Source organism: Ips typographus, linkage group LG5 (assembly GCF_016097725.1).
Source record: "Ips typographus isolate SLU linkage group LG5, UJ_Ityp_2.0, whole genome shotgun sequence".
NCBI classification, from domain to species: Eukaryota; Metazoa; Arthropoda; class Insecta; order Coleoptera; family Curculionidae; genus Ips; species Ips typographus.
The window spans coordinates 6,695,048-7,801,098 of record NC_138426.1 but is presented as its reverse complement, the minus strand read 5'-3'; the positions used below and the strand labels follow the sequence as shown (position 1 = coordinate 7,801,098).

General features: G+C 37.4%; 114 protein-coding genes, 24 long non-coding RNA genes, 8 other non-coding genes and 1 pseudogene across 275 annotated transcripts in view; 63 read left to right on the top strand and 84 right to left on the bottom strand.

Annotated features, from left to right (window-relative positions):
- The window catches only part of LOC145728889 (uncharacterized), an 18,612-nt gene extending 2,110 nt beyond the window's left edge, over nucleotides 1-16,502 (bottom strand). Inside the window, exons 1-22 of one of the 5 annotated variants that reach the window (XM_081979408.1) lie at nucleotides 15,214-16,502; nucleotides 14,396-14,652; nucleotides 14,040-14,347; nucleotides 13,624-13,770; nucleotides 13,528-13,572; nucleotides 9,353-10,193; nucleotides 9,040-9,299; nucleotides 8,796-8,986; nucleotides 8,036-8,193; nucleotides 7,802-7,980; nucleotides 7,614-7,751; nucleotides 7,387-7,562; nucleotides 6,116-6,307; nucleotides 5,830-6,065; nucleotides 5,606-5,776; nucleotides 5,380-5,551; nucleotides 3,540-3,855; nucleotides 3,393-3,486; nucleotides 433-477; nucleotides 329-382; nucleotides 135-264; nucleotides 1-86 (exon numbers count right to left, since the gene is read on the bottom strand). The exon at nucleotides 1-86 is cut by the window's left edge and continues 1,771 nt beyond it. In XM_081979408.1, the coding sequence (XP_081835534.1) occupies nucleotides 1-86; nucleotides 135-264; nucleotides 329-382; nucleotides 433-477; nucleotides 3,393-3,486; nucleotides 3,540-3,855; nucleotides 5,380-5,551; nucleotides 5,606-5,776; nucleotides 5,830-6,065; nucleotides 6,116-6,307; nucleotides 7,387-7,562; nucleotides 7,614-7,751; nucleotides 7,802-7,980; nucleotides 8,036-8,193; nucleotides 8,796-8,986; nucleotides 9,040-9,299; nucleotides 9,353-10,193; nucleotides 13,528-13,572; nucleotides 13,624-13,770; nucleotides 14,040-14,347; nucleotides 14,396-14,652; nucleotides 15,214-16,311 (5,294 nt within the window). In that variant the 5' untranslated portion in view covers nucleotides 16,312-16,502. Of the gene's footprint in view, nucleotides 87-134; nucleotides 265-328; nucleotides 383-432; nucleotides 478-551; nucleotides 722-781; nucleotides 1,006-3,392; nucleotides 3,487-3,539; nucleotides 3,856-5,379; nucleotides 5,552-5,605; nucleotides 5,777-5,829; nucleotides 6,066-6,115; nucleotides 6,308-7,386; nucleotides 7,563-7,613; nucleotides 7,752-7,801; nucleotides 7,981-8,035; nucleotides 8,194-8,795; nucleotides 8,987-9,039; nucleotides 9,300-9,352; nucleotides 10,194-13,527; nucleotides 13,573-13,623; nucleotides 13,771-14,039; nucleotides 14,348-14,395; nucleotides 14,653-15,213 lie in introns of those variants that run through there. The other 4 variants (XM_081979409.1, XM_081979411.1, XM_081979410.1 and 1 more) reach the window with 4 other exon arrangements.
- Nucleotides 16,503-16,791: 289 nt separating this feature from the next.
- On the top strand, nucleotides 16,792-21,823 carry Acsf3 (Acyl-CoA synthetase family member 3). The gene is made up of 10 exons (XM_081979431.1): nucleotides 16,792-17,238; nucleotides 17,297-17,455; nucleotides 17,563-17,744; nucleotides 17,801-18,099; nucleotides 18,154-18,313; nucleotides 20,520-20,608; nucleotides 20,663-20,803; nucleotides 20,855-20,952; nucleotides 21,010-21,385; nucleotides 21,442-21,823. Exons 1-10 carry the CDS (start codon nucleotides 17,049-17,051, stop codon nucleotides 21,521-21,523), a joined length of 1,776 nt encoding a protein of 591 aa, XP_081835557.1. The 5' UTR covers nucleotides 16,792-17,048; the 3' UTR covers nucleotides 21,524-21,823.
- LOC145728917 (uncharacterized) lies at nucleotides 18,173-19,204 on the bottom strand. The gene is made up of 2 exons (XR_014178187.1): nucleotides 19,093-19,204; nucleotides 18,173-18,433 (listed from the first exon to the last, which is right to left on the bottom strand). It is a non-coding gene; the product is annotated as an uncharacterized LOC145728917 (long non-coding RNA).
- Nucleotides 21,824-21,963: 140 nt separating the features above from the next.
- nahoda (DOMON-like domain-containing protein nahoda) lies at nucleotides 21,964-37,046 on the bottom strand. Of its 6 annotated transcripts, none has more exons than XM_081979415.1 (18): nucleotides 34,625-34,775; nucleotides 34,454-34,570; nucleotides 33,026-33,096; nucleotides 31,718-31,815; nucleotides 31,522-31,655; nucleotides 31,247-31,481; nucleotides 30,775-31,194; nucleotides 30,695-30,721; nucleotides 30,138-30,629; nucleotides 28,426-28,552; nucleotides 28,060-28,373; nucleotides 27,269-27,434; nucleotides 27,024-27,214; nucleotides 26,760-26,972; nucleotides 26,496-26,706; nucleotides 24,256-24,446; nucleotides 24,022-24,203; nucleotides 21,964-22,856 (listed from the first exon to the last, which is right to left on the bottom strand). In XM_081979415.1, exons 4-18 carry the CDS (start codon nucleotides 31,725-31,727, stop codon nucleotides 22,425-22,427), a joined length of 3,345 nt encoding a protein of 1,114 aa, XP_081835541.1. In that variant the 5' UTR covers nucleotides 31,728-31,815; nucleotides 33,026-33,096; nucleotides 34,454-34,570; nucleotides 34,625-34,775; the 3' UTR covers nucleotides 21,964-22,424. The 6 variants fall into 6 exon arrangements, with proteins under 6 accessions (XP_081835541.1, XP_081835539.1, XP_081835540.1 ...); XM_081979416.1 differs by lacking the exons at nucleotides 34,454-34,570; nucleotides 34,625-34,775 and adding exons at nucleotides 23,710-23,848; nucleotides 36,806-37,046 and having other exon boundaries at nucleotides 22,716-22,856; nucleotides 31,247-31,468; XM_081979413.1 differs by lacking the exons at nucleotides 34,454-34,570; nucleotides 34,625-34,775 and adding an exon at nucleotides 36,806-37,045 and having other exon boundaries at nucleotides 31,247-31,468.
- Nucleotides 34,893-45,423, top strand: LOC145728916 (U6 snRNA-associated Sm-like protein LSm6). Of its 2 annotated transcripts, XM_081979463.1 has the most exons (3): nucleotides 34,893-35,011; nucleotides 44,738-44,840; nucleotides 44,894-45,423. In XM_081979463.1, exons 2-3 carry the CDS (start codon nucleotides 44,750-44,752, stop codon nucleotides 45,040-45,042), a joined length of 240 nt encoding a protein of 79 aa, XP_081835589.1. In that variant the 5' UTR covers nucleotides 34,893-35,011; nucleotides 44,738-44,749; the 3' UTR covers nucleotides 45,043-45,423. The 2 variants fall into 2 exon arrangements, with proteins under 2 accessions (XP_081835589.1, XP_081835588.1); XM_081979462.1 differs by lacking the exon at nucleotides 34,893-35,011 and having other exon boundaries at nucleotides 44,645-44,840.
- On the bottom strand, nucleotides 37,872-40,705 carry LOC145728895 (exoglucanase B-like). The gene is made up of 9 exons (XM_081979430.1): nucleotides 40,459-40,705; nucleotides 40,246-40,365; nucleotides 39,909-40,191; nucleotides 39,199-39,393; nucleotides 38,944-39,143; nucleotides 38,617-38,891; nucleotides 38,406-38,563; nucleotides 38,171-38,350; nucleotides 37,872-38,116 (listed from the first exon to the last, which is right to left on the bottom strand). The coding sequence occupies exons 1-9, from the start codon at nucleotides 40,665-40,667 to the stop codon at nucleotides 37,889-37,891; spliced, it is 1,848 nt and encodes a 615-aa protein (XP_081835556.1). The 5' UTR covers nucleotides 40,668-40,705; the 3' UTR covers nucleotides 37,872-37,888.
- Nucleotides 40,831-43,340, top strand: LOC145728898 (O-acyltransferase like protein-like). The gene is made up of 8 exons (XM_081979432.1): nucleotides 40,831-41,827; nucleotides 41,876-42,048; nucleotides 42,104-42,266; nucleotides 42,323-42,516; nucleotides 42,566-42,707; nucleotides 42,752-42,923; nucleotides 42,975-43,117; nucleotides 43,166-43,340. Exons 1-8 carry the CDS (start codon nucleotides 41,324-41,326, stop codon nucleotides 43,298-43,300), a joined length of 1,626 nt encoding a protein of 541 aa, XP_081835558.1. The 5' UTR covers nucleotides 40,831-41,323; the 3' UTR covers nucleotides 43,301-43,340.
- On the bottom strand, nucleotides 45,192-72,251 carry LOC145728892 (protein lin-41-like). 2 transcript variants are annotated; one of them, XM_081979419.1, is made up of 7 exons: nucleotides 72,090-72,251; nucleotides 53,608-53,714; nucleotides 52,772-53,551; nucleotides 50,282-50,576; nucleotides 49,947-50,227; nucleotides 48,117-48,901; nucleotides 45,192-46,465 (listed from the first exon to the last, which is right to left on the bottom strand). In XM_081979419.1, exons 2-7 carry the CDS (start codon nucleotides 53,672-53,674, stop codon nucleotides 46,280-46,282), a joined length of 2,394 nt encoding a protein of 797 aa, XP_081835545.1. In that variant the 5' UTR covers nucleotides 53,675-53,714; nucleotides 72,090-72,251; the 3' UTR covers nucleotides 45,192-46,279. The 2 variants fall into 2 exon arrangements, with proteins under 2 accessions (XP_081835545.1, XP_081835547.1); XM_081979421.1 differs by lacking the exon at nucleotides 72,090-72,251 and adding an exon at nucleotides 54,764-55,096.
- On the top strand, nucleotides 46,570-70,585 carry LOC145728902 (uncharacterized). 4 transcript variants are annotated; one of them, XM_081979439.1, is made up of 8 exons: nucleotides 46,570-46,744; nucleotides 56,217-56,311; nucleotides 56,400-56,546; nucleotides 69,275-69,449; nucleotides 69,506-69,706; nucleotides 69,759-69,968; nucleotides 70,022-70,243; nucleotides 70,296-70,585. In XM_081979439.1, exons 4-8 carry the CDS (start codon nucleotides 69,276-69,278, stop codon nucleotides 70,470-70,472), a joined length of 984 nt encoding a protein of 327 aa, XP_081835565.1. In that variant the 5' UTR covers nucleotides 46,570-46,744; nucleotides 56,217-56,311; nucleotides 56,400-56,546; nucleotide 69,275; the 3' UTR covers nucleotides 70,473-70,585. The 4 variants fall into 4 exon arrangements, with proteins under 4 accessions (XP_081835565.1, XP_081835567.1, XP_081835566.1 ...); XM_081979440.1 differs by lacking the exon at nucleotides 46,570-46,744 and adding an exon at nucleotides 54,559-54,687; XM_081979441.1 differs by lacking the exons at nucleotides 56,217-56,311; nucleotides 56,400-56,546.
- A 504-nt stretch (nucleotides 72,252-72,755) lies between the features above and the next one.
- On the top strand, nucleotides 72,756-125,812 carry sona (sol narae metalloprotease). Of its 6 annotated transcripts, XM_081979423.1 has the most exons (20): nucleotides 72,756-72,990; nucleotides 73,653-73,741; nucleotides 73,960-74,134; nucleotides 74,211-74,382; nucleotides 74,433-74,559; nucleotides 96,751-96,824; nucleotides 107,996-108,059; nucleotides 111,229-111,557; nucleotides 116,266-116,358; nucleotides 120,080-120,326; nucleotides 120,377-120,633; nucleotides 121,600-121,742; nucleotides 122,111-122,166; nucleotides 122,785-122,911; nucleotides 122,973-123,137; nucleotides 123,196-123,322; nucleotides 123,379-123,483; nucleotides 123,540-123,646; nucleotides 123,834-124,175; nucleotides 125,071-125,812. In XM_081979423.1, the coding sequence occupies exons 6-19, from the start codon at nucleotides 96,759-96,761 to the stop codon at nucleotides 124,168-124,170; spliced, it is 2,223 nt and encodes a 740-aa protein (XP_081835549.1). In that variant the 5' UTR covers nucleotides 72,756-72,990; nucleotides 73,653-73,741; nucleotides 73,960-74,134; nucleotides 74,211-74,382; nucleotides 74,433-74,559; nucleotides 96,751-96,758; the 3' UTR covers nucleotides 124,171-124,175; nucleotides 125,071-125,812. The 6 variants fall into 6 exon arrangements, with proteins under 6 accessions (XP_081835549.1, XP_081835548.1, XP_081835550.1 ...); XM_081979422.1 differs by lacking the exons at nucleotides 72,756-72,990; nucleotides 73,653-73,741; nucleotides 73,960-74,134; nucleotides 74,211-74,382; nucleotides 74,433-74,559 and adding an exon at nucleotides 75,041-75,550; XM_081979424.1 differs by lacking the exons at nucleotides 72,756-72,990; nucleotides 73,653-73,741; nucleotides 73,960-74,134; ... (1 more) ...; nucleotides 74,433-74,559; nucleotides 122,111-122,166 and adding exons at nucleotides 75,041-75,550; nucleotides 121,858-121,910.
- Nucleotides 104,659-142,075, bottom strand: LOC145728910 (homologous-pairing protein 2 homolog). Of its 8 annotated transcripts, none has more exons than XM_081979452.1 (10): nucleotides 141,951-142,073; nucleotides 141,261-141,390; nucleotides 141,095-141,205; nucleotides 140,857-141,040; nucleotides 140,688-140,803; nucleotides 129,138-129,266; nucleotides 126,074-126,122; nucleotides 121,120-121,562; nucleotides 120,657-120,837; nucleotides 104,659-105,089 (listed from the first exon to the last, which is right to left on the bottom strand). In XM_081979452.1, exons 8-9 carry the CDS (start codon nucleotides 121,552-121,554, stop codon nucleotides 120,661-120,663), a joined length of 612 nt encoding a protein of 203 aa, XP_081835578.1. In that variant the 5' UTR covers nucleotides 121,555-121,562; nucleotides 126,074-126,122; nucleotides 129,138-129,266; nucleotides 140,688-140,803; nucleotides 140,857-141,040; nucleotides 141,095-141,205; nucleotides 141,261-141,390; nucleotides 141,951-142,073; the 3' UTR covers nucleotides 104,659-105,089; nucleotides 120,657-120,660. The 8 variants fall into 8 exon arrangements, with proteins under 8 accessions (XP_081835578.1, XP_081835575.1, XP_081835577.1 ...); XM_081979449.1 differs by lacking the exon at nucleotides 104,659-105,089 and adding an exon at nucleotides 113,034-113,215 and having other exon boundaries at nucleotides 141,951-142,075; XM_081979451.1 differs by lacking the exon at nucleotides 104,659-105,089 and adding an exon at nucleotides 113,034-113,215 and having other exon boundaries at nucleotides 140,699-140,803; nucleotides 141,951-142,070.
- Nucleotides 112,459-112,531, top strand: TRNAF-GAA (transfer RNA phenylalanine (anticodon GAA)). Its single transcript has one exon. It is a non-coding gene; the product is annotated as a tRNA-Phe (tRNA).
- Nucleotides 126,208-126,891, bottom strand: LOC145728914 (transmembrane protein 14C). Its single transcript, XM_081979461.1, has 2 exons — nucleotides 126,719-126,891; nucleotides 126,208-126,564 (listed from the first exon to the last, which is right to left on the bottom strand). Exons 1-2 carry the CDS (start codon nucleotides 126,792-126,794, stop codon nucleotides 126,314-126,316), a joined length of 327 nt encoding a protein of 108 aa, XP_081835587.1. The 5' UTR covers nucleotides 126,795-126,891; the 3' UTR covers nucleotides 126,208-126,313.
- On the top strand, nucleotides 127,390-128,791 carry Gclm (Glutamate-cysteine ligase modifier subunit). Its single transcript, XM_081979444.1, has 5 exons — nucleotides 127,390-127,722; nucleotides 127,775-127,982; nucleotides 128,035-128,203; nucleotides 128,256-128,392; nucleotides 128,452-128,791. The coding sequence occupies exons 1-5, from the start codon at nucleotides 127,615-127,617 to the stop codon at nucleotides 128,592-128,594; spliced, it is 765 nt and encodes a 254-aa protein (XP_081835570.1). The 5' UTR covers nucleotides 127,390-127,614; the 3' UTR covers nucleotides 128,595-128,791.
- A 10,379-nt stretch (nucleotides 142,076-152,454) lies between the features above and the next one.
- Sox15 (Sox box 15 transcription factor) lies at nucleotides 152,455-231,366 on the top strand. Its single transcript, XM_081979428.1, has 8 exons — nucleotides 152,455-152,703; nucleotides 173,983-174,228; nucleotides 174,292-174,515; nucleotides 225,378-225,594; nucleotides 225,658-225,937; nucleotides 226,180-226,335; nucleotides 227,487-227,664; nucleotides 227,728-231,366. Exons 1-8 carry the CDS (start codon nucleotides 152,663-152,665, stop codon nucleotides 228,375-228,377), a joined length of 1,992 nt encoding a protein of 663 aa, XP_081835554.1. The 5' UTR covers nucleotides 152,455-152,662; the 3' UTR covers nucleotides 228,378-231,366.
- Nucleotides 231,367-239,364: 7,998 nt separating this feature from the next.
- Nucleotides 239,365-241,104, bottom strand: LOC145729700 (uncharacterized). The gene is made up of 5 exons (XR_014178448.1): nucleotides 240,859-241,104; nucleotides 240,484-240,809; nucleotides 240,103-240,431; nucleotides 239,705-240,054; nucleotides 239,365-239,655 (listed from the first exon to the last, which is right to left on the bottom strand). It is a non-coding gene; the product is annotated as an uncharacterized LOC145729700 (long non-coding RNA).
- Nucleotides 239,946-241,214, top strand: LOC145729699 (uncharacterized). The gene is made up of 4 exons (XR_014178447.1): nucleotides 239,946-240,078; nucleotides 240,341-240,455; nucleotides 240,715-240,833; nucleotides 241,098-241,214. It is a non-coding gene; the product is annotated as an uncharacterized LOC145729699 (long non-coding RNA).
- Nucleotides 241,215-243,835: 2,621 nt separating this feature from the next.
- Nucleotides 243,836-251,811, bottom strand: LOC145729802 (uncharacterized). Its single transcript, XM_081980723.1, has 15 exons — nucleotides 251,651-251,811; nucleotides 251,442-251,511; nucleotides 251,270-251,386; nucleotides 251,053-251,211; nucleotides 250,786-251,000; nucleotides 250,617-250,732; nucleotides 250,455-250,562; nucleotides 250,302-250,401; nucleotides 249,458-249,529; nucleotides 245,782-245,863; nucleotides 245,624-245,730; nucleotides 245,433-245,574; nucleotides 245,284-245,383; nucleotides 244,094-244,260; nucleotides 243,836-244,041 (listed from the first exon to the last, which is right to left on the bottom strand). The coding sequence occupies exons 1-15, from the start codon at nucleotides 251,668-251,670 to the stop codon at nucleotides 243,892-243,894; spliced, it is 1,725 nt and encodes a 574-aa protein (XP_081836849.1). The 5' UTR covers nucleotides 251,671-251,811; the 3' UTR covers nucleotides 243,836-243,891.
- A 240-nt stretch (nucleotides 251,812-252,051) lies between these two features.
- On the bottom strand, nucleotides 252,052-264,755 carry LOC145729801 (uncharacterized). The gene is made up of 16 exons (XM_081980721.1): nucleotides 264,413-264,755; nucleotides 263,681-263,764; nucleotides 263,496-263,624; nucleotides 262,010-262,198; nucleotides 261,805-261,936; nucleotides 261,419-261,659; nucleotides 260,255-260,337; nucleotides 260,010-260,204; nucleotides 259,714-259,955; nucleotides 259,448-259,657; nucleotides 259,052-259,396; nucleotides 258,870-258,984; nucleotides 253,965-254,700; nucleotides 253,364-253,519; nucleotides 253,112-253,305; nucleotides 252,052-253,062 (listed from the first exon to the last, which is right to left on the bottom strand). The coding sequence occupies exons 1-16, from the start codon at nucleotides 264,575-264,577 to the stop codon at nucleotides 252,805-252,807; spliced, it is 3,474 nt and encodes a 1,157-aa protein (XP_081836847.1). The 5' UTR covers nucleotides 264,578-264,755; the 3' UTR covers nucleotides 252,052-252,804.
- LOC145729697 (uncharacterized) lies at nucleotides 255,436-257,274 on the bottom strand. Its single transcript, XM_081980557.1, has 5 exons — nucleotides 257,039-257,274; nucleotides 256,464-256,656; nucleotides 256,258-256,406; nucleotides 255,906-256,204; nucleotides 255,436-255,851 (listed from the first exon to the last, which is right to left on the bottom strand). Exons 1-5 carry the CDS (start codon nucleotides 257,097-257,099, stop codon nucleotides 255,705-255,707), a joined length of 849 nt encoding a protein of 282 aa, XP_081836683.1. The 5' UTR covers nucleotides 257,100-257,274; the 3' UTR covers nucleotides 255,436-255,704.
- Nucleotides 257,825-258,798, top strand: Polr3G (RNA polymerase III subunit G). Its single transcript, XM_081980558.1, has 3 exons — nucleotides 257,825-257,899; nucleotides 257,961-258,477; nucleotides 258,530-258,798. The coding sequence occupies exons 2-3, from the start codon at nucleotides 258,044-258,046 to the stop codon at nucleotides 258,738-258,740; spliced, it is 645 nt and encodes a 214-aa protein (XP_081836684.1). The 5' UTR covers nucleotides 257,825-257,899; nucleotides 257,961-258,043; the 3' UTR covers nucleotides 258,741-258,798.
- Nucleotides 264,756-265,313: 558 nt separating the features above from the next.
- On the bottom strand, nucleotides 265,314-311,526 carry LOC145729694 (zinc finger SWIM domain-containing protein 5-like). The gene is made up of 18 exons (XM_081980555.1): nucleotides 311,371-311,526; nucleotides 310,811-311,310; nucleotides 288,456-288,567; nucleotides 288,256-288,383; nucleotides 281,936-282,072; nucleotides 280,656-280,811; nucleotides 280,296-280,601; nucleotides 280,097-280,234; nucleotides 279,747-280,041; nucleotides 279,323-279,694; nucleotides 279,104-279,270; nucleotides 277,211-277,386; nucleotides 276,920-277,152; nucleotides 271,905-272,068; nucleotides 271,360-271,845; nucleotides 269,033-269,270; nucleotides 268,765-268,976; nucleotides 265,314-266,928 (listed from the first exon to the last, which is right to left on the bottom strand). Exons 1-18 carry the CDS (start codon nucleotides 311,409-311,411, stop codon nucleotides 266,872-266,874), a joined length of 3,918 nt encoding a protein of 1,305 aa, XP_081836681.1. The 5' UTR covers nucleotides 311,412-311,526; the 3' UTR covers nucleotides 265,314-266,871.
- LOC145729142 (uncharacterized) lies at nucleotides 274,554-275,356 on the top strand. Its single transcript, XR_014178281.1, has 2 exons — nucleotides 274,554-274,970; nucleotides 275,027-275,356. It is a non-coding gene; the product is annotated as an uncharacterized LOC145729142 (long non-coding RNA).
- On the bottom strand, nucleotides 275,840-276,878 carry LOC145729141 (uncharacterized). The gene is made up of 2 exons (XR_014178280.1): nucleotides 276,472-276,878; nucleotides 275,840-276,415 (listed from the first exon to the last, which is right to left on the bottom strand). It is a non-coding gene; the product is annotated as an uncharacterized LOC145729141 (long non-coding RNA).
- Nucleotides 282,258-287,350, bottom strand: Blm (Bloom syndrome helicase). Its single transcript, XM_081980556.1, has 6 exons — nucleotides 286,081-287,350; nucleotides 285,865-286,027; nucleotides 285,208-285,810; nucleotides 284,926-285,155; nucleotides 283,282-283,584; nucleotides 282,258-283,229 (listed from the first exon to the last, which is right to left on the bottom strand). Exons 1-6 carry the CDS (start codon nucleotides 287,085-287,087, stop codon nucleotides 282,326-282,328), a joined length of 3,210 nt encoding a protein of 1,069 aa, XP_081836682.1. The 5' UTR covers nucleotides 287,088-287,350; the 3' UTR covers nucleotides 282,258-282,325.
- A 2,490-nt stretch (nucleotides 311,527-314,016) lies between the features above and the next one.
- Nucleotides 314,017-316,270, top strand: Gbeta5 (guanine nucleotide-binding protein subunit beta-5). Its single transcript, XM_081980113.1, has 7 exons — nucleotides 314,017-314,233; nucleotides 314,288-314,424; nucleotides 314,479-314,597; nucleotides 315,316-315,586; nucleotides 315,641-315,781; nucleotides 315,838-315,934; nucleotides 315,987-316,270. The coding sequence occupies exons 1-7, from the start codon at nucleotides 314,119-314,121 to the stop codon at nucleotides 316,163-316,165; spliced, it is 1,059 nt and encodes a 352-aa protein (XP_081836239.1). The 5' UTR covers nucleotides 314,017-314,118; the 3' UTR covers nucleotides 316,166-316,270.
- A 23-nt stretch (nucleotides 316,271-316,293) lies between these two features.
- Nucleotides 316,294-327,163, bottom strand: LOC145729345 (uncharacterized). 2 transcript variants are annotated; one of them, XM_081980054.1, is made up of 12 exons: nucleotides 326,859-327,163; nucleotides 326,680-326,765; nucleotides 320,697-326,619; nucleotides 320,579-320,647; nucleotides 320,412-320,515; nucleotides 320,211-320,363; nucleotides 319,989-320,164; nucleotides 319,847-319,939; nucleotides 316,971-317,107; nucleotides 316,710-316,913; nucleotides 316,576-316,650; nucleotides 316,294-316,456 (listed from the first exon to the last, which is right to left on the bottom strand). In XM_081980054.1, exons 1-12 carry the CDS (start codon nucleotides 326,895-326,897, stop codon nucleotides 316,406-316,408), a joined length of 7,110 nt encoding a protein of 2,369 aa, XP_081836180.1. In that variant the 5' UTR covers nucleotides 326,898-327,163; the 3' UTR covers nucleotides 316,294-316,405. The 2 variants fall into 2 exon arrangements, with proteins under 2 accessions (XP_081836180.1, XP_081836182.1); XM_081980056.1 differs by having other exon boundaries at nucleotides 320,211-320,360.
- Nucleotides 327,164-327,383: 220 nt separating this feature from the next.
- LOC145729380 (uncharacterized) lies at nucleotides 327,384-328,955 on the top strand. 3 transcript variants are annotated; one of them, XM_081980116.1, is made up of 6 exons: nucleotides 327,384-327,516; nucleotides 327,646-327,824; nucleotides 327,948-328,157; nucleotides 328,206-328,351; nucleotides 328,404-328,616; nucleotides 328,671-328,955. In XM_081980116.1, exons 2-6 carry the CDS (start codon nucleotides 327,663-327,665, stop codon nucleotides 328,855-328,857), a joined length of 918 nt encoding a protein of 305 aa, XP_081836242.1. In that variant the 5' UTR covers nucleotides 327,384-327,516; nucleotides 327,646-327,662; the 3' UTR covers nucleotides 328,858-328,955. The 3 variants fall into 3 exon arrangements, with proteins under 3 accessions (XP_081836242.1, XP_081836240.1, XP_081836243.1); XM_081980114.1 differs by having other exon boundaries at nucleotides 327,387-327,516; nucleotides 327,643-327,824; XM_081980117.1 differs by having other exon boundaries at nucleotides 327,387-327,516; nucleotides 327,643-327,824; nucleotides 328,661-328,955.
- A 1-nt stretch (nucleotide 328,956) lies between these two features.
- Sac1 (phosphatidylinositol-3-phosphatase SAC1) lies at nucleotides 328,957-336,352 on the bottom strand. The gene is made up of 8 exons (XM_081980080.1): nucleotides 336,164-336,352; nucleotides 331,087-331,296; nucleotides 330,788-331,036; nucleotides 330,580-330,735; nucleotides 330,411-330,525; nucleotides 330,166-330,352; nucleotides 329,665-330,108; nucleotides 328,957-329,496 (listed from the first exon to the last, which is right to left on the bottom strand). The coding sequence occupies exons 1-8, from the start codon at nucleotides 336,196-336,198 to the stop codon at nucleotides 329,147-329,149; spliced, it is 1,746 nt and encodes a 581-aa protein (XP_081836206.1). The 5' UTR covers nucleotides 336,199-336,352; the 3' UTR covers nucleotides 328,957-329,146.
- Nucleotides 336,353-336,771: 419 nt separating this feature from the next.
- MrgBP (MRG/MORF4L binding protein) lies at nucleotides 336,772-337,838 on the top strand. Its single transcript, XM_081980122.1, has 3 exons — nucleotides 336,772-336,943; nucleotides 337,004-337,480; nucleotides 337,532-337,838. The coding sequence occupies exons 1-3, from the start codon at nucleotides 336,871-336,873 to the stop codon at nucleotides 337,621-337,623; spliced, it is 642 nt and encodes a 213-aa protein (XP_081836248.1). The 5' UTR covers nucleotides 336,772-336,870; the 3' UTR covers nucleotides 337,624-337,838.
- On the bottom strand, nucleotides 337,795-342,182 carry LOC145729362 (cysteine-rich protein 2-binding protein-like). 2 transcript variants are annotated; one of them, XM_081980084.1, is made up of 9 exons: nucleotides 341,848-342,182; nucleotides 341,507-341,802; nucleotides 341,263-341,453; nucleotides 341,155-341,213; nucleotides 340,947-341,104; nucleotides 340,761-340,896; nucleotides 338,307-338,464; nucleotides 338,069-338,250; nucleotides 337,795-338,013 (listed from the first exon to the last, which is right to left on the bottom strand). In XM_081980084.1, exons 1-9 carry the CDS (start codon nucleotides 342,072-342,074, stop codon nucleotides 338,005-338,007), a joined length of 1,416 nt encoding a protein of 471 aa, XP_081836210.1. In that variant the 5' UTR covers nucleotides 342,075-342,182; the 3' UTR covers nucleotides 337,795-338,004. The 2 variants fall into 2 exon arrangements, with proteins under 2 accessions (XP_081836210.1, XP_081836209.1); XM_081980083.1 differs by having other exon boundaries at nucleotides 337,795-338,018; nucleotides 341,848-342,181.
- A 63-nt stretch (nucleotides 342,183-342,245) lies between these two features.
- LOC145729366 (cytokine-like nuclear factor N-PAC) lies at nucleotides 342,246-344,454 on the bottom strand. 2 transcript variants are annotated; one of them, XM_081980088.1, is made up of 7 exons: nucleotides 344,340-344,454; nucleotides 343,932-343,995; nucleotides 343,657-343,872; nucleotides 343,180-343,604; nucleotides 342,925-343,128; nucleotides 342,573-342,873; nucleotides 342,246-342,523 (listed from the first exon to the last, which is right to left on the bottom strand). In XM_081980088.1, exons 2-7 carry the CDS (start codon nucleotides 343,984-343,986, stop codon nucleotides 342,303-342,305), a joined length of 1,422 nt encoding a protein of 473 aa, XP_081836214.1. In that variant the 5' UTR covers nucleotides 343,987-343,995; nucleotides 344,340-344,454; the 3' UTR covers nucleotides 342,246-342,302. The 2 variants fall into 2 exon arrangements, with proteins under 2 accessions (XP_081836214.1, XP_081836213.1); XM_081980087.1 differs by having other exon boundaries at nucleotides 344,288-344,447.
- LOC145729395 (uncharacterized) lies at nucleotides 344,166-344,798 on the top strand. The gene is made up of 3 exons (XR_014178343.1): nucleotides 344,166-344,295; nucleotides 344,356-344,412; nucleotides 344,477-344,798. It is a non-coding gene; the product is annotated as an uncharacterized LOC145729395 (long non-coding RNA).
- On the bottom strand, nucleotides 344,765-346,157 carry LOC145729374 (RAB6A-GEF complex partner protein 2). The gene is made up of 3 exons (XM_081980105.1): nucleotides 346,024-346,157; nucleotides 345,728-345,971; nucleotides 344,765-345,675 (listed from the first exon to the last, which is right to left on the bottom strand). The coding sequence occupies exons 1-3, from the start codon at nucleotides 346,126-346,128 to the stop codon at nucleotides 344,855-344,857; spliced, it is 1,170 nt and encodes a 389-aa protein (XP_081836231.1). The 5' UTR covers nucleotides 346,129-346,157; the 3' UTR covers nucleotides 344,765-344,854.
- Nucleotides 346,158-346,171: 14 nt separating this feature from the next.
- On the top strand, nucleotides 346,172-348,145 carry rasp (protein-cysteine N-palmitoyltransferase Rasp). Its single transcript, XM_081980086.1, has 6 exons — nucleotides 346,172-346,460; nucleotides 346,511-346,698; nucleotides 346,750-347,271; nucleotides 347,327-347,544; nucleotides 347,596-347,924; nucleotides 347,980-348,145. Exons 1-6 carry the CDS (start codon nucleotides 346,352-346,354, stop codon nucleotides 348,078-348,080), a joined length of 1,467 nt encoding a protein of 488 aa, XP_081836212.1. The 5' UTR covers nucleotides 346,172-346,351; the 3' UTR covers nucleotides 348,081-348,145.
- On the top strand, nucleotides 346,517-355,233 carry red (LysM peptidoglycan-binding domain-containing protein red). 4 transcript variants are annotated; one of them, XM_081980120.1, is made up of 5 exons: nucleotides 349,949-350,100; nucleotides 350,160-350,275; nucleotides 350,351-350,549; nucleotides 350,600-350,898; nucleotides 354,395-355,233. In XM_081980120.1, the coding sequence occupies exons 3-5, from the start codon at nucleotides 350,355-350,357 to the stop codon at nucleotides 354,597-354,599; spliced, it is 699 nt and encodes a 232-aa protein (XP_081836246.1). In that variant the 5' UTR covers nucleotides 349,949-350,100; nucleotides 350,160-350,275; nucleotides 350,351-350,354; the 3' UTR covers nucleotides 354,600-355,233. The 4 variants fall into 4 exon arrangements, with proteins under 4 accessions (XP_081836247.1, XP_081836246.1, XP_081836244.1 ...); XM_081980121.1 differs by lacking the exons at nucleotides 349,949-350,100; nucleotides 350,160-350,275 and adding an exon at nucleotides 346,517-346,613; XM_081980118.1 differs by lacking the exon at nucleotides 350,160-350,275 and having other exon boundaries at nucleotides 349,977-350,114.
- Nucleotides 348,092-349,531, bottom strand: LOC145729375 (uncharacterized). Of its 3 annotated transcripts, none has more exons than XM_081980108.1 (5): nucleotides 349,376-349,531; nucleotides 348,664-349,326; nucleotides 348,508-348,600; nucleotides 348,364-348,459; nucleotides 348,092-348,308 (listed from the first exon to the last, which is right to left on the bottom strand). In XM_081980108.1, exons 1-5 carry the CDS (start codon nucleotides 349,428-349,430, stop codon nucleotides 348,118-348,120), a joined length of 1,098 nt encoding a protein of 365 aa, XP_081836234.1. In that variant the 5' UTR covers nucleotides 349,431-349,531; the 3' UTR covers nucleotides 348,092-348,117. The 3 variants fall into 3 exon arrangements, with proteins under 3 accessions (XP_081836234.1, XP_081836233.1, XP_081836232.1); XM_081980107.1 differs by having other exon boundaries at nucleotides 348,508-348,605; nucleotides 348,666-349,326; XM_081980106.1 differs by having other exon boundaries at nucleotides 348,508-349,326; nucleotides 349,376-349,530.
- A 79-nt stretch (nucleotides 355,234-355,312) lies between the features above and the next one.
- On the bottom strand, nucleotides 355,313-357,227 carry IFT54 (intraflagellar transport 54). Its single transcript, XM_081980085.1, has 6 exons — nucleotides 356,867-357,227; nucleotides 356,281-356,811; nucleotides 356,059-356,231; nucleotides 355,868-356,003; nucleotides 355,624-355,819; nucleotides 355,313-355,571 (listed from the first exon to the last, which is right to left on the bottom strand). The coding sequence occupies exons 1-6, from the start codon at nucleotides 357,225-357,227 to the stop codon at nucleotides 355,421-355,423; spliced, it is 1,548 nt and encodes a 515-aa protein (XP_081836211.1). The 3' UTR covers nucleotides 355,313-355,420.
- Nucleotides 357,228-357,374: 147 nt separating this feature from the next.
- Nucleotides 357,375-367,324, top strand: LOC145729354 (uncharacterized). 2 transcript variants are annotated; one of them, XM_081980073.1, is made up of 13 exons: nucleotides 357,375-357,693; nucleotides 357,741-357,886; nucleotides 357,938-358,011; nucleotides 358,058-358,285; nucleotides 358,336-358,465; nucleotides 358,519-358,833; nucleotides 361,306-361,415; nucleotides 361,469-361,561; nucleotides 361,618-361,852; nucleotides 361,907-362,066; nucleotides 366,656-366,786; nucleotides 366,842-367,026; nucleotides 367,077-367,324. In XM_081980073.1, exons 1-13 carry the CDS (start codon nucleotides 357,521-357,523, stop codon nucleotides 367,275-367,277), a joined length of 2,181 nt encoding a protein of 726 aa, XP_081836199.1. In that variant the 5' UTR covers nucleotides 357,375-357,520; the 3' UTR covers nucleotides 367,278-367,324. The 2 variants fall into 2 exon arrangements, with proteins under 2 accessions (XP_081836199.1, XP_081836196.1); XM_081980070.1 differs by having other exon boundaries at nucleotides 357,932-358,011.
- On the bottom strand, nucleotides 367,321-368,398 carry RpL12 (ribosomal protein L12). The gene is made up of 5 exons (XM_081980126.1): nucleotides 368,236-368,398; nucleotides 368,076-368,149; nucleotides 367,829-368,009; nucleotides 367,660-367,767; nucleotides 367,321-367,452 (listed from the first exon to the last, which is right to left on the bottom strand). The coding sequence occupies exons 1-5, from the start codon at nucleotides 368,270-368,272 to the stop codon at nucleotides 367,355-367,357; spliced, it is 498 nt and encodes a 165-aa protein (XP_081836252.1). The 5' UTR covers nucleotides 368,273-368,398; the 3' UTR covers nucleotides 367,321-367,354.
- A 95-nt stretch (nucleotides 368,399-368,493) lies between these two features.
- Polr2E (DNA-directed RNA polymerases I, II, and III subunit Rpb5) lies at nucleotides 368,494-369,535 on the bottom strand. Its single transcript, XM_081980123.1, is given in 7 exon segments — nucleotides 368,494-368,596; nucleotides 368,658-368,739; nucleotides 368,790-368,953; nucleotides 369,006-369,104; nucleotides 369,106-369,181; nucleotides 369,240-369,328; nucleotides 369,393-369,535. Coding segments are annotated over 7 exon segments (633 nt in total). The 5' UTR covers nucleotides 369,450-369,535; the 3' UTR covers nucleotides 368,494-368,530.
- Nucleotides 369,536-370,054: 519 nt separating this feature from the next.
- glu (structural maintenance of chromosomes 4-like protein gluon) lies at nucleotides 370,055-393,145 on the bottom strand. The gene is made up of 15 exons (XM_081980057.1): nucleotides 392,987-393,145; nucleotides 392,602-392,878; nucleotides 392,357-392,548; nucleotides 392,124-392,300; nucleotides 391,842-391,946; nucleotides 391,134-391,321; nucleotides 390,224-391,083; nucleotides 384,292-384,980; nucleotides 383,974-384,242; nucleotides 371,539-371,717; nucleotides 371,345-371,484; nucleotides 371,084-371,248; nucleotides 370,783-371,030; nucleotides 370,255-370,676; nucleotides 370,055-370,200 (listed from the first exon to the last, which is right to left on the bottom strand). Exons 2-15 carry the CDS (start codon nucleotides 392,854-392,856, stop codon nucleotides 370,109-370,111), a joined length of 3,981 nt encoding a protein of 1,326 aa, XP_081836183.1. The 5' UTR covers nucleotides 392,857-392,878; nucleotides 392,987-393,145; the 3' UTR covers nucleotides 370,055-370,108.
- A 15-nt stretch (nucleotides 393,146-393,160) lies between these two features.
- Nucleotides 393,161-401,795, top strand: IntS8 (integrator complex subunit 8). 3 transcript variants are annotated; one of them, XM_081980061.1, is made up of 10 exons: nucleotides 393,161-393,238; nucleotides 393,418-394,665; nucleotides 397,391-397,637; nucleotides 397,693-397,875; nucleotides 397,932-398,147; nucleotides 398,202-398,444; nucleotides 400,777-401,005; nucleotides 401,061-401,179; nucleotides 401,238-401,444; nucleotides 401,495-401,795. In XM_081980061.1, the coding sequence occupies exons 2-10, from the start codon at nucleotides 393,457-393,459 to the stop codon at nucleotides 401,737-401,739; spliced, it is 2,898 nt and encodes a 965-aa protein (XP_081836187.1). In that variant the 5' UTR covers nucleotides 393,161-393,238; nucleotides 393,418-393,456; the 3' UTR covers nucleotides 401,740-401,795. The 3 variants fall into 3 exon arrangements, with proteins under 3 accessions (XP_081836187.1, XP_081836185.1, XP_081836186.1); XM_081980059.1 differs by having other exon boundaries at nucleotides 398,187-398,444; XM_081980060.1 differs by lacking the exon at nucleotides 393,161-393,238 and adding an exon at nucleotides 393,240-393,362 and having other exon boundaries at nucleotides 398,187-398,444.
- A 1,560-nt stretch (nucleotides 401,796-403,355) lies between these two features.
- Nucleotides 403,356-404,168, bottom strand: LOC145729800 (uncharacterized). Its single transcript, XM_081980720.1, has one exon. It carries the CDS (start codon nucleotides 404,166-404,168, stop codon nucleotides 403,356-403,358), a length of 813 nt encoding a protein of 270 aa, XP_081836846.1.
- A 1,700-nt stretch (nucleotides 404,169-405,868) lies between these two features.
- Nucleotides 405,869-418,556, bottom strand: Prp39 (pre-mRNA processing factor 39). Of its 3 annotated transcripts, none has more exons than XM_081980062.1 (15): nucleotides 418,282-418,556; nucleotides 417,908-418,044; nucleotides 417,744-417,854; nucleotides 417,412-417,690; nucleotides 417,221-417,358; nucleotides 416,874-417,170; nucleotides 416,670-416,795; nucleotides 413,001-413,104; nucleotides 412,697-412,943; nucleotides 410,740-410,931; nucleotides 407,133-407,297; nucleotides 406,700-407,077; nucleotides 406,354-406,646; nucleotides 406,139-406,305; nucleotides 405,869-406,084 (listed from the first exon to the last, which is right to left on the bottom strand). In XM_081980062.1, the coding sequence occupies exons 1-15, from the start codon at nucleotides 418,310-418,312 to the stop codon at nucleotides 405,987-405,989; spliced, it is 2,763 nt and encodes a 920-aa protein (XP_081836188.1). In that variant the 5' UTR covers nucleotides 418,313-418,556; the 3' UTR covers nucleotides 405,869-405,986. The 3 variants fall into 3 exon arrangements, with proteins under 3 accessions (XP_081836188.1, XP_081836191.1, XP_081836189.1); XM_081980065.1 differs by having other exon boundaries at nucleotides 406,139-406,296; XM_081980063.1 differs by having other exon boundaries at nucleotides 417,418-417,690.
- A 150-nt stretch (nucleotides 418,557-418,706) lies between these two features.
- YME1L (ATP-dependent zinc metalloprotease YME1L) lies at nucleotides 418,707-421,396 on the top strand. Its single transcript, XM_081980069.1, has 6 exons — nucleotides 418,707-418,871; nucleotides 418,933-420,261; nucleotides 420,361-420,521; nucleotides 420,573-420,759; nucleotides 420,813-420,975; nucleotides 421,023-421,396. Exons 1-6 carry the CDS (start codon nucleotides 418,845-418,847, stop codon nucleotides 421,343-421,345), a joined length of 2,190 nt encoding a protein of 729 aa, XP_081836195.1. The 5' UTR covers nucleotides 418,707-418,844; the 3' UTR covers nucleotides 421,346-421,396.
- Nucleotides 421,397-421,583: 187 nt separating this feature from the next.
- LOC145729394 (uncharacterized) lies at nucleotides 421,584-422,117 on the bottom strand. Its single transcript, XR_014178342.1, has 3 exons — nucleotides 421,979-422,117; nucleotides 421,804-421,917; nucleotides 421,584-421,722 (listed from the first exon to the last, which is right to left on the bottom strand). It is a non-coding gene; the product is annotated as an uncharacterized LOC145729394 (long non-coding RNA).
- An 8,556-nt stretch (nucleotides 422,118-430,673) lies between these two features.
- LOC145729367 (MTOR-associated protein MEAK7) lies at nucleotides 430,674-435,731 on the top strand. Of its 2 annotated transcripts, none has more exons than XM_081980091.1 (6): nucleotides 430,674-430,838; nucleotides 430,892-431,110; nucleotides 431,167-431,640; nucleotides 431,696-431,933; nucleotides 431,988-432,412; nucleotides 432,468-435,731. In XM_081980091.1, the coding sequence occupies exons 2-6, from the start codon at nucleotides 430,979-430,981 to the stop codon at nucleotides 432,570-432,572; spliced, it is 1,374 nt and encodes a 457-aa protein (XP_081836217.1). In that variant the 5' UTR covers nucleotides 430,674-430,838; nucleotides 430,892-430,978; the 3' UTR covers nucleotides 432,573-435,731. The 2 variants fall into 2 exon arrangements, with proteins under 2 accessions (XP_081836217.1, XP_081836216.1); XM_081980090.1 differs by having other exon boundaries at nucleotides 431,693-431,933.
- Nucleotides 435,732-435,822: 91 nt separating this feature from the next.
- LOC145729370 (peptidyl-prolyl cis-trans isomerase FKBP8-like) lies at nucleotides 435,823-437,596 on the bottom strand. Of its 2 annotated transcripts, none has more exons than XM_081980098.1 (6): nucleotides 437,443-437,596; nucleotides 437,090-437,387; nucleotides 436,664-437,039; nucleotides 436,513-436,609; nucleotides 436,031-436,462; nucleotides 435,823-435,978 (listed from the first exon to the last, which is right to left on the bottom strand). In XM_081980098.1, the coding sequence occupies exons 2-6, from the start codon at nucleotides 437,361-437,363 to the stop codon at nucleotides 435,898-435,900; spliced, it is 1,260 nt and encodes a 419-aa protein (XP_081836224.1). In that variant the 5' UTR covers nucleotides 437,364-437,387; nucleotides 437,443-437,596; the 3' UTR covers nucleotides 435,823-435,897. The 2 variants fall into 2 exon arrangements, with proteins under 2 accessions (XP_081836224.1, XP_081836225.1); XM_081980099.1 differs by having other exon boundaries at nucleotides 437,090-437,384; nucleotides 437,443-437,585.
- An 857-nt stretch (nucleotides 437,597-438,453) lies between these two features.
- E(Pc) (Enhancer of Polycomb) lies at nucleotides 438,454-454,321 on the top strand. Its single transcript, XM_081980068.1, has 11 exons — nucleotides 438,454-439,095; nucleotides 439,409-439,547; nucleotides 440,079-440,179; nucleotides 440,234-440,374; nucleotides 442,137-442,583; nucleotides 447,029-447,238; nucleotides 447,312-447,490; nucleotides 447,539-447,859; nucleotides 451,442-451,914; nucleotides 451,964-452,096; nucleotides 452,152-454,321. The coding sequence occupies exons 1-11, from the start codon at nucleotides 438,940-438,942 to the stop codon at nucleotides 452,303-452,305; spliced, it is 2,454 nt and encodes an 817-aa protein (XP_081836194.1). The 5' UTR covers nucleotides 438,454-438,939; the 3' UTR covers nucleotides 452,306-454,321.
- On the bottom strand, nucleotides 454,279-456,544 carry LOC145729372 (uncharacterized). 2 transcript variants are annotated; one of them, XM_081980100.1, is made up of 6 exons: nucleotides 456,410-456,544; nucleotides 455,651-456,355; nucleotides 455,542-455,599; nucleotides 455,365-455,487; nucleotides 455,157-455,309; nucleotides 454,279-454,423 (listed from the first exon to the last, which is right to left on the bottom strand). In XM_081980100.1, the coding sequence occupies exons 1-6, from the start codon at nucleotides 456,485-456,487 to the stop codon at nucleotides 454,344-454,346; spliced, it is 1,197 nt and encodes a 398-aa protein (XP_081836226.1). In that variant the 5' UTR covers nucleotides 456,488-456,544; the 3' UTR covers nucleotides 454,279-454,343. The 2 variants fall into 2 exon arrangements, with proteins under 2 accessions (XP_081836226.1, XP_081836227.1); XM_081980101.1 differs by having other exon boundaries at nucleotides 456,416-456,532.
- On the bottom strand, nucleotides 456,539-458,442 carry LOC145729378 (uncharacterized). Its single transcript, XM_081980112.1, has 3 exons — nucleotides 458,069-458,442; nucleotides 457,216-457,500; nucleotides 456,539-457,164 (listed from the first exon to the last, which is right to left on the bottom strand). Exons 1-3 carry the CDS (start codon nucleotides 458,367-458,369, stop codon nucleotides 456,623-456,625), a joined length of 1,128 nt encoding a protein of 375 aa, XP_081836238.1. The 5' UTR covers nucleotides 458,370-458,442; the 3' UTR covers nucleotides 456,539-456,622.
- ND-B14.5A (NADH dehydrogenase (ubiquinone) B14.5 A subunit) lies at nucleotides 457,580-458,023 on the top strand. Its single transcript, XM_081980129.1, has one exon. The coding sequence runs from the start codon at nucleotides 457,648-457,650 to the stop codon at nucleotides 457,954-457,956; it is 309 nt and encodes a 102-aa protein (XP_081836255.1). The 5' UTR covers nucleotides 457,580-457,647; the 3' UTR covers nucleotides 457,957-458,023.
- A 236-nt stretch (nucleotides 458,443-458,678) lies between the features above and the next one.
- Nucleotides 458,679-462,363, bottom strand: sip3 (septin interacting protein 3). Its single transcript, XM_081980081.1, has 9 exons — nucleotides 462,112-462,363; nucleotides 461,965-462,057; nucleotides 461,757-461,909; nucleotides 461,381-461,704; nucleotides 460,907-461,329; nucleotides 460,764-460,848; nucleotides 460,529-460,710; nucleotides 459,260-459,564; nucleotides 458,679-459,118 (listed from the first exon to the last, which is right to left on the bottom strand). Exons 1-9 carry the CDS (start codon nucleotides 462,238-462,240, stop codon nucleotides 459,076-459,078), a joined length of 1,737 nt encoding a protein of 578 aa, XP_081836207.1. The 5' UTR covers nucleotides 462,241-462,363; the 3' UTR covers nucleotides 458,679-459,075.
- On the top strand, nucleotides 460,175-469,920 carry LOC145729369 (serine/threonine-protein phosphatase 2A regulatory subunit B'' subunit gamma-like). Of its 4 annotated transcripts, XM_081980096.1 has the most exons (8): nucleotides 460,175-460,193; nucleotides 464,839-464,900; nucleotides 468,278-468,344; nucleotides 468,397-468,704; nucleotides 468,758-468,941; nucleotides 468,995-469,149; nucleotides 469,199-469,322; nucleotides 469,375-469,920. In XM_081980096.1, the coding sequence occupies exons 3-8, from the start codon at nucleotides 468,299-468,301 to the stop codon at nucleotides 469,881-469,883; spliced, it is 1,326 nt and encodes a 441-aa protein (XP_081836222.1). In that variant the 5' UTR covers nucleotides 460,175-460,193; nucleotides 464,839-464,900; nucleotides 468,278-468,298; the 3' UTR covers nucleotides 469,884-469,920. The 4 variants fall into 4 exon arrangements, with proteins under 4 accessions (XP_081836222.1, XP_081836223.1, XP_081836221.1 ...); XM_081980097.1 differs by lacking the exon at nucleotides 460,175-460,193 and having other exon boundaries at nucleotides 464,750-464,900; nucleotides 468,400-468,704; XM_081980095.1 differs by lacking the exon at nucleotides 460,175-460,193 and having other exon boundaries at nucleotides 464,751-464,900.
- LOC145729384 (speedy protein C-like) lies at nucleotides 462,542-463,548 on the bottom strand. The gene is made up of 3 exons (XM_081980124.1): nucleotides 463,405-463,548; nucleotides 463,203-463,347; nucleotides 462,542-463,150 (listed from the first exon to the last, which is right to left on the bottom strand). Exons 1-3 carry the CDS (start codon nucleotides 463,445-463,447, stop codon nucleotides 462,730-462,732), a joined length of 609 nt encoding a protein of 202 aa, XP_081836250.1. The 5' UTR covers nucleotides 463,448-463,548; the 3' UTR covers nucleotides 462,542-462,729.
- On the top strand, nucleotides 463,748-464,664 carry bcn92 (LYR motif-containing protein bcn92). The gene is made up of 3 exons (XM_081980130.1): nucleotides 463,748-464,080; nucleotides 464,131-464,251; nucleotides 464,338-464,664. Exons 1-3 carry the CDS (start codon nucleotides 464,001-464,003, stop codon nucleotides 464,404-464,406), a joined length of 270 nt encoding a protein of 89 aa, XP_081836256.1. The 5' UTR covers nucleotides 463,748-464,000; the 3' UTR covers nucleotides 464,407-464,664.
- Nucleotides 464,936-467,773, bottom strand: LOC145729358 (XK-related protein 8-like). The gene is made up of 8 exons (XM_081980079.1): nucleotides 467,507-467,773; nucleotides 467,119-467,331; nucleotides 466,846-467,060; nucleotides 466,556-466,791; nucleotides 466,244-466,502; nucleotides 465,893-466,189; nucleotides 465,359-465,839; nucleotides 464,936-465,301 (listed from the first exon to the last, which is right to left on the bottom strand). Exons 2-8 carry the CDS (start codon nucleotides 467,307-467,309, stop codon nucleotides 465,148-465,150), a joined length of 1,833 nt encoding a protein of 610 aa, XP_081836205.1. The 5' UTR covers nucleotides 467,310-467,331; nucleotides 467,507-467,773; the 3' UTR covers nucleotides 464,936-465,147.
- Nucleotides 469,921-473,836: 3,916 nt separating the features above from the next.
- On the top strand, nucleotides 473,837-498,691 carry fus (epithelial splicing regulatory protein fusilli). Of its 2 annotated transcripts, none has more exons than XM_081980074.1 (13): nucleotides 473,837-474,604; nucleotides 479,459-479,682; nucleotides 479,884-480,053; nucleotides 482,655-482,744; nucleotides 482,954-483,008; nucleotides 487,524-487,634; nucleotides 487,699-487,969; nucleotides 488,022-488,237; nucleotides 490,155-490,388; nucleotides 490,453-490,615; nucleotides 492,418-492,483; nucleotides 496,090-496,331; nucleotides 497,719-498,691. In XM_081980074.1, exons 1-13 carry the CDS (start codon nucleotides 474,455-474,457, stop codon nucleotides 497,830-497,832), a joined length of 2,106 nt encoding a protein of 701 aa, XP_081836200.1. In that variant the 5' UTR covers nucleotides 473,837-474,454; the 3' UTR covers nucleotides 497,833-498,691. The 2 variants fall into 2 exon arrangements, with proteins under 2 accessions (XP_081836200.1, XP_081836201.1); XM_081980075.1 differs by lacking the exon at nucleotides 473,837-474,604 and adding an exon at nucleotides 476,715-476,753.
- On the bottom strand, nucleotides 483,231-548,864 carry LOC145729393 (uncharacterized). Of its 5 annotated transcripts, none has more exons than XR_014178338.1 (5): nucleotides 548,032-548,864; nucleotides 547,724-547,903; nucleotides 547,533-547,675; nucleotides 500,196-500,338; nucleotides 483,231-483,470 (listed from the first exon to the last, which is right to left on the bottom strand). It is a non-coding gene; the product is annotated as an uncharacterized LOC145729393 (long non-coding RNA). The 5 variants fall into 5 exon arrangements; XR_014178337.1 differs by lacking the exon at nucleotides 483,231-483,470 and adding an exon at nucleotides 491,394-491,522; XR_014178339.1 differs by lacking the exon at nucleotides 483,231-483,470 and adding an exon at nucleotides 498,981-500,080.
- Nucleotides 522,331-550,278, top strand: LOC145729357 (protein phosphatase EYA4-like). 2 transcript variants are annotated; one of them, XM_081980076.1, is made up of 11 exons: nucleotides 522,331-522,675; nucleotides 525,672-525,718; nucleotides 546,786-546,934; nucleotides 546,988-547,174; nucleotides 547,544-547,689; nucleotides 547,747-547,886; nucleotides 547,941-548,106; nucleotides 548,901-548,993; nucleotides 549,047-549,297; nucleotides 549,350-549,567; nucleotides 549,620-550,278. In XM_081980076.1, the coding sequence occupies exons 1-11, from the start codon at nucleotides 522,595-522,597 to the stop codon at nucleotides 550,044-550,046; spliced, it is 1,905 nt and encodes a 634-aa protein (XP_081836202.1). In that variant the 5' UTR covers nucleotides 522,331-522,594; the 3' UTR covers nucleotides 550,047-550,278. The 2 variants fall into 2 exon arrangements, with proteins under 2 accessions (XP_081836202.1, XP_081836204.1); XM_081980078.1 differs by lacking the exons at nucleotides 546,786-546,934; nucleotides 546,988-547,174 and having other exon boundaries at nucleotides 522,334-522,675.
- A 303-nt stretch (nucleotides 550,279-550,581) lies between these two features.
- Nucleotides 550,582-551,327, bottom strand: Vps25 (vacuolar protein sorting 25). Its single transcript, XM_081980125.1, has 2 exons — nucleotides 550,946-551,327; nucleotides 550,582-550,894 (listed from the first exon to the last, which is right to left on the bottom strand). Exons 1-2 carry the CDS (start codon nucleotides 551,222-551,224, stop codon nucleotides 550,640-550,642), a joined length of 534 nt encoding a protein of 177 aa, XP_081836251.1. The 5' UTR covers nucleotides 551,225-551,327; the 3' UTR covers nucleotides 550,582-550,639.
- Nucleotides 551,328-551,484: 157 nt separating this feature from the next.
- Pcd (pterin-4a-carbinolamine dehydratase) lies at nucleotides 551,485-552,242 on the top strand. Its single transcript, XM_081980128.1, has 3 exons — nucleotides 551,485-551,765; nucleotides 551,819-551,941; nucleotides 551,999-552,242. The coding sequence occupies exons 1-3, from the start codon at nucleotides 551,622-551,624 to the stop codon at nucleotides 552,179-552,181; spliced, it is 450 nt and encodes a 149-aa protein (XP_081836254.1). The 5' UTR covers nucleotides 551,485-551,621; the 3' UTR covers nucleotides 552,182-552,242.
- On the bottom strand, nucleotides 552,235-554,401 carry Srr (Serine racemase). Of its 2 annotated transcripts, none has more exons than XM_081980092.1 (9): nucleotides 554,276-554,401; nucleotides 553,868-553,984; nucleotides 553,742-553,812; nucleotides 553,458-553,677; nucleotides 553,168-553,398; nucleotides 552,956-553,111; nucleotides 552,766-552,902; nucleotides 552,490-552,715; nucleotides 552,235-552,437 (listed from the first exon to the last, which is right to left on the bottom strand). In XM_081980092.1, the coding sequence occupies exons 1-9, from the start codon at nucleotides 554,321-554,323 to the stop codon at nucleotides 552,294-552,296; spliced, it is 1,350 nt and encodes a 449-aa protein (XP_081836218.1). In that variant the 5' UTR covers nucleotides 554,324-554,401; the 3' UTR covers nucleotides 552,235-552,293. The 2 variants fall into 2 exon arrangements, with proteins under 2 accessions (XP_081836218.1, XP_081836219.1); XM_081980093.1 differs by lacking the exon at nucleotides 554,276-554,401 and adding an exon at nucleotides 554,043-554,196.
- Nucleotides 554,402-554,715: 314 nt separating this feature from the next.
- Nucleotides 554,716-555,310, top strand: LOC145729388 (coiled-coil domain-containing protein 86). The gene is made up of 2 exons (XM_081980127.1): nucleotides 554,716-554,857; nucleotides 554,915-555,310. Exons 1-2 carry the CDS (start codon nucleotides 554,754-554,756, stop codon nucleotides 555,276-555,278), a joined length of 468 nt encoding a protein of 155 aa, XP_081836253.1. The 5' UTR covers nucleotides 554,716-554,753; the 3' UTR covers nucleotides 555,279-555,310.
- Nucleotides 555,263-558,135, bottom strand: Mccc2 (methylcrotonyl-CoA carboxylase subunit 2). Its single transcript, XM_081980082.1, has 8 exons — nucleotides 557,927-558,135; nucleotides 557,625-557,875; nucleotides 557,190-557,568; nucleotides 556,741-556,985; nucleotides 555,912-556,117; nucleotides 555,724-555,858; nucleotides 555,465-555,666; nucleotides 555,263-555,414 (listed from the first exon to the last, which is right to left on the bottom strand). Exons 1-8 carry the CDS (start codon nucleotides 558,038-558,040, stop codon nucleotides 555,297-555,299), a joined length of 1,650 nt encoding a protein of 549 aa, XP_081836208.1. The 5' UTR covers nucleotides 558,041-558,135; the 3' UTR covers nucleotides 555,263-555,296.
- Nucleotides 558,136-558,333: 198 nt separating this feature from the next.
- Nucleotides 558,334-559,348, top strand: LOC145729392 (cytochrome c oxidase subunit 7C, mitochondrial-like). 2 transcript variants are annotated; one of them, XM_081980131.1, is made up of 3 exons: nucleotides 558,334-558,524; nucleotides 558,579-558,709; nucleotides 559,105-559,198. In XM_081980131.1, exons 1-2 carry the CDS (start codon nucleotides 558,426-558,428, stop codon nucleotides 558,696-558,698), a joined length of 219 nt encoding a protein of 72 aa, XP_081836257.1. In that variant the 5' UTR covers nucleotides 558,334-558,425; the 3' UTR covers nucleotides 558,699-558,709; nucleotides 559,105-559,198. The 2 variants fall into 2 exon arrangements, with proteins under 2 accessions (XP_081836257.1, XP_081836258.1); XM_081980132.1 differs by lacking the exons at nucleotides 558,334-558,524; nucleotides 558,579-558,709 and adding exons at nucleotides 558,840-559,024; nucleotides 559,293-559,348 and having other exon boundaries at nucleotides 559,105-559,233.
- A 38-nt stretch (nucleotides 559,349-559,386) lies between these two features.
- On the bottom strand, nucleotides 559,387-564,258 carry LOC145729351 (uncharacterized). 3 transcript variants are annotated; one of them, XM_081980066.1, is made up of 16 exons: nucleotides 564,010-564,258; nucleotides 563,764-563,958; nucleotides 563,476-563,712; nucleotides 563,275-563,418; nucleotides 563,105-563,222; nucleotides 562,875-563,022; nucleotides 562,734-562,820; nucleotides 562,632-562,679; nucleotides 562,307-562,575; nucleotides 562,036-562,255; nucleotides 561,589-561,802; nucleotides 560,285-560,492; nucleotides 560,100-560,232; nucleotides 559,924-560,040; nucleotides 559,737-559,845; nucleotides 559,387-559,689 (listed from the first exon to the last, which is right to left on the bottom strand). In XM_081980066.1, exons 1-16 carry the CDS (start codon nucleotides 564,118-564,120, stop codon nucleotides 559,525-559,527), a joined length of 2,523 nt encoding a protein of 840 aa, XP_081836192.1. In that variant the 5' UTR covers nucleotides 564,121-564,258; the 3' UTR covers nucleotides 559,387-559,524. The 3 variants fall into 3 exon arrangements, 2 of the variants coding, with proteins under 2 accessions (XP_081836192.1, XP_081836193.1); XM_081980067.1 differs by having other exon boundaries at nucleotides 563,117-563,222; XR_014178335.1 differs by having other exon boundaries at nucleotides 559,658-559,689; nucleotides 559,920-560,040.
- Nucleotides 564,259-564,342: 84 nt separating this feature from the next.
- Mat89Ba (nucleolar protein 6 Mat89Ba) lies at nucleotides 564,343-568,502 on the top strand. Its single transcript, XM_081980058.1, has 10 exons — nucleotides 564,343-564,489; nucleotides 564,546-565,948; nucleotides 566,101-566,412; nucleotides 566,466-566,774; nucleotides 566,829-566,974; nucleotides 567,027-567,330; nucleotides 567,387-567,640; nucleotides 567,707-568,116; nucleotides 568,176-568,277; nucleotides 568,330-568,502. The coding sequence occupies exons 1-10, from the start codon at nucleotides 564,484-564,486 to the stop codon at nucleotides 568,447-568,449; spliced, it is 3,366 nt and encodes a 1,121-aa protein (XP_081836184.1). The 5' UTR covers nucleotides 564,343-564,483; the 3' UTR covers nucleotides 568,450-568,502.
- A 387-nt stretch (nucleotides 568,503-568,889) lies between these two features.
- Galphas (G protein alpha s subunit) lies at nucleotides 568,890-578,686 on the top strand. Of its 3 annotated transcripts, none has more exons than XM_081980109.1 (9): nucleotides 568,890-569,440; nucleotides 570,953-571,143; nucleotides 571,273-571,396; nucleotides 571,457-571,618; nucleotides 571,686-571,853; nucleotides 571,919-572,097; nucleotides 574,243-574,493; nucleotides 574,550-574,677; nucleotides 574,737-578,686. In XM_081980109.1, exons 3-9 carry the CDS (start codon nucleotides 571,292-571,294, stop codon nucleotides 574,881-574,883), a joined length of 1,140 nt encoding a protein of 379 aa, XP_081836235.1. In that variant the 5' UTR covers nucleotides 568,890-569,440; nucleotides 570,953-571,143; nucleotides 571,273-571,291; the 3' UTR covers nucleotides 574,884-578,686. The 3 variants fall into 3 exon arrangements, with proteins under 3 accessions (XP_081836235.1, XP_081836237.1, XP_081836236.1); XM_081980111.1 differs by having other exon boundaries at nucleotides 570,953-571,144; nucleotides 571,265-571,396; XM_081980110.1 differs by lacking the exon at nucleotides 568,890-569,440 and adding an exon at nucleotides 570,198-570,215.
- A 140-nt stretch (nucleotides 578,687-578,826) lies between these two features.
- Rga (CCR4-NOT transcription complex subunit regena) lies at nucleotides 578,827-584,206 on the top strand. Of its 2 annotated transcripts, none has more exons than XM_081980103.1 (5): nucleotides 578,827-579,311; nucleotides 580,203-580,413; nucleotides 580,470-580,692; nucleotides 582,838-583,231; nucleotides 583,574-584,206. In XM_081980103.1, exons 1-5 carry the CDS (start codon nucleotides 579,163-579,165, stop codon nucleotides 583,773-583,775), a joined length of 1,179 nt encoding a protein of 392 aa, XP_081836229.1. In that variant the 5' UTR covers nucleotides 578,827-579,162; the 3' UTR covers nucleotides 583,776-584,206. The 2 variants fall into 2 exon arrangements, with proteins under 2 accessions (XP_081836229.1, XP_081836230.1); XM_081980104.1 differs by lacking the exon at nucleotides 578,827-579,311 and adding an exon at nucleotides 579,533-579,662.
- A 2,937-nt stretch (nucleotides 584,207-587,143) lies between these two features.
- On the bottom strand, nucleotides 587,144-591,795 carry Mcm5 (Minichromosome maintenance 5). The gene is made up of 9 exons (XM_081980256.1): nucleotides 591,519-591,795; nucleotides 591,212-591,467; nucleotides 590,989-591,161; nucleotides 590,649-590,889; nucleotides 590,043-590,572; nucleotides 589,737-589,962; nucleotides 589,503-589,684; nucleotides 587,509-587,714; nucleotides 587,144-587,448 (listed from the first exon to the last, which is right to left on the bottom strand). Exons 1-9 carry the CDS (start codon nucleotides 591,680-591,682, stop codon nucleotides 587,219-587,221), a joined length of 2,208 nt encoding a protein of 735 aa, XP_081836382.1. The 5' UTR covers nucleotides 591,683-591,795; the 3' UTR covers nucleotides 587,144-587,218.
- Nucleotides 591,796-592,546: 751 nt separating this feature from the next.
- Pli (E3 ubiquitin-protein ligase pellino) lies at nucleotides 592,547-622,029 on the top strand. 3 transcript variants are annotated; one of them, XM_081980260.1, is made up of 9 exons: nucleotides 592,547-592,695; nucleotides 605,684-605,776; nucleotides 606,538-606,769; nucleotides 606,824-607,018; nucleotides 619,813-620,004; nucleotides 620,062-620,160; nucleotides 620,217-620,432; nucleotides 620,485-620,600; nucleotides 620,829-622,029. In XM_081980260.1, the coding sequence occupies exons 1-9, from the start codon at nucleotides 592,562-592,564 to the stop codon at nucleotides 620,953-620,955; spliced, it is 1,404 nt and encodes a 467-aa protein (XP_081836386.1). In that variant the 5' UTR covers nucleotides 592,547-592,561; the 3' UTR covers nucleotides 620,956-622,029. The 3 variants fall into 3 exon arrangements, with proteins under 3 accessions (XP_081836386.1, XP_081836387.1, XP_081836385.1); XM_081980261.1 differs by lacking the exon at nucleotides 592,547-592,695 and adding an exon at nucleotides 593,122-593,468; XM_081980259.1 differs by lacking the exon at nucleotides 592,547-592,695 and adding an exon at nucleotides 604,728-604,888.
- LOC145729474 (dnaJ protein homolog 1 pseudogene) lies at nucleotides 596,539-597,663 on the bottom strand (annotated as a pseudogene).
- On the bottom strand, nucleotides 599,744-599,816 carry TRNAK-CUU (transfer RNA lysine (anticodon CUU)). The gene has a single exon. It is a non-coding gene; the product is annotated as a tRNA-Lys (tRNA).
- TRNAK-CUU (transfer RNA lysine (anticodon CUU)) lies at nucleotides 599,995-600,067 on the bottom strand. Its single transcript has one exon. It is a non-coding gene; the product is annotated as a tRNA-Lys (tRNA).
- LOC145729470 (adenylate kinase 7-like) lies at nucleotides 601,731-603,191 on the bottom strand. Its single transcript, XM_081980263.1, has one exon. The coding sequence runs from the start codon at nucleotides 603,151-603,153 to the stop codon at nucleotides 601,855-601,857; it is 1,299 nt and encodes a 432-aa protein (XP_081836389.1). The 5' UTR covers nucleotides 603,154-603,191; the 3' UTR covers nucleotides 601,731-601,854.
- LOC145729475 (uncharacterized) lies at nucleotides 609,285-610,802 on the bottom strand. Its single transcript, XM_081980269.1, has 3 exons — nucleotides 610,261-610,802; nucleotides 610,018-610,191; nucleotides 609,285-609,915 (listed from the first exon to the last, which is right to left on the bottom strand). Exons 1-3 carry the CDS (start codon nucleotides 610,456-610,458, stop codon nucleotides 609,412-609,414), a joined length of 876 nt encoding a protein of 291 aa, XP_081836395.1. The 5' UTR covers nucleotides 610,459-610,802; the 3' UTR covers nucleotides 609,285-609,411.
- A 98-nt stretch (nucleotides 622,030-622,127) lies between the features above and the next one.
- Nucleotides 622,128-623,680, bottom strand: Pldn (biogenesis of lysosomal organelles complex 1 subunit pallidin). Its single transcript, XM_081980282.1, has 4 exons — nucleotides 623,521-623,680; nucleotides 622,608-622,736; nucleotides 622,380-622,554; nucleotides 622,128-622,332 (listed from the first exon to the last, which is right to left on the bottom strand). Exons 1-4 carry the CDS (start codon nucleotides 623,586-623,588, stop codon nucleotides 622,213-622,215), a joined length of 492 nt encoding a protein of 163 aa, XP_081836408.1. The 5' UTR covers nucleotides 623,589-623,680; the 3' UTR covers nucleotides 622,128-622,212.
- Nucleotides 623,681-623,794: 114 nt separating this feature from the next.
- On the bottom strand, nucleotides 623,795-624,461 carry LOC145729481 (protein YIPF3-like). Its single transcript, XM_081980277.1, has one exon. The coding sequence runs from the start codon at nucleotides 624,459-624,461 to the stop codon at nucleotides 623,853-623,855; it is 609 nt and encodes a 202-aa protein (XP_081836403.1). The 3' UTR covers nucleotides 623,795-623,852.
- Nucleotides 624,449-624,748, bottom strand: LOC145729489 (protein NCBP2AS2 homolog). Its single transcript, XM_081980288.1, has one exon. The coding sequence runs from the start codon at nucleotides 624,746-624,748 to the stop codon at nucleotides 624,488-624,490; it is 261 nt and encodes an 86-aa protein (XP_081836414.1). The 3' UTR covers nucleotides 624,449-624,487.
- Nucleotide 624,749: 1 nt separating this feature from the next.
- On the bottom strand, nucleotides 624,750-625,406 carry MED9 (mediator complex subunit 9). Its single transcript, XM_081980286.1, has 3 exons — nucleotides 625,212-625,406; nucleotides 624,983-625,088; nucleotides 624,750-624,925 (listed from the first exon to the last, which is right to left on the bottom strand). Exons 1-3 carry the CDS (start codon nucleotides 625,307-625,309, stop codon nucleotides 624,785-624,787), a joined length of 345 nt encoding a protein of 114 aa, XP_081836412.1. The 5' UTR covers nucleotides 625,310-625,406; the 3' UTR covers nucleotides 624,750-624,784.
- Nucleotides 625,407-625,752: 346 nt separating this feature from the next.
- Nucleotides 625,753-646,147, top strand: MTA1-like (metastasis associated 1-like). Of its 3 annotated transcripts, none has more exons than XM_081980252.1 (11): nucleotides 625,753-625,969; nucleotides 627,431-627,592; nucleotides 634,272-634,387; nucleotides 637,042-637,706; nucleotides 638,251-638,322; nucleotides 638,399-638,742; nucleotides 641,284-641,522; nucleotides 641,993-642,127; nucleotides 643,026-643,197; nucleotides 643,721-644,072; nucleotides 645,293-646,147. In XM_081980252.1, the coding sequence occupies exons 1-11, from the start codon at nucleotides 625,942-625,944 to the stop codon at nucleotides 645,402-645,404; spliced, it is 2,397 nt and encodes a 798-aa protein (XP_081836378.1). In that variant the 5' UTR covers nucleotides 625,753-625,941; the 3' UTR covers nucleotides 645,405-646,147. The 3 variants fall into 3 exon arrangements, with proteins under 3 accessions (XP_081836378.1, XP_081836379.1, XP_081836377.1); XM_081980253.1 differs by having other exon boundaries at nucleotides 638,396-638,742; nucleotides 641,308-641,522; XM_081980251.1 differs by having other exon boundaries at nucleotides 625,754-625,969; nucleotides 638,396-638,742.
- On the bottom strand, nucleotides 644,380-645,077 carry LOC145729494 (uncharacterized). The gene is made up of 3 exons (XR_014178379.1): nucleotides 644,970-645,077; nucleotides 644,597-644,907; nucleotides 644,380-644,535 (listed from the first exon to the last, which is right to left on the bottom strand). It is a non-coding gene; the product is annotated as an uncharacterized LOC145729494 (long non-coding RNA).
- Nucleotides 646,148-647,208: 1,061 nt separating the features above from the next.
- On the bottom strand, nucleotides 647,209-699,309 carry LOC145729490 (uncharacterized). 17 transcript variants are annotated; one of them, XR_014178370.1, is made up of 37 exons: nucleotides 696,707-699,309; nucleotides 696,363-696,482; nucleotides 687,509-696,287; nucleotides 687,179-687,455; nucleotides 685,566-685,799; nucleotides 685,039-685,511; nucleotides 684,626-684,986; nucleotides 683,961-684,569; nucleotides 683,568-683,905; nucleotides 683,262-683,518; nucleotides 683,047-683,206; nucleotides 682,698-682,991; nucleotides 682,337-682,638; nucleotides 681,933-682,278; nucleotides 681,762-681,877; nucleotides 681,135-681,703; nucleotides 680,398-681,077; nucleotides 680,081-680,339; nucleotides 679,396-680,024; nucleotides 679,227-679,335; nucleotides 678,905-679,169; nucleotides 678,712-678,848; nucleotides 677,803-678,656; nucleotides 677,416-677,742; nucleotides 676,925-677,358; nucleotides 676,433-676,867; nucleotides 675,950-676,375; nucleotides 675,351-675,890; nucleotides 674,913-675,284; nucleotides 674,609-674,729; nucleotides 671,604-671,760; nucleotides 654,367-654,442; nucleotides 654,210-654,309; nucleotides 654,117-654,144; nucleotides 654,050-654,080; nucleotides 653,471-653,589; nucleotides 647,209-648,594 (listed from the first exon to the last, which is right to left on the bottom strand). It is a non-coding gene; the product is annotated as an uncharacterized LOC145729490 (long non-coding RNA). The 17 variants fall into 17 exon arrangements; XR_014178369.1 differs by having other exon boundaries at nucleotides 696,363-699,309; XR_014178367.1 differs by having other exon boundaries at nucleotides 687,509-696,482.
- Nucleotides 648,556-673,371, top strand: Lgr1 (Leucine-rich repeat-containing G protein-coupled receptor 1). The gene is made up of 16 exons (XM_081980255.1): nucleotides 648,556-648,686; nucleotides 664,617-664,942; nucleotides 664,998-665,075; nucleotides 667,767-667,841; nucleotides 667,926-667,991; nucleotides 668,068-668,136; nucleotides 668,189-668,263; nucleotides 670,122-670,239; nucleotides 670,290-670,459; nucleotides 670,517-670,711; nucleotides 670,812-670,971; nucleotides 671,023-671,158; nucleotides 671,220-671,448; nucleotides 672,177-672,376; nucleotides 672,449-672,635; nucleotides 672,692-673,371. Exons 1-16 carry the CDS (start codon nucleotides 648,684-648,686, stop codon nucleotides 672,864-672,866), a joined length of 2,262 nt encoding a protein of 753 aa, XP_081836381.1. The 5' UTR covers nucleotides 648,556-648,683; the 3' UTR covers nucleotides 672,867-673,371.
- Nucleotides 654,461-660,117, top strand: LOC145729498 (uncharacterized). The gene is made up of 6 exons (XR_014178383.1): nucleotides 654,461-654,836; nucleotides 656,894-657,041; nucleotides 657,095-657,341; nucleotides 659,525-659,701; nucleotides 659,812-659,928; nucleotides 659,986-660,117. It is a non-coding gene; the product is annotated as an uncharacterized LOC145729498 (long non-coding RNA).
- On the top strand, nucleotides 673,449-674,392 carry LOC145729480 (uncharacterized). Its single transcript, XM_081980276.1, has 3 exons — nucleotides 673,449-673,962; nucleotides 674,019-674,170; nucleotides 674,227-674,392. The coding sequence occupies exons 1-3, from the start codon at nucleotides 673,533-673,535 to the stop codon at nucleotides 674,368-674,370; spliced, it is 726 nt and encodes a 241-aa protein (XP_081836402.1). The 5' UTR covers nucleotides 673,449-673,532; the 3' UTR covers nucleotides 674,371-674,392.
- Nucleotides 699,310-700,509: 1,200 nt separating the features above from the next.
- LOC145729492 (uncharacterized) lies at nucleotides 700,510-704,870 on the bottom strand. 2 transcript variants are annotated; one of them, XR_014178377.1, is made up of 7 exons: nucleotides 704,680-704,870; nucleotides 704,107-704,165; nucleotides 703,753-703,932; nucleotides 703,373-703,582; nucleotides 703,064-703,213; nucleotides 702,555-702,789; nucleotides 700,510-700,692 (listed from the first exon to the last, which is right to left on the bottom strand). It is a non-coding gene; the product is annotated as an uncharacterized LOC145729492 (long non-coding RNA). The 2 variants fall into 2 exon arrangements; XR_014178376.1 differs by having other exon boundaries at nucleotides 704,118-704,165.
- LOC145729486 (uncharacterized) lies at nucleotides 703,994-704,635 on the bottom strand. The gene has a single exon (XM_081980285.1). The coding sequence runs from the start codon at nucleotides 704,612-704,614 to the stop codon at nucleotides 704,267-704,269; it is 348 nt and encodes a 115-aa protein (XP_081836411.1). The 5' UTR covers nucleotides 704,615-704,635; the 3' UTR covers nucleotides 703,994-704,266.
- A 1,281-nt stretch (nucleotides 704,871-706,151) lies between the features above and the next one.
- Nucleotides 706,152-714,442, bottom strand: Coq6 (ubiquinone biosynthesis protein COQ6, mitochondrial). The gene is made up of 10 exons (XM_081980262.1): nucleotides 714,146-714,442; nucleotides 713,870-714,060; nucleotides 713,575-713,814; nucleotides 707,845-707,952; nucleotides 707,733-707,795; nucleotides 707,573-707,680; nucleotides 707,316-707,518; nucleotides 707,146-707,261; nucleotides 706,899-707,065; nucleotides 706,152-706,293 (listed from the first exon to the last, which is right to left on the bottom strand). The coding sequence occupies exons 1-10, from the start codon at nucleotides 714,303-714,305 to the stop codon at nucleotides 706,264-706,266; spliced, it is 1,386 nt and encodes a 461-aa protein (XP_081836388.1). The 5' UTR covers nucleotides 714,306-714,442; the 3' UTR covers nucleotides 706,152-706,263.
- pyx (transient receptor potential channel pyrexia) lies at nucleotides 708,216-713,546 on the top strand. 2 transcript variants are annotated; one of them, XM_081980244.1, is made up of 7 exons: nucleotides 708,216-708,370; nucleotides 708,811-709,012; nucleotides 709,068-709,243; nucleotides 709,302-709,548; nucleotides 709,600-709,915; nucleotides 709,970-710,267; nucleotides 712,105-713,546. In XM_081980244.1, exons 2-7 carry the CDS (start codon nucleotides 708,818-708,820, stop codon nucleotides 713,465-713,467), a joined length of 2,595 nt encoding a protein of 864 aa, XP_081836370.1. In that variant the 5' UTR covers nucleotides 708,216-708,370; nucleotides 708,811-708,817; the 3' UTR covers nucleotides 713,468-713,546. The 2 variants fall into 2 exon arrangements, with proteins under 2 accessions (XP_081836370.1, XP_081836372.1); XM_081980246.1 differs by lacking the exon at nucleotides 708,216-708,370 and having other exon boundaries at nucleotides 708,499-709,012.
- Nucleotides 714,443-715,056: 614 nt separating the features above from the next.
- Nucleotides 715,057-727,428, bottom strand: sas (stranded at second transmembrane protein). 2 transcript variants are annotated; one of them, XM_081980232.1, is made up of 17 exons: nucleotides 727,278-727,428; nucleotides 721,607-721,721; nucleotides 721,291-721,556; nucleotides 720,556-720,774; nucleotides 720,376-720,499; nucleotides 718,374-718,945; nucleotides 718,155-718,323; nucleotides 717,940-718,103; nucleotides 717,042-717,578; nucleotides 716,734-716,917; nucleotides 716,539-716,676; nucleotides 716,314-716,485; nucleotides 716,108-716,261; nucleotides 715,884-716,055; nucleotides 715,595-715,815; nucleotides 715,305-715,538; nucleotides 715,057-715,253 (listed from the first exon to the last, which is right to left on the bottom strand). In XM_081980232.1, the coding sequence occupies exons 1-17, from the start codon at nucleotides 727,426-727,428 to the stop codon at nucleotides 715,246-715,248; spliced, it is 3,600 nt and encodes a 1,199-aa protein (XP_081836358.1). In that variant the 3' UTR covers nucleotides 715,057-715,245. The 2 variants fall into 2 exon arrangements, with proteins under 2 accessions (XP_081836358.1, XP_081836359.1); XM_081980233.1 differs by lacking the exon at nucleotides 717,042-717,578.
- Nucleotides 727,322-759,181, top strand: LOC145729456 (uncharacterized). 5 transcript variants are annotated; one of them, XM_081980227.1, is made up of 21 exons: nucleotides 727,322-727,462; nucleotides 730,609-730,955; nucleotides 732,650-732,735; nucleotides 734,989-735,141; nucleotides 738,254-738,466; nucleotides 740,152-740,337; nucleotides 745,401-745,733; nucleotides 746,035-746,244; nucleotides 747,776-748,000; nucleotides 748,055-748,303; nucleotides 748,358-748,535; nucleotides 748,586-748,695; nucleotides 750,721-750,837; nucleotides 753,153-753,447; nucleotides 753,505-753,947; nucleotides 756,403-756,582; nucleotides 756,650-756,919; nucleotides 756,968-757,222; nucleotides 757,281-757,507; nucleotides 757,559-757,813; nucleotides 758,580-759,181. In XM_081980227.1, the coding sequence occupies exons 3-21, from the start codon at nucleotides 732,660-732,662 to the stop codon at nucleotides 758,706-758,708; spliced, it is 4,104 nt and encodes a 1,367-aa protein (XP_081836353.1). In that variant the 5' UTR covers nucleotides 727,322-727,462; nucleotides 730,609-730,955; nucleotides 732,650-732,659; the 3' UTR covers nucleotides 758,709-759,181. The 5 variants fall into 5 exon arrangements, with proteins under 5 accessions (XP_081836353.1, XP_081836356.1, XP_081836352.1 ...); XM_081980230.1 differs by having other exon boundaries at nucleotides 730,609-731,085; nucleotides 757,559-757,801; XM_081980226.1 differs by having other exon boundaries at nucleotides 730,609-731,085.
- On the bottom strand, nucleotides 730,749-732,293 carry LOC145729499 (uncharacterized). Of its 2 annotated transcripts, none has more exons than XR_014178384.1 (3): nucleotides 731,697-732,293; nucleotides 731,530-731,628; nucleotides 730,749-730,882 (listed from the first exon to the last, which is right to left on the bottom strand). It is a non-coding gene; the product is annotated as an uncharacterized LOC145729499 (long non-coding RNA). The 2 variants fall into 2 exon arrangements; XR_014178385.1 differs by lacking the exon at nucleotides 730,749-730,882 and adding an exon at nucleotides 731,084-731,475.
- On the bottom strand, nucleotides 750,967-753,117 carry LOC145729472 (uncharacterized). The gene is made up of 2 exons (XM_081980266.1): nucleotides 752,377-753,117; nucleotides 750,967-752,258 (listed from the first exon to the last, which is right to left on the bottom strand). The coding sequence occupies exons 1-2, from the start codon at nucleotides 752,815-752,817 to the stop codon at nucleotides 751,533-751,535; spliced, it is 1,167 nt and encodes a 388-aa protein (XP_081836392.1). The 5' UTR covers nucleotides 752,818-753,117; the 3' UTR covers nucleotides 750,967-751,532.
- Nucleotides 759,170-760,852, bottom strand: Sgf11 (SAGA associated factor 11kDa). 4 transcript variants are annotated; one of them, XM_081980270.1, is made up of 6 exons: nucleotides 760,694-760,852; nucleotides 760,148-760,619; nucleotides 759,915-760,094; nucleotides 759,802-759,861; nucleotides 759,590-759,748; nucleotides 759,170-759,288 (listed from the first exon to the last, which is right to left on the bottom strand). In XM_081980270.1, the coding sequence occupies exons 2-6, from the start codon at nucleotides 760,542-760,544 to the stop codon at nucleotides 759,233-759,235; spliced, it is 852 nt and encodes a 283-aa protein (XP_081836396.1). In that variant the 5' UTR covers nucleotides 760,545-760,619; nucleotides 760,694-760,852; the 3' UTR covers nucleotides 759,170-759,232. The 4 variants fall into 4 exon arrangements, with proteins under 4 accessions (XP_081836396.1, XP_081836398.1, XP_081836397.1 ...); XM_081980272.1 differs by having other exon boundaries at nucleotides 760,148-760,645; nucleotides 760,694-760,839; XM_081980271.1 differs by having other exon boundaries at nucleotides 760,148-760,635; nucleotides 760,694-760,828.
- Nucleotides 760,853-761,008: 156 nt separating this feature from the next.
- LOC145729485 (uncharacterized) lies at nucleotides 761,009-761,692 on the top strand. Of its 2 annotated transcripts, none has more exons than XM_081980283.1 (3): nucleotides 761,009-761,168; nucleotides 761,229-761,452; nucleotides 761,509-761,692. In XM_081980283.1, the coding sequence occupies exons 1-3, from the start codon at nucleotides 761,126-761,128 to the stop codon at nucleotides 761,614-761,616; spliced, it is 375 nt and encodes a 124-aa protein (XP_081836409.1). In that variant the 5' UTR covers nucleotides 761,009-761,125; the 3' UTR covers nucleotides 761,617-761,692. The 2 variants fall into 2 exon arrangements, 1 of the variants encoding a protein (XP_081836409.1); XR_014178358.1 differs by having other exon boundaries at nucleotides 761,013-761,168; nucleotides 761,216-761,452.
- On the bottom strand, nucleotides 761,622-762,713 carry LOC145729482 (uncharacterized). 4 transcript variants are annotated; one of them, XM_081980278.1, is made up of 4 exons: nucleotides 762,112-762,713; nucleotides 761,931-762,064; nucleotides 761,812-761,880; nucleotides 761,622-761,763 (listed from the first exon to the last, which is right to left on the bottom strand). In XM_081980278.1, exons 1-4 carry the CDS (start codon nucleotides 762,371-762,373, stop codon nucleotides 761,695-761,697), a joined length of 534 nt encoding a protein of 177 aa, XP_081836404.1. In that variant the 5' UTR covers nucleotides 762,374-762,713; the 3' UTR covers nucleotides 761,622-761,694. The 4 variants fall into 4 exon arrangements, with proteins under 4 accessions (XP_081836404.1, XP_081836405.1, XP_081836406.1 ...); XM_081980279.1 differs by having other exon boundaries at nucleotides 761,931-762,055; XM_081980280.1 differs by lacking the exon at nucleotides 761,812-761,880.
- A 177-nt stretch (nucleotides 762,714-762,890) lies between these two features.
- flfl (serine/threonine-protein phosphatase 4 regulatory subunit 3 flfl) lies at nucleotides 762,891-777,247 on the top strand. 4 transcript variants are annotated; one of them, XM_081980248.1, is made up of 11 exons: nucleotides 762,891-763,347; nucleotides 764,845-765,232; nucleotides 765,288-766,187; nucleotides 769,899-770,091; nucleotides 770,159-770,369; nucleotides 770,421-770,726; nucleotides 770,779-770,972; nucleotides 772,197-772,339; nucleotides 772,390-772,587; nucleotides 774,557-774,706; nucleotides 776,585-777,247. In XM_081980248.1, exons 2-10 carry the CDS (start codon nucleotides 764,900-764,902, stop codon nucleotides 774,656-774,658), a joined length of 2,580 nt encoding a protein of 859 aa, XP_081836374.1. In that variant the 5' UTR covers nucleotides 762,891-763,347; nucleotides 764,845-764,899; the 3' UTR covers nucleotides 774,659-774,706; nucleotides 776,585-777,247. The 4 variants fall into 4 exon arrangements, with proteins under 4 accessions (XP_081836374.1, XP_081836376.1, XP_081836375.1 ...); XM_081980250.1 differs by having other exon boundaries at nucleotides 772,191-772,339; nucleotides 772,396-772,587; XM_081980249.1 differs by having other exon boundaries at nucleotides 772,191-772,339; nucleotides 772,390-772,581.
- Nucleotides 777,248-777,966: 719 nt separating this feature from the next.
- LOC145729473 (cilia- and flagella-associated protein 36) lies at nucleotides 777,967-779,498 on the bottom strand. Its single transcript, XM_081980268.1, has 6 exons — nucleotides 779,151-779,498; nucleotides 779,036-779,100; nucleotides 778,884-778,985; nucleotides 778,591-778,832; nucleotides 778,332-778,536; nucleotides 777,967-778,281 (listed from the first exon to the last, which is right to left on the bottom strand). Exons 1-6 carry the CDS (start codon nucleotides 779,254-779,256, stop codon nucleotides 778,021-778,023), a joined length of 981 nt encoding a protein of 326 aa, XP_081836394.1. The 5' UTR covers nucleotides 779,257-779,498; the 3' UTR covers nucleotides 777,967-778,020.
- Nucleotides 779,499-779,741: 243 nt separating this feature from the next.
- Nucleotides 779,742-785,927, top strand: Hmu (adipocyte plasma membrane-associated protein hemomucin). 2 transcript variants are annotated; one of them, XM_081980258.1, is made up of 10 exons: nucleotides 779,742-780,052; nucleotides 780,108-780,271; nucleotides 780,329-780,487; nucleotides 780,543-780,711; nucleotides 781,269-781,429; nucleotides 781,482-781,729; nucleotides 781,785-782,012; nucleotides 782,066-782,143; nucleotides 782,231-782,431; nucleotides 785,279-785,927. In XM_081980258.1, exons 1-10 carry the CDS (start codon nucleotides 779,931-779,933, stop codon nucleotides 785,315-785,317), a joined length of 1,569 nt encoding a protein of 522 aa, XP_081836384.1. In that variant the 5' UTR covers nucleotides 779,742-779,930; the 3' UTR covers nucleotides 785,318-785,927. The 2 variants fall into 2 exon arrangements, with proteins under 2 accessions (XP_081836384.1, XP_081836383.1); XM_081980257.1 differs by having other exon boundaries at nucleotides 782,066-782,431.
- Nucleotides 785,928-787,805: 1,878 nt separating this feature from the next.
- On the bottom strand, nucleotides 787,806-800,048 carry LOC145729458 (atrial natriuretic peptide receptor 1). The gene is made up of 22 exons (XM_081980234.1): nucleotides 799,926-800,048; nucleotides 798,421-798,673; nucleotides 796,910-797,075; nucleotides 796,783-796,857; nucleotides 795,482-795,638; nucleotides 794,290-794,409; nucleotides 794,120-794,229; nucleotides 793,787-793,975; nucleotides 793,515-793,742; nucleotides 793,323-793,467; nucleotides 793,172-793,250; nucleotides 792,985-793,102; nucleotides 792,767-792,934; nucleotides 792,539-792,715; nucleotides 792,327-792,486; nucleotides 792,113-792,271; nucleotides 789,038-789,206; nucleotides 788,855-788,987; nucleotides 788,596-788,799; nucleotides 788,378-788,540; nucleotides 788,211-788,321; nucleotides 787,806-788,160 (listed from the first exon to the last, which is right to left on the bottom strand). Exons 2-22 carry the CDS (start codon nucleotides 798,663-798,665, stop codon nucleotides 787,937-787,939), a joined length of 3,300 nt encoding a protein of 1,099 aa, XP_081836360.1. The 5' UTR covers nucleotides 798,666-798,673; nucleotides 799,926-800,048; the 3' UTR covers nucleotides 787,806-787,936.
- TRNAT-AGU (transfer RNA threonine (anticodon AGU)) lies at nucleotides 789,401-789,474 on the top strand. The gene has a single exon. It is a non-coding gene; the product is annotated as a tRNA-Thr (tRNA).
- On the bottom strand, nucleotides 789,574-790,313 carry LOC145729488 (bublin coiled-coil protein). Its single transcript, XM_081980287.1, has 2 exons — nucleotides 790,127-790,313; nucleotides 789,574-790,073 (listed from the first exon to the last, which is right to left on the bottom strand). The coding sequence occupies exon 2, from the start codon at nucleotides 790,069-790,071 to the stop codon at nucleotides 789,772-789,774; it is 300 nt and encodes a 99-aa protein (XP_081836413.1). The 5' UTR covers nucleotides 790,072-790,073; nucleotides 790,127-790,313; the 3' UTR covers nucleotides 789,574-789,771.
- On the top strand, nucleotides 794,504-794,576 carry TRNAM-CAU (transfer RNA methionine (anticodon CAU)). Its single transcript has one exon. It is a non-coding gene; the product is annotated as a tRNA-Met (tRNA).
- TRNAL-CAA (transfer RNA leucine (anticodon CAA)) lies at nucleotides 794,870-794,985 on the top strand. Its single transcript has 2 exons — nucleotides 794,870-794,907; nucleotides 794,940-794,985. It is a non-coding gene; the product is annotated as a tRNA-Leu (tRNA).
- Nucleotides 795,252-795,333, bottom strand: TRNAS-GCU (transfer RNA serine (anticodon GCU)). The gene has a single exon. It is a non-coding gene; the product is annotated as a tRNA-Ser (tRNA).
- On the top strand, nucleotides 796,411-797,179 carry LOC145729501 (uncharacterized). Its single transcript, XR_014178386.1, has 2 exons — nucleotides 796,411-796,514; nucleotides 796,936-797,179. It is a non-coding gene; the product is annotated as an uncharacterized LOC145729501 (long non-coding RNA).
- On the top strand, nucleotides 798,295-812,140 carry LOC145729495 (uncharacterized). The gene is made up of 4 exons (XR_014178380.1): nucleotides 798,295-798,391; nucleotides 798,931-799,138; nucleotides 799,939-800,154; nucleotides 812,000-812,140. It is a non-coding gene; the product is annotated as an uncharacterized LOC145729495 (long non-coding RNA).
- Nucleotides 804,201-838,462, bottom strand: enc (R3H domain containing protein encore). Of its 9 annotated transcripts, none has more exons than XM_081980239.1 (19): nucleotides 838,121-838,462; nucleotides 822,673-822,869; nucleotides 818,365-818,582; nucleotides 818,164-818,310; nucleotides 817,892-818,109; nucleotides 817,700-817,841; nucleotides 813,848-814,048; nucleotides 813,637-813,787; nucleotides 813,369-813,497; nucleotides 813,149-813,302; nucleotides 812,878-813,083; nucleotides 812,520-812,678; nucleotides 812,333-812,461; nucleotides 812,015-812,170; nucleotides 808,993-809,413; nucleotides 808,745-808,942; nucleotides 808,422-808,690; nucleotides 805,723-805,858; nucleotides 804,201-805,659 (listed from the first exon to the last, which is right to left on the bottom strand). In XM_081980239.1, the coding sequence occupies exons 2-19, from the start codon at nucleotides 822,745-822,747 to the stop codon at nucleotides 805,508-805,510; spliced, it is 3,261 nt and encodes a 1,086-aa protein (XP_081836365.1). In that variant the 5' UTR covers nucleotides 822,748-822,869; nucleotides 838,121-838,462; the 3' UTR covers nucleotides 804,201-805,507. The 9 variants fall into 9 exon arrangements, with proteins under 9 accessions (XP_081836365.1, XP_081836366.1, XP_081836364.1 ...); XM_081980240.1 differs by having other exon boundaries at nucleotides 804,201-805,662; nucleotides 813,637-813,760; XM_081980238.1 differs by having other exon boundaries at nucleotides 804,201-805,662; nucleotides 822,673-822,863; nucleotides 838,117-838,461.
- Nucleotides 807,286-808,394, bottom strand: LOC145729496 (uncharacterized). The gene is made up of 2 exons (XR_014178381.1): nucleotides 808,059-808,394; nucleotides 807,286-807,354 (listed from the first exon to the last, which is right to left on the bottom strand). It is a non-coding gene; the product is annotated as an uncharacterized LOC145729496 (long non-coding RNA).
- Nucleotides 821,082-822,509, top strand: LOC145729502 (uncharacterized). Its single transcript, XR_014178387.1, has 2 exons — nucleotides 821,082-821,937; nucleotides 822,105-822,509. It is a non-coding gene; the product is annotated as an uncharacterized LOC145729502 (long non-coding RNA).
- On the top strand, nucleotides 827,859-829,691 carry LOC145729493 (uncharacterized). The gene is made up of 2 exons (XR_014178378.1): nucleotides 827,859-828,494; nucleotides 828,832-829,691. It is a non-coding gene; the product is annotated as an uncharacterized LOC145729493 (long non-coding RNA).
- A 143-nt stretch (nucleotides 838,463-838,605) lies between the features above and the next one.
- On the top strand, nucleotides 838,606-845,206 carry LOC145729479 (uncharacterized). Of its 2 annotated transcripts, none has more exons than XM_081980275.1 (6): nucleotides 838,606-839,813; nucleotides 839,866-840,153; nucleotides 840,347-840,492; nucleotides 840,549-842,218; nucleotides 844,638-844,821; nucleotides 844,875-845,206. In XM_081980275.1, exons 1-4 carry the CDS (start codon nucleotides 839,742-839,744, stop codon nucleotides 840,778-840,780), a joined length of 738 nt encoding a protein of 245 aa, XP_081836401.1. In that variant the 5' UTR covers nucleotides 838,606-839,741; the 3' UTR covers nucleotides 840,781-842,218; nucleotides 844,638-844,821; nucleotides 844,875-845,206. The 2 variants fall into 2 exon arrangements, with proteins under 2 accessions (XP_081836401.1, XP_081836400.1); XM_081980274.1 differs by having other exon boundaries at nucleotides 839,866-840,168.
- Nucleotides 841,959-844,213, bottom strand: LOC145729497 (uncharacterized). Its single transcript, XR_014178382.1, has 3 exons — nucleotides 844,082-844,213; nucleotides 843,901-844,014; nucleotides 841,959-842,110 (listed from the first exon to the last, which is right to left on the bottom strand). It is a non-coding gene; the product is annotated as an uncharacterized LOC145729497 (long non-coding RNA).
- Nucleotides 845,197-847,165, bottom strand: LOC145729471 (uncharacterized). 2 transcript variants are annotated; one of them, XM_081980265.1, is made up of 6 exons: nucleotides 847,007-847,165; nucleotides 846,728-846,945; nucleotides 846,596-846,691; nucleotides 845,669-846,287; nucleotides 845,560-845,611; nucleotides 845,197-845,503 (listed from the first exon to the last, which is right to left on the bottom strand). In XM_081980265.1, exons 1-6 carry the CDS (start codon nucleotides 847,077-847,079, stop codon nucleotides 845,359-845,361), a joined length of 1,203 nt encoding a protein of 400 aa, XP_081836391.1. In that variant the 5' UTR covers nucleotides 847,080-847,165; the 3' UTR covers nucleotides 845,197-845,358. The 2 variants fall into 2 exon arrangements, with proteins under 2 accessions (XP_081836391.1, XP_081836390.1); XM_081980264.1 differs by having other exon boundaries at nucleotides 846,596-846,945.
- Nucleotides 847,166-849,316: 2,151 nt separating this feature from the next.
- LOC145729524 (peritrophin-1-like) lies at nucleotides 849,317-850,328 on the bottom strand. Its single transcript, XM_081980317.1, has 4 exons — nucleotides 850,174-850,328; nucleotides 849,873-850,124; nucleotides 849,696-849,825; nucleotides 849,317-849,647 (listed from the first exon to the last, which is right to left on the bottom strand). The coding sequence occupies exons 1-4, from the start codon at nucleotides 850,229-850,231 to the stop codon at nucleotides 849,506-849,508; spliced, it is 582 nt and encodes a 193-aa protein (XP_081836443.1). The 5' UTR covers nucleotides 850,232-850,328; the 3' UTR covers nucleotides 849,317-849,505.
- A 688-nt stretch (nucleotides 850,329-851,016) lies between these two features.
- On the top strand, nucleotides 851,017-851,740 carry LOC145729528 (uncharacterized). Its single transcript, XR_014178395.1, has 2 exons — nucleotides 851,017-851,320; nucleotides 851,498-851,740. It is a non-coding gene; the product is annotated as an uncharacterized LOC145729528 (long non-coding RNA).
- A 112-nt stretch (nucleotides 851,741-851,852) lies between these two features.
- Nucleotides 851,853-853,855, bottom strand: LOC145729518 (cyclin-dependent kinase-like 1). Of its 2 annotated transcripts, none has more exons than XM_081980309.1 (7): nucleotides 853,549-853,855; nucleotides 853,125-853,314; nucleotides 852,790-853,075; nucleotides 852,632-852,739; nucleotides 852,350-852,579; nucleotides 852,165-852,299; nucleotides 851,853-852,111 (listed from the first exon to the last, which is right to left on the bottom strand). In XM_081980309.1, the coding sequence occupies exons 1-7, from the start codon at nucleotides 853,614-853,616 to the stop codon at nucleotides 851,989-851,991; spliced, it is 1,140 nt and encodes a 379-aa protein (XP_081836435.1). In that variant the 5' UTR covers nucleotides 853,617-853,855; the 3' UTR covers nucleotides 851,853-851,988. The 2 variants fall into 2 exon arrangements, with proteins under 2 accessions (XP_081836435.1, XP_081836436.1); XM_081980310.1 differs by having other exon boundaries at nucleotides 851,985-852,123.
- Nucleotides 853,856-853,996: 141 nt separating this feature from the next.
- LOC145729512 (uncharacterized) lies at nucleotides 853,997-868,444 on the bottom strand. The gene is made up of 12 exons (XM_081980300.1): nucleotides 868,307-868,444; nucleotides 864,165-864,366; nucleotides 862,139-862,409; nucleotides 859,192-859,304; nucleotides 858,935-859,113; nucleotides 858,716-858,855; nucleotides 858,500-858,662; nucleotides 858,290-858,446; nucleotides 855,979-857,702; nucleotides 855,624-855,923; nucleotides 854,853-855,202; nucleotides 853,997-854,804 (listed from the first exon to the last, which is right to left on the bottom strand). The coding sequence occupies exons 2-12, from the start codon at nucleotides 864,306-864,308 to the stop codon at nucleotides 854,533-854,535; spliced, it is 3,813 nt and encodes a 1,270-aa protein (XP_081836426.1). The 5' UTR covers nucleotides 864,309-864,366; nucleotides 868,307-868,444; the 3' UTR covers nucleotides 853,997-854,532.
- Nucleotides 859,209-875,787, top strand: Bili (FERM domain-containing protein 8 Bili). Of its 2 annotated transcripts, none has more exons than XM_081980307.1 (11): nucleotides 859,209-859,316; nucleotides 868,855-869,173; nucleotides 869,475-869,602; nucleotides 869,677-869,844; nucleotides 872,402-872,671; nucleotides 872,724-872,889; nucleotides 872,945-873,083; nucleotides 873,684-873,895; nucleotides 873,948-874,077; nucleotides 874,129-874,393; nucleotides 875,440-875,787. In XM_081980307.1, exons 2-11 carry the CDS (start codon nucleotides 869,022-869,024, stop codon nucleotides 875,583-875,585), a joined length of 1,776 nt encoding a protein of 591 aa, XP_081836433.1. In that variant the 5' UTR covers nucleotides 859,209-859,316; nucleotides 868,855-869,021; the 3' UTR covers nucleotides 875,586-875,787. The 2 variants fall into 2 exon arrangements, with proteins under 2 accessions (XP_081836433.1, XP_081836432.1); XM_081980306.1 differs by lacking the exon at nucleotides 859,209-859,316 and adding an exon at nucleotides 868,634-868,765 and having other exon boundaries at nucleotides 868,818-869,173.
- On the top strand, nucleotides 864,361-868,079 carry LOC145729521 (photoreceptor outer segment membrane glycoprotein 2-like). Of its 2 annotated transcripts, none has more exons than XM_081980314.1 (4): nucleotides 864,361-866,908; nucleotides 867,257-867,477; nucleotides 867,529-867,754; nucleotides 867,807-868,079. In XM_081980314.1, the coding sequence occupies exons 1-4, from the start codon at nucleotides 866,783-866,785 to the stop codon at nucleotides 867,975-867,977; spliced, it is 744 nt and encodes a 247-aa protein (XP_081836440.1). In that variant the 5' UTR covers nucleotides 864,361-866,782; the 3' UTR covers nucleotides 867,978-868,079. The 2 variants fall into 2 exon arrangements, with proteins under 2 accessions (XP_081836440.1, XP_081836439.1); XM_081980313.1 differs by having other exon boundaries at nucleotides 864,361-867,211.
- On the bottom strand, nucleotides 869,604-871,859 carry LOC145729520 (glucose-dependent insulinotropic receptor-like). Its single transcript, XM_081980312.1, has 4 exons — nucleotides 871,661-871,859; nucleotides 871,473-871,607; nucleotides 871,271-871,420; nucleotides 869,604-870,459 (listed from the first exon to the last, which is right to left on the bottom strand). Exons 1-4 carry the CDS (start codon nucleotides 871,857-871,859, stop codon nucleotides 869,855-869,857), a joined length of 1,089 nt encoding a protein of 362 aa, XP_081836438.1. The 3' UTR covers nucleotides 869,604-869,854.
- Nucleotides 875,711-944,559, bottom strand: lobo (coiled-coil domain-containing protein lost boys). The gene is made up of 13 exons (XM_081980304.1): nucleotides 944,051-944,559; nucleotides 943,873-943,998; nucleotides 878,276-878,397; nucleotides 877,995-878,226; nucleotides 877,541-877,943; nucleotides 877,232-877,489; nucleotides 877,043-877,178; nucleotides 876,902-876,992; nucleotides 876,663-876,850; nucleotides 876,481-876,616; nucleotides 876,129-876,434; nucleotides 875,913-876,076; nucleotides 875,711-875,861 (listed from the first exon to the last, which is right to left on the bottom strand). Exons 1-13 carry the CDS (start codon nucleotides 944,501-944,503, stop codon nucleotides 875,789-875,791), a joined length of 2,688 nt encoding a protein of 895 aa, XP_081836430.1. The 5' UTR covers nucleotides 944,504-944,559; the 3' UTR covers nucleotides 875,711-875,788.
- LOC145729522 (uncharacterized) lies at nucleotides 899,809-900,931 on the top strand. Its single transcript, XM_081980315.1, has one exon. The coding sequence runs from the start codon at nucleotides 899,984-899,986 to the stop codon at nucleotides 900,728-900,730; it is 747 nt and encodes a 248-aa protein (XP_081836441.1). The 5' UTR covers nucleotides 899,809-899,983; the 3' UTR covers nucleotides 900,731-900,931.
- LOC145729523 (uncharacterized) lies at nucleotides 912,555-913,764 on the top strand. Its single transcript, XM_081980316.1, has one exon. The coding sequence runs from the start codon at nucleotides 912,693-912,695 to the stop codon at nucleotides 913,377-913,379; it is 687 nt and encodes a 228-aa protein (XP_081836442.1). The 5' UTR covers nucleotides 912,555-912,692; the 3' UTR covers nucleotides 913,380-913,764.
- LOC145729517 (uncharacterized) lies at nucleotides 933,321-935,845 on the bottom strand. The gene has a single exon (XM_081980308.1). It carries the CDS (start codon nucleotides 935,427-935,429, stop codon nucleotides 934,056-934,058), a length of 1,374 nt encoding a protein of 457 aa, XP_081836434.1. The 5' UTR covers nucleotides 935,430-935,845; the 3' UTR covers nucleotides 933,321-934,055.
- Nucleotides 944,560-944,698: 139 nt separating the features above from the next.
- LOC145729515 (juvenile hormone esterase-like) lies at nucleotides 944,699-948,326 on the bottom strand. Its single transcript, XM_081980305.1, has 11 exons — nucleotides 947,044-948,326; nucleotides 946,760-946,990; nucleotides 946,582-946,707; nucleotides 946,375-946,525; nucleotides 946,135-946,320; nucleotides 945,884-946,080; nucleotides 945,649-945,823; nucleotides 945,424-945,596; nucleotides 945,238-945,373; nucleotides 945,060-945,186; nucleotides 944,699-945,002 (listed from the first exon to the last, which is right to left on the bottom strand). The coding sequence occupies exons 1-11, from the start codon at nucleotides 947,281-947,283 to the stop codon at nucleotides 944,816-944,818; spliced, it is 1,929 nt and encodes a 642-aa protein (XP_081836431.1). The 5' UTR covers nucleotides 947,284-948,326; the 3' UTR covers nucleotides 944,699-944,815.
- Nucleotides 948,327-949,634: 1,308 nt separating this feature from the next.
- cert (ceramide transfer protein) lies at nucleotides 949,635-960,564 on the top strand. Of its 3 annotated transcripts, XM_081980959.1 has the most exons (10): nucleotides 949,635-949,786; nucleotides 949,860-950,092; nucleotides 950,641-950,757; nucleotides 950,817-951,057; nucleotides 951,120-951,352; nucleotides 957,904-958,071; nucleotides 958,122-958,353; nucleotides 958,413-958,615; nucleotides 958,802-958,934; nucleotides 960,357-960,564. In XM_081980959.1, exons 2-10 carry the CDS (start codon nucleotides 949,886-949,888, stop codon nucleotides 960,482-960,484), a joined length of 1,662 nt encoding a protein of 553 aa, XP_081837085.1. In that variant the 5' UTR covers nucleotides 949,635-949,786; nucleotides 949,860-949,885; the 3' UTR covers nucleotides 960,485-960,564. The 3 variants fall into 3 exon arrangements, with proteins under 3 accessions (XP_081837085.1, XP_081837086.1, XP_081837087.1); XM_081980960.1 differs by lacking the exons at nucleotides 949,635-949,786; nucleotides 949,860-950,092; nucleotides 950,641-950,757; nucleotides 950,817-951,057; nucleotides 951,120-951,352 and adding an exon at nucleotides 951,575-951,719; XM_081980961.1 differs by lacking the exons at nucleotides 949,635-949,786; nucleotides 949,860-950,092; nucleotides 950,641-950,757; nucleotides 950,817-951,057; nucleotides 951,120-951,352 and adding an exon at nucleotides 954,197-954,353.
- On the top strand, nucleotides 954,597-957,825 carry LOC145729961 (uncharacterized). The gene is made up of 3 exons (XM_081980962.1): nucleotides 954,597-956,424; nucleotides 957,157-957,410; nucleotides 957,467-957,825. Exons 1-3 carry the CDS (start codon nucleotides 956,216-956,218, stop codon nucleotides 957,760-957,762), a joined length of 759 nt encoding a protein of 252 aa, XP_081837088.1. The 5' UTR covers nucleotides 954,597-956,215; the 3' UTR covers nucleotides 957,763-957,825.
- A 58-nt stretch (nucleotides 960,565-960,622) lies between the features above and the next one.
- On the bottom strand, nucleotides 960,623-961,319 carry LOC145729963 (uncharacterized). Its single transcript, XM_081980964.1, has 3 exons — nucleotides 961,166-961,319; nucleotides 961,001-961,080; nucleotides 960,623-960,884 (listed from the first exon to the last, which is right to left on the bottom strand). Exons 1-3 carry the CDS (start codon nucleotides 961,181-961,183, stop codon nucleotides 960,767-960,769), a joined length of 216 nt encoding a protein of 71 aa, XP_081837090.1. The 5' UTR covers nucleotides 961,184-961,319; the 3' UTR covers nucleotides 960,623-960,766.
- A 452-nt stretch (nucleotides 961,320-961,771) lies between these two features.
- Nucleotides 961,772-963,013, bottom strand: LOC145729962 (uncharacterized). The gene is made up of 2 exons (XM_081980963.1): nucleotides 962,499-963,013; nucleotides 961,772-962,137 (listed from the first exon to the last, which is right to left on the bottom strand). Exons 1-2 carry the CDS (start codon nucleotides 962,517-962,519, stop codon nucleotides 961,832-961,834), a joined length of 327 nt encoding a protein of 108 aa, XP_081837089.1. The 5' UTR covers nucleotides 962,520-963,013; the 3' UTR covers nucleotides 961,772-961,831.
- A 433-nt stretch (nucleotides 963,014-963,446) lies between these two features.
- LOC145730025 (U4 spliceosomal RNA) lies at nucleotides 963,447-963,587 on the bottom strand. The gene has a single exon (XR_014178509.1). It is a non-coding gene; the product is annotated as a U4 spliceosomal RNA (small nuclear RNA).
- Nucleotides 963,588-964,241: 654 nt separating this feature from the next.
- On the top strand, nucleotides 964,242-968,472 carry Dis3 (exosome complex exonuclease RRP44-like protein Dis3). Of its 2 annotated transcripts, none has more exons than XM_081980956.1 (2): nucleotides 964,242-964,461; nucleotides 965,500-968,472. In XM_081980956.1, exon 2 carries the CDS (start codon nucleotides 965,522-965,524, stop codon nucleotides 968,402-968,404), a length of 2,883 nt encoding a protein of 960 aa, XP_081837082.1. In that variant the 5' UTR covers nucleotides 964,242-964,461; nucleotides 965,500-965,521; the 3' UTR covers nucleotides 968,405-968,472. The 2 variants fall into 2 exon arrangements, with proteins under 2 accessions (XP_081837082.1, XP_081837083.1); XM_081980957.1 differs by having other exon boundaries at nucleotides 964,242-964,465.
- On the bottom strand, nucleotides 964,633-965,502 carry LOC145729964 (uncharacterized). The gene is made up of 2 exons (XR_014178489.1): nucleotides 964,779-965,502; nucleotides 964,633-964,713 (listed from the first exon to the last, which is right to left on the bottom strand). It is a non-coding gene; the product is annotated as an uncharacterized LOC145729964 (long non-coding RNA).
- Nucleotides 968,473-969,815: 1,343 nt separating the features above from the next.
- Rich (Guanine nucleotide exchange factor subunit Rich) lies at nucleotides 969,816-985,011 on the top strand. 3 transcript variants are annotated; one of them, XM_081980297.1, is made up of 24 exons: nucleotides 969,816-970,133; nucleotides 971,521-971,628; nucleotides 971,681-971,833; nucleotides 971,888-972,071; nucleotides 972,125-972,258; nucleotides 972,316-972,407; nucleotides 972,462-972,735; nucleotides 972,788-972,958; nucleotides 973,173-973,382; nucleotides 973,440-973,800; nucleotides 973,854-974,137; nucleotides 974,555-974,702; nucleotides 974,760-974,869; nucleotides 974,919-975,050; nucleotides 975,106-975,345; nucleotides 975,401-975,515; nucleotides 975,569-975,842; nucleotides 979,017-979,082; nucleotides 980,718-980,983; nucleotides 981,033-981,356; nucleotides 981,409-981,607; nucleotides 981,658-981,846; nucleotides 981,898-982,257; nucleotides 982,339-985,011. In XM_081980297.1, exons 1-23 carry the CDS (start codon nucleotides 969,993-969,995, stop codon nucleotides 982,247-982,249), a joined length of 4,527 nt encoding a protein of 1,508 aa, XP_081836423.1. In that variant the 5' UTR covers nucleotides 969,816-969,992; the 3' UTR covers nucleotides 982,250-982,257; nucleotides 982,339-985,011. The 3 variants fall into 3 exon arrangements, with proteins under 3 accessions (XP_081836423.1, XP_081836422.1, XP_081836425.1); XM_081980296.1 differs by having other exon boundaries at nucleotides 969,817-970,133; nucleotides 982,336-985,011; XM_081980299.1 differs by lacking the exon at nucleotides 979,017-979,082 and having other exon boundaries at nucleotides 969,817-970,133; nucleotides 982,336-985,011.
- Nucleotides 985,006-986,920, bottom strand: LOC145729526 (uncharacterized). 4 transcript variants are annotated; one of them, XM_081980322.1, is made up of 2 exons: nucleotides 986,770-986,920; nucleotides 985,006-985,354 (listed from the first exon to the last, which is right to left on the bottom strand). In XM_081980322.1, the coding sequence occupies exons 1-2, from the start codon at nucleotides 986,779-986,781 to the stop codon at nucleotides 985,100-985,102; spliced, it is 267 nt and encodes an 88-aa protein (XP_081836448.1). In that variant the 5' UTR covers nucleotides 986,782-986,920; the 3' UTR covers nucleotides 985,006-985,099. The 4 variants fall into 4 exon arrangements, with proteins under 4 accessions (XP_081836448.1, XP_081836445.1, XP_081836447.1 ...); XM_081980319.1 differs by lacking the exon at nucleotides 986,770-986,920 and adding an exon at nucleotides 986,314-986,669; XM_081980321.1 differs by lacking the exon at nucleotides 986,770-986,920 and adding an exon at nucleotides 985,905-986,253.
- Nucleotides 986,921-987,308: 388 nt separating this feature from the next.
- Nucleotides 987,309-988,057, top strand: LOC145729527 (uncharacterized). The gene is made up of 2 exons (XR_014178394.1): nucleotides 987,309-987,798; nucleotides 987,852-988,057. It is a non-coding gene; the product is annotated as an uncharacterized LOC145729527 (long non-coding RNA).
- LOC145729513 (putative 2-oxoadipate dehydrogenase complex component E1 homolog) lies at nucleotides 988,044-997,709 on the bottom strand. 3 transcript variants are annotated; one of them, XM_081980303.1, is made up of 18 exons: nucleotides 997,574-997,709; nucleotides 997,453-997,511; nucleotides 997,281-997,404; nucleotides 997,054-997,225; nucleotides 996,775-996,994; nucleotides 996,553-996,714; nucleotides 996,319-996,500; nucleotides 996,046-996,267; nucleotides 995,834-995,991; nucleotides 995,648-995,783; nucleotides 991,735-991,866; nucleotides 991,559-991,679; nucleotides 991,210-991,506; nucleotides 990,955-991,157; nucleotides 990,784-990,904; nucleotides 990,540-990,728; nucleotides 988,239-988,324; nucleotides 988,044-988,187 (listed from the first exon to the last, which is right to left on the bottom strand). In XM_081980303.1, the coding sequence occupies exons 4-18, from the start codon at nucleotides 997,129-997,131 to the stop codon at nucleotides 988,083-988,085; spliced, it is 2,412 nt and encodes an 803-aa protein (XP_081836429.1). In that variant the 5' UTR covers nucleotides 997,132-997,225; nucleotides 997,281-997,404; nucleotides 997,453-997,511; nucleotides 997,574-997,709; the 3' UTR covers nucleotides 988,044-988,082. The 3 variants fall into 3 exon arrangements, with proteins under 3 accessions (XP_081836429.1, XP_081836428.1, XP_081836427.1); XM_081980302.1 differs by having other exon boundaries at nucleotides 997,281-997,398; nucleotides 997,453-997,690; XM_081980301.1 differs by having other exon boundaries at nucleotides 997,453-997,689.
- Nucleotides 997,710-997,746: 37 nt separating this feature from the next.
- On the bottom strand, nucleotides 997,747-998,429 carry Acyp2 (Acylphosphatase 2). The gene is made up of 4 exons (XM_081980318.1): nucleotides 998,204-998,429; nucleotides 998,126-998,142; nucleotides 997,954-998,063; nucleotides 997,747-997,904 (listed from the first exon to the last, which is right to left on the bottom strand). Exons 1-4 carry the CDS (start codon nucleotides 998,412-998,414, stop codon nucleotides 997,790-997,792), a joined length of 453 nt encoding a protein of 150 aa, XP_081836444.1. The 5' UTR covers nucleotides 998,415-998,429; the 3' UTR covers nucleotides 997,747-997,789.
- Nucleotides 998,430-998,604: 175 nt separating this feature from the next.
- Nucleotides 998,605-1,009,097, top strand: LOC145729519 (cell growth regulator with RING finger domain protein 1-like). The gene is made up of 7 exons (XM_081980311.1): nucleotides 998,605-998,962; nucleotides 999,229-999,383; nucleotides 1,004,168-1,004,339; nucleotides 1,004,395-1,004,542; nucleotides 1,004,870-1,004,977; nucleotides 1,007,529-1,007,731; nucleotides 1,007,795-1,009,097. Exons 1-7 carry the CDS (start codon nucleotides 998,868-998,870, stop codon nucleotides 1,008,015-1,008,017), a joined length of 1,104 nt encoding a protein of 367 aa, XP_081836437.1. The 5' UTR covers nucleotides 998,605-998,867; the 3' UTR covers nucleotides 1,008,018-1,009,097.
- Nucleotides 1,009,098-1,014,594: 5,497 nt separating this feature from the next.
- LOC145729037 (beta-hexosaminidase subunit alpha-like) lies at nucleotides 1,014,595-1,032,594 on the bottom strand. Of its 2 annotated transcripts, XM_081979643.1 has the most exons (9): nucleotides 1,032,386-1,032,594; nucleotides 1,026,672-1,026,882; nucleotides 1,026,496-1,026,611; nucleotides 1,016,143-1,016,348; nucleotides 1,015,970-1,016,085; nucleotides 1,015,707-1,015,905; nucleotides 1,015,427-1,015,655; nucleotides 1,014,987-1,015,131; nucleotides 1,014,595-1,014,929 (listed from the first exon to the last, which is right to left on the bottom strand). In XM_081979643.1, the coding sequence occupies exons 1-9, from the start codon at nucleotides 1,032,557-1,032,559 to the stop codon at nucleotides 1,014,715-1,014,717; spliced, it is 1,611 nt and encodes a 536-aa protein (XP_081835769.1). In that variant the 5' UTR covers nucleotides 1,032,560-1,032,594; the 3' UTR covers nucleotides 1,014,595-1,014,714. The 2 variants fall into 2 exon arrangements, with proteins under 2 accessions (XP_081835769.1, XP_081835770.1); XM_081979644.1 differs by lacking the exons at nucleotides 1,026,496-1,026,611; nucleotides 1,026,672-1,026,882.
- Nucleotides 1,032,595-1,051,619: 19,025 nt separating this feature from the next.
- On the top strand, nucleotides 1,051,620-1,060,606 carry LOC145729023 (uncharacterized). Of its 3 annotated transcripts, XR_014178216.1 has the most exons (4): nucleotides 1,056,159-1,057,210; nucleotides 1,059,963-1,060,138; nucleotides 1,060,208-1,060,406; nucleotides 1,060,470-1,060,606. It is a non-coding gene; the product is annotated as an uncharacterized LOC145729023 (long non-coding RNA). The 3 variants fall into 3 exon arrangements; XR_014178215.1 differs by lacking the exons at nucleotides 1,056,159-1,057,210; nucleotides 1,060,470-1,060,606 and adding an exon at nucleotides 1,051,620-1,052,421 and having other exon boundaries at nucleotides 1,060,208-1,060,410; XR_014178214.1 differs by lacking the exon at nucleotides 1,060,470-1,060,606 and having other exon boundaries at nucleotides 1,056,162-1,057,210; nucleotides 1,060,208-1,060,410.
- LOC145729022 (beta-hexosaminidase subunit beta-like) lies at nucleotides 1,060,538-1,067,761 on the bottom strand. The gene is made up of 9 exons (XM_081979631.1): nucleotides 1,067,469-1,067,761; nucleotides 1,067,191-1,067,416; nucleotides 1,065,374-1,065,489; nucleotides 1,065,116-1,065,321; nucleotides 1,064,943-1,065,058; nucleotides 1,064,698-1,064,890; nucleotides 1,064,428-1,064,644; nucleotides 1,060,852-1,060,996; nucleotides 1,060,538-1,060,803 (listed from the first exon to the last, which is right to left on the bottom strand). Exons 1-9 carry the CDS (start codon nucleotides 1,067,634-1,067,636, stop codon nucleotides 1,060,589-1,060,591), a joined length of 1,602 nt encoding a protein of 533 aa, XP_081835757.1. The 5' UTR covers nucleotides 1,067,637-1,067,761; the 3' UTR covers nucleotides 1,060,538-1,060,588.
- A 6,081-nt stretch (nucleotides 1,067,762-1,073,842) lies between these two features.
- On the bottom strand, nucleotides 1,073,843-1,087,282 carry Pld (Phospholipase D). 5 transcript variants are annotated; one of them, XM_081979619.1, is made up of 18 exons: nucleotides 1,087,135-1,087,275; nucleotides 1,086,839-1,087,072; nucleotides 1,083,963-1,084,156; nucleotides 1,083,239-1,083,392; nucleotides 1,082,971-1,083,177; nucleotides 1,080,983-1,081,103; nucleotides 1,080,779-1,080,930; nucleotides 1,079,540-1,079,820; nucleotides 1,079,251-1,079,486; nucleotides 1,078,114-1,078,580; nucleotides 1,076,675-1,076,975; nucleotides 1,076,401-1,076,622; nucleotides 1,075,795-1,076,006; nucleotides 1,075,614-1,075,739; nucleotides 1,075,115-1,075,355; nucleotides 1,074,902-1,075,062; nucleotides 1,074,577-1,074,748; nucleotides 1,073,843-1,074,517 (listed from the first exon to the last, which is right to left on the bottom strand). In XM_081979619.1, the coding sequence occupies exons 3-18, from the start codon at nucleotides 1,084,117-1,084,119 to the stop codon at nucleotides 1,074,416-1,074,418; spliced, it is 3,312 nt and encodes a 1,103-aa protein (XP_081835745.1). In that variant the 5' UTR covers nucleotides 1,084,120-1,084,156; nucleotides 1,086,839-1,087,072; nucleotides 1,087,135-1,087,275; the 3' UTR covers nucleotides 1,073,843-1,074,415. The 5 variants fall into 5 exon arrangements, with proteins under 5 accessions (XP_081835745.1, XP_081835744.1, XP_081835743.1 ...); XM_081979618.1 differs by lacking the exon at nucleotides 1,086,839-1,087,072 and having other exon boundaries at nucleotides 1,087,135-1,087,282; XM_081979617.1 differs by lacking the exons at nucleotides 1,086,839-1,087,072; nucleotides 1,087,135-1,087,275 and adding an exon at nucleotides 1,087,073-1,087,107.
- A 10,176-nt stretch (nucleotides 1,087,283-1,097,458) lies between these two features.
- Nucleotides 1,097,459-1,098,464, bottom strand: LOC145729452 (uncharacterized). The gene is made up of 2 exons (XR_014178356.1): nucleotides 1,097,898-1,098,464; nucleotides 1,097,459-1,097,817 (listed from the first exon to the last, which is right to left on the bottom strand). It is a non-coding gene; the product is annotated as an uncharacterized LOC145729452 (long non-coding RNA).
- Between the last annotated feature and the right edge of the window lie 7,587 nt (nucleotides 1,098,465-1,106,051).

The following is a 1,106,051-nucleotide window of genomic DNA, read 5'->3' as shown; positions in this document are numbered from 1 at the left end:
ACTGCCTTTTGGGTTTTGGCTATTTGCGTGTCCAGGAAGGCTTGAATTGTCTTTTTCCTGTCATCGTTGATACTCAAACCCGCCTGCTTTAAAGTTAAAATTAAAAACAACCTTGAAAACAATTGAAATTTTACCGGTCTTATAATGGTGAGGGCGGGGCCAGCAACTTGATTGGTTGCGGGGCGCGGCCTACTAAGTCGTTTAATAACAATCGGTTTGAAGTCCTCTGCGGATGTGGTGCGTTGCTCCAAACTAGCGCACGCGCTAGAAAAGCACAAAAATCTATTTTTGCCTGGAAAATAGTGGGAGGAAAGGGTGGAAGGACTACCTTTTACGGACCAGAAGGTAACGAGGCGGACCGAGGAACTTCAAAGGGGTAAGGCTGGAAAAAAGGGTGTGATTGGTGGGAAAAAGAGAGGTTAAGAAACTTACCTAGGTTGTGGTAGTGAGTAGGTGTGGTCCGGGTGGGCGGCAACACTGTAAAACAATTACCCAATATAAAAAATGCAATCCACAATAATAATAAATACAGTGAAATAAAACCATTTCAATCAAATTATAACAATTTATTAGCTTAAATTAAGTTACGATCACTCTTCATCGTCTGAAGAATCATGAATCACTAAAGTGGTCAAAGCGGCCTCTTCCGGATGCTGTAAGCTTTCAGCTAAAATCGAGTTTACCTCCTCCAGATTAGTATCTGAAGTTGCATCGGTTCCACCTGTAAAAAAAGCACAATTGTACCTAAATTCAGTACAATTAAAAAAAAAAAAACACTCACTGGAACTTGGTATAACAATCGGTGCGTTAAGACGCACCGACGCACGAACCCTGCCCGTTTGGACAACCATTTTCCGGCTTGGCGCCATGTTGACGGCCGTTTTATTGCGCAGACTGACATTTGACAGTCGAGAAGGGCCAGGTCTGGGAAACTCTCCGGCCCGTTTTACCGCCCCCTCGTACAGTTGGTGTAAGTTCAAGCGCTGATTTCTCGCACGTAAAATCCTGAAAATCGGAAAAAACTTGAGTTATCCCAACATTGCAATGAAAATTCCAACATACCTTTATTATGTACAAACTACTTAATTATTATACAGTGTGGTCCAAATTGGTGATGCATGTATTGGGATCTCGAAAACGGTAAGAGCTACAGAGTCGGTTAAATGGGGAAAGTTTTAGAGAATTTTATTAATGAAACTTATTTCCGGTTTCCAAATTAAATTATCTTCCTCCGTTTTCCGGAAAATTGGGAAAACGTCAGAGGCTGCATTTTAAACACTCTTTAACAAAGCCAAAGGGAGTTTTGAAATTAAGACATTATTAAGGCATTTTTTTACGTAGAACACGATGACGTAATTAGAAAAAATGTATCGTCATTGGTTTCCGAGATATGGATGATAACTTCTTGCCGCCATCTTAAAGGCGGCCATAAAAATTTATAAAGTTATCATCCATATCTCGGAAACCAATGACGATAGATTTTTTCTAATAACGTCATCGTGTTCCACCTAAAAAAGTGCGGAGAAAGATAATTTAATTTGGACACCGAAAATAAGTTTCACATAAAATTCTCTAAAACTTTCCCCATTTAACCGACTCTGTAGCTCTTACCGTTTTCGAGATCCCAATACATGCATCACCAATTTGGACCACACTGTATAGCACCCACTATTCTGTACAAGTTCTAATTTGTACTGAGTAAATTGCAGGAAAATTCACAAAACCGTTGCAACGTGCATGTTTACTTTAAAAGGTAAATTTGGTTATCAAAAGCGTACCGAGAGCAAATCAAATACGACACAAGCCGGCAACTCCGCAAAAAGTTGACGTTTTTAATGTCACCTTTGTTTGTTTATTTCTTGCTAAATTATCTTTTAAAAACACGTGATATCTGTCACTAATGTCAAAATTTACCGAGAATCTGCAAGAATTACAGTTCAACACAGTTTTCGAAACGAGACGTGTTTCTCAGATTTATGACAGTGGTCACGTGACCGTCTAGCTAAATAGTGTTCTAGAATCGCGTGACAAGTGTCACTAACATCAACACTGTCAAACTGTGCTCAAAAGTTGCAAAAATCAGAGTTTAGAAACGTTTTCTTGCAGTATTCGATAAAAAACGTGTTTCTGAGATTTATGAGAGATATTTTGACAATTGTCACGTGACTGTCTAGCTAAATAGTGTTCTAGAGGCACGTCACAACTGTCACTAACATCAAAACTACCAAACTGCGCTGAAAAGTGGCAAAAAATCAGAGTTTAGAAAAGTTTTCTTGCAATATTTGCTATAAAAAGTGTTTCTAAGATTTATGACAGTTATTTTGACAGTTGCTAGGTGACTGTCTAGCTAAATAATGTTTTAGAATCACGTGACAAGTGTCACTAAAGTCAACACTGTCAAACCATGCTCCAAAGTTGCAAAAATCAGAGTTTAGAAAAGTTTTCTTGCAGTATTCGATCTAAAACGTGTTTCTGAGATTTATGAGAGTTATTTTGACAATTGTCACGTGACTGTCTAGCTAAATAGTGTTCTAAAAGCACGTGACAATTGTCACTGACGTCAAACTGCTCAAAAGTTGCAAAAAAGGCTAAAAATATGTCTTTCAAGTCAGTTTTCATGGTTTTCAGACTGATTTTAAGTCTCCAATCTTAAAAATTGACTTCAAACTCATAAAAATGTACTTTCTGGCTTAAAATTTGTTTTTTAAGTCACTTTTCAGACTCACTTTAAGTTTTCAGTCTTGAAAATTGGCATTAAACTCATAAAAACTCACTTTCAGGGTTAATTTTTTTTCAAATCAGTGTTTATGGTTTTTAGGCAAATTTTAATGGTTTAGCCTAGAAAATTTCCAGTCTTGCAGCACTTTTTGCTTTACCCTGTATATCCATGAAGCAACTACTTTGAGTCTAAAAGAATGTCCGGCTCTAATACACCAAAAAAAAAATAAAAATTCACCAAAACAAAAAAAAAACGGCCAAAGATACAGGCAGCATTCGTTTTCACGCTCCATAGAGTGAGTAGAGCTTTTTTGACGTCACAATGACGTAATTTGCCAATTGGTCCAATTATGGCTTTGCCAAATTACGTCATCGTGACGTCAAAAAAGCTCTACTCACTCTATGGAGCTTGAAAACAAATGCGGCCACAGATACAAAAATGTTCACACACTGTGTCAAGGCATCCGTGATGACGTAGCGTTGGATGCCTTGCCTCAAAAGACTTTTTATCAAAATTGTATGCTAGAAAAAGCGTTTCGGTGCGCAATTTAATTCTCCTCTTCTTATCAAGGGATTATATGTGGATTTTTAAGGATTGTATACTGTAAAATCACACAAAACTACCCTTAAAGTAACTACACTACTACTACATTTAGTACAACCAAGTGACTTACATCTGCGTGTTTACTCGTGCAGCAGGATTAAACACTCGATTGGACTGGTTTTGGGGGTTCAAAATGGCGGACCCTAGAATTGTTAGCGCGGGATCTGTAACAAAACCAGTTAAATTTGCTCGCCGCAACCAAAAAGCAAAAACCAACCGGTTTTCTTGTTAAACTCCTCCCAAGCAGCGTTCTTCTGCTGTTCGTCCAAGTCTTCTTCGGGGCGATTAGTCAACAACGCCTGGTGCTCGTGCCATTTGAACAACACCTGATGCTTCTGGATCAGTTTGGCCAAAATACAGTCTTCGGGTAGGTTGGGCACTGGCCGCGTCTTGTCTGCAGTGGGCCGTACCGAGTAGTACTCTTGGATGTCGGCCGAGTTGTAGTGACGCGTTATTTGGTGTTTGTCGACCACTCGATGCGCTATTGCCAGTTTGGTTACGCTTCTTTGGTACATTTTCTCCTCCATGGTGTCCTGTTGGATGATTTTGTTGTATTAAGTGGACTGGAGTGTTTGTCTACTGTTCTCGCGGTCTGAGTTTACATGCATTATTGACTTCATCCTTGTCTATTGTTCACTTTCAGAAAGGGTAAATATCTAAGTGAATGTCTTCCAAAAAAAAAACATTTACTGATTAGCGCCTCTATTTCAGTCATTGTCAGTTTGAAAACCATCGAAATTTATTTGATTTGTTTACTATTAATTCTTTTCCGTTTCTTTGTGTTGTTAATAATTTATAAAGTTTTCTATTTACCACACCACCACAGTGCTTTTAAGAGCTATTGTTTCTACGCTTTAAACATTCTGTAAGTACTTTCATAATATTATTATTAATATTTTTATTTTTTTTATGTCGGCTGTCACGATCTAACCAAAATTGGCACAATTACTAACCGGCTTTGGAAAAAAAGTGGGAGTGTCTATTATGATTTTTATTTAGCCATTTGGTTTTTCTTAAATTCGGAATTACTTACTATTACAGTATTTTTTTAGAAAATGCTTGGAAAAATTCTCTACAGACAAGCCCAGCAGTTAATTCTTAACCTTTGTGAATATTTTGAATTGGAAAAAACTAATGGAGGACCTTTAGAAGCTTTATCATCTGTTCAGAAGGTTGCAGCTGCTTTGAAAATTTCCCGCAAAACTGTTTATTCGATTCGGGAAAAGCAAGCAAGTGATCTTATGATTTCCTCACCTAGAAAACCTAAATCGAGACGTTATCGACGGGTCAAGACCACTCATTTATCTGAAAGCATTAAAATGGATGTTCGAAATACATTATATGATATGTACAACGATAGTATGTTAATAATAGTAAAATATATCTACTTTTGTAAGAAACATCTATTAACATTTCATTGTTTCCAAAGACTGAGATTTTTGGGTTGCATTATAGATTTTTTATAAAAATTTCTTCAAACATATTAATAATAAAGTCATAGAAAAAATAAAATAAGTTTAAAATGTTTTCCAGCGGGTTTAAAATAAAATTAGTGGATTTCAACCTGAAAATGAGATATGAGATACTACAGCATCACTCAGAATGTCTTATTAAATTTTTAATTTGTTGTATTTATTTTAGAGAAACATGTAACCATCCAGAACCTAAATCAAGAGCTTAAAGTTAAAGAAATACTACATATTGGTGATACATCTCTGTGAATTTTGGTAAATAAATTAGGTTTCAAATTTAGACGGAATTCTATGATCCAAACGGAGACTTCTCATAAATAAAAAATGTTATTTCGGTCAAGATATTTTTGATTTGCTTTGGTATAAGGTTGTTTTAGAGCAAATTTGCAGCCAAAGATCTCTACTTTCTGACTGACAATATACGCAAAATTTTAAACGTGACGAAGCTTTAGACACGCCCTTTTCTATAATATGAACACAACAGGTTTGTTGACGAAAACTTGATTTGATTCATATGATTATAAATGACGTAGCCTTCGTGACGCACGGGTAAACTCACTCCGCGAGAACAGTAAGTGGGTTTACCATAGCAATTAGCCTGTAAACGTAGACTGGTTTGTTCTGGCCGAACCTGAAGGATCTGAAAACGCTCTGAGTGTCGTAGGAAGGGTTCCAGCTGACGCTCATTATTACCACCCGATTGGCCGCGGTTAGGTTCAACCCCAAACCCCCTACTCTGGTGGACATTATGAAAACCCTGGCAAAACAATCACACTGCAAACAACCGTAATTTTTAGTACAATTAAAATACTTTATATCCCGTTCCTCAGGGTTGTTGAACCGGTCGCACATGTGCGTGCGCACTTCTGGACTTATAGTCCCGTCCATCCGGAAGTAGTCTCGTTTATTTTTGTACTGGAGTGTCTCAACTAGAAACTTCTCCAAATTGTCCATTTCGGCGTGCGATTGCGAGAATATCAACCTGCGCAACATTTCATTAATTCCTTTCCGTTAATTGAAGTTTTTACTACTGACGTTTTGTCGCCATTGGCTGCCGCCTCCTCCACAATCCCCAATGTCAAAAGTAGTTTACTACCAGCGGACAAGTGCTGCGCTCTATCCGCCGAAAGAAGGTTTTTGTACCAACCACCTTTAGTAATAATTTTCCCATCCAAATCGTCTTCCACGTCACCGATAACGTCCTGTTCCCTGATTCTAGATTTGCCGTTTTTCTCCGCCGTTGTTATCACATTGGGATGGGCACAAATATACTAAATTTAGTATAATCAAACTGTTACCACTGAAACTGAAAAAGACTTACTCGTAAAATTTGCACGTCTGCCAAAAAGTTCTTCCGGTTGATCGTTCCACTTTTAGTGTAAATCACCGGCCTTGAATTGGTGCTATCCAGGTATGTATTGTACAATTCCACTTGAAGATCGCTGAGTTTGACGAAAACAGCCTGGTCGATCAGTTTAGGCAGGTACTGCTTCAATTCAGTGTCTTCAACCCTCTGAAAGTCATGTGACATTAAATCTGTACCACCTAAAGGCCCGTCCAAAGGCTAGTGACAGTGACGTCACATTAAAACAAACTCATGTCTTAGAGTGATTTTTTGACTGTGCAGAGCGAATTTGACGTCAAGATGACGGTTTGTCAATGTATTGTTTAGTAAATTTCGCTCGGCACGTTTCATGGAGCGTCAAAACGAAGCAACACAAACAGTTGATACAAATAACACTTTATAGCTCTATGAGCTGGATTTTGATAATGCGCTCTATATGACAGCTGTAAATCCACTGTCTTAAATAGGACAATATGTCACAAATGTCAAATTTTCAACCATAAAACTGTAAATTGCACTTACAAAATATACTATTACAGCTCTATGAGTCAAATTTTGACAGTTCCAGTCTATGTGACAGCTGTCAAATATGATTTCAAATAATACTCCGTGTTGCATTTGTCAAAAATTTAAATGTATAAAGTAGCTTAAGTTGAATGTTTTGTCCAATCACTCCAAGTAGAACTTTATAGCTCTATGAGCGGAGTTTTGACAGATCCAAAATACGAAATAGCTGTCAAAACTAATTTAGACCGTGTCACAACTGTCAAAACCTCTATTATAGATGTATAAAGTAGCTGAAGTTGAATTTTGTCCAGATGAAACCAAAACAGTGGTTTGTAGCTATATGAGAGGGATTTTGACAGTTGCACTATATGTGATAGCTGTCAAAGCTCCTTTAGACCATGTGACAACTATCGAAACCACTATTATAGATGTATAGAGTAGCTGAAGTTGAATTTTGTCAGGTGAAAGCAAAACGGCACTTTATAGCTGTCAACAGACGTCAAAAAATCAAAATTAATAATTTACAACTGGCTGGTTTCACGCTCCATGGAGCGAATGTGACGACACAATGACGTAACTCCACGGAGCATAAAAACGAATGCGGCCAATGGCGTTGCAGACAGTGTCTGAATTTAAAAATTCGCAAATGACATACATCGAACCTCCATCCAGCTCGGTGCACAATAGAAAAGGACATTCATTACGTCACTGCCCTTAACGTTGAGATAAACCTTACTAACCTGTACTGTCCTGTTTAAAATCTTGTGAAGCACGTGAGTGCGTTTCTTCATAAACATTATATCTTCAGCTGTCGAATCTTCAAACTGTCCATTAACGATCGGATTAACAAAGTTGGTTTTGTACTCCTTTTCCGTTCCCAGTAGGTTGGGTTTCACAAAATTCACCATGTAATAGTCTGGAAAATACAATCAGTACTAGGGATGAGGGCTGGTACTAAACTACGTACATTCCAGCAGGTTGTTTTGCAGTGGGGTGCCAGTCAAAATAATGCGCCGTCTTGTGGACACTTTGTTTAAAGCTAGAGTCCTTTGCGACTGTTTGTTGCGCAGCAAGTGACCTTCGTCGCAAATTACCAAGTCAGGACCTAAAAAAATTGTATTGTACTTACAAACACACAAATTTAGGAAAACTCACCGGGGTCAATAAGAGCTTCCAAGATACTCTCTTTGTCGAACACCCCAGCGTCCGCCCATTTCTCCAATTTGTCCTCGTTTACCATAAGGCCGAAACACTCGTAACCCATGACCAACATCCCACCGCTCCTCCGCCATTTGTTCACAATACTAAACCGCATATTGGCCGCCCTTTTATCCCTAAAAAAACACACACAGTACAGTTCTGTAAGAACCAACCCTGGGAGTAACTCACTCGATCGAGTAGAACTTTACGCCAGATTCTTTTAATCCTTTAAAGGCCAGTTTGTACTCGTTTTTCCAGTTGGACACGGTGGACAACGGGCACACGACCAAAACATGTTTAGTTTTTGTTATAGGATTGGCAAACAAGGTTTGTATCAACGCTAAAGCCTGGAAATATACTGATTGATTTTGACCACCTGGCTTAATCAGTTTGTCAATGTTTTGCTAATATAACCGTTATCAGAACATTGGTAAACTGGGCCTTAAGTAGGTTAAGCACCGACATATTTCAAAAGCACCCCAGACTGTGATTTTTAGTCACAGTCTCAGCCTAGGTGGGACCTGACAAGTCAACACCGTTTGTTCGTATTATAGTGTTATTTGTCTTTAAAATAAATCACTTTAAACACTTACAAGACTGGTTTGATTTGACCGGAATCTTTAATGTTCTGTGTCTGTCCTAAATGCGGTAAATTCACATTTCTGTTTTCTAGACAATGTAGAAAGTTCTACCGCACTAATTTTACAGTTTTTTTTGGGTTTTATTGCCGAAAAAACACTTAAAAACAGGAAAACTTGACAAACCAAATAGGACGCAGAAGCCATTTTGAAAAACTGACAGACGGCAGAAACAATGACTCAAATGACAGTCGGCGCAGTTGCCAGATTGTGTTTTTAGGTTCAGAATGTTGCCAAATGTACAATTTTAAAAGTTTTCTTCTTAAACCAAGTACAAAGCTTGCAATGGGATGGTCTAAATTCAAACATACCTGCAATGTTTTGCCCAAACCCATGCAATGGGCTAAAATACAGCCGGAACCTTTGTAACCAGCCTGTAATTGTTTGACACTTTCGTAACATGAGTCCCACATAAATTGAATACCATCTCTTTGATGTGGTTTCAGTTTGATCGCTATTTTCGGGTGGACTTTGATTTGATTGGTATCTTTCACGTCCAAGACTATTTAATAAAAAATTACAGTACTAAATGGAAAACTCACTAATTGTACTTACTGAGAGGATGACAATCGTCCTCACTGAACTGACTAGCAAACGACAGTGACTGCGAGAAAACCTCCATCGCTTTGTCCTTCTCTTGTAACCGTTTGATACGTTCGCGTTCTTCGTTGTGCGCAGTTTGGGTGGCTTCGGACAAGTCCTCCTCCTCCATCAAAGCCCTGATGTTCCTCCTGCCTTTACTGGATTTTCCCACCTCCTCATCACTCAAAGTGATCACGTTTTGAGGCGTTTTCTCTTTCGGATAAACTGACACTCTGCAAAAGGAAAAATTGTACGAAATGTATCATTGGATTAGCGATTAGAGTACATTTCAAAGTCGCTATCGTCCGAATCGTCATCCACTTGGAACGTTTTCAATGGAGATTTGTTGACTATTTGGATGTCGCTGTCGTCGGATTCAGCGTCCAGATTAAAAGATTTCTTCTTGCGCTCGCGCTTTTCTGTTGGTTCGCTGTCCTCTGATTCGCTATTGCTGACGTCCATGTTGAGGAGGGGGTTACGTTTCCAGGTGGGGACGCTTTTGCGCACGCCTACAAAGTCTTCTTCATCACTAGAATCTAGCTCCACTTTCTTTTTGTTTTTCCCCGTGGAGGATTTGTCTGATTGGCTGGTGCTGCTTGAGGCTCCGCCCTCCGACCAATCATCCTCGTCCGAACTGTTTGTGATGTTGTCTAGAAGTGACGCGGCTAATCGGGAGGGCTTCTCGTCCACCGAAGGTGGAGGAGGTGTGTCAGACATGTCACACCCCAACGAATCAAGGTCTGTGTTTGAAAGTAGGGAACTTGTAGAGGAAGATCGGCGTGGTTTGCGGATTGTGTGACCACTGTTAAACTCAGAGAAGTGGGAAAAGTCTGCCTGTTCCACATCAACAAACAACTCCTTATCTAATCCAAATTCAGTCTTAATTTCCTGGGTGAGGACCGGCTGGACCTTCCGGTTTAACCCTCTCAGACTAAGCGACAAATCACTCTCTGACAACTCCGAGGAGCTGGAGCTACTCAAAAAATCATCGTCAGTGTCCAGCAAAGCCTCAAACGCGTCCCAAGTCTCTTTGTTGTGCACCTTAGGCCTGCCCCGAGCAGGTAGCTCCTCCTCTACAGTCTCCTCCCGAAGTATATCGAGCAGAGGTGACTCAGACTCTAACGACCCTAAAAGAAATTTGTGTTACAGGGTGTTCAAATAAGAGTGGCATTTTTGACAAAACGGTTAATCGTACACATTTTTATTTTATTTTTCAAAAAAGCCTTGAAATTGACGTTTTAACGCCATTTTGAAAGTTACGTTGCATAGTGAATACTGCCCATTTGGCTGCATTCGCCATTTTGCTTTATATTCTTCAAAATTGATTTTTTTTTTAAATTTAATTTTGACCACCGTGTAGCCCGTGAAATATTTTTCTCTATGAGAGAGTTATAGCAAATGCAAACAATTAAGGAGCTATCGCATGAAAAACCTTAACTTTACTCTCTTAATTTTGACAGCTCGTAATTCCGCCATTTTAACAGTTCTGACAACTGTGTAGCCCGTAAAACCTTCTTTAAATCCTTTGTTAGAGAGTTATAGAAAAAGCTAATAATTAAGGAGTTATTGCATTAAAAAGACAGTAAATTACTACTTAAGTTTGACAGCTCGTAATTCCGTCATTTTGACAGTTACAGAGATCTAGTTTTGACCAATGTATAGTCCGTAAAACCTTCCTTAAATCCCTTGTTAGAGAGTTATAGCAAAAGCTAATAATTAAGGAATTAGCGCATTAAAAACGATAAATTACTATCCTACATTCGACAGCTCCTAGTTCCGCCATTTTGACAGTTACCCAGGTCTAGTTTTGACCATTGTATAGTCCGTAAAACCTTCTTTAAATCCCTTGTTAGAGAGTTATAGCAAAAGCTAATAATTAAGGAGTTATTGCATGAAAAAGACGGTAAATTACTACTTAAGTTTGACAGCTCGTAATTCTGCCATTTTGACAGTTACAGAGATCTAGTTTTGACTACTGTATAGTCCGTAAAACCTTCTTTAAATCCCTTGTTAGAGAGTTATAGCAAAGGCTAATAATTAAGGAGTTATTGCATTAAAAAGACGGTAAATTACTACTTAAGTTTGACAGCTCGTAATTCCGCCATTTTGACAGTTACAGAGATCTAGTTTTAACCATTGTATAGTCCCTAACACCTTCTTTAAATCCTTGTTTAGAGAGTTATAGCAAAAGCTAATAACTAAGGAGTTAGCGCATAAAAACGGTAAATTACTACTTAAGTTTGACAGCTGGTAGGTCCGCCATTTTCACAGTTACAGAGATCTAGTTTTGACCAATGTATAGTCCGTAAAACCTTCTTTAAATCCCTTGTTAGAGAGTTATAGCAAAGGCTAATAATTAAGGAGTTATTGCATTAAAAAGACGGTAAATTACTACTTAAGTTTGACAGCTCGTAATTCCGCCATTTTGACAGTTACAGAGATCTAGTTTTGACCACTGTATAGTCCGTAAAACCTTCTTTAAATCCCTTGTTAGAGAGTTATAGCAAAGGCTAATAATTAAGGAGTTATTGCATTAAAAAGACGGTAAATTACTACTTAAGTTTGACAGCTCGTAATTCCGCCATTTTGACAGTTACAGAGATCTAGTTTTGACCACTGTATAGTCCGTAAAACCTTCTTTAAATCCCTTGTTAGAGAGTTAAAGCAAAAGCTAATAATTAAGGAGATATTGCATTAAAAAACTGTAAAATACTACTTAAGTTTGACAGCTCGTAATTCCGCCATTTTGACAGTTACAGAGATCTAGTTTTAACCATTGTATAGTCCCTAACACCTTCTTTAAATCCTTGTTTAGAGAGTTAAAGCAAAAGCTAATAATTAAGGAGTTAGCGCATAAAAAACGGTAAATTACTACTTAAGTTTGACAACTCGTAATTCTGCCATTTTGACAGTTACAGAGATTTAGTTTTGACCAATGTATAGTCCGTAAAACCTTCTTTAAATCCCTTGTTAGAGAGTTATAGCAAAAGCTAATAATTAAGGAGTTATTGCATTGAAAAGACGGTAAATTACTACTTAAGTTTGACAGCTCGTAATTCCGCCATTTTGACAGTTACAGAGATCTAGTTTTGACCACTGTATAGTCCGTAAAACCTTCTTTAAATCCCTTGTTAGAGAGTTATAGCAAAGGCTAATAATTAAGGAGTTATTGCATTAAAAAGACGGTAAATTACTACTTAAGTTTGACAGCTCGTAATTCCGCCATTTTGACAGTTACAGAGATCTAGTTTTGATCAATGTATAGTCCGAAAAACCTTCCTTAAATCCCTTGTTAGAGAGTTATAGCAAAAGCTAATAATTAAGGAGTTATTGCATTAAAATGACGGTAAATTACTACTTAACTTTGACAGCTCGTAATTCCGCCATTCTGACAGTTACAGAGATCTAGTTTTGACCAATGTATAGTCCGTAAAACCTTCTATAAATCCCTTGTTAGAGAGTTATAGCAAAAGCCAATAATTAAGGAGTTATTGCATTAAAAAGACGGTAAATTACTACTTAAGTTTGACAGCTCGTAATTCCGCCATTTTGACAGTTACAGAGATCTAGTTTTGATCAATGTATAGTCCGAAAAACCTTCCTTAAATCCCTTGTTAGAGAGTTATAGCAAAAGCTAATAATTAAGGAGTTATTGCATTAAAATGACGGTAAATTACTACTTAACTTTGACAGCTCGTAATTCCGCCATTCTGACAGTTACAGAGATCTAGTTTTGACCAATGTATAGTCCGTAAAACCTTCTATAAATCCCTTGTTAGAGAGTTATAGCAAAAGCCAATAATTAAGGAGTTATTGCATTAAAAAGACGGTAAATTACTACTTAAGTTTGACAGCTCGTAATTCGGCCATTTTGACAGTTACGGAATTCTAAGTTTGAGAAACCCGCGATATCCTCTTTAAACCCCTTAATAGAGAGTTACAGGATATTTCAGTAGTTAGGGAGTTATCTCAGGAAAAACGTTAAATTGCTATCAAGCTTCGACAGCACGTAATTTCGCCATTTTGACAGTTACGGAGATTTGGGTTTAACCCCTGTGAAGCCCCTTGAAATCCTTTTTAAACGCCTTAATGGAGAGTTAAAGCAAATTTGCAAAAACCTTAATTTTTTACATTTTTTTGTAGGCTCAGTCGAAAGGTGTTAGTTTGCCTTGTAACTCCTGAAGGAGGCCCTTAAGGGCAAAAACACTTTAATACAATCTTATAGAGGATAAATATTCCTATAACTTTCATTATTCACACTTTTTTGTAGCTCTTCAAATAACGGAGTTACGTTCCGTCGAAATAGAGTTAATTTAAAAACGACAGTTTGGTGCATCCTGACACTTTTTGCCTTGTAACTCCTGAAGGAGGCCCTTAAGAGCAAAAATACCTATAACTTTCATTATTTACACTTTTTTGGTAACTCTTCAAATAACAAACAAAAACTATGCTACAACAAACCTGCGAAAGATCCCGTAGTCGGGACCTCACTACCAGGCAAAACTTCTATAAAAGTTGTTGTAGTAACCATAACCAAATTTTCAAATAAAACATTACCGTTAGCCAGGGATCCTTCAAACTCCTTAATCAATTCAATCAGTGTTTCCCGATTGTTACTCAGGTCGTTTTGGCGTTCCAAAGCGCTTTGAATCAGCAGTTCCACAAGTTCATCGCGATCCTTGTCGTTCAGTTGGTATGAAGATTCTAGAAAATTGTACCAACTTTACCACAAATAAATCATACTGAGTGCAGGACAGTGAAAAAGGTAACCAAAAAAAGCTCTTTAAAAAAAAAAATTATATATTCAACCAAACAATAATTTGAGTGGAAGGTTTGGTAGTGGCACTCGGAGGTAGACAACCATCAACTAATGCAATAGCAGTCTGCAAAAGAGAAAACAAATTTCAGTTTGTTTTCACTTAGTTAATGTGAAGCCCCTCCATGTACCCCGCCAAACTTTAAAAAAAACTTACCAGAGTCTTCTTCAATTTCATTGTTGTTGTTAACACTGTCCTTTCTAAGGAGTGTGGATTCTTCCTTATTAAGCAAGTCCAACAAGTCGTCTCTTTCACTCGAGTTTAGGTTGAATTGAACTTTTGGTGGTTCCATTGAAACAAATTCCACATCACTATCATTAACCTCACTTGTCAGAGCCGCCAGGGCTTTTTTAACTGGTGGTGGTGTTTTGTTGAGTAAACTCAAAAGTTCATCACGACCAGTCGAGTCCAGATTGAATTGCGAGTTGAATTGGCTACCACTGGACTCACTTAACAGTCTAGGACTGTTTCGAGCAGTTTTAGTAGTGCTGGTTCAGGGTGAGGGTACTCACCGTTTGATTTGAGACTCTTTCAAAGACTCCAAGTCGCTTTCACTGCTGGGGCGCATCCTTTTGGACCCCTTCTTCTGCAGCACACTACAATCTTCTTCCAACTCAGAGTGGGAGCTCGGTAAGGGTTTAACAACGTCCCGTTTGAACGGTAAAACCACCTGACTTTCCGTATCCTCTGAGGGAGAGTCTGGAAGGGGCATCGATTTCCTCCGCTCTGGAACACCAACGGGAGGCTCCAAAGATGCGAAAATCGAATCCTAACAATGTTTAACCCGTTTACGAGGTGTTTTTCTCTGCATTTGTGGCGAAAAATTGTAAAAAAAGGCAGGAATTTTACATTAACTTTGAAACGCGCAAAAGAAAAAAATGGCGGCCGTCCATTCAAAATTTGGACGCGTCTGTCAAATGTCAGATGTCAAAACTTTTTATATGTCAACTGTCAAATGAGGTGGTTTTTAATTGTCATCAGTTAACCCCTTGAGCAAGTATATTAATTTTAATCAATTTTTGAACTTTGACAGATAGAATTTGACCTGGGAGATAATTATTATTAAATTAAAAAAAAAATAAAAATAAAAATAACCTGATTAACGTCCTACCCTTAAAGAACATACAGAAAGTGAATGAAGGCAAACAATTTTTTGAGCACTGATCAGCCACTTATTTAAAAGTAATTAATTTTAAAACTAATAATAATTAATAAAAAAACAGGAAAGAGGCCATTTTGAAACTACATTCCTACAAGGAGACACTGTGAACTGATCACAATTGTCATGTGACTTGTTCTCAAATAAATGTGAATTTTGGAATATACTAACCTCACTTTCATCACCCTTAGGGGCTGGAGAGGTGTGTCTCTCTTGAATCACAGCCCCATCTCCTTCTCTTTCAGTTGATTGTTTCTTCTTTTTCCTTCTGGGTTTTTGTACTGGCATTTCGTCGCTGCTACTTTCAGTCTCATCTACAATCTTTCTGCTGCGTCTTCCCCTGTATTTCTTGACACAAAACTGTTTAATAACTTTCAACAGTGCCAGGCGGTCTTCCTCTGACAGCTTCTTCTCGACCGGTTTCTCACAGTTGGGTGACACCTCCAGGGTTTTCAAAAAGTCCACTTTTTCCATCTGGCTTGGTCTGGATATGGCATTGCTCAGTTCTTCCAGCAGATGGTCCACTTCTTCCTCAGTTTTTGATAGGGCAGTGCAAACTTCATCCAGCAGATGGTTTATGGTTTGTTTAATTTCCAAGTCAACTGAATCATTGGTTTCTATGTTAAATATCTGGCTTTCTTGGGTTGTTTCTTCAGTGGGTTGAGAACAGTTAACTGGTCCACAATCTGTGGTTGTAACATTGCTATCATTGCACCCATTCAGAACAGTTTCCTGACTTAAAATTGAGTGGAGTGATTCTGAGCTTGAAGTTCTGGAGTAATTTGGTGGATTTTCTGCACTAACCTCTTGGCCGGTTATTAACTTTAAACCATGATCATAAGGAACAGTTCCCTGACTTGAGACTGACTGAGTTGATACCTGCTCCTCAGAATCAGAGCTTGTTAGTTTCAGTTCAGATTGCTCTAGCTCAGTTTGGGTAGTACCATCAACCTTCTCGCTTTTTTGATCACACTGCACACACATTTTTTCCTTTTTCTGCGTCAGCTCATGAAGGCTGACCAAAACGTCAGGCAACTCATCCTCAAGCTGATAAGTGAGTATTCGCTCCTCCAAAGTGTGAGCGTACATGGTGGCATACATCCTAAAGTTTAGGAGCATCGCGGCTAGTTTGCGGCAAAACCTTTTCACGTCCCCCGTTTGTTTTAAATGCCCAACGTTTTTGGCCACCTCCTGTTCCATTCGACGGGTTATGTAGCCCATATCGTCGCCTAAATGGTGGATGAGCGCCAAAAATTGGGGGTTATCCATGTTTCAGGTTAGATCACTTCGGATTGCTGAGAGTTACATGACCGCCAGGCTACAAAGTTTAACTAACCCCTTAATGCAGGTGGAAAGAGATGTTTTAATTCAAATAAACTAGAAACTTAAAAAACACAAATGAAACTTGTTGTGGAATTTCCAAACAACAAACACAAGTTTGGAACCATTTTGGAACTGACAGATTGACAGCAATGACAGCGCCACTGACAGCAGTCAGCCATTAGTCACGTCACGTGATCCATTTTGGGGCAGAAACAATTCAACACCAAAAAATAAATTTTAAATTGATTATTCATGTTGGTGAGTTTAATTCAGTTGAAAAGAGGTTAAAAGCAACTCACAATGCTTTGTGCGTACTGTTTGAGTTGCATAATAACATAAAAAATCACAGTGAGGTGATCCAGAGAGGTGATCCGAGTAAAAAACCTAGTCATCTGTCAGAACAAAAAACAACATAACCTCAAAAATGTATTTTTAATCCAACCAAAGTCCTTGAAATCTAATCCTCCAAATTTCACTTTTATCTTGATTTAAAGTCGTAAATTCTACGTTTTTTTACGCAGTTCATCGTCCCCCCTCGTTTCGTGTTGTTTACCGCGGTCTGGCGCCCGACAATATGACGTTCCATTGCATTTTTTCGGAACGCGTCAAAGTGCCTTAGTGGGGCCGTTCTCGTGACTGTTTTGAATAAATTAAAAGGACTAGACAGTGTTTGGGGTTGTACAATGGCGCAGCTGCTGCGTAAACCGTGTTTAGTGGGGTACATCAGCCAGAGATTCCAGCAAACCCAGGCTAAAGTAGCTAAGGTGAGTTTCAAGGAGCCCCACCAGCCTTTGGGCAGACTGGCTGTGGGGCCGGTGTTCAAGAACGCTCGACTGTTTCCTGATAAGGTCGCCATCAGGGATAGAATTGCTGGTATGTTGTTTTTTTGGTTTTGTCCCCGGGGGTTTTTTTGAATTTTGGTTTGCTTCAGCCTACACTTATGGGAATATTTTTATGAGCGCCCATGAATTGGCTAAGGAGATTAGTGCCTTGCTGGATGGTAAAGTTAATGAGAGGGTGTTGTTTTTATGCCCCAATGATGTGCACTATGTGATTACTTTATGGGCTATTTGGATGTCGGGACAAATAGGTAGGTTAAAAAAATTTGGGTGACGTCCAAGTGAACTTGACCCAGTCACATGAAACTGAAACCAATCACTTAACACTATGTCCTTCACTAAAAATAGACAATTTCAGCGGTACCAGTAAGCCATTTACACCCCAAAAGCTTGCTGCAATACTATGCTAGTGACTCCTCCTCAAAACTCTTCATCACAGTACCGAAATTCTCAGATTTAATGCAGCAAGTAGCCAGAAATTCCTCAACAAGATTGCACGTTTTAGATGACAAACTTAAACTAAATTGCACTCTAATGCAGGTCAGTGTTAAGTCAGCTAACACTTAAATTATATTCTACTTACATTCAAAATTCAGCCAAACAGCACAGCAGACTTGGAGGGGGGTAAAGAGGACTCTTTCTACAACCAATCAAACGCCATGATTCTCTACACTAGCGGCACCACAGCCAATCCGAAAGGAGTGGTTCTGTCCTACTCTAACCTGTCAGCGCAAGCGTCAAGTTTACTGGACGCGTGGAAATGGTCTTCCGATGACGTTTTGTTGCACACATTACCCTTACATCACGTGCACGGTATTGTAAATGCGTTATTGTGCCCTCTGTACGCGGGCGCTAAAACTATAATGCTGAAAAAGTTTAATGCCAACACGGTTTGGTGAGTGTCACTTTTAATTACTCAATAAAGAGTGAATGGAGGGTTTTGATGTAGGTCGTACCTTTTGGGAGTGAATTCCCGTCCCGACGATCGTAGAATCACGCTGTTTATGGGCGTGCCCACCATGTACTCGATGCTGGTCGAGGAGTACGACCGGGTGTTCAAAGAAGATCCCAAAATGGCGGAGTATATTCGAAACACCTTAAAAAATAAGGTTAGCGAATGTTTGGTTAGCCACCACCGTTTTTTTGTATTAAAAACGGTGACTGTTTTTTGTTTGGTAAATGTGACGTCACTAAAGAGGGAAATTCTCAGAAATTTTGACAGTTTTGAACTTTATACTATTTTTACGTCACGTGACAGCTGTCATAACAGACGAAACCCGTTCACCAGTGACCTCAAACTATGAAATTAGAAATAATTGCTAATTTGAGGTATTACACTTGAAGTTGTATTTACAGCTCCATGGAGCGAAATTTGACAGTTCTGACGTTACAGAGCACTTTTATTACGTCACGTGATAACTGTCATAATTATTGAAACTCCTTCACTAGTGACAGGAAAGTATAAAATGCCAAATGGATGTGTTTCTTTGAAGAATCTCACGGGAAGTTGTGTTTACAGCTGCATGAAGTCAAATTTGACAGTTCTGACGTTAAGGAACACTTTTATACTTTTCGTACGTCACGTGACAGCTGTCATAACTGTCGAAACTCGTTCACCAGGGACCTGAAACTATGAAATTAGAAATAATGGCTAATTTGATTAAATTTACTGGAAGTTGTGTTTAAAGCTTCATAAGGCCAAATTTGACAGTTCTGACGTTAAGTAACACTTTTATAATTTTCGTTCTTCACTTGACAGCTGTCATAACTGTCAGAACTCACTCTCCAGTGACTGGAAAGTATAAAGTGCCAAATAGACGTGTTTTTAGAAGAATTGCATTGTCGGTTGTGTTTACAGCTCCATTAAGCAAAATTTTACAGTTTTGACGTTAGAGAACACTTTTATACTATTTTTACGTCACGTGACAGCTGTCATAACAGACGAAACACGTTCACCAGTGACCTGAAACTATGAAATTAGAAATAATTGCTAATTTGAGGAATTTCACTGAAAATTGTATTTACAGCTCCATGGAGCGAAATTTGACAGTTCTGACGTTACAGAGCACTTTTATTACGTCACGTGATAACTGTCATAATTATCGAAACTCCTTCACTAGTGACAGGAAAGTATAAAATGCCAAATGAATGTGTTTCTTTGAAGAAATTCACCGGAAGTTGTGTTTACAGCTCCATGAAGTCAAATTTGACAGTTCTGACGTTAAGGAACACTTTTATACTTTTCGTACGTCACGTGACAACTGTCATAACTGTCGAAACCCGTTCACCAGGGACCTGAAACTATGAAATTAGAAATAATGGCTAATTTGATTAAATTTAATGGAAGTTGTGTTTACAGCTTCATAAGGCCAAATTTGACAGTTCTGACATTAAGGAATACTTTTATAATTTTCGTACTTCACTTGACAGCTGTCATAACTGTCAGAACTCACTCACCAGTGACTGAAAAGTATAAAGTGCCAAATAGACGTGTTTTTAGAAGAATTGCATTGTAAGTTGTGTTTACAGCTCAATGAAGCCAAATTTGACAGTTATGACGTTAAGGAGCACTTTTATATTTTTCTTAGGTCACGTGACAGCTGTCATAACTGTCAAAACTCACTCACCAGTGGCCTGAAAGTATAATTTGCCAAATAGATGTGTTTCTTTGAGTATATGCACTGTAAACTGTGTTTACAGCTCTATTAAGCTAAATTTGACAGTTAGGACCTTAAAAAGCACTTTAATACTTTTCCTTCGTCACGTGACAGCTGTCAAAACCCGTTCACGACTGATCTGAAATTTTGAAATTAAAAATAATTGCTTTTTGAGAAATTTCACTAAAAGTTGTGTTTACAGCTCCATTAAGCTAAATTTGACAGTTCTGACGTTAATGAGCACTTTTATACTTTGCTTAGGTCACGTGACAGCTGTCATAACTGTCAAAACTACTTTACCAGTGACGTGAAATTATGATATTAGAAATACTGGCTAATTTGAGTAATTTCATTGGAAGTTGTGTTTACAGCTCCATAGAGCCGAATTTGACAGTTGGAACCTTAAAAAACACTTTGATACTTACGTCAAATAACGTCACAACTGTCAAATTTAACTTCACAGAGTTACCGATAACAATTTACGACCATGTAGCACTGGCAGCTAAAGGTCGTTAAACTGAAGCGTAGTAGTAATAACAATTTCAGCGGGAATCATCGAAGAGACACGACTAATTGACATTTTCACGCCACTGTTTAATGATTTTTGACAGCTGTCACATGAGTAACATTTCGGAACTAACACTGTCATAATATACAGATTAGATTGATGGTGAGTGGCTCCGCCCCCTTACCGGAACCGGTATTCCGCCAATGGGAGGACATTTCCGGACATAAACTACTGGAGAGGTAAGAGAGTGTTTCCTTATTGGTCAAACTTGTTGGTTTCTAACCTCAACTTAGGTATGGAATGACCGAAACCGGAATGACTTTATCGAACAGCTACGACACGAATGGCCGCGAGCCTGGCTTTGTGGGGCTCCCGTTGCCTGGAGTCTCCGCCAAACTGGTTGAGGCCAATGAGGACGTCGTCTCCACTCCAAAGTGAGTTTCACTCAAATTGAGTTTTTTTTTGCTTAAATTGAGGGTTTTTAGAACGTTGGTTGAGTGTTCAAACGTTGAAGGGACTGTGGTGTACCAAAAAAACGGGCAACGCGAGTCTGATGGTAGCGACCCAGTGGGGGAGCTACTGGGTAGGTTTACCTCCTTCTCTCACTTAATAGCGTGTAAACACAGCCTGTTTTTGACAGTTAAAGGCCCAAACATATTCACGCAATACTATGAACGTCCCGACACGACCAAACAAAGTTTCACCGATGATGGCTGGTTCAAAACGGGCGATCTCTGCCAATATTCGGTGGAGAAAAAGAAATTCAAAATGCTGGGCCGTAAAAGCCAGGACATTATCAAAAGTGGGGGGTACAAGTTGAGCGCCTTGGAAATCGAATCTGTGATACTTGGCAGCCCTGCGGTCAAAGACTGCGCCATTGTGGGAGTTAGTGATGAGAAATGGGGCCAGCGCGTTGTTGCCATTGTTGTCAAGGCCCAACAGGAAAGCTCGGAGGACGAGTTGTTACAGTGGGCTGAAGCTAAGTTGCCCAAATATGCGGTTCCAAAAGAATGGAGGTGAGTCAGTTCAAGGATTCTGACAGTTATAACACAGAGTGGTTTTTTTTTGACAGGTTTGTTGATGAAATCCCTAAAAATGCAATGGGGAAAATCAACAAAAAGGACTTGGTTTATAAGGCATTTGGGCCCCAGTGAGCCCCCCTTTTTATGTGTTTTTTTTATCTTATTAAGACTGTGCGTTGTTTTGTTTGATCCTTGCTTTGACACGAGAGCCATTTGGTTGTACTGTTGACAGCTGTCAATATCACTAGGAATGTGCGGCAAGGATGAATCAATACAACTATGAATAAAAAAATAAGTATTTTTACCCTCATTATTAAAGCAACTTGTTTCTTGGTTTTGTATTGTGCGTTTTGTTTTGTTACGATTAGTTTTATGTGTTACAATGCAATTTTGAGGTTGTAAGGCGTTAACAAAAATATATTTTAATTTGGCCGTGTTGGTTTTTCTTTAAATCCTAAGCACACTTTGTGATTGGTCAAAAAAGCAGCAAATTAGCAAAAGTCGGAAAAGTGACAATTTTCGCATTTCTGACCGTCAAAACATCATCGAATGATCTCAAAAAACAATCACAGTAACATTATTGTTTGGTTTATTTTTTTTTTAAATAATCTACTGAACTGTACAAAACTAAAAGTAATGGTTAACAAGAGTTAAAGGCTTCGTTGAAGTGGTAATAAGTCAATTTCTACTCTAGTACATACCTAAGGTAATTATGTACATCTATATTTAAGGCACCATATTACATTATCTACGTAAGTATATAAAGATGCGTGACAAAATTCGTTTCTAGCTGTCAATGTCAACATTTGTATTAAGTGTTTCACTTGATTGGTGTATGTTGTACGTTCTCTCATCTGTTTGACTTATAAATCTATATTTGTATGATTTGTGGTTACCTTAAAGGTTGCGAACAATTAACTGTTATTGTTGACTTTGAAACTATCTCCAGATAACAAAGCAACAATTCTTAAATATTATATACAGAGGATCCCAAAAAAAAAAAACGACTAGACACAACACAACTAGCGCCATCTCACTGATCCCGTTTCTGGTTCTCGTTGTAGCCCACGTACACCCTCACCACCTCGCCGGAATATTTCCGTTGCGACGGCATAAAATAGAAATCGGCGGGCATTTGTCCACCTTTCGCCGCCCCCACCGTGTGTCGGTCGTATTGCGTGCGGGGCAGGGAGAACGTGCTACGATCGTGGGGCGGCAACGCGGCGCTGCGCGGTCTCTGCAAGCTCCTCGAGTCGCCTGGGGGCGGTTGCGGAGGCACGCTGGGCGGCCGGCCTTGCGGTCTGGGCGGATTGGAACGGGGCCGGCCTTGGGGCGGCGCCCTGCCGTTGCCGTTTTGCGGATGCTTCTTCACGACCACGTCATCGCCCCGAGAGTCGATCGAGTCGAAAGCGTAGTTTGTGTTGGCCGAGTAGTCTTTCCACGCAGAGTTTGGGATCAAGTGATCCTGAAAAGTGAGGTTACAGTTAGTAGGCGTGGTTTATTAATGACCTAACCTATAAAAAAGGGTTATTCAAATTTGACCCTCACCATTGGCTTCTCAGAAGCAATAAGAGATACCCATACTGACCGCCGCCATATTGGATTTAGATTTGTCAAGGTGGCCATTTTAACTAATTTAGACACTTTGCTGTAACTGCGGTCATTTTGTCACTGACCTTGAAATTAGGGCATTTTTGACAGTTTTCAAGGCACCCATAAAAAATAACATTTTGACAAGTGACACTTCACGTCACATTTCTACCATTAACCTACACTAATTAAGACAGTTATTTTCAAAATTCAAAATTTTTCCAAAAAAGTTCATACCCCCTTTAAAAATGTCAAAAATTTTGTTTTTTACTTTTCAAGGTCAACCAAAAGTTGTCTCTTTGAGGGGGATACATGATAAAAATGTCACTGCTAACTCAAACCGTTTTCGAGATATTCGCAAAAATGTCCGAAACAAGATAATCAACTTTGACGCCCTCTGGCAGCCAAACGGTGCATCTGGTATCAGCCACCTATGATCATATGATGTGTCTATGCGTAATGTTTGAAATAATCAAGTTATTCACGATTTTTTGCAAAAGTATAGTTTCCAAGATGCCATTGGTAAGGATCAAATTTGAATTACCCTGTATATACACAAGGAGGGAGTAATTGTAGTGATTTATATAAATATGGTGCATACAGAGCCTAAACGCCCTCTATGTAGTGCAGTGCGCGTGCGTTATATTCTGTCTAGTTTGAAACCTCCTTAACCAATGGGGATGGCCGTAATTAACATTAGCCACGCCCATCGGAGGTTTAAAACTCACCCCACTAGGATTAAACCGACTACCACATTCCCCTACTAGGTTGCCGAATGGCCCTGTTAAAATGGGCGGGGCGTTGAGCGGACGAACCCCAGTGGGGTTCGTAGAAGTAGGCCGGGTCCAATTGCACACTGTACACCCTCTGAAATTGTCCCAGAACCCCGAGTGTTTTATCCGCCATATTTTTTTTTCGTTTACCACAAAAAAAATACAAAAGCATCGCTACTCGACGTCTACAAACTCTACGACGTACGTGTAAACGAAAATACTTTCGCATTTCCTGGGGGGGGGGCGTGGCTCTCACAATGACGTTACCTTGTGACGGCTCGCGGTGCGCTTGCCCGAAGCTCTGTAGACCGTACAGCCGGCCTGCACTAGCGCCACCAACACTAAAGCTCCGATACAGCCCAATACAATGTACAGTTTCGTGGTGGGCATGTCGAAGAAACTCGAACTGACTGTCGAACTGCTCGAATCGGGGACCAAGTTTGACGTCACTACAATTAAAGACAGTTATAATATGGGTCGTACTAAAGTGGGACTACTTACAGCTTTGCGGTTCAAACACTAAATACTGCGGATCGACCTTTAAATTGCCGATACGTCCAGAGCCTACGCTGTCCTGCACCACTTTGTGTACCTGCTCGTCCGTGTCCTCGGGGCTGTTTAGGGCGCGACCTTTTTCCGCCGCCGCCTTGTCCAGTTGTAAATTCATCACCGCTATTATGTTGTTGTTTTCTCTGGAAAAGCCACATGAAATATACAGGGTGATCCCGAAACAATGTGGTACAAAATAGTATGGAACCCAAAATAAAGCGATTAAGCTGCAGGGGATTAATAAAGAATTTTGTAGACATTTTACTGATTAGTGGCGACATCTATACAGCGTATTTAAAACTTTTTGTATTGCCTAATACCACCTTACGTCACCTTATGATTGTCAGAAGCCTCTAGAAACATTTTAATGAGAGAAATTTTAACAGTCGTCACGTTCCTGACAGTTCTAAATACGTGTAGAGCAAACGGCCAAATGTCTGAACTGTCAAATTGATACTCGTTAACCTATAAATTGTAATTCAGTTGATTTTTTCTGATTTTCAAGCTATTAATCACTTTTTTGTTGTTTTATAGTTTAATGGGACACATTTTGACAGTAGTCACGTTCATGACAGTTCAAAATACGTGTAAAGCAAACAGATGAATGTCACAACTGTCAAATAAACCTATCAATCGCAATTCAGTCCATTTTTAAAGTAAGTAAAGTAAGTTTTTCTATTTTTATAGTTTTAAAGTTGCCAGTGGCCTCTAGAAATATTTTAAAATTTGCCAGAAGCCTCTAGAATCAGTTTATAATTGCCAGAGGCCTCTAGAAATGATTAGAAATTGCCAAATGCCTCTAGAAATATTTGAAACTTGCCAGAAGCCTCTAGAGTCAGTTTAAAATTGCCAGAGGCCTCTAGAAATGATTAGAAATTGCCAGATGCCTCTAGAAATATTTGAAACTTGCCAGAAGCCGCTAGAGTCAGTTTAAAATTGCCAGAGGCCTCTAGAAATGATTAGAAATTGCCAAATGCCTCTAGAAATATTTGAAACTTGCCAGAAGCCTCTAGAGTCAGTTTAAAATTGCCAGAGGCCTCTAGAAATGATTAGAAATTGCCAAATGCCTCTAGAAATATTTGAAACTTGCCAGAAGCCTCTAGAGTCAGTTTAAAATTGCCAGAGGCCCAATGAATAAAAAAAATGTAAACATAGCAGGAAGGAGCAATAGCAAACAAAGTGGGTGACAGAAACAAGGGGGACGGGGGGGAGTAATATGGCGGCCGTCAACTTCCGGTTGGCACTATCAGATCTAAATTTAATCTTGTCGACTGTACAACTTAATTTAAATTTGCAAAACTCAACTGTTAAAGAACCACAAACAAACAAAACAAACTAACACTATACTACAACAAATACAAACAACAAATTTTTGCGGGTTTGAAACTCCAAACTTTCAATGATTTTGCGTCAATTCAACTGCGCAGTAGGCGAATGCGCAATCAAAGATGGTGGACTTCCGTCCCCCTCGCTTAATGCACAAACGGGTTATAATTTGTATTATTGTTACCTCCTGATACTTGTTCTTTTTACTCATTGCACAGGCCTCTAGAAATGATTAGAAATTGCCAGATGCCTCCAGAAATATTTTAAACTTGCCAGAAGCCTCTAGAGTCAGTTTAAAATTGCCAGAGGCCTCTAGAAATGATTAGAAATTTCCAGATGCCTCTAGAGATATTTTAAACTTGCCAGAAGCCTCTAGAGTCAGTTTAAAATTGCCAGAGGCCTCTAGAAATGATTAGAAGTTGCCAGATGCCTCTAGAAATATTTGAAACTTGCCAAAAGCTTCTAGAGTCAGTTTAAAATTGCCAGAGGCCTCTAGAAATGATTAGAAATTGCCAGATGCCTCTAGAAATATTTTAAACTTGCCAGAAGCCTCTAGAGTCAGTCTAAAATTGCCAGAGGTCTCTAAATACCTTTGACATATACTAATAACCTCATACTAACGTACACCATTGTTTTTGTGACACCCTGTACATTTTTCGAATATTTGATGACCTGGAGTTAGCTAGGAAGCGGTGGTCACATGATCTAATTGTGTCACGTGACATGCGAGCACAAACAAATAAGTCGTGTGATGCCAAATGACGTCATAAATCGTGCATCGTTACCAGGCCAATTCAAGGTCAGTAATTTTAATAATTGACGTATGACTGCCGCCAAAAAATCTGAGGTTAACGTCGCCCACTTACGCTTGTAGGTCCTCCACCATAACCCGTCTGTATCCAGGCAAATCCTTGAAAATCGGCTCGATATTATTGGAAATCGAGTTGCTCAGGTCCTCGTACTCGATGGTACCCGCTTTCGGGGCCACGAAATTCTCCCCCAACTCGATCAGCTTCATTTTCACCATATAACCCAAACCGGGCGACTCTGTAGTGGTCTGGTACTCGTACACTTCATCTGAAACGACTTTATATTGCACTGAATTGCACACAGAAAAAACAGTTGAGTACCGTTGCCGCAGGAACGAATACAAATCCGTTCGGCGCTGACCACCGGTACCACTTCGTGTTTACGGATTTTCTTGTTGACGCTGTTGAAAGCGCCCCCTTTAACGGGGAACATCATGTACAAACACTGGTCGTTGGTGAAAGCCCAATCTTTAGGGTCGTTAGTGTTGCGTTTGCGCGAAAACGACAGTGTCGTCACTCCGTCAATTATACGACCTGTTGCAATTTATTAGTTGACATTGATGACGTTGTATGTGTATGACGTACCGCTCGTGTTGAAAATATTCTGGTTGGCGTCCAGGAACGGTTGCGTGTAGCCGGTAATCCACGTGTCCATTAGGAAAGGACGTCCGGTTTTGTCCACCCAACCCAAGATGGCGTCAGTCTGGGACATTTTCTCGTCGTTGGAGAAACCGATTCCGGTCCAAGTGTCCGTGTGACTGGTTGTTATCGTGAAGCTGTCAAAATTGTCGGTGAGCGTTTGATATACTAGAGGGAGCTGCAAAACTAACCGGATTTCGTCCTTTCTAGGGATTAGTTCCCATCTGGCAGAGTACTCGCACGTGTAATTGTCGGGGTTGCAGTCTTTTGGGATTTTCCATTCGCCGCCGCAGTCGGTGTTTTGCGCAGTGTCGCTAGTGGCGCCAGCACCGGCCGGCATTACGTCACGTTTCTCTTCTGTAAGTGAAATTTATAATGTCACTGATGTTACTAGGTTCATTTTCGCTAAGTACTACTTTGAGGTCTTAAGACAAAACCCATTAGAACAGCGAACTATTTCAAGCAAATTTGAACCACAATGACACTGGCCGTGTTGGTGGTTTTGACAGGTGGTCAGTAAGGTCTGACCTAACCTAAAACCAGTCTGTCATAGTCACGTGATGGCTGGCAATTTTGAAATGTCAGAAAAAAAGACGTTATTTCTTTATTGTCTATTTCTGTCTAACTCTCTATTGTTTACTCTTCTGGTCTTTTCTAACCAAGAAACTATAGTAGAAAACCAGAAAAATAAAGCAAAGAAGAAACGAGACGGCAAAAGTGAGAAGGAAAGAGAATGAGGACACAGAAAGAGAGAAGTTAGAGAAAGACTCTGCGCTCCACAATGGAGAAAGAAAGAGAGGAAGCAAACATATTATTTTAAAAATGAAATAACTCAGTTATTTGACATTCTCTCTATAGACTGTATATAGAGTGGCCGAAAACAGATTTTAAGGGCTTTAAGTGGATATCTTGAATTACCCTGTAACTGTCAAAATAGTCGGACACAAACTTTTTTGGTTCTCCCTGGTATAGTATCACTTACCATGGAAATTCATCGACAAAACCCCACGTTGAGCGCCGTGTCCGTGATACTTCAACTCGTCCGGTTTGTAAAAGTCCTTGACGGTGGCCTGCGCAGTCTCCACCCCGGATTTGGGCACGTGCACGTAGCGGCCGCGTTCCTGACCTTGGGCGTAGATCACGTGCATCAAACCGTCCTCGATCGAGTGATCGGACGGTTCGGTGGCGTGCAACTTTTTCCGGAACAGAATCGTGGTGACGCCGTCCTTTTCGAAACCGAGGGCGGCGGTGAGGTCGTTTTTTCCGCCCCAGAAGTTGTCCATGCGCGGCGTCGATCTGCCCGACAACAACAGTTAAATTTTCAGACATTTGAGAGTTGGACACTCACCGATCGCGTGTGTAGTAGTCGCCGATGCGACTGGCGGTCCCTCTAGCCGAACCGATCACAATGTCGGTACAGTCCATGGGATTGAAATCGTGCCGGGGAGTGTACGCGTCTAAATTGTCAGTGACGTCTGCAACACATTATTTTTTTCTGATCGAAGTGACATTTATTGATGACAGGACAACGGAATGACAGTTAAAAATGCGATTGTTAATTTGCTAATTGTCTATACATTATGATACAAAATTACAGTAAAGTACGGTTAGTATGCATGATGCATTTGTTATTATAATTAATGTTTAATTGTAAAATTGAGGTTTCCTATCAATGACAAAATGAACTACTAACTTCAGGATGGTCAAATTTGTACTGTCCCACAAGAAATGGCAGTAACGATCAACGTTACGTGATAGCCTACCGCCCTCTGTACAAGAAAGCCAAGAAGGTGCATGCCAAAAATTCCAATATGGCCGAAATAGTGGTTGACAGTTTGCATTTGTTTGTATTGTGGAAATTGAGTTTTTCGAGGATTAAATTAATTTTTAAGGTTTAAAGGCAAGACTTGGGATTACTTGCCAAAATAATTTTTGTTTGCTATTATATATTGTTGTTTATATGTTTATTTTTCTAGTGAAAGTGTAGTTTGTGTTCATTTTATTGTGTTATCACTATTGTTATTGTTCCTTCATTGTTCTATAATTTGTTGTTGGTTTTTTAACTTAAATTCTATTGCCTCTACAATATGCCGTCCACTTGTTGTTTGCCAAATTGTAAAAGCAATTTGGTGAAAGGCCCAAAAGTGTCCAAAAGACCCTGCTCGAACCCAATAGTGGTTGAAAGCTTTGAACTGGAATGATTTTACTCCAACACAATACTCAGTGGTAAGTACAATATACTTTCTCATTTAGTAAACTTATTGCCTCTTACATACATAGGTATGTGAGTTACATTTTGAGGCCGCCTGCATTTTGAGGGCAACAAAGGTTTACTCTGAAGAAACAGGACAGTTTTTAGAAGTTTCATTGGCACATTTACATTTTAAAAGAAAGGTCTTGGTAATAATATAAAACCCATTTACCAGTTTTGCTTACCTAGCTTCAAGGATTTCCAAATTTTCTTTAATTGAGCAGTTTTCACATTAGTTTGTTGTACTTTCCAGGACAAAGGGTTCTAACCAAACTTGCTTTGGCTGGACTTTATTGGGTATAAAAAGCCATATCTATACATATCTGGATCAGGAATGATGCATTCTTTGATTTTTCACTCACAACTTCTAATCAACTACACGAAAAAATTTAAAAAAACATATTTTCTACTGCATCTGCATAGGTTTGTGTACAAAACGAAAACCGCTAACGCCGCCATTAAAAGTGACATTCTAGGCTTTCTTGTACAGAGGGCGGTGGATAGCCCCATTCATTAGCTTTCTTTTCTTATTATTCTTATTATACGGTGCGTCTATACAGAATGTTTCAAATAAGCGAGTTAAAGAGCATTTTTTGAAAAACTGCACAAAAATTCACCTGAAAATGAATGGCACTGTCTGCGTGGACTAAAAATTCGTAAATAACGTACGTCAAATTCGCTCAGTTTACACGTAATAGAAAAGGACAGTTACTACGTCACTGCCACCAGTCCTGAGACGGATTTTATGTACATATTAGTGACAGGTGACAGCCACAACCCATCCATAACCTCAAAGTTATTTCCATTACCTGCACTAGTTCCCTTGCTTTTTGGTGCTGCTTCTAAACTAGGGTGCGTTTTTACACTAGGCTCAGGCTCTGAAGAAGGTTCAGGCTCTGAACTAGGTTCAGGTTCGGATTTGGGTTCTGAAGTGGGTTCAGGTTCTGAACTAGGTTCAGGCTCGGATTTGGGTTCAGGTTCAGAAGTTGGTTCAGGCTCGGATTTAGGTTCAGGCTCTGAACTAGGTTCAGGTTCGGATTTGGGTTCTGGTTCAGAAGTTGGTTCAGGCTCTGAACTAGGTTCAGGTTCGGATTTGGGTTCAGGCTCTGAACTAGGTTCAGGTTCGGACTTAGGTTCAGACTGTCCAAGTTTCCCATGTCTAAACGAGAAAAGGATTGTGGTAACTTCAGGATTTTCAGTTGATAATGGTTCAGGTTCAGAACTAGGTTCTGGTTCGGATTTGGGTTCGGGTTCCGGTTCTGACGTCGGCTCCCCCTCCTCGTCCTCGGTATCTTCAAGTTCTAAATTCAAAACCGTCACCATTAGGTTACCTCCTACCCCAGCTAACACACAACCATTCACCTACCTTCGTCAGTTTCGCGCCTGCTCCTCCCTAAAACAAACAACCTATCACACCCTAACCTCACTTAAAACTTGACAACTTACCGGTCTTTTTGCTGACTTGGAAACTGACGCTAGTCTCCACCTTATCCACATCGGAGAAGGCTGTAGGAGTTGACACAACAGCTGACCGTCTACTATAAGTACTCTTCCTAGGTTTTTCAGTGGTTGTTGTGGGTTCTGGTTCCGGGGAACTGTCCGGTTCAGGTTCAGGCTCGCTTTTTGGTTCCGGTTCCGTTTTAGGGGCTTTAGAAACTACTGGTCCTAGTTGAGGGAAGTTTTTACAGCTTTTGGTTAAGCCTAAAGGGCGCCAACCCAGCGCTGCGTAACTGGTCCCATTCACTACCAACACCGCTTCCAGCTCTTTCTGTTCTTTCAGGATTCTCCAGTACAACTTGAAGGTTTCTGACAGTTTCTTCACCGAGTACAAATCAAAATCAATTTCCGCAGACTTCACCGGTGACCCTGTAAGAAATTGTTAAACCACTCTGATACAACAAAAAAGAAGAGTAAATACGTTTGTTGCAACCAGGTCCAAACCACCCCAACTGGCAGTAGCACTGTTTGCGGGGGGCGGTGGTACCGTCAACGTCCACGCACACCCCTTGCGCCCCACAATCGCTATTCTCCAAACACTCATCCCTGAACTGGCACACTGAACCGTAGTAGAGCCGGTCACATTTGCATTTCCCCAGCAAATAACGTCCGTGACCGCCGCAGTTTTCCCGAAACTCCTTTCCTGCAACTCCTCCCTATTAAAAAATACAAACGTCCGACGCAAAAACCACTCACGTGACTTAATATCCACGTCGGCGCAGGACCAAAACTGGTAGCCGGCACCCCATTCCAACGCCTGCCTGAGCAATCGCAGAGTACAGTTGGAGCAGGTGAATTCGGTGGGCAGTTGCACCTGGTAACTTTGCGCCCTAAATTTCGTTAAAAATCCCCGATGATAACGCAACCACAAAACCGAAACGGGTCAACTCACGTGGCGTCATTCGAAACAAACTCGGAACCTTCAACGCGCGGTGTCAAATCCAGTACCGGACGTTCCAGTTCATCGAGCAGTTGAATTTTGAAACCACCCTGAAACGAATATTTGCTGAGGTTTTTGACAGCTGTCACTTGTCGAAATAAGTCACGTGACGTGCGCTAACAATACAGAAACGGGTTTTACTAGGATTATTTTTATCAAATTGGAGAAAGACAAGTGTGACCACTGACTAAAGCTAAATTCAACACTTCTGTCGATATTTCACAACAGTCACGTGATTTCAATGTGGTTTATTGCAGTCTGAGGTTGTTTAAGGAAAATATTCAGTACGACTCTGTATTTTAGGTTCAATTTACTGTCTTTACAGCAAATTTCAGAACCGTAACCCCTGAAATTGTGTTTTATTGCATTTTCAGTCACTTCCACATATTTCAATGTGTTTTTTTTTTGCAGTCTAAGGTTGTTTAAGGAAAATATTCAGTACGACTCTGTATTTTTGGTTCAATTTACTGTATTTACAGCAAATTTCAGAACCGTAACCCCTGAAATTGTGTTTTATTGCATTTTCAGTCACTTCCACATATTTCAATGTGTTTTTTTGCAGTCTGAGGTCGTTTAAGGAAAATATTCAGTACGACTCTGTATTTTAGGTTCAATTTACTGTCTTTACAGCAAATTTCAGAACCGTAACCCCTGAAATTGTGTTTTATTGCATTTTCAGCCACTTCCACATATTTCAATGTGTTTTTTTTTGCAGTCTGAGGTCGTTTAAGGAAAATATTCAGTACGACTCTGTATTTTAGGTTCAATTTACTGTCTTTACAGCAAATTTCAGAACCGTAACACCTGAAATTGTGTTTCATTACATTTTCAGCCACTTCGATACATTTCAATGTGGTTTTTTTGCAGTCTGAGGTTGTTTAAGGAAAATATTCAGTACGACTCTGTATTTTAGGTTCAATTTACTGTCTTTACATCAAATTTCAGAACCGTAACCCCTGAAATTGTGTTTCATTACATTTTCAGCCACTTCCATACATTTCAATGTGGTTTTTTGCACTCTGAGGTTGTTTAAGGAAAATATACAGTACGACCCTGGATTTTAGATTCATTTTACTGTCATCACACAGTCACGTGACAACAGTCCCTGGTATAAATCACATTATATGAGCTAAAATTCTAATTTGTTTATTACGTGCCGTTTACTACTGAATTGGTCTTGCGTAGAAGTTAATTGGACCGTAATTAGCCCAATCATCGTTACAGTGATTGCGTATGAAAAACGAATTGCTCGTTGCCTACCTTGTGGGGGTAACCCAAGTGCCAGGAAACGTTGAATTTGCTGCCGGACAGCAGGGACGTCTTTACATTGCCTGCAAAAACCAAAAATAGTAAATAAGTGGGTTTTAATTGTATATCCAGGTTAATGTTAGGCAATTAGGTTAATCGGGTGAATTTTATATCAAGTACGCGGTTGACATTGAGACCGATTGGGTAGCATTAAGGTTGTCCATCAAAATAACACAGGGATTTATTTAAGTCTGGTGTGCAGGATGGCCAACACACAAAACCTTGATAAAAACACAAAACAGGTTAATTATCAGAAGCGTGACGAATTAACGGCCCTGACACGAAGATTCTTCTTCATTTTTTTCCTGTAGAGTATCTCACGCTCGAGTATCTGTAATTATGTGATTTGCCAGTTTTTCTCTGAGTTAATACGGAAATCATTGTACAATCAATGTAATTGGCAAATCTTCACCACTTTCAAGGCCTTCTGGTGACGTCACTCACCCTCTTTGTTTAACTCAAGCCGTTACGTCATTTGGTGCGATTTAAAATGGCGTCTCTAATACCAGCGTCGACCCGGTTTGGCAGGTGTTTACCATCAAACCGGACCCTGATGAAGATTTGCGGTATTCGAGATTGCGTAAGCGCCATTTCGTGACTTGGTGACGTCATATACGAGTTGGAAAATTTTGCTTTGTTTTGACCGTACCGCAAACCAGACCTAGAACCGATCGATTTTAAAACAATTAAACTAAATTTGACTTTGGCAATGAATTATACAGTTAGAGTCAATTAGTGGTTGGTGATCCGTGTTAAGTACTTTTATTTGGCCAACTAGTGACGTGTATGTCACTGTCAAAAGCCCTTAACCAACAAATTGGACGTTAAACGTTCTCCTTGATTGAATTAAAGCACGTTGCGCTGGTAAATCACTTATACGAAAGGCGTTTCATAATTGAAACTGCAATCGACTTTCCAATTATATTATTACGCATTTAGCCGTCGATTTTCCGTTATAATTGCGTAATAACGCGCACACGACATTAATAATCGAGTGATTATTGCGGCAGGCAGGAAAATCTCGGTTTTTCTACCTGAAAATGGAGCAATTGAGCAACAAAGAACGCATTACGACACGCATTGTGTTGATCGGTCGGATTCGCATCGGGAACGGAATACGTTTGAAACTGAAAGGAAGATTGCAATCTCGGGGGGAGCCCAAACAGCCTGAAACAACGCTCATGAGAGCAATAGTGCTTCTCGTGACTAGTTAAACTGTAAAAGCCCTGAATATCAATGATGTAACATTCTGTAGTTTCACTGATTCTTGCGTTTGTTTAGTATTTCTATCCTGTTTTATCTAACTGTATTAAACCAGGGTTGCAATGCTGGTTGTACCCTTATTGACCAAGCTTGAAGCTTTCTTACACCAGTACTTACATGGTTTGGAAGAAAATTTGTATTGGCTAATAGGAACTTTTGTGCTTGTTCTTCATGCGGTTACATTTTGTGCCCTGTTTCTCGATAATCCTCTAATAAGTCCCTCTGTACTTTTAGCTACATTGAAAATGAATTATATTGATTGGTATTGATCGGCTAGGTTAAACTCACCGAGAAGTTATTTTACGCGTTTTGAGGCAGCTAGAAACAAAAAATACCTTAATAAGGCACTGCGATTCACTCTAAGTATCACAAATTCACCAAAACTGCTGTTAATTCACTCACAATTTGATATAAAAAAATACAAAACAATTAAAACAAAGTTTAAAAAAGTGGGGTTAGTGTTAGTAGATGTTAAATGACAGTGTGTGAACGTCAAACTTCACTACTGTCAAACTGCCTCAGGCCTCTGTCAGTCGTCATTATTTGTTTGTTGTTTATACTCGGTAAAATACTAGTTTTTGTGCGAAAAAACAGGTAAAAGTGGACGTTTTCAGTGTGGAAATGGTGAAAAAGACAATCCAGACTGCCCATTGCGTGACTATGCTCTTAAAAAAGGTAGGGTTGAACTTTTAATTTACTCACCAAAACCCATTTCCTAGCCAGGCTATATGCCATTAGGATTCTTTGAAGTTAATATACTCGTTTCGAGGCAGCTAGAGGCATAAATACTATAGCAAGGCATGAGATTCGCTCTAATTATCACAAATTAGCCCCAATTTAATACAACAAAAATAAAAAATTTAAAAAAAAGTGAGGTTACATGATAAACAACAGGCGAAGGGCAAGAAGGCCACTAATGTCAAAATTGTCAAACTGCATCTGTCATTCGGCAGTCGCCATTATTTATGTTTACTCATGGAGGTTATAAGTTATCAGTCAAAATACTAGTTTTTATGCGAAAAACACGCAAACCTGGATATTGTAGTAGTGAAATTGTTGAAAAATACAATCCAGAGAACCCAGTGCCCCATTAAGCTTCCAAAAAAAAGGTAGGATTAACTTTTTAAGTCACTAACCAAAATCTATTTACTACTACTAGTTTTTTTGTACTGTTTTTAGTTCTACAAGCAAAAATTAGCTCTTTTACACACAAAAAACTGATAAACATGGTTTGGCAAACATTTTTATTGTATCTCTTCCAGTAACTCTTCTTTTAAGTAGTGCAGTTGCTGTTACAGAAAACTGTATGATTACACAGTAATTATTCAACATTCTACCAAGATTCCTTCTGCTAGTGTAACTGTAAGAAACACACCATATGGACGATTAATTAATACTTCATTAACGGTTAGAAAATGCAGACATTCCGTTCATACTTGACGCGGCACCCGTTTCACTTCTGGGTGCCTCTCTTTCGGTACCTGAGGCTATTTGTAGTGTAATTAAATTAGGAGAAATCTCTTGTTTCAATACTATTGTTTAATTTAATTTGAACATGAGAGTAAAACCAAAATTTTCCAGTTAGTCCACAGAAAAAGTGTGCTGATGTCTTGGATTTACAATGCAAATGAGCCACAAGTGGTCATTCAAGGCAAATAGACTAGAAGGGCGCTGGAAGAACCGTTTTATGTGGTAACTGCGCATAATTTACTCACTGTTGTGTATGTCTTTGATTCTGGTATACAAACAGTAATCGAGTAACCACAAATCACCAGGTTTAATCATAACCCGAGATGTTCTACAATGTCAGAGCAAGGTTAATGATGTTGCCGTCTTAAGTTTGTGTTTTTAATTTGAGTCAAGGCAGTTAAACATGTTTTTGCTGATTTCTCAAAAACAGAGTTGAAACTTACAAGGTGGTTAGAACTTTTCTTTGGTCAAGTATACAATTTGGGAGGAAATCACCTAGTTTAGCTGTAAAAACGAAAAAATGTTCTAAAAGTGTTCACACTAAAAAACTATATTTTTTACATTTTTTTCTTAAAGTCCAGTCCTGGACTACTACAACCAGAACAACAGGTCCGGACTGTAAACGTATATGGTCAACTGTATGCATGACAGGTCCCTAACTGATTAAAATGCAACTTTATGGATTGCATACCTAAATAATCATTCAGTGGTAAAACCAATGTGGTAATTACTATTATTTTCACGTGACCCATTCAAGTAATTTTTTAAGGAATGCGATGTTGTCAGTTTTTGCATTCTGCCCAAGCACAATCATCTATTACGTCACGATTTCTACACTGTAAACACACAATGTTATCTCAAGTTTGCGGAAGTAATTATTATGAGAGAGAAAGTGCCCAAAACACACATGGCCGGTTTTCTAGTGACGTGACTTTAAAGGGACTTTAACAGTAACGGGATCGTAGTCACTGACCTTGGGTCAGTTAGTACTGTGTTTACCTTTGGGCATTCCACAGGGCGCTTTCGTTCTGGAACTATCCAAAAAATCCAGATCGTACTTCCTGGCGGGGGGGAAAACCAAAGCCACGTGACCCTCCCCATACCCGGCACAGTACCACAAAGTCAACAGCACAAACGGTACCACCGACATGACTCTAAACCGCGGCCATATTCCAAATAGAAACTTAAAGAAAAACGACACGAACGCAACGACCACCTTTCGCGTAGTACCACCTCGGCGGATTTCTCTCGAGTCTTGCGGAATACCAACGTAAGGGGGGAGAAGGTGCGCCCATGGTACCGCGGTACCATCTAAGCGCGCGGGGCGGAGGACGCGAGTCTGGAATGTGCACTAGGGGCGTAATCACTCGCATTCTTAAAAAGGTTCTCATCGAGATTAGAAGAATGTGGTACCTATAAAAGGTGGCGGGGAGTACCTGCAACGTACCGGTTCGGTCAGCAGGTGGTTCTGACCTAGTTTTTTTTTTCGGTTATTGTTTTGCTTTCGGAATTAACAAAAGGAGGAGTACACACTGAACGTGTGAAAATTGCTTCAATAAAGTCAACAAATGTGGCTGAAAGTAAAATCTACCAGTTTCTGGACAGTTATTTCAAATAGTGGCTATCTGAGAGTGTCTAACATCCAGACGGCGGTTCTGTAAGTTTTCCAGTATATCAAGCAAGGAATTAGTAAACTTCCTGCCTTGTACGTTATGAATGCGCGTTTTACACGGAGTGAAATCAGTATGCCGCCTGATGTGAATGTAAATCAGCTTTATTAACTTTTTAAAGCAGTTAATACGGAAAAACTTGAGCGTGACCGGCTGCCAAAACGGTTCACGCTTCCTGCACGTCATTTTAATTCAGTTCCGGCTTTTTTCTTGATTTTCTCCGTCTACGTTTAACGTCCTTGCCTTCGTTGCGATGAATTAAGCATCAAACAGTGGGCGCATTAACAATAGTTTGAAGGAGGTTTTTCTTACTTTGTGTAGGAATTAAAATTGCTCAAGAAACTTAGGAGTGGCAAAGAACTTTAAGCACACAAAACCATTGAACTGACACCAAATACATGGATGAGGAACTTTATTCAAACAACATGGAATAAGCACCTAAAGCTAAAGCCATATCGGCTTGCTCCCAGAATCTGTGATAGTCAACGACAGGGGCGGAGCCTCCATTCAGGTAAGCCTCAAGTTGGGACCAGTTTTCGTCCTGTTTGTACCACGATCTGATGTCCAGGAATGACTTGGAGCTGTCAATGTAGTCGCCGTTGGGATAAGTGCCAGTCCAACCGTCCACTGGAATGTACACCTGAAACATGTTTGCGGTTAGGTTGTGCTATTGGTTGGTTAGTTGGTGACGTGCTTTGGTGTTGACGTTTGAGAAAGCTGACAAATCAGTGCGCACGTACAATCCTTTAGAGTCTTTGTGATTGGCCCAAATAACGTCCAGTAATTTTTTGGCGGTTTCCTGGGCTGTGGTGTCCTGCGCCTTAGCTGCGTAGTAGGTTAGGGCTCTGGCTATCGAGCTGGCTACTCCAAAATACTGAAATGACGTTTTAAATGATACAACTTTCAGGTTAGGTTAAGGTTGGTTGTACCCTGGAGCCTTCTTCCAATATGGTAAGTTTGGTGTTTGTGGGTAGGCTTCCGCTCCAGGAAATCATCATCGGTACGCTGTAGTAAGTGTCCGTGATCGTCATGTGTTGGTACAACCATTGGAACCATTTTTCCAGTACCGTTTTTGAGGTTTCATCCCCTGAAATCACCTTTAATCAGCTGATGGAATAACTAAGTTGTTAGTGACCGTACCGGTGATGTAGTAGTACTGAGCCAGTCTGTCCATGGTCCACGTCCACATTCCAAACCAATCGCTGGTACCATCATCCATTCCAGGCTCGTTTTCATAGAATAACCCGTGGAAATTGTAGGATTGCACGTCACTGGGTGGTTCCCCATAAACGTTCTTCCAGGAATTGGTCACTCCCCCACCCATTGCCCCTTCAGGGGTTTGAATCCACTCGTACAGCTCCACCTGTCTTTCGAGTGAAGTTTGCCAGTCTTGCACAGCTGTGGCTCCTTTAGGTCTAAAAACTACTGGTTAACACGCACAACATTAGGTTATGAGTGAGCTATTACTTCAAGTTAGGGTCGTTGACCATAGCGTAAGCCGCCACAGGGTTCTGGTACCCGATAATCGTCTCGGAACTACCAGTACGCCAACTATAACCGTTTTCACTGTTAACACTCCCACCCCATCCGATAAACCAGGAAATCAGATAGTGCGCACTCTCTTTACCGGTGCCGGCAGCGCAATTTTGTCCAATGCAGTTTCCGGCCTGTTAGTCACATTAAGTTATATTAGGTTATGTTAAGGGAGAACACAACACAAACCGTTCTGTAGAGCACGTCGAAGAAGGAGTAGCGCAAAAAGTCTCCCAGCTTACTAATGGAGGACAAACTGGATTGAATGTCGCTCACTTTACCCTGGGCGGTCGCCCATTGTGACGCCCAATAGCCGGCTTGGATCAGACGGGAGTCGGCGTCGGGGGCGGCGTTGTAATGCCAGTTAGGCACACTACTCGTGTACTACAGAAAAAATTGAAAATTTCAAGTAAAACGTCTGTTTATAGAGCAGAAAGTGTAAAAATAAAATTGTCTAATTTATTAATAACGTTGTTTAAAGCCCTACATGTTGAAAATAAGCGAAAATACAGGGTTTTCTAGTTTTCAATAGAAACTTTATTCACTCCCACTTTCGTGACTCATCCAGCTTGCGTGGGTACGTTAGCCACGCCCGGTTACATAGTTCTGTCATTGGTGGTCAGGTTAGTTTAGTCGTTTTATCCAAATTTTTCGTGCGTAATGGAAGCTGTCCGTCAAGTTGAGGGAAAAAAACACTCAAAAATCAGTGTTTCAACGAATTTCGGTGAGTTACGGCTTTTTTAATGTAATCCACTCTGTCACACGGGACAATACTGTCAAATCAAACCACTTGACAGCCTGACAAATTTTCTAACCTAAAAATGTTTGTTTACTTGTTTACACACACAAAAGTGTCTTAAAGCATCAAATGGGGCTCTTGAATCAGTGTGGTTGCTTACCGAGAAACCAGTGGTGCCACCGTATTTGAAATTATCGCAAGCGGGGTAAGTGATTCCTTGCCAAACACTCCCAGAGCCCATATGCACGAAAGAGGGCCCGCCGGCCGAAGGGCCTGCCTCGCACTGACCCTGCACGTTCCCGAAACCAAAATTATCATCCACGTCCAGCAACCAATGCATTATGTACATTTTCTCTTCACCGTAAGCTGCTTTCAGCTCCTGGTAGATTGGGTCCACTCCAACAGTGAATTCAGAGTTTCCAACGGGGTAAGCGGGGTTGTATCTACATTAAGTTTGTCGCTAGTGTGAGTGGACTTAAATGGGGTAGAAATCTTACTTGTCAGAGTTGTATTGGGTTTCGGGGATCAAGTAGTTTTCCACCACGCTCCAGGCATTGTTGAAGGGTTGAAAATCACCGGAAATGCCCCCGTACATTGCGTGCAACCATACGTTGTAACTGTAAAAGCATTTTAGTGTAAACACTGGTTTTAGGCCTTCAAACCACTGACTGATAACACAGTTTTGACTCTCTGAGGGATTGAGTACTAACCTGACAGCTTCCGAGTCGGTTTCGTGGCCATGATCTACAGTCTCCACCAGCATATTCTCCACACTGTGATAGGGCACTCCCTCTTTCGAGTAGTAGCCATTGTTTAAGTCCACAATTTGGTTGTACAAAGTGAGGAAGCGTTCTTTGTACTCACCAGCCTCAATCATATAAATTGAGGCCAGTAGGAGGAGAATCAGTTTTGAAGACATCTCACCTCAGGGTTTCTGATTGTACTAGTTATTTTGAGTGTTTTGTTATTTCATTTTATTCATACTTGTCCTGTGGTCAAGTGTTTTCGTTTTGGGTCATATTATCTTTGTGAGTGGTTTAGGTGCAAGTGTTATATTGGCTAGTTGAATAATGTTTCTACATTTAAAGAATGTTTTTTTTTTCGGGTTTTTAAGTGTTTTGTGGTTGAAATTGTTTTTACGTTCTATCATTAAGTTGAGATTTTATTATCGCTAATCAAGGGTTTTTAACTTATTAATAGAATTTCTAGAGTCCAGTAAGTGGCAGAATGACGTTGTTCCATTTAGCGCCCTCTACATCCGTGAATCTAAGAAGCTTCCAATTTCAGTCAATTAAATATGATTTCTTATTCTTGTGTTGGGACATACACAAGATTGTGACAGCCTGCTAATTTAGTTGCATATAATTACTGTAATTAGTGGTTAGACTTAATAATAAATCATTAAACTACACTCCAAATAGTAACAAAGTACTATTTAAGCATCCTCCAAAAACCAATTTAAACAGTTTACAACTTTAAAGTTCGGTTCTGTGCTGCATTTCATCCCTGTTAACTGTCTTAAAAGTTAGTGTATTTGTTCACCCTGTACACATCCTTTAACCCAAACAGTCAAAAATGTACCAAATGGACAACTATACCGAGTGTCTCCCACCTAAAACTTACTGCGTCTACGACTTCAAAGCCCATACCAACTCCGCGACTTCTTTACTGCTCTTTGACAGAACGACCGCGAATCGCATGTATTGCGTCCCCGCTTTTGACAGTGCCGCCATTTACGGTCAACGTAGATTCTCCGAAGAGTTGAAAAGTAACTGGAGTGGTCACGTGGAGTTTGAATGCGAAACCATTCACGATTTTCGCAAATTCAATACGTTGTTGCTGGTAGTCGGTTTGGTTTATGTGGTGGCTACCATCCAGGCTACTAGAGGGCGCTGGGGTAGCGCGTTATCGTTGAGGAAAAACGTCCCAAAACTGTGGTTGGAGAACTTAAATCCCGATTTTCAGAGGCTTAAAGCGATTCAAGGTATTCGAGTGTTTAACACCGCTTTAGTGGTATTCTGGCACTCGCTTTTGAGTTTGTGCCGAAGTTACATCAACGAGGTTGAACAACTGGAAAAGGTTGTTTGTTAAAACAAGACTACAGCGGTACTACCAATTGAATTGCAGAATTTCAGTCACCAGCCAGTGCGTTTTTTGCTGTTTTTGGGCGGGTTTTCCGTGCAGACTTTCTTCCTTATTTCCACGTTGTTGCTGACCAATCAGGTGTACGAGTTGCGCGCCAAATATGGCCGCCTGTCGTTACGTCATTGCGCCATTTTAGTACTAAACAGATGGTGCAGGTAAGTTGTAAGCAAGCACTCAGTGTGACGTAACGTTCGGTGCTCTCCTGAACAGGTTTTTGGCTACAATTTTGTTGGCTCTGTCCCTAACCACGACTGGACTGTACGACGGTTCTCCCCACACGATCAAAACCCGTAATTTGTGTCTGGGGAACTGTCAAAAGTACTGGTGGTACACCCCAATGCAAATCAGCTTCCTACTGGATTTTAACCGAATTGTACTAAAAAAATGTTTACTGTTTAGGTGCTTTATAAAAATTGTGTTATTCTATAGTGTACGCCAGGGTTGTGGTACCTGTCAGTCGACTCATTGTACTACGTTCTAGCTTTGCTGGTACTTTTTGTAGTACTGCGGTGTAATTTGGATGCTTTCAAGGTGTTTATCGGTTTGGTTTTGGGTTCGGTTGTGGTATTTGGGGCTTATTTGTACTGGTACGAGTTGAAGTTTATGTACCAGCCTTATTTGGAGTAAGTAGTGGTTTTCTGAAGGGTTTTAGTACTATTCTGGTTGTTGTAGAGATTTTAAGTACATGATAGAGTCACGTGACATGAATTTAGTTTACTCCTCACCCATAGCCAGTTGGACTAGCAGTCTTTTGGGGGTTGTTTTAGGGTACTGGTACTACCACCATAAGCACCACCCTTGTGTTATCAGTCAGGTTGTTCCTTATTTTTTGAGTAGTTTTAATTGATTTGGTTGTAGAAGTGGCAGCTTTTAGGATGGACTCTTTTTGGTACCATACCTTTGGCTATGGTACATTTATCTACGTACCCCATTGAAGGTTTTGTAGGGGTTGTTATAGGTGCCCTCATAAAACCATTGTTTGTACTACCCTTAGGGATGGGTTTGTTAGGTTTTGCCTTCAACTACGGAGGTACTGATGGCAAAATTTAAATTACTATTGCAAGTTAAAAGCAAATTTCAGGCTGCTTAAAGCGATTCCTGGAAGCAAAATGGCTACTAACAGCCAGCAATGTGACCTACTGCACCTATTTATACCATTTTGTTGTGGTGTTTGCCAAAGGCTTGTTCACCAAAGACCTACTGGACTACCGGGCCGATCACATGGTAACCAGTAATTTAAAAACGGTTTGAAAATGTATGAGTTTATTGCAGTATTTTTGGGTGTTGTTCGATATGGCCGCCGCATTCGCTTTAGGCGCTTTGGCAACAGTGTTAGTGGAGTATCCAGCGTTGGCTTTGCAGAAAAAATTACTGCCCCAAATGGGGGGGCACAACAAAAAAGCCTGAACTGTAATAATATTTAATAAAAATATTTCATGTTGGAAAATGGCGTTTTAGTTTGTTAGAAGGTTAGTCATGTGACTAGGGCTAAATTTGACAGCGATTACGTGACTGACAATTCTGGAGCTTAAATTTGAAAACACATGGCCGGAAGACACCGTGACGTAACCAGAAAATACACACGTAACTGAAATATTTTGTGCCTTATAATTGAAAACAGTCATATGACCAGAAAAGTGGTCACGTGACTTAGGAAAAAATAATGTTATATTTGACTGTGATTGTGTGACTCTAAGAATTTGAATTTCAATTTACAGGCGGTCACGTGATTAAAAATTTGGAGGTTAAATTTGAAAACAGTCACGTGGCCGGAAGAAGCAGTGACTTAACCAGAAAATAGGCACGTAACTGAAAATTTTTCTGGGTTATAATAGAAAACAGTCATATGACCAGAAAAGTGGACATGTGACTTCTCGTCTGACAGTTAAATTTGACTGTGATTTGTGTGACTCTAAGAACTTGAATTTTAATTTACAGGCGGTCGCGTGCTGAAAATTGAAAGTTTTCAATATAAAACGGTCGCGTGATCAAGTCATGTGACAGTAAAAATTGATATTTCAATTTAGAAAGGGTCACGTGACTGAAAATTTGTAGTTTAAATTTTAAAATTGTCTCGTGACAAGTAGAAACAGTCACGTGACTCTAAAAATCAAAATTCGAATGTAGGACTGAAAATTTGGAGACGGTCATGCGACTGAGAATTTTAAGTTTCGGATTTAAAACGGTTAGGTCACCAGAAAACAGTCATGTGACGCTAAAAGTCGATATTTCAACTTAACGACGGTCACGTGATTGAAAAATAGTAATCTAAATTTCAAAACGTGTCACGTGACACTAAGAAGCAAAATTTCAATTTAGGTATGGTCACGTGACGCAAAAATCAAGGTTAGATTTGAAAGTGATTGTGTGACGCTAAATTTCAATTTAAAAACGGTCACGTGACTGACAATTTGTAGTTTAATTTTGAAAATAGTCACGTGACTGGTAAAAATCAGTCTCCTAACTTCGTGTGTGAAAATCAAGGTTAAATTTGAAAATGATCATGTGACGCCTGCATTTTACTATACAACAAAGATTCAAAATTCAAAGTCACGTCAGTGCTTCTGTTACTCTATTGGGCACGGTGCAATGAGTTTTGATAATGCCAAAAACTGGTAAAATTGGCATTTTTTGCAAAAAACTACGAACAATTTTCTTCGTTAACTTCGAAATTTTGTGTTTTACGAACCGGCAACGTTGCGTCTGTCCTAGACATTTGTCATTACTGAGAACTGTCAATAGTGTCACTGACTGTCACTCTGGCGTCCTTTTTGAAATCCTAACCTAAGTTTTAAGTCTTTTTGTGCAATTTTCTACCTTGTTAAACCATTGTTTCCTCATCAGTAAAGACCGAAAATGAGTCGCAAAGAAGCCCTATCGACGTTTATTCAACAAATCCACGCGAGACCGGTCGTGGTGAAGCTAAACAGCGGCGTCGATTATCGAGGTATGAGCCCCCCATCAAAACCATGCAAATTGCGTTTTTTACCGGTATTTTAGGTGTTTTGGCGTGCCTGGACGGTTACATGAACATCGCCCTCGAACAGACCGAGGAATACGTCAACGGTCAGCTGAAGAACAAATTTGGGGACGCTTTTATACGCGGCAACAACGTTTTGTATATCAGCACTCAAAAACGACGCTACTAAGCTTAAGGTACTAGTTTCTAGTTGTTTAAGGAAGGAACAGTTTTTTTTTTAATTTTTATTGAGTAAATACCTTATAATATAAAATATAATAATCAGTATGGTTATTATAAAACATGTAAAAAAAGTGTTTTCGATCAAGTCAAAAACTCTCATTGGTAGTACTAGTTACTACCATAGTATATAGGATGTCTAGAAAGTAAGAATTATAATCTACTACCAGTGGATAAAGTGTTTATGCTAATTATTGTAACAGGTTTGTTTATTGGGACATTTTCCTACCACAGAATTGTTATTGACAACTTTTACGTTAAGAACCACTGGTAAAAGTATATTCCCAACTTTCAACACAATCCTGCAGTAAAAATTAAAATTTTGATAAAGCTCGGATTTTTGATTAAAGCCCTTCAAACTTTGCCTACATTAGGCATCTTTAAATTAATTAAAGTGTATAATCACAATTTTCAGTTATTGCTTAGTTTTTAAACACATAACTAGTGAAGTTATTAAAAGTTTCAGAAACTTGGCGAGTTTCTGCTCAGCCTGCTAAAAAGTACCTAAACATCTATTAAAATACTGAGGAGGATAATCTAGTTGGTAACTACCAATATTAGAAGTATTCTAGTGGTTGACCAATTTATTGTTAAATACCACTGTCATTTGGCAGGTGATAATGTCCAAAAAAAACCATATGTGTCATATTACATGACAGATAACTATAGTATTTAAGGCAAATTGGTCAACCATGAGAATATAAGCATTGTAGGTGTGAAAAAACTAGATTATCTTACAATGTTACAACAAACTGGATTAATATAAGGTTTGTATAGTATAATCAGTCTTGAAAGCAGTCTTTGTGTATGAGAATTTGTACTCTGAATTCAGTCAAATACTCTCTGGTCAATCTAATTATACTAAACCGAAACAACAATAACTCAGACTTGATTATTCACTAAATAAAAGTAATTTTAATTCAAAATTTATAAATCGTTAAAACGTGAATAGTGTAAAAATTTAAGAATTTTAAGGTAACAATAATTATTGTATATCTCTCTACTTGTCCGTGTAATGTGTTTGAGAGTTCTACACGACTCACAAAAGTCAATTTAAAAAATATTGAGGACGTTTTCCTCACTTAACAAAGTACTAAATCCTCTAAAGGAGGAGCCTTTTTTTTTTTTTTTTCAATTTTTTTTCAATCTTTTAAACGAGCAATCTTTTTTTTTTTTTGAAACTTACTTTACCAAACTACAACGCGTTCAGAGCCAAAATCGACAACGTAGAGGTGGCCCTCCGAATCGATGCATACTCCCGCAGGCCTGTCAATTTCCCCGGGGAGCTGTGGCTCGATTGCAGTGTTATTCCTAGGCCTAGGAGCGGGGCGCATCCCCACAGTCCACATTAGTTCAGCCCTGTCGTTGAAAATCTGCAATAAATAACGAACATTTCAGTTTTCAGTTATTTGACGAGCCGGCAACGTTGCATTGCAGCGAGTTCTGTCAATTGTCGAAACTGCGCGTCATTACTGTCACCGCTTGACCACCTAACCTAACATTATAGTCGTGGTTTTTTTGTGCCTGTTTTGCGGAGAAAAACTGCTTTTGAGGTGCCAAAACTACTGAAAATGAGTCTTAAGGAAGTCCTGTCGTATTACATTCAACATATTGGCGCAGTAATGGCTTAAACAGCGGCTAGGACTATCCAGGTAGGAACCCCATTTCAATTCAATTTTACATGACCCTTCAATACGTTTTCCCCCACGATTTTAGGGGCTTTGAAGTTTAGACTGTGATATATATGTCTTTAAAGTGATAGGATAAGTTTTGACTGTGACATTTTGCACTTGGCTGGTAACAGTCAAATCACACAAGTGCCCTAAAATAGGTCAATGCCAACTGGTAGTAAAAAGGCGCTTTCTTTCAACCAATAATTACAAAGTCACAGAGGTCAGGTGACTTTTAGATCCCAAAAAGAAAAGGGATATTGCATATGACCCTAAGGGCTGTTACTTTCACTTCAGGATATTTTTATTCCAAAGAAAACTGCTATTATAGAAACCATGGAATCAGATGCTACTATTAGTTACTGGAAATTATCCTAAGAATAAATTTATCTGGAGGTGAGCCATTTGCACAGTTATCCTTTAAACTGAGTTAAAGTCAAGTGTGGCTCAGACTGTGCCTTGTTAATCACTCATTATGGCCGCATTCATTTTCAAGCTCCATAGATTGACCAATGGTCAAATTACGTCATTGTGACGCTCCATGGAACCTGAAAACAAATGCGGCCTACGTCACATTTTCACTTTTACTGTCACAGTCTGAACCATCCATTAAAGACATTCAGGCAATGAAATTTGGACTATTTGAAAATTATAAAATGTCAAGTAGTGTAGTGCATTTCTTGGAGGCACCACACTGTAAGAGTAGTCTTTACAGCTCTATGGAGCTAAATTTTTCAGTTCTGATGTTATGGAACACTTTTATACTTTAATTACGTCACGTAAATGGGTTCACCAGTGACTTGAGACTACAAAATTAGAAATAGTTTGCTGAAAGTTGTGTTTGAAGCTTCATTGAGTTAAATTTGACAGTTGGGAAGTTAGGGAACACATTAATACATTTCAAGTCAAAAGTGCCAGTGTCATAAAAGTGTAAAATATGTAATAGATGTGTTTCTTTAGGAAATTGCATTGTAAGTTGTGTTTTGAGCCAAATTTGTATGAATAAAGAGGTGGAGGTTTTAAAGGAAGTCGAGAGAAGAAAGATCACCTATCTGGGTCACAGAATGCAGGGTTCAAAATATTTGATAATCCAGGGGAAGATTGTGCTCAAAATGTCAATTGGAAGAAGAAGAATAATGCGAGAATGGTTAACTATTGAAAGCAGCGATTTCCAAGATCAGGATGATGAAGAAGCTACATAAACTAGGACAAGTTCAAAGTCAATCAGTTATCATAGTGCAACAAGGACAGTCATAGAAGACAAGTCAAATCTTGTTAGCTTCAGTTTTAACAAATTTGTGGTTAAGGTTAGTGTGTTTTTACATGGAAATGGTTAGAGTTTAGCAGAACTTACCTGGCAGCGACAGTTTTTAGAATCGGCCACCACAAACCATCCCCTATCATCGCAGACAATGCCTTGGGGACGATTGAAGCATCCTCTGGCATATCCTTCACGGCCTACGAGACGTGCGGCGCCGTTTTGGGGATTGATGATGACCAAGCGATGCATGTTGAAATCGGTTACCATAAGGTTACCCTTAGGATCGAAGGCGACGCCGCGCGGAGAGTCAAACAGTCGGGGTATTTTCGTTTTGTTGTTTTCCTCCCCGAACAAGCTAATAAAGACGCCGGTCCATTCAAACAATTGAACGCGCCGATTGCGCGTGTCGGACACCAAAATCTGGCCCTGTTTGTTGCAGGCCACGTCCCACGGATACATAAACTGGCCAATTTTCGATCCTTTCTCGCCAAAGGTGTGTAGAAACTGGCCGTAGCGATTGAACACTTGAATGCGATGGTTGTCTTTATCGCACACCACCATGTCGTCGTTGGGGCTAACTGCTACCGCGGAGGGCCGTTCCAATTGACCTTTACCCGAACCGCGAGTGCCAAACTCGATATAGAACTCCCCATTTGGGTTGAAAACTTGAATCCGGTTATTGCTTCTGTCCGCAACGACGAGTTGCCCGAAACGATTAAAGGCAATTCCCCATGGACGGCAAAACTGTCGCGGCCCATTTCCGCTGTTGCCGATCGTCATTTGCGGAAGTCTTCCGTAGTTTCTAATGGCCACTATCTGTCCACAGCCGTGGATGGGTCGCGATTTGGAAAAAGGCATTGAATCGATCGCAGGACCCACTGTAAACAAAAACTTTTATTAGATCTACCAAGAGATTCGTTTATTTTTGAAGAAAATGTCAAGAGAACTGTGTAACCAGTGAGGTGAAAGTATGAAATGTCGAATTACTGTGTTTCTTTGAGGAATTGCACTGCAAGTTGTGTGTACAGCTACATGGACTCAAATTTGACAGTTCTGACGTTAGGGAGCACTTTATACTTTACTTACATCACGTGACAGCTGTCAACTGTCAAAACCCGTTAACCAGTGACTTAAGACCACTAATTTGAACAATTTCACTGGAATTTCTGTTTAAAGCTCTATGTAACCAAATTTGAGAGTTGGGACATTAAGGAACACTTTAATACTACAGCTGTCAGAAACCGTTTCATCTCTACACCATTTACATATGTAATTTAGAAAGCATTAGTTGAATTTTAGAAACCATGTGATGGATTTTAGAAATATCACTTGTATTTCGGAATCGGTACATTCAATATTAGAATAATAACTTTGATTTTAGAAATTGCAAATTGTATTTTAGAACAGTTTCTTGAATTTCAGAAAAGATCAGTCGGATTTTTGACACGGTTATTTGTAATTTGGAAAATTAAAGTTGTATATCAGAAATCTTCATACTAACATTTGTGAAAGGTAATTGTGCTGTCATTGTTACAAAGTTATTAAAAGTTTTAGCAAATGAAGGGCTCTAGCTAGTTTGGATGTAAATTTTGTATTCATTGACAAAGTTATTCTTGTTGGCCTACATATAGAACAATTCGCTGATATTAAATTAAAAAAATGGACTAATAAACACATAGAAACATAATAAAATTCTGAAATTGAAATCACTTTTTTCAAAATACACGTGACAAATTCTGAAATTAAAATAACTATTCTAATATCCAACAGACCTTTTCTGAAATACAAGAGACTAATCTGAAATCCAACTCACGCTTTCTAAAATCAAATTTACGATACTGAAATACAATTTTTAAGTTCTGAGATGCAACTTATATTTTTTAAACTACCTGTGTGATCTACTCATAAGTGAGGTTAAATTACCTGGATATCTGAAGTACACCGATGGTACGTTGCAAAGCGCCACCGATCTATTGAGGGGAGGAGTTTGAAGTACGATTTCTCCAATATTAGAGAGAGTAAGTAGCAGCTCATCTGTAGGATTCTTAAATTCCATCGAGTCATTCTCCAAGGGAATCAAATTGAGGTGCATCTCTTTGATTTCGCCGATCGTTTTCGAAGCTACTTGGACGGCCAACATTTGTTGCTCGCGATTAGCATCGATAGTATTAGCGTTGGTCAATATAGCCAAAGTCTCGTTTAAACTAAAATTAAAATTTCAGTAAACACATTCGCACAGCTGAAAGGAGAAAACTCACTTTGAGTACGCTTCCTGAATGTTCTCCATTTGACGGTAGATGATCGAGGTTTTGACTTTGAGGTTTTGATTGATGGTGCACATGAGTTCAGTTTCTCGACCCTCCATTAATGCAATCAACTTCTTGAAAACGGTTTTGATTTTTACGGCTACTTCGAAGGCGCGATATTCGATTTGATCGGCCGCGTACTGCATCCTGTCCATACCGAAGCGCATTCTCAACGTCATCTGGTCCACTTCACCAATCATTTTTGCGATCAAGTCCCTAATGTTTGGTAACGGAGTCACGTGATGATCTGCAAAGTAAATCAATACGAGTTAGTTATTTCAGAAATTGATACTTTTTGAAATAATCACAATTAGGTGATTTTTCAACCCACAAAGATCTAGGATGGCGTTTCGTGAGTATTAATGGTAAAGTAGGCTGTGCATTAAAGCGTGCCGGGCAAATTTGACGTCACGATGACGTAATTTGACAGTTGGCCAATGCATTGTTTTGTTCAATTACGTCATCGTGACGTTAAATTTGCAACAAATGCACCGCCTACTTTGGTGCTATTTTCGCAAAACTGTTTTACGCGTATGTGTAGCATAGAAATCAGGGTTGGGCTGATTTAAATCACCTGATTTTTTTTAAATAAAAATCATGATTTAAATCAAAAATAATATTTTTTAAAATGAGCAGAAAAATCAAATTTCCTGATTTTACGCAATAAACAACCGATTTTTATACAACATTTTTTTATTTTTACCGATTTGGACCCAGACGTTCGGCAATCCTAGTATTTTTACTCACTTAAAATAATTGAGTGTTTTAAATGAAAAGCGAATACGTGTTTGTTTTATTTAGTATGATATTTAAATTTGTAACTACATGTAAAAAACCTACATTGGCATTGTATCCTGTACTCTGTACTTTCTTTTTAGAATACTATGATTGTCAGATAATTTGCAATGTTAGAAACAAAAGTTATGTAAGGGTTATTCACATTATTCCACAAAGAAGATTGTGGCCAAAATATGAGACTTTTAAAAAGTTTTACTTTTTTTGCTGAATGGGAAAATATTATTGCCACTTTTAAAATAATTTTTATTTTATACAGGGAGTCTTAAAATCTCTGAAAGTATAAAAGTTATGATTTTTAAATTAATCACCTTGTATATTATTGCATTTTTAGATTTTCCTTTTGATTATAAAAAAGTGTGGTTAAATGCATAGCACATCTATCGTACATTGTTTTCGCGTAAATGACAACCATACGTCAAAAATTTTCACTTAAAATCCCGTATAAAGTATTAAACTTATAAAACAAGGAAAATGACTTACACATTCCTATTTTAGTTTTTTCATTCAGTTTTAAATGTTATCTCTAAATAAAAAAACTTAAAAAAATATGTTGCAGCAACAAAACCATGTTCACAGTGATTTTAATTCTTCAGAAATTGGGTAAATATACGTGAAAGTAGATTTTAGAAAGTAGAAAATGAAGAATTAAAAAAAAATCAAAAAAATCATGATTTTTTTAAAAAAATCAGTGATTTTTGATTTTTTTAATCAAAATCAAAATTTGCCCAACCCTGATAGAAATTCATTTATTTGTGTTTATTTGAAAAAGTATACAATTTTCAAATAATACAAATTTATTACTACGGGGAATAAGATAAAATTATAAAAATTACATTTATAAAAACTTTTTAAAATTCATTTTTTGAGTCCAGTTTTTGACCACCCTGTATCATTTTTCTAGACGTTTTTTCTCATCCAGTGTTAGGAGCAATCTTGATAAACACGACAAAACACAAAAACCAAGAAAAAACGTTTTCTGGATGCGAAAATTACAATTATTGCTTTAAGTACTGCAAATGTCAAATTTCACATAAAATGGCAAATATCGAAGAAACGGATACAGATGGAATTTGTCGAAGAATCTAAAAATGCAAAAATATACAGGGTGTCCCATTTAAAGTAACCGGGTGGGTAACTACTTCCGGTTTTACACGAGCTGCCCTCATCGACTTGGGGGGGATAATACCAAACGTTCAGAATTATGGTCATTACGGGTTTTCTATTGGTTCGTGGTGTGGACCATTGGCGGTGTCCGCTGGTGGACTGAACCAGTGAGTAATGACTCATTACTTACAAGTTACAAAACTTGCGTAAGACCGGTCATGACATACGACTATAGAAACTAAAGCGGAGAACACAACAACTAAACGACTTTTAAGAACAATAAGAGGACATACGCTATTTGACTGGAAGAGAAATGAAGAAATATGTGAGATCCAAGATGGCTGGCAAAGATTGCGAAAGAGAAAAACCCAAATACATCAGTCTACAGTCTTCAGCATCCCAACTGCTCCTGGCTAACCATTGATGAAAACCCAAGACTTTTAACGTAAGAAAAAGAAGAAGACTCACTGGTAGGTGTTAGTATCTATACAAAACTAGTGAGTAATAAGCATATTATTTAACAGAGAAAAAAATACTTACTCGCATGATCTGTTGTGATGCAAGTGATACACACCGGCAACAGACATTGACTGCACTGCATCCAAAAAGCTTGTAAATGGGTGGGACATTGTAGCGGATCCAACGGAGCACCTTGGTTTTCTAAAGAGTCGCCGCGGGGTGACACGTGATCCGGATCCGATCTGGACAGACTGCTCGGCCCCGATGGAACCAGCTGAACAGACCGCTCAGACCCGTACGAAGATGACATGATGTTGTATAATAATTCTTGAACGGAGCTTTCCTGGCTGGAACCGGGTTCGGACATGCTGTGCGAATTTTCCCCGATCGAACGTCGTTCCGCTCCTACGGCCCTGGCGTGGGGCGGCAACTGTGGGACGGTCACCGGTTGCTCTGGCACGTTCCCGTTCATTTGTTCGTGAGCCACGTTACCTGCTGAAAATCTCACGGCAGCTGACGCCCACGATACAGGTGTCCAGTAGTACAACGAGTGTTTCGTAGTGTTTTTCGAGCGGACATGTAGCTGTTCGCATCGTTGGCACAGATACGAGTTGCAATCGTAGCATCTGGCTATAGCTTGGTTCATTTGTCGACAGGCGGTGCATTGGGCGATAAAATTACTGAGAACCATCTCCCTATTCAAGGAGGTAGTGGATGGAACCCGTACCGGGGGCAACGGTCCAGGCCCGGGGTTCACCCCGTTCGATCGTGGGGTACCATTGATCGCAAAAGGTCCCAGCGGCCGGATGGGATTGTTTAGGCTGTTGTCCGCCTCGTTGTTGTTGATCGGCGGTGGAAATTCTACGACAGATGACAGGTGAGCGTCTGAACTGTCAAAACGTTTACAAAGGACTTACCGGCATTGTTGTTGGGGTTCGGTTCGTTGTTAGGTGGGGGCTCGTTGATCATCTGTTGACTTGACATGATTTAAAAAATTGGAGTGGCTCGGAGTGACGTTCTAAAACTGAAACAAGTTAAACCATCAATTCAACTCAAACTGAGAGTCAGTCGGTTTTAAACAATTACTTGTCAAAAGTTACTTACCACTTTAAACCAAGTTCTAGTGGTTCACACTTGTGACAAAAAAGTCACAGTCTGAACCAACCTTTCACCTTGGTTTATGACGGATTGCACCAAAACGTATTTAAGGACACTCTAGCAACCATCTGAGTAGCGCTTAGAATGTCCTTAAAAATCATTTGCAACTTATTAAAGGTTTAGCTGTGCAAAACACTAAAAAATATAACCTTATAAATTGAAATTTATTAATACAATGCAAATAATCTTAGTTACTTCATTACAACTATATAAAATTACATATTTTTGCCTTATTAGTGTTTCCATTCTTCGTTTCCCTTTTTCTGTTATTGACCTTTTTGCGACAATTCTTTTTGTGAAAATAAGATTTTTGACCAATTTTCTAGATTAATTTTCAATTTTTTAAGTTTAGTAGTAAGTATTTAGGTTAAATTTATAATTGTAAACTAACTTTTCTAGTTTTTGGGTTAATTCTTAAAGTAATAATCTGAAAATCATCGTTAAAACTGCAAATTTGTCTTGCAAACAAAAAGTGGCTGCTAGCCTCTGTCGCCTCCAGGTATTTCGACTTCACTGCCCCCTCTACATTCTTGTTTCTCTCTCTCTCTCTCTCTCTTGTCATTACCTCTAACGTACTAGACAAAGATGGCCACTGGTGTATTTACAAGTGTCAAATGTCTATCTGTCAAACATATAACCTATAAATTTGTTTATGTCAGTGTTTAGTATTAGTTTAGTGTTTTTTTAATGAAAAACCTTGTTTTGTTGCGTAATTTCGGTTTAATTTAAGTTTGTTAATTGGTTTACTACGTTATAGAGGTAGGAAAATTGACGGTTTAGCTTTTGCAGTAACCTACGCAGTGTGGTACAACGTTAATTAAGAACATTCCCGGTGTAAGGTAGGTAACTGTATAAGTTGATTTAGTTGAACTGCGAAAATAGGTCAGAAAGTTGTATTTTTCCCTGAAAACTCACCTACTTGGTTTAGTGTCCCAGGACATACACACAAACACATGAATTTGGACGGTACAAAAACGATTTTCACAGAAACACAGTGCACTTGAATTTTAGTGACATTTTTTTTAGAGTCACGTCAGTGAAACTCTTAAGGTTAATCAGTTAGTTAAATGCTTCTGACCGGAACTATACAAAACCGGCAACAAGGTCCCTTTTGAACTGCAAAAACAACCCTTATTCAATATAAGTGAAAGTGAAAAGGCAGGTTGAAAAGAGATGAAAAACGACCCTGACCTACACAAACGAAGGGGGCGGATTGCAGTGGGGTAGGTGGAATGCAAGGGCCAATGTCAAGGGTTGGCAAAAAGGGCGCGCGCCCCTGACCGCGTCCAATTTCTTTTGAGAGGAGCATTTCCTGATTCCCGGCGTTGGTACGCTCATGGTGGTACCATTGGGACATAATAGATTGTAAAGCGTGCCTTATCTGCCCGGGAAACATGCCGAAATTGTCTGTTTTTAACACTTAATAATGTTGGTTTTTGGCTTAAGGGTTTCAATTTGGTTCCTTACGGGACTTTTTGGGCGTGGTAACAAAATGACGCTCTGAAGGTGGAAGAAACTGACAAGGTGAGAATACTTTGCCGCCATTTTCTAAAATGCACAAAAAACAACCAGCTTAACTGGTCATGTGATGACAAACTGTTGTTAAACTAGACAGTTGTTTTGAGGTAAATACACGGATCAGAAAACGGTGATGATTTGATGAATGATTTTTTAACTCATAAAGGTCTAAGATGGCGTTTTGTGACTATTAATGGTAAAGTAGGCTGTGCATTATATCATTTTGACGCTTCTGAACAAGTGTGCCGGGCAAATTCGACGTCACGATGACGTAATATGACAGTTGGCCAATGCGTTGTTTTGTTCAATTACGTCATCGTGACGTTTGATTTGCATCAAATGCACCGCCTACTTTGGTGCTATTCCGGCTGCTATCTGTAGCACAGAAATTCATTTTTGTTTATATTTGAAAAAGTATGCAATTTTCACATAAAACTAAATTTGCACGGGGAACAAGATAAAATTATAAAAATAGAGGTGTTCCGTTTGAAAAACTTGACTTTACAATCGACCTTGCTAAACACGAAAAAATACAAAAACCAAGGAAAAACAGTTTTCTGACATGCAAAAGTTTTTGGCCAAATTTTACATAAAAATGGTAAATATCTCAGAAACAAATACAAATAGGTATATGACTTATACATGAAATATGTCTGGAAATTGTCGTAGAATTCAAAAAATATACAGTGTGTTTTATTTAAAATAAGCGAGTAAGTGTCACCTTTGTGAAAATATTTTAGATTAACTGTATTGCCAAAATAGCAACTTAATTAAGACGAAATTATCTGTCACATTCAAAACTCTTGATTTTACACGCTCAATAATGTGGTTTAAATTTCGTTCTTTACAGAAAACGAAATGGCGCTCTGAAGATGAACGAAAGCCTAAGTGGTAATGTGATGACAAAATGACGCCCAAATTCACACTCTACACTGTTGTTTTAAGGTAAATATAACCAAAACCCAAAAAAATGGCGGATTACACCAACGTAATTAAGGCGAAATTAATAAGGTTTCAATTTGGTTCTTTACAGAACTTGAAGAAAACTTAATGGCGGTTTGAAGGTAAACAGACAGGATGAGTTGGCGCCATTTTGAACTACCTATTAGAAGTGTCCTAAACTACACACACAACAACAAGCCTAAGTGATAATGACAAAATGACGCTAGACAGTTTTAAGGTAAATATGGTCAAAAAAATGGTTGCACCAAAGTAATTAAGGCCAAACAGCTTTGCACCGATTTCCAAACAAAAACAGCAGAAAATTAAACTTTTTAAAGCGTTTCCCGAAGCGTAATCTAGCAATCAAGCTGACGCTGTTATCAGCCATTTTGCTTGCAAACGATTTAAGCAAAATGGACGCCACCCGGAAGAATGGCGTCAAACTGTTTACAAACAAAAGTGAAACGGTACTTTTTAAACGGTTCCTAGTAAACATTAAGAACTTTAGGTACGTTTTCAAAGTCAACCGAAGGGGATAATAAAGGGTGCGCGCCCTTGATCTATTGACAGTGACCGTGAATTTTCTGCGTATTGATTTCTATCATACTTGCATTCAATAGGGTTTGTCACTAGTTATTTAAAACCCCATTGGCCTGCAAGCGAACCGGATCTAAATCCAATCAATTTTTTTTATAAAAATCACAAAAACTTACCAATGAAAAATGCACTGGGCACGGAAAACTAACAAAAAAATAAAAGCGGTTAATCGGACTGTTTTCAGTGATTGACCGGGAGCCACTGAAGAGTTTCGCAAATTTTTGACGTACATTAAGGGACGCTGGCTATTTTGGCCACCCCCACCCCCTTAGCGGGGGCGCTGTTGCCACGTTTTGCTTTTCCGCGCTAAAATTCCGATTCCAAGTTCTGCCTATACAATCGTGTAGACTTGTAGAGTATAGAATTTCCTACAACTTTCGTTATTAATAAATAATGGAGCCACGCTGAGTCGGAAATGGAGTTTGGTCACTTTTTGCCTTGTAACTCCTTAAGGAGGCCCTAAAGGGTAATATCACCTTAATACAACCTTGTAGAGGATGAAATTTGCTACAACTTTAAGTTTGTACACTTTTTTGTAACTGTTGAAATAAACGGAGCTACGCCCAGTACAGGGTGTTCCTAGTTTGAAACATTATAATTGTAAATTTTGCTTGACAGTTTTATAAATATGTCAAGCATGTCAGTGTCAGTTGAAAAGTTTGACCACCAATCCTAGAAACACCCCTTTCACATTAGAACCACCCTGTATGTATATACATTGAATAAGTTGGATAGGTGGGAAAATTTAAAAATTATAACATAAACCAGTGGGCGGGACAAGGGTGGGGCAAAGTGACATGCGTCAGTCTGTCAAAAGTAACGTCACTTGGCAGTTGATCAGTAAAAGTGCTTCAATGTACTGGGTGGTTGTGGAACGTTTTTCGCGGGAAAAAAACTAAGTTTTCTCACTCTGTATCTTTTAGTAGAGAGTGTCCAGTCAAAAACTACGTCACTTACATTAGAAGTTCCTAAATTGTCCGCTAGATGGCGCGGTTGTATTTTTTGCGTTACTTTCCTAGTGGTACTATGAGAAATTTGGCAACCTTTACATTGAGCTTTGGCAATTTGGGGTAACAACCTTCGCTAGGTACAAAGGGCTGTAAAACTTTATTGCTACCCCGCAATAAACGCGACATTTCGTCAAAACTACAATTTGCATGGTTCTTGGTACCTTGACAATGGTCCGGCAATATTCTATTGTAATTTTTTGCAAATTTTCGAGCGAAAGGGACCTTTTAAGTAGGTCATTGGAAACAAAGAAAAGCGGTACTTGGGCAGTACACCTGGGTAAACTGAGCAAATAGTGAATCTTTTGTTCGGTGTTATCAGCGAAAACGGTTTGCTTTTTGCTAATCCTTTTGCTAGAATTTGCATGCTGTGTCAGTACCGGGAAATGAAGAAAAGAAATATTAATTTGGTACTAGTTCAGGCGTTAGAGGGGCAGTTCTATGAAAATTGTAATAAACTGTAACTAATTTGGTTATTTTCGTGGTACCACCAAGTAACTGCTTGTTGACCAGGTTTGTTGATTTTTTTTTAATCTCCTAGAAACGGTCACTCTATCCATGAAATTTTGACTGTAAGGTTATATGACACCCTGTACATTATTACGTCACTAGATTCAGCTTATCAAGGCCTACAATGTGCTGTCTAAAAAGTGTACAGTCCCTGAAATATACAGAGTGAAAGTTTCAACAGGAATTTGCACCAAAAGAAGTGTACTATTTGAAATGAGACATCTGTACATTATTACGTCATTAGATTCAGCTTTCCAAGGCCTACAATGTGCTGTACAAAAAATGTACAGTCCCTAACATATACAGAGTGAAAATTTCCACAGGAATTTGCACCAAACTGGTTGTTTGTGCTTTGAAAAGCCAGAAAGTGCACTATTTGAAATGGGACACTCTGTACGTTATTACGTCACTAGATTCAGCTTTTCAAGACCTACTATGTGCTGTACATAAAGTGTACAGTCCCTGAAATATACAGAGTGAGAGTTTCAACAGGAATTTGCTCCAAACTGAGTGTTTGTGCGTTGAAAAGCCAAAAAGAATTGAATTTCAAATGGAACACTCTGTACATTATTACGTCACTAGATTCAGCTTTTCAAAGCCTACTATGTGCTGTACATAAAGTGTACAGTCCCTGAAATATACAGGATAAAACTTTCAACTGAAAACTGTACCAAACTGGTTGTTTGTACCTTTAACAGCCAGAAAGTGCCCTATTTGAAATAGGACACTCTGTACATTATTACGTCACTAGATTCAGCTTTTCAAGGCTTACTATATGCTGTACAAAAAGTGTACAGTCCCTGAAATATACAGAGTGAAAGTTTCAACAGGAATTTGCACCAAACTGGTTGTTTGTGCTTTGAAAAGCCAAGAAGTGTACTATTTGAAATGGGACACTCTGTACATTATTACGTCACTAGATTCAGCTTTTCAAGACCTACTATGTGCTGTACAAAAGGTGTACAGTCCTTGAAATATACAGAGTGAGAGTTTCAACAGGAATTTGCACCAAACTGAGTGTTTGTGCGTTGAAAAGCCAAAAAGAATTGAATTTCAAATGGAACACTCTGTACATTATTACGTCACTAGATTCAGCTTTTCAAGACCTACAATGTGCTGTACAAAAAGTGTACAGTCCCTGAAATATACAGAGTGGAAGTTTTAACAGGAATTTGCACCAATCTGGTTGTTTGTGCGTTGAAAAGCCAAGAAGAATTGAATTTCAAATGGCACACTCTGTACATTATTACGTCACTAGATTCAGCTTTCCAAGGCCTACTTGGTGCTGTCTAAATAGTGTACAGTCCCTGAAATATACAGAGTGAAACTTTCAACTGAAAACTGTACCAAACTGGTTGTTTGTGCTTTGAAGAGCCAAGAAGAATTGAATTTGAAATGGGACACTCTGTACATTATTACGTCACTAGATTCAGCTTTCCAAGGCCTATTATGTGCTGTCTAAATAGTGTACAGTCCCTGAAATATACAGGATGAAACTTTCAACTGAAAACTGTACCAAACTGGTTGTTTGTACCTTTAACAGCCAGAAAGTGCCCTATTTGAAATGGGACACCCTGTACATTATTACGTCACTAGATTCAGCTTTTCAAGGCCTATTATGTGCTGTCTAAAAAGTCTACAGTCCCTGAAATATACAGAGTGAAACTTTCAACAGGAATTTGCACCAAACTGGTTGTTTGTGCGTTGAAAAGCCAAGAAGTGCACTATTTGAAATGGGACACTCTGTACATTATTACGTCACTAGATTCAGCTTTTCAAGGCCTACTATGTGCTGTACATAAAGTGTACAGTCCTTAAAATATACAGAGTGAAAATTTCAACAGGAATTTGCACCAAACTGGTTGGTTGTGCGTTCGAAAGCCAAAAAGTGCCCTATTTAAAGTGGAACACTCTGTATGTACCTTATTACGTCACTAAATTCAGCTTTCCAAGACCTACTATGTGCTGTACAAAAAGCGTCCAGTAGTTGTCAATATATACACGGTGAAAGTTTCTCTGAAAACATCGAGAATATTGTATACTTGCAGTACTGCCTGGCTACAACTAATTACTTCAACAGTACTAAAGTTCCCCGGTACTACTTTAGGTAAATAGAAAAAAAAATACCTGGTACCACCCTTTTTGCAAGCTCCTAAAAATCAATACTTATCGTGCAAGGTCACGGTACATGGTAACAGTTGCGTACCATAAGTTGGTACCAGAAAAATTCATAAAGCACGTCACGTTCGTGTACTTTTAGGTGCGAGAAAGAGAGTAATTTACCCTCGAATGGGGTGGTACTTTCGCCGACAAGAAGCGGCCCTTTTGTCCGTTGGAATTCTTCTCATTTACAGCCCGCTAATAAAGTACGGTACTTATGGTACTACCTGGCTTGTCGCGGGGTACATCAAAAAGGCGACGAGCCAATTCTCAGTGCCCGTCGGTTGTACCTTTGGCCATTGATTTTTTACAGGTGGTACCTGTAAAACTGTAATTATCAGGTACCACTGACTGACACAAATTTAAATACTGTTACTACATTCTATAAGGTTTTTTCCTTTAAAACTAGCGCACTTATTTGCACTTTTTATCTGGTACTACATTAAACAAGGTGGTACCATACCTACAAATTATTGAAAAGTAAGAGTGACACCCGGGGGGCAGAGCGCCCGCGAAAGTACCCCCCGCCGGTACCGCGGTGACTTTCTTGGGTACATCTGGTGCTGGTGGTTCGCGGTTCGCGAGTCGTACCACGACCGCGTGCCCAGCTCAATCCCTCCGTGCAGTTTTGTGGTTTTTTTTTGGTAGTACCACGACCAGACACAAGAGTAAGTTTTTTTTGATTAAATTTAAGGGTGACAGGAGAGTTTCGAGGGTGGTACCGGTCGTACTTTTTTCCCTTCTAAAAGCCTTGCTCAGTTTTGATTGCGCTTTAATGTGTGTTATTAAACTCAACAGTTTCCAGCTCTGATTATATCTTACAAGTACCTATTAGGTACTACCTTTCACTCATGAAAAACAGAAAAAAATGGCAGCAGCAAAAGCGAAAGCCATGCGATTTGATTAAATTTGAAATATTTTAAATTAATCGGAGCAGAAAGACGCATTTTGGCAATAATATCGCGGTTTTAGCTGGAAATCGACCCAAAACACTTCAGTAGGTTCGACAGTGTAGGAAATTTGGTTTGTCTTTGACTAAATGGTTATTTCAATTAGCACGCAGTGTACAACGGTAATTCAGAAAAACCATTTCAAACTGTCAAGAGTGTGTACTTAATTGAAGCAACTTCAGTGGGTGTGCAGTGTATAAAAGTTTTACATTCAAGCCTGATATTTTGATACTAAACCACTAAAGTCACTTCAAAGTGTCAGAAGTGTATAACAGCTAAATTAGTAACAAAAAGTGTCATTTCAACTGGTGTACGGTTTATATTTTGTATGATACACTGCTTGACATTTGAACTGTTCTAGAGTGTTTTCTGGTGCAATTTCTGGTCTGTCAATTGTCAGAACTGTCAAAAAAATTACACTGCTCAACAACTAAACTAAAGTGTTTTTTCACTCACAAATTGGTATACACTGTTGGTAGTCTGAAATAACAACGTAAACTGCTCACGTTATGAACTGCTTTTTCTGTACTAGCTAAAGTGTCAAAAATTAAATAAAAAGTTAAAATACACTGCTCGCTCTATGAATAGTTTTTTTACACTGTTCGTTATCTGGACTGTTAAAAAAATACACAAAAGTGCATACACACTGCTTAAAGTATGAACGATCTTATAAATGTAACCTGACAAAATAAAATGTTTTTTTTGTTCTTTTACACTGTTGTCAGACTGAAATGTTCGGGTAGATGGGAAAATTGTGAAAAACATTAAATTTAGGTTAAGTGGGAAATTTGAAATTTAGGTTAGGTTAGTTGGAAAGACGATAGAAAATATGCAGACAAAATTTGACTACTGGAAGACAATAAGAAGCTTCCCATTTTCAAAATATAAAAGGCTTCCAAACTTCAATTTGAACAAGTTCCTTCATTCAAATGCTTACAGTGTTGATATAACCACTCAGAGTCATAAAACTACCTTCCAGGTAGCATTTTTGACTACTCAAAGACAGAAAGAAGCTTTCAAGCTTCAATTTGACAATTTCTACTTCTTAAAATGATTCCAGTATTCATATGATTACTCAAAGTCTTTACGAAGGCTTTCAGGCAGCATTTTTGAATATTCAAACACAATAAGAAGCCTTCCGGTATTAATTTGACTACTGGAAGACAGTAAGAAGCTTCTTGTTTCCAGTAAAAGGCTTTCTAGCTTTAATTTGACAATTCTTACCTCTTAAAATGCTTACAGTATGATTATGACAACTCAGAATCTTTAGGAAGGCTTCCAAGCTGCAGTTTTGACTATTTAAAGACACAAAGAAGCCTCCCAGTATTAATTTAACTACTGGAACACAGTAAGAAGCTTCTTGTCTTTAATAAAAAGCTTTCAAGCGTCAATCTGACAATTTCTACCCATTAAAATGCTTACAGTATTCATATGATTACTCAAAGTCTTTAGGAAGGTTTTCTGACAGCATTTTTGAATATTCAAAGACAGAAAGAAGCTTTCCAGTATTAATTTGACTACTGGAAAACAATAAGAAGCTTCCTGTCTTTAGTAAAAGACTTTCAAGCTTAAATTTGACAATTTCTACCTCTTAAAATGATTCCAGTATTCATATGATTACTCAAAGTCTTTACGAAGGCTTTCAGGCAGCATTTTTGAATATTCAAACACAATAAGAAGCCTTCCGGTATTAATTTGACTACTGGAAGACAGTAAGAAGCTTCTTGTTTCCAGTAAAAGGCTTTCTATACATTAAAATGCTTACAGTATTCATATGATTACTCAAAGTCTTTAGGAAGATTTTCTGACAGCATTTTTGAATATTCAAAGACAAAAAGAAGCCTTTCGGTATGAATTTGACTACTGGAAGACTATAAGACGCTTCCTGCCTTTAATAAAAGACTTTCAAGCTTCATTTTGACAATTTCCCTGATTAAAATGCTTACAGTATTAATATAACCACTGAGAGTCATTAGAACACCTTCCAGGTAGCATTTTTGACTATTCAAAGACAGAAAGAAGCTTTCCAATATTAATTTGACTACTGGAAGACAATAAGAAGCTTCCTGTCTTTAATAAAAGGCTTCTAAGCTTCAATTTGACATTTTCTACCCATTAAAATGCTTACAGTATGACAACTGAGAGTGTTCAGGATGAGCATTTTTGACTATTGAAAACAGTAAGAAGCTTCCTGTCTTCCGCCAAAGCCTTCAAACTTCAATTTGACAGTCATCAGCAGTACAGCTGACTTGTTGAGTTGTAAATGTCAAAATTATGCTTCCTCACTTTTTTTTACAAACTTGACAACAAAGCTGACAAACTGTCATTTGTGTGATCTGTCAGACCATCATACTAATTAGCATTGGCTGCGTTCAGAACTGACACATTAGAAATCACGTGACACTGTAGCTGAAAAGGGTTTCTGCACACTGCTCAACTGTTGAAGTGTGCGATAACGACTGCTCATTAAATGAATAAGTGTTCTCAAATACAGGAACAAATCTTGATGTAAACTACTCGAACGTTGAAGTGAACTAACAATATGAAAGTGCCAATTTAGTGCGGAATGTACGGCTGATCTAGGGCAAACTGGTACTACAGAAACAATCAATCTGAATAAATGCATGGCAAAATCGTAAGAAACGACGTAAAATCAGATAGTTTTGCACGCGTTTTGGGTTAATAACCGAGAGGCGTTTTCTATGTACCAGAAACCGGAAAAAAAAAACCGAAAAGGAGAGTTGAATAACGCTCGTTAGCCGACTTATTGACCGGAGAATGCGCCTGTGGATTTTTTCGTGGGTACGGACGCAGGCGCGTGCGTCTTGCGCAATTAAAACAATCGGTTTATAGGAATGTGCATCACACTCGGTAATTGCGAAATTATCTGGTTTCATTCTAAACACCGAAAAAGTGAAATTCGTCCGAAAGCGAACGCTAAACAGCTGACGGACGCCCGTAAAATCGCAATTTCCATGTGTGAGCGTTTTAAGGTTATGTGATAGAAATTCACGAGGCGTTCAAGTGCGGCATGTTTCCGAGAAGGTGGCTCGTCATGCTTTCGTGCTCGTAGAAATTTCCATTGTTAACACTTCAAGTTGCACGCAGTGTATTTGATCAGTTGATTGATGATCACCCGGATGTACTCCAGACAATTCAGCCATTTTGTTTTTGCGGTGCTTTGACAGCTGTCATGTCGATTGTCAATTTTGGTTCTAACCTTAAAACTGAATTTTTGACAGCTGTTTGACGTTGACGTTATACTGATTGTAGTAAAACCGTTATTTTCAAAAATAACTCAACCAATTAAAAAATACAAATTTTGGAAAAATTGTCTCCTTAACCGACTGTGTCAAGTCTAAAAATCAAGGCTGTAACCTTAAAACTGAATTTTTGACAGCTGTTTGAAACTGACGTTTCACTGATACAGCCATTTTGAAAACTTACATACAAAATGCAATTACAATTTTCACCCTAACCTCAAAATTTCTATTGTAAGGTTATAATTTGGAAAGTTTCAACCTTTCTTTCACTGTACCCAAATTTGACAGGTGATAATAATCAACTTTAGACGTTTTTTGTAGACTTTTTGCAGTAAACGGTGTTGGTAACCGGTTTAATTATCGTCACAAATTTGACAGCTGTCATTTTACTAGGACGTCAAATTTTTTGCCACAAGATGGCTGCCAAGTATTGACTAGTATCCCCTTGAGGTTATGCAAAAGATTTTCTGTTTCAAAATTTTAATTAACTATCATGAAATTGGTTGTTTTGAGATTAAAATTTTTAAAGTTGGCTGAATTGACTGGTGGCCTTTCCACCCAACCTAACCTAAGTTTTCTCCTCAAATTGAAAGAAATAGAGAGCCGAATGAATAAAATTTCCACTTGCGGTAAAAGGAAAGTGGAGTCTGCATACTGCCCTAAAAGTTGTAGATTTCAGGTTAGAACCTTCAAACTTGGGACAGTTGACTAGCACCCCTTTGAGGTAATACTTTTTTCTTTTCCAGAACTTTTTCCTGTTAAATTGAGTGAAATATTGTAGTTTGAGTGTTAAAACGAGCTGAAAAAAATATTTACAGTTTTAAGGCCACAAATACAAAGTTTAGCGCAATTGACTAGTGGCCTTTTAAGGTTAGGTAGGACTTTAACCAAATCTGACAGCTGTCACTATGGAATGACACTCATTACAGCTGTCATTTTTAGATTGACAGAAAAGTGACACAAATGGCTACCAAAACGAGCTGAAATATTCAGAGTTAGTAATGACAGTTTTCAGGAAAAACTTTGAAAGTTTGTCGCAATTGACTAGTGGCGTTTAAAGGTTAGGTAGGACTTTAATCAAATCTGACAGCTGTCACTATGGAATGACACTCATTACAGCTGTCATTTTTTAGAATGACAGAAGAGTGACACAAATGGCTACCAAAACGAGCTGAAATATTCAAAGTTAGTAATGAAGGTTTTCAGGAAAAACTTTAAAAGTTTGGCGCAATTGACTAGTGGCGTTTAAAGGTTAGGTAGGACTTTAACCAAATCTGGCAGCTGTCACTATGGAATGACACTCATTACAGCTGTCATTTTTTAGAATGACAGAAGAGTGACACAAATGGCTACCAAAACGAGCTGAAATATTCAGAGTTAGTAATGACAGTTTTCAGGAAAAACTTTGAAAGTTTGGCGCAATTGACTAGTGGCGTTTAAAGGTTAGGTAGGACTTTAACCAAATCTGACAGCTGTCACTATGGAATGACACTCATTACTGCTGTCATTTTTTGTATAACAGAAGAGTGACATTGTCAAATCCAAAATGGCTACCAAAACGAGTTGAAATATTCAGAGTTAGCGATGACAGTTTTCAGGCAACAACTTAAGTTTGGCGCAATTGACTAGTGGCGTTTAAAGGTTAGGTAGGACTTTAACCAAATCTGACAGCTGTCACTATGGAATGACACTCATTACAGCTGTCATTTTTTAGAATGACAGAAGAGTGACAGAAATGGCTACCAAAACGAGCTGAAATATTCAAAGTTAGCGATGACAGTTTTCAGGCAACAACTTAAGTTTGGCGCAATTGACTAGTGGCGTTTAAAGGTTAGGTAGGACTTTAACCAAATCTGACAGCTGTCACTATGGAATGACACTCATTACTGCTGTCATTTTTTGTATAACAGAAGAGTGACATTGTCAAATCCAAAATGGCTACCAAAACGAGTTGAAATATTCAGAGTTAGCGATGACAGTTTTCAGGCAACAACTTAAGTTTGGCGCAATTGACTAGTGGCCTTTTAAGGTTAGGTTGATCTGTAAACAAATCTGACAGCTGTCACAATGGAATGACTCATTTTTAGAATGACATTGTCAAATCCAAAATGGCTATCAAACTTGATAGTTTTGACATTTAAATTTGACAGTAAAAATCCTTGATCTTCCTGGTTAACGGATGCTCCCTAGATGAGTCAGTCAATAACTAAGGTCACATTCTGACCGGATTCGAAAATGTTACAGCCGCACAATGCGTCGCTCAGACCTTGCTTTCTAGGCATCGTCGAAAATAGCGAGGTCGCTTGATGATAAATGCACGCCCAAAACGTCGGCCATACATATGACCGGTTGCATAACCTACGAACGAAAAAAAAAATGGAAAATAAATAAATCGTTGATTGGGGCCACTTTCGATGCCGAAAGAATTGGAGAAAGTGCTCGCAGGTGCTGATAAACTGGTCATTGTGTAATAAAGGATTTTTTCTCGGGCAATGTGACATTTCAACTGGTTATCTGTGTGTAATTTAAATTCAGTGATTAAAAAAGGTCACTTCAAACGTCGACCAGTTTAGGTGTGAAGCTGCAGATGCGTTTAAAACATTCCTTAAGTTGCACGTAATACGTAATCAAAGCGTAATAAATGATTGCATATGCGAGAATGACCATTCTTCTGCAACAACTTATCTAACTGGTGTTAGTTTCTTCCTCGTTCTTTTACTCTAACCTAATAACACACTTTACATATTAATTCAACCGGATTTACAGCTGAAACAATTCAAATTTTAGGTTAGAGTCGTGACTGTCACAGTTGTCTGTGGTTATGTCAAATTTGACAGCTGTCACTAGTCAACGACAAAAGGTCTGAATTAAATCTAGCGCAACACTGCTTTATAGCGTAACCGCGCCAAAACTTGACAGCTGTCACTTTACAATACCAAATGGATTTTTCTAAGTTGGCTGCTAAATGAAATTTTTTGCACTGTCTGGGGAAAATTATTAACTATTCCGACATTTGACAGCTGTCACTTTTAGTTGATCACACCGCGCAAACTTTTCATGGTGTGAGCAGTGTACGAAACCACTTATGACCCAAAGAGAGAGTGTACTTTCAATTTGCAGTCAGTCTAAAATTTTGATGGATTTTCTTTGTCACGTGACTGTTTGGCGGTTCTCGGTCACGCCACCCTTTTTCTTAATTTTTTTAATTTAATAATTTTTGCAGTTTTAGCTGAACAGTTTGATTATGAAAATGTCACATGTCAGACGATATAAACAATTTGGCAACGTTGCTAATCATATACAAGTTCTTTTACGAGAAATCAGTCAGTTTGGCAGCACTGAAAATATTTGACACTAAATTAGGAAAATGGTCAGTTTGGCAACGTTGCTGAAATGTACATACTGCTTTTTTATGATTTATTGTAAGAAAAGTGTCAATTTAGCAACATTACAAAAAATTGGTAATAAATTACGAAAATTAACAGTTTGGCAACATTGGCAAACTTTGGATATTAATTTGAAAAAATGGTCAGCTTGGCAACAATGCTGAAATGTAAATACTGCTTTTATAGGATTTGTTTTACTGAAAGTGTCAATTTGGCAACATTGCAAAAAGTTGGTACTAAATTACAAAAAGTTTGACAACATTAGTAAAATTTGCTTATTGAATTTAATAAATTGTCACATTGACAACGTTGCTGAAATGTAAATACTGCTTTTTTATGATTTATTGTAAGAAAAGTGTCAATTTAGCAACATTACAAAAAATTGGTAATAAATTACGAAAATTAACAGTTTGGCAACATTGGCAAACTTTGGATATTAATTTGAAAAAATGGTCAGCTTGGCAACATTGCTGAAATGTAAATACTGCTTTTATAGGATTTGTTTTACTGAAAGTGTCAATTTGGCAACATTGCAAAAAGTTTGACAACATTAGTAAAATTTGCTTATTGAATTTAATAAATTGTCACATTGACAACGTTGCTGAAATGTAAATACTGATTTTTTTTAGAAAAAGTGTTAATTTGGTAACATCGCAAAGCATTGGTACTAAATTACGAAAATTAATAGTTTGGCAACGTTGTCAAACTTGGGGCACTAAATTAGGAATCTGGTCAGTTTGGCAACGTTGCTGAAATGGTAAATTTTGATTTGTTTTAAAAAGGTGTCAATTTTGCAACACTGCAAAAGTCTGGTACTGAATTAGAAAAATTAACAGTTTGACAACGTCACTGAAATGTAAATATTAATTATTTTAGAAAAAATGTCAACAAAACATTGCAATGATTTAATATTAAATTAGAAAAATGATCAGTTTGGCAACGTTGCTAAAATATCAGTGATGGTAAGAAATTTTAGTAAAAATGCCAATTTCCAAGTCACGTGACAGTTTTTCCACATTTTCACTTCACATTTCGTTTCTGGCAATTTGAGTTTTTGTGTCAAATCAAGTGACATTTGACGTTTCTGTTCCAGAATGAAGTTCTATCTAGCCACGGCCCTAGTGGCGTTGTACATAACCTCAACAGCTACCGAACCGCAAGCAGTGACCGCAGGTCTCCCAGGTTACACCCAATTACGGGCCGAGCAAATTCGTTATTTGCAGCACAAAGGTTTCGGAGCCACCCAGAAAACGTTCCGCCCAACAACCGTAAGTTTTTGCACTGTTTTAAGCTAAGCGAGCTGGTTAAAGCGCCCACTTGCCAGGCCGCTTACGAAGAAGAAGAAGAATACGACGAACAGGACAACCTATCGCCCGAACAGTCGCAGGATAGGCAACCCACTTACGCGTATCCGACGGCAGCGCCCAAAACCGGTTACTACGCAGCTGTCACTCCTAAAGGTTACGCAAAACAGGAACCCAAGCCGCAAGCGCAGCAGTATCGGCGAGCTGGAGAGAAGATTTCTGTAAGTGTTACCATTGCAGAACTAGCCTGAATATAGTCGCACTTTATTGCAGCAATCCAACAACCGTTTAGAAGAAGAGGAAGAAGAAGAAAAGGAAGAGCCCGACAGACTAACGTTGCTATTGCCACAGTCAAAGTTTCAATGCGCAGGCAAAAAAACCGGTTACTACGCCGACGAGGATTTGGGCTGTGAAGTGTTTCACTATTGCCACGACAACGCCCGACACTCTTGGATTTGCCCCGCAGGGTTTACCTTCCACCAGGTTTGTTAACCCTCCAGTCCACATGGTGAAACTAACCCTCAGTTTTTTTCCAGATCCAACTGATTTGCATGCCACCTAGCGGCGACAACATCTGCGACAAGTCATCAGACTACCACTTTGTCAACGACTACCTCTACAAACCGGTCAATCTGGAAGAGTACCAACAACGACCAAACACCAGCTTAAGGTACTCTGACCGGTACTTCCCCGACTCGTACAGGCCAAGGTACGACGATGAAGACGAGGAAGCCCGACCGGTACACAGACAACATTCAGTAAGTGACACACTGTCAGTCAGCAGTCACTTGTCAAACGAGACATTTGCAGGTTAGGGTGTCGAATGCGCCGCGCTATCAGGCCGCTCCAGTACAGTCCACGACGTTTCGACCTCAATCGCAGCTCGGTCAGGTTTTTAGGTCGCCCGAAGAGATCAACATCAGTTTACAGCAGAGGAGACCTGCGCAGTACACCACAGCCAAATACGTGGACGCGTACGACCAATAATTTTGTTGTATACAATGTAAATAACTTATTTCGCTTCTAAGTTTGTAATTTAATAAGTTTTTCCAGTTTTTTTTTTCTATTTTTTAAAAAAAATTAATAAATTGTAAGTGTTGTGGAATTTGTTTCAGTCATCAGTTTGGGGTACGGCATTCGGCACAATGATATGAAGATTGAAGAGAAAAGTATTGTAAATTTCAAGAGGGTAGTTAACGCCAGAAATAAACAAAGAAGATTTGAATGTTTTATTGTCAAGAAAGAAATAAAAGAAGAAGAATTCTCTGCTACTTAACACTGTCAAGAATAAGATTATGCTTTTTTCCATGTAAGTAAAGCTTATATTTACTTTCAATCAATATCTGTCCTTACAGGAAATTACAGTACTAACGCACTGTTTTAAGCGGAAATTGAATTTAGCAAATTTTCAACGTTTAAACTAATTTTTAAAGTCACAGATTTTGACAAGTGTCAACTGGTCTTTACACTGTTGCAAGCTCAATATTGCATTAGGAACGTCACGTGACATGGCTTTTACAATTTCAGCTTTACAACTGTCTGTAAGTTTAATTTATCAAATTTTCAATGTCACGTGACCGATTTTGAGTTTTACAGTGTTGCATCACAAAATTTCTAGTTTTTAGCATTGGCAATTATCGAAAATTCCCTTATACAGTAATGATTTGATTCAATCGAATTTGGACCATAAAGTCCATACGTAAATCAATTTGGTGATTTAACTAAACTACGCCACTGACTTCAAACGATCCCAGTGTGTATATTTTTAAATTTTTATGCAAATAAGGTCTATTTTAGTTTGCTAATAAAATTCTGTTGTATGGCCAATTCCGTTATGATAGTTTTAGATGAATTTGTACCGTAACGACAATTTTTTTTTATGACGTCAACGATTTTTTATTAATTTACTTCCACCACGCCATTTGTAGTAGTAGTAGTACAGTTTTAGAAGAAAGCTCCTTCACCATAAAGTCAAGTTTCGATTTGATTATAAGAACTACTAAAAATAGCGGTCGCCAACTGTCAAGAAGATTGAGGGCGATCATTACGGAAAGTTTTAACTTTTTTTCCTGGCAGCCGTAAAAAGACTTGTAAACGCGGTTCGATGGCAAAAAGCAACCACCAACGTCGACTGACAAGCCAATAAAAACCCAATTAAACGTTTAATCGGGCGTTTTCGACCGAAAAAACCTCATTAATTCCGCTCGTAAATACGTCCCCCGATCGTTATTAAGCAGCGGTTATATAACAATTGTTAATAACATTGTGAGTCCGAGCAACGAAAACAACCAAATTTGCAAGTCAAAATAAGCTTTTAAACCCGAAAAAGAAAAAAATTACGACTCTCCTTAACCGACAATATATAGTTGGTATACAGGGTGATGCACACTGCAACCAGACTATGTTGGATCAGTTTGTCAACTTAAAGTTAAATTACCAAAAAGTAACCGTAAAAACACAAACCAGCGCACTCTGTATACTACCTCCCACTCTACCCAAATAATGAGGTTAAAGTTAATTGAACCACCCTGTATGTATACACACCAGCCTGCTCGGATATAATATGCAAATTTGACTGAGAAACCTGAAAACTAGAAGGCTTACCTGAATTTGCGGTTTAGTCTATAACGGTTTGGTTTTTAAGCAACCAACACTTAAAATATGTAAAAACACGACTACATACAGAAAAATAAGACGACACGAAAACACGGAACAGTACTGGCAGAAACTGCTAGTACCAAAACGGATTTTAAAGGGCAAAAAATGTGTAAATAATTTTTTGCGATTGCATACCTTCAAGTCCCTGTTCAGTATTTTAGTACCGAAGGGTACCGCCAGAGGACGATACCACCAAAAAATCGGTAAATCACCACAATGAAGGCGACGTTGCCGGTTTGCTCCTTTCATACGTAACACCGTACGACTGTGTAACGATTTCCTTTCACTCTTGCTCGCTTTGAAAACCGCAATTTTACGAGAAGAACAAGGGGAACCCAGTGCAATGAGTTATCCAATGAATAAAATGAATGTAAACATAGATATTTGTTCTTTTTACTTTCGATCGATGTGTCTTTATTTTGGTAACGTATCATGGCCAGTCCATGTTACAAGAACACCTCTAAGGTAAAATTTTTTGTGGCGCCACCTGTTGTCTGAAAGCAGCAGTGCAGCACTGAAGTTGTTTGTTTTAATGCGGAGGGTTATGACGTTTGTCCGTGTGTAACCGTTAAAAGTGCTTTTTTAAGTGTTTAAACGCTTTTAAAGTGTTTATTAGTGTTACAGAAGTGTTCTGTACTCGTTTAATTACAACTAGGACTTGTAGGCAAAGTTTTGACTGGACACTTCCCTAACTGGAATGAACCAAAAACTTGTTGTAATCCTGCTGCGGACTGGAAGGAACACTAGTGTCTTGATATGGGGCTGTGAAAGCCTGGAAAACACACAGGAACACCATATTAGACTGGAGATTCCTATTGTGCTGACGTCACCTTGGTTATTTTTGCAGGTTAGTGTACCTACTTTACCAATTTTTATAGATATGAGAGCCTTTGAGTCATTTACACAAGTGTTTTTATTTATTTTTTAATCTTACCTTTGGAAATTGTATTAGGACTTTCCAAACAAGCCGAAAACATTTGTTGTCTTCTTCCTTGTTTACAACTCAAATGTACCTAACAGACGGAGAGAAACATAATCCGTGACTCAGTGTACTGTCATTTTGCAGTTAATTGTCATTTGTCAATGATCAGTTTACTTGTTTACTAGTTTGTCAGTTTTGTATATGGTTTGTGCGGTAGTTTCGTGATTTTGGCTTTAAAAGTTGGTTTTTGCACGTAAAACTACACTCAACGTGGTTTATTCGTGTTGTAACGGCGTTTCCCAGCGTTGCTCCGCTTGTAAAACCCTGATTTGGATTCCTAGTCTCGCAGTACAGAGGCTAGTCCTTATTGCAACAATACTCCAGTAAAACTCTAGTAAATGTGTGCAAAATAACAGTGAAAGTGTTGTTCCGGTATCACATAAAGGTACAAAATAACGTTTATCCGGTAAATAAGTAAAATGTTTTTGGCTTGGCAGAGGATCGGCCATTTTGTGTTCTTAGTGCACTTCTACGCAAAATTCCAGGAACCATGTCGTCATAAACGTTTTTCCGTCCATTTATTCCAGATTTTGCTAATTAGAAGTCGGAATTTTGAATGTGGAGAATTGGAGAAAAATACAGTCGGCGTGACGTCATCACAACAACAAAAATCAAGGTGGGTGTCCATACTTTTTTCTTATAGTTGTCTCTCTTTTTTTACACCGCGATTGACATGTATTAGACAAAGAAACCCTCTGGAGGTGGGTTTAGGTCAAATGTCATTTGTCACTTCAACAAATTGATAAATGACAGTTGAAGGTGGTTGTTTTAATGGAGTGCAGTGTGGGTGCCGTTTATTTAGTTGTTTTTCCGTTAAAAAGTGCATTTTTGCAGGTTTTGTGGGTGGAAATTGATGGCTAGCTTGGGAGGTCATCCGAGTTCTAGGACACGTTTTTTCTGATGTTAAGTCCAGTCAACACTACAACTCCATAGACTTTCCAGATCCTCCCCCAGATTTGCCAGGGTTATGTTGAAAATGAAGCCCATTGCTCAAATAAGTCAAATACAGGTAAATAGCTAAAAAAAAACAACTGATTTTTATGGGTAATTTTAAAGTTTCTTTAACTTGGCCTCTGTGTTCATAGTCGGCCATTTTGTATCGTTTGAAAAGTGCATTTCTGCGCCAAATCGCTTCAGAAGCTGGTCATTTAAAAGGAAAATCCAGTTGTTGGGACGTCCCAGTAACACTACCAGACAACAGTGGTTTAGATCAAATGTCATCTGTCACTTGACAGTTCTGTTTCAGTTTGGTGCAGGGTAAGTGCCCTTTTTTTGTGATTTCTACGTTTTAAAGTGGGTTTCCACAGGTTTTCCGGACTTCAAGTGACTCCCAACGTTCTGGAGTAGAGTTTGAAACAGTCTGCTGGGTTCAAGGAAGTGTTTTGCCAGGACAGGACAATGTAACCTCGAGCACCACCCTAGTGGATTTTTGAGGTTGGTAACTGTTTAGTTTTCTGTACAAAACCGATTTTGAATGCTTTGTTAAGTCATTTTCCGCCACCGCTTTAAGCAAAGCTTAAGTGTAGTTTAGAGTGTGACTTTTGTCGCCTATACTGTCACAGCTTAATTTAAGCTTGAGTTAAATGAGACGAGGTTAAATGTCATTTATGTTGCCACACTTTATACTCTGTACCTTGAAATTTTTGCATTGTTGCTATATTTTTAAAAATTGTTTATAAACTGGCTAACAAAAGTCACCAAACAATAAATCTCCGGCTACTTAATGGACAACACATCAGAATTTGGGTGATAGACTTGGCAATGTTGCTTTCAGATTTATTGGTTTCGGTTGACAGTCTCTAGATTGAATGACAGATGAATGGGTTAATGAAAAATGGCGTCCGTGACCGGTCAGCGTTCCCCTTCTAAGCGATTTTACTTTCCCTCTCTGCGTGGTCGGGTCGCGTTTTTAGTAGCCGCGACCGTCGATCAGAGTTGGCTTGAGCGCAAAGCCGGCGCGCGCCAATTGTTTCCGAGCGTTGCCGATTTTTTCGCGTTTTTCCTTGGTTTTTGGCGTTTTTTTTCTTTCCCTTCTTCTCGACTTTGACAGCGCCGAATTATTCAGACAGTCGCGTCAGTACCGATTCGGGATCGGACCTGGACGCATGCACGGTCAGAGGTCCAGTTCGCTACCAAGTAACGTACCACCACCATTTTTTTAATTAAACAAAAATCCGGAAATTGTATTAAAACGTGTTTTTTTTTCGATTTAATTTATCGCGCGGAAAATAATGACATTTGAAGGCGGGTACGTTGACGTCGCTGGCAGTGTCGTTCAGGAGTTCAGTGTTTGATAAAGTGCATTTTTTTTTGCTTAGTTTCTCGCTGCTTTCGGGTTCGCAAAAGTTGTCACTAAAAAGTTACACTCACGTTTTTTGAGGATTTATTTTCTACTTTTATTTTGGCGCCACTTTCAAACACTTCGGTAAGTTGATCGCACTTTTGTCAAATATTTTTGTCTCTCTCAATCGCACAATGTGTCTGATGATGTTCAAAACGCGAAATTTGTATGCCTGAATTAGTTGTCTACGTATTTGTTTTATAAAAAAAATTCTTTTTAATGAAATCTGTGAGTGATCATTGATAATTTACTGAGAAAGTTTGACAAAAAAACCGGAGTGTCCTTAATATGCATTTAAAACACTTTTCCAGTGTTTTTAGTAAAATTGCATTACTTGTACATCTCAGTAAAAAAAATATAAACCGTTTGGCCCTAACCTTAAATATTGAAAATTTCACTGTTTAATTAAATATCTCGAAAACGATCAAATTTAGAGAGAAACTTTTCAGAACAAACACGGTCCAGACCGAGTAGCAGAATTAAAAAATAGTATCAGTATAGATGTGGCAACGCTGGAATCTACAGAAATTTTTTTAGATCTGTTGTTCCGTTAATTTTGATTTGATAGTGTTAGTTTAATTTAGCAAAGTTTTGGAATTTCTGGTGAATCATCAAAGTCAAAGCATTGACATATATCAATCACTTGTCGAACATTTCACACCGTTTTTTGATCATTTTAAATGTATTTTGTTTGCTCAATCGGAATTTTTTTGTTTATATTTCTCACTTAAAACACACATGGATTTTTGTAAAAACTGTTATGTAATTTTAAAGTTGCTACCTGTAAAGACAGGTGTCACAATTAGTCACGTGACTTTTAAAATGTAGTTGAAATAGTAAGGGACATGTCACGTGATAATGCAATTTTGAGCTTGCAACACTGTAAAGGCCAATTGTCACTTGGCAAACGAGGGGGTAGACCGCCGATAATTTTTTGTACACCAAAATGCCTTATTGGTTACAAAATACGTTGAAATGCTTATAAAATACCTCACAATGCTTAATTATTGCTCAAAATGCCTTAAAACTGCCTGAAATACCTTGAAATATCTCGAAATGCCTTTAAATTATTTAAACTGCCTCAGAATGCCTTCAAATGTTTACCTACACATTTGTGTCATAAATTCAGTTATAAAGCCCCTGGTATTGAGACAATGATGATAAACATTGCTGAAAAACACCTTTGAAATTTTTTTTTTTGATCACGTGGCAGTTTTTAGGTCAGATTAATTAAGTAGCATGTCTGCTTCTACAATTTGTCATAAGGATTGATGATTCAAGAAAAAAATTACTTCCTCAGGTTACCTGATTGCTTTTCCAAATTTTGAAGACCCAAAAGCTTAAAATTCATTTTGTTCAAACGTCACGTGACAGTTATTAGGTTAGGTTAGGTGACAACGTAAAAGTTTTTCCAAATTTTTGACATTTGATTTGGTTGTGGTTCAGGTGACTGTTTTTTCAAATTTTAACAAACAAAAATATTTTTTTACGGTTGTCTAGTTGACAGTGTAAAAAACAGTCACGTGACCTTCAAAACGCCGTGTAAATTTTGGAAAATTGATAAATAAAATTTAGACATTTGTATAAACTTAAATTGCAAAATACACGTTACGTGACTTGGATAATTCAATTTTTGAGCTTGCAACACTGTAAAGACTAGTTGACAGTGTCAAAAACAGTCACGTGACCTTCAAAACGCAGTTTAAACTTTGGAAAATTAATAAATAATCCTTGGACAGTTGTAAAAACTTAAATTGCAAAGTACACGTCACGTGACGTTGATAATGCAATTCTGAGCTTGCACCACTGTAAAGGCCAGTTGATATCTGTCAAAATTAATCACGTGACGGTTAAAATGTGGTTTAAACTTTAAAAACTTGGTAAATTAAATTTAAACTATTTTAGACAGTTGTAAAAGCTGAAATTGTAAGAGACACATCACTAAAACAGTTTTGGAGGAATATCTCCCTCAAATGACCTTTTAGTGCAAAATTAACCATGTGACCGTTAAAATGTGGTTTAAACTTTAAAAACTTGGTAAATTAAATTTAGACAATTTTAGACAGTTGTAAAAACTGAAATTGTAAGAGACACATCACGTGACTTTGATTATGCAATTTTAGAGCTTGCAACACTGTAAAGTCTTCAGTTGACACCTGTCAAAAACAGTCACGTGACCTTAAAAAATGTAATTGAAATGTTGAAAAATTGGTAAATTATTATAATAGTTTGTAATGAATATTGTTTCAACTTAATATCATGTAACAAAGATTTTACCATAATAATTACATGTGCGGCCGATTTTCTTATACTGATACACTTTATTGTCTACTGCTTGTTCTACTACAATGTATTCCTTAAAATATCGCAAAATTTCCTTTATTTAGGCTTTATTTCGCTCAAAATTCCATTCTATAAAATGCCTTATAAATACCTCAAAATGCTGGTAATACTGGCAAAGTGCCTCATAATACCTCGAGTGTGTACACCAAAATACTTCTGGGCGATCTACCCCTAGCTTGGCAAGATCCGTCACGTGACCAATAAAAACAGTTTTGAACTAAGAAAGTTTGCTAAATCAAGTTTGGTTGGCACTTGTTAAAACTGAAATTTGCTGGAGACACGTCACGTGATTTGGTATATGCAATTCTGAACTTGCAACACTGTAAAGGTCAGTTGACATCTGTCAAAAACAGACACGTGAGCTTCAGAATGTAGTTAGTCAAAAATAATTGTAAAAACTTAAATTGTAAGACGCGTGACTGATAAAAAATTGTGTGTCGAAAATTTGACAGGCGATTGACAATATGTCAAATTTTACATTAAATTCTGGCTATTTAAACTATGTTGTCAGATCAAACAAACGCCCTGTAAAACTACAAATTTTAAACATTTTTAACAAAATATAGACAAACCTGATGACAGTCCAAATAACGGTTAACACTTCATTAGGATTCAAACAAGCATCAATTTTATTGATTGTCTATAATACTGTAGAGCTAATAATCGTTCGCCTAAACACCTGTTTTTATAAACCGTTTTCGGGGACGATAAGTCGTAAAACCTCATCCATTTTATGGCTAATTCAGCTTTGAAAATAATATCTCGGACTTAAAATCAGCATACAGGTGGCCAGACGACAAGCAAAAAAAAAACCACAGATTACCTTGAGTGGATCCTATTTATATCAAAAAAAGGTACAAAATTGATTTTTTGTTGTTTTTTTGCATCTTGGTGATTTTCCATTTTGCTTGCGACTTTTACGTAAATTATTATCGGTTCGATTGGAGGGGAAAATTAAGAAAAGATGGCAACGCGCGCGCGTCTTTTGTCTCGAAAAAGGCGATTGAACCGCGTGTTTCCGCGAACCGATCAAATTCGACCGGGCCTGGATAACAAAAAACCAGTTTTCATCGATAAATTATTCATAAACAAGGTGTTTGATTTATCGGTTAGTTGATGAGGTTTTTGAAGTTTTTAATTCCCTTATGTGTGTTACGTGTAATGTTATTGCAACTTGACATGGTACAAGGTAGTTTTCTTCACGAAGAATTTATGGAAAACGCTTACAAACCGAAATAATGACAATTTTTCAGACTGTAAAACACTTTTTCCGCTTGAAAATGACATTCAAATCAGCGTTGCCAAAGCGATTTTGGCAACGTCGAAAACCCCAAGAAGCTTTTTGTTCGTGTGGTTGGACCACTTTGATGATGACGTTTGATTTTAGTCACCTGAGTCAAAACTCATTAAACGGTGTCGAGAAACTGTAGAATCTCAAATAGTCGCGTCTGTTGACCGTTATGACATTAAATGACAGTTCAAGACGTTTAAATTTAACAGTTACGACACTTCACAGCGTGGTTGATAGAGTCAGGTGACTAAAGAATAAGAATTAATATTCATTCAGCAATGAGATGAACCTATCAACTGCAAAACAGTTCAAATTTGACATTTGTGAGTCTAAGTGACACTCTAATATGTTTGTTACGTCACTTTACGGCTGTCAACTATCAAAACTCATTCAGAGGGCTATCGTACAACTGGAATGCGCAGATTAGTTGTTTATTTTTGTTGATAAGTTGCATTGCAAGTTGTATTTATAGCTCCACAGAGTTACATACAACAGACACTTTGATATGGTTTTTCCGTCATCTGACAGCTGTCAAAAATTGCGCAGCTGTGACGCAAAATTACCAATCCAAAACAGTTTTAGTCACACTGTGCGTTGTATTTATAGTTCTATGGAGCGAAATTTGACAGTTGTGACGTTAAGTATCAAAGTATTTTTTAACGTCAGAACTGACAAATTTGGCTCCATGAAGCTGTAAACGCAAGTTAAAGTTACAATGAAATTCTATAAAGAAACACATCTATTTGGCATTTTATTCCATGTCACTGATGAGTGACAGTTATGACAACTGTCACGTGACGCCAGTAACGTATTAAAGTGTTCCTTAACGTCAGAACTGTCAAATTTAGCTCCATGCAGCTGTAAACACAATTTACAATGCAATTTCTTAAAGAAACATATTTATTTGGAATTTTATACTTTCACGTCACTAGTGAGTGAGTTTTGACAGTTATGACAGCTGTCACGTGACGCGAGCAACGTATAAAAGTGTTCCTTCACCTTCAAACTGTAAAATTTGGTTCCCTGGAGCTGTAAACACAACTTACAGTGAAATTTCTTAAAGAAACACATTTATTTGGCATTTTATACTTTCAAGTCACTGGTGAATGAGTTTAGACAATTATGACAGCTGTCACGTGACGCCATCAAAAGTATTCCTTAAGGCCAGAACTGTCAAATTTGGCTCCAAACAGCTGTAAATACTATTTACAGTGCAATTCCTCAACTAAACACATTTATTTGGCATTTTATACTTTCACGCAACTGGTGAGTGGGTTTTGACAGTTATAACAGCTGTCACGTGACGCCATCAACGTATAAAAGTGTTCCTTAACGTTCCAACGGTCAAATTTGGCTCCATGGACCTGTAAACACAACTGACAGTGCAATTTCTTAAAGAAATACATTTATTTTGTATTTTATACTTTCACGTCACTGGTAAGTGAGTTTTGACAGTTATGGTAGCTGTCACGTGACGCCATCAAAGTATTCCTTAACGTCAGAACTGTCAAATTTAGCTCCATGCAGCTGTAAACACAACTTACAGTGCAATTTCTCAACGAAACACATTTATTTGGCATTTTATACTTTCACGTCACTGGTGAGTGAGTTTTGACAGTTACGACAGCTGTCACGTGACGCGAGCAACGTATAAAAGTGTTCCTTCACCTTCAAACTGTAAAATTTGGTTCCCTGGAGCTGTAAACACAACTTAAAGTGCAATTCCTCAAAGAATCACATTTATTTGGCATTTTATACTTTCAAGTCACTGGTGAGTAAGTTTTACATGTATGACAGCTGTCACGTGACGCCAGCAAAGTATTAAAATGTTCCTTAATGCCAGAACTGTCAAATTTAGCTACGTGTAGCTGTAAACACTGCTCACATTGCAATTCCTCAAAAAACACATTTATTTGGCATTTTATACTTTCAAGTCACTGGTGAGTGAGTTTTGACAGTTATGACAGCTGTCACGTGACGCCATCAAAGTGTTAAAGTATTCCTTAAGGCCAGAACTGTCAAATTTGGCTCCATACAGCTGTAAATACTATTTACAGTGCAATTCCTCAAAAAACACATTTATTTGGCATTTTATACTTTCAAGTCACTGGTGAGTGAGTTTTGACGGTTATGACAGCTGTCACGTGACGCCAGCAAAGTATTAAAATATTCCTTAATGTCAGAACTGTCAAATTTGGTTCCATTAAGCTGTAAACACAACTTGCAGTGCAATTCCTCAAAGAAACACATTTATTTTCTATTTTATACTTTCACGTCACTGGTGAGTGAGTTTTGACAATTATGACAGCTGTCACGTGACGCCATTAAAGTGTTAAAGTATTCCTTAAGGCCAAAACTGTCAAATTTGGCTCCATACAGCTGTAAATACTACTTACAGTGCAATTCCTCAAAGAAACACATTTCTTTGGCATTTCATACTTTCAAATCACTGGTGAGTAAGTTTTACATGTATGACAGCTGCCACGTGACGTCAGCAAAGTATTAAAATGTTCCTTAACGTCAAAACCGTTAAATTTGGCTCCATAGTGCAATTCCTCAAAGAAACACATTGGTGAATGAGTTTTGACAGTTATGATAGCTGTCACGTGACGTCAGTAAAGTACTAAATTGTTCCTTAATGTCAGAACTGTCAAATTTAGCTGCATGCAGCTGTAAACACAACTTACAGTGCAATTCCTCAAAGAAGCGCATCTATTTGGCATTTTATATTTTCACGTTACTGGTGAGTGAGTTTTGGCAGTTATGACAGCTGTCACGTGACGCGTGCAACATATTAAAGTATCCCTTAACGTTCAAACTGTTAAATTTGGCTCCATGGAGCTGTAAATAAAACTTACAGTGCAATTTTTAAAGAAACACATTTGTTTGGCATTTTATACTTTCACGTCACTGGTGAGTGAGTTTTGACAGTTATGACAGCTGTCACGTGACGTTAGTAAAGTACTAAAATGTTACTTAATGTCAGAACTGTCAAATTTAGCTGCATGCAGCTGTAAACACAACTTACAGTGCAATTCCACAAAAAACACATTTATTTGGCATTTTATATTTTCAAGTCACTGGTGAGTGAGTTTTGACAGTTATGACAGCTGTCACGTGACGCCATCAAAGTGTTAAAGTATTTCTGAAGGCCAGAAATGTCAAATTTGGCTCCATACAACTGTAAATGCTACTTACAGTGCAATTCCTCAAAGAAGCACATTTCTTTGGCATTTCATACTTTCAAATCACTGGTGAGTAAGTTTTACATGTTAGACAGCTGTCACGTGACGTCAGTAAAGTACTAAAATGTTCCTTAACGTCAAAACCGTTAAATTTGGCTCCATAGAGCAGTAAACACAACTTACATAACACTTCCTTAAATAGTTGGGATTTTATACTTTCACGTCACTGGTGAGTGAGTTTTGACAGTTTCTTAACGTCACTGCTGTCAAAGTAAAAATTCTTTAAATTTTCTTGGCATTTTCTCGGAAAAATTACATTTCTGAGAATAATCTCGTTGCAACATTGTAATTTTGATGCATTGCGCCATTTTAAAACCGTACCTTATTATCAAACGTGGCGGTACCGTTACACTAGGAACTACGTGAGGCCCGGTAAGAGAAAAAAAAAAAAATGAAAATCGTTCACGCTTTTTTCCACAACATTTAATAATTGTAAACGTTTCAACTGCTTTACCTTACGTAATCGATAGGGTCGTATCGCGGAGCGTCGCCATCTTAACGAGCGCTCGCGTAACGGTATTTTAGCGCGTTTACCGCCCGCGCGCGACCTATCCCCAATCTAACGACTCGTGAATAATGTAATATTTATGACAATGGCCGTCGGTAAATAAAGGGAATATTAAAAGACTTTGTAATTTACCAACGGTTGTTCTATTGTTGTTCGCGTTTACCGTTAGACGGGTGGGAGTGAGGAAAGTGGCGCTTTCCAACCCCGCCCTGAACGTGCATAGAAAAACAAAGACAAATCTCCGAAAAAGGTTTTTTTTCAACACTCTTACCGTTAACTATATTAACAAACAGTTGCGTAACGATTGATTGGGTGATGCGTAAACTGTCAAGGTTTTAGTAAAAAAACAAAGGTCAAAGATCGCGTTTTTGTCTTAAAAGCTTAACTAACATACAAAGAGATGTATTTTTGGTACAAAATGGTGAGTAAGACCAAATAAGATGCTAACAGTTAAACACAAAAATCACATTTTCAAATTGGAAAACAAAATGGCGGCAGTGCTTATTTGAACTGAAATAACATGGCGGTTGCTGGGTGGTGTTTAACAGAAAAACAACCAAAACTCTAGAGAATCCGAATTTTTAGAAGTTTTTTTTTTTGCAAATAATAAAGCAACCAACATTTGACATCTAACGTGAACGATGTATGCAAAAACACACGTCACACGTCATTTGACAGTTTTTGACAAAACAAGCTTTCTAAGTTTTTTTAAATAAATTAGGATAAATAGTTTATTAATATTTAGCGTCAAGTGGAGTAAATGTAAATGCTTTAAACTTTCCAAATGCTCCTAAAGTAGTTTAAAAATGCTTTTAAACACTATGGGCACTTCAAAAGAAGTCGAAATCCTTCCAAAACCGTCTAAAGGCTTCCAAATGCTCTTCCAACTAGTCTAGAAGCTTTCAAAATTACTGAGAACTGTCTAAGAGTTTCTAAATGTCTCTAAAGCATTCCAGAACTTGAATATGCTCTTTAAACTGTCCAAATGCTTCTCAAGTAGTTTAAAAATGCTTTTAAACAGTACGGGAAAAAGCAGTCGAAAGCTTTTAGAACAGTTTAAAGGCTTCCAAATGATCTTCAGCTAGTCTAAGGGCTCTCAAAAAATTTTAAAGCAGTTTAAGCGCTTCCATAAGTTTTCAAAAGCAATCCAAAACCTTCATTGCTTTTTAAACTCTCCAGAAACCTTCCAAATGCTTCTAAAACAGTCGAAGGCCTTCCAAAAGCTTTTAGAACAGTCTAGAAGCTTTTAAAAGTTTTCGTATAGTAGTTTAACAGCTTCTGAAAGTTTCTAGAACCACCTACAAGGTTTCAGACATCTTGAAAGCAGTCCAACACCTTCCAAATGCTCCTAAAGTAGTCTAAAAATGTTTTAAAACAGTACAGAAACTCCAAAATGCTTCTAAAGCAGTCGGAAGCCTTTCAAAACAGTCTAGAAGCTTTCAAAAGCTTTTAGAACACTGTGTAGGCTTCCAAATGCTCTTCCAACTAGTCTAGAAGCTTTCAAAACATTATAGAACCGTACATTTGGCAACTATGCTTTTTGTGTTTGGTAGGGTTGGAAAGAGGACAGAAAAAGCTACATTTTGAGTTTTTTTCAATCACTAAAATCCAAAAAATAACCGAGTTATGGCAAAACTGCACTTGTTGTGCCAAAAGGACTTAAGTGGAAGCTGCATTTTTTAGCACATTTGGCAACTATGCTTTTTGTGTTTGGTAGGGTTGGAAAGAGGGTAGAAAAAGCTACATTTTGAGTTTTTTTCGATCACTAAAATCCAAAAAATATCCGAGTTAGGGCAAAACTCCTCTTGTTGTGCCAAGAGAACGTAAGTGGAAGCTGCATTTTTTAGCACATTTGGCAACTATGCTTTTTGTGTTTGGTAGGGTTGGAAAGAGCGCAGAAAAAGCTACATTTTGAGTTTTTTTCAATCACTAAAATCCAAAAAATAACCGAGTTATGGCAAAACTCCTTTTGTTGTGCCAAAAGAACACAAGTGGAAGCTGCATTTTTTAGCACTTTAGGCACATTTGGCAACTATGCTTTTTGTGTTTGGTAGGGTTGGAAAGAGGACAGAAAAAGCTACATTTTGAGTTTTTTTCAAGCACTAAAATCCAAAAAATAACTGAGTTATGGCAAAACTCCTCTTGTTGTGCCAAAAGAACACAAGTGGAAACTGCATTTTTTAGCACTGTAGGTACATTTGGCAACTATGCTTTTTGTGTTTGGTAAGGTTGGAAAGAGGGCAGAAAAAGCTACATTTTGAGTTTTTTTCAATCAGTAAAATCCAAAAAATAACCGAATTATGGCAAAACTCCTCTTGTTGTGCCAAACGAACTTAAGTGGAAACTGCATTTTTTAGCACTTTAGGCACATTTGGCAACTATGCTTTTTGTGTTTGGTAGGGTTGGAAAGAGGGCAGAAAAAGCTACATTTTGAGTTTTTTTCAATCACTAAAATCCAAAAAATAACCGAGTTATGGCAAAACTCCTTTTGTTGTGCCAAAAGAACACAAGTGGAAGCTGCATTTTTTAGCACTTTAGGCACATTTGGCAATTATGCTTTTTGTGTTTGGTAGGGTTGGAAAGAGGACAGAAAAAGCTATATTTTGAGTTTTTTTCAATCACTAAAATCCAAAAAATAACCGAGTTATGGCAAAACTCCTCTTGTTGTGCCAAAAGAACACAAGTGGAAACTGCATTTTTTAGCACTGTAGGTACATTTGGCAACTATGCTTTTTGTGTTTGGTAGGGTTGGAAAGAGGACAGAAAAAGCTACATTTTGAGTTTTTTTCAAGCACTAAAATCCAAAAAATAACTGAGTTATGGCAAAACTCCTCTTGTTGTGCCAAAAGAACACAAGTGGAAACTGCATTTTTTAGCACTGTAGGTACATTTGGCAACTATGCTTTTTGTGTTTGGTAAGGTTGAAAAGAGGGCAGAAAAAGCTACATTTTGAGTTTTTTTCAATCAGTAAAATCCAAAAAATAACCGAGTTATGGCAAAACTCCTTTTGTTGTGCCAAAAGAACACAAGTGGAAGCTGCATTTTTTAGCACTTTAGGCACATTTGGCAACTATGCTTTTTGTGTTTGGTAGGGTTGGAAAGAGGACAGAAAAAGCTACATTTTGAGTTTTTTTCAAGCACTAAAATCCAAAAAATAACTGAGTTATGGCAAAACTCCTCTTGTTGTGCCAAAAGAACACAAGTGGAAACTGCATTTTTTAGCACTGTAGGTACATTTGGCAACTATGCTTTTTGTGTTTGGTAAGGTTGGAAAGAGGGCAGAAAAAGCTACATTTTGAGTTTTTTTCAATCAGTAAAATCCAAAAAATAACCGAATTATGGCAAAACTCCTCTTGTTGTGCCAAACGAACTTAAGTGGAAACTGCATTTTTTAGCACTTTAGGCACATTTGGCAACTATGCTTTTTGTGTTTGGTAGGGTTGGAAAGAGGGCAGAAAAAGCTACATTTTGAGTTTTTTTCAATCACTAAAATCCAAAAAATAACCGAGTTATGGCAAAACTCCTTTTGTTGTGCCAAAAGAACACAAGTGGAAGCTGCATTTTTTAGCACTTTAGGCACATTTGGCAATTATGCTTTTTGTGTTTGGTAGGGTTGGAAAGAGGACAGAAAAAGCTATATTTTGAGTTTTTTTCAATCACTAAAATCCAAAAAATAACCGAGTTATGGCAAAACTCCTCTTTTTGTGCCAAAAGAACACAAGTGGAAGCTGCATTTTTTAGCACTTTAGGCACATTTGGCAACTATGCTTTTTGTGTTTGGTAGGGTTGGAAAGAGGACAGAAAAAGCTACATTTTGAGTTTTTTCCAATCACTAAAATCCAAAAAATAACCGAGTTATGGCAAAACTCCTCTTGTTGTGCCAAAAGAACACAAGTGGAAGCTGCATTTTTTAGCACTTTAGGCACATTTGGCAACTATGCTTTTTGTGTTTGGTAGGGTTGGAAAGAGGACAGAAAAAGCTACATTTTGAGTTTTTTCCAATCACTAAAATCCAAAAAATAACCGAGTTATGGCAAAACTCCTCTTGTTGTGCCAAAAGAACACAAGTGGAAGCTGCATTTTTTAGCACTTTAGGCACATTTGGCAACTATGCTTTTTGTGTTTGGTAGGGTTGGAAAGAGGACAGAAAAAGCTACATTTTGAGTTTTTTTCAATCACTAAAATCCAAAAAATAACCGAGTTATGGCAAAACTCCTCTTGTTGTGCCAAAAGAACACAAGTGGAAGCTGCATTTTTTAACACATTTGGCAACTATGCTTTTTGTGTTTGGTAGGGTTGGAAAGAGGACAGAAAAAGCTACATTTTGAGTTTTTTCCAATCACTAAAATCCAAAAAATAACCGAGTTATGGCAAAACTCCTCTTGTTGTGCCAAAAGAACACAAGTGGAAGCTGCATTTTTTAGCACTTTAGGCACATTTGGCAACTATGCTTTTTGTGTTTGGTAGGGTTGGAAAGAGGACAGAAAAAGCTACATTTTGAGTTTTTTTCAATCACTAAAATCCAAAAAATAACCGAGTTATGGCAAAACTCCTCTTGTTGTGCCAAAAGAACACAAGTGGAAGCTGCATTTTTTAGCACTTTAGGCACATTTGGCAACTATGCTTTTTGTGTTTGGTAGGGTTGGAAAGAGGACAGAAAAAGCTACATTTTGAGTTTTTTTCAATCACTAAAATCCAAAAAATAACCGAGTTAGGGCAAAACTCCTCTTGTTGTGCCAAAAGAAAGTAAGTGGAAGCTGCATTTTTTAGAACTGTAGGTACATTTGGCAACTATGCTTTTTGTGTTTGGTAGGGTTGGAAAGAGGACAGAAAAAGCTACATTTTGAGTTTTTTTCAATCACTAAAATCCAAAAAATAACCGAGTTATGGCAAAACTCCTCTTGTTGTGCCAAAAGAACACAAGTGGAAGCTGCATTTTTTAGCACTTTAGGCACATTTGGCAACTATGCTTTTTGTGTTTGGTAGGGTTGGAAAGAGGACAGAAAAAGCTACATTTTGAGTTTTTTTCAATCACTAAAATCCAAAAAATAACCGAGTTATGGCAAAACTCCTCTTGTTGTGCCAAAAGAACACAAGTGGAAGCTGCATTTTTTAACACATTTGGCAACTATGCTTTTTGTGTTTGGTAGGGTTGGAAAGAGGACAGAAAAAGCTACATTTTGAGTTTTTTCCAATCACTAAAATCCAAAAAATAACCGAGTTATGGCAAAACTCCTCTTGTTGTGCCAAAAGAACACAAGTGGAAGCTGCATTTTTTAGCACTTTAGGCACATTTGGCAACTATGCTTTTTGTGTTTGGTAGGGTTGGAAAGAGGACAGAAAAAGCTACATTTTGAGTTTTTTTCAATCACTAAAATCCAAAAAATAACCGAGTTATGGCAAAACTCCTCTTGTTGTGCCAAAAGAACACAAGTGGAAGCTGCATTTTTTAGCACTTTAGGCACATTTGGCAACTATGCTTTTTGTGTTTGGTAGGGTTGGAAAGAGGACAGAAAAAGCTACATTTTGAGTTTTTTTCAATCACTAAAATCCAAAAAATAACCGAGTTAGGGCAAAACTCCTCTTGTTGTGCCAAAAGAAAGTAAGTGGAAGCTGCATTTTTTAGAACTGTAGGTACATTTGGCAACTATGCTTTTTGTGTTTGGTAGGGTTGGAAAGAGGACAGAAAAAGCTACATTTTGAGTTTTTTTCAATCACTAAAATCCAAAAAATAACCGAGTTATGGCAAAACTCCTCTTGTTGTGCCAAAAGAACACAAGTGGAAGCTGCATTTTTTAGCACTTTAGGCACATTTGGCAACTATGCTTTTTGTGTTTGGTAGGGTTGGAAAGAGGACAGAAAAAGCTACATTTTGAGTTTTTTTCAATCACTAAAATCCAAAAAATAACCGAGTTAGGGCAAAACTCCTCTTGTTGTGCCAAAAGAAAGTAAGTGGAAGCTGCATTTTTTAGAACTGTAGGTACATTTGGCAACTATGCTTTTTGTGTTTGGTAGGGTTGGAAAGAGGACAGAAAAAGCTACATTTTGAGTTTTTTTCAATCACTAAAATCCAAAAAATAACCGAGTTATGGCAAAACTCCTCTTGTTGTGCCAAAAGAACACAAGTGGAAGCTGCATTTTTTAGCACTTTAGGCACATTTGGCAACTATGCTTTTTGTGTTTGGTAAGGTTGGAAAGAGGGCAGAAAAAGCTACATTTTGAGTTTTTTTCAATCACTATTCTAGAACCGTCTAAGAGTTTCCAAATGGCTCTAAAGCATTCCAGAAGTTGTTCTGTGTTCTCTAAACTGTCCAAATACTCCTTAAGTAGTTCTAAAGATTTTTGAAAGTTTTCAAATTTCTTGAATCAAAAAAAATAAGAAATTTTGCTTCCTTGAAAGAGTTTTTTACACATTTTTATGCTTTTTTGGGAAAAATGATTTTGCTTTTAGTGCTTTTTAATCCGAACTCTACTCATTAGGATGTCAAATTTGGAAAAAACAAAACGTCACGTGATTGGTCAAAAAAAATCAGTTTTTGTCCAATAACAAACTTGTGATTTACGTCAATGCTGCACTATTAGAAAGTTGAAAATGTTCTGGTATTTTTAAGATGCTTGAGACGTGAAACTGAATGACATAAGCAATAGCAAAGCTGTAATCTTCTTCAGTGAAGCAGACTTGTCGCTTTGGTGACGGTTTACCAATCAGCAAATCAGAAGCAGGTCATTCGGTCACTGAGCAATTGCGTTTAGTTTTACGATATATAACATTATTATTACCGGACGATTTTTACCTAACCGAAACTGATTTGACCCGGTCAACCTTTCGACAATACTGACTGATTTCTTCGACGTCTTCGACGCGAAAACTGGAGCGTGATGGCGTTGCTCCATTTGAGGTTAACATCTCCGGTTAAATAACCTTTTGTGCGGAGATGCACGGATTGGTAATAATCAGGAGAAAAAACCGCGAACAAACCGCAACAACACTCTGTACTGCTCCTAGAGTGGCGTTGTTGCAAGTGACCTCTTTTTTCTCCTAAACTTGTACCAGAACTGAGTTTTTCTTCCGAGTTTCAAAATGTTCAACGAGCCGTCACCGACCGACATTTTTTGGCCGTACAAACCCCAAAAAGTCGTACCAGAACTGCTCCAAAACCTACACATTGCAGTTTCGTTTCGCTTTCAACGTTTTGCCCCAGTTAACCAGCGCGGGTTATTAAAAGCTGTCTTAAAAGTAAAATGACTCAAACTGGTTCGGCCTTCGGTTCTTGGTTCGTGCATTATCCGCCCGGCAATTTTCCCGTCCACTCGATTATCTAACGTTTTTCCCTCCCACTCCGCCACTGGTCGGTTGGCTACACGTTGCCAAATCGTCCGGCAAAGATTCGTCTTTGTTTGGCAACCGATCTGGTGTGGAAGAAAAAATCGATTTGCGTTGCCTTTTTATGCAATACCGTCCGGCTACGGCGAAAAACTTTCGCGATTCGCTACGTAACACATTTTCAGGTTAGTTTCCTCGTTTCGGCCCTAATCTCGTCACCCAGACATTGACCTGGGCCTGGTCAGGAGGCCGAGTACCCCGTTTCGTGCCAATTTCCCGTCTCTCAAACAGGGAACTCTCTGTTACGTGCCAATAACTCAACTACGATAAGATTTCCTTTCACTGGATCCTTGAACCGGTCATTCGCTGCTTTTTAATGTCACATTCGGTTTTATTATACAATGTCAATTGCACGTTATACTGTACCATACTGTACTAGCATTACAGCAGCGGCCATCTTATATTCTTAATTTGACAGTTCATAAAGTAGTCCAAACGGCCCATCTAGATTTAAATGAGTTCATGTAGAATCTAGAATATAACAGAATGTTTCATTTCAGTTTCTATTAAATATTGGTTCTGACGCCATTTTGCTTGTTGTTTGCACCGCCATCTTAAGTTTTACTTTTCAAATATTCGTTGATTAACTGCAATGTTCATTATCTGGCCATCTTTCTGCTAAAAACGACATTTTGAGTAAAATATTGTTTTGCTTAACCTTCTAACTCACCAGACGCCATTTTGATTTCCGTAAAACACTTTTAACCACAAAGTTTACAAATACTATGCTTTCATTTGAACAAAAATCAACTTTATACTTTATACGTCTATAAGGGAGATTCTGACAGTTGTGACACGGTCTAAATGAGGTTTGTCAACTGTCACATATACTGCATCTGTTGTTTTTCTGTCAAAATTTACCTCATAGAGCTATAAAGTGTCATTTGTATCCTTAGTGTGCTACCAATTGAACATGATTCAATTTACGCTCGTTTATACGTCTACAGGGTGGTCCAGTTTTAAATGTCAATAATTCACCAATCCATAGCCAATTAAAAAATAAGTTGACATTTATTATGTCATTTTCCTGAAAAGTGCTTCGTAAGGAAAATACAGTCCTTCAAATTTCTGTTTAAAAAAATCGTTTTTTTTTGTCATAACTGTCAGACCGTTGGAGCAATATTGATCAAATTTGGTACAAGCACTTTATTACACGTTATTACGGTCAAAGACCCAAAACTAACCCAACCCAACTTAAAAATTGTCTTGGAAACGGAAAATTTACTTAAAAAGTTTAAAAAATATTATTGTAGCCAGTTTTCATAGTTTCCAGACAAACTAAAAGACTATAGTTTTGAAAATTGAATTAGAAAAGATAAAAATTTCAGAACCTTAAAAATTGTGTTTGTAACCAGTTTTCATGCAAATCGAGAAACTTTAATACTAAAAATTGACTTGAAGATATAAAAACTACTTTTTCAAGAATTTGTTACTACAAATTCATACATTTAAACCTTAAAAATTGACTTGAACCCCAAAATGTGACTGAACTAATGAAAAGTGACATCAGAAGCTTAAAATTTGCATTTGAAGTAAGTTTTCATAATTTGAAGACAAATTTCAATATTTTAGTCTTGAAAATAGTCTTAGATGCAGGACATTGACATTAGATTCATGAAAATTGTCTTGAAAACGAACTTTTCGTGCTTTTTACGTTGCTTTTCATTTTCTTCGAATTCTGGACTATTTTAGTGCTTCAAAACTGCTTTCAGCTTGGAAAATCGAGTTTCAAGACTATCTTCACCAAGTTATTGACATAGCAAACTTAAAAAACAATTTTTACAATCTTCATAGACTTAAAATAGCATTCCAAGCTTTGTCACTATTAAATCGACTTCTAGACACTTCAGTGCTAAAAATTCGGGTATTTCTTAATAAACTAGACTGTTTTTAGTGTTTTAAAGCTGTTTTCAGTGCCTCAAATCGAGTTTCAAGACTATCTTTACAAAGTTTTTGACTTATCAGGCCTAAAAGCCAGTTTGTCCACTGACCATAGTCTTGAAAATGTTATTTCAAGCTTCTTCACTATTAAGTTGACTTCTACACTCATAGGTGCAATAAATTGTAGCATCTCTAAGAAATTCAGACTGTTTTTAATGCTTTTTAAGACTGAAAAATCTAGTTTAAGACTATTTCCAAAAGTCAAGTTTCTTCAGTAATAAAAGTAAAAAATTTTGGTACCAAATGCTACAATAATAGTCTTGAGAACTAATTTTTAGAAATAAAATAGTCCGAAAATTTAATTTACTTCTAGACTTGTTGTCCAGTCCAGAAAATTGAGTTGTACACCCATTAAAGTCTTGAAAATATACTTTTGGACTTTCTTTAGTCCTAGTAAAGTCCGTTCTAGCTTTAAAAGTAAACTTTTATACTATTTTTAGTAGTAAAAAATGAGTTTCATGCACAATACAATGTTTGTCTTGATTTCCGGACTTTTTTTAGTTCTTGAATGCCAGTTTCAGACACTCAACCAGGATGGCAGTCTGAGAAAGCGAATCATAAGACTATTCGTAGTAGTAAAAAAGTTTTTAGACTATTCAGTACAAATTTGGACTTTCACAAGTCTTGGATGTTCAGTTTTAAACTATAAAACGATTTTTTAAATTGAAATTTAGAGGACTGTATCTTCCTTAGGAAACGTTTTTCAGAAAAATTTTTTGATTGGCTATCAAATGGTGAATTATTGACACTTAAAACTGGACCACCCTGTATAATGAAAATGTTTCTTATTAGACCCTTTCAAAAATATGATTGCATTTGAAAATGTTGAATATCAAACATAAGTGGTTTCTAAAAATTGTTAAATTTCTGCGATTTTCCCATCTATCTAACATAATTAACTTTTAACATTGAAACTTAACCTCACCTTATTAAGTGACAATCATGACATTGACGTTTACAAAACTAACGCACTTTGGCAACATTGATGGGTTAGGTAGCAAACGCCACCTCTATTTAAGAAGAAGAGACGACCTTTAAGTGCGCAGAACGTGGCGTGACCTTAAAAAAATGTCATCGGACATATTATCGCGAGTACGCATCGGAATGGAAAGTTATTCAATCCGGGCACGTAAAGCGACTTTTACTTTCCGCTTCTGTGTGTGTTGACATAGGAAAGATGGTCGTGCACTTTTTACTTAATAACGTACTTTCCGTGTTTAGCTTATTTCAGTTGGTTCTAATAGCAACGAGGACAAATTTCTGTTTAAAATTTGGTGGCAAACGCCAGAACTAATCAGAAAAGAAGAGAAGCGGTGTTGTGTTTGCTAACAAGGCAATTACGTAGCAAATGCCACTTTTTTAAGAAACAAACTTAAGTTTTCAATTTGACCATTTGGCAACATTGTAGTTCTTCTTTGCTTTTTATCTTGGTGCTGCACAAGTTGAATTTACGTAGAACAGGAATTTTTGGTGTGCGGTTTCACCGTATTTCACTAATTAAAACATGGCCGACTGACATTTGACGCTTCGCGTAAACACAATAATTAATCATATAGAACGTTCAAAAAATGTCGACATAAAATCTCGGTTACGTTACGCCATTATAGGGGGAGTTCGTGACGCTAACCGAGCAAAAAAAAAAAAAAACACTTTTACCATATTAAATAATAATCAGAGAGGTTCGAATGCAATTTGCGGGGTTGCCAGTTCTCGTGCAGTTCGTTCTCATCATCGCTAATTTAATTTAATCTGCTTGCGTTAATTAAATAACAAACCGCGACTAATTTCGGTCGCGTTATGTAAATCGACGACGATCTTTTGCGCGAGAAAGTTGATTTGTCGTCGACCAGAGATTGCGCAACCTTAATGTAGGTTCTGGTCTCCTACAACTGACCCACATTACTGAACAATTGTTGCCCCCCTTTAGTTTAAATGGAAGCTAAGAAAAATAAAGGACGTGGCAACAGCGCACTTTGTTTTCATACGTCAATAAATGTCAGATATTGTTGATGTCAGAGAGTGCTATATCGAAAGTCGCAGTAAACGAGAATGACGTCACAGCAGACATTTTTCCACAAATCTGTCAGAAGCCTTTAAACGTCTGTCTATGTGGATTTGCCAGAAGTCTCTAGAGCCTTTAAATAGTAATAAAAACCTCTCAAAAGTTTTCAGAAGCCTCTAGAACCGCCTAAAATCTCCCAAAAGCTTCTAGAAGTGTTGCCACAAGCTTCTAGAACTTTTCCAAAGTTGCCAGACGTCTCTAAAACGTTCCAAGAGTTACTAAAGACCTCTAGAACCCTCCAAAAGATGTTAAAAGCCGCTAGAATCTTTCAAGAATTCCCAGAAGTCACTAGAAGTTCTCAAGAGTTCCCAGAAGCCTCTAAAAGGTGTTAGAAGCCGCTGGAACCTTTCAAGAGTTCTCAGAAGCCTCTAAAACGTTCTAAGAGTTACCAAAAGTTTCTAGAATCCTCCAAAAGGTGTCAAAAGCCGCTTGAACCTTTCAAGAGTTCTCAGAAGTCTCTAAAAGCTTTCAAAATTTGGCAGAAGTCTCTGCAACTGTCTTAAATTTTCAAGCAGTTTTAAAAGTTTCAAAAGCATCTAGAGAGCCTTTAAACACAACTGGAAACCTAATAAAAGTTGCCAGAAGCCTCTAAAACGTTCCAAGAGTTACCAAAAGCTTCTAGAACCCTCCAAAAAGTGTTAGAAGTCGCTAGAACTTTTCAAGAGTTCCAAGAAGCCTCTAAAACGTTCTAAGAGTTACCAAGAGCCTCCAAAAGGTGTCAGAAGCCGCTTTAACCTTTCAAGAGTTCCCAGAAGTCTCTAAAATTGACCAAAAGCCTCCAGAAGGTGTCAGAAACCGCTTGAACTTTCCAAGACTTCCCAGCAGCCTCTAAAACGTTCTAAAAGTGTCCAAAAGCCTCCAGAAGGTGTAAGAAGCCGCTTGAACCTTTCAAGAGTTCCTAGAAGCTTCTAAAAGTGACCAAAAGCCTCCAGAAGGTGTAAGAAGCCGCTTGAACCTTTCAAGAGTTCCCAGAAGTCTCTAAAAGCTTTCAAGAGTTCCTAGAAGCCTCTAAAATTGGCCAAAAGCCTCCAGAAGGTGTAAGAAGCCGCTTGAACCTTTCAAGAGTTCCCAGAAGTCTCGAAAAGCTTTCAAGAGTTCCTAGAAGCCTCTAAAATTGACCAAAAGCTTCCAGAAGGTGTCAGAAGCCGCTTGAACCTTTCAAGACTTCTCAGAAGCCTCTAAAACGTTCTAAAAGTGACCAAAAACCTCCAAAAGGTGTCAGAAACCGCTTGAACCTTTCAAGAGTTCTCAGAAGTTTCTAAAAGTTTCAAGAGTTCCCAGAAGCCTCTAAAATTGACCAAAAGCCTCCAGAAGGTGTCAGAAACCGCTTGAACCTTCCAAGACTTCTCAGAAGCTTCTAAAACGTTCTAAAAGTGACCAAAAGCCTCCAAAAGGCGTCAGAAGCCACTTAAACCCTTTCAAGCGTTCCCAGAAGTCTCTAAAAGTGTCCAAAAGCCTCCAGAAGGTGTAAGAAGCCGCTTGAACCTTCCAAGAGTTCTCAGAAGCCTCTAAAAGCTTTCAAGAGTTCCTAGAAGCCTCTAAAATTGACCAAAAGCCTCCAAAAGGTGTCAGAAGCCACTTGAACATTTTAAGAGTTGCTATAAGCCTCTAGAAGCAAAAGTTGATATTTTTTAAGCGTTTACAGGGTTGCCAAATTTTCGCAGCTTTCCTTGGCAACTTTCTAATAAAAAATGGTAAAATATGAGCTACCAGGACAGACGTGGCAACACTATGAAGACAATACAGAATGATTCCAAAAACAGGAACGGTTTTTCCGTTTGCCAAGGTAGCATTGGTGGCACATGTAATTTTACTCACCCTGTATAAACGTCGCAGTTGGTCGTTTGTCACTTGTGACGTCATCTCAATTTAGTTTGGTTTTTCGTATAGCTTAATCCAAGCTCAATCAAGTAAATTATAGACTCAAAATCGACTGTTTTTATCAATTGGAAACCACTAATTGTTTTTTTCCTGACCAAACATTTTGAGACTTTCTGGCTGCGACGTTTCGTAAATCCGATCAAGTCATCATCCGGAACCTGATTAGCGGGTTTCGAAGGATGTCATCATCACGCTAAAAGCACGTGACGCGTCCAATTTAGCATAAATATCCGAAATTTACCGTGGAATTTTATTAATGACGAGCCGGTTAAACAGAACAATAAACGAAAATCGTCGGGCCGTAAATCAGGCGATTTTATTGAACCTTTTTCGTCGTTTTAATTTGGCCCCGGGGCCGTACAGGTGACAAATCCGCCGAAAAAAAAAAAACAGCGCCGCCCATTAATTATTACGATTAGATACCTACGAAGGCGAGAATGTTAATTTCCGGCCCGGGGTCCAATTAAAGAAATTTGTCCTTTTGCGCGCGCCACGTTGCCAAACTGTCGCTCATTCAAATTAGGAACGGAAATTAGGCAAAATCCGCGTTGTGTGATTTTCCTGTTTTGCCAAATTGTTGCAATCGCACATAGTTGCCAGGTTTCACATTTTTTTTTTGTATTTTCTAGGGTTAACGATGGCCGGAGGGGTTGCGGTTCTCTCGTTGATTTTCGTGCTGGGATTAGGCGCAGCCGCTTTTGAGGTAAGTCACTAGAAACAAGTTTATTTAACCCTAAAATCGGATGATGTTTAATTATTGGTATGAGTTTTGGCACAATTGACTATTGTCTTTTTGTGGTTTCTTGTACTTTTCCACTTTGACTAAACATATCCATGCAGAACAGCAATCAAACAGTTAACAAAAAACAGCGTTGCCAACCCTTAAATTCTCCCAAAAACGTTTTAAAAAAGTTGTCAGATTTCACTAAAATTTTCCACAATTTTTGCTTTAATTCCACTTTATTATACTTTGTCCATTTGTCTCTAAACATTTTTAGAATAAGCCAAAAATTCAACCCATAAAACTATCAAATCCACTTATAATGATTTAGAACTGTATTTCTTGTGTTGTTGAGCATGTTTTATAGCTTATTTATAGCTTCATAAAGTGGTATTTGACAGTTTACTTCACATCACATGTGTCAAAAATCTTGCTCATGAAACTCTAACAAACATTCTAACAGACACTACTATTGTTTTGTCATTTACAGCTTCGTGGGGAAGATTTTGATAATTTTCAAGTTTATGACAGATGAAATATGCTTGAAATAAACAGATACACGTCACGACTGTCTAATTTCCACTCGTGAACCTATAAACAAGCGTTTAATATGATTTACAACTCAATTAACTGTAGAAAGGGCTTTTAAGCAGGTTTTGTGATTTTATAGCTTTATGGAGGGATGTTTGACAGTTACGATCACTGTGACAAATCCAAATTCCGCACAACTGGCAAAAACCAACTCATGAAACTATAAAATGCTTAACAATATGATTAACACGGATTGTATTGCGGTAGTTTTATAGCTTGATGGATTTACATAGAAAAATTTAAAAGTTTTTTCCAAATACCCAAAAGTGTGATTCGAATTTTCCCCAGACATGTCAACACTGACCAACACGCTGGAAAACAAAATGGTTACTTAACAAACACGTGCGGAAAGTGATTGACAGGTTAAATTAGTGCAGGAAAGTGCACTTTAATGCACGCGAGTGGGAAGACAAGGAAATTACTTTGAATTGCTTCACACTAAACTAAACAAAAAGGTGGATGGAGTGTACAGGGTGTCCCAAACTATAGATTACTCTAAACTGTATGTACAATGATTGAACGCACCGTCAATATTTCAGAGACATCAACAGTCAATCAGTCCACAAACTCGGTAACAAATAAGCAATTCGTGACACTGCAAACCTTCTGAAATGACAATTTGTAAACAACATATAACGATAATTCTCCAAACTGTTGACATTTTGCGGTTAAACTGCTCACCATCATGAAGTGTCGACATTGTGAAGTGTCGCGCATCTTTCGCCACTGTCCGATTAGATAACTGAAAAGTAAATCGTAGAATCCCCAACAAAACGATTAGTCAGTTTTTGAAATATCGACAATTTCGATTACCGTGACGTAACGACCGTAACCGTTTTGTGTCACAACAAGGAACTTTAATAACATTATCCACATTACAATGTAACTAACACCGTAACAATAAATAATAACAACATCTGAGGATATACACTGTGTGTGTTGCAGCCTTGAAATTTGATTATTTTTTTTTCGGCAACTTAATACAACAATTAACGAAAAAAAAATAAATTAATTTATTCCATCTGGTTATGGGAAGAACGAAGGGGGAAAAACTGTTTTGTGTTAGATTATCGATTCGTTTTGCTATAGGTAATATGATAATGGAGTTATTAAAATTCCGGATCGATTACGAGTTTTATAGTGTTTTATAGTGTAGAATTAAGCTTTTTTTATTGGTTTTTGTCTCGTTTAAATGTGATCACACAATCCGATATTACCTGGCAAAAATATCAATGTCAACTGGTTTTGCTTTGCTTAGACATTGAACTTGTCAGTTTAGGCCTTGATCCAGTGATGATTAGTCAGTTTTGAAACTGTTCAAAACCTCAAAAAATGATTACAGCATTGTTGCCAAGTTTGGTCACTTATTTTATCGAAGTTCAAGGAGATGAGAGAGTTTCTAAAAGAAAAATCAGACAATTGGTATATTGCAAAAATTATGTCAATATAACCGCCATTTTGAATCGTGTGAGTGACATCATTGTCGGTTATTTTGAATTTTACTTACCTCAGTCAATGAGTTCAGTAATTAGACATTGTCACCGTCATATTGAAAGGTACTTTTAGAGTTTATTTTTGTTCTGCCATTTTGAATATTTGACAGGTCGTTAGAACGGTTCGTTTTTCCGTCCGAACAAAGGCAGCCATTTTGCCCTTTTTCATCTCTCTTTATATTTTAAATTATCACACTTATCGTAACGGCCATTTTGAAAAATAGGGTCTTATATCATGATGTGTCATTCTGAATTTATTTTTTTTACTGTAAAACTTACTGTTCTGGTTGTATACACTAAAACAGCACAATGTCAGCCATTTTGATTTTGAAGCCCGCTGTAAACGATTGTTGTAACAATGTTCGCCATCTTGAATTTTGATATTTACTCTGTAACCTTAGCAGTTTCAGTTTATATGAGTCAAAATAACAAAGAACCTTAGCCGCCATCTTGAACCTGTTACAGAGTATTTGATACTGTCCACCATTTTGAATTTGTCCACATTTCTTTTGAGGCGCCATTTTGCTCACCGAGGCCATTTTGAATGAAATTTGAAAATTCTATTTCCACTGTCTGCCGCTATGTCAAAGACGGCCATATTGAATTTTAACGCCTTTGGGCGCCATCTTAACGAGCCTTTACTAAACGACAGTCTTTTACATTGTCAGCCATCTTGAACGATTCGTTTTTCCGTCCAAATTAAGGCAGCCATTTTGCCCGTTTTCATCTCTGTGTTTTATTCCTCAAGGCCGCCATTTTATATTTTAAATTATCACAGTTATCGTAACGACCATTTTGATGTTTCGGCCATTAACTGTCTTTTATCATGATCTGTCATTCTGAATTTAAATTTTTACTGTAAAACTTACTGTTCTGGTTGTAAAACAGCTCAAAATCAGCCATTTTTAGTGTGAAGCCCACTGTAAACGATTGTTGTAACAATGTCCGCCATCTTGAATTATGATATTTACTGCAGTTTCAGTTTTGTTGATTTCATAAAACAAAAAACAATCATCAGACAATATCAGTTAAAATAACAAAGAATCTTAGCCGCCATCTTGAACTTATTACAGACTATTTGGTACTGTCCGCCATTTTGAATATCTCCACATTTCTTTTGAGCCACCATTTTGAATGAAATTTGAAAATTCTATTCCTACTGTCTGCCGCTATATCAATGACCGCCATATTGAATTTTAACGGCTTTGGGCGCCATCTTATGACAGCCATCTTGAATTTCGAATTTGGTTCAACAAATTGTCTTTTTACGATGTTTTTAATTACTTCTTGACTTGGATGATGAATAATTGTAGATGCCATCTTGTTTAGGCCCGCCATCTTGATTTATTACCTAGCTTCATAGCAATCACAAAATGGCGGTTATTTTGCACTCTCTCCAAGTTTACGTCCGCCATTTTGAATCTTTTTACACTTTTTTGAGCAAACCGTTTTGTTCACCGAGGCCATTTTGAATTTCAATTATTTCAGTCACTGACTAGAACAAGTCATTTAAATCTTCAGGCGCCATTTTGATGACAATTTAAAACTTCCGCTTTATGAACGACCGCCATATTGAATTTTAATGTCTTTGGGCGCCATCTTGACCAGACTATTTAATGACACTCTCTTACATTGTCAGCATTCGTCAATTTTGACGCTAAATTCACCACTTTACTTTCCAAATCGGATTTTGGCGCCATTTTCAATTTCAACTATTTCAGTCACATCGTGTTTAGGTCCGCCATCTTGAATTTTACCGTGAAACTGACAGATTAAGTTCTTATATACAGAGTGTCCCAAAATTGACTTAAAACAACTTTGTTGTCCTTCTATCACGTGATGCTTTTGAATTTGACGACGTTTCGATTTTTGGCATTCATCATCGGGTGTGTTTCATCCAAAATACGATCCTGTCAATATTTTTTCTTAAAATTGTGCTTTTGTGAGTTTTAGAAAACGTTAGGTTGGGTTAGTTAAGTTTTTCTGTAATGATCAATTATTTTTAGTGGGTACGACCCTGAATTCTAAAACAGTAATGTTTTGACTATTTTGTATGGAAAACAGGGGCGTATCGACTTAAATTAATAATTATTGTGTCATTGATTTTGACCAAACCTGAAGGCAGCCATTTAGATTTGCTGTACTGTAATTTTGAATTAATTAAATTTTATAACGGTCACAAAATGGCGGTTGGTTTGAACTAGCAAGTTTACGTTAGCCATCTTGGATTAAATTCAAATACACTGGTCAACTTTTGAATTGGTGAATAGAAAACGCGATTCTAATCACGATTTGAAACAAAAGAGTAATTAGTAGATAATTTCGCAGTCGTTTTAATAGCGCGTAACAGAAACGATATACACACAACAAATTTCATAATGGCGTCTTGGGCGGATTGAGGAATGAGGAACTGTATCATTCTGCCATAAAGTTCGATTTACCTTCTTTCAGTGTTTTTTCTCGAATCAATTTGAAATTCATTAAATTTAAAACTGAAATTACGTTAATTAACTAGTAAAAGCGATTGCGTCACTGAAAACTGGTACGAACAATATTAAGTCGATCAACGAGTGCGCGTTTTCGAAGGAGGGAAACCGTGTCAAGGTTTCCGGTATTTTTTCTTACTTCAATTATAACCTGTCTGTCTGTTTTGTAACGCACTCGAGAACACGTTCAATTCGTCAGCAGTTTAGGGCTGTGCACCGCCTTTACTAAAGTTGTTACGCAAAGAGGACACTTCAGGAAGTGAGCAGTGTGTGTGAAGTACACGCTTATTAAACCATACACTGTGGGACTGCATAGTAAGTGGTCATTTCAAATTGCCTTCCTTAATTTGTTTTTCTAAGACTCGAATTCACTTCAACTGCTTTTTCTTGACCAATCACAAACCAAGAATAGTGCTATTGGTTAGGTTAGGTTAGGTTTTCAAATGGTTGTCCTTAAAATAGTAAAAAAAACAGGATTTTTGTCCTTTTTTTACTGGCTTTTTTACTATTTTACTAAGACTAAAGAGAGTCCAAAAGTCTATTTTCAGGAATTTAATTGGTGTACAACTTTTCTGAACTGAATCAAGTCTACAATTCAACTGAGCACTGAAAACATTCCAAATTAAGTTTTTGGACTAATCAGTCATCATTTACAATCGATTTTTTAGTCTTAAAGCACGTCGTCAGTCAAATTAAAAGTGAGGAAGCTTGAAATGACATTTTCAAGACTATGGACAGTGTCCAAACTGGCTTTCAGGCCTGATATGTCAAAAACTTTGTAAAGATAGTCTTGAAACTCAATTTTCCAAGCTTAAAGCACTAAAAATAGTCCAGAGTTGTAAGAATACGAAAAGCAAAGTAAAAAGAACTTTAAAAATTAGTTTTCAAGGCAATTTTCATCAACCTAGTCAATATCCGGTATTTAAAACTATTTTTTGAAGACTAAAATATTGAAATTTGTCTTCAAATTAGGAAAACATATTTCAAATGCAAATTTTAAGCTTCTAATGTCACTTTTAGTGTCCAAGTTAGTTTTGAAGGGGTAAAAGTGTAAACTTGTAGTAAAAAAATCTCGAAAAAGTAGTTTTTTATGTCTGCAAGTCAGTTTTCAATAGTAGTAAGTCTTTCAATTTGTCTGAAAAGTATAAAAACTCTTTACAAAGACATTTTAAGCTTCTTAAATCAATTTCCAGTTTTTAAAACATTTTTTATGTTTCTTAAGTAAATTTTTAGTTTCCAAGAAATTTTTTAAGCTCCTTAAGTCAATTTTTTGTTTCCAAGACTATTTTTAAGCTTCTTACATCAATTTTTCGTTTTCAAGACATTTTTGAAGCTTCTTAAGTCAATTTTTCGTTTTCAAGACATTTTTTAAGCTTCTTAAGTCAATTTTTACCGTTTCAAAGTAATTTTGGTTTCACTGGTTTCTAAGTCAAGTTTCAAGACTAAAGCCTTTTCAATTTGTCCGGAAACTATGAAAACTGGCTGCAAAGACAATTTTTAAGCTTCTTAAGTCAATTTTTTGTTTCCAAGACTATTTTTAAGCTTCTTACATCAATTTTTCGTTTTCAAAACATTTTACTAGTTTCTAAGTCAAGTTTCAAGACAACCGCCTTTCAATTTGTCCAGATACTATGAAAACTGGCTGCAAAAACATTTTTTAAGCTCCTTAAGTCAATTTTTCGTTTCCAAGGCAATTTTTAAGCTCCTTAAATCAATTTTCAGTTTTCAAGATAATTTTTAAGCTTCTTAAGTCAATTTTAACAGTTTCAAGGTCATTTTACGGGTTTCTAAGTCAAGTTTCAAGTCTAAATCCTTTCAATTCGTCCGGATAGGAGGAAAAATGGCTGCAAAGTCATTTGTTAAGTTTTTAAGTCAATTTTTTTCGTTTCCAAGACAATTTTACTAGTTTCTAAGTCAATTGTCAAGGCTAAAGCCTTTCAATTTGTCCGGAAACTATGAAAACTGGCTGCAAAGACAATTTTTAAGCTTCTTAAGTCAATTTTTTGTTTCCAAGACTATTTTTAAGCTTCTTACATCAATTTTTCGTTTTCAAAACATTTCTTAAGTCAATTTTTCGTTTCCAAGGCAATTTTTAAGCTCCTTAAATTAATTTTCATTTTTCAAGACAATTTTTAAGCTTTTTAAGTCAATTTTTACTGTTTCAAAGTAATTTTCCTGGTTTCTAAGTCAAGTTTCAAGACAAAAGCCTTTCAATTTGTCCAGAAACTATGAAAACTGGTTGCAAAGACATTTTTTAAGCTCCTTAAGTCAATTTTTCGTTTCCAAGGCAATTTTTAAGCTCCTTAAGTCAATTTTTCGTTTCCAAGGCAATTTTTAAGCTCCTTAAATCAATTTTCAGTTTTCAAGATAATTTTTAAGCTTCTTAAGTCAATTTTAACAGTTTCAAAGTCATTTTACGGGTTTCTAAGTCAAGTTTCAAGTCTAAATCCTTTCAATTCGTCCGGATAGGAGGAAAAATGGCTGTAAAGTCATTTGTTAAGTTTTTAAGTCAATTTTTTTCGTTTCCAAGACAATTTTACTAGTTTCTAAGTCAATTGTCAAGGCTAAAGCCTTTCAATTTGTCCAGAAACTATGAAAACTGGCTACAAAGATATTTTTTAAGCTTCTTAAGTAATTTTTTTGTTTTCAAGACATTTTTTAAGCTTCTTGAGTCAATTTTTCGTTTCCAAGACAATTTTTAAGCTCCTTAAATCAATTTTCAGTTTTCAAGATAATTTTTAAACTTCTTAAGTCAATTTTAACTGTTTCGAAGTCATTTTACTGGTTTATAAGTCAAGTTTCAAGACTAAAGCCTTTCAGTTTATCCGGAAACTATGAAAACTGGCTGCAAAGACATTTTTTAAGCTTCTTAAGTCAATTTTCCGTTTCCTAGACATTTTTTGGTTGGTCATGAAAAAGCAGGTAAGCTGTATTTTTTTGACCAATCACAAACTAGGAACTCGTGGACTGACCATTAGGGCCAAGCTAGAAATATTTCTTAGGTTAGAGGGTTAAGAGGGTGTTGTTGTGGCAACGTTGTACATACAGAGTTGGATAGGTTAAGGGCGGAGCTTTCGTCGTTATGGCAACGTCTATTGGCTGAAAATTTCACTACTAATCACGTGACTGTCGTGTGGTATAGGAAGAAATCCTTCTATTATTTATTGGTTAATAGTAGAATATTTCTGAAATTTGGTTGTGTACAGAAAAATGACCTCGGTCAGCAATTAAAGATTGGCAAATCTTAAAAGCTGTAACAATCGGCATTTATTGGGGTTATCTCGTCGAAAAATCACCAAACGAAACGTTTCTTTTGATGATTGTTTTGTCGCAGCCATCCGTTCACCTTTCGTCCTCACTAGCACCAAGATGGAGGTTCTTTGGATGGTGGCAAGGTCGCGCGCACCAAACAAGGTTCACTTCGTTATCGATAAAAATCGCTCCGCGATCAATTCAAGCTTCCTTCCTGTGCACAGGTGAATCTTTGCGGGATCAAAAGACGAGTCAAGGCGATTCCATTGTTGTTTCACTTGCGCGTGCACGTTTCCTTGCCGCTAGGTAAAATATGCAAAACAAACGGCTCCGGGAGGCAAATACTGGCGGTGTAAACGGCCTCGTCTGCCTGTACACTTTGTCCAAGACGAAACGCAAATATCCGATCATCGACAGCTAGGGGACTGTAAATAAACAAATCGATAAGGAAATTAATCAAAAAAACCCGAAATGTCAGAAGCAAGGGGTGGTTGGCCCCGCCCTCAACACTACAATAAGGGGCAGGGCCTAAAAAAAAAAAAAAAAACCACTTGGAATAGAGTAAATCCACGAAATTACGACCGTCTGCAGCTTTTACTGTCCGAAACACGTAAAACCCATATCGACACCTCGAATAAACCATTCATCAAAGGATTACAGAGTCCCATTAAGCTATAATAAATTATTAAGCGATAAATCACGTTTATTTTCCGTAAAAAAATGTTAATCGCCATGAGAGCCATCTTCAAGGTCCAAGATGAAATAATTCTTCTTAATGCGGAACCACTTCAGGTCAGTTCAACATGCGAGCAGTGTGCTCAGCGCTGCATTGCCACAGCAGCCACCCTCTTGTTGATTCCTCAGTTATTCTAGATTCTAGAAGACAGTTCGAATAATCAGATTCTAGGCCTTAGATTTAGTTTGGTCCCAAACGTAGCTTGAAAGCAAATTAGCACTGAAAATCAATTTTGATCTCTCTAAAACTGCTATGCTAATGTTTTTCGAGTTTCCAGTTATTCTAGATCCTAGAAGACCGTTTGAACAACTAGATTCTAGCCCTTAGATGTCTATTCTAGATTTAGTTGGATTCAAAATGTTAATTGCAAGAAAATTTGCACTGAAAATCATTCTGATTTCTCTAAAACTCTTAAGTTAATACTTTTCAAGTTTCAAGTCCTAGATGACTATTCTAGAATTAGTTAGGTCTAAAAGGTGGCTTAACAGCAATTTTACCATAAAAATTATTCAAGTTTATGCAAAAATGCTTAGCTAAATATGTTTATAGTTTCTAGTTACTCTAGATCGTGTAACTCGCGTTTTCTAAACCAAAATGGCCGTTTTGACAGTTTGAAATCCAATATGGCGGTTCTTAGTATAGTAGACCACAAAAATCAGTCATTTTGGCCAGAGTTTCAGTTGTCCATTAAATCGCAAATAACTCGCTTATTTGAAACATTCTGTACCTATATCATATGACCGTGGATAGCTAGTGAACGGGACTATCACGTGACGTTGAGTGGACAGCGCTTAGTGGCACCGTTTCAAACTTCCTCATTCTCCTGAATGAGGTCTCGTGCCTGTCATTCCCGCAATGACATTTCCCGTATAATAAATGGCGGACAAACTGATAAATTATTAACCGGTCACCGCAATAATAAAGCAATAAAAACGACTAAACGTGTTATTTATTGTTGATAATTACCTCGGGAGACTTAGTTGCGCGGAACGCTTATTATACTGTGGGACTGTGGGGTGTACCGGAGAATGTGTGATTTACTTATTGCTGGATTTACAAGTAAAAAACGTAATTTCGACCTTTACAAGTACGTTCAGAATGGAATGCGGGTTATTTCAATTTGTCGTCAGTTTATAAATGTAAACCACGCCTACCAAATTTTATTACTGAGGGTGCGAGTAGACGTTTTTCAAATGTTCTCTAAAGTCTAAATTTGCTAATTTTTAGTCAACTGCGGATTTGACATGAAGGGTCACATGTCAACTGTCACATAATTCAGTCAAAAACCATGCCTCTACGTCATAATTTACTAAAAGATTGACAAACACTGTTTGGCTAGCATTTTACGGACTTAACTAGTTTATGTTGCGTTTGGTTTTGAATGCGACAGAACGAGTAAAAGAAGTCTCAAGTTTTAAATGTCATCTGTCACATATGTCATAACTGTTTAAAATACTTGTCAAACCTTGTCTTGTCATATCTTTGACTAAATATTGTAAACCAGGGCTTGTTTTCCTGGTTTTCAAGGCTTTTACAACAAAACAATTTTGGAAGTAAATAAGGTTTATATTTGCTTGGCGTAAAACCCATTTAGAACAGTAAATCCCTTTAAAACACTGATTTGTGGCAAGCAAAAATCGACCTTGAACCAATTTGACCTTTAGACATTTTGACAATTATTAGAACGAAGACATGTGTTATTCTAGTTTAGATTAAAGCAAATTTTGGACTATCTCAAGATTGATTGTTTGTGTTAATAAGGCTCATTTTCGCTTGATGTTAAATTAATTTAGGACGACTTTTTCCATTAAAACACTAACTTGTTTCAAGCAAAAATCGACTTAATTGACATCAACTTAACCACTGCTGTATATCACTACTATTGAAAAAAGTTTTCAAATATATACTGAAATTCAGCCAATATGGGTATGACGTCAGAAACTGCGTTAGTCAGTGCCAAAGGTAAACGTCACTCAGTATTAAAATTGCATGAAAATCCAGTTGACCACAATGAATCTTTGATGTTTTGTTTCAAATTTGGTTTTTGGACATTTCTAGGAGATTTGACAAGTTTGGAATAAAAAAAAATTACATTTGCTGCTGTTTGACAACCTTGCCATTTTATCGGTTCTGTGACGTCATGCTAATTTTGTTTGATTTTCGGTGTAGTAACAATTTGACTTTAAGAGTTAGTCTGCAACCGTTCATACTCCAACACCAAAATTAACAAAAAATAGTAGATTCATACAAGATATTATTATATAGGGGCAAGTGTTAATAACTTTGGCAATAATGCACTGACGGTTACAAATAATTCCTTTTCCACCTACGTTACAGAGTTGAAGAGTCTCTAATTACGTCACGGGGGAATCGTGCCAGGCTCATTTTAACAGTTTATTTAAGTTAAATAGCACATTGTAAGGCATACAGTTATATTTTCAATCTTAACTTTCACTATGGTAGATGACTATTGTGTGTGAGTTGTGGGAGTGTACCAGTGGGGGGCGCACAAAACTGGTGCATTGACACTTTTTTGGTCTAAATTTGTAAAAACTTTCTGTTTGACTATTTTTAAATATTGTTTATTTCTTTCAGGTGCATAAACATATGACGTTGGAGGAGCTGCGCAGTACGTTCCACGTAGATAGCCATCATTTAGGTGAGTAGGTAGTTGACCAAGGCGGCGTGGAAAGTAAAAACCTAAATAAACGAGGAAACGAGCCTGTGGGGGGGGGGGGGCTTCGACAAAGCGTGAAACTGTTTTGCAACCGCTGGCCGAAAAAAAGAAAAAGGCAAAAAATCGGACGGGGCTCGATTTGCTTTCGTAGATTCGGACACGAAATGTCGAAACTGTCAGAGAGGTTTTATTATTAATCATTTTCTGCGCACCGATGCGGATCGATGCTTTACGATACTATCGAACGCTAATTCGACTCGTTTTTTCGGTCACACAAATCATGTCGAATTGACTTGTTATATCAAGCCACACCCACTTTGAACCAATATTTTTTTGGGTGATCTTGATCTGTATTAACACTTAAAAATGGAAAATTGTCAAAAATTCCAAGAGAAACGTTCATTAATTTGAAAAGTCACAAATCTGAGTTATTGCACTTTTTATGCACTCCCTGTATAGTAGCAGCACTGACGGACTGTAAAACTTCCAGGGACGAACATTTTTGCTCTCTTTCAATTTTTTCGTAACTTTCACCATTTTCGAGTAATTTAGGAAAAACTAGTTTGGTGCAGCAAATTTGTGATTTAAAACTTGAACACAGTTTGCAAGTACATTCAGGGACAAAATCGCCTGTAAAACCCACTTGGAGTGACCGAATCATGTTTTTAGGCACATTTTTGGAATCCTTATTAAATTTCCTATCTACGACACATAAGAAAACACTACAAAATCAGGTAAAATCAAGGAGAAAAATGGTCAAACTGTCAGAAAGGACAGTCATTTTATTAAGGCCATTATTACGTAACTTTTCTTTCATTTAACCAAATTTGTATCTCTACACCCACATACTTGACACGTGACAGCTGTCATAACTGCCAAAACTCAGTAGTGAAAAAAAAGTTAGGTTATGTAATACTTAGTCAGTTACAGCTCTCAGTCATCTGTCAATGCCAAATGGATGGAGTGACCACTCGTTTTCCACTAAACCGTACACGGGGAATTTATTTATGCCCCCTTTGAATCGCAATAACATAACCTCATTTGATTAGTTCCACAAAGCTCGTGTGAACATTCTAGCGAATATATCAAGACCGGTTGCAGTTACGTCACTGCAACCTTCGAGCAATCGCAACTTATTATGGGGACACTTCCTAATAATGGCAAAACACATTGTTTAGGGTTCTTTTTGGTGGTGACAAAATCCCCGGTAATCGGTGCCGTATCGAAACGCGCAATTGCGCCATCTGGTGCGCAGCCTAATGACAAACCGACGAAACGAGGATGCACATTCACACGCATAAACCTAATTTATAAATGTCAGATGTGGTTTGGGAGAATGCCCACACGAAATTTATTACGTAAGACACTTTAATTATTTATGGTTAATAGAGAGCAGTTGCGTCGTTTGTTTATGAGTTAACGCTTAAGCGGAAGCACTCTAATATTAAATTCGCTCGAGGTGGCAATGATCTATAGACAGGTACTTCCTGATCAATTTACTAGACTGCGATGGATGTAATGGATCCATTATTGTACCAGCTGGGACGTGTCCCATTGTATGCTAAATTGGGACGCCCGCGCATTTAATGGGTTGCAGTGTTATTATAGGTCAAGATAACCCAAAATTTAGTTGGAAAAATGTGGACCATTTTTGGAGGTTTAATGAAAGGATTACAGTCACCTGACAGCTAACCCTTCCTTATCCTGGACACACAGAAATAACAAATTTAACCTCACTCTTTGTCCACGTGATCCCATATTTTAGTTATCCCCTAACTCGTAGAAATCCAAACTGGCCTCGCACCGCTTAACAGTTTTCCATACAAATTAAAGGAATTTAATCTTTTGTCATTCATATTATAATGTGACTCGAATTACATTATGCGAACGCGTACGACCTATTCAAACCGCGAACGCTAATTATTATTGTCATTGCTACCGCTCCCAATCGAGTTGTAATTAAGTGTTTTGCGATGATCGATATTGAGTAATTAGAATGTGACAATCGAAGTGGAGTTTCGCACTTTTTTCAGTCGGAAAGTTGGGCGGCGCTGCCCAGTCTAAACAGCATAATCGAACGGAAAAACCAAAGTGAAGGTAAAAGGTGTAGTATAGTAAAATGTCGACCTAACACAACCGAGAAGTACCGTTAAGTAGTACCGGCTAATAAAACAATCGCCAACGTTGCCTGGGATAATAAATTCGCTAAGTAATTAAGTCGTTTGTGTAGTTATGGATCGTTTGACCTGTTATGTAACAATTCGATTAGATAATAATTGAAAAGGCATTTTTTCGCTCTGTCGCACCTCGAAGAAGTGTTTATTCAATAGATCAGTGGCACTCAAACCAGTAAGTCACTGTTTGTGATTGGTCAAAAAAAGCTGCTTTTCTTGACCACCCACTGTACTGGGATTTACGCAAATATCAAAATGCCCCCAGGTAATAATAAATTATAACATTTTTTTTTTAAAAAAACAACAAAGTGGGTCACGTGACAAAAAAACCAGTGAGGTTAAGTTCTTATACTTCGGGTCAATTTTTCTAATCTCCATTCAAAATGGCGACCTTAACCGATTGTACGGTTTTTCTTCAAGCATATATTTTAACACAGTGGGTCACGAAAACCTCGGATTGGTCAATCCGATTGACCCAAAAAACCAATTAAACAAAAGAAAATCGCCCATGGCCGTTTGACGGTCATTACCGCGGCAAAATTGCTCCCTCGAAAAAAAAAATGGCGCCGATATACGTGTTGTCATTGTGGAACCAAAAGTAGCAGAAATCGGTTGCGTAATCGACATTGGTACCGATACCCAGTACCACTTAGTACCTCATTAATGTCGGCAAAGCGGTGGTGTGAAATCGCTCCGGCAGGGGGCGCGGCATTTTTTTCTCTCTCGGGAACAGACAGGAAAAAATGACGGAAACATTATTGCAATTTACAGTTAAGCGTGTGTGTGTTAGATTTGTTTTGGATTGATTTTTTTGTTGTAATTAGGTTCGACACCTTTTAAGGCGGGTTCCGCTTGATTTAAGCGCTTGCTTCGCTGCACAGAAACCTGCTTAATGTTTTTCCCGTTTTTTTTTTATTTCAAAATTGAGAATCATATACCATTGGCACATCTAACCTAAAAAATGTCTCTTTTTACAGTACCGGAATATGAAATTGTCCCCATCCATCACGTGCGCAGGCGTAGCGTTGACGCGAGCTCGTCCAGCAAAACGAGCAACACGCTGGACCACGGCGCCTCCACCAAAAACTGGCAAGACAAACGGCCGAAACCGTGGAACGTCAAACCGACGGTACAATCTGACAACGTCGATTCGACCCGAAATCTGCGCCTGCGCGCCTTTGGCCAGCCCTTCAATCTCAGCCTGGTGCCGACAGAGGGCGTGTTCAAAAAGGGCAAACTGAAAGTGTTCACCGTCGAGCCGAACGCCACTGCTCAACATGGCGTCGAGTACGTGGAACATCCAGAGGTAAGTTGATTCAACTGTGCTTGTATTCCGTTTGGTGAAGACGTAGAAAAAAGTGTAAACGAGGAAAGTTGTAGGAAATGTTATTTTCTACAAAATTGTATCAAAGTGTTTTTGTCCATAAGGGCCTCCTTAAGGAGTTACAACGCAAAAAGTGACAGGATGCACCAAATTGCTTAATCAAAGTATTATGCAACTATGTTAGCAAAAAAGTTAAATTGGAATGACTGAATAGAATGAATTGAAAAATCATTGCTCCTAGAAACGCTATGGAAGTGCCAGAGGCCTCTGAATTAAAAAAAAAAAAATAGTAATTTGGCAACAGCGCTCATTGTTACCAGCTCAAGAAAACATCAAATTACCTTGATCAAATTACCTTGAGAGCAAAAACTTTAGGGTTAGTAAGCTTTAACACAATTTAGGGTTGTTGCAGTGAAACCACGTGATTAATTCTTGCTGAAACAGAGATAATCACAATATAGTTTGCTGCTTTTTCTTGACCAATCCCAAACTAGGAACAGTGTTGCAATTTACGCAAATGCTTCACCGATGTGGACTTTTTGCAGCTGTCAAAATGTCAGTGAATTGGTCACGTGTTTTCACTTATAAGTGAGCATCCGGTAAAAAGTTGGCAAAACAAAACTTGCCTCGCCTTTGTCACGACTTTGAGAGGTTAGGAAGTGCAAAAACCGGTCGAAACACGTTCACATCCTGATAGAAAGGCGTAATCCGATACAGGTATGCACAGGTGACGCACGAACTTGGAAAAAAAAAAACAACCGAAACTCTGTTGTTTTATTTTTTTTACAGTTCCGGCAACTTTTGACGTCACAACTGGAGTTTTTTAAACCGGTTGTCACTCAATAACCGACTTAAATGCGTCATGATCCGTTTGAATTGTATAGCCGAAATAGCTCAGTTGGGAGAGCGTTAGACTGAAGATCTAAAGGTCCCTGGTTCGATCCCTGGTTTCGGCAAAACTTTTTTTTTTATTTCAATTAATTTAACTAATTTGTCTTGTACATAACTGTTAAATAATTAACGGGAGCCCAACCCAATTTTTATTTTACGCAATATTTTGGCTTAACATTTCTATTGTTTATTGAAAGTTTAATCTTTAATCCGACCAGCAGGTTTTCAATTAAGATAACAAAGTAAAAGGAATTTGCGTATAAATCAAATTATTTAAACGATTAAGATCAAATTTTTTCTTGCTTGATTATTTCCGTACCCGGAAATCAAACTGTCACCGCTGATAAACCGATCAAATCCGGCAGTTTTCGGCGGTACCCACTGAACAGTACCATTTACCCAGTGCGCTTATACCGAAGGTGAAATTACCATTATAACATATTTGAGCCGTTATTACGTCACGGTTTTAGCGCGGACGCGAAACTTTCCTCTTTCACCGTCGTTATTATAGCTTCTGGTTACTTAACTCGTTAGTAAATCGACTGGTTCCGCTAATAAACGAATAAATAACTAGGAAAAATAACGTTTAATACGAATAGAAAATTTTTCGAATTCCATTATACCTAGAAACTATAAGTTTCAAAAGTATAGAAAGAATAAACAATTTTCTTAGGGAAACTTAAATTTTAATTCTAGTAAATCTTCCAGTGTAAACGTAGCAGTCACTGAAAAGCAATGTTGTGGAAAATCTGAAAAAAGTTAAAATGGTATTTGGTGTAAACATAGTGAAAATGTGTCAGGGGATGTGACGTAACTTGAGGGTTGGTAACAAAACAATTTTGTGGTGAAGTGGTCATGTGACCCATTATAGAATCGCGTCATATCCGTTTTGAGCACACTGACACATGTCATTTGCAAGGTTCATTTTTGTCGAAAGGCATTAAGTGAGAATGTTTACATCACTCATTCACGCAAATATGCTTGTTATTGCACACAGTAATTGGATCAACTTATTTTTAAGCTCCCTTAAGTTGAGATTTAAATGTGACAGTTCAAAACTAAATTTAAAAATACATTGGTGCCATCGTCTCTGATTCCATGTTCTCAGCATAGTGGGTAGCTTGTGCAAAAAAAGCTGCTTTTTTTTGACCAATCAGAAACTAGCAACCATGCTGAGATTTATGCAAAAACTGCACATGTGAACTTGAACCAATTTGTAACTGTTGGCAACAATGCAAGCACAACGTTCACGCGGTTTTGACATACGACAAGTGACGCAACGTTGCCATATTGTAAAAGCGTAATCGGCCCGAGTTTTACAACATCAGGAAGTGTGTATTTAAAGAGCAAACACCGTGCACATACGTATACAAACATTCAATGGGTGTTAAATCCGTTTGAAATTGCTTTTTTTTTTTTTTGGCTCGTTAATGTAAAGGGGGCGCGGTCCTTTTGTCCAAAACCGGAGCTGAAATGGACCGAAACGAAATCGATCCGGCACTTACATTAAGAAAAAAACACGGCAAGGAACAATGAGAAAAAATCTGAAATAAAGGAACCGGAATTTCTATAAAAATTATCATTTATCAATTAGCGGTAGCAACGAGTTGACATTTTGGCGATTACATAACAAAACAGTCTATTATCAAGTTTTTTCTATATTTGCGGACTGGTTTCAAGTGTAAAAAGTTAAAAACTTCCTTTGTTCTTTGTTGGGGTTCGAGTACTTTCTACGTATGTTTTCGTTGATGTTTATCAATCCTGTAACGCACCTGATTGAAATTACAATGAAATCGGTTCCGATTCGGTAACGGCAACCAGTAAAACATGACAACGCAACGCTGTCATGTTGCCTCTTAAAGTCGAGTTATTCCGGAATGCGTTTGTTGTTTATAGAAAGTGGAATTTAGGGCGCAATTTTGGTTTATCAGGAAACAATATGGCCTACTCGGTTGTAAATGTTAATTACTGATTATTAACAGTTACCGTTTCTTCCTGCTACGTTTAATTAAGCCGATTCCGCTATTAATGTTATAATTTCTATGATTGCTATTATTTCATAAATAATGCATGCAATATTGCAGTTTTTAACGGTAATTCCACTCGCTCTCTTAGTAGATTTGTCATTTTGTTTATGAACTTTTTACTATTTACTGAGAAAGAAAAAAAAATGCAAATGAAATAAATGTTAGTTTTTTTTTTGTTTCATTCACCTAAAACTATCAAATGCAAAAGGGTTGTTCCTTGTATTTACACCTCAATAAAGGCCAAAAACTTATATTTCTGTGTGGCTAAGTGACATTTTAATATGTTTATTACGTCACTTGACAGCTGTCAACTGTCAAAACTCATTCAGCACTAACATACAACTAGAATATGCACATTAGATAAATCGCAAAGCGTTCCTTAACACTAGAACTGACAAATTTAGTTCCATGGCGCCGTAAACATGATTTACAGTGCAATTACACAAAAAAAACATATTTATTTGGCACTTTATACTTTCAGGTCACTGGTGAGTGGGTCTTGACAGTTGTCACGTGACGCCAGCAAAGCATTGTTTCTTGACGTCCCAACTGTCAAATTTGGCTCCATCGAGCTTTAAACACAACTTCCAGTATGATTCCTCAAATTAGCAACTATTTCTAATTTTACGGTTTTATGTCGCTGCTAAACGGGTTTTGACAGTTAAGACAGCCATCACGTGACGTGACGTAAGAAATATATAAAAGTGTTCCGTCAGAACTGTCAAATTGAATTTCATAGAGCTGTATTTGCTTGGCATTTTGTAATTTTTAAATAGCCAACTCTCAAATTCTCTTATCTCTATTCTTTATAAAGTCATATTTCTTCTTTATAACACAAACCAACCAGAAGCCAGAGAATTATGGACTTTCATTGGTTGAATGTACACGTGACTACGTTTCTTGACTTTAAACCAATTGAACTAGTTGAAGACTCTCATTTTCGGTAAACACTGACGTCACTACTACTACCAACAAACTCTTAATAGACACGGTCATCATTGCAATCGTGACGAAAGTATCGAGAGTGAAAGTGGTACCGGTACCATCGGCGAGAATTACGCGGCATAATCAGCTGACTGAGAGTGGTACCAGCTTTGATTTGAACTGAAAAAACGCACACATTTGACCTGGATTCGTTTCCCTGTTGTTGTTCTTTAATTATTGTCAGATTTTGTATAGTACTTTTAAGGCAGGCGATTTGGTAATATGTTGCTGCCGACCCAATGACATTTGGAGGATTTTTAAATAATTTTTTTGTTGCGGAGGTTCGTTGGCGCAATACAACATAACCTAAAGGAAGATTCCCATCGGTGTTTCGTTATTTATCTATTATTTATTGTTTGTCCGTTTTTGAGATGCGATTTGTTTGACCTTTACGTCTGTTTTATTGCGTATAAACTTACGCGGTTTTGTAATTTGACCGGTTTTGGTGGCGATTGAAATCAAGAGAATGCAACACGTTACTGCATTTAACCCTCTTCAGGACGAACAGGACACTGCGTACATTTAGTTAGCAAACTTGTAGGTCAAATTGAGAGTGTAAACAATAGGTCTGCTTTATTATTGTTACGCAATTCCCAATACTAATAATAATGATAATAGAACCGTGGTTTTGGTTTTTTAGGTTGAGGTTAGTGGCTATAAAATGGACGTTGGTCATTCATGCATATTTTCGGTTGTTTCAACACTCTTTTTTCCTTGACAGCTAATGTGGAAGTAATCAAATTATTATATTGAAAACACACTAACAGAGTTATCTTTTTTTTTTTTAGACTGGTGTTGAAGAAGATATTGGAGAGTTATACCAGGACGAGAATAATCAGGCAGCCATTCTCATGAGAAACGAAGGAGGAGACGTAGTTTTGGTAAGTTGATTTATCATTTGAATGACACCTGCAGCCACTGCTGACGTCAGTCTTTAAAAAAATCGTTCTCAGAGGGTCTTTCACCGAGTTCTCTGAAGTCAAAGCAAAATATTTGTCGACGTTAATGTTCCGAGAAGGCTCGGCTCGCAGGTGTTAATTGAGCCCCAGTCTGCAAATTAAAACCTAATTCAAGTCAAACAAAACACGTTTAGAGAGAGAGAGAGATCAACAAACTGATACTTTAGAGGGCGTGGTTTGACCCTCCTGAAAGTCACATGTTGAAACTTAAGACCAAAAAAAAATGACTACAGGGTCCCTACTACCAGTTTTAAATGTCAATAATTCACCATTCGATAGCCCATCAAAAAAATAAGTTGACATACATATACAGTGTGACCCATTTAGAATGGAAACACCCCTATAAAATTTTAGGTTATTAACCGATTTCAATGATTTTTTTTTTGAAATAATTAGGAATGAAATGTCTATTATGGGAGAAAATTTTAAATATTTATTTCAGTTTTCAGGTCATATTACGAGACTTTTTCTTGATAGAAAATGGAGAATTTTTATTAGCGATTTTTTTATTGAAAAAATTACTACGCCACTGGATCTATAGTGCTTTCAAATAGCTGTGACCAAATTTTTTTTTAATTTTTTTTTTTGATTTTTTTTTAATTTTTTTTTTTTTGATTTTTTTTTTTTGATTTTTTTTTTTAGAAATTAATTTATTAATAAGTAATAATAAACAAGTAAATAGTAACACCATTTCTATGGCAACAGTTGATGCAGGGTGTTCTTTTGTGACCGTTAGCTTAGAGGATTTTTGAATTTTAATTTGTCATAACTTTGTTATTAATGAATGGATTTTCATGAAATTTTCAAAGGGATGATAAATTAATATAATGAAGGGTTTTATGTAGATGGCTTTAACACCCAGTAATTAGCATCAGTTTCAAGTCCTTGTACCAAAAGGGCAAAAAACAGGTCAACTTATTTTTTGAAGGAGAATCCACTTCTTGTTGATTTATTTTTATAAAATGAAATTTTACAATTTTTTGCTGCCCGGACATCCCTCTTTTCTTGGGTTTGAAAACGCAGTAACTCGGTTATCTCGTAAAAAAAATCGTCGGAATTTTGAATACAAATTTTACAGCAGATACATCATCTCTCTTTCTAAAAAACTGTAATATTTGTGAAATATACAGTCATCGTAGAAAATAGAGTGGGAAAATTAATCTCCCCGTATCTACGCCACTTAACAACTTTGACAAAAGGTCATTCAAATCACATAATGAGCATTCATTTATAAGTACTTGTTCAAAATTTTATAAAAATTGACTGACAGTTACAGCAAAAACGCGATTTTTTAAACTAAATTTTGGAAGACTGTATCTTCCTTAGGAAGCGTTTTGCAGCAAAATGACATAGTGTATGTCAACTTATTTTTTGATGGTACTATCGGATAGTGGATTATTGACATTTAAAACTGAACCACCCTGTATACACACTTTGTTTAACTTTCATACTGAACGTAATACTAAACACATAATGCTACTTTTCATACATAACGTTCAATTCAATGTTTCCGTCCATTGTGAAAGATGCATTACACAAACTAAGATGCGCAAATTGCATGAACGTGTCAACGATACTTTAAAATGAACTTTTGACATTTAATTTTAAGATTTATAATAGGCGCCGAAATTATCGAACATTTCTTATGTAACTGGCCTTTCTTCGCGATTTATGTGATTTAATTAACATTTACCATACATATTTGTCCTAGATTTACCATACTAAAAGCGCAAACTCGTCTATTAGGAGGTGTGCGCAAACTACCTAAAACACACCCCTCACAAACTTATCACAAATTTGTAGTTCAGTCGATATTATTGTGGTAGAAACCACAGGAATTAAAATCTTCTTGAGTATTGGCTTTGAGCAGCGTTGATTTGAATGTAATTTTCAAGCTTTTCAGTGTGCGAAAAAGACGTCACAAGTTTTACGATTTCGGTTGGAATAAGTTTAATTAGCACCTTAAGAGGCGCTGTCTGGTTTTAAAGTGCGATTTGACACGTCAAACTTGTCGGTCGTTCGTGGAAGTGTTTGGCTCAAACTGGTGAATCAAAGTGTTTTGCCTTTCAATGAATTGGCTCTTTGTAGTGGTCAAAACCCACTCGGAATGCAAATAAATACGTTCATTAACAGGAACATTTTTCACAAACATGTTTTCATGAAATATATTGTTAGGAACGTAGTCACGGATATTTGAGATTACGAGAAACGTGCAGTGGTGTTGCAAACAATTCAAACTTTTGGCAATTAGCTAATTCACTCTCCATTGGTAGTAAGTGCCAACTATTTCATTAAGAATAATTAACAGTGTCGGTTGCGACATAACCAATAACCAGAACAAACAACAATATTGAGGTTAGGAACCGAAACAATTAACGATCATAATTCACGTTCGAATCGAACGAATGAGAAATGCAAATCAGAGCGAAAGACACAGATTTTAATACTGCGGAAGCGAATTAATGGCGGCCGTGTAGATTCGTTTGGTTTTGGTCGAGTGGAACTTTATGGACGTCCCTTTCCCCAATCGTGGGGGATTATCGGGGTTATTATCTAACGCAAATACACGCGCCCCGGCCTGTTACCGCCGAGTGGCCTTGCTCGGTTTCGTATCTGTCATGTTTCGTCCGCACGATTTGTATTTTTTTACGTAACAACGTTATGTCACTGTCCTGAAGTTGGTTATATAGCAAACGCCAATATTTGTTACAGTTTTTGTCTCTAAAGTCTGCAAGATATGAGTAAAACGTGAAACCTCAATGAGAGATTCTATTTGTCAAAATCAATAACAAATCAGTGTCAGTTAAAGGCCTCGTTCGTTTTCACGTGACAATGGTAGTTTGACAGTTGGTCGAATTAAGGTTTTTTCGTATAACGTTATATATACATTTGCTCGGCTTCCTTCAAGGAGCGTCAAATAGTTCGGATGAAATTCTAGACATCAACAACAAAAATTTTAAAAAAATAATATTACTTCAATTTAGAGATTGATTTGCAATTTTGAATTTGTCATTTTGACGTTTTCAAAAATTAGAAAAAACTTTGGCTGACTGTTCTGATAGTAAACATTTTAATAACGTTGCACCTCAAATTCACTTCAAGTTCACATGTGCAGCATTTGGGCAAATGTTACTTTTCCTTGACCAATCACAGACTACTACATGTGGACTGGTATTTTTTTAAATAGTAAACTGACTGAATTTCCGTTTGCTACATACTTATGTTGCGCCACCCTGTCAACGATTTAACCGTATAGAGTTAGTGAATCAGTATCCCGTTGAACGCGATATTCCGCAACTGGTTGCGAACAGCATAAAACCATACTGAATCGGCGTTAATTGGGCAGAAATTCCCGCCGAAAAACTAAAACGATGCGGCCGACCGAGTCGCTTTTTGCCCAATAGTGAAATCTGACGATCGTAAGCGATTTGCGCCAAAACGGTTGCAAAAATGTTCGTAATAATAAGTTCGGAAAAATATGATTAAAAAGGCGTTCATTTCGAAATTGTAGGTTCATTCAGCGATACTTTTGCAAACTGGCAACGCTGTGTCGCGCGACGTAACGCAAATTTGCGGTTCTTTTCTTTTCAATGATTTTGCTTAAAAAAATGATTGAGTAACTATTAACTGTGTTTGGCAACAGGAAGGATCGATAGGATCACATCTGGTGATTAGGCCAATGCCGACACGTCTACGTTCGACTGTCAAAAATAACAAAAAACCTTCAGCCGATTTGGACGAGATGTTTTTAGACGACGATGGTGCTCTCAGCGGAGAAGTGGCTATTGACACTGGACTACCTATCAGAGAAAGTGAGGAAACGGCAACACCGCACCATCACATTGTTATACGCAAAAACAATCAACAAGAGGACACTATGAGTGATTATGGTGAGTGTTTTGTAACGTCAAATTCGAATCATTTAACAGTTGATTTACAGCTTTCATGGAACCGGACCATTTGGCAAAACGTTTCAAACGAAGCACTGGACACAACAGAAGTAAAAGGGAGGCGCCCTACACAATTTACCCGGAAATATTAGTGATCGTGGATTACGACGGGTACAGATTGCACGGAGGGGATAATTTGCAAATTAAACGCTACTTTATATCATTCTGGAATGGAGTAGATTTGCGGTACAAATCGCTGAAAGGACCCAAAATCAGAGTGTCAATTGCCGGAATCATTATCAGTAGAGTAAGTACAAATTGATTACTCACCCAACTAAATTAAAGTAAATCCGACGTCCTCATCAGTTTCTAAGCCCACTTCTTCGTAGAGTTGTTTCTTGGTTTTCGGGTAGTTTTCCAAAATGGCGTCTAGCATGTCCAAACACATGCGCTTGCGCTTCTTGTAAGTGGCTAAGCGTTTTTCGTACTCTTTTTGTACTTTCTTCTTCACCTGTATGATTATATATGATATCAAAATGTCAAAAATTACCCAAAATAATGGTTAAGCAGAATAAATCAAAATAGAAAATGATAGAGAGAACACTTTATAAATGAGTAGATGGTGGCGTAATTTGACATTTTCCATCTTTAGCTGATATTTCAGGACAGTTCTAAGAGAATAATGAAGTTTTGACAGTTGAAGCATATCAAATATTCGATTGTTCTCTCTTTTCAACTAATCAACTTCCAAGTCGGTGTTTAACAGTTATTTTCTAAGAAAAAAGCAACTTACATCTGGTGCAACTGGATCACGCCCTTCAAATTGTTTCACAGCCTCTTTAAGCCCCTTCAATGTATTTTGCAATTCAATTTTCTTTTCTAAAGCGTCAGGCAAAGACATTTGATCTTTGGTTTCGGCCAGTTTGGCTTCGATGGCCACTAGTTTGGTCCGGTCCTCTTGCATTTTGGAAGTTATGTCATTGATTTGTCGGTCCAAAGTCAAAACGTCCTCGTTAAGCTGTTTCGACGATGTTGCGTCGTTTTGGCATAGAAAATAAACTTTTTGTTTTCCGTAAGCTTTTTCGCGTAGTTTTTCCTGTTCGACTAGTTCGTTTATAGCTTTTTGGATGGCGGCTTTGCCAATGTCTTTAATAGCATTCTGGACGTCCGTGACAGAGTAGGGACGTTGGTGTTCGTTGAAAAAGGCCAAAATTTTATCGGTCGCCATTTTAATACCTGAAACAAATTTAAGCTGAATTAAGATGTATTTTAGGGTAGAGACGCAACGCCATATTTGGAGCGAAACAGGGTGGGAAGAGACGCCATTGATTCGGCGGCTGCGCTTACCGACATGGGCAAGTACTTATTCAGGGAACGACGACTTCCGGTCTACGATATTGCTGTAGCCATTACCAAGTAAGTGTTTTTTTCCACCCTTACCAGTACTTATTACCCCAAAAAAAGAATAAGCGTGTAGGTTTATATTTCAGTGAAATCTTAATTAGGGTTAAAAATTATTTTGTGAATTTAGATACGACATGTGCAGAAGACGCAAAGGAGGTCGGTGCACAAAGGGAACGGCCGGTAATTGTTATGCCTCCAATTTCTGTTATTTATTTATTATACTAATTAACCGAGGCGCAGGCGCAATTTGTACATATAGAGTAACTGCCGCTACCAGGGGGAGAGACATATAACCTCTACTAACCATTTTTTTTTGTTCTGTAAATTTTAAACAACACCAAACGTTCTACAGATTGCTGAACTCGTTTCCCTTTTTGCAGACTAGACATGTGTAGAAGAGCGTACGCTAACGACCAATGCAATCGCGGTACTGCAGGTACAATCTAAGACTTCCCCCCCCCCACTTCTACAAAAAATAGTCAAAGTTCTGTCGCACTGCTCACTCTCCTAATTTTCTATGTTTTTACGTTGTCTTCACTGTACTCTCCACTCGTATATTATCTTCTTGTAAGCAAGCACCTTCACCATTTTAGTACCGCTAATTCACTTTTAATTTTACTATGTACCAGTAGAACCGTAATTTGTTCATTTCAGTAGATAGTTGCACTTTTCCATTCTTTTTAGTATTTTCTATCTATACTGTTACTCCACTAGGAAAAAATAGATAAAAAAAAATATTTTCTTCTCCTAAACATTTAAGTATTTATTCAAGCATGAAAAAATAACGTATTAATACTTTCGGGTGATATAACTTAAAAAAAAACCAAAAACACTCAATCACAATCACCACAAGATGCCTATTAACACTAACCTAACCTAACAATACTTGGCTTTCGCTATACTGTAAACACATCCCTCTAACGAGCTTTTAACGCACTAACCACCGCCAAACCAACCATTAAACCAGGTGGGCGGCATCAAGGGCTTTCAGGGGTGAAGGGCCGACAATAAACTACTTAGTGCGTCCTCATCAGCCTCCTCGACCAAATTTTAGGGTTTGCATACGTCGGAGGCGCATGCGTAGTCAACAAGCGTTTAGAGAAAGTCAACTCGGTGGCCATTATCGAGGACACGGGAGGTTTCAGCGGAATCATCGTAGCTGCTCATGAAGTCGGACACTTGTGAGATGCCCCTGTTAATTTGTTTATATGTATTCTAATACGTGTTTGCGAACGGTTTTAGGTTAGGAGCGGTGCACGACGGTAGTCCACCTCCGTCGTATTTGGGTGGACCGGGAGCAGAGAAATGTCAGTGGACTGACGGATTCATCATGTCTGATTTGAGGCACACCGAAAGAGGATTCAGATGGTCGTCTTGCAGTATTGCCAGTTTTCATCACTTCCTCAAGTACTATAATATTTGAATGCATTCAAAAGAGCTGTTAAATTATCGTTGGTGTTTTTAGCGGAGATACGGCAACGTGTCTCTATAACGCACCTCACGAGGACGAGAACCTACCCCGGGTGCTTCCGGGCAAATTGCTCACATTGGACGCTCAATGTAGACGGGATAGAGGCACCAGCGCGTGTTTCGTAAGTTTCCTTTCATTGGATTGATGCAATTTAATAAATAAACGGTGCAATGACAGAAAGACGAGCGTGTGTGCGCGCAACTGTTCTGCTTCGACTCAGGAAGTGGTTATTGTGTAGCGTACCGACCAGCTGCTGAAGGCTCAACTTGTGGAGATGGTCAGGTGAGATAAGTTTTATGGAAACTTTAAGGTTTCTGGCTTATTTAAACGTGTTTCAGTACTGTTTGAATGGAAGATGCGTGGCCGAGCACGAGAACATCATTCCCGACTACTCCCAGAATCAACCAGCCTACGTCCGACCTAATGGACAGCCAGCTAGGCCTTTGTAAGTTTCGAATTTCACTGCTTTGACTACGTATAAGCATATCAAAATAGTTTGCACAGCTTCATGGAAAGTGCAGACAGATTCACGTCACAATGACGTAATTTTAACGTCAAATTCGGTCTGCACGCTCCATGGAGCATATCAACTCAAATACAGCCACGTTCTAGTACCTAATTGATTTACATAGGTTCGAAGAGAACGTCGAAGATAACGAGGTTAATGTAGCACCGTCGCAACAAATTCCAACCACCACACCTAAATCCGTCTCGACTTTTTCTCGTTGGGGTTGGTGGCTGACCACCTCCGCTCCCCTCTCTACTTCGCGTCTTCCTCTCTCCTCAAATCCACCCATCCCCACTCAGTCGCCCTACCTGGCCAAATATTATGAGTTCCTTAGCAGAACCACTCGAAGTCCCTACGATTTCCGGGACTACAGTCGGAACAATCACGTGAAGCGGTCGTACGACACTGCTGATTTTCGGGGGCACAGTAGCGCTCGCGACGAGATTTTGGCATTGCCATAGGGAGGGTAAGGACATGTCAGGGAGCCTATATTCATGAAACGAGCGAAGAGATCAAGAGAATGTGACAGGAACCTACAATGGTCAATCTGTTGTGTCACATTTTATCAATCCTTCTCTTGAGAATCCCATTTTCTGGGGAACAGAACTGTCAAGAGAAGTGTTGATAGAATGTGACAGCACAGATTGACAATGATAGGTCCCTGTCACCTTTCTTCCCTCGATTTACGAATAGGCTCCCAGAGGGCGTCAGTGTCGTATCATTTCGTCGACTTTTTTTGAAGTCTTTTCTATTCAACTCTATCATTTTCGTTGATCGATGAACAATCTCTTGATTATCGTATCATTCCATGACTTCTCTTTCTCGCTCAATCTGTCGTCTTCTTTCCAGTTTTTCTGTGCATGTTCCAGGTCAATCAGATAACTGAATTTTCTGTTGCTCATTCGTTGTTCCCTGTTTGCACAGACTGGCATGCAGAACAACAAATAACGCGACAGCCTATTTTGCTAATTGCGGTATTCTCTGTTGTTTATGTTTTATCAAACAACGAAAGTGCAACAAAATGTATAAATACAGCTCAACTCCTCATTCCATTTCACAGCTTCAACATTGGATTGTTTGACACAAGACAGTTGTTGTTGTGCAACATCTGTACTCAACTCTATGAGTTACAAATAGTTGTTTCCAAGTCTAGGAACCGCTACATAGATGGCGCATCATTCGATTTTACACCGATATATGATTATATGGTGTAAGGTTTTTTTTTTTCTGACAATCACTAGCCTAGGGAGGGCCTCCGGGTTCGTTGAACACATTAGTGAAGTTAAGATAGATTCCAGAAACAAAACCTTACACCATATTGAATTGTCTGATTTAACTATGATCTGTTTTTTAAATTTCAGCTGAAGAAACCAAAAATCCAAATCATCGCAATAAATTTTCCTTTTCAAATCAAGACTTGAGACAACTGAGTCGGAAGCGGGACGGTCCGAACGATCCGTCCCGACCCCCACCCCCCCAACCAACGGCGTCCCGTTCCCCCGTAAGGACGTTAAGTGATTGTGATTTAATTAGCTGTTTAAGACTTCTAAGACAAACTTGAGTTCGTTAAGAGCGCCCCCTATTGTAATTATTTCTAGGTTAAATTAGGTTGTTTTTTTTTTCGCGCGTCCCTACCACTCTTGTCCGACTGATTTTTTTTGTTTGATGTTTAATTTTGAGGCGTTTTTGTCTCGACCAGACTGTCGGCAAGACTCAATAGTAAAACGGAAATATGCCAGAAACTGCCAATATATCATAGACTAACCACTGTACAATATACGGGGTGGCAGTTTAAAGTGCCACCCTGTATACCACTCTCTCCCTACCACTACCTGTGCAATAATTATTACTAAACTTTTTACTGATAGTAAATTTGAAAAACTTCGATTATTATTTATTACTTTTGTTTCTAGATCGAATTTTAGGTTTCTTCTACTGTTTTTTTTAAGGAAGAAGATACCTGTGGATTTAGCTAAGTCGTACTTTGTAGGCGTTTGCTATTATTTATGCTAGACTTTTTAATTTTAAGCACCAATTTAATTTGAAATTCTTGTCGTTAAATACCTTTCAAATTGCAAATAAAGACAAATGATTTTGAGTTAACTGTAGTTTCTCTGAACACCAATTTGAGAATACTAATTTGTTGACTTGCATTAATAAAGGTTTTTTAAAAACAATTACACATTATTGATCTGATTTGTGTCAAAACAATATAAATAATCTGTGGAAGGATATTTGCCAAAAAACAAATAGAAAATACTAAATCTTTAACCAACTGAGACCCACTTACACTAAGAAAATGACTATACTTTTTCACATTTAACACTATTGTCAACCAAACTTAGTTGAAAAACTGAATCTTACCTTTTTTCCTTTACTGGTCAGAGTTCCTGACTGTTAAGAAGATCACCACCTGCAATATAATTAAAAATTATAAACAAAATACAAAATAGACATGATATTTGAAGAGTACAACAAGGCTGAACAAAAACATTCAATAACTACTTGATCTAGAATATATTAAAAATCACCAAAATACACATAAACAAAACCTAGAGTGATGTATACACCAGAGTAAAAACAACAGAACACGAAATGTTGCACTTAATATTTAGTGGGGCCATTCAGCAAAGCCCTAGCCCCAATTCTAGCTATAATTCCCAGGGACAAGAGTGTAACAACTCCAGCAGGCATAATTTTCCCAGAATTGTAAAACCGGTAACCCATTACACCTGCCAGGATCGAACTGGCCCCCAATTGCAGACCGTACTGCGACGGGTCCTGACTAGTTTGGTAGGCCCCAATAGCCAAGGCTGTACCAAAAATTAGACCAGCAGCCAATGAGGGAATGGAACCTGTAATAAGTTCACAATCAGACTGATAAATTACAAAACTGATAAGCTAAAAACGCTTTGTCATTTTTGGGGCTCTTACCTAATCAAAAAAATTGGATTTTTAGGTAAAATTGCTAAGTCACTTGGGGCTAATTTAAATATGCAATTTTCTTACCAGCTTTAGCGTATCCCATGGTTCCTCCAGCGGCCACGGCCCCGGCGTACAAGTAACCTATTATGTCGGCGGGCATTTTCACTTAAAAACACACACAAAAAAACACTGAGAAGAACACTAAATAACAATGTAAACAGTAAGTAAATTAGGTTAGGGTTTGTTGTTTGATGACGTCAACGCAAAATGGGTGCGTCTACAAATCCGGTTCCGACACTTTGGCGGAGACAAAAAAATTAACATTTCTAATAGTAATGAAATAGTCAATCAAAATTAGTGCATTAACAATAGCAGAGTTGAGATGACTTAACTCCGTAATTAATACTCACAAGATTTACAAAATATAACAAAAATTACTTATAGCATTGTTTATAGTAACACCATTGTTAACAATGTTTGTACTAACTAACGCTATCTACGACATCTGAGCACAACTACACAAAGCTTAATCGAAATCATTTTGTAAATTACAGATACCTGTAAATTCCTATTACGTTTAACTCCACAGACAATAGCTGGCACTGTATGTACCTAATAAATTATAATGGTTTCATGTCGACGTCTCTCACTCTCACACATGTGGACAAAGCAATAGAAAATAATTCGGAACACAGTCGCTTATAAAACAGAGAACACACCCTCGCCCGCATTGAAAACTGTCACTTGTCATCCGTCACTAGTTGATGTCAATCCCGGCTAATTTTTTCTAGTATTTATCAATAATAATAATTAAAAAAAAACTTGAAATTACAAGCTAGATTCTGCATGATCCAGCACATTTAGGACACTCTCAAGGTCCCCCAGATGAAGTAATATCAGATATTAGCAAGTGGTTTAATATTGCGCAAACAACGCAACAGTGTACAAGTGAGAATTGCGGTGAGTGTTTGAACAAAATTATGGGGTCCCAAGGAATTACCATTAATAGCAAAACCATCCTGAGCACCGGTAATATTATGTCCATCAACGACATTACCAAAAAACCCAGTCAAAACTCCACTCAAGAGGTGAGTGACTTTTTTTTTGCACCTTCCATCCTAATTGAGTTGTGAGTTACAGTTAATTGACGCTATTAAATATACTTTGAAAGAGTACACGAAAAATGGAAACGCCGTGGAGCAGGCTGATCACTACAAAGTGATTGCACGAAGTGAGGATGAAATTCAAACTAAAATCCAGGAGAACCGGTTGGAAGACTTGAAAGTAGGCCTTAAAGTTTTCCTAACCAGTGATAATGAAGTGCTGCTTAAAGAAGCCTTGGAAATTGGTTAGATTGCTAGCTTGGTTGTGTAGCAGTGATAATTTTGATTGAATTGCAGCTTTGCAGCAGCAATTAAAACTCCCAAGTGTGACTGATGTTATAGTATCCCTGAAAAAGGACTGCAATTTGGACGAGATTAAAAAAGTGTGGAAAACCTTGGAGGAGTATGTGGCACAAGGAGTGGTGGGCGAACTTGGAATTGCTGATATAGAAGAAGCTTTATTCAGGTAATCACCTTGTTTTGTTAAATGAACAAATTCTGAACCTGGAGTTTTAAAGGGAACTGTACGATTGGTCAACTGTCAAACCTGCAATAATTCAAATCAACTTAGCTACATGTTGTGTGGTTCCACCCACTTTACAAGCATTCTGCAAGGAAAACGACATCAAACTGTTCACTCACAGTGATTCAAGTGGTTAGTAATGCATGCACCTACTACAGTCACTGAAATGAATTAACAAAAACTTTTCACAGACATTCTGCCTGGACAGTCGATTGAGGAAATATTTGTCACCCCATTGGACCTGCTCTGGGCCGTCAGGTTTACCATTCACATTAAATGTCGTGGGGTGCTCACCACCAAAGGTTATTGTCTTTGTATCAGTCCCAACAGTTAAATGTACCAAAAAATCGAGGAAAATTAAAGGGCTGTGGAATTTGTTCCATAAATCGAATAATTTTGGCCTGTGATTATGGGTTACTTAATGTGTGTTTTCTTTTGGTATTTAGCTAGTGCCACCCTGAGTGCACCTGCATTTATTTTGTTATTAACTATTAAAAGTATTATTTGTTTAGTAAAGGGCCATTCCAGTTACACATGACTTTTAATTTCCTACCACCCCAAGTAGTAACTTAAAGCATCATCATTGTTGCCAATTGCTGTTTTTGATTGCAGTATACTCATTGTAAAGGAAGCCATTCAATATTTTGTAGCTTTTTACACGGTCCGCGCACCTTTCCTCATTAATATTTAACGACTTCGCCCTGATCGTTTATCTTAATTAAAGCGAATCTATTATACAACAACAAATTGTAATTTAATTATTTGCCTGATTTTCCCCTGGGCGATTAATTAATTGAATTTTAGTATTGATTGATAATAAATAGGTAAATTAATGTGACAAAACCATAAATTAAAGAAAAAAACAGTAAACACTCACCCTGGAATACTCTTGGTAACAAGGGTCCTGTTTCTGTCTCTCTCTACAGGTGAACGCTGAACAAGGACGGCTATAACCCAAGTCCTACTGTGGTAGATGGTCACTGCTTTACCCAAGAGTTAATTCTGCCTGAAATATGAAAAATTACTTTAAAATTTGCTGGAAATGCTGCAAAATGGCTTTAAAACAACAGTTTAACTAACCTAACACTTGAGTTCAGTTTCAAGTGCGATTTGCTCACAACCCTGACACTTTTTCCGCTTAAAAACTACAGAAAACCGATCAGTAAACTCTCAAATAACGGTTTTTAACACTTTTACTTCCTGAATTACAGCAAAAAGTGGAAAAAATTCAAATTTAATAACAATCCAACTGAACGCCGGCGGTCAGATGGAAACACGACCGACAGCTGACAACTTTGACAGAACTCTACTAGAGATGGGCTGGCTGGACAAATTAGTGATGGGCTTATCAAAACCCGCACGAACAGTGTTACACAGTTTAGACTTTTTTACTCGTTCTGTCACACTCAAAATCTAAATCAATTTTTTTTAACTAAAAACACTATAAATTAAGCTTAAATTCAATGGAGTTTCAGTCATTTGCATTAACGTATTTACGATTAGCTTAAGCTGTTTCGTGTGGACTGTGACATTTTGCTCCCGCAACTGTCACATTCAAATTAACCTAAAAACGTTAGTGAATACGGCCAAAAATATGTGCTCTTATTCAAATTACTTGCCACATTTACATGTAATTTAGCCACTTAGTTTGGTTGCTCCCTAATAACGTAGGAAAATATGAAAAAACCCACCTGTGAACCCTAGAGAAAGTAAACCAGCGCTGCCCAGCTTAAAACACGATTTTAACTAGTCCAACCACACTTTCAGGCGTGAAAAAAGCATTAAACACCTTCAAACATGTTTGAAAAATACAATTTTAACACTTTTACACCCTCAATTATCCTAAAAACAGAAAAAACACAACCTTGCTAAACGAATGTCACCACCTCAAAAAAAAAAGCCACTGACAGTTGACAACTTTGACAGCTCAAGTTCTATCTAACTAGGGATGAGCTTAGCGCATAGAGATGTGCTACCACTAGAGTGTTTACATTGGAGACAAATTAAAATTGATTTTAACTTTGATAATCAAAATTAACATGAGTAGCAAGCGTTAGGTAGCTAAAGCCAAACTAAGTACCGCAAATAGATAATACAAGTGCCTACTTGTAAATTCGTCTTGGGTTTAATAATCCATTTATGGGTGGTTTATGGTCAAGGATTGTGTAGCGAAGATTGACGGCCAGATTACCGCCCAACATGCCTCCGATTTATGGGTAGGCGGACCCAAACCAATACTGATTGATTTACGATTCAAAGCAAAATTTAACTTTCTTTTTATTGATCTGTCAAACTTGTCACTGTCTTAGAGGAATAAGCTGGCTACCAGAAAAGAGGATTTAAGTAGCGATGAAAGAGTGAGGGAGATAGAGACAAAGACGAAGAGGGGATTTATGCGAATCCGAGCGGGCCGCATGCAAATGCCGAGCGCGGAAATCAAAGTCGGCCGGTCGCTTTGTTTATTCGCTCGTTTGTTGCGGCACCGCGACATCGAGTGGCCTTTGGGAGGCCTTTTTTGTCCACCTGAAAAACTTTGGCGAACCGAACCGATAGAAAAACGGACGCCAGTGGCGTACTCAACTCCCCACAAGTTTTCCAAGCTTAAACGTTTCGCAGACAGTTCTGGCTGAATGTCAGCGCAGATCAATCAAAGTGACAGCTGACAGTCGAAAAATCATCAAGCTAGTGACAGCGCACAGTAGTGATGTGCTACGGCACTGCGTCCCCAATAGCCGAAGCATCGGCTACTGAGTTATTGGACGGTTGTGATTTAGGGCGACCAAGATCGGCGACCGACCGCGACTGTCACCATATAACCTCTGTTGCCCTTCTCCCCCCGTCCGCGCGCCCCCTTTTTTTTGTGCCCCCGCGCGCGGATCGAATATGCGACATGTCCCTTAAACTCGCGGCCGGTAGAAAAAAAGTGAGGTTATTTAGGTAGCCGACCGTGTACGTCAAACCGTTGTCGCGAGCGCCCCGGATTATTTAATGAGACGCTGCGCCGATACGGGCCGGAGTCCGATCACGAGTTCCGATCTTATCGACGGAGGCCCCAAATCGGTACAATTAAGAACATTAAAGGGCCCTGGATTGGTTTGTTGTTTTATTACACGAAAAGAAAAATGGCCGACTTTAAATGTCAAACATTGACTGACCAGCACTAGCGAATACTGCACGCGACGTACATAAACAAACAACGCCCTCGCAGTGTAACGGAACTAACGCAAAGTGACGTAGCCGCCATATTAGCATACCTAAGCAACGGTGAAATATCAGCATTGTTCTTGATTGTTCTGACGTTAAACGTTCCCCAGATAGCGATCGAGGCTAATTAAAAACAGCGCCATCTGGCCGCGCATTCACTCATAACGATGACGGCGGTGTGGAGAGGGTGGATGAGTCCAATTTTTTTTTTTGCCATCTATTGCGGCACAATCCACTTCTCAGGAGTGGTTCCTAAATAGGAAAACGCTCGTGCACGTAGGCAGAGCGGCGGAATAGATGGCGCTGTCAACGGCGGCCGGATATTTAATGATAGCGCGAAGCCCAAAGCCGCAAACCAGAGATTATCGGGCCTTTTGCTGCCTACCGCCTTCCAATTTTTTTTTCCACTTCTCCAGCAGTTTCCTCCCGTATTGGATACAAGAAACCGACCATATAGAGTCTTGTAAAAAAAGGAAAAATAAGTGAAAATAGCTAGAAACACCCTGTATGTTACGTAAACAGTGTTTAAAATGTAAACACATAATTGACATTAAACCGTCACTTTTAACTCTCAAAAAATACAAAAATTAACAATCATATGCACTGAATGACTGGTTGCATATTTGCGACTATTGTAGACAAGCCGCCACTTTAGACAGTGTCAGCGCCATCTACTCTACATTTGCCCAACTTCCAACTCCGTGAAAATGGGAGTAATTACAGCTTAAAATCAATGAAATGCTTTTTACAGACAATTTGAGTTGTTTTAGGTGTGATACGGCCAATTGCAACACGTTGAAACTGTTTTGTTTGGACTGTGACGTTTTGTACTGGAAACTGTCAAATTAAGCTAAAAACGTTGGTACAATTTATAAATATCCAGAAATATGTGTTCTCATTCATATTACTTGCCTAATAACGTAGGAAAACAAGAAAAATAATCCAGAAAAACCCACCTAAAGACACTACCACTACCACCAGTGCTGGCTCAATTTGAAACGTTATTTTAACCAGTCCAACGGCACTTTTCACAGGGAAAATGCATTAAACACCTTCAAATACGTTTAAAAAACACAATTTTAACACTTTTGCACTATTAACAGTCGTTTAAAACTGAACAAACACAACAAAATACCGGTACAGCAATCACTGATGGAAAAACCCCACTGACAGTTGACAACTTTGACAGCTCAATCTAACTAGAGATGGGCTTGTCGCGTAGGGATGTGCCAAAATAACGCTCCCCTACGAAATTACAATTGCGCCTTCAAAACCCAAAAAGTGTACTATTTCAAATGAGACACTCTGTATATTATTACGATTCATACGATTGGCTGAATGGGACACCGCAGAATAACGGATTGCGCACACTCTGGATTACAGGGTGACCCAAACATGTTGAACCTTCTGAAAAGTGTTTTTTGGAAGTGACGTCACTGAGTTCCATGTGTCAAAAGTCGATTAGAATAAAACTCTCTTTCAAATCCAATTTTAATAAATTATCATTAATCAAACACAATGTTAAGGCGAACACTGAATGACTGGTTGCATAGTTGTGAACTAGTTGAAAGCTTGGACTGTCAGCGCCATCTACAGTACATTTGTAGAAACTTCAAAACGAGTTGAGAGACTTGAACCAGGAATTTTTCCCACTCAACCACCCACCAAAAAAAAAATAAGAAAATCGAGCCGTTATCTGATCGACGCATCGAGGCCGGGATAATTACCAGCGCTCGGTGTGTATTTAAAAAAGTCCCCGACCGTCCGGCACTCCCCCTAGCGGATAATGTTTTCTCTAATAACTATAATCACGTGGGCAAATATGTAATCAATTTGCGGGGGTCGGGCCCTGCTTAAGACGCCCACGCGATTTATCGACCTTTTGAAGACGCTCCGGGTGGTGCAGGATGACGGTTCGGTACGAAACTGGGGAAAAGACGGTTCGTTCGGCGTTTCCTGGACGTGGAAGATCGAAACGTACGATAGCTCCAGGTTTTAAATTAAGCGTGAAACAGATTCGAGTCCGGAATCGGACGGTAGAGTGAAGATACTCCGGAAACTATTCTGCAATTCTAATCAGGCCGTAACGGTACAGATTTGTAGGTGTAATACCGATAGTTTTTACCATCTCGACACGGTAATAAGTATACGGAGTATTTTCAGATGACGAGATACCATCGAACCATTAAGAAAAAACACATTTTTTCTGTTGCTATAGTCTGTTCACAATCATTTTGCAACGACACTAACCTGAAATTTTCCCGTATTATACAATGACAAGAAATCTTAAGGCGTCAAGTCAAAAATGTCAAATGTCACTGATCGTGACGTAAATCTATAAAGTTTAGAGCGTGAAGACAGTTCTGTCGAAAATGTCAAAGTTGACAGAGTCCTAGCAGTATATGACACACGTCATTTACCACACAACTGTCAAATATTCCCTACACAGACCGTAGAAGTATAAAGTTTCAAGTCAAAAACTCTTGATTTCCATTAACGAAAAAGAAGATGCACTTTATAGTTTTACGGTGCGTATTTTGACAGTTGTGACGTCACTGTCCACGTGAGAAACGTCTTATACTAAGGCAACTGTCAAAAATGTCAAAACGTTGCTGATTCGAGACATAAATCTATAAAGTTTGGAGAGTGAAACAGGTTTTGTGTAGTACTAAACCCAGGACAGTTTGTATAGCCTTATGGTCGGTATTTTGACAGTTCTGGCGGAAATCTCAAAATTGACAGAGTCCTAACAGTATGTGACACACGTCATCTACCACACAACTCTCATATTTTCCTTAAACAGACCGTAGAAGTATAAAGTTCCAAGTCAAAAACTCTTGATTACCACTAACGAAAAATAAGATGCACTTTATAGTTTTACGGTGCGTATTTTGACAGTTGTGACGTCACTGTCCACGTGAGAAACGTCTTATACTAAGGCAAGTGTCAAAAATGTCAATCGTGGTTGATTCGTGACGTAAATTTATAAAGTTTAGCGAGTGAAACAGGTTTTGTGTAGTACTAAACCCAGGACAGTTTTTATAGCCTTATGGTCGGTATTTTGACAGTTCAGCCGGAAATGTCAAAGTTGACAGAGTCCTAACAGTATGTGACACACGTCATCTACCACACAACTGTCAAATATTCCCTACACAGACCGTAGAAGTATAAAGTTTCAAGTCAAAAACTCTTGATTTCCATTAACGAAAAAGAAGATGCACTTTATAGTTTTACGGTGCGTATTTTGACAGTTGTGACGTCACTGTCCACGTGAGAAACGTCTTATACTAAGGCAACTGTCAAAAATGTCAAAACATTGCTGATTCGAGACATAAATCTATAAAGTTTGGAGAGTGAAACAGGTTTTGTGTAGTACTAAACCCAGGACAGTTTGTATAGCCTTATGGTCGGTATTTTGACAGTTCTGGCGGAAATCTCAAAATTGACAGAGTCCTAACAGTATGTGACACACGTCATCTACCACACAACTCTCATATTTTCCTTAAACAGACCGTAGAAGTATAAAGTTCCAAGTCAAAAACTCTTGACTTCCACTAACGAAAAAGAAGATGCACTTTATAGTTTTACGGTGCGTATTTTAACAGTTGTGACGTCACTGTCCACGTGAGAAGTGTCTTAGTATGCTATGGCAACTGTCAAAACGTTGCTGATTCGTGACGTAAATCTATAAGGTTTAGAGAATGAAACAGGTTTTGTGTAGTACTAAACCCAGGACAGTTTTTATAGCCTTATGGTCGGTATTTTGACAGTTCAGACGGAAATGTCAAAGTTGACAGAGTCCTAGCAGTATGTGACACACGTCATCTACCACACAACTGTCAAATATTCCCTACACAGACCGTAAAAATATAAAGTTCCAAGTCAAAAACTCTTGACTTCCACTAATGAAATAGAAGATGCACTTTATAGTTTTACGGTGCGTATTTTGACAGTTGTGACGTCACTGTCCACGTGAGAAACGTCTTATACTAAGGCAACTGTCAAAAATGTCAAAACATTGCTGATTCGAGACATAAATCTATAAAGTTTGGAGAGTGAAACAGGTTTTGTGTAGTACTAAACCCAGGACAGTTTGTATAGCCTTATGGTCGGTATTTTGACAGTTCTGGCGGAAATCTCAAAATTGACAGAGTCCTAACAGTATGTGACACACGTCATCTACCACACAACTCTCATATTTTCCTTAAACAGACCGTAGAAGTATAAAGTTCCAAGTCAAAAACTCTTGACTTCCACTAACGAAAAAGAAGATGCACTTTATAGTTTTACGGTGCGTATTTTAACAGTTGTGACGTCCCTGTCCACGTGAGAAGTGTCTTAGATGCTATGGCAACTGTCAAAAATGTCAAAACGTTGCTGATTCGAGACGTAAATCTATAAAGTTTAGAGAGTGAAACAGGTTTTGTGTAGTACTAAACCCAGGACAGTTTTTATAGCCTTATGGTCGGTATTTTGACAGTTCAGACGGAAATGTCAAAGTTGACAGAGTCCTAGCAGTATGTGACACACGTCATCTACCACACAACTGTCAAATATTCCCTACACAGACCGTAAAAGTATAAAGTTCCAAGTAAAAACTCTTGACTTCCATTAACGAAAAAGAAGATGCACTTTATAGTTTTACGGTGCGTATTTTAACAGTTGTGACGTCACTGTCCACGTGAGAAGTGTCTTAGTATGCTATGGCAACTGTCAAAAATGTCAAAACGTTGCTGATTCGTGACGTAAATCTAAAAAAATCAAAACTTGAAACAGATTGAGTATGGCTTTTGTAGCTTTATGGTCGGTATTTTAGCGTCACTGTCCACGTGAGATTGATTTCCGGTTTTAGATTGGTTAGCATCAAACTTTAACCTCAAATATCTGGAAAACCAAAAACTCAATCTAGTGACATGCTCGAGTTACACTGTACCAGTGAGTGTGCGCAATCCATTGACTTAAAAATATACAGGATGTCAGCCATTTGAACCTAGCGACGCCATTTTCCAAAAATCGCGACTTTACCTTGCAAATCAACATAAAATGTGCAATATTTCATTCTAATGCCAAATTTACAGCAAAAACCTAATTGAGCCTAATAACAACACAGCAAACCGAGCATAACGACACACACACACATAGAGGACGAGCAGTTTTAGTTTGGTTCCCAACCCCGTCGACCTCACTTCCGCTGACCCGTGACGTCACTTCCGGTCCGAACAGGTTGTCGGCCTTCTCATGTTTATTCACTCTGTACACAAATGAAAATTAATTTTCGTATTGCCAGCGAGAGTGGCGACATCGTCAGCACAGTCGCTGAATTAAAAACAAACAAAATGGCGCCGAACTTTAAGTGCGTTTGTCGCTCTAAATGTCGCGCTAATCGTTTTCAAGTTAAGCCACGTGCCGATGCACACAAACAACATTTTTTTTTGTTTTATTAAATTGCCAGCCCTACTTTGTTCGGCAAGAGAGTGACAGTTGACAGGCACTAGGAATGTGCCGCTTTTCCGGTCACACCTAAATGAAATTAAGATTTTCTTGGCAAGCGTCAAAGTACAGTTGCACACGGTCTTAGGTTAGATGGTTAAATAGAAAACAGTTTCACCATTCATGGGAACCGAGTCACCGGATATTGCCGACACAATAAAAGCTGCCTATTTCTCATAAAAGTCAGTTGCGGCCATTATGTTTGTTATGTTTATCTCGATCCAGTTTGCGGTCGGCGAATTATTATACTTTTTCCTCGGCCCAACCATTGCAAGAACCGACGTGGCGTCAAACAGCCATTTTGTGGCACTAGGGACGTCGTATATGGTGAACAGTTTACCCTAATTTAGCCTATTTAGTACCCAAAAAATGTCTCCAATACTTATCTGTCAAAATCAAATTACAATCAACCAACTGACAAAAATGTGGCAAAATACTTTAACTCTCATTTGCACCGTCCTATTTTAAACCAAGCTTAAGTTAAGTGTGGTTCAGAATGTGTAGAATACAGTTCAAAAAAATCACAGTCTGGACCATGCTTAACTTAAGCTGGCGGTAAGTGACACAACAGTCTTGAAACAGCCAGTTTAAAAATTGTGACACATCTCTACCGATGGTATTGGCACATCTCTAGTTTTGACATTTCCGGTGACAATGTTGCCCTATTTATTATACTCTGGTGGATTTTGCGATTCAGTTCAATGAGGTGATGATCTGACCAGGACATTTCACATAAAAAAACCTCTAAAGAGGACTGAATTAAACGGTTTTTTTTGCTAATCACTCTATATATCTACAAACTGACAAAAATATTAAACCTTGATAGAGATGTAGCAAAACACTTTACAAGCAACAAGGGAGTCTCGAATCAGTAACACTTCTGACACATTTCTACCGAAACTATTGGCACATCCCTAGTTTGACATTTCCGGTGACAGTGTTGCGCTATTTAATAAACTCTCGTGGATTTGGTGATTCAGTTCAACAAAAAGAACATCTGAAGATGACTGAAATGCACGTGGATTACCTGAACGAACCTAGAGAAACCCGAAAAAGCTTCAAAACCGCTGAAATATTCTCCATTACTTAAAAAAAAACTGTCAACTAAAGCAATTTTAAAAGTTTTTTGTTATTTAAACACTCTGTATATCTACAAAGTGACAAACATTTAAAACCTTGACAATCAGTAACACTTCTGACACATTTCTAGTGAAGATATTGGCACATCCCTAGTGACATTTTCGGTGTTGCGCGATTCAGTTCAGTGAATTGATGATAACCAGGGGGTCTATTCTTGAAAGCAGAAAACGGAATTCTCAAGTGTTGATAGAATGTGACAGAAGAAGCTGACAATGGCGTGTTCCTGTCACATTCTACAGGTCTTTCTCTTGATAATTCCCTTCCCTCGTTTCAAGAATACGCACCCTGGACACTTCACGAAAAGAATCTCTAAAGATGGCTTGTTTGTGTTGTTAACGGACATTTGGTTATCTGGACTTGACTGGGCGGCCATTTTGTTCACGTAACGTCATAAAATCGTGTCGCGTTGGGCAAACTAGAGATGGGCATTACGCGCCCCAATAATCAAGATGAGCGGGGTAAACAACAATCGAAAGTCACGGTAGCACGGTGCTTAATCCCGAAAATCGAGCCGATTTCGAAACTACAACCGCAAAAAGTGACACCGTTCCGTGACACGCTCGTGTCGTTTCTAGGTAAAAACGATACTAATAAAATTTTTCACTGGTGAAACGTGTTTTTGGGCAAAACGATTATCCCGCAAGTGACAGTAACATATCGTTTCGATGTTACTTTCCTGTGACGATTGACAGATAAGCGGGGACACAAGTGTGTCGTTGGGACCCCTGACGCGTGACCGATGGGGCTGCGCCCCCTGGGAGCGACTTAGATCGATGGAACGCGATGCTAATTAATTTTCTTAAGGACCAACTTGAACTACCTGAGTGGCATGGGAAAACGTAAACACCAAAATTGGCTACAAAAACAACAAATTGACATTGTCTTGTTAGCTATTGTCATGATTATTATCATCCAGAAGATGAGATTTACTCAAATCTCCCTCACCTCCTAGTTGCATGATATATATGATCATAATCTAGTAAATAAAGAAAATTTAAATAAATAAGCTTGAATAAAAATTCTATAATAGGGATGTCAAGTTTAAGGTAAAAAACTAAACCTATCTAACTTACTTTCTACCTAAAAATCCTGCTTCTAAATATATCATTGAAACTACAAATATCTTTAATACAAAAAATTACAAACTACTTACAACTAATACTCTTCGTCAAAGAGTCCAAATTGTCCAAAATAAACCGTCAGTTGACCAATCTTCTTCTTTTCCGTTGAGGTGGATTTTTAACTGCAAAGGCTGTATCTCGGTAACAGCCGGGAGGCCTCCTCGGTTATCGATTTAACCACTTCTGGAATAGGTCCTCTATCACAATCTGCTGGTAGCACTCGGTATTACACTCAGTAACTTCCGTTCCGGAAGGAAACAGCTTTCTAAGATCCCCTGATCTTCAATAGTCTGATTTTTGCTCGAATTTTTTAGAAAACTCACTTTCCAGCTCTCATCAAAAGTCTCTCTTGACAATCAACAACCAAAAACAAAAAAACCATTTTTTCCCACCTTCTACCTCCACGTACCACCTTTTTCACCTCCTTTGAAGTTCATCAAGTAATACTGTTAATTCTCTTAATAACTACATACAATCCTACTAAAACTAACTATAATGGTAAACACTTGACATCCCTACAAAAATGTACCTTTTCTATAAATTAAATAAATACATTTTCTTTATTTTCTCGAAAAAAAAATCATCATCATGTTACACTTGTGACGTGATTGTAATTTTGTTTGATTTTCCTGGCCTGACCAAGTACAATCACATTTTCTCTTCAGGCTCCTGGTGGAACTTTCTCAAGCAATATATCAGATAGGCGGACACCCCATTTCCTAAAGTAATTAAGGTCTGGAGGAAGTGCACAGAGTGAAATTCGTTCAAATAGCGTTATCGAGGCGTAGACAAAGAAGCTCCCTGTTGGGCTAGGGCTACCAGCTTACCCCCAAAAACAAACATTTCTTTTTCTCTGTTGTTTTCTTAGGCGTGTTTTGTTGACTTTCTGTAAGATATCTTTAGCAGTTTTTGGGGAATTGTTGCGGCTTAATTGAAGACGAAACCAACAAACATTAAAGGAATAATAATCGAACAGGCGGTGACCTCATAAAAACGTGCATGGAAAGGCTTAGAATCGCAAATGAGCCTCCGACCTTCGTCTCGATAATTAAAACCGTGAATTTCCGATCGGTCGGTCTTCACGGTCAAAGGTCCGACGACGGTTTCCTGTGTGTTGTGGTGTAGTCAGTCCCTTCAACATTTTTTATAACGTGTGTGTTTACACTTATTTTTTCAGCCAACAACACAAAAGTGATAAAATCATTATTATTCCTTAAGTACCACGAAAACGGGCACCTGCCACCTGCAAGTCGGTTACTTTGTGGTTTCGATGTGTGGTCTTTGGAAAATCGACAATTCTCTATAATAATTTAAACCGTCGGGGGGCCCCTTTGTTGTGTTTTAACTAAACACACAATTAAAGGGAAAAGCTTAGTCAAAAACGCGTGCCTTGCATTACACGACCAATCAAAGGAGCCGACAAAACAATACAGAAAGGAAGAAACATTGTCAATTTGAGTGGGGACACTTACCTTACTAAAACCAGGACCCCTTCAATTCCCCAAATCCCAAATAAGTGTGAGGTTAAGTTCTAACTGGTTTATACGCCTATTATCCAGAAACACACCACTGAGGGACGATCAGTACACTGTAAATCAACTATTTTGAAGGATTTTTTGAATGAAAACTGTTAACACTTACGATTTGCCTGGCTTTCCAACTAACAACTTTGGCAAGTTTTCCAGTGTACACACAAAGTATTATTCACATTTCCACACTCTAATTTAACGACTTCACTTGGTTTTAAGTTTTTTTTTGGGGCCGGATGAACTGAACTGTCAAAAATCAGAATGATGACATTCCTTGACAGTTGGAGATACCTTACCTGTAAAAAACACAAATAATGACCCAATAATTGATTTTTTACTCACTTGATTACTGTATTAAAATGTGATATCATCGTTCGGCCTAGAATGTGGTAAAATCACGTGGTGCTGCTGTGCTTTTTGGTCTGTTTGATATGGTGAGAACAAAATACCGGTCTGGCAAACTACAAACACAAAACTAAGATTTTTCACTTAAAAACGCTATAAATGTAAACTAACCTTTAGTAAGCGGCCCAAAAATTAGACGTAAACCCCTTGGAAGTACAGCAAGACTGGAATCACGGGCACAGTTATCCACACCAAGCCTACTTTCAACTCGACTTTCGCGGACTCCGCAACACTTGCCAACCTACACAAAACGTTAATCACCATCTGCACGATATAAATTAACTGTTTTACACAGTTTACAAAGGAAAACTGTTAAAAAAAACTTAAAAAATCAGGCAATTTGGACCAACCGAACTTTCATCATAACATAACCCCGAAAATCTTGAACTGTCAAACGTTTGACAGTCGGGAGGTCGGTAGGGATGGGCTATGCTAGTAATGTGGTGCAATCAAGTTGTTGCTTTAAAAACTAGCTTTTGATGTATTTTTTTAATGTGAAAGAGTGTGTCACAAGCCGTTTTCTTTCAGGTTGTGATTTCGGATCCAAACGCGTTATGATTCAAAAGTCACGTGACCTCTACCTTATTTTATAATTATGATGTCACGTGATTTTTAGATCAGAACGCTTTTGGAGCCGAAATCATACATCGAAAGAATGCGGCTACAATGTGTCGTCTAAAAAATGTGCTAAAGTCACGTGGTTCAACTGTGCTGTATGCACCGATCTGGTGAGGACAAAATGGCGGCCTAACAAGCTAGAAACACAAATTTGGAATTTTTCACTTAAAAACGTAAACTTACCCTTAGTAAGCGGTGGTGATGACCTAAAATCGGGGGTAAACACCTTGGGAAGTACGGCAAAACTGGAAACCAGGGACTGAGGTAAACCTATCCAGCCCGAGCCGGTTTTTAACTCGAGTTCCACGGACTCCACCGCACTTGCCAACCTACACAAAACGTGAATCACCATCTGCACGAGATAAATTAACTGTTTACACACACACAGTTTAACACAGTCACAGTTTAAGGGCGAAAACTGTGAGAAAAACGTGAAAAATCAGGCAAATTAGACTGGGCGTCCACCCCACGTTATCATAACCCCAAAATACTGAACTGTCAAACGTTTGACAGTCGGGAGGTTGGTAGGGATGGGCTGTGCTAGTAATGTGGTGCAATCAAGTTATTGCTTTAAAAACTAGATTTTGAAGTATTTTTTTAATGTGAAAGAGTGTGTCACAGTGTGACGTAATTAGTATGTGCTAAAATCACCTGGTTCAACTGTGCTGTGTGCACCGATCTGAGGTGCTTTCCAGTGACCTATATGAACTGCTCGGAGTAGATCCCGACTATTACTGAATTAGTTTTGACCGTTCCAGTGGGTGCTGACTTTTCGTTTTTTTACTGCTCCCTGTTGTAATCCTTTGCCGCACCACCCTATAATTTGGTACTTGTTGCTCAGGTTAAGTATATACAGTTCAATTCTAGTTTGAATGTTCGAGTGCTAGGCTAAGAAGAACAGTTGAAAAGCTATACACCTCCGAGTATTCTGTCCTTAATCTTTTAATCACTGGAAAGCACCTCTGGTGCGGACAAAATGGAAGAATTTCAGAATTTTTCACTTAAAAACATAAACTTACCCTTAGCAAGTGGTGGTGATGACCTAAAATCGGGAGTAAACACCTTGGAAGTACGGCAAAACGGGAAACCAGGGACTGAGGTAAACCTATCCAGCCCGAGCTGGTTTTTAACTCGAGTTTCACGGACTCCACCGCACTTGCCAACCTACACAAAACGTGAATCACGATCTGGACAGTATAAATTAACTGTTTTGCACAGTTTAAGGGCGAAAACTGTGAGAAAAACGTGAAAAATCAGGCGAAATAGACTGGGCGTCCACCCCACGTTATCATAACCCTAAAATACTGAACTGTCAACCGTTTGACAGTCGGGAGGTTGGTAGGGATGGGCCGTACTAGTAATGTGGCGCAACCGAGTGATAAAAATTAGTTTTTGCCGTTTTTTCTCTCCAGAACACAGTAAACGTGTCCTGGAGAGCGTTAATGTAAAAGTAAGATAAACTTGTTAGAATAAAGGTGGCACGTGACACTTATTATATATGATAAGTGGAATTAACCACCACGAGTAGAGATGCGTTAGGTTAGATTTGAGTAAGGATGGACAATAGACCATTTTGAGGTGACGTCACAAACGTCAAACGTAAGTCAGCCATATTGCCGGGGGGGCATACAGACCCACTAGTTAAATGTAAACCATAGAAATTTTCGATTGAGTTCAGAAGATTGTAGAAAAATGCCGTCGTTTTGTTCAGTCCTGCGTTGTGGAAATAGAGCAGAAAGGGATAAAGTTCGATTTTTCAAGATTCCCAAAGCGTTGAAGAACCGGGGAGAACAACTAAACGCCTTGTCAAAAACTAAAATTGTCTGTCTTGTCAGAAGAGTCATTTAAAGATAATGATTCAAAAACATTATATTTTACAGGCTTTCCAAAAGCACAGATGATGTTTTTAGTTTTTAACAGTGTCTCTCCCTACATATCAACTAAATGTACTCTGCTTCCTTTTAAACAGTTTATTAAACACCAGGAGATCACAAATAACAATGAAAATCCATATAGCTAAATTCAGTTGTCTGCCCCCCCGGCAATATGGCTGCCGTCGAAAGCCAGTGTCAAAATCAGGTGACTCAAATTGATCTATAGTAATGAACACAACTGACAGTTGACAGTATGAGATTGACAAAAGTGACTAAGGCTGTGCTCAACGTATCGATTCGAGTAGTAAAAAACCTTAACTTCCGGAATGCAACTGGTAAGCCACCGAAAGTGTCATACACAACAAGATATGTGTGTGTGCATGGGCCCTGGGCCGTAATGGGCCGTAATTTAAATGCAAACAAGCGAGCATCGGGCCGTTTTTACCTGAGGTCCGACAACAACAACGGTAGCCGAAGTCTAGTAGCCCGCGATAAAATCCGAAACAAAAGAAATCCGATACGATTATCGAAGACGCGCGCCAAAATGGACCCTTTTTTCTTTTCGACTTTATTGTTGTGACGTGTGTGCGCAACGGAACCTGGTGGTAATGTCGGTCAGCTCCGCCGTTGATGAGCTGTTATATCATTCAATTGTTTCTTCGAGTTATTTCGCACATTCTGCGCCCGCCATTGTTCGGAAATTTTTATGATCGACCCCATTTTTTAATGCGTCTGTTCCGCTTTTCAAGTTTCCTCAAAAGCTCGATCTTATCGGAGTTTAGCATTTTCCTAATGCCTTTCCAAAACAAGCGTTGCTGTTCATTGATCCAAGATGGCGGACCGGATGTCACCGAGTCGTCAACATATATAATAATTCCTTTAGACTCGTTAACAATAAACGCGTTCAAAGTCGGGTACCACGAGGTGTTTTTAAAGGTTCCGCGCCAGCGGTGTCCGGCCAGGTTAAGACCCTCGACCGAACCGGCGTCACTTCCGTTTCTCACGAGATTTCATCGCCCCAGTACCAGAATAATTATGTTTGCGTTTAATTTTTCTTCAATTCCAAAAAACATTAACATGGGTGCGGTCCTGCCTTAATTTTTCGAAGAAGCACGAGTTGGGCACGCCGCCGTCCCGACGCGACTTGAATCACCAATTCGTACATTATCATCGAACCGGACCTGGGTGGGGCCTTTTCAATATTCCGAAACGTCGCTCTAAGTGGTCATATTACCCAAAAATTAATTATGGTCAGCCTCAATATTTTTTTTGTGACTCATCCAGTTACCAAATTGTACGAATTCAATGACTCGGCAACCCTTACGTTTATAGGGATGTTGCGCGTCATCGATTTGTAACCGGTCGATTTTTCGGCTTCGCTTACCAGTACAACAACAAAAACAGGATATGAATATGCATTCTGTTAGCCAGTCTTGAAATCATTTGCATAAACGCATCGATTCGTATAAATATGAAATAATTACTGATTCCCATACGTTTACCCTGTTATAACTTAGTTGTTGCACGTGTGTGTACAGGGTGGACCAACTAACAGGATTTGTTTTTTTTTTTACTGAAAAAATTGTCACGGGACAGTGATTGGAAAGTGTCTTTAAAAAGGCATTTTCATCGACATAATTAGAAAATGGCGTAAGCGCGGAAACGAAGAACGCCCGTCACCCTCGAGGAAAAAAGTGAAACCGAACCGACGATCGTTTTGTCACTTTTTATTGACTAATTGCGCGCTCGCAAGTCACTGGACTGGCAACGAGCCGTAATTCGAAACGTGTTGCTTTCTGTCGTCAAACCCATTAAATTTACTATGTAACGCATCAATCCGAAAAACAGATTGCACAACATGCCCATCCCTAGTGTTTACCCAGCCTTACTAAAGTCCGAGTGTCATTCCTGTCACACTCATAAACTCGGTTTAGTGATGCATTTCCACACAACTGCGCACTTAAATTTACGTGTACTGGACCTAAAACATCCCTAGTGTTTCAACCAGGCTCACCCACCGTCCACAATGTCATTAATAAAATGACTGTGATTGTCAGTGTGTACTGTCAGTTTGTGGAAAAACTGCCCAGCTCTAGTGACACCCAAGTGTCATTCCTGTCACACTTCAATCACTCATAAACTCGGTTTAGTGTTGTAACTTGTGAATTTCCTCATAAATGCACTGCAATTTCAGATGCACAAAATTATGAAAAACTCAGTTTGACAGCAAGTTTGTAAGCACATCCCTAGTGGGCCTTACCAACTGTCAACTAAAAAAAAATGGCTGCAAAATCCTATTTTTTACACTAAAATGTGTCAAAATCAGTTATTTTGCTACCTACGGCAGAAATATTAAAACAAGTTTTTTATGAAAAGCACATTCCTATTGGGACTGTCATCATCAGTGTCATTACAACCACTGATGCCAGAACGAGTTTTTGATGAACACCGCCCATCTCTAGTTGGCACAAATGTATCTAGAAATGGCCTACTATAGACTGTCAAAAGTGTCATTACCGTATACAGTGCGTTTTTTTTAACGCGCAACATAGGATTTCACGTGTTAAATTTTTAAGCCCATGTTAGACCATGTTATTTTGGAACTACAAGTATAAAACTTGACAGGTGGCTGTTTCGTACCCTGAAGCTTAAGTAAGTTTACCAATTCGGCCTAAAAAGTGTTAAAAAGCTTGAAAAAATCATCTTTTTTCGAAAAGGTTTTATCGTTTCATACTCCCTGTATGCATTGTTGTTCTTTGTTGTTTTTGATACTGGCACGGCAGGTAGCAGGTAAAATTTGGCGTAGAAAGCAAAACAGGGTGATCATTAACTTATATCAAGAAAGTTAAGAACAAAAGAAGTATTTTTATAAGTGAATTGTTCAAAGTGACCTCCGTTTGAAGCCAAACAGTATTCCAAACAACCATAAAATGCCCTTTTGACGTTCAAAAGATGTCGGGTCGTGATGCAGTCAAAATATGTCACTTTACCTGCTACCTGCCCTGCCAGTATAAAAACAACAAGGAACAACAATACATACAGGGAGTATGGAACGATAAAATCTTTTCGAAAAAAAATGATTTTTTTCCAGTTTTTAATCACTTTTTAGACCAAATTGGTAGACTTACTTAAGCTTCAGGGTACTAAAGACACACCCGTCAAGTTATAGACTTGCAGTTCCAAAATAAAATGGTCTAACATGGGCTTAAAAATTTAACACGTAAAATCCTATGTTGCGCGTTAAAAAAAACGCACTGTACTGTTGACAGTCTAGTAGGTTCTCACTTAAAAGTTGTTTTTTTATGTAATTTGTCATTTTGTACTTTTCAGTTATTTATGGTAAAGTACCGGTTGATAGTTTTTCAGTTGCCTGAAAGGTACCACGTTAATTTTTTTAAATAAAATTATGTACTACCACCCCATGAAGGAGAAGCCCCAATTTAATACTAAAATAAATTTGACAGGAACCACACTTTTGGAAAAAAAATTGATTATGTAGTACAATCCCTAAAAATTTTAATTGAAAATAGTAAACAAAAATGCTTACGTACAACTGCTTTTTAAAAAAAATGAAAACTATGAAGTAAACACATTATTAGTGAATGGTATCAAACAGCCCATCCCTACTAACGCTCAAGTGTCACGACTGTCATTTGTCATCTCAATCAGGGATGTAAAATTTCCGGAAAATTAAATTTATGGACATTTTTCCAGAAAATGTTCGGTAATTTTCCGGAAAAATTGGAAAATCTGAAAATTCTAAAATAATTCGTTATTAAAAAAAGTTCACTTGAAATTTCTTGACAATTCTAGTTTTAAATTTTTCATAGTCAAACGGTGCGTGGTACCAAAAAAGTGTATAGAAGGTAAAAGTTGCATACCATCGATGTGCATTTGTGGTAAAAACTTTAGACTTCTAACCTGAAACGTTCCTGAGATATTGATCAAAAACTGCAAAAAACGAGAGTGAACTTTGGCGCCCTCTAGTGGCTAAACGGGGCAACTTAGCCGTGCCCGCTCCACGCCACGTGATAGCCCCACTCATTAGCTTTCTTTTGTTATACGGTGGTTTTATACAGAGTGCTTCAAATAAGCGAGTTATGGACGATTTTCTAGAAAAGTGCACGGAATTTTAATCTAAATTAGGGAGTTTTTGGGCCTACTATTCTAACGGCGACTATTTTGGATTTTCCTTAATCAAAGTGATTTTTTTAACTAATTTGAACCTGGGAAACAGAAATCTGACGTCCATTTTGCTCTAACTGGCACCGTTTCCGCGATGACCTTGAAATTATGTCAATTTTGACACTTTAGGGCGTGGCACCCTTGCAAAATGACATTTTGGCAAATCACACTTTGCGTCATTTTTGTACTGTTAACCTGAAGGTATCTAAGCAGTTGAGGTTAATTTTAAAAATAAAAAATTTTCTGAAAAATATCACCCTTGAAAATTCTTGACAATTCTAGTTTTTAATTTTTTAAAGTCAAATGGAGCGTGGTACCAAAATAGTGTATAGAAGATAAAAGTTGCATCCCATCGAGGTGCATTTGTAGTAGAAAAATTCAGATCTCTAACCTGAAACGTTTCTGAGATATTGAGCAAAAAACGAGAGTCAACTTTGACGCCCTCTAGCGGCTAAACGAGGCAACTTAGCCATGCCCGCTCAACGTCACGCGATAGCCCTGTTCTTTATCTTTCTTTTGTTATACGCTGGTTTTATACAGGGTGTTTCAAATAAGAGAGTTATAGACGATTTTCTGGAAAAATGCACCATAATTTCGCTCAAATTGTGAATTTCTGCTTTCGAGGAGTGGTGGTCAAAGTAAGGCTGTAGAAGCAAAAACAATTGAATATCGATACAAACATTTTTCATCAAGTAGGTCTAGAATTTGACGTAGATTCCAAAAATCGAATAAATAATTATCAGTTTGGTTTGTTGCTCAAATTTGGAACACCCTGTATACTGATGGATTATATGAATGAAGTAGACTGATTTTGACAGTTTTTACTGTGACAGCCCATAACTCTGTTATTTTGACAATTACAGGGTAGTTCAATATACCAATTTGTAGCCCTTAAAATTCTCTTTTGACCACCCTGTATAGGGTTTCCACCTAAAACGTCGAATAAGTGAGTTATTTACTGTTAAAACTGAGTTGTTTGATTTTGCCAGTTTTCACTGTGACAGTCCATAATTCTGTTATTTTGAAAGTTACAGGGTGGTTCAATATACCAATTTGTAGCCCTTTAAATTGTGTACCATATACCGAAAGAATGTACAACAATCCAATATCAATTTAAATAAAGTTTATGTACTTTTAATCATTTACCCCCGTTTGCATCGTCGTTTTGTAAGCCGAGCTTAATTTAAGTGTGGGTCAGACTGTGACAGTACAGGTAAAAAAAGTCACACTCTAAACCGGACTTAACTTAAGCTGTGCTTAAATTACGACGGTGCAAATGGCGGTTAGATGTCTTAAACTCATTGGAATGCACGAAAGTTTGACAATGACAAGTTTGACAGTTGTTTTTACAAAAATGGAAATTTTCCGACTCGAAATGAAAATGACATCTCTGATCACTCTTACACGGTTTTTTGGTTGTAATTGGTGGTTTTCAATGTGTTCTAGACTTAATCAGGGCGAAACGACTTTTTCAAGCACATCCCTAGTGTTTAGGCTCCGCCTACTTGACTGTCAACAACTAGTTATCTGTCAGTTTTACGTTGTTGTCACGTTGACACTTCAGGCTATTGTAACTGGTAATTAGAAAGTTTCAGTCGTATGCGTCATCTTCAGACACTTTACGTTACCAATAAAAATCATAAGTAATGCGCATTTGACACGAAACCACTAGAAAGGTCGGACGACCTAGAAAATTATACGGCAATTAAAAAGAAATCCTCATCTAGATCTAATTGAGGGGGAGGGTAGAGGGGAGGGGATTTAGCCGGGGTTCAAGCTCTCCTTGAACGCCATAATTGAGATAAAATTTCCGCACTTCCATGGGAGCTTTTTTTTCAGTGTGGGATCCTTTGTTTCGACGAACGCAAGGTTGCGCTAGTACCCTAGTCGAGCACCATCCGCACCAATCGCTACCACCCGTTAGAACCCACCGTTGGTTTCGCGCAAATTGGTGCGGCCCGAGTATATTTTCCATCTCATCTTAACTGTTTCAACTATACGAAGGAAGGAACTTCATTTTAATTCGCAATTAGTTGAAAGTTCACACATATTTAAGACTTGTTAACTGTTTCGATGGCGGATTCTGTTTTTAATTTTATTGAAATTAAAAAAAAAAAACTACATTAATCACGAAAATTAGGACTTGGGGGGAGGGTACCGTTAAGTACGGTGGGAATTTACGCATACATTGTTGCACCGTTTCGACGTCACGATGACGCAGTTTTGACACAACCACAATAACACCAACTGTCAGATTACGTCATTGTGACGTCACATTTGCTCAAAGTGAAGGCGGCCTTGGATAACCTAGCAAATTATGCTTTCCACAATCTGTTTTAACATTTATCAGCACTAATTATACTAATTTGCCAAGCGTTATTGCATACACACCAACTTAATACGAAAAAAGCACCTAAAACGAGCAACTTAACTAGAAAAAATACAAACTAACCTCTAACTTCTTGACAGCGATTTATTCGATGTTAAACCTGACAGATCTCTGCGGTAAAGCACTAGAAAGGTGTTGCTGCTGCCCACAATCAAACACATAAAAGAAATTCACTTTTTTAAATCATTTTAACGCTCAATTTGAGTGTAATTATTGTGAAACACAATTACAACAACAACTGACAATGAAATGACAAATGACAGATGACGCATGGACGTCACTAGGGCTGGGCGATCTAACCTAGTTTACTAGGAATGTGTTTTTCGACTATTATTGTCATTTGATGGGCTTTACATAATTTTATTAAAAAAAACTAGTTCACAGCAAAATGAGTGACAGTTTGACAGATGATTGGTCAAACAAGGCAGTTTTCAGCTAAACTCAAACTGTTTATTTCCAAAAAAAAATCAGTGGGAGGTACCACTTGGTACTTTTTAGAAAGAACTTTAAACCTTTTGGCCTAGATGGTTCAAAGCACTTCAAAAAACTAAGAACATTTTTACCAGTCACCTGGTAGTACCACTTTCAGTTGTCAAAACCTTAAAATCGTTACAAAACAACCAAATTACTGAAACTGTCTCAAACAATAATGGTACCACTTATTTTTTAGTTTCCAGTAAAAAAACATATTTAGGGTCACGTGATGGTACCACTAGATCAAAAAAAAAACTACAATGGTTCTGAAAAGAACTACTCGGTACAGTACCCTGTTGGAGTTATTTAGTTTCAAACAGTGTCAAATTTGACAGATTTACGTCAAAAAAATAACAAAATTGTTAGAACCACCTGATGGTACCAAACCAACAAGTTTTAATCAATTCTTGAAACTATATAAAACATTTTTCTAACACACATTCTAAATTGAAACAAAATAATTTTTGGGAAGAAAAAAGGGGTACCATTCTGGTTTTTAGAAGTACCATTACACTTTTTGACCTAGTTGTCTTAAGACACTTAAAATTAACAATAAACTCGACACACTTATGTCAAAAAAAATGAGGAAATTACTGAGTCATGTGGTGGTACCACTTGTTCCTTAAAGTCTAAAAAAACAGCCTAAAAATTCAATGACAGTGTTGAATCCACTGCAAATTTGACAAATTTATGTCGTAAAATAGCAAAATTGATGGAACCACCGGGTGGTACCAAGCCAACAAATTTTAGAAAACCATTGTAATTATGTGGAACAACTGAAAACCAAACCGATCAAACAAGAACGGTTTTGAAAATTAAAAGACGGTACCATTTGGTACCATTTTGCTTGGTGTGTCACGAAATAACTGTCAAATCACCAAGCGGTACCACACCGATCTGCAAAAGCTCCCAGACCTCTGCAAACTCATAGTTTGAGCCAATCTTTCATTAAACGACAAAGTGGGTTCTGTTAATTGTTTCCGGTTGAAAATGTGGTACCACCTGGTACTCCAGCCAGATTTTTGATCTAACGGTACTAAGTCTCGGTTCCCTACAGTATTAAGTTGAAACAAACCACTAAAAAATTCTGGACAATTAGACTTCTGGGCGTATACACCGTAATTCTTCTTTTTCTTATGTTTGGCTTTTGTAATCATTCAGTCAGTCCTATTTCATAAAAACATTTCTGGGCAACTAGCCAGCTCAATCATTCTGCTAGTCTTGTTTTCTGGCGTTGTTTAATTCTTCTTTGAAATATGTTTGGATCTTAAAATCAATGAGTCAGTCTTCTTTTAAAATTTCTGGGCAATTAGCAAGCTCAAGACTTTATAGGCCTTAATTCTTCTTCTTCAAAATATGTTTGGCTTTTGAAAATGATGCAACACTCTTCTTTCAAAATTTCTGGGCAACTAGCCAGCTCAATTATTCCAATACATTTCTCCAAGGAGTAAATGGGATATAAACTTAAATATCTCAAAAACTAGGAGAGATATCGGGGTGAAATTTTCAGGGATGAAAGTGAATAAACTGACTTGGTGTTCACACTGAAATTTAGCGTGTTTCAGTGTCCTGGAAGCGGTACAACATCGAAAGAAAGTAGGCAGTACCCACCCCGAGTACCGGCGACTTGGAAATTAAAATCCCCGCGCGGGCAATAAATTAACCTGTCCCCGGAGCCCGAAAAAATCCGAAAAGTGGCGGTGGCCGTGGTGCGCGCGCACCCCACCAGGTAGCCCCCCAGGTAAATCGAGGTGGTACCCAACCGCGTCGAGCCAGAGTAGTACCTGGAGCGTCGTCTTCTAGGCAACCCGTACCACGTTGACGGTTCGAATTTGACAGAAACAACGCGCGATCGTTTGCCGACGGATTACACACACACACACCCGGTGGTACCGTGCGGGGGTGACACTTTTTTGTATAACCAGGTGGTTTGTGATGGTGCTGTGATAGGTGCGGTGTGGTACTACTTTTGAATGATGGCGTCCGATGAAGATTGCGGTTACGCTAATTATCAGTGAGTACTTTTTTCACCCTTTTTTGAACGTTTCGATTAAAGAAAAGGCATCATCAACCGTTCGAAAAAAGGGGAAACTGCGTGATTACAATGTTTGCTAGAATTTGATCCCTTTCCGTCTCACTCACTCTTATCTTGAATCACTTTGGAGTACCACGGGCTTTATCGGCAGCAAAGACGATGCTGATAAGTCGTTCTAGAGCAAACAGATCGTCATGTGTTCAATGTTAATCGGTTGAGGAAAAATAAGAGAAAAAGAGACAGTAGATGACCTGGAGTGACTCTTCTTCAGTTAGAGCAAATATCTCCCTTAAACGACCATTTAGAGCAAAACCCCCCTCTATAATTCTTGTAGAGAATAAAATTTCCTACAATTTTCTATTTTACAGTTTTTGTGCTATTTTTACTCAGAACGAAGATAGAATCAGTTGAAGTTATAACATTTTAGAGAGCTTTCTGGCAAACACCTTTCAATCCAGTCCACCGTTGCCACATCCTGATAAAATCAATGACAACGACTGATTTTGGTTTGGCAACCCTGAAATGTGTAATTTTCGAGATAACGGTAGATTAAACATTCCCCCTGATTTTCAGATCTCACTTATGCTGGTTTTTCTAAGATTTCCAAAAAATCTTTAATTTTCACTTTTTTTTTGAAAATACACTGTTTTCTGAGTTACTAGCACTGTAACCTAACCTAAGTGGGGTTGTTCAAAATTAATTTTGCACACCCTGTATCGTTGGATTCGGCTATACATTATACCGGGTGATCTGATTGTAAATTGGAAAAGTTCAAAAAAAGAATGAATTTTGCGGTGATGCCAAACTGTCAATTTATGCACGCACTAAAACCAATACTGCAAATTTGAACACGAAATTAGTGGTTTTGCTGTATTTGCCAGTTTCTAGAATTGAACGAAATTAAGTATAGACAGGAAGAAAAGTGTTGTCAAAATTTAAACTGCCAAGAACGCCATTTCAGGACAGTCAAGGATGAAATCGCTAGTAAATTTTCTGGCATTGGCATTGAAAAAATGACAGTTTTAGGCACATTTTTGGAATCCTCATTAAATTTCCTATCTAATGACATAAAAACCACTACGATATCGAGTACAGTCAGGCAGAAAAGTGCTGTCAAAGTTTGAACTGTCAGAAACACTTAAAGACAGTCTGCTACAAAATCGCTGGTAAAATCAACGTGGAGTGAGAAAATGACAGTTTTAAGCACATTTTTGGAATTGCCATTAAATTTCCTATCCAATAACATGGAAAAACACTACGATATCGAGTACAGTCAGAGAGAAAAGTGATGTCAAAATTTGAACTGTCAGAAACACACTTAAAGACAGTCTGCTACAAAATCGCTCGTAAAATCAGCGTGGAGTGAGAAAATGACAGTTTTAAACACATTTTTGGAATCCTCATTAAATTTGCTATCTAAGGACGTAAAAAAACATTACAAAATCGAGTACAGTCAGGCAGAAAAGTGCTGTCAAAGTTTGAACTGTCAGAAACACGGTTTAACGAACAGTCAAGGACAAAATCACTTGGAGTGAGAAAATGACAGTTTTAAGCACAATTTTGGAATCCTCATTAAATTTCCTATCTAATGACATAAAAAAACACTCGAAATCGAGTACAGTCAGAGAAAAAATTGATGTCAATGTTTAAACTACCAAAAACATGGTTCAAAGAACAGCCAAGGACAAAATCATTTTTAAAATCGACTTGGAGTGAGAAAATGATATTTTTAAGCACATTTTTGGAATCCTCATTAAATTTCCTATCTAATGACATAAAAAAACACTACAAAATCGAGTACAGTCAGTGGAAAAATTGCTGTCAAAGTTTAAACTACCAAAAACACGGTTCAAAGAACAGCCAAGGACAAAATCATTTGTGAAATCGACTTGGAGTGAGAAAATGATATTTTTAAGCACATTTTTGGAATCCTCATTAAATTTCCTATCTAATGACATAAAAAAACACTACAAAATCGAGTACAGTCAGTGGAAAAATTGCTGTCAAAGTTTAAACTACCAAAAACACGGTTCAAAGAACAGCCAAGGACAAAATCATTTGTGAAATCGACTTGGAGTGAGAAAATGATATTTTTAAGCACATTTCTGGAATCCTCATTAAATTTCCTATCTAATGACATAAAAAACACTATGAAATCGAATACAGTCAGGGGAAAAATTGCTGTCAAAGTTTAAACTACCAAAAACACGGTTTAATGAACAGTCAAGGACAAAATCACTTGGAGTGAGAAAATGACAGTTTTAAATACATTTTTGGAATTCTCATTAAATTTCCTATCCAATAACAGAGAAAAACACTATGATATCGAGTACAGTCAAGGAGAAAAGTGCTGTCAAAATTTGAATTGTCAGGAACACACTTAACACACTTAAAGACAGTCTGCTACAAAATCGCTGGTAAAATCAACGTGGAGTGAGAAAGTGACAGTTTTAAGCACATTTTTGGAATCTTCATTAAATTTCCTATCTAATGACATAAAAAAACACTTGAAATCGAGTACAGTCAGAGAGAAAAGTGCTATCAAAGTTTCAACTGCCCAAAAACACGGTTTAAAGAAATCACTTGTTTAAGCGACTTGCAGACAAAAATTGACAGTTTTAAGCACATTTTTGAAATCCTCATTAAATTTCCTATGTAGTAACCTAAAAAAAAATACTACTTATATTCAGTACAGTCAGGGAGAAAAATGGTTTACATTTCAATGGCGTTAAATAGTTGTTTTAAAACAATTATGATCAATGTAAATGTTAGTCAAATGTGTCCTCCAACCGCCATTCTGACTGTTCAACCCTAATCCACCCAATCGGTAATGTTTACGAATAACTTCCTGGAGGACAAACAAACTGCTAAAATCCCACGCTAATTGCTTGACATCTGGAAAACTTGTGGTTTTAGCGAAAATTGCTTAACCTACAAAAAGTTTCCTGTTGGTCTACCAGTCACGTGACCAAGTGTCAATAACTTTGACAGTTTTTGAGTTCTTATGGTTAATACTGTATATATTATTTGATTTGCGTGACGTGGAACAACAACGCAATTTTTTTTCCTTTTGTATGACGTCATCGCAATTTACTTTTGTCGTGTGTATATGAATTGTTGGAAACCTATACGAAGATGACTTGTAGAATAACGGACGGCGCGTTGAAAGTGCTTTTATAAGGTCGCCCTTCAAGAAAGTAAAACGGCTACGACCCTGAGATTTTCCTATGGTACCAGTGGCGTACGCTCGGTGGAAAAAAATCCTGGAGCAAACGATCTAAACTGGAGTGGACACGCAATATTCTAGTGAAAGGGAACCCGACAGATCGGGTAAATGTCACGGCAAGCAAAGAACCTCAATTTCTGGGCTAATCCGTCGCGCACACACCAAAACTGGTACCAGTTTTTGATAATTTACGGTGGTACCCAAAAAAAAAAAAAATACTTTTTCACCCACCGCAGACGTGTGTGTATATATAGGAAAAGGACAAGACATAAAATCGATCTTATCGCGATTAATTTATGCGAAAAGTGAAGGTTAAAACTAGAAATTAGCTTAAACTGGGCTTGTGATCCTGGCGGCTCGTTGCAATTGTAGAAAAAAAACACGGCCACGTTGCCACATCTCACAATTCCTGGAAGATTCCCGGCAACACTGGAATTGTACAGTGGTACAACCACCTCAACTCTTCAATCAAAACCTCCCTAAACTCCTGATGATGACTGTCACAAAACGTTTAAACTCAGCAACAACGTTGCCGGGATGTTTTCGCACAAATCAGGCAACACTGCGTTTTAGTTCTTCGCCCATAAACCACAAGCAACATTATTGAATTATGATTTAAACATTGCGTTTTTATTTAATGTCAAAACTTGCCGTGTGATTGGTTTAGCTAGACAACAATGTTGCCAGATTTGCGTACACAAAAGTCATTTTAGAGGTGTAATGTGAAATATTTTTTTATACGCCGCGTTGCCACATCTATTTTGTGTTGGAGCCCAAAAGTGATTTTTTTTGATCATGTCAATTTTCAAACTGTATTCTGACAATGTTAGTTTTGATCCTTAATAGCTCGCTTATTAAACGAGCTACGTCAAAAAGTCATAGAAAACAAAAGATAGTCCAGAGTCTAAGGTTTCCAAAAATGTGCCTACACGAGTTTCCAACTTGTACTGTTTGGCCGCTAGAGGGCGTCAAAGTTCAATTTTTTTTGCAACATCTAAAAATCTTTTAAGTTAGTGTGGTAAAACTTGCAAAGACTGTCAAATGTCAAAAACGTCTTTCACACATGACACACACTTGAAAGACTGTCAAGTGTCAAAAATGTGATTCACACTTTTTACACTCAAGTGGCGCCACTTGGATCAAGTAAAAAAAAAATGGTGGATTATTTTTTAAAACTTCCCGGATTAGTTAAATATTTAAAACAAACCGGCAACATAGCAACGACTGCCAAAAACTTAGTTACGAGCGCAAAAAGCCGATCCACCGTTTATTCTTTCCTTTTCCGATGTGACAGTTCGAAAAGTATCCGAAGGAATGCGGTTTCGTCGAAAAACGGCAACGTCGGAATGTGGACGCGGGATGTTTTTTTTTTTCATTTAATTTTTGGAGACCCCGAATTAGAATTGGAAATGTAACGCGGTCGCGGACGTCGTCCACCGACGCGCCCCCTCGCGGCCGAAACGCGCAACAACCCTGACTGGTGTGTTGCATAACCTCAAAGGCGGAATGCACGCAAACTAATTATCCGAGATTTATATGTTTTGCATTTTTAATTGAATACACGCCGGCTCATCCCGAGACGGGCAAAATTTCCACACCTGTCCGTTTCGTAACGATTTATTGCCGCACGATCGATGGAGTTTTAGCATCGAATCGATCTTGCAACACCGCAATTTGTTCAAAAAAAAATATATAAAAATGTATTTAGAGAAAACGCAAACAAATTTTAAATTTATAATCAAATTTTTGCAGTGTTTGCCAGATTGATTTTTTATTTATTAACACTTTGCAATGTTGCCAAAATGACATTTTTCACAATTTATCAAGTTAAACACTTTCCAACCAACAAGTTTTCAAAATATTGAATTAATTAGGGGGATTTTTAGCAGTTTGTTTGTCCTCCAGGAAGTTGACAGTTCACAGTTTTGGTTCGTTTGGGGTGAGCAGTCAAAATGGCGGCTGGAGGACACATGAGTAACGTTTCCGTGTTGACAGTACGTTGATTCAAAACATTTACTGATTTAATTTGGTATTAGAATGATAAGTACAGTTTAAATATCGAGACAATGTTGCCAGATTATCCAAAATTGCTAAAATTCTCCCAAAAACCGGAAAACAGAAAAAATTGCCTCAAAATTACAACTTTAACGATATTCCACGTAGTTTCAAGAAAAATTGACAGTTTGGTACGTTTTTTTGTCTATTTAATCAATGTTTAGCCAAATTGTCATTTTTTACAATTTATTACCAAATTTTGACAATGTTGCCAAATTGACAAATTTATGGCCAAATATTTGTAATGTCACCAAATTCACATTTTTCTTAAGACAAAATTTTAGCAGCGTTGCCAAACTGGTATTTATTTAATTTAAACAAATTCTTGGAGCATTGCAAAATTACCTATTCTAATTAATAAATGTTTGCAAAGTTGCCAAATTGACATTTTTTGACTGTCAAAATTTTAACTGTCAGGAATACACTTAAAGACAGTCTGCTACAAAATCGCTGGTAAAATCAACGTGGAGTGAGAAAGTAACAGTTTTAAGCACATTTTTGGAATCCTCATTAAATTTGCTATCTAATGACATAAAAAAACACTCGAAATCGAGTACAGTCAGAGAAAAAATTGATGTCAAAACTACCAAAAACACGGTCTAATGAACAGTCAAGGACAAAATCAGTTGTAGTGAGAAAATGACAGTTTTTAGGTACATTTTTGGAATCCTCATTAAATTTCCTATCTAATGACATAAAAAAAACACTACAAAATCGAGTATCATCATTGGAAAAAGTGTTGTCAAAATTTGAACTGTCAGAAACACACTTAAAGACAGTCTGCTACAAAATCGCTCGTAAAATCAACGCGGAGTGAGAAAATGACAGTTTTAAGCACATTTTTGGAATCCTCATTAAATTTCCTATCCAATAACATGGAAAAACTCTACGATATTGAGTACAGTCATGCAGAAAAGTTCTGACAAAATCTGAACTGTCAGAAACACACTTAAAGACACTCTTTTCCTAATTAATGATCACATTTTTACGATCCTGCCAAATTGATAGTTTTCACAATTTATTACCAAAATATTTGCAATGATGGCAAATTAAAATTTTTCTTTATGATCAAATTTTTGCAGCGTTGCCAAATCGATATTTTTTAATTAAGAAACTCTTGGAGTGTTGCCAAATTGGCATTAATCTCAATTTATGACTAAATATTTGCAATGTTGCCAAACTGAAATGTTTTCCGATTTACGACAACATTTTTGCAATGTTTCAAATATTGTCACTTTTTCATTATTGAGTAGATTTTTAAAATAAAGTAAAAATTTTTAAAATAAATTGAGTTATGTCTGTTTCTAAAGCGAAAGCATGTATTTGACATATAGTCACATCTGTCATTAATATGGAAACTGTCAAAATCAAGCTATAAAACTCGAAATGCAACCAAATCAGTTTTAAGCTTATTTACTTAAAATTGTTCTTTTATAAATAGGATTTTGACTGTTTCTAAAGCCAAAACATCTATTTGACTTATTTGTCATTAAAGTGACAACTGTCAAAAATCGCTCCATCAAGCTATAAAAACCAGTACCTGAAATACAACTAAATAAGTACAATAAGTAATTTAACATCATTTTACATCTCTATGAAGTTTCTAAAACAAAATAAATCACATATTTCTTATTAAAGTGACAGCTGTCAAAATTCACTCAATGAAACTATCTATATGACATACAGATTAGCTTGGCACTACTGGACTCGACTGTCAAAATAATAAATGTCGTTTCGTTTACAGCCAGTGTCATCTAGAAATATCTCTTTCCTTTTCTATCGTACAACGATTAGAGTGAGAAGGACATTGATCCAGTTTGTTTGAAGTGTCACGGTCTATTGCAGCGTAGCCAGCTTGTGCATGATTTCTTGAAATTGCCTGAATTTCGGCAATTTAGCGAATGACGAAGAATGAGCGGCCCGCGCCTCCGACCGGACCTGAACCCGTTCGATTTTCTTAGTCGCGTCACGTCCGCACCTCGGAGACTGCGTTGGACTTTTTGCTTTGGCCGCAAAAGGCCTGAACAGCCCGTTTGGATTCGCGCCATCATAATTAAGACATTTGCTGCAACTTGGCTCGGCCTTTAAATCAGGCAACAACTATGCTAATGGCCGCCAATTATCCACTTCGGGGCTTTTTCCCAGCGCTCATCCCGCGCGTCTCCGGCAGAGGTCGCCACCGGAACTTTTTTGTGACCAATCAGCTTCCCCGTTTGCGACGCCATTTTGTTTGCTCCCTTGACAGCGAAATCACCGAATGACACACGCGACTGATAAACTGCATATTGAAGTAGTTGTAACGATGATTAATGCCAGTAGTTTGTAATCAAGTGGAAAAAATGTGGCAATTTACGAAACGGAAACGAACGATATCGTGTATGTGTTGATCGAAACGAATTTTATTCGATTAACTCATCAGAAATCAGTATAGTTATGCAGAAGCAGCGCAAAATGGCCGCCATTCAATTAAATTGACAAGTGACAGCATTGTGAAAACACACGTGACTTTCTAAATAGCAGTCTGTCCAACGGTCTTTCTCTTAGTTTTATAGCTTCACAAAGCAGATATTTACAGCTGACATTTAATGTCAATCAAAGAGTTTTGCTTTAGAAATAGTCAACACAGTGATGACAGTTTGTGATTGGTCAAAAAAGCAGCTTTCAGCTTGCTGCTTGTTTTTTGACCAATCACAAGCTACAACCTGTGATTTTCGCAAATGTGGCACCTTGCTGTTCTTCTGTCATAATTTTTTTACGTCATTTTTAGGGTCACGTGACTTTGTTTTTAACTTTAGTGTCAGTACAGTGCTGCCAGCTCAAATATTACCGTTTTTTTTGTCAAATGACTTGCATTTTCCAATTTTTGCCTTCGCAATTGTTTCAATAGGATTTTGAACATTTTAGTAATTTAAACTAACTTTTTATGATCACGTGACCGTTTTTGACTAATATCACTCGGCCACTCCAGCGTTGCCAGCTCGAAAATTGCATTCCTAAAGTCACGTGACATGTATTTTACTATTTACAATTTTACTATTGTCAAAATTTCATCTCGCAAATTTTCACAGCTTACATTACTTTTTTTATAGTCACGTGACGGTTTCTGACTGGTGCCATTTTGCTTTTACAACGTTGCCAGCTAAAAAATTGCATTTTAGTCACGTGACGTACTGACGTATACTTTACTTGTTTCAGCTTTTACTCACTTTACTGTTTTACCTTTTCCAGCTGTCTAAACTAGATTTAGCGAATTTTCACAGTTAAAACTTCATTTTTATGGTCACGTGACTGTTTTGGACTATGGTCACTAAGCCACTCCAGTGTTGCCAGCTCGAAAATTACATTCCTAAAGTCACGTGACGTGTATGTTACTATTTACAATTCTACTATTGTCAAAATTTCATCTCGCAAATTTTCACAGCTTACATTACTTTTTTTATAGTCACGTGACGGTTTCTGACTAGTGCCATTTTGCTTTTACAGCGTTGCCAGCTAAAAAAATTGCATTTTTAGTCACGTGACGTATACTTTACTTGTTTCAGCTTTTCCAGCTGTCTAAATAAGATTTAGCGAATTTTCACTGTTGAAACTGCATTTTTATGGTCACGTGACTGTTTTTAACTAGTGTCACTTAACCACTCCCGTGTTGCCAATTCAAAAATTATAATTTTTTGGTCAAGTGACTAGTATTTTACAATTTTTGCCTTCGTAACTGTTTAAATAGAATTTTGAAGATTTTTGCAATTCAGACTATCTTTTTATGGTCACGTGACTGTTTTTGACTAGTGTCACTCTGCCACTCCAGTGTTGCCAGCTCAAAAATTGCTTTTTTAGTCACGTGACGTATACTTTACTTGTTTCAGCTTTTCCAGCTGTCTAAAATTGATTTAGCAAATTTTTACAGTTAAAACTGCATTTTTATGGTCACGTGACTGTTTTTGACTAAGGTTACTCAGCGACGCCAGTGTTGCCAAATCAAAAATTATCATTTTTGGGTCAAGTGACTAGTATTTTACAATTTTTGCCTTCGTAACTGTTTAAATAGGATTTTGAAAAGTTTTGTAATTTAGACTAACTTTTTGTGGTCACGTAACTGTTTCTGACTAGTGTCACTCGGCCACTCCAGTGTTGCCAGGTCAAAAATTGCACTCCCAAAATCACGTGACGTGTATTTTACTATTTAAACTTTCACTATGGTCCAAACTTTATTTAGCAAATTTTCACAGCTTGCATTAGTTTTTGTATAGTCACGTGACGGTTTGTGACTAGCGCCATTTTGCCTTTTCAATGTTGCCAGTTCAAAAATTGTATTTTTAGTCACGTGACGTATACTTTAGTTGTTTCAGCTTTTCCAGCTGTCTAAATTAGATTTAGCAAATTTTCTGTTTTTTTTTACCAAATCCTGATCTTCTGTCATAATTTTTGACGTTTAAACGTCATTTTAACCAACAAAATAACCTGTTTCACCTATTAATCTTTTTAATTAATTGAATATTCCACACACTGACTGGTTAACGAGTGGTTGAACGTGATTGATCGTTTGACGTTTTTTTTTTGTTTTTTTCGCATTGAATCGACTCTATTAATTACATTTTGGTGTGGCAGTTAATTAAGCTGTTAAAGAGCAAAAAGGACGGAGAGCGGTTTTTTCGAGAGAGAGAGAGGAAAATCGAGTTGCACGATTACACATTTGGGTCATGTAAAGGAATTTCCCGAATCGTGATTCGAATTCAAATCTGAATTGGAAGGGGGGGATTAATTTCGAGAAGTAAATTTCAGTCGTCTTATAGTAATTTACGAGGAATTTCCAAGTTCTCGAAACTATATATAATTACTATAAATATACGAGATATACGTAACGATAATCCCAAACCAAAATATTAATTCGATAGTATCAAGTGCAATATTTGTGTAAAGATTATACACTTGCTCGATAATAATTTATCAATAAAACGATAAGATATTTGCTATCTACTCAATAACTAAACCGTGTTTGTTTGTTTGTGTGTATAGCGCCAGGTTGTTAGTTTACGGTTTGTAAACAAATAATAAAATGGTTCGAGTATCGACGATGAAATGGCAACGGTGTAATCCAACAAACGTCAATGTCACTTGTCACTCTCAGGAGTAACACATGATTCACTCCAATGTCAGTTTGATTCCATAGCAGCCATTTTGCTTAACTGCTTTGACAGTCAGTAACTTGGTGTCCCAAATTTGAGCAACCAACCAAACTTATAGTTTTTTATTCAATTTTTGGAAAATAACGTCAAATTCTAGGCCTACTTGATGTACAATGTTTGTGTCGATATTCGATTGTTTTTGCTCTAGCAGCCTTAATTTGACCATTCTCCTCGAAAGCAGAAATTTTGGTGCGTTTTTCCAGAAAATTGTCCATAACTCGCTTATTTGAAACACCCTGTATAAAACCACCGTACAACAAAAGAAAGCTAATGAACGGGGCTATCACGTGACGTTGATCGGGCACGGCTGAGTTGCCCCGTTTAGCCGCTAGAAAGCGTCAAAGTTGACTCTCGTTTTTTTGCAGTTTTTGCTCCATATCTCAAGAACGTTTCAGGTTAGAGGTCTGAAATTTTTACCACAAATGCACCTCGATGGTGATGCAACTTTTGCCTTCTATACCCTTTTTTGGTACCATGCGCCGTTTTACCTTGAAAAATAAAAAATTGGAATTGTCAAGAATTTTCTAGGGCGATAACTTCTGATTTTTTTTTGAAAATTTTTTATTTTCAAAATTGACCTCAACTGCTTAAATACCTTCAGGTTAATAGTACAAAAATGACGTAAAGTGTCATTTGTCAAAATGTCATTTTGCACGTGTGCCACGCCCTAAAGTGTCAAAATTGACATAATTTCAAGGTCATCTTCGAAACGGTGCCAGTTAGAGCAAAATGGACCTCAGATTTGTGTTCCCCAGGTTCAAATTAGTTATAAAAATCACTTTGATTAGGGAAAATTCAAAACAGTCGCCGTTAGTATAGTAGGCCCAAAAATTCCCTAATTTAGATTAAAATTCCGTGTACTCTTCCAGAAAATCGTCCATAACTCGCTTATTTGAAACACCCTGTATAAAACCACCGTACAACAAAAAAAAGCTAACGAATGGGGCTATCACGTGACGTCGATCGGGCACGGCTAAGTTGCCCCGTTTAGCCGCTAGAGAGCGTCAAAGTTGACTCTCGTTTTTTGCAGTTTTTGCTCCATATCTCAGGAACTTTTCAGGTTAGAGGTCCGAATATATACCTGAAATACAGCCAAATAAGTTTAAAGTAATTTATCAGTATTTTAGAACTTCATGAGTGACAGCTATCAAAAAACATTGTTCTTACAGTTTGTGATTGGTCAAAAAAAGCAGTTTTAAGCTAACCACCACGCTGTGATGTGCTCTAATCAGTGTTGCCAAATTTAAGCAAAACTCGTAAGGAAATCTAAACACAATTTTTGTTTTTTAAATGAAAGTAGGTAAGTTTGGCAGCAGCGCAAGAAATTTTAAATTTACCCTTTGAGAAACTACAAATTATAGTTCAATTCGGCAACACTGTTAGTAATTCCTTTTTTAATAATTTTGACTAAATTTAGTCAGGAAAGACCAATTTCTGTCTAAATTTGGCAACACTGGCTGTGATTGAAATGACATCTGGATTAGTTTGCCACTTGATCGAATTTCGACCAAAATTCAACTTTATAATAAACTAAAAGTTTTACAGCGTTTTCAAGATTTTCTACCAGTTTTCTTGATTTTAGTCGAATTATTTGAAAATTTGGCACCACTGTTGAGTTTTTTATTTACGACTTTAACGTTTAAAAAAATAAAAAAGTTTGCCTTTTATGGGATTCGAACACTCGACCTTCAGAACACAGACCACTGCGTTTAAACATCTCGGACAAAAACGACTAATTTGTGATAGGAGAAAAATGACAGACTTAACTGTCACTTTTTAAAAAAATTTGACAGAACAGTGCTAAGTTCGGGAATATTTAAATTTAAAAAAAAAACAAATCCAGGCCGAGGCTTGAACCTCTGAGTTGGGTGTGTTTGTCATTAACGTAATCAACTGTCAAAAAATTATAAATGTCCCTTGTCATTTTCTAACAATTATTGTCTTTGTACGTACAATGACCAGAGTGAGAAAGACTGAATTTAGGACGTTTCAAAGAAAATGTTTTTTAGTGGAATGACAACACGATAATCGGCTTGACTCAGGGAGAAAGAGAGAGAGAGAGAGAGAAAAAACGGTCGGATCTGCTTAGGGTGGGTGTGGTCGCGGCTTAAGCCGCATAATAATTTTAATAAGCCGCGGGTCGGAGCAAAAGAGAGAGAAAAAAATCCGGTATAATTTCATTTAGGTAGAGTATGACTTGCACGAATTTAATTTAATCTGCCCCATGCCGGGGCGAGAGTGAGACGGAGCTATAGAATAATTTGTCGTGCAGAGCGTTTTGAGGACCGTGTGGGGTCCGGCAAGTCCGCCAGATCTAACAACGTTCGATTCCTTTAAAACTAAAAAGGGTGACTTTACCGGTTGCGTAAATTCGATTAATTGCTGTAGATATGATTAGGTATGTATTATTAAAGGTCAGATGAGTGTGAGTGACATTTGAAGGCGATTTTACGTCACTTGTACGAGTAAACAATATTTATTATATGAAGCGTTACGAAATTATCATGATTTTTTTTCTCGGTCGGCTTTATATATTGTGATTGAAAAAGCTTCTTGATAATTATTATTAATGAAGGAAAAAACGTCATAAATCATTATTTTTGTGCGGTTATTGGGACGGCCCGGGGATCATTTATTATACCTGGTGACCTAAAAAAGTCCACCCATGGTCCGCTAGATGGCCTAGTCAGATGTCAATCCCGAAACCGTAAACTTGGTTAAGCAATGATGACTTTTTATAAAACACCAACAACAACGTTAAAATGTTGTTTTTGTTGGTAATTAACACTTTGATATGCTTAAGGCTGTCAAAACACTCAAAATGGCGATTGAATGACATTTCAGTTTGGCTGTCAAATCTGGAATAACTTTGAAAACAATATAAATGGAACTTTAACAGGGTGAAGATTAAAATTGTTATAACAACCTTAAAATGTTGTTTTTGCTGTTAAATGACACTTAGATAATGCTTAAGACTGTCAAAAAATCCAAAATGGTGGTTGAATGACATTCCAACCTGGAAAAATCTGTTAAAAATACAAAATGACGGTCGTACTTAAAGCAAAGCTTAAGTGTAGTTTAGAATGTGACTTTTTCCACCTGTGTACTGTCACATTCTAAACCACACTTAAGCTCTGCTTACAAAACGACGATGCAAATGAAGGACATGCTTACTAAGACTGACAAGAAAATCAAAATGGGGCTGAAAACACACTTGTAGGACTTAAAAGTCAAAATGGCAACTAAAAAAAAAACAAAATGGCGGTTGAATGACATTCCAGACTTAAAAAATCTGTCAAAAAACAGAATGACGGTCAAAACTGTTGAAACAACCTTAAAATGTTGTTTTTGCTGTTAAATTACATTTGGATATGCTTAAGACTGTCAAAAACCCAAAATGGCGGTTGAATGACATTTCAGTTTGGCTGTCAAATCTGACATAACCTTTAAACCAGTGTAAATGGAACTTTAACAGGGTTAAGACAGTCATATGTACAAAATGGCAGTCAAAACTGTTAAAACAACACTAAAATGTTGTTTTTATTGCTAAATTACACTTAGATAAGCTTAAGACTGTCAAAAAACACAAAATGGTGGTTGAATGACATTCCAACCTCGAAAAATCTATCAAAAATACAAAATGTCGGTAAAAATGTTGAATGCCACTAAAATGGAGTTTTTTGGTATTAAATGATGACAACACCATTTACACCGTCGTACTTAAAGCAAAGCTTAAGTTGAGTGTAGTTTAGAATGTAACTTTTCCACCTGTGTACTGTCACATTCTAAACCACACTTAAGCTCAGCTTACAAAATCACGATGCAAATGAAGGTTAGATACGCTTACTAAGACTGTCAAGAAATCAAAATGGGGTTAAAAACACGTTTCTAGGACTCAAAACTCAAGATGGCAACTTAAAAAATAAAATAAAATGGTGGTTGAATGACATTCCAGACTTACAAAATCTGTCAAAAAACAAAATGACGTTCAAAACTGTTGAAACAACCTTAAAATGTTGTTTTTGCTATTAAATAACATTTGGATATGCTTAAGACTGTCAAAAACCCAAAATGGCGGTTGAATGACATTTCAGACTGGCTGTCAAATCTGGCATAACCTTTAAACCAGTGTAAATGGAACTGAGACAGGGTTAAGACAGTCAAATATACAAAATGGTGGTCAAAACTGTTAAACCAACACTAAAATGTTGTTTTTATTGCTAAATAGCACTTAGATAATGCTTAAGACTGTCAAAAATCCAAAATGGCGGTTGAATGACATTCCAACCTGGAAAAATCTGTCAAAAATACAAAATGACGGTAAAAATGTTGAATGCCACTAAAATATAGTTTTTTGGTATTAAATGTTGACAACACCATTTACACCGTGGTACTTAAAGCAAAGCTTAAGTGTAGATTAGAGTGTGACTTTTTCCACCTGTGTACTGTCACATTCTAAACCACACTTAAGCTCTGCTTACAAAACGACGATCCAAATGAAGGATATGCTTACTAAGACTGTCAAAAAATCAAAATAAGGCTGAAAACACGTTTGTAGGACTTAAAATTCAAAATGGCAACTTAAAAAAAAAAACAAAATGGCGGCTGAATGACATTTCAGTTTGGCTGTCAAATCTGATATAACCTTTAAACCAGTGTAAATGGAACTGAGACAGGATTTAGACAGTCAAATATACAAAATGGTGGTCAAAACTGGTAAAACAACACTAAAATGTTGTTTAGATTATTTTGATATGGTTAAGACTGTCAAAAAACACAAAATGGCGGTTGAATGACATTTTAGTCTGGCTGTCAAGTCATTTAAAAAAGTGTAAATCGAGCTTAGAGTTATAATGTCCATTTCCCCACCATTGACTAAGTTGAGTTTAAGGACAGGTTAGATAAGTTTAGTTTAGACTGTGTTATTTTGCACCTGATTTGTCACATTCAAACCTCAACTTAGCTTAAATTATACTTAAAATCGACTTGGAAGTGTTGGGCAAAGAGGCATTAGACAGTCGAATATAAAAAATGGCGGTCTAAACTGTTGAAACAACCTTAAAATGTTGTTTTTGCTGTTAAATACCATTTGGATATGCTTAACTGTCAAAAAACCCAAAATGGCGGTTGAATGACATTTCAGTCTTACTGAAATGACTGTCAGTATACCGGGTGTTTGGTTTGAACAAAGTGAGATAGAAAAACAGAATGACTGGAGTGTTTTAAGGCAAATTTAACCTTATAATTACATAAATACTTAACAATTTTACAATTTTGTCTCCCTCTGTATATTTAGAAAAAAAAATGAGACAAAAGACTTTTTAAAAGTAAACTTAAAACTGTTAACTTAATTTTTTTCAATACGGCTCAATTTCGCTTACAATAAAATTCATTTAGATGCGTAAATCTCATTACGAGGCTGAATTTTTTTAAGCCAATTCAGGCCTTATTGGTTTTCTGTCAAAAACGTCGATTTTGTCAATATACTGTCATAAAACAATCAATAAGATGTGGCTAAAGTAACGTTGTCGTGGCTCGTAGACTGTACTTAAACGTACGTAGGAATGTAGGGTCGAGAGTTCAAATCGCGGTACGAGAAAACTTTTTTATTTTTTTTTCTGACAGCGAAAAATGCGACTTTAAAATCGTTATCAGGAAAACATTATTTGCGAGGGGTACGAACGGAAGAAATCCAAGATGGAGGATCGTTTCGATGGAAATCGATAAATTCCGGACCGGCGAGAGAAAAAGCTGGCGGGGGCACTGATTTTCAATTTGATGACGACGGGAATATTATACTTTCGGCCCGATCGCCATATCGGGCGAAAATGCGGTACTAATCACGACGGACGTACGGTACGACGAACGTACCGCGCGCAAAAACCCGTCAAAGCGACTCGACAAAGATGGGAAAAAAACCGCCGATAAATCGCATGACGGATGACAAACGAGCCAGTTTTCATTCGGGGAGATTCGACTGGTTTTTTTTTCTACCGTCGCCCCCCCTGCTCCTGTTGACAGATTCCAACGCAGAGTACCCGGTACTTGTACGGCTAATAACTATATTTGTTAATTCGTCTTCGGGGCCGGTCGTCTCGTCACTCCCCAGTTGACAGACAGAGACATTTTTGTATCGACGCACGATAGAAAAAGTCGAATAATAGACGCGAAACGATCAATCAGAATTCAATTGCCCTTTTGTTTCAACGGTCTGACAAAGAAGTAAAACACCCACTAAACGATTGATTCACGATCATTTTTTTCTACTTTTATTGCGTAAAACTAACCTGAAACACAAGGATGACGTCATCTACCGACTAAATTGCGTTGCTGTCACATGATGTGACAATTCTTTTTACTATTAGAGATGGAAAAACACCGGGGTGTATGTTTGACAGCCCGTTTGACAGATCAATCAAATCAAACTGAAATAATTCACTTTTGTTTTACATTTTCAATGCATTTTATAATATCAGAATAAGCTACAAAACAATCTTTACAAGACATACCAGTTTTGCGAATCACACGTGATGTCCATATTAAATAACCGGTTATTGACATTTGACACCTGACAGTAATCAACTCTATCAAACTGTCACGTGACTGTTTTTGACAGGCGTCAACTTAACTTTACAGTGTTGCCAGCTGAGAATTCAAATTGTCACGATTACAGCTTGAAAAACTTTTTTAACCGGTGAAATGTAGTTAACAAAATTTTGTACGAGAAAGACGATTTTTACCAGGTCACGTGACTGTTGTTGACAGATGTGTATGTTTACAGTGTTGCCAGCTACGAGTTTAAATTGACACGTGACGTGTTTGTGCAATTTCAGCTTTCCCAACTGAAAAAAGTTATTTAGAAAAAACAGGTTTGATGCAACAAATTTATTTTCAAATCAGTTGAAATTGTGGTTTGAAATTTGAACACCCTGTAACTCGGTTATTTTTTGAGATTCCGAGAGGTTGAACCACTCAAATTAACCGTCTTGAGCTCCTTTTTCCAGTGGTGTTGAACAAAAAATTATATTTGAACAATTGCGTACAGGGTGACCAAAAACAGTCAATCATCATACTTTTTATGCACACCCTATATACTGAGAGCAAAAACGGTCCTACAAGCTTACGGTTCTGAGTTAAGGAGTTAATTGGGAACATTTTTGCTCTCTTTCAAATTTTCCGTAACTTTCAGCGTTTTCGAGTTATTTAGCAAAAACTGGTTTGATGCAACAAATTTTCAAATTGTGGTTTGAAATTTGAACACCCTGTAACTCGGTTATTTTTGGGGGTTCAGGGTGGTTCAACCACTTAAAAGAACCGTTTTAAGCTCTTCTTTCCAATGGTGTAGAGAAAAAAATTCTATCTTAAAAATTGTGTACAGGGTGAAAAAAATACTGAACCACCATATTTTTCTTGCACACCCTGTATACTGGGAGCAAAAACAGTTCTACAAGCTTACGGTTCTGAGTTAAAGAGTTGATTAGGAACATTTTTGCTCTCTTTCAAATTTTCCGTAACTTTCAGCGTTTTCGGGTTATTTATCAAAACTGGTTTGATGCAACAAATTTTCAAATTGTGGCTTGAAATTTGAACACCCTGTAACTCGGTTATTTTTTGGGATTCCGAGAGGTTGAACCACTCAAATTAACCGTCTTGAGCTCTTCTTTCCAATGGTGTAGAGAAAAAAATTCTATCTTAAAAATTGTGTACAGGGTGAAAAAAATACTGAACCACCATATTTTTCTTGCACACCCTATATACTGGGAGCAAAAACAGTCCTACAAGCTTACGGTTCTGAATTAAGGAGTTGATTGGGAACATTTTTGCTCTCTTTCAAATTTTCCGTAGCTTTCAGCGTTTCCGAGTTATTTAGCAAAAACTGGTTTGATGCAACAAATTTTCAAATTGTGGTTTGACATTTGAACACCCTGTAACTCAGTTATTTTTGGGGATTCAGGGTGGTTCAACCACTTAAAAGAACCGTATTGAGCTCCTCTTTCCAATGGTGTAGAGTAAAAAATTCTATCTTAAAAATTGTGTACAGGGTGAAAAAAATACTGAACCACCATACTTTTCTTGCACACCCTGTATACTGGAAGCAGAAACGGTCCTGCAAATTTACGGTGTTGAGTTAAGGAGTTGATTAGGAACATTTTTTAATAGGTGGATGTCAATTTAAAAACAGCTGTCACCTGTCAGATTAAGCAAAATCGAAATGGATGTCAAAGTTATGCAACCGTGCAATCTTTTGCCAACTCTGTGGTCGAATACGAGTACCAAAACCACAACTATCGTTTTGACAGATATCCAAGATGGCGGTCTATTTTGCAAAATGGCCGTTACTTGTCAAAGAATTCTTAAAAATTGTTAATTTTTATGGTCAATACGATCCTGCTCAACTGGTCCAGTGTTAAGGTTTGTTTACTCACTCTCGTCTGTTTCTTTGTTTTATAATTCAAAATGGCGTCACAATCACACCATACCGTTGAGAATACAGAGTTCTAGTAAAATGTCAATTTAAAATTCGTCTAGTTGCAGGTTGACAGCTGTCAACAACAAAATGACGTTCCAAGTAAGTCCACATGGTCAGTATCGGCGTAAAATCACCGTACTACGTAGTGATTGGTCAAAAATTCACATTTTTCTGTCACACCCTGTAAATATCTCTCAACCTTGAACGAACATCTTGAAAAATTAACTGAAAATCAAGAGTTAAATGAACTTTTTATCGTTCGTCACTCGTGACAGTCTCGAGTGTTTTACTGATAAAAAATAATACACCGGAAATCAAAGTAAAATGAAATGACGTCACAAAACTTATTATTACTTTGACTTTATAAAAACGGTCACTTTTAGAGGATTAAAAACACAGTGGCGTACCAATAATTAAGTATCGCACTGCCTTATCTTATCGGGGAACTATAATACAAAATCAATGTTGATTCGGGCATTTGTCGAGAAAACAATAGCGCAATTAGTCTGCCGTTTTAATAAAATTTCAGACCGAAAAAGTCTTATCGACACAGAAAAAAATCACATTTACACTATATTTGGTGCAATAATAATTACAGATTGTTGACCAGGAGTTTGAAATGACGTCACCGGATTGGACTTTTATCACCGTTTTTAATGCACCTGGTGCAAAATGATTATTATTGTATGACGTGTTGTTTTAGTTAGGAATTTTCCCCTGGACGTTTATTACATTTTGGGGACGCCACTGGATTGTAGCTGTGGTTTTTCTGCAAATTTTAATGTAAAAAAATACTCTCCCTTTGTACCAAAAAAAAAATTAATAAATTTTTGGTTGGTTAAAAAATAAAAAAAAGTTTGGCAATAACAAGAATTGAACCCCAAGCGTCCGCTTGGGCAAACCCTGTTATAACCCCCGAACCACACCTAAACATTTCAGTTAGTCATAAATCAGTGTATATAAATGAGAGAATATTTAATTGGACCAGATTATTATTATAGTCACGTGACTTTTTAATTTTGGCTCACATTACAAGGATAAAATTAAAATATAAATTACTTACCATCATGTGAAAACTTAGGCAACGTTTTTTTCACTCTGAAAACGTAGATAATGACAGTTCAACTAAAAGGTGCTTTTTTTGACCAATCACAAACTTCCAAAAGTGATTTATGCATTTATTAACTTACTTTGATGCTTTAAAACGCCACTGGATTGTAGCTGTGGTTATTCTGCAACTTTTAATGTCAAAAAATACTCTCCCTGTGTACCAAAAAAAAAAAAATAAATTTCTGTTTGGTTAAAAAATAAAAAAAAGTTTGGCAATAACAAGAATTGAACCTCAAGCGTACGCTTGTGCAAACCCTGTTATAACCCCTGAACCACACCTAAAGTTGCAAGTTAAGCATAAATCAGTGTATATAAATGAGAATATTTAATTGGACCAGATTATTATTATAGTCACGTGACTTTTTAATTTTGGCTCACATTACAAGGATAAAATTAAAATATAAATTATTTACCATCATGTGAGAACTTAGGCCGCGTTCGTTTACACGTTTTATGAAGCGAGCAGGGCGTTTTTGACGTCACAATGACGTAATTTGACACTTGGCCCAATTACGGTTTTACCAAATTACGTCATAGTGACGTCAAAAACGCTGTGCTCGGTATATGGAGTTTTTTTCACACTGAAAATGACAGTTCAACTAAAAGGTGTTTTTTTTGACCAATCACAAACTTCCAAAGTGATTTATGCATTTATTAACTTACTTTGATGCTTTAAAACGTTTAGAATGCCAATAAACTTGACAGCTAAGCACATTATGATCACCAATGTCACAGTTTATATTGCTGTAAATGCAATAAGGACGTAACGAGGTTGTAGCTTGGTGGTCAAAATTCAGGTTTTGTAAACGGACAGTCTGAGGTTCGAGAGCCGTACTAGGAGTGTTTTTTTTTTTTTTTAAATTCCAAAAAATAGTAATTTTTGATTTGTACTGAAATGCTTTTAACACTCTGGACAGTCAGTGATGTCATTTTAAATTAATTAAAAAAAAATAAAATAAAAAAATGTGGTTTTAGTGAAACTCGAACCGCGTTGGTTTTTAGCAGTAAAACCACTGAAATTGTACCCAAACTAGACAGGACACGTCATTAGACCCCACTGGTCAAAGTCACGTGATACAACAATGATTATAACGCCGTCGACTGTAAAATCCATTTTTACGACCAATTATACCCAGAAATTACATCATATTAGCCTGTCCTGGTAGACGTGCATTTTACCGGTAATTATCTCATAATTAATTTTTTGTTTGCAGATTGATGGACGAGCATGCGTGCACTCCCTCGCCTTCGGCCCAATCCAACCACTACAACTGCCTCTCCCCCTCAAACTCCCCCTCGCCCTTGCTCCAGACCTACCAGCTGACCCCCAGGTATCCTCAAGACTACCAAACCAATCCCCAAGACATGATCCCCGCCAGTCAGGTACTACCCCAGGTGCTACCTAAAGCGGGGGAAATGTGGGGGGCGGGAGCCATGGACGCCTACGCCGAATACAACCGGTAAGCTTATCCACTCGGTATGAGGTATTATTTGAAACTTACTTTGCATTAAAAAAAAAATAGGTACGACTATGGTAGGCAGCAGTACGCGGACGCGATGCCCGTGTACGGAACCAGGGCCGGCTTCGCGCACAAAATTGGCGGGCCCAATCAGAGCCAAAAAGCTAGCAAAGAGGCGCGAATCAGACGTCCAATGAACGCTTTCATGGTGTGGGCCAAAGTGGAACGCAAAAAGTTGGCGGACGAAAATCCGGATCTGCACAATGCTGATCTCAGTAAAATGTTAGGTGAGTACTCAGATTTCTAGAAGTTTCGTTTTTTTTTTAAATAATTGACAACCTTTGACATCTATAATGTCAACGATTTACGTAAAAACACGTCATTTGACTGATTTTTGTGCATTTTTGTGCTTATTTGCTGCTATTTTTTTGTATATTGAGATATTGAAGGCTTCTGAGAGACAAAAACATACCAATTACCTGTAATTTTGCAAATTTAAACTGACTTTACATTCCAAAACCCTAGAGAAGCTCTAAAAGCTTCCAAAAGCTTTTCAACTTATCTGTAGAAGCTGTCAAAAGATTTCAAGACAGTCTAAAAGGCTCCACATGCTTCTAGAGCAGTTCAACAGCTTCCAAAAGTTTCTAGAACTCTCTACAAGGCTTCAAATACCTTAAAAGCAGTCCAGAATCTTCAATGCTCTTTAAACTGTTACCAAATGCTTCTAAAATAGTCTAAAAAGGTTATAAAACACTACAGATACTACAAAACGCTTCCCAAGTAGTCGAAAGTTTTCCAAAACAGTCTAGATGCTTCCAGAAGCTTTTAGAACACTCTAAAAGCTTCCAAATGATCTTCAACTAGTCTAGAAGTTCACAACAAACTTCAAGGCAATCTAAAAGCTTCTAAAACTCTCAAGAAACCTTCCGAATGCTCCTAGAGTAGTCTAAAAAAATTTCAAAATACTACAGAAACTCCTAAATGCTTCTAAAGCAGTCGAAAGCTTTTAAAACAGTCTAGAAGCTCTCAAAATATTTCAAGACAGGCCAAAAGCTTCTAGAGCAGTTCGACAGCTTCCAAAAGTTTCTAGAACCTTCCATAAGGTTTCAAATGCCTTGAAAGCAGTCCAGAACCTTCAATGTTCCTAAAGTAGTCTAAACAAATTTCAAAACACTACAGAAACACCAAAATGCTTCTAAAACAGTCGGAAGCCTTCCAAAACAATGTAGAAGCTTCCACAAGCTTTTAGAACAGTCTAAAAAATTCCAAATACTCTTCAACTAGTCTAGAAGTTCACAACAAACTTCAGGGCATTCTAAAAGCTTCTAAAACTCTCAAGAAACCTTCCAAAAGCTTCTAGAGCAGTTCAACAGCTTCCAAAAGTTTCTAGAACTCTCTACAAGGCTTCAAATACTTTAAAAGCAGTCCAGAAAATTCAATGCTCTTTAAACTGTTACCAAATGCTTCTAAAATAGTCTAAAAAGGTTTTAAGACACTACAGATACTCCAAAATGCTTCCCAAGTAGTTGAAAGTTTTCCAAAACAGTCTAGATGCTTCCAGAAGCTTTTAGAACACTCTAAAGGCTTCCAAATGATCTTCAACTAGTCTAGAAGTTCACAACAAACTTCAAGGCAATCTAAAACTTTCAAGAAACCTTCCAAATGCTCCTAGAGTAGTCTAAAAAAATTTCAAAATACTACAGAAACTCCTAAATGCTTCTAAAACAGTATAGAAGCTCTCAAAATATTTCAAGACAGTCCAAAAGCTTCTAGTACCCTCCATAAGGTTTCAAATGCCTTGAAAGCAGTCCAGAACCTTCAATGCTCCTAGAGTAGTCTAAAAATATTTCAAAACACTACAGACACTCCAAAATGCTTCTAAAACAGTCGGAAGCCTTCCAAAACAATCTAGAAGCTTCCAAAAGGTATCAAAACAGTCTAGAAGTTTTGAAAAAATTCTAATAATTTTCCAAATGCCTTTAAAACATTCCAGAAACTTCAGTATGCTTTTTAAACTGTCCAAATGCTCTTCAAGTGAGTTTAAAGATATTTTAAAACACTAGGGTAACTCTAAAGTGCTTCCCAAGCAGTCCAAAACGGTCTAGAAGCTTCCAAATGATCTTCAGCTGATCTAGAAGCTTTCAAGACAGTCCAAAAGTTTCCGTATGCTTTTAGAGCAGTTTAAAAGCTTCCAAAAGTTTCTAGAACCGTCTCTACAAGGTTCGTCTGCAGTCCAGAACGTTAAATGCTCTTTAAACTGTCCAAATGCTCCTAAAGTAGTCTAAAAAGGTTTTAAAACAGTACATAAACTCCAAAATGCTTCTAAAGCAGTCGGACACTGTTCAAGACAGTCTAGAAGCTTCCAAAAGCTTTCAGAACACTTCTAAATGCTCTTAAAGAGTCTAGAAGCTTCCAAAAAATTCTAGAACCGTCTAAGAGTTTCCAAATGCCTCTAAAGCATTCCAGAACTTGGATATGCTCTTTAAACTGTCCAAAAAGCACAAGTAGTTCAAAAAAATGTTGAAAATTTTCAAAACAGTCTAAAAAAATTCTTTTTTAATCCGGATTCTAGTGAGGTTATGGTACGATCTGAACCAAAATTTGGTGTTCACGGAATCGAGATGGCCTTCGGATGGTACCACTCTGGGTCGGCGAATTAATCAATTATTCGCCCCGGCGCAAAACGAAAACGAAAAAACGGACGGTTCCCCGATCGAAATGGCATAAATCAGGCGCGGACGGGGGACTTTGGAGAAAAACGCGGCCGCGTTCGTTTACATAAATTTCGGAAACTCGACCGGGACCGTAAATCTCCGCGTGATTGATTGTGACCCGCGACTTTGGTACTACCGTCCTACCCGATTCCCCGAATTCGATCCGATCAGAGACGGTACCGCCGCATGTTTGGGTCGTACCGCTTTCTCCCCCAAAATAATTACTAAAATTCAGAGTTTCTTAGGTGATGGTACCAAACCAACAAGTTGGCTGGGTAGTACCGTCATTTACGTTTCTCCCTGTCTGTAACAAGTCGTTTCTGAAACTTAAACGTAGTACCATCTTACAGAATTATTGGCCTCTACAAAACTAAAGGTACATTTGGCAACAATGCAATATCATTCCAGATTTAAGCACGTAACGACTGTAGAGATGGTAGTACCCTGGAATTGACAGTTTAACAAAAAAATACTTGGACTTGAAAAACGCAATTTTCACTGTAGTACCACCGTAAAAAAATTGTTTGCTACTAAAATAAAGTTGGGTTTTGGTGAAATGGTACTACCCCCAAACCAGTTTTTAGGCAGTACCAGTGAGAGTTACATAGTACTACTTAAAATTTGCTGTAGTATGGTGATAATTTGCGACAACTGAAAAGTAGTACCACCAAAACCTTTACTTGGTAGTACCTTAGTATCTCCATAAAAACTTTTTTCTTCAAACTTGCGCCGATATCGGCGTTACTTCTGGTGTTTACTGTTCCGGTTTTGCGATTGCAATATTACGACTAGAAATGGTACCTAAAAGGTACTAACGTATTGATTAACAAATCACGATCGGACGTGTTTTAATCGATTTCCGTATGGTAATGAGTCGGCCCATTCAAGTTTAATATCAGTTTTATGGTGCATTGTTAGGGTAGTACCGTACAGCGATTAGTGTAGTACTGGTGCGTGTTGAAGTGGTACCATTTAATTTCAGCGATAGAGGAACAATACTAATTGATAATTTTTCTTGTTGCGCTATTTGTAAGGTAGTACCAGTGTCTTAACGGAAATGATTGGTACTACTGATAGTACCGGGTAATGTAAGCGTGTTTTTTTTTTAAACTTTGATTAGTAATTTGCATAGGTGGTACCATGTCAGTAGTCACTTAGCATAATTGAGGTACAGATATTGTGGTTTATGAATGTTAACGAATTCGAACGTGGGTAGTACCCACAGCTGAGAGAGTACTGCACTCTCTCTCTCTCTCTCAGATTATCCCTTAAATTTAAAAAAGGTACTAAACCGAGTCGACTGGCGGCGGTACCATCCGCAAAAAAAAAACCGAAACGTCGATCGATACGCAAACAAAAGCGCGACCTCAAACAAATCACCGTGGGGTTCGGCGGCGACCAATCAGAGGCCGCCGATCCGCCCGGCCATTTTCTATTAAGCCCGACCTCGGTCGACCATTGGTCGGACCGGTGGGCCGACGACCAATCACGCGCAGCCTTAGCGGTACTAATGAGATGCGCGTCCCGGGAGGCTGTTTCCCGGTTTCTGTGCGTTCATTGGTGCCGGCTTACAGCTATCCCGGTTATTCCCGATTTATCCGTGACTCTCATTGGCTAGGAGCTGTCAACTTGTCAACACTCCCAGTTCCCTACTTTACCGACCTTAAATATATAGTTCGTCGAGGTGTAAATGGAGTTTGAATCGTCAACTTTTACATGGTTGCCAGATTAAGGGATTTAACCTAAAAAATAAGACATTTTTTTTCCGGGGGGAGAATTTCAGATCTGACACTACTAAAAATTACCCTTTTTGGGACAATTTATAAAGAATGCACTATACTTTCAAAAGCTGTGCAAAGGAGTAAAACTAGACGGGCACAAAAGCGTTTTAAGCCAATTTGCTCAGTTATTAGTGTTTTTTTCGGAAAAACTCTATCTTGACAAAAGAAAGGAGAAGTTTTGGGTTACATTTTGACGTTTGAACGAACCTCCTAACTGTCATAGGAACCAAGTTAGGAACTGTCAAAGTGTGACACCTTCAATATTGTTAGCGCAGTTGTCATGTCAAATATCTCGATTATTTGTAATTTTTGAGAGAAAACTATGTTTTGGTGAAAGAAAGCCATTTATACGGGCTATATTTTGACGTTTTAACGAACCGCTTAACTGTCATAGGAACCCAGTTAGAAGCTGTCAAATTGCGACTAATCTTTAAAAAGCTCGTTCCCTTGCACTGCTCTATTTCCCGGTCAATATCTCGGTTATTTGTAATTTTTGAGAGAAAACTATGTTTTGGTGAAAGAAAGCCATTTATACGGACTACATTTTGACGTTTGAACGAACTTCCTAACTATCATAGGAACCCAGTTAAAAGCTGTCAAATTGCGACTCCTTCAATATTGTTAGCGCAGTTGTCATGTCAAATATCTCGGTTATTTGTAATTTTTGAGAGAAAACTATATGTTGGTGAAAGAAAGCCATTTATACGGACTACATTTTGACGTTTGAATGAACCTCCTAACTGTCATAGGAACCAAGTTAGGAGCTGTCAAACTGTGACACTTTCAATATTGTTAGCGCAGTTGTCATGTCAAATATCTCGGTTATTTGTAATTTTTGAGAGAAAATTGTATTTAGTTAAACGAAAGTCAAAACATTTGTCACATTTTGACGTTCGAACAAACTTTTCAGCTGTCATAGGAACCAAATTAGGAGCTGTCAAATTGCGACTAATCTTTAAAAAGCTCGTTCACTTGCACTGCTCTATTTCCCGGTCAACATCTCGGTTATTTGTAATTTTTGAGGTAAAACTGTGTTTAGTTGAAAGAAAGCCAATTATACGGGCTACATTTTGACGTTTGAACGAACCTCCTAACGGTCATAGGAACCAAGTTAGGAGCTGTCAAAGTGTGACACCTTCAATATTAGCCAAATTTAGTCAAATATCTCGGTTACTTGTAATTTTTGAGAGAAAATTGAATTTAGGTAAAAGAAAGCCAAAATCATTTTCCACATTTTGACGTTCGAACGAACTTTCCAGCTGTCATAGGACAGTTTATAAGGAACGCACTATACCTTCAAAAGCTGTGCAAAGGAGTAAAACTAGACGTGCACAACAGTGTTCTAACGCAATTTGCTCAGTTATTAGTGTTTTTTCCGAAAAAACTCTATCTTGACAAAAGAAAGGAGAAGTTTTGGGTTGCAAAGTGACGTTCGAACGAACCTCCTAACTATCATAGGAACCAAGTTAGTAGCAGTCAAACTGTGACACCTTCAATATTGTTAGCGCAGTTGAATTTCAAGTCAAATATCTCAGTTACTTGTAATTTTTGAGAGAAAACTGTATTTAGTTGAAAGAAAGCCATTTATACGGACTACATTTTGACGTTTGATCGAACCTCCTAACTATCATAGGAACCCAGTTAGAAGCTGTCAAATTGCGACTAATCTTTAAAAAGCTCGTTCACTTGCACTGCTCTATTTCCCGGTCAATATCTCGGTTATTTGTAATTTTTGAGAGAAAACTATGTTTTGGTGAAAGAAAGCCATTTATACGGGCTACATTTTGACGTTTGAACGAACCGCTTAACTGTCATAGGAACCAAGTTAGGAGCTGTCAAAGTGTGACACCTTCAATATTGTTAGCGCAGTTGAATATTTCATATCAAATATCTCGGTTATTTGTAATTTTTGAAAAAAAAACTATGTTTTGGTGAAAGAAAGCCATTTATACGGGCTACATTTGACGTTTGAAAGAACCTCCTAACTGTCATAGGAACCAAGTTAAGAGCTGTCAAAGTGTGACACCTTCAATATTGTTAGCGCAGTTGAATTTCAAGTCAAATATCTCGGTTACTTGTAATTTTTGAGAGAAAATTGTATTTAGGTAAAAGAAAGCCAAAATCATTTGCCACATTTTGACGTTCGAACGAACTTTCCAACTGTCATAGGAACCAAATTAGGAGCTGTCAAATTGTGACTTGACACAGTAAATCAGAATGCATCAAGTGGGAAAAATGCAGCTAACAATGCTGTCCAGTTGCGGCAATTACATTCTAAACCATATTTGTACTTTGGGTAAATGTTTGATTAGGTTAGGATAGGACGTCCCGGTACGGCAAAAACTGCCTAACCTCATAACTTTGCTCCTGTACTACATAGAACGTTGATTTTTGGACAGGTCACAGACAAACCCCTAAAGGCACGTGCAGACCAGTTTTCGCCGATCTAGGACGCGGTACAGTGGCGTGGGTGGACTTGGAAAAAAGTAGGTCAAGTGACGTCACCCACACACACATCTCTCTCACACTCACCCATATATAAATAGACAGTCGGAGACGGAAATTTGTAAACAATGGCCAATCAGAGCGCGTGCCTAGCGTGTGCGTCCTTTTCATAATAAAGTCGAAACCGAAGAAAAAGCCACTTTAATGTGGAGTGTGGGAGATTTCTTGTGGGAATCTGACCCGGACTGACCTCAGGGTCGCCCCCGGGAGGGGCAAGGAGGGGCGTTCCCATCTATTGTATACTTGCTACCGGCAGGGGCGTGCGTCTAATTACTCCCTAATTGAAGCAGGAAGTTGAGAAATAGTACCGTTTAATGAGCTGTATAGTGGAGAGAGAGTGCATCAGGCAGGGGCGGCTCCACAATAATTTTTTTTTTCCCGTTTACGTCCAAAAATTCGTTCAAACCTACGCCGGAAATTACATTATAAGGAAAAAATCAAAATGTCCGTATATGTTACTCGGTTCGAGAAACTTAACTGTTCGTAAAAATCTGGGTTTGGGGGAGAGTTACGCAAAAACGAACGTCATCACTGAATTCCTCATCCTCGATTTAGTAAAAAACGAGTACAAACTTGATTTTTTACGAAAATCTCAAAATGACCCTTGTGGAGGCCATTTGCAATTTCCGCCATTTTGGATCGAAATAGCATAGGGTTGATGGTACTCGTTTTCGACCAATTTGGGGTCAAGGAATCCATTTCTGCAGTCAGTCAGTCTGTATCTATCACTCAGTTTAAAAAGATTGTCTTAAATTGGTTTAAAAACTAAAAAATAAGCAAAATTATGAAAATTGATCAAAATCAAAATTATGAAAAGGAAGTTTGGGCGTGCTCTCAAAAAATGTTTCACTAATTGCCCCTAGTTTTGTGCACTACCTTTCAAATTTACTACGAGCCGCTACTGGCCATCAGGTGCGGTACCCAACCACCACAGTGGATTTTCACTCAAACTCCTGACGATGCCACACAAATTGGATTCAGAAACGGGGTTTTTTGTTCGCGTGGGCGGCTTTGGTATGCCCACGTCCTCATATCGCACTAATTTATGCCTCGATGAAGCAATTAAAGGCTGAAATCGAGCCCGGTGCTCGACTTTATGCTAATCAGCCGGTTTGCGGCGAATTGGAATCGCCGCCAACGCCGTACGCGTGCGTTAATTGGAGACGGGCCTTTAGGCCGATGTTCTTTTGTTTTTTTTTTTGTGAAGTGTGTCAAAGTCTTAATTGTCTCCACCCACGCCACTGTACAATTACGTTTCCTGCAACAATCTGTCAAAAAAATCACGATTCTAAGTGGTGCAGTACCAGAGTTATCGGGTTCGGCAGTTTGTGCCGTACAATTTGAGTCTACTACAGTCGTACTAAACATCCAATTACTACTCTGATTCTCAAAAAGTTGATCATCACGTGACCAATTCAACTTGTGATTTCAAATGTCAAATGTCAGTTGTCACGTTGTCAAACGCGTCACTCTGCTAGCGATCAACGTGGGTTGATTCGTACGAATTGTTTTTATCACGTGATTGTCAACTTTCGAAAATCGAACTGTCATTGCAAATTTCCTTTTCCATTTTGCAATTAAAGCGTGTGAAAAAATCACGGTTCTAAGTAGTTTAGAATGTGACTGACGGCCTAAATATATAGCAAGAGAACCGTTGCATTTTATCAATTAAAATACATTCTAATTTGCTACGCCACTGTAAAACGTGTGAACAATTTAAAATTTTGCAGGCTGTTACACTAACCTTCCTACTAAAAATCACGGCTCCATATGTAGTTTAGAACGTGACTTATAGACTAAATGCCGTTACAGAACAGCTTGCATTTAGATAATTATGGGCACATTCTAATTGATTACGCCACTGGAGAACGTTGGATTAACTTGTAGTTTAGAATGTGACTTATAGACTAAATATCGTTACAGAACAGCTTGCATTTAGCTAATTATGGGCACATTCTAATTGATTACGCCACTGGAGAACGTTGGATTAACTTGTAGTTTAGAATGTGACTTATAGACTAAATGTCGTTACAGAACAGCTTGCATTTAGATAATTATGGGCACATTCTAATTGATTACGCCACTGGAGAACGTTTGGATTAACTTGTAGTTTAGAATGTGACTTATAAACTAAATGCCATTACAGAACAGCTTGCATTTAGATAATTATGGGCACATTCTAATTGATTACGCCACTGGAGAACGTTGGATTAACTTGTAGTTTAGAATGTGACTTATAAACTAAATGCCATTACAGAACAGCTTGCATTTAGATAATTATGGGCACATTCTAATTGATTACGCCACTGGAGAACGTTGGATTAACTTGTAGTTTAGAATGTGACTTATAGACTAAATATCGTTACAGAACAGCTTGCATTTAGCTAATTATGGGCACATTCTAATTGATTACGACACTGGAGAACGTTTGGATTAACTTGTAGTTTAGAATGTGACTTATAGACTAAATGCCGTTACAGAACAGCTTGCATTTAGATAATTATGGGCACATTCTAATTGATTACGCCACTGGAGAACGTTTGGATTAACTTGTAGTTTAGAATGTGACTTATAGACTAAATGCCATTACAGAACAGCTTGCATTTAGATAATTATGGGCACATTCTAATTGATTACGCCACTGAAGAACGTTGGATTAACTTGTAGTTTAGAATGTGACTTATAAAATAAATGCCATTACAGAACAGCTTACATTTAGCTAATTATGGGCACATTCTAATTGATTACGCCACTGGAGAACGTTGGATTAACTTGTAGTTTAGAATGTGACTTATAGACTAAATGTCGTTACAGAACAGCTTGCATTTAGATAATTATGGGCACATTCTAATTGATTACGCCACTGGAGAACGTTTGGATTAACTTGTAGTTTAGAATGTGACTTATAGACTAAATGCCATTACAGAACAGCTTGCATTTAGCTAATTATGGGCACATTCTAATTGATTACGCCACTGGAGAACGTTGGATTAACTTGTAGTTTAGAATGTGACTTATAGACTAAATGTCGTTACAGAACAGCTTGCATTTAGATAATTATGGGCACATTCTAATTGATTACGCCACTGGAGAACGTTTGGATTAACTTGTAGTTTAGAATGTGACTTATAAAATAAATGCCGTTACAGAACAGCTTGCATTTAGATAATTATGGGCACATTCTAATTGATTACGCCACTGGAGAACGTTGGATTAACTTGTAGTTTAGAATGTGACTTATAGACTAAATGCCGTTACAGCACAGCTTGCATTTAGATAATTATGGGCACATTCTAATTGATTACGCCACTGGAGAACGTTTGGATTAACTTGTAGTTTAGAATGTGACTTATAAAATAAATGCCGTTACAGAACAGCTTGCATTTAGATAATTATGGGCACATTCTAATTGATTACGCCACTGGAGAACGTTGGATTAACTTGTAGTTTAGAATGTGACTTATAGACTAAATGCCGTTACAGCACAGCTTGCATTTAGATAATTATGGGCACATTCTAATTGATTACGCACTGGAGAACGTTTGGATTAACTTGTAGTTTAGAATGTGACTTATAGACTAAATGCCGTTACAGAACAGCTTGCATTTAGATAATTATGGGCACATTCTAATTGATTACGCCACTGGAGAACGTTTGGATTAACTTGTAGTTTAGAATGTGACTTATAGACTAAATGCCATTACAGAACAGCTTGCATTTAGATAATTATGGGCACATTCTAATTGATTACGCCACTGAAGAACGTTGGATTAACTTGTAGTTTATAATGTGACTTATAGACTAAATGCCATTACAGAACAGCTTGCATTTAGATAATTATGGGCACATTCTAATTGATTACGCCACTGGAGAACGTTGGATTAACTTGTAGTTTAGAATGTGACTTATAGACTAAATGCCGTTACAGAACAGCTTGCATTTAGATAATTATGGGCACATTCTAATTGATTACGCCACTGGAGAACGTTGGATTAACTTGTAGTTTAGAATGTGACTTATAGACTAAATGCCGTTACAGCACAGCTTGCATTTAGATAATTATGGGCACATTCTAATTGATTACGCACTGGAGAACGTTTGGATTAACTTGTAGTTTAGAATGTGACTTATAGACTAAATGCCATTACAGAACAGCTTGCATTTAGATAATTATGGGCACATTCTAATTGATTACGCCACTGAAGAACGTTGGATTAACTTGTAGTTTAGAATGTGACTTATAGACTAAATGCCATTACAGAACAGCTTGCATTTAGATAATTATGGGCACATTCTAATTGATTACGCCACTGGAGAACGTTGGATTAACTTGTAGTTTAGAATGTGACTTATAGACTAAATGCCGTTACAGAACAGCTTGCATTTAGATAATTATGGGCACATTCTAATTGATTACGCCACTGGAGAACGTTTGGATTAACTTGTAGTTTAGAATGTGACTTATAGACTAAATGCCATTACAGAACAGCTTGCATTTAGATAATTATGGGCACATTCTAATTGATTACGCCACTGAAGAACGTTGGATTAACTTGTAGTTTATAATGTGACTTATAGACTAAATGCCATTACAGAACAGCTTGCATTTAGATAATTATGGGCACATTCTAATTGATTACGCCACTGGAGAACGTTGGATTAACTTGTAGTTTAGAATGTGACTTATAGACTAAATGCCGTTACAGAACAGCTTGCATTTAGATAATTATGGGCACATTCTAATTGATTACGCCACTGGAGAACGTTTGGATTAACTTGTAGTTTAGAATGTGACTTATAGACTAAATGCCATTACAGAACAGCTTGCATTTAGATAATTATGGGCACATTCTAATTGATTACGCCACTGGAGAACGTTTGGATTAACTTGCAGTTTAGAATGTGACTTATAAACTAAATGCCATTACAGAACAGCTTGCATTTAGATAATTATGGGCACATTCTAATTGATTACGCCACTGGAGAACGTTTGGATTAACTTGTAGTTTAGAATGTGACTTATAGACTAAATGCCATTACAGAACAGCTTGCATTTAGATAATTATGGGCACATTCTAATTGATTACGCCACTGAAGAACGTTGGATTAACTTGTAGTTTAGAATGTGACTTATAGACTAAATATCGTTACAGAACAGCTTGCATTTAGCTAATTATGGGCACATTCTAATTGATTACGCCACTGGAGAACGTTTGGATTAACTTGTAGTTTAGAATGTGACTTATAAACTAAATGCCATTACAGAACAGCTTGCATTTAGATAATTATGGGCACATTCTAATTGATTACGCCACTGGAGAACGTTGGATTAACTTGTAGTTTAGAATGTGACTTATAGACTAAATGTCGTTACAGAACAGCTTGCATTTAGATAATTATGGGCACATTCTAATTGATTACGCCACTGGAGAACGTTTGGATTAACTTGTAGTTTAGAATGTGACTTATAAACTAAATGCCATTACAGAACAGCTTGCATTTAGATAATTATGGGCACATTCTAATTGATTACGCCACTGGAGAACGTTTGGATTAACTTGTAGTTTAGAATGTGACTTATAAACTAAATGCCATTACAGAACAGCTTGCATTTAGATAATTATGGGCACATTCTAATTGATTACGCCACTGGAGAACGTTGGATTAACTTGTAGTTTAGAATGTGACTTATAAACTAAATGCCATTACAGAACAGCTTGCATTTAGCTAATTATGGGCACATTCTAATTGATTACGACACTGGAGAACGTTTGGATTAACTTGTAGTTTAGAATGTGACTTATAGACTAAATGCCGTTACAGAACAGCTTGCATTTAGATAATTATGGGCACATTCTAATTGATTACGCCACTGGAGAACGTTTGGATTAACTTGTAGTTTAGAATGTGACTTATAGACTAAATGCCATTACAGAACAGCTTGCATTTAGATAATTATGGGCACATTCTAATTGATTACGCCACTGGAGAACGTTTGGATTAACTTGTAGTTTAGAATGTGACTTATAAAATAAATGCCGTTACAGAACAGCTTGCATTTAGATAATTATGGGCACATTCTAATTGATTACGCCACTGAAGAACGTTGGATTAACTTGTAGTTTAGAATGTGACTTATAGACTAAATGCCATTACAGAACAGCTTGCATTTAGATAATTATGGGCACATTCTAATTGATTACGCCACTGGAGAACGTTGGATTAACTTGTAGTTTAGAATGTGACTTATAGACTAAATGCCGTTACAGAACAGCTTGCATTTAGATAATTATGGGCACATTCTAATTGATTACGCCACTGGAGAACGTTTGGATTAACTTGTAGTTTAGAATGTGACTTATAAAATAAATGCCGTTACAGAACAGCTTGCATTTAGATAATTATGGGCACATTCTAATTGATTACGCCACTGGAGAACGTTTGGATTAACTTGTAGTTTAGAATGTGACTTATAGACTAAATGCCGTTACAGAACAGCTTGCATTTAGATAATTATGGGCACATTCTAATTGATTACGCCACTGGAGAACGTTTGGATTAACTTGTAGTTTAGAATGTGACTTATAAAATAAATGCCATTACAGAACAGCTTGCATTTAGATAATTATGGGCACATTCTAATTGATTACGCCACTGGAGAACGTTGGATTAACTTGTAGTTTAGAATGTGACTTATAGACTAAATGCCGTTACAGAACAGCTTGCATTTAGATAATTATGGGCACATTCTAATTGATTACGCCACTGGAGAACGTTTGGATTAACTTGTAGTTTAGAATGTGACTTATAGACTAAATGCCATTACAGAACAGCTTGCATTTAGATAATTATGGGCACATTCTAATTGATTACGCCACTGAAGAACGTTGGATTAACTTGTAGTTTATAATGTGACTTATAGACTAAATGCCATTACAGAACAGCTTGCATTTAGATAATTATGGGCACATTCTAATTGATTACGCCACTGGAGAACGTTGGATTAACTTGTAGTTTAGAATGTGACTTATAGACTAAATGCCGTTACAGAACAGCTTGCATTTAGATAATTATGGGCACATTCTAATTGATTACGCCACTGGAGAACGTTGGATTAACTTGTAGTTTAGAATGTGACTTATAGACTAAATGCCGTTACAGCACAGCTTGCATTTAGATAATTATGGGCACATTCTAATTGATTACGCCACTGAAGAACGTTGGATTAACTTGTAGTTTATAATGTGACTTATAGACTAAATGCCATTACAGAACAGCTTGCATTTAGATAATTATGGGCACATTCTAATTGATTACGCCACTGGAGAACGTTGGATTAACTTGTAGTTTAGAATGTGACTTATAGACTAAATGCCATTACAGAACAGCTTGCATTTAGATAATTATGGGCACATTCTAATTGATTACGCCACTGGAGAACGTTTGGATTAACTTGTAGTTTAGAATGTGACTTATAGACTAAATGCCATTACAGAACAGCTTGCATTTAGATAATTATGGGCACATTCTAATTGATTACGCCACTGGAGAACGTTGGATTAACTTGTAGTTTAGAATGTGACTTATAGACTAAATGCCGTTACAGAACAGCTTGCATTTAGATAATTATGGGCACATTCTAATTGATTACGCCACTGAAGAACGTTGGATTAACTTGTAGTTTATAATGTGACTTATAGACTAAATGCCATTACAGAACAGCTTGCATTTAGATAATTATGGGCACATTCTAATTGATTACGCCACTGGAGAACGTTGGATTAACTTGTAGTTTAGAATGTGACTTATAGACTAAATGCCGTTACAGAACAGCTTGCATTTAGATAATTATGGGCACATTCTAATTGATTACGCCACTGGAGAACGTTTGGATTAACTTGTAGTTTAGAATGTGACTTATAGACTAAATGCCATTACAGAACAGCTTGCATTTAGATAATTATGGGCACATTCTAATTGATTACGCCACTGAAGAACGTTGGATTAACTTGTAGTTTATAATGTGACTTATAGACTAAATGCCATTACAGAACAGCTTGCATTTAGATAATTATGGGCACATTCTAATTGATTACGCCACTGGAGAACGTTGGATTAACTTGTAGTTTAGAATGTGACTTATAGACTAAATGCCGTTACAGAACAGCTTGCATTTAGATAATTATGGGCACATTCTAATTGATTACGCCACTGGAGAACGTTTGGATTAACTTGCAGTTTAGAATGTGACTTATAAACTAAATGCCGTTACAGAACAGCTTACATTTAGCTAATTATGGGCACATTCTAATTGATTACGCCACTGGAGAACGTTTGGATTAACTTGTAGTTTAGAATGTGACTTATAGACTAAATGTCGTTACAGAACAGCTTGCATTTAGATAATTATGGGCACATTCTAATTCATTACGCCACTGGAGAACGTTAGATTAACTTGTAGTTTAGAATGTGACTTATAGACTAAATGCCGTTACAGAACAGCTTGCATTTAGCTAATTAGGCACATTCTAATTGATTACAACACTGTAGAACGTTGGATTAACTTGTCGCTTAGAATGTGACTTATAAAATAAATGCCATTACAGAACAGCTTGCATTTAGATAATTATGGGCACATTCTAATTGATTACGCCACTGGAGAACGTTTGGATTAACTTGCAGTTTAGAATGTGACTTATAAACTAAATGCCGTTACAGAACAGCTTACATTTAGCTAATTATGGGCACATTCTAATTGATTACGCCACTGGAGAACGTTTGGATTAACTTGTAGTTTAGAATGTGACTTATAGACTAAATGTCGTTACAGAACAGCTTGCATTTAGATAATTATGGGCACATTCTAATTCATTACGCCACTGGAGAACGTTAGATTAACTTGTAGTTTAGAATGTGACTTATAGACTAAATGCCGTTACAGAACAGCTTGCATTTAGCTAATTAGGCACATTCTAATTGATTACAACACTGTAGAACGTTGGATTAACTTGTCGCTTAGAATGTGACTTATAAAATAAATGCCGTTACAGAACAGCTTGCATTTAGATAATTATGGGCACATTCTAATTGATTACGCCACTGGGGAACGTTGGATTAACTTGTAGTTTAGAACGTGACTTATAGTCTAAATGCCGTTACAAAACAGCTTGCATTTAGAAAATTAGGCACATTCTAATTGATTACGCCACTGGAGAACGTTTGGAATAACTTGCTGACGCTTTGACTGACAATTGCTTTGTATACCCCCACAAAAATCATGGCTCCAAGTAGTTTAGAATGTGACTAACCACTGTGATACATTTTTCTCAGAAAACCTTTTTTTAGTGAACAATTTTTTGCTCAAAAAAACTTTTGCTGAGAAATTATTCTTGCTCAGAAATCTCTTATTGACCAGAACATTCTTAGGCTCAGAAAATTAATCTGTCTTAAAAACTGTTTTTTTTTACTCAGAAATTTTGCTCAGAAGATAATTCTTTGCTCAGAAATTTTTTTTGCTCAGAAATATTTTTTTTATTTAATTTGTTTTTCTCAGAAAACATGTTTTGATTAAGATATTCTGATACTTTTTTGACTGAATTAAAATAGATTGTCACACCACTTTCTTAACTAATTTGGGGTCGGGAAATCGAATGCGCTTACTGGTTTTTCAGTGAAACTCACTGATTTCGAAAAAAATCAAAATGGCACCTTTCAAAAACTGAATTTTCTCAATTTAGTATGTTTAACATCGTGTTTAAGTCGAAATCAAACAAACCTATATTTATTTTCACCGAGTAAATAGCGTAAAACGACAAATCCCAGCCTTATCTCGAATTTGTTTTAGTTTATTTAGTTATGATGCTACTAAATATTCTTGCGTGTGTGTGTGTGTAAAAATGTTTCGAAATTTTGATAAGAATAACAAATTATTCTCGAGTGGAAAATAATGCAGGACCGTACTCAATGACAGGGGGCAAACTTTTATTTTTACTGTAGTTGAGAGGGGGGGAAAGGGTCGGTACGACCCTGTCGTCCATCTCAAGGTATAACCTCTTTGGTACTAAGTTACGGGAGCATCAAGGTACTTGAGATAAGTTTGTGTAACGTGCGTAGTTATTAATAGGATCAGACAGATTTTTTTTGAGTACTTACGGTAGAAGACAAGTAGAGCTGAATGTCTACTTAACGGAACTTTAATCAACTGTAACTCGGTTACGAGGCAAAATTCAGGGAAATCTTAAGGTATAAAAGTTGTAGGGAATTTAATTTTCTATAAAAACCTCAGAGGGACATTTTGTCCTTAAGGGCCTCAGAAAAAAGATATTTGCTTAGGAATGTTTAATAGACACAAAGTGTCTGAGTGTCTACTTAACGGAAATTTAATCAACTGTAACTCGGTCACAAGACAAAATTCAGAGAAATCTTTAAGAAGAAAAGTTGTGGGGAATTTAATTCTCTATAAAAACCACAGAAGGACATTTTGTCCTTAAGAGCCTCAGAAAGAAGAGATTTGCTTAGAAATGTTCAATGGTGGCAAAATGTCTGAATGTCTACTTAACGGAACTTCAATCAACTGTAACTCGGTCAGAAGGCAAAATTCAGGGAAATCTTAAGGAAGAAAAGTGGTAGGGAATTTCATTTTCTATAAAAACCTCAGAAGGACAATTTGTCCTTAAGGGCCTCAGAAAGAAGATATTTGCTTAGGAATGTTTGATGGTGGCAAAGTGTCTGAATGTCTACTTAATGGAACTTCAATCAACTGTAACTCGGTCAGAAGGCAAAATTCAGGGAAATCTTAAGGAATAAAAGTAGTAGGAAATTTAATTTTCTATAAAAACCTCAGAAGGACATTTTGTCCTTAAGAGCCTCAGAAAGAAGATACTTGCTTAGGAATGTTCAATAGTGACAAAGTGTCTGAATGTCTACTTAACGGAACTTTAATCAGCTGTAACTCGGTTACGAGGCAAAATTCAGGAAAATCATAAGGAAGAAAAGTTGTAGGGAATTTAATTTTTTATAAAAACCTCAGAAGGGCAATTTGTCCTTAAGGGCATCAGAAAAAAGATATTTGCTTAGGAATGTTTTATAGACACAAAGTGTCTGAATGAGTAGACAAAACGGAACTTTAATCAACTGTAACTCGGTCACAAGGCAAAATTCAGGGAAATCTTTAAGAAGAAAAGTTGTAGAGAATTTAATTTTCTGTAAAAACTTCAGAGGGACATTTTGTCCTTAAGTGCCTCAGAAAGAAGATATGCTTAGGAAAGTTTAATGACTCTTTGACCCTAAATTACTCCCTTATTTGAAAATTTAGGGCAAAATGTCATAGAAAACAAAAGATAGAGCAAATTTCAAGTTTTCCAAAAATATCCCCACATTAGTTGATTGATCACACCGTTTGGCCGCTAGAGAGCGTCAAATTTCCTTCACCATAAAATCATATAGTTTTTGACACTTGTTGCTTTGAACCTGAATTACTCCGTTATTTGAAAATTTAGGGCAAAATGTCATAGAAAACAAAAGATAGAGCAAATTTCAAGTTTTCCAAAAATATCCCCACATGAGTTAATTGATCACACCGTTTGGCCGCTAGAGGGCGTTAAAGTTCCTCCACCATAAAATCGTATATTTTGTGACATCCGTTGCTTTAACCCTAAATTACTCCGTTATTTGACAAGTTACGTCAAAATGTCATGTAAAACAAAATATAGAGCAGATTTCAGGCTTTTCAAAATAAAATAGCAAGTATAATTCAAAACAATGAAATAAATAATGTCAACTGTCAGTGTCAGGCAATTAATTAACCAAGATGGCGATTGTATTCGTTTGGCATCACCCAACCATCACCGAATTGGCAACAATGCTAACTGTCATTTCCTGGTGACAGTTTGTGTGTTATATACAGAGTCGTCTAGGGCGGTCTGGTGCAATCATCAAAATGCTAAATATTCGATTCGAAAAGCGCGCAAAATGACACCGTATTTATAAGTCAGTGTGCCTATGCGACCGGATGCAACGTTAACGTGACTTGGGTGCGTCTCGGGGCGCTAAGCGGACACGTAGCCACCTCCAGACGCCATTTTTTTTTTGTCAATCTTCGACGCGGATGTGTCCGAACTACCAATCGATCGAGGCACACTGACCTATACCGTATCCGTCAAGGCCAACTAAGAAACCCGTTTGATTTTTCGGGAGCGACTACGCTCCCGTTTTTCGGGAATCAAAAAATGAATGAAACGAAACTCGTCAATGAATCAAATAGTTCAGATGAGGAGGCATTCCACGGTCGCACGTCACCCAAGAACAATGGACGAGTTTGCTTTTATCTCGTCGCATTGTTTTTGCTCCAGTCAGCTGTTCCGATCGGCTATTGTTTCCGCCATTTTTTTTTTTCTTTTGACAATATTGCCGTCAAGGTTATACTAAACACCGAAAATAGTTACGTCAACGACAATCAAAAAGTGTAATTTTTTTTTTTGTACAGAGTAACTGAAACGTCAGTGTAATGACACGCACAGTAATCACGTGACTACCAGTGGTGTAAAATCCGGTTAAACTGTGTCTTTGACGTAATTCTCGTTAAACGTTCCTTTTTTTGTCAAAGTGTACTTGCCTGTCAACTTGGTAATTTTACATGGCTTTTCTGTCAAATTTTCACACTGTTTCTGTCAAGTGTCACTTTTACGTCATTTTCTTACATCACTTTAAAGTGTCATGAACTTCAACTTTATGTTTCCTCTTGATGACGTTAAATTCCTCAGTTTTTTGTATACTGAAAAACCATAAAAAACTAGCCGCCATATTGATTTTTCTCAAATGCACTAAAAAGTAGCACAAAATCAACTTGCGCATTAGACTCCCCGACCCCAAATTAGTAAAGAATGAGGTGTCACAACATTTACATTGTTCATTTAAAGTTTTGGTTATAAAGTGAGGTTATGGTGTGTAATTTGACATTTTTCACCTGACAGAATTGCAAAATTACCCAATTTTGACTAAATCGAGTACGCTCTACTCGTTGCTACACTCAATGTTGCCAGGTCTACCGTTTTTGTAGTTCTTCTACCGTTCTCCTGTTTTTTTTTGTATATAATCTACCGTTTTCAATTACGTTATTGCCATTACGTTGGTTGGGCAACTTTTCATATACTTTTTCAGTATATTGAATAGGAAATTTAATAAGGATTCTAAGAATGCACTTAAAACAGTCATTTTCTTACTCCAAATTACTCTCTAAAACCACGTGATGTCTGTCACTATTGTCAGAAACGTCAAATGTTTACTAGAATTTGTAGGAATTGCATTTTAACACAGTTTTCTAAACAAGACGATTTTCTGAGATTTAACAGTTATTTTGACAGATGTCACTTCATAGTCTAGCTAAATAGTCTTCTGAAATCACGTGACAACTGTCAATAACGTCAAAACTGTCAACCATTGCTCTAAAGTTGCAAAAATCAGTGTTTAGAAACTTTTTCTTGCATTATTTGGTATAAAACGTGTTTCTGCGAATTTAAACAGTTATTTTGACAATTATCACGTGACGTCTAGTTAAACAGTGTTCTACAATCACGTGACAACTGTCACTAACGTCAAAACTGTCAACCAATGCTCTAAAGTTGCAAAAATCAGTGTTTAGAAACTTTTTCTTGCATTATTTGATATAAAACGTGCTTCTGAGAATTATGACAGTTATTTTGCCAATTATCACGTGACGTCTAGTTAAACAGTGTTCTACAAACACGTGACAACCGTCACTAACGTCAAAACTGTCAACCAATGCTCTAAAGTTGCAAAAATCAGTGTTTAGATACTTTTTCTTGCATTATTTGGTGTAAAAGGTGTTTCTGCGAATTTAAACAGTTATTTTGACAATTATCACGTGACGTCTAGTTAAATAGTGTTCTACAATCACGTGACAACTGTCACTAACGTCAAAACTGTCAACCAATACTCTAAAGTTGCAAAAAGCAGGATTTAGGAAAGTTTTCTTGCAGTATTTGATATAAAACGTATTTCTGAGAATTTTGACAGTTATTTTGCCAATTATCACGTGACGTCTAGCTAAATAGTGTTCTACAATCACGTGACAATTGTCACTAACGTCAAAACTGCCAAACCAATGCTCTAAAGCTGCAAAAATCAATGTTTAGGAACGTTTTCTTGCATTATTTGATATAAAACGTGTTTCTGCGAAATTAAACAGTTATTTTGACAATTATTACGTGACGTCTAGTTAAATAGTGTTCTACAATCACGTGACAACTGTCACTAACGTCAAAACTGTCAACCATTGCTCTAAAGTTGCAAAAATCAGGATTTAGGAACGTTTTCTTGCATTATTTGATATAAAACGTGCTTCTGAGAATTATGACAGTTATTTTGCCAATTATCACGTGACGTCTAGTTAAACAGTGTTCTACAAACACGTGACAACCGTCACTAACGTCAAAACTGTCAACCAATGCTCTAAAGTTGCAAAAATCAGTGTTTAGATACTTTTTCTTGCATTATTTGATATAAAACGTGTTTCTGCGAATTTAAACAGTTATTTTGACAATTATCACGTGACGTCTAGTTAAATAGTGTTCTACAATCACGTGACAACTGTCACTAACGTCAAAACTGTCAACCATTGCTCTAAAGTTGCAAAAATCAGGATTTAGGAACGTTTTCTTGCATTATTTGATATAAAACGTGCTTCTGAGAATTATGACAGTTATTTTGCCAATTATCACGTGACGTCTAGTTAAACAGTGTTCTACAAACACGTGACAACCGTCACTAACGTCAAAACTGTCAACCAATGCTCTAAAGTTGCAAAAATCAGTGTTTAGATACTTTTTCTTGCATTATTTGATATAAAACGTGTTTCTTCGAATTTAAACAGTTATTTTGCCAATTATCACGTGACATCTAGTTAAATAGTGTTATACATTCACGTGACAACTGCCACTAACGTCAAAACTGTGAAACCATGCTCTAAAGTTGCAAAAATCAGGATTTAGGAACGTTTTCTTGCATTATTTGATATAAAACGTGTTTCTGAGAATTATGACAGTTATTTTGCCAATTATCACGTGACGTCTAGTTAAATAGTGTTCTATAATGACGTAACAACTGTCACTAACGTCAAAACTGTCAACCAATGCTCTAAAGTTGCAAAAATCAGTGTCTAGAAACGTTTTCTTGCAATATTTGATATAAAACGTGTTTTTGAGATTTGAAAGTCACGTGACTGCCTAGCTAAATTATCCTTCAAAACCACGTGATATTATTCTACCGGCATTAAATACTTTGACTTGGCAACACTGGCTACAGTCAGTTTTTTCATATTTTGGCAGCTAACTGACATATTGCAAAATGGAGGTTATTTTCGATTATTCTCCACTCCAGTGACAGTTAGAGCAAAATTAACTGGCGCATTGGATTTCCTGACCTAAAATTAGTCAGAAACGAGATGCTTCAACCTACCTGGATTCGGCGTAAAAAATGAGGTTAGGTTGGGTTTTTTCGCGTAAATTAATTTGGTAACGTCGTCCAGTGCCTTAGTGGCAATGGGGCAACAAAGAAGTAACATAACCGCAGACTTAGTAACATTTTACCGTAATAATTCGAAATTGAGGGTTTAATGAGGGAGTCGTAATAATTATTGCGGTCGTAAAAAAATCCGCCGACCGTCAAGAAATGCACGGCTGCGGCACTTTTTACGATCGTACGCGACTTTTTGTTCCCCTCTCCGCCCTGCGCAGCCCCGCGGGGTCGTAAATCCCCGGCGCGGTTTTGAGTTACGACCCCGCGAGGTAAGGGGGCGCTCGGGGGGCCCCGCTAGAATGACAAAGTTCTCGTGGGCCGGCCGCGGCACCGGCTAATAACAGGGCGGCGGTCGCACTCGGAAAGGCGAAAAGTGCTCGCCCATACGGCCCCAGACGCACCGCCGGCTAATGAGTGTCAATTGACCGGAGACGTATGGTTTGCCCCCCCAATTCAGGACCGTATTCAGCCCCGTTTGATCTTAAACCTCTAAATTTCAACAAAACAACCTAAAAAAAGTCAAAATAACCCCACTTTTCTGTTTAAAACGAAATGGATTACAAAAAAAATCAAAATGGTGTCCATTTTTCGTTAAAATATAGACAAACGGGTCATACCAGCAGGAAGAGCGTTCCCAGTTTAGTCAAAAATTACTTCCAACCCAATTCAAGCAAAAAAAACATGACAAGTCAACATAACCTCACTTTCTTGTTTTTACATAAAAATCAAAATGGCGTCCAATTTTCAAGAGCGTTCCCAGTTTAGTCAAAAATTAGTTCCAACCCGTCTAATTCAAGCAAAAAAAAACATAAAAAAGTCAACATAACCTCACTTTTCTGATCAGTTTGGTTCAAAATCGATCCTGCTTGTTGCACCTCGTTTTTGACTGATTCGGGGTCAGGAAAACCACTAAAAGCTCGTTGGTTTTGTCGTATCTTTGACTGAATTTGAGACAAACCAAAATGGCGTCCACTTTCTGAAAGTACTGTCATTTTTGGTTAGCGTAGCGTCAAAACTGACATAAACAGAGCGATTTAGTCAAAAACAATCTCTCTGGTTGTTCAGCTGTTGAAAAATACAAAAAAAGTCGTTATAACCTCACTTTTTTGTTTATACACAAAAATCAAAATGGCGTCCGTTTTTTGTCAAACAAATGAAAAATACCAGCAGAAAGAGCGTTCCCAGTTTAGTCAAAAATGACTTCCAACCGGTCTAATTTAAATTTAAAAAAAACATAAAAAAAGTCAACATAACCTCGCTTTTCTGTTCTGCTTGTTGCACCCCATTTTTGACTGATTCAGTGTCAGGAAAACTAGTAAGCTCGTTGGTTTTGTCGTATCTTTATAGTATCTCTCTGGAGCGGCAGCTCCATTATTTAAGAAGCTACAGAAAAGTGTAAAGAATGAAAGTTGTAGGGAATTTCATCCTCTACAAGATTGTATTAAGGTGTTTTTTCTTTTAAGGGTTTCCTTAAGGAGTTACAAGGTCAAAAAGTGACTGGATGCACCAAACTGAATTAGAGAGAAATCAAAATGGCACCCACTTTTTTGGCGCGCATGTTTTTTGAAGCATATAGAACATTCTTAGTTTATTGGAAAAGAATACAAAACACATGAAAAAAGTAAGAAAAGTCACCATAACCTCATTTTTGTGACATTTTTCGAAAATATGTTGTGGCACCTTGTTTTTAACTAATTTGTGATCGGAGAATCCAATGCTTTGGAACGTAGCTCCATTACTTAAGAAGCTACAAAAAAGTGTAGAATAAAAGTTGTAGGGAATTTCATCCTCTACAGGATTATATTAAGGTATTTTTGCTCTTAAGGGCCTCCTTAAGGCGGTACAAGACTAAGAAGTGACTGGATGCACCATACTGGTTTTTTTGAAATAACTCCATTTTAACTGAGCGTAGCTCTGTTATTTAAGGATCTACAGAAAAGTGTAAAGAATGAAAGTTGTAGAGAATTTTATCCTCTACGAGATTCTATTAAGGTGTTTTTTGCTTTAAGGGTTTCCTTAAGGAGTTACAAGGTCAAAAAGAGTGACTGGATGCACCAAACTGAATTAGAGAAAAATCAAAATGGCGCCCACTTTTTTGGCGCGCACGATTTTTGAAGCAAATAGAACATTCTTAGTTTATTGGAAAAGAATACCAAACACATGAAAAGAGTAAGAAAAGTCACCATAACCTCATTTTTGTGACATTTTCCGAAAATATGTTGTGACACCTTGTTTTTAACTAATTTGTGATTGGGGAATCCAGTGCGTTGGAGCGTAACTCCATTACTTAAGGAGCTACAAAAAAGTGTCGAGAATGAAAGTTGTAGGGAATTTCATCCTCTACAGGATTATATTAAGGTGTTTTTGCTCTTAAGGGCCTCCTTAAGGCATTACAAGACTAAGAAGTGACTGGATGCACCATACTGGTTTTTTTGAAATAACTCCTTTTTGACTAAGCGTAGCTCCGTTATTTAAGGATCTACAGAAAAGTGTAAAGAATGAAAGTTGTAGGGAATTTCATGCTCTACAAGATTGTATTAAGGTGTTTTTTTCCCTTAAGGGCCTTCTTAAGCAGTTACAAGGTCAAAAAGTGGCTGGATGCACTAAACTGAATTAGAGAAAAATCAAAATGGCGCCCACTTTTTTGGCGCGCACGGTTTTTGAAGCAAATAAAACATTCATTCTTAGTTTATTGGAAAAGAATACAAAACACATGAAAAAAGTAAAAAAAGTCACCATAACCTCATTTTTGTGACATTTTTCGAAAATATGTTGTGGCACCTTGTTTTTAATTATAAGTTGTGATCGGGGAATCCAATGTTCTAGAGCGTAGCTCCATTACTTAAAGAGCTACAAAAAAGTGTAAAGAATGAAAGTTGTAGGGAATTTCATCCTCTACAAGATTGTGTTAAGGTGTTTTTTCCTTTAAGGGTTTCCTTAAGGAGTTACAAGGCCAAAAAGTGACTGGATGCACCAAACTGAATTAGAGGAAAAAAAAATCAAAATGGTCGCCGTTTTTCCGGCATTTGCACGGTTACTAGCGTAATTATTGACACAATAAGCGGGAATGCATTAAAGCACGGTCCTGATATTGACCCGCAGGTCAGTTTGCACAGTCCGAGCGGTTTCGGTTTAGAACGTGACCGCTTAATAAACGCTTTGAGGCTCGCATCGAATGCTCAGGTGTACGCTGACCGAGCGTATTTTTCAGCTTCGCCAGCCGAACCTTAAAGGTTCCACGTCTTTGACGGACTGACCCGAAAAAATCGCGGGGGAACCCAGTTTCAGGTACCCGCGAACCCAGAAATTTCGTCACGTCCGTTTACATTAATATTAATAAGCCGTTAAGAGAGCCGCGGCCGCGTCCGAAAATCGACAAAAACGATTTATTTACGTCAACGGGCATAAAAGTCAGTCGGGATCGAAATTTATATTTATGACATTCGGTCCGTATCGACGTTTCGAATCGACTTTTTCCGTCCCGATGATGTATGGGAGGTACCAACCGGCCAAATATTGATTGCGAGAACCGGTCAAGTGATGGTACCGCGATGTTGCGGATGACTTCATTACATCGTTTACGTGGTAAATCATACTTTTCTGCTTAGCTTCCTTGGCGGCTTTTTGACAGTTAAGACGTCACAATCCAGGTAAATTGTGTTTTATAGTCACGTGACATCTATCAGCCACGTCACAACTGTCAAAAATAGTCCCAATTAGCAACGTGAAGGTATAAATGAGAAAGTTTGAGTTTTCGTTGATTGAAATGGACTTTATAGCTTCCTTGGCGGCTTTTTGACAGTTAAGACGTCACAATCCAGGTAAATTGTGTTTTATAGTCACGTGACATCTATCAGCCACGTCACAACTGTCAAAAATAGTCCCAATTAGCAACGTGAAGGTATAAATGAGAAAGTTTGAGTTTTCGTTGATTGAAATGAACTTTATAGCTTCCTTGGCGGCTTTTTGACAGTTGTGACGTCACAATCAACGTAAATAGTATTTTATAGTCACGTGACAGCTGTCAACCACGTCACAACTGTCCGATATAGTTCCAAGATTGAGTTTGACAGTTCCCACTTTAACAGCCCATAACACGGTTATTTTGACAGTTAGAAGGTGATTCAATATACGAATTTGTAGCCCTTGAAATCCTTATTTGACCTTTATATAGGGATATAATGTCTCTAGTTATTTGATAATGAAGATAAAGTGAACTAAAACAAAGTTTGAATTTGACAGCTGCCATTTTAACCGCCCATAACTCGGTTATTTGAAGAATTTTGTGGCCCTTGAAAACGACATTTGACCACCCTATATAGTACTTCTATTAAAAATGTCAAATAGCTGGGTTATGTAGTAATAAAGGCAGATTGAATTTTGTTTTTCAAAATCGGACGTATAGTACGTCGCAGTGACAGCTGTCAGACGTTTCTTCTTTTCTCTCTCACTCTCGTTTGCTTTCTAGCTTTGAAATGTCCCATTCTTCATCCTGGGAATGAATTGTTTTTAACTTGACAGTTTTGTATGAACTGCTTCTTTACACGTCAATTGTAGGAAACTGTTGCGTTCAGTTAGACACTAAAGTGTCTTTTGTAAAATTTTTTTAATTTACAAGCAAAAAAATTATGTAATTGTATTTTTAAACAAAAATCATAAAAAAAATTAGTTAAACAACACCAAAAATCATGATGGTTCAAATTTGCTTGAAATAATCCATAATCTGAATGGGTTTTTCCATAAGAATTGAAAATAGTTTCAAGCAAAAATAGACCAAACTAACATTTTCATGTTTTTGGCACATCTCCGGATTGTCATAATAGTGTGTGTATTTGAAGGGCTACGAAAAAGCGTAAATAAGAAAAGTTGTAGGTAATTTGATCCTCTACAGGATTGTATTAGGATGCTTTTTTCTTTAAGGGTTTCCTTAAGGAGTTACAAGGCAAAAAGTGACAGAGTGTTTAATTTTGGTAAGTCCAGATCCCAAAAAAGCTTTAATTACAGAAAATTATACCAAATATAATACCTTCAAAATAAAAAAATAATACCTTCAAATTCAGCCAAGTGACAGCTGTCAAATTCATGTCAATTCTTGTCAAAAAAATGTCAGAATTTAAAATAAAATAAAACAAAAAAACGGAACAACTTCAACGACTCCAAAGTTAAAAACGCAGCACTTTTAAGTATTCAAGTGTTGTCATAGAAACAAGAAATAAATAAACGTCACTTTTGACAGTTACGGCCAACTGTCATTTCAATTTAAAATAGTAAGGTTAGGTAAAGCACGCCACTGGAATCACATCAAAAAAGTGTTTTTGTTTCACTTTGTTCACAAAGAGTTTTGAGGAGTTTTCAAAATGGACGAAATTCGACAAACGCCCTCTAGCGCCGCAAATTGACAAGATATATCTGAATACGGTTTTTCCATTAATCTTATCACGCTTCGTACTTATTTGGTATGGTTTTTAAAATGGAAAATCATTGCAAGTAGTACCAAACAGTACCGTAACACATCATGTCGGCGCTGATTTGAAAATTGCAGTGGCCAAAGGGCCAGTTCGCTCTTTAGCTGACGACCTATCATTACTGTCTGCGTGTGGCATTAATCAGTCCAAACAGCTCAATTGACTAAGATGGTACCGGTACCACTATACAGGGTGATCCAGTTTTAAATGTCAATAATTCACCAATCCATAGCCAATTAAAAAATAAGTTCACATTCATTATGTCATTTTCCTGAAAAATGCTAAGGAAAATACAGTCCTTCAAATTTCTGTTTAAAAAATCGTTTTTTTTGTCGTAACTGTCAGACCGTTGGAGCAATATTGATCAAATTTGGAACAAGCACTTCATTACACGTTATTACGGTCAAAGACCCAAAACTAACCCAACCCAACTAAAAAATTGTCTTGGAAACGGAAAATTCACTTAAGAAGTTTAAAAAATATTATTGGAGCCAGTTTTCATGCAAATCGAGAGACTTTAATACTAAAAATTGACTTGTAGACATAAAAACTACTTTTTCAAGAATTTGTTACTACAAATTCATACATTTAAACCTTAAAAAATGACTTGAACCCCAAAATGTGACTGAACTAATGAAAAGTGACATCAGAAGCTTAAAATTTGCATTTGAAGTGAGTTTTCATAATTTTAAGGCAAATTTCAATATTTTAGTCTTGAAAATAGTTTTAGATGCAAGACATTGACATTAGATTCATGAAAATTGTCTTGAAAACTTTGCTTTTCATTTTCTTCGAATTCTGGACTATTTTTAGTGCTTCAAAACTGCTTTCAGCTTGGAAAATCGAGTTTCAAGACTATCTTCACCAAGTTATTGACATAGCAAACTTAAAAAACAATTTTTACATTCTTCATAGACTTAAAATGGCATTCCAAGCTTTGTCACTATTAAATCGACTTCTAGACACCTCAGTGCTAAAAATTCGGGTATTTCTTAATAAACTAGACTGTTTTTAGTGTTTTAAAGCTGTTTTCAGTGCCTCAAATCGAGTTTCAAGACTATCTTAACAAAGTTTTTGACTTATCAGGCCTAAAAGCCAGTTTGTCCACTGACCATAGTCTTGAAAATGTTATTTCAAGCTTCTTCACTATTAAATTGACTTCTACACTCATAGGTGCAATAAATTGTAGCATCTCTAAGAAATTCAGACTGTTTTTAGTGCTTTTTTAAGACTGAAAAATTGAGTTTAAGACTATTTCCAAAAGTCAAGTTTCTTCAGTAATTAAAGCAAAAAATTTTGGTACCAAATGCTACAATAATAGTCTTGAGAACAAATTTTTAGAAATAAAATAGTCCGAAAATTTAATTTACTTCTAGACTTGTGTCCAGAAAATTGAGTTGTACACCAATAAAGTCTTGGAAATATACTTTTGGACTCTCTTTAGTCCTAGTAAGGTCCGTTCTAGCTTTAAAAGTAAACTTTTATACTATTTTTAGTAGCAAAAAATGAGTTTCATGCACAATACAATCTTTGTCTTGATTTCCGGACTTTTTTTAGTTCTTGAATGCCAGTTTCAGACACTCAACCAGGATGGCAGTCTGAGAAAGCGAATCATAAGACTATTCGTAGTAGTAAAAAAGTTTTTAGACTATTCAGTACAAATTTGGACTTTCACAAGTCTTGAATTTTCAGTTTTAAACTATAAAACGATTTTTTAAATTGAAATTTGGAGGACTGTATCTTCCTTAGGAAACGTTTTTCAGAAAAATGACATAATGCAAGTCAACTTATTTTTTGATTAGCTGTCAAATGGTGAATTATTGACACTTAAAACTGGACCACCCTGTATAACAAAGTGTCTTTTAGTTGGTGTTTTACGCTAACTCTCTCTGGTCTATTCGATCCTTTCTGAGTAACGGTACCACCGATGACATCACTCACCCTAAGTACCACACGCTTCAATTCGTCTAATTAACAATAAGATGATTTAATCGAGGATACACGATCGAAATTCAAGGCTTCCTTTCTAATTTGCGTTTTTTTTTTTTAGTACCGAGAAATCGTCACTATTGACAGCGTCTCGATGAGGGGGTGGGAGGGAAGGTGGTACCTTGCTTTCCCGTCATTTATTTTAATAATTTCTGACTCTAATTAGTCGTACGCCCCTGGTCGTGGAACGTGCCAATATGCAAAATCATCGTCTCTATGAAATCGATTACCGGTTCGTATAGAGAGTACGATCGGCCGTCCCACGCACCAGAACTGAACCGCCACACGATCCGTCTTCTTCACGAGACGAACACGTTCGTGGGTACTTTCGATCCTTCGAGAAAGGGAACGTTTTATTGTTTTTCCTGAGAGTATTGAAATAGCACCGTTTTTAGTTGGTTGTTTTTTTAGTATGACGTCATGACAAGACACATTCTAAGCCAGTTACTCTGCTTATTATTGCCGGCACGTTTGGTCAAAAGTGTCGATTAATTTGATCGGATGTCAAACAGGACCGTACAATCAGGGATGGAAATTTTTACGGAAAAATTGGAAAATCTGAAAATTCAAAAATAATTCGTTTTTTTACATTTTTGTACTATTAACTTGAAGGTATTTAGGGAGTTGAGGTTAATTTTGAAAATAAAAAATGTTGACTTGAAGTTTCTTGACAATTCTAGTTTTTAATTATTCAAGGTCAAACGGTGCATGGTACCAAAAAAGTGCATAGAAGGTAAAAGTTCTAACCCATCGAAGTGCATTTGTGGTAAAAATTTCAGACCTCTAACCTGAAACGTTCCTGAGATATTGAGCAAAAACTGCAAAAAAACGAGAGTCAAATTTGACGCCCTTCTAGCGGCTAAACGAGACCACTTATCCGTGCCCGTTCAACGTCACGTGATTTAGCTATCTTTTCTTATACGGTCTTTTTATACAGTGTGTTTCAAATAAGCGAGTTATGGACGATTTTCTGGAAAATTGCACGAAAATTTAATCTAAATTAGGGATTTTTTGGACCTACTATACTAACGGCGACCATTTTGGATTTTCCTCAATCAAAGTGATTTTTTTAACTAATTTGAACCTGGGCAACACAAATCTGACGTCCATTTTGCTCTAACTGGCACCGTTTCGGAGATGACCTTGAAATTATGTCAATTTTGACACTTTAGGGCGTGGCACCCTTACAAAATGACATTTTGACAAATGACACTTTACGTCATTTTTGAACTATTAACCTGAAGGTATTTAAGCAGTTGAGGTTAATTTTGAAAACAAAAATTTTCTGAAAAAAATCAGAAGGTGAAAATTCTTGACATTTCCAGTTTTTATTTTTTCAAGGTCAAACGGTGCATGGTACCAAAAAAGTGTATAGAAGGTAAAAGTTGTATCCCATCGAGGTGATTTGTGGTAAAAATTTCAGACCTCTAACCTGAAACGTTCCTGAGATATTGAGCAAAAAACGAGAGTCAAATTTGACGCCCTCTAGCGGCTAAATGGGACAACATAGCCGTGCCCGCTCAACGTCACGTGATAGCCCCGTTCATGAGCTTTCTTTTGTTATACGGTGTGTTTATACATGATGTTTCAAATAAGCGAGTTATGGACGATTTTCTGGAAAACTGCACCAAAATTTCTAGAAATCCGGACTCTAGTTAAGTCATTGTAAGATTTTATCTAATTTTGCAATGTTTGCTATTTTTTTTTAAATTACTTACCACTTAGTTACTACAATGTTGCCAAATTGACATTTCATCTCGCATCTTTCTAATCCTTATTAATCAATGACCAGTTTGTGCAATGTTGCCAAATTAACTTTTTTTTCCTAAAGTTACGTATAAATGATGAATAACCGCATTCCCAAATTGATTCGATTTATAAATAGTTTTTTAAAAGTTTTTTTATAAAGGTTTCTGCAGTGTGGCCAAATTGACTTTTTTCCTAAAGTTACTGATAATCGCAGTTTTGCAACGTTGCCAAAATGAAAATTTTTCTTGAGCTATTTAAAAAATACCTAGTTTTGTACGATGTTGCCGAACTGGCGATTTTTCCAATTTTTGGCCAAATTTTTACAGTGTTTTTTTTTTTGCATTATTGCCAAATGTATAATTTTTTTCGAAATATCAGCGATTAAATTAAGTTTATCGTGCTTAAATTGTTGATACAACTGTGAATTTTAATACTTTCAGTTGCAGCCAATGTGACAGCTGTCAAAGTCAGTACAGTTATACAGTTCTAGGTTCGGTTGACAGCTGTCGAAAATTTCGTCCTTTTTCCCCTAACGTTACTTATAAATAATGAATTTAAAAAAATAACTAAATTTACCTACGATTTGAGGGTAAACAGCTAATTACGCATAGTTACGTAATGAACCTCTTTATTCTTTATCGATTTTGTTTACATTTCTTCCTTGATCGTTCCAATACGTTGAAAATGTACTTTTTTAATGAAAAGTTACTCTGAATTATATGAATTGCGAAAGCAGGATTTTCCATTTGGTCGTAGGTAAAGTATAGTACCTCACACGTGCTCTAAAGCATTTTACGCACTCATGGAATTACACTAAAATGCTTCTTACAGCACTAGTTACGTAATATATTATTACCTATAGAGTTCTAAAAAATTGAAAAGCAAAGTAAAAAACTTGAAAAGTTAGTCTTCAAGTCAATTTTAATAAATCTCATGTCAATATCCTGAATTTAAGACTATTTTCAAAACTAAAATATTGAAATGTATTTTCAAATTATGAAAACTTACTTCAAATGCAAATTTTAAGCCTTTGATGTCACTTTTCATTGGTTTAGAATCACTTTTTGGTGTCTAAGAATTTTCAAAGTTGAAATGTGTGAATTTGTAGTAAAAAATTCTCGATAAACTAGTTTTCCATAGCTACAAGTCAATTTTCACTACTAAAGTTTTTAACTTATCTGAAAACTATAACGACTCACTGAAAGAGAGTTTTTAAGCCTCTCAAGTCAATTGTCAAGCCGAAAGTCTTTTAATTTGTCTGAAAACTGGTTACAAATACCAATTTTTAAGCCTCTTAAGTCAATTTTCACCGTTTCAAAGTAAATTTACTGGTTTCTAAGTCAATTTTCAAAACTGAACTCTTTCAATTTGTCTGGAAACTATGAAAACTGGCTACAAAGACATTTTTTAAGCTTCTTCTTCTCTAAGTCAATTTTCATCATTTTCAAGACAATTTTTAAGTTGGGTTGAGTTGGTTTTGGGCCTTTGAACGTAATAACTCAATTATCTCGTAAACGAAGTTTCAAATCAGAATTTTAGTCAAATTGAACAAGTAAAGTAAAAAAAACTGAAATGTTTGCAAAATTTCCAGTGACGTAGAGAATAAGGCAGAAAAATGAAAACCATTATTGCTCCAGCGGTCTGACAGTTATGACAAGAAACCGATTTTCCTTGGGAAGCATTTTTCAGGAAAATGACATAGTGTATGTTAACTTATTTTTTTTTTGATGGGCTATCGAATGGTAAATTATTAACATTTAAAACTGGACCACCCTGTAGATCACAAAACCAAGAAGCAAGTTCTTAAAAAACACCAACAATTCTGTTATAATTTAAAACACTGCTTTAGGATTTAAAGGTCCCCAGGATACACACATTGCCTTTCCTTTCTTGCAAATTTTATGGAATTTGTGGTTCTTTCCAGATAATTTAAATTGAATGTGGTTGTTGTTTCTAAGCCAAAGTTTGATTGGAACTTTCCGCCTTTGTTTACCACCAAATGTTGCAAGTTTTCCAGTTTGGTGAAGAAAAATCTTAAATTCTACGAAGGTCTCGCAATAACAACACTAATTAATAAACTTAAACAACCCTAAATTAAGGTTTTATTTCTTCTGTTTGTAGTTTTTGGTGTTTTTCATATTTTTAAAATTCCTAACCTCAAAATGTTTAGCCGACTGTCAGTTGGGACTATGCTCTATGTTGCCACATCTTCCACGAGCAGATGTGAACCTGGTGTATTGTTGGTTGCAGTAATAAACGGACCGATGAATTATACAGATTTCGAAAAAAAAAGCATTTATTGCATGCAAAACATGTGAGATTCTTAGAATGTTTTTTTTCAAAACCATAACGTTTTCTCATTTTCTTATTTATAATTGCTTAATGAAAGATACATATTGTGAGGTTTAAAGGAGGAATTTATCAATACGGCAACGTGGATAGCCTGGCTTGTAATAAACGACGTGCGTACATTTCAATATGGCGGAGCACTTGATGACGTAACCGCCACGGGAAAAAAATGAACCATACTTTCACTTGTCACATTCAAAACTCAACTTAAACTGGGTTTTGTAAGGGGAGGTTTAGAATGGCCAACGGTTAATAACACTAGTGGTATTTTTCATAAATTTTAATTAGTTTTTCCAATAATGGGCACAAAGCACCAGATAACATCCTAAAACATACTTTTTTCAAAAATAATCAAGAACACTCTGAGATCACTCCCCCCCATTGTCTATTTACCGTCATCTGTCGCTTGTCATTCATGACATTTATACAATACATCATATACCGAATTCCTTCTTATACAGGATAAATGCTTACAGTTTAAAATAGGGATTAAAGGTTTGATTTTTGTTGAAGGTTTAGAAGGGAATTCAGAGACGTACAATAATTAAATTACGACGGATGATCGATCCATATATCACACGATAATCACCTGCGTCAACAAATTTACATTGAACATGAGGTTGTTGCCACCTTTACTTTAAGGTCAACCATTATGACTTACGTCAATAAATCCGCCATTTAAGGGGCATCGTAAATAGGTTAAAAACCCCTCGAGGATGATGTCCAACCTGGGTACGACATCGTCATGAATGAACACCACGAAATTCTCGTTCATTGAGCGATTCTGTCAAAGGGGGGCCCTAAATGTGCTTGTTCGGTCGGCGGGGGGGGCGCCGCAGGGCGTCTGGTAGCACTTCACACTGACAACTGACGGGTACAAGCGCCGTATTTTTTTTTTTTTTCCCCCTCGTCGCATTGAATCACCACAACGAATGTGTGTCAGTCTTAAAATGGACATATTTAACTAATTAGGGGAACGCAAAGGCTTGGGAATTAGTCGTGACTCGTTTTACTTACGTAATGTCAACGGTTGTGAAATCGGCGCTTTTAAAACGAACACGTGTGAATGTTTGAAACGATCGGACGTGTGCAAAAATTCTTTATTACAGTACTGCATGAGATTTGCACTAATTTACAGTTTGATTTACTTTCCTTCCTAGAAGGGGTGGAAAGTTGATTTTTTTCAGGAATTTCATCTACAACCCTTGGGATTCTTTCTTTTCTTAAAATTTTCTAAAAAAAATCATCCTTGAAAATTCTTGACAATTCCAATTTTTAATTTTTCAAGGTCAAAGGGTGTATGGTAACAAAAAAGTGTATACAAGGTAAAAGTTGTATCCCATCGAGGTGATTTGTGGTAAAAATTTCAGACCTCTAACCTGAAACGTTCCTGAGATATTGAGCAAAAAACGAGAGTCAAATTTTTTGAAAAATATCACCCTTTAAAATTCTTGACAATTCCAGTTTTTAATTTTTCAAGGTAAAACGGTGCATGGTACCAAAAAAGGGTATAGAAGGTAAAAGTTGCATCACCATCGAGGTGCGTTTGTCGTAAAAACTTCGGACCTCTAACCTGAAACGTTCCTGAAATATTGAGCAAAAAACGAGAGTCAAATTTGACGCCCTCTAGCGGCTAAACGGGAGAACTAATCCGTGCCCGTTCAACGTCACGTGATAGCCCCGTTCATTAGCTTTATTTTGTTATACGGTAGTTTTATACAGGGTGTTTCAAATAAGCGAGTTATGGACGATTTTCTGGAAAATTGCACGGAATTTTAACCTAAATTAGGGAGTTTTTGGACCTACTGCACTAAAGGCGACCATTTTGGATTTTTATCAATCAAAGAGATTTTTTTAACTAATTTGAACTTGGGCAACACAAAACTGACGTCCATTTTGCTCTAACTGGCACCGTTTCGAAGATGACATTGAAATTATGTCAATTTTGACACTTTAGGGTGTGGCACCCTTGCAAAATGACATTTTGACAAATGACACTTTACGTCATTTTTGTACTATTAACCTGAAGGTATTTAAGCAGTTGAGGTCAATTTTGAAAATAAAAAAATTTTTGAAAAAAATCACCCTAGAAAATTCTTGACAATTACAATTTTTAATTTTTCAAGGTCAAACCGTACATAGTACCAAAAAAGTGTATACAAGGTAAAAGTTGTATCCCATCGAGGTGATTTGTGGTAAAAACTTCAGACCTCTAACCTGAAACGTTCCTGAGATAATGAGCAAAAAACGAGAGTCAAATTTGACGCCTTCTAGCGGCTAAACGGGACAACTTATCCGTGCCCGTTCAACGTCACGTGATAGCCCCGTTCATTAGCTTTCTTTTGTTATACGGTAGTTTTATACAGGGTGTTTCAAAAGTGTCAGTTAATTTGATCGGATGTCAAACAGGACCGTACAATCAGGGATGGAAAATTTCCGGAAAATTAAATTTATGGAAATTTTTCCGGAAAAATTGGAAAATCTCAAAATTCAAAAATAATTAGTTTTTTACATTTTTGTACTATAAACTTGAAGGTATTTAAGCAGTTAAGGTTAATTTTGATAATAAAAATTTTCTGAAAAAAAATCACCCTTGAAAATTCTTGACAATTCCAGTTTTTTATTTTTCAAGCTCAAACGGTGCATGGTACCAAAAAAGTGCATAGAAGGTAAAGGTTGTATCACCATCGAGGTGCAGTTGTGGTAAAAACTTCAGACCTCTAACCTGAAACGATCCTGAGATATTGAGCAAAAACTGCAAAAAACGAGAGTCAAATTTGACGCCCTCTAGCGGCTAAACGGGACAACTTATCCGTGCCCGTTCAACGTCACGTGATAGCCCCGTTCATTAGCTTTCTTTTGTTATACGGTAGTTTTATACAGGGTGTTTCAAAAGTGTCAGTTAATTTGATCGGATGTCAAACAGGACCGTACAATCAGGGATGGAAAATTTCCGGAAAATTAAATTTATGGAAATTTTTCCGGAAAAATTGGAAAATCTCAAAATTCAAAAATAATTAGTTTTTTACATTTTTGTACTATAAACTTGAAGGTATTTAAGCAGTTAAGGTTAATTTTGATAATAAAAATTTTCTGAAAAAAAATCACCCTTGAAAATTCTTGACAATTCCAGTTTTTAATTTTTCAAGGTCAAACGGTGTATGGTACCAAAAAAGTGCATAGAAGGTAAAGGTTGTATCACCATCGAGGTGCATTTGTGGTAAAAATTTCAGACCTCTAACCTGAAACGTTCCTGAGATATTGAGCAAAAAACGAGAGTCAAATTTGACGCCCTCTAGCGGCCAAACGGGACAACTTATCCGCGCCCGTTCAACGTCACGTGATAGTGCCGTTCATTAGCTTTCTTTTGTTATACGGTTTGTTTATACAGGGTGTTTAAAATAAGCGAGTTATGGACGATTTTCTGGAAAATTACACAAAAATTTAATCTAAATTAGGGATTTTTTGGACCTACTACACTAAAGGCGACCATTTTGGATTTTCCTCAATCAAAGTGATTTCTTTAACTAATTTGAACCTGGGCAACACAAATCTGACGTCCATTTTGCTCTAACTGGCCCCTTTTCGGAGATGACTTTGAAATTATGTCAATTTTGACGCTTTAGGGCGTGGCACCCTTGCAAAATAACATTTTGACAAATGACAGTTTACCTCATTTTTGTACTATTAACCTGGAGGTAAATAAGCAATTGAGGTTAATTTTGAAAAAAAAAAAAATTCTGAAAAAAATCGGAAGGTGAAAATTCTTGACAATTCCAGTTTTTAATTTTTTAAGGACAAACGGTGCATGGTACCAAAAAAGTATATACAAGGTAAAAGTTGTATCCCATCGACGTGATTTGTGGTAAAAATTTCAGACCTCTAACCTGAAACGTTCCTGAGATATTGAGCAAAAAACGAGAGTCAAATTTGACGCCCTCTAGCGGCTAAACGGGACAACTTATCCGTGTCCATTCAACGTCAAAAAATATCATCAAGTCTATCGCGCAAGTTACAGAGCCGTACTGCGCCCCAATGTAAAACGCAAAACACTAAAACGCGTCGGAATACTGAAAAAATTGTGAAAGTTAGTTTTTATTTATTTTTTTCCTAATTTATTTGTCAAGATAAGCTGAACACAAATGACACTTTACCGTTGTCCCGACGTTTCGTTTTTTAGTTACCATCATCAACTTTGACTTTTCTTATAGGCGCCATATTAAGTTTTTACATTTGTTTCAAAGTAGCCTCAGACATCAGTCATTTGATACTTATTCACGTGACATTCACAATAAACATGTGACAGAAATGACGTCACAAAGTCTCTTCTGACTATCTAATCGATGGCTGATTAAAGATTATGACACATTTTTGGATCTTTTCACTCTTCTTTTGAAAATTCTGGGCAATAAGCCAGCTCAATTATTTTATTTCATTTTTCTACTCTTCTTTTAAAAATTCTAAGCAATTTGCCAGGTCAATCATTTCAATACATTCTTTTCCTCATTTTTTTTTTGGAAAAATCTTTTTTTAAAAATTTTAGGCAACACATTCTTCCGCTCTTTAAAATTTCAGGCAATTAGCCAGCCAATAATTTTATCACGTTCTTCTTCTCTTCTCTGGAAAAATTAGGACAATTAGCTAGCACAGTCATTTCACATTTTAGGCAATTGCTACCTACGGCACAATTTGGACAACAAGCCAAAATTTGGGGTGGTAACGCAAAAGTGCGATTCTAGTCATCCTAGACAATCTACGAAGCGGATTTTTTCGGTGTTTAACCTCAAATGTGTGCTTGATCGGGGAAAAAAAAAATCACGTCGTTTGGGTATGATGCAGGGCCGTCGCGCGTGATTTCGCCCACGCAATCGCCGAGTCGGTTCCGGGCGATAAAACCGAAATTGGCCCCGGGCACGGCTCGTTAATAATCCATCCGAAACGTCGGGCGACAATATATTCAAATTAAAAATCAGCGCGTGGCCGTCGTTTTTATTTATTTTTATCGGCCATTTTCTGAACGGTGTCAAAACAGGAATCTGCAGGCCTCGTTAATGAGAAAATATGGCCGACGGTGACGAATGGGTTTTGAACGGCTGGTTAGTCTGGGACTTTTGCCGTTATTAACGAGCCGCTAATGGACGACGTCATTTTTCTGTTGACGGCAAAAATTACCGAAAAGGTCACCCGGTGGGTGGAAATCGACCCCGGATTAGGTTACGAATTTCTTACAGTGTAACTCCTACTTTACTCTGTCAAACTAACTTTCATAGTTGTCTAGTCATTTTGACAGACACCACATTCAAGTCATTACGTCCCTGTACTAGTTATAGGTTCCTACGTGCCCTACGTGGACAGTTTGACAAAATACAATGTAAATTTTGAATTAGTCCGGTTCTGAAGAAAATTCAAACTTTTGAATATCCTTCCTGTAAACTAACCCTCTAAGTGGTACCAAAAGTGAGCCAAATTACCGTTCGCGGACACTCTTCTGAATCAGTTTCAGTGGTACCACGAATAGTTCCCGTGGTTAGATTTGACTGCAAGTGGTACCGCAAGCATAGTAGGCCTACGAACAGTACCAGACCGGGCCCGAAGGGACGGAAACGTCTGACAATCGAGGCCGGTGCGTACCCAGACGGACGCGTCGTTGCGTTTCCGACACGGCCCCATGTCGAAGATGAAAAATCGACGGGTCGTCGGCGAACATTAATAAAAGTGATCGATGCGTACCGCGATAATGGTTCCCCTGGTAAACGTCAAACGGAATCCGCTATATAAATGATCCCAAAGTGGTACCACCATCCCCACCTTCCCCCCCGAAACCAGTGCCACCAAACCCACAAGTTTTGCAATTTTTTTTTTGTAAACCTCTCAACGAAGTAATTCGAGTTGGTACCACCAGTACTACGTAAACAATATTATTTTGGTACTACTTCAACTAAATAACAAAAACATGGTAAAACTCTAGTACCACCCTCAAAAGTACCAAGTGTTTTTGCAACTTTTTCCAGCACTTTCTAGAAATAGACCACAGCAGTTTGAAAGGTAGTACCATCGGTACTACATTAAGTAAATGGTACCACCAGCTTCAACACATTAAATATTACTAGTTAATTAGTTATTATTTTTGAAAACTGTTGCAATTTTTGATGCATTTTTTCAATCAATCCTGAATAACTCACCTATTTAGCTGGTTTTCACTTTTATACGTCTATGGATAGCTATTGAAATGAGCTTTCCAAAAATATCCTCCCTTGGGTTGATAAATTTAATAGTTTGGCCGCTAGAGGGCTTCAAAGTTGACCAAAGAAGTTTTGAACGTTTGTGATGCACGCTTTCTTTCAATCGTAAATAACTTGCTTACTTAGAATGTTTGTGATGCACGCTTTCTTTCAATCCTAAATAACTTGCTTACTTAGAATGTTTTCCTAAAACTTTCATACGTCTATGGATAGCTATTGAAATGAGCTTTCCAAAAATATCCCCCCTTGGGTTGATAAATTTAATAGTTTAGCCGCTAGAGGGCTTCAAAGTTGACCAAAGAAGTTTTGAACTTCTGTGATGCACGCTTTTTTTCAATCCTAAATAACTTGCTTACTTAGAATGTTTTCCTTAAACTTTCATACGTCTATGGATAGCTATTGAAATGAGCTTTCCAAAAATACCCCCCCTTAGGTTGATAAGTTTAATAGTTTGGCCGCTAGAGGGCTTCAAAGTTGACCAAAGAAGTTTTGTACGTTTGTGATGCACGCTCTGTTTCAATCCTAAATAACTTGCTTACTTAGAATGTTTTCCTAAAACTTTCATACGTCTATGGATAGCTACTGAAATGAGCTTTCCAAAGATATCCCTCCTTGGGTGGATAAGTTTAATAGTTTGGACGCTAGAGGGCTTCAAAGTTGACCAAAGAAGTTTTGAACGTTTGTAATGCACGCTTTCTTTCAATCCTAAATAACTTGCTTACTTAGAATGTTTTCCTAAAACTTTCATACGTCTATGGATAGCTATTGAAATGAGCTTTCCAAAAATACCCCCCCTTAGGTTGATAAGTTTAATAGTTTGGGCGCTAGAGGGCTTCAAAGTTGACCAAAGAAGTTTTGAACGTTTGTGATGCACGCTTTCTTTCAATCCTAAATAACTTGCTTACTTAGAATGTTTTCCGAAAACTTTTATACATCTATGGATAGCTATTGAAATGAGCTTTCCAAAAATATCCCCCCTTGGGTTAGTAAGTTTAATAGTTTGGCCGCTAGAGGGCTTCCAAGTTGAGCGAAAAGAGTTTGAGTATTTCTGGTGCACTTTTTCAATCAATCCTAAATAACTTCTATATTTAATACACTTAGTTGTTGACCAAAGTAATTTTATTTCTTTCAGTGAGTTGCTCTACAACAACACTTTAGAAGGTGGTACTATCAGGCTTGCATATTTTACATGGTACCACTATCGTTTAAACTAGTTCCCAGAGCCAATTTAGATGGTTTTTAGTTGGAAAAGTACTGATCATCAGTGACGGTACTACCTACCCAAAACAAAATCGAACAAGCCTTTTTTTTATAGAAAGAGAGAGAAAAAAAGGAAATTATACGGCCGAAAAGCGTTCGACAAAAGGTCAATCGGTCGACGTAGGGCCGCTCCTAAAAAAAATCAACGGGGTTCGTGTTTGGAAGAGTCGGAGTCACTCCCATCCTGTCTGCGTTCAGGGAGTGTCCCCCGGTTCGATGAATCGAAACTTTATCACTGCAACGTTGCCACGTCCACCACCTCCTCCTTCGGGGTTATTAAAAATATGTGACAGCCGCAGGTGAAGGCAAAAACAATAACAGCGGGAATGCCGACGTGTGTCATCACGTGTTCGGATGGACATTAATCATTATCGTACATTATTCATGTATTTGTCTTTGTGGACGAAAAAGGAACGAGACAAAATAAAGACGTCTGGTACGACCGGTACGAGTGTATGTGCCAGTTGAAGGAAATTAATAATCATTTTCGGACCCTTCACACGTTATTAATAAACGGCCGAGGGGAATTATGGTTGTGGGTTGCCCGGGCCCACTTTATGGTCGTACCGGCCGCAGTACCACCTCGTTTATTGCTTCGCACACTTTTCGTTCTACAATCAACTTTTATTTCAGGTAGTACCTCAATATGTCACACCTAGACTTCGATAATTATTACTTTGAACGAGTCGCCACTAATAAGCTTTAGGCGGATGATCTGACACGTTTTGATGGATCGGTACCACCTGAACAGTGTCAGGATCGGTTCTAAATGGTACTTTAATCATAAAAGCCGACGTGGTACCGCCTCGGAGACTCAACTTTTGTCCAGATGTATTCGGTAGATAAGTCATGCGACCGAACTTCTTAACATTGTAATGTTTATGCGGATGATGTGACATTTATGGTAGACGTGGGCGTGGTTTTTTTTAACGAATCGAACTGATATTTTTACCAGTTGACATTCAAAGCAACCGTTTCTGAGAAATATCACGAACCTAACCTCACTATACTTAGTCAGTTTTGATTTTTTTTAAGTTTGTAAGCTATTTTTGATGCACTCTATCATTCAACTCTAAATAACTCACCTATTTAGCCTATACTTTTGCAACACTTTTATACGTCTATGGATAGCTATTGAAATGGGCTTTCCAAAAATATCCCCCCTTGGATTGATGGGTTTGATGGTTTGGCCGCTAGAGAGTTTCAAAGTTGGTTTAAGACTTTAGAATATTTTTGCTGCACTCATTCCTTCAATCCTAAATAACTTTCTTATTTAGGACACTTTTGTAGGACTTTTATACGTCTGTGGATAGCTATTGAAATAAGCTTTCCAAAAATATCCCCGCTTGGATTGATGGGTTTGATGGTTCGGCCAGTAGAGGGCTTCAAAGTTGACTGAAAAGATTTTGAACATTTATGATGCACTCCTTCCTTCAATCCTAAATAACTTACTTATTTAGGACACTTTTGTAGGACTTTTATACGTCTATGGATAGCTATTGAAATGAGCTTTCCAAAAATGTCCCCGCTTAGATTGATGGGTTTGATGGTTTGGCCGCTAGAGGGTTTCAAAGTTCGTTAAAGACTTTTGAATATTTTTGCTGCACTCTTTCATTCAATCTTAAATAACTTCGTTATTTAGCCTACTTCTGCAAGACTTTTATACGTCTATGGATAGCTATTGAAATGGGCTATCCAAAAATATCCCCGCTTGGATTGATAGGTTTAATGGTTCGGCCAGTAGAGGGCTTCAAATTTGACTCAAAAGATTTTGAACATTTATGATGCACTCCTTCCGGCAATCCTAAATAACTTTCTTATTTAGGACACTTTTGTAGAACTTTTACACGTCTATGGATAGCTATTGAAATGAGCTTTCCAAAAATATTGCTACTTAGAACTTAGATTGATAGGTTTGGCCGCTAGAGGGCTTCAAAAATGTCCGAAGAGATTTTGAACTTTTTTGCTGTTCTACTCTTTTTTTCAATTTAAAATAACTTTCTTATTTAGCCTACTTCTGCAAGACTTTTATACGTCTATGGATAGCTATTGAAATGGGCTATCCAAAAATATCCCCGCTTGGATTGATGGGTCTAATGGTTCGGCCAGTAGAGGGCTTCAAATTTGACTCAAAAGATTTTGAACATTTATGATGCACTCATTCCTTCAATCCTAAATAACTTTCTTATTTAGTACACTTTTGTAGGATTTTTATACGTCTATGGATAGCTATTGAAATGAGCTTTCCAAAAATATGCCCCCTTGGATTGATGGGTTTAATGGTTCGGCCACTAGAGGACTTCAAACTTGACTAAAAAGATTTTGAACATTTATGATGCACTCATTCCTTCAATCCTAAATAACTTTCTTATTTAGGACACTTTTGTAGGACTTTTATACGTCTGTGGATAGCTATTGAAATAAGCTTTCCAAAAATATCCCCGCTTGGATTGATGGGTTTGATGGTTCGGCCAGTAGAGGGCTTCAAAGTTGACTGAAAAGATTTTGAACATTTATGATGCACTCCTTCCTTCAATCCTAAATAACTTACTTATTTAGGACACTTTTGTAGGACTTTTATACGTCTATGGATAGCTATTGAAATGAGCTTTCCAAAAATGTCCCCGCTTAGATTGATGGGTTTGATGGTTTGGCCGCTAGAGGGTTTCAAAGTTCGTTAAAGACTTTTGAATATTTTTGCTGCACTCTTTCATTCAATCTTAAATAACTTTCTTATTTAGCCTTCTTTTGCAAGACTTTTATACGTCTATGGATAGCTATTGAAATGAGCTTTCTAAAAATATTTCTACTTGGATTGATACGTTTCATGGTTTAGCCACTAGACGGCTTCAAAGTTGACTGAACAGATTTTGAACATTTATGATGCACTCCTTCCTTGAATCCTAAATAACTTTCTTATTTAGGACACTTTTGTAGGATTTTTATACGTCTATGGATAGCTATTGAAATGAGCTTTCCAAAAATATCCCCGCTTGGATTGATAGGTTTAATGGTTCGGCCAGTAGAGGGCTTCAAAGTTGACTGAAAATATTTTGAACATTTATGATGCACTATTTCCTTCAATCCTAAATAACTTTCTTATTTAGGACACTTTTGTAGGACTTTTATACGTCTATGGATAGCTATTGAAATGGGCTTTCCAAAAATATCCCCAGGTGGATTGATGGGTTTAATGGTTTGACAACTAGAGGGCTTCAAAGTTGACTGAAAAGATTTTGAACATTTATGATGCACTCTTTCCTGCAATCCTAAATAACTTTCTTATTTAGGACACTTTTGTAGGATTTTTATACGTCTATGGATAGCTATTGAAATGAGCTTTCCAAAAATGTCCCCGCTTGGATTGATGGGTTTAATGGTTCGGCCAGTAGAGGGCTTCAAAGTTGACTGAAAAGATTTTGAACATTTATGATGCACTCCTTCCTTCAATCCTAAATAACTTACTTATTTAGGACACTTTTGTAGGACTTTTATACGTCTATGGATAGCTATTGAAATGAGCTTTCCAAAAATGTCCCCGCTTAGATTGATGGGTTTGATGGTTTGGCCGCTAGAGGGTTTCAAAGTTCGTTAAAGACTTTTGAATATTTTTGCTGCACTCTTTCATTCAATCTTAAATAACTTTCTTATTTAGCCTTCTTTTGCAAGACTTTTATACGTCTATGGATAGCTATTGAAATGGGCTTTCCAAAAATATCCCCGCTTGGATTGATACGTTTCATGGTTTAGCCACTAGACGGCTTCAAAGTTGACTGAACAGATTTTGAACATTTATGATGCACTCCTTCCTTCAATCCTAAATAACTTACTTATTTAGGACACTTTTGTAGGACTTTTATACGTCTATGGATAGCTATTGAAATGGGCTTTCCAAAAATATCCCCGCTTGGATTGATAGGTTTAATGGTTCGGCCAGTAGAGGGCTTCAAAGTTGACTGAAAATATTTTGAACATTTATGATGCACTATTTCCTTCAATCCTAAATAACTTTCTTATTTAGGACACTTTTGTAGGACTTTTATACGTCTATGGATAGCTATTGAAATGAGCTTTCCAAAAATGTCCCCGCTTGGATTGATGGGTTTAATGGTTCGGCCAGTAGAGGGCTTCAAAGTTCGTTAAAGACTTTTGAATATTTTTGCTGCACTCTTTCATTCAATCTTAAATAACTTTCTTATTTAGCCTTCTTTTGCAAGACTTTTATACGTCTATGGATAGCTATTGAAATGAGCTTTCTAAAAATATTTCTACTTGGATTGATACGTTTCATGGTTTAGCCACTAGACGGCTTCAAAGTTGACTGAAAAGATTTTGAACATTTATGATGCACTATTTCCTTCAATCCTAAATAACTTTCTTATTTAGGACACTTTTGTAGGACTTTTATACGTCTATGGATAGCTATTGAAATGGGCTTTCCAAAAATATCCCCTGGTGGATTCATGGGTTTAATGGTTTGACAACTAGAGGGCTTCAAAGTTGACTGAAAAGATTTTGAACATTTATGATGCACTCTTTCCTGAAATCCTAAATAACTTTCTTATTTAGTACACTTTTGTAGGATTTTTATACGTCTATGGATAGCTATTGAAATGAGCTTTCCAAAAATATTGCTACTTAGAACTTAGATTGAGAGGTTTGGCCGCTAGAGGGCTCCAAAATGTCCGAAAAGATTTTGAACTTTTTTGCTGTACTACTCTTTTATTCAATTCGAAATAACTTTCTGATTTAGCCTTCTTCTGCAATACTTTTATACGTCTATGGATAGCTATTGAAATGGGCTTTCCAAAAATATCCCCGCTTGGATTGATGGGTTTAATGGTTTGGCCGCTAGAGGGCTTCCAAGTTGTCTGAAGAAATTTTGAACACTTCCCAACACAAATAAGGTTGTATTTTACGAAATTCTCCTGGTCTAAAGATCCTCAGATTTAAGGATGAGGAACTGAATTTGGCAACATTGCTGACAGAATATTTGGGGTGACATAGAGGGCGTGACAGTCTCGTTAGAATTTTTGTGTTTTGTACTATTTTTTGAGTTTGTCGTGCTTCGTGTGGTTTGTTGTCACCCGACATTAGCCGTCTGGGGCCTCTCCCTCGTCATATTCGACGTCTTGACGGGACATTAATAATTCATAAAGACCCGTCCCAAACGAGACGCATTCGATGCGATTGATGACGACAAAGACATCGAACCGAGCGTTTCCTTTGTTCGAGAGTGGCCAAATTCACCCAGGAAAAAATCGTAATTTACCCCCGGCGGAAGGAAAAAAATGACCAAAACTCGAAAACGACAAATCATAATCCATCAGTCCCGGGAGTCGTTTACTGCGAGACAGATACAATCTAGGCAACATCTATTTCTGTCAATAGATAACGATTCGGACCGGTGTAAACCGGGCCTCGGACATTTAGAAACGACGATATTTTCTAATCACGCCGGTCCTGATAACATCGCCAACCCGAAACGAAAATAAATCATAAATAATTTAGATATAGAAACGGAACGACTGACGTATGAAGGGGGGGATTAGTGTAATAACCTTCTGTACAGCAACAACCAAAATCACCGTTATTTACCTAAATTATTAACTTTTATTACGAGTCGTGGACAAATATTGACGTAAGCCACTGCGCAACCATATTTGTTTTGATAAGGACACGTGAAATTAGTTACGCTTCTTAGGACTGAATGTCTGGTTGCCTAAGTGTTGTAATGGTTGCATAATTCACACACTGGACGTCCTGTCTGACCAATCTCTTTATGACAGTTGACATTTGTTGTGAAATCGCAACGTTGCCAAAACTTTCACGCAAATAATGCGAAAACAATAAAGCACTTGGTATGTCGTCAAACGTATACAAATTTATGCGTTCGCGTGCCCACCTATTTTTTTTGTCTCTTTTCGAAACCCAATTGCATACCACCGGAGACCGGAGATAATCCGAAACCTACGCGCATAATTAGCTCCTGGGCACCCAAGAACACCGAAACCATTAGTTAAAAACCCATCTTGGGCAACGACTAATGGGTCCCCGGTCCGGTTTACACGGGATTAATATTAGTTTTTCGTGTTCAGTGTATATGGTCTAATCTGGGCCCCGAACGGCCCATAGAAATATGATCAAACACGATTTTGTCATTTCGGTAGACCTGTTCAGGTGTTCTTGACTTTTTACTAGGGCAAAAGTTTTAGGCAACCCAAAAAATTGTTCTTCTACTTAAAAAGGTTAACAGTTTTAGCCTAAAAAGTTAAACGCGCTCAACAGCGCAGAAATGTCGGGTCATCCGCCTAAATAAAGCCAAAATTGAGGTTAGGACTGGAATTTTTCGCCGAATACTCTAGATGATGTATGTAGAGTCGAAATTAGCATAAAACTGATTAGCATTCGAATAAAATTTGCTGTTGTAATTAAGATTACTTCTAAGCCATTGTAGATCTTATTTACATGAAGTCATCGGCCCTCTAGTGGCCGAACTATTAAACTTACCAATCCAATACATTTCAATAGCTAACCATAGACGTATGGAAGTTTTAGGAAAACATTCTAAGTAAGCAAGTAATTTAGGATTGAAAGAAAGCGTGCATCACAAACGTTCAAAACTTCTTTGGTGAACTTTGAAGCCCTCTAGCGGTCAAACTATTAAACTTATCTACCCAAGGGGGGATATTTTTGGAAAGCTCATTTCAATAGCTATCCATAGACGTATGAAAGTTTTAGGAAAACATTCTAAGTAAGCAAGTTATTTAGGATTGAACGAAACGCAACACAAACGTTCAAAACTTATTTGAAGCCCTCTAGAGGCCAAACTATTAAGCTTATCTACCCAAGGGGGGATATTTTTGGAAAGCTCATTTCAATAGCTATCCATAGACGTATGAAAGTTTTAGGAAAACATTCTAAGTAAGCAAGTTATTTATGATTGAAAGAAAGCGTGCATCACAAACGTTTAAAACTTCTTTGGTCAACTTTGAAGCCCTCTAGCGGCCAAACTATTAAATTTATCAACCCAAGTGGGGATATTTTTGGAAAGCTCATTTCAATAGCTATCCATAGACGTATGAAAGTTTTAGGAAAACATTCTAAGAAAACAAGTTATTTAGGATTGAAAGAAAGCGTGCATCACAAATGTTCAAAACTTCTTTGGTCAACTTTGAAGCCCTCTAGCGGCCAAACTATTAAATTTATCAACCCAAGGGGGGATACTTTTGGAAAGTTCATTTCAATAGCTATCCATAGACGTATGAAAGTTTTAGGAAAACATTCTATGTAAACAAGTTATTTAGGATTGAAAGAAAGCGTGCATCACAAACGTTCAAAACTTCTTTGGTCAACTTTGAAGCCCTCTAGCGGCCAAACTATTAAACTTATCAACCCAAGGGGGGATATTTTTGGAAAGCTCATTTCAATAGCTATCCATAGACGTATGAAAGTTTTAGGAAAACATTCTATGTAAACAAGTTATTTAGGATTGAAAGAAAGCGTGCATCACAAACGTTCAAAACTTCTTTGGTCAACTTTGAAGCCCTCTAGCGACCAAACTATTAAACTTATCAATCCAAGAGGGGATATTTTTGGAAAGCTCATTTCAATAGCTATCCATAGACGTAGGAAAGTTTTAGGAAAACATTCTAAGTAAGCAAGTTATTTAGGATTGAAAGAAAGCGTGCATCACAAACGTTCAAAACTTCTTTGGTCAACTTTGAAGCCCTCTAGCGGCCAAACTATTAAATTTATCAACCCAAGAGGGGATATTTTTGGAAAGTTCATTTCAATAGCTATCCATAGACGTATGAAAGTTTTAGAAAAACATTCTAAGTAAACAAGTTATTTAGGATTCAAAAAAAGCGTGCATCACAAACGTTCAAAACTTCTTTGGTCAACTTTGAAGCCCTCTAGCGGCCAAACTATTAAACTTATCAACCCAAGTAGGGATATTTTTAGAAAGCTCATTTCATTAGCCATCCATTGACGTATAAAAGTCCACCAAAAGTAGTGCGAATAAACGAGTTATCGAGGATTAAACGAAAGGATGCACCAACAAACTTTAACGCCCTCTAGCAGCCAAACGACACCACTAACCAATCGATTTTTATACGTCAATGGAAAGCTCATTTCATTGGCTCTCCATCAACATAAAAAAGTATATACAAAGGGTTACAAATCCGAGTGTTATTTACCGTTTAGTGACAGGAGTGCACCAGAAACATTTTTTTACTGTTTCAGGGCTAAACTGAAAAATTAGGAAAAACACGGTCACGTGACCTACAATGCCTACGGGATGCTTGAAAATTTCGCGAAAAACTGCTTATGCAAATGATAGTTTTCGTAAGGGTCAAATTTGCGGGAAACCCCGTCGCTATCTTAATGGGTTTTGCGTTATGTTGGCGATTTAGTGCAAGCGAAAATCGACCTTAATGATTTTATGTCTACAGTTTTGCTATTCGACAATCGCTCTGCTAGGTTGGCGCCAAATGTCAGATTTAAAAAAAAAGCGTGGTAACAGTCAAGGAAAATATTTAGTTAGTTTTGGAGCCCTCTGGCGGCCAAACAAAGCAACCTATCAACACAGGCGGCCATATTTTTTGAAAAAGTCCATTTTATTTTCTATCCATTGACATATAAAAGTGTATACAAAAGGTTACAAGTAAACGAGTTGTTTACAGCGAGTTATTTGACAATAAAAACAGTTGTGACAGAATTTGATAGTTACAGGGTGGTTCAATGATGGGATGAAATAATTTTTTTCAATAAATGACCTAATACAAACTTACTTAAGGCTTTTTTCAACTCTCCTTTGTAGCTTCTCAAATAACGGAGCTACGCTCAGTGGAATTGGAGTTGGTTTAAAAAAAGCAGTTTGGTGCACCCTGTCACTTTTTGCTTTGTAACTCCTTAAACAAACCTTTAAGGGCAAAAATACTTAGATACAATCTTGTAGAGAGTGAAATTTCCTATAACTTTTTTTATTTACATTTTTTTTGTAACTGATCAAATAACGGAGCTACGCTCAGTTGAAATGGAGTTAGTTTATTGTGGTAAACTTTAGTGTAAAAAAGATTCTTATTCACTTAACTGAAAAATTCAAATCTAACGGTTTTTTTTAAATTTTAAGGTCACGTGTAACGATATGGACCAATCATGAGTTCGATTGGTTTATATCGGTCCTTCTCAGGGTATTTCTTAAAAAACGTAATAACCTCTTAAAGATCGGGCGTTTATTCGTTGTGACGGCCACCCGCGGCGCTGCAATCGCGCTGTCAATCACCGATCACGCCCCCTTTAAAACAATTAATCATCCGCGGCCTGCTCGAAAAATATGTGCCACGGTTTCATGGTTATCTGTCTCGGAAAACGATATCGGGAACGGCCAGGGCCGGACTTGATGGGTGATCGACCGGTTGGTTCGTGGTTTACCAACTCGTTTGGCTTTTGCCCCCCCAGTCCGTACCTGGTTTTAAAACCAGTTTCCCGATTATTATTATTATTACAACTATTATTAGGTTGTGGTTGAGTTTACATCAGCGATTTTGGTTGCAGGAAAAAAATGGCGATCGTTGACGCCCCAAGACCGTCGCCCTTTCGTCGAGGAGGCTGAACGTCTCCGGGTCATCCACATGACGGAACACCCCAACTACAAGTACAGACCGAGACGGAGGAAACACAACAAGCAAAGGGCGGCACCGGGCGGCCCTAGAACAGGGGCGTCCATGCCCAGTCCCGGTCTCAGTCCCAGTTTAGCCAACATGTCACCCAGGTACGTACACTCTGTCAACTGTCACTCGATACCGTCAATCAACTTGCGGTTTGTTTTTACCAGATATCAAGGTTACGTTCCTAACGCCGGGCTGTCACCCACAGTGACAGGTTACCCTTCCCCGTCGGACTTTGGTAATCCGACAGGTGGCGCTGATTTCGGTCAGGACAAACGGTACAGTCCGGACAGTTACAAGTTCAACAACTACCCGTACGCTAGCTACCAAAACTACGCCCAAAAATCCCCGTATTCGATCCACACCCCCGATGCATCCCCCACGCATAGCCCGGACCCGAAACGAACGTCGAGCAGTCCGCAAGATGGCGCCGACTCGAATAGTCGAGTAAGTTTGTCACGGAGTGTGCCTTGGCAATTTGACAGCTCTGACGGAGGCCGCATTCGTTTTCAGGCTCCATGGAACGAGCAGAGCTGTTTTGACGTCACAATGACGTGTATTTTGACAATTGGTCAATCTATGGTTTTGCCAAATTACGTCATAGTGACGTCAAAAACGCTCTGCTCGCCTGAATGCCGCCTGAAGTTCGACGTAAGGTTAACATTTTATGTTTTCTTTTTTCAAAAAAGGACAAAGTTAATACTCCACTGCCCACGCCTGAACTGAGTCCAATGGAGCACCAAGACAAGGACCAGTACCAGGAGAGATTGTCCAATATACAGCACACGAGCAACGTCAGCAGTAGTATGACGTCACCGAGTCAACAAAGCTGTTACACGACAAAGGTAAACATTCTGACGTTTAAATTGACATTTCGATGACACGTGTCTGTGCATTTTTGACATTCACCTTAACAAGATTAGAGAGACAATTAATAAAAGTATGGAACACCCTGTATATTATTACATTTTTAAAGTATCATAATCTATATTCAATCGTTTTCTCTTCTTAGTAAGGTTCAAATAGGATGCTTGTAGTCACATGACCATTTTTACGACTAAAAGTAATTTCTGTAGGGTAGGTCACGTGACTGTTTTCAATGTCAAAATAGTATCCTTAAGCTTACTATCTATGAATTGTTTTTAACGTGCCAGACCTCTAGCAGCCATTTTGTATTGCCAGAGGCCTCTGAAACCTTCTTAAGCTTACTATGAATGGTTTTTAACGTGCCAGAGGCCTCTGACAGTCATTTTGTATTGCCAGAGGCCTCTGAAACCTTCTTAAGCTTACTAAAACTGTTTTTAACCTGCCAGAAGCCTCTAGCAGCCATTTTGTATTGCCAGAAGCCTCTGAAACCTTCTTTAGCTTACTAAAACAGTTTTTAAGGTGCCAGAGGCCTCTGGCAGCCATTTTGAATTGCCAGAGGCCTCTGAAACCTTCTTAAGCTTACTAAAACAGTTTTTAAGGTGCCAGAGGCCTCTGGCAGCCATTTTGAATTGCCAGAGGCCTCTGAAACCTTCTTAAGGTCACGTGACTATTTTCAAGCGTCGAAAGGATTCTTGAAGGTCACGTGGCTCTTCCTACGGCTAAAATAGCTACGTTGCAGTCACGCGATCACCTTTCAAGTCAAATTGTTGCTTTAAAAGATCACGTGACCATTTTTACGATTAAACCGAATTTTTGTGAGTCACGTGGCTATTTTCAATTTTTAAACTCAGTTACGAAGGTCTCACGTGACTCATCTTACGTGACTCATAAGGTCAAACTGTTGCTCTCCGAGTGTTGCCACTTTTACGACCAATAGGAATATCTGCAGGTCACGTGACTGTTTTCAACTGTCAAATTCAGTTACAAAGCTCACGTGACACATCTGACACCATTTGACAGATTACTAACAATCAGGTACTAATACAAAATGTAGATTTCCGTAAATTGTTGCGACAGCCATTTTGTCAACTTTCTTTGACAGTCTGTCATGGTAAAATTTTGGTTCCAGGTACAAACGTACAGGCAGCTGAATCCGAACTATACCAACACGCAACCGATTACGTCAGTGCCAATGTCAAACGGCATGTACGTCATGTGCACCAACAAGAGTAGCGTGGAGCAAGGTCACGTGGTCACCGGAACGTTCTATCCGCCCGTAGCCACCAGTCAGGACCAGCAACTGCTTGGTAAGTTGATTGACAGTTTTGTGGTGTCGGCCATGTTGGTTTTACCGCGGTGGTTTGTTGCAGGAGTGAACCAACAACCGACTTTGAACACGGTGATAGCAAATTCCGCCGCCATTGGTAACATCCAGTACTACCAACCGTCAGGGATGAGCTACTACTCCCCCAAAGACTACTCGAACGCCTACGAGCAGCACGAGAACAAAGACACCTTCATCGGGTACTCGATGAAGCCGTTGCACCAGGACCAGACCAATAAACAACCCGAATACCTCCACCATTACAAAACGCCATCCCCCATGGAGGACAACTTCTCCTCCCACCACCAACACCACCATCATCAGCAGCCCGATTTCGGTCCTCCAGGTCACCAAGACCAGCTGGTGCAGACCTATCTGAAGGACGAGCGCAGCGACGCCGACAGCGAAGTGGACGGTCAAGAGTTTGACAAGTACTTAAAGTACACTGACACGATGGTGGGGGGCGGGATGGAGGGGCGTGGCATCGATTCGAATCACAACTACCATAGGAACGAGGGCGGGACTAATATGGCCCCGCCCCTCACCTACCCGTATCAGAGCAATCACGCCAGCGTGATTTTGCAGACCGCGCCGACCGCAGCGCCGATACCGGAAGTGTTCGATCAGTGTCCGAAAAACGAGGACGAGTTCAGTGAAATATTAGCGGGCGTGCGTAAAACGTGTTTCAGTACGTGAGTGACGTTGACCGTTCTGATTGGTTGCGCGCAGGAGGCGTGACCTTTAAGGGGCGGGGCGGTTTAAATTAGGCCAGTAATAATGTGCGAATCCCAAACCTCAGACTGTACATACGTCAAAGTGACACACATCAGTTTCATGGGTGCAAAATTTTAGTTAAAGATACCAAGGTAAGGTCATCAAACTGATCAATGTTGATACAAAATGGCGGCTGTTCCTAGCAATGGTTGCCAGTCATCTCCATGGCTTAGCTTGTAGGTAAAAATTTTAAACAGGAAAATTTGGTTAGGTATACAAAAATTCAAATAAAATTGGTATGACGTCACAAATCGTATAATGACTGAAATAATTCCTGGAATGACGTCATGATTTAGGACACTTGTAAAGGCTTTCGGAATTTCCAAAATGATTCCAGAGGGTTCTGCCATTTCCAAAATGATTGTTTAAGCTTCTGGCATTTCCAAAATGATTCTAGAGGCCTCTGGCAGTTTTACAAATTTTATAAATGGCTTAGGACACTTGTAGAGCCTTCTGCCATTTCCAAAATGATTCTAAAAGCTTCTGGCATTTCTAAAATGATTCCAGAGGGTTCTGCCATTTCCAAAATGATTCTTTAAGCTTCTGGCATTTCCAAAATGATTCTAGAGGCCTCTGGCAGTTTTACAAATTTCATAAATGGCTTAGGGCACTTGTAGAGCCTTCTGCCATTTCCAAAATGATTCTAGAGGCTTCTAGCATTTCCAAAATGATTCTAGAGGCTTCTGCCATTTCCAAAATGATTCTAAAAGCTTCTGGCATTTCCAAAATGATTCTAGAGGCTTCTGGCATTTCCAAAATGATTCTTTAAGCTTCTGGCATTTCCAAAATGATTCTATGAGCTTCTGGTATTTCCAAAATGATTCTATAAGCTTCTGCCATTTCCAAAATGATTCTAGAGGCTACTGCCATTTCCAAAATGATTCTTTAAGCTTCTGGCATTTCCAAAATGATTCTAGAGGCTTCTGGCATTTCCAAAATGATTCTAGAGGCCTCTGGCAGTTTTACAAATTTCATGAACGGCTTAGGACACTTGTAGAGCCTTCTGCCATTTCCAAAATGATTCTAGAGGCTTCTGCCATTTCCAAAATGATTCTAAAAGCTTCTGGCATTTCCAAAATGATTCTAGAGGCTTCTGGCATTTCCAAAATGATTCTAAAAGCTTCTGGCATTTCCAAAATGATTCTAGAGGCTTCTGGCATTTCCAAAATGATTTTAAAAGCTTCTGGCATTTCCAAAATGATTCTAGAGGCTTCTGGCATTTCCAAAATGATTCTAGAGGCTTCTGGCATTTCCAAAATGATTCTAGAGGCCTCTGGTAGTTTTACAAATTTCATAAATGGCTTAGGACACTTGTAGAGCCTTCTGCCGTTTCCAAAATGATTCTAAAAGCTTCTGGCATTTCTAAAATGATTCTAGAGGCTTCTGGCATTTCCAAAATGATTCCAGAGGGTTCTGCCATTTCCAAAATGATTCTTTAAGCTTCTGGCATTTCCAAAATGATTCTAGAGGCCTCTGGCAGTTTTACAAATTTCATAAATGGCTTAGGACACTTGTAGAGCCTTCTGCCATTTCCAAAATGATTCTAGAGGCTTCTAGCATTTCCAAAATGATTCTAGAGGCTTCTGGCATTTCCAAAATGATTCTTTAAGCTTCTAGCATTTCCAAAATGATTCTATAAGCTTCTGGTATTTCCAAAATGATTCTATAAGCTTCTGCCATTTCCAAAATGATTCTAGAGGCTTCTGCCATTTCCAAAATGATTCTTTAAGCTTCTAGCATTTCCAAAATGATTCTATAAGCTTCTGCCATTTCCAAAATGATTCTAGAGGCTACTGCCATTTCCAAAATGATTCTTTAAGCTTCTGGCATTTCCAAAATGATTCTAGAGGCTTCTGGCATTTCCAAAATGATTCTAGAGGCCTCTGGCAGTTTTACAAATTTCATGAACGGCTTAGGACACTTGTAGAGCCTTCTGCCATTTCCAAAATGATTCTAGAGGCTTCTGCCATTTCCAAAATGATTCTAAAAGCTTCTGGCATTTCCAAAATGATTCTAAAAGCTTCTGGCATTTCCAAAATGATTCTAGAGGCTTCTGGCATTTCCAAAATGATTCTAGAGGCTTCTGGCATTTCCAAAATGATTTTAAAAGCTTCTGGCATTTCCAAAATGATTCTAGAGGCTTCTGGCATTTCCAAAATGATTCTAGAGGCCTCTGGCAGTTTTACAAATTTCATGAACAGCTTAGGACACTTGTAGAGCCTTGTGCCATTTCCAAAATGATTCTAAAATCTTCTGGCATTTTCAAAATGATTCTAAAATCTTCTGGCAGTTTTACACATTTTTTGAACGGTTTAGAACACTTGTAGAAGCTTCTGGCATTTTGATCTACTCTTTCGCCACCTTATTTTCAACTGTGACGTCATGCTAATTTAATTTGATTTTCACTATATTATACCTAACCTAACCTAACCTTGTTTTTCTTAATTTTTTGCACCCATAAAATTGTACTTTTATAATAAAACAGTACAACAATGGAATGATCCCCCGGGTGCAATAATTGTTGATATTGCCTTTTTGTTGATATTATTCCTATATACAATTGTAACTAAACAGATTTATTCATTATTATAATAAATATATAAAATTAAATTTAAGCGTTTATTATACAATAAAACGTATACAAGCGTAAATCAAGGTAAAACGGTGTGACGTTCGTATTACACGCACGTCATACCATTCTACTTTGATTTTTGCTGTATGTATAAGTGAAACAGTTGTACATAACCTATTATATACTGATGGTGTAAATATAAAGATGTTACGGTCGAAAACTTATTAATGTTTGTTGTCGTATTGTGTGAAAATACGTTTTTAATTAATATTTGTTAAGCTGATATACAAATTTGTACAAAACTTGTGTGTATATTATAAACGTGAAATTATACTGAGATTTTATAGTCTGAGACTCAAAAAAAAATCGGTGTTTTATTGTTTGGTTGTGTGTGTGTGTGTGTATGATTCCAGCACGATTGGGCCCCACCCGCCAATTTACATAATTTAATGTTGCACAGCGGCGTGGGCAGCGCCACCTGAAGAATAAAATTATTTTATGCGTTATTACGAAAAAAAAATCAATTACGGAGAGTTTTCACGCTGATGATTGTCGTTCGTGAGTAAAGAGGGCGCCAGGTAAGTTTGTCAACTGTCAAAATGTGTCCGAAAGTCACGTGACAAGCTTTCCCGACGTCACACCCGTCAAACTCAGTTTGAACGTAGAATTGTCAAAGTGACAGTTCTAATTTCTGTATCTAGTACCAAAAAACAAAATTGATTGTATGGTAGGTTTTTGACAGTTTAGACACGTCACCATCAGATTAAAAATGTGTGTAAAGGTTAGGTGCCCACTAATATATGTCACAACTGTCAAACTCTGCTTAAATGAGAACGTGGAGTTATTAAAGTAAATTTCTCTTAAAGTATCAACAACAAAATGAACTTTATAGGTTAACGGACAAGTTTTTTGACAGCTGACACGTAACCATCAAATTAAAAACACAAAACACGTGACCACGGTTCAGATCAATGAGAACGTGACGTTATTAACGTGAATGCTGTGGAAAAAATATCAAAGACGAAATAATAGACTTTATAGGTTAATGAGCAGGTTTTTGACAGTTGTGACGGAACCGTCAGATTTCAAAGTGTTCTAAGGTCACGTGACTAACTCGACGTCACAACTGTCAAACTCTACTAGTTTTAATTTCTGCTGAAGCATCAAAAACGAAATAGCGACTTTATAGCTTAATGGGCAGGTTTTTGACAGTTGTCACATAACCAGATCAGATTACAATGTGTTTGTAGGTCACGTGACCACTGTTGGCCACGTCACAACTGTCAAACTTTGCTTCAATAAGAACGTGGAGTTGTCACAGTCACGCAGTTTGAATTTTTGTTAAAGTATCAAAAAAAATGCACTTTATAGGTTAATGAGCAGGTTTTTGACAGTTGTGACGGAACCGTCAGATTTCAAAGTGTTCTAAGGTCACGTGACTCACTTGACGTCACAACTGTCAAACTCTGCTTCAATTTGAACGTGGAGTTATCAAAGTGACAGGGTTTCAATTTCTGCTGAAGCATCAAAATCGAAATTGACTTTATTTAGCTTAGTGGGCAGAATTTTCACAATTGTCACGACATGATCCCACTAAAAATGTGTTTGAAGGTCGCGTGACCACTGTGGGCACAACTGTCAAACGTCACAAACTGTCAAACTGTGATCAAACGAGAACGTGGAGCTATTAAAGTGAATGTCATAGTTTCTCGTGAAGCGTCAAAACTGAAATAAAATCTTAATGAACGAATTTTTGACAGTTGTGACGTAATGACATCAGATTTCAAAGTGTTCCAAGGTCACGTGACTACTATTATCGACGTCACAATTGTCAAACTCTACTTCAGTTAGAACGTAAAGTTATTAAAATCAGTTTTATGTTATTAAAGTATATCAAACACGAAATTGACTTTATAGCTCTATGAGCAGATTTTTTGACAGTTGTCACATAACCAGATCAGATTAAAACGTGTTTGTAGGTCACGTGACCACTGTTAGCTACGTCACAACTGTCAAACTCTGTTTGTTGTCAATAAGAACGTGGAGTTGTCAAAGTCACACAGTTTCAATTTTTGTTAAAGTATCAAAAGAAAAATTAACTTTATAGGTTAATGGGCAGGTTGTTGGCAGTTGTGACGTAACCATCAGATTTTAAAAGGTCCTAAGATCACGTGACAAGTATTTTCGACATCACAGCTGTCAAATTATGCTTCAATTAGAACGTGCAGTTTTAAAGTTTCTGTTAAAATATCGAAGACGAAATTTATAGGTTAATGAGCAAGTTTTTGACAGTTGTGACGTATAACAATCAAAATAGAAAGTGCCTGAAGATAACGTGACATTTACGTCACAATTGTCAAACTTTGCTTCAGAACGTGGAGTTATTATTAAAGTGACAGTTTCAATTTCTGTTCTGACGAAATAAGCTTTATAGGTTAATGGGCAAGTTTTTGACAGTTGTGACGTTGTTACCATGACATTAAAAAGTGTCTAGCGTCACGTGACAAGGGTCCATTTTTTGTTTTCCTTTTTAGTTATCCACTCTGAATTCGAATACAGTTTTCAGTTTTTTTTCGTTTGTAGTTTTCAAAATGGCGTCCAGATGTTAGACAGTGGCGTAGATAATTTAATTTTGATTTAAATGAGCTTATAAAAAAGGAAAAATTAAAATGTCGTTACGGTTCAAACTGGCTTGAAACGAATCACTACTCTCATAGCGTTCATCATAAAAGCGGTTAGATGTGGCAAGGAAAATTAGACCTTATTTACGTTGCCTTTTGGTGAATGGTAGGAATCCAAAATGGCCGATTCTCGTAAACTGAGTTGGTAATAACGGTTACGATGTAAACGTGACGTCTGAAAAATTAATTTGCAAATACATTCGGTCGATTATAATTTTAGTCCGGTTGCGGTTATTAAAATCGTATTGTCGCATTGTAATTTCCATAAATATTTATGACCATTGCCCCGAATACTTTTTCTCTTTTGATTCGTCATCATATACACACAGTCGGAGTATTGTAATAATTATTTTGTTTTTGGTTGTTAACCTAGTTTTTGTGTCGAGTCGATAAGGTTGATTTTTGCCTATCGCTAATGCGATTTCTTACGGTGAACGTCGTTGCTTCATTGAAGCGTTTCAAGCGATTTTCGACTTTGCGATACACATACACTTTCGTGTCCGTGGAAAACAAAGAAACGACAAAAAAGCAATTTAACTAATTTAAAATTAAGTCCGTAGTCACATCCTGGAACAAAACGGCTCGGTCCGTCGTTTTTAATTTCCTCGTTGATTTTCGCCCATCAGAGTGTTCTGGTTTGTTTCACACCCCAGCCGTCGTCTTTTGCTGATATTTTTAATGAAAAATAACGTCGTCGTTGCACTTGTCATTTCCTCCCAATTAACGATTGTGACGGCAACCTTGTCGAGCTAAAAAAGTTCGATTTCAAGCTTTCCTTCCTTCGATATCGATTTGGTTTGCTTAATTGCCGTAGAAATGTGCAAAAACCATATAGTCTCAGTCAAAAGTTAATCTCAACCCCCCTCTAGGAAGAAACGTACCAACTGTTTGACGTCAAAAAGTCACACTGATTTCACGCAATCAACTGTCAAATACATCTACAGGCAGTGTTAAGCTTGGTTCACATGAATCTGGAACATTCAGCCAATCAGCGTTCTGTCCGTCTATCCGGACCGGATTGCATATTTTGATATTTTCCGCGCGTAAACGTCGTAATCATGACATTCATGACAGGGACAAAAAACAAAACAGAAACAGCAAAGCAAATATGTCGGTGGAGATGAACGAAAACGATTTTAACACTACGCTAATTGATTTTGTCCAAAGTTACCCCATTTTGTGGGATTCTAAGCACCCTCAACACAAGGATAATAATGCCTTGAAGAAGGCTTGGATTCAGATTGCCAATCGAATGAAAACAATTATAGGTATTCGGTACAGTCAGCGTTGTCAAAGTTTGAACTGCCAGAAACACAGTTTGAAAAGACAGTCAGCGACAAAATCGTCTGTTAAACTCACTTGGAGTGAGAAAATGACAGTTTTAAGCACATTTTTGGAATCCTCATTAAATTTCTTATCCAATAACCTAAAAAAAATCACAAAATTCGGTACAGTCAGGGAGAAAAGTGCTGCCAAAGTTTGAACTGGCAGAAACACAGTTTGAAAAGACAGTCAGCGACCAAATCGTCTGTTAAACTCACTTGGAGTGAGAAAATGACAGTTTTATCCACATTTTTGGAATCATCCTTAAGTTTCCTATCTACTAACCTAAAAAAACACTAAAAAATCGAGTATAGTCAGTTAGAAAAACAGTGTCAAAGTTTGAACTGCCAGAAACACAGTTTGAAAGTACAGTCAGAGACAAAATCGCCTGTAAAACCCACTTGGAATGAGAAAATTACAGTTTTAAGCACATTTTTGGAATCCTCGTTAAATTTCCTATTCAGTTACTTGGAAAAACCGTATAAAATGTAGTACAGTCTGGGAGAAAAGCAGTGTCAAATTTTGAACTAAAAGAAACACAGTTCGGAAGGACAGTCAGCGACAAAATCGCTGGTAAAACCCACTTCTAGTGAAAAAATGTTTGATTTAAGTACATTTTTGGAATCCTCATTAAATTTCCTATTCAATAGCCAAAAAAAAACAAAAAACATATCGGTACAGTCATGGTGAAAAATGGTGTCAAAGTTTGAACTGCTAGAAACACAGTTTGAAAGGACAGTCAAGGACAAAATCGCCTGTAAAACCCATTTGTGGTGTGAAAATGACAGTTTTAAGCACATTTTTGGAATCCTCATTAAATTTCCTATCCACTAACCTAAAAAAACACTACCAAATTGAGTACAGTCAGAGAGAAAAACAGTGTCAAAGTTTGAACTAACAGAAACACAGTTTGAAAGGACAGTCAAGGACAAAATCACCTGTAAAACCAATTTGTGGTGTGAAAATGACAGTTTTAAGCACATTTTTGGAATCCTCATTAAATTTCCTATCCAATAGTCTAAAAAAACACTAAAAAATCGAGTATAGTCAGTTAGAAAAACAGTGTCAAAATTTGAACTGCTAGAAACACAGTTTGAAAGGACAGTCAAGGACAAAATCGCCTGTAAAACCCACTTGTAGTGTGAAAATTACAGTTTTAAGCACATTTTTGGAATCCTCATTAAATTTCCTATCCACTAACCTAAAAAAACACTACCAAATTGAGTACAGTCAGAGAGAAACAGTGTCAAAGTTTGAACTAACAGAAACACAGTTTGAAAGGACAGTCAAGGACAAAATCGCCTGTAAAACCCATTTGTGGTGTGAAAATGACAGTTTTAAGCACATTTTTGGAATCCTTATTAAATTTCCTATCCAATAGCCTAAAAAATATCATTAAATTCGGTACAGTCAGAGAGAAAAGTGCTGCCAAAGTTTGAAAACACAGTCAGCGACAAAATCGTCTGTTAAACTCACTTGGAGTGAGAAAATGACAGTTTTAAGCACATTTCTGGAATCCTCATTAAATTTCCTATCTACTAACCTAAAAAAACACTACCAAATTGAGTACAGTCAGAGAGAAAAACAGTGTCAAAGTTTGAACTAACAGAAACATAGTTTGAAAGGACAGTCAAGGACCAAATCGCCTGTAAAACCCATCTGTGGTGTGAAAATGACAGTTTTAAGCACATTTTTGGAATCCTCATTAAATTTCCTATCCAATAGTCTAAAAAAACACAAAAAAATCGAGTATAGTCAGTTAGAAAAACAGTGTCAAAATTTGAACTGCTAGAAACACAGTTTGAAAGGACAGTCAAGGACAAAAACGCAAAACTGTGCACAAGAAGACCGAGATGGAGAAACACTTCATAAGTGACACAACCAAAAAAAACGAACGAGACGTAATCACGAGACATCAATCAGACGGAATGGTCACGTGACCAAACGTCAAATCACGTTTTTGGATGTAGGTTACGGGGTGATTCAATATGCGTCAACCTGAGATCGTGGAAGTTAACCACCCGGTATAAAGTTTACTGCAACTGTCAAATAATCCGGTTAATTCTTAATAAGGACAGATTTGAACAAAATTACAGGTAATTGTCATGTGTCTAAGACCCTTTTTATTCTGTTAGTTTAATCCTAATGAGTTTTGTTAAAACGCAAACTCCACCTACGATGTGGTAACATTTCAGTTTGGCAACGTTGTTTTATTAATTTTTGACATTGACAACTGAAGTTTGACAGGTTGAAATAATTAAAATTTGGCGGTTAATCCAACGAATTGATCGACTGTATCGGGTTGTGCGGCGGTTACCGGTGACGTATACGACGCGTCCCGATATCTCAAAAACGATCAGCGACCGCCGGCTCGCTCCGTGCCGATTCACTTACATCGATATCGAAATAAATTAAATTAAGGTTTGCTCCGCGCGCCGTTTGCTTATCGACCGTGCCATCTCGCTCTAATTTATTGGACGTCGGACGGGAAAAAAGCCATATCGACTATTTAATCCCACCACTTTCTACACTAGGACACAAATCCCGTCCAGGTACGTGCAACTCCAAATCACTGAAAACTGACAGGTTTAGTCCCTATCCAGGTACATACGATCCCAGATCACTGTTGAAAATGACGCTTTTGACGTTCGACATGTAAAATTTCCTGACGCCTTGACGTTCTTTTTACAAGTTTTCGACAACAATGTATACTTAACTCTTAGATTTAATTTAGCCTGAACATAGAGTAAACAAACCCTAAAACGCTCTTAGACTCTGTTAATCAAGAATTAGTGACAGTATTAGGAGTAACAACATTTAGGCAACCAACACTACACTACATTAGGAATAGAGAGTGAGTTTCCAGGTTGTTGGAAGTAAGTAAATTACTTAAAACGCATAAAAACAGAAACAAAACCTTAAAAGTAACAGTAAAATTCCAATTAACTACGTCTACATTGCTACGTGTGGCAGTAAAATTGTTTGTTAAATCGATCACGCCTACTAAACACGGCTTTAAACTTAGAGAACCGATTTCATATGCAGACCCTGTATCAAGAATATAGTAGCCCGGCCGGACTGTGACCCACGTGGCCACCTTAAAACAATGCCGTGTACTGATTAATGTATTCAGCAAGCAAAGTTCGAGCCAATCTTGTAAAAAGGTGACTTGCTTTGTTTTTCGTATTCCACGGCTGTGTACTAATTGAGTTTATTTTTCCTAATCAGAATTCCAGGTACCAATCCAAAATAGATGGTGTTATGTTGGCACAAGCTTGTCAAAAGGGGTACAGTCTTAAGAACTAATAAAGTTATGTCCAAACACTCCCAGTCCAACCAAATCAATCCAAACTAGCAGTGGGCAATAAAAATTAACCATTTCAATCATTTTTAAACTTTAGCTTAAGGAAAATTAAAAAAAACCTAAAAAATTGTCCTAAATCAAACTTACCGCCTCACGTACATTCCACTCAAGTTTGGCGAGTAACCAGGAATTTTCCAGTCGGTGCAAAGCGGCATTTACGATCCGTACACTATAATTAAACGTATTCGCACGGTTTTAGGGGCGCGAATTGACCGAAAAACCTAAAAAAACACGAAATTCGAGCAGTAAACCGGTCACCGGCAAGGTTATGTCAAACTAACCCGGCAGAATTCTGTCAAAATTCCCGAGGTGACAAGTGTGACAAGACCGGTTAGGAATGTACAGTGCCATCTATTAGGAATGTACTCCAGTTTAATGGCACCATCATAATGGCTGAAAAAGTCATATCTGGTTAATATTAATTACAAAAATAGTAGCAGGTTATAACGGCAATAATTAAAACACGGGGGTGTACTGTTGGTTGTCTATTTTAAAAGGGAGCATCATGTGATTCCCGGATTGGAAATTAGTAGGCTTACTACGCTTGCGTATTATTGTGTAGTCGTTAGTCGTTCCAGGGTCATTGAAAGGGTGTTTTCCTGGCTGTTTTGCACTTAGTAGTGAACGAATTGCCATGCTTAAAACACTGGACCCAAGTGAATTAATATGTTTTTTTTGCTGTAACTGGTAAGTCAAATTATTACCCCCTAAAAAGTTCCCCTAAGGTGGGAAAACCCAAAAGTATGTCCCTCAAAAAATTGATTGTATCTTTGGTCGCACCTGTTGTGGTTGGGTTGTTTTATGGGCTTTGCATGTATTCGATTTATTTGTAGATTTAAGTTGGTTTGTAATCACTTTTCCTGACCTTTTTAAGTTTAGTGTAATTGCAGAGTGGACTAGACTGAATTTTGAATTTCTTAAGTGTTTCAAACTGGTTTTAAACACAAAACAACATAGGTACTTCCAAAATGTAAAATAATAGGGCTGTATTTCTGGTTGCCTGAAGGTTAATCTTGTATCTACTATCTAGTAGGCTGTGCTCTATTGCTCTGTCAAACTAGTAGAGTAGGGGTGTGGCGTCCTTGGGGCCCTTTGTGTACTTTACAGAGTTTGTTGCCAAAAAGTAGGTTTAAATCCAATTTTAGTTATTTTAGTGTTTTTTTTGGTATTGTACAGTGCCCCATTCCAGCCTGGATCTTGACAGTTGTTTCAGTTCTAGTCAGTGACAGATTTTTATGGTGTTTTTTCTTCTGGGGACTTCTAAAAATGGGTTTTTTATTAAAGGTAAGTCTGATTAAACTTTTTTTACCCTGAAAATGATTACAAACGCCACTATAAAAGGCCAAAAATTGGTTTAGTTTGAATGACAATTTTGTGAGGTTATATTAGTCAGCCATCTTGCTGGTTTGGCTAGTATCTAGTAGGCTTTGCTCTAATTGGCTGCAAACTCGGAATTTGGGGTCCTTGTATGCTTTTACAGAGTTTGTTATCAAAAAGTAGGTTTTTAAATCCAATTTTAGTTATTTTAGTGTTTTTTTGTTATTTTACAGTGTCCCATTCCAGGAAAGTGACTGGAATCTTGGAAAGATCTGGAAAGTGACAGTTGTTCCAGTTCTAGTCAGTGACAAATTTTCATGGTGTTTTTCCTTCTGGGGACTTCTAAAAATGGGTTTTTTATTAAAGGTAAGTCTGATTAAACTTTATTACCCTGAAAATGAGGACAAACCCCACTAAAACCAAAAATTGGTTTAGTTTGAATGACAATTTTGTGAGGTTATATTAGTCAGCCATCTTGTTGGTTTGGCTAGTATCTAGTAGGCTTTGCTGTACTTGGCTGTCAAACTAGGAATTTGGGGTCATTGTATGCTTTTACAGAGTTTGTTATCAAAAAGTAGGTGATTAAATCCAATTTTAGTTATTTTAGAGTTTTCTTGTTATTTTACAGTGCCCCATTCCAGCCTGGATCTTGGAAAGTGACAGTTGTTCCAGTTCTAGTCAGTGACACATTTCCATGGTGTTTTTTCTTCTGGGGACTTCTAAAAATGGGTTTTTTATTAAAGGTAAGTCTGATTAGGTATACTTTTTTACCCTGAAAATGACGTCAAACCCCACTAAAAGGCCAAAAATTGGTTTAGTTTGAATGACAATTTTGTGAAGTTATATTAGTCAGCCATCTTGCTGGTTTGGCTAGTATCTAATAGGCTTTGCTCTATTTGGCTGTCAAACTAGGAATTTGGGGTCATTGTATGCTTTTACAGAGTTTGTTATCAAAAAGTAGGTGTTTAAATGCAATTTTAGTGTTTTTTTGTTATTTTACAGTGCCCCATTCATTCCAGCCTGGATCTTGGAAAGTGACAGTCGTTCCAGTTCTAGTCAGTGACAAATTTTCATGTTGTTTTTTCTGCTGGGGACTGCTAAAAATGGGTTTTTCATTAAAGGTAAGTCTGATTAAACTTTTTTTACCCTGAAAATGACGACAAACCCCACTAAAAGGCCAAAAATTGGTTTAGTTCGAATGACAATTTTGTGAGGTTATATTAGTCAGCCATCTTGCTGGTTTGGCTAGTATCCAGTAGGCTTTGCTCTACTTGGTTGTCAAACTAGGAATTTGGGGTCCTTGTATGCTTTTACAGAGTTTGTTATCAAAAAGTAGGAGTTTAAATCCAGTTTTAGTTATTTTAGTGTTTTTTGGTAATTTACAGTGCACTATTCAAGCCTGGTTTGCCTGGACGGCTGTTGCAGTTCCAGCTCATATGCAGCGAGTGACAGATTTTAAAACGGTTTCTGAGGATTCCTACCACATGGGTTTTTTATTAAAGGTAAGTCTGATTAAACTTTTTTACCATGAAAATGATGAGAAATGCCCCTGGAAGGTCAAAAATTGGTTTAGTTTGAATGACAGTTTTATGGTTATATGATATGTATAGAGGACAGCGTTGCCAGTTCACATCGGCTAGGTTATTGCAGTGTTGTCACTGCAACTATTTACTAATCCAGTTATAGTTATTTAACTAGTGGTTCTTTGAATACCAGAACTTAAAACACAAAATGTTTGACCAAAGCAAAAAAAAAGCAGATGTCTCGAAAACCGCGGTAGCCAGCAGGAATTATATTCGTGGATTGTCGAGGGATGTACCCGATAACAGTACCGTACTAGTACCACCTTGATTTGTGTGAGTTTCACTTCAAATCCGAGTCCTGACTGAGTAGAATAGTTGAGCAGTAGGGTTACTCTAGTCATCAGAGAGTTTCGGTGAACAAATTGATTGGGGAAGTGTGGGTTGAGTGGTGTTTTAACGGAGTACGGTCCTGAGATGTCACCGGGAGCCCCGATATACGTTCCCTGAACGGTCGTAAGTCGGCGGTACCCGGGGTATCCCGGGTACGGCTATCGTTTGCGGTGCCGCCTGCCGCTGTCACCCGTTTGCGACACTTTTCTGCATACGCATATTTTCTCGAATCGATTTACATCTTCGGCTGTCCCTTTATACGGTACTCTGCTGCTTCTGCTGCCCGCCTGTGCCTTAAAGGCCGGCTATAGGCAGGTTGAAATTCAATGAATTCGTTTCTTTGTTGGTTTTTTTCTCTTCCTCCGTTCTGGGGTCTCTTTTCACTGAGTTATCATGTATTTTGTTATTGTAACCATCCTTTACATATTAGAGTAGTTTTTGTTGCTTTGACTACCCTGTATCGTCACATATAGTCTTGGCTTAAAAAGAGAATCAATTTGTCGATGATGATGATGACGAGGACGAGGACCGGAGCACGAATTCCCCCCCGGGGGGCCGTTACAGCTCGTGCATCTTGATAGTGGTTCGCTAAAACGAAATTAAATCGCAGTGGTATTATTAAGCCACGCGAGGGGCCCCATTAAGGACGTTTTGATTACGTTCGTACGTTGGCGAAGTGGGCGCCAGATGGGCTATTCCATTCAACTATGTGTATACACGCTCATCGATGGTAAAACGATGAAAAAAGAACTAAACCGGGAGAGATTAATGGTCTAGAATACCAGGCGATTGTTTAGGTTGGAGACAACTTTGTGCTGTTGCTGTCAAAAGGTTACTTTTCCGGGAAAATATTCTTATTTTACCATATTTTCACTTCATTGTACCACTGGAAGTCTTCTTCTTACAATGTCAAAGTTCTTACAATGCTCCAGTGTTGTCAGGTCTGGGAAAGATTCTCCACCTCTGAGGAATTCTAACCACATTTGGAAATTTGGGGAAAACTTGAGTAAATACTAAAACAATTTAACCTGTTCGTTGAAACAACATTAATATTTGTCTATATACAAGGTTAGAAAAAAAAATTGGACGTGTATCAGTCAGTTTTAATCATATTTCAATCTGTCAGAAACTTGGAAACCGTCAAATACCACTCCACGAAACTATAAAACTACAAAACCTGCTTAAAAGCAGTGTTACAGTTAATACAGTTGTACATCTTATTAAATGCTTGTTTATAGGTTCATGAGTCGAAATTGGACAGTTGTGAAGTGAATCTGTTTATTTTGATTATATTTTAACTTGTCATAAACTTGGAAACTGTCAAAATCATCTCCATGGAGCTATAAAATAATTAAACTTTCTTAAAAGTAGTACAGCTCCATGAGCAGGACCTTTGACAGATTTGTCGTAAAGCTGTTTTATTTGGAGGTGGTTCCATATGTCAAAATGCTGCAAACTGTCAAATACCACTCTATAAAGCTAAAAAAGGTCTAGTTTTAAATGATTTTACGTAAATTTCATAGTTGAATTTTGTTGGTTGTTGTTAATTAAAGCAAAATTTCAAAAAACCCTAAAACTAGGGAAATTCTAGTGAAATCTGTAAATTTTTTGTGAAACTCGTTTAAGAAATTGTATCATTTAACGGTTCAGTAATACCTCCATTGCGCGCTCTGTGACGTAAATTGACAATGTGACATTTAATCTATTTGTCAAGAAAAACTCGTGTCACGTGACCAACTGTCAAGGCAATACTTTTGAGCGTAATTACCAGCTCTTTGTAGCGTCGCACGTTTTCCGCACAAGAATAATCGGTCGTCCGTTGAAATATTCAAACGGGCACCCGTCAGGTGGCACCGAAAGACAAAAAAGAAAAAAACAATACACACGTCGTCTCCGCCACCCTGAAAAGACCAAAAACAAGCCATTGTCTCCCGATTTCCGCGTACAGTCCACACGAGCTAATAGCGCTTCTTTTGTTCGGCTTTTCCCAAATTAAATGCATCAATTACGTACGGAAACGAAGAAAGAATTTCAAATCGACAAAAAATCCAGACGTGCGCTACAGAGCCGCGGGGGGGCGCGCGCGTCGTTATCGGAATGTAAATGTCCGGTGCATTCTAAAAACCGCCCGACCATTATTTACATTAGAATAATTGCCATTGTGTTTGGCACGCGACGTGTCCACATCAATATATCAAACAAGCGCACAGTTTGTTCTTCCAAGAGATTTATTAATACACAAGATAGAGAGAGACAGAAACGAGGGTTACACCCCCGCGATTTCCCTAATCCAGCTCCGGTAGTCTGGATTGGACAGTCTGGTGTACACCCCCGGGGCTGATATGCACGGTTTGATCGACCAGGAGACCACGCCCCATTGCACCCCATTAATCGTTAAAGGACCACCAGAATCTCCCTAGAAACGTCACTTTTGGAGTTTGTTCCCGTTTTTAATAAGATGAACTCACACTGCAGTGTCCCTTTGAGTTGTTCACGTTACCGGCGCAAAAGTTCTTGTCCTCCAAATAGTCCAGACCTACACGACTGGAACAGTAACCGTCCTCAAAGAGGGTCAGTTTGGCTTTTTGTAGGTTGGGAGAGGGTTCAAGCAGGGATTCGTTGGTCATACCCCAACCTGTAAATGTCCGTCCTATTGTGGTACTGTTTTTTTTCTATAAAGAGCAATGTGCTAGAAAGAGACATACGTTTTATGAAAAATCAGTTCAAAAAGAATGATGAACCCAGAATATAGAGGGTGTTCCATTAAAAATGGAATAGAGAATAGAGACTGGGAGTAAGTAAAATTGATTAAACGCAGTAAGTGCTTTTTACAGCCACCAATTGTCAAGAAAAGCAACAAATATGTTAAAAATGCACCGTACTTTAATCACACTCACTGGTTTATGTGAAGTGAATCGAATGTCACCCTGCACATTATATGCAATTTGAGGTACTACAATACTGAATAAACCCAGAATATAGAGGGTGTTCTATTAAAAGTGGAATAGAGACTGGGAGTAAATGCTTTTTACAGCCACCAATTGTCAAGAAAGACAACAAAAATGTTAAAAATGCACCATACAATATTTAATCACATTCACTGGTTTATGTGAAATGAATCGAATGTCACCCTGCACATTATATGCAATTTGAGGTACTACAATACTGAATAAACCCAGAATATAGAGGGTGTTCTATTAAAAGTGGAATAGAGACTGGGAGTAAATGCTTTTTACAGCCACCAATTGTCAAGAAAGACAACAAAAATGTTAAAAATGCACCGTACCTTAATCACACTCACTGGTTTATGTGAAGTGAATCGAATGTCACCCTGCACATTATATGCAATTTGAAGTACTACAATACTAAATAAACCCAGAATAAGGAAGGTGTTCTACTAAAAAAATGTTACTTTGACATCTTCTAAATTAACAACTTTTCCAATGTGACAGTGAAGAATCCAATAGGGGACACCTTGTATATGAAATTTGAGGTACTACAGTACTAGATTCCACCGCAAATAACAAGGAAATTGAGTAAAATTTTGCAACCACCAAACCTAAATTTAACACTGCAAGTACATTTTAACAGCCACCAACTGTCAAGAAACACTAAAAGTCGTTTAACCACTTTCACTGTTTAATATCAGAAAACTTACCAGTAATCCAGGCTTCTTGACCGAACGGAATCGCTAACGTATCCAGGTCGGGCAATTGAACGGGTTGCACTGTGGCGCTAAACGTGATTGGTTCAACCAACTGGTGACGTCATAAAAACCATTTAAACAACCGACTTTTTTGCACTCACCTCGACCAGTGCCAGATCGTTGACGCTGTTCAGATCCACGTAATAATCTGGATAGAGGTAGACTTTTTTTATTGCGTGACTGTAGGTGCGATCCAGACTGAAATCGTCCAGGTCCACGCTTCCTATCCTGACAAAAATCAATCTGGATTTTTTGAATTAATAACTGATGAAAAAGGGGTTGTGGGACTTACTGGTCCACCAAACAATGCCCTGCAGTCAGTACGAAAGTGCTGGAAATAATCGATCCACCGCAATTGTGCACTTCGTAGAGCTGGAGGCTCCAAACTCGTAAAGACACCTTTAAAGTCCCTAAAAATTGAAGGTTTGTCTGGTAGAGGAGAGTACTTACAGTAAAAGGGAATTCCCCAGGAAGGACGTCTGTTCCGTTCACCACCCTCAGAATGGAACGGAATAGTCCGGGAGTAAAGTAATGTACCGTCGTACTCCTTAATGACACACTTCTTATACAACACTGTATATTGTTTACAAAAAATAAACTGACACTGACACTTAACCTCGTAATCTGACAACTTCGACTTCACTACAATCATCAACTCAACAACTAACTAACCAGCCTGCTGGTTCAGCTGCTTATATAGGCTTCCATGGTTTCTAGAAAGTTCCCAAATATTCATGAAATAGACTTTCTCTCTCACACTCATTAAGCTATAACATAAATCTCTCTCTATATAAGCAACGGAGCCAGGATTTTCTAGAACACAGACAAAAGAATGTAGAACGTAAACAAAGCAACATAACATACAGGGGTAACAACAAATAACTAAAGAAATCCTAACTAATAATCAAAAGTTCGCTTCGCAACACTGCCCCCCTCCTAGAGTTGATCGTCCCGATCATCAACTTCACCAGCTTTGGGTGGTCGGTAAGGTGCAAGTCGATCCAGGTGAACTATTTTCATTTTCGCCCGATGTCCTCGCTGTATTCTGTAGACGACGTCGTTCAGACGCTTTATAACGTCGTAGGGTCCCTCCCATGACCTCTGTAGCTTCGGTGACTTTCCTTTCTTTCGAGCAGGATTGTATAACCAGACCTGATCACCGGCTTGGAATCCGCTGCTGTTGGCCCTTTTGTCATATCTTGTCTTTAGTCGGTCGCTTGCAAATTTCAACTTCTGCCGAACTTCCTCATGGATCACATGCAAGCGTTGCGCCAATTTTTCTGAATAGCTATCACAAGAGGCTGGGGGTTCTTCCGGTCGTCCAAAAAGAAGATCCATTGGCAAACGAAGCTCCCTTCCAAAGACAACACTAGCTGGTGTTTGGCCAGTGGAATCATGTACTGCCGATCGATAAGCTATCAGGAACAACGGAATGTGCTGATCCCAATCTGTCTGATTGTTATCGACGACTGTCCTTAGGTAGTTGTCTAGTGTCCGGTTGAAACGTTCCACCATTCCGTCTGACTGTGGGTGTAATGGAGTAGTTCTGGTTTTCTTAATTCCCAATCGATCACACACTTCCGTGAATACTGCCGATTCGAAATTACGCCCTTGATCCGAATGCAGCTCCCTCGGTACTCCAAATCTGCAGAAGAAGTTGTCAACCAGAACTTCTGCTACAGTAGCGGCTTCCTGGTTTGGTATTGCGTACACTTCTGGCCATTTACTGAAGTAGTCCATTGCGACCAAGACATAGCGATTTCCGGAATTAGTTTTGGGAAAAGGTCCAGCTATATCAACGGCAATCCTCTCAAACGGAGCTCCGACATTATACTGCTTCATACATCCTCGGCTTCGAGTTTTGGGACCCTTGCTACTGAAACAGTCTGCGCAACGCCGACACCAATCTTCTACATCTGAGCGGCTTTGTAGCCAATAGAACCTTTCCCTAACTTTATTTAACGTTTTGTTGATGCCAAAGTGCCCTCCACCAATTCCATTATGGGCTTCTTTCAGTACGTCACTAACTCGGTTTCTTGGCAGAACTACCTGTAGTCGTTCTTCGTTCCCATCCGGACTTTCCCATTTTCTTTTTAGTAAATCTCCATCAATAATAAGGGACTCCCATAATGCCCAATATCCCTTTAATGTTGGAGACTTAGCGGAAATCTCCTCCCAATTTGGTCTTTCTCCACGCTCTTTCCAGTTAATTATCTGTCCTAAATCGGGGTCTTCTCGTTGATCGGCAGCCAAGTTTTCCCGATCCCATGCGATGTCATTTTTCAGAGCGATCCTTCGACAAGGCTTTCCAAATTCAGCTATCTCCAGGCGTTTACAGTGATTGCAACCTTCCACACAAGGTCTTCGTGACACTGCGTCCGCGTTTCCGTGCAAACGTCCCTTTCTGTGTTCAATCTGGAAGTCATGTTCTTGAAGTCTTTGCATTCTTCTAGGTTTGGGGCACTGCGATTGAATGTGCCCCTTTTCTCCACAGTTCCAGCATTCCAATGACCGAGTAAACGTGGTGGTTTGAGCGTTTCGGTTGTTCTGACTTCTTCTATTTAACGCTCCCATTAGTTCTTTTCGAAATGTCTCCAGCTGACGATTCAAGTCTGACTGAGTGATTGTGTGATCTGAATTGGAATATCGGTTTCTCGGTTCCGGTGTAAGGCTTCTGACTTGACGCACTCGAGTATGTCCTCGTGATACTTGCTTGACCACCTCAAACTCCAAAGCGTAGGCAAGAGCATCATGCAATGTTTGGCATCTCGCTAATCGTATTGCTTGCTCTGTGTCACAATCTTTAAGACCTCGTACAAAAGCCCGTACTGCCATTCGCTCTCTAATGTCGTGAGAGGCCGTTGGATAGGCCAGACAAACTAATCGAGCAATGTCGGCTTCATACTGTTGAAGTGTTTCCGTGCTTCTTTGGGTCCTACTAGACAACTGAGCTTCGTATACTTGTTCTAGGTGCTTATTTCCAAATCTCATCTCTAAATGTTGGATTAAGTCGTCGTAGTTTTTGTACTGGCTCTCGTCCAAAGTCTGCAAAACCTCCAGTGCTTCTTCTCGAAGTGACAAAACCAAGGCAGTGGCTTTGTCACTTGATGTCCAATTGTTGGCCTCTGCGGCAGCCTCAAACTGTTTTTTGTAAACCTGCCATGAGGTCTTACCGTCGAAAACTGGTGGCTTAATATTTGAGCAGACACTAGAACTGGCGACTACGGTTGGCTTTGAAGACTTTTCCTGTAGTTTGTCAAATTCCTCTCGCAAGGTCTGAACGGTCTCCTCCATACCGCTTATCCTCTCATTTACCTTTTCTTCCAAAATTTCCATCCTGTTGTCCATTTCTCCTTTAATTTCATTTATTACTCGGTCTAATTTTTCATCTTGTTGTTGAAACTGGTCTTTAATTTGGTCTTGGCTCGCTTTCATTTCTTCGAACTTTTGGTCCTGACTTGCTTTTAACACCTCGAACTGCTCTTGACTTATTTGGCTTGCTTTCATTTCTTCGAACTTTTGGTCTTGGCTCGCTTTCATTTCTTCGAACTTTTGGTCTTGGCTTGCTTTCATTGCTTGAATCATCTCCATAAGTTGTTTCATTCCTTCATCCATTTTGGCGCTTTGTTGTCGTGTACTCACAGGAATTCAACACACCTTCTGCTTTTGTCGGTTTAGTCTTCCTCTGGATCTCTTCTTCGATTCTCCAATCCCACTTCTGACACCAAATGTACCGTCGTACTCCTTAATGACACACTTCTTATACAACACTGTATATTGTTTACAAACAATAAACTGACACTGACACTTAACCTCGTAATCTGACAACTTCGACTTCACTACAATCATCAACTCAACAACTAACTAACCAGCCTGCTGGTTCAGCTGCTTATATAGGCTTCCATGGTTTCTAGAAAGTTCCCAAATATTCATGAAATAGACTTTCTCTCTCACACTCATTAAGCTATAACATAAATCTCTCTCTATATAAGCAACGGAGCCAGGATTTTCTAGAACACAGACAAAAGAATGTAGAACGTAAACAAAGCAACATAACATACAGGGGTAGCAACAAATAACTAAAGAAATCCTAACTAATAATCAAAAGTTCGCTTCGCAACAGTAACAACAGAAAGAAAACCAAAAAATAAACAACTTATTCATGTTGGTTTGTTTTAGTGTAACTCGGCCTTCGTGTGGGTTTTATTTATACAATGCCAGAGTATCTAATCTACAAAGAACATAAAAATGTCTTGGAAATTATCTGTTTTGGAATTTTCAGACTATTTTCACATAATCAATCAAACTCTTTGTTTTAGCGTGAATAGGTAACTGTTATAAATAGAGCTAGATATTTCCCACAATCAGTTATCTAGAGGTTTAGTAACCTAAAAAACAATGTTCTGCCACTTAAAGGTGCATTTCCGACTAAAACTGGAAAGTACGCTTAATTTAAAAGCGATTAAATTTATTGATTTATTATACAGCTTGACAAGGAGGAAAGATTAGTTAAGAACGGAATAACGGAAGTATTTAGGGTTAGTCTAATGCCGCTCCATAGAGCGAACAGAGCAAATTTGACGTTAAACGTTTAAATCAACTGTCAATATATGTCAAAAAAGTAGGCTGGTGCAGTATTGGTCAAAAAAATGACAATGTGTACTTTTTTGACATATTTTATAGGGAAAAACCAATTAAACCGCACCCGTTCAACAATAATCGATAAGAAACTTTTAATAATCTTGAATAAAAAACACAATGTACACTGCATAGACGCAACTTCTGTGAACACCTGTAATTAATATCAACTAAAAACTAATAATAATAATATTAATAAAGTACGGATATCTTTAATGTTATTAAGATCGGTAACAACACTACAGAAGCAAACTACTATTGTACAGTATATAGAATATAAAGACCACGTTTATGTATAATTTAAAGGGTAGTAAATGGAATCTGAACCTCACTTTTCCACGTCGCTAATCTTCTCCCAGTCGTCGTCGGTGCTGCCCCCGCTCGGCGTCTCCAAGCTGGCGGACGAGTCGGCTTTATTCAAAGTGGACGCGTCTAAACTGTCAAATATTAGTGTCACATTGAGGTGATTATGTTGTTGTTGCAACCTGCGCGTTTCGGCGCGACCTTTTTGCGGCCCTGCTGCTCTCGTTCGTACTCTTCGAGCAGGGCGATTTGTTGCTCTTCGGTTAGCTCCAAGTGGCCGTCAAAATCGGCTGGAAAATCATTTTCGCAAAAATCACCTGACATTTGCCGTAACTTTAACTTACCGTGTTCCCACTTCAACTCGTTCTCTGGCAGGCTGTCTTTGTCTTTTTGTTCTCGTTTCTCTAACAGTTCTTGACGGGCCAATTCGTCTTCCAGTAAGGCCCGTTTGAATAAATACCTACAATCTCAGGTTGCTCAGTCACGGGACGTTGAATTCGCCTTTAAACAAACCTTTTCCAGAACAGTTGGTGTTCTAGAATGTCAGGCACCAATTTGGCGTAATACTTTTTGAGCACCTCGGAACTGTTTACGTGTTTGGCTATCCGGTCGTCGGAGAGTTGTTCCGAGTCTAGAATTTCCAGCCAGGCTTCGTACTGTTTCCTTAAAGGGGGCTCCGGGTCGCACATGTACGTTTCCGGGGTTTTCTGCAGCTCGTACAAGGCTTTCTGCAAATCCTGGCTGAAGTTACACTGAATATAGAGGAATTAAAGCAAGAACCTGGAATTTGTTTAGTTGATGGGTTTCAGAGTTTTCTACTATCAGAATTTCTGTGGTGTCATCATCTTCTGGGCTGGGGTTGAGGACTGTATTCATTTGTCCCAAAAAGGTGCTGAAGCTCCTTTTTACTGTGTTTACTGTGGAATCCGGGGATTCCAGCTGCAGTTTAAACCTTATTAACTTGACTCTGTGAGTAGCTGAAGCAACTAGCACTTACATTGAAAGTTTTCTCTACTGCAGTCCCAGCTGTGGATACCACATTATTAGCCTCATTTTTGACAGCATTACCAAACTCTCCAAGGTCTTTCTTGACAAATTCCAGCACTTCAGTGCTCTGAAATTGACTCAAATTGATAAAATACAAACCAAAGAGGGCCTCAGCCCCTAACCTTGTTTTTAGCCGCACTCAACCAGGCATTAAACCACCCGCCAGGGTTGTTTCCTGTAGAATTGGTAGGCCTGTTGAGATAACAGAAATTTAACTACTTTGAAAACCCCACAATATGCTGCAGGTTGCAGGAAATGTTTCCGAATTCGGAGAGTGTCATTGAAACGTGACGGGCCTGACAATTAATAATGAAAAACGGGCAAAACTTACGTTTCCGGGTTTTCTGCCATCGCATTAATGTATCGCAGCACGTAATTGGCACTAATAATTTCACTAAATCCGATTTTTTGCGTTTCTTTGAAAGCCAGAAGTAAGTATTTATTGTTGTTGACTTTTTGTTTTTGTTTTTCTGTCAGCTGTCAAATCGACTGTCAACAAGTGACATTTGTCAACGCATGGAATAGCTGTCTCTTTTCCACAAATTCATTCAACAGAAAGAGATAACGCAATGACGTAATTTGACAATTCTTATTTTGGCCAATTACATTATTGTGACGTCACTATTTTAGCTCTAGAGAGCGTCTAAACTGTGTTTTTAATCTGCAATTTCAATAATTAATGAAATTAAAGTAATTTTCGTGTAACTCACCGTATAATTAACACGCACAACATCCCATTTGCAAAAATATGTATATTTTTCGCCATATAAAATAAATTTGTGTATATTTTCCTAAAATATTAACCTAACAATTATTCGTTTTTTTAACATTTTCATATTATTACATAATATATAAATAGGGTGTTATTGTTAATCAATAAGGCGTCTCAGTAATGATGTACACTTACAATATACACTTTTTCTTTATAAATAATTACTTAAGCTTACTACACATACATTTTTGTCGGTAGGAAGGTTCTACTAATTGACTGACGTAGAGAGTTGAACTTTGTTCACACATGAAAAAACTTACTAACAATTTAAAACATAATAAAGAAAAAAACAATAATTAACATCGATAACTACGTTTTCCTAGTAAAACGAGGATGCTTTTTAAAAAAAAAAATTTGGCCTATTTATAATCTCACTCCTATAACGCTCTCTAATGTGCTAAAAAACTGACTAAAATAAATAATAAAGCTTTTACAGAAATTTGTACGCAAATATTATTTGAGCATTGCATTTAAACTAAAATATGTTATAATTGATCAGTCCGGCGGAAAATTGCAACTAAATCACTGTCACTGGGATTTCGGAACGCATCCCAACCCTGTCATCTGTGAGAAAGCTGGTTTTGACTGTGTGTCACTACTGTCAAAAGTTCAGCCATTTTGGGGCAAAAAAAAATGGCGGACAGTGGTGTTTTTTCGAGTATTTGAACGCTTAAACTAAATAAATTACTATCCCAGTGTGGTTTTTTTTGAAACTAGCTGTTAGAAGCCGCTACCCTTTGCCTGTTATAGCCGGTGCTCGGATGGAAGACTTTATAGTAAAGCAACATAAAAATGATACCGACCACAAAGGGCACGACGTTTAAATAAATAATGGGACGATAGTAAATTGTCCTTTGTAGGGCGGCGTCCGCGTTCAAAATCCACACCACGTTGGCCAGCGTGTTCTCGAAGAATAGGATTCCATAAAAAATGAGGTATTTAAGGAAGGTGGGTCCCTCAACTAGAACCACCTGTAAAACCCGTTAAGTGAGTGCTACAACACCGAGATGGGCGACTTACTTGAGTAAAAATGTAAACAGCCCCGAATATCGAGTAGAACAGGAAGTCGTACAGTTTGTGGTGATCACAGAAGTTGTTCTCGGAACTGGTGGCCGACAGCCATATTGTCATAACGAACCAATGGAAGACGAGCACTAGAATAGTGTGCACCGGATAGATTGAGGCCACTACGCTAACGCAAAGAATCCTGGAAACTGGTGTAAGTGGCGTTGAGTTACTCGCAAGTGATTCGCACGTGGTTAGTGAAGTTACCTGTCACCAGAAAGTGCCACATAAATTGCACTATGGTGGCCGGCCAGGAGATGTTGTGTTTGGTTTTTAGAGAGACTCGCAACAGTCTTTGGTATGAGGCCATCGACCAGGCCATGCTCACGAATGAGCTTCCTATAGAGAGTAGTTGGTGGACGACTGCAAATTAGTTAGTTAGTAGCACAGTCAGATGGTTTTTGATTGGTTAAAAAAGCAGCTCACGATGAGCTACCCTTTTGACCAATCAAAATTGGTTAAGGTTTATTCTTTCATATTAAAACTATTCATCTAGTTCCAGTAGGGAATTAAACCAACTTTTGTGTTTTTGTCTGTAAACTTTTCAAGAACCTCCAGACAGACAAAAAGTCTAGTGCAAATTTAGACACTGCTCCTAATCTAAACTAAATCACTTGGTAGTTAATTCCACTATTTGTGACCTTTGTTTTCAACCTATTTAAATAATTTTAAGCCACTTTAATCAGTATTAAATGAATTAAGCAAACATTATTGTATTACTGGAGCTTCAGAATCGGGTCATTGCCTTAAAATATACTGATAAGCTAAACAAAGCTTCCCAACTAATCCAAGTATAAATTCCACTTACAGGTAAAAGTATTGCTGATTTCTTGTCCATGATTATAAAATATGATGGTCAATTGTAAAATTTGTTGAGGGGCCGCCTCCAAAAAACACTCCAACACCCTCAACAAGGCAACATCTGAGTCCTCTTTGACCATCAGCTCGTAGAACTTGCGCTGGTTCTCCTGGTCCCCGGTTTTCTCCGCTTTCTTCGATTTGATCGCATACTGCAACGCGTCAAAGTAGCGCAGCACGGGGGCCAACTGGAAAACCAGCACCAGCACGCACAGCACCCGTCTCTTGGTGAATCGTTTGGTTAGGGTTTTGCTGCGATGATTGTTGTCCTGGTCCAGCACGTACATACGCAGACTGAACCCCGTGTTGATGACGGCGGGCAACAGGATGAACCCCACCGTGGTGAAGAAGTAGCCGATGCTGTCGTTGAGATAGTACCTGTAGGCCAAGTTACAGTCGAAGAAGACATCGATAATGTGGCTGATTATCGATATGACAAAACCAGCGATGTCCCAATTGGTAACGCGATCCTTCGAGGGCAACTGGTCGATTTCGTCTTTGTCGTCCGCGTTCGTTTTCTTCTGGTGCAGGACGGTCATTTGGTTGTCTTCGGGGGGCCCACTGGCATTGGAGTGGGGCTCCAACAGGGAGGCGATATCGTTTCGGGTTACCTTAGCGGAGTCGTTACGTCGTCGTGTGTCGCGAGGCTCATTTTGTGGCAGGATTCCGGTCGGTGGCGATGGTTTTCAGTTAAGTTTTTGGCATCGGAAACTCGGGGACGGATTGTTATAAAACCAGGAATAACAAAGGACTGACCTTCCAACCTCACTTTTTGTGAATCATCTGACATGAATCATTTTGACAGATGACACTTTACGATGGCTTTGTTAATGTTTATTACGTCATCAGTTGGCCGTGTTGTTAATATTTTGTTTTTATTTCAGATTACTATTGACAAACAACTGAATTACTGGTAAGTCAATTTTTTAGTACAAGTAATAGAACTGTTCTGTCCAATGAATAAAAAAAATGTAAACATAGCAGGAAGGATCAATAGCAATCAAAGAGGGGGACAGAAACAAGGGGGAGGCGGGGGGAGTAATATGGCGGCCGTCAACTTCCGGTTGGCACTATCAGATCTAAATTTAATCGTCCACTGTACAACTTAATTTAAATTTGCAAAACTCAACTGTTAAAGAACCACAAACAAACAAAACGAACTAACACTATACTACAACAAATACAAACAACAAATTTTTGCGGGTTTCAAACTCCAAACTTTCAATGACTGCGTCAATTGAACTGCGCAGTAGGCGAATGCGCAATCAACTTCCGTCCCCCTCGCTTAATGCACAAACGGGTTATAATTTGTATTATTGTTACCTCCTGATACTTGTTCTTTTTACTCATTGGTTCTGTCTCACCCAAATACGTTATAACATTTCATTATTTTTTCAAAAAGAAAAGTAATAGAACAATAGGAAAATGCAACAACTTTAATAACCATGAATTATTAACCAAACCACAGTATAAACAATATTAAAAAAAACAAACAAAATAATAGAATTTAAAAACCAAAAACACTAAAAATTTGATGTGACTTTTTCGCTACCTCACAGCATTTGCACGTTTTTTTTTTTTACTTATATACATAAATATACAAAATACATAGATATATTATAAAAGTACCTAAAAGAAAGCCATAAAAATTGTAAATATATGCACCTAAAAATCACCAGCTCTACAGACCCTACTTCCGTCTCAACAACCACCGATTCACTAAAAAACTGGCCGCTAACGGCCAAACTATAAGGAAAACCACAAGAGGAGGTTGCAGGTCGCCAAAAACTACTTTCCGTCGCGTTAGAGGTTTCCGATTCACTTCTAATGATTCCACCTAAAGTTTTTAATATTTTTTTCATTCTGTCAAACGGTATTATTTGACACTTACCCGGTTGGTTATCAGTTGTAAATCCTTTCGTAAACTTTCGATCGTTTTGGTAATTTCCTGGGAAATGTCTACGTTGTGATTGGCGGAACGTTGACGCGATCGAGACACGTGCGGCACAGCCTTATCGGTCACGTGACCGTTTGGAATGTTTTCGATTGGTTCTGTCGCATTGTTGGGCACCTCGGTCGTGTCCTGGTACTCTTCCTGGTCGCTGTGATCAGATTCGTCGTTACTCGGTGAGACTGAACGCGACGACGAGAGACTCGAAATGAACCGAATCGGGGAATTTTCCCTAGAAGCTTTAAACGATTCTCTGGTTAGATTGGAAATGTCACTGAGCAGTAGAGTTTACCTAGAGGAGAGTTTGGTTGGGACCTGACTCGTTCCAAAACGTCTCCGGCAACCAATTCCAAATCGTCGAAATTGATCCCGTCCAGTTCGTTGGTGGGGGCTTCAAGGAAATTCGCCACCTTGTCAGAATAGCTCATAGTCTCCACTATCCTTTTGAGTTAAATTAAGTCAACATTTTGCTATTAGAGGGTGAAGGTTAAGCCTTACGAATGCAACTCGTCCACGTATTTTTTCATGGCCTCGTTGCGCGACATGTCACCCAGACGTTTCCAAGCATCGTATTTGGCGCGCCCCACCAGGTCCCAGAAGGCCGGTCTTGTCCCTGAACAGGTGCCCTGGGTTGCTTGCTTGAAATACGCGTAGAAACGGAGCATAAGTTCATTACTAGGCTGATATGAACCTGAAATCAGTTCGTTTTGTGTATATGTGGAATCATTTCAAGAGTAAATAAGAAATGCTGTAAAGCTTCCTGACTGACTTCAAAAAGTGGTTAAATTTGTTATGAAGAGGAAAAACAAAGAGAGCGGCTTCATATTATGTTTACTTAGTGTTTGTAAACCTGGCTTTGCTTGTTTTATTCTTGTTCACCTAAAGAAATGTGTTTTCCTACTTAAAACCACCTAAAAATACTGGTTTGTTAGTTGACAAAATTGGCCAGGGGGCAAAGTCCTACCAAAACCAGTCCGACAACGCGCTGCAATAGTTAATCAAAACATAAACATGAAAAGTACTTTCTAAACCATTACGCAAGCGAACAACAACAATTAAAAGCATCAACTCACCGTTTTTGGGTAAACTCCGTATCACGTTCACGGCCGCGTTGAATTTCTCCTCGGTGGTCATGGCACGGCGGCTGCGGTACACGGAAAAAGGGGGCTAGTTTAGGGCTTCGCCAGCGCTGCTTTAATATTGGAGCAGCTGTTACGGTTGTTCCATCCTTTGGAGGATTGCGAAAAATTTTTTTGCTAGTCCCCTAAACAACAACCATGAATGTTTCTATTGTTTTGACAGGGGATAGTTTTGGTCTTCTGTCAATTTTTTACAGGTGTCATTGTGGAAGTGACTGTATTTGTGTAACTGTTGTATGTGATTGGTCAAAAAAAGTTGCCCTCATTTTCATTATCCCTGAACGTGGTTATTAACAAAGAGACTAACCATTATAAATGGCGTTCTCCAATTATACATAAAACGGATTATAGAGTAATTAAGTGTGTTTTTCTCACTTTTGCAGCCAGAAAGTTCTGTAACTAACTCCAATAAATACAGTCACTCCACTTTGTCAAAATTGACAAACTTTTGACGTTTGACAGACCGAACTAACCTCAAATTTGCACCCCTAACCTAGAAATCAAACGTAACATCAACATCGTTTTTCTTTGAACAAATTTGTGTTTTCTTTTGCGTTATGAGTGTATTTCACGACGAAATTGAAATTGAAGACTTCGAGTACGACGAAGAAGACGACATTTACCACTATCCATGCCCGTGCGGAGACAGGTTCGAAATTTCAAAGGTACTGCTTTTTAGCCACTTAAATCTTTTGGGAATTAAGTTTGGTGTGTTTCAAGGAAGATCTTTTGCGTGGTGAAGACGTGGCCACGTGTCCCAGTTGCTCTCTGATCGTTAAAGTGATCTACGACAAGGTATGTGTGGTTGTTAATCCTGATTGATGAGCTTTGATGATTCATTTGGTGGGGTGTACAGGAGGCTTTTGAGAAACGTGAAAGTGAAGTTCAAGCTTTAGCGGATAACTTGAGCAAGTTGCAAGTGAAACACCAACAAACAAGATGAGTCGCGGTGGAAGAGGTGGTGGACGAGGGGGTAGAGGTGGGATGAATCGGTCTTTTAACCGGGAGCAGCTGGCTGCTATGGGGGTAGCTAATAATGAGATGTTGCCCACTTTGGTCACCCAACCTCCCCCCTTGTTCCCTTTACTGGAACGTCATCCGGTTCCTTTAACCCAATCAATAGAAACTGACTATCTACTAATTTTACGTCAAGACTTTGTGGATCACATGCAATTGTCTAGTGCTTACTTGAAACTACCACAAGAAACCAAATCGGGACAACCGGAAAAAGAGATTGATAAGCTGGTAGCACAGCTGCCAGCTGCTAAAGAAAAGTTTGACTGGACTTTGTTTCCTGCGGAGTTACGTCCCAAAATGCTGGCCAAAAGAGTTAAAAAGCCCCAAAAACAATCTGAAGTAAATGTAGAAGAAAAGTTAGTAGGGATTTTAGTATGGGTTGGGGTGTAAAAATGAAATGAGTTGCAGGTTGATCAAATTGGAGAAACTGGAGGAATTGAAGGGGGCAGTGAAAGTTAAAGAGGAAGTGGTGGAGGATGAGGATGCTATTGAAATAGTTGAACCTGAGTTAGAGGATGAGGAGATGGATGAAGGGACTGATTACGCTAACAACTACTTTGACAATGGTGAAAACTATGAAGATGATGAGGATAATATGGATGAAGGTCCCATTTATTGACTTTTTTTAGTTTGAATGTATATATTGTGGATAATAAAACAAACAAGTCAACTGTTAACGTTATCTATTCACTCTAAACTTTGCCTCACAAACCTCAATTGTTAATAATATATAAATATAAAGACAAACTCTAACAATGTCGCAATTGAATAATAGAAAACAACTATTCGAATGTAGTGGATAATAACTGTACGCGAAGAAGACTCGATGTGTGGCGAATTGACGTTTTTCTAACGGAGGGTTCCTGCAAAAAAAAACAAAAATACCTTCAACTCGCAAAAAAAAGACAAGTTACGACTCACCCGTGCTGTCAGTAATCCTCCGTGGTCCTCGTGCGTGTCAGACCGCGTCTACGTAACGATTCGTCCATGCGCAACTGTTCGCGTTGCAGTTGCGCCCTAATGGAGCCCAGCTGGGTCAAAATGCCGCCTCTACTTCCGATCGGAGACTCCGGATGCATTAAGCTGCTTTTCTGCCACCTTTGATGGTCGGTGGTGCTGCGGTGCGAACTGAACGGCACCGCATTGCGCAGCTCTTTGGCGACTGGAGAGCGGGCTTTAAGTACGGGGGCGGGCAGCTGGTCCTCGAAACGCGAGGAAGAGTTGCGACGACGTAAACGTGGGCTGCGGCTCAAGTCTTGTTGGGTTGCACTGTGCCTGTCAGGTTTTAAGGTGAGTTGGGGTGGTTGATTAGATTTTGTGGAATACCTTCGCTGCACGTCAGTTAAATCGCTGTCGCGCACGCTCAAAGTTTCAAGCCGATGACTAAGCGAATCAATGCGACTTAGGGAATCGAAACGATCGAAATTGGAGGAACGGTGATGGCTGCGTGGAAGTGGCACCGTGTCGTAGGCGCTGAGTCGATTACGCAGTATTCCTCCAGGATACGAAGACGATTCAAATCGAGCGGAATTATATCTAAGTAAACGTTGCCGTCTAAGTACCTTGTAGTACTGTAACATTAATCAACATACCTACTAAAACTACCGGATTCCGGGAACACAGAGGTGGGTGGCACGTTGTACGACGTCGACGGTGAGTAAGGAGAAACAGGCGCCAACGCCCTCCTGCTAACCGGTGGCGAGTAGTTTGCCGCTCCTGTCAAACCAATCGAGTCGAGATTGGCGCTTTCAGAGTCTGCGTGACGGCGCCACGGTCGTTGCATCTCGTGCAGTTCCATTTTTCTACGCAACAAATCGTCGCTGTGCCGTCGCATCTTTTGAACAAAAAACCATTTAAAACGCGTGAGGGTCCAAATTTAAACACCAACCAGCTCGTTGCGTCTCTGTCGACGCTGGTCTTCTTGCGCCTGCTCTTCGCGCATACGCATCAGCTGCTGTTCCAATCGTCGATTCTCCAGGTCGCGTTCGCGACGCTCCTGTTCGTCCCTCAACGCTGCCAGACGACGTTTCTCGTCGATTTGCAGCCTCAGTTCGTGCTGATACGTTTCACGTTTTAATCGTTCCTGTGGGTTTGACATTGATTTAGTTTGTTGTGTTTGGTTTGGTTAGTTACCCGTTCCAAATCGTCGCTTCGATCCGAGTAGCTGAAACCGTCCAGGTAAGCGCTGTGCGTACCCAAATCACCAGCGTACCGATCTATTAATAGGATAAGATAAGGAACCACCTTGGAATAACTTAAGAAGAGTCAAAGAAGTGTCAAAAATGTTTAGAAGAAAAGTAAAAATAATTGAGCTAATTGCCTAAAATATTCAAGAAAAGAGTAGAAGAATGTGTTGGAATAACTAAGCTGGCTAAGTGCCCAAAATGTTGAAAAAAAGATTGTGTTGAAAGACTGAGCTGGCTAAGTACCAAACATTTTTAGGAAGAGAGGAGAAAATGTGTAGAAATGATCAAAATGACTAATTGTCCAAAATTGTCAAGAAAAGAATAGAGAATGTGATTGTCATTGATGACATGTAGGGAATTAAAAAACTATGGCAAGCCGTTTTACTTTTTATTACATTTTGGACCTCAAATGTCATAAAAACTGTTTTAACGACTTTTTTTTAAATTGATACCTTGTTTTCATTATCAGATAACGGAAACGTGATTATTATGTGATAATAAAAACACATATCAAAAAAACTAAAGGTTTTTTTAAGACTTCTATTTTTATGACATTCATTTCTATTATGTGATAATGGAAATAGAGGGCGCCATGCTTGGAAATAATTGAAGTTGAGTGACATGTGGACTCGGACTGTGATGTATAGTATTTTGTATATTAAGGAAATCGTCAGAGTCTAAGTTCAGCAATGTCAAAAACGTCATTAAAGGTGCTTGTCACTGGTTGTCAATTTTAGTTTTTTTCCTTTAAATTATCACAATTTTAATAGTGTCTAAAAAATAAGTATCATAAAAACAAAATGCGTTTTTTTGATACTTGTTTTCATTATCACATAATAAAAACTAATTTCCATTATATGATAATTTAAATGCATCTGATTTTAAAATGTCTTAAAAACGCTGGTAGTTTTTATGACTTCTATTTCTATTATCTGATAATGAAAACAAAGTATCATTTTAATACACTCGTTAAAACAGTTTTTATGACATTTGAGGTTGAAAATGTAATAAAAAGTAAAACGGCTTGCCATAAAAAACCTTGCAATTTTTGACAGCTGAGCTGTCAAGACTGACAATCAATCAACTATTGAATTTTGAAAATGGAACAAACCTCGTGGGCTGCCCGTGCGCCGATTCGTCAAAATCCCCTTCGGTTTGTCCATGCTGGCAACGTCGCCGGTCGCTCTCAGCAACGCCTCATTCTGTTCGGTAGTCAAGCGCTGATCAAATCGTAGCGGATAAGCGGTTGCGGGACGTTTGCGCAGCGCCGCATCTACCAAGTCGTCGGTGACGGTGCGTAACGTGCTCACGCCCTCTTGTGACGTCGAACCAAACTGGAGATCATGCTTCACCTAAATGGTTACAATTTTTTGTTAGTCCAAAAGTGAGTTTATACAGGGTGTATCAAACAAGAGGATAGTGTTAGTCACAATCACCGGATTTAGAGTGAAAAAAAAGTGGAAGCCCCTTTTGTACAGCTTAAAGCTTTTTACTTACGACCAGTTCGCAATTTATATTCTGTATGTCGGTTTGGACCGATTTCGAGTCGACAGAGCTAAGTTCAGTGTTTGTACTGCGACTCGTCAAACTGGTTTGGGGCTGGGGGGTGTCACGTGTCTTCTGGGGGCTCTAAAAGCGAGGGGACACGCGCGCATACTTTTGTACTGGACAGGAACTCAACGGGGGAGGGGAACGCACTCACCTTGGCCGATTGCGAGTATTTCACACGATTATTACGAAAACTGCGCCCAACTTCATACTCTCCCAAACCGACGTGGGGCGCCGCCCTCACACCACCGTAACTCGTCGACGGCGCGTATTCTCCACGTCGTAACGACGGTAGCCCGTAGGGGGCCCCGTATCCCGACAGCCCAAATCTCCCCGCCTCATCCTGTAGATTAGATACACTCACTAAAAAGTTGTGTTTTGAAAGTTTTTTGCAAAATTATTTAATTTTCTAATTACTACCCGAGTTTTTGCATTTACAGCCAAACGACTGGCAACACTGTTTTTGTATGACATTTGACTTGAATGTCAGACCAGTGACACTTTAGAATAACACAACTGTCATTAGTAAAAAGTTATTTTATATGTTGTTTTGCAAACTTGCACAAATGGTTAAGATACATTAAAAATTACATTATTTGACACCAGTAGTTGCAATTTGACATTTCAACTAATCACGTGACGCATGAAGGAACACTTTTATACCCTCCTTATATCACGTGACAGCTGTTATAACTGTCGAAACCCGTTTACCAGTGACTAGAAACTATAAAATTATAAACAGTTGCTAACTTGAGGAATTATACTGAAAGTTGTGTTTAAAGCTCTAAGGAGCCAACTTTGACAGTTGGAACGTTAGAAAACGTTTTAATACTTTGTTTGTGTCACGTGACAGCTGTCAAAACTTGCTTACCAGTGACCTGCAAGTATAAAATGCCAAATAGTTGTCTGTCTTTGAGTTATTGTACTGTAAGTGGTATTTATAGCTACATGGAGCCAAACTTGACAGTTGGGACGTTAAAGAATACTTTAATACTTTGCTCGCGTCACGTGACAACTGTCATAACTGTCAAAACTCTCTAACCAGTGATCTGAAAGTATAAAATGTCAAATAGTTGTCTGTAGATGTGTGTCGTTGAGTTATTGTACTGTAAGTTGTGTTTAAAGCTCTGAGGAGCCAAATTTGACAGTTGGAACGTTAGAAAACGCTTTAATACTTTGCTTGCGTCACGTGACAGCTGTCGTTACTATTTTCCGTAAATTCCTCACGGAGAAAATTACTCTAGAAAGGACCATTGTTTTGTGTATGATGGAAAGTCCACATGGTGCATAAATTACAGCGCTGTTGGTAAGTAGTTTGTGATTGGTTAAAAAAAGCAGCTTTTAGCTTGCTAGTTTTTTTTTTCAACCAATCACAAACTTCCTACCATGCCCTAATTTACGCTATTGCATTCTGTGACACCATTAGACTAATCTAAACTGTAAATGCCAAAAATTGGGTCATAAAAACAATTCCTACTGAATCTGAATTCACGGCCTACGTTTGTGTGTTTTTTCATGGTGTCAGAAAACAAAAGCGAATCAATACCCACCAAGGTTGGACCTGAGGTGACGTTAGCAACAATAATGAGCTAAAACTACTTAATTGGGTAATTTGACTTTGTGTAGTGAAAAGTACTTGCCGCCGATCGGTGGGTGAAGGGTTCCTCCGAGCCCGAGAGTCTGTCAATCAGAGCCTGTTTCTTCCGCTCTAAGTCAAAATCATAGCACCCGCTCAGATCCAGAGGTTCAACGATTGGGGTAACCCGGTTCTGGAAATCAACGAGCCATTTTTTATGCCCGAAAAGTAGGCCACAGTGTTATTTACCTGAATGGTCAGCAGTGTCGTATCCTGCTGGTCCCCAGAGTCCCCAACTGCTACACGTTCTTTAAAGGAATCGTCATCTTTCGTCTGCAATTGGGAAGAATTTTACTAAACCGATTACAATAAGTCGTTTGACGTGGCAGAAAAATTTTTAAGCACGACGGCCCTTGGTGGACGTGGAGGGGCGAAAACTGGAGTGATGAGCCTGTTTTCCAGAGGAGGTCGCGACCCTCCACCGTTGTCGCGTCCTCTTTTCCCCCGAGAGCCGGAACGATGGTCGGTAGTGAAGGGGTGGTGCGTGGGCTGAAATAACAAAACGCGGCAACAGGGCAGCGCCAGCCGTCGCCGCGTTCCAGACCCAGTTTACCGGAATCAATATCGGGACAAGGTCGGCCGCAATCGGGCCAATCAAGGCCTACTGGAACCGTCGAAAAACAAATGATTGTTGGCCCCCCTCTACGTCACCGTCTTTTTGGGTCCAGAGGAATTCGCGACTTAATAGTTTCGTACCGATTCTATCTAAAAAGACTACTGACTTACAGATTTGCATAAAATACGCCACACAAAAAGCCCCTCTAAAGTTAATCACCACCAAGTTGAACAATCAACTTGCTTTGATACATAATAATCCACTACAAAAACGCTTCTCCTGCAGATAATCATCAGAACAGAAAAGGCAGAGATAACAAAAGGGCCTCTCAACTTAAAGCTTAGTCAGCTAAAGTATGCCTTTACCTTGTTAACAGGTCGAGTGGAGTGCTCGTCATTGTCACCATTCAGAAGCAGGTTCTCTTTATTCTCTCCGTCGTTCAATATTTTCTTTAGTTCGTCCAGTCGTTGGGCTTCTTTCAGAATTTCAGCCCTGTGCTGTTGTAAGAACTGCCTCAGGTCACCAGACATAACCCAAGAGGTTGGACCGAGTGAAAATAGCGCAGTAAAAACTATCCCCTTGTAGGAATTTGGTCGTTTAGTAGTGTTTCATGGCTGAAAATGCTTTTTTTGTGGTTTTTAGCCTAACGTATGCAACCAAATGTAAACAAAAAATTTTGAATTTCAAAACATTACAACGTCAATGTCAAACTTCAGTCGGTTGACGTTTGCTTGCAGGCTGACATTCGTTTGTCTTCCAACCGTTGAATTTTTGTTTTAACCCAACTAGAAAGGCCACTAGATATTCATAAAACAGGTCACGTAAAATAACGGATCTAATCGGGGGTAATATCCCTAGTGCATTTAATTTTTCCGGAAAAATTCGGAAAAACGAGTATTCCAATTTTTCTACAGGAAAAATTAGATGCACGAGGGATATTTGGTAAGATTATTTCCTGAGTTAAATAAACATTCTATTTTAATTAAAACAATAAGAACAATAACTTTCAAGCTAGAAAGGGTAACACTATTCTTTATGTTGTTGAGGAGTGTGCAATTTTTTCGATTTTTTTTCCGGAAAAACTGCTGACAGCTAAGTTGACAGTTGTTAAGTGATTTTTCCACTTAAAATTTACATTTGTTATACTAATTCTTGATAGCGATTGGTCAAAATTGATAGGAAGGAAATAATCTACTAGATATTGTAGTAACTCAACAAAAAACTTATATTGGGAAAATACCTTTGCTTGGAAAAGAAAAACTTCACGTAAATTACAAATATCGTTTTATTCACCCCTCGTCATCATTATCATAAAAATAATCCATAAATTAAATCTACACATACACAATTTGTTTATTACGCGACAAGGGAGCCCTCTAACGGCATAGTGGTATCTAGTGTTTCGTCGCATCGGCCGTTACCAGACCGGTATGTACACTTTATACAATTAAAAACACAGAGGAATGACTTTATTTGATAATTTTATATAAATTTCTAGAGATATTTACAAAAAAAAAACTGTTTGGGGTTAGGTTGGTCTTAAAAGTAACAGTGGCACACGAGGTTCTTCATAGCTACGCAGATTATAAAATACCGTTGTATATGTAGGGGCATACGGTTAAAACTAAAAAGTATAACTAACTATTCAATAATAATAGTAGTAGTAGTAGTAATAAAAAATCACAGCTCTATTTTTTTTTATATAGAAAGACCATCAACATAAATGATTATTGTACACGTTGTTGTTCTTTGATTTTGAAGGTTTTGAACCGAATTAATAATACTTAATTCGCGCGAGCGAGTTAATGCTAAAACGTTGACATTTTAGTGTCTACACCAACGTCCACTCGGTGTAAAAGCCAGTTTAGACACTAGAATATCCACGTCTAAACCCAGCATTATAGAAGTGTTACTCCATCATTTACAAAAATTAAAGGCTTGTTTCTAGAACTAAAACGATAATTTGTACTTACACAGATTTTGGGGTGAGGGGGTTGTGAAAGCGGTGAATTTGCCCGTTTTAATTATTTACCAGCCTTTCATCTCTTTCCACCCTCGCACTAAAATAAAACAGTCACTAGCACGGTCCTTTTTTTTTTTAAGGTTATTTACAGTCTTCAAAACAAACATTGTCTATATTCATATTTACATACTTACCAGGTGCCAATTTGCTAGGGGAGAGGCCAACTGTAGTGGACGGAGCAATTTGGTGGTAACAAAGAATTTTATACACCACAGTCCACAATCAAGACACATGGATAAACCAAATTTTGAAAGATTTATCAATTACCTTGACATGAACCGAATTTCTGAGGAAAGAGGGCTCCAAGGAGAAACGATACTGTTGTAGTAGACTACTCTTCTCTAGCAAATTTGCCGCTGGTAGAAAATATACAAAACATAAAACTACACTCATCTTTGGCTTCAAAAACAAAAGAGAATCGGCACTTAAAAAACTAGAAAACACGCAGCTACGTAATAACACAACAATCATATTAATCAGTTTGGGCGGGCGGATCACCTGCGCAGAGCCTAGACAAACAAAATAACGCAAAAAAATCTGAGATCGACTCTGTGTCCACCAGATCAGTCATTACTTGGAATCAAGTAAAAAAATCAACAAATTACGCAACGAATACAAAGTTAAAGTTAACCAAACCAAAGTCGTCACTGGTGAGGGTAAACTCCCTACCGTTACCCATATTGCACTGGATTTTGTTTAGCAAATAATAAAAATAAATAATAATGAAGCGAACACTCAATAGCAGCCCCTGTAATGGCGGAACTGCGTCAAAGGATACGCGCAGCACCTCTTCAGCTGTCATCAGCCGAACCGTTCTTTTACTAGGAACATCAACTTTTTCTTTCCTTTATAAGCCACCTGAAATTGTCATGCATAAATAATTAATATTTATGGTATAAAAATGTTATAATTTTAATGTTTTTCTCCATTTTTATCTGACTCATTGATTTGGTTGTTGCCATTATTTGTATAATTTCTATGTCCGTATATCTTCCCTTCATTCTTCTATGCCTATTTTTTTAGGAAATTTCGTAATCTGGACGTTTTTGCTTTTAAACAACCGCGGTTAAATTAAAAGTTAGTTAGTTGAAGCTAATTTGAGGTTAAAGTTTGCCTTTAGCTGTTAGCGTAGCTGTAAGATATAACGGGTGTTCAATAATTGTTATGGTCGTAGTTTGCTGTGGTTCTCTCGTTCTAGCATGAACGTAGGTCCGTTGATAAGTTCGTATATGGTTTGAAATGACAGCTGTCATATAATAATTGTTTGCAACGTTATCTAAGCACCGCCCTCTGTACAAGAAAGCCAAGAAGGTGCATACCAAAAATTCCAATATGGCCGAAATATTGGTTGACAGTTTGCATTTGTTTGTATTGTGAAATTGAGTTTTTCGATGATTAAATTAATTTTTAAGGTTTAAAGTCAAGACTTGGGATTACTTGCCAAAGTAATTTTTGTTTGCTATTATATATTGTTGTTTATATGTTTATTGTTCTAGTGAAAGTGTAGTTTGTGTTCATTTTATTGTGTTATCACTATTGTTATTGTTCCCTTCATTGTTCTATAATTTGTTGTTGGTTTTTTAACTTAAATTCTATTGCCTCTACAATATGCCGTCCACTTGTTGTTTGTCAAATTGTAAAAGCAATTTGGTGAACGGCCCAAAAGTGTCAGTCTTTTACTTTCCAAAAAACCCTGCTCAAACCCAACAGTGGTTGAATACTTTGAACTGGAATGATTTTACTCCAACACAATACTCAGTGGTAAGTACAATATGCTTTCTCATTCAGTAAACTTATTGCCTCTTACATACATAGTATGTGAGTTACATTTTGAGGCCGCCTGCATTTTGAGAGCAACAAAGGTTTACTCTGAAGAAACAGGACAGTTTTTAGAAGTTCCATTGGCACATTTACATTTTAAAAGAAAGGTCTTGGTAATAATATAAAACCCATTTACCAGTTTTGCTTACCTAGCTTCAAGGATTTCCAAATTTTCTTTGATTGAGCAGTTTTCATATTAATTTGTTGTACTTTCCAGGACAAAGGGTTCTAACCAAACTTGCTTTGGCTGGACTTTATTGGGTATAAAAAGCCATATCTATACATATCTGGATCAGGAATGAAGCGTTCTTTGATTTTTCACTCACAACTTCTAATCAACTACACGAAAAAATAAAAAAAAACATATTTTCTACTGCATCTGCATAGGTGTGTGCAAAACGAAAACCGCTAAATGACCGCTAACGCCGCCATTAAAAGTGACATTCTAGGCTTTCTTGTACAGAGGGCGGTGTTTGAAATCAACGCTTTTTGTGACAATTGCCATCCATAGGCGACCTGACCATAACAATTATTAAACATCTGTTAGTTTCTGTTCAGTGACTTCTGACTGTTGCGTCACATCCTTTATCTCATTTCATTAGACAAAGATCAACCAAAAATGTGTGTTTTATAACATCGTACTACCGACTATTGTCAACTTGACGGATCAATTAATATCTCAGGCTATTTGACGTTTTTATTAGTTTCGTAAATAAACTGTAAAAAATGAGAGTCGTCTTAAATAGGTAGAGTGGTTCTGTGTTCAAAATACCTTTCAAGTACAATGAAAAGGAACAATTCCAAAAGAAAAACAACGTGCTTTGACGCTAAAAAATGGCTTACGATAAAGAAATACGTAGATTTCTTACTTACCTTCATATTCTCTAGCAATTGGCCGAACTGAGCGTGACCGTCATGGGCTAACGCAAAGGTGTCCCTGGCTCGGCCTAGAAACTCAATGAAATCGGCATAGTGTCTTGGCGAAATATGAGTCAGACGTGAATGAGTTGTGTTTACGTAGGCAGCCACAGCCGCCTCGAGTAAAGGCCGTAACGGTGGTCGATCAAACGACAGTGGTTTTGGACCTAAAGACAAATCGATACTTGAATGTAAAGATAAGCGGTGTTTAATTGCTTGCTACCTGGCGCTGAGCATCTGCTACGATGAGTCCCGTGTTTCGGATCGGGATGGGGCGGGGGTGGCACAATTGGAGGACCGCCAGGAGGTGTGGCTCCGCATCTGCGCAACACATCACTCAGTACGGTAGCACATTGCACGTTTTTCACTAGCAGCGGCACCATGTGACCCAGTTCTGTCTTGCCTAATGAGTGAGCCAACGCCATGGCCCAGTGAATGTCATTAATTGCCGGATGAGTGTCCTATAAAACGAAAATTTATATTCCAAAGTAGAAACGTAAAAACTGTTAAAATAATCAATTTTACAGAACATACTACACAAACATTATGTCATCTAATGACAATTTAAGAAATAAAAGTATCTTCAATCTCTTTGACCAGTTCATAAAGGGATAAAGGAAGCTGTAGAAATTAACAGGTTATGGGCCCAGTCCAGGAAAACCGGAAAAGTATGCAGTAATTATCCTGTTGTAAAACGTATTTTGAAAACCTGAAGGATAAGACAAATGATGGCGACAATCCCTAGTAATTTAATTGTAAAGCCATTTGATGGAAACGGCTTCTCAAATTGGGAGTTTCGAGTAAGATTGTGTCTTGAGCAACAAAAGGTGTTTTGGAAATGTTGGAGAAAGATCCTCCGGAATCAACAGCCACAAATGAACTTGCAGTTTTTAATAAAAACGATATAAAAGCTCGGAATTTAATCGTTCAGTTATTGGCTGATAATGTTCTTGAAAGAAATCATGAATGAGTTGAAAGGTACTTTTCAAAAGCAAGGAATAGCAAAACCAGGTACATTTGCAGAAGAAATTAAGAAACATGAAATACTTTGGAAAAGGAAAACTAAGTGAATTTCTGTTTGAACTGTGGTGGAAACATAAATGACACAGAGATAGTTACACAGTTATTGTCTGCAATGTCAGAGAACTATCAAGTAGTTACCACTGCAATTGATATTATTTTTTGTCAAGATGAAAGTAACATCTCTCTTGACTTTGTAAAAAACAAATTACTTATGGAGGAATCAAGACAAGAAAAGGTAAAAGAGGAGAATGTAGACACATCACAGCCACATGCTTTTTATGGTAGAGGAGATGAAGAAAGAAAACATTTTGGAAAAGGATATAGACATCCAGGAAGTCAGCCAATAAACAAACGACCATCAACTACAAATCGTGATGCATCTCCTGATTATAGAAGCGGTGCGACCTCAAGTGAAAATTTTCCATACAAGTGTCATTATTGTGGTATAAGGGGACACAAAAAATCAGAATGCAGGAAAATGTAATATTGCAGAGGAAGAAGAAGTAGCTTTTTGCAGTTTTAATGAAAATAGTGAAGCAATGACAAGTGGAACTAGTAATGAGATGGACAGTGGAGCAACTCATCATTTAATTGGATCAAATCAAGGACAGTATTTAACCCAAGTGAAAAATATTGACATTAAAATTAATGTGGCCAAGAAGGGAGAAACTGTAACAGCAAAGAGTCAAGGAATTTTAAAACTGAAAACAAGTGATGGTAGAAAAATAACCATGGAAAATGTTCTTGAGTGTGAAGATCTGAATTATAATCTTCTGTCTGTGAAAAATCTGGAGCAGAAAGGACTAAAAGTTGTTTTTGAACATGGACAAGTTGTGATTAAGAAAAAAGGCCATACAATAATAGAAGGTAACATAAAGAATAATTTATATCTAGTATGCATGAATATTGATAATGGGGAAGCGCATATAACTGAATCTGAACTTAATGATTTATGGCATAAAAGAATGGGACACTCTACTAAATACCCTAGTAAAACTCTATGTGAAACATGTTTAAAAGGTAAACAGACAGAGAAGCCTTAAGTGAAAACTTACAAGCAAGGAGATTGTTAGAGGTTATTTCGTCAGATGTTTGTGGACCTTTAACTCCTGTAACTTACAACGGCATGAAGTATTTTGTAACATTTATTGACCATTTTTCACATTTTACAGTATGCTATCTTATGAAAAATAAAAGTGAAGTTCTGGAAAAATTTCAGCAATATGTAGCAATGGTAGAAGCTAAGTTCCAAAGCAAAATAGATAGATTACGATGTGACAATGGGGGTGAATACATGTCAAGGGATTTTAAATACTTTTGCAGAGCAAAAGGTATAACAGTTCAATCAACAATACCACATACACCTCAACAAAATGCTGTGTCTGAAAGAATGAACAGAACTATAATGGAAACTGGAAAAATATTTATGGGGAGAAGCAGTAGAGAGAATAGAAGTATCTTCTATCTCTTTGACCAGTTCATAAAGGGATAAAGGAAGCTGTAGAAATAAACAAAAACTACTCTCACCTGATTGTAAGCCAAATGGACATTTTTCATAGCCAACATTGCCAATTTGTATGCTCTACTCGGGTACCCTCGGTGTTCCATGTACCGGGCGATAGTGAATAATTGCGACGACGTCATTATGTGAGAGGCCGCGTCCACCACGATTTGATAGGCTGTTTCGAATGCCAGAGCCTCGTTCTCGCACAGAGTGAGGGCGTTCAGGGCGCAATTGGGCGGGTCCTTTGTGGCACACTGCAACGCTAAAGTTCGGGCACACCCACTCAACTCTTCTTGCTGCTGGAAACTGAGCTGGAGACGGAGCATTGTGCCGCGGGACATGATGGTAGTGGCCACGGGCCCAGCTGCCTCGGTAGCAGTAAAGAACTGGTACCAGTTCTGCATTAGGGAAATTAGGGCATCGAGGCCGAGCTCGACCGCGCACGTCACCAACCAACGGACCATTTCGCGGCGACGCCAATTGAGGGATGACAGGGTCATGCGCATTACCTGTGATAGTACATTGACAGTGCTTAATGGACAGGTTTAAATTTAATGGTTGCACTTACCTGCAAACCTAATTCGAAAGCCACGCTCAACAACGTTGGGTGGCGGGGACCGTTCTCGGGGGTTGCAAACCTGAACGCGTCCTGGGCTAGTTTGAACAGGTGCGAGGAGCTGTGTATGTGACGCTGAGATGACTCTAGCACGGTACGCAGCCGCATTACTTCCCCTATTAATAGAATAATAGTTCAAAGTATTGTTGCATAACGGACTTTCAATTTAACGTATGTGGTAGGATAGTTATCTCGTGTTACCCCCGTATATTATATTGTTTTTCTAATTTTGGCATATAAAGTGACACTTTTCAAAACTGATTAAAGTGACAAAAGTTTTACTTTATGTAACCAGTTATGAAAAGTTCATTTCATCACTCCCTGTTTTTATGCATTTCCGTAGAAACATATGGGCGACATCCATCATAACATGTCGTTGTCACTATTTATACAAGGTGCTATGAAAGTGAATATTTGTGTTAAAAGTTAAATCACTTTAAAAGATGGTTTTCACAGCTTTTTGGTCAAAATTAGAAAAAATGTATGTATAAAACACGTTTCGAAAATGTCTTATTGTGTAACTCATTCAAATTGTAGGACCTCGCTGCGCTTGCCCTACAAACATTCATTCGTTACACAAAATCGAACTTTTCGTAACTGGTTACATAAATAGCTATTATGTTATCAAACGTCGTAGTTTAGCTGTTTGTGAGAGAGAGAGAGAGATTTATGTCATAGTTTGAAGTTTAAGAGAGAATGCTAATTTCATGAATATTCCCGAATCCATAGAAGCCTATATAATGTTCTCGCGGAGTGAGTTTACCCGTGCGTCACAAAGGCTACGTCATTTATAATCATATGAATCAAATCAAGTTTTCGTCAACAAACCTGTTGTGTTCATATTATAGAAAAGGGCGTGTCTAAAGCTTCGTCAGGTTTAAAATTTTGCGTGTATTGTCAGTCAGAAATTAGAGATCTTTGGCTGCAAATTTGCACTAAAACAACGTTATACCAAAGCAAATAAAAAATATCTTTACTGAAATAACATTTTTTATTTAAGAGAAGTCTCCGTTTGGATCATAGAATTCCGTCTAAATTTGAAACCTAATTTATTTACCAAAATTCGCAGAGATGTATCACCAATATGTAGTATTTCTTTGACTTTAAAATCTTGAATGAGGTTCTGGATAGTTACATGTTTCTAAAATAAATACAACAAATTAAAAATTCAATAAGACATTCTGAGTGATGCTGTAGTATCTCATATCTCATTTTCAGGTTGCAATCCACTAATTTTATTTTAAACCCGCTGGAAAACATTTTAGACGCTTATTTTATTTTTTCTGTGACTTTATTATTAATATGTTTGAAGAAATTTTTATGAAAAATCTATAATGCAACCCAAAATTCTCAGTCTCTGGAAACAATGAAATGTTAATAGATGTTTCTTATAAAAGTCGATATAATTTACTATTATTAACATACTATCGTTGTACACATCATATAATGTATTTCGAACATCCATTTTAATGCTTTCAGATAAATCAGTGGTCTTGGCCCGTCGATAACGTCTCAATTTACGTTTTCTAGGTGAGGAAATTATAAGATTACTTGCTTGCTTTTTCCGAATCGAATAAACAGTTTTGCGGGAAATTTTCAAAGCAGCTGCAACCTTCTAGTATTAAAAAAAATACATCAGTAAGAATAAGTAAGGTCTTCTTCTTCCTGAACAGATGATAAAGTTTCTAAAGGTCCTCCATTAGTTTTTTCCAATTCAAAATATTCACAAAGGTTAAGAATTAACTGCTGGGCTTGTATGTGAAGAATTTTTCCAGGCATTTTCTAAAAAAATACTGTAATAGTAAGTAATTCCGAATTTAGGAAAAACCAAATGGCTAAATAAAAACCATAATAGACACTCCCACTTTTTTTTCAAAACAAGTTAGTAATTGTGCCAATTTTGGTTAGATCGTGACAGCCGACATAAAAATATTAATAATAATATTATGAAAGTACTTACAGAATGTTAAAAGCGTAGAAACAATAGCTCTTAAAAGAACTGTGGTGGTGTGGTAAATAGAAAACTTTATAAATGATTAACAACACAAAGAAACGGAAAATAATAGTAAACAAATGAAATAAATTTCGATGGTTGTCAAACTGACAATGACTGAAATAGAAGCGCTAATCAGTAAATGTTTTTTTTGGAAGACATTCACTTAGATATTTACCCTTTCTGAAAGTGAACAATAGACAAGGATGAAGTCAATAATGCATGTCTACTTCTAAATCACAGGGAAACGACGCACGGGTAAACTCATTCCGCGAGAACAGTACAGCTACCAACCAAAATACGTCTTTTATCTTTCGTAAATGAAATGGCCGCATTTTTAAGAACAAGATAATTGAACCACATTAGAAAATGTTTTAAAACATGCAAGGCCAGTTCTGCTATACAAATTATAAGACTAATGATGGTATGCAATGTAAATAGCTGCAGAAAACTATCTCCAACTAGAAAATCAGTTAGTAATTTTAGTAAAATGTCAATTTAGTGATCTAATTTAAAAAATATTTTTTCATCTGCTTGATGTGAAACGTTAATGATTCTGAATAAACAAAACCCTAACCTAAGTCACTTATTATTTTATATTAATATACCAGGTGTCCAAGAGCACCCTGGACATAGGAGATTAACATGGGAAAATGGTTTTGATTTTTTTGCGCCTGTACGGTTCATTTAATGGAAAAACGCTTTAGATAAAAGTTGTAGAGCACATTTTCGGCTATCTACTTGTAATTTTTTCAATACCGTAGATTTGACCATTAATAAGAAAAACGGATCTAAAATTCGGAAATTTTAAATCTCCCGCCCAGCGGTCGTTAAGGAAAGTTTATATCCGGTCGTGCTACCAACCTTTCAAAATCCTAACAAATCGTTGTCAGTCATTCTGTAATAAAAACATTCAAAACAAGTTTATTTAGTAATAATTTTGAGTTACTACCCACATACTGCGAAGAAAATACAAATAAATCATGATAAAAACACTTTATCAGGAGCCACAGTCCAAAAATCTGGTAAGTTGCGTTCATAACCTCATTCAATGTCTCTATTAAACTTAATTACTTTGTAGGAAAATTCTTTAAGAAAACACTGGTTTTGCTTGCAAATATTTAATGAGGATGACCGAATCACCTATCTCAAGCCTCTTCATAACACTACCAAACGATTTAAAGTGATAAAAACAATGGACTAGGAAGGCCTGCAGATGTTTGAAGATAAGTTGCTTTACTAAACAGGGACCACAAAAGAGGGTAAATACTTCCCTCAAAAGTGGTGCAATTTAGTGACCTATGTGACTGATAGTTTTATTGTATCCTTCTGTTTTGTAGTGTTATCAACACACCATAGTGTTTAAGTGGTTTTACATTGTATGATGTTAATAAAAAGGCATTTTTCATAACTGATTGTCAATGTTTTTTCCCATCTCTACAGGGTAAGGTAAGTACTGATATTTAATTAGCTCCATTAGTTAACTTGAACACCTACAAGGATACTTGTAAAATGTCTACTAACCAAAAAGAGTTTATTTGCAAGTAATGTGTGATTCGAGTTCACATTTGATTAGTAAAGGTATGTCCTGTGAAATCGTGTATTGAATGAGAAGCAAATTGTTTCTCTTTAGAGACTTTCAATCACTACATTTCACCTACCTTTGCTAATTTGGAACTCCACTATTATCCAAACAAACCTTAGGTTAGTAAGACGAAGTTGTTTTTAGCATAGCTTGTATGGTGACAGGTTCACCCACTCACACTCAATATGTGGAACAATCACTGTTTATGTGGTAAGACCAGTTTTCTTTGCCACCTATTGTACCTAAGCTTTTCACTTGAAGAAAATGTATACTGTACCTTGAACTGTGAATAAATAATTAATACAAACGTTCAGTGTACAAAGTTTTATTTGGAACAATTGAGTGTGTGGAAAAAAGAACACAATTATAATGTTAATAAATCTAGAATAGAACAGCTCATGTAGATAGCTCAATTGAAAACTTGGTTTTTCGACAATACCTACCCATATACAAAAAGTTTTGTCACCTGACTGATAATTTGACTGTGTAAGTCCATATTCTCTTCTTAGAAGGGGTTTCTCAGAGGTTTTATAGCCAGTTTAAGATTATTCACATTTCACAGGCACATCAAATTTTGAGATTTAAGTCAAATATCAACACTGAATCATTTTAAGTTTTAGTTGCAACACTGGTGTAGACCCTCGCTGATGATAGTCCATGAAGTTAAGCACATTGAAACTAAATCACACCACTTTTGAAGGAAGTATTTGGCCCCTTTGTTGTTGTCCCTGTACAGTAGGAAACTTATCTTCAAAGATCTCCATTGTCCACTGTTTTCATCACTTTAAATCGTTTGGTAGTGTTATGAAGAGGCTTGAGATAGGTGATTCGGTCATCCTCATTAAATATTTGCAAGCAAAACCAGTGTTTTCTTTAAGAATTTTGCTACAAAGTAAATAAGTTTAGTAGAGACATTGAATGAGGTTATGAATGCAACTTACCAGATTTTTGGGCTGTGGCTACTGATAAAGTGTTTTTATCACGATTTATTTGTATTTTCTTCGCAGTATGTGGGTCGTAACTCAAAATTATTACTAAATAAACTTGTTTTGAATGTTTTGATTACAGAATGACTGACAACGATTTGTTATGATTTTGAAAGGTTGGTAGCACGACCGGATATAAACTTTCCTTAACGACCGCTTGGCGGGAGATTTAAAATTTCCGAATTTTAGATCCGTTTTTCGCCTTAATGGTCAAATCTACGGCATTGAAAAAATTACAAGTTAATAGCCGAAAATGTGCACTACAACTTTTATCTAAAGCGTTTTTCCATTAAATGAACCGTACAGGCGCAAAAAAATCAAAACCGTTTTCCCATGTTAATCTCCTATGTCCAGGGTGCTCTTGGACACCTGGTATATATATTTATATATTTATATTACATACCTTTGGCGGCACTCAGCATCGTGCTGCTGAGAGCGCATTGTTGGCTCTCAATGTGACCTAGAGTAAACCAACGGGGGGGCCGGCCCGCCCCCCCAGCGGGACCGGCCCCGTTAGAGCCCCCCGATTGGCCGCCCTCGCCGTCACCATCTTCAAGCAGCGGAAGGCGCATTGCCCGCAAACCTACTTCATACGCCAAATCCGGGTAGTAGTTCAGTAACGATAAGAAGAGAAATCTGCATGTAAAGCAAAAACGTTTAAGAAATTGTTTGTAAAATGTTGTAGGTGACTAACCTAGCAAAAGTGTGCATTGGAATCGATTCTGGATGGATTCCAATTCCTAGTCCGCTTGTCGGTCCACCTTCGAGTAAAATAATTGCTTGCCGCCTTAACACTGCAACCAGACTATTATCCAGCTCGATTTCTTGCAATTTGGCTATCAGTCTGTCCTCTTGTTTGCATGCTTTTTCCTACAAAAGGCACAATAAGAAAATTAGTTTTGTTTCGGCGGTAATATCCCTAGTGCATTTAATTTTTCCGGAAAAACGAGGAAAAACAAATTACTTAGAAACGAGTATTCCAATTTTTCCACAGGAAAAATTAGATGCACGAGGGATATTTGGTAAGATTATTTCCCTCATTGTACTAGCACCCAATAAAATTCAATGAACCTTTCTAGTTCGACCAATGAGAGCCGTTATACAGTGCGTTTTTTTTAACGCGCAACATAGGATTTTACGTGTTAAATTTTTAAGCCCATGTTAGACCATGTTATTTTGGAACTGCAAGTCTATAACTTGACGGGTGTGTCTTTAGTACCCTGAAGCTTAAGTAAGTCTACCAATTTGGTCTAAAAAGTGATTAAAAACTGGAAAAAAAATCATTTTTTTTCGAAAAGATTTTATCGTTTTATACTCCCTGTATGCATTGTTGTTCTTTGTTGTTTTTGATACTGGCAGGGCAGGTAGCAGGTAAAGTGACCTATTTTGACTGCATTACGACCCGACATCTTTTCAACGTCAAAAGGGCATTTTATGATTGTTTGGGATATTATTTGGCTTCATACGGAAGTCACTTTAAACAATTCATTTATAAAAATACTTCTTTTGTTCTTAACTTTCTTGATATAAAGTTAATATTGGCATTTTGATCACCCTGTTTTACTTTCTACGCCAAATTTTACCTGCTACCTGCCGTGCCAGTATCAAAAACAACAAGCACCTATCATACATACAGGGAGTATGGAAAGATAACATTTTTTCGAAAAAAGATGATTTTTTGCAAGTTTTTAATCACTTTTTAGGCCGAATTGGTAAACTTATTTAAGCTTCAGAGTACGAAAGAGCCTCCCGTCAAGTTTTATACTTGTAGTTTCAAAATAACTTGGTCTGACATGTGCTTAAAAATTAATAATCCCTAGTTGCTAAAATTTTACACTGAATAAACACTTCCTATCTTTTTCGAATACGTTTTTTTGAAGAACATTTGATATTAAACGAAACGGGATTTAGACACATATAAAATTTAAGCTATTTTCTTCAATATTAACAATTAATAAATCACTATAACGTAGTTTCCATTAAAAAATTACATAAATTAAAATATTATGACGTCTGATTGTCAATCTGAAATGTAAACAAAAATATACATGGCTGAACGAAAATCTGTCGTCTGCTGGGGTGAGTTCAATATTATCATTAATTTCATCACGTTTAGTTTAGTATTTGTGTTCTAACTAAGGTGTTTTCTTGTTAATAAACTAAAATGTGAGTTTTCAGGAAATAATCTTGACATATACCCCTCGGCGTTCACGTTTTATCTCAATCATTTTCCAAGCAAAATTTTGCAAAAAATCACTTATACACAGTTTACCCGATAAAACATGAACGTCTCGGGATATAACCTATGATTATTTCCTGAGTTAAATAAACATTTTATTTCAATTAAAACAATAATTAATAAGAACAATAACTTTCAAGCTAGAAAGGGTAACACTATTCTTTATGTTGCTGTGAGGAGTGTGCAATTTTTTCGATTTTTTTTTCCGGAAAAACTGCTGACAGCTAAGTTGACAGTTGTCAAGTGATTATTCCACTTAAAATTTGCATTTGTTATACTAATTCTTGATAGCGATTGGACAAAATTGATAGGAAGGAAATAATCAATGAAATTACACAAAACACAGACCTGTGCATATAAACCCACGGGCATGACTCTTTGCTGTCCTAGTCCAATCAAAGCCACCTCAAAAGCTAGAGTTAAATAAGTTTCGGAACGATCCCTGGATCCCACTACTGGCACATGTTGATAACGAGGCCGTAGATTGTTATGCTGTTCATCCATGCCCACTAAATCTACACAACAAATCGTCAGTAAATTCAACTAACTTCATTACACACCACTAACCAAGATAGCTGGGCGTACGTGGCCTTTGTTCGTCCGGTATCGTGGACGCATCAGCCAAAGTGTCAAACAGACAACCAATAGGATCAAGCGGATGCCCTACCCAGCCGTCCTGATTGGCCGGGGCTGCAGCGTTGGTAGTAGCGCAGGACGTTGACATGCACGCGCCCTGGCAACGAGAGGTACACGCTTTAGGTTGATCGGTAACGCTTGAAGTGCTCGCTTTCTGCTGTTGACTTTCGTGCCATTGTCTCTGCGCTTGCAACTGTTGCTGTTTCATTGCCCGCACCACGGACACGGCCAAACGCAAGGCAGCTTCTGCGTGTCCATGCGAACGTAACGAATCAACTCTTGCCGCGCACCATGGAATAGATTCTAGAAATTTTCTAAGTAGAGTCACGACGGGGCTGCTGTAAGAGTTTAGTACCGTGCCACAAAGGCTGTCCCTGAGAGTTAAAACTTCCATTTGAGTTTGAGTTGTCTGGCACGTGCGAGCAGTACGTATCACTGGAAAGAATGTTCTTCAAGTGCATGTTGTCCCACGACATGCCAACAGCGTCCAAGGCACGATGAAACACCGTTCTGGGCAACTGGGGTTTTGACTGTCCCGACCTGGAGTGTCCACTCCCTGACAGTCTCAGTCTCTTAGGCCCGCGAGGGCTGTAATTCTGTTGCTGATCGTCTGAGTCCGAATCACTCGAACTGTCCGACGAAGCGTAATTCTGATCCCCCCCCATCATTAATGCCCACTCAAGTTTTAGCAAAAAGTCAACTTACCGGTCTATTATTACATCTGTCTCTATCTCTCTCTCGTTCACGTTCTCTTCTTTCCCTGCGTTCTCTGTCACGTTCTAGATAACGCTCTCTGTCTCTCTCGTACCAGTACCGATCTCTGTCTCTGTCACGGTTCAGAAACTATACTCACCCCCCCAGTGATAGTTTCCACCAATCATTAATCAAAGATTATACTACTTACGGAATCACGTGGTCCTCCAACCAATTGTACGCGAAAATCGGGATCTTCAGGCGGACATACGTCCACGCGCACCCATTTCCCGAGTTGCGCCTCCCACTGCGTTTTCTCCTGCGCAACGCAGTCCGGATTCAGAACGATACAAACCCAGAGGGACCCCAACTGGTCCCACAACTGTCTGCATTTGTCGGTCATAGGCGTGCCCTGAGTTTTCCACAGCTGAAGCCGAGGATCTTGCAGAAACTGCTCGGTGATTAGGGTGAGCATGCGGGCGCCGTTGGAGTCTTGCGCACGCAACATTTCACGTACCTGTTTACGTTTATTAGATTAGCAAACAGGTTTTTCTGAATCCATTGAAATTACCTTGGAAAAAAGAGAGTTTAGCTGTTTGTTGGCGTTGTAGTAGGTGTTTTGGGCGAGGTACGAGCGTACTTGTTCGCACACTTGAGTTTCGTCCAAGTGCCACGAGTGGGCGTCGTCTGCTGCAGCACCTGCTGTCGGATCTGGAGCGCCCGCGATCTGTCAAAAAGTTACACTTGTTTTTCGAAAAAGTTTCTGACGTCACATTAAGATACAATCCAGAAATAGCTTGGCTCTACACCATTTACACATGTAGTTTAGAAAATATCATTTTAAATTTCCGACAGAACAGGATTTTAAAAATATAAGTTGGATTTCAGAATAACTTGTTTTTCATTATCGTAAATTTGGTTTTAGAAAACGTAAGTTGTATTTCACATTCGTCACTTGTATTTCAGAAAAGGTTACTTGTATTTTAGAATGCGTTATTTCAATTTCAGATTTTTTGTGTTTCTATGTGGTTATTAGTTTATTGTTTTTTTATAATATCACTTTAAGCAAAAAAACCCGCCCATCGGGGGTATTAATTTATATAAAATATACAGGGTGTCCCATAACTATATGACAATCTCTTGGGGGCATGCAGGTGAGGTCAAAATAATACGATTTGTTCATATAATTTTTTTTTAAAGTCACTCTTAAGGGAAATATTGAGCCCCAAAGAACTGCCTTCCAATTAACGTTTTTGGCCGTAATTTTTGAAACACTTTGTATATTGTAATTATTATTGGGTTTAATGTTTTATCGAAAGAGACCTTCTATTTGACATGAAAATCAAGTATCTCGTCTTCGAAAGGCAGGAACTAACTGGACCTAAGACACAATTTGCTTAAACTTTGACAGCTGTCATTATTTTCAGCTGCAAACGCCATTAATGGATACTCTTCACATTTTTATCGAAAAATTGTACTCTTCGTTTATTTCGATAAAATGAACTTTGTTTTCGAGATAAATCGATTTTTTATTGAACTGCTTAAACCACAATGTTATTGAAAATATTCGTTAAACTATTTACTTTTTTTGCTCAACTTTATTTTTCCAAATTACAAATGACCATGTCTAAAATCCAACTGCTCTTTTCTATAATACAAGTGACTAATCTGAAATACAAATTGCAATTTTGAAAATCAAAGTTATTATTCTAAAATTGAAAGTACCTTTTCTGAAATACAAATAATATTTTTTAAATCCATCTTATGGTTTCTAAGATTCCACTGACGCTTTCTAAACTACATGTGTAAATGTAGTAATGAAATATTATACTGCTTGAAACGTTTACAAACCTGATTGATTTCGCTGCGCTGTTGCAAGATTTCATCGGCCAACTTTTGCGCAGTAGGCAGCACCTCCGTATGGTGCTCGGCTATCAGGTACTGAACGAATTTCTGCAGCTGCTGCCTATCCATTTGCAGAAGCGTTTCTGTTGATTTAATTTTCTTAATTAATAAATTGAAAAGTGGTCAGTATTTAACATATTTGTGGGTCGTACCTTTATTGCAAAATTACCGTACAAAATTGGAAGTATATCAAGAACACTAACAAAAATCAAATAACACGTAATAACGTTGACTTTATTTTGTATTACGCCTAAAAAAAAGCAACAAGTTAAAAAAAGTAGATTTATTACCTAACTGAACAAGTATTTCTGTTATAATTAAATATGTACAAAAAAGTCACTTTACGTGTAGGGGCATCAGCCCCAACTTTCCCCCACTCCCCTTTTTGGATTTCCACCCCGTTGACTTGTTTTTACTAGGACTTTTCTTTCCACCAGCCTTCTTCCTTTTGTAACCACCTTTCTTACCACCCCACCCGAATTTTCGTTTCACCCCCCTGCCCCCACCCTTTTTAGGTGGGCTGTAAGCTTTGAAAGCTTCTTCTTCATTTTCTTCTTGAGGAACGTCCATCACCACGCCACTACTGGCAGCACTTAAGGGAGCAATCGCATCGTGTTTCTCTCTGAACGCCTGCGTGATTTTCAGAAAGTATTCGCCGTATTTGTTGTAATTGGCTACGGTCACGTGCTGGATTTTCAGCATTTCTTCCTTGGTTTTTGGCAGGTAATCGCTCATCGATTTAATGGCGGACAGATTCATGATAGAAGACAGCGTCAAGTTGCGCTCCATGGCCAATCTGCGGCATTCCTCCAACAATTCCTCGTGACATTGGACTTTTAACTGGGACAGCTGTAGTTTTCTGGCGGCTTGAAGTTTGGCAACGTTTTGTTTCTGAACGCTGTGCGGCACCACTTTTGAGGTAGATGGGGCGTCCTGCGATCTGCTCTTTGTGCACTCTGTGGGAGTAGTTTTGGCCACAGGTTCAAATTTACGCGTTTTGTCCGTGCACACCGAAAGTGTCAGTTGACATTTGGAGTTGTAGAATTGGTAAAATTTTGGTCCTGGTTTGACGTACACCACAGGAAAATCCCCGGCATAAGTGCAGAAATCCTGCACCACTTTGTTCAAACTCAGTTTGACTAAAATCCGATGTAAATCATTCTTGTCCATAGCAGATCCTGATCCGTGTAAAGGATGCTTGTCGTGACCTTTACTGATAATTTTCTTTGTTTTTGCTCCCCTAAAATGAATCTGTCAGATCAAATAATCCTAACAAAACCCCAAACACTCACTTGAACACCTCAACTAGGTAAATCATGGTGACGTTTTCGTGCGCTGACAAATCTTTCAGAATGGTGCACAATTGCTTTGCCTGTTCTGTCACTTCGACGGTTTTGTATTTGTCAATGTTACAGCAATTGTCACACGTGGTGGACTTGTTTTGGATGCAAATACGCCGGTCAAAGTGTTCGCCCAAGTGGATAAGTTGCAGGTAACGGCGACAGTCCACCGTATTCTCCGCAAAACTCACCATCTGCTGCAAGTTCTCGTCGTAGGCGTCCATTGTGTTTTTTTTACCATCTTTCAGCATTAACCTGATAATTTATTCACTAAAATCTTAAGCTGGGTTTATACAGCGCACAATGCATAACATAGAAAGTTGGCTTTACAGTAATGCCTACTGTCGTTTATACAGCGCACAACACTTGCACAATACCGCATAGAAAGTTCATAATTTTTAACTTTCAATTCTTATGCGAAAACAACTGTACGCATGCGCAAAATTTTGTAATGTCATATTTTGACATCCGCCGTCCGTCATTGTATTGTGTTATTGTTTTGTTTCTGAATGGTGGATTTGGATTGTTCAAGAATTGTGGTTTGTTGTTGATTTTGTATTTGTGATTTTTTGGTCATTTAGTGCAATAAAAACAGTTTAAGTGTCTACGGAAAAAACAGAGTTTAGTGGTAAAAATTATCTAGAGCTAATTAGTTTCTCTTTACATCAAGAATTTATTAAACAATTGCAGATGGAACCTTGGCAACAATTGGGGCTTCTACTCTTGATGGGTGCTGCAGCTACAACATTAAGCTTAGATGTCAAGAAAAGGAGAATACGGAGGTTTAAAACGCGACCTATGAATAGAAAACGCAATGAACAGTGTTTTTGAAAAAATAGTTCAGTTTGCAGAAAAACATGATACAGAGCAGTTTTTCAAATATACGCGTATGACTCCAGAACTGTTCTATAAGTTATTAGCTCTTGTGGGGCCATTCCTGCAGAAAGACAAGACAAAAAATCTAATTAGCCCAAAACAAGGTCTTCTGCCCTCACTCTACAGTAAGTATATTCTCAATTCCAAATAAAAATGTGTAGTATTGCCAGTTCTGTTACTTATCAGAAGGTTATTCTATGCAGGAAATAGCATGGAATAATAACACCTGAACCCTGCCATCTTGTATTGTGAGTGGTGGTTGGAATCATCAGGGATGGCATGGTCGGTTTGTGTTGGCTTTCTAAATATAGAGAATTCTAATATATTGTTGTTATTAAAAATGGTTTTTTTCCCTTTATCCAACTCTACAACAGCAAGCACACCTTTTTTGCCTTATGCTCCTTATCTGTGCTTGACATGATTGACAAATGGCAAGTGACAGAAAAATAACACTTCACATTGCAATGACAGACATTTATCACGTGTTGTCATAAACTCTTTTCATTGGTTAAAAATTATATGTTGTGCGACTGTATAAACACCAAAAAGAAACACTTGTGATTTCTTGTGCAATGTTATGCATTGTGCGCTGTGTAAACCCAGCTTTACTAATCAAGAGCCTCACAAGTTGGTAATTTGTGATTGGTCAAAAAAAAAAAGTAGCAAGCTGAAAACTACTTTTTTTTGACCAATCACAAACACTGCTGTGATTTTACACACCTTCTCAATCTAATCACATCACTGTAGGAATAGAATAAATATGAGTAAGACACTTCTCCATCCCTCCCAGCTCGTCCACTTTCCTGATAGAAGGCTTCCACAGATTTCGGAATGGAATTGTGAATTACAAATCGCACGTCCGGTTTATCGATGCCCATTCCAAAAGCGATCGTTGCCACGATAACGTGAAATCGATCTTGCATCCACTCCCGTTGGATTGCTTCACGAACCTGCGTTGAGTCAATGTGTCACGTGTTTTTTCCGTGTGTGACTAGTACCAACCTTATCCCTCATTCCAGCGTGGTAGGGCTTCGCTCGCACTCCCATTTTTATAAACTGATCGGCCATTTTTTCGCAATCGTCCCGACTCAAACAGTAAACTATTCCAGACTGTTTAGGAAATCGGCTTTTTATGAGTTCCGCTATTTCGTCAGTGGATTTGCCCTTTTTCGGTACTATTTCGTATTTAATATTAGGACGGTTGAAGCTTCTGATAAACCTTTTCACGTTAGTTAGTTGTAGTATTTTAACCACGTCATTCTCCACTTGTTTGGTGGCGGTGGCTGTCAAGCATATTATTGGCACTTTGGGGTAGTTTCTCCTCAGGTTACTCAATTGTTTATAGTCGGGACGGAAATCATGACCCCACTGTGATAAACAGTGCACTTCATCCACCACAAACCTAGCTAATTTGTCACGCTGGTAAAGAGAATTCAAACAGTCAGTAACAGCCCTAGATGAGTTGATTTTTTCAGGGGTAAGGTACAGTAACTTAATAGCTGGTTCGCGCATACTAAGCTTCATGTAAATTTGGTCAGAATCACTTTTAGACACATCTGAACATAAATGAGCTGCTGCTATATCAAGAGCCATCAATTTATCAACCTACAAGAGTTCCAAAAATTATTATTACACCACCACAAACTGACTAGAACTCACTTGATCACTTATAAGAGCCCTTAGTGGTGATATAACCACAGTCACCCCAGGCATCAGTATGGCAGGCAACTGGTAACACAAACTTTTGCCACCCCCAGTGGGCATCAGCACAAAACAATCTTTTTGCATCAAGCTGGCATTAATAATCTCCTTCTGATGAGGCCTAGAAGCATCTCCAAACCTCAACTAACCCAAAATGTGACAGAAAACACTCACCTAAAATTCCTCAACCCAAACTTTTCTTGCAAAACCTCCCTCATAACCTCTGAATGCTCATAGGGACCTTGAAACTCTGCAGAATCATCTTCACGATCCTTGAAACCTTCTAATACAGGTTCCTCATCAAAAACATCCTCTTCCCAGTTTACAGTGGATATTTCTTTTAACAATTCTTCAATGCCGTTAGGTTTTTCTTGTGGTTCTGGTTGGTCTACTAAACTGCCAAACTTGCGCTCAAACTCCTCATCATCCATGTAATCAGCATTTGTTATACTCAGCGAAGGTGTACTGCTGTTTGATGTGGTTGAGCTGTGGCTGGTTGTAGTTTCTTTGGACACTTCCAGCTGGCTTGAATTTGGAGTGGTCACTTTCTTGAACTCGAACCGTTTAGGTTTTGCAGTAGGGCTGGACTTTGACTCGTCTTCAGTGAAATATTTACTAGTTTTTAAGTTTTTTGATGAGTTTAACAGACTTGGACTACCACTAGATTGACTTGGAGTTTTTTTCGCCAGCTGACTGGTACTTTTGTACAGGCTGTCAAGGATGTTATCAGATCTTTGGGTTTTAAGGGGAGAGCTGGGTTTTTGTAGTTGTTTAAAGTTAAACTTTTTCTTTTGAGGAGATGCTGGATTGCTGGTTTTTAGCTGAGCAATTTTTGGGACAACGAGGGTGCTGTGCGCAGGTTTGCCACTTTCTCCCTTGGATATTGGTTTGAAAGTGAACTTTTTCTTTGGGGACACAGCTTTATTACTATGTGGCAACAGGGCTTCATGGCTTTCTGCCTTAGTAGTAAGCCTCTCAGCTGGGTCATTCCTAGTCAATGGAAACTCTTTACTACACTCAAGTGAAGCACTTGTACAAGATTTTTGGGGCTCCACAGAGCTGTTGGGCGTGGCCTCGGCATTCCCTGACGATTTGCCCGCTTTCCACTTACCGAAATCAAACCGTTTGACCTGCGGTATGTCTTTAGTGCGGAAATATTCGAATAAATCATCATTGTCCATAATAAACTGGGTGTAAACAAAGCACTGTTCCACTAAGGCGTTGAACCGCACTCGCTCACTTCAGAACTTCTTAAATAAACTAAACTGAGTCCACTGTAGGCTGATTTAATAAAATTTCACTGAAAATACTAGTGGAATAGCAGACGAAGTAAACAAACCAAATCAACCACAGCCATCTTGTCTAACCTTAAAAAGGTTTTGAAATTTGACCGACTGACAGACGGGAATTTGACAACGCGCAGAATCAGGGTTGTCCACACGCCACGCGTGTACCTGATTCCATACAGCTGATTCGGTTCGTTCGTTTCACGGTTTTCTCCTACTCCGGAGTTGCACGAGTTAGTGAATTGCAAGTTTGCTGCCAAGTGTAGTTAATAAACTGTGTTTATGCGCTTAAATACACCAGCAGACATTTTACCCAACTATTGATTTAAAAAAATTGTATTTTACTACCGTGTAAGTTTTAAATTTGGTTCTCCGAGCGACAGCTATGACATTTCATGTTAAGGGGTGTGTTGTAAGCAGTCCGGTAAAAAAAAAAACAATTTAAGACAACTCGCAAACACTTGATGCGGTCGAGAAAAAAGCGAAAAGGGGGGAAAAGTGGCAAAGGTTGTGGTCAAGCGTAAACAAAACCGTACGAAAAGGGGGCACGAAAAAGCAAAAGTGAGCGACATCCAAACGGCGGGGGGAGGCTTTAAACGGTTTAAAGGTGATAGACCGATCTCGACGATACGGACGCTACGCAAATCTGAGTTGTACTCAGTATAGTACAATTATATTTAATTACAAAATGAAAAATTTTTTAACCGTGGAACTAATTTTCACTATTGTTTAGTAGTTTAATGCTCTGTGATCACTAGCAGTTTCCAAACTTTAGGAAACCACGACATGAAAAGTGTTGGAATTTGAGTTTTCTAGTGGGAGTGTACATTTAAGGGGAATTTAGTACAATGAAAGTGATTTAAAGGGGATAGAGCGTTCGGAGGCTGGCAGCGAGAACTATTAAAGCGTTCACGTCCTCGGACCGAATCGATATCTCGCCGGTTCGCTACCTGCTGCCTCAATTATTGTCTCATCCCGTCATCGAGACGATTAGGAAAGGGCACCTTTTTTGTCCTTGCTAGGGTACGACCCAAACGCAAATTCGAACATTTCGTACACTTACCAGATATAGGAACTCTAAGTCGGACAGTTTCGGCATTCCTGATCCGGTACAGAGACAGCGCCACCACGTGTTGACACCAAAAAATGTCTTTAGTCTCGCAGGTGCACGTCACTGATGTTATTTTACATCTGCAAAGGATCGTATTATTTCATGACAGTGGACAACCCTAAGCAAACTGTCAGGGTTGACCAGACACTCACCTGTCAAAACTGACGGACACTTTAAATTTGTGGGGAGGTTCGGGGGCGCCACAAGGCAACGTAGCGGGCGGTGATGTCTTTGGCGCGGTTACCACCCCGCTGAGATGAAATCCTGCAATAAAAAAGTAGGATTTCAGCGAGACGCGACAACGTGGCGTCCTTGGTATGTCCGAGGCAGAGTACGCGGGGTTCTCACGACCCCGCGGATCTTTACGGCTCGATTTCTCCGAAATAATGCTGGTTTTTTCGTTTCCTGTTACGTTTTATCGTGTCAAATTATTCTAAGAACCATAACGCTGGTGCTGGTGCATGGTTCGTGACGACAGCTGGTTGTTCGGAACTAGTTTTGTGCGTGAAAAGAGGAGGCGCTTTTGTTGCGCCAAAATTGAAAACACCGAGGCCCCCCACAGGAGTTCTGTCGGCTTTGTTCGCCCGAATCTCCTTGTTCCTACACACAAAAGACGTTGGATAATGTCTGGCTTTGAATTTGGTTCCTAAAAGGAATGCACCATAATGGTTACCAAATTTATCTTTCTCAATCTACTACTACGTCACGGTTGCACATCTGGTACCAATTATCGAAAATCAGTAGAGTTCAGGTAGGATTAGTACAGGTGGCAACGTCGCTTTCTTTGTATCGGCGAGCCGCTGCCTGGTCTAGGTCATCGTGCCCCTTCCCACTTCCGCGCGCCTCGTGACAGCAGCCAAGGCTGTTTTTGTTTATCTGCTAGTGGCACACGCATCGTTTTCGCGACGTTGCCACCTCTACTACGACTACCGTCTGTTGGGGTGTGTAGAAACCGTAGAAAATGGCAACGTCGCGCGGCACTCTACCGGCATGAAGCCTCCCACCCCGCACCGGGTGCGTCATCGGCGTGGGAATTTGTTGTTTACGCGTAATTCCGGAATGCACAGCAATAGTATTTCTCATTCATTTGTTTCGGTGCATTCGGTGACGTCACGCGTGTATGCGTGTTCATTATTAAAAAAAAAAACCACACACTCACACCTGATCGAGGTTATTGCCCTCTCTGTTCGACGCATACAAAAAAAACAATGATAAAAATCAAAGTGTTGAACGCTAATAAGGAGGGAATTAGCGAAGACCTATCGTCTGGGCGTGGCAGGGGCGCCGAGGCGCTTTTAAAGGGGATGGAGCGTCCCGACGCTTCTTGTCTCTTTAAAGGCGTCGGAGTTGCGGCGTGCCGCCAACAGATCGAGTGAACTGTCCAGCAGACGATTTCGTTGTGGTCAATTAGAAATGTCAAATTTTGAGTGAAACTTGACAGGTGTCTGACATTCCAGGTTTTATGAACCAACTGTCAAATTTGGTGCAACCCACCATAACAACCGAATTCAGCACAAGTGATTGGATTTTCCCCCGGCATGACTCAGGAAGCGATTAGAGCTTAAATTGAATGCACAAAGTCATTTACAGTGTAGCCAAATGTCCTCTGACTTGACTAACACAGTTTTTTCAGTCTAAGAATGTGGCAACCACTTTACTAGTGTTTGTTATTAGTCAACTTAGTATTATAAAATGCAATTTCAGTTATTGAATTCGTATTGGTGGGTTTCTGACTTTTTACACAGTCACACAAACAAAAGCTCAAAGTTGCAATGGCCGCTACCACCGCCTACTATACTAGAAAGCCTAGAAAGTGCTTGTCAAAAATTCCAATATGGCGGGAGTAGTGGTGACAGTTTGTATTGTGGAAATTGAGTTTTATGACGATTAGATGAATTTTTACGGTTTAAAATCAAGACTTGAGGTTATTTGACTAAGTTAATTTTATTTGCTGCTGTTCGTAAGTTTTTCAAGCCACATTGTAACAGCAATTCAGAAAAAAGCCCAACCGTGCCAGTTTTTTACTTTATAAAAAACCGGATCTAACTCAACAGTGGTTGAACACTTTGAAGTGGGATGATTTTACTTCCAACACTATACACAATGGTAGGTACAAGTGCTTTTTGGTACAGTAAACTTATTAGGTACTTGTTACATGCACAGGAATGTGAGTTTCATTTTAAAGCATCCTTCATTGTGAGAGCAACAAAAATAATTTTGAATGAATGTTCTTGGTAATAACATAATAACTATTTACCAGTTTTGCTTACCTAGTTTCAATGATTTACAGATTTTCTTGTATTGAACAGTGTTTAAACTAGTTTGCTGTGTGTTATACTTTCCAGAACAAATGTCCTCACCAATTTGTTTAGGCTGGACTTGATTGTGTATAAAAAGCCATATCTATACATATCTGGATCAGGAATGAACCTTTCTTTGATTTTTCACTCACAACTTGCAATCAACTACACGAAATAATAAAAAAAACATATTTCTTACTACATCTGCATACGTTTGTGTATAAAACGAAAACAGCTAACGCCGCCATTAAAAGTGACATTTTAGGCTTTCTAGTATAGAGGGCGGTGCCGCTACTGGTTTCTGTCCGTGGAGTGTCTAACTGTCATGTCATCTGTCAAGTGGGTGCTGTTGGAGGACACACATAATAAGAACCCGTTATTAAAGATTGGTTTGGTTAATAACACTTTGACAGTTCTAGAGACTAAACAATGGTGGTTGCCAACTGTTCAGGTTGTTGGCAAATGTTTCCAGAAAATCGCCGACCGCAGGAACAAAAAGCTCCCCCAAACCTCCTAAAAACTATAAATATTTCAGCAGCCCTCTCCCTCTACACCATGGGAGAGGAACGCGAGAGGGGATCGGGTTGGATTAATAAAAAATGACACTTATCTATTAAGCGAGAGGGGGAGACGCGCAGCTCGTGCAAATTTAAAGCCCCCCTTCGATCAGTCCCCGCCCTTTTTATAAATCGCGCCTTTAGCAATTTTAGCCCTTAAAGTGGTCCTGCGTACGGCTCAGAATCGCACCTAACCGCCAGCCTACATAATACATACAGACACACTTCTCTGTTTACACAAATTACTAGCGATATTTTTTCTGAGACGGCGTTGTCACGTTGCCGCCCCACGTCACGTCGGTGGTGGAGCGTCGCTCTGAAGGTAGGTCGGGAGATTGGGGGTGTTTGTAGGTGATGCGGCAACGCCGCCAGCCATTCACGATCGACGTGACGTCAAGTGGCCGATCGATAAGGGATGCGCGGGCCTAAGGGCGCGTGCGCCCGCGTAATTTAAATTTTATTATCACGTGGAGCTGACGAGCGCCCGGGAAAATGACTGTTTGGGGCTGATCGACCCGAATTTTTTCGAAAAGAAAACGGATTTAAAGACGACAAAAATGAGAAAAAAAAGAGCATCAGGTTGCATTTCGGGGATGTCGTTTAGCACCTGTGAACCCCCCAAGGAGAAAGAAAGGAAGCGGCTCGACAACAGACAACATGGCATCGGTGATAAATCGCGTATAGAAGCTTTTCCGCTCTACAAAACCGTAATTGAGTGGTTTGGATATTTTAAGAAATTCATTGCATAAGGTCACGTGACGGTTAAGTGATTTTGACAGGTGTCAACTGACTTTGACAGTGTTGCAAGCCTAGAATTGCATTATCAACGTCACGTAACGTGAAAGTTACAATTTTAATTAAAAATTAAGTTTAAATATTAAGCTTTTACAACTGTCTAAATCTAGTTTACCAAATTTTCAACGTTTAAACTACATTTTAAAGGTCATGTGACTGTTTTTGACAGATGTCAACTGGCTTTGACAGTGTTGCAAGCTCAAAATTGCATTATCAACGTCACGTGACCTGTTTTTTTACAATTTCAGCTTTTACAACTGTCTAAATCTAGTTTACCAACTTTTCAACGTTTAAACTACATTTTAAAGGTCACGTGACTAATTTCGACAGATGTCAACTAACTTTGACAGTGTTGCAAGCCTAGAATTCCATTATCAACGTCACGTGACCTGTATTTTACAATTTCAGCTTTTACAACTGTCTAAATTTAATTTACCGAATGATCAACATTTAAACTACATTTTTAAGGTCACGTGACTGTTTTTGACAGATGTCAACTGGCTTTGACAGTGTTGCAAGCTCAAAATTGCATTATCAACGTCACGTGACCTGTATTTTACAATTTTAGCTTTTACAACTGTCTAAATCTAAAAAAAAATGGTGAGGTTTTGTTTTTTGTTCCTAGATTTTGGAACGCCATCTGTACTTTCTAACTCATAGAGTTGAGTACAGATGTCACCAGATGTTGCACACAACTATCATGTCTAAATCTAGTTTACCAACTTTTCAACGTTTAAACTACATTTTAAAGGTCACGTGATTAATTTCGACAGATGTCAACTGGCTTTTACAGTGTTGCAAGCTCAGAATTGCATTATCAACGTCACGTGATCTGTTTTTTTTTACAATTTCAGCTTTTACAACTGTCTAAATTTAATTTACCACATGATCAACATTTAAATTACATTTTAAAGTCACGTGACTGTTTTTGACAGTGTTGCAAGCTCTAAAATGACATAATCAAAGTCACGTGATGTGTCTCTTGCAATTTCAGCTTTTACAACTGTCTAAAATAGTCTAAATGTAATTTACCAAATTTTTTAATTTTAAACCACATTTTAAAGGTCACGTCACTAATTTCGACAGATGTCAACTGGCTTTGACAGTGTTGCAAGCTCGGAATTGCATTATTAACATCACGTGACCTGTATTTTACAGTTTTAGCTTTTACAACTGTCTAAATCTAGTTTACCAACTTTTCAACGTTTAAACTACATTTTAAAGGTCACGTGATTAATTTTGACAGTGTTGCAAGCTCAAAATTGTATTATTAACGTCACGTGACCTGTATTTTACAATTTCAGCTTTTACAACTGTCTAAATTTAGTTAACCAACTTTTCAACGTTTAAATTACATTTTAAAGGTCACGTGACTAATTTCGACAGATGTCAACTGGCTTTGACAGTGTGGCAAGCTTAGAATTGCATTATCAACGTCACGTGACCTGTTTTTTTACAATTTCAGCATTTACAACTGTTTAAATCTATAGTCTATCCGGCGAACCTACGGAGTAATAAAATTCGATGGGCGGCAACTTTTGTCGACCTGCATTACACTGTAAAACAGGTACGTAAAAGTGAATCGAGACATCAGATCCGAAAAGTCCTTATATTAGAGAGAGAAGAAGATATTATATTGTAAAACGGACCGGATATAGACCAATACTAATGGACGGGGCGGGTCAACCCCTCCTAATTTTCGCTTTTATTACTCCGTAGGTTCGCCGGTTAGACTATAGTTTACCAACTTTTCAACGTTTAAACTGCATTTTAAAGGTCACGTGACTAAAATCAAAGTAAAACAGGATAACGTCAAACCGAAAACGTTGCATGAGCTGTTTCGTTTTAAAACCGAATGAATCAGGGGGGTATGTTAAACATTTTTCGATTGTTCTTTTCAATTGGTGGCTTATACAGAATGTTTCAATAGAGAGACTATCGGGAATACGACGTTGGTATTCAATGCGTATCGAAGTTACAGCGAATGGGAGTTTCCGGGCGCAAAATCCGCACCAATAGCAAAAAGTTAGCCGAGCCGTCTGTACCTCATTTATATAAACTTTTATTCAAAGCTTGTATCGATTCGACAGTAGGGGGCGCACGGAACAATTGCAACATGTCACCCAGTTTTGTTGGCATTGCGCCAGCTTTGTACGGTGACACCTGGTGGGGACGTGCGTAGTTGGTGCGGACCGTCCACCGTCTTAACGGACATTGTTTTAGTGATTACGGTCGTTTGGAATGCAGGTGTCGTCGACAGGTGCTTCAAGGAACAATTTGAAAAACTAATTCGGTTTTTTTTGTCCGCTCGCACTCTAATTACCGAGTAATTTACTGTTTTCCGCACTCCACTGAGGAAACCCCTAAAGTAAGCGGAAATCTTCCTCGTCGATTTTCCGAATCAACAAGCAACACAATCCCTTCGCTCGAAAGGGCGTCGCGACGCTTAAAGGGGCGCTCGCCGAGCGTCGGGTCGTGCCGCTTTAAATCCGGGCTAATTATATATCCCGGTTAGACGGAATTCCCCCCCCGTTTTGGGGCCGGGTCAACTTGTTTATCCCTTCACCCCACCATTGTTTATCCTTCATTGTGTCTACTCGTTTCCGATTCATTCAGAACCGGTTTTCGACCTGACCGTCGTTTTTCAGCACGTGCCATACACCTTATTACGTCATGCACGTGGTTTTGTCTTGTCTGACAACTTCACAGATTGTCACACGTTTCGTCAAAATGTCAGTGGACATTCAGGGAAATTCAAGCAACCATTTTATAAGTAATTAAATAAACCAACCATCCTCTGTCAAATTTCGACAACTGACAGCTCTCATTAACCTGGCAACATTGCAGAATGATTACTGATTTTTTATAGGTTGAGTTGAAGCATTGTCTTTGATTATAGGCAGCTTTCAGGTTTTAGTAAAATGAGTGGTAAATTTGGCAACGTTGCAGAATTGTGGTCTTCATGATCGTTCACGTTTTTTGGCCACAAAATTTAATTTTTACAACCATGCAAAATGCATTGTCAATGGCCACATTGTAATTCCTAAATTTCTAGTGGAAAAATTAGCATTGGCAACTCTGCAGAAATGTGGTAATTGATCATTTGTCAGTACATTTTCGAAATAACGTCGATCGTGGCAATGTTGCCGAAATTTGACCATAAATAACTACGAATTTTAGTTTGGTAACATTTCCGATTATTTTTATGTAATTTTAAGAATGTGGCAATCTTTTCGTAAAATGGTGGGCAACATTGCAAACACTTAGAAAGTTCTCAATATTTTTTGGAAAAAAACGTCAACTTGGCAACGTTGCAAAAATTCGGTAATTAATTATTTGTAGGTAAATTTTAAGAAAATCGACAAACTGACCACGTTTTACTAATTTGGACATAATTTAGCACAAAGTTTAGTTTGGCAACATTGCAGAGTTAATAGCAGGTTTTAGTAAAATGTGTGGAAAAGTCAGTTTGACAACAGTGTAAAAACTTTTTTTGGGAATAAAATATGTAATTTAGGCAACGATCCAGAAATTTGATAATTGATCAAGTAAATTTTAGAAAAAATCTCAATTTGGCAACTTTGCTCAAACTTTTGATTAATTCAAATGTTGTCATTTTCCCAGGAGCTATTTAGAAATTACCAAGGTTCTACAGCGTTGCCAAACTGATGTTTTTACTCTCCCCATTCTCTTGAAAAAACATACAATTTGTTAATTAATGAATCAATTTTTCCAGTGTTGCAAAACTGACTTTTTTTTCTAAAATGAGCTGTATTGCTAAGAGCACTTTTGACACTAAATATCTGAAAAACTAAAAACATTTTGCATTGCAATGTTTGGGTCACCGTGTAGCTCTTGAAAAGCTGAATCGATTGACCTAATAATATACCGTGTGTCCCATATAAATTAGTAAAGTTTTGGGGCTTTGAAGACCAGGAGAACACTTTTATTGCAATTTTTTGACATTGCTAATGTAACCCTAAATATCTTGCAAATTAAAATGTAATTTCGTAATGCAATGTTTTGGGTGTGTACTAAAAACAATTGTACTAAACTTTGTACAATTCGGGCGTAAATAACCGGACGATTTGTATTATTTATCATTCGTAATGCGGGAGGGTGTGCGATTTTTCCCCCTGTCGAAAATAATGGCCGCCTTTTTACGGCGCCGTCCAAATTTAAATTTGCGCGGCGTTGAATTATTAGCGAAATGCTCCGGCTGAAATATCACTGCGGTTTTATAACCCCAACCCCCTCTTCCCCTCCTCCAACCGCTCCCTAACCTAAAAATTTTGAGTAAATTGTGCTAAAAAAAAAATGGTTGACGCGACATTTCGATGCGGGGCCGCCTTCGATTTTCCGTCGTTCCGGGCAATTACGGCACCAATTTACCGTAAATTCGCCTGTTAAGAGCCACTTCCGTCTGGAACCAGGGTAAACGAACGCCAGCCAAAAGTCAATTAAAGTCAATTCGCCGGCGACGGCACCAAATACGCGCGACACGCACTAGATTCACTTCAATCTTGTCACGTGACTATAGTGGCTGGTAGTTTGTGATTGGTCCAAAAAAGCAGCTTACAGCTTGCTGCTTTTTTTTTGACCAATCACCAACCAATAATGCGATAAACCATTTAACACAAAGTGACGTCAGTTTGTGACAGTCGTAACACGTGACCCATTTTGATGAGTATTTCTTGTCACTAACTCATATTGGCTCAGTCATGTGTTTCATGTTTTGTGACCTCTCTATGTATTTACTAAATAGTTTTTTTGACAGTCGACAGTTGACACATAGTCCGTTTATTGGATCTACTCTATCCATGGAAAAAATGGGACAAAATGACCAAAATAGCTTCAAGTTAGAAAGAGATGACAAGAGCATGAATAAAAGGCTGATTTGATTTGTTACTTGTTTTAGAGATTTTGGGTTATCAATAATTAAAATTGGTAATTTACTGACAATTGTCAAAATAACTGTCATAAATCTTAGAAACACGTCTTGTTTCGGAACCTGTAATGGTTTTAAATTCTAGGCAAATTTTGACAGTTTTGACATTAGGGGCAAATATTACGTGGTTTTTGAAAGAGAATTTAGCTAGGCAGTCACGTGACCATTCTCAAAATAACTGTCATAAATCTTAGAAACACCTTTTGTACCTTTTCTAAACCCTGATTTTTGCATCTTTTGAGCATAGTTTAAGAGTTTGTCAGTCAGGGACAAAATCGCTTGTCAAACCAACTTGGAGAGAGAAAATGACAATTTTAAGCACATTTTTGGAATCGTTATTAAATTTCCCATCCAATGACTTGAAAAATAGTAAAAAATTAGGTACAGTCAGGGAGAAAATTGGTGTCAAACTTTGAACAGCCAGAAAGACAGTTTGAAAGGACAGTCACGGACAAAATCACCTGTGAAACCCACTTGGAGTGAGAAAATGACAGTTTTAAGCACATTTTTGGAATGCTCATTAAATTTTCTATCCAACAGCCTGAAAAAACACTACAAAATTTGGTACAGTCGGTAAAAAAAGCGGTGTCAAATCATGAACTGGCAGAAACACAACTTGAAAGGACACTCAGGGACCAAATCACCTGGTAAACGCACTTGTAGTGAGAAAATGACAGTTTTAAGCACATTTTTGGAATCCTCATTAAATTTCCTATCCAATAACCTGAAAAAACAATACAAAATTTGGTAGTTAGTAAAAAAAGCGGTGTCAAAGATTGAATTGCCATAAACACAGTTTGGAAGGACAGTCTGGGACAAAATCGTCTGTAAAACCTACTTGGAGTAAGAAAATGACAGTTTTAAGTACATTTTTGGAATCCTTATTAAATTTCCTATCCGACAGCCTAAAAAAACAGTACAAAATTTGATCAAGTCAGTAAGAAAAGCAATTTCAAACAGTGACCTGTCATAAATAGAGTTTGGAAGGACAATCTGGGACAAAATCGTCTGTAAAACCTACTTAGAGTGAGAAAATTACAGTTTTTAACACATTTTTGGAATCCTTATTAAATTTCCCATCCAATAACCTGAAAAAACACTACCAAGTATAAGACAGTCAGTAAGAAAAATGGTGTCAAAGTCTAAACTGCCAGAAATACAGTTTGAAAGGATAGTCCATGACAAAATTGCTTATAAAATCCACTTGGAGTGAGAAAATGACAGTTTTAAGCACATTTTTGAAATCCTCATTAAATTTCCCATCCAATAACTTGAAAAATAGTACAAAATTAAGTACAGTCAGGAAGAAAAACAGTGTCGAAGTTTGAACTGCCAGAAGCACAGTTTGAAAGGGACAAAATCACCTGGAAAACCTACTTAGAGTGAGAAAATGATAGTTTTAAGCACATTTTTGGAATCCTTATTAAATTTCCTATCCAATAACTTGAAAATAGTAAAAATTAAGTACAGTCAGGGCGAAAATTGGTGTCAAACTTTGAACTGCCAGAAACACAGTTTGAAAGGACAGTCACGGACAAAATCACCTGGAAAACCTATTTGGAGTGAAAATGACTGTTCCAAGCACATTTTTGGAATTCTCATTAAATTTTCTATCCAACAGCCTGAAAAAACACTACAAAATTTGGTACAGGCGGTAAAAAAAGCGGTGTCAAAAATTGAACTGGCAGAAACACAACTTGAAAGGACACTCAGGTACAAAATCACCTGAAAACCTATTTAGAGTGAGAAAATGACAGTTTTAAGCACATTTTTGGAATCCCCATTAAATTTTCTATCCAATAACCTGAAAAAACAGTACAAAATTTGGTAAAGTCAGTAAGAAAAGCAGTGTCAAAATTTGAACTGCTAGAAACACAGTTTGAAGGGACAGTCAAGGACAAAATCGCTTGTAAAACCCACTTGTAGTGTGAAAATGACAGTTTTAAGCACATTGTTGGAATCCTCATTAAATTTCCTATCCAATAGTCTAAAAAAACACTAAAAAATCGAGTATAGTCAGTTAGAAAAACAGTGTCAAAATTTGAACTGCCGTAAACACAGTTTGGAAGGACAGTCAGGGACAAAATCGCCTGTAAAACCTACTTAGAGTGACAAAATGACAGTTTTAAGCACATTTTTGGAATCCCCATTAAATTTCCCATCCAATAACTTGAAAAATAGTACAAAATTAGGTACAGTCAGTAAGAAAAGCGCTGTCAAAGTTTGAACTGCCAGAAACACAGTATTTGTAATTTACAAGTCAAATTTTCCTGGTAAAGTAAAATATTTCCCTTACCGGTAATTTACCCATCACTACTAGAAAGTGTCACAAAAGTACCAGGACTTTATTTAAAAAAAAAAAAATAGAAACGTGTGAAAGGAAAAATTAGCAAAGAAAATATCCACAAAAATGGCAAATTTTGCCTCCATTTAATCGACTTTTTCATACTTTCAGTATAATTTGAGACACACTGTATATAGTGGTGTGATCGACTGTCATCATGGTGTTACTCTAGAGTACGTACGTCATTTAAGAATGACGTCATTTGACAGTGCTGACAGGATTGTCACTGTCTGTTAGAATGGAATCTGTCGAATTCAGTTTTTACCACAACAGTTATTTTGACAGACATTATACAGGGTGGCCAAAGTCAAAACTTACACAATTCAGTAGACTGGTTATTAGTGGGATTTAAAAGGCTTACAATATGTTTGTTGCACCCTCTCCAATAATTTTTATGGCTGCCCCCCACCCCCACGGGGATGAAGAGGGGAGGGGGGGTGATAGGAAAGAGGGAGGCGCGGTTTCCTTTGATCTCATTTGCCTAGAGCAACTTTGAGCCTCCGATCTGCGACGCCATATTGATCGGGTATTGCCAGCTTATTTACGAGTTACGCTGGCGCTATTGTACTGTACCTAGTACAATACCAAAGTTGGAATTCGGTTTGTACTAGGGTCACGCCTCGTGTTTGGTGATAGTGATTGAGGGCGAAAAAAACCCGCACACGCAGTGCGATGATAACATTAAACAATTGCAACATCGTAAAATGTGTTAGTGACGTCACGCCAATGATAATCTCCGCTTATTTACACTGTTTTAAGCCTGGCCCAGGTTTATTGGAGCTAATCCTAGAATAAAGACGACATATTTTGTAATTTTTAGCTGGAGAAAGTATTGCTTCACCTCTCGATTAACTGTTACCAGTATAATTTAAATAAACCGTCAATCCGGCCTATTACCGACCCCCCCATTAATAACTCGACACCAATCCGGACCTGTTTCATATTAATAACCTCATTTTTTTCTGTTTGTTTATAGATAGGCGATGCCGTTGGCCCGTACCACTGTACAATCTGGGCAGAAAGGAGAACCGGTTACGCGACGCCGCCCCCCTTTAACCGGGGCTGTTTGCACAAGGGGCACATAAAATAAACAGGCAGACCGAGCATATTTACCAACGTCTTTGAAGAGGAAGGGGGGGCTAAAAGTTTAAATACTGAAATTCGCAACCCTCCTGATACAATTGTACGAATGCTGGTACATTAGTTTCGTTTGGTAGAAAGTCGCCTAAAGTGTGTAAATTAGATGGTTTTATGGAAAAAAATTTGAATACATATTATATAGCATGTTTCAGTGTAGGTTTAGGCTATAACGGTACTTTGCATACTAGCAGTATTTTTATTTCGACCTCGAATTCAGTACAATTATTATAATCATCAATAGATTTCTTCTTTTCTACTTTTACGGCGTTAGCTACCTTAATGACTAAATTGGTCAAGACGCTCACTTAATGTAATTCTTCTTCTTTTTAAATTTTTGTTCCTTCCAACCTAATTTTTCTTTAGTTTTTATGGCATTTACCGCTAACCGTATGCGTTGTAGTAGGTTATTTGAAGGGTAGCAAATTTCTCTTCTTATTCACTTATACAGGGTTGGTTCGTATATTTAGACAGCTTGTAGGGACTTTGTGTTTGCACTGTTTGCAGGTAGAAAACTGGCTGCTAATACAAAAGTTTTAGGGCTTGTCCTAAATAAAATAAAAGACCCTAGCAAACGTGTCAAATTGACTGTTGTAATAAATTATTCGACCCTAAATAAGTCGAAATGGAAAATAAATAACTCGATTAGAATAATAAAATAACTCGATTTTTAACATTTTGGACCGCCATTTTAGATTTCTTCCATATCAGTGACAGGTAATGTCAAATTGACCGGAGTAGTGAATTCCCCGACCCTAAATTAGTCGAAATAGAGTATAAACTCAATTTTTGACATTTTGGACGGCCATTTTGGATTTCTTCCGGTAACGTCAAATTGACGGGTGCAATGAACTCCCCGACCCTAAATTAGTAGAAATAGAGTATAAGCTCCGTTTTTGACATTTTGGGCCACCATCTTGCATTTCCTCCCATCCAATGACAGTTAACGTCAAATTGACAGGTGTAATGAACTTCCCGACCCTAAATTAGTCGTAATCGAGTATAAACTCAATTTTTGACATTTTTGGCCGCCATCTTGGATTTCTTCCATATCAGTGACAGGTAACGTCAAATTGACGGGTGTAATGAACTCCCCGATCCTAAATTAGTCGTAATCGAGTAAACTCAATTTTTGACATTTTGGGCCGCCATCTTGAATTTCCTCCCATCCAATGACAATTAACGTCAAATAGACCGGCGTAATGAACTCCACGAACCTAAACTAGTCAAAATACAGTATGAAAACTCGGGTTTTGACATTTTCGGCCGCCATCTTGGATTTCTTCCATATCAGTGACAGCTAACGTCAAATTGACCGTTGTAACGAATTCCCCTGCCCTAAATCACTCGAAATAGGGAAAAATCTCAAGTTTTGACATTTTGAGCCGCCATCTTGCATTTCTGCCCATCCAATGACAGTCAACGTCAGATTGACGCGTGTTGTAGTAAATTTCCCGACAAAATATAGATCGCAGTAGTTCCCGGTGGGACACCCTGTATATTATGACTTTTCTCATCCCAAAAGATAATTAAGCGAGATTGTGCCGGTCTTCTTTTATGTTTTGTTCTGGCTTTAGCTACCACCACTTAACGTCGTAAAGCACATAATTATTAATTAACCTTCGTTTATTATTCCTGAAAGTTTGGCTGGATGCTGTGAAGAGCTCGAACCGAACATTGAAAGTTAATCAGAAAGAAGAATTAGGTTAGAAGCACTACAACAAGGTTTACTCTTCTGTAAAGGTTGTTTTGGCGTTAGCTACCAAAGCAAACGAGTTTCGATTTGTGCAGGAAAACTTGCACTCGGGTGTGACATTTAACGACGAGGGTCGAAAATGTCAACTTCCTCGTTTCGGTTGTTGTGTCGTTGAACCCCGATGACACAATAAAGAAGACAAAAGCAAAATCTATTAAGGCCCCGGAGGAGCCCGAGTCGGCCGCAGGTAACCGAGGTTGAAGGTTGACCACTCCATGACGATGACGACTCGGTGATTAATGGCGCTTTGTACCCGCGTGTGGAATGCCAACGATGCCGCAATCATTCGTCCCCCGGGTGTACGGAGGAAGCGGCAACGTGGCCTAGGGACGTGCCGCACCTGACGCCCGAGGAAAGCCACAAGTGTTTGGAAGAGCCTGGGGGGGCTGATGAAAGTAGGAGGGGTGGCTACTATTCTGTTCTGAATTTTCTACAAAAATTCTCTCAATACTCGTGGAATTAATCACAGTCAACTGGGGGCCCCGATTCGTATGCAAATCGGGAGAACATAAGTCCGGTCGGCGAGGGGGCTTGCCAGAGCGCAACGCAAGGCGCAGCTGCCGCGACATTACCATCAAAACGAGTTACACACCAAGAGTAGATTTAAATTTCAAATTCGACGATGATGCCCCAGCTCTATCTGCGTCAGTCATCGTAATCTCGACGGGGCCGTAATGGGGGCCCCACGCGGCACGAGGGGTGCGCTAATTTATGGGGCACTATTGTTGGGAGGCCGTTGGCCCCTAGGCCGCGATTATTTCGCTCCCGATGGTCCGGCATCAATCTTAGATACGGGACTTTTAATGAAAGTGAGCCCCCCCCGCCCCTGACAATGTCCCGCGGGGGGCGAAAATAAATGCGCCACGCCAGATGTTTGTTATTTTTTTCGTATGGTCTAGTGCCAGAGCATAGAAAAAGAAGAGTTTAATTGAAGTGAGCAAATGCTGTTAATGTGACAGAAAAGATGAAGAATTTTTAGGTTAGTTTGGGTTTAACGTGGACAAAGGCCATTACTGTGAAGAAAGGAAGAAGAAAGTCACCAGAAGCTTTCAAATGGTTTTTTGCAGCTCAGAAACACCATAACTCTCTTCTGAGTCTTGAAAGTATTACAAAAGGTTCTCAAACGGTTTTTCCAGGTCAGAAACACCACAAAATGGCATTCAAAACGTCACCAGAAATTTAGAAACTGTTTTCAGTTACTTAGATTCTTAAAGTTGGGAGAAAAATTGGTTAAGTTTGAAGCCCTCTAGCGGCCAAACGATTTAACCTACTAACCAGTGTTGTCATACCTTAAGAAAGCCCATTTCATTGGCTATCTATTGACGTACAAAAGTTTATATAGTGTGGACCAAATAAGCGAGTTACTTGCGATTGAATGAAACGCTGCACTAAAAAAAGTGGAATATAAACTCTTCAACTTTGAGGGCATCTAGCGGCCTAACCAATATATCAACCAACCAGTGTTGCCATATCGTCGGAAAGCCCATTTCATTGGCTATCCACTGATGTATAAAAGTCTGCACAGAGTGTACGAAAATGGCGAGTTATTTACGATTGAGTGAAATACTGCATCAAAAAAAATTGGTCAAGTTTGACGCCCTCTAGCGACCAAACGATTTAACCTACCAACCAGTGTTTTCATACCTTCAGAAAGCCTATTTCATTGGCTATCTATTGATGTACAAAAACTTATATAGTGTGGACCAAATAAGCGAGTTATTTGCGATTGAATGAAACGCTGCACTAAAAAAAGTGACATATAAACTCTTCAACTTTGAGGGCATCTAGCGGCCTAACCAATAAATCAACCAACCAGTGTTGCCATATCGTCGGAAAGCCCATTTCATTGGCTATCTATTGACGTACAAAAGTTTGTATAGTGTGGACCAAATAAGCGAGTTATTTGCGATTGAATGAAACGCTGCACTAAAAAAAGTGGAATATAAACTCTTCAACTTTGAGGGCATCTAGCGGCCTAACCAATAAATCAACCAACCAGTGTTGCCATATCGTCGGAAAGCCCATTTCATTGGCTATCCACTGATGTATAAAAGTCTGCACAGAGTGTACGAAAATGGCGAGTTATTTACGATTGAGTGAAATACTGCATCAAAAAAAATTGGTCAAGTTTGACGCCCTCTAGCGACCAAACGATTTAACCTACCAACCAGTGTTTTCATACCTTCAGAAAGCCTATTTCATTGGCTATCTATTGATGTACAAAAACTTATATAGTGTGGACCAAATAAGCGAGTTATTTGCGATTGAATGAAACGCTGCACTAAAAAAAGTGACATATAAACTCTTCAACTTTGAGGGCATCTAGCGGCCTAACCAATAAATCAACCAACCAGTGTTGCCATATCGTCGGAAAGCCCATTTCATTGGCTATCTATTGACGTACAAAAGTTTGTATAGTGTGGACCAAATAAGCGAGTTATTTGCGATTGAATGAAACGCTGCACTAAAAAAAGTGGAATATAAACTCTTCAACTTTGAGGGCATCTAGCGGCCTAACCAATAAATCAACCAACCAGTGTTGCCATATCGTCGGAAAGCCCATTTCATTGGCTATCCATTGATGTATAAAAGTATGCACAAAGTGTACCAAAATGGCGAGTTATTTACAACTGAGTGAAATACTGCATCAAAAAAAATTGGTCAACTTTGAAGCCCTCTAGCGGCCAAACGATTTAACCAATCAACCAATGTTGCATATCAGTGGAAAGCCCATTTTATTGGCTATCAATCGACATATAAAAATCCATACATTATGCGTCATATAAGATAGTTATTTACGATTGAATGAAAGAGTGTCGGGCAAAATGGTGTGTACCAGTCACGTGACTTTAACAGAACAGCAAAATAACAATTCTTAGAAAAAGGCAAATCAAAATGACTCGGAAAAAAAATCACGTGACTTTGGATAAACTGGTTGGAATAAAACATGTCAAAATAGCGGAAATGTCACGTGATCTTCAAAAAAAGAAAAAGGATGATAAACCTCCAAGTTCAGCCAAATGTAACTAGGTTATTTGGAAAAATACGAAAAAAGTGAAAAAGGAGAAAGATGTAGGGAATTTTATCCTTTACCAGAATGAATTAGGCCACTTTTGCCCTAAAGGGCCTTCTCTGGGAGATATTTCCGAAAATCTGTGCTAACGTACAAAAAGTGATTCTAACCAAGTTTAACTATCACAAAACTTGTAAATATTTAGGTTTAATTCGTCACAACACCCTTACGGCTTAAAGTGGTAGCTAAAGCCAAAAAATAAATCAATCACGAAGACTACATTCCAAACGAAAAAATTAAAGAAGAATTGACAGCCCTACTGATTACAGAAACAAAGACCAAACTAGGTTAGGTTGAACTGAAGCAACTCTTCTTCTTTTCTTATTATTAATGCAACTACCACAAAATTGTTCAATGAATAAAGCCAGGTTAATCCAGTGAAAAAAGAAGGAAGAATCGTTTGCAATCGCTTCGAGGTTCGCGTGACTGAACAAAAGACGAAATTAAAAAATGTTTCGAATTTTTGGGCCTCAAGGCAAACGCCCCCGGAATGTTCTGGGCGGAATTTCCCGAGAAGACTTTAATTGAAATCGGGATTATTCGCTCGGATTCTCAACTTTCGTGTGTTGTATACTAAAAGGGATGGTTAATTAAAGACAACTAGACGGACAATAGAGCTTGGATGACGCTCCTTTTCGCCAGGCTCAAAAGAATTTTATTCAAATTTCGGACACGCATTGTAAGCGCCGAAACAATGAAAGCCCGGAAAGTTGTTGGTGTTGAACAACACAATTACAAAAAAAAAAATCCGGGACTGAAAGGTTCCCGTTGTTTCGCAGCAGTAGGGTGTCCGTCACGTTAAAACTTCTTTTCACGTTTTCTGGCTTTTGTACACCGCACGGCGTCTATGTGGCAAATTGTACTAGTTTAATATGCAACGAGGAGGCGGGTCGATGAGCCCCGGCACAATGGGACTCTTTGATTTATGGCGCTGACATTTAATAATAATCATCGGACCACCCCCCCAACCCCCTACGACAATTCGGTTGTAATGTTGGGCGGGATGTGAAACCACTACCCACTGGGTTTTCTACGATCAATACGCAACGAAATGCGAATAAGTTGCATTCAAGCCTAAAGACGATCCACTGGCTGAATTATACTAAGTATAGAACAATTAACATTTCATTTCACTGACTTGTTATAAAGTTTTACATGTCGACGGCTAATGAATTGGAGTTTTTCAACGATATGGCAACAATGGTTGATTGATTAAACAATTTCCCCGCTAGAGGGCTTAAACTGTTGCAATGCACCGTTAAAGCTGGGAAACTTCCTTATTTGACTGACAGGAAAGGGTATGGACTTTTTTATATGTCGATGGATGGCAGTACTGGATTTGCCTCATTCATCGCCAAATTTATACGTACCTAACACATTATTGTGAATCCCATTTGTAAACTGTGAAAATAGTCACGTGATTCAGTGTATCAGATTAAAACAAAAAAAAAAACGGTCACGTGACCCTTCAGGTTTGTGTTTTGGCACAAAGGTCACGTGAGCTTTAAAATTAAATTTGATAATTCAAAAAGTCACGTGATCATTTTTGTCTTAAAAAATATGAGTTTAAACTTAAAAACGGTCACGTGACCTTTCAAATACGATTTCGCCATTTAAAACAGTCACGTGACCCTTAAAATTAAATTCGATTATAGAAAATGTCACGTGAGTATTTTTATCTTCAAAAATATCAGTTTAAACTTAAAAACGGTCACGTGACATTTTAAATAAAATTTTGCCATTGAATTCAGTCACGTGATCTTCAACATTCCGTTTTGATTTTAAAAAAAAGTCACGTGACCTTTAAAAATAAATTTGACGTTTGAAAATCGTCACGTGTCCATTTTTACTGTGAAAAAAGTCACGTGACTATAAAAATATCAGTTTAAATTTAAAAACGGTCACGTGACCCTCCAAATAACATTTTGACATTTAAAACTATCAACTGTGACTTTCATTTTTAAGACGTGACCTTTAAATTGAAATTTGATTATTGAAAATGCCACGTGGCCAGTTTTATATTAAAAAATATCAGTTTAAACTTAAAAACGGTCACGTGACCTTTCAAATACGATTTTGTCAATGAAAACAGTCACGCTATCTTCATGATACCGTTTTGATGTTAGAAAAAAGTCACATGACCTTTAAAAATAAATTTTATGATTGAAAATAATCATGTGATCATTTTCACTGTGAAAACTGTCACTTGACTGTGAAATATCATTTTAAATTGAAAAACCGTTAATGACCCTCTAAGTAACATTTTGACATTTGAAACTGTCAACTGTGACTCCATTAGTAAGACGTGACCTTTAAATTTAAATATTGAAAATGTCACGTGACCATTTTTATCTTCAAAAATATCAGTTTAAACTAAAAAACAGTCACGTGACCTTTAAAATTAAATTTGATTATTGAAAAGGTCACGTGACCTTTCAAATAGATTTCGCCATTTAAAACAGTCACGTGACCTTCAAAATTAAATTTGATTATTGAAAATGTCACGTGACCATTTTTATCTTCAAATATATCAGTTTAAACTTAAAAACGGTCACGTGACATTTGAAATACAATTTTTCCATTGAATACAGTCACGTGATCTTCAGGATTCCGTTTTAATGTAAAAAAAAAATCACGTGACCTTTAAAAATAAATTTGACTTTTGAAAATCGTCACGTGTCCATTTTCACTGGGAAAAAAGTCACGTGACTGTAAAAATTTCAGTTTAAATTCAAAAAACGATCACGTGACCCTCCGAATAACATTTTGACATTTAATGATTAAAAATGTCACGTGGTCATTTTTATCTTCAAAAAAAATCAGTTTAAACTTAAAAACAGTCACGTGATCTTCAGGATTCCGTTTCGATGTTAAAGAAGTCACGTGACTTTTAAAAATAAATTTGACGTTTGAAAATCGTCACGTGTCCATTTTCACTGGGAAAAAAGTCACGTGACTGTAAAAATTTCAGTTTAAATTCAAAAAACGATCACGTGACCCTCCGAATAACATTTTGACATTTAATGATTAAAAATGTCACGTGGTCATTTTTATCTTCAAAAAAAAATCAGTTTAAACTTAAAAACAGTCACGTGACAATCAAGATTCCGTTGTGACGTTAAAAAAGTCACGTGACCTTTAAAAATAAATTTGATGTTAGAAAATCGTCACGTGTCCATTTTCACTGGGAAAAGTCACGTGACTATAAAAATATCAGTTTAAATTGAAAAAAACGGTCACGTGACCCTCCGAATAACATTTTGACATATGAAACTGTCAACTGTGACTTTTTTGGTGTCCTTTAAATTTTATGATTAAAAATGTCACGTGATCATTTTTATCTTAAAAAAAAATCAGTTTAAACTTAAAAACGGTCACGTGACAATCAAGATTCCGTTTTGGCGTTAAAAAAATAATCACGTGTCCTTTAAAATTAAAATTCAAATGGAATTGAAAATAATCACGTGACCAATTCAAACTTAAAATGAATCACATGTTCCAACCAATAAAATAGCAGACCAGAGTTTGACAGTTTAAGCTTGAATTGTACTTAACATTGTACAAGTCGGACAACCCTCAACAGACAACTTTTTGCACCAACATTTCTTGGAAACGGGGCATCATTAATCAAAGCGGCAAACTAAAACACAAGCAAAAATAAATAATCCGGGGGGCCGAACTTCTAGAAAATTAGTTTTCGAGGAGGCCCCACTTTCGAAACTTTTTTTTCAGCCCGTAGAGGAGGAGTCCCTGTCAGCCTTCGGAGCCATATTAATGGACCTTCGTGGCCCCCGAAAGTAATTATAGATATTAGGGGAATCGAAGCTGCAAAGATGGTAAAAACCAGATTAAGTAGCTAAAAAACCAGACGGAGGCCCCATTATCTGTTAATACGAATATAATATAAAGACAGTCGATATTACTGGTTGCGTGTCGATCCCCGGTGTGTTATTAGTGGCGCCAGTCGGAATTACGCGAGGAGCCGGCAACGTCGGGCGCAACCTTTGATCCGGACAGCACAGTGACACAGTGCGGCGTTGCCGGCGCGACAACGAAGACGCTCTTTGACGGGCCCCCGTTAGCCGATGACGTAGGACGGACAACAGCTGAGAGTGAAGGTGTCGCGCGAACGTAGCAACGTTGCCGCTTACAGCAAATAGAGCAGAACCAAATTTTAACAAAAACTTGTTTTACGCAAGATTAAACCCGTAAAATTGTATATGTGTGTCGTAAATTCCCATGAGTCCTAATCGATGAATTTTAGAGTGGGTCCTAGAAAGAGAACGCTATACGGGTGGGAAAGCAACGTTTGGAAGTTTGACACGCTATTCATAAGCGCTGAAGTGCGAAACCGCTCTTCTTTCTTCCAACTGGAACCTACAGAGTGAAGAGAGGCAGAGTGGGTGGCAAAAAAAACCAGCCTACACACCCACTGTAACGTAATGGTTGGTAATTAAACAATACCGGTAATTATTAAAAACAGTTGAGGGGGGAAAATTAAGAAAACCAGTCATTTTTAGGTGTGTCTCCGACCGATCAAGGTTGAGCCGTTCTTGCATTAAGAGAAACACAGAACACAGTTAATTTGTGACGTCACTCACAAACCTGTCCAATAAAACCGCTTATTTTCCCACCCGTAGAGCGTTCCCTCTCTAGAACATTATAATAGCCCACTCTAAAATTCATTGATTAGGACGTCAGTCAGTTGACAGAAACTTCCTGATTCCCACCACGTTTGAGGTTAATCGTTAGAAGTTGATTTATTGTAAAGTGTGTCAAAATGCAGGATTTTTCCAGAAAATCATACATTTCAGACTGATAGTAAGCACTTTTGGGTTTCCTTAAGGTGTTTTAAGGGCTGATTTAAGAAATCTTAAAGCTGTTCGAGGGTTACAAAAGTGTTCTCTCAGTTGAAGGGTTTTAAGTTTGTTTTGAATGTATTTAAGAGATTTTGAGTATTTTTCACCTCGAGTTGGATACTTGGAACATTTTATGGTGATTGATAACTTGAAGCTGACATTTGTATCTAAAAACCTTCATGAGGGATTGTTGTAATAGAATTCCACAGTTAATTTAAACAATTATTGAAAATAATAATTTACATACTTATACAATATCAGGATTGTGCAATTTTAGGCGATTACAAGGAAAATCTAGCTTCAAGGCTTGAGTTATGTAGATGAGACACCCCACATGAAGCTCTCTTAAATATCATTGTGATTGAATTTACTGGAATACCAAAAAATTGCCCTCGAAATGACCCCTTGTCAGACTTAATGGAGCTATGTGTAAATGACCTAGACCTGACACCCACAACCCTCTTATCTAACTGCTTAATTGCACAGATATAATTAATCAATGTGTAAATAATCGTGTTTTGTGACATCAATACTCTGGCAATGTTTGCTATTGTGATTGGTTCCTGGAATGGTGACAAGCCTGGGGCTGTTTACACTTTAAAGTACTTTTAACACAAGGTCTCAGACCGGATCACAAAGCAAAAACCGACTGAATTCAGCTGCTTACTTAACGGTTTAGTGATCGTAAATTGAGGCTCCGCCCGCCTCTGCACCATAAAAAAAAAAGAGTCCACTTACCGACTTGCAGCACGTTATCCACACATCCGCTCTCCAGCAATTTCATCCCTTTGCAAAAGGCGAGGCTGCCCGGTTCCTGATTGTTCTGCACTCGGGACAGGCTCGAGTACATGCAAATGTCCCTCTCGTTGCGGGGAAAACTCCAAAAAACGATCCGGCGCTGGACCGGTTCGGGTATACGATCATATTTCTCTTCGATACGGGCAAACGGTATCGTTTCGGCCACTTTTTTCGCGGTTATATCCAACAGAGAGTCGGGATTGCGCGGGGGCGGCGGTCGTAAACGTAACGGAGCACAACAGGGAGGCAGAGCGCCCACCGGGGGGCGTCGGGGCGGAAGCGCGTCGTGCGCCATGCGTCGCCGAACGCACTCGATCACACACTGACTGGTGACTGGACTCACTGACGGAAACTCTAGCGGCGGGCGCCCCCCGAAGGGCGTCGTGACGATCGCTGCCACGGCGTTGTCGTTGTTAACCATTTTGCCCCGATTTTCACTACTAAACAAAGAAGCACTTGTGTAAGCGTGGCTAAACGAGCTGAAAGCCCCACAATATTACCTAGAAATTGAGCACCAAACTGAAATCGCTATTGACGCCATTTTGTTGTCTCTCTAATTTGACGTTTGCTTTGAAAGAAGGGTTGACGTTGACGTACAATTGACAGATGACCAACAATGAGGGCGCTCCGAATAATCTCTCTCTTTGTTTAACCTCAAAAACTAATTGGCAAACAAACTGAAACAAAAATAGTGTCTAGAGTGGTCGGAATGTACTGAACTCAGTAAGTGTTGATAATATAATAAAAATGGATTATAATAAGTACTCAATTGAAATCTAACGCTTTTACCATTTAAACGGCCCTTACCTCAATATTTGACAAACACAACACAGTTTTCTCCTATAACGGTTCTAACACAGAAATGTTCATTTACCGTTGCTTTCTACTTGACTTACTAAGTGTTTTTTCACATTTTTGAACCCGGCCGCGGTATTAAAACCACTAAAAACTGTAAACGTAAACGTAAACAAATATAATCCTTCATCTTTTTACTGAATTGTCAATATTCCTGACACTAAAAAAAAAAAAAATTAAAATGACAGATGACAGGTCATGTTTGACAACATCCGGCTAACTAATGAACTGAAACGATCGGAGTAAGCTTGCGGAGAAGTTGTTTTGCAATGGTATGTTTAGGAGTTTAAAGGGTTTGTGTTATTTGTGACTGTTTTTGTGGTCACGTGACCGTTTTTATATTTAAATTATATTATTCGAAGTCACGTAACACATTTTTCTGATAATGTTTTCAAAATTTAAATTACAAATTTTCAGTCACCTGACCGTTTTTAAATTGAAATTTTTAGAGTCGGATGATTATTTTTGACATCACGTGACAGTTTTTATATTTAAATTATATTATTCGAAGTCACGTGACAAATTTTTATGATCATGTTTTCAAAATTTAAATTATAAATTTTCAGTCACGTGACCGTTTTTAAATTGAAATTTTTAGAGTCGGATGATTATTTTTGACATCACGTGACAGTTTTTATATTTAAATTATATTATTCGAAGTCACGTTTTCAAATATCAAATTCAAATTTTCAGTCACGTGATCGTCCTTAAATTGAAACTTAAAATTGTACAGTCTACTGACTGGTCACGTGACTGTTTTAAAATTTAAACGATACATTTTCAATCATCATCAATGCCTTTACTTAGAGCAGGACAGAAGTTTTCTAGTGTTGCATTAAACTTTCCAATGACAGCTCAGCAGTAGTAACGACATTACAGAAAAAAACCCTGACTCATTCGTGATTTCAGTAGATGAAATGTGGCAACCGCGCTATCCCAATTCAATGCCCACCCCACCACCCAGCTGATTACCCCCACCAAGCGCGCATCATTTGTTTATGTCGGCCATGTGCGGGCGAGTGATGCGTTTGCGACGTTGCCAAAACCATTATCATTTTTTTCTATTGTTTAGAGGTACACTAGGGATGTGTTTGCGCAGGTGTTTTGGGTTCAGGTATAAAAGTGCAATTAAACCGCCTGTGGTACCCCAAATCAGGGGCGTCCTAAACACAAAATCGATGCGAGCGTCCCCCTTCTCAGTCCCGATTTAACGGGCTTAATTTTATTATCTCCTCTGGAGGGGGAGTGGAAAAACAACTTTGAGGAACCTTAATCGGGTTTAACGTGGCTGAAATGTAGTTTATTTGAGGCAAAATAGGGCTGACGCCCCCCTTCTTGAGGCTCCTCAGTGTCAGGTATAAATTAGGAGGCGCTATTATATGTATACCTCAACGAAATCGAGTAATAAAACTGAAAACTGGTTCTCTCCACCGCGGGGTCGTATTATTTATGGACCTGCCCTGGCGGAGGCTCCAAAACAAAAGGCACACGAAACCAGATTAAAAATGCCGTTTGATAAATTAATATTTAGACAGGAACGATCGTTCGTCATTATTCATACACACGCAAAACGTTCGGGGCCAATTTCCAAACTGCGGGCCGTTTTTATAAAAAGAAAAAAAAATGCAACCAGGTCTGGTCATGCACCACCTGCGGCTTTTAGAAGAACCGCAGCCAGTCCATGTTGGACTCAAAGTGGATTTCCTTATTCGAGGCTTTTTTCCAACGTCCATGTCGGATTAACTCCGACCGTTATAAATGCACACAAAAGCCCTTTGCAACACCACTGGCGCGGAAAGTTGGTTAGTACCCGCAGAACCATTATTAAAATATTGACTGGTGCCATAAAAAAATAAAGTCTGCCAAGAACCAGGAACGGAAGAAAAAAACGTTTAAATTCATTAAAACCTAAATTAGCATACTGTTTTGTGATAACGGCTTCCACGCACCTGCTTTGTACGGTCATTTCACTTCTAAATATGCGTAATTTAGTTCAATTTATTCTTTAAAAACGCTTCATTAACTGAACAAATCGTAAAAAAGATAGAGCGCCATCTGTAGTTTACTATACGAGTGGACAACCCTGATAAATGTCAAAAGGGATAGCCAATCATTTCCACTGACATTTTAACGTGGAATTCCATAAAAAACCTCCACTTAAAGCAAACAGCACACAAGTTATCCATGCCCTTTTGTCCAAGACAACTTAGATAAGTTTAATAGTACACTTAAGTCGTACAATAACACTCGTGTGTGGCTGTTGGATTATGGACAACCCTCGACCAGCAACTGTCATCTGTCAGTTGTTAGCAGTATTGATTTTTGTTTACAAACACTCTTTAAAACCATATTATTACTAAAAACTAAAATTGTTATAACTTTAGCAGGCAACTATGGACGCTGAATGTAAACCGTCCACGTCTGAAAGCATCGAGACACTCCAGAAAGAGGCGGAGGTGCTGAAAAAACGCCTCGAAGAGGAGCGACAAAAGCTAAACGACGTCACCTGTAAGTGTGCCCCTTTCCGTACCCCCTGTACGCTAAAAACGCCCCTTAACCTAGTGGACCAAGTGGCCGAACGGTTGGATTGCGTCAACTGTCCCAACATCAAGCCTCGTCGCACCCTCAAAGGCCACCAGGCTAAAGTGTTATGCTCCGATTGGTGTCCCGATAAAAAACACATTGTTTCCTCCTCTCAGGTGAGTTTCATAACGAGGTTCTGGGTTTGAGTGTGACGGTAACAATGGGTGCAGGATGGTAAAATGATCATTTGGGATGCATTCACCACTAATAAAGAGCATGCAGTCACCATGCCCACCACCTGGGTGATGGCTTGCGCTTATGCTCCCTCAGGAAACTTTGTTGCTTGCGGGTATATAGTTTATTTTAATAGTTGGTAGTTTAGTTGGTTGGAAAGGAGTCATTTTATATACCACAATTGTCATGTGACATGAAATGAGAGGTTCATAATAGCATCACATGATAACACACACAGAAGAAAACCCAACATCCACCATATTTTATTTCTATACTTTAGTGGGTTTAGTGGAAGTTGTCAGGGCCTTAATTTAAGTACTTACTGCTGTGCTTACTTCATTGTTAAGTCACTAATCCACTCCAGTCATTCCTAAAACACCTAAAAGGTTTAGTGCTAGTACACCTTGTAGGGAAAAACTTATTGTACTTACCAGTAACACATCATGGGTTTTTGCCCCTTTTAAATATGATTGAACAGGCTAAACGCTTCAAATATTAACTAAACACATTTCAAAAGTGCACACCACAAACAAGCAAATCACAACACGCGCCATTTTGTCGGCATCATGGCGGCACAAAATTAATTTTGACAGACGCCAACTGACGTTTAACTAAAGTGATGCTCCTCAAGGCATTTCTGTTTTTAGTGTTTTTTTAGTAATTCTGCACTATTACCACTGAAAGTTGCAGTCCCCCTGTTTGGAGCATCATTTCTAAGAGTCTGAGAGTTTCATTTTAAATTGCTTATAAAATCAACTTAACACTAGAGTAGGTTACATGACTTGTGGTGTGTCAAATTACTATTTGGCACCAAAAATCTTGAGAAATTTCAGGGGTTTAGACAATAAAGTAACGGTGTACCCGCTTATCCTGGACGAGGACGTGTCCTTGCGCAAAAAAACCGTAGGAACCCACACTAGTTACATGAGTTGTTGTCTATTTCCGAACTCGGATCAGCAAATTTTGACTGGAAGCGGTGATTCGACGTGCGCATTGTGGGACGTCGAATCTGGACAGTTGTTGCAAAGTTTCCACGGACACTCGGCCGACGTTATGTCCATTGACCTGGCCCCGTCCGAAACTGGTAATACTTTTGTGTCTGGGGTGAGGGTTTTGGTGCTTGTCTGGTTCGTTTAAGTGATCTAAACTTACGTACAGAGTGTGGACAAGACGGTCCTTATATGGGACATGCGCACTGGACAGTGCGTGCAATCGTTTGAAGGACACGAGTCTGACGTCAACAGTGTGCGCTATCATCCTAGTGGGGATGCTATTGCTACGGGAGGGGACGATGCTACTGTGAGTGGTTTCTTCTACGTTTTTGACAGCTTTACAAGGGGGGGGTGTCAATGTAGTGTCGATTGTTTGACTTGAGGGCGGACAAGGAAATTGCAGTTTACAGCAAGGAAAGTATCATTTTTGCTGCAAATAGCGTGGACTTTTCCCTCTCAGGTACATAATACCGATTCAAACACAGAACTGCTTTAGAAATTTCATTTAACAGGAAGACTGCTATTTGCTGGCTACAGTGATTATACGGTGAACGTCTGGGACACCCTTAAGTGCATAAGGGTGTGGTTGTTGTACGGGCACGAGAATCGTGTGAGTTGTCTTCAAGTGTCTCCAGATGGTACAGCACTATCTACAGGGTCTTGGGACTGTACCTTGAGGGTCTGGGCTTGAATTTTTGCAGCACGTTATTAGATGTGAGTGTTAGTTCTTGTTGGGTTAATTGTAATTAAGCCCTAAATACTCAACAGTGTCTTTAAATAAACTAAATAATGTAAATGAAGTGTACTTTTACTCTAAAATTTCTTTTAAAAAAAGCTTATTTTATTATCATTCACACAGAATATATAAACAGTAAAAAACCAAAAAATAACTTACGCCTAGTGACTGAAAACTTAATAAATATAAAGCCAGTTACTTCCGATTCCACAAGCTGAACCTCCTCGACTCTCTCGGGGTCAAATTCTAAAAACAATCAAAACAAACGCTACAAATCAAAGAAAATCTAAACCACTACGCAGGAAAAAAGCCAACAATCTACAGAAGCATGAGACAGTACGTAATAACGACCAACTTAAGGTTACCTCGAGGTTTTCCCGCTGGTGGGCGCCACCGTCTCGAATCCCTTTAAAAAGCGCGCGCAGCCTACTGGGCGTACCCTAAAAACACCCTGTGTTATACGACAATCTGTCAAACTAGTCAAAGTGGAATACGTCACTTTTTTGGGTGTGGTTGACGTTCTGCCGTTGTGCTCGCGCATCGGCAACACATCGCCGCCCTGCAACGACAGTCGCCCGCCATTTTTGCTGGGCGTGGGCGGCCCCGGTTTCTTGTACGACGTAGTACCGAAATCTTTCTTAGGGTGGCGCTGTTTCTCGCCCGGTAACAGTTTACACTGACTGTCGTCCATTACGTTGCCCGTCTGTCAAATTGTTTTAACGGTTACACAACAGGTCATTTTAGTTTAAGTGGGTATCACCTTAATATCCTCTTCGTTAAATCGAGTAGGGCTGACGAACTGCAACTCCGCCGGATAGGAACTCTTAAGGTGGGGCGGTACCATAGAATTGCGCCAAGCCAACTCCGATACTCTATTAGCGTTCGACTCGTGTCCACCTTGGTAGTTTAACAAAATCGTAAATATACCGAAAATCAAAGTAAATTAGGATGACGTCACAATATACGAAATGAATTGACCTGTGGTTAGATTGGTAGCGCTGTTGCCAGTTTTACCAGCTTATTTCGATAAATGCAGGAAAGATGAAATTGGGGCTAAATTTGCTGGCAAATTTGACTTTTCTTATGGGTACCATATTTGATTATATTTTAATAGTCACGTGATATTAGTGCTATTTTCAATGAGCATGTGACACACACACCAATCGATGGTTGATTGATGTTGTTTATTTTTCTGATTTTTTTGGCAGTTCTGTCACTTCCTCAGTAGGATGTGTCCTTAAATATCAACCGTCAACTGTCACACACGTCAATACATCGGTCAATTTAACCAAATTACAATTCGTCAAAGTAGTGGACAGAGTCTTAAATTTAACGCAAATAATTCTATTGCGTTGTGGTCTGTTGAAGTAAAAAATTGTGACGTTATTTGACAGTTTTGACAAAAACACTATTTCAGTTGATTAAAAGAGAATTTAATGAGCTACAATCTGTTCAAAACTAGAACCTTGTAACTGTCAAAATAACCAAGTTACCAGCTGTCAAAATGGATCTCAAATCTAGATTTGATTTACATTGTTGCAACGTTGTCTTTGTTAAAATAATCAATTTTACTGAACATACTACATAAACATTATGTCATCTAATGACAATTTAAGATACTCAGGTTAAGGAAGATAGACGGTAATTATTATTATTCGAGTGTGCTTATGTCTTTCCATTGTTTTATGTCAGTAAAATAAAGTTGTATCAAATCTAATAAAAGTATCTTCAATCTCTTTGACCAGTTCATAAAGGGATAAAGGAAGCTGTAGAAATTAACAGTCTTAACTGTCAAATTGCCACGTTATTTGATGTCTTTGACAAACATACTATTTCAGTTAAGTAAAAAAGAATTTAACAAGCTTCGATCTGGTTAAAACTAGAACCTTGTACCTGTCAAAATAACCGAGTTACCAGCTGTCAAAATGGATCAAGTCTAGATTCAATGTACATTATTTCAACGTTGTCTTAACTGTCAAATTGCCACGTTATTTGACGTTTTTGACAAAAACACTATTTCAGTTAATTAAATAAGAATTTAACGGGCTTCGATCTGGTTAAAACTAGAACCTTGTAACTGTCAAAATAACCTAGTTACCAGCTGTCAAACTGGATCAAGTCTAGATTCAATGTACATTGTCTTAACTGTCAAATTGCCACGTTATTTGACGTTCTTAACTAAAATACTATTTCAATTAATTAAAAGATAATTTAACGAGCCACAATCTGTTCAAAACTAGAACCTTGTAACTGTCAAAATAACCGAGTTAACAGCTGTCAAAATGGATCAAATCTAAATTTGATGTACATTGTTGCAACGTTGTCTTAACTGTCAAATTGCCACGTTATTTAACGTTTTTGACGCAAACACTATTTCACTTAATTAAAAGAGAATTTAACGAGCTTCGATCTGTTCAAAACTAGAACCTTGTAACCGTCAAAATAACCAAGTTACCAGCTGTCAAAATGGATCAAGTCTAGATTCAATGTACATCGTTTCAACGTTGTCATAACTGTCAAATTGCCACGTTATTTGACGTTCTTAACTAAAATACTATTTCAGTTGATTAAAAGAGAATTTAACGAGCTTCGATCTGTTCAAAACTAGAACCTTGTAACTGTCAAAATAACCTAGTTACTAGCTGTCAAAATGGATCAAGTCTAGATTCAATGTACATTGTTTTAACGTTGTCTTAACTGTCAAATTGCCACGGTATTTGAAGTTTTTGACAAAAACACTATTTCAGTTAATTAAAAGAGAATTTAACGAGCTTCGATCTGCTTAAAACTAGAACCTTGTAACAGTCAAAATAACCAAGTTACCAGCTGTCAAAATGGTTCAAGTCTAGATTCAATGTACATTGTTTCCACGTTGTCGTAACTGTCAAATTGCCACGTTATTTGACGTTCTTAACTAAAATACTATTTCAGTTGATTAAAAGAGAATTGAATGAGCTACAATCTGTTTAAAACTAGAACCTTGTAACTGTCAAAATAACCGAGTTACCAGCTGTCAAAATGGATCAAGGCTAGATTCGATGTACATCGTTTCAACGTTGTCGTAACTGTCAAATTGCCACGTTATTTGAAGTTTTTGACAAAAACACTATTTCAGTTAATTAAAAGAGAATTTAACGAGCTTCGATCTGGTTAAAACTAGAACCTTGTAACAGTCAAAATGAGTGAGAGACCAGCCGTCAAAATAGATCAAGTCTAGAAATAGAAATAAACTACATTTTTTACTTTTTCTACAACGTGACATAAACCGGATAGTACAGGGTTGCCAGATCAGTCAACCGCAGTCGAAATAAAAAAATCCCTAAACTGTCGCTTTTCTACTGATTCTTTTAAGATGACAGGTGTCTTTATTTAACGCGTGCTAACTTAGTTACTATGACAGCTAGAAAGTTCGTTCAAACGTCAAAATGTAGCTCGTCATTTTGACTTTGAAATCATCGTCACTTAGAAATAGTGAAGAAGTCACGATTTGACAGCTCCTAACTTGGATCTTATGATAGTTAGAAAGTGCGTTCAAACGTCAAAATGAAGCTGGTAATTTTGGATTTCTTTCCACAAGGGTATTTTTGTACAGGTTGACAGCAACGCAAGACGTCAACCTAATTAACTAACACTCACCTGCCGGAAGTAAGCAACGTCCCTCTTTGAGATCAGTCAGATACTTGTTGTTGAACATGTCCTCTTCCTCGTCCTCCATTTCAAAGTTTCGTCCTAAAATTGGCAACATTGTACAATACGCCAATTATCAAAAGACACTTACCGAGACTGTTGATTGAGGTTCGTCTGGACATTATCACCGTTTCCTCCACGTAATCGCCGGGTTGGAGACGATTGGGTAAGGTGGACAACTTCCGATCGTGCATCATCGTCGAAGACTCTCTGCCGTGCAAATGAGAGGCGCTCCTCACCTTCGGCAAGGTCTCCACCATTTCCTTACTACTTTAGAGTAAACACCAGGCCGCAATACTTTTCGCTAACTTACCTTAAGGAGTAACTTTGTCGGGTAACTAACGAGTTACAGCTGGCCGCCATTACGCTATTTCGATCCGCCACCTTGTTGCTACGTCCTCTTAAGCTCGACGTTCCCATGTGTTTTACCAATTTCTGGTCGGTGGAGTGCATAGATTCGCGGCTACTAAAAACCGAATAAATAACTGTTCTTTCATGCATTACCTCCATATACCTGCTAAAGTGTCTGTCATTTTGTTTGCACTCTAGAGTTTTTGCTCTTTTTTCAACCTCCCACAGTTCGCTTCTTAAGTCGTCGTTGACTTTTTGAAGATAAGCCTAAAAATGGCAATTTCAGTACAACTCGAGGTGCAACTAGTGCTAAACTAAAAAATGACCTACCACTTCACCAGCTTGCTCACTCTTGACTTTCTCCATCTCTTTTTGCACCTCCTCCCGATACAACTTGAGCTAGAACAATTATCGTTACCAACAAAACTTGTACACATCCACAACTTACCATTTTTTCCTTCATCTTGTCCAACTTGTCCTCATATTCAGCACGCACCTGGTCCACCTTCTTTTGTTCCTTCTTGAGCAGCGTGAGGAACTCCTCACGGTCACGTGTCCGTTTCTGCTTCAAAATTTCAATTTCCTTCGAGTACCTGCAGTTGTCGTCTAGCAGTTTCTCGTAGGCCTCCTTCAGACCGCTGGTTTGGCGCTCGTTCAGCAGCTTCTTCAAAGTGGAGTTCTCCAAGTCCAGTTTGGAGTTGGTGGCCATCGCGCTCGCGTACGCTTGTCGTAACTGGTCGCGCTCTTTCTCCGTCACTTCCACCGAGTTGCGCAGTTCCCGTTTCTCTTCCACGGCAACGTCGTGCGCCCTCATGATTCTCTGTTCCGTGTCCTTCATGATTTCGGTTTGCGACTGCAAAATCTCGTTTCGTTCCTTTTTTACTTTTGCCGTTTCCTTCTCGCTCAGTTCCAGGGAAAGTTCCATTTTCTGGCACTTTTCCGTGATGGTTTGGAGACGTTCGAACATGACGTCACGCTCGCGTTTCAATTCGTTACATTCGCACTGCAATCGATCCCTTTCTAAAGTAGTGCGCTCCTTGTCTTCCACAGAGCGTTGCAGGTAGTCGTAAATGTCATTTTTCTCCTTGCTCACGTCCTCTTTTTCCAGTTGCAGTTTTTTGTAGTTGTTTTCCAGGTCTTTTTGCTCTTTTTGGGACATCTCCAACTTGGAGGCCAGCTCCAGGTGTGATTGTTTCATCACCTCTACGTTCTCCTCCAATTCGCGTTTCTGCAACAGTAACTTTTTGATTTCGCTCTCGTTGTCCTTGTGACCGTTCTGCAGGTCTTGGTAATCGCTCAGAATAGCCCGGTTCTCTTTTTTCGTAGCTTCCAACTGGCTGGAGATGTTCCCCAGTTCGAAGAACAACTCCTCCTTTTCTTTAATGACTTTCTGCAAGTTCTCTAGAATTTCTGCTTTATCTTGCAACAGTTTGTTTTTGTCGTCAGTTTCTTTTGAGGTGACCTTCTTCAATTCCTCCAAAATGTCTAGCTTCTCTTTCATCAGAGTGTCTGTATTTTGTTGCACCCTCTCCAACTCGCTCTGCTTGCTATTAAGCTGCTCTTGGAGCTGTTTTACTTCCTCCTTCAACTCTTGCTGCATTTCAGCTAATTCACAGTCTTTTAACTGCACTTCTTGCCGTAGCTTCTCCAGCTCTAGGCTGTAACTCTTGTTCTCCTCCTCCAGGTCGAGTTTGTCTCTGTTGCTCATTTCCAAAGCTTCCAGCAGCTGCTCTTTCTCTTGGGTGACTTTCCGCAGTTCGTTGGTGTTTAAATCTAAAAAGTTCTGTACTACCTGAGTAGCTTTTTGGGACTTGTCAAAGTTGTTCCTGGTGTGTTCCAGTTCGGCGAGGGTTTCGTGGTGACTTTGGAGTAAAACGTGTTGTTCCGCTTCCATTTTTTGTAGTTGAACAAGCTGGTCTTCCAGCTTTTCAACTAAACGTGCAAAATGGCTTTTTTCACTGTTTGCGTGAGTTAAACTGCCTTTGGTTGCTTCCAGTTCACTCTCTTTGGTGATTAAGTTTTTCTGGAGGATTTCCAGTTTTAGAGTTGTTTCATCCAGGTTGTTTTGCACCGTGTGTTGTGAGTTTACCGTTTCTCTTAGTTTTAGTTTCAGTTGTTCAATTTCACCTCTCAGAGTGGTGCATTCAGTTTCCAACTCTACGATTCTCTTCTCCAACTTGCTTTTCTCCTTCTTAGCGTTTTTTAGTTCAACTTGTGCTTCCTCCAGCTTGGCCTCCACTTCATCCAGTTGTTTGCTAGTGTCTTTAAGGTAGAAATTAACTGACTCCTTCTCCAACTTCAAATTTTTGGTGTCTTCCTGCGTTTTATTCAAAGTGACCTTAGTTGCTTCGAGTTGCTTAAGCACAGTTTGGACTTCCTCCTGCAAAACTTTTTGTTGCTTTGTAAACTGCTCCAGGTCCTGCAGGGCTTGACTTAGTTGTTTGCTGAGCGTTTGATTGGTCGCTGTCACTTCCTGGAGTTCACCCTTCACCATTTCCACTTCCTTCTCCTTACTCAGTGCTAACTCTTCCAACTGCTTATCGCACTCATTTTTCAAAGCTTTCTCACTCTGTTCCAACTGTGTAGTCAGTTGCAACTCTGTTTGATGCAACCGTTCACTTAACTCCGCATTAAGTGACTTTGACAGTTCCAGTTTACCAGCCAACTCTTCTTGTTGTTGATTAATCAGTTGCCTAGTTGTGGTGTGGTGTTCTAGTGACTGTTTTAAGCTGTCACTTTCCACTTCAAGCCTTGTTACTTGCGTTGACAACTGTTCCACTTGCTCTGTCAGCTCTGAATTAACTGTCAACAGTTGTAGACGAATCTGAGTGATTTGGTTGAGTTCTGTAGTTAATTTTTCTACTTGCGCCTTCAGGTTCGACTCGAGCTCTTTTTCATGCACCAAATCACTTTCCAGTTGCTCGTTCAGTGTTTTTGACAGTTCCAGATTGCGTGCCAGCGTTGCCAGCTCTTCCTGTTGTTGTTTAACCAGTTGCCTAGTTACAGCTTCTTGCTGGTTAACAGTCAACAGTTCACTACTAAGTTTGTTACACTTTTCCCTCTCCTCCTCCAGTTTTTGTTCTGCTTGCTGTAAAACGGCAGTTTTGCTCTCGACAAGTTCAGTTAAACGTGAATTGTCAAGTTTCAGGGCGTTTGCTAAAACTTCTGAGTCTTCTTGATGTTTTCTGAGCTCGTTTCTGAGACACTCACACTCAGTTTTGACGGTTTTCAAATCTGCCTCAAACTTGTCTTGCAACTTGCTTAACTGAGTTGTAGCACAATCCAGTTCTGTCAGCAAGTTTTGTCTGGCTGTTTGGGCTTCTTCAAGCTGCAACTTTGACAGTTCTAGGTTTCGAGACAGCGTTGCCAGTTCCTCTTGTTGTTGACCAATCAGCTGCCTACTGGCCGTTTCCTGGTGGTTGCCTAACTCAAGCGCTTTCCTCAAACTGTCAGTTTCTGTGATTAGCTGCTGCAACTTGACTACTTCGTCCGTTTGACGTTTCAAGTCTGCGTCAACTGTCATCAGTTGTTCTTCAAGTTGACGTATTTGGTCAGTGCTTCCCTCAAGTTTTGTACTGCAGTTTGACAGTTCATGGTAAACTTGACTGAGTTGGCAACGTTTTTCCTCCAAATCTGTCGTTAGTTTTGACAGTTGCGCCCTCAAATTTTGGTTGTCATTTTGGGTCCGTTCCAATTCACTATTCAAACTGTCACACAGTGACTTTGATTGTTCAAAGCTTTGAGACACTGTTGCCAGCTCCTCTTGCTGCTGACTAACCAGTTGCTTACTGACTAACTCCCGTCGATTACAGTCTTCCAGTGACCGTTTCAAACTGTCAATCGCTGCAACTTGGGCTGTCAATCTGTCAGTGATAACTTGCTGCAACTGTGTGCATTGCTCTTTCTGCTCCAGCAGCTCTGTGTCAACTGTCAGTTTGCTCTGCTGCAGCTGCTGCAATTCTGAGTTAAGTTGTTGCAGTTTGGCGTCACTTTCATTCACCTTGGCGTTCGATTTTGACAGTTCAAGATCCAGTTGCCCACACTTTTCCTGCAGAAATTGGTTTTCACTTTTGACCCCTTGCAGCTCTAACATTAGTTGCTCCTTTACCTGCTCCAGATCATTTTTCAAACTGTCACACTGTGACTGTGATTGTTGGAGGTTTTGTGACAGTGTTGCCAATTCCTCTTGCTGCTCATTTCTCAATCTCTTACTGACCATCTCCTGCTGATTGCATTCTTCCAGTGACCGTTCCAAACTGTCAATTGCTGCCACTTGGGCTGTCAATCTGTCAGTGATAACTTGCTGCAACTGTGTGCATTGCTCTTTCTGCTCCAGCAACTCGCTGTCAACTGTCAGTTTGCTCTGCTGCAGCTGCTGCAATTCTGAGTTAAGTTGTTGCAGTTTGGCGTCACTTTCATTCACCTTGGCGTTCGATTTTGACAGTTCAAGGTCCAGTTGCCCACACTTTTCCTCCAGACATTGGTTTTCACTTTTAACCCCTTGAAGCTCTAACATTAGTTGCTCCTTTACCTGCTCCAGATCATTTTTCAAACTGTCACACTGTGACTGTGACTGTTGGAGGTTTTGTGACAGTGTTGCCAATTCCTTTTCCTGCTCATTAATCAATCTTTTACTAACCATCTCCTGCTGATTGCATTCTTCCAGTGACCGTTTCAAACTGTCAATTGCTGCAACTTGGGCTGTCAATCTGTCACATTTGTCGGTGATAACTTGCTGCAACTGTGTGCATTGCTCTTTCTGCTCCAGCAACTCGCTGTCAACTGTCAGTTTGCTCTGCTGCAGCTGCTGCAATTCTGAGTTAAGTTGTTGCAGTTTGGCGTCACTTTCATCCACCTTGGCGTTCGATTTTGACAGTTCAAGGTCCAGTTGCCCACACTTTTCCTCCAGACATTGATTTTCACTTTTGACCCCTTGAAGCTCTAACATTAGTTGCTCCTTTACCTGCTCCAGATCATTTTTCAAACTGTCACACTGTGACTGTGATTGTTGGAGGTTTTGTGACAGCATCGACAACTCTTCTTGCTGCCGACTAACCAGTTGCTTACTTACAGCTTCCTGTTCTTTGCTGAGTTTAAGCAACTGCTTCAATTCATCTATTTCCACATCAAGTGCAGAGATTTGTACCCTCAAGCTGTCACATTCAGTTGATTTATCAGCGAGAGCTTGCTGCAACTTAACAACCTCAATTTGAGCTTTGTTCAAAGCATCTCCAAGTTGAGTTTTCTCTTCAACTGCCTGTAAAAGCTGTTTTTCCAGTAAACTTTTCTCGTCCTGCGTTTGTGCAAGATTTTCAGTCAAATCTTGGATCATTTTTTGAGCTTCTTTAAGTTGCATGTCAACAACTGAGTGGGCCAAGTCCTCATTTAACTGTAAACACTCGAAACCTTTAGATCGGCGATTGCGTACAATTTCCAATTGCATGCTGTCATCTAAGCTGTTTTTACCTTGATATTCACTGAGCAATGCTTGCAATTCATTGCAGTGTTCTTCAAGACTGTCATTTTTCAGTTCAAAGTCTCTAAGCTGTTCAACAGTTGACTGGTATTTCTCCTCGATTTCGTAGAAATTTTGTTGCCACATTGTGCAGTCATTTTCCAATTTTCGAGCGCGTTCTTTGAGGTTGTCCTTGTCTTTCTGTAGGGCCTCTTGTTCTTGCTCACATTTTTGGATGTACTCTTCCAAGTTTTCGATTTCTTTCTGCAATAACTTGTGACTTTCCCTGGCGGGGACGTCTTGAAATTCGGGTGGAGTGCGCATTTTTAGTATTTCTACTTCGGTTCTCAGTCTTTTAATTTCTGAATTTTTCTGTTTTAAGTGTCCTTCCAGTTCAGTGACTTTGTCCTTAAAATGTGCCAGTTCAAATTCGCAATCATTCCTGTCAGCTTTCTCACTTTCTAGTTCTAGTTTCAGCCTCTCAATCTCCCTACTCTTCTCAATTAATTTGATATTTTTTGAGGCTGGGGTTTTGAGTAAAGCTTGCAAAGGACTCTGATGTCTAACTACAGGAGTGCCTGCAAGTGTACCGTTGTGTTCTGCGCAAATATCTTGAATAACCCCCGCCAAATCGTTATTGGTGGTTTCATTCGATATTAGCTCCAAAAACACTTTAATGTACATCTGAGTGGCTAAGTTAAGGCTGTAGCACATAGGGGAGGTTAAGGCGTTACGCCTGTCGTAAATACAAGTATAATGCATCAGTAGGGATGTTAAATTTACTAAATCTGTTGGGTGCATGTCTTTTAAGTGTACACTGTCTTTTTCTGAAAACTTTACACCCGGATAGTGTTGGGATAACAAGTCGAAAATAACGGTTAAGTCATCGTCAGGGATTGGTGATGTGGTTTTTTTGCTGTAGGGAGAAATAAACTAAAATTACAGGGGTTATTGGAAGAAGGTTTCAACTACTTACATGAGTTTTCGAAGATGTCTGAAAAACTCCCCATTTCTTAGCTCGTCTAGGTTATGCACGGGTTTGCACAGCTTTAGACAGTTTACCTAAGAGGGCAAAGCCCCGGTTAGTACTCAAACTCCAATATTTACACAAATAAACCAGTAAAAAACGGTAGCAAATTTGTAGGTTATACTTACCCAATCAATTAGTACAGTTTCCCATTGTGCGGACGCCATTCTTGAACACTTAACGGCACAGTATTAACGATAAACCACAAAACAACTTATTTATCAGGATTATATCAATGAAAACATAATAAATACAACTAAAATAAACTTGTAAATACGGATAACGGATAACCGATAAAGAGAAATTTTCAAAACAACTATTGTATGACAGAAATGACAGATGATTCAAACTTGAACGGAGGTTTTTCATTGGTGGAAGTGAGACAACGGTTTAAATCATTCTCGAACGCCATTGGTTGTCTGTTAAAGAGCAGATTGGTCATTTGACCGAGCAATTGACTGAATAGGGTAGACCACGTGATCAAATTCTTTAGCAAGTCCCACCAGTGGTTCTGGAAGCTTTGGCAGCCGGGAGATGCAAGAAACAAGTTTAAATATGTTAATAAGTATGGAATAGCTTCAAGTTTTTATTCAAATAGAATCTATAAAAGCTTAGGCGCACGGGAATATTTAAAGTTACCGCTACCTAGAAACCGGAAATAAGATGGCGTCCGGTTACACACTCTGGATCCAGCTTCCAGCCGCCATTTTAATTTTCTTTCCTGGATAATTTGCCAGGTTTTACAAGTTCTCCCACTGAAACCATCGAGTAATAATAGTAAAGCAGGTAAAAATCCCTCAAATTAAGACAAAAATCAGCATCACTCAATGTTAAAAGTTGGCATTGGACAATTTCAACTTCAACTGTCTCTGTCGCTATAGTGGCATAAACAACTCAATTTTGTCGCTTCAGCAGTTACTAACTACTACAATATGAATTACAACGAGAACCATCAGGCTAGTATGGGTTCCGGCCTGAACCATCAGCAGTACAACACGCTTTTCGTGGACAATGAGTACCAGGAAACGCTGAGCAGCGACGAAAATGATTCAGGTTCTGAGCAAGATGATGGTATTGGTCAAGTTCGATATGAGGTAAGTGTTTTTCGCCCAAATCATTTTTTAAAATAAGAAGTGTTTGTGGTAAAGCCACCATTTTGTATGCACATTCTGAAACACTGTCTAAAATGACGTGCAGTGTTGCCACTTTTTTATTAGGTACCCATGCATCAAAACATGTTCTCTCAGTCACCCCTTATGGGTGGTATGGGAATGGGGCTGACGCCAATCAGAAAGCGTCGCGGTAATCTACCCAAACATGCCGTAAAAATTCTGAAGCGCTGGCTGTACGAGCATCGCTACAATGCTTACCCCAGCGATGCAGAGAAGCTTACTTTAAGTCAGGAAGCTGGTTTGACTGTTTTACAGGTAAGTTTAGTTAACCACGCCCACTTTAGTCACTGTTATAGTAAGTAGGTGTGCAACTGGTTCATCAACGCGCGTCGCAGAATTTTACCAGAAATGATACGGCGCGAAGGTCACGACCCTCTCAACTACACCATATCCCGTAGGGGAAAAAAACCGTCCATGGGTTTAGTCGCTGATGATCAAGGACGTGTCGGGTATGTGACAGCAATACATGCACTTCAAACTAAACAATTTGTCCACCACCAGATGGGGCGAGTACGATTTGCCAGGAGCGAAACGTATGCGTCTCACCCAAGACTACGACGACGGCATGACGCTGTTTTACCGATCCGAGGCCGAAGACAGCAACGAGTACGAGGATTCCAGCCAAAGCGACGAGGAAAAGTTCAATCCAGCTTGGCAGAGCTCGTTCCAATATGGCGGAGGCATGACCAGCGCCTCGCCCTCTACCGGTGGCCAGTAGGTTCACTGAACTGAGGCGAGTTGTCAAATCAGTCGAAAAGGGTGTTGCAGGTTGAGTTACCAGTTGGTACAAGCGGGGCCCAGCCCCAAGGTGCAAGTGCTGCCAGCCAATCAGATCGATCCGGATCCAGCCAGTCTGGAGGAAGGGGACAAGGACAAGTTTAAGTGTTTGTACTTGCTGGTAGAGACTGCTGTTGCTGTGCGACAACGCGAAAAGGAGCAGGAACCTGCTTGTTGAGTTTTTTCATTGTTGTGTCCACCTTGTTTCTTGTCTTGTTTAATTAATTCCTATAGTTGAAATAAAAAACATTTAAATATGAGAAAAGAACACCAAAACTGCGTTAGTAAATTTCTATTTTCATTATTAAACTTTTAAAATAAGTTAAAATTGTACATTTTAATTTTATAGAGCGACACTCAAATGACAATAGGGTGTAAAAATCCACCAATCCATCACATAATATACATAATATAAAATCTCTAACACACCAGTAACAAATTAGCTAAATGACAGTTGACACTGACGTTTAAGCGCCGCGCAGCTTTGGTTTGTCCACAAACTCGGTGCCGTACTGGAAAATGTAGTAGGCAGTGGCCGCCATCATACCGCCCCAGAACAACAGATACAACAAACACTCGCTCGAGTACTCGGAGGGGAACAGGGCCGAGGCCACAAACATGGCGGTTGCCACTAGCAACACGGACGGGAACGTGACGTAACGCCAGCCTGGAGGTGGCGCTAGCGGCGTCACAGCTTTACCACCACCCAAAAAGAGGTCGATGGCGTCCTGTCTGAAACCGTCGTTGAAATTATTCTTGTAGTAGCGCATCAGCGAATTGACACCGTCTTGTACCACTCCCGCTTTGGTACGCCTACCTAAAACATGATTAATTTTGAAAAAACTTATTTAAAAGATATGGCAACGCCGGACAGAATATTTGGCAACAGAGCAGTTTGACGTTAAGACTGTCATTACTGTCACAATTCTGGACGCCATTTGCCATATTGTTTTTGTTTTAAAGTTAGTATATTCAAGAGTCTTACCAGTTCGAGTAAAATCAGTTTTTAAGGCCCCAGTGCCTGAATATTGTATACTGACAGCATCAGCGTGATCAGCCCACACGTTCTTGTACAACGCCTCAAAGGATAATTGGTTCTCCAAATTCTGGTCGTGTCCCAAAATTGCAAATCGGCGCAGTACCACTTCCAGGTTCCGATGCGCCAGCATGCTCTGCACCACATTGGTCCGATCCAAACAGTCGATGCAATTGGTACGAAACACGCCCTCTTGCAACGACGACAGACTACCGTCTCTCAAAATCAAAAAGTACCCCATCTCTTCCTGGTCTATGGACACTCTATCGATCAAAATGGAGAGACGGTGCCATTTCATATGCCTGCACTCTGCGTGGAAGTCAAACGGCTCGTATTTAACTGAAGGATGTCCCAGTAAGGCTACAGTGTCCTTGAAAGCTTTCTCCAGTCTCCCTACAGGTAAATTACAAATGTAAATAAGTGTATAAGTGACAGAACACACTGAAATACCTTCAGACCCTACTTGATCCACTAGATCGACCATCACTTGTCGCCCATAAATACCAGCCATGGCCTCAACGTGCTTCAGACAGGCATTTTGGTGTTCCTGTGGGTCCACACTGTGATCCAAAGTGATGGGTGGTTTGTAGCGTAGATCAGGACGTTGGTACCAGTATAAAGGAATTGAACCTCTGATCTGTGTGTCTAAGGTCAGTTTCACAATGTCTAATCCAATTTAACAGTTTATAGTTAACCTGTACAAAACTAGCTCTGTCTCCTTCTCCCGATTCTACAATTTGTTCAGTTTCAACAAAGTTGGCGACGTTGCCGTCTTTGTCAATACCCCTGCGGTACCATCGTGTTCCCGCCCTAATTTTCATGTTGTCAACTACACATTCAGTGTGTTACTATTACAAAAATTACCTAAAAATGCTTCTTCTCGACACTAAAGCCCATACAAAGTTGTGTCCATTAATCACACAAGGATTGATGGACACAAAACCGTGTATTAAAGGTAGGGCAAACCTTCTAGAAGCTGGATTCTGGAATGGTTCTAGTAGGTACCAATTCCAGACAAACCTGCACCACACTCAATCAATTTGACACTCATTAATCAGTTCAAATAACTAACCTGGAATCAGCCCTTTCAAATAAAGACTGCTGCCAAAACTCAGGACTGATATCATGCAACCTCTGAATGGAATGACTAAGATCATAGCTGTAACTGAAATAAAAACTGGGCGTGGCCAGAACCGTCTGTACCATACTCAAGTAAACACTGTTGTCAGCTTGTTTCTCATTGTTTAAATGCAACAAATTCCTAGAGTAGGGAACCAGCTCGGTTTTGACTAGTTTCCAAATTGGATGGCCTGCAATATAACTGTACGTGGGGGATTTAGTGATAGTTTAAGGGTTAATAAGCCAACCTACCCTATGAGGTCCCTTTGAGTTGCTATGACCAGGTAAGGACCTGCCAATAAGGTAATAGAGCCAAGCAGGCCGCAGAAATCTTGACGGGAACTAACCGAAGGGATTTGTCCGGCATTTCGTTGCAGGGTTGGTACCTCAGAAGCTCTGTCGATTACAAGCAACTCATCACCATTTTTCGGTTCTATGTAGAACTTTTCAGGGGTGATGTAACTAACGAAAATTAATTGCCAGTGTTATGCGTGACCTTTGGAGCACTAAATACTGTATGAAAACAGTTCCAGGCCCCTTAAAACCTGTTGGGTTTATAAAATAACCTGTTGTAACAGTGGCAACATTGTACAGGTTGACAAGCAACGCCACCTAATATAATTGACGTTCGAATGTTCTAGAACACGTGTGTCGGTCGGTCGGTTGTATTACAATAATGTTCACCTCCCTTTTAGTATTAATACAAGTTTATTAGTTAGTTAAATAAACGTGTTTTACTGTCCAAGATCCAACCACCCCAATAGGTTATGGGCCCAGAGTGGTTTGGACAGTGAAGTAAAAGAAAAAGTGAAGCAACCCGTGTGTCGGACGTATCGTGAAGCAACCCGTGTGTCGGACGTATCGATCGATAAAATAAAAAAAGCGTCAATAAAAGCTTGAGGCAGAAAAGGATCGTGAATCAACTGAACGGATCGAGAAGAGAAGTCGAGGTTAAAACTAGTTGGACCTGATTTTCTGAAGAAGAATCCATTAAGATGAGTAACGTCGATCTGGGAAATATTGCTCAAATAGCTAAATTTGAAGGCAAAAATTATCAACAGTGGAAATTCCAAGTTAAGTGCGCCCTACGAGCTAAAGGCCTGTATGGAATTGCAGATGGCAGTACCCCGAAACCAGAAGTATTTGCAGAGGGTGAGTTGTGGAATAAAAAAGATGCTCAGGCAATGTGTATAATAACTGCAGCAATGGGGCTAAATCAAATTTCACTAATAGAAAACTGTGAGACCAGTAAACAAGTTTTAGACAAGTTAAACTCGATCTATGACGTAAAAACGGAGACAAATAAAATGTTGGTACACGAACAATTTTATCAGTACAAAATGCTACCCACAGATTCAATGGCTCAGCATATTTCAAAGGTTGAAAATCTAGCAATGCAAATTAAAAATTCAGGAGACCAGTTGAGTGACACTGCTGTTATTACAAAAATAATGAGCACTCTTCCACCAAAATATGGTCCATTCCGACAAGCTTGGTTGTCTATGGATGAAGCTAGACAGACTATTGAAAACTTGACCTCGAGATTACTTGATGAAGAAAGAAATTTAAGTACAAGCGAACATAATGAAGATTATGCTTTAGCTGCCACACAAATGAACAAGTTTGGCAATAGAAATTTTAGAAACACAGGGCCTCCACAAAGAAAACCGTCAACAAATGTGAAGTGTTATAATTGTGGAAAAAGGGGACATTTTGCAAAGGATTGCCGATGTCCGAAAAGGCAACAATTAGGAGGTAACACTCATAGAAGCAGCAGCGGTGGACAAAATGACAATGAACGAGAGCGCGGGACAGTTTTTCCTGGATCTGGATATAGTGGACATGAAAGTGGTCGAGCTAGACATCAAAGTGGAAGTGGTAACTCTGGCAACACTGCAAATGGAAGAGCTTTCAACATTGAAGACAGTGATGACAGTGTGCCTGAAGTTGACATTGACTGTAGTGACATTTGGATTTTAGACAGTGGCGCTAGTAGACACATGTGTCACTCGGAAAGTATGTTTACATCAGTTCGAAAAGTTCAAAACTTATTCGTAAAACTCGGCGATAATAAAGAACTTCCAGTTCAAGGAATCGGAGAAATTTTGATAGAGAAGTTTGTAAATGGGACTTGGTGTAAAGGCGTTATGACAGACGTATGGCTTGTACCCGGCTTAAGGAGAAATCTGTTTTCAGAAGGTGCAGTAACAAATAAAGGTTTTACTATTTTTAAGGACAACCAGAAGGCCGAAATTTTTGAAAGTGGCCAAGTGGTGGCTACTGCAGTACCTTACGAAAACAACCTTTATAGAGTGTTGATTCGCCTACAGAACAAAAATGCAATTACTGAGGTAAATGTAGTTTCTACAGGGACTTTAAAACAATGGCATGAAAGACTCGGACATTTAAATATCAAGTACATTAAGGAACTATTCACAAAGAATCTTGTAAGTGGAATAAGTATAACAGACATAAATGACAATTTCTTTTGTGAAAGCTGTGTATATGCCAAGCAACACAAACTTAAATTCCAAAACACTGAAAAACATGTATCAAAACCAGGTGAGTTAATTTCCAGCGATGTCTGTGGACCGATGAGTGAAGATAGTATTGGAGGATCCAAATACTATGTTCTTTTTAAAGACAATTATACAGGCTACAGGTCAGTAAATTTTATTAGACATAAAAGTGATGTAACCCAATGTTTTAAGAACTTTATTTCCTTGTGCAACACTAAATTTGGGCACAAAGTTCAAAGAGTGCGTGTAGACAATGGGCGAGAATATGTAAATGAGTCACTAAAACAGTATTTATCTGAAAGTGGTATAGTTTTAGAAACTACAGGTATTTATACACCGGAGCAAAATGGTCGCTGTGAGAGAGACAACAGGACCATAATGGAGTCTGCAAGAGCTCTGTTATTTGACAAGGATTTGCCTAAAACTTTATGGGCAGAAGCAGTAAATACTTCTGTGTATTTGCTGAACCGGACACCTACAAAGCAGTCTGAAACCACTCCTTATGAACACTGGACTGGTAAAAGGCCTAACTTACAACACACCAAAGTTTTTGGTTGTGAAGCCTATTTGTTAACACCAGGCACTTTAAGAACCAAACTGGATAAGAAAAGCGAGAGGTATGTTTTTGTAGGTTATGAAGGGGATTCAACGAATTACAGGTTGTATGATCCTGTGACACATAAAATAAAAGTTTCTCGTCATGTTATTTTTAATGAAGATAGTGAATTTAAAACCCCAAGACAAAACTGTGTTCTACTTCCAATAGAAAATAACAGATCTGACAATTTAGATGCTCAAGATGACCTTGACCCAAACTATTTTGAGGAACCTGATATACAAGGACAAAATGACACTGACAATGAACAAGTATCACCTTACAACTTAAGAGCTAGAAAAGATATACATCCACCTGAATATTTGTGTCAAAACTTTGATCTTGACTTTTCTGAGATTAATTTTACAGAAATAAGTGTTCCTTCCAGTTACCAAGAAGCCATTAGTTGTCCAAATAAGCAGGAATGGAAGGCAGCCATACAAGAAGAACTACAAGCTTTGGAAGTCAACAAAACGTGGGAGTTAGTTAATTTGCCACCAAACAGAAGTACAATTGGGACGAAATGGGTTTTCCGAGTTAAGGAAGCTGAAAATGGTCACAAACCTCGTTTTAAGGCTCGCCTATGTGCAAAAGGGTTTAGTCAAGTAAAGGGTGTAGATTTTCAGGAGACTTTTTCCCCCACGACAAGGTATGACACACTAAGAGTACTTTTAGCCCTTTCAGCACAACAGAAAATGAAAATGAGGCAGTTCGATATCAAAACTGCTTTCCTTTACGGCATACTAAGTGAAGAATTGTATATAGACTTACCTGAGGGATTAAACAATAATAAACAAAAAGTGTGCAAACTAAATAAAGCCCTTTATGGCCTAAAACAAGCTCCTCGAGTATGGAATGAGACTTTCAAGGAATTTTGTCAAAGCATTGGTTTTTATCAATGTACTTCTGACAATTGTGTCTACATTAAGACTGACAGAAAAGTTTTTCTAGCATTATATGTTGATGATGGTCTTCTACTATCTGACAGTGATGAAGAATTGGACTTAGTGCTTGTTCAGTTACAGAAGAGGTTTCAAATTACCATAATTGAAGATCCAAAGTACTTTGTGGGCTTGCAAATTGAGCGACTTAAAGATGACTCAATATTCATCCATCAGTCAAAGTACATTCATCAAATTGTTCATAAATTTGGACAAGAAGATTCAAATCCTGTCTCGGTACCTGCAGATCCTAATTCCAGTTTAAGCAAGGATCTTGGCAAACCAATAGAAAATATTCCTTATAGAGAAGCAGTAGGATCACTGATGTTTTTGGCAATTGTAAGTCGGCCAGACATTATGTATTCGATTGGACTAGTAAGTCGTTATCTGCAAAATCCCACCACAGCTCATTGGAATGCTGTTAAACGAATTTTCAAGTACTTAAAGGGCACCTTAAACATTGGCATTCACTATAAAAGTGACCCTTGTGGCATTAATCTAAGTGGCTACTGTGATTCTGATTTTGCAGGTGATATAGACACAAGACGTTCTACAACAGGCTATGTTTTCTTAATCAACAACAGTGCTGTAACATGGAAAAGCCAGAAGCAGAAGTGTGTGAGCTTGTCCACTACAGAAGCTGAGTATGTGGCAGCCTCAACAGCCTCCAGAGAAGCCATATGGTTGAAAAATCTACTAGAAGCCCTCGGTGAAAACATAATTTTGCCCGTTAATATGTACGTCGACAATCAAAGTGCTCTAAAACTTATTAAAAATCCAGTGTTTCATCCACGCACAAAACATATCGACATAAAATTTCATTTTGTTCGGGATCAATATGTTTTAGGTTTAATTGATTTTCAATATGTTTCTACCAATGATCAAACAGCAGATGGTTTCACCAAAGCATTGTCAGTAATCAAATTTAAGAGATTTGTAAGTCAGTTAGGTATTAAGTGCTTCTTAGATTTACTAAAAATTAAGTAGTATGTTACAACTGTTTATTTTACGTGGGAGTGTTGGGTTTATAAAATAACCTGTTGTAACAGTGGCAACATTGTACAGGTTGACAAGCAACGCCACCTAATATAATTGACGTTCGAATGTTCTAGAACACGTGTGTCGGTCGGTCGGTTGTATTACAATAATGTTCACCTCCCTTTTAGTATTAATACAAGTTTATTAGTTAGTTAAATAAACGTGTTTTACTGTCCAAGATCCAACCACCCCAATAAAACCCTTTTAAGCTTATCAGAAACACCAAAAATACTTACAGAGTTAAATCGTTGTATACGTCGGAGGTGGACATTGTTACCGGAAATTTTACGGTAATAATTATGAGTAGGATTACCCGAAAAAACCTAATTTGTCCAGCATTACTGAAAAACGATAATAATCACACACAAATTAGCAGTTTGTTGGGTTATTTGGCTACTGGTGACCTCACTAATTTTTTAGTTTAATCTGACAGTTCAAACAGCTGATCAGTGAATGTTATGTTGCAGACGTGACGTTGTACGGATTTATCATAGCCAGTCACGTGACTAGATTTTAATGGTGGTAAAATGGTAAGAATGTTTTGAAACTCTCCAAAATCCTAATTTACCAGCTTATCTCAATGTAATAAACCAATTTACAAGTTTTAATAGCATTATTATGTAATGTAACCATTTATAGCATTTCAGGAGAGTCAAATATTGAGTTAAAAACATTCTTTGCATAAATAAAGTTTTACTAGGGATCCTAGGTAAATCATCCAATCTACAAGAAAAAAGGTAGTTTACTAAATAGTGTATAAGCGTTGATAAGAAATTGTTTCTAGTTTGTTGTGGGAAGTATTTTTGGTTGCCTAAATATGGCGCCTGCATAGCAATCCTTACAGTCTTGTCTGTCAAATGTCAAAACTGAAAATAAAAACAAGAAATTTGTCTATTTTGCTAAATTTTAATTTCCCTTAGTTTTTTAGTATAAAATCCTCCAAATGGAGGAAATAGAGTGGAATGTGGTAAACGAGGGTCAATTATTAGCCGCCATGGTCGGTCACAAACCAGTAGGTAAGTCGGAAACGACCCTGCCCTAGAAATCTGCATAACCTAACCTCAATTGGCCGTCAGGTGTAAACAAATACTTTCAAATGGCTTTGATATGCGAAAAACTGGCCGACAGTCTGAATAAGGAGGTGAGCCCCGAGAAAATCTGGGCCCACTTGAGCACCATGTACAATTTGGACGTTCTGGACGACAACGAGTCCATACCCTTTCCAAATGCGGAGAAGGAGTTCTCGTTGCCCTCGTCCGAATTCGGGGACTTGTTGAACAAGAAGGAGGAGGAGGACGAGAAAAAATCGTTGAACGAGCTCGCTAAATTGGCCAAAGACTTAAAACGCGACGACAAAACTCCGAGTAAGGGGGTGGCAAAAGAAGGCACCCCACGGCGCGATAGCAAAGATGCCAAAGACACCAAAACGCCCGCGGGTGGTGGAAAAAAGTTGGAGAAGAGTAGGGGAAACGCCAAAGGACGGGCCACGCCTAAAGAGGAGAGAGGTAGAGGCAAGACTGATGATACACCAAAACCAACTAAAAGGACCAGAGGTGATTGTTGTATATGGTTGTTAGTTCAAATGGTAAATTTGCCCTTTGTAGGGAGCTTAAAGTCAAATGATGATTCAGGTTCTAGTGGGAAAAGTAGTCCTGTTACTGTCACTCCATCTACAGGGAAGAGAAGAAGAATATAATTATCAGTAACTGCAAGTATTTTTTTTAAGTTATTTTTCATTGCTTTACTATGTTTTTATGAGTATTTAAGGAATCTGTAAAGGTTTCTAGACTAATTCAGTTAATAATTTGTTGGTATTAACGACCAGTCTCAACCAGGGTAGTACTATCAAAAGTACCATACTAAAACGTTTGGTTAAGTCTTTATTGTACATAATAGAGTCTAGAAAATCAACTTTATTTATCTCTCTAAACGACAAAAAAATGCGTGTTTAGATCCTGGCACGTCTTCCCTAAAATACTTGTCGTAAAAATCCAAAGCGACATTTTCCACTTTAAAACCGAATTTCTGGTACAAAAACAATGCGGGATTGTTAATGGCCACATGCAACGTAATGTCCTTACCCAAACTGGTCTACAAAAAACAAATAAAAGACAACTGTGATATAATAAACAACCAGGTACCTGAATCAAATGATAGAGCATAAATCTGGCAATGCCGCAATTCCTCCAACCAGGTCGCGTGAACAGAAAGGAAACGTAATTTTCCGTGTGTCGCACGTCAGGCACTATAAAGGCGAAACCGACGATTAGTCGTTTATACAGTGTCACGCAACTGTAGTCCGGGTATTGTAGGGTGTCGGTAACTGCATGAATCGCAAAAGTAAATCGCAATTTTGACTGACATCTGACAATGGCTTACGATCGATTCCAGGCCAGAAAAACTGGTTGCATAAGCTGTTTATGGCTGGAATGTGTTCGGGTTGCACGTAGGTGTAGTCCAGGGGAGCGCGAGGTGGTAGTACAAAGTCCTGGTTGGATTTGTTTGCCACTATTTGCACCTCTGCCATTAGTCGAAGCCTTGACGCATTTATTGTTAAGGCAAAACAGTTCCAGATAACCGTTATATTGTCTGTTCAGTGATCTTTTGACTGTTGCGTCACAATCACCAGTCCTAGAGGCCCTAGCCCTGAGAGGGAAGGCTTAAGAGACTTCTAGATGCCTCTGGCACTTTTTAGAAGGTTCTCAGTAGCATTTACAGGTCTTTGACACCCTCAAAATGGTCCTAGATGCCTCTGGCAATTTTAAACAGTTATGGAATGGTTTTAAACACTTCTAGAAGACTCTGACACTTCTTGGAAGGTTCTCGATAGCATTTTGAGGTCTCTGACACTTTTAAAATTGTTTTAGGGGCCTCTAGCAATTTAAAATAGTTACAGGAAGGTTTAAGACACTTGTAGAGGGCTCTGACACTTATTATTGGCCTCTGGCAATTTAAAACAACTCTGAGAAGGTTTAAGACACTTGCACACAAGCTTCAGACATTTTTAGAAGCTTTTCAGTAGCATTTGCAGGTCTTTGACACCCTCAAAATGGTCCTAGATGCCTCTGGCAATTTTAAACAGTTATGGAGTGGTTTTAAACACTTCTAGAAGACTCTGACACTTCTTGGAACGTTCTCGATAGCATTTAGAGGCCTCTGACACTTTTAAAATTGTTCTAGGGGCCTCTAGCAATTTAAAATAGTTACAGGAAGGTTTAAGACACTTGTAGAGGGCTCTGACACTTTTTAGAAGATTCTCAGTAGGATTTAAAGGTTTCTGACACTTATTACAGGCCTCTGGCAATTTAAAACAACTCTGAGAAGGTTTAAGACACTTGCACACAAGCTTCAGACATTTTTTAGAAGCTTCTCAGTAGCATTTAGAGGTCTTTGACACCCTCAAAATGGTCCTAGATGCCTCTGGCAATTTTAAACAGTTATGGAGTGGTTTTAAACACTTCTAGAGGGCTCTTGGAAGGTTCTCGATAGCATTTAGAGGTCTCCGACACTTTTAAAATTGTTCTAGGGGCCTCTAGAAATTTAAAATAGTTACAGGAAGGTTTAAGACACTTCTAGAGGGCTCTGACAGTTTTTAGAAGGTTCTCAATAACATTTAGAGGTCTTTGACACTGTCAAAATGGTCCTAGACGCCTCTGGCAATTTTAAACAGATATGGAGTGGTTTTAAACACTTCTAGAGGGCTCTTGGAAGGTTCTCGATAGCATTTAGAGGTCTCCGACACTTTTAAAATTGTTCTAGGGGCCTCTAGAAATTTAAAATAGTTACAAGAAGGTTTAAGACACTTGTAGAGGGCTCTGACACTTTTTAGAAGGTTCTCAGTAGCATTTAGAGGTCTTTGTCACTGTCAAAATGGTCCTAGAGGCCTCTGGCAATTTAAAACAAGTCTGGGAAGGCTTAAGAGACTTTTAGATGCCTCTGGCACTTTTTAGAAGGTTCTCAGTAACATTTAGAGGTCTTTGACACTGTCAAAATGGTCTTAGATGCCTCTGGCAATTTAAAACTGTTATGGAGGGGTTTTAAACACTTCTAGAGGGCTGTGACACTTCTTGGAAGGTTCTCGATAGCATTTAGAGGTCTCTGACACTTTTAAAATTGTTCTAAGGGCCTCTAGCAATTTAAAATAGTTACAGGAAGGTTTAAGACACTTGTAGAGGGCTCTGACGCGTTTTAGAAGGTTCTCAGTAGGATTTAAAGGTCTCTGACACTTATTACAGGCCTCTGGCAATTTAAAACAACTCTGAGAAGGTTTAAGACACTTGTAGAAGCTTCAGACATTTTTTAGAAGCTTCTCAGTAGCATTTAGAGGTCTTTGACACCCTCAAAATGGTCCTAGATGCCTCTGGCAATTTTAAACAATTATGGAGTGGTTTTAAACACTAGAGGGCTCTGGCACTTCTTGGAAGGTTCTCGATAGCATTTTGAGGCCTCTGACACTTTTAAAATTGTTCTAGGGGCCTCTAGCAATTTAAAATAGTTACAGGACGGTTTAAGACACTTGTAGAGGGCTCTGACACTTTTTAGAAGGTTCTCAGTAGCATTTAGAGGTCTTTGTCACTGTCAAAATGGTCCTAGAGGCCTCTGGCAATTTTAAACAGTTATGGAGTGGTTTTAAACACTTCTAGAGGACTCTGACACTTCTTAGAAGGTTCTCAGTAGGATTTAAAGGTCTCTGACACTTTCAAAATGGTCCTAGAGGCCTCTGGCAATTTAAAACAACTCTGAGAAGGTTTAAGACACTTGTAGAAGCTTCTCAGTAGCAATTTTGAGATAAGTGACGCCACAGTCAGAACTCACTGAACAGAGCTAATTTACCAATTTGGTATAGTTTCTGAATCTCGTCTAATGTAGGGCTTCAAGTAAATACTGCTGTACGGTGACAGTATCATTTCTTTGCGTATACCTCCTGTGAGTTTAGTGGCCAATTTAAGCATTTTAATGCGGCTTATACCTGAAAAACTTTCATTTTACCCACTGGCTGAACGTGTTGCTGCACCTTACTGTTTAGAGAAGTATTATAGTGACATAGTGGATCCAGTAAAGTTTTATTTGAGTTGTCCACTGTTTGTAGTTTCTTAGGAGGTTCTGGTTGGGGCGCCACTGGCGCAGGCTCCACCGGTAATAAAGGTGGTAGAGACTTGGAGGACAGTTGTATGAGCCTAAATTGGTACTTCACTGCTGAGCTGCTAGAGGGTGTTTGTGTACTTACTTTTTGGCCGCAGCTACAGGGCTAGCCACCACATTTTTTCTCTTTAAACCCCTGGACTTCTATTTAAACAATTTTGTAGTGACAGTCATGCAAATGCAATAATTTTACCTTTTTTTCTATGTCAGCTTCCACAGCCTCCACATTTTCAAACTCTATATTGTCGGTTAAGTCAACTGATTGAGTGAGTGTGGGGTCCTGAATGTATTGCTCTAGCAGCACTTTGAACTGTTCTGGATCGGAAATCTTTTTTTTCTCAGTTTTTACTTTAGTTTTTTGCCTCCCTGCTGTTAGTATATTATCTGCAACAGCATTGTATTACAATTTGGTTTGTTTGAAGGTACTGTTAACTCACAGATTGTTGACAGTACTAAAGGAGTAATTTTGGGGTACATCAACGTCCACCAAGCTGGTTTATTAAAAGCAGTCTTACTACCAGACACAAACAAGTACCCACTATAGTGGGAGAGCCTCCCGGCTACAGTGCCCACCCACTTTTTCTTTCGCGCTTTATTATCGGTTGGGAATAGTATACTCCAATTCCTGTCGATGAAACCCACCAAATGGTGCCGCCAGTGGAAGAAACCATTTCTGGCAAGGCCCCCTGACTTGACCTGCAAATGGTACATGGCCAGCACCAAGGCTTGAAGCCTACACAAGCTTAAATAGGAAAGTGTGTTAACATTTAGAATTTACCAGGAAATGTTTTGTCTAACGAATTGTTCGCTGCCTGTGACGGAGCACTCCTGGCAGGTGTACGCGAAAAATAGGTCTCCAGCCAGGCCTCCCGGCACCGAGCCCCTTTTAATGCAGACGGCGTGGACGTGTTGGTTGCACAGTTGACAGGTAAGCCCCTCGTTAATACACGGTTCCAGTAATTGCAGGCAGTATTTGCATGCTTTAGGTACCAATAAATCTTCCATTTTTTTAAATGTATTTCAGTGTTTTTTAACTAAATTTACTGTAATATTGTTTGGTGTAAACAAAAACATATTATTTGAGGTTAGGTTAGTAGGGGAATTTCTGACATTTGGCAGAAATTATTTGGTCTGTAATAGAGCGCCACACGTGGTGGTTTTGGGAAGTAACGAAAGTTACATAACACGTGCCTTTATTAACAAACAAAACTTCAAAATAACTAGCAAAGGAAGTTAAATGGCAAGCCTGGAATATAAAAACATTGAAGAAGTGTCTTTATCATCAAGTCCAATCCTGCGTGCGTGTTTAAACAACTGATTGACCGTCGAGGTTAAAGGTACGGATTCGCGTAGCTTGTTGGCCGTTTCCAGGGTTCTTTGCACATCCTCTTGCATGGATGGTATCGTTTCCTGCACGTCTGTGTAGTTGTTTTTCCTGATATTGTCGCATATTCCTGGAATTGCTACGTGTAGAGGTAACTTAAGAACGAAACGAAAACTCACTCCTAAGATAGGGGCAATCCATTGAGGTTTGTTGAAAAATATCTAAGAATTTTGACATTTTGATAATGTCTCCGGCAAAAGCGGCTGCCTCGCAAAACCCGGCTAAGAATGAGGCTTTCATGCTTTGCAAAACGCCGTTGATCTGAGGTGGTACCCCCACCTCTCCCACTCCATAAGCGGCGGAACCCATCGACCAAAAACACGACTTAAACTCTCCGTCAATTAATCGTACGCTGGCCTTGGACGCTCCAATTAGTAATAACAGTTGTCGATCTTCCGCTTCCTGTTTGGTTCCTTGCACCTATAAACCGACTTCCAACAGCTAGAACTGGCAACACAGCACCCAACTTACCATTGCCTCAGCATAGATGGCGCCCTTTTGTTGGAAAAACGTGTTTAGTTCGTCTGAAGCCTCCCTGTCCAAGGCGGTCATTTCAACGTAAACTTTGCCTACCAGTATGGTATCATTCATGTCCAGGCAACCCATGCTTGCAAGCACTTGTGAAACTTCTTGAGAACTGGATAACATACTAAAAATGATTGCAGAACGTTCCACCTGGAAGCACATTTCGTAACAACGTCTCAAAATGGCCTGTCAGTGACTTACCACTTTGCGAGGTGTGGAAAACGTTTCACAGTAAGCGTTAATATCTTTGGCGTACGATCTCAGTTCGGCACACAAAGCCTCACTGGTGCTCCACACTAGCACGTTGTGACGAAACTGTAACATGTTCTTGACCATTGCCTCCGCATACAAATTACAAGCAAACACGCCCACGTATTTGTCAGTGGGGTCGCAGTCTTGCGTATCCATTTCCTCCAAGTGGTCTGCTGGTACTGTTGACCTGGATCTGATCGATCGGCTCATTGTTGACACCGAACTGACCTCGCTGTCGTAACGTTGACGTTTCTTTCGACTTTTCACTGTACTGCTCGACTTCACTGACATTGAACTCTTTGGCCGCGGTTTCTTCTCTTTTACTATGAAAGGGACGATGTCCATTTCATAGTGAGGGTTTTTGGAAAGTTTTTCTTGAAATTGACTAGTTAAACATGGAATAATAATCAAACATTATAAACCTACTGCGGTTCCATTTTAGCTCTCTATGTGCGTCTTTTAATGCGTTAGTACACTTTTCAGTGTATTTTTCTTTGTACTGTTCGTATGGTTTGATGTAACGCTCCCTGATCCAGGCGTAGTTATTTGAACCAAAAAAATACACCCAGTACATGTTTTCCTTGGGTGGGGGTGGAGCTGAGGCATTGGGCGGCATTATAATAGCCGGCCAATAGGAAAATCCTAAAGCAACACTTTATCTGTATAAAGCAATGTGGGTAAATTGATTGAAAGGTGAAAACCTGTTAGTTTAGCCCAGACAAACTCCATAGTCCTGAATAGGGGTTTCTTTTGCATCTTGATTATCTACAGAGTGAAATTAAATTATTATATAAATTGTAATACTGTAAACTAAGTAAATAGTGAGTAATTAGTTTTATGATAAATCTCTTGGAGGCTTCTGCTTCTTTTCTTCCGTCTCGGCTGGTCTTGGATACAATCTTCAGAAACTTGCTCTGGCATTATCATTAAAAGCTTTTTAAACATAATAACTGACAATTCTATAGCTTGACAAATTTACAATTAAAAGTAAACTACTATTTTCCGGCTGTAAAAGGCAAAAGTCCTGGAAAAAAGGCAAGCAAAATGTACTACTTACTGTAAAAGGTAAACACAAAGTGTATTAATGCCTATTGTAGGCGGTAACATACCCTAACTGGATTTCAGGCAAGCACCACTAATAAAAACTCGTAAAAGGACAATAAGAAGTAAAAAATAGCTCAAGTAAGCAATTTGTGTTGAAAACAATAACAAACAACAAATTTCTAACCTCAAAATTGTCTTTCAGGCGCAAATGACAGTAGACAGGTTAAAAAAAAAGTACACCGTTGCCACATTGTCTAACTAGCCCAAGAAAAGTGGACGTTGCCAGAAATTTTACAAGAAACCTGCTGCTGTACGGATTTTGTTTGATACAACAAATAAGTGTGACGGTTACGATTTACAGGACTCAAATATGGGTGAAAGAAAATATATCACAGCTGTGAAGAAAGAAAATGTACGTCACAAACACACCAAGCTGTGTTGCCAAACTACTACAATCACCAGGGTATTTTCAAGAGAATAAAAAACAAAATTAGGAATTTAAATATAAAATTTCTACAAACATCAACACTTACAAATGCTAATACAGTCACGTGACTGTGTTTGTCAAATTGTCAGATAATCATCGAATAATCAATTTATGCATTGAAACACCCTGAACCCCTTGCGCCACATGTACCGGAGTGGTGGAATACAAACGAATTGGTAAACTCCATACCATCGTTTCGATTGGCACGTCAGAGGGCGCTTGCCAGTACTTGACCTCCGAGTCGGGCAGATCCAATCCCTTGTGAGTGCTGGTGACAAACTCAAAGTGCAACCGCCACTTTAAGCGTACCAAGTCGGTTTCAAAGGCCGGAGTGACGTGGAGCGGAATTGGGAGTATCAGCTGGGTGTATTGGTAACCCAGGCACACTTCGTGGTGTTTGCTGAAAGTGATTATTCTCACTTGTTTCGAATTTTCATTGCCCGGATCGATTAAGGTTTCTTCCTCGCATTGTAAGGATACGGAGACTTGCATGCATTGCACCGTGGCTACGGTAAAGTCAAAAGTGCCGATAATGTCTTCGCCCAGCTTGTAAGCGGGTTTGAACAGACAGAACCGGGCTACTTTGCCCCACATGTTGGATATCATATAAAAATTCGGGTTGCGTCTAGCTGTGATGTTCTGTAGACTTTCCAAGGCTAAATCGATGGGTTTTTCCTTCTGACGGATTTCTAAGAAGGGATTGGTGGGGGTTAGTTCTTCTGTAGTTTCATTGCACAATGCCCCTGCCTCGTTTAGGATCGCCTCTGCTAGAGGGAGGACCCTAAAAGGGACACGCATCAATTTGACTGGGTGGTTGACGCGTTGGGTTCCTATAGTGATTTTATAGGAGTACTTGACCAGTTGACCTCTGTATGAAGGTGGCGAGTCTATAGGGATTTTCTCCTTGTATAGGACTGAACAATTTTTTAAGTTAGTGATAATTTGGTGGATTTGCGGACAACTTACAGTGTTTTACTTGTCCAGGTGACAGTTTCAAGTCACAAAACAGGATTTTAGGCTTGGTGGCAAACTCCAACTTGGCATTTTCTCCAGTTATGCTACCCAAAGCTGTGTCGGGTAAAGTGATCTGACTGGGTCTTCTATCGACTACTTTAACTTTACTGACTTTTCCGTCGGTAAAACATTGACAGTGGATTTGGGCGGAGGCCCAGGCCAAACCTTCAAAAGCATCAGTGTGGCTTTGAGACACCTATAAATGGGGCTCTAATTTGGTTGGCTTTAAAATGCAAGCTAATCAGTACCTTATGGGTGGGTGAGACAGGGTGACTGAAAGTTATTATACATTCCACAACTTCACCAGAAAGGAAAACGTGACCTCTAACCAGTTTGGCTGTTACTTCAATCATTTTCTCTTTTCTTTTAATAATGTTTATATGTTTATGTTTATTAAATAAAAATTGAGGTTATACTGAATGTCAAGTCAACGTATCGGTTGATTTGACAGCTGACAAGCATTTGTGCTCTTTCTACTACATCACTCTAGAGTAGGACAGTAAATGCAACTAACATAACCTCAACTAAAACGGTAAACAATAAACATTCCAACTTACAATTTGTAGATGCTCCACTATGTTTTTAAGGGGTAAATTTCAAAGTATAGAATCCCGCTTATGCTTGTTAGTATGGTCAACTTCCGTCCTATACTCAATCCATAGGTTTACAAAGGCTAGCCAGAGTTGTAAGTTGTTTCAACACAGGAAGACCCTCATAAACCAACTGTCTAGACAGTTTTCCAGGTTTACTCGGATTATTATGACGATTTCGAAGCAGGTTGGTCCGTTTTGGACTCCAATAATCGTGACAAAGCGGATTTTGAGTGGGAAACTGTCAGGTACTTTATCCGAAGTATTTTTCCTGTACTGCTCACCTACTCACTCACCTGGCAGGTGATTGAGCATTGGAAGCCTCAATTACACGCAAGTAGCTGCAGCTACACCCACTACCAGTTTTAAAAATATCAATTCCAGGCTTTAAGACACTACCATCAAGTCTTTACTGCCTTACTGTACTTAACTTACTTAATGGGGTACAAAATTACAGTTTTAGCCCTGTTGCAGCCTGTGCTGTTTTACTTAGTGGGCAGAAGGGGGTTTAAACCGCTGATTTGGGCTTGCAACCTTATTTGCCTGGCTTTAATAGCAGGATTTAAGAATTTATGTGCTTATCCAAGGTTTGTCGACTATATGGGACTGGACCAGTTTAGGGCATTTTTGAGTGTGCTGATTTTGTGCTGGATGAACTTAAAATGCACCAGCTTCTTTCTGAGCAACCCCCCGGGGGCGAAGCCCGATTTAAAGTACTGTTTCTACCTGCCTACATTGTTTGTAGGCCCTTTTATACAATCAAGCAACTTTAAAGCTCCACAACAGTCTTTGTGGGTTAGGTTAGGCAAATTGGGGCTGGATATTGCCAGGTGCACGTTCTGGGCTGTATTTGTGGAATGTGGTTTGCATTTTATTTACGTGAATGCCACCATGTTTCAACTTGAGGTGAGTTCCATCCAATCTCTGAAACACACAGCTAAAACTATGGGTTTTTTTTAAGTTAGTGGGACAGTTGGATTTTTGGGCTTTGTGTGGTTGGGGGTACTTGATGGGGCAGTATTTTCATATTAAGTATGTTGTCCAGTATGGGCTGAGTACAGCCCTGGCTGCCTTTGATGGTGTGACAGTACCCAGACTACCGCGTTGTATCGGAAGAGTGCATTTATACTCAGATATGTGGAAATACTTTGATCCTGGCCTGTACACTTTTCTTAAAATGTAGGGGGTTAATTTTAACCAGCACAAGAGAAATGTGATTTTTTTTCAAAGGTTTATATACGTTCCCTGCCGAAAAATGGGTTTAAACAAGTTGTTAGCTTCATTTCTGTGCTTTGGCTTTGTATACTTGTGGCACGGTACTGAACTGTACATTCTAATTTGGGCGGGTCTTAACTTTGTTGGAGTGACTCTGGAGACTGCTTCAGCCACCTTATACACGGAAAAACTCAACAAATTTGAGTGTTTCAGAGGAGAAAGCACAAAGAGGAGACTTAAGAACATCCTGGCAGCCCCACTTTTAGCAATGTCGGCCGTGTCCAATTTTTACTTTTTTGCCGGCAAAGAGGTGGGGGATTTGTTTGTTCAGAGGCTTTTTGGAGGTACTTTGCACCTGTCAGCTGTAAAGGTTGATTGAAATTTTTTTCCTGATTACAGAGACGTGGTTGAGTCAGTTTGTACTAATTTTTGTACTGTACTGTTGCTGTGAGGTGTCAACGGAGTTGCGAAACGTGGAGAGTGGTAAAATGGGGCAATAAAAATCGCAAAAAACCACTCAAGTTGTATTTAGAAATTTTAATAAAGCTGCATTCTAGCACTCAAAGAGCTTTTAACTGAAAATGTTTGTTTCTTCCGGTTTTCCTCTAGACGTTTCAATGCTTCTTGTTTTTTCTTTTCAATCAGTTCTTGCTGTTGTTTGGCTTGCAGTTTGGCTAAAGCTTGAAGCCGTTTTTTCTCGATTTCCTCCGGAGAACACCTCAAGGGAGCTGTAAGTTCACCATTTTATCCTTGCTCACACACCACCAATTTAGCCTTACTTACAATCTGAAATTTGTTGTTTCTGTTTGGCTTGAAGTTTTGCTTTAGCCTCTAAATGTTTTCTTTCGATTTCCAGCAGGACATCTTTAGATAGTTCAGCTAAAAAAGCTTCAATAAACCAGAAAAAAACTATAAAATCCCACTTACCTTTGGAGTAGTTTTCAAAGCTTTGAGTTCGATGCCATTCTACTTTATTTGTGACAGTTTTCACAGCATCAAATTTTACACAATTCTCTGACACTGACCTAGGAAAATCTTTAATGTTTCTACTACTACTATTTTTAATTGATTGGGCTTGTTTACACTGTTTAAGATCTGCAACTTGGGTTAATTGATCAAACACATCCTCACTCATTTCAGTTATCAGATTATCCAGAGAGTCATTGAAAATATCACTGTCTTTAATTGCTTGTTGAGCCTTACTCATTTTATCACACTTAGGTTCAGTTGAAGGGCCACTATCACAGTCCAACCTTTTATAGGCTTTATCAATCTCTTCCTCCACTTGCTGGCTGAATAAAATCAATTTATCATCCATACCATCATCAAAAGGGTCTTCAACACTGTCTTCTTCTTGAGTTATCAATTCTTCAATTGCTTGGCTCAAATTGCCAGCCTTGAAACTTGCTTCCTCTCTGGGTGACAATAACAAACTCTCCTCATGCTCAGGCGGTTTAGCTATTTCCGCTTTTAAAGCCCTCAACTCTTCGCGTAACTTACAAAAATCCTGTTTTATCTGCTGGTTATTGTTGGACGGGTGCCGGCGCAACGGTACTTTAGGAGACTGTTGCAAGTTGAGACGTTTCTTTGATTTGCGCACCACTCTGCCTTTTTTCCTTTCAGGCAAATTGTAGTCCCATAAAACGTCCACGTCCTCGCGCAGTTCCTGCGTTGAACAAGGGAAATATGGACTGTCCTCATCTTCAGATCGCGGATTACTGATACGAACTGGGGTTTTTGTTTCCTCTAAAAATTACCACTGATTAAGTGTGTTTCCAAAGGGGGCGGGTTTTACCGTTTGTTGGATGGCGAGTCAGCGCCAATTTTGGTTTGTCCCGGTTAACTTCCATTGATTTAAAGGTGTTTAAACTGAAAATAAAGTGTTTCTCTGAAATAAACAGTTTCAGGTTAGGTTAGTTTAAAGGGCGCCCTGTTGTGTTTGTCACTTGTCAATTTTTGACTGCTGTCAGTGACATTAAGGATGTTTGTACAAGGTTGCCAAATTTTTTCTTGGTTAATAGGCAGAGACTGAAAAAAAAGTTTTTAAATATTAGACTGTTTAATTATAATTGTAAGACGGTATTTTTCGTGTCATGTGACTGCTGTTGACAAGACTTAACTTAACATTTTCATGAGTATGCTTGGTTGCCATTTTTACAGTTAAGCCTCGGACTCTAATCTAAAAGCTTGTTTGTTTTTGATATTATCATCACTGATCTAGTTAAAAGGCGCGTGATTCTGCTGAATGAAAGTTTATTAGCAGATTAGTGCTAACCGCATTAACACTTCAGCTTTCTAAATATTAGTAGTTTACAGTCGCGTGTGTTTGACTTGTATTCAATAGTGTGTTTGCCGAATCTGTGGTGCACGTTTGCGTATGCAAATTGGTGTTTGGACAAAAAACAATGTGCGTTTAGTTGGCAACCGCGCCCCAATTTGTCACCTGTCAGCTGTCAACCGTTGAAAATCATATGATCGTAATCAGTGACGTGAAAAAGTGAAAGGATGACAGCGAAAAAGGTAGAAGTTGCTATGTGAGTTTCAAAAGTGGTATTACTTCCTGCTTTTATTTATTCAAGTATTCGGCCGGTTGCGTTATCGCATTGATGAGCGCGATCTCGAACTTGGCGCGATAACAACCGCTCTTATCACGCACTAAACACATTCCGTAGCTCCCCCACAGAATCACATTTTAGTGAGTGTAGTAGTAGTAGTAGTAGTTCACTGTTCCAGAAATTGAGATTGAACCCAATTTACGTTCAATTTTCAGCCCAATGTCGCTGCTGTCGTTTACTAAAAGCGTGGACCGGGGCTCCTACGAAAAACTCTCGATACGCGACAGCGCCAGGTCATTGAAAAAGTATGGCTCAACCAGCACAAAGAACAATACCAGAAACGAGAGCTACGTCAAACACTTTGTCAGTAACACTGACACCTTGCAGGGCATCGCTCTTAAGTACAACGTCACTGTAAGTAACATTTTTTTACACCAAAACCCTTTTTTAACCGAATCACCCAGATAGAACAGATTAGAAGAGCTAACAAGTTATGGGCTTCGGACAGTTTGTTTTTGAGGGAATTTCTGCTGATCCCTCAAAGTGAAAATGCCAATGAGGTACAGTCACCTGGTGACAGTTCTCAATCCTCCCTAACCAGTCCCAGTGCTGATGAGAGTCTGAATCAAAACAGAATGTCAGTGGCGAGCAGCACAAGAAGCAACAGCTTTGATGAGGAGAATATCAGCGATTTTCTTAGTAAAATTGACGCTTCCATAGCCAGTACCAAGGAGGTGGTCAAGAAGGTGACCAGTTCTAGTCAGTGAGTAATTTTGTCACATGTAAGCAAGGTTGCCAAACAGTTTTTTTCTTTGATTACCCAGTCACGGTTGGCCAGCTATGCAATAATAATTGTGGAGAAACTCACCTAATTAAATTGTAATCTAGTCCCAGTGCAAACAGACAGTAATCTTTACTGTTATGAAGGTTTTATCAGTGATTTTATTTGTTTTGCACTCTCTCAGACAATCTTAATTCATTATGAGATTCTCAGGTGATTTTTATGGCTTATAAAGTATTTATTGCTCACTTGTCAAGATGGTGGTTAATGTCAATATTGCTATTAATTGACAGTTGACAGTTTCAAATCTAATAACTAGGGATGGGATCATTTTTTCAGTAACTAGTTGTAAATTCAATTTTTTTAAGTGTCACATGTTCCACAACATTAGAAAGTTCAAAACTGCATTACTTGTGGTCACATGACTCAAATTTTTGTAATTTGAATTTTGACAGCTTCAATTTGGCGTCTCGGCCAATTTTCAAGGTCAAATCTGTATTTATTAGGGTCACGTGACTGTTTTGACTATTTTTTTTTCATTTTAATTGCAGTTTTTTTATCTTGTTGACATTTACACTTTAAATTTGACGTTTTGCAAAATTTTTGCCGTTAAAATTCTATTTAGCAGAGTAACATGACATCAGAATTTTTGACAGTTGCTATGTTTGTGACAAATCAACCAAAATTGTCACATCTGTCAAAATCTAGCCAAAAAATGACAATAAAAACTATAAAGAAACTCTGAAAGTTAATTAACCCTATAAAGTATATTAAACTCATTTTATAGGTTTATGGTTGTGATTTTGACAGTCTTGAAGTATGTTTGTTAGTTTGACATTGTCGTTTGAGCTACCCTTTCACTAAAAACTGTCAAAATTTTATTCGTGAAGCTATAAAGTGTCAAGCCAATTTGTACTCATTTGCATTGTTTCAAGTGTGTTTTATACGTTCATAGCCTTATGAATAGGATTTTTGACAGTTGCCACGTTTGTGACAGTTCAAGCTGCGTCCAAAATTGACAGCTACATGTCACATCTGTCGAAACCCGGCCCCAAAATGACAGCGAAACTATTAAGAAACCCTGAAATTTGATTAGTCCTATGGAAAGTTTATTTCAATCATTTTATAGGGCTATGCTTGTCATTCTGAGAGTTTTTATGAATGATGTGCTAGGAAGACGATTTTTGACAGTTGTCACATTAATGACAGATCAAGCTGTGTCCAAAATTGAGAGATACATGTCATATCTGTCAAAATCCAGCCAAAAACGACATTAAAACTATAAAGAAACCCTGAAAGTTGATTAATGAAATAAGAGTGTATTAAAATCATTTTATAGGTTTATGGTTGTGATTTTGACATTTCTGAAGTATGATTGTTAGTTTGACATTGTCGTTTGAGCTACCCTTTCACTAAAAACTGTCAAAATTTTATTCGTGAAGCTATAAAGTGTCAAGCCAATTTGTACTCATTTGCATTGTTTCAAGTGTGTTTTATACGTTCATAGCCTTATGAATAGGATTTTTGACAGTTGCCACGTTTGTGACAGTTCAAGCTGCGTCCAAAATTGACAGCAACATGTCACATCTGTCAAAACCCGGCCCCAAAATGACAGTGTTACTATTAAGAAACCCTGAAATTTGATTAGTCCTATGGAAAGTTTATTTCAATCATTTTATATTGTCATTCTGAGAGTTTTTATAAATGATATACTAGGAAGACGATTTTTGACAGTTGTCACATTAATGACAGATCAAGCTGTGTCCAAAATTGAGAGATACATGTCACATCTGTCAAAATCCAGCCAGAAACAACACTAAAACTATAAAGAAACCCTGAAAGTTGATTAACAAAATAAAAGTGTATTAAAATCATTTTATAGGTTTATGGTGGTGATTTTGACGAATGTTTGTTAGTTTTGACATTTTCATTTGATTTATTACACTTCACTGTCAAAATACTGTCAAACTTGCATTCATGAAGCTATAAAGCGGCATTCAACTGATTTGTGCTCATTTACACTGTTTTCAGTTTGAACTTTGACAGATTTGACGTTCTAGAAAATTGTCAATTTTAAAATTGTATTTATTAGGGTCACGTGACTGTTTTGACTATTTTTTTTAATTGCAATTTTTTTATCCTGTTGACATTTGCACTTTAAATTTGACGTTTTGCAAAATTTTTGCGGTTAAAATTCTATTTAGCAGAGTAACGTGACATCAGAATTTTTGACAGTTGCTATGTTTGTGACAAATCAAGCTGCGTCCAAAATTGTCACATCTGTCAAAATCTAGCCAAAAAATGACAATAAACCTATAAAGAAACTTTGAAAGTTAATTAACCCTATAAAGTATATTAAACTCATTTTTTAGGTTTATGGTTGTGATTTTGACAGTTCTGAAGTATGATTGTTAGATTGACATTGTCGTTTGAGCTACCCTTTCACTAAAAACTGTCAAAATTTTATTCGTGAAGCTATAAAGTGTCAAGCCAATTTGTACTCATTTGCATTGTTTCAAGTATGTTTTATACGTTCATAGCCTTATGAATAGGATTTTTGACAGTTGCCACGTTTGTGACAGTTCAAGCTGCGTCCAAAATTGACAGCTACATGTCACATCTGTCAAAACCCGGCCCCAAAATGACAGCAAAACTATTAAGAAACCCTGAAATTTGATTAATCCTATGGAAAGTTTATTGCAATCATTTCATAGGTTTATGGTTGTCATTCTGAGAGTTTTTATGAATGATATACTAGGAAGACGATTTTTGTCAGTTGTCACATTAATGACAGATCAAGCTGTGTCCAAAATTGAGAGATACATGTCACATCTGTCAAAATCCAGCCGAAAATCACATTGAAACTATAAAGAAACCCTGAAAGTAGATTAACGAAATAAGAGTGTATTAAAATCATTTTATAGGTTTATGGTGCTGATTTTGACGAATGTTTGTTAGTTTTGACATTGTCAGTTGATCTATTACACTTCACTGTCAAAATACTGTCAAACTTGCATTCATGAAGCTATAAAGCGTCATTCAACTGATTTGTGCTCATTTACACTGTCTTCAATTTGAACTTTGACAGATTTGACGTTCTAGAAAATTGTCAATTTCAAAATTGTATTTATTAGGGTCACGTGACTGTTTTTTTCAAACTGAATTTTTTAAATTTCGACACATGGAATTGGTTTTAATGATTTTTAGACACAATTTTAACTTTGACAGAATTGAGGTGTCAAATGTCAATATGAGATTGTAAATATGGACATGTTTGATTCCAATGTGTTTTTAAATCTGCAACTTGTTCTTGACAGTTCGGTCAAATAGGCTGACGTAAAGACAAAACTTTGAGTTTGATGTTGTCATGTCAATATTAGCGTTAACTGACAGTTGACAGTTTGGCCATTAATAAAGACTTTTTGACATTGTGACATTGACAAACAAACGACTCTACTAATATTTTCTCTGAAACTAGATTTGGTTCGGATCTACCGTCAGCAACTGACCAGAGACGATCCAAACCGCAGGCGCGACTCAGACAGCAACATCAGAACAATAACGTGGGACGGGCGACGGCAGCGCCCCCTTTAAACACGGTGGTGACGGTGCAACAGGGTAAACAGGTGCGAACCAGTCTCGAATTGCACGAACAGCAACAGGAGGAACTGTTCGAGTTGTAGCGGGACTTTACCGGCGTTTGAATGCGCGTTAAACTTGCCAGATTCGAGTGCGTGTGATTTTTTTTTAGGGTTAAGGCTTCAGAGCAAAAAGTCGGTGCTTGAAAGAATTTGCGAAATGTTGTGTGTGTATATAAATTTATGGGCCACCCTGTATATACGACGCATCTTTCACAAACAGGTTTTTTCTATTTTAACGTATATTTGTTGACTATTTAGTAGCTATAATCAGGTGAGATTATGTTCTGGGTTGGTCTTAAATAGTAGGCCAATCTAAACCCTCCAAGTCGGCTTACCAAAAAGGAGATTAACTATATTTTAGTAAATAATCAATAAAATTGGTTCTATTTACGTCATATACACCTAAATGGTATCTAAATGTACATAAGCACTTTCTTGGATTTGCCGCTGTTTTGTGTTTTGTTTTCAATAATTGTTATTGTAGATGTCTAGTCTAGTTGTGATACTGTATCACTGGTTTGCTAACCGTACCTAGGGAAAGGTTTTTCAGCTCTAACCTCTAAAAAGTGCTCAAGCCTTCCTCGGTATGCCTTCTCGAGAACGAAAAAAGTTATAAATATTATAGTCTTTTTACTATAACTACCGAAAAACAAGTAAATAAATGTTAATTTTTCTATTTTGTGTGTTTACCCATCCAATGACAGCTGTCACTATCGCCTCCTGTACCTGGATAGGACTAGTTGATACAAAACGAATACGTGAAACCAGTTATATTCATCAAAAAAATAACCAACAGTAAAATATATTTAAAGTGATAGAATAACACTTATATTTGATGCTTAACACTCTAAACTATTAGAAATTCATTTTGTGTTCCCTAAAAGTTCAACAATCCGTTGCTCGTTCCTCAAAATATTGCCTCGTACAGTCAGAATTTCCTGTTCCTGTTTAGATATGTCCTGACGTAAGTGACCCAGTTTGTCCAGTAGCGGTTTACTGGATTCCTCAGCTAATCTGTTAAAAACAAATCCTTAAAAATCAGTGTTTAAGTGTCAGTTTTACGCACTTTTTCTGCTTGTCAATTTCCGCGTACAGTTGCCGTTTCGTGTTGGTCCACGTTTGCAGTTCACTGTGCATCGCCTCCAGGTCTTCGTGCAAATAGTTCATTAGTTTTCCTAACGGGTTGGCGGTTTTGGTCAGGGACTGTATCAAACCTCTTAGTTGCGTGACTTCCCGTGTGGTGGCGTCCTTACCTCGCAAACCTGTTGGATTGTTTCTAAATAGTTTCGCAACATTTAAGGGGTGGTTACCATCTTGATCCCAGTCAATTTCAACTCTTCTCCCCGCCACTCCGTCCTCTTGAATTTGCTCTAAAATTTGTTCAACCAGTTGACCTTTTTCTCCAGCGAAATCTGGCAACGTCTCGTCCACCACTTCTGGTGCATTCTAATTCCATTTTACTTTGATACACTAACCGTATCAATTAAAAATAATTTCTTACTTGAATGACAACGGTGTCTTCGTCTTCTCCTAGACCACTGTCGAAATTCTCTACGATCACTTTAATGTTACCCATAGCGACTGGTTCTGGCAACAGCGCAGAGTCGGGACGTAGGCGTGGTGCTCCAGGTCTAGCACTGGACGGGCGCACGCTCGGTGGTCTCAACGTGGACACTAAAGAAACTTGTCTGTTTGACAACATTTGCAAAAAAACACAAATTACCTGAAGTTGATGCAGTTTTTAATTCACCACTTTTCGGGCGGGCTGACTTGGGTCTAACCAATCCAGCACTACTTTGCCTTGCATTGGAAAAACCTGACACATCTTGTACCTCAACTTTCTTCGGTGTATCCACAACTAATTCCTCTTTTGTTGCATCAGTAGTAACCACTTCTTCAGTCACTTCCTTTGTCTCACTCTCATGAGGTGGTTCTTCTTCTTTTACCGTCTTTTTAGACTTTTTCTCTTTGGTTTGGTTATTGTGGCTTCTGTCTGATTTTGGGGTTGTATCGCTTTTACTTTTTAAATTGCTTCTAGTCACACTGGTTTCTCTTTGAGGTTTTCTAGTTGAAGGTTTTTTGGTGGCTGCCTTGTCTTTAGGAGCACTGTGTAATTGAGCCACGTAGTTTTTAGTGTCTACTTTTTTGTCTATACATTTTGCTATGGTTTGCAGTAAAATGTTTGTCTCCTTTGGTTCCAACCCGGCTATAATTTTGCTGGGTCTCACTTTCAGTTCAGTTTTTGACACAATTTCTACAGAAATTGCGTTAATTATTATAGGTTTATTAAAGGTGTGGTGTAAACTTACTCACTGCGTCGATAAGTTTAGTGAGGAAAGCCATTTTGGCCTCTTTTTCTTTAACGTTATCCGACTCCAATTCCGATTCGGCAAACAGTCCCTCCAAGAATCCAGTTTCCTTAATAACCGCCTTGATGACATCGTGCAAAAAACGGAACGGTGGTTTTTTCAGGAGTTTTTCACTTAAAACTGGCTTTTTCACGTATTTCCCTAAGGTTTTTTGCGTTTTTACAATTATTTCCGGCCCCACGTCTGACATATTCTTTTTAGGGCCCCACTTGGAGTTGTTGACAATCGCGTTACCATGGAAACACCGTTTGACAGTTTGACAGTTGGTTAGCGCCTGCGATGTAGACAACGCGTCGTCCATTTTCAGTAAATGCAGCGTCGGTTGTCCAACTTCAGGGGCTATCCTAGCTAGTTTTAACGTAGAATTCACCCTTAAAACCTTCACAATTTATCCCTAAAGTCAATTAATCGCATTTTAAAACTTAAGGGGTGCAAGTGCTTTTAAATATTGAACCCTAAAAAGGTATACTTTCCCTACGACGACATCTTTGTTTTGCGTGTCATCGCCTTACGGAAAACCAAGGGGCGGTCCTAACCTCAAACTAACAGTGTTTACAAGTTTGAAAATTGGGGGGGCGAAGCCCTAGGGGCATTATGGAACTGAGTGGCGTCAAATCAGTGAAAAACGAAGTAAAAGAAGAATCACAGGATATGGAATTTGAAAGACAATCAATTCCACCGCACATTTTACAGCACTTGTCCTCACGAAAAGAGGGCAACATGCAACTAGTTCAGTTGGAGGATGGAAAGTTCACCTATATAATTGAGTAAGAGCTTTTAACATTGTTATTGCTTTTGTAATTTTTTCTCAAAGTCCAAATGTGGCCGGTAATGAGGAGGAAGAGTTTGAGCTGGTCAACACTGAACACTACATTATTGAGGAGTATGTGGAAGAGTATGAGGACCCTGAGGAATACGAGACTGTTTATGTGGAAACAGTATCAGGCGAGGAGGATGAAGGTAGGTGGTTTAAAGGTAGTTTCAAGTAATGGAATTATTTAAAAGCCCCAGGAGAGGTGTACACTATATCAGAAGTTGATGAGGAGCACCCTGAAGATGATACAGAACAAACAACTGGCAACCAGGTAAGTTACTATTTTGACAGTTTTGTTAGCTAAATTGTAAAAATAGTCTCCAGTGGAAAGCCCCAAACTGGAAAAAATAAAAATTGAATCACCAGCTAAACAGTCAGAGGAAGTGCTTTATGAGTGTAGTATCTGCAACAAGGATTTTAGGACTCCACAAGGGGTTAAAAGGCATATAAACATTTTCCATACTAAGGAACAACCGGCCAGTAAAGATGAGTTGACTTTTTCCTTATGTTTTTGCTGTGGGGAACCCTCAGACAGTGCACACACTGTAAGTTAATCGATATTTTCTTTCCAGTGGTGTAATTTTCAAAATTATAGACTGGAGACTTTTCTTGTGATAAATGCGGACTGTTATTCATTCTGCAACACTCACTAGACACACATAAAAGTGTGGAACACCCTGTTGATGGGAAGTACCAGTGTTCTGAGTGCAACAAAATTTTCTCAAGTAAGTTCAGACTTTAATGTTGTTGAAATTGTGGTAATTTGCTGCTAAACTAGACAAGGAACTACTGATTGAGCATGTAAAGACGCATTCGCTTAAATCGGTTAAGTGTGACGATTGTGGGAAAGAGTTTTCCCGGAAATACCATCTGGACAGGCACATCGGTCCCGCTGGGTGTATGGGACTGTTGAAACAAGTCTACGATTGTAGGGTTTGCGGCAAATCGTTTTCGCGTAAAGACAACCTGGCCGAACACCTGAAAGGCCATGCGGGGATTATGCACAAACGGAAACGTATTTATACGTGCGAATTCTGTATGAAGGAGTTTACCGGGTTGGCCTTGCTACAAATTCACGTCCGAACTCATACAGGTGAGTGTTTGACAGCTGTCAGTTGTTAAAATGACTTTTTGACCAGAAAATTGAAAAACGTGATAATTCAAAAATAATTCGTTTTTTACATTTTTGTACTATTAACTTAAAAGTGTTTAGGCAGGTGAGGTTAATTCTGAAAATAAAAAATTTTCTGAAAAAAAAATCATTTCTTGACAATTCTAGTTTTTAATTTTTCAAGATCAAACGGTGCATGGTACCAAAAAAGTGTATGGAAGGTAAAAGTTGCATCTCATCGAAGTGCATTTGTGGTAAAAATTTCAGACTTCTAACCTGAAACGTTTCTGAGATATTGAGCAAAAAACGAGAGTCAACTTTGACGCCCTCTAGCGGCTAAACGGGGCCACTCAGTCGTGCCCGCTCAACGTCACGTGATAGCCCCGTTCATTAGCTTTCTTTTGTTATACGGTGGTTTTATACAGGGTGTTTCAAATAAGCGAGTTATGGACGATTTTCTGGACAAGTGCACGGAATTGTAATCTAAATTAGGGATTTTTTGGGCCTACTATACTAACGGCGACCATTTTGAATTTTCTTGAATTAAAGTGATTTTTTTTAACTAATTTGAACCTGGGGAACACAAATCTGACGTCCATTTTGTTTTAAATGGCACCATTTCGGAGATGACCTTAAAATTATGTCAATTTTGACACTTTAAGGCGTGGCACCGTTGCACAATGACATTTCGATAAATGACAGTTTAAGGCATTTTTGTACTATTAACCTAAAAGTATTTAAGTAGTTGAGGTTAATTTTGAAAATAAAAAAAATTTTGAAAAAAATCGCCCTTGAAAATTCTTGACAATTTTAGTTTTTAATTTTTCAAAGTCAAACGGTGCACGGTACCAAAAAAGTGTATGGAAGGTGAAAGTTGCATCCCATCGCATGCATTTGTGGTAAAAAATTTCAGATCTCTAACCTACAAGGTTTCTGAGATATTGAGCAAAAAACGAGAGTCAACTTTGACGCCCTCTAGCGGCTAAATGGGGCCACTTAGCCCCGTTTATTAGCTTTCTTTTGTTATACGGTGGTTTTATACAGGGTGTTTCAAATAAGCGAGTTATGGACGATTTTCTGGAAAAGTGCACGGAATTGTAAGCTAAATTAGGGATTTTTTGGGCCTACTATACTAACGACGACCATTTTGGATTTTCTTCAATTAAAATGATTTTTTTAACTAATTCGAACCTGGGGAACACAAATCTGACGTCCATTTTGCTCTAACTGGCACCATTTCGGAGATGACCTTAAAATTATGTCAATTTTGACACTTTAAGGCGTGGCACCGTTGCACAATGACATTTCGGGAAATGACACTTTAAGTCATTTTTGTTCTATTAACCTGAAGGTATTTAAGTAGTTGAGGTTAATTTTAAAAATAAAAAATTTTCTGAAAAAAATCAGTTCTTGACAATTCTAGTTTTTAATTTTTTAAAGTCAAATGGAGCGTGGTACCAAAATAGTGTATAGAAGATAAAAGTTTCATCCCATCGAGGTGCATTTGTGGTAAAACAAATCAGATCTCTAACCTGAAACGTTTCTGAGATATTGAGCAAAAAACGAGAGTCAACTTTGACGCCCTCTAGCGGCTAAACGGGGCCACTTAGCCGTGCCCGCTCAACGTCACGCGATAGCCCTGTTTCTTAGCTTTCTTTTGTTATACGGCGGTTTTATACAGAGTGTTTCAAATAAGCGAGTTATGAACGATTTTCTGGAAGAGTGCAGCAAAATTTCGCTCAAATTGGGAATTTCTGCTTTCAAGGAGGGTGGTCAAAGTAGGCTGCTAGAGCAAAAACAATTGAATTTGGATACAAACATTTTACATCAAGTAGGCCTAGAATTTGACGTAGATTTCAAAAATCGAATAAAAAATTATAAGTTTGGTTTGTTGCTCAAATTTGGGACACCCTGTATACTGATTATCCAGGAATAAACTATGAATATGCAAATATCTACAAGATTTATATTTTTGGTATTTTTTTTATAAAATAAAAATTAAACAAGTTACAAGGATGTTAAAAATGTATTGAATCACCCTGAAAAACTACTCCATTGTATTTGACAATAACTCGGTTATTTTGACAATTATAGGGTGGTTCAATATACCAATTTGTAGCCCTTTAAATTGTCTTTTGACCACCCTGTATAGCGTTTTTACCTAAAACGTCGAATAAGTGAGTTATTTACTGTTAAAACTGAGTTGTTTGATTTTGACAGTCTTTACTGTGGCAGCCCGTAACTCTGTTATTTTGACAGTTACAGGGTGGTTCAATATACCAATTTGTAGCCCTTGAAATTCTCTTTTGATCCCCCTCTCTCATTAGAATGCATGATAAGTTTGACATTAACAATGACAAGTTTGACAGTTATTTTCCCAAAGTAATTTTTCAAAAAAAATTGAAATTTTCCGACTCGAAAATTACCGCTTTTACATCTTTTTGCTTTGCTCAGGTGAACGACCCTACGGATGTGACGTTTGCGATAAAAAGTTTCCCTCTTGCGGCGCCTTAAAGAAACACCGTCGTAAGCACACTGGAGAAAAGCCTTATACTTGTCCGCAGGTGATTTTTTTAAATTTTTAGGTTAGAACTGTAGTTTAGCGTTGATTTTGTAGTGCGGAGTGAAGTTTGCAGCCAAGGAAACGTTGAACCGACACTGGCGCACCCACACGGGCGATAAGCCGCACAAATGTCAGTTTTGCGGCAAAGTTAGTCTTGTCACAACTGTCAAATGTAATTTTTTTTAAAAGAAACTGCTTTGCAGGCTTTTATTCAGGCCGCGCAATTGCGCGCCCACATTTTCCATCACACCGGCGAAAATGCGTTCGTTTGTCCGCACTGCAATCGCGCCTTTAACCGTAAACTACGTCTCACCACCCACATTAAGTATATGCACGAGGGGGCGCAGCCCCTCCCGTGCCCCCAAACGGGCTGTCGCAAAACCTTTTTCCGCAAAGAGGACATTCACCGTCACTTGTTGACGCACAGCGGCGATAAACGTGAGTTGTCGCAGTTTGACAGTAGTGATGCAATTTTTGACAGTTTGGTTGCAGCCTACAAATGTGACGTGTGCGACAAAGCGTTTACGGTCAAGTCGTCGTTGAAAGTGCACCAAAACATCCATAAAAAAGAGCAACCGGTCACGTGCGAAATTTGTCACAGGGGGTTTATTAGGAAGGATTGTTTGATGAGACATATGAGAGCCAGACATCGGTAAGTCTCTTTTTTTGACAGAATTTGCATAAATTACCCCTGACTTGTGAGTTAAAACCACTAAAGCTCGGTTCTTATGTATCCGGAATTATAACGGAGCGCGGGGTGCGGAATGAATGCTTTTTACGCACGGAAAACTACTTGTCGTTCACATGTGACGAGTGACACAGCTGCGGAATGGTTGACGGAATAGTGTTAATACAAGTGAGTTGTACAGGCGATTTTGTCCTTGACTGTCCTTTCAAACTGTGTTTCTAGCAGTTCAAATTTTGACACTGTTTTTCTAACTGACTATACTCGATTTTTTAGTGTTTTTTTAGACTATTGGATAGGAAATTTAATGAGGATTCCAAAAATGTGCTTAAAACTGTCTTTTTCACACTACAAGTGGGTTTTACAGGCGATTTTGCCCTTGACTGTCCATTCAAACTGTGTTTCTGTAAGTTCAAACTTTGACACTGTTTTTCTCTCTGACTGTACTCAATTTGGTAGTGTTTTTTTAGGTTAATGGATAGGAAATTTAATGAGGATTCCAAAAATGTGCTTAAAACTGTCATTTTCACACTACAAGTGGGTTTTACAGGCGATTTTGTCCTTGACTGTCCTTTCACACTGTGTTTCTGTTAGTTCAAATTTTGACACTGTTTTTCTCTCTGACTGTACTCAATTTGGTAGTGTTTTTTTAGGTTAATGGATAGGAAATTTAATAAGGATTCCAAAAATGTGCTTAAAACTGTCTTTTTCACACCACAAATGGGTTTTACAGGCGATTTTGTCCTTGACTGTCCATTCAAACTGTGTTTCTGTTAGTTCAAACTTTGACACTGTTTTTCTCTCTGACTATACTCAATTTGGTAGTGTTTTCTTAGGTTAGTGGATAGGAAATTTAATGAGGATTCCAAAAATGTGCTTAAAACTGTCATTTTCTCATTCCATGTGGGTTTTACAGGCGATTTTGTCCTTGACTGTCCTTTCAAACTGTGTTTCTAACAATTCAAACTTTGACACCATTTTTCACCATGACTGTACCGATATGTTTTTTGTTTTTTTTTTTGGCTATTGAATAGGAAATTTAATGAGGATTCCAAAAATGTACTTAAATCAAACATTTTCCCGCTAGAAGTGGGTTTTACCAGCAATTTTGTCCCTGACTGTCCTTCCGAAGTGTGTTTCTTTTAGTTCAAAATTTGACACTGCTTTTCTCCCAGACTGTACCACATTTTATACGGTTTTTCCAAGTAACTGAATAGGAAATTTAACGAGGATTCCAAAAATGTGCTTAAAACTGTCATTTTCACACCACAAATGGGTTTTACAGGCGATTTTGTCCTTGACTGTCCTTTCAAACTGTGTTTCTGTTAGTTCAAACTTTGACACTGTTTTTCTTTCTGACTGTACTCAATTTGGTAGTGTTTTTTTAGGTTAGTTGATAGGAAATTTAATGAGGATTCCAAAAATGTGCTTAAAACTGTCATTTTCTCACTCCAAGTGAGTTTAACAGACGATTTTGTCGCTGACTGTGTTTTCAAACTTTGGCAGCACTTTTCTCCCTGACTGTACCGAATTTAGTGATATTTTTTTAGGTTAGTAGATAGGAAATTTAATAAGGATTCCGAAAATATGATTAAAACTGTCATTTTCACACTACAAGTGGGTTTTACAGATGATTTTGTCCTTGACTGTCCTTTCAAACTATGTCTCTGTTAGTTCAAATTTTGACACTTTTTTTCTCTCTGGCTGTACTCAATTTGGTAGTGTTTTTTTAGGCTATTGGATAGGAAATTTAATAAGGATTTCAAAAATGTGCTTAAAACTGTCATTTTCTCACTCCAAGTGAGTTTAACAGACGATTTTGTCCTTGACTGTCCTTTCAAACTGTGTTTCTAACAATTCAAACTTTGACACCATTTTTCACCATGACTGTACCGATATGTTTTTTGTTTTTTTTTTGGCTATTGAATAGGAAATTTAATGAGGATTCCAAAAATGTACTTAAATCAAACATTTTCTCGCTAGAAGTGGGTTTTACCAGCAATTTTGTCCCTGACTGTCCTTCCGAACTGTGTTTCTTTTAGTTCAAAATTTGACACGGCTTTTCTCCCAGACTGTACCACATTTTATACGGTTTTTCCAAGTAACTGAATAGGAAATTTAACGAGGATTCCAAAAATGTGCTTAAAACTGTCATTTTCACACCACAAATGGGTTTTACAGGCGATTTTGTCCTTGACTGTCCTTTCAAACTGTGTTTCTAGCAGTTCAAATTTTGACACTGTTTTTCTAACTGACTATACTCGATTTTTTAGTGTTTTTTTAGGTTAGTTGATAGGAAATTTAATGAGGATTCCAAAAATGTGCTTAAAACTGTCATTTTCTCACTCCAAGTGAGTTTAACAGACGATTTTGTCCTTGACTGTCCTTTCAAACTGTGTTTCTAACAATTCAAACTTTGACACCATTTTTCACCATGACTGTACCGATATGTTTTTTGTTTTTTTTTGGCTATTGAATAGGAAATTTAATGAGGATTCCAGAAATGTACTTAAATCAAACATTTTCTCGCTAGAAGTGGGTTTTACCAGCAATTTTGTCCCTGACTGTCCTTCCGAAGTGTGTTTCTTTTAGTTCAAAATTTGACACTGCTTTTCTCCCAGACTGTACCACATTTTATATACGGTTTTTCCAAGTAACTGAATAGGAAATTTAATGAGGATTCTAAAAATGTGCTTAAAACTGTCATTTTCTCATTCCAAGTGGGTTTTACAGGCGATTTTGTCTCTGACTGTCCTTTCAAACTGTGTTTCTGGCAGTTCAAACTTTGACACTGTTTTTCTAACTGACTCTACTCGATTTTTTAGTGTTTTTTTAGACTATTGGATAGGAAATTTAATGAGGATTCCAAAAATGTGCTTAAAACTGTAATTTTCTCATTCCAAGTGGGTTTTACAGGCGATTTTGTCCTTTACTGTCCTTTCAAACTGTGTTTCTAACAATTCAAACTTTGACACCATTTTTCACCATGACTGTACCGATATGTTTTTTGTTTTTTTTTTGGCTATTGAATAGGAAATTTAATGAGGATTCCAAAAATGTGCTTAAAACTGTCATTTTCACACTACAAGTGGGTTTTACAGTCGATTTTGTCCTTGACTGTCCTTTCAAACTGTGTTTTTAGCAGTTGAAATTTTGACACTGTTTTTCTAACTGACTATACTCGATTTTTTAGTGTTTTTTTAGACTATTGGATAGGAAATTTAATGAGGATTCCAAAAATGCGCAACTGTCATTTTCACACCACAAATGGGTTTTACAGGCGATTTTGTCCTTGACTTTCAAACTGTGTTTCTGTTAGTTCAAACTTTGACACTGTTTTTTTCTCTGACTATACTAGATTTTTTAGTGTTTTTTTAGACTATTGGATAGGAAATTTAATGAGGATTCCAAAAATGTGCTTAAAACTGTCATTTTCTCATTCCAAGTGAGTTTAACAGACGATTTTGTCGCTGATTGTGTTTTCAAACTTTGGCAACACTTTTCTCCCTGACTGTACCGAATTTAGTGATATTTTTTTAGGCTGTTGGATAGGAAATTTAATAAGGATTCCAAAAATATGCTTAAAACTGTCATTTTCACACTATAAGTGGGTTTTACAGGCGATTTTGTCCTTGACTGTCTATTCAAACTGTGTTTCTGTTAGTTCAAACTATGACACTGTTTTTCTCTCTGACTGTACTCAATTTGGTAGTGTTTTTTTAGGTTAGTGGATAGGTTTTTAATGAGGATTTCAAAAATGTGCTTAAAACTGTCATTTTCTCATTCCAAGTGGGTTTTACAGGCGATTTTGTCTCTGACTGTCCTTTCAAACTGTGTTTCTGGCAGTTCAAACTTTGGCAGCACTTTTCTCCCTGACTGTACCGAATTTTGTGATTTTTTTTTAGGTTATTGGATAAGAAATTTAATGAGGATTCCAAAAATGTGCTTAAAACTGTCATTTTCTCACTCCAAGTGAGTTTAACAGACGATTTTGTTGCTGACTGTCTTTTCAAACTGTGTTTCTGGCAGTTCAAACTTTGACAGCGCTTTTCTTTCTGACTGTACCGAATACCTATAATTGGCAATCTGATGCCAAGCCTTCTTCAAGGCATTATTATCCTTGTGTTGAGGGTGCTTAGAATCCCACAAAATGGGGAACTTTGGACAAAATCAATTAGCGTAGTGTTAAAATCGTTTTCGGACATATTTGCTTTGCTGTTTCTGTTTTGTTTTCTGTCCCTGTCATGAATGTCATGATTACGACGTTTACGCGCGGAAAATATCAAAATATGCAATCCGGTCCGGATAGACGGACAGAACGCTGATTGGCTGAACGATTTTCCGCTGTCCGCATTCCGCGAATGTTCCGGATTCATGTGAACCAAGCTTAACAGTGCTGCAAAGTGTATGTAAAGTCCATGACGTTTATTGATCAGTGATTCCAGAAATCAGTTGTCAAACTGTCCTACAGCTTGACAGATGACACAGGCTCAATCAAAACAAAACAAGATGGCGGCTTTACCCTCTATTGTTTAGTTAATTATCTTTGTTTTTAGGGATTTCCTGGAAGATATAGTATCAAATGTAGAAAAGAAACGACTTCAGTCCCAACTACTGAAAGCGGTGGCTGACGCTTCGTCCACCTCAGTCAAAGACACGACAGTCTGGAGCGAACTAACATTAACCGGTACCACTACATTTTAGTCACCCCAAGTTTCTCTAACTTTTTGTAAAAATTGCAGAATCAATCAAAGAACTGTTAAGTTTATTGGTGGATGAAGAATGTTTGAAGGAGTTTGGGTACCCGGACGCGCCAGTCGATCGAGTGTTGGAGGGGGTGATAAAGCGATGCGGCCACGATCCTGCCTTGGAAAGCGAATTTGACTATATTGGACGTATGCGTGAAAACGCCAAACTGTTATTTAAGGTCAGTCTGGCAACCTTGTATGTGACAATTTAATTTTTGAAATTTTTCAGGTTGTTATTGACAATAAAGCGGTTAACGAGCTGTTTAACAACCAATCAGTAGACGAAGTTATAATGCACGTACTGAAACTGGTTAGAAAACAATCTAGTGGGGCTACTTCAAACAGTGAGGATGATGAAATGGAGGTGAATGATGACAATGACAGTTCTGTAGATAATCCCAACGATCTTAATAGCAGTCAAGATGATTAAATTTTATAAATAAATGGAATTTAGTTTCAATTGAAACAACCAGTTAACTTAAATAAGTTTATTTGTTAAAAAAAAAGTCACTCTTCAGGAATCTCAAGACTGCCCTCATTCACTTCATCAATGAGGTCATGGGGTGCTTTTCCGTCTATCGTGCACCCAACTGATTGGGCAGTACCTAAATCAAATGAAACCTTGTAACCTCCGACACTCAAAAATTGAATACAATGTGCCTTTCCTGTAGTAACACTCTTAGTAGTACGTAAGAGTGGGTTGCAAATAAGAAAGACTCTTAATTTAGGCACTTGGCTTAAGGGACCAAGCAATGTTTCTGACAAGTCCCACAAACACCATGTGCCCTACTAGAAATAAACTTGAAACTTACCTAAAACTTCCTTGACTGTTCCCGACAAATGTTTAGCCATGGAACGCGGCCTCATTTGCCTGGCAATGGCAATGATATCATCAAGAGACAAGTTACCACTGTGCTTGACTGTATTACAAAAAAACACACTGTAACCACTTTGTTTTGACGTTAAACGGGTTTCACTTACTGTTTTTCTGCTTCTTCCTGTCTCTGGGCGGCTCTTTTAGTGCTTTAATGAGCAGAGACGCGGCCGAAGGCACCACAGAAATGGCGGCTTGCCTGTTTTGGATTTTCAACTGGACGGTGATTTTCAGACCTTTCCAGTCGGCCGTGCCTTTGGCGATGTCGTCTCCCACTTTTTTGGGGGACTAGAAATTTCAATTTGAGGTTAGGAATACGGCTACAAGATTTTTATTAATTTAGGGGGTACTCACCAGACCTAGGGGACCAATTTTAGGGGCCAGGGATGATGTAGCTCCCACTTCACCACCAACACATCTCAGATACACTGCGAAAAACACGAAAATATTAGTGTTGTTGTTCCTTCAGTCACTTTACAAAAGTAGGGTTTTTGGTAATGAAAGGGCCACTTACCGAGTTTCACCTCGTTGGGGTCGAATTTTGGTGGCATTTTGTTTCGTTTGCAAACAAATTTTACAAAGAAAACGGCCCCGTACAGCCGATGATTGCGGATTCGAAAAATAAAGTCCTATCGTCAACAAATGACGATTTGCGAAGAACTATGACACTGTTGACAAAAGAAAGAAACAACAACTGACGTTTGGGACAGTAATGACAGCAGACTAGTGGCGCTGCCAGTGTTGCCATATTTTGTTGTGAAAAAAAAGTGACTGTGACTGTAAGAAATATATTACAAAATTCATTTGACTTAACATACTAATCGATATGAAATGTATCGGCCGGCAGTCTCTGAAGATCGAATAATTTTAACCACCTAAAACAATACAGAAATATACTTATTATAAAACTAAGAAAAAAAAAATGATTTTATCAACCTGTCCACGTTTGAGTCCAAAGTATCTGGCAACAGGATCTCCAGCTTGGATTCTCATTAGCATGTTCTCTTTCAATTTGTACCTTAAACAGGGGGTAAACATAAATTATGTACAATCATAACACAAAATTACCTAGCAAGCAGTTCAGCTTTCTCTTCAGGATTCATCACAACATGTTCAGGCACCAGCTCATGCTCAGTAATGTTAATCAACAATTCGGACTCCAAAAACTGTTCCAAAATATATTTGGGAGCCATATCAACTAAAGACTGTTTTGCTGACGGTGTCATCCCAGCCTAGAAACACTTACAACACTAAAAAGGCTTAATCAAAATGTTAACAACCCACTTGCACCACAATAATGGCTCTGTGAATGTTTTCATCTTGCATCCGCTGGCAGTAAGTTTTGATAGTTTTAATACCAATTTTTGGTTCGTCGGGAAAAAAAAACAAACATCTGATCCGTAGGATCGTCGTTGTGGGCCACCAAAACGATCAAGTCACTTCTCGAGGGACGTTTTTCACTAAAAACAACCCCAGCCACTTGTCAAGCCTCCCAGTGATTTGTACAGAGCAGTTTACCTGGGTTTATCCCCGAAATGCTCTTTGAACTGTTCTAAGGTCTGATCCAACTCGTCTTGAGTCACCAAATAGCCCCGATCGTGGCATAACTGCAATAAATTTGTCTCTAGTCCAGGAGTTCCACAACAACATATAGATTGAGGTTAGGATTACCTGCATTACGGTTTTACGGATACGCCACAGTTTGTAAGTTTCAGCTTCGTCATCCATGGCCGGTAAGTCCTTTTGGGTTGTCCAAAATTAGGTGGTTACCAAGGAAAAACTAGAATTTTGTTTGTTTACAACCCGGCCAGTGTTTTGGGAGGAAAATTTGCAAAATGCAAATGGCGGATCTTTTTTTAAATCCTTTCTCTCTCTCTTGTTAGACGAAAATTAGAAAAGGATAACAAATGATTTGAGTGCCCACGTGATAGTTTACCAACTTAACATTCTAGATCACGTGATGAGGGTGAGACACACCGGTATAGTTGATGTCTCAGAGTAGGCAGAGTTAAATAGTAAAATTATAATTTTATTACACAAATAATCCTTAAACATTTATTTAACACACACTGACTCATTAAAATCCTTTTTTTAGAACCGGCTAAAAGCAGTATGGGTAGGAAACATTTCATGTAACTTTGGTTGCCTAACGTCGCGCACTGCATACACGAAAAATCAAAGTAGTTTGCGATGACGTAACCAAAGATGAGTGTTTATGCCGAACCAACAACCGATTGATATTTGCCGTGTAACTTGTCAAATTTGTCACTAAATATATGTGTAAAATTGAAATTGGATGGCAAACACCATACTAGAGGACCATGAAACACAAATTTATCTCAAAATTTTTTGGTAAATGGAAGAATTAAAATAATATGAAACTTAACCTAGCTGTCAGAATCAGACGGTGTTTCAGGGATGGAATCCACATCCATTTGGTTCTCTTCGGGTTGCTCGACATTAAGCGAATCATCACTTCCTGCAATTTGTTTTTTTAAAACACCATCAATAATTATTATAGAAGCTAACTGACCTTCTGGATTGTCAGGTTGATTAGCCTGCGCACTGGGCGGCATATTATCAGGTTCCCTTTCGGCGGGGCCTTCGGCCTGCACAGGTCTTGGCTGAGGCTTGGAAGCGTACAATTTCGGACAGAGGGCGATCGATTTCGTGGTGTTGTGCGTCTTGTAGATCCCCACCAAACAGTCGCACAGCTCGAACATGTTCGAACGTAAGGAAATAATGATAAATTGCGCGTTTTTCGTTCGTTCTTTGACGTAGTGGCCCACGATCGAGACGTTTTTAAAGTCGAGGGCGGCGTCGATTTCGTCCATGACGTAGAGCGGGGACGGTTTGTAGTAGTGCAGGGCGAACACCAATGCGAGCGACGATAACGTTTTTTCGCCTCCGGACAGGTTTGAGATTTTTTTCCAGGTTTTTCTAGGTGGTCGCACACTTAAAAAAAAAATTCGTTTGACATCTTGGAAAAATTAATGTCACTTTTTTTGACAGATCACAAGTGAATCAGATACAGATTCAAATCAGTCAGTCAAATACTTACTTGAATTGAATGCCTTCACTGAACGGATCGTACGAATCGACCATTTCAAAGTCAGCATCACCGCCCAACGTAATCATCTGGTACATTTCTTTCAGTTTCATTTTAATAATGTGATAACCGGCGACAAACTCTTCTTTGCGTCGTTTGCGCAAATCGTCGTAGAGCGCCCTCATTTGCGTACGTTTTTGCGAAATTTCGTCCAGTTCTTTGGCGCGTTCCGTGTACACGACTTGTTTTTTCAAGTAGACCTAAATGGGTCCGCTTCGATTATAAAAACGGAAGATGACCGGAAAAATCTTACCTGAATCGCCGCTAAATTGGGTTTGGCCGCTTTAAGGAAATTCTCTGCGGTTTGCAGCTCCTTTTCTATGGCGGTAGCGTTCGTTTCCTCGATTTCCTCGTCCGTGTACTGTTTCAGTTCTTCTACCGGCTGATCAGGGATTTCTTGCAATTTCAGATGCTCTAACTATGGACAATTTTTAAGTGTATTAAAACTCAGTTTTTCCTCAATCGTAGTGTCATGTGACAATTGTCAAATTTAAGCTTAACTTTAGTGACGTACTTTAGCTTGATAGGATCGAATCACGCCCTTGTATTCGGCGAGTTTCTTGTCGAACACGGCCATTTTTTCGTCCACGTCGATTTTTTCCATTTTCAATGCTGTCTCTTCTTTGACAATTTTTTCGACATGTTTACGAACCTCTGAGGAAGATTAACTAATAGTTAAACAGGCAATTTAGTGTGACGCGAACTAACTTGAAAACACTTCTTCCCGATCGGCCAACTGCGCGGTAATCTCTTCGACGAGTTGTAGAAGCTTCTTGGCGTCCTCGGCCACCTCGTTTTTCTCCTCTATCATTGTGCGCAAGCTTGCTTCCATCTCCTCCACGTCTTGTTCCATTCGAGCGATGTTCTCTGTCGTACTCTTGTAGTTCCTACAGTGTTTTGTCTTTGTTAAATTCAAAATTGTTCACGCGTGACATTTAAGCTTGGTTCACGTGAATCCGGAACATTCGCGGAATGCGGACAGCGGAAAATCGTTCAGCCAATCCGCGTTCTGTCCGTCTATCCGGACCGGATTGCATATTTTGATATTTTCCACGCGTAAACGTCGTAATCATGACAGGGACAGAAATCAAAACAGAAACAGCAAAGCAAATATGTCCGTGAAGATGAACGAAAACGATTTTAACACTACGCTAATTGATTTTGTCCAAAGTTACCCCATTTTGTGGGATTCTAAGCACCCTCAACACAAGGATAATAATGCCTTGAAGAAGGCGGCTTCAGATTGCCAATCGAATGAAAACAATTATAGGTATTCAGTACAGTCAGAGAGAAAAGTGCTGCCAAAGTTTGAACTGCCAGAAACACAGTTTGAAAAGACAGTCAGAGACAAAATCGCCTGTAAAACCCACTTGGAATGAGAAAATGACAGTTTTAAGCACATTTTTGGAATCCTCGTTAAATTTCCTATTCAGTTACTTGAAAAAACCGTATAAAATGTAGTACAGTCTGGGAGAAAAACAGTGTCAAATTTTGAACTAAACGAAACACAGTTCGAAAGGACAGTCAGGGACAAAATCGCTGGTGAAACCCACTTCTAGTAAGAAAATGTTTGATTTAAGTACATTTTTGGAATCCTCATTAAATTTCCTATTCAATAGCCAAAAAAAAAAACAAAAAACATATCGGTACAGTCATGGTGAAAAATGGTGTCAAAGTTTGAATTGTTAGAAACACAGTTTGAAACGACAGTCAAGGACAAAATCGCCTGTAAAACCCATTTGTGGTGTGAAAATGACAGTTTTAAGCACATTTTTGGAATCCTCATTAAATTTCCTATCTACTAACCTAAAAAAACACTACCAAATTGAGTACAGTCAGAGAGAAAAACAGTGTCAAAGTTTGAACTAACAGAAACACAGTTTGAAAGGACAGTCAAGGACAAAATCGCCTGTAAAATTAATTTGTGGTGTGAAAATGACAGTTTTAAGCACATTTTTGGAATCCTCATTAAATTTCCTATCCAATAGTCTAAAAAAACACTAAAAAATCGAGTATAGTCAGTTAGAAAAACAGTGTCAAAATTTGAACTGCTAGAAACACAGTTTGAAAGGACAGTCAAGGACAAAATCGCCTGTAAAACCCACTTGTAATATGAAAATGACAGTTTTAAGCACATTTTTGGAATCCTCATTAAATTTCCTATTCAATAGTCTAAAAAAACACTAAAAAATCGGGTATAGTCAGTTAGAAAAACAATGTCAAAATTTGAACTGCTGGAAACACAGTTTGAAAGGACAGTCAAGGACAAAATCGCCTGTAAAACCCATTTGTGGTGTGAAAATGACAGTTTTAAGCACATTTTTTGAATCCTCATTAAATTTCCTATCTACTAACCTAAAAAAACACTACCAAATTGAGTACAATCAGAGAGAAAAACAGTGTCAAAGTTTGAACTAACAGAAACACAGTTTGAAAGGACAGTCAAGGACAAAATCGCCTGTAAAACCAATTTGTGGTGTGAAAATGACAGTTTTAAGCACATTTTTGGAATCCTCATTAAATTTCCTATCCAATAGTCTAAAAAAACACTAAAAAATCGGGTATAGTCAGTTAGAAAAACAATGTCAAAATTTGAACTGCTAGAAACACAGTTTGAAAGGACAGTCAAGGACAAAATCGCCTGTAAAACCCATTTGTGGTGTGAAAATGACAGTTTTAAGCACATTTTTTGAATCCTCATTAAATTTCCTATCTACTAACCTAAAAAAACACTACCAAATTAAGTACAGTCAGAGAGAAAAACAGTGTCAAAGTTTGAACTAACAGAAACACAGTTTGAAAGGACAGTCAAGGACAAAATCGCCTGTAAAACCAATTTGTGGTGTGAAAATGACAGTTTTAAGCACATTTTTGGAATCCTCATTAAATTTCCTATCTACTAACCTAAAAAAACACTACCAAATTGAGTACAGTCAGAGAGAAAAACAGTGTCAAAGTTTGAACTAACAGAAACACAGTTTGAAAGGACAGTCAAGGACAAAATCGCCTGTAAAATTAATTTGTGGTGTGAAAATGACAGTTTTAAGCACATTTTTGGAATCCTCATTAAATTTCCTATCCAATAGTCTAAAAAAACACTAAAAAATCGAGTATAGTCAGTTAGAAAAACAGTGTCAAAATTTGAACTGCTAGAAACACAGTTTGAAAGGACAGTCAAGGACAAAATCGCCTGTAAAACCCACTTGTAATATGAAAATGACAGTTTTAAGCACATTTTTGGAATCCTCATTAAATTTCCTATTCAATAGTCTAAAAAAACACTAAAAAATCGGGTATAGTCAGTTAGAAAAACAATGTCAAAATTTGAACTGCTGGAAACACAGTTTGAAAGGACAGTCAAGGACAAAATCGCCTGTAAAACCCATTTGTGGTGTGAAAATGACAGTTTTAAGCACATTTTTTGAATCCTCATTAAATTTCCTATCTACTAACCTAAAAAAACACTACCAAATTGAGTACAATCAGAGAGAAAAACAGTGTCAAAGTTTGAACTAACAGAAACACAGTTTGAAAGGACAGTCAAGGACAAAATCGCCTGTAAAACCAATTTGTGGTGTGAAAATGACAGTTTTAAGCACATTTTTGGAATCCTCATTAAATTTCCTATCCAATAGTCTAAAAAAACACTAAAAAATCGGGTATAGTCAGTTAGAAAAACAATGTCAAAATTTGAACTGCTAGAAACACAGTTTGAAAGGACAGTCAAGGACAAAATCGCCTGTAAAACCCATTTGTGGTGTGAAAATGACAGTTTTAAGCACATTTTTTGAATCCTCATTAAATTTCCTATCTACTAACCTAAAAAAACACTACCAAATTAAGTACAGTCAGAGAGAAAAACAGTGTCAAAGTTTGAACTAACAGAAACACAGTTTGAAAGGACAGTCAAGGACAAAATCGCCTGTAAAACCAATTTGTGGTGTGAAAATGACAGTTTTAAGCACATTTTTGGAATCCTCATTAAATTTCCTATCTACTAACCTAAAAAAACACTACCAAATTGAGTACAGTCAGAGAGAAAAACAGTGTCAAAGTTTGAACTAACAGAAACACAGTTTGAAAGGACAGTCAAGGACAAAATCGCCTGTAAAATTAATTTGTGGTGTGAAAATGACAGTTTTAAGCACATTTTTGGAATCCTCATTAAATTTCCTATCCAATAGTCTAAAAAAACACTAAAAAATCGAGTATAGTCAGTTAGAAAAACAGTGTCAAAATTTGAACTGCTAGAAACACAGTTTGAAAGGACAGTCAAGGACAAAATCGCCTGTAAAACCCACTTGTAATATGAAAATGACAGTTTTAAGCACATTTTTGGAATCCTCATTAAATTTCCTATTCAATAGTCTAAAAAAACACTAAAAAATCGGGTATAGTCAGTTAGAAAAACAATGTCAAAATTTGAACTGCTGGAAACACAGTTTGAAAGGACAGTCAAGGACAAAATCGCCTGTAAAACCCATTTGTGGTGTGAAAATGACAGTTTTAAGCACATTTTTTGAATCCTCATTAAATTTCCTATCTACTAACCTAAAAAAACACTACCAAATTGAGTACAATCAGAGAGAAAAACAGTGTCAAAGTTTGAACTAACAGAAACACAGTTTGAAAGGACAGTCAAGGACAAAATCGCCTGTAAAACCAATTTGTGGTGTGAAAATGACAGTTTTAAGCACATTTTTGGAATCCTCATTAAATTTCCTATCCAATAGTCTAAAAAAACACTAAAAAATCGGGTATAGTCAGTTAGAAAAACAATGTCAAAATTTGAACTGCTAGAAACACAGTTTGAAAGGACAGTCAAGGACAAAATCGCCTGTAAAACCCATTTGTGGTGTGAAAATGACAGTTTTAAGCACATTTTTTGAATCCTCATTAAATTTCCTATCTACTAACCTAAAAAAACACTACCAAATTAAGTACAGTCAGAGAGAAAAACAGTGTCAAAGTTTGAACTAACAGAAACACAGTTTGAAAGGACAGTCAGAGACAAAATCGCCTATAAAACCCACTTGGAATGAGAAAATGACAGTTTTAAGCACATTTTTGGAATCCTCGTTAAATTTCCTATTCAGTTACTTGGAAAAACCGTATAAAATGTGGTACAGTCTGGGAAAAAAGCAGTCAAATTTTGAACTAAAAGAAACACAGTTCGAAAGGACAGTCAAAGACAAAATCGCCTGTAAAACCCATTTGTGGTGTAAAAATGACAGTTTTAAGCACATTTTTGGAATCCTCATTAAATTTCCTATCCAATAGTCTAAAAAAACGCTAAAAAATCGAGTATAGTCAGTTAGAAAAACAGTGTCAAAGTTTGAACTAACAGAAACACAGTTTGAAAGGACAGTCAAGGACAAAATCGCCTGTAAAACCCATTTGTGGTGTGAAAATGACAGTTTTAAGCACATTTTTGGAATCCTCATTAAATTTCCTATCTACTAACTTAAAAAAACACTACCAAATTGAGTACAGTCAGAGAGAAAAACAGTGTCAAAGTTTGAACTAACAGAAACACAGTTTGAAAGGACAGTCAAGGACAAAATCGCCTGTAAAACCAATTTGTGGTGTGAAAATGACAGTTTTAAGCACATTTTTGGAATCCTCATTAAATTTCCTATCTACTAACCTAAAAAAACACTACCAAATTGAGTACAGTCAGAGAGAAAAACAGTGTCAAAGTTTGAACTAACAGAAACACAGTTTGAAAGGACAGTCAAGGACAAAATCGCCTGTAAATCCAATTTGTGGTGTGAAAATGACAGTTTTAAGCACATTTTTGGAATCCTCATTAAATTTCCTATCTACTAACTTAAAAAAACACTACCAAATTGAGTACAGTCAGAGAGAAAAACAGTGTCAAAGTTTGAACTAACAGAAACACAGTTTGAAAGGACAGTCAAGGACAAAATCGCCTGTAAAACCCATTTGTGGTGTGAAAATGACAGTTTTAAGCACATTTTTTGAATCCTCATTAAATTTCCTATCTACTAACCTAAAAAAACACTACCAAATTAAGTACAGTCAGAGAGAAAAACAGTGTCAAAGTTTGAACTAACAGAAACACAGTTTGAAAGGACAGTCAGAGACAAAATCGCCTATAAAACCCACTTGGAATGAGAAAATGACAGTTTTAAGCACATTTTTGGAATCCTCGTTAAATTTCCTATTCAGTTACTTGGAAAAACCGTATAAAATGTGGTACAGTCTGGGAAAAAAGCAGTCAAATTTTGAACTAAAAGAAACACAGTTCGAAAGGACAGTCAAAGACAAAATCGCCTGTAAAACCCATTTGTGGTGTAAAAATGACAGTTTTAAGCACATTTTTGGAATCCTCATTAAATTTCCTATCCAATAGTCTAAAAAAACGCTAAAAAATCGAGTATAGTCAGTTAGAAAAACAGTGTCAAAGTTTGAACTAACAGAAACACAGTTTGAAAGGACAGTCAAGGACAAAATCGCCTGTAAAACCCATTTGTGGTGTGAAAATGACAGTTTTAAGCACATTTTTGGAATCCTCATTAAATTTCCTATCTACTAACTTAAAAAAACACTACCAAATTGAGTACAGTCAGAGAGAAAAACAGTGTCAAAGTTTGAACTAACAGAAACACAGTTTGAAAGGACAGTCAAGGACAAAATCGCCTGTAAAACCAATTTGTGGTGTGAAAATGACAGTTTTAAGCACATTTTTGGAATCCTCGTTAAATTTCCTATTCAGTTACTTGAAAAAACCGTATAAAATGTAGTACAGTCTGGGAGAAAAACAGTGTCAAATTTTGAACTAAACGAAACACAGTTCGAAAGGACAGTCAGGGACAAAATCGCTGGTGAAACCCACTTCTAGTAAGAAAATGTTTGATTTAAGTACATTTTTGGAATCCTCATTAAATTTCCTATTCAATAGCCAAAAAAAAAACAAAAAACATATCGGTACAGTCATGGTGAAAAATGGTGTCAAAGTTTGAATTGTTAGAAACACAGTTTGAAACGACAGTCAAGGACAAAATCGCCTGTAAAACCCATTTGTGGTGTGAAAATGACAGTTTTAAGCACATTTTTGGAATCCTCATTAAATTTCCTATCTACTAACCTAAAAAAACACTACCAAATTGAGTACAGTCAGAGAGAAAAACAGTGTCAAAGTTTGAACTAACAGAAACACAGTTTGAAAGGACAGTCAAGGACAAAATCGCCTGTAAAATTAATTTGTGGTGTGAAAATGACAGTTTTAAGCACATTTTTGGAATCCTCATTAAATTTCCTATCCAATAGTCTAAAAAAACACTAAAAAATCGAGTATAGTCAGTTAGAAAAACAGTGTCAAAATTTGAACTGCTAGAAACACAGTTTGAAAGGACAGTCAAGGACAAAATCGCCTGTAAAACCCACTTGTAATATGAAAATGACAGTTTTAAGCACATTTTTGGAATCCTCATTAAATTTCCTATTCAATAGTCTAAAAAAACACTAAAAAATCGGGTATAGTCAGTTAGAAAAACAATGTCAAAATTTGAACTGCTGGAAACACAGTTTGAAAGGACAGTCAAGGACAAAATCGCCTGTAAAACCCATTTGTGGTGTGAAAATGACAGTTTTAAGCACATTTTTTGAATCCTCATTAAATTTCCTATCTACTAACCTAAAAAAACACTACCAAATTGAGTACAATCAGAGAGAAAAACAGTGTCAAAGTTTGAACTAACAGAAACACAGTTTGAAAGGACAGTCAAGGACAAAATCGCCTGTAAAACCAATTTGTGGTGTGAAAATGACAGTTTTAAGCACATTTTTGGAATCCTCATTAAATTTCCTATCCAATAGTCTAAAAAAACACTAAAAAATCGGGTATAGTCAGTTAGAAAAACAATGTCAAAATTTGAACTGCTAGAAACACAGTTTGAAAGGACAGTCAAGGACAAAATCGCCTGTAAAACCCATTTGTGGTGTGAAAATGACAGTTTTAAGCACATTTTTTGAATCCTCATTAAATTTCCTATCTACTAACCTAAAAAAACACTACCAAATTAAGTACAGTCAGAGAGAAAAACAGTGTCAAAGTTTGAACTAACAGAAACACAGTTTGAAAGGACAGTCAAGGACAAAATCGCCTGTAAAACCAATTTGTGGTGTGAAAATGACAGTTTTAAGCACATTTTTGGAATCCTCATTAAATTTCCTATCTACTAACCTAAAAAAACACTACCAAATTGAGTACAGTCAGAGAGAAAAACAGTGTCAAAGTTTGAACTAACAGAAACACAGTTTGAAAGGACAGTCAAGGACAAAATCGCCTGTAAAATTAATTTGTGGTGTGAAAATGACAGTTTTAAGCACATTTTTGGAATCCTCATTAAATTTCCTATCCAATAGTCTAAAAAAACACTAAAAAATCGAGTATAGTCAGTTAGAAAAACAGTGTCAAAATTTGAACTGCTAGAAACACAGTTTGAAAGGACAGTCAAGGACAAAATCGCCTGTAAAACCCACTTGTAATATGAAAATGACAGTTTTAAGCACATTTTTGGAATCCTCATTAAATTTCCTATTCAATAGTCTAAAAAAACACTAAAAAATCGGGTATAGTCAGTTAGAAAAACAATGTCAAAATTTGAACTGCTGGAAACACAGTTTGAAAGGACAGTCAAGGACAAAATCGCCTGTAAAACCCATTTGTGGTGTGAAAATGACAGTTTTAAGCACATTTTTTGAATCCTCATTAAATTTCCTATCTACTAACCTAAAAAAACACTACCAAATTGAGTACAATCAGAGAGAAAAACAGTGTCAAAGTTTGAACTAACAGAAACACAGTTTGAAAGGACAGTCAAGGACAAAATCGCCTGTAAAACCAATTTGTGGTGTGAAAATGACAGTTTTAAGCACATTTTTGGAATCCTCATTAAATTTCCTATCCAATAGTCTAAAAAAACACTAAAAAATCGGGTATAGTCAGTTAGAAAAACAATGTCAAAATTTGAACTGCTAGAAACACAGTTTGAAAGGACAGTCAAGGACAAAATCGCCTGTAAAACCCATTTGTGGTGTGAAAATGACAGTTTTAAGCACATTTTTTGAATCCTCATTAAATTTCCTATCTACTAACCTAAAAAAACACTACCAAATTAAGTACAGTCAGAGAGAAAAACAGTGTCAAAGTTTGAACTAACAGAAACACAGTTTGAAAGGACAGTCAGAGACAAAATCGCCTATAAAACCCACTTGGAATGAGAAAATGACAGTTTTAAGCACATTTTTGGAATCCTCGTTAAATTTCCTATTCAGTTACTTGGAAAAACCGTATAAAATGTGGTACAGTCTGGGAAAAAAGCAGTCAAATTTTGAACTAAAAGAAACACAGTTCGAAAGGACAGTCAAAGACAAAATCGCCTGTAAAACCCATTTGTGGTGTAAAAATGACAGTTTTAAGCACATTTTTGGAATCCTCATTAAATTTCCTATCCAATAGTCTAAAAAAAACGCTAAAAAATCGAGTATAGTCAGTTAGAAAAACAGTGTCAAAGTTTGAACTAACAGAAACACAGTTTGAAAGGACAGTCAAGGACAAAATCGCCTGTAAAACCCATTTGTGGTGTGAAAATGACAGTTTTAAGCACATTTTTGGAATCCTCATTAAATTTCCTATCTACTAACTTAAAAAAACACTACCAAATTGAGTACAGTCAGAGAGAAAAACAGTGTCAAAGTTTGAACTAACAGAAACACAGTTTGAAAGGACAGTCAAGGACAAAATCGCCTGTAAAACCAATTTGTGGTGTGAAAATGACAGTTTTAAGCACATTTTTGGAATCCTCATTAAATTTCCTATCTACTAACCTAAAAAAACACTACCAAATTGAGTACAGTCAGAGAGAAAAACAGTGTCAAAGTTTGAACTAACAGAAACACAGTTTGAAAGGACAGTCAAGGACAAAATCGCCTGTAAATCCAATTTGTGGTGTGAAAATGACAGTTTTAAGCACATTTTTGGAATCCTCATTAAATTTCCTATCTACTAACTTAAAAAAACACTACCAAATTGAGTACAGTCAGAGAGAAAAACAGTGTCAAAGTTTGAACTAACAGAAACACAGTTTGAAAGGACAGTCAAGGACAAAATCGCCTGTAAAACCCATTTGTGGTGTGAAAATGACAGTTTTAAGCACATTTTTTGAATCCTCATTAAATTTCCTATCTACTAACCTAAAAAAACACTACCAAATTAAGTACAGTCAGAGAGAAAAACAGTGTCAAAGTTTGAACTAACAGAAACACAGTTTGAAAGGACAGTCAGAGACAAAATCGCCTATAAAACCCACTTGGAATGAGAAAATGACAGTTTTAAGCACATTTTTGGAATCCTCGTTAAATTTCCTATTCAGTTACTTGGAAAAACCGTATAAAATGTGGTACAGTCTGGGAAAAAAGCAGTCAAATTTTGAACTAAAAGAAACACAGTTCGAAAGGACAGTCAAAGACAAAATCGCCTGTAAAACCCATTTGTGGTGTAAAAATGACAGTTTTAAGCACATTTTTGGAATCCTCATTAAATTTCCTATCCAATAGTCTAAAAAAAACGCTAAAAAATCGAGTATAGTCAGTTAGAAAAACAGTGTCAAAGTTTGAACTAACAGAAACACAGTTTGAAAGGACAGTCAAGGACAAAATCGCCTGTAAAACCCATTTGTGGTGTGAAAATGACAGTTTTAAGCACATTTTTGGAATCCTCATTAAATTTCCTATCTACTAACTTAAAAAAACACTACCAAATTGAGTACAGTCAGAGAGAAAAACAGTGTCAAAGTTTGAACTAACAGAAACACAGTTTGAAAGGACAGTCAAGGACAAAATCGCCTGTAAAACCAATTTGTGGTGTGAAAATGACAGTTTTAAGCACATTTTTGGAATCCTCATTAAATTTCCTATCTACTAACCTAAAAAAACACTACCAAATTGAGTACAGTCAGAGAGAAAAACAGTGTCAAAGTTTGAACTAACAGAAACACAGTTTGAAAGGACAGTCAAGGACAAAATCGCCTGTAAAACCAATTTGTGGTGTGAAAATGACAGTTTTAAGCACATTTTTGGAATCCTCATTAAATTTCCTATCCAATAGTCTAAAAAAACACTAAAAAATCGGGTATAGTCAGTTAGAAAAACAATGTCAAAATTTGAACTGCTAGAAACACAGTTTGAAAGGACAGTCAAGGACAAAATCGCCTGTAAAACCCATTTGTGGTGTGAAAATGACAGTTTTAAGCACATTTTTTGAATCCTCATTAAATTTCCTATCTACTAACCTAAAAAAACACTACCAAATTAAGTACAGTCAGAGAGAAAAACAGTGTCAAAGTTTGAACTAACAGAAACACAGTTTGAAAGGACAGTCAGAGACAAAATCGCCTATAAAACCCACTTGGAATGAGAAAATGACAGTTTTAAGCACATTTTTGGAATCCTCGTTAAATTTCCTATTCAGTTACTTGGAAAAACCGTATAAAATGTGGTACAGTCTGGGAAAAAAGCAGTCAAATTTTGAACTAAAAGAAACACAGTTCGAAAGGACAGTCAAAGACAAAATCGCCTGTAAAACCCATTTGTGGTGTAAAAATGACAGTTTTAAGCACATTTTTGGAATCCTCATTAAATTTCCTATCCAATAGTCTAAAAAAACGCTAAAAAATCGAGTATAGTCAGTTAGAAAAACAGTGTCAAAGTTTGAACTAACAGAAACACAGTTTGAAAGGACAGTCAAGGACAAAATCGCCTGTAAAACCCATTTGTGGTGTGAAAATGACAGTTTTAAGCACATTTTTGGAATCCTCATTAAATTTCCTATCTACTAACTTAAAAAAACACTACCAAATTGAGTACAGTCAGAGAGAAAAACAGTGTCAAAGTTTGAACTAACAGAAACACAGTTTGAAAGGACAGTCAAGGACAAAATCGCCTGTAAAACCAATTTGTGGTGTGAAAATGACAGTTTTAAGCACATTTTTGGAATCCTCATTAAATTTCCTATCTACTAACCTAAAAAAACACTACCAAATTGAGTACAGTCAGAGAGAAAAACAGTGTCAAAGTTTGAACTAACAGAAACACAGTTTGAAAGGACAGTCAAGGACAAAATCGCCTGTAAATCCAATTTGTGGTGTGAAAATGACAGTTTTAAGCACATTTTTGGAATCCTCATTAAATTTCCTATCCAATAGTCTAAAAGAACGCTAAAAAATCGAGTATAGTCAGTTAGAAAAACAGTGTCAAAATTTGAACTGCTAGAAACACAGTTTGAAAGGACAGTCAAGGACAAAATCGCCTGTAAAACCCACTTGTATTAACACTATTCCGTCAAACCATTCCGCAGCTGTGTCACTCGTCACATGTGAACGACAAGTAGTTTTCCGTGCGTAAAAAGCATTCATTCCGCACCCCGCGCTCCGTTATAATTCCGGATACATGAGAACCGAGCTTTAAAAAGATGGAGGAACTTAGGGTCAAGCTAAGGAAGGAGCTAAAACAGGCAAATCGAAGTTTTCCTCAAGTTAACTGGATTCGTCCGAATTCAATTTGACAGTTAAGCACGTGATGGTCACTGTCATTCGTATACAGCCATCACGTGGTAAATAGTTCAATTATATGACACCATAAAGTTGGTAAAACTATCTGAGGCACAATAGTACAGAAAAAATCGATGATTTTTATGAAAAACATTAGATGTCAGGTTTAAAACACTTTCTGGAAGATTCTGGCACTTTTTGGAAGGTTGTCAGTAGTATTTAGAGATCTATGGAACGTTCAAAATGGTTCTAGAGGCTTCTGGCAGTTTAAAACAGTTATGGAAAGGTTTTAGACACCTCTAGAGGAATATGGAGCCTTTTAGAAGGTTCTCAGTAGCATTTAGACGTCCCTGGCATTTTTAAAATGTTGCTAGAGCCTTCTGGCAAATTCAAACAAGTCTGGGAAGGCTTAAGACCCTTGCAAAGGGTTCTGACACTTTCTAGAAGGTTGTCAGTAGCATTAAGAGGTCTATGGAATTTTCAAAATGGTGCTAGAGGCCTCTGGTAAATTAACACAATTAACAGTTATGGGAACATTACGTCATGTTATTTTCCCAAAAATACGCACCTTTCCGCCGTTTTGACGGCTACACGCAACTTTGTCACTTCCGCTTTGGACATTTCAATATTTTTGGTGCACTCCTTGATCAGCTTATCCACTGTTCGGATCTTGCCCGTGCTCTTGTCCTTGATCTCTTTCGTAAGCTGATCCACTTGCACCTGGAGCTCTCCGGCTGTATCCATGGCCGCGTCGAGTTGACGTCTACGCGCCTCCACTACCTCCTCGAGTTTTTTCACTTGGGCAGGGTCGGACACCGTGGATTTGACTCGAGCAATCTACAGAGTTACTTATAAACATTGATTTTGACGTCAAGCTGACACGTACCTGATCTTTGATTTGCCGTTGTAAATTCGGCTGTTGGGTGCGTAAATTCTTCAGCTCGCTGGTGAACTTTTCCGAGTTGACTTGCATCTCTCTGAGTACGGGCTGAAGCTCGGCAATCTGGACGGTTAGAGTGTTTTGACGTTGCCGTAACTCCCTCACTCGCTGCTCCATTCTAACCACCTCCTCTTCGAGGCGGTTGAGTTCGCGCGGATCCACTTTGGCCACGGCGACTGATTGCCCCATCCGCCCTCTGGACACGCTCTTACCCCCACCGCTCATTGTGCCCGACGTTTCGATCAAATCGCCCTTCATCGTGACCACGCGGAATCGTTGCCTACCAAAAGCAATCCGGGACGCTTGCTCCAAATCGTTGGCCACCAGAGTATCCCTCAGCGCGTAGTAAAACGCCGTTTTCACTCGATCGTCTTGAACTTTGATCAGATCGTAGAGCCGATGCACGTTTTCGGGCGTTTGGATGCGCGATTCGGCACGATCGCGCAAATGTTCCTGTTTCTCCAACGCGATAAACACGCCCCTGCCCACGTTATTTTGTTTCAGGTATTCGATGCACCATTGGGCGCAATTTACCGTGTCCACCACGATATTGTCGAGAGGACCGCACGCCGTCGATATGGCAACGTCGTATTTCGCGTCTATGGCGCCCAAATCACCCAAACGACCAAACAAACCTGTTGGACAACAAAAAAAAAAAAAGAATTAGTGCAAATCGGTGATTTAAGTTGGTTCAAAGAAACCAACAAGCTGAAAAGCTTCTATTTTGAAAGTTCCATAGAAGTCGAAATGTTACTGGCAATCTTCTAAACAGTTCGAGACTCCTAAACTTTCCCTTAACTGTTTTAAATTGCCAGAGGCCTCTAGGACTATCTTGAAAATTCTATAGACCTCTTAATGCTACTGACAACCTTCTAGAAAGCGCCAGATTCCTCTACAAGTATCTTAGACATTCCCAGAACTGTTTTAAACTGCCAGAAGCCTCTAGTGTTAGAATTTGTTATAACTAATCTTAAATAAGACGAGTTAAAATTATGTCTAGTTTGTAAAAAGGTAAAATTAGTATAAAAAAACACTAAAAAATCGAGTATAGCCAGTTAGAAAAACTTGATTTTTCAAAATTTTGTCAAATTGTCAAAACTTGATTGTCAAAATTTGAACTGCTAGAAATACAGTTTGAAAGGACAGTCAAGGACAAAATCGCCTGTAAAACCAATTTGTGGTGTGAAAATGACAGTTTTAAGCACATTTTTGGAATCCTCATTAAATTTCCTATCCAATAGTATAAAAAAACACAAAAAATCGAGTATAGCCAGTTAGAAAAACAGTGTCAAAATTTGAACTGCTAGAAATACAGTTTGAAAGGACAGTCAAGGACAAAATCGCCTGTAAAACCAATTTGTGGTGTAAAAATGACAGTTTTAAGCACATTTTTGGAATCCTTATTAAATTTCCTATCCAATAGTATAAATAAACACAAAAAATCGAGTATAGCCAGTTAGAAAAACAGTGTCAAAATTTGAACTGCTAGAAACACAGTTTGAAAGGACAGTCAAGGACAAAATCGCCTGTAAAACCCACTTGTAGTGTGAAAATGACAGTTTTAAGCACATTTTTGGAATTCTCATTAAATTTCCTATCTACTAACCTAAAAAAACACTACCAAATTGAGTACAGTCAGAGAGAAAAACAGTGTCAAAGTTGGAACTAACAGAAACACAGTTTGAATGGACAGTCAAGGACAAAATCGCCTGTAAAACCAATTTGTGGTGTGAAAATGACAATTTTAAGCACATTTTTGGAATCCTTATTAAATTTCCTATCCAATAGTATAAAAAAAACACAAAAAATCGAGTATAGCCAGTTAGAAAAACAGTGTCAAAATTTGAACTGCTAGAAATACAGTTTGAAAGGACAGTCAAGGACAAAATCGCCTGTAAAACCAATTTGTGGTGTGAAAATGACAATTTTAAGCACATTTTTGGAATCCTTATTAAATTTCCTATCCAATAGTATAAAAAAAACACAAAAAATCGAGTATAGCCAGTTAGAAAAACAGTGTCAAAATTTGAACTGCTAGAAATACAGTTTGAAAGGACAGTCAAGGACAAAACCGCCTGTAAAACCAATTTGTGGTGTGAAAATGACAGTTTTAAGCAAAAAAAACGCTAAAAAATCGAGTATAGTCAGTTAGAAAACTAATCTTAAATAAGACGAATTAAAATTATGTTTAGTTTGTAAAACGGTAAAATTACATTTTTGTAATATGGTACAAGTTAGTTTTTGAAGTTGATGTAGTGAAATTTTTCGGGCTGTCTAATTTAATTTTCTTATCATAAAATAAAACGTTCCAAGTTATTACTCTGTTGCTGATTACAACCCAACAGGTTATGGGCCCAGAGTTCGTTAAGCTGCGGAAGTGATTTTGAAGATAGTGTTACAGAGGTCTTCAGTAAAAATAAAATTTGGACCTGGTGTTTGGTCATAAAGGCATAAAATTAAAAACTAAAATGACGGAGGAAGACGTTTCTCAGATTGAGAGATTAACAAATAGTGAAACATATCAAATTTGGAAATTTCAAGTCACAATCCTGTTTAAGGCACATGGATTATGGGAAATTGCGTCAGGAATAAAGAAAATGGAAGATCTGGCAAATGATAAGGAAAAAGCAGATTTTGAAAAGAAAGACGCCCGAGCTCAGAAAATAATAATAACAACCATAGATAAGAAGCAACTAATGCATATTTTTAACTGTTCTAAAGAAACGTACGACAAGCTTAAAAACATATATGAGAAACAAACAGAAGACGAAAAATGTTATTTGATGCAACAATTTTTTAATTTTTCGTACAGCAAAGGAACTGACATTTTAATGCACATTAGCAAAATTGAAAACTTGGCATGTAGGCTGAGAGTACTTGGACAAGATATCCCAGACAGTATGTTGGCATCTAAAATACTTGCAACATTACCTGATCAGTTTAGAAATTTTGCTACGTCTTGGGAATCCACTTCACAAGGTGATAAAACCCTTGAAAATCTCTCAAACAGACTGATTGGAGAAGAAGAAAGACAGAAGAAACAATGCGAACCCGAAGGTATGGTTACAACAACCAGTAAATAAGAATAAAACAAGATTTGGAGGAAAATGTTTTAAATGTGGCAAGGAGGGACATATTGCTCGTTATTGTGACAAAAGGTCATGTAGAATATGTAAAAAAACAAATCATATAGAAAGCAATTGTTACTTCCGAAACAGACAAAGCCAACATCAAAGTCGACAGGAAACTCATAGCAAAATAGCTTTTCTATGTGAAGATATGGATTTAGAATCAAATACAGCAACTTTCTTCATTGACTCTGGAGCTTCATCGCATATGACAAGCAATAAAAATCTGTTCACTTCACCAAGAAGAATTCATCTATAACATCAGAGGGTAAAGGATTCATTGAAACAGATCAATGTGTTCTTGAAAATGTGCTGTATGTTCCGGAGTTAAGCAAAAATTTAAGGGCATGATTTTAAATACTGTAGAATGTGACCAAAAGATAAAGGATTGTGTAGTTTGCTTACAGTCTAAGCAAACTCGTAAACCCTTTAACAGCACTAGGACCAGAGCCACAAGACCATTAGAACTGATACATAGTGATGTGTGTGGTCCAATTGAACCAGAAACCTGGGATGGCAATAGGTATTTCTTGACAATAATGGATGATTTCACTCATTACACTCAAGTTTCCCTAATGACACATAAGAGTGAATCAGCTGAAAATCTTAAAAACTACATACACGAAGTGGAAGCTTGTCAAAATTTAAAAGTCTCAAAAATACGGTGCGATAATGGAGGAGAATATAAAAATCGAACCATAATGGAAAAGGCTAGAGCTCTTATATTTGAGGCAAACTTGGACAAGGCTTTCTGGGGTGAAGCTGTATACACTGCAACTTATTTGTTAAATAGAAGTCCTTCTAGTACTATTGATAAAACTCCTACTGAAATGTGGAATGGAAAAAAACCTGATTTAACAAATTTTTGGATGCATAGCTTATGCGAAAAGACTGGGACCAACGAAGAAGCTTGATTACCGTTGTGATGAGTACATTTTTGTTGGATACTCTTTAGGAAGTTATCGCCTGTGGGACAATAAAAATAGAAAAACCGTAACTTCCAGAGATGTTATCTTTAAAGAACCAGTGGTTAGACAAGAATTTAACACAACTAAAAAAACCGTGTTTCTGGAAGATAACCTAAATTAAGTGATTGAACATTTGGAACCTGCTTCAGATGTAAATTTACCTGAAAATGTGATGGATGAAATCTGCAATGAAAATGTACGTTTCTGATGTCCAAGAAGAAATCGAAAATAATATTCAAACAAGAAGTGGAAGAATCATCAAGAAGCCTCAATGATTAAATGAGTACGTAATGCTGTCATACAGCGAAGCAATAAATGAAGAGGAGTCATTAGAAAAAAATCAAACTTGGATGTATGTGGACAGAGAGGCGGCTAAAAGTAAGAAGATTTTAAGTAGTAAATGGGTTTTTCGAATTAAAGAAAATAATAAATATAAAGCTAGACTAGTAATTAGGGGATTTGAGCAAGAACAGGGAATAGATTATACGGAAACGTTTAGTCCAGTCATAAGTACAGCTCCGTTAAGAATTTTGATTGCTTTAGCTGCTAAAAATAGTTTAATAATTAGGAAATTCGATGTCAAAACAGCCTTTTTGTATAGCGAATTAAAAGATGAAATTTTTATGGAAATTCCAGACTGTTATTCGAAAGTAAATTGTGAAAATAAAATCTGTTTGTTAAAAAAAGCATTGTATGGGCTTAAACAAAGTCCAATGAGGTGGAATGAACATTTTACTTCTGTTTTAAAATCAATTGGTTTGATACACCTTAAAAGTGAACAATGTATAAACAAAAATGAATCCTCCACCTGATTTCTAGCGATTTACGTAGATGATGGTCTAATTTTAGGAAATGATGAGGAACAGATTAATATTTTGATTCAGAAATTAACAACTAATTTTGAGATAGTGTCCTGTAAAAATCCAACTTCCTTTTTAGGTATTGAGATTTGCAAAGGCAAAGATTCTATTAAACGTTCTCAAAGTAAGTACATATCAGAAATCTTGGATGATTTTGGTTTGGAAAACACGAAACCAGTTAGTACTCCCATGATTTATAATCCAAACACTGATGATACTTGTTTGAACAAAGTTTTTCCTTACAGAGAATTAGTAGGTACATTACTATATGTTTCGAATAAAACTAGGCCAGACATATCTTATGCGGTAGGATATTGTCGTAGGAAATTAGATAAACCGTCAGAACGTGACGTAGGAAATATTAAAACAATTTTGCGTTATTTAGTTTCAACAATCAATTTGGGCATTCAATATACAAGTCATAGTGAGGATTCAAAATTTGTTAGCTTATAGTGACACAGATTTTGCAGGAGATACTCAAGGAAAAGCACTACAGGATATATCATAAAATTTTGTGGTGGTCCTGTGGCATGGTGTTCTAAACGCCAACCTATAGAATCACTTTCCAGTACTGAAGCAGAGTATATAACTGTTGCAGAATGTACAGAAGCTTTTTTTTTAAAGTCAGTTATAGATGAGCTTTTGGGAGTAAGTATTCTTATTTAAGATTAGGAGAGGGTGTTAGAATTTGTTATAACTAATCTTAAATAAGACGAGTTAAAATTATGTCTAGTTTGAAAAAAGGTAAAATTACCTTTTTGTAATATGGTACGTTAGTTTTTGAAGTGTTGTGTAATTTTTTCGGGCTGTCTAATTCAATTTTCTTGTCATAAAATAAAACATTCAAAGTTATTACTCTGTTGCTAATTACAACCCAACATCTAAGACGTCTAAATGCCACTGACTACCCTCTGGTACTAACCTGGACATTTTCCTTCGCGTTTAGCCTGCATCAACGCGTCCAAAACTCGTCCTCTAGAGCTGGACGCTTGCATCGAACTGCGTCCCTCCTCCAGGCTGGCGCGTTTCACTCTCACGTCATTCACTAGAGTTTGTTCCTCGTGACGCGCTTGGAGCGACTCCTGATTGGCCTTGTCCAGTTCGCGTTTCGTTTCCGGAATTTTCCGTTGCAACTCCTCCACTTGTTGGGTGCGTTCTTTGATGGTCTGGGTAGCGTGCTCGTAATGCTCTTGCAGCTGGGCTAATTTGCTTTTTTCGCTTTCCTCGTTGCTCACGCACATTTTTAGTTCGGTTTCGGCCAAATTGAAGGCGGTTCTCGCTTCCGTTACGTTCCCTTTCAGTACGATTAAATCGGTTTCCAGTCGTTCCTTTTCAGTTTGTAACGGTTGAGTTTCTCTTTGAATGTTTTTTAAAATAACCGCCTTCTCAGCCTCGTGTTGTTCTTTTTGTTTTTGGCACTTTTCCAACTGAGCTTCTAAGCTTTTTATTTCTGCCTCATTCTCTTTGGGTACTTTTTCCAGTTTTTCAAGTTTCTGCTTTTCTTCCGCTATTTGTTGTTTGGTTTTCTTCCTGGCTTTGTTTTTGCTGACGAGGTTTTCTTGTAACTGTACGTCTCTCTTGTTAGCATTGTCAAAGGCTTGCGACAGGCTTTCCTTCTTTTTTTTCAGCTCCTCGTACACTTTTCCCTCCTCGTTCTGTTCTTCTAAATGTTTTTGCTTTTGTTCCTTCAAAGCTTTAAGTTTGTCAATGAATTCCTTCTGGATTACAAACAGTTCGTCTTTTGATGTTTGGGTTTCTGCTGATTTTGATGTGACCTCTTTACTGCAATTTGGTTACGTTTAGGTGATTGCTTGTCTAAAGGGTTAACTTACATTGATTTTTGGTACAAAAAATTTTTGCTACGAATCACCGTATTTTCCGTTTTAAGGAAATTAACGGCCTGTTGCATGGGCTCGCGCAATTCGGTTAATTCCTCCTCCACCATTTTGAGTCGGTTCAATTTTTCACTTCTACGCTCCGACAATACTTCCACCCGCTCAAACACCTGCTCCAGCGGTTTCTATTTCCCCACAAAAAAAACATACAAATAGAAACATCCATAAGAAACCAATGGGACAGACAAAAATGGCAACAAACTTCCGAAACGGATGTGACGTAATTTGGCAGTTACCAGTATTTCTAATGATATGGTAATGTGACCAAATTTATCACCATCTTTGTCTAGCTCATATGACATCTAAATATGTTTACTTATACAGGTGTACTAAATCCAAAACCGACCATAGGAAAACCGTGTAACTGACAGAGAAACGTAGATAATTGCATGCGCGGGACTAAGACAGTAAACGAAAAAAATATCAAGTAGGCCATATTTTCAGCGCGCTGTTGCCAAACGCCAAGTATCACTCAAATACCGTCTACAAAATAACTTTTTGACAACAGCGCGCTGAAAATATGGCCTACTTGATATTTTTTTCATTTACTGTCTTAGTCTCGCGCATGTAATAATGTACGTTTCTCTGTCCGTTACGCGGTTTTCCTATGGTCGGTTTTGAATTTACCACACCTGTATAACCTACTTTGTATCTTGTTGTACCGATAATATCTTCAAGGTACTCCAGCATACCAGTTTCGCCATCTTTGTCCCCCTTGCACTTCATCATAGCAATTTGTTCCACTTCCCCCTTGAACAGAATTAATTTACAATCAAGTATATTCAGTTCACTTTCATAATAAGTATACGGGCTGTCCCTTTTGAAGCTCTATGGACAGTTCAGACCAAATCTGACGTCACGATGACGTATTTTTGACAGTTGGTTTCAAATTACATCATTGTGAGGTCAAAATCACTCCTGACTTACCTGCAAGATTAAAAATCTATTGTGCTTCAAGTCAATTCCGTATTTTTGTAGTAAAATGGAAATTTCCTTAAACTGCACTCGCCGATCATTCAATTCGTAGTAGGATGAGTTGTCTTTTAATCCCATTCGAGACACCTTAAACTCACTCCCAGGTACCACATCATATCCATCACCTTCCTGCATTAGTTTTGGTTACTTTACTAGTAAAATAACAACAAAAAAAAACCATTTACCTTGTCTATAATTAGGGCAAAATGCACTGTTACAGTGCAGGCGTTCACATTTTGGTATTTTCTGGAGTTGTGAAGTAAAACTGACACTTTTTTGCTTCGAATTTTTGACGCTCTATAACCAAACACAAACAGCAGGGAATCGATCACGTTGCTTTTGCCGCTACCGTTTGGACCTACTATTGCGTTGAAACACTGCAAAACCAATGATTAGTCGGTTTGCAGCACTAAAAGAAGGGAAACACAACCTTATTGAAAGGGCCTAAAACTTCGTTTTCTGCATAACTTTTAAAGAAATTATTGGTGATTTTTGTGATGATTAGCCGCGGGCCGGTGGGGTCCATTGATAGAGTAGGAGGCTGTGCTGGTGGTATGTAAATTCCATCCACTTTGGTACCCTCATCATCTGATAAAGCCTCCTCATCTGAAGAGGAGGAGGCCGGTTCTTCCACTTCCATTTGTTGGGGTTTTAAGGGTGTTTTTTTCTTTCCACCTGCAGCCATTGCTAGTTTGCTTCCTGAACCACTGTAAAGTGTTTATTGTAATAGCGTTTTGTGCTATTTTGGTGGGTCTGTTTAGTGCTTATTTAATGAGCAAAAACCAGTTCAAGTAAGAATGACAGAAACTACTCACCAGACTCGGAATGGTTATTAACAGCACTATCACTATCACTACAAGTGTTTTAGAGGTTTGGTATGATAACTAATTAGAAAGAAAACAAACAAAAATTGATGAGAGCATTTTCCGTTTAGTAAACACTTTTTTAAAATTTGACAGATACGTTTTTGTGTTACGTCAAATGTCATATTTGTCGTTCATCGCTGGTCTCTGTCAAATTCTTAACCTAACCTAACTTAAAGTGTTTGTGTACATTGAAAAAAGGGGGTAAGTAAAATTTGTACCCCAAAATGTTTTTTTAATTAAGTGGTGAAGGATTAAGTGGCAAAATGTACTCTTGCAGCATAGGCCTGCAATGCAATAATTGCATTTTTATCTAGTCGCCAGTTAGGTTAGGTTAAATTAATGAATTCAGCAATTTATTCATAAATTTTAATACCTTCTAGAAGTTCCTAAAAATGAATCTGGATATCTAAAAGCGGACAATGAACGTGGACTTGTTGAAACCGGGCACTGTCCCTATATCTCCAGACACCGTCCTGGGATTTGAGTTTCTTCTAGACAAGGAACTGTTGCAGAAACATTTACAAAAACCGAATCCTGACCCGTCCCCCACCGACTTAATCACAAAGTTCCACGACGTGATCGCCATGACGCTAAGAAACCAAACGACCGTAGAACCAGACAGTGTGGAGGGCATTGAGGGCAGTGGGGACACTAAAATCAAACACCCCGCCAAAAATATTGCTATGAAGATTTTGTCTTTAAAAGTTGCTGCTTACTTAAACTGGAACTTGGACAAGTTGAGATCCTTGCCCTTTAAAACGCAAATCAATCTGTTGCAAGACTTGATGTATTTCACTAGTGAGGAGAAGGTTGTGTGGGAAGTGCCTAATTTTGAGCAACCCGACATTAGCACTGCCACTCCACAGTTACGATTTGCTTTGTTATTGTATCATCGCTGGTTGGTTAACACTGCAATGAATCGAGTGACGTCAAACTGGCAACAGAGGTTTGCCTTAAATGATATGTACTTGTCAGATGAGAGTGTGATTTGCACTCCTGAAAATGTGCAAAAAAGCATTACTTTCCTGACTCAAGCTTTGCAATGGGAGCAGATACCTTTCATGTTGACGTTTGATTGTTTCCAAATGCCCACTGAACAAAATGACAGTATCGAGTTTCACTGGAGTAACGGTCGTACCGTTACTAGACAGGAGTTTTGCGCTCAAATTTGCTACGACTTGGGCACCTTCTTTTTCTACCGGGAAGAGTACGAAGCGGCCAAACTTCATTTCCGTCAAACCGACGAGTACATACAAAACGGCGACCAATCCAGTCATTTCATTACTTTCGACCGTAAAGTACTGGAAGTGTACATGAACGCTTGCGATCCCTCATTGGAATCGCATCAAAAAACTTTACTGGAACAATTGAATATTTCCATAGTGAACCAGTTTACCGGCATCACTAACGTGCTGCAACAGGACAATTTACGTAGAGAAATCCCGTTGGCTCATCGGATTACCTTGGAATTGGATATACAGGGCGCTATATCCAGTGGGGTGTTTACGGTTGCCCGGGATTTACTGTATAAAGTGAAGGCTTTGAATTACGTCCGGTGTATTTTGGATCGGAAGTTTCTGAACGAGTTTTCATTGATCCCAGGGAAAAACGTTGATGCTTTTATGTGGGTGAGTATGTTTTTTTTTTGTTTACTAAATATATTCAATTTTTTTTACAGTTAAAGATTCATTAACAGTGTTGTCAAGTGAGCATTTAAATTAATTAAAAAACTAATTATTTTTGAATTTTCAGATTTTCCAATTTTTTCCAAAAAATTACCCAAAAAATTTTCTGAAAAATGTTGTATATTTAACAACAACACTTTTCAAAATAATATGAATTTTTAAAAATATAGGAATCTGATTTAATTGAACAGATGTTCTGTATGTTCTCCCTTCTGAACAACACATTCCCGGTATAAAAGCTTCAATCGTTCCGTAGCGTGACATTTCTACTAAATATGGTATACAGGGTGATTAAAAGGCAATTTCAAGGACTACTAATTGGTATTTTGAACCACCCTGTAACTGTCAAAATAACAAAGTTATGGGCTGTCACAGTAAAAACTGTCAAAATCAAACAACTCAGTTTTAACAGTAAATAACTCACTTATTCGACGTTTTAGGTAAAAACGCCATACAGGGTGGTCAAAAGACAATTTCAACGGCTACAAATTGAACCACCCTATAATTGTCAAAATAATCGAGTTATTGACAATACAATGGAGTAGTTTACAGGGTGATTCAATGAATTTTTAACATCCTTGTAACTTCTTTCTCTTAATTTTCATTTTATAAAAAAAAATACTAAATATGAATCTTGTAGATATTTGCTTCTACTTTATTCCTAGACAATCCATCAGTATACAGGGTGTCCCAAATTTGAGCAACAAACCAAACTTACTTTACCATAACTTTTTATTCGTATTTTGGAATCTACGTCAAATTCTAGGCCTACTGGATGCAAAATGTTTGTATCGATATTCATTTGTTTTTGCTCTGGCAGCCCCTCCTCGAAAGCAGAAATTTCCAATTTGAGCGAAATTTTGGTGCACTCTTCCAGAAAATCGTCAATAACTCGCTTATTTGAAACATCCTGTATAAAACCACCGTAGAACAAAAGAAAGCTAATAAACGGCGCTATCACGTGACTTTGAGCGGGCACGGCTAAGTGGCCCCGTTTAGCCGCTAGAGGGCGTCAAAGTTGACTTTCGTTTTTTGCTCAATATCTCAGAAACGTTTCCGGTTAGAGATCTGAATTTTTTTACCATAAATACACCTCGATGGGATGCAACTTTTATCTTCTATACACTATTTTGGTACCACGCCCCGTTTGACCTTGAAAAATTAAAAACTAGAATTGTCAAGAACTGATTTTTTTCAGAAAATTTTTTATTTTCAAAATTAACCTCAACTACTTAAATACTTTTAGGTTAATAGTACAAAAATGCCTTAAAGTGTCATTTCTCGAAATGTCATTGTGCAACGGTGCCACGCCTTAAAGTGTCAAAATTGACATCATTTCAAGGTCATATCCGAAACGGTGCCAGTTAAAGCAAAATGGACGTCAGTATTGTATTCCCCAGGTTCAAGTTAGTTAAAAATTTCACTTTAATTGAAGAAAATTTAAATCGGTCGCCGTTAGTATAGTAGGCCCAAAAAATCCCTAATTTAGATTACAATTCCGTGCACTTTTCCAGAAAATCGTCCATAACTCGCTTATTTGAAACACCCTGTATAAAACCACCGTAGAACAAAAGAAAGCTAATAAACGGGGCTATCACGTGATTTTGAGCGGGCGCTGCTAAGTGGCCCCGTTTAGCCTCTAGAGGGCGTCAAAGTTGACTCTCGTTTTTTGCAGTTTTTGCTCAATATCTCGAGAACGTTTCAGGCTAGAGGTCTGAAGTTTTTACCACAAATGCATCTCGATGGCGATGCAACTTTTACCTTCTATACCTTTTTTTGGTACCATGCACCGTTTGACCTTGAAAAATTAAAAACTGGAATTGTCAAGAATTTTCAAGGTGTGAGACCTTATTCTGATTTTTTGAATTTTTTTTAAATTTTCAAAATTAACTTCAACTACTTAAATACCTTCAGGTTAATAGTACAAAAATGACTTGAAGTGTCATTTGTCAAAATGTCATTTTGCAAGGGTGCCACACCCTAAAGTGTCAAAATTGACATAATTCTAAGGTCATCTTCGAAACAGTGCTAGTTAGTGCAAAATGGACGTCAGATTTGTGTTCCCCAGGTTCAAATTAGTTCAAAAAATCACTTTGATTGAGAAAAATCCAAAATGGTCGCTGTCAGTATAGTAGGGCCAAAAAATCCCTAATTTAGATTACAATTCCGTGCACTTTTCCAGAAAATCGTCCATAACTCGCTTATTTGAAACACCCTGTATAAAACCACCGTATAACAAAAGAAAGCTAATGAACGGGGCTATCACGTGACGTTGATCGGGCACGGCTAAGTTGCCCGTTTAGCCTCTAGAGGGCGTCAAAGTTGACTCACGTTTTTTGCTCAATATCTCAGAAACGTTTCAGGTTAGAGGTCTGAAACTGTTACCACAAATGCACCTCGATGGGATGCAACTTTTACCTTCTATACACTTTTTTGGTACCATGCACCGTTTTACCTTGAAAAATTAAAAACTAGAATTGTCAAGAACTGATTTTTTTCTTAAAAATTTTTTATTTCCAAAATTAACCTCAACTGCCTAAATACTTTCAAGTTAATAGTACAAAAATGTAAAAAACGAACTATTTTTGAATTTTCATATTTTACCGGAAAATTCCTGTCTTTAGTGTGTTTTGACAGTTATGACGTCATGTGTTGTCCACCTTTGCAGGCGGTGCAACTAAACTGGAAACGACACTCTGACAATGACCGGAAAGTGATAAAGGAGTTTCTAATTCAGTTGTTGGTCAAAGAAGAGGTGCCGGACATATTAGACAGGCTTAAAAGTGCCAATTTACTCTCTGAGCTGTTCACTAAAGGGGAAATGCAGTTTCTAGCGAAAAAGGAGGTGGTGATTGCTGATGTGCCGCCAGTACTGTTGGGAGCTGAGCACAATTTTTTTGATTCGGGCAGAAAAAGTGAGTTTTTTTTACACTTTTCTTGCTTTTCCTTTACAGTTTTTTTGTTGTCAAGGAAAACCAAGAATGGAATTGAGGCAACTGACCAAACAGCTGATGAACTCTTATGACTGGAAGGAGATCAAGGATCTCCTGACTAAAATTGGAATGATGAATCTGGGGATTAACATTTCGGAAGTAAATCCCCAATGGGAATTACCAATTCCCTTGCAGAGTGTCGTTAAATCTTTACCCAGAGGTAGAATTCACTTTATCCTGGTTGGACCCTGTAACAATTGAGGTTTTGGGTTGCAGGGTTGTTGCACGATTTAAGTTACACTCTCCTAGCAAAATCAAAAGAACAGCTACAAACAAAAAACTGGAATCTAGCGTTGGAGTTACTCATTGTGCTCGACAAGGAGTTGCAAAATGCCCCTTTTAACGTCGCCAAACTGACCAAAATGATCAACTGGGAAGTGATGCTGGTCCAGATCACCGAACTGTTGGAGGAGTGGCCGCGTAGCAGCGTGGGTGAGTACTAAAACTGACAGATCAGTCACGTGTGACCAGGTTGTACGATTATAGACAAGTCGGCGCTGGCCAATGCGTGCGAGGTGTGTCTGCAAACCAACGAGTCGGTGTTGCCGCGCACCGAAATTGTCGAACACTGCGCCCTCTATTTGTTGAACATGGCCCGGTGGGAGTTTCTGCTCGGTTACGAAAAACGCTGGACCACTTTCGAGGTTATGTCCTCGGTGGCTGCCACCTGTCACGACATGATCAAACACAAGGGCGCCAAAAAGTTTTCGAAAGATTTGTGGGACATTGGTAAGTCTGTTCTAGAGATGGTAAAATGTCTTTCTTTTGACAGCTTTCAAGAACTGCTGGCAGAAACAAAATGGCTTCTGATAGTTTTGACAGCTTTTTGGAGAGGTTTCAGAGACCTCTAGCAAAAACAAAATGGCTTTCAGAGGCTTCTGACAATTTTGACAGCTTCTTGAGAGGTTTTACACGTTTCTGGTAAAACAAAATGACGTCTGGAAATTTTGTTAACTTCTCGACAGGTTTTAGACGCTTTTAGCAAAACAAAATAGTTTCCAGAAGGTTCTGGCAGTTTTGACAGCTTTTCGAGAAGTTTTACAGGCTTCTGGTAAAACGAAATGAGTTTCAGAGCCTTCTGGCAAATTTGAGAGCTTCTCAAAAGGTTTCAGACGCTTTTGGCTCAACAAAATGGCTTCCAGAGGCTTCTGATAATTTTGACAGCTTTCAAGAACTGCTGGCAGAAACAAAATGGCTTCTGATAGTTTTGACAGCTTTTCGAGAGGTTTCAGAGACCACTAGCAAAAACAAAATGGCTTTCAGAGGCTTCTGACAATTTTGACAGCTTCTTGAGAGGTTTTACACGTTTCTGGTAAAACAAAATGGCTTCTAGCAATTTTGTTAACGTCTCGGCAGGTTTTAGACGCTTTTAGCAAAACAAAATAGTTTCCAGAAGGTCCTGGCAGGTTTGACAGCTTTTCGAGAAGTTTCACAGGCTTTCTGGTAAAACAAAATGGCTTTCAGAGGCTTCTGGCAAATTTGACAGCTTCTCGAGAGGTTTCAAACATTTCTTGGAAAACAAAATGGCTTTCAGAGGCTTCTAACAAATTTGAGAGCTTCTCCAGAGGTTTCAGACGGTTCTGGCAGTTTTGACAGCTTTTCGAGAAGTTTCACAGACTTCTGGTAAAACAAAATGGCTTTCAGAGGCTTCTGGCAAATTTGAGAGCTTCTCCAGAGGTTTCAGACGCTTCTGGCTAAACAAAATGGCTTCCAGAGGCTTTTGACAATTTTGACAGCTTCTCGAGAGGTTTCACAGGCTTCCCGTAAAACAAAATGGCTTCTAGAGGCTTCTGGCAATTTTGATAACTTCTCAAGAGGTTTCAGACGTTTCTGACAAAACAAAATGGCTTCTAACAATTTTGTTATTTTCTCGACAAGTTTTAGACGCTTTTAGCAAAACAAAATAGTTTCCAGAAGGTTCTGGCAGTTTTGACAGCTATTCGAGAAGTTTTACAGGCTTCTGGTAAAACAAAATGGCTTTCAGAGGCTTCTGGCAGTTTTGACAGCATCCCGAGAGATTTCAAACGTTTCTAGTAAAACAAAATGGCTTCTAGAGGCTTCTGGCAATTTTGTTAACTTCTCGACAGGTTTTAGACGCTTTTAGCAAAATAAAATAGTTTCTAGACGGTCCTGGCAGGTTTGACAGCTTTTCGAGAAGTTTCACAGGCTTCCCGTAAAACAAAATGGCTTCCAGAGGCTTTTGACAATTTTGACAGCTTCTCGAGAGGTTTCACAGGCTTCTCGTAAAACAAAATGGCTTCCAGAAGCTTCCGGCAATGTTGACAGCTTCTCAAGAGATTTCAAACGTTTCTAGTAAAACAAAATGGTTTCTAGAGGCTTCTGGCAATTTTGTTAACTTCTCGACAGGTTTTAGACGCTTGTAGCAAAACAAAATAGTTTCCAGAAGGTCCTGGCAGTTTTGACAGCTTTTCGAGATGTTTCACAGGCTTCTGGTAAACAAAATGGCTTTCAGAGGTTTCTGGCAAATTTGACAGCTTCTCGAGAGGTTTCACAGGTTTCTGGTAAAACAAAATGGCTTCTAGCCACTGTGCACATCAAAAGCAACGAATTTTGACTATTTGAAAGTTGTAAAATGCCAAGTTCATGTGTTTCTTTGAGGAACCACACTGTAAGTTGTGTTTAAAGCTCCATAGAGCCAAATGTGACAGTTGGGACATTAAGGAACACTTTTATACTTTGTTTACGTCACGTGACAACTGTCATAACTGTCAAAACTCACTCACCAGTAACCTGAAACTATTAAATTAGAAATAGTTACTAATTTGAGGAATTGCACTGTCAGTTGTATTTACAGCTGCATGGAGTTCAATTTGTCTTGGTCCAATATTTGACGTTAAGGAACACTTTGAAACTTACTTCATTTACAACACAACTGTCAAATTTCCCACAATACGACTCTAAATACAAATATTTCTCCTCCATGAAATTTTGAGCAATATTTTTTATAGTCATTATTTAGCTGTACTGTTACATTATTATTATGTATTAGTAGACAATTTTTTTCTGGTTTAAACAACACATAATAACATAATAAATGCAGTGTTGCCGGTGTTCGTGCCAAATCCAACGAAACGCAGTGCTGCGAGCTATAATCTGGACCTGGCCAATCTGAAAAACAGCCTGATGATGGTGTTTCTGCGTTTGAGAGACGCCCGCTGTCTTACCGTGGTCGTGTCAATGCTCGCCAAGCTGTACAACATCTTCAGAGACGAGCCTAGCATGGAACTGCAGGTGGAGTGCATGAACTTGTGGCCGGCGACCGTTAGCAAGTGAGTCTAGAACTGTCATAAATGTCATTCGCGCGTGACTGTGTTGCTGTTACAGCGCAAGCTCCTACAGTATCGGAGCCGTGTCGGAAATCTTGTCCGAAGTACTACGAACTGGCTTGAAGTACTATCCAACCAACGTGCCTTGGCTACGACTTATGGGAGATATTAATTACGGTTTGTTAAGTTAAGGTTTTGTTTGGTAAAACGTCTCTAATCTAGTAAAATTTGACAGCTAACGGCAATTACAAAATCTCGCTTTCCTTCTACTTGAAATCCTTGATAATCTGCTACGATTACTTCAACATACCGGTACGCTACGACGATCACGTGTTCAGGCGTATGATCAAGTGTTGCCAAGCGTTGGGTTGTTATACGCAGGCGGCGGTGTTGTGTCAGTTTCTCGAGGAGCCGGATTACTCTCTGGCTTTTCGGATTTTAGGTTAGTTGCGGCACTTTTTCAGCAAACCAACTCTAACCGTTTGTTTTCAGGGGAACAGAAACCGTGTAATGACGCGGTGGACGCGTACTATCACTGTTTTTGGGACACTAACATCTTGGAGTACCTGATTCATATGCACAACAGAAGGGGCGAGTTTCAAAGGCGCAAATGCGCCGTTCAGATTATGGGAATGCTCGAGCTGAACTCGAACAATAACGAAGAAATACAGAGAGAGGCGAGTAATTTACGGAAAAGCGTTTTTTTAAGGGCTTTATGTAAACAGTATGTGTTTTAAAGTGATTTCTTAATTACCTACGACTGATTTTGTAATATATGTATTATAGAATTAAAGTTTTTTATTTTTTGGCAGCAAAGTTGCGTCCCGTCGAGACACTCTTACGGCAGTTTTTGAGATATTCACAAAAAAGTACTAAAAAATTAAATTACCAACTTTGACGTCCTCTTGCGTCCAAATGGGACAACTTGGCCGCGTCAGTTCTGTTAATTTCTATAGCTTCCTTTATCCCTTTATGAACTGGTCAAAGAGATTGAAGATACTTTTATTAGATTTGATACAACTTTATTTTACTGACATAAAACAATGGAAAGACATAAGCACACTCGAATAATAATTACCGTCTATCTTCCTTAACCTGAGTATCTTAAATTGTCATTAGATGACATAATGTTTATGTAGTATGTTCGGTAAAATTGATTATTTTTACATTCCCTTCCAATTTTACAATACATACACATCAATATAATAGTAAAATGAATATCAATACAAGAACTTACTTCTATAACAATTTCTTGAATAACTTATAAGTTCAAAATATCTACAACATTTAGTTTTTCAATAAAATATTTAAATTTTGGTAGCGGTAGAGCTTTTGTGAATACATCAGCTACTTGCTCTGCTGTACAAACATACTTTGAAATTATTTGTCCTTTTTCAACACAATCTCTTAAAAAATGATGACGAACATCAATGTGTTACGACCGTTTGGTCTCTAAAGTACTTGCCATCTTGATACAAGATTGATTATCGTCAAAAATCTCAACAGGATAAACATTCTTGTACAAAATATCACACAGAAGAGCGAAAATAAAAATATAGTCAGTCACACATGCCGATAAAGATACATATTCAGCCCCTGTACTCGATAAGGCAACAACTGATTGTTTTTTACATTTCCATAAAACTATATTATCATAGACATTAATTAAAAATCCTGAAACACTTTTTCGATCAAAAACATTATTAGCAAAATGATATTGTTATTTGACTTGATTGATTTAACATATTTCAGTCCAAAATTTTGAGTTTTCTTTAAGTATCTCAAAACATTTTTCAAGTATTTAAAGTGTTCTTCATTAAAACAATTCTGAAATTGACTGAAATATGTTACAGCATAACATATATCTGGACGTGTACCTAACATAATATACATAAGGCATCCAACTAGCTCGCGGTATGGAATATTCTCTTGGCATACATCTACATTCATTTCTAACTTTAAATTTGGTTGTACTGGAATATTACTTGGTTTACTGTGTCTCATTCCAAACATGTTAATAACTTTTTGAATTAATTCTCTTTGATCAATGCACAAGTAATGTTCAGTTTTAGTAATATTCAAACCCAGAAATTTTAATGGAGTAGAAGTCAAATCTCTCATTTCAAATCGATTGGTTAGTTTTAATTTTATTTCTTTTAGGTGCTCCAAAGATTTTGAAATGAGAATTATGTCATCTAGATGAATTACTAAATATACATGACTAGTGTGATATAAACATGGATCTGCATTTGATCGACTAAAATTTATGTTTAACAAATAATCATGCAACTTATCATACCAACACTTGGGCGATTGTTTCAAACCATACAAAGATTTTACTAACTTGCACACTTTACCTGAAGAGTCTTTTATGTCCATAATTAGTTCCACTTCTTTTGGTATTTCCATATACACAGGCTCCATTCAAAAATGCACACTTAACGTCAAGCTGATGAATGAACATATCATGTTCTACACTCAGGGAAAGTAGAACACGAATAGTTTGCATTCGAGCCACAGGTGAATAAATTTCTTGCTGCACATCACACTGTTTGAATCCTCTCGCCACTAAACGTGCTTTTTTCACCCTGTTTTTGTCAATTTCTTTTTCACGAAAAATCCATTTTGAGTCTATAACTTCTTCCCCATCTGGTTTTGTGGTAATTTCCCAAGTTTGGTTCTTTTGTAGAGAGTTCAATTCATCTTTGATTGCCTCAATCCAGCCATTTCCCATTGACACTGCAGTTTCATAACAGTCTGGTATATTTGATGTAAAGTCACCAATAGATAAAGCAGCAAAGTGATCAGATGTATAGTTACATATATAGTCTTGTAGGTACTTTGGTGGTTTTCTTTCTCTGCGGTCTTTCAGATCAAGTTCTGGCTCTATTGATTCTACTTCCTTTTCTTGGTTTTCTTCTGGTAACTCGTCATGTTCTTTATTTTCATCTGTGTCATATGTAAACCGTTCCTGCTGATCGTGTTGTGAGTTGTTGAAAAGAAATTCGTCAAAAATAATATTTCTGCCAACAGTTACAATTTGTTTTTCTGGATCCCAAAGTCGGTATCCATTGTCAATGTAACCAACCATATAAAATTTCTTACTTCGGGCGTCCAACTTACTTGATTGTTTACTTTTTGACCCAAAAACTTTGATTTTCTCCATGTTTGGCTTTTGATTATACCACTTTTCTGCAGGAGTAACATTTGTTGGTAATGCTGTTGTTGGTAGTCTATTAATAATATAAACTGCTGCCAGTACTGCTTCTCCCCATAAATATTTTTCCAGTCCAGGTGAAAACCGGAAAAGTAAGCAGTAATTATCCTGTTGTGAAACGTATTTTGAAAACCTGAAGAAAAAATTATGGCGACAATCCCTAGTAATTTAATTGTAAAGCCATTTGATGGAAACGGCTACTCAAATTGGGAGTTTCGAGTAAGACTGTGTGTCTTGAGCAACAAAAGGTGTTTTGGAAATGTTGGAGAAAGATCCTCCGGAATCAACAGCCACAAATGAACTTGCAGTTTTTAATAAAAACGATATAAAAGCTCGGAATTTAATCGTTCAGTTATTGGCTGATAATGTTCTTGAAATGGTGAAAACCAAAACTACAGCTAAAGAAATCATGTATGAGTTGAAAGGTACTTTTCAAAAGCAAGGAATAGCAAACCAGGTACATTTGCAGAAGAAATTAAGAAACATGAAATACTTTGGAAAAGGAAAACTAAGTGAATTTCTGTTTGAATTTGAGAAAACAGTCTCAGAGTTAAAAAACTGTGGTGGAAACATAAATGACACAGTTATTGTCTGCAATGCCAGAGAACTATCAAGTAGTTACCACTGCAATTGATATTATTTTTTGTCAAGGGGAAAGTAACATCTCTTTTGACTTTGTAAAAAACAAATAACTTATGGAGGAATCAAGACAAGAAAAGGTAAAAGAGGAGAATGTAGACACATCACAACCACATGCTTTTTATGGTAGAGGAGATGAAGAAAGAGAACATTTTGAAAAAGGATATAGACATCCAGGAAGTCAGCCAATATACAAACGACCATCAACTACAAATCGTTATGCATTTCCTGATTATAAAAGCGGTGCGACCTCAAGTGAAAATTTTCCATACAAGTGTCATTATTGTGGTATAAGGGGACACAAAAAATCAGAATGCAGGAAAATGAAATTCAAACAAGGAAAATGTAATATTGCAGAGGAAAAAGAAGTAGCTTTTTGTAGTTTTAATGAAAATAGTGAAGCAATGACAAGTGGAACTAGTAATGAGATGGACAGTGGAGCAACTCATCATTTAATTGGATCAAATCAAGGACATAACCCAAGTGAAAAATATTGACATTAAAATTAATGTGGCCAAGAAGGGAGAAACTGTAACAGCAAAGAGACAAGGAATTTTAAAACTGAAAACAAGTGATGGTAGAAAAATAACCATGGAAAATGTTCTTGAGTGTGAAGGTCTGAATTATAGCTTCTGTCTGTGAAAAATCTGGAGCAGAAAGGACTAAAAGTTGTTTTTGAACATGAACAAGTTGTGATTAAGAAGAAAGGCTTATATCTTATATCTAGTATGCATGAATATTGATAATGGGAAAGCGCATATAACTGAATCTGAACTTAATGACTTATGGCATAAAAGAATGGAAAGACATAAGCACACTCGAATAATAATTACCGTCTATCTTCCTTAACCTGAGTATCTTAAATTGTCATTAGATGACATAATGTTTATGTAGTAGGTTCTGTAAAATTGATTATTTTAACATATCACACAGTGCGCCTTTTTGAAAAATAAGATGGCCGTCTAGTTTGTTATTAAAGAAAACAGTGTACATACAGAAAACTCAAAGTAAACCCTTAAAGTGTAAGTCTTTATTCAGAACTAAACACGGTCAATCTTACAAGCTATTCACTAATGGAAAAAGTAATCGAACACAAAAAAATGTACAAAAAAGAAATTATGGACGACTTTAATATCCGTAGCCGCCAGTGTAACTACCCCATTGGTTGTAGCCGCTGTAAGCGCCACCTTGCGGATACTGCCAATTTTGGTACTGATACTGGTCACCTGTAAACAGAAATTCATTAAACCTGAACGTTTTTTTGTAGTAACTGGACTCACCTTGACCGTATTGCGTATAATTGTACTGTCCTTGTTGCGCTCCTGAATAATTGTACGGCGGTTGACTGGACGAGTTTCCGTAGTTGTAATTAGCGTACGTGGCTGACTGTGAAACGGATGAAGACGAGGGTTTTTCCTTTTTACCCGACGAACTGGAACTGCTTTCCCTACAATCTCGCACTGAAACTCTGCACAATTAGATGAAGGAAACTTACGTTTTGCCGTCCTTTTTCTTGGACGCGTCCTTGCACAATTTGTGCAACTTTTGGTACTGTTCCTGAGCTAGTTGCACGCTCTGCACGCTGCAACCAAAGTCCTCCAGGTACTCGACCTTCCGTTGAGCGAACAAAGCTTTCTGGTCAGGGTCGGCGCCCTCTTTTGCCAGAAACTCATCGAACACGGCGCACACGTCCTCCTCCTCCACGTCGTCTTTTTGTAGCATCAGATCGATTAGTTGTAGATACAGACGAGGGTTGTGAGGATCTTTGGTTATTGCCGTTTTCAGTATCTAATAAACAGTTTTTAGTACGTTATTTTTCAACATGATAGAGTAGGTGCAACCTCGTGGGCTTTGTCAAAATCTTTCAGCACTCTCAGACAGAACCTGGAATACTTGATGGATATGTTGCTGGAGATCATCTTGTTTTTTGAGCTGCTGACGTAGTGCTCGAATAGCTGTTGGCACCGTTCAAAGTCCGCACGTCTGCGCTCTAGGTTAATCCTGCGATAGGCCACCTGCAGCACGTTGGGTACCTGTTTTTCCAGATTGACTAGGATTTCGGCGGCCCGATTGATGCTGCCCACCGTTTCTTCGAAGATGGCCCATTGCAGGTGCAGACTGGGTTTCTTCAGGTGGTGGATAGTGCAAGCGCGCTCGTACACGTCGCGAATTTTCGGTTGGAGTTCTGGATCTTTCAGGTTTTCTAAATAGCTGACAAACTGAAATTTAACCAAGTCAGGACTAAGGTTTGTTTTAAATGATGGGTGTAAGTACTTTGAGCCAGAATTCATCGTAGAGGGCGCAAGCGATCAGGCAACGCTCGAACAAAACGATAATTCGAACCCGATCGCCTTGTTCGATCTCGTAATCCAAGTAGTCGTGCCAGTTTTTCAATTGACACCTTTCAAGCGGTTTGACGTGGAAGTATGGACGTTTAATCTGCAACGTTCATAACTTTAAACTCCAGAATTAATCAGGTTTAAGCTAAAATGCATAAAAGTGTAAGTCAGATGGCCTCTGCGGTATTTTCACAGTAAATATCAAAACCAGGATGTGCAACACTAGCTCCATCCTGATTGATTTGATTTTAATCATCACGTGCTAGTCGCAACCGTATTTCAGTGATTTAATATGGAAGAAACCAATGTAATTATTTTTTTCGACAAAACAAGTTGGTAAACCTAATGGAATACACCTTGTTATTGATAAGAATCAATTATTAGCTAAGAACACAACATTTTTGGGAAGGACAGTGTTTTAAACTGTCCCAGAACTGTTTTTAATCTACCTGACTGATTTTACTAAAAACTGACAGTCAGGTTTTAGTAAAATGTGTGGAAAAGTCAGTTTGACAACAGTTTTTTTGGAAATAAAAGATGTAATTTAGGCAACGTTCCAGAAATTTGATAATTGATCAAGTAAATTTTAGAAAAAATCTCAATTTGGCAACTTTGCGCAAACTTTTGATTAATTCAAATGTTGTCATTTTTCCAGGAGCTTTTTAGAAATTACCAAGGTTAACAACGTTGCCAAACTGAGATTTTTACTCTCCTCATTCTCTTGAAAAAACATACAATTTGTTAATTAATGAATCAATTTTTCCAATGTTGCAAAAGTGACTTTTTTTTTCTAAAATGAGCTGTATTGCTAAGAGCACTTTTGACTCTAAATATCTGAAAAACTAAAAACATTTTGCATTGCAATGTTTGGGTCACCGTGTAGCTCTTGAAAAGCTGAATCGATTGACCTAATAATACACCGTGTGTCCCATATAAATTAGTAAAGTTTTGGGGCTTTGAAGACCAGGAGAACACTTTTATTGCAATTTTTTGACATTGCTAATTTAACCCTAAATATCTTGCAAATTAAAATGTAATTTCGTAATGCAATGTTTTGGGTGTGTACTAAAAACAATTGTACTAAACTTTGTACAGTTCGGAAGTAAATAACCGGACGATTTGTATTATTTATCATTCGTAATGCGGGAGGGTGTGCGATTTTTCCCCCTGTCGAAAATAATGGCCTCCTTTTTACGGCGCCGTCCAAATTTAAATTTGGGCGGCGTTGAATTATTAGCGAAATGCTCTGGCTGAAATATCACTGCGGTTTTATAACCCCAAGCAGCTTATAGCTTGCTGCTTTTTTTTGACCAATCACCAACCAATAATGCAATAGACCATCTAACACAAAGTATGTCAGTTTGGCTGATGGTAATGTGACAGTCGTAACACGTGACCCATTTTGATGAGTATTTGTTGTCACCAACTCATATTGGCTCAGTCAAGTGTTTCATGTTTTGCGACCTCTCTATGTATTTACAACATCACTAGTTTTTTTGACAGTCGACAGTTGACACATAGTCCGTTTATTGGATCTACTCTATCCATGGAAAAAATTGGACAAAATAAATAAAACCAAACAGCTTTAAGCTTCAAGTTAGCAAGAGATGACAAGACCATGAATAAAAGGCTGATTTGATTTGTTATTTGTTTTAGAGATTTTGGGTTATCAATAATTAAAATTGGTAATTTACTGACAATTGTCAAAATACCTGTCATAAATCTTAGAAACACGTCTTGTTTTGGAAACTGTATTAAACTGATATTCTTTAAAATTCCAGGCAAATTTTGACATTAATGGCAGATATTTCCTTGGTTTTTGGAAGATAATTTAGCTAGGCAGTCACGTGACCATTCTGAAAACAACTGTCATAAATCTCAGAAACACGTTTTGTACCTTTTCTAAACGCTGATTTTTGCATCTTTTGAGCTTAGTTTGAGCGTTTGTCAGTCAGAGACAAAATCGCTTGTCAAACCAACTTGGAGAGAGAAAATGACAGTTTTAACTCAATTTTTGGAATCCTCATTAAATTTCCTATCCAATAACCTGAAAAAACAGTACAAAATTTGGCAAAGTTAGTAAGAAAAGCGGTGTCAAAGATTGAACTGTCATAAACACAGTTTGGAAGGACAGTAAGGGACAAAATCGTCTGTAAAACCTACTTAGAGTTAGAAAATGACAATTTTAAGCACATTTTTGGAATCCTTATTAAATTTCCTATCCAATAAACTAAAAAAACACTACAAAGTTAAGTATAGTCAGGGAGAAAAGCGGTGTCAAAGTTTGAACTGCCAGAAACACAGTTTGAAAGGATAGTCAGGGACAAAATCGCTTGTAAAACCTACTTAGAGTGAGAAAATGACAATTTTAAGCACATTTTTGGAATTCTCATTAAATTTCCTATCTAATAACCTGAAAAAACAGTACAAAATTTGGTAAAGTTAGTAAGAAAAGCGGTGTCAAAGATTGAACTGCCATAAATACAGTTTGGAAGGACAGTCAGGGACAAAATCGTCTGTAAAACCTACTTAGAGTGAAAAAATGACAGTTTTAAGCACATTTTTTGGAATCCCCATTAAATTTTCCATCCAATAACTTGAAAAATAGTAAAAAATTAGGTACAATTAGGGAGAAAATTGGTGTCAAAATTTGAACTGCCACAAACATAGTTTGAAGGGACAGTCACGGACAAAATCACCTGGAAAACCTATTTGGAGTGAGAAAACGAATATTCCAAGCACATTTTTGGAATGCTCATTAAATTTTCTATCCAACAGCCTGAAAAAACACTACAAAATTTGGTACAGTCGGTAAAAAAAGCGGTGTCAAAATTTGAACTGGCAGAAACACAACTTGAAAGCACCCTTAGGTACAAAATCACCTGAAAAACCTACTTAGAGTGAGAAAATTACAGTTTTAAGCACATTTTTGGAATCGTCATTAAATTTCCTATCCAATAACATGAAAAACTCTACGATATCGAGTACAGTCATGCAGAAAAGTGCTGTCAAAATTTGAACTATCAGAAACACACAAAATACAGTCGGCTACAAAATCGCTCGTAAAATCAACGCGGAGTGAGAAAATGACAGTTTTAAGCACATTTTTGGAATCCTCATTAAATTTTCTATCCAATAACCTGAAAAAATACTACCAAATATTGTCACAGACCTCTAGGACTATCTTGACAGTCTCATAGACTCTCAAGAATCTCTAAATCCTATTGAAAACCTTCTAAAAAGTGCCAGAGGCCTCTAGGACCATTTTGAAAGGTTCCATAAACCTCTAAATGCGATTGAGAACCTTCTAAGTAGCGCCAGAGGCTTCTAAAAACTTTCCCAGAACAGTATTAAATTGTTAGAGGTGACAAGTGTTCTAAATACTGACACTTGCACATGACCTGTCACAGTCATAGTACCAACCCGCCATAAACCTTCTAAGAATTGTTTAAAATTGCCAGAAGCCTTTGCATGGTGTACTTTGACGCTTTTTCTTTTGTAATAGTTGCTATTGTCATTATTATAACATAACTGTCACTTACTCCTTCTTCATAGTTCCACCTGGCCGTAACGCAGTTTACTGTGTTTTTGTGAATTTTCCTTCTAATGGACACAATCCTCTCCCGTATGCACTTAGTCTCCTCCTCGGTAGTGTACAGTTTGGAGTCTTCGTCGCCAGGGGGCAGATCGGCGTTATCGGCCGCCTTTTCTTCCGACTTTAACAACGTACGCACCTGTAAATTTATCCACAACTATAATGGACACTCTAAACCAGTTGGAAATAGTATATTACACACCGAGGTGGGAAGAGTTTCATTACTGTCGAGGTTTAGCTGTGATCTCGAGACAGGAATGAAACTTCCTACCGAGGTTTGTATACTATTTTATTTACAACCATCATATTTCTATCAAAATTTACAAATCATTGTTTCATTCTGAACATATCTAGAATATTACATTTAACAAAAAACTACCAAGCAGGCATTTTTCTCAGAATAATCAATCAGGTATATTGTTACCGTAGCTATGTGGTAAACAACTCACCAATATAAATAAATGTCAGAAAAAGTTAGATCGATATTCATTTCTGGATTAATAAATTGAGAAAAATGTCCTCCGGTGAAGAATTGACGTGTACCCAGCCAGAAATACGATAGGCTGCTGACGCATTAGCACATGGCTTGGTGCCAGAGATAAGTAAGCATCGCTACCTAAAAGCTATTGAATTATATAGGAAGTGGTGCGAAGAAAAAAAGGTGAAGAATACCAGTTCCGAAAGTGTACTCTTAGCATATTTTGGAGAACAATCCAGACAAAAAAAGCCTACAGTATGATACGAACGATGCTACAAATTGAAGAAAAAACTGATATTTCAAAACATGGGAAACTGCTGGCCTTTCTAAAACGTCAAAATGTGGGCTTCAGGCCCAAAAAATCGAACGTATATTTTCTAGGAAAAATATAGAGGATTTTTTAAACAAAGCTCCAAATAATCTTCTACCGATAAAGGTAAGATATTTGTGATCTTTAAATAGGTATTTTAAAAAAATAGTGTTTGAGCTTATACAAGTGCACAGTTATTATGGTATTATATTCTTCTTATTGTTTTAGGTCGCATTAATAATAGGTGTATCTGGAGCTTGTCGGACGGACGAATTAGTGAAAATGAAAATGTTGGATGTTACTTTTTTTGAAGAAAAAATTTTGTTTGAGATTCCAGATTCCAAAACACATACAAGTAGATCATTTCTCATATAGCAAGAAATCAAACAAATTGGGCACAATACAATAGCTAATTATTCCCAAAAAATTGCTACTTTTTTGAATTTAGAGAACTCGAAAGGCTTTACAGGCCACGCTCTAAGAAGAACCGCCGCTACGTTACTTGCCAACAGTGGAGCAAATGTACTCCAATTAAAAAGGCTGGGAGGATGGAAATCTAGTACTGTGGCAGAAGGTTATGTAGATAGCTCAATGGAGAATAAAACCAAAACTGCCGTTATGCTGTCCCAACGTGCCATGTCTTCTGAAGCTGTTGCAAGTAGTTCACAAACCTCAGTCATTCAGCAGCAAACTAATTTGTCGACCAAAGAGACAACTGTTGGAGACGCCAGTGCTGGTACTGGCCTAAATATTTCTATAAACACTTATAATAATTCAAATGTAACCATTAATTTCAATAAGTAGTTTGTTTTAGTTTAGATCATGTTAATTTTAGTAATGTAATGTATTATAGGCATTATAACCGTTAGAATGCATACAATTCGAGTTGTAATCCAGGACATTTTTATCAATTTATTATTTGCGAACTGAATATCGATCCGACTTTATCTGACATTAAAAAAATTTGATTCAATCATTATTTTTTTTTCAAAAATATTAACAATCACACAATTTTAGAGGGCGGGAAGTAGAGGTGCGCAATATGATACTTCCTAACCTTCAATGACGTTAGTAATGACAGCATTACATATATGGTTGTAAATAAACGAAATTAACCTCTTTGCGTAACGCCATAAACTCGTCCACGTCCAGTATTTTGTTGGGAGCGTGCGCGGCCACGTGTTCCTGGAAATTGTCAAAGTGGGTGGTGTAACATTGGGTGGGCGTGGTCAGCAGTCGATCGTAGATTGCGGTCACTTTCTGCAAACGTTTGGCGTCGTTCTCCCATTTGATGTACGAGTCCCACAGTCTGTCCGAACGAAACTCCAATCCGCACGCGGTTATCGCACGTTCAAACTGCGACCTGAAAAAATAATCTGTCAATGTCAAATTTAAACTCAACTAAATCAAATGACATTACCTGACGTACTCTTCATCGTCGCCCTTGGCACTTTTGACATAAGACAAGTAGTGAATCCACAAGTCGACCGACAGGGGAATGGCTTTGAGGCCCCGTTCGAATACCTGTTTGACAAAACAAGAAAAACCCCAAAAAGTTCAGATTAGTTCCCGTCAAACTGGTCGACCGATTCGCGCAGACTTTTACTGGGCGGTTCTTTGACAGAGGGCGCCTTGAACGTTAGTTTTAACTGGAGGGAAAACAGTAGCAACGCTTACATATAAAGGGACTTTGAACACAACAGAGAAGAGTACCAACCTTTCTTCACTGGAGTGAAAAGTTGGTTTACAATTTTTTGTGTGACTTGTCGTACGACGTTGAAGTCCTTCCTGCTTGGTACTGCGCCGGGCCCGTGCTAATATTATAACAAATTGTGTCTTACATAGTATTGTTACAAATATGACGTATTTTGTCTTAGCCAAATTTGAACAGTTTTTGCGATTGTCTCGTTGCTACCGTTACGTAACAAACCTACCCAAAATGGCAGTGTAGACAGAACACAACAAAGAGACGCGCCCAGTAATAAAAACCGCGCAAATCGTCAGTGAGTGTCCTGAAAACAAGTTAAGGAATAACGTCATTACATCGCAAAACGCCGACACTTAATCCTAAAAAAATTGCATAACTAATACAATAATAATTTGCCTTAACTGTAGAAAGCCTTACATTTTCGTCGGGCTCTAGTCTAGAGCTATGACAAACAAAGTAGGCCGCGCGCATCCTTCGACTCCATTTTTTCGCCTGCGCCCTCCTCAATCAGCCCTCTTCGACCCGGCCTCCCTGCGAGCTGGATTTAAACACTGTTAACCTTCACGACCGACGTCGTCAATAGCGAAAAGTGTACAATTTACATCACACAAATATACGTCATATTATTGTATAAAAGTACAACAAAAAAAAAAAAGTATATAAAGTACAACGGCAATAGTAATAATAACAATCAGAAAGTATAATATGGTGAAAAGCACTAATGTCGGTAGCCTGGTGGCCCGGTGAGAGCTGTGGGGTACCAAAAACAATCAGTTTTAACAATTAAAAGGCAGGAACCACGGTTAATGGAAACATGGGGGGGTTCTGAACGTTTTCCGGTGGCTTACACTCGTATCTTTAGTAGTAAGGTAATTCAAACTCGTCCCTCACCAGTAGGATCTTCGAAACTGTACGAGATACGAAAAAGTTTAAATTGCAGCAAAGTTGCCCAATTTAAAGCTGAACCAAATGCAGTTTAGTTTGATTTTCTGTTTTTATTTATTTCGAACATTATCTGAAGACAGCATTTTTTTGATCTCTTCAAATTTGTTTCGTCATCAACTTTCTTTGTTGTTATGGACGCCATATTGGATTTTTACACCGAAACAATAATGCGTTTCATTCTGATTTTAGTGCTGTAAGACAACTTATGATTTGCTTTATAAATAACAATATAATACAATAAAAACTTGACTGGTGTCATGTCTTCAAAACTGTCAAACATACCCTAATTTGAAAGGCAGTGGCAAAACGGACACCAGATTTGTGTCCTTCAGGCTAAAATTAGTTAAAATGGCCACATTGACATGTTCAAATCCAATATGGCGACGGGCAGTTGAGTATAGTAGGCCAAGAAAAATCTTCATTTGCGAATCAAAAAAATCGCGAATAACTAACCAATAAATGAAGCTATCACGTGACGTTGAGCTGGCACTGATAAGTTGTCCCATTTGGCCGCTAGAGCGCGTCAAACTTGATTACCATTTTTCGGACATTTTTCTAAATATTTCAAAAACGGTTTGAGTTAGCAGTGTGAACATTTTACCATGGTATGGCCCTTAAAGAGACGCAACTTTTATTAGATACAACATGTTTCCGTACAACGCACCGATTGACCTAGAAAAATAAAAAACTAGATTCTTGACATTTTTAAAGGATAGTAAACCCCATGATTTCTTTTTGGAATATTTTTTGATTTTTGAAAATCGTCTTCAACTGCCTTAATTAGTTTAGGTTAATGAGAGCAATGTGAAGTAAAATGTCATTTGTCAAAATTACATTTTTAAGGCCATTTAAGGGTCATGTCTTGAAAACTTCAAAAAATGTCCTAATTTCAAGGTCAGTGAGAAAATGACGGCAGTTACAGCAAAACGGACACCAGATTTGTGTTCTTCATGCTAAAATTAGTTAAAATGGCCACATTGACACGTCCAAACCCAATATGGCGACGGTCAGTATAGTAGGTCAAGATAAATCTCTATTTGGACAAAATTTCGGTGCATTTTTCCAAAAAATCGCTAGTAACTTGATTATTTGAAACATTCCGTACACGTCATATAATAGTAGATAGCCAATGAATGAAGCTATCACGTGACGTTGAGCGGGCACTGCTAAGTTGTCCCGTTTGGCCGCTAGAGGGTGTCAAACTTGGATTCTTGACATTTTTAAAGGTAACCTCAAGATTTTTTTTTTTTTAATTTTTGAATATCCTCTTCAACTGCCTTAATTACGAGTAGTTTAGGTTAATGGTAGAAATGTGAAGTAAAGTGTCATTTGTCAAAATTACATTTTTAAGCCCATTTAGGAATGTCATGTCTTGAAAACTTCTTCTCAGGTCGGTAACAAAATGGCGGCAGTTACAGCAAAACATACACCGGATTCATGTTCTGCATGCCACAATTAGTAAGAACGACCACTTTGATAAGTTTGAATCCAATATGGCGTCCATAAGAAAAAAGAAAGTTGTTGATGACTCTCGGAAGACGAAACGTCGGGCAGCAAATACAAAACTGTTCTGGTATAGCTGATGAAAAGTGGCAATCAAAATGTGCTTTTGGTTTTGGAATATCTCTTCAAATAAGGTTAGAAAAAAATAGAAACCAATAAACTAAGTTTTTCTCTGATATCTTTGGAAGTAATCTGAAAATCAATTAGCTTCAAATTAGGCAAGTTTGCCCCAATTTAAATCTTTTCCTATCTCTTATAGTAGTCCGAGATTCAAAATAGTGAGGATCGAATTTCAATTACCCAGTATAGTGGCGTTATACTCATTTGCTGTCATTTTGAATATTAACACTGTTAAATTTAAATTTCAAGGTTAAAGACCATCTTGAATTGATGTCATATAAGAACGTCAGAATTGCAGTAGTATGGTCTGAAATTTGTCACAAAATGGTTGAATTCCTATGATCTACATACACAACAGAAAGTGGTGGAGAATGATAAAATTTTAAAAAAAATGACACTTTTGCTGACACAATACACAAAAACTTATCAGCTAACACTCCTAAACCAAAAAAATATTTAGTTGGATAATTATCAGTAAATACACAATACAATAAACCAGGCCCAAATACAAAATACAATCATAACAGCAGCTTAGGCTAAAGGAAAACTTAACCTAAATGTTCCTCGCGGTATACACACTGACCAACCATGATAAATAAGTATAGTAGAAGCGCAAGAGCCATTTTTAATATAAAAATTAACGATTCTTCCACCGCCTTCCAAGAGCAAACTCCACATATCAAAACAGTTGTCAAGCGTTTGAAACGTTCAAAACCCCATACAATCGACGGTGTACAATAATCATAAAACTGAGGTTATGACTGAGTTTTTAGGTTAAATCGCGGAGTAGGAAGTGTTTTGACTAGTTCTTACCTCTTCGCACTTCTTTTTGTTGCCTTTGCGCTTTTCGTAGTCGGCGTATTTGCGCCAGTACCCGTAACAGTATGGATAGTGGGACAGGAAGGCGTCGTACGCTTCCCTGGCCGCCTCCATATCATTCTGAAACGTTTCACTTTACAACCAGGACATTTGACATAATAAAAATGAATGATGAATTGAAATAATAAGCAAACTTACTTCCTGATCAACGTATTGCAACAAATACGTCCATCCGGTAAAATCAGTCGGATCATCATTAACCGCCTTCCAGTATTTGTCCAGTTCCGGTAATTTTTTCGGTTTGGCAGCTTTTGCCGCTTCTCCCTCCTTGTCTTCTTTGTCCTCCTTCACTTTTTTCACCGCGCTCTCTCCTTCCGACGTGGGAGAGGTGGGATCGTAACCGGTTTCGGACAATTTACGTTTTCCACCCTCTTTCTTTGACTCCTCTTCCGTTTCTTTTTTAGGGGGCGCTGGCAGCTCATCCTCGGACACCACCTATTTGAAACATTACAAGAACTCAACTTTAAAGTTAGGTTAGGTCTCACCTCAGTGTCGGCGGGTAGTTCGGCTCTTTTAGGGCCGGGCAGCTCGTCGTCAGACACTTCCTCCGTTTCCGGCACTTTTGCCACTGGAACTGCAGGCAATTCCTCATCGGAAATATTTTCAGCTTCCGGATCGCCGTTCTAAAATTGCAAAAAAATCACCCAAGTTCACCAGGGGTAATAATTGGACTTACCTGAACCTTTGGTGAAGCCACTTTGGTTGGTTCATTTTCTTGACTGTCAGTCTCCAAAGCAGACTCAGAAATTTGTTCTTCTATGTCTGGTTGTTCTTCAGTGACAGTTTCTTCCTTTTCAGGTTGTTCAACACTGTTTTCTTCTTGGTGCAACCCATTCTTTACAGTCACACTCTCCTCCCTGGTTTCTTGGACTGATCCAGTCTCAACCTGATCATTTTGTACAGTTTCCTCCTGAGGGTTTTCTTGTTCCTCCAGTACAGTAATATCATTCAATATCTATGATTAAACTGTATTAACACCTAAATATGTTTTCAAAACATTCAATTTACCAGTTCCTCAGAGCTACTTTGCAGCTTATCATCATAAATGTTCTCCCCATCATTCTGTTCAGATTCTTCATTATCTGACTCAAGTAGTTTGTCCTCATCATCCAGTTTAGCCTAGAAATACAATTTGTGAGATTCAAAAAACCAGTTAAAATTAAAGCACCCACTCTTTTCTGTATGGGTTCCTCAGTCGGTTCATTGTTCTCAACTTCAGCCACAGCCTTCTTCCGTGTATTCCGGGTTCTTGGCGCTGCCTTTGGTTTTGCTGGAGTTTTAACAGCTCTCCCTGAACGAGTTTTCCTCACTATATTAGCAAAAAGTAAGGTTATGGTGAATTATGTAGAGTAATGCCTATTTCCCTAACTGGTTCAGTTATACCTTGGAGTGTATATTATTCATAGCAAAAGGATGTTTTAGGTATTTTTAGTGAACAGAACTTATAATTTTTGTGTATTGTTTCTTCGTTATTACCATGCAAATCTCTTATATGTGCCCCATGTGTCCAGTACAAGGGGGATTACCAAAGAACCAAACAGCTTACCTGGACTAGTGGGTTCTTCAACATCAGACATTTCCACACAATTCAAACTGATATCACGTTTTAAAAGCCGATTTTACGGGTTTTTTACACTGAAAACTTGCAAAAAAACACGACGTTTCTTCCCTTGGCGTATTCACAATTTCAAAATGGCGGAACCGCTACAAACACTGAGAAAAGTTACTAGAAATGTCAATCTGGGGAATTTTGTTTTTGAGGTTATAATCGTAATTAATATAAAAATGATTTAAGGCAACGTTTATTCTAGTTGGTTAAGCGTTATTTTCGTACTTTTATTGTTTTTAAATACTGTAAAAGCTTCACCAAACGAAAAGTATGGTGAAATTAAGGCAGATTTATTGAAAACTAGTGGATTTGTCTGGCAACCGTTTGGCTGTCACACATTGTCAACTGTCATCTGTCGTGGTCAGTGTTGTCAAAAGGTTATCTAAAAAAAATTTATTTTCATTATTCAGCCCCAATTCATTTTCAGTTCAAAAACCCTTAAAAAATTCCTAGTTTAATTCACTGTTTCGCGTCGCGGCCCCATTTATGTGACACCCGAAATGTTTTCGTTACAGAATCAAAATCAGGTAAGTTTAAACTTTGTTTCTAGTGATTTGTCTTGTTTAAAAAGTTGTCTTTTCCCATTAGGCTTTTGCCACTCTGACTCAAATAAGCGCCAAAGTCACTACAACTCCCGGTTCGTTTTTCCATAAAAAACCGCAACACAAAGCCAAACGCTCTGAACAGTTGCTGTGCCCCGACAGTTTCGAAAGGACACTGCAAAATGTTGATTTCTCTTTTGCTAAACACCTCAGTTTAGCTTCACTGTATGCCAAACCTTTCCTAAACAACTTTAAAGTGTCTTATGTATCCGGCGACACGTTTTTTGAGAATAAGCACGGTTTTCCTGAATCACAGCTCAGCTCCCAGAATATTCCTACTGTGGTCTTTAGACATTCAGGGAAAAAAGTTTTTATCCCTGAAGGGTTTTATGGCAAACTCCTGCAAGGGCTGTTAAATGAGAATAGATTTATGTTTAATATACAAACTAGAGGATTCAAGACTGACAGGAGTATCCAAGCAGAACTGGAGCGCAGCCCCTCTATTATGAACAGGCTGAGAAATAATTTGATTGGTGGGGCACCCGGTGAGTTGGGTGGTAGCAATAAAATTCCCTTGGGCAGTGTGGGTGGGGCTTCAGATGCCGAACAATTAAAAAAATTGCTCACAACAGATGACCCTAGTGTCACTGAGACAGACAGACAAAGAATCAAAATTGCTTTTGCTGAGGGTTACTTGCTAGGGAATAACAATGCGGGGAAAAGTGGTAAAGCCTCACGGTATTTCCGGGTCATGCAGCAGGTCCTCACTATTGCCATATTTCTTGCGATTGTGGTCAGTTTGATGGCCAGTGCCAGTGGCTCAGTATTCCGAATCCAATTGGGTAACCAGGTGGAAGTGGACCCAGAAGAGATCCACGTCACTTTCGACGACGTTAAAGGAGTGGACGAGGCCAAACAGGAGCTGAAAGATGTGGTGGAGTTTCTAAAAAGTCCAGACAAATTTTCTACTTTGGGGGGCAAACTGCCCAAAGGAGTTTTACTAGTTGGTCCGCCAGGAACTGGAAAAACTCTTCTGGCTAGAGCAGTGGCGGGGGAGGCGGGAGTGCCGTTTTTCCATGCTGCCGGCCCGGAATTTGACGAGGTGTTGGTAGGGCAAGGGGCAAGGCGGGTGCGTGACTTGTTCAAAGCGGCCAAAGAGAGGGCGCCCTGCGTGATTTTTATTGACGAAATTGATTCTGTCGGCTCGAAAAGAACAAACAGTGTGCTGCATCCCTACGCCAATCAGACCATCAATCAGCTGTTGAGTGAAATGGATGGGTTTCATCAGAATGAGGGAGTTATCGTTTTGGGGGCGACCAATAGGCGCGAGGACTTGGATCAGGCACTTTTGAGACCTGGAAGATTTGACGTTGAAGTAAGTATTGGGGAAATTTTGTTTGAGTTGGCAACAATGCTTTCTTTAGTTAATAAATGTTTTTGTGGCCTTAATCACCTTTAAAGTGGTTGTTTCAAGGTCACGGTACCAACCCCAGACTACACGGGCCGGAAAGAAATTCTGGGTCTGTATTTGAGTAAAGTACTGGCCAAAGATGTGGAAGTGGATCTTTTAGCACGCGGTACCACCGGATTTACGGGTGCCGATCTGGAAAATATGGTCAATCAAGCCGCCTTAAGGTACTTTGACGCGTTTCAAGTTGGTGTTGATCACAGTGATTGGTTTTATAGGGCTGCAATAGATGGAGCTGACTGCGTTAGCATGAAACACCTGGAATCGGCCAGAGACAAAGTTCTGATGGGACCCGAACGAAAATCTCGCATTCCTGACGAGGAAGCCAACTTGATTACCGCTTATCACGAAGGGGGCCACGCCATAGTGGCCTACTATACGAAAGACAGTCATCCCCTGCATAAAGTATTGAAATTGATGTTAATTTAGTCAGTCGAAAGTAAGGGAGTTTGTTTCAGGTGACCATAATTCCACGTGGTCCTAGCTTGGGTCATACCGCGTACATTCCAGAAAAAGAGCGTTACCACGTGACCAAATCTCAATTGCAAGCAACCATGGACACGATGATGGGCGGCCGGGCGGCCGAAGAACTGATTTTCGGTCCTGAAAAAATCACATCTGGTAACCACACACTTTACTGTTTGCAGGTAATACGAAATGATTTTTAGGGGCAAGTTCGGACCTACAACAGGCCACTTCCATAGCCACCCACATGGTGAAAGACTGGGGAATGTCAGAAAAATTAGGTTTACGCACCATATCCGACAATCCAAAGAGTCTGCACGCGGAACAACTGGGACCGTCCACTAACGAGCTGGTCGACAACGAAATCAAACGGATTTTGATGGAGAGCTACGAGAGAGCGCGTCACATACTCAAAGTGCACGCGAAAGAGCATAAAGCGCTTGCGGAAGCCCTCATGAAGTACGAAACGTTGGACGCCGAGGATATCAAAGCTATAATGGCAGACAAGACGGCGGAAAAGTCGTAGTCCACACTGTTTGCCGTAGTTTTTAGGACCTTCTGTGGCAGGAATTTTTTTTTTGGCTTGAATAAAAACAAAAAAAAATTTGCAGATGTATAATAGGGTATTAATACAAACAAGTAGGACCTATCGACGATATAATAAGTATAATAAAATATATATATATATGTCTGTTCATTATGTTTTAAGCGATACATTATAATGGTAGTACATCGAAGCCTTCACAATGTTGCCAAATCTCAGAACGCTATTTCAGTGTGTTTCAAAGCCGCTTCTTTGAAACCCGGTATTTCATGCCCAATCAGAAAGCAGGGTTTTTGTCCTGTATGGGAGGATGAGGTCGCCATTTCCTTGAGTGAGCATTCCATTGCCCTCTGCTTTACCTGAACGTGTTATTTTGTTAGTTTTCGGATATTTTATCCAATTACCCTTCAAGGGGATTTAAAATTAAAATTAACAATCACCTGGTACTGCGAGACGCCCTGAAGAATAGGCTTATCGCTCTGTTAGCCCTGGAAACCCAGTTTCTTCAGCAGGAATCGGTTGGCTTCGGCCACGTTTTAGTTTTTTGTGCAGATCTGTTATGGTGAGTTTTCTATAGCAGTATATTAATTTTCTGAGTGGCACTGTGTAACTTACTTTGGTCTTTTGAAGATCTGAGGGAGTCGACTCCTACCCTGTTGTGTAACAGCCAGTTATACCCCCTGGATTGGTCGTACAAATCCAGTAGAGATTGACCCGACCTGCACCATATTACGCCAAAAGTCTGACATCTTTGCGACCTTGCAATCATTTTCGCCAGCAGTACTCCAAGCATCCATTTGTAGAGATCTTCAGATGAAATAGAACTTCAAGAACCTTCGAAGACACCAGGTTCAAGCCTGTGTATTAAGGCCAGTTTACTCCAAATCTTTATTTTTTATTTTCTTCACTGTTTTCACAAACAAACCACTAAACTCAGATTCAAAGAAACACATAACAAAGCTTCCCTTTATTAAAGTTTTGCTCACACTTAAAACTTTAAATCACTTTGATACTTCCGATCGGCGAAACATAACAAAGGTTGGTTTATCTTCTAATAGCAATTACATAAATGTGAACTATAGTCGACTATAGGGTGATACCATTTGTCAATTATAATTATACGCTATCTCAACGTTTTAACACCGAATAATGATTTACCTGCTATTTACATTATTATAAACTACTCATCTATTGAACTGTAATAACAACATGGTATGTTGAGCAAACCCAGTAAAGAGATTTCATAAAGGGAAAATTAATTTGTGTTTATTTAGTGTTCACTAGTTGCGTTGATACCCGTTCGTAAGATATTTTCTTTTCATTTATTTTCGCAGTTTCCTCATCATCAAAACTGCGTGGCGCCCATTTTAAATTTTTTTTTTTCTTTCTTTAATTATTATTGAAAAGCAAATACAGTCATTTTAGAAAATTGCCTTCGAACCCATAGTGCTCACCAGATGAAAAGCTGCCGTTTGCATTCCTTATTATTTTAGGCAAAATAAGGTTACATAATTTTGGCGCCCAACGTGGGGCCCGAAATAGCAAATAATTTATCTAACAGTCAATATCATTTTTAGATCTAAGTATAATTGCATAACTATTTTTTTTTGTCTATTTCGAATGATGGTAATATTCATATTGTGAGCAGTGTATTTGGATAAAACTGGTCTTGAGTTTGGTCACTTTTTAAATAGACGTTTTGTCGGATCCACCGAACAACCGGCCGTACAACAGGTTTTTATCCGTTATCGTACTTTCTTGGTATATACAGTATAATTGAAATCGATATATTTTTTTTGAACGCTTTGTATTTTGGCCACAAAGTGTTAAAATACTTTTAGTTTGGTTATTTCGAGAATGTGTTGTTGCAGTTGAACTGAAAGGAGCGAGATTCGCTGTTGCCACTTTTAGTTGTTTTAAATCAAGATCCTCCGAAATATAACTAGCGCTTTAAACAAGTAATTGATTGATTTTTTTTTATCGTTAGACTTAACTGTTTGTGTTAAGGAAATCAATAGCAATATTTTTTTTTATGGTTGAGTATAGACTTTGTTGTGATACTAAAGATATATTTTCAAAACTTTAAATTAGAAACCTAAAATCAAACATTAAATCTATTTTACCTTGTTCTTATTGATAAATTGCTTCATAGTTTTGCTTCCTTTATTAGGAGACAATGGATTCTCATTTTAGACCCAACTTGTTGCTTAGAGAAGAATTGGATTATGAGCTAAAAATACGCGGAGTTTTTACAGAAAGCCCCGTTATACAAAAACGGAAAATTCTTCTTAGAGCGTTAAATAAAGAAAGAGAAAGTAAGTTTGATGTTTTGAAATTGACAAACTCGGATTTTGATTTTCAAAAGGAAAAAGATGAAATAGAATCCACATTAGATTCAATTAAAGTTCTTATTAGTGATTTTGAGGGACCATCATCAGACTCGGTTTATCTTAGAGCTAGGACCAGACTTCTACACTTAACAAATCGTATTTTGCGGGTAGCTTTCGATGGGAATGAGGATAATTTTAGTGAGAAACAACGTCAAAAAAATGAGTGGTATGCATCGGCAATGCTATTAGATGCTGAGTTACACGAAAAGGTGAAGGAACCTAATCAATTTAGTTCTACTCCTGTTAGCCATCATGAAGGACAAATGGAAAGTTCTCAACTGTCCCAAACAGCTCACGAAAATACGCCTCTTAGCAATCAGTATTTCAAGCCCACTCCTGTACATAAATTAGGTATTTCATTTGGAGGCGATCCAAAACAAGTTATGTCTTTTATTGAACGCGTAGAGGAAACGGCTCGAGCTAGACATATTCCTAAAGCTGAGTTATTTGAGTCGGCTAGCGATTTGTTTTCTGAGAAAGCCATCTTTTGGTTGAGGTTAGTTAAGCCCGCTCTTCGTGATTGGGATTCTTTGGTAGAAAAGTTAAAAGCAGATTTTTTAAATTCCGACGTTGATGATGAAACATGGCGAGAAATCCGTATGAGGAAACAAGGTAGGAACGAACCAGTCGTGCTTTTCATAGCAACCGTGGAAGGTTTGTTTGGTCGTTTGTCATATAGTCCGGCTCCTGTTACCAAGGTCAAGTACATCAAAAGAGGTCTTCAAAAGGAATATCAACAACGTCTAGCTTTGCAAGATATAAGTTCTGTTGATGAGTTGGGTAGGTTGTGTAAACGTTTAGAGGAAGCAGATGTTTTAGGCCTTTGTTCAAGTTCACGTTCGCATCAAGTTTGTGAGGTGAATCTTGATGAACCCTCTTCGTCCAGAAGAAGTCCAAATGTTCGTGGTGGGGAACAGTCCAATCAAAGAAATCAGAAATATCTTTGGAATGGCAAGAAGAATAGGAGACTACCGAGGGAGAACAATCCTGAGGAAGGCGAAAAGGACAAGGCGGGCACTAAATACGTTTGTTGGAAGTGTAGCGGTCCAAACCACTTATTCAAAGACTGTAAATCGAACATTAAAAAGAGATTTTGCTTTAAATGTGGGACGCCAGATGTTACTTCTAAAACTTGTTCACATTGTTCGGGAAACGCGTAAGAGAGGAATGCGTGGTTGGTTCGCATAATCCTCTATATCAAGAAACCAACTCTCCATGTGCGAGTCATCTTTCCCACACTAACACAAGTCTTCAATTTAATGGCTCATCTAATAATAATGTGCTTCCGGTTTTTCTGAGCAAGAGTAATGACAACCGACCTTATATAAATGTAAAGCTTTTTGATCAAACTATTACTGCCCTGTTAGATAGCGGTGCTAATGTATCCATAGTAGGTGGATCCGGAGTGAGTTTAATTCGACGTTTAAAACTTAAAATTAACCCGATCACTAGCGACAGTGTTGTTACCGCTTGCGGAACCTCTCAAAAAGTTAAGGGTTCTGTTGAATTACCGATAGTTATTAAGAATTCAGTACGGATTTTAGTTGCATTGCTGGTTCCCTCTATTGTACATTCATTCATATTTGGTAGTGATTTCTGCAGAAGATTTCAAGTAGATATAGACTTTGCAAACAATAGATGGCTCATTCAAAGTAAAACTTCTGGCTTAATCACGGAGGCAAAACCTAATTCAGATAATCGAAATGTAATCTCCAATGTATGCACTCTCGAACCTCTATCCGATAGTCAATCAGAGCAAGTCAAATTAATTATAGATTCTTTTAATAAGTTGAATAGTGAAGAAAGATTGGGGCTCACTAATAAAATTTCAATGAGTATTGACACCGGCGAGGCCAAGCCGTTCAAACTAAGGCAATATTTAATGAGTCCATATATGTTAAAACTTCTCAATCAAGAGTTAGATGATATGCTAAAACTGGGTGTCGTAGAACCATCGCAGAGTCCCTGGAACAGTCCAGTGTTACTTGTTAAAAAGGCTAACGGAGAATATAGGTTTTGTTTCGATGGTCGAAAATTAAATGAAGTAACTCGCCATGACAGTTATCCACTGCCGCGTGTAGACAGAATATTAAGCTCTCTGAGGGGAGCCAACTATATTTCTAGTATCGACCTACGTAAGGCTTTCTGGCAGATTCCTTTAGACCCAGCCTCGCGAGACAAAACAGCATTTACAGTTCCATCTCGTGGCCTTTTTCATTTCAAGGTTGTTCCTTTTGGTCTTTGTAACAGTGCTCAAACACAACAGCGATTAGTAGATAGTTTATTTGGCCCGAAGTACGAACCAAATATTTTTACTTACCTAGACGATATTATCATAACTTCGAAAACATTTGAGGATCATATTCGGTTGTTGGGTGAAGTTAGGGATATTCTATTTGAGGCTAATTTGACTATTAACTTAAGTAAGTGTGTTTTTTTTAAAACACAGTTGAAGTATTTGGGTTATATTGTCGAAGGTGGTCAGGGTATTCGTACCGACCCTGATAAGGTCTCCACAATGGTTAATTACCCCAGACCTACTACCACTACCGAAATTAAAAGATTTATAGGCTTGTGTAGTTGGTATCGTAGATTTATTGGTAATTTCTCTTCTTTGGTCTCTCCTATTAACGATCTCCTCAAGGGAAAGAAAAAGAAGTCTTCTATAGAATGGACCCCTGAGGCCCAAAGTTCCTTTGAAAATATTAAAAATGCCCTAATTGCAGCTCCGGTTCTGTGTTCGCCGGATTTTTCAAGACCGTTCACAATACAATGCGATGCTAGTGATACGGGGTTGGGTGGGGTACTGTCGCAGGATCTCGATGGAGGAGAGCGTGTAATAGCATACTGCTCTCGGACGCTCTCTAGAGCCGAGCGTAATTACACTGTAACAGAACGCGAACTCTTGGCGTTGATATTTTGTTTGGAAAAATTCCGGATGTACGTAGAAGGTACGAGGTTTAAAGTAATAACAGACCATCACAGTCTGTTGTGGTTAAATAATTTAAAAGACCCTTGCGGACGTTTAGCAAGGTGGTCAGTAAAACTACGGCAATATAGCTTCGACTTAATTCACCGGAAAGGAATCTCACACAAGGTTCCTGATGCTCTCTCCCGAATATCTTCTGAGCCTCCTATTGATATGGAAGTATGCGTCATGGATGTTGCTTCTGGTGAATTAGACCCTTGGTATGAAGAACTTAGAAGTAAAATCCTTAAAAACCCAGAATCGTATCCTCAATGGAAAGTCGAACAGAATGTTATATTTAAGTATATCCCAAATAATCTCCCACTGTCGAGTAACCTTTTTGACTGGAAGACGGTCGTACCAAAAAACTGTCGTTTACAGGTGATGAAGGGATGTCATGACCCTCCTTCTTGTTCACATTTTGGAATTTTCAAAACCTTGTCCCGCGTCCAAGATTCTTATTATTGGCCTAAAATGCGAGTAGATATTCGAAGATATTGTAGAGCTTGTAAAGTTTGTCAAGCTCAAAAATTGTCTAACTCAGGTCCTCTAGGTAAAATGGGTGCTCAGAAATCAGTGCAGTTCCCTTTTCAGGTTATAGCCGTTGATTTAATGGGACCATTTCCCAGGTCTAAGAAAGGAAATTGCTATTTGTTAGTCGTTACTTGTTGGTTTTCAAAGTATTCTTTACTTTTTCCTATACGTCAAGCAGTTGCTAAAAATATAGTTAAACTGTTGGAAAACAATGTATTTTTGGTTTTTGGAGTACCCCAAATCATAATTTGTGATAATGGCACTCAATTTGCTGGAAGAGTTTTCAAACATCTCGCTGAAACTTATCATGTAAAAATCTGGTTTACTCCTAGGTATTCGGCCCAATGTAATTTCGTAGAAAGAACTAACAAAACCGTTGGAACTGCCATCCGATGTTACATCAAGAATCATCAAGAATGGGATGCAGAACTAACAAAAATTCAGTTTGCTATGAACGCAGCAAAACACGAGGTGCATGACTTGGCTCCTGCATTCATAGTTTTTGGTCGAAATATTCCGCTATCAGGAAACTACTATAGCAAAATATCGGAAACTAAAGACATAGTCCTCAACCCATCAGATAGGAACGCATATATCGATGATATCTCCGGGTTGGCTGACATCTTCAAAGAGGTAGAGAAATGCCTTAGTGTCGCGCACTGTCGATATAAACGATCATATGATCTACGCAGACGAGAGATATCTTTTGCGGTTGGTGATAGAGTATGGAGGAAAAATAAAGTCCTTTCAGATGCTACATCTAAGTTTTCAGCTAAACTCGCACCTAAGTACATTCTTTGCAAAATTAAGGCAAAGAAGTCCCGACTTGTCTACATTTTGGAGAAAGCAGATGGAAGTTACGGAGGAGAATGGCATGTGAAAGATTTGAAACCTTATTTTGGATCAAATTCTAATGTTTCCGTTGGGTAATATTTTTTTTTGGTATTTGGTTAGTCGGTACTAACTGTTATCTGGTATTATGGTTTTTTTTTTATGTCACGTTAAACGTTTAAAGTATGTCCGGACAATTTTTTTTAAAGTTTTGCAAGACTATTTTCAATTATGCAACATTTGAAATGTATATAGTACAGATGGGATCCCGTAATTATGGTAAATTAGTTTAACTAGACAATGTTGTAAATATGCTTTTTACTTATAAGTTTTTTTTCTTGACTGAATTGTCATCATGGGCAAATTCTCAGTCTTAAGTTTGCTTTTTTCCTTGTTTAGAGACCTCCCCGTTTTTGTCTTTATTTCCTGATTTGTCAGTTCAATATTATGTCTTTACCGATTGAGTCGCCCCAAGGCCGTGTAGTACGCGAAGATACTGGACTAAACAAAATCCCGAGAGCAAACTAATGTTAGTAGAATACTGTTGAGTTCTTTAATTTTCTTCTTTCTTTGTTAATTAACCTAGATAAATTTTTTTTTTTTTGGTACATAATCAAAAAAAAATATATAATGATATATTTTTTTTTGTTTTTTTTGGAGGAGGATTGTGTGGCAGGAATTTTTTTTTTGGCTTGAATAAAAACAAAAAAAAATTTGCAGATGTATAATAGGGTATTAATACAAACAAGTAGGACCTATCGACGATATAATAAGTATAATAAAATATATATATATATGTCTGTTCATTATGTTTTAAGCGATACATTATAATGGTAGTACATCGAAGCCTTCACAATGTTGCCAAATCTCAGAACGCTATTTCAGTGTGTTTCAAAGCCGCTTCTTTGAAACCCGGTATTTCATGCCCAATCAGAAAGCAGGGTTTTTGTCCTGTATGGGAAGATGAGGTCGCCATTTTCTTGAGTGAGCATTCCATTGCTCTCTGCTTTACCAGAACGTGTTATTTTGTTAGTTTTCGGATATTTTATCCAATTACCCTTCAAGGGGATTTAAAATTAAAATTAACAATCACCTGGTACTGCGAGACGCCCTGAAGAATAGGCTTATCGCTCTGTTAGCCCTGGAAACCCAGTTTCTTCAGCAGGAATCGGTTGGCTTCGGCCACGTTTTAGTTTTTTGTGCAGATCTGTTATGGTGAGTTTTCTATAGCAGTATATTAATTTTCTGAGTGGCACTGTGTAACTTACTTTGGTCTTTTGAAGATCTGAGGGAGTCGACTCCTACCCTGTTGTGTAACAGCCAGTTATACCCCCTGGATTGGTCGTACAAATCCAGTAGAGATTGACCCGACCTGCACCATATTACGCCAAAAGTCTGACATCTTTGCGACCTTGCAATCATTTTCGCCAGCAGTACTCCAAGCATCCATTTGTAGAGATCTTCAGATGAAATAGAACTTCAAGAACCTTCGAAGACACCAGGTTCAAGCCTGTGTATTAAGGCCAGTTTACTCCAAATCTTTATTTTTTATTTTCTTCACTGTTTTCACAAACAAACCACTAAACTCAGATTCAAAGAAACACATAACAAAGCTTCCCTTTATTAAAGTTTTGCTCACACTTAAAACTTTAAATCACTTTGATACTTCCGATCGGCGAAACATAACAAAGGTTGGTTTATCTTCTAATAGCAATTACATAAATGTGAACTATAGTCGACTATAGGGTGATACCATTTGTCAATTATAATTATACGCTATCTCAACGTTTTAACACCGAATAATGATTTACCTGCTATTTACATTATTATAAACTACTCATCTATTGAACTGTAATAACAACATGGTATGTTGAGCAAACCCAGTAAAGAGATTTCATAAAGGGAAAATTAATTTGTGTTTATTTAGTGTTCACTAGTTGCGTTGATACCCGTTCGTAAGATATTTTCTTTTCATTTATTTTCGCAGTTTCCTCATCATCAAAACTGCGTGGCGCCCATTTTAAATTTTTTTTTTTCTTTCTTTAATTATTATTGAAAAGCAAATACAGTCATTTTAGAAAATTGCCTTCGAACCCATAGTGCTCACCAGATGAAAAGCTGCCGTTTGCATTCCTTATTATTTTAGGCAAAATAAGGTTACATAATTTTGGCGCCCAACGTGTTGGGCCAATTTTGGTTCAGTTTTAATTAGCACCTATGCCAATCACAATTTTGGTTCAGTTTTAATTAGCACCTATGCCTAATTTGGAAAATGATCGTTTCCAGTGTTGATCCCTGACTATAAGTACTACAATGCAATCTTATGATTTTTTAGGACTCTCTCAGCCTTTCTGACTCGCAGCGCCATCTACTTAAATCTAAAATAGGCTTTTGTTTGTAACATATATTAGAGAATAGAAAATCGTTTTATTATTTGTAAGTTTGAATTTCCTGGCTGGAACATCTCATTTATACTTTAAGGTGTGACGTCATGTGTTTTCCACAAACAAACCGTCTGTCAAATGCACTTAAGCTGTCGCAAGTGTCACTTTTTGTTGACAAAACGTCAAAACAAACCAATTTAGGTCAAAAACACTGGCATATTTTATTTACATTTTTTATATAATTACTATAAATTTGATAAAAATTTAGCAGTGGTGTTAAGTGATTAAATTGTCTCATTACAGATTGTTTGTTAGAAACACCGTCACTGATTTAAGTAGCGTGACTCAGCTTGAACAAGTTACATCAGGTCTAGAATATTGATTACACACAGTGCCTAAAAATTACAAAATGTATTTTTAGATTTCAGGGTGGTTTCTTTGTGTTTAGGGTTTAAATTTAGCTGGTTTGGTTGTGGCAGAATAAATGCCACTAACACAGTGAAGTAAAATGGGGGTGAATAGCAGTAAAAAATTGGCGGCAAAATGTTCCTTTTTGTCCAAAGATGAGCAACTGATTGTTAGTAACTCCTTCAAGTTAGCCAGTCGCAATTCGGAAAAAATCAAAGAAGATGAACTCACTGTAAGTGTTGATTTTAGTTTAATTAGTTTAGTCACTTGTGGATGTTTGGGGTGTAGAAACTATGGGGCTCCCAAATGGACCCGCGCCTTCTACAGTACATAAACAATTACCTGTTTGGGTTGGGCGAGCAGAAAGTCACCACAGCCGACTTGGAGCGTTTTGCTGAATTATTTGTGTTCTGTACTCGCGGTACTGTAGATGAAAAAGTCAAAGTACTACTCACCTCTTTGGGCAAGTCGGACGAAGATGACATTCCCTACAATTTGGTCAAAGAGTATGTGGAAAGTATTGCCAGTTCCTACATGAAAATCCAGAAACTCAGCAGTTCCAAACAGTACAAAAGTTGGTCAAATCGTGGGTGCGGAACGCACCCGCAAAACTCACAAAAAATGGCTGAGAGTCTAACCAAAGATTTGGCTGGGGAAAATCCGATTTCTCGCCGATTATTGGAGACTTGGCTGCAAGGCAGCACTTTACTAGGACAATTACTGCTGTTTGTTTTCATGCACTTGTATAATATTTCCCATAAGGTAATTAAGGGAGTTAATATTGAAAAGTAGGTGAGTGACTAAGTTAGGTTAGCAGGATAAATCTATTGGGAGTGCAGAGCAGGAGCAACCAGTGGCTGACAGCATTGATGGGGTTAAAGAACGTTCGCTAGTTCCTTATTGTCGCGGTCTGGACTTGATTCCCTCCTATCCAAGCATCCTGGATTTGAATCAGATTGTTTTTATTAACTCCCATCTACCTCAACAGTACCAGCTCGAATGGAGGTTTTTATTTAGTTCAGAAATTCATGGAGAAAGTTTTTCCACCCTTATAGGTTAGTTATTAAAGGATTTCCTAGGGACAAGTCATTTTAATGGTTTTTGAACAGGGCGAATAGTAAATCAAGGACCTTCAGTATTAGTGTTGGAAGATCGTAGCGGTTATGTATTTGGGGGCTTTGCCCCCGCCAACTGGGCGTTAGGCCCTAACTTTTTCGGCGACGACAGTTGTTTCCTATTCACTTTGTCGCCACGGATGCGCGTTTACCCGTCCACCGGGTACAACCAGCATTTCCAATACCTCAATCTGCACCAACAAACCATGCCCAACGGGCTGGCCATGGGCGGACAACACCAATACTGCGGACTGTGGATAGACGCCGAATACGGTCAGGGACACTCTAGCGAGACGTGCACCACTTTTGTCGGCTACCAACAGATGTCGCACACCAAAGAGTTTCATTTTAGGCACATGGAGGTTTGGGGTTTGGGCCAACCGCCCCCCACTCCTCAAGAGAAAGGCGAAAGAGTTATGGTGAGTGTTATGACGTCTGAGAAAACGGGGGGGGTTAAAACGGGGTGCGTTTTAGGGGGGTGGTAGCGTGCTGGACAACAATGCGGAAAGCAAGGCGATGCTTAAAATGGCCGGCAAGACCATTCACAGTGAAGGTTTACGCGAACCTCCCAACACTTAATCACGTGACTTATAGAAGAGTAAATTATGCACAAAATGGCCGCCGTATCACTGTCACTGTATTAGGCATTTTCACTTTGAATTCAGGACCAAATAACGTTAAAACTAATCAATTTGTGTTGTGTGCCAAATGTTTTGCACTGATCCCAGTTGGCACTTTAACTAATTACAGGGTTTTCAGACTTTCTGTTCCAGGTCACGTGACTGTTGTTGACAAGTTTCAACTTCACTTTACAGTATTGCCAGCTGCGATTTTAAATTGTCACGGTCACGTAAGGTGCATTTGCAATTTCAGCTTTCCCATCTATTTAAGTGTAATTTACCGACCTTTCGAGGTAAAAGACGCCATTTTACGGGTCACGTGACTGTTAATGACAAGTTTCAACTTAACTTTACAGTGTTGCCAAGTGCAATTTTAAATTTTCACGATTACAGAACGTGTTTTTACAATTTCAGCTTTCCCAACTGTTTAAGTGTAATTTACCGACTTTTTGAGGTTAAAGACGCCATTTTACGGGTCACATGACTGATGTTGACAATTTTCAACTTAACTTTACAGTGTTGCCAAGTGCAATTTTAAATTTTCACGATTACAGAACGTGTTTTTACAATTTCAGCTTTCCCAACTGTTTAAGTGTAATTTACCGACTTTTCGAGGTTAAACACGACATTTTACGGGTCACGTGACTGATGTTGACAATTTTTAACTTAACTTTACAGTGTTGCCAAGTGCAATTTTAAATTTTCACGATTACAGAACGTGTTTTTACAATTTCAGCTTTCCCAACTGTTTAAGTGTAATTTACCGACTTTTCGAGGTTAAACACGACATTTTACGGGTCACATGACTGATGTTGACAATTTTCAACTTAACTTTACAGTGTTGCCAAGTGCAATTTTAAATTTTCACGATTACAGAACGTGTTTTTACAATTTCAGCTTTCCCAACTGTTTAAGTGTAATTTACCGACTTTTCGAGGTTAAACACGACATTTTACGGGTCACATGACTGATGTTGACAATTTTCAACTTAACTTTACAGTGTTGCCAAGTGCAATTTTAAATTTTCACGATTACAGAACGTGTTTTTACAATTTCAGCTTTCCCAACTGTTTAAGTGTAATTTACCGACTTTTCGAGGTTAAACACGACATTTTACGGGTCACATGACTGATGTTGACAATTTTCAACTTAACTTTACAGTGTTGCCAAGTGCAATTTTAAATTTTCACGATTACAGAACGTGTTTTTACAATTTCAGCTTTCCCAACTGTTTAAGTGTAATTTACCGACTTTTCGAGGTTAAACACGACATTTTACGGGTCACGTGACTGATGTTGACAATTTTTAACTTAACTTTACAGTGTTGCCAAGTGGAATTTTAAATTTTCACGATTACAGAACGTGTTTTTACAATTTCAGCTTTCCCAACTGTTTAAGTGTAATTTACAGACCTTTCGAGGTAAAAGACGCCATTTTACGGGTCACGTGACTGTTATTGACAATTTTCAACTTAACTTCACAGTGTTGCCAAGTGCAATTTTAAATTTTCACGATTACAGAACGTGTTTTTACAATTTCAGTTTCCTCAACTGTTTAAGTGTAATTTACCGACTTTTTGAGGTTAAACACGACATTTCTGGGTCACGTGACTGTTATTGACAATTTTCAACTTAACGTTCCAGTGTTGCCAAGTGCAATTTTAAATTTTCACGATTACAGAACGTGTTTTTACAATTTCAGCTTTCCCAACTGTTTAAGTGTAATTTACAGACCTTTCGAGGTAAAAGACGCCATTTTACGGGTCACGTGACTGTTATTGACAATTTTCAACTTAACTTCACAGTGTTGCCAAGTGCAATTTTAAATTTTCACGATTACAGAACGTGTTTTTACAATTTCAGTTTCCTCAACTGTTTAAGTGTAATTTAACGACTTTTTGAGGTTAAAAACGACATTTTACGGGTCACGTGACTGTTATTGACAATTTTCAACTTAACTTCACAGAGTTGCCAAATGCAAGTTTAAATTTTCACAATTACAGAACGTGTTTTTACAATTTCAGCTTTCCCAACTGTTTAAGTGTAATTTACCGACCTTTCGAGGTAAAAGACGCCATTTTACGGGTCACGTGACTGTTATTGACAATTTTCAACTTAACGTTCCAGTGTTGCCAAGTGCAATTTTAAATTTTCCCCATTACAGAACGTGTTTTTACAATTTCAGCTTTCTCAACTGTTTAAGTGTAATTTACCGACTTTTTGAGGTTAAAAACGACATTTTACGGGCCACGTGACTGATGTTGACAATTTTCAACTTAACGTTCCAGTGTTGCCAAATGCAATTTTAAATTTTTACGATTACAGAACGTGTTTTTACAATTTCAGCTTTCCCAACTGTTTAAGTGTATTTTACCGACCTTTCGAGGTAAAAGACGCCATTTTACGGGTCACGTGACTGTTATTGACAATTTTCAACTTAACTTCACAGTGTTGCCAAGTGCAATTTTAAATTTTCACGATTACAGAACGTGTTTTTACAATTTCAGCTTTCCCAACTGTTTAAGTGTAATTTACCGACTTTTCGAGGTTAAACACGACATTTTGCGGGTCACGTGACTGTTATTGACAAGTTTCAACTTAACTTTCCAGTGTTGCCAAGTGCAATTTTAAATTTTCACGATTACAGAATGTGTTTTTACAATTTCAGCTTTCTCAACTGTTTAAGTGTAATTTATCGACTTTTTGACATTTAACATGGCATTTCTGGGTCACGTGACTGTCGTTGACAAGTTGTAGCTTAACTTTACAGTGTTGGCGGCTGCAAATTTAAATTGTCATAATCACATAACCTGCCTAAAAAATTACAGCTTTCTCGGTTGTTTAAATGTAATTTACATACATTTCAAGGTTAGACAGAGGATTTTTACGGGTCTGTTGTTGACAAGTTTTAACTTAACTTTACAGTGTTGCCAGCTGCAAATTTTGACCAACCATCTTGTTTTAAAACCCTGTAGAGCAATTTACTTTTTAAAGCCAATTTAACACCTAAAAGCTTAAATCATCTGTATTGACAGATCACCCTGTATATACATAAACAAAGTACATTCTATTGTGAGCATTTCCTCAAATCCTTAAATAAATTATTACAAAAATTTCAATTTTCTTATGTTTGTAATTAATTAAATTACCACCAGGTACAGACTGACCCATCATGTGACCTTAGGTGTGGTGATTAAAAAGCAATCCAAGCACGCTAAAAAAAGTATATTCGAACACAAAAAAAAAATCAACAAACACCCTGGTAAATTAAACTGTAACAACATTTTAAAAGTATTTTAGTTTGTAGGCGACCAATCCGGCAAGGCCTAAGGCCAATGTGGCTCCCAAAGTGGCCCAAACTTGTGCCTGAAACCCCACTCATTTAATCACAGTTTGAACCAATCAAAATCGCCCTTACCCTACTGCCCCCACCCCTTTCCGTACTCTTTGTCTCCTTATTTGTTTTGGTACTGCTCGGGGAACCGCCCCCAAACATCCGTCTGGCATACTCCCGTTCCGAGTTCTTTTGTTTATTAATCAACCCATTGATCGCGTTAATCTCCTTGACTATTAGGACATCGTCCGGTTCTAAGCTTCTAGCCTTTTCCAGCAACTTAAGGGCCTGGGGCAGGTCATTTTTGGCCGAATGTATCTTGGCTTTTCTGAATAGGGCTTTAACGTTGTCCGGCTGACATCGCAACACTGTTTGCAATGACGTCAAGGCCTGATCAAACAATTCCATTTTGATTTGTGCTGACGCCATGTTATTTAGGACTTTCAGACGGTCTTCGAGGAGTTTCTGTAGTTCCGCGTCTGTTGGTTTCTCATGGTCTGAATTTTCAGTCTCAACCTGTTTTGTTTAGTTTTTTTAGTTTGCACTGAGTTGTGGTGGAAACTTACTTCATCCAAGTAATCCAGTGCTCTACGGTAGCATTGCACCGCTAAAGTGTTTTCACCTCTGCGGTACCACCAGTTACCTCTTTCACGTTTTTTATTCCTGTAAAACACACATAAAAAATCACACTCTCATAATGCTAATTGCAGTCCTAACCCAACTTCCTGTCTGGCTTGTACACTCAAACCTTCAAACTCTTCCTCAGGTTGCCAATCGACCAATTCTAGATCAAACATCACACTAGCATTGGCCGGAACTTTAGGTGGGAGTCCCATCTCTCCATAAGCCAGCCTGGACCCAATTTTCAGCAGACACCTCTCCTTTTTATTCATTAAAGCTATGGCAACATCTAAGCCCTGAATTACATCACCCTCTCCCAGACTTAACACTAAATTGTCTACTTGTTCTACACAGTCTTCTTCATCAGCCTCTTCAAGCCGACTGGTATAACTTATAAAACATTTGTCAGACTTGCTGGGGCGTGTATCTGGTTCTCCCTCTTTCAGCACTTTCTTCATTAATACCCCAGAACCTAAAGATGGTTGTTTTAGCTTGTTTAGCTGGTTTTTGGTCCAATCTTACCTAGAATGTCTTGCCATTCTTCTGGTTGTGGAAGATCAGACCCATCTCTTTCGCAACTGTTTTGGTCGCGGGTGCTTTCAGTCTCCTCAGAGTTTTCCTCTGACTTGCCCTCACCACTAGGCTCACTGGGGCCTTTTTCGTTTGTAACCTCGTCTAGAATCATTTTTTCACTTTCTTCGGATCGTTTTTCCGGTTGTGTAGTATCGACGTCCATAGTTTTAGCGTTTTCCAGAAACTCTTCACTAATGAGTTTGTTGTCTTGTACGGTGGACATTGTGTGTATTGTGGTGTATTTCTTCTGGAAATTTACGCTAGATACTAAACATGTCAAGAACTCGGGAATAAGGGCTTACCTTACTCAAAGCGATCGAGAAATGGTTTCAAATGGTGGAATTTACAGAAAAAAATCGCTTTTTTTTCGGGTAAATTGTTGTGGTCTGAAATCGACCTACACCGGAATTTTGAATGTCACATTTGACAACAATGACAACTGGTGGAATGTTTGACAGTTTGCTCGAAATTTGATTGGTTGGACAAAATGGCTAACCATGATAATTTTTGAGTTGACCAGTGGCGTAGTCAAAACAGTATGTTAACTTGCCATTGTTCGCCAAAAATTTTGATTTTACTGTAAAACTTTGCTTTTGAGTTGTCACTGTCAAAATTGCCAGTTTTTAAGTTTTATGACAAGTCTACATGTGCGGCATTTGTCCAGATTAGGAGATTTTCTCCAAAAAACAAGATTTTTTTTTCTTTGGGGGATTTATCATGGGAGTACCTGGGAAAACCACCCATTTTAGGATAGTTTGGAAGAATCTCTGTAAGAAAGTATACTAAAGTTTTGTATTTAATTTTGGCGTGCACAACAATGTTCTAGGCGGGTTTTCTCAGTTATTAGTGTTTTTTTCATAAAAACTCTGTTTTGACAAGAAAGCAAAAGTTTTGGGCTACATTTTGACGTTTGGACGAACCTCCTAACTGTCATAGAGACCAAGATAGGAGCTGTCAAATTGGTGACATCCTTAAAAAGCTTATTTACTTGCCCTTGGTCAATATCTCGGTTATTGGTAATTTTTGAAAGAGAATTGGGTTTAGTTGAAGGAAAGCCAAATTGTGACGTTTGAACAAAACTGCTCAAAGCACAGTGGGTAGTTTGTGATTGGTTAAAAAAATCACAAACTATCAAAAGTTAAAAGCAATTTTTATTAATTTTTACGTGACAAGAGAGTAATTATTTAAACATTTACTCAATTTTTTGCACTTTAAGGTAGGATCAATCTACGCCTATGAGTTTCGTCCTTCAATTTGCCCTCGTCCGGTTCCGGAAGGGCTCGCGTCCATCTGTCAACGAAAACGACGACGTCAATCAACAATTAGTTTGTTTTGGTTTTGTTCTCTATTTGTTAGTTTTGACAAACATTTTAAAACCGTCAGAAATCCGCTGGATAAAACGAAAAACGAATTTTCCGGTGTGCGTTAAGGGCTGACAAAATAACGCGGGTCGATTTAAAGGGAACGTTTTGACAGATTGGGGGACCGCCCTTTTTAGAGGGTGCGCATAGCGCAACTGCGCAGGACACGTTCGCCGTTCGTCAACTTAGCAACTTAGATGGTTCCGTTCCCAGGCATAGCCGCCATGATGGCTTTCTGTATTACACGCTCGACATGTAAAGTTTCAAAGTTGTTTTATCGTATTTGTGACTGAGTGCGTGTAAATAATCAGGATGGGAACGTACTAAGGAACACGTATAATCGTTTAGTGCCGGACTCGGACCGTCCGGGCGGCGGTAAGGCCGCGTTTTCTTCGATTTTATGTTGGCGTGGCCGTGCGTTCCATATCGACAACAAATATGTCGAAGCAGTTATCGTTTAGGGCGAGGGCCCTTGATCCGAGCAAGCCCATGCCTGTTTATATGGCCGAGGAGTTGCCGGACCTTCCGGATTTCTCGGCAATTAATCGGGCTGTGCCCCAAATGCCCACCGGGATGCAAAAAGAGGAGGAATGTGTAAGTTGTGTTCCTTGCTGGTTAAACGACAGCTCGGCCGCCATGTTGACAAACCGCCTGGCGCCTAGCTCGACCGGCGATTCCACTTGAAAAATTCATTTTCAATCATTTTTCACAATACCACTCGACGGAAATGGTTGAATTTTCGGCCAGAATTTACAAAATTTCCATTTGGAACGCGGTTCACGAGCTGTCACAAGCCGGTTCCCAAACACTCTGGTTATGTTTGTTTTGGCTTACCCCAAACTTCAAACCTGAAAATATTCGGTTTTCTCCCTTGAATGAACATTACCGGCGTACGTTTACTCAACAGGAGCACCATTTACAACGGGCCATATGCGCGGGACTTATTATACCCACACCCGAAGTCACCGATGTGCCCCTCAAAGATTTCTATGACCGGGTTTGTCCATCAAACTACAAGCAACCACGACAGCTTATTCACATGCAACGTAAGCCGCTTTTTTTTCAGTATTTAATCCTGTTTAAATACTTTTCCCGCCAACCCTTTTGTTTATAAACATGTTGGTTGTCATGGCAACACTATAAGCCATGAATTGGTAGGGTTGGTTTAACTAAGTCCCAGTTAAATTTAGTAGTATTAGTTAATCCGCTACCTGGAAATTGTTTTTATCTAAATTGCTTTAAAAATAGTAATCAAATGTTTTTCTGCTAAATCCCTGTATTAAGGAAGGTGATACGGTTACAGGGTTAGTTTTATTTTTAGTGATGATTTTACAGGTTAGGTAAAATTAAAATCAAATTATATTATTTAAAAACCAAAAAAATTAAAAAACTTGAACTTAATATGATTAACTGCTTTGAGAGTTTAAGAAGTACTCTCACTATTTTAATGTGTCAATTTTTGCTCCAGTTAATTGGACAGTGTTGCCAAACATGCAATTTGGTAATTTATGAAGTTTTGGCAACACTACCACAGAGCACTTTATGCAAAACTTAACGAAATTTTGTGTGTACTAAAGCCTTCACCATGGAACAAGAAATCCCCGACTACGACATGGACTCGGACGATGAGCGCTGGCTGCAGGCCCAAAAACCCCGCCTGGACATCACCCCCTTGAAAGTAAGAGACTGAGGATGCTCAATTATTTCATACTTTAACCGTTTTCCGTCCTAGTTTGAGGAAATGATGGACCGTTTGGAGAAGAGCAGCGGCCAAACGGTGGTCACATTGGCCGAGGCCAAAGCTCTGCTAAAAGAGGACGACGAGTTGACGATCGCGGTTTTCGACTATTGGCTGAACAAAAGGCTCAAGACTGTAAGTTCTGCAGAAAAATTGTCCAAAGTTGAATTTCAGTTCGCTTTCCAGTGCTTCAAAAACAAAAATCTTCAGATCATTTCCATGTTTAGGAAATGACCAATTTTAGACAGAAAATACACTTTTTATGCTTGAATTGTGATTTACACAAGTTAGAGTTACCATCGAGCTATGAAACAGTCAAAAAATATATCTGAGATTATAATCTCTCTCTAAACTATTAAAATTTTCCTATTTAACGCGTGGCTTGATACGTTCTGCAAATGTTTGCACAGGGTTGTCACATCTGTCAACTTAACTTACCCAGTCAAAATAAGAAAAAATTTGGTAGCCTCTAGAACCCGCTAACTGTCAAAATACTCAAATTACAACTGTCAATGTGGACAAAATCTTTGCGCGGCGTTGAAGTCAAAATTGTGACATAATATGACAGTTTTGACAAAACACTGTTTCGGTGGGTTAAAAGAGAATTTAACCGCCCACAATCTGTCCAAAACTAGAACCTTGTAACTGTCAAAATAACGGAGTTACCAGCTGTCAGAATGGATCAAGTCTAGATTTAATGTAAATTGTTTTAACGTTGCCTTATTTGTCAAATTATCGCGTTATTTGACATTTTTGGTATAAACACTATTTTGGTGGGTTAAAAGAGAATTTAACCGCCCACAATCTGTCCAAAACTAGAACCTTGTAACTGTCAAAATAACGGAGTTACCAGCTGTCAAAATGGATCAAGTCTAGATTTGATGTAAATTGCTTCTACGTTGTCTTATTTGTCAAATTGTCATGCTATTTGACAAAAACACTATTTCGATAGGTTAAAAGAGAATTTAACGGACTACAATCTGTCCAAAACTAGAACTTTATAACTGTCAAAACAACGGAGTTACCAGCTGTCAAAATGGATCAAGTCTAGAACTAGAAATAAATGACATTTTTTCTTTTCTACAACGTGGCATAAATCAGATAGTGCGGGGTTGCCAGATTCATCAACTCAATTTCTCCAGTCGAAATAAAAGAATCCCCAAACTGTCGGTGTTTTTTTTAAAATGACAGGTGTCGTTATTTGACTCGTCCTAACCTGGGCACTATGACAGCTAGAAGGTTCGTTCACACGTCGAAATGTAGCTCGTTATTTTGGCTTTTTTTCAACTGTACACAATTTTCTTTCAAAAATCACAGATAACCGAGTTATTTCCCATGAAATACAACAGTGTAACTGTACTAGAAATACTAAACGCGTCACAATTTGACAGCTCCTAACTGGGTCCCTATGACAGTTAGAAGGTTCGTTCAGTCAAAATGTGTCTCGTAATTTCAGCTTTTATTTATCTTAAAGTCAAAGTCAAAGTTTTATTGAAGTTGTCACAATTTGACAGTTCCTAGCTTGGTTCCTGTGACAGTGAGGTCACACACATCACTTCACTTTTTTCGTTTAGTCCTTCTCAGGAGAAATCTCCCAAATGAAGTATTCCCAAAAAATACTCCCTAAGAAAAATAAAACCCTTTTTTTTTCTATTTGGCAACTCTGTGGTGTTTACATGGCAGTGTTGCAGGATGTCTCAAAAGTTTTGTTGTATTTTTCCAAAAACAATACAAAATCAATTATTAGGGAGTTCTGAGAGTGGTTCTAGTCTATTAAACCTAAATGAATACTTGGGGAGATTTTTCAATGTTGTCAACTTGTTGTGGTGTTGGATGAATGCATAAAACCCTTTTTACGGCACAAGTTGCGTAACTAACTATTACAATATGTTGACAGCAACATCCGTTGATTCTGACGGTGCGTACAGAGCATCGATCGGGTCAGGCGGCCAACAATCCGTACCTGGCGTTCCGTAGACGTACCGAGAAAATGCAGACGCGGAAAAATCGGAAAAACGACGAGGTGTCCTACGAGAAAATGTTAAAGTTGCGCAGAGACCTGGTGCGCGCCGTGACGCTCCTGGAGCTGGTCAAGAGACGGGAGAAGTGCAAACGGGAATTCGTCCATCTGACCGTCGAAGTGTTCGAGAAACGGTATCAGTCGCGCGATTTTAGCGGCGCCGTCGTGGCGGAGGCGGCAGCGTCGAAGGCGGCGTCTGCCTCGCCCCGTCCCGCCTTCACGCCCATCTTTCACAATCATAACCAGAGCTGGGCGGACGCCGTGGCCACGCAGGTACAGGCGGCCGTGCAGCAGCACCACAGCAAGGCTTCGATTAAGGATGACGTAAGTTTTGTCCGGTGGTAACAGAAAAAGTTGTTAAAACAGTTGAATGGGCCTATCCCACATATCATAAATTTTTGTTTTAATGACTGGAATCGAAAGAATAGGATCAAAAAACTAATTTTTCATATTCTTGAGGAAAAAATTATGGTCGTAAATGTTCCTACATTAGTTTGAATTTGTCCATTAAATTTAAAAGATCTGTTTTGGCGCGCATGTGACGTACGTAATTCTGGGCGATTTTATTGGCTGTTGCACGCCACCTGTTTCACTTTTTGTCGCTGATTGGTTGATAGTGTAGTACGTCACCGGCGGCGGGCGTTTTAAACATGAGATTAATGTAGTTTTTATCATCATTTTTTTTCTATTTAGACTTAATATTTTCGAAAACAAAAAAATACGGGTATAATATTTTCAATCCGTCTTTGTAGTTATGAAATAAAAAAAAATTGTGGGACAGGCCCATTACACAACAGGAACTTATTTTTGTCGGAATTTACAATCCTGTTTAATCAATGTTTTCCTCAGAAATTAGTAACAAATAAAAGCAGAAATAAGTGCAAAACATTATACAAATCGGTTGAATTAAATGAGTGCAAGAAAAAACTAGATTTGCTACTTCAGCTGTCAAGACATGATATAAGATTTAAACCTCAGTATATCACTGTAAAATAGGAATATGACAACATTTTATTAAAATCAAGAGGGGATAGTTATAAAAAAACAAATAGAATCTTCTGACAATAAAAATAAATGTATGTGGTCAATTTGTAATGAGATATTGGGGAAAACTCAGTGTTGGCTTGAGACTGATATAGCGGGTGATCCTTGTGTTATAGCAAATTAATTTAATGACAAATTCTTGTCGTTGGTCCCTGATATATTGGAAACTATGCAGCACACGGAGTTTAGTTGTAATATAATCCCCAATAGTGAATCATTTCACTTCAATCACTGAAGAGGAAGTGTGTGATTTTTCAGCAAAATTAAAAAACAAAATAACAAGTGGTATAGATGAGATTCCTGCAAGTATAGTTAAATTGGTACTATCACATACAGGGTGGTCCAGTTTTAAATGTCAATAATTCACCAATCCATAGCCAATTAAAAAATAAGTTGACATTCATTATGTCATTTTCCTGAAAAGTGCTTCCTAAGGAAAATACAGTCCTTCAAATTTCTGTTTAAAAAATCGTGTTTTTTTTTGTCATAATTGTCAGACCGTTGGAGCAATATTGATCAAATTTGGAACAAGCACTTTATTACACGTTATTACGGTCAAAGACCCAAAACTAACCCAACCCAACTTAAAAATTGTCTTGGAAACGGAAAATTCACTTAAGAAGTTTAAAAAATATTATTGTAGCCAGTTTTCATAGTTTCCAGACAAACTAAAAGACTTAGTAGTTTTGAAAATTGAATTAGAAAAGATACAAATTTCAGAAGCTTAAAAATTGTGTAACCAGTTTTCATGCAAATCGAGAGACTTTAATACTAAAAATTGACTTGTAGACATAAAAACTACTTTTTCAAGAACTTGTTACTACAAATTGATACATTTAAACCTTAAAAATTGACTTGAACTCCAAAATGTGACTGAACTAATGAAAAGTGACATCAGAAGCTTAAAATTTGCATTTGAAGTAAGTTTTCATAATTTTAAGGCAAATTTCAATATTTTAGTCTTGAAAATAGTTTTAGATGCAGGACATTGACATTAGATTCATGAAGATTGTCTTGAAAACTAACTTTTCGTGCTTTTTACTTTGCTTTTCATTTTCTTCGAATTCTGGACTGTTTTTAGTGCTTCAAAACTGCTTTCAGCTTGGAAAATCGAGTTTCAAGACTATCTTCACCAAGTTATTGACATAGCAAACTTAAAAAACAATTTTTACATTCTTCATAGACTTAAAATAGCATTCCAAGCTTTGTCACTATTAATCGACTTCTAGACACCTCAGTGCTAAAAATTCGGGTATTTCTTAATAAACTAGACTGTTTTTAGTGTTTTAAGAATGTTTTCAGTGCCTCAAATCGAGTTTCAAGACTATCTTTACAAAGTTTTTGACTTATCAGGCCTAAAAGCCAGTGTATCCACTGACCATAATCTTGAAAAGGTTATTTCAAGCTTCTTCACTATTAAATTGACTTCTACACTCATAGGTGCAATAAATTGTAGCATCTCTAAGAAATTCAGACTGTTTTTAATGCTTTTTAAGACTGAAAAATCGAGTTTAAGACTATTTCCAAAAGTCAAGTTTCTTCAGTAATAAAAGTAAAAAATTTTGGTACCAAATGCTACAATAATAGTCTTGAGAACTAATTTTTAGAAATAAAATAGTCCGAAAATTTAATTTACTTCTAGACTTGTTGTCCAGTCCAGAAAATTGAGTTGTACACCAATTAAAGTCTTGAAAATATACTTTTGGACTCTCTTTAGTCCTAGTAAAGTCAGTTCTAGCTTTAAAAGTAAACTTTTATACTATTTTTAGTAGTAAAAAATGAGTTTCATGCACAATACAATCTTTGTCTTGATTTCAGGACTTTTTTTAGTTCTTGAGTGCCAGTTTCAGACACTCAACCAGGATGGCAGTCTGAGAAAGCAAATCATAAGACCATTCCTAGTAGTAAAAAAGTTTTTAGACTATTCAGTACAAATTTGGACTTTCACAAGTCTTGAATGTTCAGTTTTAAACTGTAAAACGATTTTTTAAATTGAAATTTGGAGGACTGTATCTTCCTTAGGAAACGTTTTTCAGAAAAATTACATAATGCAAGTCAACTTATTTTTTGATTAGCTATCAAATGGTGAATTATTGACACTTAAAACTGGACCACCCGGTATATCCAAGCCACTAACATACTTAATAAATAAAAGTTTCAAGCAGGGATGCTTTCCAGATCAGTTGAAAATTGCTCAAGTTAAACCGATTTATAAGAAAGGTGATAAAAATGAAATAGCAAATTACAGGCCAATAAGCATCCTTCCAGCATTTTCAAAGATTTTTGAATTGGTTTTATACACACAGCTAACCGATTTTTTTATAATGTGCGACCTCTTCAGTGGTTATCAACATGGCTACATTGCCGGAAGATCAGTACAAACAGCAATTTTTCAGTTTACAAGTCATATCCTTGAACACATAGAAAACCATAAACTAGGAATAGATATATTTTTAGACTCATCTAAGGCTTATGATTGTGTAGTTAAAGAACTATTGTTAAAAAAAATTAGAACTCTATAGAGTTAGAAGTAAGGCCCTAAGATTGTTTGATTCTTACTTATCTCATAGGAAACAACAGGTTAAACTATTTAGGGACAGCAAGCCATACACAAAATCAAATATAAAAAAAAATCAACATGGAATAGCCCAGGGCAGTATTCTGGGGCCACTACTCTTTGTAATTTACATGAACGATCTGAATTCTATAGCAAAAGAAAATGAAAAAATCGTCAACTTTGCAGACGACACAAATTTACTTGTAGGTCAACAGGAAATCAGCACTTTAATTTAGTCTGGAAAAGATCTGTTTATTAGGACCTCTAAGTGGTTTAAAAAACATAAATTAGCTTTAAATATGGAAAAAACAAGTGTGATTATTTTTTCAACAAAACAAGGTACATTTGAGAAACCTAATGAAATACACCTTCTCACTGACAGGAGCCAATTACTAGCCAAGAACACAAAATTTTTGGGAGTGCAGATTGATGAATTTCTAGATTGGTCTGATCACATAAATGTTCTGCTAGGCAGGTTAAACTCAATTTGCTATGGAATTCGAATTGTCTCCGGGTATCTGAACCTGGCGGCCCTTAAAATATTGTACTTTGCCAACTTTGAATCGATTATGAAGTATGTTTTGGGGTAGAAATACTTCAATACAGAATGTATTTGTAATTCAAAAAAGGGCAATTAGATTCATGTTCAAAATGAAATACAAAGATTCATGTAGATCCATCTTTAAAAAAAAATAAAATAATGACAGTTTATGCAATTTATATATGTGAGTGTCATCTTTCTTAAAAAGAACCAAAACCTATTTAACATCAAAGTCAATCATACATACAACACAAGACAAAAAGATGTAAACTGTCCAAAACATAGATTAACACTCACTGAGAGGAATGCAAAATATATGTGTATTCGCCTATTTAACAACCTACCAGACAGGCTGAAAACATTAAGGGACAAAAGTTTCAAAAAAGAAGTAAAAAATTTACTAATTGAATTAGAACCCTACACTATAGAGGATTATTTTGTTACATAAAGATTGGTTATTCTCTGAAATCTGTATTTAGGGAAAAATCGCTGAAAATGTATATAAGTATCTTTAAGGACTACATAGTTCATAGTTTTTCCTTTGTATTAGTTGATAATGTACATTGTACTCTATCCTAATCACAATTCGAAATAAAGATTGTTATTATTATTATTATTATTAAACAGGGTATAAGCAGACGAGAGAAACGCCAGTACAAAAAACGGAAACACAAAGCGTTGGGTGGTCGGGCAGGTGGCATTGACGGACTGTCCTCGGACGAGGAAAGCTCGGCAGGGGGCGCTCCTCTCCGCGGCGCCGCCTCCACCGAACCGGACGAGCAGGAAGACGACGGACCGTTTGCTTTCCGGCGTAACCGGCTCTGCTCTTACCACAAGGTCGGTATCCGCCAATCAACGTTTCAGGGCCTCGTCCATTATTTTAACACGTTCACGTGTGTCTTCTGAGCAGCCCGTGGCCGAGCCGGGCAGTTGGCCGTGGGAGGGCGCCGTCCCCGACAAGCGTTTCCGGTTCACGTTGACGTCACTGTCCAACCGGAAATGCGTTGGATTCGCGAGGCGTCGAGTTGGCCGTGGTGGCCGCATAATTCTCGATCGGGTCGGCACTGATCACGACGATTTTTGGAGGGGGTAAGCTCTATATGACAAATCACACTGGTTTTAATACATTTCTTTTAGTTTGGACTTTTCGATCATCGAACCGAAACAGGAAAAACCGGTCGATGACTTGTTGAGTGAGCGATTGAAAAACGAATCGTCCGCTCTGCTACGGACAGAGAACAGCACTAGTACCTATAATAAATTCAGCGCCGTGTCCGCGCAGGCGTCGAATAGTGATAGCGGTTTCGGTAGTGACCTGTACGGCAGTGCCTCCGCGTTTAGTGATCGTGTGAAACGAGAATGGAAACCTGATCCGGCGGACGTGGTCAAAACGGAAGGACCTGACAGGACAGACGAGGAAGAAAGTATCGAGTTTTTGCGAGCGTTACGGAGGGATTGGTAAGCTATTTGGGCACTACTCTAAAATGTGTGAGGTAAATAGTCGAAGCTAATGAATGGAGCTATCACGTGACGTTGACTGGACCAGGCTAAGTTGTACAGTTTGAGCGTTAGAGGGCGTCAAAGTTGACTTTAGTTTTTCTTGAATATCTCGAAAACGGTTTAAGTTGGAAGGTTTGAAATTTTTACTATGGTTGTACCACAGTAACTTTTTTACTACTAGGAATGGTCTTATGATTCGCTTTCTCAGACTGCCATCCTGGTTGAGTGTCTGAAACTGGCATTCAAGAACTAAAAAAAGTCCGGAAATCAAGACAAAGATTGTATTGTGCATGAAACTCATTTTTTACTACTAAAAATAATATAAAAGTTGTCTTTTAATGCTAGAACTGACTTTACTAGGACTAAAGAGAGTCCAAAAGTATATTTTCAAGACTTTAATTGGTGTACAACAGTACAACTCAATTTTCTGGACTGGACAACAAGTCTAGAAGTAAATTAAATTTTCGGACTATTTTATTTCTAAAAATTAGTTCTCAAGACTATTATTGTAGCATTTGGTACCAAAATTTTTTACTTTTATTACTGAAGAAACTTGACTTTTGGAAATAGTCTTAAACTCGATTTTTCAGTTTTAAAAAGCACTAAAAACAGTCTGAATTTCTTAGAGGTGCTACAATTTATTGCACCTATGAGTGTAGAAGTCAATTTAATAGTGAAGACGCTTGAAATAACATTTTCAAGACTATGGTCAGTGGACAGTGGTTTTAGGCCTGATAAGTCAAAAACTTTGTAAAGATAGTTTTGAAACTCGATTTGAGGCACTGAAAACAGCCTTAAAAAACTAAAAACAATCTAGTTTATTAAGAAATACCCGAATTTTTAGCACTGAGGTGTCTAGAAGTCGATTTAATAGTGACAAAGCTTAGAATGCCATTTTAAGTCTATGAAGAATGTAAAAATTGTTTTTTAAGTTTGCTATGTCAATAACTTGGTGAAGATAGTTTTGAAACTCGATTTTCCAAGCTGAAAGCAGTTTTGAAGCCCTAAAAATAGTCCAGAATTCGAAGAAAATGAAAAGCAAAGTAAAAAGCACGAAAATTTCGTTTTCAAGACCAATTTCAAGAATCTAATGTCAATGTCCTGCATCTAAGACTATTTTCAAGACAAATATTGAAATTTGTCTTCAAATTATGAAAACTTACTTCAAATGCAAATTTTAAGCTTCTGATATCACTTTTCATTAGTTCAGTCACATTTTGGGGTTCAAGTCAATTTTTAAGGTTTAAATGTATGAATTTGTTGTAACAAATTTTTGAAAAAGTAGTTTTTATGTCTACAAGTCAATTTTCAGTATTAAAGTCACACGATTTGCATGAAAACTGGTTACAAACCCAATTTTTGAGCTTCTGAAATTTTTATCTTTTCTAATTCAATTTTCAAAACTAAAGTCTTGTAGTTTGTCTGGAAACTATGAAAACTGGCTACAATAATATTTTTTAAACTTCTTAAGTGAATTTTCCGTTTCCAAGACACTTTTTTAGTTGGGATAGGTTAGTTTTGGGTCTATGACCGTAATAAAGTGCTTGTTCCAAATTTGATCAATATTGTTCCAAAGGTCTGACAGTTATGACAAAAAAAATGATTTTTTAAACAGAAATTTAAAGGACTGTATTTTCCTTAGGACGCACTTTTCAGGAAAATGACATAATGAATGTCAACTTATTTTTTAATTGGCTATGGATTGGTGAATTATTGACATTTAAAACTGGACCACCCTGTATAAACCCATGGATTTTTCCAGTAATTTTTTGAATTTCAAAAATTGTCCTTGACTGCCTTAATTAGTTTAGGATAATGGTAAAAATGTGACGTCAAGTGTCATTTGTCAAAATGTAATTTTTTTAATTATGCCACACCCTAAAAACTGTCAAAATTCTCGTAACTCCGAAACCGTGTCACTTAGAGCAAAATGGACGTCAGATTCGTGTTCTCCAGTTTGAAGTTAGTAAAAAAAAGTCACTTTGATTAACCAAAATTCAATATGGCCGCTGTTAGTATAGTAAGCCCGAAAATACCAAATTTGAGACAGCATTTTGTGCACTTTTCCAAAAAATCGTCCAGAACTAGCTTATTTCAAATATTCTGTATAGACACACTATAAGACAAAAGAAGGCTAATGAATGGAGCTATCACGTGATGTTGAGCGGGTACCGTTTGAGCGTTAGAGGGCGTGAAAGTTGACTTTAGTTTTTCTTGAATATTTCGAAAACGGTTTAAGTTAGAAGGTTTAAAATTTTTTTACTATGGTTGGACCACAGTAAAACGCAACTTTTAGAACATATACACTTTTTTCCAAAAACGTACCGTTTGACCTTGAAAAATAAAAAACTAAAAATTTCTAAAAGGATGGTATCAACCCATGGATTTTTCCAGTAAATTTTTGAATTTCAAAAATTGTCCTTGACTGCCTTAATTAGTTTAGGATAATGGTAAAAATATGACGTCAAGTGTCATTTGTCAAAATGTTATTTCGTAATTGTGCCACACCCTAAAAACTGTCAAAATTCTCATAACTCCGAAACCGTGTCACTTAGAGCAAAATGGACGTCAGATTCGTGTTCCTCAGTTTGAAATTAGTAAAGAAAGGTTACTTTGATTAACCAAAATTCAATATGGCCGAAATTTAATGAGGATTCCAAAAATGTGCTTAAAACAGTCATTTTCTCACTCCAAGTGGGTTTCACAGACGGTTTTGTCCCTGACTGTCTTTATGAAATTGCGTTTCTGGCAGTTCAAATTTTGACACCGCTTCTCTTCCTGACTGTACCAAATTTTGTACCATTTTTTCAGGTTCTTGGGTAGGAAATTTAATGAGGATTCCAAAAATGAGCTTAAAAGAGTCATTTTCTCACTCCAAGTGGGTTTCACAGTTGATTTTCTCCCTGACTGTATTTCAAACCGTGTTTTTGGCAGTTCAAATTTTGACACCTCTTTTCTCCCTGACTGTACCAAATTTTGTACCATTTTTTCAGGTTGTTGGATAGGAAATTTAATAAGGATTCCAAAAATGAGCTTAAAAGAGTCATTTTCTCACTCCAAGTGGGTTTCACAGTTGATTTTGTCTCTGACTGTCTTTTGTCAAAATGTAATTTGTTAATTGTGCACACCATAAAAACTGTCAAAATTCTCATCACTTCAAAGACATCTCCGAAACCGTGTCACTTAAAGCAAAATGGACGTCAGATTCGTGTTCTCCAGTTTGAAATTAGTAAAGAAAGGTCACTTTGATTAACCAAAATTCAATATGGCCGCTGTTAGTGTAGTAAGACCAAAACTACCAAATTTGAGTCATTTTGTGCACTTTTCCAAAAAATCGAGCTTATTTCAAATATTCTGTATACACACCATATAACAAAAGACGGCTAATGAATGGAGCTATCACGTGATGTTGAGCGGGCACGGCTAAGTTGTACCGTTTGAGCGTTAGAGGGCGTGAAAGTTGACTCTAGTTTTTCCTTGTATTTCTTAAATATCTCGTGAACGGTTTGAAATTTTTTTAATTTGAAATTTGAATTTCAGGTTGCACTTCAGGCCGAAAACACCGCCGCCCGATTACGAGCCGCCCTGTCATCTGTTGCCGCCCGACGAGTTACCGTTCGCAAACGACGCGTTGCCCTCGTTCCAAATGGAAATTGAACCGCTCGAACCGTTGGGCGGCTCGGTTCTGCTCGATCACTCGCCCTTCGTCACCGACATGTTCGAACTGGACCGTCGATGGCCGGAAACGAGCCAATCGCATTTCGGACCGCAAGATCCGATCTTCGAGCCGGACGAGGAGGAAACCGTCGAAGACGAGCAGGACGAGCACAGCTGGAAAAGGGTGGGAGTGTCCAGTTTTACGCTTACCGATGCTGGTGGGGAGGCTACGTCGTCCTGTGCACGACGGGACAGTAGCGACGAGACTAGTTTGGACGGTGGGAAGGAGAGTTGCGGTAATACTGAGCTAAGCAACGGTTTGCTCAGCACTCAAATCGGATTTACCGCAACGGATGGTAAGTTTCGGTTCAAACTCAAAAACCTTAATAATAAGGGAGAATTTAGTGTCCAGTATGGTTCGTGCGCGTAACAACAAACTCCAACCTTACGCTTACGGCAACACGCATGGCAACGCCGCCGCCACCGGTACGCTAAGTTTACTCACGCCCCAACAAACTGTTACGCTTAATAGTCATAGGTGAGTCCGATTTGGTTTATATTATTGAATTTTTCCATAAATCAACCCGTTCCAGTGCCAATAACATCTTAGAATTTCCACTAACGGCCGCTGTCGACGTGGCGGTCGATTCGGCGGCGTTGCCGGCTCAAAGTGGCACCACCCCCACCCCAAAACCAGGCCCCGTCCGCAACAACAAAAACAACAGTCTGGCCATGGAAGTGACGTGATGCCTCGTCCGTGCCGGGCTCATGGGTTAAGCTCGGCGATTCGATTGGTCACAGTAAGTGCGCCGGCGCTTTTCATTTGTTATTTGGCTGGCGGCCAGTTAGTGTTTGATTTGATGCCGACGGCGGAAGAGTAAAGGGAGGAGTGATTTTTTGTGTGACGTAGTTTGACAGATAATTTCTCATAATCCATTATGTCAAAAGGTTTTTTTTTGTGTAGTGCTGTTTATTTACAAAAATGGAGGAACAAAACTACTTGTCAGTTTGCCGGATGTGACGTAATTTGATTACAAGAAACCAATCATGACGTCATATCCGTTTATGAAGGTTTGTCAAGAACATAGTCAAGAGCTAAAGTGATTCAAGGTGTCTTTAACCCTAAAATAGATCTTGAATCACTTTTGCATTAATTCCTTCATTCCATATAAAGTTTTGATTACTGAAACACTGTAAACCTACTGAAATGAAATTAGTGACAAAAACTACAAAGTTGCTAAATTTTTAATGGAACACCCTGTAGATTTTGTTGATTAATTGACCTATTTCTTCTGATTCCAAAAATATTAATATTAATATAACAGTTTTCAAGTTATAGAAAGTAAAAATTGTATTTTGTGAACGCACTCGATTTGTATTTCCATCCAGCGTGCCGAGCAAACGTGACGTCACGAACTAAACAAAACTCTACATTGGCCAACTGTCAAATTACGTCACAGTGACGTTAAAAATGATGATTATTCATGGCAACTGTGATTTTGACAATTCAATTCCAACTTTTAGGGTCTCCCGACTGGTTTTTACTTAATTTAAACTTTTCACAGCGTCACGTGACTGTTTGTCGCATTAACAAACTTTTGTCACACTTTACCTTCTCTCTTTACCGATCTCTCTGTCTCGCACATTGAAAGCACTCGCGTACCCTCTCACTTCGTACGAAACTCGATACGCTTTGGTAGTTGATGTGTTCATAACGTTCTCGCAACCGTCTTCGTTTGTTTTAATTTTTAGTGATATTAGATAGGTCTGATGAAGGTTCAATCGACGACGAAACGTTGCTATATTTTCCTCCGTTTTTTTTTTTTAACGGTAATTTGAATTTAAAAAAATTGCGCTTGGAGGGTTGTTGGGCGCGCCCCCTGCCGAACAAAAACAAATAGTGATATAACTACTACTATTACAAAGTAACTTATTATGATTTAGTCCCAATTTTTGTAACATATAACCTGTATGATAGTGCTTGTACATACTAGTTTGATAAGACGTACTAGTTGGTTAAGAAAAGAAGAAAATTCATTGAAAAGGCTGTTGAAACACTATTTTTAGTAGTAACTTATTGTTTTTCTATTCCGAACGAAAAAAGTTGATTAACACGTGACTTTTATCCTTGTTCTGTAATTTTGCTTTAAATCGGGCCTGCGGTATTACGACCTTTCGTAGAGTGGTACAACCAATGAATTCCCTTCCAGTTTGTCAGGGTTGAATTCATTGACTTTCAATGCTCAATCTAGGCAACCAGACCCGCACTTCTATAGTGAAAATCAAAGTAAAACGTGATGACGTAACTTGTTTTGTTCACAGTTGCGTCATTGCATTTTAGTGTAATTATTTGGTACTTACGTCGATGCTTTTGTTTCTAGTCAGTTTTTTTTGGGCTACAGCCCTCCCCCCCCTCATCCATATCTGATTTCAGTTTCACTTTTGCGCTAATCGTTCGATAAATATTAATTATAAAATAGTTAATAATTGTAACACACACACACACAAGAGAACTACTAATGCGATAATTCTTCATACGGGTCTACTATTTTATTATTAAAAAAAAAAAATGAACACGTAAATTGACGTTGTTAGAGTCGCGGCGATTGCGCCGTCGCTTTTCGTAAGTACGTAAAATATTAGCAAATCTTAAATGTGAATAATTTTGTAAATAACTTGCTAGGTATGTGTAAGAAATTTAAGAAAAAAAGAAATAAAGATGCTCGCGCGAGGTCGTCAAACCGCGGCCTCGTTTAAAACCGACTAGTGCATTTCATTTTAACTGTCAAGCGGCAACACTGCTTTTTTCACTCACACTGTTACTAGCGCTCGATCTTCTCTTCTTTAAGTTCGGTCGGGCGGTAGAGTTCGAATCAGCTAAGAAAAGGCCACAGGCGTCATCAAACGATGATGTCACGATCTCTGTACGTCTCGCTTTAAATATTGCTGCTCTCGTTACTTTCCAAGTTGTTGCAGCCAGTCAGTGGCGTGCTATTATTTTATCAGTAAAATGAAACATTTTCGTCGTTTTTAATAAAGAAAATAAAAGACAACAAGTTTTTTAAAGGAATGGAAACTCCTTCTGCTTCTTTCTTCATAAATTGTAAGACGTTACTGACGATTTCACGGCCTTGGCTGTATATGATAACACCTTTCTTTCCAACCTTTTTGAAAGACATTTTGACAAAATAACGTTTTTTATTCATAACACTATGTGAACTTCAACTGCGACCATCAACAATACAACCAAAACACCAGACTAAAACGGAACCTAACCTAACCCCCTAAGTCTCCCTGTCCGCCACTACATTTTTTTAAACTTGGCAACACCGTTTAGAGTGCCGGCTAGTAAAAGCATATAAAAAGGTCCAAATGTACCTGGCCGCTGCCGCATCTGTTTTAATTGTGTCCAAGTAAAAACCGTACTACGTTGCCAAGTGGCTTTTTGACCGCTTAACAATATATTTTCGGGAATATTTTAATAGGACGCCTCTGATTATATCTAATGCGACGGCAACTGTAGAAGGAGAAAGAAATAGTTTTAAAAACTGCGTCATTGATGATGCGGTGGCCTTTTCTCATCTGATTCGAGCTCTAGCCTTATCCAATGTCAAATAGTCTTGAATAGTGTTTTTAAGCGCCTGATCTTCTAGGGCGCAACTTTCAAGCACCAGACGTTTCAATCCTCTCTCCGTTTGTCCTGTCAGGACTTTTAACAGCAGTTCCAAACTAGGTTTGCTCAGGTGATTATCTAAAATTGAATATCTTCAATCATCTTCAAAGTTTTCGTTTCCACTAGAAGGTACAGGATAAATTTAGTGTTTCCAAAGAGTAGTTGCCTTTACAGACCACTTCTCCATCTTGTTGCATTGAATCCTGATTGGTGAACGGGTGTTGGTTAAGCCAAATTTCAGTCGCAGATAATTTAGCTAGAGTGGTTAATTTTGTTAATAGTAAAACGTAACAGAAAACAGTTTGGAAACCTTTGAGGCTGTTTGAAGCGTCATCTGGTGGTAAACTGTCGCACGACCCGTCACTCAGCTGCAACATCTAAACTGTCGTCTTGACCTGTCAAAAGTGTCACCAACTCACCTTTTGTTGCAATCTGTAGTAGTCAAACCGGATTCGGCGCCTCACTGCCAACTCCTCCCGGTTCAGTGTAAAGGGTAGAAAAGACGAGGCTAACATTTCGACTCCCTTATCGGTTATTTTGCAGTCGGTTAGGTTGAGTGAGCGTAACGTTCTGTCGCAACGCAAAATGGCGGCCAAGTGGTGACACCCCTCGTCAAAAACCGGATTCAAGGACAAGTCAAGGTGGATCAACGTTGCCGCTTCTCTCCTCACTCCCAAATTAGCGTATTCCAATGCAATTTGCTTTAATTCCTGATGGTCGATATTACACAATTTAAGGGAAAGCACTTTAAGACCGCAACCGATTAAACGGTAAAAGTTTCGACCGGGGTTCCCTACAAGACTTAGCAGTTTAACAGTTTTAGTCATCTTCAGGGTGTCCTCCAGGAGGTTTATATGATCGCTGGTTAAGTTGCAGTAATCTAAAATCAAGGAAAACAGGTGGGGAAAGTCCACAACAACCTGATTTAGTGCCAGAAAAAGTGACGCAGATTTGCAGACTAAATATTTCAGTTTGTACTGCGCGTCGTAGTAGGCGCAGCCCGATATTTGCTGGATTTTTGGTTCTAGTGGAACAAAATGGCCGTCCGCAGTTAGCACGAAACTGCACAGATTAGAATCGCAACGCTGGGTGAACTTGTTGTAATCAGTTTCACTGTCAATTTGCTGTGAAAGTTTTAAATGTAACACACACGTCAAATTGATGCGTGTAAGTTTTACCTCCACGTTAGGCTCCAAGCTGCCGCGTTTCTTTTTAGAGGAAATACTACTCATTTTCTCTTTGGAACACCCCGACATTTTGATTTTTTAACGGTGACACTGACAGGTAATTTTTTTTTAAAGACACAGTTGCCAACTCTACAAGATATATTTCAACAACTTATTAGAACAAATTAAACTTTTATTAAACAAACGACTAAACAAAAGTTTCTCTTAAATAATACTGTCCAACACAAGGGTGACTTTAAAATGACAGTCGCCGTCAACATCAACGTAACCAGTGTCGGAGTGAACAAAACTGTCCCAAGGGATAAAATCCCATACGGTTTGACTGCAAAAATGTTCGTCGACAAAATGGCGCACTACCGGGGACTGATCTGGCCGCACTTTTTCCAGTTCCAACGTTACTTTAACGCAACAAGGATCGTAATCTCTGCAACTACGCTCAAGACAAACCTTCAAATAATCACGCCCGTAATCGGAGCTTATCATTCTGCGCACTCCAAATTGCCAAACTCGTCCTGCCACTGTATAGTCAAATGGCGAAAAGTTGGTTTGTTGCTCTGTCAATGCTTTAATATTGCTGAAGCTGAACAGCAACACCGCTTTGCTGCTAGCGCCATCTAGCACCGGAAGCTGGGTTGTGTCCAGTGGGTTTTCTGACCACATCATAAATCTGCACAACGCCATGTAATTTGGTTTTTTGGACAATTCGATTTCCAATTCATCACCAGCCTCTGAAGTCTTTATGTCTTCTGAAATTGTCTTAATTGAGGTTATGTTAAGAGTTGATACTACTCACTAACTGGTAACTAAAGGTTGATGGTTCCTGGAAAAGTATAACTCAAACTTGTGCATTCGATTCAAATCCTTGCGCAAAGCGCTGTTTGAACCAAATTCCTTAAAATGTAACAGCAATTTTGGTTGGGCCGCCGTGTAACTGTAGCCGACCACCATCAAAATGTCGTTTTCCTGGTAAAAAAACTGTTCCTTTATTTCGTATAGCGTGAGATCCATCCAAAAGGCCGGTTTCGGTAGTATTACCTCTGGATGGAATTTTTTTACGTGTGCAGGAAGATAATATGTTGATTCTACAAGAAAATTCAAAATAAATTAAACGGCAACGTTGCATCAAGAAAATTTGCCAACACTGCGACTGACACTTGACAGACTTATATAATAAATTGAGGTTAGAAAGATTGTTTTGTCAAATTTGCAGTTGGAGCCCCCTAGGTGCGATGCCCCCTAAACCGCAATTCCACGATGTTAATCCGTTCCTGCAACGTTTACGGGACTTTCTGCTCGGTCGTAAGCACACGCTGGCGTTGCGTTTCCAAGATTTGTTGGCTACAAGATCGCCACCGCCTCCGGTGCTCCCCGACGGCGCCACGCACAAATTGAGCGCCAACTACTACTTTACGAGGGACGCCCGCAGAGAGGTGCAACCCCCTGAAGTGGTTGCCCCCATACCCAAACAACTGGAAGCTGGCACTGCTGCCACCGAGGTGAAGAGGATTACTCCTGGTAAAGTGTGGAATTGGGACTAGACTTCAGGTGGTGAAGAAGAGTAGTTTGTGTAAATAATAATTATATAGTAATTTAGATGCTTAAAAACGGAAGTTTCATTTTGCGCAGACAAAACTAATGAAAAGTGCTTACCTAAGTTGGTTTCACAAAAGCAACACTCTACACCAGTCGACTCAGCATGTTGTTCCTTCTCATGTAACTCCAACTCGTTGGATAGCACTTGGCAACCCTCGTAGTGATAAATGCAGGGAAATTTCACTTTGTCTGCTACCAAGTTGTACAGAGACAACGTCCCTTTTACTGGGGCAGTGCAAGAGGCTCGGCCACATTTTATTTTCTTGTCGGAAAAAACTGTAACCGGGCAAACCGACAGATATTTACTGCAAAACGAGCACGTAAGTAACTCCAGATCGGTTGGGGCCACCAAAGACATTTTTCTGAGAAAATGTTGCAGTTTAACAGAAACGCAGGAAATTTTAGCTGATAAGCCACAAAAATGAACGAAGCCAGCCTGCCAGCGCCATTTTATATACAAACCAACAAATGAAATTAGTTATCTTTGTTTGTCATATTAAATTCCTGATCTGTGTTCAAAGAGAAACAAGGATAGAACATAAAACAACTCTGTGAAGTTCGGTACAGATGGCGTTGATCGAAAAATTTTTGAATGTAGGTAGGGTAATCCCCTGGCTAAAACTTGTTGCCAACTGTTATTTGTTGCTAAACAATGAAACACTCTTCATATACATATACGTGTATATTTAAATTTTCTTATAATAACAAATAAAAATTAATAATCCAAATAAATCAACCACATACACCTAATAAAAGCAAACGTTTATTACCGTCAAGTCCCAACTAAAGAACAATATATCACAAATAAGGCTTTTTTTTTCAGTTTTGGAAACCAATAAGAAAACACTAACCTCACTTTTACATTGGACTCGTAGTGGGGTCGGGGAGGGGAGGGGGGAGTGAAAGGTAAATGCCAAACCACCTCATACACCCAATTCGTACCTTTTATATTATTTACGTATAGTAAAATAAGTCTTTGCGCTTGTCCTTAAAAATCCATTATATAGGTCACTTTATACATTGTTTTTGGCGATTTTGGGTAAGGTAAGTCCGCGAAATTCACTCTAAATCGGTTGCTGTTGTTCCTGTTGCAAAAACCGTTGCAACCTGAAAAAAAGTTTGTTCAGAATGAATCGGGAAGATTGCCAAAATAGACATTGTCAAAAATCTGATATCAGGATAATGAAACTACACACTTTGGCAACGTTGTCAATCAAAGCAAACATTAATTTATGTCAAATTTGCTACCTTCTCCGTCTCAGTTCTTCATCTGACGTCGCTGTTGCGCTCTCTTCCGCGTCCACGCCGTTCGTCTCAGTCAACAGGGGTGCGGCCTTGCCATTGGCCGATTTTGTAGCGGCGTCCTCGTTTTGCTGCGACTCGTCGCCACCGTTGCTGCTATTGGCAACACCGGGCCCCGGGTTGGAAAATGGCGGATTGCCCGTTGCGCCCGAAGGTCCCGGCTGTGACGTCACCACCGGATTGGGCGGTGCCGACACGCTAGCGGCAACGCTGTACTGTTGCATCATTTGGACGGCGGCGTCTAGAAGAGTCTGACAACGTTGCACAGTTAGGCTAATTGTTTGTTAACAACTATTCTAACATCACAATTGAATCAATCAATTTTTTAGGGTCACGTGACTGGTTTATTTAATTACGCAACATTTACAAGTTTTAACTGCATTACTTGCGGTCACGTGACTGCTTTAATACTTTAATTTCAGTTCTGTCATTAGTATCGATATCTGTCAAATAGACAGACGTAAAAAATTTTCAATGCCTGCCTATTCACGGTAATTCGGTACAAACGAATGCACCCGGTGTTTTCACATCCCTAAAGTTTAAGTCCGCCCCAGCCCTAGTGGCAATGACGTCATAATTTTGTCCTTCCTTTTCTAATACTTGTGAAGTGACTGAGACGTACTGAATCGAAGCAGGCGCTGTCTACGACGCCATATTAATTTTGATTTTTTGACGTTTAGTGTCAGTTTTCGCGAGTTTTTCGTTTTGTTGGAATTTAGTGGTTTTGTGTGGTTGTATTTGTAATTTTGATATTTTCGGTCACGGAAAATGCGCAAACATTCCAGTGAGTGCAAACAGCAGCATTTTTGGGTTGATAAAGCATTTTGAGGTAGAAAAAGAAGTGAACAAACGTCTGTTACCCTTAGGATCCGTTTTTGATGTAAGTAATTATGTTATTTTCATTAGCATTGTATTTACGATGCATTTTAGTGTGTTTTATACGTTAAATGGACGGTGTTAATTAACCTTAAAACATATTGATGTCATGTTGTCAAATGTAATAATAATAATATAATTAATTTCTGCACTAACAAATCAGTCGATGCAGAAAAAATAGTTGTTTTGCACCATATGTCTGTTGTAAACATAAAAAAATCCTGACAACTAGGCTCCATTCGTTTTGACGCTTCATGGAGTGCAGAGTAAATCTGCCGTCACAATGACGTAATTTGACATGAATGAATTTCAAAATGACGTCACAATTAATGCACATACCTGGATGTTACGTAAGCACTGAATTCGAGCTTCGATATGTTGTCGTTCGTTTCCTTCCAAGTTTCGTAACTCTTCCTCGGTCAAGGCGGCTAGATTTGTCGGGGGCATGGGCGGGGGAGCCATAAAAGGCATAGGAAATGGAAAAGGGGGGAATGCAAATGGCGGAGGTAAATGAGCGGTACCTGCAAGTAATTTTTAGTAAATACGCTGGTGACTGAAGTGATTTACACCGCACCTGGTGGAACAGGACCAGCAGCGCCACCTTGCGGAACTTCAACTTGTGGCCCATTAGGCTGAGCGGCATTGCCCACTGGATTAATCTACAACCAAAAACAAACTTGCAGCGCCATCTAGTGCCTAAACAACCCATCGTCTTACCGGAGGCTGATTGAACATTTGAAAGGGATTCGGGCCGGCTGGTGCAAACATGTTAAGAAACTGATTTTGGGGGGCGGGGCCTTGAGCTCGGGGAACGTTGTTATTGGTCGCGGTAGGAGTTCGTAAAATGTCCAACCGACAAGTGGGACAGGTTTGTTGGCGTTGAAACCAGGACCTCAAACATGACGTGTGGAAAATGTGATTGCAGGGCAACTTTTTGGACGCCGTCACCATTTCTTCGCGACAAATTATGCACACGTTGTCGGCCGCTGCCAATTCCTCGGGCGTGGCATCCGGGTAAAGTGTGTTCATGTTGTGAATAGCCCTCCTTGACAGAATCACGTCGCTGAACGCTTTTTTGAAGTTTCTTATAGTGTAGTACATGGGGCGGAACGCAAACAGTGGCAAAGTGTAGATTGTAACCTGCAATCCTAAATTTTACACCAAATTCCTTCAGGTCACAACCAATCTTACCATAATCGCTACAAAAGCCACATATAAAATCACTTTAATCAACCCCATGACAAGTTCGGTGTAGAGCAAAAAAACAGCCTTATTATCCCAAGGAGTTTCACTGTTTAAATCAACCGAATGCAATGCATATTTGATACCAATATTAATCACTACAGTGATTAAAACTGCATATTCAAAACCAAACACCAGTTGAACTGATGCTCCTTTAGTAACAGTTGATTGATATGCATGAGCTATAAAGTGCAAGTCTAAAGCTCCAAGCACCAGCAATAAACTTAACACTCTAATATGAAAGAGCCAGCTGATAACAGGACTTCTTTCCATCTAAATACAACCACAAATCATTAAAAAACTACAAAACTGTATGGTAACTTACATAGTCAACTCGGTCTTCTGCTAGCCAGTGAAACGATTTGAGAAACAGAAGTAGTGTAAACAAAGCCACAAACTTGGGAGTGAAATCATCCCTAAACACTGTAAAAGCTAGACAGGTCTCAGTGATGGCATACCAGGACCGTTCCATCAAGTGCTAAGTAAAAAACACTCAAATCAACAACCACAACACACTGTATAGTAACACAAACCTCAAACTCAGTAGTTCTGAGCTGTCCAAAGAATATCTTTCGCATTAGCTTCCCCAAAATCCACACACCAATCAAAGCTTGTATGTAAATCACCTGTAAAAAGGAGAGTTTAGTTGGTCCTTAAGGACTGAAACTAGGGCAACTTACGGCCATACTAGGATTGGATTTGGTGATGTAAACCACTGAAGGATAGAACTGTTTCTTCTGGTAATAGGCGTTCGCCACCACTACGGCGGTCAGCAAAAAGCTGACAAACGATATGGCCAAGAACCGCATCTTGTCTTAGTTCACATCTGCTAGAATCCGAATATTGTTTGTTAAATTACGTGTTTATCTTTCGCTTTTTTCCAGTAGGAACTTCTAGTCTAGTCTGTTTTGTAGTGTTGTTTTTATTTGGAAGTTGACATTTTACTGGACTATCAAATGTCAAATGGGTGACATTGACGGTTGAACTGTGTGAGTGTGAGTGAGATAGCGCATTTAAAATGCGGCCCCCTTACGGCTGATTAGTGAAGTAGTCGCGTGGACGATTCTGATTGGTCCACAACACAACAATTAGAGACTTGAATTAAAACACTTTAAAAAATTGACAAAAATGTATTTAAAAAAATTGTAATAAAAATCAGTTTAAGCTTAAATGACAACAACAACAATAACTCTATTCACAATGTTCTGGAAAGAACCATTTTGTACCACCATCATTTTCTAACCCAGAGCCCCTCAACCGAGCTCCATAAAACAGACACCGCCTCCTTGGCGATCAACTCAACAAACAACAAGAGCCAGGTTTGCTTCATTTCTTGTGTGAAAAGGCATTTGAGGGGTTGGGTCAGCGCGAAAGGGCGATGGACTTCTCGCCCACGGTTCTACTAACGCCACATCCCATCTTATTCCTGTAGGCCTAAAGCGAGCGGGACACCTACATCTCATGCACAGCACTTGAAGCCGCACAATTCCTGCATGGTTTTCCCTGCGTGGTTTACAGAAACCGTCATGTTCCAACAGGTAGCACACTTGCTGGCAGACTTTTCTTTCAGTCAGACCGCGGAACTGCATTCTTTGAAATAGGCGCAGCCTGGCCCAGTGGTAATCCTTGAACGTCATCTCAGGATCAGACCTGGTGTAGCTGGACATGGTCATATCTTTGAGCATCTTACACTCGTCGTAAAGATCGTGACTTAGCGTTCTGTGAAAGGAAAATAATTAGTAATTTTTTGGAAAAGGTAATAAGTACTTACAAGGCAAGAAAAAAGTTTTTGACTGTATAATCTTCAGGGCTAAAATCGGCCCTTGTAAAAAACTGAAATACATTGGCCAGGTGGTATTTGTCGCACAGGGCTCCACATGGGTCACTCTTGAAGAACTCGACGATGAATTCGTGATCTTTTAATTGTTAAAAATTAATTTATAAAGTTAAAATCTTTGGAAATGTGAACTTACCAATTAATTCTAGAAAACACTTCTTATGCTCTCTGAAGTGCATTTTACGGCTAGCTGCTGGCGACAAAGTCCTTGTCTGTAGTGGAATTTGTTGCTTTTTGTTCGTTTTTCTGTTCAAATATTTCAGGGACGAATTTTGTAAACAAATCCACCGGATGTACGGTTAGTTGCCTATTTAATATTTCGGCTACCAGACCAAGGTCACGTGACAGGGTGTTGTGGAATGTAAGAGCAGTCACATGACTACAGTTTTAATGCAACTCAAGGACGTTGTTTGACAGTGTTGCCAACTCAAAAATTTTCCACAAGATTTACAATAAATGACGACCTCTAAACGAAAAAATAACTATTTTCAAAGAAAACACTACTATTTTAATTGAGTTATTATTAAATCAGTTCTAAAATAACGTTCTAAAATCTTCAATACTCTTAACCACTACAAAAATCAGTTACACTTGTCAACGCTGTAACTGTTCCGCATGTTGTTACGTCATCAGATTACAAATCGTAATTAACCTAACCTACAATTTTTTTTGTGATTGTGGTGGCAAAAAATACACAACAATTGATATAATTTCGAGTTAAAACCTTAAGACATGGCAACCCGAACGCAAATCTTAAGCCTATACAAATCGTTGATGCGCGAATCGCAGAAATTCGCTGCCTACAATTTCCGGTAAGTTTTCACTGAAAAATCCACTTTTTTTTGAGTTTTTCTTTGAGTAGCAGTTACGCGGTACGACGGGTCCGGGACGCTTTCAAACAACACAAACTCGAAACCGATCCGGACAATTTAAAAAAATTAGTATCGGAGGCCTACGAAAATTTGGAGGTTATTAAACGTCAGGTTAGTGCTTATCACCTAAAACAGTGATTTTACATTATCTTGAGTGCAAACAATCAGGTGCTTCACGCTGACTATTAATATTCTAGGCGGTAATCAGTCGGATGTATCAAGCAGACAAACTAGTGATTGAAAATGTCCCAAAAACTAGAAGTTAGTGAAGGTGACACTTGAGTGGGGGACCTAGACCAACCTTAAGGGCATCAGAGGCTGCTGTGAGAGATTAGCGAGATTACACTGAAGGCAAATAATAGCCCAATTCGAATCTCTGGTTTGAATAGACATTAATGCTGATTTGTGTTGTGTATGTTGCCTATTTGTATTTACCCTTTAATTTTGGTTATTTTTAAGGGTGTTTGAGCCACAAATTTGTTATTCTATATTAAAGCACACTCATTATATTGTTTTTAGTTTGACCTTGCATTTTAATAATTTGACTTGTAAACTGAACTCTGAAGCCAAACTCCATTTTGTTGTTAACTGACAGTTGACATTTGAGGGGCAGTGACAGATAGTGTTTGTCAGCCATTAATGGCTTATTTATTTGATTTTAGTGAAATATCCAGATTTATAAGCATCAGTTTGGATAGTTTCAGATCTCATGTGAGAAACAGCACTTAGAACAAGGTTCTGGCGGCTTCAAAGTTCCAAGGTAAGTGGCAGACATTTTGTAATAATAACAAGAACTGACAATATTCAAGGAATTTACTTTCTTAAAACTCTAAATAAAGCTGGATGTACAAAAAAGTAATAAATTAATACAGAGCGACTAAAATACAAAATAAAGTCTATAAAAATTTGTAAAAAATCAAAAATAGGATTTTTTTATACAAAAATGTACAAAACTCAACTAGGAATGTATAATTATTTATATGTAGAGCGTAAATGGCACCGTTATTTTACAACTGAGTTTCGTGCCTATACGGCCTCCTCAAGGGCCTAACTAAAGCAGTCGGTAAGGGGTTACTGTCCGACTCTTCGTCGGCGCTGTCCACGTCCCCATCGCTGCTATTGGTCGACGCGACCGGTTGAATTGGGCGTCCCATTTTTTGTCTGTAACCCAATGACGTAACTGCCAACCCCCTCCTAACTGTACACCACCACACATACCTGCGGTAATACTTAAACTCCCTGGGTAAGGTGTAGGAGCGCGGTAACGACAATTGACTCTCCAAATCTGAGCCGGCTGGGAGATGGACGGGACCGTTGTTGGCCACTCCCACAATTTCTGGGTCCACTTGCTGTTGTCCGTTATTAAGGGCCCCACTGCTACCTGCGCAGTCGCAATATAAATAGCGGGGCGTTAGTAGCAGTTCTGGGGTACGGTTACGTGGGGCTCTGGGCGGAGGTCTCCTGTTCAGGTTCACCCCGTAACTGGCTAGATTGTTCAGCGAGGCTAAACTTAACAGTTGAGGTTCCACGTGCTTTTTGGCGCGCGGGATTGGTTGACGGTCGTCGAAATCGGCACTTTCAGGACCCACCAGTTTACCTTGTTTGATTTCTTCTTCGATTATCTTCAACTCGGCTAGTTGCTTCTGTTTCTTCTCTTGCAATTTCTGGTGGATGTTTACTCGAGATCCGACACTGCTGCCTGAAAACTTAAAACCTTTAATAAACCCACTCACCTTAAGTGTGTAATCATACCCTCGTTTTCACTACTGGACGGTAGGGGGCGTCTCCAGAATGGCACCGTCATGGGAGTCATGTTACTGTTATTACCACTAGGGGGCGGTGGCACAAACGTGGTGGGTTTCTTTTTTTTCCTGTACAGGGCGGAGCCCGAGTTGGGTCCCATATAACCCCCGAATCGGCAGTTAAAAACGCCTGATGTGCCTGAAGGGGCCGCCGGTTTCTCCATGAGCCTCCGCACGTGGAAAAACCGGTAATAAAGCAACATAAAGGCGATCCCCACAAAAAATAGGGCCACAGTCAGGATGGGTACTGGGGAAGAAAAGAAAAACAGAACGTGGTTGTCCACTTACAGCACAAACTCACCCAACTCCCATTTTTCGGGGCGGAAGCTCCAGGTTGCCGCCAGCCAGGCCCCGACAAGAAGACAGTTCTCCAGCAACATAACCACATAGAAAATAGCCATGGTACGTCCATGGGGTTTACCTTGAAGGTTAATGTAAGCCAAGACGTAGACAGCGGCCACTAAGGCGCACAACCAAAGCCGACGGCCTCTCTGACCGTGAAAAGGACTGCGGGGGCTTAGCAGCCATAGAAACATGCAGGACCAGTGAAGTGCTAGCACCTAAACACCTCATTACAACCCTCGAATAACAAAAAGTGTAAATAAACACAAACCAAAAAAATCCAGGCGTGATAAGTGGCCGCGTAAGCGGACAGTGCCAAAGCTCGAGAGGTTATGGTGCCTCCGCGCCATAACAACTGAGACACCACCCCCAACCACGTTAAAACTAGTCTATCCACACTTTGTACATGTTTACTAAACGAGGCCAAAGACCAGCAGACTGAAAACAGCGATAGACACGCCGAAACCGTCACCAGGTCATTGGGAACTCCCTGACTGTGTTCAGGGTCTAAAACAGTAAAACACAGCATTTTAAGCTATTTCAGCTATGAAAGCAACAAACCGGCTAAGATGCTGAGCTGCAGCAGCAACATTGGGGCCGCCTGTAGGAACCCATGCACCACCCTCAATATGCACAAGTCACGCACCTCCTGTTTGACAGTTGCCAAGTGCACGGGTACCATCAGACGTGCGTATCTCCACAACATGCCCATTTGCAGGCAATGTAACACTATCACTATGACTTTAGCTATGTCCAGGGGTTTTTTCTTACAGTACCTACAGTACCACACAAAATGAAGGTGCTTTTCAAGTTAAATCAAATATTTCAACTTACCATTTTAAAGACAAAATCTGTGTGACTAGCATGGTAAGGAGTATAACAGAAAGACACTGAGCAAATGGAGCGGTAAGACCTCGATCATACAGGGCATAGACAACTAGCAGATCAAAAACGAGATCACAAAAGTAAGCGGCTAGCGATACTACGTTAAACAGCAGATCGCATAGCGGCAAAAACTCTGCCATGTCTCTTGGTAATCATTGCATTCTGAAAAAACCACAAAATAGGGCTCATTTGTTTTTGGTGTAGATTTTTAAATTTTACAGTAAAAAATCAAATTACTAGTTTTAAAATGAAAAAAATATGAGTGGAACTCCATGGGGATCGTATGCGCCTCCGGGGGAGGCTGCATTCCACTTAAAAATTTATGTAGTTTACCTACTTGTTTAGCAATACTTGGCTGGACGATTGCCCACATTCCTAACCTCCTTTCATTTTTATCCGCGATTTATTCATTGCCAACGGGGCTCGGGCTGCTCCTACTGACGGCACTGCATTTTAAGGGGGCCACACACGAAACGAGGCTGCGCCCTCAGTCACCAAACTACTAATTAAACCTGGGAAATGAGGAAATTCCAGAAAAATATTATGATTGTGGACCAAGCCTTTCAACTGTCAAATAGTGCAGGGCGACAGCTACGTTGCCACATGTTTGCTAAATATTTCAGGGTACCGTAAATTTTTCAAACATTTTGGTCTAAAACAGCGTTAATTACCGGTTTATAAATTTTTGAGTTTCTTATTTAGTCTTTGACCTGAAAGTATGACTTGAAATATAAACAACTAAGGTAATAGTGTAGTACAACCAGTATTGACATTTTGTGTTGTTGGGGATTGTAAGGAAGTAGTGGCAACGTTGCTTGCGGAATAGCAAACCCCGCAAACCCGGTTGACCGTGGAATGCGCCAAACCGCCATTATTGATTTTTTGTTGTTTCTGTCTTTCTTCAAATAGGCTTTTAAATTGCGATAGATCACAATCCGTGTTTACCTAACCTGCGCCTGTGTAACCGTCTCTCTCGTTGCCTTGATGACATACGTGCAAGACAGAGATAGGTAAAATTAGTAGAGTGGGTCACTGACAGTTCCAGCGTAATTAACCAATTGAGGTTAGAAACGTTGTTTTTGTTTACTAATACAATTTTTAAAAACAGTTTAAAGCCCCAAAACACTCAATGGACCTGAAGGGATGGTTGAAAGAGAAAATTAAACAGCTCGAGGGTAAGTTAATTCCCTAAACTGTCAAACCGGAATGTTAACCATAGACAATCAGAAGAAAACCCTATGACCCCTGAGCGTTCCCTACAAATTGAGGATGAAGAATACCAAAAGCTGTTAAAACAACAGGGCAAGCTCCCTACTGCAACAACTAAGGGTATACCAAAGTTTTTCAAGCCCTTACCAGGACCAAATGAGCCCCTAAAACAAAAACTAAGAGAAGAAAGCTGGTCAAACTTGTTGAGCCGCAAAACACAACAATTACTAGACAGAAATGAATTAAACGACCTCTGGAACTTATTAAACAAACACCAGACTAGTCAGACATCTGAAGAGCCAATGATCACATACACAGACTACCAGGTAGGTGTAATTTGCACTGTTTAAGTGTTGTGTAACACTTGGTGTACTTGAAGAAAGTGGCTGGACTGGTTGCTCCTAAGGTTAAACCCTACTTTAAGCCTAGTGTGTTTGCTAGACTGCAAAATGGCGACCCTCAGGGCAGAATTTTGATTGTTTCCCTATTTAATTATGTTATGCGTAAAGTGTGGCTTGACCAGACTAGAATAGGATTGTCTGTATACGACAGCACTGGGCAGGGTAACTTAGTATTAAAGCTGTGATGGTTGGGTTTAAAGTTGTTTTTTCCTCAGGGTATTTAACAGAAACTGAGTTGGAAAACTATATTGCTGAGTTGCTTCCCAGTCTTTACCAACTTGACGGACTGGAAAAGTCATTTCACAGTTTTTACTTGTGTACTGCTGTGAGGAAGTTTCTGTTTTTTCTTGACCCTATCAGAGCTAATAGAGTTGGTATAATTTGTAGTGTTGTGTGGAGGTTTGACTGGTTGCTTGTAGGTGCGTATTCTTGACATTCTGGCCTCTTCTTTCCTGGATGATTTGCTTGAATTGAGAGAGGATATCAGTAAAGAGCAACAAGAGAAAAACTGGTTTAGTGCTCCTTCAGCTTTAAGAATTTATGGTTAGTCACTATTTGAAGGTTTTAACGGTGTAGCGGTACATGTAGATTGTAGGTCATTATTTAAACCTGGACAAAGACCATAATGGCATGTTGAGCAAAACTGAATTGGCTAGTTACGGCTCAGGCACTCTCACCAAACCGTTCCTAGATCGGGTTTTCCAAACTTGCCTCACCTACGGCGGCGAAATGGACTATAAAACCTACCTAGACCTGGTGCTGGCATTGGAGAACCGCTCCGAACCGCAAGCGTTGGCTTTCCTGTTTAAAATCCTGGATATCAAAGAGTGCGGCTATTTGGACGCGTTTGCGCTAAATTACTTCTTCAGAGCCATTCAGGAACAAATGAAGGCGCACGGTACTGAACAACCGGTACTGTTCTGCGACGTCAAAGACGAACTGTTTGATATGGTGCGTCCCAAGGATCCGGAACGGATCACGTTACCGGATTTGCTGACTTGCGGCCAAGGCGAGACTTTTGTCAGTATTTTAATTGAGTTTCACGGTTTTTGGGCGTACGAGCATCGCGAAGCTACTTCAGCAGAACCCTCTGAAGGCATTTGATTATTTTATGTTAGTTTCAATAAATATTATTACGTCATTCCAAGATTACGTCATGTGATCTTGTGTGTCAACAATTTGAGATCTGTCAAAAACCTTTAAACCAACCAGTCAAAGGCAAATTAAATTATCAATAGGCAGACAAAATTAAAACTACATTACTACCAGGTAGGGATGGGAAAACACCAGGTGCATTTGTTGCACTAAATTACCGTAAATATGCACCGGGTCCATTCTTTAATAATCGCTTATTGACATTTGACACCTGACTCATCTCTGTCAAAGTTCAAAGTTGCTTTGTTTTCAAATTTTAAAACTAAAAAATTTTTGTTGATGACATTTTCCTGGTCACATGACTGTTTTTGACAGGTGTCAATTTAACTTTCCAGTGTTGCCAGGTGCAATTTTACATTGTCACGATCACGTGACGTGTTTTTACAATTTCATTTTTTTCAACTGTTTAAATGTAATTTACAGTTTTTTCAATGTTAAAGATGATATTTTCCTGGTCACATGACTGTTTTTGACAGGTGTCAATTTAACTTTCCAGTGTTGCCAGGTGCAATTTTATATTGTCACGATCACGTGACGTGTTTTTACAATTTCAGCTTTCCCAACTGTTTAAGTGTAATTTACAGACCTTTCGAGGTAAAAGACGCCATTTTACGGGTCACGTGACTGTTATTGACAAGTTTCAACTTAACTTTACAGTGTTGCCAAGTGAAATTTTAAATTTTCAGGATTACAGAACGTGTTTTTACAATTTCAGCTTTCCCAACTGTGTAAGTGTAATTTACAGACCTTTCGAGGTTACAGACGCCATTTTACGGGTCACGTGACTGATGTTGACAAGTTTCAACTTAACGTTCCAGTGTTGCCAAGTGCAATTTTAAATTTTCACGATTACAGAACGTGTTTTTACAATTTCAGCTTTCCCAACTGTGTAAGTGTAATTTACCGACTTTTTGAGGTTAAACCCGACATTTCTGAGTCACGTGACTGTCGTTGACAAGTTTTAGCTTAACTTTACAGTGTTGACGGCTGCAAATTTAAATTGTCATAATCACATAACCCGCCTGAAAGCAGAAAGTTTTTTCAATGTTAAAGATGGCATTTTCCTGGTCACATGACTGTTTTTGACAGGTGTCAATTTAACTTTACAGTGTTGCCAGGTGCGATTTTAAATTGTCACGATCACGTGACGTGTTTTTACAATTTCACTTTTTTCAACTGTTTAAATGTAATTTACAGTTTTTTCAATGTTAAAGATGACAGTTTCCGGCTCACGTGACTGTTTTTCGGTGTCAATTTAACTTTACAGTGTTGCCAGCTGCGAATTTAAATTGTCACGATCACGTGCTTTTACAATTTTAGCGTTTTCGACTGTTTAAATGTAATTTACAGACTTTTCAAGGTTAAAGATGATATTTTCCGTTTAAAAATCATTCAAACTCATCTAAAATAATGCAGTTTTGACCTTGAAAATTATCTCAGACGTCAAATTTGAAATTAAAAAAAATTCAATCACGTGACTAATGAATACAGTTTTAAAATTGAAATTTCTCTGTGACATCAAATTAAATCTGTCAAAGTTTAAATGGATACACACATTGAGTTGAAAAACTATTAAAACAGTCACGTGACCCTGACAAATACAATTTTAAACGTGAAAATGTTGTTGAACGTCAAATTTGAAAGTCAGTACAAACAGTCAGGTGAACCTGAAAAAATTTTAATTTGAAATTGTCAAAGTTCAACTGTCAAAAGGATGAAAAATTTGATGTTTTAAAAATAGTCAAAACAGTCACGTGACCCTAAGAAAAAATTGAATTTGCAACTGTCAAAGTTCAACTGTCAAAAGGATGAAAAATTTGATGTTTTAAAAATAGTCAAAACAGTCACGTAACCCTAAGAAAAAATTGAATTTGCAACTGTCAAAGTTCAAATGTTAATAAGATAAAACAATTGATGCGACACACTGACTCGAGCTGTTACTAAAAACCTCTTCATTTGACAATTGACATGTGAATGCACCCGGTGCAATTAATATTCACTATCCCATCCCTAGTATAGGAACTTAAGTGCAATTTTGTCCCTGGATAGTTCTAGGAAGGGCTTAATTGCGTATTTATTATGGCAGCAGGTGTCCCCTGCTTTTACCCTCAGCGACCTTGAGCCACGCAAGGGCCTTAAATACGAGGCGGTTCCGTAAAGTAGTCCGTACCGAACATGCCCGTACGAAAATAAACGTCACGCAGTTGCCCTACAAGGAAAAGTTCAATGAACGGTCGTTGCCGCGTTCTTCCACGTTATCTTCTTCTTCTTCTTCTTCTTCTGGTCAGCGCGAGTGTAATATTTTTTTTGGCAGCAAGAGATTTTAATAACATTTCTTCGGCGCGTGGGGTGCAACGTCGACCGGAAACTAATTTAAAAGTCAAACGATATATTTTTTTTGTATGTATATGGGAACCCTATAATAGGACAGGTTTTGAATATGGATGTGGTTCAAGGTGAAAGGTTCCCGGTTCCGTTTTATTTTCCTCTATTTTGGCGTGTCACCCATTTTTGTGTTGCTAGGACGGAAAATACGGTACCGTTGTACTTTCTCTCTTTCTCTATACACGCACATTAACCGTCCAATTAATGCGCAAACATCCAAGGGTGCGGCTGAAAGTTTTAATGTCACTGTCAAAAATGCATGGCCGCCTTGTTCACGCGCACACATAAAATGGCGGTCTGTCAAGAATATCCACTTAAACTGTGACGTCAGTCGCATAAAAACAATGAATTTAACCACAGACTTTTGAAGTTTGACCTGGTACCAACGGACAGAGGTCGTATACGCTCATTATTTGTCGTTAATATTTTTTTGCTATTTCGGCATACTTAATTACTACAACATCACTCGATCGGGACATGCACACACAAGTTATTTCCATTAAATGGTTTCGGTAATGACTGCGCGCAAATTTGACTGTCGTCAATAAAATGATACATTATACAGTACAAGCCCGGTTTCGTTAACGTTGACGACTCCTGGGTGCATGTATAACATGCATGTTTTCGACAGTAATTGCCCCATTGTTTTTCGTTTACGCGTATGCAATTTACTGCCGCCATATTGATTGACAGCGAGAGAGAGAGAGAGATGAAATAGCAATCACCGAAAAAAAAATTGAAATTAGCTAAATCGAGCACTGGAAATTTCTTGAACCCAAATTAGTCTAAAATGGTTTGACATCAAAAATAACTTAATGAACGGACTTTCCAGGAATTAACAATCCTTATTGAGACACGTAATGAAATTTTTGACCGCAAATTAGTCAAAACTCAGTCAAATCACATTGAATCAAAATCAGCAACATTTTCCGTTTCCAGTAACTTTATACGTCGATGGTTTTAAAACATTGCTGGTCATCTGTCATTTTATTTGACAATCCCCGCTGACAAATGACTTGTCTCTGTTTTGTTTTCAGTTTCAATATGGCGTCCTAGGCTTAATCCTAAAGCCTTTGGCCCCTTTTTTAGTTTAGTTACACTTTTATAATAAGTTTTAGGTGCTGAGGAGTGTAATTAAGCATGGCATGTGCCTCTAGTATAGCTGCCCCTGTCCCTGTTAAGGTAAACTAAATCAGTAAACATAACCTCATTCCTGACCGTTGTCCTTAAGTTTGCTTTTAGGGGGCTTTCTCAATCCAGAGATTATTTACGTGTAAGTGCAACGAAACTCATGGCACCCACAGCAATCAGCAACCAGGCTGGATAAATTGAACAAAGTGAGTACCCGAATTATTACTTTCAACCAAACCCCGGTAGATCGTACCACCTTTACAAAACTCGTCTAAATTATATAACGATAGAATATGCACAGTACGAATAGGTACAGTTACCTTGCGTTCCCTCGTATCGGCTTCTGATTGGTCGGGAGTCGGCCAGGTAAGAAAGAGAACCAGTCCGACTTGATTAGTCTGCCCCGGTACACCGTGAAAGGTGCACACGACGCCAACAACCCCCCAAAAAAAACGTTGTTCACTCACCTGGTTTTCATTTATTTATTTTTATTTTTTGACGTGTGCGTTTCCACACTGAAAAACCGGTAAAAGCAAGGCTGTGACTTTTGAACCAATCAGAGTGCGCGTCGTTAACAAAACAAAAAACAGTTTTCTGCCATTTTTTTGCCGGTTACGGTCTACGCTTTCAGTACCTGTTGATCGTTCGCCTTGCGGATTGTTTAGAATGTGACCGGTGTGCTGTGCTCTCATCAGTGAAACGCTTTTTACACGTTTTCTCGAAAATTTGTTATTTTTTATTTGATATTATTGCTGTATATCTGTGATTGTACCATTATATTGTCCTGAAAACCTGATAAAGAAAGCCGTTGCTCTCTCACTCGCATTGACGTGGAAAGGAAAAGGACAGTCTGGATATTGGCACGGTCCCGTATACTTAACGTAGAAACTAACGGGTCCGTAACCCGGATGGCAATCTCACGTGGCAACATGGCGGCGGCGACCGTCGTTTGTTTATGGTGATGGCGCGCCAGCGGAAACTCGAAATTTCGTGGTATCGTCCCGATGAGCATCAAAGGGTTGAATATGGCCGGGCCCCATCACATCTGCGTCTTGTACGTGGCCACGGCCGGCCTACAAGGACCCCAAATGGGCTCCGACGAACAGGAAATCGTCTTGTTGATCTACGTCATCGTGGACGTTCTACAGAATAAGGTAAGATGGTGACAAATGTCAAAAAATAAAACGAAATTTCTAGTAGGCTTTGACCGACAGCATTTCAAAATTGACAGTTGACCGATTTTTTTTGTTTTGTTTACGTCACGTGTTGTATCTTGTAATGCCAGTTTGACAAATCGCTTGTTGTGGACATTAGTGTATTACCTATTTTATCAATGCTAGTGAGTGTTAAACGTCACATTTTGTCAACACCGTTTTCGTTATCTCCATCTAAAAAAATTGACAGTTTTTTTAATCTAGTTTGCTTTGCCGAACTGTCAAATCGAGCTTTGACAGCTGTCCCTATTCCTCAGTGTAGTTTTACTATTTTTTCAATTTTTTTTAAATTTTTTAGTCCGATTTGGAAACGACGGCAACACTGCTACTAATACTCGTTTTTTGAATTAATCTAGAATTTGTATGTGACAGGTGCAAAGTGCTGCCACATTTAAAACTTGAAACCAAAAAACCTAACTTCTTTCGGTTTGTAATTTTGTATTCAAACGCCTTATGTTTCAAAAGTCACATGACCTCCATGTGATAGTATAATCATGGGGTCATGTGACTTTTGAAACATACCGCGTTTGCATTCGAAATCACAAACCAAAAGAAAACTGCTCGGGACTGCTATAAAAATGAACACTAACCAAAAAAAATTGACTTTGACAGTTGACAGGTTGCAGCTACTGTTTTCTTGACGTCATCGCTAATAATAAACATTTTCCATTAGTTTTTTATCTCTTATTGTTGCCAAATATCGCGTGTGTAGTTAGGAAATTAGTTGCAATTGGACTCAACTGTCAAACTCCGTAAATGCACATTAAAGAAAGTAGGCCTTGGAAAACAAGTCAAAACTAATATCTGTCAATATGTCATCTGTCACTATTGCTCTTTTAATCTAGTAGGCGTTGTGCACTTTGACTGGTGAATTTCGGCCAATCAGAGGTTGAGAGCACACACAACTGAAAACGTCACTTTTTCCAATGGAAAAAATGTGTCTGGAGAGCACAAACCGTGTAAACACAAGATAACAACTATTCACGTAAATGTTTGTTTTAGAAATTAACCGCTCGATAAATAATTTACGGCCTACCGCGATTTAAAACAATCACTACAAACGTCAATTTTTTTATTTTGACACTTGACAGCGTTAGGGTTGGTTTGGGCAATTTCGCAACGTCACGAACTAATCGATCGGTAAATGTCAGCGATAGTAAAAAACTCGAAAGTAATTTATCGGCAGTACTAATGACGTCGAGTGGTTAACCATTTGAATATAATTAGAATAAAAAAAACCCAAGGTTAAGAAACTATAGATAAATTAAGGGGTGGTCTATACGTTGCTAAAGTTAACCGGACGGTTAAGTTGGGTGAATAAACTCTAATAGTTAAATTAGCGTAAAAAAGAAAGTTGTAACGGTACGGGACTGTTTTCGTTTAGGCCCCCTCCTTGTCTTACGTCACGACTGGCACCCAGCCCAATAAGATAGTTTGTTGAAAATTAGTGCACCAATCAGCAAACGACTTTCGTTAAAGCGGCAGTAATGGCGAACCTGGAACACAACACGGGGTATCAAGTTCGCTTTTGGGTACCGGTACCACTTAAAAAGTGACTCAAAAACAAGCATTTTTACAGTCTCAGTACCACTTTTAAGGCCATCAATCTGTGGAGACTGAGATAACGATAAAAACTGGTCGTATACACACTGTCAAGATAACCAAAATAATACGGTGTTGTGACAAGATTTTATTTAGAAAGAGTACCGGTACCACTTTCCAACTTTGTAGGAAAACATCGTTCTGTATAATCACAAATATGTTGTAATTTCAATCTTGTTTAAATAAAATAACGCTCGTGTGCGTAAATACCTACTTAAAGAAAGTGGTACTACCATAATACATCATAAACTCGATACGGGTGTAAAACTGAAAAACTTAATTATTGTGTAACCTGTTTGCTTACATAAAGATGGTACCGTTCACTTTAGGTCGATGTATTTCGGTACTATTTTAACTAGCAAGCTTATCTAGTAATAACACTTGATCTGTTTTTGTACTGGTACTACCAAGGAAAGTTTCAATGTGAGTGCAAAAGCTAGGTGGTACCACTATAAACCACAAAATGTTACCAATTAATTATAAGAAGGTAAAAAGTTAATTTTACTCATTTACCTAAGTAATTTGAAAAATGTGCTATTTTGTGGGTACTATTATTTCATTTGCTCTCGAGCATTGATTTACTCAACCATTTGAAACTCGTCTATGCAAATAACGAAACGGTACTGCCGTAAAGGTGCGGCATCTACACGCACTTTGATTTAGTGTTGTTTAATGTCCTCAGTTTTTAGGTGGTACCTTGAACTATTCAGTACTACCAGTATATTTGGCTGAAAAAATGTCAAAAAAGCAGCTTCCAGACAAAGGTGGTACCAAAATAAAAAAAAAATCATTAAAGTCGAATTTTGCTTGTTTTAACTGTTCACAATTGGACCTAAAATCTATTAGAATAGTAGAATTGTTTTAAGCAATTTTGACCCTTACAAATATTTAGGTTATCGAATTTACAAACCCCCTCACACCCTCCCTAACCTTCCTTTGGAAGGGAGGGGTGAGGGGGTTTGTAACTTCTAGTTTTTTTGACTAATCACGAACCAGTGCGTTTGACTGTCACTTGTCAACTGTCAGATTACCAATAATACTAGCATCAACAATAACAATAAACAATAGTAATGGAGGATCGTGTTCATTGTTCCATAAATGGAAGCGGGTACCGTGGTGGCCCAGGCCGACTTTGCGGTACTTTTGAACCTGCTGCTCGGTACCCCCCGAGGGTACCCGACCGGTTACGTAACCGTACAATTTTTTGATAAATATATAGGGAGAATGGTCTCCACGAGTACTAGAACGCAGTTGATTGGACGGGTTATTAATATTCATTTAATCTGTCATTTTGTTACCACCCTTACAACTGTAGAGGTTGCAACTGCCTGGACCAGTCACGATAACTAAACAAACTGAAGAATTGAGCAAGTGTATGTAAAAAATGCGCTAATTTAACGGTGAATGTTGACTGAAGGTCGGCATTTCTGCATTTGGTCGCGGTCGATGACTCCGAAATTACCTTCGATATGTCGCGCTTGATTTGATGGCAAATTAAAAGCCGCCATTTTGGCGTTTCATTCATATTAGTGACAACTGACAAGTGTGATTTTCATCATTTTCAAGTCTTTCGTAATACCATGCCAATGCACATACATTTACTATTACAAGATTTTTAGAAAGTTCCGCACATACGCGATATTATCGGTTCAAAATGGCCGTCGTTTAGGTCGTTATTCTAGAATCCTGGACCTCCGTTCGCTTTCATTTTTTTTTTAGGTTATGAACATACATCGGTGAAGAATTGTGTTCGTGTATAAAAGGTACTATCTAATATAATGCGCATATTGGGCAACCGGTTCTTGACGAAACACTTAATTGCTTCTACTTTTCTGTGTTTATAGGTTACGGTTGTCGCGCGTGTGTTTGGAAAAAGTTCAGAATCAGTTGCTCAATTTTGGAATGGAACCGCTAAAATCGGCCCTTCCTCTTTTACGACGACATATCCAATCACCCATTAAAGTATAAAACTCACCTTGACACTTATGTTTTGTGTGTTAATACGTCACGATATTATGTCCCTAAGCTAAAGTTAAGTTTGATTTTGACCAGATATAAAAAAATACAGTCTGAACCACATTTCACTTAAGCTGGGCTTAGAGTATGATTTTTTCACGGACAGCCACAATCAAAAACTCAATTTAAACTTGGCTTACTTAAAATATGACAATGCCAATATGAGGCCTATAATGTGAATTGTCAGATTTTCTGTTTCTAGTTACCTTTACATGTCAATGGTTTTAATTCATTTGTGTGTCGTCTGTCATTTGTGTGTCTCAATTCCCGACAAATAACAGATGACAGTGCGGTTTTTTCATTTTTCAATATGGCGTCGGAGGCATAACGAAAAGGCGCAACGTTTAGTTTTTTTGCATTTTTTTTCAGTTTTATCGGTTTTATTGCTGTTGTGGGGTGATATCATGTGCCTTTAGTGTTTTTTCGTGGGGGTGTTGTTAGAGCACCTGCCCCTAGTAAGGTAAATATCAACCGATTAACATAACCCTATTGTGCCTGTTTGGCTTGTAGTTTAGAGCTGTTATGAGGGTTCCCGGATACTGATAGTGGTGTATTTCCTGTACAGTTTGATAAAAAAAAAACTCACTGTTTAGAGAAAAAAACGCATTACAAGGGCACAAATATGTTTTTGGTTATTGGTTAAAGATGGCGTCTGTTTTGAAATTTGAAACTTTCACTGCGGTTCAAGTGTTTATTTAGTGTTTTTGGGCCTTGTGGTACACATTTTTTACGTGGATAAGCATGTGTAGTCCGATATAGCTGCAAGGGCTTTCATACGTCCTGCCGGTAGTAAAGTTAGGTTAGTTTAGGCTCCCCAAATGGCTTAAAAGTTTTGTCGAAACTTCATGGGGCTAAGTTGAAATAAACTGCTGTAATAGACATAATTTCTCCAGGTTCACTTGTGCAACAGTTAGCCTTGGATACTGTGTAATTTTCTGAAATAATAACCATAAACATCTATTTGCTAACTGGTCTTAAGTGCATGGTAAAGTACAAGGACACTGTAACAATAATTAAAAGGTTGTTTCATTGGGGTCTAATGGCGATTTCAACCAGTTTTTTTCTCTCCAATTTAAGTTGTTTATATCACATTTATTTAAGTACTAATCAATTAACATGAACCATTAAACAGTTAAAAAGTTCCATAATTTATTGTCATTTTTTGTTTGGTTCCAGGTTGTGGGGGTGCAACAGTACCCAGTCAGACCAATCGGTCTACCTAGTCAAAATGGCGTCGGTGACGCTAACGGCAACGTCATCCTGGGTGAGCAGATCCAGGCCGAATCTACCCTCACCGATGACGTGGTGCGGACGTCGGGACGTCGTCTCGAAGACGCTCTGGGAGAATTCGACGCTTATTGTACCTCATTACATTTGGATCCTTATAGTCATGGATTTCGGTAAGTTTGTTTTATTATTGTAATTAAATTTACACACACTTTAATGACACCTCTGAGTTACAATTTAGAACACAATTGTGATAAAAATTTTCTTCTGTAACAGTGTAATAGTAATTATTTAAGTGATAAGGCAAAAGTCTATATAAATTAATAATTAAAGAAAAATTTCCGTGTTTAATATAAAAAAAAAACAATTTGTAGGATGGTAACAGACGGCCAATTACCAATAAGGCAATGTTTGCACCCGGAAGCCTGGCGGAAGGAATTCGAACTGCCCGACTACTACAACAGGTTCCACGACCTGCGAAAAGAGGTCGCCACCTTCCTGAAGAAGGAGGAACAGCCCGCCAGCATCCCGGAAATCTTGGATCGTATCCTTTTTTCTGATTTAGTTTACTGGTTTATTGATAATCTATACAGTGTACTGGGTACTGGGTGTTTTGACGCGCAACGCCATCTGGCCAACGTGCAATCGAACACCTGCCGTTAGTTTTAGGATCGGGTACCGTTAGGGGCCGACAGATGGCCTTAGGTGGAACGCGTTTGCACTCCCATTATTCTTTTGGTTTATTTATGAGGCCCGTTGGCATAATAATTTTGATTTGAAACTTTTCGTTAATGGGTTAAATGGCGATAAGGGGACTGAATTGTCAAGGAGCGTGGTAAAGCGCATAAAAAATGCGATAAAACCGAACAATAGATTATTCAGGCTTGTATGTATAGTCGATTGCAGTTTGGTGTCGAACTTTTGCCAGTACTAACCGATTTTGTAAGGTAAGAATTGTCAGGATGATATTTTCACTTATTTGTAGCCTAAATTAATCATCAAGGAAAACCCCTCAAATTTATTTTAAGAATAAACGGACAGTTGCTTTTTCCGCTGACCTGGCAGTACCTATGACCGACTGAAATCCGAGAAGTTGCGATAAGAATGCGGTTTGAATAGGGAACTGTCGTACTTGAATTGTTTTCTGTTATTCGGTACTGTCACAGTATGTCAACAACCCCGTTAAAATGTGTAAATAGGCAAATGTTAAAGCTGGCAATGTTGCACTGGCAAAATCGTATGAATTGTAGTTTGACAGTTTTTCTAATTAGGGGGCTGTTCTAAATGATAACAACTTTGAATCTAGAGTGCACAGAAACCTACATGACAGGTTTCACTTATTTTTTCTTTGTTTATTGGGTCTTCTGTCTCACACAAAAAAGGTTTGTTGGGAAAATGGAATTTCGCACTATTTTCAACTAAGTTGAAAATAACATTAACCTAGTCGTCCCAACACAAGACCACTGACTTAGTCTCGGTCTTGTTACCTAAAAACGCTGACGTTTCGGTGGAAAATCTACCACCGTCTTCAGAGAATCTAAAAAAGAAAGAACACAAGGACAGAACACAGAAAACAGCAACTTAATAAATATTAAAACTGATAATGTTCAATTTGGAACTCTGAGAAGGGTTTTGTCAATAAAAATTGACATAAATTTTGACTTTTGTCATTCCAATAGGAAAGGTTAGGTTAGGTTAGGTTAGGTTAGGTATGGGTTTTATAATGAAAACAAAATTACAAGAAATTTCAGTTTCGTTTGATATGACCAAGTGTTATCTCCTCCTCTAGAATATTTAACCAAGTTTGGTCAATATTAATAGAGGATCTAGCAACACAGGAGTCATGGTTTAATCTAATATATGCACTTTCTTTTATTTTACGTTTTTTTGAAAAAGTTTCTTTGTCTATGATACTACATTCATTCCATTTGACTCTATAATCATTATCAAACGCGTGTTGGCATATGTTAGATTTGTGAAAGTCTCCAGTTCTTAAATAATTTTGGTGTTCTTTAATACGTTTTTTTAAAGGTCTGGGGGTTTCACCAATATAAAATTGATTGCATTCGCAAGGAATTTTATATATCACGTTTCTTGTAGATTCATTTTCATTGTGATATTTTGTGTGATCTTAATGTGTTTTGAGTTCTAAATATTGTTCTGATGTTATATTTTTTAGCTATTCGTTTGATTTTGTCAGAAATACCTGGAATGTAAGGAATAAAAAGGTTAGTAAAAGGTAAAATTTGATTTTGATTTCCAGATTGTTTTGGATGTTCTAAATCCCTAAAACATTTATTAATAAATGTTCCAGGATAGTCATTTTCTTTTAGAACATTTTTAATGAATAATTTTTCTTTATTAAATTATTGCAAATAATTTTGGCTCTATCAAATAAACTTTTTACAATACCTTTTTTTACCATTATTGGATGATTGGATTTGTAGTTTAAATATCTATTTGTGTGGGTTGGTTTTCTGTATACTTTTGTTTCAAATTTGTTTATGTCTTTTTTGATTAGAATGTCTAAGAATGGAAGTTCGTTATTTTGTTCAGTTTCTGTTGTAAATTTGATTGTGAGAGAGAGATCATTACCGAATTGATATATTGAGAAAACATCATCAATATATCTCCACCAGATTGTTGGTTTATAATTAAAATTATTAATGTTATTTTCTTCGAAATGTTCCATAAAAATATTACTTAATATTGGAGACAATGGAGAACCCATTGCCATTCCAGAATTTTGTTGGTAATAATCATCTCCATATCGGAAGAATGTTGTTTTAACACAAATTGTTAAAAGTTCTAAAATAGTGTTTACGCTTAAGCTTGTACGTTCCCCAAGACTTGAATCATTTTGCAATTTAGATCTAACCATTGAAAGAATTTTGACAACTGGGACGTTCGTGAATAAACTTACAACATCAAAAAACAAAATCAACATTTTCCCAACAAACCTTTTTTGTGCGATACAGAAGACCCAATAAACAAAGAAAAAATGAGTAACTCGTCTCAACAAACATATCTCCAACAAAGGTTTCACTTATTTTAAATGGGCTGCAATTTTGATTGGTTAAAAAAAAACTTGTCAACTGCAAATGCTCTCTATTGTTGATTTGTATTCCTTAACTCATAACTGTAGTGTTACAAATGAAGCCGGAATCTGATAACGAATTCTACAAGAAAGAAGCCAAAGACATGGTGAATGTGATACAAAGGCTGCTGATGGAAGGTAAGCGTGTCAGAACAATCATTAACGCCTGTCAAAACAGGCTTGTGCGAACTAGATTTTTTTACTGCGCTCAGCAGGTTTGTTGAACTTGTCGTAATTTGCCCGAGTTGCAGTAAAAATGTTCATTTTTTGTTATTTGTCGCGGAAGTTTAGTGTGCAAGTCTCTGGCGGTTATGCAGGTACTGAAAGTTGATTTTTCTTGTTTACAGGTCATCGATTTGAATTGCTGGAGACTGTAAATCTGGTGCTTGAACCTGGAATTCTGTAAGTACTTTGATTTTTTTTTAATTTGGTTTGAACACGTGCAAAACCACTTTGGGTCATAAATTGCATGGCGTTTTTGAAGAAAGTGTCAGTCGCTATTTTACTAAAGTAAAAGCATTGATTTGCGAATTAGTAACTGATTTTCCCATCTTTCTTGAGTTTGTGGTATTAATACACTATAAACAATTATAATAGCATCAGTTGTTTGATGTAAACTTGGAATTGATCAAGAGATATGACAAACACACAGTAAAGTTCACCAACTGTCAAGAAATTGTTTTTTCCAAGTTGTGCCCTCTTCAAGGTTGTCCAAATTATTGTTTGTCAGTAATTTATTATAAACTAGGAATTAACAATAGACTTGAGAGAGAAGAAAGAAAATTTTTGCGATTCATACTTTGGCTACCCTATCGCGTGACGTCATCACCTGCCTTGCAGGTGGTCTTCTGGCACCACCATGTTCTGAAACATTGTAACCTTGAATTACTCGCTTATTGGTGCACTCTGTATATTGTTTTATATGTCAATGGGTAGCCAATGAAATTAGCTTTCTAACAACATTGGTTTGTAGTTTTGCATGGTTTGGCCGCTAGAGGGCCGTAAAGTTAAATCATTTTTTTTTGCAGTTTTTTAGTACAAACCATAGACTATAAGCATTACTCGGTTTGTTCACCAAAGTATCAAGAAATTGTGCCCTCTTCAAGGTTCTTACCAGCTACAAGTACCACAAAATAAAATTTTCAGGTTAATTGCGCTTTTCAATGACACGTGCGATAACAATTAATTACATATTTCAAAATAGTCAAATGTTAGGTCAAACTTAATTAATTATTGTTTGTCAGTAATTTATGGATGATTATGCTGTGGCAAGCAATGTTTTTGAACTGCAACACTAGTGCGGTTAGGCCAGTTTTACAGTTCTAATTTGCAACAACTAACCTTGTTTGATTCTATGGGAATTTCTTTGTGGTAGTTGTAAACAAAATTGAACTCCGCCCATAAAAACTGTATAGAATTAAATAGTTTGAGTAAAACTCTAGAAATTAATGAAATTGCAAATCACACGTTGTCAACGTTGCAAAAGTCGTAAATATTTCATGACTTGGTAGTTTAATGTACTGTTATTATATTGAGTTGCAAAATTAATACTTTTCAAAAAAAAAAAACAGAGTGTAGTTGTATGCGTTCTAGTGAGGCTGTGTTACGTAAGTTGATGCTGTGTCACTGTCCCCTCTCACATTTTCAAGTGGACAAATCGTCAGATTTTAATGCGCCACTAATTAAGATTTTTTTCTGTTAAGTATTTACAACGTACAGGGCGGCCTGAATTCCCTGAATTCTACAGCAAAACAACGTTTCCTACCTTCAAACAACTTAGGCAAATAATAAACAAAATTTGGAATCTCGACGAAAAAACTGGAAAAGGAATTTGACAATAGCAACAACAACATCAAAGGTAAAAACTGGTGACTTGGTTCACCATGTACCCGAGACTCAAAATCAAATCGAGCAGTGTTATCACCAATCCGAACCGAAAAACCAATCGCGTTTGACATTTGCTGCCCCACTAGAGCGATAACGGCCGCTATCAGCTCGCCCTTTCCGTCTCTCTCTAATTCGCAGGACGGTCGGTTTAAGAGCGACGCAGACGGAACGAGCGGTAATTTTTTTTATCTTTAAACCGCATTTCTTCAGTTCGAGTTCTTCCTTATGACAGGAAATTCCGTTTGAAAGTTTCGTCGCGTGAACACATTCTGGTGTTTTGCGTGTGTAAGAATCGAGTGGTAACTGTGCGTGGATTACCGTTTTATTTCACTAGGAAGGTAAGCAGGGTTTCTTGACATCTTGACAAAAAGTTTTTAAGTTGGTACTATTACGTTGCATGAACTCACAGGGTATCTTAAAGTTAATATTGAAATTATATGTAAATTTCTAAATTATACAGAGGAAATTTCAAGAAGAGAGATAATCAATACTCTAGACAAAGATGAAGCATAACTCTAACGGTAAATGACAGGTGTCAGTGTGTCAAAATGGATGTGACGTCATTTGACAGTTGTTCACAAAAAATTTAGTCGAGCTTCCTGTTGAAGTTAGTCACCTGACCAACTACTGTTGGATCACATCCGTTTCGGCACTCTGACTTATGTCAAAGTTTTTTTTAAATAGAACACCCCTATTTTATAATTTTATCTTGTTCCCCGTTTAAAATTAGAGCAAGTTTGTCATAAGTTACTTATGTGAAAAATTGACATTTTCTGAAATAATCTTAAATAACTGATTTTTTATCCTACAAACGTCTAACATGCCGTTTCGTGAGTATTAATGATAAAGTGGGCTGTGGAATAGTATCATTTTGACGCTCCATCAAGCGTGCTGGGCAAATTTGACGTCACGATGACGTAATTTGACAGTTGGCCAATGCATTGTTTTGCTCAATTGCGTCATCGTGACGTCTGATTTGCGGCCCTGTCAAACTCATGCACCGCCTACTTTTTTATTCAAGCAAAACTGCCTTGCGTGCATGTAACGATTATATGCGCAAAAAACTGCTGTTTTTGCTATTTACAGCGTTGCCAACTTTCCAGCGAACTGAAGTGTCGCGTCTAAAACCATATTCATGCTCTAAGGTTTAATTTTGACGGTGAGGATAACTGCCAAGCTGTCACCTTCAAATGTCAAATATCCAAACTGAGACGCCCTGGTCACTTGACTAATTTTCGATTGTCTGGTTAAAATTGTCAAATCAAAGACCGAATTATGCAACGTTGTCAAACTGACATTTTACTATGTTGTATTTACTATGTATTGCCAAATTGACTTACTGTTCTTTTTCCAGTTTTTTGACGTTGTAAATCAGAAAATGTCAGATTCCTTTATGTTTATTGGTAGTTACATCCATCATTACGTCCAGAAAAATGCTACTGGGTGGTCAAAAATGGGCAGTAACAAAACACTCCTATTTTTATATTTTTTTTCTGTTCCCTGTTTAAAATTAAGTCAATTTTGTGTTAAATTACTTTATTGAACAGTTGATATTCTAAAATAATCACAAATTAACTATGTTTTATCCCACAAACGTCTAACATGCCGTTTCGTGAGTTTTAATGGTAAAGTAGGCTGTGGGATAGTATCATTTTGACGCTTCATCAAGTGTGCTGGGCAAATTTGACGTCACGATGACGTAATTTGACAGTTGGCCAATGCATTGTTTTGCTCAATTGCGTCATCGTGACGTCTGATTTGCGGCCCTGTCAAACGCATGCACCGCCTACTTTTTTTATTCAAGCAAAACTGCCTTGCGTGCATGTAACATTAATTGTAAATGTTTAAAAACGTATCAGTTTTTCAAATAAGTAACATAATACAAACTTACTCTAATTTTGAACAGAGAAGAAGATAAAATAATAAAAATAGGTATGTTTTATTTGAAAAACTTTTTGAGGCCAATTTTTGTCCACCCGGTATAATTGTTTTTTGACGTTTTTCTGTACCCACTCCTGAAACCAATCTTATTTAACTCGACAAAACACAAAAACCAGGAGAAAAACCTTTTCTGTAATACGAAAATTGCAATTGTTAAGTTTTAAATAAAATGGTAAATATCTTAGAAAGCGATACAGACGTTATACATAAAATATGTCTAGAATTTGACGTAGAATCCGAAAAAGCAAAAATATACAGTGTTCATTTAAAATAAGCGAGTTGGTATATACTTCCAGTATAACCGAAAGTGTTATAGTTTACATGAACTGCCCCTAACAACATATTTTTTTAATTCTAAAAATTTGCTATACTTTTAACGAGCTCTAAGAAGGTTTATTTATTGTCTCAGATTTGCAAACTAATTTTTTAATGTGAAAGTTTAATTTTTACAGCATCTAAACTAAAACAAAATTCTGATAAAAAAATATTATTTGGAAAAATGAGCGATTAGAATTTGACCGCAAACGTAGTGGGTCAAGATTACTGTCGAAATAGCTGTTTTATATTGTTGATAATGACGTAACAGTTATTATATGAAACAAGGTAATACTGTAAAAAAAGTACAGAATATGTAACGTTGTAACTATAACCTCTTTTGTAGAGGTAAACACTCTTTACTTCAATGTCATTTATAACGCTTTCAAGGTGTCAAAACCAACTTGACTCGTAAAAGATTGACTTTATTCGAAAATAACCTAAAATTAACTAGTTTTTTCTAACAGCTCTAACTGATTATTCAATTAAATGATTCGAAATGAATCAAGTATCGTGAGAGTTCCACGTGTTTAAACAAACACGATTTATCGGTCCGTACATATTCGAAAACTTCAAACAAGTCCGATAAGTCGTCATTGCATAAGCGGACGAGCGCCGATAAAACGCAAAACAAACACCCCGTATACAAATTCAATCTGGGGCCCAATCGAAAACAAATCTGAAGTGGTTTTGAGCCGTGAACGCGATTAAAACAACTTTAGATAAGTTCGCTTGTACGTAATAAGTTGTTTCTAATTGGTGACATTCACGCAGATCAAAAGACGATGAGATCGACCCGAATTGTGTGGTGAGAGCGCGTGGACTTCCGTGGCAAAGCAGCGATCAGGATATTGCAAAGTTTTTCCGCGGTTTGAACGTGGCCAAGTAAGTGTCAGCCACCAAATCGGCGCAAGAGCGTTGAAACACTAACAGATGATTGTTTGAGCAGAGGCGGAGTGGCGTTGTGTTTATCAAGTTTGGGGCGACGCAACGGCGAAGCCCTGATTCGATTCGTATCCCAGGAACACCGGGATATTGCTCTGAAGCGTCACAAGCACCACATCGGCCCCAGGTACATCGAAGTGTACCGTGCCACCGGCGAAGACTTTCTTTCAGTGGCCGGCGGAAGCAGCTGCGAAGCGCTGGCGTTCCTCAGTAGAGGGGCGGCGGTCATAGTGCGCATGCGCGGCTTGCCCTATGACTGTACCGCTCAACAAGTGGTAAGTTTTGTTGTTTCAGCTGGTGCAAAAATCACGCTAATTTTCTTCCCAGCTCGACTTTTTCGCCTCGGGCGATAATCCATGCACGGTTATGGACGGCGAAGAGGGTGTCTTGTTCGTCCGGAAACCGGACGGCAGAGCCACCGGCGATGCCTTCGTTCTATTTGCCGAAGAAGACGACTGCAATAAGGCTTTAGCAAAACATCGAGAAGTGATTGGTTCACGGTATATCGAATTGTTTCGATCAACGATTGCCGAAGTTCAACAAGTAGGTGACAGTGTTGTCCACAGATTAACACACTAGATAGATCCTAATCTTAGTGTTAATAAAGTGGAGCAGTGTTTGACTTGTTTCGAGTCACAGGGCATACATGTCATGCACACTATGGCGGCTTTTTAATTTTATGATTATTGTTCAAAAAAAAGTAATTAAAACAGAGCTCAGTATATGAAAAGTATATACTGTTCTCGCGGAGTGAGTTTATCCGTGCGTCACGAAGGCTACGTCATTTATAATCATATGAATCAAATCAAGTTTTCGTCAACAAACCTGTTGTGTTCATATTATAGAAAAGGGCGTGATTAAAGCTTCGTTACGTTTAAAATTTTGCGTGTATTGTCAGTCAGAAAGTAGAGATCTTTGGCTGCAAATTTGCACTAAAACATCCTTATACCAAAGCAAATCAAAAATATCTTGACCGAAATAACATTTTTTATTTATGAGAAGTTTCCGTTTGGATCATAGAATTCCGTCTAAATTTGAAACCTAATTTATTTATCAAAATTTGCAGAGATGTATCACCAATATCTAGTATTTCTTTAACTTTAAGCTCTCGATTTAGGTTCTGGATGGTTACATGTTTCTCTAAAATAAATACAACGAATTAAAAATTCAATAAGACATTCTGAGTGATGCTGTAGTATCTCATCTCATTTTCAGGTTGCAATGCACTTGTTTTATTTTAAACCCGCTGGAAAACATTTTAGACGCTTATTTTATTTTTTCTGTGACTTTATTATTAATATGTTTGAAGAAATTTTTATGAAAAATCTATAATACAACCCAAAAATCTCAGTCTTTGGAAACAATGAAATGTTAATAGATGTTTCTTACAAAAGTAGATATATTTTACTATTATTAACATACTATCGTTGTACATATCATATAATGTATTTCGAACATCCATTTTAATGCTTTCAGATAAATTAGTGGTCTTGGCCCGTCGATAACGTCTCGATTTACGTGTTCTAGGTGAGGAAATCATAAGATTACTTGCTTGCTTTTTCCGAATCGAATAAACAGTTTTGCGGGAAATTTTCAAAGCAGCTGCAACCTTCTAGTATCAAAAAAATACATCAGTAAAAATATGTAAGGTCTTAAAATTTCTTATTTTCTTCCTGAACAGATAATAAAGCTTCTGAAGATCCTCCATTAGTTTTTTCCAATTCAAAATATTCACAAAGGTTAAGAATTAACTGCTGGGCTTGTCTGTGGAGAATTTTTCCAGGCATTTTCTAAAAAAATACTGTAATAGTAAGTAATTCCGAATTTCGGAAAAACCAAATGGCTAAATAAAAACCATAATAGACACTCCCATTTTTTTTTCAAAACAGGTTTTAATTGTGCCAATTTTGGTTAGATCGTGACAGCCGACATAAAAAAAATAAAAATATTAATAATAATATTATGAAAGTACTTACAGAATGGTAAAAGCGTAGAAACAATAGCTCTTAAAAGAACTCTGGTGGTGTGGTAAAAAGAAAACTTTATATTTGATTAACAACACAAAGAAACGGAAAAGAATTAATAGTAAACAAATCAAATAAATTTCGATGGTTGTCAAATTGACAATGACTGAAATAGAAGCGCTAATCAGTAAATGTTTTTTCCGGAAGACATTCACTTACATATTTACCCTTTCTGAAAGTGAACAATTGACAAGGATGAAGTCAATAATGCATGTCTACTTCTAAATCACAGGGGGATGACGCACGGGTAAACTCAGACCGCGAGAACAGTATTTAAACTTAATAGACAATAAAACAAATCAATGGTAATAATGGTTCTCAAAGAAAAATCGTAAGACCCCTGATTCGCCAGAGGGCGCTGTTTTGTTGTAACGCCTTATCAATTTTTATTTGGAAACTTCCCAACAACAACCAACATTAATTTGACAATTTGCAGGTTCTCAATCGCTCGATGATGATCGAACCACCGGCAACACCGCAACTACCACCAATCCCCATTCCAAATTATCCGCTGTTGCCACAGCACGTAATCACCTCGGGTACGCGAAAAGATTGCGTACGCCTGCGCGGATTACCCTACGAAGCGCAGGTGGAACACATTCTCGATTTCCTCGGTGATTATGCGAAAAATATCGTCTATCAAGGCGTGCACATGGTGTACAACGCTCAGGTGAGGAGTATTCAAGTTTTCACTGCCCTTGAATTTGCGATTCTAATGCGGTTTATACGTTTAGGGTCAACCGAGTGGTGAAGCTTTCATCCAAATGGACTCGGAACAGTCCGCTTATGTAACGGCACAGCAAAAACACCACCGATACATGATTTTCGGTAAAAAGCAACGCTACATTGAGGTGTTTCAGTGTTCTGGAGAGGACATGAACCTGGTGCTCACTGGAGGTAATCAAACAAACTATCTAACTGTTATTTACATATCAAGAGCTGAAAGAAGATTTATTTTTTCGCCGATTGTCAGTAAACCTGTCGTTTTAGTGCCTAACGACAGGCTGTAAACAACCACTTTTATTGCCCAGGCAGTAAAAATTTTTTACTGCCGCTTACCTGGCGCAGGGACAATATAAATATGACATCGTTTACACAACATAAAATTTAACATTTTTTAAGAAAAAACACTATAACATTTTTGGAGTCAAACATTCAAAAGTATATATAATTATTTATAAACATTAACAGTAAAATGAGAACATCCTTCTATTATTATTGATTTGTCGTTCACTTCGTTAGAACTATTTTTCAAATACACCGATGAACTAGAAGTTTCATCTTTTCTGCTCCCACTGTCACTGCAGGTGGGAATATTCGCTAGAATTTTTTCACTAATCACACTTTTGCTTTCGACTGAATTCTCTATGTAGCCTTCAGCAACACTTGTGGACTTCCATCCTCCATGTCTTTCTAGCATTGTGATGTCAGCTCCAAAATTAACAAACCAAGTAGCAGACATCCTTCTAAAACAATGTCCAGTGTACTTCTGAGCATTTGGTAGTTTTAAATAAGTTGCTATCTCTTGTGGCATAGCACCAAATTTATGAATTCCAATAACTTGTTTTAATGCTTTCCAATATCTGAAGAAAAATCTTCGGCTTTCAAATCCAGAAGGACGATAAGAAGCATATTTTCTATACATGTCCAGGTGTTCTGATACCACAAAAGATTTCGGTCTCTTCGTTTTGGTATCAGGAAGGGAAACTAATAGCTTATTGCCCATATCTTCAATATCATCTAATTGCATTCGCACAAGTTCGTCACTTCTACATGCTGCGGCAATCGCAAGAACCGCCGCAATCTAGACAAAAATACTTGGTTATTCACTTAAAATTCGATCAGAAATTCTGAAACTTACTTTGGTTGATAAATAGTTGGCATCTGGAGCTTCCGATAAAAATTTAATAACTTCTTCCTTCTCAAACACCTTAGATTTTTTGGGTTGGTATCCATCTTTCTGCCTTTTTAAAAAAGCCCTTAGTTTCAAATACTTTGCCAAATCTACATTATGATGAGTGCTTAAGGTGGATTTGAGCATAAAATATACACTCCACAATGTAGAAGAATTTAGTTTCTGAGACAACTCAGTAAAATATGCGATTAACACGTTTTCTGAAAACGAACCGATCTTCTTGTTCTTCCGGTAATCCATAAATCGGCAATATGTGTCTTCATATATTTTTTTCGATTTTTCCGGTAGGAGATTAATTTCTACATTCCTGGCTGCTTCTCGCATCTCCGGAGGCGTTAGTGGTACATCGTCGTCACTCTCCATAGTCTCCATGAAGAAACAACTTATAAATTTGACGAAACTTTTAGATGTCAATTTTGGCTTATTTAAGATCGTAATCATAGCAACCAAACAGGTATAATTATTGTTGTAGGTACATCATAGGTGGACAGTTTTCCTTATTAGAAATAGGAGAGGTGTATTACTACTTAAATATAAAAAGTTATTCTGATTGACAATAATCGGCGAAAAAATTATGTGTTTGACTCGGCGAAAATGCACATTTACTGCTGCAGCGCTATTCATTGCCGAGTCGAAGACTACTTTTTCGCCTTGTAAAACAAATAACTATTATTCGATCAGGTTTTGCTAAAATGATTTTTTACTTTACTGCCCGTTATGAGACACACTATTTCTGGCATAAACAAACAGTGCGCGTAAATTTAATTACATGGTTGTCTTGCAGGTTTGCCAGCTCCAACGTCACCAGCAAAGAGCGCAGCAGCGCCAGCTCCAGCTTTACTCAGTACCGGTATGTTACCTTTACCTCCCACTCATATTCCCCCACCTGCCGCGCAATCTAACCTATGGGACACGGCTCTGATCCAAGCGCAGCAACAAGCTCAATTGATAGCGCAACAAAATTTGCTCGCTCGGCAATCTCAGGCCGCGCAAGCTCAAAACGAAATGATTTTAATGGCTCAGCACAATTTATCGGCCATGTTCTCGGCACCGCCGTCTCCTCTGTCGCCGGGTGGGGTCGGTAAAACCGCACCTGGAACGACGGTAGGTCCACCATCGATGCAAATAATGCCGCATTTATTTCATCACGCGCCTTTTATGATGTTCCCACCGCGATTACCGTTAACTTTGCCCGGACGGGCGTCTTTACCGACCGCGTCGTACGCCCCTCATTTGCTACAGAGCGGCCAAACGCCGGGAGCTACAGCGGGCATGATGCCTCTAATGCCCCACGTGGCTATGAAGCGAAGCTATGGCGACGCGTTTCAAGAACAAGCGTCGTCCGCTAAAAGGGCGTACGTGCCTCATACTGCCGCTAGCGCCACCGTGGGCGCTACAGCAAACACATTACCCGTTTATTCTCATTACTATCCTCAAATTTAGACTCAACCTGAATTTGCTCAGAGTGGAATTATTTTCTTACGTACTTAATTGCTGAATTGAATCGTTTCGTTTGCCTCTATTGTCAACTGGTTAAATGACTGATTGTACAGGGTTGGTACGTATATTTAAACAGTTTGTGGCAATTGTATATTTTCTAATGAGTTAATTTTTTGCTTTTCTTTCGAAAAATTTATATGTTGACATTTGGTTTAGCCATTTTCGAATTATGGGCGTTTAAACAGTGGCCGCAGTCGTTTTCACATTCCATGGAGCGAGCAGAGCGTTTTTGACGTCACGATGACGGAATTTGGCAAAACCATAATTTGACCAGTTGTCAAATTACGTCATTGTGACGTCAAAAAAGCTCTGCTCGCTCCATGGAGCGGCCAGTGTGATTGTGTTGTTTTTCAAAATCACAGTTGCCATGAATAGTAACGTCAGGATGACGTACATTGACAATTGTTCAATGTATTGTTTTGTTAAATTACGTCATTGTGACGTCCAATATACTCGGCACACTAGATGGAGCATTAATTCGAATATTATAACGTTTAGTATTGCAACTGTGATTTTGAAAACGACTAAACCAAATGTCAACTTTTTATTTTGTTTGTATTAACAAGTCTCGACAGGCTGTCTAAATATACGGACCAATCAGTCATTTACGTAGTTGACAACAAAGTTGTTAAATTTACTTGACACATTCCATTGATTGTTTTTTTTTAACACTCTATTTTTGTTATTGACTCTAATTGTACATAAATATAATAACGTAATTTTTGTAAGTGCCTTTAAAAGTCGAGAAATGACAACATACACGCTAAAAGAGTATATTTTTTTACACGTATATTTAAGAGAATCTTTATCATTGTGCAGCTAATGGCAGCAACTAATGACCCTAATTGAATAAGAGTAGTACATATCTTAGAAGTGAGTTTTTTTTAAGCAGAAACTTTTTTTTTTTTTTGTGCGACCGGAGCCGTGTCCTCCCTCAACCTTTATTCCCCATGACTTTAGATTACAATTTTGTTTTACATAAGGTCTGTTCGCAGAGGCAATTCCTAACTGGTTTCCAACATAAATCAAAGAAATGACGATTGTCATTGCTTGAATTCTCACACAACTATGACTGATGGTACTAGTTGGGAATTTCCTTTGGGCGAACAAACTTATGGAGGGTGTCCTATAAAGGGACTAATTAAGATGATTCGAGAACTTGCTAAACAAAAAATAATTAATTTCCAATTTTGTTAGTGGCAAAAAAAAAACTTAATTGGTCCCCCATCACCTTGATTACTTTAATTAGTGTTTTTCAGACGCTTATTGTCATAACAGGAGTTTGCAAAACAACTAACGGAAGAGGGTTTTTTTTATGTTGTAATGTAGGTTCATTACGTTTAGCTTCCTCGTCCTCGCCCTCCAGACCCTTCACTCACTCCCCTCACAAGGTGTTTGTACTTAAATTAAGCTTCACACACTTGTTTTCATAATTAATTTGACTGGTTTATTTTCCGTATGTTGGTTTGGGAATTATTTTTTGATCCGGTCGCGTTGGTTTATGTACAAAAGTCGTCGCGATTGTAGCGATGTAATAATAATGTTGACTCCCTTTTTTTATATCTATATTTTTTATACGTTATTGGGTTTAATTTAGTAATATTGATTAATTAATTTAGATTAAAGCGAGCGTCGTAGTAAGGTCCTGTTAAGCCTTGTTCGCTTTCGCTAGATTTTGAATATTTGGGGGTGTTTTGGTGAATGTGTTGTTAGCGTTTCGGGGGTGAATGCATGGAGAGGGCGAGATTCTGTTTTGCAGGGGCACGGTAAGTGGAGATATAGAGTTAGTTTTGGCCCTTTCCGAGGGTGTTCAATGTGCTGAAATGCAGTCTAGGGTGTTGAACTAACGGTATTTTCACCAAAATAAACATTTCATCATATTTTTTTATACTAACCTCACTGATTTGTGGTTCACTTTTTTGGTTACCTTATGCCAACTGGTTAATCACCAAAAAGCCTTTAGTTATTCATTGTCTAGCGAAAGTTGGTAAGTATGTTTCTGCAACTTTGAAATTTACTGCAGAACCATACTTTTACATTTCAAGTTTGAAAAATCGGACACTGTACAGGGTGTCTCAAATTCTACGGGTTATTACTAAAAGTAGCAAAGATAGAACAATGCACTTTCGCACAGCTGCCCCCCTTTTTGAACTACAGGGTGATTTTGAAAATATGACAATTTATTTGCTACTTTTGGGGATATCTCGTAAAACCATCGAATTTGAGACACCCTGTACAGATTGATGCCCATTTTTCCAAACTTTCTTCCACCTTATCCTCCCCCCTTTAGAAACAACAGTAAATAATTCGAATGGTTTCGAGATCACTTACTTATATCACCGTTGTTTCTTTGTACTGTTTGCAGCTCTTTATTTACTCAAATTAATGAATATTATGTTCTAATTTTTTGATTGACCACTTTAATAATTAATAAATGTTTTGTCACAAATAATGCTTTTTGGGTTTGTTGTTTAGTTATTTCCTTATTGTTTTTTTGAGGTTCGCTCTGTCGTTTGTAAATAAGAAAATTGTTGAGACAAATAACGTGGACAGAGCGGGCCTTAAAAATCCCATTCGACTGGGCTATAGTTGACTATTTCGGTGGTTCCCGAGGGTTAAGGACTATATCGTTCGTGGTGTCTGCCCGCTACCCGTCGAATTTGGTGTGTGGTCGGTTGGTGTTAAGTACTCTGCCTCCCTGTGGTGAGTCCTTTTATTTACTACTTTTAGCTTGTAAGTTACTCTTTTTAGTATATTAACCGGTTCTGTCTTGTAAGTATCATGTTTACGATCATCTCAGAGCTACCGCTCGCACTTTACACACATACACACACCCATACACAAAACATCCGGCAACGTAGGTTCACTTTGGGAAGGTTGCCTGGCATGTCCGTTAGGGTGCGCCATCTTACCATTAAAAATATACGAACTAAAACCTATTTTTTTCGCCTTGTAGGTGGGAATATGCTCCCCTCGGCAGCAGCTCTGAAGTTTCCTCCGGCGGGCTTTGCCCCCATTCCTTTCGCCACAGCCCCACTGGCTCCCGGACAGTTCCTGCATGCACCGATTTTTTATTGGCCGTTGTACCCTAGTCCTCCCGTTTCTCCCACCGGGTACTACATGCAAGGACCTCCAGTACCACCGTTAGGACCGCACCAGGGTCAAGGAGGCGCTACGTTACAACAACAACCCCAATTGGTATGTTGATTGCACTAAATTTAGAAAGTATACACGGTTCACGATATTTTTGGATCTATTCTATCCATGGAATTTTTCCTGTCTAACGAAATGATAAAGAATGACGATGCAAAGTTTATTTAGTGTGTTATACTTTAATGGAAACCAAAACTTTTACTTTAATTGCTCCAGGTTCTCATTTGAGTCTAATTTTGACAATCGTATGTCATTCAGACTCTGTTTTCAACAAATGGTTACGTCATAACTGTCAAAAATATGTTCATAAAAAAGTAAAAAGTAAAGTCATTCAGTCTTTGATACATACAAAGAATATTAAAACCTTCACTTGAATAGCTTCATGTTTTGGTTGCTGCTAATTTTGACAGTTATGACGTGATATTACGACTTTTTAATTTTTAGTTGGAATGGATGAATGGAAATGGACACTTTAATAGCTCCAGGTTCTAATTGAAGCTAATTTTGTCACTTGTTACGTGATTGACAATTATCACGTGACAACTGTAAAAACAATTGAAAGAAACTTGAAAATTGTCAAAAGTATACAGGGGTACACAAAATGCCAAAATTCCATGGATAGAATAGATCAATTAAGATCGTGAACAAACTATACAGGTGTGGTAAAAGAACAATTGACCATAGAAAAACTGTCTAACGAACAGAGAAACGATGATAATTGTATGCTCCAGACAAAGATAGAAAGCCTAATAAAATGTCTAGCAGTCGAAAACTTCGTGGGCAAGGTTGCCAGAAGCTTCTCTGACGAATATTCTAGTCACAAAATTAATTATGCCAGTAATCTATAGTAGAAGGCAATATATCGGCCGATGCACGTCATTGACGTTTAACGCGCCTCGTTGCCAGATGTTTAGTTTTTTCATTAAAACACGAACTTTACATACATTTTGTTTTTATTTACTTCTTATACAGAAGTTGACGCAGTTTTTTAACAGAGAATTTTGAATAACAATATTAGTCAATATTTAGTTTTTTTTTGTCTCTCTCTGTAAGCAGTTTTTAGTCAAGTCATCAACCACAAAAACAAAAACAGGAAACGGTCAACTAGCAATCTGGCAACAACGCACACAACTCGTTAAGATCGAGGTCACGTTTGTGTCAGAATTGCGTTCAGTTAATAAGCGCGTGTTAGAAAGAGTGCGCTACAGGTCGCAACTAATCGCTAAGCAATACGAATGCATTTTCAAAACGTCAAACTCACTGATGACGTACATCGCTCCCATTAGTGCCCTGGACCATAGTTAATGAATTTAGAGAGACGTTTGACAACATTGCAGCAAGATTTCCGCCGACTTTTTCTGTCTTTGTCTCGTGCATACAATTATCAATGCTTTTCTATCATGGTATGTAAATGTAATTTTTAAAAATTCAGATTCAGGCCGAGTGTTTGGGTTTGCCGCCTCCTATGGGTGCTGCAACGTTGCCGAATTTACAACCAATCGACGCCAGACTACTGGAAATCAGTCCAAGACCGATCAGTTGTTGATCTGGTTAAGTCGCAGCCGCATTAAGGCCAGTTTTTGATCGATTTGTTTTGCCGTTCGTTTTGTGGGTTGCCTATATATTCTATCGTTTTTTTAATTTACGTTATTGACAACACACAAAGAGATTAAGTTTCTTTGAAAAAAAGCCAAAAAATCCTATTTTCCTCTTATATAGCTACACTTAAAGTACACTTAGGTAATTAATCGCGATTTTTATTGAAATCTTGCTTGCCTTTTACTTAATTTAGCGATAAGTGTTTTTTTTATCGTTAGGAAAACTTTAAAACGATCGCTCAAGTTTAGTAGTTAAGAAGTGCAATAAATTGGGCCTGTAGAGCAGCCCTTAGTACATTTTTAGCAAAACAATAATCTACTACTAGTGATACGTAGTTTAGTCAAAAAAACAATGTGACTATAATATAGTTTAGTGAATTGACTGTTATTATGAGATAGAGAGTAACTAAGAGAAAGCGTACATTATCACTAGATTCTGTACAAGTTATTCGTATAGCTTGACTGTTTTTCTGTGTGCAAAGCCCACAATGACAACTAGGTTAAGATGTTGATTAATGCGAAATAATCTATTTAGAACTGTTTTGACATTTTTACGTAAATGATAACATGCACCCGAACGGGGAAAGTGTTTGCAGTATATAATGTGATGATTTTTATAAATAGTAAATCCAGTAAAAGTTTATAAATAGTGCATAGCAAAATATAGAGAGATATTTCTTCAATGATTGAAACTGTTAGAATCGTAATAATATATACATTTATTATTATTATTATATATTGGTAAATCTGCGCGATTTATACACTGTTTTTGTTTTCACATTATAGACAAATAAAATATCAATTGTTGATTTTTTTTTGTTTTAACGGTTTTTATACCTAAAAACCTATTAAAATGTTACGAGCAGCTCAGCGACTGATAAGTTTATAAAAAAAAGAATAAAGCTTTTTTTGTTTTCTTGACAAATGGCGAATGCGCCATTTGTGTGTTAATATTAGGACCAGCTAAAATTTACCTACTCGTGTGTATGCTCAATTTTCTGCAAAAATTGGATTTTCTATTAGGCGCACAAAATAGGTGAGAGGTAAGGTGAATTTAGTTCCGTCTCTCGAGAGTACTTGGTAAAAGATTATAAACATACAAGTACAGGAAAAACCATAATTAAGAATAATGACATCAATCATTGGCATTAAAAGGGGGAGTCAAACCTGTCCCTCTCGTATCTCCTCGATAATAAAACAGGGTGCCCTTAAAGAGATAACGGGCGGGATAACAAAGCCCTAGGGTTCTGTCCCGACACCAAATTATCGCAGTTTGTGCCGTTACACCGTGGATAATCCGTTTTGTAATGATGCCGCTTTATTAACTCGATGATACACCCCTCCAATTTTCTACACAAGAGTGTGTCGATAATCTTTAGTAATACACCAAAATTTTACTGATTTCAAGTTAAACAATAAACTTTTTGCGCTAAAGGTGGTATTTCTACCAATTTAAAAGACCAATAATAGGAAGGAGAGAAGAAAAAAAATCCAAGAGCCCACTGGATTAAGAGAAAAAGAATATATGAATGTTCTACCACAGAAATTTGCTTGACGTGGTATGGACTTTTATATGTCGATGGATTGCCAATGAAAAAAAGCATTTCAAAGCCTCCTTGGATTAACCTCGGTCTTGAAGTTCTTCCAAAATGGCGGCCAAAAATGTTAAAATTGGATTTATACTCTTTCTCGTCTAATTTGGTAATTCATTACAAAGGTCAGTTTGACATTAACTGTCACTTAATTCGAAAAAAACAATATGGCGGCATAAAATCAGGGTATTCAAATCACCCTTTTCAAATGATTTTTTCTGTCAGGGTATAATTGAAAAAAGAGTAAAAATGACGCTAAAATTATAGGATTTATAAAGTTAAGTGAGTATTTTGGGTTTTCTGCAGTTTTTCTACAATTTTTAAGCAAGACAAACTGTTAACAACGAACAATGGGAGCAACAAAGTCTAGTCAGATTAAGAAAACAGAACAAACGATAGAAAGGACATCTGTCCTACATTTTGGACGTGATTGCCTCTGTAAGGTTCAAATTTAAAGGAAAAACGACAAAAAAGACAACAAAACAAGGGGACACCCGATACAGGGTCGTTTTCCGGTCGAACAAGCCCGGCAACAGCGAGTTTTTGTTAATTTTCTGACCGGACCCGTCATTGAACATCGATCGATTTTTTCCCGAAAACTGCGCTAAAAAAAAGTCTCGTGTTACTCGAGCAGTTCGATGGGGCGGAAGAATGATCAGGGGCGCCCCAACCCAAGGTAACTCTATGCGGGGGTTGTTATAGTAATTATACGTAGTTACCTGTCACGTGCCACATTGACGTCTGATTTAATTCAGGCCCGGAAGGGATGATCTTTTTAATAAAGGTGTTGTTATCAACCCCCTCGTGTTTCTTTTTCGCTCATTAAAAGCATCCAAACTTTGAAGGGCCTTACCAACACCACCTGAAAAAAACAACACCCACATATTAGCAAAACATCCTGTATCTAGCACAATGAGTAGCTATTATTTTGACAGTTGCCTTATATTGTCAACGTCGTTCTCATAGCCGTCTATGATACCAAAATATTACTTAAACGTGTAGCACGGTTCAGTAGGGATGGGCAAAGCCTTATGTTAAAACGGGGAAAATTAACTTCTGGGAAGGAGTTCAGGTGCACTTCCGGCCCCAATAAGGCTTCTCCCTACGGGCCCCCTTTATTTAAATGGGGCTTCTTCTTATAGAACAAAAACGAACGCGGATGACTGACCTATCAATACACAACTATTGAAATTAAAAATGTTCGGTGCAGGACGCCACTGCGACGCGTTCTGGATTCTACCAATGTGGAGGCATTTTGACAGGTGATTGACGGGTGCGAGCGCGCGGTTTTGTACAACCCGACAGCGGCTTCCGCCGTTCACTTAAAACCTTTCCAGTCTTAATGTTTTCGTTTCGTTCCCGGATCGACCAAAAAGGTCAACGACGCATAGAAACCACATTGCCCCGGTTATTCCACGAATTTTTTGTTATGATTGACAGCTGTCAAAGTACTGGACACCATTTACAGAGACGTTACAACCGGCCGAAAAAATTGTCATTTTTGCCGTTCACCGGTAACTAGAATAAGAACAAAAACGTTTTTTTCAGTGGATAGACACGTGATCTATTCGGTTCGTTGTGACAGCATTGCAACTAGTTAACGCGTGTTTTCCTACTGGTTAACCAAAAAGTATGTTTTTCTTTGTTTAACTTGTTTAGCACAGTTAATCTTACGTTTGAAAAGAATTGAAAATAAAAAATGAAAAAAAAAAAAAAAAAAAAAGTTGAATTGAATTTTTGTATCAAACGTCACGGGACAGAGAGGCGTGACGTAAAAATAATAGAGAGGTTCGGCAGCCAAACCATTTTTCTTACCCTGTACAATTTGTATGGCTTTTAGGACACAATTTCGTCGGGGGTTTCCAGTTTCAGAAAATCCAATTGGACCGAGGCCGGGGGAATTTATAATTCCCCGTCACCGGGTTGGGGAATTTCATTATATCGAGATAAGTGCTCCGTTATTCGTCCCTTGGGTGGAGGTGTTACCCCCTCCTCCTTTCGCAACGACAACAAACACTCAACAACAAAAATCCAGGGGCGTGCAACGTCCATAAACAACCGAGCCGATAATTTACGAAAAAAAAGATCAATGGCGACGATAACCAAAACCGCGTCTCTCGTTCGTTTACGAACGGATCGGTAAATTTTTTTCAGATGGTTTAATATGGCCACACACGCGACACGAGTTTTATTAATTGTCAGATGTCGCTGCTGTCGCGATAAGCAACGCCGTTTTTAATATAAACGTAAACGATCGCGGTGGGCGTGTGTGTGATTTAAACCGCACGTCACATGATAATGACAGTTGACGTTGACAAATTACTCGAAAACGATATTAAATACAAATTATGAATAGTTGGCTTAGAAAAATATATGTTCATAGAATAGTCACGTGAACGTCCAACTAATTTCCAGTTGAAAGTTTCTGCAAACAAGCTATTGTTTTTGTTTACCTTGAAGCGCTCAACTGTCAAACGTGCTTTAATTTTGACAAGTGGTAAATTACAACTTTACTGTCAATGTCAACTGTCATTGACAGAATTTCATTTCGTTTTTAAATAACTTTTTAAGGATGCATTGACCCGCAGTCTACCCTGTTTTTTTTTTTTTTAATTCTGGAAAATTCCGAAATAAAACGGGAATAAACAAGGGCCTTCGAAATTCGAGTCAATGTTTTGATACTTTTTTCCCTTCCCCTATTATACCTTTCCGAATCAAATTTATGTATTATCGTTTTTCTTTTTTTTTTTCGGGAGAAACAGTCGACGGAGCGATTTAATTATGACCGCAGTAAAATTTTATAAAACCGGGAATGTTTACACCGAATAAATCACGACCGGGGATAAAACGGGAATACGTAGTCAAAATAAAGCGGTTTTTTTGATGACGGGTTAAATTAAACCCACAGCGCAATTTAAAAAGGGGAGTGACCGTCCAAACGACCCGATTTAAATCCAAATAAAACCAGTTCAAAGGAAAAATCACTGTGCACTCTCCAAGATTGTGGACTGCTCTATGGTGCGGTTTTGACAGTTGCTACCTAACAATCTATGACTGTCTACTCTGTCAGTTGTGTCATCGTGATGACATAATTGACAGTTGTACAGTGACGTATGTCAAATGGTTCCATAATTTGCCGTGCATAGCTGGTAATAATTGGGATGATTTTTGGGTCGTTCTGGAGGTTTATTTACCGACAGTTGAAAACAATCAGGTCACGTGACCTCCCCAACAACATTTTGCCTGTAATTACAGGAACAAAGTCACATCAAAACTGGTACACTACTTTTACCAATTGAACTGACAAAAGTGAAAATAATAATTGACACTTGACAAATGACGGTAAAACCTTCGTAACAACTTTGAACTGAATTTGCTAATTGAAAACAGTCACGTGACCTACAGAAGCTCCTTGTAGTCGTAAAGATAATCGCGTAACCTTCAGAGCGGACACTTCGATCTTAAATATGGTCACGTGGCTGCATGGTAGCTATATTAATCTTAGGAAAAGTCACGTGATCTTTACGATTCCATTCGACGCTTGAAAATAATCACGTGACCTTCACAAACTACATTTTAATTTATAGGGCAATATTCTGTGAAAATTTTCTGCAATAAGGACGCTGCTTCTTAGCAACACTCTCACTTCAAAGGTTTACAGCTCCATGGTGTGGTTTTGACAGTTGTGACGTAACAATCTGTTTTGGACTAGTTATCTATTCTGTCAGTTTTTGACAATTGCACTTGACAGTCGTGCGTGACGTGGCCGTCTATTTACTACAACGTTGCCCAATGTCTAAATTTTTAAACAAAATCACTGTGACATAATTGACAGTTGTACAGGGTGTCCGGATTTTGACAGGAAAATCCTATTTCACGGATAAATGGAAAAAAAACCGTATTTCGATAATTTGTCAGTATGCGGCGCTAGATGGCGCTTTTCAAATTTCGCCCATTTTGAAAATTCCTCACAACTTTTTTGTTTATTAAAATATCGAAATGAAACAAAAACATTTTTGATGTGATTCCAGTGGCGTGCTTGGTTTTTTGCTAATGTTTTTCGTTTTCTCAAACATTTACTTAGTTTTAAATTAAAACGGCTGGTTGGCTATAACTTCTTCTAAGTGTTGAATGAACAAAATGGCGTCCACATCCGCCATATTGAATTTTCTGTCAAAAAACGATGTTGCACCTTATTTTAAAGGGAATTTCGCGTATATTTAAAATTTTACCCACAAAATGGCGTCCAAGTCCGCCATTTTGAATTTTTCGTCAATAATTGATGCTGCATCAATTATGTTGCATCTCATTTTTGAGGGGAAGTGATCACGTGGTACTCACCACTGGGCAATTTCGTCAGCGCCCTCAACACTGAAAATCACCGTGGAATCGGTATTTTCCTTGATATACTTGGCCAACAGAAATATGGCAACACTGGCGCGAATCGTAGTGACATCGGACGTTTCCAGGATGACGATGACGTCATCCAGCGCTGTGGCAACGTCGCCTTCACTGAAAATCACCTGGTTTTGGTTTCCAAAAAATCGGCCACCAACTGAGCTTTTCCAGGTCGGGGCTGCCCTTCATCCTCCATACCGATTGCAAACGACTGGAATCACATCTTTGACGCCCTCTAGCGGCCAAACCAATCAATCAACTTAAAAGTAGACATTTTTCGACCAAATTATTATTATTGTTATTTTTGGACGATATCCACCAAATTATCGATATTGGTTGATATTTGAATTTACCATACGGTCAAATAAGTTTAGGGACATTTTGGATTGTGGCACTTGTTGCTCTGACATTGAATAATTCCGTTATTTGACAACTGACGTCAAAATGTCATAGAACAAAAAAGACAGCCGAGATTCTAAGCTTTCCAAAAATGTTCACGGTTAAGTTGATTGGTTGCACCGTTTGGCCGCTAGAGGGCGTCAAACTTGCACTGCCAACTTTCCTTAAACTTTCAGTGCACCAATTCCTTTAACCGTAAATAACTCGCTTATCTGACAAGTTACGTCAAAAAGTCACTGAAGCGAAAAGATAGCTCAAATTGCTGATAGCCTAAAAGTGTTGATCGATTGGGCCGTTTGGCCGCTAGAGGGCGTCAAAGTTGTGTTTGATTCCAGTCGTTTGCAATCGGTATGGAGGGCAGGCCCGACCTGGAAAAAGCTGGCCGATTTTTTGGAAACCAAAACCAGGTGATTTTCAGTGAGGGCGACGTTGCCACAGCGCTGGATGACGTCATCGTCACCCTGGAAACGCCCGATGTCACTACGATTTGCGCCAGTGGTGCCATGTTTCTGTTGGCCAAGTATATCAAGGAAAATACCGATTCAGTGGTGAGTACCACGTGATCACTTCCCCTCAAAAATGAGATGCAACATCGTTTTTTGACAGAAAATTCAAAATGGCGGATGTGGACGCCATTTTGTTCATTTCTTGAATTACCGGACATTTTCTTTAAAATGAGGTGCAATGTCCGACATGCAATTGCACCAAACAAAAACAGTTTTGGAATATTTTTTTTTTTTAGTGTCTCTTGTACGCCTTTGTATTCAAGATATTCACTATTAAACATTGGGAATTTTACTATTTGGTAGGTTGTAGCAGGCGAACGGTTTGAAGATCTGTCTTGTAATGGTATTTTCAAAAAATACAAAAAAATACTAAAAATTTGATTTGGACCTATTGACAGTGACGTACGTGTTGCATGACGTCACTTTCTGGCTGAAAAGCAAAAAAACAATTGGGTCTTTCTTCGTGGGTTTATTTACTGTGTGAATTCCCTTTTTCGAGTGGCGGCACTCAGAAAATCAGAGGCGCTATTAAAGTGCCCTTTCTTATTCTAAAGCAAACAGTCCAAGAGAAGCAGTCAAGGGCCTTGCAGGCCCTTATTTTCTGTGTATGAACAGCCGCCACTTTACCCATTTTTACGCCGTTTTTCTCCTTGACTTGACCATCACCATCTGCCCATAAACGCAGAAATGTTGTAGTAGGCGTAATCAAGATAAAAACAACCGAAAAAATTGTTTTGAAAACCTTCGCAAAAGCTGATAATAGGGCTTATAACAAGCCGTGTCGCCGATTCGCAGATAAGAACAGAATGATTCGATCTCGATACAATGATAATTTCCTTTTCTATTATACCAATATGGCTACCTAAAGGTCCTTTTTGTCAGATCGGTCCCGCTGATAACTTGTCGTCGAGTTTGACAGGGATTCGAAAAGAATTCCATTATATTATCAAAATACGAGACTTTCGTGTATAGTCTACTTTTGTCCGTATTATTTTTCCTTGTAATATAGTGAAATGTAGGGAACCGCAGCTTGTCGTCGAAACTGGATATCCGAGTTATACGCGAAGCGTAACCAACCATTGCGGTTTTGGGTTTTCAAATACAAAAAAAAAGGGTGAGAAAGTGCGGGTTTTAGCTGAAAATTCAATATCGGGTGACGAGCATTCTTTTGGCTTGAAAAAACGCTAAATTTGTCTACAGTGCGTTTTTTTTAACGCGCAACATAGGATTTTACGTGTTAAATTTTTAAGCCCATGTTAGACCATTTTATTTTGGAACTGCAAGTCTATAACTTGACAGGTGTGTCTTTAGTACCCTGAAGCTTAAGTAAGTCTACCAATTTGGTCTAAAAAGTGATTAAAAACTGGAAAAAAATCATTTTTTTTCGAAAAGATTTTATCGTTCCATACTCCCTGTATGTATTGTTGTTCCTTGTTGTTTTTATACTGGCAGGGCAGGTAGCAGGTAAAGTGACATATTTTGACTGCATCACAACCCAACATCTTTTGAACGTCAAAAGGGCATTTTATGATTGTTTGAAATACTGTTTGGCTTCAAACGGAGGTCACTTTGAACAATTCACTTATAAAAATACTTCTTTTGTTTTTAACTTTCTTGATATAAAGTTAATGATCACCCTGTTTTACTTTCTACGCCAAATTTTACCTGCTACCTGCCGTGCCAGTATCAAAAACAACAAAGAACAACAATGCATACAGGGAGTATGAAACGATAAAACCTTTTCGAAAAAAGATGATTTTTTGCAAGCTTTTTAACACTTTTTAGGCCGAATTGGTAAACTTACTTAAGCTTCAGGGTACGAAACAGCCACCCGTCAAGTTTTATACTTGTAGTTCCAAAATAACATGGTCTAACATGGGCTTAAAAATTTAACACGTGAAATCCTATGTTGCGCGTTAAAAAAAACGCACTGTATAGTTTTTACGTTAGTCCCTTATAAGATTCTATAGAACAATCCACGGCAGTTGCTTGTTACGTCATCGTGTGCACCGCCATGTTGATCACTAGGATTAATACAGTATGTTCATTTTCTTTGTAACTACCAATAAACATACAAGAATCTGACTTACGTCAAAAAACTGGAAAAAGAACAAAGTAAGTCAATTTGGCAACATATCGTAAAAATGTGGTAATAAATCGGAAAAAAATGATCAGTTTGGAAACAGCGCAAAAAAATCAGTCGGTTTTAGTAAAATGTCAGTTTGACAACGTTGCAAAATTCGGTCTTTGATTTGACAATTTTAACCAGACAATCGAAAATTAGTCAAGTGACCAGGGTGCCTCACTTTGGATATTTGACATTTAAAGGTGACAGCTTGGTAGTTATGCTTGAAAAAATACAGGGTGGTCAAAAAAATTAATTTTAAAAAGTGTAAAAAATCATGTTTTTAAATGAAAACACCCCTAATCTTCTTCCCCGTCTAAAATTAGGACAAGTTTGTATTATGTTACTTTTTTTGAAAAATTTGTATTTTTTGAAATAAACTGTGCCACATACGCATAAGACTACAATATTACCAAAGTAGGCGGTGCATGTGTTGCAAACGTGACGTCACAATGACGTAATTGAACTAAACAATGCATTGGCCAACTGTCAAATTACGTCATCGTGACGTCAAATTTGCCCAGCACACTCGATGAAGCGTCAAAATGATACTATGCCACAGCCTACTTTACCATTAAAACTCACGAAACGGCATGTTAGACGTTTGTGGGATAAAACATCGTTAATTTGTGATTATTTTAGAATATCAACTGTTCAATAAAGTAATTTAACACAAAATTGCCTTAATTTTAGGCAGGGAACAGGAAAAAATTATAAAAATAGGAGTGTTTTGTTTCTGCAAATTTTTAACCACCCTGTAGCATTTTGATGGACGTAATGATGGATGTAACTACCAATAAACATAAAGGAATCTGACATTTTCTGATTTACAACGTCAAAAAACTGGAAAAAGAACAGTAAGTCAATTTGGCAATACATAGTAAATACAACATAGTAAAATGTCAGTTTGACAACGTTGCATAATTCGGTCTTTGATTTGACAATTTTAACCAGACAATCGAAAATTAGTCAAGTGACCAGGGTGCCTCACTTTGGATATTTGACATTTAAAGGTGACAGCTTGGCAGTTATCCTCACCGTCAAAATTAAACCTTAGAGCATGAATATGGTTTTAGACGCGACACTTCAGTTCGCTGGAAAGTTGGCAACGCTGTAAATAGATGGTAAAAAGTCATCAAAAATAGCAGTTTTTTGCGCATATAATCGTGTTCATATCCTGATTTTCCAATTATGACAGGATTACACGATGACGTCATAGCCAAGTGCGCAATGTTGTGCTATAGACCTAGAACTTCCCAAGTAACTTAATAATACCTATCTTTTTAAAACAATCACTATTTATCACCTAAAATATTTTCAAGATGGAGGCACTTCCTGCAACTCGCTTATTTTAAATGAAAATTCGTTTGTGAGATATTTACCACTGTTTGTGAAATTTGACATTTGCAATTTCTAAAACAATTGTTATATTCGCATATCAGAAAATCATCTTTTTTCTTGGTTTTTTGCTTTCTGTTGTTGCTTATAAGAAAGGATGCGGAAAAACGTCTAGAGAAAAAATACAGGGTGGTCAGAAAAATTAATTTTAAAAAGTGGAAAAAATCAGATTTTTCAAATAAAACACCCCTCTTCTTCCCCATCTAAAATAAGGGCAAGTTTGTATTATGTTACTTTTTTGAAAAATTTGTATTTTTTGAAATAAACTGTGCCACATACGCGTAAGACTACAATATTACCAAAGTAGGCGGTGCATGTGTTGCAAACGTGACGTCACAATGACGTAATTTAACTAAACAATGCATTGGCCAACTGTCAAATTACGTCATCGTGACGTCAAATTTGCCCAGCACACTCGATGAAGCGTCAAAATGATACTATGCCACAGCCTACTTTACCATTAAAACTCACGAAACGGCATGTTAGACGTTTGTGGGATAAAACATCGTTAATTTGTGATTATTTTAGAATATCAACTGTTCAATAAAGTAATTTAACACAAAATTGCCTTAATTTTAGACAGGGAACAGGAAAAAATTATAAAAATAGGAGTGTTTTGTTTCTGCCAATTTTTGACCACCCTGTAGCATTTTGCTGGACGTAATGATGGATGTAACTACCAATAAACATAAAGGAATCTGACATTTTCTGATTTACAACGTCAAAAAACTGGAAAAAGAACAGTAAGTCAATTTGGCAATACATAGTAAATACATAGTAAAATGTCAGTTTGACAACGTTGCATAATTCGGTCTTTGATTTGACAATTTTAACCAGACAATCGAAAATAAGTCAAGTGACCAGGGTGCCTCACTTTGGATATTTGACATTTGAAGGTGACAGCTTGGTATAGTTATCCTCACCGTCAAAATTAAACTTTAGAGCATGAATATGGTTTTAGACGCGACACTTCAGGTTGCTGGAAAGTTGGCAACGCTGTAAATAGATGGTAAAAAGTCATCAAAAACAGCAGTTTTTTGCGCATATAATCGTCTTCATATCCTGATTTACCAATTATGACAGGATTACACGATGACGTCATAGCCAAGTGCGCAATGTTGTGCTATATACCTAGAACTTCCCAAGAAACTTAATAATACCTATCTTTTTAAAACAATCTCTATTTATCACCTTAAATATTTTCAAGATGGAGGCACTTCCTGCAACTCGCTTATTTTAAATGAAAATCCGTTTGTGAGATATTTACCACTGTTTGTGAAATTTGACATTTGCAGATTCTAAAACAATTGTTATATTCGCATATCAGAAAATCATCTTTTTTCTTGGTTTTTGCTTTGTGTTGTTGCTTCTAAGATTGGATGCGGAAAAACGTCTAGAGAAAAAATACAGGGTGGTCAAAAAATTAATTTTAAAAAGTGGAAAAAATCAGGTTTTTCAAATGAAACATCCCTAATCTTCTTCCCCGTCTAAAATAAGGGCAAGTTTGTATTAAGATACTTTTTTGAAAAAATTTGTATTTTTTGAAATAAACTGTGCCACAGACGCGTAAGACTACAATATTACCAAAGTAGGCGGTGCATGTGTTGCAAACGTGACGTCACAATGACGTAATTGAACGAAACAATGCATTGGCCACCGGTCAAATTACGTCATCGTGACGTCCAATTTGCCCAGCACACTCGATGAAGCGTCAAAATGATACTATCCCACAGCCTACTTTACCATTAAAACTCACGAAACAGCATGTTAGACGTTTGTGGGATAAAACATCGTTAATTTGTGATTACTTTAGAATATCAACTGTTCAATAAAGTAATTTAACACGAAATTGCCTTAATTTTAGACAGGGAACAGGAAAAAATTATAAAAATAGTAGTGTTTTGTTTCTGCCAATTTTTCCAACCACCCTGTAGCATTTTTTTTGGACGTTTTTCCGCACCCACTGGTAAAACCAACTTGGCTAAACACGACAAAACACAAAAACAAAGAAAAAACCGTTTTCTGTTATGCGAAAATTGCAATTGTTTTAGATAGTTGCAAATGTCAGATTTTCCATAGAATTGTAAATATTTCCGAAACATATAAAGATAGGTATATGAGGTTATACATGAAATTTGGGTAGAATTTGTCGTAGAATCGAAAAAGAAAACAATATACAGGGTGTTCCCTTAATTTAAATAAGGAAGTTGCTTTAGATATAACCGGAAGTGTCTTCATCTTGTAAATATTTTAAGTGAACGACTTTCACCGACTTTGTGACAGCTAAATTTGTAGATTTTTCAAGTCAAATTAGAACCATTAAATTAAGTTGTAAATTCAGCCTTGTCGTTTAGAATCGTTTTCTTTTTCATCGAATTGAAATCAAACAGAATCGAGAGCGCATCTGTCTCACCCTCCCCGACGGATGCATCCCCCTCCTGGCGGGGTCGTGCACTATCAAATTACCCATTATGCGCCCTCTACCTGTACAAAACGCGGGGTCACACAAATATAAGGAGCATCGTCGACCAAAAACCCGGCAGCAGAGAGAGCGCAGTCCGCACCTTTTGTTGTTCATTTTTCGCTCTTCTCCCCCATTTACACACACGGAACCCCCCGCTGACGCTAATGAATCACCCTTCGGCCCTTTCTAATAAAGATAATGACGACTTTCAGACAAATGCGCGCACCAGACAGGAATAATAAGGGTGCAGGCACCCACAAAGTTATTTTGCTTGGTGCCAACTGCAAACCAGACAACAAAAGTACCAAAACCTCCGGATAATCCCTCAGTCAGCGCACATTGCTCATAAACAGAACTAATGCTTTTTTTTTCTTTCGTTAAGCCTTTACGCGTGATTACGCTTCTTGCGAGTCAATCGATCGACAAATCAAGCCGGCAACGTTGCCTAAACTGGCACCACCAACCAGGGGGCAGGAGCAACTCAAGCTCCGCCCTTTCCACCAACCGCCATTGACGGGGCGGGACGACCAACGTTGCCACTACCGCGATTATTGAATTGAAACCCCGGGGGCGATTAATTAGATTCGAGAAGAATAGGGATCGATCGGGTCCGACAAACAAAGCTAATATTGGCAGAAAAAGGGGCCTGGAAAACAGTAAAAGCGTTTTGAGGTCTTTTGTTTGCTCATTTTTTCGGTCTTACAACATTTTTCGCTTTTATCAAGGTCGTACTCGAAAATAGGGGTGTCGAATGTCGACCACCCTAGTTACCGGGCACATCTGCGCCCCCTTTTCGAAAACCATTTTTTTTCTTTTTAGACTATTCCACCGCAAAATCGTTCGCTATTATTGGGTATCCGATTACCGCGGTTTAATCAACCTGAACCGGATTGGACATTGATTCGGTTTGATTGATGGAGCTAGAAAACTGGTTTACCAGACCGTTTTCGCGGGTTTGTTTCGAATTTACTAGTCTGGAGTGCAGAGGCAACCAGTTTTATGCACTTCAACTCGTATACAAAGTGTCACAACATCGGACTGGCTAAGTGCCTGAAATTTGATAAATACCAACAACGCCAAGGAATGCAAAAGCCACAAACCGAACGAAAAGAAGAGTTCAGACTAATTCAATGTCAAATTGTTGTAGTACATTTGACAGTTGACATTTTACAAAGACATTATTAAGGTGATAGGAACGGGATCGCCGGGTGCATTATTATGTCAATTGTCAAATGGGAAGGTTTTAAAATATCATTTGTTAAAAGCTTGAGTTACAGTATTTTCTTAACATTTGAACTTTGACAGTTGCAAATAAAATTTTTTTTTGGTCACGTGACTGCTTTATGTAATCTGAATTTTAACAGTTAAATTTGCCGTTACACAATATTTCCGAGTTCTAAACTGCATTACTTGAGGTCACGTGACAGCTTTTTAAAATTGTAGTTATCAGGGTCACGTTTTCAAACGGCTAAAATGACAGTGAAACTATAAAGAAACCCTGAAATTTAATTAACTAACTTAAGAAAAGTTTATTGAAATCATTTTACGGATTTATGGTTGTGATTCTGACAGTTCTGACGAATGATTGTTAGTTTAACATCGTCATCCCCACTAATAACTTGTCAGAATTGCATTCGAACTTTGTCAGAAAAAATTTGACGTCTGACATAACTTTTAAAAACAAAACTGCATTATTCAGGGTTAGGTGACTGTTTTAATTGTTTTTAAACACAATTTGAACGTTGCCAGTTTGACAGAGTTGTACTTAGTCACGTGTCAAATGTCAATAAGCGGTTATTAATATTGTCAACTTCTTCTTTGTTTACTAATATAAAACATCAAAAATAATACTAAGGAAACGTAATGAATAATGATAGTTCTGTCATTAGTGTCATTTTTCCATCCCTAGGGTTGACTCACATTTGACAGTTGACCAACCACAATTGTTATTGTATAATATCAAAAAAAATTGGTATGACTTTACAATTTATTGACGTGACATATGAAGAACGATGTTGCCACGTCTCTTCAAGGATCATACTTAGTTTTAAAGGGTTTTGGGAATATCTGGCGTTAACTAAATTATTCTAAAGGCATATGTGGGATCTTATCGAAGATCTACTTAGAGTGGACTGTATTCGTGTTAATAATTAAAGTTTGTATGCGTTTTAAACAAATTTAATTAAATTTTTATGTTTTTGTAACTTTTTTACGTGTGTTCCCGCACACACGGTGTATATTATATATTTTTATTTTTGACAACTGACGTTTACAAGTGTCTATCAGTTCTGTCACGTCACAAATAGAAAGGGGCAAAATATCGATAGATTATACAGCATATTTAAAATATTTTGCATTTCTTCTGAACTTTGGCAATATTGCCAATTTGTTTCCCAACTTTTTTGATTTTCGGTATATACGACGCGGTATCACGTGACGTAGTGCGTTGGGTTAACAAGCAAAAGTGACAGTTTTATAGTTGAAATTAATCGGTTTTCTCTCTTTATACCATTTGAGTCAAATAGTTTCGAAGGTGACAGAAAGAATGTAAAAAGTCACAGTCTGAACTACATTTTACCTTTCTTTTTCTAATTTTAGTAAAATGTCAGTTTGACAACGTGCGCAGAGATTTGTTTATAAATTGGAAAAATTTAAATTTGGCAACATTGCAAAAAACTGTAATTACTCAACTAGTTTTACTAAAATGTCAATTTAACTCTTCTTACGCGTAAAAGGGATGATCCTTTTGTAGGTCACGTGGTTTCAATTATAAAATTCACTTACGAAGGTCACGTGACTATTTTCAAACGTCGAATAGAATCTTGAAGGTCACTTGATTTTTCTCACAGTCAGTAAGGTGAAAAATCTTGTTCTGAAGGTCACGTGATGATTTTCAATTATCGATAAATTCACCTACAAAGGTTATGTAACTATTTTCGAGTGTCGAATAGAATCTTAAAGATCACGTGACTGTACTTAAGGTTAAAAAGGGTGTCCTTGCAGTCACGTGACCATATTTATGGTAAAAATGTTGCTTTGAAGATCACGTCATCATTTTTCGACAAAAAATTTTTTTAGTCCTTCGTGACGATTTTTAAATGTCACGTAACTCTACTACAGGGTAAAAATAGGATTCTTCCAGTCACGTGATCATATTTTTAGAGTCAAAAATGTTGTTCTCACGTGACTATTTTTACGATTTGAAAGGAATTTCTAAGCTTTACGTGATTGTTTTCAATTATCAAATTTATAGTAACAAAGGTCACTTGATTTTTTTTTATCGTTAAACTGGATCTCATTGATGTCACGTGACTAGATTTAAAGTCAAAATGTTCCTCTGAAGGTAACGTGACTGTTTCTACTTGTAGGGTGGATCGTTGATTAATTAAAGATGGCTTCGTCCTAATCTAATCTGTCACGTGTCAAGTGACGCACAATTGCCAATTTGTTTCCCAACTTTTTTGATTTTCGGTATATAGGACGCGGTATATATCACGTGACGTAGTGGGTTAGGTTAACAAGCAAAAGTGACAGTTTTATAGTTGAAATTAAACGGTTTTCTCTCTTTATACCCTTTGAGTTTAGTTTTGAATGTGCCAGAAATAATGAAAAAAGTCACAGTCTAAACTACACTTTAACTGTACTTGGCTTAAGTACACCGGTGCTTTAGCTAGTTGATGTGAAAGCTAGCACAACAGTCACGTGGTCTAAACTTTATTATAAAAAGACTTTGACAGTTGGATGGACAACAAAATTAATTGAACCATTTCTTTCGCTAGAAAAAATAAAATTTGACAGTATACGTCAGTGGTGACAAATTACTTAAATGATTCTAAAGTAAAGATGGTCTAGGTTAAGTCTTATAAACGTCAAACGTGATCATCTGTGACTATGGTGAAGTTAGGTCACAGTAAACCAAAAGGAAGAAAATGTCAGCAAACTTAAAATTCCTCTAATTGGCACGAAATTCGGTTGGTAGCAAACGCCACTTAATAAAAAGAAGATGAGTAGTTTTTTTCTGTCACTAGTAATAATGTCAAAATTAACTTAAAAGTTTTTTAATGTAATTTAAGAAACAACAATTTTCCCAGAACTGTGATAAGTTCTGCGACAAGCTCAGCTGAAAAACCACCTGATGGAATCAAGTCTGGACGTCGGGTGGGCGTTAGGCCAGCGCTGACTGAGACGTCATTATCAAGAACGCGTGTTCAAGCTAACTCTTATCGGAACAACAAACATTTTATACTTTCCCCTCTTGAGGGGGGGGATAGTACTCGGGTTTCCCGTTACGGCTCGGGTGTCGCTCGGGACGTTTTTTTTTTTGGTTAAGACACCGCGAAGGGTTAATCTTCTTTTTTTTGGTCAGATGCCAACAAGGCCGGACAGACGAAGAGAAGAGTCAGATTGTGCGATGTTACGCAAGAAATTTAATACTAGTCAGTTTGCACTTCTTGGTAAGTTCGATTCAAAGTTTACAAACACGAAAACTAGAAACGGGAGCGGGAAAAATGTTGGACGGTCAGCGATTTTTTCCGGTTCTGAGAGTGCAATCGAGAGCGGGTTCCCACGGTTTTCTGTCGAGTTTGCGTTTGTTGGTGCCGCAAAACCGCGGAATATTAGAAAAAAAAATGGCACGGAAAAGTCGTTTCAAGGTTCTTAGATTGGACGAGACCGCATTATCCGCTTGTATAGTGTCAAAAATCACGCGAACAAACCAGGGATGTAAAATTTCCGGAAAATTAAATTTATGGGAATTTTTCCAGAACATTTTCGGTAATTGCCCGGAAAAATTGGAAAATCTGAAAATTCAAAAATAATGTGTTTTTTACAATTTTGTTCTATGAACTTGAAGGTATTCAGGCAGTTGAGACTTGTAACCTGAAACGTTCCTGTGATATTGAGCAAAAACTGCAAAAACCTAGAGTCAACTTTGACGCCCTCTAACGGCTAAACGGGACAACTTAGCCCTGCCCGCTGAACGTCACGTGATAGCCCCGTTCATTAGCTTTCTTTTGTTATACGGTAGTTTTATACAGGGTGTTTGAAATAAGCGAGTTATGGACGATTTTCTGAAAAAAGGCACGGAATTTTAATCTAACTTAGGGAGTTTTTGGGCCTACTATACTAACGGCGACTATTTTGGACTTTCCTTAATCAAAATGATTTTTTTAACTAATTTGAACCTGGGGAACACAAATCTGACGTCCATTTTGCTCTAACTGGCACCGTTTCGGAGATGACCTTGAAATTATGTCAGTTTTGACATTTTAGGGCGTGGCACCTTGCAAAATTACATTTTGACAAATGACACTTTACGTCATTTTTGTACTATTAACCTAAAATTTAAGCTGTTGAGGTTAATTTTGAAAATAAAAAATTTTCTGAAAAAAGTCAGAAGGTCACCCTTGAAAATTCTTGACAATTCCAGTTTTTTATTTTTCAAGGTCAAACGGTGCATAATACCTAAAAAGTGTATAGAAGGTAGAAGTTGCATCCCATCGAGGTGCATTTGCGGTAAAAACTTCAGACTTCTAACCTGAGATCGTTCCTGAGATATTGAGCAAAAACTGTTAAAAACGAGAGTCAACTTTGACGCCCTCTGGTGGCTAAACGGGACAACTTAGCCGTGCCCGCTCAACGTCACGTAATAGCCCCGTTTATTAGCTTTCTTTTGTTATACGGTGGTTTTATACAAGGTGTTTGAAATAAGCGAGTTATGGACGATTTTCTGGAAAAATGCACCAAAATTTCGCTCAAATTGGAAATTTCTGCTTTCGAGGAGGGGCTGCCAGAGCAAAAACAATTGAATATCGATACAAACATTTTACATCAAGTAGGCCTAGAATATGACGTAGATTCCAAAAATCGAATAAAAAATTATAAGTTTCGTTTGTTGCTCAAATTTGGGACACCCTGTATACTGATGGATTATCAAATATCTATAAGATTCATATTTGGTATTTTTTTTTCTAGAATGAAAACAAGTTACAAGGATGTTAAAAGTTCAATAAATCATCTTGTAAACCACTCCATTGTATTGTCAATAACTCGATTATTTTGACAATTATCGGGTGGTTCAATACACCAATTTGTAGCTCTTGAAATTCTCTTTTGACCACCCTGTATAGCGTTTTTAGCTAAAACGTCGAATAACTGAGTTATTTACTGTTAAAACTGAGTTGTTTGTTGTAAAGTTTGATTTTGACACCCCAGAAGGGAGAACATATAGAACATCTATTCAATTAAATCAGATTACTTACTACCCTTGCATAAATTTATAAATAATATTTAATCATTTACCCCCGTTTGCACCGTCGTTTTGTATGCCGAGCTTCATTTAAGTTTGGGTTAGACTGTGACAGTACAGGTGAAAAAAGTCACACTCTAAACCACACTTAACTTAAGCTATGCTTAAAGTACGACGGTGCAAATGGCGGTTAGATGTCATAAATTATCTCATTAGAATGCATGATAAGTTTGACAGTTGTTTTCCCTATCATGGAAAATTTTCACAACACACCATACAATACATTTTGTTTGACAGATGACAATGAAAGTGGTAGGGCAACTGTCACGCACACAAATCTGTTTTTAAGGACCAGCTTAATTTGACAGTTAAAGAGTTTCTGTATCCGTCACGTGATTGTTTAAACTAACAAAATCAGTTACGAAGGTCACCTGACTATTAATAAAGCTTGTTTTGAAGGTCACGTGATCACTTTTACAATTTGGTACAAAATCAAGCGTTTTACGGCTAAAATCAATAATTTATTTTCATTTACTGGGTGGCGTTTTTTCTAAAACATCATTAACAGGTCGACAACAATATCCGTGTGAAAAAAAATGTAAAAACCGTGAATAAGGGTAGAAACCACCCTGAACGGTTTCGGAAACCTGGAAAGGGTTAACACAATAACAATCCCGGAAATTTGAATTACTTCGTAAACCCAACCAAACCCTTTTACCTGCCCTTTAACGTGATTTTAGTTAAAAAGTGTAAATTTCTCCCTAAAGCACTTTGTAAGGGTTCAAAAGGGCAACGTGTTATTCAGGTGTTTCATTAAACCTGTCCAAAAGAAACTGTGAATAATTCCTTAAATCGAAAAGGGTTTTTTCTGGTATGTGTAAGGGTGTTTCTGGGAAAAATCACCGCCGAAAAACCCTCTAATCAAACAATCGACGCCCTTCTATATACTATACAATGTGGCGTCGCGACATATGTCGGCGGTTTCCCAGGGGAAATTGCTGCTAAAACGCCACTGGTCGTTTCCCGGGTTATCATCCCCCTTCCCCCCCAGCCCTGGTAACTTAGTCCTAGGGGGGCCCATTATGTCCGTAAATGATTGCTTGTTGGATCCGGGAATTCAATTTGGTAGACGAAAATGACGAAATCCGACTCCCTGACGGCGCGGCGTCGGGAATTAATCGAATGCTTCCAGAGGGATGATTCTCCTTTTGGGACGAAAAGGGGGTGGTATTCACGACTGTTATTATTATAATTACATAAGAAAATAAGAAACGGTTGTGTATAAGTGAAGTATATGAACGGTTACGTCAAAAATGTCAATTGTGCGTCACTTGACACTTAATATTAGATTAGGACGAAGCCATTTTTAATTAATCAACGATCCACCCTACAAGTAGAAACAGTCACGTTACCTTCAGAGCAACATTTTGACTGTAAATGTAGTCACGTGACATCAATGAGACCCAGTTTAACGATAAAAAAAAATAAAAAAAAAATCAAGTGACCTTTGTTACTATAAATTTGATATTTGAAAACAATCACGTAAACCTTAGAAATGCCTTTCAAATCGTAAAAATGGTCACGTGAGAACAACATTTTTCACACAAAAAATATGATCACGTGACTGGAAGAATCCTATTTTTACTCTGAAGTAGAGTTACGTGACATTTAAAAATCGTCACGTGGCCTTTGTAACTAAATTCGACAATTAAACAGTCACGTGACTAAAAAAATTTTTGGTCGAAAAAATGATGACGTGATCTTCAGAGCAACATTTTTACCATAAATATGGTCACGTGACTGCAAGGACACCCTTTTTAACCTTAAGTAGAGTCACGTGATCTTTAAGATTCTATTCGACGGTTGAAAATAGTCACGTGACCTTCGTAAATAAATTTTATAATTGAAACCACGTGACCTACAAAAGAATTATCCCTTTTACGCGTAAGAGTCAAATTGACATTTTGGTAAAACTAGTTGAGTAATTACAGTTTTTAGCAATGTTGCCAAATTAAAATTTTTACAATTTACAAACAAATCTCTTCGCAACGTTGTCAAACTGACACCTTTCCTAAATTTATTTACCAACTGCACAATATTGCCAAATCGATATATTTAAGTCCAAATTTTACTAAAAGTGATTAAATAAATGATCACATGACCTTCAGAGCAACATTTTAACCTTAAATAAGTCACGTGACCCCTACGATACAGCGCTGGGAAATTTACTAAAAAAAAATCGGTCCAATGATAATTTATAGGTTAATACAAATATAGAACTGAAAGTAGGCAACACTTCAATACAGCAGAATTAAAGGCCGTTTTACACAATAATGTAAACAAAACGTTAAGTTTTATTGCAACCAATAAAACCGGTTCATTGATGTATATCCGGGCTCATTCAAGAAATTAGAAAAGAATGGGCTAAAAATAGTGGTTTTTGAGGGCCCCATTACGCTTTTATAGCCAATTTTAGGCTGATAAACGATAAATCTTGTCTCATTGTAATCCAATCGGTACAATAAAAAATAGTTGTCAAAAACAAAACTTGTCGTCTGTCATTTAACGAATAGCAGTGTTGCCAAGTTGTTAGGGTGGAAAATACCCAGCTCAGTTTCTGTCCATAGATGTCCTAAGTGTTTCACACAATTTATTTAAACTGTCAAAATTGTCAAACCATAATTTAGTCCGATCAAGTTTTATTTTATTACGAAATTAGCTGGGTTATTGTACGCTATTGAATTCTGAAATTTTTATTATCAAATAAAGTTTTTTAACTGAATCAAATTTGGCAACATTGCAAGAATTAAAATACTTTAAAAACAGTAACCACCCTGTAAAACTATGTGGTCATATTGTGCAACTATACAGGATAAAAAAAGAGTAATGTTGCGCCATCTTGTAGGTGTCAAAATAACCTCAAAAAAACTGTTATTTTAACTGAATTGGACATTTTGAAACGCCCCTAAAACTAGAGGAAATTTAAATAACACTGAATAGTACTGATCAGTTGAATGCAGTGTTGCCAAACTTTGAATTATACATTTTTTTATTACAGTGCGACACGTTTTTCAGATTGGATATACCTAACTGAGTTCAAACAAAATTGCTCTGACGTCACAAACATCAAGACCACCAGTAGACTCTTCTGACAGTTTTTTAAAAATCTTGAAAAGTTTAGGACATTTTGTAGAGGCGTCTGGCAATGTTGGAAAGATTTTCTGTAGAACTTTGAGAGCTCTGGTAAGATTTCTGAAAAGTTTAAGAAACTTTCACTAGTCTCTGGCTTGGCAGTTTATTTTTGACAAACATTCTTTGCACTTTGGCAACCTTGTCAGTTACTTCGACTGTGTGACGTCAAGCTTATTTGGTTTGATTTCTGCTTTATATTAACATTTTAAGTAATTTTGCAGTGTTGTCAAACTTCACATCTAATTTATTTGCAGTCAATTTAGTCACTCACTTGTATGTACCGGGTGTCCCAATAAGACTGTTCCTCGACCATATCTCGGGAACCGTTCGTCGTATGATTTTGGGGTAAAATTTTTTTAGGTAAATCGGCCATGAAGAATCGCTGGAAAATATTTTCAAGTTCTAAAAATGACCACCAGAGGCCGTAACTGCCATCTTAAATTTTTAAATTCCATTTTCTATAAATTTTGCACAATAAACTAAAGTTTTTTTTCCTCATTTTTAAAGCGAACCAAGTTATCTATCATTTTCGTAAAAAATAAATTTCTGTTATTTCAAAAACAAAGATGTTGAATTTATCGATAATTGAAATTCATCACGTGACCTTCAGAACAAGATTTTTCACCTTACTGACTGTGAAAAAAATCAAGTGACCTTCAAGATTCTATTCGACGTTTGAAAATAGTCACGTGACCTTCGTAAGTGAATTTTATAATTGAAACCACGTGACCTACAAAAAGGTTATCCCTTTTACGCGTAAGAAGAGTCAAATTGACATTTTAGTAAAATTGGTTGAGTAATTACAGTTTTTTGCAATGTTGCCAAATTTAAATTTTTCCAATTTACAAACAAATCTCTGCGCAACGTTGCCAAACTGACATTTTACTAAAACTAAATAATTAATTTTTTTGCGATATTGCCAAACTAACATCTTTCCTAAAGTTATTTACAAATTACACAATATTGCCAAATCGATATATTTAAGTTCAAATTTTATTAAAACAAAGATGGCGTGAGGTGTTCAATTGTTTTTGAAATAACTTCTTAACGGTTTGACCAATTTTAACAAATTCAGTATTGTTGAAAAGAGCATTTCTTGGGCAATAAGAATGAACCAAAATATAGTTAATTTAGTTGAATCTTTCTGCGCCAGGGGGCTACTTTTGACACCATGACTCAAATTCCAAAAAAAAAAATTTATAAAAACCAATGGAATGATATAACTTTTTCTTTATGAAAATGTAGCCAAATAACATCCAAATAGGCCAGTGAAAACCGTTTTTCAAATTCTCGTTCCTAACCTGAAATATTGAGAAAATTAGATTATGAGATATAGTCGAGGAACAGTCTTATTGGGTCACCCGGTACAAAGCAACGTCTCAGAAACTTATTTTGACTTTGATTTAGTGCACTTTGGCAACCATGTCAATTATTTCGACTGTGTGACGTCAAGCTTATTTGGTTTGATTTCTGATTTATATTAACTTTGCAGTGTTGTCAAAATTCACTTGATTTGCTAATTGAATTTAGTGAATTACCATTAAGAAAATTATTATTATAGAGTCATTAACAATAGAGGACAGGAAGAGGGGTGTTAACCGGAGAGGGGGCGTAGCCCTGTGACCTTATCAATCATTCCTTGCTGTGCTAATTAAGACCCCACGACCGCATTTTTCGCCACCCGGTAATGACTATATCGACGTGAAATATATTATAGAGGGCGGGGACCCTTTCAAAAAAAAAATTGACTGTAATAGGGGGGTGGGGGAAACCCCCAATTAAGCCTAATTTATTGAGGTATGCGAAATCGGACCCAAAAAGGAAGGAAGCCACTCGTCAACTTTTTCAAAGCATTCTCTGTTTATAAAAATCAACCAAAGCGGGGTGAAGGGGGAGACACTTTTGACTATACCAACTACTACTCAAATAATACCAACAGATTGAATAGACAAAGACTGTGCAACTCACCCACAACCGGTCCGCTTCGATGAACTGAAAGGGGGCGTGTCCGCGACTCCGCCCCCTTTGCACTCGTCCCGGCAATCTGATTGGCCGAACGGTGGTTCGTGCGTTTGCCGCTAGAGGTGCGCGCAGTCGGCGCTGCCCCCTACAGTCATCGAGTTGCAGTCGATCGTCTACGGTTGTCAAATAACCGGAGGCTCTGGTTACAGATCAAACTTGAGCCCCAATATTAAGTAACCGCTCCTGTTTATGTTTACCTTTATTGTACAATATTTTTTTGTTATTGTTTTGACGACGAGTGTGTGGTGAATCGGGTGTGCCAGTGCGTAAAATCGCAAGTGGATTAAAATCGGACGCGTATATGGCGGCAGTGGTGGCGTAAAGGGCGCAAAAACTACCCTTTCCCCCCCAGCGACGGAACAAGAAAATGGTGACTTTAATGCCGTGCAACTACTTGAATACGCAAAGTTCAAGGTGCGCCATGATTGATAAGATGTGCGAACCCAAGGTAGGTCAAGTACCACTCTTACAAGTCCCTAAACATTTGAGTAAAGACTACCATTTTGACCCCTAGCAAGAGAGAGACAAAGAAGGGACACTTTTTCCTCGACTTATGACTCTTAAGAATATCTAACCAACAAAGAACATCAACCTTAACCTCACTAACTACTAAACCAAACGTTTGATTCCTCCAGGGGTAGTGTAACAAAAATTTAGAACGTGACTGTCATTTGACAATTATCAAACATGTTGCAACTTTTAACAAATACACTACATTTTTTAAACACCCCTGTAGAATCTTAATTACACACTTTTCAACCTGAGACTAAGTTAGTTAAAATATAATACATTTTACTATTGTAACAGCTTTTAGCATGCTACTTTTTTTGACCAACCACAAACTATACTCACTTTGACTAGACTTATTTAAACTGTACAATTGTAAAGTAGATTTTAGGATAAATAAAAAAAAAAGCACATACCGCATCCAAAACTGTATGTACGTACTCAATGATTTACGTACGCCTGACAATTACAAATGACTGGACTGTTGAAACGTAAATAATCCTGATTTTTGCAACTGTAGAGCATTGGTTGACAGTTTTGACGTTAGTGACAGTTATCACGTGATTGTAGAACACTATTTAACTAGACGTCACGTGATAATTGTCAAAATAACTGTCATAATTCTCAGAAACACGTTTTACATCAAATAATGCAAGAAAACGCTCCTAAATCCTGATTTTTGGCAACTTTATAACATGGTTTGACAGTTTTGACGTTAGTGACAGTTGTCACGTGATTGTAGAACAATATTTAACTAGACAACACGTTTTATAACGAATAATGCAAGAAAAAGTTTCTAAACACTGATTTTTGCAACTTTAGAGCATTGGTTGACAGTTTTGACGTTATTGACAGTTGTCACGTGATTTCAGAAGACTATTTAGCTAGACTATGAAGTGACAACTGTCAAAATAGCTGTTAAATCTCAGAAAATCGTCTTGTTTCGAAAACTGTTTTAAAATGTAATTCCTGCAAATTCTAGTAAAATTTTGACGTGTCTGACAATAGTGACAGACATCACGTGGTTTTAGAGAATAATTTGGAGCGTGTGGAATGACACTAGAAAAGTGTTGAGTAAACATGTAGGCATGAATGTAAGGGCATGCAAATATCCCAGAAACTGTACATTTTTCAACACAAAAATCTAAATCGAATACCTTAATAACATACAGAAAGTTTCATTTAAAATAAATAGGTTTGTAGGCTATCAAGGTAGTGATTATTTTAAGAAACAATGACAATTTTGACATTAAAACCGTATACAGGGGGTACCATTTAAAATAATAGAGATTAGTAACGTGAAAGTCAATAACTACATTTACGCCCTATTTTCCTGTTTCCTGGAAAATTAAATAATTAGTGTAGCACTTCAAAAAAAAAACGAGCACTAGATGACTAATATACAGGGTGTTTCATTTAGAATAACGTGACATCGCAGCAGCCATAAAAAAGTCAGACAGTTTAAGTTCAGACTGTGATTTTGTTTGTAGTGAACATTCACAGTCTAAACCTAAACCTTCAAAATGACTGGTGGTGTATGGGGCTGTTTGTTTGTTTGTTTTAAATGTAATTGGTTTGGTCTGTGCAGTGAAGTGTAGTTTAGAATGTGATATTTTGCACCTGATTTGTCACATTCCAATCTCAACTCAGCTTAAACGTGATGATTGATCTAAGATGATTGATTAAAAATTGAAAAACTAAAACAGAGTAAATAATTATGTAAATACCATTGTGGAGTGTCACGTCCAGAACTGTTTACATGCTCAAAGATTCAGTAGAGATCCGCAATTTGACGTTCCGCATTCGGGCTGTCACTGTCAAACCATAGTGCATGAATACTCTTAGATGAGGAACTTATCTAGTGCTGAGATGCCACATTACAAGAAACTGTATTGGGCAACGTATTTTATGCGTTAAATCTACCGTAATTCAAACTCAACTGAAAAGTTAGAATAACAAGGAAATTAAGGTGACGTTTTGACTGTTAATCGAGCCCTGTTGCCAGGTTTAGACAGCTTTGAGGTTGTTTTACGTAATTTGGAAAGATAGTCAAGAAACGATTCTAGTAGAAAGAATTTGTGATTTATTGTAAATTTTTAGAGTATTATCTCTGGCAATATTAAGTTCTTGACGTTTTTACAGACTTTACGGACCACTTTATAATGATTCTATAGGGAGGCCTGAGTAGCAGGTAATTTTAGAGGTATCTGGCAACATTTTGTTTTTGAGAGTTAAAAATCACGTGACACCATGGATAGAAAATTACACAGAAGTCACGCGACCTGTGGATCATGATACGATTGGATCCGAAATCACAATTGATGTTTGATCAGGGCGAAACATAGAACATAAGTAATCTTAGACGGGGCATACAACTGTAACATAATTTTGTGTCGCATCTAGTATTTTTAAGGTTTCGTCTTCAATGTTTTTAAGCTGTCAAAGTCAAAATTGTCACGTTAATGTCAAAATTAAGTTATTGACCTACTGACTGGTCTTGGATGTGCTTCAGGTTGAAGAGTAATGAATGATTCTAGAGTTTGAAGTGAAGGAGCTAGAAAACGAAGAAGGAAGAAAAAATCCGTGTCCGGGGGGCGGTAAATCATCCGAAAAGTGCCAACCGAGCAACAGGCCAATTTATCCGTTTCAGATGCGACGTTATAAATGCCTCAGTGCCGTGGTTCGGTCCGTCTCTGTCACACTCGCACACGGTACCCTCAGACCAGATTTATGGGTTCCGCGATAAATATTTCCCATGTGCGGCCAGACCGTTTTCTCGGAACTTTTTTTTTCTCTCTCTCAGTTTGTACCCGACCGATAATCTCTATTCCTGTCCAGGTTATTAGAGGGTTTTTTTTTCGGGGGTTTTAATCACCCTTGAAGAAAATGGGTTTAAGTAAACTAACCTACCAATAATATTTTTCGTTTTGGTTGCAGGTTAAACGAGCAAGGACCGAACAACCCGAACCGGCCGACAGAGATCGGTAAGTTGTCAAACGTCATAAAAATTTCAAATGTCAGTTAAAAAAAAAATGGCCGCCGGACCTGGGTAATAATAATGAAGTACAAGCGCCAACAGAGGTATAGTGAGTTTATTTAATTAACTGGAATTTCGAGGGCCTGTCGTTGGTTTATATTCAGAAAGCGTTGTTTGCTTTAGGCAAGCTGTATTTGTCTTAGTTCGCGACGTAAGTACCCCGTGGAACTATACAATGTAAAAAAAATCAGGGACAACCCTGACAAATTTTTCTTTTAATGAGTAAGAGAGAGACAAAGTAATGAAAAGACGGGTGCGAGTTGACCGCAACCAACACACACACACACAGGAAAAGCTAACGACGTGTTTTGTTTTCGAAAATTGTCGACAAAGCGTCCGATTAACACGTACGCCATTTTGTGTGGTCCGCGAACCATCTCAGCCTTAACAGGTTTTTTTTTTTGGGCACCCGGTAATTCTTCTTGTGATTAATGATGGCACAACTGTCAAACTAAGTTACTGGTCACTGTCAAAATCGAACCGTAGAGCATAAGTGTAGTTCTAGACGCGACACACTCTAGTAACGTAAGAAGGTGAAATTCCACACAGTTTTTTCTCTTGGTAAAAAAATTTGAAGGGTTTCTCTAGCCGGATCGTTATCTGCACCGGGTTCTCGCCACCCAGAACCATAAAAAGCCGCGTGCGCGTACCCAACAACCGCAACCAAAGATACCATCTCGGTGTTCTACCAGAACGCAGAAATGTTTGAATAATTTCATAATAAGTCCGTTTACGGGTGCTCGTTTTGAAAGTTGCACGGCGCGAAACGTGGAGTGATTTATGACAGCTGACAGCGGTACGTGATGTGGTGGTCTCGCGCACCACCCGTACTTTACCAATGGGCCTATCCCACATATCATAAATTTTTGTTTTAATGACTGGAATCGAAAGAATAGGATCAAAAAACTAATTTTTCATATTCTTGAAGAAAAAATTATTGTCGTAAATGTTTCTACATTAGTTTGAATTTGTCCATTAAATTTAAAAGATTGTTTTGGCGCGCATGTGACGTACGTAGTTTTGGGCGATTTTATTGGCTGTTGCACGCTATCTGTTTCACTTCTTGTCGCTGATTGGTTGATAGTGTAGTACGTCACCGGCGGCGGGCGTTTTAAACAGGAGATTAATGTAGTTTTTATCATCATTTTTTTTTCTATTTAGACTTAATATTTTTGAAAACAAAAAAATACGGGTATAATATTTTCAATCCGTCTTTGTAGTTATGAAATAAAAAAAAATTGTGGGACAGGCCCATTTGCGCAACAAACACAAAAGAACCGCAATCAAAGCGCCCCTATTTCCTCCCCCGCTCCTCTTCAACGGGTACTCCACGTCTCGATGTCGTACCGTGCGGTAAACAAATGGCCCTCGATACCATCAACTACACGGAACACCCAGAGCGTCAGGTGTGAGATAAAATGATTTTTTTCTTTTCAGTTTGTTTTTTCTTTGGCGCGTTTTAAACTTCCCTTTCGCGATTCGTGTGCGTGCTTGGCGATGATGGCGACCCTCCACCACGCGGAATTAAATTGAATTAATGGTGAAACATTAAAAAAGGCACGACCGCGACCATAAAAATCACTACAAACACGGTCTGACAGCCTGGACACTGAAGATGTTAATCAGAAATTAATTTGTTGTGTCCGATGACCCCCCCGACTATAGTAGTGGTACCATTTTTGATCGTTCAGCGTTCTAGTCAGTAAGTTCTATTTTTGCTTGCTACGTTCCTCAATTGTAACCCTTACGTACGTTTAGTGTGCTGGTTCTGTCAAAGGAATTTGGACCTTAACGATTTATTTTCTGAAAACACTCTTTTTATGTTGTATTATCTACTAGAGTCGACTAATAGTATTTTTCTTTAGTTTATATTCTTAGTTATTTTTCCTGCTTTGATGCAACAAATTTTCAAATCTCTTGAAATTGTGGTTTAAAATTTGAACACCCTGTAACTCAGTTATTTTTGGGAGTTCAGGGTGGTTCAGCCACTTAAAAGAACCGTTTTGAGCTCCTCTCTTCAGTGGTGTAGAGTAAAAAATTGTATCTTACAAATTGCATACAGAGTGACAAAAATAGTGAATTACCAAACTTTTCTTGCACACCCTGTATAATGGAAACAAAAACTATCTTGCAAACTTACGGTGGTGGGTTAAGTAGTTGTTTAGGAACCTTTTTAGTTTCAAACTTTTTTTTTGTAACTTTCACCGTTTTTGAGTTATTTAGGAAAAACTGATTTGGTGCAACAAATATTTAAATCCGTCTGTGGTCTGAAATTTGAACACCGTTTAAAGGACAGTCAGAGACAAAATCGTTCGTAAAACCCACTTGGAGTAAGAAAATAACTGTTTCAAGCACATTTTTGAAATCCTCATTAAATTTCCTATCCGATAACCAGAAAAAACAGAACAAAATTTAGTACAGTCGGGGAGAAAAGCGGTATCAAAGTTTCAAGTGCTAGAAACACAGTGTGAATGAATAGTCAGGGACAAAATCGTTCGTAAAACCCACTTGGAGTCAGAAAATAACTGTTTCAAGCACATTTTTGAATTCCCCATTAAATTTCCTATCCGATAACCTGAAAAAACAGGACAAAATTTGGTACAGTCGGGGAGAAAAGCGGTATCAAAGTTTCAAGTGCTAGAAACACAGTGTGAATGAATAGTCAGGGACAAAATCGTTCGTAAAACCCACTTGGGGTAAAAAAATAACTGTTTCAAGCACATTTTTGAAATCCTCATTAAATTTCCTATCGGATAACCAGAAAAAACAGGACAAAATTTAGTACAGTCGGGGAGAAAAGCGGTATCAAAGTTTCAAGTGCTAGAAACACAGTGTGAATGAATAGTCAGGGACAAAATCGTTCGTAAAACCCACTTGGAGTCAGAAAATAACTGTTTCAAGCACATTTTTGAATTCCCCATTAAATTTCCTATCCGATAACCTGAAAAAACAGGACAAAATTTGGTACAGTCGGGGAGAAAAGCGGTATCAAAGTTTCAAGTGCTAGAAACACAGTGTGAATGAATAGTCAGGGACAAAATCGTTCGTAAAACCCATTGAAGTAAGAAAATAACTGTTTCAAGCACATTTTTGAAATCCTCATTAAATTTCCTATCCGATAACCTGAAAAAACCGGACAAAATTTGGTACAGTCGGGGAGAAAAGCAGTATCAAAGTTTCAAGTGCTAGAAACACAGTGTGAATGAATAGTCAGGGACAAAATCGTCCGTAAAACCCACTTGGAGTAAGAAAATAACTGTTTCAAGCACATTTTTGAAATCCTCATTAAATTTCCTATCCGATAACCTGAAAAAACAGGACAAAATTTGGTACAGTCAGAGAGAAAAGCGGTATGAAAGTTTCAAGTGCTAGTCAGTAAGTTCCATTTTTGCTTGCTACGTTCCTCAATTGTAACCCTTACGTACGTTTAGTGTGCTGGTTCTGTCAAAGGAATTTGGACCTTAACGATTTATTTTCTTAAAACACTTTTTATGTTGTAATTATCTACTAGAGTCGACTAATAGTATAATTAAATGTCTATTAGAGAGTTTTTCCTGTCTGATTTTCAGTTTATTAACTAATCTTCCAGGTGTCTAGCTTCCAGCTGAATTCACATTCTAGACAAGTATTTACGGTCCTTGAGACTAAAAATAACCGATAAATGAATTTTTAAGCTTAAATATCTCGGAAACGGGTAAAGATACAGGAAGGACCAAAATGCTTATTAAGACAAATTTGAGGTGGTAAACAAGCTTGGAACACTAATTTTGAGAAAACATTAAGAAAACTTGTGACTTTTAAAGCCAAACTTAGTTTAAGGAAGAATTAAGTTTGAACCGCATTAGAAAACAAGAGCGAAAGTATTTTTTAGTTATTCAGCTGGCTAATTGCCCGGAAATTTCAAAAGAAAACTCTAACGAATCGATTTTAAAAGCCAACATATTTTAAAGAAGAATCAAGTTCTAAAAGTGTTGTTGAAATTAGTGAATGCCAACAATTTTCAAATGAAGAGTAGAAGAATGTGTGTGACGGATAAAATACTGCTAACTACCGACAAATTTCAAAAGAAAACTAAATGGTTGATTTTAAAGATCAACTTAGTTTAGAAAAGAAGAATAAAATAATTTAAATTTTTAGCAGCGTCAGAAAAGAAGACGGAAGATTGTTTTCTTTCTTCTTAACATTATCCGTATTCTACACTCTGTACACCTTTGCAAAAAAACCAACAATTTTGAAAACTCCTTGTTGTTTCTGACTTTTTGAATAATACAGTGTGATTCAAGTTGTCGTAGGTAAATAATTAAATACGGTGGTACTTTGTTACAAGTTTTCTTCTTCTTTATTTTTTTTTCCATCATTTTCTTCTCAAGGTTTGTTTTTTGTCGATTCAAAACTTGCGTATTAATCAAAATCAATACGAGACGTGATGTTTGAGAGTTGAAAGATTAATTACACACAAAAGTCGTCATTTAACAAAAACCCAAACATCAGCGAAGGACCACGTGTGCCAAAAATAATGCCCCCCATTCATTCACGCCATCACGAACATAACCTGTAAACCGCTGGTTTATTTATTTTTGTGGGATTCAATATTGACTGGAGAGTTTGTTTTGTTTTTTTTTTCATTGGTACGGCCTGAATTATGTGATGGTCTTCATTCCGTAAAACTGTGGCGTTTGCTACCAAAAATGTGGTGGTCGTTTTTCATTCCGGACGGGTGAACTGGTTTGGTTTTTGGTCCCCAGAAAAAAAACCAATCGTTTCGAATTTGTTTCAAGTGGAAGCGGCGCCCTTTGTGGTTTCGTCGAAAAATTCGAATCTAATTAGGGCACCTGTCTGGTTGAACCAATTGATCGGTTTTCGCTTGTTTTGTCACGTAATGCGACGGACCTCCCGGAGAAGTCACTAGAGTTTTAAAAAAAAATTTAAGCCCCTTAAAGGTTCAACCGTTGACAGAATGAGTTTTTCTTCTGTGAAAGAAATTGTGGCCTTTGCTACCACTAACTTAACTAAGAAATAATTGAAAATGTGTAGAATCTAAGTCGGGACTGCAGGGAGGTCGAACGACCATAAAACTAAAGTAAAGAACCAATCATAAAACGTCCCCCCATCGGACATCGGGCATAAATCAAGGGCATTTCGTGTGACTCGTCCGGCGTGAATATTGGATACTTTAAATATTTTTAAAGCGTTGAGGTTTCTTTATATTTGACACCGGGTCATTAGTTAAGTTAATGTATGGAGGTGGCGCGTTATAAATTGTCCGGTTCGAGATCGAAATTTTCGATAAAACCTCGAAAACCGTTGTTGATACAAGATAGTAGTCATCAATGGGCGCAGTACGTAAATCTTGAGGGGGCTGTTTTTTGGGTGAACGAGCCTCGTTTTGTTTCGCGAAACGGTCCGCTGTCACAGATTTATCATCGGTAATTCGGCCGAATTCTTTACCGGTTAGGAGGAAATCTGGTACGGACAAACGTCACAGTTTAAATAAGTCGTAATTACGGAACGCACTTCTATCAAACTAATGCCAAGCCTACTAGATCCACACGGTGGGTAGTTTGTAATTGGTCAAAAAAAAAACGCAGCAAGCTGACTTTTTTTGACCAACCACAGTAATGTTTTTTCAGGTTATCGGATAGGAAATTTAATGAGAATTTCAAAAATGTGATTGAAACAGATGTTTTGTTACTCCAAGTAGGTTTTACGAGCAACTTTGTCCCTGACTGTTCATTCAAACTGTGGTTCTAACAGTTGAAACTTTGATTCCGTTTTTCGCCCCGACTGTACCAAATTTTGTCCTGTTTTTTCTGGTTATCGGATAGGAAATTTAATGGGGATTCCAAAAATGTGCTTGAAACAGTTATTTTCTTACTCCAAGTGGGTTTTACGAACGATTTTGTCACTGACTGTTCATTCACACTGTGTTTCTAACAGTTGAAACTTTGATACCGTTTTTCTCTCCGACTGTACCAAATTTTGTCCTGTTTTTTCTGGTTATCGGATAGGAAATTTAATGCGGATTTCAAAAATGTGCTTGAAATAGTTATTTTCTTACTCCAAGTGGGTTTTACGAACGATTTTGTCCCTGACTGTTCATTCAAACTGTGGTTCTAACAGTTGAAACTTTAATACCGTTTTTCTCCTCGACTGTACCAAATTTTGTCCTGTTTTTTCTGGTTATCGGATAGTAAATTTAATGAGGATTTCAAAAATGTGCTTCAAACAGTTATTTTCTTACTCCAAGTAGGTTTTACGAGCAATTTTGTAACTGACTGTTCATTCAAACTGTGGTTCTAACAGTTGAAACTTTGATACCGTTTTTCTCCCCGACTGTACCAAATTTTGTCCTGTTTTTTCTGGTTATCGGATAGCAAATTTAATGGGGATTCCAAAAATGTGCTTGAAACAGTTATTTTCTTACTCCAAGTAGGTTATACGAGCAAGTTTGTCCCTGACTGTTCATTCAAACTGTGATTCTAACAGTTGAAACTTTGATACCGTTTTTCTCTCCGACTGTACCAAATTTTGTCCTGTTTTTTCTGGTTATCGGATAGGAAATTTAATGGGGATTTCAAAAATGTGCTTGAAACAGTTATTTTCTTACTCCAAGTGGGTTTTACGAGCAATTTTGTCCCTGACTGTTCATTCAAACTGTGATTCTAACAGTTGAAACTTTGATACCGTTTTTCTCCCCGACTGTACCAAATTTTGTCCTGTTTTTTCAGGTTATCAGATAGGAAATTTAATGAGGATTTCAAAAATGTTCTTGAAACAGTTATTTTCTTAATCCAAGTGGGTTTTACAGTCGATTTTCTCTCTGACTGTCCTTTAAACGGTGTTCAAATTTCAGACCACAGAAGGATTTAAATATTTGTTGCACCAAACCAGTTTTTCCTAAATAACTCGAAAACGGTGAAAGTTACAAGAAAAATGTTTGAGACTCAAAATGTTCCTAAACAACTCCTTAACCCACCACCGTAAATTTGCGGGACCATTTTTGCTTCCAGTATACAGGGTGTGCAAGAAAAGTTTGATGATTCACTATTTTTGTCACCCTGTACGCAATTTGTAAGATACAATTTTTTACTCTACACCACTGAAGAGAGGAGCTCAAAACGGTTCTTTTAAGTGGTTGAACCACCCTGAACTCCCAAAAATAACTGAGTTACAGGGTGTCCAAACTTTAAATCACAATTTTTAAGTGATTTGAAAATTTGTTGCATCAAAGCAAGAAAAATAACTAAGGAACGGTGAAAGTTACGAAAAGAAGAAGAGAACAAAAATGTTCGTAAAGAACTCGGCCGAATTCTTTACCGGTTAGGAGGAAATCTGGTACGGACAAACGTCACAGGTTTAAATAAGTCGTAAATACGGAACGTACTTCTATCAAACTAATGCCAAGCCTACTAGATCCACACGGTGGGTAGTTTGTGATTGGTCAAAAAAAAAACTGACAGCTGCTTTTTTTTGACCAACCACAAACTACTCATTGTGCCGATCTAGTAGGCTTGGTATCAGTAGTTATGACAAAATACGAAGAGTGCTGCGATTTGGATTTTTCCTTAGAATGGACGTTTTCCTTTTTCTCTCACAAGTAGATCGGTCCAATCTACATTTCCCATCCCTTCCTGTCTTGCATTATTTGTTACCCATTAGCATTCTCTCTCTCTAGCAATAATGGTGAAACTCTCGCAATATCCCAAAAACGCATTTTTGAAGAAGAAACTGTAAAATGTCTGTCATTCGATCGTAATTTGTCTACCGACACAAAATTTAAGAAAAAAATAATTTTGATAGTTACAGGGTGTCAATAAATTAATTTAGCGCAAATGTTCATTAACCTAGTTATTTAGTGCTAAAGATAGGCTGGACTAGACTTGACAACTTCTATTTTAACAGTCCGGTAACTCGGTTATTTTGACAGTTACAGAATGGTTCAATATACCAATTTGTAGCCTTTGAAATTCTCTTTCGACCACCACAGTGTCTATACAGTAAAAATGTCGAATCAGTTAAAGACAGACTGAATTGAAACACTTTATAAACATTGTACAACTGACAGTTGGCCAGTTGGCAATGTTGCCAAACTGATCGTTTTCCTTTCTGGTAAACTTCCTAAATATCACCAAATTATCAATTTGTTTTATGAATGATTAGATATGCACATATGGTCACGTGACTTGAAAATGGTAAATATGTCAAAACTGGCAGTTAAAATTTAAAAACGGTCTCTTGACTTGTAACCCCAAAATGATAGCTAAAATTGAAAAAAAAAATTGAAATAATTTTTGAAAAGTGCTAAATTGCCACGTGACCAAAAACAATCACATAATACAGCTGAAAACCAGTCATGTGACCTCAAAAATTGTAACGTTGTCTAAAAAAAATGCCAAAACGGCAGTTAAAGTTTGAAAAATTGTCACGTGACTAGAAATGACGAGAATGACAGTCGCAGGTAAAAGTTTGTCAGTTGACTTAAAATTGCCAAAACGACAGGTAAAATTTCAAACATGGCTGTAATAAAAAAAAACAAAATTACAGTTACAAATTAAAAATATATCACGTGACATGAAAATGGCAAATTGAAAATTTATCACGTGACTTGAAAATGACAAGAATGGCGGTTGCAAGTTTAACTTACGAAACTTAAAATTGCCAAAATGGCAGTTGAAAATTGAATAACTATTGTTATTTGACCTGAGAAAGCTCAAACTGACAGATGCAATTTAAACCAGAGTCACGTGACCTAAAAATGCTCAATATGCCAGTTAAATCTTAATAACTGTCACGTAACTTAAAAATGGCAGATTTGAAATATGGTCACGTGACTTGAAAATGTCAATTTGAAATTTTGTCATTTAACTTAAAATCCCAATCGACAGGTAAAAATGTAAACTCAAAATTACAGTTGTGCAATTTGGAAAAATTGTTACGTGACTTAAATATGTCAAAATTGGCAGTTAAAACTTAAAAACGGTCTTCTGTAACCCCAAAATGACTGTTAAAATTTAAAAATTGTCGCGTTACTAAAATCCTCAAAATGGCAGTGGAAAATTGTCACGTCAGCTAAATAACCTGAAAAGTCCCAAAAATGACAGTTGCAATTTAATAAATGGTGAAACTCTCCCATACTGGCAGCTTTTCATTTAACCGTTTGTATCTTGATTATTTTGCCAGTTACAGGGTGGTGAAATATACCAACTTGTAAAAGGTATGGTATAGTATTTAGTAAATGTATCGTTTTTATTTATTATCATTTTAAGACAGACAAAATGTATACAGTGTGTCACTTAAAAACATCAAAATCGCAGACTGTTTCTGAGACATTTGTGGTATGGTTGCTACATTTTTGTATGCACTGAAACATGGAAACATTTGAAGGAAAAATCGCCCTTAGTGACCACAAAAACGACAATTTTGGCTCGGTTCTCAATCGATTTTCATTGCAATACGGACGTCGTCATAAAACGTGTCATAAACAATGGCGGGTGTCATAACAATGCAAACGAGCGTTTTCAACTGTCCGATGACGTGTTTACGATTGTTCCTTTTTGTGTAACGCGACACTACACCACACAAGTTGGTAAAAATATGTGTGTGAAGGCTGTTTAGAAGCCATAAAACACCAAAGTTTCCATTACACGCAATATAAATATTAGAGAGTCCAGATAAAGGTGACGTTCATTGAAACACTTGTAAACATCATAACTAAACAGTGCGGATCGTGAAAAGGCTTACGAGGCAGAAAACATCCACTTACGGATCGGATCGACCCTATTATTCGCGCCAATGGACGACGAGGGATTAAGTTCACGTGACGACGGCTATTAATCGGCTTAGACGAGGCCTTTTTAGGGCGCGACAGGAAGCCCTTTTGTGTCCCCCGGCTCGATAATCGGGTCCGAGAACGCCCCAAAACATTTCGGGAAAACGGGTGCCCGTTCTCTTGTGTGTGCCTCCTATTGAAAGAACCTTGACAAAGTGTCAAGAGGCTTTTATGAAGAGGATGCGACACATGTTTTGCATTATTATTCCCGACCAAAAGCGGCTCGTTGGTGTAAATTTGGACCGGATTCCGAAAACCGCAGTACCCATGTGAATCTATTACGTTTTCAGACTTGTAGGACTTCATTGGTGCATTTAGAACCCCTAAAGAAGCAAGACGTACATTCTTATCTCCATAACAACACATTGACACACTACCTAACCTCTTTTAGTTCTTTAGGAACACCTTGTATAGCAAACTATCGTTTGAGAGGCCAAACTGAGTCATGATGGTCGTTTGGTGTGACAGGAAAATGTACTAATTTTACCAGGAAATTCCAATTTGGCCAAAAGATATCATTTTTCTGTCATGGCTGTCATTAATTTAAAAAGTCATCAATTTGAACTACTACACTTTTCATGCACCCCCTGTATAGTTTCAGAGATGAGCTTAGCAGTTTTTTACGAACATTTCTCAGTTCTCTTTCAAATTTTTCACCGTTTAACTTTCACTGCTTTGATGCAACAAATTTCCAAATCCCTGGAAATTGTGGTTTAAAATTTGAACACCCTGTAACTCAGTTATTTTTGGGAGTTCAGGGTGGTTCAACCACTTAAAAGAACCGTTTTGAGCTCCTCTCTTCAGTGGTGTAGAGTAAAAAATTGTATCTTACAAATTGCGTACAGAGTGACAAAAATAGTGAACCATCAAATTTTTCTTGCACACCCCGTATACTGGAAGCAAAAATGGTCCCGCAAATTTACGGTGTTGGGTTAAGGAGTTGTTTAGGAATCTTTTTTGTATCAAACATTTTTCTTGTAACTTTCACCGTTTTCGAGTTATTTGGTGCAACAAATATTTAAATCCGTCTGTGGTCTGAAATTTGAACACCGTTTAAAGGACAGTCAGAGACAAAATCGACTGCAAAACCCACTTGAAGTAAAAAAATAACTGTTTCAAGCACATTTTTGAAATCCTCATTAAATTTCCTATCCGATAACCAGAAAAAACAGGACAAAATTTGGTACAGTCAGGGAGAAAAGCGGTATCAAAGTTTCAACTGTTAGAAACACAGTTTGAATGAACAGTCAGGGACAAAATCGTCCGTAAAATCCACTTGGAGTAAGAAAATAACTGTTTCAAGCACATTTTTGAAATCTTCATTAAATTTCCTATCCGATAACCAGAAAAAACAGGACAAAATTTGGTACAGTCAGGGAGAAAAGCGGTATCAAAGTTTCAACTGTTAGAAACACAGTTTGAATGAACAGTCAGGGACAAAATCGTCCGTAAAATCCACTTGGAGTAAGAAAATAACTGTTTCAAGCACATTTTTGAAATCCCCATTAAATTTCCTATCCGATAACCTGAAAAAACAGGACGAAATTTGGTACAGTCGGGGAGAAAAACGGTATCAAAGTTTCAAGTGCTAGAAACACAGTTTGAATGAACAGTCAGGGACAAAACTGTTCGTAAAACCCCCTTGGAGTAAGAAAATAACTGTTTCAATCACATTTTTGAAATCCCCATTAAATTTCCTATCCGATAACCAGAAAAAACAGGACAAAATTTGGTACAGTCGGGGAGAAAAGCAGTATCACAGTTTCAAATGTTAGAAACACAGTTTGAATGAACAGTCAGGGACAAATTGTCCGTCAAACCCACTTGCATTAAGAAAATTACTGTTTTAAGCCCATTTTTGAAATCCCCATTAAATTTCCTATCCGATAACCTGAAAAAACATGACAAAATTTGGTACAGTCAGGGAGAAAAGCCGTATCAAAGTTTCAAGTGCTAGAAACACAGTGTGAATGAATAGTCAGGGATAAAATCGTTCGTAAAACCCACTTGGAGTCAGAAAATAACTGTTTCAAGCACATTTTTGAAATCCTCATTAAATTTCCTATCCGATAACCAGAAAAAACAGGACAAAATTTGGTACAGTCGGGGAGAAAAGCGGTATCAAAGTTTCAAGTGCTAGAAACAGTGTGAATGAATAGTCAGGGACAAAATTGTTCGTAAAACCCACTTGGAGTCAGAAAATAACTGTTTCAAGCACATTTTTGAAATCCTCATTAAATTTCCTATCCGATACCCAGAAAAAACAAGACAAAATTTGGTACAGTCAGGGAGAAAAGCCGTATCAAAGTTTCAAGTGCTAGAAACACAGTCTGAATGAACAGTCAGGGACAAAATCGTTCGTAAAACCCACTTGGAGTCAGAAAATAATTGTTTCAAGCACATTTTTGAAATCCTCATTAAATTTCTTATCCGATAACCAGAAAAACAGGACAAAACTTGGTACAGTCGGGGAGAAAAGCGGTATCAAAGTTTCAACTCTTAGAAACACAGTTTGAATGAACAGTCAGGGACAAAACTGTTCGTAAAACCCCCTTGGAGTAAGAAAATAACTGTTTCAATCACATTTTTGAAATCCCCATTAAATTTCCTATCCGATAACCAGAAAAAACAGGACAAAATTTGGTACAGTCGGGGAGAAAAGCAGTATCACAGTTTCAAATGTTAGAAACACAGTTTGAATGAACAGTCAGGGACAAATTGTCCGTCAAACCCACTTGCATTAAGAAAATGACTGTTTTAAGCCCATTTTTGAAATCCCCATTAAATTTCCTATCCGATAACCTGAAAAAACAGGACAAAATTTGGTACAGTCAGTGAGAAAAGCGGTATCAAAGTTTCAACTGTTAGCAACACAGTTTGAATGAACAGTCAGGGACAAAACTGTTCGTAAAACCCACTTGGAGTCAGAAAATAACTGTTTCAAGCACATTTTTGAAATCCCCATTAAATTTCCTATCCGATAACCAGAAAAAACAGGACAAAATTTGGTACAGTCAGGGAGAAAAGCAGTGTCAAAATTTGAAAAGCAGTGTCAAAATTCAAAATTGGTCAACTATCAAAAGAGGTCACATATTCTGACTCTCACAAGTTTTGTTTATCTCGTTTTGGTGAAAAATAATTTGGTAATTTTCATACCTGTATAGGATGATCACAAAAAGATACAAATTGGTATATTGAACCACCCTGTAACTGTTAAAATATTCGAGTTAGTGACCGTTAAAATAGAAGTTGTCAAATTCAGTACAAACTGTTTTTAACACTGAATTACTGTTCTGTGACTTACCATCAGAGAAAAGCGTATACAGGGTGTCTAATAAGTATTTCAAAGATTTTGAACCTAAAAAACCATCTTTGAACAGAAACAAGTAGTGATCGAGTTTACTTCGTTCAGTATATTAAGTTGAGTTGTAAACCTAGTCAGAGCTAGCTGGATACAACAAATTGTTAAACGATGGTCAAAAATGTTTTAGAAAAGTTGTTTTGACGCTCCATTTTGAAGTCACGATGACGTAACTTGACATTTGGTTGTGTTGTGGTTTTGTAAAATTAGTACGTCATTGGGACGTCAAACTCGTTCTGCTCGCTCCATGGAACGTCAAAACAAATGCGGCCGCAGTATGCCAACGTCATATTTTTTGATTTTTTACCATTTTAAAGTTAAATAAACTTTGTTACAACAATTTTGATAATAAAAGCCACCTTACTGTCTTCGGAATGGAACAATCGACTCGAATACTAAACCACTCTTTATACCTCGATGGGTCCAGCCATAACAGAGAGACGAAAAGCTCGTTACCGTGCATATTATAAAAACGGTTGACAAGTTGCTGGGTGTGACGTGCTCCACAAAGTTAAGAGTGCTTAGGTGAAGTTTATTACGTCGATAACGGGCATTGGCGTACTTTTGGCAACGTTGCTTCGGTTTGTGAGAAAATTAAGTTGATTTTTCCTAAGTAAAAAGCGGCGACGTGTGAACGAAAAGTGACAAATGGACGTTTTTAACCGGCACATGAAGACGTAAAGGCGCGGCAATAATTACGAAAATAAAACGACCCGGGGAAACATGTGTTTACTTATGCCAAGACAATTGACGGGCGAAAAACCAGGACCGGCCTAACATCCTCTCTAGAATCATTACGGCGCGAGAGGAAAATTAGTTGCGAACGCCCCTGTACCAAAACAACTTCAGACAGTTAAAACATCAAGAGTGTTTGACGTGACGAAGAAACGGGTGTATGCAGGCCTTTGGTTGTCTTTTATTGTTTTCTAAAGTGATGATAAAATATGGCAACAACACTTCCGGTTTACTATAGATAGTACGTAGTGTCGAATCCATGTACTATAGTTGGATGTGATTCAGTGTTGCTGTTGCCATCTGTCATCTGTCAGCGGGCCGAATTTGATTTTTGTGGTTATGTCAATGTGTGCGCTCCTAATCAAAAAAAAAAGTTATTACACGTTTTAATGCTAAAACCTGATATTCTGATTAAACGCCGAATAAGTTTGGAATAAAGTTTAAAGCCTTAAAAGTAAAGGGTGTTGTGTTTTTTCCCGATTTAGAGTGCGAGAGACGTTTTGTTCGAGGGTGACACTGTTTAATTCTCAGCCTTCCACCTGTTAAGGGCTCTCGAAAATATGAGCATTCTACCCCTAAAAGTAATCTCGTCAAGTGGTACTAAAAAAAGGTACGAAAATATCGCACTTCTCGAAAGGTACTTGACCGACCCCACAATAGCTCGGCAAGGGTCCGCACCCGTTTTACCATAATGAGGGGGCCCCACAATAGCCGTCGTAAATCTTCTCCCTCGCACATAATCTTAATAAATAGACACGTTATTTCTGGTTCTTATTGTTGCTGTTTGGGTTCCCTTCGACACGAAACACACAAATACGAAATTTTGTTTGGCCGCAATTCGTTTTCACGCTCCGTTTGACGTCACGATGACGTAATTTCACAAAACGTAGTTTCACAAATTCATTGGCCACAAGTCAGAAAACGTCATAGTCACGTGACTATTCAATCAATAAAACTTGACATTTACAGTTTCTGGATTGGAAACCAGTTAAGGATTGTCTCTGCGAACAGACCAACTGTTAAACACACTCTGACTGTCACCATTTTGTCACTAACACTTTTCAAGACACTTAACTGACAAAAATTACCTTAATTTAGTTAAATGTCTATGCATATTTACAAAAAATTTGTTAATAACTCGCTTACTTGAAACATTCCGTATATGCACGTTAATGATCGTAGATGGCTAATAAATAGGGCTATCACGTGACGTTGAGCGGACAGGGCTACGTTGCACCGTTCGGCCGCTAGAGGGTGTCAAAGTTTTTTTTTCCGTAGGGACTGTGAAAAATAAAACAAAGTTTTTCAAAGGAATTCAAAAAATCGACTTTTTGTGGGACAGTTACGTGACTCTAATAAACCAATTTTTTTCTACCGAAATCAGTAAATATGCAAAAATATTGGAAATTGAAGGGAAAAGCCATATACTCTTTTCATTACGCACTTTATACTTTCATGAATGATTTTTTCGCATTTCTGACATGTAACTGTCACACAATAGTGATAACTGTCAAAAACAACTCCATGAAGCTATAAACTGTAAAAAATTGCTTAAAGGCAGTACAAATCATATTTAAAGCTTGTTTATAGGGCTATGAATACAATTTTGACATTTCTGGCATACAAAAGTGTATGGTTCGGACTGAATTTGTTCTGTAACATGCGCGTTAAAATCGGATCCATAGAGCTATTAACAATAACGTGAAAAACGTTTAAATTATGTTAAGTTAAACTACGCTTTTGTACTTTTAGCTTCAGAACTTTTGACAGGTCACGTGTCTGTTTTGAACACATTTAAATGCGTCACAATGGTGGTAACTGTCAAATACCAATCCATAAAGCTGTAAAACTACAAAACCTGCTTAAAAGCACTGTTACAGTTAATACAGTTGTACTATAGTGGTCTTCATGTTTTCTGTTAAAGTTTTCACCCTGTATATGTCTAGAAAGTTTGACTTTTTGTAAAGTACACAGCAGGCCGTGAAAAGCTGAATCAAGTGACGTAATAATATACAGGGGGTCCTATTTGAAATAGTGCATTGTTTGGTCTTTGAAGCTTGGTGCAACTTACTGTTGAAACTTTCACTGTGTATATCTTTGTTTTTCCATGGATAGGGTAGACCCAAAAAGGTCGTGAATAGACTTTATCAGGAGACTTAAAAAAACAGTCACGTGACCGGTCAGTGACAAAACGAAACAAAGACAGTACTTAGTTATTTTTCCTGCTTTGATGCAACAAATTCACTCTTGAAATTGTGGTTTAAAGTTTGGACACCCTGTAACTCAGTTATTTCTGGGAGTTCAGGGTGGTTCAGCCACTTGAAAGAACCGTTTTGAGCTCCGCTCTTCAGTGGTGTAGAGTAAAAAATTCTATCTTAAAAATTGCGTACAGAGTGACAAAAATAGTGAATTATCAAACTTTTCTTGCACACCCTGTATACTGGAAGCAAAAATGGTCCCGCAAATTTACGGTGGTGGGTTAAGGAGTTGTTTAGGAATATTTTTAGTCTCAAACATTTTTCTTGTAACTTTCACCGTTTTCGAGTTATTTAGGAAAAACTGGTTCCGTCTGTGGTCTGAAATTTGAACACCGCTTAAAAGACAGTCAGAGACAAAATCGATTGCAAAACCCACTTGGAGTAAGAAAATAACTGTTTCAAGCACATTTTTGAAATCCTCATTAAATTTCCTATCCGATAACCAGAAAAAACAGGACAAAATTTGGTACAGTCGGGGAGAAAAGCGGTATCAAAGTTTCAAGTGCTAGAAACACAGTGTGAATGAACAGTCAGAGACAAAATCGTCCGTAAAACCCACTTGAAGTAAGAAAATAACAGTTTCAAGCACATTTTTGAAATTCCCATTAAATTTCCTATCCGATAACCAGAAAAGAAAAAACGGGACAAAATTTGGTACAGTCGGGGAGAAAAGCAGTATCAAAGTTTCAAGTGCTAGAAACACAGTGTGAATGAACAGTCAGGGACAAAATCGTCCATAAAACCCACTTGGAGTAAGAAAATGACTGTTTCAAGCACATTTTTGAAATCCCCATTAAATTTCCTATCCGATAACCAGAAAAAAACAGGACAAAATTTGGTTCAGTCGGAGAGAAAAGCGGTATCAAAGTTTCAAGTGCTAGAAACACTGTGTGAATGAACAGTCAGGGACCAAATCGACTGTAAAACCCACTTGGAGTAAGAAAATAACTGTTTCAAGCACATTTTTGAAATCCTCATTAAATTTCCTATCCGATAACCAGAAAAAACAGGACAAAATTTGGTACAGTCAGGGAGAAAAGCGGTATCAAAGTTTCAAGTGCTAGAAACACAGTGTGAATGAACAGTCAGGGACAAAATCGTCCGTAAAACCCACTTGAAGTAAGAAAATAACTGTTTCAAGAACATTTTTGAAATCCCCATTAAATTTCCTATCCGATAACCAGAAAAAACAGGACAAAATTTGGTACAGTCAGGGAGAAAAGCAGTGTCAAAATTTGAAAAACTTTCCGAGTGAACTTTCCGAATTTGACAGTGGGTCACAAGATATCATCTAGACATTTTGATAAAGTGGTCAACTATCAAAAGAGGTGACATATTCTGACTCTCACAAGTTTTGTTTATCTCATTTTGGTGAAAAATAATTTGGTAATTTTCATACCTGTATATGAAATATACAGGTATGAAAATGATCACAAAAGGATACAAATTGGTATATTGAACCACCCTGTAACTGTCAAAGTATTCGAGTTAGTGACCGTTAAAATAGAAGTTGTCAAATTCAGTACAAACTGTTTTTAACACTGAATAACTGATCTGTGACTTACCATCAGAGAAAAGCGTATACAGGGTGTCTAATAAGTATTTCAAAGATTTTGAACCTAAAAATCCATCTTTGAACAGAAACAAGTAGTGATCGAGTCAAAAAATTGTTAAACGATGGTCAAAAATGTTTTATAGAAACGTTATTCAAACCAGAAGTTTGTTGGAAATCAATAAAATCACGTATCGTACACATCCCTAGTAATAAAGCGTTTATTTGATTTTTGACAGTTAACAGATGTCTTTGAAACTTCATGCCAACCGCATTCGTTTTGACGCTCCATGGAGCGAGCAGAACAAATTTGACGTCACGATGACGTAACTTGACATTTGGTTGAGTTGTGGTTTTGTTAATGGGACGTTTTGAACGCATTTAAATCCGTCACAATGGTGGTAACCGTCAAATACCAATCCATAAAGCTGTAAAACTACAAAACCTGCTTAAAAGCACTGTTACAGTTAATACAGTTGTACTATAGTGGTCTTCATGTTTTCTGTTAAAGTTTTCACCCTGTATATCTCTGGAAAAGTTGGCTTTTTGTAAAGTACACAGTAGGCCGTGAAAAGCTGAATCAAGTGACGTAATAATATACAGGGTGTCCTATTTGAAATAGTGCATTTTTTGGTCTTTGAAACTGTTGAAACTTTCACTCTGTATATCTTCTTTGTTTTTCCATGGATAGGGTAGATTCAAAAAGGTCGTGAATAGACTTTATCAGGAGACTTAAAAAAAAAACAGTCACGAAACAAAGACAGTACTTGAGACGTCGATGGTCGTCCACCCGCACTGTTTACCATGAACGGTTTCGCAAAGTCGTTCCGGGAAATTTATGCATTTTAGTCTTTCGTCCAATAAACGATTCCTGGTATACAGTGGTGGTTTTCTCCGTCTTTGTCTTTTATATGTTAGTTGGTCGTGCGGTCGCATTTTTGTCATTTCACAGCGCGACCATGCGTGGCGGCATTAAAAATAAGGAATTTTTCAAATTAAAATTTGTATCCCCGCACCCAGTGACGTACCCGATTTTTTCCAGCGTTTCGGGGGGGGGGGGGGGAGTGATCAATGACGTCATTAGCGCCCAACAAGTGCCGGAACGCATTAGCGTCGCAAATAACGTGGGACAAGTGTCGGTCTTAATCACTTCCACTCAGTGGCGTCCCTAGAGACCTCTAAATCATGGAAAAAACTTGAACTGCAGAAAGAGAGAGAAAACGAGCGTAAAACACGATTTACGGTCTCGTTAATGCTATCTGTCAGTCTACGCCCCTGATATTATTACATTAATTAACTGAAAACCTCCGGGGCACTATATCTGTCAGGCCGCTTGTCTCATAATCGTCCCTGATGTGTTTGTGTAAACTCCCTAGTTCCTAAATAAATGCTTTCAATAATCCAATGAATGCAACGTTGCCACTGTTTAAGTCAATCCTGTGCACCTTTGACAGCAATTGACTTGAAAAATTATCAAAAATTCTCTTTTTCTCGGGCTTTAGCTATTACTAAGCCAAAGCTTAGTCTGCTACCCAACTAACTAACTTCATTCAAAGTACTCCATATTCGCCTTATTTTTGTATGTAAAGTAGGTCGGGGGTATCGGTTAACGCGCATTCCGGTGGATCGAGTGTCAATTTGGCACGTGATGACGGGGCTCGGTCTCTCGTTCCCGGTTAACTGAATGGATATTGCGGGGTTAATAAACTATTGATTTGCTCGTTTTGATATCAGTTCTGGTTACAATTCCGTGGATTAAACGTTACCAAACAGGAAGAGAAGAAGTTATCTTAACCTCACAACACGCCACGTGTCGAATAGACATTATGCAGGTACAAGTTTGGACTGTGAATGAATTGTCATGATTATTATCATCCTGAAGATGAGATTTACTCAAATCTCACTCACCTCTTAGTTGCATGATAATATCGTCATAACTGGCATCAGATTCACCCTGACCATTCATTCTAATATTCTAGTAAATAAAGAAAATTTAAATAAATAAGCTTGAATAAAAATTCTATTATAGGGATGCCAAGTTATTTTTAAGGTAAATAACTAAACCTATCTAACTTACTTTCTACCTAAAAATCCTGCTTCTAAATATATCATTGAAACTACAAATGTCTTTAAAACAAAAAATTACAAACTTCTTACAACTAATACTCTTCGTCAAAGAGTCCAAATTGTCCAAAATAAACCGTCAGTTGACCAATCTTCTTCTTTTCCGTTGAGGTGAATTTTTAACTGCAAAGGCTGTATCTCGGTAACAGCCGGGAGGCCTCCTCGCGGTTATCGATTTAACCACTTCTGGAATAGGTCCTCTATCACAATATGCTGGTAGCACTCGGTATTACACTCAGTAACTTCCGTTCCGGAAGGAAACAGCTTTCTAAGATCCCCTGATCTTCAATAGTGTGATTTTTGCTCGATTTTTTTAGAAAACTGACTTTCCAGCTCTCATTAAAAGTCTCTCTTGACAATCAACCACCATAAAAACAAAAAAAAACCTTTTTCCCACCTTCTACCTCCACGTACCACCTTTTTCACCTCCTTTGAAGTTCATCAAGTAATACTGTTAATTTTCTTAATAACTACATACAATCCTACTAAAACTAACTATAATGGTAAACACTTGACATCCCTACAAAAATGTACCTTTTCTATAAATTAAATAAATAAATTTTCTTTATTTTCTTGAAAAAAATCCTTATTTTCAAGACAGAATGTTCAGTAGCATGCACTACAAGGAAGATCACAGTCTAAACTTAGCCTTCAAAATGACTGGAAATAGACCTGTTCGCAAATGCAATTTTCAGCTTCCATGTATTGAATATCCACGTGACTTTGGCTTGTGACACTCTGCGAACAAACCTAGTAATGTAGCTAATGCCAGAAAAATAGGAATAACGATTTTCTGAGTTATTACAAAAGAGTTGAATTTCCAATTTAAATGAAACAAGAGTCACTTTTGTGGTCAAACTGGCAGTTTTGGTATTTTATAAAACTGTTGGGTATCTTAAAATTAACTCGTCAACGTCAAAAAAGCGTAAAGCAAACGAATAGCGGGGTCCGTCCGGTGGTTTTTAAGAAAATCCATTAAGCCTTCGAAGTTGCACGCTGAGATGACAACAACAAGTGTTCGTCTCGCTTAATGGCGCTCCGCCGAAGACAAAAAGTCTCCGACAAACGGCCATTTGGCCGGCACATGTTCCCTGGGGACTCTGTTGCGACGTTGCCACTTTTTTCTCGTTATTAATTGTGGGTTTTTCGTGACAGATTGACGGGATCGCCCCAGAGCGGTCACACGTCCAGTTCGTGCGGTTCGCCGCCGACCGCCGCCCCCACCGACTCGCTGACCGCCCCCGGTTGTTTGGCTAATTTCGCGGCCGCTGCCGCCGTCGGATGGCCCCTGATCGATGCTCAAGGTGCCTTTTGCTATTTACTCGTTTGATTTATATGCGAAAATATCGATTTGCAGGAGTCAAAAGCGAAATTAAATCGCCCGGCTTGGACGATTCGGAAGTGGCCGCCGCCCTGTCCGCCCACCAAGACGTCGTGACGGCGACGGCGCCGTTTTATGGGGCGTCGCCTGCTGATATCGGCGCCGCCACTTACGACAAAGACTATCCCCAAGCTTATGCTCAGGCGCACCAGTATTACAATAGGTAATGTAGTTTACTTTTAAATATTTTTTCTCATAAAAAACTGTTAAGTCTGACACTTTGACACCCCGCAAACAGCTGTACCTTGTTTATTTATCTGAAAAAGCTTTGTTTATACGTTTTTCCCCCAATTATTACGCCCCCAGAAAAAGTGGAAAGAGATAATTAACAGCACCCCAGTATGAGATGTTGATGTTTCCGAATTTTAATGAGAACAGAAGGGGAACGCCACTCCCAATAAACTAAACATAAACGAAATTAAAATTCCTGAATTCTGATTCTTTTTTTGTGGAATTTATAGACCTAGACACACCTGTGAGGCTTAGGGAGACAGCGTTGCCAAATTTATTGATAAACTTACTTTTATTTCAGCATGCATCAGGCGTACGGCACTTCCAGCTCAGCAACAGCGCCCTACATGGGATCTTCCAATTCCAGTCCGTTTTACGGTTCCTCCTCGTACCCCTACGCCACCTTAGGACCGTCAAGAGGATTGAATCCCTCCTGTAAAAGTTCTGGTAATTACTATATTCCACACATTAAAATCCTTACTTGATAAATTAAACTGGTTTTAGGGTATATAGCCGCCCCTTACGGATCGCCAGCCAGTGCATTCGGGGCGGCGTCCGCCCAAACCGGCCAGTACAGCCCCTACGCGTCCGCCTACAGTTCGACGGGGAGCGGAACCGCCAGTTTCGCCCAGGGATTCTCTCAGGTAGTACCAATGTTTGTCTAAATAGTAAAGTGCTTATTACAAGAGGGTTTTTAGGGGGTGGATTACAGTGCCTATAGCTCAAGTTACACGGACGCGCAAACCACGCAATACGCAAGCAGTTACTACGCCTCGCAATCGTACTCACCTTACGTGAGTTCCCCCAGCTCTAGTGGTAGTATCGGTACCTCTACGTATCAGTTGGCGACTGGGGCACTTTCTGGTAAGTTTCCAAACTTAAATTTTCTAGTTTTAAACTACAAATTCGTTTAAAAATTGCCAATTTATGAGGGCGATGTTTGCCACTGGCGGCCATTTTGTTGCATAAGCCAATTCAAACTTTTGACAGATTAAATTGGTCAGTTTGCTTATACTACTTATACCCTATAAACAATTCTTCATATATCTAATTTTTTGTAATTTCCACTGTTATTGAAAGAAAAAAAACTTTATTAACGTTGAAAATTGTTTAATTAAATTGCTACAAGTCACAAAAACTCCTAAAATGTCCAAACTTGCCACTAAAAATATAGCAACTATGCTTGGAGTGGTCACTACTAACCTCTATTTGTACCTTCCTCCTTTAAGCCAAGCTTAAGTTAAGTTAAGTAAATTCAAAAGATATAAATTAAATTATTATTTAAATTTTTCAAAGCGAAAATAGGTCACGTGATTGAAAATATACCTACTCGAGCATGTAGTTGTTTGGTGACAGTTCCGAGAAAGTAGAGAAAAAGAAGTATCAACTAACCTAACCAAATTTTAAACGTCAATGTAATGGTTTGTTTATATTTGGATTTTAGTTTGTGTTGCTCAAGTTATTGTTTGAGACTTAAAATAAGGCCTAGAAACGAAAAAAAAAATGATTAGAGTTTAGTTTAACAATAAAAAAAAATCAAACATGCAGTCTTTGTGTCCCTACAGTGACACTAGTGGTTCGGACCAATCTGATGATGATGAGGGTATTTCAGACTCATTTGTAAACTGGTTTTTAGTAATTTGTGTCTTTCTGTGCAGAAAGCCCTTCGAACAGCATCTCACTGACTGAAAGTTCCACGCCCCTGAAAGCGGACAGTGCCAGACGTTCAAGGGAATCATCTAGTAGTTTAGGTTTGTTGTCTTGAAACTCATAAAGAGTGTTGTGTCAGTAAATTTGGTTGTAGGTAATGAAACGCGGACGCGAGGCCGAGGCAGACGGACCAACACAGTTTCCCCCACGTCACCCGAGTCAAAAACTGACAGGGTTTTCATATGGGACTTGGATGAGACCATTATAATTTTTCACACCCTGTTGACGGGCAGCTATGCCACTAAATATCATAAGGATGCTCAAAATGTGGTTCAGTTGGGTTTCAAAATGGAGGAAATGGTGTTCAATTTGGCTGACACACACTTTTTTTTTAATGACATTGAGGTAAGTGTTAGACATAATTTGACAGTTTAAGTTGAAAATTCATTTGTTCTAGGAGTGTGATCAAGTTCACATAGATGACGTTTCATCGGATGACAACGGACAAGATCTGTCAAATTACAACTTTAGCACCGACGGTTTTCATGCAGCATCGGCGACCGGAAGTGGAAATTTGTGTCTAGCGGCGGGTGTCCGTGGTGGGGTGGATTGGATGCGAAAATTGGCGTTCCGCTACCGGAAAATCAAAGAAACTTACAATAATTACAGAAACAGGTTTGTTTTACACCTTTCAAGTTTTTTTGTGACTAATTTAAGTTTTGTTTAGTGTGGGAGGTTTGTTAGGCTCAAATAAACGAGAGCAATGGCTGCAATTGAGACAGGAAATTGAAGCAGTAACCGACAATTGGCTGACTCTGGCCAATAAGTGTCTAACTCTAATCAACAGCAGGAGTAATTGTGTTAACGTGCTAGTCACCACCACTCAACTGATTCCAGCGTTGGCTAAAGTGTTGCTTTTTGGTCTTGGGAATGTTTTTCCCATTGACAATATTTATTCAGCTACCAAAATTGGAAAGGAAAGTTGTTTTGAGAGGATCGTGGCCCGTTTCGGACGGAACTGCACTTATGTGGTGATTGGTGACGGGCAGGACGAAGAGGCCGCGGCAAAAACGTTAAATTTTCCTTTTTGGCGCATCACCAGTCACAGTGAAATTGCCGCCCTTTACAACGCCCTCGACATGGACTTTTTATGATTGATCTGTGGTATTTTCTCTTTGTAAAAATTGTACATTTTTATACATAAAAAATTGCAAAAAACAATGTTTTTCAGAGTTTGTGTTTCCCAAAAAAAAAGGCAATGTACCAAAACAATAATAGCAATTTTTTGTATTATAATAAAATCAACGAAAATATTACTATAGTGTATCATAAATTTAAACTTATATATATTAAAAAAAAAATAAATCACTGTGTATATACAACATATTTTATAGTTTTATTATTGTTTGAAACCTGGCAAAATGGTGTGCGTCAGTATGGCAACGTTACATTGTTTGTTCACTGTTGCCATTCCCAGGGATTTGTTATTGAATTAAACCAACCTACTATTATTGGCCTTTCAAGGGATACTCCCTCTGGTGATCAGTTTTGAAAACAGTTTCTGGCATTTCTCCCTTTATTTACATTGATTTTGGTTAGGAATTTAGCACTGGGGATGAAGTGACAGTGTCATATTATTTATATTAATTTATAATCTTAGGTTAGAATTGCCTGATTTAAAGGCCAATATTTAAAAATAAACTAGGTATGTTAGTTTATTACATACACAATATACAATACAGTTTTCTTAAAAGAACTTGACTCCCTGAACATCATCTGTCAAAATTAATTCACATTTCCTATCTTTTTCCAGCACTTGCAGTGCTTTAACCAGCACTTCGTGCTGAATTTCGTAAAACTCTTCACCTTGCACCTCCTCGCCTTGAGACAGTTCATATAAAGTCAACACAGAGCCCTGCAACCCCCTATTTGATACATAACCATAGATAGCAGACGCCCATTCGTCCAGGGTGTGCCAGTATATTTCCCAACGATGTTTCGCCTTAAATTTAATCGCTACAATGATTTTACAGGCTAAATTACACCCACCAACCTTATCAACTGGGGCTGCATGTCCAGTTTTTTGTAGCTCAGCCAGTATGGATCCCACCACTTCCTGATCGAGTTTCCGATTGATATTGGAGTTGTTAAAGAGGGGAATGTTGGCCGTCTCCCTCACGTCAATCAAATACAGCTTGGAACGTTTGCAATAGTCTAGAATTAAAGTTTTCCAGGCTTGGACTTGTTTGGCCCTGGTGTCAGGGTTGGGTTGTAGCGTGAAAAACGGTGGAAAATTGTATTGCCACGGCCACTCGACCTCTGTCTCTGCCATAATGTTTTTACTTGATTAAGCCTGAAACTGTTGGTTGTTTAGCCTTAAAACAGATTTAACTAAATTTATTTAGTAATAAAAAATGTAAACACAATACTAACCTAAAATTTTAACGTTAACTGTCAAATGTCAGAAAAGTTGGACAGTCTGTTGTCGGGTCACGTGTACCTTGTAGACTTTTACAAATAAAGTCACATGACTGTTTAGACAGTTAGATCTGTAAGTTTATACTTAACCTCAATTTCTCACTATAATGTAAACAATTAAATGGTTATTAATAAAAACTTAGCTTTTTCCTCTAACATAACAGAACAACATGCAAAAACCGCGATAAAAGCGTGACCGATTAGTTGCTTGACCGAAAGAGAGCATGAGCGATAAAAATTAATGCCGCAGTATGAGTTTATTGTTTACGAAACTGGCCGGCGCAACACATGCGCCCCAAAGACACTTTCACTTAACCCAACTGAACCAGTTTCGTCGAGGCGTAGCCTTGAGTTGCGTACAGTTGGCCACTGCTGGAAAATCCCGTATCAAAATGGTAATTTTTATTTTCTGTATCCATACCCAGCTTTATATTCCTTACAATTTCAGTCTGATAAGTTAACTCAAGAAGAACGCGATACCCAGTTAAACACCCTTCTGGGTAAAGGTTGGACCGTACAGAATAACCGCGACGCTCTGTACAAAGAGTTCCAGTTTAAAAACTTTAATGAGGTGAGCTCTGTGACTAAATCAACCATAACCTTCTTTAATGTGGATTGTTTGCAAAAGGCTTTTGGCTTTATGACTCGCACTGCACTTTTGGCTGATAAAATGGACCATCATCCTGAATGGTTCAATGTGTACAACAAGGTGAACGTCACTTTAAGCTCCCATGACATTAATGGATTGAGTAAAAGAGACCTGAAGCTGGCTAACTTTATGGAAGAAATTGGTGGAGGTGTTAAAGGCTAAGAATGTTTTTTCTGTTTAAATTATAAATATAAAGTTGAACTAACACTACAAGGTAAGCAAACTGTGTGTAATTTATTAAAAAATTAGGATGTTTTAAAACTTAAGACTAAATTCAAGCTGGGTTACTACTAGAGTGAATCATTTCAAAAGGTTCTTCTGGAAAGTTTTCAAACTCAAACTTCTTGAATTTGGTTTGTAACAGTTGTCTCAACTGGACACTGTGAGCATAGTCGCGGGTTTCACACACTATTATAACCTGAAATTTAATAAGTTAACTCACAACTCTGCAACAATTGAGTGACTTTTACCTCAACACTAAAAACGTCTGAAGCAACCCAAGCTCTTTCGTGTACGATATCTTTAATGGATACCCCAATTGAACTGAGTACTTTACAGAGTTCGCATACTCCTCCAGGTCTGTCACTAACTGTCACTCGACACTTAACCAGCCGCCCGTCAGCCGCCAGACCTCTTTCCAAACATCTGCCCAATATGGTGGTGTCAATGTTGCCACCACTCAATATCAAAACCACCCTAAAAATTACTAATTAGAGTGTTAGGAGTTTTGAGCTGGTTTTCACCACCTTTTTCCTTTAAACTCATTTAATTGTCCTCCCAATATGGCGGCTAGTCCGCAAGCGCCAGCCCCCTCCACTACACACTTTTCATTTTCTATGAACCTTAAAATGGCTAAAGCAATCCACTCCTCTTTGACCACCACCTGGAACACTCATTTCGATCAAAAGTAAACACAAAACTAGGCAAAACCTTTACAATTTTATCCAGTAAACCTCGTGACGTTTCCCAAGCGTTGTAACCAATCTCCGCGACCGCCAAACCGTCAGCCAATGTGCCTTCGTTACTGGTGAATAACGGTTTCCCATTGGCCAAGGCGTGGGTGTAACTGGCGCACTTTTCAGCCTCAACCCCCTGGAAACCACACCCAAAACGTTGAACACACCCGTGTTGCAGCGTTGCCAACTCACAATAATTTTGATGTGGGGATAGAGAGTTTTGACAGCGACTGACACGCCCGCCAGCAATCCCCCACCACCTGTCGGCACCACAATGGCATCAATGTCGGGCACTTGCTCCACAATTTCCAGACCCAAGGTCCCTTGACCCGCTATTATGTGAGGATGATCGTAACCGTTAATGTAGGTCAGACCTTTTTCTTTGGATAGTTTAAAGGCCACTTGTTTGGCTTCGCTCATGTCCTACACAATTATGACGTTTACAAAAAAAAATATGACGTTTGTAGTGTCTGTCAATCTACCTTGCCTTCAATCACCACATTGGCGTGATACTCGCGACATTTTTGAATTTTCATTATAGGGGCTATCAAGGGCATCACTACGGTAACGGGGATTCCCAGCTTGTAACCATGGTAACACACCGCTTGGGCGTGGTTGCCTAACGACGCGGCAATTACGCCACGTTGCCGCTCTTCCTCGTTTAGCATGAGAAGGGCGTTTCGCGCCCCACGTTCTTTGAAACTGAGTTTTGGAAATAACACACTCCACTGACAGAGTTTCATAACAACGGTTAAATGTAATTTACCTGCCGGTGTGCTGTAGGAAATCTTTTTTCAAGTAAATGTCCATGCCGGTTATTTGGGAGATGTGGGATTTCTGTTGGAAAAGGCAGAGTTGCCAAATTGAGCGAAAAAACGCGAAATCCACCTACCTCGCATGGTGTGTTTTTAACTCCACTTTTAATTTTGTAAGCAGCCAATGTTACTTCTTCGAAAGTGATTCTAACAGGTCGTTCCGGATCACAAAACGGGTCTTCTGCGGCAGAGCCCTAAAGCAAAAAATAATAGTATAAAAATTCAATCCAAAGTAATTCAATCCAACCTTACATTTGTAAATTCGAACATTTTGATACACTTTTTAATGTTACACTAAAATGGAATGTTACTAAAAGGGAATTTACACTAAAACTGTAAACATATCGAATAAACGTACCTATAAACATTGTTTGTGGAAGTTTTTTGGCAAAGATATGCGAGGTTAAAGGCGTTGAATTAGTGATATTAAGTAACGTTTTAGGGTCAAAGGGCTTCAAGATTAGCCAAGAAACAATTCTACTTACGTTATTTCCTTCAGCCTGAGTCTCGTCCAAGTCGTAGGAGAATTCCATAGTGTTTCAGTAAACAAAACTGCTCGAAAATAGTCAATATATTGCGACTAAATAACGCACAGTTATCAAAACTGCGACCTAGAGTTTAAACTTTATCAATAAAGAACAAACTAATTAGAAAATTTTATTGTTTATACTCTATTAATTTATCATTTTGGTTGTACTACTGGTTTTTGTCGATTGGAAATTGGTAAGGTTTTGTTAACATGGCGTGTCCACTCCATACACACCTATACTTCACTGGTTTAAAATACATCAATAACCACGTGACACTATACGGACTTTAGAGCTTCTGGTCACGTGACTTCTTTCAATTAGCACATGTGACTCTAAAGTGAGGTTATGTATTTAGCGTGTTTACATTTTGTGGTGTGGTTGTTTTAAATTTAATCTAAATCCGTAATTTACCAATAAAACAACGTTTAAAATCATGTCAGGGAAGGTTGAAACACGAAAAATCACCCGAATGGAGGATTTGCTGGAAAACACCACCGAAAAAACGAACCCTGTGGAACAAGAACCCGAAAAACAAAAGTAAGTCCTTTTTTTAGTCCTGTAGGAGATTTTAGTCTAATCGCAGTCCGTTCGCAGTAAACCTAAAAACACACCTACCGTTAAAGGTAAACCGAAATCCGGTCGTTTCTGGAAAACTGAAAAGAAAAAGTTTTCTTCCATTATTAAAACAAAAGGACTGAAAAACTCGTTGGAGAAGAAGCAGAAGCTGCGCGAGAAACTGCAAAAAATCAAGGAAGTGTCCAGGGAACGGGTGGCACTGAAACAGCAAGAGGAGGAATTGCGCAAGCAAAGGAGGAGAGAAAATTTGAAAAAACAGGAGGAGAACCGGAAAAAGTCTGAGGTGGTGCAGGTCATTACAAACACAAAAAAATTGAAAAGAATGAAGAAAAAACAGTTGAGGTATATAGAAAAAAGGGACACAACACAGGTGTCCAAGTGATTTGTAATAAAGTTAAGTTTACATTCTGAAAATTCCAAAGTCAGTTTTGGAGAGTTTTTTGTTGAGTGTGACTGCCAGGCTGAGCCCTAAAACCTTCCTGGTATCTTTAGGGTCAATGACTCCATCATCCCAAAGTCTGAAATTAACCTTAAGTCACTTGGGAGAGCAGGAGGTTGCATAACTTACCTAGCAGTACTAAAGTAGGGGGAACCTTCAGTTTCAAATTTATCGACAATTTCTCGCTCAAATTCTTCTTTTTCCCCTTCCTTCCATTGTCTATTGGCCACTTGAGACAAAACGCCGGCGGCCTGGGGGCCTCCCATTACCGATATTCGTGCATTAGGCCACATAAATAGGAAACGCGGTGAATAAGCTCGACCACACATTCCTTTTTTAATCAATGTTATGAATGGTTCAAATGGGGGTTAAATTGGGGCGGTATTACCGTAGTTGCCGGCTCCGTAAGAGCCTCCAATTATCAGGGTTATTTTGGGAACTTGGGCGCATGCTACAGCCGTTACAAGTTTGGCGCCATTTTTCGCAATTCCACCAGTTTCTGCTTGACGCCCCACCATAAAGCCTGTAGAAAAATGGGTTAGTTTACAGGTGACCAAGTTCAAAAAGATCATTCACCAGTAATATTTTGCAGGAAAATTAAAGGAATGTTACGTTGACAGCACAGTTGAACAAAATGGGCTCCTTTCAACGCACTTTCAGAGAATAACACTCCATTGTTGCCTAAAATGCCCACAGATTTACCATACAGTTTGGCAAACCCGCATACCAGGGTTTCACCATACTTCTTTTTAAACTCGTCAAATTTAGAACCGTCAAAAATGCTTAAAAAAAGACAGATACACTAATTAGGGATATTTAAGCTGAAGTGGGCAATTTTAAGTGGTAATAATGACTTTTAGAAGCTTCCAAATGCTTCTGAAGCAGCATAGAAGCTTTTAAAACAGTACAAAAGCTTCTGTATGCTTCTAGAGCAGTTTAAAGGCTTTCAACAATTTCTAGAACAATCTAAGAATTTCCAAAAGCTTTTAAATCAGTCCAGAACTTTCAACATGAATTTGACACTGTCTAAAAATATTTCAAAAGCTTCCAAAACAGTTTCTAAAAGCTAGAAGCTTTCAAAAGGTTTTTGAACAGTCTAAGCGCTTTCAAAACAGTTTCAAAGCTTTTACATGCTTCTAGAGCAGTTTAAAAGCTTTCAAGAATTTCTAGAAATTAGAATTAATATTACTGAACAATTTCAAAGCCAGAAAGGATATTCTAACATTGTGTCCAGTTAGATTGCCACAAAAACCCACTGTACACTGGCCACATTCATTTTCACGTCCCCTATCAAGGGAGCAGAGCAAAAGTGACGTGACGATGACGTAAATAGGTATAGAACTTTAATTTGACCAACTGTCAAATTACATCATCGTGACATCATATTCGCTCCATGGTAACCTACCGGGCTATAATCTCTCTAACATCAAAAGGTTTTATAATATCCCGGTTAACGATTCCATACAAGTCCTCAGGATTATACAGGGGGTCTTCAAAAGGTTCTGGAAAAGTATTTGAAGGGTGCCTGTTAAGGTTGGCCACTATAGCCCTAGCAATATCGATGGCGTGTTGATCATTTAAGGCATAATGATCGGTAACTCCCGATTGACTGCAGTGTAAATCAGCCCCGCCCAAATCTTCCGCGGAAATCTTTTAAAAAGCTTATTACTTAGCATTTGTTTTCACGCTCCATAGAGCGAGCAGAGCTTTTATGAGGTCACAATGACGTAATCTGACAATTGGTCCAATTACGGCTTTGCCAAATTACGTCATTCTGACGTCAAAAACGCTCTGCTCGCTCCATGGAGCTTAAAAACGAATGCGACCTTAGTATAGTAAGAAACAATCACTCACCATTTCACCAGTGGCGGCCCTAACTAAAGGGGGACCTGCCAAAAAAATAGTGCCTTGTCGTCTCACTATCACAGACTCATCAGCCATGGAGGGCACGTAAGCCCCACCTGCAGTACACGGCCCCATCACTACAGCAATTTGGGGTATCCCCTCCGCTGACATGTTGGCCTGGTTGAAGAAAATCCGGCCAAAGTGGTCGCGGTCCGGGAAAACTTCAGATTGTTGCGGTAAATTAGCACCGCCACTGTCTACCAAATATATACAGGGTAGATGGTTTTGTTGGGCTATTTCCTGGGCTCTTAGATGTTTTTTCACTGTTATTGGGTAGTAAGTGCCTCCTTTCACTGTGGCATCGTTAGCCACTATCATACAGTCCTGACTGTTGTTTATTATTGTTAATAATTATTACCCTAAAAACAGTGTCAACTTGCTTACCCATGCACTTTACCAATTCCAGTAATAACTCCTGCAGAACTTATAGAATTATCATACAGCTCATTGGCGGCTAAAGGTGATAATTCCAGGAAAGCCGAGTTTTTATCCAGGAGCAGGTTAATTCTGTCTCGCGCTAGTAATTTACCTTTATTCAAATGCTTGCTCACTGCTTTAGGGCCTCCACCTTTCAGTACATGACTGGTCTTTAATTGAAGACTTCCGACAAGCTCAGACATGTAAGAATGGTTTTCCTGTTAAAATATCATTATAATCCAGACAATTTCAAAATTACTAAACCATACCAAAAAGGTGGAGGAGTTTGGGTCTGCTTTACTAGAAATCACATTGCTGGAGTAGCACCGCAACAGTTTTAATAAAACACCGCGAGGCCCTAAAATTGGTTGCTTCAGAGACATTTTATAGTACTGGTGACCTTAACTAAACTGTTATCAAATGTATTCAGTGATTTTTGATTGTAAACATGTTTTTGTAAATAATTAATTTTGAAATTGGTAACTGGTGCAGTGTTGCCAAAGTTTGTCAAATTAAGGTCAGAAACCACGCTTTAACTGCAGTGCAGGCCTTACTGTGAGTAATCAAGGGATAAATTCTTAACGACCTTCTACTAGAGAGTTATAATAACAGCGACAACTTGTCCTTCTGATTGTTTGATTTAAGTAACATAACATGACATGGCATCGCTGGCTGTCACAATTTGTCGAGCGCCTCTAGCGTACATTTTGTCAACCCGCGTACAGGAAACGGAAACAAAACAGCAACGCAACTTTTAAAACGTCAAATATGTGGAGGAGAAGACTTTTGGGGCTCCGCAATTCGCTCAGTTGTCCGGTTTTGAGAAGGCCCATGAGCCACCACAATCCCGGCGGTATTCCTGGCGAGGTAAAAATCTCCTTTTAATCGTTTCTCAATTGAAGTGCGAGTTTCGTTTTGCAGAATTTACCGTGCCGTAAGCTGATCGGACGTCCCGGTAGGGCTACTATGGTGTTCATCATCTTTTTTGGGTCAGGTTTTTGGATACCCAACGTTGCTTTAGTGTATTTAATGCACAAATAATTTTAAACCAGGTAGGTGCGTAAAAATATTCACAACGTGGTCACGTGACTGTGAGAGTGGCTCTGACTAAATCGGTCACGTGACTAAAATTTTTTTTTTTCTACGCAAAGAGTGTCATGTGTCCCTAACCTCAATTCTGACTTTGACAAGTAAGGTTGGGTGATTTTGTAACACTTTGGGGTCTCCTTAACACACTACAGCGTAAAATATTGTAAAAACACTTTGAAACTAACAAATCAAACATGTTGGGAACTGGTAATCTTTTGGTCAGAAGGGCCCTAAATAATTTTGTCAGAAACCACTCTCATGGCGGCATCCCTGGTGAGGTAAGTTTCGTTATGTAACAGTCCAGGAAGATTTTTTTTTGGTCCACTGGATTAGTTAGTAAAACAAAGTTTAATTTCAGAACTTGCCTTTCCAAATTAAAAACCGCTACAGGCTCACCGCTCTCTTTGTGGTGTTCTTTGGTTCTGGTTTCAGTGCTCCCTTTCTTATCTTGAGGCACCAGATGACCAAGTCTTAAATTAGTTTTAAGGTGAGTTTACTTTGCCTTTCCACTACAACTTATTGACTTCTTTTATTATTATTTTGCAGGTCCTGTAGTAGTATTTTGTTAAAATAATTGCAATTCCAATAAACAAACAAATGTATGCCAATCTTTTAAACCCTTCCCTTGGAAAAAAAAGTCTTTTATACTTCTTAAGACTATTTATACAGTTAGTTGTAAGTACAAGTCAAAAAAATTTAAAAAAAAACACTGAGCAAAACTTAAGACTAAACAGGATTATACGAACACTTGTGGTACTTTAAAATAAAAAACTAAACTTTACAATGGGGTGGCCATGACCCTGAAAGGAGTTCGTTTTCTATCCACTGCTGGAGTTCTACATAACCTCTTTGGGGTCTTCACAGTCAAAGGTGACTTGATGTAGGGTTGTCTGGGGGTCCTTCTGGGTGAGTCCTGGACGATTCGGCTAGGACTCAGCAGTTCCTGTGTATTTTTGTTAAGTTTGTTCACCTTGTATTTTTAGCACTTACATTGTTGGGGTTTTTGATGTATTGCCTTCCAATTTGTTGTAATTTTTGCGTTGTTTTGCGTCGGCGTGAAGGACTGTTGCGTTTGTCTTCGGCCTTTAGAGTTTTCACTCTGGATTTATAAATAAGGTGATTTTATTAATCAAGTAGTTGAAGTTACCGCAGAGCTATCCTGGTTCTACTAACCTACCTGCTGGACATCCTAGCAGAGCCCCCTGAACTCAAACCGTCACCAGTTGACGTGGTTTTAGACAATTTTTTAGTTGCACCAGGTGGTATTTCAGTGTTTTTCAAAGTGTCAAACATTCTAATAAATTCGGTGTGGTTAGACTGTTTTTTTAGTCTACAAAATTTACAAAACATTACCTGGCTTTGGCGCGCACCATTCCAACATTCTGACTGCGCAGTTTGGCTATGGAGGCCCTGGAAGTGTCCTGCTGCGCAGGTTCGGACGTGTTCAAGAACTCCTCAGCGCTCAGCCAATGCTCGTTTGACGTTACTGTGTGTTCTAATTAGTGAAAACACTGCATTTTAGAGGTAAGCTAACTCACCAGACGTGTTATCGCACGCTGAAGAGTAGGCCGTGGATTCTGACGTATTCGCGCCCAGTTTGGGGCTTGATTGGTGGATCAGGGAAGTCTCCAGATTGAAGCTGGTGGGGCTGCCCGAGTGTCTCGGTTTGATTTTGCGACGCATGGATGCACGCGGGAAAGAGCTGGTGCGTTGTACTGGTTTGCGCATCTCAGGCGGAGGCGTTATCTATGTTTGTCATAATTACAGATATTGTTAAGATAAGAATGATGAAGAAAAGGCTGATAAATGCACATTAAAGCAACAATTCAGGCAATGAAATTTGGAAATTATACAGGGTGATTCCAAAGTTGGTGCTTTCCTTTCTCCTGCAAATAGGGCTTCAAAAAATAAGGTTTTTTTTCCTTTGACGCTTTTTCGAAATATGAGAAACACAGATACAGGGTGTCAAAGTTTTACTGAAAAAATAATAATTTAATGATTTTGGCCAAACCACTTGAAGTAATTAAACAAAATTTTGTAGGTGTCAATAGCTACGTGGAAAGGAAATTTTCCAAGAAACAACAATTTTCTTGCGTTTACCAGTGGCGTGCGTATAATTTTTTTAAAACATTTAAAAAAAATATATTACCCTACTGGTTTTTTTCAAAATAAAATTTATTATTGAATTCCTTGTTCAATTCTAAAAATAAAACCCCTTTTATTATTTTTTGCTACGACGCACCATTTCCCAGTAAAAAAATAAAAACCGTCTTAATGCGTGCCTAAAATTAAATGCTGTAATTAAATGTTTTAATTTAAAATGTCAAACTATTAAAAATTAGTTCAAATGCGGCTGAAATCTTTTGTTTTTGTTTATGTCTGTTGATAAGGAATAACCTGTAGTTAGTTAAAATTACATTTAAGTTATTTTTTATTTTGTTTTTTTTCAGTAAAACTTTGACACCCTGTATCTTCGTTATTGTTCATATTTCATTCATTCGAAAAACCGTCAAAGGAAAAAAAATTTATTTTTTGAAGCCCTATTTGTAAGTGAAAGGAAAGCCCCAACTTTGGAATCACCCTGTAGAATGCCAAGTAGATGGGTTTCTTATTGGAGGAACCACACTGTAAGTAGTCTTTACGGGTTTATGGAGCCAAATTTGACTGTTGGGACATTAAGGGCACACTTTAATGCTTGCGTCACGTCACAGCTGTCAAAACTCACTCACCAGTTAACTGAAAGTTTAAAGTGCAGGAATGGCCGTTACGTCATCATTTGCCTTGTTATTAATAATGGACGGACACTGTGACGTAACAGTCATGCCTACTTGTTTAAACAAACCTCAGACTCTAAACTGATGCGGCTAATAATCGCGTTCTCCTTGCTCAAACGTTTCTTTCGGCGCACGCTCACTCTCGGTAGTAAGGGAGCCGAGATTTGATTCGTTGGAGTAGTACCAATGTGCCAGGATTGGTTGCGCACGATTTGCACGCTTTTTTTGCCTCGTTCAGTGGATCTACGTCTGATAGAACCGATTTTTCTTGCGCTCGGCGATCTGCGCAAACGATAAAGTACTTCAAATGTGAAGAATTTTGAAAGTACAGAAAAATCTACAGGACCTGGTGCATTTAAATTACTTGGTAAAAATGCTGTGTAAAGTGGTATACTTGGTGCACCTCTACATCACTTAGTGCAGTACCAAAATAACTTTCTCTGCATATAGCATACCTGATTAAACTCTCTGATTAAAACAGCCTTGATGATGACGTCACGAAGCCTCAAACCTACCTGAAAGCCTTCTGATCCCCACTCCTTCTGATCCGTAAATCTCTGCTGAATCTCCTAACCAGCTGATCGGTGGTAGGACTTAAAGAACCCGTTTCCAGCGTCATCTGGTACGCCGTTTGCACGTTTTCAATGTTGACGTCCAACTCGCGATTGACGTTGTTGTCATTTTCGTTATCGATGCGAGACTGGACGTTATCCAACTCCAACGAAATTCTTCTTTCTACGGAAACTCCTCTAAAGTCCTAACCTAAATTGCCGGACTGTCACTCACCAATAGCAGACACGCGATGTTTGAACTCTTCAAACTCGGTTTTTGGTACTCGAACATAGTCGGGTTCTTCGTTTTTGGTCGGTTTTGTAACGGCCCGTTTCTTCTTCCGGAAATTTCCGGCGTTGCTAACGGCCGACCATCGACGCTCCAGCAAGGACCGGGGGCCCAAACTGCCCCGTCGATTGGTGCTCGTAGCGCCCCCTTCTTCTTCCTTCAAACTCTTCATGCTGCGACTACGCATGTACCAGTGCATCTTCTTTTCTTTTGAGCTTTATAAAGTTATCCTGTATAATTTGATTGTCAAAATGGTGAACTAGAGCATTACCTATTCAGGTCCCCAGCTTCTGAAGCCAGTTCTTGAGGCTTTTTACCACTGAAAAAGGCAAAAATAAATTAACCTACGCAAACACAGAGCAAAACAACTCACTTAGGGTTGACACTGACTGGAGTTTTTACTGGAGTGAATGGAGTGTTTAGCAGAGCACAGTCTGGGAGTTTATTGACCACCTCTTTCCTGTTTTTCATACAATTTACACTAAATCATTGAGTGGCTGAATTCAAAACTTACTTCCTTTTAAGAGACATTCCAGTGTCACCTTTCCTCTTTTTAACTGAGTTTTGAATGCTGGGAGTAAGTATATCTGGTGGAGCCCCACTGGGGACTTCTTCATGCCTGACAGTTGTAGAAACGATCTTTCTAAGCCCATTAAACATTCCTTAAAAACCCCCACAATGTTACTAAGTGAACCAATTAAAATCCTGTAACAAGCACGCACACACACACACAATAATATTTACTTGTTAACGAACCACTTCTCCTCTTTTTTTTGGGTTTGTCCTGCTCAGTCAACTGTCCAATTTGTTCAATAATATAGTCAGGGATAAATCCAATCCTCTTCGAATGTTCTATCAACAACTACAAACACAATAAACAAATCTCACTAAAATTTCTTTTATTAGCAAAAAACCTTAGTAATATCACAGATCCTTGTGATAGTCAAGGATGACTTTGGCACTGAATCAATAGGAAATATGTTGGGACCCACCAAAATAGCCAAATTACTAAATGTCATTTTATTGCAGGTTGCATAACTGGCCACCTCATAAAAAAACTACAACAAACCTGTTAAAAACCCAATTTTTATACAATCACATCCCATATAACTCACTTGCATCAAGTAAGATAGAACATTCAAGTTTTCACTAGGTAGTAAAAGACAGGAAAGCAAAAGACATTCGAGCAACTGTTCCTTGGAATGTTTACCCACTGAACACATTAAAAATAAATCATTATGGGTTGGGGGAATTAAAGGTTCAGGGAGCTCCCTTAGAAAACATTTCAGAACCACTGCAACATCAATGACATGGTGCTCAGTGCCTAAATGACACCCTCTATCCAAAGACAACTGTAACACCATTTATTCTAATCCATTTTCATACAAGCAAACATTAATTACCTTAATTTCGTGCTGTCTGGACTTGGAGCCCTCCTTCCTAAAAATCCCTTCAGTCTCAACTTTTGACAAAATGTAGGTGCACAATTCCTGTATCCTTTTTGGTATAACCAGCTGTTGCCCATTGGACAAAGTCACCGTCTCGGTTTCGAGACATTGTAACGGCACTTTGAAAAATTTTTTGTTGGTGCGAACCCCCTAAATCAGCGGTTTAATACCCGGGAAAATACTTGTTGAAAAGACACTCACCTGTTGAGGGGGCCGCGGTTTTTTCGGTCTGTATTTGATGCCGTACTTTTTCAAATGTTGTACCGCTATGTTTTGTATTTCCTCCTTTTTGTGTACATCGTTTATGAACATTTTAGGGCTCTGGTTAGTGCAGAAAAGCTGGAAAATCACTTATTTTCGCTGATACCACCATTTTATTTCGAATTCCGGTTGTCAGTTGACATGTTTCGTTGACGTTAACTGCTATGTTTGAAATAACGTGCTTTGATTGGTGGACCTAATTTAAAATCAGAAGACCTTGGGTTGTCTTTGTTTAGGTTTATAAGTGAAACAGAGACAGGCAGTGTTGTCATTTGTCTAAAGTCAACCACGTGCACATGCTTGAAATTTGACAGTCTAAAAAAACCTAACCTCAATTTTAAACATTGTTTTGTTTGTACCGTGTGTGGTTCTTTAAAGTGTGTTGGTTTAGTTTCTGCAGAAATTATTTTAATTATGGAGGTAACTAACCCTTTAAATCACTTGTAACGTTTAATTTTATAAGCATTTTTGTCCAGGAGCCTGTGCAGGACAGCGACTATGACAATTTGTCTGAAAGTAGCGATTCAGAAGAGTCTCCCAGGACTAACAAGCGAAAACTCAGCCCCAAAACACCCAAAGCCAAAAAGACTAAACTAAATGACTCACCCGATAAGCCTGTTAAAAGTAAAAAGAAAAATGAACTGCTAAAACCACCCACTGTTGAAGAATTGAACAACCTGAAAATGACTGAAAATTTGTACAACAACAACCTGTTCAGGCTACAAATTGAAGAGTTACTGAAAGAGGTGGCCATAAAACAAAAGCGCCATAAAGCTCTAAACAGCTGGCTTGATGGTTTCCTAAAATCTTTAAATGAACTACCAGAGTATAGAGACGTTACACTTTCAAGCATAAAAGTCACACAAAAGACTAAGTGCAACAAGTTTCTCCATGCTTTAGCAACAAAATACAAGTGTCCTGTAAAAACTGATCTTGATTTACAAATGTCATTCATAAAACCTGAAAGTGCAAGCAGTTTTGGACTGTTTAATTCATCCAGTTTGGCCGGACCACATCTGGAGACTTCAATAAACATTTCAATGCCTAAAGAGTGTTTTCTGGTCAAAGATTTCCTTAACAATCGTTATTTAGTTAAGCGCTTTTACTATTTAATTTACTTATTTGAAAATTTGACTGCACATGCTAAAGAGATTGTTTTACATGACAGCAATCCATTGTTGCCAATCATTCAGCTTCAACCTACTGATGATCCAAAAATTACAGTCAAACTTTATGTTACCCCCTTACAGGATTATTTCAAACCTTCCAGGTTTCTACCAGACCAGAATAATATGAAAAAAGACTTATTTGAGAGTGAAATCAGTGATATTGAAGCACTCAAAACTACCCCAACACTTTTGTATAACAGTGTCCTGGCTCATGATGTCACTTTAGCAGAAAACTCTTTGTTTGTTCAGGCAACTTTGAGCGACCAGACCAGCATTCAAGATGGGATTAAACTGTTAACAGTGTGGCTAAAACAGAGAGAGATACACACAGGCTGGGGTGGTTTCAGTCCCACTTTACTGATGTATTTAGTAACTTATATGCTGGTCAAAAAGAAAATTACCAAATTAATGAGTTCCTACCAAGTGGCCAGGAATTTTTGGAACTTTATGGCCACCACTGATTTACAAGATGGGATCGGTTTAAAGGAGGGGGCGCCACTTGAACAGTTTAAAGCTCACTATGATTTGGTGTTTTTGGACTGGACAGGTTGCTACAATTTAGCTGCATTTTTAGATGTGGGAGTGTATAAAAAAGTCAAATTTGAATGTGAATTGGCTATGAAACATTTAAATCACAGTGGGACAGAGTCTTTTCAGGCTTTGTTTTTGAGTCAAGTACCTTTTGCTTTGCAGTATGATCTTCTCATTGAGTAAGTTTGTTTTGTATACATTTTTATGAAAGCAACCAGACTGACAATTTGCTAAATAGATTTTCAGAATTCAGTTAGTTAAAAAGGGCCTAAAATTTACCTACTAACTTAAATTAACATATTATTGTAAGTAAACTTAATCTTTCTTTTAGTGTAACAGAGTCTTTACCCCTCCAAAACAATTTTGTATCCACGGACAAAGAAAAAGCAAAAAACATTGGTTTTAAAGAGTTCCACTCTATCAAACTACTTACAAACCTCCTCCAGAGAGGTCTCAATAAAAGAGCATTTTATATAGTGCCTCGAGTGCTTGTAAATCAAGATGGAATCAAAAAAGTCACATTTGGCGTAAAGCTGAACGCCGAAACTGCGTTCAACTTTATCGAAATGGGGCCTCCTTTGAGCGATACTGCAAAATCTGAAGAATTTCGTCAGTTTTGGGGCTACTTATCCAGCGACAGACGGTAAGTTACTAAAAACCAAGTCTAGAACAACAATTTGACGGTGGGTTGTATAGTTTTCGCGATGGGAGCACCAACGTGGCTGTGTACTTCAAAACTGCCACCATTAGAAGCAAAAGAGCGATAATCAAGCGAATCGTCAAATATTTATTGTGTGAAAAGCTTCAATTGAAGTTTACCGTGTTTTATGATGAGTTTGAGGAGGTTTTGATTAACAAAAAGGTGGTCAGTCCTTACGTGGTGGGGACGAACGAAGAGGCTTCACTGAAAATTGTCGGTTTAGCTGATGAATTAGCGCAGAAACTTCGTAGTGTCCAAATGTCGTTGAGTATCACTGGAATTCAAGGCATTTCAGAAGCTTTTAGGTGGGTTTGTGCTTTGTAAATTAGTAACCTTACTACAGGATGAGTGTTTTACAGCTACACGGAGGCTTTCCCACCTTTAGCGTGCAGATTTAGACCTGCAGAGGGCGTCACTGAAGTCAAAGGAGTGAACGTGGTGTTTGGTAAGAAACTAAGCATGGCCCCTAGATACATCCAACCACTTGATTTGGTGTTACACTTGGGTAAGTTTAATTTTACTCTTTGAACAGTTTTATACAGTTTTTTGGGGTGTAGAACACAGCTCCAAGTGGCCTAACGATCTAGAAGCTGTCAGACACATAAAAACTTCATTTTACCTGGAAATCTCTGATATGCTGAAAGACAGTCACAACATAATCAGCAGGGCGTCCAGGGACTACCTGGAGGTGTTCTATCAAGGCTTGGTGTTCCGGTACCGGCTTTACGTAGCCAAGGAGGTGGCCTTGATGAAAAAAGACGTCACCAGCACAGGTTCCACGGCCTACACTACTAATGCGAACAGTGAGGAGTACGAGAAAACCTTAAATATCTTACCTAAAGTGATTGGGGCGTTAAAAGGGTGAGTCATTGTCGTATCTCTAACTGCAAAGTATCAACTCAAGTTTATTCAAACAGTTTGCAGATGCAATTCCCCAGCTTCGGCCCTGGCACCGCTTTAGTCAAAAGGTGGCTGCGCAGCCAGCTCATCGATCACCATCTCTTCCCCGACGTGGTCCTAGATCTGGTGAACGCATCTCTGTATTTGAATCACACTAGTTTCGACGAGACCTGCACTCCTCAGGTGTCTTTTTTGAGATTTCTCAAGTTTTTCAGCGAATTTCAGTGGGAACTACAGCCGTTGGTCGTTAATTTCAATGAAGAAATTTCCAGTAAGTTTCTAAACACTTTTATGTCTTGTGACTTGTTAAAGACCAAAATGACATTATTTTTTATAGAAGAAGACTTGACCGAATTGGAGACTAGTTTCCAGCAACAGCCTCGAGAAGCCTTACAGCCTTTATACGTCATAACCCCATATGATCAAGGCAGTTCAGTGTTCACACGACCAAACCCCACTCGACCTGTACTGAACCGAGTTAAACAGTTAGCAAAGGCCACTTTAGATCTGGCTACAGCCAGAATAAGCAACTTGGATCTGTTTGACGTTAAAGACTTATTCAAACCCAATTTGACTGGTTATAACCTGTTAATTCACTTAAGACCGTTGTTAAACCCCAGAAGACACGAGCAGGTGGACGGAGTTGGGGATAGTAAAATAGTGCTAGAACCCTACAAGCACCATCCTAAAGAGAAAATTCCCATAACTAATTGGGACCCAGTTGAGTTGTATTTGAGAACTTTATGGGTAAGTTTCTAGTCATTTTCACACTCTAGAAGTGAGTTAAATATTGTGTTACCTTCCAGGAGCAATATGGGGAGTTTGCCAGCTTTTTCCATGACAGTTTTGGAGGGAATGTGGTGGGGGTGTTGTGGCATCCTGTCACACGAGACGTCAAAGACTTCAAGGTAAGTCCCTGCAGTGATTTCGCATTCAAACTCTACTTTGCACGTGTTTTAGGTGTCCAATGTCAGGGGAAGGCATCTTCAGAACGACCAGTTGGTTTTCAATGAAGAGGCTATCATTGAAGACTTTTATTTGCTGGGGAAAGGCTTGGTAAAGTGGATCGAGAAAAAGTAGCCTGTGATATCGTTTTTTGGACTTTTTGTAAATAAAGTTTCATTTTAATCAAATTTAGTGTTACGTTAAACTTACCTGACATTTCTCTCCGCCATTTTGCCTCCAAAACAAAAATCCAATCAGTACATGATATGTGGCGCCACCTCTTAACCACGTAAAGCTTTAGCATTGTTTACCACCTATTACAGATGGCGCCAGCTGCTAGGGTTAAATAATTTAATTTCTGAGTTCAAAGCGTTTTTAGTAGCTTCTCAGGTGAAAAACTAGAGTGCAAACATTGTTACAAGTTAAAAAAAATGTACAGTGAAGGGTTTAAGGGTCACAGTGACGTTTGATCGGTGAGTGTGTGAATAGCATGAGGGCGGGCGGGTCAATCGGCTCGTGCGCGCGTTTGACAGCTGACGGTGGCGCCGCCACAACAAAAAAAAAACGACAAGGCCGATCCAGTTTGCCCCGACGACATGTTAACTTTGGCTGTATACAGTTGAAAAAATAAACGTTGGAAACCGCGTTAAAATGTCGGTGTGAGTGGTGGCGCGTACCCCGGACCGTTCCTCGAAGATTTTCACCTGCGGCCGCTACGAAAAATCCGCCGGCGATCGGCCACGGTAAACGGCAAAGTCGATTTTCGTGTCGGGGTGTAATCGAGAGAGTAGTTTTTACGGGTCCCGTCAGAGCAAATCGCCTATCAAAAACCGGATAAAAAATCGGCCGGGATCTATTTTTAAATGCGCCTTTCTGTTGTATTCCATTAATATAATATCTGTCTCAACGGTCTGGGCTATTTTCGCTAACCCGCGGGGTAAAAATAGCCGCCGGAGTAGTAGTGAGACTGTGGTGAGGATGTTGCCGCGAGGCCATTTTTCGACTCGAATTTCCGGCTAATTATTTCCCGGTTTGTGGACTTGGTTTAGGGTTTTCATTGAACAGTGCCCCCCACGTACAATTTAAACCTCCCCCCCCCCTTCAACACGAATTAATCCCTGGACCAGTAAGTATATACATGTATACAACTAGTCTAGTAAACCAGTGTTTATCCCGATTCCTTTAATTTGGGAAGTTAATTAACACCTTAAACCTTGATTTGAGGCTGTTTTAACTTATTTTAGTTTCGAATTTTGCCCAAAAACAAGCAAAAATTAATCCAACCTCAACCTTCAAGTTGGAAAGCGACGTTGCCACACTTGAACCAAAAGTAAAGTTTATCAACAATCATGGCCAACCCAGCAAAATTGTTTTTCACCACAGACCACTTTTTCTTTTGAAACTCTATTTTGAAGAAGTGTCACGTGATATTTGTTGCCACCTGTTTTTAAAATAACTATGCTCAACGTTGCTTTTTAACTGCAACAGGTTTTTTCCAGGGTCATTCAAAATGGCCTCCTACTAAACACCTAACCTAAGTGTAAACATCAAAACATCGAAAAATATATATTTTTTTTATTATTCTTATTGATAATTAAGAAAAAATTTTTAATTAAAACTGTCAAATCAAAATTGACAGAAATTTAAAGTGGCAACACTGTTTAATTAAAAGTCATTCTGATTTGACATTCAAGGTGCAGAACAGGTGTAGTGTCATACTGCTTTAATCACATTTGATAGAGTGGGATAGATATAATCCATAGCACACTTGCACTAAATATGTGTTGATTTTGACATTTCAACTTTGTATTAACATTTTAACCTAGATTTTAGTAGTACAAAAAATTACATTGGTGATTGTAGAGCCAAGACAGAAATAAAAAATAAAGGGATTTATAATGGTAAGTCCAATGTATTTGCATAAATTACAGCTCTATTCATTGTTTTTGATTGGTCAGGAAAAAACAAGAAGCTGAAAGCTGCGTTTTTTGACCAATCACAAACTACTCACTCTATTGAGATCCAGGCAAATGTTGTACATGTTAATGTAGCATTAAAGGTGGTAAAATTGCAAATTTAAACCTGCTTCTTGTTCTAATTTGGCAACGTCGCTTTGTTAGACATACAAGGCATTTAACACTCCAGACTAGTCTAGGATAAAACTGAAATTAAACTGGGACACTTTTGCCTGTTTCCCTGACACTTCCAAGTCAATTTTAAGTACAACATAAGCTAAGTTGAGTTTTGAATGTGACAGAACAGGTGCAAAATAACACAGTCTAAACTAAACTTATCTAAGCTGTCCTTAAACTCAACTTGAAGATGAGTATAAGATGACTCAATAGCCAACTGTGTTAATTTTGGCTCTTTAGACTGACAGCTTGGTTTGCAACACTGTAGAGGCTGGTTGACCTGTCAAAACGGTCACGTGACTATAAAAAAATAGTTTTAACTGTAAAAATTTGCTAAATCACATTTAGACAGTTGTAAGAGCTGAAATTGTCAAATACCCATCACGTAACGTTGATAATGCAATTCTGAGCTTATTGAAAGAAATTAGATAAGAAACTGCTAGAAAGACATTTAATGGATATTTGAAAAATCATTTGTTATGGACTGGATTTGTTTCTTAAAATAGGGCAACACTGTGCCGTCATACAGTCCAGACCATGCGTCCATTGACAGGTTCGCAGTAATGTCCAGTCTGATGGTACTCTTATAATTTCCGACCGTATGGTCAAGCTCTGAGCCGTTTGTCAGCTAAAGAAACACGGTGGCTTCAGGCCCAGAGTGTGGCCCCGTGGCCGCCGATAAGGGGGCCGATTGTTGGTAAGTACCGACTTTTTCCTGTCAGCTGTCAGTTAGCTAGATTTTGTGCGCACATTCAATTTATATAACAAACGTCCTTTGCGTACAATACCCGTTATTTTTATCTTCCTCAAACTATCGGCCGTGCAGGTGGTCCCCTCTGGCGGCCATGGGCTGTTTCGGAGACCGTGACGCGGGCCACGCCAACGAGGACATTCGATCCCAGAAACGGATCAGCGACCAGATCAACAGACAACTGGCCAAAGAGAAACAGGTGAACATTTATTGTTTTGTCTCTTTCTGTTTCATTGAAAGCAATTTGTTTTTGTGACAGGTGTACCGGGCGACTCACCGTTTGCTATTGCTAGGCGCCGGTGAATCCGGCAAGTCCACCATAGTGAAACAGATGCGAATTTTGCACGTAGACGGCTTCAGCGAACGCGAAAAGAAGCAGAAAATCGAAGACATTAAGAAAAACATTCGGGACGCCATTATCGTAAGTTGGGGATGACAGCTGTCGTTGGATTGGTTGACTTAGGGGTGTGTGTGTGTGCGTTTGACAGACGATAACGGGGGCCATGTCGACGCTCAGTCCGCCTGTTCAGCTGGAAAAGCCAGAGAATCAAGCGCGCGTCGACTGGATACAGGACGTGGCAACCGGGGCGGACTTTGATTATCCGCCCGAGTTTTACGAACACACCGAAGCTCTCTGGAACGACAGGGGAGTGCAGGTATGTACACACACTTTTCCAATTGTGACGTATTTTGACAGTGACAGTTGTGTGTGTGTTGATAGATGACGTACGAGCGGAGCAACGAATACCAGTTGATCGATTGCGCCAAATACTTCCTGGATCAGGTGGACGTGATCAAACGGTCCGATTACACGCCTACCGAACAGGACATTTTACGGTGTCGCGTTCTCACTTCCGGCATCTTTGAGACTCAATTTCAGGTCGACAAGGTTAACTTCCAGTAAGTTTATCTCTTTTTTAACTGTTTAACTATTAATAACTGTCAAAAAAGTCTACATGTGTAGCAAACGTGTACATCAAAGCACTTGTCATAGGTTATATCCCGAGACGTTCAAGTTTTATCGGGTAAACTGTGCATAGGTGATTTTTTGCAAAATTTTGCTTGGAAAATGATTGAGACTAAATAATTCGACGATAAAATCCTGAGACCGCAGGTCGAAGGATTTTTTCCAAAGAATTATTTAGTCAAAACCATTTGCCTAAAAGAAAAATTTTGCAAAAAACCTACCAATGCACATTTTACGTGATAAAACGTGAACGCCGAGGGGTATATGTCAATATTATTTCCTGAAAACTCACATTTTAGTTTATTAACAAGAAAACACCTTAGTTAGAACACAAATACTAAACTAAACGTGATGAAATTAATGATAATATTGAACTCACCCCAGCAGACGACAGATTTTCGTTCAGCCATGTATATTTTTGTTTACATTTCAGATTGACAATCAGACGTCATAATATTTTAATTTATGTAATTTTTTAATGGAAACTACGTTATAGTGATTTATTAATTGTTAATATTGAAGAAAATAGCTTAAATTTTATATGTGTCTAAATCCCGTTTCGTTTAATATCAAATGTTCTTCAAAAAAACGTATTCGAAAAAGGTAGGAGGTGTTTATTGGGGGGTAATATCCCTAGTTCATTTAATTTTTTCGGAAAACGAGTTTCTAAGTAATTTGTTTTAACAAATAGTCGTCTTCGACTCGGATGATTTTTAAAACCACTCTCGCTCATGCTATTCGTTAAAACAAATTACTTAGAAACGAGTATTCCAATTTTTCCACAGGAAAAATTAGATGCACCAGGGATATTTGGTAAGATTATTTCCTGAGTTAAATAAACATTTTATTTTAATTAAAACAATAAGAACAATAATTAATAAGAACAATAACTTTCAAGCTAGAAAGGGTAACACTATTCTTGATGTTGTTGTGAGGAGTGTGCAATTTTTTCGATTTTTTTTCCGGAAAAACTGCTGACAGCTAAGTTGACAGTTGTTGACAAGTTATTTTTCCACTTAAAATTTATATTTGTTATACTAATTCTTGATAGCGATTGGTGAAAATTGATAGGAAAGAAATAATCAGTGTAAAATTTTAGCAACTAGTGATTTATTCAGTATATAACGGCTCTCATTGGTCGAACTAGAAAGGTTCATTGAATTTTATTGGCTGCTAGTACAATGAGGGAAATAATCATGATTATTATCATCCTGAAGATGAGATTTACTCAAATCTCCCTCACCTCCTAGTTGCATGATAATATCGTCATAACTGGCATCAGATTCACCCTGACATTCATTCTAATATTCTAGTAAATAAAGAAAATTTAAATAGATAAGCTTGAATAAAAATTCTATTATAGGGATGCCAAGTTATTTTTAAGGTAAATAACTAAACCTATCTAACTTACTTTCTACCTAAAAATCCTGCTTCTAAATATATCATTGAAACTACAAATGTCTTTAATACAAAAAATTACAAACTTCTTACAACTAATACTCTTCGTCAAAGAGTCCAAATTGTCCAAAATAAACCGTCAGTTGACCAATCTTCTTCTTTTCCGTTGAGGTGGATTTTTAACTGCAAAGGCTGTATCTCGGTAACAGCCGGGAGGCCTCCTCGGTTATCGATTTAACCACTTCTGGAATAGGTCCTCTATCACAATCTGCTGGTAGCACTCGGTATTACACTCAGTAACTTCCGTTCCGGAAGGAAACAGCTTTCTAAGATCCCCTGATCTTCAATAGTCTGATTTTTGCTCGAATTTTTTAGAAAACTCACTTTCCAGCTCTTATCAAAAGTCTCTCTTGACAATCAACAACCAAAAACAAAAAAAAACCTTTTTTTCCACCTTCTACCTCCACGTACCACCTTTTTCACCTCCTTTGAAGTTCATCAAGTAATACTGTTAATTTTCTTAATAACTACATACAATGTACTAAAACTAACTATAATGGTAAACACTTGACATCCCTACAAAAATGTACCTTTTCTAAAAATTTAATAAATAAATTTTCTTTATTTTCTTGAAAAAAAAATCCTTATTTTCAAGACATTACTAAATTTATCAAATTTAGTATGTTTGATGTGGGTGGACAAAGAGACGAGCGCCGTAAATGGATCCAGTGCTTCAATGACGTGACCGCCATTATATTCGTGACGGCGTGTAGCTCATATAATATGGTATTGCGCGAAGATCCAACGCAGAATCGTCTCAAAGAGTCGTTGGAGCTGTTCAAGTCGATCTGGAACAATCGTTGGCTGAGAACGATCTCCGTCATTCTGTTTCTCAACAAACAGGACCTGCTGGCAGAGAAAATTTTAGCTGGTAAGCCGGTGTTGTCGCGTTTCATACTTTATTAGTACATTGGATTATTTTTGTAGGTAAAAGTAAGTTAGAAGAATATTTCTCGGAATTTACGCGGTATCAGCCGCCACCCGAAGTGCCGAACGAGCACAACGAACATCCGGAGGTGTTCAGAGCCAAGTACTTTATCCGGGACGAGTTCCTTGTAAGTGTATCCGTCTCGTTTTCGCTTGTTTTTGGACTTATTAGTTCTGTCTCTGTCAGCGCATCAGCACGGCCTCGGGGGAGGGCAAGCACTACTGCTATCCGCACTTTACCTGCGCCGTGGACACGGAAAACATCAAACGGGTGTTCAACGACTGCCGCGACATCATACAGCGCATGCATTTGCGCCAATACGAACTCTTATAATATTATGTCACCGTAGCAACCAGCCATTATAACTACTTCCTTCGTCGTCGTCGAAACGAGGCGCGTGCGCGATTGAACGGTTGGCGGCGGCGGCAACGTCGCCGCATTGTCTATTTTACAGAACTACGGGTAAACGACTTATGCAATTTCGTCATGTAACTCCTTGTGTTCCGACGTTTCGTTCACAATTCGCGCGTAACGCTATTACTTTTGTTTCGATTGGGAGGGGAGGGCGTCGGCAACAACGTTTACACTGCCACTTTGTCTTCGAAACGGTCGGCACTGAAACACTGAGAAATCTGACAACGCTGTTGACAGGACAGCGCAACTTAATTGATGGATAAAAAATGTATAATTGACTGTGTTGAGGCACTAAATTGATTCTATTTTGACTGGGACTGAGTCGACCTGGCAACAGTGGTTTTCTTGACGGTTAGTTCACATGTTGTATTTGCGTAAATGACAGCACCTGTGGGTAGTTTATGATTGGACAAGAAAAAGCAGAAAGCTGTTTTTTTGAGATTTACGCGTTGTTGCCACGTCTACTTGGTTTCATTATGGGATTTTATCCTCTGAGTGGTGTGGAGCCGACCGTTTTTGTTCGGGTCTCTCAAGTTGAAGCTAACGGTAGAAAACAAAATGGCGGCCATAAAACGTCCTCCCCGCCTTGTTAGGTTATCGATGTTTTAGCGTATAATAGCCCTTCAAAGCAAACGGTGGAATTTTCTCTAAACTGTCATAGTATAAATAATTCCAATTGTCACGTGGTATTCAAAGTTAAATTTAACAGGCGGTTTCACATAAAATAGCGACAATGTGCCATTTTCGACGCGAGCGCGTTTGGTTTTTTTTCCCCGGGCGAAAGAGAGAGACAGAAAGAGAATGCGTGTGGTTGAATGAGGCCGGGCAACGTTTCGTCTCCGTCGGCCGTTTTTTTTTTGTCTGTCAAACTGGCCCGCAAAGCGAGAATTAATCACAGCAATCGGTAGGACCAACTCAATACAACGCAAACAAAATACTAAGCATTAACTCAGGTGAAACACTGGCCGATTGGTTAACATAGTGTGCGCTAGAGGCAAATCAAGAAGAGGTCGGCTTCATATTAGATTCATTACTTTTGTGACGTAATTTGATTGGATTTTAAGGTGGGTTTATGTCACTTCTCGTGTCTGACGTTACTTAGTTTCTATTGGTAGGAGCAAAATTTGAAAGTGACAGCCCTCCAGAAGCTCAAACGACGTGTGAGGTGACACAATATGATAAATGATAGTTGAAATTAAGTGACGTCAGACTTAAATCACAAAAAGTTTAGTTATGTGAACCTGGCTTTAGGTTAGCTACAAGTTTGACAGCTGTCATCCTTAGAGCTTAGCCTAAGTTTACCAGTGCAACATTTACGTAAATACACCGCCCTCTATACTAGAAAGCCTAAAATGTCAGTAAGAAATATGTTTTTTTTTATTCATTCGTCTAGTTGATTGCAAGTTGTGAGTGAAAAATCAAAGAAAGGTCCATTCCTGATCCAGATATCTATAGATAGAGCTTTTTATAAACAAATTGGTTAGAACATTTGTCCTGGAAAGTACAACACACAGCAAACTAGTTTAAACACTGTTCAATGTAAGAAAATCCTTGAAACTAGGTAAGAAAAACTGGTAAATGGTTCTTATGTTACTACAAAGAACATTCGTTCAAAATTATTTTTGTTGCTCTCACAATGAAAGATGCTTTAAAATGAAACTCACATACCTGTGCATGTAACAAGTATCTAATAAGTTTACTGTACTAGAAAACACTCGTACCTACCATTGAGTATAGTGTTGGAGTAAAATCATCCCACTTCAAAGTGTTCAACCACTGTTGAGTTAGATCCAGTTTTTGTAAAGTGAAAAACTGACCCGTTTGGGCTTTTTCCTGAATTGCTGTTATAATGTGGCTTGAAGAAAGCAAATAACTTCAAGTCTTGATTTTAAACCGTAAAAATTCATCTAATCCTTAAAAAACCCAATTTCCACAGTACGAACTGTCACCACTATTCCCGCCATATTGGAATTTTTGACAAGCACCTTCTAGGCTTTCTAGTAGGCGGTGGTAAATCCCAACATTGTTGATAGTCTGTGATTGGTTAAAAAAACAGCTTTCTGATTTTTATTAACCAATTACAAACTAAGAACCAAAAATTTACGCATTTTACCTGTCACATTCAAAACTCAATGGTAAATAAATTGTGTTTTTCTTTTGTTTGCCGACCTTTTCAAGGTTTTAAACGGCGTAGAATCTCCAATATAATGATGCATAGTACAAAGATCGCGCTATAACCACCAAAAACGGTTATTTTTGATTATTTTAACGTACGATTCAAGAGTTTTTCCCCTTTCACCCCCTTTTTCCTACCAAAAGCCACCAGCCCCCCCCTCCCCGCGTACTCTATATGTATGTACTAACAAATATATCGATGGGACTCGTTTCAATTTTAAATGTTTTTAGATGGTATAAAAAAGCATAAGATACCATTAATAAATAGACCAGTGAATTGTGTTTTTATATAGTGAAACTCCTAGAGACTATTCAGTGTCAGTGTACGAATTTCTTGGTGCGGCCGCGACCGCCGGCAACCCCCAACCTAGTTCCGTTTGACTTTTTTTTTCGCTATTTATATGTGTACATTTCTCTTGGGTCTCTCTCTATGTGTATGATGGTCGAGCAGCGGGCGGTAAAAGTGCCAAAAATGAACAAATTTGAACGGAAAAAACGAGAGAAAACAGTGTTGCCGGTTTATAGGCCCGAGACTGTGGACTATTTTTTTTGTTTTAATCGAAAAGAGAGAGGTCATTTAATTATTATATTTGATTATATTATAATTAATTGTTGTTTATATGTAACGTTATTTTACAAATGTTAACCTATTTTTACATAGAGCATTTTTATATTTATTTTTGTTATTTATCTGCTAGTGCAATATTTTTACGCCTCGTAGAACACTTTCATTTTTTTCGTTATAAGAAAATTTGTAAAAAATGGGCTTCGCTCAATCAGTGTCCCCCTCCACTACCCTCCCTAAATTTAATTGTCGTGAAGCTCAAAAAGACCACGCACTGAAAGCGAGAGCCCTCCTCCTCCTCTATAACCTTACTTTTGTATTATATACATTACAATAATCATGTTTTAAAAAAGTTTTACTATCTAAAAGAGGTATTTTGTACAATCAAGCTCTGTTTCCCACTCCCTGTTTTAACTACTCCTACCCCGTATTACCAACCACATCCTATGATATATAGCGAGTTGTTTTTGTAAAGTACTTAAAACAAATTGAAAGGTAGTTAAAAAAAACGCAGAATTAATAATATACGTAAGGTAAACTAAAAAAAAAAATATAAAAACTGTCAGAGACGCACCCGCGGCCGAAGGCCGGACCGTGGCTAAGCGCCTGCGCGTGGCTGTATATTTTCTTGATGTTTTTTTTTTCTGTTTTAGCGCGTAAGTTTACCGACGGGACGCGGTCGAGCCTCCGGTCTCTGTCATTATAATAATTACTAAAAATACAAACCAAAAAAACGTACGATGGAAGATTCTTATGTGGATTTTGTCTTTTTTATCTGCTTGGGTTGGTGCCGTGCGGGCGATTGCGACGCTCTTTAAACGCATTTATAATTTACCCTCTCCTCAAGCTTTTTACAGAGCTCAAATTGAAAAAAAAAATCATATAAAAAATACCGTATTTTAGAGGGCACGCTCGCTTGCACGGCTACCACTCAAAACCAAAACTGTACTAAGGAATAAAAAGTGTTATATGGTATACAAAAGGTGTTTTATTTGCCTGTTTCAGTTATTAGGTTATGTTAGTGCGCATTGCACGAGAAACGTCACGTGATAGCTTTGTTTACAAACGCTGTACAACATCACTTGTCAAAAAAAATGAAACAATTTGACAGACAGTTGACAGTACACATCTTGGTAATGGCGGAAAGCATTTGGACAATAACATTTGCCCTTAGTGAAACGACAAAAAAAGCCTTAAGGACCCCGTTTCGAGTGTGAAATTAGCGTGTACCCGAAACCCCAAAGGTTGCCCGATACCGTTTGACCAACCGTGCAGCCGTCACAGTGCATTTAACTACCCCCCCATTCATTCTGTAATTAGTATGTTTGTATTTTTTGTGATACCTTAGCTGCTAGTAGTATCCAGGGCTCCAGCGAATCGTAAGGCAAAGAAAAACCGTTCCAGCATCCATCCGACTGGCGTTATGTTGATAAGTGGCCGGGCGCTTACCAGATAGCCATGGCAAATTTGAATTTTACAAGGAACATAGGAGGTAGTAGCCTCGGCAGGTCTAGTGTTAGTTTTGGGAATAACTCTATGTCGGGGCATGTTACCCCAGTGTTTGGTGTGAGACCACCGTCGGAGCGGAGAGGACTTCCTCCTATGGGGTAATTTGTAGTTTTTTTTTTGTACACTTGAGTTCAGTGTAGTGTCTATATTACTCGAGGTCTAGTCACTGAAACTTCCTGTCTTTGTAAATTCTGAAGAATCTTGAACTTGCTCTTCAAGCATATGAAGTTGTTTTTTTAGGTTATCTATCATGTTACTTGGTTCTTGTCAGTACACAAGACTTTAAATTTGTAACTAAATTATAACCAAAAAAAACAGTTTGGCAACCCACTGACAAATCTTTAACCTTTCCCCAGTCCCAGTTTTGGAGAATACCATCATTTTGAAAGCTTAATGTTGGATAGATCTTGGAAGGCCAAACTTGAGCCTCACTTTTCAAATTTCTTAAGGTATATTTGCAAACAAGTTTAATTATTCAGATTAATGCTTAGATAAATTTTTATCAAAAGTTACTGTTGTGGATTTGAAACCACTTAAATGAATGTATTCTTTGTATGCTGTTTTAACTAATTAGGCTATCCTAAGCAAGATTTGTGTTAGTTGGGGTCTTTATTGGAAAACATAACACATTTCATATTTTTTTGGGAATAATATTTAGATTTGTTTAAAACCTACTGGAATATGTCATATACTTACCTTGTCCACATGTGCAGAATTTAGGTAAATCTCAGCACTGTTGGGGTTGTTTGTGATGTCAAAAAAAGCAGCTACCCACTGTGTTGAGTAGCATTTACATACAATACTTGAGAATTGTCAATCTTTTAAATAAAATGTTTTGACACTTCACAGAGTGCTCTGGGGGCATTAATTGAATTTAACCCTTAGGTTTAGGTTAACTAAAAAAAAACAACTATAGCATAACTAGACTGAATCTCAAAGGTTAACCTGACTTGATAAAAGTGGGGCCTAAGTCAGGGTGGGTTTTACAGAAACTCAAACCAAATGGGTAACATGAACCCGTCCATGAACAGCTTGGGTGGTTATAGTTCCTTCAACTCGGTGTTCGGTTCCGGGGACGCCAACACGCCCTCCCTGTTAGACTTGAGCGAGTTTCCTTCGTTAACAAATCGAAATTCAGGCGACGTGCCCCAACCCAGCCCCATGCCCGGGGCGAAGCCCTACGTCGGTATGGTCAAACAGGTAAGCTAAGGGATACTAGAACCAGGACCTTTTTAACGTTGTTTTCATGTGGTTAGCCTACGTCAGAGTCGAGCGAATTTACCATGTTGAACGAAGACTTTCCCGCGCTCCCCGGCACTCAGAACCGGACGGAAGGAGCGTCGCCTGCGGGCGGCTTATTAGAAGACAAGTCGGCGCAAGACGGTGCGCAGACGACAAACGACGGTCAATGTGGTCAATTAGGTTCGACTGCGCAGTCTGTTGGTTCCACGACGGATAAGGCTGGCTCCAAACTAGGTGGTGAGTGTCAAAACAATAATTTTCACCCATAAAAACATTAAATTTAATTATCTCAGTTATCAATGCTGATATGCTGGTTTTGTTTGTTTTGTAGTAATATTATGTATACATCCTTGTTTTTCTTTAATAGATCCGTAGCAATTAAGTGCGTTTCTTCTCAATAAGGTTATCAGGAAGGTTAAAGAGTGTAGAGAGACTTGTACTTATTTTAAAAAAGTTTTGTCTTTTTATAGCTTCATGGAGAAGATTTTGAAAGTTTTCAATTTTATGACAGCATGAAATTAACATTTACACTTCACAACTGTTCAATTTCTACTCAAGGACCTATAAACATTCATTTAATATGATTTGTACTGTCTTTAAGCAATGTTTTATAGTTTGTTAGCTTCATGGAGTTGCATTTGGACCATTACCAGTATTACCACCCTTGTGAAAAATCAAAATATATCCACAATAAACTGTTACATAAGTTGCACCCTTGACGAGTTGGAGAGGACATTAAAATTGTAATATTTATATTTCTTTACAATCTTTTCAGTTTTTGAGATTTTTACCCCAAATTTGATTGTTTTGTAGCTCTAAGGGACTCGTTTTGACAGTTCAGTCATTTTATAGCAGCTTTAATTACGTTAACTGTCAAAATACCGCTCAGAAAACTATAAAGTGTAATTCAGTAGATTTTTACACATTTACATTCTTTCAAGTGTGTTTTGTTTTTTTTTTAAATAGTTTCATAAGACAGATTTTGACAGTTGTCACGTTCACGACAGTTTAAATCACGTGTCAGACAAAGAGCCCAAATCTGTCAAAATAAAACTCATAAACCTATAAAATGCAATTCGGATGATTTTTGATCTCATTTCCAATCTTGTAAGTGCTCTGTCTTAGTTTTATAGCTTAATGAGATTGGTGTTGACGTTTATGGCATTTCTAGATACGTGCAAAGCAAACAGCCAAATGTCACAACTGTCAAAATGACACTCACAAACATATAAAATGCAATTCAGTTGATTTTTACTCATTTCCAATTTTTTAAGTGCTCTATCCTAGTTTTATAGCTTAATAGGCCTGGTTTTAAGTCCTCACTTTTATAGCAGTTGTAATTTAAGTGCGAAGCAAAGAGCCAAATGTCACAACTGTCAAAATAAAACTCGTAAACCTATGAAATGTAATTCAGAAGAATTTTCTTCTCATTTCCAATCTTTTAAGGGCTCTGTCCTTGTTTTATAGCTGAATGAGATTGGTTTTTGCGGTCGTTACGTTTATGGCATTTCTAGATTTGTGTTAAGCAAACAGCCAAATGTCAAAATAACACTAACAAACATATAAAATGCAATTCAGTTAATTTTTACTCATTTCCAATCTTTTAAGGGCTCTGTTCTAGTTTTATAGCTTAATGAGATTGGTTTTGACGTTTATGGCATTTCTAGATACGTGTAAGGCAAATAGCCAAAGGTCACAATTGTCAAAATGCCACTAAAAAAACGATTAATTAAGTGTAATTTAGTGGATTCTTACACATTTAGATACTTTATCAGACAGACTTTGACAGTTGTCACGTTCACAAAGAGCCCCAATTGCACAACTATTAAACTAACACTCATAAACCTATAAAATGCAGTTTAGTTGATTTATTTTCTCACTGTCAATCTTTTCAGTACTGCGTTTTCGTGTTATAGCTTAATAGGACTGGTTTTGACAGTCCTCACTTTTATAGCAGTTGTAATTTAAGTGCGAAGCAAAGAGCCAAATGTCACAACTGTCAAAAAGTCACTCAGAAAACTATAAGGTGTAATTCAGTGGATTTTTACACATTTACATTTATTCAAGTGGGTTTTGTTGTTCTATAGCTTCATCAAACAGATTTTGACAGTTGTCATGTTTAGGGCAGTTCAAGAAAGTGTCAAATAAACAGCACAACTGTCAAAATAACACCGATTAGCCTATAAAATGCGATTCAGTGAATTTTAGACGTTCAAACGGCAACTGTCTAATTATTATTGTCTTTTTCTAGTAGAACGGTTGTTTATGTGACAGTTGGCCGTGTGTGATTCAAACGTAACCATCACGTGACCGTGTTACTAGCGTATACGCTTGACGTGTGTCAAAATTATGACAATTTGTTGAGGTGGATTTTTGTCGTAGGCGGTATTCGATCTACCCCAGATGGGCGAGTGAGTAACATTCCCGCAAACATGGTGTCCGACCAGTTCGGGGTGGTTGGTTTGCTCGCGTTCATCCGGGCGGCCGAGTCCGATCCGAATTTGGTGTCGCTCGCCCTCGGCCAGGATCTGACGGCGCTCGGTTTGAATCTCAACTCGCCCGAGAACCTTTATCCGTCGTTTGGCGGCCCCTGGGCGGATCACCCGTGCCGTCCCCAGGACGTCGACTTTCACGTCCCGCCCGAGTACCTCATCAATCACGCGATCCGGAACAAGCTGGCTCCCATGAAGCTCAGCCTGTACAAGGAGGACGTGCTCTTCTTCATGTTTTATACTAGCGTAGGCGACGTACTTCAAATTGCTGCAGCTACTGAATTGTAAGTCGATGATTTGATTGTTTACGTATAACACAACAAAGCGGGTTAGTTTTTTAGAATAATTTCAAATTTGTAATTAGTAAATTGCACACAGATTGAGCCAAAAAGTGTCCCATTTCCAAGATATTTGAGGTCAAAGTGGGCCTTATTTCCATAAAGGGTTTAAAGTTTCAAAAGTTAATAACTTTAAATGGGACACCATGTATATTTCTGTAATCAGTAGATTGCACACAGTGAGCTAAAAAGTGTTCCATTTTTGAAATATTTGAAACAGCTCTCGGCTTCTTTCACTCACCGTTGTGATTTACGCAAATATTGACTTTATTGTGTATTTTTCGTCAGGTATACTCGAGAGTGGCGGTACCACATGGAAGAAAAAGTGTGGATAACCCAAGTACCCGGTATGGTGCTGCTAGAGAAAACGCCCGCGTACGAACGAGGCACTTACTACTTTTTCGACGTGCAAAGTTGGAGAAAGGTGGCCAAAGAGTTCCACCTGGACTACAGCAAGTTGGAGGGTCGGCCGGTGTTGAATACGACGTGAACGGGGCCCCTCGTTCATGTCGTACCATTTTTCCATGACTCCCACCGCCGCGTATAAATAAATGAAAAGTGTATACATTATAATAAAACTTGTTAATTTTAAGGTTAATTTTGGTCTGGATTCATGGATTATTTTCCGCCCGAATCGGTTAAGTATTAATTAAGAACGTTTCGAAAAAAAAATAAAAATCATTTTTCCAAAAAAAAAAGAGATGGAACTCTAAAAAAACAAACCGACGATGACGAAGTGGAAGTTTAAAGTTTGTAAAGCTATACAGTTTTCATTCTATTTGTATAATACATTGTACAATATTAATAAATACTTACTGATTTATTTTAAATTTGAGTTCAGCGCGTACTACTTTCGATTAGATCTCCATTGTTTCTGTGAGCATTGTTTATGTTTGTTAATATAGGAGAAATTTTCATTTTTCTCATTTTTTCTTTCAGAAAATTTATTTATTTACGTTCGGCAATAAAACAAAATTCTACAATTCTCAATCTACTGAATAACAGAAAATTATTATTTTTTTGAAATTTTTATTGAAAAATTACAGTAGTATTAATGTTAAAAACAAAAATTAACTAATACGGTACAACATGCGACGTTGCATGCGATGCTGCAACTGTCCTCTACGGATCATAGCCTGAATCACTTTCAAAATAACGCGCTCGTTGTAACTGCTGGACAAAGTCCTGCAAAATATTCTGTTGGGACACCTGAGTACCAATAGCAAAACGTTTCAGTCTTTATGACGTCAATTCTGACAATTTCAAGATGAAAACAGTCTCTGTGACGTCGTTTGACTACTTTAAGACACCAGAAATGCCTAAAAAGTAAATTTTGACAACTCTAACACAGAAAAACATTTTTTACTGTATTGGACATTTTTCGGACAATTTTCACTCCTTATGACGTAATTTCTGACAAATTCTTGATGAAAACAGACTCTGTGACGTCGTTTGACTACTTAAAGACAGCAGAAATGCCTAAAAAGTCAATTTTGGCAACTCCAAAACTGTAATTGACTGTTTTTGACGATTTTCGGACATTTTCAGTCTTCATGACGTCATTTCTGACAATTTCTAGATGAAAACAGTCTCTGTGACGTTGTTTGACTACTTTAAGATACCAGAAATGCCTAAAAAGTCAATTTTGACAACTCGAACACAGAAAAACATTTTTTACTGTATTTGACATTTTTCGGACAATTTTCACTCCTTATGAAGTAATTTCTGACAATTTCTAGATACAAACAGTCTCTGTGACGTCATTTGACTACTTAAAGACAGCAGAAATGCCTAAAAAGTCAATTTTGATAACTCCAAAACAGGAAAACTGTGATTGACTGTATTTGACGATTTTCGGATATTTTTTAGTCTTTATGACGTCAATTTTGACAATTCCTAGAGAAAATAGTCTCTGTGACGTCGTTTGACTACTTTAAGACACCAGAAATGCTTAAAAAGTGAATTTTGACAACTCTAACACAGAAAAACATTTTTTACTGTATTTGACACTTTTCGGACAATTTTCAGTCTTTATGACGTCATTTCTGCCAATTTCTAGATGAAAACAGTCTCTGTGACGTCATTTGACTATTTCAAGACACCAGAAATACTTTAAACGTCAATTTTGACAACTCTAGACAGAAAATCATTTTTTACTGTATTTGACACTTTTTGGTCAGTTTTCAATCTTTTTGGCGTCATTTCTGACAACTTCTAGTCAGAAGCGGTCACTGTGACGTCATTTGACTAATTCAAGACACTAAAAAGGCTTCAAACGTCAATTTTGACAATTTTAACACCGAAAAACAATGATTGACTGTATTTGACACTTTTCGGACATTTTCAGTCCTTATGACATAAATTCTGACAATTTTTAGACGAAAACAGTCTCTGTGACGTCGTTTGACTACTTTAAGACACCAGAAATGCCTAAAAAGTAAATTTTGACAACTCTAACACAGAAAAACATTTTTTACTGTATTGGACATTTTTCGGACAATTTTCACTCCTTATGACGTAATTTCTGACAAATTCTTGATGAAAACAGTCTCTGTGACGTCGTTTGACTACTTAAAGACAGCAGAAATGCCTAAAAAGTCAATTTTGGCAACTCCAAAACTGTAATTGACTGTTTTTGACGATTTTCGGACATTTTCAGTCTTCATGACGTCATTTCTGACAATTTCTAGATGAAAACAGTCTCTGTGACGTTGTTTGACTACTTTAAGATACCAGAAATGCCTAAAAAGTCAATTTTGACAACTCGAACACAGAAAAACATTTTTTACTGTATTTGACATTTTTCGGACAATTTTCACTCCTTATGAAGTAATTTCTGACAATTTCTAGATACAAACAGTCTCTGTGACGTCATTTGACTACTTTAAGACAGCAGAAATGCCTAAAAAGTCAATTATGACAACTCCAAAACAGGAAAACTGTGATTGACTGTATTTGACGATTTTCGGACATTTTTTAGTCTTTATGACGTCAATTTTGACAATTCCTAGAGAAAATAGTTTCTGTGACGTCGTTTGACTACTATAAGACACCAGAAATGCTTAAAAAGGGAATTTTGACAACTCTAACACAGAAAAACATTTTTTACTGTATTTGACACTTTTCGGACAATTTTCAGTCTTTATGACGTCATTTCTGCCAATTTCTAGATGAAAACAGTCTCTGTGACGTCATTTGACTATTTCAAGACACCAGAAATACTTTAAACGTCAATTTTGACAACTCTAGACAGAAAATCATTTTTTACTGTATTTGACACTTTTTGGTCAGTTTTCAATCTTTTTGGCGTCATTTCTGACAAATTCTAGTCAGAAGCGGTCACTGTGACGTCATTTGACTAATTCAAGACACTAAAAAGGCTTCAAACGTCAATTTTGACAATTTTAACACCGAAAAACAATGATTGACTGTATTTGACACTTTTCGGACATTTTCACCCCTTATGACATAAATTCTGACAATTTTTAGACGAAAACAGTCTCTGTGACGTCGTTTGACTACTTTAAGACACCAGAAATGCCTAAAAAGTCAATTTTGACAACTCCAAAACAGAAAAACTGTGATTGACTGTATTTGACAATTTTCGGACATTTTTCACCCCTTATGACATAAATTCTGACAATTTTTAGACGAAAACAATCTCTGTGACGTCGTTTGACTACTTTAAGACACCAGAAATGCCTAAAAAGTAAATTTTGACAACTCTAACACAGAAAAACATTTTTTACTGTATTGGACACTTTTCGGACAATTTTCAGTCCTTATGACGTCATTTCTGACAAATGCTTGATGAAAACGTTACGTTCGGCAATAAAAAAAAATTTAACCCAATCTACTGAATAACAGAAAATTATAATTTTTTTTGAAATTTTTATTGAAAAATTACAGTAGTATTAATGTTATAAACAAAAATTAACTAATACGATACAACATGCGACGTTGCATGCGATGTTGCAACTGTCCTCTACGGATCATAGCCTGAATCACTTTCAAAATAACGCGCTCGTTGTAACCCTGCTGGACAAAGTCCTGCAAAATATTCTGTTGGGACACCTGAGTACCAATAGCAAAACGTTTCTTCAGCTGCTTCTCCACACGGCCTAACAGTTCCTGTTCACCTTCGGTTGTAAAGCCTTCGGCTCCTATTTTTAAAGCAAAACCAGAAATAACTTCAAAAAGTAGTCATAAAACGTTCGACAGACCGGAAAGACTGCCACTCATCGCGGCGTCCAATGTAGACACTTGGAACAGCCTTAAGGCTTCTTCCACGTGACTTTCAGTGGCGAAAGGTTGTAGCTGCATCTTGGCCAACGCTTCTGACATCCTGATGACGGCTTCCAGCTGACGCACCGTGATTGGAATGGTGTTTTTATGGTCCACTTCTTTTTCATGTTGGCTTTGTCCTGATCTGCAGTGTTGTCAAGTCAAAATACGTATTACTATACAGGGTGGTCCAGTTTTAAGTGATTTGATAGTCAATCAAAAAATAAGTTGACTTGCATTATGTCATTTTTCTGAAAAACGTTTCCTAAAGAAGATACAGTCCTCCAAATTTCAATTTAAAAAATCGTTTTATAGTTTAAAACTGAACATTCAAGACTTGTGAAAGTCCAAATTTGTACTGAATAGTCTAAAAACTTTTTTACTACTAGGAATGGTCTTATGATTCGCTTTCTCAGACTGCCATCCTGATTGAGTGTCTGAAACTGGCATTCAAGAACTAAAAAAAGTCCGGAAATCAAGACAAAGATTGTATTGTGCATGAAACTCATTTTTTACTACTAAAAATAGTATAAAAGTTGACTTTTAATGCTAGAACGGACCTTACTAGGACTAAAGAGAGTCCAAAAGTATCAAGGCTTTAATTGGTGTACAACTCAATTTTCTGGACTGGACAACAAGTCTAGAAGTAAATTAAATTTTCGGACTACTTTATTTCTAAAAATTAGTTCTCAAGACTATTATTGTAGCATTTGGTACCAACATTTTTTAGTTTTATTACCGAAGAAACTTGACTTTTGGAAATAGTCTTAAACTCGATTTTTCAGTCTTAAAAAGCACTAAAAACAGTCTGAATTTCTTAGAGATGCTACAATTTATTGCACCTATGAGTGTCGAAGTCAATTTAATAGTGAAGACGCTTGAAATAACATTTTCAAGACTATGGTCAGTGGACACACTGGCTTTTAGGCCTGATAAGTCAAAAACTTAAAAAAGATAGTCTTCAAACTCGATTTGAGGGACTGAAAACAGCCCTAAAACACTAAAAACAGTCTAGTTTATTAAGAAATACCCGAATTTTTACCACTGAGGTGTCTAGAAGTGGATTTAATAGTGACAAAGCTTGGAATGCCATTTTAAGTCTATGAAGAATGTAAAAATTGTTTTTTAAGTTTGCTATGTCTTGAAACTCGATTTTCCAAGCTGAAAGCAGTTTTGAAGCACTAAAAATAGTCCAGAATTCGAAGAAAATGAAAAGCAAAGTAAAAAGCACGAAAAGTTCGTTTTCAAGACAATTTTCATGAATCTAATGTCAATGTCCTGCATCTAAGATTATTTTCAAGACTAAAATAATGAAATTTGTCTTCAAATTATGAAAACTTACTTTAAATGCAAATTTTAAGCTTCTGATGGCACTTTTCATTAGTTCAGTCACATTTTGGGGTTCAAGTCAATTTTTAAGGTTTAAATGTATGAATTTGTTGTAACAAATCCTTGAGAAAGTAGTTTTTATGCCTACAAGTCAATTTTTAGTATTAAAGTCTTTCGATTTGCATGAAAACTGGTTACAAACACAATTTTTAAGCTTCTGAAATTTGTATCTTTTCTAATTCAATTTTCAAAACTAAAGTCTTTTAGTTTGTCTGGAAACTATGAAAACTGGCTACAATAATATTTTTTAAACTTCTTAAGTGAATTTTCCGTTTCCAAGACAATTTTTTAGTTGGGTTGGGTTAGTTTTGGGTCTTTGACCGTAATAACGTGTAATAAAGTGCTTGTTCCAAATTTGATCACTATTGCTCCAACGGTCTGACAGTTATGACAAAAAAAAACGATTTTTTAAACAGAAATTTGAAGGACTGTATTTTCCTTAAGAAGCACTTTTCAGGAAAATGACAAAATGAATGTCAACTTATTTTTTAATTGGCTATTGGCTATATTTAAAACTGGACTACCCTGTATAATTTTCTATTACCTCATCATGACGTAGCGTCTCTTCAACTTCTCTGCCGCTTCCTTGCTTAATCTAGGTCCGCACCGGGTCCTACAGTAGCTAATGTATTTCTTCAGAATTTCCAAAGATAATTCGCCATCTTTAGGCTCTTCAGCAGTTTGTCCTGCGTTCATATGAATGCTCATGATGTGTTTGGCTAAAGTCTAATTCAAAATTGAGTGAGTGTTTATAAGACTATTTTTAGTAGTTTCGTACCATGTCCCGGCGTTGATTGTGCTCGTCTTTCACTATGAAAATCATATCAAAACGTGACAAAATGGTGGGCAAAAAATCAATGTTTTCGTCTCCTTTCGTCTCGTCCCAACGTCCGAAAATACTGTTGGCAGCAGCTAGAACTGAACAACGCGAGTTTAAGGTGGTGGTAATGCCAGCTTTAGCTATGGAGATTGTTTGTTGTTCCATAGCTTCGTGTATGGCCACCCTGTAAAAAGGATCACGTGTTGTTTGTTAAACTGTTCATTTGGCAACATTGTTGACATTTTAAACATAAATGTAACTCACCTGTCATCCTCTCTCATCTTATCGAACTCGTCAATGCATACTACCCCTCCATCGGCCAGAACCATAGCGCCCCCTTCTAGAATAAAATTTCTAGATGCAGGATCGCGTATAACCGAAGCGGTCAATCCGGCAGCGCTGCTGCCTTTTCCAGACGTGTACACAGCGATTGGAGCGACACGTTCGACGAATTTTAGTAGCTGAGACTTGGCAGTTCCAGGATCCCCAAGCAACAGCACGTTGATGTCTCCTCTCCGCGTCAATCCGTCAGGTAGACGTTTCCTGGACCCCCCAAACAGCAAACACGTGACCGCCTTCTTGATGTCCGCAGCTCCGTAAATGGACGGGGCGACGCTACTCGCCAATCTGTCGTAGATGTTGGGCATGGCCGCCATTCTTCGGAATAAGTCTTCTTCATCAGTTGTCACCGCTCCCACTCCTGATATACAAACACCCTCTGTGTCCAATTGAATCCCCACCACCCTCATGTAGGCGGCACGGACTCCGGTAATGGCATTTTCTTTACCTTGTCTCTATAAAATAATTACAACCATAATCTTAGTAAGGTCATGTGTTGAAAAAGTCACATAGATAAACAAAAATGGGTACCTTGGAGGGTTTGGTGACCTTCTTGATGGAGTAGACGCCCAAAATAAAGACCCGATTGCCCGGTACCACTTTGTCGCACAAGTACCGGTCGCAGTAGAGTAGCATGTGCCTGGGAATTTCACCCTGAGGAATTCCATCTGGCAATTCTTGCAATTTCAGAATTTGAAAGTCAACCGACTTGCATTTGTCCGGCATTATAAAGTAGGGATCGATGGGACACTTCGGACGACCCGCCTGCTCTCTATAAAGCAACAAAATCAAAATTGCCCCCATCTTAACCAGTCAAATAAAGCTAAAACACAGTATTGCCAAACTGACCTAACAATTTAAGTTTACTTACGTAGTACATTTGCGAGGCATAACATAACCTTCCAACCCCGCTTTGACCGGCAAATTAGGAATGATATTACTGCAAGACCGACACTGGATCGAAATTTTTGTAGCTTTGGCCTTAATGCCTGAGGCACTGACAATAATCCCAGGTATTTTAACCAGGCGGGACACAACATTAGACTGGAATTCTCCATTACAGAACTTAACAACAAACTCACAGTCAAACCAACCTTTAAAGCCCTTAAATTGGACGCGTGCGAATCCGAGTTGAAGGTAATCTGAATATCCTCCACTTTCTCCTCCCCACTGGGCCTGGGGGCTGTCAGCTCATCCACCACCTCAGTGGCGGCTTCTTCGAAAATAGCTAGATGTTCTGTAGGCTGTTTGTACAGCTTATCAGCCAGGGTTTCATCAAAACTGCCCACATCCTCAATGTTAACATCCAGATAGTATTGGTGCAGGTTGTAATTGCGTTTCAAAGTATCCCTAAAGATATTTGTAAGATGACTTGTTTATGGGGTTGTAAAAGGTTGTTACCTGTATTTGTAGTTGAAATTCTCAGTGTGGAACTGCCGGATAAAGTCTTTGAACTTCTTTTTGACTCCTAACAAGTTGATGGTGTTTCCGTCACCATCGTGTTCGCTTTGACCCCCTGGCCAGTTGGAACTAAATAGAATTTCGGGGTTGTCGAAGCCCTCCATTGTTTCTGGGTTTTGCTAAATAGGCACAAACACAATTTTAGCTTTGTTTGAGTGTTCAATAGTTTTGTTAACAACCCTCTAGTTTATGGCGCGAAAATAAAGTTGGGTTATTGTACTCAGTACTGTCATTCTGTCAAAGTCAAGTTCAGGTTTAGCGACGTTGCCAGCACCGACTAATAATTTGTTGTGTAAATTGTTGCTCTTAATCACGTATTCTAGAATTCCAGTGCATTTTACAATTATTTATCAGGGTCTAGACTGCTAGTTAATAAAAATAACACGTAATCTACTGTCTACTGTAAAAAAGTTCAAATCTATGGTGCTGCCTCCTTAAAAATTTCAGTTGAGACCAAAGCAGCGTTGCCACATCCAGCAAACTGTCCTTAAAGCATTGAAAAGAGCTGCAGTTGGACAAGTTTAGACTTGAGTTAAAGACCGCAGTTTTTGGGCTTTGTGACTCATCGAAAAGAAGGAACTAGAGCTGGTCGACAACCAATCAGAACCGCTCAACCAGTTAGATTTTCAGGGTCGTCATCCATAAACGCCTTCAGTCTTTAAAATATCTCCTCTGAACGCGGTTTCTGAAGATTTTCGGGCATCATCAATATTTACCCATCTACAAGGTGCGCTCGAAAATTGCACCGAGTTCACTCAGCGCTCGTCTGACTTTATAGAAACCGGTTTGAAGCGGTGCGCTTACTTATACCAACCAATCAGCGACCAGTTTTTCTAGAATTTCGACCATGAAATACCAGGGCTGGACGATAAAGTGAAAAGTGTAGACAGGAGCAAGAATCGGCGACATGGAGAGGCAGATTGTTGGATTAGAGCTGTGGGAGAAGACGGTCGGTTTTACGAAGATTTTGTGGAAGTTTGAAGATGTCAAAAAGACCGGTAAAAGTGCGTTACAGCGTTTTAGCACAAGGAGAAGTGGAGGTGTCCAGTAGTCAAAATCGACTTCGAGTTACCAGGAGTAGAAGAAAAAAAGTTATGTTTGTCACCTTGAAGAGAAAGTGAGTAGCTCATTAATTTTATATTAAAAGTTAAAATCATACAAATTTCTAAAAAATTATGCTTCTATTAGACCTTTAAAACTTTTTTCTTTGTTTTTTTAGCTTTAATTTGAAAAATCAAACAAAAAATTTGTACAAGTGTAAGCAGGAAACTTCCAAAATGGGATGAATGTTTCTAACTTAAAGTCAAAGATGGCGTCACGTTTTAAACTTCTCTTTTGTCTTGTATAGGTTTTAAGCACCGTTGCCAATTAATGGTTTTTGTTTTAAAACATCCATAACACTTTACATTAATTTTTTGATGCACTTTAACCACTTAAGGAGTTGTGTGCAAACGACCACACTCGTAAATACTATTTTAGCAAAATCTGGCAACGTCGCGGTCGTCCTCATTATTTTGACAGACGGCGCCACGATCACAAATCACATGCGCCATTGTCGTAGTCGTAGCCGTGAGTCGCGTTTCCCCCTGTTTTATCTCCAAGAATAAAAGGTTTCTTGTTAGCACGTATCCGAAAAATGCCCAATTTTTGAGTGGAAATTGCGTAAATTGAATCGTTAGTGCGTGCGAGGCGCCATTGTGTTTGTACCAGTGCAATGCTGATAAACGACGATGCTTGCCCCCGTAAACAAGTGACTTTCCCCATGATTTTCGTTTGAAAGGATTATCATCAGAGTCGTTTGTGTAGTTTTTTTTTGTTTGGTTTTTTTCTGGTTCGGTGTCCCAGCGGAGATTTCAAACTGTTGAAAACGGCTTCAAATATGGTTAAAAGGTCAGTATTTTGTTTGTTTTAAATACATCACTACTTGTCAAGGCCCACTACAAAAAATTTTTAAATGACAATTATCAGATTTGACAAGTAGTGATATGTGATTGTGGCCATTTTGTTTTTTTTGTGTAATTTGTTTTTGTTGCTATTTCAAACCAAGTTTCTTATTACTGAGCTTACAAAAATTACTAAGGTGAGGGTAATTTACTGTTCAAATTAATTATTTTGCCACACACCTGATCAAGATTACTACTTATCATAAATGCATCAAAGAAAGATTTTTTTTTTTTTTTTTTTTTTTTTTTTTTTAAGTTTTGTGATGCACCTAATCTTAAGATTAACAAGCATCCTAAATATAACCTAATTTACTACAGTGATTTAACTGTGACATTCCCAGCGGTCCATCACAGGTTTTCGCGTGTTTCGCACCTGGTCAACTGTTGTGCCTAACCCGCACTGTACTCTGCTTTTTCACAGTTCACTTCACAGGTTCACAAGCTCAAACGGTTTAGTTCTTTTGAGCCTCCTCACTGTGTTCTGGTTGTCTAGCAGTTGAAGCGCTTCAACATTCGGATGGTTGTGGAGTCTTTCTTCATGTCTCCTGGCTGCTATCGCTATTTCTTCTTTGACTGTCCGCACCTGTAGCTCCCGATGCAGATCCTCATTCCGAACATACCAGGGTGCATTTACAATGTTCCTTAGTACCCGATTCTGAAACACTTGTAGGCAATTGTAATTGCTTGGTTTGGTACAACCCCACAACGGAAGGCCATATGTCCACACTGGTTTAAGGACCTGCTGGTAAACCAGTAGTTTGTTTTTGATGGAAAGCTGCGAATCTCTTCCCAGTAGCCAATACATGCTTTTATATTTGAGTTTTAATTGTTCAGTTTTCATTTTAACGTGAACTTTCCATTTAAGCTTGACATCAAGGTTAAGACCTAAATATTTAGTAGTTTGTTTGCGAGGAATTATATTGTTGTTTAATTGCACTGAAAGATGGTTTACTTTTCTATTTGTAAAATTCATATGAACAGATTTATTTTCATTTAATTTAATCCGCCACTGTGCAGTCCACGCGTTTATGGCATTTACTGCATATTGAAGATTGGCAGTTGTCTCTTCTATGGAATTTCCTACTGCTAGAACTGCAGTATCGTCAGCAAATGTTGCTAGTTTTATGTTGTCTGTTACCGGTATGTCGCAAGTATATAACAAGTATAGCACTGGTCCAAGGACACTGCCTTGGGGGACTCCAGCGTTTATGATTTTTAATTCCGAGTACTCGTTCTCTTGTTTGATTCTGAAGGTTCTTTGACATAAATATGATTCTAATAGCTGTGTATACTGCAATGGAAAGAGCACCTTTAATTTCTTGATGAGGCCATCATGCCAAACTTTATCAAATGCCTGGGCGACGTCTAGAAAGACGGCGGAGCATATCTCCTTCTTTTCTAGGCAGTCTTCAATTATTTCTGTTATTCTATGTACTTGATCCACTGTAGAATGTTTGTTGCGAAACCCAAACTGATGGTCAGGAACCATCTGTCTTTCATCAATGATTTTCTTCAGCCTTGTATGAAAAAGTTTCTCAAATAATTTTGATAGCACAGGTAGGAGAGAAATGGGTCTGTAAGATTTAGCTTCGTTTACGGTTTTGCCGGGTTTTGGTATCATAATTACGTCTGCCGTTTTCCACAACATAGGAACGTATTTCAAGCGAAACGAAGCATTAATTAAGTGGGTAATTTTAATAACCCCTTTTTTTGGGAGTTGTTTAAGTATTTCTCCCGTAATTAAATCATAACCTGGAGCTTTTTTGGAGTTTATGTTTTCTTTTATTTCTTTGATTACCTCCTTTGGTGTTACTAATTTTATTTCTAAACTTTTTTGTGTTGTTTCTGTTTGAGGACATTCTGCTTGTTTCTCGTTTGGTTGGAAAATATTTTGCAGGTAAGTGGCAAATAGAGCAGCTTTTTGTTTGTTGGTTCTAGCCCAGATGCCACTCTCTTCTCGAATTGGAGGTATTGATTTTATTGGTCGATTTAATCTTTTAGCGGCTTTCCAGAGTGAATAATCTGAGTTCTGATCATCAGTTAGTTCCCTAAGGTACTTGTTTATTGACTCATTTTTAATTTCTTGAATTTCCCTCTTTAATTGTTGCGTTAGGTTGTTTAGTACAGTTTTATTTTCTCTCGTTCTGGACTTTTGCCACTCTTTTCTAGCTCTCCTCTTCTCTTTTATAAGATCGCGTATTTCCTTGGGATAGTTTATTCCAGCGGTTCTTCTTCTTATTTCTGGGGTGTTATTCCATGCTGCTTGCTGATCAAAGAAAGATAAGGGTTTTTTTAAAGTTTACACTTATTTGTACACTTGATTTTTGTCATTTACCTTACTTTGTGAAATTTAAATATTAAGTCAACTTGCTTTTACTTAAACACTTCTTTCTTTAATCAGTCTTGTACTTAGTAGAAAGCTTCTTTAAAACCACAGAGAATGTAACATTATTTGATGTAATTCACTTAAAAGCAGACAGTCTGTAATTAATTAACAGCTGGGGTCATTTGGCTATCATAAACATGTCCATTTCCTGCATAGATTCCTGGATTGCCCCATTTGCTTCTAGATTTCTGGTCTATTTTTAGTATTTGGGAATGTGTTTATTGTGCACTGCTCCAATTCCTCCAGTTTATTTTGAATATCATCTTTTAAAGGTGTCTATTAAAGCTCATTTAAATAATATGGTTTTGACCCTTGATTTGTTTCAATTATGGTGGCCCCCATTAAAAGGTCTTAATTGGTACTAGACTGGCATGTTTAATGCAGCCTGTTCCTTTTCTAAAATTGGAGGTAAGTGGTGAAAGGCCATAAAAAGGTCGTTAACCGTGACGGCATTGAATTGATGATTTTTTCACTTTGAGTACATCACTGAATACAAATTAGAAGGTGTTGACTGTTGAGATCAAAGGGCCATTACTGCCAAGTGACAAATGACGGCCGTTTGACAGCTGACTAATGCAGTGGAAAAAGGTTAATGAACTGACGTTCTAGTAAATAAACTGGAGGAGACATATTTACAATAAAAACTATTATATTCGATTAAATATTTCACTCTGAATAGAAAATCAGTTGTTAACCTAATATTAGCTAGAGTTCTGAATTTATGGTAAAATGGCTGCCAGTTGCTTTTTCAGTCCTGAAGTAACTCTATCAGGAAAAATCACATTAAATCCAACAATCAAATCACCTCTTCTGGAAGGTTCCTTAGGATAGGGAAGACCTTGTCCGCTGATTATTTTCACTTTATCAGGTTTGATAACCTCCTCAGTCATGTTGAGTCTAGTTTGACCTCCTCCAAGAAGTGGTACAGTCACAACACACCCACACAGGGCGTCTTTTAACGTAACCTTAGCCGTGTACCTTATGTCACTGCCTTCTCGTTTAAAAACTGGGTGTGGCTTGTCTTTGATTACAAAAACCACGTCAGCCGGTACTTTGTGCGCCCCCTGGTCGCCCTCTTTAGGAAAAGTGATTTTAGTGCCAGATTTCCACCCGGGTTTCACGTTCACCGTCAACATTTTGTCCTCCTTTTGTAACTTGCCGTTGTTTTTCAACACTTTTCGTGTAATTTTCATGGTTTTAGTGCATCCGGTCAAGATGTCCTCTAGAGGGATGTACAGGTCGTGCATGATAGGGTCGTCCTGCGTAGCCCTGGGTGAACTACCAGCACCTCTAGCGGTGTTATCGAAAATGTTGGTAAACACTGCCGAGTCATTGCCAAACGAGAAAAGGTCTTCGAAAGGGTTGGCGCTGCCAAAAAATTGCGCAAAAGTCGCTCTAGGATCGCCGTGAAACGAGTAGAAGGTGGCACCGTCCTGGAAACTGCCACCACCACCTGGAGTACCACCTTTTAGACCCTCTTCGCCGTATTGGTCGTAGATGTCGCGTTTTTTCTTGTCCGAGAGCACTTCGTAGGCCTCGGCCACGTCCTTGAATTTGTCCTCGGCGTCCGGGGATTTATTCTTGTCCGGGTGGTATTTAAGGGCCAGTTTACGGTAGGCTTTTTTGATTTCGTCGTCGTTGGCCGATTTCGGAATGTTTAGGATCGCGTAGTAGTCTTTTCCCATTTTGGATTAACAAGAAACACTGTCACTTTGATTTAACAGTGGTCACGTGATTCTTGAGTACCAAAATGGAGTTAATTGTATTGCTCTCTTTATTTAACATGTGAGTCAAACAGAGTTTAATGGTTTTCATTTGACATTTGTCACTTTTTGACATTTCCAGGAGTTCCATAACAAGTCAAAGCCACCTTTGTGTAAAGTGGTCAGGTGGTAGTATTACATGTTTAGCATGCTAGGGCACGTGGTAGGTTTGTTTGCTCCCTAAAGGGTCTAAAACTAATTTAGGTGTGTGAATTTAATGATTTTTAACAAAAATATGTGATTCTAGCGGAAATGGTTGGGTGTTACGGACGGGCGCCTCACATTATTATGTTACAGAGTTTGCAAAATATGAATTTACCAACTGTGAAGGCGCCTTTCCATTGTTCCGACCACTTTCTCCTTACAATTCTACAGGTGGATCCTCTGTTTTTGTTTCCTCTCTGCGACAACATCCATTCGAATTTAAAGTGTTTCGTATTGTTTACGATACCTCTAGTCTCGTTTGCAAAGTTGGCATTGTTTCATAAATACCGCTTGTCTGGTGAACGCTTCCTAGTGTAATGAACCCGTCATTGTAATGTTTGACGTTGGTAACTGAAATAGTGCGGTTTACGGTTTTGTTTGCCGCTCCGACGAGACACTTTTAATCAAATGAAATTTTCTAAAAAGTCTGAAATTCATTGTTTACCCCTATTTTTTGCCATATTGACAAAGTTTGACAGTTGATGGAAAACTAGTTCCAGGGCAGTTTGCACAGAAACGTCAATAAAATTCTTCTCCTGCGCCCCCCTTTTCAGTTGTTGGGTTTCGCGTGACGTCAAACGGATACACGGCCATTTTAATTGGGTCAAGAAAACGTTAACGATGAAATCCTGTTTTTTGCAGGCTGAAAGTTAACTAGCTCCGTTCTTGGGCGTGTGAAAGACAAAGACGAAAACGCTTTGGGGTTATTTTGCTAGCTTTAATAATAATAACAAATTTGTTTATAATAAGGTTTCCTTGGGACATTCTTCTTCCTCTTATTGGTCTAAATTTTATACAGGTGTGGTAAATCCAAAACCGACCATAGGAAAACCGTGTAACTGACAGAGAAACGTAGATAATTGCATGCGTGGGACAAAGACAGTAAACGAAAAAAATACCAAGTAGGCCATATTTTCAGTACACTGTTGCCAAAATCCAATACCGTCGACAAAATTAATTTTGTGGATTTGTTGGATTTTGGCAACAGCGTACTGAAAATATGGCCTACTTGGTATTTTTTCGTTTTCTGTCTTTGTCCCACGCATGCAATTATCTACGTTTCTCTGTCAGTTACACGGTTTTCCTATGGTCGGTTTTGGATTTACCACACCTGTATGTATTTTTGAATTGTTAAGGAAACGTTTACAGTAAAATTGTCGACCTGAATGGTGGCAGACCAAAAACTTAACCAGGATACCCCCCCTTCACTACCCCCGGCCTTACACTTAATAGGTCTGTTCGCAAAAGGATTCTCCAACTAGTAATCAGTGAAATAGATACATCCATTGGCCACAAGTCAGAAAACGTCATAGTCACGTGAGCATTCAACCAATGAAACTTGACATTTACTGTTTCTGAGTTGGAAACCAGTCAGTGATTGCCTCTGCGAACAGACCTAATGGTTTTTATCCTTCGATTGGTTAATAGGTCTTGAATAACTTACGATCGCTCCGTAGACCACCAAACCGAGAAAAATGCATTATTCTCGGTCTGGTTTCGTGATAAGAACCGGCTCGTTTGTGCGTTTCTTTGGTAATATCCGGCTCCGATTTCAGTTGTTTTTTAGGTTTATTTGCGGTCGAACCTTTGCCCCGCCTAATCTACTACTGAATGAATTCATAACACATGATGTTGTGTTAACGTAATGTTCATTGACTATGTAAGCGTGTTTATTTGCTTATCGCACTAAAATCCATGTAAAAGGACTGAAAGAGAGATCGCTTACGCGACCTTGCCCCCGACAGAGATAAATGAGTCCCTTTTTGAAATTCGGATCGGATTTCTCAATGGCTTTGCAGCTTGGCGCCAGCGAAACAAAGTGGGGCAAAATTTGAACTTTTTGGAGAGTTTGAAAAAAAAAAAAATTAACGCCCAACGTGGGGCTCGAACCCACGACCCTGAGATTAAGAGTCTCATGCTCTACCGACTGAGCTAGCCGGGCTTGTAGAGGCGATTGACCGTTACTTGGAGTGCTTCCAAGTGTGACTTAAAAATAATGAGAAACTCGGTTATTAGTTTTTTTAACTTCAGTCTTTAATTGAATCGTTTACTTGACCACCATTAACGTACTAATTTAATTTTTTGCTTTATTTTTAAAAAAATTGTGCAAAAAAAGTTTACGCCCAACGTGGGGCTCGAACCCACGACCCTGAGATTAAGAGTCTCATGCTCTACCGACTGAGCTAGCCGGGCTATAATATTATAAAACAACCGTCACCTGTAATGTTACAAAACCGAGGTAATTGGTCAGTTTTATAAGTTACAGGTAAATCTGATGTTTTACCGTGCTAACTCACTCAATAAATACAGGTGTGGTAAATCCAAAACCGACCATAGGAAAACCGCATAACGGACAGAGAAACGTACATTATTGCATGCGCGGGACTAAGACAGAAAACGAAAAAAATATCAAGTAGGCCATATTTTCAGCGCGCTGTTGCCAAACGCCAAGTATCACTCAAATACCGTCGACAAAATAACTTGGCGTTTGGCAACAGCGCGCTGTAAATATGGCCTACTTGATATTTTTTTCGTTTTCTGTCTTGAACGTTTGACAGTTCACCAGAAACCGGAGAGAAAAGTGAGGTTACTTGTCACATAAACTTAAAAGTCTTCTTTATTCCGTCAACGAAATTAATATTGCTTTGTTTGGCCCTTCCAACCTTGCTTGCGGGAACTAAAATAAAGTTTACCGCTAATGAAGGCGGTAAAGGTTGCAGCTAACTAGCCGTAACGATTTTTGCATTAATAGGCACATTTTGCTACATGGAAAAATCATAGCGTGCACTGTAATTGAGTGGATTAGAACAATAAAAAATAGACCAAACATGTACAGGTGTGTATAATGTAAAACTATTCATATTACCAATCAGCTTGTCAAAAAAAAAACAGTTCTAACAAGTGTAGTTGTATCCTTTTCTATCAAGTGTCATTGAAGTAGCACTGCAATATACTCCACACTACAAGTGAACAAAGTTTTGTCGAATCAGTGTTGTGGATAATTTTAATTTTACCACATTTAGGTTATATAAACAACACCATATTGAAGTACATGTTCCAGATATATTACTGAAACCGACTCTGCATCAACATAAAAATCAATTTGTTTGCATTAATGAATTATCCATTAAAAAAATGACCTCATCTAGTACATATCGGAAACAAGGTCTTGGGGTCGCCTGTTTTTCACTCACATGGCCATAGAAACCATCATGGGAACGTCCATTGTTTGGAGACGGTTCGGTGACCGAATTTGCCTTCACCCAAGGCCGGTTTCAATGGAAATTTTTAATTGATTTTTGTCTTGGCACCAGTATTACTTTTAAGGGTGATTTTAATGTGTAATTTTCTCAATAGCTCTAATCGCCCCAGATACCAATAACCGAAGGCCGGACAAAGAGGCCAATATCTAGGTCGTAATCGTGATTTACACTTTAGTTCGACCAGTTTCGGAGAAAACGCGCCTTATTACCGTTAAATCGGACCAGTTTCAAACTTTCAGTCATCCCACAAGAGTGGTTATTGAAAATGATGACATAGAAACCACATACATGGTGCTCTCCTTTCGTATTTCCTTTCAATCCATATAGGAGTTTACCTTCTTAATCTAAAGCTGCAAAAAACAGTAATTTTGATGCACTTTCATGCAAAAAACAAGTTTCAAATTTACGTTCAGGACTTTCAGCCTGAAATTAGCTTTAACAGTAAGCTTAGTCACTATGATGACTTTCAGCTAAGTGTAGATTAACAGGGTGATGGATCTACAACGATAATACCCAGTATTTGTTGTATTTGGATAAACACACACATTACTACCGCCTACTCCACATTTTCAAGCATAATATACAGCCCAAAGTATCAACGTCATCGCTTTTATTAAACCTCGCCTTTTATCAAATACATCTGGAAAAGGTGATAAAACTAGTCTGATTAGTCTAGTCATCCTGAGGACAACAAAACAAGCTGGCAACGTGGTTAAATCACACATTAGGTGATACTGAGTCTTTAAATTTTGCACTTAGTTCTTCTCCGGTTCTGGTGTAAGCAGGATCAAACATTTTTCCTTCAGGGTTTTCTCTAAACAGGTACTCTGCTAGAAAATCAACTGGATCGTCCGGTTTAACGGTGGCAACCTCAGAGAGTCCTTTAGTTAGAGTAGGAAAGACGTAGGTCATTAAGTAGTGACGTAAAGGTTCACATTCAGCTGCTATAATTTTCTCTTCTTCTTGTTGCAGCATCTCTAAAGTTTCAGCCCACTTCTCCATTTTGTCTTCATACTCCCGTCTGGCAGTCTCTTCAGCTAGAGTCTTCTCGATCATGTATGCTTCCTGTTTTAGTTTCTTTTGTTCTTCCTCTATCTTTCTGAGTTCGGCTTCTTCCTCGTCACTCAACCCCACTCCAGGTATCGGCGGTCCAAAGGCTTGATACAAATACTCTAGACTGCACTCCAAGTCACCACCTTCTTCAGTGACATCGATTAGAATGGGATGGATATCGGCTTCGTCGAAAAAATTCAGCACAGTGTTGTCAGGTGTGTTAGAGTTTCTGAACTCCAGCAACCTCCTCACCATGTTAGGTTCGTCATAGTGAGTGCCTTGAATCTCTTTTTCAGGCAGTCGCATAATACGTTCACATAGAAAATCGTCGTCAGCTTGTAAACTTACCACGAAGTCGGGCATGATGTTGACGCTTGCGTTTCCCACCAACTCCCCCATTTGCATTGCACCACCTTCTCCCGGCACTTCAGGTGGGGGAGCAGCCGCTTGTCCCTCTCCAGGATCCTTAGGTACCTCAGCAGCCTGCCCAAACAACTCCTTAGCTTGTTGCAACGTCTTAGGAAACCCATCTAGGACGTAACCGTGGCTCTGGCACCACGGTTTACCCAGAAAAGTCCTCATCAACCTGACCACGTAATCATCAGGCAACTTATTATTAGGACTGCTGCTCATCAACGCGTTAATGTCTCTAATTTGTTCCTCGTAGTGCTCCACATCCACGTCACCGTTAAGATTCTCTCCTTCCTCATCTTCAACCTCTTCTTCCTCACCTAGCTCATCATCGGTTTGTGGTTTGGACGGTGCCAGTTCTCTAGCGGTGATAATGTTTTGTCTCAACTCGTCCAGAGTCTCGTCGATCATGGTTTTCACCGAGATGTAATGAGCACCGTATCGTCGGCATAGTCTTTGAGCTACCTGAGTTTTACCGGAGGCCGGAGGCCCGTGGATTACCAGTTTCAGAGGTTTGAGTTGATCGGTGGCTGCAGGAGTTTTGGATGCCATTTTGGATTGAATGACAATAATCTGTCAAAACTATTAATATACAGGGTGGTTCAAATTGATTGTAGGATACTTGAAAGGTAGAAAGTACATACAAAATAAACGCCAAAGTGTGATATACCCAAAAGTTGAAAAGTGCCCCCTTTCGGAGCTAGTATATGCACCAAGAATAAAAAATTATTATAATTAATAAACTAAAATAAAACTCATATGAAATTTGGCATGCTTGTTCATCATTTTGAAGTAATTATTTGGCGTTTTTTTTTCAATTTTTTAAAATAATCTGGACAGGTACTATTTTTTTTTAATTATGGATTAGCATATAAAAATGACTGTATCAGAAAAACTATGCAAAATAAAAAGAAATGTTCAAACAAACCTTTCTTAGAAAAAAGTATGGGCTATCACATGTGCCCCATCAGAATGATCTAAAATTACAGTTTAAAGAAATTTAAAGCTGTCAAACTTTTTGAACAGTATTTGTCCAGATTATTTTAAAAAACTGAAAAAAGTTTTAAATGATTACTTCAAAATGGTGAACACGCATGGCAAATTTAATTTCAAGAATTTTTTTCCTCTGAGAATAAAAAATAAAAAAATGGCTTTAGTGGCTCACCAACTCCGCTAGGGGGCACTTTTCGACTACAGTTTATATGACACTTTGGAGTTTATTTTTAATGTACTTTCCACTCTTGAATTATCGTACAATTAATTTGAACCACCCTGTATATGATATTTGACTGGTGGAATCGCTTGTCTTTCAATCAATCCAACACTCTGAAAATGGTGTTTCCTGTATGGCCAGATGTGGTATGTAACACACTTGGCAACGTCGCAATGGGTTGGCAATACTGCAGTCGAAGCGTCAAGCAAATTGACAATCGTCTTTACCAATTTGACAAAAGGTCACGTGACCTTATATCCTTCATAATTAATGCACTCACCTGATAACTGTACAATAATTTTCTGTTTGATGAAGAGGAACATAACATAACCAACAAATCGAATAAAAAAAAATATGGCGTCATTTTTAAAAATTCCAAGTAATCATCCATTGACTTTTTTTCCTATTTTTTGCAGGTTTAAGTCCAAATGTAACAATCAAATCCCTGTAATAACCTAGACAGGATTAAGGCTAGACGAAACGTATGAAAGTTTTACGCGCATGAAGGACCGTCCCCATATTATGATGGTCGGGAGTTTAATTCCCGGTTAATCCCCCTCCGATACGGTTATCGACCCCGGGAGTTTTCTGAAAACGTTAACAGGATTTTCGGCCTTGCACGTGGATTATATTCAGTCACTCCATCACGTAGGTCTACGTTTTGTATCAGTAATTTAAGAAATAAGGGGAGGGTTGTGTTATTGTAACAATGGAGACTATTGGGGTGGGTGAACCCCTGAAGCAAAGTGAATCAAGCGTAAATTGTAATCGAGTTGTGACAGGTCAACCAAGTAGGCACAAGTCTGAACGGTACCACTTGTACAAACTTGAAGCAACTTGGGTCCTAACAAGTCTTAGCAGGAAACCCCACTTTGTATATATTTAGAACCAAACCTCCAACTTTCACAGTAGTACGACTGTTGAAGTGATGGTACCAACCAAATTTAGTGTACTCTCTCGAGTGAAGCGTCATGGGAGTGTGGAGGTTTGTGCGGAAATTGAGGTGGCCCCCAATACCAGTGCGGGTGGTAGTTCAATGGGAAAACGTCGGAAAATGTCGGTCAAAATGACTTTGTACGTATTTAAAACCATTTTTTAGCTTTCTTCTCACCCTGAATTAGAAACTGTTGTCTTTGGAAGGGTTGCAACAATAACACGTTACTGTTCCCCCAATCATTAGTGATTTTTGCAATAACTGTTAGTAAATTCATACCCCAACACTTGTTTGTTGTGGGGGAAATGAAAATCTAACGTGCCGTGAACCTTTATAGGGGCCTAAAATAGCCCCCAAACACGCGACTGGAGCAATAAAGGAGTTCCGTAGCATCCTACAATGCCTTGTCCTACTTTAATTATTATACAGCAGTAGTGTTGTTCTATTTTGAGTTAGTAACGCCACTGGTGCTGTATTGCCAACGCAATCAAAATGCAATACATTTCCTGGTAGCAATCCGGGCAGGTTCATCGTCTTTGGTTGTAATAACACAGCAATCCTGTTGTTCAGTGCAGTCCAGTGCAAGTGGTCTTTAAAGAACTAGTTTCATCATGTTTAGTTTGGTAAATGACAGTAGCCAGTCTAAATCGGGACAATATAATAAAACATTCTAGCTTTAAACTTAAATTGCTGATTTATTACAAATTAAGTTTTCACAGAATTGATAATCCTCACCTATTTGTCAAGTGACTGAATTTTTTAACTAACCCACTTATTAGTCCCACCTACTTTAGTATACATAAACTACAGGAAAACCACTAAAGATAACAACGATAAGGGCTTTTTATTGTTTGTCGAACCTAGTTTGTTTAATAAAATTATCGCAAATTAGACCATTTACCGCTTTAATATTAATGTAAACATTTTTGCTCTAGATCCGATGGTACGGAAGCGCCCATCATTGAGGAACACCACGATGTCGGCCACTCTGAGAGGCAAGTCACCTACGGAGAACTGGTGATTTTAGGGTGAGTGTCTTTTACCAGCCGGTTTTTTTACGCGGAAGCACGAATTGGACCTTGAACCCAGCTATAATCGAATTAAAAAACCGTAATTTAAATCCTGTAGGTGTCGAACCCCCGGACGATTGGTGTAACTTAATTTAGCAATACGGACGTGTCGACTTTAACCTTTTAGGAAATGTCTTGTCCAACGTGGTCATAAATTTAAATACGTTAACGTCCCAAACACGTTGTGGTAACCACCATAGAGGGACCCAAAACTCCTGTTTTAACAACATTTAAAACATCACTATATCTGAATGCAAGTTTCTGTGTGTTGGACATTCAAAACACGTGCATCCAAGTAGAAAAAAATTACATGCGTTTAACAACGGGTCGGCCGTCCTACAAAGGAAATTAGGCGTGTAAAGAAAGAGTTATGTTACTATGTGATTAAGATTAGTTTAAAAAATGGCCACAGGGCGCTGACATGCTTTTAGTTTTCAATTTTTTTTGCCAGTTGACAGGTGTAATGACGTTCACGCAATTCCAATATGGCTGTTGGCAAGTTTTTGACTTGTTAATAGATTGTAAAAATAAATCTTGTAAAGGTGCTAAAACGCCTAGAATTTTATTGAAAAACACTATAAAGTAATAATTCAACACCCAGAGGTAAGTGTTTAATAATTACCCCAAACACAGCAACTCTAAATTTGAAACTAGCATTTCAGACAACCTAACCTCGTTTTATCCAGTTTGTGCACTCTTAACTAAAGGGACATTTTTAGGTACAATGGTTCGCTTCCTCAAGGCGACCGAGGCAGAAAACGAAGCAAATTTGTACTGCACAAGAGGCCAATGGCCACCGGGGTGAAACGTTCCAGGCACTACGTGGTCAAGACCCCGCACTCGTCTCAGGCCATCTTGGATACCACTCAGCACTCAATCTCCTACACACTTAGCCGCAACCATGCAGTGATTGTTGAGTACAATAATGACGAAGACACTGATATGTTTCAGGTTAGTTTTGTTTTGGTTTTTTTTCCCGTAAAACACTTACGAGTTATTTGACAGATTGGAAGGTCATCGGAAACCCCCATAGACTTTGTCGTTATGGATACTATACCGGGTGACAAAACGGCCGAAATGAAGGTGAGCCAGAGCACCATTTCGCGGTTTGCCTGCAGAATACTGTGTGAGCGCAACAATCCAAAAGTAGCCAGGATATACGCCGCAGGATTTGATTCGTCCAGAAATATATTTTTAGGGGTGAGTTTCTTTGGAAAACACAAAAAATGTTGGAAAAGTTAGTAGTGACATAATCAGTTACTGTACAGGGTGCTGCATTTTCGATGGTTTTACGGGGTACAGAAAAAACGGTAATAAATAGAAAAAAAAAGTAGCATACGTGTTCCGATCTCATTTTCTCCGACTGGCGAAAAGTGGGCGGCGCAAACTTCTTTTGTTTCAAAGATACGGGGTGCTTTTGAAAATTGGTCATTTTGGAACCTCCTCTGTATTTCATTTGCTATTAAAGTTATCAAAAAAGAAAAAACGGTTTCCGGTAGAAGTTTTGACGTAGAATCCAATAGCCTAGTCAGTTTTTTTCTATTACGTTTAGTTTCTGACATATGACAGTAAGTTATATTTTTTTAAATGGAACACCCTATATATTGTTGCAAAGCGAACTTTTGATTATTAGTTAGGATTTCTTTAGTTATTTGTTGTTACCCCTGTATGTTACGTTGCTTTGTTTACGTTCTACATTCTTTTGTCTGTGTTCTAGAAAATCCAGGAAAGGCACTCTGTATCTGTAATTTTTAAGGAAAGCGATAGGAATAGGCAAGCGACGAGATCGCTATTGTTAAAATTAGGGGTACTCTATAAGTTGATCTCTATGGCCTCGGCCATGGTTCGTTAAATTTCGTATACTTCTTTCGTTTAGAGAATGTAGTATTAATAGTCCTGAAAACATCAACAAATTTAACCGAAATCACGCATAAAAGAAGAAAAAAGAAGAGGCGCACTGTCAAATCTCGAATGACATCAAAATTAACCTCAATTTGTGTTTAATTATTTTGATTCAAAATTTAGCCGCCATTAATATCTTTTATTAAAAATCAGTTTTAATTTAATTGCGATTAAAAATGTTGCCAGTGCATAGATTTGTCGTTAACGAAATCGAAAACATCGCACGAATGCACGAAACTAGAGTGGAAAAGCGTGTAATGAGAAGTAATAGTGATCCCTTCAGTTTACATGATAGGCGCTTTATTGAACTGTTTCGTTTAAATAAGGACCTAGTCGCTTATTTATTCACACAGCTAGTTCCCCACATGGATCAGGAACACAGATCTACAAGAATCCCTCGCCAAATAAGAATTCTAATAGCCTTGCGCTTTTTTGCTATTGGCAATTATCAAAGAGGTAGGTGTATTTAGTTTACAATTAAATTAGTTCCAAACTGCTTATCAGAAATAAAGAACTAAAACAAATTATTTGTTTGGTTTCAGGCATTGGAGAAGAATTGTTATTATCGTCAAGTCAACAAGCAGTAAGCCGTTGCATTCATGAGGTTGCCAATTGCATTGCAATACATATGGGAGCTGAATGGATTAAATTTCCTTTTGATCAACAATCAAAAAATGATATAAAAACGGGGTTTATGGAAAAAGCTGGTTTTCCAGGTGTAATAGGTTGCATTGATTGCACACACATTGCTATATTGGGTCCATCTCGTGAGGAGCATAATTACGTAAACCGAAAGGGTTTTCACTCAAAAAATGTGCAAATAGTTTGCAGCTATAATTTAGAAATCCTAAATATTAATGCAAGATACCCTGGATCTGTAAATGATGCTTTTATTTGGAGAGCTTCACAAGTAAAGCATGTCTTAAATCAAGACTATAACAGAGGTAATACGAAAATTTAATGAAATGATTTTTATTTTTACTTTTTTTGCCTAAATTTATTTTTTTTATTACTGTTTTAACAGGACTTAAGGAATTAATTTTGTAGGTGAAAGAAACCAATGGTTGCTGGGAGATTCAGGATACCCATTGGAGCCATGGCTCTTAACCCCATATGAAAACCCGGAACCAAATACACCGGAAGGTCATTATAATCGTGCACACAAAATTACTAGAAGCATAATTGAACGCTGCAATGGACGATTCAAACTAGTATTTAGATGTCTTTTAGGAGAGAGAAAACTTCGATACAGCCCTGAGAAAGTTGGTGTAATTATAAATGCTTGTGCAGTATTACATAATTTGCTACTTAGGGCAGGAGTAGAATACGACATAGATTTGAATATATTTAATGAACCATATGAAGATAATTATGGCAATGGCAACTACCCTGTTTTAAACGAAGCTAGACACACAAGACAACAAGTTGTTAATAGATATTTCACCAATGTGTAATTATGTGTTTTATTCACAATTGAAGAAAATTCTTAACAATTACTGGTTTAATGTTGCAATATACAACGTTTTTAATATTTTTTGGTAACTATTTATTTAAACATCAAAAGTTAACATCAACTTTTATTATAAAATTAATAATATTCTTTTAATTCAAACATTGATTAAGGAACCACTGAAAAGGAACATAAATTCTACTTCACTACTTTAATTTCAGAAAAAAAAACACAAACATTTCTAGAAATTAATCTCACTCTCAAAATTTTCATTAGGTCTTGCTGCAGAGCAACGTGGGCACAAATTAATCTTCTTAAGAAATGTCTCTTGGCCATCTGCTATTCTTGCTATATTTTCATTAATGTTCTTTAACACCACCATATTTTCTTGATGCATTCTTAGCAGTGTAATTTCATCTCCCTTTCTGTTGGTTCTATTTCCAATCTTTTTTGCTTTGGTTTTAACCTGAAGCTCTTTTTTGGTAACCCATTTTCGTTTCTTTATTTCATTTCCATGAAAAGAAACATTGTTTTGTTCTAAAGTAACATGATTTGGTTCACTCGAAATTAACATGGTAGCTGAGCTAGAGGGTGTGGCAGAAATGACTGTCCTAGGAGTGTTTTGTGTTCTCTTTATAAAAACAAGGTTCGGAATTTTTTCTAATTCCCGTTGAGCATTTTCTTCTACAGGTGTAGAAGGATCTTGTATTGATTTATTAGTTACATCACAACCACCACCATTCCCCTAAAAATAATATAGTGGTAGGTATGGTCCTCAGTATGTACAAATTCAATTGATATCAGCAAATATGTCAATACTCAGTCCTGGAGTTTTTAAAATACTTACAAAACCCAATTCTGATGTAGTGTCTCCTTCTACCACAGTCCATCCAATTATACCCATAAGTTTTTCCTCAATTTGTGATAAAGGTAGTAAGGGTCCTCCTCCACCTGTTTTACTTATATTGAGCTTCAGGTTTTGCGCTTTTACCTTCACTTTGCTTTTCCATTTGCTGAAAGCCTACAAGTGGTAGTGACAGTAAACCGTATTTGTAATGTAGTAGCAGGTAGCAGTAGCTGCAAAACTTACTTCAATCCATTTGTCTGTTGTTTTTGAGCCATAACCCATGCTATTTAACTGCGTTGCTACTTGCTCCCACAAACTTTTATAATTTTGTCGTGCATCTAGACCAATAAATGATTTTGTGACCATTTCTGGGTGTTCCAATAAAAAGTTCACAAGAACTTCCCATTGATTTGGGTTCGTTTTTGTAGCCCTCAACGACATGCTTTTATAAACCAATAAATTTAACAAAATAATTCATTTAACATCAAAATGAAATGTTTAAACTTACACTTTATTTTATTACTTTTCAATTTCTTATATTTAATATTTTTTATGTGATTGAAACTTCTATCTCATCTTTCAGTTTCAAATAAACAAAACAGAACAGACCTACATAACCTCAAAGAAGGTAATTATAATTTTTTCATGGAAGGAACAAAGATAACAAAAAGATTTAAGTATGGAACAGAATGAGACAGATATATGGTTTTTGGGATAGAGAGACCTCTCGAACTGTCGTTATAAATCTCTTCTCTATCTAACTTTCGGTCACGTTCGATTAGTCGCGTAAATGAACGAACGTACTTACGGAGTACGGAATAGCGAAGCGAAGGGAATGTCTATCGCTATTTTGTTACAGAGTGCCACTCCTGGCTCCGTTGCTTATATAGAGAGAGATTTATGTTATAGCTTAATGAGTGTGAGGGAGAAAGTCAATTTCATGAATATTTGGGAACTTTCTAGAAACCATGGAAGCCTATATAAGCAGCTGAACCAGGCCTGGTTAGTTAGTTGTTGAATTGATGGTTGTAGTGAAGTTGAAGTTGTCAGATAGCGAGGTTAAGTGTCAGTGTCAGTTTATTGTTTGTAAACAATATACGGTGTTGTTCAAGAAGTGTGTCATTAAGGAGTACGACGGTACATTTGGTGTCAGAAGTGGGATTGGAGAATCGAAGAAGAGTTCCAGAGGAAGACAGAATAAACCGACAAAAGCAGAAGGTGTGTTGAATGCCTGTGAGTACACGACAACAAAGTGCCAAAATGGATGAAGGAATGAAACAACTTATGGAGATGATTCAAGCAATGAAAGCAAGTCAGGACCAAAAGTTGGAGGAAATGAAAGCGAGCCAAGACCAACAGTTTGAAGAAATGAAAGCGAGCCAAGACCAAAAGTTCGAAGAAATGAAAGCAAGCCAAATAAGTCAAGAGCAGTTCAAAGCAAGCCAAGACCAAATTAAAGACCAGTTTCAACGACAAGATGAAAAATTAGACCGAGTAATAAATGAAATAAAAGGAGAAATGGACAACAGGATGGAAATTTTGGAAGAAAAGGTAAATGAGAGGATAAGCAGTGTGGAGGAGACCGTTCAGACCTTGCGAGAGGAATTTGACAAACTACAGGAAAAGTCTTCAAAGCCAACCGTAGTCGCCAGTTCTAGTGTCTGCTCAAATATTAAGCCACCAGTTTTCGACGGTAAGACCTCATGGCAGGTTTACAAAAAACAGTTTGAGGCTGCCGCAGAGGCCAACAATTGGACATCAAGTGACAAAGCCACTGCCTTGGTTTTGTCACTTCGAGAAGAAGCACTGGAGGTTTTGCAGATTTTGGACGAGAGCCAGTACAAAAACTACGACGACTTAATCCAACATTTGGAGATGAGATTTGGAAATAAGCACCTAGAACAAGTATACGAAGCTCAGTTGTCTAGTAGGACCCAAAGAAGCACGGAAACACTTCAACAGTATGAAGCCGACATTGCTCGATTAGTTTGTCTGGCCTATCCAACGGCCTCTCACGACATTAGAGAGCGAATGGCAGTACGGGCTTTTGTGCGAGGTCTTAAAGATTGTGACACAGAGCAAGCAATACGATTAGCGAGATGCCAAACATTGCATGATGCTCTTGCCTACGCTTTGGAGTTTGAGGCGGTCAAGCAAGTATCACGAGGACATACTCGAGTGCGTCAAGTCAGAAGCCTTACACCGGAACCGAGAAACCGATCTTCCAATTCAGATCACACAATCACTCAGTCAGACTTGAATCATCAGCTGGAGACATTTCGAAAAGAACTAATGGGAGCGTTAAATAGAAGAAGTCAGAACAACCGAAACGCTCAAACCACCACGTTTACTCGGTCATTGGAATGCTGGAACTGTGGAGAAAAGGGGCACATTCAATCGCAGTGCCGCAAACCTAGAAGAATGCAGAACCAGGAAAACGAAGAGTAGCCAGTTTTCCGGGGCAAAAGCTGGCTACGCAACACTGTCAAGCCCCACCAACCATAATTAAAGTAGCCCGTCTTCAGCACGAAAACACCAGCTTAATAGTGACCGGTAAGATTTGCGGCCAGGATTGCCAAATGGTTGTTGATACCGGTTCTTGTCATACTATCGTAAGGCCGGACATAGTGAAACACTGCAGGATTAGCGACACTGGTACAAAGTTTATATTGGAAACTGCCGCTGGTGAGTCAATGCCTGTTCTGGGAATCCATGAAGCGGAAGTGAAGCTTGGGCGGCATGTCTTCAACCATACCGTTTTTGTGGCCAACATAACTGATGACGTCTTAATGGGCTTAGATCTTATGGAGCAACACAAGTTCCAGCTGGATTTGGAGAATAGACTGATCAAGACTGGACAAGACGAGATTGTTATGATGACACCCGAACAAGATATGCGTGTGAGGAAAGTTACGTTGGAAGAAGATGTCAACTTACCTGCAAGATCAGAGACCATCGTTAAAGTTAATTTGGATAGAAAAACGGAATTGAGCAAACTTCAGCTGATAGAACCGAGTTATGAAGAGGAAGATGATGCTGTGAAGAAGGGAGTTCTTGTAGCCCGCACCCTAGTCCAGCAGAAAAACGGCCAAGCATACGTAAAAGTCGCCAATTTGAAAGAATGTGGTCAAAGATTTAAAAAAGGCGATATAATAGCCAAATCCGAACCAGTACTTATGGTGACTAAGGAGTCGCACGAAACAAAACCAAACCCCGACAGTGACCTTCCTGAGTGTTTGGTGCACTTAATGAAAAAGACGAGCTCAATTTTGACTGATCAAGAAAAACAGACTGTTGCCCGTTTGCTTCACGACTACAAGGACGTGTTCGCCTTAAATGAAACGGATTTGGGAAGAACTCATTTAGTGAGACATAAAATTGAAACAGGGGATTATTTGCCCATTAAGCAAAGACCCAGACGACTCCCATTGGCTAAGCAGGCAGAAGTGGAAAATCTTATACAGGACATGGCGGATCGCAGCGTCATTGAGCCATCCACCAGCCCTTGGAGTTCTCCTGTGGTACTTGTTACTAAGAAAGATGGGTCGACAAGATTCTGCGTGGACTATAGAAGAGTAAATGAAGTTACTAAGAAAGACAGTTATCCCTTGCCCAGAATAGATGACACCATAGACACTCTGGCTAACGCAAAGTGGTTTTCCACCTTGGATCTAAAAAGTGGATACTGGCAAGTGGAGATGGATCAACGGGACAAAGAGAAAACTGCCTTCTCAACTGGAAATGGCTTGTGGCATTTTAACGTCATGCCTTTTGGACTTTGCAATGCTCCGGCAACCTTCGAAAGATTAATGGAAACTGTTCTACGAGGATTGACTTGGAAAACCTGTCTTGTTTATTTAGACGACATCATTATTATGGGCAAAACATTTGAAGAACACCTGCAAAACGTTGAAGAAATCTTCAAGAAGTTCAGAGGGGCAAACCTGAAATTAAATCCGAAGAAGTGCAGCTTTTTCCAAGAAGAAGTCGAATACTTGGGACACGTTATATCGTCAAAAGGAGTAAAAACCGACCCGAAGAAAACTGAAGCTGTAAAAAATTGGCCCGTTCCGAAAGACAAGCACGAATTAAGAAGTTTTCTGGGATTGTGTTCCTATTACAGAAGGTTTGTTCGTGGATTTGCTGATATAGCCAGACCCCTACACAAATTGACGGAGAATAACCAGCCCTTCGAATGGACTACAACATGTCAGGAAGCCATGGAAGAACTGAAAGTAACCCTTTGTTCTCCACCAGTTTTGGCTTTTCCACGACCTGGGGAAGAGTTTATTGTGGACGCAGATGCTAGTAATATTGGTTTAGGCGGAGTTTTATCTCAAATCCAAGATGGTGAAGAACGAGTGATCGCCTATTTCAGCAAATCACTATCAAAGCCAGAGAGAAATTATTGCGTAACCAGGAAGGAGCTGTTAGCCGTAGTGAAGACAGTCGAGCAGTTTCACAAATACCTGTACGGACAACGATTCAGACTAAGGACGGACCATGCCTCTCTGAAATGGCTATTTCAATTCAAAAATCCAGAAGGACAAATAGCTCGATGGTTGCAAAGACTTCAAGAATATGACTTCCAGATTGAACACAGAAAGGGACGTTTGCACGGAAACGCGGACGCAGTGTCACGAAGACCTTGTGTGGAAGGTTGCAATCACTGTAAACGCCTGGAGATAGCTGAATTTGGAAAGCCTTGTCGAAGGATCGCTCTGAAAAATGACATCGCATGGGATCGGGAAAACTTGGCTGCCGATCAACGAGAAGCCCCCGATTTAGGACAGATAATTAACTGGAAAGAGCGTGGAGAAAGACCAAATTGGGAGGAGATTTCCGCTAAGTCTCCAACATTAAAAGGATATTGGGCATTATGGGAGTCCCTTATTATTGATGGAGATTTACTAAAAAGAAAATGGGAAAGTCCGGATGGGAAAGAGGAACGACTACAGGTAGTTCTGCCAAGAAACCGAGTTAGTGACGTACTGAAAGAAGCCCATAATGGAATTGGTGGAGGGCACTTTGGCATCAACAAAACGTTAAATAAAGTTAGGGAAAGGTTCTATTGGCTACAAAGCCGCTCAGATGTAGAAGATTGGTGTCGGCGTTGCGCAGACTGTTTCAGTAGCAAGGGTCCCAAAACTCGAAGCCGAGGATGTATGAAGCAGTATATTGTCGGAGCTCCGTTTGAGAGGATTGCCGTTGATGTAGCTGGACCTTTTCCCAAAACTAATTCCGGAAATCGCTATGTCTTGGTCGCAATGGACTACTTCAGTAAATGGCCAGAAGTGTACGCCATACCAAACCAGGAAGCCGCTACTGTAGCAGAAGTTCTGGTTGACAACTTCTTCTGCAGATTTGGAGTACCGAGGGAGCTGCATTCGGATCAAGGGCGTAATTTCGAATCGGCAGTATTCACGAAAGTGTGTGACCGATTGGGAATTAAGAAAACCAGAACTACTCCATTACACCCACAGTCAGACGGAATGGTGGAGCGTTTCAACCGGACACTAGGCAACTACCTAAGGACAGTCGTCGATAACAATCAGACAGATTGGGATCAGCACATTCCGTTGTTCCTGATGGCTTATCGATCGGCAGTACATGATTCCACTGGCAAAACACCAGCTAGTGTTGTCTTTGGAAGGGAGCTTCGTTTGCCAATGGATCTTCTTTTTGGACGACCGGAAGAACCCCCAGCCTCTTGTGATAGTTATTCGGAAAAATTGGCGCAACGCTTGCACGTGATCCATGAGGAAGTCCGACAGAAGTTGAAATTTGCAAGCGACCGACTAAAGACAAGATATGACATAAGGGCCAACAGCAGCGGATTCCAAGCCGGTGATCAGGTCTGGTTATACAATCCTGCTCGAAAGAAAGGGAAGTCGCCGAAGCTACAGAGGTCATGGGAGGGACCCTACGACGTTATAAAGCGTCTGAACGACGTCGTCTACAGAATACAGCGAGGACATCGGGCGAAAATGAAAATAGTTCACCTGGATCGACTTGCACCTTACCGACCACCCAAAGCTGGTGAAGTTGATGATCGGGACGATCAACTCTAGGAGGGGGGCAGTGTTGCAAAGCGAACTTTTGATTATTAGTTAGGATTTCTTTAGTTATTTGTTGTTACCCCTGTATGTTACGTTGCTTTGTTTACGTTCTACATTCTTTTGTCTGTGTTCTAGAAAATCCTGGCTCCGTTGCTTATATAGAGAGAGATTTATGTTATAGCTTAATGAGTGTGAGGGAGAAAGTCAATTTCATGAATATTTGGGAACTTTCTAGAAACCATGGAAGCCTATATAAGCAGCTGAACCAGGCCTGGTTAGTTAGTTGTTGAATTGATGGTTGTAGTGAAGTTGAAGTTGTCAGATAGCGAGGTTAAGTGTCAGTGTCAGTTTATTGTTTGTAAACAATATACGGTGTTGTTCAAGAAGTGTGTCATTAAGGAGTACGACGGTACAATATTTTTAGTTCATTTAATTCTGTTGATTTTTACTTTTTCAACGGTGTATTAAAACATATAAGTTTGTAAACGTTAATCTTGGTAATTAGAAAAAAAACGTTTCCTTAACAAAAAAGTGCTAAATAATATGTATAAAAAATCCCACAGTCGAAACAAAATTTTGCTATTTTCATATTAACATTACATGTCGTTTATAAACAGTTTTTTCAACTTCCACCTTAAAAATAGTAGAAAATAGAAATTACCACTTTTCTTATTAAAGTGACGGTAGAACTGTTTGTAACTTAGATTTTTAATAAGATTTATTAAAAATATTTAATTTTCTGATGTGTTAGTTTATATGATTTCCGATTTTGTTTGGTATTTTAGATATTGGCCTTTTTTTAGCTTAGCAAAGGTCTTTTTTTAAAATAACAGGATTAACCTCTACAAACTTATATGTTGTAATACACCGTTGAAAAGGTAAAAATCAACAAAATTAAATGACGTAAAAATATATAGGATGTTCCATTTAAAAAAAATGTGACTTACTGTCATATGTCAGAAACTAAACGGAATAGAAAAAAACTGACTACGCCATTGGATTCTACGTCAAAACTTCTACCGGGAACCGTTCTTCCTTTTTTGATAACTTTAAGAGCAACTGAAATACAGAAGAGGTTAAAAAATTACCAATTTTCGAAAACCCCCCGTATCTTTGAAACAAAAGAAGTTTGCGCCGCCTACTTTTCGCCAGTCATCTCAGCTCAGAAAAATAGATCAGAACACGTATGCTACTTTTTTTCTATCTATTACCGTTTTCTCTGTACCCCGTAGAACCATCGAAAATGCAGCACCCTTTACAGGGTGGCCTAATTTGCCTGTTTTTATATAAAAATTAGGATGTATTTAAAAATGGCAAAAATTCAAAATTAGCCAGTTAAAAGTTACCGAATTTCTGTTTACGGCATTAAACTCACCTTGAATAAATCCTCGGGGGGGTAATAACGTCTTTTGGACTTTTAAATTTCACATCCTTTCCATACAAAAACAAGCAAATAAGGCCACCCTGTACATTCATCATATTACCGATTGAAATATCCAGTAAATGGAACATTGTCATTTGGTTAAACATCAGCATGTGTTTTTACAATAAATGTCGCTTAGAAAATATGTTAAAGCGTCAAGGAAAGGCGAATGTGAGTGTCTGTGCATAAAGCAAGCTATTATAGTGCGACCAGGTGATGTCAGATGGCGCCACAAGAAAGTCTTCGCTGTTGTCGAAAGTGTTAAAATATCAAAACAACAAAAATTCTGAAGTTTGATTTGTACTTGGTTAACGCCTTGTTCTAACGAATTTTCTTTTAAAATTTCTCTAGAGGGGTTGGCTTTACAAGCAGGCCCTGTTAAAATAATTTAAAAAAATCTGTTATTTACATGTTTATCAGTTACTACTCCTTCCTGTAGTTCCTTTTTTGTTCTTCCTTATCTTCCATTTTCATTATTATGGTTTTATTCATTTTATTGTTCCTTGTTCTTTCCAATGTTCTACAGTACCAGCGTACCACTACCACTGTAACGTAAAATTTGTCGAATTGTATTTGTATATTCAGTCCAGTCTTGTACTCCTCTATTTTTTAAGTCTAATTTTGTCCTATTCAAAACTTCCTGAAAAAAAAAAACAAAACAAACTGTTTTTCAATGAAAAGTAGCCACCCTGAATATCTTCCAAAATAATTTCTCTGTTAAAAAATGCTAAGACACGTCAACAAAGATTGCAAGGGGGACATCTTTTTACGTAGGATTTGAATTTCTGCCATCAGCCCCTTTGCCGCCATAGCCACCCCCACTAAGTTTCAAATGGCACCATACCCTGTGTGGCACATCGTTGGAAAGGGTATTTCATAAGGAATTAATTGCACTATTTTATTTGTACATTTACTTTGAATTGAGACCCAAAACAATCAAAAATACGTTTTGTGTTTATTTTTTGTAAACTGCAGAAATAATAGCAAATAGCGGTTATCATTTAATTAATGGCTCAAAATAACCTCCGTTAACTTCCATACAATAATACAAGCGACTCTGGAAGAGTTCGCGAACATTTGTGAGGACTTGCGGTGTCAGTTGTCGGCATTCATGTATTATTCTCTGCCTAAGGTCTGCAATATTGGCCGGTTGTGTTGCATAGACTTTAGATTTTAAATGCCCCCATAGAAAAAAGTCCAACGGAGTGAGGTCGGGTGATCTCGCAAGCCATTCCATGGGACCACGTCTACCAATCCATCTTCCAGGAAATCGATTGTTTAGATATTCTCGAACGGGAAGTGAATAGTGTGGAGGTGCACCGTCTTGTTGGAAAATTAGTTGATTTTCAAATAAATTTTCATCATTTTCTAGTAGCTCTGTTATGGTCGGATCAGCAGTGGTGTCAAGAAGCTCAAGATAAGTAGCGCCATTCAAATTACCGTCAATAAAAAACGGACCAACAATGTGGTCTCCTAAAATACCTGCCCAAACATTAAGTTTTTCTGGATATTGAGTATGGGTTTTCCTAAACCAATATGGATTCGTGTCTGACCAATACCTACAGTTATGCCTGTTCACTTCTCCATTCAAAAAAAACATACACTTATCACTGAAGCAAATATTGTACAACAAGTTCACGTTGTTTGTCAGATTAGTAGACATAATTTCACAAAATTGTAGTCTTCTATCATAGTGATCTTCGTTTAATTCCTGAACCAATTTTACCTTGTATGGATGAAAATTGTGTTTTTTTTTTAAATCTCCATACACTGCTTGTCGAAACACCCGATGCATGGGAAATTTGATTTAAAGACTGATTATTATATATTGCAACGTGTCCCAAAACAGCAACTTCAATTGGTTCTACGTATTTTTTTTTTTTGGTCTCAATTCAAAGCAAATGTACAAATAAAATAGTGCAATTAATTCCTTATGAAATACCCTTTCCAACGATGTGCCACACAGGGTATGGTGCCATTTGAAAACTTAGTGGGGGTGGCTATGGCGGCAAAGGTGCTGATGGCAGAAATTCAAATCCTACGTAAAAAGATGTCCCCCTTGCAATCTTTGTTGACGTGTCTTAGCATTTTTTAACAGAGAAATTATTTTGGAAGATATTCATTCAGGGTGGCTACTTTTCATTGAAAAACCCTGTATGAAAACATATAAGTAAAAAATTAACTGTGTGCTAAAATGGGCTTGTTCACTAGTTTATAACATGCTTAACGAAAAACTTGGCCATTATCTTCCATTAAAAACTTAGCATGTGCATGTTTTGCGTACATCTTATCACGTGACCTGTTTGTCAACAGGAGAAAGCATGCAAATGGCAGGAAAACGGCAGAGACATCGACGGCCAAACAACGAACGGCGTCCTTATCATGCATCCGCGAGGCGTCTTTTGTGGCGGCGACGCCAAATGCGGACGATGGCTGGAAACTTCCGTCGGAGGCGGCGTTTTCACTAGAAGAGAATCGCGATCCGCCCAACAACGAGGACAAGTGGTCGGTATACTTGAGGCTCTCCACTAAAACTGCGTTAACTTTGGAAAATCTCCACAGGTGGAAGACGAAACTAACGTTCTGCAAGACGGCACTCTGATCGACTTGTGCGGAGCTACGTTGCTATGGAGATCGGCCGAAGGCCTAGAAAAAACCCCCGTAAGTGAACCGAATCATTTAACCTAGCAAATGTGACTGAAAAATTTTTTTGGTAGAATAAACACGACCTGGAAAAAGTGATAGACGAAATAAACGCAGGACGTCCCCAATGCCCCGTTGGACTGAACACTCTGGTGATTCCGCGCCGTGTCTCGCCCAACGACAACCAGCAGCAGCCCTACGTCTACTTGAACTGCGGACACGTTCAGGGATTGCACGATTGGGGCCAGGCCATGGATTCGGACGATCGGAAATGTCCTATTTGTTTAGAGGTGACACGTTTTGCTTTGAGGTTATTTCCACGCTTATGCAAGTGGGTTTCAGTTGGGACCAGTGGTAAAACTTTGCATGGGTCTGGAGCCTTCGTTTTACGTGGATTCGGGACTTCCCACGTTCGCGTTTAATCCTTGTGGTCATATGGGCAGCGAGAAAACAGTCAAGTAAGTTATTTCCTACTCTCCTATTTCAAGTAGTAGTTCCTTTATGCTTATCATCCTTCAAATCGGTTAAACTTGCTGAAGCTAAATTGTAAAAAAAGACTGGGATCAATAGTTGCTGTTCCTTTAGCAATTTACCCTCACGCAACTTCCTGTTGTTGTCATATTTCCTGTGTGTCCTCTCTCTTCCACAATTCCAATTGATTCTTGTACTATGAGTGTCTGTTTTAGATATTGGGCCAACGTAGCAATTCCGCACGGTACTAACGGTTTCAGGGCGGTGTGCCCCTTTTGCGCTTCGCCTCTGTCCGGCTCTCCGGGATACGTTCGTCTCATATTCCAGGACAACGTGGATTAATTCCCCCACCCTTTTTTTATCCCATTATAATGCGAGTTTTACAGCTAAATTTTTATTCTGGAAGAGAGAGAGAATGAGCGTGTGATAGTCGAAAAAAGAGAGTTTTTACGCAGTTGATGATTGGTTTTATGTCGTAGAGGGCGTGCATAACTATAGTATTTTAGTGTACCAAAGCTTTATTTGTTGTGGAGTCTTTGTTTCATTCAGAGTGCAATTCGGTTTATTCTTGGAAATGGTAGCAATTGGAGGTTTTTTATAACTGTAAAGAGGAAAGCATTTGCGTGAATCAATTAAGACTGGTTAGATTTAGCTTAAGTTATTGTGTTTTCGAGAGAGATAAAATTTTTAACTCGTTTTGCGGCGTTGCCTAATTTTGACCTGAAAAAGCACTTTTTTAAAGAAAATCATTGGACCGAGAAAAGTACCTTTCAGATTGGCGTATATTATTCTTATTATTAAATAAAGAAAGTAATTTAACTAGAGTATTTAAGAGTATCATTATTAAAATATTATTGCTATTGTTAATAATGTAATTCACCAGGAGGCCTATTCTTGAAAGCAGGTAATGGAATTCTCAGGAGAAGTGTTGATAGAACGTGACAGAAGAAGCTGACAAAGGCGGGTTCCTGTCACATTCTACAGGTCTTTTTCTTGATAATTCCCTTCCCTCGTTTCAAGAATACGCACCCAGGTTGTTTAATACTATAAAGTTGAGTTCGTGTCGGTGATTCTTAAATTCATCGCCTCCAATTCAACTTTATTATACCATATATTAAACACTGTATACAGGATGGTGTCTGTTTCAATCACAATATAGTAGGTTGTAAGAGTGACCACACTGTATAAATTGGGGACCTCGTGGACCGACTTTTTATGATTTTTACGAATCGCGTCGTCTCGATTTTACAACCAGTAACATTATGTTCTGTGTACATATTGTAGCATAATAAAATTTACAAGTAAAAACCGCTAGGGGGATAGTCGATTTAAAGCTTAAGGTATTTTTAATGGTTATATTCACAAATGAATTTATCTGTGCCTGGATATTCACTAATAAATTGTATGAAGGAACAATTCAGAATAGTTTTGGTTTGCCCTGCATTAAAGACCTTCAATTTGGCAACAGTGCACTGTAAAAACCATCACATGATCAAAGCCAGAGTCTGACAATATAACCAACCTAAGTAAACTTTATTTACAATCAAATAATTATTACAAGTATCACAGTTAAAAAATCCACCTGGGACATTACAAAAATCATTTTTTCAAGGTGGAACCACCTTCAGAATTGACACTAATAACACTAGTGGGCTTGGTGATAATTATTTCTTCTTGTAGCTCTTTCTCTTTGACTTCCTTCAGTTTTAAGGCACGTTTCTGTAAAGCAAATTTGTCAAAGTGGTCCAGTTTAACAGTAGAACTACCTTCAATTTTTGGCTTCTGTCATGCAGTCCTCTGATGTCTTTTTTGATGCCCTGCAGTTTGAGGTGGTACTGTTTCATCTTAACAAACATTGCCTGCAAGTCTTGTGAGTATTGCACTTCGGCAATGTTGCAGTTCTCTTGATGTAACCGTGCAACTAGTTGTTGCTGTTTGGTACTACAATTCAAGTGTGTTTAGAGGGAGTTTTAGGTTTTTTTGATGGGGCTTACCTCAGTTCATCCAGCTGACTTTTAGTCCCTTTTAGGGGGGCCTCAACTAACTTTACCAGGCCAACACTTAAAGTTTTTGATGGTTTGTTGTAAGGATTGTGATTTAGAACCTCTGGGATCCCTACAAAACTGCAAAAACCTGTTTTTTCAATGAGCTGTCAACTGGCACAACTCTCTTAGAGCTCGAATCAGCTAAGAAAAGGCCACAGGCGTCATCAAACGATGATGTCACGATCTCTGTACGTCTCGCTTTAAATATTGCTGCTCTCGTTACTTTCCAAGTTGTTGCAGCCAGTCAGTGGCGTGCTATTATTTTATCAGTAAAATGAAACATTTTCGTCGTTTTTAATAAAGAAAATAAAAGACAACAAGTTTTTCAAAGGAATGGAAACTCCTTCTGCTTCTTTCTTCATAAATTGTAAGACGTTACTGACGATTTCACGGCCTTGGCTGTATATGATAACACCTTTCTTTCCAACCTTTTTGAAAGACATTTTGACAAAATAACGTTTTTTATTCATAACACTATGTGAACTTCAACTGCGACCATCAACAATACAACCAAAACACCAGACTAAAACGGAATCTAACCTAACCCCCTAAGTCTCCCTGTCCGCCACTACATTTTTTTAAACTTGGCAACACCGTTTAGATTGCCGGCTAGTAAAAGCATATAAAAAGGTCCAAATGTACCTGGCCGCTGCCGCATCTGTTTTAATTGTGTCCAAGTAAAAACCGTACTACGTTGCCAAGTGGCTTTTTGACCGCTTAACAATATATTTTCGGGAATATTTTAATAGGACGCCTCTGATTATATCTAATGCGACGGCAACTGTAGAAGGAGAAAGAAATAGTTTTAAAAACTGCGTCATTGATGATGCGGTGGCCTTTTCTCATCTGATTCGAGCTCTACCTTGATGAAGCTTTAGGTTTTTCATAAGTGGAGTTTAATGGAACTTCTATGAAAGACGTTTTATCCATATTTATGGTTCAAATTCAAAGAAAACCTTAAATTAAAAAAAAATTGCTTAAAAACAAACAAAACTACTCTAACCTATTTTGTTACTGTCACTGGCGACAGCTGTCATCTGTACACACCACATGATGACCAGCGCTACGTGGCCGAATTATAAACTAATTTCAGCCACAACCACTGTACTTTCGCAAAGGAATTAAAATAAACGCAATTACACATTACAATACTCAATTTATTATTCATTCAAGTGTTCTAGTAGTTGTAAATAATCAAGAAAACGTTCTATGCATAAAACCATAATGTAAATAAATCAAAAACAACATATTCACTAAGGATATTGCGCTACACACTAGTAATCTAGCACCCGGTACCGGTATGGTTTTCAGGAACACTAGAATGAGCCTCAACGAACTGGACCCTCCAAAAACTGTGAGCGAGACGAAAAAAAACGCGTTGCTATCCTCGTGGAAAAACACGTAGGATGTGAGTAACGTAAACAGATGACCGTAAAGGGAATAGCCGAGAAGGCACAAAGTTTCAAAGAAATTCACTGTAGACTTCCCCAGTTTGGCCAAGACAAAGCACACTGATGGGACGAAAGTGACATAACATAGCATTGCTTCTAGGGGTGTTGTGGGCACTTTATGCTTTTTAAAAGAGTATCCATAAATTAAGAGTGAGGTTAAAGAGGCAAAAGCTAGAATTGGACCTAGGAGATCCACGTAAACCTTCCGGTATTTAGAAAAAGGGGGCATAAAAGAGGCAAACACTCTAAATAGCAGATCATAGGGAGAAAACAGCAGCAGGTTAGTGTACTCCTTGAACCCACTTTTTTTGTCTGAATGCTCAGGTGAACCAATAAAAATCACAGCAGACATTATGCAATAACTAACAAAAACATTAATCACTGTTTCATTTTCTTTTGTATACTCTCCTGGGCTTGTTTCACTTGTTTTCGAAAACTCACAGACACCTCCCTCATCAAACTCCTAAACTGTTCAGGTGTTAATTTTTCATGCAGCTTGTTCTCCTCAATGAAGTTTTTCCCACTAAACATAGCCCGCACTACCACTTGAGCGGCCTTACGCATAGGATAGGATTCACTCAATCTCTGCACTAACTGTTCATTGTTTGCCAGCAGCCGAATTATGAAACGAACTACCATACTGTGTTAAAGTTGTTGAAATATTTTATGGTGGAATTAAGGTTTTTGGAAGTCAAACGGATAAAGATAACGGTACTTGCGCAACAATTCTTGCTTGAGCCTCAGCTGGGTTTTCAAGGCCTCCAGGTGGTTCAGTTGTTGTTCCTTACTGAACTCAATCCCTGGCAGTAAATTGATCTGAAAGTGGAAGGTTAATTAGTTGGGGTGCTTGTGGTATGATTGGGGGTGAATTACATCAGCCCTGGCTTGATCTAGGCGTTTTTGCAATTCCAACACTTTCTGGCTACAGTCCTGGGATTCTCGGGTTTTGGCGGTGTTGTCGTGATAGTCTTTTTCAATGCTGTTAAATTAATAAAGCTGTTTTATATGTGCACTAGGTTGTGTGTACACACTTACGTAACAAAATTTGGTTTATGGAAGTTTAATATGGTCTATTTTAAGACAAGTGGTAAACAAAACTCACCTTCGGATAATCTCGTAAATAACGGGCAATATTTCGATGTTTAATTCTTCCACCGTAATTGAGCGCTTTTGGTCGGCAGGTGAAGCGTCAGTTTCCATTATTTACACGCACATTATCTTTTTAATTTTTATTTACCAAATTAATTGCTTTTTTTGAACAAAGGGTAGGATTTTTAAGAAATAAAAACAATAGAATGACAGCTGACAGCTGGAGGGTTGCTTTGTTTGACAGTTAAAAAGGTATTGGAGTGCGTTCCTAAATTGGTTTTGTCTTAGTTGTTTAACAAGAAATTTTGCAATTAACTTGCTTGTACCGTTGCAAAAATTATTGTTTATGTTAAGTCAACAAACATGCAAATGTTATATTTCCTAATGAACTGGTAATAATTTAAAATTGGGACTATTGTGGTTTGACATTTTACGGAACGTACTACTCTGTGTTTTTCCGGTCTTTTTCACGTTCTTCTTTACCGACGCGCGTAGTTTATACGTCGGCCGCTTGGCGTTCTTTTGGCGCTGCCGGTCGATTTTTTTGTTCGTTTTAATCTGTCTTCTGTCGCACGGCACGGGTCGCAGACGCCAATGCAATCGAGAAAATGGCGTCCGAAAGTTTGGTGTTGTTGAATGGTGTTCCGACAAAACATTGAAAAAATCGCGGTGAAAATCGAGGAAAATGCCCCCATCGTCCGAGTAGTTGCGTGCCGGACCGTCGGAGATTCGTGCGCCCCAAAATGACGGCCAACATGTATCGTGTCGGAGGTAAGCGAGCAGTTTTAATTAAAACCGGCTTCAAGAGTGAAGTCTTCCTTTCGGTAATAGTCGTACTTGTGTGTTTGTCTACGATTCATTTGCTCTAATCAATTTGGGATTTTATGTAATCGAAGGGGTCTCCCTCCACTTTGGGGGGGTCCCCGCTAATGAGCTAAAGGGGGCTGCTTGTCTGTGTTCTCAAACTCATGGCCGGAGATAAGGGTATCCGAATTACCTAATTAATATGGATACTCGCTCTATAAACTGCCTTTCAATTGACACCCAGGTGCAAGCGATACGCGACCGACAACGGGATTACTTTTCTTTGGTGTTGCTCAGGCCACATTTGGTTACATATTACCAACCCTTCAGTTTGTTTTTTTTTGTAAATTTTTCTGGTTTTATTAATAATAATCACCTTCAAACCCAAATTATTCTATGATTGAAATGCGCTCGTTTATTTTCGGATTGAAACAGAGAATGCAATATCCCAGGTTATAGTGTGTTGGAGGCTGTGTTTTTACTAGGCTAATGAACCCTCTGGTCAGTAAAGTGTTTGTTTTGATTTGCCTTATTAATAACAGCCCCAGCTCAGTGCCAGGTTACTTAATTATACAGCCAGTTTGTTTTTAATTCAGTTGAGTCCAGGTATCATTACAATGTTTCTTGGACTTTGCACTTTAAAATATTATTATTTTCATGAAGTTTTTTGCTGTGTATTTAACCTAACTTTTGTGTAATCCTAATAATACTAAAAGTAAGTACTGTTGCTAGCAGAGGTGATTGGGATTGTCACTTATTTGGGCACACTGCCTAGTTACATGAAAAAATAAGGAAATCTAATCTAAAGTAAATAAACACAATGAAGTGCACAACTCCAGCTATAAATAGCAAGCAAGTCTATTAGTTTTTTTGGGATACCTGGTGGAGAGTTTTTTCCTGAATGAGAAAACTTCCTTGAATGTTGCTAATTTTTGCTGTAAATTATATTAAGAATGGTCTGATTCTTGAACCATCACGTGACCAAAGAATGACAGACGAAAGTCACAATGGAGTTTGTCATTGGTCAAAAAAAAGCAACCAGCTGACATTTGCTTTTTTTTGTCCAATCACAACCTATCCACTAATGACATCTAGTAGGCTTAGCTTATTTAGTTTGAAAGAACTACGTTCCCTAGTTAGGACATTTTTCTTTTTAAACATAAAGACTAGATTATATGGGGGCTACTATAACAATAGCAATTTTGTTGAGTATCTACTAATGTCTAGTATACATGTGTAGCCTTGGCGTACATCTCTGCACAGTGGGTAGTTTGTCAATCAAGTTGACAGCTGCTGTTTTTGACCAATCACAAACTAGCCACTTTGCTGAGATCTAGTAGGCTTGGCATCAGTTTGAAAATTCCAAAAAAAAGCGGCTTTTTGTTGACCAATCACCCATTTGAGTGACATTTTATTTATTTTTTTTAGATTACGTGTATTTCGAGACGTCGTCGACGTCACCCTACCAAATCCGCAGAATCGAAGAGTTGAACAAAACCCCGTCCGGTAATGTGGAGGCCAAAGTGATGTGCTTTTACAGGCGCAGAGACTTACCCCCTCAACTTATTCAACTCGCGGATAAACACCAATGTAAGTACCATTTGACATCGTTAATCCTAAGAAAATTCAACCCAGTCGACCTGTTAACTGGCACCTACCGAAACCGCACACCAATTGGAACCCGTTTATTTTACGGTTCATTAATGGTTTTTTTTTTGTGGTTGAAGCGCGCGTGTGTCCCTGTGCATTGCAATAAGCAGGTCCCACTTTTTTTTGGCGATTTTAATTATAAAAGTCTGAGACCGCAACGGTCGTCCAGTCATGGTTTTCCAGGACGGCCACCATATTATTCTCATTTTAAGAAAGTGGCGCGTAATCTAACTGTAAACGCAACCAGTTTTAGTGCAACTTATATAATGGGACAAATAAGAACAAAAAGGTTCTCTCTAGTCGACGATGAGGTTGTTCCACCTGGTAATCTTCTGGGTTCACTACCCAGATGGGCTTGCTTATGGGTCGCCATTTTCAAACGGAGCAACTGGTTTGAAAAACACACCGAAAACGCCGATTATTTTCGAATAATGTTCATGTGCTGGTGGAACAATGCTTTGTATACAAGATCAAGGCCTGCGGGTTCCGAGATTCGGGTCGGAATCGTCTTGTTTGACTTTTGATATGGTTCCGGTGATGGCTTATGTAATCGTTCATGTTTGATTTTGGGTACTGTGTCGCTATTGTTTGGTTTCTCATTCAATTTCGCAGTTTGTAATTGGTCAAAAAAAGCTACTTTTTATGACCAATCACAAGCTACTGACGTAAATATGACACTAGTACAGACTACAAATGACAGATTTCTGTCAGACTGATTTTTGGCTTTATTAGTAACGCCACCTGTGTGCAGCGTTAATAAAAACTATCGGCCACATTTTGTGTAAATGCAAAGTTTTAGCAACATTTTTACTAACAATTAAGTCTTGTTTTTGTCTCTCAATTAGGTTCATATTTATGTCATTTCCCTCTATCTGTGAGCTAGTCACCAGCAATTAAAATGTATATCAGGTAAATAATTGCTGTGTGAAAAAAGGTAATATGTACATTTTAATTGTGTTATTTACCATATCGTTTATGTTTTTGTAAGAAAAGTTTATACAATTTATAAACTAACATTTAAAGAACTTTTGATAGGCATTTTCCTCTCTTTCTGGTTTGTTCTAGGCTATATTGGCTTAATAAATCCTTGAACAATTTGCATCCAGTACAGCCATTTCTCATTTTTTTTACACAGATTAAGTTGGAATTTTAATAATTTATGTTCTACACTACACAAACACAAGTAATTACACTCAGGCACGACCATTTAGTATTTCTACCTTAGCGTGGCTAAAAATTGTCCTAAATTCTGCAAAAATTGGTGCAGAATCATGCTTAGTTAACCACAAGTGTTAATAAGGCCTAATTTAGCTTACCACCTCTGTTTGTCGTAAGGGTAAATCTTATTCACTTACGGATTTGTTTCAAATTAATTTCAATCTTATTGACCTAACATGAAATCCCCACAATTTTTAACGAAATTAAGGTCAGTTGTATAGCTTACAGTTAATTATCGGTCTATAAGATGTTAATGTTTAAACTCTAGATTGGACTGAGTCTAAAGCTTTAAGAGTTAACTACAAGTTTGAGTGTATAAATTGACACTTAGAATAACGTTTTCTTCCGTTTTAAACAACTTAAATGGAGGTCTCAATTTTGTCAAATAAATGCCAATTAGGTGCAAATCCCAATAGACTAGCCGGGAAATGAGGTTTTCCTGTAAAAATACACTAAATCCGGACACCCTGTACATGTGCAGCATTAGTGTAAATATCCGTACAGTGAGTGTGATTGATCAAAAAAAGTAGCTTTTTAGGGACAGTGCTGTGATTTACGCAAATACCACATGTGGATTTGACATTCTACTGCTGACATCTGACAGTTACAGAAATGTTGCTAGATCATAGTTGCCATACCTTCTGTCTAAAATAAACTCTGCTTAATGAGACCATTGATTAGATTAATGAAGTTTAATAACCTCGACTAATCCGGTTGAAAAATCAGAAAGTGGAACGCTTTCCAAAATTGCCTCGACCTAATTTCCCTGGAGAAACAGGATCGTTCCCGCGCTAAACCACGAACAAGAAGCGCAAAAAAAAGGAACGGAGGTTCATTGTTAAAGAAGGCCTGACGGAGTGATTTTTCCGTCTTTTTGCACCTGTTGTACGAGCTAAATCCGGTCGCCTTTTTGTCATGAGGGGGGCCCTCCTGGAGAGCCGCCCGATCGTGTGCCGCCACGGAACGCAACAGGCTGAAGAGCCAATGGAAGAAGATTTTGAACGGCTCGTTTTAAGCACAACACACACACACGACTTGATAAAGGGTTACATTTTTAAGGGGTTTAACCGCAAAAAACTGACCAAGCCTGGTTCGGTTGGGACGAGATTCGGACCGTGTAAAAAAAAGTCCCTTTCTTGGGCTTCGAAAACGATTTGTTCTTGCCTGCCTCTTATGTCCGGCTGTCCTTCAAGCACTCAGCCAAGTGAATCCTTACGGTTTGGTAGTGACATCTTTCAGCTTGCTGTTTTTTTTTTGACCAATCACGTACACGTACTCAAACTGTGTGTCAGTTGTCAATGTCACTATAGAAAACACCAGATCAGTGACCTGTGTCAAACACCACTTTAAAATTAAAAGAGGGGTCGTCGTAAAAATTAGATTGCCAAAAAATGTGCAACGTCAAGTCGACCCTTAATAAAGTCGCACGCCCTTTGATGCTGGAGGGTAAAAAATAAGCGAGATTTGGCGCCAAGCGACCCCTCCGGGTGTTGCGTGCTTAAGCGCCGTTTAGCGCCCGTCATCATAACTAAGCACAATAACGAGATTTGCAACTGCTCTTCCCGCTTTCTCTCCTCACACCTTTTCATTTTTCTTTTTTTGCAACCTTCAATAAGTATAATTATTAATAAGCGCGGCCACGCCCCGTTTGTTATAGTGTAAAACCGGACCTTAAAAACCCAGGTTAATACAAATTAATCAACTTGAGGCGAGTGTGTAGTGCGTTTTTTCAGGTTGGGGAGTCGCTTATCTTATCACCGGTTATCGCTGGGGACTTTTGGTGGTTTATGGCCGGATTTCCAAGTAACCCGGTATTTGTTTAACGATCATTGATTTAACTGGAACAGTGTAAGATCGAAAAATCAAGTTTAATATTTATGATTGTTTTCAAAGTGGTTTTCGTGCTACTGGTGCAACGCCAATCCAGGCATTGTATGCAGCTCAATCCTTTTAGCCTGTCACAACTGAAACGTCAATGACAATGTTATGGAATGGCCACTCATTAAAATATTCTTGAATTTTACAGTGTGATTTACTAAATTTCTTGCTGGTGACACTTTTTATGGTATTTTTGACGTTTTTTTCCAATTTTTATGGGAAAAAAATTGGCTAAATCGAAAAATTTGCGTCCTTTCCGGAACAGCCACAGGAGCATAACCGCTCTGTTGAAGCGGCGGGAAGTGGTCAGATTCGGCGGTGGTGCACGGTGTTGTCGCGCCGCCCCCCCCGCCGGCTAATGAACGTCGCCCCGCAACCCGCGAATACCCCTCGCCCCGCGCCCATCCGCGGCTTTGGCGGGGGTCGGGGAGGCCCGCCACCCCCATCAGATCAATAGAATATATAAGAATGCAGAGCGGCACAGCTCCGGATGGATGGGTGCCGCTGATGTTGCTGTCCTCTTTGTGTGTTATTTTGGGGGGCGGTTTTTAATCCGGTTTTACGAGTACCAGTCGATTTGATTGCTTTTTTTTGTTCTAATTAGGCCCAATGTTGTTTTTTGCTGCACCAAAACGTAGATTAAGTTAATCCTAGAGATAATCTAATCTAAATAATTATGTAATGGCGCATCCATGCACATTGTACGTCCACGTCAAGCAATGTCAGTTTTGTGGTACTAGATGACGTTTGACACTTTAATTAAATGGCGTCTTTTAATGGAAAAAGTTTAGTTCAAAGTCACTATTCGTATCCTTTTCTCTCAAATGTCATTATAACAGTACAGCAGAAAACCTAGTTTTGGGGGAGCATTCTTGATTGTTAGCCGTATACATTTTTGGACAATAGGATTTTTTTTAACTTCAAAATAGCATTTTCTGACTAAACATTTCCATTAAAAACTTCTGAAAAATGTTTTTTTTTGGAGGATTTGAACTCAAATTGTGTTACTGTTTGAGTTAGTCAAGTTTCAAAAAACAATAAATGCTAGGGAAACGACTCGCCCAGAAGCTTACAGTAAACCCAGTTTAAGCTTTTTAGACCAATCAGAAACTATCCACTGTGTTAGGATTCAGGCCAGTTCTGCACATGTAAACTTAGAATTTAGATACAATATTTGAGAATCTTCTAAAAATTAGATGTTTTAACGACTGAATTAAATGTAAAAGAACTGTCGAAGTGGCAGTGACGCAATAATTAGTGACGTCAGATTGAAGTTCACTCATGTCTTAGATTAGTTCCAAAGGTTTTTGTTGATGTTTCGCGGTTGCCAGCTTGAGCGTTCCAGATTCCCGGTGATTTAAAAAGTTTTGTTTTCGTTACAATAGACATGATGTAAAGTTCGGGTATATGGTCCTGGGTGCGTATTCTTGAAACGAGGGAAGGGAATTATCAAGAGAAAGTCCTGTAGAATGTGACAGAAACCCGCCATTGTCAGCTTCTTCTGTCACATTCTATCAACACTTCTGTTGAGAATTCCGTTCCCTGCTTTCAAGAATAGACCCCCAGGGCACTAATGGGAGCGATACACGTCATCAGTGAGTTTGACGTTTTGAAAATGCATTCGTATTGCTTAGCGATTAGTTGCGACCTGTAGCGCTCTCTTTCTAACACGCGCTTATTAACTGAACGCAATTCTGACACAAACGTGACCTTCTCGATCTCGACGTTTAACGAGTTGGGTGCGTTGTTGCCAGATTGTTAGTTGACCGTTTCCTGTTTTTGTTTTTGTTGTTGATGACTTGACTAAAAACTGCTTACAGAGAGAAACAAAAAAAACTAAATTTTGCCTAATATTGTTATTCAAAATTCTCTATTAAAAAACTGCGTCAACTTCTATATAAGAAGTAAATAAAAACAAAATTTATGTAAAGTTCGTGTTTTAATGACTAAACATCTGGCAACGAGGCGCCTTAAACGTCAATGACGTGAATCGGCCGATATATTGCCTTCTACTATAGAACATTTTTAAAAAACTAATTTTGTTTTTTGCTAGACGAAGTAATTTTTTACGAGAACATTCGGCAACATGGCATCAGTGTGTGTTCTAAGGTTAGCAAAGGACAGAAACATATTAATTGACAGTTGACATTGACAGTGCTTCAGTTGTTTACCGATTTGACAAGACTCACAATAGTGAGGTTAAGCTGGAAAAATTAAATCATTAAGTGTCGATTTTACTCTATTTGAATTGTGCAGGCTGGTGTTGGTAGTGATTCTGGACTGTGTGTGTTATTTTCTTGATGGTAAACCTGCAAAGTAAGGTAAGTAGCAACCTTCTGTATGCCACATGAAACATCTGTCAGTCCCAAAATCAGCCGCTGTAAGACCTGCCTGTAGTATTGAATGTTCGGATTTGGTTTCCAGTAGGTATTTTCACACATTTTTGCCATTATGCAACTGTTGAAAAAGGGAGGGAAAGTGGTTTTGACACTGCTTTTTTTGACTATTCAAAATGCAAATGCTGCACATGTAGACTTAGGATAAGGACTAGAAACAAAGGAAACGTCTTTGGGATAACAAAATTGTTCGTTAGAACAAAATTTCCCCATCGCCATCTAACCCTCCCCCTAATCTTCTCCCTAAAAACCCCCGGATCGATAATTCGTAAACAGAACATTCGCATTTACTTAGTTTTGGGAAAAATAATTACACCGACCCCACCTTCCTATCTCGCAACACATCTGTCTGGGGTCGGTTCGGTCGAATCGATAACGACAGTATGTATTTTATTAAAGTCATTCGGGGACCGTGTACAAACACGCACGCGACACCTATTTCCCAAAAAAATCACCGATTTGTTGACATAAGGTGAAGTAGCCCCCCTTGAAACAATCCTTTAGCCACTAGACGTTTTCGCCTATAAAATTAATTAAATTTTTTCAGTACCGCTGAAAAACGACCTCCGACCCTCTCGTGTGGGCCCGGGGGTGTTGCGGGGGCGGTCCCCGGGGGTCGGGTGGTGGGTCTCTTCCCGCCCCGGCAGATCAATATGTAAGAATGCAGACGCGGGGTGGTAGTATTGCTGCCTGCTGGCCGGGGATGAATGATGCTAATCTGTGTCCTCTACATCCCTCTCTTATGTTGTTTTTTTCTCAATTTTTCACTCAAACTAATTACATCCTGGCTAAATTAACTAGGTGGCGGTTAAAGCGCAGCTTTAGGATTGATCAACAACACTTTTGCTCATGAACATCAATTGCAAGAACTTGGTCTGTAGTTTCTATTATTACTCCTCTAATAATAATTATTCTCGAACTATTTATTATGCCGTTCCGCCAATCCACGCGCTTCTCGTCCGACTTCCGGTAATTATATCGTACTGTTACTCGATGAAGTACCGAAAACCTATTATGTAAACGACACCACCTAGAGCCAAGGCTGGTTATTGTGGTTTGTTACGTGTAACACCATTGTTATCTTACAAATTGATATTGTAAGCTAAGGAAATCAATTTTTTTTTTAGGTGCCTTAGATGAAACGAATGGTAGTCCACCTTCGGATGCCTCCCTGTTAAGTGACCAGTTGAGTCCCAAACAACGTCACCAAATGAAGCATAGAGAACTGTTCCTGTCCAGACAGGTAATGTTCTAATAAAGAAAACGTCAACAAAAACTGCATTCACGTCATCGTTTCTACCGCATTTTATTAAAATGAAACAAGTTACTTTGACCGTGTAATATGCAAAACAGAACAAAAAGTCTTCTCAATGTAATTATGAAGCAAATTATAACTCACTTTATTGAACGGGTGGCATTTGGTTTATCGTATTATTGAATAGTATTATTTCTATACAGGGTGTCTCTAAAAGATTTTTATAAAATCCTATGACATATTCCTGACAACAAAATAAGCTGATAAATTACAAAATGTATAGGTGGGGTAAATCCAAAACCAGAGAAACGTACATTATTGCATGCGCGGGACTAAGACAGAAAACGAAAAAAATATCAAGTAGGCCATATTTTCAGCGCGCTGTTGCCAAACGCCAAGTTATTTTGTCGACGGTATTTGAGTGATACTTGGCGTTTGGCAACAGCGCGCTGAAAATATGGCCTACTTGATATTTTTTTCGTTTTCTGTCTTAGTCCCGCGCATGCAATAATGTACGTTTCTCTGTCAGTTACGCGGTTTTCCTATGGTCGGTTTTGGATTTACCACACCTGTATACATTATATTTATAAAAATCAATTTTTAACTTTATCACCCAAGTATCTCAAAAACGAAGCAATTTCGGACTAAAGTAAGTTGCTTTAAATCGGCTTATTTTGATGTTCGTCTAGGGTGTATACTATTACCAATCCTCTTTAATCTGTACTCGGAGGACATAATAAATAGGACACTTGATGATCAGAACATAGGCATTAAGATCAACGGCATGACAATAAATAATCTGAGGTATGCTGACGATACAGTTATTCTGGCTGGAACATACAAAGATCTGCAGATGCTAATTAATAGAATGGTCACGGTAAGCGAAGAATATGGACTATCACTGAACATAAACAAAACAAAATATATGTTGATGACAAAAACAACTCAGGACATTCGTAGGATATACGTAAACAATCAACCTATTGAGAGAGTAAGAGAATACAAATACCTAGGCACGACCATTAATGAAAACAACGACAGCTCACAAGAAATACGAATCAGAATCGAACAGGCCAGAAGCACATTTATAAAAATGGAAAGGCTTTTCTGCTGTCGGGATCTAAACCTGGAACTGAAAATACGACTAATGAGATGCTATGTGCTATCCGTACTGTATTATGGGTTGGAATGGCCTGGACGCTGAAGGTAAACGAAACGAGGAGACTGGAAGCGTTTGAGATGTGAGTATACCGAAGAATACTGAGCATTTCATGGGTAGACAGAATAACCAACGTGGAAGTGATGAGACGTATGAATAAGGAGAGAGAAGTTATTACGACAATCAAGGCCAGAAAATTGCAACATATGAGACATGTCATGAGGGGGGAAAAGTATCGAATATTGCAACTTATTATGCAAGGAAAAATCGAAGGAAAGAGATCTGTGGGGAGAAGACGTAATTCATGGCTGAAGAACCTTAGAGAATGGTTTGGTTGCAATAACAACAACTATTTAGAGCTGCGGTCTCAAAAATAAGAATCGCCCTGATGATTGCCAACCTTCGAAACGGAGACGGCACCTGAAGAAGAAGAATGATGTCCGGAATAGGCCATAGGATTTTGTACAGACCTTTTAGAGACACCTTGTATTACTCCAGAGGGTGTAAACGTACCAACTCATGTTTCAATCAATCAAAAAAGTAGCTTTATTGTCGGAAACTTAAAGTCATTGACAAAGCCCTGAAAACACATACAAAAACAGCAAAAAAAGAACATACATAATTATTACACTACAAATACAATATGAATCACACATAATTACACCTTACAATTATTAAAATAAAAACAAAACAAAAAGACAGTTACCCTGTATAAGAGAGGGAGAAAGAAGATCAAAAACACAAACAGTGCTGCTTGGTCAATTTATGGCAGAACAAGGCGCCTTAAGAACTGGAGTAGAATTCGTCCAGAGAATAGTAAGCGCCGTCAAGCAAAAACCTCTCAGCCTCACGCCTAAATCCACGCGCACATGGCTGTCCTTTCACGTGGAGAGGAAGGTTATTGAAAAGTCTCTTGTCACCGTAAATAAGCGACGACTTAATCTTTTCTGTGCGAGGAATGGGAAGCCTCAAAACGAATCTACTGCGAGTCAGGACAACTGACTCCCAAACTTGCCACGGACAAGACAAATCGTCTCTAAGATGAGAATGCAGCACAAGGTGACCACGTTGTCAAGAAAATTTTAGTTTGTTTTCATAGCAGGTGCTATATTTTTTCAAAAGTGACCATTGAGTTTGTGTCATCTACTTTTATTGGTGTCGTTTCATTTCAAAGTTCAAATTTCTAGACATTGGCCTTAAAGTAGCCTAACAAAATCATACAAGTTTCAATTTTTTGGTTGTCCTAGATCTGTTTACGCCCTGTCAGTACAATTTTACGGAAAAGAGAGGAGCAAACGCACTTGAGCAGGCCAACCCATTCACTAAAGCTCGATTCATAGTTCTGTTTCTGTACAACAGCTGTTTAATGACGTCATAAATTGGCTATTGGCTATATCTATGATGTGATAATTGTATATGACGTGAATGCAGTTTTCGTTAGCGTTTCCTATACTATAAAATGAATTGTCAAATTGCGTTTTAGGTGGAAACTCTACCAGCCACTCACATTCGGGGTAAATGCTCAGTCACCCTGTTCAACGAAACCGAGGCGCTGTCGTCGTACCTAAACAAGGACGATATGTTTTTCTACTGTTTGGTGTACGATCCAACGCAAAAAACACTGTTGGCCGACAAGGGCGAGATCCGAGTCGGTAGCCGGTATCAGTGCGATATTCAACCCTTACTGCGCGAGGGGGAGGCGGACGAACGGGATCTCACAGAAACCGAAACGTTAGTGTGGACGCCCAGTCACAACCTGAGCGATCGACAGATCGACCAAGTGCTGGTAGTGTCGCGTAGTGTTGGTACGTTCGCGCGCGCCCTCGATTGTAGTTCGAGCGTGAAACAGCCGTCGCTGCACATGTCTGCGGCGGCCGCCAGTCGGGACATTACGCTGTTTCACGCGATGGACACGTTGCACAGACACGAGTACGACTTGGCCAACGCGATGTGCTCGCTCGTACCGTCCAGCGGACCGGTACTGTGTCGGGACGAGATGGAGGAGTGGAGCGCGTCTGAGGCGAATTTGTTCGAGGAGGCGCTGGACAAGTACGGTAAAGACTTTAACGATATTCGGCAGGACTTTTTGCCTTGGAAGACGCTGAAAAATATTATAGAGTACTACTATATGTGGAAAACGACTGATCGGTAAGTTATTGTTGTGTTGCAAAAAGTAAAGAGGGGGGAAGATTAAGGTATTTTGTGGACACAAATCAACTTAACACTTGTATCAAGACCTTTGTAAGGTGATAATGAATTCTACTAGTTTGTCTCAGGAAAAAGCTGACATTTTGGCTATTGTCTTGCTCCTGTGATGGCTTTCCATCCCTGTTTATTCTCTACCATCTCCTCTAGCCACCTGACCAAAGATTTTAGCTATCTTCTCCTCTACCACAATCTCTTCTTAATTCTGAGTTGGTCCAGAATGGATTGGTTAGTTCTTTTCTCATTCCAGGACACTCTCAGCATTCTGTGCCAGCAAAACATTTCTAAGACTTATCAGTCTTTTTTAAAGTCTAGCATTCTGTCCCATGTAGGTAGACTGACACCATTCGGCTCCTGAACAATGTTATGCTAGAATTCGTTGATTGACTTGAAGACAACTAAATTCTAGATCACACTATGTATACTCTATCACTATATTTATTAGACGTTTCCAACACTTACAAACTAATACATTTCTTAATTTTAGATATGTACAACAAAAAAGGGTGAAGGCAGTGGAAGCGGAATCGAAGCTGAAACAGGTCTACATTCCTAACTAGTGAGTTCGTATTAACTCGATTTCCATTACCGGACAAACGCTTAACCGTCCATTTCTCATCGTTTCGTTACAGTAGCAAGCCAAATCCAGCCGCGCTCAACAACAACAAAGGTGTCTTAAACGGTAATAGTAATGGAACCGGAGACGCGGTAGTCTCGTTGGGAAATAAAGCGTGCGAGTCCTGCAACCTGACCGTGTCCACGCAATGGTACGCGTGGGGTCCGTCCCATATGCAGTGTCGGTTATGCCAGCCGTGCTGGTCGTACTGGAAGAAATACGGCGGACTGAAGATCCCCACGAGATTCGGCGACGCTTTGGATTTCGAAGCCGGCGGCAAGAAGAGGTCGGGGAGTGACGGTGAAGATGATAAAGGAATGGGACATCGGCCGCATCGGTGTAATATTGGTGGATGCGGAAAAGGTAAGACAACTGGGTGTGTATTCTTGAAACAAGTGAAGGGAGTTATCAAGAGAAAAATCAGAGAGAATGTGACAGGAACCCGCCATTGTCAGCTTCTCCTGTCACATTCTATCAACACTTCTCTTGAGAATTCTGTTCCCTCATTTCAAGAATTAAGACCCTGTAGTGTAGATTAGCCAGTAATTGACCAGTTAAGCAATATTTTTACTTACAAAATGTACAGTTCTTTTGATGATTGGTTTAATCGGAATTGAATATTACCAACAATAAATAAGGAAAAAAATAAATTAATAAGTAGAAAAAGTCTGGTAATTGACCATGAACAACCCTATATTTGACCACAGCTTTTACTAGTAATTAACTATTTTTAAAAAAATATAAAAAATTAATTTGGAAATTTTTTTTGCTTTTTGTAAATGAATTTGCCTTTTCTTGTTGTAAAGTTCTCAAATTATTATATCAACTATTGAATGCTGTACTGGGACTCCGTGTAATGTATATACAGGGTGGTCCAGTTTTAAGTGTCAATAATTCACCATTTGATAGCCAATCAAAAAATAAGTTGACTTGCATTGTGTCATTTTTCTGAAAAACGTTTCCTAAGGAAGATACAGTCCTCCAAATTTCAATTTATAAAATCGTTTTATAGTTTAAAACTGAACATCCAAGACTTGTGAAATTCCAAATTTGTACTGAATAGTCTAAAAACTTTTTTACTACTAGGAATGGTCTTATGATTCGCTTTCTCAGACTGCCATCCTGGTTGAGTGTCTGAAACTGGCATTCAAGAACTAAAAAAAGTCCGGAAATCAAGACAAAGATTGTATTGTGCGTGAAACTCATTTTTTACTACTAAAAATAGTATAAAAGTTGACTTTTAATGCTAGAACGGACCTTACTAGGACTAAAGAGAGTCCAAAAGTATCTTTTCAAGACTTTAATTGGTGTACAACTCAATTTTCTGGACTGGACAACAAGTCTAGAAGTAAATTAAATTTTCGGACTAATTTATTTCTAAAAATTAGTTATCAAGACTATTATTGTAGCATTTGGTACCAACATTTTTTACTTTTATTACTGAAGAAACTTGACTTTTGGAAATAGTCTTAAACTCGATTTTTCAGTCTTAAAAAGCACTAAAAACAGTCTGAATTTCTTAGAGATGCTACAATTTATTGCACCTATGAGTGTAGAAGTCAATTTAATAGTGCAGAAGCTTGAAATAACATTTTCAAGATTATGGTCAGTGGACAAACTGGCTTTTAGGCCTGATAAGTCAAAAACTTTGTAAAGATAGTCTTGAAACTCGATTTGAGGCACAGAAAACAGCATTTAAACACTAAAAACAGTCTAGTTTATTAAGAAATACCCGAATTTTTAGCACTGAGGTGTCTAGAAGTCGATTTTATAGTGACAAAGCTTGGAATGCTATTTTAAGTCTATGAAGAATGTAAAAATTGTTTTTTAAGTTTGCTATGTCTTGAAACTCGATTTTCCAAGCTGAAAGCAGTTTTGAAGCACTAAAAATAGTCCAGAATTCGAAGAAAATGAAAAGCAAAGTAAAAAGCACGAAAAGTTTGTTTTCAAGACAATTTTCATGAATCTAATGTCAATGTCCTGCATCTAAGACTATTTTCAAGACTTCAAGAATTATGAAAACTTACTTCAAATGCAAATTTTAAGCTTCTGATGTCACTTTTCATTAGTTCAGTCACATTTTGGGGTTCAAGTCAATTTCTAAGGTTTAAATGTATGAATTTGTTGTAACAAATTCTTGAAAAAGTAGTTTTTATGTCTTCAAGTCAATTTTTAGTATTAAAGTCTCTCGATTTGCATGAAAACTGGTTACAAACACAATTTTTAAGCTTCTGAAATTTTTATCTTTTCTAATTCAATTTTCAAAACTAGTCTTTTAGTTTGTCTGGAAACTATAAAAACTGGCTACAATAATATTTTTTAAACTTCTTAAGTGAATTTTCCGTTCCCAAGACAATTTTTAAGTTGGGTTAGGTTAGTTTTGGGTCTTTGACCGTAATAACGTGTAATAAAGTGCTTGTTCCAAATTTGATCAATATTGCTCCAACGGTCTGACAGTTATGACAAAAAAAAAACATTTTTTAAACAGAAATTTGAAGGACTGTATTTTCCTTAGGAAGCACTTTTCAGGAAAATGACATAATGAATGTCAACTTATTTTTTAATTGGCTATGGATTGGTGAATTGTTGACATTTAAAACTGGACCACCCTGTAGAGTAAAATTCTATTTGTCTTCCATATATTCTTGGTATTGGGCCTTTTGTGCTCAAACCGATAGCAAGCCACAACATCACGTGAATTTGGCACCTCTTAAAGGTCTCTAATTCTCGCCATGTTTTGGCTTTCTAGCTCTTTGTGCATAGAATGTCCGACATCTAAAGTATAGTCGATAAATAGAATTCTACTCTACTTAAATCACACAGAGTCCCAGTGCTGATCAGTTACTGGCTAATCTATCCTACTTTACACTTTATTCTATTATCGTTAACACGAAATGATTGTAGAATTCAAGCTCAAAGCACACTTAGGCCGGCATTATGCTACCGCTCACGGGATAGCGGTGAGGGCTGGATCCCCTCGGCCTGTGATGAAAACGAGGACGGCGTTTTACCTCCTTACAACTCCATTAACGCGACTGTCCCGACGCCTCTGTAGACAGATTATGAGGCCGAGACACGCCGCTAGATGTCCTTCTTTCGCCATTAACATTCAAGCCGTCAAACAGGAATGCGCGATACAAATGGTGAGTTTGCCACTATTGTAGTATAGTAGCAACTGACTGAACTGTTGCTTTCTGTACTTTTAATTCAAGAATTGAAGAAATCTTGAACTAAGAACCAAAAATTTGGCAAATAGGGACTGTGGTTAGGTTTATTTTTGGTCATTGTTTTTGACATATTTTCATTTTCAAACTTTATACAGCGATCATAGCATATGTGTGTTTAATTATCAAACTACGTCATATTTGTTATGATCGTAACGTCAAAAAGAATGACGCCCATTTTGATAAACACAAAGAAAGCTTTCTGATACTTCAGTCATGGCAAAATGCTTCGTAACAATAGATAGGTAAACGCAACGTTCTTTATTTGTCAAATGTGTTGTATTCTCTAAAGTATTAAACATTGTCACGTCACACCATTTTGCTTTGACTTTTGCCATATATGATGAGGCTCCTCCTATACTTTATAAACATTTCAACTTTCTATGTAGGCGAACAAGTCGCAACAAGACTTACAGCTACTGATGATGTACAGAAAACGAAACAGAGGCAGTGTGACCGCCATTGCGTCTCGATTGGGTCGTCCTTGCAGCATAACGCCACAATGGCTAATTCTAACTGACAAGGTAAGAGTACAGCAATACAGTTTCAATGATTCAAGGTGACGTTCAATGGAGCACGTCATTTGTCAATATTTAGGACTTGTTTGATTTTAAAACCCGTATAGACGGTGGTCGACCGCCTTAATCTATTGTGGAAAAGCCGTAATGACTATATTTCTAAAAATTTGATAAATGGGAGCAGTTTATATAAAATATTTTGAAAATTAACCTCACAAAAAAATGAAATTTCAAAAGGGCAACAAATCAAGTTTTTTAAATGGAACACCTCAATTTTTATATTTTTTTCCTGTGCCTAATTGGGTCTAAAATTAAGGCCAGTTTGTATTATATTACTTATTTGAAAAATTTATATTTTTTGAAATAAACACAAATAAAGGAATTTCTATGCTACACATATGCGTAAAATAGTTTTGCTTGAATAGCACCAAAGTAGGCTGTGCATGTGTGTTTGTCATGGAAACTTGACGTCACGATGACGTAATTGAAGAAAATAGTATATTGACCCACTGTCAGACCACGTCATCGTGACGTCAAATTCGCTAGACACACTTGATGGTGAGTCAAAATGAAATGCATGCATAGCCTACTTTACCATTAATACTCACGAAACGCGCCATCTTAGACGTTTATGGAATAAGAAATGGTTTATTAGTGTTTATTTCAAAAATGATCAACTTTTTACATAAATATCTTATTACAAACTTGTCCTAATTTTTTGGATGGGGAACAAAATATAATTATTCAAATTGGGGTATTCCATTTAAAAAGCTTTTTCACTTTTAAAATTAACTGGCAAAATGTGCTTCAGTGACAGGTGTGGTAGGTCATCCTAACTGTATTCTCGGGTCATTCATATCATTTGTTGATTATTAACATTAACTAACGTTTGAATTGTGTACAGGCGATGTTACCCCAACCAGACGTGGTGGCTTTCCCCAAACCACCAAAAGCACCTGACGGCAGCCTGCTCTACGACAGGGTACCGAACAAACCGGAAGCGGAAAAAATTCCCCTTAACAACATGTCGCCCTCACTGAAACGCCGCACTTACGAAGACATGAACGGCATAGATAGTAAGTATTTATCTGTTCAATTAACTTGTTTAGTTGAGTGAGTTAACAAACCCGTTTTTCTTACCGGCTTCTATTCCGATTTGGATTGGGATGATGGTAAGCGCACCACAAATTTGACACGAGTGAATTCACAAAAGTAAATTGATCTATTTGTAAATGGCGTTAATGTCACATGTTCAGAGTTAGAAAGCGAGTTTTATGTCTTTGCAGTGTCTGTCAGGGAGTGATTTTGAAGGTTTAAGTTTAGACTGTGGTTTTTTATGTAGTCTATGCTATATTAAACATTTACAGTCTAAACTTTCAAAATGATTGCTGGTACATATTAACCTTAGTTGCATCAAGTTATTCTATTAAGTAAGTTCAATATAAATTATATGAAATCGTCTGTACTTAGATCATATAATTTGTGATCATTCTATAAACATATTGACATTGACGGTCAGTTCTTCAAAAACGTTTCGTAAAGTAACTTGGACTTACTGTTTGAAAGGATGAAATGTTAACATTTTTACGTTTCCACTAGGTTCCTTATTAAACGCGCCATCTGCTAAACGCATGGCAAAAGATCCTATACCAATTTCGACAAGACACACGACGGTGGCGCCGCCAGCGATAACGGGAGCTCCGACGCTGCCGGTGCCGTTAACGGTGCCTCCCTCCGTCTCCGACCCCCACTATCACCAGGCAATGATGACGGCACAAGCGCAAATGCCTACGCCGCACATGATTGGACCGATGCCACGTCAGATGGCGCAACTGAACGGTGGAAAACCAAAAATAGCACAAATGACGCGCAGCGGCTCGGGACGCAAACAGGTCATCAGTTGGATGGACGCTCCGGACGATTTGTACTTTAAGGCAACTGAAAATAACAAGTGAGTGATTATTTCTAAAATCACATTCAAATCTTAAGCTGGGTTTATACAGCGCACAATGCATAACTTAATGCATAACATTGCACAAGAAATCACAGGTGTTTCCTTTTGGCGTTTATACAGTCGCACAACATATAATTTTTAACCAATGAAAAGAGCTTATGACAGCACGTGATAAATGTCATTGCAATGTGAAATGTTATTTTTCTGTCACTTGCCATTTGTCAAGCACAGATAAGGAGGATAAGGCAAAAAAGATGCGCTTGCTGTTGTAAAGTTGGAAAAGGGGAAAAAAAAATTTTAATAACAACAATATATTGGAATTCTCCATATTTAGAAAGCCAACACAAACCGACCATGCCATCCCTGATGATTCCAACCACCACTGGCAACACAAGATGGCAGGGTTCAGGTGTTATTATTCCATGCTATTTCCTGCATAGAACAACCTTCTGATAAATAACTGAAAAACAGAACTGGCAATACTACACATTTTTATTATTTGGAATTGAGAATATACTTACTGCAGAGTGAGGGCAAGACGTTGTTTTGGGCTAATTGGATTTTTTGTCTTGTCTTTCTGCAGGAATGGCCCCACAAGACCTAATAACTTATGGAACAGTTCTGGAGTCATACGCGTATATTTGAAAAACTGCTCTGTATCATGTTTTTCTGCAAACTGAACTATTTTTTCAAAAACACTATGTTCATTGCGTTTTCTATTCATAGGTCGCGTTTTAAACCTCCGTATTCTCCTTTTCTTGACATCTAAGTTTAATGCTGTAGTTGCAGCACCCATCAAGAGTAGAAGCCCCAATTGTTTCCAAGGTTCCATCTGCAATTGTTTAATAAATTCTTGATGTAAAGAGAAACTAATTAGCTCTAGATAATTTTTACCACTAAACTCTGTTTTTCCGTAGACCCTTCAATTGTTTTTATTGCACTAAATGACCAAAAAATCACCAATACAAAATCAACAACAAACCACAATTCTTGAACAATCCAAATCCACCATTCATAAACAAAACAATAACACAATACAATGACGGACGGCGAATGTCAAAATATGACATTACAAAATTTTGCGCATGCGTACAGCTGTTTTCGCATAAGAATTGCATAGAAACCCAGCTTTACTATTTGTCAATCAAATGGATGTTGTACACATAAGTTTTGTTTTTGGCCAGCTAGTGTTTGTAATGAAAATGTCTATTTTGCAGGAAAATGAGGCGTCAAGTATCGTCGTCGGAGCTGCGCAGAGCGGCAAGGAAACCGTGGCGCGTGCTCAAAACCAAACTAGACGAACAACTTCACGTAGTCGTTCTGGATTGACATTAACTTAAGAAAACGTAAATCAATTCGGAACGACTGGTCTGAGGTGAACTGAGCTGACAAGCCTCGTGTAAAATTTTTGTAAATAGAGTGAGAGAGAGAGAACCTTTTACACACACACACACACTTATACATAATTCAGTCCGCGGTAACGGCGTCCTTTAGATTGTTGAGGGTGTCGCGTATCTTATTGGTTTATGTTTCTTTTGGTTTCCTAGTATGAATTTCAGTGTTGGCGTTTTATTAATGTCATAATTATTATTATTATTATTATCACTATTGTTTTGTCGGGAAATTACACTGCCTCATACTACTGCTACGTTAGTAAAATACGCGTTTCCCTATTGTTTTTATATTTGAAAAGGGAAGGAAGTGAGTAACAGGAGAAAGTACAACAATCCAAAGAGACTGTTCCGAAATGTCAAAGAAAACGCCATTGACACATCAATTTCACCACACAGCCAATTCTTCTGTCTTCAGCTTCAGTTTGACGTCTAACTCTAGTTAAACGTCAAACTAAAGTTTACGTACAAGATTTAATTGTCAATTGCGACCTTTGGCATCGACGTCATCCCGTAGCAATATTACTAAAACATATTGTAAAACACGATGGACATTTTTTTGGAAATGAAAATATTTGTGATCTAAGTGATAAGCACAATTTTCGTCAACTAAATTATGCAACTCTTAATTCATTTTTTATTTATTAAGTATATTGTACAATAAAACGTAATATACAAAAAGTGGTTATTTTATTTTTGTATTACAACAGAAGTTCTCTAAACCTTTCTATTTTTTTGATTATAAAATGCAACTTTTTCCAAAATGCATTTTGGTTACCTAGTTGGTTCCAAATCAACTTTTGGTTACATAGTACAAAGTTTTCAAATTTTCTGTAAAGAAGAAATAGTTAGATGGTGCCACCCTTAAAGTAAAGAAATTTTGATTACGTGGTTCCACTCTTAAAGAGAAACAATTTTTGGTTACGGAGTGGCGCTCTCTAGTTTTCTGTAAAGAAAAAATAGTTATGTAGTGCCACCCTTAAGAGTAAAGAAATTTTGAGTACGTGGTACCACTCTCAAAAAGAAACAACTTTTAGTTATGTAGTGCCGCTCTCAAATTTTCTGTAAAGAAAAAATAGTTTGGTGGTGCCACCCTTAAAAGTAAAGAAATTTTGATTACGTGGTTCCACTCTCACAGGGAAACAACTTTTGATTACGTAATGCGGTTCTCAAATTTTCTGTAAAGATAAAATAGTTTTGTAGTGCCACCCTTGAAAGTAAAAAAAAAAATTGATTACGTAAAAAGAAACAACTTAATTACGTAGTGCCGCTCTCAAATTTTCTGTAAAGGAAAAATAGTTTGGTGGTGCCACCCTTAAAAGTAAAGAAATTTTGATTATGTGATTTCACTCTCAAAGGGAAACAATTTTTGATTACGTAATGCTGTTCTCAAATTTTCTGTAAAGAAAAAATAGTTTTGTAGTGCCACTCTTGAAAGTAAAAAAAAAATGATTACGTAGTACCACTCTCAAAAAAAAAGAAACAATTTCGTAGTGCCGCTCTCAAATTGTAAAGAAAAAATAGTTTGGTGGTGCCACCCTTAAAAGTAAAGACATTTTCATTACGTGATACCACTCTCAAAGAGAAACAACTTTTGGTTACGTAGTGCCGCTCTCAAATAATGCTTTTATTTTTATATCTCGGCAATTTTTGGGGCAAGAGCTAAATTTAGTTTTCTTGTATATATGGTGAATGAAAGAATAAGAGAGAATAATTAAAAAAAAGGCTAATAAAAACAACTGTTGTTTCTCAGACCATTTTAATTTGAAATAGTTACATAACAAATAAAATAACAAACTGAAGCAAACAGAATAATAGAACTTTACGACAAAGCAAATTGTTATGAAAAGCTGTGTAGTATACAGTGTTACAGCCGACGTAAAGATATCGTAATACAAATCTACGTCTTAAATATAATCTTACATATCATTACTTAATAAAATATTAAACATATGTTACAGTTAAGTACAGCATAATAATAAATAATAAAATACAATAGGAAATACACGGATACCAGTATGCTGATTAATGCTTCCCTAGCAGAAATAATGTATTCTTTCTTTAACCAAGACAGCTTTTATTAGTCGTAACATACCACCCAACCAGAATAATGTTTTCTAGTGTTGTGCAAGCATTAATCTACTTTTTTGCCAACTTTCTTCCTTACCCCTCTTTCTTATGCAAGTTTTAAAAACACTACAATCATAACCATGTAACTCACAAAACAGGACTAATGATTCATTCATATTGTAGTCATTTGTTACTCGGAAAGAAGCTAAGATTAGTTATGTTATTTGAACAACAATTGTGACATCCCAACAAGACCTTTGATAACCTCTCCGTTTCAAAAGAAAACATTTTTAACGGGGATTAACCAGTCTATTCGCAAGTACTTCAATATAAAAGCTTTGGAAAGAGACCACTAAATCAGTAAACTGCCTTGATCTGAACATTGTAAACAAAATTTGATAATGACCCGTTTGGTTATTGTATGCGTATTTGTTGCCTTTATTGTTGTAGGCACGAATTTAGTCAGTGTTGAGAGTGCCACTTTACATCAACAAACATGGAAAAGTGGTGAGTTTTAAAATATTTGAAAGTTGAAATTGTTGATATGATTTGAAATTTTCAGAACCGATTAATGGAAAGAGTTACTCATGTCATTCACTATGCTTTTCCAAAAGAGTACTTTCTTTTGCCAGCAGACAAAAATGTCAATGCCATCTTTTATTCCCGTCTTAGTTTAGCCGTCTTTACCACAGATGACAGCACTGGAAAACAACTTGTGTGTGTGAAATACTTTCAAACCATAAACGTAAAATGAATATAAAATACATTATTCCAAATTAGTATAGTTAGTCACCATTTTGTCAATGAACTCAAAACGTCATAGTTCAGCAAACCAATTACGTGTTAGCTCAAATCCTAGCTGATTGGCTGACAATGCTCCATTTCCCTTTTTACTGTTCGACCAATTGCGAAACGTTTCGAGTTCACTGACTCCCGGGAACCGGAAACAGCGCTTGCGTCGCAATTTTTTCCAGCTTTGAAGAAGTGATCTGGCGCGCTTTGTACAAGTTTCAAATCGGCCGCCAAACGCGTTACGCGCGTCCAGAAAAATCCCGTTTCTATAAAAAATTAAATTAAATTCACGTTATAATGTTAGTTAATTGAGTGTGCGTTGTACATTGGTTGGGACTTAATAATTTCAATATAGATGGTAAGTAATAAAAAATTGTTTTTTTTAACCCATTTATCGGTGCATTGTTAAATCTAGATTGTAATCCTGATAATAATTATACGCCTGCAACAGACCTTTAGTTTTCACCTACAAAACACGCGAGCTTTTCATATTTCCATAAAACTTTTCAATTTTCATTCTTAACGCTATTATTACACCCTCTGGAGGTTATAGTCTTGAATTGTTATTCTAATTACACACGGTATATAGTCTGAAAGATTATCACGCAAATAAGTGTCCAAAAAGAACAAAATTTCTCTCTCTAGTTTCAACAAGTAGTATTGTTTTACACTAAAGTGGGATGTTGCTAGTTAGGCATCCCCATTTATATGTAAAGTCGGTTTAACTAACCTTTTGTATTTGCCTGGAGGTCAACCGGTGTTGTAACTCGCTACCCTAAAAACACACCCCCAAAACTAATCCATTTGAGAAAATGGATTAAAGTATAATTAAAAAAAGTCACGTTGAACTGTCTAAGACACATAAACTAGAGTGTTCGTGCCACAAACACCTCCAATAGCAGTGAAAATGGTCGGATATACGCGAAATGAAAAAATCCTTTCGTTATTATTATCGCGCCCTAACGCCCTATACTTTCAGACTTTTTTCAGCTGTGATACAGCTTTTTTAGATTCGGCTAAATGAGCGAAAACGCCAACGGGGACACGTTTTAACCGCGCCGAACCCTAAAACCACCAAACAAATACGGAGAGGGCTCCAAAAAAGTTATGTTGCGTCCCAAAAGAATAGAAGAAATGGAAGTTTTATTTAAAAAATGTAAAAGCTTTTGAGTGCACTGTCTTTGTGGAGGCTATACTAAAAATTTGTTATGAGGTACTGTAGTAAAAAAGACAATTTATGTAGTACTACTCTTTGAAAAAGTGAAATAAAAATTAGGTGGTACCACCCTCAAAACAAAAAAAAACATATCACTTATGACATTGACTCAAAAAAATGGGGTCATCAACTATAGTCCAATTTTCCGTTCAAAACAATAATATTGTAAAGTTTCCTGTTTAAAAATTTGTTTTGGCTGATAATTTTAAACTCTACGCCACTAGTTTTTTTTTATAAAAAAGCTGATTAAATACTAAATTGAGCTTGGCACAACCCTGTGCGTGACGTATGTATGGGACACTTCAATATGCTAACGTAGGTGGAATTCTACATTCTTAAGCACATTGTGTATTGCCGGTTGCCGGTGTTACCACTTGCATTTCATTGGAAGGAAGGAAATCTGAGAGAGAAAGAGAGAACTGTGTCAACTGTCAGTAGTGTCAGTTTTCAGTGCTTTCATTGTCGACTGGCGACTGCTAATATCCGACGTACGTTCATATACTCTATTTCGCTCGAGGATCGCTAAGCTGAAAAGAAACAGCGAACACCGTTTTACGTCAAAAACTAGTCCCCTTATGACGTCAAACGGGATACAACGTATACAGGTGTGGTAAATCCAAAACCAACCATAGGAAAACCGTGTAACTGACAGAGATACGTAGATAATTGCATGCGTGGGACAAAGACAGAAAACGAAAAAAAATACCAAGTAGGCCATATTTTCAGTACGCTGTTGCCACAATCCAACACCGTCGACAAAATGTATTGGATTGGTATTGGATTTTGGCAACAGCGTAGTGAAAATATGGCCTACTTGGTATTTTTTTCGTTTTCGGTCTTTGTCCCACGCATGCAATTATCTACGTTTCTCTGTCAGTTACACGGTTTTCCTATGGTCGGTTTTGGATTTACCACACCTGTATAGGATGAAACAACCAAATAAAATTTTTATTGTCATTTTTCTTAGATTTAAATGCTTCTAACCGAAAACAAAAAATACGTGTTAAAACTGTTAAATATTTTTTGAAGCGCTATCGATTAACAAAATAAAAAAAAAATGGTTGATGACCCCATTGATGATTATCACGTGACCGTTAGCTAAACCACGTGACCACTGTCACCAACGTCACACTGTACTAAAAAGTTCAGCAAAAATCAGGATTTACAGATAAGTTTTCTGGCAGTATTCGATATAACAAGTGTTTCTGAGATTTATGACAATTATTTTGACAGTGGTCACGTGATTGTCTAGCTAAGTTATTCTTTAAAACCACGTGATATTTGTCACTAATGTCATAACTTAAATGAAAATCTGTAACACTGACTTCGTCAAGCATCACATTGAAACACTATACGAAACCATTTGTCGTCACCACCTAATTCCTTTTTGTTTATATTGGTAAGTCGCTAGTGATTTATTTCCAGAAGGCAACAGCAAACATTCTAGTTAACCGGTTGATTTATGGATGTTGGCGGTGGACTTAACTCCGATTAAAATTGGAGTCACATACGAGAAACAAATCCAAATTTTCTTCCTGATAAACTTTTAGATAAACTGGTCGTGTTTGTCTAGTTTCGTCCAGCGCACGGCCTAATTAAATTATCACTCAAACATGAAGAGAAAAACGGTTTTTAACCGCGTCCTATTAAATGAAAGTGCAAATTTCGATTCCGGAGACGCATTTTTCTATTTGCAAATTGTTTGTAAAAATAGCTAATTAGGATGTTCGAGTCAATTCGAAGGCGGTTTACAGGAAAATCCAGTTATTTTTGTTTGATAAATAAATCAGAATCCTCGCGTGCGGAATTTCAACCATTGAAAATGCAGTACATAGTGGCAACACCGCCCTTCTAAGTTTAACATAAGTGACAGATGACAGTTCTTAACAGCGTTGCCACTGTTAAACTTTTTTCTTAGACTGTTTAGAAAGTTTGTTTGTGTACTTGGAGTAACACATTTTGACAAGTGACAGTCAAAAGCCATAACATTCGTCCAGAAATGCTGCTGGATTATATCTAACATTTAAAGCCAGAAAAAGAAAGTTTCAAAAAAAATGGCTTAGCCTATAAGACTGTTCCTCGACTATTTCTCATAATCTCATTTTCTCAATATTTCAGGTTAGAAACTAGAATTTGAAAAACGGTTTTCACTGGCCTATTTGGATATTATTTGGCTACTTTTTCATAAAGAAAAAGTCATATCATTCCATTTGTTTATTTTTTTTGGAATTTGAGTCATGGTGTCAAAAGTAGCCCTCTAACGCAGAAAGATTCAACTAAATTAACTATATTTTGGTTGATTCTTATTCCTCAAGAAATTCTCTTTTCAACAATACCAAATTTGTTGAAATTGGTCAAACCGTTAAGAAGTTAAAACAGGTTATTGCAAAAACAATTGAACACCTCACGCCATCTTTATTTTTGAAATAACAAAAATTTGTTTTTTACGAAAATGATAGATAAATTGCTTCGCTTTAAAAATTAAAAAAAAAACTCTAGTTTATTGTGCAAAATTTATAGAAAATGAAACTTAAAAATTTAAGATGATAGTTCCGGCCTCTGGTGGTAATTTTTAGAACTTGAAAATATTTTCCAGCGATTCTTCATGGCCGATTTACCTAACAAATTTTTTACCCCAAAATCATACGACAAACGGTTCCCGAGATATGGTCAAGGAACATTCTTATTGGGTCACCCGGTACAAAAAAGTCATTAAATAAGTTAGAAAGTCAAGATGTGCTCACTAATTATTAGATTAATCGGATAATACGGAACAATCTGATTTCCTTTCACATTTCTAGACAGAGTAAATTCAATTGTGCTTCGGAGTGAACTAGTCTGATGACGTAACGATCAACCCCTGGATTATATCAGTGGGATTCCATCCACTTCATTGTATTGTTTACGTCACAGCCGCCCCCCGACCCCCCTCAAAGGGTGGATTGCACGCGGACAGCAATTTTATTAATGACAACCCCCCTCTCAATATTTTCTTTAGTAATTGGGTTAAAATCACACGGATAACGTTTTCAATTGGTCTACAATTTCGCAGCATTCTAGTTTGCTAATCAAACTGGATCGTGTTACTCTTTAAACGATGATAAACGAGAAGGCCGAAACCTTCTAAACTATTATTGTTGGAGTTTTATTACAATTTACGACAAGAATTAGACGGAGACACACAAAAGAACGCGTTATATCGTAAACTACGTTGGATGTTACAAGATGGCCGAGTTAAATATAACTTGAAATACTCACTTCCCTATTACCATGTCGTTGTTAATTTGAAACATTTGTATATTATTTAGATCTAAATACATAAATCAGAGTGTTTCGGTAATTCGTATTGTCAACAAAATATAAACGTTGTTTTGCCACAGATGGGAAACCAATCAGGACACGTGTGAAACGTACGACAATGGAAAATTCCATTGAAACAAAACTGACCGAAATCAGTACCAAGTGTGTGTAAACTAGATACTGATGCCAATCACTAATCAGACAGGTTAAACAAACCACTTGATTGATATCGATAACAAAAAACCATCAAAAGTTTTACTGTTTGGGGAGTTTTTAAGTATGTGGCTACTAGTAGTTCCACGAGTGAGCATAGGGTGGCGCTGTCGTTTTACCTAAGCTGTCAAATTTGAATTTTGTCCAACATAGCTTTTTATGCAAAAAAAGACGGAAAAATCTCATATTTCAACCAAAATAACACAGAAAAAGCATAATTCAGTTAAAAAACAATCAGGATTATGAATCTGGTTTACCCAAGCACAAAAAACGACCGAATGTACGCTTGTTTTGACTAATCAAATTATTACTTTTCCTGCTTTGTATGTGCAAAATCCAATCATACAAAAATCACGTAAATGATTAAGCTTTTTAAACAAATTTTAAGCTAAAAAAGGACCACTACTACTTACATATTGTAAAGCAAATGGCATCGAGCAGAACAACCGGCTGATCTTCAATAATAAGCCCATTAGACATCTTTGGCACCTTGCAACAACTTTTCGGCAAAAACTTGACTGGTTTACATATCCTACAAATAAAAAAACCATAAATTAAACTGGAAAACTCCGCACAAAACAACAAACAACGCTTCAACTCGGCTTGACGCAAAGTTTTGACAATTGATCAACAAAAATGACATTTTGGAACAACGTTGCCGCTGTGAAGCTAGGTACTGTCATCATTGAATTTGAACCAATAGGAACTAGGTGACGTCACCGCAAAACTCAAAAAGTGGTTATTTGAGGTTTTGTAATTTAAAAGAATGAACGTTTGGGCTTTGAAACTTATTGCTGTCCTAATTTGCTTTTTACGTGACACATAATGCTTATATTCCTGGTAATGATATACTCTGGTTTTTTCCAAACCCACTCGCTATGTACACGGATTTGCAAATCCCAATAACTCATCCTTACAACCATTAATTTACTCTCAATTAACGACTTTACAGGTATTTTTTCATTAATTCGAACAGAAAAGCTTTGACTCACCGTTAGAGCTCTATCAAGAGGATTTCATCGGCTGAACTTCAATTAAAGACAGAAAACCAACAACAACAATCATTTCTGGCATCCAGTTGACTATACTGGAACGAAGGTTCGAAAACCGGTCAGAGTATTGGGATTGATAAACAAAAAAACAAAACCTCACCAGTTACAACTATCTTTCAATTGAAGACCTTTTATCAGCTTATTAGTACCTCGCTAGGACTTTCCGGAGAAAACCTTACTAATTTATACAGCACACAAATCTAAAAACACAGTGAATTAAATTCAAAATTACTGGAAGAGTTCACGAAAAACCGCACCACTGACAGAACACTTCAAAATGTTTGACGGGTGACAGTGGTGGAGCGGTGTTGCCAGAGTTTACTCTACCAATACCTAAAATTACATTGTTGTCATAGTCAATCATTCCCAGGTGGTTTTCTAAGAAAGTGTTATTAGTTTTCAAGGATTAAAATCAGTGTAGAGAAAACATGCTGACACAATATGTGTGTATTGAACTGGATAATTTTATTAAGATCTTATCTGTGATTTGGAGTGTTTTTACGTTAGCACCGCGGAGGTATTAAAGCGATTATTATTATCAACACCCATAAATAGAAATAACATATCACTTAACCGTCCAGAAATGTGGTGATTTACGCAAATCTCTGAATTTAGTGCGCGTCGTTTCACCGAATACCAGAGGATTAAACCAAAAGTGAGATAGTTTTGACGGAAATTGGACACTTGATTGTATTTAATACACGCGTGAGATAGTCCCTAACAAAAGGTAAACAGCCTAAGTAATTTATCACCCTTTGAACAACAAAACATTTTTTTGAAAGAGCACAGAGACTTTATTAGCCCATTTCTCTTGAGCAAACATTCCATGGCTTTCGTCATTAATTATATACATAAAACCGCACTTTACACCGCGTCGGGGACACCAAACCATCATATAAAAATCCAATTTGCTGTCACGGTCGGATAAAACCTACTAATAAAGTCCAATCAATCCTTTTAGTAATTTTGATCGAGTATAGCCAGGCATTTATGTCGATTTTGGCGTCAATTGATATTAATAATGTTTAGTAGGTTGTTAATGCTGTTATAGATTGCTTAACTGTCAAATGTGTTAAGCACCGCCCTCTGTACAAGAAAGCCAAGAAGGTGCATGCCAAAAATTCCAATATGGCCGAAATAGTGGTTGACAGTTTGCATTTGTTTGTATTGTGGAAATTGAGTTTTTGAATTGAATTGAAATTTTCTTTGTTTGCCAAATTGTAAAAGCAATTTGGTGAAAGGCCCAAAAGTGTCAGTCTTTTACTTTCCAAAGAACCCAACAGTGGTTGAAAGCTTTGAACTGGAATGATTTTACTCCAACACAATACTCAGTGGTAAGTACAATATGCTTTCTCATTCAGTAAACTTATTGCCTCTTACATACATAGGTATGTGAGTTACATTTTGAGGTCGCCTGCATTTTGAGAGCAACAAAGGTTTACTCTGAAGAAACAGGACAGCTTTTAGAAGTTCCATTGGCACATTTACATTTTAAAAGAAAGGTCTTGGTAATAATATAAAACCCATTTACCAGTTTTGCTTACCTAGCTTCAAGGATTTCCAAATTTTCTTTGAGCAGTTTTTACACTAGTTTGTTGTACTTTCCAGGACAAAGGGTTCTAACCAAACTTGCTTTGGCTGGACTTTATTGGGTATAAAAAGCTCTATCTATACATATCTGTATCAGGAATGAACCTTTCTTTGATTTTTCACTCACAACTTGCAATAAACTACACGAAAAAATTTAAGAAAAAAACATATTTTCTACTGCATCTGCATAGGTTTGTGTACAAAACGAAAACCGCTAACGCCGCCATTAAAAGTGACATTCTAGGCTTTCTTGTACAGAGGGCGGTGTGTTAAGGGATGAAAGGCAACGTTGCTCTATATAGTAAGTATGACACTGCTGACAGTTGCAGACATTACCACTGCAACGTTGTCACTTGTACCCTTTTCTAGTTTAATATGTATTTATTATTACAAGTGTGATAAGTAAAAAATTGTTTTTGCGACTTCCAGACTGTTTGGATTCGTACAGAATGCGATGCATGTGACACGAAAACAAACAGTCAAGCCGGGTTATTTACTGCTAAGGTGATAATTGCTCTAAATTAACTATCTAAACAACGTACAAGGACTGATTTGGTTCAGTTATATCCGTGCCGGAGAGATAAAAATTTTATATGCGGTTTTTTTTTAAAACAAAATTCAATATAAGCGGAGATAATAAAACTCCCAACTGTTCGGAAAATATATGTGCATTTTGATTGTCTTTTTCATATACGCACGCATATTGCGATAAGGTTGTTGAGCGAAGTTAAGGGCGGATTTACAACCGCTATTCAACGTTTGTTACGCCAATGCCACGTGTTTGTCAATAAGCCCAAATTGCGGATTTCATTTTTTTTTTTCATTTACGTACATTCAGTGGGAACAAATAATAGTACCTTTGATTGGGGTTTTTATTAAAAGTCAAAATTTGGTTTTTAGCTGTATCCAGTGGTTATTTCACAGTTGATAAGTTGTAAGATCGTGATTGGTCAAAAAAAGCAGCAAGCTGCTTTTTTGACCAATCACTGACTGTCCTCTGGAATTTAAGCTGCACATGTAGACTAAGCAAAATAGCTAATGCCCGTATTTATAACCGAATCTCAATCTCATACTCAAGTACAACTTCGCAAAGTACGACCCAAGTTTTATAAACAAAACTTCGGTAATTCTCGGCAAAGCATAACCAAAGATAGTTTTGCTAGTAATTTTTAATTTTTTAACTTCATTTTCTAGTAACTTTCGTGTTACCTTCATTGCCAATATCAAAAATGTTTGGCAATTTACCTGGAACGCGGAAGTTGTTTGAGCGTTGATTGTAAGTTATTTGAATTTGGTTTGGTTTGGTGGTTTTCTTTTTAAAATATTTACTATTTTCCTTGAGGTACGTATTCAACAATAATTTTATACATATCTTTACCATCTATATGCCTATAGGATCATAAAGAAATTTTTTGATGCCTAAAATAACAGCCTATACCCAAAAAGAGAAAGCTTTTGTTGGTTAATTTAATAGACAAACAAAAATTAGTGGAGGACAAACGAACCGACGCAGCAACTGTACAAAAAAAAAACAAGCAGAATGGACAAAAATTGCTACAGAGTATAATTCTCAAGGATCTATAATAACTGTGCCCAGGAATGCTGTCCAACTTGAGAACCTGTGGAATAATTTAAAACAGAAGTAAGATGATCAATAGAAATGTTTATGTGGGTTGCTCTATACAGGGTGGTCCAGTTTTAAATGTCAATAATTCACCATTCGATAGCCCATCAAAAAATAAGTTAACATACATAGATGTCATTTTCCTGAAAAATGCTTCCCAAGGAAAATATACAGTCCATAAAAGTTTAGTTTAAAAAATCGGTTACTTGTCATAACTGTCAGACCGCTGGAGCAATATTTTAATCAAATTTATAACAAATATATGTGCAATTAATACTCATTATGTGATGTTAATGACGTTTGTCGAAACTGTCCAGTGGTGTAAAGGGCCTGTCCCACAATTTTTTTTTATTTCATAACTACAAAGACGGATTGAAAATATTATACACGTATTTTTTTGTTTTCAAAAATATTAAGTCTAAATAGAAAAAAATGATGATAAAAACTACATTAATCTCATGTTTAAAACGCCCGCCGCCGGTGACGTACTACACTATCAACCAATCAGCGACAAGAAGTGAAACATTTGGCGTGCAACAGCCAATAAAATCGCCCAGAATTACGTACGTCACATGCGCGCCAAAACAGATCATTTAAATTTAATGGACAAATTCAAACTAATGTAGGAACATTTACGACCATAATTTTTTCTTCAAGAATATGAAAAATTAGTTTTTTGATTCTATTCTTTCGATTCCAGTCATTAAAACAAAAATTTATGATATGTGGGATAGGCCCAATACAGAAAGATGGTTTTCATGTTTCTGCTTCATTCTCTACGTCACTGTATATTTTTCAAAAATATTTTTTTACTTGTTCAATTTACAAAATAAGTATCTCTTATAAAATTCTGATTTGAAACTTTGTTTACGAGATAATTGAGTTAATACGTTCAAAACAAACCCAACCCAACTTAAAAGTTTTCTTGAAAACAGTGAAAATTCACTTAAGAAGCTTAAAAAACGTCTTTGGACATAGTTTTCATAGTTTCCAAACAAATTGAAAGACTTTAGTTTTGAAAATTGACTTAGAAACCAGTAAATTTACTTTGAAACGGTGAAAATTGACTTGAGAGGCTTAAAAATTGTCTTTGTAACCAGTTTTCATACAAATTGAAAGACTTTAGCCTTGACAATTGACTTGGAAACTGTGAAAATTGACTTTAGAGGCGTCTTTGTAGTCAGTCGTTATAGTTTTCAGATAAGTTGAAAAACTTTAGTAGTGAAAATTGACTTGTAGCCATGAAAAACTACTTTATCTAGAATTTTTGACTACAAATTCACACATTTCAACCTTGAAAATTGACTTGGACACCAAAAAGTGGCTCTGTACCAATGAAAAGTGACATAAAAAGCTTTAAATTTGCACTTAAAGCAAGTTTTCATAATTTGAAAATACATTTCAATATTTTAGTCTTGAAAATAGTCAGCACATACAGGATATTGACATTAGATTCATGAAAATTGACTTGAAGACTAACTTTTCAAGTTTTCTTACTTTGCTTTTTATTTTCTTAGAATTCTGGACTATTTTTAGGGCTTTAAAACTGCTTTCAGCTTGGAAAATCAAGTACGTATTAAGGTTATCTTCACCAAGTTTTTGACATAGCAGACTTAAAAAACTATTTTAACATTTTCCATAGGCTTAATCATGCCATTTCACGCTTTGTCAGTATTAAATTGACTTCTAGACGCTTCACTGTGATTTAAGACTGAAAAATCAAATTTTAAACTATTTGTATAGTAGTAAACAAATTTGGCATTAAAAATTCTACGATATTAGTCTTAAACGCTAATTTTTAGAATTAAATTAGTCCAAAATGTTTAATTGAATACAAAAAAAAAGTTTGAATTGAATGATCAGTTTTACACTACCTATAGTCAAAAAAATTGAACGCCAGTAAACATTAGTCCAAAAATCCTGTTTTTTGACTATTGACTAATATTCAGTGTCAAAAATTAACTCGTAAACCTCACAGATGACCAGATTTGAATACTTTTGAACTATTTTAAAGTAAAAAACACAATAACCCAATTAGACATTTTTGTCAATTTTGAGTAACATCACAGACAAGCTAATATATAACTTTGGAGGTTTGTGTCAAATGACATAATGCATGTCAACTTATTTTTTGATTAGCTAGCAAATGGTGATTTATTGACACTTAAAACTGGAGCACCCTGTATAATTTTATATCGTAGAAAAAGAAGACAAAACACAAACATTTCACGGACTAGCAACTGGAGGAGGCCCACCTCTAGACATCCCCAATGATCCAGTTATGGAGGCAGTTGATGTGGCTGCCCCATATGCGGATGTAATTCTTTCTTGCCCCTGGGATAGCACAGCTACTTACATAAAAGAAACGGAAACTAAAGGTAGTTTGTCTTTTGCTTTTTACTGTAGGTTACAGTTTTTGTCTTTGATAATATTGTTTGTTGACTAAACTGATTATAATAATAATTATAACATTTTATTTCACAACCAGAACAAATTGATGTTGATGCCATTGTTACACAAGAAAAGAATAAAGATGAGAACTCAAGTGGCTATTGCAATAATACATTCGTTCTTAAAGAAAATGTTTCACCTATATTAAAAAAAGGTAGCAAATGTAAAAATGAGAGTATATTTCAAATAATATATTGGTGCATAATTTAAGCGCCAACAACTCCCTTTCGTAACCGAAAATGTTCTATAATTCAAAGTGGAGCCAATGCAAGACTGCGGAAGCTCAATGACGCCATTGAACAACAAGCTGAACTTCATCAAATAAAAATGAAAGTCGAACAACAACTTTTTCAAAAAGTTCAAGCAGAAAGGGAAGAAGCAGATGCCAAAAGGGAAAAGACAAAAGCAGAGGATGAGCTTGCCAAGTTACAGCTTGAACATTATAAAAATAATAATTATCACTAATTTCTAGTTTATATTATATCACGTAAGAAATAAAATGTTGCTTGAATGGAAGAAAAGTTGCAGACTGGCTTAAAAATGGCTTAAAAAATAATCCGAGTTTAAAAGTTTTTAAATCAGTACCGTTTCGTTCATATAGGGTGAAAACCAAGCAGACTTTTATTCCAAAAATGTTCTTTTCTAGTAACTTCCATTTAACCAACTTTGTATCTCCAACGGTCTCCAATATTATGTATTATGTGTGCATCATTTTAAACGGGATACACTTTTGTTTATGTTTTTTTGTTTTAAACGTTGATGTATAAAGTTACGTCTAAATATCAATCCCAATTCATTATTTTCAGCATTACGAATTGCTGGTAAATCCCTGGGTAACTCTTCACATAACTCATTTTCAAAATTAATGTTATCTTGATATAATCCGATATTATACAGGGTGGTCCAGTTTTTTAGTGTCAATAATTCACCATTCGATAGCCAATCAAAAAATAAGTTGACTTGCATTATGTAATTTTTCTGAAAAACGTTTCCTAAGATACAGCCCACCAAATTTCAATTTAAAAACTCGTTTTATAGTGTAAAACTGAACATTCAAGACTTGTGAGAGTCCAAATTTGTACTGAATAGTCTAAAAACTTGCTATTAACTACTAGGAATAGTCTCATAATTCGTTTTTTCAGACTGCCTTCCCGGTAAAAACTAAAAACAGTCCGGAAATCAAGACAAAGATTGTATTACATGAAACTCATTTTTTGCTACTAAAAATAAATCTAAAAGTTGATTTCTAAGGTTAAAACTAACTTTACTAGGACTAAAGAGAGTCCAAAAGTCTATTTTTAGGACTTTAATTGGTGTACAACTCAATTTTCTGAAACAAGACTAGAATTAAATGAAATTTTCGGACTATTTTATTTCTCAAGACTAATATCGTAGCATTTGGTACCAAGATTTTTTACATTTATTACTGAAGAAACTTGACTTTTGGAAATAGTCTTAAACTCGATTTTTCAGTCTTAAAAAGCACTAAAAACAGTCTGAATTTCTTAGAGATACTACAATTTATTGCACCTATGAGTGTAGAAATTTAATAGTAAAGAAGCTAAGCTTGAAATGACATTTTCAAGACTATGGACAGTGTTCAAACTGGCTTTTAGGCCTGATTAGTCAAAAGATAGTATTGAAGCATCTTAAAGCACTAAAAACAGTCTAGATTTTTAAGAAATACTTGAATTTTTAGCACTGAGGTGTCTAGAAAGTCGATTTAATAGTAAGAAAGCTTAGAATGATATTTTAAGTCTATGGAGAATGTAAAAATTGTTTTCTTAAGTTTGCTATGTCAATAACTTCGATTTTCCAAGCTGAAGCACTAAAAATAGTCCAGAATTCTAAGAAAATCAACAGCAAAGTAAAAAGTACGAAAAGTTAGTTTTTAAGACAATTTTATGAATCTAATGTCAATGTCCTGTATCTAAGACTATTTTCAAGACTAAAATATTGAAATTTGTTTTCAAATTATGAAAACTTACTTCAAATGCAACAATTTTACGTTTCTGATGTCACTTTTTGGTGATCAAGTCAATTTTTATAATTTGATTGAATTTGTAATAATAAATTCTAGAAAAAGTGTTTTTTTATGTAAACAAGTCAATTTTGAATATTAAAGTCTCTGGATGTGTATGAAAACTGGTTAGAAACACAATTTTTAATCTTCTGAAATCAATTTTTACAACTAAAGAATTTCAGTTTATTTGGAAACTATGAAAACTGGCTACAATAAAATTTTTTAAGCTTCTTAAGTCAGTTTTTCGTTTCCAAGACAATTTTTAAGTTGGTTTGGGTTAGTTTTGGGTCTTTGATCGTAATAATTAAATTATCTCGTAAACGAAGTTTCAAATTAGAATTGTATAAGAGATAATTAATTTTTCATCGTGAGCAATAAATTTAAAAGAAACTGTAAATTTTGAAAAATATCCAAAGACGTAGAAAATAAGGCAAAAACATGAAAACCATCTTCCTGTATCTACGCTTCTGGAGAATTTTGGCAAACGTCATATATAATTAGTGTTAATTTCTAGAGTGCTTGTTTCAAATTTGATTAAACGGTCTGACAGTTATGACAAAAAAAAAACGATTTTTTAAAGTGAAATTTGAAGAACTGTATTTTCCTTAGGAAGCCTTTTTCAGAAAAATGACATAATGCATGTTAACTTATTTTTTGATGGGCTATCGAATGGTGAATTGTTGACATTTAAAACTGGACCACCCTGTATAAAACAGCACATGCACAAATTATTGCTATAGAAGTATCTAATTTAGTGGTTAATGTTCTTCTTAAGCATGGGAATCTCCTTTTCCAAACTCCAAACACCCGTTCGACAATGTTTCGTGTCCTGATGTGTGCAGTATTGTAATTTACTTCATTTGGGTTGCCTACAAAAATGTATATGTTAATATAAAATTATGTACAATTAATTTATTTTTTAAGTATTATTTAAGTTATATGTTTATAACTTAATTTAAATTATTACAAACCTGGATTAATAACAGGAGTTAATAAATTATTTCTGCAAGGATATCTATCCATTATCACCTAATAAAAACCCTTGTAGGTCCCTTTCTGGACTTTCTGTCAAAGATAACAGAGTCATGAGTCGATCCTGGATGCCTCACAACAATGTCAAGAATCTCCATGGATGGTCCAGCAGCTACCTTTAATTTTTAAATGAATACACATGAAAGTATACTTATTATTCATAATTATATAAAAACCTGAACATTTAATGAAAAGTAACCTTTCCTGTTTCGAAAGACTTCTGCATTATTACCACCAGGACTAGAAATTGGTATGTGTGTGCAATCAATGCACCAACTCCAGGAAATCTTGAAACTTTATAAAATTTTCTAATATTATCTTGTTGGTCCGCAACTCCTATAGGAAATTTTACGAAATTTGCTGTTTGTTCAGCAAGGCTTTTACTGACTCTTTTAATTATCCCAGTTACAGTTGATTGGCTTATTCCTCTTAAGTTTACTGAGACAACCTAAAACAATGGAAGAAGTCGTTCTTAAATAGCAATAACATCTCTATTTATGTAGTATTTACTTGCCTTAATATATTATTATTTTATTCCATGTAATAAAATTTAACATGTACTACTTATACAAAATTACATACTTACTTGGAAATTTCCTGTTGCTACGAAACGTAGAAAGATGAGGAGTTGAAATATAGGCGAAATTGGTAAACCTCAATTATCTGTTTTCAACAAATCACTTTTAATAAGAGGTAAAATAATATGTTGAACACAATCTTTTGAAAACCTATATCGATGTTGAAATTCGTGGTCTCTGAGTACTAGAAGAGGATTTTTTGCATCTCGTATACAGGTGTGGTAAATCCAAAACCGACCATAGGAAAACCGTGTAACTGACAGAGAAACGTAGATAATTGCATGCGTGGGACAAAGACAGTAAACGAAAAAAATACCAAGTAGGCCATAATTTCAGTACGCTGTTGCCAAAATCCAACAAATCCACAAAATTAATTTTGTCGACGGTATTGGATTTTGGCAACAGCGTATTGAAAATATGGCCTACTTGGTATTTTTTTCGTTTACTGTCTTTGTCCCACGCATGCAATTATCTACGTTTCTCTGTCAGTTACACGGTTTTCCTATGGTCGGTTTTGGATTTACCACAAGTGTATACCTTTTCGACAGTCTATAATTTTGTAACATATTTTCATGATTGATGTATTCCAAAAATTCATCTGTATCCTCTATATCCTGTGCCATACTGCAATTATTAATTATATTGAAGATCTATGGTTTATATTTGAACAATTTGTGGTAACTATACTTACACAGTATCTATTTCCTGAAAAGTTGACGAAATAAACCACAAACTTTTTGATTTTTTGATTGTGTTTTGATTTGAGTTTTTAAACCCTCTACTTTCAATTTTAGACAGTTTTATTTTGATTTTGAAACGTCAAAAATGAAACCAAGCAATGCTCAAGTCAGGTCAATACCTAACTTGAGCAAGTCTCGATGTAAGCACGAGAGAAGTACGCCTTAGAGGTTAAGTTAGGTTTATAAAACAAAAAACTGTACTAAGTCTGAAAACGAGCGAAGCATTGTTTATAAATACGGGCATAAGAAACCTGGGCTAAAAATTTATTTACGTCTAAAAACCATTAATTCTCTTTTCGCGTGTCACCCCGAATAAAGAACGTGCTCCCCTGACAATGCCAACGTCCATTTACAAGTTTCCGTTATTTCTTATTATTAGTCGTCTCCATTTCACCGACAGATTTATCTATATTTTTGCACCCACCCCTAGAGATTTATTGACAATTTATGTGCGTTCCTTTTCTAACAGGTCATGCGTCATATGGTGCTCGTGCTAGCTCTATCCTTTTTCAATCGAGGAAACGGCTCGTCCTCACACTACAACTGCACGACCTACTCGCACGAGGACAATTTCGAGATTCACTGTTCCGGCGACGGGCTGGCTGACATCCCTTCCAACCTCAACACCACCCTCAACAAGCTCATCGTATCGGATACGAAAAACATCACGAAAATCATCAACAAGTCGCTGGTACCGTACAAAATGCGTCTGCAGGACGTGGTGATGTACGATTTACCCAATTTGAGGGTGATTGAGGAGGGCTCGTTTGCCGATATTCCCGATTTGAGTTCCATGTATGTAAATAAATCCTTAAAAATAACACGCTAATTCAACTATTTTATGTCGCAGATACATTTACAACGTACCCCAATTGAAGATTGCCTACGGTTTGCTGAAAGGAATCACCTCCAAACATTTCAGAATATTGTAAGTGAACAGACAGTTTAGTTTACTACTTATGGTTCATTTTTTTTCCTGTGGCGGTTACGTCATCAACTGCTGTCATATTGAAATTTACGCACGTCGTTTATTACAAGCTAGGCTATCCATCTTTTTAATCACGTTGCCGCATTGACAAATTCCTCCTTTAAACCTCACAATATCTATCTTTCATTAAGCAATTATAGATGAAAATGAGAAAACTATATTGTTTTGAAAAAAAACATTCTAAGAATCTCATCTGTTTTGCATGCAATAAATGCTTTTTTCGAAATCTGTATAATTCATCGGTCCGTTTATTACTGCAACCAACAATACATCAGGTTTACATCTGCTCGTGGAAGATGTGGCAACATAGGGCACAGTCCCAACTGACAGTCGGCTAAACATTTTGAGGTTAGGAATTTGAAAAACACCAAAAACTACAAACAGAAGAAATAAAAACTTAATTTAGGGTTGTTTAAGTTTATTAATTAGTGTTGTTATTGCGAGACCATAGAATTTAAGATTTTTCTTCACCAAACTGGAAAACTTGCAACATTTGGTGGTAAACAAAGGCGGAAAGTTCCAATCAAACTTTGGCTTGAGAACAACAACAACATTCAATTTAAATTATCTGGAAAGAACATCACAGATAGGTGCATTCAAACGAGTCATTAACAACCCAATACCAACGTTTCCAGAATTATTCCATAAAATTGGGAAGAAAGGAAAGGCAATGTGTGTATCCTGGGGACTATTAAATCCTAAAGCAGTGTTTTAACTTATAACAGAATTGTTGGTGTTTTAAGAACTTGCTTCTTGGTTTTGTGATGTAGATTGCTTATTTATTTCCTTTTGTAAATTTACCCAGCATTAAATACATATCAATTTGGTTTTGTTGTGTGATTTATTTAACATGTTTTTCCAATTTCAGTTCAATTTATTGTAAGAGGAGGTAGGTACCTCAGTTAAAGAAATTATCTAATTTTATGATTGTTAATGAAGAAAACTAGACTTCTTAGATAAAAAAGAAACTTGAGTGTACTTTTTAAAGATTTTAGTTGTATATTTCATAATGTGTAAATAATACAATTAAAATAGTAATTTAACCTACTATCTGATGGAAAAGTATTTAACAATAGCACCATCTGTTTCTAGCTTTATAGTCAGAGAAGATACGGCAAAATTTATAAGGGCTAATTCTGCAAAATAATGGCATTTGATCAAATTTATGTATTAAGTAACTTGTATCTTTCTAATATTACCTGAAACTTATTAGAAATTTGTTTTTTCAACACTCTGCATATGGATTTTGACAACACCATTATAACCATAGCTTCGAACACCTTTTGTTTAGAGTCTTTTAGAGCAATTGATAATGGAACTTTTTAAATTTGGAACCTTTCAAAGCATGATAAGCAAACTCCAAATTAGCCAAATAAAGGTACCTGAAACAAAAGCTATTTAGTATTAGCAGCTCATTAATACCTCTACCAGAGTCCTTTTTATAGTATTAGGTAAATCACCTTGTCAGCTTCTGCTAAATACACCTTTACTCTATATCCATGTTTCTTCGAGAACCACTGGCTTGAATAAACTTGGTTTTTGTAGTGTTCTTGTAAAAACTCTTCTTGGGAGTAAGTAAATATATGGGCTGTTTCATTGTGACAGTGTTTTCTATTAGAAAAGGCATCCTTTTCTGTTCCACAAACTCTAGTTCCTTCAGAATGTTTCACTGGGCCTCTTGATAGTTGTAAAGTGTATTAAGAAGGTGGCATTTTCAAAACTGACTACCGAAACACACACACATTATCTAGTCACACGTAGTATCGCAGTTAAAAACAAGTTAAATCAAAATACTCTTTAAAATATTGTAAAATTTACATCAAAAATAAAAAATGTCTCTTTGTTTACTTTTTGTCAACAATGGCGGCCGATTTTCCGAGCCTTGTCGTTCTGATTCATTAACGCATGTAATAGACAAGAAAGGCAAATGATGACGTAACCGCCACGGGAAAATAAATGGACCATACTTGTAGTGACATCTGTAAGTTCAATTTTGTTTTATGTTACTAAAGTCAGTTTGTGTCTATTGTTTCATTAAAACTTAAATAGTCAGTTCAGCCAAAAGGCCACTATAGTGCAGACTGTCAGAAAAACAGTCAAAATTAACGTTTTTGCCTACAAAAGTTGTATTTTGGCAACGTTGTTCAGCTGACAGATTTGTAGTGTAGTTTGTGATTGGTCAAAAAAAAGCAGCTTTCAGCTTGCTTGCTTTTTTTTTACCAATCACAAACTACCACTCTGTCTTTACAACAACACTTTGTTTTATGGCGGATTACACCGACGTAATTAAGAGCACAATAGGGTTCACTAGGCTAAGTTGTGATTTGACTATGACAGATCATGTAGAAAATGTCACAGTCAAATTAAAACCTAGCCTAAGGTGGCCTTAAATATGTCGGTGTAATAGGCCCTTATTCCCTAACAATACGCCAAAACTATAGCCGCATTCGTTTTCAAGCTCCATGGAGCGAGCAGAGCTTTTTTGACGTCACGATGACGTAATTTGACAGTTCAGGTCAAATTATGGTTTTGCCAAATCAAAAACGCTCTGCTCGTTCCATGGAGCTTGAAAACGAATGGAGTTTCTGTCTAATTTGCAATTACCCTAATTATTGACATTTAATTCTTTAGAAGGATAGTCAACACTGGCCTGTACGAGGTCCCCGCCCTGTTTTTTCTGCCGCCCGAAAACACCCTTCATTTACTGTAAGTGTACATAGTAAGTATTTAGTTAAATTTAGCACCCGCCCATCGTAAACACTGCGTGTAAAAGGAAATAACGCTTTTTAGGGACTTGGACCATAATAAGATAGCTAAACTGGGCAGCAACTCGATTAGGGTGACCGCCCAACAAGTGTAAGTAAGTTTCCCCTCAGTTATTGTTTCATTCAAATTGTATTTTATTGTAATTACTAATGTTATTTGCGTTTAGAACTTTGAATTTTAACGAAATTACCACCATAGAAGATTACGCTTTCAATGGATCTCAAATAGGCAAACTGTAAGTATAGTGAAGGTTTGAAAAGGTGTGGTAAAGTGGTTTTTATATGTAGGGACATAACGGGTAATCCTAAGCTAACTCAACTAGAGGAATTTGCCTTTAAAGGACTGCGCAATTTAAGAGAGTTGTAAGTGGTAATATTTGAGACAGTTTACATGTGCAGCATTTATGTAAATCTCAACACAGTGGTGACCGAGGGGTAAACCGCTAGGGCATTATGGTGTACAAACAGGTACATTGGTATTTTGAAAACGATTAATAGAATTGGGAACGACTAAATTATATTAAAAGAAAAAACTTGATAAAATAATTTCTACCATTCAAATTTAAACGTAAATAAAGTTTGGTATGTATGTATGGAATGAAATTTTAAAAATGTTCACGTTCTCTGGCGATAAAACCGTACCCCTAACCCATCAACTTTGAGACCCTCTAGCGGCCAAACCGTCTAACCTATCCATTCAAATTGGGAGACTGTTAGAAAGCTCATTTCATTGGCTATCCACTGACGTATAAAACACTTTAAAAATGGTGCAAATAAACGAGTTATTGAAGATTGAACAAAAGAATGCACGAAAAAAGTCATAAAAAAATAGTCAACTTTGACGTTCTCTAGCGGCAAAACCGTCTAACCTATCAATCAATGTTAAGAACTTTTTAGAAAGGGCATTCCATTGGCTCTCCATTGACGTATAAAACTCTAGCAAAAATAATGCAATTAAACGGGTTTTTGAATATTAAACAAAAGGATACACCAAAAGAATTGGTCAAAGTTGACGCCCTCTAGTGGCTAAACGGTACCACTAACCAACCGACTTTTCTACGTCAATATACAAAGCTCATTTCATTGGCTGTCCATCGACATATAAAAGTATATACAAAGTGTTACAAATACGCGTGTTACTTACGGTTTACAGGCAGAGTGCCCCAGAAACACTTTTTGACTGGTTAGGGCTAATTTGACACTGTGCTAGGTTTAAGCCAAATATCAGGGCCGTACCTGACCGATTTAAAAAAAAATCCCTCAAGGAAGTTAGAGTGGTTACAGTCAAGAAAAACGTTTAGTTAGCTTTGCAGCCTTCTGGCGGCCAAACAAAGCACCCTATCAATACAAACGGCCATATTTTTGGAAAGCCCATTATATTTTCTATCCATTGACATATAAAAGTCTATGTTGCAAATCAACAAGTTGTTTCACAGTTTTGACGGAATTTGACAGCTACTACTTTAACCTTCAATAACTCGATTATTTTGACAGTTATAGGGTGGTTCAAAGTATCAGTTTAAAGAATATTTTTTTAAATAAGTGACCTAATACAAACTTACCTTAATTTTGAACAGAGAATCAGACAAACTTATAAGAATAAGGAGTGTTAAATTTGGAAAACGTCTTTTTTAGAACTGACGTGTTGAGCTCTTTTTTTGACCATCCTGTATAATATATTTTATCGTTTTTCTTCACCCACTCTTAGAACAAACTTTGAATAACACGACAAAACACAAAAACGAAGAAAAAAACGTTCCCTGATACGTATAAATTAAAATTATTGTTCTGGAGACTGAAAATATGAAATTTCACATAGAACGGTAAATATCTCAGAAACAGATAAAGAAACGTGTATGACATTAATGAATTTGACGTAGAATCCAAAAATGCAATAATATACAAGGTGTCCCATTTAAGCAGCAGTTAATATCTACTTCTGGTTAAATCGTTGCACGCATATTTTCTTATTTTTACTTTATTTTAATTTAAAAATGGTTTTTTTTAGATTCTCTAGTCGTGGTAATTCAGGAAATTAGTGGGTATTGTTAGGTTAGGTTAGTTATTGGGAGTTATTAGGAATTACTGGGCATTACAAGGAATTAGTGGACATTATTGTACTCAGCGGTTTACCCCTCGGTGGTGACCAATTACAAACTAGATCTACTGCGTGTTGAGATTTACACACAAATATGGATTCACATATAATGTTACTTTGTAGGGACTTGTCAAGAACCTCAATCAAAACATTACCCTTCATAGGACTAGACTATCTCGAAGTACTTCAAATCCGCGACACTCCACACCTGCACACCATCCCTAGTCTCTACGATTTACGGGTTAGACCCAGCCACCTAACCTTAAATTTCTCTGAATTTTCGTATTTTAGAGTCTCAAAAAGGCCAAACTGACTCATCATTTTCACTGTTGCGCGTTCAAGTACCCGAAACAGCACGCCCCCACCAAACACGCCGATTTTCAGAAAGACCTGCGCACCATGTGCGAACAGACCCAAATCGCGCTGGAAACGCCCAAAAAACGGAAAAGACAGGTGGATTAGTAAGTTACCCAGGTGGTTAGTTGGGTCTGAACGTTTAGTAAATTTTGTTCTATCAGCAGACAGGAAATAAGGGGGTTTATCAATTTTACTGGCACACCACAGACGGGTACCTCTTTGGTGGGACAGTTGATTGACCAGCAGCCCCCTATGGTTGTCGACGAGACTGAGGAAGACATGGGAGAGTTTCATCCCGTACCCACCCAAATTACTCGTCATCATATCGAATTTTTTTGTGGAAATACCAGTTTTACGTAAGTTTGAGAACTTTTGGACACAACAGCACTGTGTTTTCCAAAAATACTGCACATGTGGATTTTTTATATTCGTGTTGCCAAACTTGTCTTAATTCAGGCTACAACACGTGCAATGCACTCCCGAACCAAACGACTTGAACCCTTGCGAAGACATTATGGGATTCACCCTGTTAAGGTCTTCCGTATGGTTCGTGGTTATTTTGGCCGTAGTGGGAAACTCTGCCGTTATCATCGTGATTTGGTTCAGTAAAACTGAAGTAAGAGGGCGCTTCTGAAGTTTTTTTTTTTTTTAACAGTCCAATTTTCAGATAAATGTCAGCAGATTCCTCATTTGCAATTTGGCTTTCGCTGATTTGTGTATGGGATTGTATTTACTGCTCATAGCCACTATGGACTACCATTCGGTCGGTACTTACTTCAATTTCGCCTACGATTGGCAGTATGGTCAGTTTTTGGTGATTTTCTGTGCTAATATTTAGTGTTTGACATTTTGTTTTATAACCAGGTATTGGATGTCAAATAGCTGGGTTTTTAACTGTGTTTGCAGGCCACCTTTCCATCTACACCCTAACCGTAGTGACTTTGGAAAGGTGGTTTGCTATAAAGTACGCCATAGATTTGACTAAAAGGATCCGATTGGCCACTGCCGTACAAATTATGGTGGTTGGTTGGATTTACTCGGTTATAATGGCCACTTTTCCTTTGTTTGGCATTAGCAACTACAGCAGCACTAGGTAAGACATTTTACTGTGAAAGACATGGCAACCTCTGACTCGATTTGTTGAGACAACTAATATACAATAATAACTGTGTAACAGGGACTTTTAAACTTTTAAACCGCAAGTTTGCATCAAACCATAATTTAAAAAAAACAGTAAAATATTCTTACCCTAATAAGTCTTGATAACACTGCAACAGCGGTGGTGGTTGTGTCTCTCTCTAGAAGTTGAATAAATAAGGACGACTATAACCCATAACCTATACGTATCCTCTACCGCTCCTATCGTAGTGTTATGCTGCTTTGCTCTATTCAGGAGTTAATTTACCTGAAATATAAAATAATTCTATGCCTTGTCTTTGTTTTTTGACTAGATACGTTACAAATGAGCAAAACGGCCTTATAACATCTCTTTGACTAACCTACATAAGCGGGCACCAGGTTTTAGTTTTAAAATGCGTTTAGATCACTACACTGATACTTTCCAAATTATAAACTGCATCAAACAAGTTAATTAGACATTCGGCTAACGGTTTTCAACACTAACAATCCACTAAATTACCGCAAAACTAAAAAAAAATTATAACAGTACAACTGACCGCCGGTAATAAGGGAAACATGATTGACAATTGACAACTTTGACAGATCTCTTCTAGAGATGGGCAAAATTAGTAATGGGCTTATCAAAAATTCAGACTGCTTTTACAGACAATTTAATAAAAATAAAACTAATTTGCGTTCCAGTATCTGCCTTCCGATGGAAGTGAAATCAATCTTCGACAAGGCGTATTTGTACAGTATTTTCGTGATAAACGGTATCTCGCTGGTCTTTATCGTTTTCTGCTACACCCAAATTTACTTCAGTTTGGGTTACGAAACCCGCAGAGCAAACAACCACGGCGAATTGACCATTGCCAAGAAGATGGCTCTCTTAATTTTTATAGGTTGGTAGTTGCAACTGTCATTAAGCCTCTTAAAATAAGTAAAGTAAAATATTTCTTCTATCTCTCTTCTAGACTTTGCCACCTACACCCCGGTGGCATTTTTCGGTTTGTGCGCCCTTTTAGGCTACCCCTTGATCAACATTACCAAATCCAAGATTTTGTTGGTGTTTTTTTATCCGTTGAACGCGTGCGCCAATCCCTACCTGTATGCTCTGATGACAGCCCCCTACAGGCACGACCTCTACCAAATGGTCTCCAAGTTAGTCTGGCAAAGTCACTTTCAATTAATTTTTGCTTGATCTACGGTGATTACAGGTGTGGATTTTGCAAGACAAAAGCACGGAAATACTCAAATCGAGAAGGGACCAGCAACAGACCGTTGCCGCTACTGCCTAAAGAGGACGTCACTAGCACGCCTCTGGTGCATCAGTGTTGCAACAACAACTGTCAGAATGGAGGTGATGGCAACAGCGCAAACACCTACGTGTAGTTCAATTTACACGATATTAGAGATTTTATGCTCATACTGTACCTAAGCTGTGTGTGTGTGTGTAAATGTGACTTTTATAGAATTACGTCTCATTCCTCATTACATTCCATATTTTAGTATTAGTAAATTAAAGTATTATAGTTGTAAGCCACTGCACCGAATACAAGAAAGACTATTCAAGTTTAAAAATGGCGCTTTAATATACACAGGGTGTCTCATTCAAAACAACTAAATATTTTACAAGTACACCCTGTATGTTACAATATATAAATTCTCAACTTTTGAGAGTGTTAATAATTTTTATAAGTTTTGTTTTACAAACTTGTATACTGCTACCTTTAAATGTACAAAATACCGATTATTAACTTTAAGGCACAATTTTATAGCTATTATTCTTAACTCATAGATAACTTCTAAGGCTGGTTAATTAAGCGACCCTAAAAGTATCTCACCTACTGTCTTTACTGTATACGTTTTTCATATATTAAAGACTCAATATGAACAATCTTCTAGTCTAAATATCACTGATCCCACAAAATGACCTAACGGTATTTACGGCAATTTGACGTCACTTATTAATAATTACACACGGTACGGAAATTATACGCTCCACCTAGTAAAACGTCTCAAAAACTTTCAGTTAAAACTGCACCGACAATCATCAAAATGTTAACAGAAATCATACAAAGTACATTGCTTTTAAGTGTGGTGGTAACCTCAGAATGGGTGGAAGTTTTCAAAGTGGGTGCCACCATGAAAAAGTCTCCAAATGATGATGAGTTAATGAAAAGTGTCACTGCACCCACCTACGAAAGCGCTTTAACTAAACCCATTTACCAAAATGATACCCTAAAAATCGAGGAACTCGATGAAGGTGAAGAGGATGAAGTGGACGTAGAAGATGGGGAACCTGAGGAGGGTTTTCAAGAAAATGAGGAAGAAAATGAAGATATAAGCGTTGAGGTTCCGCAGCCTTTAGGATTAATGAGTGTGGTTAAACACGCCCAAGCTCAGTTAATGGATTTCAAAGGAAGGACTTTGGAAGCTAAAATTAGACACTTAAAGCATTTAAGTTACACTATGCTGCTTGAGATTAGTAAGTAGTAAAATCTATAGCCATCATCCATCAATTGTATGGAAAATTAATTGTAGAATCACGGCTGACTAAGTTGTTCAACTTGCAAGCAACTCAAGTTAACCCAAGAGTATACGAGGAACACCAAATGGACTATCCATCTAATGAAGGAGCACTAATGACCATTGGGTTCTTGACTTTTGCGGTGTTTTTAATTAAATTAGTTTTGGTAAGTAGATCTGATATTTCAACGTGTTTAATAATAGAGCTAATAATGGTTTGTAGAAGCTAATCTACGCCTTAAAAGTGAAACAGCAATACTACCAAACCACTACTCCAGCTAGTATATTTTTAAGAGAGACCAGTGGCCAAGATCAGATAGATAAAACGGCCAGGATAATGCGATATCTGGATGAATATTCCCCTTGATTGTATGTACTTTAGTAGTTAATAAACATAATAACTTCATAAGTTGCATTGTCCTCACACTACGCACTGGATGTCTCCCGCAAAATATTGGCAAGAAACGTGAGTGAAAAAAAAAACATGAAATAATGCTTTATCACGTGACTACTCTGCTTGAATATGACAATTGTTATGGGGTACTTTTTTTATATTCTTGTTGTAGGAACTGAAATTCAAAAAATAAAACTTGTAAGCCACTCACCACTTCAGGAAATCAAACACTATTTTTCTTTCTTAAATACGTTTATTGCTGTAAGGTGCATAAAATTTCATTATTTGTATTCCGCGTCACGTGGTCCTTGTCATCAACGCCGTAAGCCAATCTGGAAAGAAAAAAAGAACATTTACTCCTCGTCCTTTCGACATTGTTTGCTTTAATTCGATATCAGATCAAATTCAGAGTCAAAAATGAGTCTTTTTTAACCTCAAAGCAAAATCGGAGTGGTGCATGACATTCATCATTTTAAAAGCGATTTTTACCTGTATAAAGTAGTCAAGAAACTCACCGGTAAATACTGAAATCCGTACAAACTCCATCTACGCTTCCGCGATCTTGGAGAGCAGTCAAACAACCGACGGACCCTGAAACTTGGGATCCGAGTCCGGCGTTGCCATAACGCCTCTTTCTAGTTCGATGACTCCTCCGGCAACGTCAAACCTGCATCCCGTTTCCGCCGTTGGGCTCCCCGTCCGTTGTTTTCCAGCCCTAAACTCGGTTAAATCCGCCATTGTGGTTACGCCTAGATTAGTGCTTCATCCCGTCTGTTCCACTGTAAAATTCCGTTTTTCCCCCAAGTCCTTGTTCCGCCTTGCTACTGGTTCCACTGCTCTCTCTTCAAGTCCGAATAGTCCAGATTATCCGATCCACAGTTAAGCCCCTAAAAATCAATTTAAAAACACAGTATTATTTAGTCATATCGATAACAATTGTCAAATTAACTCACGTCATTCTCCTAGTCGCCGAAACTTCTCTGCTTCCAAGATACTAAAAAGCTTAATTACTCTTGATTCTAGGGTTCTGGTTCATTTTTTCCAGCGTTTCGGTTCCACCCTGAGGGTCCCAAAAGGCTGTTCTAAACCACAAGATCCCCTTTGTCAAGTCTCTCATAAATTTCCCGGGTTAGTTTGTCCGTTCCTTTGAATGTTGTTGCTCTCTCTGTATGTTCCGCTTCTCGATTTCTGTCCGGTTGTGTTCGTGATCCTTCTCTTCCCGATGATCCCTTCTTCTCCTTCATCCCTGGACTCCTCATCCTGTCGTCACTTAATCCTGTTGCAGCTCGCTCCCACGTTACTCTTCGATGTGTTCTTTCTTCTGCCGTCCTCGTATCCGCTACTTTCTATGTCCTTGGTAAACCCTACGTCCGGGATTCTGGTCGATTTACTGAACAACTTGCCTTATCTACTGAAAAGGCAAAAATGTTCGGTTAAACCCACAAGATCCCCTTCAGAGGGTCTCCGTTCATCCCATGTTTCTCGTAGTTGGCCTAAATTAATTATTAACATTAGAAAAAAAGTTGTTGTGGTTGTAAACAGTTCAACTCACCTCAGTGTCCTATATCCTGTCTCCCTACCATCCAAGACAGTTTTTCTTTAAGTTTTGAATATCGCATCTTTATTGCTCTGCCTGGACTTTGATAGGCTACAAAGACACATCTTTCGTCGTCCTCCACCAGCTTGATCTTCCTGCTTTGTAGTATTTACTTCCTGGTCCTATGTTTTCTCTCAGCTTCCACTAGTCTTCCCAATAATCTCTCTGAAATCCCTCTGTAGTCCACCCTGGAAATGCTTGTCCTTGAGTCGTCCCCTCATCAGTTCCGGTCTCCTTCGATGGTCCCAAAGATCTACTTCCGGGGTTCTAGTCGATTTACCGAAAAAACTTGCCCTCAAAGACAAAAATCTTCAGTGAAATCCACAAGATCCCCTTCGGCAGATCTTTCTCTTCATTCCGCCGTTGTCCTTGGTCCATGGCCTGTTTTAATTTGGAAGGTAAAAAATATTTTCCAAGTTTTTGGAATGTCTAACTCACCTCAATGTCCCCGAAATCCTGCCGCCCTACAGTCCAAGACAGCTTATCTTTCCTCTTAGGGCTCTAGATTATCTTTATTGCTCTGTCTGGATTTTCAATGCGTAATTCTCGATTGTGCTTCATCTGAAGTCCTTGATTAGCTTGAGTGTTCTTGTTTCATTTTCGTTTTTCGCCGGAGAATTTCTTTGTGTGCTTGCGTCAACTAGTCTCTTCATCTTCAATTCCTAAAATCCGTCTGCTTCCTTCTGGTGTTGAAAATGTTCTTCTTGGAGTCGTCTCGGCTCCAAAATCTTCTGTTGTAGAAGATCTACGCCCGGGGTTCTAGTCGATTTACCCAACAAACTTGCCTGTAGAAGCAAAAATGTCCGGTGAAGTCCAGAAGATCCCCTTCGGCACATCTTTCTCTTCATTCCTCTGTTGTCCTTGGTCCATGGCCTGTTTTAATTTGGAAGGTAAAAAATATTCTCAAAGTTTTTGGAATGTCTAACTCACCTCAATGTTCCCGAAATCCTGCCGCCCTACAGTCCAAGACAGCTTATCTTTCCTCTTAGGGCTCTAGATTATCTTTATTGCTCTGTCTGGATTTTCAATGCGTAATTCTCCATTGTGCTTCATCTGAAGTCCTTGATTAGCTTGAGTGTTGTTGTTTCATTTTCGTTTTGCTCCGGATAATTTCTTTGTGTGCTTGCCTCAACTAGTCTCTTCATCTTCAATTCCTAAAATCCGTCTGCTTCCTTCTGGTGTTGAAAATGTTCTTCTTTGAGTCGTCTCGGCTCCAAAATCTTCTGTTGTAGAAGATCTACGCCCGGGGTTCTAGTCGATTTACCCAACAAACTTGCCTGTAGAATCAAAAATGTCCGGTGAAGTCCACAAGATCCCCTTTGGCAGATCTTATCTTCGTTCCTCCGATGATCAGCGTCGCTTCCCTGTGTTCATTTTGGCATAGAAGTAGGGTTATTTTATAAAAGAGATGCACAACTTACCACGATGTCCTTGGCGGCCAAGGCTCCCTACGTTCCAAGAATTTTTGTTGTCCGGCTTGAAGTTTCCTGCATTCAACATTCTTTTAGCTGCTGCTCTTCTTGTTCCACAGATTATATTCCAGGGATGTTCTTCTTTGTTTTTTGCGCACTTCCTCTTCTGAATCTCACTCATCCGTCTTCACCTCCTTTTCTATTCGTCTTCGCTTCCAGTCGATCTTGTTTAGTAGTTCCGGAAGCGTGCACCCGGGGTTCTGGTCGATAACCGAAAAATTTTACCCACAAGATCCTTCTCGCCAGGTCTGTTCTTCCTTCCGATGTTGCCATTTCCTGTTCCCCATTAATTTCGAATGTAAAGTGGGGCTATATTATTGAATTTTAATAACTAACCAGTGCATCTCCTATGTTCCTGTCTTCCTAAATGCCTAAACTCTGCTCTCAGTTAAGTCATCCAAATGCTCTTAGTACTTCACGCTCATCTTCATTTTTCTTTTGAATATTCCTTAGCGTTTTCATATCAGATTTGTCTTCTTACAGTCCTCGTAATCTTCTTAAACTCCTCTAGAGCGGGAAAAAGCAACGTCCAGGGTTCTAGTCAATTTACAGAAACAATTGCATTTTTATTTGAAAAACCAATAGCGTCCAGCAAAATCCACAAGATCCCTTTCGATGTTTGGGTATTTTTCCTCAAAGCTCAACTTAAATCTTCATTCTTCTGTAGTTTTCTTCCAGCAATGTCCTTACTCCAACGGCTTCAGCATCCATCTTCACTAATTCTTCAAGCAGTCATTCTCCTTTAGATCATCTTCGGGGTCTTCTTAGTGACCTACGCCCGGGGTTCTGGTCAATTTACCGGACAAGCTTGCCTTTCCTATTGGAAAGATCAAAAATGTCTAGTGAAATCCACAAGATCCCCTTTGGTTAGTCGTAACTTCCTTCTTCTCTATCCGGATTCTTCGCTCTTGCTTCAATGTATTCAAAAACGCAATCACGAACCTTCAACCTTGTGTGTTCCAAACGGTCTGGTTTAACCAGAAGAACTACTTTTTCCAAATTCGGAAACTAGATGGAGTCATAATCACGGGAAATATGTCTCAAACTAGAAAAATCTCTTGAGGGTTCCAGTCGATTCGTCAAATACCGTTATGGTCCACAAGAATAAATATTTTAACTATTTAAGCCGAATCTACGAGATTCCCTTTCAGAGCCTTTCTCATTTTGCTGCTCGTTTAGAATTACCAAGCCTGATAATAAAATATGTATTAATAATATGTTGTTAGACTTTTCAGTACCTCTTACTTGTTCCCTTTATTGATTGGGCTTCTTAAAGTGAGTAAAATTAAACTTCAACCCAAGTAGGGCAAATAATACAGTTTTAAACTATAAAACTTAATTCAGAGTGTGGAGATATTTGTTAATGGTTTAAGCGCCTTGCTCTAAAATTTCGACCGTAATAAGAAACAACAAACGGTGGTGGAGGCAACAAACTTACTCTCCACTTAAAGCTTGCACTCTCCAATGCTACAAACGGTCGCAGAATCGATTAAAGCTTGCGAAATTAACGTCCAAGCCATGGCACTAAGAGGCCAGTTCCGAACAGCGAAGGGGCGCATTGAAGCCCGAGTTCTTGGTGCGATCGAATAAGAAAAGCCTGTTACTGAACGGAACCAGTCTCGGTTACGTGACTTTACGTTAATTCAACGAGCTTGTCTTGGTGTGTTTGCTAAAATTTGCTTCGAGTCTCAGGGACGTACTGACTAAACGGAAAAGTATCGAGTCAGTTGTTTTTAGTTGTTTTCCTGTAGTGAGCTTACGGGATCAATCTCGAAGGCTACACTACACTAAATGTTTTTTAGCACGGTCATTTATTGAGACTAAAACTGATTATAGTTGTGGAACTTCCACCCCACCAATTGAGTTAGTCTGTAATTTAAAACCACAACTCAGAACTCGTGAAATAATGTATAAAAAAAGGAGTCTTACCAGTTGTTTTTGCGCTGAACGCTGACCGTATTTCTAAAGTTTTCTTTCAACTAAATTTGTATTATAATCAACGTCATTAATATGGTTTTCAGGATTGTTATTGACTAATTAAAGGCGGGTGTTCCTTGAATCATATTTTTGTCCGCTGATAACAGAAAAAACGCCCCAAGTTGAACGGCACAGTTTTGATGAACTTATGTTTGATATTGTACTAATTGTAAGAGATATGGTGTACCCTAGTTTTCCTTAACCTTAAACAGATTTTAAAAAAAAATGTTAAATTCTGTAAATTAGGACAGCGACAACTGTCTTACCGTTTCTTTTGACTCGTACGCCTTCCATAGTTGCGCTTACCAAGGGATTAATGCGTACGTATTCCATGTAAACTATGTTCCATTATTTGACACATGTTAACTATGATAAATGAATAGACATTTGCTGTTTTCCCTCAAGAAAATCCCTAATGTTATTTATTCTGTATGCAAGTCATTTTTTGTAAGCATGTTCCTCAAGTAAAACTGGAAATTTGAGGGTAAAATTGTGACCAGAGCACGTAAGATTTCAAAGGAAATAACTGTACGTTGATAATTTCTCTTATGAGTGATTAAACATTCCGGTAGTATTAAGGGCTGCAAGTACAAATTTCTGCATCAGACTTGTTAATACTGCAGGGTAACTAACTTACCAGTTTATTAAATACTCCACCTTCCGGTCGACATATTCATTGCCAAGTATCCCCAGTTAGATTTTGTATTTTTTCTGACAAAACCAATAGGTTTCATTCAGTTAAGTATTTGAAACGTATTTTTCATAGTTTTTAGTTTCAAGTTGGACCGTAATTCTCAAATTAAAAAATTGCATTTTTTAGATAAAGCAGGTTAAACAGGTTCTGGTCGTAACCCTGGTCAATATTACTTGAGCTTTTCAAAGAATAAAGAAATATCCTAAAAATATTACTTATTGTAATGGAACGTTTAACTGATTTTTTGTATGTAGACTTACCGATTTAACCCTAACTGATCAGCAGCTGTGGGGACCTTTATAACCTACATTGTTTGTGTAGTAGCCTCAGAAAGTCAATTTCGTCATCAGATTGTTTCCAGTTCCTTCAAGGTTTTATTATTTAACTGTTTCATTCAGAAACTTTTCTAAAAGATTTGTGACCAACTCTAGTAACAACATTTTCGTCTTGCAGGTCTTAAGGTGCTCTGAAGATATTTTCAAATTTTTGAAGTTAATATTTCCTAATAGTTCCTATAGGTAACTCATATGTATAAAGCGCTCCAAGTGTTCTTCAAAAAATGTTCATGCTTCTAAAGCTTTATCCGCATTTTTAGACAATAAACCTGGTATTCTCGATATGATCTTCAGACAAATTGATTGATTATAGGGACACTTAGATTGCTCAAGGACTGCCACAGTGATTTCAGATCTTATTATCTTCCAGGCGGTTTAAGGTTGTTTTTTTAACAAATTTAATGTTAAGCGCACTTCAATAGTCTTCTAACCAAGCTTCTAACGGTTTACAACCAAAATATTTCTTTTTGTGCAATTCCTACACACTTTTACCCGACGGTTGTGATCATAGAAAAGGTGGTTTTTACATACATCAACAACGGAAAGAGGCAGACTCGAGAATTTAAGGCATTGCAACAGTTACTTATAGCTGAGTAAAAACTAACCTGAAAATATTAGGTACTGTAACTTTGTTTCCAAATTAAATCAACTCGCATTCTTACCAATTTAATTTGCCTCTTGGTGTCTAAGTGAATAATGTTACAAGCCTTAATTAATACTATTTAGTACGTGTACATCAAAGGCTGATGAAGTCTCTTTTTAACTTCCTCGAGTTTCATGAACGTCTTGAAAATGCGATTAATTGCGATGTAGACAAGTTTAGTGATGACACTAATGATAGCTGGCAGCTGAAGAAATCCTAACTTGTACTTATGGCCTACTAATGTCTACTTTTCCATTCATTGAATGACTGTAGCGGTGTTCTTAAAGGGTTTAGTTTATTCAGGAACTCTCACAGTGATTTGACAACTTTTTATCCTCTAGGCGGTTTTAAGGTTGTTTTCAAACAAATTTCATGTTAAGGGCACTCCAAAACGCTTTGAACCAATTATAATCCACTTTATGCTGCAATTTCAACACACTTTCACGTAGACATGGAAAGTGGTTTTACAAGAACTTATTATTCCTAGCTTGTACAGAGGCCAACAAAGAAGCATTGCAACTGTCATCTTATTGTATTGATACTATTAAATAACTAATAGTTACTACTACTTGCTGAGTAAAATGTAACCTAAAAATATTAATTACCCTAAGTTCCTTCCAAATTTAATAAATTCACAGATTCTTACCAATTTAATTTGCCTCTTGAGTCTTGATGTTGCATGATAATGAATACAATTAATTGATCATCAATTGTCTTAATTCAGTTAAGAAACTATCAGGAACCATTATGAAAAGTGACTACCTAAAAATCCCGGATAATTGAAAAATAAACAAATTGTTTTAAGTAATGCACTTACCCCATTAATGCGTTTAATCCTTGGACGTCCATAGAATCACATTTTAGATAGTTTGTTCTAACTTTTGATAAAAAGGTGTCCGTGTACAATGATACGAAAACGGCACATTGAAAATGAATAAATAACAGGCAAGTAATATTCTGTCTTGGGCTGGTACAGTCGTGCTTTAGTGAATAATGAATACTTTAAGAACTTTTAACCACTTATGTTAGCTCAAACAACCATTATCTTCAGTTAATGAAAATGTGAAAATAATTAAAAACAGTGAAAGTCTCCGGTTTTTTCTGACTTGAGTTGGATCCCAGAAAGCAAAACTTAACCGTTACTATAATGGCTTAGTTGATACCTGAAAACAGACAAATTTGTCACTAAAACGCCCATAATCACAAATATAAACAACTTACCCATACAACTTCAAGTCAACTCTTATTCATGCGGGGTTTTACTGGTTCAAAATAAGAAATATTAACAGACTAGTTTCTTGAGGATACCATGAGAACTTTAATAACGATTTACTATTAGACATTTGGCTACTCTTGAATAACGACTAGGGTTCATTTTTCCTGTTTTTCTCAAAAAAACCAAACAATTCCTAGCAAACCGATGTGACCAGTCAACAAGAAACCGCTTCATTTAAACGATCATTCAGTGATTAGTCGCAAAGTTCCAGTTCATAATTTTTGAATGTCAAGGAAAGTAAAAAAAGCTACAAACCAACACATCAGTCAATATCGGGAAAATAATTTTAAAAAATACTAGACTTACCGCCGCAGTTTCCAGTCAACTCCATAAGGACCGCTTTATAGTCATATTATTCCCGACTTTGCCCTAAGACATTTAAATTCAGCGTTCAACCCAAATTTGTGAGCAATATTGAAGAAACAAAGTCCTATTACTGGCGCCAATCCTCTTTAAGTTGATTGAAAGGAGATACTCATTCCTTTTTGTATGTTAGGGAAGTTTTCGTAACTTTGGTCATTTCCGCCCTTTTTTAGCAGCCAGCTTTACAAAATAAACGCTATTAAAAATCACGCATAAGAAATACCTAAAGTTTTCCACCTAAAAAACACGAGTTTTCTATTTCCTGTCCCAGTTAAACCTGCTTACATCTTACCGAAATTATTAAACCGCTACTCCTTAATCATCAAACTTGGACACAAAATGGACACATAAAACAAACTGACCGCTAGTAGTGATCTATTTATTTCTACCTTGTTGTGATATTTTGTTGGACACTAAATTTTGAACTTAAGATAAAGAAACCTTAGACGATCCTACAACAAAATAAACCGAGACATAACGCAAACAGTTAGATTGAAAGCAACTCACCCAACACTGAGCCTTAATGAAAACAAAACCATTCGAAATGAACACCCGGTATTTACGCCGTCAAATAAAAAAAATAGACCAGAGATGTAAAAGTAACGATTCCGCTTTGCGGCACAGGCCCGATGGCGCAATGGCGAAAGCACGGAGCAAAGCAGAAACTTTATAGCTCGATCGGTTCTTTTATTTTTCGACGCAAGATATACAGGGTGTTTCTCGGTATAAAAACCGCTCAAAAACGCAGTGTTGAGGTCCTAAAACTGCTCTGAAATTACTTTTCCGCTTCTAAGTGATAAACGAAGTATTCACTCTGTTTCTAATTAAGTTGTGTGCCAAAACTTCTTCAAAATGTTTGCTTTCACCCAGTCCACATGAAGGGTGCCTCTAATCAGTCAAGTCTTCCAAGATGCTCCATGCAATCCGTAGTACCCATCTTCCATGTCCTCCATAAATGCAGCAGCTGTCCTATCCACAAGAATGTCCGTCTTCGTCTTTCCTTCAATGCTGTGATCGTGAGAAGTCTCTAGATGTCGACGAGATGAATGAACCTTCCTTTAGTTGTAGTCAGAAAAGCCCAAATCCCCTCATTGAATACCAGTCGTAGCAATCACCAACCGTAAGGAATCTGCAGGTCCCAGGTCTTCAATCTGAAACAAAGCGTTATTAATACCGAGTTTGATTACACTGTAAAAGTGACTTTACCTTCAGTCCTTTTGCTTCAAGTTCTAATATCAAGGATCCCCGTTGTGAGTCCGACTTCTCAAGAGTTGAATTCTTTCTCAATGAAGAGTAGTCCTTTCCCTGTTCTGGACTTAAACTCGGCCAATCCAGTCGGAAATTTCACCCGCTAGTCTTCCTGGGGAAGTCAGCTCATCAAAACAGATTCCAGTGGTCAACGCGTGATCCTTCCATAAGCAGATGTCCTCGATACTGCGGTAGATGTCATCAGCTACCCCAAGACGGTTGATCCACTTCAATCCAAATTAGACAACCAGAAAGAACGTGCAGTAGTCACGGACTCCGAGGAAGCTGTCGATGCAGGTCCCCACTCTGAAATGTCTTAGTCCATTGTACTCATCCTCAATGTCCTCCAAGAACGTAGCAACTCTTCTGTCCACCAGAATCTCCAACTCTGCCTTTTCTTCGACGCTATGATCATGAGACGTCTACAAATTTCCAGATGTCGACGAGATGAATGAACCTTCCTTTAGTTGCATTGGCCGTGACAGTCAGGAAAACCCAAAGTACCAGTCGAGTCCACTCAGGCGCAATCATCAACCGTAAGGAATCTGCAGGTCCCAGATCTTCAACCTGAAACAACGCGCTATTAATATCGAGCTTGACTTACACTGTAAACCTGATTTTACCGTCAGTACTAGGGCATCTTTCCTCTTGCTTCAAGTTCTAATGTCAGAGATTCTCGACTTCTTAAGAGTTGAATTCTTCCCTCAATGAATGGTAGTCCTTTCCCTGTCCTAAACTGAAACTCTCCAAGTTTGATTGAGGATCCCACCCGCTAGTCAAGTCGGCTCATCAACGAAGATTCCAGAGGTCAACGCGTTATCCATAAGCAGATGCCCTCCAGATTTTCCGAAGACTTCTCGATGTTGTGGTAGATGCCCTCAGCCACGCCAAGACGGTTGATCCACTGCAATCCAAATCAGACAACCAGAAAGGACCTGCAGTAGTCACCGAATCCGATGAAGCTATCCGGTGCAAGTCCCCACTCTGTAATGTCTTGTTATTGGAAACCGTGGATCAAGTCACATTTTTCACCCACCTCCAGCATTGTAGTATTGTTCCTCTAACGTTTTGGTCCAATCCTAAAAGCACCTAACCTCTTGCAGCTCTTCTATGGTCCGGCATGTCCTTCTAATCCCTGCTGTCTGTTGGCCCCCTCCTCCCACCTGCCATTAAGTCGTTCACGACGCTTTGTCCTCCTTCATTTGATGTCTCGTAAGCCCCGAAGTTCAGCGTCATTGAGGTTTCCAGTTCTTGACCAGCAGACTCGTGATCCAGAAGTTCTCTATTTCTTCGAGTCCATCAGCATACTGCCAGAAGCCTTGGATCTTTCCGGATCCAGTCCACTGTCGGTCCTTCAGTCCTGTGATCGTCGACATTGACTCTGAAGCTTGTCCAGGTTGAGAGAAGCAACATCTTGACAGACTAGCAGAAACCTCCGTCTTCATAATCCTCGCCAGCTCTGGTAGTAGCAGTTTCGCTACCCAACCAATCCTAGTAAAGCCCTCAGGCCTGAAATAACTCTGATTGTTGCAAAAGTTATGCAAAAGACGTTTTACAAAGTACTGACGCCTGTCATGTAGTTGACTGGAACCTAGTTTGCTCCCTCTACTCGTAAACTCCTCTCGAAGTGCCTGCTGAAAACCGACGATTCACAGAAAATGTCCTCCTGGTCAATGATCTGAAAGACGCGTCACTGGAAACGCTATGATGACCTCTCCATCCATAGCAGCAGTTTGCACCTTTCCCCAACCTCCTTGCAGACTATCCTAACGGCACCAAGCATCTGAAGTCCGTAGCCTACAAGACAATTACATTTGTCAATTCAAAGAACATCAGTTTTCTAGATAAGATCGTTCAGACAACGCAAACAAAAAATCAGAACTAGAAATGAGTCTTTTTTGACCTCAAAGAAAATCGGAGTGGTGCATGACATTCATCATTATAATATTGTACAGGGTGCTGCATTTTCGATGGTTTTACGGGGTACAGAGAAAACGGTAATAGATAGAAAAAAAGTAGCATACGTGTTCCGATCTCATTTTCTGAGCTGAGATGACTGGCGAAGAGTGGGCTGCGCAAACTTCTTTTGTTTCAAAGATACGGGGGGTTTTTGAAAATTGGTCATTTTGGAACCTCCTCTGTATTTCATTTGCTATTAAAGTTATCAAAAAAGGAAAACCGGTTTCCGGTAGAAGTTTTGACGTAGAATCCAATGGCGTAGTCAGTTTTTTTCTATTACGTTTAGTTTCTGACATATGACACTAAGTTATATTTTTTTAAATGGAACACCCTATATATTTTTAGGTCATTTAATTCTGTTGAGTTTTACTATTTCAACGGTGTATTAAAATATATAAGTTTGTAAACGTTAATCTTCGTAATTAGAAAAAAAGCGTTTCCTTAATAAAAAAGTGCTAAATAATATGTATAAAAATACCCACAGTCGAAACCAAATTTGGCTATATTCATATTAACATGTTACATGTCGTTTATAAACAGTTTTTTTAACTTCCTACTTAAAAATAGTAGAAAATAGAAATAGCCACTTTTCTTATTAAAGTGACGGTAGAACTGTTTGTAACTTAGATTTTTAATAAGATTTATTAAAAATATTTAATTTTCTGATGTGTTAGTTTATATGATTTCCGATTTTGTTTGGTATTTTAGATATTGGCCTTTTTTTAGCTTAGCAAAGGTCCTTTTTTTAAAATAACAGGATTAACCTCTACAAACTTATATGTTGTAATACACCGTTGAAAAGGGAAAAATAAACAGAATTAAATGAACTAAAAATATATAGGGTGTTCCATTTAAAAAAATATAACTTACTGTCATATGTCAGAAACTAAACGTAATAGAAAAAAACTGACTACGCCATTGGATTCTACGTCAAAACTTCTACCGGAAACAGTTTTTCCTTTTTTGATAACTTTAATAGCAAATGAAATACAGAGGATGTTCCAAAATGACCAATTTTCAAAAACCCCCCGTATCTTTGAAACAAAAGAAGTTTGCGCAGCCCACTCTTCGCCAGTCATCTCAGCTCAGAAAATGAGATCGGAACACGTATGCTACTTTTTTTCTATCTATTACCGTTTTCTCTGTACCCCGTAAAACCATCGAAAATGCAGCACCCTGTACAGTAGAAATGAGAATCAAATTTCTAAAACACTCACCTCCGAAGTAGAATGCAGACGCCCGGCAAAGTGTTCCGTGCGAGTCCGTAACTCTGGAATAATTTGAGGGCGTCTGCATGGGACCAGACGCTGAGTCCCCTCTTTGCGCCGTCAAAGGTTTTCAATTCGGCCGGGAACCAACAGGGTGCGCGTCCCGGTAAGCAATATTATACGGGCATCAAGGCGACCGTCAACGCGCATCCTCTATCCCGTGGGAGTTGTCTCTTTTTCGGCGCAAAGGTCAGCACGGAGTCCGCTGCTGGATGATCCGAGAGTCCTGAAAACTAAATAATTAGGAAACCACTTTAATGTTTGCAGTTTTACAAGTACCTTTCTTGGTGGGTCTAGAAACTTCGATGCTTCTGTGGTCTTGAGTTCAATTTTAAGGCTCTGTCCAAAGACAAGTTCCCATAAAATGCCTTTCATTTGTGAAATGAAAGTATTTGTTTCTCTTTTGCTAGGAGGTTCATGTAAGGACCTACTGAGGACTAAGAAGTACCTCAAGATCAACATTAGTCCCTCTTTCGCTTAGAGTTTAAGATACCAATCCACAGAGGACTAAGAAGTACCTCTGTGAGATCAGCTTTTGTCCTTCTTTGCTAAGAGGTGAAAGTATACTGAGGACTGAGAAGTACCTCTGTAAGATCTTGGTCCCTCTTTTGCAAAGAGTTTAAAGTAGCAATCTTCTAAGGACTAATCAGTACCTCTGTAAGATCAATTGGTGATCCACTGAGGACTAAGAAGTACCTCTGTGAGATACGCTAGACAAAGGCCTTCACAAGAAAATCTCTTATTTAGGTCTTTTTCCTCGAGAACCAACACTTAAAAGGCGACTGGCCTAATTAAGGTTTGGTCTGGTACAAAGTCCTCGCGGCTTCCAAAACTGGTAGGCGCAGAGGACTCGTTTTGTCTTCAGGTGCAGTCCAGAAGGATACAAAAATCTGTTTCAGATGCTGGATGAGCAGCTAGTCGCGTACCACATGATTAATGCGCATTTCTGCGACTACCTAGCGCGGGACACGACAAGCTGCAAAAAGACCAAAAGCGATTCGTATCCCACTAGTCATTCCCTGAATCCCATGTTACTGGGTCAAAAGTGCCTAAAAAGACAGATAAAGTGCATGCTAAACCAGAGTTATCTTACTTGGGTAGTAGCAATCGTGCCGAATGCAGCTGTGATTGGTCAGAAGCTTGACATGTTAAGTGGTGATAATGTTGGCAAACACCCATGCTTGATCTACTTGAATCACATTTAAAGCCTTTAGCCAGCTTTTTAAGAAAGGCCAGCCAGTTTTAGGTAACATACAGGAGTGTGGTAGTAATGCAGGCTAAACGTTAACAAATTCATACACAGTTTACTGCTGAGAAATTCAGTATTTGCTAGTAAGTAGTAGTAACTGGCTGGGTATAGCGAAGGGCGTTGTAAGACTACCTACACTAAATGTTGCGGCAACCCCAAAATGTGTTGTCCTAATTATATGGTTTTTCATTCCAATTTGGCTAATGACTGACGTTGGGACTACAATTTTTAAAACCACGGTTATTGCACAAGTTTACAGGTACTCACTTTTTGGTGATTTAACCCAAATGTTCAAACGACTGTATCACTTCATTCGACTGATTTAGCATGCTGAACTAATATCCAAATGATCAAATCTGCAATGCAAATTAGTACACTAAACAATAAACATTTAAGACAGTTCAAATTCAAATCCCACTACTTCTGTTCACCGAAAACGTGACATTACAGGACAACCCTGATCGGATCTGAAAATTACCATAAGTTGGGCAATATAACAAGGATATCTTACGATTTTAGGAAACCACTTTGGTTTTAAGGCCGGTGGCGACGAAATGATCCCGGTAAAGTTTGCATATGATGATGATAATCACTTGTGTTCTAGACACTTTTGTTGTGTAGAAAAATAACAAGGTAAAACATTCTGAAAACTAAAGCATTATAACATCAAATAGCAAAGCTAATCGATACTCCCTTTTTTTTCGTCGATCAAGTTGGGCATACAAAATAAGCTGTAACAGATGCTTTTCTGCTTTGCAGACGTAACGACTAGGCATTCTAGTAAAAAAAGTTACAATTCGTCCCCTCCCCCCATAACATACTCACTCATCTCATCAATCGAGCTAATTTGACATATTAGTGTTAGACTTAAAATAATGTGATTAAGGCACTTGTGGCGTAAAATCCTATTTATAAAAGCTTGTGGTTTGTTCTTTAGGCTGCAAAGTAACCGATTACAACACTATAGAATTGTTAATGTGTGCATACTCCCTCTTTTACGACGGAAACAATTTCAAGTTTTTTTAAGCTGTAAAGTAGTACCCTACCTTGCGACTCTCTAATTTGGTGAATTATTCAGACTTTATGCTCGTTTTACTCAACTTGTGGCAACACAGTCTACCAAAAGCACTGTACAATAAAAATCTAGTTTTCTCCTCCCAAATATTCACCAACAAATATGTGTATAACATACTCACTCTTGGAAACTTAAAACTTGTTAAAAATTGCAACAACAAAGCGATTTACCTTAGTTTACTCACAACTTGGATATGTTCTACTATATTGTTACAAGCCCAAAAAGGCAGCAAACACTCCAACTGTCTACAATTCACATTAATATAATACCTCTGTGTGATAAGTCAATAATAAGTAATCAATTTAAACCGTAAAATCAATAGCTAGATTAACTGCAGATGAGTCGATTCTGAAATATACTGTTGCTGGTTGTTTTACTCTATGAGACCAGTCATAAGTCAACTGAAAAGTACGTGTTATTTGGAAATATTATAAACCAATCTTACGTCCTTTTTCTAGGATAACCAACTCGACTTTGATCGATCTGGGCAGAAGATAAACCCAATCGAAACATTCTGAAAATCACTTAAATCTAAGACCAACTAGTTTTTTTTTAAATAAATGCTCTTTACCAGAATGCACACTACAAACATTCGCCAAATAGTCACAGAAGTTACTTACAGTTCTAAGCTATTGTTACACGTTTAGTCCTTCATGCTTGAAGCTTCAAAATGACAGGTGAAGAAGTTACGACCAATAGCCTAGCAAAAACAAACGCAATTTTTCCCACCCCAAGTCCCCTTGCCTATAAGGTTTAGATCAACAATAACACTTACTGATTAACCGAAATATTGAGGTGGTTTTACTTTGGGCTAGTTTTTTCAAAATTGCCGTTTTTTTGTTCGCAAAGCACAAGCCCTCCAATCTGCAATGCAAATTAGTAACATACGCTAAACTAATAAACAATAAAATCTTGGCTTTTCACTGTAGAACCGGTCTTTAGGGCACTTTTACTTAATTTTTGGTGATCTCAAATAATCAAATTTACTTGCTTTGATTACTCAATCTCTAGTGATGGATTATTCAGCAGGACTCTGTTCTGAAAACCACTTAATTTCTAGACCAACTAGGGTTCTGTAAGTGCTATATAAAGCAGGCAGAAGCTTAAACAATCAATATACATAATTCAACCCAAATACTACACTTTTGTTAACTTCACTTAATCAAAATGCATGGTCATATTGAAAATTAGTGAATAGCAAAAGAATAAGAATGCTTACGTCACTTCCTTTGGTTTGCCTATACAACGGATAAATTCTGATTACAATGACAAAAACCTACTTACAAAAGTTTTTAGTTGGGTGTCTAGTTAATGAGTGAACATGCCCTTGAAGTGCATCAAATCTGCAATATTAGTAATATTTTTGTGTGCTAAACTACCGTCAATTTAAGTTCTAATAGCTGTTCTAATGTGGCATATAAATCCATGAAATTGTCAACAGGGAAAGCGAATGCATCACAAAACACTGGAAAGTACTATTAGTTGTCATAAATAATTATTAATCTTACGATTTTAGCAGTGAGATGTTAATTGTGCTCGTTTAATGACACTGCTTGAACTGGCAGGACGTAATAGTTCTGAAAATCACTTAGTTTCTAGTAATATAGCGGTTTTAAGTGGTAGTATTAGGAGCAGTTTTTTCTAAAAGTAACCAGAACACCTACACATTCGCAAGCACATAGTACAGGCATTTTGTTCTGAAAAAGTAACACATTAAAACACCGTAATCACGTATACTCCCTAATTTATCACCATCATGTAAGTTTCTCTTCGTCTGTACTTTTTGCAAAATCACACAAACTAATAAAAAAAAACCTTTACACATATCATTCTTCAACACTCACATATGGACTAAAAATGTCAAAACTTTCTGAACACTGACACATGAAACTTTGCTAAACACTTATTTGTACAAAAGTAAGCGTGTCAGCTGTTAATTTTAAAGTGCAACACCCAATACTCCAAAATCTGCAATGCAAATTAGTAATATGCCTGCTAAACTACAAATATTTAGATGATTTAAGCGCGAAGGCTTTAATAGAAATACTCCCTGAACTGAAAATAATATTTGGTTGTCTTCAATGATGGGCCAAAACAACACACCGTTCTAAAAAACATTTAGTTTCTAGTAGTTTCCAGAACTGTTATAATACCCAAAAACACCTACACACACTAAACACGTTTCTTTTTGAAAAACACCACAAACTGCAATTCGTTAACTGTTTTTACTCTCACTTTCACTACCAAAACAATAAGAAGTTTCTTGGTTAAAATGCTAGTTACCTCACATCAACAAGTTAATACAAGAGTGCTTACATTACTTCCTGAACACTTAAAACACTGATTTGTGTGGAAAAGAGATTCATTTCCTCCCATTTACAGAAGCAACATAAAGAGTGGCAAGCTCAGCTATTGAATTAACGAGCATGCCCTAAAGTGCAACCGTCAAACACTCAATACTGGAATCTGCAATGCAAATTAGTAATGTTTCTGTGCTAAACTACAATATTTAGATGATTTAAGCTCGAAATGTCTTACAACTTTGCGAATTTTACTCCATTAATTTGCAATAGGCTGTCAAGCTTGGGAGTCAACTTCTAGATGAACAAAACCAGCCTAGTTAAATATCAACAAGCTTTTAAATTGGAATACTCCCAGCATCACTTAAGTTTGTTATAAAAACATGTTTTACTGGTTTAATAATGACATGATTAGTTATATAAAAGTAACCACTAAAGGAGAGTTTTTTTCTGAAAAATCACACATTACACACTGTTTATCACATATTTAGGAATGTATACTCCCTCCGTTTTCCGTAATCAAAAATAAAAAATAAATCGTTTACTCACAGTTGTTGATCCTGTTATTTGATATCTGAAGATGTCGTAGATAATGAAAAAGGTTTAACTCAGCCTAACAGGCAGTAGAAACTGAAAATAGCAGGTTAAGGAAAAATGTCAAGTAAGCTTACATAATCGTGACACTGATTTGCTTTGCGACACTGACTTAATTGGTTTGCAGTGAAAAATCTGCAATTCAAGTTAATAATACTTCCGTATGCTACTAAATTAAATTAGACGATTTCAACTTCTCAATAGTTTGTCTTACTCAACTTGGAGACTTGCTCTAGTAGTTTTTATGAGGCAATTTCTACGAAAACACACGACCCTCTTATTCAGAGTTGTTTCTGACACTGAATCTTAAGGGCACTCAAAACTTCTGAAAATCACTTAATATCTAGACAGAAATCGTTGATATTCAATAACCAAATCATGCATTGTAAAAACGAAAGTTGGCACGTGCATAAGATGTAGAAAAAGTCAAAATAGTTTGAAAAAATAAAAATGGAATTTCACACTATTTCCTGAGAAGCAGGAAATAACATTCACCTAGTCGTCCTGTGACTTAGGCTCCTTTTCCTACCCAATGATAAATTATCAAAGAACAAAAATAGCATACTTATGGTGGTGATACAAAATGTAACTGCCAAACCCATGTTAATCTGGTGATGAGTAATTTTAGCGTCTAGTTTACAGCTCAAAGATGTTGCAGATCACGAACCACTAAAAATTCAGTAAATTTTCACCCATTAACATAAAACGTACTTACACCAACCATCCATATGCACACAAGTTATTTGTGCAAACCCAAACATTAACAACACAGCTAAAGAAACCAAACAGGGTTGGAATACTTGTAAAGCCTGTACAACACTTTAGCAGACTGAAATCTCTACTTAAGAGCTTATTTATTGTCCAGGTCTTTTTTAACAAAGCAAAACCAATATGTAATGTGTAACACCACAAAGACATGCGTAAACAAAGTTCAAATAACCAAAATCTAGGCAATGATTTATAAGTAAGAATGGTGAAATTAACAAGGCTAAAAGATCCATTGATAAATTCTATATAAAAGGTAAATGCGTCATTCTACATAGTTTTAGTTAATTGTTACACGAATACCTTTACATCTGGTAAATTCCAGTAAAATACTAAATTTACACCAACATGCTCTTTTAAGTAACATCATTTTGCGTGGACCTACTACCCAGTAGTAAACTGTCGTAATGTTTAAAAGGTTGCATTGCAGGTGTTAATCGAAAAGAACTAAAAACTCTTTCATTATCATATCGAACGTACTTACTGCGACAAGTCAGCGTTTTCTAGTTTCTCGATTTTTGTACTGCTAAACTTAATTGCATTTCTTGTTTAGGCTTAGTTTCAGGGCTAAAAAGTCAATGTTATGTGACCCAATCTACTGTATTTTAGGTACACGTTTGGTTTTACGTAAATTCATCAAGCTTACCCAATACCTAACGCTTTCAAAAGGTCATTATACATAAGCTACAAGTTAGCTCAATCAATACTAAACCATTCATAAACCTGCAAAAATTTTGTTAGGTGTGTGGAAGTACCTTGACTCTTTGACCTGATATAACCTCGAATAAGAACACTTTTAGAACAAAATGCAATCTAACACCAAGACATGCACTTAAAAAGCGAGTTCAAACCGAATAAATATGAAGTAGTGGAAAAGTTACTATGGAAAAGAAGATTTCAGTTCATAATTACTTACTGTCCGTTATTAAAAATATTCAATAGTTTTCACGTCTGTATCTCAAGAACGCTGCTATAAGCATTGAAACAAACTTATTATGCTGCAAGAGGAGGGTTTACCCATTAAGTATGTACAAGTGTGTAAAAGTAGATTTGATATTAGATTAAACTTACTTATTTTCAATTGTAATGCTAGTTGGTTGAAAATGATCTTTCATTGTGTGTCTAAGTTGCTTCACTTTTTCTACAAAGATATTTTGAGCTCTATAACTTTATACTCACTGATTTAAGTTTTTTTTCTAGGTGGACCATGCTAGTATCAAGTGGAATACTATCAAAAACAACTGTCTACGACGACTTTGGCATGAAATTACTGACGTAATGTTTAAGATGGAACTGCTAGCTAAAAAGTGAATTTTCCACTTATAAAATATAAGAACCTACCGAACTCCTTTTAGGACCGAACTGTCTGAAAAGTCAGAACCACTTTATACTAGTCTTGCAAGACAAAATAAGGGAACCCAATTAGTAGAATAAAACAACAAGTGCTGCTAAAACCGTAATCCTGCAAAAATCTAGTTAAGTAACAAAAATTATACCTTGTAATCTGTTGCAAAAATCAAAAATCCGTCTCGTGAGTCGCATGAAAACAACTAAATAGGCATGAATAAAATAGTGCCGTCAAATCGTCGTTACGCCCTTGGGTTTACAGATGCACGTCCTCCATCGGATAATAACTAACAATCAACAGCAGTGCGCAACGGTCGACGACTTCCGTTCCCATTTTGAGGGCGCAACAACGATTTTCCGGCACGGCACACATCGACACTCTGAAATCATCAAGAAAACATGGTTTGAATACACTAACAGGTTGCTTACCAACATCCTAATTTGCGTGTCTCATACTCTTTTGTACGCAATAAGATGCAGGATATAAGTGTGGTTTGCCGTCAAACAGCTAATGCCAGCGTCTAGGCCTGATGCGCGTGCCCGTACCGCAAAATAACTAACACTGTATAGCCTGGACAGCACCGGACGGCATCCCTTGTCAACGTTGTGGCATCGGGTGTTTTTCGGCACAAGTGAATTAAATATATAAGAACAGTTTCTATAAAATAGGGCGGAAAACGGAAAGAACGCGACAAAAAAAAATTATATAGAAGAGAAAGTCCGGACATTACCTTCTACTTTAAAGACAGTTTCTCTGGTCGGGGAGGAAGAGTGTAGTGGGTTCCCGGCTTAAATCTGTGAAAATTTGTTAAGTTTTGCCCTAGCTGCGGGTCGACAAACAGACAATCCACTTGAAACTGTGCCTGACCTATTTAGCGTCGCTGAATAAATAAGGATGTTTTATTTGGACTAGAAAACAGCATGGAACAACGCCAAACAGGGCTCTAGTTTGTAGTTTGAGAGTGGATTCCTTGTTTTACGACCCAACTATGATGAAAAAAAGTGTACTTATATAAAATAGTCACAACCGCTAACTGTGTCATTTCAATCTAATTAGTAGTAGATAACGCATGCTAAGTCTGTTAAAACTTGTTCAGCAAGTGATGGAATTACCTTAATGCAGCTTAAACCAACCGGAATTGCGACCCGCTTTGCAATGGCCAAAAAAAAAATGAAACAAAGATGGTTATTCTACTGGCGGCCATGCTATTAAAAATAAAACAAGAGCGAACCAAAAACATCACGAACATCCGTTAGAGGTTGAACTCTACACACCGAGAAATCTGTGAAAAACAAAACTGCGCCCCTAAACCCACCCTTTTCTAATCTAAGATTAAAACAGGAAAAAAAACGGCTTACATTCACTAGATAGTTCCACATCCAAAAAAATACAACGAAAAGGAGAAACTGGCGGCTCGACAAACTGAAGCTACTCTGCCACCATTCCGGAAATTAAGAGAGTCTAGATTGTGTTACTGATTTGTACAGGTTTGAAGCTTAGGCCGTCAAACAACCGAAGGGCGTGTAACCGGAAGCGGATGCAGCTCCTGGTCGCCGTAAAACCACGCTATAAAATAGTGCACAAAAGCAAGAAAACGACTCGGAAAACTGCATCCCGGGCTCTACACACCGGCCTCCGTTCTTTTCCGACTTAGGTCGCGCGGACTCAAGCGGTTTTCGTACTGAATACACGAGGAAAGCCACAAGCGAACGGAAAGTGCTTCGCCCCTACAAAGTGTTAGATTAGATGCTCACGTCAACAAGTCAATAATGTAATTAAAAAATAAAATAAACACTCAATACCGTGGTTACTGAACTCCCTCAGCGTGAAATGGACAAACCGAGTTGTGGGTTTTTAAAATTAGTGCGGTTAAGCGATACAGGCCAAATGAACGAATTTAACCGTACAAGTTAGTTACCTAACTAAAAATAAAGTATATCACAAAAACGCTAGTCGCAGCGCCGTTAAACAAGCAGGTCTCACACCTTTCTACTCGGTGGCAATTGTCCGTTGCCGAACAATTACTTCGCTAACTTTACACTTACATTTAAAGTTACAACAGCAAAATGGCAACGTTCAAATGTCACCTGACGTCGGAGTGGATCTCTTATTTGTCAGCGCCGCCCGTTAAGTTTATAAAACTTACTCAATTTTGCTTCTATATTCTGCATAGGAGTAGCTGGTTATAGTGTTGATTTAATGGATTTAAGCCTTCTTGGTTTTCTGTGATTTTATCGTATATTGTAGTAGAAGTATTGTTCATATTACACAATCTAATTGCAGACTTGTAACTGGAAGGAAAGTTGTTAACTTTATCTGCTATATTGAACCAACTGAACCTCTCCCTGACGCAAAAGATCCTGTTACAATAAACTGTCTAACTTTATCCTTTTTGTTTCTTTGATGGGTAGTTTGATGAATCAAAATTCTTCAAAATCAATCCAACTAGAAGAGTTAAAAAAATGACTTACAGTTTTACTGTAATCTGACTGCCTTCTTGCAGCATTTCACTGTGTTTTTCTTGGGTGTCAATGATCTTAAGTTATTTCTATTATTCCTTGATAATGGAACCTGAGAAAAAGAACATAAAAATAGCCACGAAGCCGTCAAATAGGCAATGCTGAAGACAAATCCGGGTGCAGGTCCCACGCAGCAAAATTGATATATTTAGTTGTTAATTGGAGGGCAAACATCTGGATAGGCAACGTGCAACATCACCCTCTTGTCATTTGGAGCAGCATATCCCTATTTTTCGGATTCAACGGTACGGAATTGTTTGTTACGCTTCAGTTTTTAGCTTGTGAGCTGCTGCATTGAGGACAAACGAGCTACATTTTTCGTTCTTCTTTCCAAAACTCTTCGACCCTAGTATTTGAACTGTTAATCGGTCCAATGAGGAGCGACTAGGGTGCGACTAAGCATAGCAAAACAGCATGTTGAACTTCGGCAACGGCAACAGTACCACACCCAATAACACCCTATACACGCTCCCGCATCGGCCGGTTTCCAGAGCAAGGAATACAGGGTGGCGCAGATCAGCTGAAATTAAGCCTCCAATACCGCCAAACCTGACCAACGCGTTCGACAATAGCATTACATTACCTCAACGATCCGCTTCGGATTCCCGGCTTCTGCAGAATACAAAATCCGCGAACGAACCCTTTCATGGAAGGGCAGTTTCGGACCGCGATGTTCGCCCGCCTTCTACACCTAAAACAAAGCTTGAAGCGGGCCGAAACTGTCCGCGGGTATAAACACGGATCTGTTATTCTGTAGAACCGGTGAATCCACTTTTTTTGAGCAAACCTGAAATTTAATTCAAATGTTTTGCTTCACATGAACGTCACTAACCTGAATTGATTAGGAAATCTTGAACTGTAAATGTTTAATACTTGATAAGAGAACTTATAGTTTTTCCTTCTTAGGTTCTTTTACGTTAGCACATCCTGAAACTGAAAAGCTTTGTCTCTGGTATTAACCACCTACCGTGGAGTAGGGAAAAACCTGACTCTTGGTATTTTCTCTTAAAAGTGCAATCAAAACTCGGAAAGTGGTATTAAACAAATTTGACACCCACACACCCTAAAATTTGTTTAGTCTCCGTGTCACTAGCTGGATTAGCACAGCACAACGTTTCAAAATATTATAAACCGGTTAGTTATAAATGACACTAATTTCAAATGTTCAAATTGTTATTTATAAGGTAACTTCATGACCTGAAAACAACTTTAGTTAAAACCGCACTAACCTGAATAGACCTCAACCTCAATAAAGTGTATATTTAATTAGAGCTTCAAAAGTATTGAAAACTGTGCAACTCTTTCATTAAAAGCTTAAAAATGAAGAATTTTGTTCACATATTAACGTAAAAACTGTAGAATATTTCCTCTTGCTCCTCATTCAACTTCAATTTTCTTCAATCTTCTTAGATTAATATGCTATCAATTGTAGTATGAAACTGTAAAGTATATGAAAGTTAAGTTTTGCTATAGACAGAGTTAATAAGTCATATTGGAGTTTCTCTTCTTTTAGTCTTGAAAACCGCTCAATTTGGGAGGGACGAGTCATAATTCTATAAAAAAAATTGTTAGCGTACGTATGTCATTGTTACCTTCATACATATTGATCAGGGGGAATTTTTCAATTTTACCCCAAAAACTAAAAGGTAGTATAAGTTTCAATCGAGAAGATTTTTTAAAGTCTTCCCGACCAGCGGAGTTAAATAACGTAGCAACTTCATTCAATCAGCAGCTTTGTCTATATTAAAGGAAACGGTCGAATCCCGGTTTGGTTAGGACGACCGTTTTTTTTTTGTTCTTCCAGCAAGTTACATAATGTTTACACTTTCTAGCTTGTGCAGAATATAAAAAATCTAAACATCCTAAAACAGATTGTAGTAGTTTAAAAGCATATTAATGAAACAGTAGCTTTAGTAGTATGTACAAAATAGTGCCCCAACAAACTTGAAGGAACTGGAAAGTGTCGTTACTTTTCGTTTCTTCTTTCTTCGCAACCTAAATATCAAAGCGCAACTATAATCAGCAGGGTATTTTAGTACGTAAGTTTACACGATCCCGCTAAAAACCGCTTTATGTACTTAATTAAAACCTTGTTAAGACGCTATTAAAACCTTTCAATGGACGCCTAAATTCAACGCAAGTCGAAACTTAAACGCTACACAAGGACCTGAAGACTTTTAAAAAACGGTTCCCGGGGGGCCGTATAAACTAAAATCGCCCAACGCCAGCCAGTTCTTTCATTTTTGTTTGTTTCACATCGTTTCTAAATATATAGTGTAATTCAAAATAAGGTCGCTTTGCCATAATAAGTCGACTCAACCTAATTATTTAAAACTTCCCAAGCCCCACTACTATTTCAATTACTAAGTTGTTCACTCCATCTTCTGAACACACAACCAAAGAACTAATATTCCAAAAAAAAATACCAGGAAGATGGTAAAGGAATTTGGAAAAATCTGACCTTAGTGCGGCTGCAAACAGTCCACTGCCTAAACTGGGACTTGGTTTTCAAATTTCGTTCTTGTTCTCTTCAGACCACTTTCCATGCAAAGGTTTACCAGCCTGGTTCACTTTAAACAAAAAATAATCAACCCAGAATGCAAATCCCAGTCTGCCTACTGCAATTATTATGAAAATCTTCCTGTTTGTTGTGGTGTGTGCTTCACTCTTCTTTTTTCACTTTTCTATTATTATGTGTAGAGCTCGAATCAGATGAGAAAAGGCCACCGCATCATCAATGACGCAGTTTTTAAAACTATTTCTTTCTCCTTCTACAGTTGCCGTCGCATTAGATATAATCAGAGGCGTCCTATTAAAATATTCCCGAAAATATATTGTTAAGCGGTCAAAAAGCCACTTGGCAACGTAGTACGGTTTTTACTTGGACACAATTAAAACAGATGCGGCAGCCGCCAGGTACATTTGGACCTTTTTATATGCTTTTACTAGCCGGCACTCTAAACGGTGTTGCCAAGTTTAAAAAAATGTAGTGGCGGACAGGGAGACTTAGGGGGTTAGGTTAGGTTCCGTTTTAGTCTGGTGTTTTGGTTGTATTGTTGATGGTCGCAGTTGAAGTTCACATAGTGTTATGAATAAAAAACGTTATTTTGTCAAAATGTCTTTCAAAAAGGTTGGAAAGAAAGGTGTTATCATATACAGCCAAGGCCGTGAAATCGTCAGTAACGTCTTACAATTTATGAAGAAAGAAGCAGAAGGAGTTTCCATTCCTTTGAAAAACTTGTTGTCTTTTATTTTCTTTATTAAAAACGACGAAAATGTTTCATTTTACTGATAAAATAATAGCACGCCACTGACTGGCTGCAACAACTTGGAAAGTAACGAGAGCAGCAATATTTAAAGCGAGACGTACAGAGATCGTGACATCATCGTTTGATGACGCCTGTGGCCTTTTCTTAGCTGATTCGAGCTCTACGACTTTGACTTGGCAGACTAAAGATGTGCACTCAAAACGAGACAGAAAACCTGATAAACCAATGCTGTTGAAGACGTGTGTTGTGTGTTGTTTCACTTGTAAATTAATTAAGAATGGACTCTGAAGGTTCTTCTTAAAGTTCAGGGTAGTGGCAGTCGTGGTACTTGAAATTTCAGCCCACTGAAACAACGTAGGCTTTACAGATACCGCCAGAGACAATTTAAGATCAACTACTTACTAAGGTGTCTGATTTTGTATGTAATACGTCGGGACAACGTTCGTCAAACTGTTGTCGAATGAAAACTGACAACAACATAAAACCTTATAAATACAATAATCTCAGCATCTATATTTGGAAGCCCCAATTATATTTTTTCAATTTATGGCGTGTAGCCAAGGGATTAGCCTACATTATTAGGACTGGTTGTCCACAAATATTAAAACTAATCAGATAAAACATAGATTCAAGGCAACAATATCAGATTTTTGAAGGGGTACATAGAAACCGTTCTACGAGTTTGCAAAAGTTATACATTGAACCTTGTTTAAATATAAATGGTGAATTGGGTTGGCAATAGTGGTAAAGATTGGTTGTTTCACTTGTTTGGCGGTAGAGTTTACACAGCCAAAATCATAAACAGTTTCTGAACTGAAAATAAACTTGATATTTCAAACACCCTGCCAACATTTCCAAATAAGATTCTAAACCAATTGCAGTGCAAAAAAAACTGAACAACAAAAGCTAAACAAAATAGCCTGGCCAGTGTTATTTGAAATCAACTATTTTTCCTAGTTTTGATGTGCAGCATTTGCGTAAATCACAGCACAGCGGGTTTGGGCAAGAAAAGCAGCTTTCAGCTTGCTGTTTTTTCGTGACCAATCACAAATTACGAACAGTGGGATGATTTACGCAAATACTGCACATTAAAGTAGTGACCCAAATCAAGTTTATTCAGACGGTTAATTATTGATTCTCTCTGAAACTTCAAAAATCTTGGTGGTTCTCAAAAATTACCTGGTTTTTATAATGAATAGCTCTTACTATAGATCAAATTAAAAAATATCATTACTTAGTGCTCTTCTGAGAGAGTAAACAATTAAAATATGCTCCAAAACGTATTAATTTATTCAACACAACTGAACCATGACAATAAAAGGAAAATACGTTACTGTAACTGTAATAGAAAAATAAATGTTTTGAACGTGACGTTTGCTTCTTTGTCACACTCAAAACCTTAATTTTGTATTACATTCACTCCATTTGCCAAAATAGATTTGTTGGCTTTTTTATAATAGTTTGTAAAGCCTAGTTTTCATAAACGAATATTCCGGCAAAAATACGAATAATCGTAAAATTCCACGTTTGCCGGAAATCGTTGGATTGATTTCAACTTTTTACGAATTTTAGCAGTTTTGCACATACAAGGACACAATTTTTGTAGGTTATGTTATGTGACATATATTCAATTGGTTCAATATACTTATATGAACCAGAATTATTATTGTATCTATAGGTCTGTTTGCAGAGAGAGAAATAATCACATCCATTGCTCACAAGTCAGTAAACGTCATAGTCACGTGACCATTCAACCAATGAAACTTGACCTTTACTGTTTCTGAGTTGGAAACCAGTCAGGAATTGCCTCTGCAAACAGACCTAATGGCACCATTTAAAACTCCAACAATAATTACTATCTGAATGTAAAAAAACATCATTTTTGAGAACACTTGCTAGAGCACTAATTAGTTCTTTTAACAAAAAAAATAGAATATCGAAGATGAAATTAAAGCAATAAACAATTATATTCAGTCAGACCCTCAGACATTCAAATTTCCAAATGGCACCAATTATCGTTTTTTGTGGCTTATGACATCTGTCACTTATAGCGGATTTTCATACTTTTCGTCCGAATAATCGTTTATGAAAACTATAGGCTTGGCAAAATCAACGTTTACTTTCATCTTGAAAAAAGATAAACATACAAAATCCAGACACCTTCTACTTGATCAAAATAAAAATAATGACAAAACCAGACACTTACCTGGATTGGCCTCAGTCCACCGCATACCAAAAAAAACCGGAACAAATCAGGCCTAATAAATCATTGTTGTAATGGAAAAGTTGACTAAAGTGGAGACCGCTCATGGTTAACTTTGATTTGAATTGTACTTTTTAAAGATTTTGGATTTTTCATTTTCATACTGCTCCAAGCTGGAGGAGTTGGTTGGTATTGCCGGAGTTGTCGACTGAACTCGTCAATACCGTGAGGTGCTGTACTAAAAACGGAAAATCACTGTTTTAGAGTGCTTTCAAGTCCTGGTCGTTGCCAAAATAGAGAAGAGGGGGAGGGGGGTGATAGTTATGTTACGCAGTTTAAAGTCCACAAAAAAGTCCAACCTAACACTGTAAAATGGTAAATAAAGGTTGGATTTTCCTGTGGGTGCTATTTTAGGTTTGCCGTGTTCCACTGAAACACTGCAACAGTCTAAAAATTGTCAAACTACCAACTGGGTTAGGAAGAAAAAAACCGAGCACTCATTCATTCAGTACCTGTGGGAGTAGCAGCCATTTCCGTTTTGTAGGCGCATTTTCTCAGTCAATGTCCCACTTCAAGTTTCCCTCTAACCCACAAATTCCGATCAGCTCTAAACTTTTAACCCCACAACTAATAAACAGCCTTGCACCGTCTTGTTCAGCCACCTAGGAAAACATGAGCATGCTACAGCACAATGTGAAAGTCCACGCACATGTTGAAAGTCAAACGTGTTCGTTTCAGCCCCTTTCGTGACGTCGATAGCGACTAAAACACGGCTGAAACGTACAGATCGACCGCGAAAGCTGAAATTAACCAATCAGTACCTGTCAGAATGCAATATGCTTGTCCAAGTAATAGGGCAACGACTGGGCATAGCATCTGCATTGACAGGACGACGATTAATGCTGATGGACGCCAATCTCGAATGTGCGGCTGCATGTAACGTTTTCAAAATGTCTTTTTCGCTAACGGATCTTCGGCTGAACGGTATTGGCCAAGCTGTCGACTGAACTTGTCAATACCACCGGGGATACCTATGAAAATATTCAACATAATAGTACAATACTTCCTTCTTCAAAATAGGGGCCAGTTCATTTTCATTTCTACTAACACCCACATTGTTTATGTAAAAAATAACATATAAACAACGTGAGTATTGTCAGAGTAAACCATACCTACCAATACAAAAATAAAATGAAATTACCATTAAGTGACGCCAACGCTGCCTGGCATGTTGTTGCAAGTTTCAAGGTGAACTTTCTGTGACGCACCAGTGTGTACTTGACATCCATTTTGGACTATGGGGGAAACTTATTGGGGAGGAGGAAATATTGTTTCTTTAGCAATGGGGATGCTGTAACCACTTCCACACAGTGGATGACACCTTGACGAACACATGCAAATTTAAAACCCAGTTAAAAAGGAGGTCACAACAATTAGAATACTTTTGTTTGCTAATAAGTTTATGAAATTTATTTACTTGACTAATATCACTTTGCTTGTATTTTACATGAGAATTTCTACTTAAAAACTACACCCTAACAACTAAAAAACATACAATTTACAAACCAATTTAGCAGGATGAGCTGCACGGCCTGCCTGGCAGAAGGAATCCCACTGCAATAGAAAAATAAACATAATATCACAGGTATCAACAAGTTATTGGTTTAAACAGCCTTTTTCTCTCTATGACAAAACATTAAAAGTACAAAAATGGGTCAACTTTGCATTGAGGTTGTACTTTTCAACTGGTTCATAAAATTATCAAGGTCGGCGTTAATTTCTTCGTAGATCTTCATGTCCCAGTTTTGGGGCAATGTGGTTGAATTGGCAGCGTCCACGCCACAGCTGGACATTAACTTGTGCCAGCGAAGTCTTCTCTCGTGTTGTTTTTGTCGCAGCTCGGCCTGGGCACGTGCGAGCGCGTTAGACAGTACAGCTTCAACGAAGAGATTTCTTCGCCGTTGAATTTTAGAATTAGTTTTCTTTAATTTAATTTTGGAAATCCAACCGGCCAGTTCGGAAGTTTTACGTGAAGAAATGCAACGTTCAGGGGCGACGCCCATTGTTGCGCAATTAAATCTCTTCAATACCTGGCAGTAAAAACGTGGTTTTAGGTACTAAAACACACCTGGATACTAAGTTCGTAGGGCTGCACAGTCCTAGGCAGTTGGGGCTTGTAGAAAACAGGCAGGAAGGGCTCGAACACCAAACACCAGAACACAAAATGGCCGCCGCGTTTTCAACTAACTAGTGCAACTTTCACAGGCAACAGTACGAAACGAAATGAGCGATTTCGGGTGCGGTTTCCGTTTTATACTCGAGTTGTGGCGCAGGGTGACGCGCAGAAATCTACGCGCGTAGGAAAAGTAGTTCCGACTTTCTTCTACGAATTTTTGACTAAAATTGCAATATGGCTTGACATTTTTGGCTTGAACGTTCATAAATTCAACAATAAAGCGTATGGTGGTAGTTAATTGTTGTAAAAACAAAAATGTTAAGGTACGCTAGTAAACGTTTTGAGGACAATGACGTAGTTACGTGACCCGCTCATCACAGCGTTGCCAAATGACGTGTTGAGAAAGCTCTAGAATGTGTGTGAAAATTGTATTTCCGCCTAAGGTGCTTTAAATTGAAATACCACTTTAATATGCTAATTTACTCTCTTGAGTGACTCAGTCCATGTAAATATTTTCCAGGACATTTCAAAACAAACCTATTAATAAACAATATATGGTTATTCTAACATTTTAGTGAAGACATTGGTGGAATAGTTCTTCATCCTGGTGACGCATATTGGTGATTTGCTTTTGTATCATTAAATTTCCCTTGTTTATTGTGCATTAAAACTAGACTCAACTTAATGTATAATTGAAATAAGGAGCAAATATTAATGTGTGTAAAATCAGGGATTCCACACTGTCATTTTAATTATTTTAAATAAAATAAAATGGTGAAAAGTTGCAAGGTCGTGGCGTAATCTTTTGTTTTCATAACAATGACTAACGATGAAGGTATCAAAATGTACGTCAGCTGTTTTTTAACATATCGACGACTTATTAAAAACCCGTTTTTTTCCATCTTGAGAACAGGATCTGCATTAGGCGACGTTGTCACGTTGGCACTAATCAATACAGTTTAAACAGCTGGACTTTTTCCAGATTTCTCTGGCTTTGTGGCTAGATTTACGAAGTTAAATCCATATTGACGATTAAAATAATTCAATTCAGTAATTTTTTGAATTACATTTTTAGGTGAATTATAATGACAATATGTGTTTACCAACCGAAACAGTTGTCTGCATGGTCGGCCATTTTGACTATTTTGATTTATTTCTGTCATTTTATTTATTTATCTAATGAAAAGTGTTAATTATAATTAAAACATCATAAAAGCTTTATTACATATTGTTCTGACAGTAATTTTTCTTTTTATTCTCATCTAGAAACTGAGCAAACTTTTAAATAAATGAATTAACCTAAGTTTTTTCCACACTTTCAATTAAACAAAGTGATGGTATCACGTGATCAACCATTGCAAGACAATATCGTAATCAGGTGACTAACTTCGATTTTTTCTTGTAAAAGAAGGTGTTTTAAAGACTTGTATACAATAAACAGAGTAATTTATTATATTACACTAACAAATATATAAAATAATCTTAGTTTCAATTTCAGAACAATCACAAGTTTCAGGTTCTGTTGTAACAGGTCCTTTAGACAGCAGCTTGAGTCATTATCAGTTTCTGGAAAAAAATTACTTTATTACTTAAACTTAAAAGTGCTGGAAAACTGAAATTATTGCAGTGTTGCAAAGTTTAAATTAGACCAAAAAAGATTTCATAAAATGGTTTAGTTTTTTGTTATTATTTGCTACACTATAAGCAAACTTAAATTTGACAATTGTCACTTGACACTCCATTGTGTAGGTTGTACCCAAGGACGGTAAACAGTACAGGAGTGCTTAATCCCATAAGCGCAATCTTGCCGGTATCGGCTCGGGCCGGTGACGATTTTTACGTCACCATGGGTCTCTCGCGTTTGCGCGATTGTTTTGCGCGATGCGCGATTGCAGTCGATCATTCACGAACATGATCTCGTACATAGCATCTCGGGCGAATATTTAGCGTATTGTGCACCCGAAGGCCCACTGTGACGTCAGAATTCATTCGCCGCCGGGAAACAAAATCGGCCGATCGAGCAATCCTGTACTGTTTAATATCCTTGGGTTGTACCAAGTGATAACTGTCAGATGATCCTTTGATTGGTGAAAAGAGGAATAACCAAACTTTGTTATTGTAGGCTTTAGTAATTTCACGTTGTTTTTCCATTTTGTGATCAGTAAATTTACCTTGAGGGGTCCTAAAGCGTTAGTTGCCTGCAACCCTAAGCTTCTCAATAGCACAATTGGGGTGAAATCCGTATTGTATAGACGGTGTAAACCCTCCACGGCTAACATGGTAGGTACGTTGTGTTTTTGCCGTTGTGATTCATACAATTTCAGGTAGTTTAGGTCGTCTGAAACCGTTAAAATCCATAAAATTTTTAACAGTAAATCAACGTTGCTAAATCTTGCTCAAACTCTTACTACTACTTACATACAGTGCTACCAGAGTAAACGGCATCACCCAGTACTCGATTAAGACAGACGATATCGCCAAAACCCAAATTAACGCCTTGACCGGCCAATGGGTGGATTCGATGGGCGGCATCCCTATTGTAAATAGACTGCTTTATGCAGTTCCTCTACTGTAATTTGATTCCTCACCCAACTAAAGCCACCCCTTTCCCAACATATTGACTGGAATGTCCAAAACCTAGCGGGAAAGCCGCCCTGCTACCCTCCTCAATACCTTTAACTTTAGGTGGCAGTTGCTTCTCCGCTTCTCCCGAACAATTCAAAGTCCTTAAAAAGGCATCAAAGGCGCTGTTGGCTTGCAGAACTAAGGCAGGCCTGTTTGAGGTGCCCCACTAAACCAACCGCACTGTTGAGTTTGTTCAAAGTAAACATATCAGCAGACCTACGAGAGCTTTGGTGATTTCATCCACAAATTCCTCGTTCGTTAGTTGTAGCAGTCGTTTAGCTTGTTGTGGTGTTGTTGACCAAACCAACGAGCTCAAGTTGTTGGTGAGCTGTCAAAAAAGTTACATTGCATAATTTTAAACGATTAATAAACCTACTTACAGGCAGAAGAGCAATAGGTCCCGTGGGCAGAAACCTTTGCCAAGCCACGTCGTTTAAGACATCCTGAAAAACTTCATTAATGCAAATCAAGGGACTTGTTTGTTTAGTTTACTTGAGAAAGTTGAAGTGTTGCCACCACTCCCATCTGGTGGTAACTCCATGAAATGTAATCGGCTTGCATGGCTTTCCTCACCGAAGAATTAACCCCGTCACAGCCTAACTATAAAATAATTGCAGCTTAACCACCCTGTATCAAACAAAAACACACGTGCTAGTGCAAATAAATTTAAATTAACCAAACCAGACGGTTCAAATAAATCAGTTCCTCAGACCCATTAAAAATTACAAAACACCATCAAAACTCCTTTTGATTTTTCAGGAAGATTCTCATTAAAAAGATGCAAAAAATTAAGCAATTGACCTAATTACCATGACCTGACAAAGATAAATGGAACGACAGTTACAATCGGAAGGAAATATTATGTTTTATTTATAAATTTAAAAATAGAGTAAAACTTGAAGGGGGGATTCTGGAGTGGCAATTATTGATACTTTCGGAAATTGACTTGAAATGCGCAAGTTTGTTTTAGTTGTAGTAAGAGTGTAACAGTGCAATGTTGGATCAGTGATTTCAGAAGGTAATCTATTGTGATTAGTTTTATGAGTATTTTGTACACTTCTTATAGTAATCTGAAACATATTAAGAAAAAACAACCGTTAATGTGAATTAAAAAAATAATAATTTGGGTTAGTTTGTCAATCGAAAAAAAATAGAGTAAATCCCTGGTCCGAAAATAACAGCAATTTCCCAATAACATAAACAAATGGCAACTTAATCAAAAAAGCAATTTTCAAAATGCAACGTGTGGGTAAATGCGTTTACATTAAAGCGACAAGAAGTTTACGAAACCGAACATTATGCAGAGATAATCCAACATTCCATCCAGAATTAAGTTGCCGGTGACGTATTTTCCAGCTCAAACATTGTTTAGGTTTATCCCCGGTTAACTAATAACGAAAAAATTCGAACCTGGCGATTGATTTACTTCGCGTGTTTTCATGAAACCGGTTTGTTTAGCTTGGAAATGGAGCTGCACAATCCGTTCAGTTACCAGGAGAGCAAATTGAAATGGGCCGATATGAGCATTAATATCGACGATCCATCTTTCGAAATCACCAGCGAGGAAGAGACTGGATCAGATTTTGAGGGCGAATCGAACAGTCGACCCGTTCCAGTGCTACAAATCTGGAACCCGGACACCTTAGAAACCGAAATACTGGTAAGTAGGTACTTCAGTGTCCCACCCACTAAAATTCATTAACACTCTGACATAGGGCTTCCAGCAAGACGATGAACTAAAAGAATTAATAACCAGAGAAGCCACCACAGCATTGTTGAGCAAAAACAAAAAAATCGCATTTCTACTCGCAGCTTGGATGGGCAAAAGCAACGTTTTGCGAGTATTTATCCATGACGGAGTCCCCTTGGACACTTCAGACATATATGGCAGGTCAGACATTGCAGTTACAGCCCTAACAACTGTCAAAACTAATTGATATAATCAGCAGGACTGCGCTACATTTAGCGTCCTACGCAGGACACTCGGACTGCGTTTGGTTATTGCTGCAAAATGGGGCCAAAGTGGACGTGCAAGACAGACAAATGTCCGTCACTCCTCTGCATTGTGCAGCCAGTATGGGGCATCTAAACTGCCTGAAATTACTTATCAAGCATGGGGCGCACGTCAATGCTGGAGTGGAAAGACGCAGCCCTTTGCACTATGCTGTTCAAAACTTAGTAGTGGATTGTGTTAAGGTGAGTGAGCCTGAAGTGTTGGTTTGCTTAAATTTTAGTTACTTCTTAAAGGAATTACTGCAAAACAAAGCTATCCCCAATACACCACAAGTGTTCAGTGAAGCTCCGCTCCACGTGGCTGCTGCCCTAGGACACGTGGAAATTTTGAGACTCCTTCTCCAACACGGAGCAGCCGTAAACGTCCAATGTGGAGAAGACAAACTAACCCCCCTACATTTAGCTGCTGAACAAGGATATCCGGTCTGCGTTCAAGTGTTAATTGACGCAGGTGGCATGGTCAATGCCACCAATCGGAAAAAGCAAACTCCCCTTCATTTGGCCGTGCTAGCTCAGTGTACCGAAGCTACTGAATTACTGTTACAAAAAGGTAAAGACCAATCACTTTAACTGAACACCAAAAATTAAACTACTTCCACACCAGGTGCAAACCCCAACGCGTCAGACTGCGATGGACGAACCCCCCTGCATTGCTCCACGGTCACTGTTCAGCGTTCTTGCGAATGTCTAAGAACCTTGTTGAGGTACGGTGCCGACCCGAATTTACCGGACGCTTATGGATACACCCCCGCCCATTCAGCCGCCCTAAACGAGTTCTCCAATGGGGTCATTCTACTGATACAAAATGGGGGTGACGTCACCGCCCGCACTAAGGGAGGAGTGTCCGTTCTGAATTTTATTACCAAGAAAACACCGGAAGTTATTCCCGTTTACATTTCCAGGTTAGTTTTTTTTTTTTTGGTCTAAGCTTTAAATCAGTAAAGTGTCAAATGTTGCACTGTTCACAAGTAACCTTTTTATTTTAAATGCTTTTAATGAAAAACAACAATGTAACTGTCCTAGAAGTAGATTAAAGGTGTCACAATTTGACAGCTCCTAACTTGGTTACTATGACAGCTAGAAGGTTCTCTTAACGTCAAAAAGGGAGTTCGTAATTTTGACTTTCTTTTACTTAAATACCATTTTCTTTAAAAAATCAGAAATAACCGAGATATTTACTGTTAAATAGAGCAGTGCAAGTAAACAAGTTTTATTGATGATGAAATAGTACAGGTGTCACAATTTGACAGTTAGGAGGTTCGTTCAAACGTCAAAATGTAGCTGGTAATTTCAGCTTTCTGGCCTTTCTGGCAACTCTGCAGATGAAGTAAATAGACAGAGCTTTATCAGAATTATTGGGGCCTCTCTAACATCTCCTGCACCATATTAACCTCCCAATTTAGTTTTAGTAACCTAAACAGAGCTGTCGCAATTACTCAAAAAAAGTAATTAAATTACAATTACCAACTACTCTCAAATTCGTGAAAGTATTTGAATTACAATTAGTCAATGTTTTTAAAATGTAGTTGAACTACCAATTACTTCAGTAAAGTAGTTGAATTAATAGACAATTACAGTAGTTCAACTACTGGCATTAATTCAATTACTGATAAAATGTAGTTGAACTACTCAAGAGTAGTTCAAGTAGTTCAACTACTCAAATGTAATCGAACTACTCAAATGTAATTGAACTACTAAAAAGTAATTTATTTATTGGCAGTAGTAAATGTACAGGGTGTCCAAATAAGAGTGGCACTCGGCTTTTTTGACTTAACGGTTAATCGTAGAGCTTTGAAAAAAAAAATTTGTTATAAAAAGGGGCCAAAAGAATCGCTAGAAAATATTTTCAGTTTCAGGAAATGTCCTCAAGAGGGCGTACTAACAACTTTAACTTAAAAAAAGTGCATATCTCCAAAATTTCAAATACAATGGCACTTTGAAAATACTTGCAAACGGAAGCTACGTTTACTAGCAACAACTTTGATTAAAACCTTTTTTCTCCATTTCTTGACTTAAAGTGGTGGGAGTAAGTCAATAGTTGCTTTAAAAAAACTGCGATAACTTCGAAACCCTTTGTCGTAGAACATTAAGTTTGGCACCATTGAAAGGAGCAGGTTTTTTTCTATTAGATGCTCCATAAATAATTCTTTACAGTTGTTTTCTTTCGTCCACAGGTGGCGCTTTTTACAAAGAAATATTATTTTACCGCCTAACTCAAAAAAATAAATGCAACCTATAGCGTTGTTTAATGTTAAAATGAAGAGAACAAAATACTACACCAGGCAGCAAAAATCGCAACTTTCTAACTTTTTTCTATTTTTTCATTTACCAAAACGCCGCTCTGAACCCGGTTCAGTAAACCGCTACTTCTCGACCGCGCAAAACACAACAAACGTATCTAACCTCAAAAACAAGTAGTTCCATTACTTTAACATTATTTGTAATTCAACTACTCTGAAAGTAGTTCAATTACTCTGAAAGTAATTCAATTACTCTGAAAGTAATTCAACTACTTTCAAAGTGGTTCAATTACAGAACAAATCGTAAAATCAATTACCAATTACAACTACTTTTGCTGAGTAATTGAAAAATCAATTACAATTATTGTTTTTGAAAAGTAATCTAATTACAGTAGTTCAATTACTTAAAATTAATTGAACTACATTTTCCAATTAAAGTAATTCAACTACCGACAGCTCTGAACCTAAATAATACCATTTTTTTCCTGGTTTGTTATAGATTTGACAACGCAATCAGAATCAACGAACACGACATCGGTGACGTGGACTGTCAACTGAAAATGGACTTTCGCATTCTAGTACCGGCGATGGGTAGCCAAGAAACAGCCCTACTAACCAGCTTCATCGAAGTAGGCCAAAAACAAGTGCTAGAACATCCACTTTGCGAAACGTTTCTACTGCTCAAATGGCGCATCATCAGGAATTTCTTCTTCTTCAGCCTGCTCTATCAGACGGTGTTTGTGCTCCTGTTTTCCGGCTATATTCACGGCATTTTCCTGGAGTATTGCGTGACGCTCAGAATGCCCGGTGCTGATAACTGCGACCCGACCGATTTGTACATCACTATGGGTTTTGCTCTGTTGGCCATGAATGTCATGTTGATGCTCAAGGAGCTGTTTCAGATACGTCACAGCTGGCGCACGTACGTTTTAGAGTGGGAGAACTACTTGCAATGGGCGATTATTATTGGTGTGTTTTATTGCGTGCAGCCCGCTTATGATACTAGTATCAGACAGTTTGTCATTAGTTGGCAGCGTCACGTGGCAGCAGTTAGCATTTTCTTGGCTTGGGTGGAATTGATGATGATTGTGGCGAGGTTTCCTACTTTCGGTGTGTACGTTCAAATGTTCACCACTGTCTCTATCAATTTTTTTAAGTTTATATGCGCCTATTTTTGTCTTCTTATAGCGTTTACTCTGTGTTTTGGAGTGATTTTTTCCAATTACCCGGCTTTCCAGGGCATTGAACTGGCTTTTTACAAAGTTATCATGATGATGTCAGGGGAACTAGAATATGAGGATGTGTTTTTTGTTGAGGGGCAGCCACGGAAGAATCACATAGACTATGTTGCTTACTTGGTGTTTGTCATCCTAGTGACCATTGTTCTGTCCAATCTTATGGTGGGTTTGGCCGTGAACGACATTCAAGGATTGCAAAAAAGCGCCAATTTGGATAGGTTAGTGCGCCAGGTCAGACTAATGGCCCACTTGGAAAATATGCTCTTCAGCAAACTGCTGAGTTGGGTTCCGCCCAAAATAATGAGGTTTCTACACAAGCGCGCTTTGCTGTTAAAATCCCAGAGAGATTTTACGTTGGACGTGCGGCCTAACGATCCTCGGGAGAATAAAATTCCAAAAAATCTAGTGCAGAAAGCTTTTCAATTGGCCGTTAGCAAAAAAGCCACCAGATCAAGGTCATTAAAACGGAACGGGTATGGGCAGAAGAGTTACTACACCAAAACAAACTTAACCAGAAAAGAATCTCGGAATATTAGTGAGTTGGAGTGTGAACTAGTGAAGGAAATCAGCCAGCTCATCAAGCAGAAATTTGAGGCTTCAAGTACCAAAAACAACAACAACTAGCTCATTCAAATGTTTGTTTTGTGTTTCAATGTAACAATATCTTTCAATTAGCAGTGATAATATAATCTGTTTTTAACAATATTGTTCTTAAATTACTAACAACTTACCAACAATTCACAAGTGTACTGCTGACCATTTTCCAATGTTATCCTTGAAACTTTACCATGAAAATCGGGCAGTTGATAATCTTTAACTTTAGCATCATATTGCACTTTAAGATTATCACATTGGGCAGCCTCATCTCCTACAGCAGCTAGAAGTAAATCATTCTCAACTATATAGGATACTGTGTCTGTATGTTGGGGCTTTCCAAATGATATTGAAGCATCTGACAAAGCATCCCAAACCTGTAAAAGTTAATTATTATACCCCACTAGGTTTTAGAGATTTGTAATGAGAAACCTGTAGGCGGTTAACAGTGGCAAACCTGGATTTCTCAATAAAACTCCATGCCCCAATGTGTTGCAGCAGGGATTGTGTGCCCGGATTGATGGAAACAACTCTATTGCTATATTTATCAGGTTGTGACCATGGTTTGGGTTTACTGCCTTCCAGGAGTAAAATTTTTTGACTCCTAAGTTTAGGATTTTTTCCTTAAAACCGTAAGTAAATAATTAAATGGGACAAAACTATACAATTCTACTAAATGTTAAGAAAAACTAAGTGTAAAGAACATACCAAGGGTGCAAGCTAGAGTGGTTCCGACCATTCCTCCTCCAGCTATAACAATATCATAATGAGTAGGAGACTCTTGGGAAAAAGTGCGAACCAAAGGGATGTTCCAGGAAGGTTTAATAAAACCTTGGAGTCCTATGATGTTGATTTGTCTTACTAGCATGACTTTTGTGATTGGGGGCTGTATGCTGATAAAATTTAATTCAATACACTAGTAAGCATTTGCTAATTTCTATAATAATATTTATTTGAAAATTCAAATATTTACACTTCACCTAACCTAACATTTTTTGGTGTGGTGGTCAAAAGTCAAAATTGTTCTGTCAAGTAAGTCACTATGTCTAGTCTTGTCTTACGCATGGTTATACCCGAACCCGATATTGTCTTTGTCTGTCTGCTGTCTGTTTGTTTGGTATTGTTGGTTATCAGTGTTATGTCTAAACTTTTTAAGAATTAAATTAATCCTTTGCTTTTATATTTATCTGTTTGCAGAGACCAGTTTGTACACAGTGAATTAGTGAGGTTTCAACGTGGGTTTCGTTAACGATTTTTGATTCATCAGGAAACTGGTAAGTTGAAATTGGAAAATTGCATTGTCCATCCACCATTTTGATTTCCCAATTTGTGTAACAAGTAACAATTTTTGAATTTAAGATTGGCCCATTTTAAAGATTTTTGCTGTAATTTAAAAGTAAATGAACTCAGTTGTGTAATACAATTTTCTTGTATGATTTAGGTTAGGTGTTAGTCTTTTTTGGTTATGCTGATAAAACGATGACATTTATCACATGACTAAATTAGTCATTCAAAGCGTAACGTCACGTGATATTTGTTAAGTTTGGATTTGCTCCCATAACTTCGGCGTAAAAAAGCTATTAAAGGATTGTTCAACTGATTAAATTGAAACAATTACATCAAAGAATTAATAAATAGTTGTATTATTGCTCTTTTTATAAAGCTGTCACTTACATTTAATATATTACAAAAACATTAAAATACTGTCTCGTTAAGTACATTTAAAACATACAAAAGTTACAACTACGTCTTATTTATAATATTTACAGTCCTTGGGTAGGTATTGACAAACTGGGCTTCTGGCCTCCTCATAATCCTGAAACGACACGCTCATACTTTTACCCTTCTAACTGACTCTTATACATACCCATGGTTTCCTGTTGGATCTCCACTTTGTAGGTGGGATTATCGTAAGCCGACTGGCTGATTCGATTCGATGGTGGCGTTATGGCCGCTTTATTTTGATTGTGCCTTCGCACTAATATTAACAGCAAGATTAAGGTACTCAAGATGGCGATGGTGGCCAGAATGGCAACTATCACCAAGGGACCGTAATAGTCCCCGCCGTCTCTTTGTGCAAACTCCGCTCTTGAAACTGTATCTACCCAAAAAAATATTGATTACTCAATCATCGTCAAAGGTTATGTAAGTACCAACCTGAGGAAGTAGAACCCAAAGCGGGCGCAGCCCGAGGTTTGGTAATAAAGTCCTGAACGTTGCTGGTCTTGATTTTTCCATTTGTAAGATACACTTCCAACCATAATCGATACCTGGTGCCAGGTTTTAGGTCTGTAATAATGGTTTTGGTGGGAGAGTCACGTTTAGCGATTTTAAAGGTGCTTTCGTCTTCTTTGCCCGAGTCACTTTGGTAAATTGCCCTACAGAAGAGACATATATGGTTCAAGCAAACTGACAGTTGATGTGACAACAAAATTAAAAGTTTGACCTGTAAATATTGACGTATTTATCTTCAGGATATGGAACACCATTCCAGGAAATCTCCACGCTAGTGGACTTGACTTGGGTCACTTCCAGGGACACGCTAAAACCGTAAGTGTCCACCAGGTTGGCAGTGGTAAATTGCACCATGTGTTCTGCGTTTAACTCTGTGTGTTGACCTGCAATATTCACTGTATAAGACACCATCAGACCCACAAATTCGTCCTTTACCAGGGAAGGGAATAAAGAAAATCCCTAACTCGTATTTGGTGTTGGGTTTCAAGTTTTCAATGGTGTAGGTCGTAACAGCACGGTGAATTAGAGGGGTGGCAGTGTAGATTTTTCCCTCCAACTCTCTGAAACGCAGCTGGACTCCGTCAATGAACTATCAACGATATTTTTGTTAGAGTTGATACTAAATGGGTGTAAACGCATACCTGAAGCTCATACTCAGTGAACTTTCTCCAAGCTACCGTAACCCAAGTGGAGTTGATATCGGAAATCTCCATGTCAGGTTCGATGGGAATTTGAGGTGGCAACGTGGTGGTAACTACCTCCTTTGGAGTCTTAATTTTGTACACCTTTGAAGATGGAGTATTGTGCAGGTCTCTGCAAATTTTTGTCCGTTAATTTAAACTCCCCTAACTCTTCAATCATCTCACCGAAGCGTGATGGTAATTTTAATCTTGTACTCCTTGTCCGGCACTAGATCCAACAAATCAAACTCTAAAGAGGGCGTGGCAATCAGATCGTTGGGCGGGGCGAAGACCTGCAGGTCCCACGCGTTGACGTCGTCAGTCCTGTATAATATTAAACAGGTTAAACACGCCCTCTATCTCGTGTTATATGGTACTAACTCTTTGAAGGTGTAGCGCACCTCCACTCTACCATGGAGGCCTACGATAACGGGTGGAACAACGAACGCCAAACGGACAGTGTGAGGATCAACTGCCTCCAAAGAGTGAACGGAAATGTCTTCTTGTGGTTGGACGAATCCAAAGTCCGGAGGATAGGGGTGATCATTGTTTGAATTGAATGTATCTGGGGAAATATGTTCATTTAGTTGGAATGAGAGAAAAGAATGGAAGAACAGTTCATTGTTTTGCCAACTCAAAAACATACACTTTTTACTACTTTTGTGAGGGTCAAATAGTACATAATTTACCTTGTAAAGTCTTGTTGACTGTATTGATAAATTGGGGAGTAGGAGGAAAAGGATGGACGTTTTTGTGTAACTCATTGAGGATGTCCTCCAAGCTAATATCTTGAGCTGGATGGTGTCCTTGAACGTGGACAGGCACTACCTCCGCATTTTGAGGTCGTACAGTGTGAATCTCCAGCACAGAGCCGGAGGGCAACTTTGAAATCTCCGGGTGCTGTTGCAAAAAGTGCAACAGGTCCTCGTGATTTTGTGGCGGATGCGGAGGTAGATCTGGTAAATTACCCGAAGGTACCACAATTTTATTCTTGCCCGAAGTGGGTTTATTAGGACGGACGTAAGGATTTTCGGGCTTAGGAACGTGAGGAGGTTCGTAAGGATTCAAGGGGTCCAGGACGTTATTGTTGTCTTCCGTCGATTGATTGTCGTTTTCGTAGGCCACCAGAGGACCTAGGACCTTCGATGGTTGCTTGTCGGTAGGCCATACGCCACCTGGTTGTCCTTTTAAGTCTGGTTTAGTGACGTCCGTAGGTCGGACTGCGGCTGCAAATGATAATCCACTTTTCACGTACGCACTTTTGGTCCGTGTTTAAGGCCCTTAGAACCCTTATTTGCAAAGCGGGGTTTATTTACAGCAAGAAAGTGGATCCACACCAGCAGCGACAGAAAGAGTCAATACTACTTTAGTACTTAAGGAAATCATAGTGGGCAGAGTTGTCAAATCAACAATTACCAGGCTTATTAGTTTTAATTAATGTTTGTAAATTGTCCTAATAATTGTATGGTTTACTACAAAATAAGTTTGACAGCTGAGCGTTATAGCGTCTTTCTAAAAGTCCCATAACACCATTGATTAATAGTGTAATGTTGTCCAGTAAATTTCTCTAAACACAAAATCACTCACCCTCGTTTTTCTCACTTGAGCACACCCAATCCATGCAACAGTCATCGTGGGGGATATGTTGTAATCGCGCCTCGTTCGGGGGACATCCCAGAGTGGCAGGTGGTAACGCTGCAACGCTCGGACACACGGTTTGACATTCCACGTTGCCCATTTCACAGTAACACCTGAAACTTGAAAATTTGACAACACTGTCATAGTTTTGTGGGCTGGAAGACCTTTGTTCGCATCCGGTCACGTTTAACGGTAACTGTTCCCAATTTTTGTACAGTTGACCCTGATGTAAACAGGAACCGTTGTTTTTGCACTGAACCTTTTCTGGGCAGCAATTGGGCGGGGACGCTTTAAAGTTGGGCGGTATGGTTTCCCATTCCACGCAGCTTGGATCTGGATTGTACGGTGAGTTGATTTGCAACTGTTTGGCAGGATCAACTTACCTAAAACGTCCACTCCAAAATAGGTGGGGCACTCTAGTTTCAAGCACCTCATTTCGCCTCGATGGCATGCGCACAATGATTCACAACCATCGTTGTACTCCTCACCAAATTTGAAAGATCTTCCCTTGTATTTGCACTCTCCTTCGGATTCTTTAGACTCAATTTTCTCCATTTTATTACTCTCCTCATTAGTGTTGTTTGTGTGGCTTTCCACTTCCACAATGTCCTCAGTAGCTTCCAAGCGTATAAACTTAAAATTCTCTTTGACAAAAAGTTCTCCTTTGGGGAACAGTTGGTAGTAGTTCCAGTTCTCTTTGTCGTTACTGACTTCCACGATAGGCAAATTGTCATCGTCCTCCTCGTATTTGGGATCGATGTCCAAGAGGATAAGGGTGGAGTTAGGCTGCCTGGCCGATACGATTTTGTGTTTGTTGGGTTTCAGCATTTCAGGTTCTTTTTCCTGGTCCTGATGATCGTCCAGGGTGACGTCGCACAAAACTTTTTTGCAACAAGGATCCGCAGGATCTTGGATTTCAACGCAACTCTCTGAGGTTTTTTTTGGTAATGGACACCTAATTGGAAGTGTGAGGATTAGTTATACAGTCTGGCAACACTGTAGTTTAGTTTGGTTAGTTCAGATGGCTTGTTACACCGCCCTCTGTACAAGAAAGCCTAGAATGTCACTTTTAATGGCGGCGTTAGCGGTCATTTAGCGGTTTTCGTTTTGCACACAAACCTATGCAGATGCAGTAGAAAATATGTTTTTTTTAATTTTTTTCGTGTAGTTGATTAGAAGTTGTGAGTGAAAAATCAAAGAACGCTTCATTCCTGATCCAGATATGTATAGATATGGCTTTTTATACCCAATAAAGTCCAGCCAAAGCAAGTTTGGTTAGAACCTTTTGTCCTGGAAAGTACAACAAACTAATGTGAAAACTGCTCAATCAAAGAAAATTTGGAAATCCTTGATGCTAGGTAAGCAAAACTGGTAAATGGGTTTTATATTATTACCAAGACCTTTCTTTTAAAATGTAAATGTGCCAATGGAACTTCTAAAAGCTGTCCTGTTTTTTCAGAGTAAACCTTTGTTGCGCTCAAAATGCAGGCGTCCTCAAAATGTAACTCACATACCTATGTATGTAAGAGGCAATAAGTTTACTGAATGAGAAAGTATATTGTACTTACCACTGAGTATTGTGTTGGAGTAAAATCATTCCAGTTCAAAGCTTTCAACCACTGTTGGGTTCGAGCAGGGTCTTTTGGAAAGTAAAAGACTGACACTTTTGGGCCTTTCACCAAATTGCTTTTACAATTTGGCAAACAACAAGTGGACGGCATATTGTAGAGGCAATAGAATTTAAAAGTTAAAAAACCAACAACAAATTATAGAACAATGAAGGAACAATAACAATAGTGATAACACAATAAAATGAACACAAACTACATTTTCACTAGAATAATAAACATATAAACAACAATATATAGTAGTAAACAAAAATTACTTTGGCAAGTAATCCCAAGTCTTGACTTTAAACCTTAAAAATTAATTTAATCATGGAAAAACTAAATTTCCACAATACAAACAAATGCAAACTGTCAACCACTATTTCGGCCATATTGGAATTTTTGGCATGCACCTTCTTGGCTTTCTTGTACAGAGGGCGGTGCTTGTTAACATTCATTAATGACAGCTGACGCAAAGTTGCAAGTTGGTGCAATTTTCACGCAAGATTAGTTTTACGTTCCACCTGAACAGTCGTACACGGTGATTAAGCCGGGAAAACGTTTATTTAATTAAAGTTATTGCACTAATTAAATCAGATTCGGGTTTAATGAAGGAAATAATCAACACATCACGTTGTAATCGTTGCGTTACAAATTTGATTTGGGAGTAGAAAGCTTTTTTTACATTTTGACGAAACAATAAAACAATGACGAATACTAAGTGAATGTGACTGTGTGCATGACACAAATGTTTTACTTGATTAAAAATTAGTTTTACCTGGGTTTGCAAGATATTTTGCCGGCAATTTCACAAACGCAAACTTCAGAGCAGTCTTTGTTGAACGTGTCACCCCGGTTGTAGGTCTTGTTGCCAAACGAACACATCTCCAAGGGTTCAGTCTCTAATAATTACAACCACTGTGTGCATCTTTTTACCATTTAAAAACACTCAGAATACCTGTATCACCTGCGCAAACCATTACAGCGCAGCAAGGATCTTCTTCCACCGGTTTTTCTGAGCAAAGCGAGTCGATGATGCGCTTTCCTTTTCTAAAATACACGCCACGACAACGGTCCTCGCACTCCATTTTGCCGTGACGACACGTACAAATCGAGTCGCAGCCCAACTCTAGTTTTTCTCCGTTTTCGTATGTCAAACCGCCTTTTTCGCAAAAACCTACAAAAGCATTGTGTCAGGAGTGACAGTTGAAGTTTGTTTGCTGACTTGTCAAGTTTTGTTAATAATTTCTCAAGTGACAGTTCCCTGAGTGTGAACCTTAAGTGCAGTGTTGCCACCTAACGGCATTTTGCTAATAAATAACTTTCTCTAATCGACTGAAAGCAAATTTGCGGAGGATGGTATTTCAACGAATCGTCTCTGTCACCAGTCTGATTTAGACGAGGCCAAGGCAGTTTCTTCAACTAGAATAAATGCAGTTTCTCCCCTTAAATAGTCTAGCAACTAGTTGTACCGTTTTAAATTGATTTAATTGATCGATTTGTTATGTAGTTGTGTAACGTTTACTGATGCATTTTATTTGATCTAGATGGCTCTGCTATAAGATTGTTAGAACCAAACACCTCTATTATAATGGTTCAACAGCTTGACAGAGTAAACTCTTCCCACGCTTTTCCCTTACAACATACGTTAATTGTACTTATACGGTAATTCCGGAATGGCAACATTACCCACCTGCGGTCATATTAAGAGTGGCCTTTTCTTGACCTTTTAAGGGCACCAGAATCTTAGGACTGAGCATTTCCTCCATACCGTCATCCTCCCCATCCCTAATCGTGACGTCACTAAGGTCAAACTCATCCCCGTCTGTGATGTTGGCTAAATTGTTCGAGTGATGGTTCGCTTCGTGGAAAGTGAAATTCAAGGCTCGACCTTTAGGTTCTTCCGGTTTAACGGTCGTGGGTTCTTCAGATGTTGACTGAGTTTCGTTGTTAGCAGATCTGTAATCAGCTAGTTAGGAACCGACGATTTCAACGTGATGGTGACTTACAATGGTACTGGGGTTGGTTGGAACCCACCACCGATATGATCTTCGGCCATCATACTTAAAGCTTTCGGTTGGGGTTCAGTGGCGTCCAAAGCGGTCACGTGCAAATCCTCTTCATCTGGAACCAAATTATGTTTAATTAATAATTAGTAATGATGATGATACTCGAGCAGATCAAAAGAGAAAGGTTTTAGTGAAATCGACCACTTGTGGCCCAATATGAAAACGCACTCAAAAAATACAATATGGCCGTTGCGATTCAGTTTTCTCATTTTGTTCAGGTAATTGTTAAGTAGGCACCTAAATGGCACTTTTTTAATCCCTGGAGACTGATTTATTGGCGTGGAAACCAAATTGTTGCGGTGTAATTGTCTAAAAACCGCTTAAATGTACACAACAGATTTTTTGTGTCAAAAAAATGCCTAGAAAACGATTTAATTAGTGTTAATACCGATCCACGCACACAGTTGACTGATCTATGACTCTACAGTAGCGCCTGATTAGACAATTGACACATGCTGTTCAGATTAAGCACCGCCCTCTATACTAGAAAGCCTAAAATGTCACTTTTAATGGCGGCGTTAGCGGTTTTCGTTTTATACACAAACGTATGCAGATGCAGTAAAAATTATGTTTTTTTTAAATTGTTTCGTGAAGTTGATTGCAAGTTGTGAGTGAAACATCAAAAAAAGGTTCATTCCTGATCCAGATATGTATAGATAGAGCTTTTTATACACAATCAAGTCCAGCCTAAACAAATTAGTTAGAACATTTGTCCTGGAAAGTACAACACACAGCAAACTAGTAAACACTGTTCAATGTCAGAAAATCTGTAAATCCTTGAAACTAGGTAAGCAAAACTGGTAAATGGTTCTTATGTTATTATCAAGAACATTGATTCAAAATTATTTTTGTTGCTCTCACAATAAAGGATGCTTTAAAATGTAACTCACATACCTGTGCATGTAACAAGTACCTAATAAGTTTACTGTACTAGAAAGCTCTTGTACCTACCATTGAGTATAGTGTTGGAGTAAAATCATACCACTTCAAAGTGTTCAACCACTGTTGAGTTAGATCCGGTTTTTAGTGAAGTAAAAAACTGACGCGGTTGGGTTTTTTCCTGAATTGCTGTTACAATGTGGCTTGAAAAACTTATGAACGGCAGCAAACAAAAATAACTTACGCAAATAACCTCAAGTTTTGACTTAAAACCGTAAAATTCGTCTAATCCTCAAAAAACTTAATTTCCACAATACAAACAAACGCAAACTGTCACCACTATTTCCGCCATATTGTAATTTTTGACAAGCACCTTCTAGGCTTTCTAGTATATTAGGCGGTGGATTAAGCTATTTTAATTATGACGTAACTGGTGGCTATCTTGGCAAACGCGCAAGTTTCGAAACGCATCATCAAATCAAAACACAATTCTTATTAACAATGGTAAGTAGGTGTTTATTGTTCTTTCAATTGGTTTTTGATGCACTGTGCGCTACTTTCACTTACGATCCAAAATACAAAAATCATACAGAGAGAGAGCAAAAACTGAATAATTGTTGGTTGTCGGACGTATCCATTCATACCTAGAACTTCAGATGGCATATCACGATAGAAGATGCGAACCCAAAGGTTATGGTTATAGTGTAAATATCAAACGGAATTGGTTGAAACTACCGTAATGACGGACACAACAGATATTCAATTAACAACTAAGTTAAGAAGATTTGGCTGGATGCTAACAAGCAAGAGGCTTCATTGGAATTCACGAACCAAAAACATACTAAATTCGGTTATTAGTCTTTTCACTAATCTGATAGTTATCATGTGACTGCTCTAATTGTACACAATGGAGTGTCACGTGACAATTGGTCTAGGGAAGAATAACCGAAATTATACGTCATCTGACTGTCACGTATGTGACGGTTGTAACATTAGTGCGTTCCGTTTTTGTGTATTAAACGCTGAACCACGTGGGTGATGGTTTTTTTTCCATAATTAGTACAAAATTACGCGGTCTGTCGAGCTTGGCGCTCCTTGCTCATTGGCGCGTAAGTTATTCACTGAATAAAATAGCAAAACAATAACAAAAGCAAATGACCTGCAGTACACTTTCAAACAATCATTTTTTCTATATGGTTAGGTTAGCGGCAACCGGTACAAAACGTAGAAGCTAGTGCGTGCTCAATGAAGAAATTGTCAACACTTTTAAACATTATTTAAGTTTCCTGTTGACTTACGTACGCGTCAATTGCATTATATTGAAATTTCGCTTTCTGAACGGTTAATTTCACTGTATTATCACCTTTTGTATACAAAGCGAGTCTTTAGAACCGGTTAATGAAAGAAAAAAGAAAGCGCGATGTTTGTCTTTGGCTTTCAAATTGATACCAGTTTATAGATAAAAACCAAGAGTGATAAAACATGCAAGGAATAGCGAGCGGTATAATGATAGTGATTATACTTGTAACCAGACCAGGATATTTTCAAAACGGTGTTAAATTGGGGGGTTTGTTCAATCTGGTGAATGCCAACATTCACCATCTGCTAGACCTTTCAAAAACACAGTTTATTTGACAAAATTTGATTGGAAAACAGTGGTTTACTTATTAATTAGTTTTGTGCGGCACCAAAATGGCTGCTGAAGGTCATCATTATATAGTGCGTTCCGTATTTAGTTCATAACGATCAGAAACATTTTTAGTAATGATTTTTAATTTACTGTAGGCTTGGACCGAGTCCGTTCCTGCACCCACATACCAGACAAACGATCATTGAAAAAATGGCCTGTAAACATCCGAATGTTCTTCTTCTCTATTTCGTCTTCGAAGCGGGCCCCAGAAAAATCGGCCGGTCGCGTTCCAAAGCCCCAGGACCAGCTGATCCGACAGGTTTTTTTTTTCAAGAGGCCATCACAGGTGTGTATCTTCTCTCTTACCTCGAATTGATCTTCACTAAGTATGACAGGTGGCGGTTCGCATCAAGGTCAAACGGATTCCTCCTCTTTTGCGGTATTTATGTAATTTAGCCGGAAAAGGACAAGTTTATGTGTGAATTCTTCGGACGAAAGTTTAGCCGTCTTGTGAGTCATTCATACGTGAACCACCTTGAATTCAATGTACGTTTGATGCTACGCCATTTTGCTGGGTGACTAGTAGTGCAATTTGATTAGTTGGAAATTAAGCGCAATATGCAAATACTGAGCTTATAATCCTAATTTCTATGGTAGTAATTCCCACAAACCAGTGTTACACCGTAACTAAAAGAATTACGACCAAACAAAACTGTAAATTAAGATTGCTATCATGAAATGAATCAACCTTTTAGAGTTAGCCAGTGATTTGTTTGTTTTCGAGTCGTTGGTATTTCGATCAACATCTGGTTCGTGTATTTATATCGAGCAAACGCCTTTGGCTCAGTATTCACCACGTCTACTTAACAGTACATTACGTAATTAGCTTTTTGAATAAAAACAGGACACTGATTGATTGAGAATGACGGAGCTTATTAAACCGGGAAGCCGATTTTTGCTATATGTTAGTTCAGGGTGGAAGTGCTCATCAATTTCATCAGCATCATTATTATTCGATTGATGATCCGGCCAGCCGGTTTTTACCGTCACCTTGAAAACACTCATTATATTGGGTCGAATCTTCTCTCGGTTTGGTCAAGTTTATTTAGCGGCGATTACGTCAGAGTTAGGGTTCTTCCTACTTGGTAATCAAACAGTCCCTGTGTGAAGGTTTCGAATGATGGAAGAGAAGAAAATGAGTCAAATCCCGTCTGTTTAACTTACACTGGCAACACTGCCGATCTAGATCACCATACAAGTGACATTGACAGCAGTCAGACAGCGCAGCCATCTTCAATTTTAAAGTATTTAAACAATTTGACTGGTATTAAAGTTTAAATTGGTACTCTTTTGTTGTTGGATTTGACTGCTCAAGAAAGCACCTTAAACTCAACCGCACATTTTATTATCTTCTTAATAGCTTTTAGACCTCCAATCCAGGCTTTAACCGGTCTTATAGCTTAGTTTTTAGGAGGTAATTAATCGGACAACACTTTGATTCGTGATCATCTTCGGTATAAATTAACACCGAAACAAAAATTGAACCGGTTTGGCCTTGATCCACTAATTTTTCAGTTGCACCTTAGCCGAGTTCTTGGAGAAAGGTGGCCGCTAATATCCTGCATCGCTCCAACTTTCCATCTACGGTTGTCGCAACGTTTTGCTATTTCGAGTGGGTTTTTCTCCGATGTTTGTCAATTCAATTAAACTGCAAGCACGTCGATGGGAATAAATCACAATTTGCGTGTCAATGCAGTAACAATTATTATTTCTTTTATCGCAATTGTTTGGACTGTCCATGTAAACAAGTTATTTATAGCTCAATGGAGGTTTGGTTTGGCATTTTTGACGTGTTGTTCAAGTGGCAAGCCAACTGTCAAATGTTGTAGTCTAGTTGATCTGTTGACAAGCTTTTTTCGTTTATCAGAATCAGAGAGGTAGTCAGATAATATGATCAAGCGTTAATAACACTACTGAAACGGATAAGAAACTTGATGACTCTAATTTCGGAACGCACTCTAAAAGTATGCTTCAAATCTGTCATCGTCTTGCATCTGTCACTTGCCACTCTAAAACAGTTTCGAGAGTCAAAATGGCGGGCAATATCTTTTCGGTTTTTGTAGTTTTTTAGAGTTTAATGTGATTTTACGCAAAATTTCCGTGTTTTTTCAGTGAAAGTTTTGTGGCTGGTTTCTGCATGCTAGTGACGCCAATTTTGGGTACTCTTTGATTCAGACCCCTTTGTGGAAGACTCATCAGTCATTAAGGTACGGTTAAATTTAATCACTGGAACTGTTTTGCGTTTTGTGGTCCAACCCCCAAACCTTTTGGTTGCGGTTTTATCTTAAAAAAACCACTGGCAACCTCTTGAGGAATTTTACCTGTTTCGGGGGGGTTTTCAAATCAAGATTTCTTTGTGTCCAGCAAATTCAGTTCTTAAACTAACGGGGTTAGGCAATCAAAACGTTGAAAATTAACTCAGAACAATGCCCCAACTTCAAATCGGTTTAATCTCGCTGACTACAATAGAAACAACGGCCAAAGTGTATTTATGAAAGAAGTGGGTACTGGCCGTAGTTTGTTGTGTCGAGGTCAAGCCGACGGCGATATAACCATAATAATAACCATTTCTTGTTTTTCGTGGTGTCCAATGATGGCTTTTGTGTGTCGGATGTGACTGAGTATCGATTCTATGATTTTGGTTTACGGTTTCAATTTGTACAGTTATCGATGCAAGGATATAAACAAATTGCGTAATATGGGTAGTTGATGGAAATAGGATATCAGTTCCTGGACTGGCTGAAATTGAAAACCTAAAAATAGTTTGCTCACAGGAAATTGTCACTGTTTAAAGTTTTACAGCATGATCTTAGTTTAAACAAGCAATGGTATTACCATAACAAACGGGAAACCATATTAATTAAAACTATGAAACAACGAGCATTGACACAGTTCACACGTTCCTTAAGTCACTACTCTATTTAAGTTCCTATCCGCTATAATCTACCTAACTACATCACCAAAGGAAATAGTGTAATTAATTATAAATTAAGGCTGTAAATTGTTAATTTCAGATTATGCAAAAGAAGCAAAACAAGTTACCGAAAAGATTAGAAGTGTTGCAGTGTGGTGAATCTGGACACCCGGAGGTCTCTTCCATAGCGTTCGAGTAATCCATGAGCGCACAACACACCACCACCCAACCGATCACCAGGAGTCGACTCCTGGACAACATCGTGACGTTTTTTCCCATAAGAGCAATGTTTTTAAGATGTGCAAAAATCGAGGTAAGCGAACGGTAAAAGTCGTCGTTTCGATCACATTACCGCTATTTTATTGTTTTTTTGATCGGCTTGAACTAGAAGCACCGTACCGAAGAGGTTTCACCTTCTCGCGTTCGCGCCGGCGGACTTATGAAACCGCGGACGGGTTCTTGGTTGGGTTCGGTGGTACCATCGTCGTGCGGCGACCTACCTTCCGCGCACCACCGCGACTTTTTCCTTCTAAACGGTACCCGGTGTTTAGATCGCGTTTGGTTCTCGATTATCATGTTTTGTTTTATACTCGGTTTTATATGTATAAGCGATAAAGTGAAAAAAGGTCATCTTTTGGGAGCTTTTTCAGTCTCCTCCACTAAATTTACATTAAATCAGTCCATGAGATCCTCAGGTCCTTTTGGGCGCTAAGTCAATATTGCCACTTTTTGAACTCCTTGAAATTAATTTTTTCAGTTGAATTACGTGTGTGTTTAACTAACAGTTAACCAAAAGCAACCAACAAACCCCCTTCGGAATTGTTTAGAACCGAAGAAGCATTTCTAGCTCCAGTGGCGTACGCTATGCTTTTAAACGTCCATTTGCCATCTGACCTGAAAACAACAATTTACGAAATTTACGTCAAAGTTTCAAACCTAACGGCTAATTGAGCGCTAAGAGAATTCAACAGTCGATTAGGTTATCAACTCCGCCACTGGCTGGTCATTAAACGAAGATGAAAGCACGTACGAACGTTCCAGCCAATCGAAACGGACGTAGCAGACAGAATTGATGAAAAATGTTCTTCCCAGTTCCGTAACTGATTTCACGTTAGATTAGAAAGGATCGTTCGGAGTTTTAAACGATTTGACATAAACTTGTTTTTTTTTAAGCTGAATCTACTTTTAAAACATTGTAACTAAAAACTTGTTTTACAATAACGCGTAATTGCATAATTGACTAGTCTAGTTATGATCTCTGAATAACAAAGCTTCGGATGCCATCTTCAGGCTTAATCAACAAACTGGCATGGTTACACTCGGTGGAACCGTGCAGTCTGTATTCCAATCCAACTTAATTACGTTCTTTATAATAGTCCGACTTGGGCCTGGGTGATAGGCAACCCACTACACGAAAACTATCATGGTTAGTTGCCTATAGTAAAGTTAAAGCAGTTTAAAAGTGCTAAGGTAGGCAACTGAACATACATAATACTGACCGTTTGGTTGCATCTCTTAACGGCACTTTGGTCGTAAATTACTTTTTTCATTTTTTTTTTCGCTTGTACATATCCTTTGCACCTACCTGCCCCTACCTTTTGGTGATTATACAGGGTGATTCCAAAGTTGGTGCTTTCCTTTCATCTGCGAATAGGGCTTCAAAAAATAAGGTTTTTTTTCCTTTGACGCTTTTTCGAAATATGAACAATAACGAAGATACAGGGTGTCAAAGTTTTACTGAAAAAATTAAAATTTAATGATTTTGGCCAAACCACTTGAAGTAATTAGGCAAAATTTTGTAGGTGTCAGTAGCTACGTGGAAAGGAAATTTTCCAAGAAACAACAATTTCCTTGCGTTTACCAGTGGCGCGTGTACAATTTTTTTAAAACATTTTCGAAAAAAAATATTACCCTACTGGTTTTTTTCAACATAAAATTTAATATTGATTCTAACTCTAAAACTAAATCCCCCCTTTCGAGTAAAAAAATAAAAACCGTCTTAATGCGTGCCTAAAATTAAATGCTGTTTTAATTTAAAATGTCAAATTATTAAAACTTAGTTCAAAGGCCGCTGAAATCTATTGTTTTTGTTTATGTCTGTTGATAAGGAATAACCTGTAGTTAGTTAAAATTAAACTTAAGTTATTTTTTATTTTGTTTTTTTTCAGTAAAACTTTGACACCCTGTATCTTCGTTATTGTTCATATTTCGAAAAAGCGTCAAAGGAAAAAAAAACGTATTTTTTGAAGCCCTATTCGCAGGTGAAAAGAAAGCACTAACTTTGGAATCACCCTGTAGTGTGAAACTTCCTTCTCGTTCGTCTTTTTTTAATTTTTAGTATTTAGTTATTAATTATTTAAGTTTGAGTTCGTATACTATCTTTCAATTGGGGTGTCATCGGCCTGTTGGAAATAAACGGCTTTATTATTATTATTTTAATCTTTATTCTGTTTGCCTGATACATTTTTATCTGCGACTGTTCCAAGTGTTGTTGACAGTTTGTTACACAATATTATTAACAAAAAAACACCGCTAATAAAATGACAAATTACTAGAAAAATCAGCAACAACTAAAAAAAGCGTATTAATTACATCAATAACGTATGACTGTCTATCATTAGCGTGGTACTACCCTATTGAATTAAACAATCAGAATGTCGTAATCGAACCAGAGACATCCTTTAAAATGCAAGGTCGTCCGTTTGGCAATTCGATGCGGTGGTACTCAAGGTGTACATTATTCATTGGAATTCCATTGGTACTTGAGCACCCACCAATTTAAGCAATACTTATTGCAGGACTCTCATATCCTGTTCGATTCAACTGAAATTTTGGGGGAATTTGAACGGGAACTGACCGACTGACCTCAAAATTGCGGTACTCATTCAAAGTGGTCACGTGACATGTCAATCAGTCACGTGACAATGTATCGTGTCCTGACAGGTGCAAAGCAGGAAACTTTGAATACTAAAGTACCTAGACAGGTTATATAATGTACTGCACAATGAGGTGACTTTTTTTACCTCTCTCTTGCAACTTAATCGTTTAATAGGGTGAAAAACGCGATTTGCGGTCGCATATTTGGTTTGCGGTAAACTTTTAGTTCCCTAGTGCGATTTCGAGAATTTGTTAGCACAACTGTTATTCGATCTTGCAACTCGAAAAAAAAATATACAAAAATGTTTGCAAAGAAGTTCCCTTGGAACGGATATTCAATAAAACTAGTTTTGATAAAGACCTTTAATAGAATAATTGTCAAGGCATCAAAAGGACCGTAACGACCGTCATTTTACCGTAAACGAGCGCAGATTTGATGGTGCCGCCAATTTGCGTAAGGTAAACGAACCTGCACGGTTCGGTGGCCCATTGAAAATAATGTGAAACGATGCGGAAGCACGATTTATGATTTGAAAAATCTATTTTCCAACTTTAAATATTAATTGTATTTTTGTGTTCTAGAAGTGAAAGAAATTGCATAAAACTGTCAAATGGACATGACAGAACAAAAGAGGCAGACTCAGGTCACGCAGAGTACTGAACGGAGCTCTCAACCAAGAAGTTCCTTCAGGATCAGCATCCCGGATACGCAGTTGTGTTGACGTCACTGATGTAACCGAAGAGCGCTCGCCTACGTCTGCGGTCGACCGTGATGATGAAGATGACGGGGTTGGGAACTCTTCGGCGATCCGCGAGGAAAGTCGGTCAGTGGGCTTTGCTCGATCCGGCAGCGGTTCTTGTTCGGAAAGAGAAACAAACGAGAGTCGGGACCAAACAGTTGAACGACGACGACTTTAACGCGCGGTCGAGTTGAGTAGAAACACGGACGGAGCGCCAATTTTTGACTTACGGCCGATCTTGATACTAGAGATAGTGTTCGTTTTTTTTGTGATTTTTTTATTATCTCTAAATTTGCTTATTTTGGATTGTTAATTTTGGGTGAGTTTTGTTTTAAATTAATTATTTTTTATCACTACTTTTTAAAAAATAACCAAAAAAATTTAATTCAACGGATTCAAAAAAAAAAAATTGAGACACTGCTAGTATACATAAAATTCATGTTTTTGGGTCACCCTGTATAAAGCAGAAAAAAAAACAATTAACAGTGTCTCGAGAAAGTTTTGCAAAGCAGAGCACACAAACAGAAATTTCACTTAGAGAGGGTCAGCGTTGTATTTGCACACATGTGACTCACAATATTTCAATTTGGGAACGCGTATCAATCATAAAACTACTTACCCTCCCGGTTAATTGTAGCGTTCTAACCTAGAATTGTGATGCCGTTAAGTCTCGAATTAACGCTCCGATGCGTTTTAAGAAGATGTTCTTCTTCAATTAAAATCATGAACAAGTGGTCATTAATAATATTAGTTTGACAATTACCTCCGCAAAACTGTCAAAATATCTTTCTCCGGAAATTTGGTTTGGTTTATGTAACGCGAAATTGGCATGTGAACTCCGGAAGCTAATCATCTATTCTCTCTAGTTCATTAAAAAAAAAACAAGATTATTGTTAGATCATCGAAAGCAACGTCGGATAATGGGATTACCTTGTCGTGTTCTCCAACTTGACAGCTGGCTTTCTTCGTCTTTTTTTCTATTTTTAACGAACGTTTCATAATAATGAAATTTCATGGTGGCGTCCCGCACAATGAAAGTGTGGGCGATTATTAATGAAAGAAAGTCATTATTTTTTGACCGATCACAAACTACCCACTTAACAAATACTGCACATTTGGTCTTACCATTCAGACTTACTAAACATTAGTTAAGTAATTATAAAATATTTTCGTGATTGCATATAAAACTGGTTCCCGACGAAATCAATGTGATTGACGCGACACGATCATGTAATAAATCAAATCTAACTCGTTCAACGATCAATAATAATAATAGTAAACAAAAGCCGGGTCAAACCTTAATTTCTCTCATTAACATATACACGAAAGACACAGAGAGAGAGAACCAAGATACACTGTTGACAGTTGCAGTTTATTATAGACGAAGCGCGTGCTTCCTACACTAAAATTAAAGCACAATGCACAATCACACTAAATGGGGGACGAGCGAATCCGATTAACCTGAATAGTTTTGTATGATTTTTCCTCTAATTGATAATCAATTCCTCGTCTATGCATCTGAAGGAGGTCGAAAAATTCTCTCTATAATGCAATAATGTGCGATTATAATAACGGGTGTAGGTAGCAGAGAGGTGACATATGACACGTGACGTAAACATTGATAATTTACACAATGAAGAGTTGCCAAATCTTTTTTTAATTTTTAAACAAGCATGACCAATTAATTACTGGTTTTATTTGACCATAACAACGTTAATTCATTAGAAGAGTAAACTTTCCTGAATAAAGCGATTTCGACGTGAAAGTGCAGCGTGACGCGTGAAGTATCCTCAAGTCGGTTAATTATCGCCTGTCCATAAAATAACGTAATTTGAAAGTAGTTGTTACACTTCTCTAATTTACCAATTTTTCTGCTTTTACAGATGCCCTATCATGATAATCAAGTGGCCCTTAATCATCACCGTTTTGTGCGTCTTGGTGACCCGCGTCAGGTGCCGAAGTCGAGCAGGTGAGTGACAGATGACGTTTCAGATTCCCATTTGTCGTTAATGGGGAGATCCATATAAAGGTTCTGTTAAAATGGCGATAGGTCAGAGGTTTGACGTAACGCCTCACGATCTTCGTGAAATGTAGCATCTTACCAAAAATAGATTAGTTGCGTAATGTCGGGCCATTTGAAAAGGTTAGCAGGGTCGTTTTGGTGTTGATTTTATTATGCAACAAAATTGTAACAAAACTACATGTCTTAAAAAAATTCATTCACCAAGTGTCAAGAAATTGAATCTAGTTCTTTTTGTGTAACAAACATAATTTTAGAGTGTTATTACGACACGGTTTAAGGGGCAACATTGCTTTGTTTTCATTTCGAAAGCAAATTGCGTAATTTTTTGAAAGGGTGCACTTCCTCTTTGATACCTGGCATTGCACCATTTTGATTGCTTTTAATCACACATATGGGCGATTAAGGAACTAGCGTGGAACGACAGTAGTTTACGGACCAATACTTTTCAGTATTTTTTTCGGTTTTAGAACGTGCAATTTCAAGTTTTACGACTCTGTTTAGTTTGATTTACGCCTACGAAATTGGCAGGGTAATTATGATTGAAGGAAAAATATAGGAATGTTGCCCAGAGTGTCATGAGTTCTACTTTCCGTAGATATCGATAGACGATCAAAAACGATGCCGGAGAAAGTTTATTATATCAACACTCAAAATACCACCGCAATGTAAAATGCAAATTAAGGTGTACAAGGTTGAAATCAAGGCGCCGATGACAAAAGTAAATAAAGAATGTAGAAAAAATTGTGCAGTGCAATACTACAGACAAAACTTTGTTCATTGTTGACATGACAGTTGTCATATCACTACACTTATTCGGAAAACACAGTGTCACATGTCATTTGTCAATCTTCTTCTCTGACGAGGAATAATCACACCTAATGAATAAATGTAACACGAGAATTTCCTGTCCCTGTTAATGTTAATGCGACCTTGTATTCCTATGATAATGAACATAAATATATTACAACCGTTGACAATGTTGTATAAAAGGTATATGTAAATTGGTTTAGATTGGAAAATACGTCACGGTCACCTGTGCCCTGACTGACTAGACATTTCGGTCAGTTGGTCTTCATCAGGCACTCATTGTATATTAACACGAGTGCTATAAAATATTTGGTCTCCTTTCAGTCGTGAATGTTTAATTAAAAGCAAATATTGATAATCAAAGAAAGATTATTAAATTGCGTTAGCAGTGCACTTGCAACATGTTCGATTACCTGATCTAATGCAGTTTGTGTTTTCTGGTAGAGCGTGTAGTAATCTGTTCCAAATTGTGGGAAACGCTCATCTTTTTTTATCGTCCTTAACGATCACAGTTTGATTGCAGATTAGGCCCATTACGAAACCTCTAAATGATGCATAATTATGAAAAATGACAAAAAATGGGTCGTAGCACTGGACTACGACTTCCCTGCATCTTATTTAGTTACGCTTTCTGCTCGCATGTGCAGATTGTGCACTTATGCAAGTTTTGTTCACATAATCTTGTTACACACAGATGACACTTGCTGCTTTATACACCTCAATGGTTTTGCTGTCAACTGTCTTTAAATTGTTATTCTTGAGTGTGTAAAAATCAATTAATTAAACAAACAATAGAAACTATAAGAATCTCAATTCCGGTTGTTAAACTTCCTGGACAGCGATATCATTCGGTGACTCGGTGACCCAGTGGCTTTGCTTTTGCAGGTCGGCTTTTATTCACTATTCCGGCTTCTTTTTCTTCGTGATGGTGACGTTTTAATCTTCATTTCCTGGTATTCTTCTTTCGCTCCTAACGGTAGTTCTTGTAATACGAAAGCGTTAGACCGTTTTACAGTATGACCAACTATTAACGACGGTTCTCACAGTTTGTCAATGGTCCAGTTTGCGAGTTGAAAATTGGTAGCCTTGGACTTAAAAGTAACTACCATTCACCCCTAAACAATCCTTCGTTAATCCGGTTAATTAGTTCTTTGTAAGCTTAAGGCGCGCGAAATTAGGAGGGTGTGCAACATCCTCTTCGAGAACGGGAAATTACCAGCGTCGACTGGTTAAAGTAGGTTTAATGGCGTTTTTGTAGTGATTTCACGTTATTAACTTAGACTATTATAGTTATTAGAATTTGAAAATGGCTCTAATTCAAGGACCGTAATGATTGTAGTGCGGTTTCAACATTCTAAAAGCGTCCACTAAATTTGTTTAACCCAATTTCAGATTTGGACGTGTTGGAAACAGTTTCGAAATGCCCTATGCTGACAGAGTGCCCTTTTAGGGCCGAACAGTGCCAGGAGGACGAGGACTGTTCACCGGATGCGGTCTGTTGCAAAAGCCCCTGCGGTAAAGTCTGTACCAAACAACTATTTACCGGTAAGTTCTATCATGGGCAATCTAATGACGTCACTACCACTACTAATGTAAATAAGCGTGGCTGGTTCGTTTCAAACACATTAGGTACTCGGAGTAGTTTAGTTGAACAAGATGAAGTGAGAATCACACGTGGTGTTTCAAGAATAAATTTGCTTAAAGATGAAAGTTACCACCAGACTTGGTTGGTTGAACAGAGATGATATAAAAACCATCTTTCACTTTCAATATGGTGATATCAAGGACTTGATTGTAATAATCCACAACGAAAAACTATGGAATCATAAGCATCTAGCATATCGATGGCTGCATTCGTTTTTAGGCTCCATGGAGCGAGCAGAGCAATGACGTAATTTGACAACTGGTCCAATTATGGTTTTGCCAAATTACGTCATTGTGACGTCAATAACGCTCTGCTCGCTCCATGGAATTTGAAAACGAATGCAGCCCAAGTTGTTATCAATGAATTAGTAAAGTGACAGCTTTGACGTTGTGGACAGATCGGGTGAAGCCACCGCCATCTATACTAGAAAGCCTAAAATGTCACTTTTAATGGCGGCCTTAGCGGTTTTCGTTTTATACACAAACGTATGTAGATGCAGTAAGAAATATGCATTTTTTTATTATTTCGTGTAGTTGATTGCAAGTTGTGAGTGGAAAATCAAATAAAGGTTCATTCCTGATCCAGATATGTATGGATAGAGCTTTTTTATACACAATCAAGTCCAGCCTAAACAAATTGGTTAGAACATTTGTCCTGGAAAGTACAACACACAGCAACACAAGAAAATCTGTAAATCCTTGAAACTAGGTAAGCAAAATTGGTAAATGGTTCTTATGTTATTACCAAGAACATTCATTCAAAATTATTTTTGTTGCTCTCGCATTGTAGGACGCTTTAAAATAAAACTCACATACCTGCGCATGTAACAAGTACCTAATAAGTCCACTGTACTAGAAAGCACTTGTACTTACCATTGAGTATAGTGTTCGAGTAAAACCATCCCACTTCAAAGTGTTCAACCATTAGTGAGTTAGATCCGGTTTTTTGTAAAGTAAAAAACTGACACGGTTGGGCTTTTTCCTGAATTGCTGTTACAATGTGGCTTGAAAAACTTATGAACGGCAGCAAACAAAAATAACTTACGCAAATAACCTCAAGTCTTGATTTTAAACCGTAAAAATTCATCTAATCCTCAGAAAACTCAATTTTTACAATACAAATAAACGCAAACTGTCACCACTATTTCCGCCATATTGGAATTTTTGACAAGCACCTTCTAGGCTTTCTAGTATAGTAGGCGGTGGTGAAGCGCAATTCGCTTGTTTGATTGGTCAGCCATGACTCCTACAAATCCAGCCAGGCTGTGATTTTTGTCATTGGCCGCATTCGTTTTCAAGTTCCATTCAGGAAGCAGAGCTTTTTTGACGTCACAATGACGTAATTTGACAGTTGGTCATATTATGGTTTTCCCAAATTACGTCATCGTGACGTCAAAAAAGCTCTGCTCCCTGAATGGAACTTGAAAACGAATGGGGCCATTATGTCCTATCTATCTATTCGGGGTTTGCAGCTTAAATGTCAATCTCAACTATCAGTTCAGCGGCGTTGCCAAACCGTTCTTACTATCTTAGTCTTACCGAAATCAAATTAAACTTCCAAATCATATCTGAAAGTGGTCTTATAACTTGCACATGCCATAAAAAACGATTTCACCTCTAGGACCAATTTATAAGCGCATTGTTATTTTATTATGTTAGAATAATATGAACTTGATTGTTCGAGTTGGGACACCACGAAAATGGGCCGATATTTGCATATTATAGTTGCGTTATCGAGCTCGAAAAATGCTTTTAAATTGTTTTTGGATCGCTTTGTAGGTTCAGGTCATTTAAATAGCTAAACAAAATGATGATAGGCATAATGGATAATCGAGTGTTACGACCTAAAAATTTCAAATTCAAGTACTGCCCTTGTGCGCTTTAATTATTATAATTTTACCAATACAAAACTAGTCTCAGGAATGTCCACTTTCTTATTCTGGTTTAATGAAATACAGAATTTTTTTTAACATAAACATTAGGTAAGTTGTTTTTGTAATTAAAATAATGACAGTTTAAACAAAAATGACAAAGAAAGTTAATTAAACAAAGGAAGTAAACTGTTGATTTGCAATTCAGTTGCAATTTAAAAACCGGTCAGATTTTAAGTGGTTAATTATTTTTAATAAATAAAGCTTAAACACTTGCCGACTTGATGCAATTAACAGATAAATTGAATTGATTATTAGGATAAGTGACTTAACTAACTAACACGAACAGGCAACGTTGAACATAAAAAATTTGACAGCTGTCACCATACGTGTTATGTACCGCCATTTTGGTCGAATTCAATGAATCTCTGACTGTTGGTCCTGGATAGGGTATACCTATCAATAGTTTTTGAATTTGACTTGGTTAAAAGGTATCCCTGCTGAACACCAGAAGTAAATTCGCGTATTGCGTATTGTTATAACATGATTACCCAATCTCTTTTCATTAGGTAACCGAAACTTTTGAGGGTCAACCATACTAAGTAGCCTCTGATTGTTATATAAGCGTATTGATTTTCTTTAAGCCTTCCTAATCCATCGCGGGCCGGTTACAAAAGAATGCGCTTCTGCTTCTTCGCGTTGTTGAAATTCAGCAGACTATAAAAATATTTCTTCACCGCTTAACCTAACCCGAATCGGCAACGTGGACACGATTATTTAATTTACGAATCGGATTAGACTTTTGCAAGCCTGTCAAATAAATATCAGGATTTTCTGAGGATGATAACGGTCGAAAAAGTGTCGAAAATCTTACGTAACAATTATAATTGTTAGAAAAAATGTAACTAGACTGGTCCTGTGACATTCCCATGCTTCTTTTACGTATGCAATCCTGTTTCTAATTGGTCGCAATTATATCGTTAGCATTGAAGAAATGAAGATTGGATCTTAATTAGGCTTGTATAATGCATTGTTCGCATCGATACGACTGTTTAATACCATTATAGCAGTTTTGCGGTTAGCTATAAAGACAAGGTAATTAAATCAAATTACTCAAAAACTAATTCAGAAAACTGTTTCAGGTTGTCAAACTTTAAGGATGGCGGCATCGAGACGAGCCAAAGCTCTGGGGGTGGAAACCAAGTCAGTGCGGATGCCCCGGTGCAACAAACAGGGCGGTTTCGAGGAGGTGCAGTGCGACAACGAAATCGTCAGCTCCTGCTGGTGCGTTGACGCCAGCGGGTTCGAGTTACCCGGTACCAGAGCACCGGCTGCTTCATTGGTCAATTGTACCGGTAAGTACCGCGTCTTCGTTTACAAAGTACCCATACAAATTGGTATGGTCTGTTTGGAAATAAGGAGGCATTCTCAAGCTCACAAAATGATCGAATGAACATTATTTTGCCGAGTACTGTATGTGTGCAAGCGAAGGAACCACTTTCACGTTCAAAAAAAAAAATGATGATTCATTACTGGGTGCATGTAGGTGGCAGGACACGCATAAACAAGCACGGACGATGTTATTTGTTATGTTGTCGGGGATTATGAGCCCCAGGTAACCAAGGGATTTAATGCCGATGTGGTAACTCTAGTCGTAATTATGTAAACGCACCAAGGAGGCATCCGAGCCGACCCGACCTGACCCCTATGGATTTTCGAACTCGACGGGGTTCCGGGTGCTTTTTTTGCGCAAAACCGGTTTCATTATTGGATATACGGCCTAACGAAGAGTAAATTATTGCAATGGGTTAACTGCACCGGGGAATTCCAAAGTGGTAATCAAGGTGGAACATGAAATTGCCTACGCAAAATCCTAAAAAAATGTGCTTTAATTGCTGCGTTTACACCCAGACTATTTTTAGTAACTCTCATTTTGCATTCTGACTAAATTCTTAAATCGAGCAAAGACGGTGTAAACGCGACCGTTTAAGCTGACATAACAATCTGTACTAATTGACCGTTCTAATAAATTGATTCAAGAAATGAAACCGATGTAAACAACAGTAGAAGCAGTAAACTATGGATAATGGTAGTCTAAAATGCTTACACTCGGACACCCTGACCTGATTTTTCCTTTTTCGGACGCAAATAGGCAAAATATGCGTGCAATGCGTAATCAGATTACCTCGAACTTACAGTGACAGTTTAGTGTGTCAATTACATCCCTTCATTTTTTTCGCTTTAGTTTAAAAAACAGTGTTTAGGCACAGAATAACTGCTGGACACTTTGTATTACCGATTTTGACAGCCTGTAAAAGATGGCGCTGTCCGTTCATTGTACAAACTGACCGCTATTTTGTGCCCTAAAAAACCACTGAAATGGGCCTATCCCACATATCATAAATTTTTGTTTTAATGACTGGAATCGAAAGAATAGGATCAAAAAACTAATTTTTCATATACTTGAAGAAAAAATTATGGTCGTAAATGTTCCTACATTAGTTTGAATTTGTCCATTAAATTTAAAAGATCTGTTTTGGCGCGCATGTGACGTACGTAATTCTGGGCGATTTTATTGGCTGTTGCACGCCAACTGTTTCACTTCTTGTCGCTGATTGGTTGAAAGTGTAGTACGTCACCGGCGGCGGGCGTTTTAAACATGAGATTAATGTAGTTTTTATCATCATTTTTTTTCTATTTAGACTTAATATTTTTGAAAACCAAAAAAAAAAGGGTATAATATTTTCAATCCGTCTTTGTAGTTATGAAATAAAAAAAAATTGTGGGACAGGCCCATTGAGGAGGACAAACTTGGAGAAACACACTTTCCTGCAAAATCTTTCAAACTTGTAAGTTAACTCAATTTACATTCACGAATAAATGTCAAGAAAATCATATAAATCAACCCCGTTAACGTCTCGTCAAAATGGGCTCGGCCAAATACCAACCTGATTGTTGCCGCAACAATCCTTCGTGATCTTCCTTCCCATTTCCCAAGTCACATTAAAACAACTGAAAAGGTCTTGTATATTAATTTCAGCGCCGAAACCGTGCGCAGAAGCTACCTGCAGGATGTTCTGCCCTCACGGATTCGCCCTCACCAAAGAGGGTTGTCCCATGTGCCGGTGTCGTGACCCTTGCGACGACATCAACTGTCCCAACGCTTTGGAATGTCACTTGGAGGAGTTGGCGTGCGCCGATCCCCCCTGCCCACCAGTACCGACATGTAAGTGCCCATCTGCCGGTTGAAATTGACCTGAACTTTCACTGGGCTAAGGTACCGATGTTGCAATAAGGCGAAGCATCATCGAGGAATTATTTGTAACATTTAGCGCGCGAAAAATGCTCACCTTTATCGATAATTATTGCTCGGAGACGTTTACACTCGGTAGGGTTGGGTATAAGGAATGACATTTTGATTTGATCGCTAATCTTCGTCTGTTTTATTGGTTTTTTGAGCAAATTAACCTTTTGCAACAAACTAAAAATTTATATCCGGTAATTTTCTTGTGGTATTTCAATACACTCTCAGATGGCCATGTTGGACACTCGCAGTCTATTACTGACAGAACAAACTTCACTTTAAGATGGTTTTCTCCTAACTATAGTCTATTTAAAAACTAGGAGGAATGAATGTGATTGGTCAGGTGTGAGCGGTATGATTTACACAGCAGAAATTATAGCCGTTTTCTAAGTTTTCTTTCGGTTTTTGATTTCGGCACACACAGCTTTTCGAGAAGTTTCACAGGCTTCTGGTAAACAAAATGGCTTTCAGAGGTTTCTGACAATTTTGACAGCTTCTTGAGGGGTTTCACACGTTTCTGGTAAAACAAAATGGCTTCTAGCAATTTTGTTAACTTCTCGACAGGTTTTAGACGCTTTTAGCAAAACAAAATAGTTTCCAGAAGGTTCTGGCAGTTTTGACAGCTTTTCGAGAAGTTTCACAGACTTCTGGTAAGACGAAATGGCTTCCAGAGGCTTTTGACAATTTTGACAGCTTCTCGAGAGGTTTCACAGGTTTCCCGTAAAACAAAATGGCTTCTAGAGGCTTCTGGCAATTTTGATAACTTCTCGAGAGGTTTCAGACGTTTCTGACAAAACAAAATGGCTTCTATCAATTTTGTTAACGTCTCGGCAGGTTTTAGACGCTTGTAGCAAAACAAAATAGTTTCCAGAAGGTCCTGGCAGGTTTGACAGCTTTTCGAGAAGTTTCACAGACTTCTGGTAAAACGAAATGGCTTTCAGAGGCTTCTGGCAAATTTGAGAGCTTCTCCAGAGGTTTCAGACGCTTCTGGCTAAACAAAATGGCTTCCAGAAGCTTCCGGCAATGTTGACAGCTTCTCAAGAGATTTCAAACGTTTCTAACCAAACGCGTTATGATTCAAAAGTCACGTGACCACCAAGTGATTTTACTATTATGGTGTCATGAGATTTTTGATGATGTCACTCAAACTCATAAATCAAATCTAGGGATTTTGTTTGGTAACTTTGACGTGTATGTCAGAGACTTCTTCATTAACTCCTTCTAGTTTTTAAATATACTAGAAAACTGATTAGAACATTTTTTATGAGTGTTCTGTGTGTCTAATCTACGAAATGTTATTGGCTAGAACATCAACTGTCACTAATACGACCATTGACTTTGACAGATAGCGGGTGGTCACGTAATTAAAGCTCAACTGAACTAGATTCGAAAGGAATAGCCTCTACCATCTATCAAATGGATGATACCGGACACTTATTTATTAACTAAACATCAATTATAGTAATATAATGGCAATTTAATATTTTTACCAGCTCGTTATCGTGCCTGTGTATGGATTTGCCTTCCTTTTGAAAAGTCAGGGCCGGCGTACATAATTCGTAATTAGTGGCCGTTTGATGTATTTTACGGTTAGAGAGACACCTGATGCATTAACTTGTTTTGTACCTGTCCGCTTATGATGTATGTTCGATAATGGGAAATTTGTCAGCTGTCTATCGGAGGAGAACTAGATTCCAGTGTCCGGTTTTTAGCTGAAAAATGCGTGCAATAAATCAGCTTGTGTCTGTGACCGTAAATCGTTATTAAAGTTGCTAATAACAGAGCCGGACCTTGCACTTGCACCAGTAATCTAATTAAGATGGTTTTTATTCGAAGAGGTTCTTGGTTTCCGCTCTAATTCGCTAATCGTGTCGGCACGAGACTGTTTTTTGTCTTAATACCGCAAGAATCACCTTGATGTTGGTCTGATTTTTTACTTTTTTCATTACACATTGAATCTCAGTGCAAATTAGGGTAGACTTTTATGGTACAGCGATCCAAAGATTCTCGATGTTAATTTGGCAAAAATCAACTCTCCCATCTTTTTTCCCAACAAATTTTAATTTACTAACTTAAGCCATCAGGCACGCCCTTTTTTATTAGATAGTGTTTTTATGATCGCCAATGTCGAAATTACAGCAAAATAGGTTTCGCATTAAAACTAAAAGCACGTACAAATGCGAATAAATCAACGTTGCGTCAAAACGTTTACACATTGAAATTCCCCAGCTTTTGTTGCCATTTTCATATTCTATTCAATAATGCATAGGAAAAATAGTTCAAAAAACAAGAAACTACATGGCACGGTAGATATCCTTCGCATTTTGAATAAAAAAAGCATTAAAAAGTTTGCCTCGAAGAAATTGCGACAAGAACGCAATTATTCTAATCTCGCTTTAATGGTCGGAAACGAGGGAAAAACGTGTCAATAATAGCCACCTGGTGTTGAACTTTTCCTTCAAGGATAGTAACAATTACAACAAATGACTTTAACTTAAAAAGTACAACATTGTGGAATTTTCAATTGACGTCACTATAGTAATTGTGTGTCTTTGACCGGGAATAGTGTTTACACAACAAACAACACCAAGGGGACCCCTAAAGGGAACTTATTGACACTGGCGAATAAATTTAATAAATATTTTATGACGTGCTCAAATGGGTCACAGTTCAATACTTTCCAGAACACATGTCCTGACTTTTCTGCAATTTTATCTATCTACTTACCTCCGAAAACTACGAATAAAATACCCAAAATTGTGAAACAATTCAAAAATAAGAACAGCTCTGATGAAGACGAGGTACCAATTTTCCTGCTAAAAAAATGTATAAATGAAATATGCTCCCCTCTGCAACATATAATAAACATGTCCATAAAAAATCGCTTATTTCCTGAAGATCTAAAACATTCCGTAGTTACCCCGATCTTTAAGAAAGGAAACAAAGAAATGGTATCAAACTACCGCCTTATCAGTGTCCAATCATCGTTTGCCAAACTATTTGAAAAAGCCATGTACAATTGAGTAATGCTGTATCTATCTAGCAATAATTTACTAAATAATTTTCAACATGGTTTTATGAAGGGAAGATCAATAGAGACAGCACTTTATGAACTTATTGAACCTACAATGGAGGCAAATTATGTATCACTCGCGGTATCACTTTTATTCACAATATTTCTTAACGATCTTCCATTAAATCTTATGTTCCAGAACGGTCTCCTGGTCAGTTATGCTGATGATACCAATTTGGTAATGCACGCAAAACCATTTGTTTCTCTTGAAGAACTTTGTATATACCATTTCGAGCACATAGAGAGGTGGTTTAGTCAGAACCATCTTACTGTAAATATGGATAAAACCCAGTGTATCATTTTCAAAACGAGTAATAATTTGGTGGAACTTCCAGAAAGCATAACTCTCAAGACTAACACTGTACCTATAAGTAATAATACCAAAATATTGGGGCTGCAGGTAGATGCTCGACTGATGTACAGTTATCATGTCGACGGATTGAGCGCCAGGCTATCATCGGCATGCTATGCTTTGAGAATTTTAGCTAAACACTGTAGCTTAGACACATTAAGAATTTGCTTATTATGGAACAGTGTATTCATTGCGTAAATTCAATATCATATTCTGGGGAAACAGCACTAACATAAGCTTGCTGTTCACTAACCAAAAAGTCGCAACTAAGAATAATCACCAAGTCGCCACCGTTAACTACTTGTCGAAATGCATTTAGAAATAATGATCTTCCAACTTTGCCAGCAATATCTATTTCTGGACACATATTGTTTTTAAATCGAAATCCAAATTTATTTGAACGTTTCTTAGTCAATCACTCACACAACACAAGAGGCAGTCAGAATCAGTACAACCTTCCCCAACACAAGTTAACTTTAACTGAAAAACAGTGTACATATTTTTCGATAAAATGCTTTAGTTCTTTACCTAGAAAGCTTCGAGAAACACAAGGTTTGGGTAAGTTTAAAAAGGATTTGTTTAATCTTCTCGTTTTCATCGAACCTTACAATTTTGAGGAGTTCTTTCAAAAAGTGCAACGTTCTTAGCAATAAGTTAAATATGTATACATCTATCCACTGATACTAGATACTTTTTTCTTCTTTGACGTGTTTAAACATAATTACCCTGTAATTATTTGTTTTAAATAAAAGCTGTTATCTATCTATCTATCTATCTAAGTGTAGTAGGTCCAGCTAAGCGGGTAGTTTGTGATTAGTCAACAAGCTGAAGATTTCAATTCAATCAAAAATGCTACCCTAAGCATCCAAAGCATCTATTGTATTTCGATCCTTGAACTTTTCCACATCGTTCGTAATCAATTACAAAATAATAAAGAAGCGATTATCTCCCTCTATCGTAAATTTAACTTTTCGTGTGACCATCAGCCTTGACTTCTTGAAAACAAAGAATTTTTGACTGCACCCACCTGGAGCAATAGCCAGATCGTTTATTTTGCATTCTAAAGATCAAGACTAATATTATTATATCGGGAGAGCTGGTTTTTTACGATAACAACCATGAAATATCAAAAATTCAGCGCCCGTTTACTACAAAAGAATCATCAGGTTCGATTATCGATTATAATGAATGTGTTATTAATTATTATTTCAAAGTCTCACGTTTCGAAGCACGATGCATAGAAGAACAGGTTGGAATTGCATAAGTTGGTATTACCCGGAGGCCCTGAACTTTATGAAACGAAGCCAACAACCTTTAAAGTTGCTCTGATAATAGAACAAAAGATGGAGATGTGCAGTCACGGTCCCGAAGATGCTTCAGTAAATGTTTATTTATCTCTGTGCTCTTTGTGTGGGAAATGTCTGCTGCACCTTTGAAATTAACTTGTTGTTTCCTCAGATAAGCTCTAAAAGTTTGTTTAAGAGTGTTTGATTTGCCCAAGTCTTTCATTTCAACTTTTTCTGAAGCTTCATCAGGATTTTAAAATATTGTAATTTTTAGGTAAAAAAGGGCGTAGTTTGGAGAACATCTGTCCTGTTGGCGATCCTTTAAGAATCAGCGATACAGTCAGACCGTTTTTGTGCGGCAACGACCCAGGAAAACCCACCTGTCCGCCACTGTACCAGTGTCTGGTCCAAAAAGGCAACGACTATGGAGTTTGCTGTCCAGCTTCGTTGAAAATCCAGAAAAGTGGACAGTGTCCGGTCAAAGTTGAGAACAAAGAGCTGGAATGCGGCAGCATGTGCAGTCACGACCTCGAGTGCCCTTCGGTGCAGAAATGTTGCCAAACTGACCAGTGCGGTTCGTCTTGCATGCACCCCAAAAATGTCACCGGTAAGTTTTTGATTGTTCTAATGCCCTTGAATTGACGTCATTCCTCTAAGTGAACTATAGATGGGAAAAAATTAGTTTTTATGTGACTATCCCACACTTAAATGACAAAACTAAAGGCAACATCGTGACGAGGATCCTCCTGACATTTAGAAACGGTCACGATTTCGTAACGGTCGTACTAATAAAGCAATCTAAACTTCTTGATATCCTTGCACAGGCACTAGCCCCTAATTGGCGTGTTTTTAATGAACCCCAGGCAAATCCGGCATCGTCAAACCCTAGTTTAAGCAAACTTTTACAGAATGTTACCATCAGCGCGCCCTATCCGAAGTATTGGCAGTGAGCGAGAGGGCTGGGCGCGGCTACGTGCCTCAATGCAATAGTGATGGACAGTTTGAGCCCAAACAGTGCAGTAGGAATGGGCTGGTTTGCTGGTGCGTCGATCGTATGGGCAGGAAACTCAAAGGGTCAATGGGACCTGCTGATATTGTCAATTGTTCGATGATTGAAGGTCAGTTTATTTTAGTTTTTTTCAAATAACAGTAAGCTAAGACATGCTTTTGAAGAAATTTAGGTTAGATTAAAGCTGGATTCATAGTTCTAATTCCGCAAGAAGTAAGCGGCATGCAGCAAGCAGTAGTATAGTAAGAAGTAGCCTTCCGCAAATGTTTCAATTCATAATTCGACGCTTTGACGTTAGTAAACTGACAGACTACAGATTATTTGACAGTTTATTTTTTTGTTTACAATATAAATTTGGTTAGAATTTTTTATTTCTATTCTATTCATTGAATGTTTGCTGAATTTTACGGAAAATGGATTTTGTCGATGACTATTCTATAATAGTAGCTGCATGTAATCCCAAGTGAAAACCAGAAAAGATCTGATACTTGACAAATGACAATTCGAAAACCCACGAATGGGTAAAACAGGCAGCCGACGATGCACGAAGCAGTAAGAAGCAAGGTGATGCCAACCTGTAGGGAATTTCCCTATTCGTAGGGAATATTGCCTATAAATTAGGTGCGTAGGGAAAAAGGGGCAGAAAATACAAAGTTACACGTATGTAGGGAAATTTGAAGTGATTACTAAAAAAAGTTTAAAAACCCAATAGACAATTTAAAAAAACGGTCTCGGAGGCACTTACCATACCATTTATGACCTTAAGCGCTTAAGCCTTTGGGTTCCAACCTTAAAAATACATATAATAAAATAGTTTTGAAATTTCCATACCTGGACAAGTATACAAATAAGACTTAATTTGTTTGGATTTTTTGTTAGTTTCTTGAGTTTAGTAAATTCGCAATTATGTGTCCTAATTTATTTCGTTTTCTTTTTCATTTTATTTGTTTAAGGTTTGTGTTGTTTGTTTTTATTAATATTGTCTCTGTTAATACCATATATGATATTCAAAAAAAAATGTAAATTTTTATTTTTGCTTAGTAGTATAAAGATTTATTATTTTATATTTTTTAATTAAACAAATTTTTCAAAATACCATTTGGATTTCCTTTAATTATACTATTATGGTTTTGCCAAAATATAGTAAAAAATAAAACTTACAAAAACATCAATTATTTATGATTGTGAAATGTTAACCTGAGTTTTAAGATGTAGCATCATAGGCCATCTTGTTTTATCAGAATGAGTTAAAATGAGACAGACATTATAAACACTCTAGTAAACACTAACGCCAAAATGCATCTAATACCCCACTGGGCCACTGTACAACAGCGTAGGGAAATTTCTGGTTGACGGTTGGGGAAATTTGATTTAAAAGGTTGGCATCACTCTGCAAGGTAAGAAATGAAAATGATTCATTTCTTGCTGCTTACTGCTTGCGGTTCATGCGGCTTGCGCTTATTTGTCAAATTATGAATGAAAGTGCTACAAGTATATTGTTTATTTTTAATTCGGTTTACTTCTTACTTCTTACTTCTTGCGGATTTCAAACTATAAATTCAGCTTAAGCGTTATCGTTATAGTCCAACAGACAAGAAACAAAAATGTAAAATATAAACTTTTGACGACGAAACTTTTAGCTCGTTCACAATCAGTGGGGCGCAGCTTGGATAAAAATGGCAACGAGTGTGAACGTCTAGAATGCGCTGCAGTGTGCGAATACGGCTTCAAACTGGGCGAAGACGGGTGTCACACGTGTAAATGTGACGATCCCTGCGTGGGTTATACGTGCCCCGAAGATGAGGAATGCGTCACCGTCAAAGAGTCCAACTGTTCCGATTTTCTCTGTCCCTCGTTGCCAGTCTGTACGTTTTTTCCTTAAAAAAAACTGCTTGAAACTGAATTTTTTCGATATTTAGGTCGTCCTAAAACCGTTTACGCTAACCCTTGCGAACAAGGAACTCCATTAACTGATGATCTGAGTGGGGCGCCGGTGGCTTGCGCCCTTCGTTCTGAAGAAGGGACGGTTTGCCCTAAATCGCACGAGTGCACCGCAGTACCTGGATCCACGCAGGCTGTGTGTTGTCCGATAAGTTTGGACGAACTGGATGAACTGGAAGGGGAAGCTTCGGAAGACTACAACCAAGCTGAGGAACGGCCTCAAACCAGTGAGTAATATCATCAAAAATGTGTCATTAACTTACAAGTTTTGCTAAATTCAGTGTGTGAATACTTGAGAGAGTTTACCGAAAGCATGGAAGGAACTAGAGAGGGTATGACGTTGGCTTTGCCCACTCCAGAGTGCGATGCTGACGGTAACTACCTGCCTACGCAATGTGAGCCGCAGACTAGCGAATGTTGGTGTGTCGATAACTTTGGAACTGAAATTCCTAAATCCAGGTTAGAGCTTTATTTTAGTGCAATGAGGGTTGCATTTTTTTGTTTGGCAGGTCTAAGGATAACTCCACCGATTGTCCCGAACTACGGAAATCGATTGATTGTTTGGATTTAACCTGTAGATTAGGCTGCGAGTATGGGTTTATTTTGTCTGAAGAAACTGGTGAGTTTTTTTTTGACAATTTTTGAAAATATTATCCTTTCAAGTACAATAAAGGTGAGTTTATAAAACTTCAACTAACAACTAACAATTAAGAACTAAAAACTAGAAATTAAGAACAAGAACCATCATAGCGTTTATAAAACCAACTAAATTAACACGGACAGATTGGTTTCCATTGTTTGCCAGTTGGTCTTGAGATTTGTGCTTGTGGATATTTTTATTTTTTGCTCTTCGTCCTTTTTCTGCATTAACTTTACCAAAAAAATGGGATTGGCAATGAGTTTTTCTACACTGATTGGTTGGCCTTATTTTGGCCACTCTGGATTTGCGTTTTTTTCGCTTTGTTTGCACATAAAGCTGCACCCGCCATCAATAAAAGCATTCCACCGATAATAAGTTGTTTGCTTTCCAGCAGGGATGTAAAATTTCCGGAAAATTAAATTTATGGAAATTTTTCCAGAACATTTTCGGTAATTGTCCGGAAAAATTGGAAAATCTGAAAATTCAAAAATAATTTGTTTTTTACATTTTTGTTCTATTAACTTGAAGGTATTCAGGCAGTTGAGACCTGTAACCTGAAACGTTCCTGTGATATTGAGCAAAAACTGCAAAAACCTAGAGTCAACTTTGACGCCCTCTAACGGCTAAACGGGGGCAACTTAGCTCTGCCCGCTGAACGTCACGTGATAGCCCTGTTCATTAGCTTTCTTTTGTTATACGGTAGTTTTATACAGGGTGTTTGAAATAAGCGAGTTATGGACGATTTTCTGAAAAAGTGCACGAAATTTTAATCTAACTTAGGGAGTTTTTGGGCCTACTATACTAACGGCGACTATTTTGGACTTTCCTTAATCAAAGTGATTTTTTTAACTAATTTGAACCTGGGGAACACAAATCTGACGTCCATTTTGCTCTAACTGGCACCGTTGCGGAGATGACCTTGAAATTATGTCAATTTTGACATTTTAAGGCGTGGCACCCTTGCAAAATTACATTTTGACAAATGACACTTTACGTCATTTTTGTACTGTTAACCTGAAGGTATTTAAGCTGTTGAGGTTAATTTTAAAAATAAAAAATTTTATGAAAAAAATCAGAAGGTCACCCTTGAAAATTCTTGACAATTCCAGTTTTTAATTTTTCAAGGTCAAACGGTGCATAATACCTAAAAAGTGTATAGAAGGTAGAAGTTGCATCCCATCGAAGTGCATTTGCGGTAAAAACTTCAGACTTCTAACCTGAGATCGTTCCTGAGATATTGAGCAAAAACTGTTAAAAACGAGAGTCAACTTTGACGCCCTCTGGTGGCTAAACGGAGCAACTTAGCCGTGCCCGCTCAACGTCACGTGATAGCCCCGTTCATTAGCTTTCTTTTGTTATACGGTGGTTTTTTATAGGGTGTTTGAAATAAGCGAGTTAAGGACGACTTTCCAGTGATTAAAATTTAGGAACAGAGTACTCCGAGGTGTATAGCTTGTCAACTGTTCGTCTTTGCCTAGCACTCGAACATTCAAACTAGAATTGAACTGTATATACTTAACGGACCAACAAGTACCAAATTATAGGGTGGTGCGGCAGGGTGCTGGGGATTACAACACGAAGCAGTGTAAAAGCGAAAAGTCAGCACCCACTGGAACGGTCAAAAGTAATTCAGTAACAGTCGGGATCTACTCCGAGCAGTTCATATAAATATGTCACTGGAAAGCAACTACCTAACTTCTTATTATCTATGAATATTACCAAAAGAAAAACGTCAAAAAGGAAAACGTGCCCGTGAGCTGACACTTTTTGTTTTTCAACTAACAATTAAACTAAGAAGTTAAAAGTTGAGCAACTCTTAGTTGTAGTTGTTAGTTCTTAATTGCTAATTTAGTTTTTATAAACCGATACTCATGATTCCTATATGTAAACTTTTTAGTTTTCTAATTGTTAGTTCTTAATTGTTAGTTTAGTTCTTAATTTTTTTTTATAAACTCTCTTAACAATCCAATTTAAAGTCATGTTATATCAAGTTTGTTTTCTCAGGTTGTCCAACCTGTCAATGTCGTGACCCTTGCACAAGTGTGACATGCCGCGAAGACGAACAATGCCAACTGGTGGAGGTGAGCTGTCGTGACCACTACTGCCCTCCAGTACCAGCCTGTAAGTTATTTTATGCACTTTAGGGATTAAAAGTAGGGATTTTTAATCCCTCATTTGAGGGATAAAAGAGACACTTTTAATCTACTGATTAAAAGTAAATTCTTCCAAATTAAACAATGATTTTATTGAAATTTTATTTATTTGTTAAAGTGTAAGGACGAAAAAGGATAATTAACATAAACATAACTTAAATCTAGTTCTTATTATTATATATACCAGGTGTCCAAGAGCACCCTGGACATAGGAGATTAACATGGGAAAACGGTTTTGATTTTTTTGCCCCTGTACGGTTGATTGGATTGAAAAATCGTATTAATGAAAGTTGTAGTACCTATCACGGACTAATTTTCTGTATTCTTTTCAGATCTCTAACTTGAGCCCTTTCGTCGTAAAACACGAACAAAAATGCGAAAATTTTAACTTTTTACCTGCACTGTATAAGCGGTTGTCGAGCAACCGTACCAGCAACAATGAAATGTTTACCCGTTGCCCGACAACCGCCTATACAGTGCAGGCCAAAAGTTTAAATTTTCTCATTTTTGATCGTGTTTTACGACGAAAGGGCTCAAGTTAGAGATCCGAAAAAAATACAGAAAACTAGTCCGTAATAGGTACTACAACTTTCATTTATACGATTTTTCAATCAAATCAACCGTACAGGCGCAAAAAAATCAAAACCGTTTTCCCATGATAATCTATGTCCAGGGTGCTCTTGGACACCTGGTATTTACATTTATATTGACTTTGGTGCAGTTTGCAAGGCTAACGAAGGGTGGACAATTGGAAGCAACATTTTTAGTAGTAAACATATTCTGCACATACGTGGCAGTCGCCGTTGCCGTTGTCTCATTTTCTGAAATTGATCTTTCTATGGTTGATGCTGATGCCATATCAACATCGGAAAAGACATTGGTGAATATTTGATCGGCAACATTCTTCTTTTGATACAATGAATTTTCAACATAACCTTCAGCAACAGAACTGCTTTTCCAGCCACCATGTCTTTTCAACACATCTATGGTTGATCCAGAGTCGGCAAGTAAAGAAGCTGATGATCTGCGAAAACAATGCCCAGTATATAGGTTTGCGTTTGGTAGTCTCAAGTAGCCAGCAATTCTCCTTGGTAGCTGTCCAAATATATTTTTTCCTATGGGCTGAGTCATGCATTTCCCATTTTTGTAAGACACAAAAAATCGTGTATGATTTGTAGGTGGCCTTAGACCAATATACTTTCTCACTAATTCCACTACATTCGTAGAGTTTTCGCCAGACGTTTTTATCACAAACAAGCGATCCTTTCCTGATTTTGTACCCCGTAGATTTACCGGAAAAAAGCTTTTATGATCCGAGACATCGTTGCAGTCTAGCTGGCAGAGCTCCTTTCTTCGACATGCTCCAGCGACTCCCATAATCAGCACCATCTGCAACAAAATTGTCTCCTGTGAGTACATTTTGTAGTTTTGTAGACAAAAATAATCAATGGTGTTATTTTTAGTAGTACTATCAGGAAAATATTCAAAGTAAAGAAAATAATCTTACCTTTTGGGCTAGATATTGTTCATCTGGAGCATTTTGAAGAAAATCTCTTATATGGTCGAAATCCAATGTCTTGGACTTCTTCGGCTTATAATGGTCATTCTGTCTCTTTAGAAATGCCTGGAGTTTACTGTATTTGCTGATGTCGACGTTTGCTTCAGATATTATCGTGGCTTTGATCATGGAATATTGGCTCCATAGAGAAGATGCCTTGAGCTTCTTAGACTTCTGCAGGAAGTAAGCCAGGAGCACCTTTTCATCCGTAAAATTCTCTGCATTCTGTTCAACGCACCATTTTTGGTAAACAAGAAACTGTTTTTTGTAAGCCTCGCGAGATTTTTCTGGAAGAAGGCTAGCGATGGCCTCTTGGGCGGCCTCTTCAATGTTCATTTTCAAAAAATACGATTTTTCTGGACTCACCGTTTGATAACAACTGATTGACATTTGTTTTGTGCCATAGCAACACTTCCAGGGCACAATAAATTTTAAGTGAATCCACCATGCCAACAACAATCAATAACAACTATCAGTAATACGAGAGTACCGTTGTAACCACTGTTAGTTTTGTAATTTTTTTTATTTTTAGTTTCTCGCATTCTAAAGTGCATAAAATAGTATATAAACCTCGTGACAGTCGTGACTAAAGTGTCTTTTAATCCCTTAGCGAATTGTACAAACCTTTCGCCGCGGGATTAAAAGAACCACTTTAGTCCCTAGGTTTATAATATACTATTTTCGCTCATTCTTCATCTCTGTCATAATAACCGTCAAATATCCAGGTCTACCCAAGAAGGTAGGGCAATGCCCTTACTTAGTGCCAGCCGCTTCACCAACCTGCGATTTCGAGTGCAACTCAGATTTGGCTTGTAACGGTACCAGCAGGTGTTGCTCGAACGGATGTGGTACCCAGTGCGTGGAACCTTTACTGTACACGGCTTGCCAGCACCAGAAAACGCTGGCGCAACATCAAGCACATGAAGCTGGAATGCCCGCCGGGAAAGTTTACATCCCCACCTGCACTGAAGATGGAAGTTTCACCAGAAAGCAGTGCCATCCAGGAACTAAAGAGTGCTGGTCAGTCACTTAGTAAGGTTTTCAATTTTTTTTGCTCAAATTTTAATTTGTTTATAGGTGTGTGGATGACCGTGGATTCGAGTTATCGAAAACAAGAACACGAAATAGCTCATTGAGCTGTGAAGATGACGCAACTGTTCGAGAAGACACCGAACAGTCTTGTCCCGAATTGGAGTGTGACGAAGAGTGCGAACACGGTTTCCAAATGGACGAGGACGGTTGTAGAACGTGCGAATGTGTCGATCCGTGTTCCCAGATTTCGTGTCGAGGTGAAGGAGAAACCTGCCGGTTGGTGGCGGTGGAGTGTGTCACGTGGCCTTGCCCTTCCGTACCCATGTGTCTGCCCAAAAAAGAGAACCCGTGCCAAAACGGTGAACCACTCAAACTGGGCAGAGGGGGGGAAGTGGTCACGTGTGGACCGGAAGCTGAAAGTTGTCCCTCGTCTCATAAGTGTCAGTTGAGTCCAGTGGGAGAATATGCGGTGTGCTGTCCTAAACCGAGTAAGTTGTATCGTTTAAATACCTTAATAACATCTGTTAAAATAATAATTACCGTCTATCTTCCTTAACCTGAGTATCTTAAATTGTCATTAGATGACATAATGTTTATGTGTTCTGTAAAATTGATTATTTTAACATTCCCAAGTTTATATTATTAATAGACTACCAACAACAGCATTATCAACAAATATTACTCCTGCAGAAAAGTGGTATAATCAAAAGCCAAACATGGAGAAAATCAAAGTTTTTGGGTCATATGCCTACGTTCACGTCCCAAAAAGTAAACAATCAAGTAAGTTGGACGCCCGAAGTAAGAAATTTTATATGGTTGGTTACATTGACAATGGATACCGACTTTGGGATCCAGAAAAACAAATTGTAACTGTTGGCAGAAATATTATTTTTGACGAATTTCTTTTCAACAACTCACAACACGATCAGCAGGAACGGTTTACATATGACACAGATGAAAATAAAGAACATGACGAGTTACCAGAAGAAAACCAAGAAAAGGAAGTAGAATCAATAGAGCCAGAACTTGATCTGAAAGACCGCAGAGATAGAAAACCACCAAAGTACCTACAAGACTATACCTATATGTAACTATACATCTGATCACTTTGCTGCTTTATCTGTTGGTGACTTTACATCAAATATACCAGACTGTTATGAAACTGCAGTGTCAATGGGAAATGGCTGGATTGAGGCAATCAAAGATGAATTGAACTCTCTACAAAAGAACCAAACTTGGGAAATTACCACAAAACCAGATGGGGAAGAAGTTATAGACTCAAAATGGATTTTTCGTGAAAAAGAAATTGACAAAAACCGGGTGAAAAAAGCACGTTTAGTGGCCAGAGGATTCAAACAGTGTGATGTGCAGCAAGAAATTTATTCACCTGTGGCTCGAATGCAAACTATTCGTGTTCTACTTTCCCTGAGTGTAGAACATGATATGTTCATTCATCAGCTTGACGTTAAGTGTGCATTTTTGAATGGAGATTTGCCGCAGCCTGTGTGTATGGAAATACCAAAAGGAGTGGAACTAATTATGGACATGAAAGACTCTTCAGGTAAAGTGTGCAAGTTAGTAAAATCTTTGTATGGTTTGAAACAATCGCCCAAGTGTTGGTATGATAAGATGCATGATTATTTGTTAAACATAAATTTTAGTCGATCAAATGCAGATCCATGTTTATATCACACTAGTCATGTATATGTAGTAATTCATGTAGATGACATAATTCTCATTTCAAAATCTTTGGAGCACCTAAAAGAAATAAAATTGAAACTAACCAATCGATTTGAAATGAGAGATTTTACTTCTACTCCATTAAAATTTCTGGGTTTGAATATTACTAAAACTGAACATTACTTGTGCATTGATCAAAGAGAATTAATTCAAAAAGTTATTAACATGTTTGGAATGAGACACAGTAAAACAAGTAATATTCCAGTACAACCAAATTTAAAGTTAGAAATGAATGTAGATGTATGCCAAGAGAATATTCCCTACCGCGAGCTAGTTGGATGCCTTATGTATATTATGTTAGGTACACGTCCAGATATATGTTATGCTGTAACATATTTCAGTCAATTTCAGAATTGTTTTAATGAAGAACACTTTAAATACTTGAAAAATGTTTTGAGATACTTAAAGAAAACTCAAAATTTTGGACTGAAATATGTTAAATCAAACAAGTCAAGTATTTCAGGATTTTTAATTAATGTCTATGATAATATAGTTTTATGGAAATGTAAAATACAATCAGTTGTTGCCTTATCGAGTACAGAGGCTGAATATGTATCTTTACCGGCATGTGTGACTGAATGTATTTTTATTTTCGCTCTTCTGTGTGATATTTTGAACAAGAATGTTTATCCTATTGAGATTTTTGAGGATAATCAATCTTGTATCAAGATGGCAAGTACTTTAGAGACCAAACGGTCCAAACACATTGATGTTCGTCATCATTTTTTAAGAGATTGTGTTGAAAAAGGACAAATAATTTTAAAGTATGTTTGTTGTATTCACAAAAGCTCTACCGCTACCAAAATTTAAATATTTTATTGACAAACTAAATGTTGTAGATATTTTGAACTTATAAGTTATTCAAGAAATTGTTATAGAAGTAAGTTCTTGTATTGATATTCATTTTACTATTATATTGATGTGTATGTATTGTAAAATTGGAAGGGAATGTTAAAATAATCAATTTTACAGAACATACTACATAAACATTATGTCATCTAATGACAATTTAAGATACTCAGGTTAAGGAAGATAGACGGTAATTATTATTCGAGTGTGCTTATGTCTTTCCACTGTTTTATGTCAGTAAAATAAAGTTGTATAAAATCTAATAAAAGTATCTTCAATCTCTTTGACCAGTTCATAAAGGGATAAAGGAAGCTGTAGAAATTAACAACATCCTCATATAATATAAATTCACAGGGGAAGTTTGCTTTGAGCCTCTAGACGTTGGCAAATGCCAAGAAAACGAACCGGCCCGAAACCTGACCCGGTACCACTTTAATGCCAAAACAAACCGGTGCGAAACCTTTGTATACGCTGGTTGTCAGGGCAACCACAACAATTTCCACACGGAAAACATGTGCAACGCTGTATGTCCGGGTAAGCAAAGCTGATGTGTTTATACTCTTTTTTTTTGTAATCAAAATGATTAATTTTTGTCCATCAGTTTTGAGTCAGTGTGAACGCCTACGCGAGAAAAACCAAAAATCCGCTGAACGTTACAAAAAAGCAACTTTTACGCCAAGATGCGATTCTCAAACCGGCAACTGGCAACCGGTTCAGTGTCTGGAACATGTGGGCGTGTGCTGGTGCGTGAGTCCCTCCGGAGAACCCTTAAAAGGCACTTTGACCAGGGGGGCTGAGCCCGAATGCAACTTTAGACAAGCCAGAAACCGGGCTAGTAATCGTATCGATGTGGTCAGCGAAGCTGACTTAGGTTGGTAGCTACTTGATGTGACTTACATGAACTAACAGTTTAGACTAGTTTTAGAAGAGTTAATGATGAGGCTGGGCTCGTTAAGTGATGAGGACGACATGACAGCTGAAGGTTCAATAGATCGGATCGACAGTGACGTGGATTTGCCCTCGTTGACTAGATGTCAAGCTTTGGGTGGACGTTGCGATGAAGACGGGAGATTTATGGCCACCCAGTGCGAGGACGAAACCTGCTGGTGTGTTGACGAAGCTGGAAATCAACTTGTCGGCACTAATACTTTTGTTCGAGGAGAGAAAACATGCAGTAAGCTGTCTAAGTTAATCAGGAGGTGGCAACTGAACTTAAATGTCATTTATTTCAGACTTTGTGCCACTAGAGAGCGCTGAAGTCACTCTAGGTTTCCGTGGAGAGTACGATGACATTACCGCCATCCCAGTGGTAAATCAAATCACTAAAATAGTTCAAAGTCTGAACGGGAATGTAAATGATGAAGGAATCCGCACTGAAATCACCACTGACGTTTTATACGTACGATTTTCGCTGATTGGCAGTAATAAAGTGGACGTTGCCTATCGACTAGAACAGATGGTAGGTCGTGCAAAAAGACTTGTCCACTGTATTAAACTGTTTAATTTCCAGGTGATGCAGCAAAGACTTCCCGGATTAGTGGCGGACATAACTAGGACTAGGGTGATTCATAAATTGCCGCCACAAGCCGCCCAATTAGGCGACAAACCGTTAGAACTGCAACAACGGGAAATAGTTTCGCATTCGCCCGTTTCGATGGTGGCGCCCTATCACACCGCTTTGATTGTGATTGCGGCCGCTTCAGCTTTTGTGATCTCCGTCCTCACCGTTTTGGTGATTTTGTATAGAAGAAAGGTGAGTGAAAAGGTCTGTATGTGCAAGTCTACGAAGGCGTAGAAGGGCCACAGACGTTGTTTTTCTTAAATTTTTACTTCAAACTCGAAAATTAACTAAATTCCGACTTCGAACTTGGAATTTAGTTGCAATGTTGTCAAACTGACAAATTCTACTATTTTGGTTCGAAGAGTGGTTTTGCAATGTTGACAAATTAACAAATTCTACTAATTAAGATCAAAGAGTATTTGCAATGTTATCAAACTGACAAATTCTACAATTTTGGTTTGAAGAGTGTTTCCAATCTGTCCAAACTGACAAGTTCAACTAATTTCTTTGAAGTGTGTTTGCTTGCAATGTTGCCAAATTAACAAACTCTAGTAATTTAGATCGAAGACTGTTTGAAATGTTGCCTAACTGACAAAATTTGGTAATTTGGTTCAAAAGTATCCTTGCAATGTTATCAAACTAAAAAATTCTACAATTTTGGTTCGAAGAGTGTTTGTAATGTAACCAAACTGACAAGTCCGACTAATTTCTTTGAAGTGTGTTAGCAATGTTGCCAAAGTTAACAAATTCTACTAATTTGCTTCGAAGAAGGTTTGCAATGTTGCCAAACTGACAAATGTTGTCTAATTTGGTTTGAAGAGCTTTTGCAAGTGACAATGTAAATTCTGAGTTTGAAGTCGGAATTTAGTTAATTTCCAAGTTTGAAGTCGAAATTTAAGAAAAATAACGTCTGTGGCCTTTCTACGCCTTCGTACAAGTCTCTGTATTACTATTGTTTTTTTTTCTGAAGATGAACAGCGTGAATCAGGAGAAAGTTCTGCAGGACAATCAGTTTGTGTCCAGTACAAGGCCAATTTACATTGAGTTACCTAACGAAAAGTACCAAGCCATAGCGACAGATCCTACCACTAAAAAATAGTGATTGGTCATTTTGATTTAGTTCAAACTGCACTGTACTTAAAGATAGTGTTGCCTAAACAGAAGGTAACACTCTAAAACGTCGTAAGTTTGTTATAGAGAGTAATTTAAAAGTCACTACTTCCAAATCAGGTGCCTTCACTAAAAAGAAACATTTCAGTTGGTTTTGAAAATAGCTTTTTTTAATGAACACACTGTACTTGGCACTACAGTAATCACATATCAAAGACTTTAGCTTGTTTTAACTTTTAAATTACCATTGCTGAACAGTTACAATACTCATCCAAGTATATTAGATTAGGTTATTATAGCAACTAGTATGTTATTTTGTCGAAATAATTCTATTCAAGGCCCTTATAAGTTCGACAAGGTAACCGGTGACTATCCGCAAGGGACGGTAATTTATTGTTTGTGTTTTTAATGTAAACCGTTTTGTAAATATTTATTTAAGGCCATTAAAACTTTTTTAAGGAAGGTTTGTGCTTCTTTATTCAAAATGTTTACCTTTTTAATTCCATTGTTACCTCATTTCATTTTACTTTGATTTTTGTCATTGAACTTTTGTCTCCTTCCCTCTCCAACTGAAAAAGGTATTAAAAAGTAAACTTTACTCAAGATACAATAAATTTATATTGATAAAAATCATGTAATAACTAAACATATAAATATTATTCCACTTCCACCTTAAAACCATACTGTAAAAATAATAAATTGAAGTAGAGATGGCTTATATCATTCTACTTCCTATTAAAATTATTAAAAATGTCTAAACCAATAAAAAAATCAATTCAGTTCCTTTGACCATTATAAATGATTTAGTGATCAGGCAAACAAACATCTAATCAAACGACAATGAAGTACTTGGCGACCCTCGATCTTTACCTTTGTTTCTCTTTTTGGGTTTGTCGCGTTTTTTGGGGGTGGTTGAGACGCCCTCTGTCGGCGACGTGCTACTCGAACGACGCTCTTGCAGGTCCATGAGGTAAGAACGACGCCCCTGGTCCATCATGTAGCGTAAATTAGTGACCTCATCATAGCTTCCTGATTGACACAAAGTTTTGATTTGAAGTGGTCAAGAAATTAAGTTAACTCACCCTCAATGTCCACATTCACCGCGTCAGAAGGTTCTTGATCCGTACCCTTTTTTGGGGTACCTGAATATGAGTTATTAAAATCTTTACTGGTTTTTCATGTTTATCAAACCAACCTCGATTTTTTTTGCTGCCGTTTTTGTCCTTTTTTTTGTTATTTCTGCGCGAGTTCCAGTCCTCATCGTCGTCGTCATCGTCAGATGGGACTCCGCCCAACACTGATGAATCAGCCTTGTCTTTATTGGTCACTGCTCGACGTGACGCTATTCTAGATGATCGACTGATATCTCTTATACCTGCAAGTTCATTGCTTTCTGCCCTAAATACTAGAAAAAATCCCAATTTTTACCCATGCATTTGGACAAATGTCTGGCAAAACCCAAGGGGGCTACAGTCCGGTCGCAATTGGGACACGAAAACTTCTGATAATTCTTCACTGAAGCTTGCTGTAACACCTCAACTTTGTTGGGATCATCTTCCTCCCCACTCTCTTGTATTTCCAAACAGTAGGCGTTGGTCTTAAACTTGCGATGTAAATCAAACACCACTCCCAACGTAAACTCGTCAACTAGATTATCAACAAACTTTTCAATACACCCTCTTAAAACTTGTTTGTTGCTCATCAGATCTTGAAAATCTTCGGTAAGATGTTGAAACAAGTTTGGTCTGGTGTCTTGCTCTACCAAACCGTCGAGGTCTGCGTCTCCATCAAGTTGCGGCAGGCTTTGATTTTGCCTCTTAGACATTTCTTAGCTGTTATTTAAAACTGAAGGGACAAGGGAATTGAATTTACCCTTCTATTGTCTCCAATTTGACATAACCTAAAAAAAGGGCCGACTATAAACGCCTCAAAAATAGGTTAATAATGGTTTGCTTTAACTATAATACTACTCACTTTTTAGGCAAGAGGCCCGTAATCTTTAAATTTTACACTTAATATTAGAAATTAATTGTATAAACATAACACAAATACAAACAAGTTGCTTTGACGTTGACAGCTGTCAATCAACAACGTGCCAACAATCAATATTTAATCCACATTGCCAAACCACTATTTTCAGGGTAATATAGTAATATTTGGAGAATGCTCAGTTACAAAACCGATTTTTGATTAACGAAACAACTATTTTGCCTTTTGGCCAACTGCTAAATTAACTATCGACAATCAAAAACCCAAAATTAGGCAGACTCTACGTTAGATTTGGCAACTCACAGTGACGGTTGTGACAGTGACGTTGACATGTACAAAAACCGTTTGGTTTAAAAAATTAACCTCAATCTTTACAACAAAAAGTTTAGTTTATAAACAAAGTTAACTACTGTAAATATGGACTGTGATAGCCCTCTGAGAAAAAAACAAAAATGTGTGGGTATGTATGTTTCAATGTTTTTGCAATAGTAAATAACAACATCTTAGGTTTTTATCCCAGGATCAGAGTTGAGTTTTGAGGATATCCAGTCTGACTTATATCACTTAGTTAGGATAAAAGAACAGGTCATAACTGCTGTTCATAGTATGTACAAGTCGGAAGTAGCCCACAAAATGAAATACCTGCAAAATGTTGAGCTTCAGCCCCACAATGTACCCAAAGAGATCCCGGAAATAAGTGACAAATTTGTGCAGCACACTACAGAAAATCAGGAAAAACTTTATGTGAGTGGTTTTTGTAGTCAAATTAGTGGGTCTAGGTAACTTGGGGAGGTTTTCAGAAAGAAACCAGTGCTCTAAGTAGGAAACTGGAGAGGCATCACATTTTTACACAAATTCTTGAAAAAAAAAAATCCTGTGAGATTTCAAAAATGGTGGACAACATTTAATTAGGTATATTTTAATATTGTCTTTATTGTTCTTTGTAAATAATAAAATAATACATAGTATTAAGTTTGTACTTCATATCAGCTGGCTTTAAATTTTTTTATTTCCTTATATAACATTTGTAAACCATCCAGTCTTGGCAAGGTATCCTGAAATTAGTAATTTTAAATACATTACAAAAATTAACTTAAACTGACCTTAAACAGAGGTATTAACTTTGGTTCCTTAGTATTGACTAGTAGGGTTAGCACATAAATTACTCTATGCTACAAGACAACTTTTTTACTCTCTACACTAAGCTGTAGAACAGACTTACCCTTAAAATTACCTCATTAATAAAAACAGTTTGTACTCTCTCATAAGGAATAAATTCAGTACTTTTCCTGAATAAGGATTTGGTAGTTATTTGGTATCCTACATGTTTCACTATCAACACTTCTTCTGTAAAATCTTTTGTGACTTATTTTTCCAGTTATCAGTACTAACTACTTGAATACCTTGCATAACAACAAACAGAGCTTGAAACAACCAATAAAACACCAATACACCCAGTGCAATAGCTCCATATAATGGGACCTGCATTTTTGCAGTTACCCCTAAAAACACCGTTCCTATCGACATCACTACAGCCCTCCAAACAGAGAAAACATCTCTTTTCTTCTGCAGGGTCACTCCCAAACACCCCTTGAATTTAGTAGTTTTCACAAGGACGTCATCCCCGAACACGGTCCCAATACGTAGTCGGTTGTTTTCTTCCATGACGAGGGCATTTCGGAAATGGCTTTTCTTCCGGGGGGCGATTTTGGGGCGCTAACAACTCGAAATTGAAGATTTTCACTGTTTTTGATGATTAATGTTAGGTTAGGACAGGTTCCCACCATTTGTCGGTGCGTCAGCGTCACGCACCGTTGCCGGTTGTATTGGTAGCGTTGCATAACGCTGGTCACGCGACCTTACTTGTATTTCTGTGACAAAGCTTTTAAATGCAGCCTTATTATTTTAGTTTGGTGGGACCTTTACTGATTAAGTCTATTTGGACGTGTTTAGTGATTTTTTTAGTTTGCTTAAAGAGTTGATGTGGTTGGAAGTGTCAACTTATAAGGCACAGTGGCAACGTTGCAGTAAATCCTGGTGTGACGTCATTCCAAGTTGATCTGAGTCTTAAATTTGTTTTTTTCCTATTCTTCTTGCTTGCAGAAAGGTTTCAGCTACACTACAACTTCAAGGCCCAGTTTTAGACTAAAATACTATGAATATTTGAAAGAAAAGTTTTACAGTCTGACGAGAAACTGTTTTTTGTAATGTTGAAATTTCAAAGCTGGCGCGCTCGTGGATGCGCAGTTGCCACGCGTTCGCCCTTGTTGTGATCCCCGAACTCCATCTGCGAGCGTTGTTGTGAATTCAATATGGCGATAACAGTTTTATGTTGTGCCTGTTGAAAGTTCAGAAAAAAATCCAATTAACCGAAAAAAATCACTAATTAGCGCGCGACTAGTACGATTTTTACCTATTTTTGACATGGTTTACGTTCTGCGACTAGGCCCTTTTCCTTAAACGGATTAGTTTGGTTGGAGGACCGCGCCGTCAAAAGTTTATACACAAAGATTGTGATTTTAACCCAGTAACAAGTTCAGTACGGTTGTTCTTGTTTGTGAACGAGTTTTCGTCGTATTCTTTTTAGTGTTGTGACAGTATAAGGAAGCCGGTATTACTGTTGTTACCCGTCGTGTGGAGTAAGTTGCCCCCTTGACGCTTTCACAACTTACCTTGTTGCTTACACTCATTTACTGCACTCCTGTATAGTCAATATCACCTTGATGAAGGTGTAACTTTACTTACATCGTTATCCAACTGTTTGCCATAGATCAGTGTACAGTTATTTCATCTATTTCAGTTTTCAACCCTAATTTATTCTATAGAAGTAATTTGGCTTATAAGGTGTAGTGATGGGTACTATTCAGGGTACAGTGTTTTGCTCACTGATTTTAAAGTGTAGTGAACTGATGTTTTTTTATTATAACCTACTTTATTAGCCTAAATAGGGTCTAAAAATGCACTAACTATTAATTTATGCAGTTGGATCTAATGGCACTTTTGATGGACAAGTTTGGTGAAAAACTAGTGAGTTCTGCTCTATAAAAATCATGGAAAAAGTCACTACTTTGATTAGTTGCTTAAAATGAGTTGTTTTAAGCAACTAATTTAGTAAATTCCTGTCATATTCTAAACTCAATCTACCTTAAACTAGTATAGATAAGTTGTTTAGGTTAGGTGAGTCAGTTATCTGTAGGTCATTTGACCAGTTAGTTTGATTAATTTCAAGTTCTTATGTGACCTATTGTCAAATGATCAGTCATTACCCTCCATTTGCACCTCATTGTAAGCAAACTTAGTTGTGGGTCAGACTGTGACAGTACAGGTGTAAAAAGTCACACTCGCACACTCTAAACCACACTTAACCAAAGCTTTGCTTAAAGTAGGATGGTGGGAACAGCCATATGTTCTAACAGTAATTTTGAATGATTTTGGATTATGTTCAGAATGTGATTTTATTTGTAGTGCATCTTACTGCACAGTGTCATTACAATCATTCATGAATTTGTGTGTTTCCCCACACTTTAACTTAAGCTAAGTTGAGGTCTGAATGTGGCAAATGTGGTGCAAAACAACACAGTCTAAACTAAAGTTATCTAAGCTGTCATTAAACTCAAATTAGCCAATGTTGGTCAACCTCAATGATATAGAAATTTCAAAATTGTACATAGAACAAAAATAGAGATAAACTTGGTAAGTGACATGTGTCGAAGAACCAACAGGTCCAGATTCCTATTGAAGTAGTCACCTGGCCAAATGAGGTCACTGAATAAGTTGCATCTTTGTCTAAAGCATTTATTTGTAATAGTTCTCTCTTCTTGTCATGGGATTCCTATGTCTAATTTTGAAATTTCCATATCTGTGTTCACCTTGATTGTAATTGACTTTTAGTCTAAGTTCTAAGTGGTTTAGGATGTGATTTATAGCCTAATTGGTCTTGAAGCACAGAACTACTGAAAGTAAGGTTGACTTGTCTTTTGAACTAGAAACCATAGTTTTAAGTACTTTAGAATGTAACTTGTTGACCACAGAGTAAGCATAACACATTTTTGATAATAGAATTTGACACCTTGTTTGACAACTGTCAAATCAAAAAGACAGCAATGCACAAACAACAAGAATTATTTTTTTTACAGCCGGAATGTGGGAAAATTCTGAGTACAACGAAAACGACTAGTAAAATTCGCAGTTATGACAGACACGAGACGTCGAGTAAAATTGTACGCATTGAACGCCGACCGCCAATGGGACGACAGGGGCACCGGTCACGTGTCCTCCTCCTACGTGGATCGTCTCAAAGGTATATCGTTGTTGGTGCGCGCCGAGAGCGACGGATCATTGTTGCTGGAGTCGAAAATCCAACCGGACACCGCCTACCAGAAACAGCAGGACACTTTGATCGTTTGGTCCGAGGGCGACAATTTCGATTTGGCCCTCAGTTTCCAGGAGAAACTCGGTTGCGACGAGATCTGGGAAAAGATCTGTCAAGTGCAGGGAAAAGATCCTTCAGTCGAGATTACACAGGTAAGATGTTAATTAGTTGCTAGTGCTCTGGTTTTTCATTTTCTTTCTCTGACAGGATATAGTGGAGGAATCAGAAGATGAACGTTTTGACGATATGTCAGATTCCGCCCCACCAATCGAACTACCTCCGTGCGAATTTAATCGGCTGGAACAAATCAGCGATCTGATTAGCAACTCGCTGACAACGCCGATGCGCAAAGAGAAATTGGCCGCGGCGATCGAGAGCGAGGGCTACATCCGTAAACTGATCAACGTGTTCCACATGTGCGAGGATCTGGAAAGCACGGAACGTCTCTATCACCTCTACGACATCTTCAAGAATATTTTCTTGTTGAACAAGAACGTGCTGTTTGAGACAATGTTCAGTGACGATCTGATTTTCGATGTGGTGGGGTGTTTGGAGTACGATCCGTCATCGCCGACGCCGAAACGGCACCGCGAGTACCTGAAGAAGCACGCGACGTTTCGCGAAGCGATCCCCATTAAAAACGCGGAACTGTTGGCGAAAATCCATCAGACGTTTCGCGTTCAGTATATACAGGACGTGGTGCTACCCACGCCCTCCGTGTTCGAGGAAAACTTACTGTCCACACTGAGCAGTTTTATATTTTTTAATAAAGTGGAAATAGTGTCGTTGGTGCAGGAGGACGAGAAGTTTCTCACCGAACTGTTTACGATGCTCACGGATCCGGCCACGGCCAACACGAAACGGCGCGATTTGGTGTTGTTCCTCAAGGAATTTTGCAACTATTCACAAAACCTGCAGCCCCAAGGTAAGGAATCGTTTTATAAGACGTTGACGTCGTTGGGGATCTTGCCCGCGTTGGAAATCACTCTGGCCATGGATGATCAAAAAACCAAGACTGCCTCCATTGACATTCTCACGTATATCGTTGAGTATTCACCTTCGGTTGTTCGAGAGTATACCCTGCAGCAGGCCAGTAATACAGATGAGGTAAGTTGTTGGTTTGTTGTCCTTAAACCAGTTCTAACCTAACCAGAAATTAATATAACAAGTACCTTAATACATTTTTATAGAGGTTGGAATTACCTACAACTTTTCTTCTTTGCAATTTTTTGATATCTCTCAAAATAAGGGAGTTATGGGCGGTTGAGTTTGATATTAGTTAGTAGATATCTCAAAGCACTGTTGCACCTTAGAGCAATTTTTTGCAAGCATTTCTCTTTCAGCAACCTTTTAGGGCAGGCTTGTAGAGTATAAAATTCTTAACAATAGAAATTTCACCTGTGATAAGAAGAGAGAAATCAATCAGTTACCGCCATTTGCACCGTCGAACTTCAAGCTCAGCTTAAGTTAAGCGTGGTTCAGACAGTCTGATCCACACCGACTTACGACGGTGTGGACATGTGGACATGTGTCAGACTGCCGCAGCGGATATGACGTAATTGGACAGTTAGTCACAAGATAAGATACTATTCAGTCTTTCTGATGATGTGGTCAAGTAAACAACTACCAAATGACGTCACAGTGTTTCTCTCTTCTTACTGCTGGTTTCCTATGTTGGAATTTCCATATTTGTATATCCGGTTTATGAGTGAAAACGCTATTCTTTTCAAGGGTCTGTCAGCTGCAATTGTGCCCTTAACTTAATAACGTCAATGTGACCAACATACAGGGTGGTCCAGTTTTAAATGTCAATAAATCCATAGCCAATTAAAAAATAAGTTGACATTCATTATGTCATTTTCCTGAAAAGTGCTTCCTAAGGAAAATACAGTCCTTCAAATTTCTGTTTAAAAAAACGGTTTTTTGTCATAACTGTCAGACCGTTGGAGCAATATTGATCAAATTTGGAACAAGCACTTTATTACACGATATTACGGTCAAAGACCCCAAACTAACCCAACTTAAAAATTGTCTTGGAAACGGAAAATTCACTTAAGAAGTTTAAAAAATATTATTGTAGCGAGTTTTCATAGTTTCCAGACAAACTAAAAGACTTTAGTTTTGAAAATTGAATTAGAAAAGATAAAAATTTCAGAAGCTTAAAAATTGTGTTTGTAACCAGTTTTCATGCAAATCGAGAGACTTTAATACTAAAAATTGACTTGTAGACATAAAAACTACTTTTTCAAGAATTTGTTACAACAAATTCATACATTTAAACCTTAAAAATTGACTTGAACCCCAAAATGTGACTGAATTAATGAAAAGTGACATCAGAAGCTTAAAATTTGCATTTGAAGTAAGTTTTCATAATTTGAAAACAAATTTCAATATTTTAGTCTTGAAAATAGTCTTAGATGCAGGACATTGACATTAGATTCATGAAAATTGTCTTGAAAACTAACTTTTCGTGCTTTTTACTTTGCTTTTCATTTTCTTCGAATTCTGGACTAATTTTAGTGCTTTAAAACTGCTTTCAGCTTGGAAAATCGAGTTTCAAGACTATCTTCACCAAGTTATTGACATAGCAAACTTAAAAAACAATTTTTACATTCAAAGTACACAATAGACTTAAAATGGCATTCCAAGCTTTGTCACTATTAAATCGACTTCTAGACACCACAGTGCTAAAAATTCGGGTATTTCTTAATAAACTAGACTGTTTTTAGTGTTTTAAGGCTGTTTTCAGTGCAAGATTTTGACTTATCAGGCCTAAAAACCAGTTTGTCCACTGACCATAGTCTTGAAAATGTTATTGCAAGCTTCTTCACTATTAAATTGACTTCTACACTCATAGGTGCAATAAATTGTAGCATCTCTAAGAAATTCAGACTGTTTTTAGTGCTTTTTAAGACTGAAAAATCGAGTTTAAGACTATTTCCAAAAGTCAAGTTTCTTCAGTAATAAAAGTAAAAAATTTTGGTACCAAATGCTACAATAATAGTCTTGAGAACTAATTTTTAGAAATAAAATAGTCCGAAAATTTAATTTACTTCTAGACTTGTTGTCCAGTCCAGAAAATTCAGTTGTACACCAATTAAGTGTTAAGTCTTGAAAATATACTTTTGGACTCTCTTTAGTCCCACTAAAGTCAGTTATAACTTTTTAAAGTCAACTTTTAGATTATCTTTAGAAGTAAAAAATGAGTTTCATGCACAGTACAATCTTTGTCTTGATTTCTGGACTGTTTTTAGTTCTTGAAATCCAGTTTCAGACACTCGACCAGGATGGCAGTTTGAGAAAACAAATTATAAGACTATTCTTAGTAGTAAATAGCAAGTTTTTAGACTATTCGGTACAAATTTGGACTCTCACAAGTCTTGAATGTTCAGTTTTACACTATAAAACGATTTTTTAAATTGAAATTTGTAGGACTGTAAGTTCCTTAGGAAACGTTTTTCAGAAAAATGACATAATGCAATTCAACTTATTTTTCGATTGGCTATCGAACGGTGAATTATTGACACTTAAAACTGGACCACCCTGTATAAAACTTAAAAATTGAGTTACTGCAAGTTTATGCTTTTTATGTTGTCGAAGACACTTCAGACTTTAGTACCTTAATATCAAGCAATCTTTTTTATATCCATTCACATTGTAGCAACGTTGCAGCGGATATCTTCAGCAACTGTCATAATTTTATACGTAAATGAGTATACAGTCAGGACATAAAGTTGGAAAAGCTGGTACAGCAGGTAGAAAAGCGGTGTCAAAGTTTTCAACTGCCAGAAACACAGTTTGAAAGGACAGTCAGGGACAAAATCGTCTGTAAAACCCACTTGGAGTAAGAAAATGACTGTTTTAAGCACATTTTTGGAATCCTAATTAAATTTCGCATTCAATAACTTGAAAAACACCAAAAAATGTGATACAGTCAGGTAGAAAAACGGTGTCAGTTTTCAACTGTCAGAAACACAGTTTGAAAGGACAGTCAGGGGCAAAATCATCTGTAAAACCCACTTTGAGTAAGAAAATGACCGTTTTAAGCACATTTTTGGAATCCTAATTAAATTTCGCATTCAATAACTTGAAAAACACCAAAAAATTTGATACAGTCTGGTAGAAAAACGGTGTCAAAGTTTTCAACTGTCAGAAACACAGTTTGAAAGGACAGTCAGGGGCAAAATCATCTGTAAAACCCACTTTGAGTAAGAAAATGACCGTTTTAAGCACATTTTTGGAATCCTAATTAAATTTCTCATTCAATAACTTGAAAAACACCAAAAAATTTGATAGTCAGGTAGAAAAACGGTGTCAAAGTTTTCAACTGTCAGAAAGACAGTTTGAAAGGACAGTCAGGGACAAAATCGTCTGTAAAACCCACTTAGAGTAAGAAAATGATGGTTTTAAGCACATTTTGGACAGGGTTAAGTTGTATCGTTTGGTCGCTAGAGGTCGTCAAAGTTGACTTTAATTTTGCGTTGTTTTCTGTGAATATCTCAGAAACGCCCCCAGTTAGAGTAGCTCTTCCAAGTAAATGATGTACTTGATTAAAAAAAAAAATAATTGGAATAGTATATTATTAGCATTTTTAGAGGCTACAGAGTTAGGTTAGGTTACTAATAGGCAGCTGTAAATTCACTTTATGCAATTTTTAATTACTTACCTCCCTGAAACTGAAATTTTTTTCTATTTTAAACCTATTTTTTTGTCATAGTATTCCCAAGTGTAGGATTCCCCAGTTTAAGAGGATCACTCATTACTACTAATCTAGTAAATTTATAGATGAAACAAAAATAGACATTTTTACTGTTCTAGGACCAAATCCTTCTAAATATCATAATTGAGCAAATGATCTGTGATTCCGACCCCGAATTGGGCGGGGCAGTGCAACTGATGGGCGTGCTCCGGATCCTACTCGATCCCGAGAACATGTTGGCGTCGGCGAACAAGTCTGAGAAAGCAGACTTTCTCAATTTCTTCTATAAGCATAGTGTACAGATCTTAATAAGTATGGTCACCGGGTTTTTTGTTTGTTTATTGGATTGTGCTTACGCCGATCGGTTTTTTTTTTGCAGCTCCCTTGTTAGAAAACACGGTAAACGACACGCCCCAAAAAGAAGATTATCGGCACGTGCAGCTCCTGGGACTGATCCTCGAATTGTTGTCGTTTTGCGTCGAACACCACACTTACCACATCAAAAACTGTATATTAAATAAGGATCTGCTGCGCAGAATTTTGGTTTTGATGAAGTCCTCCCATAAGTTTCTAGTTTTGTGCGCTTTAAGGTATTTAACTCTCTAAAAGTTTTTTCAGTGTTACAAATTGTTGATTTAAAGGTTTATGAGGAAACTGATAGCGTTGAAGGACGAATTCTACAACCGGTACATAATCAAAGGTAACCTATTTGCGCCGGTGATCGACGCCTTTATTCGAAATAAGGGCCGATACAACCTGCTCGATTCAGCCATTATCGAAATGTTTGAGTTTATCAAGTCGGAAGACATCAAAACATTATGCTCTCACGTAGTGGAGAATTACGGTAAACGTTTGGACAGTATCTGCTACGTGCAGACGTTCAAAGCACTTAAACACCGCTACGACCAGCAACAAGATAAACTAAAGGAACGCAACAGTTTAGATAGGTTAGATTGTGGTGTTTTATTGATTGGTTTTTGTTATAAAAGATTCTTGTAGCGTGCCGTCCATTTTGCGAAACAGCAGATATAGACGGGATCAACGTCAGTTGGAGGAAGAGGAAGAGATGTGGTTCAACGAAGACGACGATTACGACGACGGACCTTCGGTGCACAAATCTCCGACTACGCCTCCACCTTTTGCCGACGAAATTTTCTCCAAAAAAATTGATAGTAATCTGGAGAGTATAGGGGGTAAAACACTGCTTGCTTTTAAGCTGGGTTTATACAGCGCACAATGCATAACTTAATGCATAACATTGCACAAAAAATCACAAGGGTTTCGTTTTGGTGTTTATACAGTCCCACAACATATAATTTTTAACCAATGAAAAGAGTTTATGACAACACGTGATAAATGTCATTGCAATGTGAAATGTTATTTTTCTGTCACTTGCCATTTGTCAATCATGTCAAGCACAGATAAGGACGATAAGGCAAAAAGGTGTGCTTGCTGTTGTAAAGTTGGATAAGGGGAAAAAAAACATTTTTAATAACAACAATATATTAGAATTCTCCATATTTAGAAAGCCAACACAAACCGACCAGGCCATCCCTGTTGATTCCAACCACCACTCACAACACAAGATGGCAGCGTTCAGCTGTTATTATTCCATGCTATTTTCTGCATAGAATAACCTTCTGATAAATATCTGAAAAACAGAACTAGCAATACTACACATTTTTATTTGGAATTGAGAATATACTTACTGCAGAGTGAGGGCAAGACGTTGTTTTGGGCTAATTGGAATTTTTGTCTTGTCTTTCTGCAGGTATGGCCCCACAAGAGCTAATAACTTATGGAACAGTTCTAGAGTCATACGAGTATATTTGAAAAACTGCTCTGTATCATGTTTTTCTGCAAACTGAACTATTTTTTCAAAAACACTATGTTCATTGCGTTTTCTATTCATAGGTCGCGTTTTAAACCTCCGTATTCTCCTTTTCTTGACATCTAAGCTTAATGTTGTAGCTGCAGTACCCATCAAGAGTAGAAGCCCCAATTGTTGCCAAGGTTCCATCTGCAATTGTTTAATAAATTCTTGATGTAAAGAGAAACTAATTAGCTCTAGATAATTTTTACCACTAAACTCTGTTTTTTCCGGAGACACTTCAACTGTTTTTATTGCACTAAATGACCAAAAAATCACAAATACAAAATCAACAACAAACATACATACACAAAAATATGACATTACAAAATTTTGCGCATGTGTACAGTTGTTTTCGCATAAGAATTGCATAGAAAGTTAAAAATTATGAACTTTCTATGCGGTATTGTGCAAGTGTTGTGCGCTGTATAAACGACAGTAGGCATTACTGTAAAGCCAACTTTCTATGTTATGCATTAAGTTATGCATTGTGCGCTGTATAAACCCAGCTTTAGTTTTGTAGGCAATTTTAACCTTTCAGTTGCAGGAAAAGTATTAGAAAAAAAGTCCTCATTGATGGACGTGACCGGACTGGGCAACATGGATTGTATAGCGGGGAAACTGGGGGAGAAAAAGTCGACGGCACAACAATCGAACCCAATCGAAGTGAACGGTCCTTCTTGTAAACAAGTGAGTGGGGAAAAATTTTAGTTACGAGTTTTTTACGTGCACTTTTACAGGTACAGGCTAACAACAATTCAACGTCACCGAAATTGTTACAAACCCAACCAGGTGCGTTGAATAACAACGCCACAACGTCGGCGGCCACCACGACGACGACAACGGCACCTACGGTAACGACGACGCCCCAGGAAACGCCGCCTGTTACCGTACAACAAGCCGGTGATGGAAAAGTGTCAGTTTTCAAACGGGTATGGGTAAGAAATATTATTGATTCTCTAGTTAGTTAGTTAGTTAGTCTTCTTTATTTCTAATTATGGTCACAATACATTTCCTGTAACTACAAAAAACATACATGAAAACACAAAAAAAAACAGCGTCATTTTAAGATGAGCGTACACCTAATAGTCTCTTACATAATCCCTGATACAATATGGCTCTAAATTAATTAACATCTGTTTTACCTTTCTTTTAAAAAGTTTCTCATTTCTTTCTAATTTTAAATCATTTTGTAATGTATTAAAAAGCTTCAAACAGGCACAATATGGATTTTTTTCGGTTATAGTTAATCTGTGTATCGGATAATTTACATTTACGCTTCGAGTGTTATAACTATGATGTACCTCCAGATCAAACATACTTTTGTTTTTGAAAAAGAAAACTATACATTCATAAATATATAGTCCCCACACAGTCGTCAGAATGCCATTAGCTTTGAAAACCCCCCTGCAGCTCTCCCTGTATCCCATTTTCTTGACTATTCTAAGTGCTCGTTTTTGTAAAACAAAATTTTTTTCCATTAAGCTATTAGAACCCCAAAACATTATCCCATACTTGAGCACAGATTCAAAGTTTGCGTAATATAGGATTTTTAATGTTCTTTCATTCATGAATTTCGCAGTGACTCGTATGCCATAGCAAACTGAACTAAGCTTTTTGTTTAACTCTAAAATATGATTTGACCAGTTTAGGAATTCATCCAAGTGAATTCCAAGAAATTTGGTATGTTCTACGAGCTCTGTATTTGATTGTCCAAAAGTTGGTGTTCCAGGTTTTTCAATTTTGAATTGTTTTGTTCTAAAGAGTAGAACCTTTGTTTTATTATTATTAAGTAATAATCTGTTACTTTTAAACAAATCTTGTGCTCTGCAAAATAAGTTTTCTCCCGATAGTGCTAGGCTTTCTACATTTATTCCCCCTGTCAATAAATTCGTATCATCGGCATAACTCGTCACATGCTCATTTTCTGAAAGCAGAATGTTGCTCAGGTCATTAAGAAATACAATGAATAAAATAGGTCCCAGTATGCTTCCCTGTGCAATTCCAATTTTATTTTCCTTCAGACGTGAGAAATAATTCTGTCCATTTTTTAATATTTTAACTTTTTGTTGCCTATTAGTTAAATATGATGAAAACAAATGTAATGTTTGACCTCGTACACCGTAAGCCTTAAGTTTTCTAAGCAACATATCTGGGTCAACACAGTCGTTCGCCCTTGACAGGTCCAAGAAGATGCCAATCGCCAGGTTACCTTTTTCTATACTTTCTAATATCCGTTTTGTAAAGTTAAATATTGCAGTCTGCGTGGACCTTCCAGGCACATAACCATGCTGATTTAAGCTCAATAAATTACAATGCTTGAAAAAATCTATCAACCGTTTACACATACATAATTCAAAAATTTTTGAAAAAGCCGGTAACAGACCAATAGGCCTGTAGTTTTCCATCAAATCCGCATTTTCTTTTTTAAATAAAGGCTTAATCAACGCTATCTTTAATTGCTCTGGAAATATACCATGTTTGAAAGAATTATTAATTATATGGCAAAGCACATCTTTAACAACCGGAATAGCTGGTTTGATGATGCTAGTAGGTAGGTCGTCAATCCCACTACTATGCTTATTTTTTATTTTTGCTGACAATTCACATAACTCCTGAGTGGACATCTTTCTAAGAAACATAGACTGGTCATTCTCCCTAATGCTGCAGTTAAAGGGGATGGTGTTTAATTGTTTTAAAATATCTGGAACAATTGAAAGCAAGTAGTTATTATATTCGTTGGGAATATCTTCCGGATCGCCCTTAATTGCAGTTTCAGGAAAATTATTATTCTGTCCAGTTATCTCTCTGCAAATCCTCCACATACATTTATTCTTAATTTTCTCTTTCTCTAACTGTAACCGTGCAAGTAAGGTCAGGATTAATCAAGTCAAGTTCTGGTTTTAGGGTTTAGTGGATTACGAAGGTGGTGATTCGGATGAGGAAGAAGAGACGACGGACGCGGGCGGGGGAGGCGAAAACTCTAGCAAACGACCGCGACTTTCGTAGTGCTCCTTTTATGTTCCTTACGGAACCCTACTTATTACAGCCACGAAGGTAAGTCACTCAATTGTTTAGTAATTTGTATAGAAAGTGTGGTTAATGCAGGGAAAAATCTTTCTGTTGGCAACATTGGATCTATTTATGTTCAATTTGCTGTGTTGTGACTCTTATTCAAGTATTTTGCTTTAGTTTAATGGTGGTCCATTGTAAAGGGACTAAGGATGTTTTTAGGAACATTGTCACTTTAAAAAAAGCCTCAAAAGTGTCTTTTTTTAGGGTTGTTCTTAAAATTTGTGTGTAACATATTGTATACAGATCTTTTAACTGTTTTACTTATTAAAATAGAGTACGATATTCACGAATCTGCACTTACTGACTACACCATTTACACATGTAGTTTAGAAAATATCACTTGGATTTTAAAAATATAAGTTGGATTTCATAATCTATAACTTGTATTTCATTATTGTAAATTTGGTTTTAGAAAACGTAATTTGTCTTTCAGATTCGTCACTTGTATTTTAGAACACGTTATTTCAATTTTTGATTTTTTTGTGGTTCTATGTGGTTATTAGTTCATTGTTTTTTTTTTAATATCACTTTAAGCAAAAAAACCCGCCCATCGGGAGTATTAATTTATATGAAATATACAGGGTGTCCCATAACTATATCACAATCCCTCGGGGGCATGCAGAGGAGGTCAAAATAATACGATTTGTTCATATAATTTTTTTTTAAAGTCACTCTTAAGGGAAATATCGAGCGCCAAAGAACTGCCTTCCAATTAACGTTTTTGGCCGTAACTTTTGAAACACTGTATATTGTAATGATTATTGGGTTTAATGTTTTATCGAAAGAGACCTTCTATTTGACATGAAAACCAGGTGTCTCGTCTTTGAAAGGCAGGAACTAACTGGACCTAAGACACAATTTGCTTAAACTTTGACAGCTGTCATTATTTTCAGCTGCAAACGCCATTAATGGATACTCTTGACATTTTTATCGAAAAATTGTACTCTTCCTTTATTTCGATAAAATAAACGAGATACGGTTTTCGAGATAAATCGATTTTTTATTGAACTGCTTAAACGACAATGTTATTAAAAATATTCGTTAAACTATTTACTTTTTTTACTTATTTACTTTTTTTGCTCAACTTTAATTTTCCAAATTACAAATGACCATGTCTGAAATCCAACTGCTCTTTTCTATAATACAAGTGACTAATCTGAAATGCAAATTGCAATTTCAAAAATCAAAGTTATTATTCTAAAATTGAAAGTACCTTTTCTGAAATACAAGTGATATATTTTAAATCCATCTTATGGTTTCTAAAATTCAACTGACGCTTTCTAAACTACATGTGTAAATGGTGTAGTAATTTTGACCATTTTGGTTTGATTGAACTACTTGAACGTCTTTAAAACGTCATAAATAGGAAATTATTCGATTTTTGAAGTTCATTTTTTGAATAGTGTTAAGTAACCATCCTTTGTTAACCATCCCGTGCCAGAGCCTCTATAAGTGTCTTAAACCTTTCCAAATTTGTTTTAAATTGTCAGAGGCCTCTAGGACTACATTAAAAGTTGCGTAGACCTCTAAATGCTACTAAGAACGTTCTAAAAAGTGGCAGAGCCCTCTACAAATGTCTTAAACCTTCCCATAACTGTTTTAATTTGCCAGAGGCCTCTAGGACCATTTTTAAAGTTCTATAGACTTCTAAATGCTACTGACAACCTTCTAAAAAGTGGCAGAGCCCTCTACAAATGGCTTAAACCTTCCCATAACCCCACTGAACAGACTATATCAACAATGTGTCTACTTTTGTCTTCCGAAAAAAAATACGCACATACCAGAACTAAATTTGTAGCTTTAACACTCACTTTAGAACTGTATTAACGTTGTATTTTCACTTCAATTAATATATTCCAGGTAAGGCGAAAAAAAAACTGGAGCAATAGCAAACAAAAGAAAGGAACAGTGACAAAACAAGTTAACTAAACAAAACAAATTACTCGGTGTTTATAGTTACGAATCAAATGGACAAAAAACGCAACGCGGAACGCGCGCAACTGTGAATTTTATCTAGGCTAAGTCGTAATATCTAGTGGTAGATGAGTAGCGTTTACTACTTTAAAAAAAAATAAATAAAAACAGAAAACTGTAATAGTGGCATCGGAAATCGTATAAAGTAGAATCAGCGTCAATGGAACTAAAGTTGTGTGTGTATAAACCGCCTTGCTTCGTCCCCTAAAAAAAAAAACCAGGTTAGAATCGATTTTTATTTTCATTTTTGTTCTTCTGAATTGTTGTAAAATATGTTTAGTAATTCTATCAGGTTGAAAACGGGAGAAACAGGTCGACGGTAATAGTCTATTGTGTATATAAAATAAAATGTCAATTGCCCGGATCCAGAATGCGTTGCGCAAGATTGTCACAGAAAACTCTCGAACACCTCCCACTCTCCAATCTAAATTTCTCGAAATTTTTTTTTTGGAAAATTTTGAGTAATTTACTACAAAAGTACAGTGGGTGGCGCTCGAGTAAACCTCAATTGTGACGTCATGTGATGAAAATATATTGGTCTCATGTGTATTTTTTTATTTAATTTATTTGTCGTACCAATTTTGTGACCGGTCACGCGGTACCTCACATCCCCCTGTGAGGGGTGGGTTTTCTGATTCTACCTCAAGTTTTGATAAAATCCAACATTTTTCAAAAAATTTATCTTGTTTTGGAAAGTGCTGTGTTTACTCCGGAGATTTTTATTCTTTTGACAAGTTTGATTTTTAGTATAGAATTTTAATTTACAGGAAAATCCACCTTGTTAAAAAATTTGCATTACATTTTTCGCGTATAGTTTCATCCCGATCAAGAAAAACCGTGATTATAGATACGTTCCTCTTAAAAAAAAAAAACAACCAGAAAACTGTGATGCACACTAACTTAGGACTACTGAGTGTACATAGAGGATGTGTCCACTAATTCTTCCCAAAATCCTGTTCGTCGAAAGTATGTTACAAGAACTAGCCGCTTCCAAGTCGTTTCTTGTGGTAGATTTTTGCAAGTGTGATTCGATCCAGACGGATTTGTACGAGTATGTATTTATTTTGAGTTTTTATAGTTTGTTGTTGTTGTACTTTAAGTTGTACGAATATACACACATACAAACCACATAAGGCAGCCCGAACATATTTTTTATACGGAGACACGTCACCAATCGTTGCTTAGAGAAAAGTCAACCGTTACTTTGTAAGCATTTTTCTAATCTTCCTTCTATTGTAATAAATTAATGTTTTTAAAAGATTGTAATATAAAATATGTACTCGTTATATTTAGGTAAATAAATATATAATACGAATACGGTTTTAGTTTTTCTTGTCCACCACTTCAGCTTTCAGACGTTCCACCAGCGATTTTCTGATCTGCATTTGACCGGGTGGAAAGTGTCCTTTATCGCCTGATAAAACGGCTTCGGCCGCTTTTGCCGATTTGGGACGGTTCTTAGTAGTTGAAGCACCTGTTTCGTTGGTTAAATGTTTTTGTCGCGCCTCTTTTTTTAGAGCCACCAGTTTGTCTCTTTGAGCCCGTAGGTAGTCCTGACGTTTCTTCAGTTCTAAAGTGTCAACCTAAAACGTTAAGTTAGTACTGTACAGCTTAGTCAGCCATTTATACGCACCTCTTTAGCTTTTCTAGGTGGTACTGGAGGCTTCTCTTCATTTTCCGTCAGCTTAACATCGGATGTAGCATTCTCTGAACTTTGTTCTGTGATGTTTAGAGTAGTGACTAGAGTGTCTTTAAGTTGCTGCTCTAAAATTGGTTTTTCCTCTATTAAATGTTCAATTTCAGCCTCAGTGGTAACGGTTTCTTCTTCAACGAACCTCCTGAAACCCACCAACACACACATACTGATCACTGACATATTAATTAAGTTTTACTTGGCGACTTCCTCCAGAATTTCTTTCTCCAACTTTGACTCTCTCTCCACCGTAACTGGGATGGTTCTAACGTTGGAGACGCCTTCTTCTCCTTGGCATTTCGGCACAAATGACTGCGGAGTAATTCCGTACTTTTTCTCGATGAGTTCCAGGGCTTGGAGCTGGAGCTCCACGTTGCGTTGCGTCATCATTCTTGCGAACATTTGAAAGTCGTTTGCCGCCCAAATTTGTTCGAACAAATTCTAGAATTTATTTCTTGAATATTTTTCCTGAAAACTTGATGGTTCGTTTACATTATCGAAGGAAACATAGCGTTTGCCTTCGGCGCAGGCTTTTTCAAACTGTTCAGAAGTGATTCCGATGTCCTCCATGAAGTTTGCCAGCATAAAGTCCACCTGTTTTTCAAAAAGTTAGTTTACACCAGCTAAACTGGGGTTTTAGTTACCAGATTCTTAAACTCTTCGAATATTTTGCGGTAGTCGTCGTTTTCGGTCACGTTAGGTTCAAAGACTGCAATGAACGCATTAAAACACCTAAGTTACGGTTTTCAGTGGTCTTACTGAGGGATTTTTCTTCGACAAAGCTCTGTAGAGGTGCATTCCAAATGGGACCGTTTAAAAAGGCCACCAACGAGTCAAACACCCACGAATCGTCTTCACCCGACATTTTGGTGTGCAATTATCATTAAAGAAAAATCATTAACCAGGCTCTGTGTGTTTGTATTTACCGCCCATATGAGGTTGTCATGAGCAACAATTTGTTCATAAATCAAAAGGCGTTTATTCTATCATAAAATCACTGTTATAAATTTGAACTTCAGTAGTATTATAATTATTTTATTAGCAAAAAAAATAAATTTAAATTATTAGCCCTGATGGCATCATTTTGTATGCGTACACTTGGCAACACTGCTTCCATATCACTGTCAGTTTCGTAAATGTCACTGCTTTATTTTGACATTTGTCAGCCTTGTTTGTAAACAATAGTGTTTTTTTTTAAATAAAACCAATTCGTTTTTAAGTGCTTTTTTACAGTTTATTTTAAACTTTCAGCAATTATAAGCATTTTATTAAAAGGGTAATTAAAAAAGCTTGAAAACTATTCGTTTCTAACCTTTCAATCAGTTGATCAGTCAAATTTTGACGCACTGTCAAAAAAAAAACCACAATGTTTTTATAGGATTTTCGGGTGAGTGTTGGTCATTTTCCTGCGTGTTTTTGTACGTGAAAGCGGTACCGAAAGTCCACGAACCGGACGGTACCACGTTCTTTGATCTCCAACTCATCAACGACCCGTTTTTTTTTTGCCGTGCGTAAAACTGCTGAACTCACCCTACCGTAATGGGTTTGGGTGGTATTGTTAAGTGGATCCTGCGAAGGGCATTCCAATTGACCATTTTCTTAGCTCTGTTAGTGTTAATACCTTATTTACCTCCTAAAGTTAAGATTGAACAATCCATCAGGTAAGTGAAAAATGTTTTTATTGCTTGCCTTGGTTAAGGAGTGTTTTTTTTGTAGAATAACACCCTCAAAACCTTTAACTGGAAAATTGTCATTAAATAATCGTTTGGATGAGGTTGAAGTGTGGCACCGAGGTGATTTTGTAGGTCCTGAAGGTTTTGCAGACCTAAATGGAGAGTTATACACCTCACTTTATACTGGGGATGTTGTCAAACTTACAGGTATTTTTGTGACCACTCTGTATAATACTTATGGGTTTTACATGAAGTATTTTACAGGAAACCACATAACTCCAGTGGTTAAGTTTGGTAAACCTTGTAAGAATGCTTATGAGGAAAAGATTTGCGGGAGACCACTCGGATTAACTTTTGACAAGTCTGGTACTTTATATGCGGTGGATTCTTATTATGGTATTTTCCAGGTGGATGTAGCCACAGGTTTGATATTGTAATGCATGCTCGACAAGTTTGGTGAGTGTGTTTAGTGTTTCAGGTAAGAAAAAACAGCTGGTCAGTCCTAAAACTGACATAAATGGAGCATCAGCCAAGATTTTTAATTCCATTGCCCTGGCCAGTAATGGAGATTTTTACTGGACAGATTCAAGCACTAATTTTACTCTGGAAGATGGAATTTTTGTAATGCTGGCTGATCCTACAGGAAGGTGAGTTTTATTGCATATCACTTGGATCCAATAATTCCATTTTACAGCTTGTTTAATCTGGTTTTATGTTATTTAGAACTTATCAATTGAAGTAAATATTATTACCAAAGTGATAAGGGAGGAATAGTTTTTATTGGGTCTAAAAGTAATTCTTTAATCTCTTAAAAATATTTATTTATGGCAATCATGTATGCAGAAGCTTTAAAACTGTTGCTATGGTTGATAAAAGAGTTGATCACATATTTTTTGGTACAAATCTTGTATTTGTTTAAAAAATTAAACTAGTGTATAACTCGGTTATTTGAAAAACTATCTAAAAAGTGTAATAAGAAGAGTTGAAGCGAATTAAATTCTCTACAAGACTGCATCAGGGCATTTTTGCCCTAAAAGGTCATTTGAGGAAGAAATTTCTCCAAAACTGTTTTAAAAAATGAAATGAGTGCATAACTTGGTTATTTGAAAAAATATCAAAAAAGAGTAAAAATACAGTAAATTTGAACAGGATATGTTACAATACTTTACATAAAATTTGTATAATAATTAAATAATTAATCTAGATTGATCCATTACAATGCCAAAACAAAAGAAAACAGGGTCTTAATTGAGGGAATTCATTTTGCTAATGGCGTCGCCCTTTCTGAGGATGAAGAGTTTGTTATTGTGGCTGAAACAGCTGGCAGTCGCATATTAAGATATTACTTGAAAGGCCCTAAGAAAGGTTAGCTGCATACATTTATCAAAATTTGGGCTAAAAAATTATTTTTGTAAAGGCACTCATGATGTCTTTATTGACGGTCTTCCTGGTTTGCCTGATAATTTGAAAGCGGACGGAAAGGGCGGTTTTCTGGTGCCTTTACCGCTAGCACGTGACGAGGAACACCCCTTCCTTTCTCAATCAATTGCCCCTTTTCCTTTGATCAGGAAAGCCATAGCTCGTTTAATGGGTACTGTAAAACTTTTGTTCCAAACGATTGATAAGTACTATCCAAACGAAGTGTCCCTTAAGGTCATTCATTATGTAAGTTTTATCACTTAATTGGTGTTTGACTGGACACGTGTTAGGGTGTGTTTAGGTCGGACATTTTACGTCCTTGCCCAAGAAGCTAATCCCGCGCAGAGTTACTGTGTTAAGGATTAATAGAAAAGGTGAAATCACTGATAGCGTACACACCACTACCGGAAAAATTGAATCAATTTCCGAAGCTCACGTACTGAAGGACATTCTATATTTGGGTTCCCCCTTTAATGATTACATTGCGAAAATCCCGTTGGCTAAGTTGGGTTGGGATGACTTACGTCAGGTGAGTTTTGTGGTTTAGTTGTTGGGACTTTTGGTTTGAGTTAATATATCTAGGAGGAACGGGTAAAGCGAGCTGTTCCCGTTGACACTCCCAAACCCATAACTACCCCAAAACCCTCAACTACAACAACCCCAAAACCTACAACGACTACTCCAAAACCTACAACGACTACTCCAAAACCCTCTACAACAACCTCAAAACCCGCAACGACTACCACAACTACCCCAAAACCTACTACAACAACTCCAAAACCTACAACAACTACTCAGAAACCCACTACTGCCAAGCCTCAAACCACACCCCCACCCAAACAAACTCCTCCCCCAGCTAAACCGACCAATCCTCCATCACAACCAGCAGGTAAACAAACCACGCCTCCAGTGAAACAGGCGCCGCCTGCGGCTCAAGAACGCAAACAGGTAACATAAATGTCATTTATGCCCGTATTCATAGTCGCACCTCGAAGGAACCCTTAAGCCTTCCTTTCCTCCTCAAGTAGCCCTTGAGTAAGGCGCCCTTGCAAATGATAGAAAACTGTCAACACCGTAAATAAATAAAATATCTTAACCTATAACTGGGGTGTCAAAAAAGCTGAAGTATATTGCTTGCTCTTTCTGTACCACAGATTTAGGTAAAGTTATGGTGGGTTTATATTCATTTAAGATGTATCATTTATGATTTTTAAGTGCGTTTATACTCATTTAAGAAGTAAAGAAACACATGTAAGATGTAACCAATTAGAGAACGTTTCAAACACAGGTGATTACCATAGTTGACATTTGACAGCTTTGAACACATGCGCAATACGATTTTCACGTAAGAATCCTTACTTTTTAAATCATAATTAAAATATAACCAATTTTCAAGGCCACTTCTTACATGATACATGTTAAATGATAAATGATACGTGAGTATAAACGGGAGCCCCATATCTTATGGGTTAACCTCACTTTTAATTTCTTACTTCTTAGATGATACGTCTTAAATGTTAAATCTTAAATTAATATAAACCCACCATTGGACAAGAAAAGATATTTTATGAATAACGGTTATGTAATAAAATCTAAATGGGGACAACTCAAAAAAATGGAATTCCCAGTGTTCTGCCGCTTTTTACAGTTTTTACAGATGTGGTCAGTCTTTCCTGTTTTTTTAAACTTTGTACAATTTTTTGAGTGTGAAAAACACATTTTATTTAAGCAAATATTGGTTTGATGCAACAAATTCTCAAATCAGTTGAAATTGTAGTTAGAAATTTGAGCACCCTGTAAATCGGTTATTTTCGGTAGGTCAGGGAGGTTAAACCACTCAAATTAACCGTCTTGAGTTCCTTTTTCCAGTGGTGTTGAGCAACTAATTCTATCTGAAATATTGCGTACAGGGTGACCGAAAACAGGCAATCACCATAATTTTCATGCATACTGGAAGCAAAAACGGTACTGCAAATTTGGGGTGCTCTGAGTTAAGGAGTCAATTAAGAACATTTTTGATCCCCGTTTTCGAGTTATTTAGCAAAAACTGGTTAGATGAAACAAATATTTAAATCAGTTGAAATTTGATCACGCTGTAACTCAGTTATTTTTGGGAGTTCGGGGTGGTTCAACCACTTAAAAAACCAGTTTTGAGCTCCTCTTTCCAGTGGTTTAAAATCTTAAGGCTGTTAATAACTGTATAATTCCAGGAATCGGTAATCCACGATCTACATTTTTTTCCAGTGAATTTCTCACAAGAGAAAAAACCTCCTCTGTAATGGAAAATTTTGAAAATCTGTATCTTATCTTAAATTCAGCTGTATCATACAATTCCAAGGGATTTTCTGCATCACGTATATACCTTTTCAGTAAGCGTTAATAAAAATTCGGTTGTGCTACTACACGGTCCACAAAATTAAGAAACCCATCTAAATCCATACTTTTCTTTTATCCAAACAATTTAAAAATATACAAGCAATAGATCATTTTGAGTCACCTGGTTTTGACACTGGCTTTCGACGGCAGCCATATTGCCGGGGGGGCAGACAACTGAATTTAGCTGTATGGATTTTCATTGTTATTTGTGATCTCCTGGTGTTTAATAAACTGTTTAAAAGGAAGCAGAGTACATTTAGTTGATATGTAGGGAGAGACACTGTTAAAAACTAAAAAAATCATCTGTGCTTTTGGAAAGCCTGTAAAATATAATGTTTTTGAATCATTATCTTCTGACAAGCCAGGCGATTTTAGTTTTTCTTGCAATGTATAATTTTTTGATTTGCAAAATTGAGATCTTCTGATAGACAATTTATACACAGCATTTTGTTCACTTTTCAGTTGGCTATTGTCATGAATTTGTTGAAGTTGTTCCAAGTAAGATACAGATACTTCTGTAGTTCCCTGTTCATGTTCATAGCTAACGTGCTTTCTCACCTTCATGTTCATCTTCGTATATAAAGGTCTTATTACAGATAAATTATAACTTTTGTACAAAAACTTACTATTGTGAGACGTTTTGTTTAACGCTTATCTGCTTGAACATGCTGCTATACACTTTGTACATTTTGGGTTTTGGTAATAATATATATCCCATATTTACAGAAGAAACTCAGTCAGGATTGTCCTTATCCTCCAATTTAGCTGGTTTGCCTAAAAAAACCAAACAAAACTGACAAAATACACAAAAATTAAAACAATATTTTATTTAACCATACTTTGTTAGATGCTGCACTACTGACAAATAATAATAATAGATACCTGGGACAGTGATTTGCACAAATTCGTGCATTATTAAGGAAGTTTACTTAAATCCCCACGTTTTAAAGCGGCAACCCATTTAAGTCGACGTTCTTTTGACAAGGCGTTTAGTTGTTCTCCCCGGTTCTTCAACGCTTTGGGACTCTTGAAAAATCGAACTTTATCCCTTTCTGCTCTATTTCCACAACGCACGACTGAACAAAACGACGGCATTTTTGTACAATCTTCTGAACTCAATCGAAAATTTCTCTGGTTTACATTCAACTAGTGGGTCTGTATGCCCCCCGGCAATATGGCTGACTTACGTTTGACGTTTGTGACGTCACCTCGAAATGGTCTTATTATAATTTAATGTCGAGGTCGCCTCAAGGTACCTTCTACCGTCCCTCGAAAATTCTTCTAGGTCAAGGAACCCTTAAGAGCGTCTATGAAACAAATTCGGTGCATTAAGGGTGCTTTGAGGATCGAGGGAGCCTCAGGGAAGAACTATGAATACGGGCATTAGACTGGGTGGGGGTTAAAGTGGATTGGTTTCAGGCGAAGCCACAAGAGGGTGCTCAACGTAAACCAAACTAAAATATGAATCTTCCCGACGAACGTGTTATGGCGTTTTCCATTGGCATGTTTACTGCAAAACCACTGCATTGCCATACTGTTTCAATGGCATTTAATAGAACAGGGAGTCCGATATATTAGTTTTGCACTAAACTTGCCAATCGAAAACACCATTAGTGAATCTAGTTTGAGGTGGTTAGCGTCCAGCAGCCATCACCATAAAAAATATCATTCCGGCGTTGCATTTTTTGTCATAAGTTAACAGTGTGTTCTGTGATACAGATCAAGAAGTGTGACAGACTGTTTATGTAACTACAGTACACTTACGTAGGGCTAATTTGTCGAAAGCACATTTTTTTATTTTTAGTTACCTTTTAGGTGGTAATAAAAGTTTCTCATCGTGGTAATAATGAATCAGTAATAATATATTTAAGAAATTTAAGGTGTTCAGTAAAGTGAAACTGTTTTTTGCGGTTGTTTTGGTAAAGTCTAGTAATATTGTACTAGATGTTAATATAGTCTGTTTGTGTGGTTGTGAGTTTTGAAACAAGTTTTTTTAGTGGTTATCTGTCCTCAGGGTAGTGTGTATTTCATGTTGTTGATTTTTTTTTAAATATATTTTACTCCTGAAGTTTTACTGTATTTTTTTGGTCTATACCTGTATAGAACTGTCAGTTCGGAACGCGTTCCTACCTACTATTTGTATTCAGCTGTCATCTGTCAAAAGAATTCAGTTTGAATTTGAAATACAGGTTCCAGTTTAAAAAATGTGTTCTTCAATAATTTTTCAGTTTTTAAGTTATTTTGTAATCAAGTGGTCAAAGTGCTTGTTTTAGTGCGGTAATAACGTTGTTTGCCTGGATAAAATCACTTTTACGTCGTCAGAGTGTGGGTTTTTCTACAAGACTTCACGTCCAAAATAAGTGCTGACTGCTTGCTTTACTAAACTGGTAAGTTCAGGCAATGAACAATTAACGTTTTCTTGTTTACTGGCTTCAGTAGTAGAATTGTATAAAAGTTTTATTGCAATATAGGTTATGATTAGAAAAAATAAAAAATATGCAGCCAACTGTGATTGAAACTGGTATAGGTTTCACAGCCCTCTTTACCATTATTTAGTTTCAGTTTTTGCACCGGCTACTATACTAGAAAGCCTAGAAGGTGCTTGTCAAACATTCCAATATGGCGGGAATAGAGATGACAGTTTGTATTGTGGAAATTGAGTTTTTTAAGGAGTAGATTAATTTTTACGGTTTAAAATCAAGACTTGAGGTTAATTGCGTAAGTTATTTTTGATTGCTGCCGTTCATAACTTTTTCAAGCCACATTGTAACAGCAATTCAGGAAAAAGCCCAACAGTGTCAGTTTTTTACTTTACAAAAAACCGGATCTAACTCAACAGTGGTTGAACACTTTGAAGTGGAATGATTTTACTCCAACACTGTACTCAATGGTAAGTACAAGTGCTTTCTAATACAGTAAACTTATTAGGAGTTTGTTACATGTGAGTTACATTTTAAAGCATCCTTCATTGTGAGAGCAACAAAAATAATTTTGAATGAATGTTCTTGGTAATAACATCAGGACCATTTACCAATTTTGCTTACCTAGTTTCAAGGATTTACAGATTTTCTTACATTGAACAGTTTGCTGTGTGTTGTACTTTCCAGGACAAATGTTCTAACCAGTTTGGGTTAGGCTGGACTTGATTGTGTATAAAAAGCTCTATCTATACATATCTGGATCAGGAATGATCCTTTTTTTGATTTTTCACTCACAACTTCCAATCAACTACACGAAACAATAAAAAAAAACATATTTTTTACTGCATTTGCAGACGTTTGTGTATAAAACGAAAACCGCTAACGCCGCCATTATAATTGACATTTTAGGCTTTCTATAGTAGAAGGCAATATACGGCCGATGCACGTCATTGACGTTTAACACGCCTTGTTGCCAGATGTTTAGTTTTTTCATTAAAACACGAACTTTACATAAATTTTGTTTTTATTTACTTCTTATATAGAAGTTGACGCAGTTTTTTAACAGAGAATTTTGAATAACAATATTAGTCAATATTGAGTTTTTTTTGCCTCTCTGTAAGCAGTTTTTAGCCAAGTCATCAACAACAAAAACAAAAACAGGAAACGGTCAACTAGCAATCTGGCAACAACGCACACAACTCGTTAAACGTCGAGATCGAGAAGGTCACGTTTGTGTCAGAATTGCGTTTAGTTAATAAGCGCGTGTTAGAAAGAGAGCGCTACAGGTCGCAACTAATCGCTAAGCAATACGAATGCGTTTTCAACACGTCAAACTCACTGATGACGTGCATCGCTCCCATTAGTGCCCTGGACTATAGTATAGAGGGCGGTGGTTTTTGCCATTGTTAAGGTTAGACAAAGACAAAAAATTTCAATTTTACGAGTGGGACGTTGATCGTCAGTCATCGAGGTGTAAAGTGATCTATAAAATGTTTCTCTTCATAGAAACCATAAAAGTACTAATAAACACTTTGAAAATATTTTATTGATTATGATCAGGTTGCACAGGTACAAATATAGGCTTACATTGTAACTACTCTACTATATTAATCACAGACATCAAAAGATACATAAAGAAAGAAGTAGCTTAAAGCTTTTAACCCATAAAAACTAGGGGATAAGGATTGTTGCTCTCCATCTCGACAGTGCTTGGCGGACGTGGTGTAGGTGGTCTTGGATCTCCATCTGAGCTGCCTAACAGCCAATAAGTGGTCACGAATCCCTTCCCTTTCAGCTCTACTTCACCCCTTAGTTCCAAGTTGAACGTGCCGAACTTGTCAAAGATATGTTTGGTCGCTTCGCTGACGTGGATTTTCAAGGCTAAAAACCACATATACAGGGTCTTCTGGTTGATTAGATGTTATACGTACATTGCCCAGTACTTTCCATGCGACTGGCTGTGTTCACGGCATCGCCAAATATACAGTAGTGGGGCATTTTTTTTCCCACAACCCCCGCACAGACCGGTCCTGAGTGTACGCCTGAAAAAGGAAATAACCTTCTCAACTCCTTTCTAGTTTGTTTTAATGGGTTGTACCTATACGAAGTTGTAAGACCCTGTCAGGTTGGTGGACTATAGTGAAACTGCGCACGGCATCCAGAATAGCTAAGGCCATAAGGCCAATTTCACGGGCGTGGCTGTCACCATTTCGTTCAGGTAGGCCTGATACCACCATGTACGCGTCACCTATTGTTTCCACCTGTCATCGTTATTAATTTGTTAAAATAGTGAATTAAAATTTTTGGGTTGGCAACCTTGTAAACGTCATAGAATCCTATAATTCTGTCAAAAGTGCTGTATAAATCGTTGAGAAAGTCCACAACCTGCATGGGAGTGCTGTTGGCGCACAATCCAGTAAACCCGACGATATCGCTGAAATAAATCGTTACACACTCAAACTGCTCGGGTTGTACCATTTCTCCCACCATCAATTGTTGAGCCACCGGACGTGGCAAAACCTGTACAAAGCACTTTATTAAATACCCAATCAGCGGTAGAGGGTAGTACCAAAACCTGATAGAGCAACTCCTCCGATCTGCGCTTTTCCTGACTGAGTTCCTCAGTTTTCTCGCTGACCAGCACCTCCAAATTGCTGGCATACTGTTCCATACGACGCAATAAATCGTCCATTAGGTCGCAGTACCCTCTACAAAGCCAACACAATTAAAATCTGGTGGTTGTGGTGAACGCATTTACCTCATCATGTTTTTTAAATTTAATCGGATTGACTCGAACGCCGGTCGTTCTTCCGGATTATCGTTCCAGCACTGTTCCATTAGTTCGAGAAGTTCACTGGGACAGTCTCCCTGGGTTACAGCAGGTCGAAACGGTGGACTTTCTCGGGCGGCCACTCTCGATATGATTTCTAGAAGTTTGACAGTTGTTCAGAAATTATTCAACAGGCACGGAATACTTAAAATTAGTCAATTTCAAACCTATCGAGTTAATACACTTTTGTAATTGTTTAAAAACCAATTAGTGAGAAGTTATTCGCATAAACACATAAGTAGAATTTAAACAAGACAGTTAAGTACACGCAAAAGTTCTTTTAGAGTCGAAGGCGCCGTGGCTTAGTTGGTTAAAGCGCCTGTCTAGTAAACAGGAGATCGCGAGTTCGAATCTCGCCGGGGCCTCAATTAACTTTTTTTTTTCTTAATTTATTATTATACATTGTTTAACTTTTTGTTAATAACCAAGCAATAATTTCCAAAATTCATAAATATAAAAACAAATTTAACATAAATCCAATATTTTTATTTACTGTTTAAACCATTCAACAAATCACAACAATAATAAATCACATGATAAAACTGAACTAAGGAATGTCTGTATTTTTGGAGTGATAAAACAAAAATCTACCTATACAAACTTATGGTGTAATTGGCACTCACACACAATATTGCATGATTGTTGGCTGATTTTCTCAAAATTTAATTACTTTCTTCAACATTTTCTTCTGGTGCTTCATTCAACTGAGCCCTGATCTCCCGGTTGGCCTTCAGCAACTGCAGCAATTGAGCATGAATGTTATCGTTTTTACTTTCCATATCATCCAAGGCGGTAAATAAAGCATCCAGTTGGTTGTTAAGGCTCTGGTATTCAGCCATAGTAAACTCCTCAGATTCATCTTCATCAGCCTGGATTTCCAACTCTGGGACCTCATCAGGTGGGTTTGGGGGGTTGTTTGCGTTGCCGTTATCCAGGGAGTCTTTATGGTTTTGCTCTCCCATTGCTCGGGTTTTTAAACTGATAGTTTTCAATCAAAATGCAGTAGTGATTACTTACCTGTTTGTTTTTAATGACAAGTGGAGAAAACTGGTGGTAATTTTGGTTAAGGGGTTGAAAAGTGTGTTGGAGTGCTTTTTGTTGTTCAAAGATTGTGAAAAAATAAGAAAAAAAGTGAATTTTGTGGTATTTAACTTGGAAAAGTTTGTTGTTCCACCCTCTCAGCTGATTTCCGATAACTGTCACAAATGTCAAAGTCGCGTGACACTTTTGTTTGTGGTAGTGCGTTCCGAATTTAAGCCACGTTTTTAAACATGTTTTATGGCGTTTTCGATTGACATTTTTAGTGCAAAACTCGTGTATTGCTTTACTTTTTCAATGACATTAGATAGAACAGGATAAAGATACATTTGTTTTGCACTAAACTGACCAATCGAAAACGCCATCAGTTGGGATACATACAGGGATGTAAAATTTCCGGAAAATTAATTTATGAAAATTTTTCCAGAAAATGTTCGGTAATTTCCCGGAAAAATTGGAAAATCTGAAAATTCAAAAATAATTCGTTTTTTACATTTTCATACTATTAACTTGAAGGTATTTAGGCAGATGAGGTTAATTTTGAAAATAAAAAAATTTTACTGGAAATTTCTTGACAATTCTAGTTTTTAATTTTTTAAAGTCAAACGGTGCGTGGTACCAAAAAAATGTCAGACCTCTAACCTGAAACGTTCCTGAGATATTGAGCAAAAACTGCAAAAAACGAGAGTCAATTTTGGCGCCGTCTAGGGTCTAAACGGGACAACATAGTCGTGCCCGTTCAACGTCACGTGATAGCCCCGTTCATTACCTTTCTTTTGTTATACGGTGTGTATATACAGGGTGTTTCAAATAAGCGAGTTATGGACGATTTTCTGGAAAAGTGCACCAAAATTTCGCTCAAATTGGGAATTTCTGCTTTTGAGGAGGGTGGTAGAGCAAAAACAATTGAATATCGATACAAACATTTTACATCAAGTAGGCCTAGAATTTGACGTAGATTCCAAAAATCGAAAAAAAAAATTATAAGTTTGGTTTGTTGCTCAAATTTGGGACATTCTGTATTCTGATGGATTATCTAGGAATAAAGTATATGCAAATATCTACAAGATTCATATTTGGTATTTTTTATAAAATTAAAATTAAACTACTCTATTTTATTGTCAATACCTCGGTTATTTTGACAATTATAGGGTGGTTCAATATACCAATTTGTAGCCCTTGAAATTCTCTTTTGACCACCCTGTATAGCGTTTTGAGCTAAAACGTCGAATAAGTGAGTTATTTACTGTTAAAACTGAGTTGTTTGATTTTGACAGTTTTTATTGTGACAGCCCATAATTCTGTTATTTTGATAGTTACAGGGTGGTTCAATATACCAATTTGTAGCCCTTGAAATTGTCTTTTGATCACCCTGTATACCATATATAGTAGAAATGTCAAGGTACCGAAAGATTAAAGCTGTTATACCGGGAATGTGTTTATAAATAATATTTTTTTCAAAATTCATATTATTTTGAAAAGAGTTGATGTTAGGTATACAACATTTTTCAGAAAGTTTCCGGTAATTTTCCGGAAAAAATTGGAAAATCTGAAAATTCAGAAATGATTCGTTTTCTAATTATAATAATTGTACAACAATCCAATATCAATTCAAATAAAGTTTAATGTACTTTCAATCATTTAGCCCCGTTTGCACCGTCGTTTTGTAATTCGAGTTTAATTTAAGTGCGGGTCAGACTGTGACAGTACAGGTGAAAAAAGTCACACTCTAAACCACACTTAACCTAAGCTATGCTTAAAGTATGATGGTGCAAATGGCGCTTAGATGTCTTAAATTATCTCATTAGAATGCATGATGTTTGATAATAACAATGACAAGTTTGACAGTTGTTTTCTTTATCAAGGAAAACTTTCATTTAAATATGAAGTAATTTTCCGGTAAATTTCCAAAAATGGAAATTTTCTGACTCGAAAATTACCGCTTTTACATCTTTGGATACATACCTTCAATCTCTAAAAAACGTCTTGCAGCCTCGTAGGGACCCCCTCTAACAATGATTTCCTCCAAAATTATCGCAAAACTGTAGACGTCACCCTTCTGGGTGGCTGGATTTCCTGGTACCAACGTGAGTGGCAAAAGTTCAGGGGCCACCCAAAGCATTTCTGTTTTTTTGTTTGACTCTTTACTTATTTAAGTAACTTAGTGGAAACAACTTACTGTTGTAGTAATTAGCATCTTTAATAACCTCCAGAGGGGTGCTCAATGAAGTCAGTCCAAAATCTGAGATTTTCAGTACAAACCTGCCGTCTATTAGACAGTTGCAAGAACGTAGCTTTCCGTGGAATGATATGTCACAGCCGTGCAAGTAGCTCATCCCCTAAACAAAAGTCATGATAAAAGGTGTCATTAAAGAAATTCCATACACCGACCTTGACAATGTCATATATTAACGACATGCGAAAGTTCCAGTCCAATCGTATGTCTTCGTTTTCGAGTACATCCCTCAAACTACCCCTAGAGCAGTATTCAGTCAGAATTAGAATGGTGGGGCATTCAATGCATGCCCCCAAGAATCTCACCGTGTTCTCGTGAGTCACGTCCCGAACCTGGATCAGTCATTTTGATCACTTATCCAGAATTGATTAATTATTGATTACCTGCTTGATCTCCCAGAGTAACTTCTTGGTGATGTCCACTTTCTTCTTTGTGATCTTTTTGATGGCTACCCTGCTTCCTTTGTAGATGCCCACTGTGGTGTAGATTTTGGCGGACGGTAGGGAGTTGTTTGAAGTGATTGATCCTCTACAGCTGATCAGTCCATAGGTCTGTAAGACAGACTGTCTTTTGTTAAGTCAACCAAACTTTTTAGGCTTACTTCAGACAGTTTGTGCAGTGCCATCTTTGAACCGAAGACTCTTCCATGCTCGAAGATCACTTCGTCAGGACGTATCCTCCAGGACATGTTGTTTAAGTCTGCAGAAATTCTCATGTGCCTACAGAAAAGTGTGATAAGTAAATAAAAATTCTCTCCAGCCATTTTTTCTTGGATTTTAGTAACTTACTTATAAATAACGCATGTTAATGTTAAGGCCACAAATATCCCGATAGCAATACCGTATATTACCACCATGTAAGTTTCTTCTAGAGCAGCAGTAATAAAGGTTTGAAAGTGTCGTTACGTTGCAGAACTGTTAGTAAAGGTAAAAAAGGTACCTTTATTTCTGCAGTCCCGATTATCATCGGTGAACCCGCATTCAGGGACATCAGGGGGTGGTCCTTCGCGTCCCCCAGGCCAATGAATCCTAGTATTAGGTACGTGAGAGTACCGTTGGTGCAAACCATTATATTGCCCCACCACCTAACAATTTCTCTTAACCAACCGTTTCTGTGTTATAAGCTACAAACCTCGAATTTCCCGTTAATCGGGTCCAAATCCAGAATCGAGTAATCGGCGTCACGATCCCCATTATCGTCAATCCGCACATTACCGGTGATCCCTGAAAATGTCCTGTTCCACATCCTTAAAGTGATTTTGCCACCATCTCGGATGTCTCCACCCTCCCACAACGTTTCGTTCAAAGCCATCCCCAGAACGTAAACTCCGTCGTAGAAAGCTCCAATAACGAAATTCACCTGAGATTTGATGTTTAATAGAAACACACAAACTTAACACAAACCTCTTCCCCTTCACTTATCGAATAGTTGTAATCCCTTAAAGAGCGTTCTTTGACCTTATCGGCAAAGTCTTGGAATTTATCGCTGGTTGGTTGCAGAAGGGACACTCTCAACAAAGCTTCGTAAGCCTTTCTAGCCTTGAAATCGTCTGCATCACCAGCTTTCCAGTCGTGATCCCCCCAATATGTACCCTATCCATGTTGTAAAGCAATTTCTTCATTTCATTGATTATGTTTTGACGCTTCATGGAGTTTGACAGTTGGTCAAAATGTTGTTTTGTTAAATTACGTCATGGTAAGCTCCATGGAGGGTCAAAACGAATGTGCAATCACTACCTGGAAGATTTCCACGTCCAGAAAAGTCCAGTCGCCCTTGGTCATTCCTAGACTGTGGGCTACCAGCATGAATTTCCTGACTAAGGAACCACGAACGCTTAGAATAACCACTGAAACAATAGAATTGTCACTTTAACGTTCTTTAAACCAAAATGGCGTCGGGAAAATACCTCGAGCGTGCAGGCTCGCGTCTTTCAAGTAAATGTCCAATGAATCGTTTTCGTTGCCGTCCAGTTCCCTGACGAATGATAGTAAACCTTCTTTATTTAGTCCATGTTGCAGGTTTTTGCCTAAATTTTGTCAAATTAATTATTATTTAGGCCCTTTTGGTAGTTATGCAATATTTAGCAAAGAGTGATCGGGTTATATTAACCTTATTATCAGGCCTCGGTAGCGCAGTAGGCAGCGCGTAAGTCTCATAATCTTAAGGTCGTGAGTTCGATCCTCACCCGGGGCATAATCTTTTTTTATATTTACATCGCTTAATTTTTTATTTTTATCTGCCATTTTTGTGGTCACATTTACAAATTTTAAATTAAATAACACTTGGTTTGGTCAACTTTTTGCAAAAAAACTTACTTTAAAATTATACCTTCCAAATTTTTTATTTTATGTGTTGGCAATTTGTTAATTTTCTGAAAATTCCAAATAAGTTATTTTGCATACTTTAGACTTTCAGAAATAATTTAACTTTATATATTTAATTCCTCGTTACGGTTTATATACGAAAATAGCCTGTTGGAACGATATGTCAGGATGGCCGAGCGGTCTAAGGCGCCAGACTCAAGGTTACCTTGCCTACTCTGTAGGTTAACGAGCGTTCTGGTCCTCAATTGAGGGCGTGGGTTCGAATCCCACTTCTGACAAACTTTTTTATTTTTTTTTATGTTTAAATTTATTTTGCTAGCCTGCAGTATATTATTAATATTTATCTTAGTTGCATCAAGTGAGTAAAATTTCAGTTTTTCTGTCATTTTTCATTTTATTACTTTTCAAAAAATTATGTGTTTTTAACATTATTTTTTATTTATTAAAAATAAGTGATTTAAAAGTTTAAAAATAAGCTAGAGAATTAGTTGAAGTACATTGAAGTAGAATAGCAATATTATAATAAATAGTAAAAAAAAACGGACGACGAGGATGGGATTCGAACCCACGCGGGCAGAGCCCATTGGATTAGCAGTCCAACGCCTTAACCACTCGGCCACCTCGTCGATATGTTACGTAGAGCAGAATACCGTTAACTTTCTTATCGACTGTTACAGGGTGGACTAAAAAAACAATTAATCAATAACCCAGGTAAAAAAATCTGTTAAAAAGCGATAAAATTCAGTTTTAAATGTATTTTTAAAAACAACTTACCCACTGTTAAAGAAAACAAATCCGACCTATCCACAATCAAGGCGATATGTTTCCAACCGAATTGCTTCAGTATACTGGAAAAGACCTTCTTTAATCTGCATTGACAATAGGACATCCGTGTCAAGGTCGGATATTTGCTCTTATCCTTTAGGATTCCCTATATAAAGTGTAAACGTTTCCATTACTGGCGTGTGTATTGACAATTTGCTTCATTATTTACTAGCCACGATTATTACATAGGAATTGGCTATAAATTCACATCTGTCACATAACATTAAGGACAAAATCATCATTTTCCTGATACTGGATTCTGATAAACCTTCTCTCATTACATTATGTATGACATTTCCAGTTCAGTTTTCTCTACTATATTTGGAAATGTTCCTGATTTCCAGTAAAGTAATAAAACTGTTTAACTGATGCACGCCCTTCTGTTTATATTTTATATGGGCATTCGACTGGTTTTAATAGGCCCCATTAAAGAACAATTAGCCCGGAGAGTTGTAATTCTAATCCCTTGGAATTGGAGACACGAATACCTTTAAAGCAATTAGACGAATTATGGTCATTTGATTGGTTAAGTTTGCGTGATAGTTGCGTTGACTATAACACTAACTTTGCCGGACAAAGGAATTAATTACATTCAAGAAGACGAATAGTTTAGCTGTATCGGAGGTTTGGCAAACAATTTTAGATTAAAAAAAGGAATTAGGTAAATGAAGCCCTAACAAACAAATGGACCCATTGCTCAAGTATCGATAATGCAAACCGTCATCAACTAATGAAATGTCAGTGTCACTGACAGCGGTGTAGCACGGTCATATTGCGTTCTCTCTCGTTTATTGGGAAGGTAATGGAATAGAATGAAACAGACACTGCTCGGAAATCGGATTGCATTTTTATGAGTTTGAGTTGAGTTGACAAATAGTGCACAGCCTAGCATAACACAATTTGTTAATAATAGTTTAATTAATACGTTTTCAATTAAAATATTTAAAAAAGTTGAGACAAAATGTTATGCAAGAAAGTACACGTAAGTACATTTAGTTTTGCAATACTTGCTGCTGTATTTGTTTTTATCTAATTTTGTTTGAAAATTGGTGGCTTGGTGGAAAATCTTTTGCACTTAATTTGTAATTTAACTGTAAAATGAAAACTTAGCCTAAACTGCCCTTAAATATGTCTCTAAACTGTCAAATTAGACGCTATAGAAATGCAGCTGCGTTGCCAAATGTGCTCCGTTAAACTTGTACACTGTTTCTAAAGCTGAAACGCATTCTAATGGAATATACACGACTTACCGCACTTTCGCTTTTGTTCTGATTGTATGGACTTAAGATTCGAGAGGTGACTGAAAGTTCGCCTTCGCTGGGGGGCTAAAAGTCGTAAAATTTCAGCCAAAACACCATTTTTGATTTTTTATCTTACCTGGTCACCCATACCGGTTATAATAGGCGAGTTCCAGTAGGCAGCCAATCTGGCAACCGGTTCCAAGGCGAACAAACAAGCCGGTCCTATATACGCTATGACGTCAGAGATGAAATGCATATCGGCAGCCAATCCGGGAGCTAGCACTCCACTGCACGACGGGTAACTGTCAAATGTCAATACGTGTAGCAAAAAAGCTTTGTATTAATTTAAGGCTCATCTTGTGACCTTTTAGTATAAATTACAATTACAAAAAGCACTTTAATCTCTCCAACGGCCACTTGACGTGTAAATTAAGTTAATTTGCGCCATAAAGATCTAGTTTACACATTTTGCGTCATCTAAAACCTTTATTATTGCGTACTTAGCTAGAAAATGTGGAGTTGAAGTTTAAGTGCGGCTTTACTGCCCGGTAGATTTGTAACCGTTTCTAATTAAAGCAGTTTCACTGTCCAATTGTTCGGACGATAAACAACTTTATTACGTAGTCATTTAGAAGGGTAAAGTGAAGTTTGAACGCACTAGAACTGATAATATAAAATTTCTGGAAATCTCATTTAATTAAAGAAACTTCCTTAGAGATAATGTCTAAGAGCATACATTGTGACGTCATCTGATGTAGCAAACTGTCATCAGTTTGTCTATTTTTCATGTGAGTGATTGAAAATCAAATATTCTGGAGGCGTCACTGTCTATGGCCAATCAGAGACCATTTCAGCCGAGTCCTATAATTTAGTTTCCAATCTTGTTAGTTATTCAGCGTCAGCCCCCCGGTCGTTAACGACCTTTTTATACACCGGCATTGTTTTAATTACCACCGTTTCATGTGTTGGAAAGATCGAGGCCCTCGCACCTAAGCAAATTGCCCTTGAGGCCTTTTCAAAGCTTTTCGATTTGCCTTCTGTGTCTCCCACTGCAACCAAGTTTCCTCGAAATTTCCATTTATATGTGTATGTGAAGAAATATTCAATTTTCCCATTTCCAAATTGAACTGTTTTGTGTGGAAAAGGTTTTAACAAGGGGCTAGGAATGTCGATAAAACTGTCCCTAAAACGTTTCACATGGACGTCCATCTTAAAACGATCGTAAAATGTTGTTTTAATGTCACAAAAGCCTGGAAGCCCTTTTCTTGTGAATAAACGACAAAGGAATTTTAGAATTCGTATTTTGTTAGGCCCCTAACGCCAATTTTTCATTATGTTTGTGTGTGTGTGGGTTGTAAAAGACAAGTCCAAACAAAAAAAAACCAAATTTAAAAGTTGGAATGTACATAGTTTGTTGAGTTCATTGATATTTCATCGATGACTTGTCAGTTGTCAAATATCACTTTCCAGTCAAATTGTCAGTTGTAAAACGTCATCCGCCATTACTCATTTTAGTTTTTGAAATTTAATAATGCGTTTAATTTTCATAATTTAGGGATTGTGTTACACATAAACATTACTGTTAACTGTTGTAGATGGGCCCAGTTTAGTGTTTCAGGTAAGTTTTGGTACTAAAACCCCACTTACCTCTTCTGCACTTTCAACAATTTAATTTTGTGCTGGGCCAAAAACTTTTCATTGATCTCCTCCAAGGCCATGTCAACCGCCGGGCCGCACCTCTCCAAGTCAAAGGGGTAGTTCAGGTTGGAGACCATCAAAACCCCCACGTTGTAGTACCGAAAATCGTCCTCGATCAGGTTCACAATGGAGACGGCCAACTTGGGGGACGCCGCGCTTAAAATCATCGCCACGAGCAATCTGCTCAGGGCCATTTTCTTGTCTGCAATGTTTACTCGTTATTTCTCTGCCTTTTTAAGGTTTTTTTTTTTTAAAGTCAATTCGCGGCATAAACAACACATTCCGTTCGAGACGAACCGGAAAACATCTAAGATTTTGTCGCATCAGGGATAGGTACGCGTTATTTGCCGACATAATGGGAAGATTTAATCTGACCTAGTTCCCTTTCATTTATTAATAAAGTGAGAGGAAAAGTTAGTGAAAAAACCCCTGGTTAAATAGTACCCTGTTTATTTATAGCTGTCGACAGTTGACGTTTGATGACAGTCTAACAGCAACTTTAAGAAAGGTATTTTGCCAATTTTATCGATTATTTTACAGCCAAAATTGATTAAATATTGATTTTTTTTTATGTGTCCGAGATTGTAATTTGATGAGTACGACAGTGTGGTGGCAGTTTTGCTGATAGTGGAACGGAAATTTTACGTTTCGGTTGGCTTTTGTCAAGGTAAATTTTGAATTTTTGATCGTTTAACTTACAAACTTTGAAATTGTTGGTATACAATGGCAAATATCATTTTAAATTTGATAACATTTTGTTTGTGGAACAAACAGTAAAAACAAAACCATAGCCTTGTCATAACTGTCAAAAACTTACTCCTATAGAGCTATAAAGTGCAGTTTTTAACCGGTTTGTTCCTCTAGAGAGCTAGCCTCTGGATTGGGTGTTGCAATAATTACGCACCCTTTATGCAAAATGTAATTTCCCCGGCCATTATTTCCCGTTCGGTGCGTTATATTACCCAGTTTTGCAAGAATAATTATACTAAATACTGAATTTATACTACTCTCAGCCGTAATAACATTGTATATTTAACACGGTTATGTTCTTTCAGCACTCTGTTTTTTATTTTGAGACGGGAAAAAAAAGGTATTCAATTCATAATGACCTTTCTGTCATTAATTTAAACTTGTGAAAGAGTGCTTAAATGGAGGGAAAATTAAATTTTGATCGATCGTTCTTATACACTGTCTTCTCAAGTTATTTAATGTGGTTATAGAGAGTCCCTTGAATGGACCCTGTCCGTAACCGGTAATACATTTTAGGTTTTATAGGAAAAGTTTAATATAAAAAAAAGCCGAAATAAGTTGGTTGTACAACTTTTAACGAAACAAACTTTCTGTTCGACTGTTTGCAGTGTTTACTTGTTTAGCTTTAAGTTGTACCATTAGTGACACCAAACATACATAAATTGTGAATGAAAAACTGGTAAAGAAATTCTAAATCTTCTTACCGTATTTTTTCAGAAACACTTTTCAAACGAGACTCGTAATCATCGATGCCCTGATCTCGCACGTCTTTGGCGTTCGCGTTCCAGACCGAAACTGGCAATCTCTGGATGGACCACTTGGAAATACAGCACGCGTTCAACGTGACAAGAACGCGCTGACTATCCGCGTTAATCCAGCCAGTCTCATTCAGGTTCAACAGGCCAAGTTCAAGGGCTCAACACGTCCTCCAGGGTAATTATACTCAAAATGCTACTAATTAATAATTATTAATGCCTGCACGCTTGCGATTTAATTAATAGTTTACTGATTCATATTGAAATCTGTTGTACATCATAATAATGTTTGTTCTACCCTTTTTTCTTCTGCTTGAAAACTGTTTTAAACTCCGTTAAAACATTGTATTTACTTTGACATTTCTTTTCATTGAGTTGTGTTGTTTTCTATACATTATTAGTGAGGCAATTTCCTACATGTCCAGTAAAAGTAATTCGATTTCCGCATCGTTTCACGATGTCGTTACTGTTGACAAAGGTTTCCAGATGGATGGCCTATACCAGAGGTTTCTAAGCTTTTTTTCTCACAGACTACTTTATAAATTTTGCTGGAAAATTAGTAGAAGACAAAAATAAAGTAGGCCAATCAAAAAAGTGATTTCTTGTGATGCGTCCAACTTTTTTTTCTGACTGTCCGGCAAAGGTGAAACTGGGTTCTGCAGTAAGGAACAAATTTGACCCCAAAAAAATTGGAATCTTGACACATGGTGACGGCACTGTATAAAGCCGTTTACGCTTCAACGGCTTCCTAATGTATTTCGGCCGCTTCAGTTGTAGGTAAACTCTAAGAGATGGCGCTAATACAGCTCGTCATTGCAGACATAGTTGCCAACTTTTGCAGTGTTTCCGCTTTCTTTTGCTATCCCATCTGAACTGCGTAAGAAAGCTTGTATTTTTCAAATAAATTTGAGTTAAATTACTCGTATTTTGAAAACTAAACAAGATAACAATTTCTGGTTTGAGGTATCGATAATAAAGATTCTATTTACATATTTTAAAAGTCACAGGACTCTTTTTTAACGTCAAAACAAAATTCTGAAGGTCACGTGACCGTTTTTTTAGTTTTAAACTGATACACTAAATCACATATCTATTTGTAAGATTAAAATGTCATTTTTGACGTCACGTGACAGTTTTTATGTTTAGACTATTTTTTTTCAAATTGCGTGAATTTTTTAACGTCAAAACAGAAGGTCACGTGACTCTTTTAAGATTTAAAATGGAATTTATAATGTCACATGACAGTTTTAAATGTCATTTGAAGGATCACGTAATCGTTTTTCAGTTTAAACTGATATTTTTAAAGACACGTGACCCTCTTTACAGTGCAAATGGCCACGTAAACAATTTTCAATTATTTTAACGTCAAAACGAAAACCTAAATGTCACGTGACTGTTTTAGATGTCAAAGTATTATTTGAAGAGTCACCTGATTCCTTATAAATTTGCAAATGGTCACGTGACGATTTTCAAAAATAAAATATATTTTTAAAGGTAACGTGACTCTTTTTACAGTTCATAAAATGACGATTTTCAATTTCAATAGTCAAACCGAAATCCTGAAGGTCACGTGACTGTTTTTTCAGTTTGAACTGGGATTTTTTAAATTACGTGACTCCTTTTAATGTGCAAATGGTCACGTGACGATTTCCATTACTCAAATCTAATTTTTAATCCACGTGAGTCTTTTTTAACGTCAAAACAGAATCCTGAAGGTCACGTGACCGTTTCTTAGTTTTAAACTGATGACACTAAATCACGTATCTATTTGTAAGATTAAAATGACATTTTTAACGTCACGTGACAGTTTTTATGTTTAGACTATTTTTTTTCAAATCGCGTGACGTTTTTAATGTCAAAACAGAAGGTCACGTGACACTTTTACGATTAAAAACAGAATTTATGTCACATGACAGTTTTAAATGTCATTTGAAGGATCGCGTAATCGTTTTTCAGTTTAAACTGATATTTTTAAAGACACGTGACCCTCTTTACAGTGCAAATGGTCACGTGACAATTTTCAATTATTTTAACGTCAAAACGAAAACCTAAATGTCACGTGACTGTTTTAGATGTCTAAGTATTATTTGAAGAGTCACCTGATTCCTTATAAATGTGCAAATGGTCACGTGACGATTTTCAAAAATAAAATATATTTTTAAAGGTAACGTGACTCTTTTTGCAGTTCATAAAGTAACGATTTTCAATTTCAATAATCAAACCGAAATCCTGAAGGTCACGTGACTGTAGATAGCAAAATAATGTTTAAAGGGTCACGTGAGTGATTTTTCAGTTTGAACTGAGATTTTTTAAATTACGTGACTCCTTTTAATGTGCAAATGGTCACGTGACGATTTCCATTACTCAAATTTAATTTTTAATCCACGCGAGTCTTTTTTAACGTCAAAACAGAATCTTGAAGGTCACGTGACCGTTTTTCAGTTTTAAACTGATACACTAAATCACGTATCTATTTGTAAGATTAAAATGTAATTTTTGACGTCACGTGACAGTTTTTATGTTTAGACTATGTTTTTCCGAGTCGCGCGACTTTTAACGTCAAAACAGAAGGTCACGTGACTCTTGTAAGATTAAAAATGGAATTTATAATGTCACATGACAGTTTTAAATGTCATTTGAAGGATCACGACGTAACCGTTTTTCAGTTTAAACTGACATTTTTAAAGACACGTGACCTCCTCTTTACAGTGCAACTGGCGTGACAATTTTCAATTATTTTAAGGTCAAAACGAAAACCTAAATGTCACGTGACTGTTTTAGATGTCAAAGTATTATTTGAAGAGTCACCTGACTCCTTATAATGTGTAAATGGTCACGTGACGATTTTCAATAATCAAACATTTTTTTAAAAGTCACTTGACTCTTTTTTAATGTCAAACCGAAATCCTGAAGGTCACGTGACTGTAGATAGCGAAATAATGTTTAAAGAGTCACGTGACCGTTTTTTCAGTTTGAAGTGAGATTTTTTAAATTACGTGATTCCTTTTAATGTGCAAATGGTCACGTGACGATTTTTAATACTCAAATTTAATTTTTAATCCACGTGAGTCTTTTTTAACTTCAAAACGGATCCTAAAGGTCACGTGACTCTTTTAAGATTAAAAATTGATTTTATAATGTCACATGACAGTTTTGAATGTCAAAATGTTATTTAAAGGATCACATACATGCTCGTTTTCCAGTTTAGACTGATATTTTTAAAGACACACATGTTACTCTCTTTATAATGCATTTTCAATTAAAAACGTGTTCACCGGAATCCTAAAGGTAACGTGACTGTTTTAGATGATATTAGTTGAAGAGTCATGTGACTCTTTTTACAGTTGAAGGGTGCACGGGAAAAACAAGCTAAGTCAATTTTTGGCCAAATTGAGAAAACAGCTTCACCTGATAGACAATAGCGATGCTATACAGGGTCCAAACTTAGTCAGAAGAAAATCAGCTACGTCGTCTAAGAGAACATATTTTAGGATAGGCGTACACGGGAATGACCTACTTACCTTTCAATCTTTTTAGTAACTAATTAGTTTAATAAGTTTTTATCAATAAAAAAGTTTTCAACTAATTATTTTTTGACATACATTTTAATTTATGAATTACCTTGTTTGCTACTTAAGCTTGATGAATTTAATATTTATAATATAAATCTGGTGAAAAACAGGCTAAGTCAAGACCTATTTTTGTATCTTCTTCAACAAAAACCTTGTAATTATTATATTAAATAAAAAAGCATGCTGCTTTATATATAAAAAAATATTTATGTTTCTAATGCCTATAGGTGACCAGTTAACAACGATTTTAGAGATAAAACTGCTGTACTCAAAAACTTCAAAATTTGACTTAGCTTGTTTTTACCGTGCACCCTTCAGTTTATAAAGTCGCATGACGATTTCCAATTCTCAAATTTTATTTTTAAAAGTCACGTGACTCTTATTTAATGCCAAAACGGAATCCTGAAGATCACGTGATTGTAAATGACAAAATATTATTTGACGGGTCACGTGACTATTTTCAATAAAGGTTACGTGTCCGTTTTTTTAGTTTTAAACTCTAAATATGGTGACTCATTTTGGTGGTGCCATCTCACGCTGCTTACTTAAATTAATTTTCAGTTCCATTGCCACTGTTTGTTCCTACTTATCATTTAATCTATGGTTAAGTTATGCGACCAGAATTACGATGAAGTGTGTATAAAAATACGCATTTTTAGTAAATAAACGTATATTCAGAGTGTATCAGGCACATGAGAACAAAAATAAAATAAAAATCGTTACATACATAAACTATATAGTATGATAAAAGAAAACTCACTATGGTATAACTTACTACAACAGTAATACTACGTCCATATACAGAGGCATTAATTTCGTAACTTTGTATAGAAAACTACTTTTAAAAATCCCCGTTTCGTTATTGTAAGCGAGCCGAACCCATAAAAGCAAACAGGGTTAGGTTCCTTAAAATCACCAAACGCTTACTTGTAAGTACACTATCACAACGTCAATTAAAAGGTCGGCGTAAGGGGTTTTTGTGTTTTTATTCAACTTGAGGGTTTAATAGTCAACAAGCGAAATTGAATAAACACGCCCTTAAACAGGGGAGTGGGGAGACTTCACAGTAATTTGAAAAAATACAAAAACATCAGGGCAGTGTCGCATCTTTGTTTTTTTAATTTATTACAAAGCTCTTTAAAACTACGCGACCTACAGTCGTTTAGGACCCCCAACGGTTATACAACAAGAAAATACAGCGATTAAACAGCCATTGTTTCAATTATTAAATTCAACAAGTTTGCGCATACGACATCACATTTTGTTTTGTTCGAAGTTACGTTTAGAATGAGAATGATGAATTATTGTTACGTTTTTATCGAGGTTGAATTGAAACAGCGTTTTGCTCGATTTTATTTGTCGATGAAAGGTCCCATTAGTGCGTATTTCGTGCTCTTATTTTAATCGTAATAAAACGTTTAAAAATCCGGTTGTATTGACGATAAATAAAAACAATTGAGCATTCATTGTTTAGTAATATTCATCCTATTTATAAAAGTCAGTTATGAAAAAACCCACCAACGCATGTGGACTACTTTTCCTGTTGTCACTGATCGCACTTTTGGAAAAACGTGTAATTTAGCTTCGGGTTGTTTTGTTTACCTGGAGTCTTACCAATTACCGATTGGTTCAGTTTGATAGAACTTGAACCATCTCGATAAATCCGCTCCTGATTGGCCATTAAAACAACGGAGCCACGGGAGGTAAATAATAAGGCAAGATAAACGTGAAAATTGTTTGTGCTTTCCGGAAAAAGAAAGGAACTTGTCCACAAACCGAACAAAAAGGAACATCGCACCTCTCGTTTTAACAACGTAATCCTTACGAGGATAAAAAAATCACTTGGACAGACTAAAATATCGATGTTTACCACACAACTACTATAGTGTTTTTGTCTTAACTTTAGTTTTTCATCTAAAAAAGTGATTGTGTTAATAGCTCGGTTTATAACACTATCGTTCACTTTCTCAGCACAAATTTCGAAGGTGACGCGGTGTACCTCGGCTTGCGATTCTTATTGTTGTGAGATCGATTATCGAAGCTTTGGGCGGCCATAGGCGGCGTCGGTTGTCGGTAAACGTTCGGTTGTCCACGTCCAATGAAACGTGGATCTGCTAAAGAAATACGAATCGAGTTATCTTTAAATCTATGACTGTTACACTGTTTTTACTTACATTGTACAATGTAAGGCATTGGCATCCCTGGATAAAATGTAAAGCGCTGCCTCTCGCAATGAGTTGGATCACCGGCTGGAGTCGGAGAACGGCTACTTTTTGCTGTTCCCGGTGTTGGACCTCGTTCACCACTCATCTGATATAACCAAAAGTTATTGTATTCAATGAGTTAAGTTTATACTCTTCTCGCGGAGTGAGTTTACCCGTGCGTCACGAAGGCTACGTCATTTATGATCATATGAATCTAATCAGGTTTTTGTCAACAAACCTGTTGTGTTCATATTATAGAAAAGGGCGTGTCTAAAGCTTCGTCACGTTTAAAATTTTGCGTATATTGTCAGTCAGAAAGTAGAGATTTTTGGCTGCAAATTTGCACTAAAACAACCTTATACCAAAGCAAATCAAAAATATTTTGACCGAAATAACATTTTTTATTTATGAGAAGTCTCCGTTTGGATCATAGAATTCCGTCTAAATTTGAAACCTAATTTATTTACCAAAATTCGCAGAGATGTATCGACAATATGTAGTATTTCTTTAACTTTAAGCTCTTGATTTAGGTTTTGGATGGTTACATGTTTCTCTAAAATAAATACAACAAATTAAAAATTCAATAATACATTCTGAGTGATGCTGTAGTACCTCATATCTCATTTTCAGGTTGCAATCCACTAATTTTATTTTAAACCCGCTGGAAAACATTTTAGACGCTTATTTTATTTTTTCTATGACTTTATTATTAATATGTTTGAAGAAATTTTTATGAAAAATCTGTAATGCAATCCAAAAATCTCAGTCTCTGGAAACAATGAAATGTTAATAGATGTTTCTTACAAAAGTAGATATAATTTACTATTATTAACATACTATCGTTGTACATATTGTTACGGTCTGGGCCTACTATGCTCGATACTTCTTAACGAGCGCTCGCATCGGGATGAAACCGATGCGCCGCAATATCTGGCCGGGCGCGTATTAAAGTAGGCCACAGTTAGGAAGCGCTACCTGGAATATTCTTGAATGATTAAGGCAACCCGCGAAGCGTTTCGCGGTCATTCTAGAACGTGGTTTGCGAATATAAAAGACGCGGTCTCGACCGCAGTAGTAGTGAATTTGGGAACGCGGTTAAGTTTAAATAGCGGAGTAATTGTGGAATTGTAGTAGTGTTTTTAGTAGCTGTGTTAATTATTGTACGGAGTGTTTTGAAGTGTAAATAAATTTATTAATTGTTGAGTTAAATTGACTTTGTGTGAACCCACGGGAAAATCGTAACAATATCATATAATGTATTTCGAACATCCATTTTAATGCTTTCAGATAAATCAGTGGTCTTGACACGTCGATAACGTCTCGATTTACGTTTTCTAGGTGAGGAAATCATAAGATTACTTGCTTGCTTTTCCCGAATCGAATAAACAGTTTTGCGGGAAATTTTCAAAGCAGCTGCAACCTTCTAGTATCAAAAAAAATACATCAGTAAGAATATGTAAGGTCTTAAAATTTCTTATTTTCTTCCTGAACAGATGATAAAGCTTCTAAAGGTCCTCCATTAGTTTTTTCCAATTCAAAATATTCACAAAGGTTAAGAATTAACTGCTGGGCTTGTCTGTAGAGAATTTTTCCAGGCATTTTCTAAAAAAATACTGTAATAGTAAGTAATTCCGAATTTAGGAAAAACCAAATGGCTAAATAAAAATCATAATAGACACTCCCACTTTTTTTTCAAAACAGGTTAGTAATTGTGCCAATTTTGGTTAGATCGTGACAGCCGACATAAGGCATTTACGAATATTCTACCGGTAGATACCTGTTTAACCTAGAGCGTTCGAAAATTGTTTTTGGTAACTACTATTGCCGTTCTGAAATTTTACCGATATACCGAATATATGTACCCGGTTTATGATTTATGGATCGAGAAGTTCCGTCGGTAAATTAAGAAAAAAGTGACTTTTGACAGGTTTTCCGTTAAAATTTAGAATCATAACCTCAAAAATTAGTTTATGGTTGACGGTTTGTCGGTTTGTTCCACAATTTAGCTAGCTTATGAGATTGACCTGTTAAATTAAAATGGATATTGGAATATATTTTGTTCGCGAGATGGAGGTATGCCGATATTATAAAACATTTCAGCAATGAACATCTGGATGCCAGTCAAGTGTCAAAGACATATCAGGAATAGGAATACCAATCGCGTTCTAAAATTCATTCAACCGTAATGAACCAGATCCTTAAAAGTTACACCGATTGTGGTAAACGGTGGAATTAGCTGGTATAATTTTCGTAAATGCCTATAAAAAAAATAAAAATATTAATAATAATATTATGAAAGTACTTACAGAATGTTAAAAGCGTAGAAACAATAGCTCTTAAAAGAACTGTGGTGGTGTGGTAAATAGAAAACTTTATAAATGATTAACAACACAAAGAAACGGAAAAGAATTAATAGTAAACAAATCAAATAAATTTCGATGGTTGTCAAACTGACAATGACTGAAATAGAAGCGCTAATCAGTAAATGTTTTTTTTTGGAAGACATTCACTTAGATATTTACCCTTTCTGAAAGTGAACAATAGACAAGGATGAAGTCAATAATGCATGTCTACTTCTAAATCACAGGGGGATGACGCACGGGTAAAATCAGACCGCGAGAACAGTAAGTGTTAGTGAATAAATTCGGTAATATAAACATAAACCTCACCTGTCTGTAAAGACGTGGGGGGACCGGAAAATTGGGGTGCTGATTGAATAGATATTGTGGCGTAGGCGGCGTACTGGGTGGCGGAGTGTGATATTGACCTGGTGGAGGCATTGAAGGGCAATACCCGGCAGCTACCACCGTAGCCGCCGGCGAATTGGTGCCGGTACTGCTCTGGCTGGAGTTTATTAAGAACCTTTGATGTTTCCCCCCGTAATTACCTGGAGGTGGCTTCGAAAGAGAGCCTCGACGAGGGTCAAAGGGTTGAGCACCTACATGAAAATTTTAAGTTAGTAACCTGCTTCAACTCAATTAGGTTAATATACATTTGGGATTAACCGGAACAAATCCTCTGGGCGTACTCGACTGTGAGTGATTCAAGTTCATTTGTTGCATGTTCTGGGTAAGCTGTACATAACCATTGGGGACGGTTTGCTCGAACGGCGTCGAAGGCATGGACGGGACTGTTCCGTTTGGTGTGGGTGCTCCTTGAGGGTAGGCGGGCATTGGTTGAGTCGTATAAGCTATCATAAACAATTAAGAGTGATTTTTTTTGTAAACTACAATTACATACCACTCTGAAACAACGCTGGATTATGCGTATAAATTAACGGTTGATTTTGGTATACGACCGCCGTTCCGTTGGATTGTCCTGTCTGATAAACCATTTGTACCTGTTGATTAGGGTAAACTGGAACTACCTCGGCGTTAGGAGGCTGTGCAGGGGCCTGTTGCGTGGCCACATAGTTTACTGGGTACGCAGTGGCCGGAACGTAAGCAGTTTGTCCCTGAGTTGGCTGCATCTGAACCGAAAAACGTTGCGCGGGCGCTTGGGAAGGCGGCTGTGCAGCACTCGGATAAAAACTGACGGCTGTCTGGTTCCAGTAAGGTCCAGGGGGCTGACTCTGGTAAGCAATGGTTGAGGTGGCGTTTGGAGGAGCGCCTTCAGGTACGTAGTAAGTCGTTGCACTTATTTCAGACATGGTGGGTGGCTCCTATGTTCAAAATGTTTGATCAGTTTACATAAGTTTCAAGTAGAAATCTGTAACGTGTACACTAAAGCACAACCAAATTATCCTCAGAATATAGGTCTGTTCGCAGAGGGAATCCAACTAGTAATCAGAGAAATAGATACGTCCATTGGCCACAAGTCTGAAAACGTTATAGTCACGTGAGCATTCAACCAATGAAATTTGACATTTACTGTTTCTAAGCTGGAAACCAGTCAGGGATTGTCTATGCGAACAGACCTTATATGAGCTACAGTTAGGCCAAAAGTATACTTTGTTCAGTGACTTTTGCGTCACATCCCTGAAGAGAGAAAAATAAAAAAGAAAAAATATGTGTTTTATAAGATAATAGTACCAGTTGTCAGTTTTACTATTCAATAACCAGAAGCATCTATTTTGTTAGAATTCTATGTTCTATCTAAAGTGTTGGAGACCTTTAAATACTATTGAAAACTTTTTAAAAAGAGGCAAATGGTTCTACAAATGTCTTAAACCTTTTCCTTACTGTTTTAAATTACTAAAGGCCTCTAGGACCATTTTGAAAGCTCTATAGAAAGCTATAATGATGCTATTAAAAACTTTTGAAATATTCCCAGAAACCTCTACAAATGTTTTAAAGTGCCAGATGCGTTTAGGACAATTTTGAATGTGCCAGAAACCTCTAAATGCTATTGAGAATCTACTAAAAAATGCTAGCGTCCTCTACAAGTGTCTTAAACCTTCCCATAACTGTTTTCAGAGCTGTCGCAATTACTCAAAAAAAGTAATTAAATTACAATTAGTCAATGTTTTTAAAATGTAGTTGAACTACCAATTACTTCAGTAAAGTGGTTGAATTAATAGACAATTACAGTAGTTCAACTCCTGGCATTAATTCAATTACTGATAAAATGTAGTTGAACTACTCAAGAGTAGTTCAACTACTCAAATGTAATCGAACTACTATAAAGTAATTTATTTATTGGCAGTAGTAAATGTACAGGGTGTCCAAATAAGAGTGGCACTCGGCTTTTTTGACTTAACGGTTAATCGTAGAGCTTTGAAAAAAAAAAATTTTGTTATAAAAAGGGGCCAAAAGAATCGCTAGAAAATATTTTCAGTTTCAGGAAATGTCCTCAAGAGGGCGTACTAACAACTTTAGTTTAAAAAAGTGCATATCTCCAAAATTTCAAATACAATGGCACTTTGAAAATACTTGCAAACGGAAGCTACGTTTACTAGCAACAACTTTGATTAAAACCTTTTTTCTCCATTTCTTGACTTAAAGTGGTGGGGGTAAGTCAAAAGTTGCTTTAAAAAAACTGCGATAACTTCGAAACCCTTTGTCGTAGAACATTAAGTTTGGCACCATTGAAAAGAGCAGGTTTTTTTCTATTAGATGCTCCATAAATAATTATTTAAAGTTGTTTTCTTTCGTCCATAGGTGGCGCTTTTTACAAAGAAATATTATTTTACCGCCTAACTCAAAAAAATTAAATGCAACCTATAGCGTTGTTTAATGTTAAAATGAAGAGAACAAAATACTACACCAGGCAGCAAAAATCGCAACTTTCTAACTTTTTTCTATTTTTTCATTTACCCAACCAAAACGCCGCTCTGAACCCGGTTCAGTAAACCGCTACTTCTCGACCGCGCAAAACACAACAATCGTATCTAACCTCAAAAACAAGTAGTTATTACTTTAACATTATTTGTAATTCAACTACTCTGAAAGTAATTCAATTACTCTGAAAGTAATTCAATTACTCTGAAAGTAATTCAACTACTTTCAAAGTGGTTCAATTACAGAACAAATCGTAAAATCAATTACCAATTACAACTACTTTTGCTGAGTAATTGAAAAATCAATTACAATTATTGTTTTTGAAAAGTAATCTAATTACAGTAGTTCAATTACTTAAAATTAATTGAACTACATTTTCCAATTAAAGTAATTCAACTACCGACAGCTCTGACTGTTTTAAATTGCCAAAGACCTCTAGTACCATTTTGAAAATTCTAGAGACTACTAAATGCTATTGAAGTTTTTTAAAAACTGTCAAAATCCTCTACCAATGTTTTAAACTTTCCTAGAATTGTTCTAAATTGCTGGAGGCCTCTAAGCCCAGTTTGAAATTGCCTCTACGAACTCAAGGACGGTAAACAGTAAAGGATTGCTCGATCGGACGAGTTTGTTTTCCGGCTGCGAATGGATCCTGACGTCACAGTAAAGTCTCGAGCACACAATTGATAGTGACGTAAAAAACGTCACCGGGCCGAGCCGATACGGGCAACATTGCGCTTATGGGATTAAGCAATCCTTTACCGTCCTTGCTACGAACTGACCTATTATTTAAACATTTCCTAACCATACCAAAAACGTCACTGCATACTTCCGATTGACAAAGCTTAAGAGTATTAAAAAGTCGACTCAAAACCAACGACTCCAATTTAGCACGGTTAGCAATACTTGAATTTAATAAAAAGCGACGGTAGAACAAGTGATCCTCCATACGATGAATAAATCTGGTCAACGATAACGTAACCCGCCAACTACAGTGGTTTGCTGTATAGTATACATTTTTGTTTCAGTTTGTGTAAACTTACCAGTCTCCCATCAAATTGCTGTTGAATTTGCACTCCATAAGGAGGAGCGGTTGTGTAGACAACGTAAGGCTGAGGAAACAACGAAACACCCCCGTCTGCCTGTGGATTAGCAAAATTTTGGTACTGAGCCGGAACGTTTTCGCACGAACTGGCCGCCTGCAAAGTGAACACAAAACGTAAATACCCGAAGAAATAAGATAACAAACATTAACTGATAAGGGAAAAAAGACAAAGTGCGTATAGAAGGAGCAAAAAAGGTGAAACAACAAAACCAACAAAAGCCAAAACAAGATAGGCGAGTAGACATTCTCTGAATACCTGCAAGTAGGAATAACTGCGATTTAAAGCGACGTTGGACGAGGCGGTCGACAAAGGGGGCGAAAACGGTAAACTAGGACTAGTTGCGGTGTTCGTAAAACTAGATTTGCACTTGGAGGGCGACTTTTTCTGCAAAAACGACACAGAATTCTGGGTACTGTGCTAAACAAACGTGTAGGGTAAGCACCTCGTGTTTGGGCGACATCAGGGGTGTTTTCTCTGTCGTTGGTGACTGCGCCCTTTCAATCTTCACCGGGTGCGCCTCTGGTGGTACCAGACCCGGAGCTGGTTTTCCCGGATCGTAGTAATAGATAGTTCCATCTTCGTTTTTGTACGGTTTTCCCGTCTGTATATCCAAATGTTTTTACGTATATTATGAGTTTTGGTTCAACGAGAGAAATGATTGACTGACCGGTGTGACCGCGCTTTCATTATACACACACTACAGATGTCAACATATAGATGCAACATTTGGTATTAATTGACTATTACTCAAAAATGCACTGTCTCAAACACCCAACTAAGCAATAAATGAAATAACTAACCTCTGGATTGATTATGATACTTCCTTTGGGTACGTTGCTTAAATCGGTGACTGCCCAAACTACAGGATTGGCGCCCTTGTGATCTTCTCCAGAAAGGTGAGGAGTGGATGTTGGACTGGGCGTGACCGATTCGGACATTTGCGACTGAGACTTGTAACCAGAACTCGAGGGGCTGAGACGCCACGACACTGAACTGGCTCCTGAATCTGACATAAACCATCAACAATTCAGTTACAGAATTCTTCATTTTTTTTTAATTCCACACTCAAACCTTGTTTGGTCAAAGGCCTGGAACCTGGCGCGCTATGCGTAGAAATCACGCTGTCCCCACGAGTTAAAATGGACACGCCTCCGCCGTAACCTCCGAAACTGTAGCTCTTGGCTACGCACGGTCGCATGGACTGTTCAGCTTCTTCCGAGTGAACCTGCAACAATAAAACAAAATTGATTAGTTTAGTAAGTGGGATGAGGCTACACAAAGAGCCAAATACTTTAAGGAGCCTCCTGAGCTGTCGGCTCTGGAACTCGGGAGGTTGCAGACGATATCTTGAATATTCGCTATCGCTGCTCGACCACTGCACGTCCGACCAAGCGCCGAAGTCTTCGGTCGAATCGTGCATCTGGAAAATGCAATACATTTCCAAATATTGTGGTCGTTAAGCAAACAGGTTGCACACACACTTTTCCAGTTTTATGAATGTCAAAAATGATGTCTCATTAAGCTTATAAGAGTAATGTCACTGGCTAAATTACACTTACATCTCCTCTGAATATCCGGCGTCTAACCCGTTCATATTCCTCCTCCCTTTCCTCGAAACTCTTGCTCCTGCGGCCCTCCAAACCGTACCCCCGCTCAGGACTCTTGAAGCAGTAATCCTCGATACTATTCGAATCTCTTTTTAAAATGGATCTAAACGAAATAGTCTAGCGTGCATCCGGCTAAACGGTATTACAAACGAAAGAAACAAACCTTCGTGGCGGGTCGTCGTTGAACATTTCTTTGACGTGCTCTTTGAAACGCACGTCAGGCAAACGAGTGTTTTTCGTTTTGTTGACCACGATGCATTTGCCCGATTGATCGATATTGTGGTCCATACCGAAGTAGGCGGCGCATCGATGGACCAACATACGATGATAGCTCGTCATGGGCGGAAATTTGTAATGGGTTTGACTGAAATTGTCAAATATAAATAAAATAACAAACTTTTCAATGGTATATCAACTTTGATGCTTCTTCGATTTCTGCAGAGTTTAAACTTAAACATTCCAAGAATTGATTTAACTTACTAGAAACCTCTAGGGCCATTTTGAAAGTGCCAGAGACTTCTAAATGCTAGTGTCAGTGGCACCTACTGTCTTCAAAATAACCATTTTTCAAAAAAATAAAGATTTTATTTTTTTTTGTGTGAAAGTGTTTTCCATTATAGTTAATGGTAGTCATTAGTATACTAATAGTATTCATAAACCTTAAAGGGGGCGAAAAAAGATGGTACGTTAAGGTAAGGTAGTGGGATAAAAGTTGTTTTTTTTGTTGTTGATTGTTAAGAGAGACTTCTAATGAGAGTTGGAAAGTCAATTTTCTAGAAGTCCGAGGAAAATCACACTATTGAAGATCAGGAGATCTTAGAAAACTATTTCCTTCCGGATCCGGAGTTACTGGGAGTAATATCAAGTGCTACCAGCTCCTGTACCAAAATTATTGCACGTTGTCCAGTGAAGCCAATTTTGAAGAGGGTCGGTTCCAGAAGTGGTTGAATTTGTAACCAAGGAGGCCTCCGGGCTGTTATCGAGGAGCTCTCTCTGCAGCTAGCAGAGCATCCATCTCAGGGGAAAAGTTTGAAGTTTGGTCAACTGACGGGGTGTTATGGACTGTTTTGGTGAAGAGTATTAGGTGTAAGTAGTTTGTAATTTGTTTACAAAAAACAATTGTATTATCATATATTTAGAGGCAGCTTTTTTTTGGGTAGAAAGTAAGTTAGATAGGTTTATACAGTCCTCCAAATTTCAATTTAAAAACGTTTTATAGTTTAAAACTGAACATCCAAGACTTGTGAAAGTCCAAATTTGTACTGAATAGTCTAAAAACTTTTTTACTACTAGGAATGGTCTTATGATTCGCTTTCTCAGACTGCCATCCTGGTTGAGTGTCTGAAACTGGTATTCAAGAACTAAAAAAAGTCCGGAAATCAAGACAAAGATTGTATTGTGCATGAAACTCATTTTTTACTACTAAAAATAATACCGAACTAATGCTAGAACTGACTTTACTAGGACTAAAGAGAGTCCAAAAGTATATTTTCAAGACTTTAATTGGTGTACAACTCAATTTTCTCAAGTCAAGAAGTAAATTAAATTTTCGGACTATTTTATTTCTAAAAATTAGTTCTCAAGACTATTATTGTAGCATTTGGTACCAAAATTTTTTAGTTTTATTACTGAAGAAACTTGACTTTTGGAAATAGTCTTAAACTCGATTTTTCAGTCTTAAAAAGCACTAAAAACAGACTGAATTTCTTAGAGATGCTACAATTTATTGCACCTATGAGTGTAGAAGTCAATTTAATAGTGAAGAAGCTTGAAATAACATTTTCAAAACTATGGTCAGTGGACAAACTTTTAGGCCTGATAAGTCAAAAAGTTTGTAAAGATAGTCTTGAAACTCGATTTGAGGCACTGAAAACAGCCTTAAAACACTAAAAACAGTCTAGTTTATTAAGAAATACCCGAACTTTTAGCACTGAGGTGTCTAGAAGTCGATATAATAGTGACAAAGTTTGAAATGCTATTTTAAGTCTATGAAGAATGTAAAAATTGTTTTTTAAGTTTGCTATGTCAATAACTTGGCGAAGATAGTCTTGAAACTCGATTTTCCAAGCTGAAAGCAGTTTTGAAGCACTAAAAATAGTCCAGAATTCGAAGAAAATGAAAAGCAAAGTAAAAAGCACGAAAAGTTCGTTTTCAAGGCAATTTTCATGAATCTAATGTTAATGTCCTGCATCTAAGACTATTTTCAAGACTAAAATATTGAAATTTGTCTTAAAATTATGAAAACTTACTCCAAATGCAAATTTTAAGCTTCTGATGTCACTTTTCATTAGTTCAGTCACATTTTGGGGTTCAAGTCAATTTTTAAGGTTTAAATGTATGAATTTGTTGTAACAAATTCTTGAAAAAGTAGTTTTTATGTCTACAAGTCAATTTTCAGTATTAAAGTCTCCCGATTTGCATGAAAACTGGTTACAAACACAATTTTTAAGCTTCTGAAATTTGTATCTTTTCTAATTCAATTTTCAAAACTAAAGTCTTTTAGTTTGTCTGGAAACTATAAAAACTGGCTATAATAATATTTTTTAAACTTCTTAAGTGAATTTTCCGTTTCCAAGACAATTTTTAAGTTGGGTTGGGTTAGTTTTGGTTCTTTGACCGTAATAACGTGTAATAAAGTGCTTGTTCCAAATTTGATCAATATTGCTCCAACGGTCTGACAGTTATGACAAAAAAAAACGATTTTTTAAACAGAAATTTGAAGGACTGTATTTTCCTTAGGAAGCACTTTTCAGGAAAATGACATAATGAATGTCAACTTATTTTTTAATTGGCTATGGATTGGTGAATTATTGACATTTAAAACTGGACCACCCTGTATATTTTTATTTATTTAAATTTTCTTTATTTACTGCATCAGAATGAATGGTCAGGGTGAATCTGATGCCAGTTATGATGCAGGTTGAAAAAGAGGTGGATTTAGGTGAATCCCATCTTCAAATTCATGATAACAATAATCATGACACTACCTTCTAAAAGTACCAGAAGCGTCTACAAGTGCTTTGTGCTTTAAACTTTCACAGAATTGTTGTTGTTGAGGCCTCTAGGACTGTTTTGAATATGCCAAAGACCTCTAAATGCTACTGAAAACTTTCTAAAAAGTTCCAGACCCCTCTACAACTGTCTTAAACTTTCCTAGAACTGTTTTAATTTGCCAAATCATCTATAGGATGATTTTGAAAGTTCCATAAACCCATAAATATCACTGGCAACCTTCTAAAAAGTGCGAGAAGCCTCTACAAGTGCCTTACACCTTTCAAAAATTGTTTTAAATTGTCAGATGGCTCTAGAACCAATTTGGAAGTGCCAGAGCTCTCTAAATAATACTGCAAACCTTTTAGAAATTGCCAGAGGCTTTTACAAGTGCAAGAATAGTTTTAAATTGTCAAATGCTTCTAGATCCATTAAGAAACTGCTAAATGCTACTGACAACCTTCTAAACCGTGTATAAGAATTATCTTAAATTATCAGAAGCGCCTAATTATTACTGAAAACATTCTAAAAACTACCAGAGGCCTCTAGAGAGTCATCTTGAAATTTACTGCCATATTTGGACCAATAATAAATAACAATATGTCAGTTGCAACGTAATACGGATCATTCTGGCACGAACAACATAATTTCCATCGTTTGCTTCCAACTTCTTAACTGAGTGTCATGGGAAGTTTTGATAAACAAAAACACTCTCTTTCAAATTAATTATTTATCTCTGGCTTCCACTATCAAAAAAAAATTGTTTAATTACGCTGATGTCAGGGTAACAATTGCTAAAACAACCGCATTTTTACAACCGGCAACTAGACCAAATTGTCGGTAGGAAACATTTCCCCGTGGCCTAATAAAACGTCGAGTAAATCAAGATGAACAACCGTAAACGCGTTGTTCTTTAATTTTTGCGAAATTCCAGCGCAATTTTATAAATAAACTCGAATGTTTAGTTTTGGGAGAATCTGGTATTACCGGCGATTAATAAGCAAAATGGAAAGTTTCTACTTACAATTTATCGTTCACCAGGTTGATTAATTCCTCCTCGATGCGTAACATCAACGCCCGATCCTTCGGATTTCTGTTAATGGTGTCGGGAATGAACTGCTCCAAGTCGACCCCCGTTGTGTCCGTGTAGTAATCGGCGCTGTTATCTAAAATTGATCCAATAATGACTATTGTTGAGGTTAATTGAAACGCAGACCTCTTGATAGACTAGGGCTGGTGCCTGCAGAACTCTCGAAACTGGTCTGGGAGGAGCTTTGTTGTCTTAACTTGCCTCTGTTTTTGTTTACGTGCAACATATTAGGGCTGCTGACCGCGTTATTGTTCATGTTGCTGTGATTGTATGTGCCACCTCTGTCTTTCACACATTTTATGCAGTTTTGGTTCTGACACTCGCAGTATCTTCTGCTGTTCCCACTAAAACAATTGCGGTTATTAATTTAGACGTTTAACTCTTAAACTAAAACTCACTTTTTAGAACCAGCTTGACTAGACTTATTAACATGCACCACTGTGGTACCATTTTTGCCGTTGAGGTATTTAGGGCTTGGAGGTAATTCTGCCTCGGCGGGGTGTAACCGTTCGTAGGTGCCGTTGATGTCGCATTGAGGCGAACACCTGGAACACACATCCATATCAGTTCGAACAAAGTTTGAGTTGTGAGTAAATTACCTTGGAGTAAGAGATGCCACCTGTGTTGCAGATGACGTGGCTCCGCTTATTACACTACTGGCGTCCTCGTCCTGTGGAGAGGGACTTAAGACCACTGTGGGAGGAGACTGGAGCTGACCTCCACCTCCCTGATTGTCTACGTGGACGGGTTCCCTTGGCGGCGACTGTTCTTCGCGCATCGCATGACTTCTACCGAGGACCTTCAATTTAGATGTTGACTAAAACAAAACCAAAAAAATTGTTTTTTTTTTTGCTCTAATGGTTATTTAAACCATTTTTTTATTCACGTCTACGTTCATTCTGTAGATATGTAATTAAAAAATGGTCAGAGGGCATTATAAAAAATAATGCCCTCACCTGAGGCCATTATGAAAAATAACGCCCTAGGGCATTATTTCTTAGATAATTGACCTTAATAGGTGTCATTATTGATGAAATAATAGTCCTATTGGACGATATGTACAGGGTGCTGCATTTTCGATGGTTTTACGGGGTACAGAGAAAACGGTAATAGATAGAAAAAAAAGTAGCATATAGTCAAATGTTTACCCTTTGAGAATGACGTCATGTAGGTGAAAAAACACGCATGTCTGGAATTAGATCACAAATTTTAACCTACAAATGCTTTGAAAAATGAGTGATCATGAGAGTTTCAGTTGACATCTGGAAACTGTTTTCGTACTCGAAAAAAAGCAACACATTTAGAATTAGCATTTGGGCCTTCTTATTGTAGCACGGCATTTTTATACCTTGGATATTCGTTTAAATCAAAGTGACAGTAAATGTCAACGTTTTTAATTTGACAGGACGACAAAATTAACAACGTGCCTTTGTCGACCCTTTTTGATATGCGATAAACAAAGATGTAAAAAGATGACGTCATTCTCAAAAGGTAAAAATCCAACTATACGTGTTTGCTGAGCTGAGATGACTGGCGAAAAGTGGGCGGCGCAAACTTCTTTTGTTTCAAAGATACGGGGGGTTTTCGAAAATTGGTAATTTTTGAACCTCTTGAGTATTTCAGTTGCTCTTAAAGTTATCAAAAAAGGAAGAACGGTTCCCGGTAGAAGTTTTTATGTAGAATCCAATGGCGTAGTCAGTTTTTTCTATTCCGTTTAGTTTCTGACATATGACAGTAAGTTACATTTTTTTAATTGGAACATCCTATATAATTTTACGTCATTTAATTCTGTTGATTTTTACCTTTTCAACGGTGTATTACAACATATAAGTTTGTAGAGGTTAATCCTGTTATTAAAAAAAAAACCTTTGCTAAGCTAAAAAAAGGCCAATATCTAAAATAACAAACAAAATCGGAAATCATATAAACTAACAAATCAGAAAATTAAATATTTTTAATAAATCTTATTAAAAATCTAAGTTACAATCAGTTTGTCTTGAAAATAAGGATTTTTTTTCAAGAAAATAAAGAAAATTTATTTATTTAATTAATAGAAAAGGTACATTTTTGTAGGGATGTCAAGTGTTTACCATTATAGTTAGTTTTAGTAGAATTGTATGTAGTTATTAAGAAAATTAACAGTATTACTTGATGAACTTCAAAGGAGGTGAAAAAGGTGGTACGTGGAGGTAGAAGATGGGAAAAAAGGTTTTTTTTTTGTTTTTGGTTGTTGATTGTCAAGAGAGACTTTCAATGAGAGCTGGAAAGTCAGTTTTCTAAAAAATTTGAGCAAAAATCAGACTATTGAAGATCAGGGGATCTTAGAAAGCTGTTTCCTTCCGGAACGGAAGTTACTGAGTGTAATACCGAGTGCTACCAGCAGATTGTGATAGAGGACCTATTCCAGAAGTGGTTAAATCGATAACCGAGGAGGCCTCCCGGCTGTTACCGAGGTACAGCCTTTGCAGTTAAAAATCCACCTCAACGGAAAAGAAGAAGATTGGTCAACTGACGGTTTATTTTGGACAATTTGGACTCTTTGACGAAGAGTATTAGTTGTAAGTAGTTTGTAATTTTTTGTATTAAAGATATTTGTAGTTTTAATGATATATTTAGAAGCAGGATTTTTAGGTAGAAAGTAAGTTAGATAGGTTTAGTTATTTACCTTAAAAATAACTTGGCATCCCTATAATAGAATTTTTATTCAAGCTTATTTATTTAGATTTTCTTTATTTATTAGAGTATTAGAATGAATGGTCAGGGTGAATCTGATGCCAGTTATAATGATATTATCATGCAACTAGGAGGTGAGGGAGATTTGAGTAAATCTCATCTTCAGGATGATAATAATCATGACAACTTCTGCCGTCACTTTAATAAGAAAAGTGGCCATTTCTATTTTCTACTATTTTTAAGGTGGAAGTTGAAAAAACTGTTTATAAACGACATGTAACATGTTAATATGAACATAGCCAAATTTTGTTTCGACTGTGGGTATTTTTATAAATATTATTTAGCACTTTTTTGTAAAGGAAACGCTTTTTTTCTAATTACCAAGATTAATGTTTACAAACTCATGTTTTAATACACCGTTGAAAAAGTAAAAATCAACAAAATTAAATGAACTAAAAATATATAGGGTGTTCCATTTCAAAAAATATAACTTACTGTCATATGTCAGAAACTAAACGTAATAGAAAAAAACTGACTACCCCATTGGATTCTACGTCAAAACTTCTACCGGAAACCGTTTTGCCTTTTTTGATAACTTTAATAGCAAATGAAATACAGAGGAGGTTCCAAAATGACCAATTTTCAAAAGCCCCCCGTATCTTTGAAACAAAAGAAGTTTGCGCCGCCCATTTTTCGCCAGTCATTTCAGCTCGGAAAAAGAAATCGGAACGCGTATGCTACTTTTTTTTTATCTATTACAGTTTTCTCTGTACCCCGTAAAAACATCGAAAATGCAGCACCCTGTACAAGTGTAGAGCAGTTATTTAAGTAAAGCTGTCATTTGTCAGATTTACTCGAACAACAGTTTTCTCTTCCGACCGATAATTTAAAATTTAAGCTAAGTTGACATTTGATGTGACAGCTTAGTTACAAAATAACACAATCTAAACCCTAAACTTATCTAAGCTGTCCTTAAACTCAACTTAGCCATTGTTGGGGAAACGGAAATTAATTCGAAATACACAAAAACACTGGATCCTCACGAGAAGTGGTTGTTGATTTAGGTTGAATATGATTTTGTGCAGCAAGATTCCATCAAAATACTGCAATAGTATATTACATGCTCAGGTGGAAAGTGTTTGATTTCAATTGAAATTAAACTTTCTACCGTGGTTTGTATACTATTTTATTTTCAACCATTTATCAAAATCTCATCGAACTTTTAATAAATCATTCAGTTGAAATATTGAATGCTAATAGTCTCTAACAATAAGGTAGTATAAGTGTACGAGTAGTTATGACTTCAACCATAATAAACGACTGGTGATTTGTTTACAATCTTGACAACGTCATTATTGTGCTATTCTGTCTTTAATATTTTGAGCTGAAACGTTTCTTAAAGTGCTTTTAACATGGAGATTTCTGAAGACGCAGATGTTACTCATCATCACCTGAGCTGCAAGCTGGTGCAGAGGTGGCGGCAGAGTCAACTATAAAAAGTAAGGTCAGATATGACAAAACTCATATTGACATTCACCCGGGTGGAAAGTCACATTTACCAACCCGGGTGGAAAGTAAAACAGGTAAATTCCATCTTTCCACCTGGTTTACACATAAGCAATAACGTTATTACATACCTGGTTGAAAATAAAATAATTTGTTCCAGTTGTCAAAAGAGAAACCTTGTTCACCACTAGAGTGATAAATATTACTATTGAGATATCGAACGCACCCCTGATGACGACGTTTAGCTGACAAGCTGCTTAACAGCTTAATGTGAGCGGACGGGGTGATTTGTATACGCGAACATCTTAACGCTGACTATTTAAATGTTTGATTTTTTCATAAATTATAATGATAGACTGATTCTTTTTATAAAGTTGCTTTTTCTTCAATTTTTATATTATCTGTGTGTTTGATAAGAAAAGTGCTATTTTTAGGTAAGAAAATCATCATTGCTGCACCTTTGTTCAAACAGTAATAGTGACGCGTCCCAAATAGACCACTAAGGGTTCATTTTATCCAGGCGTGTTTACTCACAAAATACTAAAAATAAATCCCTTTGACATCACATTTCATGTTTTAATTATTTTGGTACCCCCCTCGATTTTGGAATCATCAGAGGATTAATTAACTTTCTGGCAGCCAAACAATGTCGATTGGGTTTTCCGATGTTTTGGCAGCGGACCCGGAAGGTCGTTTTCATTTTTTTTTTTAACATAATTGTGACTCACCCGACCCCTGGAAGACGTCGTTGCGGTTTGTTCCACGTCTTCGACAGCGTCCATGTTGGTACCGCGCTGTTGCATTCCTTCCTAACCGAACGACCAGAGTGCAACAAGTTTCACTTTTCTACACGCCGAAGGGTTCATATGGTTTCATCCTAGTGTGCGCAGCATCTTGTCCGCTCACCAGTTTTTACACGCTCGGCCTGCAAATTATTTAGTTCAATCTTGATTGAAAGTCTATAAATAATAATTGCTAGTTTTATTATGCGTGTGTGTGTGTAAAAGCGGCAACGAAAACGCGGAAAAGTGAGCGCGGAACTGAATTTTCTATCCCATTGAGAATTTTGCGGGTGCATTGTTTGATTGCGACACCGTTGCCACGTATACACTGGCCCTTGGCAGAACCGCCGGCAACACCGCACTACCCTCGACTCGCCCAAACTGTACAAAATCGAGTGAGGTCAGGTCCGGAACGAGTGGTTGTCACGTGAATAGCAAAACAGAACAAAAGGGTTGTTGTTTTTGCGGAACGGCAACATCGTGTCGTACCTGGCCCAAAGCCAATGCTTAGGACTAGTGACGTAACAACGTCAGTGTGTGTGTGTATCCTGAGAATTTTGGCAAAACAGACGCGTTCTGCTAATGGGGCGAAACGATTGTTTGCCAAAAGCTTTTAATTAGATTATACTGCCAAAAGGAAGGAAAGAAAGTTCATTAACAAGTACCTAATTGGGTTGTTTAACCTTAATTGGCTCCGTCCACTTTAAACAGAGTTTAAACCAATTTTGTGGTTCAGACTGTGATTTTTTCATCTCTATTGTCACAGTCTGTACTGTACCACCATATTTGACTGTTAAACAATGCAAGTGCTGATATAGCTCAATAGTTCAGATGATAACAGTTGTGCCCTAGCTGTCACTTTGTATCTAATTAGCCCATCTTTGGATATAGGCCTCCTCTTCTTTTCTCCATCCCTCTTTATCGTTGCTATTGCGTTAGCTGTCACTTTAGAACACAAAAACATAACTAAAGGTAATTAACAAAAAAAAAAAAATCAATTTTACCTTCAGAAATTTCGCCTTTCCTCACAACATTTTTATTTAGATAGATTACACTGGTTGTGATCGAGGATCATGACCACTGATCACAACCAGTATCACAAAACACTAAAACAGCAAAAGTGAACAGACATAAACCAAATAATTAACCTAGTCACGATGGATGAACTGTTGTAACTGAAGAAAGTACTGCTTACAGTGAAAGAGTGCCCCCAAAAAAACTACCTGTGGGTAATAAAATTACCCTTTGCAAACAAATGACGTTCTGGGAATTGGCAAAATCCCCACCTACACTATGCAAATGGTCAGAACCTAAACCCTATCTATTGTTTGGTTTTTGCAAATTTAAGTCTACGTAGAATTAAGGGGATCGGTAAAGACTTTACGTTTTTCGATCGCGATGCTTGGCCTACGTGTAGAAAAATATATAAAAAACAGTGTTCGTTCTTTGTTTCTGTCGATAAAACTACGGCAGTGTTAACACAGACATTACTGTTTAAGCGACGAGGCTCCTAGAGTGATATGGAACAAAGATGCAAGATTTCCGCTCCTTAATTCGAGCAATTTTTTAGTCCTATCTTTTAACCCAAATTACCACTTTAATTTTTAACTTATTTACGTGATTTTTTTTTATTAAATAGCTAAAGGTTTGGGGAATGTGCGAAAGTTATTTTTGTCACCAAAAAAGTTTTGCAGGTAGGAAAAATAGTGACTTGAAAATTATGGTAATTTTATCATTTTGTTAAAATGCTTCTAAATATTTTGATTTACGTACTATTAAAATTATATTAACTTTCGCACATTCTAGCAAGTGTCTTCTTTCATATGCCGTTTAAAAAACAGCAATACCTAGCCTAGTTTTTTTTTAATTTGGGTTAAAAGATTGTCATAAAATGCATTGAATCTCCCATAAGAGGTTTTGCTTTACCGATGCCCTTAAGTTAGAAACCTTTTAAAAGGGTCGAAAAGACTGTTCAATACAAAAATGTAAATCACAAAAACAGTCAATTTGAAATAACGGATAAATCACAAAAGCAATTTTTTACGTTAAATTTTGTTTGAAATATTTTTACTTACCAAAAAGAATAATTTACATAATACCGAAACAATCACAATTGATAAATCGTTCGTAAGTAAACTCTCTTACGGAACAAAACCACCACCGACCAACCAGAGGGTGAAAGCTCCACTGCCGCCAACAGGACCCACTGAACTAATTCCCGACGCCGAACTTGACGTCGCGACGCCGCCAAGGAGATCGATGGCGGTGCGGCGCGTGCATATAGGCGGCGCATCGATCACGAATTACCGCGAAATTCCTTTTTCGAATTCCGGGAACGTGTTTGGGTTCCCCTCTCGTGTTTTCCAACATTCGTGACTTACGTAATCCCCTTATAATCGGTTATCGGGAAACTCACAGAACTACCAAGCCGTTAATTGCTTCAATACAAAAAAGAAAAACGAGTGGAGCAAAGTCTAAAAATTCGATTGGAATTAGGGGACATGATGATGGGACGCCAATGAGCTGGTGATTTAGCGCAATCACAATTTCAGCCAATCGGGTGGCAAGGTCAAGGCCACACAGGCAGGCAGGCAATCAAATTTGAAAAATAATTATTTCTACCAGGGGGGTTATCGATCCGTTCTTCCGGTTGAGCTGTAATTTGACTTTTTGACCCGCAAAAAAAAACGCCTTCTAGCTCAATTATAATAACTGTAATAGTGCGAGAAAAGGTCAAGAGTAAAAAGTATAAAAATGACCATCATAACTCTACAAATTATGACGACGATCTAGCTTACAGAATGGTAAAGTCAAAAAGCATCATAAAAGTGTCTGAAGTCTGTCACCGATGTACGAAGGCGTAGAAAGGCCACAGACGTTATTTTTCTTAAATTTCGACTTCGAACTCGGAAATTAACTAAATTCCGACTTCAAACTCGGAATTTAGTTGCAATGTTGTCAAACTGAGAAATTCTACTATTTTGGTTCGAAGAGTGTTTTTGCAATGTTGCCAAACTGACTAATTTTACTAATTTGGTATGAAGAGTATATGCAATGTTATCAAACTGACAAATTCTACAATTTTGGTTTGAAGAGTGTTTCCAATCTGTCCAAACTGACAAGTTCAACTAATTTCTTTGAAGTGTGTTTGCTTGCAATGTTGCCAAATTAACAAACTCTCCTAATTTAGATCGAAGACTTTTTGCAATGTTGCCTAACTGACAAAATTTGGTAATTTGGTTCAAAAGCGTCCTTGCAATGTTATCAAACTAACAAATTCTACAATTTTGGTTCGAAGAGTGTTTGTAATGTAACCAAGCTGACAGTTCGACTAATTTCCTTGAAGTGTGTTTGCAATGTTGCCAAAGTTAACAAATTTTACTAATTTGCTTCGAAGAATGTTTGCAATGTTGCCAAACTGAAAAATTTTGTCTAATTTGGTTTGAAGAGCTTTTGCAATGTGACTATGTAAATTCTGAGTTCGCTCGAAGTCGAAATTTAACTAAATTCCGAGTTCAAAGTCAGAATTTAACTAAATTCAGAGTTCGAAGTCGGAATTTACCTAAATTCCAAGGAATTTAAGAAAAAAAATGTTGTGGCCCTTCTACGCCTTCGTACCGATGAGTATGCAGGTTTTTAGTTTGATTGACTGTCTAACTTTGTGCTGCAATTGCGTATTCAGCTGGCTGCTTTTTTTGACCAATCACAAACCATAAGCAATATAAAGTCTGTTCGCAGAACGAATCTCCAACTGATAATCAGAGAAATATGTCCAGCTATTGGCCATTACCATTGAAATGTCAATGTCACGTGAGCATTCAACCAATAAAAGCCAGCAATTTCCAATTGGAAAAAAGTTTGAAATTGCCTCTAGGAACAGACCTAATGCTGCACATGAGTGACTACTTATGACGCATTCACCAATTTGTAAATAAATTTTCTCCATCACAACTAATTTGCATAATTATCCGTCACGAAATCACACAGTCAACCAGATTACAATTACATTTAGCGGCACGCAAATCATCGTGTACTTAAGTGCTAAATAAATTAAAACGAGCGTTTTAGAGAAGGTAATTTTATGGCCTGGCGTGTAAACTGTTGAAAACCGCCCTTTTACCCCTCTAGTTGGGCCCAACCACTGCTTTTCAAAGAACTGAATCACAAAAAACGTTAATAACAACATTGGACCCTTAAATAAGTAAATAAAAATAGGAATCAATATGGAAGTTCAAGACCAAGTGAGTCATCGCCGAGGAATGGGATCGTTATGCTACAACCAGGTGGTGGAGCAAAGCAGTCGAACCAAGGTTTACGATGTAAACATGCACCGATTATGAATCACCTGCTCCAAATTGCTTTCCGGGAATCACCACCCTCCCCTCCCCATTAAATCGAAATGGCAGAGCGCCAATAAAATGGTTTAATAAAGACATTTTTGAATATAAGAATGATTTTTAGGTAATTAACACTTGACCTTTAAATTGAAATAGGACTGGTTCACCGCACTATATCAGTTGAGTTGTACTTAGCACGCGAAAAATCCGTTTATTTATCGCTGACGCGATAAATTGTCTCGCCCATCAGGATGGACACAAAGACAAATTGTCCATCATCACGGATACCCGATAACAATGTCTGAAAATAGTATAAAAGCACAGAATTGTCAGCTTTTTATTGTACTGATATTTTCAGTAGGGAAGGTCAAAATGAAAATACCAACAAATAAAAAGAAAACCCTGACAAAAGACCCCCGTTTGATATTTATATCCAAAGGCAATAAATTGAGCCCCCTCAGAATTAATGGGGGGCGACAGAGCTATCGCACCGAATGAATCTGCAGGAAATTTATATTCAGTGTGGCCTCGGCCAATTACCGAGGTCGCTGGTGTTACTCAGTCAAAACACCCCCTCCTCCTCAATTTTTTTTCATTCTTCCTGGTTTAATCGAACCAAAACACGAATTTATAGGCAAAAGTCGGTCGCGTTTTCAGCCTCATTAGGACCGTTGACGTCAGCTTCGACCTTCGCGTGCCCGTCTTCGGCATGCCCTTCCGACACCACCCCCTCAACGGGGGCTAAAATGCATTTGGCCCGATACGAAGAATGGCGAGTTTCGGAAGAGGTGCGCCTCCAATAAGTGCAAAAATGATTGTACTGTAGTAAACTACTTATTACAATTTAAAATTCGCGCCATTATCAAGTGACGGGTGTGACATGACAAGTGAAGTTTAAGCGGAGAGAGAGAGAGACAGAGTGAGGTTAAGTCGGGGCGAGAGAGCCAGGCCCACTAATCTCATATAGCCAATGTGAAGCCATGTTTTGGATTCTTTCGAGACACAGGGGGAGCTACTGTATTGTTTTTACCTGTAGATGGTTTTTTGTGGTTAAGCAAAACAAAATGAAAAGGATGTAAACAACTTTTGACAAATTCAAATTTTTTTAGACAAGTCTATTAAAATATTGATATTACGGTTGTAGTTTTTAATTTATACGTGTGATTTATACTAGTTCGTGGGCGGTGTTTTTATAGTGTTCTCTTCGTAGGTTTTTTTAGTTTAGTTTTTTACCTTTTGGCTGGGTTTTACAACGACTTTTGTCACTATGGGCAAGGCGGAATGTGCCATAAAGGGGTGCAGCCCTTCAAAACATTCCCGACGATTTCGTTTTCCTAACCCGGAAAAAGACAGTGTTACTTTTTCACTGTGGAAACAATTTTTAGGACAATTTGTTATACTTTTTTGTTCTAATATGGAAATTTATAGCAGGTAAGTTCTCAAGTAAAGTTCATTTTTATTTGTTATAATGTTAAGGTAGTAAGAGGATTACTATAAGAGGTTTTCAAGGAGGCAAAGAGAAAATAGGTTTAATGATTTGTAGAACTCAACATAGCTTCTTAGTTTATGACGATTATTTTGGTAAGTATAGTGGAAAACTAATGTATTCTTTTGCATAAAGTGCGTTTAAACAGTACTATGACTCACTGGCTAATAAATGTATCTGTTTTAATACCCTAGTTTTGCACTATACCTAGGTACTACTAATAGTAGTACTTAATAGAAATAAGGTACAGTAGATAAAAATGAAACTGAAATGTATTTTCAGGTATTATGTGTGTGAAAAGCACTTTTTGCCTGAAGACTTTAACCCATATAACAGACGCATGCTAAAAAAGGGAGTGATTTCTTCAAGGTTCTTACCAAGTCCTTGCCAGCAAGTACCAAAGGACCCAGATTCCCCAAGTAATTTTATTCAAATAAAAATGTACCTATACAGTGATGTCGCGTATGTTAGTATTAGTATTTCTTTTTAATTGAGGTTTTGTTTCCTGGAAAAACTGCTGATAGCATGTTGGGCATATCCATTTAAAATCTAATAAAAAAAAATGAGGAAATTGAGTGAGTGCTCTTTCGTTGCACTTACCTAACACCTCCACTGTGTGAAAATGTGAAGATGGACTTATATACTTTTCGTTCTTGTAATATTTGAAATGTTTGTTTTACAGAATCTCTTGAAATCCCCCCCCACTTCTGGGGGGGGATTTCAAGATTTTCACAAAGTAATCCATCAACAGGCAATCCTAATCAAGATGTGCTTCCAACTTCCTCCATCTTTTCCAAGAATAAATCCCTGTCTTCTGGTAAGTTTCACGTTTTAAAGAAGGAAAATAAAAAATAAAAAACCAAAAAAAACAACCAAAAACCAAAAAAAAACATATCTGAAACATTCTTAAAGACCTTTGAGGTACACCTATGGGTATACAATGGTTGATATTTGCATGTGCATGTTATTTATAATAGTAATGTTTTATGTATAAAGTGTAGCTTTATGATCTATTCTTAACTATAGTCTTAAGGTCTTGGGTTTTGCACCAACTTACTAACCAAAAGCTTATTATTTTTGTAGAGTATGTGTTTTGTATGTTCATTTCCTTAAAATATATATAATATATTTTGCATACACTGGACTTTGTTTTATTTACCTGTTTCTTGAACCAAAACCATGAAAGAAAGACTTAATTTAATTCAAAAAGCCCGCCAATACCAGTTTATGCAAGTCTACCAACAGATGGCGCTTTTAAAAATCTGTCATGACAATAGAGACGTAAAAATGACATCTGACGACCATCAAATGTGAACATGTGGCGACCCCTGTGACTCGAAAGAAATCATACATACAGTGCTTCACCTTATTAACACGGAGATTAATATCTATCTAGTGTGTTAATCTATGGAGAGAGCGGTCACGTTTTTTTCAATTTTTGCCTTTGCATCTGAATAATAAATAGAGTTATCTAAAAGTGTGCCTTTATTCAGTCATCCAGACAAGCCATCCTACAGTTTCAGAAGTGGGATACGGATTACGGATTACGATTACCAGGATTATCGCAAAAAGTGGAATAACCTCGGTTACTATCGGAAAAGGCCCTCAACTTCAAAATTCGTTTATGTCGTTTATGATACGTTTACATCTTAATAAGTTTTATGACCCGATTTTAAGTGAACTTAAGAAATGGCAAATACAGGGGACGAAAACTCTGAATCAACCCATGAAGTGGAAGCAGAAGATCTGGTAGGCCTAGTTGTTAGGGCTGTTTTAGCAGCACAACGACAAATTGGTGGCAGCACAACCCCCCGTTTTCGGAATGACGAATTAGCTGCATTATTGCCTGAGTTTAGTGGCCACCAGGATAATGTATGCAATTGGATTCAGAGAGTTGATGCAATTCAAGCAACATATGGAGTGCCCAATGAAATTATACAGCTGATTGCTATGGGTAAGCTGACTGGCAATGCTCGTACTTGGTATCATTCAAAACCTGATTACATTACAATGGATTGGCCCATGCTTAAAATTGAAATACAAACTATGTTTGATTCCCGGCCGAACAAAATAGTGCTACTCAAGTCTATGGAAGCTCGCCGATGGAAAAAATCAGAAAAGTTCTCCACATATTTTACTGACAAGGTTATGATGTGTAATCAGATAGGATTACCTGATGATGAGATTATTGAGTATGTTATTGATGGATTTAGTGACCCTCACCTTCAATCACAAGCCAGAATGAAGGGATTTACAAGTTTGGCAGAAGTTTTGTCCACAATGAAATCAGTCACTTCTGAAGACAGATCTACTTTTGTCCCAAGGACTTACCACCACCCAAGGACTACAACCCAGGCATCCTCTGGAGATTCTCGTCCAGAACGACCTTCCCCAGTCCGCTGTTTCAATTGCAGCCTGACAGGGCATAAGGCCACTGAGTGTACTCGTCCTAAAAGGACTCCTGGCTCTTGTTTTGAGTGTGGCTCCATGCAGCATCAGTTACGAGACTGTCCAAGAAAACGTAGACCTGAGCATCCACCTGCAGATTCCACCACCCACCTGGTAAGCCCAACAACATTAACACCAGCCTGTAGAACTGTTGTGAAGATGAGACCACTGCCAGGTAACTTAAAATTTGAAGTAAATGCTTTTCTTGATTTGGGAAGCCCTGTATCTTTTATTAAAGAAGATTGTGTACCATGTTATGTTACTTTAGCTGAAACAAATGATAGTTTTACCGGCATGAATGGTAGTGGGTTACAGATTTTAGGTTGTTATGAAGCGGAAATTGATGTTGACCAAATTACTTCTTTATTAACTAAATTTTATGTCATACCTACAAGTGCAATGTCAGATTCTTGCTTATTAGGTAGAGATGTGTTGTGTAACCCTACTGTTAATTTTACTATTAATCAGGGTAAAGTATATTTAAAATTTCTTGATAATGATGTGCATTATGTTGAAAATGAAGTTTTGAATATCCAAGTGGATCAATTTGAGGAAACTCGTATTAATCTAAATTTGAATATTAATCCACAGTTAAGCAATGAAGTAAGGGCTACTATAGAACAAAATTTATTTGAAAATTATGTAACAGCACCTAGGCCTGAATTTCCCATTACTGACTTACAAATGAAACTTCTGATTGACCCTAAACATGTACCTTTTTACTTTCACCCTCGTAGACTTTCATATTCAGACAAATTAGAGGTGGACAAGATTACTAAGGACTTACTGGACAGGAAAATTATTAGGAAGAGTTCATCCCAATACAGTTCTCCCATTGTTTTGGTAAAGAAAAAGTCAGGTAAGTTGAGGCTATGTGTTGACTTTCGGGAATTGAATAAGTTGACTGCTAGAGACAATTTTCCCATGCCTCTAATTGATGACCAAATAGAGCAGCTACGAGACAAACAATACTTTTCACGACTAGATCTCAAAGACGCATTTCATCATGTTACTATAGACCCTGAGTCAATCAAATACACCAGCTTTGTTACACCTTCTGGCCAGTTTGAATATCTGAAAATGCCTTTCGGACTTAAAAATAGTCCAGCAGTTTTTATGCGTTTTGTGAATACAGCTTTTCAGAATATGATTGAACAAGGTAAAATTATTATTTATATTGACGATATACTGATAGCCACAGAGACAATTGATGACAACTTATCCATATTGAACGAGGTATATAAAGTTTTAGTTGACAATTTACTTAGCTTACGATTTGACAAATGTACTTTTGTGATGAGTGAAATTGTGTTTTTGGGCTATTCAATTAACCGATCCGGAATTCGACCGAGTCCGGACAATGTAGATTCAGTTTCTTCATTCCCTTTACCTCAAAATTTTAGAATGTTACATGGATTTTTGGGACTTTGTTCCTACTTCCGCCGTTTCGTCAAGGATTTTGCTATTTTAGCCAAACCATTGTATGACTTGTTGAAATTTGAGAAATCTAAGAAAGAGTTTTTGTTCAACCAAAGTTGTTTTGAGTGTTTTGAAAAGATTAAGCAAATTTTAACATCTGCTCCAGTTTTGGCCATTTATTCCCCACATCTTGAAACTCATCAGCTTCATTGTGACGCTAGTTCAATAGGTTTTGCATCAATTCTTATGCAAAAGCAAAATGATGGACACTTCCATCCAGTTTTCTATTTCAGCAAAAGAACTACTACTGATGAGTCGAAATATCATAGCTTTGAATTGGAAGCACTTTGTATAGTTTATTCCTTACAGAGATTCAGAATTTATTTAAAAGGGATCCAGTTTAAAATTATCACTGATTGTAACAGCCTGAAATTGACTTTAGAGAAAAAAGATATTAACCCCCGGATTTTGAGATGGACATTAGTGTTCCAAGAATTTGATTATACACTTGAACATAGAAAAGCAGAGCGTATGAAACATGTGGACGCTCTTAGTCGTTGTTTTCCAGTTTTTAATGTTTATTTTGTTGAAAATAGCTTGGAACGGAATTTATGTGTTGCTCAGGAAAAAGATGAAAATATTGTAAAGATTCGTGACTTGTTAATTACTACTGAACATCCTTCTTATGAATTAAGAGATGGATTGGTGTACCGAAAGTACAATTCTAAACTGTTATTTTATGTTCCAAGATGTCTTGAGTCAAATGTTATTCGAACGTGTCATGATGATATTGGACACATTGGAGTTGACAAAACCTGTGAGGTTATTTTAAGAACCTACTGGTTTCCAAACTTAAAGGACCGTGTTAAAAATCACATAATAAATTGTTTGAAATGTATATTTTATAATTCACGAAGTGGAAAAGGTGAAGCAGTTTTACACCCAATCCCTAAGGGTTATGTTCCTTTCGACACTATACACTGTGATCATTATGGTCCCCTGGAAAAAACAGGTAAACAGTTTAAATATATTTTTGCAGTGATTGATGGATTTTCCAAGTTTGTTAAATTTTTTCCTTGTCGTACAACTAACGCCGCTGAAACTATTCGACATTTAATTAGTTACTTCAATAGCTATAGTCGACCAAATAGGATTATAGCTGATCGTGGTTCCAATTTTCGATCAGAGGAATTTAAGACTTTTCTTGATGAGAACAATGTTCAACTTATTTTAGTAGCAGCCGGAACACCTAGAGCCAACGGGCAAATCGAGAGGATTAATAGAGACTTACGACCGATGTTGTCAAAATTATCTCCTGAATTGAATAAATGGGATCGTGTCCTTGCAGATGTTGAATTCGCTTTTAATAACAGTTTTTCTAGATCTATTGGAAATTCTCCTGCTGTACTCCTTTTTGGCATTCACCAAAAGGGTAAGGTTTTAGACCCTTTAAGTGAATACCTTAGATCCCAGAATGACTGTGTACGAGACTTGGACGAAGTTCGTAATAACGCCTCACATAAAATTCTCCAGTTGCAGGAGTATAATAAACAGTATTTCGATCAGAAACATAAGACACCTCATGTTTATAAAGAAGGCGACTATGTCGTGCGTGTAAATATTGACGTAACACCTGGCTTAAATAAAAAACATTTACCCTTGTATAAAGGCCCTTACATTGTCACTAGGGTTTTGCCCAATGACAGGTACGTTGTAGAAGACATTCCAGGTTTTCGAGTCACACAAAGACCTTACAAAAGTATTCTAGATTCTTCCAATTTATGACCATTCACTAACTTTAACTCGACTTATGATGACCCTGACAATGACTCACAATAAATCCCTACTATGTAGCCTGATTTTCCCTGAAACTTTGAATTTGATTATGTTTGTAGTTTATTGTTATGAAAACTTACGGATTATGTATGGATTATGTTTGTAGTTTACTGTTATGAAGACTTATGTTAGGACGGATTATGTTTACCTATACGTCATATGGTTAAGATTTGCTTATGGTTTTGTTGCTTATGTTAAGACAATCATTATGTCAATGTTTATGAATTGTTAAAGCGCCTTTTTGATATTAAAATTATGTATGCTAGACCGATCGAGGACGAACGGTGGTCAGGAAGGCCGAACTGTAGTAAACTACTTATTACAATTTAAAATTCGCGCCATTATCAAGTGACGGGTGTGACATGACAAGTGAAGTTTAAGCGGAGAGAGAGAGAGACAGAGTGAGGTTAAGTCGGGGCGAGAGAGCGGTCACGTTTTTTTCAATTTTTGCCTTTGCATCTGAATAATAAATAGAGTTATCTAAAAGTGTGCCTTTATTCAGTCATCCAGACAAGCCATCCTACAGTACTAAATACAGGGTTGGGTGAAAATTGTTTTTTTCTAAAAAAAACAAAAAACTTGTTTTTTAACCAAAAAAACATGTTTTTTGTTTTAAAACAGTCTTTTCTTGCGTGTGAAATAAAACATTGTTTTAAAATCAAAAAAGTGTTTTAAAACAATATTTATCTTGCTATCTAATACAGTATACAGGCAACCTTGACCATGTTTCAACATCTAAATAAAAATGTTAAATAATGTACGTAAAAGTTTTCATAGCTTTTAGCTTGGGAACGTGGGCACTACCTTACTAGTATAGTATACTACTAGTAATGCTGAAGATTAGCTTTTATGTTTTTTTTTCAGGTCTTGACTTTTAACTTTTATAACTTATTACCCATGTGACATGTTAAGTTCAGATTTTTTTACAGTTTACACTTTACAGGTGTTATACCTCTGTTCCTATGTAAACTATATTTTCAATAAAGTTTTGTAGAGCTGGTAGCTGCCTAGTGCATAAATATTCCTTTTAAAAAAGTAGCATTAAAATGTATGTTTCAAATTGATTTTTTTTTTAGTTTTGGTTCTTTCATACTGAAAAAAATTAAAAAAAAACCAAGAAAAACTCTAATTTAAAAATTACAATACAGCAGACCACAGGCTCAAAGAATTGAAAACACTAAATAAATTAAATATAGGCACATAATAATCAGCTTTTAATTAGTTGAAAAAAAAACAGTGTTTTAAACATAAGTTTTAAAACACTGATTTAAACACCATCTGTTTTATTTGCAGTGTTTTAAACGTGTTTTAAACAACTGTGTTAAAACAGTTGTTTTAAAACAACCCAACCCTGACTAAATAACTTTTGTTTCTTTTTAGACCTGGTCAAAAGCTGTACAACCACAAGGGGCGGCTTAGCTAAATTGTGACTGATGGATTTTGAAATTGCTGTCAAGGTGATGTTCCTGACTTAAACCCAGTAAGGCATATTTTGGTGGCAGTGTTAACCTCTGAATGTTAAGCTGCAATACCATGGACCACCAGTTGTTTTGTCAAAATGAGCCAAAAAGTGTTAATCTAATGTGAAACAGAGATTGTAAAAACTAACGTCAAAATTCGGTACCTACACATGTTAAATTTGTGACGTCACCTTGTTTTACTCTAATATTTTTTCAAACATACAAGGTAAAGTAAGTCAAGTAGTTAGTTAGAGCACCAGAAAAATGTCCTATATTACCATTGACTACTAGCACATAATCACAATTATTTGTACGTTTACTTAGACAAGCCTAGATTAGGTTTAATTTATAATTGATCAGATTTCAGTAAGGTACCTCACTTACCCTGCAAGTTGCAAGGTCACCGTTTATGAAATAATTATTAGTCCTTAACCGAGCTAGGGAAATTGCACCAATCTCCTACAATATGCATAACGCTTGTCCAGTTAATTTCCCGGAAAACGCCTGTTGCGCAATCCCAAACAAATAATTGGCGGATATAATTCATAATGGAGGCGGTCTCGGAAAAGCTTTATGCAAATCTCTTTGGCATTAAACAATGAGAAAACTGGGACTGGCGTTTAGCTGCCAGAAAACGGTCGCAATTTTCCTGGAATCTTCAATTACCGCTTTCTGGAAATAAGGAGCTTTTAAGTTAGGTACCGGGGATGATGTTCTTATGCCCGCCGGATTGCCTTTCCTAGTAAATCTATATAGTCGTGTGAATTAAATATTCGTTAAACTAGGCACACGTGTGGACGCTCTATCCACACACTCAATTGAGTTTCACTGTAGAACAGTTTCCAGCTCTGGTAAACAGTTTGACCCCGTTTGTGGGGGGGGGCGGTTCTTTGTTCCCAAAAACGCTTTTCCTGAGGGATCGTTCCGGGAATCAGTCAGAGCGCTGACCTGGATTCGATGTTGGCACAGTCCCGGTAAAATGTGCATTTTCGCCAAATTTGTCTTAAAACTGAATTTTCTCCTCCCCCAGGAGAGGAGAGGGTGGAGCTGCCAGAGTTTGTAGGGCTGGTGGTTGGACGTGTACGCCACCTGGCAACCCCTGCAGCTGCAGGAGCCAACGCTCTCCTGAAAGTGGGACGCGGGTCATCCACCCCGGCATCGCCGTTCCTAACCGAATGACCTATATACAGATTTAGTGCAGATTTGGTCTCCTAGAGTAAAACTGCAAACTATCCAGAAAAGGTTGATAACAACAGAAAGAAAGAAATTTCAACTTAACCAAAACCTAATTAAGCTCTAATTAGATCATCAAAACACCAACAAACTCAACCCTGAGGGGATTGCAGAAAGCCCTCTCCAATTAAAAGGTCCTCAAAAAAAATATAAAACAAAAGACTAAAGAGTTCATTGGGGCCTGGAAAAGGTCGCCCTTGCCACTATGTTGCCAGGGCCGTTTTACGGCAAGATTTATCATCCCTCTCATCGTTTCACCCCCGAAACTGGGTCAAAGTAAATTGATTTCCTGTTTTATCCCAGAGCGCATCTAATAAAGTCGTTTACATAATCTGTCAGTGTAGGATGCATGTTTTTCTTATTCAACCAAGCATTTCTGACATTCCTGAGCAATTCTTTGTTCTTCGATTCCACTGTTAGGGTTTTGTTGGTATTTTTAATTCTAAGGTAACCAAGGACGGATCACGGCTACAAATAAGGGCTGATGTAATATCCAAATCACCCACAGAGACTGTGGATCATTACAAACAAGAGAAAGGAAAGGAATTTTGTCATTAAATGGGGAATGTTATGTCACCAATCCTGTTTATGATTTACATGATCTGATTGTAAATCATAAAGTGTTGTTTAATGATAGAATGTAGTTTCCCTCAGGTAATATTAATTGTTTTTACCAGGACCAAAATAAGAGCCGCACAACACAAAAACACAGTCACCTTAACTTACAGAGTGCCCCCAATTAATAAGTTCAATAACAGAGAATACATCTGGGTGCAGTAGTTCAATACACCAATGTATCATTCACCTTGCCATACAGATTTTAAGTTGTTTTATGTTAATGGACTTATTAAAACATTTTTGTTCATGCAAAAATTGCAAGGCTGCAAATATCACTTTTTGGTACTATTCCCAGAAAGGGTTGAATGAGTACTTATTAATACTTTGACCATATTCTAGACATTCAAATATCATCATAAGAATGATAATGAGCATATCTCAATAAATGTGCAGAACTAAGGACACTCGAGACTCTTTCCTTCTAAAAGCTTAAGAAATGGATAATGTTTTAAAGAGTGCAAAATTCCAATAACACAACTAAAGACACAGAAGTCAAAATATACCAAACTTTAAATAAAAAAAACAGGACTTTACAATGCATAACAAAGCCTACTTACCGGACTGACTTGCTTCTGCTGTAGTTGCCAATGCAAAACCAAACAGTTCAACGATAAACCAGGACTTTATGTAATAAAATCCCTCTTGAAACTGAGGCTGAGCCAAAAAATCAATTCAAAATAACCCCTTCGGATTAACTTGCCGCTTAGGAACGCCGTGATGGTTTCAGGAGCCACACGCTCAATATACCGATTATGAGACACGTAAAGTCACAGTACAGGACACGGAACCGCCAATATTTCCATTCCGGACGGAAATTTGGATAATTTTGGAGAAAATTACAAAATTTTTCATAAAATGTCGGGACCCAGCCAAAAACGTCAACTCAACTGTCAACCTAAGTTTCGTACGTCATGCGTCATGTGTCAAACTGTCATTGTGAATGACAATGAGCTTTAGGTATGTTCCAAATTTACTGTTTTGTAGTCAGAAACAACTAAAAAGTTTCCTATGTTGTTTTATAGTTTTAATCAACTGCCTTGGTTTTGACGAGGATAATACAGAAGAAATGCTTATTTTTGTTATCAAGCTTGAGAAACGAAACATGGGAGCTGATCACATGGCCGCTTCGTTAGCACGTCTGATAGCTTTCACGTGATTTGGTCACATACGTAAAGCAAACCAGTTGCACAAGCGCCATCTACAAGCAGTATTAGCAACTAATTCAAAACACAAAACTATTGATTTAAGAGAAATTTGTTAATATCCGTTGAGTGTCGCACAAACTTTCCTGGATATTTCAGCATGATTTACTTATTAATTGTTATTATTTTTAAATCCAAACAGACAGATTCTTTCTTAATAATATTTGTTAACAACTTATTTTGTCAATGGTAAAAAGATGGTGTGGCAAACATATACGTCACCTTGAGCGCTCAAGCCATAAAGCTATAAAATATAGTGCACATGAGAATGTAATAAAGAAAATTTCTGTAGTAGCTATATAAACTATAGGTAAAATACGCAAACACCCACAAACAATAACAAAATTCGCTCAATTACGATAACCAAATTGATTAGACCGATGTAAATATCAAGTGCTGTAAATATTTGATACCTACGTGTACCATAAACAACACTATATGCACAAGTGTATGTTCTTAGGGATTAAGGGGCACGCTCTGGAGCAACTTTTATGCCCTAAATGTGTAGATAGACAAAACAAACTTTCATTCCAACATATTGGATAGATGAGGGAGAACGTGACCTCAATTACTCGAAAATGGAAAAGGATTAATCATATGGGAGAGCAAAATATATAAACAAACAACGTGGCAACAGGGGGTAATTTTCTTTTCTTATTTTCATAACATTTTTGTTCCTTCGTTTGGGTATTAATTATAGAGGGAGGATCTGAAATAACAGGGAAGCCTCTTGGAAAAAATTAATTTGTTTTTTTTAAGGCGAGTCAAATGGTGTAATGACACCAAAGGACAAAGACACTCCCTGTAGTTGATTGGAGTATTATTTAGTTCTTGTGGTTTAGTCAGTACATTTTCTACTTTAACCCTGTATAGGCGTAAATCAATAAATTCACCCTCGTATTCAACAAATCCACCTGGCAACCACAGGTTTACACACACCCGATTTAAGCTAGTTTAAGAAAGTCTCACGAGAGAGATGATCTCTACCAGAGATAATTTATTGATACGTCCATGGGAGTTGAGAAAGTACGAGCATCACAAAAAGAAGGTTTGACTTTGAACTATAGTTGAACAGAGTGATGGTGATTGTTTAACTGTAGGTTCGAACTGCTACCCCGGTCATAGACACCAAATCACCGCCATACCGGCCTCACGTGGCTGTCAAAATGAAAAAACTCCAAAAAGAGAGCGAGAGATCCGAGAAAATCGAGAGAGACAATCTGATATTGTTGAAAAGACTGAGACACATCATGACCAATCATTGGCTGGACAATTACCTTCCACCCCAGCCAACGTTCTTAAACAGGGTAGGAGTATACCGCCCTGTTGATTCTGGTATCGGTTTGACAGATGATGACCAGTTGAGTGAGGATGAGGGCGTTATTCAGGTATTAACCGATATTGTAAGTAAATGTGTTCAGGGTGCTAATTCTTGAAAGCAGGAAACAGGATTCTCAAGTGAAGTGCTGATAGAATGTGACAGAAGACTTGATAATGGCTGTCACATTCTGCATACCCTTCTCTTGATAACTCCCTTCCCTTGTTTCAAGAATAGGCATCCTGATGACTATGAAACTGCAGGAAAACCCTTTGAACGGAAAACCACGATGTAGGAAACTGAAATGCGTTGCTTGTTCACCTTTGAGGATGGTGGAGAAGGTGCGCGTGTCAGAGGAGAGAGTTCCTTGGGAACCCCAGAAGAAACCGGTGGCAAGACAGAGGAGCAAGTGAGTTGTGTTTACACCTCCACCGGAATCAAAACAGGCAATTAAACGACTTTCAGGTCTGTACCACCCAAGACTAAAGAACCACCAGAACCAAAAACTAGGTCAGCGGTCCAGTTCAAAGAACGTCCAGTGACAACATTACCGCAACACCCGAACCATATTTCCCTGTCCAGGGGTTCCCTGAAGTTGACCGTGAACTTTCCAGTTGACACCGTGGTGAAGTACGACAAATCCAGGCTATCGCAGCATAAACTATGCGGTTGTTGCCGCAAACCCGGTTTGGCCTAAATTTAGGCAACTCAATCCCAATTTGACTAATAATTCAAGTATTTTTATCACCTGTTTAGGTGAAACGCTTTTTTTTAACAAATAAACCAGACGGATTTACAGTTTGTTTTTGGTGGTTTCCCAATCGCTATTACTAATCTGTTTGATATTAGCCGTGAATTTTCAAAGAGCAAACGTGTGTAAACTCCTAAATTTAGGTTTGTTTTGATAAAAACTAAAAATGTTCCATGACACCAAAATACTCAATTCATTTAATAAATACTGATAGTAACACTTTTTTGTTATGACTCATCCTATTTCGATCAATTTAGTAGAAAAATCTTTATGAAAACAGTGTGAGGAAGAAAACAGTAAAGAAATGTCCGTTTGATATCATGGCTTTTCAATGTAAATTAAATAATAATGTCAAATTGTAGCCTTGTGCTACTGATTACAATAGGTCTGTTCGCAGAGGGAATCTCCAACTAGTAATCAGAGAAATAGATACGTACGTAAGTCAGAAAACGTCATAGTCACGTTAGTATTCAACCAATGAAACTTGACATTTACTGTTTCTGAGTTGGAAACTAGTCAGGGATTGCCTCTGCGAACAGACCTATTAGTTCACCATGCACCATAAGATCCAGGATCCAAGTAAAGTTCTGCTTTGTCAGATAGTTTAAAATCGTGTGAACATCGTAAAACCTGATGATAATACGATGAGAATAAGAATTCCTACGTTTTGTAAAAGCATGGATAATCCGCAAAATTATCTAGTAGCATGTGGAGTCAATATATTATTGTCATACTGTATTTCATCCGGATTACTATATTACATTCCATTTAACTGTCTGTAATCGAGATAGCGACCTCCTACGTAGGTACGTTTACTCACTAATACAGGGTGGCTCACTTCTTTCTAAAAAAACGCAGTTTCTAAAATAACTGATTCACGTCCCAAAAATGCAGCAACGCCTCCTCACACCATTTATATTATGTCCATACTGTAAACTTTACCCAAAAAGCTTCATAAATAGGGTTTATTTTTTTAATGAAATAATCGATAAAGAAAAGTAATTTTTTCCGCAATTAAGAGACTGACCTAATGACTTTCCGCCTACCCAAAAATTTAAATCAAATCTAAATTTAGGGTGCGTTAATCGTGACGTCACAGTCAAATTCACTGAAAGAAACAAAAACCAATTTCTAATAAACAAAGATGAGTAAAAAAACGCGTAGATAACTGCGGACAAATCAGCGGCGTCGGCAGGCATTGATGCATTCGAAGCTGGGGCGTCGCGACGCTTATAAAAGCCGGAAAGCCATGGCGTCCGTTCTTATTCCGCTTCACCTGTTGAACGTCAAAAGTCAATCGAAAATTTTGAGATACCGGCTCCAGAAAGCATACAGTGCAAATCGAGTGTTTGTTTCTTTCAGTTTTCAGCTAGAATACCTAAAGGTGAGTTTTTTTTAGTTGTTGATAACAAAATTCAAAGTTAAAAGGGACGTTTGCTTCGTTATTTTGTCACATAGCATTTTTGCATTATTAGGCTATTTTACTTGAAATTTTGCTATAGAAGAAAACTTTTTTTTTGGTTTATAGTGACTTAAAGTAGTTTACTAAAAGTGAATAAACTTTCAGTGCGATTTTTCCCAAAATCAATTTATTGGAAAAAATATCGATAACGTTAAACTAAATTTAAACCTTATGACAGACTAAATCACCACACCCACTTGTCAGATTTCATTCAAATGAACCAATATTGCGACTGTCATTCATCCCAACTTAAACTGAAAATAGATGAACCAAAATCACGTCAACTGCGCAAATTATTCTAAACTAAATGGGACATTGCAATACATTTCAATTCAAATGGAAACTGGTCAGTGATGATTAAGATATAATTAAATCGCATTTCCAATTATTAGCAGAATTTTGAAATTCCCAAATAAATAATATATTGGTGCATATGGTTCAATTATCTGCACTAATCCACCATTCGATAAGGAATACAACATTAGCCTTATTTAACCTAATAAAGAAAGGATTATCTGTAGTGGTTGTGCTATTTGGGTAATTAACGTCTATAATTCAATTAAAACCGATCTGGCAAAAATACACCAATTTATGCTGCAATCCTTCATAAGCACACATGTTTATCACCACAATTTTGTATTTATAGTGCAAGGCTAAACCAAATATTATATAAATAGATAAAGTGTGTGTCGTACTTAGTAAAATTATGCTGTTATCATTCGATTCAGGTTTAAAGCCCAAACTGATACAGGGCAACGACATTAAACGCCCACCTAAACAATTCAATTAATAACCGGAAATAAACCAGCGCCAGTAATAATTCAAATAAAATGTGATGGTAACGTATTTAGGAATAAATTTATCATTAACATTTGAGTTAATGCATCCGATTTAATCGTCTGAATCAACAAATCACTAGGGAGAGTTAACTCTTTGAAATCCTGGGGTTAGCTAAAGTTATACACATACACAGTGGCGAGGGGAGTAAAAAACGAAATTAGACCCTCTAAAGTGGTTGGTTGTGAAAGTTTCAATTTGATAAATTAGTCTGTACGCCCACAATTATGTCGATAATAATCGAGGGGTTATAATAATATCACTTAAGTTTAGAACGCTCATTTTTTGTCATGCAGATACTGTGTCCCTGACGTCATGTTAGAGCAAGGTTAGTAGAGTTAATAAATGGTCTTGCTCACCACGATTGCATTGATGATGACGTGACAGTTGTCAAGATTGTGATGCCACATTAATGTTTATACTTTTTTGTGGTTTACATACACTTTTCTGATTACCCAGTGTTTGTTAGATGCGTTAGAATAGCCCTGATGTGCTTTCTGCATACACAACTCCACTTAATTTTACTAAGCAAGCAACCCTAAAAACTATTCTAAATCGTTCTCAATATCAATCAAAACTATAAACCACCTGACTGCTTAAAACTGTGATTGTAAGCCATCAAACACTAATTTCTTGTCAAAATTCAGTTGGCAGCCATTTTGAGTGCAAAAACAGAGGGCCCTAAGCAGCATTTACCATAATCGGACTATTTTCCACTTAATAACACTTTTAGGACTCTGAATTATAAATATTTAACAAAAACTTACCATATTTCTGATGATGACCTCACATCCGCCACCTCTAATGTACACAAGCCTCTTCAAAACAGTCACCATTTTGTGCCACCAACGTTTTAAGTAAACTGGAACTCTTTTTGGTACCTTTCATGTGGGTTATAGTGAATTTGATGTATTTTGTCTGGTATATCATTAAATTTATAATACTTACATGTAAACTGTGTGTAGAATAGCGCTCTGTTAGTACGTCGTGCTGTATGCTTGACTTAGATCCAGACCGGTAAGCCACACAACGACAAAAACCCTGGAATTTGTTGTGCTAGGGTGGCACACTTTTTTAAACTAATATTAGCAGTTAACTTTTACTTTTAAGGGCAAAAATGCATTAAAAACCACACACTTTTCTCCAAATTGTTGTTTGGGCAGCCATTTTGAACTAGAACTAGACAGAAATTTGACAGACTGACAGAGTAGAGATGTAGGTAACTTTTTCTTTCTGCTAGAGATGAGCAAACCAATCCTTCCACGTTTACTCAACAAGTTTATTACGTCCGTGTTATAGTAGTCCGTAAAGTTTTAGTTGAAACTATACAACTACAAAAAACTGGAAAACATAAGTATGTAAGCTAGAACAACTGTTTGATTACAGTAAAGAGGTTATGTTCACTTTTCCCTGTTTATCAGGATACCCATGAACTTGTGTATGTGCCTAGATAAGCTATACGCTCAATCAATTTGTAGTACTAGTGAAGGTTTATTTATTACAGAATAACCACGCATAGTGATGTCACAGGCAACACTGTTCATTCTAGCATCGTTGTTGATTTTCGCCTTGTGCCATTCCGAGCTGGAAATTAAGTGCCCTCGGCCTGAGAACGGCGGTTTTTTCAAGACCGTTAAGGAACTCAAAAGTTATGTTGAGTGCATTAAAACGTACACCAGCAATCCGATGTTAGTACCGTTTAGTACCACCTAAAGTAGAGATAACAAGTTTTTTTTAATAGATATGGCAAAAGGTCGATACCGGAACCGTCCGGTTTGTTTTACAGCAAACTTCATCCGGCCGCTATCCAGGACGTGGAACTGAATCCGGACGACATGCGAGCAATCGTTTACGAGATATTGAAGGCGGAAAGGGATTTCCAGGCCTAAGTAGTTTAGTTGTTAACCTCCCAGAGTATTAAAACTAAGAGAAACTGTTAAAACATTATAATTACTATAACGTCTGGGAAGGTTCCTGGTTGACCATGTCTTCCGTTCTATCAGTATTATTTTGTCATCCCTAAACGGTAGTGTCTTTAGTATGATCAACAATAAAAGAATCGATTTGCTTAAATATATTCTCGTTTTACTGCCAATCCGAAAATACAAATTTCCTAATAACCTCCAGAAGGTAAAATATCCTACAATATTAATGCATAAAATCAATTACAATCTACTTTAATTTTGAATCTATTTACAAACATTTCATGTTAAGCCAAATGGGGTTTAGGAAGTGATGCAGGAATTTCCTGAAACGCACTGAGCTGTTGTAGCATCAAAAGATTCACCATCTTCGCAGGTTTGAATAGAAAATTGACCACCGTCGCATTCAATGTATGTGCTGCATTCTGAGGCCACTGGGATGAGCACCCTGTATAATACAATCAATTGAGTACTTTAATCGATTTGTCACAGAGCTGAATTTACCTGGATTGTTGTGTGAAACACCGAACTATAGCTGCTTGCAGCTCGTCAGCGGCTATAAGAGAAAAAGTTTAAGTTTTTGATTTTACAGAATTAAAATTACAATTTTTACCTTCTGTTCCTATAATCGCCTCCACTGGTATACTGTTCACTACCACGCACACCGTAGTACTTTCCCCGTCACTACCAACTGTACTAGATACATCTCCAATAGTACTAGGTACTAAAGTGGTACTACCGTCCTCAGTTGTTTCCACGGTAGTGCTAGCTTCAGAAGTCACTTCTGTGGTTGTACCATCAGTGGTGATTTCCGTAGTTACAACGGTAGTTTCTCCTGCAGTACTAGCATCTTCACTGGTAACTTCTGGTGCTGGTGGCGACGACCCAGGTCCATCAGTAGCCACTACTGGCGGTGCTGATGTTTCAGGTTCGTCGGTGGTACTGGGTGGAGTTGCTGGTTCCTCAACTATCGTGGTATTAGCCGCTGGTGGAGCGTCAGGAACACCAGGTGTTGTCAAGTTACCTTCTGGGGCAGTACTGTCGGTGGAAGTAGGTGGAGTTGCTGGTTCCTCAACTATCGTGGTATCAGCCGCTGGTGGAGCGTCAGGAACACCAGGTGTTGTCAAGTTACCTTCTGGGGCAGAATCCCCTGTAGAACCGGGTATCGTCACTGTGGTTGGTAGTTCAGTAGTGGTATTACTAGGACGAGTAGTTACTTCCGGTACTTCAACCTGATAATATCGTGTTTTTTAACTCTAGTTGAGCAAGTTTAATTAAGTAAATGTTTGACTCGCACAAGAAAGTGTAAGGAAACGGCAACGTCGTTTGCATACACGTAAATAATCCCAGAAAAATTAGCACGTAATCACATATTGAACATTTACAGCACCTAATAAAGAAGCATTATCCGAAAACCCACACAGTAAATCCGATCGGCGATAACACATTCACGTACTTGACGAGATTTAAATTGCCCGACGAATAGGATTAAATGGGGTTTTTCTGTAATATTTTAGAGTGATTTAGCATTAAGACCAACCTCAGCATCATCTTCACTTTCCTCACTGTCATCAATAGCCTCATCTTCATTGATTTCCTCATCACTATCGCTATCTTCTTCACTTTCGCTATCTTCTTCACTTTCGCTATCTTCTTCACTTTCGCTATCTTCATCATCATCATCATCAGATGAGGCTGTGCAACCAGAATCTTCAGGAAAAACGCATACTTGTTCCGTAGGACTAAACTCAGTTCCATCGGCACAAGGGCGTTCTACAGCCACTCCATTGTCGCATTTAATGTATTGAGTACAATCAGTGGGATGAGCGTGTAAAATTTCACTGTTCTCCTCCACAGAGCAATCGATATCAGTGGTGTCGCGACGCACTCCTAGAAAATATCCAACCTGGTGCTATATACTATATCCCTATGAAGTTGCTATTTCACTTACGTATGTGTCTCGATTCCACGCTGACCGCTAGAGCTAGAACGACCACCAGAACACTTTCAATAACACCCTTCATCTTGATTAAACAGTAGGAAAGTGATCACTTGAAACCGCTCCTCGATGATTTTTATATCAATTAGCACGAGAGTCGATTAAAATCGGATGTAATAAATAATTTAATTGTTGTGGTGCCTTGGAGTTGTAAAAGTGTAATCCCTGGCATTATATTGGTCGCCGATATCGGGTTCTCCTGAGTTCTAGTAGAATTTTTCCTTATTTGCCTTTGGCTTAGGAGATTTGAAGTAAATGCACTTTGGGGGTTCGGATTAAGTTAAGCCGATTGCCGAAAAAATAATTTAAATTAGACAAAACAAAGCAAAATACGTGGTAATGATTAAGTAGCTTATAGTCTGGTGGAAATACCAATCAGAGAAGTCATTTTTGAACAACAAGCCTTGTTGGTACATTCAAGCTGGACTTACAGAAAGTAATATTAATATCTAATAAGCAACTGAAAATAACAACAAAAACTGCACATAAATCCCGTAAAATGTGGGATTTAAACATAAACTATGAATGGAGAAGGAATTAATAGTACATTAAATTAAATAAACTTTAAATTTACTGTTTTGATACTGGAGATTATTTTATTCCCTTTATCACACGTGCCCGTCAAGTTTTTGAATAATGCATATTAGAGAATGAAAATATTGTCATTTTATTGTTGGGAAGATAAGAGGCAAGGAAAAAAATTAGTAGTATTTTAAATCGTAGTATAATAATAACTATTCTTGACACAAGCTGTAGTTTCAGGTTTCTAGGCACATTTGTACTCAATGGACCTGAATTGTCGGCTGATTTTACGACAGTACAAAAGGGGGTTATCGCACACTCCATATTCAAAATATCGTATATCCCATCCAGGTCACTTCATTTCTCTATAATCCACTACGGACTGTCACCGAAGCCATTTATAAATTGATGACGGACATTCTGACAGTTGACATTTGAAGCACTATTAAGTTGGTTTTGTGTGTGTGTGTGTGTTATGGTTACGATGGCCACTCGTCAAGTTGGTTTTTCTGCTACGAACAACGATCAGAAAAGTAGAATATCATGTCTAAACTGTCAAAAATTTAAAATTTGGCTCTTGTTTCAATGCTACAGTGCACCGCCCTCTGTACAAGAAAGCCTAGAATGTCACTTTTAATGGCGGCGTTATCGGTCATTTAGCGGTTTTCGTTTTGCACACAAACCTATGCAGATGCAGTAGAAAATATGTTTTTTTTTATTTTTTCGTGTAGTTGATTAGAAGTTGTGCGTGAAAAATCAAAGAACGCTTCATTCCTGATCCAGATATGTATAGATATGGCTTTTTATACCCAATTTCCAGCCAAAGCAAGTTTGGTTAGAACCTTTTGTCCTGGAAAGTACAACAAACTAATGTGAAAACTGCTCAATCAAAGAAAATTTGGAAATCCTTGAAGCTAGGTAAGCAAAACTGGTAAATGGGTTTTATATTATTACCAAGACCTTTCTTTTAAAATGTAAATGTGCCAATGGAACTTCTAAAAGCTGTCCTGTTTTTTCAGAGTAAACCTTTGTTGCTCTCAAAATACAGGCGGCCTCAAAATGTAACTCACATACCTATGTATGTAAGAGGCAATAAGTTTACTGAATGAGAAAGCATATTGTACTTACCACTGAGTATCGTGTTGGAGTAAAATCATTCCAGTTCAAAGCTTTCAACCACTGTTGGGTTCGAGCAGGGTCTTTTGGAAAGTAAAAGACTGACACTTTTGGGCCTTTCACCAAATTGCTTTTACAATTTGGCAAACAACAAGTGGACGGCATATTGTAGAGGCAATAGAATTTAAGTTAAAAAACCAACAACAAATTATAGAACAATGAAGGAACAATAACAATAGTGATAACACAATAAAATGAACACAAACTACACTTTCACTAGAACAATAAACATATAAACAACAATATATAATAGCAAACAAAAATTACTTACGGCAAGTAATCCCAAGTCTTGACTTTAAACCTTAAAAATTAATTTAATCATCGAAAAACTCAATTTCCACAATACAAACAAATGCAAACTGTCAAACCCATATATCGGCCATATTGGAATTTTTGGCATGCACCTTCTTGGCTTTCTTGTACAGAGGGCGGTGTACAGTGTAGTTTATCACTCAGAAATGTTACAGTGCCGAGTTTTGACATTTTTGAAGTCACAGTTGCCATGACTTTGACAGTTGTCTCAAAAGACTATAGAAGTATTAAGGGTTAATAGAAGAAACGGTCTTAAGTTCTTAATGTTGATAATTTTTATTGTACCATTACTAAAACTATTAGATATTACTTCATATACAACACTCATCAGATTTTCAATATATCATATTTAAATTCTATAATTTGTTAATTTCCTCTCCTATGACTCTTCCGTCTTCTAAACAATGATATGATTAAAGTTTTAGACTCAAAATCTCCAGCTTAACAGGATCTGTGGTTCTGGGAACAAGTCTTGGACCAGGAATCAAAGAACTCTCCAGGTGGACATTGTCTGACGATGGCTTCGCCATAATTGCAAATAACGTAGGTGAAACAATTTTCCACACTTGCCATCAGGAAAAACCTTACCAAAACAATTAAAACCACTTTTTGGGACTGACAGTTAAGTTACCTGTCAGGAGCGCAAAAGTTCCAGCTAACTCGAACATCAATGTGACCATCACTGTCATCGTCTGGGGAGTAATAATTGCCACTGGCCTCCTCAGTTGCTGGAGTGACATCTTCTTCACCAGTGGTGGTACCTGTATTAAGCGTTATGAAAGTTGTTGATATTTACTTGGGTACTGACCATCAGTTTCGGTGGTTTCAGTGATTGGGTCTAAAGTCGTGATGGGTTCTTTCGCCTGACAATCGGATTGCCAAAGGTGAACGCACAGACGCAACGAAGGGCTGAATTCAGTACCAGGAGCACATTGCCTTTCAATCAATCTACCATGTTCGCATTGCAAATACAGAGTGCAATCAGTAGGGTGGGGGTGGAGAATGACACGGTCGTCTGAGCAGTCAATTCGATTCGAATTGATCAGTACTGAAGCTGAAACTTAATAAAAAAATACTAATTTGTTAAAAAAACTTTATATTAAACTTACTTGAAGTTGCAGCGCAACTTAGGAAAAACAGCACGTTGAATAGGCCTGCGGGTGTCATGTTGCCAGATAGGAATTCGAATGGTATTTCAATTTACGATCAATTGCTGTTCGATTTTATATATCACAGTATTGCCTCGTTATCAATTTACAAATTGGGAGGAAACGATTAACTACGGATAAAGGAATTAACGCTAAAATTTCCTGACGAGATTAGATCAGCGGAATTCAAAAGTCATCTACATTTCTCCTTAGGGTTAGTATAAACAGCAGTTTATACAGAAAATTTACCCCTTTTTCTGACTATCTACTATTTTGAAAACAATTGTTTCTATGAAACATGCACAATAACAATTAATTTTAATATTAAAACGTGCTGCATTTTTGCAGTCACGCGCTATGAGGCAATAAAAAGAAATCCCTAACAATCTTTCTAATATCCTTTTAGTGTTAAGGTATGTAAGAAATGCAACAAACTGTAAAATTTCCGGTGGCAAAAATTTCTAGAGAGTTAAATGCTTTGTCGAAAAATTTCCATTCAAGGAACAGTATTTATGAATTTGTAAAAATCATTAATATGTAGGTTAGAGCGTCGTTTGTGACTTTATTCAGTAGTATTTAAAAGAACATGGTATTTTCAAAATTATTCTAAACGGTTTTGGCAATTTTAAACAATTCTAGAAAGTTTAGGGTACTTAAAGGTACTTTTTCAGCAGTTCAGGCAGTTTTTGGAAAGTTTTCCATCGTATATAGGGGTCTCTGACAGTCCCAAAATAATTCTAGGTAATTTTCAAAATTCTTTCTTGACGTCATCTCAATTTTGTTTGATTTTTACTGTAACAAAAAATGACAGACGACAACAGTCACCTTCACATAACATGCACATAACCTTAAATTTTGTAGTTATGTCAGTGTTTTGCATGTTATATCAATTTATTATTAAACAAATATAAATAATTCTTGTTTGTTCTGGGTTTCCTTAAGCTGTTTAGTCATGAGTTTCACTGGTTTTAGAAAGTTCCTAAAACAATATACCCCCTTAATTGTTGGTGTACAGTTGATTGTAGGCATTCACTGGGGTTGGTTGAGACTGCAACAAAATGAAGATGTTGTCAATCCTGGGGATAAAAAGACTCTGCCAATTTGGACGGTGAGAATGATCCTTTAGAACGTTCCAGATTATCTTTTTGCCAATCCAAATACGTGATAAGTCATTTATTAATAGAGAAAAAGTGGTTTCAATTTTCAATCAACTGTTGATACAACTAGAAAAAAATCAACCTAAAGATAATCATAACACTTTTTTAACAATAAAAATGTATTTTAGATGATTACGGAAGGGAAAAAGAAACTGGTAGGACAAAATACTACAAACAGTGACCCATCTGCACATAGTTAGAGACACCAGGAGAATAGGTACTCTGGACCAGCAGACATCTCCAAGAAGCTGTCCAAGCAGGTCAGACTTAATAAATTATTAAACATGATTTTTTTATTGTTTTTGTAAATATGGATTGTTCTGTATAGTAACTTTTGGGGTAGAAATTAATATATTTATATTTAAATGCAATTACAACTTTATTGACCTGTTATGTGCAAATTGTTATAAATAGAGTGAGACACCAATACAGAAATTAGAACAATTACCTACCTCATACAAAAATATGTCAAACACTTTCTACCTAATTTTCTTATGTACAGTTTAGTGTATTCTTGCAGACTAAAAGTATTTACAATTCTTAAAGCACAGTTATTTGTTGTGGGGTTTTAAACGTTAGTGCAAAACAATATAACCTATTTGAAAAAGTTAAACTTTTGTCAAATGGTTGGTAGGTGATCCAACTTGGACTTGGTCTGATTCTGATTGTTTTGCTGTGGACTTATGGATTTATTGCTCAATGTCAGTTGTGGTAAAGATGTGGAACCTCCATTACTGGAGTTCTGCAAAAATTACTAAATATTGGGTTGCTTGAGTTTTTTTTTTGGTGACTCACCCTTGATCGGTTTCTTGACAGTTTTTCTTCCTTCTCCTCATTATCTTCAATTTTAAAGGTAAAGTCTTCAAAGTAGGGATGGTTCATAAGCTCAGTGCAAGTCCACCTCTTTGCTGGATCTTTATCCAGACATTTCTGAAATGTCCAAGTTTAAACAACCATTTCAAGACACTAAATGTTGCTACCTTTAGAAAATCAATGATAACTGAGCCACACATGGGCAGTTTAACCTCTAAAGGAATAAGCTGTTGGGGCTGAGGTAAAATAACTCCTTGAAAAAAATCGTTGCTTTTAAAAGCCTGCATGTGACGCGGCAGTAAATCACCCACAGTGCATCTGATTAGATAGAGTTGGTCCACGTCGGATTTTCCTGGCCATAGGGCTTCGCCCTTTATCAGCTCAGCCATAACGCATCCTAAACCAAACTCATTAAATCATTTTTTAAGGTTAAATTTTGTAGCAAATACCTATAGCCCATATATCAACAGGAGTACCATACTGAGTGTCGCCAACTAAAAGTTCAGGAGAACGGTACCATCTTGTTGCCACATAATCTGTGTAGTTTTCTCCAGGATCTAATTTAATTAGTCATAATTTAGCAATTTGAATAGGTAAAGCAACTTACTAAGCATCCGGGCAAAACCAAAATCGCACAGCTTCACCACTCCTGATGATGTTAAAAGTATGTTTTCAGGCTTAATATCCCGGTGAATGCATCCGTGTTGGTGGCAGTACGACACTCCTTGTATGGTCTGCCAGATGATTTGTTTGGTCACCAATTCAGGTACTCCTCGGGGGTGTTTTTCCAGCTCGTTCAATACGGTTCTTTCGCAATACTCCAGCACCAAGTGTAGGCGCCTCTTTCTTCGAAACACCTCCAGCAGGTTAACTAAGTTGGGATGCTTCAGATTCTAGAAAAATTTAATCAGTTTTTGTTGCTTGGTGGGATTAGTATGGTACCTTCAACAATCGGATTTCTCTAAGTGCAATTTTCCGTATTAATGGATCTTCCTCGCTTTCTGTGAATTTCTTTATAGCCACTATTTCTCCGGTGTCGCGGTTCTTGCATTTGTACACTACTCCATAACTACCTTCACCGATTTTGCTAATTTTTTCGTAACGTTCCATCGCTTTAGATGATGTTCGGTTCCTGTTCGTGTATTAATAATTTAGAAATCAATGTGGAAATTGGTATATAATGGGGATTTCACTACTTGGGACCTTGAACTTGCCTCTACATAATTTGTTGTGATCCTGGGATATTATTGAGCGACAAAATTGTTTGTGTGTACACTTCAATGAATTAATATGTTAAGTAACTTTTACAGCTTAGAATTTTACTTCATGTTAATTATCTGTAAGTGACTATTCTGATGTTACTTACCGTTTTGATAGTAATTGCACCTGGTTGCCGAACAACCACAGTTTACTCCCTGTCAGCCATTTCTCCATTAGACTATTTTCACTAAACTGGTTATTATTAGCGACATTGTAAGTGTGATTAGTTTGTGTGTTGACTAGTTATGGTAGTCATAGCGACCACTTTATTCAATATTAGTTCTTCAGTACAGTGGGTGATTCTTTGAGTTTTCATATTATATTACAGTAATTGATCAGTTTGAAATTAGTTTTATTTTAACTTTATACTAAAAACTTTTTTGGTAGAATGTTTCAATAAACTGCCACACTTTTCTATTTTTTCTAGAATATTGAATCTAGAAAATAATTTGTATTAAAGTATATCAGGTTTCACACATAATAGTTGTCTATTTTTAGGCCGTTTTGCCTTAAAAACCTAAATATATTTAATTCACAGTGAAACTGAGTTAGTATTTCATGTTTTGACAGCTTTTATTCATTTCAATAATTAATATTTTTCAAATAACACTATACAAAGTTTGTTTTGTACGTATCTAAAACGTTTATTAAAATTTTCATTAATTTTAACAAATCTTACTAGATTCAACAATGATGATTAGCTGTAATCATACATATTATTGCACATGATGTTTGAAAACAAATACAGAAACTCTAACAAGAATAACAATTAAGCAATCTAGGTTTAGTTATTAAGAACAGTAAATAAATTGTATCCTAGATTTGTTCGATTTTCGGTATAGATGATTTATTTAATTTTTACTTTTGAACTTTTTCTGTTAATTAAAAAAAAAACACTTTAAACTACTGGTTATGAATTGAAAAATAAAAAAAATACTCTAATAAGCACAGTGGTTGGATTTGCCTAAAAAAACCTGTAAAACATATTTTGAAAGTCACATTACAATTAGCCTATAGAGAAAATGATAAAATGAGATGGTAAAATTGTTTGTTATTAATGGCACCATTGGTCTTTCAGGTTAGCTAATGTTTAGTCGCTTTTGGAATGTATATGCCCTTCGATACCATTTTCTTCGCTGGAACCGTCCTGGCCCTTGACAGTGAACGTGACGTAGTACCGTTTGTTTTGGTCCAATTTGTCCGTTGGCAGTGATATGACTTGCTTGTCAGTCCCGTGGCTCAATTCCAAAGTCACGGCTTTTTTCGGATTGATTTTAGGTAAAAAACCTCCCGTGCCCGGTTTGCACTGTGTGGAACCTTCGAAACCTATTTTTGGGATTGAATGGTGGTCCATTTTTGGCACTGAAAAATAGATGCTTTATTACACGTAACGCTCGCAGTAATACATACAATAAGCTGCACAGGGAACTCCAGTATAGGCGTGGGTAGCATGCATACAACGATGAGTGCTCTGAGTACACAAAAGAGGATTGACGTGCTCGGTTGCATCTGGCAAACCACGTAGATAGGCCACGTCGATCTTCTGCAGCTTCCTCAGCGAGTCATACAGGAACTTTTCGAAGCTTTTGAAAGAGTAATCGTCAGCTATGTAACGGCCAGCACCAACTGTTGATGAGCAGGATTGGTTGTACTGATCGATTGCCCTTTTGACTAGTACCGCCTCGTTGTGTTGACCCGCTCGAATTTGACTGCGTTTCAACTCGAGTAAGTGCTGGAAGATTTTGCGTTCGAGGTGGTACCTGAAGATCATAGTTCACCAAGTCATTTATTTGTGGTAAGGTTATTAGTAATTAAACTAAGTGTAGAATTTTGGTAGTCAGCACAGTGAGTGACCAATCACAATTTTCCACCTGTTCACTGTGCTGTGATTTATGGAAATGTTGCTAAACATTGGCCACATTCATAAAAAGAAATCGATTAGCAATCGAGCAAGAGAAAAATCATATTTTAAATTCGATGGACAAAATGACGTTTAAGTAATGCTTTTTCAATTAGTAATCGATTTATTTCAGTGCATAGTTTACATGTGCAACTCACACAATGTGACAACAACAATGTGATAATCATTGATAATAATTCAAAGATGATAGAAAGATCGAGTATATTTACACTTTCTGGCATTTACTGAACTTTATATTTTCTACTCTGTAATCAACATACCTTCTAATGTTATTTTGTATGCTTCTTGTGACTGACGTCATATTAACTCCACGCTCTGACATATTCTTCCATTTCGGAATTCTGCTACTCCTCGGACTGGGTTCAAAGCCCGAATCGATCAAGTTGCTGCTTTCGTAGTCGCTGCCCGCACTCCTCGACTCTCTTCGTCTAGTTTTCGGCCTCTTTTTCACTTTTTTCTTCTTTGTCGGACTCAGTCTCGCGTCGTCCTCATACTCCGTACCGCTTTCGTTGTCGCTGTACATGGAAGGAAGAACCGGTGCCGACTGGTTCGAATCCGGCCTGTTTAGGTGTTTACGTCACTATTGCTGACATACAAAACTAAAATAACACATACCTGTCACGTGTGCTTGCGTGTATGTTGGGTAGGGAAGGAATTCGAGTTTCAATTTCCGAGTGTGTTCTCCTGTCACGTTCCATCAAAGTATCCAATTGTCGTTCGCTTTTTGACAAAACCGTGGGGATTTTACTGCCTCTAAACTGTTTTCCTACACCTCTAAACTTGGTGTCATCAGACTTGGATCGAGGTTTCTTCTCATCTTCCTTCGTCTTCCTCTTCTGGTCAATTTGGAGTTCTTTAGCCTGTCTCTCGCTGAGCACTTTAAAGCTCTTGTGACTTTTGCTGGCTTGCTCCATCGAATCGCTGACAATTTCGGAAGGGGTGCTTTCAATTTCTTCAGACTGAGGTTCGTCAGTTTTGAAGATCTTGATTATGGCCGGTTGTTCAGTTTTTTTGAAACGAGTTTTAGATTGTTTGCGTTTTGGGTCTGGTTTCTGCATTTCTTTTGTAGATTTGTGATGGTCTTTAAATGGTTCATCAGTTTTCTTTGGTGATTTGGAGGTTAGTTCTTGCTTCTCAGTTTGGACTGGTTCAGGTTCTTTTCTTTTTATTTTAACTTCTGGTTGCTGCACCAATTCAGTAGCGGTTTCTACAAGGTTTTTGGCTAGTTCTTCCAAAACTTCTTCTTTTCTAACTGCTTCTGTTATAGTTTGCTTTTCTTCTACCTGTATATCCACTGGTTTCTCCTCTTCAATTTGAACAACTTTACTTTCAGTTGTAGCTTCGTTTACTACAGAATCTTTGCTAGTTGTTGGTGCGTGAACTTGTCGGTGTTCAACTATCTCTTCTGCTTTTTCAGCAGAAGGTTCAGTAGTCTTTAGAATACTTTTAACTTGTGGTTCCTCCTTTACTTCCTCAGTTTTTGTCATTTTAGTGGGTTCTGGGTGGACACTGGCTTCTACAATCAACTCTTTAGGTCCTTCAGTTTCCTCGCTGGTGTTGGATATGTCGGGCAATTCTAGAGTGGCTACTTTCATTTCGGTTTTGAGCTTATGTGTATCGATAACTGTGTCCATGGTGGTGTCGTCAGTGCTTTGGCCCATCTGTGGTTCTTCTTCGGGTTCAGATTTGTTGACTTTGGCACTTTTCGGACGTTTTTCTTTGTCCTCTGCAGGAACAACAATCGTCTCTGTGGTGTCAATTTCAACCTTTCGTCCTGGTGAGCTGTTATTGAGTGGCCCTTCACCGTCTACTATTATTTCCTGGGTCTGATGCACGCTAATCTCAGTTCTGCCGTTAATAGTGATTTCGTTACTGTAATTAATTCTGCTGGAGCCTGCAGTTTTCTGAGGAGATTCACTTGTTATGGTGTTAGTGGAGCTGTTCACTGTAGTAACCACTTTTTTTTCTTTTGTTTCAGCTTTGGCAGCTTCAGCGTCACTTTCAGACTGTGCAGTTTTCTTCTTACGATTTCTCATGCTCACTTTGCGTTTATGGACCTTTTTGGCGCTCTTAGCTTCGCGCATCTTGTCTTCTTCACTTTCGGTGCTACTGTCCCCCCAAAAAGTGACATCGTCACGGATTTGTAAGCTCATAGAGCTGCTTACTTGAGCCTCCATAGCGGGTCCTGTTAGTCTGGTTGCCGGAACTCCACCGTGAAGTTGCAGATACTTGGCAGTGGAACGGAAGCCTCTTTGTAGAGCGCAGTCTAATGGGGTCATAAACACGTTTTTGGAAGTCCGTAGGACGGGATTGACTGTGGCACCCGAGTCTAGAAGAATCTAGAAATTCAGTAAAATCATTGTTGAGAGGGTGAACCGGTTAGGGATGGACAAATATGCAACCAAACATACGCTCAATTGTATTTTATGTGTTTGTGGACTGGACATGTTTACCCTGCGACACGCTTTTCACCACTAAACCTAGATTGACCGCGTTAAAGAAAAAGCTCTCAGAAACGCATTACCCCTTAACTTATTCTTTATCCGGATCATCTACGTTTGCGTGAAAGGCCAGCAAGTGGGTCAGTTAACTAGGTGTCGGAGAGGGGGGAAGAAAATTGATATTTTTTGGCATTTTACCGCACACGCTGGACACGTTTACCCTTCAAGGGATTCTGTCTGGTAGCGACCAGGCTATGATTTAAGCGTGACTCTAATACGTGTAAATCACGAAAGCTCCAGCCTTGATGTGTGACGAGGTTGATAGGCATCTTATTAATATTGAGAACTGAATTAATGAAGGTCAAGGAAAGCAGGGGTAATTTTGTTCGTCAGTTAGCGAAAATAGCTGAAGGTTAATGTGAGTTATGTTAAACAGCCATATTGCAGTGTTGCTATAAATCATTTTGAGAAAAAAATTTACTTACTTTACACATATCAACGTTGTCATTTAAGGCAGCCATATGTAAGGGTGTTCGCCCATCATTGTTTCTTGCATTGACTTGACTTGGCCTCATATTTAACAGCCACGTGACCAGTTCTCTGCGGCCAGAAGCTGCGGCGTCATGTAAAGGCAAATCTCCTCTACAAACATTATAGTGACTTAACATTTTCTCGGTCTCTGGAACTTATTTTACCTGGCATTCCTCATCCATAAATTAGCCCCGCGAGCTCCAATCAGTTTGACAGTTTCGAACTGACCTTTGGCACATCCACAATGGGCGGGGCTACGCCCTTTGCGATCTTGTCGGTTTGCGTCCGCCCCATGGGCTAGTAACAGTGCAGTGGCGTCCGCATGACCTAGCAAAGATTATTTTCTCTGTCAATGTAAATGCTCCATCATCTACGTATACCTAAAGTGACTGCATAATGCAGTGCGGTACATCCATTACTATCTATCACATCAGGGGAAGCCCCACATAAGGTTAGCAAAGTGTCCAAACAATCTGTATGGCCACGTGATGCTGAACAATGCAACGCTGTTAGTCCATCCCTAAAATTAGCTATCATGATAGTGGATTGTGATTGGTCAAAAACAGCAGCTTTCAGGCTTTTTTTTAGACCAAGATTACCTGTCAGATGATTCGACTATGGCTCCCGCTCTTACTAAGGCCAGTATGGCTTTAGCAGATCCTGCACTAGCCGCCCACAACAATGGTTGACGTTTGTCGCCATCTTCCACCGACACCTCAATATCCTTATGACCGAGCAGCGTATGAAGTACTTGAAGACCCAAATGTGAGTCCTTATCCTACATTAGAATATCAGCAACTTGGTTGATTTAATTCTAACTTTCTGATTTAATAGATTTTGAACTTGAAAGACTTACCCCTCCGCACATTTGAGCGGCATAATGAAGAGGATAACCTCCATGAATGTCGGGAGTGGACACTGGAGCACCTGCTGCTAAGACTGCCCTTAAAGCCGTTGTTTCACCACACACTGCAATTGACGGTAAAGGTGAACAAGTTTTTATTGAAAATTTCAACCGCAAAACGGTGAAATTCTAAAAGTAGACTTTTATCACCAAGTTTACAGCACCCATAAACGGAATCATTAAATATAATCTGAGGAAAACGTTTTTTTTTAATTCAAAAAACATTTGCCTAACTTTTTGTATGGTTTTCTGGACGTGTACAGATACAATCTTTCTGGGTCACTTCTCACCTGTTGTAATAAACTCAAAATGACGTAGTATTAGGCGAAAGTGAGCTAAACAGTAGGCCAAACGGTAATTTAGGTCAGAATGTGGGTCTGTAGATTTTTAAAGGTTTGCCATAAAGAAACACTGCTAGTTTGATAAAGACCAACGTCTAATTGTTTTATGTCCGTTTCCCCTACTTTTACTAACACCCCTTTAAGGGCAACTTAGTATTTTTTAGACTGCGATATTTTACACATAATCTGTCACATTCAAATCTCAACTTATGAAAATGTCGGGGAAGCGGGCATTATTTACTTGACTGTTTTCATACATTAACATAAATGCAATAATCTTTAATGTTATAAGAGGCGGCCATACTGGATTTAAAGCTGTCATTGTGGTGGCTACTTTTACTAATTTTGGCATGAAAAACACGAATCCGGTGTCACCACCCACTATTTTGCCACTGACAAGTTTCAAATAATTAAGTTATTGGCGATTTTTTTTAAAAATGCACGGAAATTTTGTCCAAATGAAGGTTTTTCTTGGACTGCTATACTAACCGCCAATATGACGGATTTAGACGTGTCAAGGTGGTAATTTTAACTAATTTTGACATGGAGAACTTGAGTCTAGTGTCCGTTTTGCTATCTGCCGCCATTTTGTCTTTGAGAAATTAGAGCATTTCTGACACTTGTCAAGACATGGCTCCAGTCTAATTTTGGTCAAGTTTTAAGTAAATAATGTTATATGAGAATTTCCGTCACTTTCCAAAACTTGTAAGAATTAAATCTGGGTTTATATTGCAAAAAGATATGAGAATCAGATCACGTGACTGCGACGTATTTTAGTTGACCGTTCAATACTCCACTGGACCCCTTGCCTTATCTAACCTAACCTAACCAATTTTTGCAAATTTCACCGAATTGTAATTTTTTGAAGAATTAATTATTAGTTTAAGATATTAAAAAACTTAAAAAGATAATGAAACTACTAAATAGAAAACACAGTGTACTTTAACAAATATCTTCTGTCTCGATCACGTGATTATGACGTATTTCAATTGACCGTTCAGTAGGCCACTGTTGAGTGGAGTTTTTTTTACCAAAATGTAGCCCAAGCAACGCTTTATTTGATCACCCTGTAAAACTTGACGAGAAAAATGGTTAGTGACAGCGCCTGATGGAAAAAAGGCAAAGTGACACCCAGCTCAAGCCAACAAAACACTCTTTGGTTTGACAGGCCATAACTTTGGTTGTGTGAAAGCTAGAGAGTGGATATTTTTACCAAAATGTAGCCCAAGCAACGCTTTATTTGATCACCCTGTAAAACTTGACGAGAAAAATGGTTAGTGACAGCGCCTGATGGAAAAAAGGCAAAGTGACACCCAGCTCAAGCCAACAAAACACTCTTTGGTTTGACAGGCCATAACTTTGGTTGTGTGAAAGCTAGAGAGTGGATTTTTTTACCAAAATGTAGCCCAAGCAACGCTTTATTTGATCACACTGTAAAACTTGACGAGAAAAATGGTTAGTGACAGCGTCTGATCGAAAAAAGGCAAAGTGACACCCAGCTCAAGCCAACAAAACACTCTTTGGTTTGACAGGTCATAACTTTAATTGTGTGAAAGCTAGAGAGTCGATTTTTTTACCAAAATGTAGCCCAAGCAACGCTTTATTTGATCACTCTGTAAAACTTGACGAGAAAAATGGTCAGTGACAGCGCCTGATGGAAAAAAGGCAAAGTGACACCCAGCTCAAGCCAACAAAACACTCTTTGGTTTGACAGGTCATAACTTTGGTTGTGTGAAAGCTAGAGAGTGGATTTTTTTACCAAAATGTAGCCCAAGCAACGCTTTATTTGACCACCTTGTACAACTTGATCAGAAAAATTGTTAGAGGCAGCGCCAAATGGTGAAAATTCAAAGTGACACCCAGCTCAACCCAACAAAGCACTGTGTGGTTTGATAGGTCATAACTTTGGTTGTGTGCGAGTTACAGAGTGGATTTTTTTACCAAAATGTAGCCAAAATAACGCTTTATTTGATGACACTGTACAACTTGACCAGAAAAACAATTAGTGACAGCGCTTGATGGAGAAACGTCAAAGTGATACCAAGCTCATGCCAACAAAGTACTCTGGTGTGACAGGCCATAACAATTTTGGTTGTATGACAGCTACAGAGTGGAACTTTTTACCAAAATGTAGCCAAAATAACGCTTTATTTGATGACATTGTACAACTTGGCCAGAAAAAAATTTGTGACAGCGCCTGATGCAGAAAGTTCAAAGTGACACCAAGCTCATGCCAACAAAGTACTGTCTATTTTGACAGGCCATAACATTGGTTGTGTGAGAGCTACAAGAGCAAAACTTTTTATGATCTATCATTTGGTAATATTTTTAATTTTGACAGGTATCAAAAATTTCATATCAGTAAAAAAATTGACACCCGTCAAATTTTCAAACATGACCACGCAATAGATATTGTCTCTAGGAACAGATTTATGATCAACTTAAAATGTGAGAAAACTGGTGAATGATAAAGATGTGTTTAATGAAAAGTTGAACTTGCTGTTATATGATTGGTTGAACGAGCTGGCAACACTGTTTTTACTAAGACTCTTACTTACCAGTTGCCCAGTGGACTACTGTGTGCTTCTCGTTATCAACCGAAAACACATCAGCCCCGTTAGCCAAAAGGAACGTAACCAACTGGGTGTTCCCCGCAATAACGGCCAAATGAAGTGGTGTGAACCCGTCTTCGTCACGGGTTTCGATCAGTTCGGGTGCCGCCATCGTCAGGTAGTCCGCCGCCTGTGCCGCCCTTTTGCTGTCACTGGTGCAGCAATAGTGGAGCGCCGTCTTGCCGGTACGATCCTGGTCGTAGACTGTACACGACGGCTAAAGAAAATGCCCAAATAACAGAAAAAGGTGCTTACAGAAGGAAAGCTTTGAGGGAACTGAACCGGCAAAATGAATGAGTTGCTATGACAATCCGGGTAAATAATAAGGGAAACCCCCTCTAAAAGACCATTCACCTTCCGGTAACTTAAACAATACTACTGTAGACATGCAGCACGATATTTTGGAATATTTATTGGATTAATAGTTTTGCTTTATATACTGAATTGCACTATTGTGTGTATTCTTAAACTTGAAGACATTGAGTAGATCGTGCTTCACAAAAGCGTTTTTAATTAAAACACTCGTTTATTTTGTTGTCGGGCGTTTTCTAATTAAGGGCATGCGATCTGTTTACTAATATGAAACTAATATCCATGCTTATAACCAAAAATAGATGATGGAAATCACAAAATCAATGATATATTGATGGAGGACTCATGATGGTCATAGTCAGTCAATATTTTTAATTTTTACTACTTGACCAAATGAAATTAGTGGAAATTCTCATTGATACTACACCATTTACACATGTAGTTTAGAAAATATCACTTGGGTTTTAAAAATATAAGTTGGATTTCAGAATCTATAACTTGTATTTCATTATCGTAAATTTGGTTTTAGAAAACGTAAGTTGTCTTTCAGATTCGTCACTTGTATTTCAGAAAAGGTCACTTGTATTTTAGAATGCGTTATTTCAATTTCAGATTTTTTTGTGTTTCTATGTGGTTATTAGTTCATTGTTTTTTTTTAATATCACTTTAAGCAAAAAAACCCGCCCATCGGGTGTATTAATTTATATAAAATATACAGGGTGTCCCATAACTATATGACGGGGGCATACAGGGGAGGTCAAAATAATACGACTTGTTCATATAATTTTTTTTTAAAGTCACGGAAATATCGAGCCTCCAATTAACGTTTTTGGCCGTAACTTTTGAAACATTTTGTATATTGTAATGATTATTGGTTTTAATGTTTTATCGAAAGAGACCTTCTATTTGACATGAAAACCAGGTATCTCGTCTTCGAAAGGCAGGAACTAACTTAGCTTAAACTTTGACAGCTGTCATTACTTTCAGCTGCAAACGCCATTAATGGATACTCTTGACATTTTTATCGAAAAATTGTACTCTTCCTTTATTTCGATAAAATAAACGAGATACGGTTTTCGAGATAAAACGATTTTTTATTGAACTGCGTAAACCACAATGTTATTAAAAATAATCGTTAAACTATTTACTTTTTTTTACTTATTTCCTTTTTTTTAGTTTCTTTTTTTGCTTTTAATAAAACTTTAATTTTCCAAATTACAAATGACCATGTCTAAAATCCAACTGCTCTTTTCTATAATACAAGTGACTAATCTGAAATACAAATTGCAATTTCGAAAATCAAAGTTATTATTCTAAAATTGAAAGTACCTTTTCTGAAATACAAGTGATATTTTTTAAATCCATCTTATGGTTTCTAAAATTCAACTGACGCTTTCTAAACTACATGTGTAAATGGTGTAGTTAGAGGGTGGGTCTGGAATTTAAACTTTTTGCCATAAAATGAATTGTTGCCAAACTCGACTTCTCTAACTTTCTGAACTTTCTCATTCAAAAAAATGCTAGTTTATTAAATCACTTAAAGGTGAATAACAAAAAATTTATGAATGTTTCTTTGACTTACGCTATTCATCTAGTTTTCCTTGCACTAAACCACCACCCCAAACCAAGCAAATTTAAAAACCAAAAAACCGCCACAAACCTGCGATCTTGTAAGGTGCCGGACTCGATCTACGTCACCCTGTTGTGCGGCGTACATCAGCAAAGTGACACCGTGGGAAAGCCGCCGACGACGGCGCCCCCGCGTGCCGGGGACGGCACCTGGAGCCGCCGCCGCGCTACACATCACGCCGTCCCTCGGTGGTTTTTGAAAGCGCACTCTTCGTTTGATTTCATAGCGGAATCTACAACAAAAATTAGTTTCTAATTTTATGTTGCAAAACTCACTACCCTCATCACTGTGATTGATATATTGCTGGTAAATGAGTAGAACCAGAGAACTGACCAATCTGTGACTAACTGCCAAATGGAGCTGTTATTAGGGAACTAACTATAGACCACATTTCCTTACGTTATTATGATATATTGAATAGCCTTTGTTTCTTTTGTTATGCCCAATTGCCTAAATGTACCAAAAACGTGCTTTTGTCTTTGTTTTCCAATGGCAATTATCGATACTATGATTTGATTTATAATAAATTTTGCTATTTTTAGATGAAGTTACCTATTAACATTCTGCACAGTATGTTCAGCACGGTGATTATTTGAAATAATCTAACCTCTGTACCCCAAATTGATATCAATCCGTTTAATGTTACTGCGGTGTCTTTATTGGGACAATATCACACAAAGAACACCCAATACAATAAATCTCAGAATGTGGGAATGGAAGTGCCCCTGACCAGTAAATCTGACCTAGATTTTGACCAGCAGACACGCAAAGTTATCGCCGAAATGCTCCTTTTACCCAGTTTGGCATGTAGTCGAAAGGTTATTAGGTTTTCATGCTAAAAAATGTTTGTTTTTTAATTCTGAATCAATGTAAATAATACGACAGTTTCTAGACTGTCACTGTTTGTGTGGTCAAAAAAAGCAACACTTTTTTCTTACTCAAATGCTGCACATGTAGACTTAACAGAAGTTCTTCTCTCTAATAATAACAACTCTAACACTAATAATTCTCTATTATGGTCTGTAATTGAATATTCAAATCTCAATCATAAAAATATTCAGAGCAAATAAAGAAATTGCGTGCGTTACATTACAAAACTTGTCCTTCACCTTAGCAATGACAAATGCACGAAAAACCAGGTTTCAATCATTAAAAAAATTAGAATAAAACCATAATAAAGTGCGTATTTTTCACTGTTAATGGCACACCACTTGAACGTACAAATTACGTGCAAATACCTTAAATCCTAATGGTTGTAACATGCAAAAATTTCGATTTTGTTAGATGTTATTTTTATAGTGTGATGGAATAAAGAACATTTCTCGTGCAAATTGTTCTAAACTTTGCTAAGCTTGCGTGTTTCGTCTTCGTTTACAAATCCAGACGTCAATTAAACGGTGTGGCATGTTCAGCAAATTTGTTGATATTCTTTTACTTTCCTTGTCACGAGCGACACTTAACTCCTCAAACAACTTGAGTGCTGAAATAAACTTTTTGTTTACTCTTGCATGTCTTTGCATAACGGGAGCAATGAGATCCACCTCACACCGCTCCACATCATGATGAGGATTTAAATGGAGAGCACACAGTGGAAGGGACTCACTACCCAATGGCAATGCACATCTCGCCGATCTCCCAACCGACGAAATCTTCAGAAAGTTTAGTTTCGAAAAACAATTTCGAACGGAACTGAGCACCAATAGAGATTGGAGCAGAGAATCCATTCAAACATTGAGAAAAAATACCATAATATGGTATACGGACGGATCTAAAACTCCCGAGGGGACTGGAGCAGGAGTCCATGGGCTTCGTACCAAATACTCCGAACCCATGGGCCAGTTCCCTAGCATTTTTCAAGCAGAAATTCACGCCACAGAAAGCCGGTGTATTCAGTTCAACCTCGACAGGAAATTGCGATCCTTTCCGATAACCAAGCAGTCATCAAAGCGGAGCTCATCTAACATCAACTCGATGATGGTTCTGGAGTGCCTAGGAAAGCTCAATGATCTAGGAAGGAACAACTAGGTAACCCTCCTCTGTGTTCCGGGGCACGTCGGAATAGAGGGTAACGAACAAGCAGATACTCTGGCACGAAAAGGAGGATCAGCGCCACTGATCGGGCCAGAACCATTCTGCGGCCTTGGAAAAGCATATGTCCAGGAAGAACTCAATAAAGCTGAAGAAGAACTGAGAGCAAAGACTTCCAGGTCTGAGGCAGGCCAAAGACTCATAGAACACCTAAGGAACCTAGGCCTAGAAGAGGAGAGTACCTGCAAGTTCTGCGGAGAAGAACCAGAAACACCCCACCACATCTTGCTGGAGTGTTATGCTGTAAACCACAGAAGATTAAACCAGCTGGCTGTGGAAGAAATACTTCGAACAGACCCACTCAAGATCCGGAAATTCCTAAAGGAACTAAATCTTGAGGGGCAGCTATGAACAAGGAAACTTTGAGATAGCAGAAGAAGATGGGGTACAATAGATCTAATCAGGGTTGCAGTACATCTGTCACACCTACCATTACCATTATTACTTTCGATAAAACAAAACGGTGATTGGTCAAAAAAGCAGCTTTCAGCTTTGATCAATCACAAACTATAGACATTACTGAAAAGACAGTTTTGACACTTGAAACAGTGACAAATTTGATGATGACACCTCCAAAAAAATCAGTAAATTCCTCAAAGAAAGTAAAAGCATTAAAACTGCCATCGAAAGCTGCGGCCAACACAAAAAGTGAGGTGACCGTGAAATTTGGAAAACCGGTTCTACAGGTGACTTTCCAGAAAATCAAAAGTTTTGTCACCATTTTCGTGGTGATTTACGTGATTATGGTGATTTTCTCGGGCAATTTGCTCTACACCGCCATTCGGATTAGAAGCCACTTGGGGGCCTTCATCAACATGATCTCTAAAGGTGATGGAGAAGTGTTGCCCACCCTTTTAGCGTTGCCAGTTTTCCTATTTTTATGTCTGGATACCGGGATTTTTTTCTTGATTTACAAGATTTTCTCCAAAAAGAAGAGTCCTGGTGTTAATCAAGTGCTGTTTATATTCATTTTGATTTCAGTTGTGATGGTACGTTGTTTTACTTAATTACAACATTTTAGTCATTGTTTTTAGATTGTCGTTACACTGATTGTGATATTTGCTACTCTGGGCCACGTTTACGGATCGAGTAAAGGTATCGAAGATGGCATCATCAAGGCCATGGAAAAGTATTCGGAAAACACTTTTTACAAGAAGCAAATCGACAGATTACAGTTTGAATTTCAATGTTGCGGCAGCAACAAATACAACGACTGGTACAATATCAGTTGGATGGAAAAATCCATGTCGACCAAGTGATGAGGACTGCATGGTATAATATAAATTTAATTAACAGGAAAAAACAGTTCCAGCACCACTCAAACTGGAAAAACCCCGTTCAGTTGTTGCGCGATAAAAACCAAATTTCCTTGCATCCATTTCGATATAGAAAACGTGGGGGTAAACTATTTTTACACCCCCGAATTTAATTTGAGCATCTCGGAGACTGGCTGTCACACTAGAGTTGTAGAGAAGAAACGTCAAGTAGGGATGGGGATTATAGGAAGTTTGTTTCTGTACATGTTTTTTGAGGTGAGGGCTTATATGATACCAGTTACCCCCGGAAAGTGACAGGAATTTTTAGTGTGTGATGCTGGTTCCCGCCAGATTTTTGCAAACTGGACACTCTGTAGAGGGCAAGTTTGAAGGAAACAGCAAGAATTACGTGGTTTGGCTTTTGGGTTCGTATACAGGGAGGAACCAAATGAATGGTCCTCCTGAGCCACCTCCAGTCCCTATTGACTTAATGGATTGATTTACTATGAAGTTTAAAATTTGTTTATGAAAAGTAATAGGTTAAACTAGTCTTGTTAAACTTGTGGCAATATAAAAATAAATAATTTCTTGGGTTGTATAAGTAACCTTATTTGCTGCACACATGCACCTATTATAAGCTCTGGAACTGGGTTATTGTATTGAAATATAATAGGGGGCCAATATAAATATGACCTACATTTACCCCCCATGTAAATGGGTGTTGTAAACAAAAATCACAATTTTGTTGTTTACAAGTTTTAAAAAAAAGTGTGCCTCGTACTTTCTCAAATTATGAATGGGACTGTTACTAAAAAACTGACTACTTACCAGTCGAATTCCTCTGCAGGAATTTCACTAATGGCCTTAACGGATTTGGCGTGAAATCGAGCCATGTATTAAAACTCACACACATATGTGGGAATGAGGAAACGCTTGCACTAAACAGCCCCCAACGGCAAAACCCTTTTGTTTTGTGCTGGCTTTTATTCCCGATCGTCATGGTGACGCGTAAATAGAGGTCGTTTACATTTTGTATGTTTTTTTTTCGACAAATTAAATTGAACTTATTTTTAGAATAATTTTGTATAAATAAATGTGTAATTAATATTTTGTTGAATTTTACTGGGTACTTAAAAACAGTGGTGACTAGAATGTGAAATACTAAAGACGAAACTATGAAATATTATTATAACTTCAACTGAATACGTCGATGGTGCCTCCAGTGTTCTGTCAAAGCACAATCTACCACTCACTGTCAATTGTCAAAAACTGGGTCAGCTGTCAAGGGTTTGTTTGTAAACAAATCTCCTTGCAACTGTTTTGTATTCATTAATTACAGCAATAAACAAACATTTTTGCGCCGATTTCCATTTTAGGAACCTCAAACCATGAATATTCCACTACGTGCTAGAATGACCGCTAAACTGGACGGGCCGGCACGCATTTTTCTAGTTGATTTAAACGCGCAAGAACACCGATCATTGATTGAGTCGCTCCTGAAATGCTCCAAGTTTAGAGCAGCGCTCCGCGTAATATTGCCGAAATGGAGGCACGTAGCGGTAAAGAAATTAAAGATACGCAGCAAGTTATTATCCAGTCAAGCAACTATAATGTCACTGTAATCCCTGTGGAGTTTCCGGTAAGGAACCGGCTGTATAACTGCCAGGATAGTGAGTACATGAATGATCAATACAGGTGAGTTTCTATATTAGTTTTACGTGGGTAGAGAGTTTTGTGTTAATATGCGGTGACACTTATTAAGTTGTAATAACAGCCACAACATTAAATAGAGAGTTTCATTATAACTTGGCCTAATGTTCTGATAACTGTTATTAAAGTTTTACTACATAAATTTGTCATCCAAAAAGCATTAAAACACTTATTCCAATAGTAGATAATCAATGACATGTCAACAATTTTATAAATTGAGCTATTCATGTTATTACATTCCCTATTTCATTCTTAACTTAGTAAATCATTCAATTGACTATTTTAGTTACTGCCAAGACCCAGTAAAAAAATATGCCAACATCCAAACTCAGTGGAGTAATAATGACAAAATGGGAGCAGAAACCAAAAAAGATTTAATGGGTTTTGATGACTTTAATGAGAATCAGTGCAAGTGTAAGTAATAAATACCAAGTTTAATGTTTTTATTACTTTAAAGTGCATTTTACATAATTTGTTGTTTAATTTAGTGTCAAATCGGTTAGCCTCCAATGGGGCATCCTACTCGAACGACACCACTTACTGTCAGGACGTGAAAAACTACAATTCGGTTCAAACTCAATGGAATGACAATGCGTTCTCTGGTTTGGAAGGAAAGAAGGAGCATCTAATTTACGAGGAAATCGGCAACAACCGCAGTAAGTACATTTACCTACAACACTTCTTAACTCTTTTTCTGATATAAGTCCTAAAACCGTTATGCCACCAGGCATATATTATAGGGTTGACTAAACTGTTACAAAATCCTAAAATAGTTAAAGGGCTCGCTATAAGTAGCTTCAAAGACTTGCACGGCTCTAACCTGGTTTCCAAGTCGCATTTATAAGCCACATACAGAACACAGGCTACAAAATACGGAGCCCACGTGATCAGAAATGACATGGTAGTGAACAGCACTATTTTGATGGCTTTCCACTTGTTAGGGACTAGATTACGGTTTTTCTGGGTTCTCCGGCACACTCTACGTATTGGCAGCTCTCTAGTACCGCGGAAAACTCGAACATTGTCTTCATAATCGGTTTGTTCCGATATGGTGTACACTGAAGACACGGAGTATTTAATTTGTTTGATGTTGGCGATTGCATGGTACAGAATGATCGAATAGAGCACCATAACGAGCAGAATTGGGATTAGCCCTATAGTGACTGTGATGATGATCAACGGGTCTGGAGCTACGGCTATAAACCAGCACACTTTTCCGTTCATTGTGTTTCCGGACCAACCCATTACAGGTAGAAAGCCAATTGCTAAAGCTGTAACAGAAGGAGTTATTCAGAGATTTTTTTGAGTAGTTTAGAGGGAAATGCTTGAAACACAATTTTTTACTTCAAGGAAAGTCAGAAATGCAATGAAACACAATTTCAGTTAGTATGAAATCTGGGGGTTAGGGCCCTGAAATTTGCTATGTAGCCAGTAAATTTTCCATAAACAAACCTTACTTTACTGAAACAGTAATCATTACCATCAAAAATGAATTAAACACAAATGAAACACAATTTCAGTCAGTATTAATGAAATTTGCGGATTACGGCCTTCAAATTTGCTGTGTAGGCAGTATATTTCCATAAGCCACCTTTACTTTACTCAAACTGTGTTAAATACCATCAAAAAGCAAGAATGAAACACAATTTTAGTCAGTTGAATAAGTTTTTTGGTATCTTGTATAGTTTTCAAAATATCCGCTCTAGAAAGTTACTCCAGCTAATCGCGTGGCATCTGTCAAGCTTACAGGCATTCAAGAGCGGATATCCTTAAAACTATAAAGAATATGGAAACACTTGACTGAGTGAAACTTGTAGCGAAATTTGATCAGCTTTTATTTTGTATAGAATGGTGATGTCGGTAGGACACACAGTTTTCGAGATATAAAGAAAAAACCGGAAAGTGAGAGTTTCAAAAGACTTTTCCCTACTGTTGTACTGTACATTTCCCTCTAAACCTTTTCATTGACTGGGCTGAGTTTAATGTCACAAAAGTGACTGACTTATTCACTAGTGAAACACACTGGTGGTGGAGCTTTTGTAAGTTTCTTCATACTTTACTATAAAAGGTTTGAGCACTTACCCATAAACCAAGTCATTGTAATGACAATTCGAACTCTAAAAGTGCTTATCCATTTGCAATATTTGATTCCGTATACTATGTACAAGTATCTGTCCACCGCCAGCAGACCCACTGAGTATATCGAAGATATTGTGCTTGTCACTATCATACCTGCAATTTAATATTAACTACATAAAACAGCTTGATAATCCACACTACTAACCCATTTGTATGGTGCATACGTGATGGTTCCTCCGTTCCTTCGGATAGAATTGTCCAATAAGCACAGTTATCCCAATCACCATGTCAGTCAAGGCTACATTTCCTAAGAAAAGATAGGTGAACCTCGGTTCTACGCCTGTCAAAAATCATAGTTTTAGTATGTTTTTCAGCAACACTGAATTGACTTACGTTTTTTAATTAAAAGTCCACTAGAAATCACCACACTTAAATTAATAAAAACGATAAAAACTGCCACTACTGGTATAACGTAATCGTAAAAGCTCAGGTAAGCTTTGATTTCGTCGTCTTCGAGTTCCGCCGGGGTGAGAAGGCTGTTGCCCATGTTCGCAACATGATTCCCGTCGTTATCTGAGTTGATGTACACCATCGTTTTGTAATATATCAATTTTTGTTCACTAAAAACGGATAATAATTCACTTAATGAAGTTTGGGCCGATAAAAAGGCCATCATTCAAATCCCCGAAATAGCTTTGCCTATCAGATAAAGAGCGTGGCGATAAAGAAGTCAACAGCAAACAAAACCGGCGTAATAAAGGGCTAATATGGCACCCGATAACGCGAATACAGCCTTCTGTCTGTTTTTGTTTGCTCACCAATTAACGATTATTTTTTTTTTACGCCCCGATTGTTCAAATCACGCGGTTATTACCCGTGTTAGTTGAAAGTACAGGTTTTTGTATGATAAAAGATTAACACTAGCAAATTTTGGCTCATAATGTCAAAATTCACATTAAACCTTGTCTGGAAAGTTCTGCATCAAACTAGACATATTAGGATGCCTATTTTTACATCAACTCATTAAACCATATTATTAAGTACTGGTGCACGTTTTATCAAAATGATCAAACTTTGTTATTGTTGTTGTTTAGTATGATTGATTATAGTTAACCATAACTAATTGCATTACAGAAGAGACTAACAATACTTTAAATGGAAACCAGTCAGCGGATTCGGGCGCCGCCCAACAAAATCCGACGATTAACGAGCCCTTCGAAGGTCCCGTAATCCCTTTGTGCGTCTATTTGCATAACAAAACCGTTATTATGATGGAGATTGAGGATACACCTGCGGCCACTTGCGAATTAATTTGTCAGGCCATAGTGAATTGCGACGAATTCGGCTTGAACAAGTCTCTGGCCGTGCAGGTGTTTACTTTGTGGATGATTAGCCCTATTTTGGGTAAGCGGTAGCTCTCAACTTGGACCTGTATAGCTGATTACGGGGGTCGTAGAAATCCAACTGAAACCGCACTCAAAACCGTACGAAATACGGGAGAATTGGAGGAATCTGATTGAAAAGTACGGTCATGCATCGGTGAACAGGAAAGAGAGAGATGAACCGAAATTGGTGTTTCAAAGGAACATTTTCTTTCCTAAACTATTGGAGGAGAAAATTAAGTGAGTAATTTTCGATGTCATAGTCTATAATGATTTTATGACATTGTTGTTGAAGAGATCAAAAAATCTTAGAACTGCTCTACGAGGAATGTAAATATAATATACTGAATGGACGGTATCCGTCCGAAATTCCACATTTAATCATGCTGGGCGGGATTCAGGCTAGAGAGGAACTGGGCTCTTACAATCCTCAGGTAAATCAGGACCTGAAATGTATAAGTTAGTTTATCCATTCAATAGAAAATCGTTTGAAAATCGACACATCTAATCACCGTACAGAAAATGCGATTAAAATCACACAAAACTTATTTTTAGCAAACTGTAATTAACTGATAAAACTTCATTTTGGGTTATTGATTACTGCCTATATTAAAAATAAGTCATGATTACCTAAATACTTAACTTGGGATCAGGGTTTATTACTTTTATAGGAATACATTATTGAGCTTATTTAGAAAAATGTAAATTTTTAATGCTGCCTATCTACTTAGGCCCAGTACTTTCAGTTCAGAATAACTTTATTCTAAGGATAATATCTATGGAAACCGTGAAATCAGACGCTGCTATTGGTCAATTTCGTCATTTCTATAGAAATTATCCTAAGAATAAATTTATTCGGAGGTGAAAGTACCGCCCCTTAGTCAAGTTGAATTTGACAAGGGGTTTACTGTACAGCTTTCTTCTGAACCATTTCCCTTTCATTCCCAATTTGTAAATAATTCTTAATGTTAGCAAACAGTTAAGTTAGTAACTCTGCTTATTAGTGGCGATTCTAGTAGAACAACTCGTTTTAGGTCCATACAACCCATTTCTTCAGAGAGGAGCAATCTAAATTCCTTCCGGCTCATGTGAGAAAAAGCCCCACCTGGACGTGGCTACCTATCAGCAGTAAAAATTCCGCCGAAGTACGTCTCTTAGAACAGTTCAAAAGAATTCCCAACACTGCTACTAACCGAAAGTTAATCAAAAAATACTTGGAGTACTGCTGGGGTTTGCCATTTTACGGGTAAGAGTTCTGACCTGTAAATGTTTTGGTTTTCACTTCCGAATCATGTTAGAGCGGCCTTCTTCGAAGGTCAAATCGAAGAGCCGGTACGTGGTCTGATATCTCTGCTAACCCACCAAGATATTCCAGTTTTGGTAGCCATTAACGCCCGAGGATTGTACATTATCGATGACTTGAATTGTGTAAGTGAAGCTTCTTAATCAGAATTTTTTTAGTGTTAACGTGTGTTTCAGCAAGTGGTCTTGGGGTTGCGCTATGAAGAATTTAGTTGGGATTGCAGCAAACCTTCCAGAGAAGACAATCCGGACTGTTTGCCTTGTTTGTTTATTCAGTTTGGTGTGGTCGAGAATGGTGCCAGGGTGTCCAAAATGCTGCAAGTGTTTTCCAGACAGGCAACATTGATGGACACTTTGATCAATTCGTATGTGTCTCAGTTGAATTCCAAGACAAATGATGATGTTGATAAAGGGTATGATAATCAGAGTAACAATGATACTGGTAAGCATTTTTTTGTTTTGTTTGTTTTCTTTATGTACATTTTTGTGTTGGTGGTAATAGGCCTGTCCCACAATTTTTTTTTTCTAATTATGGCATATAAAGTGACACTTTTCAAAACTGATTAGAGTGACAAAACGTTTTACTTTATGTAACTAGTTACATAAAGTATCACTTTATGTAACTAGTTATGAAAAGTTCATTTCATCACTCCCTGTTTTTATGCATTTCCGTAGAAACATATGGGCGACATCCATCATAACATATCGTTGTCACTGTTTATACAAGGTGCTATGAAAGTGAATATTTGTGTTAAATCACTTTAAAAGATGGTTTTCACAGCTTTTTGGTCAAAATTAGAAAAAATTATGTATGCAACACGTTTCGAAAATGTCTTATTGTGTAACTCATTCAAATTGTAGGACCTCGCTGCGCTCGCCCTACAAACATTCATTCGTTACACAAAATCGATCTTTTCGTAACTGGTTACATAAATAGCTATTTATTTCATAACTACAAAGACGGATTGAAAATATTATACCCGTATTTTTTTGTTTTCAAAAATATTAAGTTTAAATAGAAAAAAAATGATGATAAAAACTACATTAATCTCATGTTTAAAACGCCCGCCGTAGGTGACGTACTACACTATCAACCAATCAGCGACAAGAAGTGAAACAGATGGCGTGCAACAGCCAATAAAATCGCCCAGAATTACGTACGTCACATGCGCGCCAAAACAGATCTTTTAAATTTAATGGACAAATTCAAACTAATGTAGGAACATTTACGACCATAATTTTTTCTTCAAGAATATGAAAAATTAGTTTTTTGATCCTATTCTTTCGATTCCAGTCATTAAAACAAAAATTTATGATATGTTGGATAGGCCCATTGTGGTTGGGTTTTTTTATCCATGCTTATTTTGTAACTCAAGTGGTGGTTACGTCAACATCAGCGTTTCTTGGCAGACTCTGCAAAATATGACTCAATGACGTAACCGCCAACTATGCTGCCTTGCTCTATGTCCATGTTTTTTTTGTGATCAGATAATCACAACATGGGTGCGGCTAATCACAGTTTTTCGTCAAACTACGGTGTTCTCACCAACAAACTGAGCCGGCTAACTTTGGCGACCTTTGACGACGAAGGGCATTGCATTGGACAGATGGGTTCCTGGTCATTTAGTTACTAAACACTTGTGAATATATTTATTATCTTGTTTATGTGTTGTATGAACATCCTTATTCTAGTGTTTATTTTGGTTTATCGGCTAGTTTGTGACTGCACATGGGAACTTTTCCTAAATGACACTACCACTTAGAAATTAACCTTTTATTTTGTGGTGACTAATCGTCACAAAATCATAACAATAAAAATAAATTGATTGAGACAGATTTAAAAGCGTTTGTTACTCTCCAAAATCCTCAACATTTGATGGTTTTGGACGTACTGCATCATTGCTTGGTATCTAAACATACGTATTTACCCTTTTTGTGTGAACTTTAAAATGTAAACTCACCTGGAATAAGACAGATCTTTATGACGGCTTAAACGAATTTCCAGTGTCCTCAAGTAAAACATCAATTCATTGACTTCTTCAAAGTACTTGGACTCTTGCTCACTGGTCAGGTTGTCATGATTTTGAGTGTACCACCCTTGCATCTCTTCCACTTTACTGGAAGTCTGCAAAACTGTCCAGTTACATTCTAAACGTCCACCTACGGGTGCGATAAACCTGCTCAAATTGCTTTTGAATGTCATTAGCTCTGCGAATCAGCAAGTCTTTAAAGTCTTGCAAACAAGCTTGTTTCACGTCAAACGCTTGGTGGTAAGTCAAGCTGCTCGGGTTACCCAAACGAGCCAGATAAGGTGATAAGTAATCAATATCCTCTTCCACCTCCTTTTCCTTGTTGATACGTTGCATTTCTTCCTGCTCCAACATTCCGGTGCGGTACTTCAAGTTTTGTTCCCTGTTATAGACCGAAACGTCCAGCTTACAGAAGGCAATTTCGTGCGCACGTAACAGAAGAAAATCTGTAATCTTTAATAAAATTTGTGAGTGTGTAAATTAAGGATAGTGGGTTTACCTGGTTTTCGAAATCTCTGATTAGTTCTACGACTTGGTTTTCGTCTTTCAATTGTTGTTCTAGGAGTAGGAAGAGCTGGAGTTGCCTGGGGGGTTTTGCCCCTATTTCAGCTTGGTATCCGTAAGTCAGCTCAGGTCTATACAGTTGTGTGGAAATTCTTCATAAATAATCTGGCAACTTACCTGAAAGTCATTCCTTCACCCATTTCAGATAAAGGTGGTTTAATAAATGTTCTGGTCGATGCTGTAACGTTGTCTTTTCCGTATTGATACTTCAAATGAATTTTCCGGTCTTTTATATTGAACTCCCTAACACTAACGTCCTCATAAGGTGATTTCGTCTCGTCTCTTAGGAATTTTTGTATGATTTTCTGCGAAAAAACACAATTTACGTTACTTAAACATCTCATACGTCTTCGTACTAAAATGGGTCTGCGATTGGGCATGGAGATCTCTTGATCATCAGGTGATTGGTTCTTTTTGTCATCGTATACAACCTGTCTGTAGTACAACCTGTAAATTGTTTTAGTCAAATATCGCAATTTCTACCAAAGTACTCATACTTGTCATCTCTGTCATCGTAATACTCAGTGCACATACAACTTTCAATTTCTATTTTAGATAAACCGTCAAAACGGGCTTTGCTGGCTAGAAATATAGTTCTTGCAGCTTGAGGATTGTCTTGGCAGAATACATGTTCTAAAATTGCAGCATAATCAAAATTAAGTCAGTTAGTTTCATTTGCAACTGACTAATGATGGCGTCGTCTCTGCCAGTATTGAAATGTTCAGTTTCTAGATTAGTTTTAGCATCCACAACCCTTTTCACTAATTTATCGTGACGGTTTTCAAACTCTTCCTCCACAGTTTCAATGTCTGTACAAGCAAAATCGGTGAATCGAGTAATTTTCTTAACTAGACCATCGTCACACACATAAGGAGCGTATTGTTCTACCAGAGTTCTTTTATACTGCGTCGTTTTAGATCCCCCAGGAAAACGTCTTTGTAAAACTATACACACAAGTATTAGTTGTTGCCTAGTTATGTAATCACCTTAGTTACCATCATTTGGTATGGAAATCTTTATAGACCAAGGCGCAGGCATGTCCAAGTGTTTTTCGTCCCAAAACTCTTCGGGTTCTTCATCTTCTCCAATTTCTACAGCTTTCTGTTGACGCCAACGTAAAGGTTCTCCAATTAGCAAATGCTCCCACTTTTCCACGTCGATCAGGTCGTAACTCAACGAAGCCAATCCTTGAGAACAGTCTTGCATATTCACCCAGTAGTTTTCGTGGTTCCACACGCTTTCAATGCCACAGTATAGGTCAGTGTTTAATGGGTGGGGCATTCCAGTGCTGGGTTCAATAAAAGTACTTTCGGTCACACCTCTAGAACCTGCAGCCAGGAAAACCCAAGCGTGGATTCTTTGGCCTTCTAGGTCATCTGGTGGACGTTTTTCTTCTTCCTTAAATCAAATAATTTGATAAATGTAAATAATATAGAGAGTAGAAAATACCAGGATTCTTTGGCGTTCTAATTCAGCTTGACGTTCTTCTTCGGCCTTAATTTTGTCCAGTTCACGTTGTTTCATCATTGCTAAAAACTTGCTTTGCAGCTCTTTAGGTGCCGCAATTTTGTATTTTGCGCTCTCTTCTTCAATTTCTTCTGCTTCGTTTTCTTCTTCGAAAGTTTCAAAAGGACTGTTTACGCGACACATAATTTTTTCAGTTACATCTTTGATGGCGTAGCTGCAATTAACTGCGTTGAGTGCTGAGTATGTAAAGTGGTGACACTTACCCAGATACTACAAAAGCATCGTAGCCTATTCCAACTAGAATCGAGCATAATACGGTGGCAATTTCAAAAGAGTGACCGGATTGGCGTAGAACGGTAGTATGGGGAGAATATAAATGTCTAGGCTGAAACCATAACATACATTATTTAAAATAGGTTGTTGAGGCTGTAGTATATGTTAAATGATTAAGTTTTAAGTTTGACAAATGAAGAAGCAAACGTTCACAAACGTTACATTCAAAACATTTATGTTTCTCATTTCTTTGTTGCTGGTTGGGTCTTCTGTTTCACCACACAAAAAAGGTTTGTTGGAAAAATGGAATTTCGCACTATTTTCAACTAAGTTGGAGTGGACTGAATCAGTAAGTAATAGCCATAAGTCCTTATTTATACAGGGTGGTCCAGTTTTAAGTGTCAATAATTCACCATTTGATAGCCAATCAAAAAATAAGTTGACTTGCATTATTTCATTTTTCTGAAAAACGTTTCCTAAGGAAGATACAGTCCTCCAAATTTCAATTTAAAAAATCGTTTTATAGTTTAAAACTGAACATCCAAGACTTGTGAAAGTCCAAATTTGTACTGAATAGTCTAAAAACTTGCTTTTTACTATTAGGAATGGTCTTATGATTCGCTTTGCCAGACTGCCATCCTGGTTGAGTGTCTGAAACTGGCATTCAAGAACTAAAAAATGTCCGGAAATCAAGACAAAGATTGTATTGTGCATGAAACTCATTTTTTACTACTAAAAATAGTATAAAAGTTGACTTTTAATGCTAGAACGGACCTTACTAGGACTAAAGAGAGTCCAAAGGTATATTTTCAAGACTTTAATTGGTGTACAACTCAATTTTCTTCAACTTTCAACAAGTCAAGAAGTAAATTAAATTTTCGGACTATTTTATTTCTAAAAATTAGTTCTGAAGACTATTATTGTAGCATTTGGTACCAAAATTTTTTAGTTTTATTACTGAAGAAACTTGACTTTTGGAATTAGTCTTAAATTCGATTTTTCAGTCTTGAAAAGCACTAAAAACAGTCTGAATTTCTTAGAGGTGCTACAATTTATTGCACCTATGAGTGTAGAAGTCAATTTAATAGTGAAGAAGCTTGAAATAACATTTTCAAGACTATGGTCAGTGGACAAACTGGCTTTTAGGCTTGATAAGTCAAAAACTTTGTAAAGATAGTCTTGAAACTCGATTTGAGGCACTGAAAACAGCCTTAAAACATTCTAGTTTATTAAGAAATACCCGAATTTTTAGCACTGAGGTGTCTAGAAGTCGATATAATAGTGACAAAGCTTGGAATGCCATTGCTTGAAACTCGATTTTCCAAGCTGAAAGCAGTTTTGAAGCACTAAAAATAGTCCAGAATTTGAAGAAAATGAAAAGCAAAGTAAAAAGCACGAAAAGTTAGTTTTCAAGACAAATTTCATGAATCTAATGTCAATGTCCTGCATCTAAGACTATTTTCAAGACTAAAATATTGGAAATTTGTCTTCAAATTATGAAAACTTACTTCAAATGCAAATTTTAAGCTTCTGACGTCACTTTTTATTAGTTCAGTCACATTTTGGGGTTCAAGTCAATTTTTAAGGTTTAAATGTATGAATTTGTAGTAACAAATTCTTGGAAAAGTAGTTTTTATGTCTACAAGTCAATTTTTAGTATTAAAGTCTCTCGATTTGCATGAAAACTGGTTACAAACACAATTTTTAAGCTTATGAAATTTTGAAAACTATGAAAACTGGCTACAATAATATTTTTTAAACTTCTTAAGTGAATTTTCCGTTTCCAAGACATTTTTTAAGTTGGGTTGGGTTAGTTTTGGGTCTTTGACCGTAATAACGTGTAATAAAGTGCTTGTTCCAAATTTGATCAATCAACGGTTTGACAGTTATGACAAAGAAAAACGATTTTTTAAACAGAAATTTGAAGGACTGTATTTTCCTTAGGAAGCACTTTTCAGGAAAATGACATAATGAATGTCAACTTATTTTTTAATTGGCTATGGATTGGTGAATTATTGACATTTAAAACTGGACCACCCTGTATATCTATATTATTTATACTCACGGGTTATTATCTCTTCAAAACTAGTGAGTAATAAGCATATTATTGAACATTAATAGAAAATGAAAAAAAAAACTTTAATTACACAGTTTTTGGGCCAATCTCTGTAAATCCAATTAACATTAAAGAAGCCACGCTTTATTTTTACGCAAACTTCCTTCAATTTAATCGAGTTTATGCAGAATTTTATAAAAGCACTGTATAAATAATTTAGACGCTAATAAAATCTCTAGTTAATATGAGATGATTCCTTCACCATTTGTCAAGAAAATTGAACTACATTCATTACAACCCATCTCAGGTTGATTTTTTCAATAAAGTCAAAATTACTAAAGAAGAGAGATTGCAATAAGCATTATCTAGTAGGACATTAATTGTGTTTCACTGCTGTTTAATGGTTTTGTTCAATTTGAGTTTACGTATTGCTAGCAATCTGAAGGAGTGCAGTGCCTAACAAAACTACACTTTTTACACTTTTGAGGAGTGATCAAACTAATTATTTTCCGTAATTGAGCCGCGTATTTAATTTCGTTCAAACCGAATCCAAATAATTACATAAAAGACATTACAACTGCGAGTACAAAGCGTTTACAACAAACACATCATTAAAACTCCGCAATTGTGGTAATCAGCTTCATATTACGACAAAATTAACCAGACAGCGGTAATTATTAACGACCACGAATTCCATGTTTTAATTACCCCCTCGCAACAATAGATTTTATATGGGGGTGTAATGAGTGTAAAGTTACTTTATTATTAATTTTTTTCCTGTGACTGGTGATCAAAAGTGTAAATTGGTACGCCACTGGTTTAGTTAACGACCTATCTTTATAAAATACCGTATACCCTTTATATTAAGAGGGATTCCGTATTATTTGATTTTTATTGACACTTGTTGCTTGTTGAGCCCGGTCGGGCTGGTGAGTTAATGCAATTTTAAAGTGTATAATTCTTTAAATAGGGGAGAGCGCTCCGAAACACGAGGGTGTTTTTATCTATATAATTGTTTTGTAATTTATAATTTGCACGTCAATGTGATTAATGAATTCTTCCAGATTGTTGTTTTCTTGGTTCAATCAGTTAGTCAGTGTACGTACAACCCGTTCGGTTTGTGTAATTGGATTTTCGCGTTCTTCCAGGTAGAAACCTGAAATCAACCCTTAAAAGAATATTTATCAAGGGGATTAACGGAAAGGCCATTATGTGATTTTCTGCCGAGGTAAGCTTTCCCGAAAATTCCCCAAACTATTCCGGGGGATAGCGTCGGAGCTTGGAGCCGACCCGACCGTCCTAAAATCGCGCCCCGCGGGTTGCCGACAAGGGACACCGTCCGTTTTATCCCCGTCCAGGCCCCGCGACCCCCGCGGCTTCCTATCGCCTTTAACACCCCCAACCCCACCCGCCCCCCACGATTTACGGCCTCCGCGCTACACGGCGACGTAATTATTGACGGTCGAACCGCGTTGCCGGCGCCGACGGTCCTAAAAGGATCTCTCCAGAATGCCCCCCCCGTCGGAAAAAAAAAAGTTTTGTTAGGGCTTGGTAGAGGTTGAAAGGGAATAAAGGGAAAAACGTATAAACATTTTTTTTGACTTGTCTCAATCGGTGAAATTAAAATGGATTGAAGTAGAAAGTTTGTTTCGTGGATGTCAGTATGAACCATCACTCTCTCGTTTTCCATACTTAGGGGAATCACGTGAATTATCGGATTGGTTTGAAAGTAATTTTGACCATAATGTCATTATTTTATACTTCACTAGTAGTACTACCATTAGTGACATCTGTACCCTACCAATCATTTTGGTCATTGGTGTAATTTGGAGGTTATCAACCGAAAAGAGGGGAATGACGTATTAATGTTTGTTTTGTCCCAGGAACTGCCTCGTCAGTAAGGCTTGGCAGCCCCTTCCCTTATACACACGTCTGTACGCGCCAATATTCTTTGGCAGGGAAAGCGGCCTCAGATAGATTGGTCAAGCAAGACTATTGCTTTTTACCCTCCCATCGCTGTAGACCAAAAGGATAGGTCTGGAAGAGGAAGTCGCTACAAGTTCAGAAATTTTCCATTTTGGGAAGTTCCCAGAGTTACATCGGCGCCCTCTGTCCTGGGAGAAGGATGCCCCCGCTGACGGAGGAGCTCTTCTTGTCCTCCATTTCGTCTTTCTTCGTCAGCTCGACCATCTCTGGTGGTCCTGGAAGATGTCCAAACAGCCGGCTGTTCTCCGTCTGTTTTTACATCCTAAAGTTTTTGGGGAGTTAGGGTCTGGTGAGTGGGGGATGGTTTTGAAAGCGGGGGATAGTTCCAGGAGTGCAGTCAGAGCCCAATTAGCACCGGGATAACTGCGGAAAGCTTCTAACCAGATTTTGGGAATAAAACTCTCGCCACCCGTGGGGAAGGTCTGGGGGGAATTCACACGTCAGTATGTGACGTGGAACTTATATTATCTATCTGTATTGCTGGTTGCATATTTGTGAGAGACAGTAGTTGCAAGGCATGTCGCCCTTAATAAACCGACTGATGCGACATCTATGAAGTGGTTCTTATACTTAGATTGAGGGCGCCATTTATATGTCTAGTTTATGGAGTTAAGTACAGATGTCCCCAATAGTTGTGCTACTATTACAGTACTACATTACGTTTACGGAACAATAAAATATCGTTAGATACATTAAATAAAGTCATTTTCAGTCAAAAACAACAAACAAATTTTATTTTAACAACAAATTTGTAATTTACATTTACAAGCTGAGAATTATCCAAATAACATGTCTTGTTTCGAAAACTGTAAGAAAACTGTGTTAAATTGTAATTCTTACAAATTCTAGGCAAATTTTGACTGTTTTGACATTTGTGACAGATATCACGTGGTTTTTGGAGGATAATTTAGTAAGGCAGTTACGTGGCCACTGTCAAAATGACTGTCATAAATCTCAGAAACACGTTTTGTATTGAGTACTGCAAGAAAACATGAAATCACAATGCAAACCCAGTTGCAGTGAGAAAATGACTGTTTTAAGCACATTTTTGGAATCCTCATTAAATTTCCTATCCAATAACCTGAAAAACAGTAAAAACAAACTGTCAAAATTTGAACTGTTGTGAATGTGAATTTACTGGTAAAATATTAAATATCACTAGTTATTACAGTATACACTGTGTCCCATATAAGGTTCTGCGTGGAAATTTTGAAAAACTAGTGAGATATACAATTATGGTCAAATGAAAGTAAAGTGACGTCATCCACGTTTTTTTAGTTGGTTTTGAGTTATTTCACTTAGTATTTTTGTACTGTAACTCTCATTACAACAATATTTTTTTGCAACAGGTTACATTAATAGCTATTTTTTGACTGTTGGTAAAACTACTAAAAGAATGTCACAGTAATGTGTTAAAAATTTAATAATAAAGCAATTTGTATTCATCACGACTTATTCATTTCTGGCGAATCGCCTATAAATAAGGCCCTTTGCGTTTTCTGCTCGACCGTAAAAAAGAACCCTTCATAAAATATATCGGCCAAAGATGAGTCCGAACGATTGTTCTATACAAATTGGGCGTTTTATTTTCCATACAAGAAAAACATCACATATCTTGATTCCGCCCCCAAAACGTCTCAATTTTTCATATTTGGGGTGATGAGTCAAGGATATTTACGTTGTGTAACCTAAGCAAGTTTCTTTTCGGATAGGTTATTTATCAGTGGACCCTTATCATGTGTTTCAATGTCTAGTTTTCTATGCAAATCCAATTAGTTGTCTTATTACTTTCTGAATCAGCACGTGTCTGAAAATATTCCAACTTTCGACACGAAGGGACGTAAACACCTCCATTATTATGAAAACTTTGTGCATCGAATCTGAAAAACGCAGTTTTCAACTTTTCGGTAGTACAGGGATAGTTTCGGTGGCACGAATTTGGTCCAGAAAACAAGGGGAGACCTCTCGGTCCGAAATAGAGCCTTCATCGGGAGACAAAGGACCAAACATTCCAATTTAGTAAATGCATTCCAAATTCTAACGTTGCCGGGATCCGTCCCAGACGCCTAACATGAACGCGACATCTCGATCGTGGGGTGGCGTGGGGGACCTGGGGGTGCAATCCCGAAGGGCGCGGGGACGGGGGGCACAACGGACGCTGTCCCTCGGGCTATACTGCCCGCGGAGATGAAAATGGGATCGGCAGAATCCGAAGGCCTTAGTCCTTAGTTTAACGGCCGGAATCCTAATTTCAAAGTTTTTCTGTCATTTACCGGTCATTTTTTTAGACCTCTTATATTTGCCTTCTAATTTATATCTCAGTGAAAATTACATCAAAAGATTTTTATAGAGTTTTTGGAAATCTTTTCAATGATCAACCCCATCACCGGGGGTTAACACTATACTGTTTCTGAATTTCTTCAGGTGGAGTATTATAGTGGGCCTACGAATTCTATTTACCGTCCGATTTCGAGGCACGTTACCCTCCCGACCCCCCCCCCCCAACGTCGCCGCCCCTGCAGCAGCCGCGGGCTGACCTCGCGCCTCGTGCGTGCGTGACGGCCACCACCGCTCCGTGGGGGACGAAGGGGGCGAAAGGGGCTCGCGGGGCTCGACGGACCGCGACATCTGCACACCGCGTGAGGGAGAGCCCCCCCACGTCCCCGAACTTCTCGTCGCCAATGACGACGATCGTCTTGCAGGATGTGACGGTTTTTCGTGCTGGCCAAACCGTTTTTGTTCTTTTAACCTATCTCAGAAAAAAAACATCTCGTTTTCGCCACTCTTGTCAAAAATATCATCACTATTCTCAAATGTATTACAAAAATCAAACAAGATTTGAATGACGTCACGGTGGAAATAAGTTTCAACACTCAAACAGTTCCCCTCTAATTTGCTTTCAACTTCATTTACCTTATATTAATGTCTCATATGTCATATCCCTCGATTGTCCTTTTTGTGCTACAGTCAACAATTTTTCTGTAAATCTCTCATATTTCCACACAAAAAATATCTGACATTTATCAGAACTCACTCACAAGGATAATGCTCTATTCATGTCTTATCCCATTCTTGATACATATGTCACCTCTAGTTAAACTCGTTAACTTAACAGTCATTAACCGCAGCATAACTAGAACTAAATTTATGATGGTTTTTTGTAAACGTGATGCTGGTTTATTAGAAGTCTCTAGTAAAATGCTCAATATGTTCTGAAACTAGAGTCAAAATTTAGCATTTTTTAGTTCCTTTTTCTTGATACATCTAGCTATATATCAATCTTGCACCGTTTGTTAAATGATTTAGCAAAAATCATGATTTTGTCAGCAACAAGCAATAATTAAATTCTCCAGAAAGATTTATTAAAGAAAGAAATTATCACTTTACCGAAAAGCTTATAAGGTGACAAAAATCTACAGGATGGTTCCTATTTACCTATTTAGGCACGTGGTAGTGTCTAACGACAGATATCATCAAAATTAAACTTTTCAGGCTTAAACTCACGATTTTTTTTTAAATTTTGTGTTAAGAAGAATTAGTATACGGTACAACCGGTTCAACCTTTTTGGTATTTCTTGGTAGGCACATCGAAAAATGGGTCCCAACCTAGGCTAGGCACAAATCAAGAATAATGGAAAATGTAGCTGATTTAAACTAATTGGCAGGATTCCTTAAAACGTTCACTCTAACTCACTATTAACTTTCCAGTTGCTGATCAAATCAGCACGTGCGTAACTTATGTTTTTCTGGTTATTTCAGAAAATTTCACTGAACTAAGTTAATTAAATAATTAGGAAAGTAATTAACCAACCAAAATTCGATACTGTTAAATTTGCAACGTCCTACGTCACTGACCAACTTGTGTCAGACCGCCGTCCCCCTTTCACCCCCAAAGAGCGGGAATAGCCAAGCCGCGTCCCTCGCGACCCCCTTTATTCACCACCCATCCGCCCCCGTTCGAAATGGTCTTCGGACCACCGTGCATGTTCTACGTCGTTCCACTTATTTGATTATTGACCAATTGGGAGCCAAAGTGTGGGCTCAAAGCGCTTTTCCCAGTCCAAAAACGGTTCAATTAATTATGAACGACCTTGCCAAGTTTATTATCCTCCCCCTCTCTATATCATTTGACAGGTTAAGAATTTATTTCTGACATATCTGTATCTAAAATCAATTTTTTTTCGTTTCGGCGAATTTAGCAATTCTGCGTTGTCCATCAACCTGTACAGTGACAATTTCCCTGATACCAGAATTTAGCATTAGCCTCCATTTACGAGGCAATGGCAAACGTTCACATGTGGACGTTACTCGCAAACTTGTTAATTATGAACGAAATTCAGGTAGTAACAGGTCATCAGTATTGATCTATTAAATGAGGACTTACTCTAGTTGGTAATTCATGGTAATAATATCCCAATTTGGCATAAAAAAAGACAGAGAGTCACTTTCTAAGGGTTTCTGTTGTCTATGTGCTCATTGATTCGTAATGGTTGGCTTTTTTGACAAAAACGAAAATTTGAAAACCATCTCGATACGAATGAGGGTTCTATATTTTTACTTATAGAAGGATTTTAAAGCCTTCTCAATCTCTGGATTATCCCCGAAGATGATTGATGTCTAACATTCTCAGCGTCAACATCTGGGGGAAGATTATCATGGAACCAGGTATAAGTGTAGTGGCGATCGTGTTTCAATTAGGCCCAAGGCGGTGGAAAGGGGCGGCGGCGAAAGGGGCGGCCGAATCGATGCCCATCGGTTCGCCGGACTGCGAAAGGGCCATCAGGGGGACCGAGAAGACGAACGCAGCTGCTAACCGCCGATAAAAGTTATCAATGTGAATATGGTTTAGATTTAGTACTAATTAGACTTAGATGTCTTAAATTATCTCATTAGAATGCATGATAAGTTTGACAATAACAATGACAAGTTTGACCGTTGTTTTCCCTATCAAGCATGAAGCATTTTCCCGAAAATTACCACTTTTACATCTCTGGCCTGAACATTATCCTAACAACATAAAACACCCTACCATATAGTTTATTGCTCTTCCTAGAAAAAACACTTTTTGCAGAACGGCCCGAAAGTTGTTAAATATGCAGCCTGAAAGAGCCGAAAACGGCGTAAACAACCCTGACGGGTCTTGGTGCACTCGACGGGGGTTCCATGGGTCTAATGGGTGTCGCGCTCTCCGAACATCCGATCGATATTTCAATTCGGTATAGGCACGTCCAATTAGCCTCGACCTTCGGAATTCACATGGTACAAAACCGGGGGTATTAGCAGAAGCGGTTTTGGTTACTTTCTAGTAAAGAATGACTTTAGTGCCGCTCAAATTTGTTGATAGTGACGGCCATATGCATAATCTGTACTTTGTAACGCAGGCACTATACAGAAAACAATGCAAACTGCTTTATTAAGTTGCAATGCAATGCAAACTGCTCAATTAATTGTTTTATAAAGTTAACATTCTAATGGAAAAACACATATTGTATACAGGGTGTCCCACGACGAAAGACATCGATTGATATTGGAAAAAGTATAAATAGGAGAGTTTTGAAAATTTGGCAGGATACTGATGCGGGCATGCCCAATCCAACTAAAATATTTTCAAGATGGTTGCACTTCCGTTTATACCGGAAGTCGATCACAACTTTCTTATTTTAAATAGAACACCCTATATATTATTACATATTTGGATTCCTCACAAAATTCTGACCAACTTTTGTATAGAATGCCCTATGCCTATCTCTAGCCGTTTTCGAAATATTTGATGTTTTTCCAAAAAAGTAACAGTTGCAACGCTCAACATATTTTTGTACTATGTTAAAACCGTATTTCATTTTGCAATGAAACTTTGGGTTATTGTAAATAAAGGATCGTTTTATTAAACTGAGGGTGCGTAATAAATCATTTGTATACAGGGTCGTCAAAGAAAAATCATAAACTTGCCACTAAAAAAAATGAAAAATCTCAAGTTTTTTTAAATAGAAACCCACATTTTTTATGACGGAATCATTTTGAGCATTAGAAATTACTATAAGTTTCAATTTACTTGCCTATACCTAAATCCAACCCATTTCGTTTTATTTGAGAATAAACATTTTTTTATTATGCTGCACGGTTGGGATTATGTGGTGTTCTAGTTGGTCATGCTTTTAACACACGGTGATATTGGAGACCTGCAGGGCATGTTAATAACACTAGTTTTGAGTGTTTTGATAACTGCAAATATGCCGTTGCGGTTACGTTATTCAAACCAAGATTACTTAAATCTGTTTATTATTTACGGAGAATGTGATAAAGTTGTGAGTAGAACATGTGAGGTATTTGCCGCTCGTTATCCAGAAAAACCAAAGCCATCACCAAAAGCTGTCAAGCAAATAATTGAAAATTTTAAGAATACGGGATATGTGAAGATAAAAGCTATTAAAACAAAACCAATCCTTAATAATACAAATGTAGAAATTGCAATTTTGGGCTATTTTGTTGCAAATCCAACTTTGTCAATAAGACAAGTTTCCGTAGAATCAGGCATATCCAAAAGATCAATTCAGAGGATCCTGAAGAAACATAAATTTCACCCTTTTTTATTTAAATTAGTGCAACACTTAAAAGAGGTTGACTTTCCGAAGAGAATTGTTTTTAGTGAGTTTTTGCTGACTAGTCACTATGGAGATGAATTGTTTTTGAATAATTTTATTTGGAGCGACGAGGCCAAATTCACTAAAAATGGAATGTTCAATAGACATAATTCACACTACTGGTGTGACATAAATCCACACGTAATTAGAGAGAGAAATTTTCAAGAAATCTGGAATTTTTATAATAAAAAATGTTTATTCTCAAATAAAACGAAATGGGTTGGATTTAGGTATAGGCAAGTAAATTGAAACTTATAGTAATTTTTAATGCTCAAAATGATTCCGTCGTAAAAAATGTGGGTTTCTATTTAAAAAACTTGAGATTTGTCATTTTTTTTAGTGGCAAGTTTATGATTTTTTTTTTGACGACCCTGTATACAAATGAGTCATTACGCACCCTCAGTTTAATAAAACGATCCTTTATTTATAATAACCCAAAGTTTCATTGCAAAATGAAATACGGTTTTAACATAGTACAAAAATATGTTGAGCATTGCAACTGTCACTTTTTTGGAAAAACATCAAATATTTCGAAAACGGCTAGAGATAGGCATGGGGCATTCTATACAAAAGTTGGTCAGAATTTTGTGAGGAATCCAAATATGTAATAATATATAGGGTGTTCTATTTAAAATAAGAAAGTTGTGATCGACTTCCGGTATAAACGGAAGTGCAACCATCTTGAAAATATTTTAGTTGGATTGGGCATGCCCACATCAGTATCCTGCCAAATTTTCAAAACTCTCCTATTTATACTTTTTCCAATATCAATCGATGTCTTTCGTCGTGGGACACCCTGTATAATGAATTTTGATTTACATCTTGTGACCACCCGTCAAATCCACTTTCGTACACTGTCACTTACAACGTTGCCATACGTTTTATGCAAATCCAATGTTATGGTTTTCTGTTAGGAAAATTTTCAAGACCTACTTTTTAAGTTAGGAAGTGTCAATGGTATCGTTTAATACATCGTTGAAATAGTTATTTGCATACCTAGGCCGTGAAATGGTATTTTTTCGGCTGAAAGAAAGTTGAGGACAAAATTTTTTGTTCAAACGATATTTATGGAGAAATTCTTAATTTTTGATGAAAAAAATGAGAAGGGTCTAGCAATCACGGTGACGTTTATTGTTTATGTTTGCTGGTTATGCATTGTTGATGTGACGTTAAATAATAGACTGACTCTGGTCAGAAATATTTTCCATTTTTTCATTTACGCAAAAATGAAATTGGGAGACGAAGAGTGCTGTACTGATATGGATGGGTGTACTGCTGTAATTGGTGCACACAGTGGTCACATAGAGAAATCGTAACCAGCAAGCAATAATAAGCGTAGACGGTGACATAGTGGTTGTTTCTTTGTGACATAGTGTTGAATTTTATTGCTTTATTCAATCACCCTATAGAGAGTAACAACAAATATTTTGTGATATAGCTGTAAATAAATTTTTATGTTTCCAGGTATCATTGTTGCCATATATTTTATTTAACATAAATTTATAATGTGCCATATTACGTAATGATTGATTGTTTATTATCGTTTGACTAATCTACGTTTAAATGACAACACTGCAGTTCTATCTAAGTCAAGATTTTGTGGTAACCACTACAGGGTGTACTAATGTTAAGTAAGTTGTTGTATTGTTTTTTTTTTTTTTTTTTGGCTAAGTCAACAAGCTTTGACTTGGCAAGAATTTGTTGTTTTGTACCGGGTATTAACAGTATTTTTGTATCAAAATAAAATCATATAATAAATTCAGTTGTTTTATTTTTTGCGTTAAACAATTAGTCCAAAATTGACAATTGCCATCCATAGACGACCTGACCATAACAATTATTGAACACCCGTTATTTATTATACAGCAAACAGCAGTCTTATTTTTACATACATAGTAGAATTACAAGGGCTTTATTATGACTTAGGGCATTCGTTTTAACGACAAAAGTTTTGAAGATGGTGTTTCTGAAATTAATTGACAAAATGTCTTAAAAAAGCGACTTTCTACGTGAATAACCCTTTACTGCCAGTACTTTGGTGGTGAAAGATCTCTAAGCAAAATTGAATAGAGCACAAGTGGTACAACAGTTCTAGGAAAATTGTTAGTACGGAAACGGTTTCTAAGGGCGCGTTTGTCGATTTCAAGGACGAACAAGGACGGATCCCTCGCCGGACCAGAAACAAATTGAAAAGATCGGACCCTTCACGGTGGCGGGTAAAATAGCCCTTGCGGGACGGGGGCCCCGATTCCACGAAAAATTTGCAGCGCCAGAGAGAGAGAATTCGCCGTCGGTCGGTCGCATCGACAAAGGGCTTCCGCTCGCCCTCGCCCCCGTGCGGCCCCCTCCCCGTACGACCCCCCGCGGCAAATCCGCGTAGGTCGCCGCCGGCACGTCACTCATTCCGACGAAAAGGCAATAAAAGAGACACGCAAACCCGTAAAATCCCAAGCGACGGTAGGGACGAGGGTTCCGGCTAGAGATGGGCCTCCGTCGCCTGCCCTTCAACCAGCTGAAGAATTGCCCTTACGGATCGCGGCGCTATCGATCTTTATCCGTTTTACGAGATGGATTTCAGATTAACGTTTGCCATTGTCTTAAAACCGGGAAGATTTATTGCTATATCACTTCAACTCTTTTTTTCTTGTTTTTTTGGGCATGCATTTTTCCTATCACGCAAAAACGAAAAGTCTAGTACAACAATCAATCGTTTTAGTAATTAAATGAAAACACAAACCAAGACTTTTAACCAGTTAAATCATATTCATACTCAAAATCAAAAATTGTCCCAAAGAAGCTTATTCTTTTTAGATGTATTTTCCCTGCAGCTCATGGAACAGACATAAGCTGTGTTCAGTGACTTCTGACTGTTGCCTCACACTCCTCCTTATCTCATTTCATTAGACAAAGATCAAATAAGAATAATATGTGTTTTATAACATGATAGTACCAGTTATTGTTAGTTTGACGGTTCAATAAAAGACTATTTCCCAGAGTAAAAAGTGGCTTGATTTAAATTGCTAGAAGCTTCTAGAACTATTCTGAAAGTTTCAAAGATATGCTATTGAAAACCTTAATAGTGTCAGAGCCAGTCTTAAACCTTCTCAGAACTGTTTTAAATTGCCAGAGGCCCATTTGAACTGTTCCAGTGATCTCTAAATGCTACTGCGTACCTTCTAAATAGTACCAGAGCCCCATGGAAGTATCTTAGACCTTCTTATAACTGTTTTCAATTGCCAAAAACCTTTAAGATCATTCTGAAAGTTTCATAGATCTCTAAATATTATTCAAACTTTTAAAAAAGTACCAGAGCCCTCTACAAGTGGTTCAAACCTTCCTAGAATTGTTTTAAATTGCCAGAAGCATTTAGGACCATTTTAATAAGCTAGTGGCCTCTAAATGCTGCTGAGGACCTGCTAAAATGTGCCAGAGTCCTCTAGGACCATTTTGAAAGTTCCATTCCATATAGTATTTAAATGCTACATTTACCCAAAGCACGGAATGTACCCAAAAAACACTTTCCTGTCATTCATTACATCTGCGTTAAACTCTTCCAAGCTATTGAAAATCTTTTAATAAGTGCCAGAGACCTCTACAAATGTTCTAAACCCCTTAATTGTAGTCCCTGCTTTAAGTTATAACCTAAAACTATAATCATTTTGACAATAAATCCATAACAGATTTAATCACCGACGTACGTAAAAATACCGTGACTTTTTTGGTTTAGTTCCGATTATTTCCTTCCTATCAATTTTGACCAATCGCTATCAAGAATTAGTATAACAAATGTAAATTTTAAGTGGAAAAATCACTTAACAACTGTCAACTTAGCTGTCAGCAGTTTTTCCGGAAAAAAATTCGAAAAAATTTCACACTCCTCACAGCAACATAAAGAATAGTGTTACCCTTTCTAGCTCTTATTAATTATTGTTCTTATTGTTTTAATTAATATAAAATGTTTATTTAACTCAGGAAATAATCTTACCAAATATCCCTCGTGCATCTAATTTTTCCTGTGGAAAAATTGGAATACTCGTTTCTAAGTAATTTGTTTTAACATGATATTTGTTAAAACAAATTACTTAGAAACTCGTTTTTCCGAATTTTTCCGGAAAAATTAAATGCACTAGGGATATTACCCCCGAAAAATATTCTAAATTTCATTGGTTCTCATCATCAACTGTCTGTCTCAAATGAGAGCGACTATCACGTGCCTGTTAAATATCATATGACTGGCCATATTAAGCCGAACGTATACCCAGTCGATTTGATGAATCTCTAATTTGATTTTTAGCCCTTTTCCTATCTCTCTCTTGACAAATTCAAATGGACAATATGACAGAAATGCGCGAGTACTGTGCATAAATATAAACAAAGACAATACGTTAATTGTCAACCGCCACTGTTGTATGAGTGGTTGCATAACAAACGAAAATTTGCATCTTATCTGTCACAAACAAGCTTTAACTCAGTTTAAACTAGCCTGAACTATCACAATTAATTGGCTGGCTATTGGTATGAAAAAGAGTTGTAATAAAACAACCATTTAAATCCAGCTTTATAAGAACCAAGAGCATTATAAGACTAGACCGTTTTCACCGTTCACCTAAACAACGTTTAAAATCTAATCACTGGTTAGCTCTATAATATTTGCATGTCACTAATCAACTCTAATGGCGGATTTCACCGACATATTTATAGGCATCCTAATATTTTTGACCCCGCTTTAAAGAGGTTCCATTAGGCCAACGATAGGGCCAACGTTGGCGCCATGTCTTATAGACTAACGGTGCAATAGAGCATACTTAACAGACAACAATACTGAAAATTTCTTTGGAGTTTAATTGGACCATTTCTAGAATTGTCGCCTTATACATTTTACGACATACTTCCAAAAACGGCCGGCTTTGATAAACGGCTTTATTGACGGTCGAAAAAAAATGCCAATAGATCACAAAAAGAAAAGTATTTATGTAATATTCCTAAGACGACCTACAATGCGTCGCAAGTCATAAAAATATTTGCAACCATTGTAGGTACCTACCCTTTTGGGTTGTTCCGATTCGCATACATTTTCGGTTATCTTCGTACAAGCATATCTACCTGAATCGCAAATTTGTGAAAGTGTTTACACAAAGCAGTTTTTTCTACCTGTCGCTGATAAGAGACGGTCAGAAACGCGACTTTTTTTTCCTCACTCAGCCTAACTGCTTGAAACCGTTTTAGACTTGGTACCAGAGTGAAATATGTTTCGAATATTACTTTGCATTCAGGTGTTGTTTACTTATAACTTGAATATTACTTAAAATCATACAGATTGGTACAAAACAAAGAACAAACTCTATTGAATAGAGGAAAAACTACTTTTTAGTTCTTACTTTACAATATGACTCAAACTTTTCTCAAAATCTTCTTTCTTCAAATCCTTTTTGCAGCAAACTTTTAGCTTGAATGCATGCTTTCTTACTGTTTATCCATATTATTTATCGCGAAAGACACCCTCTGTATACAGAGTGAGTCAGTTTATTCTAGTCATTCAGTATGGCACCTTAATTTTAAGATCCGAATATAACATTCAGTCTACACACTCTGTATAAAGGAGTGACTCATTAGGACAGCCATGTATATTCCAAGCAAATTTTCACCACCCTGTCATCTATTATTCAGTTTTTTTTATAATTAAAGCTTTTTGAAGACACCTGGGGTAAATAAAATACTCAAACCCTCTAAAGATGACTCATGTTTACAATAATGGTTTTTAGTGTGTTTACTTGAAAAAAGTCACGTCCATTTTCGATTATTACCAAATAAGATAGTGACTAATTTGAACCAAAATATTTTTTTTTAATAAAAGCTTTATCCAATCCTAAGATCTGAAAAGTATTTAGATCAGAGATGATTTGTGTAGAGGGCAACCATAGAGTATATTGTCACAAAACAAAACTTCTGATTTTTAAAACGTTTACTATCTTCCAGTTTTTCCTGATTTACAGGGTGTATCTCAATTGAAGTCATAAACTGTAAAAAAAGACAGAGTACATCCAGAAATATTTCTCGATAGGGTGTCAAATTTGCACTTGAGAGTACATCTTTTGCAGAAAACACAGTTTTTTTAGTGTATGTCGATTGATTTTGCCTAAAGCAGTGTCAGATGGTTTTTAGTTCCTAACTTCTACACAAATGGCTGCTTTTAAAGCCTGAATACAGGGTGTTCCTGGATTGGTGTCACAAACTGTAAGCAGAGATAGTACAGGGTGATTGAATCAATTTTGACCACCCCCTTAACTTCCATAATTTTGATTTTAGCAAAAAACGTTAAATACAAAACTAGTAGATATTTAGGTCTACTTTTTTCTTGGATAAACAGTTACTATACAGGGTGTACCAAATTTGAGTAACAAACCAAACTTATGTTTTTTTAAATACAATGACCAACTTTTTATCCGATATTTGAATTCTACGTCAAATTCTAGGCGTAATTGATGTAAAATGTTTGTATCGATATTCAACTGTTTCCGCAACAGGGTCCTTGATTGATTGAATTTTGACCACCCACTTAACTTCTTTAATTTTGATTTTAGCAAAAAACATTAAATACAAAACTAGTAGATATTTAGGTCTAATTTACCCTTAGATTATTAGTTATTATACAGGGTGTCCCAAATTTCAGTAACTAAATTAACCCTTAATCACATAGTCGAGGCAACAGTGTTATAACAGATGCTACTACACAGACATTTTACATACAGACATTTTAAATCAATTAGGTCTAGAATTTGACGTAGAATTCAAATATCGGATAAAAAGTTGGTCATTGTATTAAAAAAAACATAAGTTTGGTTTGCTACTCAAATTTGGGACACCCTGTATAATAACTGTTTACCCAAGAAAAGAGTAGACCTAAATATCTATTAGTTTTGTATTTAACGTTTTTTCCTAAAATCAAAATTATGGAAGTTAAGGGGGTGGTCAAAATTCAATCAATCACCCTGTACATCCAAAAATATCTCTGCTGACAGTTTGTGACACCAATTCAGGGAACACCCCTGTATACAGAGCGATTTTGTTATGAAAACGATGAGAATAGTTCAACTATCAAAAATTATATAGGGTGTTGTAAAAATCAATGGTATTTTTTTTTCTAGACTACATCATCAGAAACTTGCAAATCTAGCTATACAGGGTGTCCCACGACGAAAGACATCGATTGATATTGGAAAAAGTATAAATAGGAGAGTTTTGAAAATTTGGCAGGATACTGATGTGGGCATGCCCAATCCAACTAAAATATTTTCAAGATGGTTGCACTTCCGTTTATACCGGAAGTCGATCACAACTTTCTTATTTTAAATAGAACACCCTATATATTATTACATATTTGGATTCCTCACAAAATTCTGACCAACTTTTGTATAGAATGCCCCATGCCTATCTCTAGCCGTTTTCGAAATATTTGATGTTTTTCCAAAAAAGTGACAGTTGCAACGCTCAACATATTTTTGTACTATGTTAAAACCGTATTTCATTTTGCAATGAAACTTTGGGTTATTGTAAATCAAGGATCGTTTTATTAAACTGAGGGTGCGTAATGACTCATTTGTATACAGGGTCGTCAAAAAAAAATCATAAACTTGCCACTAAAAAAAATGAAAAATCTCAAGTTTTTTAAATAGAAACCCACATTTTTTATGACGGAATCATTTTGAGCATTAAAAATTACTATAAGTTTCAATTTACTTGCCTATACCTAAATCCAACCCATTTCGTTTTATTTGAGAATAAACATTTTTTATTATAAAAATTCCAGATTTCTTGAAAATTTCTCTCTCTAATTACGTGTGGATTTATGTCTCACCAGTAGTGTGAATTATGTCTATTGAACATTCCATTTTTAGTGAATTTGGCCTCGTCGCTCCAAATAAAATTATTCAAAAACAATTCATCTCCATAGTGACTAGTCAGCAAAAACTCACTAAAAACAACTCTCTTCGGAAAGTCAACCTCTTTTAAGTGTTGCACTAATTTAAATGAAAAAGGGTGAAATTTATGTTTCTTCAGGATCCTCTGAATTGAGCTTTTGGATATGCCTGATTCTACGGAAACTTGTCTTATTGACAAAGTTGGATTTGCAACAAAATAGCCCAAAATTGCAATTTCTACATTTGTATTATTAAGGATTGGTTTTGTTTTAATAGCTTTTATCTTCACATATCCCGTATTCTTAAAATTTTCAATTATTTGCTTGACAGCTTTTGGTGATGGCTTTGGTTTTTCTGGATAACGAGCGGCAAATACCCCACATGTTCTACTCACAACTTTATCACATTCTCCGTAAATAATAAACAGATTTAAGTAATCTTTGTTTGAATAACGTAACCGCAACGGCATATTTGCAGTTATCAAAACACTCAAAACTAGTGTTATTAACATGCCCTGCAGGTCTCCAATATCACCGTGTGTTAAAAGCATGACCAACTAGAACACCACATAATCCCAACCGTGCAGCATAATAAAAAAATGTTTATTCTCAAATAAAACGAAATGGGTTGGATTTAGGTATAGGCAAGTAAATTGAAACTTATAGTAATTTCTAATGCTCAAAATGATTCCGTCATAAAAAATGTGGGTTTCTATTTAAAAAAACTTGAGATTTTTCATTTTTTTTAGTGGCAAGTTTATGATTTTTCTTTGACGACCCTGTATACAAATGAGTCATTACGCACCCTCAGTTTAATAAAACGATCCTTTATTTACAATAACCCAAAGTTTCATTGCAAAATGAAATACGGTTTTAACATAGTACAAAAATATGTTGAGCGTTGCAACTGTCACTTGTTTGGAAAAACATCAAATATTTCGAAAACGGCTAGAGATAGGCATAGGGCATTCTATACAAAAGTTGGTCAGAATTTCGTGAGGAATCCAAATATGTAATAATATATAGGGTGTTCTATTTAAAATAAGAAAGTTGTGATCGACTTCCGGTATAAACGGAAGTGCAACCATCTTGAAAATATTTTTGTTGGATTGGGCATGCCCACATCAGTATCCTGCAAAAATTTTCAAAACTCTCCTATTTATATTTTTTCCAATATCAATCGATGTCTTTCGTCGTGGGATACCCTGTATAGTGGTCACGTGACTAATTGTTGAATGACGTTCATTTTGGCTCAATGAAATGCTTCATCTTTGCCCAGAGTCAAGAGCATTGATTTGCAATAGTTACATATAGGCTGCATTCGTTTACAAGCTCCATGAAGCGAGCAGAACGTTTTTGACGTCACAATGACGTAATTTGGCAAAAATTTCCAGTTTATCATGTAATGATATAGTCGGATTTTTACCTTTTGAGAATGACGTCATCTTTTTACATCTTTGTTTCTCGCATATCAAACATGTGAAATAAACAATTTTAACAAAAAAGGCACGTTTATAATTTTGTCATCCTGTGAAATTAAAAACGTTGACATTAACAAATATCAAAGGTATAAAAATGCTGCGCTACAATGAGCAAGCCCAAATGCTAGTTCTAAATGTGCTGCTTTTTTTGGAGTACGAAAAGAAACCTTTTCCAGATGTCATCCCAATTGATTATTCCAATGTGTATGTTAGAGCATCATAGGCTTTAAAAGTGAGTACTGCTGCCCTATGCCGAATGAAAAAGGCTGGAATTCCAGCTGACGACTCCTATTTTACCACCATTTCTAAGAAAATGTCGGTCAGTAAAACCAAAATAACCGCTTTTATGAAAAACAAAGAAGTTGGTATGCCAAATTACTATTTTCGCTTTATTGTGCAAATCACAATAACACAGCACAAAATCAATAAACATTAATAATATATTATGTTATTAGGAGTAGAAGAGATCTTTAAGTGAGTGCAAGCACACCTATTCACTGAATGAATGATGATAAAACTGAAACTAACATGATCATGTGATTTTCAAGGCACTAGGTCATCAGTCACTTCTGAACACACTAATTTTTCAAATAATTTGTAGGTTAAAACTTGTGATCTAATTCCAGACATGTGTGTTTTTTCACCTGCATGGCGTCATTCTCAAAGGGTAAAAATTTGACTATAGTAACGGGTGTTCAATAATTGTTATGGTCAGGTCGCCTATGGATGGCAATTGTCAATTTTGGTCAATTGTTTAACGCTTTTGATACAAAAATACTGTTAATACCCGGTACAAAACAACAAATTCTTACCAAGTCAAAGCTTGTTGACTTAGCCAAAAAAAGCGTATGTTTTAGATAACGTTGCAAACAATTATTACATGACAGCTGGGAATCCGCCGGTTTGATTTCAAACCATATACGAACTTATCAACGGCCCTACGGTCATGCTAGAACGAGAGAACCACAGCCAATTACGACCATAACAATTATTGAACACCCGTTACTATCATTACATGATAAACTGGAATTTTTTTATCACCCTGTATGGAGGCATTTTTTGAATATTTAATTTATGGTCGTTAAGCATTTCATTGAGCCATAATGAACGTCATTCAACAATTAGTCACGTGACCACTATATCAGGAATTCTGATTAACATCTATGCAAATCCAATGTTATGGTTTTCTATTAGAAAAATTTTTAAGGCCTAAAACCAAGATTCAACACATGTGAACCTGTGAAAAAGATATTTTAAGGTCTTTCTGGTGATGCAAAAAAAAAAAAGATCTTTCATTATATTTCTGACTTTCCTTATCATTTTCAAGAAGATTTATTACAGTTTAAGTTGAGTAAGAGTTGTTTTCGGAAAAAATGGCTGTCAGTAAAAATTGTACCTAGATTGTCATAAAAGTGTGGGAGAACCGCTATGTACCACCTAGCCCAGGGTGGGGGGTGGTACCGTACGACGCGACGGTCAATAGAACCGCGTCTCGCCAATCTTTCAGCACTTTCGTTTGAGTTGTTATACAATTGAGTTGAGTCCGCTTTTGCAACTGTTGCGTTCATTTGATTGGTGGTAATCGCACGTGCCAGTGTTTACAAACAGTGTTAACAATGTCGTCCAGCACCTTTAAACGACCTACCAGATCGCTCAATGTTATGGAAAAGTTAAAGGCCATTACTAGGGTTAGTGTCAATGGCGAGACCAAAGCCTCAGTGGCTAGATCTCTTGGAGTACCAGAGTCCACGTTAAGGGGCTGGTGCAAAAATCAAGACAAAATCCGTAACCAAGTCAGGATGCTGTGCCCTACCGAGGAAAATTCAAACAATGGGGAGGTTAAAAGTGTACCAAAGCGATTCGATCGAGCGTATAGGCCCATCACATATGCCTCAACATCCCTATTTTACGACCAGATGGCCCTGAAAGGAGAAATAAAACGACCAAATATTTCACCACCAGCTGTGGAAAAACCCGACCAAATATACCAGTACCAAGAAAATCTGCATCAACAAGCCTGCCATAGCTATCCACAGGTAATTATTCAGCAAGAACTGACCAGGGAACGAGAAACAATCACAGAAAATGAAACAGAAAAACCAAAAAATGTCCAAAATCATGGTTCAGTGTTGGACACTTTGCCTGTCATCCAGAACCATCTGAACCAAATTGAAACCGAAGACGTGGAGATTGTGGACCCCATGGAAGCTATGGAACATGGCAACCAGTTCTTGAGGTGGCTGGAAGAGTGTAGTAATCCCGCTGTTACTACATTCCAGGTAAAAACCGTGCAAACTTTGATGAAAAATTTACAAAACGCGTTTGAACAACGTAGTCAATCCAATAGTAAAGTGAAGAAGTAAATGATTTTTTTAAATTTTTTGCAAATAATAAATAAACCAAAATGTAAACCAAAGCTACGATTAAACCGTTTTGAGGTAAAATACTGCTTTTACCATGTACAGGGTGATCGAATAAAGGCGTTGTTGTGTTACTGAAGGAAACTTTAGTTGATTTTATCGCTTTATTCAATCACCTTATAGAGAGTAACAACAAATATTTTGTGATATAGCTGTAAATAAATTTTTATGTATCCATGTAGCATTGTTGCCATATATTTTATTTAACATAAATTTATAATGTGCCATATTACGTAATGATTGATTGTTTATTATCGTTAGACTAATCTACGTTTAAATGACAACACTGCAGTTCTATCTAAGTCAAGATTTTGTGGTAACCACTACAGGGTGTACTAATGTTAAGTAAGTTGTTGTATTGTTTTTTTTTTGGCTAAGTCAACAAGCTTTGACTTGGCAAGAATTTGTTGTTTTGTACCGGGTATTAACAGTATTTTTGTATCAAAATAAAATCGTATAATAAATTCAGTTGTTTTATTTTTTGCGTTAAACAAAAATGCACAATCTAGTTATCGTTGATTATTTACGTTTTTAAGAAAAATCCTAGGTAAGTATACGAGTATGTATTCAAAAAAAATCTTAAACAGGTTTGATTTACAGGGACGTCAAACCAAACAAAACTACTTAATTTGACATGTATACAGTGTGTCCTAGATAAGGAGGGTCACTATGGGGATCTTGAAAACGTTTAAAGATACAGATTTGGTTAAATGGGAGAAAAGTTGCGTAATGACCTTAATATATTTTTTTTGTTCAAACGGACGTGAAGTACTCATTTCACGTACTGTTTAGCGGTCGTGAAGTGGACTTTTACGGCCGGTGTCTATAGCAGCGGCCGAAAAAAAAAATACAGGGAAAAAGTAAATTAACAATCACTATGTCACCGTCTACGCTTATTATTGCTTGCTGGTTACGACTTCTCTATGTGACCACTGTGTGCACCAATTACAGCAGTACACCCATCCATATCAGTACAGCAATCTTCGTCTCCCAATTTCATTTTTGCGTAAATGAAAAAATGGAAAATATTTCTGACAAGAGTCAGTCTATTATTTAACGTCACATCAACAATGCATAACCAGCAAACATAACAATAAACGTCACCGTGATTGCTCGACCCTTCTCATTTTATTTATCAAAAATTAAGAATTTCTAACTAAATATCGTTTGAACAATAGTTATTTGTATACCTAGGCCGTGAAATGGTATTTTTTCGACCGAAAGAAAGTTTGGCGTCCGAGGCTATTTATTTAGAAATTCCTAATTTTTGATAAATAAAATGAGAAGGGTGTAGCAATGACGGTGACGTTTATCGTTAAGTTTGCTAGTTATGCATTGTTGATGTGACGTTAAATAATAGACTGACTCTTGTCAGAAATATTTTCCGTTTTTTCATTTACGCAAAAATGAAATTGGGAGACGAAGATTGCTGTACTGATATGGATGGGTGTACTGCTGTAATTGGTGCACACAGTGGTCACATAGAGAAATTATAACCAGCAAGCAATAATAAGCGTAGACGGTGACATAGTGGTTGTTAATTTACTTTTTCCCTGTATTTTTTTTTCGGCCGTAGGGCCGTAAAAGTGCATTTCACGGCCGCTAAACTGTACGTGAAGTGAGTACTTCACGTCCGTTTGAACAAAAAAAATGTTGTGTACACCTCGGCCGTGAAATATTTTTTTCGGGGGTAATATCCCTAGTGCATTTAATTTTTCCGGCAAAATTCGGAAAAACGAGTTTCTAAGTAATTTGTTTTAACAAATAGCATGAGCGAGTGTGGTTTTAAAAATCATCGGCCGAAAAAATACCAGTTCACGGCCTAGGTATACAAATAACTATTTAAGCTCTTTCTAGTGATTTCGAAAATACTGACTGAAATGGCATTGCATTTCTGACTTTTGTATAGAGTGGTCACGGCAGCAAAACACATACATATGTCCTCGCATATGTCACTATTGCAAATCAATGCTCTTGACTCTGTGCAAAGATGAAGCATTTCATTGAGCCAAAATGAGCGTCATTCAACAATTAGTCACGTGACCACTATATCAGGAATTCTGATTAACATCTGGTGACCACCTGTCAAATCCACTCTTTCGTACACTGTCACTTACAACGTTGTCATACGTTTTATGCAAATCCAATGTTATGGTTTTCTGTTAGGAAAATTTTCAAGTGTCAATGGTATCGTCCAATACATCGTTGAAAAATAACTTTTAAGCTCTTTCCTTTGATGCAAAAAAAAATAATGTTTCATTATACAGGGTGGGCCAGTTTTAAATGTCAATAATTCACCAATCCATAGCCAATTAAAAAAATACGTTGACAGGCATTATATCATTTTTCTGAAAAATGTATTCTAAGGAAAATACAGTCCTTCAAATTTCTGTTTAAAATAGTATATTCTATATTAAGAGCGGAAAGTATATATTTGCCGCTTGCACATGAAATTTGCAGCTTGAGGCGAAGCCGAACGCTGCAATCATGTAAAAGCGGCAAAAGTACTTTTGGCTCGAAATATAGACGATATTTTTTCGACGACTGCTGTGGGGTGGATTAGAAGGACAACTCACATCATTTTCGTCGCTCGAACTCATTGTCACCGATAAATCACTTTGACGGAATGTGGTTATTTCAAACAGGTATGTCAAGCGTTGTTATGGAAACGCCGAAAAAAGTTGGTGACTAGATTGTTAGTAGAAAGCGAAAACGCTCTAGAGCAGAAAATGATTCACTTTCTGCGCACGTGCGGCGAATGACCACTTTCTGCTTTGAAATGGAAGCGTACATGAGGTACTTTCAAAGTCAGTCGTCGAAAAAATAATTTTTTTGTCATAACTGTCAAACCGTTGGAGCAATTTTAATCAAATTTGGAACACTCATTATGAAATTGATACTCATTATGAATGACGTTTGCGAAAATTCTCCTGTAGCCTAGATACAGGAAGATGGTTTTAATGTTTTTGCCTTCTACGTCTCTAGATATTTTTCAAAAATTACGTGTTTTTTTTTATTTCATTGTTTACGATGAAAAAGAAATTATCCCTTATAAAATTCTGATTTGAAACTTCCTTTACGATATAATTCAGTTATTACTTTCAAAGACCCAAAACTAACCCAACCCAACTTAAAAATTGTCTTGGAAAGAGAAAATTCACTTGAGAAGCTTAAAAAATTTAATTTTAGCTAGTTTTCATAGTTTCCAGACAAACTGAAAGACTTTAGTTTTGAAAATTGACTGAGAAACGATAAAAAATTATTTCAGAAGCTTAAAAATTGTGTTTGTAACCAGTTTTCATGCAAATTGAGAGACTTTAATATTAAAAATTGATTTGTACTTGTAGACATAAAAACTACTTTTTCTAGAATTTTTGACTACAAATTCATACCATTTAAACCTTAAAAATTGACTTGAACACCAAAAAGTGACTGTGAACTAATGAAAAGTAACAGCAGAAGCTTAAAATTTGCATTTGAAGTAAGTTATCATTATTTTAAGACAAATTTCAATATTTTAGTTTTGAAAATAGTCTTAGATAGAGAATCTTGAAAGTCTTGAATCTAATGACTCTTGAAAACTAACTTTTCTTGCTTTTTACTTTGCTTTTAATTTTCTTAGAATTCTGGACTATTTTTAGTGTTTCAAAACTGCTTTCAGGTTGGAAAATCGAGTTTCAAGACTATCTTTACCAATTTATTGACACAGCAAATTTAAAAAACAATTTTCACATTCTTCATAGACTTAAAATGGCATTCCAAGCTTTGTCACTATTCAATCGACTTCTAGACACCTCAGTGCTAAAAAATTGAGTTTTTATTAAAAATCTAGATTGTTTTTTGTGCTTTAAGGCTGTTTTCAGTGCCTCAAATCGAGCTTCAAGACTATCTTTACAAAATTTTTGACTTATCAGGTCTAAAAGCCAATTTGTACACTGTCCACAGTCTTGAAAATGTTATTTCAAGCTTCTTCAGTATTAAATTGACTTCGACACTCATCATAATTGCAATAAGTTGTAGCATCTCTAAAAAATTCACTGTTTTTAGTGCTTTTTAAGACTGAAAAATCGAGTTAAATAGAGAGAATATTTCCAAAAGTCAAGTTTCTTCAGTAATCAAAGTAAAAAATTTTGGTATCAAATGCTACGATATTAGTCTTGAGAACTAATTTTTAGAAATGAAATAGTTCGAAAATTTAATTTACTTCTAGACTTGTTCCAGTCCAGAAAATTGAGTTGTACACCAATTGAAGTCCTGAAAATAGACTTTTGGACTCTCTTTAGTCCTAGTAAAGTCAGTTCTAGCTTTAAAAGTCAACTTCTAAAGAAATTTCAAATTTCTAAAGATAATCTAAAAGTAAAAAATGAGTTTCATGCACAATACAATCTTTGTCTTGATTTCCGGACTGTTTTTAGTTCTTGAAATCCAGTTTCAGACATTCGACCATGATGGCAGTTTGAGAAAACAAATTATTAGACTATTCCTAGTAGTAAATAGCAAGTTTTTAGACTATTCGGTACAAATTTGGATTCTCACAAGGTTTGAACGTTTTGAACTTTTACACTATAAAACGATTTTTTAAATTGAAATTTGAAGGACTGTAGGTTTCTTAGGAAACGTTTTTCAGAAAAATGACATAATGCAAGTCAACTTATTTTTTGATTGGCTATCGAGTGGTGAATTATTGACACTTAAAACTGGGCCAGCCTGTATTTCTGACTTTAATTCATTTTCAATAGGATTCATCAGTTTGAGTTGAGTTAGAGTTGGTTACGGAAAAAATGGTATACCTCCCTGGATTTTATTGTCAATTTACTGGCAACATAGCAAATTTCAGGGCCGTAATTCGCAGATTTCAAAAATACTAACGGAAATTGGGTTTGGGACATTTCAACTGACATTCTTTAGCTTTTCTTGGTAATAATCACAGTTTCAGTAAAGTAAGGTTTGTTTATGGAAAAAACACAATACTACTCTGAATTTTAAGGTCAATTTACTGGTTACACAGCCAGTTTCAATGCCGTAACTCCCAGATTTCGAAAATACTGACTGAAATGGCATTGCATTTCTGACTTTCGTATAGAGTGATCACGGCAGCAAAACACCTATAGTTTCCTAGGTATAAATAAAAAAGCACAAAGTTCAAAATCTGCTCTCTTCTCAGGCTTAAGGGCTACAAGCGTGGGCTTTTGATATGTTAACTTTCCGAAAAAAACTAAAATGGCATTTGGAAAACAGTCAGGAAGAATTTAGCCAACGCACACTTGTTACTGTCAGTAAAAATTGTACCTAGATGGTCATAAAAGTGTGGGAGAACCCCTATTCAGGTGTTCAAGGCGTCTAGCACGCGTCTAGACGCTATGTACCACCTAGCCCAGGGTGGGAGGTGGTACCGTACGACGGTGACGACAAACCGCGTCTCGCAAATCTTTCCGCACTTTTCTTTGAGTTGTTATACAATTGAGTTGAGTCCGCTTTTGCAAGTGTTGCGTTCATTTGATTGGTGGTAATCGCACGTGCCAGAGTTTACAAACAGTGTTAGCAATGTCGTCCAGCACCTTTAAACGACCTACCAGATCGCTCAATGTTATGGAAAAGTTAAAGGCCATTACAAGGGTTAGTGTCAATGGTGAGACCAAAGCCTCAGTGGCTAGATCTCTTGGAGTACCAGAGTCGACGTTAAGGGGCTGGTGCAAAAATCAAGACAAAATCCGTAACCAAGTCAGGATGCTGTGCCCTACCGAGGAAAATTCAAACCATGGGGAGGTTAAAAATGTACCAAAACGATTCAATCTAGCGTATAGGCCTATCACATATGCCTCAGCTGTGGAAAAACCCGACCAAATATACCAGTACCAAGAAAATCTGCATCAACAAGCCTGCCATAGCTATCCACAGGTAATTATTCAGCAAGAACTGACCAGGGAACGAGAAACAATCACAGAAAACGATCATCAAACAGAAAAACCAAAAAATGTCCAAAATCATGGTTCAGTGTTGGACAATTTGCCTGTCATCCAGAACCATCTGAACCAAATTGAAACCGAAGACGTGGAGATTGTGGACCCCATGGAAGCTATGGAACATGGCAACCAGTTCTTGAGGTGGCTGGAAGAGTGTAGTAATCCCGCTGTTACTACATTCCAGGTAAAAACCGTGCAAACTTTGATGAAAAATTTACAAAACGCGTTTGAACAACGTAGTCAATCCAATAGTAAAGTGAAGAAGTAAATGATTTTTTTAAATTGTTTGCAAATAATAAATAAACCAAAATGTAAACCAAAGCTACGATTAAACCGTTTTGAGGTAAAATACTGCTTTTACCATGTACAGGGTGATCGAATAAAGGCGTTGTTGTGTTACTGAAGGAAACTTTAGTTGAATTTTATCGCTTTATTCAATCACCCTATAGAGAGTAACAACAAATATTTTGTGATATAGCTGTAAATAAATTTTTATGTATCCATGTAGCATTGTTGCCATATATTTTATTTAACATAAATTTATAATGTGCCATATTACGTAATGATTGATTGTTTATTATCGTTAGACTAATCTACGTTTAAATGACAACACTGCAGTTCTATCTAAGTCAAGATTTTGTGGTAACCACTACAGGGTGTACTAATGTTAAGTAAATTGTTGTATTGTTTTTTTTTTTGGCTAAGTCAACAAGCTTTGACTTGGCAAGAATTTGTTGTTTTGTACCGGGTATTAACAGTATTTTTGTATCAAAATAAAATCGTATAATAAATTCAGTTGTTTTATTTTTTGCGTTAAACAAAAATGCACAATCTAGTTATAGTTGATTATTTACGTTTTTAAGAAAAATCCTAGGTAAGTATATGAGTATGTATTCAAAAAAAATCTTAAACAGGTTCGATTTACAGGGACGTCAAACCAAACAAAACTACTTAATTTGACATGTATACAGTGTGTCCTAGATAAGGAGGGCCACTATGGGGATCTTGAAAACGTTTAAAGATACAGATTTGGTTAAATGGGAGAAAAGTTGCGTAATGATGACCTTAATATATTTTTTTTGTTCAAACGGACGTGAAGTACTCATTTCACGTACTGTTTAGCGGCCGTGAAATGCACTTCTGACTCTGAGCAAAGATGAAGCATTTCATTGAGCCAAAATGAGCGTCATTCAACAATTAGTCACGTGACCACTATATCAGGAATTCTGATTAACATCTTGTGACCACCTGTCAAATCCACTGTTTCGTAAACTGTCACTTACAACGTTGCCATACGTTTTATGCAAATCCAATGTTATGGTTTTCAAGACCTACTTTTTAAGTTAGGAAGTGTCAATGGTATCGTTCAATACATCGTTGAAAAATACATTTTAAGCTCTTTCCGGTGATACAAAAAAAAAAATATATTTCATTATATTTCTGACTTGAATTCATTTTCAATAGGATTCATCACAGTTTGAGTTGAGTTAGAGTTGTTTACGGAAAAAATGGCATACTGTTCTCGCGGACTGAGTTTACCCGTGCGTCATCCCCCTGTGATTTAGAAGTAGACATGCATTATTGACTTCATCCTTGTCTATTGTTCACTTTCAGAAAGGGTAAATATCTAAATGAATGTCTTCCAAAAAAAAAACATTTACTGATTAGCGCTTCTATTTCAGTCATTGTCAGTTTGAAAACCATCGAAATTTATTTGATTTGTTTACTATTAATTCTTTTCCGTTTCTTTGTGTTGTTAATCATTTATAAAGTTTTCTATTTACCACACCACCACAGTTCTTTTAAGAGCTATTGTTTCTACGCTTTTAACATTCTGTAAGTACTTTCATAATGTTATTATTAATATTTTTTTTTTTCTGTCGGCTGTCACGATCTAACCAAAATTGGCATAATTACTAACCTGTTTTGAAAAAAAAGTGGGAGTGTCTATTATGGTTTTTATTTAGCCCTTTGGTTTTTCCTAAATTCGGAATTACTTACTATTACAGTATTTTTTTAGAAAATGTCTGGAAAAATTCTCTACAGACCAGCCCAGCAGTTAATTCTTAACCTTTGTGAATATTTTGAATTGGAAAAAACTAATGGAGGACTTTTAGAAGCTTTATCATCTGTTCAGGAAGAAAATAAGAAATTTTAAGACCTTACATATTCTTACTGATGTATTTTTTTTGATACTAGAAGGTTGCAACTGCTTTGAAAATTTCCCGCAAAACTGTTTATTCGATTCGGAAAAAGCAAGCAAGTAATCTTATGATTTCCTCACCTAGAAAACGTAAATCGAGATGTTATCGACGGGCCAAGACCACTGATTTATCTGAAAGCATTAAAATGGATGTTCGAAATACATTATATGATGTGTACAGGGTGATTGATTGAATTTTGACCACCCCCTTAACTTCCATAATTTTGATTTTAGCAAAAAACGTTAAATACAAAACTAGTAGATATTTAGGTCTACTTTATTCTTAGATAAACAGTTATTATACAGGGTGTCCTAAATTTTAGTAACGAACCAAACTTATGTTTTTTTAAACACAATGACCAACTTTTTATCCGATATTTGCATTCTACGTCAAATTTTAGGAATTGATGTAAAATTTCTGTATCGATATTCAACTGTTTCCGCAGCATCTGTTACTTTAACAATGTTTCCTCGACTATGTGATTAAGAGTTAATTTAGTTACTCAAATTTGGGGCAGCCTGTATAATAACTGTGTATCTAAGAGTAAAAGTAGACCCAAATATCTATAACTGTTGCTACAACTAGTTTTTTTACTAAAATCAAAAATACGGAAGTTAAGGGGGTGGTTAAAATTCAAACAATCAAGGACGCTGCTGCGGAAACAGACATTTTACATCAATTAGACCCACCCTTATAATAACTGCTTATCTAAGAATAAAGTAGAATTAAATATCTACATCTAAATTGATACAACAAGTTTTTTTACTAAAATCAAAAATAAGGAAGTTAAGGGGGTGTCCAGAATTCAATCAATCAAGGACGCTGCTGCGGAAACAGTTATACAACGATATAGACATTTTACATCAGTTAGGCCTAGAATTTGACGTAGAATTCAAATTTCGATTAAAAAGTTGATCATTGTATTTAAAAAAACATAAGTTTGTTTCGTTACTCAAATTTAGGACACCCTGTATAATAACTATTTATCTAAGAATAAAGTAGATCTAAATGTCTACTAGTTTTGTATTTAACGTTTTTTGCTAAAATCAAATTTAAGGAAGTTAAGGGGGTGGTCAAAATTAAATCAATCACCCTGTAAAGGGTGCTGCATTTTCGATGGTTGTACGGGGTACAGAGAAAACGGTAATAGATAGAAAAAAAGTAGCATACGTGTTCCGATCTCATTTTCCGAGCTGAGATGACTGGCGAAGAGTGGGCTGCGCAAACTTCTTTTGTTTCAAAGATACGGGGGGTTTTTGAAAAATGATAATTTTTCAACCTCCTCTGTATTTCTTTTGCTATAAAAGTTATTAAAAAAATAAAAACGGTATCTGGTACAACTTTTCACGTAGAATCCAATGACGTAGCCGGTTTTTTTCTATTACGTTTAGTTTTTGGCATATGGCAGTAAGTTACAATTTTTTAAATGGAACACCCTATATATTTGTACGTCATTTAATTCTGTTCATTTTTACCTTTTCAACAGTGTATTACAATATATAAGTTTGTAAAGGTTAATCCTTTTATTTAAAAAAAAAGTCGTTTGCTAAGTTAAAAAAATGCCAATATCTAAAATACGAAACAAAAACAATCGGAAATCATATAAACTAACATATCAGAAAATTCAATATTTTTAATAAATCCTATAATTAAAAAAAATCTAAATTACAAACAGTTCTACCGTCGCTTTAATAAGAAAAGTGGCCATTTCTATTTTCTACTATTTTTAAGGTAGAAGTTAAAAAAACTGTTTATAAACGACATTAATATGAACATAGCCAGATTTTGTTTCGACTGTGGGTATTTTTATTATTTAGCCCGTTTTTGTTAAAGAAACGCCTTTTTTCTAATTACCAAGATTAACATTTACAAACTTATATGTTTTAATACACCGTTGAAAAAGTAAAAATCAACAGAATTAAATGACATAAAAATATATAGGGTGTTCCATTTAAAAAAATATAACTTACTGTCATATGTCAGAAACTAAACGTAATAGAAAAAAACTGACTACGCCATTGGATTCTACGTCAAAATTTCTACCGGAAACCGTTTTTCCTTTTTTGATAACTTTAATAGCAAATGAAATACAGAGGAGGTTCCAAAATGACCATTTTTCAAAAACCCCCCGTATCTTTGAAACAAAAGAAGTTTGCGCAGCCCACTCTTCGCCAGTCATCTCAGCTCGGAAAAAGATATCAGAACCTGTATGCTACTTTTTTTCTATCTATTACCGTTTTCTCTGTACCCCGTAAAACCACCGAAATGCACCCTGTACAACGATAGTATGTTAATAATAGTAAAATATATCTACTTTTGTAAGAAACATCTATTAACATTTCATTGTTTCCAGAGACTGAGATTTTTCGGTTGCATTATAGATTTTTCATAAAAATTTCTTCAAACATATTAATAATAAAGTCATAGAAAAAATAAAATAAGCGTCTAAAATGTTTTCCAGCGGGTTTAAAATAAAATAAGTGGATTGCAACCTGAAAATGAGATATGAGATACTACAGCAGCACACAGAATGTCTTATTCAATTTTTAATTTGTTGTATTTATTTTAGAGAAACATGTAACCTAACCTAACCTAAATCAAGAGCTTAAAGTTAAAGAAATACTACATATTGGTGATACATCTCTGCGAATTTCGGTAAATAAATTAGGTTTCAAATTTAGACGGAATTCTATGATCCAAACGGAGACTTCTCATAAATAAAAAATGTTATTTCGGTCAAGATATTTTTGATTTGCTTTGGTATAAGGTGTTTTAGTGCAAATTTGCATCCAAAGATCTCTACTTTCTGACTGACAATACACGCAAAATTTTAAACGTGACGAAGCTTTAGACACGCCTTTTTCTATAATATGAACACAACAGGTTTGTTGACGAAAACTTGATTTGATTCATATGATTATAAATGACGTAGCCTTCGTGACGAACGGGTAAACTCACTCCGCGAGAACAGTACCTCCCTGGATTTTATTGTCAATTTACTGGCAACACAGCAAATTTCAGAGCCGTAATTCGCAGATTTCAAAAATACTAACGGAAATTGGGTTTGGGACATTTCAACTGACATTCTTTAGCTTTTGTTGGTAATAATCACAGTTTCAGTAACGTAAGGTTTGTTTATAGAAAAACACAATACTGCTCTGAATTTTAAGGTCAATTTACTGGTTACACAGCAAGTTTCAATGCCGTAACTCCCCGATTTCGAAAATACTGACTGAAATGGCGTTGCATTTCTGATTTTCGTATAGAGTGATCACGGCAGCAAAACACCTATAGTTTCCTAGGTATAAACAAAAAACCAAAGAGTTCAAAATCTACTCTCTTCTCACGCTTAATGGCTACAAGCCAGGACTTTTGATATGTTAACTTTCCGAAAAAAACTAAAATGGCATTTGGAAAACACTCAAGAAGAATTTAGCCAACGCACACTTGTTGCTGTCAATAAAAATTGTACCTAGATGGCCATAAAAGTGTGGGAGAACCGCTATTCAGGTGTTCAAGGCGTCTAGCACGTGACTTAAAGTACCACGCTAGGGGCGCTATGTACCACCTAGCCCAGGGTGGGGGGTGGTACCGTACGACGGTCAATAGAACCGCGTCTTGCCAATCTTTCCGCACTTTTCTTTGAGTTGTTATACAATTGAGTTGAGTCCGCTTTTGCAACTGTTGCGTTCATTTGATTGGTGGTAATCGCACGTGCCAGTGTTTACAGTGTTAACAATGTCGTCTAGCACCTTTAAACGACCTACCAGATCGCTCAATGCTATAGAAAAGCTAAAGGCCATTACTAGGGTTAGTGTCAATGGCGAGACCAAAGCCTCAGTGGCTAGATCTCTTGGAGTACCAGAGTCCACGTTAAGGGGCTGGTGCAAAAATCAAGACAAAATCCGTAACCAAGTCAGGATGCTGTGCCCTACCGAGGAAAATTCAAACCATGGGGAGGTTAAAAATGTACCAAAACGATTCAATCTAGCGTATAGGCCCATCACATATGCCTCAGCTGTGGAAAAACCCGACCAAATATACCAGTACCAAGAAAATCTGCATCAACAAGCCTGCCATAGCTATCCACAGGTAATTATTCAGCAAGAACTGACCAGGGAACGAGAAACAATCACAGAAAATGATCATCAAACCGAAAAACCAAAAAATGTCCAAAATCATGGTTCAGTGTTGGACACTTTGCCTGTCATCCAGAACCATCTCAACCAAATTGAAACCGGAAACGTGGAGATTGTGGACCCCATGGAAGCTATGGAACATGGCAACCAGTTCTTGAGGTGGCTGGAAGAGTGTAGTAATCCCGCTGTTACTACAGTCCAGGTAAAAACCGTGCAAACGTTGATGAAAAATTTACAAAACGCGTTTGAACAACGTAGTCAATCCAATAGTAAAGTGAAGAAGTAAGTGATTTTTTTAAATTTTTTGCAAATAATAAATAAACCAAAATGTAAACCAAAGCTACGATTAAACCGTTTTGAGGTAAAATACTGCTTTTACCATGTACAGGGTGATCGAATAAAGGCGTTGTGATGTTACTGAAGGAAACTTTAGTTGAATTTTATCGCTTTATTCAATCACCCTATAGAGAGTAACAACAAATATTTTGTGATATAGCTGTAAATAAATTTTTATGTATCCATGTAGCATTGTTGCCATATATTTTATTTAACATAAATTTATAATGTGCCATATTACGTAATGATTGATTGTTTATTATCGTTAGACTAATCTACGTTTAAATGACAACACTGCAGTTCTATCTAAGTCAAGATTTTGTGGTAACCACTACAGGGTGTACTAATGTTAAGTAAGTTGTATTGTTTTTTTTTGGCAAGTCAACAAGCTTTGACTTGGCAAGAATTTGTTGTTTTGTACCGGGTATTAACAGTATTTTTGTATCAAAATAAAATCATATAATAAATTCAGTTGTTTTATTTTTTGCGTTAAAGAAAAATGCACAATCTAGATATAGTTGATTATTTACGTTTTTAAGAAACATTCTAGGTAAGTATACGAGTATGTATTCAAAAAAATCTTAAACAGGTTCGATTTACAGGGACGTCAAACCAAACCAAACTTCTTAATTTGACATGTATACAGTGTGTCCTAGATAAGGAGGGCCACTATGGGGATCTTGAAAACGTTTAGAGATACAGATTTGGTTAAATGGGAGAAAAGTTGCGTAATGATGACCTTAATATATTTTTTTTTTATTTGGAAAACGTCGAAATTTGTTTTGGTTTTTGTGATATTTTGAAAAAAAGTTAATTCTTTGATTTAACATTTTCTTTTTTTTGTGACGTTAATATTGAAACTAGACCAAATTTAATGACACTTCCCCACTGAAAGCCCTTTTTTATTTCGAATTCAATAATGCATGAAACTTAAATTTTATTTATTTTTACTTCTTTTATTTTTGGGATTGGAGAAACTGTTTTTTTGTTTTATTTTTAAGTTTCAAATTAATTTCAACCATTAAATAACCTGAACAATTTATTAACCTAAGCAATTTTTAATTAAAAAACAATAAAAAATTATTTTCAGATCCGTAATAGGACATATCATTAAATTCGGAATAAACAGGGCTTTCAGGAAACAATGACCGCATTTAAAAAAGGTTGAGGTTGATGATGATTCGGTCAAGACGAAACGTCGGAATGAAAAACTGATACTGTCATTTTAAAGAGATTTAAAAGTTGCTGTGGAGAAGTGTCATTAGTTTTGGTCTAAGTCCAATATTAACGTCGCAAAAAAATAAAATGTCAGAAATCAGAAAATTAACTTTTTCAAAATATCTCAAAAACCAAACAAACGTTTTCTAAATGCCTTTATGATTACGCAACTTTTCTCCCATTTAACCAAAACTGTATCTCTAACCGTTTCCAAGATCGCAATAGTGGACCTCCTCATCTTAGACCCACTGTATAATTTCAAAAAGAAAGCCAAAGTGCAAAACAAACAAATACTATAACAAGCCTAAAGTTGGAAATTCTAAGCCAAATTTAAAGTTGATTTACCATTTACCCTTATTTTACAGAAATATGGATATTAGAACAATTTTCCAGGTCAAAAATGTGTATCACCGAATTGCTATTGTTAGAATATTATACTGCAGGTGAAGGTTTCAATTCAAGTCCACGTGTGCAGAAATTAGGTAAATCAGCACTGTTCATAGTTTATGATTGGTCATAAAAGCAGCTTTCAGCTGGCTGCTTTTTTTGACCAATCACAAGCTATTCACTATACTGACCATATTTGCGTAAATTTCAGAATAGTGGATAGTTTGTGATTGGTCAAAACAAGCAGCTTTCAGCTTACTGCTTTTTCTTGACCAATTACAAACTATACCCACTGTACTGAGATTTACCCAAATCAACCACGTGTAAATTTAGTTTCAAACTCAATACGCGGTGTTGTCAGGTTTAACTGGCTAATTTGTGAGCATTTCGATGAAAAAGCACCTAAACGAGTAAAAATATCGATTTTATCTTGTGCCTTAAACTGTCAAGTCATTCAATTATCCAAAAACAACATATGCAGTAGTGGTCTATGCATTAAATCAGGAAGCCATTGATAATCGTCGACCAATGAGCCTCTAACCGATTAAGGTCATGATAAGCCTAAAGGGACAGGGCCAGATTTCGTTTAGCCGAAATGATGCGTGTTATCTAGTAGATGCACACAGCGGCCAAAATCGAAAAAGGGACGCGGCCAAAAGGGTGGAATTGTACCTTTTTGAACGTTCGACGGTTTTTGCGTACTGGGTGTCGTCATCTGGACTTTAGCTGGTATACTTGACAGGGCCGACCCACTGATTTTTATGTATTATAGACAAAGAGTTTTGCAAGAATGGGAAACTCGTTTTATTCCGGATCTGGCAAATGATGACTGAGTCTCATGTCAATCGATAAATTTGCGACGTAGGAAGATATATCGCCGTATTATATTCCATCGACCTACAAACGAACTTTCATTGAGGTAGGTCAATATCACAGAAAATATGCCGGATGTAACGGCGGAATAGAATAATTGCGTTAAATGCTGAGTACGGAATGGGTTCGTGGGCGTATGACGGAGAAAAACGGTCTTCTACCTGTTGCAATAAAATTTTTAAAGTCGGCCCTTTTTAATAAATTAGCCAAGGGAAAGTAGGTACTTTTCGTCTAATAAATAAATCTACTTGTTGTTCTCTTGAAACGTTTGAGTAATAAGCTAAACATTTATTTCAACACGTTTCCTATTCTTCATTTTTAGACACGTGCTGGCTTTTGCAATCGATCAGTTAATCTGCTTTTGGGCAATTAGCCAGCTCAATCATCTCAAAACATTTATCCGCTGACAGAATTTTTTCAGTTTTTATTAAAAATCGACCAGTTACCCTTCTTTCAAAAATGTTTGGCTGCTAGCAATGTAAAAAAAATCTTGCAAGTTCTATGACACTATAAGTATGTAGACATCTTAAAAAATGACTTCCAAAATCCACTGACCAAGCTCAAATTAGATTATCATGTCAATTTTTAAGCCACTGATTTAAAGCCATGCAACTTGAAAATTGTCTTTGACTGTTCAATTTGACTTCCAAACCCTGAACATTGACTTACCAAGCTTCAAATTAGACTATCAATTCAGTTTGCAAGTTTTTTTCATTGGTTTGCCCATTTTTGTGTTGATAATTGGTTTACAAATTAATAATTTAGCTTTTTAACTGTAAAAATTGACTTGAAAACTTATAACTCAAGTTTCCAGGTTTGAAAATCCGTTAATAAGCTTTAAAATGGCCTATCAAGTCCATTTTCACGACATTGACTTGTCTTACTACTAAATATAAATATGTAGAAAGTTATAGCAATTTTTGGAAGACTTTTAGTAGTATTTTAAAGGTTTTGTTTAGTTTTACATTTCAACAAGCTGATGTGATGCCATCCTTATTTTGTTTTAAATTTTAGAAAATTGCCAGATATCTCTAGAACTGTTCTAAACTTTCAAGCAGTTTTTTAAAATTGCTACAAGCATCTAGAACCTCCCAAAAGTTGCCAGAAGCCTCTACGACTATCCTAAAACTTTCAAACAATTTTAGAGAATTGCCAGAAGTCTCTAGAACTGTCCTAAACCTTCTAGCAGTTTTTGAAAATTGCCAGAAACCCTTACAACTGTCCTAAACTTTCAATCAATTTTAGAGAATTGCCAGAAGTCTCTAGAACTGTCCTAAACTTTCAAACAATTTTTCAAAATTGCTACAAGCTTCTAGAACCTCGAAGCAATTTTTGAAAATTGCTACAAGCTTCTAGAACCTCCCAAAAGTTGCCTTAAACCAATACAACTATCTTAAAACTTTCAAACAATTTTAGAAATTTGCCAAAAGTCTCAAGAACTGTCCTAAACCTTCTAGCAGTTTTTGAAAATTGCCAGAAACCCTTACAACTGTCCTAACTTTTCAATCAATTTTAAAGAATTGCCATAAGCTTCTAGAACTTCCTTGAAGTTGTCGAAAGCCTCTACAGCTTTCCAAAAGTTGCCAGAAGCCTCTACAACTATCCTAAAACCTTCAAACAATTTTAGAAAGTTGCCAGAAGTCTCTAGAACTGTGCTACCCCTTTTAGCAGGTTTTGAAAATTGCTAGAAACTCCTAAAACTGTCTTAAACTCTCAATCAATTTTAGAGAATTGCCATAAGCTTCTAGAACTTTCCTGAAGTTGTCGAAAGCCTCTAGAACTTCCCAAAAGTTGCCTGAAGCCTCTACAACTATCCTAAAACTTTCAAACAATTTTAGAGAGTTGCCAGAAGTCTCTAGAACTGTCCTAAACCTTCTAGAAGTTTTTGAAAATTGCCAGAAACCTCTACAACTGTCCTAAACTTTCAATCAATTTTATAGAATTGCCATAAACTTCTAGAACTTCCTTGAAGTTGTCAAAAGCTTCTAGAACCTTCCAAAAGTTGCCTGAAGACTCTACAACTATCCTAAAACTTTCAAACAATTTTAGAAAGTTGCCAAATGCCTCTAGAACTGTCCTGAACCTTCAAGCAATTTTTGAAAATTGCTACAACCTTCTAAAACCTCCCAAAAGTTGCCAGAAGCCTCTACAACCATCCTAAAACTTTCAAACAATTTTAGAGAGTTGCCAGAGGTCTCTAGAACTGTGCTAAACCTTCTAGCAGGTTTTGAAAATTGCTAGAAACCCCTACAACTGTCTTAAACTCTCAATCAATTTTAGAGAATTGCCATAAGCTTCTAGAACTTCCCTGAAGTTGTCGAAAGCCTCTAGAACTTCCCAAAAGTTGCCAGAAGCCTCTACAACTATCCTAAAACCTTCAAACAATTTTAGAAAGTTGCCAGAAGTCTCTAGAGCTGTGCTAAACCTTCTAGCAGTTTTTGAAAATTGCTAGAAACCTCTACAACTGTCCTAAACTTTCAATCAATTTTAGAGAATTGCCATAAGCTTCTAGAACTTCCCTAAAGTTAAATCAAAAGCCTCTAGAACCTCACAATAGTTGCCAGAAGCTTCAACAATTGCTATTTATTATTGAAATTGCCATAAGCCTCTAGAACTTGCCAAAACCTTGTAAAACCGACCAAAACTTGCTTGAGATCTCTAGAGCCTCACAAAACTTTTACAACTGTCCTAATTACTTTCAAACAATGACTACGTTTATATCGAGCAAATTGAATCCGCTTATTCAATCCGATCATGTAAACCGTCATAAAATCCTCGATATAAAAGACGCGGATTAACGATTAGAGTAACAGGATTGAAATGCTCTATCCAATTGAGACGGTGACGTCCATGCCATGGATGTCCGATGTAAACAGGATTGACTTGACATTTTTGAGTTTGACAAACATAATAATACTGCACATGTGGACTTGCTTATAGAATTTCCAAATCTTCTGCTTCATTTAGCAGTACGTCCCTGATATCGATTGATCCACTTCAGCGACTTCAAAGATTCAAATGTGCCGCGATCGCGTGGAAACCCCCGTACAGGCGTCCGGTCGTTTCGGAGCGCCAACTAAACCAGGGGGGGGTGGCCCCCCAATGAAATAGGGGGCTGTAAACGCGCCCATATCCAGTCAAACGCATCTTGCGTTACGAATTTCCGCCATTAGCGCCTTTTATGCGGGATATACAGCGCCGTGCGAGCGTACACGATAGCGACAAAGCCCCATTTTTTTTTCCGCTAACGTGTGTGACGCGCTCGCAAGCGGAAAATATTTATACAAAAGGTCGCTAAAGGGAAAATTTGAAATTTAAAGCGGAAACGGCCACACACGCAAAAAAGTAAAAGTAAAGTAGTCGCGGGTCGAAAACCTGCTTCAATCCACGGTGGGATACTTCAAAGAAACAAAACGGAAGTTTAAACTTAAGCGGACGTAAATGTGGTCGTTCAGCCGGACAGCGGTCAAATTCTCTGTTTTTTACGACAGATAACCCGATAAGTTAATTAGAAATTAAGGTAGGTACATGTAACACTTAAACGCGGATTCTCTTGGGACCATTCGCAAAGGGGTTTGTTATAGATTCTATTATTTGCTCTAGCGGACACAATGGTGCAATCTAAGCATATAGAAACCTGTATCTAGGAGGACAAAAGCTGGCGTCAAAACGCGAAGCCCGAGCAGGGCTGTAGAAAAAAATCCCTCAGACGAGGACAAAAAACGAAGGGTCGTGGCGTTGTTCTTCTATTTCGCGAGTGGGATTTTCCCATGGGAGACCTTTACAAATTATTTTAGCTGGTAGGTACTCTAATTAAAGGAAGAAACATTGAACAAAACTCTGGTAGTTCGTAGTTCAGTATATCAGTACCGTGCCCTTAAAGGATTGAATTCGAACGTTCTATACGCGGATTAAGCCGCTATTCCCAACCGAAAACCTAATACACCGCATCTCGCGTCTTTTATCTAAAAAAGGACCGTTAACCCTAGTCCTAAATGTTTTTTTGTCCACGTGGGATCAATAGACGCGCTGGGAAACCTTAAGAAGGAATTGGTTTGCCCTTTTTGTCCTCGAAGGATTCAACCAAAATTGTTCACCGTAAAATACTCGGAAAAATTAAGCACAGTGGAATGAAATTCGTTTGACTTAAAAATGTACTTAAAATCCTTCTGTCAAATGGTAAATATGGCAGAAAACTGCTCAAGAAACAGCATACTATACAGGGTAATTCAAATTCGACCCTCACCATTGGGATCTCAGAAACCATAAGAGATACGAGAAAGTTTAAATTGAGGCAAAATTGCGCAATGTAAAGCTCAACCAAATGCCGTTTTAAAAATTTGGATTTTCCGAGTACTTCCGAAGATATCCGAAAAAAACGGAAAATTTGATTTTTTTTTAAATTTATTTCTAACCTTATTTGAAGGGATATCCGAAAACTAAAAGCATCTTTTCATTGCCACTTTTTCCTAGCTATTCGATGATGGATTCAAATTTGCCACACGACGTTTCGTTTTTTGTCATCAACTTTCTTTTTTCTTATGGGCGCCATATTGGATTTTTAGCCCACCAAATAGTACGTTTTATTCTGATTTTAGTGATGTATAATAACTTTTGATTTGCTTGATAAATGACAAAATAATTCAATAAAAACTATTTTTACTTTAGTTATTGGCTTTGAGTTAATGGGACGTTCTACAAAATGTCATTATTTGACAGTACTTGTCAAACACGATAATTCGGACGATCATTAGAGCAAGTCAATCATAGTTAAAAATGTATCTAGAAAAGAAACCCCCGCAGAAAATGTTATTATTATACAAGCATTGCTGAACTATTTAGGTTAATCAGAAAAAGAGATTTGTTAGCATTATCTCTAACTTAAAAGGCTCATTTATGTTTCCATGAGAAAGATAATCATTTTAGGAACTTCTTTTTTTGCCAAATTTCAATTTTTTATAATGTTGTGCAAGTTTATAGTTATTTATACAGCAAGTGACTTAAACCATTTTTTATTCATTTATATTTGTTCGAGTGAATAAACCGGTTTAAGTCACGTGTTTTATACAGTATTTTATTAAATTTCGACTTCTTATATTAAAAAAAAACTAAAATTACAGTTCTATTAAATTTGCACCGCGCCCCGTAGATGTAACATTGATGTTTATTTGTTTACATCTGTAAATAGGCGAATGTCATTCAGAGTGATTTAATAGTTATTTATACAGCAAGTGACTTAAACCATTTTTTATTCACGAAAAGAACAACCAGAGCGTAGCGAGTGGCCTAAGTTCTTCGAGTGAATAAACCGGTTTAAGTCACGTGTACATCTTTGTGACTAAGTATGTTCAGGTCAATTGCGTGTGACAAGTACTACCAAGTAATCTTCATAAAACGTCTCATTAACTCAAAGATAACTAAGGTAAAATTAGTTTTTATTGAATTATGTTGTTATTTATGAAGCAAATCATAAGTTATTATACATCACTAAAATCAGAATAAAACGTACTATTTGGTGGGCTAAAAATCCAATATGGCGCCCATAAGAAAAAAGAAAGTTGATGATGGCTGCCAAAAAACGAAACGTCGTGTGGCAAATTTGAATCCATCATCGAATAGCTGGGAAAAAGTGGCAATCAAAAGGTGCTTTTAGTTTTGGAATATCTCTTCAAATAAGATTAGAAATAGATAAAAACAAAAAATCAAATTTTCAGTTTTTTTCAGATATCTTCAGGAGTACTCAGAAAATCGAAATTTTTAAAACGGCATTGGGTTGAGCTTTACATTGCGCAACTTTGCCCCAATTTAAACTTTCTCGTATCTCTTATAATTTCCGAGATCCGGTGAGGGTCGAATTTGAATTACCCTGTATACCAAAAATCAAACAAAATAAGGATGACATCACCCGAAAGGTGTGCAGAGTTGCAAAAGTGTTTTGGGACAGAATGACTTGGTCATTATTGGCTTTTTAAGATACTCCCTTTGGTGATCAGTTTTGAAAACGTTTTTGGGCATTCCAGCTGTCATTTCTTCCTTTGTTGAATTTGACACTGGTTTCGTAAATATGAAGTGACATGCTATTTATAATCAGTGATGTAAAACCAGTATATTTCGAGTCGGAAAATGTCCATTATTGGAAAGAGAAAATGTCAAACTTGTCATTACCAGTGTCAAATTTTTCATTGTTATTGTCAAACTTGTCATGCATTCTAATGAAATAACTTAAGACATTTAAATTTAATAATAAAAATTACATCAGTGTCCGGATTTAGAGTGTTTTGACAGAAAAACCCTATTTTTCGACTACTGACTTTGAAAGTACCTCATGTACGCTTCCATTTCAAAGCAGAAAGTGGTTATTTGCCGCACGTGTACAGAAAGTGAATCATTTTCTGTCCTAAAGCGTTTTCGCTTCCTACTAACAATCTACCCACCAACTTTTTCGGCGTTTTCATAACAACGCTTGACATACCTGTTTGAAATAAAGTCATTCCGTCAAAGTGATTTATCGGTGACAATAAGTTCGAGCTACGAAAATGATGTGAATTGTCCTTCTACTCCACCCCACAGCAGTCGTCGAAAAAATATCGTCTATATTTCGAGCCGAAAGTACTTTTGCCGCTTTTAGATGATTGCAGCGTTCGGCTTCGCCTCAAGCTGCAATTTTCATGTGCAAGAGGCAAATAACTACTTTCCGCTCTTAATATAGAATATACTATTTCCGGTTAGATATTCGCTCTATGCGGAAAAGTTACTTTAGTGCACTAGTGTGGAAAAGTACTCCTTCCCGCACTCAAATGAGTGCAAAATAGTGCACTTTACCGCAGCCGAGTAGGAAAAAAATATTAATTTTTAATTTACAGATTTCCCAATTTTTCCGGAAAAATTTCCATAAATTTAATTTTGCAAAAATTTTACATTCCCGTTTATAATGTTTTGTTTGATTTTAGTTCAAATGGCGCTGCGACCTTAAGTTAGGTGGATAGGAAACACATGTGACAAACTGTCAAGTTGTGCCCACATCTTAGTTGGCTGCATTGCAAGACTTTCTGGACTAAATTGACGTTTTCCAAGTTGGTACATTGTAAATAATGATTGATACGCCCCTGAGAGTAACGGAATACGCGAACATCAGGTAGCCAACACCATACGGGTCCCTTTTTCTTCCGTTTGGCGGTCGGGGCTCATCCCCGTTGATTAAGCAGCCGGCGCGGAGCAGTCGCCAAATTGGTCGCCAATGCACGACAGGAATGCACCGTCAAAAAAGATCATTATTCCGAGGAAACCAAGTCATGCTTCGAGGCTTTACGATGCTCCCGAACACGTCAAAAGTATTAAAGATTATAGTTACAGGGAACGCCAAATATACACACTTCTTAATGAAACGCCATCATCGAGGTAATTCGAATCATTAGGCAAGGTATTTAGACAAAGGGGCATTCGAGCCGACGAACAGCGGCCCAATTTCAACTAATAGAATCCCGGAGGGGCTGCCGAACGCAACGGGATAATTTAGGGATAACAACCTGCTTTGGAGAGAGATCGCGGGTTCAATAGCCCACGATTGACCCTAAGGGCATCTTCCAAAGTCCTTATTGCCAGATCGCAAATGGATTTCCCTTTTGGTCATGCCGACTTCTTTGACCTTTTGCCGAAATTGGATACGGCATCGATATGCTCATCCGCAAATTTTGATTCGTTTTGGTCTCCGTCCATAAAAAAATCTGAGTTTTGTTATAAAATATCTAAGTAATTGGTAGAGCTTGTAACTCAAATGCATAAATCTCCATACAGTGGCTAGTTTGTGATTGGTCAAAAAAAAGCACCAAGCTTAAGGCTGCTTTTTTGACCAATCACAAACTATACTAATTGTACTGAGACTGTCACTTGACTAACTGTCAGACACCAATCACAAATACTTTACGCAAATTTTGCATATGTGGCCTTACTGTGCATATTACACAGAGTGGCCAAAACACAACGTCTTTAAAACTGTAAAATATCAAATTTCTTTCAAACTGTCAAACACTCTACCCAAGAACTATCAAAGTATCTGATTAATGCCAATTTTATTACAGATAGAGAAATCTGGAGGGCTACGTTACTGATACAAAATCTATGATATAGTCTATTTTGGTTGATTTCAACATGATTCTACAGGGTGTCCCTAAAAAAAATGTTACCACAAATTCTTGATGTTTAAATATGAGGATCTAATCCAACTTACCTTAGTTCAAACGTGAATGATGTCAAAGATACAAAGTGTCATAATTACAATTTAGTTTTTGTTTTTCGCAAGTAATTTTTTCAAAAAGTCCTTTCAAACTGTGTTTCTGGCAGTTCAAACTTTGACACCGCTTTTCTCCCTGACTGTACCTAATTTTGTAGTATTTTTATAGGCTATTGGATAGAGAATTTAATGAGGATTCCAAAAATGTGCTTAAAACAGTAATTTTTTCACTCCAAGTGAATTTTACAGGCTATTTGTCTCTGACTGTCCTTTCCAACTGTGATTCTGGCAATTCAAATTTTTCACACCGCCTTTCTGCCTGACTGTACCAAATTTTGTAGTGTTGTTTCATATTATTGGATAGTAAATTTAATGAGGATTCCAAAAATGTGCTCAAAACAGTTATTTTTCCACTTCAAGTGGGTTTTACAGGCTATTTGTCCCTGACTGTTCTTTCAAACTGTGTTTCTGGCAGTTCAAACTTTGACACCACTTTTCTCCCTGACTGTACCAAATTTTGTAATCTTTTTTATGCCATTGAATAGCGAATTTAATGAGGATTTCAAAAATGAGCTCAAAACAGTAATTTTCATACTCCAAATGGGCATTATAGGTGTTTTTGTCCCTGACTGTCCTTTCCAACTGTGCTTCTGCCAGTTCAAATTTTGACACCGCTTTTCTCCCTGACTGTACCTAATTTTGTAGTATTTTTATAGGCTATTGGATAGAGAATTTAATGAGGATTCCAAAAATGTGCTTAAAATAGTAATTTTTTCACTTCAATTGGATTTTACAGGCTATTTGTCTCTGACTGTCCTTTCCAACTGTGTTTCTGGCAATTCAAATTTTGACACCGCTTTTCTCCCTGACTGTACCTAATTTTGTAGTATTTTTATAGGCTATTGGATAGAGAATTTAATGAGGATTCCAAAAATGTGCTTAAAATAGTAAGTTTTTCACTCCAAGTGGATTTTACAGGCTATTTGTCTCTGACTGTCCTTTCCAACTGTGTTTCTGGCAATTCAAACTTTGACACCGCTTTGCTCCCTGACTGTACCTAATTTTGTAGTATTTTTATAGGCTATTGGATAGAGAATTTAATGAGGATTCCAAAAATGTGATTAAAACAGTAATTTTTTCACTCCAAGTGGATTTTACAGGTAAATTTGTCCCTGACTGTCCTTTCCAACTGTGTTTCTGGCAGTTCCAATTTTGACACCGCCTTTCTGCCTGACTGTACCAAATTTTGTAGTGTTGTTTCATATTATTGGATAGTAAATTTAATGAGGATTCCAAAAATGTGCTCAAAACAGTTATTTTTCCCCTTCAAGTGGGTTTTACAGGCTATTTGTCCCTGACTGTTCTTTCAAACTGTGTTTCTGGCAGTTCAAACTTTTACACCACTTTTCTCCCTGACTGTACCAAATTTTGTAATCTTTTTTATGCCATTGGATAGCGAATTTAATGAGAATTTCAAAAATAAGCTCAAAACAGTTATTTTCATACTCCAAATGGGCATTATAGGTGATTTTGTCCCTGACTGTCCTTTCCAACTGTGCTTCTGCCAGTTCAAATTTTGACACCGCTTTGTGCCTGACTTTTCAAGGATTAAAACTTTAAATTTGTTATTAAAAGTACGGTAAATTTTAATTTAGATTGATATTAGATGTTTAGTACTAGTAGACTATATGTCCTCAACTACAGTCCGATTCTCCAAAGTTGACCATCACGTGACCAAAGAAACTTGTGAACTCGGAGGCATTCTCTTTTCATGACTAATGTCAAATGTCAGCTCAGAAATACGCAAATACATTAGAGGGGATATACCGTTAGTATTTACAATGTCTGTCTCATTTTAACTTACTCTAATAAAACAAGATGGTCTCTGTTACTACAGCTTAAAACTTAGGTTAATACTTCTGCCAAAATTCGTCTTTTTTATTAATTAATTCTTCTTGGTAGTTTTTTATGTTTTCTAATACTAAATTATTAATAAAAAATTAAAATATCAATCGTAACATTCAAGTTAGATGTGAACCACAATATTGTAGGAAAATAGAGAACAAACGCACCTATTAGCAACACCGATGAAAAATATTGTTTTTTCACTACTAACATAATAAACATACCATTATTGACCGATTAGTAAGTTGAGAAATTAGTTTTCTCTACCTTAATGATCATTGTTGACCTAGGTCAAAAATAGAGTCTAATCTCTAGTTCTAATCTGGCACAATACACCGACAAAGAAGGAAATATTATTGACCTAGGTAAATAATAATGTCAATGTCCATTAAGACATCTGACATATGAAATATACTTGACTTGACAGATAAATTAGGTTGTCTACCGCCTAACTATACTAGAAAGCCTAGAAGGTGCTTGTCAAAAATTCCAATATGGCGGGAAGAGTGGTGACAGTTTGTATTGTGGAAATTGAGTTTTTTGAGGATTCGATGAATTTTTACGGTTTAAAATCAAAAAGTACTAGGTACTTGTTACATGCACAGGTATTTGAGTTACATTTTAAAGCATCTTTCATTGTGAGAGCAACAAAAATAACTTTGAATGAATGTTCTTGGTAATAACATACGAACCATTTACCAGTTTTGCTTACTTAGTTTCAAGGATTTACAGATTTTCTTACATTGAACAGTGTTTAAACTAGTTTGTTGTACTTTCCAGGACAAATGTTCTAACCAATTTGTTTAGGCTGGACTCGATTGTGTATAAAAAAGCTCTATCTATACATATTTGGATCAGAAATGAACATTTATTTGGTTTTTCACTCACAACTTGCAATCAATTACACGAAACAATTAAAAAAAAATAATAAATTTCTTATTGCATCTGCATACGTTTGTGTATAGAACCAAAACCGCTAACGCCGCCATTAAAAGTGACATTTTAGGCTTTCTTGTATAGAGGGCGGTGGGTTGTCTCTTCATGTTGTTGTTTTGTTGTTATCTTAAATTTTTAAATTTTCAATAAAAGGACCATCAAAAATATTGTTAATAGTGGAAAAAAACGCTATATTATTGGCGTTTAGACAGATTTTATTAACCTTATGACATACGGTCATTAAAAGCTTCTGTCTAAACCTTGGTTAATAATATACTATTTGAGTTTTGACTTAATTTCATTTCATTGGTAGGCACCGTAGCACGTGAGTGCACAGCACATTAGAATTAGACGTAAACTGCGCATGCGCTGTATCGATAATTTAAGTTTAGACTAAGTTATTTTGCACCTGATCTGTCACATTCAAACCTCAGCTTAGCTTAAGTTGTACTTCGACTTGGAAGTGTCGGGGAAACAGGCATAAGTAAAGTAAAAGTACGTTTCAAATTTATTCATCTTTGATGTTTTCAATGAACGATTTTACAGTACTAGTGCGGTAATAAGTGTTTTTCTGTACCCTTGTTGTGTTCTTCACAGTATAGTGGAATAAAATTATGATGTCAATTTTAAGATCAATTTCTGATTCAGCAAAATTACTGCAACTTTGCTAATTTAAACTATGCTGTCAGTATGCAATCACCCTGTACATAACAACATATTATTTGAATCATTTAAATGAAGTAGTGAAATGACGAGCTGCCACTGAACCCGCGGTTCTCATTCGCGACTTTATCGAAGACCCACACTTTATTGGAAGTTGGATCGACCATCTGCACCCTCGAGGATGCACGTTATAATAATTGTGAAACACGCGGCCGCGGATCGTACGGGGCCCCTCTCTCCCTCCACCACCCTCTCGACATTCGGAGCTCCCCGTCACTTTTATAATTAACGAGAAAACGGCCCCGGTCGACCCTCGGGGCTCCCTCCCCCCCCCCTTCTTCGCCCCCGAGTCTCGTAATAATTGCCCGCGTACCGGGTAGCTGGGCTTGGCGTGACTGCGGGACCGCGGGAACAAAAGCCGTTTTCGGGAAACTCGATACTGAATAACGTAACAAAAACCCAAGTTCGGTTCCGAAACGTCGGCGGTCGTATTTTGTTTAGGAGCCGCCACCCAAACGGGACAAAGGAAGGATCTTTTTGTCGGTGTTGTTTCGCCACTGCGGAGACCTTTCTCGTTTCCGCGATGGCGTTTTTCAAATTAATTACCGCTAATTTTTCCCCTTAATTTTCACTTCCTTAACGCGGGAAGTGTACCCCTTCGGGGATCCCAAATTACCGGCATCCATCACGAAAATCTCGTCCCGGCCCTAAAAAGACACAGGAAACACTTATATAAAACACGTAACACGTGACAGCTCAGTCTAAATGGTTAGCTCAGTCACATGAATGTGATGATCAATCTTTTGGCCCAAGCATTGTCCATCCTTGTCAACTGTAGATTTATTGCCATTGGCCAGGTAGTTAGGTCGTAATTTGACTGGGAAAATTCAGGTGTCAAAATGTCACAAATCAAAACTGACCACTGTTCATTATTAGAATCCTAAAAACGAAAATAGCGGTAATATTTACTGGGTTACCTGAGCCGTTTAGTGTCCATTTCTTCTTGAAATCTTAGAACAGGAGTTAATTGCAAAATTATTAAACCTTGCATTTACTTTTGTGAATATATAGGTCTGTTCCATAGAAAGCATTATAAATCTTCGAGCAAAAAGAATCGCCATCATTGCCCCCCACATTCATCTACTGCGCAATTGAATGAAACTTCCGAAGTTAGTCGTAAGACAGTTTTGTTTATATTTAGTGGTATGTGAAGTTAACTAAAAACCCCAAAGATTTGTAGTTTTTGTTTGTTTTGCTTTTCGGTCCGTTAAGGATTAATTTTTGCAAACTTAAATTAGTTGAATTATTATTGACGAGTGGATTTGTGAAAAGTGGGCAACAGCAGATTGATTATCGTCACTGATTTCTGACAGTTTACGGCCGCCTTACTGTCCCCCTCTTTGATTGCTATTGCTCCTTCCTGTATTTTTTTATTCATTGTTATAGATCTAGATCTCCATCTTAAATAGGAGGCCATGAAGACACAAAATTTGACATTTGATCAAAAGCTATTTCGTTAGAATCCGCCGCCGGAGGGAACCACTTCATTTTTTCTAAAAATCACCTGACCCTATGATTACAAAATTATACACACGCCACGTGACCTTTGGATCATATCGCGTTTAGATCCGAAAGAAAACGACTAATTTCCTAGTTGTCATTGTTGTTGTATCTATTTTGAATTTAAAATTTGAATATCGTTCACTAAATGCATATTTGTGTTGTTCGTGAGTTTTGTGAGTGATATGAGGATGTCAGATTATGAACCAAGAGCAGCAGCAGGTTTCCTAAGTTTCCAAATCCCGAAAAAAACCCCAACATATTTAAAGCTTATGACAACCTTGTTGAAAATGACCTAGTTTTTACACTCCCGCCATAAAAAAATATTTATCAAGTGAGTATTGTTGAATTATTTTTTTGTTGATAAATAACGTATTACCTATACAGTATAAAATAGCATCACAAATAGTATGTTGTAGTGTTATCTATAGTATTAATGAATTTGCGTTGGTAAAAGCATTATGGTACAACTTACTAACATTTTTAATCAAAACCTGATATTAACAAATTAGAAAAACAATAAAACATTTCACATTTTATAGTAAAGGAACTTTGACGCCCTCTAGTGGCTAAACGGTGCGATCAATCAATTCATCTGGGGATATTTTTGGATAGCTTGAAATCTGCTCTATCCTTTGTTTTCTATGACATTTTGACGTAACTTGTCAAATAAAGGTATAAACTATTCTAAAGTTTTTATTGTTTTATGTAAACCAAATATAACCGGCTTAGCAAAACACATCTAGTGTACATACCATGCAAAAACGCCCTCTGACGCAAACTGACTTGTGGCCAGTGAATGTATCTATTTCTCTCATTACTACTTGAAGATTTCCTCTGCGAACAGACCTTATGTCATTAACAGTTGACATTAGATCAAAACGTTAACTTTTAAAATATTTGAATAACCCCTGTAAATATGTTGAAGGGCTGGACAAATTCTGTCACTGTCAAAGTGTGAACTTATGTTGAATGACAAGTAGCAACAATGACGCGTTAGTCATTTGACAGATCCATAACTTCTTACACTACAACTAATCGCACAATTTTACGTCATTATCATGGCCTACATACCTAAAGTTAGATACAAACACCACCTCCTATACTTGAAAGCCTAAAATGCCATGACGGCGTAAGCGTCATTAGAAGTGACATTTTGTCTTTTGATAGATTGTAAGTAAATCTCAAATCTTGACTTTCAAACATAATAATCCTCAAAAAACTCAATTTCTACAATACAAACAAATGCAAACTGACACCCCTCTATTTCGGCCATAATGGAATTTTTTACAAGCACCTTCGAGGCTTTTTAGTATAGCAGGCAATGCTATACTAAAACACACATGACCTCCATGTGATTTTATAATCATGTCTTAACAATCTCTTGTTGAGTGTCACACACTGATGACAGCTGTCAAGCAAACTTTAAGGAGATGGCCGGCCATGTTGTTTTCTTAACATTAATTAACCTCTTAGTTTTTGGTGCGGTTTTGATTAATAAAACAGTTTATTGTAACTGATTTATTTGTCAAAAATTCGGCCTTGGACAATGAAAAACGCTCCAAACTCAATAAAAAGTTTCGGGACGGGTTTCAAAAACTTTCGCTTTTCGCCATTTTATATAACATAAATCTTCCCCGAACGGAAACTTTTCAAAACTTTTCAGCCACTCGACTTAATAAAAATTAATGGCGTTTCCGATTCAACAGGTTGGCGAAGTAATTAAGGGATCCACTTAAAAATAATAAATCGAGGGCCTGAGCACGAAGAACAGGCGAGAGAGAGACACGAATAACCCGGTAAACTTTATTTTAGTCAAGGAGCCAATGTTCTAATGTTAGATCACAGTCCGAAATGTGATTTTGGTTCAAATTTGTTTGCAATAAGTTACTACCATGGATGGATGCAAGAACTAAAAATATTAGCAAGAAAAAAATTAACTATAATAACTCACAATTAATATTGATTGGACAATTTTTTTGAGATTGTGATGTTTTTGATTCATTTTACAACAGTCATTGTGTCAATCAAATTTGCTTGAAATAAGTTAGTGTTTTAATGGATTTTGACATAAGAACTAAGAGTAATACCAAGCAAAAATCAACCTTGTGAAATAAGTAATTTATATTTTTGGTTTGGTCACTACACTGACCACCTTTTTGGGCAAAATTGCTATTACTCTTTGGTTTATCAATTGAGGAATAAAAACGCCCGGACTAAAACCTCACAACTACACAATTTTATTTCCCATTATATAAAAGTTGGCTTCGGAACGAAGGGCATAGAAAGTTTGAATGCGGTAAAGCTTTTTATTTGTTTTGTAGTTTTACTACGTTTTACTATGGCCATTCATTCATATTTTACATTTTCCCATTCATGATGGTTCGGGGGCTTATTGTTTTTGTTTGTTTTGCCCCCTTTCGCACTTTGCCGTTCTTGTTGAAACTGTATACATGTGAAATTAAGTGCTTTTGTTTGATTTGTCCTGCATCTAAACTGATTTGTAAAACGGCTCAAACAAAGGTGCCGGAAGATTTGCGAGATTCCCTTGAGCTGGTTAGGTGGTTCTTTGCACCAAAAAATTGTACGCAACCAAGAATAAAACGGGGTAGGTTCTCCAAATAGGGCCGAACACGAAGATGGTCTTTTTTTAAATTTAGTGCACATGATGTACATACACCTTAACCATCAGGGTGTGTATGCTTGAAAGGAGGGAAGGGATTTATCAAGAGAAAGGTCTGTAGAATGTGACAAGAACCTTCAATTGTCTGTTGGTTCTGTCACATTCTATCAACATTTCTCTTGAGCATTCCGTTCCCTGTTTTCAAGAATTAGCGCCCTGAATAGTTGTTCTCCCCCACTTCTATAACCTCCCACAATTGGCTCCTCCTACGATGATCATAATAATTCTGAAAATTTGGTAGTAAACCAAAATCGATGAAGACATGAAATATTTTCACAATTTCGCTTCCGGTTATATGGCACTCCCTGTATATTGTTTATTTTTGGATTCTAGGACAATTTCTAGACATATTTTATGTATAATCTCATATACCTATCTGTATCTGTTTCTGAGATATTTATCATTTGTAGTTCCTAAAAAATGAATGCAACTTTCACATGGTGGTCAAATAATGGGCCTCAAAAAATTAAATTTAGAAAGTGCGAAAAGTTTTTCAAATAGAACATCCCTGCTTTTATAATATTTTCCTACTCGGGTGCGGTAAAGTGCACTTTTTCGCACTCATTTTTTTCCGCATTGCAAGGTAAAGTTATTTCTCCGCATTGCAAGATTAATTTACAATAAATGTATAGTAAACCTGCAATTTTGAGTTTATGTGTGTAGAGCGAAAATACTCATTTGCACCAACCTTTTTATGAGATGTTTAAGCGAAGAAAAAATCATGGCGGAAAAGTAACTTTACCGTATTAGTGTGGAAAAGTTATTTTTTTGCACTTATTTTATTTCTCAAAAAAAAAACATTCAATCAAAAAACGATATTTGATTTCTCAATTAAAAATACACTTTTAATCATCTTTGTAAATAGAGGCTTTCATTTTAGTAATTTTACTATACATTACAATACATTAATTTTGTAAATAACACATGCGGAAAGCGTCTTTCCCGCCCTTTAATTGCCAAAAGTACCACTTTCCGCACTTGTTAGGTAAATAACTACTTATCTTGTTCCCCGTTTAAAATTAAGGCAAATTTTTATTAAGTTACTTATTTGAAAAATGATTGATCCTGCATTAAGTGTCTGGCGAATTTAACGTCACTATGACGTAATTTGACAGTTGCCAAATTGTTTTTAATTTCGTATAACACGTTTGTATTGACCAATCTGAGTATTTTCCTAACTTGTTTTCCAAAGTTTCTTTGAAAATTTGAAGCGTTTTAGAATTTTTCTACAGTTTGACAACAATGTAAATTTTGGCAACTATGACGTTATCCTTATTTTGTTTGATATATTGGTTTGCAATAAATATTCTTGTTTCTTGAATTTGTAGGGCTAATTTCGAACTTACCTTTATTGTTAGCCCTCTCAAAATTAAGTAGTTTGAGATTAGATTTTGTATTTTTTTTTAAGGTCACTGAGTAAAAATAAAACAACTGCGTTCGTGTATGCTTTTATTTTATTTTTTACAAAAATACTATAATTCAGAAAAAATTGCAAATTAAGAACGACAAAAGGAACCAAAAATTACAAATCCGAGTTTTCCTGAACTACGCACAAAAATGGGAGAATAATAGTAATTTACTTAATATTAGATAAACCCTGTATTATTTACGGAGATCCTGACTTAGGTACTTTATTATAAAATAGCAGCGTTCTCCATACACACAAAACTTAATCTTAATGTGTGCTTATAAATTAAACACCCGTGGATAATGATCAAAATAATATAATTCTGTAATGGTTATTAGAAACAGCATGAAAACCTAATTGTATTTACATAATACATTCTAAAGAGTTTTGTTTGCTGTTTCTTATACTAGTTACTAGATAAAATTGAGCAAAAATATTCATCAACTATATTCTATAAATTTGGCATGAAAACTAGTATAATAACAATGTCATATAATTCTTAACTATGTACAAAATATATACAAATTTGGCTGGTAAACAAATGTCTCAAATGTGGCTTACTGAAGCGTATAAAGGGTGTTCCACAAAACATAGACAACTTGAAGCACTTAAAAAAGTTTGAGACACCCGGTTTAAAATTCTAGCTCAGGCTGTCGCATACCAAACAGCCTACAGTTAGAAACCAGCTTATTCAAATACAGGAATCTCTAACATAAAACAGCCGTTATTGCTTTGGCTTGAATTTTGGATACCACTCGACTTTTTACTTTCTGATTTTCTTAATTCTGCTGGGATGGGTGCGTCGTTCGAATGAGTTTTTCAAGTTCTTTATCAAGTTTTGCACCGTATTCAACTGCCAGGAAGTGACTGCGGGATCGCTGCAATGCTCCAACCAGCTTAGAAACTTTTCGCCGTGCTCTAGAGCCTCGAAAGCATCCAAAGGTTCCACATCTTCTTTGGTATTGTGCACGTTGTTGTTTAACGGTAAATTGTCCAAAACTAACCGGTTTTTGGTGCCATTTTTGGGTTTGTTGTCTTCTACAGTTTTGTTCTCCTCTTTGGTGTGTTCTTCTATGGTTTTGGTGTCTTCCTTGGTTTTGTTCTCGCTGTTCACTTCCCGTTCACACTCTTTGGTGAGCTGTTGGTACAGAATGGGTTGGCTTGGACTTGCTTGACCTGTGCTGGCGGCTAGAGCGGCGGCAGCTTGTAGCTGCGCAATCTGGAAGTTTTGGTGGTATAGTAAGTTCATTTGAAGACGCATTTGACTGGCACTGTCAGCTGACAGGTATGAAGCGTCTCCATTAGATGCGGATGTGGCTGTGTTGGTGACGTTGGTCGCTGAAGAGGTGCTGGGGATAACGAGTGGTAGAAATGGCACCTGGGGGTTGGAACTGTAGGGCTGTTGTCGTAACCAGAAAGAGACACTGTCATAAACTGAGGGTGTTTGCTCCATTCTGCTTTGGTACTGGTGATGGAGTTTCTCGCGTTTGTCTACAGTGGTTAAAAGACCAGTTGCTGGTGGTGATACTTTTGGAAGTTTGGTTAGAGTTCCTTGCTGTTGTTGACATAAATTTATCATGTCCATCCACTGGTTGAGTACTGGTTTGACTTCTGGACGGTTGAGACCTAATTGGGCACTCAACTTGGCCAGTTCAGCTTTATTTTTTTCTTTATCTGAGAGTGCAATTTTCTCGGTTACTACAGCTTTTGTGAGGTTTAAGGGAGATGTGTTGGCTTCCCTTTCTGGTACTGCAGGTTGTGGGTATTCTCCTTCTAGCGTTTGATTCTGGACGGACTCAGGAGAGTACGAACCATCAGAGATGTCACTCTTAATGCTTAAATTGTACGGTTGTTCAATAGCTTGTGATTCTAATTTGATCCGTTTCGACATTACAGTAAAGCTTTCAGATGCTTCGTCGATTGTATTATTGGTTTCTGGAGAGCTGATCGTTTTTACTTGATAGCTGATTTTATCATGGTTCTTACACCATCCTCTGAGCGTTGACTCGGGTACTCCGATATCCCGAGCTACGGAGGCTTTGCTTTCACCTCCAACACTCACTCTGGTGATAGCGTTCAGTTTCTCCATGGGGGTGAGCGATCTCAGAGGTCGCTTACCGACTTTCGTGGCCGACATTCTTATCAATGAACACGTACACCACCACTTAAAAGTTGTTTAATAACACTTTTCACAGCACGTGCACCGCAACCAATCAAACGAAAGGAATCAGTGCGCAGTTCTAAAAACTTTTTCACAACTTTACTAGTCCTGTTGCAATCAACCCCGAAAACTTTTTCGAATAAGTTTTTGCGCGCCGGCACCGAAAATAAAGGGACAAGTTGACTCGATCGCGGCCGGTAAATAACTGAGTGCGGAGACTACTGAGAGCGACCGGCAAGGGCGAATAGTTTCTTGAGAGTAAACTCGGTGGTCACTTCCTTTGTCCAGCGGATCAATACTTGCGAAAACGGACCCAACTATACAGAGTGAAGCGCAGGGCACACCGAGGGCAGGGGTACCTATAGGTTTGCGTGTCGCGGCTTGCTTGACGTGACAACCGACTAACTCCCACCACCCCCCCTAACCTGATCCCCGATCGGTCCCTTTTGCGCGAAGACGCATTTACGCAGCCGAAAAAGGGCGCCCCCGGTGGGTTCGCGAGACACACGGGTCGCCTCATCCGTTTACGTCACGTGCTGGGGCCGCTTCGAACAGCTGATGAGGGACCCTCCCCCGTCAACCCCCCCACGCCCGCAACTGGCTCCAGCTGACAGTGGCAGCGCGTTTAATATGAATTTCAATGCATAATGAAAATATATTATCACGGATTTCAGGCAATGATAGCAACAAGTGTGCGTTTGGTTAAACTTTTTTCCTGTTTGTTTTTGAAATGAATTGGGTGTCACAGCTAAATGCTTTAATGAAGAACTCCAAACCTGAAAAGCTGATGTGTTCAGTTTTTGTGAAACAAACGATGGTGCAGTTGTACTTTTTGTTCCAGGAGAACTGGCAGTTAGGATATTAACTTTGATGACGTCATATTAGAATTCACTTCATTTTGTACGGACAGATTCAGTGAACAAATGTAGTTTTTTTCTATGAATGAATGTGGATCACATAAAACATTCTCAAATGCATGCAAAGCGTTCTAAAAAGAATGCAATGAAAATAATATAATTATATTAATTATTATAAAATAATATAATTACCTACTTTGAAAACGAATCTTTTAAGGGAAGAACAGAAGTTTATTCACTTTTTCCACCTGAAATAATTCCGCTAAACCAAAAATGAGCTGATTTTCGTACCATTTTTTTACTTACAAAAATTGCAGTTGGGTAATTTGTGATGACAGGACGAAAGCCTGTCAATTCCGTCAACTGTCAGCAACTCCTAGATAGAAAAAACTCAGAAACATGTATGAAAGGAATATTTCTCTGAAACGTGAAAGTCTATAAATTGCATGATTCAATTTCATGCTGGTTGTCAAGGCCGCATTCGTTTTCACCCTCCATGGAGCTAGCAGAGCGTTTTTGATGTCACAATGCCGTAATTTGACAGTTGGTCAAATTATGGTTTTTCCAAATTACGTCAATGTGACGTCAAGAACGCTCTGCTCGCTGACGTTTGATTAAAAGTTTTGTAAAGATTTTGTATTTCCAATAATAGCGCTAAAATATCCGGCCAAGACTACAGGGATCAACAGATTGGTCCAGTTAAAAAACCATTTTCAAAAGGACCGCCGTTATTTACCTACATTTTATGATATATACAGTGTGTCCCGTTTTTCATGAGTGCAGCTTGATATCTCAGTTAATATTAGGTCTGTTCGCAGAAAACATCACTAGTGTTGAAAACCAGTCAGGAATTGCCTCTACAAACAGACCTAATAATTCATTAAATTATGGTGGTGATTGTATGTCAGAAAAATGAAGTATTTGGCATAGTAAACATTTTTATTTACCATTGGCGTGCTTGGAAAGGGTAAAATGATTTTTCTGTCAATTTTTTACTTAATTTTTCTAGCATACTATCACCAACATAATTTAAAGAAAATCGCATTATTATTAGACTGAGATATCAGGGTGTACTCGTGAAAAGCGGGACAAACTGTATAGTATGATATAGGATTATACAGGGTTAACCACCCAAGCCGTTCATTAAAAGTTTATCAGGATCAAATATTTACGAAGGCGTAGAAGGGCCACAAACATTTTTTTTCTTAAATTCCGACTTCGAACTCAGAATTTACATTGTCACATTGCATAAGCTCTTCAAACCAAATTAGACAACAAATTTCAGTTTGGCAACATTGCAAACATTCTTCGAAGCAAATTAGTAAAATTTGTTAACTTTGGCAACATTGCAAACACACTTCAAAGAAATTAGTCGGACTTGTCAGTTTGGTTACATTACAAACACTCTTCGAACCAAAATTGTAGAATTTGTTAGTTTGATAACATTGCAAGGATACTTTTGAACCAAATTACCAAGTTTTGTCAGTTAGGCAACATTGCAAACAGTCTTCGATCTAAATTAGGAGAGTTTGTTAATTTGGCAACATTGCAAGCAAACACACTTCAAAGAAATTAGTTGAACTTGTCAGTTTGGACAGATTGGAAACACTCTTCAAACCAAAATTGTAGAATTTGTCAGTTTGACAACATTGCAACTAAATTCCGAGTTTAAAGTCGGAATTTAGTTAATTTCTGAGTTTGAAGTAAAAATTTAAGAAAAATAACGTCTGTGGCCCTTCTACGCTTTCGTAAATATTTATAGAAATTTGAAATTAAAACAAATTTGATGAGTGCTATATTTTAAAAATATTTTCATCTTTCTGTCACTCTTCCAGTTTAACCGGAAGTAGATGTCAACTTATTGCTTCTTTTAAATGGAACACCCCGTATATTATTGTAATTTTGAATAGTCTTATCGATTTCAAATAATTTTGATGTAACTAACCTATGGCTATATCTGCAACAGTTTTCGAAATATTGACGTTTGAATAATGACATTTTTAGTTTTTGGAATATCATTTACCTCCTAATCTGAATAAGATAGAGCAATTTTTTGAGAGAGTTTTATTAGAAAATTTGACAGGTGTCAATTTTTTTACACCTGACACCTGTCAAAATTAAAATATTACCAAATGATAAATCTTAAAAAGTTAAGGTACAACCGTTTTGCTCTATCTCGTTCTGGTTAGGAGTTATGACACTTGGAAACCTGAAAGTGTCAATATCTCGAAAACCGTTGTAGATAGATATAGGTTATGATACATAAAAAATATTTGAAATCGGTAGGACTGTTTAAAAATACAATAATATACAGGGTGTTCCAATTAAAATAAACAGTTTGGGTGGCTAAAACTCTGTATAGTATGATACAAAATGAAACATAATTACTGCAATAAAATAAAGCAAAACACTACGCAACACAAAATGCGCAAAAAAATTTTATATCAACAAACATAGTTTTTTAGTTGTTTTATTAATTTTTTAGTATTTATAGTAATAGTAGTTTTAATTTATGCATTTATGGTGCCTTTAATTATTTTTGCAATATAAGTATGAATTAAAGAATGTTTTTTTTTCTTATAATTTACTAGGGTATGATAAAAACCTTCAAATTAAATGACGTATGACAAAATAATTAGTTTTAATGTCATAGTTATATTACTGTGGAAATTATCTGAGTTTGTAAACTTCGTTTTTTCTATTCCCAGAAAAATATTATTTGTGACTGTGTGTCATAATAATGTTGTACAGAATTCTATCCCAATTTAACAAAATGTGAGTAACTTATCCATAAATTTAAAGGGCCAAACGTCCAAACGAGGTCCCTCGCTCAATCGCCACGTTAGGCCATTTAGAGGGGTAGAGGGGTGGAAAATGGGGTAGTGCGGCGGCGTAGGTAGCCCGCGAGCATCTCTGCCCATCCCCCCGGATCCCCAAAGTTCCCCGGGGATCGCGGACCGCGAACTGGCACCCACAACCCCCTCCCAACCCCCCGATTTGCCGCCCCCGGATGGCCGTTCCGTCGACCCGGTTCACACGGGGGAAATTCCCGAAATGGGGAGCGATAACGGGGACATTGGCTCGCTTCCTATCTACTCAGTCCAATCAACTATTAAAATGCAATTAAGAAAAACGTTTTAGAAAGAAATTGCAGCGGGTTCTATAGACGTAAACATTACGAAAACGCAATTACGCGTTCCGATTTTCGAAATGTGATGACTAGACATCGAAAACAAACGGTGGCACATTCGCGATCGCGATGTTATTGTCTGGCTAATGTCTACGTTTAGTATTTTTGCACGATTAGAAAACAATAGAATTTATTGATATCGCAAGTTTAATCATCCTTCTTACATAATAACTTACCTTATCTATTAAAACCGCTGCAGTTTTGAATTTCAAGAACGCATTAATGAACCAATCATATAATCAACTCGTTAACACTGTCTTAAAGTATCAATTAGAGAAACGTCAAACGGAATAACTAACGTTAGATCTATTCTTGTTTAATTTGGATAGCAAACAAAGATAATCACTGACTAATTTGAAAACAACTGGTCAGGTAATTTCGCTTATAAAACGAACAAATCAAATCAATCAATCATTATTGATTGAATCATCATCATTATTTGAAATTTAATATCTCGATAACATGAAGAACTAGAGAAGCCAGTTTTGGCTCATTTTGTAGTTTTTTATCCTCTTTCTAATGGCGTACCATCATTCAAAAATTGAAAAAATGCGATTTTTTATTTTGCTCCAAGAATGTTTCAATGCACAGTATTTATACCAAAATACCTTAAATTAGGTGAAATAAGCACTTTAAACCTTAAAATGAAAAAATGCCATTTTTCGTCAAAATTGTCAAACACTTTTTTTTCTTTTTCACTTTAAAATGTTTCATGTATAACCAATAGTTCTATTTTTTAGGCGCAAAACTAGCGTATTGCTGTAGTGTTTCACACAAATTGAATTGTGAAATGAATTGCAATCATCTTGTCACTTTTGGCATCTTTAAACGAAACAAACTTCCAAATCACTCAGAAACAAATTTAATTCATGGACGCCCATACTCAAAACCCTCAAATCTGATTATTCCGAGCGCTTTCGTTATTCATCCAGCCCAAAACTTTAAAGCTCTCGTTGATGGTAATAAGCGTCCGAAAAAGCTTTTACACGATCTGTTGTTCACCGACAACAACCTGTTGAAATTCTTTATTTAAGTACACCGAATAAAGTTTCGAGTTTACCGTAATAGAGCAGCACACACGCTATTAGACAGCTACTGCGTTTAAAGTTTCGTTAAGTTTTCCTTTGTTTTGTTTGTTTTTTTGGTTACTCACATTACAGCCTCAAAGTCCGGAGCAATAATTTGTTTGTTGTTAACTGAATTAAGGTGGTAATCCAAACGAGTAAATTCAAGTATACGGTGGTCGTGCTGGTGTTACTTTGAATGATAGAGCCCTATTAATGTTAAAGGAGCATTTTATATCTTTTTTCTCTTTCATTCATTCATTCACAAATACGTCTCATGAATTTATATTATCTTCTTGCAAACTGATGTTATTAATGATTTTGTTGCCCAAGAAAGGTTCTGTGCACAGTAAATGACATATTTAACCAAATGACCTTAAACTATTTTAAAAAAACAGTTTAAACATTTAAAAAATTGAAAAAATGTAATATTTTGGTAAAAATTGCAAAAAAGCAATTTTTTATAATTTAGAGTCCTTTGGCAAATATTAAAAAAAATTTTGATGTAGGTTTGAGCAGTTTAAAAGCTATTTTAAAGTAAACTTGTATCAAAAATGACAATTTAAATGTTGGCACATCTTTACCATACAATTTCAAGCAAAATCATTACAGAACACCCGTGAAGTATCAAACTGGCTTAAAAAAGAGAATGCAAAAAGTTTATCTAGCAAACTATACAGGATGAGTCAAGGTTAAACGGCCAAACCTATATCATGCCTAAAGGATTTGGATTTTAAGCAGAAAGTTGTAATAAAGTTGTGTCCGAAAATGAGTCGTTACCGAGATACAGGGTGATAAAGTTTATATTACATAACTTTATTCTTGACAAAGCAATATTAATTTTTCTACATACACTACAGTTACAATGTACAGGGTTATTGATTGAATTTAGACCACTCCAATACAAGTTTTACTTTTAGTTTTAGAAGAAAACTTTCCATACGAAAGTGATAGATACAAAGGATCTGTACAGGGTGTCTCAATTTACGATTTCACCTCCACTGCGAGTAACATTGACTACTACTTCACTCTTCCTAGAATTGTTTTAAATTGCCTGATGCTTCATGGATCATTTTGCAAGTTCCATAAACATCTAAATGCTATTAAGAACATTCTAAAATAAGCCAGCGACCTCTACAAGTGTTTTCAACCTTTCTAGAATTGTTTTAAATTGCTAAATGCCTCTAAGACTATTTTGAAAGTTCCACAGACCTCTAAATGCTATTGAAAATCTAAAAAGTGCCATATTCGTCTACAAACATCTTAAACTTTTCTCTAACAGTTGTAAATTGCCAAAGGCCTTTAGAACAATTTTGCAAGTTCCATAAACCTCTAAATGCTATTGAAAACCTTTTAAAAAGTGCCGTAGATTTCTACAAGTGAAAAACCTCCTTAGAATTGTTTTAAAAATTGCTAAATGCCTCTAAAGCCACTTTGCAAGTTCCATAAACCTCTAAATTCTGTTGAAAACTTTTAAAAAGTGCCACAAACCTCTACAAGTGTTTTAAATTGCTAGATTTAAAACAAGAGGAATAAAACGCACTTTTTTTGTCTAAAAACCCAACATGGCACCCATAAGCAAAAAGAAGTGGCCAAGAAACGAAACATCGGGCGTTTCCGAGTTCCCAATTGTAAAACGGTGAAATTTAAATTACCCTGTGCTGCTTTTTAAAATTCCCAAACGTCGTAAACTAAATAAATCATATTTTATAGGTCTGTCAAGTATTTTATTGCTGATAAACAGGAGTTATATTGCTTGGTTTGCAAACTAGCCTATGCGCCAAAAAGGTAAAGTGAATAGAAACACGTGATCAAAAAGGTTTCTTTTTCGTAACAAAGCTATACGAACAAGTTTATTGGCAATAATCGGCTCTTTGGAACACTAGATTGATCTGCAGTAAATGCAACAACAAATGCACAAGTTTTTGGTTTCTAACTTAAAGTGACTATAGCCACTTTTGAAGCAAACCACGTGCTAATCTTAAAAATTTTCCAGACTAATTTACGACCCGGTCTGTGTCAACCACCACAATCATTTTAGTGACTGTACGTACCATTTATGAACTGACAAAATTGTACCTAAACAACACACACTTCTACTTCATTTCATAGCAATTTAGGCCGGGATTAAACCCAACTGGAGTCATAGTCGTAATTATAAACTCAATTTGTGTGCATAATAAAGTAGTCCAGGTGTTTCACTCTACTAATATCACTCAGTATTCAATTTACTTTTTTTTAAGGGCTATTCTTATTGCAATTTTCCTATGACTGCTACTGTTGGGTATGCAACCAACCAAACAGGCTTGCGTTTAGTTGGTTGCAGTCCACTCACCAAAAAATTACTATACTCAATATACTTTTAGACATTATAAGTTTAAAAATTGAATAGTAGTTTGTGAGTGGCTCTTGTTCTTTACCACTAAATAATTTCGTAATAATAACTACTAAAATAACCATCAAAATAGTGTGTAACTTATCTGGACAAATGGTGACTGTTTTGTCTTACTTAACTTTTGTTGGGGCAGTTTTTATATGGTAGAGCTCGAATCAGCTAAGAAAAGGCCACAGGCGTCATCAAACGATGATGTCACGATCTCTGTACGTCTCGCTTTAAATATTGCTGCTCTCGTTACTTTCCAAGTTGTTGCAGCCAGTCAGTGGCGTGCTATTATTTTATCAGTAAAATGAAACATTTTCGTCGTTTTTAATAAAGAAAATAAAAGACAACAAGTTTTTCAAAGGAATGGAAACTCCTTCTGCTTCTTTCTTCATAAATTGTAAGACGTTACTGACGATTTCACGGCCTTGGCTGTATATGATAACACCTTTCTTTCCAACCTTTTTGAAAGACATTTTGACAAAATAACGTTTTTTATTCATAACACTATGTGAACTTCAACTGCGACCATCAACAATACAACCAAAACACCAGACTAAAACGGAACCTAACCTAACCCCCTAAGTCTCCCTGTCCGCCACTACATTTTTTTAAACTTGGCAACACCGTTTAGAGTGCCTGCTAGTAAAAGCATATAAAAAGGTCCAAATGTCCCTGGCCGCTGCCGCATCTGTTTTAATTGTGTCCAAGTAAAAACCGTACTACGTTGCCAAGTGGCTTTTTGACCGCTTAACAATATATTTTCGGGAATATTTTAATAGGACGCCTCTGATTATATCTAATGCGACGGCAACTGTAGAAGGAGAAAGAAATAGTTTTAAAAACTGCGTCATTGATGATGCGGTGGCCTTTTCTCATCTGATTCGAGCTCTACTGCTTCTTCAATATTACTAAAAATGGCACTTACGATTAAAACAGGTTCTGACAGTGGTTCGTAAATCACGTGATCCGCAATAAAGCTGGCGCAGTCCTGCCACGTGCTCAATTGCGAATAGGGCAGTGTTGTGGGTCGAATTGTGGTGCACACCATTTTCTAAATAAAACATTTCGTGTTCGTTTCATTTTTGTACGAAAACACCACTCACTTGCATTCCGCATTCGTTATCGCATGCCAAAAACAACGGTTTTCGGTCTGGATACTTGAAGCAAAACTGTCTTCTAAAATTCTCAGCGTACAAAAGCAACAATCTCTCTTTACCCGAGTTTTTCAAGTAACTTTCCGGAAAATTGGTGCGATCTTCGAACGTTACGTCACTTAAATCAGGCCAACACAGTTTGATCAAGCCTAGTTCCTCAGCGATCATTTTTAAATGGTCTGGAGTGATTTCGATGGGTTCTGGGAGTTCCCTAACTGGGGCATCCAGCATTTCTATGTAGGAGAACGGTTTGGGTTCCGGTTCTCCTTCTTCAGGATTATCTTCGTCCGGTTGCTCATCGTTTTCTTCACTAGTTACACTTTTCTCGTTTGATGGTGATTTTTCTGGTTTTTCTTTCGTTGATTCTGTGTCTTGTTTTTCAATTTCAGCATTTTCAGACATTTTTAGTTAGATTTTTTTAACCTGTTAGGTTAGTTTGAAGGTTGATGTTTGGTTACCCAGGTGAAGTCAAATTGTATCCGTACATGGGGTTGTTAGGTCGATAGTTTTAAAGGGTGAATTATGGTGAGTCTATATGTGCGTGAATTACAACAGTATCGTAGATGTGAAGATTTACACACTTAACCATCATATTGGCTAAACCATTATTTTACTCTCGTTGATTGTAATACTTGCATTTATATATTTTCTTACATAAAATAAAACATACATAACAACGCTTGTTAATACAATATACAATTTGTTACAAGAGACTTAATATGTGTTAAATGGAGGTTGGCCATATTTCCGGAATACCTCACTCCAAAATGGTATACTGTAACGATCAGCGTTGTTATCAATCTCCAAAGTTTTGTTAATATTGAGATAGACTAGGGTTTTGATGTTGGTGGGTGGCCACGTGACATTCTGCAGTAAGTTGTCTTGTACTGGGGTTGGATTGCTGAAATGTTACCCATTTTAGTTAAAAAACAACTTAAATTGCTCCCAGAAAATCTACCCAGTTTTGGCGAAATTGGTCCACAGTCGTACCAATCTGTTCCTAGTTAAAATATCCTCTTGAGGTGCGTTATCAATATTGCTGCATTTGTTCCATAAATAGTTAATTTCTTCACGATGGGCCACTCCTATATAAAAGACATGTTAATTTCTGTGTGAACCTTGGAATCCATACTAACCAGGCCTATTCCGAACTTTACCATCAACGCCCAAAGGGCCTTGATAGGAGAAAATGTAGAAATATGTGGGGGCATACTTGGAAGATTGGCTTATGTACTCGTAAATTGGTCTGGCAAACTGATCATCTGTTACAAACTAAAGAGAAACATTTTGATACAAACTATTGATCAAAAAAAGTAACATACTTGAACAAGTTGATCATTAGAAAGCAAAAGGGGCCTCCAACCAAAATATTTTACTCTAATCAACTGCGCCACTAGGATTTTGATCAGATTACGTTTAATGTTTAAACTACCAGGCACAAGTCTGGTCGAAAATATATCCTGGGTGACCACATAAGGTTTTAAATAGTCAATTACTGCAAACATTACACCTTTAAAAATTGGTTACAATTAGAGAAATTCCACTACCATTTATACTCTCTAGAGCTTCTTCAGAGTTGAAACCTATTATAACCGGAATTCGGTTGAAATCTCCGTCTTTCAAAATGCTATGACTGTGATTTGTTATAACAGCTCCAGGATGATTGACTTCAGTTGCAGGCCCAAAACCTAACCCATCCAAAGGACTGTGAAATATGGTTTCCTGTTTAAAAACAAAAACAGTCAAAGCTTTTTGTATTCAACCAAAAACAAAACTTATTACCCCCAAATCCGTGGAAACGGACACAACATACAAAGTCCGGTAATCGACTCGACGAAGATGTTCCACCAGGTCTCTGGAATCTTTAGCATCAATGTCCAGAAGATGCCCAACAGCAAACGCGGACTTCCTTGGATGTCTCGAATACGCCCACTGGTTTAAACTGGTACCACTTTGCAAAATTGCTTTGTGGAATAGTCCTAAAATTTGTGATTTCAACTTTCTGATTTTCATAACTGAAAAACCATAACAACCTCGTCCTAAAGGACTTTGAATTAAAATTGAAATACTGGCCGCACCAGCACCTTGTCCAAACACCGTAACATTTTTAGGGTCACCTCCAAATTTGACAATGTTGGTCTGCACCCATTTCAGAGCTAAAATTTGGTCTTTGATCCCCCAATTACCGCTGGCAATATGGTCTTCAGTGCTCAGAAAACCTGGAAAATCGTCACAACTTATAAATTTTCGTGGTAGTAGTACGTGTGTAGTACCAAAAATTCCAACACGATAACTGAAAGTGACCACCACTACATCTTCATTGATAAAATAGTCTGGACCGTAATGTTCCAAGTGTGGTGACACCCCTAGGAAAGTATCGCTTTGAATCCACACCATTACAGGCAGAAGAGCAGCATTTTCAATCTTTAATAAAAATTACATTAACAAAAACTGACTGATTTTAGGGTGATAGATCTCACTTTAGGCGAGAACACATTTAAATACAAACAATCTTCAGACCCTGCCACTGTAAGAGAATGGACACACTGAGGACCATCTTGGGTTGTCTTCAAAGTACCATTCCAAGCTTCAACTGGTACTGGTTCCTATAAATGTTTGTATAAACAATATCCTTACTCACCAGAAAAGTCGTCTTACTCGAAACCGTAAATCTCCTATTGGAGGTTGTCCGTAGGGGATACCTTGATAAGCGTGGTAGGTTTTGTTCAGAACTTTCGAAACCAATTCCCTTCCTTCAATTCGTCCAGTTGAAATATCGATAATTGTTTCAGCACGATTAGTAACAACCTCTGGAGTAGAGGTTTCAGTTTCTATGGTGGTAACTTCTGTTGTACTGATTGGATTAACGGTTGTTGAATAATCAGCAGGCTGAATTAAATTCCAACTTAAAAACACTTTTGATCACTTAACTATTGACTTACCGAAATGATTAATAGAGGGCCAAGTGGAGGGCGAATAATTTCTTCGGCATTTAGGTAAGTACCTAAAGCCAGCAGCAACCACACCACATTCCCACACATTTCATCGGTTTCTGTATGAGGTTGGTTTACTGAACAAAACACTTTTATAGTTGTACCGAATATCATAGTGTTAATGCCAGACTTCCTCCCGATAGTGCAACGCATTAAAAATCCATTGGAAAAAATTCCTATCAGGTTCATAACTGATTTTTTTGTTAAATATATTAAAGAAAGGTGTGCAGAAGATTCTTGACTATGCTCTTTAAAATATACAGAGTGATTAAAAATACAACATTTTTAGAGAGCGTTATTTTAAAATTTTAAAGTGTTGCGTTATCACTTGATGGAGTAGAGATGTTGGTCTTATTAATATGTAATTGATACTAGACTGCATACTGTGTACCAGACTATCCAGAAGATTACTAGAACTTTTCATTGTTAATGTAGTGTTATATCAGTTTCAGAGATGTAAAAGCGGTAATTTTCAAGTCGGAAAATTTCCATTTCTGGAAATTTACCGGAAAATTACTTCATGCTTAAATGAAAACTTTCCTTTATAGGGAAAACAACTGTCAAACTTGTCATTGTTATTATCAAACTTCTCATGCATTCTAATAATTTAAGACATCTAAAATGATTAAAAGTACATTAAACTTTATTTGAATTGATATTGAATTGTTGTACAATGATTATAATTAAAAAACAAATTATTTTTGAATTTTCAGATTTTCCAATTTTTTCCGGAAAATTACCGGAAACTTTCTTAAATGTTATATACCTAACCTCAACACTTTTCAAAATAATATGAAATTTGAAAAAAATATTTATAAATTTATTCCTTCTGGACAACACATTCCCGGTATAAAAGCTTTAATCTTTCGGTAGAGTGACATTTCTACTATATATGGTATACAGTGTGGTCAAAAGAGAATTTCAAGGACTACAAATTGGTATATTGAACCACCCTGTAACTGTCAAAATAGCAGAGTTATGGGCTGTCACAGTAAAAACTGTCAAAATCAAACAACTCAGTTTTAACAGTATAAATAACTCACTTATTCGACGTTTTAAGTAAAAACAGTATATAGGGTGGTCAAAAGAGAATTTTAAGGGTTACAAATTGGTATATTGAACCACCCTGCAACTGTCAAAATAACAGAGTTATGGGCTGTCACAGTAAAAACTGTCAAAATCAAACAACTCAGTTTTAACAGTATAAATAACTCACTTATTCGACGTTTTAAGTAAAAACAGTATACAGGGTGGTCAAAAGAGAATTTCAACGGAAAGTTGGTATATTGAACCACCCTATAATTGTCAAAATAACCAAGTTATTGACAATACAATTGAGTAGTTTACAGGATGATTCAATAAATTTTTAACATCCTTATAACTTGTTTAATTTTCATTTTATAAAAAAAAATAGTAAATATGAATCTTGTAGATATTTGCATATACTTTATTCCTAGATCAGTATACAGGGTGTCCCAAATTTGAGGAACAATCCAAACTTATTATTTTTTATTCGATTCATGGAGGTTTTTACGTCACAATGACGTAATTTGACGGTTGTTCAAATTATGATTTTGCTAAGTTACGTCATCGTGACGTCAAAAACGCTCTGCTCGCTCCATGGAGCTTGAAAACGAATGCGGCATACGTCAAATCCTAGGCCTACTTGATGTAAAATGTTTGTATCGATATTCAATTGTTTTTGATCTAGAAGCCTTACCACTCTCCTCGAAGCAGAAATTCCCAATTTGAGCGAAATTTTGGTGCACTTTTTCAAAAAATCGTCCAAAACTCGCTTATTTGAAACGAATTGAAACACCCTGTATAACAAAAGAAAGCTAATGAACGGGGCTATCACACTCTACGTTAAGCGGGCACTATGTTGACCCGTTTAGCCGCTAGAGGGCGCCAAAGTTGACTCTCGTTTTTTGCAATTGTTGCTCAATATCTCAGGAACGTTTCAGGTTAGAGGTCTTAAATCTCTTTTTACCACAAATGCACCTCGATGGGATACAACTTTTACCTTCTATACACTTTTTTGTTACCACGCACCGTTTGACTTTAAAAAATTAAAAACTAGAATTACTAGAAGTAAAAATTTTGTATTTTTTTAAATTAATCTCGACTGCCTAAATACCTTCAAATTAATAGTACAAAAACGAAAAAAAAAATTTTTAATTTTCATATTTTTCAATTTTTTCGGAAAATTACCGAAAATTTTCTGGAAAAATTTCCGTAAATTTAATTTTCCGGAAATTTTACATCCTTGCAGTTTTGTACAACAAAGCTTTTGCTCAATCACTGTATTTATTTATTTTCATTCCATATTTTCAGCTCTACAAACTGAAACCAATCGATCCATCCGCCACATTCTTAGCAATCCTAACATCAAATCTTTTAACCAAGCAGTTGCTGTTTGTCTTAGTCAACTGCAATGTGCTAGAAAGAGACAAACATAATTTACGGTTAAAAAGGTCAGACTAATCGGATGATCCGTGACGTAACCGATGTGTCACCTAACCTACTGACAGGAGCATGCCCAGAAAAGTCACAGAAAAAACCCAAATTGTTTTGATTGTTGTTGTTGTTTGTAATTTAACTAGAAAACTCATTAATTAGTGTAGTGAAATTGTTTAAAAATGAATCAGTCGCATACGTTATCTATTTGGGCGATTTATAACCGTTGAACGAAGTAAGTTATCCACGTATCAGCTGCGCCCCAAAAACTAGGCCGAATCCATTCTAAAATAAGAATTCGAAAAAAGCCCTTCAAGGATTACGACTGGCTAGAATGGCGGACGAGCACAGCAGCGAGGAATCCGACCTCGAGAATCAGACCGAATTCGCTGGCGTTTTAAGCAAATGGACAAATTACATCCATGGATGGCAGGACAGGTACATTGTGTTGAAAAATGGCACCCTGTCCTACTATAAGAGCGAACATGAACGGGGTTATGGGTGCAGAGGAGCCCTGTCCCTTGCCAAGGCCGCTATCAAGGTATTCCATTAGCTAATTAACTTTAGGATCAAATTTGTATAGTGTCTATGTCTCTGTTCATGTATTGACACCATTTGGTGATAATTAATCTTAGTTACCTACCTACACTTTTAAAGAAATTACTCACTGACTTGAGTTGTTGATGTGGGGTTTCTTTTAATCATCTTAAAACTTTAAGTGTCTAGAGCTATTATTGGTTAAAGGGTTAAAACCAGTAGGAAAAATACTAAATTGATTCAAATAGTAAGTTAGTAGTGTCTGTTCATTTTAACTGTCTATAGTTATTAGGGTGTTTTTATTAACAAAGAATTTTGTGCATAAAGTAGGATAGTATGTTGTGAAGGTTTGGCTTTTGAGTGTCCCTCTCAAATCGTCTAGGTTGGAGTGGCTTAAATCTCAATTTTTAATTTACTACTAAGGTTACTAATTAGTCATTTCAATAACACATTTTGTAATGACTAAGAAAAAAACATATAAAATTTAAGCCAATATCATCTTCTAGCATTTTCTATACATTTATTGACAGTAAATTCTAATATTATTTTCAGCCCCATGAATTTGATGAATGCCGTTTTGATGTGGCGGTCAATGATTGTGTTTGGTACTTGCGAGCCGACACCGTTGACAAAAAACAGGCTTGGGTGGAAGCTTTAGAGTCATGCAGGGTAAAAACTCCCATCAAAACTGCTGTTATTTTCTACTAAATGACATTTGAACTTCTTAGGTAGAATCAGGCTATGCTACCGGCTCAGAAACCAGTCTGAAACGACACGACTCTTCCGTGAGTCTCCAATCGAACAACCACAGCACAGCTTCGGGCAGTAGCTTCAAACGCAGCAGCCGAACTCTACACGAAAAACTCGCGGAAATCGGCACCTACAAAGACATTTTAAGTCAGCAGATTGACACTTTGCAGAAGTATTTCGATTCTTGTGTCGATAACAAAAAGGATTTGCCTAACAAAGGTATAGGAGTGGTTGAGTCCTCATTTGGCTTGTACTAATTACAATTTAACTGGTTCAAATAGAGAACTTGCCAGTGGTGGACTTCAAGGGGGAGGCGATAACTTTTAAGACTACAACGGCCGCCGTTATCGACACTTTAGCACATTGCTCTGAAATCGTGGTGCAAAGGGAAGAAGCTTGGAAAAAGAGGCTGGAGAAGGAGAGAGACAGGAGGAAAAAAAGCGAGGTGTTGTTGAAGAAATACTTTGAACAGCTGCAAAAGAATAGAAGTGTACATCCTGGACCTGAAATGGAGGTAAGTTTATGTTGATTTTTGGAAAGAAAATGTGTCAGGTGAATCACAGTCCTGTTTATAGTTTGTGAATGGTCAAAAAGGTTTTTCTTGACTTCAAAGAGTCAGATTTATTCATTAAGGACTGAAAGTACACTCGTTCACCTATTTGCCAACCTGTTGATATATTTTCATTAATTTGACAGTTTCTAAAAGTAGCCATATAACCTGTTTCACTAATATTGTTAAAAGTGACATTTTTGGTTATTTTAATTCAAAATTTGCAAGAAAAAACCTTTCCCGTCCGCCAGTATTTAAATATCCAACAAAAATGGAAGGTTCTAAGCATAAATTAAAATGGCTGATGACTATTCGATCCAAGTTTCTGGAGGTAGGTAAGTCATGTCTAATTATTTGCAATTCTAGCTTGCAAGTTTTTTTTTTTTTTTTTTTTTTTTAAGTTTTGTGATGCACCTAATCTTAAGATTAACAAGCATCCTAAATATAACCTAATTTACTACAGTGATTTAACTGTGACATTCCCAGCGGTCCATCACAGGTTTTCGCGTGTTTCGCACCTGGTCAACTGTTGTGCCTAACCCGCACTGTACTCTGCTTTTTCACAGTTCACTTCACAGGTTCACAAGCTCAAACGGTTTAGTTCTTTTGAGCCTCCTCACTGTGTTCTGGTTGTCTAGCAGTTGAAGCGCTTCAACATTCGGATGGTTGTGGAGTCTTTCTTCATGTCTCCTGGCTGCTATCGCTATTTCTTCTTTGACTGTCCGCACCTGTAGCTCCCGATGCAGATCCTCATTCCGAACATACCAGGGTGCATTTACAATGTTCCTTAGTACCCGATTCTGAAACACTTGTAGGCAATTGTAATTGCTTGGTTTGGTACAACCCCACAACGGAAGGCCATATGTCCACACTGGTTTAAGGACCTGCTGGTAAACCAGTAGTTTGTTTTTGATGGAAAGCTGCGAATCTCTTCCCAGTAGCCAATACATGCTTTTATATTTGAGTTTTAATTGTTCAGTTTTCATTTTAACGTGAACTTTCCATTTAAGCTTGACATCAAGGTTAAGACCTAAATATTTAGTAGTTTGTTTGCGAGGAATTATATTGTTGTTTAATTGCACTGAAAGATGGTTTACTTTTCTATTTGTAAAATTCATATGAACAGATTTATTTTCATTTAATTTAATCCGCCACTGTGCAGTCCACGCGTTTATGGCATTTACTGCATATTGAAGATTGGCAGTTGTCTCTTCTATGGAATTTCCTACTGCTAGAACTGCAGTATCGTCAGCAAATGTTGCTAGCTTTATGTTGTCTGTTACAGGTATGTCGCAAGTATATAACAAGTATAGCACTGGTCCAAGGACACTGCCTTGGGGGACTCCAGCGTTTATGATTTTTAATTCCGAGTACTCGTTCTCTTGTTTGATTCTGAAGGTTCTTTGACTTAAATATGATTCTAATAGCTTTGTATACTGCAGTGGAAAGAGCACCTTTAATTTCTTGATGAGGCCATCATGCCAAACTTTATCAAATGCCTGGGCGACGTCTAGAAAGACGGCGGAGCATATCTCCTTCTTTTCTAGGCAGTCTTCAATTATTTCTGTTATTCTATGTACTTGATCCACTGTAGAATGTTTGTTGCGAAACCCAAACTGATGGTCAGGAACCATCTGTCTTTCATCAATGATTTTCTTCAGCCTTGTATGAAAAAGTTTCTCAAATAATTTTGATAGCACAGGTAGGAGAGAAATGGGTCTGTAAGATTTAGCTTCGTTTACGGTTTTGCCGGGTTTTGGTATCATAATTACGTCTGCCGTTTTCCACAACATAGGAACGTATTTCAAGCGAAACGAAGCATTAATTAAATGGGTAATTTTAATAACCCCTTTTTTTGGGAGTTGCTTAAGTATTTCTCCCGTAATTAAATCATAACCTGGAGCTTTTTTGGAGTTTATGTTTTCTTTTATTTCTTTGATTACCTCCTTTGGTGTTACTAATTTTATTTCTAAACTTTTTTGTGTTGTTTCTGTTTGAGGACATTCTGCTTGTTTCTCGTTTGGTTGGAAAATATTTTGCAGGTAAGTGGCAAATAGAGCAGCTTTTTGTTTGTTGGTTCTAGCCCAGATGCCACTCTCTTCTCGAATTGGAGGTATTGATTTGCTTGAGCTTGCAAGTAACTTGCAATGGTCACATTCCATCAGCGATGAGTATTAGTTATCAATTTTATGATCACTATAGTCTACAATGATTGTTTGTGAATTTTATAGTGATCTCCAAATATTTCATTAGGTTGCTTGTATGTGTTAACAGGTGTTTTGCTGTGCACTAGCTTAACCATGCCCAAGGAAAAGAGGAAACAGCAATTTAGATTCTTAACTGTTTTCCTTGGTTTGTCCTGCTAAAAACAGGTTTTAGTTAGTTATTATGGTCTGTTTTGGTCTAAATAATTTGATAATACTTTATTTGGGGTTAAAATTAAGCGCGTTCAATGACCTTCTAAATTGTGCTATCTCCGAATTTTTAAGGATGTTTTCGGTGTGGTGGTTGCTAAACACATTTTTTGCCCCTTCAGTTAATTAAACTTGATACCCTGGATAATTGAAACTAATCAGTGATTTGGCAACTGGTAGCGTGACTATGCCTAAAAAAAGGGGGCTAGACAATCTGGGGGCCTTGACATCGGGGTCGATAACCAATTAGAATTTCCACTTTTTTGTACTTATTTCCAGGACAGAAAATGTTCTTTACTTCTTCATATAAGTTTACAGAGTGCTCCTGTTCTATTAAATCCAGTATTAATTAAAGTCCAAGTGCCGGGGGCAACCAATCAACTACTGCATGTAGTTGAATAAATAATTCACATTTCAACCATCAGTGTTTGGTTGAGCGTCGTACAGCGTACACGGTCGAATTACTACGCGCTCGTGACGAAAAAAAACGTGTTGCGTGTTATTCATTGTTTTGTGCGATATTTAACATGAAGTTTCGACGTTCCAAGAGGGTTTGTACCATTGTTAAACATCCCTTGACAGTCCTAATATATCATTTATTCAGTACCGATAACATTATCTCTGTAAATGACTAAGTTTCGTTGTTAATCGTCCTTGCTACAGTCATTTAAACTAACTGTGGTCGGTCAGTGTTATTTTTCTTGTTTGTGGGTAAAAGTTGACAAATGAATTTTCCATCGCCACATCAAAATTGATTGGCTTTATGTTCTAGAATAACAAAGCGGGTAAGATTACAGTATATTGACCCAGAGAAGCGACATCAACACTGAACAACATTATCTGTATGACTTTATTAATCTGTAGTGTGGAGAGAAGGAAACGCATTTCAAATGAATCACTTCTGTTTACGAGAGCATTTAGTAATTAGTAGCATTAGGATATTATAATCTCAGTTGTTTAATTGAAAACCACTCATACCTATTTTAAGCTTTTTTCTGCACCACTGAAAATTTTCCCAATTATTCTATTTATTGGTTGTAAAATGACTAAATATTGTAAAACCGAACTGCTAACGTTATTAAAAATACACAAACAACCTTAAATTTTGTTTGCTAAAGTGCTAAACAGAATTTAACCGGAACAGTTAAGAACTATTTTAGGGCCTAACTTACTTTAATACAAATAAAACTAATTAAAGCTGAATAATCGATTGGCATGCATAATATGCAGACAAAGTGCGACTGAAATAGCTGTTATTGTTCGATTATCATTCGATTCGGGTACGTACCACCGACATCATAGTAGAATAATTAGTAAAAACCCTATTGAAGCGATTTTTATCGTACATTTTAATGAGGTGAGAATGCCTTTTTTGACAGTTTGAAGGTGCAACATGGAGCAATATGCGAAAATATTTAACTTGAAGGTTGTTTAAGTAAATGTGTCGGTTTATCAGTCTTATGGTCAATGTTAATTTTACGGTTTAAGCTTAACTGACCCTTAAAAGCAGCAAAAGTGATGTTTTGCCATTATCAGAATTCGTTAGAAATCATTGATTGGGTAAACTTTTCGTAAAACTTTATTTGTTCATACCGTTGCTGAAATTACAATTAACAGCGTAAATAGAAGTAAGCCAGTATTAGCGTCGATAGCATAAACAGTGACACTTTTACGAAAAAAAATATAAATTATTTGGCTTCAACTAGTTATGTATTGTACCATCCAACAACGCATTGTCATTTCATTGATTCTGCAGTAAGCTGACGTTTGACAGTAGTCGGCGATGGCTGAATCGTGACAGTTGCAATTTATTTTCAGTTGCGTGTTTTTACGTTTTTCTTGAACTATTAAATATTGAAACGCATACATTTTTTAATTTTACACGGGTCATGTGTTCATTTGACGTTCCAGTGTTACTCCAAAGTGGGTTTCACTGCCAACTACTCTTTGTGAAAAATGAAATATTAAGATTACACTTAACTGAGATATTTATCGTTTAGCTCTATAATTAACGTACTTTTGATAACTGATTTTTACAGTGTTTTTATGTACTTAATTTTCAGATAAATCATGTTAATGCATCTTGAAATCAAAAAATTAAGCTGATAATGATACAGCAGCTGTGTTGAATATGTTACGCCACTGGTCTTCCGACCGGTTAACCGTAAGGATCGATAAACAGCGCTCGGGTTAGGGTAAACGGAGTTTGCCCGAACCTCGGTCAAAAATAATCCGGCTTTACTGCTTTAGTGATTATAATCCAGTCAGAAGCGTTCGTTCACGTTTCTATTCGGTACACGAGGTTGTTTTTGGGGGTTATAATTGTGAACTGGTGTTGCGTTTCAAATACCGTGGAAACGAGCTTGAAATCTCGGTGCAACTCTGTCGATTAACGTCAGGATTAAGGGAAAAAATGTCGACGGACAAAGTGTACGAATTTACGAGAAAACGATCACCCAATTTCACTAGGAAGGAGAACCGAGTGCTGGCCGAACTGTTGCAGGTTTACGAGGCTCAAATCGAAATTAAACGGACCGATCAAGCCTCGAATATGAGGAAGAACAGGGCCTGGCAGGAATTGGCCAAAGACTTTAATGCTCGATTAGGCGGAGATCCGTACAGGTACGCAAGAAACGGTTAGTTAAAATTGGTATCGGTTTTATTGGTCTTAAACTGCGAGTAGGAGATTTAATTGCACGGATTTGATTGTCGTTAAACGATATCAAATTCAAGGACACTGTTGGTGTGGTACCCACTTAATCAGTAGCGCCGATCACAATTTTTTTACTGATTTTCTTGCTTTTGTGTTTTTTTGACATTTGACATTTTATTTGCACTAGTAATTTGTTGACCAATCACAAACCAACAGCAGTCCTGGAATTCACGCAAATGCCACACATAACACTCACCATAAACCTATCAATTAACTATGATATAGACCACCCATGGAATGGTATTTTTTCATCACCCAAACCTTTAAAAAATTAATTAGTGACCAAATTAAACTCAACGTGAACTGTCAAACTACTGTACTTGATGTCACTGAAATCAAGATATGCAACCAGGCATACATTACTGGACGCACTTGTAAGTGAAATGTCTGTTAACAATAATTGTTTTGTCACTTGAATTATTGTATAGTAAAGTTCAACTTAAATTACAACAGCGTTATTATACCAGGGATATTTTTTAGCTCATTAGCATAGCAACAATTAAATAACGCATTCAATTATTGTTATAAGTTAATCAATATATTGTTATTCTCCCTACTCTGGTTTTGCCAGTAATTTTTCCAAGACTGCTTAGGATATACAAAATTGAATTTGAGACTTTAATAGTCCATCCATCTTTTAGGTCGGCAACCGTTTTAAAACACAAATACGACAACATTAAAAAGGAAGCGAGAAGAAATATGCGCAACAAAGCGAAAATGACTTACATCAAACGAAGTGTAAGCACGATCCCATCCGACACGTCCAACATCGAAATTGAAACTGTGGAAGAGGGTAACGAAGGAGAAATGTCGTTGGACGTCAAAGATTACATACGCGACACTTTAATGGATGATCAGAATGGAGACGACGATGCCAGCGATGTGGAGGAAAATGGTAAGACAAACTAGTCCCGGACAGGTTGAAGTTACTGATTTTTGGTCAATTTCAAGCTCCAGTTCAGCCGAAAATCGAAATCGAACAAACGGAAACGTACGAATTTGAGAACCAAACTCACAAGAGTGATGTGGAGTTTCACGTGTACAACTCACTAGAAGACCTACAGAGGAAGTGTTTCCTGGAAGAGCACAAGTTGAAGCTGCAGCACATGAAGGAGAAACACTCCTTAGAACTGGAGTTTATCAGGCAGAAACACAAAGAGACGATACGAATGATGAGGCAGGAGCATGACAGCAAAATGGAGTTTCTGGAAATGGAGAAAACAGTCGGGATTATTAATAAGTTGTAGTTTTAGAGAAGATGTTTGTTAAGTACAAAAGTTTTTGTAATATACGATGATTTTTTATAGTTATATTGCGATTTACTTAGATGTTAATAACATTATTGCGAAACAGCACTGGGCTGGATTTAAATTGTAACTATTCTTTAGGAAGGGCCTCATAGTGTGCTGGCTGACGATGAATTTTACGATGCCGTGGAATCCGGCCTAGACAAAATGGAAGAGGAACAGGAACTGAGAGAAAAACTGAAAACTGGACAAATTCCGATCACACCACCGCCCACTTCACCGTCACTACAACACAGATTATGGCCGGAAGTATGTTTGAATCCTTTTTTATATCACTTTTTTTACTATAATTCTTGTAGATCGATCGAGTAGTTAGGCAACAAGTGACAATGGCGAAAATGGGTATTGGCGAATGCGGCACCGGATGGCAATTATTCGCTGAGGATGGTGAAATGAAAATGTACCGGAGGGAAGAAGAAGTAGACGGAATGGTGGTTGATCCGCTAAAAGCAGTACACGTAGTCAAAGGCATTACTGGACGCGAAGTTTGTCATTATTTTTTTAATCCCAAATATCGATATGATTGGGAAAGTAAGTATTTCTTATTGGAGTACTAATTTAACCGTCATAACTTACACAATCAATTTTAGCTACTTTGGAACACATGACCGTGTTAGAAACGATCTCAGAGGATACGCTAGTTTTCCTGCAGACACACAAAAGAATATGGCCGGCCAGTCAAAGAGACGTGGTGTTTTGGTCGCATATGAGGAAATTGCCCAACGACCAAGACAGGGACGGACCGGATATGTGGACAGTTGTAAATAACTCGACTGTCAGTCCAGAACATCCGGTAAGTTGTTTTGTTACACAAGATGTGCTGTAGTTACTGTTAGTGGTAGTGGTGGTGAAGTAGTTTTTGAGTCAAGAAGGCGCTGAAGGTAATTTAACAATTTTTGTATCAGTCAATAACATAACATTAAATTAGTCTTTCGGACAAAAAAATACACTGGTATAATACAGAAATGTTTTATTTTAGGCCAACGCAGGTAAATGCGTTAGGATATATTTACAAGTATGCCTTCTTTGTCAAACGAGGGTGCATCCGCCGAAAGATGGCGCTCCCATCAGTAGAGACAACGTATCTTGCAAAATAACGTATTGTTCAGTTGGTAAGTTGTCTTTTATATTTATTTGTCACCTGCTGTATGCTCGCTAAAAGCGTTTAGACTAAATGATAAGTATAGACAAACAGTGGCAATGGAACTGAAACTTAATTTAAGTAAGCAGCGTGAGATCGATCTTTTGACTGTTGGAAAACATCAGTTTTAATGCGGCGTTGTCTAGTTGACAAATCACATTTTTTGATTTGTTTCTAGGCAAAAAATAACAGATTTTGTGTGTGTTTTCTTTAATTATTGTGTTTCGCTTCGTTGTATTTTTAGTTTAGTTATTTGTTTATTTTTAATATTCATCAAGGGTTATTTTATACTTAATACATTATGAATTTCATGTTTAATCTTAAAACAGTCACGTGACCATTTGTACCTTAAAATGAGTCACGAGATTTAGAGTTTAAAACTAAAAAACGGTCACGTAATCTTTAAAATTAAATTTATTTATAGAAAATAGTCAAGTGGCCCGTCAAATAATATTTTGTCATTTTCAGTCACGTGATCTTCAGGGTTCCGTTTTGGCATTAAATAAGAGTCACGTGACCTTTGAAAATATATTTATTATTGAAAATCGTCATGTGACCCTTTAAACATTATTTCACTATTTACAGTCACGTGACTTTCAGGTTTTCGGTTTGACATTAAAAAAAAGAGTCACGTGACCTTTAAGATTTCGTTTTGACGGTAAAATAATTGAAAATTGTCACGTGGCCATTTGTACTGTAAAGAGGGTCACGTGTCTTTAAAAATATCAGTTTAAACTAAAAAACGATTACGTGATCCTTCAAATGACATTTTGACATTTAAAACTGTCATGTGACATTATAAATTCCATATTTAATCTTAAGAGAGTCACGTGACCTTCAGGATCTGTTTTGACGTTAAAAAAGAGCCAAGCGATTTAAAGAAATAGTCTAAAAATAAAAACTGTCACGTGACGTTAAAAATGACATTTTAATCTTACAAATAGATACGTGTGTCAGTTTAAAACTAAAAACTGTCACGTGACATTAGGATTCCGTTTTGACGTTAAAAAAAGTCCCGTGACTTTTAAAATAAATAGAATCTTTATTATCGATACCTCAAACCAGAAATCCTTATCTTGTTTTGTTTTTCAAAATACGAGAAACAACTCAAATTTATTTGAAAAAATCAAGCTTTCTTACGCTGTTCAGATGGGATAGCAAAAGAAAGCGGATTATAGGAAATACTGCTAAAATTGGCAACTATGTCTGCAATGACGAGCTGTGTTAGCGCCATCTCTTAGAGTTTACCTACAACTGAAATACAATAGGAAGCCCTTGAAGCGTAAACGGCTTCCTTTTTGGGTGCCAATTTAAGTACATTGCGCTGGTTGTCTGTACTTATCATTTAGTCAATGCTAAGAGGAATGAATTGATGTAAACGGATTTCTTGTAGTTAATCCTGGAGGTTGGGCACCCGCATCAGTACTAAGGGCTGTGTACAAAAGGGAGTACCCAAAATTTCTAAAACGATTCACGGCGTACGTCATCAATCAAACAAAAAACAAACCTATTATGTTTTAGAAAGGATAAGGTTTGAGTATATTTTCGTTTTTTCTTTTATTACTTGTACATTAACTATTAAATGTTATTTTATTATGTTATATTGTGTTTTTGTGTCCTACCAGTAAATGTGTCTTCAGAGTAACTGTACGTAAGAGATTGTTTGCAGGTCAAAAAAACAGAACATTGTTAATTTATTTCTTACATTTTTAAATTGATAAAAAACAATAATAAATGACTAGTAAAAAGTATAAAATTCTACTTACAATCTATAAATCTTATCACTAAAGTTTGTTAAAGTACTTAATGGATTCCTTCTAGTGGTGTAAACACTTTATATTGATAGAGTTTGTCATCTCCATATCCATAGAGCAATCGGCCTACGCCATTTTCGTCGTAGTACGGATATCGGTATTTGGGCCTAAAACATTCCTTCCATTTTAAAATGAAAATATTACCAGAATAGTTAGACTATATTTACGTTGAATTAGATTGACCACGTTTTGTTCAAATGCTTTAATAGTACTTATTACTTACCTTTCGAAATACTGGAAATTGGGTGCCTTAGGTTGTAATGCACTTGACATTGTTAAACAAAATACTGCAAGTATACACACCTAAAACAAATACCATGCATAACATTCACACATTTGTACTACAAAATGTTACTGCTTGACTAGAAGTTGCTACAAAAATTCTTACCAATAGTAGACCTTTCATTGTTCCTTGCTGCAGTGAATTTACCTCAAAACTAGTCGATACTTCCACGCTAAAAAATAAATTTACCCTGTCACCACACTGCCAGTACCACGCAATAATAATAACGATTATGAAGTCGGTACCAAAGTGAAAAGTGAAAGTTTTTCAAGAACCTGCGCCCAACTTAAGAGCCTTCTACTTAATGGTGTGTGCTTCTTGGCCATGTAATTTGCTATTGTGCTTAAACTTTGAACAATTAGTGGTATACTTAATAAATTGCTTTTTTTTAAGTTCTTTGTGAACGGAAGTGGTTATTTAACCAGGATCAGCACTAGAATAAATCATATTTCGATAAGCATATGTGGCAGAATTGTAATGAATTAAAGAAGCTTGCTTTTTTTTTGTTTTTTTCCAGTGATCCATCTATACAAGTAAGAAGTGACTTTAATGTTCTAGTTGACTTCAGGATGTACGATTTTTAATGTATAACAAGTCTCTAATTTTTGAGGACTGCTCTAAACCTCTCATGTGACTGTCCTCTCCAAAAAAAAAAAATAGAATTCTTGACACTTGGTGACTGTCATTTGGTTTGGGAGTATAAAATTAAACTTCTTTCCTACTACACAAAAAACTGTATTTACACCAACTAACAACATAAAAACAAAGCAATCAAGGAGTCAAGTAATCGATCCCGTTTAAATGCCCTTCGTCACGTTCTCGCTGCTTTGCTGATCGTTCCCGGTCGTACCCGTCGATGCCCAGCCCTAGTCGTTCTATGGCTTTTTCCCCTAAACGTCCGTTCAGTTCCTGGTACTGTCTGGCCCTTCTGGCGCCTACTTCAGGATCAAAGGGCCAGTCCACTGACTTGTGCAGGACCGGATGTCCGGCCAGGTTAAATTGGATCAAGTCCCTTATTAGGGTTGACGGTTCTGCTTTCACGATTGACGTGGTTAAGAGTACCAAAACAGGAACAACCTGTAAATAAGTTGAGTAATTATTAAAGAATATTGATTTTAATTAAGTTGGTTTATTTGTTATTAAACAGAAACAGGTTTTTATTTTACGAGTCACTGATGATGGTTGCGGTCATTCTGTGACCGCGACCGATTAACCAAATATCAGAGAATTTGTCATTGGATGTGTCGAAAATTGTAGCTTAATAAAGACTTCAACATACTGTATATATGTTTCAATTACAATCATACTAATAAAACCTTGTAGATAATCTGGTTTCTTATTACAGTTTGTTGAAGCAAATCATTCGCAATTATTAAGTATTCTACATGCTTAATAAACTTTACCGCTAACTTTTTAGCTAAAAAAAATCAAAACTTACCAATAGAGATGTACGAGACATTTTCACGGTTTTTGAACCGGGACAATCAGTCAAAAGCAAGAAATTTCCTCCAGTAATTTGGTTGCAAAAACTAACGTTAATTCACCATAGTCACACCGGCGTCTGGGCAGAAATAAGCGAAAGTGGTAGTAAAACGGGCGGCCATGAAATTCACGCGCCACTCTTTTAATGGGCAAATATGGGTGATTGGGAAACTATGGAAAAACGCTATTTCATGTCACTACTAATCGATCGACATTACGCGTGTACGTGACAAAATTAATATGTTGAACGGTTTCGATGATGGATTATTGAGAATTGTGACAATATTGCGTGGTATTGCCAATGAAGAGTTACGACAATTTTTTTTTGTAAAAGGTCACCCTGTAGTTTTTATATAAGTCATCTCATCACTCATCATGAGTACACAAGACATCCAGGTGACCGTTAACGACTAACCCCTGGAGGTGGTCTCTCGGTGAGACCTCTCCTGGGCAGACTAGGATTTATCTCTATTAATTTCCTATAAATTTGAAAAGGAGAGTGTTTGATGCCTGCGTAATGCCGGAAATTCGTAGAAGAACTAAAGTGACAGATGTTCTAAGGCTTGTGGCACAACTGAAATAGAGATGGGCTGGTCATCTGGCAAGGCAGGACGACCACAGGTGGGCACATAGGATACTAGTTTGGCGCCCAAAAGAGACCAAACGGAGCATTGGTAGGCCCCAGAGGCGATATCCAGAATGTTGCAAGAAAGAATTGGACCCGTACTGCTAGAGATAGAAAGACGTCAAAGAAGATCACTAATCAAGGTTCATGATTGATTGAACCACATTGAGATAAGAGCAATAAGATCTGAGTTTTGACAGTTGTAGTCTTGTAAACAAATTGGGAGTTAAACGCTTTCTAGAGATAGAGGATAACTTTTCTTTTTGTTCAAGTTTATGGCCTCAATAGAGGCCTCCAAAAATTGCCTTAGTGCACGGTCTTTCACGTACACATGGCGGGGTATTGGTTAAAGTTTTCAACTAGCAATAATCGCACCTCGGATAAACCTCATTGGTTACGATAATGCCACTGCGCAAAGCTGAATATTCTTTGGTAAATTTGTAGAGTGATTCCTCATTTTCTAGATAACGCGGCAATGACTGGCTTGTAGCTCCCTCTCTCCGTAACTAACTGCACTAGTTTTCTAAAGCATGACTTACTAGTAAATATTAGAGAATTTACACTTGTTAAGTACTTCTATCATTTATCTATTCCAGTAAACGTGTTAAATTCAAAAAACACATGCTGCATTAATGCCTGTTTTCAGTGTTTTCCCGACACTTCTAAGTCAATTTTAAGTACAACTTAAGCTAAGTTGAGATTTGAATGTGACAAATCAGGTGCAACACAGCTTAAAGTTAACTTATCTAAGTTGTCCTTAAACTCAATGCATTTTTTTGTTTTTGGTTTGAATAACTATAGTTAAAATGTAAAAAATAAAGTTAGGACACTTTTACCTTCACCATCAGTCAAGAATAGACAATTTAGAAACAATACTCAAGAAACTTTATGTATTCTATAAAGCTATTTTTTCATTTATATTTTTGCTTAACTTAACTTCATGTAGAGTTATATTTTCCAGCGTTATTTGTTTAACAACTTGTATGAATATTGTTGTGTTGAAGTTAGAATGAGATAGAGAGAAAAAATAACCATTTTTCTGTCAATTGTCAAAAACATTTTTAAATTCTGAGGTTAGAGCAGGTTTACTTAACCTAACTTTTCCACTAGAACGGGGTACTAGGCTAGAAAGTTTCTAATTTTCAGGTTTTAGCAGTTAAAATCGGTTCAATATTCGACTTCAGAGCAATTTGTGACTGTTTTTATGACCTGGTTATACGTTATTTTTATTGGTCCCTGGTCCCATGCAGTGAATATTGTACAAGTTTATAACAAACAGACCAAGTATACTCATGTAAGTTTTATTGTTATATATTTTTAACTATATTAGCATATAGTATAGTCAATTTAGTATACAGTAGGGAAATTGCAATCTCTGTGAACGCCTAAGACCTTTTATAGGTTGGTTAAGTAGTCCTAATCCACAAATTATAACATTCATTCATTTGCGGAATAACACACAGTCTTCTCCACTATAAATTTATTAACCCACCAGTTAATGGGGCGCTCGACTAGTTTCGGGCATAGACATGCCCATCATCAGGAGCTAAAAGAATTAAAACGCTCTAACAAAGGTGAACTCAAAAATGTGGACAATGGCGAAGGACATACCTTAAAAGCTGCTTAACACGTTGGACGCTGTCTTTCTAAACAGGGATAGACAGCGAGACCCATTAGTAACAAAGAATTATCTTAAGCATTAATGGAAGGCAACTAAACTGTAAAATGGTTGAAAAAGAATTTGGAATATAAAGATAAAGTATAAAAGTATAAAAGAGTTTCGTTACCTTATAATGGAGAAAAAACACTTAACTACACTAAGTAACTAATAACATGTTATATAATATAATTATAAAAATGAAAACGCGGGGCAAGGGACCCCATCCCGTAGGTGCGGGAGCCCCAAACGTGCAGGGGAGTGCAGAAACTTTAACAAACTATCAAATATTCATTCATTCATTTATTATTTGCACAGACTACATAATACTTGAAATACAAGATGTACAGGGTAGATATTAATTTGTACTAATAAGTTTCTAAACTAAACTGGCAGTTTAATTTTCTTTAAATAGATTTGGAAACACCACAGAAAACTACACAGTTAAAAAATGATGGTATTTTGGTCATAGAAAAGATGGTTTAAGGTTTAAGTAGTGCTTTCTATGATAAAAAGCTGTATTATTAACATTAACAAAACTTTTAGTATTATTTGAAATGTGGGTTACATGGAGAAAAGGACAATAACTCTTTTTAGTAATTTGTACATGAAAATATAATAATAATTTGTGCTAATTATTTCTAGACTAAATAAACATAATTTCTACATTTTCAGAGAATTCTGCCTGCACAACACAATGTTTACCACCAAGTCATTTATTAAAAAAAACAAAATCGGCAATTTCCTTAAAAACGTCCGTGAACACTACATCAGAGATGATATATCATGTGGGGTCCCAGCTTGCACTAAATGCAACTCCGAATCGTCCAGCCATTTATCAGAATCCCATGTAAACAACTGTTCTCTATTTAACTACAATCACTTTGTCATTTTGGACACCAATGTCATTCTAGACCAAATGGACGTGCTGGAAGAACCGGTTATCTCCAACGTCATCATTTTACATACAGTTTATAAAGAGGTCAAACACCGCAGCTTGCCGATATACAAGCGTTTGAATGCCATCATTGAAAACCCTAGCAGACACTTTTACGTGTTCGTAAACGACCATCATAAAGACACTTTCTTGCCTGAACAGGAGGGGGAATTGATTAACGATCACAATGACAGGTGTATCAGAAAAGCTACTTCCTGGTATATAAATCACCTACCTCGCAATCAATTCGTTTTAATAACGGACGATGCTAGAAACCGCGAACTGGCAAAATCACAAAACATACCCTGTTGCACTATCACTGAATATGTGAAACATCTAGAAAACAGCTCTTTATTAGAAGACAAGTTATCCAGAAAAGATTATCACATTGAAACTGAAGGGAAAGAGATTTTTCCCCCTCATTTTGCTACAGGTGATTTGCTAAAAGGTATCAAAGAAGGTGTGTTACATCAGGGCACTTTCAGGGCATCAAAAGATAATTTTCTGGAAGGTTTCATTAATGTTGAAGAGTTTGATGAGCCTATTTTAGTGCAAGGTCGTAGTGGTTTAAATAGAGCTGTAGATGGCGACATTGTTGCTGTTGAAGTGTTTGATAAAGAGCATTGGGTGAGTCCGAGTGAAATTATCCTTGAAGATGAGGGAGTATCAGAAGAAGCTATTGAAGACCTGGAAGAAAAGGAGAAAGTCTTGGAGAAGACCACGGTGCAGAAATCTGAAATCAAACCTACTGGAAGAGTAGTGGGAATTATACGTCGAAAGTGGAAGCAGTATTGTGGAATTTTACAAGGAAGTTCAGAGGGTCTTTATCAAATATTTGTGCCTGCTAATAAGTCGATACCGAAAGTCCGTATTGAAACCCGTCAAGCTGAATTCCTTAAGACTCAAAAGTTGATTGTAACCATTGATTCATGGCCGAGGCATTCCAGATACCCGCACGGACATTTCGTGAGAGCTTTAGGAAAAATTGGCAGTCAAGACACGGAAAATGAAGTTGTTTTACTTGAACACGACGTCCCACACAGTCAATTTTCGGAAGAAGTTCTCAGCTGTTTACCAAAACTACCCTGGATCATCACCGAAGAAGATGAAAAGCGCCGAGTCGATTTACGAGGACTCGACATCTGCTCCGTTGATCCGCCCGGATGTACAGACATTGATGACGCACTTCATTGCAGGCCAATTGAAGGAGGAAAGTTAGAAGTTGGTGTACACATCGCAGACGTTTCACATTTTATTCGTCCTGGAACTGCCATTGATTTAGAAGCAGCATCAAGAGCCACAACAGTCTACTTGGTAGGAAAACGTATCGACATGGTACCCGAGCTGTTAAGCTCCAATTTGTGCTCACTCAGAGGCGGAGAAGAAAGGTTTGCGTTTTCCTGTGTATGGGAAATGGATGAAAAAGCCAATATCCTTAACACTAGATTCCATAAGAGTATAATTAAGTCCCGAAAGGCCATGACATATGAAGAAGCTCAGTTAACTATCGATGATAAAACAAAAATAGATTCAATTGCCCAGTCACTAAGGAATCTGAACAGTTTGGCTAAGATATTGAAGAGAAGAAGATTGGAAAATGGTGCTTTAGTGTTGGCTTCTACTGAAGTGAAAATAATGATGGATTCAGAAACCATGGAACCTTTAGATGTGGAAGTCAAGAAAATGTATGAAACCAACTCAATGGTGGAGGAGTTCATGCTGTTGGCTAACATCAGTGTGGCCCGGAAGATTTTAGAAGTCTTTCCGGACTGTGCAATGTTGCGCAGACATCCCACACCGCCTGCGTCTAATTTTGATCCTCTGGTTAAAGCTGGACGTCACTTGGGTTTCGACATACAAATTGATTCTGGGAAAAACCTTGCAGATTCCCTGGATCGTGCAGCCAATCCGGATAATCCGTATTTGAACACCATGTTAAGGATGTTGGCCACTAGGTGCATGTTACAAGCTGTGTATTTCCCTAGCGGAACTTTGCAGAAAGAGGATTTCTATCATTATGGGCTTGCGGTGCCCTTGTACACTCATTTCACATCTCCAATTCGACGATATGCTGATGTGATTGTGCACAGACTTTTAGCAGTGTCCTGTGGTGCAGATAGTACCTATCCAGACTTGCTGGACAAACAAAAGAGCAGTGAATTGTGCCAGAACTTGAACTATAGAAATCGGATGGCCCAGTATGCTGGCAGAGCTTCAGTGGCCTTTAACACCCATTTGTTCTTCAAAGGCAAACTAAACGATGAAGAAGGATACATATTGTACGTGAGGAAGAACGCATTACAAATTTTAATTCCTAAATACGGTTTAGAGTGCACCCTGTATCTGGCTAGTAAAGGGGAAACAGGATTGTTTGAGTACGACGAAGAGCACCAAACACAGAAAGCCGGGGATGTGGTGTTTCACACTTTCGATCCGGTTACAATAAGATTAAAGTTGGATTCCAGCAATGTGCAACATGAAAAGTTTACGGTGCAGCTAGTAAAGCCGGTAGTTCCAGGGTTTAGTGTACCACCCCTGTCGGAGGTAGAAACGAGTGAAAAATATAGTACGGAAGAGACGGTCATCGGTACAAAGAAACGGAAAAAGAGTGAAGTAAAGAAAAGTAAGAAGAGCAAAAAATAGGTTGTTTAACTAATTATAAGTTACATTTTTATATGGTTGACGTAAATACATTGCCTCTTATTTGTAAATTTATTTAGTTTTTTTTTATTGTAAACCACCCTAATTCTATTAGGCACTTCGACAAACTGTCATCAACAGCTGTTTTGGACAGACGTAAATTTTTGTTAGGGCAAACAGTCCATACCTTCTTATGGGAAATAGAGATTTATTTATCATAAATTTATAGTTTTTGAAATTTACAAGAAGAATATGCCCGGTTTTTGTTGTGTGATCAAATGTGGAAGTAGAGGAAACAGGGACAATGTAGGGTTTTTCCGTATTCCACGTGTTTTAATCCCAAATCACAAAAAGCATCTTATTGAACTACATAGTAGTTAGAGCTCGAATCAGATGAGAAAAGGCCACCGCATCATCAATGACGCAGTTTTTAAAACTATTTCTTTCTCCTTCTACAGTTGCCGTCGCATTAGATATAATCAGAGGCGTCCTATTAAAATATTCCCGAAAATATATTGTTAAGCGGTCAAAAAGCCACTTGGCAACGTAGTACGGTTTTTACTTGGACACAATTAAAACAGATGCGGCAGCGGCCAGGGACATTTGGACCTTTTTATATGCTTTTACTAGCAGGCACTCTAAACGGTGTTGCCAAGTTTAAAAAAATGTAGTGGCGGACAGGGAGACTTAGGGGGTTAGGTTAGGTTCCGTTTTAGTCTGGTGTTTTGGTTGTATTGTTGATGGTCGCAGTTGAAGTTCACATAGTGTTATGAATAAAAAACGTTATTTTGTCAAAATGTCTTTCAAAAAGGTTGGAAAGAAAGGTGTTATCATATACAGCCAAGGCCGTGAAATCGTCAGTAACGTCTTACAATTTATGAAGAAAGAAGCAGAAGGAGTTTCCATTCCTTTAAAAAACTTGTTGTCTTTTATTTTCTTTATTAAAAACGACGAAAATGTTTCATTTTACTGATAAAAGAATAGCACGCCACTGACTGGCTGCAACAACTTGGAAAGTAACGAGAGCAGCAATATTTAAAGCGAGACGTACAGAGATCGTGACATCATCGTTTGATGACGCCTGTGGCCTTTTCTTAGCTGATTCGAGCTCTACTCATACTTATTCTCTCTCTGATTAGAATTTATAAATCACTTTTAACTGCTTTAAAAAGCTCAAAATCACAAGAAAACTGCAAGTAACACCTTAAAGCTCATAAGACACCACACTGAATTTTACAGTGTTTGCCCTAACTAAAATTTTTGTCGTACATCAGCTGTTTTCCTTAAGTGACCAATTGAACGTGATAGCTTGATGGACTAATTCATGTAATTAACTTTATATGTTTATTGACCTTGAATAAAATGTCACTGACACTGATGACAGTTAAACACCAGACGCAAGCAACTGACATTTATAGGTTAACATTTACATGTCAACAAAGCAAAAATAAAAATAGACAATAATAAGTGGAAAAAATTAAAAAAACAAATTATGTTAATTGTTTTTGGGAGATGATTATCATCAGTGTATCAAGCCAGCACGTTATCAAACGGGTCCAGTGATGTGGTGCTGAAATCTGCTGGGACAACAATGTATTTTCCAATCGGTTGGCCCAAAGTCATTAAAATCCCTGAATCAGGTCAAGGGGTTTTGAAGCAGATAAAATGCAACAGGGATCGTATATTAGTGGCTATTTTAACCGAAGATTCTTTAGCAGTGTGGTTCTGTAAGGTAAGATTACAATAAGGTCATGTACTGAACCCTACAGCCTTTAGTTTAATAGGCTAATGTCCCCCAATAGCCTTGTCAGATCAAGTTTGATTTCTAGTAATTTATTGTTAGTCTTTAATGTTTATCCACTTACAATGTGATAAGTATGTTTGGAAGATTTTTTAGAAGCATGGGAAACAAGGTCAACATGAATTTTAATATATTGTAAATAAGGTTCCTCTTTAATTCAACAACTTTCTAATTAGTGTCAAGTGTGCAAGCCTGAGTTTCAAGTCATATTTTATTTCAAAAGAGAACAGTTTTCTGCAGGATTTGTTTGCAAATGTTTTGTTTTCATGTCCCTATTTACTGCTTTAATTAACAAAAATAAAGGATTTTTTCTTTGTTTATTGGGTCTTCTGTCTCACACAAAAAAGGTTTGTTGGGAAAATGGAATTTGTCACTATTTTCAACTAAGTTGAAAATAACATTAACGTAGTGGTCCCAACACAAGACCACTGACTTAGGCTTGGTCTTGTTACCTAAAAACGCTGACGTTTCGGTGGAAAATCTACCACCGTCTTCAGAGAATTTAAAAAAGAAAAAAACACAACAGCAGAACACAGAAAACAATAACTTAATAAATATTAAACCTGATAATCTTCAATTTGGGACTCTGAGAAGGGTTTTGTCAATAAAAATTGACATAAATTTTGACTTTTTGAATTCTCTGAAGAGGGTGGTAGATTTTCCACCGAAACGTCAGCGTTTTTAGGTAACAAGACCGAGCCTAAGTCAGTGGTCTTGTGTTGGGACGACTAGGTTAATGTTATTTTCAACTTAGTTGAAACTAGTGCAAAATTCCATTTTCCTAACAAACCTTTTTTGTGTGAGACAGTAGACCCAATGAACAAAGAAAAAATGAGTAACTCGTCTCAACAAACATATAGAACATATCTCCAAAAATAAAGGAGTTAAGAAGCATTTTTAATTTATAAAACTGGTATAAATTTAGTTTTTTTTGGTTTGCATTATCTATATAAAATTTTTACAATTTCAAGTCAGCTCTCTGCTCTATTTTGACTCAGATTTGTGTAAACTCTATATTTGAGTGATGATCAAACATGGATTGTACTGAGGAAGAAATTGGCTGTAAGAGTGCTTTATCACTCAATATTCAATTTTCTCCCTCAAACAGTTCTGTGTCTGTTATTCTTTTTTGAGTTCAGTCTCAATACTTCTAATCAACCCAGTTTTCTACATCAGCCTGGTGGTGCAATTGCCTGCAAAAAGGTGTCCTTCACATCCGAAAAAAATACATAAAATTCCCAATGATTTCCATTTTGTCATTATAAAAGACAGTCATACACATTATTCATACATTTGTGCGTATTTAACTAATTTACAGCCTTGTGTCCCTATTGTGTATCATCAAAGAGACTCTAAATCATTAGAAAAATTTGGAACCAACATCACAGCAGAATGGAAACCAGATTCAAGCAAAATTGTTATTGCTGTAAGTGAATTTCTCTCTAAAACACATTTAAATTATCATTTTTTTAATTTAGACCTCCGAAGGCCATCTGATTTTCTACAAATTAAACGTAATTTCAAATCAAAAAGGGCTTTACATCCAGACTGATTCGCCTCACGCCAATCTGAGAAGGGACAGCGCGGAATTGTTTATTAAAGAAATAATTCCACCTTTATCCCTAGAAATTGTAAGTGTTAATTTGAACTTGAGGGTCAAGTGTATGGTTGTGTGATTTTTTAAGTGCAATGAAGCATTGGTTTGGGATGGTAAAATAACTGGCATTGTGTGCATTACCATGACTGAAATTATGATTTCCACTACTGAGAATCATGTGCTCAGATACAGATGGGATGGGATTCAAAGCAGGGATTACACTTTAGATTTACGACGTATACCTTTTTGTATTAATCAACAAGTTTCTAAAGGTATCCAAGAGTTTCTCAAAATGTTTCTCCAACTATATGCTGTAATGTTGTAGCCATTCCTATAGTGGAGGATAACATTTATATAAAAGATATTGAGTATTCACCTTTAGTGGGAGGGTTTGCCATTGTATTAAATGATGGTAGAGCGGCTTTTCTGACAGCATCCTCACTAAAATTTGACCCAAATGTGAGTAACTAATATGCATGTGATATGTCTTACTGTAGTTTTATTATATTGTAATAGCAAGTGCAAGGTATATGGGCTCAAAATATTGAAGACGCCACTTGCACCACAATCAACCATAAATACCGGTTAATCACTTTTGGTCGTGGCAAGTAAGTGACTTTATTACCAGCAGCTTAAATTGACTAAGACCACATTTGCTTTAGTGCTGAATGCGTAGTGTATTACGTAGACGACACAACCGGGGGTTTAGAAGTGTCCCACAATTGCGTTTTAAGTAGTAAAGACTATCCAGGTTGTCCGGGGGCCGTTAGTGAGGTATTGTGGACCCCCGATGGGTGTGCCTTAGTAGCAGCTTGGTCGCAAGGCGGTATTGCCATGTGGTCCACTTTCGGGGCTTTGTTGATGTGCTCTCTGGGTTGGGATTACGGTTTAAATGTTGATATTCAAAAGTGTAATCCTTTAAAACTCTTATCCATGGTAATATGTTTGTTTTTGATAAGTTGGGTTTGTTAACTGGTGATTTTTAAAGGATTTCTCTACTGAGGGTTATCAGTTGTGGATGATACGGGAAAATACTTGCGTGAACCAGTCGGAGCAGATGATGGATAATAACGTGTGCGAAAACGGAAACGTTAATCTAACATCCGACTTAATACAACTGGATTTTGTTAAAAGTGCCATGACAATAAATCCTTGTATGGTAAGTTTTGAAATTCTTTATTTGTTTAATTCAGTTATCATTGACTGGTTTTAATCCCCCAAATATGATTTACGACTCATGTAAACTAGCGAGTTTAAAGAGCTTAAATTACTTAAACAGGTCACTTTTGCTCTGCTTGCTTCATGGATTATCAAAACCAATAATATGTAAAGCACAGCACTGTTCCTAGTTTGTGATTGGTCCTTAATTCCAGAGTCATCAAAGCCACCTTTACCTTCAAGGTGAAGATCGACTCTACGTTAACTCAGCGGAAAACTTGATTAAAACCTTCTCTGAAAGATCTAACAGAGATGACGCTATTTTCGGGGAAAACCTAACTTCCACCACAACCTTGGCTGAAGGTCGACAGTGGCTGGTTTTGCCATTGCCTTCGACTTATTCGGCCACTAATTGGCCGGTTCGAGTAAGTAAGGCGTGGAACTTATGGCCAGTGTATCACTGGGTGTTTGGTGTGTTGTAGTACTCAGCAATCGACGTTGATGGTCAAAACGTCGCGGTGGCCGGTCGAACCGGTATTGCTCATTACTCTATGAGTTCCAGGCGGTGGAAATTGTTTGGTAATGAAAGTCAGGAGAAGGATTTTCTGGTGGCTGGTGGTTTGCTGTGGTGGCGTGACTACATCGTCTTAGGCTGCTACAGCATCGTAGATAATTCAGATCAGGTTAGGTTTTATTCAAGGGAGTCCAAGCTGGACAACAAGTTTTGCAAAAGTGTCCTAGTAGGAGCGCCTATTTCTTTAATGAATATTTTGGACGACCAACTGATTATGTTTGGTACTGATGCACAGATCAGTATTTGGCATTTACGACAAAACGATTCCGGTATTTATTACAAAACTCCTTAATTCTTCAAATCACTGTTAAGTTAATTTTAGTTGGGGACGTAAACGTAGTCAAAGTACAAGCTATCGATGTGAGTGCTTTGGCAGTTCATCCAGCTTGTATAGTGTCGGTGACGTTGAGCGCCTTAAGAACGGAGACAACCGCTAAAAATGCCGTGGTTCGGTCAGCAGAGAGTATAGTGTTAAATGTAAGCGGCAAACTGTTGTTGGTACAAAGAGAAACTCGAAATGGCGAAAAGTTTACGTGTTTAATGCCCACTGTGTTGGCCAGTTGTGTGGAGAATGTCTGGGTACCTGCTAAAAGAACTCAAGATAAAGTGAGTTATTCTTTTATTATTATTTAACCATGAGGCCTCTAGGATCATTTTGAAAGTTCCATAGACTTCTAAACGCTATGGAAAACCTTTTAAAAAGTGACAGAGGCTTGGATAAGTGTTTTAAACTTTCCAAGAATTGTTTTGAATTGCCAGAGGCTTATATAACAATTTTGAAAGTGTCAGAGAATTCTAAATGTTACTGAGAACCTGCTAAAAGTGACAAAATTTTCTTCAAGTGTCTTAAACCTTCTAAAAATTGTTTAATTGTTGGTATCATTTTCATCATCAATCCATATCACATTTTTAATTACCGACATACTGAACTATAGTTAAAGTTACGCAGTGGTTCGAACCCAAGTATTCTGTGTTCAACTTTCATTATTTCAGTATAAAATCTACTTTTTTATGGTCTTTTAGGCTCATTTAACTGAAGCTTTATGGCTGTTTTGTGGTTCTCACGGCATGAGGGTTTGGCTTCCGCTTTACCCTAGAGACGGCGATAAACAACACAGTTTCATGTCAAAACGAATTATGCTGCCTTTCCAATTAAAAATATACCCCTTAGGTACGTATTCACTCACTTCTTGTTATTAAAATCAATCAGTAAGTAATATATTTATAGCAATATTATTCGAAGATGCAATAATACTCGGTGCGGAAAATGACACTGTTTTATACTCTTCCGACTTGAATTCGCCTTTTTCAATTCCGTGTAGCGTGCTGCAAAGAACTGTAAGTTTTATAACCCACAGTGAGCGGTTTCTCTGTATGATTGTTGTAGAGCCAAGTGTATTTACATCAAATACTCCGTCAACTAATCAGAAGGAATCTGGGTTATCACGCATGGGAAATTGCTAAAAGTTGCATGAGCCTCCCGTATTTTCCTCACTCTTTAGAGCTGCTACTTCACGAGGTGATTGCTGTTATACTTGCGTTGTTAAACGTTTTTTTTTTTAATGAAAAGTTAGGTTTTAGAGGAGGAGGCCACTAGTAAGGAACCAATTCCAGACGCTCAACTACCGAGTGTAATCGAATTTATCATGGAGTTTCCAGTTTATTTACAAACTGTAGTGCAGTGCGCCAGGAAAACCGAAATTGCCTTGTGGCCTTATTTGTTTTCTGCGGCCGGTAAACCTAAGGATTTATTCCAGGAGTGTATGGCTAAAAGTCAACTGGACACGGCCGCTTCGTATCTCATAATTCTTCAGGTACCACACCCATTTACCTGACAAATCAAAGTTTTAATTGTTTAATGCTTTAAAGAATCTAGAAACCTCGTCAGTAAGTCGTCAATACGCTACTCTACTACTAAACACGGCTTTGGATCAGTCCAAATGGGAGTTAGCTAAGGATTTAGTAAGGTTTTTGAGGGCTATCGGTAAGACCATAGAAACTAAAAAAAAAATCAGCTTCACAAACACAAATTAACAGATCCGAATGATGTGGAGTCCCCAAGGAACTCATTTATTCTCCCTAGTAAACTAAGCAACAAGCAAACGCCTCCAGTGAGTCCAAACGCTGAAGAAATCTCTCTAATACTGGGAAACGTTCAGGGATCTAGAGTGCGCTCGTACAGCACCACCGTATCTCCCAAAGTGGTGGAGAAACCTGGACCAGTCGAAAAAATGAATGTAGTACCTGAATCACCGAATCTTGCCAGGAAAAAGTCTGTACCGAATAATTCGTTGCCTAAAAATGAGAGTAGGTAAGTGAAAGAACATTTTTTTTTAGAGTTTTTTTTCATAGGTTATATCCCGAGACGTTCAAGTTTTATCGGGTAAACTGTGCATAGGTGATTTTTTGCAAAATTTTGCTTGGAAAATTATTGAGACTAAATAATTCGACGATAAAATCCTGAGACCGCAGGTCGAAGGATTTTTTCCAAAGAATTATTTAGTCGAAACCATTTGCCTAAAAGAAAAATTTTGCAAAAAACCTACCAATGCACATTTTATGTGATAAAACGTGAACGCCGAGGGGTATATATCAAGATTATTTCCTGAAAACTCACATTTTAGTTTATTAACAAGAAAACTCCTTAGTTAGAACACAAATACTAAACTAAACGTGATGAAATTAATGATAATATTGAACTCACCCCAGCAGACTACAGATTTTCGTTCAGCCATGTATATTTTTGTTTACATTTCAGATTGACAATCAGACGTCATAATATTTTAATTTATGTAATTTTTTAATGGAAACTACGTTATTCTTTCTTCTTTAAGTGCCATCTCCTCTCAGAAGGTTGGCAATCATCATGGCTATCCTCACTTTCGATGCTGCAGCTCTAAACAACTCAGTGGAACTACAGTTATACCATCCTCTCAGGTTATTCAACCAAGAGATACGTCTTCTTCCTCTGCTTCTTTTCCTCTGTATCTTTCCCTGCATAATGTTCTGCAACAAGACATATTGTCTCCCCTCATTACATGGCCCAGATATTGCAGCTTAGTTATTTTAATTGTGTTTAATATTTCCTTTTCTTTGCTCATTCTTCCCAGTACCTCCTCGTTTGTTACCATGTCCACCCAATTTATTCTCAAGATCCTTCTATATGACCACATCTCGAATGCTTCCAGTCGGTCGCTTATCTCTTTCTTTAACGTCCAGGATTCCATCCCGTACAGCAACACCGAGAAAACATAGCATCTCAATATTCTGACTCTAAGGTGTAGATTAAGATCTCTACTGCATAACACATTCCTCATTTTGTTGAATATGGTTCTGGCCTGTCCAATTCTTGCTTTAATTTCTTCGGTGTACTCATTATCTTCATTAACCGTTCTTCCTAAGTATTTGTATTTGCTAACTTTCTCTATTGGTTCTCCGTTGATCCATAGGTTTTCCTGTTGTTGAGCTGACTTTGTAATGATCATGAATTTGGTCTTTTTGATATTTAAGGTAAGTCCTCCTTCCTCACTGCTCTTCACTACTTGATCAACCAAGCTCTGTAACCCTCCTATTGTTTCGGCAATAAGTATGGTGTCGTCTGCATACCGGATATTGTTAATGGGTATTCCATTAACCTTTATTCCCGTTGTTGTTTCTTCCAGTGCTCTCTGAATGATTTCCTCCGAATAAAGATTGAACAACAGCGGCGACAGTACGCACCCCTGTCTTACACCGCGTCGTATTATTATTTCCTCTGAGAGTTCCTTATCTACACTGATATTAGCCGTCTGGTTATAGTAGTATATAGTATTCTAATATCTTTCATGTCTATGTTTTTAGTTTTAAGCAATTGAATAAGGAAGTTATGGCGGACTTTATCAAATGCTTTGTTGTAGTCCAGAAAACAGACATACATCGGTTGATTGACGTCCATGCATCTTTGAGTCAACACATTAAAGGCAAACAAGGCTTCTCTTGTTCCTATTGCATTTCTAAAGCCAAATTGGGTTTCGCTAATATCTTGTTCTAATTTCCTAAAAATTCTCTGATGTATTATCTTTAGGAATATTTTGAGAGCGTGGCTCATTAGGCTGATGGTTCGGTGGTCGCTGCACTCTTTTGCTTTAATCTTTTTTGGCAATGTAATGAAGGTTGATCTAAGCCATTCACGGGGAATTATTCCTGTATTGTATATTGTGTTATATAGCTCCACAAATATGCCTATTTGATCTTCTGTTATTAATTTGATTATTTCTGCTGGAATTTCGTCGGGTCCTGGAGATTTATTAGATTTTGCCATTTTAATTGCGTGCATTACCTCTTCCTTTGTTATTGTTGGACCTAACTCTCTTTCTATGTCTTCTTCCACCATTTCTTGTTGCCTGTCATCGTCGAATAATTCCTGGATATACTCTTTCCATCTCGCTAGTTTGCCTTCAGTGTCTGGGATTATTTTGCAGTCTCTGTCTAGCAAAATATTACTTTGGTTTGATCTTTTTATACCAGCTAGTTCCTTAATTTTTTTATGCAGATTAAAATCGTCGTGTTTTGTTATTAAATCTTCTATTTCTGTACATTTTTCTCCGTACCATTTCTCTTTGGCTTCACGTATTCTTTTCCTTTTCTCTTTATGTGTATAGTTATATGCGTTGTTGTTTGTGTTTTTGTAGGATCGTCTTTCCTCCATTAGTCTTAAAATTTCGCGAGTCATCCATGGTTTTTGTTTGTGGTTAGTATTCTCTGTTTGCAGTAGCTCTTTTGTTGAAGTCGTTATCGTGGTTTTGATGGTATCCCATATTATGTTTGGATCTTCATTCGGTTCAGCTTAGACCTTACTTAGTTCAGTGTTAATATTCGTGGTCAACTGATCTCTCATTATTGGGTTTTTAAAGTTTAAGTTTCGTAGCTGATTTTTGTTTTGCTGGGGTTTTGGCTTTTTTAATCGTATTCTGATCTTGACTATTACTGGATTATGGTCTGTTGCTGCGTCTGCTCCAGGATATGTTTTAGCCGATTTTATGGAATTCCGATAACGTTTATTAATCAAGATATAATCAATTTGATTCCTAACTCTGTGGTTGGCGTTATCGGCGAGTGATAACCCGCCTAAACTACGTTATAGTGACTTATTAATTGTTAATATTGAAGAAAATAGCTTAAATTTTATATGTGTCTAAATCCCGTTTCGTTTAATATCAAATGTTCTTCAAAAAAACGTATTCGAAAAAGGTAGGAGGTGTTTATTCAGTGTAAAATTTTAGCAACTAGGGATTTATTCAGTATATAACGGCTCTCATTGGTCGAACTAGAAAGGTTCGTTGAATTTTATTGGCTGCTAGTACAATGACGGAAATAATCAGATTTAAACACCAACAAAGTATCAATTCGATTCTATTCCTAAAATTCCCATTACTCTATAAAACTGTACTTAAATGATCTACGACACGAACTAGTAACTGTATAATGATTGTTTTATGCTATTTAGTTTCTCTAGAACTCGCTTTAGTAGCCTCAGACCTTTTTCGACACATTGGTGGAACATATTCAAATTGTGAGTAATCTCTAAATTACCAGCCTTTCACTTTGTTTGGTTTAGGGCGAACACCTTATTTATTCTGTATCATGTGAGTGATTGGTTGAGGGATTTTTTAAAATTTGTATCAGTGATTTTTACAGTTTTTTTTAATCTTAGGGGAAGGTGGTAGACTAGAATGTTTTATGCTTTTGTTTGTCACCGCCTATTAGTTTGATTGTGTTTACTTGGGATGGTTGATCCCAACACAGTTTAGACCCACCATGTGTACTTACCATTACTCTCGAGAATAATTAGGAAAGATAACCTTTCTTTTCCAATTTTCTTTCCCTTTCCGTTTCTTCTCGGCACTTGTGATTTTTGTTAGATTTAAGTCTAATGGCGGATTGTGTACCCTGATTATTATAACTTTAGTTGCACGTCATAACACACGTGATTTTATTGCCAAGCGAACTTACTGGGCAATAACATTACATAGGTATTAAATTTTTATAATACGCGCCTTAAAATATGTTGGCAATAGTGCGGAATGTCGTCGTCTGTTTTCCGATTTTCTTGCTACCGAGCTATTCCGATCACCGATTATCTCACCCGATCTTTATCTTACGTCTCGAAGTGTCAAAGTTTGACGTAAATATCAGTTTTCAAAATTTGTTGTGACTTGTGATCCTATTTTACGTTCTTGTGGTCATTAAACGGTTCATTTGTGGACAAAAAACATTTCAACCTGCCACGTAGCTGTCTGTTGTTCTAAAACCATATTCGACGGTTTTGCTCCAAACAATTTTATTCTATTAAATTTTTGTGTGAAGCTTATGTCTATAGTTTGATGCAGTACTAAAAGCTAAGTATTACCATTATGAGTAAGCTTTTTCAATCAATAAAAAACCATTGAATTGTTAAGCCCCTACCTGAAAATCTACGCAAATAAACATATCTCCATTATTACTCAAAGTTTGTACACAAATTCCGAGTAAAACACATCAGATCTCAAAACCCTCAACTCAGGATCTCTTAAACTAAGCTTCCCTCACTCTAAATACCCCAAAAGTTTAATTAAAACAGTAAAAACCACTCAGACCTTTCAGCAAATACAATTCAAAATGTAAACAAACACGCTCTGTGGTTCTGTCATTAGATGTCACATTTGAAGGTAAAATCATATTTTTCAATTTCGGTTCGTTTTTTATAACATTGATAACGCCGCCCATTTTCACCTTGATGACGTGCAACTAAAGTTATAGGCGGCATTCGTTTTCAAGCTCCATAAAGCGATTACCTCATTGTGACGTCAAAAACGCTCTGCTTGCTCCATAGAGCGTGAAAACGAATGCGGCCATAATAATCAGGGTTATACCTCGGAATTTAAATGCATCGAAGGCTTTACCTAGGTTAAGCTGTGATTTGACTGTGACAGGTCAAGTGTAAAATGTCACAGTCAAATTATAATATAATACATATATATAATTGTAATACTTAACGTTAGGGCCCTTAAATACATTGATGCAATCCGCCCTATTCCAAAGTTTTATTTGTTGTATCAACAAGATAAATACTCAATAACCTTGTTAACATACTGCTTTTATACAAACATAAATTGTCAGTAGACATTTTCTTCAGTTGTAACTTACATTAGACAAACATGACTTTCAGAAATTCCCCAAGCAATACAGCTGAAGAATTTTTTATCGACGTTATCCTGCAGAAACACGCTCGGCGCTTACTTTCCAATCGTCGTTTAACCGATTTGGGTTACTTTGCCGCCCACTTGGATTTCCATTTAGTGGCCTGGTTGGGCAAGGAACGAGACCGGGCGGCCAGAATCGATGATTTTGTCACCGCCTTAAAGCAGCTGCACGAAGAGTTTCATTGGCCTTACCCCGTTCCGTCCACTTTATCTCCTAGAGAAAGTTTTTCAAGTATGTTTCTCAAACAGATTTAAAATGAGCTTATTTGTGGGTATTTTAGAGCTTCCAATCGTACCGTCTGAGGGACAGAATCCAATTTCTTTAGATGAGCAATTAAAATCGCTTAAAATTGACGTGTTAAACAATCCGGCACCCTCGAGTAGGGTGGGGGATAGCGGGTATATGAGTTTTCAAGGGTTGCCTTGTCGTGGATTGGTCACGCCTGTCAATACTTTGGAACAGTCCAGTCAAATTGGAGATGAAATCGACTTGGAAGTGGACAGTCCCACGGTTAAAACCGGGATGGAAGCTGTTAGTCCTAGAGAGAAGAAAATGTCATTTTTTGGGGATGGAACTGATCCGTTTAGTACAAGTTTTAATTTAGGTTAGTAGTACTGTATTGAGCTCTCTCTCTTATGTATGTTGGGGCAATACAGGTTTACAAACAACCGTCCTGCAATCAAACAACGTGATAGACGAATCGATGATGAGCACCGTAAGTTCAGTTTGGGGCGACGATCGCGATTTATTAAATAGCCCGACTACGGACAATTGGGAGGTTCCGTCCACTCAAATTCTAGAACAACTGTCCAATACAGACAGTCGTGGTTCTCACAAATCCGAAATCCAATTGAGGTACTTCATTCAAAAGTTTGTGAAGTTTCTATAGATGTAAAAAATTACAGGTATTTACTTCAGTTGTTTATGGAGGCCAGCTGTCTGGAATGGTCTCTGTTAATATCAGTCCTGCTTCGTGACGCCATGGCCGTTTTACGGACAGTAAACGCAGCCAAGTCTCAAGATCAATCCATCGAATCAGTGTCCAGATTGCGGCAAGGACTGTGGTTCTTGAGTTACTGGACCAACACCGAATGGTAAGCTGATGGACAAGCGTAACGTGACTTTAATTTATTTTTGTTGCACAGTTTGGGTTACAAAGCGTTTATGCTAGCCATTCAAAACCAAATGTCCGTCCTCGCTCGTATTCTCGAAACGAAAATTCAACACCAGCAGATCATCGAGTATCAGCAGGCCGTCTCCGCTACTTTAAACAAGGTGACGGCGCAGAAATCGCGCTCGCGCAAATCTAGTCAAAGTCAGGAGGCCAGCCAGTCGTTGCCAAGTGTCAAAAGTAAAAAGAACCTGAACAGCAACAGTGTTAATGTAACGAACAGTGGTAAAAGCTGTGAGGGCGTTAATGACGTTTCGGATAAACAAAGCGATGACAGTATCGATGATTCCGTTATTCCTGAAAGTACCGGATGCGTGATTTCGTAAGTGTATAGGTAAGTTAACGTGAACAATTGATTGAAATTTCATCCAGAATTTGGTATATTTTTATTTTCGGTACATTTTTGTTGCAGCAGTTCATTGGCTGGTCTTATTGACAGCGTTATACGTTATTGATGCCCTGTCACAGACTGATTGACAAGCGATAATGCCATCGTAACCTTTATTTAACTGAAAAATAATACTAAAATTTTGACACATCATAAATAGTACATTTTAAGTGGAATAAGTCATGATCATACTTTTGTATGATTTATTTAATTAATCTCAAGTTGTTTGAGAGTGTAGGAACTACAGGGCAATGGTTGGTTAATGATTGATAACTGAAAAGTGGACATTACTAAAGACTTAACTAGAAAAAACTTTTGATAGAATTGTCTTTAGACTTTTAGCGTGTCACAGTTTGTTCAAACGTCAAAATGTAACCCAAAACCTTTACTTTATTGTGTCAAGATAATATTTTTATGAAACACACATTAATAACTGAGAAAACCGGCCTAGAGCACTGTTGTGCACGCCAAAATGTAATACAAAACTTTAGTGTACTCTCTTCTATAGATTTTGAAGGTATAGTGCGTTCCTCATAAACCTCAAACTATCCCAAAAGGGGTGGTTTCTCCGGTTAGTCCCCTGGTAAATATTGTTCCGATAGGAGAAATCCCCTGGAAAAAATATCTCAAAAAAATACCCTAAAGAAAATGGAATGTGACAATTAATTGAAACGTCATCAGTGTCCTAAACGGGGGTTGTTGCCTTGCTTATGCTACATGTGCACAGAGCTGTCGGTAGTTGAATTACTTTAATTGGAAAATGTAGTTAAATGTACTTAAATTTTAAGTAATTGAACTACTGTAATTAGATTACTTTTCAAAAACAATAAAATGGGCCTGTCCCACAATTTTTTTTTATTTCATAACTACAAAGACGGATTGAAAATATTATACCCGTATTTTTTTGTTTTCAAAAATATTAAGTCTAAATAGAAAAAAAATGATGATAAAAACTACATTAATCTCATGTTTAAAACGCCCGCCGCCGGTGACGTACTACACTATCAACCAATCAGCGACAAGAAGTGAAACAGATGGCGTGCAACAGCCAATAAAATCGCCCAGAATTACATACGTCACATGCGCGCCAAAACAGATCTTTTAAATTTAATGGACAAATTCAAACTAATGTAGGAACATTTACGACCATAATTTTTTTCTTCAAGAATATGAAAAATTAGTTTTTTGATCCTATTCTTTCGATTCCAGTCATTAAAACAAAAATTTATGATATGTGGGATAGGCCCATTACTCAGCAAAAGTAGTTGTAATTGGTAATTGATTTTACGATTTGTTCTGTAATTGAACCACTTTGAAAGTAGTTGAATTACTTTCAGAGGAATTGAATTACTTTCAGAGTAATTGAATTACTCTCAGAGTAATTGAACTACTTTCAGAGTAGTTGAATTACAAATAATGTTAAAGTAATGGAACTACTTGTTTTTGAGGTTAGATACGATTGTTTTGCGCGGTCGAGAAGTAGGGGTTTACTGAACCGGGTTCAGAGCGGCGTTTTGGTTGGGTAAATGAAAAAATAGAAAAAAGTTAGAAAGTTGCGATTTTTGCTGCTTGGTGTAGTATTTTGTTCTCTTCATTTTAACATTAAACAACGCTATAGGTTGCATTTAATTTTTTTGAGTTAGGCGGTAAAATAATATTTCTTTGTAAAAAGCGCCACCTGAAAGGACGAAAGAAATCAACTTTAAATAATTATTTATGGAGCATCTAATAGAAAAAAACCTGCTCTTTTCAATGGTGTCAAACTTAATGTTCTACGACAAAGGGTTTCGAAGTTATCGCAGTTTTTTTAAAGCAACTTTTGACTTACCCCCACCACTTTAAGTCAAGAAATGGAGAAAAAAGGTTTTAATCAAAGTTGTTCCTAGTAAACGTAGCTTCCGTTTGCAAGTATTTTCAAAGTGCCATTGTATTTGAAATTTTGGAGATATGCAATTTTTTAAGTTAAAGTTTTTAGTACGCCCTCTTGAGGACATTTCCTGAAACTGAAAATATTTTCTAGCGATTCTTTTGGCCCCTTTTTATAACAATTTTTTTTTTTCAAAGCTCTACGATTAACCGTTAAGTCAAAAAAGCCGAGTGCCACTCTTATTTGGACACCCTGTACATTTACTACTGCCAATAAATAAATTACTTTTTAGTAGTTCAATTACTCAAGAGTAGTTCAACTACATTTTATCAGTAATTGAATTAATGCCAGTAGTTCAACTACTGTAATTGTCTATTAATTCAACTACTTTACTGAAGTAATTGGTAGTTCAACTACATTTTAAAAACATTGACTAATTGTAATTTAATTACTTTTTTTTTGAGTAATTGCGACAGCTCTGCATGTGCATCAACACAAATTACAAACACTGTTGCACATGTGAAAAGTCTTTTTTAATTTCCACTTTTCAGTGTTTTAAGAGTAAACCCTTCTACGCTTAGAGTTGTTGATTAATATTTAAGTGCGGCTAACATCAAATGTGACTACGTATATCGTAATACTGTCCAGCAATATTATTTAATTTTATACTGCATATCTGGGCGTTCGAACGTAATTGAAACGTGGGGGAAGTATATTTATGCAATATTCCAGAAAAAATACTCGATTTTGTTAAATGTTTACTACGACATAATTTGTAATTTTGTATAGAGAGGATATTAAACGAGTAACAATATAAATACTAACACTTAAAAGGTTACATTTTATTACCAGTTTTCATTACAAACGACCAAGGAACACTAAAAACACTATCACAGCAGTCAAAACAAGTTAAATCTTCCATCAAACCAGTTTCAGTTCACTTATTATTGTGTACACGATAATCCATACAATCAATAAGGTAATCACTCCGATGAAAAAATAGGTTTTTTTCTGGTTCCAAGGGCTGTTATTGGCCAAGTCAGGTGGTTGGTACTGTTGTCGGGCAGTACGACACACTTGAGGCGTACAGGTTGTGGTTGCTTTGATATTACCTTTGATCGTTACGGTGTTTAGTTCAGTGCCAGTTTCCGTTTCTTTGAACGCCTTATTTTCCATCTGAAATTCCAAAAAATGTTTTTTCTAAATTGAAGCAGAGCAATAATTATTATTTGTAGTAGTACATCTTATTTTAGTAGGTCAATGAGATGTTATAAGTTATTTGCTTCTCTCGGTTTGAAAATCACAAAATACTATTTTTAAAAGTACATACCAAAGGTATTGCCTCCATGTTTTTTTTGTGTTATTATATGGTATTTTTACTACACTTTTTTGTTATTTATATTTATTAGTAACGAAGAATGTTGTGGTTGGGTTTGATATTGAATATTAAAAATGATAATAATAAGTACTTGAAATGTGATGATATCAAGCTTGCTTCTGGGTACTAGAAAGTACGGTACACACCTCAATAAAAAATAAATAAGAAAGATAAGTGTTTTGTCGAAAGTAGTGGTCAAATTGTGGTTCACTTTTTTTTACTATTTACACCCTTAATATCTGAAATAAAAATACAAATGTCAAGAAAGCTACTTTATGTGAAAATTTTCAACTGTGTGGTCATGAATCGATGAATTAATAAGTAATAGACTAACAAACAATCACCTACACTCTTAAACATTTTGTCGTGTATCAAAAAAAAATCACTCTATTAAACACACAGGTACATTTGAAGCACAATCACACACATATTCTCAAGTTTACTGAAACAACAAGACTTCTTATCGTTTCCTGTGTGGTTTACTAAGGATTGTTTACGGTCCCACAGGAGCTTCACCTCGATCATTCGGTCTGACAATTGGTAAATCATCACTGATTAGCTATGCCGATTTTTGTTTGCTACTCTATTCAGTGCTAATAATGACCGTATTAGTGTTATCGCTACTTGGTAGGTATGTAAATTGATAAGTCTCTGTAAACAAATGCTGTTGATCATGGTCAGTTCAGGTGTGTTAATCATATGCATATACAGCGTGTGTTAGAGTTTCAGTATTTTCCCTAAAATTAGGTCAACTTACACCGTAAAGATTGTTATTTGTTTCATTCAGTCGCGTTTGTTCGTCCATTCTTTACTAACACAAATTAGCGCACAAACTGAATGTTGTAGGCGACACCGATTTTTCTTGCGGTTCTATTGGGCACACAATTTAACAATAATCACGTAACAATTTTGTTATTCAATAATGATTTGGTAAGATGTCGATGGAGTTTTTGTCTTCATTTGAAATGGTCGATTTAGACTTATCACCGTCGTACTTGGATGTGCTTTCACTTGTAAATAAGTGAAAATTTGGTAGGGTAAATCGGTATTTTGCATTGCAAGTTGTATCGTCACTTCATTTGGTTTGCGTCATTTAAGTTGGTCACCCAATATGCTGCTTATTAGGGTTAACTGAGTTATTTTTTTTGTTTTATTTTGTTACTAAGTATTTATGGTTTCTTGATCCATCCTGTATATTAAGTTCTATACTTACAAACTTCGGCATGATGTCAAGTCACTTTCATTGTTGTTTTAATTCACCCTTTTTGAGGGTTTGATAATATTTTGGCTCACGTGAATTTTGAACCAAAAATGTCGCATTCAAACAGACGTTGTCAGATTGACAATTATTGTCTATGCTCAAAAAAAAAACTTTAATGGTAAGTCCACATGTGCAGTATTTGCCTAAAATACAGGCACTGTTGGTAGTTTGTTATTGGTCAAGAAAAGCAGCTTTCAGCTAAATTTGCCTAAATTTAGTGTTAGAAGCTAGTTTATAAAAAAAACATAAAACTGAAGGCCTTGTAAATATGCAGATCAGTGTATACTACCTTCATTAGATTACAAAAATACATAATGTATTGATGACGTCAGGTCCTAAAAACGCTCGTACATGTCAGGATGAATACAATTATATTATTGTTTGTAATTGACCAAAAGTTCAATTGCGCACTGATATTCCGGATGGTAATTTTGTGGTTTTTTAGTTTCAATACTCACTTAAATACAGTACAAACCTGATCAAGCCACCATAAACTTTTTGTTTCTTAACAATAACATCAACAGAGGTATAAACACTGACTGTAAAAGGTAGAATTCAACAGAAAAGCAGGGGGAAACCATTATTTTTTTAATATATGCATGTTATTTATATGGTTTTATGCAAAATGCAATGTAATTGAGTAAGTTCCATTAGACTTGAACCGGTTTCAGTGAAAGTGATTCTAAGCATCTTCGGGTCAACGCTACCAAGCGAAGTTTGAAAATGTTATTCAACAACCAATGTGTTTTTAAAATTGCTCGGTAGTTTCAAGGATATTTAGGAGAACATCGTGCCTAATTATATTACTAACATTATTATCACTGCCTGCATTTAATTTAAACGGAGACACACACGCGCGCGGATTGTTCCTATTCAATATGTGTTAGTTGATGGTTTAATAGTGCATACAAACAGACTATAATGTTGTCGAAAAGTACGGAAGTTTTGGATGTTAAGGACTCACCAGTTTTTGAAATGGAGGTAAACACAACCAAATGCACTAAAAATGGGTGTTTCAACTATTATTTGTATAGATTCAGAATCCTTATGAAACGAATCCGCAAAAGAAAAAGGTTCACGTCATTGCCTGGGACCAGAAGAAAAGCTACGCCTTTGCCACTTTCGCTGTGTTTTTCCTGATTTGGGCTGCTGTTTTCTTTCCTGCTTTATATTTCATGGAGAACTTGTGAATATTGTGATACGTGTGAACCAAAACCAGATTGAAATTAATTAAAACAAATTTTTTATATAAAAATCTTTTATCGTTATATTGTAAATGGTTTAGTGAGTATTTCAATTTCCTGTTGCTTGTGAACTAGGCCGATTCCCACTGCAGGAGCGGCTTGAGTAGGCCTTCCACAGTATTTAATCTGAAATTAAGTTGATATAATGCAGTTATGCGAAGAAAATGAAAAACCCACCGATTTGCCAATCAAATTCTCAAACCTTCGGTTTATAAAGGTCCACGCACCCATGTTTTGGGGTTCTTCTTGACACCAAACAAAACCTAAATCCAATTACAACCATCTAAATTAAACTCTGTTACAAGGTTGGTAATATACAGGGTGGTCCAGTTTTAAATGTCAATAATTCACCATTCGATAGCCCATCAAAAAATAAGTTATGTCATTTTCATGAAAAATGCTTCTCAAGGAAAATACAGTCCATAAAAGTTCAGTTTAAAAAATCGGTTTCTTGTCATAACTGTCAGACCACTGGAGCAATTTTAATCAAATTTGGAACAAATACATATGAAATTAATACTCATTAGGTGATTTAATGACATCTGTCGAAACTGTCTCTGTCTGTAAATTTTTCTACCTTATTCTCTACGTCACTGGATATTTTTCTAAAATTTCAATTTTTTTTACTTTACTTGTTCAATTTAACAAAATAAGTATCTTTTATAAAATTCTGATTTGAAACTTTGTTTACGAGATAATTGAGTTATTACGTTCAAAGACCCAAAACCAACCCAACCCAACCTAAGAATTGTCTTGAAAACGGTGAAAATTGACCTAAGAAGCTTAAAAAATGTCTTTGTAGCTAGTTTTCATAGTTTCCAGACAAATTGAAAGACTTTAATTTTGAAAATTGACTTATTAACCAGTAAATTTACTTTGAAACGGTGAAAATTGACTTGAGAGGCTTAAAAATTGTCTTTGTAACCAGTTTTCACAGTTTTCAGACAAATTGAAAGACTTTAGCCTTGACAATTGACTTGAAAGGCTTAAAACTGTCTTTGTAGTCAGTCGTTATAGTATTCAGATAAGTTGAAAAACTTTAGTAGTGAAAATGGAATTGTAGCCATGAAAAACTAATTTTTCTAATTTTGGCATATAAAGTGACATTTTTCAAAACTGATTAGAGTGACAAAACGTTTTACTTTATGTATGAAAAGTTCATTTCATCACTCCCTGTTTTTATGCATTTCCGTAGAAACATATGGGCGACATCCATCATAACATGTCGTTGTCACTGTTTATACAAGGTGCTATGAAAGTGAATATTTGTGTTAAATCACTTTAAAAGATGGTTTTTACCGCTTTTTGGTCAAAATTAGAAAATGTCTTATTGTGTAACTCATTCAAATTGTAGGACCTCGCCCTACAAACATTCATTCGTTACACAAAATCGATCTTTTCGTAACTGGTTACATAAATAGCTATTATCTAGAATTTTTGACTACAAATTCACACATTTCAACCTTGAAAATTGACTTGGACACCAAAAAGTGACTCTGAACCAATGAAAAGTGACATCAAAAGCTTAAAATTTGCGTTTGAAGTAAGTTTTCATAATTTAAAATTACATTTCAATATTTTAGTCTTAAATACAAGATATTGACATTAGATTCATGAAAATTGACTAGCTTTGAAGACTAACTTTTAAGTTTTTTTACTTTGCTTTTCATTTTCTTAGAACTCCGGACTATTTTTAGGGTTTTAAAACTGCTTTCAGCTTGGAAAATCGAGATTTAGGGTTATCTACACCAAGTTTTTGACATAGCAGTAAAAAACTATTTTTACATTTTCCATAGGCTTAAACATGCCATTTTACGCTTTGTTAGTGTTAAATTGACTTTTGTGACTGAAAAATCGAATTTTAAGTATTTTTTATAGTAAAAATTAAGTTTCAGATACTCTTCATTGATAAAATTAAACAATTTTCGAATTAAATGCTACAATATTAGTCTTGAACACTAATTATTAGAATTAAATTAGTTCAAAAATTTGGACTGTAACCAGTGTTTAATTGAATAAAAAAAAGTTTGAATTGAATGATCAGTTTTACACTACCGATAGTCTAAAAATTGAACGCCAGTAAACATTAGTCCAACAATCCGGTTTTTTGACTATTTTCAGTGTCACAAATTAACTCGAAAACCTCACAGATGACCAGATTTGAATCCTTTTGAACCAGTTTAAAGTAAAAAATACAATAACCCAAGTAGACATTTTTGTCAATTTTGAATAATAGCCAGTGAGCATAGAAAATAAATACTATCCTCCTATATCAACGCGTCTAAACAATTTTGAAGAATGTCATTCACATCACATAACGAGTACTCATTTCATAATTACTTGTTACAAATTTGATCAATTTCTTTTTTAGGAACCGTTCTTCAGGAAAATGGCATAATGCATGTCAACTTATTTTTTGATGGGCTATCGATTGATGAATTATTGACATTTAAAACTGGACCGCCCTGTATAGCTCACTTCTAGCGTTTTGATACTGTTGAATCTCTCGCAACAACTCTGCCGTGGGAAAAGGACAGAAACACTCCACTCTTACTATGGCAGTATCATTTGTCTCTCTCAAACTCCTCTCTTTCAGTAAGGAGTAGTAGTGTTTCCCTGAGGTTAAAATCACTCTGCTTACTCTAGATGGTTCCATTTTAGCATCACCTACAAAATACACTATCATTGGCCTACGCCATTTTTACCAAAAATCATTGTGTACCTATCACAGGTTTGAAGTGGGTGCCCTTGACCATGTCAGCGAAGTTAGACACGCATTCCGCAGCCCTTAATAGAGTTTTGGGGGTGAAAATTATTAAAGGTTGTCTGAAATTCCGAACCATCTAGAAAAACCCCATTAATTTTGTTCTAGTGTAATTTGAGGGCAAACAACCTGACGTCTCAACAAATGAAAGTACTGGGAAGGTGTACTGGGGTGGCATACACACATGTTAACGTTGTCACCGTCGACTCTGTCTTCCTGTGAGTCGGTAAGTTGAAGAAAACGCTCTATTCTAGCAGAGCTGTGTTCAGGACCAGCTCCATCATAGCCGTGAGGTAATAGAACAGTTAAACCACTTTGATACAACCATTTTGCTATAATATGTCAATGTTTATCAATAACACTGTTAAAACACTCAGAACTGACCTTCTCCCGAACTGATAAAAGTATCAAAAATAATTTGAGCGCCATTGAAAAAATCGCCAAACTGCGCTTCCCAAATTATCAAATTGTTCGGATTTTCAATACTCATTCCGTATTCATAACCAAGGACAGCCTCCTCAGATAAAATACTATTGGCGATCTCTAAAAACCCACCCTGATTTGGGTGGATATTGTTCAAAGGGATGAAAATATTGTTGGTGCTTTGGTCTACTAACATTGCGTGCCTTTGCGAAAACGTCCCTCTACCCACATCCTGTCCGCTTATTCGGACATTGTAACCTGTAAAGAGTTTTTAATAAAAGAAAAAATGAAAACATTGGGTAGGTTTAACCCTGAAACAAAAGGGATCCAATGGCCAAAGCCTCGGCAGTTGACCAGTCAATGTTCAGTCCTTCAGCGATCTTAGTTAAACGATTTCTAATGTGAGCTCTTAAAATTGTAGGGTGGACTGCCTGTAAATGTTTGGCTTTAAATTTAAATTATGTTTTTAAGGAGTTTAAAACCCACAAAACTCTCAGGGTATTTTACGGATTTTTCACCTAGAAAGGTTAGTAAATCAGCATCAATTCCGGTATCCCAAGTCGTTACTGCTTCCTCACTTTGTGACAAACCCTCCCATTGAGATTTGAAGTATACATCCTACAAAAACTGACAAACTATACTCAAAACCAAAGTAAATTAGGTAGAATGGAGTCACAGTTGAGCTATTGGCCCAGTTCGTTTTGACGCTCCACGGAGCGAATTTGACGTCATGATGATTGTAAACGAAACAATATCAAAGAATAGCTATTTAACAAAAAGAAACAGGTGAAAAGAAAAAGCGAATTAAAGAGACAACCTACTGATATCGGCTTTGGTCGTTGATCAATCAATCAATCTATCAAAAAAGTAGCTTTATTGTCGGAAACAGCAAAAAAAGAACATACATAATTATTACACTACACATACAATATGAATCACACATAATTACACCTTACAATTATTAAAATAAAAACAAAACAAAAAGGCAGTTACCTTGTATAAGAGAGGAGAAAGAGGATCAAAAACACAAACAGTGCTGCTTGGTCAATTTATGGCAGAACAAGGCGCCTTAAGAACTGGAGTAGAATTCGTCCAGAGAATAGTACGCCCCGTCAAGCAAAAACCTCTCTGCCTCACGCCTAAACCCATGCGCAGATGGCTGGCCTCTCACGTGGAGAGGAAGGTTAGTGAAAAGTCTCTTGCCACCGTAAAGAAGCGACGACTTAATCTTCTCCGTGTGAGGAATGGGAAGCCTCAAAACGAATCTACTGCGAGTCACCGAGCCGGAGCCCTCGACAACTGACCCCCAAACTTGCCACGGACAAGACAAATCGTCTCTGATGAAAATGCAGCACAAGGTGAGGATACTATGTTCTATGAAGAGGGGTCTACATGAGGCCTTGTATCCAACACGACACAAGCACCTCAATGCTCGCTTCTGCAGGAGAAACACAGAATTCAAGTGGCTTCGAGAACAAACTCCCCAGAAAGCTATGCCGTAGCGGAGATGGCAGTCAATCAGTGCATAGTATGCACTCCTAGCTACATGGTAATCCAGATTGCCAGAGATTACCCTCAATGCATGGCAACCCGACGCCAGTCTAGAGCACAGATGCTCAGCAAAGTCCACATGCTTAGCGAATTGAAGCGAGTCGTCAATAATAAGACCAAGAAACTTGTTCATTCCAGGGGCGCACAATGGTTCACCCTCAACCAAAATCTCCTGCAATGAGCATCCAAAATGTAGGATCTTGGTCTTACCTATAATGACAGTAAGTTGGAATTGCACCAATGTTTGATTATGGAGAGGTCCTCATCAATAGTGGCAGTCGCTCCAAAGAATGGTCGCGTCATCAGCGAAAACAGTGAATTGTCCGTTAATAGGGAGCGAAACAATATCATTGATGTATATCAAGAACAGCATAGGTCCAAGAACAGAGCCCTGAGGGACACCCGAAGTTAACATTAACTCTCCAGAACCATGGCCCCCGATGAAGACCGCCTAGCTCCTCCTGGTTGAATATCAGGAGTTTCATAAAACATCAGCCAATGACGGCGACCTTAAAACACTTTGACTCAAAAGAAGTAAACAATGATTATACAGGGTGGTCCAGTTTTAAATGTCAATAATTCACCAATCCATAGCCAATTAAAAAATAAGTTGACATGCATTACGTCATTTTCCTGAAAAATGCTTTCTAAGTAAAATACATTCCTTCAAATTTCTGTTTAAAAAATCGTTTTTTTGTCATAACTGTCAAACCGTTGGAGCAATTTTGATCAAATTCGGAACAAGCACTTATGAAATTAATACTCATTATGAATGACGTTTGCCAAAATTCTCCAGTACCGTAGATACAGGAAGATAGTTTTAATGTTTTTGCCTTATATTCTACGCCTCTAGATATTTTTCAAAAATTACACTTTATTTAAATTTCATTGTTTACGATGAAAAAGAAATTATCTCTTATAAAATTCTGATTTAAAACTTCGTTATTACGTTCAAAGACCGAAAACTAACCCAACCCAGAAAATATAAAAATTGATTTCAGAAGATTAAAAATTTTGTTTGTAACCAGTTTTCATGCAAATCGAGAGACTTTAATATTGAAAATTGATTTGTAGAATAAAAAAACTACTTTTTCTAGAATTTTTGACTACAAATTCATACATTTAAACATTCAAAATTGACTTAAACAACAAAAACTGACTATGAACTAATGAAAAGTAACATCAGAATCTTAAAATTTGCATTTGAAGTAAGTTTTCATAATTTTGAGACAAATTTCAATATTTTAGTCTTGAAAATAGTCTTAGATAGAGGACATTGATATTAGATTCATGAAAATTATCTTGAAAACTAACTTTTCTTGCTTTTTACTTTGCTTTTCATTTTCTCAGAATTCTGGACTACTATTAGTCCTTCAAAATTGCTTTCAGCTTGGAAAATCGAGTTTCAAGACTATCTTTACCAAGTTATTAACACAGCAAACTTAAAAAACAATTTTCACATTCTTCATAGACTTAAAATGGCATTCCAAGCTTTGTCACTATTAAATCTACTTCTAGACACCTCAGTGCTAAAAAATCGAGTTAAAAATTATTTCTTAAAAATCTAGATTGTTTTACGACCATCTTTACGAATTTTTTGACTTATCAGGCCTAAAAGCCAGTTTGTACACTGTCCATAGTCTTGAAAATGTTATTTCAAGCTTCTTCACTATTAAATTGACTTCTAAACTCATAGGTGCAATAAATTGTAGCATCTTTAAGAAATTCAGACTGTTTTTAGTGCTTTTTAAGACTAAAAAATCGAGTTTAAGACTATTTCTAAAAGTCAAATTTCTTCAAGTCAAAAAGTAAAGTAATAAAAGTAAAAAAATTTGGTACCAAATGCTACGATATTAGTCTTAAGAACTAATTTTTAGAAATGAAATAGTCCAAAATTGTATTTACTTCTAGACTTGTTCCGGTCCAGAAAATTGAGTTGTACACCAATTAAAGTCCTGAAAATAGACTTTTGGACTCTTTTTAGTCCTAGTAAAGTCAGTTCTAGCTTAAGTCAACTTTTAGATTATCTTTAGAAGTAAAAAACGAGTTTCATGCACAATACAATCTTTGTCTGGATTTTCGGACTGTTTTTAGTTCTTGAAATCCAATTTCAGACACTCGACCAGGATGGCAGTCTGAGAAAACGAATTATAAGACTATTTCTAGTAGTAAATAGCAAGTTTTTAGACTATTCAGTACAAATTTGGACTCTCACAAGTCTTGAATGTTCAGTTTTACACTATAAAACGATTTTTGAAATTGAAATTTGGAGGACTGTATGTTCCTTAGGAAACGTTTTTTTAGAAAAATGACATAATGCAAGTCAACTTATTTTTTGATTGGCTATCGAATGATGAATTATTGACACTTAAAACCGGACCACCCTGTATAAGAAATTAGTTTATTATTGATTTTGAAAATTGGATGCAATTTTTATTTGAAAATGAAATAAGATAAGAGTCAACCGGCAACATATGTTTCCTACCAAAGGCAAACCGAGTCAAAAACATCACCCCAACATCAAAGGAATTATGCCGGCTGTCCCTTCTTGTTAAATAGCTATTCTTTGACAATATTCTGACTAACTGTCAAATTCGCTCAGCACGCGTCGAACACAATGCGGCTATAAGCAACCAACTAAATAGTCTCAAATTTTAAAAATTGACGTGTTTAGATTCGTTTTTTTTTGAAGCTGACATAAAGGTCACCTGACTGCTTTCTGCTTAAATCAATATTGTTTCGCGTGACTTCCTAAAACTGCTATCAGATTTTCATGTTGTTTATTAAATTTGTGACGTCATCCCAATTTCGTTTGGTAACAACTAATTTGGACTGTACCAAAACTAACCTGAGGTTTCCATGATTCAGACATCATTAATTCCTCATTTAACAACTCGTTTTCTTCCCCCTCAATATCCAGACACTCCTGATCACTAACCAGTTTTTCCTTGATTAGTTTTTCGGCGTAAATGTCAGGAACAGACCTATAAAATCGCTAGTAACACCTTTAGGAACCGCAAAGACAAACAAATACCGCCTTGAATTGATCAGGGAGTAAATTTTAGGGTTGGTAAAAGTGGGGTCGTCCATTTCGTTATGACCCCACCGCCTAAAACAGTTCATATCAACCACCACATCTTTCCTGAATTTTCTCTGATAAGCAAACGCCAGTTTTGTGGCTTTTACCGCTTCCTAAAAGCTTACACAACATTCACCACAAAAGAGATCGAAGCAGAAACAACTTACCTCAGGATAATCACCATTTACATGAATGACAGGTGCCCCCACCATTTTAACTACGTCACTGCAGTACCGGGATGATCTACCCCTTTCAGCCGGGGTGGTAAAACCCACTTGATTGTTGACAATCAAATGTAGGGTTCCTCCAATTTCAAAATGGGGTACTCGGCTTAATTCCAGACATTCCTGATTCACTCCTTGTCCTGTAAAAGCTGCGTCTCCGTGCACCTAAACCTCTATCAAGTTAAACTGGTTTAAGAACTTATACAGGAAGCGTACCTGTATGTTGACTACTTTTTCTCCCCACTGATTAAGACCCCCGTAAGCCCCATCTTTGCAGCTCAACTGTTTTGCTCTGGTTTTCCCCATTGACACTGGATTGACCGCCTCCAAGTGGGAAGGATTCCGCAACATTGTAACGTGTAACGTTTTGTTGTTAATATCCAAGTTTGTTGATGAGACTGTCAGAAAATTGAGTGTAAAGCAGCTCGCAGAATATGAAAAAACACTCACTGATGTGGCTGAGAACATCTCCAGAACATCGGTAAATGTCTGGAAAATCAGGGTTGCCTTTCAGTTTACTGAACATTTCTGCCGGTGGATAGTTTAGCAACCCTGTTAGCAGGTTAAGTCGACCGCGATGGGGCATTGCAAGCACCAGATGTGTGATGGAATCTGTTTATAAAAAAAAAAATAACTTTAACACTATAAAAATTGTACAACTGGCTAGTTTACCTTGAGCTGATAAATAAAACAAATATTCAAAAAAGACCATCATACTCTCAGCGCCTTCAGCACCGTATCGCTTAACGCTGGCAAACTTCTTAGCCATAAAGTTATCAAAAGCCTGAGATTGGAGTAATCGCCTTAAAATCCGGAATTTAAGGTTTTCCTCCATTTCTAGTGTGGACAGTGCTTCCAGCTCTGTCGCAAACCACTCTCTTTCCTCTTCACTCTTTAAATTACACCTCAACAGTAAATTTTTTTTGTTAAATAGTTTTATAGTTGGTTCACCTCTAAGTATTCAAATTCAGTACTTAGAAAACCGCAATAAGTGGTTTTGAGGAAATTCTGCAGCTGGTTTATTGTCATTTTGGTGCTTGTTCCAAGTAGTCCTTCTTCAATTGTGACAATTTCATTAGATTCTTCAAAACCGAATCTTTTAAAGTCTAGTTCCACAGCCTCTCTATTAAAATATCATACTTATACCACAACTAAAACAGTAACACTCTGAAACCTACTCTTTACTATCAAGTGAAGAAAAAGTATTTGTGTTGGCATATTTGTGACCGTGTGTTCTATACGCAGTAATCAAACGGTACAAGTTACTTGCGTTTTTCCTGTTTTGAAGCCTTTTATCTGAAACTATTAAATTTGCGTCAAATCACAGTATAAAAAAAATACTAAACTTACCCTGAAACCTATTTTCAATGAATTTCCTGTATCCAAACACATTATCACTTTGGTAATGCCTGATAAAATACCTAGTTTTGTTAAAAACCTTATAATTCACTTTAAAAGTGTACATGCTAACCTCAACAGTAACGCCAATAGAATGAAATGTTTTCACCTCTACATTGACCCCGCCACTGTCTTATTATCAGCAAATCGAATAAACAATTGCAGCAATAATAAAATTGTTTTCTTTTTTCAAAATTAACTGATATAAGCTATTTGAACTGGCTGAAGCTGAGTAAAACTCCAGAATAACAGGGAATTGTTTTTATTACTCATCAAATACTACAAAAATTTAACGTTTGATTGAGAAGGAATCAAAAGAGTATTGAGAAATGTCCTTTTCATTAGTGAATACTGCTTGATCTATTCTTGACTGTGGACTTCCAGTTTTTTGCAACCAAGTCTTCCTGTAAATTTGTTATTTAAGAATTAGTAGGTTATATTAACGTTACTTACATTTGATTAATTTTTGGGGGTGTTCCTTCAATAACACCTTGAACTGTGCCCTGCTGTGTGTTCATGCACCATCCGCGAAGGCCTAACTTTTTTGCTTCTGTTTCAGTATACTGTAAAACATTATCTCTTGTTTAGCAGTATTTAATTAGTTTGAATTGAGCATCATGCTTACCTTTCGGAAGAAGACCCCTGAAACAAAAATTTTAAAGTAAAGAGATTTTTTTTCAATAATTTAATGAGATTATCTAACCTTGCACTCTACCAAAAACCTCAAAACTCACAGAAAGTAATCTTTCATTTGAACTCATTTGGAAGGTCAAACAAGGGAAAACTTGTAGGAAGAGGAAAAATGACAAGAAAACTCCTGCCAAATATCCTGTTTTTCCGGTAATTTTGACCGGATGTTTACCTAATATCCGGAATTTGTTTGGTTTGTTTACTTCCGGATTGCTTGCTGTCATGATGATAATTTTTGACATCAGACTCTATCTTAGATTGACATTAGAGAAAGATAACAACTGTTACTCACGTGACCGTATTACTACCGTAACATTCTATAACACGTGATAAGGTGCAGCGAAACGTTGTATAGTTGGTTGCATACGTGCTAAAGTAAGCTCAAAACAAACATGGCTTAATTTTTGACAATCAGCTGATCGTGGCAAGGAGCCTTGCGCGGTTTTATCAATCGACCATCGGTCCCCCCTACGCGCTCCAAGACTTTTGCTGCACCACTTGTCCGTAAATTAATCACGTCCTTGCTGTTTACTTGTTTTGGCTGAACGGGGATTTCGTGTAGTAAGTTTATTTAAGCAGGAAATAATCGTTAACTAGCGAAACCAAGAGGAGTTCAATGTGGTGGTGTATGTCGCGGTAAACGTCCGAGCGATATGTGCGGACACTAATTGAAAACGATGTTCGATCTGTGGCAGTCCGTGGAATATTCAAACACTTGGTGGATATGTTTGTTCTCAGTGTGTGCTTTGTTATTATGTCTCTTTGCTGCCAGGTAAGTTTCCAAGCTTTTACCAGGGTTTTGCAAAGAGTAGTTCTCAACCCCCTTATCTAACTCCCTTAAAAAGGTAGTTCTTATTGCAAGGTCTCGGTTTTAGTGCAGTTATATTTGTAAGCATATTTGTGGTTGTCAAACAAACTAGATAGCAATCAAATCTCAAATTAGAATTGTTTGTTTTGTACACAAATTTATCTTGTATTTATGGTACCAACCTTTCTAAGAAATCTTTGGATCATCCATATTAACTTTTTTATTCACAGGAACATGGTGGTTCTCAGAGTTCATGGGGAAGAATTTGTCTTCCCCACATCCCTGCATCACCCAATGCAGCCCAGAATACCACAAATGAACATGATGAAGGTTCATATACCTTTTACGTTTAAGTTGCTAGAAACGTCGAGGTCTTCATACTCAGGTAAATACATTTTTTCTAATACTTCAGTATCAATTAAGTATTTAGTTTTTAAGGACATTGGATGTCTCACTAAAACAGGAAAACAATAATATACATTTCTAGAATAAAATGTTAATGAAGGACAACCAGTTACCAGATTGTAAATTAGTTTACACTACTAAATTAAAAATTTCCGGCTAATTTAAGTAAATTAGTGACAAATTACTGATGATTTAATGTCAGTAGAAAGTGATTTTTTAGCCTAAGTCCACATGTGCAGCACAGTTTGTGAGTGGTCAAGAAAAAGCAGCTTACTGCTCTTTCTGAGTAAGCACAAACTACCCACTAACTTATGAACTGATTTAAATTGATAATCATCTAAAGAAGACAGGAAATGTAAAACCATAAAAAATAAAGGTGAAGATTGATTCTCTTGAATGCAACCAGACGTCACAAAGATTATATAACATCAAAGTCGGTCAAGGCTGCTGATCTCAAGAATAGACACTTTCCAATATAACAATAATATTTTGTGTAAGAACTAGGAAAATTACAACCAGATTAGATTTAGGATAGATAATCCATATGTCTGTAATTTTTGTAGTGAAAACTTGTTTGCTCGTTTTGTAAACGACGTTATTGCCTATATAATTGATTATTTAGCAATAATATAGCTAATAAAACTGCATTACGGAATTTTACATGCGTTTATTGCCTAAGGGGTCATTTGACCTTTTTTCAACTGAAGAACCCAACTGATAACATTGTGAAATTGACCCCTTTTTGGGAATGATCCATTATTAACTAATAATTTAAATACTTCTGCTTGTACGTCCGTTTTAACTTAATTAACTAGAAAATTGACGTTTGGTATAGTAAAAAAACTGGAACTTAATCCAAAATCCACACTTTCACTGTTTTAAATCAGGAGACTGCAACTGAATTACAGCAGCAGCACCATAACTTGTTATGTAATTATTGTTGTAATTTGGTTACACTCTACTGACCGACTTATGTGCCCGTTCAGGCCTACTTGCAACCGATTTGCTTTTTTTCTTTTGACACTTAAACAACTTACAATTTGCCTCTCAGAATAATGACTAAACCTGTGTAGTAGGTACATAAAAGCGTATCAATCAATATTTAATGCATTATATACATTGTTGCTTTACCATTCCATTGTGATAATTAGTTTGAATTGTTGACTTGAATATTTCATTAGGAGATTATAGACATGGTTTATGTGCTTGTACCTTGTTGTAAATTGATTTTTTTTTGCTGTTTTTAACAGGTTGGAGACAGTTTACCTAAGCGAGACTTTAGAGAAGAATTGATTTGTAGTCAGTAAACGTGATATTAGAACAAGTATTGTTATGTTTTAGCAAAACTTAATTTTTATTCTCTAATTAATCCGGTTCTACACCATTTCCAAATGTAGTTCAGAATAGGCCAGATGAGATTCAGAAAAGGTACAACGTAATTCAGATTAAGGAACTGCAATTCTGAAAAAATCAATTTAAATTCAGAAACCGTTTCTATGAAATTCAGAACATTCAAAGGCAATTCCATAAAATACATTATCTGTGAATAAAATTACCAAAGCTAAAACTCCAAGGCACTTTAATAAATTAATATACTTTATAACACAATGAATGTTATGAAAAAACTAACACAATTTAGGTTAAAAATTAAACTGAATAACATTTGAGTAAACTTTCTGAATTGCAATAAAATATTTCTGAATTACAGTTAGAAATGGTGTAGAAGAATCAACTGAATTTGTACAACTGTAAAAATTCCTTACCATTTGACACGTGCTAACTTGGTTTCTATGACAGCTAGCCGATTCCTTCAAACATCGAAATGTCTCGTAGTTTTGGCTTTCTTTCAAAAATTACCACCGCCTTCTTTACAAGAAAGCCTAGAATGTCACTTTAATGGCGGCGTTATCGGATTTTTTTTTGTACACAAACCTATGGAGATGCAGTAGAAAATATGTTTTTTTTTATTTTTTCGTGTAGTTGATTAGAAGTTGTGAGTGAAAAATCAAAGAAAACTTCATTCCTGATCCAGATATGTATAGATATGGCTTTTTATATCCAATAAAGTCCAGCCAAAGCAAGTTTGGTTAGAACCCTTTGTCTTGAAAAGTACAACAAACTAATGTAAAAACTGCTCAATCAAAGAAAATTTGGAAATCCTTGAATCTAGGTAAGCAAAACTGGTAAATGGGTTTTATATTATTACCAAGACCTTTCTTTTAAAATGTAAATGTGCCAATAGAACTTCTAAAAGCTGTCCTGTTTCTTCAGAGTAAACCTTTGTTGCTCTCAAAATGTAACTCACATAAGTCACATACCAATGTATGTAAGAGGCAATAAGTTTACTGAATGAGAAAGCATATTGTACTTACCACTGAGTATTGTGTTGGAGTAAAATCATTCCACTTCAAAGCTTTCAACCACTGTTGGATTCGAGCAGGGTCTTGTGGAAAGTAAAAGACTGACACTTTTGGGCCTTTCACCAAATTGCTTTTAGAAATTTGGCAAACAACCAGTGGACGGCATATTGTAGAGGCAATAGAATTTAAGTTAAAAAACCAACCACAAATTATAGAACAATGAAGGAACAATAACAATAGTGATAACACAATAAAATGAACACAAACTACACTTTCACTAGAACAATAAACATATAAACAACAATTACTTTGGCAAGTAATCCCAAGTCTTGACTTTAAACCTTAAAAATTAATTTAATCATCCAAAAACTCAATTTCCACAATACAAACAAATGCAAACTGTCAATCCCATATTTCGGCCATATTGGAATTTTTGGCATGCACCTTCTTGGCTTTCTTGTACAGAGGGCGGTGAAATTACAAATAACCGAGAACTACAGCAGTGCAAGTAGACAAGTCGTTTTTGAATATGTCATAATTTGTCAGATCGTAACTTGGTCCCTGTGACAGTTAGAAGGTTCGATCAAACGTCAAAATGTAGTCCCTTCTGCTTTCTTTAGTCAAGACAGAGTTTTTATGAAAAAAACACTAATAAGTGAGAAAACTGGCCTAGAACACTGTTGTGCACGTCAAATCTAAATACAAAACTTTACTCTCTTCCAGAGATTTTGAAGGTATAGTGCTTTCTTCATAAACTGAAACTATCCCAAAAGGAGTGGTTTCCCCAGTTAGTCGCTTTGTAAATAATTTTTTCCCCAGAAAAATTTCCCACCAAAGAAAATTGAAAATTCCCTAACCTAACAACTCTGTCTTTGTCTCATGCATGCCATTATAAATGCTTCTCTTTCAGTCACCGAGTTTTTTCTATGATCGATTTATCTATTACCTTATAAAGATTAATTGAGCTAATTACTGCATAAATAATTGAATAACTATTACAATTTTTAATTACGTACATCCATCAGGATTAATTAAGGAAAGTAATTATATCCTCACTTTTCAGACTTTTGTAATCACAATGTTGACTGAACTTTGATCATCCTGTATCAAAATGGAGTAACTTTTATATAAACTGATCATAGAAATCGAATTACAAACAATGTTTCTATATTAAGTAGACAGGTGTAAAGTGTTCACAAATAACGGTAAAAACGAGATAGTCTTGCTGGTACCGTTTTTTCTTTTTAATGTACCGTTACGATGCCTGGTAATCTTCTGCTTGTTTTTAGTGTGAAAAAAACAAGTTTTTCTCACTGTATTTAGGCCAGAGAGCATTAACTTAATGGCTTGAACAGAATGCAGCTATGTAAGTAATTAAAACTTACTTAAACTAGGACAGGTTTTGGCCTTTTGGTCTTCCTGGTAAACTTAACAGGATATTAACAATTCTGTCCTTAGCTATTTATGATGAATTTTAAGTCGAATAAGGTGAATCAATGTCAAAAGGCCAACGGTTAGACATTGAAAAAAATACGATATTGATTGAATACAAATCAATCCATTTGCTCTTCTAGCACGTATGCAGCTGCTATTCAGGGTTATAATCTAGTATAATACCCTTTTCTTCATTCTTCAATAGCCACCGTAATAAATATCTTATTTAATCAAGGTGTGTGTTTTAAACATCCACCATTCTGAACTATTAAAGAAGGTAAACTTGTAATTAAATTTTGTTCAATTATCCAGATTGGCAGCAATGTGGTTTATCTGAAAATACCTATACACTTCACTTATCACAAACTGAATTAATTCATAAAACATCCAGTTTGGGTTGTTTAAATGATGCTATATTTAGTATTAACCATGCCATCATTCGGGTCACGTCCAGCCTTTGATTGGTTATAAGGTCTCCGCTTAACAAAACAATTAAATTACTTTATTGTCGGGTAATTTTGTTAAGTTCAAGAACACAAGGTTTTAAAAATAGACTTAGAATTTGATTCACCAAATAAATTAAGGTGGATGTTATATTAGTTGAAAAAAGTGCAGTAAACTGCAGCTGTGTTGTTAAAGATGCTTTTCTGGCACAATTATAAACTACCCATTGTTTCAGTGTCAATCTCAGCCAAGTGGGTTATGATTAGTCAATAAAAAAACAGCAAACTAAAATCACAACAAACTATCCCACTGTGGTGCACACTGCACATGTGGAGGTCCTCAATTTAGAGTTGACTAGATTTACCTTAAATTTGTAATAATTATGATTTAGTCTGGATGCTTTGAAACAGTTAGCACTAATGTTCACAGTGTAAACACAGTTGTGCACTGTTCATATTTCATTATCCAGCCACAAAATATAATAATAATAATTATTTGTAAACTAACACAAATTTACATATTCTAGAATTACAATGCAGTATGTCGAGTCAGGTGCGTTACCAAATTCACGCTTACTGGGGCGTTAACATCAAGGAGCTTCACATTTTCCTTTGGAGGCCCTGGGCTGACATTAGGAATGCTTGTAACGAGGGCGATTTTCTTAAAGGCTACTATCAGTATTTAGGAATCCAGTTAGAGTGAGTCTCAATGTTCCTAAGCAGTTTTTCTTGTTACTGAGTGATTTTCTTTTAGGAGACCACCTCATCCAGATCAAGTGATGACCCTGAACTATAACGGGTCCAAACCCTTAGATTTAGGAACACCACCAAGACTCTGTTACCCTTTGGTGATTTTTTTAATCCGAAACGACGCTGATGAGACCGTACACCCTGACGAAACTGTGAGTACGTTTGTTTTTGTTTTGTTAAGAGCCAGATTAATGTGGTTTGTGGTTTAAACTGGAATTTAATGTATGCAGCGTTCTAATTAATGTTTTATGCATTTATAAAATAGTTGCATGAAGGTGGACTACCAATGGTGGGAATATTATGACATTTTAAAGTTTCGAATTACATTAAAGAAATACTGCATAATAATTGCCAATTAAGTGAGCGGTCCTGTCAGTTCACTTTTTAAGCCTAATTACTTACTAATTTTCCGGACACATGACGCTTTTAATTACATCCTAATCAATTAATTTGAATATTTTTAATGCAACTTTTTCCAGGTGGCGCTCATTAATGTGGTACATATTAAAGACACGGTATGCACTTTACCTACCAGTATACTGGGGCAATACCTGAAACAAGCCAATGGACAACTGTCCTGCCTCAAGGTAAGTCAGGTGATTTTTTTAAGTCAGCTAATAAGTTGGTAGATACCTGGAGATTTTAAAAGAATTAATTAGCCTCCCTGATGAAGTATTTTTTATTTTATTTTGTGTACACTTTACAAACACCCTAGGGGGTACTTACAAGTAAAGGAACAGTTGAACTAATGCAGTCGCTCATAAAGTGACAAAGTATCTTTCAAATCGCTTAAGCTAACAAATAGAATATCTGGTATTACATTAGTAGAGATCAGCTCATTGCACAGTGAAGTCATATTGCTTGTCAGTTTTAACTTTAGGAACTTTGAAGTTCCTCAAGTAGCCAGAATATTTAGTGTTATTTACAATGTGGTAGATGAAGAGAGCAGCCTGAGTTTTCCTCCTAGCATTAAGAGCAGTAAAGTCAAAACTGACAAGCATGGAAGTGTACGACACTTTAAAAGGATACACATTGTTTTCCTTTATATCCATAAAGTAGTCACGTGACCAACAACGTTTTGGAACAGGAACTCCTCTCTAATTTTAGTGATGACAAAGTAACTGTCATAATTCAAATTGAAAAAGAAATTATTAAAACACATGATCATGAATAATGTGAGAAAGTTGCGGAAACGTCAAAATTTTACAACAGTCACGTGACGAAATTTAATGTATAAACGAATATTCTTACATGTGGGTGTTTACGTTCATGAAAATAAATAGGGAAATAACAAAATTATTATTATTAAGTATATGTAATAGCATAGACTAAATGATAAGTACAGACAATCACACCCAATAAGGAAGCCCTTTACGCTTCAAGGGCTTTTTAATGTATTTCGGCCGCTTCAGTTGTAGGTAAACTCTAAGAGATGGCGCTAATACAGCTCGTCATTGCAGACATAGTTGCCAACTTTGTAAGCTTGATTTTTTCAAATAAATTTGAGTTAAATTACTCGTATTTTGAAAACTAAACAATATAAGAATTTCTGGTTTGAGGTATCGATAATAAAGATTCTATTTACATATTTTAAAAGTCACAGGACTCTTTTTTAACGTCAAAACGGAATCCTGAAGGTCACGTGATCGTTTTTTTAGTTTTAAGCTGATACACTAAATCATGTATCTATTTGTAAGATTAAAATGTAATTTTTTATGTTTAGATAATTTTTTTTTCAAATCGCGTTATTTTTTTAACATCAAAACAGATCCTGAAGGTCACGTGACTCTTTTAAGATTAAAAATGGATTTTATGTCACATGACAGTTTTAAATGTCATTTGAAGGATTACATAATCGTTTTTCAGTTTAAACTGATATTTTTAGACATGTGACCCTCTTTATAGTGAAAATAGCCACGTGACAATTTTCAATTATTTTAACGTCAAAACGAAAACCTAAAGGTCACGTGACTGTTTTAGATGACAAAGTATAATTTGAATAGTCACCTGACTCTTTATAATGTGCGAATGGTCACGTGACGATTTTCAAAAATAAAATATATTTTTAAAGGTCACGTGACTCTTTTTTAATGTCAAACCGAAATCCTGAAGGTCACGTGACCGTTTTTCAGTTTGAACAGATTTTTTAAATTACGTGACTCCTTTTAGTCCTTTTAATGTGCAAATGGTCACGTTACGATTTTCAATACTCAAATTTAATTTTTAGTCCACGTGAGTCTTTTTTAACTTCAAAACAGATCCTAAAGGTCACGTGACTCTTTTAAGATTAAAAATTGATTTTATAATGTCACATGACAGTTTTGAATGTCAAAATGTTATTTAAAGGATCACATGCTCGTTTTTCAGTTTAGACCGATATTTTTAAAGACACACACGTTACTCTCTTTGTAATGCATTTTTAATTAAAAACGTGTTTACGTCAAATTGGAATCAAAGGTAACGTGACTGTTTTAGATGTTTAAAATATTATTTGAAGAGTCACGTGACTCTTTTTACGGTTCATAAATTTTCAATACTGAAATTTTGTTTTTAAAGGTCACGTGACTTATTTAGAGCCAAAACGGAACCCTGAAGATCACGTGACTATAAATGACAAAATATTATTTAACGGGTCACGTGACTATTGTCAATAATTAAATTTAATTTTAAAGATTACGTGACCGTTTTTTAGTTTTAAACTCTAAATCTCGTGACTCATTTTAAGGTACAAATGGTCACGTGACTGTTTTAAGATTAAACATAGAATTCATAATGTATTAAGTATAAAATAACCATTGATGAATATTAAAAATAAACAAATAACTAAACTAAAAATACAACGAAGTGAAACACAATAATTAAAGAAAACACACACAAAATCTGTTATTTTTTGCCTAGAAACAACACAAAAAAAATGTGATTTGTCAACTAGACAACGCCGCATTAAAAGTGATGTTTTCCAACAGTCAAAAGATTGGAATTGCTGCCTCTGGCTTTAAAATTACACGAATATGCGTTTAATGGTGCCATCTCACGCTGCTTACTTAAATTAATTTTCAGTTCCATTGCCACTGTTTGTCTATACTTATCATTTAGTCTATGGTAATAGAGTCGATAAATTCAGAACTAATATTGCAGCAATTGTATTTGGCTACCGGAAATTCTGGTAATTACGAGACCCAAATACCGCTAGCGGTGGCGGAACCCGTTGAAGGAGGGCCCAGTTCCGTTGGTTCGTTTTGTTCCAGTAACGAGGACTCTACGTTCTGGAACAGTTCGGGTGAACAACTGTGCGTGGTCTGTCAGACTTACCCATTGTCTAGGGCTTTATTACCATGCAGGTAAGCTTGGTAGAGAGTATATAAATGTCGCACTGATCTGTCAAATGGTGTTACTCGTTACAGACATACTTGTATTTGCGCTAGTTGCTTCAACAAGTTGGAACGTTGCCCAATGTGCAGGGGTCCTATTAAAAGCTACTTTTGCATTAGAGGGGAGGAGTACCTGGAGTCGAAAGAGAACGGTACCAGTTCAAAAAACGACGAACGACCACCGGCTAGACGTCGGTGGTTCAACGGGATAAATTGGGACGATCGATTAATCGATTTTTTGGGATTTTCGCGGTAAAATTCTGTCCGGTACTCGGAGGTTGTAGGCGTGCACGTAGCATCTTTGTATCTAATTGTACATAATTTGTTTTATATTAATTTATTTTTTGAATGTAAAAAAATGGTTGGAATGGTGCACGTCTCGGTCCAGAAAATACAGCTGCTTAATCAGTTAGCTTAAAACTGGTTTAATACACACAACCGTAAGAAGTAATTAGATGTAACAATGTCTTGGAAAATCATCTTTTGGAATGCTCAGAAAAATGCCGATCTCAATGTTAGATCTCTGACCGTAATGAGTATTCCTTTTTATCATTTTGGAGGAGAAATTTCAATTAAACTAGTGCAAATTGAGTTCCAGAAGTAGTATACAGAGTGGTATTAAGTAGTTTTTAAGTGAGTAAAAATTGGGCACATCATCTTTGTACATACAGAGTGTTACGAAAGCCCACTTACCTAATAAAGGTGGTTAATAAATCAATGAAACCTGATAAAGCACACAAACGTGTAAATTAAAAAATAAAAATTACATTCAAGACAGGAAAACGCTTTACAATATGAATAATTAATCAAAAGCCAGGTTTATCTTGCTTCTGACGTCATCTGAAACCATTAATACATACAAAACAAATACTACTCTGATAACGCCAGTTCTTGCCCTAATTCATCACACTTTCTGACCACTCTGTATATAAACCAGCACCCTTCAACTACTAAGCTTTTCTAGACTCCGTTGAGTATTTCCATCAGTATTCGCCCTCTTCTTCAAACTTAACGTCCCTATATATTTTAGATACTGTTGTAATTAAAATAGTTGTTTAAGCCGTTAATAGATTTGTTGAATGACGCGGTCTTAAGCATATGGCAATATGCGGAATGTTCGAGAATATTTAGCATATAAGACATCAGAACATCACACTTGATCGGAACAGAATACGCTCGTTACAATGTGATATTACTTTATGTTCCTGGGTTGGTGTTTGTGGAAAGGTGAAAATGAGAAAATGACATGCCACCGTGCAATAATTGAGATTGAATTCGTGTAATACACACGTGTATTATTAACTTATTAGTTTTGTAATAAATGTATACTAGTTGATTGGTGTTTTTTTTTTTCTGCCAGTAAATTAAAAATTGCGAAGTTGTTTTCCAGTTTTGGGTTGGGCAGCAACTGGGTCGTTTTCTGTTTTGCGAACGTCTAATTTCGAATTTCTTTTAAAAATGCGGTTTTAATATTTAGCTAGCGACAGTTAGTGGAATAAGAAAATCGTTTTGAAATAATACATATTAAGAACCGCCAGACGGTTTCACTACTGCCGTTTTCCGGCTTCAATGTAATATTGAATTTTTAAAGTTTATATGGCTATATGGTGGATCCAAGTTACAGTCAAAGCTACATATGAATTCTTTGATCACAATCGACAAAAAATGCATTACAACGAACCTTATTGCCTTAATAATTTGGCAAATGAAACAAGTATCAGGAGTAACTGAAAGCTTACCTCTTTATGTTTCTGCTCTTCTGATAATATGGCTGATTTTCTTGTAAAATATGGATTTTCTGTCAGGAGCCCTGAAGTAGCAGGAAGTATATTTATTTTTGACAATTGGTGGATGATCCAATTATTAGGAGTAACTAAAATGTACTTCCTCGCGTTTCTGCTCTCCTGGTAGTATGCCCGGTACGTAGCAGGAGGTTATAGTTTTCTTACCCTTCAAATTGTTCGCGTGAGCAAAAGTTCAACTTTGCAAATAACTATTTCTATTGAAGGTTTAATAGGATATATGTACATACTTACTATACCTTTACTCTTGATTTTCTTGGAAAAAACCTCATATGGAGTATTGTGTCCTTTACGTATCCCAGGGCTAAGCTTTTGATGTCACTTTTCATTGGTTTAGTGTCACTTTTTGGTGTCCAAGTCAATTTTCAATTTGAAATTGGGAGACGAAGATTGCTGTACTGATATGGATGGGTGTACTGCTGTAATTGGTGCACACAGTGGTCACATCGAGAAATCGTAACCAGCAACCATAAGCGTAGACGGCGTAGTGATTGTTAATTTACTTTTTTCCTGTATTTTTTTTTCGGCCGTTGTTATTGACACCGGCCGTAAAAGTGCATTTCACGGCCGCTAAACAGTACGTGAAGTGAGTACTTCACGTCCGTTTGAACAAAAATACAATTTTTCGACGACTAACTTTGAAAGTACCTCATGTACGCTTCCATTTAAAAGCAAAAAGTGGTTATTCGCCGCACTTGCGCAGAAAGTGAATCATTTTCTGCTCTAGAGCGTTTTCGCTTTCTACTAACAATCTACTCACCAACTTTTTCGGCGTTTCCATAACAACGCTTGACATACCTGTTTGAAATAAAGCCATTCCGTCAAAGTGATTTATCGGTGACAATGAGTTCGAGCTTGGTATAATAAAGTAATAAAGTATAATTTATTATTGTAATATTTTACATGCACAAAATATTACAATAATAAAACCATACTTACATTTGTTAATCAATGATAAGGGCAGCTTTCTGGAGGGTTTGATGGTCGCGATTTATTATAATTTAGGAAATGGTTTACTATTTGATTAATTTACGAACGCAGTGCGGGTTGCAGAATCCGGGAAGACTACATCATGGTGTTATGAGGCGGAGTCTCCGACCGTCTCCCTTACCAACGCATGTTGAGCTTAATTTATACCCGATTGATTGGCTACAGCATAGCAGTAGCGGTGATTTGTCATCGCTAAAAATAGCGATAATGCACTATGTGCATTCTGTTCTCTTCTTCTTCGTAACCTTGCCTCGCGCATTTTATTATTTTGCCATCTCCGAATATCTGCTATAATTTAATGAATTTAAATTTTTAAATAATAAGTCTATCTTTTAAATTAATGAATTTTCCATTCGTGACAATATTTAAAAAAAAAACTATATTGTTTTGTCAACTTTCACTCTCTCTGTATCTCGAAGAATGTACCTTTAATAGGCGAGATACATTTATTGGAGCTTTTTCTCATATTTTGGGATGACACCAATTCAGTGACTGTACAAATGCATTGTCCTAGGAAAACAACAAAGCGGTTTTCATGAAGTGATTAGAGTATTGGTTTCCACTCAGTGTAACATTCAGACCTTCACAACAAAACAGAAGTCACAGCAGTACAAACAAAATAGAATAACTGAAGAGTGCGAAGTTTGCTATATGATTATGATTGATTCTCATAAATAGCTTTACCTTTTTAAACGTCAGTGTCAATAAATTCATGTCTATCGTTAACTGTTTGTTCTTGTCTCTATTATTCTTAAATATTTTTCAAAAAGAATGACAAGAACGTGGTCAAATATCAAACCTATTCCTGTACATCAATTGCATAAATATTCGTTAATGGTTTGTTCAAATTTGGACACATTCTCCATTAAGGGATAACTTTATTACACAATGAAAAATTTGGAATTTGCTAATGAATACGCCGACTCAAAATCGTTCAGGGCAATCAGTGTTATGAGATTTCACTCGATACTTCAGAACGATTCGTCGATTGCTACCTCAAAAAAGTCTCTACATACATCCAGATCCCTATAAAAGCACGCTTTTCAACACGCGTAGAGTTGAGAGGTCTTTCTCGAGTGGAAAGAAGAAGAAGAAGAGAATTGGAACAACACAAGGAAGCAGGCAGAAAGTGGCGGCTCGTAGTAAATTTGAAAGGTAGTGCACAAAACTAGAGGCAATTAGTGAAAAATTTTTTGAGACCACACCCAAACTTCCTTTTCATAATTTTGCTCATTTTTTAGTTTTTGAACCAATTTTCATGATTTTGATCAATTTTCATAATTTTGCTAATTTTTTAGTTTTTGAACCAATTTTCATGATTTTGATCAATTTTCATAATTTTGCTCATTTTTTTTAGTTTTTAAACCAATTTTCGTGATTTTGATCAATTTTCATGATTTTGCTCATTTTTTAGTTTTTAAACCAATTTTCATGATTTTAATCAATTTTCATGATTTTGCTCATTTTTTAGTTTTTGGACCAATTTTCGTGATTTTGATCAATTTTCATGATTTTGCTAATTTTTTAGTTTATAAACCAATTTTCGTGATTTTGATCAATTTTTAGTTTTTAAACCAATTTTCATGATTTTGATCAATTTTCATGATTTTGCTAATTTTTTAGTTTTTGGACTAATTTTCGTGATTTTGATCAATTTTCATGATTTTGCTAATTTTTTAGTTTATAAACCAATTTTCGTGATTTTGATCAATTTTCATAGTTTTGCTAATTTTTTAGTTTTTAAACCAATTTTCATGATTTTCAATTTTTTTGAAAAGTAAAAATTTTAAAGTGCTTTTTTTGTGCTTATTTCACCTAATTTAAGGTTCTTTTGCATAAATATGCCCTTTGCTGTGCATTGGAACCTTTATAAAGCAAAATAAAAATTTGCCAAAATTGCACTTTTGCCAAAAATTGAATTTTTTGACTTTTTGAAAAATCGTAGCTCTTTTGTTTAAATTCGCAGGAAATTCGTTCCTACGACATTCGAAAAAGCATAAAAATACTACAAAATGGGTTAAAAATGGCCTATGTAGCTCCTCATGTTACCGAGATATTGAATTTCACAGAGTACCGAAAAAAATGTTTTGAGACCACGCCCAAACTTCCTACAATTTTAAAATATGTAATTGCTTTCAAATATTGCACACTAACGGTAGGAAATACTGGAGGCATTTTAAAAAATGGCGAAGTAAAATAACACGCGACTGATAAGAAAAAACCCCGAGTGCACGATCTAATTGTGCTGATTTCGACTAATTCGTCCAGATTTCGTTTATTTATTATTAAAAGCTTATTTATTTCCAAGATTAATAATACTTGGTATTAATAGAAAATGATTCCAATCATTATAAAATTTACCGGGTGTAACATTTAACTTGAGACATCTCAATATCTCGAAAAATAAGCACTTTTCGAAAAAATGTTTAGTATCAAAGTTGTATTATTCCGCGGGGGAAATACATTGATGACAAAATTTGTATTCCTCTGCCCCTCCATGTGGGGGGAAGGGGGGTAACTTTGATTTTTTAAATGGCACTCCCAAATTTTTATTGGAGATTCAGATTCTGCGGCTAAAAACACGTGGAATTTGTTTAAAACATTTTTTGTATTAACGATAGATGGCGCTATAAACGACAAAATTTAATTAAACTCTTTACAGCGAGTTTTTAACTAAGTAAGTGTTCAAAATGATGGCCTTCAACCTCAATACACTTATCAATTCGTATATAAGTCCTCAAGCAACGTTGAGTTCGTTTTCCAAAATGTCCCTGTATTTTTCACCATTCAAGTTGCCTTCAATTATGTGGGGACCGATAAGTTTACTGCCAATGATTCCACACCACACGTTGACACTCCAAAGACGCTGGTACTCAACTTGTCGAAGCCAATGCGGATTTTCTACACTCCAGTAATGCATGTTGTGTCTATTAATGTTGCCGTGATTTGTAAATGACGATTCGTCGGAAAACAATACGTAACGAAAAAAATTAGGATATTGTTGTATTTGGTTACGTGCCCATTGACAAAAAGTTACCCGATTTTCTTCTCCGAAAATCTTCTCCATGGAGGCCTTGGTGTAAAGAGATGTGATAAGGATGAAACTTGTGCATCTTCAGCATTCTCCACACACTGATATGAGAAATACCTGATTGCAGTGATACTTCTCGTGTGCTTGACTGGGGATTACCATAAGCCACAGCACCAAGGACTGCTGCTTGATTGTCTGCGCCACAAATTGTAGCTCTACGTGTTATTTTTTTCTGCTTGACACTCCCTTCAGTAGAAAACTGCTTGATAACTCGAGCGAAAGAAGTTCGGGACCGCACTTTGTCCGGAAAACACTGAGCATAGAGATTGACAGCATTATCAATACGCCTGCCAGCTTCTCCATAAACAAAAACCATTTCAATTTTCTCTTGTACAGTCATGTACTCCATGCTGATGAAGTATTAATACCAAAATAAAACTAACTGATTAACATTAAGGGTTTCTGCAAGTTATTTCTTTTTTTTTAACGTTTGAACCAAAAAACCCCTTTTTTACCCTTTTTTTTTTGTTATTTATTACACCTATGTATCCCTAGCAACGACGGTTTTTTAAGCAGATTTTACCAAACATTCCGGTAAGCCATGAGCGAAAAAAAACAAATTTAATTAAAAAATGTAAATTAAATTTTGTCGTTTATAGCGCCATCTATCGTTAATACAAAAAAATGTTTAAAACAAATTCCACGTGTTTTTATCTGCAATAAAAAATTGGGGGTGCCATTTAAAAAATCAAAGTTACCCCCCTTCCCCCCCACATGGAGGGGCAGAGGAACACAAATTTTGTCATCAGTGTATTTCCCCTGCGGAATAATACAACTTTGATACTAAACATTTTTTCGAAAAGTGCTTATTTTTCGAGATATTGAGATGTCTCAAGTTAAATGTTACACCCGGTATAATGAAAACATGCATTTTTGGACTCAAAAATTGGGAGTGCACGTGCACATGTGCACTTATTGAGAAGCCGCCCCTGCCAGAATAAAGAACGAAGTCGATAACAACAGTTTTTTGTCTGTGACATCATCTCAATTTATCTTATTTCTCCGCGTACATAGTAAAGAAAAGCTTCTTTTATAAGAACGGTTTTCTTTGTATTGACCATGTAGTAAGTTTACAAACAAAATCCTGCCGCAGTAGGTGGTTGTGCTGGGACTCCACGTCTATTCATTCTGCAGACATGTTCTTCCAATCTACGGGCCAAAAAGTTTACATCGTAGTTGCTGTCCAACGCTGACCAAAGCTTTTCCGCAGGAGAAGAAGCCCTTGGAAAGATTCTCTGGACAACGTTGTATTCGTTTACTACTTCGCTCCACATGCACGTCTCACCTGGGAAAGAGATATTGCACCACCTTTATAATAACATGCCATAAGCTATTTAATTACCACCAAGAAGGAGCTTTTGTTGCTCCTCATCTCCATTGAAACTGGTAGGTTCGCATTCGTAAAAAGTTTGCCAATCGCCGCCGCTGTTTAAATGGTCTAAATACCAACATGCGGACAAAAGTGCTTTTTTTCCATCATTTGTGACCTAAAGAAATTTAGTGTTTTAGTTTTTTAGTTATTGTTTTGTGCTATTAATACATAATCTAAAAATATGGTTTTGCATTTCCATATTAATGAATTTTGATTATTGTTGAATTTGTGAGATATTCTAAAATCTGGGTATTTTGCGATTCAAACATAAAACTAAGAGTTTGTTGGCATTTATCTCAGACCAGTATCATCTGCTAGGTTGGTGCACTCTTGAAAAGATATATTAATGAAACTTATGATTTACTGGTTTTAAAAATTTAAAATAATAGTTTTTGAGTAAGTTAACTTACGTCATACATCGTGTCTCGCCAATAAGAAGATTCCCAATCACGCCATACATGCACAATAGTATTCTCCGGTATATTAACTCCATTTTTAAAAACCTCTTCCCAGACAATTGAACTAAAGTTCAAATGGTCTGCTATATTGACAATTTTCTGGATGTAGTAGCTTTCCAAAGCGGAATAGGAGGTTATGTTCATACTTTCCATAAAACTTTTGATATTGTTGTCATATTCCCTGAAAATCCAAATAATAGTTGTGATCAACATGTAAACGGACAGATTTTACCAGCAATCAAAGTCCACTTCATCACCTCCTAAGTGAATAAACTGATCCTGGAAAACTCTCCTAAGTTCTGTAAATAAGTTATTGACAAAAGTGTATGTAACGTCTTTGGTAGGATCCATAGGACCATACGACCCAACCTCCACTGAGTCACATGGAGTGAGTAACTCAGGGTGGGATACACCCCATGATCTGGTATGACCTAGATGTAGTTATAATTTAATTATTACATTATCATAGTTGAAAAAAAAAACGAATAACAATACCAGGTGTGTCAAACTCAGGCACCACCCTAATTCCTCGCTGCCTGGCATACTCAATTACAGAAGCGACATCATCAGGAGAGTACACCAAGATCTGAGGGTGATATGCACCTGCATCACTATTTAAGAGTTAAAACGTAATAAAAGTATATTTTGCTTAATTTGCGTTTTCTGACCTCAGTTCAGGGAACTGCAAACTGACGTAAGGGAAACTTTGATCGTCTACGATATGCCAATGGAATACGTTCAATTTGTTGTAAGCCATACCATCTAATACCTGGTAAATTTGTTGTAATGGAATGAAGTGCCTGGATGTGTCAAGAAGCAGTCCTCTGTGAGAATATCTCGGGTAATCTTCTATTTCAGTGCTGTTTACTACAGTCTGCAATAGAATTATGAATATACATTAACAAACAGCCACAAAACAGACAGAACATCCAAGTTTTAGTCTCTAGAAGAAACAAATTACTGGGCAAATTTATTACCTCCTTTAAAACTAAAATTGTTGGAATGGTTATTTACCTATAACTACAAGTGCCAAGCAGAGTTAGGGCAAAAGTTAAAGGCGGAAAAGACGATTTCCTCTTGTTCACATGACAGTTTTTGCATTTAAGTTTTGTAAATGCCACATTTACTTGTGTCTTCGTCGACGAAATACGAAAGACGAATCGATTATGCGTGTAAAAATGTTTGAGAGAACAGCTTAACAACGTTCCACGTCAGGTGGGATTAGAAATAAACCTATCTGAAACTAAATGCATGGGAAACTCTGAAATGAGCAATTGCATTATGTTGAACGATAACAAAATAGGACAGGTTTCCTCTTATCAAAACTTCTGTAATGAAATAAAAATATATAGAGAACGCTAAACGCAACTTATCTGGAACCGCCACGTAAAAAGATTGCCAGCAAGACAAGGTCATCACTGATGGTGTGCAGGAACATTGCGAGAAAGACCTGGGGCTGTAACCCATCAATACTGCGATGGATGTATACCATGCTAGTGAGACTTCACATCACATACGGCGCAGCAGTGTGGCACAGAAAAATCGAACTTGCCACAACAAGAAAAACATTAGAAAAGGCATTGAAGGCAGAGCATTGAGATCGACCCCCATGGCAGCATTAGAGGTAATTATCGACCTCACACGGCTCCACATCATGATGAGAAGAACTGCTTGGGGACCACATCTCAGGTTGGATAAGGTACTCACTACTCAGGCAAGGTACTCACTACCCATTGGCAGTGCACACCTCGCCGATCTTCCAACTGACGAAATCATCAGGAAGTTTAGTTTCGAAAAACAATTTCATAAGCATATGTCCAGGAAGGACTTAATAAAACTGAAGAAGAACTGAGAGCAACGCACTGGCAAATACTTCCAGGACTGAGGCAGGCCAAAGATCTCCTCGGCAATTTTAACCGAGCAAGGTCAAAGACACTGATAAACCTCATTAATAACCTCAGTAAAGTTAGTCTCAAGGCATTAACGGGGTTTCTAACGGGTCATTGTTGACTCAGAGAACACCTAAGGAAGCTAAGCCTAGAAGAGGACAGTACCTGCAAGTTCTGCGGAGAAGAATCAGGAACACCCCACCACATCTTGCTGGAGTGTTATGCTGTAAACCACAAAAGATTAAACACACTGGGATTATACCAGCTGGCTGTGGAAGAAATACCTCGAACAGACCCACTCAAGATCCTGAAATTCCTAAAGAAACTAAATCTTGAGGGGCTGCTATGAACAAGGAAACCTTGAGATAGCAGAAGAAGATGGGGTACATTAGATCTAATCATGTCGCAGTACATCTGTCATCATCCACACCTACCATTACCATTACGCTAAACGCACGAACGAAAAGAGAATTCGTTTGATCTGGGCTGCTTATGGAAAGTTTGTTCCCTCGGTTCTAACCTATGGTGCTGAGATACACGCTGACTCTCCGAATAAAATCAAAATAGCACAAAGGAGGATGGAGAGAGCCATTTTCATTGAGGGACCGGATTGCCAACAACGTAATAAGGCGTAACTGACGCCGTGGCAAGGATACATTACTTGAAGTGCTGAAGTGACCAAAAGTAAAAGTACCACCTGTACCACCTTCCACCGTAAATGGTGGTTGAAATCATCAGAAACGGCACGATCCTAGTCGAGCTAATGGAAAAATATTTATAGTTTCTGATTAAGAAACTCTTTCGTTCTAGGAAATTGATCTTCAGGTCCTCTTCTGTTTCCAGGGTAAAAATTTAATTTTATTGATAGATAAACTTGTCTGTGGTTAACTTCCTCAAGACAAACTAAGATTATTGTTTGTTAGAGGTAAGGATACAGAATCCACAAACCAAACCTAAAACAGTAGAAGTTGGTGAAAATATCACTATTCTCCAAACAGTCCATGAAAACCTCTGCCAAGAATGGAAAAAGGCAACTCTCCATGGCCAGGTTCACGGTTCGTACTAGTTAATGTTAAACAAAAAGAAGTATTGTTTAACACAGTTCTGTTCAATACAAATACTCAAGAGTAAGATGATGTTCTCCGTGTCATTATAATATGCGTTAAGAGGGTTGAGCAAGCTTCTAACGACCAAGACGAACTTACCGACAGGCACCCGGGTAAGTAGGCTAGCTAGGGAAAAATATTCTATATATAATTTTTGATGCTGCGCTTAGAGTAGAAGTAAGCAGTAAGCAAGTTGAGCACAAATTTCTACTAAACGCAAAATTCTGCTGGATGAACGAACGTGTGTTTCCAGTTCCAGCGAACTCAACTTAATCATAATATTTTTGAATATTATTATTAAAATCATGAAAGGAAGTAAGTAGTAGTAGGAAATATCGTTTGACTTTAGAAAATATAGTACTGAACAGGACGGTCGAACAACCACTGACCAGGGGCCTAATTCTTGTAAGCAAGGAACGGAATCCTCAAGAGAAGTGTTTGATGTGACACAAGAAGCTGACAATGGCGGGTTCCTGTCACATTCTACAAGCCTTTCTCTTGATAATTCCCTTCCCTAGTTTTAAGAATACGCACCCTGGGCTTTGTTTTTGAACTTCCTGGTATCAATGAGAAACTTCAAGAGCCATGCGGCATGTTTTATACAGAAATGTAAAAATAAGACACAAAAAGTGGAAACGTAAGCATACCTTTTTTACTTTTACTACTTTGACAACCAAACTATATAAAATAATTTTTTGTTCAAACGGACGTGAAGTACTCACTTCACGTACAGTTTAGCGGCCGTGAAATGCACTTTTACGGCCCTACGTCCGAAAAAAAATACAGGGAAAAAGTAAATTAACAATCACTATGTCACCGTCTACGCTTATTATTGCTTGCTGGTTACGATTTCTCTATGTGACCACTGTGTGCACCAATTACAGCAATACACCCATCCATATCAGTTCAGCAATCTTCGTCTCCCAATTTCATTTTTGCGTAAATGAAAAAATGGAAAATATTTCTGACAAGAGTCAGTCTATTATTTAACGTCACATCAACAATGCATAACCAGCAAACTTAACGATAAACGTCGCCGTGATTGCTAGACCCTTCTCATTTTATTTATCAAAAATTAAGAGTTTCTAAATAAATCATTCTGATCAAAAAATTTTGTGTACACCTCGGCCGTGAAATAATTTTTTTGTCCTCAAAATTGTTGTCCTCGGCCGTGAGACGGCCTCGGACGCCAAACTTTCTTTCGGCCGAAAAAATACTATTATTTACAACCATATATGTAATGCTGTCATTACTAACGTCATTGAAGGTTAGGAAGTATCATATTGCGCACCTCTACTTCCCGCCCTCACTTCCCGCCCTCATTTCCCGCCCTCTAAAATTGTGATTGTTAATATTTAAAAAAAAAAAAAAGATGATTGAATCAAATTTTTTAAATGTCAGATAAAGTCGGATCGATATTCAGTTCGCAAATAATAAATTGAGAAAAATGTCCTGGATTACAACTCGAATTGTATGCATTCTAACGGTTATAATGCCTATAATACATTACAATACTAAAATTAACATGATCTAAACTAAAACAAACTACTTATTGAAATTAATGGTTACATTTGAATTATTATAAGTGTTTATAGAAATATTTAGGCCAGTACCAGCACTGGCGTCTCCAACAGTTGTCTCTTTGGTCGACAAATTAATTTGCTGCTGAATGACTGAGGTTTGTTACTTGCAACAGCTTCAGAAGACATGGCACGTTGGGACAGCATAACAGAAAAGCAGAAGAAAAGCATATAGAAAAATGACTGCTTGGTAGTTTTTTGTTAAATGTAATATTCTAGATATGTTCAGAATGAAACAATGATTTGTAAATTTTGATATAAATATGATGGTTGTAAATAAAATAGTATACAAACCTCGGTAGGAAGTTTCATTCCTGTCTCGAGATCCTAGCTAAACCTCGACGCTTCGCGTCTCGGCTATCTAACTAATCTCTCGACAGTAATGAAACTCTTCCCACCCCGGTGTGTAATATACTATTTCACGGCCTAGGTATACAAATAACTATTAGAAAATTCAGATATAGCTAAGCTTAAATGCAAAATGTATCGAACAGTGCACTTGTATACTGCTAAACAAATGAAGCGCAGAATACGACATGAATTAAACTTGATACATGTAGAAATTAAGTAAACGAAATACACCAATATACAATTTCAGCAAAAAAATAACTAAACTGCTCGTCAAAAAGAATGGGACAGCTTCATTTTTGCTCTTTTTTGAACGGCTGCTTCTTCAAATTGGTTCTTTTTAATTCTCTTGCTTTAAATTCGAAAGTATTGAATTTAACATAAGATTAGCAAAATTACATTTCAATTCACCCATTTTAGGTGAACATTTACAAACCGCGAACCTTTATAAACAGGGTGGGTTAAAAAATCATACAAAAAATAAATCAAATGTTTTACCATACAAATAAAACATGTATCTTAGTAAGGGTACTTAGGTAAATTTAATCGAAAATAATGGTTTTTAATTTAAAAAAAACCAAGTCCACAACATTCATATCCGATGACTTTGCGGGCTACAAACCCATTTGTTCTTAATACCTTGTCGGTCCCCCAGCAGTTTGTTGCAACTCCGCAACCCTTCTTGGCATGGTATCCACCAACTTTGCGATAAAATTTTGGGGAATTGCCTCCCACAACCGTCACCATTTCTGCCAACTCAGTCAAATTTTGAAATTCATGCTCTGAGCCATTTATTCTCAATTTCATTCTACTCCATACGTGCTCTATTACGTTCATATCCGGTAACCTTGCAGGCCACTCCATTCGTTCGATGTTGTTCTGTCTCAAAATTTCTTGTACGATTCTGGCTCGATGTGGACGAGCATTGTCGTCAATTAAGATAAAACCGTTCCCAAAGTTTCGAGAAAAGGGGACAACGATATCACGTATACACATATCCCTGTACCTCTGCGCATTCATACTATCCTCAATCAAAATGACTAAATCTGTTCTTCCATTCCTCATAATCCCGCCTCAAACTGTAATTCCACCTCACCCAAAAGCAACCCTAGCATCCATGCATTCTTCCATATATCGTTCATTTCTTTCTCTCCATACCAATTCATACAAATTGAACTCTGTATGAATGCAGTTTATAAGTTTTTACTTATGTTGGGTAGTTTTAAGTGTAATTTTTCTAATCTCGTATTTCATCCGAAAAAGATCTAAAGAAATAAATTGTTAAATTTAAAACAAGGGAATTAAAAATAACCACATTTAAAAAAAAATCAATAAATATTGTAAACGGCCCTTAATCGCCAAACTGGCGAAAACGTCTAGAGATATGAATTGGACTACTAAACAAATAGTGTGCTTCTCTATCCAATATCATTATTTTCCATAAAAATGACTGAACATGCTAAGATTTATGATAAAACATATAATTTTCTTTTGGGTCACCCTGTATCTCGCAGTGTATGTTTTTTACTTAAATTGGGTAGTTTTAAGTGTAAACTTGCTAATCCCGCTCTTCTTCCACAAAAGATCTAAAGAAATTGTTTAATTTTAAACAAGAGAATCAAAAGTAACCGCATTTTAAAAATTTTGCAATAAATTTTGTAAACGGCTTTTAATCGCCAAACTGGCGAAAACGTTTAGAGATATTGACCGCAAGACTCGATTAAGGCTATTGTAAAACGTAAAAAATTTTTTTGCGAGAAATGGCCTTAGACCGATTTTTTCATTTTTTGACTACACCTCAGTCACACCCTGTATACTCGAATCCGTGGCACCTTTCAAAAAGATCATTTAGGTCAAAAGAAAGAGGAAGAAAATACCTTTTAACCCCCAAAAAATTATTAGAATCAAGTAAATCAAGTCAAAAATTTTGCTGTCCAATTCTTTATGACGAGCAGTTTATTTGTGAGGAGTTTTTTTGTTCCTTCTTTTTTTGCATTGCATCTGAATTTTCTACAATTATTAAGCTCATACTGTTTTGTTGTCAGAATACTTATTTATCAACATACACGTATGTAAAATTATGGTTTTTTCAAAAGTAAAACCAAAACAATACATTTCCTTAAGAGAAACCAGAAGGCGAACTCTCTAACGAATAGCAAGAAAATTTCTTTGCTATCATAGAAAACCCTTCTCTATCGTAATATATGGTACTCTCTACGTTTCAATTGGCGAAGATCGGCACTCAACGTAGCTATTCGGGTTGTGTAAAATAGAAAGACCAAATGAGGTCTTGCTATGATTTTATCTCTCTTGCGGCTATGAAATTTTGTATTTGTCAATCTTTCTTTTCCGTCGTCTTCTAAAATTCAAATGTTTTGTTTTTTAACCTTTATGCCCGTCAGTGTCAACATTGTGTCAATAAGGTTGTGTTGGGGACCAATTGATTGTGTTTGCACCCCCCTTTCTTTGTTTTTGAGTTTTTAGTTAAAGTGTTAATGCATCTATTAGTTATTGTTTTTGAGGTGTAAGCTGTTCATGATGGAATGGTTGAGTTATGGCTATATGGGTTCCATCAACACATCCTAAAGTTCCATCCTACTTTCTTCACAAAATGCATAAAAATTGGTAGCATGTTTACAAGGAACTGAGAAATATTAATGGTCTTACAAGAAAATAAGAAACTGAAGAGACAGAACTACAATAAATAAAACCAACAACAAAAATGGCAACAAAACAGATTATTTTAGAATGTAAACTTTGAAATATATGATTAATTACTGAAAAAGAAAGTAAAAAACGTAGAATTATTCAAATTATTGTCATTGATACTTGTCATTAACCCTGAATACGACGAATCAAGTAAAAGCCCTAGATTTATTACTAGAAATTAGTCAATGTTTTTAGGACCGATAAGTTCCCGTTTTCTGTTGACGGTGTCGGCCGAATGTGATAGAAAACAGCTTAGAGAGTACCAACAGTTAATAGAAAGAAATTTTCTTTCTTGTCTATTTCTATGCGTTTTCTATTTCCTACATCGTTACGGAGTTCGCCTTCAGATGCTTACTTCGCCACTATTTAATTTCTACAGATTTTTTTTATAAATTGTCAAATCTGAAGTTTGTAACTATATACAAGAAAGTCACATTCGTCTACAAGGATATCAATCGTGCTAAAGGGAGATGTGGTTTTTTATGGAAATTCCAATAGTGCGGCTGTTGGTCATTTGTGATATCTATACCACCACCATGATCCATCAGGAACTGCCACGATCCATTATGGGAAAACTGTAAGGAGCATAATTCTGAAAATTTGGTGGTATACCAAAGTCGACAGGAGCAGCTCCTCGAAAATATTTTTAAATTGGTGGCGCTTCCGGTTATACGGGAAGTAGGTACCAACTTGCTCATTTTAGATGGAACACCCTGCATATTATTATATTATATAGATTCTGTTAACGATTTCAAGTATATTTCATGTATGATCATATCTGCAATGGTTATCGAGAAATTACCGTATGAAAACTGACATTTTCAGTTTCAGATGATAACTACTAAGCAGAAGGAGTTAGAGCTTTCATGTTCCTATCTTAACTTTTCCTGGTGTATGCCACGGTCATACTACACAGATGTCTTCTTCTTTTTATTCATATTTAAGATCTCGCGATCTGTTAGTTTTGCAGGTTCCTCTGGATCAGCTCCTGGGAGGTGGACTGCCAGCTGTCCTTCCATCTCTTAGGTGGTCTTCCGGGTGCTCTTTTCCCTATTGGTTTTCCTTCAAGTGCGATGCGTGGCCACCTTCCCTCTTCCATTCTTCTCACGTGAGCGTACCAATATCTTTTTCTTTGTCTCTCCCATCTTACGATGTCTTGTACCCCACATTGTTCCCTAATGTCAGTGTTCCTAATTCGGTCTATTCTTGTTTTTCCCATTATAGTCCTGAGCGTTTTCATTTCGGCAACTCGAAGCATTTTTTTCGTTTTGTTGGTTTCTTCTCTGGTGTCTATTCCGTATGTCATGATTGACTTTTTTCGCCTGTATTCGTTCGCCCATATTATCTGCGACATGGCAGTCGCTTTGTTGATCTGGCTTCTTAGGTCCTTCACTGGGTCGTGATAACTCGACAGATCCATACCCAGATATTTGAATTGTGACCCTTGCTCAATAATTTTGTCCTGAACTGCCTTACATCTTACGGGACCTTTAGCAAAGGTTATGCTTTTCGTTTTTTCTATAGATATGGTCATGTTCATCGCTTGGCTGACCTGGCAGAATTTGTGTAGTTCTCTCGGTATATCGTCCTCCGTTTCTGCGAAAATAGCTGCATCATCGGCGTAGCATACCATGCTGATTCTTTTATTCTGTCCCATTCGGTATCCCATATTTAGTGATGATACTTCCTCTATAATTCTGTCCATTAAGAGATTGAACAGAAATGGGCTAAGGCTGTCACCTTATCCGATGCCTCCTGGTGTCGGTATCTCTTCCGTATAAGTGTCTCCTGCCTTTACTTTAGTCATGTTGTTCACATTGAGAGTGCGGACTGCTCTTACGATGGTGTCTGGCGTTTCTTTCGCTATCAGTATATTTATAATGTCGGAGAGGCGAACCCTATCAAATGCCTTGGTCAAATCGATGAGGCAGACATATGCTGCTGTATTATATTCCATTGATTTTTCTTTTAGTTGTTTGACTTCACAGATGTCAATTTTTTTATCTACTCCTAGCATGGTAATCATTCATTACATAGCTCATTTTGAGTTACGTAATGAGCGATTTTACCGCACTAGTGCGATAATAATCGATTTTATCGCACTAGTGCGATAAAACAACTTTAAATGAAAATTTCTGCTGTAATTGTTTATTGAATTTAAACATAACTTTGATAAAACCATGAACAGACCTATCTTAAATAATAACTATATTTTACTTTTTATAAATATTAAAAGTGAAATGAATTCCTGAATTAGAAAGTTCTTGGATCGAATTTACACAAAAAAGAAAAAAAAGGCTGGATGAACTATAGGTTGCTGCCAAGGTTTCAAAGTACACGAGTAACATTTTTTCTTGAAAAGGACTCTTTATGTTCTTGGTCTCGCACCAGGTGACAAAACGTTGATACATTTTTTCATATTTCTCCTTTGACTTGGCAGGCAACAAGCCAGATACCACGTTTGCGGCAGCTTCTTCAATATCTGACGGAAGTTCTTCAGACATGTTCATAACGAAATGCACTTTTAAAAATTTGTGACTGACACTGTTAAATTGTCACTTAAGTGATATGTGGAAACAAATGGCCACCATGGCAACAACACCAAAACAGTACAGCGTAGATGACAAAATTTAAGGGTAACAAATAACTACCCGTAGCAAGCATATACGAGACGTTCCTAAATAGTTCACATTGCACAAAATATGAATTTTTTTCTTACTTTACGCTGCTTCTGATGGTCGTAGATAAAATGTTGTACATCACCCGTGGGGTATGGCAAATTAACGTACTCGTGTGATCACCACAACTCGGTCTACGACCTCGTCGTGGCAACACTCCCACTTATGCCTATAAAAATGCTCATACCCCACTAGTAATGTAAATAACTATTATTCTATTAATTTGTTGATACCTGTCAAAATTTAAAAATGTTACCGGGTGATGCATCTCAAAAAGTTAAGACAGGAACATGCAAACCGTTTTACTCTATCTTTATCTGATTAAAACTATGACAGCTCAAAGTGTGAAATGTTTCAAAGATCAATATCTCGAAAACAGTTGCATATAGATATAGATTATAATACATAAAACATGCGCTACATTTTTAGGAGAATTCAAAAATATAATAATATACAGAGTGGTCCATTTAAACTAGTGAAGTTGGTACCAACTTTGAATTCCTACGGTGGTATCACGAAAGTAAAAATATTTTCACGACACACAAGTTTCACGATTATCTATGTTAAACCTTCTTTCATGAAGATGGAGTTACTTTTCTGATGAAGTCAATAAGCAGAAACACGTATCTAGCACTGTCTGATTTGACTTTAAAAGGCTAGGCTAAGAAAATTTCCAAATGAAGAAGCAGTTAATTGTAAGTTATTACATACCGTAATCTTGTCACTACCAAGGTAAAGTAACTGTGAAAAAGTTTCTAATCCTCGCAGTACTCCCCACACACTATTGGCAGACAACCTTCCAGCACCATCAGCGATACTCAATGAGTCTGAAATAGTTAATAAAAACATACAAATAATATTTAAAACAATATATCACTTAAACTTACAAGCTTCATCCATAAACAATACAGGGTAAGCACTATCATCACAAATTCCATTCAATGATACCACAAGTTTTTCCAGTTCTCCAGAATAATTGCTGTGAAGATTAATGGCTGTTGAGGAATCCTTGCTAACTAGAGGAGGCAGATTTTGAACAATTTCCATATATCTTCTGAAGGCATTGTACAGAAGATTACAACTGGCTGCACCTTCTAACTGCTCAGTTTGGAATCAAATATAATGTTTTAAATTTTTTCAAAAGGTCTCTTAACAACACAAATCTTGTAGATATTTGTTCATGCTTTAGTTTTAGTTTTATAGTGCACCGGGTGTCTAAAAGTGAAGTAACCAACCGTATTTATAATTTTTGGAGTAAATTGACCAATTTTTTATTTGTTTTGTGAATTGTAGCTCAACTTTTCGTTGATGTAAAATGTCTGTATCGATATTAATCTGTTTTCACTTTCAATTAGCATACAAAAATTGTTTATCCTAATTGAATAGACGAAAGTTTGGTTTGTTACTAAAATTTGGTACACCCGGTATATCAATACTAAACTAACCAAAAATAAAGAATACACAAAGATTTACCAGATTCGATTTTCCGGATTAAAACGATCAAGTTAAGTTGAAACATCGATACAGACATTTAACATCAAGTAGAACTAGAATTTGACGTAGAATTCAAATATCGAAAAAAATGTGATAATTTAAAAAAATTCATAATTTTAAAAAGACAAAAATATTTGCAGGATTTGTATTTTGCAATTTTTTTCTAAAATCAAAAATAAGCGATTCTTAAAATTCATCACTTACCCTGTAGTTACAGGGTGTTTCAAATTCGAGACACAAAGCTGCGCAATTTGAAGTTCAACAATATACCATTTTAACATTTGAAAAATTCCGATTACTTCCGGAGAAAAAATACGAAATTTTAAAAAATGGGTTTTTATTTTGTTTTTAGCTTATTTGAAGAGATAATTCAAAATTGGCAACCGGAAACACTCTCAGGACATCCCAGGAGACATGGTCGAGCATGATAATCAGTTTTTACCTAAAACTCTATGGACAGACGAAGCAAGCTTTACCACGAGAGGGGTGGTAAATTACCATAATTTACATATTTGGGCACACGAAAATCCGCATGTTATTCGTTCACATGATTTCCAACATGAGTTCTGCTTGAATATCTGGAGTGGCTTGATTGGGAATACGCTTTGTGGACCTTATATCTTATCCGATCGCCTGAACAGTAAATTATTTTATGACTTTATACAAAACCATTTATTTGAGTTTCTTGACCAGAGATGTGGATCCAGCTAGATGGAGCGCCAACCCGTTACGGAAGAATAGTTCGACAGTGGCTCGACAGAAATTATCCGTAACGTTGGATAGGTCGCTCAGGACCTATTGCTTGGCCACCTAGATCCCCCGATTTAAATCCACTAGACTTTTATTTTTGGGGAGCTCTTAAAGGAAAATTATATGAATTACCAATTCAAACTAGAGACCAGTTAATAAACCGCATCCAAGAAGGTTGCCAAGAAATTCGGCGACGACCATCCGCAAATTTTACGAGCAGTCAATTCTTTAGTTCATCGTTCGTCGAACGACACCATTTTGAACAATTTTTATAATTTTTCATAAAATGTTTAGTTCTTTGTTGCTTACAATTAGTTTATTGCCTCGATAATTTCGAATTTCGATTACTCGAAAAATTTCCAAGAGACCTTTTTCCTTCAAAATTAAACGGGAAATGGAAAAATCAATTTTACTTTTATAAAAAGTAGTGGCGTATCTATTTTTTTTTTTTAATTATCAGGTGACTTATTAATACACGCGCCACTAATGAAGATAATAACAATTTTTTAAATGGCGAATAATCGGCTCTTTATGTTTATGAAAACTACAAAGTTTCATTAAGATATGTATAGGCGTTTTGGAAAAAAAAATAATTTTGCGTTTTTTTTATAAAACTTTATAAACACCCTATATTTCCTAAAAGACGCATATCCGGGATACAGTTTATAGAGCAAACTGGGATTATTTTTGGACGTAGAATACGTGGTTAAAATTTGTGTATTAAAACCTGAATCACCCTCTGCATAACAAAAGGCAGAATTGGACCTTAAATTGTGCAACTTTGCCCTAATTTAACTGACCTCGTATCTCTTACTTTTGCTGAGATCCCAATGATGTGGCTTAAATTTCACACACCCTGTACATACCGATACTGCAAATTTATTGCATTAAATATATTTAATTTTATCTACATTATCATAGTAATTAGCTAAAATCACACTGTTGATAAACAATGCTCTATGGGTGATACGCTAAGACCAAAATATCGATTGTATCTAAAACTAAACGAATACAGTTTTAAAACAAAAATACATATAGATATATTTTCATTTCGCAGTATATGTATGGTATATCTTCAAACTGTGAAATTTTTTTTCGGTTTACTAAACAATACTAAAAGTATCAAAATTTTCAAATTCAATATTGAAGAAAAGAGGGAAATTCAGGTAAAAACTTTTACCAACAAAAATTGTCTACATTAACCATCAGTTGCCTGCCTGAAAACTTAAAAATATTTTAAATGTATTCCTTATGGCCATATTACTTGATAACATTTGTAGTTTCCTAAGTACAGTCGACGTTCTAACCGGTACAGTTTTGGAGATATGAACAAACCGTTGGTGACGTTTTACTAGTTCAATGTACTCAACGTCTGTTCAACGCTATAATTAAAGTGAACCGACAAGTAATATGGATATAGGCAAAAATAAACGAAACTTGAACCAAAAAAAAGCAGACAGATTTTCTCAAACTGTTTTGGTATGTACCGATACAAAGATACAAGTTTAAATCACTTTGTCTCTAAAGGTACTAGTCTACTGGATACATTTGTATCGCAACAATGTTCAACTATCATATGATGACAATCCGAGATACCGGTCGAACTTTGGTGCGCCAAAAGTGATATGTAAACTTATGTCTGTGAAATTTGGTAAATAATTCCAATCAGTCATAGAAAAAATAGTCTGTAAATCTGTAAATAGTCCATTGTTCGAATGAGCATCCTTTCGTCCACAGCCCTCAGCTTTCGTCTTTGTGCGATGCTGTTTAATAATATGCTTATTACTCGCTAGTTTTAAATTGATAATAACACCCATTATCTACCCCCTGAGTAATGATTACTCACTGGTTAAGTCCACCAGCGGACACCACCAATATATAGCAAAAATCAAAGTAATGTGGAGCGAGGTGCTACACTACACTACAAAGAATTGTGTACCGTTCTCGCGGTCTGAGTTTACCCGTGCGTCATCCCCCTGTGATTTAGAAGTAGACATGCATTATTGACTTCATCCTTGTCTATTGTTCACTTTCAGAAAGGGTAAATATCTAAGTGAATTTCTTCCAAAAAAACATTTACTGATTAGCGCTTTTATTTCAGTCATTGTCAGTTCGAAAACCATCGAAATTTATTTGATTTGTTTACTATTAATTCTTTTCCGTTTCTTTGTGTTGTTAATCATTTATGAAGTTTTCTATTTACCACACCACCACAGTTCTTTTAAGAGCTATTGTTTCTACGCTTTTAACATTCTGTAAGTACTTTCATAATATTATTATTAATATTTTTATTTTTTTTATGTCGGCTGTCACTATCTAACCAAAATTGGCACAAATACTAACCTGTTTTGAAAAAAAAGTGGGAGTGTTTATTATGGTTTTTATTTAGCCATTTGGTTTTTCCTAAATTCGGAATTACTTACTATTACAGTATTTTTTTAGAAAATGCCTGGAAAAATTTTCTGCAGACAAGCCCAGCAGTTAATTCTTAACTTTTATGAATATTTTGAATTGGAAAAAACTAATGGAGGACCTTTAGAAGCTTTATCATCTGTTCAGGAAGAAAATAAGAAATTTTAAGACCTTACATATTCTTACTGATGTATTTTTTTTGATACTAGAAGTTTGTAGCTGCTTTGAAAATTTCCCGCAAAACTGTTTATTCAATTCGGGAAAAACAAGCAAGTAATCTTATGATTTCCTTACCTAGAAAACCTAAATCGAGACGTTATCGACGGGTCAAGACCACTGATTTATCTGAAAGCATTAAAATGGATGTTCGAAATACATTATATGATATGTACAACGATAGTATGTTAATAATAGTAAAATATATCTACTTTTGTAAGAAACATCTATTAACATTTCATTGTTTCCAGAGACTGAGATTTTTGGGTTGCATTATAGATTTTTCATAAAAATTTCTTCAAACATAATAATAAAGTCATAGAAAAAATAAAATAAGCGTCTAAAATGTTTTCCAGCGGGTTTAAAATAAAATTAGTGGATTGCAACCTGAAAATGAGATATGAGATACTACAGCATCAATCAGAATGTCTTATTAAATTTTTAATTTGTTGTATTTATTTTAGAGAAACATGTAACCATCCAGAACCTAAATCAAGAGCTTAAGGTTAAAGAAATACTACATATTGGTGTGATACATCTCTGCGAATTTTGGTAAATAAATTAGGTTTCAAATTTAGACGGAATTCTATGATCCAAACGGAGACTTCTCATAAATAAAAAATGTTATTTTGGTCAAGATATTTTTGATTTGCTTTGGTATGAGGATGTTTTAGTGCAAATTTGCAGCCAAAGATCTCTACTTTCTGACTGATAATACACGCAAAATTTTAAACGTGACGAAGCTTTAGACACGACCTTTTCTCTAATATGAACACAACAGGTTTGTTGACGAAAACTTGATTTGATTCATATGATTATAAATGACGTAGCCTTCGTGACGCACGGGTAAACTCACTCCGCGAGAACAGTAGTGTAATGTAGAAACGAAAATGTTTTGAATGTAACGTTTTGACGTGAACGTTTGCTTCTTCATATGTCAAATTCAAAATATTTACCCTTTTGTGGTGACGTAGGAGTCCATAGTGTTATTCCTAATCCTTAACTTACCTTCCTATTACATCGTTACGTAATCTCGATTATTTTATTTTGGTTTTCGCTATAGCAGTCAAATTGTCTGGTACCAAACCGAACAATAGCAGATAACAGCTTTGTCAAGTTGAGATCAGATGATATTTTAATCTGGGTGACGGCGCAGCGTGTTACTTCCTTTTGTTGTAAATACTTATACCATAGAAAGTCGTAGAAAATGCATCGTGTCGCAAACTTCATCTTCGTGAGTAATGATGCATCATTACATGCTTGTTAAATAATATGCTATGTTTCACCCTTGTTGTACAATATACTATTTTGCTTGTCTAGGGCAACGACCACAATGCAAGCCAGTATTGAAAATGTCAGCGTAACCAGTTTGATATCAATATTAATTTGTTAATAGCTGTGATCCTAATTTTGAGGACGCAGGAAGTTAGTTGTATTAAATTATTTAGCATTGTTTGTAGAAACAAGATTGTATGTATTACGCGGACATTTTCACTTTTATGCTCTTGAATGATTGTATTCTGAAAGCATAAAAATCATGTTTTGCGCGCTTAATACATAAATAGCTATTAGTTCTATTCCTTATGGCCATGTTATAGATACAGTCGATGTCCAGTCTTAGTTGATCACCCGATACTCGTACAAACAAAATGTCGCCTCTTTCGTGCTGACTTTTTATCGCAAATGTGTTTACTCAAACTAATTCACTCAAAAATTAACAATTACATACCTCAATTTTAAAGGCTTGACTATTAATGCTAAAAAACTCTTCGGTTGAAATTTGGTTTTGTGGCTTGGGCCACACGTAACCTTTCGTGGCGGGATGTGCAGGTCCCGGGTTGACAATGTACCCTTGAATCGACAAGGCACACATAGCAAGTACGACCGTCCTGAAACCTCTCATTTCGTTTTTCGCTCACGACTAATTGTCGTTAATGGAATTTTATATTGATTTGTCCCCGTTTATTTGAATTGGCTATTGAACGCTGAGATAAACGCAGAGGGTACTGCAACTTTGAAGTACTTAGGTCGCACTTGTTTGCGCAAACAATAATTTTACGTAGTCTAATGTGTTTCAATGGGGCTATTAAAGTTGTAAGCAAATATTGCTTACAGCGTATGTCAAGGTCAATAAAAGCTGTCTAAACCGTGGATAATATACCAGGTGTCCAAGAGCACCCTGGACATAGGAGATTAACATGGGAAAACGGTTTTGATTTTTTTGCGCCTATACGGTTGATTTGATTGAAAAATCGTAATAATGAAAGTTGTAGTACCTATCACGGACTAGTTTTCTGTGTTTTTTTCAGATCTCTAACTTGAGCCCTTTCGTCGTAAAACACGAACAAAAATGAGAAAATTTAAACTTTTGGCCTGCACTGTATAGGCGGTTGTCGAGCAACGGGTAAACAGGTCATTGTTGCTGGTACGGTTGCTCAACAACCGCTTATACAGTGCAGGTAAAAAGTTAAAATTTTCACATTTTTGTTCGTGTTTTACGACGAAAGGGCTCAAGTTACAGATCTGAAAAAAATACAGAAAACTAGTCCGTGATAGGTACTACAACTTTCATTAATACGATTTTTCAATCAAATCAACCGTACAGGCGCAAAAAAATCAAAACCGTTTTCCCATGTTAATCTCCTATGTCCAGGGTGCTCTTGGACACCTGGTATAGTTTTTTTCCACTATTAACCATATTTTTGATGGTCCTTTTATTGAAAATTTATTATATTATATGATTATAGTTTATTACCTTAAAAATAACTTCACTCACTTCAGTACTGAGCCACAACCATAAGAACATAACCTAATGACAGTAATTAAAGCAAATCTCAGTATATGAAAAGTATATACGAAGGGGAAATTTATTATCGTGTAGTACATAATCTTAGGCGGCTACTGCCATCATTTTAGACAAATCGGACTCTTAGTTTTGTTTTTATTGCATGTGAAATTGGGCGTGTCTGCGGATTCCGGAAAAATGGAAAAAGAACAATATCGATCTGTGATTCGATTCTCGTTTTTGGAAAGAAAGTCTCACAACAAAATTAAAGAACGCTTGGATGCTGTGTACGGTGATTCTTCTCCTTCGATGGCTACCGTCAAAAATTGGTTTAATGAGTTTCAACGAGGTCGAACGTGCTCCAAAGAAGGTGAAGACTGTCTCATCAGCTGGAACGGTGATGGCCACCGTTTTCTGGGATTCACAAGGAGGGATCCACGTCGACTACTTGGAGGAGGGCAAAACGATCACAGGACTCTGTGATTTTCCACCATGACATCGCACCGGCTCACACAACCGCTGTGGTCATGACCAAATTGTTGGAAGTAGGCTACGAACTGCTGCCCCATTCACCCTATTCTCCAGATTTGGACCCGTGCGACTACTTTTTGATTCCAAACTTGAAAAAGTCACTCTTCTTCTTAGGACGCTGTCTCCCTACGGAGGTTGGCGATCCAACTGGCTATAATGGTTCGTGAAACCGCACCCCTGAAGATCTCTATAGATGTACGTCCGCACCATCGACGTATATCCGTTTGCCCTCGATCTTCCCTTCGATAAGGAGCCGGAAGAACTCTTTGATGGTTGTCAGCAGTAGTTTACCTTTACCTATTCTCCTTAGCACTTCGTCGTTGGTTATCCTGTCTCCCCAGGATATGGGCAGTATATATAAGGCAGGCATATTTCAGGTTATAACTTAAGGCAGGGGCTACAATAAATTATACAGTGTGACCATAAAGTATGGAAAATTTAGGGAGTTATCTTTACGAAAAATGCTCGAACACGTATGTTATCATTTTTAACTGCGAATTTTTTGAGAAAAAAATTAGATATACAGCGTGTACCAAAATTGAGATACGACCTTCCAGTTGACATTTTCAAATGAAAACCCCCATTTTTTATTGCATTTATGGATTCTACGTAAATTTCTGGGTATTTTTCATGTATAGCATATCCTATACCTAACTTCCACCGTACACATCGGGCTGGTGTTTGGTTTATTGTCGGAAGGTTTGTTTTTTTTAAATTTTTGACCACCAACAATTTTCAAACCACTGGATGGCAGAACGACTTCGCTAGTTCATTTTTTAAAACTTTTACGTTTATTTCCACTGGTTAAGCTGATTCTTTGGACAGTAGATTGTGAAATGCCTAAAGCATCGGAAACCCTTCTGCTGGATTTGTTTAATTAATCTTTGTCTAATGAAATGAGATAAAGGATGTGACGCAACAGTCAGAAGTCACTGAACAGAGAGTAAGTGTGAATGTGATAAAAAAAGCAACCGTCATTTTTCTTTCAATTACATCATCAAATTTAAATGAAAAACCAACAATTTTTTGTCAATATTGATTCTCTGTTTACCTGGGAGTGTAATTTGCTGTACTTCATGATCAGATATTATGGTGGATCAGTTTGGCAATTAATTGAAGACAATAAAAAAATATATGAAAAAGTAAATTTGCTTTGAAAGTCATGGCAGCTTTAACTGTTTTTTAAAAAACTACAACTAATTTTTACAAAACTACAACATGCATTTTTAAGGCAACTTAATTGTTTGAAATTAATTATTTTGGTATCTCACTGATATCATACACGAGTCCCTAAACCGACTCTGTATGTTCTGCTATATTTGCGTATTGATCTAGTTTTATCGCGAATTATCAAGTAAAGTTTAAATTTCAAACGCAAACATATTTTATATGAAATAACCATACATTCACTCCAACATATTCAAGCTAGATAAGTTAACGGTAAAAAGAACGGTAAAACCCGAAAATATGGTGAGGATAAATAAATTAGCATTATAAATATATGGGTCGTCATTTTTAGCAGCGGTTAAAGGTTGTCATTTGATCAGGTAGATATCGTCCCATAGCAGACTAAGATGGCTAGGACACGTAGAGAGAATGCACAAAACGGAGCCCCCAAAACAGATTCTCTACCAAACACCAGCTGGTACTCGGAAGAGGGGCAGATATAAGGGCTAGGTAGAAGAAGATCTAAGAATGCTAGTAGTTAGGAAATGGAGAGCCAAGGCGTAGGTTTCTTGGAGGATCCTTCAGCAGGCTAGGACCCAACTAGGGTTGTGATGCCATAGATGATGATGATAAAGGTTGTCATTTTAAATACTAGAGTCAAGTTAAGACTTTTCTATACCCTATAATATTTAAAAAATTGACCACATGACTCCAGAGCTCATATACTCGAGCCACAAACCAATTAAAGATATGACAACACTTAAATCAGAAGACATTCGCAAAATGTCTCACAACGCTTGTTCCAACCAAAAATAAGACACTAACTTTATTAAGTACATTTTGTAGAGGCTCTATAAATCTATATAATAATAATAATAATAATAAATTATTGTCATCAAAATGATACTCAATTCACAAAGCAACGTCACAGGTTGGTGTTTGAAACACCTAAAGTATGAATAAAATAAGTACAATTAACATTTTAAAAGTTTTAAAAACTAGCTTGATGTATAAATGACAGTACATATTTAAAATACAACATTTAATAATACAACAATAAGTTGGTAAAATTGTAAATAATACTGTTTTTCTTTTAAAAAAGTAATAACACTCTCTCTGAAACGTCGAACAACACGCGACAGCATGTTGTATGCTTTGATCGCTTTATAGAAAGAGCATTTTTCAAAGAAACTTATGTCTGGGCACGCGAAGATCAGTAGCACATCTGGTGCCCATCGACATGGGAGACGGGCTCTCTTTGCCAACGCATTAACGGAGGTCGCATTTAAGCAGCGAACGCACGAAATGAGGAGCGAATTTTACGCCACTTTGAAGTACATCGAGTTATACGACTTAATATGCTGCATCCATATCATTATCAAAAAGTTCAAGAACTGTTACCGCAAGACTTAGAGCAAAGGATGATTTTTTGAAATTTTATCTTAAATCAGAACGTTTTTTTTTCACGGAAGTATCCTTTTCACACTCACTCACTGCTTTACGCGGAGACGAATCACAAATCTTCTCAACAGCCGGCTATGAATATTCCAATCAAAATCCACATATTACAATAACTCATCATTACCAAAGGGAATTTAAAATAAATGTGTGGGCTGGAATCCTTGGATGATATTTGGACGGTGCAAGTTATTTGCTTTTCCAGCAAAACACTCTTCCAGAGCTTCTTGAAGATTTATCTATTCAATTGCAACTTGATATGTGGTATATGCACGATGGTGCGCCTCTGCTGTTTTCTATGAACGTTCGTGAATTTTTGAACCAACAGTTTCGAAATCGATGGATAGGTCGCGGAAATAATTGCCCACAACGCTGACCACCGCGATCGCCAGATTTGAATAACTGTGATTTTTTTCTCTGGGGAACTTTAAAAGACTGTATATTTAGCGTCTGTTGAAACTAGATGAGATTTATGGAATCGTACCAGTAATAAATGTACCATTATAAAAAATGACATTCAATTATTGGATAAAATTTTCTGCGAAGGGGGCATTTATGCTTAAGAGAAAACGGAGGCCATTTTGAACAGCACCTTTAATATAAATTATTTAGTTTTATGTTAACTAATTTCATAATAAATTTAAATATTCGTTACATTTTTGTGATTTTTTATTTGGATTATAGGTATAAGACCAACTAAATATTAATATCTAAAGTTTCCAATCCAAGTTAGTGCTGTAACATCAGCCTTCATGAGATCGCTTCAGCTCCCTTGAAAAGACCGTATGGGGCAATCTTCTCTAATGTGTCTGATTGTCTGGTTTGGAGCTCCGCAGTCACATCCCGGAGGCTCTACAGCATCCTATCTGAAGAGTGCGTCTGCGCAGCGTCCATTACCTGTACGGGTTCTGTTTAGTTGGACCCATCCTATCTAGCTCTGCAGTGTCAAAGTTGTATCTTTCAAACCATTCTCGTTCTTCGGGATTTACAATAGCTTGGTAGTGCTGGATCCATAGATTCCTACGTTATTAACAGCTAGTTGTTCAGCTTGTCATAACGGTGGGTTTCTGGAGCGGAATCTATTTCGTCGTAGAGTGGGTATATCTTCCTGTCCAGGTAGTCCTAGGTTATCCTATATCTTACGGTGCTATCTGAGCAAGGCCTGGATGCTACGAATTGCAGGAGGGTAGATGTTGCTCAGTAAGGGAAGCCAATAGGTGGGTGTTGGTCGGATTGCTCCAGTTATTAATCGCATTATATGGTTCAACTGGAAGTCGATCAAATTTGTGCGGCAGCTGTTTAGCCATACTGATGCACAGTACTCGGCTGTTGATGGACGATGTACGCAGGGTCCCCATGTTGTACCACAAAGCTTTTGGACGATATTATTGCGTGTTTTTATTTTAGCAGCGGTATTCTCAATGTGTCTCCTATAAGAAAGAGTACGGTCGAGGGTGACGCCAAGGTATTTCGAGTGCTTGTTGTGCCGAAGAGTGTTTCCATTAAATTGCACGTTGAGCTCCCTGTTTGTTGTTCAGATGAAATGTACAGACCTCAGTTTTGCTTTCACTGGGTTTAAGTCGCCATTTTTTAAAGTAAGAGCACAGGGAGGCTAGATCTTCTGTGAGAGATGTCTCCGTGTAGTTATGTGTGTGTCTTCACCTGACTATGCAGACTATGCATATTTGACCACTCCTGCATATTGCCAGCTCAGGAGTTTTGCGGCGACCATCCATCGGGCCCCGGAATCACTATTCAGAATGGACATAGACTTTATTGTATTAACATCTATTTTGTTTTATGAGTATTTTTAATTTTGTAACTATTTTAATAAAATAATCTTTTTTAAAAAGGTTTTACAAATAACCAGTAACATAAAGTGGCGCAGTCGGTAGGATTTCGAAAGGGATTTCATCGCGAAAATCTCGTCGGTTTCAACCGTTTATTCGAAAATCGAACTTGTATTATTAAGAAAGTGGACCGGAAACATTGTTCAACGTGTTCGTCGGGACAAGTAGTGCGTAAGGTAGATAGAAGAAACCGGTACGACCAGCAGAAAGAAGAATGAAGGCTTCCTTCCTGTAAGTTATCCTTGATTATATCTATTTTTCCTGTCTATGTCATTCTCCTCGAATTCTTCTGGTTCCACTTTGGAAAACAGTGAAAACGAGTTAGGTTTAGAGCAACCGATTTCTATTGCAGAAAACGATCATTTAGTTTTAGAAAATTTATTTAGTAACCTTACTATTACTAAAAGTTTACCAATAATGGCTCCACCAGTTTTTGATACTAAACTCTTAGATATCGTCCCAAAATTTGATGGCAATCCTCTAGAACTATCTAGTTATTTAGAAACCAGTAATAAGCTGATTATTACTTACTGGAACAGCGAGATAGTTGATTGTGTTCAAAATCTTACATTAATATACGGTATTTATGCAAAATTAATCGGAAAAGCCCGAGAAGTATACAGTATTTGTGTTTCTAAAGATTGGAAAACTGTTAAAAGTGCATTAATTGCTCATTTTGGAGATCAACGTGACGAAAATGGTTTACTATTTGATTTAGATCAATTGAGACAACATGCCAATGAATCTTCTTTACAATTTTATACCCGTGTAATGTCTAATTTAAGTGCTTTACATAACTATGTCGATACCCATACTGATACAACTGATATTAATACATTCAGAGTGAAAAAGGATTTTTATAATCTGCATGCTTTAAAAATATTTTTAGCAGGATTAAAGGAACCATTAGGGTCAACAGTTCGAGCAATGAAACCAAAAGATTTAGCTGAAGCTAGACAATATATAATTTCTGAAAGTAATATCAGGCATATTCAAAATCCAAATCGTTTTGAAGGAAATCAAAATCAGTTCAAACCTAAACATCAGATTAGGACCAGTAATAATCCTCATCAAAACTTATTTTTACCAAATTACCAATATTTGCCTAATTACAATAATACACAACCTCAGCAATTTATGCCTCAAAATCAAGCATCGTTCCCTCGTGGACCAATTAATATTCAACCGAGACCAATACCCCCTCAACATTTTCCAACAAATCGTCAAGTTTTTGGCCCTCCAAGAAACCCAACTAACGTGTGGAAACCAAATCCACAGAGAGCTCAATATCTGCCAAAACCAGTTCCAATGAGTGGCATATCTCATGGAACTATTAAGCCTTTTAGACCACAAAACCCATTTCAAGTTAATAATATAACAGCCGATCCTAATCCTTATTATTATTACTACGATGTATCAGACCCATCTACTTCTTGCGAAAACGCTGAGTATTATTATTATCAAGATATGGACCAGCCAGAATCTGCAAGTAATCTTGAAATTGATTTTCCTGAAAATATTGCAGAAACGTCTGAAGTAATTGAATCTGAAAATTCTTTAGATCAAAATTTTCAAGAGGTCGTGTTACGCAAAAAGGGTTCATAGAGATACATTCTATCTATGACAAAAAAGATCTGCCATATGTAAAAATAACAAACCCACCTCTCAAGCTATTAATCGATACTGGTGCAACAAAATCGTTTATTAACCCTGATATAGCAGAAAAATATTTTCAAAATTTTGTAAAGAAAGAACCTTTTACTGTTTCATCAATTTTCCAAACTACCAACAGGAATTATTGTATTGAAATTCCAGCTTTTAATGAATTTGCATCTCATAAAAATATGAAATTTTATATCTTTAAATTTCATCATTTCTTTGATGGCCTTATAGGCTATGAAACTCTCAAAGACATGAATGTAAAATTAGATCTTCAAAAGTACGTTCTTTCAACACCAGATGCAGAACTACCTTTATCTCATTACGAATCAAAATCTAAACTTTTATTTTATGCTCAAGTCGAACCTTGCAGTGTTGAAACTTTTAAAATACCAGTAAATGTTCAAAATGGGGACATCATAATAATAGACACAAAAATTCTTAAATGTAAAATTCCAGCATGTGTAACTACTGCAATCAATGGATACGCTACTGTAGAAATTCAAAATTTAAGTGACGAAATTCAAGATATTCAACTTTTCGAACCAATACCAGTCGAATCATGTCATTCTACTAATTTTGAGATCTACAATGTTTCCATTGAAAGTACCCCGAATGAATTTAATAATAGAAATGAAATCACAAACTTGATTCGAACATCCCATATGAACGTGGAAGAAAAATATCATATCGAAAAATTATGTCGATCGTTCACCGACATTTTTCACCGTGAAAACTCTCCTCTCACTTTCACTAATCAAGTAAAACACAGAATTAAAACAGTTGACGAATCACCAGTTTACACCAAGTCTTATCGCTATCCGTTCATCCATAAACCAGAAGTAGAACGTCAAATTAACGATATGCTAAAACAAGGAATAATTAGACCAAGCGATTCACCATGGTCCTCCCCAATTTGGGTGGTTCCTAAAAAATTGGATGCGTCCGGAAAGAGGAAATGGCGCATATGTGTAGACTATCGGAAAATTAACGATCGTACCATCGATGACAAATATCCTATACCACATATATCCGATATTTTAGACAAATTAGGTCGTTGTCAGTATTTTTCAACTTTAGATCTGGCGAGCGGGTTTCATCAAATTGAAATGCACCCAGATGATGTTAAAAAAACAGCATTTAACGTTGAAAACGGGCATTACGAATATCTACGCATGCCTTTTGGACTCAAAAATGCTCCAGCGACTTTTCAACGCGTGATGGATAACGTCCTGAAAGATCTACAAAATAAAATCTGTCTTGTATATATGGACGACATTATCGTCTTCTCGACATCCCTTCAGGAGCATATTGTAAATTTGAAAAAAGTTTTTGAAAAATTGCGTGAAAATAATTTGAAAGTCCAACTCGATAAATCTGAGTTTCTTAGAAAAGAAGTTGCATTTCTAGGACATATTATAACACCAGACGGAATTAAACCAAACCCAGATAAGATTAAAGCCATCTTACATTACCCGATACCTAAAACCACAAAGGAAATCAAAGCCTTCTTAGGTTTGTTAGGATACTACCGTAAGTTCATTCCAAATTTTGCTAAATTAACCAAACCATTTACTAGCTGTCTTCGTAAAGGTGCAACTATAAATGTTAATGACCCTATTTATATTAAAACATTTGAAGATTGTAAAGTTATTTTAACTAATGAACCATTGCTACAATATCCTGACTTTTCTAAAGAATTTAATCTGACAACTGATGCTAGCAATTTCGCTATAGGTTGTGTTCTTTCACAAGGTCCTATAGGACAGGATAAACCTATTGCATATGCATCTAGGACTTTGAATCCGGCAGAACAAAACTATTCGGTAATCGAAAAGGAACTTTTAGCAATAGTGTGGGGAACACGCTATTTTCGCCCTTATTTATTTGGAAGAAAATTTAAGATCATTACTGACCACCAACCACTACAATGGTTAATGAACCTAAAAGAGCCTAATTCGCGTTTAGTTCGTTGGCGACTTAAACTCGAGGAATTTGAATACGATATCATCTATAAAAAAGGCAAGAAAAATACAAATGCTGACGCCTTGTCTAGGATCGAATTAAATGTGAACGAAACCAGTGGTAACAAACAGATATCGGAGTCATCGTCTGACAGTGACCCGGATGAACTTCCGATTCTGCGTTACATGCGGAAATATAATAAAAATCCTACACTAGACGAATCTGAACCTGGACCTAGCACAAAACCATTGGACGAAACAGAGATTGCTTCAGATAATCAATCGATTATTGGTCAAGTTGATTCCGAAGATGACGATGACGGTGAAACTGTGCACACAAGTGCTGAAGATCCCATATTGTCAGTCAATATTACTGAAAAACCGATTAATTACTTCCTATGTCAAATAGTTGTAACAAAAGTTGACGCAAATCCGCGAATGGAAATCAAAAAGGTATTTAAAACACCTGTTAATAGGACAAGATGGTATCTTTACGTTACAGATGAGTCATTTGAAGCTCAAATCATCGAACATCTCAAACAATACGGAGAACCAAAACGTCAATATGTCTATTATTTTCAGAATGACGAAAATGACACATTATTTAAGCAAATGTGTAATTTCATTCCACAAACGTTTAAATATTCATCCTATAAGTTATTAAAATCTAATAAAATACTTATAGATGTCACTAAGGAAGAAAAACAAAAAAGTTTAATAAAAACACAACATGAAGGACTTACTAATCATAGGGGTATAAAAGAAACGATAGACCAACTTCGAACAAAATATTACTGGCCGAAAATGAATGACGATACAAGGAAATTTATTAATAATTGTGCAATATGCCAACAAATTAAATATGAACGTCATCCGCCTTTGATTAAACTACAACTTACACCCACACCGAAAAAACCCTTTGAAACAGTTCATGTTGACACTTTCAAATTTGGAAATGTTGTTGCTTTAACTATTTGTGACAGTTTTTCTAAATTTGGACAAGCTTTTATTCTTCCAACATTATCAGCCTTACATGTATACCAATCTTTAATTCAATTTGTCTCGAATTACAAAATTCCCGAAAACATAGTTTCCGATAATGGAACTGAATTTAATCAAAGTCTGATCAAGGATTTTTCTAAGCTTTACAAAATAAATTGGCACTATACAATGCCATTGAATCCTAATAGTAATGCTATAGTAGAGAGATTTCATTCAACTCTCTTAGAACATTTGCGTACTTTAAATCTTACCAATCCAGACTTAAATTCAGTTGAAAAGCTCAATCTTGCAATATTGGGTTATAACAATTCCATACATTCTGTGACTAAACAAAAACCTATTGATTTGATTTTTGGTCATCTTCAACTTAAAGAACCGATAGATATTGATAACGATGCATTGTTAATCAATAACCAAGTCAATGAACATAAGTCATCAATGCAAAAGCTGTACAAAGAAATATACCAAAAAACATCTGAAAATAAACAAAAGGTCATTAGTAAGTTAAATGAAAACAGGAAAGACCCCCCTGTAATTCAACCCGGTGCAATTGCATACCGAAGACTAACCGATAGGCAAGCAAAAATAAATCCCTTGTACACCCCTGAACACATTTTGCAAAGTAATGATTTAACTGTAACTACAGCTCAAAATACATATCACAAGCAAATATTTAAAAATCCCAGAAAACTGACACAAAATCCTGTGTTACAGATTGATGACACTGTTGTACTTGATGCAACGAGACCCGACACGAGCGCAGAGAGTTCAAATTCAGAACTTGAAATCTAACCCCGGTATCCTGCCATTCAAACTGGGTAACGCGAAAATTAAAACTGCTTCGCATACATTTCTTTATTATATTCATCTTAGACCATTGGATAATCAAGTAAAATCAATCATAAATCATTATCAAAAATTAGAGAAAACGATTAATAGCTCTTCTTTAACACACCGAATTCCTTTATATGAAGCTTATAAATATTTAGGATATGAAATAAGTGTTGTTAATCAAAAAATGAATTCTTTATTCCCTTCTCGAGCTAAAAGAGGTTTAATTAATCCCATGGGATCCTTAATAAAATATATAACAGGTAACTTAGATGAAGATGATGCTAAAGAAATTCATCAGAACATTTTGGAACTTGAGAACAGTCAAAACAATGTTATCAAAAAGGTTAATAAGCAAATTTCTCTGACAAATCATTTAATGCAAAATTTCAACAATACTGTAACAACAGTAGAGCTCGAATCAGCTAAGAAAAGGCCACAGGCGTCATCAAACGATGATGTCACGATCTCTGTACGTCTCGCTTTAAATATTGCTGCTCTCGTTACTTTCCAAGTTGTTGCAGCCAGTCAGTGGCGTGCTATTATTTTATCAGTAAAATGAAACATTTTCGTCGTTTTTAATAAAGAAAATAAAAGACAACAAGTTTTTCAAAGGAATGGAAACTCCTTCTGCTTCTTTCTTCATAAATTGTAAGACGTTACTGACGATTTCACGGCCTTGGCTGTATATGATAACACCTTTCTTTCCAACCTTTTTGAAAGACATTTTGACAAAATAACGTTTTTTATTCATAACACTATGTGAACTTCAACTGCGACCATCAACAATACAACCAAAACACCAGACTAAAACGGAACCTAACCTAACCCCCTAAGTCTCCCTGTCCGCCACTACATTTTTTTAAACTTGGCAACACCGTTTAGAGTGCCGGCTAGTAAAAGCATATAAAAAGGTCCAAATGTACCTGGCCGCTGCCGCATCTGTTTTAATTGTGTCCAAGTAAAAACCGTACTACGTTGCCAAGTGGCTTTTTGACCGCTTAACAATATATTTTCGGGAATATTTTAATAGGACGCCTCTGATTATATCTAATGCGACGGCAACTGTAGAAGGAGAAAGAAATAGTTTTAAAAACTGCGTCATTGATGATGCGGTGGCCTTTTCTCATCTGATTCGAGCTCTAACAAATAATCAAAAGTCAATCGAAAACAAGATAAACGAGATTATATCTGATCTAAATACTACAGAATTTAATTATGTAGCCTATTTAGAAGTACACGAAGTACTGGACCAGATTAAAGTTAATCTAGATTCGTTATTGAATTTCTTAACTGAAATAGAAAATGCAATCAGCTTTGCCGCTTTAAAGATTTTTAAGCATAAAAAAAGAAGCATAATTTCGCCTCAAGACCTTAGAAAATTGGTCGATGATCTTCAAAACTCACATAATTTAGATCAATTGCTATTTTCTGTGTCAGACTATTTAAAATATTATAGTGTGGTAGAGACAAACGTTTTTGCAATAGAAAAGAAAATCGTTTTTTCACTAGATTTTCCATTAGTGCATTCAGATTTATTTGAACATTATCATTTGTTTTCAATACCTAATCAAAATCAATGTACTCTCCTTCCACCTTCAACTTACCTAACCCTGAGTAAAACCCAGTACGAGTACCATGAAGAAGGATGCATCTACCTACAACCAAACTATTACTGCAAGAACAACCATCTTCTACCTATGCATGAACATCCTGATTGTATTACGTCACTGCTTGCAATCAAACAAGACTTGGACCAGTGCCGCCTAGTTCCAGTTCACATTGGAAACACTATTATAGAAGAAATTGATTCCGCCCACTACATAGGAATATTTCCAAAAAGCGAAAAAATCCAAACTAGTTGCATTGAAAATGAAATATTAATTTTGGAGGGAACTTACCTCTTTGTAATACCACCTAACTGCACGATAACCACAGCTAGATACGTCTTTAAAAATGAGAAGAAAATGTTTCATGGCCATCCTGTTAGTCTACTGGATGTACAAGATGCAAAAGTGATACCCGTTTTACAAGTGGAAAAAATCAAATTAGAAAAAACTTCTTTGGATAAACTTCACGAACTCCAACTTCAGGCATCTCAAGAAGAACCTATCGAACTACTGAAATCTCACACCAACTATTCCAAATGGTCCTTATCATCAGTAATAACAATTCTTCTGGCCATTACCTGTTTCTTGCTGCTACGTTTCTTGAGAAGAAGGATTATGAATAACAAGAGACGCGTACCGACATCCGATATGGAAATGGTTGATGAAACGCAAGTTGTTCCACCCTTGCGTTCCCTTTAGGGATGGAGGAGTTATGTGTGTGTCTTCACCTGACTATGCAGACTATGCATATTTGACCACTCCTGCATATTGCCAGCTCAGGAGTTTTGCGGCGACCATCCATCGGGCCCCGGAATCACTATTCAGAATGGACATAGACTTTATTGTATTAACATCTATTTTGTTTTATGAGTATTTTTAATTTTGTAACTATTTTAATAAAATAATCTTTTTTAAAAAGGTTTTACAAATAACCAGTAACATAAAGGTGTGGACAAAATCTTTGACTCTGTAGGCGAGAGCGTTATCATATGCGAAGCAAAATTTTTTCGACCTGGTTTCGGGGAGGTAGCAGTTATACAAATCGAACAATAGAGGAGCCAAGACCGAACCCTGCGATAGGCCATTATTCAATTTTCTCTCCTTGCTTATATTACTACCTAGGTAAGTGCGGAAGTACTTGTTGCTTATCATGATATTGAGAAGGGCAGCGAATTGTTTTTAGTAATCTGTAAATCATCTCCTCTCTCCAGACCGTATGGTAGGCAGCGGACAAGTCCCCAAATACGGCAGATGTTTTAAGTCTTTCTTGGAAACCAGCCTCTATGAAAGTTGTTAAAGCTAGTACCTGGTCGCAGCAAATTCTGTTGGGCCGGAAACCCGCCTGTTCAACTGGGACTTGTTCCAACACAGGGGCGCTTATTCTATTATATAGAAGTCTCTCCAGCAGTTTGTACGTGCAGCTAAGCAAGGAGATTGGTCTAAAACTTTGCGGGAGATCAGCCGGTTTACCAGATTTTAGAATGACCAGTATTTTTGTTCTTTTAAGCTCGTTGGGCACCGATCCTCTGGCCAAGAAGTTGGAGAAGAAGCGGACTAGCCATTTCTTTGCTGTGTTACCCAGGTGTATCAAGAACTCCGGGTGCAGATTTTCCAGCTTAGTTTGTTTCAGGGCCTCATCCAGTTCGGGCAATGTAAAAGGTGCGGAGAAGTTTAAGTAGTTTGGACTTCGTGCTCTTATTGGAAATTAAATTAAATAAAAAAAAATCTTTAAAGTCAACTAGTCAGCCTTCTTTATTTTTTGTGCTGAAAAATAGAAATAAAAATAAAAGTTTATAGTAAATCACCCAGAAACCCCACATGGACTGCAAATGTCTCATGTTTTCGCAAATAATTCGAAAATAAGGGCAGATACGACAAAACTCCAAGAGATAAAAACATTTCTTAAATTGAACAACGAATTCAAAAATTTGTTCGGTCAGTGTCAAACCATAAACAAGTTCGGTGGGGGTAAAAATAGGTATGTCCTTAGGAAAAAGGATGCCTGTAGATTTGTGCAACCAGTTGGATTACCTACGGATAATGGGTCTAAACAGTAGCCTAAGTTTAAAATTTTAGCAAAATATATCATAAACTGTAGGAGTTAAAGAGAAAACACCAATATTTTTTTAAACTTTAACACCCTGTATCTCGTATCGAGCCTGAGAAAAATAATGATACGGCAACTCGACTTGTTTTGAGGTCCTCTACACGCCCCTGATCTGTGTCCATAATGCCGGATCAGTAAAAACGTTAAAACTAATAAAATAAATTTACAACTTTTTTCTTAAATTGTGTATAGTAATGATGCGTTATTGTGCTAGGAATACCGACGATGAGCCGCCGGCTGAAGAACCCCAAAACAGGATACTATAAGAGATTAATGGTTGAACACAGGAAATGTAATACATTCGAATGGAATCTAAAGTCAGAACATCTCGAAGTCGGCGCAAAAGAGCGCAGATGCTGCTCAGTCTGGACACAAGGACTTTGCAGTTTATTTCCCAATTTAATTGGGGTTCCAGATAAACTCCTAGAAAGTTTATGTCGCTATCGACTGGGATAGATTCACTTTTACAAAGAACGTAAGGGGAGTAGTTTTGCTTTTGTTTATCAAAATTTAGCAACCGAGACTTTTCAACATTCAATTTAAAGCAATTATTTGTGCACCATTCTTCCATGGTTTGCAGCATTTTTGAGCATAAAGATGATAAGGTTTTGTCAGTTGAACATGCCAATATTGTCACGAATAACATAAATTGCACTATGTTCCGTTACCTAGTCGGGCCCCGGTCTCCCCTAGTGCACTGTCTGAATCAGCAAGACCGGCAAATTGGGGTCACGATGTGAGTATTTAATCAGCGTCTCAAGCCATCGAGGGACCGAACTCTGGGGTCATCCCCAGAGGGAGGTCACGAGCGACAGTCCGAACTTTCTAGTGCCCGGACGGCTCGTTACACTTGGACGGCTTGGCGACACTTCAGAAGGGCTTACGCACCTACCACTAGACGTACACACCCACACACCCCCTCTTGGTCAGTGTTCACTGCCTAATAAAGAAGACATACTTAAGCTACAGTCTTGTTTCTCTTCCTACGCCACCCCCAAAACGTGACATGGTGGAGGCGCCCCGTTCAATCCCCGTCTATTAATCTTCATATTGATAGACACACCCTCGCCAATTGAAGCCAATTAAGTCACGGGAAAAAGATGAAGGAATAACAGAGAAGAAAGAAGAGAGGCAAAGACCAGAAGAGAGACAAAGAGAGAGAAAGAAAGAGAGATCAGGAAGACGACACAACAATGCCCACCCCAGAAGAATCAAGCGAGTTTTGAAGGACCAGCCTGCAGGTCCGCAGTTGCTTGAACTGAGTAGGGCAATATCAAGAACGGCCTGTAGGTTGCCCTAAACATTTTAGTGTATAGGATCACATATTAGTTTGTATAGTATTGGGTAAGATAAAACTAAATTTTTTGATTACTAGGTTTCGTAAAATAAGTGTATGTATAGTTAATGAAATAACAATTTTTTCTAGACCAGTGACGCCATTCCCGACCTAGGTACTTTGCTGAGGTAGCAAAATCGCGCAAGTATCAGGTGTTTTGTTTATAATAAGGTCAGATGCTAATACATGTTATGTCTGTTTATGTTATTGGAGTCGGGCTTGTTTGCTAATTAATTGTTGACTTTAGGGGCCACCTAATTACCTCGTTGCGTCCATCGACAAATTGACCTGATTAAAGAAGCGAGAAGAAGAGGAGCAAGCCTAGGAGAAACCAGCATCTTCGGATGGGTTCCGCAACGTCGGTTCTACAGCCGCGTGCACCCAGAGTCCCTTAAATGAAGGGCTGAAGAAGGTTCTCCAGATGGGCTTAGAAATGACGATGTAGAGTAGTCCAAAGCAACGTGTGCTAAAAAGAGAGCACGCAATGGACCAAAGATGTCGAAGCTAAGCGATGGATTTCCGCTTAGACAAGGTAGTACCGAGAGAAGGTACTAGAAGATGGTGCCCGATGCAGGGGACAATTTACGCTTAAATGAGAAGGCAAGAAGATGGACGCAACAACATGGCAACGTTTAAAAATCGAGAAGTAGTTAAGATATTTGTTCAATAAAGTTTTTCCACCCCTTTTCTAGAAGATAAGAAACATGTGTTAGTTTAAGAAGTAATATTTGATGATAGGTTGGTTTAAATAAAGTACTCCCCCACCTGCATTAGAAAATAAGAATAGAAAATAAGTAAAACCGAGACTTTTCAACATTCAATTTAAAGCAATTATTTGTGCACCATTCTTCCATGGTTTGCAGCATTTTTGAGCATAAAGATGATAAGGTTTTGTCAGTTGAACATGCCAATATTGTCACGAATAACATAAATTGCACTATGTTCCGTTACCTAGTCGGGCCCCGGTCTCCCCTAGTGCACTGTCTGAATCAGCAAGACCGGCAAATTGGGGTCACGATGTGAGTATTTAATCAGCGTCTCAAGCCATCGAGGGACCGAACTCTGGGGTCATCCCCAGAGGGAGGTCACGAGCGACAGTCCGAACTTTCTAGTGCCCGGACGGCTCGTTACACTTGGACGGCTTGGCGACACTTCAGAAGGGCTTACGCACCTACCACTAGACGTACACACCCACACACCCCCTCTTGGTCAGTGTTCACTGCCTAATAAAGAAGACATACTTAAGCTACAGTCTTGTTTCTCTTCCTACGCTACCCCCTAAACGTGACAATATGACCGAAGTATCGTCAGCATATTGACCATTCCGTCTTCAACTCGTTTGGACAATTCGTTGACATAAATTATGAATAAGAATGTGAACCCAAAATGTATCCCTGCGGGACTCTTTGTGTAATTATTCTTGACTGAGATATATGTGTAATGCCATTTGACGTTATTGAAACACACTGTCTTCTGCTTTGTAGATAATACTGTACTGATCTAGAACAGCTTAATACCGGCTACCTTGTTTTTTTTTTATCTAGATTTTCCATAATACCGGGTGTTTCACTATATGTCGTTTAGGTGAATTCGAGTCGAAAATGTCCTATAAACATGGGTCCGCAAATGCTTCTTTGCCAAGATATGTTTTTTTTTATTTAACAGTGTTATTGAGCCGGAAACTACAATAATTCCGAAATAATGCTCATGTAGATAGCTCAATTGAAAATTTGGTTTTTCGATTATGCCACCCTACTGATAATTTGACTGTGTAAGTCCATATTCTGTTCCTTAGAGGTTTTATAGCTACTTAATATTAATATTCTTCACACTTCACAGATCAAATTATGAGATTTAAGTCAAATATCGACACTGAATCACATTAAGTTTTAGTTACAACTTTTAGTTTATCTTTTAGGTAGTTTTAGACTGACGAACCCTCACTGATGATACCTAATCCATGAAGTTAAGCACATTTACGCTAAATCACATCACTTTGGAAGGAAGTATTGGGCATCTTTGTGGTTGTCCCTGTACAGTAAGGAAACATCTTCCATGAACTGTAGGCCTTCGTTATCCACCGTTTTCACCACTTTAAATCGTTTGGAAGAGTGTTAGGAAGAGGCTTAAGATAGGTGAATCGGTCATCCTCATTAAATATTTGCAAGCAAAACCAGTGTTTTTTTAGAAAAATTAGCTACAAAGTAAGTAAGTTACGTAGACACTTTGAATGAGGTTATAAATGCAACTTACCAGATTTACCAGATATACCAGATTACTTTATCACGATTTATTTAAATTTTTCTTGCATTATGTGAGTAGTAACTCAAAATTCTTACTAAATAAACTTGTTTTGAATGTTTTGATTAGAGAATGACGGTCGGCGATTTGTTATGATTTTGAAAGGTTGGTAGCACGGCCGGATATAAATTTTCCTTAACGACCGCTTGGCGCAAGAAATTTTCGAATTTTAGAGCCGTTTTGCGTCTTAATGGTCAAACTTACGGCATTGAAAAAAATGCAAGTTGATAACCGAAAATGTGCTCTACAACTTTTATCTGAAACGTTTTTCCATTACATTAACCTTACCGGCGCAAAAAAATAAAAACTGATTTCCCATGTTCATCTCCTATGTCCAGAGTTCTCCTAGTCCTCCTAAACTAGAGACGGAGAACATCTCAGTAGGACTAGTAACTCTGCTTTTGGTAGACATTTGACTGAGACTGGACACAAATTCGACATCGGGACAAATCCTGCACAACTTGTAAACCCGCAACTTCAACAGGCTAGACTTTCTGGGGGATGTAGAAATAACGAAGGAAATGGCTCTTAACTCACGGTCTGTTAATTATACACAAGTAATTCTCAATAGAAGTTGCGTCCCCCTGCACAGGAGACTCTCTCTCGTCACTAATCAATAAACAAACCCAAAATCATCATCTCCATTGTTAATACATTAATCGATAAATTAACGACCTCTGTCGACCAGGCAGGCGGTACTGTTGGTACGCCGAGAAGCTTTATCTCTCTCTATCTGTCCTTTTTTCCAATCTAGCCCAGGACTCGCCGACTTGATGGTAGATGTCTCTGGGTTGTCTATTTTGTCCGTACGAAAGCCAATCGCGACTTTCGTAGGGTCATTACGACTTCTAACGACCTAAGGGACGGTTTAAGAAAAAAAATTTAAACAAAAGACGTCTTACCTTTTTTATAACTCTTCAACGTTTTAACTTTTTAATTTTGTAATTTATTACTTCCCAAAGCTGTTTCAACCCCTTTTTTTTTTAAAAATAACTAAAAATTTTAACAAACACACAGTGCTACATTAGAGGTGTAATCTTAGACTAAGTGTTAATGTGTTGGATGTTGCGCCCCTGAATTTTTGTGGAGGTCTTGAGTCCTGTCCTTCAGCCCTGGACATGTGTTCTGTGGCGGATTGCGTGGTGGTCTCCAGTGGATCGACGAGTGAGTAACATTGGCATTTTATTTTCTTTTCCAACTTTCAACAGCAAGCATACCTCTCTGAGCTGTCCGTTGTTTCTCTCTCGACGGATTTGAGTGCTGACGATGGCCTAAAGGGTCGAAAGAGGTTCACAAAGGCTCAATAAACATTTGCACGTAGCATACGCTTTTTACTGAACTTTTCTTACGTTCTCCTGGAGAGGTTGTATGTTGGGTTTGTTCTGTTTTTAATGATTTTATTTATTCGGGAAATAATCGGTAGTAATTGCACGAGTGCATAAAAATTACCAATAATTCTGCATGAAAACTTGTTATATCATAACTGCATGAGTTTATTTTCTTATTTGTTGGACCAAAATTACGCGTGTACGTAGAAGTCATTGGACATTACTAGATGGAATGGTATGATCACTATCCTACAGATACTCACCGTGTTCATTTTTATTTAGGTAATAAGTGGAGTAACTTTGTTGTTCTTATTAATTTAGGTATCTATCTTACGGTTTGATTTCAATATTCAGTATGTGTTCAATATTGAAACAAAACATTAAACTTTTCTGAATCTTTAAAAAAAATTAACAAGCAATCAGAGGACTAACAGCTTTGAGAAAGACAGTTTCTTGGAAGTGAACGAAAACATGATGTTTGCGCAAATAAAAAATGGCGAACATTTATTCAGTTTATTCTTAATAGCATGAACGTGATGTGAAGGGAACATATAGTGCACTCAAGTTTATTCGTCCAAAATCTTCTAATTTTAAAGGAGATTTTTTTAGAGTATCTCAAAAACTGAAAATTAAAATAAAATGTATTAAAAGCCATCATTTTGAGATAGTTTAATAAAATGTGGTATATTTTGAGAGTACGACAGTTCATCTGTATCTGTAGAGTGGGGAGGGTGAGTGTAAACCCACAGCACTTAGGCCACATGTGACCCATTGTACATCCTCCCGAGTTGTCCACCTAGGTCACCGTCTATCCTACCTTTCCCAGGAAGGTGGACAGGTCACTAGGTCACAGACCTCTCTTTTATGTCGGCAGGTGTAGGCCAAGACTCACCGAACACACACTCTCTTATTGACGATAACTACGGACACTCGCATAAGCCATGCACGACAGTTTCATCTTCCTGTTCACACATCCTGCATAGAGGTGTGTTCACTAGCCCCATAGTATGGAGGTGTTTCCTTAGTTGACTTAGTGACCAGTCAGAAATCTTACTGTTAAACGTAGGTTTTTCCTGGTCATCGCCAAATATTTCTTCGGCGCTAGCTTCCCAGGGTCACCCAGGGTGATCCTGGCAAGACTGCATCCTTGGATTCCATCCCATTTATTTAGGAATTGAGCATGGGTTTAGCGTTTGACTAGTTCCGCAATTGTCGAAGTCATCAGGCCGTAGGTAGGTGTCACTGGGTCGTAAAATTTTTAGTCCAGCCGCTTCCCTGGCTAAAGAGTCAGTAGTATAGCAACGCCGGTTCTGCCTCATTTTGATAAAATGGTGAAGGCGCGAGGCGCTCGTGGTGCCCGGAGCCCCGAGCCCGTGTAGCCCCCGTGGTGACGTCACGTGGGGCCCCTAGCCCCCCACCTGTCACTTGTCACTTGTCAAGGGCATTTGGGGAGCCAGCAAAGCCGGGGCTCATTTTTATGAAAATGGTGAAGGCGCGAGGCGCTCGGTGTGTAGCGTGGGACGGTGGGGCAAACGGGCAAATTGAAGTACATGGTAATTAAATGTTGCCCGACTGACTATTTTCTTATTAGCAGCAGATAAGGATGCGTACGTCATTGGCGATTCAAACAGGTAATGGTTAACTTGTGACCCATTTGAAATGGTAACTTCTTTAGCAATAAATTCTGAACCTTGTACCCCGTTTAAGGTAAAACCTTGAATATTGTCACGTTAAGGGGTAGCTCAGAGGAAGGAAACCACAGGTGTACCGGTAATCCACTTTTATTCAAGATGATTGATACAATGGTCTTACTCCCAGATTGCCAAGATGGCGAGGATCATGACGTATGGAGCGTCTGTAGGGGTTCGCGGAGGGCGCACGCTTACCGGGGGTGAATAGAACCCTAGACTAGTGTCCCAGGGCATTCACCACGCCGAATAAGACGCTTTGGTACTGTTAAAGGGAGATAAGCCGGTACGGCAACTAATGCTGCTCGCCCGTGCTATTTCCTTTGACAGGCTGATTTCCGGGTGCTTGCACTTGGTTACCAACTGCTCCACTAAAAGCTACACAGATGGTAAACCCAGACTGTCCCAGAGATCAGTCAGTGACTTCCCTCTGGGGAAGACCCCAGAGTTCGGTGATTAGTACGTGCTTTGAAGCTGTATTTATACCCACATCATGACCCCAATTCGCCGATCTTGTTTACATAAGTCTGGTATTGGGGGAGACCGAAGCAAATGCAGGTACGGAACATAGTGTAATTACTATGTTACAATATCAACAGCAAACACTTTCATTGTTTCTTTTTTTTCGGAGGGGGAGTTCAATTTTTTAGGTCAACAGTCGGACACCTACTGAAAAATGATCAAAAGTGATTTTCCAATTTCATACATGGTCTGACCAGGGTCACTACGTAGTAATTTTTACGCTTATTTTTCATGTAATTAGGTATTTGGCTGCAAAATATATTCAAAAACAACAAATTATGCTTTTGTTAATGTCCTATTAGTCCATATTTGGCACTTTTCCCACTATCAACGCATAATTGTTGTTGATGTACGCTTATTTTTCATGTATCTACCCACAAAATATATTTAAAAACAACAAATATGGGTTTTGTTAATGTCCTATCAGCCCAACTATCAATGCATAATTGTTGTTTTTCGCTTATTTTTCATAAATCTGACCACAAAAATATATTCAAAAGTAACAAAAATATGTTTTTGGTAATGTCCTATCTCCCCTTCCTTTGGTCACAACTGCATATAAAAGCATAAGCGAAAGCGGTAGTAAAAATAAACAGAGCTTTTCTTCCAAGTCAGTTTGCAGCAGCTAAGATACAACAAAGAACAATGTCTAAGTCACCTGCCATTAGTGATTGTGCTGAAGCCCTCAACGAGTTTTGCAACATTGTCACACCACCAGAAATCCAGCCAGACGAAGTGATTGAAGAAGAAAACCAAAATAATGACGGTGAAGATGTCGTAAGTGAGACCTATAGCTGTTGCACGTATAATCCAAATATTGACGTGACATTAAGAATAAGGGAAGTGAATGATTTCTATGAAGCTCCAGTTGACAAGCGCATCCAAAACATTACTGGAGATGTTAATCAACGCGATAAGGATTGGTGGTTATGGAATCGTGCTGTACAACACCATGAATCAATAGTGTTTTGTAATTTCCATTATGTTCTCGAGATAAGATCTATAAATTTAATTATGAATATTTGCCCTGAATGTCATGAAGATTTTGGTGATGAGTTTTACAAAAAAGTTGCTTATCACTACAAGGGTGTGTCTTTTTTGCTAGTGCATGAGCATAACTATTTTCATATGAATTGCGATGTGTGTTGTAAAGCTACAAACGCCTATAATTTCAATTTTTCATGTGTTTGGGGCAACAATATACATAAACGTTTAGAAATTTCATGTATCTGCCCACAAAATATATTTAAAACAACAATTATGCATTGATAGTAGGACTGATAGGACATTAACAAACCCCATATTTGTTGTTTTAAATATATTTTGTGGGCAGATACATGAAATTTCTAAACGTTTATGTATATTGTTGCCCCAAACACATGAAAAATTGAAATTATAGGCGTTTGTAGCTTTACAACACACATCGCAATTCATATGAAAATAGTTATGCTCATGCACTAGCAAAAAAGACACACCCTTGTAGTGATAAGCAACTTTTTTGTAAAACTCATCACCAAAATCTTCATGACATTCAGGGCAAATATTCATAATTAAATTTATAGATCTTATCTCGAGAACATAATGGAAATTACAAAACACTATTGATTCATGGTGTTGTACAGCACGATTCCATAACCACCAATCCTTATCGCGTTGATTAACATCTCCAGTAATGTTTTGGATGCGCTTGTCAACTGGAGCTTCATAGAAATCATTCACTTCCCTTATTCTTAATGTCAAGTCAATATTTGGATTATACGGGCAACAGCTATAGGTCTCACTTACGACATCTTCACCGTCATTATTTTGGTTTTCTTCTTCAATCACTTCGTCTGGCTGGATTTCTGGTGGTGTAACAATGTTGCACAACTCGTTGAGGGCTTCAGCACAATCACTAATGGCAGGTGACTTAGACATTGTTCTTTGTTGTATCTTAGCTGCTGCAAACTGACTTGGAAGAAAAGCTCTGTTTATTTTTACTACCGCTTTCGCTTATGCTTTTATATGCAGTTGTGATCAAAAGGAAGGGGAGATAGGACATTACCAAAACATATTTTTGTTACTTTTGAATAAATTTTTGTGGTCAGATTTATGAAAAATAACTGAAAAACAACAATTATGCATTGATAGTTGGGCTGATAGGACATTAACAAAACCATATTTGTTGTTTTTAAATATATTTTGTGGGCAGATACATGAAAATAAGCGGAAATCAACAACAATTATGCGTTGATAGTGGGAAAAGTGCCGCGCCAAATATGGACTGATAGGACATTAACAAAAGCATAATTTGTTGTATTTGCATTTTTCAGTAGGTGTCCGACTGTTGACCTAAAAAGTTGAGCTCTCTCTCCGAAAAAAAAATGAAAGTGTTTGATGTTGATATTCAAGGTTTTACCTTAAACGGGGTACAAGGTTCAGAATTTATTGCTAAAGAAGTTACCATTTCAAATGGGTCACAAGTTAACCATTACCTGTTTGAATCGCCAACGACGTACGCATCCTTATCTGCTGCAAATAAGAAAATAGTCAGTCGGGCAACATTTAATTAACATGGACTTCAATTTGCGCGTGGTAATATTAATTATAACCGAATAAATGATATAATTAAACGAGCGCTGTACGGTTGTGGGGGTGACGGTTTGGGGGTTAGGGGTTGGGGTGTAGGGGTTGGGGGCCCCACCGTCCCACGCTACACACCGAGCGCCTCGCGCCTTCACCATTTTCATAAAAATGAGCCCCGGCTTTGCTGGCGCCCCAAATGCCCTTGACAAGTGACAAGTGACAGGTGGGGGGCTAGCGGCCCCACGTGACTTCACCACGGGGGCTACACGGGCTCGGGGCTCCGGGCACCACGAGCGCCTCGCGCCTTCACCATTTTATCAAAATGAGGCAGAACCGGCGTTGCTATACTACTAGAGTCGGCAATGCGATTACCTTTGCTCCTATCGTGCCCTTTAACCCATCTCAGGATAATATTGTTATCTACCGAGACGTTAGCTAATTCTTGGTGGCACTCTAGTACTAGCCCTGAGGTAAGACGTTGTCTGTTCAGGGCTAATAGGGCTTGTCTACTGTCCGTGCAGATTATTATGTTTTTGCCAGAAATACCTTTTCTGGTTAGTTATTTCGTAGCGATTGAGAAACCAGCCAGTTCCGTTTGAACCACGCTGGTATTTTTTACCATTCCCCACTTAATCCTTAGGTTTAGTGACCTAGAGTAAACTCCACATCTTGAGCCTTCTTTGGTTTGTGAGCCGTCTGTGTAAATACGTATTGCATTTGCACCATCTGACTCTGAGTTCTGTTTTATTTGTATTTTGTAGGGTTTGTTAAACATAAATCTGGGTTCAAAAGCGTCACTGGCTGCCTGCAGCAGAGGCAGCGCAGTGAGTGCTTCTCGCCAATAGCTTAGCCTCAATTGACCTGCTCCTACTGCGGGGTTTACACCAGCCGGCGCAATCGTAACATGGCCATTAACGCAACCTCCTTAACGTACAGGTCCAGAGAGGTCAGACCAGTAATTAATTCCATTGCCGCGGTTGGTGTTATTCTCATGGCTCCCGTTATGTTTAAACAAGCCATTAGCTGTATTTGATATAATTTTCCGATAGCCGTTGCTTGTAGAACCTTACCTACGTTAACATAGGTATATTATTATTATTGCTTATTATTGCAGTGTAGATCCAGGTGACCACGCGGGGTGAAAGACCCCATGTAGGTACTGTCCTTCGACATTGCTCATAAACCACATATGCTTTTTTGCTCTGCTTTGTGGGTGAGAGTTCCAGGTTAACTTCCTGTCGAGGGTAATACTAAGGTATTTCACCTCTTCAGAGAAGTTTAGTTTGCATTTGAAAATTTCGGGAGGTTTTAAATCCGATAAACTTCTTTTCCTGGTGATAAGGACCATCTCAATCTTGTCGGGATTGATCGACAGTGAGTGCTCCTTACACCATGTTTCTATTAATTTCAGCCCATCCTGCGCTCTATCGCACAGTGTGTTCACAAATTTACCGGTCTGCAAGATAACTATGTAATCTGCGTATGCAATTGTGTAGAATCCATTATTGTTGAGGTGATTAATTAGGGTATCCAGAACTATGTTCCAAAGAAGGGGTGATAAGACGCCTCCTTGTGGATATCCCTTCATGACCAGTCCTCTCACTGTGATGTCTTCTACGTTGATACTTATTGCTCTACTGGAGAGCATCTTAAGTGTCCATTCTCTTAATACCAGAGGTACCTTCCTGGAGATAATATGAATATACCCAGGGTGGTTCTTTATTGTCCAATGATCTTTCGATTCTGCCAACCACTTGGTAAAGGGCCGAATCAGTGGACCTACCCGGAGTATATGCATGCTGATTTGGGTGAAGTGGGTTGTAAACCAGTACCTCATCTCTTATATACCGCTCGCAAAGCCTCTCCATTATTTTTAATCAGAACGATGTGAGACTAATATCCTACTTGGTTTGGGTATAAATACCACTCGTAATCTCCACTTACTGGGAATATACCTCAGAGCTAAAGAGGCTCTGAATACTCCAACCAGGCGCGGCATAAGAATGTCCATTCCCCATTGAAGTAGGGCTGGTCTTATACCATCAGGTCCTGGTGACTTGAAGGGGGAAAAGCCGGATATGGCCCACCTTGTTTTGTCCTCATCAATTACTGCACTAGCACATTGCCAGTGGTATTGTGAAGGTGTTGTTAGTACTTTCGTCCAGTTCGTCGTTCCTACGACAGTTCATATTATACGATAAAGTTAGTTATTTCTGTTTGATTTTTTGCGAGCAATTGACTGAGTAGCTGGGTTTCTAAGAAAAAACAATAAACTTCACTAATTATCTTATGTGTAATCTCTGAGTGTTTCAAAAGTACAAAAATAATTGCTTTTTAATGTGTTATTAACGGTAGGTACTAAGTATCTCGGATACATCGATTTTTAATTGTACCTTTGAGAATTAGTTTTTGTTTTATGTATTTGTTTCTTGCATAAAAGTTATTCACCTTTGCGTTTTGTGTGTAGTGTTAATTTATCGTATATTGTTATTTCAAATTAAATTTTATTATGTAATTAATTTTTCTAACACATTATTAAAATGGCAAAACAAATTCCAGTGAAAGAATTTCAAATGTGCTGATAAGATTTTTTCGATTACAGCAAGTCAGGGACAGAAACAATGGAGACTGAAACAAAAAGAACCATACAAATAGACGGTTATCAGTACGAGTTGTTGGACTGCACACAGTACTAAATCTCCCTTGAAATTAACAAATTAGAGGTGCCCTAAAGAAAATGGTCCATGCATAACACTGCGAAAATATCTCATTTTATGGGTAATGTTATAATTAAAATTACAAGCATTTACAGATATAATATCTCAATAACATTTTATTCTTGCACAGAATAATTTCAGACCAGGACACGTAGCGCATCAAAGAAAATAACCTTCATTTCACTTTATGTTTGTCGGTATCGGATCAATCAAGACCCGGAACATCACGTAGCAAATACAAAAACGAACTCACACATCGCGGTTTTCTTAATAGGGAATAACTAAACCCCCTGAGATTGTCGGACGTTATGGTTAAATAGGATGTGCAGGTAATTGCGCTTTTTTTTATGTCAAACTTCAAAGACTTTTCCTTTTTTCGGTTTCGTTTCAAGGGAGAAAACATGTAGTTTAAATTCTGAAATTAGCATCGTAACATGAGGACAGTGGATTCGCTAAAACCTGAATTAGAATCTTGGTATATTTTTGTAAATGAAGTTAACAACAAACAAATTTAATCACAGTATCCTGCTCCATTTGGAGGTTGTGCTCCAATTCCCCTTCTATTCATTCTACAGGTGTGTTCCTCCAAACGTTCAGAAGGTTCAGTTAGATCGTATTCGCTGGAATAAGCTGACCATAGCTTCTCGGCAGTTGTAGAAGCACGTGGCCATACTCTAGAGATGATATTGTACTGGTTTACTGACTCTCCCCACATGCAGGCTTCACCTAGATATTATCCTAAATAAGTTGTATTTAATTTGAAAGGAAAACTACCTCCTAAAACCATCTGCTGTTCTGTAGCATTTCCTCCAAAGTCAGTTGGATCGCATAGATAGAAATCTCTCCAGTCTCCACCAGAGTCTAGTTTATCCAGGTACCAGCAAGATGATAAAAGAGCATATTTTCCCGATGACGTGACCTAAAGTTTTTATTATTAGCAACTAGCTAATCAATAAATAGATAGTATTTACTTTAATTAGTGTCAACCATAGTTATTTACCTAATAAGTGCGGAAAGTTGTACAATTCCGCACGATAATGCAGTTGCAGTTAAAGTGGGAAAAAACGCAAGTGTTAGGTACAACATTATTCCTATAAGTCTCAATTTTCATTAAATTGATTAAACATTTATAGTAATATTAATAAAACAATGGTTTCTATTTGTAAAGTTTAAAAAAAAAATTGCAAGAAATCAAATATACAGTTATTATTTGTTGATTTGAATGTAAATTTTTGAAAAATCAATTGTGTGCGGAAAAGTGGCTTTACTGCACTCAGTGCGGGATACAACACTGATAGTTTCTATACAGTTTTTGGCAAAAACGTCAATATGATTCTAGTAAAAAATGTTATCACTGATTAATTAGTTTCACTTGATAAAAATGGACAAGCATGCATTTATCAAATGAAGAACAAAGACAGCGAAGTAAAATACGAAAGTGACGAGATAGTAAATATAATCGAAGAATATTATAAAGACCTATATTCATCAATTCCATCGGAACTAGAGAACGCTAATACTCAATGTAAGATCATAAACGTCGGCTCAGAAGAAATCCCTGACATAAACTCCACCGAAATTGAGGAAGCCCTAAGCCAACTAAAAAATGGTCGAGCTCCTGGTGAAGATAAAATTACTAGTGAAATGATAAAACTGGAAGGCACAACAATGGAATCCATGAAAATCTTATTGAACCACATCGGTAATATTCCAAGAACATCCAAAATGCCCGGGCATCTTGTTACACAAAAAGAAAGACAAGGTAAATCTCAGCAACTTTCGCCCAATAAGCTTGCCCCTTCGTTATAAACTTCTTACCAAGATCCTTACAAACAGGCTTACGCGCAAACTAGATGAATATCAGTCGAGTAATCAGGCTGGTTTTCGCAAGGGACATAGCACCGTAGAGCAACTTCAAATGCTACGGACTCTTATAGAAAAGTGTAACGAGTACAATACGCCCCTCCATCTCGCATTTATAGATTTTAACAAGGCTTTTGATTCTGTTGAGCTTTGGGCAATAATCCGATGGCTGAATAATGCTCGAATAGAATCAAGGTACACTAATCTGTAAGTGTGAGAAGATGTAACAACCAAACGAATACCAATTAACAGAGGCGTCCGACAAGGAGACACAATATCCCCTAAGTTATTTACCCTTGTATTGGAGGACGTATTCAGAAGACAGACTAGATTGCGACAAAAATTGCCTGCGGGTGGATGGTGGATATCTGAGCAATTTACGCTTCGCCGACGACATAGTTTTAATCAGCAGTACGAAGGAAGAACTTATTGAAATGTTGGCAGACTTAAAGAGAGACTCGGGAAAAATCGGTTTAAACATGAACATCAATAAAACTAAACTGTTGACTCCATGTCCCGGCGACCTACACTTAGAAAGACAACATATAGAGAAAGTCAACGAATACATATATTTAGGACACTCATAACACTGGGTAAAGAAAATCAAACAGCCGAAATAACAAGACGTATTCGACTAACATGGGCTGCTGTAGGAAAATTGGGAACAACATTAAGAACTTCAACACTTCCTATCAATTTGAAAAAGAAGGTTTTCAACACATGTGTTTTGTCAGTCTTTACTTATGGTATGGAAACAATGACTCTCACAGTTAAAAGCGCGAATAGACAAAGAACAACACAACAAGCAATCGAAAGAACTATGTTGGGGGTAAGCCTAAGGGATCATAAAAGGCAAAATAAAAGAAGTGCTAGTCATTCACAGAAACGATGAATCGACGAAGAAATAGCGGGAAGAAATGGCACCAGATGGCAATGAACCGATCCGAATGAAAGCTGCAAGGGGAAGCCTATGTCCAGGAGTGGATGCAAAAGGGCTGCTGCTAGAGTCTGACTAAGAATTGACTGACTGATTAACTAACTGACTGACCTGACTGACTCAAAAGATTTCTTGATTCAGACCTTTCTTTTTAACAGTTGGATAATCAAGTTCCATGGTTCTAAAATGATGACAAACATCTTTTAAATAATTGTCTGAGGTTGCATGTCCTCTACCGAATCTATTCTAAGCAGCAGATGAGCTCGATGTTTGCTGTATGTCTCAGCTTCCTTATCTTGCAACCAATTTGGCTTCACTTCGGAATAAACATTAAGTTTTTCATTCAAAGCTTCTAGCACGGCATAACATACCAAGTGAACCATCATGTAACCTCTGTCTGTCTGCACGTTATTTCACCGTAAGAAAATATTCTTTGATCGACTCCTTCCTCTTCATTTTGCTCTGCAAGAGCATCTGATGTAACTAAGCACTGTTCATTTGTGAAGTAAATTCCTTTTGAAATGAGGACCAAAATATAAAAACCTTTTTCACTCTGTACACAAATTTAAGCAAGGCCAGTTAGCGACTGTTTTGATGATTTAAAATGCAGATTCGAAATTCAATTGTGTGTTTTATCTCGGTCATCCATTTATTGACAGAAACGAACCACAGCCATCAAATTGCCTGGTCTTCAACGTCATGGAAACTAATGCCAAAGTGCAATAGCAACTTTTGTTTCAGATACCAAATGAAGATAACAATTTTGTTATATTTGTCCAATCAATAGGCCTAGCTACCACAATTGCTAACAGTTGATTCGGATGATCCCCAAAATACGAGAATTTTTTTAGTTTACTAGGAAAAATAAACGTAAATCTTAACTGGGACCACTTTACCAAATGAAGAAAAGTCAATTAAACTGCTCGTCAAAAAGTATGGGACAGCTAAATTTGTTATCTTTTTTGAGGATTAAAAGGCGTTTTCTTTCTCTTTCTGATGACCTAAATGATCTTTTTGAAAGTTGCCACGGATCCGAGTATACAGGGTGTGACTGAGGTCTGGTCAAAAAATGGAAAATTCGGTCTAACGCCATTTCTGGCAAAAATATTTTCTTTTAAGCGGTCTAAAATATGCTTATTATTGACGTGTACTGCTGGCGTAGAAAGACTACATTATGTTACTAGTACAATAATGAGTTTTCATTGTAGAATGCGATAATTGTGCCTCGCTCAGTTGTCGAAATGAATGAAGTTATGTAATAAAACATTTAAAAAATCTGAAATGTTATCAACCTGTAACTCGGTAACAACGCATTTTCGGGCACAACTTTATTACAACTTTCTGCTTTGTGTTGTTTCCAATTCCTTAGGCATGGTATAAGTTTGGCCGTTTAACCTTAACTCACCCTGTATATTTAGTTTCAGTTGCAATTTAGCGTACAACTAATCGTTAAAAACTGCAACGAGGGTTCCACTTGTGAAACTAAGGTAACCCTAACGTTACAGAAAACGAGTGTATTTTGGTGTGTCTCGATTATGTTGTCACCTTACATTTTTCATTGTATCTTTCCAATCAGACTTCCAAACATGAACAAGTGTTTCGATAGGTAATTTCACTCCATTGGAGAAAACCTCCTCCCAAACTATGGAGTTGTAATTGAGAGATTCTGCCATATCCACTACTTTCTGTATGTAGTAACTTTCAAGCCCCTTGTAGGAGGTAATGTTCTGTTCTCGCATAAATTTGGTTATGTTATCGTCTGCTTGCCTGAAAAGTGTTTTATTAGTTTAAAATGCTGTGCTTCTAGTTGTAAGTATAACCAGCATAAAAAGTCCACTTCATCTCCTCCTAAATGAAGAAAATTATCTTTAAAAACATTCTTAACTTCACTGAACAAGTTGTTCAAAAAGGTAAATGTAGTTTCCTTGCTTGGATCCATTGGACCAAGCGTAAAGAAAATTTCACAAGGAGTCAGAATCTCCGGATGGGATAGACCCCAAGAACTGGTATGACCTTAATCAGTAGCTTCATTAATTAAACTGTATTCAACTGGTAGATTTATTACCAGGTGTATCAAATTCTGGCATGACTCTTATGCCTCGAGCTCTTGCGTACTCTATAACATTAAGAACGTCTTCAGGGAAGTAGACTTTGGTGTATCTATTATACGCTCCCATGTTACTATAAGAGAATGTTATATTTATAGATTTTGGTATAAAACTTAGGCACGAATCTAACCTTAGTTCCGGAAACTTTTCACTAACATAAGGAAAACTTTGGTCGTCCACGATGTGCCAATGAAGGACGTTTATTTTGTTAAATGCCATAGCATCTAAGGTTTGGTAGATTTGTTCCAAAGGTATAAAGTGTCTGGAAGTGTCAATCAACAATCCTCTGTGTTTGTAACGTGGAAAGTCTCTAACAATTGTATTATTCAATCTAAGCTGCAAAAAGCTGATAAAGTATTTGCATTAATGATAATGTTGTCAATATTACTGAGAGCCCATCACTGCCCAGATACACCAATTGAGAAAAGGTTTCCAGTCCTCTTAAAATTCCCCAAACTGTTGACGCTCGTAATTCTGTTCTGTTAGCAGTAATCCATAACCGATCTGTAATGACATAATTCCATTTACTTTTTTTAAATCTACGTTTTCAGTTGTCTTAGATACTACGGTTTTTTTTAGCCATTATTGTTTCATCATCCCTTTATTATGATGAACACACGTGCCGTGGTTCGGCAATGGATCTGAATTATGATAATCTTGGAGATAGCTTGCTTCCTAACGAGTTAACGTTAACATTTTATCTTTATTTCTTAAAACCTGTAAACGACTCTACAACGTTATTGACTGTGTGCTCATGCTGGAGATTCGGAAACATTGGAAACAGGTGCGGAAGGAGTTATGGAGAGTGGAAAGTAATGGAGGGATACAAAAAAATCCTAGATTTTTGCAATTTGAGAAGGAAGGAAGGAAATCCTATACCCTGGCTAACAGTTGACCTGCTTCAACGCCCAAGTATTGATAAAGTTATATAAAGTGTGAGAGGGATGGTTGGATGGTGAGGGATGGTTGGTGTGCAAGCGATTTAGGTTTTGTTTAGAGTGGGAAGACAGGAAGGGTGAAGTCAAAAGAATGGCGGACAATATGACAATAAATGCGAGATGTAAATCAAGATAATCTGTCGTGTGGAAAAAAGATGGAAGAATAGCTGAAAAAACGAGATCACTCTGAGGAAGGAAGAAAAGAACCAACGATAGGCCTTGTGAGGGATGAATGTTTCAAAAGCAAGGATTAGAGTGAGAAATGGATTGAGCTAACATGATGTTAGATCAGGAGAGTGAATATGAAAAATGTGAAGGCTGTGATTAATGATGGGGGGAGCGGGCTGTCAATGAAAGAAGGCGATATCTGCTCAGCAGAGATCACATAGGATTGGGGTAAGAATTTTTACCTCGTATGAGGGTTGGCAAAATAATGATGACATCAGTTTAAGCCCCAGTGGAGTAAGGTAACTTAACCATTATTGGTAGGTTAATACAGAATACAACTAAATTGACCAAAGAAAAAAAACCTAAAAATAAATATTTGTAAGCAATACTTTTACCCTTGACTGTCTACAATATAAAAATAATACACGCAGCCTCCTCCACAATTTTGTTAACAAACTTTATTAAACCTCAGGGTACGCTCGACTAGTTTCGAGTACATAGGTACCCATCTTCAGGAGCTTAAGATGTAAAAGGGGGCGCCGGCTGTCTTTCTACACAGGGGAGAAAATGTAATAAAGCTTGCAATGAAGAAAAAATTGGGAATTTTTTTTTAATTTAATTTGAAACACTTAAACTACATTGACCCTTAAAATTGCGTATTGAGAAAATCGACATTACGTTTTTTTGCAACTTATATGTAGAAAGGAATCTTCCCGACCCATTCATGTTTACATATCGCACAGTTGCGGAAAGTCTAATTTCCACAGGGTGGTCCAGTTTTAAGTGTCAATGCACCCCTCGATAGTCCATAATAAAATAAGTTGACATGCATTATGTCATTTTCCTGAAAAATGCTTTCTAAGGAGAGAGAGAGAGTTGAGAGGAGCTTTCAAAATGGGCGAAATTTGAAAAACGCCCTCTAACGCCGCTATCCTATCTAGCCGGAAAATTGGGCTTTCTTGTCAAAACACTCTAAAAATCCGGACATCCTGTACACTTATTATATGCACCTCAGAAAATTGCAATTTCTTGAATTTATATCAAAATCTTTCGACTGAAACTATCTTAATCTAAATGTTGACAAACAACATTTTCTTACAGCTTTCATCCATTTGTAGACTTGGATATTCATCATCTAGACATACTCCAGTTAAATTAACTTCCAGATGATCAAGATATCCTATAAAATCTTCCATCGACGTTCTTAACTTAATGTCCCCTTGTCTATATTCTGCACTATCTAGCACCATTTGAGTATCTTGTTGCAATATCTTCCAATATCTGTCTAACGCATTTTGAAGAAAATCACATGTCACTTTGGTTACCTAAAGTAACTTGCAGCTTAGTACCCGTTAACTTATTTAAGTAGTAACTTACGGTAAATACAAAAGTGTCTGGTTTGAAAATAAAATACTGTTCGGTAGTGTTGAGTTGCTGAGGTCTAGGCCATATTGCTCCTTTTGTTGCTAATACTGCCGGTCCTGGATTACTTGCTTGGATTGGTTTGAGCACTAAACACAATAATAGAAACAATGTTGCTTTCATTGTTAATATTAATTGATTCACTTTGCAGCATTTAAATGTCACCAGGCACTGATAATAGCCAATATCCTAACATATTGAAGTAACTGATAACAAACAATTTTCAAATTGTTCATTCAAATTGTTTGTAGGCGAAATCATTTTTCACATTCAGTGAACGACTAAGATTACACTTAGTATCGTGGTACAGCGTTTAAATTAAGTGTTTCCGTTTAAACTGTTTAACGTTTCAGTATAAAATGAGATTAGATAAATATTACATTTTTCTTTGTATGCCTGCGAAAGTTTGCTAAAGTTGTAATTAAAAAAGTTCCAACGTCAAGCGAAGCAGGTCATTAAGAGAATAAGTAATCGCAATCATATTTGCTAGGAGCAACTTCGAACTATTTAAATTCCTGCAGGCTTTGGAAATGTGCATCATTTGTTAGAGTAGCATACATAGAACAAAATATTCGATTTATTTAATGGTTACGGGATATTCCTGAGTACCTGACTAGTGGTATCGACAGTGCTCAGTTGGTTTGTTATAGTGATAATGATGATAAGACCGTATAATGAGAAAATAATATTCTCTAAGAATTGGCTATTTCAAGTAGGAGCAACCAAAATGCTGTATAATGGAAACACCATTTCCAAATGTAGTTCAGAAAAGGCAGAAACCATCAAATAAAATTCAGAACATTCAACGGCAATTCCATAAAATACTGTTACGGTTTGGGCCTACTATGTTCGATACTTCCGAACGAGCACTCGATTCGGGATGAAATCGATGCGCCGCAATATCTGGCCGGGCGCGTGTTAAAGTAGGCCACCGTTAGATAGCGACACACCTGGAAGCATCTTTGATATTCGACGCAAATCGCGAAGCGTTTTGAGGTCATTCTAGAACGTGGTTTGCGAATATAGAAGAAGCGGTCTCGACGGCGGGAGTAGTGAATTTGGGAACGCGGTAAAGTTTAAATAGTGGAATAATTGTGGAATTGTAGTAGTGTTTTTGGTAGCTGAATTAATTATTGTACGGAGTGTTTTGAAATGTAAATAAATTTATTAATTGTTGAGTTAAATTGACTTTGTGTACACCCACGGGAAAATCGTAACAATTGGTGTCAGAAGTGGGATCAGACTTTAGTGCGACGTGAATTGGAACTAAACTTCGGGTTAGAGACTTGTGTGCAGAACCGGACTAGAGATTTTCGGAACAGTGGTGTGTTAAATTTATTTTATGCCAATAACAAGACGTCAACGTGCAATTATGGAGGCCCAACTTGCAGCTATTATGGAAATGCTTGAAAAACAAGAAGAGATTCGACAACGAGACAAAGAAGAACAAGAAAGGATTCGACAACAAGACAAGGAAGAACAAGAAAGAATTCGACAAGAAGATAGGAAGTAGAAGAAAGGATTCGACAACAAGACAAAGAAGAAGACAGAGAGCGGCAAGAAAAGCGTAACGTAGAAATATTGAACGTTCTAGCGGGGACCAAGACAGAAATCCAAGAGTATCTAACCCATAGTCTCAATAAAATATTCAGAATGATGTTCGGGAAGACATTAATAAAATTCAGAATGATGTAGAGATAAAGCTACGCGACTTAGAGCGGAAAATTGACAGCAGAGGAGCCAGCTCTACAATGATCACCGGAAACGGACTCAACAAGATCAAGCCTCCCACATACGATGGTCAAACTTCATGGGCAACGTACCAACTCTAATTTGAGGCCGCTGCAAATGCAAATGGATGGAGTAACGAGGAAATGGCTGTAGCACTGGTGGTGGCATTACGAGGACCTGCATTGGAGCTGTTACAGACTCTGCCTATCGCCCAACAAAGCAACTATGAAGCATTAGTAGCTGCATTAGAACGACGTTATGGGGATCAACATAGGAAAGGAGTGTATCAAACGCAATTAAAGGCAAGACAGCAGAAAACTGGTGAAAATCTACAAGAGTTTGAGGCCGAAATTCGTCGCCTTGTGCTGGCTTACCCAGCCGTCCCGGATGAAATCCAGGAAGAATTTGTGGCACAGTATTGTGTAGAAGCGATTAGAGATCCGGAGGTAAAGAAAATGCTAAAGATTTTCATAGGGAGCAACAGCAGCGAATTACTGGTTCGAGCGCTGGAAGTTGAAGCTGCGTGCAATGATTTAAAGCCAGAGACTATTCAAGAGGAGAGAGTACCGCCAGCCGATCATGTTGCTACATTAATAGTGAAAATCCTAAACTTAATTGCGTTTTATGTGCTTCTTTAGCAAATGAGGCATTTTTCCTCGAATGATTAAATGGTTAAAGCTGGATATTTTGTATAATATTGTCACGTTAAGGGGTAGCTCAGAAGGAAAAAACTCAGGAATCCACAGACATCCCACTTTATTAGAGAAATTAAATCAACAGTTACAGTATTCTTATCCCCAGATTGCCAAGACGGCGTAGATCATGATGGGGGATGTTGGTCAGAGAAGTCGGTAGAGTTCACGGAGGGCGAACGCTTTAAGGGAAAAATGAATGAACTCTACAATATTGTCCGAGGGCTGGGTCCTACTATGATAGGCTATTGGCCTCTCCAGTACCTGGTCATTAGGTTGGCTCAAGATACATCCCACTCCATAAGAGCTCGCGTCGCATGTCGAGATTAGTTTCTTTGACTCATCGTAGTGGCACAGCACAGGTTCACTGGCTAGAATGTCTTCAGTTTGCTTAAAAGCAGTATTTTCCTCAAAACCCCATTTGAACTGCATGCCTTTATGCTAGTTTATGGAGGAGCTCAGCAAAATATATTTTATTCTTTATAAACAAATTATAAAAATGTAGTAAGCCTAAAAAGGCTTGAAGGTTTGAAAGATACATCTATCTTTACGGAGATGAAGTCCACATTCTTTAAAACGGGAGAGAACCGCACGCAACTTCCTATCTAAGTCGCTGGATGAATGACCCACTACCCACTATACGTATGTCATCATAATATGGAAGGACACCCTGATTTCCTGAAAGTTGGACCGATCATCGGAAAGCACCTCTGTGAGTTATAATTGTTTGCGCATCTGCTGCCTCCTGGTCCACATTCAACTGCAATAAGCTTGAGCCATGTCAAGCTTGGCAAATACTGTTCCTCCAGCCAATGTGGCCAAGATATCCTGAATGCGTGGTACTGGGTATGTATTTGCACACAAAACACGATTAATAGTGCTTCTGTTATCTCCACAAAAACGTACTTGACCATCACCTTTTACTACTACCACAATGGGAGTGACCACTTTGGGTAAGCTACAGGTTCCAAAGCTCCTTCTTCCAAGAAGTCTCTCAAGTTCCTTGTCTATTTTATCCTTTCCAAAGGTCCATCCAAAAGGAACCTTCCTGTCCTTCAAAGCAATTGGCTGCACCCCCGGATCCAAGTCAAAGGAAACTGGTGGACCCTTGTATGAACCCAAGTTGGATTGGAATACTTCTGGAAACTCGTTAATGTAATCAACTGTATTTGAAATTTGATGCAAACCTGCTATAGAGAGGCCTAAAGAGCCAAACCAATTTCGTCCAACCAAGCTACTTTGGTCATCTTCCAGAATCACCAGTGGCAAAAGAGCATGCTTGTAGCCGAATTGTACTGAAACCATGCACTCACCAATGCATTCTGATGAGTCTTTAAGTGTGACCTTGGTGGGCTTAATAACAACCGGTGCCTGTCCCGAATATAGCCTTTGGAAATCAAATTGTCCAATGACACTGAATGCTGCACCTGAATCCACTTCCATTGTATGCGGTTTATTGTTCAACTTTACAGTGACTGTAAATTTTCTTGTAGCCTTATGAGTTTGCAGGTTCTTTATAGATGGTTTATATATAGTTTAGCTGCTCTTGACTCTCATGGTCTAAGGTCCATGTCACAATTGGAACCTGCATTGTCCTCACACATCTCAACAATGTTCACTGATCTTCTGGTTACCAGTTGTTTCTTTTTCTTTAAACAAACACGTTCTATGTGTCCTTCCTTTTCACAGTAACGACACTTTGCTGTTAGGTACAAGCATGTTTCAGCTGAATGTTCTTTGTGACATCGATAAAACCTTCTGACTGTGCTGGTTACTAGGTGTGCACCGTAACTACTAACACGGATGTGACAATATTTTTTCAGAAACTCCTAGAACAAACTAAAAAAATCTACTACTTTCCGGTACCTTCTAGAATATTTTAGAAGCTTTTGGAACCTTCTCCAGTGTTATAAAATCATCTATAACTTTGTGAAACATCGTAGAATATAAAAACCTTCTACAGCATTCTAAAACCTTCTGGAACCCTCCAGAGCATTCTAAAATCATCTAGAACTTTCTGAAATACCCTAGAATATTTCAGAAGGTTCTGGCGCCTTCCAGAACATTCTAAAATCTAAAATCTTCTAGAACTCTCTAATGCATTCTGAATTCATCTAGAACTTTTGTGCCTCATACTCAAGTACAACTTTGCAAAGTTTTATAAACAGAACTTTGGTAATTCTCAGCGAAGCATAACCAAAGATAGTTTTGCTAGTGATTTTAGGTTTTTTAAATTCATCCATCATTCCAAAAATTCATCTATATCCTCTAAATCAGCATGGTCATACTGAAATTATTAATTATGTACAAGATCTGTGGTTAATACTGTCTGATGTCTGAAAACGGCATCGTTTATAAATATTGGCATTCTATAACATTTTAGAAGTTTCTGGAACCTTTCACAGCATTGTAAAATTTTCTAGAATTATCTAGAACATTTTAAAATCATCTAGAAATTTCTGAAACCTTCTGGAATACCCTTGAATATTTTAGAAGCTTGTGGCACCTTCTACAGCATTCTAAAACTTTATAGAACCCTAGAGAGCATTCTAAAATCATATATGACTTTCTAGAATGTTTCAGAACGTTTTAGAGGCCTTTAAATCATCTATAACTTTCTGTATGGGACCTTCTAGAACATCGTACAAAATTTTAGTAGCTTCTGGAACCTTGCACAGGACTCTAAAACCTTCTAGAACCTTCCAGAGCATTCTAAATTCATCTATAACTTTCTAAAATACCCTAGAAAGACATTTCTAAATTTCTGAGTTGCCAATTTTAAGTATCTGAGCCATCATTTTCTAATTTCTTAGTTTCTGGAAGGGTCTAGAAGGTTTTAAAGTGTTTCATTTCGTTGTGGATCGTTCTACAAAATTTTAGAATTTTTTAGTAGGCTCCAGAAGCTTCTAAAACATTCTGAAACGTTGTAGAAAGTTTAAGATAAATTTAGAATGTTCTGGAGAGTTTTAGAAAGTCCAAAAAACTTTTGAAGGATTGTATAATATTCAAAACTGTTTTAGAATGTTTTAAAAGATTCTAGAAGTTTCTAAAATGTTCTAGAAGGTTGCAAAAAGTTAGAGATGATTTTAGAATGTCCTACAAGATTTTAGAAGTTCTTCTGATATATTTTAAAAAGTTTTAAAATGTTTTAGAAGTTTATAGAACGTCCTAAAAAGTTTTTGATGATTTTAGAAATTTCTAGAATGTTCCAGAAGCTTCTAAAACGTTCTATAAACTTTTAGACAATTTTATAATGTTCTGGATGGTTCTAGAATGTTTTATACACTTACAGAAGTAAAAATTTCCAGTTTAAAAGGTTCCAGAAAGTCTTGGAACACTCTAAATAAATTCAGAAAGCACTGGAGAGTTATAGAAGGCTTTAGATAGTTTTAGAAAGCTCTAGAAGGCGCTAGAAGCTTCTAAAATGCTCTATAAGGTTCCAGAAACTTATTAATGATTTTGGAATGCCTTAGGTGGTTTTAGGAGGTTCTAAAATGTTTTAGAAAGGTATGTAATGTTTTATAATTCCCTATAATGATCCAGAAGCTTCTGAAATGTTCGACGATGTTCTAGAAGGTTACAGAAAATAATAGATGATTGTTGATAAATTGTTTTAGAAAGCTATAAAAAGTTTGAGACAGTTTCAGAATTTCCTAAAAAAGTTCTTCTTCTATAATATTCGTCTCTAAAATGTTCTAGATGATTTTAGAATGCTCTGGAGGGTTGTAGAAGGTCAAAGAAACTTCTAAAATGTTCTAGAACGTTTAAAAGTATTTTAGAATGTTCTAGAAGTTTTTGTATACTTTTGAAAAATATCCTCTCTTACAACTTCATACACCAAATTGTAAAAAAAATCAGGAAATTGTATTAGAAGAGCAGAGATACTTGAAACACTCAAACTCAAAATCAAAAAAATAAAACAATTTATTCACAACTATAAATATTGACAAAACAGTTTTTTTTGTTATTTTTTACGTGCAAATAAAAAAATAAATATAAAATACAACAAAATACATTTAAATGCAAACACTGGTGAATTACGAATTGATAAAAATAAGTACAATCGTCCTGTTTTTCAAAATGACAGAAAATTGCAAATGGCGTCTGCTACCTGTCATTTTGATTTTTCTAAAAAAAAACCAGTTTGTGCTCGTTTTCTATTAAATCGAGGACGATCAATCCGATGGTAGCGGTAATTTTCCCCTAACTCCTCAAAACACTCGATTTTTTGTAACTTTTTTGAACTGGGTGACAGTTACGCACAAACCGACCTCACAAATGGATTCCCTATACCTAAATTAGTCGAAAACGAGTACAAACAACCCTAGGATATATCAATTCAAAATAGCTGAAATTTTTTTTCTGAATAAAAAAACGAGTTTAGATTCGTTTTCTACTAAATCGAGGACGGGGAATCCAATGTAAACGTGATTTTTTCTTTAACTCTTCAAAATACTCAATTTTTTTGTAACTTAGCGGTTAGGTCCACAGAGAAGTGGGTAAAATGCCTTCGACGGTTGCCGCCCCCGGAGTGAGATCCTCTTTGCCCAAAAAGTTTAAGGGCAACAATACCAGGTGGCCCTGAAAAAAACAAACAAAATTCTATTTAAAGAAAAATCATAATATAATTTTTCTCAAACCTGAATGCTTTCGAGCATTTTTTCAGCCCTGGACAGTTCGTCCACCCACAACGGTTTCAAGTCGTTGTTACGCTTAATGTCAGCGAAACTTTCCACTCGATCCGATGGCAAACAGTGGAAAACTTTTTCATAAAATTCCGTGTTTAAACTGGCAGTGTTCCACCAGACGTCCCTACAAAAAAAAACACCGCCATTTTTGATGTTTCTCAAACCGAGTTATAGTTAGCGTCAAACTGACAGTTGGAATGAATTCCCCGTCCGCAAATTAGTCGAAAACCAGTACAAACACGACCCTTCTAACTCAACCCCAAACTCGCCCACTTACTTGTAAAACTCTTTACTGATGGGGTCGTCGACGTTAAAGACCCCATCCTGACCGTCCAACAATCCTAAATGTTCGCCGAACAAATATTTCCGCAAACTTCCGGCAAACTTGCCGCACGGATACGCCTGCCCGTCCATCACTCCCTCCTCAAACGTCTCGTCCTGGAAATCCATCCATTCTAACCTCAATTACTCTCACCCTCAATCGACTCACCTCAATAATGAGAGCGATCTCCGAGTCTCGTTTGCCGATCAACGAGCGATCGTTGATGTTGGCCGAACCGCAAATCACCACTTTGTCGTCGACGATCATCAGTTTTGAGTGCACGTAAATCAGTTCGGTGATTGGTTCTGAGTTGAGACGCGCGTGCGTTCTGAGCCCGTAGAAGCTGATGTACTCAAAAGGGTCGGAGATTCCCGCTTTTTTCAATCGGTTCAGAATTGCGTCCTTGCCGCTGCAAAACACCAAAATTCATTGATAAAAACGACTTATATAATGTTTGAGACCCTATTTTTAACTTGTTTTAGCTTTTATTCTTTTTTAAATGCTTACTAATGCTACTTTATAAAATTAATTTTTTCCAGTTTTGAGTGTTTAAAAATGTTTGAGACCTTGTTTTTAACGTTTTTTTTTATCTTTTTTTTTTTTTTTGTATTTTTTTATTTTTGACTTATATTTGAGACTATATTTATTTTTTTTTGTGTTTGTTTACCTGGAAATCGAAGCATAGTTCCAGTGAGTGATGGCGTGCAGAGCCGTACCAGTTTCGGCTCCCACTTCACCTTCAAAGCCGGGCAACAGGGGCATCACAACGTACACCCTAAACGTTTTTTTCTCCCTACGAGCAAAAAAGAAACTCAAAAAAAAACTTAAAAGAAAAACCAAAAACTCACTTGAAAGCGCGCAAAATCCGATTGAACAACGCCTCGCCCACTTGATTGCGCGTGTTGGGATTATTGAGCGACAGAGCGATAAAAAACTGATTTTCGATATAAATGTAGTGCTGGGCGCGCGTTATCGTATCGATATACGCCTCGTGGATGCTCTGTTCTACGTGGTTCGAGTCCAAGAAGCCTCCAGACCAAGCGCTCAAGCTGCGCAGCACCTTTTTTCACGAAATTTTGTAAATAATCAGGTTATGTTTCATCTTGTAGAGCATTAAATTCTCTATAATTCACTTTACTTAATTTTTTTAACTTTACAAATACTGGAGTTATGAAGGTTTGAAATTATGGGGACACTTTAGCAATTTTAGTACAACAGTACAGTTTTTGCTCCGTAACTCCTTTATAAATCATTTTAGGACAAAAACAATAGAAAGCAATCTTGTAGAACAAAAATTTTCCTACAAATCTATTTTTTTAAATTTTTCATAACTTTACAAATAATCGAGTTATGGGCGATGAAAGCTGAAGGGTCACTTTAGCAATTTTAGTGCAACCGAACGGTTTTGGCACCATAACTCCTTGAGGACATTTTTGACAGTTGTTTTGACTTACCTGACAGGTGACGTTCTGTGATCTGCCAGTCAAATTGATTGACAGCGGCTTGACGTCACTAGAGTAGGATTTAGGCAGGAGGTAGGGGTAGGAGGGATTGTTCTTCGCTTTTTCCAGTTTCGTACAGTTCCAACGGTGGATAAAATGTCTGGCAACGTCGCGGGCGGCAGCGCCTTGGGCGCACACTCCTACGTCGTGCCACGGCATCCTCGGAGTGGTTCCCTACAATTTTTTAATTTTTTTTTTAGTTTTTAAATGGAGTGAAAATACTCACACGATCGATGAAATCGTCAAAGGGCGAATCCAATTTCGTGAAATCTTTGACGATGAAATTGACGTAGTCCTTGCCCACCCAGTATTTGGCGGAACCGTCCAAACTGTCAATTTTCAATAAATCGACCTTGTCCGTCCCATCCAGCTCCGTATCGGGAGTGTTTGGTTTCAGGGGCGGCTCGTCCTCGACAGGGGGGTACACCAAACTAATCAGTTCCTTGCCCTTCGACTTGACGCGGTACGAAATGTCACGGAACACGTTCTTTCGTTCCAGTTCTGGCGTGTTTGGTTTGTACGAGCACCTGCACGAGACCCCCGCTACAGTGTGGCGCAAAAATCAACTTTCTAACTGTTAAAATGACGGAGTTACGCGCTGTCAAAGTTGTCATTGCACAAAACATGTATATCTCTTTAAGGAGTGAGTGAAGGAGTGAGTTTTTTTAATTTTTTCTCTAACTTAATAAATAACGGAGTTATGAGGGTTGAAACTTGTGGGGTCACTATAGCTATTTTAGTGCAACAGTACAGTTTTTGCTTCATAACTCCTTTATAAATTATTTTAGGACCAAAACAGTAGAGAACAATATTGTAAAGCATAAAATTCTCTACAATTCTTGTATCTTTTCAAATAATGGAGTTATGAAGCTTAAAATTTGTAGGGTCACTTTCGTGCTTTCGTCCAGTTTTTATCTCCCTTAGAAAGAAAGTTGAAATTTTTTTATTTTTGTAATTTCGACTTTTTAAAAATGTTTGAGACTTTATTTTTATCGTTTTTTACCTTTTTTTTTGTATTTTTTTTGTCTTGACTTTTTTATATATTTTTTTAATTTTTACTTTTTAAAAATGTTTGAGACTGTACTGTTATCATGGATTTTTTTCAGTTTTATTTTTTTAAATATTTGAGATTTATTTTTCACCTTTTTGTTGCTATACTTTAGCACTTTTAGGTTTTTCTCAAATAACGCCGTTTATAGTCATCTGAGGACAGAGCATCTCAGAAGGGTTAGAGCTTGAAATTCTCTACAAACTTGCGTTTGAACCATATCGAATTTACAGTAAATAACCAAGTTACATTAAGTTGTGGGGTCACTTTAGCACTTGTGCTTTCGTCCAGTTTTACTCCCATATCTCCTTAAGGAGTTACTTTAAACCAAAAACACCACAGAACAATTTTGTAGACCATAAAATTTTCTACAGTTCGATTTTTTTTAATTTCTTTCTAATGCCACAAGTAACCAAGTTATGAGAGTTTAAATTTGTTTGGTCACTTGTGGAACTTTTGTGCCTTCGTCCGGCTTTGCCTCATATCTCTGTTAGGAGTTATTTTAGGACCAAAACACTTAAAAGCAATCTTGTAGAGCATGAAATTCCCTACCAACTACTTTTTTGAATTTTTTTTCCAGTGATACCAATAACCGAGTTATTGAGGTGACAACTTACTTGGGCGTCATCAGCAGTTGATCGCCAGGTTCTAACTGGGGCAACAGGTCCGGAGTGGGGTACTCCTGAGGCTGGCACGGTTCCGGCGCAGGCGCTTTACGGTAGTACGGCTCTGGAATGGGATGAATGACGTCACCACTAGGTCGGTTTGACGTTCTAAGGCGCGCCGTTGCCAAATCGCCCACGGCGGGTGTCGCGCTGCCCAAATCGGTCAGGCGATGTTGCCGATCGTCCCAACGGCCGTAGCACAAGTCGAGACCGCCCACAAATGCGACAGTTTGATCGACGACCACCATTTTCTCGTGATGCGCCCAGAAAAAGACCCCCGCCTTGGCGTGGTCCGGATGTCGCAGCACTTTGACGTTTTTGTGTATGCTTTGGAGCCGCTGTTTGCTGTAGAAACTGTTCAAACCGAGGGCCAATTCCACTTCTTTGTACAGCAACACGTAGACCATGACCCCAGCAATCTGTAGATGATTAAATTCTATACAATTGCATTTTTTTAATTTTTCTCTACCCCAACAAATAACCGAGTTAAGAGGGTTTAAATTTGTGGGGTCACTTTGACATTTTTGTGCAACCGTCCGGTTTTTGATCCATATTTCCTTAAGGAGTCACTTTACGTGAAAAATCCTTAAAAGCAATCTTGTAGAGCATAAAATTTGCTACAATTTGCCACAATTTGCAAATAATACAGTTAAAAAGCTTTAAAGTTGTAGAGTCACTTTAGTGCTTTCATCCAGTTTTACCTCGCATCTCCCTTAGAAAGAAAGTTAGTAACGTTTTTTCACCTTTTTTAATAACTCATTTAGTTTTTGTGTTTTTCATAAACTTTTTTCAATTTTGATTTTGTAACAATATTTGAGACCCTTTATTTAACAAATTTTCACCTGTTTTTAACTGTTTTTTTAACTGTGGCATATGCAATTATCTACAATTTGCTTTTTTTTAATTTTTTTCGTAACTTTAAAAATAATCGAGTTATGAGGATTTAAAGCTGTCGGGTGACTTTAGCATTTTAGTGCAACTTCTTCGTTTGTATTTCCTTTTTTTAATTTTTGTCTAACCTAACAAATAACCGTGTTATGGGGCTGTAAAGTTGTGGGGTCACTTTAGCATTTAAAAAATACTACTTACAGCTTTACGTTCCAACACGCGATCCAGTCGCCAGTAGTCCCCAACCAATGCGGGTCTTTTTAAGTAAATCTCGGGGCTGAGCCACCAGTCGGTAATGTAGATTTCTTCCTTAGCTGCTTCGAGAGCGTCGGCTACCGATGCCATGTAGTCGCACCCGTCCACGAACCACGTGGCCGTGACGTTGTTCCTGATTGGTGCGAACGAACGATGCGGATTGGGCAGCACAAAGTCCCTGGCTGAAAGTGACCCGAAAAATGATTTCTGACCCCACTGAAGCGTTCAGTCGAACCTGTTGTCGCTTGCGTTGCGCGAAAGGCTTCGATCCATTCTTTGCGTTTGCGTTTGGTGCCCGCGCGGAACGTGAGCGTGCGCGTAGCTGTTTGCACGTGCCAGCTGGTGCTCAACGGGCTGCGCGATATGCGCGTGGCCACCTCGAAACACTGATCGAACAGGACGACGCAACTGATTTGGCCGGTGTCAGGGTTCAGGTAGCCGAAACACGTGTCCTTCAGAAAGAGCCAACGGCGCAACCAACGCGCGCAAATCAATCGGTCGCAGCAGTTTTGCAACCTGAAAACCGACAAATCCAACTTGGTTAATCGATAGACGGGGAAATTCTCTACAATTTTCGTTTTTAAAGTTTTAAGCTAACTTGACGCGTAACGGAGATATGATTTTTTTTGTTGTCACTTTTGCACCTCTGCTCGGTTTTTGCCTCATATCTCTCTTAGTACTAATTTTACGACAAAAACACTAGAGGACAATGTTATAAAGCATACAATTAATTCCCTAAAATATATTTTTGTTATTTTAACTCTACAAATAATTAAGTTATAAAGATTTAGTTTTGACTTTTTAAAAATGTTTGAGACTTTCTTTTTAACGTTTTTCATTTTATTTTGATTGTGTTTTTTATTTCTTCTTTTTTTTTATTTTTTTTTTAATGTTTGGGACCCTATTTTTAACGTTTTTGCACCGTTTTTAATAATTCGTTTTGTTTTTGTGTTTTCTAAAAACACTTTTTTTTATTTTGATTTTTTAAAAATGTTTGAAACCGTATTAATATTTTTTTTATTTTTTTTGTTGTTCTTTTTACTAATTTTTTTCAATTTCGATTTTTTAAAATAATTTGAGACTTTATTTTACCTTTATGTCTTTTTTTTTGTTTTAGTGCAACCGTACAGTTTTTGCTCCATAACTTCTGTATAAATATTTTTAGGACAAAAGCACTGGAGCAAACTTGTAGAGCATGAAATTCCCTACAATTTCAATATTTATTATTTATTTCCAACTTTCCTTCATAACGGAGTTATGAAAGTTTAAAGTTTTGGGGTCACTTTCGCATTTTTGCGCAACCATTCAGTTTTTGCCCGATATTTCCGTTATCAGTCACAGAGAGAGAGAGTTTACGACAAAAACACTTGAAAGCAATTTTCTAGAGCGAGAATGTTCCTACAATTTCAGTTTTTCAGCTTTTTCTAATCAAATAACGGAGTTATCAAGGTTTGAAGTGATTGGGGTCACTTACCGCAAACAGCAAAAGCAACTGTAACATCCGAAACAGTTGCAGCCAGTCTGGCCGGGGTGGGTACTACCCGATTTTTTTTTGACAGCGCCCTCTTTGCTTTTGTCGCCCAAATCTCTGATGAAGGACAATCGGCTCACTTCCAGGAAATGCAGCTGGAGAATGAAGTAAAACAGTTTTGGGGTCACAAATAGCAATTTTGCTTACGGTTGCCGGATGATTTTTGTAGATTACGATCGACAGCAAATTGTTCAGGTACTCTTCGAGTTGTTTCATTCGATTCGGGATCCTTTCGTACGTTACCAGCAGCTCGGGTTTCTTCGGGAATCTGTCAACAGTCATATTTGACAGTTTGGTCAATTTGACAGCTCGTAACTCAATTATTTAAACTGTTACGTCAAAAAGTCACTGCACTTAATCGATAGTTTAGGCTGTAACCTATCTAAATTCCAATAAAAAACAGGTTCCAATTTGTACGGAATTACATAAAAGTTATATATAAATATTCCGAATAAAATAAACTAAACCAAGCTTTCCAAATTTGATATTTTCGAGTTTTTTTTCTTTGAAATTGGCATTATAGTTGGATTTTTACCTTTTGAGAATGACGTCATCTTTTTACATCTTTGTTTCGCGCATATCAAACATGTGAAATAGACAATTTTAGCAAAAAAGGCACGTTGTTAATTTTGTCGTCCTGTCAAATTAAAAACGTTGACATTTACTGTCACTTTGATTTAAACGAATATCAAAGGTATAAAAATGCTGCGCTACAATGAGAAGGCCCAAATGCTAATTCTAAAGTGCTGCTTTTTTTCGAGTACGAAAAGAAACAGTTTCCAGATGTCAACTGAAACTCTCATAATCACTCATTTTTCAAAGCATTTGTAGGTTAAAATTTGTGATCTAATTCCAGACATGCATGTTTTTTCACCTGCTTGACGTCATTCTCAAAGGGTAAAAATTTGACTATATCTGGATTTACATACAATTACACAAGCGAAATTACAGTAAAATCTATCAATGTTTGATTTTTTTTTGAAATTTGAAATGCTGTCGCATTACGTTTTTTCGTTTTGTGGGAATTTTTTTGTTTGCCTAACATTACGACGAATTACATGAAATTACATTTAGTGTAACAAAAAAAGCAAACTTTGAAATGCACGTCACGATTAAAATTTAAAAAAATTAAATATTATCCGACATTAGGTACATGGAATTACAGTGAAATTGATCGACGACGAAAAAAATGTTTCCTGGCGGTGTAAGGCAAATTTGCCATATTTTTAGAACGTAAAACTTCAACATTTTTCAAAACGGTCTAATTTGGATGGAATTACAGTGGAATTACCAGGGAATTCAATTTCAGTAAAAAAAAACAGTTTTTAATTCAACAGCCCGTAACTCGGTTATTTTCACAGTTAGCGGGTTGATTTTTTTACCATCGTGTAGGCCGTGAATTTCTCTATAAATCACTTTTAATAGTTTTAGTAGCAAAGTTGTTAAAAAAGCGAGTTATTTTGACTTAAAGTGTCAAGAGTAAAATTATCGTAAAACATGTGTTACGTTACTTTGACAGCTCTTAACTCGGTTATTTTGACAGTTAGCAATGTTTAGTTTTGACCACTTTGTAGCCCATGACATTCTCTTTCAAATGTGTACTAAAGTGTTATAGGAAATTGGGTTAAATTAGGGAGTTATCGCACTTTAAATACTCGGAAGTTTGTCAAATTGTTGAAACAATAATAGACAATTTGACAGCTAGTAACTCAGTTATTTTGACAGTTAGCAAAGTCTAGTTTTAATCACTATGTAGCCCATGAAATTCTCTTTCAAATATATAAAAGGTGTTAGTTATAGCAAATCCTCAAGTTAAGGAGTTATCGCAATCTAAACACTCTGATTTTTGTCAAGGTATTGAAACATTACAGCAAACTTTGACACCTTGTAACTTGGTTATTTTGACAGTTACAGAGTGGCTAAATATACTAATTTAAAGCCCTTTACATCTACTCTTGACAACTCTGTGGTGTCTATAAAAAAAAGTCAAATAAGCGAGTTAATGACAATTTAGTCATAATTTGACGGTTGCCACTTTGACAGCTCATAACTCGGTTATTTGACCACCTACAGGGTGCTTCAAAATGTCGTTTTAAAGGTCTTTAAACCGACTTTCGATCACCCAGTTTTTTTACCTGGGAAGAGCCGCTTTTCTCTTTCCCTTCTTGTTTTTCGGTACGTTCTCCTTGAAGGTTTTCCGCTTGTTTTTGTGCGTTTTACTGGGCAAGGGTATGTTCAAACCTGTACGAAACAGCACCAGGTCCTGGTGCAAATTGTGCACGTCCTTGTACCGCTTTTTGATCGACCAGTTAAAGCCCGCATGCGTCACAGCGATCGTGTACCTGTCAGAGGGACGGGGAGGGGTAATACAGGGTCGGTTTAAGGGGTATTAAGGTCACTTACAGGTTCGGATTGAGCATGTGCGTGGTCAAATCCCTTTCGTAGTTGACAAAAGTGACGGTGACGTCCTCGCCGGGGACGAATACGTCCCTGGAAATCGAGCTAAACTTGACGTTGTCGTGGATTTTGTTGAATTTTAAACTTTCAAAATTTTCCTCTGTAAATCAGTCAATGTCAGGGTTACGATATTGATTTTTGGGCTTCAGGTAGCCTTGACATAACAGATTGTGTGGTATTTTTTTTCAAAATGTTTGCTCTTTAAGTTCCCGAGTTATCTGATCGCAAAAGTTGCGCTGTCACGATTGATCACTGATTATCCAACTAAACTTTTGAACCCCCACCAAAAGTAACAGAGCTTTGATTTTTTGACAAAAAACAAAACGTCATTTTGAAGATTGCGGATTTGATTTTTTGACACAAAATAGTCATGACCTTGAAGATTAAATGTGATTTTTGTCAAAATTTTTCTCTTTAAATTCTGGGGGTTATAAAGCAAAATGCCGGGCGTAGCCCAATTACAATACTCACGGTGCAATACAACTTTCAAAATGGCGTCAAAACGTCATTTTGAAGGTTACGGACTTGATTTTTTGACGCAAAACAGCAATGAAGCCTTGAAGGTTAACTTTGTTTTTTTTTTGAATTCTCACCATACAAATTCATACTTTTTTTGACAGTTAAACGTCAAAATACCAAAAATTGGAAATTTTTAGGTTAGGTTCGTTACCGTTCAGTTCGTCGTCGCTATTTTCGATGGCAACCGGTCCATCGCCAATGTCCACCACTGTTATCGAATCGGGAATTTCCAAAACGTCATCGTAGTCGGCGTCGGAACCGATACTGGTCCTTGGCAGTGACAATTCCGGGCTCAAATTGTCCGCCATTTTGTTTTGTGTTTTCTTCAATTTTTCCACGGAAACCCTGAAAAACGCACGAAAAACTCCAATCAGACGATTCTAACATCGATATACAGGGTGGTCCAGTTTTAAATGTCAATAATTCACCAATCCATAGCCAATTAAAAAATGACATGCATTATGTCATTTTCCTGAAAAATGCTTTCTAAGTAAAACACATTCCTTCAAATTTCTGTTTAAAAAATCGTTTTTTTTGTCATAACTGTCAAACCGTTGGAGCAATTTTGATCAAATTTGGAACAAGCACTTATGAAATTAGTACTCATGAATGACGTTTGCCAAAATTCTTCAGTACCGTAGATACAGGAAGTTTTAATGTTTTTGCCTTATCTTCTACGTCTCTCATTTTTCAAAAATTACAGTTTTTTTAAATTTCACTGTTCACGATTAAAAAAAAATTACCTCTTATAAAATTCTGATTTAAAACTTCGTTTACGAGATAATTCAGTTATTACGTTCAAAGACCGAAAACGGAAAATTCACTTAAGTAGCTTAAAAAATTTCATTGTAGCCAGTTTTCATAGTTTCCAGACAAACTGAAAGACTTTAGTTTTGAAAATTGACTTCAGAAGCATAAAAATTGTGTTTGTAACCAGTTTTCATGCAAATCGAGACACTTTAATATTGAAAATTGATTTGTAGACATAAAAAAACTACTTTTTCTAGAATTTTTGACTACAAATTCATACATTTAAACCTTAAAAATTGACTTAAACAACAAAAACTGACTATGAACTAATGAAAAGTAACATCAGAATCTTAAAATTTGCATTTGAAGTAAATTTTCATAATTTTGAGACAAATTTCAATATTTTAGTCTTGAAAATAGTCTTAGATAGAGGACATTGAAATTAGATTCATGAAAATTGTCATGAAAACTAACTTCTCTTGCTTTTTACTTTGCTTTTCATTTTCTCAGGATTCTGGACTATTATTAGTGCTTCAAAACTGCTTTCAGCTTGGAAAATCGAGTTTCAAGACTATCTTTACCAAGTTATTAACACAGCAAACTTAAAAAACAATTTTCACATTCTTCATAGACTTAAAATGGCATTCCATGCTTTGTCACTATTAAATCGACTTCTAGACACCTCAGTGCTGAAAATTCGAGCTAAAAATTATTTCTTAAAAATCTAGATTGTGTTACGACCTATCTTTACGAATTTTTTGACTTATCAGGCCTAAAAGCCAGTTTATACACTGTCCATAGTCTTGAAAATGTTATTTCAAGCTTCTTCACTATTAAATTGACTTCTAAACTCATAGGTGCAATAAATTGTAGCATCTTTAAGAAATGCAGACTGTTTTTAAAGTCTTTTTAAGACTTTATTTCCAAAAGTCAAGTTTCTTCAAGTCAAAAAGTAAAGTAATAAAAGTAAAAAATGTTGGTACCAAATGCTACGATATTAGTCTAGAGAACTAATTTTTAGAAATGAAATGTCCAAAAATTTAATTTACTTCTAGACTTGTTCCGGTCCAGAAAATTGAGTTGTACACCAATTAAAGTCCTGAAAATAGACTTTTGGACTCTCTTTAGTCCTAGTAAAGTCAGTTCTAGCTTAAGTCAACTTTTAGATTATCTTTAGAAGTAAAAAATGGGTTTCATGCACAATACAATCTTTGTCTTGATTTCCGGACTGTTTTTACTTCTTGAAATCCAGTTTCAGACACTCGACCAGGATGGCAGTCTGAGAAAACCAATTATAAGACTATTCCTAGTAGTAAATAGCAAGTATTTAGACTATTCAGTACAAATTTGGACTCTCACAAGTCTTGAATGTTCAAGTTTTACACTATAAAACGATTTTTGAAATTGAAATTTGGAGGACTGTATGTTCCTTAGGAAACGTTTTTTAGAAAAATGACATAATGCAAGTCAACTTATTTTTTGATTGGCTATCGAATGATGAATTATTGACACTTAAAACTGGACCACCCTGTATAATAATAAAGTAGACAAAAAATTGTCATGACAAAATGTGACAACTTTGACAGCTGTTTGTACCGTTGTTATGACAGCCAGCTCAAAGTTTAATTAATATTTAAATACGTCATTCGAAAGCTTGAAAATCAGGCTTTGTTTTATGTAATGGCAACTTTTTTGCTCCGACTGAAACTAAACGCGTTATTGAGGTTAGAAGCTGAGATAGATGCACTGCTACTACCCTGAATTTTGACAACTTACACTAATGCTAAAATTCAAAGTGTCATTTATCGATAAGTTTAAGCTACAAGGAGCCACGACCATTCAAATTAACCGCCAGAGTATGTTAATTTTAGTGGTGGTGATCAAATTGCCATTTTTACAACCACCGAGGTATGGGGGTGGTTTAAGGGGTGGTCACCCTCTAAAAAATTCAACCTCCGACTCTGGACAGTGTCCACACAAACTACGCATATCATTCCAGGTAGTTTTGATTCTTTGGGTTTTTTTGATATCCCAGGTAATTACGTCAAAAAATCGCAAAACAGTGAAACGCACTTTTGGTGAGACAAATTTGACAGCTGTATACGCCGATTCTGTGACAGCTAGCTCAAATGTTAATAAGTCATTCGAAAGCTTGAAATGTGAGTTTTCTTTTGTGTAATGGTAACTTTTTTACTCCGACTGCAACTAAGCGAGTTAATGAGGTTAGAAAAAAATGGTGCACGGCTACATCCTCAAATTTTGACTAGTTACACTAACCCTAAAATTCAAAGTACCATATCTCGGTTAGTTTTTAAGCTACAAAAATCAACGACCACTCAAATTAACCCTCTCAGCCTGCTCTTTTTAGTGGTGGTGCGTGAAGTGAATTAAACAAAAAAAAAACATTTCAAGGTCATTTTGGTACTGAATCATCCAATCAAATTGGGTCATGCCACAAAGTGAGGTTAAGTCGCTCAGTTTGATGGTTTGACGAAAAGGCCTTAACCTAACCTAAAAAATGGGTTTTCCATCAAAGTACCACCACCCAGCAATGTACAGGTACCCAAACTTACCTGGTACTACTTTTTAACCGAACGAATCACGTTTGTACTACACTAATCACAGTTTTGCCTTGAAAACACCCAGCTTTACGGTACCCGATTTGTTTTCAGTACAGGGTCGCAAGCGCAGTACCACCGCAAAGTAGAGCGTATTTACGTACGATCAGCTGTTTTGGGTAGGCAACCGTTCAAACACCCGACGTAAAAATATAGTTGCCACCAGTCGAAAGCCCGGCTTCAGACGGTTAATTTAAGTGATCGTAGCACTCCGAAAAATATTCGAGATACGTCACTTTAAAGTTTCTAACCCTTAGTTAGGGCCAATTAGTCGTACTCAAAATTGAGGGTGGTAGCACACCGTAGCAGTACATTATCCGCTTCTAACTTCAATAACTCGTTTAACTGTAGTCGGAGCAAAAAAGTTGCTATTACATGAAAGAAAGCCCTTATTTCAAGCTTTCGAACGACGTATTAAAGCTAGAGCTAGATGTCACAGCAACGACACGAACAGCTGTCAAAGTTGTCTCATATCGTGAAAAACCTGAATAATCCAAATTAACTAGAACGACATGCGTAATCTATTCACATACTGGATATACTCGGGAGTTGGATTTCATGAGGAGTGACCATTTCTTAAACCACCCCAAGTCCTCGAGGGTTGGCAATTTTGCCACCATTACTAAAAAGAGTAGGCTGAGATGGTTAAATTGCGTGGTCGTTGATTTTTGTAGCTTGAAAACTAACCGAAATATGATACTTTGAATTTTAGGGCTAGTGTAACTAGTCAAAATTGAGGATAGTAGCACCTTCCGCTTCTAACCTCAATAACTCTTTAAACATTGTATCGTTGTCTACAAGGTGCTTTAAAATCAACGTCTTGAAAACCCTTTCTTTGAACCAATTCTCAAACATTTTGAGTTATGTATTATTAGCAGAACATACTTCTAACAATGCAGGTTCATCATCATCATCTTGTTCTTCTTCTCTTCTTCTTCTCAGCCCGTATTTATCCACTCCTGGATGTAGGCCTCTTCCAAATCTCTCCACGCCTTTCTATTTCTACCAGTCCGGGTCCAATTAGTTTCTGCAACATTCTGGATATCGTCTCGCCATCGTCTCTGGGGCCTACCAATGCTCCGGTTGGTCTCTCTTGGGCGCCAAACTAGTATCCTATGTGCCCACCTGTGGTCGTCCTGCCTTGCCACATGACCAGCCCATCTCCATTTCAGTTGTGCCGCAAGCCTTAGAACATCTGTCACTTTAGTTCTTCTACGAATTTCTTCCCTTAAAGTAATTCCTATCATAGCCCTCTCCATTGCTGGTTGGGTGGTTTGCAGTTTATTGGCAAATTTGCGGGTAATTGCCATTGTCTCTAGTCCATATGTGAGAACCGGCATCAAACACTATCCTTTTCAATTTTATAGGAAATTCACTAGATAATAATCCTAGTCTGCCAAAGGCTGCCCAGGAGAAGCCTATCCTTCTTGTGATTTCGGAAGATTGATTTTCTTTGCCAATTTGAATTTTGTGGCCTAAGTAAACATATTCCGAGACAACCTTCAGGGGCTGGTCGTTAACGGTCACCTGGATGTCTTCTGTACTCATGATCTTTGTTTTGTTCAAGTTCACTTCAAGTCTTTGCAGCGATGCTCGATGAAGCGAAGCATGTTTTTCAGCTCTTCACCTGTGCTGGCAACGACCACAATATCCTCGGCAAATCGTAAATGGTTTAGGCGCACTCCATCGATATTAATCCCGTTCTCTTGCCAGTCAAAAGCTACTCCATACTACCAACCGAGGATCGTAAACCAAAAATCATTAACTCTTTAACGTTTCAGTTTAGAATGAGATTAGATAAATACCACATTATTCTTTGTATGCTTGCGGAAGTTCGCTCTAGCTATAATTAAAAAAGTTCCAACGTCAAACGAAGCAGGCGATTAAGGGAATAAGTAATCGCAATCATATTTGCTAGGAGCAACTTCGAACTATTTAAATTCCTGCAAATCTTGGAAATGTGCATCATTTGTTAGAGTAACATACAGAGAACAAAATATTCGATTTATTTAATGGTTATGGGATATTATGGATACCTGACTACTGGTATCGACAGTGCTCAGTTGGTTTGTCGTAGTGTTATTGATGATAACGGCCGGATAATATGAAAACGACTGTCGGAAATGGGCTGTTTTAAGTAGGAGCGACCAAAATACTTAATGGAAACTAGTAAACCTCGTAATAAGGAAGCAGTCAATAGCATTTACAGATTAACATTTCCGACAAAAATCTGAAATAATGGGTCTTTTCCAGCCAAAAATATCAGTTTTATTGGAATCTACAGGTAAGGTTAAGTCAACTGACCTCCCAAATGGCGACAAATATTGTCTACAAATAATACGAGTATGTTTTCTACTATCGTTCCAGCTTTAGATTACAAATTTTGTGGTTGTGAATCTCTTAAACTTAATTTCGTTTTGATGTGCAAAGTAAAGAACATTATCTGCCAATGACACCGTCGTATTTTAAGCCAAGCTGAAATTAAGTGTGGTTTAGACTGGGACAGTCAAAAGCAAACTTAACTTAAGCTCGGCATAAAGCATTACGGGTAAATGGTGATTCAGAGATTCATTGTACTCATTTTAGTAAAAATGTGACATGTGACAAACTATATTGCATTTTTACGCCAAAATTCTACAAAAATCCACATTTTCAGTGTATTGCTCATATCTTCCAAACCAAGTACAGGGTGATTGATTGAATTTTGACCACCCCCTTAACTTTCTTAATTTTGATTTTAGCAAAAAACGTTAAATACAAAACCAGTAGATATTTAGGTCTACTTTATTTTTAGATAAACAGTTATTATACAGGGTGTCCCAAATTTGAGTAATAAACCAAACTTATGTTTTTTTAAATACGATGACCAACTTTTTATCCGATATTTGAATTTTACGTCAAATTCTAGGCCTAATTGATGTAAAATGTCTGTATCGATATTCAACTGTTTCCGCAGCAGCGTCGTTGATTGGTTGAATTTTGACCATCCCCTTAACTTCTTTAATTTTGATTTTAGCAAAAAACGTTAAATACAAAACTAGAAGATATTTAGGTCTACTTTATTCTTAGATAAACAGTTATTATACAGGGTGTCCCAAATTTTAGTAACGAACCAAACTTATGTTTTTTTAAACACAATGACCAACTTTTTATCCGATATTTGCATTCTACGTCAAATTTTAGGAATTGATGTAAAATGTCTGTATCGATATTCAACTGTTTCCGCAGCATCTGTTACTTTAACAATGTTTCCTCGACTATGTGATTAAAGTTTAATTTAGTTACTCAAATTTGGGGCAGCCTGTATAATAACTGTTTATATAAGAGTAAAAGTAGACCCAAATATCTGTAACTGTTGCTACAACCAGTTTTTTTACTAAAATCAAAAATACGGAAGTTAAGGGTGTGGTTAAAATTCAATCAATCAAGGACTCTGCTGCGAAAACATTTGAATATCGATACAGACATTTTACATCAATTAGGCCTAGAATTTGACGTAGAATTAAAATATAGATTAAAAACTTGGTCATTGTATTTAAAAAAAACATGTTTGGTTTGCTACTTAAATTTGGGACACCCTGTATAATAACTCTTTATCTAAGAGTAAAGTAGACCTAAATATCTACTAGTTTTGTATTTAACGTTTTTTGCTAAAATCAAAATTAAAGAAGTTAAGGGGGTGGTCAAAATTCAACCAATCAACGACGCTGCTGCGGAAACAGTTGAATATCGATACAGACATTTTACATCAATTAGGCCTAGAATTTGACGTAGAATTCAAATATCGGATAAAAAGTTGGTCATCGTATTTAAAAAAACATAAGTTTGGTTTATTACTCAAATTTGGGACACCCTGTATAATAACTGTTTATCTAAAAATAAAGTAGACCTAAATATCTACTGGTTTTGTATTTAAGGTTTTTTTGCTAAAATCAAAATTAAGAAAGTTAAGGGGGTGGTCAAAATTCAATCAATCACCCTGTACATATTGAGTGCCAGTAGTTATTAATTCATCATATACCAGGTGTCCAAGAGCACCCTGGACATAGGAGATTAACATGGGAAAACGGTTTTAATTTTTTTGCGCCTGTACGGTCGATTTGATTGAAAAATCGTAATAATAAAAGTTGTAGTACCTATCACGGACTAGTTTTCTGTATTTTTTTCAGATCTGTAACTTGAGCCCTTTTGTCGTAAAACACGAACAAAAATGCGAAAATGTTAACTTTTTACCTGCACTGTATAAGCGGTTGTCGAGCAACGGTACCAGCAACAATGACCTGTTTACCCGTTGCTCGACAACCGCCTATACAGTGCAGGCCAAAAGTTTAAATTTTCTCATTTTTGTTCGTGTTTTACGACGAAAGGGCTCAAGTTAGAGATCCTAAAAAAATACAGAAAACTAGTCCGTAATAGGTACTACAACTTTTATTATTACCATTTTTCAATCGAATCAACCGTACAGGCGCAAAAAAATCAAAACCGTTTTTCCATGTTAATCTCCTATGTCCAGGGTGCTCTTGGACACCTGGTATTTGTTTAGGTATTCTTAAAATGTAGTTGAGAACTTCACTTCCATACTTGTCGGTTTGGAAAATTTTCGTCATTAGAAAATTGAGCTTTCTAGGATATCTCTTCTTAAACTTCGTATATTGTTGCTTTCGTAGCAGACTTTGTCAAAATGATAAATCTCACATACCAATATTCACTATAATTGATTCTTTCTACTCCTACAGGTATATCTTAACAGTTAAGCTTGTTTAGTATATAGACTATTTAAAAACAAGGAAGAGTGATTACGAATTAGGTTGGCAATAGAGGTCAATTGTGATTAGCCAGTTGGCGGTATGGTTATTTCAAAAAACACCGTCTCGGCCACAATTTTAATTTTCAGGTTAATCACTGTCAATCTGATTCTTTAGCACCCTAAAGTTTCTTGTTGCATCAGAGTCGTTTATAGTTATTTTTGAGTATGCTTTAACTAATTTCATATACAGAACGAGGAAATTTAAAAAAATAACAGAAGTTGTTGGGTGGGGCATGTGGCACGACAAGACAATGACAGATGGACAAGACGTATAGTACAGTGGCGTCCAAGGCAACATAAAAAAGTGCTGGTCGTCCACAGAAACGATGGATCGACAATATAAAAGAGATAGTGGGAACGAAATGGCACCAGATGGCAATGAAGCGATCCGAATGGAAGCAGCTAGTGGAGGCCTATGTCCCGGAGTGAAGGCAAAAGGGCTGCTGAAAGAAGAAGAAGAGATGTTTAATCTCGTCGGGCATTGATATCACAAAAAAGTTGTTTATGATACTATACCACTGGAATATCTATTTTGCATAATGTATTCAACTACGCCAAGAGCCCAGTGCCCCAATATCCCCAGCAAAATGCGAAGGGAATTGGAATTAGACCATTTGTATCCTGAAGACAAGCAATCTATAGTGAATATGTACAAACAAATATTAAATGAATACAATCTGGGTGGTAAATAAAATCTGGTGATTTTTTTGGTGACTCTTGCTTGTGTATGTCAGGCTTCTTCATTCACTCCTCCTAGTTTGTAAATAGACTGTAGCTGAACGGATATGAAATCACAGAACAATGATAAGTAATACTAGCCGTGCAATCTGAAAGGAGCCAATCACAAGTAGGTCTAACCATAAGATATGACTGTAATTTCAGCTGACAGTTGACATCACTACTACATCATTCTGTTTCTGTTTTTTCACACTTTTGGGAATGTACACCTTTCAAATTCTGAAATAAATCAATGTCAATATTGTTGTCAAAGATGACAAGCTTTTTTAACTTTTACTTACTACCCGCAGTCGTAACTTTACTGCCCGCTGTCCTAACTTAGGGACAGTCACGTATCATCATCATGACACATGGTTCCGTCCCATCAGTTCATAACACCGCAACAAACCGTGCATTGTACGCATTCTCGTCCAGACTTTCAAACATCCTGGAGCAACATACGCCCGTACATTTCTTTGATGTAACGGCAAAATACGGACAACTGATGGAACGCTGCAATGTTACGTTGTTACACGTTACTGTTACTGTGGCATGTCTGTACGCGCCTTAAATATGACTTGTTATGCATTATGAGCAACTTCTGTACCTTCCTTAAGGTATTCCTTGAAGTAACATGTCTTGTTTTATTGTGCGAAACAGCTAATAACACTTAAAACTAATATTTTTATGTAATGGACCAAGAAATCATAGTGAATAGGTAGTGTCAATGATATGTATTTCCTAGGAGCAACTACTGCAGCTCTCGGAAACGTATTTTATTTTATTATGACCTTTGATGGTAAGGTCTGCTCAACAAGTTTCGGTCACATAAATGACCATCTTCAGGAGCTCAAATCAGTCGATCAATGTGACTACTGTCTTTTTACAAGGGGAGAGACAGAGAGACCCATGTTATAACGAATTAGTGAATTTAACATAGTTAAATAGGTGAACAAAGCTCATTATGGAGAAAAACTAACTATAGCACATTAAATTAAAAATTAAACAAAAAACTTAAACTAGACCCATTTAGGGCTGGGTGAGACCCTAGGGGGAAAAAAAGAGCTTAAAACTTGTGCACCATCCGCAGAAGAGGCGATCAAATTCAATTGATCAATGTTGATGAAAAATATATCAATCTATTTTTATTTCATTTCTGGCATCCAGTTGACTATACTGGAACGAAGGTTTTGTTCTTTGGTTATCAAGCCCTATAGCCTCTCTGATGAGCCGTAATACGGCGAAACCGGTCAGAGGATTGGGATTGATAGACAAAAAACAAAACCTCACCATTTTCAACAACTATTTTGTTACTTAGTCTGATAATGAAAAGTATCGATCATTACACGTCCGAAATAGTTTTTATTTACAACCATATATGTAATGCTGTCATTACTAACGTCATTGAAGGTTAGGAAGTATCATATTGCGCACCTCTACTTCCCGCCCTCACTTCCCGCCCTCATTTCCCGCCCTCTAAAATTGTGATTGTTAATATTTAAAAAAAAAAAAAAGATGATTGAATCAAATTTTTTAAATGTCAGATAAAGTCGGATCGATATTCAGTTCGCAAATAATAAATTGAGAAAAATCTCCTGGATTACAACTCGAATTGTATGCATTCTAACGGTTATAATGCCTATAATACATTACAATACTAAAATTAACATGATCTAAACTAAAACAAACTACTTATTGAAATTAATGGTTACATTTGAATTATTATAAGTGTTTATAGAAATATTTAGGCCAGTACCAGCACTGGCGTCTCCAACAGTTGTCTCTTTGGTCGACAAATTAATTTGCTGCTGAATGACTGAGGTTTGTGAACTACTTGCAACAGCTTCAGAAGACATGGCACGTTGGGACAGCATAACAGAAAAGCAGAAGAAAAGCATATAGAAAAATGACTGCTTGGTAGTTTTTTGTTAAATGTAATATTCTAGATATGTTCAGAATGAAACAATGATTTGTAAATTTTGATAGAAATATGATGGTTGTAAATAAAATAGTATACAAACCTCGGTAGGAAGTTTCATTCCTGTCTCGAGATCCTAGCTAAACCTCGACGCTTCGCGTCTCGGCTATCTAACTAATCTCTCGACAGTAATGAAACTCTTCCCACCCCGGTGTGTAATATACTATTCCCGTCCTCGCATGACTCGTCGGCTTCGCCTCCCACGCGAAACTGTCACGCGAAAAAACCCTTTTTCTAGACTGGTAATGAAATATACTATTCCATGTTCATCTTTTTGGAGCCAAAAGATTTTGCCTCAAACATTTTACTTAAAATAGGCCATTTGCATGTTTTTTTATTGCGTATTTTTTTACAGTATATTTTAACAGTCTAAAGTAAATGTGTATGATTTTTTTACACTTATTTTTACAGAAATAAAATAATATTTTTGGCACGCGAGAAGCTAATATTATTTTAAATTTGGCTGATCCTCAGAAAATGACAACATTACAAAATAGGTGTCATTTTTCAACTATAGTCAAATTTTTATCCTTTGAGAATGACGTCAAGCAGGGGAAAAAACACGCATGAGTTATGTGACGGTCCTGTACGAGTTCCGCTGAATAAGCCAGATGCTGACAATGCAGTTATATTGAATAAAACCATTTTTATGTTAATTATTAAGGGACTTCATTTTTAGCTCTAAGACTAGTTAGATGTTAGATTAACCACAATAAACGTAATTAGTAAATTTTAGTTGTTTTTAAAAACGGCCTTGCCATATCGAAATAGTTAACTCACGCGAGAAACTAATATTATTTTAAATTTGGCTGATCCTCAGAAAATGACAACATTACAAAATAGGTGTCATTTTTCAACTATAGTCAAAATTTTACCCTTTTGGGAATGACGTCAAGCTGGTGAAAAAACACGCATGTCTGGAATTATATCACAATTCTTAACCTACAAATGCTTTGAAAAATTAGTGCGTTCAGAAGTGACTGATGATCAAGTGCCTTGAAAATCACATGATCATGAGAGTTGCAGTTTAATCATCATTCATTCAGTGAATAGGTGTGCTTGCACTCACTTAAAGATCTCTTCTACTCCTAACAACATAATATATTAATAATTTCATTGATTTTGTGCTGTTATTGTGCATTGCACAATAAAGCAAAATTAGTAATTTGACATACCAACATTACCAACTTCTTTGTTTTTCATAAAAGCGGTTATTTTGGTTTTGCTGACCGACATTTTCTTGGAAATGTTGGTGAAATAGGAGTCGTCAGCTGGAATTCCAGCCTTTTTCATTCGGCATAGGACAGCAGTACTCACTTTTAAAGCCTATGATGCTCTATCATACACATTGGAATAATCAATTGGGGTGACATCTGTAAACTGTTTCTTTTCGTACTCGAAAAAAAGCAGCACATTTAGAATTAGCATTTGGGCTTGCTCATTGTAGCGCAGCATTTTTATACCTTTGATATATGTTTAAATCAAAGTGACAGTAAATGTCAACCTTTTTAATTTGACACGATGACAAAATTAACAACGTCCTTTTTTGCTAAAATTGTTTATCTCATATGTTTGATATGCGAGAAACAAAGATGTAAAAAGGTGACGTCATTCTCAAAAGGTAAAAATCCAACTATATCAGCACTACTGTCCGATTACACTGACAGTAGAAAAATGTTTTAATCTACTTCTAGCATGATAATGAATCATTACGTAGCTTATTTTGAGTTACGTAATGAGCAATTTTATCACACTAGTGCGATAAGAATTGATTTGATCGCACTAGTGGCTGTAAAATCTCATTACGTAACTCAAATTTAGAGTTAAAAAATGAATAATTTCTGTGTAGACAATTGTACAGGGTGGGCCAAATTGGATGTATTTAAATGGGAAGTGCTCTTATTAATAGAGATAGGCAAAAACTGATGTCGGCGTCTGAAGCTCAAATTTGATTTGATATGACTTAATGACGAAAACCGTTGGTTAATATCTGTCACCGTTTGACAGATATAGGGTGCTTCTCAGAATGTATGTAAAAAATACATTTCTACAGCAACTTTTCTCCTAGAATTCAGTAAATAGTTTTTTTCTACTAGACACGGTTTTTTACAAGTAGTTTTGTAGCTCTTCCTGACCCCAGAAAATAGATGACCCTGTACAATGATTGGACAAAATGATCTATGTAGACCGTAATGAGCTATACAGGGTTTCCGTTTTACGAGCTCAACCATGGGGATCTCGGATATTTGAAGAGATACAAAGTAGGTTAAACTAGGGCAAAGATGCGCATTTTCGAGATTTGTAAGGTGTCGTTTTAAAAATTACAAAATTTCCACTACTTCCGGAATTATCTGGAAAAAAGCGAAATTTTGGAAAAAGGTTTTTAATTTTTTCTGGACTTGTTTGAAAAGTCAAATCGCACATCGTCACAGCCAGTTTTTCTCCTCTACAAGATGGCGGAATCAAATTTGGAATCCGACGTTTCGATTTTCCAAAACCATCATCAGCTTTGTTTTTTCATATGGGCGCCATATTGGATTTCAGCTTTTTTTTCTGGTTAAGACGATGTATCACATGTTAAGATTCGGACTTGCAGTTTGGAGGAAAAATGAAAAATACTTTCTTTGCGAAGAGGGCCTTGTAAATAACGGTACATGACGTTGTTTTGATAAACAAATTATTGACACTCCGACTGGATGTCACTTAACGTCACCTACATTTACAAATTTGGTGTAATATTATTTTTAAAATGCCCTTTTCAACTGAAAAAAAACCGAGATTTGCTAGAAATTTATAACGCATCTCATACAAATGTACAAATTACTACAAACCTACAACTACAAACATACCTACAGTGGACCAGACATGTTCATTGTGTGGATTGAACATGCCTGAGTTGGTAAACTTGTACTCGTCAGTGAAGATCACGTTGGCGAGAAAATGGGGATTTTGCTCCAAACGGGGCATAACACTTCTACAACATGCTACTCGCCGTTCAGCATCTCCTGGATTCCTGGCCACCCTTGAGATATGTGGAGCGATATTTTTGTTTTTTTAAGACTCTCTAAACTGACTGGTGAGATGTGTCAATTTCTTCTGCTATCGCCCTTGTGGATGTATATGGATTATCTTGGACCTAATGGAAAGTTCTGAGCTGTTTAATCTGTGCTAAACTTAAGTGAGCTACTTTTCTGAAAGTGTTAACAATTTACTCACCGTTCGTAAAATGTCCGCTTCATTAACATTTTGTCTATTAACACGTCTTCTAGGCTTAGAAAATGCTCCAAACTGCTAAATTTCAATGAATTACCAGAAAGTAATTTTACGCAAGCTGTTGTTTTTCTGGATACCGCTGTAGGTATGTTTCTGAAGTAATTTGTAATATTAATATGTGATGCGTAATAAATTTCTAGCAAATCTCGTTTTTTTTTGCCTTTTAATAATAATATTACACCAAATTTGTAAATGTAGGTGACGTTAAGTGACATCCAGTCGGAGTGTCAATAATTTGTTTATCAAAACAACGTCATGTACCGTTATTTACAAGGCCCTCTTCGCAAAGAAAGTATTTTCGATATTTCCTCGAAACTGCAAGTCCGAATCTTAACATGTGATACATCATCTTAACCAGAAAAAAGAGCTGAATTTAAAAATGCAAAAATCCAATATGGCGCCCTTATGAAAAAACGAAGCTGATGATGGTTTTGGAAAATGAAAACGTCGCATTCCAAATTTGACTGCGCCATCTTGTAGAGAAGAAAAAATGGCTGTGACGATGTGTCAGTCATTGTTCATTTGTCACTTTAAATAAGTCCAGAAAAAATTAAAAACATTTTTCCAAAATTTCGCTTTTTTCCAGATAATTCCGGAAATTATAATTTTTAAAACAAAAACTTACAAATCTTGAATATACGCATATTTGCCCTAATTTAACCGGCTTTGTATCTTTTCAAATAACCGAGATCCCCATGGTTGAGCTCAAAAAAGGGACACGCTGTATACATTTTTGAACTAAATATTTCAAAAAGTGTAGAGTCGCTATGGGGCAAAAACAAAGTTAAACTCAAAACTTTAACGCCTCATATTTTGGTAAAAAAGCGTTATTAGACCTATATGTGCATATGAATTTTTAGTAATATTTTGAGACCTAGAGTAAGCTGATAAATTATTATTGAGGACTTATTCTGGAACATCCTGTATAACATACTACTATAAGTAAGTCAATAATACATTCTGAACGATTTGGCGAATATACGTGGATGTCAAACGTGGTATATTCGGGGGTAATATCCCTAGTGCATTTAATTTTTCCGGAAAAATTCGGTAAAACGAGTTTCTAAGTAATTTGTTTTAACAAATAGCATGAGCTTCTAAAAATCATCCCAGTCGAAGACGAGAATTTTTCGAATTTTTTTCCGGAAAAACTGCTGACAGCTAAGTTGACAGTTGTTAAGTGATTTTTCCACTTAAAATTTACATTTGTTATACTAATTCTTGATAGCGATTGGTCAAAATTGATAGGAAGGAAATAATCGGGGGTAATTAATATCCCTAGTGCATTTAATTTTTCCGGAAAAATTCGGAAAAACGAGTAATTTGTTAAAACAATTTACTTAGAAACGAGTATTCCAATTTTTCCACAGGAAAAATTAGATGCACGAGGGATATTTGGTAAGATTATTTCCTGAGTTAAATAAACATTTTATTTTAATTAAAACAATAAGAACAATAACTTTCAAGCTAGAAAGGGTAACACTATTCTTTATGTTGCTGTGAGGAGTGTGAAATTTTTTCGAATTTTTTTCCGGAAAAACTGCTGACAGCTAAGTTGACAGTTGTTAAGTGATTTACTAATTCTTGATAGCGATTGGTCAAAATTGATAGGAAGGAAATAATCATAATAAAAAAAACTGACACATAATAATATGGTCGCTATGTTAGTAATACCTCATTAATCATGAGCAAAATGGACACATACAAAACAATTTTGGCATATTTTATCACCCAGTTGGATAAATAAATTGCAACATACACCGCGCGGTACCAAAGAGCTCTTGCTATTAGTAAATTACAACCAATCGTAATTATTTTCAAAATTAAGAAAATGTCAGTGTAACATTAGCGAATGAAATTTGAGTGCTATATTGTGACAGTGACATAAATTTTCACTGTCACACATTGTGACATCTGTTTTTTGATTAATGCTGCGAGCTCAAAGATAATACCAGACTCTTCTCACTCTCTACTCAGAGTTCCTGAGACTATATTGTTACGGTTTGGGCCTACTATGCTCGATACTTCTGAACGAGCACTCGATTCGGGATGGAATCGACGCGCCGCAATATCTGGCCGGGCGCGTGTTAAAGTAGGCCATCGTTAAATAGCGAGACAGCGAGAAACATCTTATTTATTGTTGAGTTAAATTGACTTTGTGTAAACCCACGGGAAAATTGTAACAATATTCTTATGGGCTTTTGATTAATACCAGTTTGAAATAGTCCCTGCCAATAGTCTCTATTTTAATTTACTGATATCACTTTGATCCTGAGTAACGCCAATTTCAACTTGTTCCTTGTCTCGTAGATAATTCTTTTTTCCACTACTAACATGATAAGAGATGAAATATAGATGAAACCTCCAGACCCTTAAATAAAAAAATTAAAAAACAACAAAATTGTTGGGGTGATGGGAGGGGAGGAAAATGGTGAGGGGTAAATGGGAGGCAATTCCCCAGAATTTTATTGCAAAGTTGGTGGATAGCATGCCAAGAGTTGCGGAGTTATTGAAACGACAAGGTATTAAGAACAAATGGTTGGTGGTTTGTAGCCCGCAAAGTCATCGGATATGAACGCTGTGGATCTGTTTTATTTTAAATTAAAAAACGTTATTTTCGGGGGTAATATCCCTAGTGCATTTAATTTTTCCGGAAAAATTTTCCACCACTCTCGCTCTTGCTATTTGTTAAAACAAATTACTTAGAAAAGAGTATTCCAATTTTTCCACGGGAAAAATTAGATGCACGAGGGATATTTGGTAGGATTATTTCCTGAGTTAAATAAACATTTTATTTTAATTAAAACAATAACTTTCAAGCTAGAAAGGGTAACACTATTCTTTATGTTGTTGTGAGGAGTGTGCAATTTTTTCGATTTTTTTTCCGGAAAAACTGCTGACAGCTAAGTTGACAGTTGTTGACAAGTGATTTTTCCACTTAAAATTTACATTTGTTATACTAATTCTTGATAGCGATTGGTCAAAATTGATAAGAAGGAAATAATCGATTAAATTTACCGACTTACATCGTTTATTAGTATGGTAAAACCAATGAATAAAAAAAATGTAAACATAGCAGGAAGGAGCAGTAGCAATCAAAGAGGGGGACAGAAACAAGGGGGAGGCGGGGGGAGTAATATGGCGGCCGTCAACTTCCGGTTGGCACTATCAGATCTAAATTTAATCTTGTCCACTGTACAACTTAATTTAAATTTGCAAAACTCAACTGTTAAAGAACCACAAACAAACAAAACAAACTAACACTATACTACAACAAATACAAACAACAAATTTTTGCGGGTTTGAAACTCCAAACTTTCAATGACTGCGTCAATTCAACTGCGCAGTAGGCGAATGCGCAATCAACTTCCGTCCCCCTCGCTTAATGCACAAACGGGTTATAATTTGTATTATTGTTACCTCCTGATACTTGTTCTTTTTACTCATTGGGTAAAACATTTCATTTTTATTTTGTTTAATAGTAAACCCTGTAGAACGCGGTTTATAAATGTTCATCTAAGTCGGTAAGTTGAAATGTAACTTTGCTGGCAAAAAAACTTACTTCTCTTGTTATAAATTTAATAATTTCGAACTTAAAACAAGAGAATTTAAAATAACCACATTTTAAAAATTTTGCAATAAATTTTGTAATAGGTCTTTAATCGCCAAACTAGCAAAAACATCTAGATATATGTATTGGATTATTAAACAAATAGTGTGCTTCCTTATCCAATATCATTATTTTCCATTAAAATTACTGAACATGATCATATGATAAAACATATGATTTTGTTTTAAAAGTTTTTTTGGGTCACCCTGTTTAAATTTTTTACTTAAGTTGAGTAGTTTTACGTGTAAGCTAATCTCGTACTTCTTCTGGAAAGGATCTAAAGAAATTGTTGAATTTGAAACAAGATAATCATTATAAACCACATTTTAAAAAATTTGCAATAAATTTTGGTAAACAGTCCTGAATCGCTAAACTGGCAAAAACGTCTTTGGATATTGACCACAAGGCTCGATAAAGGTTATTGTGAAATCCAAAATAGTAGTTTTCCTATTCAGTGTGCAAAGTTATGTTTTCCCACACGCGAAAGCAGTTAGACGAACGACGCGAAGCGAAGTTCGGATAAGCTTCAAGTGCGGGAAAACTACTTTGCACACGTGTTAGGAACAATATTTTTTTTACGAATGAAATATCTATACATTTTGTTTTTAATTTTTATTGATATTAAAAACAATAACTTATAACTATTTATTGTTATTAACAACATTAATGTTAAATGTACAGTTGGTCGCGTTTTTTAAATTGATCGCAGATTGAGCAACTGAAGGTAAAATACTGGTACTTGGAACTGCTTCACTTTCTTTAGGATTGAAGGTCAGAATTTTGTTACTTAATCCTTTTTTATAACTTGTGGATTCATCAATGTATTCTTCAGCTACCGTAGTCGATTTCCAACCCCCCAAGCGTTTTATGTCAGTGATTCCTTCTCCAGAATCGGCCAGGAACGTTGCCGATGATCGACGATAACTGTGCCCTGTGTAGAGTTCTGGATTTGGCAACTTCAAAAAAATAGCTATTTCAGAAGGCATTTTTCCAAAACTGTTTACTCCAACACTTTGCGAAAAACATTTACCCTTTCTGTAAACTAGGAAAAAACGATTGTTTGACTTTTTTGGACGTAGGCCGGTGTATCTTCTGTACAGTTGCAGGTAGGTTCCGTTATGAACTTCTTCTGATATTATAAAGTTTCTTGCTGTATGATTTTTGGAATCCCTAATTTTAACAATTATGAGGTTTCCTTTGTCTTCAATATCTGTAGTGGTTAAATTGGCTAGCTCTTCCCTTCGACATGCACCAGCAAGTCCGAATATAGTGGCAACTTTAATTAACAGGTAAATTTCATCTGGTGCGGAGTTCATAAAACTGAATATTTCTTCTTTTGTAAAAATTTTCGCCTTTTTAGGTTTAAAACCAACATTCTGCTTTTTCAGAAATGCAGTGAGCTTATAAAATTCACCGATATCGATGTCTCTTTTTATTTTTATTACATTTTTGAGCATTGAATACTTTGACCACATTGTGTTAGGTTCGAATTCTTTGCTTAAAGTAACAAAATACGCTAAAAGTACCTCTTCCTTTAAGGTTTTTATCCCCTTTTGTTCGCACCATTGGGTAAACAACTCGTACTGTTTCTCGTATTTTTCTCGCGATTTGAGAGGCAGCAATTGCAAACTAGCCATGTTGGCGGCTTTTAGAACATCTTCCGGAAGTTCATCTTCACTGATATCCATTATTAAAATAGTTTTTTTAACTTAAATAAGTAAGAATAAATACTGTTGTAGACTTTAAATTGCATATAAATGCGTTGTTTGACAATGAGCTTTGGTTTCTAAGGAAACAAGCCTCATTTTCAAAGACAGAGACAAGGTGGTTTATTTACCTAAACTGTACGGAAGAATAATGTGAAAAAAGTCGTGTTTTTTATATGAAACCCCTGAATATTATTACATTTTTGAATTCTACGCAAAATTCTAAGCAGATTTTATGTATAATAGTCTATATAAAACCACTGTTGCAAGGTATAATCAGATATTTATCAAATATTTTTTCTACGAATGTTTGCAAATAAGCTACTTTGCATACGTAAAAGTGTGTGCAAAGTGGCACTTTCCCGCACACTATGCGGGAAAAATTTTTTCCCGCACACTTTTTAAAATGCTGATTATACCTTGCAACAGTGGTTTTATATAGACTATTATACATAAAATCTGCTTAGAATTTTGCGTAGAATTCAAAAATGTAATAATATTCAGGGGTTTCATATAAAAAACACGACTTTTTTCACATTATTCTTCCGTACAGTTTAGGTAAATAAACCACCTTGTCTCTGTCTTTGAAAATGAGGCTTGTTTCCTTAGAAACCAAAGCTCATTGTCAAACAACGCATTTATATGCAATTTAAAGTCTACAACAGTATTTATTCTTACTTATTTAAGTTAAAAAAACTATTTTAATAATGGATATCAGTGAAGATGAACTTCCGGAAGATGTTCTAAAAGCCGCCAACATGGCTAGTTTGCAATTGCTGCCTCTCAAATCGCGAGAAAAATACGAGAAACAGTACGAGTTGTTTACCCAATGGTGCGAACAAAAGGGGATAAAAACCTTAAAGGAAGAGGTACTTTTAGCGTATTTTGTTACTTTAAGCAAAGAATTCGAACCTAACACAATGTTGTCAAAGTATTCAATGCTCAAAAATGTAATAAAAATAAAAAGAGACATCGATATCGGTGAATTTTATAAGCTCACTGCATTTCTGAAAAAGCAGAATGTTGGTTTTAAACCTAAAAAGGCGAAAATTTTTACAAAAGAAGAAATATTCAGTTTTATGAACTCCGCACCAGATGAAATTTACCTGTTAATTAAAGTTGCCACTATATTCGGACTTGCTGGTGCATGTCGAAGGGAAGAGCTAGCCAATTTAACCACTACAGATATTGAAGACAAAGGAAACCTCATAATTGTTAAAATTAGGGATTCCAAAAATCATACAGCAAGAAACTTTATAATATCAGAAGAAGTTCATAACGGAACCTACTTGCAACTGTACAGAAGATACACCGGCCTACGTCCAAAAAAGTCAAACAATCGTTTTTTCCTAGTTTACAGAAAGGGTAAATGTTTTTCGCAAAGTGTTGGAGTAAACAGTTTTGGAAAAATGCCTTCTGAAATAGCTATTTTTTTGAAGTTGCCAAATCCAGAACTCTACACAGGGCACAGTTATCGTCGATCATCGGCAACGTTCCTGGCCGATTCTGGAGAAGGAATCACTGACATAAAACGCTTGGGGGGTTGGAAATCGACTACGGTAGCTGAAGAATACATTGATGAATCCACAAGTTATAAAAAAGGATTAAGTAACAAAATTCTGACCTTCAATCCTAAAGAAAGTGAAGCAGTTCCAAGTACCAGTATTTTACCTTCAGTTGCTCAATCTGCGATCAATTTAAAAAACGCGACCAACTGTACATTTAACATTAATGTTGTTAATAACAATAAATAGTTATAAGTTGTTGTTTTTAATATCAATAAAAATTAAAAACAAAATGTATAGATATTTCATTCGTAGAAATATTTCGAGAATATTTCGTTCTCCGCTTCGCGTCGTTCGTCTAACTGCTTTCGCGTGTGGGAAAACATAACTTTGCACACTGAATAGGAAAACTACTATTTGCGAAAAATGGCCATAGATCGAATTTTTTATTTTTTGAATACACCTCAGTCATACTCTGTATAGTCGGATCGGTGGCAACGTTCAAAAAGATCATTTAGGTCTTCAGAAAGAGAAAGAAAATACATTTCGATTATCAAAAAAATTATTAAAATCGAGTGAATCTATTTGAAGAAAACAAAAATTTTGCTGTCCCATTCATTTTGACGAGCAGTTTATAATTTTTATGAGTAAGTTTGTTCGTTTTAATTTGATTTTTACTTTACTTATGTGGTTTTACTAAAAACTAATATTTACTTACAAGATTAATTATATCAGGTCTGTGTGCTGAGGATTCCACTAACACCCTGTATAAGCATTAGTTATCTCTTTCGTTCTATTTCGTATTTTCGTATACGTATAGTATTCTATTTCGTTCACTGGTTTCTAACCCTCGCCATCCCCATTATTAACATTAAAAGCGTATTTGTATTGCATAGGGGGTGTTGGACGCGTGCCAAAATTAACGTCGTTTTACCATGCCGCCCTTCTGCGTCTCTGGTTAAAAGCGTCGATTTTCCGTAAAATGACACTTGGGGAAATGCTCGAATGTTGGGGAAAATTCTGTTCGGAAATTGTGGGGAAAACTGCTGTGCTAGAAAGCGTCCTGGTTGGGGAATAAGGGTAAAAGTGCGAGAGGCAACCGCTGAAATTATTAGGAGACTAGACTTGCAGCAGGGGTTAAACGAGTTTAGGGTAAATAGCGACGTCCTTTTTAGGAAAGTTTTTTAGTTGTCATCATTATGCTGACTATTAAAAAATTAATCATAATATTATAGAGTGCTTCGCAGTCCGCAACTAGAATGTTTCTGAACAAAAT

What these genes read in the sequence shown, in the direction of transcription:
- Acsf3 (XM_081979431.1), top strand. Translation starts at nt 17,049, where the DNA reads ATGGCGCAGCTGCTGCGTAAACCGTGTTTAGTGGGGTACATCAGCCAG. An exon ending in GACGTCGTCTCCACTCCAAA is followed by an intron (nt 20,804 to 20,854) that starts GTGAGTTTCACT and finishes GAGGGTTTTTAG; the next exon opens with AACGTTGGTTGAGTGTTCAA. An exon ending in CCCAGTGGGGGAGCTACTGG is followed by an intron (nt 20,953 to 21,009) that starts GTAGGTTTACCT and finishes TGTTTTTGACAG; the next exon opens with TTAAAGGCCCAAACATATTC.
- nahoda (XM_081979413.1), bottom strand. Translation starts at nt 36,956, where the DNA reads ATGTCGGTGGTACCGTTTGTGCTGTTGACTTTGTGGTACTGTGCCGGG. An exon ending in CAGGCGCGAAACTGACGAAG is followed by an intron (nt 30,630 to 30,694) that starts GTAGGTGAATGG and finishes TTTTGAATTTAG; the next exon opens with AACTTGAAGATACCGAGGAC. An exon ending in GCACCGCGAGCCGTCACAAG is followed by an intron (nt 22,857 to 24,021) that starts GTAACGTCATTG and finishes CTCACTTTTCAG; the next exon opens with GATCACTTGATCCCAAACTC.
- LOC145728895 (XM_081979430.1), bottom strand. Translation starts at nt 40,667, where the DNA reads ATGTCTTCAAAACTGATTCTCCTCCTACTGGCCTCAATTTATATGATT. An exon ending in ACCCAATACAACTCTGACAA is followed by an intron (nt 40,192 to 40,245) that starts GTAAGATTTCTA and finishes AACTTAATGTAG; the next exon opens with ATACAACCCCGCTTACCCCG. An exon ending in TCGACGTGCTCTACAGAACG is followed by an intron (nt 39,144 to 39,198) that starts GTTTGTGTTGTG and finishes TGTGACTAACAG; the next exon opens with GCCGGAAACTGCATTGGACA.
- LOC145728898 (XM_081979432.1), top strand. Translation starts at nt 41,324, where the DNA reads ATGTACCAAATGGACAACTATACCGAGTGTCTCCCACCTAAAACTTAC. An exon ending in TACTGGATTTTAACCGAATT is followed by an intron (nt 42,267 to 42,322) that starts GTACTAAAAAAA and finishes GTTATTCTATAG; the next exon opens with TGTACGCCAGGGTTGTGGTA. An exon ending in ACCCTTGTGTTATCAGTCAG is followed by an intron (nt 42,708 to 42,751) that starts GTTGTTCCTTAT and finishes ATTTGGTTGTAG; the next exon opens with AAGTGGCAGCTTTTAGGATG.
- LOC145728916 (XM_081979463.1), top strand. Translation starts at nt 44,750, where the DNA reads ATGAGTCGCAAAGAAGCCCTATCGACGTTTATTCAACAAATCCACGCG. An exon ending in CAGCGGCGTCGATTATCGAG is followed by an intron (nt 44,841 to 44,893) that starts GTATGAGCCCCC and finishes CCGGTATTTTAG; the next exon opens with GTGTTTTGGCGTGCCTGGAC.
- LOC145728892 (XM_081979419.1), bottom strand. Translation starts at nt 53,674, where the DNA reads ATGTCAAGTCAACAGATGATCAACGAGCCCCCACCTAACAACGAACCG. An exon ending in GAACCCCAACAACAATGCCG is followed by an intron (nt 53,552 to 53,607) that starts GTAAGTCCTTTG and finishes CATCTGTCGTAG; the next exon opens with AATTTCCACCGCCGATCAAC. An exon ending in CTAAAAACTGTCGCTGCCAG is followed by an intron (nt 46,466 to 48,116) that starts GTAAGTTCTGCT and finishes TATTTATTGCAG; the next exon opens with ATTTTCAACGACAGGGCTGA.
- LOC145728902 (XM_081979441.1), top strand. Translation starts at nt 69,276, where the DNA reads ATGAAGTTCTATCTAGCCACGGCCCTAGTGGCGTTGTACATAACCTCA. An exon ending in AAACGTTCCGCCCAACAACC is followed by an intron (nt 69,450 to 69,505) that starts GTAAGTTTTTGC and finishes CCCACTTGCCAG; the next exon opens with GCCGCTTACGAAGAAGAAGA. An exon ending in CGGTACACAGACAACATTCA is followed by an intron (nt 70,244 to 70,295) that starts GTAAGTGACACA and finishes AGACATTTGCAG; the next exon opens with GTTAGGGTGTCGAATGCGCC.
- sona (XM_081979423.1), top strand. Translation starts at nt 96,759, where the DNA reads ATGGCCGGAGGGGTTGCGGTTCTCTCGTTGATTTTCGTGCTGGGATTA. An exon ending in AGTACGTGGAACATCCAGAG is followed by an intron (nt 111,558 to 116,265) that starts GTAAGTTGATTC and finishes TTTTTTTTTTAG; the next exon opens with ACTGGTGTTGAAGAAGATAT. An exon ending in GGACACTATGAGTGATTATG is followed by an intron (nt 120,327 to 120,376) that starts GTGAGTGTTTTG and finishes GTTGATTTACAG; the next exon opens with CTTTCATGGAACCGGACCAT.
- LOC145728910 (XM_081979449.1), bottom strand. Translation starts at nt 121,554, where the DNA reads ATGGCGACCGATAAAATTTTGGCCTTTTTCAACGAACACCAACGTCCC. An exon ending in GTGATCCAGTTGCACCAGAT is followed by an intron (nt 120,838 to 121,119) that starts GTAAGTTGCTTT and finishes ATAATCATACAG; the next exon opens with GTGAAGAAGAAAGTACAAAA.
- LOC145728914 (XM_081979461.1), bottom strand. Translation starts at nt 126,794, where the DNA reads ATGCCCGCCGACATAATAGGTTACTTGTACGCCGGGGCCGTGGCCGCT. An exon ending in CATGGGATACGCTAAAGCTG is followed by an intron (nt 126,565 to 126,718) that starts GTAAGAAAATTG and finishes AACTTATTACAG; the next exon opens with GTTCCATTCCCTCATTGGCT.
- Gclm (XM_081979444.1), top strand. Translation starts at nt 127,615, where the DNA reads ATGGGGTCCCAAGGAATTACCATTAATAGCAAAACCATCCTGAGCACC. An exon ending in TAAAGAAGCCTTGGAAATTG is followed by an intron (nt 127,983 to 128,034) that starts GTTAGATTGCTA and finishes ATTGAATTGCAG; the next exon opens with CTTTGCAGCAGCAATTAAAA. An exon ending in CACTCACAGTGATTCAAGTG is followed by an intron (nt 128,393 to 128,451) that starts GTTAGTAATGCA and finishes AACTTTTCACAG; the next exon opens with ACATTCTGCCTGGACAGTCG.
- Sox15 (XM_081979428.1), top strand. Translation starts at nt 152,663, where the DNA reads ATGATGGCGTCCGATGAAGATTGCGGTTACGCTAATTATCA. An exon ending in GCCTACGCCGAATACAACCG is followed by an intron (nt 174,229 to 174,291) that starts GTAAGCTTATCC and finishes AAAAAAAAATAG; the next exon opens with GTACGACTATGGTAGGCAGC. An exon ending in TGATCTCAGTAAAATGTTAG is followed by an intron (nt 174,516 to 225,377) that starts GTGAGTACTCAG and finishes TTTTGGTTGCAG; the next exon opens with GAAAAAAATGGCGATCGTTG.
- LOC145729802 (XM_081980723.1), bottom strand. Translation starts at nt 251,670, where the DNA reads ATGGCAGAAAACCCGGAAAC. An exon ending in ATGGCAGAAAACCCGGAAAC is followed by an intron (nt 251,512 to 251,650) that starts GTAAGTTTTGCC and finishes TTATCTCAACAG; the next exon opens with GCCTACCAATTCTACAGGAA. An exon ending in ACTCAAAGGGACACTGCAGT is followed by an intron (nt 244,042 to 244,093) that starts GTGAGTTCATCT and finishes TGACGTTTCTAG; the next exon opens with GGAGATTCTGGTGGTCCTTT.
- LOC145729697 (XM_081980557.1), bottom strand. Translation starts at nt 257,099, where the DNA reads ATGACCACCGAGGAGAAATTCAACGCGGCCGTGAACGTGATACGGAGT. An exon ending in ACGGAGTTTACCCAAAAACG is followed by an intron (nt 256,657 to 257,038) that starts GTGAGTTGATGC and finishes AACTGATTTCAG; the next exon opens with GTTCATATCAGCCTAGTAAT. An exon ending in TACGTGGACGAGTTGCATTC is followed by an intron (nt 256,407 to 256,463) that starts GTAAGGCTTAAC and finishes TTAACTCAAAAG; the next exon opens with GATAGTGGAGACTATGAGCT.
- Polr3G (XM_081980558.1), top strand. Translation starts at nt 258,044, where the DNA reads ATGAGTCGCGGTGGAAGAGGTGGTGGACGAGGGGGTAGAGGTGGGATG. An exon ending in GAAGTAAATGTAGAAGAAAA is followed by an intron (nt 258,478 to 258,529) that starts GTTAGTAGGGAT and finishes AATGAGTTGCAG; the next exon opens with GTTGATCAAATTGGAGAAAC.
- LOC145729801 (XM_081980721.1), bottom strand. Translation starts at nt 264,577, where the DNA reads ATGTCTGGTGACCTGAGGCAGTTCTTACAACAGCACAGGGCTGAAATT. An exon ending in AATACTCGCAATCGGCCAAG is followed by an intron (nt 261,937 to 262,009) that starts GTGAGTGCGTTC and finishes CCTCGCTTTTAG; the next exon opens with AGCCCCCAGAAGACACGTGA. An exon ending in GACAGAGACGCAACGAGCTG is followed by an intron (nt 259,956 to 260,009) that starts GTTGGTGTTTAA and finishes TTTGTTCAAAAG; the next exon opens with ATGCGACGGCACAGCGACGA.
- Blm (XM_081980556.1), bottom strand. Translation starts at nt 287,087, where the DNA reads ATGGACAATGATGATTTATTCGAATATTTCCGCACTAAAGACATACCG. An exon ending in GGGCTCTTATAAGTGATCAA is followed by an intron (nt 285,811 to 285,864) that starts GTGAGTTCTAGT and finishes GAACTCTTGTAG; the next exon opens with GTTGATAAATTGATGGCTCT. An exon ending in ACGCTGGAATGAGGGATAAG is followed by an intron (nt 285,156 to 285,207) that starts GTTGGTACTAGT and finishes GACTCAACGCAG; the next exon opens with GTTCGTGAAGCAATCCAACG.
- LOC145729694 (XM_081980555.1), bottom strand. Translation starts at nt 311,411, where the DNA reads ATGGCGTCAATAGCGATTTCAGTTTGGTGCTCAATTTCTAG. An exon ending in GTTTGGTGCTCAATTTCTAG is followed by an intron (nt 311,311 to 311,370) that starts GTAATATTGTGG and finishes TTCTTTGTTTAG; the next exon opens with TAGTGAAAATCGGGGCAAAA. An exon ending in AATTGCTAGAGAATATGAAG is followed by an intron (nt 266,929 to 268,764) that starts GTAAGTAAGAAA and finishes TGACAATTTCAG; the next exon opens with GTGGCTTATAAAGGAAAGAA.
- Gbeta5 (XM_081980113.1), top strand. Translation starts at nt 314,119, where the DNA reads ATGGACGCTGAATGTAAACCGTCCACGTCTGAAAGCATCGAGACACTC. An exon ending in AAAGCTAAACGACGTCACCT is followed by an intron (nt 314,234 to 314,287) that starts GTAAGTGTGCCC and finishes CCCTTAACCTAG; the next exon opens with TGGACCAAGTGGCCGAACGG. An exon ending in GTAATACTTTTGTGTCTGGG is followed by an intron (nt 315,587 to 315,640) that starts GTGAGGGTTTTG and finishes ACTTACGTACAG; the next exon opens with AGTGTGGACAAGACGGTCCT.
- LOC145729345 (XM_081980054.1), bottom strand. Translation starts at nt 326,897, where the DNA reads ATGGCGTCCGCACAATGGGAAACTGTACTAATTGATTGG. An exon ending in AATGACAGACACTTTAGCAG is followed by an intron (nt 320,364 to 320,411) that starts GTATATGGAGGT and finishes TTCGGTTTTTAG; the next exon opens with TAGCCGCGAATCTATGCACT. An exon ending in ACCAGCGGGAAAACCTCGAG is followed by an intron (nt 316,457 to 316,575) that starts GTAACCTTAAGT and finishes GATTGTTTTTAG; the next exon opens with AATTTGACCCCGAGAGAGTC.
- LOC145729380 (XM_081980116.1), top strand. Translation starts at nt 327,663, where the DNA reads ATGAATTACAACGAGAACCATCAGGCTAGTATGGGTTCCGGCCTGAAC. An exon ending in CTGGTTTGACTGTTTTACAG is followed by an intron (nt 328,158 to 328,205) that starts GTAAGTTTAGTT and finishes TATAGTAAGTAG; the next exon opens with GTGTGCAACTGGTTCATCAA. An exon ending in GATGATCAAGGACGTGTCGG is followed by an intron (nt 328,352 to 328,403) that starts GTATGTGACAGC and finishes GTCCACCACCAG; the next exon opens with ATGGGGCGAGTACGATTTGC.
- Sac1 (XM_081980080.1), bottom strand. Translation starts at nt 336,198, where the DNA reads ATGTCCACCTCCGACGTATACAACGATTTAACTCT. An exon ending in GTATACAACGATTTAACTCT is followed by an intron (nt 331,297 to 336,163) that starts GTAAGTATTTTT and finishes AATTTTCGTTAG; the next exon opens with TTACATCACCCCTGAAAAGT. An exon ending in GGATCAAGTAGGGTCTGAAG is followed by an intron (nt 330,109 to 330,165) that starts GTATTTCAGTGT and finishes ATTTACCTGTAG; the next exon opens with GGAGACTGGAGAAAGCTTTC.
- MrgBP (XM_081980122.1), top strand. Translation starts at nt 336,871, where the DNA reads ATGGAGGAAATAGAGTGGAATGTGGTAAACGAGGGTCAATTATTAGCC. An exon ending in GGTCGGTCACAAACCAGTAG is followed by an intron (nt 336,944 to 337,003) that starts GTAAGTCGGAAA and finishes ATTGGCCGTCAG; the next exon opens with GTGTAAACAAATACTTTCAA. An exon ending in ACCAACTAAAAGGACCAGAG is followed by an intron (nt 337,481 to 337,531) that starts GTGATTGTTGTA and finishes TGCCCTTTGTAG; the next exon opens with GGAGCTTAAAGTCAAATGAT.
- LOC145729362 (XM_081980083.1), bottom strand. Translation starts at nt 342,074, where the DNA reads ATGGAAGATTTATTGGTACCTAAAGCATGCAAATACTGCCTGCAATTA. An exon ending in AAGCTGACATAGAAAAAAAG is followed by an intron (nt 341,214 to 341,262) that starts GTAAAATTATTG and finishes TTGTTTAAATAG; the next exon opens with AAGTCCAGGGGTTTAAAGAG. An exon ending in CTATAATACTTCTCTAAACA is followed by an intron (nt 340,897 to 340,946) that starts GTAAGGTGCAGC and finishes AAAGTTTTTCAG; the next exon opens with GTATAAGCCGCATTAAAATG.
- LOC145729366 (XM_081980088.1), bottom strand. Translation starts at nt 343,986, where the DNA reads ATGCAAAAGAAACCCCTATTCAGGACTATGGAGTTTGTCTGGGCTAAA. An exon ending in AGAGCTAAAATGGAACCGCA is followed by an intron (nt 343,605 to 343,656) that starts GTAGGTTTATAA and finishes GTCAATTTCAAG; the next exon opens with AAAAACTTTCCAAAAACCCT. An exon ending in TTTCCACACCTCGCAAAGTG is followed by an intron (nt 343,129 to 343,179) that starts GTAAGTCACTGA and finishes ATGTGCTTCCAG; the next exon opens with GTGGAACGTTCTGCAATCAT.
- LOC145729374 (XM_081980105.1), bottom strand. Translation starts at nt 346,128, where the DNA reads ATGATTGAAGTAACAGCCAAACTGGTTAGAGGTCACGTTTTCCTTTCT. An exon ending in CTGTCTCACCCACCCATAAG is followed by an intron (nt 345,972 to 346,023) that starts GTACTGATTAGC and finishes CCCCATTTATAG; the next exon opens with GTGTCTCAAAGCCACACTGA. An exon ending in ACCTGGACAAGTAAAACACT is followed by an intron (nt 345,676 to 345,727) that starts GTAAGTTGTCCG and finishes AAAATTGTTCAG; the next exon opens with TCCTATACAAGGAGAAAATC.
- rasp (XM_081980086.1), top strand. Translation starts at nt 346,352, where the DNA reads ATGTTTTTAAGGGGTAAATTTCAAAGTATAGAATCCCGCTTATGCTTG. An exon ending in CCACCATGTTTCAACTTGAG is followed by an intron (nt 347,272 to 347,326) that starts GTGAGTTCCATC and finishes GTTTTTTTTAAG; the next exon opens with TTAGTGGGACAGTTGGATTT. An exon ending in CTGTACACTTTTCTTAAAAT is followed by an intron (nt 347,545 to 347,595) that starts GTAGGGGGTTAA and finishes TTTTTTTCAAAG; the next exon opens with GTTTATATACGTTCCCTGCC.
- LOC145729375 (XM_081980106.1), bottom strand. Translation starts at nt 349,430, where the DNA reads ATGGAAGTTAACCGGGACAAACCAAAATTGGCGCTGACTCGCCATCCA. An exon ending in GACTCGCCATCCAACAAACG is followed by an intron (nt 349,327 to 349,375) that starts GTAAAACCCGCC and finishes GGTAATTTTTAG; the next exon opens with AGGAAACAAAAACCCCAGTT. An exon ending in CTTTGAAAACTACTCCAAAG is followed by an intron (nt 348,460 to 348,507) that starts GTAAGTGGGATT and finishes AAGCTTTTTTAG; the next exon opens with CTGAACTATCTAAAGATGTC.
- red (XM_081980118.1), top strand. Translation starts at nt 350,086, where the DNA reads ATGACAGCGAAAAAGGTAGAAGTTGCTAT. An exon ending in AAAAAGGTAGAAGTTGCTAT is followed by an intron (nt 350,115 to 350,350) that starts GTGAGTTTCAAA and finishes TTCAATTTTCAG; the next exon opens with CCCAATGTCGCTGCTGTCGT. An exon ending in CTCTTAAGTACAACGTCACT is followed by an intron (nt 350,550 to 350,599) that starts GTAAGTAACATT and finishes CGAATCACCCAG; the next exon opens with ATAGAACAGATTAGAAGAGC.
- IFT54 (XM_081980085.1), bottom strand. Translation starts at nt 357,227, where the DNA reads ATGGACGACGCGTTGTCTACATCGCAGGCGCTAACCAACTGTCAAACT. An exon ending in TAAACTTATCGACGCAGTGA is followed by an intron (nt 356,812 to 356,866) that starts GTAAGTTTACAC and finishes CAATTTCTGTAG; the next exon opens with AAATTGTGTCAAAAACTGAA. An exon ending in AAGACACCGTTGTCATTCAA is followed by an intron (nt 356,004 to 356,058) that starts GTAAGAAATTAT and finishes AAATGGAATTAG; the next exon opens with AATGCACCAGAAGTGGTGGA.
- LOC145729354 (XM_081980070.1), top strand. Translation starts at nt 357,521, where the DNA reads ATGGAACTGAGTGGCGTCAAATCAGTGAAAAACGAAGTAAAAGAAGAA. An exon ending in GAGCGAACTAACATTAACCG is followed by an intron (nt 366,787 to 366,841) that starts GTACCACTACAT and finishes TAAAAATTGCAG; the next exon opens with AATCAATCAAAGAACTGTTA. An exon ending in ACGCCAAACTGTTATTTAAG is followed by an intron (nt 367,027 to 367,076) that starts GTCAGTCTGGCA and finishes GAAATTTTTCAG; the next exon opens with GTTGTTATTGACAATAAAGC.
- RpL12 (XM_081980126.1), bottom strand. Translation starts at nt 368,272, where the DNA reads ATGCCACCAAAATTCGACCCCAACGAGGTGAAACTCG. An exon ending in AAATTGGTCCCCTAGGTCTG is followed by an intron (nt 368,010 to 368,075) that starts GTGAGTACCCCC and finishes TGAAATTTCTAG; the next exon opens with TCCCCCAAAAAAGTGGGAGA. An exon ending in CAGGAAGAAGCAGAAAAACA is followed by an intron (nt 367,768 to 367,828) that starts GTAAGTGAAACC and finishes TTTGTAATACAG; the next exon opens with TCAAGCACAGTGGTAACTTG.
- glu (XM_081980057.1), bottom strand. Translation starts at nt 392,856, where the DNA reads ATGGCTGCAGGTGGAAAGAAAAAAACACCCTTAAAACCCCAACAAATG. An exon ending in TTGCCCTAATTATAGACAAG is followed by an intron (nt 392,301 to 392,356) that starts GTAAATGGTTTT and finishes AAACTAATGCAG; the next exon opens with GAAGGTGATGGATATGATGT. An exon ending in ACGCGAAGGAAAATGTCCAG is followed by an intron (nt 384,981 to 390,223) that starts GTTAGTACCAGA and finishes GTTGTCCAACAG; the next exon opens with GTTTGTTTGGTCGTTTGGGT.
- IntS8 (XM_081980059.1), top strand. Translation starts at nt 393,457, where the DNA reads ATGAACGTGGACTTGTTGAAACCGGGCACTGTCCCTATATCTCCAGAC. An exon ending in ACGTTGATGCTTTTATGTGG is followed by an intron (nt 394,666 to 397,390) that starts GTGAGTATGTTT and finishes CCACCTTTGCAG; the next exon opens with GCGGTGCAACTAAACTGGAA. An exon ending in TATGGGAGATATTAATTACG is followed by an intron (nt 401,180 to 401,237) that starts GTTTGTTAAGTT and finishes AAAATTTGACAG; the next exon opens with CTAACGGCAATTACAAAATC.
- LOC145729800 (XM_081980720.1), bottom strand. Translation starts at nt 404,168, where the DNA reads ATGGAGAAAATCAAAGTTTTTGGGTCAAAAAGTAAACAATCAAGTAAG.
- Prp39 (XM_081980062.1), bottom strand. Translation starts at nt 418,312, where the DNA reads ATGTCTGATGTTGAAGAACCCACTAGTCCAG. An exon ending in GACGATGAAGAGTACGTCAG is followed by an intron (nt 412,944 to 413,000) that starts GTAATGTCATTT and finishes TTATTTTTTCAG; the next exon opens with GTCGCAGTTTGAACGTGCGA. An exon ending in AAGAAAAAGGACGGCAAAAC is followed by an intron (nt 406,306 to 406,353) that starts GTAAGTTTCCTT and finishes GCGAGATTGTAG; the next exon opens with GGAAAGCAGTTCCAGTTCGT.
- YME1L (XM_081980069.1), top strand. Translation starts at nt 418,845, where the DNA reads ATGTTTTCGTTACAGAATCAAAATCAG. An exon ending in GTCAATCAAGCCGCCTTAAG is followed by an intron (nt 420,522 to 420,572) that starts GTACTTTGACGC and finishes TTGGTTTTATAG; the next exon opens with GGCTGCAATAGATGGAGCTG. An exon ending in TCCTGAAAAAATCACATCTG is followed by an intron (nt 420,976 to 421,022) that starts GTAACCACACAC and finishes AATGATTTTTAG; the next exon opens with GGGCAAGTTCGGACCTACAA.
- LOC145729367 (XM_081980090.1), top strand. Translation starts at nt 430,979, where the DNA reads ATGGGGGTGAATAGCAGTAAAAAATTGGCGGCAAAATGTTCCTTTTTG. An exon ending in TCAAAGAAGATGAACTCACT is followed by an intron (nt 431,111 to 431,166) that starts GTAAGTGTTGAT and finishes TTTGGGGTGTAG; the next exon opens with AAACTATGGGGCTCCCAAAT. An exon ending in AGAAAGGCGAAAGAGTTATG is followed by an intron (nt 432,413 to 432,467) that starts GTGAGTGTTATG and finishes GGTGCGTTTTAG; the next exon opens with GGGGGTGGTAGCGTGCTGGA.
- LOC145729370 (XM_081980098.1), bottom strand. Translation starts at nt 437,363, where the DNA reads ATGTCCACCGTACAAGACAACAAACTCATTAGTGAAGAGTTTCTGGAA. An exon ending in AGAATGGCAAGACATTCTAG is followed by an intron (nt 437,040 to 437,089) that starts GTAAGATTGGAC and finishes AACCATCTTTAG; the next exon opens with GTTCTGGGGTATTAATGAAG. An exon ending in CACTGGATTACTTGGATGAA is followed by an intron (nt 436,463 to 436,512) that starts GTAAGTTTCCAC and finishes TAAACAAAACAG; the next exon opens with GTTGAGACTGAAAATTCAGA.
- LOC145729372 (XM_081980100.1), bottom strand. Translation starts at nt 456,487, where the DNA reads ATGTCGGGGTGTTCCAAAGAGAAAATGAGTAGTATTTCCTCTAAAAAG. An exon ending in GCTTGGAGCCTAACGTGGAG is followed by an intron (nt 456,356 to 456,409) that starts GTAAAACTTACA and finishes AAACTTTCACAG; the next exon opens with CAAATTGACAGTGAAACTGA. An exon ending in ACTACAGATTGCAACAAAAG is followed by an intron (nt 455,600 to 455,650) that starts GTGAGTTGGTGA and finishes TAGATGTTGCAG; the next exon opens with CTGAGTGACGGGTCGTGCGA.
- ND-B14.5A (XM_081980129.1), top strand. Translation starts at nt 457,648, where the DNA reads ATGCCCCCTAAACCGCAATTCCACGATGTTAATCCGTTCCTGCAACGT.
- LOC145729378 (XM_081980112.1), bottom strand. Translation starts at nt 458,369, where the DNA reads ATGTCTTTGGTGGCCCCAACCGATCTGGAGTTACTTACGTGCTCGTTT. An exon ending in CTTTTGTGAAACCAACTTAG is followed by an intron (nt 457,501 to 458,068) that starts GTAAGCACTTTT and finishes ATTTTCTTGTAG; the next exon opens with AATCAACATATTATCTTCCT. An exon ending in CCATCAACCTTTAGTTACCA is followed by an intron (nt 457,165 to 457,215) that starts GTTAGTGAGTAG and finishes AGACAATTTCAG; the next exon opens with AAGACATAAAGACTTCAGAG.
- sip3 (XM_081980081.1), bottom strand. Translation starts at nt 462,240, where the DNA reads ATGCGGTTCTTGGCCATATCGTTTGTCAGCTTTTTGCTGACCGCCGTA. An exon ending in CAGAAGACCGAGTTGACTAT is followed by an intron (nt 461,705 to 461,756) that starts GTAAGTTACCAT and finishes GGTTGTATTTAG; the next exon opens with ATGGAAAGAAGTCCTGTTAT. An exon ending in GAAGAACTGAGACGGAGAAG is followed by an intron (nt 459,119 to 459,259) that starts GTAGCAAATTTG and finishes ACTTTTTTTCAG; the next exon opens with GTTGCAACGGTTTTTGCAAC.
- LOC145729384 (XM_081980124.1), bottom strand. Translation starts at nt 463,447, where the DNA reads ATGCACTTCAGAGAGCATAAGAAGTGTTTTCTAGAATTAATTG. An exon ending in GTGTTTTCTAGAATTAATTG is followed by an intron (nt 463,348 to 463,404) that starts GTAAGTTCACAT and finishes AACAATTAAAAG; the next exon opens with ATCACGAATTCATCGTCGAG. An exon ending in AAAAACTTTTTTCTTGCCTT is followed by an intron (nt 463,151 to 463,202) that starts GTAAGTACTTAT and finishes TTCCTTTCACAG; the next exon opens with AACGCTAAGTCACGATCTTT.
- bcn92 (XM_081980130.1), top strand. Translation starts at nt 464,001, where the DNA reads ATGGCAACCCGAACGCAAATCTTAAGCCTATACAAATCGTTGATGCGC. An exon ending in TTCGCTGCCTACAATTTCCG is followed by an intron (nt 464,081 to 464,130) that starts GTAAGTTTTCAC and finishes TTCTTTGAGTAG; the next exon opens with CAGTTACGCGGTACGACGGG. An exon ending in TGGAGGTTATTAAACGTCAG is followed by an intron (nt 464,252 to 464,337) that starts GTTAGTGCTTAT and finishes TTAATATTCTAG; the next exon opens with GCGGTAATCAGTCGGATGTA.
- LOC145729358 (XM_081980079.1), bottom strand. Translation starts at nt 467,309, where the DNA reads ATGGCAGAGTTTTTGCCGCTATGCGATCTGCTGTTTAACGTAGTATCG. An exon ending in GCAGCTCAGCATCTTAGCCG is followed by an intron (nt 466,792 to 466,845) that starts GTTTGTTGCTTT and finishes TTACTGTTTTAG; the next exon opens with ACCCTGAACACAGTCAGGGA. An exon ending in GTCCAGTAGTGAAAACGAGG is followed by an intron (nt 465,840 to 465,892) that starts GTATGATTACAC and finishes TTAAGTTTTCAG; the next exon opens with GCAGCAGTGTCGGATCTCGA.
- LOC145729369 (XM_081980096.1), top strand. Translation starts at nt 468,299, where the DNA reads ATGGACCTGAAGGGATGGTTGAAAGAGAAAATTAAACAGCTCGAGG. An exon ending in ATACGACAGCACTGGGCAGG is followed by an intron (nt 468,942 to 468,994) that starts GTAACTTAGTAT and finishes TTTTTTCCTCAG; the next exon opens with GGTATTTAACAGAAACTGAG. An exon ending in TTCAGCTTTAAGAATTTATG is followed by an intron (nt 469,323 to 469,374) that starts GTTAGTCACTAT and finishes TGTAGATTGTAG; the next exon opens with GTCATTATTTAAACCTGGAC.
- fus (XM_081980074.1), top strand. Translation starts at nt 474,455, where the DNA reads ATGAGCATCAAAGGGTTGAATATGGCCGGGCCCCATCACATCTGCGTC. An exon ending in CATCCCGGAAATCTTGGATC is followed by an intron (nt 480,054 to 482,654) that starts GTATCCTTTTTT and finishes TCATAACTGTAG; the next exon opens with TGTTACAAATGAAGCCGGAA. An exon ending in ACAAAGGCTGCTGATGGAAG is followed by an intron (nt 482,745 to 482,953) that starts GTAAGCGTGTCA and finishes TCTTGTTTACAG; the next exon opens with GTCATCGATTTGAATTGCTG.
- LOC145729357 (XM_081980076.1), top strand. Translation starts at nt 522,595, where the DNA reads ATGGTGACTTTAATGCCGTGCAACTACTTGAATACGCAAAGTTCAAGG. An exon ending in TCCCTCCTGTAAAAGTTCTG is followed by an intron (nt 547,690 to 547,746) that starts GTAATTACTATA and finishes AACTGGTTTTAG; the next exon opens with GGTATATAGCCGCCCCTTAC. An exon ending in GGAATCATCTAGTAGTTTAG is followed by an intron (nt 548,994 to 549,046) that starts GTTTGTTGTCTT and finishes ATTTGGTTGTAG; the next exon opens with GTAATGAAACGCGGACGCGA.
- Vps25 (XM_081980125.1), bottom strand. Translation starts at nt 551,224, where the DNA reads ATGGCAGAGACAGAGGTCGAGTGGCCGTGGCAATACAATTTTCCACCG. An exon ending in ATGCAGCCCCAGTTGATAAG is followed by an intron (nt 550,895 to 550,945) that starts GTTGGTGGGTGT and finishes ATTAAATTTAAG; the next exon opens with GCGAAACATCGTTGGGAAAT.
- Pcd (XM_081980128.1), top strand. Translation starts at nt 551,622, where the DNA reads ATGAGTTTATTGTTTACGAAACTGGCCGGCGCAACACATGCGCCCCAA. An exon ending in GAAAATCCCGTATCAAAATG is followed by an intron (nt 551,766 to 551,818) that starts GTAATTTTTATT and finishes TTACAATTTCAG; the next exon opens with TCTGATAAGTTAACTCAAGA. An exon ending in AGTTTAAAAACTTTAATGAG is followed by an intron (nt 551,942 to 551,998) that starts GTGAGCTCTGTG and finishes TGTTTGCAAAAG; the next exon opens with GCTTTTGGCTTTATGACTCG.
- Srr (XM_081980092.1), bottom strand. Translation starts at nt 554,323, where the DNA reads ATGGAATTCTCCTACGACTTGGACGAGACTCAGGCTGAAGGAAATAAC. An exon ending in CTCAGGCTGAAGGAAATAAC is followed by an intron (nt 553,985 to 554,275) that starts GTAAGTAGAATT and finishes TTTTTGCTTTAG; the next exon opens with GGCTCTGCCGCAGAAGACCC. An exon ending in ATGTGGTGATTGAAGGCAAG is followed by an intron (nt 553,399 to 553,457) that starts GTAGATTGACAG and finishes ATAATTGTGTAG; the next exon opens with GACATGAGCGAAGCCAAACA.
- LOC145729388 (XM_081980127.1), top strand. Translation starts at nt 554,754, where the DNA reads ATGTCAGGGAAGGTTGAAACACGAAAAATCACCCGAATGGAGGATTTG. An exon ending in CAAGAACCCGAAAAACAAAA is followed by an intron (nt 554,858 to 554,914) that starts GTAAGTCCTTTT and finishes GTCCGTTCGCAG; the next exon opens with TAAACCTAAAAACACACCTA.
- Mccc2 (XM_081980082.1), bottom strand. Translation starts at nt 558,040, where the DNA reads ATGTCTCTGAAGCAACCAATTTTAGGGCCTCGCGGTGTTTTATTAAAA. An exon ending in GTTAGAGAGATTATAGCCCG is followed by an intron (nt 556,118 to 556,740) that starts GTAGGTTACCAT and finishes TCTTTTTTTAAG; the next exon opens with CATTTTTGACGGTTCTAAAT. An exon ending in TTTCCTGCAAAATATTACTG is followed by an intron (nt 555,859 to 555,911) that starts GTGAATGATCTT and finishes ATTTTTCTACAG; the next exon opens with GCTTTATGGTGGGGCGTCAA.
- LOC145729392 (XM_081980131.1), top strand. Translation starts at nt 558,426, where the DNA reads ATGTGGAGGAGAAGACTTTTGGGGCTCCGCAATTCGCTCAGTTGTCCG. An exon ending in CCGGCGGTATTCCTGGCGAG is followed by an intron (nt 558,525 to 558,578) that starts GTAAAAATCTCC and finishes TTCGTTTTGCAG; the next exon opens with AATTTACCGTGCCGTAAGCT.
- LOC145729351 (XM_081980066.1), bottom strand. Translation starts at nt 564,120, where the DNA reads ATGTTCATAAACGATGTACACAAAAAGGAGGAAATACAAAACATAGCG. An exon ending in TTCTATCTTACTTGATGCAA is followed by an intron (nt 563,419 to 563,475) that starts GTGAGTTATATG and finishes GGTTTGTTGTAG; the next exon opens with TTTTTTTATGAGGTGGCCAG. An exon ending in GGGGATCAGAAGGCTTTCAG is followed by an intron (nt 561,803 to 562,035) that starts GTAGGTTTGAGG and finishes TCGTTTGCGCAG; the next exon opens with ATCGCCGAGCGCAAGAAAAA.
- Mat89Ba (XM_081980058.1), top strand. An exon ending in TGTATTTGAGAACTTTATGG is followed by an intron (nt 568,117 to 568,175) that starts GTAAGTTTCTAG and finishes GTTACCTTCCAG; the next exon opens with GAGCAATATGGGGAGTTTGC. An exon ending in GAGACGTCAAAGACTTCAAG is followed by an intron (nt 568,278 to 568,329) that starts GTAAGTCCCTGC and finishes CACGTGTTTTAG; the next exon opens with GTGTCCAATGTCAGGGGAAG.
- Galphas (XM_081980109.1), top strand. Translation starts at nt 571,292, where the DNA reads ATGGGCTGTTTCGGAGACCGTGACGCGGGCCACGCCAACGAGGACATT. An exon ending in AACTGGCCAAAGAGAAACAG is followed by an intron (nt 571,397 to 571,456) that starts GTGAACATTTAT and finishes TTTTTGTGACAG; the next exon opens with GTGTACCGGGCGACTCACCG. An exon ending in GTCGACAAGGTTAACTTCCA is followed by an intron (nt 572,098 to 574,242) that starts GTAAGTTTATCT and finishes TATCAAATTTAG; the next exon opens with TATGTTTGATGTGGGTGGAC.
- Rga (XM_081980103.1), top strand. Translation starts at nt 579,163, where the DNA reads ATGGCAAATTTGAATTTTACAAGGAACATAGGAGGTAGTAGCCTCGGC. An exon ending in GGCTGGCTCCAAACTAGGTG is followed by an intron (nt 580,693 to 582,837) that starts GTGAGTGTCAAA and finishes TTTTTGTCGTAG; the next exon opens with GCGGTATTCGATCTACCCCA. An exon ending in ATTGCTGCAGCTACTGAATT is followed by an intron (nt 583,232 to 583,573) that starts GTAAGTCGATGA and finishes ATTTTTCGTCAG; the next exon opens with GTATACTCGAGAGTGGCGGT.
- Mcm5 (XM_081980256.1), bottom strand. Translation starts at nt 591,682, where the DNA reads ATGGAGGGCTTCGACAACCCCGAAATTCTATTTAGTTCCAACTGGCCA. An exon ending in AGGTCACCAAACCCTCCAAG is followed by an intron (nt 590,573 to 590,648) that starts GTACCCATTTTT and finishes ATTATTTTATAG; the next exon opens with AGACAAGGTAAAGAAAATGC. An exon ending in AGACGCTACGTCATGATGAG is followed by an intron (nt 587,715 to 589,502) that starts GTAATAGAAAAT and finishes ACAACACTGCAG; the next exon opens with ATCAGGACAAAGCCAACATG.
- LOC145729470 (XM_081980263.1), bottom strand. Translation starts at nt 603,153, where the DNA reads ATGGCATCCAAAACTCCTGCAGCCACCGATCAACTCAAACCTCTGAAA.
- Pli (XM_081980259.1), top strand. Translation starts at nt 604,743, where the DNA reads ATGGTACCAACCAAATTTAGTGTACTCTCTCGAGTGAAGCGTCATGGG. An exon ending in AAGGCCTAGAAAAAACCCCC is followed by an intron (nt 620,161 to 620,216) that starts GTAAGTGAACCG and finishes TTTTTTTGGTAG; the next exon opens with AATAAACACGACCTGGAAAA. An exon ending in GGCAGCGAGAAAACAGTCAA is followed by an intron (nt 620,601 to 620,828) that starts GTAAGTTATTTC and finishes TGTCTGTTTTAG; the next exon opens with ATATTGGGCCAACGTAGCAA.
- LOC145729475 (XM_081980269.1), bottom strand. Translation starts at nt 610,458, where the DNA reads ATGTCGTTGAGGGCTACAAAAACGAACCCAAATCAATGGGAAGTTCTT. An exon ending in CAACAGACAAATGGATTGAA is followed by an intron (nt 610,192 to 610,260) that starts GTAAGTTTTGCA and finishes TACCACTTGTAG; the next exon opens with GCTTTCAGCAAATGGAAAAG. An exon ending in CTACATCAGAATTGGGTTTT is followed by an intron (nt 609,916 to 610,017) that starts GTAAGTATTTTA and finishes TATTATTTTTAG; the next exon opens with GGGAATGGTGGTGGTTGTGA.
- Pldn (XM_081980282.1), bottom strand. Translation starts at nt 623,588, where the DNA reads ATGGATAAAACGTCTTTCATAGAAGTTCCATTAAACTCCACTTATGAA. An exon ending in AAACCTAAAGCTTCATCAAG is followed by an intron (nt 622,737 to 623,520) that starts GTAGAGCTCGAA and finishes AGGTTTTTGCAG; the next exon opens with TTTTGTAGGGATCCCAGAGG. An exon ending in AGTCAGCTGGATGAACTGAG is followed by an intron (nt 622,555 to 622,607) that starts GTAAGCCCCATC and finishes CTTGAATTGTAG; the next exon opens with TACCAAACAGCAACAACTAG.
- LOC145729481 (XM_081980277.1), bottom strand. Translation starts at nt 624,461, where the DNA reads ATGTCTGCTGTGATTTTTATTGGTTCACCTGAGCATTCAGACAAAAAA.
- LOC145729489 (XM_081980288.1), bottom strand. Translation starts at nt 624,748, where the DNA reads ATGGTAGTTCGTTTCATAATTCGGCTGCTGGCAAACAATGAACAGTTA.
- MED9 (XM_081980286.1), bottom strand. Translation starts at nt 625,309, where the DNA reads ATGGAAACTGACGCTTCACCTGCCGACCAAAAGCGCTCAATTACGGTG. An exon ending in ATTTACGAGATTATCCGAAG is followed by an intron (nt 625,089 to 625,211) that starts GTGAGTTTTGTT and finishes TTAATTTAACAG; the next exon opens with CATTGAAAAAGACTATCACG. An exon ending in TAGATCAAGCCAGGGCTGAT is followed by an intron (nt 624,926 to 624,982) that starts GTAATTCACCCC and finishes TTCCACTTTCAG; the next exon opens with ATCAATTTACTGCCAGGGAT.
- MTA1-like (XM_081980251.1), top strand. Translation starts at nt 625,942, where the DNA reads ATGACGGCCAACATGTATCGTGTCGGAG. An exon ending in TATTGGTGGATGCGGAAAAG is followed by an intron (nt 638,743 to 641,283) that starts GTAAGACAACTG and finishes AAATGATTGTAG; the next exon opens with AATTCAAGCTCAAAGCACAC. An exon ending in AGACATGAACGGCATAGATA is followed by an intron (nt 643,198 to 643,720) that starts GTAAGTATTTAT and finishes CGTTTCCACTAG; the next exon opens with GTTCCTTATTAAACGCGCCA.
- Lgr1 (XM_081980255.1), top strand. An exon ending in ATTCCCGATTTGAGTTCCAT is followed by an intron (nt 664,943 to 664,997) that starts GTATGTAAATAA and finishes TTTATGTCGCAG; the next exon opens with ATACATTTACAACGTACCCC. An exon ending in AGGGTGACCGCCCAACAAGT is followed by an intron (nt 667,992 to 668,067) that starts GTAAGTAAGTTT and finishes ATTTGCGTTTAG; the next exon opens with AACTTTGAATTTTAACGAAA.
- LOC145729480 (XM_081980276.1), top strand. Translation starts at nt 673,533, where the DNA reads ATGTTAACAGAAATCATACAAAGTACATTGCTTTTAAGTGTGGTGGTA. An exon ending in CACTATGCTGCTTGAGATTA is followed by an intron (nt 673,963 to 674,018) that starts GTAAGTAGTAAA and finishes AATTAATTGTAG; the next exon opens with AATCACGGCTGACTAAGTTG. An exon ending in TTTTAATTAAATTAGTTTTG is followed by an intron (nt 674,171 to 674,226) that starts GTAAGTAGATCT and finishes AATGGTTTGTAG; the next exon opens with AAGCTAATCTACGCCTTAAA.
- LOC145729486 (XM_081980285.1), bottom strand. Translation starts at nt 704,614, where the DNA reads ATGGGCGTCGCCCCTGAACGTTGCATTTCTTCACGTAAAACTTCCGAA.
- pyx (XM_081980244.1), top strand. Translation starts at nt 708,818, where the DNA reads ATGGAGCTGCACAATCCGTTCAGTTACCAGGAGAGCAAATTGAAATGG. An exon ending in ACTTCAGACATATATGGCAG is followed by an intron (nt 709,244 to 709,301) that starts GTCAGACATTGC and finishes TATAATCAGCAG; the next exon opens with GACTGCGCTACATTTAGCGT. An exon ending in ATTCCCGTTTACATTTCCAG is followed by an intron (nt 710,268 to 712,104) that starts GTTAGTTTTTTT and finishes GGTTTGTTATAG; the next exon opens with ATTTGACAACGCAATCAGAA.
- Coq6 (XM_081980262.1), bottom strand. Translation starts at nt 714,305, where the DNA reads ATGCTAGTAAGACAAATCAACATCATAGGACTCCAAGGTTTTATTAAA. An exon ending in CAACACTTCAACTTTCTCAA is followed by an intron (nt 707,796 to 707,844) that starts GTAAACTAAACA and finishes GAAGTTTTTCAG; the next exon opens with GATGTCTTAAACGACGTGGC. An exon ending in AAAGGGGTGGCTTTAGTTGG is followed by an intron (nt 707,262 to 707,315) that starts GTGAGGAATCAA and finishes TATTTACAATAG; the next exon opens with GGATGCCGCCCATCGAATCC.
- sas (XM_081980232.1), bottom strand. Translation starts at nt 727,428, where the DNA reads ATGGGAAAAAACGTCACGATGTTGTCCAGGAGTCGACTCCTGGTGATC. An exon ending in GTGACCGGATGCGAACAAAG is followed by an intron (nt 718,104 to 718,154) that starts GTCTTCCAGCCC and finishes TTCAAGTTTCAG; the next exon opens with GTGTTACTGTGAAATGGGCA. An exon ending in GTGCGCTACACCTTCAAAGA is followed by an intron (nt 716,677 to 716,733) that starts GTTAGTACCATA and finishes AATATTATACAG; the next exon opens with GACTGACGACGTCAACGCGT.
- LOC145729456 (XM_081980228.1), top strand. Translation starts at nt 732,660, where the DNA reads ATGATAATCAAGTGGCCCTTAATCATCACCGTTTTGTGCGTCTTGGTG. An exon ending in CAATTGTTCGATGATTGAAG is followed by an intron (nt 746,245 to 747,775) that starts GTCAGTTTATTT and finishes CGAAACTTTTAG; the next exon opens with CTCGTTCACAATCAGTGGGG. An exon ending in CTGCCCTCCAGTACCAGCCT is followed by an intron (nt 750,838 to 753,152) that starts GTAAGTTATTTT and finishes TCAAATATCCAG; the next exon opens with GTCTACCCAAGAAGGTAGGG.
- LOC145729472 (XM_081980266.1), bottom strand. Translation starts at nt 752,817, where the DNA reads ATGTCAATCAGTTGTTATCAAACGGTGAGTCCAGAAAAATCGTATTTT. An exon ending in AACAATATCTAGCCCAAAAG is followed by an intron (nt 752,259 to 752,376) that starts GTAAGATTATTT and finishes ATTTTGTTGCAG; the next exon opens with ATGGTGCTGATTATGGGAGT.
- Sgf11 (XM_081980270.1), bottom strand. Translation starts at nt 760,544, where the DNA reads ATGTCTAAGAGGCAAAATCAAAGCCTGCCGCAACTTGATGGAGACGCA. An exon ending in ACATTTGTCCAAATGCATGG is followed by an intron (nt 760,095 to 760,147) that starts GTAAAAATTGGG and finishes ATGAACTTGCAG; the next exon opens with GTATAAGAGATATCAGTCGA. An exon ending in CGGCAGCAAAAAAAATCGAG is followed by an intron (nt 759,862 to 759,914) that starts GTTGGTTTGATA and finishes ACTCATATTCAG; the next exon opens with GTACCCCAAAAAAGGGTACG.
- LOC145729485 (XM_081980283.1), top strand. Translation starts at nt 761,126, where the DNA reads ATGGACTGTGATAGCCCTCTGAGAAAAAAACAAAAATGTGTGG. An exon ending in AAAAAAACAAAAATGTGTGG is followed by an intron (nt 761,169 to 761,228) that starts GTATGTATGTTT and finishes TTTTTATCCCAG; the next exon opens with GATCAGAGTTGAGTTTTGAG. An exon ending in AAAATCAGGAAAAACTTTAT is followed by an intron (nt 761,453 to 761,508) that starts GTGAGTGGTTTT and finishes GGAGGTTTTCAG; the next exon opens with AAAGAAACCAGTGCTCTAAG.
- LOC145729482 (XM_081980278.1), bottom strand. Translation starts at nt 762,373, where the DNA reads ATGGAAGAAAACAACCGACTACGTATTGGGACCGTGTTCGGGGATGAC. An exon ending in TCTGTTTGTTGTTATGCAAG is followed by an intron (nt 762,065 to 762,111) that starts GTATTCAAGTAG and finishes AAGTCACAAAAG; the next exon opens with ATTTTACAGAAGAAGTGTTG. An exon ending in AGTTAATACCTCTGTTTAAG is followed by an intron (nt 761,764 to 761,811) that starts GTCAGTTTAAGT and finishes TACTAATTTCAG; the next exon opens with GATACCTTGCCAAGACTGGA.
- flfl (XM_081980247.1), top strand. Translation starts at nt 764,900, where the DNA reads ATGACAGACACGAGACGTCGAGTAAAATTGTACGCATTGAACGCCGAC. An exon ending in CTTCAGTCGAGATTACACAG is followed by an intron (nt 765,233 to 765,287) that starts GTAAGATGTTAA and finishes TTTCTCTGACAG; the next exon opens with GATATAGTGGAGGAATCAGA. An exon ending in CAGTTTTCAAACGGGTATGG is followed by an intron (nt 772,588 to 774,556) that starts GTAAGAAATATT and finishes TTCTGGTTTTAG; the next exon opens with GGTTTAGTGGATTACGAAGG.
- LOC145729473 (XM_081980268.1), bottom strand. Translation starts at nt 779,256, where the DNA reads ATGTCGGGTGAAGACGATTCGTGGGTGTTTGACTCGTTGGTGGCCTTT. An exon ending in TCGAAGAGTTTAAGAATCTG is followed by an intron (nt 778,986 to 779,035) that starts GTAACTAAAACC and finishes TTTGAAAAACAG; the next exon opens with GTGGACTTTATGCTGGCAAA. An exon ending in ATTCTGGAGGAAGTCGCCAA is followed by an intron (nt 778,537 to 778,590) that starts GTAAAACTTAAT and finishes GGTGGGTTTCAG; the next exon opens with GAGGTTCGTTGAAGAAGAAA.
- Hmu (XM_081980257.1), top strand. Translation starts at nt 779,931, where the DNA reads ATGGGTTTGGGTGGTATTGTTAAGTGGATCCTGCGAAGGGCATTCCAA. An exon ending in CCCTTAAGGTCATTCATTAT is followed by an intron (nt 781,730 to 781,784) that starts GTAAGTTTTATC and finishes GGGTGTGTTTAG; the next exon opens with GTCGGACATTTTACGTCCTT. An exon ending in GTTGGGATGACTTACGTCAG is followed by an intron (nt 782,013 to 782,065) that starts GTGAGTTTTGTG and finishes TAATATATCTAG; the next exon opens with GAGGAACGGGTAAAGCGAGC.
- LOC145729488 (XM_081980287.1), bottom strand. Translation starts at nt 790,071, where the DNA reads ATGGGAGAGCAAAACCATAAAGACTCCCTGGATAACGGCAACGCAAAC.
- LOC145729458 (XM_081980234.1), bottom strand. Translation starts at nt 798,665, where the DNA reads ATGGCCCTGAGCAGATTGCTCGTGGCGATGATTTTAAGCGCGGCGTCC. An exon ending in AGATGCTAATTACTACAACA is followed by an intron (nt 792,272 to 792,326) that starts GTAAGTTGTTTC and finishes ACAAAAAAACAG; the next exon opens with AAATGCTTTGGGTGGCCCCT. An exon ending in CATGGAAAGTACTGGGCAAT is followed by an intron (nt 788,161 to 788,210) that starts GTACGTATAACA and finishes TGTGGTTTTTAG; the next exon opens with CCTTGAAAATCCACGTCAGC.
- enc (XM_081980238.1), bottom strand. Translation starts at nt 822,747, where the DNA reads ATGCAACAGCGCGGTACCAACATGGACGCTGTCGAAGACGTGGAACAA. An exon ending in CGACGTCTTCCAGGGGTCGG is followed by an intron (nt 818,583 to 822,672) that starts GTGAGTCACAAT and finishes GTTTTGTTTTAG; the next exon opens with TCAACATCTAAATTGAAGGT. An exon ending in TGTTCCGGTTAATCCCAAAT is followed by an intron (nt 808,691 to 808,744) that starts GTATATTAACCT and finishes ATTTTCATGTAG; the next exon opens with GTGCTCAACCCTTTGACCCT.
- LOC145729479 (XM_081980274.1), top strand. Translation starts at nt 839,742, where the DNA reads ATGATCTCTACCAGAGATAATTTATTGATACGTCCATGGGAGTTGAGA. An exon ending in ACGAGCATCACAAAAAGAAG is followed by an intron (nt 839,814 to 839,865) that starts GTTTGACTTTGA and finishes GTTTAACTGTAG; the next exon opens with GTTCGAACTGCTACCCCGGT. An exon ending in TTCAGGTATTAACCGATATT is followed by an intron (nt 840,169 to 840,346) that starts GTAAGTAAATGT and finishes ATGAAACTGCAG; the next exon opens with GAAAACCCTTTGAACGGAAA.
- LOC145729471 (XM_081980264.1), bottom strand. Translation starts at nt 847,079, where the DNA reads ATGAAGGGTGTTATTGAAAGTGTTCTGGTGGTCGTTCTAGCTCTAGCG. An exon ending in CGTGGAATCGAGACACATAC is followed by an intron (nt 846,946 to 847,006) that starts GTAAGTGAAATA and finishes GATATTTTCTAG; the next exon opens with GAGTGCGTCGCGACACCACT. An exon ending in AAAGTGAAGATGATGCTGAG is followed by an intron (nt 846,288 to 846,595) that starts GTTGGTCTTAAT and finishes CGATATTATCAG; the next exon opens with GTTGAAGTACCGGAAGTAAC.
- LOC145729524 (XM_081980317.1), bottom strand. Translation starts at nt 850,231, where the DNA reads ATGACACCCGCAGGCCTATTCAACGTGCTGTTTTTCCTAAGTTGCGCT. An exon ending in AAGTTGCGCTGCAACTTCAA is followed by an intron (nt 850,125 to 850,173) that starts GTAAGTTTAATA and finishes TTTTTTATTAAG; the next exon opens with TTTCAGCTTCAGTACTGATC. An exon ending in TGAAACCACCGAAACTGATG is followed by an intron (nt 849,826 to 849,872) that starts GTCAGTACCCAA and finishes CGCTTAATACAG; the next exon opens with GTACCACCACTGGTGAAGAA.
- LOC145729518 (XM_081980309.1), bottom strand. Translation starts at nt 853,616, where the DNA reads ATGGAGAAATGGCTGACAGGGAGTAAACTGTGGTTGTTCGGCAACCAG. An exon ending in TGTTGATATATGGGCTATAG is followed by an intron (nt 852,580 to 852,631) that starts GTATTTGCTACA and finishes AGTTTGGTTTAG; the next exon opens with GATGCGTTATGGCTGAGCTG. An exon ending in TGTCAAGAAACCGATCAAGG is followed by an intron (nt 852,112 to 852,164) that starts GTGAGTCACCAA and finishes TAATTTTTGCAG; the next exon opens with AACTCCAGTAATGGAGGTTC.
- LOC145729512 (XM_081980300.1), bottom strand. Translation starts at nt 864,308, where the DNA reads ATGTGTAGCGCGGCGGCGGCTCCAGGTGCCGTCCCCGGCACGCGGGGG. An exon ending in ACAACGTTGATATGTGTAAA is followed by an intron (nt 857,703 to 858,289) that starts GTAAGTAAATTT and finishes CTGAATTTCTAG; the next exon opens with ATTCTTCTAGACTCGGGTGC. An exon ending in AGTTCCCTGTGCAGCTTATT is followed by an intron (nt 854,805 to 854,852) that starts GTATGTATTACT and finishes TCTATTTTTCAG; the next exon opens with TGCCAAAAATGGACCACCAT.
- LOC145729521 (XM_081980313.1), top strand. Translation starts at nt 866,783, where the DNA reads ATGATGACACCTCCAAAAAAATCAGTAAATTCCTCAAAGAAAGTAAAA. An exon ending in TTTTGATTTCAGTTGTGATG is followed by an intron (nt 867,212 to 867,256) that starts GTACGTTGTTTT and finishes CATTGTTTTTAG; the next exon opens with ATTGTCGTTACACTGATTGT. An exon ending in GAAAAATCCATGTCGACCAA is followed by an intron (nt 867,478 to 867,528) that starts GTGATGAGGACT and finishes AGGAAAAAACAG; the next exon opens with TTCCAGCACCACTCAAACTG.
- Bili (XM_081980307.1), top strand. Translation starts at nt 869,022, where the DNA reads ATGGAGGCACGTAGCGGTAAAGAAATTAAAGATACGCAGCAAGTTATT. An exon ending in TTATCGATGACTTGAATTGT is followed by an intron (nt 874,078 to 874,128) that starts GTAAGTGAAGCT and finishes CGTGTGTTTCAG; the next exon opens with CAAGTGGTCTTGGGGTTGCG. An exon ending in TCAGAGTAACAATGATACTG is followed by an intron (nt 874,394 to 875,439) that starts GTAAGCATTTTT and finishes TTTTGTGATCAG; the next exon opens with ATAATCACAACATGGGTGCG.
- LOC145729520 (XM_081980312.1), bottom strand. Translation starts at nt 871,859, where the DNA reads ATGGTGTACATCAACTCAGATAACGACGGGAATCATGTTGCGAACATG. An exon ending in TGGACTTTTAATTAAAAAAC is followed by an intron (nt 871,608 to 871,660) that starts GTAAGTCAATTC and finishes GATTTTTGACAG; the next exon opens with GCGTAGAACCGAGGTTCACC. An exon ending in TACAATGACTTGGTTTATGG is followed by an intron (nt 870,460 to 871,270) that starts GTAAGTGCTCAA and finishes CTTCTGTTACAG; the next exon opens with CTTTAGCAATTGGCTTTCTA.
- LOC145729522 (XM_081980315.1), top strand. Translation starts at nt 899,984, where the DNA reads ATGTCGTCCAGCACCTTTAAACGACCTACCAGATCGCTCAATGTTATG.
- LOC145729523 (XM_081980316.1), top strand. Translation starts at nt 912,693, where the DNA reads ATGTCGTCTAGCACCTTTAAACGACCTACCAGATCGCTCAATGCTATA.
- LOC145729517 (XM_081980308.1), bottom strand. Translation starts at nt 935,429, where the DNA reads ATGTCGGCCACGAAAGTCGGTAAGCGACCTCTGAGATCGCTCACCCCC.
- lobo (XM_081980304.1), bottom strand. Translation starts at nt 944,503, where the DNA reads ATGTCTGAAAATGCTGAAATTGAAAAACAAGACACAGAATCAACGAAA. An exon ending in CAGAGACGACGCCATCATTA is followed by an intron (nt 877,179 to 877,231) that starts GTCAGTTGCAAA and finishes CTGCAATTTTAG; the next exon opens with AACATGTATTCTGCCAAGAC. An exon ending in AAAGATCTGTCTTATTCCAG is followed by an intron (nt 875,862 to 875,912) that starts GTGAGTTTACAT and finishes ACGTATGTTTAG; the next exon opens with ATACCAAGCAATGATGCAGT.
- LOC145729515 (XM_081980305.1), bottom strand. Translation starts at nt 947,283, where the DNA reads ATGAACCTGATAGGAATTTTTTCCAATGGATTTTTAATGCGTTGCACT. An exon ending in AGCTCTAGAGAGTATAAATG is followed by an intron (nt 945,597 to 945,648) that starts GTAGTGGAATTT and finishes TAATGTTTGCAG; the next exon opens with TAATTGACTATTTAAAACCT. An exon ending in TAAAGTTCGGAATAGGCCTG is followed by an intron (nt 945,187 to 945,237) that starts GTTAGTATGGAT and finishes TCTTTTATATAG; the next exon opens with GAGTGGCCCATCGTGAAGAA.
- cert (XM_081980959.1), top strand. Translation starts at nt 949,886, where the DNA reads ATGGCGGACGAGCACAGCAGCGAGGAATCCGACCTCGAGAATCAGACC. An exon ending in ATCCTGGACCTGAAATGGAG is followed by an intron (nt 951,353 to 957,903) that starts GTAAGTTTATGT and finishes ACTATTCTTTAG; the next exon opens with GAAGGGCCTCATAGTGTGCT. An exon ending in AACACAGATTATGGCCGGAA is followed by an intron (nt 958,072 to 958,121) that starts GTATGTTTGAAT and finishes TAATTCTTGTAG; the next exon opens with ATCGATCGAGTAGTTAGGCA.
- LOC145729961 (XM_081980962.1), top strand. Translation starts at nt 956,216, where the DNA reads ATGTCGACGGACAAAGTGTACGAATTTACGAGAAAACGATCACCCAAT. An exon ending in TTAGGCGGAGATCCGTACAG is followed by an intron (nt 956,425 to 957,156) that starts GTACGCAAGAAA and finishes TCCATCTTTTAG; the next exon opens with GTCGGCAACCGTTTTAAAAC. An exon ending in CAGCGATGTGGAGGAAAATG is followed by an intron (nt 957,411 to 957,466) that starts GTAAGACAAACT and finishes GTCAATTTCAAG; the next exon opens with CTCCAGTTCAGCCGAAAATC.
- LOC145729963 (XM_081980964.1), bottom strand. An exon ending in AATTTCCAGTATTTCGAAAG is followed by an intron (nt 960,885 to 961,000) that starts GTAAGTAATAAG and finishes GGAATGTTTTAG; the next exon opens with GCCCAAATACCGATATCCGT.
- LOC145729962 (XM_081980963.1), bottom strand. Translation starts at nt 962,519, where the DNA reads ATGTCTCGTACATCTCTATTG. An exon ending in TGTCTCGTACATCTCTATTG is followed by an intron (nt 962,138 to 962,498) that starts GTAAGTTTTGAT and finishes ACTTATTTACAG; the next exon opens with GTTGTTCCTGTTTTGGTACT.
- Dis3 (XM_081980956.1), top strand. Translation starts at nt 965,522, where the DNA reads ATGTTTACCACCAAGTCATTTATTAAAAAAAACAAAATCGGCAATTTC.
- Rich (XM_081980297.1), top strand. Translation starts at nt 969,993, where the DNA reads ATGTATTTTCCAATCGGTTGGCCCAAAGTCATTAAAATCCCTGAATCA. An exon ending in TGACAATAAATCCTTGTATG is followed by an intron (nt 972,959 to 973,172) that starts GTAAGTTTTGAA and finishes CCTTAATTCCAG; the next exon opens with AGTCATCAAAGCCACCTTTA. An exon ending in AAATCCGAAATCCAATTGAG is followed by an intron (nt 981,608 to 981,657) that starts GTACTTCATTCA and finishes AAAAAATTACAG; the next exon opens with GTATTTACTTCAGTTGTTTA.
- LOC145729526 (XM_081980319.1), bottom strand. Translation starts at nt 986,361, where the DNA reads ATGGACGAACAAACGCGACTGAATGAAACAAATAACAATCTTTACGGT. An exon ending in CAAATAACAATCTTTACGGT is followed by an intron (nt 985,355 to 986,313) that starts GTAAGTTGACCT and finishes TTGGAATTTCAG; the next exon opens with ATGGAAAATAAGGCGTTCAA.
- LOC145729513 (XM_081980301.1), bottom strand. Translation starts at nt 997,567, where the DNA reads ATGTACACTTTTAAAGTGAATTATAAGGTTTTTAACAAAACTAGGTAT. An exon ending in CATTGAAAATAGGTTTCAGG is followed by an intron (nt 997,405 to 997,452) that starts GTAAGTTTAGTA and finishes CAAATTTAATAG; the next exon opens with TTTCAGATAAAAGGCTTCAA. An exon ending in AAAAAGTAGTCAACATACAG is followed by an intron (nt 996,268 to 996,318) that starts GTACGCTTCCTG and finishes ATAGAGGTTTAG; the next exon opens with GTGCACGGAGACGCAGCTTT.
- Acyp2 (XM_081980318.1), bottom strand. Translation starts at nt 998,414, where the DNA reads ATGACAGCAAGCAATCCGGAAGTAAACAAACCAAACAAATTCCGGATA. An exon ending in CCCCCAAAAATTAATCAAAT is followed by an intron (nt 997,905 to 997,953) that starts GTAAGTAACGTT and finishes ACAAATTTACAG; the next exon opens with GAAGACTTGGTTGCAAAAAA.
- LOC145729519 (XM_081980311.1), top strand. Translation starts at nt 998,868, where the DNA reads ATGTTCGATCTGTGGCAGTCCGTGGAATATTCAAACACTTGGTGGATA. An exon ending in TTATGTCTCTTTGCTGCCAG is followed by an intron (nt 998,963 to 999,228) that starts GTAAGTTTCCAA and finishes TTTTATTCACAG; the next exon opens with GAACATGGTGGTTCTCAGAG. An exon ending in GACAACTGTCCTGCCTCAAG is followed by an intron (nt 1,004,978 to 1,007,528) that starts GTAAGTCAGGTG and finishes CTAATATTGCAG; the next exon opens with CAATTGTATTTGGCTACCGG.
- LOC145729037 (XM_081979643.1), bottom strand. Translation starts at nt 1,032,559, where the DNA reads ATGAGAGGTTTCAGGACGGTCGTACTTGCTATGTGTGCCTTGTCGATT. An exon ending in ATTGTTTATGGATGAAGCTT is followed by an intron (nt 1,026,612 to 1,026,671) that starts GTAAGTTTAAGT and finishes TAACTATTTCAG; the next exon opens with ACTCATTGAGTATCGCTGAT. An exon ending in TTGGTAGTGACAAGATTACG is followed by an intron (nt 1,016,349 to 1,026,495) that starts GTATGTAATAAC and finishes ATTCTATTGCAG; the next exon opens with ACTGTAGTAAACAGCACTGA.
- LOC145729022 (XM_081979631.1), bottom strand. Translation starts at nt 1,067,636, where the DNA reads ATGAAAGCAACATTGTTTCTATTATTGTGTTTAGTGCTCAAACCAATC. An exon ending in TCTACAAATGGATGAAAGCT is followed by an intron (nt 1,065,490 to 1,067,190) that starts GTAAGAAAATGT and finishes ATGTCATTACAG; the next exon opens with ATCGGTTATGGATTACTGCT. An exon ending in GAAAAGTTTCCGGAACTAAG is followed by an intron (nt 1,065,059 to 1,065,115) that starts GTTAGATTCGTG and finishes ATTCTCTTATAG; the next exon opens with TAACATGGGAGCGTATAATA.
- Pld (XM_081979617.1), bottom strand. Translation starts at nt 1,087,092, where the DNA reads ATGGAAAACCCATTTTTTAG. An exon ending in CACATGCTCAATCCGAACCT is followed by an intron (nt 1,083,178 to 1,083,238) that starts GTAAGTGACCTT and finishes TCCCTCTGACAG; the next exon opens with GTACACGATCGCTGTGACGC. An exon ending in AGATCGCTCTCATTATTGAG is followed by an intron (nt 1,075,063 to 1,075,114) that starts GTGAGTCGATTG and finishes ATGGATTTCCAG; the next exon opens with GACGAGACGTTTGAGGAGGG.